The following is a 1,153,433-nucleotide window of genomic DNA, read 5'->3' on the forward strand; positions in this document are numbered from 1 at the left end:
GCCACCCTAGTTCTGATTCCCATTCCTCTTTTTTTGGAGATAACGATATAGTTCAGACACAGTACCAAAATTTTCATTTTTTCTGAAAAGTTTTTGGGATACTTGACGCCAAGTAGTTCTACATTTTTAAGCATGGTATCATTTAGCAAGAATAAATCGGATATTGTGGGCTCAAATTTGATCAGAATTTAGCTTTGACATTGGAATTATCAAAAAAAATTGAAATAAATGGAGAGTGATATGGGTGCACTTTGCATGTTGTCCCATCCCCATTTAATGAATAACTTTTCCAAACAGGAAATGGTGTAGAAATGACGTCACGAATCCTGATCGTCGCTGGTATCCGGGAGAACTCCGGACGGGCCCACTATTATGGTGCCAGAGGGGTGTGCACATAGATATATATACTTACTGAGCGCTGAGTTGCCTATCCCCCACCCCCTTTGTAATGAACTCGTCCAACTTTCCATGTACTGCGGCCATGTTTGCTTTTTTTTTTTTTTTTATAAACCAACGCCATAATTTTCACTAAATTCAGTACCCGCAAAGTTATGGTGAGAGGGTTGAGGAACGTCGGAACTTTGATGGGTAGATTTAATTCGCTCGTTGTTGACAATTTTGGTTTTGGATTTTTTTCTTGTTTACCTACTTGCCTTCTTTTTTTAGGCTAATGAAATAGGCTAGAAATCAATTTGATGTACCATAAAGTTATCCAAATATTTCCTACCCTCTTACTAAGGTCGTTTTCATTGATAATTTACACGTCACTTTTGCTTGTAATTATTTGGATTTCTTAATAGCAAATCCCAATTTTCGCAACTGTTCACATCAAATATTGTGTAATGGGAGGCCTTGTGGTTGCACTTCATTCTGTCCTTGAGTATTTCATTCCGAGTATATTCACCTTAGTAGCCTCTTCTAAAATGTTTGAAAATGTATGTTAATAGTCGAATTATCTACTATGTTATATAAAAAACAGAAAAAAATTGTTTTCAACCTTAAAATTTCATTAATATAATATTAATATAACTGATTTAGTCGTACAATTCTGTAAGTTGTAACTAAGGTGGGCGGCCATTAAGTGAAATATGAAAAAATATAACATTTTAATGATTTCATATTCCAATAATACAAGAATATCACTTTTTATATTTAGTATTTGAGTTCAGAAAAGCACTACGTTGAGTACAGGACAAATTAGTCGTTTTTAAAAACAGCTGCCAGCTGGTGCTAGAGCCAATTGCGATTAGGAACGCATGCGTTGATATTCCCACTAACCTCTTTACCATTTTGAATACTCCTTAATCATTGTGATTTTTATTTAATTTTTTTTAGTATACATTCCGAATAAGCTTATATTGATAACGACTTTTTCTCGCAAACTAAGATAGCTAGAAAAAAACTAAAAAAATACGTGTTCCCTTAGTTTTTTGTAAGAAATCCAAATTTAATTTGTAAATTTTTTTTTCGGTGCTTCCAGAAGCGAGATACAGGCACCAACTTCATTTTTTCAAATGAGGAGGTGCGGTTTTTATTTCAGAAATAGATTCCTCTATTTTTTTTAAAGAAAAATTTACTCGAACGGTTTTTTTCTATGAGCGATATTTTAGAAGTTATGAATGAAAACATGATTCTTATAAGAAATTTCAAAATGATATTATAACGGTTTTTTGATTGAATAAGAAGAAAAGTACTATTTTATTATAAATTTTACTCCTCATTAATATTACAGATCATGCTCGAACTGGCCTCCACCATTAGAGATGCATGGACATGCTCTTTTCTGCCAATTGCCCCTTACTGCCAAAGAAATAGATTCGAATTTAACCGAGTTACAGGCATCTATTATTCTCTGCTTTAGTTCATCTACCGATGCAATCCCTGCTTGATTCTGATGCACCTAGATTTAGAAATGCTTTTAGATAAAAGCAGAAATAAGGAAAGAAAGAAAAAAGTTATGAATAATCACCTTGTTATCAGGTATCCCCAAAGGAAATAGTCCATAGGTGTCAAATCCGGTGAGAGAGGTGGCTACTGAATCGCCCCCCGTGTCGATACTACACCATCAGGCATATAAAGAAATATCTCGATAGGAAATTTGATGGGCGTGTTATATCGACGGAGGACGATTCAGTGGCCACCTGTACACCGAACTTGACTTTTTTTTTTTTGAAAATAAGCTTATTCCGAAAATTCATGCTCTAAATCCCTGTTGAATTAGAAAAAAAAATGTTTTAATGGCGCATTCTGGTGATGTTTGTGCTAGAGAAAGAAGAGAGCAGAACATGTCAAAATCAAAATGGTACAGGCGAGACGATTTTTCGATATTGGCTCACACTATTTTGTTAAATACTAAATACGCTCGGAGACTATTAAAGAAACGTCGTTGTTAGGTAATAATAAAAGGTAGGACCTCGAACTCACGTGAGATTAAAACTGTCCGGTAGGACAGTTGTATAAAGGTTGATCGTCAAAAACTACTCAAAATAGCGTAACGTTGGCAAACACTTAACTTTGACAATATTTTTCTCTTTTTCTATAAAAGATAAAATTCCCAAATTTTCTGCAAAATATAGGGCGAATCTTCGTTTACAAGTGTATTTTTTTTTTTTTTTGCAACTAAGTAGTTAAAACAGATTTCAAGGAAAAAAAGTTGCCAAAAATAAGCAAAAACGGCATTTCCAAAAAATGTTCTTGTTCTTGTTACCTTTTTTTTGTAAACAACGTAGCGCCTAAACGCGCGAACCGATTTTCATGAATGAGGTGTCATTCGATTCGGAATTTCATATAGATGTGCCTTTTGGGGATCTCGACGCTGTACGTCGAATGGGAGAGGAGTAAGCCCCATGTATGTAAGGCCCCTTTCAAAATTATTATTGCTAATAACTCTAGAAATATTAGAGTAGTAAAAGCGAGATATTTCAGCCAGAAGTTATAAATTTTCTATTATTTTTACGATGTAGAAAAGATATTTGGAAGTGGTCCTAATTTATTCTTGAGAGAAAATATCAGAATCACAATATTTGGGTCTCATGTAGTGGGTTCGACTGTGATTAAAGTCTTGAGCTAAAAGGGTCATCACTTCGATTAGATTTACCATGAGGGCAAAACGTTCTGGACTAAACAAAAATACTTTTCTGTCCTGAATTCAAATGTTCGTCGGCATGAAGGATCTAAAGTTGATCAGAAATACGTCAAAGAAGTTAGGAAATCCTTTAATGAAAGCGGTAAACTTCTTGAGTTTAGCGAGATGATTACATAAAGTACTCTCTGTCAGTTTCTAGAGAATCCAAGTCACTTCGGGTAGTTTTGACTGAAAGACATCTACGACTTGGAGTCGTAAATAGATATAGGTTAGCGCACCTAACTCAGCAATCAACCATAGATTAAAATTGTAAAAGCTATGTCTAAATGGCATGTCTTCAGATCTTTTCAAACGCTCCTATCCGTAGAAGATAATTAAAACCAAATTTTTGTACTACAAGACGATCCATGTTTCTGGTTTTAACTCTCCATGGAAAATCCGTATCCGGTTAGTTTTCTTTCAGAGATATTCCATGGATTTACCGATCGAAACTAAAATCATCATTGAAAAAATTGCGGACGCATCAAGAGAGAAAAGTGTTTGTTTTATTTTTTCCTAATTACGTAAATGATAATTTTTTTCAATCATATGTAAACAAAAATAATGCGTTATATTTAAGAATTGTAGCTGGATCATGTGAGTTAACGTCATCGCTTTCTGTGTTGTAAATTAAAATACGTCATTCATTATTGTTTGCACTGGCGGTGATAGACGCGTTAGTCACTTGTTTCACCATTCAATAATAATTTTACCATAAATTAAAAACTTTACAATGAATTATTTATTTATTAACGCGCTAATTGGGGAAGAGAAAAGATATTTTACTCAGTATAATTTTCTGGCCAAAACTTTATATCGATAAAAATAATCATTGAAAAATCAACAGTAGAATTACTAAAAAAGCAGAATATTTCCTTTCTTTATAAATTTATAAGCTTATAAAATTTTTAGATTAACTTCTATCGCATTGAGTTAATAGAATATTAAGAATTAATTGAATGGCATACAATATAGCGTGTTGCCTCGTAATAAGATCGATGTTTTAATTTTTTATCGATAAAATTATGGCTATTATCTACTTTATATTTTAATATTCATTCATTAAAACATCTCATTCAACATGCTTACAACTTTTAATTTGTTTACTATTTGACGAAGGATATTGTTGTTTTTTTCTCAATGTAAACACTCGTGATTGTCTTAAAGAAATTAATTTCATTCATATTCTTATTCCAAGAGAGTAGATTTCTACTTTACGATATTAGTGGATATTGTGCGAAATTTTTTAAGATTCTCTGTGAAATTATGGGTCAAAATGTTTTGATATTGTGTTTACGACAGCAGCATTTCCTTAAGTGTTTTTTTTCGTTAATTTTGCCCAATAATAAAAATATATTTTCCATTATTAATAAAACAATAAACTATGTATTAATTTTAACTTATTGCAATTTTTCTATATCAAAACATAAACATACAAACAATACGAGGGTCGTTTGAAAAATCCGTGCAAAGTCAGAGAGATAGCACTACTGGCGCGTATCGAGGTTATGTTTAGTTAGTAGCATCTCTTGGAAGAACACACACCAAGTTTCAGCCAGATCGGTCTATTTCTTTGTGTTTGGCATTCGTTTGAATCGAGGAAGTCGAGTGATTTTCAAAAAATGGACGAAAAAGAATTTCGTGTGTTGATTAAACACTACTTTATGAAAGGCAAAACGCCTGAGGAGACTAAAGAGAAGCTTGATAAACATTATGGTGACTCTGCACCTTCGATTAGAACAGTTTATAAGTGGTTTCAAAATTTTCGGAGTGGCCATATGGGCACAAGTGACGCTGAACGTTCTGGACGCCCTGTTGAGGTTACTATTCCAGAAATCATTGATAAAATCCATGATATGGTGATGGATGACAGAAGAGTGAAGGTGCATGAGATTGCTAGTGCTGTGGGCATCTCGAATGAACGGGCACATAATATATTTTGCATCAACATTTGGACATGACAAAGCTATCCGCAAGATGGGTGCCGCGATTGCTCACGCTTGACCAAAAACGAAATCGTGTGAAGTGTTGCAAGGACGGTTTGCAGCTGTTCCAGAAGAATCCACAGTACTTTAAGCGTCGTTTCGTCACTGTGCATGAAACATGGATACATCACTACACTCCTGAGACCAAAGAACAATCTAAACAATGTGTTACCAAGGGGGAATCTGCGCCAAAAAAGGCGAAGACCGTTCCTTCGGCCGGAAAGATTATGGCGACTGTCTTTTGGGATTCGCAAGGAATAATCCTCATCGACTATCTGGAAAAGGGTAAAACTATTACAGGTGCATATTATTCATCGTTATTGGATCGTTTGAAAACCGAACTGCAAGAAAAACGCCCACGATTGGCCCACAAAAAAGTCCTTTTCCATCACGACAACGCACCAGCTCACACCTCAGCAGTTGTGGTCGCAAAATTAATGGAAATAGGGTTCCAACTCGTTTCACATCCCCCCTATTCTCCAAACTTGGCTCTCTCAGACTACTATTTGTTCCCCAATATGAAGAAATGGCTGGCGGGAAAAAGATTTTATTCAAACAAGGAGGTGATTGCAGAAACGAATGGCTATTTTTCAGACTTGGATAAATCCTATTATTCGGAAGGGATCAACAAACTAGAGCAGCGTTGGACGAAGTGTATAAGCCTAAAAGGAGACTATGTTGAAAAATAAAAAAGGTTTACCCCAAAAAATTAAGTAGTTTTTATTTTTGCACGGACTTTTCAAACGACCCTCGTATGTATGGACTTCGTTCTTCTGCTGAGTGGCATTTTAAAATTTTCATACAACGTAAATAGAGAGATAAAAATTTGTCAAGTTGGGAGGGGCAACTTTCTGCACTCCTATTGAAGATGAAGACAGATCTTCGGGGAGTTTCTGTGAGTTTCATTGCTATTATAATATTCAAACAATGTAATTTTTCTTTTTTCTGTTTAAATAAATATTATTTACTACTACTAGAGAGATAAAAAAGTTAAATAAATATTTAAAAAAATATGCATAACTTTGAACAAAATAAATAACAAAAATCGATCCAAAATGAAGAAAAGATTATTGCTAATTTCAACCATAATTTTTTGCCAAACATTCAATGTAGGAATTGGGTCATTTTCAGGGGCTGGTCTTTAGGTCGAAAGCTTGGCAAAAAATAAATAAAAAATTATGGTTTGAAGTTGGCAATACTGTTTCGTTCTTTTTAATAAATCAATCACCAAGAAACAATGAACAATATTGTACAATGAAAAATGGATATAAACATTTTTTATTAAACCAAAAAGAAAGTAATGATCAATAATAATAATAATAATAGTAATAATAATAATAATTATACATCTTTATTGACCAGCTGAGAGAATAAATACAATACAAGCCCATCTATTCCACTGAAATAATCGATCAGTTCCATAGTTAATTGTCCCTTCCAAAACACCTGACTCCAAACTCGCTCAGAATAAGGCGGCATACTAGTTTATAAAATGATGTAAATCTTCTTTTGCTCTCATATTACACAAAGTACAGAAATGCTTGTTTTCGTAAACACAAATTACTTGTCCAATTGTTAACACATTCCTTACATTCTTTCTTTTAAATGGGCCTTTCATGTATTTTAATCTTTCTAGAATGTTAGTTGAGTTTGTAAAATAATATACACGTGACGTCAGTCTTTGGGAATTCCCAACAATTTAAAATTATTAAAAGTTTTTCCTAAGTTCTATGTAACCTAAATTTTCTTAAGTTTGGATTGTATTTCATATTTATTGTCGGATCCCATTGAGTCGGAAGTTTATCATTGGTGTCACTTTTGAGGAATATTAACTAAAGTTGAACTTTAACTAAATTTAATATTGTTATTTTTTAATTATTTCTTTTTATAAAGTGGTATAATATATTTTTTTAACTACGGATTTGAATCAAATAGTTTCCCAAACGATTCTTTCCACTATCTGAAGTCTAGACTCCTGTAGCCAGCTAAAGAAGTGGAGTGCCGCTAGCACTGTATTACGCGTTGCCTAGAAACCAGCACTTTTCCCTATTCCTCTAATGCAGGAGAGGTATTCTCTCGTCTGTGGACGAGTTTGTGCTAAGAGTCGTGGTACGATGAAGACGTAGATAGTCATCTTACTAATTTTGCTTGCTATTTATTTTTTTAAAAAAAATATTTTCTTCATGAATAATTAGGTGAACTTTAGTTTCTTAGATCCACCCAAAATTCACCACTAAAATAGATTATGCTATAAGTATTAGTACTCAAAACGATTGCAAAGTTCCTTTTTTCGATTTTAATCGATAAAGTAAATGTCGCAAGTGAAAATATCGTAACTTTTTCATTCTCTGTGCCCATCCCTCCCTTTCTGGATTTAGTTACAATGAAGTTGCCTTAGTGTACCCTTTTAATCTACTATGACAGTAAAAGTACGTCCAAGATGTAGCCTGATTTGCGGTAACTAGCCTGTTAAACAGACTAGCCCAGCGTGTCCCAAAGTGTGGGTCGCAGGAAAATTCAGCTGGGTCGTGGCAAAAATTGGAAAAAACACAAAAAAATCTATAACATTTTGCTCTAAATTTAATATTTTTCGAAACTTTTTCAAGTACTGCAGATGGCAACTCTTTACCACCGTTTCCTACCGGATGCTCTGATTAGCTGATTTCGATTCGTCACTCAGTGCCTTCTCCGCTACATGCGCCGTAAACTCACTGTGTACCAAAACAACAAATTAACATCATTAAGTCCTAATTTGAAATTACTATATGATGAAAAACAACAACATCCTTCGCACTAAGGTCAAAATATGTAAAACAAAATTTACTTTAAGTTTTAAATGAAGATAATGGATTGTCTTTAATAAATGTTTTTTTTATAAGGTGGGTCGCGAAAAAATTTAAAATCTCGTACCGGGCCGCGGTCAAAAAAGTTTTGGAAACGCTGGACTAGCCCACCTTAGATACTATGCGGCGTCCATCAAGGCCAGCCATAAATTTGTTATTTGAATATTCAATTTTATATATTTTTGACGCTTTTCCGTCCCATTAAAATTTGACGCAACTATAAAGGGTTTGAAAACGTTTGAATCTGTATAGCTTTTTATAAATAGCTCATCTTATTTTATTATTTATATTAAAACTGTCCGGTAGGACAGTTGTATAAGGGTTGATCATCAAAAACTGCACGAAAAAGCGTAACGTTGAAAAACACCCAACTTTGACAATTTTTTTCTCTTTTTCTATAAAAGATAAAATTCCCAAATTTTCTTTATAATGTAGGGCGAATCCTCCTTTATAACTGTAATTTTGTTGCAACAACCTAGATCTGATAGATTTTGAGAAAAAAGTTGCCGAAAATGTGCAAAAACGGCTTTTTCAAAAATTGTTCTTGTTGTTGTTGTTGTTGTTACCTTTTTTGTAAACAACGTAGCGCCTAAACGCGTGAACCGATTTTCATGAAGAGGTATCATTCGAGTCGGAATGTTATGTAGATGTGCCTTTTGGGGGTCTCGACGCTGTACATGGAAAGGGAGAGGAGTTAGCCCCCTTTATGTAAGGCCCCCTCCAAAATTATTATCATTAATTACTCTGTAAATCTTAGCCCGATTTTGATAAAATTTGGTAGGATGACAGGGTTAGGGCTCCCCTACGTAACATTAAAGCGACGATCTGCTCTTACACTTGTTAAAGGGAAGTATAGCAATCGTTTCAAATTATCGAAACGTGAACCGATTTTTATGAATGAAGTGTCATTCGAATCGAAATTTTGTACAGATTTGCACTTTTAAAGTCTCGACGCTGTGCCTCATAAGGAGGGGAGTTTGCCCCACCCAAGTTAGGCCCTTTCTAAAACTATGTTTACCAATATTTCTATAACGCTTAGTCCGATTTTGATAAAATTTATCAAGAAGAAGTGGTTAAAGCTCCTCTACGTGGCTGTGAAGTGCCATCATGCTCTTACACCTACTAAGAGGAAGTACTGCAATCGTTAAAATTATCAATGATTTTATTATATCAAGTATTCTAAACGTATTTTTCTAATTCCGCAGTTTAATAAGTCTATTTCTTTAAATAAATTATTCACGTAGATTCAGTCTATTCAGTTTGTGATTCTTTTTTTCGCTTTTGTTCGAAATTCTATTTATTACAGGAATTCCTCTGTTTACGGATGAGGTCGTGGAATGACTTTTATTGTGAGTCGTTTAGCATTTAGTAAGAAATTCCAAATTTCAAAGAAAACCTTGAAACTTATAGTAAGTTTTTTTAAATCAATAAAACCCCTCCATCAAGAGCTGGGAAATAAGGTAGTAATTCTAGAACACAGAATTATTGAACAGGTTTTTGATCTTTGTTATTGCAGCGTTTCTAGCACAAATTTTGGATACTTTATTATTATTTATTCCATTAGATGTAAATAAATAAATAAAACATAGTAAAGTTTTTATTTAGGTGAGGTAGGGGATGGCCTTGATTCAGGTTAGTGACCTTGTGAAGTTGCCCAAGTTAGGACGCCCTGAGAGAGAGAATGACTGGGTAAAAGAGAGAGGTAAACTTGCTGTTGGCGAATGTTTCTAGTATTTATTGAAATATGTATTGCATACTAATATCTATAAATATTTTTTCGATTTTATTGCCAGCAGGTTGATGAAGTTAGTAAATTAGGAAAACAAAAATGAATCAGGAAAAAGAAAATTATTTCATGTGTATTTCTTTTTATTAAAATTTTAAAAAGGTATTTTTATTAGGACGATTGTCATGTGAGAAATCTCATGATGGTTAGGGTGGTAGACATGTGTCGCGAAGTGGACTAAGTGGGGGGTGTATCTCGTGAATATATAGTAGATTGTTACTGCAGCCTCACACCTCACTCACCAATAGATTTCCTTCTGAGCTCTCTTGCTCCTGTGATTTATCATCAATTGTATAGAAATGTGCCTTCAAATTTTTTTTTTTTTTTGAATTCTTTAAAAGATTTTCTGATGAAGTGAAAGTGTTCTAATATATATCGAGGAATAGTGCTTATTGAACTAGTCGTAGTAACCTAAAGCAGTTTAATAGTTCACGTCACCAATTAATACCTGGCAACACCTAGTTTTCTCACTTGTTTTCCCACCAATTTCGACTACGGTTGCATAGTGCATGGCGGTCTTTCTGTTCTTTAACATGAACTGCTTTATAAGATTTATTTTCAGCAATCCTAAAGACTCTCAACATTTCGCACTGCTACGATGAGTTGAAGTGACTTTTTCCTGTCTACCGCTGCCAGTATTTTTTTGGCTTCTTCTTTTTCCAAGTCATCCAATCTCAATCTTGATATTTTCCAACTCTTGCAAATTCAAATTCTCTATCCATTCCCGTAATACTAGATCTCGTTCCTCCGATCTCTATATTCCCTCACATCGTACTTCAACAAATTTCCTTCGACAAATCCTTCCTTATACGTGCTACCTCTTTCTGGAACTCCTTACCTTCATCTGTCCACCATGCTCCTACCTTTTCCATCTTTAAATCCCGTCTATTCAGTTATCTCCTTTCTAACCAGCTTTCTTCGAAACTATAATTGTATTCTTGATTTATTTAATTAATTTTAATTTTTGTAAATACTTTTTTTTATTATAAATATCTAAAATGCAGGCCAAACTAATAGGGCCTCCAACTGTACATGTTTTTATTCTTAGGGGACAATAGTCCCAGGATGATAAATTTATTTTCTGTTCTATCGTTAAATTAGATTAACTTAGACAGTGTCCAGTAAAAGACATAGATTTGATCACATTGTCTTATCCACTAAAGCTTATGACAGGGATGGCGAACCTTTTTGAGACGTGGGTCAAATTTCGTTCATTTTTTTTTTTTTTTAGTACTAGCTTTTGGGTCACTAATCTCCATTTGCACAAGAGTTAAGTTTAAAAATTGTAAACTGAATATTTTCAAAACTAAACATCTTTTCAGTTGGCTTAACGGGTAAAACGGGACGAAACAAGTGCTATTGAAGTCTGTTTTTACAAACATAACTGAACAAAACCTTACAAAAATGTGTTTTATCTGAAGAAAAATCTAAATATGGTTATTTGCTTTGGGTTGTCGATTTTTTTAACAAACAAAATATGAGTAAAATTATACATTTTATTTGATATTTTGTAAACACTTTTGCTTTATTTCAAATACTACAAAAGCATTTGTCGCCATTTGCGTTTTAGAACTGTAATGATCAAACTAGCATTTAAATAGATAGCATTTAAATTGCTTTTCGTATGCGTGATTGAAAAAAATTCAGATAGAATATAAATTATCTACACAATTAGAAAATCTAAATCAACCCGCGTAAACAAACAAATGGTTGCCTAGCAATTGTGGGTCGGTGCAAAAGCTTACGCGGGTCAGGGTCTGACCCGCGGGGTCATAAGGTTCGCCATCACTGGCTTATGATTTTTGGAAGGGATTATTAGCTCAATGGTTAGTGTTCACAGGATTCTAACGCAGAAAATCACAGGTTCAAATCCAGCTGTTGGCCCTTAAAAGTTTTTTTTTTTCCTCGGAGCTTCTTACAGCTCACCATCCGCGGTGATGGACAGTGTTATCTGTAACAAGAGAACACTGTCTGGAGGCTGGCAGTGCACTGAATAAAGCTCCCAATTTTTATGAAGTTTTTACTCCGGCTCTGGTGCTACTTTTTTTAATAAACACTTTGTTGATAAGCCATCCATTGATTAGGTTTTTTTTTGGAGATGGATTTGTATGCAGCAAGCAAGGCCACTCAGTCTGCAGTAATCTCTGCTTAAATTGAGGAGATATCTTTTAAACTCTTGAGAGACCTTGAAGGTTGTGAGAGGATTATCCTTTTTTTTCCCCTCCATTTCTGTGGCTAGGCACATAAATCTCCTTTTGAACGAAGACATCGCTGTTTGAAAGCAGCTCCCTTCCTTCTTCCTTTTACTGTCCACCACGTTCAAAGCTATGTTTCTTTAGATGGCCTATACTTTGAGGGTGCCCATGGGGAAATCATAAACAATCTATTTTTGCTCAGACCGCCATTGTTTTTTTGAAATTTCACTTATCTCAAATTCTCTAATCGGTCACTCCAGAGCTTAGTTCTGCTGACTTCCTCAATTTGCTTTCCCTACACCCAGAGAAGACATCTATTGGTATTGATCTCACGCGCACTCGCCTACCGTATATTTGGTCGACCGCTTACCTTTTTTGACTTTTCCTCTCTGCCATTAGATAAAGTGCTGTTTTTTTGGTGAGAGTTTTTGAATATAGTTCTTCATCACCGAATGAAGCGCCTAGAAAGAGAAAATCTAAGAGTCAGCACCTGAATTCGAACCCAGCATCTTCGCGTAGGAGTCCAGCATGCTCTCCTTTAAGCTTGTTTCTTCCCTTTTATTAAACTTAAATATTTCTTTCGTATAACGAAGGATTTAACTTATATTTGCAACATCTTTCCGAGAGAATTGATTTTCTTCTCTGTGAAGTCAATTTTATATTACTAAAACCGGATATGATATGAAGTAAATCAGTTAATCTGAATTTCAATTACTTTAATGTATAGTTTTCAATCTTGTGCCGTTTTTAAAGATCCAGAAATGAGAAAAGCCCCAAAAAACTGTTATATTTTTTCGGTCTTCATAATTATAGCTGGAACAGTAACATTCATGCTAGATTCTCATGCTATCCACCATGTTGTCTATCCTAATTAGCATGCTTGATTATGCCGTCAATGCTAGCTATTTCTGCAAGATTATTTCGTTCGAGTGGAAAATTGACTTAGGCTATCCTTGCAAAGTATAGTATGCTTGCTTGCTGCTGTATGAGCTGGGTGGCGCTGGCGCCTACACGGTGCCGTCATGGTGCGTGGCGCAATGGTGCGTCCTGCGGATACTTAGATCGATTTTCCGGCCACCGCCCTTATGGGATAACCAAAAAAAAAAGTAAAACAAAATAAAACAGAAAGTATTTCCCGAAAACCGGTGCGGAAAACACTCCGCGTTTATTCCGATTCTAAATAAAATTTCTTTTTCAAACTTAGCATCTTTACTAAATACTATCTTAAATATTGTTCAATCGGGAAAAATCTGTACTGCAAAAGAATGAACTTTAGCAGCAGAAATGAGACATTCTTTTGTAAAGTCCAACTTGAGTTTATCTGAGGGTACTTTTATTAAATACTATGTTTTTTATCCATTGTTGAAGTATTAAAAACGTCTTCAGAAACTATAATTTCAAATAAATTCATTAAAAGTCCTTTAAAATTCCATATTTGTATGCTGTTCATGACTAGCCAACCTTGAAATATCGCATAATTAATTTCATGAATATTAAATTCAAGAAATATGAAGGTTGAAGGGACCATATTAATGATATTCTAGCATTGTCAACGGAATTTGGATTTAACTCGATGGTAACGATGTGCAAAAAAAAAATCTTCTAAATTTTAATTTTTTTTATATTTAAATTTGTGTTTTTAGTTTTAATTATTTAACGTTTAACAACTAAAATTTAATGAACGAATAGAATTGAGTGACCTGTACATTTCAATCGGCATAAAAGATTACAAATTTTGGGGCTTCTAATTTATGTTCAAATTAAAAAAATTCGTGTATTGAGCTCGTACATATGTAAGTTCTTCGTTGTTCATTCCTGCTTTAAGAAATATTTTGACACTTCAGATCCTCCACAAACTACATAAAAGACAATTTGGAACTATATTGTGTATAAATTCGCTGTGTAATTATTCAGCCTAAAGGGGAAGCTAAATCATATTTTTCAAACTGATAATTTTAATGTTCTCTTATTGTAGATAGCTTAACTTACTTTTTTAATGGTACCTAGTCCGAATTGACTGTGATATACTAAACCTGAATATAAAATCTTTACGAGTTGTTTAAGTATCTTTTTGAACTAAACAATTCTTTGAAGTAATACTTTACCCTAACTATTGTGCACACTAGATCAAACTTGGTTAATAACCTTGAGATGGAAGTGCACTATGTGGGAAGCACACTATGTTTTTATGTGCAGTTAGAAAAGTAATTCATTCTATACTCTTGCAGTTATCTATTATTAGTTTCTTTGATTTTATTCGTCGCTAGCCTAGCATATTTCTGGTAGCCCTGACCTATTTCGGACTTTCGTTCACCGTCAGATGTAGATTAATCGGTTTAGTTGTAGAAATTTTGACTTCAACTTACGTTATTACCACCTCTCGCTATAATTGCTGACTTATTATTGGTTTATATGTTCATCTTCTCACAAAGGGAAGATATTTTTCTTATTTTGAATTAATATAAAACATATAATTTATATTTGTAATGGTACACATCCTACATCAACTTCATACAAATTACAGACACACTTACATAAAATAGAATCCTGGGCAAAGAAGTGGCGGATTAAAATGAACCCACAGAAATGCCAGCATGCCACGTTTACTCTCCGGCGGGGCTCCTGTCCACCTGTCCTCTTCAACAGCAATCCTCTTCCTCATACAGATCTGGTGCGCTACCTTGGGCTCTACATAGACAAGCGACTCACGTGGAACCCACACACTAGACTTAAAAGACAAGCTATGACAAAACGTGCGAAACTACTCTACAGACTTCTTGGACGACGCTCCAAATTACCTATTGAACTCAAACGATTAATATACAGTACTATCCTCAAACCAATGTGGACTTACGGACTAGAGCTGTGGGGTTCAGCCAAACCTACAAACGTACGGACTGTACAAACATTTCAGTCAAAACTCCTCCGACAGATAGCTGACGCTCCTTTCTACGTGACTAACCTCACTCTACACAACGACCTCAACATCCCCTTCGTACACCAGTTAGCCAAGACTAAATATCAAAAAATTCCATAGTGCTCTCTCCACTTGCTCCAATTCTCTAGTACAGTCTCTCGCCTCCTCTGATATTCCTGACAATCCTCCTCGCCGACTGAATCGCCAGTGGCCCCGCGACTTCCTCGCAGTCTGAAGGCCTAAAATAAATATCCTGTAGAAAGTGCTGCCGCTGGGCAGTTTCTTTCCTCCTGCCTTTCAAGCCTCTATACTTCTATCTCCTTATTTACTTATTGTATAGTGTATTATACAGATTGTAAATGGCTAAATAAATTTAAAAAAAAAAAAAAAAAAAAAATATTTGTAATGGCTGTATTTAAATATTAAAAAATAAAACACTTCTTTTATTTGAGATAATGTGACGCAGTTCTTGCAGCTGCATTTGAATGGTATATGCAGTTCTTAGAATAACATCTCATTTCAGTTTATTATTATCAACTTTAAGCATCAATAACATAAAAATTGATGTTAAAAGAGTTTTAAGTTTTCTCATTTTACTGTTAATATATATATTAAGAACGAATTGCAGATTCGACCTTGTTGTTATTTATCTTTTTAGAATGTTCGGTACTCTCTACGTTACGTCATCTAATTTGCTTTTTATATTCTGTCTTTTTTTAATGGGTTCTCTTTTTCTTTCTTATTAACTTTAAAATTTAATTCTAGTAGAACTAATGGTTTAGTCCTAAAATTGTTTAGGGACAGCTAAAGTCGATAATGACCAGTGATGGTCTTTTGAAAGTTCGATTCGTTGGTGCTTTTCACCAAGAAATTGGTGATACTTCAAAATCTCGAGCAAGCATAAAGCTTTTGTAAAAGACTGTTCTGTGGGCCGCCATTTCCGATAAACATGCCTTATTAAATCGTTTTAAGATTTTATTTATTCAATAAAAAAAAAAATTATTATTAATAAATTATAAATATTGGACTGCGTTCGAAATTGGAATGGCAAAAATTAAATTTACTGCACTAGAGCTAGCTCCAGTTGGAGGAATAGCCTTCGGTTGGTATTCTCTCCGCTGCCATCTTAATTCTGGCTGTATCACCATGGTTACAGCTAATATTGTATAGACCAGTATCGCTATTTGTTGGTGGTGTTGTCTGTCGTTCGGCCAGACATACCAGGGGATACACATTTTTTTTGTATTCATTTTTTTTTTTAAACAGCCATTTTGCCAAATTCATTATCCTTGTGTTCTGGGGCTTTTCATTTGACCTAAACTTCAGGCTGATTGCCTTAAATGCAATACAGTCATAAAAATTGAAGAATAAAACATTCTGGCAACGTTTTCGATCTGCAATGGTGGAAGATATCAACTATTTTAGCCGACATTTTTCAGTATTTATTAACACATATTTTTATTATTTTAAATATATGTACATTCGAATTTCGATTGTCTTTTTTTTTTATGTTGGTACACTTGTCTCGAACATATTTTCAAAGTTGTAGCTATATAGCGTGTTTAGTTTGTATGTTAGAGGCATAAATAAGACAAGTGTTTTGCGAGTTCGGCGATTTTCTTCTGTCGAAAAAAATGGATCAACGAATTTGCATCAAATTTTGTGTAAAAAAATGGAATTAAGTGCTCAAAAACACTTGAAATGTTGAGAGTGGCGTACGGTGAGAGTACTTTGTGTCAAAAAAAAATGTTTACAACTGGTACAAGCTTTTCACAGAAGGTCGAGAAGATGTGAATGACGACGCTCGCCCTGGACGCCCCAGCACATCAACAACCGATGAAAATGTTGAGAAGAATCGTCGAATCACAATTAGAGAAATTGCTGAGGCTGTCGGCATATCGGTTGGCACATGTCCTGCAATTTTTTTTCGGAAATTTTGGGCATGAAGCGTGTAGTAGCGAAGTTCGTTCCAAAATTGCTGAATTTTGATAAAAAAAAAACCGTCGCATGAGCATCGTTCAGGAATTGTTGAATGACATTATCATGTCTCAGCCACCGTATTCACCAGATTTGGCGCCCTGCGACTTTTTCCTGTTCCCATGATTGAAGAGACCCATGAAAGGACGGCGATTTGCGACGATTGAGGAGATAAAAACCGAATCGCTGAGAGAGCTCAAGGACATACCAGGCATATCAGAACTGTTCCGAGGATTGGAAAAAACGCTGGCACATATGTATTATATCTGAGGGGGACTACTTTGAAGGAGACAAAATAAAAATCGATGAATAAATAAATATTTTTTAAGAAAAATGAAAATTCACCTTATTTTTTGAACACACCTCGTACACAGTGTAACCTTTACCATGTTCAATCAGACCGTAAGATAGTAGCCACAGAAACTAAATCTGATTGATTCAGCCTCTAAAGGTGGATGAATTTCCGAAACTTTTTATAATCACAAATAGCACGCGTGCTAAGACAAATTAATTCAATGATATTCCTTTTAGTTTGAGGTTATCAACCAACCGACCAACTATAAGTCTTTAAAGTTTCATTCTTCTAAATAGTTAAATCTCCAGAAAGATGATCCTGTCGATGATACGGTATCATTTTCTCCATTTAAAGGAATTTTGAATTAATGAAACATAGTTTAAGTTTTTTTAACAAAAAAAAGCATCAGTAACTATTTCAGAAATTTGGATCGCATTGGCGTTTTGGTTACTAGTTGTTATGATTTTCAGTTAGAAAGACCGTCAGTAGCGATTTATGTTTATGATTGTGAGACACACTTTCCAGTGTGTGTAAACAAATTTTTATATTTCGAGAGATAAAGAATTGTGTAATTTATTAGTAATTGTGGACCAAATGCACATTTTGATTTGTTCTTTCTCATTTCAGGATAAAATAGTTCCTATTCTAAAAGTACGAGGGTCGTTTGAAAAGTCCGTGCAAAAATAAAAACTACTTAATTTTTTGGGGTAAACCTTTTTTATTTTTCAACATAGTCTCCTTTTAGGCTTATACACTTCGTCCCAACGCTGCTCTAGTTTGTTGATCCCTTCCGAATAATAGGATTTGTCCAAGTCTGAAAAATAGCCATTCGTTTCTGCAATCACCTCCTTGTTTGAATAAAATCTTTTTCCCGCCAGCCATTTCTTCATATTGGGGAACAAATAGTAGTCCGAGAGAGCCAAGTCTGGAGAATAGGGGGGATGATGTGAAACGAATTGGAACCCTATTTCCATTAATTTTGCGACCACAACTGCTGAGGTGTGAGCTGGTGCGTTGTCATGATGGAAAAGGACTTTTTTGTGGGCCAATCGTGGGCGTTTTTCTTGCAGTTCGGTTTTCAAACGATCCAATAACGATGAATAATATGCACCTGTAATAGTTTTACAGGATTAGGTGTGAACGGAGGCGACTAGCAAACATACTTGACTATTTTCTTTTATTAACCATTAAATAAAATCCAAGGCCTAAAGACCGGGAATCGAACCCAGTACCACAATTACATATTAAGCTTTACAGGTCTCGCCTCTTAACCGCTCGGCTATCGTGGCGCCTTAAAATAACAGAAAATGCTTAGAAAAGGAACTGTAGCTTCTCATCTAGATCTTTAGATGAAGGAGACTGGATATTGCAAGGAATTTTTAAACTTCTTTTGCTGTTTTTTTTTTTTTAGCCTTAATGGTTCTACTGATTTTTCCAAAAATTTATAGTGCTTGACATCACATACTGTTATCATACCGAAACTATGTTTTTTTTTATAAAAATGGGGGTTTAGCCTTAGCAGAATGTTTGTTTGACCCAGCTTTGTCTAACCAACTTTTCATTTTTATTGCCTTACAGGAAATACAGTTTTATCAGAAGACACGATTTGATCCCAAAACAGGCCGTTTTTCTGTCGCAAATTGAGTGAAGAAAGATCCTAATCTTGAACGTTTTTCCAAATTTTTTCACCTTTCCAATGCGCTTTAAACTATCATCTACACATAGCAGTCTGCCTGACGTTCAATTTTAACAATTCTCAAATATCAATACATAATTGTTATTACTACAATAAACAGTTGGTAAAATGATGGTACATCAAAATGTTATTTTAGATTATAGCGTACCTCCTCCATAGAACTGCCCTGAAACGAATTTACGTCTCATCCCCTCAAAAAAGTATCCAAACTCAAGTTCAGTGAAATATTCTTAACTTATAAGTTTGGTTTTTTACGTTCTTTTTGTTCATCTTAACTGTGGCATATAATTTCTTATCATAAATAAAGCATAAATTAAATCCTTTTTTCTTAGATAAGTTCCAGATAAATACTTCAATTACAAAGTAATTAAAATGTTGCGAAATGTATAGATAGATAGATATTGAGATGATTAATCTAGTAACCAGCTGTTAGTGCTGGGCGCGCGTGTTGTGCGGGTCTAGCATGTTAATACGCCTTCTTGAGTATTCTTATTTTCTACACGCTGTAATTTAATGCGCTCATCAAAATCAGTTGTCATATTCTATTATAATAACTAATAATATATAAATTAAATAATATTTACCTAATATATATATTTTTTTTAATAAATAAAATTAATAATAATATCGATGATATCAGCAATCACTTCAAATGTTACTTAAAATAATAAGTAAACAATTAAATAATGAGTGAAAGTAATGTGCCTGCACAAACTCGTTGATTTTTATCCGTCGAAGCATGTTCATCGTGTCAAAGCAAAGGATTAAGAATATCTGAAAAACTTTGCTGTGCACACTCGCATGACTTTTTCCTATTACAATTTTCAGTTGTAAATAAAATATTTTCTTCTGATTTTTCCGCAATATTTTTTGATATTTACCAAATTAAATATTAGCCAGTTCACTTAAGAGCTATTACACTTATTGGTAGATCCTTTCCAAAAGAGAGTTAAATTTTTCATTCAAAGATTGTGATACAGTCTTTCTGAATCTGTAGTCTGACCAATGTGACTAATAAGATGTGGATATCGGAAATCTTGAATTATTAACAACTCTTTAATTTTCGCAGTGATCCGTTAAAACCATGGAACTCTAAAACTCTCCAAAAAAAAACCGTTTCATGAAAAAGTTTTACAGGTACAAAATTTAAAGAATATATACATAAAAGGCACCATGGTAGCCGAACGGGTTAAGAGATGAGACCTGTAAAGCTAATATGTATTGTGTGGTACTGGGTTCGATTCCCGGTCTTAAGGCTTGGATTTTATTTAATGGTTAATAGAAGAAATTTACAGTAAAGTATGTTTGCTAGTCGCCTCCGTCCACGACACCTAATTGGGGTAGTTGGATTACTGCTAGAAAAAATGGGCAACACTTTACTTTACTGCAGTTCATACATTCTTCAGTTAGCTTCAAATAGTTATTCCAAAATTTCGAGAATTTGATTTGATTACTATACTTTTCTTTTATAAGGGGTTTTAAAGTATCCCATTTCGATTATGCTTCTAAATCTTGATTTTTATTCATTTATTTTGCATTAATGGGAATAATATATAAATTTAAGATCCCGAAAATTTTGTTAACAATTAACTGCATTAAAAATCTATTTAAATAAATATATACCTAATTAAAAATAATATTCTCCCACGCGGAGGTCCCGGGTTCGAATCCAGCAGCTGACCCTTAGATTTTCTCTTCCTAGGAGCTTCTTACAGCTCCTTGTCCGGTGATGGACAGTGTTGTCTGTAACGAGAGAACACTGTCCGGAGGCCGGCAGTGCACTGGAAAAAGCTCCGGGCGCTAATGACCTCAGCTGTTGATGCGCCAAAAAAAAAAAAAAAAATATTGTACAAAATCACATTGTGCTTTGAAAACTCTGGTGTACTTTTAGAGAAAGCGTTTAGAATATTTTAGAAAACAAAAGAGCTTTTCCCATTTCTTTATTTTGTATTTTTTTTGCAATATTTGGACATATTCGACCAATAAATTTAGTAGTAGACGCTACAAATTGTTATATTTTTATTCTGACCACTTTGAAGTGCTCTGTTCACTTTTATTCGTAACGTCCATTTACGAAAAATTCATTTTATCGTTTTTGCAATAAAAATTTACATTTAACCATAGTTTTTAATGGTATATTAGGTTGACACCTAATTTGGTAGTTGGAAGTAATGCCCGCCGGAAAAAAATAGGTATTTCTTGACTCTCTTGGTCACCAGCTGTCGGGATATAGGGCTAGTTCTTTCTGCTAAACCAGGCACGATGATGTCCTTGATAGCACTGTTCATTGTACCTAACCTATATTTTGAACCTTACTACAAGCCATAAAACATTCAAAGATGGGACAACAAAATATATTTTTTAAGACGATATTGAAAGGAAAACCATTTTGTTCAGTTCTTCTGCGATTTATCCCGTGATTAAGTGTTGTACGATGACAGGACAGTTTACTGTGGGGGTGACAATGCACATTTTACAGAAGTAAAAAAAAAAAACCAAAAAAAAAAGCAGCAATTTGTAAAATAAGCACGTATCTATGACCAGTGACCCTGTGCCGACTACACGCTGTAGCCTGTCTACGAAGACAACGGGGCCTCGGCACCTCATGTCGTTTGACCTACAAATTTTTCTACACACTTGTCTCAAATACCACTTTGTTAAATGTTTTCATATTATTAATTCTTAATTTAAATAAAAGGTATTAGTGAAGTTATTTTTGTTATGTAGTAAACTAAATATTTTGTTAAATAATTCATCTGGTGTAAACACAAACGAATTTTTTCTGACATATAATTTCCAAAACTCTTTGAATCCTTGTAAATACTACGGCTTGCTCTGCACTATATAAATAATTAAAGTTAAGTTTTAGATCTGAGTGTTTACCCGAAATTTAGAAAAACTTCGAACAAATCTTATAAAATGTAAATTGGAAAAAATGTATATATGCTGGTTAAAGACCTACTTTCGGTTTGAAAAAATTTGACTACTAAGTTCCGGACAGGCGCTATAACGGTACCCACTATAGTTTGGTTCAACTTCCGGCGATTTTATTCTTCTAGAGATATTTTGTTCACAAACACCATGAAGATCACCTGAAGATGTGCATTATCTAGAAATTAATTACTGAGTAAGAGACTATTGCGGAGATTGGTACCGCACCAGATTTCTGTTTTGTGTTTAATAGTGTCTGGCTGGTGTTATTTTGTGATGTTTGTCTATGGTCTGGGCGTCCTCAGACTTCACCTAAGTGTGTGGTAAGTCTACCCACCTGTGTTAGAATACATGATTGTTCTCACTAAGAAGTATAACGTAGGCTACTATCGGCCCAGACGGCATAGTTGTAGTAGGGTTGTTTTAAGCCTTAAAATTTGCTCGTGATTATCTGCCTTGAATTTCTTGTTCAACATAAAATAAGAAATTCTTTTTTAATGTTATTTAAAAATAATGATAATTTAAGGTCATTCCGTAATCTGGAACCGCGCTTTGAGCATTCCCACTAAGCACCAAATCTACACTTCCCTCGTAGAAAGCCTAATACTGTATGGATCCTAGGCATGGACATTGACAACTAAAGAGCGCAATACCCTTAATTCGTCAGAAATGGGATTCTGGAGGAGATGTTTAAGGAAAACAATCTTCGATAGAGTCCCAAATATGGTTATAAGGGAAGCCGTCCGTATAGGTAAAAACCATACTGGATATGGTGGATGAAAGAAGGCTGTTGTGGTTTGGACGTGTCGCTTCGCATGAGCGATACGCGCCTCCCAAAAAAGGCTCTCTGCTGGCTACCAGCTGCCAGAGAAAGAAGAGGAAGGCCTATGAATAGCTGGCTCGCTCAGGTAAAGGAACTAATGGTAGCGCGAGGTCTATGCGAAAGCGACGCTCAGAATAGAGAAGGGTGGATGCTTGGCGCAAGGAACCCTGGATAGGGAAACTCCTTGAAAGAAGAAGAATAATTTAAGGCGCATCAACATCTGAAGTCTTTAGCGCCCAGTGCTGTTTTCAATTTCACTGTCGGCCTTCGGCATTGTCCATTATAGTGGACAGTGAGCTGTTAGAAGATACTAGGAAAAAAAAATTTAAGAGCTAGAGATGGATTCAATTTCGGAATCTCTACGTGAGAATGTAGTACGCTAGATTAGAAAGCAGGACGGGACCTATGCCCCACGTCACTGCAGCCACAAGAGGCTTTATTGTGCCTTCCCCTTTTTGAGTCTAGTATCAGAAACCTCCCCTTCTAAAAAGGTTGAAGACTTTCCCTACCAGGTCCTTCTGCGCTACAATAATCCTTTGGCCTCAAAGTTCCAAAGATATCGTAGAGCAGCCGCTCGATTGCAATGCAGTTTCCTCCTCTTCCTGACACAATCTGCACAACAGATACGAGCTAATAAGCCCCCACCTTGTACAGGTGCTTCCTGAACCTACCACACCCCCTGTGATTAAGGGTTGTAATCAGAGTAATCTGATTTCTGCCCAAGTCCAGAGTCTCTTTGGTTCTTTGTTTACACAGCTAAGGGCATAACACTCTAGTCGTGTTATCTAGTACGCTAACTACTAAGCTAATCCATTTTGAGCTGTTGTTGATAGTGTAGGCGAAGAGAATTAGAATTTAGGATCACCAATTCCTTAAGTTTTAAAGGGATTCATCGGTAATTAGCCCGCAATCTGGCATAAGACTCTACCTTACTGCAGAACATCGTCTCCCGCTCGCTAAAATGAATTTTCTCATGGAATATAAGAAATATAAGTTACAAAATTAAAAGTATACTATTTTAATGCTTAGTAGCAAACAAATCAATTTTTCTTTCTCCAGATAAACCAAGATTCCCAATCAGTCTACCCTCACAACAATCGTAATCAGGTTCTCAAAATGTGTAATTTCGTGGAAATCTCCTGTTCAAAAATCTGCATAGTAGCGATAATTCAGAAAGTAGATTTTGAGGTGTCCGACCGTTATTGTTCAGATGCGTGGCTTGGACTCACCACACGGGCAATTGAATCCAATTTAACCAGACGTTTATTACTATATATTTGATTAACTAAATGTATTATATATTTAAAACATTATTTATATTTACTATTTTATAATAATTTGTAGTTATGATACAAAGTTCAAAATAGGAGGGGCAATAGTTGATTATAAAATTAGAATTACATTATTGATTTTTTTCCCTCCCACAGTAAAACTGTTGGCGAAGAGTCTGATCCTAGTCCAGCCAAATTATTTCTTCTCCAAATATCCATCATTTCTTGATCCATGACTTACCCCTGTTATGGATTCTTCTCTTTAAGAATTTCATCAGTTATTTATTTATTTATTTTCCTCTCGCACAGTAAGTGGGATCATGCCCAATTTTCAGAATCGAGTTCAAACCAGAAATATACACATTTTTGGTGGACAAAAAAAAATCCTATAAAACTAAAATCATTTTATTTCGTTTTCGCCATCACCGCCTCAAACCATTAAACAAAGCGGTCAAAGTCCGTCAAACGGAAGTAGGGATTTTTCGCAAACAATGCAACGAGTTGCTCCAAATGGTTGCATTATAAAACCTTCACAACTTGGTATTATTCAACTGCACTCATGCAGTTCTATAACTTTTAGTTGAAACATTTCTCCCCCTTAGAGAACTTTGTTTAAGTGCATCTTTGGTTGAGGAAGATAGAATTCTCTCTAAAGGGGGCCAATTCAGTATGATGTGATGTTCTGCAATTTTATTATAATTAATCCCTTTATATTTGTTGCGAACATGACGAGTTTCAGAATGTCAGACGAGATTAATTACAGGGAAATTTGGATAAAACTATTAACCTGTTTGGCATGTAGTTAAAAATTATTATTTTTTTTATATACAAATATTTGACAAGCAATTGATTTAAAAAGTATATATACTCGTACATCGGTCTTTCCCTCTTAAGTGTCATATTGTCTCTTTGTGAATTGTCCATATTTTACAAGCTCCTAGCTTCGGTTTAAGGCAAGGAATTTATCGTAGAAAAAAGTCCAAACAGTTCTCAATCCACAATCGCAGTTGGTTTGCTTTAATACCAGTTCGTGTTTTTACGAAAGAATTGTTTATAATCGTGTCAAGTAAAGGACTAAGAATATAAGAAAAACTTCGCTGTGCACACTCGCATGACTTTTTCCTATTACGATTCTCATGGTTGTAAATAAAATATTTTCTTCTGATTTTTCCGCAATCTTTTTTTCGATATTTACCAAATTAAATATAAGTCACTTAAGAGCTTTTCATAAATTGGTAGTTTTTTTTTTCCAAATGAGAGTTAAATTCTTCAAAGATTGTGAAGCAGTAGTCTGGCTAATAAGATGTGGATATCGCAAAATCATGAATTATTAACAACTTCTTTAATTCGCAGTGATACGTTAAAACCATAGAACTTTAAAACTCTCCAAAAATAAAATAATAATAAAAATAAATATATATAATGATTAATAACAATAAAGGGAAGGGATTAGCTATGCGGTTAGCGTACTGGACTCCTACGCGGAGGCTCCGGGTTCGAATCTAGTTGCTGATCCTTAGATTTTCTCTTCCTAGGAGCTTCTTACAGCTCACTGTCCGGTGATGGACAGTGTTGTCAGTAACGAGAGAACACTGTCCGGAGGCCGGCAGTGCACTGAAAAAAGCTCCGGGCGCTAATAACCTTAGATGTTGACGCGCCTTAAATTTATAATAATTATTTAATAAATTAAATAATAATAATAATAACTGTTTTATGACAAAGTTTGTCAGGTACAAAATTTAAAGAATAAAAGGCACCATGGTAGCCGAGCGGGTTAAGAGATGAGACCTGTAAAGCTAACGTGTATTGTGGTACTGGGTTCGATTCCCGGTCTTAGGCCTTGGATTTTATTTAATGGTTAATAAAAGAAATTTACAGTAAAGTATGTTTGCTAGTCGCCTCCGTCCACGACACCTAATTGGGGTAGTTGGATTACTGCTTGAAAAAATGGGTACTACTTTACTTTACTATAGTACATACATTCTTCAGTTAGCTTCAAATAGTTATTCCAAAATTTCGAGAATTTGATTTGATTACTATACTTTTCTTTTAAAGAGGTTTAAAAGTATCCCATTTCGATTATGCTTCTAAATCTTGATTTTTATTCATTTATTTTGCATTAATGGGAATAATATATAAATTTAAGATCCCGAAAATTTTGTTAACAATTAACTGCATTAAAAATCTATTTAAATAAATATATAATTAAAAATAAAATTGTACAAATTGCTCATTGTGCCTTGAAAACTCTGGTGTACTTTCAGAGAAAGCGTTAAGAAAATTGTAGAAAACAAAAGAGCTTTTCCCATTTCTTTATTTTTTATTTTATTTTTATTTTTTTGCAATATTTGGACATATTCGACCAATAAATTTAGCAGTAGACGCTACAAATTGTCATATTTTTATTCTGACCACTTTGAAGTGCTCTGTTCACTTTTATTCGTAACGTCCATTTATGAAAAATTCATTTTATCGTTTCTGCAATTTTATTTTTTAAATTTTTTTTTGTTGTATTTTATAGTGTGCAGCCATTTTTATTTTTTTACTTGTGAAACTCAGAGTTGTAACTTTGAAAAGGTTGATGACCCTTGCTGTTCAGCTTGAGTCCAGCCCAGCATAGAGAAGAGAGTATGTGTGCAAACGGGGCGCGCTTCTGTGGGTGTACTTTCTACATTATGTGCGTGCGCGTCTGTAGATACTCTTTTTAAGTTCCTATTAGTGCGTGTGTAAGATGAACTAGGCTGCTGCGCCCAGCAGTGCGTTTTGCTGCTGGATTGCTGGTATTTTTCTACTCTTTTTTTGGTTTTGTTTTCCTCTCCCAGTTAAAGTTCTTGCGCTGTGTAATTTTTTTTGTTATTTTGTCTGTAAGTCCAATGTTGTTGTGTGTCATTGAGAATACGAGAACGCCGCATACGGACGGGCGGCCCATTACTACTCCTAGAAGCTCCTGCTCTTGAAAGTAGCGCGCGTTCGCACACCAATGTTCTGTATAACTGTGTTAGTACGGTGTGCACATGCGCTACCCTATTGGCGTTTTCGACTTTTCGTTCACGCTAGCTTTTTTGTTTTTACTTTTTTTTTACTAACCTCCTTGTGAATTAAAAAGAAAAGATACTTTCTGTGAGGTCGCTGACTTTAATTGGAATTATTATTTATTTGTCAGAACTATAATTATATATTTTTTTTAAATTAAAGTTGATTTAACCCAAAATGGTGTTGATTTCATTATTTGGGAAGCATATGCATACTGATTTACAGATCCGTTTAAGGTTGAATCCAAGCATAATCAATATTGTCCGACCATTTCTAGTCACAAGCTTTTACACTTTTTATGTATACAATCATAGCCGTAAATGATATTTACTTAGTTAATTTTAGTACATTTTTCTTTTGAAATTGCTGAGATTTTTATGGGAGATAAATTTTAAATACACTCGCGCGCGCAAAAAGAGAGAGTAATTTGTAAAAACCTATTTTGTGATTTCAGGCTTCCTTATAACGGATATTATGAACTCAAAATGGATGCACTTTCTTTTACCATAGTAGAGTCAGTGATGGTAATATCTTAGAAATCTCATGAAGTCAAAGAAAATGCGGTTCATTCATCAATCTAAATAATCGCAATTTGTCAACAATAATTTTCCTATCATTCTAGTCATGATTTCCATAGAGAGAACTTCAAACAGATAGAAACTTTTAATTTGATTCGCAAAAAATAGGCAATAGAGTTTTAGAAGGGTTTAACTTGGTAGTTAGCGTATACTGGAATTTAGACGCAGAGATGCTCGATTCGAAACCATCTGCTAGCCCCTTAGATTTCCTTAGAGCTACTTACAGTTCACTCTGATGGACAGGGTTGTCTGTAACGAGAGAGAAAAAAAATCGCAAGAGAATAACGGTCTTTGCGCTGAAAAAAAAAACTTAGGGCGCCAATGACCTCAGAGGTTGACGCGCCTTAGAAAAAAATAAAAAAAAACTTTCCGCTTTCCGCTTCATATTTTGGAAAACATTAAAAATATTTTCAATTCACAATTTTCGTGTTGTTTCACAACTGAAGGTTATTCCAAAAGTGATACTAGTTAAAATATATATATATATTTTTTTATGCGTCATAATTTTTTCCCCTAAATTACGTCATTGCCGTGAGAATGATTCATAGGTACCCCATGATAATATAATAAATTCTTGGAATAAACATCCTAAAATTGGATATAAGTATAAATTAGACCTTGATAATGATCTGAATTCCACGCTGAATAGTTTGTTTATTTGGCTTTTTTTTATCAGCGATAATCAGGTCTTCTCATAGAAGTAGGGTAAGGTTGTACCACTTAAAGAAAACGTTCTCAGAAATCAGAGAATATATTAGTAAACCCATATTTATGGGTATCATTGGAAACCTTAGTAAACCCTGCTTTTATTTATTGTAAAAAAATTGAAATCAGAAATAAGGAAAACCTTAATCTTACCTCAAGCTAAAATTAAATAAATAGTTTATTTTCAAATAAATATATTTGGATGTAAAACTGAAGCCAACAGATTTAAATTTGCCTTTATTCCTCTCGAAGCTTAGACGTGATAAGTTGGAGAGACAATAATAACGACAGCAAGAGTGTTTCAATTTCTGTATTTGTCACGATTTGTGTAGGTGTTTGTCCTAGAGTCGATGGAAGTGGGTTGGTTGATGGACTTTCAGTTTCTTCAGTTCTCTCTTCTGGAATTGGTATTTGGACAATGGAGTCCTCATTATTTAATCATTGAAGCAGAAAAGTCTTCATCCAGAAAGACATGTCTATTACATAACCACAATTCTGTAGATTTAAAGCCGTTTATGGCGTTTTTTTTTACAGAACAAATTTTTATAATACAAACGTTCCATCAATTAAACTGAAATTAAAAGTAGAAAAGCCATTTCGCGTTTTAACGGAATAAGACAACACAAAATTGTTCAATTCAATTTGAATGGCTGTCTAAAATTATGGGCACCGTTTTAATTAATTTCGGGGGAACTACTTGCCCTTAAATTTGATGCTTAATTAAAACTGACCAGTAAGATAGTTGTATGAGGGTTGTGATCGTCAGAAAATGCACGAAGAAGCGCAACGTTGAAAACCCCAAATTTGACTATTTTTCTCTTTACTTATATATAAAAGATAAGATTCCCAAAGTTTTCTTAAAATATAGAAATAGAAATAGAAAAGAGATTTATTATTCTGGGACAATTGTCCCCTAAGAATAAATACAGGTACAGATAGAGGCCTTAATAGTTTGGCCTGTGATTATACAGAAAATAAATAAATAAATAAGTATTTACAAAAGTGAAAATATAATAAGTGAAAATGAAAGTAAAAATAAAATAATAAAACAGCAGAAATTAAGGAAATAAATTAAAACAATTAGAATTTCGGAGGAAGCTGAATAGAAAGTAGATAACTGAATAGACGGGATTTAAAGATGGATAGGGTAGTAGCATGGCGGACAGATGAAGGCAAGGAGTTCCAGAGAGAGGTAGCACGTATTAGGAAGGATTTGTCAAAGGATGAGGTACGGTGAGAGGGAATACAGAGATCAGATGAGCGAGATCTAGTGTTACGGGAATGGATGGAGGATTTAAACTTAAGGAGTTGAAAAATATAGGAAGGCCTTTGAGACTGGATGACTTGAAAAAGGAAAGAAGCCAAAAAATACTGGCGGCGATAGACAGGAAAAAGCCACTTCAACTCATCGTAGCAGTGCGAAATGCGAGAGTCTCTGGAAATGCTGAAAATAAATCTTATGAAGCAGTTCATGTTCAAAATATAGGGCATATGAGTTTAATTTTTTTGTTCCAACAACTTAGTTTTAGTAGAATTTTTTTGCAAAACGTTTCCAAAAATGAGCAAAAAAAATAGCGTATTATTTTAGTTAGATCTTAATGTAGTTTTGGTTTTAATTCCACGTACAAATCTGCTGCTTGCTAACCGCCCTGTGATCCCTAAGGCTGGAAACATAGAGGAGCGGCGAGCAAAGCGGCGATGATAGCTGCTTCATATCAAAGAGAGCGACGAGCAGCGAGCAAAGAGTCGCATGCACATAGTGACGAGTTTAGTCGCGTTCTCCTTTTGACAAAACAAGATGGAGGAACTATTTTTATATGAAAATTCTTCGTTGAAACTTTGGTATTTGCAGCTGCAGTGTACACTGCTTAAATAAGTTTAGAAATGAACTTGGTGAATTTCATCACTTGTACCAACTTCGGGAGCATCCTGACAAGTTTCATGCGTATTTTCGAATGTCTTATCAACATTTGATTATATACTAGCCCAGTGTAACCCCATTAATCAAAATCAAATTTTATTGCTTTTGAATAATACAACTCATAACAAAAGTTAGGCACAATATAGAAAAATTAACTAAATACAAATCTGTGTAACCCCATTAATCCTAGCGGTTACTTTAAGATAAGAAAATCAAAATAAATAAAAATAAAATAGAAATATATGCAGATAAAAAGAAATTAGTCAATTAAAAAAACACAATAATTTTATTAAATTACTACACCATGATTTGTCGTAAATTAATGTTGTTCGTCTGAAAAACTGGAGTAGTACGACGCTACAGAAGAAGGATTGGAGAATTGGTCCTGATCAGAAGTAGTAGGACGTGAAAATGTAATTTAATTTTGCCTAGTATTTAGATGAAAGTTAGCATTAAGGGATTGAGAACCAAATTAAATGTAGCAAAAATTACCTGAATTCTCCATTAACTTCTAATTGTTAATTAATTTAAACTATTAATTATAAAAAACTATTGTAGCTTCACAAATACTATGGCCCCACAGAGGTTTCTTTTTTTTTTTTTTTTTTAGCGCAACAACAGCTGAGGTTATTAGCGCTCGGAGCTTTTTTCAGTGCACTGCCGGCCTCCGGACAGTGTTCTCTCGTTACAGACAACACTGTCCATCACCGGACAGTGAGCTGTAAGAAGCTCCTAGGAAGAGAAAATCTAAGGGTTAGCAGCTGGATTCGAACCCGGGACCTCCGCGTGGGAATCGAGTACGCTAACCACATAGCTAATCCCTCCCCTTACAGAGGTTTTTTTTAAACAAACTAAACCAATAATGTATCAATATCCATAACCTTTGAAAAATAACCTTTACAAATTGAACGCGATGAGAGCGAAGAAATCAAACATGTCATAACGCTTCGCTCTACTCTCTAGAGATAGCGTTGCTCTATCTTCGCTTTCTCGCCACTATGCGCGGTCCCATATGTTTACTTGTGTTTGATTTCGCCGCTTTGCTCTTCGCTATCATCGCCGCTTTGCCCGCCGCTCCACTATGTTTCCAGCCTAACTGAATATTAAGACCCGTCTGAAACTTCATTGGCCTATACTTCATTTTCTATCCCAGCTAGAGAGTCTTTTTAACTTCTGGCAAACTTTTAGTAAACTGATGAATTAAAGAAGTTAGACTCTAACGGCATTACACAAGTTTTTAGATCTTGTATATTCCAATATTTTCAGCTAAGATACTCTTCTCGCTTATTCAGTACTTTAGGAATTCCTATAGGAGTGCTCGTCACTGAAAGCACATTTACTATTTCTCTTTTAAGCTCTTGTTTATTTCTTATCTTTTTAATAAACCTTCTACAAATTAAGCTTTTTAGTAGAATGTTTTAAAGCGTACTTCTGCAATATAATTTCTTTGATGAATTTTTAATATTTCATTAACATTTTTTTACCATTTCCTGGCTTTTTAATTTATATTAAAAATATAAGTATATCAGACAGTTGCATTTTATCTCTCGTAGCGTGCACCTTACTGATCGGTTTCGGGTTTACTTTCATCATGAGACAGATAACATAATGACAAATCTTGTATGCTTTTATGCCGTTTATCTTGACCCCCAGCTTAGGCTTGTTCCATCAAAAAGCTTGCCCTATGTATCCTTAAAACCTCTTCAGCTAGCTACAAACCTCTTAGGGCCACAGGTGGCCGAGTAATAAAGACCTCGCCTAAAGATCAGCACTAAACAGCGTCCCAGACTTGAAAACCTATCTTTTCTAAATTCCTGCTGTCTCTTTGTAACGTATCAAAGTGACGGAAATGAAGGGAGAATGTTTAAAAATGAAGTGAGAGCCTACTTCTCGCTCTGACAGTATAAGTTTACCATGTAAGGTTACGAATCATACTCCTTTGTGTTAAAAGTCAGTGGATTTTTTCCCCCTTTTAATCCTAAACCGTGCTTTGTTCTATTTACCCAAGACTTTCGTATTACCAACCGCTCTTTCTATCAATTTATGTTTATTTAAGCCTCCTGGAAATGATCTGTATGATTTACGAATGACCCATGTATTAATTCCATCAATTATTTATCACTATAAAAATACTGTAACGCCATAATCGCCGCATCTGAAATTAATGAAGTAGAAGAGAGAAGTCTCTATTTCTGCTCGAGCTGATCTCGATGGATGTCCAAGGTGTCCTTTATCAGTTCCTTCAATGCATCTTCTGTACTTCTGTGCAACGATTTCCTAGTAAAGTTACATATTTGACCTAATGTGATATTTTAGAAGATAACTCACGGCTGCAGCTATTTCAGAATTCTAACCTAAAATCCATTTTACTAGAAACACTTTAGGCCTATTTTATGCAAGTCCATTAGAACATCTTTAGAACAATATTGTGTAGTTGCAAAAAATAATTAAATACAAATATGTACGTTAAATCTATTATTGAATCAACTTACATTTCTCATTTTACTTTTTTTTGTAAAGATGTAAAAGAATTATACACATTGCATTAACTGCCCTAAATCGATAGGATTTATATTCGATAGATTTGTTAAGTAAACTAGGCGTCAGATGAAGTAGTAAATGCCATGCTTGCACTTTCTTATTAGGCATACTTAATAGATAATGCAAGCGTGGCGTATATTTCGTGTAATACTTAGTTTACTTTGTGAAATATCTTAATGATTTAGGCAGTTTATTCAATGTGTAAAGTTCTTTAACTTTTATAAAATTTAAATTATATAAATATCGATCAAATCGATTAGTAAAAACGTTGTTCAATTTTTTTTTCATTTCAAGTAGTATCTCTGATTTGAAGTCTCTAAAGTTCTCAAAATATCTTTACTACTTTGACCATATAGAAACGTTAACATAACAAAAACAATGTATATTTAAATTTGATTAAGGTAAATTTAAATTTCAAATTGATTACTAGAAATTGCAGTTATAACGAAATTATTTAGAATTAATTAACAGCTAAGGGTTCAGCATCCCTAATTAGGTCGCAACAAGTTTGTTTGATGTAGTATGTCTTGAGTTGTTGGTTTATAGCTATAAGTTTTGTCCAACTTTCTGCATGCTGTAGAGATGTTTGTGATGGTTCTGGGATGGCTTTAGTCGATTAGCAATTTACTAGGCATTTAGTGTACGATCAATTGCTTCCATTTAGTGGTAGAAGTATTGAAAGAGTAAGAGAAAGAGTAACCAATGTCGTTGTCGCCTTTTTTGGTTTTTGGTTTTCTCTTTTGGCATTGGCTTCCGCCATACAGCCAGCATCGTCTAGGTGCTTATCACTAGAATATCACTCACTCTCTATTCTTACTTATAAATACATTCGCTTCACACATTCATCCCTCTACTATATACAACTATTTACATAAACCTTACAACTAATGGATGGATCAGTAGTCCTATATTCCTGCCATCCTTTTAGCTTAACCGAAATTAAAATCGCGTATTCCTCCTCTAATCATTTTCTTCCATTCATTCTAATCGGCTGTAACTTTGAAATACATTCATATTTCTTTGCTAGCTCTGCTACACATTTAAGCACATAGATGTTGCTGGAGAATATTATGTCTTCGTAGCGAAATCGTGCATCTAAATACCTGTATATGTTGTCAAACATTCGTTTCCTTTCTAGTACATAACGTGGACATATATCATTATTATATGCTTGAAATCCTCCTCCTCATTGCAATCTACGCAAAGAGGAGAGGAGGACCTCGTTGTCGCCTTCTTCTTTCTTCTGTTGCTGGTGATTCGACGATTTTACAAGCATCGTGTTCTTTAATCAGTTGCGATTAGGCGATATCATTCTGATTTCTTTGACCAGTATCTTAGTTTTTAACTTTTTAGAGCAAGAACCATAGATTGAACTTCTAAATGGATTAACGAAACATTTATATCTTTCTTTGAACTTCCATGATTTTTGATAAGATTAATTTGGATTAGAATAGATATTTTAAGTGAAGTGTTTCTAGCAAAATTTGCACGGATTTCGATTAGTTAGTTCGATTATTCGTGTAACAAATTTGGAATTATTCTAATTGATGAATTATGAAACATTTTGGCAGTTTATAAAAAAAAAAAAATTGACAAAATGACCAGCATATTTACGGTTTTCTGCAGGAAGTTACTGGATATAAACTGGTTCGCTTCGAAATTTTATTTAAATTAGATTAACTCCAGGAAAAGGTAAATATACATGAAGCGTCCTTCATATTTCTAGGTAATTGACATATAAACGTTGACCAAACTAGAAGCACACGGAATACGCGATTACCATCCCCTAGAGGGGAAACATGTCTAACATATTCACATTGCAGATGAGTTCGCACAGACAGACATACTCTGCTGCAACCCCCTGAAGCTAGAACTAACTCCATTCCCTCGTTCTCACACCCTCTACAAAACACTCTTCCCTTCCGAAATTACAAAACACCTGCCTTTGTTCTCCATGACTTTTATTGTTCTTGTTCCAATATAATTGAGAGGGTTTACCAAGTTCTCCTCCTCCTCACCTCTATAGGAATTATTAAAGCCAAACATATGATCGAAATTTTGTAGTTATTAAATTTAAAAAAACAACTAAAATCGTTAGAGAATCCAAATAAGGGGAACAAAAAGTAGTAACTTCGATTTGTTGTTTCCGGCAAATGTGGTGGCTTGAATGCAGACATTTTTTTTTAATTTCCGCCCTGACGGATTAATTTTTTTTTATTTTTTTTTTATTTACTTCAATGTTGGTATGAGTATAAGTATAGTTCAATTCGTTCAATTTTTGATATTGAGTTCTAATCGAAAATTAATGTTTCAAGATCTCCTCGAGACCTTTCTTGAATTCTTGAGACTTTTAGAATTGATCATAGTGAAGAAGTAATTTTTAAGGTAAAGTTAAATGGTCATATGCTGCACAAACTAAGTATGCTAAAAGAAGGTTGTGATTCTGTTGTTGACAAAATAGTTGATTCGAGTCCAATACAGGCAATTATCGAGAGTAAGATTTTTTTGTTTTTTTTGGATTAAAAACAGATTTTTCCATTCCATTCATATGTTCAGTTTACTCCGGATAGTGTTCTCTTGTTACCGACAACCCTGACCATCAGCGGTCAATCAGCTGTAAGAAGCTCCTAGGAAGAAATAATCTAAGAGGCCACGGCTGGATTCGAACCCAGGATCTCGTGTACACTAACCGCTGCCCTGATTTAAGCTAATGAAATAATTATCGCATAAATTCAGACGCGAGAATTCGGTTGGACTTGGACTTTATTTATCGCTTCGTTAATTTAATTTGTACCTCATGGTTTATTAAAGTTTTGGAATGCACTAGCTAACCCCACATCGGTATACCGTGTTCCATCGACCCCCTTGATTTTGTTAGGTCCATCCACTTATGATGAGTTTAATCTCGTAGATGTAGTCAATATTATTTCGTAATTTATTAATATCGATTTATTTTTTAAACTTAATTTCATTTTAACCATTGCTTTCGTCCATCATACTCATATAACCACTGGTAGATGTTAGCTCCCTTTTACCTAGTATTCATTTTTTATTTCAATAAATTTGCTAATATGGTTACGAACTGAAAATGGTGCAGAGAAGGAACTACGTGCAGAATAATATGGCGGTGAGCAGTATTTATCGATCCACCATTCTATGGGCCACACTCACTAGCTTACGCACACGCATTCGCGCGTCTTTGCACCTACGCGCGGGTCCTTGCTTGCCAAGACTGCGAACATCCTTTTAGGTCATAGTGAACTTGTGCTATTGAAAGCCACAAATATCCCTATTGCTTAATCGATTAGACTGCGCGTTTGCTCCCAAATATCGATTCATCCACAACTATGTTACTTCATCCTAATTCGAGTACTATTTTCTTTGATAACCTTATGGAAACTTTATAAATCCATCAGAACAGGAAATCATCTTGGTAAGAAACAGTTAATTTGTCTAAAAGTGATGAAAACTAGATGAAAGATTTGTTCCAAGAAATAAGCATATGCACTTCCTTGCACTTTTATAAGTAAAGAATAAGTAAAGGTTGATGAAGAGAAGCTGAAAATTAAGGTTCTGATAAGTGGTTTTGATTGTTGGATCTATTAAGAGAGGCCGCTGTCTTGGAACGGAGTTGGTTGTAAGATAGCGGCCTTATAAAAGTCTGCACAAAGTCGGTTTGGGTCCATCCTTCCAGTGGATGTCGCAACGTCGGCTTATCTAACCTATCTTTTCTTCTTCTCAAGTTCATATTTCTTACATCTCTGGTCTAAATTTTATTAAATAGTTCCCGTCATACCGAAGCTGTTGTAACAGTTAATCTTTTCAAGCATTAAATGGATAACTGAAGATTAGTCTATAAAATGTTCTACTAGAAACTAGATAGAATCCCAGGTGTTAAAATGGATTATAAAACTTGCCTACAAATTTCACAAGCTCCAAATTGAATATTTATTCAGATTATTATTATTTTGTTTGTTTAATTTTATTTTTTAAATAAATCATCTAAGATCATTGGCGCCCGGAGCTTTTTTCAGTGCACTGCCGGTCTCCTTAGTGTGTTCTCTGGATTGGATATTTTAATTATATGTAATATTTTTATTATTGATTAGTAATTATGTAAATAAAAAAACTATTAAATCTGCAATATGCAAAAAAAAATTACAGTTATAAAGGAGGATTTTCCCTATATTTTAAAGAAAATTTGGAAATTTTATCTTCTATAGAAAAAGAGAAAAAAATTGTCAAAGTTGGGTGTTTTTCAACGTTACGCTTTTTCGTGCTGTTTTTGACGATCAACCCTTATACAACTGCTCTACCGGACAGTTTTTTATATTTTAATTATGTATAATATTTATATTGTCGATGAGAAAGATAAGGATTTATTGGTAAATACTAGAGAAAGTCTTTAAAATCGAGTTAGAAAAAAATATACTTCTTAAATTTCTCTTAATTTGGTATGCTAATGGTACCCTTCATCAGGAGCTTCTTTTTGGGGTTGAAAGGAAATCTGTTCGTTATAAAGGTAGGAGCTACAGCATATAGTTGAAATACTGGACAATCTATTCACAGTACATCGACGATACCGGTTATTTGATTTAAACCAAAATATTATTGAATTTTCTAGCTATTATTGCCTAGAACAATATATCAAATTTGAACTCATATTTTCTGCTTTTGGAACCACAGTTAAACGCACAGAAAAAAAAAACACATTTTAATTAAATTTAATATTTACTTGATTTTATAATTTAGTATTTATTTAGAGAGGGGTGCTTGACTTATGTTTTTGGCAGTTGTGTTTTTAACCACGTTTTCGTGATCACCATACAGTTTAGGCATAGCATTAATTATTATAATTTTTTGTTCATAATAAAATATTTAAAAATGGAAATTAAGATAAACAATATTCTAATGTTCTATGTGTTAGTGACATCTATCTTCTTATAATGTGGGCGAATTGCCAATCGAGTATGTGGTTGATACCGTTTTACCTGTTGCTGCTCTAATTTTCATTCATCTGTTTGAAGTAGGTGGTGTTCGCATATTCAAGCTGCATCTTTATTAGCACATTAATATATGCTTACACTAACTATACCACAATAATAAACACCTTTTCTGTCTCTCTCTTGAAACAGACAGAGATAATGTTGGTGGCCGAGTGAGGGAAACGTTAATTTCAAGGCTTGTTCGTGCGAACGTGTGATATTTAGATTGATCAAAAAATTTTAAGCTACTTATTTATTTGTCGAGCAAACAATGTAATTTCGTTATTATTTTATTATACGAGTAAATAACTGGATCTATATTTTGACTTCTATTAGTCTTTTTATGGCTGCCTATTTCAAAGTACGAGAATAAAGGAGTTCAGTTTAAAAAAAAAAGCTTTCTGAATTACGTTCTTTATGAATAATTAAAGACTTAAACGTTCTAGAATTTTTACCAAAGGCTGGCGGTTTTTGCAGCCTTGTGCGCTTGCGCAGTTTTCGGCTTCTGCTGTGATGACTATTCATAGTATTAAGAACCCTAAGGCCATCTTTTTTTGGGGTTATCTCCAGTAGTTATCGGAGAGAAAAGGAGCACTTTGATTTTAAAACTGAAATACTTTAATAAATGTCTGTTTTTCTTGATTTTCAGTTCGATAATTTCCCTCGATAAGGTTATATTTTGATACCTGCTGTATTTAGTAGAGTAATTTACAATTTACTTTAGGCTTTTTTGATTTATAATTATTATTTTTGATTTCTTCTTTTTTTTAAGGGGGGATTTACGCAAACTTTTTAATTTTCTCAGTTCATATAATTATTTCTCTGAAAACATTGTCCATGGGTGGAGAGGTAATATTTGCTTATTTCAGCGTTTTTAATTATTTATTTTGGTCAACCTTCTACTGAGAGCTTGATCTACCTTCAATAATTATTAGAATGTATTAAATTTCAATTTATTAAAATTTAAATAGGCATATTATTAAAAATTGTTCGGCTTTTTGGGTTAATATAGTTCTATATTACTTTCTATTTTTTTTTTTTAATGTTTAAGGCGCGTCAACATCTAAGGTTATTGGCGCCCGGAGCTTTTTTCAGTGCACTGCCGGCCTCCGGACAGTGTTCTCTCACAAACAACACTGTCCATCACCGGACAGTGAGCTGTAAGAAGCTCCTAGGAAGAGAAAATCTAAGGGTCAACAGCTGGATTCGAACCCGGTACCTCCGCGTGGGAGTCCAGTACGCTAACTGCATAGCTAATCCCTTCCCTAACTTTCTAATTTATTGTTTTTACCGTAAGAAGACAAATTTAAATTGCTCACTTATTTTAATTCCCTGTATAATTATATCGGATTTAAATTATTCCGACGTTTCAATAAAAAAATAAATGGAAAACTCAATATGGTAAGGTTACCAGCTTGTTTACCTGAAATCCGGGGACACCTGGCCGCTCCATGTATACAGATGATCATATCGTTACTGTGGTCGTCCACTGATAAGAGTTGAGCTTCTCAAAGGAAATTTAATACTACTATATTATTATACAATAGAAATATAATTATTAATACTTGATAAAACATAATATTCTTGTTCTGGCACAATTAAAGTCACAAGTATTTTTGTGATGATTGTATTTTTTGTAATATGTCAAATCTTGAACTAACTTTTGTAGCAACTTCTTGTCAAGTCATAGGAAAGTTAGTAATGATAGTTAACGTGGACATTCCAGGGACACTTTTTAAGCGGGGACAGAAGTAGGAATTCGAGGACTGTCCCCGGGAAACGGGGACGTCTGGGTTATCCTTACAATATGGAAGTAATTTTACCCACCTTGTGTGTGATCCAAACCTATATTTATTTTGTAATCTAAACACCGCTGGCCATATTTACTGGCAAAAATCAGTACTTTATTTTATATTCATCTTTCTGTTGGATCGATCACAATATTACTTCTGCCTATATAATATAGCTATTAGAATTGTCTTATGGAGTGGCGAATATTACAGAGAACAGAAGATAACTAGGTCTTTGAGGCAAATTCTTCCAACGAACGGTCTTGTTCATCTTTGGAGTACATTGATTGTGCGGAGTGAATAAGAAGAAGTATGCTGGTTCTCTCAGCATGGTTTTTGCGTCGCTTGCCGCGCAGTAAGTAGGTCAACCCAATTTTTGTGGTGGGGGCCGGGGCACCTTGATTAATTTTAGGTCGTCGTTGGCTGCTGTAAGTTTTTCGCCTAGTCGAGATAATTTTTGAAGTTTGTTCAAGAATTGCCAATAATGTGTATATTTCTTTTTTTTATTAAACCTCAGTAGCGTGGTGTGTTGCCTTCACAGCATTGATTCGAAGTTACTGACTATCTCAGTTTTCTTAGGCGCCCTTGATTTGGGTTATAATAATAACAGATTTTAACGCCTTATTGTTAAAAAATTAAAAAAATTCAGCAGCATCTAGATAAATTTTCACTTAAATAATAAAAAAAACTTTATTCCATTTCTTAGGGAAAGTATTAGCATAGTGAAGATCGCTGATTCGAATCCAGCTGCTAGTTATATTTTCTCTTCTCCTCAGTGCCCACTTACAGCTCACTGTCTGGTGATGTTCAGTGTTGTCTGTGACGTGAGAACACTGTCTGGAAGCCGGAAGTAATCTGAAATAAGCTACGAACCCCTATCACCTCAGATGTTGTCGAGCTTTAATAAATAATAATAATAATTTTTTGCTTTGCACCCTTAGTTTTATATATTTGTGCATTTAAATATTTTTCAAATTTTTGCCATTTTTTTTAGCATAAAACATATTCCTTTACTTACATTTAAACAAATTTTGCATTAGTCTTGTTGGTAAAAACTTTAATTTTTGCATTTATTATACTGTTTTTTATTTTAAATATATATTATATATTTTTTGTTTAATGATTTAAGGCGCGTCAACATCTGAGGTTATTGGCGCCCGAAGCTTTTTTCAGTGCACTGTCGGCCTCCGGACAGTGTTCTTTCGGTACACACAACACTGTCCATCACCTGGATAGTAAGTAAGAAGCTCATAATAATCATAAGGAAGTAAGAAGCTCCTAGGAAGAGAAAATCTAAGGGCCAGCAGTTGGTTTTAAACCCGGGATCTCTGCGTAGGAATCCAATATGCTAACCGCATAGCTAATCCCTTCCTTTTTAAAATATTATTATTTGTTATATTTGTTGAAAGAAAAAGTCGTATCTCCGAGGAGTTTAAAAAGAAGTTATAATTTAAAGAACGATTCTAATTGTTTTCTCAAGTAAAATCGGCCAGACATCAAGTCAACTTCCTCTTCTAGACATATACGTAAACTCGAGATTCTCAGTGACCTTAGAGATCTAGACTACCTTAAATAGTTGTGGTTAAAAGTCGCTTCAAATTCGGCTAGTGAAACTGAAAACGAGTGGAATGCTATATGTTGCAATTGAACTTAAAATTTTATTAAACTGTCGTGACTGATTGGTTGCATTGTAAGAATATGATATTATAAACGTTTGTAAATTAGTTAAAATCTTGGAAAGTATTGAAATACGTCAACTGATTCAGGCTATGACGCCGAAATTAAAATTGTTATTATTTTCACTAATTAGTACGTTTGTATGTATGGAAACACTAAAAGTGCAATTAATATTGTCATAATTTTTGACCAGTGTTGAAAGTGAAGAAATGTGGAGTGCTTTGCTAACGCAAGAAGGAAGACGCTCTTAATTCTTTTTTGAATCTACAGTTTTCTCGTTTTCAGCCCTAGTAGTGTAGATCTTGTTTAGTGGAGACAGTCTTCAGATAATTGGGGTTGAGTGTGTTTAGATGCTCCATTAGCAGCAGTGTATGATGCTGAGAAGTACCCTTTATCAGTCAACACTATAGCGCCTCGCTTAACAGCGATTAACGCAGTCAAAGCTAGATCCCACTTGCTTTCAATTCTATTTTACTTATATTTTTTTTAGTGCCTTATTACAGCTGTTGTTCTTATTGCCTCGTATTCCAAAACGCCAAACATATGTAAACTAAATCAAATATAAATTTTTATTAATTAAGGCATCCGGCAACTTTAAAGATAAAAAAATAATAATGAGCTAATAGAATTTTGGGGGAAAAATTTTAATTGAAATTTGTCCCATTGATAAAATTTACTAAATAATCATTTTTAATCGTATATAATTTTGTTTTCAGCTAGAAAATTTTAAAAGAAAAAATGTTCACCGTATAGTTTATTTTAATTTCCTTTGTTCCATTTAAAATATATCCGTTTTTCATTTGTTATTTGTTATTTAATACTTTGTTTGCTTTTTTGTTTTGTTATTGTAGAATTGGAAGAGGCGCCTGCCGATTTAAATCGACGTGTACTCTTTAAGAAGCCTGCAAAGAAATTGGGAGATACTGAAAAGAAAGAAGTCAGTAGTAATAAAAGATCCTTAGAGAAACAAAACGGACCTAAACGGAAACATAATAAACTGGTTTTATCTTTTGACGAAGAAGACGAAGATAATTGTAAGAGTTTTCCTCTTTTATTTATTATTTATTTTTATTTTTTTTGATTATAATTTAGTGGTGCACCATCATTTTGTATTCATTGTAGCCTAAGGGATTGATTGGCAAGTTTAAGGGGTATTTAAATGGCTAGTAGGTTTCTTTGATTGTTCAGCCTTTTCACAGCACTTCTTATGGTGAACTTTGGCCCAGTATTCAGCCATGCTCTTTTTTTTACGAGGTCCCCAGGGGTTTTTTCTTTTCTATCTACTTCGTTTCATTGTTTGGCGACATTATCTCAATTCAGGGCCGAAGACATGCATGTCACAACCTTATTGATTGTTACGCCGACAATCCACGGTAGCCCAGTTTCTTACTCCTTTAGCGGAACTCTTTTTGGACGCTTAGTTTCTCTCATATCGCAACTATCCAATGTGTAATTGATTGAAATGAAACTGATGAAGGGCTAAGGATTTTGTTAAAAGTTGCGAGATTTTCTTTTGAGGACGGTTCCTTTCTCTTTAACAGTTCCTGTTTACGTAACCAAAAGAAGACATCCTGGAATTTTGAACTTTACAGGATTATTAGACCCCATTATCTTCGTATTCCTTTAAATACTACCATTTATTCCATTATTTTCTATTAAATTTAAAATAACTCCTACGATAAAAGTTAGGTCCATTAAGTTGAACTCCATCTTCTTATTACACTTTTTTAAAATTATTAAGAAGCAGCTTCAACTTATTTCTGGTAATTGTGGACATCATTCTACTAATAAAATTCGTTTATTTAAAATATTGTCCTCGGCTAATTTGCCAGTTAATTAAAATCATTACTTTTCCGGACGGATTCACCTAGCGTGCAATATAATTAGACAGATATTAATAACAGTATAGCCTACTTCTATGGCTCTCTCTTCGAATTCACAGCGAAACTTTCTATCGCTATTCTAGTTTTTTTAAAATTTTTTTTTTGTACTTTTCAAGTCATGCGTTATTTTTTCCTTTAACTTTTCTCTGAGCCTTCTCTCCTTAATTTCTTTCTCTCAAACAAACTCATTTAGAATTTGATGATCAGCTGAGAAGAAATTTCAGAATGTCCTTCTGTTTTCCTAAGGACCTGTTTCTATCTCCTGCTTTCTCTTAACTTCGCATAAAAATCGTACTATTTTTCGACGTTTACGATGTTTCTACTATTTTAAATTTTTTATTTTTACTAATTCATACCCTTTTTGAACTTTTGTTTTTGAAATTTAGTACTTACTACAGAAAAATATTCGTGCAACCAGTAAATTTGCTGATTGCAACAGACATGAGAGTGGGAATTAACAGGAATACTGGTTCCAGCGATTTTCATTATACTTGCGGTACAATTTCATCTTAATGCCTATCACTTTTATTTGTAAACTTTACTAGAGAATCTTGAAATTAGCTAGCAGCTTCTCAGTGTGTCACAACTTTTAAAGTGACATTTCTCTAAATGTGCCACTTTGAAATAAGGTGTAGTTTCCATCGTCTTAAGCGTATTTAGGTAAATGTTGATAGCATTGCTATTTAAAATTTTTTGAAAAAGCCAGGGTTTGCTCATTTTCAGCAACTTTTTTTTTCTAAAAATCTATCAGATCTGGGTCGTTACAAAAATATTGCAGTTATAAAGAGAGGATTTGCCCTATATTTTGAAAGAAAATTTGGGAATTTTATCTTTTATAGAAAAAGAGAAAAAAAAAAATTGTCAAAGTTGGGTGTGTTTTTCAACGTTACGCTTTTTCGTGCAGTTTCTGGCGATCAACCCTTATATAACTGTCCTACCTGACAGTTTTAATTTGAAGGTAGCCGGAAGTAAGAGGTTATAGAAAGGTTTCTTACTTTATTGTACTTTCTATTTTTATTTTTTGTATCGATATTTATCAAAACTATATTAATTGGTCCTTATATTAAATAAATACTTTTTTTTTTCTTTTAAATATTTCACACATAACGCCAATCTCCCCTAGGATGGTTACTGCGTAAGCTTGCCAACGTGGCGAACTAACGGCTTCCATCACTGGATGGTCGTCGTTCACTCTACTCATACCTCTTGGTGCACATGCAAGTGCACGTGTTGTAAGTGCATAGTAAGTGTATACTTGTATGTGTATTTGCGCTATGTCCTTATCTCTCATCTCTTTTGCTTGTTGTACATGGATTGCAGTTTCAAAATAAATAAACTAATTAAAGAGAAATAAAAAATATATTCTTCACAATTATTTCCACGTGATTTGGAGGAAATATTTTTTTGATTGGAACATTGATGTTTTTATGGTTATTTGCGCCTTGGCAATAGATATCATTTCAAAAATTTTAAAGGTTTTTTTATTTGTCCTTATATGCTTGATCGTTCTCGTCCTTTTGCTGTTGGCTATAAGACAACTACGCTCACTTGTGGGCATAGAGGACCCAGTTTTTTTTAATTACTTCCTTGAAATGCACATCCTAGATGCGATAATTTCAAAATATGAATTCTAATTTGGATGTTGACGAAGTTACGATAGATAAGGGAGTTAGTGTTACTACCATTTGCTATTCCCACTTATCATTTATGTCGGTCCTAACTGATTAATAGACAACACGAAGAGTATGTATAAAAATTATTAGATTGGAAGATACAATTAAAATTTTTTAATTATTAGATAAAAAGAAAGTCATATTATTTACACCAGATTTTTTTTTTGAATTTAAAAATAATACAAGAGACAGACAGTATGTGGCAACTCTCTGGGTTCACTTTAGTAGCACACCAAGTTCATCTTCCCCCACCAAACTACCAACTGCATCGTGATAATTATCGATATTATTGTCTAAGAATCGATATATATACTTTGTTTAACAGGTCAAAGGCACAGCTATAAAATCGATTATTACCTAAGAAACTTTATAAATGATACACAAATATATTTCTATAAATAAAAATAACTTTGGACCATAATTTTCATGCACTAGATTGTTGTAGATGTTTTGTGTTGTTATTGAAAGGCTTTTTCATTCTATTTCTGGCTCCTAGTTTTTTTCTAATATTTTTCTTTCATGAGTGAATTTATAAAAAATTGTAATTGGATATGTTAGTCATTCATGAATTATTATTAGAATGTTTAACAGTTTAGTTCAAAAAATATAAATAATGGTGAATTGGTAAACATTAAAATAAAAAATTTTGAACACTCACTCGGTATTTTTGTATCAAATTGCTGATTTTACTTTTCGTCAAACTAAGAAATTTCTGGAACAAATTTTATTGCTTAATGACGTTTATGTACAGTTTGTAAAAACACATTGTTAAACGTTTATTGGAAGAATAATTAGCAAGAAAAGTGCGGTTTAGATAAGTCCTTAGGGAGCCCTTATTTAAGGTTCTCATTCCTTCTGATCTGCCAATTCTTATTGTTAATTTGAGGTCCTTAAAATACGAAAATATTCTTAAAAATTTATCTTACATTTGAGAATAATGGTTAATTTTGGTTTTTCTGGTTAGATAGTTGAAAATCCAATATCACTCTCAATACGATTTTCTCTTCCCCTCTCGCTAGATATAGAGCATTGTAATTTCAAAGAGGGGGTTTAAATCTAACAACCAATTTAGGGGTAATGGACAATGGCGAGACTAGCAAACCCACTTTACTATAATTTTCTATTAAGTAAAAACCAAAACCTAGACCTGAAATCAAACCTAATACCGCAATACTTATTAAGCTTTGCTAGCCTTACCTCTAAACTGTTCCACTATTCTGGCGGTTAAATTTATGGGGCCTATTTGGAGAAACTACGATAATAGGCTCCCTCGCATTAAATTGAAGTAAATAGCAATGCTTTGGCTCCCTTAGGAAGTCGTATGTTCTTCTGTTGTAATTTTTTTTTTTTCTTTCTTTCAATGATTTTAAATAAATAGGTATCTCGTACAACTTGGAGCGATGAATCCTGGATAGTAAAATGGTCAAAATCAAATCCGCAGCAATATTTTTGACTATTTTTAGGTATATAAATATTCTAATTTTTCAATTTGTTTTTTTAAATTGCTGCATTTTTTTAAAATATATTTTTGCCGAACTTTTAATCCAAGGACTATGCCATCTTCAAGCTTATTGACAATATTCTTCATCTTTCTTGTTTAGTTTTACACTTAATCAATATATCCTCCCATAATTTATAAATTCTGTAATCAATTTACAGAATTTCCTGATAAAGGGCATCAACATTACCCAAAACTTTACTGTATTGATAAAAAAAAAAAAATGTTTATGATAAAGACATTCTTTGGCCATTGCCGAACGATCTATCCTCGTCTAATTTAAGGCCAAAAACATTTATGAATTGCAATCCTGAAACCCCTTTTTACTTCTAAAGTTCCTTCGCCCAGATTTTCCAAATAAGTCGTTTATTAATTATTTAAATCAAAGATTAATAAACTTTCGTCATAACTACTTTAAAGCAACAAACCATATTATTAATATTATCTACCAGGTTAACTTAATTTCTCTTATTCATGAACATTTTATTTATTTTGTAACCTTCAAGTGCTTGAAACACTTTGAAGAGTGAATTCCTAAAAAATCGTATTTAACTCGATATTTGTTGTTTTACAGTTAGTATTCGATTGTTATTCTTTTATCTTATTGTACTTCATATCCTTTTTGTGTGTTATCGTAAGGGGCTGTTAGGGATGCCCTTTGTGGTTCAAACAAAGTAGATTTAGTAAAAGGCAAAAAGAGATCTGAACTTCTGGATTTATTTCTTGTTGACCAATGTAATTTGTTTTTCATATTAGGTCCGCTCTAGATCTTGGTTAGAGGCTTGTCTTGTTACTTTCTAGATCATTTCCTAGTTCTCAAAAACTTGTACCTTTTAAACCATAAAGCTGTTTCAATCTTTCTAGTGTTTCTTAACACATCTAATTACAAAAAAAAATCAAATTGGAAATTTTTGACTTTGGTCTTGCTTTTTTTTTAAAATTGGCGCGCGAGGACTATGTGGCACAACGAAAGTGGATAAAAAGGAGAGGAAGAGACTACTTAGTGGGGGGTATAAATTAGGTGGGGGGACCGAGGATGGAAAACGAAAGAAGAGGAATAAGAAAATAGGCATCTGGGCGCATGCGCGAAGAACCAAAGGAACATAACATAATAGGCGATCGGACTGAACCATTTTCTGGGTACGAAGGGGTGTTTGGGTGGCAAATGGGCACCGCCCAGACCCAGTTTATTGTTAGAGTAGAGCCACTTAAATTAAAAAATAAATAAATAAAATAAAATAAAGTAAATAAAACATCGTTAAATAAAGTAAAAAAATTGCTTGATAAATTCGACACTTTGGATTTTTTTTTTTTTTTTTTTTAATCACGTGTCAATCACTCAATGGCTCCTAAATTTTTGTTACTTGTACACACAATATATGTATATATGTGAGTAAACCCTTTCAGTTGATAATCCCGTCACTTCTGCTTTGAAGAATGACCGTGAAAACGGGGTCATTGTCATTTGTACTTGCCATTCATTTAATCTTGACCAGAATTTTGATTAAAACCATATAGGATGCAAATTTTATCTTATGCATATTTGTATAAAATTATACTTTTTTTTTTTTTTTCACTGCATTGCCGTTACCATGGGGACAAATTGTAGCAACACCTTATTGATTAAGTTTCGGAACATTATAGGAAAAAGCAGATCTGTTATTTGTTTATTTTTTTAGAAAATTTGATATCACCTTAACTTTTATTATTTTCAATGAATTTTCTCAAGTTTCAATGAACTTAATTTACTCGCTAATATGTATAATTTGATAGATTTTATTTTCTAATTCTCCTCATGTTCATTTTTGAGTTTTTAATCTCTAGAAGTATGTTATTTTTCTTGCGTCATTATATTACTTTTCGATATTACGTCATTGTTGCTAGTCATATCTTAGACGCCATTTTGAGGTAGTTACATTGTTTGTTGTGGCGACGCATCTTATACGTACTTTCTCTCAAAAATGCGTTTTTTTCTAATGACATAAAATGATAAGAAATATTTGGATTTGTTAATTAGAGTTTTTCTAAAAAAAAACGGTTTAAAATATTTATAAAATTTAGCGTGTTTATACTTAAAATCTCTCCTAGCAGAATCACGTTTATCTCTCTCTGCTTCTTGTCCTTCGTTCCCCCAGATCCCTTCATACTCATCCTAGTGCAATTTCTGGTGGCGGGAGTTCTACCACAAGTCACAATTTCCTTAATATTAAACGCGTTTGCCATATTATATATTTTTTCATAGTTTAATTTAATGCCATAATATTTAATTCTAAGTAAATAAATTTAAAAAAAAGTTCAATATTTAAAAAAAAATATATAAAAAAATTATTTCGTTGAATCTTTACTTTCAGTGTTGAAACGACGCGCCCTCTACCGGCTTTAGTGTAACTACAAAATGGCACTGTGCGTACACTCGTATTGTCCGTGTTAGGTTTTCTAAGTTTTATTGTTACTTTGTGATAACTTTTTATTTAAAATTGTGTTCGTTAATAACAATTACGCTTACTGATATATGTGCCCGATCAATATGTGTCACAATTTGAACATTAAATGAAAAATTCATGTTTAGTGTTAACATAGCCTTTAACTGCATATAGGTTATTACCAACTAGTCATTTTAGTGTAATCGTAGACCCAAAAAGAAATATCTTATTTATTTGTTAAATGTGTAAGATGTGAGATAGGTTTAATTAAAGCGATTAAGCTTCAAAAGGTATGTTTAAAAATCCTAAATTTGGTACTATGTAAACTGGGGCTTTTCTGGTAGGCCTATTAAGAAGTAGGACAGCCATTTTGAATTTTTCCTTTAATAATTTTTGAGAATAAATGTGCTCTATTACTTGGACAAACAAAATTTGAGTGCTCACATGAGTTATGAAACTTAACATGCATTTTATTACTTATCTTGCCAAGGATCCCAAACATGAATCAAAAGATTTCTCTTTTCGGACTTAGGTTTCTTTCTGTATCCTATATATTTGGTTCTTAGAAATATTGGTACGATCCATCTTAGATCTTACTGATTTTTCAAAAATAACCTTTCAAGTTTTAGAGATAAATCATATTTTTCGAGTTTAACTTAGCTTAATTTGATCTATGCTTATTTCTTCTAATGTACTGAATTTGTTGTAGCATAACTATAAAATAACATGGAATCTGTTGAGGAATGTCGAGAACGGGATGTTTCAGCCAAGCAGATGCCACAGGATCCCTCTAAAGATGGTAAGAATTTTGAACAAAACATTTGTAATGTTATTATTATACTTCTAATTTCTTCCAATAATGTATTTATGAATTTTACAGAAGTTGTCAAAGTGTTAAATGGAGATGTTAATGGTTCTTATGAAGAATTTGGATCATCTGATGAACAAATAGAAAATGTGTCAGACTGTCACACTAATGGGGAAATCCCATCTTCATTGAAAGTGCCTTCACATGAGAATGGAGTTGAAAAAGTAACTTTTGACCACAGTGTACAGGATCAAGATGAACTAATGGAAACAGAAGATGCAGAAGAAGAAAATTCTAGTACTACGGAAGAAGCTGTAAGTGCTAATGATGAAGTTTCCAGTGCCGTGGATGAAGCTTCTAACTTAGTTAAAGAAACTTCTAGTGACGAACAAGAAGTTTCTAGTGCCGCGCAAGTAGGAAAAGAACCTGTAATTGAAAAAATGTGTACAGAAGTAGATAGTGAGCTTGTTAGGTCTGAAAGTGAACTTAATGAAAAAGTTGATAATGGACCTAGTGAATTGGTAGTATCATCTACCCATAATAAACCAACCAGTAGTTCTTCTGAAAATACTGAAACCAAGAGAGAGTTGTCAGTTAATATAGGAGGGATTAGTGTAAATACACCCTATAGTAAAGAATTGGAAGATTTGACAAAAATAAGTGCTCGTGGATCACTTGAAATAACAATAGTAAAGAAACCTATAGAGTCTAATGATAAGTCTAAAGAAAATTCAAAGGCAGACGAAGACAAGAATAAAGATGTAGATGTGGTGACTATTACTGGTGGACCCAGCAATAAAGAACCATTAGATTTAAAAACGCCCGATAAAAAACGTGAAAGAGATGAAGACGATGATGATGATTCAGTAGTAGAAATAACTCCTGAAAAATCATCAAAGAAGAAAAAGGTTCAACCCATCACCAACATAACACCTCGTCGAAGTTCTAGAAATTTAAATAAAACTAAATCCTATGCAGACAAAGACGTTTATATTGAAGAACTGGATAAAAAATCTGATGATGATGTTGAAGAAATTATTCCAACCGACCCATTGGCTGACGATAGGAAAAAGATCCCTAAGAAGACAACTATTGTTGTTAACGATACAAAGAAGTTGGTAGAAATTGCATCCGGAAGTAAACAAGCTCGTGGCAGCAAAAAAGAGCCAACACTAGTAATTATTGATACAAACTCAATTCTTTCTGGAAAGGGTGCTGTACCAGTATCGCAACATACTTCATTACCTCAAATGAGTGTAACAGCTTCAAGCAGAGGTGGCTTTTCTATGCTACCTGTAGGGACTAGCAGTTTTCAGCCAAAAGGAGTGAAGCCATCACTTGTGTCTACGCAACATCAGGCAGCAGCTTTGGCTGCTCAACAGCAACAAGCTCAACCTAAACCGATTATATTGCCATCTTTGACAGATGATATGTATGTTGTGGAAGCACCTTCTTTTATTGTCCCATATGTATATGAAAAACCTCCTGTCACTTCTCTAAAGGAATTCGTGACAGACATGGAAAAAGTTATTAAAGAACAAGAAAAAGAAGAGAAAAAAAAGAAAAAGGAGAAAGAAGCACAAGAAAAAAGTGCGCAAGAAACCAGTAAAACTGTTAATGAAGACGAAAAAGAGGATAGAGATCAAGAAATGGATAAAAAAGACAGTGATGTAGCAGCTGAGAAGAAAGAAGCTAGTGAAACGATCGAGGATAAGCCTCTTAAAGAAGCAGAAGAAGCAGAGAGTGAAGAAAAGAATTCAAATGAAGAAAAAACTAGAAGTGAAGGTAAAAGTGATACTGAAACTGATGATGAGGGTAAGGATAGTGATTCTTCGAGTAAAAAGGATAGTGATAGTATTGAAATAGTGGCTGATGGAAAGAAAAAGAGTGAATCATATTTTGAAAATGCTTTAGGCAAATTTTTTATGCAGATAGGTGTAAATTTAGTGCAGGAACATGTTCAAACTGATCTATTAAGAAATCAGAAGCGTAAACGTGATAGAGATGGCAAGAATTGCCCTCCTGATGTTCATATGGCTATCACTTCTTTGTTGAGGACTTTAGAATTTAGTAAAGAAACTAACAAACATTACAAACTTGAAATGCAAAAATGTAAATTATGTAATTTCAAAACTGAATCTGAATTAGTAATGGCACATCACTTGGAAACACCTCATATGAGAAACTACGTTTACCGTTGCAACTTTTGTACGTTAGAAGTGAGAAGCCCTCATGATATTTTATTTCACATGGAAGCAGAACATAATGTTAGAGGAAGACTAGAACGAGCCCCTGCATTCCATCAATGTCCAAATTGTCCCTTTGAAGATAACCAAAAAGGAAAATTAAGCCGTCATCTTCTTTCCTGTGCTAAAAAATACAAGCCCGAAAGGAATCAAGTGAGTTAAATTTTATTTTGTTCTTTCTTTATTAAAAGTATCATAGGTTTTTAAATTAAGAATTTAGATTTTCATGGCTTGAATTAATTGACTTTACATCTCACAAAAGAGACAATAATAGTGTTATCAAACAGCTAGACAGGACATTTGGGACTGTAGCATAATTCAATCTCTCTCTATTTTATTGGTTAGACAGATTGCCCCAATCCAATAATGATCTTAATCCTTTGTTACGGACTGATCTTTTTGTGTTAATATTCAGTTAAAATGTAATCTTAGTGCGAGGGGGGACCAATACCGGCCAGGAGTGGCAACTTTTGGTCGTGTAGGAATAATAAGTGTTAAGCTATGGTTAACAGCTAATGCCAAAAAAAATGTAATTTTGTCAAAAATGAATTTGAATTAGTATTACCTTGTTTTTTTTTTTCTTTTTACAGGAACCTCCACTTGATTGGGAACCACCAGCAAAGATTCCTAGAGTACGAGGAGCCCGTTCAGCTCTCACAGGGGGTTCCCTCTACCAACCAACTCTAGCTCCAAGAGGGGCTGTGCCGATGGGTAGGCTTGCCACTCCATCGGGACAGTCACTCCTGGCTCCTAGGGGTAGGGGGAGACCGCCAATTTATATTAATAGAGCTGGCCTACCTGCGGAAGGAAGGTCTTCCCCTCATCACAATAAGGCTCTCGCCCAAATGAGGCCAGGTAGACTTTACTTTTCTTATTTTAGAGGAATTTAGTTTTTTGTTTTTTTTTAATTTTTTTTTTTTATACCAGGGAACTTGTCACAATTTTCCTTTTTCAATTTTCAGCTAACTTTGTAGTCAGATATAGTTCAAAATTATTAAAATTCAAATAGTCTTGAACTGTTTCTTTCAGTGTTGTTTTGATAACTTGTCGTTTATGAAATATTTGTTGGAAAGACTTTGTTTTCATTCCCCTTTAGTACACTCTGGAAATTCTGTCCATTTTGTTTAATTTACTTCTAATTATTTGGGGAAGCAACATTCAGAAATATTTTTCTAGGCAGTTCTATATTAGAGAATCGAAGAATATGTTTTTATCTTTTTGTAAATATAACTTCCCATTATAGAAGACAATTGAAATCGTATGTCCATGGCCTTCATTTAGATTGTGACCCCGTAACTACCAATAGTATCTTTGAGACAAAGACCACTGTTTACTACCAAAGGCGTTAATAACAGAAATTAGTTAGTTGTTGTTGTCTCTAAAAGTGTACAAGTATATATCAAATTTTGCTTTTCTTTGAAACCATTGGGTGACAAATGGCGAGTCGATTGATGATTAAAATATCTGGGAAGGGAGTTTGTGAAGAGGTTAGATGGAGCACCAGTAAGTTATTACCTGGTTACCAGAAACTTCTTTTCCCATACGACTTCTTAGAAGTGACTGGTTCTATTAGGATCTGAGGTAGATATCTTTAGAACATCAGGGGGAAGCAACAAGCTTAGAGTGTTGGGAATAGATGGCATCACGATCTCGTTGAAATCATGGCTTCCTGGAGAGTCTGTGCAGTTTGGGGCATTCCCAGCCTAGAATCCTCTTGGAGGAAGCTCTCTTCAGAATGTTTAAGGAGTAAGTTTGCACTAGGAACTACCATTTGGTTCCCTCCTTTCCTCGATGTTCCCGAAATAGTATGTTCGCATGGACTAACACAGAACTGAAAATGTAGCTGGTACTACCTAGTAAATCAATATCTTGTACTGTCTTCATAATTTTTTTTGGTCATTGAAATATACTCCTACTTCCAAGCTTTCTTTGAAGCATTAAAATGAGCTTCTACTGATAAAAATGGTGATTCCGTTTAACTACTCTGTACGCAAAGATCAGAGTATTAAATTTGGAGTACTCAACTTCAGATGTTGAAATCTTAAAAATGGCTTGACTTCAGAATGGAATCGTTAATTTTTCGCTTATCCCGATTACTTCCCTAAGTTTCTCGTGTGCCCTTCCTATTAAAATTGTTGATCGTTAAATAATCTATGTGGTAGCTTTAGTTTCATCCTACATCACTAACAAAACATCTTGTACAGTCGTTTCTTTATCGCCTTATCCTGGAGTTGTTACCAAAACCAGGCCAGGATTCTTACTTAGAAGGCATTCGGAGGGAATATTTCAGGTTATAAATTCAACTTTTTTTTTTTTTACTTTTTCTTGTTCTTGACTATCAAATCAATGTTAAAATTCACCCGAATTCTATTTTCAGTTCTTCCTGAAGTCCTTATTCATCAGCAACAACAACAAAATTAAAAAACAGATCATTATGTATATAATAATTTTGTAGATTTTTATATCCACGGTACTGGAAATAATATTTTCCATGTTAAGCCATCTTTTTTTCAATAGGTACATTCGCTTTCAAAAAATTTCCAGCTGTAATCGTATACATTAATTTCTTTTTATTAGTTAAGCCAAGGATATTCATCATTAATGTAATTATTAATAATAGTCCTGCTAAAATTATTGTTTCACGTGGTTTATTGAAATTACCAAAAATAAATAAAATAGCTTTTGTTCCCTTATAAAAAAATTAGATGTTAAAATGTTGTTTTCAATTTCTCTTTGAATTTTGGCCGTTCACATTTATCCCCTATCTCAAATTTCTTTCCTCAAACTTTATTTTTTTAAAAAAAAAAAAAAATCCTACACAAAACTAAAATTTTGTATGTTTTGTAAAATAGGTAATAGTAGTGGTGATCCAAGAGATGTAAGAGGAAGTATTCTACTGCAATATCCATACCAAGAAACCTTACGGGGTATGTTCTTGGTCATAATAATAGACATACCTGCTTTTGTGTTTTAATTCTTTTTCAAAAAATAAAAAAACAATTGGATAACCACTCTCACAAAATACGATCACTTTTTTTGGGGATTAACAATATATTTTAATATAAGGGAACAAAACCCAAATGCTATTGAATGTGGTATTCATAATCCAATACTAACAGCTAATTTAGAATTCAGTTTATTTTTTGCATGATTAACTGCTAATTTTTTAAGTTGCCTCTTCTATTTACAAAACAAATAAAAGCACGAAGATTGTCCTTATAAAAGCAGGCTCCTTGCAGCAAGTTTATTTGTAACAATTATTTTTTTTAGCATGCTAATAGTGGAATGGCTTGGATAATTAAGAAGTATTTTAAAAGATTGTGAATAATAATTTGTCAATTCCAAAAGATTTAAGCCAGCTTTATAAAATATTTCGCTCTAAAAAACATGCCTTGTTTAAGACTAGATAATATCCTGTAAAATAAAATTGAGGTATCATCCGTTTGATGATTTACCTCTTTTTCTTGTTTTTATTTAATTACTTTAGCTAGCAAAAAAACACATTTATTGTGTTGTATGGAAAGTTTAAAAATTTGACTAAGGATTCAGGACTTGCGAGTTATTTTAGGTGTCACATGCCACCTATCAGTTATCATCGACTGACTATCAAGATGTCCATTTAACCAGGAATTGCAAAGCTGCTTTTTTATTTTGGTTCGATTCTCTTTTTTTGTCCTCAGCTTTTATTTAGAAAAATAAGTTTGTTATCTACCTTCTTCATGGCACTTAAAGCATTTCTTTATTTTACTTTTTACTGATTTTATACTTTTTTATTTTATTTTATTAGCATTCAAGTTATAATTTATTTGTATTGTGCGATTAATCTTTGGTTAGGAAAAGGATGAGAGATTGGCTGAAGTTTCAGAAAACCAAATCAATGGCAATTTCGAAAATCTATTGAGATGGGAGACAGCTGATAATTTGTAATTAAGTACCCTATGTTGAAATAATGTTAACGGATTCTTTTATTTGCAGTGGGTTTCTCTTATTTTCCTTTAAAATAAATTTAAGAGATTACTTTTTTAAAAAATTACCTCGACCTGATATAATATTTAATCGAATCTTTCCATTGCCTTTCTTGCAGCTTCTGTAAAATATATATCCCAAAGCTTTTTTTATTTTTACGAAGGAACTTAATTGCTGCTGCTAGGTCTCTGTGAAGTATTTAGACAATAAAAGTCTCAGTTTTCTGCCCTTATTTTATTCCAGAATTATTTCAGGGGCTTGTATTAGCTATAGATGCTGATACTTTCTTATCTTGATAGCCTTACTAAATGTGCTTTCCAGAAGACCATTACTTTATTTTTAATAAATTTGTTTTTACTCCGTGCAATTGAGTACATCAGCAGTCGATGCGCCACAAAAAAAATTAATAAATACAAAATCATTCATTTTCTGGTGACCCAAGAGTTTATAGTATTAGAGCATCTTGTCATGTGTCGCTCACAAATTTTTAGTTCCTGTATTTTTTCATTTAATCCTTTCATTCTGCATTTACAGTTCGCATCGCACAGTCATTATTCCATCCAAGAAAGGAGATTACCCAAGGTTATTTGTAATAGGCACGTATTGATTGCTGTTGCTCGAGATTACGCTTAGAAAGAGCAACAGTAGTGATATTTAAGTGATGGCTTAATTAATATGAAAGTATTTTAATTTTTTAGGAAACTAATATCTTCTATATAATATTTCAGTACACTAGAATGACAAATGTCATTCTAGGATCCTAAGAAATAAAAATTTTGAAAAATGAAATTCATTTTTTTTGGCTTTTTTTATTTTTATTGGTGCCTTCCTAATTTGGGAGGAGTGATTTCCTTTTCTCTTTTAAGATATAGATTTTGTGTGTAACTAATAAACGAAAATTATGATTGCAGGAATGGTGTTTAGGCCATCAGGATCAAATGCTCAACCTCAAGTACTTCTACCTACCCCATACCAAATGGGCAATAGTTTGTACCCGGTAAGTGAATTTTATATTTTTACTATCTTTCTGCATTAAAGAAACTTTTTGGGGATTACGGCAATTTTTCTAACTTAAATTTTGGGTGTATTTTTTTTTATTAATTTTAGTATTTTAGAAAAAAAACATCCTCCTACGACTGATTCCCAGTCTTTTTATTGTCGAGGTTTTCTATACAGCCATTTTAAATAGATCTGCAGTATTTCCCTAGTGTCCATTGAGACCCTGCTGCAGTCCTGGTGTTGAAACAATTCACCCTGGTGTTCGAGAAAAAGAGGGAGCCGTTAGTAAGGGATAGGGTATATTGTTTTCTATCACTTAAAGTGCTGTAGCTCTCGAAGAAACGCGAGGGCTCTCCACGTGCCCCACGCCCTCAATGCCTCACAGATTAAAAAATCTTCCCTAAATCATAAAGTTCTTGAGCGAAGTTTTGGAAGGGAAGGGAGCCGAAGTCAGGTATAATCTTTCTAGTGTCCTATACAATACTGATACTTAAGCAAAATCCTTCCCAGATATTCCAATATCGGCCATAAACTAACAGGTTGGGAATGTTCTAAAGATGATACAAACCCTTCCTGCCCTGGTAAGCATCCAGACTAGTTTTCTGGGAGTAATTTCAGGGATCGGCGAGCAACAGACTAATATAACTACTCCCTGGCGCTAGTTACATCCTCCAATCTCTCATTTAGGGCATATTCTATCCTAAAACCTGGTGTCCACTCTGGGAAATCTCAGGAAAAGAGGAGAACCGGCAGATTGGAATGACGGATTTCTTACAAGTTTTAATGACCCACCTGCCAAGAGAAGGGGTATCTCCACTATTCTTCATTTCTAAAGGGGTCTAAGGGAGTCCAATGCCCTCTTATGCCCACATTAATTAAAACAACGCTACTTAACTCCGATGGGCGCCCAGTTTGTAGGTACTCACTCGGACGCTCCATTTTCGAGAAAGTCTTCCTTGTGCCATCCATCCTTCGCATATCGCCGTGTATTTAGACGAAAAAGGAAAAGAGTAACAGCACTCTAGAATATCTAGCTCCCTTGCGCTGTACGTTCCATATCCTTACGCCAAATATCTTCAAATATTGTTCCAGTAACTCCCCTTACCCACTTCTCAGCATAGTAATAATGAGTTATAACGCTAAAGGTTACCTCAATCCTGGTTATGAACAAGGCTTCATATTGTCTCCGTTGACCGTTGGAACGGGAGTTGTCCGAGTCACTACTAATCATAAAATATTTATTCTAATGACAATCTGAACTCATGTTTCAATAATGATAATCCCCTCCACTAAAATTGAGGTTTTTTTTTTTATAAATCATATAACAACCATCAACTGGAAAAACTCCCAAGTTGCTTAACATCATACTTGACGGTGTTACTGCACTGTAATCACTGCGGATACAATAATTCAAAAAGCACATTTGCTTGCTACAAAGCTTGGCTCATTAGTTTGCAATATGATTGATTTTGCGAAATAAATTGCTAAACTTACTTTCCTACCATCTGGTTCATTGAAGCAAGGAATCAATTACCAATTCCAACTTACCTGCATATCTAAGATTTGATAATGCTTTCACCGTACAGGTAAATTTGCGAAACATTTGTTCCAAGACTGTATAATTACTTTGATTGTATTAATATAGATTATGAATAATGTCCAAGATTTTTTAATTGAGGCTACAAAACATTCATATTTCATTTCCTTAAAAAAAAAAAGAGAGATTAAATTTGAATTGTAGTTCCAAATGTGGTGCTGCTTATTGACGGCGTTTTATATTTGAAAATTATGAATTTTTTTTTTAAATGAAATCATTTTATATATTTGTTTGTTTTAAGATGTAAAAATATTTTTTACTGTGCAAATTTCAAGTGCAATTAAGACAAAAATATTTTATTTTGCAGAAAGGACCGAGTGCCGCTGCGGTGGCGGCCAATGCGACAGCTAAGTTACTACAACAGCCAAGCATATCTATTACTCCATTGCCACGTCAACCTACTGCACCTCCTGTGCAACAGCCGTCCCCACAGTCACACCTTGCTAAACCTGGAAGACCTCCTGGTTCAGCCAAGACCACTTTCGTTATCTGTGAAATTTGCGATGGGTACATAAAGGTAAAAAAAAAAAAATTAATTTAAATTTATTAATTACAAGATACAGAAGTGTCAGTTTGTTTTTTGTATTATTTTTACCCTGATTGGTGTTAAAAATTAAAGCTTACCAACCATTTTTCAAAGTAAAACTACACAAACTCACCTTTGTGCCATAAATCCAGTTCCTCGTTTAGTATCAAGAAGATTCTTTGAAGAATTTTTAAAGGCAAAGATACAGTTCATCCTGCATTTACATCATTTTAATAAAGAAATTTATTTCTCATCAAATGATGAGCCATTAATCGGAGTAGGTGGTAGTCAGCTTGTCTGGGACATAACTAATTGGGGAAGTAGTTCAAACTCAAACTTATTAATTTTTAAGAAATCTCATTACATTTGGTAGCCATGAATTAACGCTGCAGAAGATCTTTTCTGTTGTCCATAGATGTTTCGGCCGATGAATTATTGTTCCCGCTTTTTGTGATGAATAGAGTGACAGCTCGCCCTTCGAGATCCAACACGAAAGGGTGTTCTAAGTACTGCATAAAACGCGAAAGACTTTTTAGACACTACTATTAATTACTAGGTTTATCACTTAGGCTCTCCTACCGAATAAGGGAAATAATCCAGCAACAAGTAATACAAAAAATAACTTTCTCTCAAAGTTCCATTAAGTCGTTTGAAGAGGCAGAAGAAATGAGTGCACTAAATTAGAAGATAGACTAGAAAGCGTAGTGTAAGATAATGTAATAACGCCGTTATTCTGAGATATAGTACTATATTCTTGGAAGGGGATTATATTACATACATTTAATACTAGATACACATTAATTCAGAGGAAACGATCAACCTTAGACAACCCACATTTTAAAGTCACACTTTGGAACTGTTATATCTAACAATAACGTTATTTCTAGTAAAAAAAAGAAAAGAAAAAGAGATTTAACAAAATTCATAGATTTTTATAAAATGAATTAAATCAAACGTCTGAAAGCTTTGAGACTGATAAATTACAATTTATTGATGATTGCTGTCTGTTTTTCCTAACAGAGGATAAATAATATCGCGACTGCTTTTTAGAGCGTACATAAAAACACACAACATAGAGGCGCTGATTCGTCCATCTTTCAAATCTTGGTCGCATTTTACTTTGAATTGGGTTGTGAGCTAGAATTTGCCCAAGGGGTTGCAGAATTTAACCATTTAACTTTACACATAACTATCCCTGCTGGTGTTAATTGTCTTATGATTGTGTAATTATAAAACTGAAAAATGTACGGTTTTGTGGTTCTTGGAAGATTCAGTAAGTGGTATCTAATTTAATCAACAAATGTTATACGATTTAAATATTTAATTTTAAATTTGATAGAAGATTAAATTCTCTTAGTCAATTGTTCATCTCTGAAATATTTTACCAAAATAAGATTAATCAAAGTTTGCTAGGCGCCTACGTCCTTGACATTGAAGTTAGTAGTTGGTATTTGAAAATTTGCATGGAAAAATAGGTCACTATCTCTCATTCACACACGCAAATAATAAAGAATGCTCTATCCATCAAATTACATCCGAAAAAAAATATTAATTTTTAACTTACTTCTTTAATTTTGTAATCAGGATTTGGAGCAGCTGCGCAATCACATGCAGTGGATACACAAGGTCAAAATCCATCCTAAAATGATCTATAATAGGCCTCCGTTGAACTGTCAGAAGTGCCAGTTTAGGTTTTTCACTGATCAAGGATTAGAGCGACACTTACTTGGTAGCCATGGGCTGGTAACTTCTAGTATGCAAGAAGCTGCCAATAAAGGCAAAGATGGTGGACGATGCCCAGTTTGTGGAAGGGTAAGCATTGCAGTTATAATAATAATAATTGTTTTATTTTTAATTAATTTATACATAATATTATAACCAGTAAATCATATGTACCCAAAGCATGGACAGCAGTCCATCTGCTTGACCAATTCGAATTCTATTTAAAAATTTACAATTTACAATGCATTGCGATTATATAAATATATATTATAAATGAATTGATTAAAAAAAAAAAATCATTCACAATTCTTTTACTTTAATAAATTCAGGAGTTGTAATTATGTTCTTGCTTGTGAACAGGTATACCAGTGGAAGCTTTTGAATCATGTTGCTCGGGATCACAATATGTCTCTAAAGCCAGCACATCTCTCGTATAAATGTACAGTTTGTACTGCAACGTTTGGCATGTACAAACAGTTTGAAAATCACGTATACTCAGCCCATAGTGTGGTAGCTAAGAGGGTCATGGACAAGAAACCTTCCTCAGCATCACAGCCTTCTACTAGCGGAACCTCTCAGGTATTAATAACTTTTTAATTTATTATTTTTGTAGAGTTTTTAAGTTATTGGAAATATTTGATTTAAAAAAATAATCAAGAATCAGCCCCTACCCATCTTAGTTATTACAATAGTTTAGCCCATCGCAAGTATTATTTAACTAAAAATTAGTTTTCTACTTTAATCTAATAAATTCCTAGAAAGCTTTCATTTGACACATTGTGTTTCTGATCAAGTGATAATTCGGTACGGGTGTACCGTCATGTCTAATTTCGCTCAGTTGCACAATGTCGAAATTATTATATTTTTTAATTGTCTTTGTGAAAAATATGAGTTCATCAAAGTGGAATTGATTATTACATATGTTACTTAGAATTGTGGTTAGTTTTTACAAAAAAGTGCTAACTTTACCAAGCTTACATAAAATATATCTATTCTTAGTCGTTAATTTGAAGTTTTATGTGTGTTATTTGTTGGTTTGTTCCTTGTCAAAAGGATAAAGGCATTTATTTTAAGTTTAAATAATATCCGTAAAATAATTTTCTCAACCTTTATGATTTCTAAGCATCGTGTAATTTAAAATCGATTGTGATTATTATACTCTCCATGGTTGCGTCATTAACATTTTACTAAAAGCCCAAAATGTCTATAAAAGTAAAAAACACTCAGATAATTGACTTCCTTCTACTTTTCATCTGTATTTGGAATTTCATGTTTTGCTGCAAATGTGTTGTTAGCTGTAGATTGTAGACGAGGTTGATGTCGATGAATTCAGACAGCCACGATAATAAAATTTATAAGTTGCTATTAATTTATAAATATGAACAGAAATTTAGATTTGTTTAAGAAGTCTGAAGGGCTAAATAGAAAAAAAAAAGTATTACCATTAACACTTAAGAAAAAACGCAAATTAATCTTAAATTAACTAACTTGGGAACTAATATTCCAAAACAATTTGCGAATATGAGTGATGAGTAGAATAAGTCGTGAAAAGTGAAAGAATGAATCCTGAGTTCATGAACGCACGTTGTAAACTCAGCTGCTTAGACAGTTTCTATTTGCTGAGCGTACTTGGCTTTAATCATCTTTTAAATCTTGACCACTTTTTCTAACTTTTGAATTTCATAATTCTGTGTTACTGTATTAATTATCCTTTGTGGAAGAACCCAAAGTTACTTCGAAAAGTCCCATTAAACATGACCTTGTATTTTCCGAAAGAATGTGTAATAATTCAGGCAAATGTCTGACATCATAGCTGCTTTCTTTTGTAAAAATCCATCTTACTATATGTACATATACATCTAAAGTAAATTTTATATTGCCTTTATCCTTTTGATGTGGATTTCTAAATTACATTTAAATAAATAAATAAAATAAATTAAGTTCATGCAGAGAGTGCTTAAACTGGCCCAAGAGAGCCTTTAGTAACAAATACTGACAGTAATACTCTGCAATGGACATAAAAATTGCTGTTAAGGGCAAATTGATTACATCTTTCTTTTTTTTATCAATCGATTTAGATGTTTACTGGTTTTGTATATGATCAAAATTTTGATTAGAAATCATTATTTGTAGCAAGCACTGGGTATATTTAATCGTAGAGGTAATCGTATTGTGAAGTTAATATGTGTATTTTTTTTTTTTAATACAATTTTTTTAGTTTTTTATAGAAATTATTAACATAAGTGATAAATTTTTCTTTTAAATTTCAGAGTGATTCCTTGCTAAAACCGTTGAAAATAAACGACGAAATTACGATAATACCTCAGCCTTCAGCGAGAACTAAAACGAAATCTCAAACTATACCATCTAAGTCTAGCAAAGTAAGTAATTACAGAGCCACTAATCCATATTATTAAATAAAATCGTAAGATTAAGATTATATAAAACATAGTGTTAGTAAACATTTAACGAATTTTATTTTCCAGATGTAAATATGCTAGTGGTAAATTCTCGTGAAAATATCCCTGTTTATAATAATTAAAACCAATGAAGGTAAATCAGAAACAAAATATGACATTACTTATATATTGAATAAGTTAAATTCACTTATTTGTACATATATCGCTAAGTAAGTGTTAAATAATTAATATATTATTTTAGTTCTTAACAATTTTTAAGTTATGTGGTGTAATTATATATTTTTTATATTAATATATGTACATGAAAAAGAAAAAAAAATCATTATTACAGCAAAAAAAAAAATTATTTCTTACCCTTAAAAAAAAAAAAACCTCATTGTACAATAGACAGGATTGTAATTTATAACTGAACATTCGGTCTATATATTATTTTTATAGAAAAACAAAGGAATAAACATAGTTCTCTTGTAGATATGAAAAATGTATGTACTATATTCAATAGAAAAATTTCTTATACATTTCTCCTCTATGGGTAAATGGTAGCTATTTGTATTATTTCATAGATAAACAATTTAAAAAAAGAAAACATAAAAAAAAAAAAAAAAAACGAGTTAGTTAATATTTTTGCTTTTGCACTTGCACTTGTAAAGTTGAGGCTAAAATTAAAGTTTGATTCTCAGTAATCAAAATTTTACCTAAAGCAACTTTAATACACAAAAAAAAAAAATATTTAAAAAAAAACTGCTACATACTTACAGGTGTGTACGTTCATTTTGGATCGTCTTGTATATAGTATAAATATATTTGAATTATTTGTACAATCCGTTCTCAAGTGCAGGGGCAAAATCATATACGAATCGGCCCCCCCCGGATAGGCATAACGAACACTTTCTCAAATTCGATATGCTTGTGGCACTTTTATGAACCTCCCATGTGAATAATTTTTATAGTTATTTTTAATTAAGAAAAAAAATAAAGTGCGATAATTCCAGTGATAGTAATAAACTTTTAAATAAAAGTTCATTTAAAAAAAAAGTGTTTTTGTAGAGAGCTTTTCGAACCTTCAATCGGCCTTTACTTTGTGTAATTTTTTTTTTTTTTTTGTTTATATAAATATATGTAGTTCAAAGACAAATTAATTATTTCAAGTGCAATGTTTTAGTTGTGCGTAAAGTACATTTCTCCTATTTATGTAATTTGATTCTCACACTGGGAAAGCCTTTTTTTTCTTACTTTTCTTTTTTATTTTTATTTCTTCTTAATGGGAGGTTTGTGATTTGTTTGATAAAAAAAATAAATAAATAAAAAATAAAAAAAATAGTCCAATAAAGCATATAATATTTTAAACAGTTTTGAACTAAATTTTATACCTATCCAATACCCCTTAAATCCATAACATTCTATCAAAAACTGTTTTTTTTTTTGTTTTTTTTAGAATACATCACACACTTGTAGCTTTTTTAGCAGGAAGGAGCATGAGTTAATAAGTTTTGCTTTGAACGTGCTCCTCTAGACTCGCAAGAATGTTTGACTTAATCTGATCTTGCCTTAATTTTCTGTCAATTATGTAGACAGACTCTAGGTGAAAATCCGCGCATCTCTACGGAATATTTTTTTTTAATTATTATTTATTTTTTTTATTATTATGACTCGTTTGTGTGGATTAATGATTGGAATGCCATTCTATTTTAAAACAATTTATAACTTTCCATAAACCAATGCTGGAATACACTTGAGTACGTCTCAAACAGCAGTTCAAACGAGTCAAATTACAAATAACGTCAAAGGAAATTGTCATTTCGCCTATTGAACCAACCACCAATCATGGCTGTTAGTCTAGTCTATTTACTCAGGCTAATAACTAGCCAAGCGTCGACTTTCAATTTCTCAGATTAAGTGATCAGGACGTTACTTGAGAACACCAGATTCGGTTTTTTGTTTGGTTAGAGAGTGACTAGGCTGTAGATGAAATTACCGTAGTACGCGACGTACAACAAACTAAGCGCCACGCCTCATATTTATGCCACCAATTTTCAAACTGTCCCTGCACACCTTATGGAGAACTACAGACGTATGAATTCAAAGTGGTAGGCTCACAAGAGAGGCAATGATTAATCGCGCTTCATTGTCTTACTGTTTAATCGCTATAGTTGCAGGCAAGTGCCGGATTATCAAACATTCATAAGAACAGCAAAAGGGTGGGTGTTCATGCTATGGGTATTTCTTTTGAAAAATGTATTTTTCAATTTCACCGTCAGACATAATTTTCAAAAACCTTACCGTACCTTGCATAACTTATAACCTGAGGTCCTATTTCAATTTTGTAGTTCTTAAGGTTTCGGAGATTTCGTGATGTTTAGTAATGGTATTTCGCTTTTACATACTTAAATGTACTTTTTTTTAGACCTTGTATTTTTTATTTTTTTTAACGTTTTGACTTTAGTGCTTTGGAAGATTTGTATATTAAATTTACGTTTATAGGTTTACGTTAAAAACACAAAAAGATCTTGAGTCGTGTTTTGCATACTTCCTCTAGAATTACAAAAATAAAAAAAATATTGATGAAAAAATAACTACTACTTTTAATTAATTTTGCTAATTTTTACTGGAACAACTCTACGAATAATCAACTTCTTAGAGTTACTTTTAATTAACATTACTTCTTAAAATACTTAAAAAATAATGAATCGTTGAAGATTTCCTTTAGTTGACCAGAAATATCTTGTGAACCGAAACCTTTATATAAGGGTGTTACTTAAAGTTATGGATGTGGTATACTCATCAGCACCTAATTGAGTGAACAGTGTATAGTAGAAATAATAGGCCAGTCATCAAACTTGAATTGGGTTTTATGCCTTATTCATAAGATAGGATCAGCAAACATCTCTATAAGATGTTCTATAGAGGGGCGTCAAAGGACCATTCACTTCTTGTCGTCACTTAATAGGACCATCGTGCACTTCAACACATTTCTCTTAATAATTCACTAACAAAGCGGCGACCTTTATGGATTCTGAAGATGTTTTATGACATAAGTTGTTTAAAATCAATAATTGTATATTACGTAACGCAACTATTAAATTTAGCAATATAAATTTTATACACTCATTTTATCTAAAAAAAAATGGACTATCTCGCACAGTCGGCAGGCACTTTCGTGTCTGTCTTCTATACTTACGTTTCAATGAAAAGTATTCTTTACGGTGAAAGTTGTTTTCTCTACTTCATTTAAACCTACTTGATTGCAATAGTCGTCTTCTTTCATGATACTGTTCTTCTCTACTCTAACTTTCTATGATGAAGTTCATGATGATTGACGTTATAGCTAAGTGTCTCATTTGGAAGTGGTGTGCTCATCAGCACCTACTTGAGTGAACAGTATTGTAGGAATAATGAGCCGGTTGTCCAACTTGAATTGGGTTTTATGCCTTTTTCACAAGATAGGATCAGAAACATATCTTTAAGGTGTTCAATAGTGGGGCGTCAATGCAAGCTGTGAAGATAGAAAAGAAACGGTTTCTTTACCCTGTCTGCATTACAATCACTGGAAAGAGAGAAAGGCCATAAAAACTATGGTGGATAAATCCCCATTTTTAATTTTATTCGAGTGATATTCACTTGAAGTTACTGGCAGTTCAAAAAGATTATTTGACCTTCAAATGTTAGTTTAATTGCAGAATAGTTTTTGATCATACCATTCTGATAAATCTTAAGCTTAAATCTCTACGATTCTAAGTCAATATTTATTTTCTGTAATGGTTTATAATGGGTTTCTGTTATCTAAAATATTAATGATTTTCTTCCAAATTCAGTTTTGTCTAAAAAAAAAATCCTAATTTACAATTATCATTTACTTTTTGGCAATTTTATTGAATTCATACATTTCTTTTTTCAGGTCTGGCCGATCAAGAAAAATCGTAAATAATGTAAAACATAGAAACGCCAAAAATTTTAACCTGTACCATATCTGCGAATAATCTTGTTTTATTTAGTATCTTTTTGAATTTAGATAAAACAAATTTAATACTTTGTATTTTTTACATTTCATTAAACGTTCTTCAGAAAGACATGTTGAACACAACGTTAACCACAACTATTTACTCTTTTTTGAAACAAAAAATATTTTATTTATACTATGAAGTTGAGAGGCGCTAGAAAAAAAATAAAACTATTAAATAAATCTTCAATGTTCTACATTTTTGAAGCACTTAATTGGAATTGAACAAAAAACAATCTTTGTTGCTATTAATTTGCAATTAAATAACCAATTTTCTGCTATCATTGAAGAACACTTTTCTTTTAACGTGCGGTCACTTGAAACATACTGCCACATGCAACTTCATCACTAATCTTTCAAATTTGGTAGTTTTAATTTAATTTAATTTAGTTTCAAGGTCAGTTTTAGAGGTGTTCAATCTATGTTCCTCAGCCCACTCCTTGAACCAGTTATGCTGAACGTAACCATAAATATATATCTTCACTATTTTCTTATTGTATATAAGAATTGTAAATTACTAAATAACTTTTTAAAAAACTACAAAAATTACTAAAAAAGAAGACATCTTGATAGTAGTAGTATACGGAGTTTAAATAAAATCGTAGGAACCACTTTCAAAAAATTCATGAATAGCTGAAAAAATTGCAACATGAAATCACTTTAGGTAGGTACTTCTCGGACTCAGTACGCCAGCGACAGTGGTACTAAAATAGAAAAAGTTTGAGATTTCTACGATTTTCTTTTAGAATTATTCTGTTCACATGTAGAACAAAGACAAAAAACATAATTTTCATATTTAGAAGTCTTCAGACTTTGTATTTCCGGCGAGAACTCAATTTTGAAGTGTTAAATATAAGATTACCAGAAGAGTACATTTCTTTCCATGTAGGGTCGCAAGAACCGCAACTTTAAGCACCGCTCTAAGCTGCTCCTTTAATACATATAATATGTACCACCAAATATACTTTTCCCAAAACCTACTTAACCAATTTTTTAGAAAAAAGTTTCAATTTAAAGTGATAGAATTGAAACAGTAGTTAGGAGGAATGTTAACAGACATTAAAAGCGTTGCTACAATTGAAGAACATTAGTTAACAGAAAGTTTCAAAATTTGAAGAAATGCAAGAGCAGATCTGCAAAAAGCAAACAGCGTCAAGACCTAACCCAGAAAAAGTATCGCGCAGAGGTGATTAATGTGACTATTAATTTAATGGTATATTTTAAAAGTCCGGAAACTAATTTTATATAATTTCATTATTCTTTTTTCTTCTTCTTATTATTATATTTTGTTAAGTGGGAAAAATCAAAATTAAAAACAAATATGGTTTATTGAATAACATTTTCAAAGAGGTTAATATTTACAAATGAACAATTCATTAAACAAAAAAAAATTAAAAATACATTTTACAACGAAGAAACTTTTTGTACATATAAATTACATATAATAATTTACATATTATTTACAAAAAAAATAATTTATTCATTTTAAAGTTTATATCAGCAAATTAAAGCAGATCTTAACCACTGCAAAAGAAGTGAAGATAATTATTAAATTATATAAAAAAGAAAGTTAGGAATTAATGATGTTACTATAGTAATACCTCTGATATACTAAGCTTGATATTGCCATTTTGGAGTGGATCTCTGGATTCAAATATACCTTAAAAAGCATTTAATAATTAAAAAATCTCATACGTTTCAAGTTTAGTATCTCTCGAAAAAAAAATAGTAATTTTGAAAGATTAGTTCACTTAGATTAGAACTAAAAAACTTTTAGGAGTGTCGAAGCGCAGCGCAATATATATAATATAGCATAAATGTATTTGTGGTTTCACTAAATTTGAATAGTATTAATTCAAGTGCTAAAGAAAAGTATAAGTTCTTACTAAATGCTAAGCTCAGATGTAATATTGAAGATACAAAGTCACCAAACCTTAAGGTTCCGTCCTTCCTCATATATCTTAGTATAAGAATTGAAAGGACATCAGTACTTAACTGGAAACCTATAATTAAAATTTAAAATGACTCCCATTTAATGAAATGTAATAAAATTTGTCGCATTAATTGTATTTGACATATTTTCTACATACATAAGCATATTTAAAGGCAAAATCTCAACCTACCCACTTCATGAAGAGCATCTCGTAGCCTTTCTGCTTTTAAAATTCCAGTTTTTTCTTTTGTATGATTTTTAAAAGCTGTCTGCCATGATTTAAGACTACACATAAGATCTTTAAAATCACTTAGTTTAAGTCTTCCATTTCCACAACTCTAATAAACTTCGTTAAAGAAAATGAATGAATTTAAAATGAATTTTTAATGTTCACATATGCGTTGACAACAGTCGCGCAAATTGTTTAAATACTTCTATATAAAGGTTCAGAGGGCAATGAATAAACCTGTACAGAATCTTTAAGCTAATTACTCGACTGGGAAATGAGCTTCCGAAGAATAGAAAATCATGAAAATATCAGTTCTAGATAAGGTATTGGGATTCATTCTTATTAAATAAAAGTCTTAATTAATCAATCCATATAAATTGAAACTTCAACTTCTGACTCACTTTTAATCGTAAATAACTTAACAAAAAATACTTTTTGAATTTGAAAAAAGTTAGTATCTTTAATTTTACGTTAAAAATAGCAATCCAACACATTTAGGTTTCACCGTAAGTCTTACAAACCAAGGAACAACATCAAAGGATACATCAAGTGTCATAACAACTTGTCTGCAGACCTCAAGACATGCACAGCTTTTTATGTAATCTAAAACACAAATAAAAGTTAGATGTGACTTAAAAATTGTATATCTATAAAAAGATTCGCTTACCATTTGGAAGACATGCATCCAACAATTCTTGTAGTTCAAACGAATTTACAGTTCTATGTTCATCTGCTAATTGGAGGAACACCGCTTCATATTGACTAAAACACTTGGTATCCAAAGTTGCCGGCGCCTGCAATCACATAAATTTTATTAGTTTCCAAAATACTTCAATAAATAAAAGAGTTTTTCTTATTGAAGTGTACATAAATTGAGAACAGATATTACAGGTATTTCAGAGAAACTGCAATATTAATTTTTTGAAATTAAAAAAGGAGAAGTATTTGCATTGAAATAAAAAACATAACATTTTCGTTAAAATATATTAATAGCTTAGAATATGGAATGAACGTGTTTTTCAACATAGTCTGGAGCTATTTTTTTTTTTTTTATTATTTATCTAGATCAGATTATTTGGTTCCACACCCGCCCTCCAAACATCTTCATCAGAGTTACTCTCCAACTGTGCATCTTCCTACAAGATGTCTCGTACAAGCAGAATCTACAATAACATCTTCAAAGGATTCTATTACGTTCCTACTACTCCTATCATTATATTGATTCTTCTATAATGAAAATAGCAAAAAAAATTAAGTTGGTTTTTACAAAAGTAAATTTTAAACTACTCTGGGTAGCTTTAACTTTTCGTAACATGACTAAAGTACAGTACGCAGTTAAAAATGTTTTTCCCTGTTACACTTAAACCTGTTTTCTATTTATGTCGCTATATAAATATGAAGAGATAAAAAAAAAAAGGTGAAATTTCTATAATTCTGGGTGTTGTAAAAGATAACAGTGAGAGAATTTTTGAGAAGACATCTTAGAAAACTTTTTATTACTAATTCAACATTCAGTTCACTGATTCCAAATTCAATCAACTACACCTTGATATTTTTAGATTTAATGAAAAAATAAGGTTATTTTTCATTAGGATAAAGAAAATCTTACCTTAACTATAGCAGATTTCAATATCGATGGAGGAGTATCCAATAATCTGAAAATCAAATTTGTTTTTTAATTAATATTAAAAAAAAGAAAAAAATAGATTGATTCATCTAATAAAATAAGAAAACACTAATTACGTACTTAAGTTTTAGTGGTTTTGAAGAATAAACGCGAACGGTGAAATTGGATTCTTGACCCGTTTCAAAGGTTGTTGGTAACACTAAGTAGCCACCTTGTTCAAGCTGGCATCTTAAACTTACCTGAAAAATTCAATTTACGACAGAACGTATAAAATAAACATCGATATGCTGCCTTGGTGATACGGCAGTTTAAAACATTTTGAACAAAAGCAAACAGTTTTAAAGATAAATAAAAAAAAAAATTAAGTTTATTATTCTTAGAATAATGTGGTAGAATCCAATTGGTTCAAGTGGTCGAAACGGAATACATAATTCTGTGCTAGAATAAATGGCATACACAAGCATTTGACCCCCAAGTTTGGTCCATGAATTAGTATGATAGCGAGGCTTGTTGAATGAAAAACATATCTTGACAATCTTGGCTGACAAAATTAATTTTTTAAAAAATGGACAAAATTACGTTCGGAAGAAGCACCAATGAAAATTTTCAGGCATACCATAGTACTACATGAAGACATGAATGATAATCTCTATGACATAAATATAAGCCTGCTCCTTTTTCATATTCTCATCTCAGGGTTACTTCAGCATGACAAATGAGGAGACTAGCTCATGTAATGTCATCAATATTTCCTCCTGTGAAAGAAGTACGAAGCCACTTTCACGCATTTTTGAGGGATAGTTCAATTCCTATGGGCTCAATCATGTAAAGGAGAGTAAAATTGGTTTACTAAATAAAACTATTTTCTGTGCCGAAGAGCTACATTCTGTCACAAATCAATCGGTTAACAGTGAAATGAATAGGAGCGATATCTTTTAAAACCAGGTTGACTGTGTCTAGCAAGATCTTTTTGGACCTCTGAGTACGAACATAAAAAAGAGTTTTAGTAATTAATGTAATGTAGATGAAAAAAAAAACGCCTACGTTAAGATAAACCCAAATATTTCGCCTATCTACAAGTTCTATACCTCAACATACATTACATTAATACCAGAATGGAATACATCAACATTAAGATGGAATACTTAATATAATTGAAGACGTCCAACAGTTGCATATTAGTGTTAGCAATACAAAAAATGGAGACTACCACTTTTTGACTGCAAAGTAGCCTTTTTCCACTACAAAAAAAATTATTGCTCTCTTTTTATGAATTCTGACATGACTAAGAGATGTGCTTGAAGAGAACATTTTTTCCTGAAATTTTCAGCACTCACAAAACACTAGTTAAATAAAAATTTTAACTCTGACAACTATGAAACCAAGAGGATTCTGTTTTCTGAGACTTCAGAAAGAAATTTCAAGTGGTATATCAAAAGCATTACTCACTAATAAATAGGAAGTTTTAATTAATTGATTTATGTTATAGATCTACCATCCAATAGAAAGAAATAAAGAGAATACCTGACGACTATTTGTGTATTGAGAATTGACTAGTGATTTGTTTTTTTTGAAAAACTGTCTTCCTGCTGTTTCAGTCGTGTTCTTTGGTAAAGAATAAGCTGTAAATCCTATAACCTATAATACAAATGGCTTAAAATTTAACTCAATCTGAACATTCTGACAATTACATTAATGCTTTTTATAATCTATACCTTCGGTTCCATTATACTATGTTGATTTAATGAAATTATTACTTCTTCCATTTCACTGAGAATAAGATGGAGTTGAGGATTAATATGAAAGGTTTCTGAAAAATAAAATATTATTAATGGCGAATATTTCAAAAAAACAAATATACTAACTATTTGTACAATTGTGTCCTTCTTTAAAATTTTTAAAATGTAAATTTTTAGTATTTCTTCAATAAGAAAAAAACAACTGATGGAAGGAAAGTTGCATCGTTTAATTTTGCAAAAAGAAATTATGATACACACAATTTCTCATACTTTAATAGTAAAGGATTGAAGTATAAACATCTGGTTGGACCAACTTGCCCCAATCTGGCATGATATTTGTCACAAAAAATTCTGCTGATCTCTGATTTGTCAGGTTTTTTTATGATTTGACTAATTAACGATTTACGGAATTATTTTTTATTTTAATTTAGACTTTTCATTTGTTTTCTAATCATCTACTAAACTTTAATTTTATAGAGTAAGAGCTAATTTTAGTAATCTTTTGGCTAAATTAACTGACTTTTGTAATTAAACTGATGATTATGAAATAAAAAGTTATAAATGATTATGAATCCATGAATGTTTTAATATTTTAAGCTTGAGCAAAGCATTCTGGAAGTTTATATTTTTTTACATTTAATGTCTTACATAAAAGAACTTATTTTAGCATTAATCAAAAATGAATAGTTAATAAATTACCAGGATTATTCCTGCAACCACCAGCAGAAACTCCACGAACCCAAGCACCCTGGTACACTCTCATCTGCCACGTTCTTTTTTTATGTAGCGAGGGTTCATCGCGAGCTGTTTCACTATCTAAATGGACAGCTTCTAGATGAGTAAATGTTTTCACGAACTCTCCATAAGACATCCTGACAACATAAATTAAATGCAATTTTAAGTAAATTACCACTTCAGTATCTGAAAGTAAAGGTAAACTGCAGAACTTAAATACAACAACAAAAAAACCCTCAATTTTCGTTGCTTTAAGTTGGTTGTACGCGAAACATAAATCATTACGCCTATCATTTATTTGTCACACAAACTACTGCGCAACTCAGATTAGAGGTGAAATAAAATTGCTATAATTAAAATTTATGCTTTCAAAAATTAGAAAAATCATTTTAACTTTGCTTCGGAGAAATGTTTCTACACAATTTAAGGGTACTGAGGCTAGGTTTCGTCTTCTATCAAAAAATAATACAATCAAGTTGTCTTAAAATGAATTTTTGTATTACCTAAAGGAGGAGAAATCGTGAATATCAACTTCACTTTCTCTCTGGAAACCTTAAAGAGAATCGAATTCATATTCGCATGAAAGGCAAGAGCGATGCCTGTGGATAAATTTTGCCAAGGGTACGAAATGGGAATTCAAGCGCCTGACTTAGTCTAACGGAGCCGTTTTTCGCTTCTTGGACCATTCAGAGCACTCGCCTGGCTGAGAGCGGACGAGAACTGTCTATGTAAGAGCGCATCTTATTTTAATAATACAGAACGTGGAAAGTCATTGTAAAAATCTGAAGTAAAATTTGTTGCACAAGTTAAGGAATAGAGAGATCAATTTTTCAAAATGTTGGAGAATTCGCTGGCGTGTGGAGAGCTATTAGCATATTTATAACAAAGTTGAGTGTTTTTCAACGTTACGCTTTTTCGTGCACTTTTTGACGGTCAACCCCTATACAGTTAACCTGCCGGACAGTTTTAATAATTACAGAGGTAAGTTAATGCTATATTCTAGCAAGACAAAGACTGCTCAGTAAAGTGCAATTTCAGAAGTGAGGTTTAATTGAATTGTCAGCTCTATTTAAACTCAGTGACTTGCTTCTAATTTCGAGACTTCATATTATGTTCACTGTGGATGTAAATCTTACGCTATCTTAAAGGGTAACGAAAATTCAACATGAAAAGCTTTCAACTTATTTTTTTAATCATGCCACCAGTTTTTTAAATTTTAAACTGTTAAATGGCGGCGTTTTTCACTATTACATTTAGAAGTAAGATTCTTTTTAGCCCAACATTAAATTGCAACCTTTATCATAGATATTTTTTAAAAATAAAGATGCATGAAAATGTAAAATTGTTTTAATGCAAACAAGGCATTTCAAATTTTTTCCTTTTTCAAACAGCCGTTTATACCAATCTATTAAAAAAGTAGTACTAAAAAGGATAGAGATAAAAAGCAACAACTCATTTATAAATAATACATTTTCTAATTGTATGAAAATTATTACACAAATTATTTACAACTTATTATTGGCTGTACACATAAATACAATTTTTTTTTTATTTTTACACATATTTACAAAATTACTTTTACAACAATTTTATCGTATAATCTTTCAGTAAAGCAAAATTTCGTAAGTAAATAATTATTATATACTATTATTAAACTTAACAATGTAAAACAAGTTCTGATAATATACATTTACATTTTAATTATTCAGGTGAACAATAACAATACTGTATTTCATTATTTAGGCTGACGTTAGTACACAAATTTTACTTTCAACAAGAGACGTTTAACTGATTAAATTGAAACTTTATTTAATGAATTATGCAGTATCTTTTTTCGATTGCTGTTATAAATTAAAAAAATAATAGTATGAGTGTATAAATATATTTTTTTTAACTTAAGTTGATTCAAAATAAGAGTGATAATATTTATATGTACACAAATATAGTTTGAAGCAATATAATTAAGATTAGTTGTAACAATTTTTTCTGGATGTTACATACATTTTTAATGTAAAAAATACATTTTAAAGATAAATACAGCCTTCAAATTTTAGCAAATAATTGCGAATACAAATTAAATAGAGAAAGACAAAATTCTGTTAATAATTATTCCACTTAATCACTTGATTTTGAAACTTCTTGATCACTTTCTGGTCTGAGATCTTTGAGAGAATCACTCATCTGGAATGGAATGAGGTTTCCTATATTTGTCCATTCCGACTCAGGATCAGAAAAGAGATTTCCATTATCGGTCTCATCATCTTGAGTGGAAGTATCAGAGAGACTTATTTCATCGCCTTCAGCGTTAAGTAAATCTTTTTCAAATTGTTTTCCTGCCCACCTTTCGATCATATTTTTGTCCCATGGATTTTCAGGAAGCTGATGTGATGTAACTGATGGATCATCTGTTACATCGAAAATTTCTGTAACTTTTACTTTATTATTATCATCTAGGTAATAAAAAGCCATGATAGCTTCGTGGTGCGCTGTTACTTGGAGTATATTTTCAAAGGTATCATCTTCTGTTATTGGAAGTTCTGATTTTAATGCAAGACTATCTCTTCGGGAAAGAATGTTATTGGAAGTTAGTTTATCCAGTTGTTCCAGATCGCTTTCTTCAATTTTAAAATTAAGATTCAATTCCTTGTCAAATGCGTGTTCTTTCTCATAACCTAAATCATATTCCAACTGAAAAGTGGCATTTGCTGAAAGGTGATCTCTAGCACGACTGCTTACTGAATACAACATCTGTACCATCTGTGCTAAACAAAATCTGCACATGGTTCGTAAACTACATCTCATATATGGAATGATTTGTCTTAGTTTTTTAAGAAGAGCATAAGCAAAATCTGCTGGAATAGAATACGGTAAACTAAGAAGAGTTATTAACTTCATACCTCTGTGAGAAAGCATCCAATTGTACAATCCTTTATTAGCAGAGTCAATGGCATCTTGGAATACCCTAAGCAAAATATCTGGGAGATTGGCAACAAGTGCTTCTTGACGATGCTGTTTACATTCTTGACACTGAGGATCATATTCACAACTTTCATCCATATCCTCGGATACAACAAAAGTTGACTGAACAGCAAGACATCGCGTACAATTTATCAGATTATTTCTATGAAGAAATCTTAGAGCATCATCAAACCCCTGTTTGCACATATTCGATAATATCTCTGGTTTTGGCGGCCACAGTATCCTAGCAAACCTGTATATATTTTGTTTGGAAAGTTCAATGCTAGTATTGGCAAAATTAATATGAAACAATTGCGATGATAAATCTCTTGGGCATATATCGGTTTCACCACAAAATGGACTAACAGTAATAGTATTTTCGTCTAGAATTGGTAGATTATCACTGAATCCTCCATCCATGTATCGTTCTCCATGAAATCTTGGTGGTAGAAAACCAGAAAATATTGGCACAAAAGAACTGGCTAACAAGGCTTGAAGCAAATCTTCTTTACTCTTAAATTGAGAAACTAAAACATTTTTTCCGTCGTAAACTCTAGTTAGAGAAATATGTAGTTTACCATTTACCCTGAGATGAGCATCTTCTGGAAGCACTTTGCCTAACCGCTCGAGTAAATATTCCTGTACATTGAAAGAAGGGCTGAAAGGTCCTAATGTTCTCAGACGGGCTTCTCTGATTAGTCCTAGCATGTCGCTGGCAACTTCTCCTATTGGTAAATCACAAAGTAAGCAACAGGCTGCAATAGCTCCGGCGGATGCCCCCGAGATTTTGTTCAATAGCAAATGAGGAGCATATTTCTTGAAACACACTGCTACTCCTACGTGATATATGCCTAAAAAGCCGCAGCCAGCGAAAGACAAATTCATTTTGCAGGTTTCACTATAATTAGTTGACATGAACTAAAAGAAAAGTTTTGAATATTTTCGCAAAATAAATTTCTTCTTTATATATATATATCGATAAAATCAGTTCTTTTAACGTTAAAAGGCACTAAAAAATGTTAAAAGTCCATTGATGTAAACTAATCAACTACTAAGAATTCTAATCATCAACTGCGTAACACTTTAGTTTACCGTGTAATAGTAGCTCGCCGAGTGAATGCTGAGGGTAAACTAATTGGATTAGTTCAATCCACAATTGAATACATATGGTTGCACAAGTTCAGAGTATCTTATCTTGGCAGATAACTGACCCAACGTGAAGATAAAGAAGTTTATCTCGAACAAAAATATAAACAATAGAAGAACATTCCACTTTCGGACCAGCGCTTTATGTAATTATTATGAGTAAATAATGTCCTTTCAGTAAGTTGTTTAAATGCAGGATTACTTGTAGCAATTTTCTCTTGATTTAAACTACTTCAGTAATCACTATCAGAGTATCCTTTTGGTAGCGGTATTTCGATGTACCAACCTTGAAAATAATATAAATAAATTACATGTTTATGAGAAAAAGGTAATTTTTAAATTTATTATACCATTCAACAAAAACTTACCTTAGTTGTTGACTCCTCAACACATAAGATTGATGACTTGGCTTTGTTAAATTGTTCAGCTGTTTAACTTTTTTTAAACTTGAATAAGATATGAGGAGTAATAATTAAGACAATAGTCCTTTCAAAGAATCTATTTCTAAGATTACAAATTAAATGCCCGATGAATTGTCCACTAACTGTTTACACTAACAGTACCTCTAGCAAACTGATGTCGGTTTTACACAGCTGTTCCAAAGACCTACATTCCCACCTGTTTTAATTCCCCACTCTTCGAACTCGACCTTCAAAATACCCAATGAATTTATCTTTCAATCCTCCCAATAAGTTATTCAATAAATTCGTTTGTGGATCTAAAGCTTTATTCAAGACCTAATTAATGCATAAAAATTTAATATTTTTATAAAATACTATTATTAAATCGTCAATACTCGGTATTAAAGCAACCTGCTTTGGGTATAATCTCGGATAATAACAAATATTGCGAACCAAATCCTGTCACAAATAAAAATAATGAAATTTTTATTTTCTTCTAGAGCTTTTAAATATTAGAAATATAGAACTGGGTACCCAGAGGGGCTTTCCATTTATTCCTGGAAGGATGACCATATATCGTATTTATATAAGAGTAAAAGAAATGCCCTAAAGACGATATTGTTTTCGTTATAGAATTTACTCCTTAAAAAAAATGGAATTAGGATCGACTTTTAAACTAGAAGACATCTTTAAAAACAGGCGTTACTTCTATTATTTCCTGCCCAATTATTCTGACTGTTTCAGTTTAGATCAGAAAAAAATCCATTCTGAATCATTGAAAGCTTTATTTAGATTGAACTATTACAATTATTTCCTGCAAGATAAAAGTTCATAACTTTTCAATCAAGGCAGTGGACTGAGGTCATTAAAGATACGCTGAAGGTGTCAAAACACCTTTTCTTTATATCCAAGCAGTTCCATCTTAAATCGAGGGAACGCAAAAGGTTGAGGCATTTCACTTTAAATAGGATAGGGATGAAAGATGAGTAAATTATAAGAATACAAATAGATTAGTCTATGAACATTAAGAGCATCTACATCTAATTGGAGTACTCAAGTAGCTTAATTTTACATGGTAATGATCCTCAAATGATGATGCATAATCGGAGAATCAAGTGTGCACTTTCGTGGTTTTTTTTTGCTGAATTCATAAATATACAGGAATGTATTTGTGGGAAAGAGAGAAAAAAAAGCCCTTTTTCTTCATTTCATTTAATCAAAATGTCATTCAAAAGAAAAATTTTCTAATTAATTTATTTTCCCGTCGTAATCTAATGTGCTTAGAAATAAGTGACTATGAAGAAAGTTGCCTTATTGACTGGATAAGCTGGAGGAGAGAAACTTCCCCACTAACAATATTTGCTAGAATTTGTTACAGCACAGTTTCAGTGGAGGTGATCGCGTGACTGACTAACCAAGGTGGTGGATTATCTGGGATCGACGTAGAAATTCGTTTTTGATAAGAAAGAAATTGATTCTTTTCTATATTTATGTTTTATTTTTCTAGATTAAATGGAGCATCTGGATTTTGAAAATGAATGAATACTGGATTTCTTTTATAAGTATATGGAGTTCACATCCATAGTTTGGAACGCTGTTATATTATTAGTTTTTGTACCAATGATAATTAAAATCTGCCTATTGGCCACAGTTGTAAGTTCAAATCGCCAAGTTTCAGTCCAGTATCCAGCAGATCTAATTAAATTTATTTTTGAAAATTTGATTAGGCGTTTGTTCGTTTATTTATAAAATATCATGATTCAAATGAGTCTTTATAGAATTATTTTATCTCTTAATTTACCATAGGCAATGAACTTTGACTCTTTGAAGAAGAACTTATCTACTCTAATTAAGAAGGTAAATAAATTTAATGCCAAAATTCTTGCAATTTTGCATGTTAACTTTATAACAAAGAATTTATTTTAATACGGTGCACTTCTCTAAGCTGAATGTAATTACAATAATAATTATAGCAATAATTATAAAATTGTCAAGTAGCTTTAATTATCAAGGCTGATAGTTTATTTATTTAATTTTTTTATCTCCTTAGTAAATTCTCTAATAACATTTAAGATTGTTTGGATACGAAACTGACGCATCTGATGACCTTTTTATTTTAATATTATTTTTAAAAAGTTTGCGTCAGAAATATTAATGTTAATTGCTTTTTATGGATAAAGAGATTCTACATTACATTATGTTTATTAAGTGATGGAATTGCCAGATATTTTTTCACTCCTTCCTACAATTTTTAGATACAAAAAAATATAACAGACAGTATTTTTTTTTTTTTTAAATAAGTTTTAATATTATGAACCCTTTTTTTAAAAAAACAGCTCGTCTGTGAATAGCCATAATTAATAAAATCAACAAATTTAGTCTAAAGAAAATTTAAAAATTACCAAAATTCTGGATCTGGACTATGAGCAATACCGAGGCGTTCTTTTTCCTGTACAGGAACTTGATGCCAATGAGTGCAACCTCTACACCAGGTCCCAACATATTCACCTCCGCCTGCTCCTAGAGGGTTTCTCAATCGAACAAGTTGTACAGCTTCTCCACTAACAGTTTCAACCTGGGAAATAAAAACTTCTTTTTAAATAAGAACAAAAATTAAATCAATTACTCTAAGCAAACTTATAATTTTATAAATCAAATTGAGAGGTGAGATGAATTTCTATCTTACCCTTTCTACTGCATACAGTCGATAATTTATTCCTATTTGAATTCCATTAGCTAATTTTTCGGTGTTGTTTCTGACCTGAAAATAAAAAGAATAATAATAATAAGTTGAAATAATAATAATAATTTTAATAACTGATGATAGCCCAATAAAATGTGAATTAACTCAATATAAAACACATTTTATTTTTGATGAAGATGGCTGTAACAGAAAACGTTTATTACTACTGACTTTACAATTAACTAGAAGAAACAATTAATAATGTAACAAAATTTCAATATTTCAAAATAAAATTATAGAAATACTTTTTTACGTTTTCTACTTGTTAAGTGCAAAATATTCAGTTTCATGATTCAAATGATTAATTCATTTTCTTTAAAAGCAACTCTAACAAAAAGAAAGAGGTGACGAAAAATCAATTCGCCAAAAAACTTAGATCAGCAAATAGTAATACTTTAGCCTTTAATAGTAATGTTGGAGTACGAACATGGAATCCAAAGAAAAGTGGGAAAACAACCCCCAAACCTGTATCCAAAGAACTTATCGCTATGAGCACAAACTACATCTGAATGTTCACCGACACAGGGTCAACAGTGCGAGCAAAATCCCTACCACGAGGGATGCAATATCTGTGCAAGCTGTTCTAATCTAAAATGCCGCAATGCAAGCAAAAATCTTACACTAAGCCACTAAGTGGTCCCACCAATAAAGAGTATTTTGGATACTCTCTGGGTTAGAAAATAATTAGAAGCAACAATATTAAAGCAATTATTATCATTATATTTTTATAATTCCCATGGCGTAACAGTGTGAGAAAGCCAACTGTTTAAAGTACATAAAGCAATAACCTGGTGATGATTTGGAGGTTGTACAGTACATGTTACTACTGTAGTCATGTCTAACAAGCTATTGAGCAGTCTGCCACTTGCTGTGGGATCCTGTCGTAGACTTATACTTTCTGCAATACCTCCAGTTAGATCGGAAAGGCCATCCATCATTGTGCCATATTTAAGCGCCTCGTAGGAACCGTGCAATCTGATTGTGTAAGAATAAAGTAGTATTAATATAGACAATAAATAGAATATGATTTAACACTATGGACTGTTTGTATTTTACGCATTCTCCAAGTTTTAAGGAATAATATAATGCTGCTGTTTAGCATTGACTGGGTTTTACAAATAATGAACTTAAAAATTGAAAATTACTATTACTTTTTTTAAAATAATAATTTGTTGTTTATTTTTAATGATATATTCCAGAAATTAGAAATTCACCTATAACTGAAAGGAAAAGTATAAGAACAAATTTTCAAAGAATAACTAACCGTTTATTAATCAAACAGTGATTACTCAATCATATCAAAGGAAAGAGCTGCAAAGACACATTTTTCTATCTTCGTGGAAAAGTTAAACAATGAGTACAGATTATCACTTCAGTAAATAAATCATATGTAAAAAGACGATAAAGGAAAATCACCCATTTTATATTTATTTGATTTTATTGATATTATGTATTTCTTTTAAGACACCTCTTTAAAAAAAAATAATGGACGGAATAGTTCATAGCTTTTGAAAGAACGAAAAATAGAATTTCTATTACAATTCTTCAGGAAATCGGTGGATTTCCACATCAGATTTTTAACAACTGTGAATGATATTTTTGGGGGATAATTGAATGAAAATGATATATCTAAAAAAAAATGAGGTAAACAACCAATAGAAACTATGGATGGGAACTACCAAACTTCTCTTTAGATCTCATAAAGTCAAGGAGGCTCGTGTTAATACAAAAAAAAAATTAATAATAATAATAACAATAAATACAAACAAATTAATCAAAAAATAAATAAATAAATAAAAAATGTTATAATTATGACGTCACTGACCGTAGAAAGTTTATTTGTCATTTTTAAAACTGTTGCCCTCATATATCTGTCAGGGAATTGACAAATTTTATTTAGATTTCGTTGAAATTAAACAGGGAATTCCTCCGCAGTGAGATTTTCATTCATCATAAAAAGAAGATTAATCAATTTGTGATGAGATTACGATTTCATTTATATTTCCGACTTATTGAACACTACTACACTTGCTGAAGCGGATATTATCCAGCACTGTGGAACTAACGACATTTTCAACATGTTCTCATGGCATGTAATTTATAACTATGACATCCGTTTAATAGTGTAATTCTCCCTTTTATCTACTTGTTAATGCCTAAATAAATTAAATACAGAATTGGGGGAAAAAATGTCTGCTATTCAGAGGAGTTCGTTTGCAGTTATACTGTGTAACAATTGTAGATTCACTCCGCCTTAGTCTAACTGGATAAAATAACTACACTACAGCTGGTATCATTTATCTTGTATCTCAACACACTAGTGATATGGGCACATATTTATGGAAAATTGCCAGATGAATATTGAATATAAAAACATCAACATTTTATTAATTCATTTTTTTGTTTTAACTGGTTATGTAATGAACCTAATTATTTTGATACTAAGTAAACACTAAACTCTACTTAATGGGTACAACTAATGTGCCCGAACATCTTTTATATTACATTATCATTATACACTATCTTTAAAAATAGAATAGTGCTTAGGCCTTGCTGGATCTGATGCCTTTACTGAACAGGTACATCCATTTGGTAAATAGAATTCGTTGACAAGTTGCTAGCCTCAGATTTTCCCTTCCTAAAATCCCCTATCACCTCCACTATTCGGTGACGAAAATGCTATTTGTAAAGAGAGATCTGCTGCATGACAGCAGTGAAGTTGAACTACAAGCCAAATCCTCAATAATAACAATTAGCTAGACAGTATGAACTAAGAACGTTATTTGTTGTTTATAAAAATTTAACTTTATCTCTTGGGATCAACCCAACATGACTATGAACTTTCTGACATCATATGTACGCCAGTATGACATAATTTATGTTGGACATGTTAGTTTATCTGTTAACCCTTAACATAAAGCAAAAAACACTTCATTGATAATAAACAAGAACAAAAGTTTTATTTTTTTATATTGTAAAATTTTTAATAATAAACAAAACGCTCCGCCTTGGTGCCTATTATTATTATTGCGATTTATAATAAAATTGTACGTAATTTGTCATTTCTGTCTTCTTCTTTTTATTATTAAAGAACCCCCACCACCCTTTACAGAATAACAATAGCAAGGTCAATGAGTGTAATAACAATTACAATATATATGTATTTTTTTTATATAATGTGATGTACTTGTGAAGTTTTAGTGTGTTGTAATTGCAAGGTTTCCTCTTCATTCACAGTTCATTACACGTGTTGGAATTTCGTCAAAACTTTTAAAACCATCGTTTAGCTTTAATTATAAATTTATAAAATGTTTACTATGAGACTAGGTATATTTCATCGAACGTTTGGAGAATACTAAAATTAATAAGAGTGTTCTTTAACAAGTGATTTTTTGTTGTGTTTTTGATTCGTACAAAATCTTTCCTTTCTTAGAAAGCATAAACTATCTTTTGTTCAGCTAAAAAGAGTGAAAACATCAAACCCAGGAAATAATAAAACTTAGATTTAAAATTCCAAGGAAGGGAGATTGAAAACTGATGTGCTGGTGGTGTTACCTCTCATAGAATGTCTTTAATAATTATTTAAAAAAAACGTTCTTCGGGGTATCTTTCAGCTATTCTATTTGGTACAATAGAACATAAATACATAACTGCTAAGCTAACTTAAGATATGAAACATTTAAATTATTGTAACTTATGCTGTCACTGATAATTCTTTACAGAAGATATAGAGTTGCAGTTCATTTGAAAGATCAACATCTACTTTAATAAATTTTATTTGTTTATATAATAAATGTTTGATGTAGATTTATTAACACCAACATAAAAAAAACCTTTTGTAATGGAGAATCCTTTAACAAGTGATATTTCTTTCAGCTTGATGCTAGGAAAAACATTCTCTTGTTGCAACCGAATTCAAAATTACATTCAGTGAGTGCATCAGCACTTTTTCATAGGTGAGAAACTTCATTTTGAATGCTTCATTGTTTGAGTGCAATCTTTGGAGCGGCGGTTATGTCCAATTCTTTGCCATATTCCCACTTTAATCTTATTGGGAATACCCAATGAGCAAACAAATGAATACTTAGTTTTATCATGAGCTCTCGGACACACAGCATATGTTTTTATCATAATTAATTAGGGAATTTACCTAAATTAATTGGCAAGAAAACAGTCAAAAATTATTCAAATAGGACAGGTAAGCTGTGTAAAAAAAGCACTAGCAAACTTTACTTACTTAGCGTATGCCTTTTCTAATAAGGCTGGCCAGAATTGTTCTGAATGTACGCTTTGTATAAAAGCTAATCTACCGCTAACAGTTGGTAACCTGTCGTCAACAAGTACTTCCACCCATTCGCCACACCACCAAAGACGAAATCGAAATACTCCCGCATAATTTTCACCGGTAAAAGTTTGATCAGCTGGTACAACTCGGTAGAACAGTCCTTTACTTAAATACAGTACACCCAAACAGGACACCAACCATCGATCACCTGCAAAAATAAAAAAGCAAGTTTTTAATTCATTTATTTTATTGAAATTATTTTCTTTTAAAATTTTAGAGATCTACTATTTATAATTTTATTTATTTAATAAAAAACTTTTTTATATTTAAATAAGTGGAGAGACAATTTTTAACTATGTGTACCAATTGTAATATTTACTTTTATTTCAGAATCCCAACAATAAGTTCATTGATTGAATAGCGGCTGTATGAACATATAAATGCCATTTAACAAAATATTACTTCTTAAGCTTTTATTAACCATCAAGCATTACTTGATGCTGTTAACTTCAAGGTAAAAGCATAAATGAAAACCAAAGCATGACATGGTTGACTTGGGAATTTCCTGAGTCATATAAATTAATAATATTAATAAGAATCATAATTTATAAAAACTGAAATGCATTATAGCATGTTTCTAAGCAGGTTCTTGTTTGGAGTGAAGCTTTTTTTTAATAGTTAGACGAATAGTTCCTTAGGAAATTTTTGCACATCTTCGTCATCGGTATAATGGACTTAGGTCCTTCGCAATTTCCATTTATCGAAAAATAAAAAAGTAACTATTACAAGGCTCCATCTTTTAATCGTTACAAGACTATCAAGGCTTGGTCATTGCTTTTCTGCTAGACAGGTAAGCACAGTTGCAAAGATGGAATGAATCGATCAACCCATTCCGACTTAAAAGACATAATATAGAAAACTAAGATAAAAATATGGAAAACGCCGTAAATAAACATCAAAAATATGATTTCAAAGCAAATATTTACATTCACCAAAAGTACGAACTGAGCGAAAAATAATACAAAACTAGGATATTTGAAGGGAAAGTTTAGCTATTGTTATCTTATCTGGTAGACTGTCAATTGTTCAGTCAACTATGGCTTTTGAAACTTGGAAAAGAGTAATTGAATGAAATTAATGAAAAAGGAAGAAGACGGACTTATATATGTTGACAGATACAATAAGAATTTACGAAATTTTGTTCCATTGAACTGATATAATTGGAAATTTAAACAACAGGTTGCATCGCAGCCAAAAATCGGACATTAATGCACAGGATATCGATCTAGAACTTTAGAAATCTGTGTTGTATTTTGTTCCTTTAATCTGAGATTGAATAAATAGTTTTCATTGAGATGAAAATGGTTCACATAAATAACTTTTCTTTTATGAACTTTCCTTGCAACCTTAACATTTAAGATAAGATAAGATTCTAAGTCCTTTGGATCCCCTTTGGACCAATTGTGGCTTTCCCACTCTAGAGCTCGCCCTCCAGAACCGTCCGTTTAATCAGACTCTTAATTCTGGAGAGCGACTCTTGGGTAAAGCTCATAGGCCTTGGTTTTTCCTCCCCGAGAAGTAACATCCTTAACATCCAGACAAGCCCCTCACACTGACACAGTGCCGTTTCCTCCTCTTCCTGACAGCACCTACAAACGCAATCATCCGCCAGGCCCATGTGATGCATGTGTTTTCTGAGCCAGCAGCGGCCAGCTAATAGGCCTACAATTATTCTTGCAGCCCCACGGCCTTGACGGATTAATTCTACAGGCAGCCTTGGCGAATAGCCCGTGATGAACTCCTTCGCCTGTCTCTCCCCAGTGGGTGGCAAGCCACCACTCTTGAGACCTACTGTGCACCCATAGTTTAATGGCCGCAGACCTTAACATTTATTAAAAATTTATTCTTGTCGTTAACATACATTTATATTTGGTCACAATGCAATCTCTCTTTAATAATCAGTGGCAGTTCGTTCTACGAATTCAAGATATCTATCACTACTGATAATAATAAAATATTTTATAAATAATGTTTCTTCGATTTAACGAACCCTCGATTCAAATAAAGTTTGATTTAAAATTAAAAATAAATTAGGATTTTTTTTTTTTTTGTTAACGAGGTGTCCGACATTTTCTAGACCAAAAACTCATGCTTCATGCACTCTCCAGAAGTTCCTCTCCAACTTATTCAGACTAATCAAACATACAGGGAATAGAAGGTGCCAAATTATTAACCCTGAACTGTGGTAGTAAAAACTGATGGGCCAAGCTTTAAGGAATCTAATATATACTTACCCATTATTAGATTTGAGAATTAAGTTTAGAATATAGACACCATATTATGTAATCATCTGTCTATAGGAACCAATGCAGAAGCCATTTAATCTTGTCAGAGCTGAAATTTCCTAACTGACAGTTAAATGTAATAATATTTTGGTGACATTCATTAATTAAAAGAGAAAAAAGTAAATAAGTTTAATGCTAATTATCTTTGTAAGCTTTTTTTAAATCATATTAAATAAATATACATAAAATTAAATATTAATGATAATAATAATAATAATTAAATTTTGACTGCAATTGATAATTATACTGTTCTAGCTATTCTTTAATGTTTTTATGTACAATGTAATGCTTTTATTTTCAAGTATTTTAGGAGGCAAGCCCCTAAATCTCTTACTATTAGATATTGCATCGCTCACTGATAGATAAATGGTTGAGATATAAGAACTTATAAGTAAAAATTTAAGAGCGGTTAAAGACACTTAACCACTCCCACTTACAGCGTAATTATTGTATTTGCACGTATATAATATAATGGGTTGCCGGTGGTGGACCACAGCAAGAGATAGAGGTGTATGGACTAAAGTTGTGAAAAATTATTTTGAGATGTAACAGTTATAATTTATTAATGAAGAATTTAAATTTATTAATTTAGAAGAAAGTAATTTTTGTTATAAATTCTGTAGCTTATTTTGTTTACAGTATATTACGTTATAAATTTTGCATACTTAACTGTTCATTTAATTATTTTTAATTACTTGCTATTTTTTTTCTTAGTATATTTTACTACATTCTATAGGAATTGTTAAATTGAATTGTACAAATCGAACTCTAAATCCTCCAATGGAGAGGCTTTTTCTCTGTAAAGGGTGTTAATAAAGCTTTATTATTATTATTATTATTATAATATAATGTCCACTGACTTTTGTTATTAGTGATAATAATAACAGCAAAAAAAAAAAAATATCTTAAAAATTACTTTCTTGTTATGTAAATAATAATGAGTACATTATTTCTACATACATTAATTTAAGAAAAACATTCTTTACAGTAAAAATGTTATTTGCACAAATTATGGCAGAGAAAATAGAAAATATTCCTTATTTTTAAAATACTTAATGACTAGAAAAATAAAAATATTTAAAACATTAGCAAAAGAACAATGAAGATCCGAAAACTGGGCGACGAAGAAACATTTCTTTATTCAATCATTGCTCCTTTGATAAGTAAAATCGAAAACATAATTTTGCCGGTTTACACTAGAAAGGCAGCAGATAATAATCTAGACCAGGGTATGCACTTTTTTGCTTTTAACCAAGGCCGGTTAAAACAATAATCAGAATAAAACGGACCAAACAAAATTTAGAAGATAATGTAAGGCACACTGACATACATGCAAGTTTGCTGGTGCTTGTTTTTGGACTAAGCTGCCACAGCTTTTTTTGAAAATTGTTGGATAAGTCAAAGTATTAACAATATCCACGATCAGCTCTATTTATAGTCACCCAAATAAATGAAAAACGCAGACATTCTTTATAAGATGAGACCATTATCTTGAAAATCATCAACCAAATATTACGCTAAGAAAGACAAGATCTATGTTTAAATTCTTATTTGCAAAAATCTGGCCAAAACAGACTGTTCCAGACATGCAATATTCGAAATTTTTTTGGTAATCAGAATAAGTAATCATAGTTTATTTAAAATATTTCCTAACATATTCTCAAATATTTCAGAGAGATCAGAAGTAAATGTTTAAAGTGCAATTTGTAATCTTTGACTTCCTTATTTTAAGACATTCTACTTTAAAATTGACTACCGGTCCATCTAAAAGAGTTTTCTATGAATTAAACAACTTGATAAACTAACACTGTTGAGTGCTCGTGAACACTTTTTCTTGCAAAACAAACTAATTTTCTCATACAAAGATAAAAGGAATCCTGGAAAATGATATGCCGTTAGAAAGCCCATTAGACAAGAAAACTTTTATAAAAAGTGCCAGCACCTTGGGCAGATGATGGTTTAGAAAATTTATCTTTCTTTCTAACCGTGTCATCAGAATTGAATTCGGATTAAAACTTTCTGAGTATTAACAATTTTATTGCGAAAAAGTGATGTTTTTAGGGGAAAAAAATTAAGTGACGTCACTCAAGAACAGTGGAAAATATGAAGTTGGCCAATACGTCATTGAACTCCATTTTAGATGTACTGTACACAGTAGGCTTATGGACAATACTTACTGGTTCACCCTGTATATACTATATACAGTATGTGTGAGTGTGTGTTTTGAATACATTTACTTCATGTGTTCTCAAAAATGTATTCCTGGAATCAACCTTATGTCGAAAAATTGCTACAATTGAAGTAGTTCCTCTCATTAGAAGTAATATATTATTATGCATACAAAGAAAAAGAGAAATAAAAGAAGTAAAAAGGAAACTGTCTACTTTTATTTTGGTTACAATCAATTCAGAATTGGAAAGAGTCAATTCTAAAATAGCAGTCTGCCTTGGCTATTCAACGTGACTGGAATTACACTTAGCCAGGATATCCTCTCACTAACACAATCAAACTCAATTGAACTAGCTGCCTTCCACATCGTTTTATATTAACTGTTCAGCATAACTACACAACTGAATAATCTATTTCGCACTTTGCCTATTAAATTAGTTAAACATTTTTCGGCGTTTATTATTTTAAAAATAATTAATAATTTAGATATTGATATAAATTAAGAAAATTAGCAGCGAAGATTTATCAATGTATTTCATGGATTTTTCACCTTTTAGTCCTAAAGCAAAGGATATCAATTACATGCTGGCAGAAGAATAAGTAGAGATTAGAAAGAAATATTTAAAAACTATGTCATACATGGCATTATATACAGTGGTCAAAAAAAGTATTCATACACTAAGTTTTTTTACTTTATCTACTGAACTTTTGTTTCTAGGATGACTATTTCTTCAGCACTGAAATCGAAGTTAGTAACAATGAATTAATGCTCTCATTTTCTTATATAAACATAACAAATTGATTAAAAAGCAGAAAAATAATTTATTGTATGCAAAATAAGTATTCATACACTCAGTCTGAATGTTATAATCAACGCAAAACTAAAGACCTAATATTTTGTAGGCAATCCCTTTGGATTTGTTATTGCCTGAAGCCTCTTTGGCATAGATTCCTGATGGTCTGTGGCCTAACAAGGGTCCCTGAAGTTAACACGAGGCTTTCTGAGAGTTGGCGTGCTCATCGGAAGCGCATACTTCTTTCAACAGGATAATGATCCCAAACATACAGCCAAAGGTTCAGTAGATTAAGTAAAAAAAACTAAGTGTATGAATACTTTTTTTGACCACTGTATACATAATCTATATATGAATCATCTCCCAACGAAAGCAAATTTGATGGCCAACAATTAAATAAAATAATCTGCTTTAAATACCTGGTTTTCTAAACCCAACTGGATAGAACATCGTAAATGTTTTCATTAGTTTTCTTAAAGTAATTTATACAAATATTCCATTCTTCGGTCTTTTTCATGCATAAAAAAAAACATTATTTTCGAACCAAATGCCTAGAATTTAAAATAAATTGTGTAAAATATAAAATAACAAATGGCCTCAGTTGATGACATGCCTTTAAAAAAAAAAAATCTGTTTTTGATCAAGGAGTTTTCTCAATGTATACAAGTTGCATTCAAAATCATTAAAAATCTCTTAGATTATCTTAAGTCGGTAAACAGAAATTTGTTTAAATGACGTTTGTAAAAAAAAAATGTTTTTTTTGAAATGAATCACTTTTGTAACCAGTTAAATAAAATGGTATTATTAGATCTGTAAAAAGAAAGCAAAACTATGCCAAAGAAATATTATATCTTTAAATAATTACAAGGTTAATAGGTCAAGGGAAGTTCTTTATCAAATTGAAAGGAGACAGAGAGAGAAGTATTCATAAATGAGGAGTTAACGTAAGCAGAACACATGTCTTTATTGAGGAAGTTTAGATGTAAGGCCACAATTTGTTACACATGTGTAACAAATTCAAAATGGGAGATTATGTTTCACTGTGAATTAAATGGGATAAAAGTCCAGAAATAATTTCAGTTTTCTCATAAATTAATTATAAACTTAATAAATATTATAAAAGAGTAGAAACTCGGAAGAGAAACGAACTAACTGTATGCTTCAATAAATAATCAATTTTTTATTAATAATGCTCCCCATTTTATGTGAGAACACTGATTTAATTTAAGTAGTACATACATAAATGTTACTTTGTTACATAGTATTCATGCCAATTTTTTTTTAATCACTGAAGTATTTTTTGACGCGATAAAGTTAATTACTTTTACTTTATAAAAACCAAGGAAACAGTAGAATATTACCAGAAGGACTTTTAAACTGCTTTTGTAGTTCTAAAGTGGCATTAATAAAAAATTAAGATTTTATATGTGTGACTTCAGCGAGTAAAACGATTATGTTTCTGGTAGATATATTATTTATTTTGTTATTGAAATTCTTGTTTTTATTATTTTACTTCAATTTTTTGTTGTAAAAATAATTGTGAAGGAAATGATTACACTAAAGTGATAATTTTTGACTTTATTTAATGCTTAAATTATTTTGATAGGCTTAGAAAACTTGTCTTTATATAAAACGCTTATTTAAATTAAACTAATTCTAAATTAAACCATTACGCAACCCGCTAGGCAATAAATACATCCACGAAAGTAAATATTTTCACACAAACGAAAAGGAATAGCTATTTTCCCTTAGAAAAAAAAATAAATAAAATAATCTAGAATTCATGTTAGTTGGCCAGATCTATGCCAACAGACTTCAAGAGAGTTTATTGTTGCACAAAACCAACCAAAGTGGGTGAAGTACTCGTTATTCCTTCCCCCAAGGTTGCTTAATCTAATCTAAACTCTAATCTAACTATTATCATACAAACTACTTATACCTTTTAAATGAGTAAATAATCTCCTTATAAAAAGAGAAGGAAAATTGTGTTTAGAAGAATTTCATAAAAACAGGTTATAGACTTCCTTAGTCTATCTTCAGTTCCATTTAAATTTTTTGAAAATCCTAAAAATGGTTAACTTTTTTCTTATCAAGACCAAAATTAATAAAGGATGTATACAATTACGTAGCAACCTTCAAATACCAACTGTTGAGTCATAAAAATGTGTTTTATAAACAATGATAAGACATTTTTCTTTTCTTTTTCTAAAGGAATATTCGCGGTAGCAAAAAGATTGTTAATGAAAACTTAGAATTTCAATATGAATAAGTAAAAGTGGTTGGTCGATGTAATATTTTTCTTTCCGTAACTATTGCATGAGAATATTATTACAAATGAATCAACATTTTTAAATGTAGCTCTTCCCATCCCGGAGATGGATAAATAGCAGAACCTCCTTCAGTAGAAGCGTCCGCTTTGTTAAGATATCCTTAAAACCAAATTCAGTAGTATTTTCATAATACTAATTTTTTTAAGAATTAGTTAAACGAGGAACTGACCTAGCGATCCACCAATTCTTCTTCATCAATACAATTCTGATTCTCAGGATAGACCGTCTTTCCAATTTTTGTTAGTGGCTAGAATTACCCAGTGTGTCCACTCAACCTCTCTGTCAGAACTTTGAATTGCATTCTACTTTAAGAAACTTCGAATCTTTAAACCTAATTACACCTTTCAGAAATCTGATCAGTTTTGTTGCTACTCTAATGCTTCTTTGCCACTGGCGGCAGCAGTCAATGAAACCAATGACTGCAGCTAGGGAAGTCGAGGTTACATCCCTGCAATCAGAAAGTTCAATTTCCTTTATCCTGGAGCTAACTTGTAATCACCTTTTCCTTAATTCTTTAAGAGTACTCTGCCCCAAAGCCTCAAGATTTTTATTTTGCGCTTTAAATAAAATCAAACAATTCTATCTAGCGACAGCTTTTGTTAAGTATGAAAGATTCATTTTAATCTATTTAAACTAATAACAGAGTGACTGTTTGCGATGTAATTTTCTTACTCAACTCCGGGTTACATAAAAATGTGAATAAACAATAAATTATCACACAGGTTCATCCATAGAACAAGAACTAATGAAAACAAAATAGGTGTTTGAACCTTACAAGAGAAGTTTAAATGATTCTTCTCAATGAAATATTGAACTAATAATTGTAAACTTGTTTATGAACAAAAAAAAAAAATCAATAATTTTTATTGTTCATAGCATGGGAACATTGTCAACAATGTAATCTTCCAAGATAATGAAGGAAATTAAAAAAATAATTGGATGTTTTTTCTTTGACTATTTCTATAGAATATTAGTTTTAGATATGATACTATGGTAAGAGAAGTGCCATCTTGGATTAAAGATTACACCTTCATCATAATTACTAAAACAAACCAATATTGTAATTGAATAAATCAATTATTTATATAATATATAATAATTAAAAAAACAAAACAGATTTCTAAATCTGTTAATAATATGTATTCTACACTTAATTTATTGTTTTGTTTACTTAAAGAATTTTTGGGTGATAACATTAATCTTTACGCATTTCATAAATTAATTAATCAAAATTTGAGTACGCAATACATTTTTATATAGAAGAAAATAATTAGATTTACAGGGATTCATTGTGTTTTTTTTGTATTGGCTTGTTTAAAAATATTTTAATGTCACATTGTTCGCCATCTCAGCAACAACTGCTCCTCTGAAATTGGGCTCTTAGGAAACCCAATGAAATATTCTAGCAGTTCTGTGGATTAGACAATTCAGGGATTTGGAAGTGTTACCTGTAAGCTTCATTTCACACAATACAAGTGCAGAGAGATAGCAGTTGTGTTCAGATTTTTGGATTAGATTACTTAATTGGCAGAATTTATAATATGACTATATAATAATAATTTTGGTAGAAGATTATTTGATAAGTAACAATGTTTATACCTTTATTAGAAAGGATAATGAAGTAGCAAACATTATATAAATAAAATAAATTTATGCACAAATAAAAAGTAAGTTTTCAGCATTAATGCAGTAATCATAGAAGAAAAAGTCCATTTTCAAGTATAAACACATAACTATTATTCAATCACTTGTAGGAACTACAAAGTGGGATTAATGCAATTTACATACTCTTAACCAAAATCAACTAAAGCATTGAAAATGAACAACAAATAAATAATATGAAAGAAACTGGCAGAATTATAAAATACCTGGGCTTAGAACTCAACACAAAGTAACCTGGATGGGATACCACAATACATGAATTAAGTCAGAGAAGAAATTCTTTTAGGCAGCACTATCCTCTAATTAAAGGATAGATACTTTTTAAGATAAAAAACATATTATATTTCACACTGTGTAATAAACACTATAGAAACTAATTACAGCTAATTACAGAACTAAATGGAACTAAAAATAGCTCTGCATCATCTCCTGATTAGTAGATAAACTTTTCGCTCAAAAAGATTGTAAATTTATGAAATAAGTATATGCTACCAATATTAATAACAATAAATAAAATCATCCTAAAATTGTATTTATGTTCTTTTGAATTTTTCTTGAATTTAGATTTGAACTACTTGAAACTTTATATTTCGTTAAGACACCCTCATGTAACAAGAAAGTTAGTGGCTAGCTCTTTCATTACTTGATTGATAAAATTTGGTTCACTTTTTTTTTCTTTTTTTTTTGAGCTTTTCTCAGAATAGCTCTAACGATTTTCTCTGAACATTATTCAAAGAGAAGAGAAAATTTTGTCACACAGAGAACGAATAACATGGTAGCTCAACTTTGTTGGGTAAAATATATTTCAAAAATTTTGAAAGTTTTGAGTTATAAGAAAATATAAGTTATAAACTTTGAGCATTTTACTGCAAGAAAAGTTATGTGAATATTCTCAACAGATTTTATTAATTTTGTCAGGCATGTATTTTATCAGAGAGCATCATATCTTTGAAATATACGTCATTAAATATTAATAATACTTTTGTGTTTCCTTTCTAATAAACAAAAATTTTTTATTCAACGCATTTTGATTTGAGGCAAGAATTTTTGAAACCAATTAAAAAGGGAATGCTTAAAATCACAACAATTGCTGTTACAATTAACAATATTTTCATTGTCACAATCTTTACATTAATGCTAAAATATTATTAGTGCTCTTCTTAACAAATATTGTTTCTTGTTTCTAATTAAAAGGTCACGGTCTATTATTAATTATATAATCAATAATCAGATGTTGGTTTTTATACCACACCACCAAATTGATGACTACATTAATGTCCCTTCCACAAGATATTATTTAATAATTTGCGTCAGTTGGATCCTTCTGTGGGTAAAAAAAAAACAAAAAAAAACTACAGTTATATCTAATATAGTAGTTCTATCACACAGAATTCACTACTAACAGTAATTAAAATAAATTTAGACGCGCCAGACATAAACAAGTTCAAATTTGGACTAATGTCTGGCTCATTAAGAAATTACAAACATCCGAAATATTCTTAGTTGTTTTTGCACTCTCTTCAGCTAAAAATAATGTTAACAATTGAATGAATTGTTTAGTTTGGTGCGCTCAATCAATTTTAGAAAAAAAAAAAATTATATTAGTGAAAAAGTAAAAAAAAGATGAATACAAAATAATTTACTACATAAGTGGTAATAAAACGTTTAACTTTCAGTAGTAAACCAGAAAAGATAAATATACAATTGAAATGTTATAAATTATAATAAAAAGTCGAATAAAAAAAAAAATTATGAATATGTTGTCTGAAACACGATTTCATCTTTTTCTAAACACTGAAAAAATCCGAAAGAATTTCAATAAATTTTATTAATACTGCAACAGTAAAATTTCTTTGAAGTGGTTTAAACATATTGATGATATTTATAGTGCAATATGTTCCAATATGAGAATAACTGTTGTGACAAAAAGTGCTGTTACACTCAAGACAAATGTTATTGTTACGACTAATATTTTGATGCTCTTGTTACACAATTGCACAGGATTAGTTAGTGCGATAATTATTGCATCCAAAGTTCACAGGAATATACTTTTTTTAAATAATGTAGTTGACTCAACGTGCAGAACTAAAGAGAAAAATAAAAATGTCAATTAAAAAAATAATTTGGAGTTTAAACCCAAGTAAATAGAGGATTGTCTCTAGATTATGTGATAAGTTAAATCTTTTTCCACTCAAATAATGAGAATGACAGTTTAGCTGCAGTTAAAATGAAATGCAATACTTGAACTCTGGGTTTGATATATATGTAATATCTCATTTATTGAAGCACCGCTATAAATAATTTTTCCAATATTAGGATTTTCCAATCCAGCACCAAATAAATTTAAGAAAATGAAGAATTACTGCTCATTACTGGTAACAAAACTGATAAGTTAATAATGATTTATAATTTTGTATCTTAAATTAATCAGCCAAGTAAATCGGTGAAAATTTAACCGTCGAATTCGTGGAGATACTTTTCATCTGTTTCTTTTTATTGAAATAGTTATCTTCTTCCCTAATTCATGCATTTGTACAACTACATTCCGAAATTCATTCCACTACCTCAGAATATAAAAGTATCGTTTAAAGTCAACCGTCATTTTCTTTAAATCTACAATCTTATTTTCAATTTGTTTATTGCAAAATAAATGGATATCTTCCAGAATTATGTCGGAGATTATTGACACTGGTTTTTGGAATGATACTCAAGAAACTTGATTTCATTTGTATAACACAGTAATGAAAGAATTATAAGTACAAAATACAAGACATAAATTCATAATAACATTTACTTTTGATATAAAATAAATTTTCCACGCATTATAACCGTTGCAATTTTTGAAAAGAAGAAAGCAATCGTAGAAAGAAACATTAAAGCCATATCAGTACGACGTAAAAGCTACATTGGCAAGGAGCATCAGAAATAATAGAATATATGAACTCTGTAAAGATAGTACAGCTTAAAAAAACAAGACTATACTTGTAAACAATAATATTTACATTAAGGGAATAATCATACACTCTTCAATAAATTAATTTTTATTTTCGCTGTCAACAAGATTTTTAGTAAATATATTTGTTAAATTTGAATTTTTATTGTAAACATTCACTTAAATTATGTTTTAAGTTTAAACTGTATGAAACCACTAAAAAACAGTTTACACTCATGCAGTTTAGATCCAACCATGAGTTTATAACAAAAATGCTTGTTTGAGAAGAGTGCTTTTCAAGGTCTGATGGAATATGTTGATGATTGTTTGGGTTGTTAAAATATACTCACTTTTTTTTAATCGCGTGAGAAATTAGCTTCAGAAGTTTAAACTAGCTTGAATTTCTGAGAAGAATTTAAGACATTTCATCTAAATATGCTTTAAAGCTGAGGTTTGTGGAGGGATGGTTCCACAGTTTTTAAACGCAAGTGTTTTGTAACTCCTAAATTATAGCTAGCATACCTAGTATACTCTTAGCACAAAAAAGAACTGTACAGATAAGGTCCAATTGTTTATAAACTGCGTGGATCTAACATTGACTCTAAGGTCATAATTAAGAGATAAAAAAAATGAGAACTCATCAAAATATTTATAACGTGTAACCAATGATTACCATAATTCATACCATTATGTTTTTATTTGTTTTTGAAATTTTTATTTAGCTGTTATTTGGTAATCTAGACCAGTTTATAATACATATAAATATGGTATGAGTGTAGAAGAGGGTGGTCCTGGCGAGTGAATATTTAGATAACAATTCATAATAATCTTATGATAATTAATCTTCTCACCCTTTACATATGTAAAGACCTAATTTTTTAATCAGCAAGTTTATTTTTAATTACAATACAAATAATAAAATTAAAAATACTATATCCTGTTAAAAAAACATTACTATCTCATTTTAGTTGAACCAACGCTTTTGCTTTTAAATGTCGAAATATCGAGTAGAAATATAAACGTTTTTACAGGTAAAGTTCATTTTAAAGTATTTAAGCTAGAGCATCTATTACGATGCTCAAGTATTCTAATCTAGTTAAAGGGTGCACACAGTGAAATCTAGAAAACGAAGTATTCGTTGAAGAAAGAAAGAAGACACAAATGAATCGTTTGCGATGGGCCAAAAATATTAATAGATTGTTAACAATCTGTAAATCACATTCAAGAGTTTACTCGCAATCAGTTTGTTAAATTTATTAAACATATTCACTGAATCAGCTGTTTTGAATAAGGAAAGGAAATAAGTATGTAAGGATATTATTTAATCGAAGTTTCGGCTAGTGTTTTTTTCAGGCAATTAGGCAACTATTCCTGTTGTACACATTTCTATGGCATTTCAAAGTATATAATTTGTGCACCTGCCCATCGTAATGAACGAAAGCTCTTATAACCCTTGCTAGATCTGTACGCTTCAAAGTTGGAGGAATTTCTTTGAAATAAGGATTTTCAATTCTTATTTTTCGGCACTATAGTCCTTATAGGATATCTGCGTCTTCAATAGAATCGTATGCTACTGCGCTGATCTGAGTTATCTCCTAATACATCTCGTAACACAAATTATCCAACCGACAGGATCCTCATTTTCTTTTCTATGATAGCCCGGATCTCCGGTAAACAATTTAGAACATTATCCCAGAAATACTAAATGAATTTTTGACGGCAGTAGTTGTTGATTCTTGATGATTCGTTTGGAAGAATTAGACAATAGAAGTTTCAGATTTAGTGACTAAGATTCCTTGAAATTCATTGGGCTTTAAAGGTGTGTGGCCAAAGGAGGCTCTGGTCGAGCATTGGTCTGGCTACACCTTACACGAACAATAACGCGGAAATTAATTTTGAGAGAATGGACAGTTAATTTATTTATAAAACGAGAGATGATATCAATTTTAACTACCCCTTCCACTAATTATTTGATTAGATAAAGCAATAATACATGTTTTAAGTAAACAGTTGGACATTATTGTTAGTGCTTATATAATAACAATAAATATATTAAGTTCCGATATTATTCATTCACTATTTGTGAATATGAAAGCAAATATTTTGAAAGAAAAAAAGTAGGTAAGTCAAAATCTGGAGTGTTCTAGTGAATAACCAGGTTTTAAAATCTTTGAAAGATGTCATTAAAAATTAAAAGATGGCCAGTAGGGACTTTTGCTTTAATATTACTAGTCCTCTCTCTGTAGAAATAAACTTAATGCAACTGGAAACATTTGAACAGTCTCTTATGAGAGAATGTCTTTCTGGTTAACTCAGTTAATATAATTGAAGTAATTAAGAACAGAAAATAATATAAATAAATAGGTTGTTAAAGCTGCAAGAATTTCAACTTGGTAGAAACACGTGTAATAATATGTTTGATTATAAAATTGGAGTATTAAAATTGCCAACCAAATAAATTTAAAAAAAAATAAAAAAACAATATGAGACTATACATCAAGTTTGAAAATGAATTAATTAGGTAACACGACAATGTAATTGTGATTGTTAAGTGTTTGAACTGATAAACTAAAGTACTCTCATTCAAATAACACAACGGAAAAAAAATACTGTTCCATTGATAAGGTTAATAACTCAATTCAGCAAAACACTTACATACGTCACAAAAAACAAAAAATTAATTTAAATGGTATGAGTCAAATCCCTTTACTGCCAATGGAGATCTTGAGTAAAAAAATGTTTTTATCAAGATAGTATACAATAAATTGGCATTATAATTTGCAACTTTTTTTGGTTAAAACAATCCAATCGCAAACTCATACAGAATGGAAATGTTTGGCATAAAAGTGACACGTCTATTTTAACACTTTAGTGTACAGTATAAAAAGGAGCTGTAATGTAGAAATTAGAAATAGAGAAGATCAAAAAAGGAGCGCATTAAAGTGTCTCTAATTAAATAGTTGATTAACCAATTTTGCCTAAAAGCTCACTGTCGGGTCCATTGGTGAAACCTAAAAGAAGTGTGCTACAAAACTTGAACTTGGACATGATTCTCAATTTAAGGTTATGTGATGGGAGTCACACACAGAGTCAGAGAAAAAAAACTCCTTCTGATTTAGGGGTTCTCAAAATATGAATTTTAGTATAACACGAATTCAACACTACTCGTTAGGAGGGAACGAGAGAAAGATAATATTCAAAATTAAAAACACCTTTATCAAATTAGATTTTTGACCAGAATAAAGTCTAAAAGTGAATGTTTGATAAAGAATGAAGAAGAAAGTTAGTGAATGGTGCAGACATGCCACTGTAGCCATCTTGATGTCCAATTAAACAAAGCGAGAGGTAAATGTGACAAATCATCTGTTCAAGCAATTGAAAGAATGACTAATAGATGACATTATCAACCTTTATAAAGAGTGTACATTAGTTGTATTATATTCAGTTTGTAAGGATGACATGTTACAATGGTTTGAAATGTTATAATAATCATAAAAAGCACATTCCTTTTGCCATGTTGCAGGAGACAAGTACGTGACTGAGGTATAACGACAGGTGTGACAAATGTAACTGGGAGAAAGGTGAACCGCAAAATGTTTTATTTCTTTTACGCTGCACCTAACTACGTGTCATTTGAATAAAAACAATTTTTCTATTATAATTAAAATTCATAAATTAGAAGGAACCAAACCGAAGGGTCAAAATTCCTTATAGAGAATAATAAAAGGTCAATCGAATCGTTTCTTGTTAAGAACCTTTGTAGTTTTTAAAAACAAAGTGTAAACTCTAGTTACCGCTTTCACTTTAGAAACATTTTAACGCGATTTTATAAAAAAACAAAACCGCTTCAAACTTTGTACTTAAACTGCTAATATTTAATTGAGACGGGATTCTTCTTCCGTCTAAACACTAGTAATCCCATGTCAATGATTTATTCCGTTTTATCATCTGTACAGTCGTAGTGATAGTTAGGAGTAATGTAATATTTTTAAAGTTTTATAAAAACGAAGCAAAGCTTTGCACTTAAAATCTGAAGTTAAAACTTTTACATAGAAAGTCGTAGGGGTGTTCACAACAGATTTAATAAACATCAAAACTATCCCCACCTCAACTTATTATATTAAATAAATGTTTATATTTTTATATATTTACCAATTAAATTGCATAAAACAAAGCTGATTAAATTCATGCAAGCAATATTAATTTTTAAAAATGAAATGATATCGGACTCTTACTTGGTTTGAAGATAATTTATAAAATAAAAAGAATGGTTTTATTTTGAGATAAATTTAAAAAAAACAAACTCCTATTCCATAATAACATACACACTTTAACCAAGTAAGTTATTAATCCTCAAAAACAGCAGGAATAAAAATTAAAATACTGAGCATCAAAATAAAAGAAAGTAGAAAAGTTAAAATAATGTCGGACAAAAGGTGATAAATGTGTTAATTACCAAACACAAAAAATATATTTTTTATTATAGTTGGCCATAGTTTCCGTCAACTTCAAAAAGATGGCAATATTAACCTTCTCAATGAACCAGGGCCATCGAATTTTTCTCTCTTTATCTCTCTCTTCATTGTTTTTTTTCTCCTTTAACACCGTCATAAGATAATAGAAATCCTTGTGTGTTTTGTAAAGAAGATTCTTTAGAGTTGCGTAACTTTTTCAATCCATTGTTCTTACGCTTTCATAAATGACATTATTTTATTTGATCACTTACGAAACAATTTTGAGAATTAAAAACGTAATGGGTGTTCATATCAATAAATGTAAGAGGTTTTTTTTTTTTTTTTTTTTTTTTTTTGATGGCTTTGAACCGTTCTAACCCTCAATCGTCATCAAGTGGTTTATCAATAGTCTGTAGAAATACTTCTTAAGCTTCATTATTTCGAAGAAAATCAAAATCAAAACCATGCTATTTAAGGCAGCCAAGGCTTCAACGGACTCATCACCTATCTCATTAGAGGGCATCTGAAGAATTATGGCACTTTTTTTTACCGAATAAAATCTACATTTATAATTCCTTTGATTTTTTTTTTTTTTAATCCAACTTGACGCTTCTCCTTATCAAAATCCTGTATTACATTTTGATAGACGGGAAACTAGTTCCAATTTAGTTCACTACTATCCTTCCTCAAGGATCTAAAATCAATAATAAATAGAGTGCAGAAGATTGTAATGATTACTAACAATGGTCTGTATTTTTTTTTTTTTTTTATAAAGGAAACAAACGAAATTAATACTTTTTCAAATGAAAATATTTCTCACAGAAACGATAAGTGGTTCGCAATAAATGAAACCGTTTTCAATGTAGTTTTTTAAAAGAATAATTCTCTTTTGACTTTTGAAGTGAAGCAGTTTAATTCTAATTAATTAAGATATTTAACCATTATACATAGCTTTCTTCTCCAAACACCTCAAAGCCTTGCGAACTGAGGCCCTACAGTAAATAAATTAGCTCTCTTACAATCGAGATGGTCATTATAGTCCTTCTCTTACGTTCTCCAAGCTTCTAATCCGGAGGAATGCGGACACTTTCCCCAAATCTCCTCATTATGACTCAAGCACAAAGAATGTCTCTAGTATCTCAATTCGATACAGGTGCTTAGACAAGTAATCATGGTTAGTTGTAAGCCGAAAAAATGCTACTCCAACTCTGCGGGGTAGCTTTCTTGATACTTATTTAGTATACAAATTTACCATTGTTTCCTGAAGGCTACTTCTGTGAATCTTATTTATTAGAGTCCTGCTGAGTGACTTTTTCTTAAAAACATGGAGTAGATCAGGTTCAAAAGGAAACCATCTCTTTTGCCGACCCGTTTCCTTTCCCATTTTACTGGTCTGCAAACCACTGTATATAATTTGTTTTTTAACTCTCTGGGGAGAATGATCAAGATAACGGAATTGCAGATCCCGAAGTGTTCAACGAGGAAATCATGGACTGTTAATCTTATCTGAAAAGCATGAAATCTATTTTTATAATTTATAAAATACAAATAGGTCATATAAAAGTAATTAATTAAAGTTAATTTTTTAAGCGGGTTTAACAATCAATGGGTTCCGAGGAAGAGCTAATGGAGTTCTGTAAAAGCTTTGAAGTGAGTACTAGAAGCAGAAAGGGGGGTTTTATGGTTGCAATTAAACAAGTGATGTAGCTTTTATTAAACTCATGTAACCTCGAACAGGATTTAATATCTAATTACCAAATTAAGATTTTTTTATTAGGCTCCAAAGCTGTTCCTAAATATTGTTTGATAAATAAAAAAAAAAAAAACATGGCCTGCCCTTATTAAGTTTTTTTATGGCTCTTTTTCAAACGTACTTTTAGGGATAGTTTAGTCTTCAAATCTTCAAAGACTTTTCTATCAAAGTAACCAAGCTGCACTATTGCTGTTGAGACGTAATTCTACTTTGTGCCTAGACACCAAAAAGAAGAGGTAAACAAAAATGATTTCGTTGTTCTATAATGATAATCCAACGGTAATAAAAAACAAAAAACTTTTAAGAAAAGAATTAAAATCCATTAAGGGCACTTAAAAAACCAATTTGTAAACCAAAAGCATAGCTAAAGAGTTAATCTAGCGACAAATAATAATAATAATAGTAATCTAAATTATATGCTTTGTAGTATTGAATTACTTAATTACCTTGGCTGCATTATTAAAGAGAAAGGAAATCTAAAAAAATTCTTAAAAGACTATCGACCGTGTAATATCACAATGTATGCACCTCATGACCTTGTCAGGAAGTATAAACCGTTGGTAATGTTTTGTCTGATATTTTTCTCTTTTTTTGTTTACACGTTGTACGTGAGAAAATTATTAACAACAGCTTGAATGTTATAAAACAAAAATATAGCGTGTGATATTAAATAGTTACCGGAAAAAATACTGATTTGATGGCAGAATATAACACAACACACCGCAGCAATTATTACAATAAAAATAAATGTATTCAGTTAATTACACCAGTTTCGTACACTTGACTATTTTCATTAAAAAGGAAAAACAATATTTCTTCATATTTTTGGAACCGTCACTCAAAATATGAAATTTAAATAATTTAGTCGTATTAACTTAAGGCCTAAATTTAAACAAGGCAGCCCACTTAGTTCTGAGAAAGATATGATGGTTCACGTATCTTTATCTAACTAACTAACAGGCCAAGCTTATTCAATTCCTAACTAATCTTGGAATGCTTTAAAGCAGAATAAGTTTAAAGTATAGCCTAAAGTCAGAGACGGCCTGAAATTAAGTTTAATACTCTTAAATGTTTGCAGAAGCTCTTAAAGAAATTAAGAGAGTTTCGGATAGTTGATAATCTCAAAAACTCAATCGGTAAATTCAAATTCTCGTAATCCAATTTAAAAAAAAAAACAAAAAAAAACTTGGTACTTGGATATTACACTTAAATGTGGCTTCTAAATCAAGAAATAATATGAAGATTAAGCATTTTTTAAGAGAGAAAAGCAGACAAGGAGAAAAATAATTGCAAAACACATAATAAAGTTGGTAAAATGAAAATGATTATGAGAAGCAAATCTTTTTTTCCGCAATGGACATGTTCTTATTAAAATATCTTTTCATTTAACATGATAACTAGAATTTAGAGATTCACTCAACAATCGAATGAATTTTCATCATGACCATGTAGTTAGTTCAATTTTTTAACAGGGGTCACTACGTGAGCCTAGAAATAGTAATTACGCTTTAAACAATAATTACAAGCTACTTCCATGACAGCTAAAGTCAATAAAGCTATTATAAAATATAAATAATAAGAAAATAACGAAGTTTAGTTATCTTTCAAGTTAATTACCTTTACAATCAAAGATAATTTAAAAAGGATAATAAACTTACAAGTATAATCACTAAGATCAGATGAAAGCCGAACAGTGAACACTTATTACAACTTCAAACTTGTTATTAATGAGTTTTTATTATTTTTCAAAATAAAGAAGAATAAACTGGAAATTTATATTTGTGGGTGTGCAAAGTCAGGTTAATGGCGTCGCAGTTTAGTTTCACTTGAAAAATAAATGTTAAAATCTATGAGTAATGAGAAAAAGAAAAGATTAAAAATTAGATGAATAACTTTTTTCAACTCGGCTTTTCTAAATATTAGTAGAGTCACTAAAATATTTTTGCGTTTTTCACCTCTTAAATCAAAAATGTTTTTTTTTTGCTCACTTATTAGGCTTACTTTCAAAATATAGGATATCATTTCTTAAAAAGAGTTTACCTGAGAGTAAACCATTCAATTTTTTTACCTATTCAGCATTTCCAAACATAGAGAAACATAAAGGAACTCTAAGAAAGACGATTCCTTGAGTGGTTTTTTGGTATATTAAACTTGGTCAGCGAAAACCCGAAAGTCAAAGCTTCCAATAAAAGATCCTTTGACATTTTGTGTAGCGTTGTGTAGTCTCGCCAAAGGATTTTTCGATAATCCAAATACGGATTTATTTTATTTTGGTCATACAGTTCCCGGTATAGCTGTTAGGGTAAAGTTCGGATAACTGCAGTTTTACAAAAAGCCCACTACCATGTTTCTGTTGGAGGTTCGAATATATACTTTGGTCAAATCCTTTGTTTTTTATTGTACCGATTGTCAAAACAAAACACCATCGTAAGTAATAATTCGTTTGATGAGGGTCTAGCAGATTAGTAGTCGGTTCTGGCTCGCTAAGGCGTGAACTGCTATTGAAGCAGGAAGTGTCAATTTAAAACAGTGACGCTCTTTTAGTGGGCTCCTTCACAGATTAAACAATGCTTGGAGGAATGAATGCCAGATGGCTTGGAAGCCAGAATCCACATTTCTTCAGGCGTAAGCTTATTCCACAGAATGTTCTACTTACATTTTATAAGTAAATATTTCTAAGTAATTTCTTATAAGTAAATATTTGAAGTAATATATTTCTTATGGAAAATATATCTTATACATATTCTTGACAGTATTCAACTTACCCATTTTTCCTGGACTAATGTCGAACTGGGCTGGTGAGTCTTGGACAAATACTGGTCTCGAAGTCAATTCCTGTAACATGGCAAACGTTTAGAAAATCATAGAATCCATTTCTTTGTCACAAAGATTAGGTATTGAAAATTTCTTTTATTGGGATTAGCTCTATAGTAGAGCTGACGAATTGGCAGTGGAGTTGGGTTCGAGTCAATCTACTATTTTCAAGGTTTTCTTTAAACTTCAAATACTATTAAATGGTTGCAACGCGATTAAACATTTTTTTAAAGGAAAATCACACCCTTTAACTCCCCTGTTGGTACCCACATTCACCCACATGCAATTCTAATAAACTCTTTTTTTGCGCTTAAAAGATCTAAAACGTGTACTACCGGCAACACTCAAAATCTAAAATCAGCATAATTGTAATAAATAATTACTCAAATTATAAACCTAAATACTGTATTCGATTATGGATTGTCAAAATGAATTACTCATTTTTTTTATAAGTTTTTAAAATTTCTAGATCATTTAGTTGACCCGGAATCTACATATAACTTTTAAATTATGAGATTTCCAATTATTATTTCCAAATTACACTAATTTGATCCAAATTATCATTAATAAATTAGTAAGTGAGATATAAAAACTTTTAGAACTTAACCATTTAAGAGATATCCTAGGACTGATTGAAACATAGTAAATACTCTAGGTTTCCCTGAATGTCCCGAAAAAAAGGCACATAAACATTGTGATTACAATTTATCACCCTTCTGCAATATTTAATTTCTTTGTAAGCAACGATTTCAATTAGGAAAATATCAGAATTAGGCAAAAAAGTTGGACAAACATTCTAAAAAGAAATTTCTATTGTAAATTACTCAATGTGCCACTAGAGCGCAGAGCAATGCAGAATTACATGAATATTGCCGTCAAACCTCTATATTTTCTTTTTTAATTAAAGGCTGTTTTCTATTAAAGAATTATATTTGTTCAGTGTAATAATACAAAATAAGTAAATAAGTAAATGATTTAGTTATCATACCTAAATTATTTAGAAAAAATATATACAAATATATCTTGTCTTCCCAGGTCCAATACTTTAATTTCAAGATTGAATTTAGGAATTTTAACTAAAATGTTTAGAAAATTTTCATAAATCTGGAATTTAGCGCTGCTTCTAATGTCTAATAGGTTGCACTGTAACCGAAGTTTAAGTAAAGATTAGAACTGTGTTGTTGCCTTAAAAGTCATTTTAAAAAAACTGGTGAGTTAGAACTCTCTTATAATTATCTCTTACGATTACTCTCACAGTTTCCTTTAAATTTTTATTTTTTTAAAGTTATAAGTTTGTTTTTTAAATATTCAATTGCAGTGCTAAGAGTACAGGACAGAAAACCAGCAAAGAAGACATGTACAATCAGAGTAACAGAAACCTGGATGAGAGGAAGGTCGACAATTACTTGGGAACTGGTTTTCGAGGAGTTTCTGAGAGAAAGGTTGGGATTGGATAAGAAAAACAGAGAGATGGCTCAGGGATAGAGATACTAGGAAAATGATCTTGACACCGCTTTAGCAGTCCGTACAAGCGTATCGGATTAAAAACAAGAAGAATTATGAATTAGAAAGAACAGTTCGAGTTTTACCTGAAAAGAGAATCACATAAAAGTAATTGCCTTTCATATGACCAGTTAATCTTATAAAAAATACATCAGCTAGTGAATTATTATTTCATTGAAATTTTGTATTGAATTAAAAGTTACTCGATCATAATTGGAAATAGGACGTACATGAATTTGTAAAAAACTGCTATTATGTGAAATTTATCACTATTTGCTTTCGTATAATCAGGATAGGGAAATATCAATTTAAATCTTTCAAATTTTTATCTTGAGACACAGAAAGCTTTTTTTTCAAATTCAGAGTTTCTGGTTTAAACTTTGAACAGATATTCTTAAATATTAATAACAAATACATACTCGTATATTGAAGAGATTAACTAAATTACTGGAAATATTCCGCTTTTTAATACTTCTGTTATTCTTTGATTAGAATAATCCAGAACAGAAGCATGGAAATATACGTGGAACTAATGAGTTATAAAAGAATGTCTGGAATGGTGGCACATTTACCCCGTTTAACAAATGAGTGTCAGTTCTCATGAAGGTCCACGTCATCATGAATGATTTAGGAAAGTTTCAGACTTAACCTAATTTACATAATGTATATGTTTACATTAAATAATTCTTTTTGTTGAAACTATATTAGCCGAACAAGAGAGAAATTTGAATAGCTAGTATTCTCTATATACAGGTACTCATGTCTATTCAATAGATAATACAACATCCTCTACATCTTATTTATTTGGATTTGATATTTTTAGGTTTTTAAGGCGTGACAACTAATGTCACTGACGCTCGGAGCTTTTTCAATGCAATCAGTGAACTCCTGTGAGCAAAATCAGTAAGGAGCTCCTAGGAAAAAAAAAGCTAACGGTTGGAACCCGCGATCTCCGCGTGAGAATCTATTATGATAACCACGTATTAACTAATAAATTAAATAATTTAAGAGGGCCAGTGTAGTAACAAAGAGCCCGCGTGGAGCCATCGCTGATTGCAGATTGTACTCCCCTAAACTGTTCTAAAATGAATTATGCTGGAAAGATCTAGGTGTCACACCTACTTTACGAAAAATTCATCATTAAAGTCACCATTCCGATCGAGCGATTTTGATCGTTACGTCACAGGCAGTTCCTGCGGTGGAACCCAAATGTAACGTTATGTTTTCGTTTTATAAATATTTTGGTCACACTTCACTCACGTATACCTCATTTTCTCCCTGGATATTAGCCGAAAAAGTGATAATTAGGTTTACTGCGCTAATAATAAGGTATACATATTTTCATTAAGTCAACAAAGGTCAAACTACTCAGGGTGTTAAGATGAGAAATTTTAAACGCATCTAGATCTTCTAGAATCTTTGACTGTTTTTTCAGCCACTTGGTACCACTGCTGTTCGATAAACTACAGATCTAAAAAGCAATCTAATCCCATGTGGATACCAGAAAAAAAGAGTTAGACTTGCAAAGAGTTTCATACCTACTTTTTAAATAAATAAATCATTTATTTTATATGTTTAACTGAGGGTACGAATGTGTTATTTGACTTCAAAGTTCTAATACTTTATCATATTACTTTTTACGCGCGCAAAAAAATAAAACGAATATATAAAAATATTAACTCAATGTTTTGATATATTTTGTTACTAAAATTGTTTTGTTCCTAACATACATCCTTTTTGCATTAATTATTTTTAAATATTTTTTGTTCTATTGTTTTACAAGTAGCTTAAAAATTATGTACTCTTAGATTCATTTATTTGCATAATATTTATTTATATTTAATAAAAATCTCAAATCATCGCGATATAGTCGTTAAATTCATTCGCTCAAAGTAGGGAAGAGATTAGCTCAGTTGGTTGCACAATGGACTTGCATGCGGAGGGCCCGGGTTCAATTCCAGTTGTACTGCCCTTTGATTTTCTCTTCCTAGGAGACTTCTGCAGCTCCCTATCCGGTAACGGATATTGTACTGAGTAGTCTCCGGGGCGCCAATGACCATAGATGTTGACGCGCCTTTTTTTAGTAATTTTTAATAAACGGTTTACTTATTTTTTTATTTTATTAGTTATTAGTTTATTTCAATAGTTATTTTACTAAACGGATTAGGGCGGTTGAATTTAAAAAAGGCAACATATTAAGATGACAACTTCTTCTTAACATATTAAGAACTTCTTTTGTTATTGGTATGCCCAATATCCTGTGCCGCTTCTAAAATACTAATGAATGATGTGGCTTTCTTTCTCTTCTACGAATATAAATTAATCTTATGCCGTCGTTCTCCTTTTAAACCTTATCCCTTAATACTGAGTGTTTGTGGACTTCCTATTATTATGTCCCATTTGAGAAAAGAAGTGTTGAAACCCACTACTATTCGTATTTATGCCAAGTTCACACACAATTATAATATGTTTTACAGTTGGACGAACATTCCCACAATACTGGCCTTTCTTGTCCGCATGAGCAACGTTCGTACGGGCAAAACATATACTAGCCTATTTTTTCTTTACTGAACGAGGCAAAATTATTTGTGTTCAATAGAATTATTATTATTATTATTTTAAAGAACAAAAAACACACAATTATGCTGTTTTATGTTGTGCATGTAACAATCAGCCCCATAATGTGAATGAAATTAAATGAAAATAACAAAACGACAAACAAAAGGTATATTGAGGGGAGGAATTTAGCTAAGTAAGCGTTCTTAATTCACAAGCGACGATCACGGGTTCGAATCCACTCGCTGTGTGATAAAACAAATAAAGGATGTTACCATCTCAGAGGGACACAATCAGAATCGTTCTTTATTTCTCGGATTAGATACTATCCAGCATTGAACTATCAAGCGACTCGTTAACGTTGATTATTAATATATATTAATTATATATTTATATTTATTTTTATATATATTTTTATATTAATTATATATTTATTCGACAATTTTTAGAGAAATCATTTACATTAATAGAATGGCTTTCGTAAAACATTTTGTTTAGTTTTTTAAAATCTATTTTTTGAAAATGTAACTAATGATTTTCTTGAAACAGTGTTTTCATTAAATCTCATGTCGGGATTTATGTCATCAGAAACTTTTGCCAAGAAAATTGATCTCTTGGCAAAACAAAGGGTTGGGCAGCACCCTTTGTTTTGATTTACAATCGATTCTCTCTCTCTCAGATGGGAATTATTGTTTACCACTTCTTCAATTCTTTTGACGGTAGTAAGAAAAAGTGAACATAGATAAGGAACTTTTTCCCACAAAAAAAAGACAATAAATGTTGGAAACCTTCGCTATAAAATAAAGAAAATTAATAACAAGTAATTAAAGAAAACTGCATAACTAATTAATACAAAGCTATTGTTAATAGGTAATTATTTAAAAATTTCCAAAGATGAAATGAAAAATCAGAAAAAAATGGTTATTGAAAAATTCGTCTTAAAAATGGCATTCTTGAGAACGCGGAATTGATTTCCTGAATCCCAGCCTTCAATATTTCAGATTCCAAGGTAATGATTCAATATTTTGATTATGTTGGCGAAAATCCTAGGAATTTGGTTGTCTTTAAAAAGAAGGTTTTTTTTTTATAGTTGCACAAGCTGATGTGAATAAAAAAACTTAATTGATTAAATGCAATGATGTAATAATTACTGAAAGTTTAATTTAACTGAGAAACGGTTTAATATGACGTAAATAGCTTCAATTGCTTTAAGCTTCAATGCTGACTAATTTACGGTGTAGAAATTGATTCTATTTACGGGTTAACAATCTAAGGAAATCTAAATAGACTTTCAACTGGGTGATCAACCAATTGCTTTCTTCCTTTCGATTAAGAAATCACTTACTTTACTGTTGTTTTAAAGATGGAATTTTGAATTATTTTGAAAATTTACTGCCGCAGAAAATATCGTTCAATAAGGCTATGGAATATACAGGGTGAACCAGTAAGTATTGTCAATAGGCCTACTGCGTGTAATTTCTCATACGAAGGAATTCTGGAAAATGATATACCGTTTGAAAGCCCATTAAACAAGGAAACTTTTATAAAAAGTGTCAGCACCTAGGTCTGATAATGTTCACGTAAGGGCTTAATGAGTTTTCTTAAAAATTTCGATTAATTTTATTTTTCCAGTTTCCGGAGGAAGATTGAGGCTGTTTGGAGAATAATTTATGCTTCCAAATGGTGTCAATTTTTAGGAAATTTATCTGCCTTTCTAAACGTGTTATCAGAATTGAATTCGGACTAAAACTTTCTGAGTAATAACATTTTTATTGGAAAAAAGTAATGATTTTAGAAAAAAACTTAAAAGTGACGTCACTCAAGAACAGAGGAAAATATGAAGTTGGCCAATACGTCATTGAACTCCACTTTAGATGTACTACACGCAGTAGGCCTATTGACAATACTTACTGGTTCACCCTGTATATGTAGATCAGAAAATTAGTCAAACATCTGTTTCAAGAGGATTTGCAGTGAACAGTGAGTATGAAAGATGGAAAAGGCGTGATGAGGAATGTTGCTGTGATTAAAGAAGACTGTATGTTGCTTGATGGAGAAGCTTTAGATTACTTTGGTGGCAGTCACAGAGAAATTACAGCGAGGAAGAAGAGCCATGTCAGAAGTTTGAAATCTATTAAGAGGCTTGAAAGCCAAACTAATCTTCAATCAAAGAAAAATGATTTCTGGAATTTAAAACAAAGACTAAACACTCGTTGAATGGTCTGAGTACCATGCTAAACTGCTTATTGAATAGAATGGAATTCTGAGGCTGCTTAAGACCTTAGGCTAGAAGAAGGACCAAAGACTTGCCCGTAACAGTACCGCAACTTGGTTGGCAAAGCGCAGCGCTAAGAACTAGTTTCTCATAAGGTACGAAAAACTTTTCTTTCTAAACTTCATTAATGAAAGTAATAAAAAAAATCATAATTTAAGTATAAGATACTAAATATAGTAGAAGATGTATATAAGGGGAGCCTACTGGAGATGCTTACATCTGGTGATAAAATAAATTACTTCAAGTATATTAGATTTCTTAGAAATTCGATAGCAACAAAGCGCAATATTGAGGTGTATAATGAGTCAAGTTTAGTCACTTCTTGTGCCTGAATATTACCCTTGTTGTATGTCGTACAAGAACATTGGTTATTGAATGCTCGGGAATTCTATGGAAGTGATTAATTATAGCCTATTATACCTACATAGAAAGGTGGACGAACTCAGGCAATATAATGCGATATTAATTAGCAGTTGCTAGTAAGAATTAGACATTATTAAACTTATGGTATCCATTTAGTCTAATCTCTTCAAAACTTAATTGACTTTTTTGCAAACAATAAAGCACATAGATGTAGAAGTTGGAGTTTTTCAATTCTTATAGATATTACTTTTCGATTATTTAAGACCAACTATTGGACTGATAATTGATTAATACATGGAATATAGTATAATTAATCAAAGATTGACTGAAAAGAATAATACAATATAAGAAATTAAAATCTAATTTTGGTAAGTGATGAAGCACTTTTTAAATTATGTTTTTTGATCTCAACATAGAATTCAATTTGAACTTTATAAAATCTGTTCAAAAGTAATCAGTGTAGATGGGTTTACAGAAGTTATAATTATTTTTTCAATAAAGTTTCATTAGTCTAAACTCGAAATAAATGATGAAGTACTTCTAAAATAAATGAATTGTTCTTATTTCTCAATTAATTAGAAGTTTCTGCATAATTAGTTTTTCATACTTTCTTCTAAATATCCTTTCTCGTTTCCTTGGTTTGCTGTTCCTTGAGTTTCTGCCGATCTTCGGGCCTAGGTCCTGAGTTAACCCTAACCAGCGCTGTCCTCCCAGACCTTGATCCTTGATCATTTCTGCAAATTATTGTACATCCATGTTTTGCTGCCCTTCTAAGGTCCATTAAGTATTTCTTTCGAACCTGTCCAATCTTGAAGGTTCGGTTCATTGTCGCCTGCTAAGTCCTGGAAGCCTACAGACCTAGGCGAAGGACTTATTTTGGCTGCCAATAGGTATCAGATCAACATTAGCTTTGACTCAACGTCGAAGAACTTGATAGTTCGTTGACTAATTTTAGCAGCAAATGTTTTAATTAATTATTATCATCTGAAGAATTGTTTTTAAAATCTAGTAGGAAGATCAGAAATAGAAAATGTAAGCAATTAAATTGCCAATTAACGTTAAGGAATGTCTTGTGGTGACAACTTCACAATCTACACAGCTGACTTAACACAGGCATGGGCGTGGTAGTTACATGTGCAGATGTCCATATGATTTCCTCGTCTAAAGCAAAACAAGCACTATTTGCGTGGGACTTAAAACTTTCAGCGCTAAGTTTTTACTAAAACATAAAATAAAAATATGCACCACTTATAAAAGTAAAAAAAAAAAAAGTAATCGCCTATTTTTTCAGGTGGGCTTAACGTCCAACTACCAATTAGGTGTCGTGGACGGAGGCGACTAGCAAACATACTTTACTGTAAATTTCTCTTATTAACCATTAAATAAAAACCAAGGCCTAAAGACCGGGAATCGAACCCAGTACCACAATGCATATTAGCTTTGCAGGTCTCGCCTATAACCGCTCGGCTACCGTGGCGCCTTGCACCACTTATATGATATCTATATTCCGGGGAGTTACAGAACTTCAATTTGCAAAAGTAGATATGTGAATGTAGAAAAGAAATGGTAGCTAGGTTTTAAGTTTAATGATCTATGTATATTAATAACTGGAATACTATCTAGATTACTTTTAATATGAAATTTAAAGGCTTTCCTTAATAGAACACTCACAAGCAAAATAAGAGAGAATTCATTTCAGAGTTTACTATTAAGAGGTTAACATATGTACATGTACGTACTACCGAAAGTAGTTCTTAAGGCTAAAGTGGCAACTGCAACAAAATAAAGTATGTAACAAAACTTCTGTCTTGTTAAGTCGAAAATACGTTCATTATTTTTTCTTTAAAAAACATTTACTAGAGCATGATATTTCTTTAAACTGACCAAGTTAGGAGGTTAGAACTAAATATGACCTGGAAGAGTAGTTGCCTTTTGCACGTTCAGAATACTAATTAGAGTAGCGGACCCGGTAAAATTTACAAATAAAAAAAAAGGTCAGGATTATCTTCATTTGCAATTCCAATAGATGTTGTTTACTACCTGCATAGAATAGAAGATAAAACTATTACTAAGTTCAATTGCCCTTTAACGGAATTCATAAAAAAAATATTGCTTATAAATAAGGTTATGTTAATTCTTTTATAGTTTTACACTTCTTCAAAAAAGAATATCTAAAATATTTCAATTTATGTTTATTTAAACAAATAGAAATGGTAAAATGACCTCTTAACGGTAAACTCTAGAAATGCAGTCTTTGCAGACACATTTAAGTTTCTACAAATCTAATAAATAAAACAATAACAACTTTCTGCTCTTTTTTTTGTGTTAAATTTTTAGCCGTACTTAAGGCATTTTATTTATACTTCATGTTATTCTTAGAGTAAGCCTGAATCTCGCTTTCTATCTTTTATGCTATATGTCACTGATACAACTTCCTAGGTAATTTATGATTACGGATTTGTGTGCAATTAGTTTATATTTTTTGTACTATAATTAGTAAAATTAATGAGTAAAATATCAAACCCTTCATTTAAAAAACAAATTGAACAAGAAATATGCCTGCTTCGAATCACTGCGCCTTGGTTAAGATACCACTTTTCACACTGATAATTTTTGAAGTCAAATTTGAAAAAATATAAAGAGTATCAAACAATAACCTAGATTAAATTAGGGCGGCCTCAAGGCATACGCCACCGCGTCCCCTATGGATCTATTGTGGCTCAAACAATAACCTAAGGATTCTTGATACTATTACTAGTTCAAAATAGATTTCTGCGAGAGAATATTCCGTTTGAAAATTCGCCTAATGTGTCTATTTTGGACACCGAAGATATCCATTTAATCTGGATTTAACCACAAGGCTCCAGAAGGTCGAGCGCCACGGTAGCCGAGCGTTTTATAGGCGAGGTCTGCTGAGCTAAGGTGTATTATGGTGCTTCGATTACCGTTCTAGGTCTTGGATTTAATTTTTATTGGTTAATAAAAGGAATATAATGCAGTAAAATTTATTAGATATCCACCTTCGTCCTAATCGTTACTGGGCGCAAAGCTCGCATTACTAGATAAGTAGATATTTTTTCAATTTAGATCTTTATGTTATTAATTTTTTTTAAACTAAACTAGTGAAAACTAAGTTTAACTGATTCTTATTTTCAAAATTAAGAATAACCTCGTTTAATTCTTCCGTATTAGAAAAAAAAAAATATCTCAATCTCAACCACATCTACAAAGCACCAAAAATTCTTCTTTGCCCGCTGTCATTCTTCGATTGTATTTTATCGACATATTATTATTTACTAAGAAGTTGAAATTACTTTTTATGTTAAAATTATTAGAAGTTGATGATTATTTCTATGTAATGCAATTATTTTAGCTTACACAGTAACTTTATGTATTTTCACTGATACAGAATGCGGACTTTAGTTCGAAAAATCAATAAAAAAATAAAACAGTATGTTCTGTGCAAGTATTTATTCAGAGTATGTTTATTACGAATGGAAGAATGTTAATTTAAAGATGAGCGAGTGGCGAGCAAAGCAAACTTTTATAACAGAAATCCACGTAGATTGCAAACAAAATTATATATTCTGTACGTGTAACCAGAAGAATAAATATTAGTGGAATAAAATTCTCTTATCCAGTTGAATATGCAAATTATGATGGTAACTACAAATAGAAGTCTATGGCAGTTGATGAGCGTAAATTAAAACAAAAAAGTCCATGAGTTTGGTTTTCATTCCAAATTATTATATCAGAAAATATACAAACAGTGCATATAAAATTTAACAGGTTATTTTTTTTTTTTTTTTTTTTGAGCGTAAAAGTCACACGGATGTGGTGCTTATAAATTCATTTAATTCTGACGTTTAGATACTGCCTTGAATTTGAAATAATATGTGGTTAAGGATGAAGCTAACAGTACTGGAATGCTTTAGTAGTTTTTTTAAAAAACATGTTCTGTTTTATTCGGCTCAAGGGGAAATTGAGTCAGCAACACAATGTAATGACTCACATCCTTAATCTGGGAACCTTTTTTACACAATAATAGGTAATCAAGAATCGTAATTATGACTGATTCTCATACGAAGATCTGCAGCAAATAACTCGGAAAATAAGTGAATAATTTCTGCACTCAACTCTTAACTAAAACAGATATGCATGTTGGACATTTTTACAGCGTTCAACTTTTATAAAATGTGGCTTGCTCAGTGCAATTCACATTTCGAATTCCATGCAGCGGGACAATGTCAACTTTGTTCTTAATCAGAGAAACGTGCCCAATAACTTCAAAAACGATGTTTTGGGAAATGTGAAGGGTACAGAATAAATAATTCTAAATGGTATGATAGCACCTTCTCCAATTAAAATTGTAAAACTCATCTACGATCATAAAAGGATGAATTATGTTTTCTTTGAAATAAAAATTGTAACCGGAAGTTTATTTTTCTTAATGTAATGCACAAAATAGAACTGCATTATTAGCCCGGAAAATCATAAAAATAAGAAAAACTAAATCTACAAGAAATAAAATAAATAGTTCCAAAATATCTAATTTGATAAATGTTTCTTTTACACGTACCATTTTAAAATTTCATTTAAAAACCTTAATTATTATAATTCTTGTATATATTCTTTGTATTTGGGCTATAGTAAATAAATAAGTACTTAAGAAGATTTATCATTGGATGATGAATAAATATGCAATTAATAAATTACAGTTAGAGAGTTTACGGCTCCCACCGAGTGATTTCAATTGAAAATGATAAGAATACATTGGCACGCTTACAGCAAATCGTTGTAAACATTTTCAGCCGCACATTGTGAAAAGTTATGAAAACGTTCCTTAAAGTCGTATTTCCTCTCGGCAAATTTTGATAGTAATGTTCTGTGAAATGAATTGTACACAGAGATCCAAATTTTTTTAATATATACTTCACAAAATAGGTACTTTAAATAAACAACATGTAGGTATAATTATTAAAACTTATTTGTAACCTTTTTTAAAAGCAAATTAAAGATCAAATTGCTCTTTAAAAAAAATAAAAGTTCTTCTGTAAATAGAAAAAGTTTACTAAACATTCTAAGATGATTTCATCTATACTGCGACGTTTCTTTGAAATGGCAGCGTTAATAGCTCTAACTATCTACATTCCAAGTTATTTCCATACCAGGGAAGTGCCTGGAACATTTTTTTTGTTTTACTGGCTATTCTCCAGGCAGACTGGCCAAGAGAACTTTATCTACTAACTTCTGAACAAGTATTTTCTGTATTTAATTGATGGAATGTTTTTCTTTTCCCTGATAATAACTGCTTCATTTGATTTATTGTTTCTGTAAAGAAAAAAAGCACTCAATGATAAAATGAACCAAATTATTTCCATTAAAAAGGATTCAACTTAAGCTATCACAATATAATGTCTACTTTAAGACATTAGTTTCTTAGTTGCACCGATTTTAGTTTTATCAAGTTAAAAGTTAAAGATTATCTCCAGAAATTATTGTAGCTGAATAAAATAATTGTAAGCATACATAAGAATAATTATTATAAAATTCAGTGGAACAGTTATTAAATAATTAGTTATTTTTTATTAATGCCATTTATGAATTATGAACCACAAAAATTAACTCCATAGAACGTTACCACGAAACAAACGCAAGTGGAGGTGATTAGCATCTATGACCTACGATTAGCATCAAAATGAAACTGAATAAAAGCCAATAAAGAAATTTGCGAAGTGTGTTATTGAGTTTATTCGTCAAAACAAGCATGTTTTTCATAATTCAGTCCGCTTTACAATTTTAATTTATCAACAGAGGTTGTTTAATCTGTAATTAGAAGTTTTGGTAAGGAAAATTTTGACTGTTTCCACGATAATTCTGACGTACTCTACAGATGTATAGACATATGTATAAAGCAAGATGCCTGACAAATGAAGGTTATTTTTTTTTTATCTTCAAGTTGAAGAGAACTATTATGGATAGATACTGACTAAGAGTGACACCTTTATAAGCAAACATCTCTTGACGTCATGCATACTATTAATAAGCAAAGTCTGAATCATAACTGAAGCTATAAAAACAAAAACAATAATTTAGAGTTACGCAAATTGAAATAAAACTTAATAAATAAAGAAACACGAACATTATTCTATATTCGAATTTTAATTTGGTATAAGAATTTTATTTTAAATCAGTACGGAACTGATTCTTTTCAAATTTTATGGTCGGATATTCGTATTAGCTAAGATACTTAGGATAATTGCATATCTTTTTGATTCATTTTTCGAGTAAATTTAGGACGCCATGTTTCCTAAACAGAAGTTACAAATACCTATTTTTCTAAATTTAGACACAAATTCTTCGCCAAGAATAGATTTCAAAAAAAAAATCTTTTTGTTTGTCCACTTCTAGACTATATCCTTTCACATAAACTGCTTTTGGGTTTACTAAAATCCTAAACCAGACAAGCGATATATTATGGAACTGCAAGTTCTACTCGCAGCAAGCTCCAAGTGGGTCGTTGGCACCAAATTACCAGCGCGCCCACCATCCAACTGCAGCGTGGGGTAACAACAATCTTCGTGCAAGTCCAACAATAATAAACTTATATGCAATCTATGGATTCAACCAAGGTTAACAACAGAACAAATAGTGAAGTATACTTATAAAGTGTTTAACAAATACTTCTAGCACTAGCCTACCTGGAGGGATCCATATTTAGTGCCATATTTATTTATCCAAATTTATATGTCTGTCATTAACCAGAATGGGCACTTGGGCCAATATTTTAATTTTCTTTTTGTCTATTTAAAACACATTTTATTGAACGACGTTCATTGAGTTATAATTATAGATTTATAGTTTCATTGGAATAGTACATACTTCATTATTCCAAAATGGTAAGGTGCTTGATGAAAACATTCATCAGTAAACAAATCATTCTGTTAAAATGACAGAAAAGTGAAACAATGCAGGGTGATTGCTAGATCTAGAAATTTGGGCATTGGGAAAATGATCGGGCATACTGTTTGTTCAGCAGTTCTTACGGGAGGCACAATGCATATTAAAGGCAAACGCAGACAGCGACGTGTTCGACAATAAGATGATTCATTTCTCCTGCATTTTAGAACGAGTAGGAATATTTTTGTCCTTGAAGTTTGACCGTGAATTTAATGTAACGAAATTAATAAACATATGTATAATTACGTTTCATTCTCATTTTAATTCCTCACTAAAGAAATCTGGCATGACGAAAAGAGATATCGAGACCTACTCTAGCTCCAAGATCAAATTTTGAATTTTAATTAAATGTTAGCTGACTTCACTATTTAATAAAAGGCTTTTTGAGGCGTGCAGCGTGTCATCCCTTAACTGCTCCTAGCTCAACTTTCACGTAAAGAGAATCCCAACATTTTTTAATTAACTCTAATATCAAAGGTAGTAATATAATAAATTCTGTCGAATAACACGTTAGAGGAACGCTAACACCCGACAGCCCTAAAATGATTTTTTTTTTTTAAATAATATTACAATACAAAATATTACTTCCTGACTTTTCGATTTTGACAAAATTTGTTTACATATGCACACATTTTTAAAAACCACGGACTTGGAGAACTCAAAAGTTTTACTTATAGTGAAAACTAGACATGGAAAATTTGAAGACTAAGACTAAGGGAAAGTCAACATTCTTTAAGTGAAAGAGAAAATTGAATTTGCAAGTGTAAATTACGCTTTTTCGTGCAGTTTTTTGACGATCAACCCTTATACAACTGTCCTATCGGACAGTTTTAATTAGGTGAACTAATGACCATTCTTAACATCTTATATAAAGGGGAGATGGTACAATTGAATCAGCATGATTGAATGCAGTCGGTGAACATAATAATTTAAATTGCAATCCGAGATAAAAAATAAACAAATAAAGAAGCAAAATATTTGTCGGAATCAAATATAAAGTTTTGAGAGAAAATAATGCTGAGGTGATAAAAGATCCAACAGAAACATGGACGATGAGGAGTGAATAATAAGCCTTGAGTACTTTGTTGAGATAAAAGTATCAAGCATCTTTCCTGCACCAAGAAGCATCTCCGAACGTTTACTAACTCATAAACCAAATGGTCATAACATTAGTCTGTTCACACGCTTATGACTGGTGCTGAAGGGCACATTATCCTAATTAATCTTCTCTGACAAATAGGTTGTGTCAAAAAAGAACCGCTATCCCGTTGTGACTTAGTAACCATTCCGATATCTTGAATTACCTGAGTTAATTAAAAAGGAAAAAGATTATAACTTCTTTTTTTTTCTTGGCCATTGAAATCAAACCTTAATATTCAAAGGAACCAAAAAGAAAAATACAAGATAAAACCTATCTAAACCACAAAATAATAGTCAGCAATACAAAAAACAAAATCATACTCCAGAATAAAATTATGTAGAAAGGTTGGATATGAAATAGAGCGCACTGTTAGAGATTGATCACTAACCAAACTGACCACACACATAATATTGGCTTGAAACTTTGCCTTTTTCAAGGAAGTAGTGCGAAATAAAATTATTCATTAGTCAAAAGCAATGTTATTATTTTGAATATTTAATTCAATTTACTTAACATGAAGTCAAGGCATATAAGTTGTGACTTCCTTTTAAAACAGGATAGTAAACCAATGATCATTAAGGAGTCAAAATTAGTTTGTGTAAATATTAAAATAGCTTAAAAAAAATTATTTAAGTCCATGTTACATAGCTGTTTGGTGAAATATCTTTCAGATTATAAAAAAAAATTTTAAAAAACCAGTCTCAGTTATGTATTCAAATTAAAGATCCAAAGTAGAAAGTACGGAAACATACGGTTTGAAAATTTGGCCTATATCTGGACGATCTCAGAAGTATTTCAGTTTCATAACAGAGCCCACTCCCCAAGTCGATTAAGCAAAGGTTAGACGGCCAAAACATTTTTTTAACATACTTAAATGGATGCTAGGTATAATTACTTCTTCTTTACTACAATTAATTTTTAACATCTCGTAACATAATATTTACATCTATACATTGACTGTGTAAGCCATAGTAGTGCGTTCTTTTTAACTAACACTCTTCAAGATTATTTAATATTTTCTCATTAAGTATGATTCCAGTGTTAGGCAGAAATCAATACTATAATATTGATGTTTAACCAAAATTAACTTCATTACAATTTAAGAATTATTGATCATTCAAATTTGTATAAAATTATTTACCATTCATTAAGATTTGTTGCAGAACTGAGTTTATGGATGAAGTAGACTCTGTTTCATAGGTTATAATACTTATTATTACTATTTCTAAATACGCTTTTTAGAAATTTTTTTAGAGCTGTCTAGACTGTCTTTAAAAAGGTCCTCTTCAGTAAATAATTCCGTTTTAACCTACAAATGGAAGAAAAAAATTAGAGTTTACAAGAAATCAATTGCCTGAAGTTAGCTTTTAAAAACTTGTTTTCTTGATTTACCGGGCCTTTTTTTCTCAATTGTGAACCTTTCTTATAATAATTATTAGAACGAGGTCAATTATAATTTTTTTTATTAATTAATAAAAGGTACTTCTGTAGTGTTATAAATTTAAGATCTACAATACCTTAGACAGTATTTCACAGATATTACGGTACAAAAATTTTATTCTTTACTAATAAGATGTAGGTCATAACTTCTTGTAAACTCTCTAAAAATTCGTTTTCCGAAAGAAAAAAGTTGTTCATGGCGATTAATTCACCAAAATAACTAGTTCAAAACTTATTATAACTGATACTTTTAATGTTCATACAGTGGACTTCAAGTCTAAAAACAGGATAGCACTTCCCAGATACTCAGCTATACCAGTACCAGCACATACTATACTTAGCCTCCAGCTTTTCAACTGATCACCCAAAGGTGGCATCCAGTAGCTAAGTTTTTAGGTCACTTTGGATTTTATAGCATAATTATTAAGTATAATTATTTATCATTATTATTTTTTTTTTTTAAAGAAGTTATAATTTGACGGGAGTAGAAAGTGGCAAGGTGAGAGTATCTGTACTCTCCACGGAAACAGTCCGTGAAGATGGTATCAACTTAATAAATGAAGAGCTACCAAAATAAATGATTCAAAAGTTTTCTAGAAGATGATTTCTGTTTAAATATGTCTAACTTAATGTATCATCATTAATAAAAATAAATCCTTAGTTTAAAAAAAAAGAAAAAAATTGAGGTTGGCTAGGATCAAGAAATGTATTTGTCAAGTCTTGGTACGATCTAACCTAATGCCTGCCTAAAAAACTGATTGATTAAAAAGCTTAATTTCTATAATTATTAATTGAATTAGAAGTAAAATTTATATTTGTTCTGACCATATTCTTTAGCTAACCAAATGAGTATAATCGTTTTCAAAAGAATATTTCAGAAATTTGAACATTAACTTTGCACTTTGATAAATTTTGCCTTTTTTATAATCAAATTTAAAGACATTAATTTAAAAAGTCAGAACTGTAACCATATACACATACACTTATTATATCATAAAATGCCTCGCACAGTTTCAGACCTTGAAAATGTAGCAATAATTTAATATAGCGTAGGATGATAAAATATGTAGTCAAGGTAATAATAATCTGAATAAAGTAATTGTCAATCTGAATCAAGTATTAAAGTAAAATCAGATTGCATTAATGGATTTAAGACTTAATATTCTTTGGAAAGCTCTATTCCAGAATAAAGGAATTTATGATAGAGAAGACTAAGGGAAGATAAGGTTTACTAAGGTGTGTCTGAGGTGAGAAGTTGAAATGAAGAGATAAGATTGGATAAGACTGATAAAAAGGACCACAGGAAACTTCATGAAATTGTAATGAAGACGCTTGAAGAGCTTGCTGCATAAAGACTACGACTGATTTGTCCAAATACATCTTAAAGACTATTCATAAACTTGTGTAAGGTTTGTTTCAAAGTAACGGATTTAAATCCTTGTTTAATTATGAAAGCCTTCTATTTTTGTTTTTTTAGGTCGTTAGATCCGTTACTCAGAGGAATAGTTGAGAATATGTGATCTGGAATTCAATTCTCTTTTACTTCGAAAATTGAGGCACTGTAAGAAAGAATACCTCAGAGTTTAGAAGATCTTTTTTTACAGCTACTTTTTGTCTCTTTTTGAATTCGCTGAGATCCACTCTTGTTGATTAAGAAGACAGCTTTTAAAGACGAATTTTCAGTATATTAATCTTAATTATTAGGGCAATATCATTAGGGTCTTTAGTAGGAATTGCTAATTTTAAGAAAGCTTAAGTAATGGGTTAGGTAGGTTTCCCTCCTGCTACCATTGTAATACTAGTGTGAATTAAGAATGTACCTCGCAGTTCCATCAAATCTACTTTTATTACACTAAAAAACCCACTTCAAAGTCACTAATATTATCATTATCAAGGGAAAGGATAAAGGGAAAGTTGTGCAAGGGCTCACTCTAGTTATTTTGAAGTTAAATAACTAACTGCCTACGATTTTATTTGAACTATTTTCATTTGATTAAACCCAATTGAAAAATGTGTCCCCCAATTGAGTTGTCATTTTTTTTTTTTTTAAAAAAAAAAAAAAAGACGGAGTGACGTGTATATACATAGAATACTAGGACACGCATTCGATAGAGCGAGAGAGAGAATGGATCAGAGAGGGAAGTACATACAGTTTGGGCAGAACGTGATCCCAAAGTTAGGCACAAGACAAGCGAGGCCAGTTGGAAGTATATAACGGGCCCCAATTCTCTTCCACCTGAAGGTACCTGTTGCTGGAATATTCGATAAGTAGGGGGACATATTTCTGTAACCAGTTACAAACTTCAAACTTCTCAGAATCAACTTTTAGCTCACCAAGTCATTTTTTTTTTTTTTTTAGATATAACTAATTATATTCTATGTTATTTCGTTGGAACATAGATTAATGGCCTCTTTGTATAGCTTAAATAACTAGCACACGCATTAGATAAATGGGCCAAATCTAGTTTGTTTATTTTATTTTTTTAAAGATAAACCATAGATTAAAAGGACAAACCACACTAAAAATATTACTTTTATTAATTTCTTGCAATTTAGTTCTGTATAGTTTCTTTTCCCTTCTCGTCATTTCATGGATTCCGATATTAACGGGACAGTTTCTGCTCTATTGCTACCAGATTATTGTTCAGAAAGGTCTTAATTAATATTAATACTATCCGAACTTGCAGTAGAAAAATTTTCAGATCGTTCCATTCAGCTTTTGTTATTTTAGATTTAAATATACAACTCATCAAAGGGAAAATGTCTTAATCCGTGATATTATGACAGTTCATATAGAATTTTCGCTTTTTTTTTTTCTTGCAGTAACAGGAACATTATTGCTTAAAAAGCTGTTATGTGAAATACATACGTTACAAATTTAGCAAAAGACAGTTTATTTAAGAAATGCTAAACACTCTCAATGTTTAAAAGAGCACTAATGTATTAGTACTACTTATCTATTTCATTATATTTTATTTTTGTAATAAAAACAACGTTCATTTTTTACTTACTAGTAATCTTTATCCTTGCATTTAAAAGTGATTTCTGTCTGGCGATGGAAACTGTCTATCAATGTACTAGTGAAAAACCATGCACAGTCACCCTAAGGAATACTGTGCTTTTCTCTTCTGTTTCCTTTACTTCTGAGAAAGATTTCGTTCAGTTTTTTTACGTTAATTCTTTGGTTCAGCTTGTAAACAAATTTCTTGTGCATTTTACCATTGTTACAATAGCGCCTGCAAAAATGTTTCATAAAATAGTAAATGATTATTATTTAATGAATGTTTTTTTTATTGTTAAAGGTCATACAGGCCTATTAAAAACAGCCTCATATAGATTTAAAAAAAAAAAATCTTTTATAATCAACGTGCTGTTTCCCTCTTTAAGATGTTCAAAATAGTATATATACATACATTTTGTATGCTAACACACCAGAACACTATAAAACGGTAAGTTTACTATTAAGAGTTATAAATATACAATATTTATTTAGTTTTCAGTTCAAAAAAAACAAAGCTATTTTATGCTGAATTAGTAATGTTTTTACTATTTACGCCTGCCTATTTTGCAATACCTCTAATTTTAGATATTTTTTTGCCAATTTCCTACGGTCTGTTGCAAGGAACTTTTTTTTGTTACTTATTTACAATTCTATTTATACTTTTTTTATGTTATATGAAATGATGAATTCCCAAACGAAATGTCGATTGTTTTCAACACAAAAATGTTTAGTTTTATGAAATCCTTTAATGGTTAAGAATTATAAACTTTCTAAATGTTAATATTTATAATAAAATTAAATGCTTCACTTAAGCAACATATTTACCTACTGTAGCAAAGAATTTAAACAAAAGTCAATGGGAAGAAAATGAGATAAAAGTTGGAATTTACAAGCATTCTATTAAAAAAATAAATAAATATTTCATGAATACCTATCAGAATTCAATAAAAAGAAAAATTTACCCCTCCAGGTTGGTTGACACCACATGTACAAATATAATGAATCACTTTCCAAATTAACTGTAAACTAATTCGTTGAACAACTGTACAATAGTAGTTATGATAGTTAACAATGCCAAGTGTGTATATGGTATGAAATGTAGAACCATGTTTATAACATGCTGAATGAATAAGATGTACCAGTTAATATAAAGTAATGAACATAGTTGTTTATAAAGAAAACGGTACATTACGTGTCTTGTTTAATATTCTATACTAACTAGATATAGTGTTTGTTCTCTCAGTCGACCTAATGCCCTAACTAAGTAAGCAATTCTTTTATTCTTCGGTCTCCCATTGTATCACGAAGTTCCTGGTGATAAAACACTCAATATTCCAGCGAGTAACAATGTTTTCTAGAGTAATATAATAACCTGCAAAACTACTTTTTCTTTCGTTCCTTTTCACTTCTTTGTTTATCATGAAGAAAAACGGCATAATTTTTTTTCAATAATTTTACACCAAAACTACCTAATAGAGGCAAGATGCATCATATTTTGCGGAGATACTTGAACTATTTAAATACAGATGCCCAAAGAGCAACCTCATGATTGTTTTGTTTTTAGTTGTTTTGCGGTTCTTCTAGAATCTCTGTCTTGGTTCCTCCAATTGTCACATTCAAGCAGCTATTAAACATTCAGCCCTGTTTATTTGAAACCAAACGAATAACAATTTAATCTCGTGCTAATGAGTAAGAGATATTTTGTTTATTTAGAAGACACTTTTTCTTTTTTTTTTGAAGCCAGAACTCTTAATTCTCCTTCGTTTCATTACTTTGTTTCTAAAGATTTATTGGTGCTTCACATTTACTACAATTTTCTAATTAATAATTGTTTATGAGAAATATATTGAATTTGACTAAAATATTAATATAATTTGGATGATATTTGCTGTTTAAAATTTGATTTTACACTTCACTCCTCTAAATCATCAGAAGGACCTTTCAGATTCCAGATGTGCTACTAAAGAATACATAGGCAAGGTTCCTTTTATAGAAAAAAGGAGTTTATTTCCTTCTTATGAATCATAATAATTGCTTCTGTTCTAACCATACTCTTCAAAGGATATATGATTAAAGTTTCAGAAAGGCCACTAGGTGATATCAATCAACAGTTTCATATGTTAAAAAAAAAAACTCTTTCAGATCGTCAAACAGTCTGGGTCTCTGTTCGAACTGTGATGATTCCTCTAGCTGTGCTAATATTTAACCTAACGTTTGAAATAAAAATAAATTACATAAAAGTAGTTATCAAGTGAAACATGACTTTTCTAAATTTCTTTTTAATAATATTTCATCTACAGTACTCATCCACCAATTCATCTAAAGAACATGCAATAAAAAAACCAAAACACGTAGATTTTAAAGTAAACTCAATTATAGTAAAACATGATTGTTAGATACGTTACTTGCTAACAAACTTAACTGGGTCATAATTTAGAGAAAGTTTCTCAATGGTCAGTGGCTGTTTTCCTCACATGTCTTGTACATAGAACAACTCATACCAAGTTATTTCCATCAATTATCTGTAAAGGAAGTATGTAGGTAAATAGGGAATTTCAATATTTCAAACAAAATATCCAAAAAATATAATAACAACGCAATTTTAGGTTCTCTAGAATTACTATTACTATTCCTCGAAATAGAGTTCTAATATTGATTTGCAATTGAGAATTCTGTAATTTAGTGTTATATATTCAACAAAATTACAGATTTGTTGTACAAAGGACACAGTCAACTGCGGTAAATATAATTTTACTTTCTATTTATTTCTAACTAAATGGCAATCAGCTAAAAGGTTTCCGTTCCAGTTATCGTGGTGACCAATGTTTAAACTGTTACATAAAATATAATTTTTCAATTTACTTAATTCAACCAAGTATATTAACTATCGATTGTGCAACTGTTAAATAGCAAAGAGATTCTATTTTTACATTTAATTTCATCTACCTTTTTCGAAGATTAATCATTTATCAAATCAAATTTTTGTTGAGTTTGCTTTTTACTTAAATTTTTTATATATGTATTTAATCATTAGTCAGTTTCACTGGTCAACCACTGGCTTCTATATTGATTCACTGTTGCTTTTGAAGCGATTAAAATACTTCACATCGTAGAATGTCTACTACTAAATATTTGCCAAGTGAACTTTCCACCATTTTCCCTTTTAAGAATATTTGTTTCCACCCTTGTATCACATACTCGTACTTTTTTGTAGTAGTTGTTGGTTGTACTAAGAACAAGAAAAATAACGTATTCTTTAACTGTGGCTGTTACTTGTTCCGTACACTCCAAGGCCTTCTTTTTGTATATTAAGTAAAAAATTGTCGAGCCATCAGTGTACGTACTTGTTCACTCGGTAGATGGGTATACATGTCTCTACCTCTAGCGCGATACTTCTTTACACACATGCTGCTTACTTCTTCAAAGAGTTGTTGCCTTTATCCTGGAGGTTCATTTTTTGGAAGTGAATCATTGACGTGATTGACGTGAAAAACATCTCTCTTAAGACTCAAATCTGGGTCGTAAAATTTGTGCTAGTTTCGTGTGTGCTGTTTTAGTCTACGGATAGCTAGTTGATGATATTGCACATAAGATCTTCAATCGAAGATCCACTTTTCGCAAAGCCAGTGGCAGTTTCTCTTTTTTTGTGGAGAGATTCTGCATTTCATTTCAGCTGCAGTGCACTTAATTTTTATTTCCACTTATCTCTTTTCATTTACTTAATGCCACCTTAGTGGTCACTGCGGTCATTTGTTTGAATTTAGAAGCTTCTGTGAAGTTTCTAAGGGCTTCATTTTAGTATTTTGCCGGTTGTTAACTAACTAACTCCCTGGCGCTACAGGTCTGTCCGACCCTTGGCCTGCCGAATTAATTCTCTCCATCTATCTCTATCCAGCGCATCACGCTTCCAATTCCTTATTCCCAACTTCCTGGCGTCCCTATCAATTTCATCCTTCCATCTGCCTCTGGGTCTTGCTCTTCTTCTTTTTCCGCATAACTCCATTTCTAGTACCCTACTTTTCATTCTTTCCCTTTCCATTCGTGCCATATGACCAGCCCATCTCAATCTACTTGTTTTTACAAAATTAATAATTGTTTATTTTTTTTAATAGGGCATCAATTTCTTCATTTGTTTTGCACTTCCATCGGCCATTCACAAACGTCGCACCACAGATTCTTCTTACTACTTTTCTTTCAAATTCAGCCAACTTGCGGCAGTCGTTCTGTGATAAATACCATGTTTCCAGAATTCCTATATAACTACCAAAGTATCAGCATCAATTTTTTCAAAGTAAGCAACTTGTCCATGAAATATGGGAGATATCTCCAAGTGTTGACAAGTTACATCGTACTTTAGGCAGAACAAATGCCCATGTGAAAGAGTGGATGCAATGATGCAGATATGTTTGTTAAAATTATGCAGATATGTTAACAGGAAAGGAATATTTCTTCGCCAGCTCTTTATCTTCCGTTTACGTTTTACAAAGAGCTAAGCTAGTTGCTTCCGGCATTTCACCCTTTATTGCATGCCTGGTTTTATAATTCTCAAGACAGGCATGGTATGACGAATGAAGTTACTGATACTTCATTTTTTGCAGGTGTACCAAATGGAAAGTATCTTTGACTTATATTATACAAGTTTATTCTAATAAAGGTACTACTCGTATTAATGCGTAACGAACATCTTTAAATCTTATTTGTCTGCAACGCTTTTAAGTATTATATATTTAAAACAGGAGCAATTTGAAGCAAATATTTATATATATTGTTTATGCTTTGTTTTTGTTTGTTTGTTTGTTTTTTTACAAAACTGCAGTGCAGAATTCGGTATTCTCCATTAAACTTTCTTTTAAAATGCAACATTATAAATTTACAATAAATTCCTAGTATTTCAATAATTACTATTTCCGAGCAGTTTCATTCTAGTTTCCATACACTTAAAACAAACCATCATATTTTTAAGTACAACACATTTCAGTTTATTGCGACAAACACAACAATTAGTAGAATAATGCTAACTGGCCTTCAGAGCCATCTAGAAACCAGGTGTGGCAGTCCTTCAAATTTGTAATTCACAAGTTTGTTTTCTTCGTTTCTTCATATCCTCCGCATTCTACGACCAACTTTTGTATTAAAAGAATAAATTAACACTTAACATTAATTATCCTTTACAAATCAATGTCTTCCATTAATTTAAAACAAGACATAATTTATTAATTTCTTTGTCCAAGTTTAATTCCACATTTTGAAAGTATAATTTTTTTCAAAAACCGTTTTACTAGGTATTACTGGTAATCAAAAACTAGATAGGGAAACCGAAATTTCAAGATAAAAACCACTATCTTAAATAATGTTAATAATAGTTGAAAAGTGTTACTAATAATAGGACTCGCTAATCAATCAATAATAGAAACCAGAAAATGCACTTAAGACAAATGAAAAGGTAGATGTCCTTGGAAAAATACTATTTATTAAATAACTTAATCACTCGATTGCGGGAGCCTACCATTAACTCACTATCTCCCTCAGACATAAAAAGCTATTACAAGAGAATAAGTTATAAAAAATGGGAAGAAAGTTACTCCATATCAAAAAATCTAAAGGGTAAATTCTATTCATCCATTTAACCTTCCATTCCGGTCAAACCGTGGTTCCATCAATACACAGAAGGTAGAGGATTTTACAGCACCATCTGCAGGCTAAGATTTAATCATAATTATTCACCACACCATTTGGCGCGTATCGGAATTCACATAAACTCTACATGTCCTTGTGATTCCGAGTCAATAGCTGATGCCAATCATATAATCTTAGCCTGTGACAAATATACCAACGGCAGGGATCAGCTGTGGAAGGCAGTACTGAAGACAGACTGCCCTCTACCAGCCGATTTACATACTATACTGACGCACCAGATAGTCAACATCTACCGAGAACTATACAACTACATCCGAACAAACAAAATAACAATATAAAAGAAATAAATTATATCCCCTCGTAACATCTTTCAAGCTGTACGTTTCAACACATACTAAATCCAACTATTCAACTTTAGATGAATCGCAAGTACACGTTACCAATGGCTAAGCGTTGTACAATAAGGCCAAAAAAAAACAAAAAAAAAAAAAAACTTAATCTTCAAGATTAATAAAATTTAATTTTCTAAGAGAGAAACAGAGAGAGAAAAAAGAAATAATGAAACTTTTCCCACCAAGGAGCTGAAAAATATAAAACTTAAATAAAAAAAAAGAAGTTCAGCGATATCTTGCAACTATAAAGTGCACTACCCGGCTATTAAAGTTAAAAATGAACGTGAGAAAGCAGCAAGGAGTACAAATCTCAAGGACTTCATTACTGGCCACCTTTTGACCTTATCCAACAGCAAAAAAAAGAGAATTTCAGTTTTTATATAGTATATTTCAGAAAATATGTGCATGTATGCCCATTTAATGTAAGTTTTTTATTACATTTTATTTGTATTTATAGACCCTGGGCCGTAAATGCTTGATTACGATCAAGTTTAGTAGTTCACTTATTCTTGGGACAAGAGTAAAAAATACTTTTAGGGTTGCTGATGAGAAATCCTAATCAATCGCTTAAGATAGGGATAGAAACACAGATGGGCGCTCATCCAAGATACAACAAAGAATAGCGTAAATTTCAACCTGGAAGTCAGTGGTCAATCCACCCAGAAACACTACTAGTGCCAAAATAGATCGGTTCCTAAGACCTCTGTCTATTCTGGAACTATTCTTAATACAATAGTATGACAAACGAACAGATCTGAAACATTTCATAAACATTCTCTTTGTTTTCTGACAGTTTTTTTTTAAAATAGCGTAGCTCAAAACTAAAAAATATTGAAAAATCTGAAATAGACAGTTTACATTGTGTACCACAGTGTAACACAGCTGTATTTATTGGATTCATGTTAGACTTTAGAAAGTCATTTTTTTTATCCTTTTTTCTACTGTGAAAAAGATAGGGATGCCAGAACTGAGAATTTTTAAGACTGGAACAAAATGGCAAGTGTCCATTCTTACTTGGAACACTTCTATAAAGGGATAATATGTTGAGTTATTTAGGGGGGAAAAATCGATGGCAACGAAGCAAATAGGCAAACCCAAAAACTGGTAAAATAACCGCACAATAAAAATTATTAATGAAACTTCTAAATAAGTGCATATATCGTAACATTATGTTAAAATTAAGAAACATCAGTAACATGAAAGTAATTGTTATTATTTAACAGTTAAAAATACAAAAGCTATTAAAAATACATATCGTGTATTTTTGTTTTTAAAGTGAAGTATAAAAAAAGAAATATTCAACACGTCAGGCAATACTACAAGCACTAAATGGGTAAACAAGTCCTTGGCATTAACTCCGTCTCATGTGACCGTTATCCTCTGATAGACTAATACACTAAAAAATATATAGATTTGGTAAACCTTGCAGCTTACTTTTCTAGTAGTATATTGCTTATTGCTACCGTATTGAAGTAATTTAAATCAATCTTTATAAAATGACATTGTAAAAATAACAAATTTGAAGCATATGCTTATGATCAAGCGTATGATTTTTACGAAAACATTCTTTAGATTCTTCAGAATTCAATAGAAATTTGATGGAAGGATACTTGAAATTTGGATTACTAATCAATTATACACACACATATATAAACATTATTTTTTATTCAATGTATTTTTCGAAGAAGAACCTTTCGTTGTTTCTACTTTACTGAGAACCACGAAAAGCTTAAGCACAAAACAAACAGGAGATTTGAAGAAGTTTTCAGAAACATATAACTCACAAAGGTATATTTTGAACAGGTATTAATTTGTGTATAGCTATCAATCGTTAACAGCATGCAAAACTCCAAAATTAACAATATACATTGTAAAAAATATAATTTAAAAAAAGAAGTATGAAATAAGATTTCTAAAGCTTTTGAATTTCCGATGATGCAGAATTAATAGAGTACAACTTTAGATTTTAAACAATCGTTATTGCACAGTGTTGATAAAAGCAACTTTAATAATTTTACGTTATCATTCCTTTACTGAAATCTAATTTTTCAGTGAATAAATAAATAACTATCATTGACGTAAGTAAGGAGCATTTTGAATGATTTAGATCTAATGCTAGCAACCATATCATCTACATCTACCGACAGTGAGTCCTCTAAAATGATAAAAATAGACGTAGACAAAACTAAAAACCATTAGTTACAGAAACATTCTCCAGAGTGGAGTTTGGCAGTTCCTTTCATTTTAATCTAAGCTGACCAAAAATAGATACCAGTTTCACATAGACCATTTGGAGAATTGATGTGCTTTCATATCATTAATATCTACTCTCAATATGTTTGAAATAATTATTTTTCACAAGATCTAACTTTTAAAGAACGAGTTAGTTCTTATTAGCAATCACCAAAAGTATAAATAACTTTTTTAAATTTCTGTAGACATCTTAGTGACTTTTTATTTATTTCAAGATTTTTTACTAAGGGTTTTCGGCAATTGGAACTCCATTAATTAAATATGAATATATATATTTTTTAATAATTATTCCTATAAAACTAAAATTCTGAAACAATTTACCATTTAGTATTTTTTTAATAATAATTTTTTGCAATGGGGCAGTCTTAAATATTTGGACTACAAATTCTGCAGGCATGCTATTATGTATTTAATTCTATCAAAAATAACGGACTCATAGCTGGCCTCTACTTTCCCTTGTTAGTGAGAGTTAAAGTCATGAAAACGCTCCAATGAGTTTGCTATTTAAAAAATTATTTCCACAAATAAAGAGGGGATCTTATTCAGGGACAAAACAAACACAAGGAGACTTTTAAAATAGATAGTAATTACGAGTAAATAAGAAAGGAAAACATGTAACTTTTATTGCCTTGTTTAGTTATTATAATAATTTTTAACCGGAAATATAGTGATTTGATATAATTTTCTACCTCTTTTGTTCGCTTTTCTTCTTTAAAAAAACAACTGTGAATAATTTTATAAAATGAGTTCTTATACAAGTAAACCGACTGGCTCAATATCGCACACTAAAAGCGATCTGGTCTTACAGACTTCAAACTGTGGGAGTTCAATCATACGTTAAAATGCGCAGCAAATCCAAACCTGCCAATCTAAAATGATCCCGTCACCTATTCTACTCTCCACAAGAATATCAACAGTTTCTACGTAGCATGTACAGCAAAATTTAAGAATAAAAAAATCCACAACTCTTTCTTTCAATTGTACCCTTCTCATACAGGATCTCGCCTGTAACACTGTATTCCAGACAATTCTACACTTGGTTGGCCCTGCTGGTCTTGCGACTATATCCTTGATTAATCATCATCTAATATCACGTCTCTCTACAGCAAATCTCTATAGCTCAATTCACGGCGTTAAAGACGAAGTTACATCAAATAGAAATAAGCCTAACGCTAATATCAGATGATTGCGAATTTTTAATATGAATCCTGCATAAATTAAATTTAAAAATAATGTTCAATCTGACAGGAATGCAATGCGTAATCTTTTAGAAAGGTCAAAAAAAAGCAACTGATCTCAAATTAATCATATACTATTAATATAATCGGTAATTTCTGTTCTAATCTGTGGATCAAATATGTCACAAATATGAAATGCTCTTTAAGATAGCCAAAGAAATCATTATATAAATCGATAGCTTAGCTAGACCATTAAAACATTTTTATTTTCAATGTTGGTTACTATTATAAAAACTTTCAGAGTATCTAACAAGCATTTACCTTAGGTCTTTTCCATTGAAATGAAAAAGGTGGAGTTTGATGATAGAATACTGAAGTCTGTACAGCTGGAAATTCTGGATCTTCCCAGAGTTCACCTCTCTTGGAGCACAGCCTTTTTATTCTGTCCAACTCTGACATCTCTGAAACAGAAAGCCACCATTAGTTAACTAGTCGATTTGAAGTTTATATTTCTTAGTATTTAAGAAATGGGGGGAGTCTACGGACAAACTTTTCCAAAACTCTTTATCGAGTTATTAAGATGAGAAGTTTTGACAAGGCGTCAGAAAGAATTAGTAAAAATGTTTATATAAACCTCTAAGGAGTTTGCCTCAATGCAACAGTTGTTCTTCAGCGTAAACATCAAGTATTTAAATGATAAGCAAACCCTTCTTATTTTTCTGATTTGAAATGAAACAATGGAGTTGATGCTAGAAATATGGGCAACTTACTGATTTTCTATTTTTAAAAAATAATAAAGTTAGGTAGAAATACAAGTGAACTCTCTAATCACGTGCAGGTCAACTACTTGATCCTTCCACTCAGTTCTGGTGACGAGTTCCCCCTTCAACATTATTTCTGTAATAATTACATTTTTATAACTATTAAACAACGAAAACTGCAAGCATTATTATTTTTAAATAAGTGGCTGACGAGTATAAATTATTAATAAACTAATGAACAATGAAAACTATAAAAAAGTTTTTCAATTTCTAAAGTAGCAATACTTATAAATAAATAGGTTTGGAGAAGTGAATTACGTACTGTTATTTGTTCCGCAATAACAATGAATCAAGTTAAATTAAATATTAGCAAATTATTCAAAACTTTGTATCACTCATAAATACCAGAGACAGTGGCTCATCTATATGCTACCTTATTAAAACTTAGCTAATAACTTATTTTGTTTTCAACTTTACTCCATTCAGGATCCTCAATGTGAGTTCTAGTATGATCATCTCTCACCAACTAGGTAGTCTAATTAAAAGAAAATCAATGTTATATCAGAAATTGCTTTTTGAAGAGGGTGACTGTTAAGTTAACTCTCTTAGACAGTTGGCTCAACTCATGTTTAGCCCTGAACAAAACCACATTAATTAGTGATGGTCGTTTAATTACATTATTGAAGTAATACGGGAAAACATTTAAAATTATATAATTTCGAATAAAACAAGTTTGAAATATTGAAAACATTAGATCACTTCCACAGAATATGGACACAGTTTTCCGCTGTGTGAGCAGACAAAACGCCCTGGACTAAAACGACCCTATTGTTTCAAACATGTGTCCTTGGTGAGATTTCTTCAGTCAACCGTAACATTGGATTTAAAGTTAAAAGAAAAAACAATAAAGAAGTAAAACAAAAAAACGTTTCAATATTTCAGTAAAACAAGATTTTTTACCAGTATAATTCATCTTACAGTCCATCTTAAGTTCATCCATCTTAAATTAAATAGGAAAAGAATTTTGTCTATTGGCTTTCTCCTATATTGTGGTTCTTTTTTTGCTTCATGACTTTAATGGTGAACATTATTCCTCCTTTTTCCATTTGTTAGCATCGAAAAAATTTTTACTGATTTGTAACTTACTTAGAAAAGTTTGTAGGTACATGCTGAAATTACAGAGTATATTTTAATTTTTTGATTAATTCAATTTTGGATGAAAACAGTATATTGAAGAGAGACAGTATATCATAGATGTACATAAAATGAAGTTGTTAAAGCGATATCGCCCTCGTCTTCATTTCATTCAATATTGTATTCTGTTAGTTCCTCTTCGCGTAGTAGTCTCTCCTTTCCATGTATCAAAATCTTTCAATTTTTTTTATTTGTGTGTAAATAAAATCATTTTGATTTTAATAAGCCGAGATCAAACAGAGCTCGTCTTTACCTGAGCAAACATCTAAACTATGTACTTAGAACATTTCCACCCTTTTAGACCTATCATCACTAAGAATCACCATCATCTTTTAGAAGATGATGTTACGTCTGCCATAGGAAAAAGTTATTATTAATGAACTTCGCATATTTTTAGTATTCTACGCCAGTCCATTGAGTACAAATCGATCCCAATATAATATAGACTCTGGCGCCTTCATCAGAACCTGCGTTATTCACGATCAAAACAATTTAAGATAAATTTTCATACGGTTGCCCATCATGAGCCCACCCAGTCCAGGGCTGTCATTCACACAGATTTCAAAGAGGTGCGCCAAAGGAAATCATGCTCTGTAAGGCAATCCAAAATTGGAGGTATTGGTCGCTTCGCAAGGAGTTTGGTGAACACCCTCTCTTGTGGGACGGTCTCCTACATTTTCCCTTCCGCCTATGTCTGCTGTTTCTTCTCAAATTTCCCTGTTGCTCTTCTCTTTACCTTGGTTTTAGCTAGAAAGCAGGTAACTTTGCTTGTGTTCATGTAAGAAGGATAAGATGGATGGATGGATCAACTCGCTTCTTTCGACAGCATATCAGCTAATTCATTCTTTTTAGATTAAAGAGGCTGGGAACACTGACAGTTAATTGTCCATCACCCCATTAACTAAGGAATGGACGCCAGATGAGCCAGAACCCAGGGCCGCGCATGGGTCTATCAGGAAGACTACTTTAGACTAATCTGAGCTGTGGGATTGTAGTTCCAGCGCAGCTGTGTTGGCCTTAAAGCCTCAAGATAACATTTTTTCGCTCGAAGAGTCCCTCGCAGAAGTACCGAGACTCATCAACGCCCCTATTAAAATCGGAAATCCATCTCGGGGGATTCTTTAATTTCTCCGTCTTTTCCATTTTGCTTTAAATGAAGAAGGTTTATTTTAAAAAGAGGGAGTTGTTGAACAGAAATTGCGTGGATAAGGCGAACTAGAGAATTGGAAAGTCAGACTACAAGAATGCCAAAAGAATACTCAGATGATCTAAGAGAGGAAAGCTAAGAAGGGAGTTTGGACAAGATCCATCTGAACAAACGTTTCTTATCTTCCTTGAAAATTCCATCTATTATTTAGATTCCCTTGAAATCTTTGAAAGCCCAATTAAATATTAACCTTATATATTAAAAAAAGGTTTAAAAATAGAACAGAATAACAGCCTCATGATAATGCTCATTGGAGTCAACATGTCTTGAAAAGCTCATGGGGAAGTTGGCATGGTTGTTTCTTAGAATGAGGGTAAACATTATTCCTAAAATGAAATTATAAATTAGTTATAAAAAGAGACGAATTCTTATCAAAAATTTTAGTTAGTTTTATACCTGTTAATGAGCGGAGTTGGTTTTTAAGTTATCATAGGATACATTTTTTTTTGTTTAAATCATACAATTAACGAAATGTATTAGTCATTAAGGTGAATGAGGAATAACTTCACAATTTCTAGTGTAAATGCACATGTGATGCAAATTTTTAAAAACAAAAGACACACATTAATGTAAGTGTTGAATGTTGTAGCAGGTAGTTGGTAAGCGGTCTGCTGTCACGTGGTCTATGGTGCAGGATCTGGGCTCGTTGTTACCTCCACAGTGCTTAGTAGTACATGAAACCTCCCTACCAACTTCCCTCTTAGCAGCATACAAAGTAGGTAGATTCCCTTAGATTATCAATACATCAAATTGCATTATTTATGAGGCTCTTTTCAAACATGCTTTGATTTTATTTTTTGCAATAAGTTGGTAAATAAATATTTTAGTTAACTGCCAAAAACTGTAAAAATACTGATAAGCACTCCCTGCTCAAATAAAATTTAGCGATTTCGTTTAGAGGTACATAGAATGTGATGTACCAATACTTGTAAAGTGAATCTTCTCTTGACACCAGATATGTCCGGAAAGGGGCGTATATAAGGGAGTTAGCTGAAAAACCATATACCGTACATATGAAGGAAAAAAGTAAAGTGTTTCAGTCATTCAGAAGGAGCTACACGTCAAATGCCAAATTAGGGGTAGTGATAAAGGACAAAAACGTATACTTTATCATTTTTTCAAACAACTAAAAAGTAGCTACACGCGGCTTTCAAACTGGGCTCTCCCATTTACCAATCCCGCTTCTCATTTTTGACTAATTTAAAGTCCGCATGATTCCCAAATATTCGATCATTATCCTTCAAAAACCATCTTCTCGCTTTCCTTATTAATTGTTGATCTCAAAACAGTTTTTAACAGCAGCCACTCTCTGGTTTCTATCATGTTATCTGAAACATTTTATTTGTAAAAGTAGCTTTATTTGTTACAACATGTGCTAATGTTGGCAAATTTATGCTACCTCACATTTACATATTTAGTACGGCAATTAGCCCAGAGATAGCGCAAGCTGTACTATCTAGCCAGTAAATAAACCTAATTTAACTTTGAACTAACTTGAGCTTTGGTGACAGAATAGAATTATTCTAATTGGAGGGACTCTCAAATATTTTCCAAAAAATAATCACTAAAAGTTCTATTTTTTTATTCTGAGGCTTTGCCGAAGTATACTAATTTTAGCTAAATAACCATGTAGAAAAAGGTAGAGATTTAACTAGACCAAAAAAAAAGAGAATAATTGTGCTTGATAGAAATTATGAAATCAAATATTTAATTGTTACAATTTATAGAAAATATGAATATTGTCTAAATTTTATCTCAAATATTAGCTCAAATTTAAAGCAAAATTATTTACAACTAACATACATATTAGACGTTAGATAGCAGCTATATGTACTTAATCATCATCAAAAGGTGGCATTCAAATTCAGTGTTAAAAAGGTATTCAGTTTAAAAATAATATGTATAGTAAGATTAAAATAATAATTGTTTAAATTTAATCCTTCTTTTAAAGCGTAAGTCAAACTATGTAAGCTTTATTGAATTTATGACTCACTAATGTCCAAGAAAATTTCTCTAGTTTGAAAATCTAAACGGAATCTGTAAATAGTTGTTTGTCCGAAATTAAATTTAAAAGTTTCAAGTAATAACTCGAGTATTAATATTAGGGAACAAATACTGAGCGATTACAATCACTTTTTCATCATTATAGAGTGAGTATTCTGAAATAAGATAGTAATTACTGAGGGTAGAGAAGGTATTAAGGACTTAGCTAATCCAAAAACTATAGATCAGAGACAGTTATTCTAGAAAATAGGCAGATAAAGCGCTAGAAGTGAATAATTTGGTTAAATAAAACAAATTATTACAACGAAGAGTTGGATATAAAGAAAATCTAATACAAATTTTAGGCTAGAATGAAAGCAGGATTAGATTTTGTGAAAACAATATAGCATCAAATATTTATAAATAAATAAATCACAAATGAGAAAGTGATTTGGAGAAAGTGGTAATAATGTTATGCGATCATAACTATGGCACACCTTACATGCAGCAATATAAGCCAAATAGAGAATCGAAGATACATATATCACAGAGAACGGAGAATACTCTGTCATAATGCTATATTCATGTATGATGACATCCTTAATCAATTTCTTTAAGAATTTTACCTACAAATCTTAAATTATTACAAAGTGTTGACCTTCATAATAAGAAACAAAAACTTGTTTAATTCGAGTTCATTGTTGTTTTGCTATTCTTTCAAAATAGATGAATATAGTTCAATAGAAATCTTATTTCTGTGACAAAGAAATGATTTGTTTTCACCTTTTTTTTAATTTATTAAGTTACAAATTTTCGTTTTACTCATAATTTACCTAACAAGAAGATTGAACTGTGAAGATTGAGATTGAACTGGGTAAATCATTTCAACGCTCTTGTTTCAAGAACTTAAAAATTGTACATATTTTTAGGATATGAGAAGCATTAATAGAAGCTCTTGAAGACGTTTGACTCAATAAGCTATCTTTTACTAAAAAAAAGTCGTCTTTCCAACGGTGCAATATGCATATTATTTCTTGTATTAGAATAGGTCCATTAAAACCTGAATGTTCTTAACTTTTTACTACGTAATTGTCCTTGGCCTTTCATTCGGTGACGCCGACCTGTAAAATATAATTAATATTCTCTTATCCCGTTTCCTATTTGTACATCTTATTTTAGGCTGCACCCCATGAGGCCAGATTCTTCATTTTATGTGGATATGCAGTAGCCAATTAAACCATAACTAGCACCCGTGACCAAGAAGGAAGTTGGTAATTTAGTAAATGATGTACTAAGAAGGTAAGTTGGTCTGTAACTGTTTATAATGTATAAAACATTTTGTGAGAATTAGAATGGAAAAATGTCACCCAAACAGGTAACATATCCGCGAGTACTTCATATATTTAAACAAGATGGAATTCCGTTATATCATAATTAATACCCAACATAATGAATTACGCATTGCTATTATTTAAACGGTATGTAACTAAATAGTATTCTAATTGCACGCACAAGTTTATGGTAGGTACATATATATGTACCAAGAAGCAAGCTCGATTAGATTTCCTTAAGGTTTTTCACTTTACTGCAATACAGACCTAATCATCTACTACTGCCTATCTGTCATGAAAAGTCATTTACTGTCCTAACAGCATTTAAAGTAATGTTAAGAAATGTTCTTAGATAATTTCACTGATATTGAAAAAGGAGAGAAGGTCTAACTCATCGTCAATCTGAATTAAGAAAATTCTATTTCAGTGAATGTTTTTGAATCTTGTTAACGTAATCTTTCAACAATATCTACCATAACTACGAAACTACGGAAGAAAGAGATTTAAATTTAAAATACCTTTTAATAAACCACTTTATTTCTTCTGCTGTTTATTTCTGAACAGCTTGTATTTGCAGTTTCTTCGAAAATGTTGGAGTAACCTTATCTCTATGGATTGTTTAATTGGGAGAAGTTCCAGTAGCCTATACACTTGTTCCAGGTTATCGGAGTGCTACCCACAGAACTCTGTTTTTAAAAAGCTGCAACTTGTTCATAGCTGTTATTAGTTCCCATCCCCGGGGACAAGTGTGTCCGGCGGTAAACTACGAGTATAGTTGCCAAAGACCTAACAGGCCTGTCATAATTTCAGTCTCTTGTGTAGATTGAACTCTAAATATCCAATAAAGCAAATTGTAAAGATTTTTAAACGTCACTAAATTAATAACAACACAGACTGTGTAACAGACCTGAAAAATGATTTCACATATTGGAAAGTTTACTTTATGAAGCATTTTATTAAATATATTAAAGGAGGAGAAAACTGCATAATTGCATTAATTGACTTGGAAACTTTAATAATCATCATATTGATTAAGGAATTATAACCAAGGATTTTTGTTTTTGTTTTAAATTTGATATCATTATCGGAGTTGATAGGTGACTGTAGTCTTCCTAAAATGTCCAGTGTTCTTTCATTACAGACAACTTCACTAGACTGTATAACACTTGGGGAAGAGGAAATCTAGATACAGTAACCTTATTGAAAACTGAATTTACAATAAGTTCAAGTAAACTAGAACTTCCACTGATATAAACAGAATTAGTTCAGTTCCGAATAAATAATTCACTTCAACAATAACTGAAGATAAAATTAAGACAAATTTTAGTAGGTTACAAAAAAAACTACGTTTCTTCACAACAATATGCAAAAAATAATAAGGAAAAATTAAGTAAATTTTACGCATCAGAGAATTTATATGCAATCGTTCTTATATGGGTCAAATTTTAAGTATCTTTTCTTCACTAAGTACCAGAATATTTCTACAAGAATGATTGCCACGATAAACTACCTAATACGTAGCCGTAATTATTAAACACTAATCTTTAAATTAATCGCAAAATGATTTATATAAACTAAGTGAGAAAATACCATAAAGTTTGATATCAACTAACACAAAATTACAAAAACCAGCTACAACTTTATAACTGAATAAATAAATTTATAATTCAAGGACCATTACACTAAGTACACAGAATGTTAAAGTTTCCAGAACCTTACATACCTACATCCAAATTTTGAATCCTCATATCTCGTTTCCTTACCATCAGAAAACAATAAAATTTTGTCCAATTACAGAGAATGTTTATCACTATAATTAAGCAAAATTATAACTTTTTAGGTGCGATAGTTAAGGAGTTAAAATTACCAGAATGTTAGATACATTCAATAGTAAATAATTGAATGATTACCGAAAGGTAAACTTTATTTAAGGTCGGGTTCACAAATTGATCTACGATTAGCTATAGAAGCTGGGTGTCAGGGCCTCTTTAATGGCAAAATATTTGGTTAACTCTCAACCTTCAACCTTTTAAACATTATTTCACTTCTTCCAATAATTGCTAAAGCAATATAAAAATTAAAGTTTTGTTTGAAGTCGTTTGTTTCTCTTCCATTCTTTCTTGTTTTTGGATGAGCAAAGAATATTGTTCTCCAGTATCGAATTTAATAGCTAGTTTAATATTTTATCTAATAATATTTGTTACGACCAAATTATTGGTCAGTGAGTTGTTAGAAAAGTTTCTCAACAAAGCAATACAAAAATTTACTTTCCAAGTGATTAGATAAGGAGCGCCCAAACAAAATTCGTTAGAGTGTCCTGCAAATAAAAAAAATTAGAATTATTCCAAACTTGGATTTCAGCTGGATGGAATTAAGAGAATGAATTAAATTAATTATCCTTAGGGGATTACTTTACTTTCTATGTTCTCTAATTTATTGAAAATCCGTATTCCAGAATTATCAATAATAATGTCATATTCAGCTATTAATGATACATATATCTTCTGCAACTACAATTAACATCTTCACCTACGTCTACTTTATTTCAAGTAAGAACCGATACAGCTTTGAGATCAAATAACTTTTAATTAAATTGCGTAGAAATTAATCATTTTTATATTCGGTGAAAGATATTTTTGAAGAAAATAAAAGATTTTTTAAGCATTAGCAATTTTTAGAAAAACTATTTAGAAGTATTTAATTGTAGCTTGATCCTAAGGTTTGTACGTTTAGGTATATATGTATATACGTATTTCCATAAGAGTCTCTGCTTAGAAGAGTAAAGGTTGTTTACCATTTTAAAAAGTTCTAATGTTATTCCTTCACCTTAAGTTAAGGAGAGACAATGTAGTGATCGGTTTGATAAATTGTTTTTAGTGGAAACAAACTTAATATTTACTTTCTCTACTTAGTGATAAAAGAATAAACAGAAATCGTATCGAATTTTGGTTAATTCTTTAAAGCACTTCAAGTTTTCTCGGTCTTGCCTCCACATTCTTAAATCAGCTAGCATTTCTCACATCTTTTCTTTAAAACAATGACATTACCATGTCGACAAACTTACTTTCACAATTTTTTCTTCTACCCCCAAATTGTAGAACAATTTTTCACAGATAACCTCAAGATGCGTTACGCTGTTATTTAGCTTGAACGAAATCGATTATCTGCAGATTTGTTATTTTCTGTGAGGACACTTAAAAAAAAATGAAACGATTAGATAGAAATCCATCCAGAAGATGGAAACAGGACGAAACTCTTTAGGCATTTGTAATAAATGTTATCGTTGCAAATAAACTTCTGTTCGCTGTTTCTCCTCAGACTTTTGTAAAATTTATCATGTATTTTTAAGAATTCGCTATTTACAATACTTTTCCTGATTTCTGATAACCCTGATATTGGGGTTACCTTTTTCATTAATGAGCCTCCATTCTTTTCTGTTATCCTGGAAGCCGGCTTTCAGACCTCAACCAGCACTCTCTTTTTCTAAATCATTATACCTCTGCTACCTCACTCTCTTTTTAGAGCACATCCTCCAATGCTCTTTTGGGTCAACTCCTTTGCATCTGACCGTACTCACTTGCGTTTTAAATATTGCCTTGTAAAACTTTGTCCTTGTACGTTGATCTATTTTCTTATTTCCTCATTTCTTACTGTACCCAATTATTATAATCATTTTTTTATTCCGAACTGTAAATAGAAAAAAGAAAAAGGGTACAAGTTTGTACAGTTTTCTGCCACTACATCATCTTTCATTGCGAATCTAGGTTCCCACTTTCGTCTGCTCTCATTTCTCCGGAATAGTCTACCATTCTGCTAAAAATCTCGTGAAACAAAAAATGTAACAACAGATAGCTGCACTGATTTATTTCGACTCTGAGCTAGAAGAAATGCATATTGTAGAAAAAAGTATATTATATCAAAGGCTATAAAAAAAGAGAAAGAACTAACACATACGATGGAAGAAAGTGTATCAGGTTGTAACAAGTTGAATTAAGATGTAAAGCGAGTGGCCAAAGATAGATAACGGGCCGGCAAAGGAACAGTGAGAAGTGGAACGCACGGAACGGTGTCTATCTGCGAACAAGAAGGAGGCTCTTTTCGTTTCACAACGCATTGCATCATCCAATAAACAGTTTTACATGAATATCTAGAAAATAGTTTTAGACAAATCAAAAATTTCCTTTCTGTTTTCAACGATGCACTTTATTAAAAAACAATCTTGCCTCTAGAATAAGTGAGAAGACAGTAAGTAATGTCACCACTTTAGAAAAAAGTTCTAACCACAAACCGCACAATGTAACCAGCCTTCTTGATAGAAACAGAACAACAAGTGTGGAGAGTAATTTGCTAAGTCGCTTCCTTTGGTACTTTTACAACGAAAATTTCATTCTAATTTAGTGTGGTTCCTGTAACTTCGACCGAAATATCTCTCATCTAATATATATTTTCATTTTCTTTTATATTTATAATCATAACTTTGGTTTTATTGTTTAAACAACGTTTGAAACACTCCTTTGTCTTTATCTTAATCATTCCCACTATAGCAACGCTGATAATTTATCGAATGTTCAAGTTTTATTATCATACATTAAAAATATCATCTTTAAAGTCTGAATTAACGTTGCAACTCCCTAAATACCCAAAACATTCTCAAATAAAAGTGGTAAAATTTAAGACCAACGTAATTATTGTGTAGGAGTAGAAATCCACTAAATTAAAACTAACTGTTGATGGATTTTGATTTGTATCAGATTTTTGGCTTGATAGAAGAACAGAAATATTAGTGTATTAGATTCATTTTTATGTTATTTTTTTTCTTGCTCAAAAATACACTTTAAGTAGACTTTAAAACCCAAACGTATTCTCGATGAGAATTTTATTTAATTTCCTAATCTTTTATGACTTCTAAAATTTCAAATAGTACTAAATTCTAGTCACAAAATCAAAGTTACTCGTTTTGGTTCGTCTTGAAATCTATTTTTCATTTGACATTTTATTCTTGCAGTTTGAATTCTATCTTCTAAAAATGTAAAAACCTTAAGCACTAGTTATTTAATGTGTGGATCTCATGAAATGTTTATTTTGTTACAAAGAGATTTTGTTTTCATCATTTTCTAAGATACCAAGATTGGCTGACAGCCAATATTCAGTACCATCACATTCTCGTATTTTTGTATCATCATGTAAAAGATCAAATGCACTTCCATGAAAGTTTATTAAGAACAATTGGTCACGAGTGCGTAACTTCCTTTAAATGCATAGAGGCAGTAAAATAATGGCTGTTTGCTTTCTCTTCAATAACATTATACTTATAGAATGAAGTACAATAATGAAAGTGGGAATAAATTTGTATTATTATTAAATTCGATGACATTTCGCCGGCGAGGTATTCACTTCAAACAGTAGTTTGCTGCTGGCAAACTGTGCCAGTTCCTCCACCACTTCGACTACTTTGCCGTCACTCAGGTTGTGTAGTGCGGTTCACGAGAGTGGTTTGGTTACTTTCATATAGAACGGCCCAACTGTGGCCGTACCACTACATAACATGCTCACGTCTTACAATATCATCTCACCACAATATTTCTAGTCTATATAAATATTTGCATCTTTTGTTTACATTAATTCTAAAAAGTTATATTTTTAAAATTTATTCATTTATTAGAATTTTGTTTTTTCTCATATTCTCTGGAACTAAAAGTGACCTTAAATTTCCTTACTTTCTAAATTTTCCTATTAAAGTTTCTTTATAATATTTTTGACTAACTAATCTTTAGAGAGACACATTACCTTGCTCTTTTTAAAATAAACAAAAGTGTGGGAAATTCCATCTTAACAATTTAATTTTCTTCAAAATCCACTAATTCAAATTTCGTCATGCATTTTTATAAAAACGTAAACAATTAAAATTTCACAGAACTGTTTGGAAGAATGGTCTTGATCTTTTGATCAAAAACTCGCTCACTCTGTGAAGCAAAATAACGGGAAATGCCAATATTGGAAGAACACTCAAGGATGGTTACAACTGATGAAGGAACGCCAGCAAGATGCCGATAAAGAAGGCGAAGAAAGAAAAAACAAAAATTGCATTATTGCTTGCGGTTGGTGAATAGGGATCTGAAGCGAGAAGAAATGCGGTAGGACGTCTCCAGGTATAGTTAAAATGGTGAAGAAGTTCTTCCATAAATTCGCAACATTTTGTGAAACTGCGATTCCGAATAAACAATTTTCTATATTATTAGAACTTTACCAAAGTCTTTAATATACTTTACCAATGTCTTTAATGTACTTTACCAATGTCGATATTTCATTTTGTGCGTTATTTTGATCACGTTCTCCCAAAACAGCCAAATACTTTATCAACCAAAATCAAAAACATCTTTTTATGGTTATCAGGAGATCTCAAGTTAGGTACAATTGCAAAAAAAACAATCGAAACCTTTTCCATAGAACGATTAGAACAAATGATATTAAAATCTGAACGCTCGGTTACAATTCATTTTGTAAAATTTGATCTTATGAATATCTGTTTAAGATTTTTTTGTTTTTTTGTATTATAAAATAACCAAAAGTTGGTTATCACAAATTACCTTTTGATAAAAAAGAAAAAAATACAAATAGTTGGCGTGACTTATTAGTTAAAAGTTCATTGGCATTCGAGACAAGCTGCATTTTGTCACAATACTTTTTCTGTAATCGAGGTTAAGTAATCTCCACTTTCTCCAACTCCTTAAGAAGGACGCTTTATGATTGTGTACAGTCTTCAAATTGATTTCCACACTTCTATATAATTTAAATGTGAAAATAAAGTAAAAATTTCTTGTATTCTCTGAAAATTTTATTGACATAAATATGCAGATCAATTATAATATTCCATTATTTATTTTTCAAAAAAAGCTTCAATGAATTTTTTTTTTCTATTGCATTTAAAACGCTTTTTAAGGGAATTATTTTTGGGGGGGAGGTATCTGAAAGTAAACAAAAAGAACTAAAACTAAATTATTTTAACAAAAAGAGTGTTTTTTGGTAAAAATAACTAGGGGAATAAGAAAACATCCTCTTTCCCCTAATATTAGCTAAATTAAGCCTTTCAAGAAGACATCAAGAAAGGGAAAAAACAAAAAGTAAATGAGATTGTTAAGTCATAAGTTGCAACACTGGTTTAGCTTCCGGATCTACAGCCTCTGTTAACTGCTTCTGAAATGTTTCTTCCAAATTAAGCATCGTTAACCGCAAACTATAGCACTTTGCTTTTAGATCACATCTATGTAATATTACACTTCGGCATACTTACTTTTGGCTCATTAATTGCTTGATAAATGTTTTAATTGTTCCGCCAGCGACTGTTCGAGTTATTAGGATACAGATAAAGATATAAATAAATAATTTTACGTTTAGTTTTGTATCAGTTTCAATTTGAAGCTTGAAATTCAATAGAAAATATTGTAATGCAAATTACTAAACAAGAGATACTCAAAATTAAGGAAAGAAATCAATTTGTGATTCTCTAAAGAGCAACAACTCGACACTATTTAAGTAACTTTCACAGATTGTTAGTAACAATAGAGTAGTATATTACCATAAGTTTCCTAACTTCCTAAAACATTTACATCTACGTTCACATGACAGTTACACGATTTAAATTTGTGTAATAGAATCTCACTATATATAGAGTTAAGTTGTATTAATAATCTGAAATGTCTTTGTTTAAAATTGGACCAAGAAAGTACCATTTTTCTATCTTCTCCAACATGAACATATTGTTGGTTAACCAATGACTAACATTACTTTACCGAAGGCAAGGGTGGACAACCATTCTGTTCTAGAGAGCCTCATTTGGAACTCTTATAGCAGGTTCTGGATCAGATGTACCAAGATCCAACCTAGAAAGTAAGTGGTTACCCATCGAAGTTAGTTCTCACCCCATCTTGTATTCTTCCAGTGTTCATATCAAAGCCCCTCAGCAGTCATCACTTTCTAACGCTCCCAATGACGGTTTCCTAAGTTGAATTACAGTTGAGTACGAGTAAGTTTTACTAACTAATACATAATAACTTTGTAAAGCCTAACTCTAAACTTAAATGTCGGGACAGAGGAAAACGCCATTAAACAAATGTTGCTTGATAAGAGTTTCCAACTTTGGTTTCAGATCACGTATGTTATTTCGAAGATTAGAAAAAATCGTACAAGAAATGATCTCGAAATTCTCAGAAACGTGAAACATCCATTTTGTAAAGTGGCACTTCTGTTTGAGAAATGATATTAATATTCAGAATTACAGGTAAATATAATCCTCCCTGATAGAAGGTAAGTATTAGAACTTACAAAATACTGAAGCTTATTTACTTAAGTAAATAATTTGTTGCTACCGCTACCGTTTGGAATTATGTTAATGATTTTCGTCTGAAAACATCAAACATAGGTTTGCGTCCGATAAAATTGCATAGGGATTTTCAACATCGTAACTAGACAGCAAAACATCTGTTTTTTTTTAAAGTTTAGTCTGAAAGGAAAACAAGACTATTAGAAAGAGATGTTCATCAACAGACTTAGAATTTAACAAGGTGTCTTCCTCTAATTTTATGTTAAACAGTTTAAAGAGTTAATTAACGAATGGCAGCTTTCATTTATTTACTTTCTATATCAGCGAGCACGAGTCAGCGGATTATTTGCAACTTCTTCTTCTTCTTTTTTGCGATTTATATAAAACGCAATTAAAAAGAAGCGATTTGGCTGTAATTAAACAAGATTCAACTCATTTTTTTTTTTTTTTAATCTTTGCAAATATTTCTTTTTTAGAAAGTCAGTCAACACTTTCTCACATACTTTGTTAAATAAAAATGAGTAACAAATAGTTTAGAGGTAGTAGAAGCGTGTGGAATTAAAGCCACAGATTCTGGATTTAAATTTAATGTCCTTTAAGGGACAGCCAAAAAAACGGAGAAAATTAAGATTATTAACACCAGCATCTACGTAACGTTTGTTCGTTGTTTTCTTTTTAAACTCAAAAAGTCAAAGATCAGGACTCGAAAAAAGATTCCAGATTAAATGCTAAAATTGAATGGAGGTCTGAAGAATGAAATACTCACCTAATGGAGCGCAAAAGAAAAAATACTTCTGACTCAAAAACCGACTGAAAAACATTATTTAATTATTACCTGCCTACTTTCTCAACAGTTAATACTTCAGACTAGTGTCAAAAATTAAATTTATTTAATTCTAATGCGGCCTTATTATTATTTATAGATTCTAACATGGCGGCCGAAAGAGACATTTAAATTTATGATATTTGGTATTCCATAATTTAATATTTATTACGTTAGAATTGTGTTGTTAAGCTAAGATGAGCCCATGGAATCCAAGATTTCTGAGGAAGTAATTATTGCACTTACCTATTCAGGAAATGCATATAAATAAAGGTGCAACGGAGTAGAATGAGAAATTCAAAAATATGTAAGCAATAATTCTTTCACTTCCTTTTCGTCATGTCTAGGTTGTTTAATATTAAGAAATTAACCATTTTTTTCACTTTTTTTGATAGAAAAATCTTTCAATATCTTTTAAATATTGGGAAAACTATATTTAATAACATCGCCTAAAGCGCCATCACACTTAGGTGTATCCGGATTGGCATGCATGTATAAAGACAAGATCTACGAATAACTTTCATATTTTTTGAGGTCAGCCTTTATAGCAAGAAAAACGAAACCAGTCAGCCAATCTCTCCAAACAATTTTGTGATATCACAAGTGACAAAAAAAAAATGGCGTTCCTTTAAATATCTCCAGAATAATTTGTATTTTTAACATCCTATGATTTTAAGCGATATAATTGATAATGTGATTATTACTTTTTTCTTTTTTTTTTGTAAATAACCTACTTGTTGACTGTCATTTTAATTTTGTTTTACTACTAAATATTTAATATTTAATATGGGTAATCAATCAATCACTTATTTAATGAACGATGAGTGTATGCAAATATTTTAATTAGCACTTTCTCCAGCATGCCGTTTGAAGCTGTACAACTAACTCTTCTGAAGTGGACCATTAGACAAATTTGAAACCGCTTATGCAGTTGTTTTCTTTCACTTACTCTCTAAATTATTCCGGAAGTTAACCCAAGCTATACGCTATTACGTTTTAAGCAACATAATGTGCATTATAAAATTAAATATTTTCATTAATATTATGATTAAGAAATATTCTTCCTTTTCAGTTCCTGTTTGCAAATTGTGACCAGTTACCAAGTATCCAATAAAAGAGACACCATTGCAGCCATCCTAAGCGAACTAGTGCCTCTCTTCTATTTTACAGATATTTTTTAAGATGATAATAATGTACTAAATTTACTAAATGTTCTTCACAGTTTATCGTACTGGCTAGGAAATATTTTACAAGCACTTGCATGACTTATTTAATTGAATCAGCAATCTTCAGAGAGTCTATAGTCGCTATTTCCAGGTTACCTCCAATGTTCGTTCTGAATTTTGTCGAGATTAACAGTTTCATTAATTATTTTTTTAAATAAACTGTCCAGTAGGAGAGTTGTGTAAGGGTTCATCGTCAATAACTGCACAAAAAGCGTAATGTTGGAAAATACTCAAATTTGATAATTTTCTCTTCGTTTCCTACAAAATTTAAAATTCCCAAATTTTCTTTAAAATAAAGGGCATATCATCGTTTATAAGTGTATTTTTGTTTTTGTAACTTTGATTGGGGAATTGGTGAATCAATTTGTTGAAAAAGACTTCATCCTGTACTCAAAAATTGCTATCAACATTCAAAACATTAAAGTAAAATGCTCACTTAAATTCAATTTTTGAAGAATCTTTGTTTTGGAGATTTAATGAAAGTGACTTCAGTTCAAAGAGGTAATCTTGAGCTTATGAAGGTTTTCCTTTTCCTTCTTTCCCTTTCCTCATTCGTCCTTTTGATGTTGAAAACTTTTTCTCCTTTCTAAATTGTAGTGAACACAGTGTTTAATTAAATTGGTTGTTGACTGATTGTTGTCCGGGATGAAGGTTTAAAAAACCTCAAACGACTCTCGAATTTTAAGTTCTAGAATTACTGAGATGATTCACGCAATTTCAAGTTCAAGAATGGCTGCAAAGTTTTAAGAAATTTCGTGTAGATGTTTACATGAGAAGTCTAGGTTTAAAAAAAAATACTCTCCTTAATATTTTGCGAAGATCATCTTGACGTATGAACTTGAAGGAGTGTGAAAATTATTCAAAAAAAATATCCACTTAAAATAGTACATATTAATGTTATTAACTTTCCTAAAATCACCACCCGAAAATCCAGACTAAAACAAATTTAAAAAACATTACTGCAAGAATAAAATAACGAAACGTCAAAAAAGTAAAAAAAAAAAAAAAGTATGCTCAAAATCTCAAATTTGCTTTTAAGACAGTTTAGTAGTGTGTAGGTATATAAATATAAACTAAAAGCATTAGCAAACAGTTACAAAACCGTACAAACAACTAGAAGATGACGAGGTCTCTATTGTGATGAAACGTTCATTTAAGGCCGCGCACACAACACATTTAGAGAAAGTTCTTTATGTTAGGTTAAATAAAATACACATTTAAAGAATCTTTACAATAAATCAAATAAAAAATACTATCTACAATATCTGTTATATTGAAAATTACAAACAATATTATTTTTCAATTATTTAAACAAGAGTAATTGCAATTAAATCTGTTTGGTGGCGTAATTTCTTTCAAAAATTTCGGAATACATTTCTTTTACAAATAAATATAAAATCTATTTTGGAAAACTGTTATCTTGAAAATGGCATTATTAAGAAAGGGGAGTTTTTAAAAAACTTTAAGATCCAACATTTGAAAAAGCAGGATAGGAAATTAACTTTGTCAAAATAGAAAAAAAATAAACGAGGTTAGAAAAATTAGAATTGTGATCCCTGCTTGTCAATCATTATTAAGGAACGGATTTTTATGTATTTAAAAATGCCAAATATTTAATTAAAATATGCATTTATTTTCGTCAATTATGTGGAAAATATGTGATTTTCTTAAAATATTTTCTGGAATATTTAAGTAAAATGGACATTTTTTTTTTTTTGAAAATGGAATTTTTTTTGGGGGGGCAAGTTATAATTATTTATACAAGAAAAGAACATTTTTACAATTTATAATAATTTATTAGGGACAAAATAATTTGTTTTTACAAGTTATAATGATTTATACAACAAAGAACATTTTTACTATTTATAAAAAGATGTGTTAAATTTTCAATTTTGAAAACTTCACTCTTCGAAATTGTTTGCAACCACATGAAATTTCAAATGTTGGAACGTAGAGTGACGACGATCTGGGCGTAAGATGGACTTGTAACGACTAAAAGATCGTTCAACATCTACAGATGTTATAGGTGCCTTGCTGAAAGAAGTTATCTCGTTGGTTGTAAAGGGTACACGATGTTCTGAGGTGACTTCTGTTACACTGATAATATCAGAAATCTGGCAGATGGTCTCCCACACTTTGTTCTTGCTCAGTACTTCTACCAGTTTTGATCTGATCAGATCTCCCTTACTCCCAGGTATTCCTTCCACCTTTTCGATGACTTTTTTAACGTTGGACACGTTTTCTGTCAGTCGAACATTTTGGGACTCAAGTGGGTAATGGCTTGTGCAAGAAATACGCAATTGTCAGAAATGAATGCAAGGTCGTTCCTTAAATTAGGTTTCTCGAATATGAAAAATATGAAAAAATATGTACATATTTTGATTAAATATGTAGAAATATTTATTTATTTTAATCAAATATGTATAAATATGCGATAACATCCAAATATGTGAAATAAAAGTAGACTCAAACGGCTTAAAAAGTGTCAGTATGAATACTTCTAGTTGAAAAACGTCTGCAAATTGCCCAGAAAAAAATATGTAAATACATACGAATCCGTTCCCTAATCATTATATCCCTAATTCCTTACAAAATTTCTTTAACAATCGTTGACTAAAATCAAAAATTTCCCACTGTGTATTTCCATCTGTATTAGATCACCGAATTTATCAACACATTATTTCGCAATTTATCTGCTATTACTTTTCGAATATTCGCTAAAAGATCATGGTAATAACCGTCATGTGCAAATCGTTCTAACCTAATTTTTAGTTTCTTGAGAACATTGTTTCATCAACCTTTCAAATGTTTTCAATGACTAGTTTAGACTCTTGCGACTATACTAAGTAATAAATCAAAGGTTATAAATTAGCTACATAAGTAAAATCTGACCCAAACTAAGTGAGATTTAGTTCAAATTCTTTAAATAGCTGTAAATGGATCATTCCTGCTAAAGATAGCTAGACCTCCAATAAGTGATCCGATATTTTTGGAGTTTCACTGTATTTTTTGTATGTTAACGCTTTAAGTGTTAATAAATTATATGGATTTAATAGATATAAATTCTGTATACAAAAACTAGGTTTTTGAAGGGATAATTGGAAGAAGGAAACTGGATGATTAGATCGATTAAAGTCTCCCACTTCTGACCAGTCGGCATTAAAGTAAACTGTTGAACTTTTCGGACAAGATTTATGATGATAGATCTTTCGTTCTTATACTTGGATAACTTTTAGCAAAGTAAAAGCTTTAGAGAGAAAGAGTGCGAATGTCAAAGAAAATAATTTAGTTCGTTTTAACAAATTTGACACGCTTAAAGTGAAAAACAAATAGGGTAGGCAGAAACAGGAAATTAAAAAGAAGTTCTGTGTAGAGGGTGTTAGAAATTATCGCCGAGTTGCTGTCAATGGGGCGATGGCCTTTTACATACCAAGCCAAGAAGTGACAACTTGGCCAACTCTCTCTTACACGATTACCCGCATTCTAGCACTAGCAGCTCCGCTATAACAATAGGCAATCCAATAGACTACAATAATTCCCTTAAAAAGTAGATATTTGGTTTAATACTTACATGTTACGTATATTCTTATAACTTATTAAAATCTTTTTATTAAACGAGATTTTTAGAAATTGTAAAAGCTCAGTTTATCTACTTCTTCTTCTCTATGAGTGAATAAACGTAGAATAAATACGCGAACCAGCAAACAATCATACCTCAGATAATTTCTTGAAGGTCTGCTTTCTTGCCTGCTCTTTACATTCGGCGCAAGGTTTCCACATCAATATAAGCTTTAGTACCACAACCTGCAGATGACATCTCAATGCGTAAAGCTAAGTGACATCTCCCTCAAACAAAGTCTTTAGGTGGAGCTTAGCAATAGTTCTCAGATTCATAACTAAGTTGTAGTACATAAATTCCACTTCTAAACTAGATTTCTTTTAACTAGCCGATAGGTATAAATAAGCAGACGGAATGTTTATTTCAAACCAGCGGATGAAATATAGCCCTAATCTCTTTCTTGGTTATCATTCAAGGCATATCTCTGCAAGCTAAAACACCCCAGCAATCCAAACTATACTTACAATGAAAAGAATCACACAGAGGCTGCAGATGCAGTTGACGTGTACAGTATTAGTAGTATCAGTATGGCTGACCATCAAACACACACTGGAGTAAGCTATAAGAGCTCACTGAAGCTTTGTTATTACCTCTTTTTAACCAAGTTTGAAATAATAATGAATTGTTACAAGAGATCGTCAGTACAGGCAAACTACCTTCACCCAACCTTGCCCTGGTTTTAATACGTAAATGACTGACAGATTTAGTAAACAACTAAGTAATGCACCATGTAGTTTTATACTCCATTTATAAACAAAACTACCTGCAATAAATATAACAACTTTGCATAATAATAGTGAATTCATAAGTTGAACTTCTAAAACAGTCTGAGACTCGACCCACTACACTCGATCTTGCTTCTCATTACAGTATTTAGGGCAAATGTTTATGCTGTAGGAAATATAGTTTGGGTCCCAGTTCAGGATAAAATTGCTGATTACAACATAACAAGTATGTGCGTGACAGATGCATACGGAACCAAAATTCTGAATACAAAAGTAATGAATCAACCTTCGGAAACAATTTTGAAACCTACTACAATTAACAAAAAAAAAGCAAACTGAACAAGTTTGTTTTCTCTATCAATAATATCTTATGATATTATTCAGTGTTTATATTCATTATTTGGGAAATTTTCAAACTGGATCAAAAGATTTGAAACGCTCAAGTATTAGTTCCTCATAAAATGAATGTAAGCTCCTAACTAGACGGGCCAGAAGAAATACTCGTACATTACTAATCGGTGAGGCACTACCTAAAAATTCTATGGGTTAATGGTACTTTTTATTCCTAAATAACATTGTTTAATTACTTTGTTGTGCAGCTTTTTGTTTTTAAACAAAAGGACTAATTTTTTAGTTAGGAAATATAAAAATTGATAATTATTTGTTGAAAACAGGTATTTCTTTAATTAATTTGAATAAGTAAAGAGCAACTTGTTCCACCTACACGACAGAACGGAATGTGTTTGCTTCAATGAAGATATTCTATTAATCTAAGAGATGATACAAACCTAAACTTCCGTTCATAAATTAAAAGATTAATTTATGCCAGTAATAGAGCAATTGGTTCCGAATACTTGATCGTTGACCCGGATACATGAAGAATTAATGCTTTACTTAGACTGATCGGTAGTTGCACTTGAATTAAATAAGTTTGTAATTTGATGATTTCTATTAAAATTTGCTGATTCGTCTAGTTTTTTTGCTTAATACTGTTTGTAATGGGTAATAGGTTTATGTTAAAATGGATGTATATCATGCTACAATAAATTATGATTATAATAAAAAATGGAAGAATAAAAGTGATTCTAAATCAGATGCGGAAAAGATTGTCTCTTTAGTTCATCGATATAGGCGGAAGTAAGGTCTCTAAAATTTAAAATCGGTTTTACAAACAACCCATCTAGATTTAGCGAAGCTGTAAAAATCCATTGAAGAATTACTCCCGCAGAGAAAAGCTACTGCTTCTAGATATTAAGTGTTAGAAAGTTTAGGGGACCTTTTGCCATTAGTTCGTAACCTCTGTAATCATTTTTTTTGTTTTTAATAAATAATTTACTTTCTTTTAACCCTGAAAAGTGGAATTATACGATCATATCAATGTTTAGAAATTGATTTTTTACAATTGTAAAACAATCCAAAATCCAGAGAATCCAATAATGTCTGTCCTTGACAGGAAATAGAAAATCAAATTAAGGATTGCTCTCATAATCGATCTCGTTACTGCGCTAATCCATTCTGGTTTCCTTGATTTCCGCCCAATCCAATTCCACCAATCTCGACAATCTTCCAAGTCTCCCGACCTACTAATCATCCAGTTTCCATATTATTTTCACATAACATTTCACACTTTTTGATTGTGATGCTCAATCCTAGTGAATTCTGGACACCTTTTGTTACAATTTCTATCACTTTACTTACATAAATAATACAGCAGTAAGTAAATAAAAAGCTAGGACAAGGAAATCGGAACATTCATACCGAAATAAGGAAAGACGAACACCAGGCAGTCTTGCTTGATGAAGGAACTGTTGGTGTTCACCAGTTAAAACTAACTTTTCTGTCCCCGCATCTTTAGATAAATTTGTCAATTTTAAAACTCAGGTAAACTGATTTTTTAAACTTGAAACTGTTACTTTTTTTGGGTGGACATCTTGTTTTAAAATTTGGCACAATTCCAACAGATAAGTACTTAGCTTACCATTAAAATTTCTAGTTAAATAATAACTTACTGAATAGTCTACATTGGATTATTTTCTCTAGGGAACTTAAACATAATATTCATATGAATAAGATTTATATCTGTTGATGCAATCACCGTTATCTCGTTAATTGAAGAGAAATGTTCAGAATAAAAAAATAAAATAAAATGAAGTTAATTTTGAACAACTGGTATCCAGTGAGCGTACCTAATCGGCTCTCTTCAATTAATAGTCCACATACACTTTGCGAAGAGGGAGAATTGCTTTGGAACCGGATAACTACTAGAAATGACACACTCCGCTAGGTGAGTGTAATTATCATGCTCTACATTTTAATCTTCAAATTACTTTAAATATAGTTTTTCAGGTAGAGCTGGTTTCTAATAATAAAAATCAATTAAACAGAAGTTTGCCACTTAAATCAGATGAAGTAAGTAGAAAGTGTTTTTTGTTCAATAATAATCATTAATAAAAAAAAATAAACATTTAACTATCTAAAAAAAAGAAAAAGTAAATTATAATTAAAAAATAATAGTTTCAACAAATTTTAATGCATTTATAAACTTCTTAATACAATATAGATACATGAGTTCAAGGTAAACAACTCTAAATACAAGCAAAAGAATAGGCCAAGCATTTTAAAGCGATTCTGTACACTACAAACTTTATCTGCTTGAAAATATTAAGAATCAAATGAATTGTTATTGTTTAATAAACAGTTCTTTATTTCTTAACAAATGGTCATCATTTGAGGTTACCGAAAGTTAAACAAACCAAAATTTCAACTTTATAAAATTAAAAAAAAACTTTTTGGATCATTTTTCTGTAGTTGTCCGTAACTTAAAAACATTCTTGAATATTATTTATTGTTAATCTGAATAAATGTACCATTCACTAACACATGATGTTTATATCCTACTTTAAAAGCTTTTTCAGTGCTGTAAAGACAAGTCCATTACAACTTTGTGATCTCCTGTCGCTCATTTAGAAGTTGAAAGTTCGTTCAAAACTCTGCATTTCGTGCACAACTCTCAAATAGTTACACAAATGAACTCCCTCTGCTGGTCCCATGAATAAATACTTTGTGAGAGGGTCAGGAGCTGTCAGCGAGTTGTTCGTGTTGATGGACTATAATGCACGCTATTATTTAAGTGCCCTGAAGCAATAGCTTTGCCGTTTTCCCCAATTGGGATGTGATACGCTTTAGCGAAGATATAAATTGATGGAGACAAATGGTCACTCGAGGAAGACCTGTTATTTCGAGACGATCCCTTAATGTCGTGATTGCAGCACAAAAGAAAATATAAATATAGTACAGGGTGTCCCAAGCTATATGGATAACGACTTTTTCTCGGAAACTAAGATAGCTAGAAAAAAACTAAAAAATACGTGTTCCCTTAGTTTTTTGTTAGGAATCCAAATTTACTTTGTAAATTTTTTTCGGTGCTTTCAGAAGCGAGATACAGGCATCAACTTCATTTTTTCAAATGGGAAGGTGCGGTTTTTATTTCAGCAATAGATTCCTCTATTTTTTTAAAGAAAAATTTACTTGAACGGTTTTTTTCTGTGAGCGATATTTTAGAAGTTATGAATGAAAACATGATTCTTATAAGAAATGTCAAAATGATAATATTATAACGGTTTTTTGATTGAATAAGAAGAAAAGTACTATTTTATTATAAATTTTACTCCTCATTAATATTACAGATCATGCTCGAACTGGCCTCCACCATTAGAGATGCGTAGACATGCTCTTTCCTGCCAATTGCCCCATACTGCCAAAGAAATAGTTTCGGCTTCAACCGAGTTAGAGGCATCTATTATTCTCTGGTTTAGTTCATCTACAGATGCAATTCCGACTTGATTCTGATACACCTAGATTTAGAAATGCTTTTAGATAAGCAGAAATAAGGAAAGAAAGAAAAAAGTTATGAATAATCACCTTGTTTTTCAGGTAACCCCAAAGGAAATAGTCCATAGGTGTCAAATCCGGTGAACGAGGTGGCCACTGAAACGCCCCCCGTGTCGATATAACAAGCCTATAAAATTTCCTATCGAGATATCTCTTTACATGCCTGATGGTGTTATCGACTCGGGGGGCGATTCAGTGGCATCTCTAATGGTGGAGGCCAGTTCGAGCATGATCTGTAATATTAATGAGGAGTAAAATTTATAATAAAATAGTACTTTTCTTCTTATTCAATCAAAAAACCGTTATAATATTATCATTTTGACATTTCTTATAAGAATCATGTTTTCATTCATAACTTCTAAAATATCGCTCACAGAAAAAAACCGTTCAAGTAAATTTTTCTTTAAAAAAATAGAGGAATCTATTGCTGAAATAAAAACCGCACCTTCCCATTTAAAAAAATGAAGTTGGTGCCTGTATCTCGCTTCTGGAAGCACCGAAAAAAATGTACAAAGTAAATTTGGATTCCTAACAAAAAACTAAGGGAACACGTATTTTTTAGTTTTTTTCTAGCTATCTTAGTTCCCGAGAAAAAGTCGTTATCCATATAGCTTGGGATACCCTGTGTATATCATGGAAAACCCAATGCAATCTATTTTAATTCTACATTGGGAAGACGTGAAGCTTGAATTTTTATAGAAAAAACTAACCCAACATGGGTTCTATCTTCTGTAAAATATAGTTTGAGTTATATTTTTTAGGGAATGTTTGACAATTAGCGCATTCTTAATATTCTGTTGTAGACCGTAAAAACTTGTCTTTCTCTATTTGAGGTTACGGCACGAATGTGCAGTAGCGCTTAATCCGATCACGAATGTGATGAATGAGAGAATTACATGCGTAAAAGTGGATGAACTCTGTTGTGATTAAAGCAGTTAACCTCAATGATTGTCTATTTCCGCTGTCTTCATAAATGAGTTTTGACTATGTGGTTGTATATTTGGTTAGGTGTTGCAGATTTGGTTAAATGTAGATTTGGTGTAGGTGCTTGTGTTTGTTCTGCAATTATAGAACAATATTTATATTAGAAAGGAACACAAATATGTAACACACTCAAATATTTGTAGTTTTGCAAAAATAATTGTTTTTTCCGTTTAGAAAATGAGAAATAGCCTTTTAATCTTGTGCTCAAAATTGACTTTTTTTAATTAAAATTTTATATTTTATAAAATTTGCTTTCAATCATAATGAATTTCAATTCATAAAGACCATCAGATTGTCAGATGTAATTTTGGGTATTCACTAAAATACATCATGGCATTAAGCGCGTTCTATAAGTCACACGATACTTACAGAGAAAGTTTAGTCCACTCATCACACTATCATAAAACTAAACCCCGTTATGTTACAGCTGAATGTAATTAACCGTCTGTTAAAAAGTAAATCCAAGCATAAATATTTTTAATGTACAAAACACTTCCCAGTTTAATACAGCCCAACTGACGTCATCTACACTAAAAATCTTCAAGGATAACTTCTGTTTCTCTGCGATCACCTTGACAGTAATTATGCCTAAAACAATAAACTGTACTCAACAATTCAGCAAACAGCTGATCGTCCGATTAAATTACGTTCCACTTAATTTAATCTTTTATTTTAGTTAATTTTCATTATTTGTTATCAAACAGGGAAGTGTTTGATAATGAAGAAAAAGTAAAGCTTCCTGCATTTTGGATTGCATAAAATTTGTTTTGCAATTTGAAAAATGAATAAGAAAGAAATGAAGTATAAACTAGTTCCTCAAATTTACGTAATACTAGTTTTAAAAATGAGATATAAGTTAAAATATCTCGAAATTAAAATTTATTTATTTAGAAAGCGAAAAGTTTCAGAAATGATGTGCATAAAAATTCGTCGATTTTAATAATTTAAAACATTATGCAATAAAATAAAAAATAATGATATATTGCGTTGCTATTCCTTAGAATAAATTTGAAAAATGTTAAAATTCCGAAAAACTAACCGAATCACAGATAATGACAGATACAAACAATATTTTGACGTTCTTCTGCCTTTATAGCGTCATAAAAATACGCAGAGATAATAATTTCTTGACAAATTCAATAAAAAACAATGAAGACAATAAACAGCGATCCAAGAAGCGTTTTTAATAAACAATAAGTAGCCTAACTTAACACTAATTTTGCTAAACAAAAAAAGCGATAGAATCAAAACGGATGATTAAACAATATTAAGCTATTTGGAGTGCATTGATGAAAATGGAAGACTTGTGTTGGCTGAAGGGATGAATTTGTGAGAGAAGTAACAATTCCCGGTTCTTCTTACAAAGCTAGTCATCAAGCAGTCTTATTCTACAGTCTAACCTTTTAAGCAGTTCAAGTACTTCAGCCTAAAATATTTCTATCAAACAGGAGACTAGAGAGCGCTAAACAGAATCGATACGGTGTCAATATCCTCCGTCAAGCATTCCCATAGGAGAAGGTGAGGCCGATCTTTCAACAAAGTTTCCTAAGAAAGCAGTGCCTATAATCATTACAGATGATCCTCCAATATACTGAATATTGAGCCCTCTTTCTTGTTATTCATTAGATTTTATTTTTACATATGATTTATTTAAGTTTGCTTAATCATTGTATCACTCCAATTAAAAACAAAAAACCCTTTTAATAACAAAATAAACTTTTAAATTTCAAGAACTTGTGCTTGATATTTTTGAAAAGCAAGTGTATCTAGTCCTGGAACTAACTTCTTTATAAAAAGTAAGAATAACTAAAAAAAATCATCGAAATACTTCTTATTTGCCACAATAAATACCTAACGAGCATTCGAGAATGGTTTTTGTTGTGTTTTACTCAATTGATATGGATATAGTAGAAAGTGAAGTTTTGTTTATTAGTTTAAACCCGTTTTCGTCAAAATCTCAGGAAAAATGAATAACTTCTTGTTGCTGAATCATCTTTCCACTCATTTAAACGCAATCGTATTTACATACCAAACCTTTTCTTGCAAAAAGGAAAATTAAAATATGTATGGTAATTAACACTAGAGTCTATCGTTTGGTTTCATTGAGGTGGGATTTACAGAATTGTTGGATAAAGACAGGTGTTAAGTATTTCTTTACAGTTAAAAGAAAAATATCCGTAAATTTTTCACACACATCATTACTAATGCACGTAGATTTGAATTAAACAGCCATTAGATTAGCACCTCCTACACACGAAAAATGGTAGGAGACGTTTCCGCTAGTGTACACTCCTACGCCTTAATTAGCTTACAAAGAAGAGAAGCCACCAGCAGACTTCAGCGGATTTAGCTTAGCAGTATTCCCATTTCACAACTGGAACCATGTGGAAAATTTATTTATGTCCCAAGTTGCCTTCACTCTTCTATGAATAAGTATGAACTGCTTAGTAATAAGGAACATATCTCTTTCAACAAACTAGTGAGTGGGAGTTCAATACAGTATCTGAAATAAAAGACTTGCCTTGTAGTACGTGCTGATGAATATTATTGAAAGATTATATTTAAAAAAAATATATTGATGAGAAATATTGACTAATTTTTCTGTCAAACTTTTCAGCTAACTTGCTGACGACAAGCTTACTTCACTTGTGCAATTTTCCAAGTTCATTTAATTATATTAAAAATATTTTAGTATTTGGTGTATAATGTGTAGTTTAAAATGGGATTCTAAAAACAATGTTAATGCGTGACATCGGGCGGATTCGATTTGATGTGGTTGCTGTAAATCCCGAAACCCTTAATAATAGTTTTGTTAAATTAAGAAAAAAAATAAGTTTGAAATTTCTGGAAGATTGCGTAAATGCAGCAACCTCGTCTAAAAGCTCAGTAATTTATAAATATCTAAAATACAATTTAAACTTCATAAATGAGTAGGCCCTCCATAAATGATCTTACCTGGATAATGAAAGCGAGAGGGGAATTGATTAGTTTAAACTACAAACGTTATGGAACAAGCACTTCATCCCTCTGTTCGCTTTGCAACCTTTCACAGCAGGACATCTACCACTTTTCATTGCAATCTGCCCAGTACTAAAAGAGTTTCGCGTGAAGTGGTTCAAAAAGGCTGTACTTACACGGGAAGAATTAATAAATTATTTAAATGGTGCTGATTACAAAGCTCTAATCAATTATTGCAAAACGGCCTGGCAGTACAGGTATTTCCTAGTACAAGAATATAATTATTAATCTTTAATGTAATAATCCCTATACGTTCCCTTACATTAGTATTTCATTGGTTTTGTTTATAAATGTAATATTTATTTTTTATTTTTGTTTGTTTAGTATCAAAATGTATCCAAGACAGAAGTACTATCTAATAATTTATATGCAGAATGTTAATTGTTTTATTTTTTTATTAATGCCAGCTCACTCTGACGGTTTATAAAACCAAGACTACTATCTTTATGTTGTCAGTGATTGTTTTGTTTTTATTTCTTTCTAATTTGGCTTAATAAAGATATTATTATTAAACAATGTTAATGTTCTTCTAGATGTTGCTATAAACAGCAACAAATTTACTTCGCGTATAAACACAGTAATACTTAAATTCTTAACAAGATAACTTCAATCAGCGAAGAAGAAAGTTTTTGGAAGTAAGTATTGTGTCGGATCTACTTCAGGTCCCGATCATTATACTCGTACTCAGAATTCAAATTTCATCAACTTTAGGTATGAATCTAATTTTCATACTAAAAAAAATAAACAAAAACACAAAATTTAAAACAGTGAAAACTCGAATTTGGAAATAGTAACGTTGCTCTCTCTTAAGGCGGACATCAAAGTTGCATTTTTTACATTTTTCCATATCAACACATAAAATAATAACCAAATATTGAAGTACCGCAACAAATCTTTGCTTTGTAGCTTCTGCTAAGTTTAACATTGACTTTAAGTTACCCTAACTGTTCTTTTTCTCATATTATTTTAATGAGGAATTCAGAATACTTCCTTAATTTAACATTTAAATACAAATTGAGTCGGAAAGGAATTAATGTATCCAAATATTAATTCTTCAAGTAAAATTGTTACTTGTCCCTGACTTCAATAAAAATTGTTTTCATTATAAAAATAAAAGTGTAGGTAGCACCAGTTTGGTCCATTCGCTCAATAAAAGAATTGGACTAGAATAAAGCAACTACTATTAATATAAAACCTCATAGAAATCGCCCGTTCTGTATGATTTAATTATTTATTTTATGATGATTATACTAATTATCTCTAGTAGTCACTCTGGTATAAGTCTATAGTGGTTTTTTTTTTTAAATAATGAACTTTTTGGTCTATTTATAGTATTCACCGTCTACTTACAAATAACCAAGCGCGGTAGTCTAAAAAATCAACAATATTTATTTTCGACCAAATTGTAGTTACAGTTTTAGTCCTGTGTATATGTTTTATCTATTTTACAATCAATAAAACTTAAATGCTTTAACAGAAAAGATGTCCATGATTCATTTATATTTAAACAGTGTAACTTTTTTGTTCAATCATACTTATATATTATAAATATATGTTTTCAATTTAAAATGTATAAATCTTTTTGGTAAATGTAATTTAATTTTAAAAAGTATAAAAATGAATGTTGATTAAAAATGATGCACAAATTGACCCTTAATGAACTTAATGTTGAGGATCTATTAAAAATATAATAGAATTCATCAAGCGAAGGGAATAGCTCAGTGGTTTTAACAAACTGGATTCCTACATGGAAATCTCGGATTCTAATCCAGCTGATGGCCCTTGGATTTTCCTTTTCTTAAGAGCTCCTTGCAGCAATGCAGGTCGGAAATGTACTGAAAATTAACTCCGAACGATAACACAGATATTGACTCGCCTTAAATTAAAAATAAATAAATAAAATTTGTCATTTAGAAAGTTTAGGAGTAAACCGGAGAAAGTGGAACGAATAAGAGTTTTTGGTTCTTTTTTTTAAATCTTTGTTTCTATTTTATTTAAAAGTTCTTTGTACTTAAGTAATGAAAATATGGCCGATTTTATTAAAATTTAAATAAAACATTTTGTTTACTAAGGACATCCATTTGGAAAAGGAACAATACTAAAGCCTAGTTTTCATTAACATATTATTTAGAAAATTAATTATTTAGCTCTGGAATACTCACTTCCAGAAAAACATTCACGACAGTTTACAAACAGTGTCGCCTTTATATATTACAATATAATAGGCATTCTGGATGTAAACAAAGAAATGTGACACACTGCACATTTTAATTCCATGTTCGTACATCAGCATATTGTTTAAACTCACGATTATGAGTAAACGACTTCAACCAAAATAAACTCATTTGCCAATAAAATTCTCTGCATTTAAATCGCAGTAATGTTAGTCGGATATTTATGAATAGAAGATAACAATTCAAAAGATGAGGTAAAGAGAATGGTTTCTGTTTATGAAGAATTTTTAATTAAACATTTTTATTGATAGAGTTAATTTAAATGCTTAAAGTTCAATTAAATTTAAGTTTAAGTATGGGTATTTCTTCGCCAAGTTACAGTCACATCCTATTATGGTAACCAAATATAATATTAAGTTAAGGGCTCCGTTTTTGAGTGTAGTGCTTTCACATTATGCATCCACGATTTTCTAAAAAAGTATTTTTTTCAGACTCGGGCGCCTAAAAATAATAATAATATTAATATCCAAAATAAGATTTAATCGCAATGCTTCTCTTATCAGTAGCGAGAGTAAAGATCATTTTAAATACTTCAGATCGTTCAAGGTTTGCAGATCGCAGCAGCTGCTGAACACAACCTAACTTCTATTTGGTTAGAAACATTAGACAATCTGCATTATTCACAATAACTGTTTTAGTAAAACTGGTTTAGATTTTTCCAAAAACTCGATTAAAATTCTGTTAAATTTAGGCTTTTTAATTTAGTTCAATTAGATAAAACAAAGATTAAAAAAGACAAAATCTGCATAATTGGCACACTTATGCCAACCCATAAACGGATGTTAGTAAACGTTCTAATTCTGTTAAACGTTATCAAATTAAATATACCACATGATAGAAAATGCGATAGAAAACAACCAGCTTGGATTTTTATTAAGTCGTGAAAGGTTAAAGGTTTTAACTAAGTGGCGCACACCTTAAAGGTATATAAAATATTTTGGCACACTTAGTTGTACGGCGGCATGAATTATTAAAGAAGTTGTGGTGTATACTCAGGAGATTATCCCGATAAATACTGAAAGTGAGATACCAACAGTGCGATATCATAAGAGTGATAAGGACTTAGTTATCACTAGACACTAAAATTATTTCATTAATTTTACAAACCTAATAAACGCTCCAAGCAGATGAATATGTGAATTAAATAGCAAAAATTCCACAAGCTGTATAGAAAAACAAAATATAATATCCCGTAATTCTTACACAAATATTACACTCAACATATCGGCACTTAGCGGACAACTAAACACAAATCTAACGTTCTCCACTGTATGGCAAGCCCACACCGGCCGCGCTAAGTTGAAAGACCCTGGAACGCGCGTGCGCACAACAGCCCCACCGCGCACCACTGAAGTTCACCGACCACCAGAAGACCAACGAAGGAATGTCCTCGACAGAACAGCGGAAGCTAAAGTAATTTAGTTTATGTGTTTCCAAAGATACGAGTTTTGTGTAACACGGTATTACTATTTACTGATGACTATATTATGTCAAAAGTGAAATAAAAACATTTTTTGACAAGTCTTATTTCCACTACACTTGATTTCGCTAAATCCTGACATGCTTCAAAAATTTTGACAACTTTTTTACTTTTACATGGTAAAGTCTCTACGAAAAGATTTGACAATCTGCAAAATTTGTTCTCCCGTGAGGAGCCCTATTTCATATCTTTTGAGCCAATAATTCTCTTGCTTCAGATATATTATTTGTTTGTCTTTTTATTGGGTCATCATAATTATGATTGAACTATTAGTGCTGAACAAGCTTAATTTTAAATGTTACGCATTTCACGTAACGTTAAGAAGATCTGTCTCTCCTCCAACTCACCTTAATGAAATTACTATTCAATCAGCTGGCATAAAACGACACTCAGGACTGCTGATTGCAAAGAGACTAATTGGAATCCGTATATTCGGCTGTAACGACAAGATCTAAACAGATGTTACAGACTACTTACTGGACTCCTTGACCGCAGATCAAATCTTGACTCACAAACCAACATCTTGTTAAGATCAATATGAACACACGTAGCAGAAGTGAGAAGTTCAACCAAACATTCCTAATATAAACGCGCCCAATCCTAACAATATCACAAATTTTATGAAAAATCTTAAAGGCTTCTTATTACATTACTAATCAAACTCCCCAAGCTGATCACACATTTATTTTGTTAATCTGCAAGTTTCACAGCAGTGTAGATTACTATCCTAATGCTTCATAAAACAACACCTCAACTCCCCACATATACCAGTCGACAATCCTGTTAAATAAGTTAAGTAATAACTTGTGTAAGTTGTTGTATTGACGTGTAGAAACCCAAGATTAGATACCGGAGAGAAAGTTTACGTATTACTAGATATTGCCTTAACTTTAGTAGAAGACTTAAACTAATAAGGCTTCGAGATCGATTATTCTCCTATCAGTAATGCTTCATACAAGCCACTACAGAAAACCATAACTCTCTTGTGACGAGCACAAAACTAATGCCTTCGGGTTTTATGCGAGAGTCTGCTTATACGATAAAAATAAAATAAAATTTAATTACGCTAAAAAGACAATCTAATAAGAATTTAAGCAATATTTTCAAATAATCCTAGAAATAAATGTGTAAATTTAAGTAAGTTTAAACAAAGGTGATTGCCCTGTTATAAATAGAAAATGCTATTTGCATTGAAAATGTTTCACAGACTTTAAATGAATTTAAATGAGTTATTTGTAATTCATTGCGCTCCCAATAAAAAGAAGTCATCTTGGCAAAATAAACATCAAGAGAATATATTATACTTTATCTCAACCTCAGGAAATAGAATAGAGTAAATAGAATAAAGTACATTGTTTGAAATAATATTTTAAAAATAAGCTAACTCAAAATTAATGAATATTGAGACTGAAGGACATCAGTTGTTTTATATCTTAAAATAAAGAAAATTATTTATATTAAGCTAGGTTTATCAAGGTATTTTGGACATCATGCTGACTGGAACTTTACTGAGTTCCTGCAAGAACTGTAACAGCATTATTTCCAACCATTATCGTCGAAGTAATCATTTTATCTGTTTTGTTAGAAATAGTCGTCTTGGTCGAAATAGATAGGGTATTTGAAAAAAAATTACAAAAATAAGAATTAAAATCAAAGCTAATTATTTTTGTAAGAATGCGCTTAAAAGAAAGTAATTGATTTCGCTTAATCGTTTCTAATCAGTCATTACTCGTGTAAAAATTAATGCAGAATAAAAAATTCACCTTGTTATGGAGTAAAGCTTCTCTGAAATCAGTTTATTTCAAACTTCTAAAGAACTCGAATGAAACAGTTATATCTGTAAAATAAAAGTTATTTAAAAAAATAATTTCTAATCTAACAATATTTAAGAAATATCTAAACATTAAAAAATAATGTGTTTACATCTAAAAGCAGGTAAGAAATCCAGTTCTCACAAGTTAGTTCGAAAAATTTCTACTAGATAACAGTAGTTACTAGATACGGATACCCCAGCGCTTTATACACAACATAGACCACTAAAAGGCTCCCCAGGGCTCTGAATTTTGACTTCTGAGTAAGTAAGTATCTTGAGTATTATGTCAACACAATGCAAGCTTCTACTTCTTGGTTCTGTACCAGGATACATTAATAATTTTCTGAAGAAGGCTAAGTTAAAGTGCTCCAACCCTTTCAAGTTTTGTGTATCATATACTGAACCGATTAATCAATGAATGATCCTATGTCAGCAGGAAGCCTTTAAACAGGATCCTTGGTCGTAGTTTAAACCGAATTTTAAAGATGGACATACACATTCGAAGCAGAGACATTATCAATATAGGCTTTTTTGAGCGCGCGAATTTTTTTCTTTTTTAATTATCACTGATTTTATATTTTTTAATATGTATTTGTAGTTTTTTAGCCTAAGTAACGCCATGAGAAGTAGAGGCAACATTAAGACTATTGCAAGTGCAATTTATATAATGACCACAAAATTATTTTATTAAATAAAGTTTTGCTGCTCTCCAATAGAGAAAGATACTTTCGAATTAAAAAGCCGATGTTTCTATTAAAAATCTTTTGCACACAACAATCCTACGGCTATTACCTCATCTCTTACAACCTTAGATGATGATTCTCTCCTACTTTTATAACAAACATTCAGTGCCAATGCATAACATTAAGAATATTTAAATATGAACACATATTACACATTAATTAAAAGACACAGGCAAAAATCTCACTACTTTTGAGAATGCATCTAGCCGTAACTTTAAACAAATACCTAACAGAAAAATAAACTTCAATGAAAAGAAAAAAAACCTGTATAAGAATATCCAGATCTGAACACATTACAAGATTTGAACAGGTATACTAAACCTTTAGACAACTCTATCCTTTATCCACAGAAATCTCAATCTTCTCTACACATACGTACACAGACTTTTAATGATTTACACTTGTACATTGTGGATAGAAGCTACTAAGATCTTAATGGATAAGTTGCGGGTATTTCAAAAAATGGTTCCACGTATCGGCTAAAAACAGCAACGAGGGACCATGAAGGATGGAAAACTATAGTATCTGAGGCTCAGGCCCTTGATGGTCAGACAGTAAGTAACCGTCTTAAAAAAGCGTGATTCATTCAAGAACTTGAACTATCCATAATCAAATGTTTTGTGTACAATACACACTCTGCTCTGTCTTTGTGGTTCTACTACCCATGCAAGACCTTGGCCCTTTTAATGAATGCATCTTGACGGTCTACCGTTCGTTGTAACACCTGCATCCGTTTGAAATCTACATCTTCCAACCATGTCGCGATTTAATTCAGAACAATATGCTTGATCACGTAAAGATGTTTTACTTCTGAAAAATAAATCTATAGAAATCAGAAACAAAAATTTAATGACAGATAAAAAAGATTTAATAATTGTATGGCACAGTCACATATGAATGTTAACACTATTTGATTAAAAATGCAATAAAACTCTAAAGAAACATAAATAATCTACTCCAAACATTAAACAAATTTTAAAGAACAAATTAATAACTATATCGCAATGTATACACGTATGTAGGTAACATATTCATAATTTAATAAAAGGCACTGGGTTTATAGGTAAAACGAAGATTTTAACAACATAGAATTTTAAAAATTAACTCTTTTGAAAATTTAATGGCCATTTTGTAAACTAATTTAATTAAATTTCATTTTACTAATTGATACTTGTTGACAATTTATAATTTCATAACATTTTGCAGATAAAAATAAACAATATGTTATTAATGATATTAAATGTGATAGAAAAACAAATAATAATGACAAAAGTTTCTAAGTATTCAACATCATGTAAAAATAAATTATTAATGACAAAGCAAGGGTGCATGCCCGGGGCTTAGAATTTATTACATATTAATATTTTAAATTAGTCACCCTAATCGCGAATGAAGTAATTTTGAGCTTCCATTAGTATAATTACAACAAAATTCCAATTAAAATAAAAATAATAACCTGAGATAAATGTCTTCCAACAAATATTACCATTCCATTAAATACCATACTCTGCCCCAAGCTACACCAATGAAGCTAAATGACACATAAAATGTAGCTATAAATCTTTTAAAAACTATTATTAAAACTACCTACATTTGCCAAAGAGATAAAAAAAAAGCAAATAAAAAAGTTACAAATATTATCTTAATGAACATACAATTAAAAGATAAAAAAAAATATATATAAAATTATAAGGAACATAAGAAAACAAGGTCCCTTAAGATTTTAACTTGCTATTCAGATCAATAATAACGTATACTAAAGTTCCGGATTAGGTGTTACAGTTACTGTGCGTGAATCTTCAGTGTCACTGATATATCCTTCTTCATGTAGGTATCTTGTTGGGTAAAGTACAAGAGGCTCTGCAGAAAGGGCAACCAGATCTCTAATAGGATAAAAAGCTTTCCAGTCATCTCTGAAAAAGAATGGATAAATATAAAATTAAGGCATATTAAAGAAGTTAAGACCTACTGCTTTCGACCTAGAAGTAGGAGATCTTCTGGGCTTATACACTTATTAACAATGTAATATTTTTTACATAATGTGGGTTTGCATTAATAGTTAGTATCACTTCTGTCCTGACTGTACCTCAAAAAAATTAAAAATATGTAAAAAATTACAAATTATATCATCATATGGCCATATGGTATTTCAATAATACAAATCATATCAAATAGTTACTCTGCCGTCTTATACATATGTATATAATATGTTACACTCTTAGAACATATCCTTAAGAATTCACTCGCGTTTGGGGCCTTATCTCTTGGCCGAACAGTGTTTTTACAAACAGCACTGTCCATCAGTAGACAGCTATATCTAAAAAGAGAAAATCATGGGCAGAACAAATATTTATTCTTACGTAATTTGTTTCTTTCATAGTATTTCATTTTCAAGTAAAGGGAAATATCTCATCATAATATGAAGGATAAAAATGCATTAGGATAATAAATTCGTAAGGTATGACGAAAAATTTATATAACTCTAAAAAAATAAGGTTTCACAAAACATAGTATACAAATTTAGTATTTCAAAAACACTTATGCCTACGAAGGGTTGATTGTTGACATCTTAACCTCACAGCATCTACTTAATATTTACTACCAGGTGGTGTAATTTTTTTTTTTTTTGTCACGCAGTTTACATTCTGAGCACATTTTACTCATGTCACTAAGTCAGCTGCAAGCTACAGCTCTTACCATTCGGAAGGTGTAGAAGCTGAGTTGAAAGTTTGGTCCAAAATAAGGAAAGAGAAGAAACCAAAAGATATTGTCGTCTCCCAAGTTTTGAAGTAAACTGAACCTTTCTTAACAAGGCTCTACTGATCGCTCAGCCAGCAAAGGAGAGTTTTCTTCCAGTAGTTTGCGAAGAATTACAACATAGTGATCAACACAGTGATAAAGGATCACTAAACAAACTGGCTGATACGTTAAGCATAGAAAAGTTGTGTTAAAATTTCTCATGAAACTAGAAACTTTTTTTTTTTAAAGAATTATTATCAACTATTTCCTCACTAATGCGTTTTAAAATACACAAAAATGACCTAGACCTGAAATCGTACACGTCTTTAATGTTATTTCCAGCTGAATGGAAACCACACAGGCATTTACTGTCTGTTACTTACTCAGGATGTTTATCATACAATATTGGCAGGTATTCATCAACAGGGAGAATATTTTGCAAAGGTTTTTGTGCCAATAATTTGGTAGCTCCACTGTGTGATAACAAATAACCCAGTGTCCAATAAGAATATCCAGCCCATAGCAAAAACTTAGTTCCTTCTACCGGTTCCTCACTTCCTTCATCAAGTCTCTTTCTACCAAGGTATCTAAAATTAAAAAATAAATAAATAAATAAAATAATAATTGCATAATTCTACAATGAATGTTAAAAATAATGGTATTTATTTGATACAAAGCTTAAATCATGTCGGTAAAGAATGATTAGTAATAGTTGATTTAACTCAATTTGTGCACATGAACTGTCAAATGCATGCACAACCAATCTAGTTTACCCAAACAATAAATCTTGTTTCAATTTCCACTTTATTCTAAAAGTTAGTTTCAACAAACAAAATTATCCATACTTACACTAAATCCCATTTAAATGATAAACGTTTCATTTCATCGAGCAATGAGTGCATTTTTTGATTAAAAAACGGCTCAAATCTCACATCATCCTCAAGTACCATTACTATATCATATTCTTTATCCACCACCTGCAATGAATCAAATCATGTTAGAAATTTATGATACTGATTTAGAAAATACACAAATTTAACCAATTAAGACACTTTTAATAATGTATTTGCAATATGTGCAAATTCATAGTTTATGTTAGCAACAGATGAACAAAAATAAATAAGTATTTGTTTCGCATTTTTATGGTTTCATAATTACATCAAATAACTTTAAAAATTCTTTAATTCTTATCAGAAATTTATTTTTCCGTAGTTTCAATATACTTTTTATTAAACAAAACTTCACAAAAACAAAACCCAAATATGTAGTTGAAACAAATTCCTGTGAGAGAGTCGAAGAATTTGAGAGAGAGTTATAAATATTTCACATTTTAACGTAAATACTCGAAAAAACCGGTTGATTTTTTGTTTGTTTGATTTTTTAACAGAGAAAAAGAATTCTTTTTAAAAAGTGAATATGGTTTGAAGACTATTTATTCCAAACAGAAGTGCTGATAATAACAGTACCTGATTCCCTCAAAGAAGGTTTTATAAGAGTTACAACAGCAGGAACTGTTCCACTTATTTCGATTTCTACTATCCTTTTTTAGGAGAGGAATTTATTGCCTCCGAAAATTCAAAAAGAATTGTAGATTATGTTAGGAAATGAAAATATATAGCAACATATTTAAACATTTGTCAGCATTTTTATTACTTTACACTAGCTCAGAATCAAAGTTAAATACATCGTTTTATATTATAATTTATTACAATTAGCCTAGTAAAATATGTATAAAATATTAAATTTAATATATTATGAGGAACAATATTATGAATAAAAATAGGACATTAAAAATTAGACGAGCCAGTAGGATGATCCTAGTACTGTTTCAATTTATTAATCTTCAGCTTTATTTTTGACAGATGATGTAAATCATCACTAACACCCATATTCATTAACTCTTTCTCTTATTAAGATTATAACAGAATGTATCACTAATTTATTATAGTATTAGGAAGCATTAAGAGTTAATGATTTACTGCGATGAACATATATAAAGATAAAATATAAAGAGACTGTTATGAAACTTAGGTACAGGAAAAGCGAAGTCAAGATTAAAACAGTCCTTGCAGCATTCTGTAAATAGGACTGAGGTGTTTATAATTGTTTTGCAAAAGGAGATATTTAAAGTTGTAGAGAAGATATTAATACTATCGATAGAATATTCAGATTTAAGATCTGTTGATTTTAGATTGGATTCACTTCTAGCCTTATGAATAAACTGTGAATAATGAGGTGACTGTGCCAGTGATATTCTAATAGGGACAAGAACCGTTTAAAGGAACTAAGTTACAATGATTTGAAAACATAATTAATATAATTAATTTATAATTAATTATAAAGTCCTGAAACGTTCTGTTGCCTATTGAACCAATATAATCATCAAAGTCAGATATTAAGTAAAAACGAACTCTCTGGCTCTAATAATCGACCTTACCAAAACTACACAGGCACTTTCTATGTGTTGAGAAAGGACTGATTGGTTCTAAGGGAGATGACAAGATGCCAATTTAGCTTACTCCATTGAGTGAAAGGACTTCAATATAATGGCCAGAGAGGATAGAGCTAACCATAAACCTAAGTCCAAGTTCACTCAAGGTAGGACATCCAGCGAGGAAATGAAAAAAAAACTTTCTGAGGCTGTTGGGAGAGGCGCGGCATTTTTCTGGAGTTAGACAACTTCGACGCTGAAATATTCAATTTGGTCGAACCAAATTTGGGACAATCACGAACCTTAATCACCTTACATCTCTAAACAAGTGACATTATTCAGCCTTTACTGTTCTGCTCTAAGTAAAAAAAAAAAAAAAAAACCAACGGAGATCTCTCAAATTTCATTCTGTATTTCTGACTCTTCTCAAAGACTCTTCCTATTTTATCTAACAATGTCACTCACCATGTCTGCCACATATTTAGACCGAGTAAGGAAATTTCAAAGGTCATCGAGTATTTCTGCGCCTAAGTTCTCTGACGGCAGAAAAAAAAATGCCGCGTACCTCCCAACACCTTCAAGAGCTATGCGCGTGAAAAACGGGAAACCGGTCATTTTAGAATTTTTATAAATACATAAACAATGGCGTCGTAAGGTAAACACCCAGGATCTACCGCAATTTCTATAATTAGTAGTGGCAGAAAGTAAAGCAAATATTTCTTTTATTGTAGTAGAGTTCAAACATTTTATTTCAAAAATCCTGCCTGTCGTAGCAGAGAACTGCATGGAAAATTGTACTAAATTCATTAAATAAGTGACCCTGGATATTCATTTTGTGAGGCAAAACTAGATCAAACTCGTTAAAAAATTCGACTAAATGTAACTTTTAAATAATAATAAATACTATACCTCTTTCCAAATATTATAGTGGCTAAGAAAACAGCCAATTTCTCCTAGTTTCATCGGCCTAAAAAAACAAAACAAAATAAAGTTAATTAAAAAAAAAAGTATTCAAACTAAATTAAAACAGAAAATTCATAGAGTATGCAGTAATTAAAACTATTCTAGTCTTATGAATGTTTTGAAAAAAAACATGAGAAAGTTAATTGAATAAAATATTTTTCATATTATCATAGAGTCTTAATCGAAAGTGACATCAAAGTAAAAATACATTCCAATTACCTTTTATGATAAGGATCTTTGTAACCAGGCATCAGTTTAACCCCTAGGCTCTCCAGAGTTCTGTCATTGAGCAGTCTGTAACAAATAAATAGAACAATTTATTTAATATATAGAATACAAAAGCGGGCAATCCTGTTTAATAAATTTCTCTTAAAAGCAAATTTTACTATTATTCTTTATCACACCATTTTCCGCAATGTTTCTCTCCAAAATTTGAAGTGTTGAAAATTTTAAATGAATTAAACTGGAAATATTCTTTTGTTTAGGTATTTTATTGTTAAATTTGCAAAAAATTGGGCAAAATAAAAAAAATCATAGTTATTATTATACTTTAATTTCTCTCACAACCCACACACTGAAACCAACATTCAGTTCAAGTAATTATAAGCAGGAAGTAAAATAATTTACAAACACTGTATTCAAGCGATAATGTTATCTGAGTGCAAGTTTCTAAACTTCTAAACTGAATTAAACTCCTTCACAGGAGTTGGCTAGCAGTAGTTTGAATCTATATTTGCATTGTGTTAATTTAGAAGTGCTGTGAAAAAAATAAACATTGAATTTTTATTTGTTTTTTAAATTTCTGAAATTATTGAAGTAAAATGAACTTGAAATAAAAATTTTACTTGATCTCGTTGATAGTGATGGTTAAATATAAGTATCTTTTCGGAGTTCTAAAGTTTTTAATCAAATGTGTGTTACTGCTGGCGCACAAAACATTAACTGAAGGATTAGTGAACAATGTTCAATAATTGAAATACTTTTCTGATAAAAACATTTTTCTACTGTCGGCGCGTGGAACAAATGCTAGCCAATATAATGTTAGTTATCTGGTACACTGATCCCGGAGAGTATACGGCGCCTGATCTTTTCATATCCACCGAAGCTTTAATCCTAAAATATAATTTTAACCTTTTATCTAACATTTCTGCAGCTCACAAAGAAGAGTATTATATTCTTTTTCAAGTTTATGTTTCTTTGTTATTGATAACTTTTAGCGGGTCAATTTGTTTCTATAACATTCTTTTCAACAGTAATATTACTTAAGTCTTATGTTCAAGTTTATAACAGCTTTCCTGTGCGATTTAGAAATTTATTTTTACATTATTCTCAAGTAAATTGTTCACATGTTGTTGATTATTAGAATTATTACTTTATTGTTAAAATACGTCCAACTATGGTCATGGCAGATGGAACAAATCTTGGAGAATTGCCACGCAGAACATTCTCTCTGTAAACAACATTTTCAGAAGCCTATCAGTGAAATGTAGAGGCACCTAGGGAAACAATATCTAAGGAAAATAAAGCCAGTATATTCTATTGCAACAACTCCTTCTTTATTTTTCAATCTTTTGTGACATATACACAAGGAAAAAAAAAATTAGGAAATCGGTCCTAATTAATTATATATTGTAACCGTATGGCTCTTATCTTCTAGCTACACATTTTGTTTGTTTGTTTATTTGTTGTTTTTTAAAGCAAAACTTCTTCCTTTTCCTGAAGATATGAAGTTTCTTAGTGTCAATGTTATGCTAAGTAAACAACTAAAAACATCTCATAATTAGATAGCAATACTGTCTTTGACATTTACCATAACAATCACAAGTATTTTGAAGAGAACCATACTAGGTTCATATTTTTTAATCTTTTGATCAGTAACAAATACATTAAAACCATTAATTAATAATTACAACTAATACATGTGGACAGTAATCTACCGCTCAATAGTTAACTTCAGCATAGAGTGATAGAATTCCTAATGAGTCTTATTTAGAGTATGTTCAAGTAACACACTCGGCAGAAACTGCCATACAGCATTAATGATTTGAAATGCAACACTTGAATAAGTCGCTCAAAGTTAGTACGGAAATGAACACTGGTTCTACATTTATAGAACTATTATTATTGTATAAACACCATGGCAACTCTCGATTAACAACTTTGTCAATCATGGACGTTGATTAACATTACTATCTATTCTGTACATTCCATTGGCTTTGTGAACTGTAGATTTTAGTTTCCTATTTACCTCTTAGTTTAATCATTAAAGATTTGTTAAATAATATTTTGTTAAAATATTTTATTATGCAATTTTACTAAAAATTTTAATGTAGGCACAATATGAATTTTGTTACAGATGAAACTCAGATTTAAAAGACTTATTCGGGTTGATTTAAGGAGTTTATTTGTTGTTCAGCTTCATAAGAATTTATTTTAATTTTAATTATAGGGTTCAAATAAACTTTCAGACAATAATTTTTTTTTTTTTTTTTTTTGTTAGTGAAGCTTGTTGTTGAAGTAGCAATGTTGCAAGTTTGTTGGATTTGCAAAATTAATCAGTTTCTAAGAAAACACCTTTTCTTAGAGTAAAGGTGCGAGTGGTAGGAGACATTTTTAGTAGATGATTATAATTGTTATATTCAAATAAACAACGAAAAGTAGCAGAAAGTAAAAAAATTTAACATTCGTTCAGGTACACAATGCTGTCAACACCATGAAAGTCACATTGCCAAATTCTTGTTCGAGAAAGGGTTCGAAATTTTCAAGTATTAAACATTTTTTGAAGGCAGACAATTTCATTCAGAAGAGAGCAACTTATTCCGTTACAACGAAGTCTTTAGCAGATGTATCTTCGGATCTATAGCTTCTATTTATTTAAAAATAGAGTTTGCCCAATAACAGGATTTTGAGCACTGAAAAACTTTTTACAAAGAGAAGAGATAACCCGTAAATAGATTCTAAAAGTTTGCTAAATTATATTATTGATGGCACAAAAAACATTAACCAAAGGATTAGTGCCCAAAGAAACCAAATTTACATTTGTAAATTGATTTTATTCCCTGGTCTTGTAATATAGATTGCTGACTGTACTTGGGGAAATTACAACGCAGACGTAATTGAACCTAAACCGTAATCTTTCTCTGATTAGTTAAGTAAATTCCGATGATTGCTTTATAATTCTGTTGGCAAAACTTTCGTCGGCAAAGCGTTATGTATTAATCCCTTTCTCTAGTGAGATATTTGGGATTTTTTTTTTACTCTCACAGAGCCACTATAAATTAAGTATATGATCCAATTCCCCACTCTAAAAAGAGGACCTGTACTCTTGAGTACATGGCTTACAGAATTCATACTTTCTAACTCTAGAGGATTTAATAAATGGTAATATACAGGGTGATCCATTTAAAACGTACCAATCGCTAATAACTTTTTAGGAAAGCGGAATTCCGAAAAAAATTAACGAAGTAAACTATAGGTTTTTGTTTTATCTAGTTTTCAAATTTTTCACCCCCGATACCGTAGCTTCATTTTTGGCGGAGTTACGGGCAAAAACCTGATCGGAGTTACATAAGTACCACTGGTTTCGAAAATGAAAACTATATAAAAAAATTGTGAATAGTGGCGTTAACTCCGTTTCGATATCCCTAATATTTGTCGCGATATTTAAGATCAAAGTTACAATTTTATCTATTCGTGATCAGTTTTCAATATTAAATTTCCACCAGAAATACAAGTTTTGGGAGGCTCTCTGACTGCAAAAAAATTTTATTTGTGACGCAAAGAACAAAAATAATAATAATTGAAGATTTTAAAAATGTAGTGTAATGTAATGGTTGTGGGTGAATCAGGATACAATTTGTTTTATCATCAAATAAAAGCAATCATCACATCATGTTCATGTACCCCGTATGCCTTTGATTTGATGTTTTGACCTATGATTACGGTAACCTTGCCAGGGAGGGGCGAGCGTTGATCTAGTTGTCAAGAGTGGGCTTTGTAAGTGGGAGATCCCCAATTCGAATCCCGCGTGTGCAGTCATTCTGATTACTTGAAAAAACATAATTTTTTTTTTTAATGAAGTGTAGACATACGCTGGATTCCCCTTATTTACGGCTAACGTAAGGAGTAATTGTTACAGTTACAGGTATGACAGTCTTGAAACAAAGACACTGTCAAGCAATGTTGTTTTCTATACCCGAATCACTGGAATTACTCATCTTTTCCCATTGGAATGAGGAAACCTTCTGCTGTAGAACCAAATGCTTCAGGCAACTTTTTAGGGTTTATGGAGATCATTCAAACTTGCGATTATTTCATGAAAGCCCCACTGAAACGCTGTAAGTATGCATAAGGAAATTTGACGCTCATTTTGTGGGCCCTACGTCCAATCCACATTACAACTAAGAGCCTAAGATCCATAGGGTTTACTCCCTTTCTGGAAATAAACGACTTAGGTATGAACTATGGTGCCTTAGAATATACTTCTGCTTTCTGTAGTGTAGATATTGTGTAATGAGGAACGTGTACTGTGCTAGGTAGCGTGGGTATGTGACACCTAGAAAGTTGTGTAAAACAGCAAAACCTTGTGGGGAATACGAAAATAAATATCAGAAATAATGTATGTAGGAAAATGCTAAAATCATTGTTTACTTTATAAATATACATAGAAAATGCTACAATAAATATGCAAGATTGATGGAGATCTCCAATGATTAACATGCACAGACATGTTGTTTCAAGTTAGGTCTCCCACTCTCTCAGTAATATGACATGTTTCAATTACTCCTCATGTTCGCTGTAAATATGCATGTTGAATTTGTTCGCTCATTTTTAGTTGCAGGTGTATTTGCGTATGTTACTCCCGTTAGCAAATGCAATTTGTTTGAACAACCTGTCCGTAAATACAAAGTTAAAAATTTACCTTTTACCCAGTTTTGTGAATAGAAAATAATTATAAACGTCAGCTTTTTAACATACCTGGAAAAATTAACTATGTATACAATAATGTCTGAAATATTAGTCAAACTAGGCGATTTACTGCATTATCTGAGTTTTATTTCAATTTTTAGTGGAAATATATGATAATTATTTGTTAATTACATAATCAAAAATCTGCATTTAATTTTCCGTATAAAGTATGATAAAAAATGTCCAATTTTGGAATGGCGATCGTTTGGTTAGTTTTATTTGCTTTTCGAAGTTTCACACTATAAACGAATTAATATGATGAAGAAAATATAGCATAGGAAGAAGCTCGGAGCACAAGGCAGATCAGATAGCAACTCAGCTGGCTCTGCAAAGTCACCAGCCGTAATAAGAAATCCGCTTTCAAAGAAAGCTGATTAAGAAACTCAATATGCTGTTACACCTGAAGAATACAAAAAAAAAAATGACACCCTCTACTTTCTTTGTACGCCTCAGTCAACGGGACTCCGGAGTTGTGACTAAGAGACAGCAATTATTGTGAATAATAAAATAGGAACCTTGGACAGAATCAAAGAGAAAAATAATTTATTACCCTATTTTTATAGGTCACAATATCGCTATTTATTCATTTTTTAAGAAAGAACTTCATTTTCATATTTAATTCTTCAACTTTTATTTAATTTTAGTTCAGCTATTGTGTGTAACTAAACATAACGTTATATCTGAAGCAATGAGATTATTTCTGATCTTTATTACAAAAATAATATTAAGTGTATAGTCCAAAAAATATCTATAGAATTTTCTAGTCTAATTTTGCACATTATCTCAGAACAGGTTCCAATTGAACTTTAGTTCAGATTTATATTTATAGATCGCGCACGATTGCACAAAATCGAAATAATGTTAATCAATAGCCTTAATAAAACAAAGAGATTAGCAGATGCATGAAACATTTAAAATTGCCAATACAAAGTTTTTTTTTTATAAAATCATCAAAACATTTTTAAAGAACTGGAAATAAACAACCTGATATTTAGAAATTGTAATCTTAAAGTTTGCTAAGTATATTTATAATTAAATTTTGCAATTCTATTTTAATTAAGTCTCAAATTAAGATTTAAGACTTGGTTAAAATTTACATTATACAAAATTTAGAAATAGACAGTGAAGGTAATAAAGCTAAGTTTCATCCAAGTTGGTGCAAAGATTGCTTGATGAAGCAGCTTCTAAACAATAACTAGAATTTAATTAAATCTGACAAAGTACACTCTAGCGATGAGAATTTCCTTATTTATTGAATCTATTATCGAAAACATCCAAATATCACACTCTTCCTACTATAATTATAAATTAATAAAGTTCAAGTTAACAAATGAACCTAATTGTCTTTATTTTATTTACTTAATTGAACATTGTCCATTACTAAACATCCCACTTCATCTTTCTCTAATCCTGTTTCAGCCCAGCTAAGGCTCTATTCTCCACCTACCTTAACTCTAACCCTAAACACTGGGCAGGCCATTTTCGTTGCCATATTCGCAACGTTCTCAAACTCTACATTACCTCATACTGGACGGATACAACTCCATTCCGCTCAGTGATTAAGATTTCAAATACGGCCACTAATGGTAACTACACTAAAACAAATGAGACCTTAGTACGTTTCGTCAACTAACAATAAATTCTTAACGTGTCTGAAGGAAATCTTAATCAATGTTAAAAGAAAGTTTTTTTCAATTAAATTGAAATTATTGCAATAAGAGAGTGGTGTGCACTCCAGATGTTTGTTTTCTGTTGACGGCCATTAATAACAGTCCTTTAGTTACTTCAGGTTGCACAATAACAGTGTAGTAAAGGTCCAAAATTGTGAAATAAGAAAAAAGTTATTAGCATTTTGTTCTCCCTTAATTCTTTAAGTTTGCTAACGAGATCTTTAGAACTCTGATTCATTTTAAATATTGAAGAACTTTTTATTCTATCTTTTTACTTCAAACTTTTACCTATTGTTTCATATTATTTTTAACTAGAATGAATAAGTTGTACGCTGAAAGTATTAAAACTAAGAATTCCTTGTTAAATTTTTCCTTCTTGATAAAGCAAGTAAAATCATTAAGTTTCAGTAAATTTTGCGCACCAAGACAGTTAGTTTTCAATGTCGTGGAATTCTATTCTGTTTTATCACAGTGCAAATGTTGCACCAGTACTTCGGAATTCGCTACTTTAACTGTGGATTGTTGAAGACATCTCATTCATAAGACCAATCATCACGTAGCAACCCCCAGGCGATGAAACCATTCATCCAAGTTCACTAGAGGAGTTCTAAAAATAGCAACAGGAGCTGGCAGACAGGGAACACCATCCCTTTATGCCAACTTCCACCATTGTCATCAGAGGATATGTTCTTCTTCACCAAGGTCGGTCAGTAGACAATTCGATAAGTGACAAGGCATAATGTCATACAAGGACATGCAACTATGTCTGCATTTTTAAAATGAAAATTTTATTTCTGTTTAGTCTATTTTAAAAACTTCACAGTGCAGGCGGCATACCAGTTGTGGTGCTCTGGACAAAAAGTTTGTACTTCTAGATAAGCATTCACCTTAAATACCTTTAAACAAATTGTTGACCTTAACCTTTTTACTTTAATATGAAGTGGATGCTAAGCCTCACCAAACAAATTACACCTAAGGAAATATAAATACCCTTTATTTTATAAAATGTAAGCAGCATCTACAATATGATTAGCCAGTAATGGATCTTTAACAGAATATAAATGGCTGATGATGATGGATATATTTCCAATTTTGAAGTAAAACAAGAACTAGCATTAAACTTGCGACATCACTTGAAATATGATGCGCATTATTACATTGATGCTGAAATATTGCCTCATTAAACTGTAACTAATGCCATATACACTTGGTCCAACTATCTTAGCTTCTGGAGGAAGTGGCAGGTACAGTGCCAAATCCACAGCCATCTAGAAGATCTATTGTGTCTGCCTCAGGTGCCACTGCTTCTACTACATAGAAGTTGTGGTCAGTCGACTGTAAAGTGACAATACGCAAGTCTGGGGGGAACCCAAGCACTCACACAACCTCTAGCAACCCCTGCCGGCTTTCCTTCTTTATAATATATATATGTAAATATATAATATTAAAATAAATATTGTTTGTTTGTTTTCAATATGGAATTAAATTAAAAAAAAAAAACATTCAATAGAGACCAAAAATTTATTTAATTTAAAAAACTTTTAATCTCTCTTACCCTCCACAGAGGGAGTGCTGCGGTCATACAAGCTTTCTATTTAGAGCTTCAATGGAAAGACTTAAAATTAAGTGCGAAAAATTGTTTTTTTAAAATAATGTTTAAGCGGATAAGTTCATAAAAGGATAATCGTTGAAAATTTCAGTACGACATTTCGACTAGGTGTCAATAGACGTGCTAAGTAGGTTTTGGCAAAAATAGATGAACCGAAATTATCACTTGACTAAGTGATTTTATTTAGAATTTATTGATTTTTTTTAAAATTTATTTTGTTATTTACAATCTGTATACACAGTATACAATAAGTAAATATAGAGAGAGTGATGAACTGGTGCGGGAGGTGAGCAGGAGGAGAGAAGCTACCCAGCGGCAGCACTCTCAATATGAGAGAGGAGAATGTGAGGAGGAGAATATGAGTAGGAGAGAGGAGAGATTTAGTTCTTCAGACTGTAAGGAAGTCGCGGGGCCACTGGCGATTCAGTCGGCGAGGAGTATTGTCAGAGGAAGCGAGAGACAGTGCCAAGAGGATTAGAGCTAGTCGAGAGAGTAGTGTGGAATTTTTGGTATTTAGTCTTAGCGAGTTGGTCTATGAAGGGAATATTGAGGTCGTTGTGAAGAGTGAGGTTAGTCACCGTAGAAAGGAGCGTCAGCTATTTGTCGGAGGAATTTTGACTGAAATGTTTGTACTGACCGTATGTTTGTAGGTTTGGCTGAACCCCATAGCTCTAGTCCTGTAAGTCCACATAGGTTTGAGGATAGAGTTGTACATTAAACGTATGAGTTCAATGGGTAATTTGGAGCGTCGTCCAAGTAGTCTGTAAAGCAGTTTCGCACGTTTTGTCGTTGCTTGTCTTTTAAGTCTAGTGAGTGGGTTCCACGTGAGTCGTTTGTCTATGTAGAGCCCAAGGTAGCGCACCAGATCAGTACAAGGAAGAGGATTGCTGTTGAAGAGGACCAGGTAGACAGGAGCCCCGCCGGAGAATTTATTGAGATAATTTCGAAAAAAGCTCTTACGTAAGATTTGAAAGCTCTCACGTATTTTTTAAAGACCAGTGATGAATTTAAAAAGTTATTAGATTCTGTTCTTATCATATATAAAAATGGACATGTACTAGTATTTAAATAAATGTCTAAAAATGAAAGAATATATTTCTGGCGTCTCTCACATTATAATGACTTAAATTATTAAATAATTACTTATCTTCGGACTGGACTTTCAGTATAGCCTGCTCTTTCTGAGCAACCCTACGTCAGTAATTTCCAGTTATAGACATAAACATTGAAATTATGTTATTAGTTATTAGTATTTTAGTTCTTGACAAGAAATTGTAAACATGAATTTTTTGTTTAATTTTTACAAATTAGACAGGTACCAACGAGCTTTTAGCAATGACTGTGTTAATCCTCCGAGATATTGTTTGCCTTTTTTTTCCAAACATTTTAGAAATAATTTTAAAATATTGTATTTTTCGCTCTTATTTGTTTTTTTCATACGATTTTATTTTTCAATAATTAATATTCAAGGGCTATTTTCATCAACGTTCGCTTGCTTTACACACACACACACATATGTGTCTGGGTATTTTTTTGTTTAAAGTTTATTGTTATGCGTTACGCTCACAGACGGCTCTAAATGATAAAAAGATTAAAAGCCCACGCGGATTTATTTATCGCAGACAGGGAGAATAAACTAATCCGTACACTTTTTTACTTTTTTAACAATTTCCTTCGCTAATTCATTTTAGAACAGCTCTGAATGAGATATTTCCTCTGAAAAGCCATTTAAATGTAATAATATACGATATAATTCGGGTATGGAAAAATCTATGTCATCAGAAAATCAAGTTTCCTGATTTTTGTATTTAAATTCCACGATTTTTCTTGAAAAATAACTCCATTTGTATCTTAAATTTTAGTAAACTATACTTTTTTATTATTTCTATTTATTTTAAGCGAGTTCACCAGTGGCTGTAATTTGAACTTCTTTTTAAAGCGCTATTTCAAAGAATATATTTTTTAACTCCTTAAGTATTATTAGCAATAATTAAGTATGTTTCAAACATTAGTTTTCATGAACCTCAAAAATCAAAGGCCTTAAGTAGTTTTGTTAAGATTTCTTTTAATGAAATTTGATTTTACGAGTTATTGTCGGAAGCCGTTGCTCCTGTTTCTCTCAAAAGTGCTTAAAAATGAAAAAGAAAATATTATTGGTGACTTTTACCGAACTTAAGTAAAAGATTTCAAAAGTGCCGTTAATTATTATTTTTAGAAAACATGAATCTCATGTTACGTGAAGATTAAATGAAAATAAAAAGGTTAAAACACATTAATTAGAAGTTAAACAACCTGACACCAGGAAAACAACTTCTGGATAATAAATGGGGCACACTTTAAAATCACTTAAATTAATTAAAATTTTACTTAGAATTTTGACGAAATTTGAATGCTCTCTTGCCAAATCTAATACCTTCAAAATAACCAACTGTGGATCGAATTTAAATGTAGAAAATCTGGTTTGATACACTCAAGAGTTCCTCTGCAGAAATTGTCACAATTCAAACAAAAAAATTGCAACTTTACTAAACTTCGTAAAACTGATTTCCAAGTTTGAAGTTTCTGCAATTTCCATCCAAAAATGCAAGCGCACAAAGTTACACAAAAAATATACTACAGACCAAAAAACACATACTAATATAAGGGATTAAACATTTATGGGCGTTTATGTGGGCAAAATTTCCCTACTTTTTCCATCTCCTGGGTTCCAGTAACCCTGTTGTTGTTCAACTTCATTCAAATCCAAACCGAGTATGCTCGTCAAGATCCTATAGAAATTTTTGTGAGGTGCAGATGGCTTTGTAAGTGCACAAACGCCATGAACAGACAAGACAGAAGACATACCAACCCTGTAATGTAAAATATTACTTTGTAAACTAACCCTGAAGATGACCAAGTTCCTAGGTCGAAAGCTCGGCAGAATAAATGTATCACGACTGAAATGGCATTTATTTTTTCATCCTATTGAAACTATGAATCAGTCACCAAAAATAATGAAGAGTAGATACATATAATTTTGGAAATTTGAGAATGGTGATTGATCACTTAAATTAAAGTTCTCAAGCAAAGTTTTATTTTATTTTTACTCATTCACGATTTTCAATATGAAGTAGGAATATTCACCCACATAATATAAGAAACGTTGGGCAATACAGATGCGAGTTTTGCCAAATAACAACACAATAAAATAAAACATTAAATCTGAATTCAGCTTCAACAATACTTTAGTAAACTTATAATACATATTGTATGGTTCAGTTTTCATTATTGTGGCCTGCAGTTAAATACGCTAAAAACATAGAATAAGATTAAAAATAACAATTCATTAGATGAATTTTGAGTACAACACAATATCCTTTCATGCTGTGAGAAAGCACAAACACAAGACTAAGGCTTACAATCAAGGCTCAAAAGCCTTTTGGGAGATTCTTCCCCTTAGCTCAACGCCTTTTCATGCTACACTCTTACAATGGAAAAGACCCTTGGAACAGTAACTCTTCTTCAATATCACGGAATAATATAACAGGGTAGAGATAAACCTGCAACACACTCAAAGAATCTAAGACAAGTTGCAGATCTTTTTCATTTTTGTTAAAGAGCCACAAATCTAGGAAGGTGTGCTTCGAGGAGTATGAAGCAAGGCTAGCTGAGGGAAATCTATATTGATGGTTAGGTGTAAACTTGTCTGATAGTGTGTGTGAGAGACTTTAATCTCTCAGATTAATGGTTGAATTCCTCACCGGTAAATGGGGTTTAAGGGAATACTCATTCCCCATTGAGAGAACGAGATAAAGAGTTTGTTTGGCAGAGAGATTTATGTTTCTCAGTTGGCTCGTCTGCAATGAATTTTCAGTCATAAACTCAGTTTATGTTGGAGTTGTTTCTTTTAAGGGTAATGAAGGGGGTCTCTCCTCCCAGAGATATTATATTAATTATACATATAATGGAAACGGCACTACACGTGTTGTGTCAGTGTGAGGGGCTCGTGTGGCTAAGGATGTTACTTCTTGGGGAGGAAAAACCAAGGCCTGTGAGCTTTACCCAAGAGTCACTCTCCAGCATTAAGAGTCTGATTAAAAGGACGGGTCTGGAGGGTGAGCTTTAAAGTTAGGGGAGCCACAATTGATCTAAAGGGGTCGCAGTGGCGTAGGCCTTGAGGCCGCCTAGACTAGTCTAGTCTAATCTACATATTATAATAATAATAATTGCAAATAATAGAAAAAAAGAGTTTAAATACCGAAAAACCGCAATCACCAACTCCTTAATGTTTTGATCCATACGAGGTGTGGCTATTAAATAACGAGACTATTGCTATAAAACATTTTATTTTAAATTTATACATATTTAGTTATTATCACCTTCAATATACACCCCTCCGCTATCCCTACAACGCTCCATGCGAATTTACCATTGTTCGAAACAATGCTGGAAGTCTTCTTCTGGGAGCTCCTGCATGACGCGTGCCGCTTTTTCTTTCACAGCTTCAACGGACTGAAATCGTGTTCCTTTTAATGCAGATTTGACTTTAGGGAACAGATAAAAGTCACATGGGGCCAGGTCATAAGGCGAATGGCCTAAAACTGGGTTGTTGTACTTGGCTAGAAAAGTCTTGACAGACAATGCAGTGTGAGCCGGCGCGTTGTCTTGATGGAGAACCATTGTTTTTTCCTTACTCCGTTTTGGACGTGGAAGGGCGACCCGGGTGGTCATCATCTCCGACGTCTTCTCGGCCATCATGGAAACGCTTGAACCATTAAAAAACTTGCGCACGTGATAAACATTCATTGCCATAAACTTCTTTTAATAAAAGATAAGTTTCAGTAGCAGTTTTACCCAGTTTCATGTGAAATTTCACGACAATTCGTTGCTCTACTAAATGTGTAGTATCATGCTTTCGGCAAAACGAAACTAACACCTCTTACACAAACGACGGTTCCGATCTGACAGATTTCTCTACAAACACGTGATTCGCTGCAATCGAAGGAGAAGGCTTTACACTGCACAGCTGTCGGTTCTGCGTAGTTCTTCTGTAGCAGCAACAGTCTCGTTATTTTAATAGTCACACCTCGTATTTTACAATTTCCCAATTGTAATTCTCGAAACCAAGGGCGAGTATCTTATTAAATCAATCAGTAGACCATCTTCAATATCTCCAACTGTATGGTAAATCCAATTGCAAGAACCCTTCTTTTTACTAAAGGCAAATATTCTTGGCAAAAAATTGAAGGGTGTCCTTATATTTCGAACAACACTATGTATTAATATTCTCTGCCACCATCATTTTCATATTGTACACTATTCCGAACTTATAAAATTAAAGATTTAGAAAATATATAGTTTAATGAAGAATTTGCAGAAAACTATAAAATTGATAATTTATAAAAAAAGAACTGTTCACCAAATGAAAGTCTAGCATTGTCATTGAGAAAAGGCGATCTGTTCAAAAGTTCCGTAAGATCTAATTCATCAATACTTCCTCCTTCAGGAGTATTAGCCATTCATGACCTTTGTGCGGCCATTCATAGTAAGTTGATAATAGAGCCGTTTCATTCTTGACAATACAGCTTGCCCCATTCAAAGAATGGCAGTGAAGTTTTACCCTATCAATTAAATCTTACCCCTAACATAATGATCCGTAACAACGATTGCTATTTAGAAAATAATCAAACATTTATAAAAGTATTGCTCTTTACAATTGGCACCTTATCAACAACTTTCATTGGCATATAGTTATGAAAATAAAAAAATCTAACTCAATTTTATTGCATGACTTTCTACGGCGCCATTTTCTTCTTGGAATTTAATTTATTAAAATGTTCTATTAATACCTTATTTAACAAGAATTTAGTAGGTTGTTTAGTATAGTTTGTATAGTCTCTCTAACAATGCAAGAGAATGTAACACCTACAAAAAGTAGATTGTTGCATGACCTAAATAACTTTCGTTAGGTGAGTGGGTAATAATTCTCTTAGGTGTTTTACTTTAAGACTATTGTAGTCTGTTCGAAATTACATTAGCTTATTCTATTTTCGAAATTCACTTCTGCATTTTTATTTTATTCAAAAAAAATTCTATTTCCCCAAGGATTACGCAACAGTTGTGAATCTCGAACTAAATATTTACAAAAGTTTTTTTTTTTGTTTTTGCTTCTTGAAAGATATTGAAATTTTATTTTCTCTTTTATTTTCAAGAAAGTATTACGATCAATATAGATGTTCGAAGTCGAGAATAGCAGCCAGGATAACTTGAGAAGGGTCAAAGAATTTGTATTAGAACATCGTTTAATGATTAGCACAAACTCTTAATTAAAAAGCGAAGACTGAAATTAGAACTTCGATTTCATAATTATAGTCATTAACTTATAGTCATTCCACACAAACAATGAGGAAGATCTGAAAATTATTGAGGGTGAGGAAAAAAAACAAAAGGTTACCTTGAAACAACTGAACCCTTCACATCGAAATAAGTGTTGGAAGCCAAAATATGATATTCTGTTTGAATTATTGACACAATTTGTCACTTTTAATCTGGGGAATCTTTTATTTTTTTTTTTTTTTTAAAAAATGAAAAATAGCAGTATTTACAAAACTGTAGATAGTGACTTCCTACGGGACTACCTGATTTACTACTGGGTCGCAAGAAATAAATTTATTGGATATAAAAAATACAAAATAGGTTAAATAAGGCAAAAAAAATTGATTTCAGAGGTTACACAATGTACAGATAATACAGCTCGTTAAAGTAAGAATTACCATTAAGATATATACAGAAGTTGAATAGAATGATTTAAGTAATTTAACCGAACGGTGTTGTAGCAATGGTGGTTACAATAACTGACTTCTATCTAATTTACTTTAAATACGTAATACATTTTGTTTTTATAATATAAATCATAATGAACAGCCTTGAAGAATAGTCAGACATGTTGGCTTCCCGCTTCGAAAAGTTTATTCTAAAAGATTGGAAAATTTTTTATTTTAATGGTATTTAATTTTTAAAATAAAATAAAAAAGACTTGCTCGCATACTTATCCCTTATTGTTTAATATTTATTAAACTTTATTTGCAATAAGACAACATTATAAATATGAAAACTCAAATAAGAATAAAATAAAAGATATGACTAAATCTGGGTGGTTTTTTTCAAAATCGATTCTTAATCTATTTTATTCTTTTTAAATTAAACAACCCATTAATCTCCTGAAATTTTAAATACACTCGCAAGTCTCGTGTCTCTTAATTGAATTTTAGTTAATAAAACACTTTTTCAAAAACTAAAACCAAATAAATAAATAAATAATAATGCTATAAATATAAGAGCACGCGCTTGCGTCCTCTATTGGTCCAGTAGCACACTGCCCTAAAGCCCTACTCTGTTACTCAGTCAGAGATCTCTGCTGCTCCAGGAACTTCCTGTATTAATCCACCCTACTCGTCTACAACTAAACCGTACGAATTATTACTCTTTATATGTAAGTCGACTTACAAAATAAATTATATGTGTGCATTTTTTTAAAATTAAATTTGAAATAGAATTATATTAGATTTTTGTGGGTGTGATAAAAGAAAAATAATAGAACAATTTATAATAGCTAATTTTAAAAATCATTTCCTATAAACAAATTAAATATTTTAAATTCATTAAAAAAATTTTTTTTTTTTGGAAGGAAAAGAGATTATCGAATAAATACCTTCTCATTTTTACGTGAAAAAGTGGATTTAGTTGGAAAAACAAATCTTCACACTCGCGGGATGTGCAGTTTCTTTGATTTATAGTTTTACGCCATCATGCTCTTTACTTTTGAAGTCACATTTATTTTAACTAATTTTCAACAATTTTAGTTTAACTTGGAATCCATTTTGAGTTTGAGAATTAAATAGTACACAATATTTACAAGAAAAATGTACATTTTTTTAGAGCCTTACTAGCAAGTACGACTATCCTAATTGTGTTAATTTCGACGGAAGATTTGCAAAAAAAAGGTTGAAAATAACAATCGAAATTTTGTTATTAAATGTACTTGAAGCAAAAAAAATTTCGTTATTAAAATAAAATGAATGAAATTAAGAGTAAAGGTTTTTTCATTTATTATATTGAAACGTGTTGCATAAATTCAGTTCATAAATAGGTTCAGTATTTAACAAACAAATTTTTGTATTATTCATTTGGATAGTCGTTAGTTCATATTAACAATCTAGTATATAACGAGTTTACGATAGTTACAGACGCTGTAAAACTTCTTTCGCGCTATAATCTTTCAAATAATTGGAAATAGCTTGCTCTAGAATTAGGAAAATTACAGAAGTTGAAGGTTATCTTATACTCGGTTTAGCTATTTATTAAATCGTAAATTGTAAAGTAATGGCTAGCTAACTGCTCCCCATTTAATGCCCATTATTATTGTAATAAAAAATTAATTTCTTAATTACAAATAATTGATCGTTGAGCTATTTCCTCCCCCATTTCGTTCTTTGAGCTTTATTTAAGATATAAAAATCAAAACAATTGGACAATTAAACATAGAGTGTGATAGCTTTTTTCAAAAAGAAATTTTCTTCTTTTGAGGACAATATTTCTTTGAATTTGTTTATCTTTAATTAAGCATCATCTGAGTGCGCATATAATCTCTGTAAGAATACTTGGGGCTGCTAAAAGTTTAAAAAAATATAATTAAAAGAGGGAAATTTACATGAAATGAATTTGTTATCAACGAAAATTTGAAGTAACGATTGAACATTAATATCAGAGAATATAGGTAGGTGTGTTTAAATTTTCACCAGCCAACTACTTGAACACAATATAGTTCAAGTAGTTCTTCATTTTATTAATTTCTACACCTTTGCGTAGAGCAATGTTTCAGTGCTTCATAAATTTGTTTCATTTCCTTGCTTTTAAATATGACAGAACCGTGAATTAATTTGATTATTTCTTTATTTCTGTCTGACTATGTTCTATGTCTGCATGGTACGCATTCTTCCGCATGCCTTAAAATTTAAAAAGTTTCACCATCAGGCCCAAGATTTTACCATAAGTTTTGGGGATAAAATCAGCGAATGATTTACTGGATCAGTTTTACAGTTATCTCTCTCTCTCTCTCTCTCGAAAACAGCTGTTACAATTTTATCCGTGTTTTCAGCCATCATCAAATACTGTGATTCAACAGTTTTGTTTAGAAAATTTGACTTCCAATTAATTTTGTCTTGTAGCAACTATGGTGGATCAAACGTGATACTGGTGACAGAGAAAACAAAAAAAGAAATACTACATGCATGCTCTGACGGATAAAATTAACAATGTTATCCAGAATATTGGTGGACCCAAAAATATTTCTTTTATTATTTTGTTTAAACTTGGATCTTTGCACACTAATTGCAAACATTTTCCTTAAAAGAAGTATTCGAGGGAATGGGAGAGACTCAGTTTTTAACGTTATTTTATACATTAGGTATTTCCTCCTTCGGGTATGAACGGATAAAAACAAACGGTAATCCGTTGAACACTGGTTAGGCGTTGGCGTACGGTGAGATACGAGTATATTTCATTCTATAACCATTTTACAAAACTTTGCTAATGAAACACAATTAAAAACAAAAGTTTCCAATTTTTTAAAATTTATTTTTAGCTAAAACATTTGAACTTTATAACAAAGAAATTTGTCATTTACCCAGCAGAATGAATGGTGTATAATTTAATCAAGTTACTATATTATAAAAAAAACAAAAAATGAAACAAACTGAAGCCATCTTATGTTCCAAAAGTAGATCCGAACTTTGGAAGGAAGTACACTTCCATGAGCATTTAGTATCATGGTTAAATTCTGGTGTCACTCTCGACTAGTAACTCCTCACGTAAAGGATCTTATTAACAAACTGACGACAAGTAACTAGCTTTCGATTTGCAAGATAGTGGTCCAGACCCATGTTTACTGTATGCCAACCGCTCTTGGAGTATCACTTGTGCGAATAATGCATATTGAATGCGAATAATAATGAATATTGATGGCTTGCGAATAATGCAAAACAAGTTTCTAAGGCTGACAAAGAAATTGCTGGAGTTTAAAAAGAGATGAAAGACTTGCACGACTGTTGTAAGGTGGACAAAATAGAAAAAAAAATTGTATTATTCTCGCTAGTGAATAGCTTTTTGCCTTAACCTGTGATAAGTGTTAGTAAGCCGCTTTGTAGAAGCATAGGATACTGTAACGTTGGATTTACAGACATCGGACGATAAGAAACGCTCTCATGTAAAGTGAGCTTAGATGAAGGCCTACGCCACTGCGACCCCTTTGGATCTATTGTGGCTCCCACTACTCTCACTCTCCAGACCCGTCCTTTTAATCAGACTCTTTATAAAGTGAGCCTAGGGTTTACGGCAAAAAATGTTTCCCTTAATTTAATTGTCTGATTTTGATCCTTCCATGATTGTTGGTTAAGATGTAATTGGATAAACTGAAACTCCTAAAATAAAGCTGCACAAATGGTGTTTTTGAATAAGGTATCTTTTTGACTTAAAAAATAATAAAAATAAAAGCACATACGACTTTCCATAACAGGTTTAAAGAGAAAACTTGATTGGTTTACTCAAAAATCACGGAAAACTAAATAAACAAAAAGGAATATGTTTGCTTTAAAGGTAAATCTGAAATATTCATTCAATCTGTTATTAGTTTAAAAATTTCAGAACAATTCGTTGGGCTAAAATGAATCGATTATTTTTTTTTTTTAAATGTTGCAAATAAATTTTTTTTTTTTTTTTTTAATTTATTTGCTATTCACAATCTACAAAGAATAAAATTCGTAATAAGTGAATACGATAAAAGAAGTCTTCCTGACTGGATCAACATGAGGAGAGAAGCTGCCCACCGGCAACACTCTCGCTGGAGTTTCTTACTTTACTGGAGATTGTCACGAGGCCAACAGCGTTTCAATCGTCGTGGAGGACGATCTGGAATCGTTGTGGAGGCGAGATTTAGAACAAGAGGATTGGTACAGAATGGAAGAGAATCAAAGAATTTTCTATACTTAGATTTAGATTCGTCAGTTATATATGAGATTTTGAGATCGTTATGGAGAGTAGAGTTAGACACATAAAATGGAGAATTTGTAATCTGTCGGAGAATTTTTGATTGGAAGGACTGTATTCTTTGTGAATTGGAATGTTTGGTTGAACCCCACAGCTCAAGTCCGTAAGTCCAGATCGGTTTAATTGAATTTGAATTTGAAAATGTTTATTTACAATTTAAAATTTTTTATACAAATATATATAAAAGGAGGTTTCAGGCTGCATGCCTATATCCTCTCCACAACATATCAACATTTACATTGGGTACAAGTCCAACTTAATGCTAAGGCAAAAAATTTAAAAAAAAAACCTTACTACATAAGATTAATTAAAGCAAGATATGCTTTAGCCTTTTGTGCTTGTATTTTCTATAATTAAGAGAACTTAAGTTGTAGTCCATAATACTTTTTATATGCGGGTAGGGACTATGTGTACAGGAAGTTACAAAGTTTTCCGTAGCGTTGTAGATAAATGTGGACACGCTGGCAACATCAAGTGCTGCATGCATGTAATCTATGGGTGTCCACCGGGGATATGACCCAACTAACCTTAAGCATTTGTTTTGGACTCTTTGTAACTTCCCGTAATTGGTGCAACAAGTATTGGACCACACAGGGGCTGCATATAGTAGTACGGAGCGGATATAGAGATAGTAGATAAGTTTTTTATTAAGAAAATCTAAGTTAGAGTTGCGGTTCAAAAGAGGAAAGAGACTGCACATAATTCCTACCGCTTTATCGCACACTGAGTTTATGTGTTTGGTGAAAGTTAATTTGGAGTCTAACACCAACCCGAGGTATTTAACTTCCTTGCTCCACGGAAGGGAGTCGCCGTTAATTTGGACAAATCTATTCACAGCCGGTCTGCGGCGTGTAAACAAAATAATTTGTGTCTTGGCATGGTTTGGCCTTATTTTCCATTTTGCAAAGTATTTGAAACATTTTTCAAGGGCTATCGATAATTGTCTGGCTATTGTGTCAACTCTGAAGGAAGAAATAAAGAAGGCAGTATCATCAGCAAACAGGGAGCAACTGGATTTTAGTTTCAGCTTGGTGACGTCATTAATAAAAATGTTGAAAAGTGTAGGCCCCAGGACTGAGCCTTGGGGAACACCAGCTTTAATTAACCTCACACCTGAAACTGTGGTACCGAGTGCAACGCTGAATTTTCTTTTAGTTAAATAGCTTTGAACAAAGTAAATTAAATATCTCGGAAAGCCATTCTCAATTAATTTATAGATAAGGCCATTGTGCCAAACACAATCAAAGGCTTTTTCCACATCAATCAAAGCCATCCCCGTATGCTTGTTTAGATTAAAGTTGTGCTCTACCAAGTCTGTTACTCTGGCTAACTGGGCAGTAGTCGAATGCCTTGGACGGAAACCAAACTGGCAGGATGATAATAGGCTATTACTGTCGATGAATGAAGTGAGTCTTCTTAAAATAATTTTCTCAGTCAGCTTACTAAGACAAGGAAGTAAGGAGATTGGCCGATAACTGCTTGTTAAAGAGGGGTCTTTACCAGGTTTAGCAATGACAATAATTTTTGCCATTTTCCATATATCTGGAAAGTAGCCGAACATAATAATGTGATTAATTATTTTAGTGAGGTGGATTAGACACTTTTTGGAAATGTTTTTCATAATTTTGGAATTTATTCCGTCTATGCCGGGGGCTTTGCTATTTTTTAGTCTTCTTATTTCTCTTCCTAATTCTTTTGGTGTTGGGGATCTCCTAAAATAATTACATGCCTATGCAAGTCTAACATAGCGCGTAAATCCTTGTCATCTAGTTTGCAGGAAGGAGAAAGGTAAGCAGAGATAATCAGTACATCAAAGCTATCAAATTGAACTACAATACCTACGGCTATTAAAGAATTTAAGGAAGGCATTACAATAGGATAGTGTTTAATATTATTCCTAATTAGGATAGCAACCCCTCTGCCAGAATCATTTCTGTAAGCTACATAACCATTAGATTTTAGTTTATGTTTGTTGTTTAACAGAGTTTCACTAAGTGCAATTATGTTTATATTATATTTGTTGACATAATGTGAAAATTCTAAAATTTTATTAATGATGGATCTTGAGTTCCAACACATTACTTTTGTTATTGGGATCATATTAAATTAAAAACAAGATCAGCGATAACACTAACTTTACTTATTGCATCAGGAGCTAACCTTAGTTTCTCTACGCAGTTCCTTATCTGTAAAAGTAAGTTCTTTAAATTAAAAGAAGATAATAGAGACTTAACATCATGCAATAAGCTAAGCAAAGAAAAGTCAGAAGAGTTAGTAGAAGATTCATCAGAAGCTCTCGTGCCCCATGCAGAGGGGGGCACTTTGCCGATAGGTTGATGTTGCGCGGCTGCGCCCCATGCAAGATTAGAGCTGGACTTTGGAAGTGACGGGAAGTCAGAAGAATCCATCTGAAATGCAGGCTTAGAAAGTGATTTACTCTGTTGAGCTCGTTTAGGATGCGACTTCATGTGCTTTTGCAAAACGTAACAACTCTTGTGGTTTGCAGTGTGGGAACCTCCACAGTTCACACATACTGGTGGATTATCTACTGGGGTTGTACATACTTCCGTTAGGTGGTCATCAGCGCACTTGAGACATTTTGGTTTGCGATAGCAATTTTTTGCTATGTGGTTGAACGACTGACATCTATAACATTGCGTTACTCCAGAAAAGTTTTTATATCGCTCCCATGAAATAATACATCCACATATCTTGTTGTTGGCCACAACATCTTTAATAGTTACGTTTTTGTCGAAAGTAGCTATAAAGAGCGGATATTTTATGATTGTCCCCATTAAATCTTTTTTCGTCATTTGAGATACTTTAGTTGCTGGGGTACTTTTATCAGCTAAATCCTGGATTATTTCCTCGCACGTTATATTGGGTGGCAAGTTCCTAAGTACTAAAGTATGATTGATTTCATCTTTAGGTGTGTAGGTGTGATATTCGAGTTTAGCTGAGGCTACTTCGCTAAGAATTTTGTTACAATCTTCTTTGCATTTTGTCAAAAATATAAGTCTATTGCCTCTGCATTTAACATCGAACTCTTGTTTACATACGGCTCTTAGATTTTTAAGAGTTTCCGAATGATTTTTAATATAACTATAGACCACAATAGGTGGTATTTTGGCAATATTTTTAGCCATAGGCGTCTTATTACTAACACTGGGCTGAGGAATACTATCCTCGTCCATGCTCTCCATATCAGAAAGTGGTTCGAAATTATTAGCAGTACTTACAGTAATTTCGAAAGGACTAGCATCGGTTTTCCGTTTCTTCATTTTCACTGCTTGTCGTTTCTCCTTTTCATCAACTTGGTCAGCCGCAATAATTGCTGGTGAAATGCCACTAAGTGGCATCTTTGCTTATTAAACCAACAATATTCAAGAATTGCAATAAACGAGCTGACGAAATTAAAATAAGATAAGTTTGGGCAAAGAAAAGAGACTCTCGCAATGTAGCACAAAGTTGTAACAGTCAACAGTTCAAAGTACATACAATTGGTAGGAACACTAAATATGTGCCAATGAAGAGGAATAAAATTAATTAACTTAAAAGAAAATTAATTTTGTAACTTCACTCAACACTGTTGTATATTAGTCGTTTATGTTCCAGTGGTAGTTTGGATTGTCTGCCAATTAGACGTAACAGTAATTTGTTTCGTCGGTTGAGTTCTAGTCTTTTCAGTTTAGTGTGCGGATTCCACGTTAGTCTTTTGTCGATATACTTCCCAAGGTAGCGAACTAAATTAGCAGAAGGAAGAGAAATTGAGTTAAAATTTAAAGTGGGACAAGAATTACGACGCAGAGTAAAAGTTATCTGTTCGCACTTTTGAGTATTGAATTTGACTCTCCACTTTTTGGCCCAGGGTTCTAGTCTGTTTAGATGATATTGTAGATGAGAGGAGGCTGTAGTGGCGTCTGAGTTAGAAGAGAGAATAGCAGTATCGTCAGCGTAAGTGCAGAGCAGTGTGTTTGAGTCAGTTGGTAGGTCAGATGTGTACACAGTATAGAGAAGCGGTCCGAGAATACTTCCTTGAGGTACACCAGCCCGTGCCAGAGAGTAGTCGGAAGAGGCAGATCCACAACTTATCTTAAAGAAGCGGTCGGTAAGAAATGATAGTATAATCAAGTAATAAGTTGATGGAAGAGCACTCTTTAACTTCCACAATAGTCCTGGGTGCCAGACTCGATCAAAGGCCTGAGCCTGGTCGAGAAAGGCAAATAAATGTTGAAATCCATTTTTAGTGTTCAATGGAAGTTATACTAAAATTAAAGAAAACATTTGAATTGGTTTTGTAAAATAAAATAAAAATTGAATAATTATTATTCAGTAATGCTGTGTCAGTTATTGTCAGATCTCTTAGAGGTTTCCGCATAAAATATACATACAAATACAGTTTATATTTTAAAAATCACTTTACGGGATAATTTTCAAGTCTTACATCGAACTTATTTCTCTGAAGTGGGAAGTAGCAAATAAGTTTTATTTTGAATACAAAAAGTAGCGGAAAAAACCGAACTACCTTGATTACCTAGAATAATTTCACACGAGAAAATTATCATTTTCATGGATTCCTTTTCAACTCAATATAGTTCAAATAAGTATAATTTTATAAATTATCAAAAGCAAAAAAGTTTGAAATTATCAACAAGCAGTACTTTTTCTTGCTACTAAAGAAGAGTTTTTCTTCTACTTATTTAAAATTCTATTTACCTCTGAATGGTATTTTTGCCTACATTGGCGAGCGGAACTCAAGAAAGATATATCAAAGAAGTGTTTCCAAGACAATATTGCTGATAGTTGAGTGTGTTATCCCGGAACGTTAGGCCCAATCCTAAGTACCACTTTGCTCGTTCTATTTTATTATTTTCTCGCATTACTGTTGCTGATTCTCATAATGCTGTTTTTTCATACACAAGAGTGTATATGGATTGCATGGATAGATACAAAAACAAAAGTAAAAAGCAAATTGAAATTTTCTTTATGCGAAAATTTCCTTCATCGTACTTTAACCCAAAGTACTCCCGCAATTTTTCACTGGAAATTGGATTTTATGAATATCGATTTTGTGATTTACTCAAGACTAGCTATAATGATGTTCTTCAGAGAGTGCATCCAGCGTAAAATATATGAAGCTGCATTGTGATAAGCGGTAATTTTACTCTTTTTTTTTGCGCTTCAAGTACTTTCATTGGTTGATTACATTGACGGACGACATCTTTGAAGAAATGAAGGCAAGATGATACAATCCATTGTCCCTCGTCCGCCAACTCACCAACACCAAAGTGGGTTCTGGAGCAATAAATTCAACCAGCGGAAGCAATGTAACATAAATTGATAATTGGGCAAGGCAGCATTTAAACAAATGATACACTAAAGTTGTGTTTCCACTCAACTCTTGGGCTAGCAAGCAGATCTGAGACCTGCTAGAATTAAGCAATGCCGTCCGAGGCACCGTGTCGCATACTCATTCGCATACTTTTTGCCTGAAATCCTGTAGTACCAAGAGGAACTGGAAACCGAGAAGCTATTCATGGTAAGCATTAACCGAAAATAGGTTCTTGGATGCCAGACTATCCGCGAAGAACCAAGTTATCAGTAAATCCTTTCCAATGAAGTACTGTGGCTGTTATTTCAAAGGCAGTCATATCTAATAAATAATTATCAAGATAACAGCCGCTACGTATCCAATTAATCCGAAACTGAGGAGCCCAGCTGCACAATACCATTAACAGCTCTGTTCATTAATGAACCATACGTGAAATTTGATAGGGCGATGAAGGTAACTCGCCAGCTGTAGCCAAAGCTTCTTTTCTTGGAGGAATCCGCAGTTCCTCTGGAAGTCCAGGACTGGACGGATATAATTCTTTGTCGTGAAGAAAGCAATAATCCATCTGAATCAGTCCTGGATCAGCTAACAACCAGGATGTTATGGATGGTACACCATAGCCTACCTTTTCGGCCAAGGAAGTTTCTGGATGTCCAAGTAAAAGCATTTACTAAAGATGAAGAAAAGTTTACTACCGATCTCTAGAGTCTCGCATAAAATTAAAACAATACTTTCGTATAAATGTTCAAATACTAAAAAACTGTTAGAGCGATTAACTTTCGCTCAAAATTGTGATATAAAAACAATTCATTGATTGATTATCTGTTATTTACGTTAAGTGATGAGGTCGCATTATAATATTACGTTTGTTATATGAGCTATGCAACTTTAACATGGCTGACGTCACTCCCATAATTCTTTAACAATGACCGCTTACTCCCCTACGTAAATATCTACGCCAGCTTCCGTTAACTATGCCTTAAATAAAGTCTATGAAATGAAATTCAATTTTGTAACAAACTCAAAAAAAAAAAAAATACAACTGTTGCGAAATTCAATATATAAATAATATTAATATAATCCAATCTAGAGAAGCAGAGGATATATCTTATTTCGATCAATATGCCCTATGGCATATAATTTCCAATTGTGTAAATTAATTGTGAAAAATAAAGAAATCTTACCATATTTTAAATTTACATTGGGTACTGTAAATACGCCTGCAATTGACCCACAAAAATCTTGTAATTCATCATCCCTCCCAGAGTTTTAGAATCAACTGGAATGATTGGAGTTAGAATCTTGGTTGAAACCTTAATCTTCCATCTTGTATGCAAGAGTTGTAAAGAAGTCTTTTTTTTTGTTTTCAAGTTAGAATTTCGTACAACCGTCATGTAGTTTAATAAAGAATTTTGTTACGTTCTGTAAAATTCCAGCCTTTTTAGCCTTATGTACTCCATGTTAGTAATTGTCAAGCTGAAGTTCGAGATATTTTATTTGGTAGACAATAGGAAATTCCATTGGTGGGATTGGAAAAAGAGAGTATCCTTTTGGAGAATCAAAGAAAAGAATCTAATAACAAAATTTTAAGATACAACATTTGCAATTTTACGGTTGTATACGGGATGATTCAAGTAAGAATCTCTCGGTACAATCTTTTTTTTGCTGAATTAGTTGACTGGACCATCACAACACGCTGGCTACCCACAATATGAGCAGCCATTTATTATTATGAAAGAAATTCTCTATTTATTTTTATTTTTTTCCCTCTCATTTATTACTGTCAGTCTGTCAAATACTTAAAAGTTTGTGTTGAATACAGGGTTGACATTATTTTATCTACACCATTTTATTACCAATGATAAATTCAAAATACAATTTCCATTAAATTATATTAATAAATAATGTAGTAACATGATGTTAGTATTTGTGGATTATAAAAACTGGATGATATTAACAGTTCAGTTTGTCATGGCTTCGCAGAGCGTTGTACGGATTAATGTATAAAACCTGTAATTAGACTTAATGCACAAAACTCTTTTGGACATTATTTAACGGAACATTATAACCAGCTGGTCTTAATTTATATATTTTTCGTGTTTTTATAATAAACATTTTGTTGTTTTTCTACAAAATTTAACACAATTTCTAAGCTAGGTGCGGATTCAAATCCACAATGCTTACGCAACAGCAACATCCGCACCAAGTCAATTTAAAATATTAATGCGAAAAATCAATAGAAATATCACTTAAGGCAACTTTTGCAGCCTGCTGGAAATTAAATTTCACAAAATTGATTTTATTAATAGGTCGAAAACAAGTTTAACACGTGTATAATATAGGAGAAGCCCATTATTTGTTAAAAATAAAAAGTCCAAATTCAGACGGGCTCGGGCTGCTCGAATAGATCGACACACATCGATATAACTCAGCGTACTCATCTATTCTAAGCAAATATTAGAGTAGATATACATACATTTTTGTTTCCTAACAAAACAAAACATCCGTATTATTAAATTAGTATCGAATCTAGTAATGGATTTTAAATTGTTTGTTAAATTGAGCGATCCATTAAATATGATTTGCATTGGCATGCACAATTTTGTTTTACAAAAACAGATGGTGTGCATGGAGTTATTGATTCTGGATTATCTCCAAGATAAGCTTTTTATCATCATAAAAGGTTTCACCTAAAATCTGTAAATATATTCAATTAAAATCAATCGCATGTCAGTAATAATTTATCTTTATTTCTAATTGATTTGAGAATATATAAAACAAAAATAAGTTGACCAGTCTGTAACTACGTTATAATCATACTGAGGGCGGATCTAACATTTTATTATTAATCTAAGTAGAAAGTCTACCTGTGCCTGCTATTGAGTTGTAAAATATATTATATTGTGATTGGAATGAAATAAGAGAGTGGGTGAGACAGAAGGAGTTGATGGGAGCTGAGTATTAATGAGCCTATTAATAGAGAATGGAGCATTGTAAACAGAGAACTATAGTACACTAACTGGATTAATTATAGAACTTAAATGGATTAAGATATAGTGGAACAAGAGCGTAAACTAGGTAACTCCAATAACCGATTCTTATTTAATAAAAACGAAATTGAAAGAACTGGTATGTGGTAGCGAACTAAAAGTTCTTTGAATCAGCGGCTCTTCGACATGGATTTCGATTGAATGGTGGATTGGCCTCTTTTATACCAACCAATATTTAACCACCACATGAAAAGAGCCGCAACTTTACGGTTGTCATAATCTTTGATCAGTTTTGAAGTAAATTATATTTACGGCGTTGCTACTTTTTTTCTATAAATAAATGAAATTATTGCATACATTCTTTTAGTTTTTTTTTAAGTTTATCTAGAAGAACATTGGCATCGATTTCAACTGTAGATTTTAATATATTGGGCAAAATGGTCCACATTTATACGTTCGAATTTGTAATTTCTTGTTCAACAATTACCAATGAAAGAAAATTAGCTAAATTGAATCGTTATTGATGAAAATTTAATGCAGGCAGTGGTATGCGTTATTATTTCAGCAAGGGCTGATTTATTTACCTTGTTGGGAAGTGAAATAACCACTTTTTTGTCAAGGAAATCTAGCCTTTCTCGCGGATTTATCACTCTAAAAACATAAATACACTTACATTGTCATCCCACATATCCATATACAACTGTCCTACCGGACAGTTTTAAAAATGCATGTAGGGTTCAAGTGAAACCACAGTCACTATACATCGCTCACTATACTTCACATTTAACGCTTTACAGATCCCTCATTCCCTGAAGACATATACTTTTTAGAGAGGGGGCAACCGGTTCATTAGTTCGCCTTAAATTTGGCCTATCCTTCTTAATACTCTCAACTATTGTTAAAGATCTTTTACGATATTTTAAAGAAAAACGTAAAACTAAACAATACGTCTTAATGCAGTAAAAGAATTTTAATAGCAGACTTGATGGAAAAGGCCGCGGAGGGTATGAAACTTCTCTTAGAACCTTTTTTAACTCAGATGCACACCTCTGCCATATTTTTTTAGAAAAGTGCAGAGTAGTTGACATGATATTTCTTGTCACAGCCATTACCCTCGCAAGTAGATCTTAATTTTTTTTTTTTTTTTTTGTATAGAAGTTCTCGTTAAAAATGATATATTGGACTGGAATAACAGGAAAGATCCTAGAAAAAATACTTGGTCACTTCTTTCAGAGAGAGAATATTATTACATAATTTGTTTAAGTAGTTACAGGCGTTAATAAGTTTTTGTTTTTGTAACATTATTAGTGAAATTTCTGCATATATGGTTCTATAAAGAGTTGATTGGATTGAATATTTTAATCCAATATTAGTTTAAGTAGCGAGAAAAACCTGAAGATGAGAACAACGTGATTTGCAACAAAATTTACTTATGAATCTATTCGGAATTGTTGAATGCTGCTTTTTTAAACAATTTTTTTTTTTTTTTTTTTGAACATCCAGCGTTTCTCATAAATATTTATGAAGGAAAGTAGTTGTTCAAATATTTCTTGATTTTCACTAGCATTTATTTTCCCCTTTTTTTCAGTTGGGCGCTTTCCTTTTCTCGAGATCAAATTTGTCTACTCAGCCGTCTCTCGGAGATCAATCTTCTTACATTTCTTTTAGAAATGCCAATCTTGCCCTCTTTTACACCATCTCCATTTCTTCATTTCCCTGTACATATTTCTTGCACCAATCAACCCAGATGTCAATAGAAATCGAAATAAGTATCTTCTATTTATAAAATTTAATCAGCTTTAAATTAACACTATTAAAAGCTTTTCATAATTTATGCATTTATTTGATCGCCCACTCACCTAATTTTCAAGCCTTATGTTTTTCTTATTTTATCCTTTCAAGGTTCATGCAATATTAATTTCTTTCTTGTTCAAATGTTTGCTACCTCCGCACGAATAACTACATTGCATTAATACTTTGCAATAACTCTTCAAGAGTTGAGTTAACTCTATATTTATTAAGATAAAAACAAAAATCTAGCGGCGAGATATTCGCTTTATATATTGTTCGGTTGCTGCAATGGTAGCAATGCAACAAGTTGCCTGTTCCCAGATTTTTGTTTTGTATATAATCAAATTATCTGCCAATCAATTAAATCACACAGTGATATAATTGATAAATAAAACCAGAACTTTGAATCCATTATTAAGTTAAAATCTAAATCTCCGCTGAGAGAAGAGAAAATGCAGCAATTGTGCTACTACTCGTACTTTTCTAAATAAGTTTTTACAAGATTTCTCAGGATCTCTGAGAATGAAAATACGTGTTTTTTTTTTGTTTTTTTGGCGCAATCCATTGCAAATGTGCGAACGGATTATTAAAATAGCGTAAAGCTTAAAATTGGCATCCTGTTTTTTTTAAAGTAGTTATTTTCAATTGATTCTTGAATTTGGATGCCAATCTGGGAATTTAGAAGCGATTTATTGGTTACCTCAGAATTTTATAGAAAATACTTAAAACGATCTTAAAAGTGCTAATAAAGTCAGATTTATTTGAAATTTTTCGCTAGAAAAATTCAGGTTGAAACAAAAAGAGCACCTTCAGAAAAAATGACTGTTCTGCCCCTGGGCTATTAGAGTAACCCCTAGAACTGAAAATTTGAAGAAACAAAAATCGTAGTAAGAAGAACGATTTTTCAGAATAGATTTAGATTTTGACTTTGCGGGACGGGACCTATGCCCCACGGCACCGCAGCCACCAAGAGGCTTATTGTGCCTTCCCTCTAAGTCTAGTAGATGAAACCTCCCTTTCTAAGGGTACGTTTACAACGGAGCTGTGAGCATAGATGTTAGCGGAGATGGTAGCAGTGAGGCATCAGCGCTTAAAGAAAAACATAATACGAGGTGTGTTCAAAAAGTAACGGGAATTTTTAAATTTCGCGGGTTTGGAGAGTCTGATTGTAAAATTTTTTTTTTTATTATGTTGGTACACATGCCCCTGAAGTACGATAAAATTTTCAGTAATATTCATTGTTTACTTCTTAAGTGACAGCCGTTAAGGTTAGACGTGTTTTTCGAGCTTGGCGATTTTTGTTTGTTAAAAAAAATGGATCAAAGAATTTGTATTAAATTTTGCGTAAAAAATGAAATAAAGTGTGTGAAATGTTAATAAAGGCATATGGTGAGTCTGCTATGAGTAAAACAAGGATTTACGAGTGGTATAAGCGTTTCCAAGATGGCCGCGAAAACGTTGAAGATGACGAACGACCTGGACGTCCAAGCACATCAACAACCGATGAAAACGTGAAAAAAGTGAAAGAAATGGTTATGAACGATCGCCGAATCACAATCAGAGAAGTCGCTGATGATGTTGCCATATCAATTGGCTCATGCCATGAATTTTTTTCGGATGTTTTGGGTATGAAACGTGTGGCAGCAAAATTTGTTCCAAAATTGTTGAATTTCGAACAAAAACAGCGGAGAATGGAAGTTGCTCAAGAGTCACTCAATGAAGTCGACAACGATGCGGATCTACTGAAACGTGTTATAACAGGTGACGAAACATGGGTTTACGGATATGATGTCGAAACTAAGGCTCAATCGTCCCAGTGGAGGCATTCTGGATCGCCAAGACCGAAAAAGGCTCGACAAGTGCGGTCGAATGTGAAGGTTATGCTCACTGTGTTCTTCGATTTTAATGGCATAGTGCATCATGAATTCTAGCCACAAGGTCAAACAATCAATAAGGAGTACTACCTACAAGTTCAACGCCGTTTGCGTGAAGCAATCCGAAAAAAACGCCCGGATTTGTGGCAAAACAATTCATGGATTTTGCACCACCATAATGCACCTGCTCACACTTCATTGCTTGTTCGTGAATTTTTGGCCAAAAACAAAACTTTAACGATGCCCCAGCCTCCATATTCGCCAGACATGGCTCCATGTGACTTTTTTCTATTTCCAAACATAAAGAGAACATTAAAAGACCGTCGTTTTACAAGCATAGATGACATTAAAAGCGAATCGCTGAAAGAGCTGAAAGCTATCACAAAGATCGAGTTTCAGAAGTGTTTCGAGGATTGGAAAAAGCGCTGGCACAAGTGTATTGTATGCGAAGGGGACTACTTTGAAGGCGACAATATTAATGTAGATGAATAAATAAATATTTTTTTCAAAAAACGAAAATTCCCGTTACTTTTTGAACACACCTCGTACATTCGAATGTGAGCGTGCACAACGAAGCTGCGACTAGTGACTCATACGCGCTGCTATAAACGAGCATAGATGATAGAATTAAATTTTTCATTTTTCTGCTAGCTGAACTCCAGTATCGGAGCTTCAAAATGGACGTAGAAAAATTAATTAGTGCTGTCTTTACTCATCATTTTTTGTTATTATTTTATTATTTACTTTTAAACAATATTTTGTTTTTTAAATCGTGCTTACATTTATTTTCATGTGTATTTATTTGTTTTTTCTCAATAAAACCATTACTTACCAGAGTAATCACTAGTTTTTCTTCTGTGGTTATAGGATTTCCATGACAATTTTTCCAATGTTTTCTTAGTTTTGACCTTATTTTTTCTAAAATATAGTCGAATGTGGGTGGACCCATCCTCACATATTCAAAAAAACGATCCGGATAATTTCTAAGTTCCTTATATAAATGGTGAAATTCACCCAAAGTACTTCGTTTTTTATTTATGGGATGTACATGATATTTTCTAAAGCGTTTTTTCTTTAAAATATACCATTTCGTTACTGCTGAACATAAAAACTCTTCTTCACTACTCGACATGTTACATGTATCACAGCTCCGTTTTGCACACTAATCAGCGATTATATTTTACTCTATCAGTTATCATCTCTGCTATCATCTATACTCACAGCTCCGTTGTAAACGTACCCTTAGTAGGTTGAGGGCTTTCCCTACCACTTCCTTCTGCGCTATAATCTCCTTTGGTCTCAAGGTGTCAAAGATATCGTAGCGCAGTATTTTTATTTTCAGAATAAAGTTACGAGTATTTCAATTATTTGACTGTAGAATAAGTTTTTATTGAACTTTTTTTATAAAATAAAGAATCAATTTGCAATAATATGTTGACGCTTAATATCAAATAATAATAAGTTGTAAAGGAAAACGAGAATGTGCTACCCCAGCGGCGCTGCTTTTAATTTCACTTTAACTTCCTGTAAATTGTTGTAGTAATAACGTGGTTTTTATTAAAATTATTTTGCTATTTTATTTTAGTTGCCAGGCGCCACGGTAGCCGAGCGGGTTAAGAGGCGAGACCTGCAAAGCTAATATGCATTGTGGTACTGGGTTCGATTCCCGGTCTTGGCCTTGGATTTTATTTCATGGTTAAATGAGAAAATAGTAAAGTACGTTTGCTAGTCGCCTCCGTCCACGACACCTAGTAAATGGTAGTTGGACGTTAAGCCCCGCCTGAAAAAATAGGCGATTACTTTACTTTACTTTACTTTTATTCTAGTTGCCATGTCCTTATTAATTTACAAACTTCTTTTTTTCTGGATCCAGCCCAGCTGAAAGAAAATTTATTCACTGTCCACAAGAGAAGAGAAATAGGTAGCCGAGAAATCGCTCGAGGCACCCTTCTCATCACCATAGAAAAAGCTCAACTTACTGCCAAAAAAAAAAAGAAAAAAACAACATGATTAATGATGGAACATGGTTATATGATGAGTTAGTTATTAGGATCTATTATCAATATCAAGATTTATTAACGGCTTCAAGGATATATTTTCATAATTTAATCCAAGACATCAAAGATGTAAATTCAGTTTACATGTCCATACATTTCAGGTGTAACATATGCTGCATGTTCATCACTGTAATTATGATTAGAGCTTGTTTACCCAATTTGTTCAGTGTACGCTTGTAGCACATATCAGAGCAGAAATTGGTATCGATCCTTGTATGTGCTGAAAATTTAGTATATCTACATTTCAATGATGTGGGTACCTACAATTTGGAGGATTCAAATTTATACTTACCAAAAATAAATGAATAAAAGAGAGCTTACAAAAAGTGAGCAGCATTATCTCATTTAAAGTAACCAGGATCTCAGGATCGGATATTATTTCCTTCAAAAAGCTATTTATTACAAAACGCTGGCACATAGGATACAAAAATTGATTACAATAACTTCATAATGAAAAAAAGTAAAGACAAAGACGACTCCTGATATTGAATTCTTAATTTTGTATAAAAACTTGGCTAAAACACTGTAGTTGTTTTGAACTTTTTACTCTGGTCACTATGGGAAATTATTTTCTGCAAACTAGATCGTCCCTATAGGACCCACGGAAATATTCCCTAACTTAATTATTGTAAGTATAGTTACAGAACAAGTTTAAGTTCCATTATAAGTTCAGTTTTTCGTAAAAGTTGTTTTTGGAAGAAATAAAAAACAAAAATTTGAAAATTAATTTTTACTGTCCAGTTCATAAGTAGTTAAAATAGGAGACACACCAACTTTAGAATGACAATGTAAAAAAGTATCAATAAGCCCTGAAGATGACCTAGTGCCTAGGTGGAAAGCTCGGCAAAATAAAACTGGATTTAACATTATGAACTTGGAATTTCAGCTGTATATTTTTCAACTTGTTCTTCTGGCACTGCGGTCGATTTAGAATTTCAATGAATTTCAAAGAAATCAATTTTCTTTACTTTCTAGTTTACATATATGATTTTTTTAAATATTTATTTTATTTTTTTTTACATTCTTTCCACCTTTGCTGACGATACTGCTATCTTATCTCCTCATTCCGATCCTCTTATCGCTACACGAGCTGTACAAACACGCATCAACCACTTACAGGACTGGCTTTTCAAATGGATAATCAAAACCAACGTTACGAAGTCTAAGTTTATAGTATTTACTCTTAGACGAAAAATCCTACCTCCCATCTTCATGAAACAAACTCCTATACCAACTGTGGACAAAGTACGCTACCTTGGACTGCACCTAGACAAACGGTTGACATGGAATCCCCATACTAGACTGAAAAGACAAGAAACTAACCAACGCTACAAACTTCTCGCCAGACTACTTGACAAACGATCTAAACTTAACCTACATAACAAAAGACTCTTATATCTACTGTTACTGCAACCTATTTGATCATGCGGCATCGAAGTATGGGAATCGACTAAGCGTTCCAACTCACTACGCCTCCAGGCATTACAGACAAAAATACTTCGAAAACTTCTTAACGCTCCGTTCTATGTATCCTAACCTCACTATCCATAATGACCTCGAAATCTTTTTCATTACAGATCTTCTTGCTAACACTCGTTTTCTCAAATTTCATTCCACTTTACAGCAGCTCATCTTAACCCTCTCATAGAACACCTATCTTCCTTCACATTACCAGGTAATCCTCTAAGGAGATTGAAGAGAAGATGGCCTGGTGATCTACTCTTATCGTGAGAGCAGTATAGCAAAGCACGTTACTGGAGTGACACCACTGGGTGCCTTCTCCACACATGATTTTCTTTTATTTTTTTTTGATCAGCTACCATATTTGCTTGTTGCAGTTGTAAATTCCAATAAACGATTTTTTTTTTAAATTTATTTTACTAAGCCAGTTCAAAGGTGACTGGTAGAAACCTGATTTACATATTAGACATTAATTACTTAAATTAAACAAGCAATTTAAACCCTATTTATGTACATGAATTAGTTTAAAGGAGGTCAATCAACCAGCTACATTAAATGTAACAGTATCCTAAAGCAAATTTGCCGTTTATACAATAATAACTCGGCTGCTAGGGAATAAATTGCTGGGATCACCTTAATGATGCCGAATTGATACAGTAGTCTCGCTAAATTGGCTTTATTTGTTTAAAAAGTTACTCTTCAATTTAATTGGAACCATTTTACGTAGATCTTGAAAAGAATTTCTAATGATTGATTGATTGGCAGCCTTTTTCTAAAAAAAATTAAAGTGAACGGTATTAAATTACGTGGTTAATGATTTAAAATAGTGGTAAAAGAGTAAAATACTTAAAAAGTAAATATTTTATTTGCTTTTAAACCTTTCTACAATAATATGAGTTTCGTAGCCAGTAAACAAACTCCAGCTCCTCATTAAAATGAGAACATTCCGGTGATAAAACGGAATTATGTGCTTCCCACTTTGAAAGAGAAACTACAAATTTTCAATTTACGACTTCAATAAAGTAATTGCCTATTTTTTCTGGCGGGCTTTACGTCCAACTACCAAATTAGGTGTCGTGGACGAAGTCCACTAGGCAAACATACTTTACTGTAAATTTCTTTTATTAACCAATAAATAAAATCCAAGGCCTAAGACCGGGAATCGAACCCAGTACCACAATATATTATATTAGCTTTACTGGTCTCGCCTCTAACCGCTCGGCTACCGTGGCGCCCCCCAACAAAAGCAGTAATCAAATTTGAATTGTGACTCGACTTCAATAAAATACAGCTCTTCGGGGGCTGAGATTTAGATATTGATTTGCCCAAGTTCGAAACAAGGAAAACTTCAACCAAATATGAAACCAGTTTTCATTAGTAATAGAAAGAATATCAATTTTCTATGTTTACGCAGAACTAATGCTCATATCTGCTGAATGCGATATGAGCAGAATATTATTGTTATTGTTACCATTATTCTCATTATTGAATGCATAGAATGCTTGTTGTCATGGTCGAGTAATTTATGATACCGTCATTAACATTGTGTCTCTAAAACAGATTGTGTTTTATTAATGTGCATGTACAAGCTTATTGTGTCAGTGACATAAATTTCCCAAGCGAATAAAGAGCTGATTTCTATTCATTATCCAATAATGTTTTCATAAATTGTTGCAAATTAGATTAAATATATTGGAGTTTTTTTTTTACAAAAAAATAAAATAATAATCGATAAAATTGAAAAGGTAAAAGGCATTTTCGAATATTTTTATTTTTAACAAGGATGGTAGAAGTATCTACGTGCAATTTGCAGAAAAATAAACCATGGTGCATAATTTTTTTATTTGGCATGTTGGAAAGAAATAGTGCAAATGAGAGTTGTATGAGTACATTCAAGAATGTGAATTTAATTGCATATTGCACGAGTGCAGCACTATTTACTTCCTGCAATATAAAGTTTTGGTTCCAATTGCATCTAAACACATTCCTTTCGTAAATTCTTCGGATTTCTTTTATTTTATTTTTATTATTAATTTTTCCACGTCTCTAAGAAGAGCAGCAGTAGCCTACCTCAATTTGTTTCCAATGTTAAGTAGTGTTCAGAAACACAACCAAGCACAAAACAAACATTCAGGTAAACAAGAGAATGTTAATAAACTCAAAGGCTGATAATATGCGAGGGTCGTTTGAAAAGTCCGTGCAAAGTCAGAGAGATAGCACCACTGGCGCGTATCGAGGTTATGTTTAATTAGTAGCATCTCTTGGAAGAACACACACCAAGTTTCAGCCAGATCGGTCTATTTCTTTGTGTTTGGCATTCGTTTGAATCGAGGAAGTCGAGTGATATTCAAAAAATGGACAAAAAAGAATTTCGTGTGTTGATTAAACACTACTTTATGAAAGGCAAAACGCCTCAGGAGACCAAAGAGAAGCTTGATAAACATTATGGTGACTCTGCACCCTCGATTAGAACAGTTTATAAGTGGTTTCAAAATTTTCGGAGTGGCCATATGGGCACAAGTGACGCTGAACGTTCTGGACGCCCTGTTGAGGTTACTACTCCAGAAATCATTGATAAAATCCATGATATGGTGATGGATGACAGAAGAGTGAAGGTGCGTGAGATTGCTAGTGCTGCGGGCATCTCGAATGAACGGGTACATAATATTTTGCATCAACATTTGGACATGACAAAGCTATCCGCAAGATGGGTGCCGCGATTGCTCACGCTTGACCAAAAACGAAATCGTGTGAAGTGTTGCAAGGACGGTTTGCAGCTGTTCCAGAAGAATCCACAGGACTTCTTTCTTCGTTTCGTCACTGTGGATGAAACATGGATACATCACTACACTCCTGAGACCAAAGAACAATCTAAACAATGGGTTACCAAGGGGGAATCTGCGCCAAAAAAGGCGAAGACCGTTCCTTCGGCCGGCAAGATTTTGGCGACTGTCTTTTGGGATTCGCAAGGAATAATCCTCATCGACTATCTGGAAAAGGGTAAAACTATTACAGATGCATATTATTCATCGTTATTGGACCGTTTGAAAACCGAGCTGCAAGAAAAACGCCCACGATTGGCCCACAAAAAAGTCCTTTTCCATCACGACAACGCACCAGCTCACACCTCAGCAGTTGTGGTCGCAAAATTAATGGAAATAGGGTTCCAACTCGTTTCACATCCCCCCTATTCTCCAGACTTGGCTCCCTCGGACTACTTTTTGTTCCCTAATATGAAGAAATGGCTGGCGGGAAAAAGATTTTATTCAAACGAGGAGGTGATTGCAGAAACGAATGGCTATTTTTCAGACTTGGACAAATCCTATTATTCGGAAGGGATCAACAAACTAGAGCAGCGTTGGACGAAGTGTATAAGCCTAAAAGGAGACTATGTTGAAAAATAAAAAAGGTTTACCCCAAAAAATTAAGTAGTTTTTATTTTTGCACGGACTTTTCAAACGACCCTCGTAGATGACTGGAACACTAAATACTCTGCAGTTTTATTCTGAAATAGATGTGAAATTATGTAAAATGACACTTTCAATGTTTATCGAAACTAGCCTCATTTCCAGTCATAAAATGAAAAAATTACATCTTTACTTGCTTTTTCAATTCAAACAATTACTCAAATAGATAATCAGTTTGTGTTTTAGTTTGGAAAGAGAAATTGTGAAATAAATAAGAATTTTTCAAAATTGATCCAATAACTTTTACAATACTTTACTTTAATTAATGGTCCACAGGCTCTATTGCAGGCAGGTCTTTTTTTAAGTCGACAGAAGTACTTCACTTCATTCGTATTTTTTGGAGCTTTAATTGCCGACCTAAATACATCATTAGACACGTATTCAAATGAAAAGTGATTCCATTATTACAGTATGGAAGATCCAGTTCTTAAATTAGATAAAGATTTTTAAACATATTCTTATCAGACCCTTGGTCACTTTCAGAAAATAGTGTAAATTTTGTTTAGAAGTAGAAATAAAGGTACAGAGGTAATAAAGGGTCCAGGTTCAAGAAAAGGTTCTCTAGAAATGCGCAGGTCACAACAATACGAACTCAGCAGTAGGAATGAGACTAAAACAGATAGTTACAGGGAAATGTCACAGAGAGAAGAAAGTCGATCTAGGATACATAATTTGGATGATAGTACATAAAAAAGATAACTAAACGTAATATGATTGATTATATTTTTATTGTTTTATTATTTTATTATCAATAAGTCAATTTTCCCAGGGAGAAAATCGAAAAGAAAATTTAGTGCTACTATTTAGCCGCATTGTGTTCATTAGGATTTTTTGTAATATTAATGAGTGATCAGTGATCACTATTTACTTAGAAAAAGTACTCAGAGTTTGTTGATAACCTTCGACTTAGTTTTTCGCTTAAACATAGTAAAAAGTTCAAGATACAGGTACAACCGTTGAACTTAATTTAATAAATGGTTTCGATTGGTGACTTTTTAATTGAATGAATAATTGGACGCAATATGTTAGCAGTTGAGATAAAATTAAACCACAACAAGCTAACCTTAAAGATACAATTGCACGCAGTATTAGTTGTAAAACAAGGCAATTAGTCTTTAGCTACATCTTTCTAAGACAAACATCACTCCTAGAAGAATATTCAAAAGCTGAACGGATTTAGATTTACAAGAAGAAGGTTATGAATGATTCATTAGAGATTTGATGCTACAAAAGTGATTGATGAATATCTAGATTTATTATTATGCACTGGAGTTCTGTTGACAGATGGATCTCAATGTACTTCAGATAATTCATGTGCCGTACCATTCTTGTGGGGTTTTCAACAACTCATTAGACACTTCTAATAATCTGCTATTTAGGGGTCTTCATTGATAAACAGAATATTCTTTACTTTCTTGTAAGAAGGGATTCACCAGATTCCAGAAAAAATTACTATTAAAGCAGTGATATAATGAGGAATTTGTAATTCACAATTTTTTATAATAATAAAAAAATCTTTCTTAGCAATGCTCCGATGTGTACATACCTACAAAAATAAATTTTTCAAATACAACTTTGACGTGAAATGATTTAAATCATCTGTCCACGTTTATAGACTATATTTTGCGCTTAAAGTGACATATCTGAACAAGTATTTTCTCTTCGTTCCAAATCGATTTGCTTACAATGAGAACGAGTGTTCAGCATTTTCCAAGTTAATTTGATTTCATTTCAAGCAAAAATATTAATAATGGAAGATTGCAATGCTGTTGATATGTTGGTGATGTCAATTCAGTTTTCGATGAAAAAAGTTAGTTGACTCGCTATCTAGATGCTATTAGTCTTCTTTTGTTGCCTTGTAACCTTAACCAGAGAAAAAAATGCCGATTTTTCTTCTTCTTTTTTTTTTTTTTTTTTAGTTTCAAATGGTAAAATAATTTTTATTTTCTATATGAGTTGAAGTGTCTGGAGTCGCGAGAGGGAATGCTTTAGTGCATGGATTGGCCCCATTATCCGATATAATACCGTGATCTGGGGACGCTCGATCCTGAATAGTCATCAGCAATGTCATTGGGACTTTCGATCGAAAAGAAAGTGGAGTGTCGTCAGAAATGTAAGGCGTCCCGATTCTACTTTTTAACCAATCCAAGATAGAGTTGAAATATAATGAAGATTTCCGGATCGCTGATAAGTAAGCCGATTTGAAGGGATTTTATCAGTGTCTATTATTTGGTCCTTACTGTTAGAGAGAGGCGGCTTTTACATCTTTAGCCCCTGAACTATTAGGGCTTCCTTCTACCAAGTGTACCAATTGTGAATATCATTATCAAACACGTTTGACCAAATGTGGAAAAGACTTTGGAAGAGTGAAGTGTTTCATGTATTTTACACCTTGCCAAAGACAATCAGGTATGGAGAGAAGCTAATTTTACACTTGACCACGACCCTTAATGAAGGCCACGATCTTAAGGAGCATTGACTGCTGAAAATTATATTGAATAAATCCTGTCAGAGTCTGTGATTTTTTTTTTTTTGGTCTAGCATGACATCTCTTAGAGTTTCTTGTAAGTGTTATGAATACCATAGAATTGAATGTCATTTGGAGAACTTTTGCATCTTTGATCCAATGTGCAATAGTTTACCCGTTGGCCAACCCGTACTGAGTTTTTTGTTTCAGATATTCTGTTCTTACAAACATACATTCCCGCAAAACAAACCATGCAATTTTTCCCCCCTTTAAAGTAATATAAATCGGAATTGCTTTCCGATCAGCTATGAGCAGCTGTCGCGGTAAGCTACTTCACTATGAATTTCTCTTCGACTTTCCTCATATTGAAATACGGCAATACCCGCTAGCTTGCCAGACCGCTTCACTAACCACACACATACTGGTGGTACCTAACTACATCAATAAATGATTGCTTTTTGTTGCTATAAATAAATAAAAGCATCTGATAAAGATTAACCACTTCAATAAATGACGATATTCTCATTTATTTTTTATTAAACTTTTGTTAAATAATATTCATGCTGATTGCTGTAAGAAGCAATAATAATAAACACCACTAATACTCTATCTAAAATATTATTCTATTAGATAAAATTTGAAAATAATTTGGTTATACTTTTCACTTATTTGGTTTTTTTTAATATGCATATGTTTAAAACAAACATTATTTTAATATTTCGAAAGTGTACCTAGACCCCAAAAATTCGCATCAAACGATGCATACTCTACGGCTCTCTTCTTAGAGAACCCTGGTTTTCCAGTAACATCCTTTTTCTGTAAGTTTGCGTTTTTATAAATTTCCTATCCTTATAAGGTTCGTCTCTTTTATCTTCTTTAACAAAAATTATTTACCTGTATCAAAAGAGAGTGCTCTCTAGAGTTTACTAGAACTTTAGAAAATGAACTCAAATGACTAAAGAACATTAGGGGATATTTTTTAAAAAAAGTGCAATAATTAAATTCGAAAATTAATGTTTAATTGTGGTTAAGTGCGCATTGATGAATAATATCGTTAATTTGCAACCAGTTTCAAGCATTTTTATTGTATCCCTGACCAGTTTCAGATAAAAGGCCAAAAATTAAGCCTGATTTATGGACAAGAAATTGATGACGGTTCATCCAAACATAGAAACATTCACGCTACTTCTGCGTTCCAAATTAAGATGTACCTCATTAGTTGACACACTTTGCCAGGTCACAACCATGGCGAACGCCTTCGTTCTCTCATTGCAGTCGATTGAATTGTCTGAGACCGGAACTAATATTAATGGCTGGTGTCTGATATTAAGAGAGTATCATCCAACAATACTTGGTTTCTTCTCTTAAGCTTATCAAATAAATATTTCGTCAGAATTAAACATTGTGAGTCCACTTGACTTATCAACTAATCCGCTGTTAAAATGTGTTCCAATTTATGAATTTTAAAGAAAAAATGTCTACCTTCACGATTACTATATGAGTACAAAAAATGGATGCTTCACAAACAATTTATATATGTTCTAACTTCCTTAAAAAAAAAAAAGAACACCTTCCTTTCATGAATGTGGAGCAACAACTATCTCTCAAGCTGATAAAGTTGGATCTCTAATTGCATCAAGTCCGACGGACAGTTGCTTAGAAAAGCTTAAGCAAAGATCCAGAACTCCAAAGCAAGTGAGTAATTAGAATGCTAACACTTAAACTTTTAAAATATAGCAACTAAATTAGTTGGAATGAAGAATAAATGTATTACTTGCGTTTCATCAAACAAGAAATAATTTTTTAAATAAAAGTTAATTCAAGAAGAAGAAGAAGAAGAAGAGGGGAAAGAAAACCGACCATCAATCTAAATACCAGAGCGATTCAAAATCTTTAGCCAACCAATATTTCATTGTTTCTTTCGCTTAAGTCAGCTTTCCATATAATTCTCCTCGTTCAACTGTTTTCTGTTTTTGTAAGTGATCAATTTGAGTGTAATCTTTAAGTTTGTTTACAACTAAAAAGCCATTTATTTCTTCAGAATGTTTTAGTTGTAGTATGCACAAACTTTTGTAACTCTTCACATGTGAACTACATTAAAGTGATTTAATTTTTGATTGAGTGGGGACTACTGAATCTGAAAATAATATAATTGTGAGTTCTTCCATGTTACGACTCTACTTAGCGCAGATGATAAATTAGATGATGATAAATCTTCTAAATAGTTTCGACAGATTGAATTAATTCCAGTCATTGAATGTATGAGTTTGCTTGGTTTTACGGAAATGAACAGCCAAGAATTTTAACTTCTTATTATTAGTCAATCTGTCTACTATTATCAATCTACAATTAATATTATTATCACCTTGATTTAACGTTAACTTTAAGGAAGTAATATTGCCGAAATTAATGACACAAAATCAATATTCTGCAGCAATCAACTCACAATCACTTTCTAATAAATATTACAACTACGTAGCGTTGCCTTAGCCACTTAAAGTTCCCAGTGAACAACTATATAGTAATAAAATGACGTTAACAACGGTGCAAAGTATAAATGGCTGCAACCGCGAATAGTTATTCTCATCATATTGTGATAGGTTGTAATAGGCTTCAGCTGCATTACCCTTTCATGAATCCCTTACAGTCGAAATAAGTTTTGCATAAGAGGGTTTGTCGCGTTGAGATGTTGAATGATGCCGCGGTAATTTACACCATACAACCGAATTTGAAGAAAGCTACTACAAATGTCGGTAATTACTTAAAATTGTTTGCCTGCGTCTTTACTTCAGTTAGGCCAGGTGGGTATAATTCTTGCTATTATGTTCGATGCGGCTCGTACTGTCTAACATAACATTGACTATTATAGTAATTTGAGCTCATCAAAGAAGCATTCAACTAAAACAGTACAAAATATAATACTGAAGCCCTGAAGGAGAGAAGAAACTGACTCAAAACATAGGCAAAAAGAAAAAAGAAAAAGAAGTTTAATTTCTTTTAACCTTCCCAAACCAAATAAATCATTAACTCTACCCAGCACGAAGACGTGGAAAAAACTGTTCTACTCTTAATAGTTTTTATAATCAGATCTTCTTGTACAACTATCATGTATTCTTTCGTAAAGGAAACATATTCTAGTTCCTTGATAGCAACTCCTACATTGCGTACATAATTAATAATTGCCTTTTGACATGAAAATGGCTCAGCCAAGGGGAAATAGTTTCAGCCGTTTAGTAACGTTAGGCAAATTGCTAAGTGAGTCACTCCATCTTCAACATGTGCCAGTATCTCTTCATGATGGACCTCTTTGAAGCTGTATACAGTTGATCACGCCCTTAGTAACAAATATTTGGATGCAATTATGCATATTACATTATCATAATATTGAAACCTAACATCCAGATGTTAATAAAACTAAAATATCACCATCATTCTCATTAAAACCTGCCCATCTTGCGAGTAGGCAGAAACATTATCCGAAATACATTGGTTTTTTACAAATCTTTTCTTTAGAATTTTTTCATTATAATAACAGCTGCATTCATTAATATGTAAAAATATATTTAGATTAGTTTTCTAATTACAGTGACGAAACGATTCTTTGAAGTTGTTAAATGATATGTTAATAATTAAACTTAACAAAATGATGGCTCCTCGTCTACGAAATATTGTAGACCCCTGAATTAGACTTATCAAGAGATAAATTTAAGTTAGATTAAAAAAAATAATAATAATCTGCAAAATAAGGAATAATAACCAAAAATAAGAAGCTCAAAAATTAGAAATTATCATTATTTCATTGTTCTACATCTCTAGTATTTGTAAATAAAGTTTCTGTCTAGCTTCCATGTTCTTCTGTTTTGTGTAAAATAATCTGTAAATGAGATTAAGAATTAGTTTTCAACTTCTAAATTAATTTTAAAGAGTTAGTCAAACTTTTTATTTCTTTGGAGAACAAACCAAGTTTCCTAATTGAAAAAGTAAAACTCATCCTTCATTAATTTGTGAGTGACCGAGTGTTTATAAAAGAAAGAAACAAAATAAAGGAATTAAAATTTTACAAACAGGTTTAATAATGATTGATTGGTTTGTATAATTAAATACAATAATTGATTCAGAACTGAATAATATTGCAAACAAAGAGAAATCATTAACTAAACTGTTGAAGAAAAATGTAAATTTGCCGAATTTTTATCAATAGAATGCTAAGATTGTTGCTTATTGTTAAGATAAGTTTGTACTGTTTATTATAGACTTTTCTAATACAAAATTTCAGATTCCATTTATTATTTGTAGCTCAACTCTTTCAGGCCAGTTTCTCCAGTCTAAAATTGAAAATACATCAATCATCCTCAAGCATTGTATTCCCTTATCTGCTCCATTTACACGATGCTTTCAGCCTCTCGTTGTACTTCATAAAGAACAGGAAATAAATAGCATCCATGGCTGCAAGTACTTATTTATTCAATTTTTATAAGACATACTTTGTTCCTTATAATGGTGGACCATTGTAAGAGAAATATAACTTCAAATTATTTCTTCTCTTATTCTATTTATTATGATCTAACGTTTTCATTGAATAAAGTCCCCTTTCATGTTTTTGTATGCCGATGATAAATTCTTCTGTTCACTGTACTTAATCTTAAACAAATTCTTAAGAATAACCTAGTCTGAAACTTCTACTCTAATGAGCATATCTTCAAATATAACCTCGCAGATGATGGGATTTATTTTTGATATCTTTAGAACTCATCCTGGAATATGCCTTTACCCACTGGATTCCATAATTATCAAATGCATTGTCTTGCATTCCAGCGGAGGTTTTCTTAGGTAGCCAAATTTTGATTCGATACTTTGAACTGCTAAACCCTTGACTCTCCCCTTATTTTCCAAATTTCCTGATCTTTTGTTTCTCCATTCACCTCTCGAATTGATGACCTTAAATTCATACTTTCACCCCTTAGCGTTCCTCTTCCACAATTCAAATCTGATTACCGCTTTTGTTGGACACCACGGTAGCCGAGCAGTTAGAGACGAGACCTGTAAAGCTAATATATATTGTGTTACTGGGTTCGATTCCCGGTCTAGAGGCCTTAGATTTTATTTAATAGTTAGTATGAGAAATTTACAGTAAAGTATGTTTGCTAAATGCCTCCGTCCACAACACCTAATTCGATGGTTGGACGTAAAGCCCGCCTGAAGAAATAGACATTAATTTACTTTACTTTTATTCGAGCAGCTGATGTTCAGATACAGGGTTCATTCAGGTTACAGCTAGTTTTACTGCTGTCTGCTGAGGCAGTGTAGAAGTGGATGAATTACTGTACTTGCGTAATTACTGAAATCATTAAAGCTTTTGGGCACTGCGAAATGTCGGAAAATCCCATTCTTTATCAGATAATTTATTATTTTAAAGATATTGGATTTTATCCATCACATCATTTTTAATTAATAACTTTAGATTAAAAACAACTGGCCCAGAATTAGGAGCTTGAATTTTCATCACATCAATAATCAACTTAAGTTTTTGACAGGAAGGATAGATGTAATTTAATACTTAAAGAAGAGAATTTTTAATCAATTCAAAAGTTTCCATCCACTTCCTGTGTGGTAAAAAGTTTTTTGAAAAATTAGTTCCTGTTTCGTCCTCATTAATAGATTTCCTGTTTAATCGGTTATCTCAAGCGTACTCTTGAAGCATACTTTGCTCTCTAACCTCGGGTTTAATTATGTTAATGAATGAATTTTCCAGAAAATTTAATGAGCTACATTTCAGTAAGAGAATTCAAATGTTTTGTAAGTGTTGAAAAAGACAAATAAATATGTACGAGTTTATATTTTTCGACCCTAATTAGGAGAGATAGAAAAGAAGGAGATATTTTATACGTAATGTATTATTTTATTTAAAGAAAACAATCTGGTTTGGGGAAAACTATATATTTACAAGCTCAGTTGTAGTACTTGTAGCGAAAAAAAGGCCTGTAGCAAAGATCGAGTCTGATGCCTAATATTATTACATCGTTTATTTATTTTTGTGTTTTCAAAACTTTTAACATAATTGAGTTATTAAAAAAAATAAGAGAAAATATTTGTTTATCCTACTGTAGGTATTTTATTTGCTTTATTGTTAACTGGATGTCCTTCTATTTTTTTGTTTTTTCTTCGGCCACCTGGACGAAAGCCAACAATCTAATTTTTTTAAATTACTCTACGTGTTAGTCCAGAGCCTTGTCAGCTGAATTTTTCACAAAAATAACCTCTCCTTTGGTTTGGGGTAGTTTTATGAATAACCTTTTCAAATATTATGCTTTAAAAAGTCAAAATAAATTTCTGCTATCTCTAGAAATTGTACATCTGTACCATTTTTAAACTGATAAGATTTCATATGCGTTTGCTTGCGGAACCAATATTATAATTCTTCAACAGTGGTGTGCCTTTACTTGATACATTAATCTTACAAGTAATTTTTACTATTTCCTCTATGACACAGGTAAAAACCAGATTTTATTTGAATTTCCACCAGCATATAAGTTCTTTAAGTGCTTTGGGATAAGTTCTCTTCGAGATTAATTCTCATAAAATAATAAATATAATAATTACGGTCCATTTTAGCCAACGTAAAAGGAAAACATTAATTAATATGGAACAATAATGGTGAAGACTGAAACTAGTAAGTAAAATGTAATATTATTTGACATAAATACAGAAATACGTGATTTACTTTTATGTTTCTCTTGTGCCATTTGTATGGCATTCTCTTGCTAAAGAAAGATAATGTATTGGATTGTTTCCAATTTCAAAATTGAGTTTCACCAGATAAAGTGAAGGTGATTTGGGCCAATTTTTCAGGATGGGCGTTGAGTTAGTTGCGAGAGAAATGAACACTAGATAACAGCACAACTCAAAAATGAAGCCGGGACGGAAGCGCAAAACTTAAAAAAAATAAAATCTTGCTATCAAGGATCCGAAATGAAATTATACGTAATTTTGATTAAATATCCATACTTTTAAATGTTAAATCTGATATGAACACTCTCTGTTGCCGCAGAAGGCTTAATTACATGACTTTAATATTTCTTATCCTGGAAAAAAACAGATAATTAGATTCCTTCCAAAGTTCTCCACCATCATTCGAAACAAGTTTCAAAACTAAGTGACAGACATAAACAATGTTATGAACAAGTTCAAATGAAACACTTCAGCGCGTATATAGTTAGTTTACAGAGAAGAACAAAAAAAGGTGGCCTGGACAGTCGCACATCATCCATCATGGTTGATATAAAGGTGTTTTATATGACATTAAAAAGACGTTAGAAGCTCTGCTGAGAATAGCCTAACCAGAACCCTCCTTGAATTCCTAGAAAAGTGTTTTAAACAAAAGTAATAGATTTATGCTTTTACCACTGTCATGGGAGACAATGTGTGGAAGATGTTTTAGTAATCTAGAGTTTTCCCAGCCTTGCTAGATAAAGTAATGCGGACTATATAGAAGGCATTGAGTTTCAACCGTTCGCGAGCGGCAATGAAATATTAGGAAAATGTTTTGGCAGCATTAATAGCTCAATTTGTAGCTCACTTTTTAGCTGTACAATTTTTTATTAATAAGTGGGGCTAACCAATAAATTGGCACTACTTAGTAATAAAAATGATTTAAAGAACTATTTGGTGTAACAGAAATGAAAGCTAAAAGTAGTCTGTATGTAGGAATACAAGAGTTAGTGTCGGTCACCTGTTCACTTGAATTTACCAATGGCAAACAGGACATTGCAAACAAAAAGTAATCCCTTCTCTCTTTTTTTTTCTAATTCAAAGAAGAACCGAGTTCCAAACTTCAAACGTGACAAAACAAACGGCCATTGCTGTCGTTGCTCGTCCGAAATAATAATAAAAGAAAAATTCTAATCACCAAAATCAATTCTGATGGAACAGCCTCTGCAATTTCTCTAACTAAATTCTCATTGTTCACACTCTGACGTAATCTTCAAAATCCAACTTTTTGAAATATACTTAATTATTAATAACACATAGTTTGTAAAACAAAACGGGTGAAGTCTACTCCACCCGTTCACCTAGAACTGTCCTAAAAGCGAATTCCTAGAAGATAAACAATTATATAAAAGTTATAGTTCTATATACAGGATACAACGACTTTTTCTCGGAAACTAAGATAGCTAGAAAAAAACTAAAAAATACGTGTTCCCTTAGTTTTTTGTTAGGAATCCAAATTTACTTTGCAAATTTTGTTCGGTGCTTCCAGAAGCGAGATACAGACACCAACTTCATTTTTTCAAATGGGAAGGTGCGGTTTTTATTTGAGAAATGGATTCCTCTATTTTTTTTAAAGAAAAATTTACTTGAACGGTTTTTTTCTGTGAGCGATTCAGTGGCCACCTCTCTCACCGGATTTGACACCTATGGACTATTTCCTTTGGGGATACCTGAAAAACAAGGTGATTATTCATAACTTTTTTCTTTCTTTCCTTATTTCTGCTTACCTAAAAGCATTTCTTTATTTCTTTCTTATTCACAAATACTAGAGATGTAGAACAATGAAATAATGATAATTCCTAATTTTTGAGCTTCTTATTTTGGTTATTAGTCCTTATTTTGCAGATTATTATTATTTTTTTAATCTAACTTAAATTTATCTCTTGATAAGCCTAATTCAGGGATCTACAATATTTCGTAGACGAGGAGCCATCATTTTGTTAAGTTTAATTATTAACATATCATTTAACAACTTCAACGGACACGTGACGGATAGTCGAATAGACGGATAATGGAAAAAAAAAACAGGAAAATTTCCAGATTCTTTTGTTTAACGTGTATAAAACTTGGTATTAACTGGTATACATATTTTATACGTTTATACGCTTAAGCCTTAAAGGTAGGTATCTTTCATTATTCAATTCATTCTATTGTGTACTATTAAAATTAATGAATACAATGTCTGCGACATCTAATCGGTTTTGTGGGCGGTTTTGTTTGTGGTTGATCTTTTTAGGAAAAAACCCACAAACTGTCGAATGATGGACACGAGTATGTACCTAAAAGACAAAGGAAAAAATCTCAAAAGAAAATATTCACACTCTGCGTTGAACGGGGTTGAAATTAGAACCCTTAAATTAAATACTGAGGTCAGTAACGGTTAATTGGAATAGACGGATAAAAGGGTGACGGATAACCGAGACTCCAATGTATGTGTAAAAGTATACATTAAACTACAATGGCATTTTAAAAGAAACCGTTTGTAATCACGCTTCAACAGGTTATAACTACTTGGGTTCTATGAGGGATCCTCCTTGGTCAACAGACTTGCAGCTCTATTATTTTGTAAAAGAAGACTTTTTCTAGGAAAATTTAGGTGGGAAACGGAAGGGAGTGAAATTAAGCTACGCTAAGCAGTCTATTCTAAGAAAAATGGGTTCCGAAAGATTCCATACTGTCGGTCATCAAGAAGGCTTTTGGATTGACTAGAAGATTCCAGATCACGTATTTTGAAACCAGATCTCTTGCCTTCCGAGAATGGGAGGGTTTCCTTTGCCGAGAGTTTTTGCGTACAGGAAGTTAAACGAACACAAAAAAAACTACTATTAGTATTATTAATATCCGGTATCGATAATCCAGCTACTTACTTGCTAGAAGATTCTGGACGCTCCGGGAACCCGTTTTGATTGAGGCTTGGAATAGGAATAATGATATTTTTAGTCTGCACTCCTCCCTTAATGGGAGGTAATTCCCATTCGGCAATCTAACCGCACTTATTAAGCTCTTGTCTTAAGGACCGTTTTAGTTTTTTGAAAGGATCTAAAAACCTATTAATATTTTTGTGTATCTAATGGCTAGACAAAATTCCGTATTGGGATAACATCAGTTCTCAGGAATTTTATCTCTACAGGACGATTTTTCTCTTATTTCCAAAAGTTTTCATTTGAACTTAAAAATAAGGAACGTTAAGCCAATCATTTTGGATTGAAACTTTTCCTAAAGGTACATTAGTTTTACAGGGATTACGGCGAGAAACACCCAGTTTTTTACTTTAATAGAATCATTTTATTTTATTGTCACGAACGCTTGTAATTTCAAGAAAATTTAATTAGGTAAATTATGAAACCCGTAACGTGAGAATCCTAAAATATTTTTGAACTAAACTTACGCACTGTTTAGAATGGGCTGTTTATTGTACCTTCTCCACAAAGCAAAGATGACTAAGATATATAGGCCTCGCTTTGAGGTAACAGTGTAAATATTCTAAGGCGTAAACAAATTCTGTTTATATCAACTCTAATCTAAACATTACCTTCCAGAATAAAAAAAAAAAAAAAAAAATGATTGGTTACGTACAACACAGATTTTTAGCAATTAAAACTATAATTCTGAACAATCTGTACTAAATATATTATTCTATTAATTTTTCAAATTAAAGATAAAATTATTTTTTAAACTAGGGCTTTTTAAAAAAGTTTATTCATGATTGCTTTGTCTACAATTTTATCAGACTCATTATTTACTATTGTGGTTTAAAACTAAACTACATTCACAACTGAAGAATATTTTTGATAAAGGTGAAGGTAGTTTGTGAAATAATAGCATTTATGAGCAGAGAGAGGAGAAAATTCATCCAATGATGAAACATCCATTACACGAAGGAAGTAAAGTTAATCTCTTTCTTTTAGAACGGAGATGGAATTGGTACATAGTTTCTTTAAGAAAACCATGTCGCCAATTTTATCCCACTGCATCTGTCTTGGGAGGATTTCCTAGCAACTTGGGAAATCATTTAGTGAGATTTAGTGCAGCTTCCAATACGGAGATCAAAAACACAGTCAAGTATTAAGAAAGAGAAAAAAGCAGCATTAGCGATTCAGTGTTTTCTTGATTTAGTTGGATTGGATTCTGTAGATACTTAGCTAAATTTTTATAGTGAAGGAGTTGATCCACTAAGAGAAATAAGAACAACCACTATGATGATGAATTCTTATTATTTTATTTTATTCTCATCAACATGGGTTAAGGCAGTCAAAAGAACACAACGCTATATGAATATAAAACAAAAACCTCTAGCTTCAATATTTTTTTTACATTCAATATATCACACATATGTTTTATCATCTGTCCGTATTATTATAATTATTTAATAATTAATATGATTTTAACCAATTAAAATATTCGCCCACAATAGATAGCTAGTGAAAATTTCGATCGTTCGTAGAATAGATCGTTTGTAGAAAATGTAGCAGACTCATTAATACAAAATATTTTAAATATTTTTTTAACATTACTTAAAGTAACATTACTTAAAAATAAGTGAAAACTACTTGTAACCGATGTTACTTTGATGCAACCTGGACGAAATGCGGTATCATTTGAAGAAATAACTTAAGACAATTAAGTATTAATCTTAGCTTAATGGAGTTGACAAGAATTAAAAGTGGGTTAGTAAATTATTATTAATTTAGCGAAAGCCCCATTTCCTTTAACAAACTTAGAAAATTAACATTATAAATCTAATTAGACAGCCTGTTTTTTATTTTGTTAGTTGTTAGGGCTTTTCTATTCTTTGTGCTCTGATTTTATTATTATTACAGAAAGAAACAATTATATTAAATTACAGAGCAATTTTTTTCTGGAAAAACTGTACATTAGTCACCGCTCACTCGCTTTCTTATTGCAAGCGTTGCGTACTTTGTTAGTTCTCCAGAGTTTACAGCAATGCAGCTAAGCATGCATCTGTTATCTGTACGTAGCTAGTTTTTGCCCTTATGAGAATCTTAAGAATGAGAAACATTGACCAGTACTCAAAGATAAGTTTTGTGATTCTTAACATTTACATTGTGAATTCAATAAATACATTGATTTATTTTTCGTATTTTTATATTACTTGATAACTCCAGGGCGGAAATTTCTACAACTTTCACTTACCGTAATGTACGAAATGAAATTTTCTTGCGATTTGGAATTTGGGCGAAAAAAAAAATAGTTGAAAATTATTATATTTATTCAATAATTGGTAAATAAATCTGTTTTCATTAGAATTGTTGTTAGGCAAGTAATGAGGCTGCTCATTACCTTTAAGGGTGCGTTTCACTAAGCGCTCACAACGATCAAAGTATACCTTCAGCCGTTCCACATGACGACCGCGGTCATAGTGGTCGCAGCCAAAACGTCACTAATGACGTCATTATTTTCGCTCACGCGAAGCTCACAACGCCCCACCTTAAGAGCTGGGTCGAAGTGGGCGTTCAGAAATTTGTCGCAATTTTTAAAAACAAAGATGGCGAACGAAAAAATTATATCAGGTAAATAAAAGTATTATCTCATGTAAATAATTAAATGTGATTCTCAAAAAGATAAAAAAATTAAATTAAATTAAAAATTCCTGATACCTTTACATACTAAATCACTAAATAACGATCAATTACACTTTGATAATTAATAATACGTGGCCTATGTTTTCGCTTTACACCATTGCGATTTTGTAAAATTGCATTCCACTCTTCATCGGAACTAGATTTCATTTCACCGCCAAACCATGAACCAAAAACATTTTAACTCTCAATATCTTCTCAACTTATGGATCTGTACTCAAGAAAACTATAGCATACTACTCAGTAAAACAACGGCTGTGAGAGCACAAAATTTCATACGAGTAATATGATGTTTAATTAGGGTGTTATAAGGGCCCCATTTCACCGCTAAACCATGACCCAAAAAACTTTCAACTCTCAATATCTTCTCAACTTATGGATCTGTACTCAAGAAAACTATAGCATACAACTCAGTAAAACAACGGCTATAAGTGCACAAAATTTCGTACGAATAATATGATGTTTAATTGGGGAGTTATGAGGGCCTCCTTTCACCGCAAAACCATGACCCAAAAAAATTTCCACTCTCAATATCTTCTCAACTTATGGATCGGTACTCAAGGAAACTATAGCATACAACTCAGCAAAACAACGAGTGTAGGAGCACAAAATTTGATACGTATAATATGATGATTAATTGGGGAGTTATGAGGGCCCTCTTTCACCGCAAAACCATGACCCAAAAAAATTTCAACTCTCAATATCTTCTCAACTTATGGATCTGTACTCAAGAAAACTATAGCATACTACTCAGTAAAACAACGGGTGTGGGAGCACAAAATTTCATACGAGTAATATTATGTTTAATTGGGGGATATGAGGGCCGCCTTTCACCGCAAAACCATGACACAAAAAAAATTCAACTCTCAATATCTTTTCAATTTATGGATCTGTACTCAAGAAAACTATAGCATACAACTCAGTAGAACAACGGCTATAAGAGCACAAAATTTCGTACGAATAATATGATGTTTAATTGGGGAGTTATGAGGGCCCCCTTTCACCGCAAAACCATGACCCAAAAAAATTTCAACTCTCAATATCTTCTCAACTTATGGATCTGTACTTAAGAAAACTATAGCATACAACTCAGTAAAAGAACGGCTATAAGAGCACAAAATTTCGTACGAATAATATGATGTTTAATTGGGGAGTTATGAGGGCCCCCTTTCACCGCAAAACCATGACCCAAAAAAATTTCAACTCTCAATATCTTCTTAACTTATGGATCTGTACTCAAGAAAACTATAGCATACAACTCAGTAAAACAACGGGTGTAAGAGCACAAAATTTCATACGAATAATATGATGCTTAATTAGGGAGTTATGAGGGCCCTTTTTCACCGCAAAACCATGACCCAAAAAAATTTCAACTCTCAATATCTTCTCAACTTATGGATCTGTACTCAAGGAAACTATAGCATACAACTCAGCAAAACAACGGGTGTAGGAGCACAAAATTTCATACGAATAATATGATGTTTAATTGGGGAGTTATAAGAGCCCCATTTCACCGCAAAACCATGACCCAAAAAAATTTCAACTCTCAATATCTTCTCAACTTATGGATCTGTACTCAAAAAAACTATAGCACACAACTCAGTAAAACAACGGCTATAAGAGCACAAAATTTCGTACGAATAATATGATGTTTAATTGCGGAGTTATGAGGGCCCTCTTTCACCGCAAAACCATGACCCAAAAAAATTTTAACTCTCAATATCTTCTTAACTTATGGATCTGTATTCAAGAAAACTATAGCATACAACTCAGTAAAACAACGGGTGTAAGAGCACAAAATATCATACGAATAATATGATGTTTAATTAGGGAGTTATAAGGGCCTCATTTCACCGCAAAACCATGACCCAAAAAAATTTCAAATCTCAATATCTTCTCAACTTATGGATAAGTATTCAAGAAAACTATAGCATACAACTCAGTAAAACAACGGCTATAAGTGCACAAAATTTCGTACGAATAATATGATGTTTAATTGGGGAGTTATGAGGGCCTCCTTTCACCGCAAAACCATGACCCAAAAAAATTTCAACTCTCAATATCTTCTCAACTTATGGATCGGTACTCAAGGAAACTATAGCATACAACTCAGCAAAACAACGAGTGTAGGAGCACAAAATTAGATACGTATAATATGATGATTAATTGCGGAGTTATGAGGGCCCTCTTTCACCGCAAAACCATGACCCAAAAAAAATTCAACTCTCAATATCTTCTCAACTTATGGATCTGTACTCAAGAAAACTATAGCATACAACTCAGTAAAACAACGGCTGTAAGAGCACAAAATTTCGTACGAATAATATGATGTTTAATTGGGAAGTTATAAGGGCCGTATTTCACCGCAAAACCATGACCCAAAAAAATTTCAACTCTCAATATCTTCTCAACTTATGGATCTGTACTCAAGAAAACTATAGCATACAACTCAGTAAAACAACGGCTATAAGTGCACAAAATTTCGTACGAATAATATGATGTTTAATTGGGGAGTTATGAGGGCCTCCTTTCACCGCAAAACCATGACCCAAAAAAATTTCCACTCTCAATATCTTCTCAACTTATGGATCGGTACTCAAGGAAACTATAGCATACAACTCAGCAAAACAACGAGTGTAGGAGCACAAAATTTGATACGTATAATATGATGATTAATTGGGGAGTTATGAGGGCCCTCTTTCACCGCAAAACCATGACCCAAAAAAATTTCAACTCTCAATATCTTCTCAACTTATGGATCTGTACTCAAGAAAACTATAGCATACTACTCAGTAAAACAACGGGTGTGGGAGCACAAAATTTCATACGAGTAATATGATGTTTAATTGGGGAATATGAGGGCCGCCTTTCACCGCAAAACCATGACACAAAAAAAAATTCAACTCTCAATATCTTTTCAATTTATGGATCTGTACTCAAGAAAACTATAGCATACAACTCAGTAGAACAACGGCTATAAGAGCACAAAATTTCGTACGAATAATATGATGTTTAATTGGGGAGTTATGAGGGCCCCCTTTCACTGCAAAACTATGACCCAAAAAAATTTCAACTCTTAATATCTTCTCAACTTGTGGATCTGTACTCAAGAAAACTATAGCATACAACTCAGCAAAACAACGAGTGTAGGTACACAAAATTTCATACGAATAATATGATGTTTAATTGGGAAGTTATGAGCGCCCCCTTTCACCGCAAAACCATGACCCAAAAAAATTTCAACTCTCAATATCTTCTCAACTTATGGATCTGTACTTAAGAAAACTATAGCATACAACTCAGTAAAAGAACGGCTATAAGAGCACAAAATTTCGTACGAATAATATGATGTTTAATTGGGGAGTTATGAGGGCCCCCTTTCACCGCAAAACCATGACCCAAAAAAATTTCAACTCTCAATATCTTCTTAACTTATGGATCTGTACTCAAGAAAACTATAGCATACAACTCAGTAAAACAACGGGTGTAAGAGCACAAAATTTCATACGAATAATATGATGCTTAATTAGGGAGTTATGAGGGCCCTTTTTCACCGCAAAACCATGACCCAAAAAAATTTCAACTCTCAATATCTTCTCAACTTATGGATCAGTACTCAAGGAAACTATAGCATACAACTCAGCAAAACAACGGGTGTAGGAGCACAAAATTTCATACGAATAATATGATGTTTAATTGGGGAGTTATAAGAGCCCCATTTCACCGCAAAACCATGACCCAAAAAAATTTCAACTCTCAATATCTTCTCAACTTATGGATCTGTACTCAAGAAAACTATAGCATACAACTCAGTAAAACAACGGCTATAAGAGCACAAAATTTCGTACGAATAATATGATGTTTAATTGCGGAGTTATGAGGGCCCCCTTTCACCGCAAAACCATGACCCAAAAAAATTTTAACTCTCAATATCTTCTTAACTTATGGATCTGTATTCAAGAAAACTATAGCATACAACTCAGTAAAACAACGGGTGTAAGAGCACAAAATATCATACGAATAATATGATGTTTAATTAGGGAGTTATAAGGGCCTCATTTCACCGCAAAACCATGACCCAAAAAAATTTCAAATCTCAATATCTTCTCAACTTATGGATAAGTATTCAAGAAAACTATAGCATACAACTCAGTAAAACAACGGCTATAAGTGCACAAAATTTCGTACGAATAATATGATGTTTAATTGGGGAGTTATGAGGGCCTCCTTTCACCGCAAAACCATGACCCAAAAAAATTTCAACTCTCAATATCTTCTCAACTTATGGATCGGTACTCAAGGAAACTATAGCATACAACTCAGCAAAACAACGAGTGTAGGAGCACAAAATTTGATACGTATAATATGATGATTAATTGGGGAGTTATGAGGGCCCTCTTTCACCGCAAAACCATGACCCAAAAAAATTTCAACTCTCAATATCTTCTCAACTTATGGATCTGTACTCAAGAAAACTATAGCATACTACTCAGTAAAACAACGGCTGTGAGAGCACAAAATTTCATACGAGTAATATGATGTTTAATTAGGGTGTTATAAGGGCCCCATTTCACCGTAAAACCATGACCCAAAAAACTTTCAACTCACAATATCTTCTCAACTTATGGATCTTTACTCAAGAAAACTATAGCATACAACTCAGTAAAACAACGGCTGTAAGAGCACAAAATTTCGTACGAATAATATGATGTTTAATTGGAGAGTTATGAGGGCCCTTTTTCACTGCCAAACCATGACCCACAAAAATTTCAACTCTCAATATCTTCTCAACTTATGGATCTGTACTCAAGGAAACTATAGCATACAACTCAGCAAAACAACGGGTGTAGGAGCACAAAATTTCATACGAATAATATGATGTTTAATTGAGGAGTTATAAGAGCCCCATTTCACCGCAAAACCATGACCCAAAAAAATTTCAACTCTCAATATCTTTTAACTTATGGATCTGTACTCAAGAAAACTATAGCATACTACTCAGTAAAACAACGGGTGTGAGAGAACAAAATGTCATACGAATAATATGATGTTTAATTAAGCAGTTATAAGGCCCCCATTTCACCGCTAAACCATGACCCAATGAAATTTCAGATCTCTATATCTTCTCAACTTATGGATCTGTACTCAAGAAAACTATAGCATACAACTCAGTAAAACTACGGGTGTAAGAGCACAAAATTTCATACGAATTATATGATGTTTAATTGGGGAATATGAGGGCCCCCTTTCACCGCAAAACCATGACCCAAAAAAAATTCAACTCTCAATATCTTCTCAACTTATGGATCTGTACTCAAGAAAAATATAGCATAGAACTCAGTAGAACAACGGCTATAAGAGCACAAAATTTCGTACGAATAATATGATGTTTAATTGGGGAGTTATGAGGGCCCCCTTTCACCGCAAAACTATGACCCAAAAAAATTTCAACTCTTAATATCTTCTCAACTTATGGATCTGTACTCAAGGAAACTATAGCATACAACTCAGCAAAACAACGAGTGTAGGTGCACAAAATTTCATACGAATAATATGATGTTTAATTGGGAAGTTATGAGCGCCTCCTTTCACCGCAAAACCATGACCCAAAAAAATTTCAACTCTCAATATCTTCTCAACTTATGGATCTGTACTCAAGAAAACTATAGCATACAACTCAGCAAAACAACGAGTGTAGGTGCACAAAATTTCATACGAATAATATGATGTTTAATTGGGAAGTTATGAGCGCCTCCTTTCACCGCAAAACCATGACCCAAAAAAATTTCAACTCTCAATATCTTCTCAACTTATGGATCTGTACTCAAGAAAACTATAGCATACAACTCAGTAAAACAACGGGTGTAAGAGCACAAAATTTCATACGAATAATATGATGTTTAATTGGGGAGTTATAGGGGCTACATTTCACCGCAAAACAATGACCCAAGAAAATTTCAACTCTCAATATCTTCTCAACTTATGGATCTGTACTCAAGAAAACTATAGCATACTACTCAGTAAAACAACGGCTGTGAGAGCACAAAATTTCATACGAGTAATATGATGTTTAATTAGGGTGTTATAAGGGCCCCATTTCACCGCTAAACCATGACCCAAAAAACTTTCAACTCACAATATCTTCTCAACTTATGGATCTTTACTCAAGAAAACTATAGCATACAACTCAGTAGAACAACGGCTCTAAGAGCACAAAATTTCGTACGAATAATATGATGTTTAATTGGGGAGTTATGAGGGCCCTTTTTCACCGCAAAACCATGACCCAAAAAAATTTCAACTCTCAATATCTTCTCAACTTATGGATCTGTACTCAAGGAAACTATAGCATACAACTCAGCAAAACAACGGGTGTAAGAGCACAAAATTTCATACGAATAATATGATGTTTAATTGGGGAGTTATAAGAGCCCCATTTCACCGCAAAACCATGACCCAAAAAAATTTCAACTCTCAATATCTTCTTAACTTATGGATCTGTACTCAAGAAAACTATAGCATACAACTCAGTAAAACAACGGCTATAAGAGCACAAAATTTCGTACGAATAATATGATGTTTAATTGGGGAGTTATGAGGGCCCCCTTTCACCGCAAAACCATGACCCAAAAAAATTTCAACTCTCAATATCTTCTCAACTTATGGATCTGTACTCAAGAAAACTATAGCATACTACTCAGTAAAACAACGGGTGTGAGAGCACAAAATATCATACGAATAATATGATGTTTAATTAAGCAGTTATAAGGGCCCCATTTTACCGCTAAACCATGACCCAATAAAATTTCAGCTCTCTATATCTTCTCAACTTATGGATCTGTACTCAAGAAAACTATAGCATACAACGCAGTAAAACAACGGGTGTAAGAGCACAAAATTTCATACGAATTATATGATGTTTAATTGGGGAGTTATAGGGGCCACATTTCACCGCAAAACCATGACCCAAAAAAAATTCAACTCTCAATATCTTTTCAACTTATGGATCTTTGCTCAAAAAAACTATAGCATACAACTCAGTAAAACAACGGGTGTGGGAGCACAAAATATCATACGAATAATATGATGTTTAATTAAGGAGTTATAAGAGCCCCATTTCACCGCAAAACCATGACCTAAAAAAATTTCAACTCTCAATATCTTCTCAACTTATGGATCTGTACTCAAGAAAACTCTAGCATGCACTCAGTAAAACAACGGGTGTAAAATTTATAAAAATGCAATGAGATACTAAATTTAAAGGAAAAAAAAGAAGCGTTTTAGGGAAAATCTTGAAAAAACTCTTTTAAAAACTGACTTTACGAGTTGGCAGATTTTGTCCAGAATAACCTCTCTTTTGAAGTTATGGAACCCGATCCATTTACACGCTATTGCTTTTGCCAATGATTTTGTGTATAATACTTGCAGAAGCTATGTGGCGGATGCTAATAGCACATTATTTCAGGTTGAAAGCTGGGAAATTGAGGACATGATAATGCATTTATATGGCAGTTATAGGCAACGTCACACCGGAATCCGCATATTTATCTGAAGCGAGAAAAGATAAAATAATTTGATGTAATTCTGTACAATATCTAAATATTTAAATAACTTTTATTAGTTATTGTTTAAACACTCTCCTAAAGCGAGTTAATGCAAGTGCACCTTAATCTCTAAAAATGCCATTGCCTATCAAATCTTTAGAACTTAATAAAGTTGGAAAATTATCTTTGTATGGTTGTGCGTGAAGCACTAATGCTGCCTTTGTATTTTCTAAGCATGTTTTTCTTTTCTCTCAGATAATAATACCCTACAATAGTAAACAATTTTCCTATATCCTTTCCGCAAAGATATCGCTCAATAGCTAGATAAATCACATAAGAGCTGTTCATCGAACTGTATAAAATTGTGATCTCCTACATTAAATAATTGTTCTTCATTCTTTCAATAGAAATAAAAAATTTAAGTAGTTAAAACACAGAAATTTATCAATTTAATAAATAAACCATTATTTCAACTTTTTCTCATTTTTTTTTAGTTTAAAGTCAAAGATACCTAGGGCTTTTTCTAGTGCATCACATTCTGCCCTGCACAGGACACTATGAGGTCGAATATGACTCTAGCTTTTTATTTTATAGTTTGATTGTGTAAAATTATTAGGAGAAGCCTTTTTTTTAAGACCGCAATCTTTAAATTATCTCTTTGATAATTACTGTTCAAGTGAGCATCCAAATATTCGAAAGAACGCACTTGTTCCATCGGCCATTCCCCACATTCACCGTGCCTCGCTGTCCTCTGTTACTTGCCCAAAATGTTTTTGCTCACCTTGTTTACCCTTTCCGGTTTCAATCCTTTTATTCTGGATAACATACCTTAATTTCTAATGAAAGCTGTTTATTATTGTAATCTTTCTTCCCATATTAATTATTAGAATCATTTAAGTTAATTACATTGCAGCAATTTTTAGTTTTTAAACGAATTAAATCTGAAGTTACTGGCTCTGGAGCCTTCTGAGGGCTATAGTACCTCCTGTCATAAGACACTGAGCTGTTAGGAAGAGAAAAATTATTATTCCCCGCTGAGGTATAAACCGGAAATAATTAAAGGTTTCTTTGGAAGAGGTAGAGGTTGGTTGGTAGAGTAAAAGTTTCAAATGCTGCCAACAATTTGGAATTTTGACTACAAACATATTGCGAACTATAATGAAAATTTCAAAATTAACCTCTAACCCGTTTTGGAAGGACTTATCTTTGAATTAATTAAAAAACAAAACTGTTAGTGGCGAAGCTAATTCAGAAGCGGTGTCCCGTGAGCATTTCCTTCACGTAGAACTAAATTTTGTTAGTTATTATATCGCATCTCAAAATTGTTCTTTGGATTTTTGTCCAGCTGAACTCGAAGACTTAAGGTAGTAGAAATTGCTCGTGGACGGGTCAGCTGTAGATAATTATCCATCCCCCTGATGATATTAGTAGAACACCAGTATTGTGGCGAAGTTTACAAAGCGAGGCATGTTCCTCGCCATGACACTCTTCAGTAACCAATTTTTATGTTTTTTACAGTGTTTTTCTCACAGGGACACTCTCTGTGATTTAATTTAAAAGAGAATAACTTTAGTTGGTACTCTCATAAAAAAAAACACAAAAGTAATCCACTACTTTTTAAGAAGACGAAATGTTCCCGAATAATGTGGACTATTTTGACGAGAATGTCTTATACAAGTTAAATAAGACTGGATTACCATATGCTTACAGACCCCTAATATTTTGTACAATGTTTAAATGTGACAAGTTACATTTTAATTAAAATAAATTGTTTTAATTTCTTTTCATAACAAAGTAAATAATAATACGACTAACAATGCTAATACTGTAAATAAAAAGAATGAAGTTAATAATATGGTGAAAGAAATTGTCAAAGGGATGTGGTACAAAAGTGCATGGCACTCTCCCGGGTTAATTACAGCAGGAAGGAGATTAATACCTTTGTTTTGAAGAATTTGCCAGGAAATACGAAATAAGATGGAAATTACCACAAATGAAATGATCAATCTGCATTTCCTTCTACTTGTATTCTCTAATTAATATCAATATTACTTTGGAAGCTACTTTTTATTGAGAATCGGAAATCTAATCAAGGAAACGCTAAAAAATATATAATATATACATAATATTATTATGAATTAACTTCTGAAAACCAACAATCGATTGTGAGACACTGAAACGATTTACGATTACACGAAAAAGCTTGTATCTATTTTCGGGTCTTTCATTATGTGATATTGCAGACCCCGAAAAATCTATATTTATGCTAGAGTATTTCAATTAAATATTCAAAATATAATTTGACAACTTATGTCTTTCACTTCAAGGATTCTGTTACTTTGTTTCAGGTAGAGAGGTTTTGATATCAATGAAACTTATTATTAAAAATGTTAGAGGTTTTGATTAATTGATTATCGATTCTAAGTTTACAGAAATACAGAAATAGATCAAAGCTTTTTGATTGAAGTGTTAACTCTTCTCTTCTTGTTAAATGTTATGACGTAGTACACAGTGCTATGGACCAGGAGAATTTAGCGAAAACTCGTTAAGCTCCAGCTTTAACAGGAATTTGATTTAGAATACAAAATTAATTGCGTTTTAATTAGATTGCAAAACAATAAATTTGCAAATGGTACGGAGTAAAACATTTAAGCAGTTAAGTGGATTAACCGTATCCATGTCTGGAGTGGTTTATGATTTGCTCTATTCAAATTTTAACACGTGTTCAATTAATTAATCCAGATAATAACAAGGTACGTCATCATTGTTACTACCTCATGACTCGATATGACTATGTTGATGTATTATCGTGTGATATTAAAAAAGCTTAATAAATTAGCTTGATTGTTAATGCTGAAGCAATTGTTTGTGCAATGATTCCCTAAGTCAATATATTAAAAAGAGAATCATTTACGCCTTAAATACATCAGACACTTTAAAGTCTTATTACAAAAACAGATTAAGGAATGAGTAAAGTAAAATATTGTCCTATTTTTCTCAGGCAATGATTAAAAATCGAATGTTTTAACTGAAAACCTCTTTCTTAACTTATTTTTATTTATTAGATACCTAAATGTTAATATGGAGCAACTTACTAACTCAGAGAACAAGAAAGGTTCTCCTCACAAACCTCAAGTCTCAGCTGATAGAAATATCTTCAAACAGAAAACCAATGTAAGATAAAGCACTTTGCGGAAAATACTATCTTATTGCGGAAAAATCATTATTAATAAATAAATAAAGCATCTATTTTTTGCTTAGGCCCATTTATGGCTTAAGATAGAGGGATGAAGGTGACCCGGCTGACGGTTGAAACATCACCGAAACGATATTGTGATAATAAATTTGAGTTGAAGCTATAGAAAGTTGCATTTTTCGCAGATGTACTTCAAACAAAGAATCGTAGAAATGAGTGTAACTACTAAAGAAATTAAAGTGGCAATTACAAATCTCCCAAATTCTAATAATTAGCTGATTTTTTTTTTTTTTCATGCACCTTTTTTTATTTAACGGGAATTAAATAAATTTTCTCTGATTAGTGATAGCTCACTAACTGTGGAACATATCTTTCAAGAACGTGACTACTTACCTCTTGACCTTTTCGACCCTTTTTCAAAGGTTTTGAGGTAACTAAGTTTGCAAACTGTTCAGCAAAGTAGTCTGTAAGAGAGTAACTAACTATAGACTTGCAATTGGATTTCTCTTTGCCCTTTTAGGGAGAAGCACTGTAAAAGCAATTTGATTTTTATTACATTTCTTTTTTTAAAAAAAGTGCTGTATTCGCGGTTTAATTTCTAGTACGAAAGCTGTTACACAATATCCAGGTACAATGAAATTATTGTTTATTTCAAATGTTAAGAAAATCTGTAATACAAGTTTACGGAATAGACTTTTAAAGGTCTGAAATTTTCTGGAAAACGGTATTATCAATTATTTTAAAAGTTAAAATGATAACTAAAGAAATATTTAACTGTTATTTTCAATCGAAGTATTAAAAAAAAAAAAAAAAAAACTATTTGGATATATATAGTGGGAAATCTATGACATTGATGCCAAATGTGCATGGTCGTCCAGAACCTCGAAGGCATAATAAAAACTTTGTATCCCCTATTCCCGGCATAAGTCAGCCTAATTATTCTAGATACCCTTAGCAAAGTAATACCCATTACTCCCAATTTTCTGTTTACCCTTACATTATTACTACATATAGAAAACAAGACATTAAGCAAGAGAAATGTTTTATTTTTAATGCTTTTATTGAGAAATTTTGTTGTTGCATAATTTGATACTTCATTAAACACCTATAAAGGAAAAATTAGTAAAAAAATTAAACTTTAATTTTTCATAGAAATAATTACCAATAAAAAATTGGCCAATCACAATGACGAATGGAAGTGTGAAAAGTAGGTTGGCTGCAGAGCCAATCAGAAGGGAGCACTGTTAATTAAACCACGCCTACTCCATGTATATCACATCAAGTTCACTTTGATTATTGTTATAAAATTTGAATTAAAAACCTAAGATTTTTTGAACAATTATAAATGGCTGAAATTACGAGCTAAAGTATTAATGAAATGACGGGGACTTGCTGATTTGTGTGCCTTTTGTCCTTTAATCAACCCTTATACATAACTTTTTGAACAGCAAGTTTTTGTTGAGGTGGTATTCAACAACATACTAAGACAGCAAAAAGTAAAAATAAAACTAAATAAATAAAAACACAAAATAAAATTAAGTAGCTTCTATTAATCCAGCTGTACGTATTACAAACCAACGATAATACAAAAAAAATTACAACAGAATTATAACAAATATGAATTAACGTTGGGCTGCTAGCCAAGGCTTGAAAGCCAATATTGAAATTTCCAACAGGCACTGTTGTTTTGGGTTACTGTTTGCTTTAGAATTGGATAGCTAGTAAACAAAGCAACTTTTCGACATTGTAATTTACTACCTTACCAGACTTAACATTGTATACAATATCAACAAAGCATATTTTGTTCGTTTGCTAAAGTTTACCAAGCAAAAAAAAAAAAACTAAAATATGAACCAGCAAATGTTTTAAACGAACTTCCTTCTAAATTTATTTAATAATTTCAAAACAAGATTAAATGCTATTTTGTAAAATCTTGTTAAGCCATTGTTTTTTCTAATTGGAATGAATAGCGAGATTTCAGGGATTCCTAGCTTCATGGATCATTTACAGATTTCATTTACTATAATTAATGAAATCATTAATTCATTTTTTCATAACTTATTCGTAATTAAGACACAAATTATGTAGATTAGATCAATATTTGTAATGATACAGATCATTGTAATAATATTTGTAATAGAACAGAGTGTGATGTCGTTATCTTTTAAATGGTTAGAATTATTTATTCTATCGTCACATTCTTTTCATCAACATTTCCTTCTTAAATTTATCACCGCCTCTCTTTATCCCACTCTATCTTTTTTTTTTTTTAGAAGAGGACAATTTGGTGGTAATGCAAATTCAGTATGCAAATATCCCGCTAATGTAAAATTGTAGTCATGCAAAAAAAAAGACGGGAAGTGTCACGGCCAGATGAGACCGTCTTTCGCAGCACCATTAGCAAGCCAAGAATACAAGTCATTCTCCGGAGGCCCTATCCCTATTTCTCCCACTAACCACCTTCAAATTCATTACATGAGAAACCACAGTATTGGATACAAGCTTGCGCCCACATTGAAACCAACACTAAATCACCAATCTCTACCATTTTCACTTATAACTAAACCAGTGACGGTGGAATTGAGCTGGTTTTTATAAAATTTCTTGTTATCCGCTTATTGGTTCAGAAAACCGTTTAGTGTATTCGATGAAACATAATTTTTATTTGTTAAATGTGAAAATAGCATTTAATTATTTGATTGAAAAAACAATTGGTTCTGAAAAATTCAAACCTATTGAATTAATCGAAATCATAAAATTCAAGTGTTTGCAAATAAAACTTTTGGAAAGAATCATCCAAATTTGTAGGATCACATCCTTGAATTTTGACAGTTCATAAACAATAACATACGATTAAAATACCCATGAATTCAGTGTATTTTTAGAAAGATATTTGTTACCTAAATACAGAACATGGTTTTCGACCAACCATCGAAGATTAACTAGTAGTTGAGTAGTTTTATTGATTTTCAAGCACTAGATTAAGTTTATGAGTACTGAGAAAATGTTTTTAAAAAAACACTGAAAACTACATTATCATAAAGCTAGAAACCTTTCAATAACCTCTGTTTAAAGTTCTTTAAATCTGAAATAAAAGTTTTAAGAAGAATTTAACTTACACAAAAAAAGTTATAGATTGACTAATTAATTATTAAATATTTATTTATTAAAGCATTTCCAAATAATATTTTGGTTTTCATCGGTTTCCCTCCATTTCCTTTTGTTTTTCTCTCCAGGATCACTTGTAGTTTGGTTTATATTTTTTAACCATTTTGTAACTACCGGATCTGTCCGGTTTTTTTTAGTGCAAATTGATCTGTCAATATTTCTTTTATGTTTCATTTTCTCAATATTACCCCCAAAAATTGTGAGTGTACTGGATCAAATGATATGAAACTCATGAATAAACAATGAGAACGCTATAATCCCTTTTTTTTAATCGCAGGGAAATTGTACCCAATACACCGTTCTATATCTCCAATAGGATCAGTAAAACCTCTCTGCCCCATATATGAGTTATTTTTCCATTTTTCAGCATTTTCTCACAATACATTCCAATAATCACTTTTTTAAATCCACAAACTAATCACGTAGCTAGTAATGCAATGGATGTAAATCGACGCTTTGTAAAAAAAAAAAAACGTCGTGCCCTAGCATCGTAGGAAAAGCAATTAGTGAGGCAGTAGTGTTTTCCCTATGGATGGTTACACAACTAAAAATCAATTAACATTGATTTAGCAGAATTTAAACTCAGCTAAATACACAAAATGAGTAATTAATTGAAGTACTTTCAATGGACAATCTCTCATAACAAGTGGCTCATATTACATTATTAACTGTAATCATATATTATATTTACTACAATGTAATAATAATAGTAAAGAAAAAAAGAGTTTAATTGGCTCAGGATGGATTAGTGTGGCTGACTAGTTAGAGTATCGGCCTATAGGGTCGCACAACGCAGGTTTGCTAACTGAGGAGCTGTTACTAGTTAACAATTTTTTTTTTTTTTTTTTAGAATCCTGGGCAAAGAAGTGGCGAATTAAAATGAACCCACAGAAATGCCAACGTGCCGCGTTTACTTTCCGGCGGGGCTCCTGATTACGTGTCCTCTTCAAAGCAATCCTCTTCCTTGTACACAGATCTGGTGCGTTACCTTGGGCTCTACATAGACAAACGACTAACGTGGAACCCACACACTAGTCTTAAAAAAGACAAGCAATGACGAAAAGTGCGAAACTGCTTTACAGACTACTTGGACGATGCTTCAAATTGCCCATAGAACTGAAACGTTTAATATACAACACTATCCTCAAACCTATGTGAACTTACTTGGACTAGAGCTGCGGGGTTCAGCCAAACCTACAAACTTACGGGCAGCACAAACATTTCACTCAAAACTACTCCGACAGATAGCTGACGCTCCTTTCTACATAACTAACCTTAAACCTCACAACGACCTCAACGTTCCAACCAACACGCCGAGACTAAATATCAAAAATTCCATACTGCTCTCTCTACTTGCTCTAATCCTCTTGAACAGTCTCTCGCCTCCTCTGACATTCCTAGCAATCCTTCCCTCTGACTGAATCGCCAGTGGCCCCACGACTTCCTTGCAGTCTGAAAACATCATTATCCTCCAATAGAGAGTGCTACCGCTAGGTAGTTTCTCTCCTCCTGCTCTTCCTGCATATTTATCATATTTACTCATTGTATACATTTATTCAGATTGTAAATCACTAAATAAATACAAAACAGTTCAGTTATTTGAAACTTATTGTTTCAGACTCATATTTTGAGTCACATTGCACATGTTAGCAGTCGCATTAGAACATAGAAATATTAAATTGTGAAATTTGCAAATGGGTATTTACACTAGAAATATCACTATTTAATCTATTGGACAAGCAAAGAATGAAAATACAAAATAAAATCTAATAGTTCCATCAATATTACTTAAAATTCTCATCTATTCTAGTTTGATTATTATTACTAGTAATAATAATTATTATTATGTTAGTAAAGCCAAAATATGAATTTGCATCTCAAAACATGTATCAACAGAGTGGGCAAACATCACTACAAAGCTAATTGAATGAGGTAGTGTTTTGTATGCAAGGGGACAGACACATCATGCCCACATTTCACAGAACACTAAACTCTAGTGCAAATACAATCCCAGAGAGAGTGCTGATGTGATATTTAAAGAAATCTTTGATCACATTTCATGAGACTATTAACTGGTAATTTTAAGGTATTCACATGAAGCCATACGTGGTTTTGAGTTTGGTTCCTTACAATATTTAAATAATTATTTATTAAACTTATTGGGAGACATTTCTAATGGGGCTTCGCGAGGTTTGAAAGACACTACAAAGATGAAGAAATTAAAAAGACTTATTTAAGAATAATCACATAAAACAAAATATGAATTACTATAACATTTAAATTATGTAATTTTTGTCAGTTAATAACATTGCCTCATAAATAAGCACTTATTTCCCAATAAAACTTGTACATATAGCAACATACTCGTATATGTAGCGGAGATTGCCTCTAAAACATTTCACAGAGTAGTATCACCCAGACTTATTCAGTACCCTCGGATTTATAAACTTATTGAACCTCACTTGGGACAGCATCGCATTTACTGGCTTTTTTAAATAAAACATATTGACTTCCCTTCGGGCAGAATATCTACCTCGACAGTAACTAATTTTGATCAGCCCTTCTATAGAAAGGCTAGCCTTTATATATATCCTGTTAAACAACAATTTCTATACGAGAGGCCAGGAAAGTCTGGTCTCCACCTAATGTTCAATTATATCGTCCCAATCTTCAGGAATTCCAATTACTTTATTAACATTAATTTTTATATTAAAATTTATAAAATGAAATAATTGTTTTGAAGAAATATGCAAAGAGATACACTGTTCAAAATCCCGACTAAAACTACCTACTGCACCCAAACTATTTCTATGTTCAGATAGTTTCTGGTCTGATTGAAAGAAATAAATATTCATAAGTTTGATGATTTCTGTTGATAAACTATTCTAATTCAGAAACCATTTAATGCATTAATTACTTGCTGAAATAAAGTTTCTAAATTCCAAGTTTAATATATTTACATCTGAACGTAACCAATCATAGTTCCGATTAGTGGAGCATTCTGGTGATAATTAATCTAACAATTCCAATAAGAAAAGATATTTTTTAATCAGAGACAGTGGGATGGAACATGGAAATTAATTAAATCTAGTTGATGTTTACAATCTATCGTTCTTCGAGTAATTTTGTACAATACTATAAGATCACAATAAATTGTTCTCGATTGCAAAAAGCGCATAATTAGCTCATGTCTGCGCTCACTGAGATGGACTGGTGAGCTGTTATTTATTCCCAAATAAAATTCAACTCTTCTCAGAAATATATTGCGCACTCTTCCAACCGAGTAACAGGTACAGCACGAACTATTGTTGTGTGATATTTAAGAGTTTTTGCATTTTTAAATTGCTTACAGTTCCCAGCCAAAAAAAACATAACATTCTGTATATTTTCTTTTAGTCAAATCTATAAGAGAAGAAACATTCAAATTACCCTTGAAATGTTTGCCAAAAAATTTCCTTGTTAAGATAAAGTAAAGTAAACTAATAACCAAATTCTATTATTGGCAATTCATTGGACACATAAATATGTTCAAATATACGAGAAGTATATTTGTACTCGTAGTTTATTACTATGACTTCAAGCAACAGTATTATTATTGAACTGGAAAAAATTTTAAAATCTTCTGAGCAACTACTTAATTTGAAGAATTTTTTTTTTTTTAAATCAAAAGAAAAAGTAAGAAATAAATACCTATTCAGGAGATCTTTGAGATAATTAACAAATGTCAAGAATATAAGGGTTCTAAATGAGATTATTGAGGAACTACTGAAACACTTCATCAGTGTTAAGATAAGGTTTTCTCTCCACAATCTGGTACAAAATGATACAAATATGGTACAAATACTTGTTGACTTGGTTGGAAAGCTTTTAGTTCTACGCTTTGGAACGGTATAAAATTTGAAAGGGTGGATCGTACTAGAAGAAAACTGAAAAGGACAATTTTTACATTTTTTTAAATAAAATGTTATTTTAATTTATTACTAACAAGACTCATGATAATTAATATTTAAATTAAATAGAGTGCAAGAAAAAGGATTCTAAAGGTCACCTTCAGTAGCTTCTCACATACCTGTATTGAAACACTACAATCATAAAACCAACATCCAATACTTTAACAAAACTATTAGGTTTATTTTTAATTAGGGTATCACTTTTATAAGCATACAGCATTTGAAAATAGTCGCTGGGCATAAGAACCATTGGTATCTTTGTGCCCTTGTAGTCTGGTTTATTAAAGCAGATTAGTTTTATGCATGTTTTTAGAATACTGGTTGAAATGCCTAAAAGTAGGCATGAAGTTTTGGTATAAGACTTTAATGATGACAAAAATAACGATCGTGATGTGTAGGAGAGAAAAGAATAGCATGGATATTAGTAAGCGACCTGTTGTAATAGAATCCAAAGCTTCGTCCCTGTCTGACACCTGCGTTGTAATTAGGGATCTTTAATGTAATGGGATCTGTCATTATACTTCTTCCATTCTATACCCATTGACTTCCACCCATTTGTCGCTTTTAAGGTCTCTTAGTATTGAACATTTTATGCAGAAAGAATAATGCAGACAACATTCATATTTAGATTATGTCTTAAGCGCAACTATGAACAATATCCTTTAATAGTAGCAATATGTGGAATATTATTATTAAAAATTATATTACCAGTTAGCTAGTCAAACTACTTAGTTAAACGAGTTTGGTTGTAGCGAATAACTTCTCAGCTGAATAATGGCGAATATATTGATCACAAATTGAGACTTTAGTCTGACAACAGATAGGCTAAATAGATACACATAAATTCAAGCTGAATTTATCTGTGCAAGAGAGTTTCAAAATTTTGCCTATTCTACAGGTAAAAACAATAAGTTAATAAAACGAAAAATATAACTATATATAATTTTTAAATCACTTGTACCTGTATTGAATCACAAAAGAATGATTCCATTAAGAAATACGAAATATATTGGTGATGATTTTTAATTAAATGAAAACAATTCATAATTCGATATTTGAAAATAATTTTCTAGTAATATATTTTTTGACTTGCTAATTAAAATATTCCAGCTCACTTCGAGATTTGCTCCAAGTTCTAAAAATAAATGTCAACATCTGCAAGCCAACATTTCTTGTACACCAAATAAACTGATACAATTTTTATGCTTTCATCAAATACCTTGAATTTGACTTTTCACTGGCCAACCCAGGATAATATTAAAGCCCACCATTCTTTTAGTATAAATTAATAGTTTCAAGACAATTTAATTGCTTTAATAGAAAGTCATTTGTGAGATCTCTGTAGATTTTTTAATTTTTGATCTGGAATCATAGACGCAGTCAGCATGACAATCTTAAATTCATTTTTGTCCTTTTTTGTAGGTCCCGAATATCAGAAATTGTAACCTCTATAAAGAATTTTTTGTAACATTTGATTCTTCACACTGAATTGATTAACACTTGCACTTCTCTAGTTCTAAAGCATTTTAATATCAGCCACCAATTGTACATTGCATTTACATTCTGTATTTACCAGAACCCAAAAAATAGATTGAATCATACGTATTAATAAGCTACCCAAAAGTCACAAAAGTAAAAGATACTTTTTAGATTATTTGACAAGGCCCTTAACAGCAGTAAATCTAGATTATACTAGAGTGTATCTCATTACTTCTAACAACATAGACTTGAGCTTCAACTAAAGGTTTCCCATATGTTTTGGTATCGACAGAAAACGATTCTGAGATAATAAAAACTATCTGCTATTTATTTTCACTAAGCCATCTCATGCTTTTGGATCAATTCTCATACAGGCTATAGTTCCGTTAATCTGAAAAATCATAGTCAATTATATTTCAATCCACTTTGTTTATAAGAGCGGAATTTGCAGAATGGAGTGAAGCCTACTTGAAAAAATGAACTACGCTTTAAAAATTTAAGTACTTCGGTGTAAATAAATTCTCTCAGCTTTTTGATTTTACTCAATTATTCAGCGAATATATCATCAATCAAAATTATTACATCAATCAAGGCAAACAAATGAGGCAGGCATACTTTTTCATGGACCATTTTATGATGGGTGCTCGCTCACCAATCAAGTCCATCCAGTTACTTTTATGTTAGTTTATTTGTGACTCAAATTTTATCTTATTTTTTGGAATCTTTGACTGCACAGAAGTGTACACTGTCTGGCAATTTCTCGTAGAATTATCTAATCTTTATCTTATCTCTCGTACACAATTCATTCTTTACTCTGTATAATCACATAAATCGAAAACCAAGCCATTCTTAGAAGCAGCAAAATTACAAATATTTAATTTACGACCGAATTATCACTCTCTCAAGTCTTACATAAAATATATGAACGATAATTCGGAAAAGTAATATTTACATTTCGAAACATCACAAAATATGTAGTTTTGAATTAGAATTAAAATGTTTATTAACATTTTATGATAAAAATAAAAAATAAGTAAATAAATAATAGGTCAGAAATAACATGTAATCCATCTAATTTTAAATCTTCAAACTTGATCAAATGCTTGAGTAATTTCTATGTTGGAAATCTCAATAATACTGCTTTAAATCTGTCGCTATTGTATAATGGAATGAAAACTTCGGAATGCCAAGCAGTTGTGATCATCAAGAATAGGTCGAGGAGTTGAGAGATTTTCCAATATTATAGTGTTCAGTACCTAAATTAGCCCTCCTATTAGTTTCTAAAATAGTTTCAAGAAGTTGGAGTTGATCTGCGGTTAGTATTGATAGGAGGTATGTCCCAAGTTAAGAGAACAAGGATGTGGTCGGATTAAATATCATTTTAATATCATTAATTTATTAAATATCGGATTAATATCATTGTAGAAATATCTGAATGATTAGAGTTGTATGAGAGGACGGGTGTGGTCTAGTGGCCAAAAGCGTGACTTTGTAAGTAGAAGTTCCCAAGTTCGAATCCCGCGTATGACTTCTTTTTATTTGTTAAAAAAAATTGTTTATGAGTTCCCCGCTTCGTCCACGACACCTAATTTGTAGCTGGACGTTAAGCCCCGCCTGAAGAACTAGGCGATTACTTAACTACTTTGTCTTTTTTTTTTTTTTTTACTAGAGAAGTGATTAAAGTTGAGGACATCGGACCGTTTAAGAGGATGATGCAGGCAGTAGAGAGCTAAAGTTGTTGTGTTGGAGAGGGTAGGAATGTGAAGTGAGAGACAGCGCCCATGGGGGTTAGCCACTTGACAGAAGACATAAAAGATAAAATACTTGAAATATTTAGGGGGGAAAAATTCAAAACAGCCACCTTGTTCTTAAAGGAAACCATGATTAAAACTGGCATTGTTAATGTTGTAACAACAATTTGCAATCCTAATACAAATCAACTTATTGATTAAAATTATATTTTCTAGAGAATTATTTAAATAAATTGTAAAAATGGCTGGTTCTATGGTCCGCCTCTAAGTAATTGGAGCTCATAATAAATGTTCACTTGAGCTAATATTCACTTCCTTTACTAAGTTACCAATATTAAGTTACCAATTTCTTGAGTATTTTTTTTTTTTTTTTTTTAAATATGACCAATGGATTACACTTTTTTTCTATCGGAACAATTCTATCTCTCTAATCAATTGATAATAATATTCAAATAAAAACTTAAAATTAAAACTGGAATCGAATAAAAACTTAAATTGTCTTACTAAATTACATTCTTAAATTATAAAAACTTGGGAGTTTCACCATGGGTGAATTTCTCCCCTCATGTATTCATGTATCTATTCCATTATCATGTTGTATCAGCTTCACTTGATGCAGAATTATTCTGCAGTTGTGAAAATAAATAAATTTAAAAAAATTATAGAAAAGACTATTAAAACTCTTCTTTTCAAATTTCCATTAACTTGCAGGTGTTTTTTGAAATCTTTTAATATCATTTGCTTAAATTTGAATTTTATATTCGTTTCTTGTCTTAAAAAAAGTCCAATCGTAAACAATAAATTTTTATTTTTTGTTCATAACAGAGAAACTCAGTTATTTTATAATAAAAATGCTATCAATACTACCCACCTTTGCTTTACTAAAGCCGAGTATGGATATACAGTTATTTGAGCCATTTATTCACTTAAATGGTTTGACTGGTATGACTGTCTTCCGCGTACGTATACAATATTGACGTCAACCAATTTAAATTAAAGAATATATAATTATGTAAACCATGAGAATAAGTGGTGAGAATATTTCATATAGTTTTATTTAATTTTAAGGCGTGTCAACGTATCTGATATTATTCTCCAGACTCATCTCTAGATACTGTCGGTGTCTGGCCGAGTGAGTCTGAGATGGCTATCCGGTCCTACAGGGCTCTTTTTATGTATGCATCTATCAAGATTTCGCAAATTTGCTGGCAAATATTAGCTCACCAATTCAAAAAGAATACTCACTGCCTTACATTGCACATTTCATCGTGGCGTGTCGCTTAAATTTTATACTACATAAGCTACAACAGTTCTTTTAGGTCATTGTTGATTCGGATTTATCGCCAGCCACTCCCTATAGAATTTTACAAATTTACTTGAGCCATCTGGACGCGAGCCCGGGATCTCACATACTAAAAAATCTCTTAGATGATCTTTGTTTTTCTTAGAACAACAAATATGGATGTTTTCCTAGTAAGACCTTGGGGTATACCCGAAATACCTATCTATCCTCATTAGGCCTTTCCACCATTACCTAAAATAGCCCCTTGTCATTACATTTATTCACTGTTTTGTCCTTTTCTCGGGCTACCTTTGCTCGTGGTGCGTCCTAACATATTTAATGCTTGTTCCAGTTAATTTTTTCAAACTAAAATCTGCCAAAACGTTAATTTGGATTTAAATATGAAGGAACTCGTTGTTTTAGAAGCTATTAGATATTAGCTTTACTTACTGTACTTCACTAACAGTTAAATGGCGGAGATAACAGAAGCAACCATAAGTTACTAATAAAAAACAATACAAAAATTACGAACGTTTGTTCTTTTTTGAAGATCTATGGAAAAAGCTGCCATAAAAAAAAAGTACATGCAAGCTTTTGTTTTTTTACCATCATTATCGTCAAGCTTAACATTAATGAAATTTATAATGACTTCATAAATTATTGTTAAAATGTGTTTAACTTTAATGGCGGTTAGCGGTAACGTTTAATTAAATGATAATTTAAACAATTCTAAAGTTTGTATTGTTTCACTCAATAGTGTAATCAATTAAATGCACTGGCAGAATTTCCTGGATATACACAACTTTATTGTGCGACACATTTAAATTGTCGGTTTTATGTGAACTAATAAGTGCAAATGACAGCTAGCTTGGAGTATAGAAGACCTTCTATTTCTTTAACAAAATAAACGAAAAACTGGATATTATTTTCTGATATTGGTTAATAAAGAATATTGCTCAATGGCAATTACGTATAAACTCGTACTATAAAAAAGACATTCATCAATGTCAAAATGAGGCCCTAAAAGTTGATTAATTGCCTTCTACAAAGTATGAATAACTTTATTTATCTTGATCGATTTTAAGGTACTAGGAGTTAGATGTCTCGTGCTAAATGAGTGTCACTTAGTTTATCAACTTTCAGTAAGAAATTCAAATAATCTGAAACTGTGGCAGTTGAATCGTAAATGAAATGGCCGAAACGTCTGATTTAGCTGCTCTCAACTCTAATTTCTGGGATCATTCAATTCCAAAATGGCTTTGAAATGCTAGTCTTAAACCGAAAGATCTACAAAGGAACATGGTGGATAGCATATCGACAATTCAAAATGTACTTACCAACTTTAAACATGAAAAAATTCGGAAGATACTATCTCCAACCACTTCAATGCTATTATTCCCGAAAAAGTATTAAGGCATCTTAAACAAAAATAAAATAAATAAACTAAAAATCAGGTTGTACCAACAGCACTAGTTCACTCTTTATACTGCACTCTGCTTTCAAGACTGAATGAGAGATAAATAGCAAAAGAAGCTAGGGAACTGCGAGGTACGCCCATTACATTACTTTAGGCAGATTGGGTTTGGGAAAGAAGAGGAAAGATGGTTAGGAACATGGCTACGTGGTTAGTTGTGCGGGCAATACCACACCCTTGGATGGTACAAGATGGTATATCCGAATGACAAAGACAAAATAACTTGAAATTATTTAATTTAATTTGTTGCTTTTTGGAATCATTTTTCACCATCCAGCCAGCGACATTTACAAGTGTCTACGTGCACTCTCTAATGTGAATGGTGCAGTCTAAATACTAGCATACCTTTTACTTATGCCTATTTACATCTACTCATCCTGAACGTTCAGCAACAAAGTGAGTACTCTCCGTCATTATAGCCTTCGTGACCTCTCGTCATGTTCGACCCTTCTGGTTACACCGACAGAAGTCGGTTACCAGAAGGTAACACTCGTATTAATTGGTACTAAGTATTGTAGTATTGTATAAATATTATTACGTACCTCGTACCGAAATGGAGCTGTTTCAAGATCAACTACTTAGTTAGAATACAGATTTGGGTTTAAAGTGCTCTCCTCCTACGGAGAAGTCCAATCTAGTTCACTTAAGGACCCTCCAATACATTGTTTATTTTAATGTAGATTCATCTATTCCCCAATAATTTGATTATATTCTTAATGAACTTATTCGGCAGATTAAGTCGTTGCATTTTCTTCGATAGAATCGAAAATCGTTAGAGCTGCAGGTTTTTCCTCTCCTTTTTTCCCTGCATTCCAATCCTCCTCACCTAACTTTTCTCTTTCTTCACTAGATTAGAAGGTTGAAATGTATAAAACATTTACACTTCTGTGTTTATTTTATGTATATATTTATTGTAATAAATATTTATTCTATTCGAAAATCGTACCGAGTTATAAGCAGAAGTAAAATCTAAAATCAGCGCTGTAGTTTTATTAGTTGTGAAACTAGATAGTTCTTCCAGGTCTGGGACCTAAACAGTTAACTGCAACCCTCACTAGATTAATTGCACTTTTACGTTGTACAGAAAAACTCTAATCCTGTTACTCCCTCACTTTTTTGATCGCAATCACGTTTTTAACAATTCCAAAATGACTGGCTGTAATTAATTTCCCAAAAGGAGTGTATACCCAACATACCATTTCTAACCTCATTAAGGTTTTCCACCATTAACCTGAAATGGCCCCGCGTCATTACATTTATACACTGTTTTGTCCCTTTCTAGGGTTACCATTGCTCGTGGTGCGCCCTAATATAAATTTAATGCTTCTTCCAGTAAATACAAACCATTTTATTTCTTTTCCAAAGGGTGGATTCCAGTACAGCTTCTTTAAGAATATAATAACAAACACTATTACAATATCATTTTAGTATGATTACTTTTGTCTGCTTTAGCTTAACATTGTTGGCCCTGGTTTGGTTACTAGGGAAGTCGTTTCAAGGTTAACAGAATCAAAATCTTATATAAGTTATGAAGAAATGTTGCAGACGTAAAATTAAATAAATATACAATTAGATTTACTATGTCCTCAAATAAAATCAATATTATGTAGGAAATAGCTCAAATTATGTGAGTACTTCTTATGCGATTCATGGCTAATTGTAAAATTATAAAAGATGAAAGTATCTCATACGTGTAGAGCTAATACAATTATTGAAGGGTTTGTGACAAATGGTTATCATATATAATTTACGTGGGTAGCGAGCGAACAGAGTAAAATTCTTAGCTAAGCAATTTTTGGATTAATTAATAAAATTCCAAAGTTTCACGAGAGGATAATATCATCAAGCAGCATGAAAATTTTCGAAATTATAACCAAAATAATCTCATTTTTATGGCTCGGAAAAAATTTTTAAAATAGAAGTAACAATTTGTGCTGCTAAGCCATATTAGTAAAAATAACCAACTTTTGCTTTATTAACATCATTAATTGTAAGCTTTGAACTGATACACCCAGCTTCAAACAAAACTTCATAATTAAAAGATGAAAGAAATATGAACTAGTAAAAAACCTGGATGTAAGTATACCCAAACACATGACTAGCTTCTACCGCAATTTACATAATTAAATTTTCCCGTATATTGGAATTTTGTTCAAAAAAAAGATAATGGACTTCAATATTATATAACATTATTATAAGAAATATGATTATAACTGGGTATTAAGTTTAGAATTTAATTATACGTGTATACCTATTAGAAATGTACCATTAGCATTAATTACTGTGGTAACATTTTTAGTTACTTTTTATAGTTATATACGTATATATCTATATATAGTTTACAATTAATTACTATGGAATAGATTATGGTTACTGTTTACAGTTTTCGTATTATTTAAGTTGTATTTTGTATCTCTATGATGAAATTGTAAACACTCAGATCATTCTTTTCTGTTTTAAGGCTCGCAAAATGATCTTGGTAAATGGAAAATTTTAAAACGTAAAAATCAACGAAAAAAGTGGCACTTTCGGGTCAGCCTTATTTCCTCAAGTTCGATGTTTTGGTTGCATATTTAAATGATGTTCCCTAGTGACACCCAAGAAATTTGAACTTTCATCGGTTTTTCGTCTGCGAACTATACTAGTAATAAACTCACATACATAGAAAATAAATAACGTTTCGCAAGTTTATTTCAATAGGATTATTATACTTAATTATCGTTCTCTTTATTTTTACGCTGAATACTCCATCTTCGTGACATTATCTTTTCTATCCCAAACTTCTGATAGTACTTGTTTCTTATGTAGGTTAATTCGCACTTTACCTATGTCATTTTACTCGCAGCCTTCTTTGAAAGCTTTGTTTAAACTCGAAAAAAAATGAGAGAAAAACCATCAAGTTTTCGGTGTAGCTGACATTTTAGTTTGAAAACAAAAAGCCTGACCTCCCCACATTCTACTTCTGTTCGCCGTCTTAAATACAGAGGTAATCAATCTTCGCCACTAAATGTTAGCTGAGTTCTGGCATCCAGTACATTGTTTCTTTCCTTCCTTTACTAAATTACTTTTAAGAGTATCTGAAATAGTAATAAATAATGTTTTTACGATACCTGGAGCCAGTTGTTTCTGAATTGATTCGACATTGAGTTTTTACTGATGGTGATTTTACATTCAGTAAGTTTTTGAACAAGATTTTTATTTTTTCCCCATCAGATGTAACTGATGTTTTATTATTATCTCTTTTTTCGGCGCATCGACGACAATGGTCATTAGCGCTCTATTAAACAGTTATAGTCTTCGTGATCAGTTTAGTTCTAAATATTTAATGAACATCCAATATGGGTTTCTTTATGAAGTCGGTGGAGCTTGAGAATGGTAGCTTTAGCTGTCTTTCTTGATTTTGATCCATCGAAACCTACTGATGAATGTGAAAGATGATGGCAGTGTGATTATCTTCTTCCGTAGTCTTATTTTGTAATCTTAAGGAAGTGTTAGACTATCAACATCCACCATTTTATTTGCTTTTCGATTAGATCAATCTAATGTAACTCTCTTCATGATCCTAATGATTCTCTTGTACTCTCTTACCCAACAGTGGTTACTATAACTACACTTGGAGGAAGAAATATTCTTTAAAACACTAGCCCAAATAGTTATTCTAAAATCGCCGCTTTTATTATACATTCATATTTTATTTATTCTAACTAGTTTCTTTTGTACAACATTCTAGCTGATGATGCAAGAAAACTTCATTCACTCATGGGCAGAATACTTGATACTCTTCTCTCCCATTACCTGAACTTTTACCCTAAATTTTATGGCACAAATTGATGTCCTTCAAATATCAAAACAGTCCTTCTACAAACGGAGATCCTCGCTTCATCACTGCGCGTAGGTTATACGTCAAGCCAACTCGTTCTCGCTGATTTCGCAGTACTTGATACCCTTCAAGAATATGGACTCAACCCACTTCATTACATGATCTCTGCACCTTGTTCTTTTTTCGCTCTTCTTCCACCATAAGTCACTCGCGTGGGTTCAATACCTTGTTAAGATTACTGCTTCTCGCCGCAGACGGTTCTCTATTGTTGCTTTCTTGAGGCATGGTTTGATTTCTCGCGTGTTTGGCCCCACTGATACAAATTAGCTTATACAAATATTATTATCATTATTATTATTATTATTCCAGTTGGTAATGTTAGACATAACATTTAACAGAACAAAAGAATTATAGCATCTCCTAGTTGGTTAATCACAACTTACCTGTAAGTTACTCTTCACATTTAATCCAATTTATTAGTTAAATACCGCAGTACCATGGATCTCGTTAGACATGTAAATCTAGAGGTGAACATTGCTAACCAATTAATGAACACCGTTTACACTATTCTACAGTTAATCAATGCCATTAACATAAAGGGCACTATCTAATAATAGAGGGTTATGAACGCTTTAGTTTCCCTCGTATCTGTGAAATTAGCATGCAATGCAATCGCATAGCATAGAGTCGCCGATATTTGCGGCTGATATTCATATCTGCTGATAACCCATATTTTCTGGTTTAATAAATTCATTTCTTATTGAAAAGAAATAAATGGTTTAGTGTCTAAAATGTTTTGGTATTATCACTAAATAGCCACAATGTTGATTATTCTTTTCCCTTTGTCTTTTCTTCTGGACGAAACTGTGATTGCCTATCACTTTATTTTGTTTTATTTTAAAAAAATTAATTGAATTTCCTTAAAAACTATGCCCTTATTCAGTTTGAATTCAAAGAGTATAATCTAAGGAAAAACAATTTTTTTTTTAAATTAGAATTGCTAATAACAGCTTCAAAATTCATAATAAAACAAAAATTAAAATCATGTAAAAAAAAGAAAAAGTAAAATATTTGAAAGACAATGTAAATTTGTTGGAAAGAAAAAGAAAAAGTTGTATTGGAATTATTTAATGGCCGCCGCAGGGCTTGGAACTTTGTTTCCAAGAGTCAATCTGGTGGCAAATATTATGTACTACTTAGAAAATGTTGTTGAAGTTTCCCACTTTATTACCATAAAGTAAGTGCTTGAGTTTTTTGTTTTTTCTTTATTTCTTTATGTAAATTTCCATATTCGCAAAATATGAAAAGAAAAGAGTGCTGGTAATTTAAACCGAAGGAGATTACTTGTTAGGTGGATAATAAAACTTAGTGCTAAAACTAAATACAAAGAAGAGTAGAAGAAAAATTAAAGGTAAATTTCAGTCAAAAATTGTATACTTGTACTAACATGTTATTAAGTTTTCGATCTAGAAATTAGGTTATCTTCAAAGTGAGTAACATATTTATCCAAACATTTTTCGATTCACTATGACAGTTTAGTAATTTTGTTAGGTAGTATTTCTATTGAAGTTAGTGTTTGAATGTTGAAATAGTTTGTTGCAAACTGTTTCTGTATTGGTGTTCATTTTTTTTTAAAGTGTTGTAAGATTTTGTTGAATTGAAAGTAATTCAGACACTTGATTCAGTAACGTAACACAGGGTATAAAGCAATTTATTGGTTTTGCTGTTATGTTTTAACGCTTACTGCTTGTGAATTTAGAAGAAGTATTGTTATCTGATAAGAAAAATTAAGTCTTCTATTTCAGTGATGAGTTTCTTATGTGCTTTTAAGTAATTTCCCGTTTTCTTTGTAGTGAATCCATAGTTGTATTCCACTTCAAAGAAAATGTTGGGTTGTTTGGCTCTCATTTTACATTTTAGAGCTATTATTCATTGTTTTTAGATGAACTAATTCATTAATCTAAAAGGAAGAAAGTATATACCGAATTTCAGTCATAAATTATTCTTTCCTCCGTTTCGCTTTACATTAATTTTCGTAATTTATTTATTGTTTTTGTGGTCTTGTTTGCACATTAACCATTGTTATTTTATGAGGGCTGGAAAAAACCAACATATTGATATGCACAGTTACAGTTGGCTTGGAATGCCTTAATTTACCAATATATTAGTGAAAAAAAGCAGTCCTATCTTTTTCAATATTCAATTTGAGGAATAACGCACCTCTTTCACTTCTTTCTTCTCCATTTTCGTAATTTGTTTTTTAAATATGTTCCACAGCCCTGTCCGTAGGTCGAAAGCTTGGTATTAATACAAATAAAAAATTGATGACCGAAATTGGCCATAATCTTTCTTCGCTTTGGATTAAAGAATCAGCCACTAATAAAAAGGATGATCTGTACTCTAAATAGGGGGAGTTAAAGGTAAAGGTAACTTCGTCATCTCTATTTCAACATCTTGATGATTTCATCCGCCTTAGCTTGCATGTTTTATATTTTGTATTTATTAACGGCTTCTAATAGTTTTTCATGCATCAAATACTCCATTCTGACTTTCCTTATTTCTCATTGTTAGAAGATTCCCCATTTTACTTTGAGTTTTCGTTAACTTTTCATTATTTTCTTTAACGTTACTTGTTCGTCTCTGTCTTCTCTAGCACATTTAGGTTGCCCTTTTCAAAACCAGTCTAAGATGACTGATATTCTAAGAACAAACGTTTCTCTTACAAAAAAAAAAAAAAGCGCAAACATTTAATTTTCTTACTTCTAGTGTTTTTTTATTTTTATGATTTAAGGCGCGTCAACATCTAAGGTTATTGGCGCCCGGAGCTTTTTTCAGTGCACTGCCGGCCTCCGGGCAGTGTTCTCTCGTTACAGACAACACTGTCCATCACCGGACAGTGAGCTGTAAGTTGCTCCTAGGAAGAGAAAATCTAAGGGTCAGCAGCTGGATTCGAACCCGGGACCTCCGCGTGGGAGTACAGTATGCTAACCTCATAGCTAATCCCTTCCCATCCACGCAAAACCGAGTTCGAGTTAAAATCTCCGGGAGTGATTGCTTCGGAACATTTTTTACGCTTTATTAAATATTATCATTCATATTTTAACCTGTGCGTGTTAAGAAATAATTGCTTCGGGTTCTTCCAGATTCCGCAACAAAACATGATCTTTGTTTCCAGAAGAACTGAGTCCACGTTCAAAGATTCATTTTATTTACTGATTAGTTTAGTTTAAGGAATGAACGTCGAATCCTTCTTCACACATTTTTCAGAACACTTTGTTTCTTATCCAGTCATCTGTATCTTAATGGAGAGAACAGGTGTAATTCTATTCAACGAAAGGGAAATTATTTTTTTACAAGTTCAGGGGATTTCATTGTGAGCAGACTAACATTTCTGTATCGCATACACATACACTGGAAATTAGTTAAATTTCTTAATATCATAATGTTAAAAATAAAATAGAATACTTCTAGTGTTATATTTTTTCGAATTATTACGCTTAAAATCGAGTAAATTTTATTGTACATTTAACAAATCTTTAATAGAATTCAACCAAAATTTTGGGTTAAACCTTGAATATGAACATCAGTTTTCTTATTGACTTTTCTATTTGAAAGCTTTTCAGAAATAGCTTAAGTCTTCTAGGTGGCTTAACCAAACATTCAGGGTAATCGTTGCCGTCAGTAGAACAGGTTAAGACAGCTGTCGTTCCCAAGAGCACAAGAAGAATTAATAAAGGAAAAAGAAATGATGAAGAACTTATCATATATATTGCATGAAAACAAAAATCTGCCTCGCTGGATATTGAAGGTAATAAAGCGAGCTCGCCTACTGGAATTTATGATTACATTTGTAGCTACGAATTTACTCACACGACATAAACATGTGAAAAGCCTTGCCATAGCAAGAAAAGAAGTAAATTTACTAGCATCAAACTGTCGCACTTTGTTTTCACTAACCATAGCAGTAAATGATTTGAGTTTGGAAAAAAAGTCATTTTTGGTATAGAAATCATATTATTGGTAAATAATCAAATTAAATTTTTGGAAGATTTTTGTTTTTTTAATCAAATAAGAAATCCTTTTCAACTTAAGAATTTAATGAAAAAAAAAATTGAATTGTTAGTGTGCATGAAGCAGAAATCTCCTACCGAGAAATCACGCATCATTTGGACTAAAACTATTCTTCATTATGGAGATCCTGGTCTGGCAAAAAACACCCATCAGCACCTCATTTCTGGAAGTAGACGTTATTAGGAAGTAATCAAAGCGAAGATCATCAACACCGAAAAATGAGCCTGTGCAAAATAAGATACTCTGACATGAAATAAATGAAAATATATTCGGAACATCATCAAGGATGATATCAAGAATAGAAGAAAAAAAATGCCTGACTTCTAAACTGATTTATCACTTTGATTTACAACATAAAATATATTATCAATAAAGTCAACTTGATAGATTGAAATCAATACATTAGCAAAAGATTGATGGCCAGTTTCTACTGAAACTGAAATCTGTTAGAGCTATTTCTACCTGAGTTAGAGCTAAACCAAATTGATTTAGTTATTTCACACTAATTGATCCATTATTTTGGTCTATTGTTCACTTAATTTGTTTATAAATATTCTAATCGGTTAGTAGATGGTTTCCAAACTAATCACCATTTCTCTATAATAATGAATTGTTGGGAATTGTAAGCATAACTGGCAATGAAATTGGTAACAGCAATAGAATTTTCTTGTTATAAAAGACACAATAATTAAAATTTTAGATAGACTTTATAAAGATACTTTTAAACTAGGAAAAAGTGAAGAATAAACGGTAAATTTTGTAGTATCAACAAAGTAAAATGAAATTGTAGGAAATTAATAAATGAGATATGGAGTAACCTGGTAAAGTTTAGTACACGATTTGTTGAATACCACAAATATCCACTTTGGTCCAAGTAAGCAGTAGTTTACTTAATAATTTCTTGAGAGAAGTTTAAAATTTAAATCGAATAAAATACGTGAGAAGAATGAATTCAAGGTGGTGAGAAAATGAAAAAGGAAAAAGTGAAGACAACTTTCTCACTTGTTTATGTTTATAAAAGTGAATTTATATCAGAAAAAAATACGCTTGCACAATTTCTCACTTTTTTTGCCTCTCTCTTTATTAGCCATATTTACAACTACAACAAATGTTGCATCAAGTACATTGTGATCATACTGGTTAAGTTCACTTGTAATGCCATGGTTAGAGCAATCACCCACTGGTGAAACTCTTTCACAATGATTTAATCACAGCAATAGATCACGAGGCTACTTCCGCTTCAAACGACGAGGAGGATTGTCTGGAAGGTGAGGAGAGGAGAGTTGTTGTACAAGAGGGTTAGGATGGAGAGCAAGGAGGCTGTGAAAGTTGCGATAGCGAGACTTTATTAGGTCAGTGACAAAAGGCATGTTAAGATCAGTATGAATGGTGAGGTTAGAAATGTAATATGGAGCATTAAGAATTTTGCGAAAGATTTTAGACAGTACTGTCTGTAGGCGTTTGCTCACAAATTAAATATATTTTTGCAAAAATAAAATGCTCTACTACATATTAACAATGTTTTTATGTATGCTTACAATGTGTGTATAAAGGGAAAACACATATAAGATGTAAACATTAGTCGGAAGTGGTTAGGGTATATCTAAAATACTAGAAATATTAATAATTAAACAGGATGTTTGGAACTAGAAATATTAATAATTATACAGGATATTTGGAACTGTGAACTCAGTTTTTGTGATCTAAGTAGAACCTTTGATAATGTGCTCCAAGATAGGTTTTGCTAGCTGAAATACTGCTTGGCTTAAACCATCGATTCCAGCTTTTCTGAGAGCAAACTTTATAATTAACTGCAGAGGTAACTTTACAATTTCTATGAAGTAGTTTATATCTATTAATAAGGCTTGTGCATTAAGTGAAATTAAACATGTACCGTAAAGGTACTGCAAGGATCTGCAAGGTTGGGGCATCCATTAAAGAGAGCAAGTACGGGGGCTCAGAAGGGGATGATCTCCCTTTAAGACTCGGATGCTGTGGGACGATTATCCATTCGCCTGAAATACATTCATTAAGAGACCTCAAAAGAAAAAATATTTATAATTTAAATGTGACTTTTTGCTTTATATTGAATAACTGCTTTTTCTTCAACTCAAAGTAATGAATGAAATTACATTTATAAATAATTTCTATAATTGTAATTGTTAATAATAAGTTCTCTCAATTTGTGTTGAAGCATTTTTCTTTTGATTCATCAGTACACAACCTGGTATTAAATTTCTACTGCAGCTAAAAAGCTTTAAACAGCTTATGAATACTTTAAGCACATACCTGAGACAAACTCAGCTACAATTTAGCCAAATATCTATGATATTATCGAAGAGAATCACAAACTCCTATCTTTCTATTTAAGTAATTAATTCCACTGCAACAGCTGCTACACTGAATAAGATGAATGATCATAATAAATAATTTAATATTGAGGAAATTTGAAACAAAAAACCCTACATTCAGGGCGTACTTACTTTCAAAGGTAATAAAAGGCTCAGAAAAGGCATGTGAAAACTTGAAGGTTGAAAAGCAATTAGCGAACTTTCAGAAAGTTAGTTTAAAGTTGGAGGAAAACTGGTATCTAGCGAACAGGATGTAGAGGAAAATATGTAGTGCTTTTCCTCCAGATAAACTTCAAAGCTGTGAAACCATTCATTCATTTAACATCTATTGCAGCTGAAATCTCTATTCTAACGAGTAATCAGAGAATTAGCCAAGCTATAGGAGGTAAATATTGAGCTGTGAAGCGGCATAATTTGAAAAACCAAACAAACAAGAAATATATACTTAAGGGCGTTTGTGGAAGATGCGATGGAACTAGGCAGCAGAGATGATCTCTAGCTGAAAGACTTAAAAGCTTGTTTTAAGAGCATTAGAGACGGATGGGCTGCAGCTTAGTCGCAGAATAGCAAAAAGTATTAAATGACTTAAAAGTATTAAATCTGTAGCTAGTGAATATTCAGAAGGATACGCCAGACAAATAGAAGAAAAGATTCTATAATAGTTCTTTTAAAGAAAGTCCAAGGAATCTAGCCTTAATTTGTAGACTCAGAGTAAAAGGAATAGGAGGAAACGAAGAGCGAACTGGCAGGAAGAAATCAAGCAGAAGATGAAAGAAGAACTAGAGGAATAATATAAAAACGCGAGGCTAGTTGGGCCGGTACAAATGTCGGCTATTAGTAAGAAGAAACTCCTTGCTCAGAGAGTGGATAAAATAAATTTAAAAACGCCTTGTCAGAGGGGGGGCCGGAACAATCAAGGTTTGTAGTCCCAAAGAAGATTAATTCCCATTTAACGATCTCTTTTTTTCTATCTTTCTCAAGGCAAAGTGATTTTTCTAGCTCAACTTTATAAAATATTAGTAAACAGAGCGTCCAATTCTAGCGCGCTCTAATTAAATACAGTTTGTGATCAAGCGGAGACATTATGCACCGCAGTGAATGTTAATCAATGTTAAATATCGACATACATTAATCATGCCAATCAGTGTTAGCAAGATTTAATTTATGATCTTTCCCCCAAAAGGCAAGGGTACTTTGTTCAGGACCATAATGTAGGTAAACGTGCATAACCATGTTCTTATCCATGATAAATTAACGTTTATTGAATGATCATGATTATTCATCAAGTATTTGATGTTTTACAAAAACATAGAAAGTGCGAAAAATAAATTAAATCTAGCAGAAACTATTAAAGATTTTGCTGTACACACAGTATTAATTCAAAACATAAAATTAGTTTTTTGAGGTTGAAAAAAAAAAATCATATTCTAGATCATTTCGTTGCAATAAACGTGTTTAGAAATATTGCGGATTTAAACAGGAGAAAAGTAGAGAAAGAATAGAAAGAGAAATGTCTCTTAAACCAACAAACAAGAAGAAGATCCAGTTAGGAATTTAAAACGTTGAGAAAAAGAGGTTATGTTAAAGAATTACCATACGAAGTGAATATTGTTGGTAGTAAAAAGAGATACTAAATACGCTGTAAGGAGAGTAAAATTGGCGAATAACAAATAAAGAATTCATGGTTGTTTATTTTAAATATATTTTGTAATTAGTAATAGTAAAAATCAGATGAATACTTACACGATGTTTCTTTCAATTCTGAACATTTGAATATTATTTAATTCTTATTCCCATTATACAGTTTACAAAACTTTATGTCAACTTTTTCTTATTTTTTTTAGACAAATTGTTAAAGTAACAGTTATAAAGTTATTATGAATGTTATGAGTAAGGAACGGATTTTTATGTATTTAAAAATGCCAAATATTTAATTAAAATATGCATTTATTTTCGTCAATTATGTGGAAAATATGTGATTTTCTTAAAATATTTTCTGGAATATTTAAGTAAAATGGACATTTTTTTTATGAAAATGGATTTTTTGGGGGGGGGGGCAAGTTATAATTATTTATACAAGAAAAGAATATTTTTACAATTATAAATAAGTTTGTGGAAACGGATATCTGCTCTAACCAAAGCCCGACACAGATCTGTACTCAGAGTAGACTTATTTGATGATGGAGTTGTAAGGAAAGCTTGATAGGACGTCCTCTCTTTCTTTCTGTTTTTATTCTCTATGTGCGATCCGGTGGCAATATGTGGGGTGACTTGGAAACGTTGAGAGCAAGAAACGCGCTTGTCACAAGCTGTGCAGTACAAAATGTCTCCATCACTTCGAAAAAGTTCTGCTAGAAACTCGCGAAGATATTTAGCAACCAGTTGTTTGTTTGAGGCCGATGTTCGTGGCATTTCACCCAAAAAAGAATACACTAAGTGACCGAACGAAATGAATTGGACACTTCAACGAACGTGCTGAAAGAACAGACAACGTCAGACAACTTCAAAGAACTAACAAGTGCCCGTCACTGTTTAGCAGCATTCTGTGTAAATTACAATAACCATTGTACGCACTGTGATTCACAGCCCTGCTGTCTGTGGTTCACATTTCCTGTCTACCACCTCCCAATTATGAAAATATGCCCAAAATGAAAAATATGAAAAAATATGTACATATTTTGATTAAATATGTAGAAATATTTATTTATTTTAATCAAATATGTATAAATATGTGATAACATCCAAATATGTGGAAATATGTGAAATAAAAGTAGACTCAAACGGCTTAAAAAGTGTCAGTATGAATACTTCTAGTTGAAAAACGTCTGTAAATTGCCTAGAAAAAAATATGTAAATACATACGAATCCGTTCCCTAGTTATGAGTGTACTACAGGACATCCTAGGAGCCGCCATTGTTCGGAGGTAATCTCAATAAAGAGAAAAATCAATTACAGTACGAGTAATGTGTGAAGTTATAAGAATAAAGTAACGCCTTCGCTGGAAGAATTTCCCTCAAACCCAAAACTTGTATTTAGCTCAAGTTTTCAATAGGATTAATTTTCCTTAAATGGTTCAGGGAATTTTTTTAACAAATACGAACTGTAACTTTCCTATATTCTGTGAATGCTCCAGAACAAATCTTTCGCATAAGTTGTCACTTCATTTTTGTTGGTTTTAACACAAAAGCAAAACTACTTAGAAAGTTATTTAGTTAAATCATTACGTTAAGAGGAAGATGTTCTGTCTCTTACGTGTTTTTAGTTTCTACTGAAGTTTTTTTGTATAGTTTCTAGGAATACTGCGGATTTGAACTGGAGAAAAGTAGAGAAAGGATAGAAAGAGAAATGTCTCTTAAACCAACAAACAACAAGAAGATCCAGTTAGGAATTAAAACTTTTAAAAAAAGAGGTTATGTTAAAATCTTGTCAATTATTTGGAACCAACTGTACTTTGAAATTTTTCTAGCCTCACAAAATGAAAAAGAACGAAAATTATGGTCTAACTTTGGGTTTACAGAAATATATGAGACTTATCGAAGGACCACCGCTACCAGAACGGTCTTTATTTTTTTAAAAAAAAATCCCATTGAATCCAGTAATTAAGCTAGGAAGAGAGTAACTCTTTTCACCAATTAATTAAGTAAATGAAATTTTCTTTTCTTTTAAAGATTATTTCGTTTTTCTGTCTTACTTTGTTTTAGGATAAGAACTGATGTCTCTTCCTATTATGAATAATTCAGATAAATTGGCTGGCGTCTAAAAAAAAAGTGTCAGGAAAAAAAATAATTTATTTTAATTAAAACTTAATGAAATGATTCATCCTTTGCTGAAACTATGTATTTAATTTACAAAGAAACTCTGTCAAGAAGAAAACTTGTTTTATTATGTTTGTCATTAACGTCTTTTTATTCTGTGTTTGATAAAATGAACAACTGGAATTCTTTTAATTTATTATTTATGAAAATAAACTTTCTTGAAATTATTCCTAAAAAATCAATTGCAGACAGTAAATGCAACTTACAAAAATAGACTGGATTTTTCTCAAAAAACAAAGTAGGAATTCATTTGAACTTGAAATGATGACTGGTAAGCTTGCTCAGAAGCGAAATTAATCGCTTCCGGTAAAATAACGAGTCTAGCTCGTCATTGGTTTTTCCATACCATACAGCAAAATGACGAGCTACACTCGTCATGCGACTAAAGTTACTATTGAATATCACGATTAATTTAGTTTAAATGTCTAGTGTACACATTGTTTACTCTGGTAGAATTTCTTGGTACAAGTCACGGCCAAATTGTTGTTAGTCTTTAAGATTTCATTCTTGTAAATACGTATTTAGTGTGAACATCGGTCAATATATATTGCTAAAGGAAAATCGTGTTGAATAATAAATATAATGAATTAGAGTAGTGCAGACTTATGAAGATCAAGGTGATTGGAGCGATTATGAAGAATCAGAAGAAATAAGTATACATTTACCTGATACTGATAATGAAAGTAATGAAAGCGAAATATACAGGTTTGTCGACGTATACAGGTATTTAGATGCACCATTTGCTATGAAGAAATAATATTCTTCACCAACATCTAGGTGCTTAAATCTATAGCAGAGCTAACAATGAAATATTAATGTATTTAAAAGTTATAGCCGATTAGAATGAATGCAAGAAAATGATTAGAGAAGGAGGAGCACAGAGAACTGATCCATCCATTAGCTGTGAGTTTGTAAATAGTTTGTGAGATGTAAATAGTTGTATATAGTAGAGGGATGAATGTGTGAAGCGAATGTATTTACTCGTATAAGTAAGAATGGAGAGTGGGTGATATTCTAGTGATAAGCACCTAGACGATGCTGGCTGTATGGTTACTACTCCAGAAATCATTGATAAAATCCATGATATGGTGATGGATGACAGAAGAGTGAAGGTGCGTGAGATTGCTAGTGCTGTGGGCATCTCGAATGAACGGCTACATAATATTTTGCATCAACATTTGGACATGACAAAGCTATCCGCAAGATGGGTGCCGCGATTGCTCACGCTTGACCAAAAACGAAATCGTGTGAAGTGTTGCAAGGACGGTTTGCAGCTGTTCCAGAAGAATCCGCAGGACTTTAAGCGTCGTTTCGTCACTGTGGATGAAACATGGATACATCACTACACTCCTGAGACCAAAGAACAATCTAAACAATGGGTTACCAAGGGGGAATCTGCGCCAAAAAAGGCGAAGACCGTTCCTTCGGCCGGAAAGATTATGGCGACTGTCTTTTGGGATTCGCAAGGAATAATCCTCATCGACTATCTGGAAAAGGGTAAAACTATTACAGGTGCATATTATTCATCGTTATTGGACCGTTTGAAAACCGAGCTGCAAGAAAAACGCCCACGATTGGCCCACAAAAAAAGTCCTTTTCCATCACGACAACGCACCAGCTCACACCTCAGCAGTTGTGGTCGCAAAATTAATGGAAATAGGGTTCCAACTCGTTTCACATCCCCCCTATTCTCCAGACTTGGCTCCCTCGGACTACTATTTGTTCCCCAATATGAAGAAATGGCTGGCGGGAAAAAGATTTTATTCAAACGAGGAGGTGAATGCAGAAACGAATGGCTATTTTTCAGACTTGGACAAATCCTATTATTCGGAAGGGATCAACAAACTAGAGCAGCGTTGGACGAAGTGTATAAGCCTAAAAGGAGACTATGTTGAAAAATAAAAAAGGTTTACCCCAAAAAATTAAGTAGTTTTTATTTTTGCACGGACTTTTCAAACGACCCTCGTAGTTTAGGATTCCTCTGAGATGCAGTTTCAAGAGGTCTAGGTGACTGATAAAACTGTAAAAAAAATCTTAAATCTTTAAAAAGTGCAGATCAATTAAACCTTATCATCTGTATTTCAACATTTTAAATAAATTTATTATTATTTTTTTGAATGAAACAACTAAATTAAGTGAATGTTCACGCCAGTTGCTTAATTTTGAAGTAAATAAACTTTAAATTCAGTAATCTAAGAAGCAGAGAAGATAAATTCAAGCGGAAACACTACTTGCTGCATAAATCCTGTTTTAACTCCGATCATATATCAAACATTTCAGGACAAACGTTTTCCTGTAAACTTTCTCAAAGGCTTTTATGTCCTTTACAAATGTGTTTGTTGCATTGCTAATCAAGATAGCATTCTGTACAAATATAAATTCAACAGGTATAATCCTTATTAGCATATTAGTCTAGGTTTGGAGTCACACTAAGTTACACATTGTTTCTATTAAATTTTCATTCTTAGAATAGATTAAAACACAAATATTAATGTTCTATTCTTTAGTATCATATATCGTTTTGTATTTATAATTATAGTATTCATTTAAGAAGAGCAATCAAATATTTAAGCAAATGAATCTTAAAAATTATTTGATAATAAAAAAATATTAAAGAAAACAAAAAATAAATATAAAAAATGAAGGGCGAAGTCAAAAGTAAGGGGCAAAGTTTGGTTTATTGGGTGAGAAATATTATAGTAGAATATTAAAAAAGTTGAAAGAGAAATGAAACCAAAACTTTAAGAACTAAATAAATATGATAAAAATCTTTGAAAGAACTAAAGAAAAATTATGTTACAAAAATATTTTTCTTTTTAAGTTAGAGTGATAATAAAATAAGGAAAATTTCGTGCATTTTAAATGAGGGCTATAATTAAAGTATCGCTATTAAGTTATAAAATCGGACTAATTGGAAGACAATCAAAACTAGAACTGGAACATAAACGACTAATATACGAGTACAACAGCGTACCCAAACCGATCTGGACTTACGGACTTGAACTGTGGGGTTCATCCAAACTTTCCAATTCACAAAAGATACAGTTCTTCCAATCGAAAATTCTCCATCAAATTACGAATTCTCCATTTTATGTCTCTAACTCCACCCTTCATAAGGACCTCAAGATCTCATATGTAACTGTATAATCTAAATCTAAATATAGAAAATTCTTCAATTCTGTACAAATCCTCTTGTTCAAAATCTAGCCTCTAAAAACGATTCCAGATCGTCAGATTGAAACGCTGTTAGCCTCGCGACCATCTCCAGTAATGTAAGAAACTCCAGCGAGAGTGTTGCCGGTGGGCAGCTTCTCTCCTCAAGCTGATCCAGTCATGAAGTCTTCTTTTATCATATTCACTAATTACATTTTATTCTTCTAGTAGATTGTGAATAACAAATAAATTTTTTAAAAAAAAGTTACAAAATGAATGGTGCAATCAAAACCGTTTCTCTCAATCCCCGACCACCCAAAAAACAACTCTGCCAAAGACTTTTTAACTTTGAATTTAAACAAAAAGTAAATTTAGAGTCTCTTCTACCAAGAAAATGAATTTCATTTAAAGCAATTAAACTCTTAGTTTGAACGTTTGTCTGCGTTACGTTATTAAATCTGAATCCTTTGAATGCTAAACATTTTGAGAAAGTAGCTTCTAGCTTAGAAAATTAAAAAGTATTCTAGAATTAATCTTTTTTTTTTTTTAACCTCTTCATTTTTGACAAAAGCGCCTAAAAACAAGACATTTCTAAGTTAACGAATTACCCATCTGATTAGGTGATTTAAATGTCTATTAACAAGATTGAACAATGAACAAATCATAATTTCTTTCCAATAGAATGACTAAGCCCCAACTTTCTTATTTAGTACAAATTCTACTTTCAAGAAAAATCAATGACGTAAACATTTAGCACGAGAGAATCGTGTTAAAAAAACAATCCATATTGATTAATAAATTTCTGATATTCTGTAATTAATTAACTTCTCGAAAACATTCGAAACTTATTACGATAAACTAGAAAGAATAATTGTTTGATCTCATTTTATAAAGTGGAAGTTTCGACGATGGTGGGAAATATCTTCCTCCTGAATCCATTGCGAAAATATTGCTGAATGGAACTTGGGAAGGGATCAAGCTCCTAAGTCCTCCTAAAGTATCCTGAGTACAAATGGACCCTTAAAGCTTTCCTGGAGTGAGTTAGTGTGGGTGAACATGATAGTTGAACCTGAGGTGACAAAAACATAAGTAATTGCACTCATAAATAACTCGGGCGTCAGACGTTATTTTACAAAACTTAAATTAATTTATTTTATAAAATTAAATAAAAATTTAGTTAATCTACGAGGTGTGGCTATTAAATAACGAGACTGATGCTGCTATAGAAGAACTATGCATGCGCCATATCCTAACGTCCGACAGCTGTGCAGCATAAAGCCTTCTCTTTCGATTGCAGCGTCTCACGTGTTTGTAGAGAAATCTGTCTGACCGGGTAAGAGGTGTTAGTTTCGTTTTGCCGAAAACATGATACTACACATGTAGTAGAGCAACGAATTATCGTGAAATTTCACATGAAACTGGGTAAAACCGCTGCTGAAATTTATCTGTTATTAAAAGAAGTTTATGGCGATGAATGTTAATCACGTGCGTAAGTATTTGAGTGGTTCAAGCGTTTCCTAGATGGCTGAGAAGACGTCGGAGATGATGATCGTCCCCGGGTCGCCCTTCCACGTCCAAAACGGATAACAAAAATATCGATTATAATTAATCAACATTACTACCGTGAGGTGCTTGCTCCACTCCGTGAAAGAGTAAGGAAAAAGCCGACCCGATTTGTGGAAGAACAAGTTATGGGTTCTCCATCAAAACAACGCGCCGGCTCACACTGAATTGTCTGTCAAAAACGTTTCTAGCCAAGTACAACATCCCAGTTTTAGGCTAACCGCCTTATTCGCCTGACCTGGCCCCATGTGTTTTTTATATGTTCCCCAAAGTCAAATCTGCATTAAAAGGAACACGATTTCAGTTCGTTGAAGCTGTGAAAGGAAAAGCTGCACGTGTCATGCAGGAGCTCACAGAAAAAGACTTCCAGCACTTTGTTTCGAACAATAATAAACTCGCATGGAGCGTTACAGGGATAGGGGAGGGGTGTATATTGAAGGTGATAATAACTAAATATGTATAAATTTAAAATAAAATGTTTTACAGCAATAGTCTCGTTATTTAATAGCCACACCTCGTATTTAATATAAATTGTTGGAATTTAGGAAATATCTGCACGTTTATTGAAGTATAAAAAAAATTCATTTTTATAAGTGCTAAGAGGTGTCGGTAGATACCATGAAAATAAGGAAATTAAGTAATGGCTGTATTCTATAATAAAATAACTGTGTGGGTTTAGCAAAGAAAATTGAGCGTAAATTTCAAACAATGAGAAGAGAGACCATTGAATTTATAATTTGTTCATTAAGCAAACCTTGCGTAAAATGCTTTTAGAATTTCGCTCTTTGAAATTCCCCTTGTTCTAATAGACGAATTTTCCTCATTCTTTGCATGCATTTGCTAATTACTCATTACATGCTAAATAATAATAATTATAATGAGTGAAATATCTATTCGAGCAATGAAATAACTTCATGAAGGAAAATCTAAGGTCACTCCCACTATTTTTTTTTTTTTTTTTTTTTTTTTTTTTTTTTTTTTTTTTTTTTTTTTTTTGTCGGCGCATCGACGTCTATGGCCATTAGCGCCCACCACACATTTTCTCTTTTCTTAATCAATGGCCACTAGAGCTGGGATGGTACCTATTGGCCTATCGGGCTGCCACATACATATCTTGCATAGCAAGGTAAGGTGGAGCCTAGGCTATCGGATATCGCACCGCGCTCCCCTCTTACATCATCGATCTGGTCGACGAGGGGGAATGCGGTTTCGCCGATGGTACCATCCCTTAATTCATTACTCACATTTTACAAAACACACATTTTGCAAAACTCACATTTCGTCAAGAATCAATCAAAGTATTGTATTTGGGTTTAGCTTCATTTAGACAAATATACAATCATGTTGACTTATCCGCTTCAAGTGAATAGTCTATCGTAAGGAGGCTATTTCCGTAGAATCTAACTCGAGTGTGCAGTACTTTTAACAAATATTCCTGCACACTCTAAAAGTGACCTAATCCTAAATGAATTTAAACCTAAGGGGGGGTTGAAATACTTTTATAAATTTCTTTCAACCCCGGATTAAAAGCCTAAATCTAACATTCGTACCAACATTCTCGCAATAAATACACTTATACTGATAAAATCATGCATTCCAATAAATACATTCACGCCAATAAATACATTCATGCTAATAAATACATTCATGCTAATAAATACTTTCATGCCAATAAATACACTCACTCTATTAAACACAACATACTACTCAGTCATACAAGGGGAAAGTACTCGATATTCCTTTCCCCTTTAAAAGAACTAAACTAAGCTAACCTAATCTATACCTAAATTTTATTATAATAATTTATATTTTTCAAGAAATCAAATAGCCTCCTTACATAGGGAGAACCCTCTTGGAGAATTGCGCGCTGGTCATGTGGCAGTCCTGCTCTTTCTCTTTGGCTACGCAGTGCCTGACACCCTTCCAACACGTGCGACACTGTCAGCCTTTCTCGGCATCGTGGGCACCTCGGCCTTCTTTCGGCAATGAGGAGGTACCCATGTGTCACACGTGTATGTCCAATCCTTAGCCTCGTTAAAATTACCGATTCATGCCGCGGGTAGTTCTCGACTTTGGCATTTCGCACACATGGCTTAAATTCTTTAAGTTTTTCATCAATATTATCCCACTGACTTTGCCATTTTTTATTAATAATATTTTTCATATACATTTGTAAGTCAGTGGGTCGAACAAGGATGGTATGGTTAGTGGTTATAGAGGCTGCTTGTTTTGCAGCCTCGTCCGCCCTTTCGTTGCCAGTCACGCCAATATGGCCCGGCACCCAGGCGAATACCACCTTTCGACCATGTGCGCTTAACTCAGACAATAAATAGTATATTTTTATGACCATTGGGTCTGTCGAAAATCTATCCCGGAGAGCCATTATTGCACTTAGGGAGTCTGTTAATATTAATGCTTTGGTGCAATACTTTTCTTTGATGAACTCTATGGCCTGGCAAATAGCATACATTTCAGCCGTGTACACGGTTGCAAAATGCGGGAGTGTCCAACTGAGGGTGACTCCCTCCGTGTACAAAGCACTTCCAACTCCGTCGTTTACCTTCGATCCGTCTGTGAAGATCGGTCGGAAATCGTTATACAAGCTTAAAAGTTCAAGAAGTCTTTGCCTGTAAACGACGTGTGGTGTTTCTTCTTTCTTAAATATTGCCAGGTCCATGCGGACGCGTGCGGAAGGCAATGTCCAGGGTGGGGAAGGCGAGAAGCCCCAATCCATCACCGAACATAATTGTATTCCCTCCGCGTTTAAGAGCTCTTTGGCCCGAACTCCAAGTGGGCGCGTCCGCGAGCGTTGTCGACGGAATTCATCTTCATGTCGGCTCTCGAATATGTCGGAAAACAAGGGATTAAATCGTTTCCCCCATACTCCGGCTGTGTAGGTCAGGGTAAGCTGTTCTCTTCTTAGTTGAGGAGGCAGTATTCCCGACTCTACATAGAGGCTTTGTAAGGGACTGGTTCGGAAGGCGCCTGTAAACAATCTAATACCTTCATTATACACTCTGTCTAATAGCTTCAGGCGTGACTTACGCGCAGAACTGTAAACTGGGGCTCCATACTCAAGTTTAGAACGGGTGAGACATGTAAAAATACGTTTCAAAATTTCCTGCTCTGTGCCCCATTTGTAGCTTCCTAGAAATTTCAGGATATCGAGGGTTCTCCTTGCTTTTGTACATGTGTACTCAATATGTTGCTGCCAGGTTAACTTAGTGTCGAATACGAGGCCCAGGAAACGAATACTCTCTTTATATTGAATTTGTGTGCCATCCAAATACAGTGTTGGAGGTATATGCTCGTGTCTTAGACGGCAGAAGTGTAGGCACACTGTCTTAGTTTTAGAAAACTTGAATCCGTTTCTGGAAGCCTCTTCAGCCACTTTGTCTACTGCCTGTTGTAGGGAGTCTCTCATCTCTTCAAGGTCAGTTCCTGATAAATAGATCGCTAGATCGTCAACATATAACGAAACTTGGGTGAGATCCTCTACAACTTTGGCAAGACTATTTACCGCTATTGTGAACAATGTTACACTTAATACCGACCCCTGTGGTATTCCATTCTCTAAACTGTGTGAGTCCGAAAGGAACGACCCCAGACGGACTCGGAACCTTCGTGACTCTAAAAAGCCACGGAGGAATCTTGGCAATTTCCCTCTCAACCCCCATTCATGACACTTTTGCAGAATCGCATGTCTCCACGTTGTATCATAAGCCTTCTCGAGGTCAAAAAACACGGCCAGCACGTGCTCTCTACGCATAAATGCGTTTTGCACGTAGACCTCAAGGCGACTCACTTGGTCCAACGTGGAACGATATCTGCGGAAACCTGCTTGATGCTGGCTGTAAAGTCCTCTCGTTTCCAGCATATATACTAGTCTATAATTGATTATGGATTCGAGGACCTTACTCAAGCAGGTGGTCAATGAAATGGGCCTATAATTCGAGGGATCACTGGGGTCTTTTCCTTCTTTAGGGATCGGTATAATTATTGCTTCCCGCCAACCATCAGGATATAGTCCAGTCTCCCATATGCTATTGTACAGTCCAAGAAGGCATTCCTTCCCAGTTAGGTTCATATTTCTTATCATAGCATATGGGATTCCATCCGCACCTGGGGATGTATCTTTACTTTTCTTTAGAGCATTTTCTAATTCTTGCATGGTCAGCGGTGCATTGTAAGATTCCTCAATAGCGGTTTCAAAGTCTAGTGGCTGTTGCTCCGCGTCACCTTTTCGCCTTAAGAATTCTGTAGAATAGTTTTGTGAACTAGACACCTTAGCAAAGTGTCTAGCCAAGATCTCGGATACTTCTTTTGGCTCGGTGACGACGACATCGTTATTTTTTAGTACTGGTATCGACGGGGTTCTGCGACCGCCAGAGAGGGCTCTTAACTTGTCCCACACCTCCTTCAATGTCGTTGATGTAGATATCTTTGACACATAGGAGGTGAGAGTTTGCTTTTTTGATTTCCTGATTAAACGCCTCTCTCTGGCTCTTAGTCTTTTAAATTGTATTAGATTTTCCTCCGTTGGATACCGTTTTAGTCTATTAAGGGCTCTCTTTTTTGCTACATTGGCTGCTTTGCATTCCGGGGTCCACCAGGGAACGGGGTTTCTTATGACTTTCCCACCTACCGAAGGTATTGTATCCCTGGCTGCTTGGGCCAGCGCCTTCCCAAAAGAAACAGCATCGAGGGCGGCATCCCCTGTTAGGGTAGGTGCCATCACACTTGCAGCATAAGCACGCCAATCTGCCCTTTTGATGTCGTATCTCCAGGGCGTTACAAAATTTGCCCTAGAGATGGAGCTCGACACTAATACTGGAAAGTGGTCGCTATGATACAGATCTTTTAGTGTGGTCCATTCTAAACGAACAGCTAAGGTGGGTGTTGCTACACTAAGATCAATAGCGCTGAAACCGCCTGATCGTGCATTGAAATGTGTAGCCTCACCACTGTTGAGGAGCGTCAAATTAGCATTGTCTAGAATCTCCTCAAGAGAGCTGCCCCGCGAATCGGTTCTAGCTGACCCCCACCAGATGTTATGGCAGTTGAAATCTCCCACCAGAAGCACCGGGGCGGGGAGTTGCAAGAGCAAACTCTCCAAGTCACTTCTCCGCCAGGATGAGTCCGGCAGGTAAATATTAGCTAAAGTGACTTGCAGTGGTGTTCTTAAGCGCACGGCTACAGCTTGAAGATGAGTTTGTAGCGGCAACCGCCTGCTAGAGATGCCATACCGTATGCATATAGCTACACCGCCATGCGCTCTCCCACCAGGGGCAGGTTGTACCTCTTTGCTATATATATTGTAACCGGGAATTTGAATAAGTTGCCCCGGGCGGATCTTTGTTTCTTGAAGGCACAACCCGAACGGACGGTATTCCGCCACCATTCGGCGTAACCCTTCCACATTATTCATAAATCCCCTCATGTTCCATTGCAGAATGGATTCACACATATTGTTTTGTATTTATTATTCCTGGCAGCAACCAAATAGTAATTATTAATTTTAATTTACGTACTAAATTATTGTTTGTAACTTCACAAATGATTATTTCTATATACATGTTTGATTAAAGTAAATAAGTTTATTGTAACTGAATTGAGAATTTCTAGTCTTTACTCGGTGGCACATTTTTCCCGAGGTTTGCCTTTAGGCCAGTTCTTTTTCCTACGTCTGGGAGGGTGATCAGATATGTTCCCACCCTCCGACTCTGAAGCGTCAATGTCCGTCCCCATTAGCTGCCATTGCTGCCTTGGAGATCGGGCATTTGGTTTGGGGGACGTTCCTCCCCCTTTATGTTTATTAAATTTTCCCCTTATATTTGTAGGATAAGGGGGTGGCATTATAAGCTTTGATCCTTTCCTCCTCGAAGAGCGTCTTTGTGGGCTTACCACTTTCCACTCTCCTTCGGAGGAGATCGCTTGCTTTAGGGGGGGCGGACCCCCTTTTAAGTCGCTCCCACTAGTTGTGGGAGTGATTGATGGTAGCCTTTCGGCTACCAGAGCCCCTTGTGGGGCTTTTTCATTGGGATGTGGGATGCTTCCCACTAATGGAATTGTTTCCCCCTGGGTGGGGAAGGTACGGGCGGGTGGGATTTCTCCCACTTTCACTATGTTTTCCCTTAGGACAGGGGTAGAATCCCTTAATGGGAGAAGTGGCGGTGCCTCTGGTTGGGGTGCCTTTACTTTAGCTGAAAATGATATTTCTGGATTTACAAAGAATTTACTTTCCACAATTGCCCTAGCCTCATGGTAGGACATTTGCTGAAGAGTTTTTATTTTCTGAATTTCTTTTTCTTTAGCGAGAACTGGGCACCCTGTGGATCTGGCAATGTGGTCTCCGCCACAGTTTACACAAACTATTGGCGGTGTACAATCATCTTCATGTAATGCCTTGCCACATACACACACCGCTTCTGCAGCTTTGCACCTCATGGAGGTGTGGCCAAACTTCTGGCATTTAAAACACCTCATCGGCGATGGAATATACGGACGTACTTTTAATTTATAAAAGGCAGCATCTATTGCTTGGGGAGGTCTTGGACGATCAAATGTAAGTACCAGGGAGGCAGTGTCTACTAAGGAACCATCTTGCCTCCGTTTGATTCTCCGTACGTCTACCACGCCCTGGTCAGCCAGACCTTCTTTAATATCCTCTATGGTACTGTTTAAAAAATCCCGGCAAGTAATTACTCCTTGAGAGGTATTTAGACGTCTATGGGGACTTGCTTCTAATTCGGCATCCATGTATTTTTGGAGTTTTAGGATGGTTTCTGCTTGAGCACGAGTTTCAGCTTCGATACAAATAGATCCGTCATTTTGTTTCCTTACACTTTTTGGCTTTCCAATAATTGATTTTATAAATTGAGCTAGTTTAAATGAGCATTCATTACTAAATGTCCCATTTTTCTTCTTTACAACAAAGAACCTTCCCCAATTGTCTTTTTCCAGGTCTATAAACTTCATCTGTTCTGATTCAAAAATCCTCTTGTTGCCGCCCCTGGCTTTCTTCCTTGGCGGGGAAGAGGGGCTGAATGGTTGCAACGTAACTTGCATCCCAGTTAGCATTTTTCCAATTGAATTGTCCTTGTCCATGCCTTTCCGTTTGCCGTTACTGTCTATCGAAGGAGTGAGAGGGATTATTGTAGGAGAGGGAGTTATAGTGGGAAGGATAGCTGAGGAAGGGAGAGGATTATTATTGGTATAAGTTGTTGGAAGGGATGGTGTGGGGTTAGGATGGGATAGTGGGGTAGGTGGTTTTGTTGGGCCAGGCCCAGAAAGGGTTTTTAGATTATTCTCCATAATAACCTAATGTGATTCATCGAGGCACGTGGTCCCGCCTCCACGGACGCTCAAATGGACCCGGTTACTGTCCGGGTAGACCATCGCACCTCGACATAGACCGGTGCCACGGAAGACAACGTTCCGGTACCAGGTACCGACCCGTGCCCCCGTGACCCCCTTCCTACCCCTAGGAACCTGTCTGAGACAGTGTTCCCTAGCCGATTTCCTGAAGTAGGGGTATCCTCCAGGTGGAGCTCTCGGGTGAAGCCGAGGCCAAAGGCATGTGTTGGGATAAGAAGCCCGCAGGTCAACGTCTCCCTCAATGCCCAGGATCCTCTTTTCCACCCTAGCCCCAAAGCCTCGCCACGGCACGCGAGGGAGAGATATTTATACTCCGTCTCTCGACGAGTGCGTGTCCTTGTTCGTGCAGTGTGTGTAGTCGTCTGTGAAGTGTGAATGTTAAGGTGTGGGTGAGGTGTGTGGTGGGGAGCTCGAGTTTACCTGTGGGTTCGCTAAACCCAAGTAGCTGCACACATCAACTACCTCTGCAGGTCCTAAGTGTAGTGTGTGAGTGTTAAGGAGTGTCAGTGTAAGTGTTGAAGTGTTGTTAGACTGGGGTACCCGCAGGGACGCCAAGCTCCCTGAAGAAGTGGCTAGTCCACTTCCCCCTACGGGGCACTCCCACTATTAAAACCTTAATTATGTTAATTTTGTTCGTGTTTCAATCTTGATCGATAAATTTGAACAGTGGTGCACATTTTTTCTAAATTTAATTATCCTAATTTTATTATGAAATATTTAAACAAATTTCCAATTCAAAAACATTTATTAAAAAGTAATTTACACGAAATTTTACGAAAACAATTGAAACTTTAAAAATTGTTTCACTGAAAAATGGCTAGTTTTAATTCATATTAATCTCCAATATTTAAAAGAGGCTATTTAATCTCTAATGATTAAAATAATTCAAATTCAACTGTCTTAGATAATTGATAAAAGAATAGACCTTTCTGTTTGCAAACGGTAGGAGAACAGAGATGTAAAACGACTGGAAAACCTGAAGGTAAGCAGCTCTGATAGCAACTTTATCTGATAGGCCTTTTAAGAAGGAAGAAATTGAAAACACGCACAAATGTCTGAAATTCAATGATCAAAAAAACAAAAACAACATAAACCCATGCAGTGTTCGACTATCATCCATGGAAATTTTAAACTGTCTGGTATATTTAAGAACCCTGGTAAAATGAACTTCATCAGGTAGCTCTAGTTTTGAGGGCGCTGCCGACAAAGGAAGATAGTTACCGTACAGCTGCTCAAGGTAGCCGATAACTATGATTCAACCAAGAAACACAACCAAGTTCAATACTCAACGATAGCATGATTGCAAAACGTTAAATGCCTTAAATAACCAGTATCGACGTACTAAATAATAATGAGCAATAAAACAATGCAGTAATTAAGTAATAAATAACTTCTTTTCTTTTTTTGGAATTGTTCATAAAACAATTTTTTTCCTCTTTTTTTTGCGAAATTCAAGGAAAATGATATAAAGAAGAAAGTGACAGAAAAACCAAGAACAGACCAATAATGGAGAGCGATTCAAGACATGCCAACATTCATCTACCCCCTGCAAGGAGCCAACCAACTGCTATTTTTATGTTTGCTCTTTTGGGAGTAAGGTTATCGTAAAGATACAAGTACATAAATGATTACCAATTTCTTTCACGACAATTTCAGTTTGATATATTTTCATTGACAATAGCGTAAGATATGAGCTACTAGACTTTATGTTTTCTATTGTCTTAGGATATTAGTTATGTGACAATCGCTAACGTTAAATGTTTTATTTAACTGAAAAGATATTTTATTCTCTTTCTCCCTTTCTATCTCTTTCTTATTAATTAATTTTCATTTATTATAAATTATAACATTTACGGGTGAGACTAAAGTTAGAGGCAGCTGCTCATGACGATTAAAGATTTTTTTTTCTTGCCATTAGAGAAAAAATAAATAATTTAATTCAATAAACTTTTAAGTAACACTACTTAAACAAGATGAATAAAAATTGTTGAAGCCAGAATCAAATTGCATTCCAAATTTAAATTGAAGGACCCACAGCGGTAATCACGGAAAACTGCGAAAAGTAGCAATTTCTTTCTTTTAGAAGTACTCACAATTCAGAATTTAATTCAAAACTAAATGTTGGTTGAAACTTAAACTGGGCTGAAATATAGTCCGTAAAAATTAATAAAATAATTATGTCACAATCTTGTTGATGGATTTAAATAGAAAAATATTTAATTTCTTAAAGTATTTTTTAATAGTCTTTGTTTTTAATTTACTTAATTGGAGCATCAGCCTTATCTTTTCTTCGTAATGTTTCTAATTTATTTAACGATCGTCCATCCAACCGAAATGACGCAGGTCCAAACTCATAAATAACCACAGCCCACATACAGATATGGTTCGTCATAAAACTTTTCGTTTTTTTGTTTTATATTCCAAACAAAAGGTATAATAAGCGCAAACGAGGATTTTGAACTTTGAGAAAAACGATAGCCGGTTGAAATGACGTTCTTTTTTTGATTAAAATTGATGTAAAATCAATTAGAAGGGTTAATTTGATTTGACATCATACGAGGTGTGGCTATTAAATAACGATACTGATGCTGCTACAGAAGAACTATGCATGCGCCAAATCCTAACGTCCGACAGCTGTGCTTTCTCTTTCAATTGCAACGTCTCACGTGTTTGTAGAGAAATCTGTCTGACCGGAACCGAAAGTTTGTGCAAGAAGTGTTAGTTTCGTTTTGCCGAAAACATGATACTACACATGTAGTAGAGCAACGAATTATCGTGAAATTTCACATGAAACTGGGTAAAACCGCTACTGAAACTTATCTGTTATTAAAAGAAGTTTATGGCGATGAATGTTTATCACGTGCGCAAGTTTTTGAGTGGTTCAAGCGTTTCCTAGATGGCTGAGAAGACGTCGGAGATGATGATCGTCCCCGGGTCGCCCTTCCACGTCCAAAACGGATAACAAAAATATCGATTATAATTAATCAACATTACTACCGTGAGGTGCTTGCTCCACTCCGTGAAAGAGTAAGGAAAAAACGCTCCGATTTGTGGAAGAACAAGTTATGGGTTCTCCATCAAGACAACGCGCCGGCTCACACTGCATTGTCTGTCAAGACGTTTCTAGCCAAGTACAACATCCCAGTTTTAGGCTATCCGCTGACCTGACCTCATGTGACTTTTATCTGTGCCCCAAAGTCAAAACTGCATTAAAAGGAACACGATTTCAGTCCGTTGAAGCTGAGAAAGGAAAAGCGGCACGCGTCATGCAGGAGTTCACAGAAAAAGACTTCCAGCACTGTTTAGAACAATGGTAAATCCGCATGAAGCGTTGTAGGGTTAGGGGAGGGGTATATATTGAAGGTGTAACTAAATATGTATAAATTCAAAATAAAATGTTTTACAGCAATAGTCTCGTTACTCTTTAACAAAAACTTACAGTTTAAAATGTTAAGTATAAGGGTTGATTAAACGCCAAAAGGTACACAAATCAGCAAGCACCCAACATTTCATTAATTCTTCATTAATATTTAAGTAATTTTACTGCATTAATATTCATTAATATTTTTTAGAATTTATTAGATGTCACAGACCCTTATGCTGGCCATTTTCGTCTACAAAATATTTGTTCAAGTAGCACTGTAGATTGACTGTAATATGTAGTTATTTATAATAATCAAACTATTAAATACAGGATAAAAAGAAAAACGTTATAAAAAATAAAAAAAAATTATGAGGCTAAAAAATTCAAAACTTTTTTTTATAAAAAAAAATGTAATATGTAATATAAAGTAAATAAGATATGTATATTTTTAGGACAGCTAATTATTCCAGTATTTTACTATAAGTAAAATTAGGGGGACTAAATTAAATTACAATTGAGAAATCAATAATTGTTGTTGAATAATCTACTTGTTATTAACTCTGTGTTATTTGTGCTCTCGAATATTTCGGTAAGACGAATTCAAGACAGTAGCCTACTCTAACTTTGTCTTTTTCTACTTTAACATGCATGTACATATGTGTGATTTATCATAATTATAACAAAAAAATATTATAAATGAAGTGGCCAGCATAAGGGTCTGTGACATCTAATAAATTCTAAAAAATATTAATGAATATTAATGCAGTAAAATTACTTAAATATTAATGAAGAATTAATGAAATGTTGGGTGCTTGCTGATTTGTGTACCTTTTGGCGTTTAATCAACCCTTATACTTAACATTTTAAACTGTAAGTTTTTGTTAAAGAGATTTTTGTACCTTTTGGATAGATTTTCCTTTTTGTCTATTTTACAAAGTTACATATCTACTTTACAGATTTTTTTAAATTTGGAATAAGCAATTCTATCATTATAACCTGATAAGATGGTAAGTCGGAACCGTAACTACCACTAGAGAGATCTTTTTAAAGAATGATTATCGTTAAGGTCCCCCAAACCATGCTCAGTAACAACTTTTTTTGAAAAAGCGTTTTGAATAACATAGGAAGGTACTTGTGCGTGAATAGCAAAATTAAACTGCGATTTCATTACTTCCTTTTAAGAGGAGTAAGAAAAATAAACTGCGATTGCAGAACTTCTAGGCAAAGAGGCAAAGATTTTTTAAACGAACGACAATTCATTGATTTAAATCGGTTCACTCATTGATAATTTAAACGATTGCAGTACTTCCTCTTAGTAGGTGCAAGAGCATCAGCAATGTAGAGGAGCTTTAACCACTTATTCGAGCTGAATTTTATCAAAATCGGACTAAGCGTTATAGAAATATTGGTAATAATAGTTTTAGAAAGTGCCTTATTTGGGTGGGGCAAACTCTCCTCCTTATGAGGCACAGCGTCGAGACTTTTAAAGTGCAAATCTGTACAAAATTTCGATTCGAATGACATTTCATTCATGAAAATCGGTTCACGTGTCGATAATTTGAAACGATTCCTATACTTCCCCTTAACAAGTGTAAGAGCTGATCGCCGCTTTAATGTTACGTAGGGGAGCCCTAACCCTATCATCCTACCAAATTTTATCAAAATCGGGCCAAGATTTACAGAGTAATTAGTAATAATAATTTTGGAGGGGGCCTTACATAAAGGGGGCTAACTCCTCTCCCATTCGATGTACAGGGTCGAGACCCCCCCCAAAAGGCACATCTACATAAAATTCCGAATCGAATGACACCTCATTCATGAAAATCGGTTCGCGCGTTTAGGCTGTACGTTGGTTACAAAAAAGGTAACAAGAACAACAACAACAACAACAACAACAACAACAACAAGAACAAGAACAAGAACATTTTTTGAAAAAGCCGTTTTTGCTCATTTTCGGCAACTTTTTTCTCGAAACCTATTAGATCTGGGTTGTTGCAAAAAAATTACAGCTATAAAGGAGGATTTGCCCCATATTTTAAAGAAAATTTGGGAATTTTATCTTTAGTAGAAAAAGAGAAAAAAATTGTCAAAGTTGGGTCTTTTTCAACGTTACGCTTTTTCGTGCACTTTTTGACGATCAACCCTTATACAACTGTCCTACCGGACAGTTTTAATTTAATAGCCACACCTCGTACTATACAAGAATAAAAGTGACAACAAAATTATTGACTATAATACAGGCTGGTGGTTGTTCCCATTCAAACTGTTAACAGATAACTTATCGTTCAACTAAATATTCAATAAAAATTCCAAAAATAAAAATAATATAATCAATTAAAACCGTAAAAATGGCATAGATAAAATCTATAGTAGCGTTTTAATATAGACTTTTGTTACAATAGTTTGCAACTTAATCCGTGCTAAGAATACTGATTTGTAGTTATCTTTAATGAATCTGATCATAGAAGTGAAACTTAATGGAATGGTTTTTAAAAATTATTTACGATTTTCTCGTCGATTGTTCAATGACTTTATTTAAACTTCAAAAACTAACTTCATAAATCCTAATTAACTAACCCCTACGCTGAAGTCTAAAAATAATGCAATAAATTTTCATAAATTTTTAAAATGAATACCTATTTTAAATCTAGCAATAAAGAAAAAAATCACAATTCCATTGGCTTAAAACAATATTAACTAATAAAACCATATTGAAATGCAACAAAATTGTTAATTAAAAAAATATTGTTCTATTTACTGACGATGAAGAATTTATTGATTAAATAATTAATCGTTTAACAAGACTAAATTAAATTTTATCTTTGTGACAAGTTTACCAAGTTAGATTGAAGGGTTAGTAGAAAACGACTGTGACAATTGTGGTTTCAACTTATTGGTGAAGTCTTGTTTTATCTGTCCGCTACATAGAAACTTGAATTGTTCCTTGTATCAAAGATATTATTCCACAACTTTCAACATTGTTCTGTTACTTACTTCAAAACTAAGTGGTCAGTTGTTATAGTAGTTGTTAAGGTAGTTTCATTTTCACGAAAACAAATAAACCTAATTCCTAGAGTTTAGTGTTCATGCGCTAAAGTTTGCCAACTTTATCTATACATTCAGCAGCAATAAATGCATTTGCCGTTATACAAAAAAATATGAGTTGGATAAAGGTTTTTTTTATGCTTGCCCTAAACTAATGTTTTGGGCTAAGAAAATAAGATCACTCCAAAGATTACATTCAATAGCAAAAACATGTAAGAAAGCAAAGCAGCTCTGGTCGAAGTCTTCAGCAAAGTCTAGTTGGTTACTTATTTTTTGATGTTTGAAAAAGAGGGAAAGGCTTTGTCGGATGAGCCATATATTTCACGACAGAATTGAATATTTTGAAGATCTACTAAGGATTTAAAATTTAACAATGTTTCGGGATGATTGTGATTTTTTAGAGAAGCTGGATCCAGATGATTTTAAAATTAACAAAAAATAAAATAAATTCAAATTAATCTATTTAAAAAAAGGGAAGGGATTAGCTATGAGGTTAGCATACTGTACTCCCACGCGGAGGTCCCAGGTTCGAATCCAGCAGCTGACCCTTAGATTTTCTCTTCCTAGGAGCTTCTTACAGCTCACTGTCCGGTGATGGACAGTGTTGTCTGTAACGAGAGAACACTGTCCGGAGGCCGGCAGTGCACTGGAAAAAGCTCCGGGCGCTAATGACCTCAGCTGTTGATGCGCCAAAAAAAAAAATAAAAAAAAAAAATAAAATAAAAAAAAGATTAGTTTTCTATTCTTCCTTATTTCTAATAAAAATATTACATTTTTTCTTGTTGCTTTGTGAGCAACATTTTCGACATATTTTCATTTGTTTTAAGCAAACCTCATGCTGTACTTCCAACAGGCAGAGAATTCTATGCAAATCATCACTGAAAGTGAAGTTTGCAGAGTACACAAACTTGTTGTTGATAGTAGACAATCTTCAGTAAACGTTTGTTTGAAAACGTATCTAAACTAGTGTACGTTATCACTGTTTTTGTTTCAAGCACGTGGAAAGAAAACGAATAAAATGAAGTAGAAACGTTTTCATGTTTTGAACAGATATTTAATTAACAGTTTTTAGTAAATTTTCTTTAGTAAAGAGAAAAAGGTGCAGACTAGCCATAAGTTTTTATTCTCCTACACGAAATCCCCCTGGAAATCATTAGGTATCTGATAAAGATAGAATTAACCCTAAAAGATACACTTCTTTGGTATTTTTCTATTACAAAATGACAAATTTTTTCCTCCACTTTAATTCAGTTTTTCTTTAAAGACTGTGAAATAACTCTGTAAACCCAAATAGACCCGTTACAGATATTATTTTGTTTTACACGAAAAGTATACGATAGTTTTTACACCTGAAAAATCTGAAATGGTTAAACCTTAATTCAGAAACACTCCTACTTGAGTTAACTTGGACTGTCGTGCAGTAGTATCCATATATTTATCCAGTTACCACCAAGATCGTTAGACAACAAGACAATGATCAAACAGAATTGGTTTCATAATTAATTTGAAAGGCCAGTTAGAGTTATTTTTTCAGAATAATAACTAACCTCGACATAAAACAAAAGGACTATAGCTATAACTACTGGAAGCTATGCGATTCAGTGATGGAAATTGCTCTTACGAATGGCTATTTAGCAATGCGTTTGAAGGACGCACTAAAAAAAGAACTCGTAGAAGGACATTGAAAGAGCTATAGGATGGTGGAAGCTACGCGATTCAATGATGAAAGATGAATTCAATTGGTGTTAAAAGAAGGTAAAGAATTTACCAATTAGACGATCTAGGAAATGATTCAATAATCTGCAGCAGTGCTGAGGAACAGACCCAATAATAATATTGTAATAGTAGATTTCCTTTAAACATTATGTAGCATTCCTATTGTATTTTCATAATGGTTACAAAACCTTTTTCCTTACAGATTTTACGACCTTAGTAAAAAGTTTACGAATGCCAGCGGCGGTACCAACGTTAATGTAAGTTGGTTGAGTTAAGGCTGTTTTTTAATATTTATTGTTTTCCCAGACTGGGCTGTAAGTCTCTTAACAATTCAGCCGTCTACCTATTTGCAACTTCTTTAGCCGTCTCTTAAAAACAATATATTATAGGAAAGTTGCCTTTAAAAAAAAGTTTTCTTTAGAGCATTAAGAACCCCATAAAAAGAACAATTTAATTAGATAATTTCAAATAAATGGTGAAGCCTATAAAGCTTAATTGCCTTTGCAGTATTTTATATATTAATAAATGTATATATGATTTAAGGCGCGTCAGCATCTGAGATTATTGGCGCCTAAAGCTTTTTTCAGTGCACTCCCGTTCTCTCGTCAAAGACAACATTGTGGACAATGAGCTGTTAGTAGCTCCTAGAAAGAGAAAATCTAAGGGCCAGCAGATGGATTCGAACACGCGACCTACGCGTGGGAATCCAAACCGCTAACCGCATAACTAATCCCTTCATTTGCAGTATTCAATTAGACATTATCAAAATTCTTGAGAGTTCTATTTTTAAATTGTGTAATAATCTTGCCTATTAGATAGATTGTCCTAGAAGGGACTATTCTTGACCATCACACCTCGAATATGTTTTGAAAAGCGAGAAGTATATTATTTCCTTTATAATTTACAAATATTCGTTCAATTTTTTTTCTTCTCAGGGTTAACGAATACAATGAATGAATGGCTGTGATTATTATGAACAATAAGTTCATTAATACAAATTAGTTTTGCCACCCCCAAATTTACTTTCCAATGGTTGTTAAAGGGGTTGAATTTACGAATAATACAAATTTAATCTAAACCTATTTACATCACCAAATTTATATCATGTATTCATATGATATGGATTGTGAGTATAGGATTTATATTGGTCGAGGTCAGAAATACTCGTATGTTTAAAAGATGATGCAAGAAAAGTGAACACTGCCCATGACAGGTCTAATAACTTGACAAATTGACGGTGATTTAGCTCAACCATGGAGTGCGCAAAATGTAGGTCATTTTGAAACCTACCGTCATAAATTGACAACGATAGTAAAACAAAATTAAATTTTAAAATAATTTTAAATAATCGGTTGGTACTGGTTGGTGAATGGCATTTATGTTGATTTGCTTTTCTTAAAAAAAAATGCACATACTACGGTAACATACTCCTTACTGCTCATAAACGAGAAATCTCATTTCACTTGAAGATAAAATTACCCATTTCCAGCAATGCGTTGAAAAAGTTTAATCGAGGTAACTAAAAAAAATTTGGGAGGATAGAAGTTATCTTATCAAAGGCAAAGGTTCGCTGTATATAAAAACTTTTCAAATATAAGATATGATTAGTAGAACTTATGTAGGAGACTTACTAGAAACTACCAGCAACTCTTTCAAACCCATTTTTCTAAAATTAAATAACTAAACAAAATTATACTTTAGGGATTCGGTTGAATTTATATTCAACTCAGAAATTGTATCGCTCAGAAATGTGGCGCAGCAAAACATAATTTAAACTTAACAACTTTAGAAAAAGGTTTCTTTGTGGAACCACATTAAGCTTTTAACATTTCTTTGTTCGGTTGTATAAAGTAAATGTTGCATAATATTGTCATTCGCGGGCAACACTTGCTCTATATCTTTTCCCATTCATTTTTATTACTTTATCTTATTCTACTCCACCCTCCTTCCTTGTCTGTTCATTCAGATAAAAAAAATAAAATAAAAATACAAATCCACCAATTGCTATCCCAAATCCAGATTGGACCAAACTAGATACTCTACAACTTTTCAAGAAAATAAAAACTGCACTCTCTGCACTAATATTTGAAGACGTAAAAAAACGTATATAATGGAGTGGAATGTTTTTTTGATTTGTAATAAAGTGAGCAGCACTATTGCTTGAAGACTTTGATGGATTAGCTATGGAGAAATACAAGTCCTCTTGGAATTATAAATAACTAAGCAGATTTCAGAAAAACACTTTAATCATAGTCTCAATTTAGAACTAAATATAAACGTACTTTAAGCAAATTGAATAAAAGCGAAGCGGTAAAAATAGTACCTCTATAGTAGTTGGTGAAAGATCTTCTGTTAGTCTTAAGCATGATATTTATCTTCAATACAATTCAATACTACGGCCTTAGAGATACTTTTAAACTTGCTACCTGTCCGTATCTCTAACGAGTAATTATTGACAAGGCAATCAGAGGAGCGACCCCGAACTGCTTCAACATCTAATTCTCTGGAAGAATGTAGAACTGGAGTCATAATCTACTTTAGGATTGCTTTAAAAAAAAGGTTTTCAAAGTTCTTATACAGGAAACAAAGATCTAAAACGTTGTTCAATGACAGTAGAAGGGAGTAAAGGTTTGATAATTAAGTAAACTTAGGCTTTAACTTGTTTAACAGGCATAGCTTGTTGCAGTGTTCAACCAAATGCAGTAATGAACACAAAGTAGGTAGCAGGAATGGTAATTAGAAACCCTCAGGTGAAAAGTTTAGATTTTCTCCTCGTCTGAAGTATTTTTTCTTTGCTTAAAATTCCTTATATTTTGTACTGGTAACTTGCAGCTCAAAATGATTGGGAAATGGTCGGACATGTTGATCTTGCAAGTAATATTTAGATCAAATACAATATCTAAGTATTGCGAATTTTCACCAGATTAAATCAGAGGTACTATTTAACAATATGGCTAACAAAAGTAAAACTCCCTTCCATGTCACTAGGCAGTCGGCTGCCGTTCAACAAAACCATAGAGTGTTGTTCCATGAATTCAACCAGATCCTCTACCTCTACTATTTATAACAGAATCTAATGAGTTACGAAAGTAATCAAGAGAAGTACCCTCAACTAATTCTTCTGGGATTTCATTCATGTGTCCCACTCTACAGTTAAAATCCCTACTTATTATTATGGGGCAATCTTTGGAGTGATGCAAGATTTCTGTATAAGTACAGAATCTAAGTTTTCCAAAATAACAGTTAACTCCTCTGAAGGAAAGCTAAAAGATCCTTCCAGGACCTAATTATTATGGGTTTGGCGTCTTCAGTATTAGCAACTTGTTGTTTCTGAACCAAATTTACTTCAGAATTCCATCTATTTGTAGAATTTTTGCTTTTTTAAACAGTTCACGATAATAAGGAGGGAGACATACATTCGTTAATATAAATAGGCTTTATAACAGTAACTGAAAACAATGATATAGAGAGCTTTTGTTTATTTTTTGATTTCAGCTGCATAAATTGAATACGGTCACGATGACTTACAAATTTCAGAAAAATAGGCGAGGTTGTAAAACCTTCTTTTGGGTTTAATCTATAGCAATACTCAATTTTTTGCTTATTATACATATGTATATTCAAAGCCAATACAGTTGCATATAGATTCAATTACAAAATTTATATTTTCTGATAAATTTAATGGAATATTAATTATTTTTACAATTCCATATCTGCTGAATTGAATGTTTTCATTTAACAGCGTATTCAAATTGTCGATATTACTTTTTAACTTATGCTTTTCGTTATTTAGATGCTGTATTTGTTTATTACAAATTTGTATTTTTTGATCAAACGATTCATGCATTTTATTAATTAACTTCATCTTTAATGCTGTTAACAGCTGTTAGTAACTGAGAATGTTTCGTTTCATATGTAGATTGACATTTTTTTGAGATTGAACATGTATTATTAATATTAGTAATTTCTTGTCCGATTACCTTCAATTCATCCATTAGAGCTTTAAACATATCAGTAGCCCCAACACTGGGCACTCCACTGCTACCGCCTTCGCCTGTGTTTGTTTCGCTAGCCGACTTTGTTGCCATCTTAAGGAGACCAATCTTCACGTTTATACCAATAAATTGCACTAACTTTATTGTGAATTTTCACAAATAACGATCAAACTACAGAAGCTGGTAATTTTCCACTTCACAAAATTGTAGAAAAAGTACTACTGAACACTTTGAACTGAAAATTATGCTTTACTTTTAGAAATAAATAAAAAATTAAAATAATCAAGAGTACTAAAAATATGACCGCACTGTTCAAAGGACAGAACAACACTCTCGTCTGAGGTAATCATAGAATTATTGCTATATGGCAAGATTGATACTAGGCCCTAAGTTCTGAACAAGTAACTGCTCGCTAAAGAAGGAAGGACGTAACAGTGGATGAAATTTGCCAAGAAGAGGAGGAATTAGCTTTACAATATAGAGGGAGTCCTTTCGAAGAAATTGTTTAGCTTTTTGGAAAACTCATGCTTTCAAGCTAGGTGCCTCTCTTCTGTGAAATGAAGACGTAAACGTTTACAGTGAACCACTAGCTCAAGGGTTTTCAACCTACTTTGTACCCCTGGCGCATTTAAGATGGCAAAAAATCAATGAAAAATATCATAATCATGATAACATAAAAAAGTGATGAGTTATGGCCAGGGGTCGGCAACCCGCGGCTCGCGAGCCGCATGCGGCTCTTTTATCCAAATTGTGTGGCTCTTCAGCCTGTCCAAAATAAATTGTATATTTCAATTTTATTGAAAAAAAATGAAAATTTCATTTATTAAAGTAAAGATATTTTTTCAAAAAGAATTTTAAATGAGATTTGGTTTGAAATTGAATAGAATTATATTAAAATACAGTACGTAATTATATAGGACTGCCGCCATTTTCATTCAATCACAGGTTTAATTATTATTTATTCGTTCATTTACTTTGAATATGTGAAAATATTTATATAAAACATTTAAATGTTATTGAATATCATAAAATAATAATTTGTGAATACAAATGATCTACAGAGTTTGTTTACTCTATCATCCTTGCGGCTCTTGGTAAGATTTATTAAAATTATTTAAGGTGAAATGGTTCTCTACTTAAAATAGGTTGCCGACCCCTGAATTATGCGATTTAGCGAGTTTTTCGGAGCAATAATTTGAAAAATTTAAGTAACTTTTTATTTTCTGCTATTTTTTTTTTTTTTTTGCTATTTATTATTATTTTAATACAACCTATGCAGCATACGCACAAGGTTGAGAAGCTCTGCAATAGCTAGACAGTCCTAGAGACACTTAAATCAATAATTTAGTGTTAACGTCCCTTTTGTTGCTTTTGCCATGAATAAGCAACGCCAAGATATTTACGCTAAAAGTTGAATAATCATGAACTGCAGCAAATTGGTATAGGTAAGCACATCTACAATACGTAACAACACATTAAGAATCATCTGGTTGCAACGCCCTAATATGAATGAAAAACCGCAAGAAAGAAATTTTCAGGAAGCAAACCAAATGTGGATCAATATAATAAGAATTTAAACAATGCTAATCTCATAGAAGATTAACCTTTCGACAAGTTCTGGTCTAATGAAATATATTGGAGTGAAGAACTCTAATACTCTTAACTGCTGGCAGCCATAATTGCTCCTCGGAAATCTCAACCATTTCCCATCTACGCTATTAATCTGTTCAAGATTTATTTTAATTTAAACATTATTTAAACGAAAAAATACAAAAAACAAAAATGGTCGGCGGAAAGCAAAAATGAAATGTGGAAAAACCTAGAGAGAAACTATTGAACTTTTGCAAAGAATAAATAATTAAAAAGAATATAAAAATCAAAAATTGTTTGTCATTATTTGGATAAAAATTTAAATACAAAATTCAACAATATTTTTAACGTAGGGAAAAACTTATTCATTTAAGCATATGTTCATAAAAACAAAGGGTATTAAAATACATTAAACTTCTTCTTTTTTTTACAGAAGAATTCTTTGATAAGGAGGCAAAAATTGCCCGGATATCAGTGCACATCACCTATCTTGCTGGCACCAAAGTTGTTATGGCTTCTAGGGGTGTTAAGTGTAGTAAAAGATAACCGCTTTTGCAGTTGAACAAACATGGCTGAATAAATGGCTTCTACAAGAACCAAAATCACCTTATCGAGAATGGTGAAATACAGTCTAGATCACAAAAAAAGAAACAAAGTATTTTCAGTTGTATCATGACTAGAGGATTGGAATGAGAGTGTAAGTTCTGAAAAAAGTTGTTATAGTCAGTTCGAACTATCTAATTTAAAAATGGAATTTCTAACTATGCGTGGAGATTGTAAGTTTTAAATTATAAAATGGTTCCTTAATGATAGTGCGAAGTATTTTCGGCTGAAGAGATTGAATTCTTTGGAAATTGGAGCGTTTAGTTGAACCCTACAGTTCAATACCATACGTCCAGATGGGTTTTTTTTTTAACAAAAGTGGGTAAATCTTAAGAATAGTTCCCCGGAGGTGTGGCCTAATTCGAAGTGATTCTGATTCGCTGTTACTATAGAACCCGCCATATTCAAATATAAATATAAAACTATTTCTTTATTTTATATTTACACTTAAATCTAGCGGGTTATATGGTAACAGCGAATCAGAATCACTTCGAATTATTTATTTAGGATTGATATTTCTATTTAAACACCCCATGATTTATTTATTTATTTCTTAATGGGGCTTCGCCCCCCATACCCCCCTCCTAACCAACCTAATCACCCTCAATTTTTTAATTTGTGTCACAAGATTCATTACAATAATTACACAGAACAACACAAAAGAAACTTACCTTATTCTGTGGAGTCCTTTTCCTGAGGAGGGTATACTTGTCGAACTCCCTCCAGAAAATCGAACAAAATTTTATAACATTCATTACTCCATCCTCACTCACACTACAATCATGCTTTAATTTAAAAAAAAAAAACTGCAAATTTAAAACGCTCATACTCAAAGTTACAAAAAAAAAGGCACCTCAAGTCACAAACAGGGCACTCGCGGGAACTATTAATACATTAAACAGGAAGCAGTTACTATGCAGTAAGTGTACTGCGCTTGCCCGCGAAACATAAGAGTTACGAAATTCGCACAATCCGAAACAGTTCATTGGCGGGAAGTAGTTTTAAAATCTCACCGGTAGGTGCGCTGTACTTCCCACCCCCTAAAAATAAACAGGCCACACCTCCCGGGAGCTATTCTTTAGATTAGCCCAAAAGTGTACATCACTCGTTTGTAATTAAGTGAAAGATTAAATTCAGTTCGTTTAAGTCATGTGCGCAGTTCCCAAGTCAGTCTTAATGTCTAAATATAGCCCAAGATAAAGGACAACATTGGCAGGAGGAAAAGTAACTGAGTCATTGTAGAACGGAGAAAGAATGATGCGACGGAGAGTGAAAGTAACATTTTGAGATTTAGTTTTCATTCAACTTGATTTCTCCATTTTCTTGAACCATTCCTCAAGAGAAATGAGATGAGTTTGGAGGAGGTTTCTGTGTCTGTAATTACCGGATCAATGTGAGCAGAAATGGCAGCTGTGTCATCCCCATAAGTTAGGACATTTTCTGGATGGTTCAATCAAAATAATCACATTTTTAGTGTTGAACAAACCAAAATTTTAATGTTAATTAAATTATTAAAGTACTTTAGCAGTACTTTTGCCTGGTAGTTACAGTAAGGGTGACCAAGTTAGAACAAAAGTTTTTACATTTAAACTGCAGAGGTACATACATTTTAAAAATACATTTTAAACTATAATATTTGTTCAGCAGATGTCATTTTTGTTTATCTCGACGTTGTTTCATATTCCCTTCATATATTTACATATAAATGGAAATGAAATAACTCCCTGTATATGGCTAGACACGATGTATGTACTCGTATGTAAGTTGAGTACAGGCGCGTTTGTTTATATATATTTTATTCTTACAAAGAGAGAATTTTGCAAATTTATATAATACATGAATAATTCTACTTACAAAGTGATAACGAAATATTTCACCACAGAAACTGACTTCTCATTTATGTTCAGACATTTTAAATACATACATATATAGGTACATTTCTATTGTGAAACAAAATTAGAGAAATCGACATTTTAAATTATTAAAATTCATCGAAATTATACTTAAGAGGGAAAAAATAAATTAGGCTTGTCTTTCCACGCTATTCAGGAGCGTTGAGACAAGAACATAATTATGTTCTTTCAAAAACTAATAATATTTATTAGTCCGTGAATAGCTAATTAAATCATGTTTGTGAAACACTGAACAAGTTAAAGAAATCCTTCCTTCCCTAAACATTAAATTTATTAATTGGAAGTAAAATCCGCTAAGCATTTAGCTTTATTAAAGGAGAATTAACTTGAACGAGAAGGAAAATAGACTAAAATTGAAGAAAACATAAAATAACTAGAGAAGTATGTTTTAAAATAGTACATTAATTGGATTATTCTAAAAATTTAGAAAAAAATCAGAATACTAGAATCTCAAAAAAATAATATAAATAAATAGCTGAATAGATTCTAAACTTTAAGAAAGTTTCTTCAAAACTATTCAAATCAATTTTCAATTTGCCAACTTATATTTTATAAAAAATAAAAATAAATTATTTGAAACAGTTTTCTTGAAAAACATCATGTAAGATGTGGGAGGTGATAAATAAACTTGAAAATGTCTACTGAATTTGATGACGGCACTGAAAGATAGCTAGGTCACAGTTACTTCAGCTAATTTAACTTGCTGCAGGCCACACTAGCAGCTAAGTTAGACGTTCAGTAAAATTCAAACTCAAAATTTATTGTTATTTATTCATAGTTAGTAGATTTGTCAGTTATATATTGAAATAATTGATATGACTAGTGAGTTTCACACGGGAATTCTAATTTAAAGGTTTTTGAAAAATTATTATTCACGGAGTTGAAACAAAAAATTAATTAATTAATTAATAATAACTGAAGGATAGTAGTAAAGAGCAATGTTTAATCGAGATATGAAACTTTCAAGTATGTTGCTTGAACTTAAGAAATTGTTCTAAAATAGACTCCAGAAACAGTTAAAGCTGGAGGCAAGGATTAGCGAGTTTAAAGTCAACAATGGGAGCCAGACAGACGTGTTTATCTCCCCGTCTGTGCTTAGCAATGCACCGTCACATTTTGTGATCGACCGATGAGGCTGCAATTCAAATGAGCAATGCCCCTCTCATGACTTATTTTTTTGTGTATGACACGATTTAAATAAGAATTTCGCCTTAAATATGATGAAGATGATCAGCTCATATTGTACTTTTAGCAAATCATATTTATCATAAGACAAGTCATTTGCATATCAGCGTTGTAATAATTGGCTATGGCCAAGAAACACAAATTTCCTAAAAATATTCCCAAAAAGGTGCCAATTATTAGTAAGTATGTTGTAGCAATAACAAATATCTAATTTATTCATCAGTCATTTAAATATTATTTCCTGTTTGTTGAAGAAATCCATCGTAACCTGATAAGAGTAGGTATTGCGGCTTCCTTAAGTGATGATGTTTGTCACAGAATGCAGGCGTTTGTAAAGTATATCATGGTGGGTAAATACGGTATGATTGTCTGAGATAAAGAGCTACAGATTGCTTGTAGGCTCGCTAAACCGAAATCTATGACATCAACTATTTCTGACGTCCTAAAATGTTGAAATTGTCTAATTGTCCTTGAAGGAATTGCTGGTCCATTTTCCCCTATAGGGAACATCACATTTATCTCATTTGTTGCGATTTGATTGTATACAAATGTATTCGCTAGATATATCCGTTTTTAGGAGTCCTCAGAGAGACTGTGGTTTTTACAGTATCATTAAAAATTGAAAATCAAACTTGATATTTTGCCATAGTGTCACCATTAGACCTAGTAATACGCTTTCGGACAAATTCTGCCAACTAGATCTGTCATTTTAATGAATCGCAAGAGTTTTATTTCACTCGAAAACAGTTTTAACGATTTTTTTTCAAACTTCTGATTACATTTATTGCAAATATTTAGAGATCCCCTAAGATAGGTAAAAACCTTTACCAAAAATATATTACAAAATCATTGTAAATGCATTCTGGTGGAAAGGTGAGGTCAAGCTTTCAAGTAGAATGCCATTTAATTGCAGTTAACAGTCTCATTTTTTTGTCAAATATTAAAAGGAATGTATTATGTTGGTAAATTGCAACTTGGACATAAAGAATTTAGAAGAAAATTGATGCTTTTCTGATAAGATTTTCAGCTTTAGGTAGTTTTTTTCCGCACAAACTCTCAATTTTCAGTAAATTTTATTAAGTAAATTACGGTAAGAGAGTTTCGTGACTGTTAATGACAGAAATATTTTTTTAGAATTTAACAAAATAAAATCTTAAACTTCAGATTAATAAATGTCAAATATCAAAGTTATACCCTCTTCAATAACTGTCTTCTATACTTCACATAGTTTTAACACAGTTCTGTTCAAATAAATTAAATTTCATTTTACCCAACTCAACTATTGACATCAACGATCCATTAATGTTCAAAACTAACTTCATAGAATTCCATAGTGAAGTTTATAGAGCACTTACAAGACATAAAAGTACCTTCGCTACAGTTGAAAGACAATTGGTAAAAGTAATCGTCAAAGCTCGTTTTATATTTAGTGGTTATCTAAATAGTAATTACATGTGACAAAAAGAAAAACTTCATGAGTTTTTATTACCCTTCTTTTGGCATTTAGAAGATCTCAAATCTTCCCTAAAACGAATATTGTTTTTTGTAAACTCAATATCGTCATATTTTCTCCAACTGGGAAATGAGAAAGTAAGAAATTGTGAGAATTTTTGAAAAACTTTTGATTGAAATTTGTTGGACTTTATTTTTGTCATAAACTGGGAAGCAGGGGATAAATTTTGTGAAATAAATTTTTGTTTTTGTCTTGTTTTACAATCATAAAGATAATATTGTTATATCTGGGATGCAAAGGATTATCAACAATTAAATTGTAAATAAAATAGGTCCCAAAATGCTTTACTGCGGAACTCCTGCTTTAACAGGAAGGTAGGGAGATAAACAATAAGGAAATAAGTTCGGGATAAGCTGTCTTTGATTTTTTGACTGCACCAAACCTTGTCAAATAACTGAGAAACATGGAGGTAGATACGAGGGTCGTTTGAAAAGTCCGTGCAAAGCCAGAGAGATAGCACCACTGGCGCGTATCGAGGTTATGTTTAGTTAGTAGCATCTCTTGGAAGAACACACACCAAGTTTCAGCCAGATCGGTCTATTTCTTTGTGTTTGGCATTCGTTTGAATCGAGGAAGTCGAGTGATTTTCAAAAAATGGACGAAAAAGAATTTCGTGCGTTGATTAAACACTACTTTATGAAAGGCAAAACGCCTCAGGAGACTAAAGAGAAGCTTGATAAACATTATGGTGACTCTGCACCTTCGATTAGAACAGTTTATAAGTGGTTTCAAAATTTTCGGAGTGGCCATATGGGCACAAGTGACGCTGAACGTTCTGGACGCCCTGTTGAGGTTACTACTCCAGAAATCATTGATAAAATCCATGATATGGTGATGGATGACAGAAGAGTGAAGGTGCGTGAGATTGCTAGTGCTGTGGGCATCTCGAATGAACGGGTACATAATATTTTGCATCAACATTTGGACATGACAAAGCTATCCGCAAGATGGGTGCCGCGATTGCTCACGCTTGACCAAAAACGAAATCGTGTGAAGTGTTGCAAGGACGGTTTGCAGCTGTTCCAGAAGAATCCGCAGGACTTTAAGCTGTGGATGAAACATGGATACATCACTACACTCCTGAGACCAAAGAACAATCTAAACAATGGGTTACCAAGGGGGAAACTGCGCCAAAAAAGGCGAAGACCGTTCCTTCGGCCGGAAAGATTATGGCGACTGTCTTTTGGGATTCGCAAGGAATAATCCTCATCGACTATCTGGAAAAGGGTAAAACTATTACAGGTGCATATTATTCATCGTTATTGGACCGTTTGAAAACCGAGCTGCAAGAAAAACGCCCACGATTGGCCCACAAAAAAATCCTTTTCTATCACGACAACGCACCAGCTCACACCTCAGCAGTTGTGGTCGCAAAATTAATGGAAATAGGGTTCCAACTCGTTTCACATCCCCCCTATTCTCTAGACTTGGCTCCCTCGGACTACTATTTGTTCCCCAATATGAAGAAATGGCTGGCGGGAAAAAGATTTTATTCAAACGAGGAGGTGATTGCAGAAACGAATGGCTATTTTTCGGACAAATCCTATTATTCGGAAGGGATCAACAAACTAGAGCAGCGTTGGACGAAGTGTATAAGCCTAAAAGGAGACTATGTTGAAAAATAAAAAAGGTTTACCCCAAAAAATTAAGTAGTTTTTATTTTTGCACGGACTTTTCAAACGACCCTCGTATGGGTTGGGCAAAAAAAGCAGTAAATAATATGGCTGAAAGTATTAGAGGTTAACATCCTTCAATGTCTGTCCCAAGATTTTCAAAAGTACGACATTGCATTGTACAGTTTACACATTATACGTTTTATATATATGGGTAGAACCTCATCTAGAACGATAAAGGAAATAAAATTGTTAGTCCTTCAAATTTCATTGATTCATGAGAAGGATTTTCAAGTGTATGCATGAATTTCTGGACAAGATCTATTTTTTTTAAAAAAAATCTACGAGCTGGCACTAAAAGTTTTGAAAAGTTGTTAACAGAATTGAAAAGACTCACTTCAAGTTCTCCTTATTTCTAGTACAGGAAACTGATTCAGAATATTGAAAGGAAATAGAATTAATCGAATTATTCTTTTGTGAAAACCTCCCCGTTTCCACTTTACTAAAATACTGTCTTTGTGTAAGGTGAAGCACTTTAAATGCACTAGTTTTTCTTACTAACTTTTTTTTTTAAATTCAAGAACCTGTTGAAGGTATCCATGTTAATTTTTCTCCATTCCTTCAAGCAGAAATGTTTTTGAGATGAATATAACTGTTATGTTGAAAAAAAAGTTACAGATTTAACACGAGATTTATCAACACAATTCTCCTTCATTAGAGTAATAATAATTTAGTAAATAATGCAGGGCCTGATGTTCTGATAAGCCGTGGTTCAGTCGTGATAATCAAAAATACTTCCAAAGATAATAAGAATGTACAGAATATTATTTCATTTAATTGTTTATTAAATGTTTTTATTATATACAGACTAATGTTCTTAGAGTCAAAAACTTTGTATTGAAGGTTGATTTTTAATTGACCCTATAATAATAAGAAATTAAGTAAACTAATGCTTATCTTTTTCTAGTAGCTTTTACACCCATGTACCAAATTAGGTGTTGTGGACGGTGGCGATTAGCAAACATATTTTAACTGTAAAGTTCTCACATTAACCATTAAATAAAATCCAAGGACTAGACTGGAAATCGAACCCCACTAGCTTTGCGGGCTACCTGAATGAACTTAAAAAAGTAAATAATTAATCACTAGATATACGGAGAATCTCCTAAAATAATTCAATTTTTAATTATAATGATAAGTAAAGAAAATTGTCAAAACAAAAAAAGAACTAAATTACAAAAAAACCTAACGAACAAAATGTGATTTGCATCCTTAAAATAGATTACATAATTTAATTATAGCAAGTAAAGGCTACAACTTCTTTTACTAAATCACTAACAAAAATTAAACTTTCTTAGCTTTCATATACTTGCTATTTTCAAATTATGCAAATGAAAGCTACGAACTTTGACAAACAAACTTTAAGTTTGTTAATCACGAAGCTTTATCTTTGTTTTTATACAAATTTTTTTTTTTTTGATAGCGAAGATTATTGCACAACTATGAGACAAACTTTCCTGTAAAAAGCCATTATTGTGTGGTGCCCAACTCTATTATCAGAAAAATATTAATTAAAATTAAATAAGGAAGCCAAATTCAAAGATTTGTATAAAAGAGTTCTTGTTTACTTTTTACAAGTCACCCCTCTTACATGAACAAATTATTTTATTTAAAAATGCGTTTCTTTAATCTTCTAAAGATGCTAATTAGACGCAGCAAGCTACATTGTAGGACAATTACTTTTTTTAGACAATATTTCAGGAAACATGTTTTAAGTAGGTATCTTAGGGAAAACGAAAATTGGACTCTTTTATAAAATTCCCTGGCCAGTATAGTACAAGCTTCCAAAAACTATGATTAATCATCCTATACATTAAAACAGATTGCAAAAGCCGAATTTCTCCTCCATGCTGATCATCATATTGGCAAAGGAACAAAGTTTAATCAAGTTCAACAATATTTTATTAGCCAATCTGGCAGAGTGTGGCATCTTATGTTATAAATCAGCGGTTTCTAAACCCGGAGGGCACGTCCCACTGTTTGGAAACCGCTGAATAAGCACCTCCGCTGTCCCTTGACGCGGTGGGCGGAATTCCCAAACACCACAGTTACCCTATTGGTCCTTCATCAATAGTCTAATATAGCCACAAAAATTTAAAATTAAAATAATAAAATAGACATTAATTTATTAATTTTTCACAGCCAAGGAATTTTTAGAAAAATGCCAGACCGGTGGAATTTGAAATTCAAATGTAGTGGATTTGTCGAAATAAATTGAAATAATTAATTTGAAAACATTGCATTACAATCTAACATGAAACCTAATTATTCATTTTTGTAACAAAACGTCTAATCCTAAAACGAATTCCGCAATAGTAAATGTAAACGATCGGATCGTTACATGAGTTTGCAGGGCTCGAAAATATTTTCTTCTTTCTAACTGTCACAACTAGCCAGCGAACTTGCTGCGTGACAAGCTCGCTCAAACTGTCACCCTCTTAAAAATTCAGTAAAGTTGGAAATTGTTTTTTCCGGAACAAATTTTATTCCATAAAGATGAAAATTTAGCAAAATTTTACTTTAATTTCAGGCCTTTTTCACAAAAAGTAGTAGTAGTAGCACAAAAAAGTAGTATCATTAATAACAATGATAAAAATAATAATCAGATAATAGGGAAGGGATTAGCTATGAGGTTAGCATACTGGACTCTCACGCGGAGGTCCCGGGTTCGAATCCAGCAGCTTGACCCTTAGATTTTCTCTTCCGGTGATGGACAGTGTTGTCTGTAACGAGAGAACACTGTCCGGAGGCCGGCAGTGCCCTGGAAAAAGCTCCGGGCGCTAATAACCTCAGCTGTTGATGCGCCAAAAAAAAAAAAAATCAGATAATATGAATAATAGTAATAGTACCTTTATTTGCTCATGGCCACACTATCTTTAGTCAAGTAGGTGGGCGAGATAAAAGCGCATAGTATAATATATAATGTATAGAATATTATTACTATTAATAATTACACCCAATCCAATTTAAACAACTAGTACAGACATTTGTGCAAATGAAGTACGTTTTATTTTAGAGCGAGTGTTGAGAACCAATCAGTTTTCCTACAAGCTCTGAATCTAAACACTCTACCCTCTCCTATTGGTGCGATAAATATAAAATTTATGGGCCACTCGTATTTATTGATCAATATAAAACGGTTCCCAAGTATTATTGCAAAGTTGGAAATATGCCTGTGATCGACTACATTGCGGCCATTTATTGCGTACAGATGTGATGTTGGTAAAAATAAATTATTCCAAACAAAAAAGCAGGCACTCATTGTAACCAATAAATAAAAGTCAATAAATCACTAAAATATCACAATTTCATTATTTCTGAATGAAATTAAATTAGCTGGATATATATATATATTTATAGGCGAGTAAATTGCAAACTAACAATACCATTTTTGCTAGTTTTGTACACTTAACACGTGCTGGATGGATGAATCAGATGTAATTTATATGAGATTCCAGAAATTTTTGAAATTGAACCCGTTTAAAAATGCTTTAGGAAGAGAAATGATGATTCTCTTCTGGTTCAAAATGTATCTGGTGAATAATTATAAATTCTATCAACAGCTAAATGCTACCGTAGATTTAATTTCCGTCATGATAGGGAAGCTATAAATATGAATGTAGGCTTCTATAGCTGGTCATCGATAACCTCGTCACTCATTAGTATGGATAAGAACATTTATTTGATATTAAAAACCGAACAAAAAGACAACCTGTGGATTTTCAACAAGAATTAACAATAAAACGGTGATTCCGTCACATATTTTAAAGTATAAAAAGTAATAAAAACTTAGAGGCCCAATTAAAGTCAAAAGTAAACAACATTGATGAGTTCTAACTCTCTAAATTAGAAATAACAGAGAATTAAATATCAAATAACGCCTTAAGGTAAACCATTCATTAAATTAAAGTATTAAAAACGTCCTTCTACAAATTACTTACTTTAATGTCTTCTACAATTTGTACTTCCGTAACCAAATAAGCATTTTTTTTATGCTATTCTAACGACAAGCAGGTAAGTCCAAAAGCACGGCGAGAGCACCAATTCTGATTCATTCTACTTCGTCTCTGTATCCAGGACTTTAGAAACGAGAATGTCCAATCCCTCCTTCTGGGCCAGTGTTACTGGTTAATCCTAGATCCTCTACTAGCAGATCTTTGAAAGGAACCTCTACTGGCGCAAAAAGTAAAAAAAAATGGAGAAGCAGCTTCACTTTGTGCCGAACTTACTACAAACTGATTTCCGCTCAAAAGCCCTGTGTATGAGTGTTCTCAAAGGAATAGGTGGCTACAAACATGAACTCCTTCTAAGAAGATAAAGAGTATTGGAATGTTTTAGTCCCACTTCGAAATTCTTAAATTGCTTTTTTATTTCTCTTTCTTATTTTATTTTTTAAAAGCCACTATAAACAGTTCTTTACTCTATTTCGTTGAATAATTCAGTGTCATCTGATAAATAGGGTTTATTTCTATTGATTCCCAATCACAGTACTAGAATCCTAACTAATCCTGAGGTAATTTCGAAGGCATCTCTGGTTTATGGCAAGTGAATTGGAAATTTGTTTGTACCATTAGTTGTGAAACATGTGAACTAATCGGAAAATTCTTGGAAAGAGGTAATTATAGATTGGAAAAACGGAAATTTTGTTTATGGCACCGGTCAACTATCAACTTTTTTATAAACCTAATCAAAAAAAACAATCCCTTCTATTTCATTCTTGAAAAATATTTGAACAGTTCATCCAATGAATTCTATATAAAATTCATTCGTCGAATGAAAACAGATCTTACGCCTATTTAAAGGAAAAAGAAAATGAGAATGACCAGGTTTCATGAAACAATTTAAATTTAATAATTACATTTAAGTATGGTGCCAGAGAACAAAAACCAGCGATTAGGTGAAATGTCAAGACAACATTGACGTTAACTTATAAAGCAGTTCAGCGATCTAGAACCTAATTCTAATTTCATCTTTAAAATCATTGTGCATTCCTCAAAAAGGGTCGTATGTTTTCTTTTCATTTCCTTACATATTTTTTTTCTTCTTAAAAGATAGAAGGTCTTAGAATAGTTGGAAACGGTAATGTTAACGAAATTTACAGTCATTGTGATATAATTTTATCATAGTATAAAGTTTGTTAACATTCTTCTTTCCAAGGAAGAAGAAGCAAACTGAATTACTAGACATACACTAAATAATACTAGTAACTAATGTAATTAGATTTAAGTCAAGGAACAAGAGACATTGTTCCATCTTGTACTACACAAAGCTACAAGAGAAAATAAACAGTTAACTTAAATATTATGCTTACAGAATAAATACCACATTTAGAGCAAAGTCTAGCACCTTACTGAAAGACCTCAAAAGTAATGTAATTTTGTTGATGACACAATGCATAATCTGTACAAGTTTCTTTTATATCCCTACAAAAATATCAATAACAATCCCTTTAAAATGTATACAATTATTATAAATATTTTATACTTGATAACATTATCATTTTGGATAGATATCAACCTCAGAAAGAAATATAGTTGATTAGTCTAAATTGTTATATATAATTCTATAATTCTTGAAAAAAATATTTTTATTTTTTAATTTTTCTCTCCCAACACTTGCAACAGAAAGCTTGCACATCGTAATTGCAGATTAAAGAATATTTACACTGAAAAGGAAAGTTTTTAAGAAAACCACCAAACCATGAGCGAATCTAGGGTCAAAGATGTATTTATGAAGGAATCTATTCAAACAGAACAGAATTCACAAGAAAGAGATTAAAAAAAAATTATACTACAGTTGTTAATAATGTAAGTGTTCTTCAAATAAATGCTAACTTCTTCAATGTTTTCTGTACAATGCCCTGATCCCTCACTTTAATAGGGATTTTTAAAAAATGTTTCCCACTTAATTTTTCGAAGGAGGCTACTAAGAATTATTAAACCCACCGCTCTTCAGTATTCATGTTATTTTAGAATATTTCTCTTTGCCAATGAGTGGCTACATACTAATAAAAGAACAAAACAGATCGGAATAAGAATTTAAAATAATACAATAGTTCAAAAACTTGTAGCAGATTTCTTTCCGGTGAATATTTTCAAAGATTGTATAATAAATAATTTGCAGGAGTAACAATTCAAAATAGTAGTAGTAGACTTTATTTAAAAATACATTACAGATGATAATTTAAAGAATGTATTCATTTTATAATTTAATAATAGACTTTATCCATGATCAATCGATTGTCGGAGGAACAATTCAAAATATTGTTTTTTGATATATTGTACACGTTCAGAATGTTAGTTAACATTATGGAAAAAAAAGAAAGTTAAAAAGAAGATGTGTAAAAACAGCTACAAGAGATAACTAGACAAAGTAATGAATGTGGTAAAGGAATTTATTTCCCTTATATTTTATTAATTTAATTTATAATATTTATAGACTATATTATATTGTACGTTATCTTAAATTTTCATGTATTTGTCAGGTTTAACGCAAGTGTCTTCTAGAACAACTATTTTTCACAGCTCCAAAGATGACCTAGTTCCTGGCTTGATAAAAATAAATAAAAAATAAGACTGAAATTGACTATAATTACTCTTCCATTGATTAGTTAATCAATTAAAAACAAAAAAGTACTCTATAGAAAATTGAGATGAATAATGTTATCCACAAATAGCAAGCAGAAGTCTGCAGTTGTTGATCATTAACATTGATAAAGAAGAAAATGGGCTAAAGATTTGTATATAAATTTTTAAAATTAGTTCCAAGCCTCGAAATAACTTCCCACATGCCCAAAAAACAATTGGGCTAAAAATAGTTTACAACTAAACACTTTTTAATCTTCCCATAAAGTTCTTTTTTTAAAAATAATAAAATTATATTTATGAATGAAGAAAAGTACTATAAATCTAGTGCACACACACAATTTATTTCTTAAAAAATTGAAATCTTGCTTTAAAAAAAAAAGTTTGCTTTAATATTATTCAAGTATACTGTATTAATAAATAATGAAATAAGTAAATGATTCCGTTGATGGAAGCTACCGCTGGAATCGTTTTTTTGTAAAAAACCCTAAATAAAATACATTAAAAATATGAAGTTGTCATTTTTTTGAAATATAATTTATTAAGTTTTTAAATTGTACTGTATTATCTTCACTATCACTTAGCAAGCAGTCAACATTAAGTAGCAATTACTCTGCAAAAGAATAAAAGAGAATATAATAATAAAAATAAGAGAATGAAAATAGAATAAAAGTTAACATGTAGATGTATATCAATTTTCAGGATTTAGCGCATGGATGAGTTTTATGTGCTGTACAAGCTTACTTTATTGAAACAAATAAAAGACTTTATAGAGTTTTCCCAGTAAAAGTTAGAAAAGTTAATACGATGAGCTGATGCTCAAGTGGCATAAAATTCAAAGAAATAAAAAAGAATACACTGCAGTTTAAAAACTTCAACAACCAACATTTGGTTACAATGTTTCGGTTTATCGTACCAGGTTTATTCTTTTAATATAATAGAGTCTTCTTTTTTTTAAAAAATTTATAAATAAAGAATCAGTAAGTTATTAGATGAGCTTTCGTTAAAAAATCTTAAAATTTATAAGGATAGAAATTAAATTTTTTAATAAATAATGCACAGAAAATAAGGATAATATCATGGCAAAACAACAGAATTCTAGAGTCCTCCAGTCATAGTTTTTAAGAAAATAAAATTAATACATTTACTAAAATTAAAAATAATTTTAAATTCTATCAACAGCTAAATGCTACCGTAGATTTAATATCTGACATGATAGGGAAGCTATAAATATGGATGAGGCTTCTATAGTTGGTCATCGATAACCTCGATAAGAATATTTCTTTGATACCGAACAAAAAGACATAATTTGAAAGAGTTGCGTTCCTTTGCTCCACGCCCGCAATAGAAGCACATATCGGTCCTTAGTGACGCTGCTACGCTAAATCTTAGCTTAGTTTCTTAAAGCAATAACGAGTGTCAAAGATTCATTAACTTTTTAATACAGAGCATTACCCAAAGGCCAGTTTTGAGTTGCCAGTACCACTGCTTCAAGGTATGCTTTTTTTGTGAAAACGTTTTATCACCAGTATTCACACTTACTAACCGCAGCATATTTTTTAAACCATTCTAAAGAAAAACTGACAAGGACTGAGTAGCACTGCTCAGATTCATCAGGTTTCATGTGCTGAACAGTCAATAAGTAAACCTCTGTTGAATATTTATTTTATTCAATAAATCCTTTATTCAGGGAATCTTTCCCGATATTTGGAAATTACACTTCATCAAACATAACCGGAGAACCTTCAGATGTTACCAACTATCGGCCAGTAAGTAACCATTATGAAATGTCTAAATAATTTGACAAATTAATTTAAAACTACCGCTTTCATCTGTCGCTCGTTAATCATTTCTCACAGCAACATTTGGTTTTACAAGCTTTCAAAGAGGGCAAACAAATGGTTGTAATTTATAAGGACATAAATATTGGAGCAGAGTAAGGACTTAGACAATGTGAATATTTAGTCCCCAAACTTTCACAGCTTAGTTTCCAACGCTCAATCCATCAATTGCTGGACAGTTTTTTTATCCAAAGGTTTTTTTACTGAGACAAAATAAACTTATTTCTTTAAGTACATTTTTGAAGCTTCATCATAAGTTCCGCAGGGTTCATTTATAGCTCCATTACGCTTAAATCTGTATGTAAATAGGCATTCAATCTGTTCTTCTTGATGTAGTGTCCCTTCTATATGCTGATGACGTTAAAATATTTAAAGCTATGATGAATGAATGATGATCGTGACATTTTGCAATAGAGTCTTGCTAATTTGGTTGTGCTGAGTGCTAGATACAGTTTGAAGATTAACGTATGTGTAAAGAGCTCTTTTAAAGGCAATATAAAATTTTAATTTTATATTGCAGTTGTTGATGTTCCATTTAATATATTTGATATACATAGATCTCTCTCCTACTTTTACCGATCATATTCGAAACTAATGTTTAAAAACTCTCGGATTACTTTTTCAAGAGAAATACAAAAAATTTCAAAAACATCACTTCTGTTGTAAGAATCTAATGCACTTTGGCATCCTGCACTTTATCAAGTGCACTCTACTTCTATTGATAGTAAATAGTTTTCAAGAAACTGTAGCAATATAGTAAGGAAATAGACTTTATGATGAGGATATTTTTCATGTGTTTTATAGTATGTGCTTTGACCTAGATACATTTTCGAGACTCCGTTTCAGGTGATCCTCAGATCGAGGACTGAATGGAGGGTAAACTGGACAGAACAGTGCCAGAAGGGAGCCATGTGGTTTACGGATGGCTCCAAGATGGCCTGCGGGACCGGAGCTGGAGTGTATGGGGCTAAACCTAAGGTACTCATTGAGAGTGCTCTTGGGAGATATGCCACCGTCTTTCATGCCGAGGTTTTTGCCATTAAAGCTTGCGCTGGGGAAAATGTGCGAATGAATCTTAGAAATAGGGAGATTTGCATTTTTTCGAACAGTCAAGCGGCACTGAAGGCCCTCTCTTCCTTCAGAATTACCTCTTCCCTCGTCTGGGAATGTAAAAAGGCCCTAGATCATCTGGCTCGGCACAACAAAGTCCGATTGGAATGGGTGCCGGGCCATGTGGGGATCAAGGGGAATGAAATAGCTGAACAGTTGGCCAGGAATGGAGCTAGTACTCCTTTCACTGGTCCGGAACCAGTCCTGGGGATCACTAGGGGTGCAGTTCGTGAGGCTCTCACGATTGGATCTGGAGAGAACATGAAAGGTACTAGGTGATGCTTCCTGGGGTCAAACACAGCAAGAGAGTCATGCCCTTGTTTTACAAACAAAGCACTAAAGTGAATCTAGGTTTGGGCAGGAATCAGATTGCTCTGAATACAGGCCTATTCACAGGGCACGGAAGGTTCAGAAAGCACCTGCACAAGATAGGGCTTATTAGCTCGGAACCTTTGTGCAGATTGTGCCAGGAGGAGGAGGAAACGGCTTCTCATCTGTTGTTCGATTGCGTTGCAATTGAGAGACTGCGCTATGACATCTTTGGAACTTTGAGGCCAAAGGAGATAATAGCGCAGAAGGAACGGGAAGGGAAAGCTCTCGACCCTTTTAGAAGGGATGGTTTCACCTATTAGACTTAAGGGGAAGGCACAATAAGCCTCTTGTGGCTGCGGTGCCGTGGGGATAAAATGCGCCCCGTCATTTTAAATCTAAATCTAAATCTAGTATGTGCTTTATTTGTAATTACATTCATTATTTATGGGGAAAAATTAACCCCATATTGTTCATAATTATTGTACTTTTTATATTATCTTATTTATACATATTTAATAAAATGTTTCTGCTATAATTTCTAGTTAAACTCTAATTGTATTGAGGGTAATGCATTTAATACGCGATTGTCTGTATGTATGAATTAATAAATATTTAGCATACCTTCAAAAATTAATTTTAAAAAACTTTTATCGATAAGTGATCGTCCATATGTGCTTCTATGAACAATGCAATCCTGGAAACAATAACTAAGAACGGTATTTTAGACGGTAAAGAGCATGTATACCAGACTTACACTAGCTAAACAATGTGTGCTGAGCAAGCATACCTGACTTACCCCAGCTAAACTGTTACTGCTGGTCTCTACTTTCTTAACCTTTAAAGTGGGAAGATTTAATGACCTCTAAACATTTATAAGCATGCGTTATACTATCAGTTTATTCATGAAGAACTTTAACCAACCAAGCATAAACACCAAACCAGGTGAAAGTCTAGGATAAATTACATTTAGCGATTTAGTTTTTATCCAGTTGTTTATTATGGAAGCAGATATAGTTTTTACACCTACAGAAGGCAAGGAGAATATTATCCAGGCAATATTAAAGAGAGTAACCAAAAATACAATCTCTCAGATAAACAAGTGCAAATGTGCCATAAACTTTTAGTTAGGAATTAATAAAAACAAATTAAATTAACAGTTGATGTCATTCTGTTATTGTAATGCATTTGTAAATAAGTAAGTAAGGGAAAGTAAGTGAAAGATATAAAATTGGTAATAATTTATAACACTGAGCATTCGCTAGGGATAAATTTTAAAACAACGGAGTTTAATTGAATAAAGTTTACTTGGTTAAACATTTGTGATATACACATGGTATTAAAGTAAACACTTTCCCATTGATTGAGCAAAATACTTATTTCATTTAGTTATTTTTGTGGTATATTTTATGCTATTCTGTTTTAAGGTTAGAATTATCGTTTTTCTTGTTTTTGCTTTAATATAATAAAAATATTTTTGTTTTCATGTTATAAGTTTAATGCAAAAATTTTAGAATCGCCACTCCTAGTAATAAGCATTTTTTCTTTCTTAAATACAGAAAAAATAATTAAATAACAGTCTGAAAGAAATAATTAAGTGAAGATGAAGATATCATGCCGTACTATTTTTTTAAAAATACATATATATTAAAAAATAGTTTAGATATCTGTAGTCTACATAGATATGGAACCTACAGATATATATGGACTCAAGGGATACTTGTAAAGTAAGAAAAATCTTGTGTAGGCTGTCTAAGAAGGATGAAGAGTAATATGAGATTGTAGCTACCAAAAAAAAAGTCATGTACGGGCAGTACACTATATTTTATCAACCAAAGAAGCTAGCTGATAACTTACCAGCGAACTGTTCATCTCAGTCAGATCCCCTGGTAGAAGTATCAATATCAATCGAAAGAATTTGTTTTTATTTATCACTTGTAGAAAGAATACATTATTTATTCCCTAGGTTAGTTTACTTTGGTTCCATCAATTACTGACATTGAGTTCTTGCTTAGCGAAACAATTCCCATATATTCCCTGTTCTTCACCCTGCCATCCAGCAGCCACTGTTTAGATAATTTAAGTGTCCACGGTGAATAAAGGTCATTTACAATAAAGAATATGTTCTGTTCTCGGTACTAAAGCTAGAAGAAGCGGAAGCGGCCTCGTTCGAATTATAGAGCCTTCTCTCCCCCTGTTGTTAAGAAAAGGATTTCGAATTATCGAGCGTATCTAAATACACTGATTTTTTTCGATTTACCGAAGTTAGCAGCTGTAGAGTTCGAATTATCGAAAAATTCGAATTATCGAGTTTCGAATTATCGAGAGTCGACTGTATTTCTGTTTTATTTTAACTTGAAAAAGACTTAAGGCTATTGAAATGATTTTAAATCACTTTGAATGTTTTGGAAACAAATAGAAACCGTGTTAGATAAATTTCCATTATCAACAAAAAAATAATTCATTATTATTGTTAAATTAATTAATTATTTTCAATAATAAAAAAATTTATTTGAAGCTCTATTTTGAAGGAAATTAAAAATTTATATATCTTGAACATTAAAACATTAAAGTTTCAAGTCTTGAAATCGACAACATGTAAGTTACTTTATTCATGTACTTTATTCTTGATTAAATAATAAATAATTATTATCAAAATGTTTGTGTAACAGATTAATCTGTGCGGGTTGAGAGGGACATTTCACGAGACAAAATGGACCGTTCATTTGAGATCTCACCAAATTTTAAAAAAAATACTGAATTGGATACCCAGTTCGAATCCCGTGTATGACTATATTTTATTTAAAAAAGTGTTATGATGTATTAAATATTGTGAATGACTGCACAAACGGGATTCGAACTGAGGATCTCCCACTTACAAAGCCACGCGCTCTTGATCACGAGACCAACACCCTGGCAAGATATTCTAGACCCTAATCGTAAGCCAAGAAGTCTTGCATACGGGGGTACATTAACATGATGTGATGGTTACTTTTATTTGAAGATAAAACAAATTTATCCTGATTCACCCACAACCATTAAATTATACTACATTTTTTTTAAATCTTCAATTATTATTATTTTTGTTCTTTGCGTCAAAAATAACATTTTTTGCAGTCAGAATGCAGTAACAGATTCCCGCCAGTAATGTTTGGTATTAGATTAGGATTCCAAAGGACTCATAAATCAGACTAGCGATTGCACCGCAATCAAATAGGACACAACTGACCGCTTGCTCTCCTCCTATTACAGTATGCTGAGGGATACTGTGAAAGATGTTTTCTAAGCCTAAAGAAATAGTATTATAAGGCATTAAGTTGACATAAGTCGTTACGTCAAGAAGCTTCCCTTGATCAGAATTAGCTTGCTAATTCCTCTAAATAACCTTTAAAAGCCGTAGATGCAGGATTGTCTCTCGGAATAGCCACTAGATCTCCCCTTTACAGAATGGTACAAAATGCTCAAGCACTGTCAATGAAACCTCTCACAACAACCCAAATAAGGTTAATTCCGAGAGACATTCCTGCATCTACGGCTTTTAAAGGTTATTTAGAGTCAGCAAGCTAATTCTGATCAAGGGAAGCTTCTTGACTTAACGATTGCCGACTTATGTCAACTTAATGCCTTATAATACTGTTTCTTTAGGCTCAGAAAACCTCTTTCACAGTATCCCTGAGCATACTGTAAGGTTCTAGAAACCTAATTCTAAAAATTAATCACTTGCCACAAGTAAAAAGAGGGGAAGTTGAAGGCAGTTGCTCAAAAGTAGACCCTTCTGTTTAACTTCATTTCTGTCAAGTTAGGTTAGATGTGAATGAACACATCGCCTATCTTTTCAATTCTTCCCACAAATAACAACCAGATTTCTTATTAATATCATATGTAATATTTTAACATAGATTTTTTTTTTAAATAACACATAAAACTAAGTGAATATGGATCAGACAGTGTACAGGTGTGAATACAATTGAACAAAAAAATAACTACATGTCAAAATTGTAAAAAATAGAAAAAACCGAGACTCTACCCATGAACAATTTACTGGAAAGTATTCAAGAGCTTAGAAGTATAATCAATATCTTTTTGTTTAAAAGTAACATTTAGAAACTTTTTACACAATATTTCAGTCAATTTTATAATGGATAATACTTTTATAGAACTTTTCTATTACTTTTGGGATAAATAATGTAAAGCTAAAGTTGCTCCTTTTGTTTAAAGCCAGCGAGAATGAGTCGCGGCGGTTACATTTCACATTGGAATTCACTGTAAGAAATGATTGTTATGAAATATTCTTGTTTTCAAGCAGAAACCTTTTACATTTTTAAATATTTTTCTTACTTATATTTATTTATGTTTTTACTCAGGTGACAAAAATAAATCCATTTTTTAGAGTTCTAGTTTCGTAACATTAAAAAATCAAAAGATATTTCAATATTCTCACAAACTAGAAGTAGTTAAATAAATAATTAAAAGAAAATTTAATCAAAATATTCTATTAATACTGTTATAGAAACTATTAATAGAATAATAATAATAAATAATGCAAATGTTTTTTAGGAACAAATAGCAAAGTGAATAGTGGGTGTGTCTGAGATAAAGAACAGAATTATTTCAAAGACAAAAAACCGCTCAAATCATAAATTTGATATTCCATTGATACTAGTTCTACAAAATTTATTTTCCTACACCTTGAAATGGTCAGAATTTAAACTTCTGTAGCATTTAGCTCAATTTCTTGACGAGCTTCTTTGTAGTGCATAGGCAGTGAACACTGGGCTTGATTACAGGTCAAGTTGAAGAAAGATCACAAAGCAGAACAATTGTGCACTTTTGTCCAGTTTATCATCATATTCAGAAGAACTCAGATGATTGAGATGATTTGTGAAATATTTCTTTATTAGTCACCATTCTGTTTTCAATCATCAGATCATGCAAAAGATAGAATTCAAAAAAAGAAAAGATAAGAAAAGGCAGATTAATAAATAAGCAAGGTGAGATTTTATAATTTTCGATGCTTAATAAAATAGTAGTGCACAATGATGCAGCTGCTCAAGATATTGTGTTGATAGACGACTAATGACTATCTAAAACTATCTAGGTCTACAGAATTAGGTTACCTTGTGAAAAAATTTAAAATATTTAGAGTAATATTGTTAGACCTTTTAATATAACCAGGAATACTTTTAATGTCCTTGGAAAAAAACCTTACCAGTATCAGCCAGAAATAGACTTAGACCTTTTAATATAACCAGGAACACTTTTAACGTCCTTGGAAAAAAAACCCTTACCAGTATCAGCCAGAAATAGACTTAGACCTTTTAATATAACCAGGAACACTTTTAACGTCCTTGGAAAAAAACCCTTACCAGTATCAGCCAGAAATAGACTTAGACCTTTTAATATAACCAGGAACACTTTTAACGTCCTTGGAAAAAAACCCTTACCAGTATCAGCCAGAAATAGACTTAGACCTTTTAATATAACCAGGAACACTTTTAACGTCCTTGGAAAAAAAACCCTTACCAGTATCAGCCAGAAATAGACTTAGACCTTTTAATATAACCAGGAACACTTTTAACGTCCTTGGAAAAAAACCCTTACCAGTATCAGCCAGAAATAGACTTAGACCTTTTAATATAACCAGGAACACTTTTAACGTCCTTGGAAAAAAACCCTTACCAGTATCAGCCAGAAATAGACTTAGACCTTTTAATATAACCAGGAACACTTTTAACGTCCTTGGAAAAAAAACCCTTACCAGTATCAGCCAGAAATAGACTTAGACCTTTTAATATAACCAGGAACACTTTTAACGTCCTTGGAAAAAAAACCCTTACCAGTATCAGCCAGAAATAGACTTAGACCTTTTAATATAACCAGGAACACTTTTAACGTCCTTGGAAAAAAACCCTTACCAGTATCAGCCAGAAATAGACTTAGACCTTTTAATATAACCAGGAACACTTTTAACGTCCTTGGAAAAAAACCCTTACCAGTATCAGCCAGAAATAGACTATTAGTAGACAAAATAAAAGAAGAAAATATAAGCAAAGAACACTTTCACGTCATGAATGAATCCCTTCATTTCGTACACGCCTATCAAAAGCGATTTATTTAACCTTTGGAAAAACACTTTGTGAATTTTCTTTCTTAACTAAAATAATTTTTTTTCTAAACAGAGGCATTTGCCTGTGGAAGATTTATTTTCCAAAGACCTTCCCTCTATCTGATTAGATAGAAGCAGTTTAACTTACTTGAATACTTTCCTAGAATTTAAGGGAAGTGAAGACAAGAAAAAGGATTGTAGAAGGAGTAAGAGTATTAATGATACAAGTTTACTGTTCAGGGAATACAAAAAAGTTTTGCTGCAAAATTGGTAGATAGAAAGTTCATTGTTATCAGTAACAAAAGTAAGTCGTTAAGGAAGATACATCACTCAAAGCAACCACAACTCAAAAATAAAAACAAATGTCCACAAGCAGCAACAGCAAATCTACAGGGTGTCCCAAGCTATATGGATAACGACTTTTTCTCGCAAACTAAGATAGCTAGAAAAAAACTAAAAAATACGTGTTCCCTTAGTTTTTTGTTAGGAATCCAAATTTACTTCGTAAATTTTTTTCGGTGCTTCCAGAAGCGAGGTACAGGCACCAACTTCATTTTTTCAAATAGGAAGGTGCGGTTTTTATTTAAGAAATAGATTCCTCTATTTTTTTAAAGAAAAATTTACTGGAACGGTTTTTTTCTGTGAGCGATATTTTAGAAGTTATGAATGAAAACATGATTCTTATAAGAAATGTCAAAATGATAATATTATAACGGTTTTTTTGATTGAATAAGAAGAAAAGTACTATTTTATCATAAATTTTACTCCTCATTAATATTACAGATCATGCTCGAAATGGCCTCCACCATTAGAGATGCATAGACATGCACTTTCCTGCCCCTTACTGCCAAAGAAATAAATTCAGCTTTAACCGACTTACAGGCATCTATTATTCTCTGCTTTAGTTCATCTACAGATGCAATTCCGGCTTGATTCGAGTAAAAGTTTCTTTAAAAAAATAGAGGAATCAATTTCTGAAATAGAAACCCCACCTCCCCATTTGAAAAAATGAAGTTGGTGCCTGTATCTCGCTTCTGGAAGCACCGAAAAAAATTTACAAAGTAAATTTGGATTCCTAACAAAAAACTAAGGGAACACGTATTTTTTAGTTTTTTTTCTAGCTATCTTAGTTTCCGAGAAAAAGTCGTTATCCATATAGCTTGGGACACCCTGTATACTTATATCCATCTACAATTTACAAACAAAGTCAACTTAATTTAGAAAGAAAATGTTACCAATAAAAATAGAAAAGAGCTAACTTTGGACTCATTCTCATTGGAGGACCCGGGTTCCAGTTAAGTTTGTAATTGAAATATCCGCTAGATGGCATAGACTGTAATAGTTGGCTATATTTTATTAAAAGAATTTAACTAGAGGAGTTTCCACCGAATCGTAGACTGCAATATTCCATGCAAGTGTTTACCGACAATAATAAAACTTTATTGGTACTCTGTCTAGCCAGTGCAGCTGCATAACGTAACATCTCGTTCTATCGCCTACCTTTCTTAATGCTATTCAGATATGTACGTAATTTACTTTCCACACCTGTTTCACTTATAGTTCTTGTTCGGGGTTAAGAAGTATTTTTCCTCTGTTTTGTAATTATTATGATAAAAAGTATTTAAGAGTAATTTTAACTTTAACTTATATATCTTCAGAAATTGAATCATGTGTAGAGAAATATAACTTCAACTTTCAAAGCTTCCGTCAAGTGTTGCTTTAAAGTTGAATTCAAATACAATGGATGAAAATCCAAAACGGAACGTAGATTGAAAGAAAACTAGCATGCTACGACGGATGACAACATTGATATTTTAGCATCATTGATACATCCAACTTGCGTATTTAATTTATAGAAGAGTAATACTCAATCTGAAACGGGTTAGGAGATAACTACATAAAAATACTTTTAAAAAAATAAATTTTAAAAATATTTTTAATCATGCAAGCCCCGGATACATAAATATATTCATCACGATTTATTCATGTAACATTTGACACCATGATGATACACTGTACTCACATTTACTAATTACAATAATTTGTTTAAGCAGATGAACTAATTAAATGTTTAATTCATATTCGTCATCATTTTCTTTTGGATTTTTGCTTTAAATATGGCTGCTTTATATTCCTGCTACATAATTATATATATTATTCATTCGGGTATAAAGTACTCCATCTTTCCAGAACTTTCCTCGCGAAGAACGGTAAGTGATGCAATTTTATACAAACATTATGATGCGGTACAGCCAACTTTAGCTACTCTACAGTTATTAGCAGATAATAGCGATTAATATACAGATGTTACCGCTATTAACTTTCAACTTAATACTGGTGTTTTCAAGCAGAAATTTATTGGATCTGGCATGTAATGCATTATTCAATGTTCGTTCATAAACTTGGCCTAGATATCTAAAAAGTAATCAATATTTAAGTTTAAACATCTTAAAGTTACTCGTAATATATGCATATATATTTATAATATATAATACATAAAAAATAAAATATATTCTCTTATATTTTCCTAAAAGAACTATAGTGGTTCTTAACGCGGGGGTTCTAAAGCCCCCAGGAGAACAAGCTGAATTGGAAGGGCCACAGAATAATTTTGAGCTTTACCATAACTTCAATAAAGAGGGGCATAGAACTTCCGCCCAGTTGCCTTCATATTTTTAGTTTTGAATTTTAATGTAACAATTTTTTTTTTTTTTTTAATCTTTTATTGAAATTTGCAACTGCAACAATTGTTGCAACAAGCAAATGTGTTACATGATAAAACAATATCAGGCTATACAAGTGGAGAAGTCACCCAATATTGTCACTCCATTAACGTAGACATATATTAGTCTGCTCTTATGAAGAGAGTAGATCGCGAGGCCATCTTCTTCAATCTTCTTGGAGGACCACCTGGTATTGCAGAAGAAGATAGTTTTTCGATTAGAGGGTTAGGATAAGTTGCTGTAGAGGAATGATTTGAGAAAATAAGTTTTAGCAAGATCTTTAATGAAAGGGATTTTTAGGTCATTATGAATGGTGAGGTTAGAAATATTGAATGGAGCGTTAAGTAGTTTTCGTAGTATTTTTTATTGAGGCGTAGAGGGTTCGTACGCTTAGTCGATCCCCATACTTCGATGCCGTATGACCAAATAGGTTGCAGTAACAGAAGGTGTGATAATTTTAGTTGTAAATCTATGTATATTAAAAGAAAAAAATGCTTATTTTAGATTATAGTATTTTATCCATATAATGGATCCCATTTAATATATGTATATGAGTATATGAGTTAACCCTAAGAAAATTAGCTCACTTAGTGTAATTTATTGTTCAGAATTCATTGTTCTTTGCTTAAGATGGCTAGACTTAATAGTCAAATTTAGCCATTTGACTCTAACTCAGCAAAAATTATTTTTGTACCCCTTAATTTATTTTGTGACTGAAAACCCATATGCCGCTAGTCTAAATTACTTCGCAAAACTAATTTATGGCTACAATATAACTCGACCAATGTTCTCTTAAATTCAATTTTGAATGTCACTAAATTAAATAATTTGATATAAACAAACTACTTTAACTTTCTGTAACACCCCTGTGCCCTGTGACGCGTAAAATATCTAGAATTTTTAGGCTAAGGGTCTACTTACTTTACAAAACAAATTCTTTTGTACAAGACTTTGCTTGGCAAATGCGGACCAAAGGGACAAAGATGTTCCATTAAGTCTTTAACCGAATCTAACATTTAAAACCACTACACATCCTTAAAAATCATTTAGGTCCACATTGTCTTCAACAAATAATGATCTATGCAATCCAAATGAAGCTAATATCATAAAATCTGTTATCTAAGACTTCACAACTTCGTTCCCATTAGATTAGATTCCTTAAAATCCATTACTTGCAAATCAAATCTTGCCAAATAATCCATTCAGAAATCAGAAGCTGATTATAATGATCACAAAGAGATATTTGTAGATTATTAAAGGTTGCTCAGATGAACTGCTTAGTTTTAGGTACATACCTAAGAGAGACATACCAACCTTAAAGGTTAAATACCCACAATATAAAACAATAATAAGGATAAAGTAAATAATTATAGTTTGATATTTTTTATATCATCAAATCAATGTACACTGCAATCTGTTTCTGTCGAGAATGTTCGTCGGCCCTCAAGATGACCTAGATCCTACGTCAAAAGTTTGGCAGTTCAACACAACATACAAAATATTGACATTAGGCTTTCTTTCATTTTTAGTAATGATTACCATTTCTCGTTTTTTACTTATTTTGTCAAAACAGTTTCTTTCTACTCCTTTTTTTTTAGCGTACATAACATATTTTGAATAATTTTTACTGTTATTTTAGGTTGTTCAGGAACATTTTGTATGAATGATAGACCAAGTTTTGGCAGGAAAGTTCACAAATGGTAAAAAATAAATGAATAAATAAATAAATAAAAAATAAATAGTAGGCCATTAAGAGGAACGCAACCAGTCTATCCATTAGTGTGATATCTCTGAGAAATATGATAATATTCTGCAAAATATTTATCCATTAAAACTGCAATCGATTAAAAGCCGTATGAAATATCATTAGCTTCACTTAAATTTAATTATAAGTATATAACGCCTATTCCAGCAAAATGTTATTTAAAAAAAATTCTGGTGCTGCTTTATTAAAAGTTCATTCCATTGCTCAAGATTAACAAATTTATTTAATTCCCGTCATCATTAATCATGAAAATTTGTAAAATATTTTGGTGTATGTAAATTTATAGAGTAAAATATTTGGTAGCTTTTAGTCCATACCTGAAAACCAAATGTCATTTTACAATAGTGGTTATTCAGTTTTTATCATTTTCTGTAATACAACTATCTTTTAATAATTATACATTCTTTATACACAGTAGAGATATATGTATAAACTTTTTTTTTAACATTATCTTTTTAGAGTGTTCTTGGTAACCATTTTAGAATATTCACTCGATTAGGCGCTTCATTGTTAACAAAAAAAAAGTTAACAAGAAGAGGAAGAACATGAATTTTTTTTAAAATGCTGTTTTTTTGCAACATTTTTTCAAAATCTATTAAATCTACGAGGGTCGTTTGAAAAGTCCGTGCAAAAATAAAAACTACTTAATTTTTTGGGGTAAACCTTTTTTATTTTTCAACATAGTCTCCTTTTAGGCTTATACACTTCGTCCAACGCTGCTCTAGTTTGTTGATCCCTTCCGAATAATAGGATTTGTCCAAGTCTGAAAAATAGCCATTCGTTTCTGCAATCACCTCCTCGTTTGAATAAAATCTTTTTCCCGCCAGCCATTTCTTCATATTGGGGAACAAATAGTAGTCCGAGGGAGCCAAGGCTAGAGAATAAGAGGGATGTGAAACGAGTTGGAACCCTATTTCCATTAATTTTGCGACCACAACTGCTGAAGTGTGAGCTGGTGCGTTGTCGTGATGGAAAAGGACTTTTTTTGTGGGCCAATCGTGGGCGTTTTTCTTGCAGCTCGGTTTTCAAACGGTCCAATAACGATGAATAACATGCACCTGTAATAGTTTTACCCTTTTCCAGATAGTCGATGAGGATTATTCCTTGCGAATCCCAAAAGACAGTCGCCATAATCTTTCCGGCCGAAGGAACGGTCTTCGCCTTTTTTGGCGCAGATTCCCCCTTGGTAACCCATTGTTTAGATAGTTCTTTGGTCTCAGGAGTGTAGTGATGTATCCATGTTTCATCCACAGTGACGAAACGACGCTTAAAGTCCTGCGGATTCTTCTGGAACAGCTGCAAACAGTCCTTGCAACACTTCACACGATTTCGTTTTTGGTCAAGCGTGAGCAATCGCGGCACCCATCTTGCGGATAGCTTTGTCATGTCCAAATGTTGATGCAAAATATTATGTACCCGTTCATTCGAGATGCCCACAGCACTAGCAATCTCACGCACCTTCACTCTTCTGACATCCATCACCATATCATGGATTTTATCAATGATTTCTGGAGTAGTAACCTTAACAGGGCGTCCAGAACGTTCAACGTCACTAGTGCCCATATGGCCACTCCGAAAATTTTGAAACCACTTATAAACTGTTCTAATCGAAGGTGCAGAGTCACCATAATGTTTATCAAGCTTCTCTTTAGTCTCCTGAGGCGTTTTGCCTTTCATAAAGTAGTGTTTAATCAACACACGAAATTCTTTTTCGTCCATTTTTTGAAAATCACTCGACTTCCTCGATTCAAACGAATGCCAAACACAAAGAAATAGACCGATCTGGCTGAAACTTGGTGTGTGTTCTTCCAAGAGATGCTACTAACTAAACAACCTCGATACTCGCCAGTGGTGCTATCTCTCTGACTTTGCACGGACTTTTCAAACGACGCTCGTATGTTGTTGCAAAATAAATAAGCACTTGCAAACGAGTATTTTTTCTCTATTTTAAAGAAACTTTAAGAATTTTATCTTAAATAGAAGAAGAGAAAAAAAAATTGTCAAATTCTTTTTTTCTTTTTTTTTAACCTTTATTTAGATTTTTACAACTGCACAGAAATCAATGCAACAAGTAAAACAGATGGTCGATAATAGAGTGTGCTGATAGGCTAGGCCAACAAGCACACATTGACATGACTGACATGAACGACGGCCATCCAGCGATAGCAGTCGTAATATGCCATAATAGCAGGAGAATCACGACTATCACACTAGACAGCCGACGCTACATTCGCAGATGGTCGCGAGGCCACCGACGCCTCAACCGTCGTGGAGGATTAGTTGGGAGGGTGGAGGTTGAGAGGGCTTGGACTAAAGGATTCATGTGAGAGGATAGTTGGGAATGGAATTTTATGTAACAGGATTTGGCGAGGACAGAGACGAAGGGAATTTTAAGCTCATTGTGGATAGTATGGTTAGAGACGTAGAAAGGAGCATTGACAAGGGTACGAAGGATTTTGGATTGAAGGGAATGGATACGATGAAGGTTCGAGTGTTTGGCTGTCCCGTACAGTTCTATTCCATATGTCCATATAGGGGCTAGTAATGTGTAGTACAGCTGTCTTTTGTTACGTAGCATCAGTTTTGAACGTTTGTCTAGTAATTTTTTTAATAGTTTATATCTGTTATTTAACTCAGTTCGTTTTAGTCGAGTATGAGGATTTCAGGTTAGTCGCTTGTCGAGGTGAAGTCCAAGGTAACGTACTTTTGTAACGGTAGGAAGAGCAATATGGTTGCAATATATGGAAGGGAGGGTTTTCCGGTTTAGTGTGAAAACTATATGTTTGAATTTTTGTTGATTTACCTTAATTCTCCACTTTCGTAGCCAGGGTTCTAGGTTATTAATATGGGATTGAAGATGGCGAGTTGCCATGACAGGATCATTGTCAGACGATAAAATGGCCGTGTCGTCAGCGAAGGTAAAGGTAGCAGTATTTGGATGCAGTGGAAGGTCAGCAGTGTAAATTGTATAGAGGAGGGGTGCGGGAATACTCGTTTTTGTAAAATTGTCAAATTCAGGAGTTTTTAACGTTACACTTTTTCGTACAGTTTTTGACGATCTAACCCTTATACAACTGCTATACCCGACAGTTTTATTGTAATATAATGTAATATATTGTAGTATAATGTGTAAAGAGCAGAAATACAAGCATTTTTTTTTTTTTTTAGAAAAAATTATAAAATAGTTTTTTGTTTCCAAATATTGAATTAAAATTATAAAGAGTTGATTTATTATTTTAATTTTGTTTTGCAATCTAAAAGTGGTTTAAAAAATGATCGTCTTAAATCGTCAGATTTTAATTAAGACAGAATTTGTTTTTGGCAATTGGCAAAGTAAAACTCAAGAAAAAAAAAGAAGCAAAAAACTGCGGCTGTGTCATGGACACGGCCGTGTGTTGTACGTGAATACGTTTACGTAACGGGTTATATTTTTTATATAAAATATTTGTATTTATGTATTTAGGATGAAATCAAGGAAACAAATAATTACTGTGTTACAATATAACTTTATTAATTATAAAGCACAGCTTGACTCGATCATATGGTGTTTTAATATTACCATTCGATTGTTCTTGAGAAGCCCTTTCCAACTGTATACGATCTCTGTATTTGGTTTTGGCTTTACGACGCGTATAGGCCGACATTATATATTTTTGATAATATTTTTTTACTCTAACACCTTATTATATTCACTGTCACTATTTTACACTAATGTTTTATATACAATCGATAGATTGTGACGACAGCTGACGATTAAAACTTAAACGAACATCGTAGCTCCTCCGAATCAAAAGTTATACTAATTGCAAATCTCGATACGCAGCAAAATGGCGGCGCTTCCCTCTTCACCGCGCGCGATGCGTCACAGTCCTCGCTTATTGTAATGAATTCTTTGATCCTTTAGCTATCCAGTGGTCTAATTCAATTTTGGATGTAGACGATAGATTGGAAACTATAACGCCAAACTGTATTCCAGGATTTTGTTATCATTAGGTTTTTTTGGATCGCCTCCATATGATAGCAAATTTAAAGACGTATTCACGTCAAAATCGTTTTTGCTCAGCGTTTCGAGTACTTGGTACCCTTCATCAGGAGCTTTATTTGGTGGGTAGGGAGGGCGTAGCTGTACAAATTCTAATGTGAACAATGGTGATTAAGAAGCAATTTGTCTAATTAAACCGAAGGGAACAATGGTGACAAAATAGCAGTTTCTCTAATTATACTGAAGAGAACTAATGTTACTCGAAATGTTTAGCAATAATATAGATTTTTCAAAACACTTTCTTTACCCGATTACATTAATAAATAAATATTACTGAATAAATAATGTTAATAAATGTGTATTCATTAAATCAAACCTTTATGTTTACACAAGTGCAATTATATTTCGAAATTCTATATTTACGGAGTGAAAGAAAGCGATGTGGATTTAAAAAGTATAGTTCACCAATATTAAGAGAAAAAGTGCTATACTTATTTCCAATACCTTCGCCCTCCAGAGGTTTCTAGCTACAAAATCCTTTAATAATACATTTAATCAATGTACTATAATACTAGATGAACTGATCCAATCGGTGGTTTTTGTACTTTATTCAATGGAACCCAAACACTCTTGCAACCCTTATCTTTCTGCAACATTCTCCGACCGGATACGGTTATTTAAGTTGTTTTTTTATTTACTTTCCTTTTGAAGTTCCGAGTACAAAAAGAGGTTTTTCGAATTGGTATTTCTTTCACTCGCTTATTCACTCCCTCACTACGGGCTTTTGTGTTCCAAAATCGGTAAATCGTAGAATGTTAATATTTGATAAGAAAATTAAATGCAGTATAAGAAACTCGTTGGAGATCAAACCAGATTATTCAATTAAATACAATGGTATTTATTTCATATTTGTACTATTATTATTTTTTTAGTTTTATTATCTCCTTTATGAAACATATTTACTTCTGACAAACTGCAGATGGAGAGTAAACTACAATTACATGATGCAAAAAAAGGCTATAACCGACGCAGAATGCGATACCCTAGGGATACAGAACAGTGCTGACACTCTCGAGAATTTTAATGAGTGAAATTATCAAGGATAGGAAAATCATGAGTCCAACGTCCATTTAGGCGTTGCTGTGGATTATCAGGATGGTTTATATAGAAAAGGAAGATTTCGAGCTGTTAAATAAAGATGGCTGGATAGGCTTGTTAGAAAATTGAGAAAACCTGAATGGATAGATCTTTATAGTAAGAATAAAATCTAGGCAAAAATAATTCTGAAAAAGTTGAGGATGTAGTGAAGTAAGTGGGCCAGCAACTTCTTCCCGGATCACAGCATCCCTGCCAGTACCCAACTAAACGACATCACTCCTCACACTTAAACTGATTGCTTTATAACTCTTCTAAGAAGGATCGATTTATATCCTTGTCAGAGGATGGATGGTTTAGGAATAGCTGTAAGATAAAGTTGTCAATGAAGTGTGTAAGGTCCGCCCCCTTTAAGGTTAAAAAACTTTCAAGTCTGTCCATTGGTGGGATCTGCCACTAGGTGCAACTCCCCCAACTTTCCATAGAGATAGATTCTACCAAAAATATTAATAATAATAGACAAAACAAGGTAAAAATAGTGGTTTTCACATAAGCAGGGCCCACCATTCCATTCTAAAGAAACAATTCTAAAAATATAATAATTTTAGAGGAGGACTATTCGATAATGATGGATCCACCACTGATTGCACCCATCGGTCCACCACTAGTCCACAGATTGCTTTAAAATTACAAATAATTTTACATTTTAAATAAATAAATGTTTAATAATATAATTCGTTATAAAGAAGATTATGGTTTAATGTTACATAAACAGATTTATTCACAACATTCTAAACACGTACTATTTACTATGCAGATGGCTTTGGTCTATATCCCAAGTTACTTCTAGCGGATGTAACAACATAAATAGAAACACTTTAATCCTACTAAACTGTTCCGTAAATTATAATTATTTAAACCGGGCTGTTAAATAAAAGGTTGACTTTATTTTAATTAATAAACATTTTTTAATTTATTCGTATTATATTACATTCTAGACTTATTAAGTTACTCTAAAATACGCGTACTAAGGTTCTCCTTATTTCCACTAAATGAAATACTATACGTTTACTATAATAAATTATTTTTGAGCAAACTTAGAATTAAATTAAAATTAAGAGTTTACCTGAGATACAGATAAATTTACTGAGAGAAATTTAAACAAGTAATTACAATTTAACGAGCTACTTCAGGTAATTTAGTAAAACAGATAATTTTCATATTATGCGGTAAGCACATATTATTTTGCAAAGCACGCTGTTGCATACAAATATACAAATAAAACAGTTTTGTTGAGAGACTTTACTGGATTGCTAATAGTCTACATTACTGAACATGCTAGAATCAAATGATACTAGAATTGAAAGAAGAGTGACAGCTCCCACAAAACTCAACTAAAATCTTCTTTTTTTTCTCCTTTTTCTTGAAAAATATAACAATAAGCGCAAAGGTGCTCCAGACTTAAAAAGCTTCTAACTTCACTTCGACAAAGGTGAATCATGGTCCATATTGATGGTGGCTCTGCCTAGATCTCTTCCAGAACAAAAAAACCGCGCAAGATACGTGGTCTATAACATCTTCAAGTGACTTAGTAAGACCCTAAACAGATTTTTTCAAGCTCACTCACTGTTGCCATCGTACTAGTATTGTAATGCAAACGCGGTATCCGTGGTCGCAGAGTAATAACAAGTTTTTATGGAAAATTAGTGATCAGTCTAATTATTATGAAGCTTGAAAAGCTGATGAGTGGATTCAGATTGAGTTTGTTCTAGGAGGATTAAGACTTAGGCCCGTAATTTCCTCATCTAGTTTCACTGGTTATTTCCCGTAATCCTGTTCCTTTATTATATCATTGTCGCGAACATTTTTCATGACAATTTTCAGTTCCTTCTTTGAGAGGAAGCCTCTCAGATCAGTAGTACACAATTTCAACTGCGATAAGTCCAGATCGCAGCTTCAATTATTATTTATCGTACAAAACGGCGTTATTCTTCCCTTATTTAAAGCTTCAGCCTAACAGCTGAGCTAGGGACGGCTCGTCCAAGGTGTTATTCTGTTTATGGTTGCTATGAATCAAGCAGTGTAATATCCATATCCTCTCCTTACTATTGTTATTTGTCAATTTCAATTATTATTTGTAAAGAGAAATATGTTGCAAAATTATTGAATGTGTGTAAGAAATTCATGAATTATTATTTTAATATTCACGATGAGATGAAGAAGTTCTTGACAGAACTATAATTGATGAAGCTGGGGATCTCCACTTACGGTTGAACTTTTCTTAAGGAATACAATTTATCACTGTACATTGTACGCTCTCAACATGGTAAAGTTGAAACTCTTTTCAAATATAAAGTGCTCATATGCTACGTTTAGTAGCAGGCTATTTTAGTTCAGTATTCAATTTCAATAATGTAAGTAACTATGATAGAGGTCAGTTTATAATCTCGCTTAATTTTCACGTGGAAGTTAGTAACAGTTTGTTACCTGTCCAATTTAGAAAGTTATTTGTCACTTTGCTAATAAATTAACTGCTGGTTTTTAGCGGACGTTTATTCTGGGCAAAGTTCCACTGTTTCATTATTCCTCATATTGTTATTTAAAACATAATACAGCAAAGCTTTCTTCAGTCTTTCAAGTGAAAGCAATAAACACCAACTCTCATGCCCAAAATTTGAATAAGTAAAGTAAAGTAATTGCCTATTTTTTTCAGGCGGGCTTTACGTCCAACTACCAATTAGGTGTCGTGGATGGAGGCGACTAGCAAACATACATACTATATACTTTACTGTAAATTTCTTATTTACCGTTTAAATAAAATTCAAGGCCTAAGACGAGAATCGAACCCAGTAACACAATACATATTAGCTTTACAGGTCTCGCCTCAACTCGGTTACCAAGGCGCCTCCAAAATTTGAAAATAATAAATAAAACCTTAAAAAATGCATATTTACAACAAAAAAAAAAAAATGTTACACATAAAAGAGATAGGCTCATAACTGCGCAGTCAGTTATTTAGTTCGTTTTTGAAAAACAAATATAACCTGTACTGCAAACTGGTAATTCTAACAACGCTTTTAATACGAGGGGCACTATTTATATTTTGAGCCTAATAATAAAAAAAAAAACAGTAATCTGTCATTGAAAATGACTTTATTGTTTTTCAAAATATTTTCCTTTATGATCTATACACTTCTGCATGCGTTCGAACCACTTATCAAAGCATTTTTTCCATTCCGCTTGAGACACCTCCAAAACATGGTTTTTGAATGCATCTCTTCTGCCGACGAAAATCGTTGTCCACGTAATTTATTCTTGACGTTCGGAAACAAAAAAAAAGTCATTTGGTGCCAAATCAGGACTGCACGGCGGATGACCCATTAATTCGATTTTTTGAGTGCTCAAATACTCGGTTGTTAGACGAGATGTGTGACAGCTGGCATTGTCTTGATGAAAAATGATCCGACGGCGCTTGTTTGTTTTCCTTATTTCATCGAAGACTTCCGGCAAACAAATGGTTGTGTACCATTCAGAATTGACCGTTCTACGTTCCTCTAAAAAGCACTGTTGCCACATGACCAGTTTTTCCATGTTAATCGCGCTAATGTATAACGGACAAATAGAAGTTAATTTTGAGGTAAGAAATGAAAAAAAAAGTTACGAAGTTGGTTTCATGAATCTCCCATGTTGTGGTTTGAAAAATTAATTCAAATCCCCCAAACCTTAAGAATAACATGGAGTATAGTCAACTCAAGTTATGCATTTTTTATTTATAAATTTAAAGGTAAATATGATATTTGCCCCTCTTTAGATTGTATTAATTCAATCAGTTTTCATATTCAGAATTAGACTGTATAAAGTATAAAGGCTATATAAAATGGTGAAAATAAAGGAAACGAGCAAGTTTTATTCCATCAGAGAATAGCTAATTAAATGCAAACGAGCGTTTAAGGTTTTACGCAGGATTGTGAATTGAATGATCTCTTTAAGTTTGTGACCGATATTATAAGTGTTACCCCATAAATAGTTTTTCTTATTTGTAGATGATATTGTTCAGCTTTTTATCTGAATATAACATGTTCTTTGTTTCACATTTCCCATTTTCCATTAAAATTCTCCCAAAAATCAAGCAGTTTTGCTTTTCATAAAATTCAAACTTTAAATTTACTAAAAAAACAAAAATGAAGCTAGAAAACATCTTTCTACAAAAAAAGAAAAGTAATTAAACGATATTCCCTTCTATTTTAATTTTGTTTGATCTCTGGATAAATATAAGGATAAAATAATATCCACGATCAATCTTGTTTCCGATATTAAATTTTTCTGAAGGATTTTCAGATTATTTGTAGTTTTTTTCCTGTTCCAATGGAGCAATACTGCTCAACGAACATAACATACAAGTTGTGGTAAATTTATTTCCCTCGAATAATATTCTCTTTTTATGTATATTTTAAAGCGCTGTACTTTCACATCAAAGGAATAGATAGAAAAAAAAGTGCACAACTCATGAAAATATATACTATATAGAAAATATGCTCTTAAAAATACCCATCAATCATCAAGACGGTCATTATCTTCTATCACTTCTCTCCGCCATTTCTTAAAACATTCCTAGTCCTAGAATAGTAGTTCAGGATCACTGCTTCTAGTCAGCAATGTTTTTTTTCTTAAAAATTCAAGTATATTTGCAAATTTTCAGCTTAATTCCGGAGTAGCTAGTACAAAGGGTAGAATTATTTCTTTAAGACTGAGTATAATGGTGTGGAATTTGAATGCAATTGCAAAGATTTAATGTGTATATCTTTAGGAGAAGATGTACTTAATAAAATTGCTTTAAATTAAATTATAAAGTTTAAATTATCTTAATTGAAGTTATCTGTTGTTTAGGATGAATAACTGAACAATTAAATGATGGCCGGAATTCCCTTGGCCGACTGTTATTCAGAATTAAAAGACTCACTGTTCCTGGTGACATAGAGGCTAGCTTTCCAAAGAACCAAGAGGAGTACCATTCTATCCGAATAGAAATCAAAATCTTCACTGAATAAGCCAGCATGGTGTCGAAGCGTTGTTTAATAAGTTATTAATCTTACAAAGCAACTCTGAGAATTCATCCAGAATCCAACTATCAGATTACTGACAAAAAATTGTATACCTTGAATTTGTCATGAGTTCTCAAAAATACGGCCATGGCTAAATCCATTTAGAAAAGAGTATTCAGTAATTTAAGTAATTATAATTTTAATATTTTTCAGAATCAATCTTTTTATTACATTTAAAATGTACAGAATTCTTTTGTCAAGTTTCATTTGCCTACTTTGATTTGGTCTTTGATATGATAGAACCTATCGGAAATGACAAAACACAAGTGTCTATATTGACCTTAAATAGAAATCTGGAGACAATGCCTTGCTGAAAAATTAATTATTCAATAGAACTTTTTTCGAAAAGTTGCTGAAATCCTTCTAAAAATTTCAGTTTGCACAGAGAACTTTTACAGCTTTCTTGATGAAGACAATAAAAAGTATTGAATTGTAAAAATCTCCTACAAAGAGAATTCAAGAACAGCGCCACTATACATAAACCAGATCTTAAAGCGTGATATTCCAGCCGTTCCACCAAGCTAAAAGACTTTCCTTAATTTTTTTATTATGCAATAAGTAAAACAAATTAAAGTACAAAAAAAAATAGTGAGGTAAAGAAAAGTAATTATTTCTACAGAAAGTTTACCGTTTGTTATAATAATTGAAGCGAAAGTTATTATTGTTTCACTATTTACCTAGGTTTAGATGTGGGTATGGGTAAAATGCCTAAACTTTTCGCCTCTATAAGGACTGTATTCTAAGGTTCTGTTACTTCACCAGTTGGCACACTTGATACTCTGCACTTAACACATCGTTCGCTGTGAATCATCTCACCCACCTTAATGTTCAGTTTCACATAGTGATGGCAAAGTCTAATTTCATTCTATTAAGTATCATACGAAGAAACTTTCAACTGTACGAGTAGATTCCACATTTTTATAACAATTTAATTGAAACACATTCTGACTAGGATGAGTATAGATCCAAAAAGCCAAATCTGGAATAAAAAAAATAAGCATAACGCACATTATGCTTTATGGTGGATTCTTTTTCTTTAAAAGACCAATCATCTTTTCTTTTTGCACACCCAATGGACAATTGGTAAGTCTCAAGTATTTATTGTTCTTGTTTTGTTTCAGGTATCTACTAGATGGGGAAACGTCAAGAAGATTTCTGTTTTTAATAGAATCAAGACAATTACCTACGTTTTCTTCAATATCGACTGTTCTGGTATCTTTTGAACTTGGTATATATATATATATATATGATTTCATTTATATTTGAAATATTTTCTCATTTACACAATAGATTATTTAGAATGGATAAATTTGTTTCTAACCCAATTTGATTATTAATAAAATAACATAATCTTATAATAAAATTAAAATAACATATAATCTTATAATAAAATTAAAATAACATAATAATAAAAAAAAGGGCAAAAGTTAGAAAGAATAAAAGATAAATGACTGTTAGAAAGAGAGGCACTAATTTATAAAGTGGTCTACTTTGTAGAGTAAAGTCTGCAGCTAAATGACTTTTAGTACAAGAAGTGTTTGATGCAAAAATTATTAGAACAAAGTTATAGCACAAGCTTATAATGCTATCAGGTCTATAAATTACTTTTAATGTCCGCTGGAAAATTTTTAGGTTAATAATTCTTTTTATCAAGTTGAATTTAATAGTGCATAATAGGAAATATTTGAGATTGCTTTTGCCTCTGATGAAATTTTACCCAATTAGGGGTAATTAAAAGATTACTAATTTTCTTTTTTTAATGCACATTAAAACTAAAAGATCTAAAAGTATCTCTTTTTAAGGAAATTTTCTCGTCACTTAAAAAAATAATCCCTAATTTACTGCTCTTATTTTGATTAGTTCGTTCGCTAAATTAAAATGTTCTAAGAACTTCTTCTGGAGAGAGACATCACCCAACTGTTCGTTCTCATGACATATTGTCATTATTTTATGGCAGTTACAACAGACTAAAAGATACTCACATTTTGTTTAGTTATTCTTCTTCTTTGACTTCGCTCTTATGCCTTTCAGTGTCGAGCTTTAGATAACTTAGGCCTTTAACCAACGGATGTACTCTTCTCTGTTATTTGCCAATTTTCGGATAGAAGACCTAGTCTGACCTCGCTTTTGTGCCAATCGCCCGATGTAATCCAAATAGCCCAATCTTAGTCTACGGCCTTCTGATTTAGCCTCCATCAAGCACCTAATCTTTTCCTCTTCTCTTCTCCAGCAGACGTGGCCAAACCGCCCCAACTGCCGATTCTCCAACTTGGTTATGAAGGGTTGTACCTCTAAGCTGGTCCTTATTGTTTTATTTCTAATTTTATCACGCTTTGTTTAGTTATGAATGTCTAAATAGATGAAAAAAAAAAAAAGTCTGCTTTTCATAGAAGTTTACCCAAAATTACTGCGAGAATCACTCCAGATACAGCCTTTCCAGCTCCTGTGTTCAGTCTCAATCCTTTCATTTTCTTAAGTAAGAAACTTTTCGAGTCACCCTGAGTTTAGTATTAAAAAGTATTTTATGTTTCAAATTTCCACTTTAGGTTAACAGTTCCCAACAATGAAGTTCCTAATAATCATTGAGTCCTAAGTACAACAATTATAAAATGTCCAAATGACCATTTAATACTAATGTCCAAAAAAAATGGCCCACTAGTTCTTATTTTTGAATTTCCAGAAATGTAAAGTTTATTCCGTTTGTCTACACTGTCTGCCAGAAATGTTTAATTATTTATTATTTCCTTCGCAATATTTTGTCATTCTTTTCAGTTTTTTATTTTGTTTTCAGGTCGTACAGGTGATGTATGAACAATGGAAGATTATGAAAACATTACGGTCAATTTCACCATTGATGGAAATTATAGCGAAAAGACTGAAATAATAATTGAACGAATACCACAGTTTTATTATAAATTTATAACTATTCCACTGTTAGTGTTTTGTGCATTCTCTGTTCTAGCAAATGCCCTAATATTAGCATCACTGAGATGGATTAGACGACCATTGAGTCCAACTTTACATATAAGTTTATCTTTAGCTGGTGCAGATATGTTTACTTCATTAGTTATTGGTATTGGTTTGATTGTAAATAGTTTATTACCTCAAGTGTTCAGTATACAAATTGACAAATGTTCACAATTAGTTATTGAAGCGTTGAGAATGGGCGGCATGTATACTTCAATAGGGCATTTGTTAACATTGGCTGTAAATCATTATCTTGGCATAAAAAAGCCATTGCATTATCCATCATTAATGACCACTAGAAATATTACAGTTATAGTGTTAGCATTGTGGATAATACCGCCATCTAGTTTTGCAATCTATTTCAGCTTACTTGAACAGGATGGTTTCGCTATAATTGGTTGTGACTACGAGTAAGTAACACTTTATTTTTTCATTCAATACTTAGCCGTAGTCTATATCCTTACAAAAATAAAAATAAAATAAAATAACAAATAAATAAATAAACAGTGAACCTATGAATATTACTGATTAAAAGATTTTATTCTTAACCACCAGATCCTGAAAGCCTTGTGATGAAACCAGAAATAGAAAAATAATGCAGATAAAGTAAGATGGTTCCAGCAAGATAATTGCGCTAATATTTCCTTTAAATTATAAATACCTAAAAACAGCGGAATAATTTTTTGTTTTTGTTTTTTGTAACATTCAAATAAAACATAATTTAAAAGATTTCTTATTTTAAAAAATTGTAGCAGATTCGAACAATTTCTTCTAGAATATTTAAAACTTTTTCTTTTTTCGTTTTAGAACTATTTCTTCTCTGTCTCAGAGCTCCCTAGAGCTAGTTTTGGGAGTCAACAACGAACAAATTTTGTTAACAAGTCTTACTAAACTTATTTTTGTTTTCTACAAAATTGCTTTTTTACCATTCTGCTACAAATGTTCTCTTTTCACTGCCTGTTCAGTTCTTAAACTTTAGAGATGCGGCAAATTTCGATATCACCTTCATGGGTTACCCAAACAATTCAATTCTGATAGGCTATCTACACAAAACCTATCTTACATAATCACCCCAGAGGCTAACTCATTGTCATTTATAACACTAAATCTTATTGACAAATTACACAATTACTTAAAAACAAAGATAATTACATATTTTCCCTTCAATTTAGGTAAATTAAGGATTTGAATTTGTGTTTTAAGATACAAAACGTGCGAAACTTTTTTACAAATTACTTGGACGACGCTCCAAATTGCCCTTAACGTTTAACATACAACACTATTCTCAAACCTATGGTGGACTTACGGACTAGAGCTGTGGGGTTCAGCCAAACCTACCAACATACGGACTGTACAGACATTTCAATCAAAACTCCTCCGACAGGTGACTAACCTCACCCTTCACATTCCCTCATAGACCTCAACATTCCCTTCATAGACCAACTCGCTAAGACTAAATACCGAAAATTCCACACTACTCTCTCGACTAGCTCTAATCCTCTTGTACTGTTTCTCACTTCTTCTGACATCCCTAATACTCCTCACCGACTGAATCGCCAGTGGCCCCGCGACTTCCTTGTAGGCTGAAGACCTAAATCATTACTCTCCTATCTCTCCTCTCTCTTCCTCACACTCTCCTCTTCACATTCTCCTCTCTCCTATAGAGAGTGCTACCGCTGGGTTGTTTCTCTCCTCCTGCTCTCCTCCCGCACTAGTTCATCGCTCTCTCCATATTTACTTATTGTATACTGTATAAAGATTGTAAATAACAAAATAAATTTAAAAAAAAGAAAAGAAAAGAAAAGTTTTTTAAGTTAACTAAAAATGATGCTGCTTTCACGGATGTCATCTTCCTCAGTGGAAGACAGAAGCTTACCTAGCTATGGGATAACAAATTACATTAAGTAACCTATCTAATCTATCTTCTACTTGAGACCATTAATGATTATCTTAAAGAGTTTAAAAACGCCTTACTACTATCCGCAAATCTATTTAAAATCTTCTTCTTTCGCCTAATCCATTAAACTGCTATACGTTACCAATTTACAGCAAGAAAATCGAAATTGTATTTTGCGTATCAACTGTGCTATCTCCAAATCTAATTGCTGCTCTTAACTTCAAATCTGAGGAAGTCCCACTCTGCACTGCATGCACTCATTTGAATAATTTAATCAGTGAATAGGGTTTGTTTCAAATCCTAAATTCTATATTTATTTTGCTCTCCTGTAAGAATCTCTAAAGAGATACATGCGTGTTTCTTGGCAAATTCTTTGATAGAAACAAAATTTACTGAAAAGTTTTCCTAAATTTTTCCTTAAAATGAATAGGGTTACACTGAAATTCATAGTTCAAAGTTCAGATTACCCAAATACGAGTATTATGCTGAAAAAATTGCTTAATTAATTCAAATAAAATAATTTATTAATTAAACATTTTATCCTTTGCTTTCACCTCTTTTAATAGACCAAAGAATGAAAGAAGACACGATGAATTTTGAAAAGCACTATAATGCGATTTTTAAAAGGCATAAAAAGTTTTAAAACATTATATTGGGTAGAATATTATCAGAATTTTCGCCTCTATTAGTTGCACGTGTAAAATAAAAAATCAATAACATGCATCCATACATTTGCGCTTGTGCTTAATTTAATAATACATTAATTGAAACTCAATTCAGTTTGTTTTAATTTAATATAGAGGAATAGAGAAAATACAAATAGTGTTGTGCTAACATAGCTGCAAAAGAGTGTAGAGAATTTTTATTGAATCTATTTAAATAATTTGTAATTTTAACCTCGTTCGATTTTCCTTGGTCACAATTTGTTTACACTTTTCTGCAGGCAGTCACTAAAAAAAAAATACTCCAGTCGCCAATAAATTCAGATGTTTTGTCGAGAATTAAAATGTAAGGTACATGGTTTTTAAAAAAAAATCACAGGTTCGACCATGTTTTTTTTTTTTACATTTTCTCCACTTCTCCTTTGATTTGCCACGCACTTGAGAAGTTAGTTTTCGGTTCTGCTGTTGCTCTTCGCCTTAGGACTATTCTAAACTGGTGCCCATTGGGAATGGCACTACAACCAGGAGATGTTCAGTTACAAAGTCACATACTATATACCAGTACATACTACATACAGTTGAAATGCAGTCACATCTCAAGAGTAAACTTACATAACCCTCAACAGTATTTACGTAGTTAGCTGGCGTACAGGAAAAGAACTTGATTGAAATGTTTATACATTACTTAACACAAATAACGAAGCCTTAAGAGTGAATAACAGATCTGATATCTGAGGTATTGTTTAATTAAATCAATAAGACTTTCAACCAAATGGTACGAACTATTACAATTGTTTTATAACAAAGACGTCAGAAAACCAAGTTTCTGAATTAATGTCAGTAAAAGTTATTAATAATGATAGGAGTGCTGAATTGCAAATATATGCACTAACCTATTCATAAAATAATGTCAAATTAGAAAGATAAATAATTTGTAAAGTTTGTGATCAATTATTAACTGCAGTTTACTTTATTGACTACCCGCAAGCATATCTATCCAATCATGGATTTATGCACCAAATAGATATTTGCCATTTGTTCTTTTTTGTTTTTTTGTTTTTGTTTTTACTTATGATCTCTACAAAAATTAGGTTTTTACCTGAACTAAGTAACATTCTCGACAAAACTACAACAAATACTTATTTAATATGAGTGTCCCGAATAAGACACATTACTTTAAAATATCTCAGTTTTGCGAAAGATTCTTCTCTTATGACCATTACAACATGTTAGTAAAAAAGTTCAAATGGTTCAAAGCTCCTCTGAATTAACAGAGAAGATTAAAGTTTAAACGCCTATTTAACCGTAGTTTATTTTTATTATGTATTTAATCTTAATATTTTTTAATGATGTTTGTAAGCTTGGATTCAAATAGCTTTAATATTTATGTTGCTTTTTTTTTATTTTATTTTTATTCTTTCAAAAACAAACTTCAATGAGTATTATTACATCAATTTGTATTTTCGTAATTAGCTAAATTCCTGGCTAGAAAATAAAAAGTATTTTACTGAGTAAAAAGTGTTAATATGCTGCCAACTAATGAAATATAATAATTTATATAGTAATATAATAAATAATGCTGATTACAATAACGCCTCAATCTATTTAGCTCAGTAAATTGAATATTTTAAAACAAAGTGAAGTCTTCTGCAACACAATTACAATTCGCTTTCATATCTATATAATATGGAATCTAAGTTTCTAAACTACATAGCTCGCCACAATGGCCCCGAAATTCCTTTTGAACGCCCCAGATAATAACAAGCCACTGAAACAAATTCCAAGATGCCACAACCGCCACTCTAACCTTTTATACAAAGACTGTGTCCATTTTCACCATCCCCGACAATCCCTCTAAAAGATTCAAAAACCCCCACTGGCTCTTAGATTTTGCTAGGCTCCGCATAACCATCTATCTGTCAAGATTAAGGGAGATTTACTAAAGATCGTATCCTCTCAGTCAGACAAAATTTTACTATATCATACATTTTATTATAGTAAAATATGCTATTGCCTTCACTAATTGCAGGTTAGGCTAGTTAATGATTTATTGCTTACTAGCATGTGAATCTGCTATTAAATGTGAAGACTTCAATCTTTATCGGTTAACTCTGCAGTTAATTTACTGAAGTTTCCACTTAGTTCAAATTTGCAGGAGAAGCATTCTACCACATAAATGTACGATTCCTCAAGGCGCCCCCGTTTTTCGTTTACTTACTTCAGGTATACAACTTGTTCTGAACACTTAGGTACACATCAGGAGATGGGTTAAATTTATATTATTATTTGTTTATTATTATTTTTATTATTTTTTTTTTAGAGAGAGAGAGAGAACCAAGACTAAGTATCAGCCAAAATCAAAAAACTATTTATGATTTAATTTTCTTTTTTCTTGAATAGATTTTTGTTTATTCATAATTTAGATTTATCACGAGAGCAGAGTTCCGCAGTTCTTGCTGCTACATATTTGTTGTATGTTTAATCACCATGGCTGCCATCTATTCCCACATCTATCTATTAGTGAGGCAACATCAAGCAAATCGAAACAGATTCAGACGAGTTGGATCCTCCTACAGTAGAAATCCGACAGTAGGTCTTTCAAATTCAATTTCATTTCTATAATTAGTTATTATATATGCAATTAGTTATTAAATATCACATTTTTTTTTTTTTTTTTTTTTTGTAAAACAACAATTTCTAAAATAGAATACACTTACACCTACAAAAATGCAATCCCATCTATATAAATAAATTATTAATTATCGATATTTATTTAACATTAATTGAAAAATTGAAATGACCAATTGAAACAACTTCTTATTTAATTTGAAACCACTTATTTTTCTAGTTGATTTGAACTAATTTGAGAAAAATACAGTTCATACTTAGCATATACTTTGATTATGTAAATAAACATTATGTGTTCATTAATTGGAAATAAGATGAAAACTATGAAAACAAAAACTTAAGCAACTCAAACAATTTCCATCTGGAAAAGTAGTAGAGCTTTTCGATTAACTCAAAGTAGACCAAACCCCAAAAATATGAATGGCTTAGGGTTGAATAGCTTAAGTTCCGATTAAAAAAAAAACTATTTTTTTATAAACCAATTAACTTAACTCCCAAGCTCTTAATATTTTTTTAAAATATGAATGGCTTAGGGTTGAATAGCTTAAGTTCCGATTAAAAAAAAAACTATTTTTTTATAAACCAATTAACTTAACTCCCAAGCTCTTAATATTTTTTTAAAATATGAATGGCTTAGGGTTGAATAGCTTAAGTTCCGATTAAAAAAAAACTATTTTTTTATAAACCAATTAACTTAACTCCCAAGCTCTTAATATTTTTTTAAAATATGAATGGCTTAGGGTTGAATAGCTTAAGTTCCGATTAAAAAAAAAACTATTTTTTTATAAACCAATTAACTTAACTCCCAAGCTCTTAATATTTTTTTAAAATATGAATGGCTTAGGGTTGAATAGCTTAAGTTCCGATTAAAAAAAAAACTATTTTTTTATAAACCAATTAACTTAACTCCCAAGCTCTTAATATTTTTTTAAAATATGAATGGCTTAGGGTTGAATAGCTTAAGTTCCGATTAAAAAAAAAACTATTTTTTTATAAACCAATTAACTTAACTCCCAAGCTCTTAATATTTTTTTAAAATATGAATGGCTTAGGGTTGAATAGCTTAAGTTCCGATTAAAAAAAAAACTATTTTTTTATAAACCAATTAACTTAACTCCCAAGCTCTTAATATTTTTTTAAAATATGAATGGCTTAGGGTTGAATAGCTTAAGTTCCGATTAAAAAAAAAACTATTTTTTTATAAACCAATTAACTTAACTCCCAAGCTCTTAATATTTTTTTAAAATATGAATGGCTTAGGGTTGAATAGCTTAAGTTCCGATTAAAAAAAAAACTATTTTTTTATAAACCAATTAACTTAACTCCCAAGCTCTTAATATTTTTTTAAAATATGAATGGCTTAGGGTTGAATAGCTTAAGTTCCGATTAAAAAAAAAACTATTTTTTTATAAACCAATTAACTTAACTCCCAAGCTCTTAATATTTTTTTAAAATATGAATGGCTTAGGGTTGAATAGCTTAAGTTCCGATTAAAAAAAAAACTATTTTTTTATAAACCAATTAACTTAACTCCCAAGCTCTTAATATTTTTTTAAAATATGAATGGCTTAGGGTTGAATAGCTTAAGTTCCGATTAAAAAAAAAACTATTTTTTTATAAACCAATTAACTTAACTCCCAAGCTCTTAATATTTTTTTAAAATATGAATGGCTTAGGGTTGAATAGCTTAAGTTCCGATTAAAAAAAAAACTATTTTTTTATAAACCAATTAACTTAACTCCCAAGCTCTTAATATTTTTTTAAAATATGAATGGCTTAGGGTTGAATAGCTTAAGTTCCGATTAAAAAAAAAACTATTTTTTTATAAACCAATTAACTTAACTCCCAAGCTCTTAATATTTTTTTAAAATATGAATGGCTTAGGGTTGAATAGCTTAAGTTCCGATTAAAAAAAAAACTATTTTTTTATAAACCAATTAACTTAACTCCCAAGCTCTTAATATTTTTTTAAAATATGAATGGCTTAGGGTTGAATAGCTTAAGTTCCGATTAAAAAAAAAACTATTTTTTTATAAACCAATTAACTTAACTCCCAAGCTCTTAATATTTTTTTAAAATATGAATGGCTTAGGGTTGAATAGCTTAAGTTCCGATTAAAAAAAAAACTATTTTTTTATAAACCAATTAACTTAACTCCCAAGCTCTTAATATTTTTTTAAAATATGAATGGCTTAGGGTTGAATAGCTTAAGTTCCGATTAAAAAAAAAACTATTTTTTTATAAACCAATTAACTTAACTCCCAAGCTCTTAATATTTTTTTAAAATATGAATGGCTTAGGGTTGAATAGCTTAAGTTCCGATTAAAAAAAAACTATTTTTTTATAAACCAATTAACTTAACTCCCAAGCTCTTAATATTTTTTTAAAATATGAATGGCTTAGGGTTGAATAGCTTAAGTTCCGATTAAAAAAAAAACTATTTTTTTATAAACCAATTAACTTAACTCCCAAGCTCTTAATATTTTTTTAAAATATGAATGGCTTAGGGTTGAATAGCTTAAGTTCCGATTAAAAAAAAAACTATTTTTTTATAAACCAATTAACTTAACTCCCAAGCTCTTAATATTTTTTTAAAATATGAATGGCTTAGGGTTGAATAGCTTAAGTTCCGATTAAAAAAAAAACTATTTTTTTATAAACCAATTAACTTAACTCCCAAGCTCTTAATATTTTTTTAAAATATGAATGGCTTAGGGTTGAATAGCTTAAGTTCCGATTAAAAAAAAAACTATTTTTTTATAAACCAATTTACTTAACTCCCAAGCTCTTAATATTTTTTTAAAATATGAATGGCTTAGGGTTGAATAGCTTAAGTTCCGATTAAAAAAAAAACTATTTTTTTATAAACCAATTAACTTAACTCCCAAGCTCTTAATATTTTTTTAAAATATGAATGGCTTAGGGTTGAATAGCTTAAGTTCCGATTAAAAAAAAATATTTTTTTATAAACCAACTAACTTAACTCCCAAGCTCTTAATATTTTTTAAGTATAAAATAATTAATCAATAAAAATAAAAAATAAAATTGAAATATACAGTGCGAAAATAAGAGTGTATTTTGTATGTTAAAAATTATTGTCATTTGGACCTACGTAGGGTTTTATACATGGATTCGGTTTTCCGTTTATTGTGAATCCCGGCACCCGTGGCAGGACGTAATTGTAACTAGGTGAATAGGCTCCTGGTCCGGGCAAAGCAACTGGTGGTTTCGGTTCTTTCCTGGATCCAATAGTCGCAGAGAACACCCTCTTCCTAGTCAAATCAATTTTTGGTGTTCCATAGGCAGCTGGTCCCGGTGTTTCTGCTCCTTTTGGTTCAGATCTTTTGCCTAAAATCAAGCATCCTTTCATACGTCTCCCATCTGGTATAGTATATGCATTTGGTGCTGGCGTACCAACTGGTGGTTTATAGCTATACTTTCTACCAAATGGAAAAGCCGGTGCCCTCGTTAAGGTAGCATTCATATGTAATTCAGGACAGTAGGCATCTGGACCTGGTAATGGCTGCAATACTTTTGATATCTTTCTGGAATTAAGTTTTGCACAAGGTGTTGTAATCTTACCGAATCTTGTAACGTTAGTAACGGTATATTCGGAGGGCCCTGGTCCTGCTGATTTGCTACTAACCTCTTTTAATTTCCTTCCAAAAGAATAACATGGACTTCGCCAAATGGTCACATCCTGTGCTTTACAACCAATTAACGGCGGTAATGTGTATTGGCCAGGCCCTGGCAAATCTGGTCCACAGTTGTCTACCTTGCCCATTTTGTGATTATTGTTTTAGAACTTTTGTACCGGAAATGTAATGACAGTTTTTGCCAAATCCTTTTGGTTGACGAAGGGCCTTCTTCCTCCTAACTGATCTTCCAAGAGTTTTTTTTTTTTTTTTTTAATATCACTGCATTCTGTTTGTGTATTTATGATGTGTTATGTGCAAATCACTGTAGTGTGCATGTTGTGTCTCGTACAAAAATGTACTGAGTTGGATGTCAATGTGTATGTGAATGTGTGGGTGTAGAAAAATGTTTTAGTAATTCAATTTTGTTTATAGTCACATGATTATATGAAAGAATTTATATTTAACAATATGATTTTTTAATTAGTCAAATTAATAATTCATAATTTTTATTTGTAACCAGAAATATAGTATACGAATTAACAAGGAAAATGGAATTATGAAAATTATTACTAAATAAATATTAGTAATTTAACTTTAAATTGTTATTAAATTCAGTAAAAATAAATAAATAGGTCAAATGTAACAAAAACAAAAATCTAATAATTTAAAGAACAATTTTTATTTATTATTGCTAAGAACTATTACTCCTTCTGTCACTAAAAGATCTGTTCGTTAATGAGCCAAAAAAATAGCTATTAAGATTAACATTAGCATAGCATTATTTATCAAATACCCTTGATCACTCTCGTATAAAGGCGATATTGTGGTCTAGATGTTTGAAACTGAGGAAGTATTGAACCAGGTTTATTTTCTCTTACTCCTATTAAGAGGATGTATTGCAACCGTGTAAAATTTTTGATGTAAAGATTTCATTAGAAATATACGTTTATTGGTCTTCTGCGTCCCAAAAAGTGGTTTTTTAAAAAAATTGGCAAGTTGGGTATGCGATGCAGGTTGCTCAAACATTACGTTTGCTTTAACTCTAACAGACCTGATAATTAACAGGAAATATGTAGTTATACTTCTTATGCAAAAAAAATAAATAAAAGTAAAAATAATTTTTTATCTTCTATTGCAGTCAGCGAATGATCTACGACAAAGCCGTAACGAAAAAGCTTTAAGAACAACGTTACTGATCGTTGGAACAGTGGTGCTAGGATGGTTACCCGCTACAATACATTTCTATCTAGTATGTGACAACTGCTTCATTAAATTGAATTGGGGTACACCCGTATTGCGAATAATTACCTCTGCATTAGTCAACTTTCTCATCCTATTGAAGACTGCATTAAATTCATGCATCTATGCAGCTAGAATGCATGAGATTAAGGTATTTTTTGTTTTGCTTTAAGGGTTAGAAAAAAAGTAACATTGGCATTAAGAGCAATTCAGTTCGCTTCTAATGACTGCACTTGCAGAGGAGCAACTATAAAAAGAAATCACTAGTATCATCAAGATTTCAATAGCAGGTCGTGCAGTGAAGTTGCTTTAGGAGGCTCGTGCATAAGCCAAAAGAATAATGTCTGAGTTCAATAGAAAATTTGATTTTATTTAAAAATGGAAATCAATTTTTAAATCTTATATAATTTGTATTAGATTAGATTAGACTAGGGCGGCCTCAAGGCCTACGCCACTGCGACCCCTTTGGATCTATTGTGACCCCTCACTCTAAAGCTCACCCTCCAGACCTGTCCTTTTAATCAGACTCTTAATGCTGGAGAGCGACTCTTGGGTAAAGCTCACAGGCCTTGGCTTTTCCTCCCCGAGAAGTAACATTCTTAGCCACACGAGCCCCTCACACTGACACAACACTTGCTGTGCCGTTTCCTACTCTTCCTGACAGAACCTACAGAGGCTATCATCTGTCAGGCCCATGCGATGCATGTGTTTTCTGAGCCTGCAATGGTCAGTTAATAGGCCTACAATTATCTTTATAGCCCCACGGCCTTGACGGATTAATTCTGCAGTCAACCTCGGCGAATAGCCTTTAATAAACTCCTTCGCCTGTCTCTGCCCAGTGGTGGCATAATTTGTATTGATTGATAGATGAATTAAGTCTTGAGGATTCAGAATATCTGAGTTTTATTACATAATAAATATGATTTACTCAATTAATTCAAAAATTTATTTTGAATAATCAAATCCTTACGGGAATTAAATTGTAGAACAATATCAAAGGGATTTTTTGTTTGTTCTTGTTAGCAATCATGATTTCTCTTAAAAGCTATCCAATAAATCACTAAGGTACTTTACCTTAGTACTTTATACTTTACCACTAAGGTACTTAACCTGCTGGTGATTAGATTTCTAAAAAAAGAAGCCTAATCTCTCAGTAAGGTATGTTTCCGCCTTAGATCAACATAATGTCAAGCTCCTAAAAGATGCTTCACATTTCAAATTTATCAAAGAATGTCTCAAAAATTTAGAATAGATAAATAAAATTAATACGAATCTCAAAAGGCTTGATTTTTAGCCGCAAGAATTAAAAAACCTGAAGTACAACCAGAGACTAGAAAAAAAAAAAAATCTTTCAATAATTTTAATGAGTGTAATGGCAGATCATATGAACCTTAATAAACATCGAATAAGGATACAAGAACAGAATCTGTCTTAACACCAGCCAACAACAAGAATGTATCAGGAGGTATGGGTATATCACCATGTCATAGCGCCCTTAAATCTACTTTAAGCGGTGCTAGCAAGGTGATGTAAAAACTGGACAACAGATGAACATAAGTATATAATATTATAATCGTATAATGAATCTACAAACTCTAAACAGCCTTCGCCAGTTTCGCGCTTCAGGTAAAGCGATTAGTAGTTACCATCTTAATTTCTTAAGAATACTACAGCTCTACTCTCCAATTACTTGCTTCTCTTACTCTTTCTATCTTATAACCTTTCTATCTTATAACCTTTATTTCATCATATAATTCATTCAGTTAGATTTATTATATCTATTTTTAATTCTCAATCCTTAACTCTTTCCTCCACTCCCGTTATTCTTGCAAACATTTTATCTGTACATTCATAAATATCTAAGTAAATATAATTTATTTTGTTACAGGCGGCCATAAGATTAATGCGCGACAGATTCATTACCTGTTGCAAATTTGGGACTGATCAAAATGAACATAATGGCTTAAATTCAGAGTCATCAAGACATTTCGTTAGTAGAGCGTCAATCAGGCCAAGTCGAGGGACAGTGCTGTGCAGACTACAGTCATTACCAAGAAACGAAGGCCCACCCAGACAGCATGCTCACTATACAACAAATCTATAGTATAATCGTGTTGTACATTTTGCTGACAGTGTAACTAGTTACTATTGAACAGTGTTGAATTTGTTCTTATTACATAGTGAAAAAAAACAACAAAATGTGGGATACACGTATCAAAAATAAGAGCTAAATGAAGATTGAAGAACTATTTGAAGTGGATCGATTCTAAAACAATGTGACAAAAACAACAAACTAGTGACAAACTGCCAATTACATCAACTTAACTCAACACTGTCAATCATCTGTGGATGTGGTTAAAAAAAAAAAAGGCGAATTGTGATGAGAAATGACAGCATAGTGCCACCATATTGATATACCAGAAGCCAGCCCTTATTCACTTAAAATTAATTTAACAAGGACATCTGGTTGTGTATGAAGTTGGCATATGCACCGCCACAGAACAGCAAAGGGCATATAATAACCAATAGGTTCAGTGCCCTAAAATAATAATAATAAACAAGGACATCTATTGATTTAAAGGAAAATTGTAAAACGAATTAATTGTTTTAAACGATAAAAATTTTTCTGATGAAACCAACTTTTAGTTTTTTATTTATTTATTTATTTATTTTTATACAATTTAATACTTTATGGTTTTATTTGACATAGCATGCTAGCATGCTTGTTTTCTGTAACCAAAATAAAAATAAAATTTCGAATTATTTGTTATAAATGAAAGGGTAAAAATTGAAAAATTTTAAGTTCTTTCTTTACAGAATTTTTGAGTTTTGATCAATGATACTAAGAAAGAAAATTATTTATGTCAACGTTTTGAACTGTATTTATAAAATAAGTGCAAGAAGACTACAAGAAGAAAATTATACAGATTAAAAACCAGTAGGAATGATTGATGTATAAATATCAGAACAGTAAACTTCATAAAGTGAATCAATAAAACAATAAGCCTCTTATTTTTAAGTAGAACTCGCTCTGCTTCGAGAACCATAGAAATTAATAAATACTAAAATTATAATCGAGTAAACTTAATTTTACTTCTTTTATTTCGGATTCATTTTACTTCTTTTTTTCTCTTTTTATTTTGAAACGTTTTAGTGTTTTTGATATGTAAGCACTGCTTTGACGGTATTTTACAAACGCTAAATACTCCGTACACCATTCAACCATTCTACGAGTACAGATTGCGTATATGTACAGATTGCGGCCAGTGTAGGCTGCCTGCGGCCACTTTTCAAGCTGGCTGGCTTGTTTATTCTACTGCTTAAGTATCTTCGGATATCAGACTTAGTACTTAGAACTTACTGGTTAAAGAATTTCAAAACGTTGGCTAATGGTAACTCCAAGAGATGATGGGCCTAGATGAACTATGATTTAGCAAAGTTCGGTCCCTCCCGATTTAAAAAATAAATAAATAAAAAAGAAAGGGAGGACACAGATAATCTTAAAGCTGCAAGTTCTAGAAACTGTTTTATATTGCAACGAGGGATATTGGACTTGCACAACTTCGACAGTTGGTTGCCACAAAATGTCAAAAAATAGATTTAATCATTTTTTAGAAAAACTATGATCAAGGGTGAAGAAGTTTGTTAAGTTTCGTTAGGTCAGATAAACACTAAAGAAGAATCGCTTCAATGAACGAACAATTCAAGCTAAGAAATCTTTTCTTCACCTTCATCTTAAATTTTAATATTTTTTATAATTAGGTCAACTGTCATTTAAAAATGATCTAAAATATTTCATACAATTTTTTTTTTTTTCATAAGACAACTTTTTAAGAAAATTAAAATCTCCTTTGAATTAAAAAAAAAATAAGTAAGCTTTAAAAATAAAGTATAATTATGAATTTATTTTTGTAATGACTCTAATTTCAGTGTTGTATATATTAAACAAACGAATTACGTGTATTTATTTATTCTTATTGTAAATGATTGTAAATAAAAACTATTTAAATAGTTAAAGTCACTTCGACATTCTTTCAGTTCCAACATACGTGTATAATCAACAAGTGTGTATTACCGGCAGTTAGTTTTACATGGCCACTACAGATGCCAGCACCTACCAATAAAGCAGGAATAGGAACCATCTAGTTTTATATTTCATAAAATAACTTTGAAGCATACATTAAACAATTAAAAATAATTATTTCTGGAATAAATAAAATTTTATATTCGATTTAACCTATATTTGGAACTTCAATAAGAACACAAGAAGGATGTACAGAATTCATGTAAAAACAAGACAGAAAACCAGTGTAAAATGAGGGCTGAACCATGTCAATAACGTGTTTCTTTCTTTTTTATCCTTAAACATCGGACTAAAGAATGAAAGCACATCATCAATTAAATGTATTACTAAATCAATCAATTAGTTTTAAGTAATATGCATAGTTGCTACATTACTTCTACATACTTATCATTTGTTTCATTTCCGAAGGATGAAATTGAAAATTACACAACACTTTATGACAATTGCATTGTAAAAATAACTTTTTTCCGTTAAAATAGCTATAATTAAAAAAATAGCAATACTAAATACAAGTTAAAACATGCATATGTTTAAACAAAATAATAAATAAAGTTTACTCACTGTCCGTCAACTGCATCAACAATTGTTGTCTCTAAATGCAATTCTTTCAGTGAATCTACCATCCTCTTCCGGCGATCTGGTCTTCTAACAAGATTGATCATAAACACTTTATCCACAGCTATTTGTCCTTCGTGTGGATCTTTGATGAAAGAAGTGAGAAAATCTTCTGCTTCTAATGGAGCACCATCAACTGCAAAATAATAGCATAAAATCAAAAGGCTAAGTTTCTTAATGCTAGCTGAATAGTTTCTACTGTGTATAGAAAATTCTATCGTTAATTTAACAACCCTCCATATAAATGTTCTACTGACAAAACATGAGAGTTTTGATATTCAAAATTATTTGCTTAAAAATGTTTTTTTCGGACCCCCGTCGCCTACCTTCAATCTATCAAGGAGGCGTTCTAGAAGGCCATAAAACATTTACTTTTAGAAAAAGCAACTCCACCTTTCTATTAAATTCCTTAGGTGAAAAAAAGAGGAAAATCAAAATAAATGGAAGCAAATCTAACTACATAACACTCTCCCTAAGGCTACTATACTTCCACTCAAGTGTTTAGGACTCCTTCATGCTTTTGGGACAAAATCTAAGCAGAAATCAAAAACGAAATTTTTAAATGATACAACAAATCTCCAGTTTTTTTTACAAACTATCCAAATGTTCACCAACGTTATACGTCATCTGTTAATCGAACCTGAATGGACAAACAGATAGGGTTAGAACTCAAGCGAAGTATCAAATATACATAGTAAAAAATCTAATTTATAAAGAGGATCTAAGAACGGTCTTCCAGGGGCTAAACCATGTTCAAGCAAACATCTTCTGACTGTCCAACATAAAATTTGTAAAAGTGAAAACTATAAACTCTTCTATTACATTATGGCCAAATTGAGCTTCAGTAACAAAATAGTTGCTTATTACAGCTAATTCAAGGGATTGAGTGTCTCTGCAATGGCGGTGCTAGAGCCTGATGTCCTAGTGCAAATTCTACGCCGAGAGAACTCTTTGCAAGATCAAACTTGTTCTCAACATTCCTAGCGCCATTAGGGAGTTCCTCCACAGGGTTAGTGAAACGTAGAAGAGTAGCCGTTGAAAATATTTTTTTCATTTTCTCAATGTGAACGAGGCAAGTCAGGTAATCAGACCTAAGAGTAGGCTGGCAAAGTACTGTTAAATGTTGGAATAAAGAATTTTGTACTTGTTGGTTTTTGTAAATTAGATACCTGTTTAAAACATTTTTTTATGTTTTTTTTAATTTTCTTGTCTGAGTTTATCAGTTTTATTTATTAAATTAACCTTATTTGAAATTTGTTTGAGTTGGAACATCAAATTAAATGGAGTACTCCACACTGTATAAAATATATATATGTATACAGGTATATATGAAGGAGCAAAGATTATATTCGAAGAAAGTGTGAAATAAAAACAAATAATAATCTCCTTTTCAAAGTCCAGCTAATTGTCAAACATTGTAATGTACTTACCAAGTACTTCTAGCTTTAAATTTCTAAGCTGTAGGAAATCATATGAAAGTTGATCATCTTTTTCCAAAGGTACCATAACATAACCGTAAATTTCATCATTGCAGACAGTCATGTTAATCCCTAAAAAATGGGAGCTTAATTATTTTAAAACATAAACCTTAGGTCTGATCAGTAAATATTCATCACTGTTATTAGTACAAGAGCATCATATTATTATAAGAAGTATAATAATTTTTTACTATCAAGTTTTGTTATAAATAAAATTTAATAAAAACGTAATAATAATAATAACAACAATTAATACTTACCAGAAATATTAGCAGATATAGCAAATGTGATAATATCATCATGAGGGCCAAAATAGTTTTGCAACAATTTGGGATCATAAGTTAAGAAATCAGATGCAACAACTTGTAGGTCAATAAGAACAGAAGAATGTATCATAGGAACTACATGACAACCTTTATTCTTACGGTTTAAAATAGGAGCGTAATCATCAGTACGTTGGTAATAATAATCACTGGTCATTCCACACCAAAAATTTGAATATAAACCATCTGATCGAAGCATTGGTGCAATTATATCTTGATTTTTTTGTATCAGTTTCTTCAGCGTACCTGGATTGGTAATGAATACATCACAATCCAAAGCCTGAAAACAAATTAAAAAAAAAAAAGGAATAGTAAACATTTTTAAACTACTACACCTAAATCAGTTTCACTTTTTAAAACTGAGCTTGCAAACAAATCAAATTGGTTCAGAAACTCCAGAGATCAGAACATAAATATTTTTTTACTGGACGGACGTTCAATCTAAATGATACATAATGCTTATACAAATTTTGAATATGAAAAAATTCTAATATGGGAATCGATTAATATAAATATAAAGTTATGTAAGTTTTATCTTACGTCAATTTTATTTAAATACTTTTCCAGAAAGATGAATTTTAGTAGCTTGTGAGGAAATGCGATGCCGCTACTCACCTTTTGTAAAATTAGTTTTAGAAATATCAAAATTTTTGCAATTTTCGCAAAATATTTTGGTAGTGCAATAACTATGTAAAATAAAAAACAATTTTTTTTATATATTATATGATTTAGAATTAGGTTTTGAAAAAATTTATTGCAAAACGTTTCGGTATGTACCTACAAATACCCAGATCAGAGGTTCTGATTGATTTGCAAGTCCTACATCTTTAAAACCGGGCTAAAAACATGAAAAATCCAAAAACATATCAAGCAAAAAAAGTAAGCATTTGTACATACATAAGAAACAATGTTAGAACTTCTGCTGTCTTAAAAAATAAAAAAAATTACTACTAAAACATACCCAAAGATAATCAGCCCATTTATGTCTAGCAGTTCTCAAAGCTCCCTCTCTTAAGGATATTATGTGAGAATAGCGAGCTGGTGGCCAATGAGCAATTCCTTCTTCATCTTCAATGTGGTCGTTAGATGAGATTAACAACTTATCAACCGAATGGTAAGATTTTTCATTGATTTTCAACCATTTTTCTAAAACTTCAGCACTGTCATCTTGATTATGATCACTTCTTATCCTAGATAAATTTAAAACAAATTATTAATGTTCACAAGTGGATCTTGAAATAAGAATGTAACATAAAGAGATCTTTGAATTTTAAGCTAAAAAATGTTCTTGGATAATCCAAAAACAAATAAAAATAATAATGAAAAAACATCAAGAAAGTTTTGTTCTTGCTACTATACCTCGATGGAAATCTAAAGCTAGAATGATCAGACTAGTGGAAGAAAATTTATTTTTGAAATTCATTATTGACTTCAGATTCAATAAGATTTCATTGTTAATGCTATAGTTTGTTAGCAATTTAAATAAAAAAACATTGGTTTTGTAAAAACAAGTAGAGTTGAAAGAAATATTATGAAAGCTAAGAAGTAGATGAAATTCTGCTAAGAGCATTATTTGCCAAGCAGAGGGATTTACAGCTATTAGCTTTCCAAAAATATATCTAAATGCACATATCAGTTGATTCTGTAGAATAAACCTTTGTCTCTAATTCTTTTCAGTGTTCAAATAACAATCAGTGTCAAATTAAGTTGGATGTTATACAAGATTTATCTTATTTTACACGAAAATATCTTTCAAATTTAAATATTAATCACTGCTAAGCCCTTAAAACTAAAGGTTTTACAAATCATGTATTATAGATCCTGTCAGTGCCAGCCTCCTGCCAGTGTTTTCTCGTTACAGACAATATTGGACAGTGAAATGTAACAAGCTTCTAGAAGGGGAATTCTAAGAGCCAGCAGCTGGATTCAAAACCGAATTCTCCGCTTAGAAATCCATTGAATAAAATCATTTTCCTAATTGTATATTCATTGTTTTGTATACTATTTTCACAATGTAAATGAAAATACTGATTTAATTACCGGAATTTATAATTATCAAATTTGACATTATACATTACAATTAATTCTTGTATTCTCTGAATAGTTATTAACTATCATTAACTCATGTATAATACTATTTAATTCCCTTTCCAACTTGAATAAGAATCGATATTTTGAAAATTTGATTGAGTCCGCAATGTTTGATACAATTTTTATTTTACCTATCATTCGTTTTTATTTTTCTCTTCCAGAACGATTTCAGATTTTTACATCCTTCAAGGGCTAATTCCCCTGTCTGGTGTTGAGAATTTGACTTCCACTCACATTGTCTCTGACACGTGCAACACCTTTTTTGGCAGAATACACCTTACTGATGAATTATCTCTGATGATGAATGAAAATCCGAAACTGCTCAAAAAGAGAAAAAACAAGCGCGCCATAACGGATAGAATCGATGTATTACAAAAAAGGAATAATAATTAAATCAATTTAAAATGGAAATAGTTCCGGTTTTCTAGTCAGAAATTCCTATACATCTGTGATTCCCAATTATTTTATTCTGTAACTCATGCTTGAAAAATAAAGTACGATATTTTCTTTTTTGTCATGTAAACTATAGACACAAGAGAGGTTTCAAGTTACTGAATGCTAAAGTGGTTTTAGTTGTATTCGTTGATTATTGTAAGTAGTGTTACAAGTGTTTAGTGCAGTTGTTAATAAGTATTATGACTATGCAAGTTTTAATGAAATATTTACTACTTACCATAAGCTAATCCTATCCTTTGGATAATCTAACCTTGATAAGTACGTAAGGAAATATGGTAGTGTATGTTCTTTATTTCGTACGAGTATAGAAATTAAAACCGTAGGATATTTAAACTTATCCAATTGTTCAGTCTTATATGGAAAAATAAAAGTCACGCCTCTAAAATAAAATATAAAAAAGCATAGGAACCGAGCGGACACCGCCATTTTCTACCATCTACATCTCGAATTAACCTTATCAATCAAAGAAATCGGTTATATTTTTAAACAGAAGTTCAACCGAGAAACGAAGAGCAAAGGTAAAAGATAATAAGCCCAATTTTTTAATTGATCGCTATTTTTTATAGATCTAACTAATTACTTAATCATGCTTTATGATAATTCGGCTGTTACAAGTAAAATAAAATATTATTCTCAGTGACCTTTCTTTTCTTCATGCTGAAAATTAAATGACCGTTTTTTTCTCTTTTTTTAAGTATTCAAATACTTGGAAATGCGAAAATTTAGCCTACCGAAAATAATAATTGAACTAACGGACACTGATTTGAATCTTAGAAAAGTTAAGCCACTTTTTAAATTTCCTTAAAAAAAATAAATACTATTTGACAATAAATTGTATTTAAAAATGTTGGTCATTAGACGATCTAATTATTAAAATACAATCGATTTCCTGGATTGTGCATTTTTATTATGGATATCTTATATTTTAGATCGTCAAAAACTGCGTAACTTTGAAAAATACCTAATTTTCTGCCATTGTTTTCTCAAAATCTATTAGATCACGAGGATTTGCCATATATTATAATGTAAATTTTGGAATTTCATCTTTTATAGTAATAGAGGAAAGTATCTTGGCGTTACGCTCTCTTCTCGCCTTTCCCTGGAATACCACCTGAAAGAAAGAATATCAGCAGCAAAATTAGCTCTTAATAGGAATTGGTCGAATTTCATCGCTCAGCAACTGATCCCTCTTCATGCAAAGAAACAAGTGTTCGATGCCGTTTTACGTTCCATTGTTTGCTATGGGGCCCAGGTCTGGGGTTTTCAGAGGTATGAGCAGTTGGAGAAGTTTCAGCGGTTTTTCGTGAAGAAGTTGTTTTCGTTACCTTCCTCCACACCTAACTATATGATTTACTTGGAAACTTCTTTAGATCTTCTTAAAGTGTTTACTTTAAATTTACATTTTAGATATTGTCTTAGGGCTATAAATCTTCCCTCTCATCGTTTACCACGTATTCTGGCAATCGAGGTAATCAATCAGAATGCTTTTTGGTTCAGGCACTGGTGCGAGCTGGCGCTAAGATACACCTGTAGGTTTGATAGTTCTCTGGATCAGGTTTCTCTCTGGCAAGGGCAGCTCAGGTCTTTGTTAGATACTATTAAGGTTCGGCATACAGAACAATGTGTACGGCTTGCTCAGGATTCTGACAGGTTTCTCTTGTATAAAGAACTCAATTACGATGTTAAACTTTTCTGTCTTGAGGTTGAGTGCCGTTTAGCTCTTAATCTGTACGATTTGAAATGGTTATTTAAGCTCAGATGTGAGCTTTTACATTTAAATTTCATCCCATGGCTTGACCGTCCTAATTCTAACTGCCCTCTTTGTGCCCCGATTGTGAGGGAGGATTTACATCATTTTCTGTGCGAGTGTACTGCTCTTAGCGAACTGCGGGTGCGGTGCCTTGGCTTTAGCCCTTTTCCTGCATCAGCGCTGATACCCTTTCTAAACGCCTCTTCTGAGAATGATTGCAAACGCTTAATAGACTTTGCGCGACTGGCTTGGCATTATCGCCGTCGTATGATTTGGCCATCATAGTATTATTCCCTTCAAGGCTTGTGTGAATTTCATCCAAATATATTAACTTCAATATTTATATTAAATTCTTTATGTTTTTATTTTTGCCATCTTGTAGGTATTTCTCATTTTCTATTTTTCTATTTATGTATTTTCTTTGCTTTTTCCAGAATACTATAATTTTCTTTTTTTTCCTATTCTATTTATTGATGAATGTATTTTACTTTCTTTTTTCAAAGTATGTATTATATAATTTTCTTTAGATTAGCATGAATCAGATATTCTGTTTTATTTCTTTTTCATTTTTTATTGTTATTATTTTTATTATTTTTTTTATGCTGTTAATTTTTATTTATTATTATTATTATTATTTATTTATTTTTCTGTCTAATTTAATTTTTCTACTGTCTGTTTATGTAGTGCTTATTTTGCTTTATTAATTTTGTGCAACCCTCCGGCAGACGGAACTTCCATGCCGTAGAATGTTTTTTTTTATTTATTTAATTGTATTTACTTTCTTTTTATTACAAATAAAACATTATTATTATTATTTATTAGTAATAGAGGACAAAATTGGGTGTTTTTCAAAGTTACCGTTTTTCGTGTAATTTTTGACCACAGTTTGATCCCACAGGCCAATGACATATTTGATGACTAATTTGTAGGCCATAATCCATTAGCTTCTGTAATTCTCTGCAGGAGTCTCTTGATTTTGGTGGTTCAAATTAGAATGTCATACATTGCTGTAATATTTATTTCAATACTTAAAAATATCAATTCTGACATCTGCAGCTTACTTATGTATTACATTTTCAATGAATAGCCTGACTTTTTCACTTCATTCAGGCAGTAATATAAATGATGTTCCAAACAGATAAAGTCTGGTTATTCAGACTTAGACTCACTCGCTAATCAAGGTGAATAATCTGTTATTATATTGTGAAAATTGTCTGTTTTTTAAAAGCTGTTTATATTGTTTGATTATATTTAAAATTTAAACTGATTTGGATTTATGGGGATATTTTTACTTTTTATTCGTTTTCTAATGCATTTTTTTGTTACATTTATTTATTTTGTATTGTGTTAATGCTCGCATTCAATAAATATATATACTCCTACAATGAATTTTATTATTTCCTTGTATGAGAGTGGTTGCAAGATAGTTATTGTACAAAGAATCGATAACGAAAAGCTACCAATAGTAAGTAGTATTAATTTTTATCTGGTCTTGCCAGATATAACTATGAGCTAGGAACTCTTGACTTCCCTAATAACGGAAGCCCATCTGCTTGAATCGTAGAATGATATCGGAAGCGTCCTTGATTCGAAATTGTGTTTTATTCGAAAAAAAAAAAGGATTCATAGAATTGTAAAAACTACGTTAAATATTGGAATTCATATGCAACGACTAGTATGAGGACCTTTCTATTTGATTATATAACTCTGTTTTATATAGCTCTAAGATTATAAGATTAAGTTATAAGATTATATACAACAAAATTATATAAAATAATACTAATATTTTGTTTTAAAGATGGTAGTTTGCTAGAAAAGGGGCTTAATTACCATAACTAGGATTTGGGAAGATTGTAGATAACGATAACCCCTCCTCCAAAACTCTGAAAGACTGCCTTACTTTGATGATGACATTGCAATCAGTTAAAAGATGTGTTTTGTATAAGATGAAGTATTATCTCATTCTGATCTCACGAAATTGGTAGAACCAGTCAGACATAAGGTTGAGACACTCTGTTGACGCCATTGAACAATATCCTTTTTTTTTTCAAGTTTGTGTATCTATTTCGTGCATAAGTCAGTTACATTGTTATAAAAACTAAACTTAGATGTGGGAGTTCCTGTAAATTTTGTTAGAGTTGTGTCGTTTGACGAAGTATTTCAAAGAGTTGTCCAAGTTTCTGAGGATTTGCTGATTGCTGGTTTTATTACAAAAAATAGAACTAAATGTCAGAGGTACAGTGAGTTATAATGAAGAGCCAAGGATCTTTGAGATATGTTTTATAGAACTTTGATCGTAGGCTTCAAGATGTGGCCCAAATATTTTTTTAATTTTTATAGTTTACACAAAATATTTATTACGATGTGAAAAATTGCTTATCGATTGCGACATAATGTATGGTCAAATGAAAAAGGTATATAATGTTTTACTGTCCATTTTATTTTCTTATAAATGTTAATAACTCATTAGAAAATTGTTCGAATAATTTGTAGACATTACACAGATGTTATAACTGAAATCTATTAAAGACGCTTATTAATATTTAAAATAAATAACTTCATTCGTTCATTTAAAATAAATTAAATATTAGTCCTATTTGTTTACTAGTTGACAATTCTCTACTAGTTTTAGGGAGCGCCTGTAGATAGTAAAGGCATGCGACTTTTTATAATAACTCATTTCGCTCATTCCTTTAAATGATTAAAGTTTAAACATTGGGAGAAAGAGTAAAGGCTGGTTTATTTACTAACAAAATATAAGTTTTTTCTTCAGGTTAAATAAAAAATTCATTTTGTTCAGTTCTAGTTTAGAGAATTTGACTATGTTGAAGTCATTAGGTTGGGTAAACGTTATGGACAGTTAAATTTAATTCAGTTATTGAGATTCCATAGTTAGATAGTTATATAAAAATAAAATAAGTAGGAATAGCTAAGTAAAATCACTATCAAGTCGCATTAATTAACTGCTTGGGGGAAAAAACTGATTTCCTGACTCTGTATCTAAAGAATCTTTTAAGTTTGTTCAGCATTAGCTATTAAAACAAAACTATAAGTCTTACAATCTTTTATTAGAGATTGCTCTTACTTGGCTAATGTTTAAAAATGTATTAAAATAATATTTAAATAGCTAATAAGTCTTCACAATCTTTAACTACAGAAAAGGTGAATTACCCCTTTTATTTACTTAAAAATAGTTAAATTTCAAATAGTTGTGTTGTAATGTTTTACACATAAAAGACACACTGCTTATAAAAAAATAAGACTTACTTATTTGAATCATGCAATAATTAAGTTACAAAATATTTACAAAATAAATACATTTAACAAAAGCACAACTGTTCATTGCTAACACTACCTATAAAATATCACAATACTGGCACTTCTGTGAGAACCTTGAGGTAACATTGATTGCTGAATACATTTTTGTCAAAGAAAACAGGATTTAGAGAAATTAAAAGAGTTAATTATTGATAAAAATGCAGAATAAGTTGCAGCAATACCACCAATTAATCCAATTATTATTAATTCCCACATGAAAACTCTCATATGCAATGGTATTTTTCTGAAAAATTAAAACATTTTGAGATTTAATCACATAAGTCTAATGATAAGTCTAAAAAAATAACCCAACATCTTGGATAAATAGGAGTAAAAATTGTATCAATTACGAGTACCTTTTTTTCCATCCAGGTGATTCTTGATCACAAAGCTTCATGTAAAACAAATTAGGTAGCACAAACGTAAGTAAAGATACTGTGGAACCACCAACTAACGCCAAAAGTTTATCAAAATGTGGCATCGATTCTCCAATAATTACCATTACAAGTACCATACAAGTTCGTATTACACATCGTAACACACAGAACTCTGTAAAGAAGCAGATTGAAATGTTTTAAGTAATGAAAGTTTAAAATAGGTTACTAATAATTATTTAGACATACAATAAAATATAAAAATGGTACTCACCGTGAGGTATATCAAAAATATTTTCCAACTCTTGACACACTGGATTGACTACTATTAGAAATGCTAATATAAGATGGGAGGCCATAGAAATGTTAGCCAATACTACAAAAATACTTCTACCAAGTGATAGTATTATGTTTGCATTCATCCTATCGCCGTAGACAATGTATCCAGAAACAGTTAATGGCAGGTATAACAAGAGTATCACTGCAATAAACAGTGCAAAACAATAATTTAAAAAAACCATAAGGAAAACAATATACTTTCAAACTGTTTAAAATATAGTAACCATTTTTTTATAATTTTGATGCAAAACCAATGTTAGTTTCGCTGGTACTGTTTAATAGTAATATGAGTAACAAAGAATTTCAAGTTTTAATAGATTATTTTAAGAAAAATGGGACAAACTTTAATTTTCATTGTATCGATAAACCTAATTACCAATTACCAAATAATTTTTAAACTTAGTATTATTTTGTATCTGGCTGTTAATATTAAAGTTTGACTCCTTAAAAATAGCTAACTAACTGTAAAAGTGAACAAATACAATCAGAGCCTAATAAAATGTTATAGGATTAATATTTAATAAAGTCCTTAAAATTTTGGGTAGATTTATAAGTGAAAGTCTCAATATTAATACGGTGAACAATCTATTGAGAATTTTATTAATTTTTCTAATTCTATTTTCACAGAAGTTATTTTTCTAGGCCCCATAGATTAAATTAGAAGCTCATTAATTATCTGCAAACAGCAGTTGGGTTGGTATTTGAATTATTTATTTAAGGCGCGTTAACATCAGCGGTTATTGGCGCCCGGAGCTTTGTTCAGTGAACTGCCGGCCTTCGGACAGTGTTCTCTCGTTAGAGACAACACTATCACCGAACAGTGAGTTGTAAGAAGCTTTTATGAACCGAATATGTAAGGGCCAGCAGCTGGATTAGAATCCGGGATCTCCGCGTGGGAATTTATTACGTTAACCACATAGCTAATCCCTCTCCTTTGAATTCTTTACAAATAGTTTTTCAGGTTTAGATTTATTTAACTAGAGGAATGCATTTTAAGTTTGTAACTGATATTTTGTACAGATTTTTAAATTTTTATTTATTTACTTTGCATCATAATTTTAATGTACAATTATTTATAATTGTATATCTTTGGTTAATCGTAGTCAATTTTGTTTGAATGAGGGACTTCCCCATTAATACTGAATGATTTGTGAGAACGTTCTTACCTGCAAAACCTATGTAAACGCTCCTCTTAAATTTCCCACGATCTATCATATCATTTTGAATGGTTGGAAATGTTGAAGCACCTCCAAATGAAAAAAGAATTATTCCAAATGATAAAAAGAAATCGTTGAAACTTTTAGGGTTATGATGAACAATTGCTCTGCTATTAATTCCATCAAATATCATTTGTATAAATATAAATACACAAGCTAAAACTGTTGTCATCACTGCTCCAACACCAACAATCCTGTTAACAAGAGGTAATTAATTTTTAAAAAGTCTAATTACCTGTCTCAGTCTTAAATTATTTTTTTATAGTACAATTAAATTTCTCAAGAAAGTATTTTATTATATTTTATTATAACATAACTTACCAAAAATCTTTAGGTGATCCTAACCACATTGGTCCAGTGATAAGTATAGCAAAAATTATAAACCAAGTACAAAAAGTCACTCTAGGTAGTAAAGGTTTCAACAAATCTTGTACATTTTGTGAAGCAAGAAGTAAATAAACAACTCCAGCTCCGAATAATGTTATCTGGATACAAGCAGAAACTAAAATACTGTAAAGTAATTGCGAAAATGAAAAGAATATTTGTTTTTTAATAAAATGGCTCGATTATTTAGTTGGAAAGAGAAAGGAACATACCTACCCCATCTTCCAACTGCTCTGCTGGCAATGGTAGGATAAGGATTTCTACTTATTCCCCTATATTCAGGAAATCGTTCTTCCAAAATTTCCCAGCATAGTCCCAGTCTTGTTCCACCATAACCAGAAGTTAGACAAAGTACAGTAAGTAAAATTAAGCCAATCCACCCTAAAAATAATAAATTGGAATTGTATAAAGATAACTATTATTCACCTTTTCATTCTAAAAAAAATCAAATTAGAAATAAAAAAACAATTTAGCATTCTTCTTTCTTTAAAATAAAATATTACTTATGAGCCTGATTCTTTTTCTTTATTTTTACAAGAGTTGAATTCCAATTTTTTTCTCTATTTGGATTTATCGAAGAATTTAAACCGCAATCTGGTAGTGTCATTTTACTGGTTTAAGTTTGTTTTACTATTTATTAACCATAATCTATAAATCAATCACTTTTCAATGTGTTCGTTTCCGTCATTTAGATTGTTGATAACGAGTACTATGCTGCCGTGGGTGAACATTTCATAATGTTTTTAGGTAAAATCTTAATGAATAAGGTTTTAATGTTTTGGTACTGCTGACTTAGTATTTCTGAAACGATCGATCTTGAGCGAAAAATATAAAAAAAAAATTGTATACTTTTTATATTAATAGCAACTTAAATAATGTGTTATAAGTTAATAGCGTCCTTAGTAAAGTAATATATGTATGTTAATATCCTCAATAATATTGAAACAGAATTTTACAGTGTTTAGCTGCCAGAATAGGAAAGGAAAGTCAAAACGTAAATTATTCCGAGATTAATAAATATTAATCTATTACTTATGGAACATGGCTCTCGTAATACATAAGAGTACAGTTCCGAATTATTTAAAATATGAAATTATATAAATAAAATAAATATTGTCTGTATGCAATACAATATTGTCTTGCTACAAGTACAACACTCAAGCAAAATTAATTCTCCTCCAAGGAAAACTTTGCCATGTGGTAAATAAAGGGACTAAGTAACAAAGGGCTACGCGTTTCTACCTGAAGCACGTTCTCCTTGACCTCACACTGCTTCCTTAGTAGGTACAGTGGGCATTTTTTTTTTTTTTTAAGGCTTTAAATCAGGTATATTTCTGCTCCCTTTTTGTGGGGCATAATGGACCATTATTTCATTTCAGAATCGAAACATATTTAAAAATTTTGTTAACAGGCTCACTAAGCACTTTTTTTTTTAAATAACAAATTTATTCAACATGTAACCATACTGTATACACTTCACGCAACTTCTGCTGTGTGTAGTTTAATCCAAATCTACCACCCAGGATCTTATCAAAATAAATTTTTACGAAAACTTATCTATTACAAACTCGTGTTTAGTTGCTCTGTAATAGAATGGATTTTAAGTAAAAACTTCGGATACCCTGATAGTTCACTAAAGTAGAAGTAAATTTTAGATTTTCTACTATCTATCTCTTGTAGTGAAGTTTTGTTTAAGCACAAAAATAATCACTAAATATACATGACCAGGGACAATTAACTTTCAAATTAGATATCAAATCTCCTTTTATAAACTTAGAATTAAAGTTTTTAATTTAATTCGTACAAACATTCAGAGATGGTACCGTTTAAGTAAAACTACATAATAGTCTTTAAAAGAAAAACAATTTTATAAGTATTTGTTAAAAACCTGAATCAACTATTGCTCTGGGTAAAGCCAAAATTCCACTGCCTGCCATTTCGCCAACAATAAATACCGCTGCAGAAATCGCACTAAGGCCATGTTTGGTAATACCGCATCCAACATTTTTTGGCACATCTTGAAACTAAAAACAATGATTCTTGTCAATTACATTGAATTCTGTTCAATTAACCATTAAATACATAAACAAATAATAATCTTACACTAGTTGGAGAAATTATTTCAATACGATTAGACACATTGTTATAAAAAGCCATTTTAAAGTCGTCGTTAAAGTGAGCTATATCTTTTACACCTTCTTTTTTTTCTCTCATTAAACAAGATAAGAAATTTAAAAAATATTACATACCTTGTTTTTATCAGTTGTTGGCGGAACAAATTCACCACTTAAACAAGCGAAGGAAGAAGAACCTGTTGATTCGTATTTTGTTATCCCAATATTCATATCAGAACTCTTAAAATTTTAAAATGTTATCAATTGCATTCACAAACCTGCCCACTGACACGATTCTATTGAAAACGAGTGACATTATAGAAAATGAAATGAGAAAGAGCTGGAAATAATCAGTTAGACGAGTATCCTATCTGTTGGTTGTTTGTAAAACTAACATGAGTAGAGTGGGGTACTGATATTCAACTGGCCCAAAACCAAGGCAACCAGTCAAACTAGTTTAAGAACCAGTTTTTTACTTCTCTAAAATATATTTTTTTTAAAAAAAGATGATTGGAGTAAATTTATGCATTCCCAATTTAAGGTTTCTCATCATTTATCCATTTCTTAGTGTGAGAGGGAATAGTAATATGATGTTACATTATTATAATCTCTTAACAGTATTTTTCGTAAATTCATTTTTATTTATCGCAAATATGAAAATGTTTTTAGAGTTTGAGACAACTATCGCGTAAGAAGGGCAAGAATTTTACATCAGTTCTAATTAGTATTGGGTGGAGTTAATGTCCTGACCTCTGCTCAGCGTTACAACAGTAATGCCAAGAATGGTAATTGAATTCTCCTCTCCCAATTTCTATATAGCTTAAAATGTTCTGCATCTCTTAAAGAATAGTACTTGACTCATTATGTTCATTTTTGTCGAATAGAACTGTTGTTTCCACAATTTCAAAAGAATAAAGCAATACTCAAAAATAGTTATTTAATAAATTTATAAGCCATAATCTAATATAAGCTGTTTTCTAAGCCATTTGTGACTGGAATAAAATCATTATTCGGTTGTAGTGAAGACTCAAAATATCGTTAAAAAAATAAAATAAAATAACTTTTTTCGGAAAAATATTTAAAATTAAATTTTACAATAATAATAATGAATTTTCATTTTCCAATTGTTAATTGTAACATCTAAGAGATAAAATTTCCAAGATAGATGGGATACCAATATTAAACTGAATCCAATGAGAATTGAAATATTCTGGGTTTCGGAAAACACTATTTGTACATAGAACGTAATCTAGGAGTTTTTCCATTACTAGAGAATTTATTTACTTATTTTTAGTTGTTTAAAAACCAATAACTAACAAACTAAAGTATGATCTTAGATTTAATAAGTAGATACAATGTAGCCTTTTTTTAAAGTTTCATTATTTATCTTTTTCTAATTGACGCATTTCCCTCGATGCAATCGCAGTACAAATTAACCTGGCTTTAATTAATATTTGAAGCAGAAGCTAATTCACATATTTTATCTAAATCTTCCCATTTTTTGAAAATATTAGTTATCTCAAAAAAGTTTTTATCTGATGCTTTAACATACTCTCTTGGTACACGACCGAATCTGCAAATAATATTTAGAACAATTTTAAAACATACTATAATCAAACATTTCATTTGGAAAATATTATTAAAAAAAAAATCTTTTTTAAAATAATTTCACTAGTTACTAGATAGATTTATACTATAATTTATAAATATTATTTTTGGAAGATCCTGTTTTCTTTTTAAGGCAAAGATAAGCTATAGAAGAAATTTCTTTTTCAAATTTGATTACCGTTGAAAATTCAATATTTTTTTTAATCAATTAAATTAATTTAGAATAATAGATTAAGCACGATTTACTTACCGATCTTTAACTGAACTCAATTTTCTGAAATTGGAAGTCACAAATTTGATAATCTCAAAATGACCTTTTATTGCTGCTAAATGAAGAATGGTTCTTCCTTCTAGATCTTTTTCAAAAACTATTTTTTTGTTTCCTTTAGTCAAACTGAAAAAACAAAATTAATATTATTCTGGATATACTATTGTGTTATATTCTCTAAAAATAATACAAAAGAAACAAACATAAACATTTACTTCATTACTTCTTCTAAGTCATTATTAAAAACTGCTGTGAATATTTTGCAATAATTTTCACATGGTACTTCTGGTATTTTCCTAGTTCCAAATCTCTTCTTCATTTCCTTACTAGAATTTGATAAAGGATGCAAATCAAATTTTTTGACAAATTTCTAAAAGATGCATCTGTGTTATTATTCAAAAGAATAGAATAGAATTTTATTTATTTACATTATTATCTAATCTGAATCTATGTTTTGCAAAATTTGTAACTTCTTAAAATATGTTTCTGAAGTACACAACCAGCCCTCGCCAGTTTAGCGCTAAAATTATCGAATGGTAACTTGATATATTACTAATTTGAGCTACTGCGAGGCCTGAATCTCATTTTACAATGGAAAAAAGACATTGATTTTCTTTTATTCTATTCCTAAGAAAGAAATTATGTATATAATTGTTTCTTATCATTTTCCAGATAACGCTTATTAAGTAAATCTATTCACAATGGAGGATTGCTAAAAATTGTTAGTTATTTTACCATTGCAAAATCTATATTTTTTTCGCCAACTTCATTATCATTTATTCTTGGTGAGTATAATATAAGTCCTAGCATACCAGGAACAACGACCATAAATGCTCCGGCTACACTGTGTTTGGAAGGCAAACCCAACTGCAAAATAATGAATTTCTTTTAAATTTTCAGGTACTAGAATATTGTTCTTTATTTAATCCTGATATGAACATTAATGTGCTATTTATATTTACAGTTCACGGAGAGGGGTTGGAATAGGTTTACCTGTAGGATCCATTTCAGTGTAATGTACTGTATAATGTTGGTAAGAATTGAAATATGACTTACATTTTCGTAGTTTGAAAAAGATTTGTTTGAAAAAGAGTTAGAACTATGAGAATAGATGTATCAGTTTTCACACCCTATATTTCTAAATATTTAAAACTCTTAATTAAATAAATAAAGTTATTTTTCCATTCAGTTTTTTTACCCACATCAGGAAATGTTCCTAATTTATAAGTGTTTATATTATTTAAGTTTCAATCAGTATTAGTATTAAAAAATAAAAATTATATGTATATTTACATAACTGTAAATTATATTAAATAATTTACATAGAATGCATTCACTCCAGAGTAGCCGTAATTGCCCCAATTATGCATTGCGCTCAATACAGCTTTAACTGATATTGGAGAGATAAGTTTTTCATTTGTATATGGATTTACTCCAAAATTAGCTAATGTAGCTGCCATTACAGCTAGACCATCACAGGTTACCTCCAGCGATCTTGCCTAAAAGAAAAACAAAATTATTACATTAAAATTACTACTGAAATTAGCAATATTCTTTCTTTCTTTTGGATTAATGAATCAGTCACCATGAATGTTACAGTTACGATGATGAACGATACAAAATCATTAAGAGAGGATAAAATTGAATTTAAAGAAGTAATGTTGCGTTTGTAATAGATTACGAATGGATTGCTGGCCCTGTTTTAATGAGAGTTCTTGAGAGTATTCATTGAAGAGATCTTGCACAGGCTGTATAGGCATCTGTAAACTACTCACCGTGGCTAAGGATTGAAGAAATAACCTGTTACTTTACCCTCCGTTTTTGAGTTCTGTTTGATGGCTAGTTGTTCTTGAACTAGTACGAATTTCATTTTTATTCCATAAGTAAACATAATTGTTCACATTTTTAAACTAACATATCTAGTTCGATAAGAATTTATTCATACAGAAATAATTAACTCCTACAATCAATTTGTTTTTTGCTTGCCTTCTATTCAATCAGTAGAACGGTTTCTTAGTTTGATAAGTTAAAATTTTTTGCAAGCAGTGAGGAATTTTATGCTTTTGGAATGTAATTTGAATGTTACGAGGAAAAAAACATTTATTACTATTTTTTTCTCTAAGTAATAACATTAACTCCAAAGAATTATCTTTATAAAAAAAACAAGAAAAAAAAACAAATAAACAATGTGAGTGAATTATGTCTTAGCTACCTCAAAATAAAAGTCCATTATTGTGGGAATATCTGTGTCGTTTGGTAGGTGACCTTGGTTTAGCATTGCATATGCAATTGAACGACTTAAATCATCTTTTTGACGTACAGATACATATGCAGGAGTACATATTTGAAAATGATTATTGCCACACAACGCCTATAATTCCGAAAAAAAAAATTATCTATATTTATATAAAATTAAATATCCAAGTTTGTGGTAATTACGTATTGTTTTCAAAGTAACTAAATTCTAATTTAAATAATAACCTTCATGAACTCGAAAAATTCATAGTGCTTATCAGCTGCAGTTCCTGTTCGCTTATCGTTATCACAGAATAATGTGCTCAGCGATATAGCTCCACTGTCAGTCATTGGATTGAAGGCCCTGTCTAATATAATTTTTTTTTTTACTGATTTTCAATTTGTGGTGTGGGCAAAGTTTCTATATTTTCTTAAATAAGAGACGCTTAAAATTTAGCATGAAATTATTTCAAACAGCAATGTTTTTTGTCTGCTTCTGCGCAGATAAATTCACAATTTACAAGCTAGCAAGTTAATTTCGTAACTTATGACATAAAATTCTTGAGCACACAGGTAATCGGCCCATTGCTTTTGAAACTCTTAAGCAATATTTCCCCCCCTCGTCCACGATACCTAATTGGTAGTTGGACGTTAATCCCTGCCTGAAAAAATTAACGATTATTTTAATTTGCTTTACTCTTTAAAAAATACTTTTTTTTAATTGTCGTCCAGAAGTCATTGGAATGGAATGTTGAATTAACTGCTTAAAGAGATTAAAGAAATAAGGGATTTGAAATAAACAACTTATTCGATAGCAGAGCTTTTCTAAGAGGATTGAATACGCAATTTTAATTTTCGCTTACAACAGATTTACTAAGCCTCATTGAAAGGGGTAAGGTCTAAACTGTATCGTTTAAATGAAGGAAGATTTTGTTTAGAAAAACCGGTAGATCCAACTTTATACAACTTAAAAATGCGATGTAAATCAATTTAAGAAACTTAAAAAAAGCTAACATTTCACAAGTACAAAATGTATTATAAGATAATTGTATTTGTATCTAATAAATCTAATATTAACTTTGATAAACTCACTGTTAGCCTTGGAATTTTTAACGGACACATCTGCAGGTTTTCTTTCTATGCCCACATACTCAAGTACAGTTGCAGACCCAAACAAATCCAAACATTTCGCATAAAGAAACGGATAACTAAACAAATGTTATTTAAATGTCTCTACAAATGAATAAGTTAAATTGGAATTGTAAAGAGAAGGTAAAAAATTGTTACCTGATATCTTGAATTGTTAATGGAACCAGATAGTCGCCGAATGAACATTTCTGACCGTCAGTTGAACATATAGATACAGCCCACAGATCAGGACAAGTATTCTTAATTTCAGGTATATAATTTGATGTCTGTAAATTTACATTTTATATTAAGAAATTTATATTACTTAACTATAGGGATGGTTCTGTAATTAAGAGCTAAAATGCCTAACCTAAAGAAATTTTCCACTAAAATAAAAAGTGAGTAATAGTTCGTCCAAAAGATATCTTTTTAGTAGACTCATTGCTTTTTAGGAATGTGGAAATCTCTACAATTATTTTGGAATTGGCACTTCTTCGAATTATAAAATAGTTATATGAGAATGCTAAGCAGTTCCATTTGCAATTTTTCCCTACAAATCTCTTTTCACCGATTTATTATAAGAAAGCCACAAAATTGAGCCACATTAAATCTAGAAAGTACTCCGGAAAGAGCTTCTGACCATTTTCCTATTATTTCTACGGAAATTTACCGGTTAAACCCAAGAATGCTTAGGATTTTATTTAGTTAAATCAAGTACACATATTTACGCGAATACCTCCTATGTATTTCAATAAAAGAGACATTTATTTTTCATAGGGGACTACTTCTTCAGGGATCTTGGCGTCTCTCGGCTATTCAAGCAACTTGAAAACGCTAACCCTCACAAGTCACAATTAACATAGGACTATCGTAACAGTTCAAACGTTCAACTGTTTGGGTTAAATTTCCACAGCTAAGATAGCAAACATTTTCTGGACAGCTTTTCTAAAGGACAATCCAAAGAGATTCACCATTCCTCCAAGAACTCCCTGGAAATATTGGCTTTAAGCCAAAACCTTTGTAACTAATTTGAAAGTAATATTGTAATAATAAATTTGATTTCTATCTGAAAATCTATTGGATAGTATCAATACATTACAATTGATTAATGAATTATCATTAATAAAGGACAAACATTTCTTATCAGTAATATTTTTTAAATAATTCTAGGCCAGCCTTAGGTTCTGACATTTAATAAATTCTAAAAAAAATAATAACTGCTCTTTAAACATAAATAGGAAACTCTATATGCTCTTTATCTTGCCAATTTTGGTAATTATTATTGATTTAAGGGGAACTAATGTGAGGCTTTCTCACTAAATGTATTAACAGCATCGAGACTTCAAAAGGTGCATATTGTAGAAATTTCGAAACTGGTAACATTTTATTCTTGTAAATCTTACCAAGCTTTCTTAAGTTAAAAAAAAAAATTAAAAAAGAACAAGAACATTACTTTTTTTAAGAGGCTCAATTTTTATTTTTTAAAAATTAAGAACTCAATCTTTTTGCAGAAAAAAAAATCATCAAAGCACGTGTTTTTTTAAATTTTAGGCTTTTCATGAAGTTTTTGACAATCAACTTTTTACAACTTAGTTATATAATATCTTAGTTTCTATTTAAACTGTCTTAAGTCTCGTACTTAATTCAGGTGGAAAATGAAGCAAAAGTAGTCAATTACCGAGTAAAATATTGACAAGACGCACTATATTCTTCTCATTCAAACATTGAATGATCAAACAGGGATAAATAGAAGATGCTTATTAGGATACTAGTAACATAGCAATATCAAATAAATCTGAGGCCTCTTTTGAGGATTAAAGAGCGCTAAAAAATTGCCCTTTTCTGTGTTTATTAAAAAAAAAATAGAGGGTTATTCATTTTGCTTACTTCTCCTGTTACATCGCCTTCAATTTCTCCATACAGTACTCCGACAGCATGCCTTAATTCTTCAAATTTTGGAATAACCATTGATTTTGTTAATGCTTTAAAAAATAAATACCAGTTTTGTGTAATTATTCTATAACAAAAAAAAATTATTAACTTTATACAAATAATCAATACAATCAAATAAATAACCAATGAATATAACATCAAATTGCCTAAGCAAACCTCATTAATCCACTTTTTTCTAAAATAATATCACTAGGGTTCTTTACAGAGCGGTTAAGAATTTCGGGTAAATCATGAATTATTTTTTGAACTCTGATATCGTCTTCGTGGATGCCTTCACTTGACAGTCGCTGCAACAATAAATATTAAACATGAATTTTATCCATACTGACATGCAAGTTTTTTTTTTAATTTCGTGGAAAGGAGTATCTAACTCAACACGAACTATATTTCTACAGTATCTGATGAACCAACTTCAGAAGGTGACGAAGCTCAAGATTAAGCCAGAATGAAAAAGAAAGCATGTAGAATAAAATCAACCTTCCCAGCAGCGACTATTTTTAGCTTCTTCTATAGAATAAATGAGGTATCTAAGAGGTCAATGGTTCACAAATTATTTAAAAATTATTTTTACAAAAGCTGAACATTGAAAAGTCTCTATCCTTAGTTACTGAATTTGTTGTTGAACACACTTCATATAAAAGTCATTCTTTTCATAAAATAAAAATCTAATACAATCTAATCACATCTAAAATCCAATCCAACACTCAGACTTTCATTCAGACTCAGAATATGCATTCACAGATTACTGCATGAATTTTACTAAAATACTTTCTTTCTTTTTTTAAATAAATCTACGTCTAAAGAAAATCAATAGAACCATTTTCGAGAAAGGAATGAATAACGAGAAATACGGAGTTTGAAACTAGAGATATTATAATCATCAAATTTAACGAATACTTCGTGTGTAAGCCAAAATGTTTTTTTAAAGAATTTCGACGCCTATAATTATTATTGATCTAGTATACCTTGATAATTTCCACCTTAACTTCAGTAAACTCTATGCCCTTCGAGTTTTTATCTTTTATTTTTTGTTTTCAGAGCAAAGTTTCTGAACCATTTTCACCTGTATTCACTACTGATTTGACCTCCTGTTAAATGCCAATGCTTTTTAACTATTATTACTTACCTCGATGATGTATTTAAAGTGAACTTGTCCATTACTATCTTTCAGAATATCGTACAAGAATGAAGCTTCTATATGCGAACTGCAAGTACACAAAAATTAATTATATTTATTGTAGGAAATGTTTTTGAACTTCTAACAGTGTCAACCAATAAAGCATCTTAGATACTATGTTCAAAAAATAATGTTTTCATTTCGTATATTAACCAGTTAAGAAATGTTTCCTTTGTTTTATTCTTAACTAAGAGTTCAATGTGCTTGCTCTAATTTAGCTCGTTGGTTGCAGTCATGACGAAGGTTGTGACAAGGTGAAGTTTGAACACGTAACTAGTGCCTTGTTGGAAAACATTTCGCCATAAAGTTTGTTATAATGAAATACTTCTTGGAAAAGAGGAAATAAGTTCAATAATTAATGTACGTCTACTTAATCATAAGGAAATTAAAAGATTTGGTAATTATTTGTTTCAGCTGACTCTGAAAATAATTTAATAGACATCATTTTTAACAAATTCTATTCTAGTCAAATATTTTGTGTACTGTATATTGGAGCGGTCAATTGTTATATTGTATTTTGTCACTATTTCCTAAGAAATGCGTGATCAGTTTGTATATAAATATGTTCTTCACTAACCCAAGACAATTTTAGAGGTAATAGTGGCTTAAATAATTGAGTGAGCTTAAACGATGTATTTTCCTAATAAATATGAATGATAGGAATAATTAACAAAAATTAGAGTTTGATGTACTCCATGACGAAATTTACAATAAAGCATTTCAGAGAATTTGTTTGATCAGTTTTTGTTTTTATAAAATAAACAAAAAATACAATTTCCTTACACTTACCAAGATTTAGGGTGTTTTTGGTTTGACATTATTCCACCCCTAAGAGTCTACATTAATATTGTTTCTACGGATATAAGTAAAAAAAATAATCAGTAACGCCTAATTTAATCAGAACCCTTTTTCTTTTCTTTTTTTTCTCAACCCAAAACCTATGTTATTGATAAAGTATTTTTTAAACTTCACATATGGTGTACTTTGAAGGGTTCATTATTTTTTATTAATTTCAGTGCCTCGAGCATAAACAAAGAATGGATGTTACTCGAATAATTACTCACAAAAAGTCGGCAATTATTTAAATTTTTGCAGACACAACTCTTAAATGAAATGTAGCAGAATTCAACTCGAAAGTAGCGCAATATTTTAATTTAATAAAACTATTGCAGAAAGTAAAAAAATAATATATTATTATACAGTTTTCAATTTTGTTTACATTAACGTTACATGTAAATGTTTCTTTGTAACATTAATTTTAACAACGCAGCCTTAACTATGTTTTTTTAGCCTACTGTTTATTATTAATTATTATTACTAATTGCTATTAACAGTTATTTATTTATGAACATTTGTAGAATTATCGTTATTTGACGCTCTTCAACTAAAAAAAAAAAACAGTTTACCTTCAAATTACTGCTTCGAAAAACTCGCTAAATTGTATAACTGATAACTTTTTTAAGCTATCAATGATTATGATGCTTTTCATTTATTTTTCTTTCAAATCCCATTAGGCCCACCTAACTGGGATCGATTCCCGGTCTAGGCCTTGGATTTTATTTATTGGTTAATATAAGAATTTAATCGTAAAGTATGCATGCTAGTCCCTCCGTCCACGACACCTACGACACGATTTGATTGTTGGACGTAAAGCCCGCCTATAAAAATAGGCATTATTTTACTTTTTTACTTTATTTGAATATAAAATATTTCTCAAAAAGTTATGGCTACTGATTCTACTGATGGTTTCTCAAATTTTTACTACTATTTAGAGAAGGTATTGCGATTGTGCAGACTTTTGATTTTGAGATTAAACAGGAAACAGCCGGTAATGTATTGTCTCAATCATTACCTTTATATTATCTCCTTAACAAAAACATGGAGTTTTAAAAGTAAAGTTTAAGGATTGATTAAACGACAAACCCATTTGAGACTATTTCTATGATATTTTTGTAAGCACAGAGCTGCTAACCCTGGAAAAGGAATTAATACTAATAGTACCGGAGGAAAGTATTACTTCTTGGTTATTGGGAATACAATGAACGTGCCCTATGAATATTCTACACTAGTGCAGCCACAAATTGAATAGACGAAAAATATATGGCAGCCTGCGAGAAAGAATGGTTAAGGAATACTTAAAGGTAAGCTAAAAGAAAAGCAGCAACAGAAGCCGCCACTTAACGAATAACTTAACAGCTATATTAAACAAAAAATCATGTGAAAATAATAGAAATGATCGGAGAGAGAATAAATAAATACGTCAGACTTTACAATTTTTATAAATACATTAATCATTAAAATTTTAATTTCCTTAATCCATTTTTGTTTTACTTGAGAGATTCTTTCGCCTCTGAAGCATGTTTTACTGTTCCCCATTCGTCAAGTAAATGGCAGACAGCCTTGTGGCAGAAAAGTACAGCATCATCTTTAGCAGTTTTTCCCATGCTGTTGATTGAAATAAAACCATTAGATGATTACACTTTAGAAAAGGGGCAATCATTAATGAAAAAATAAAATAAATAAAACATCCATTATTAGATCATCTTAAGCTAGCCATACAGTATGAATACTATTAACAATAACTATTCATAGAATTATTTTAGATATATTTGGTATTAAATTTGGAAAGGGATTAGCTTTGTAGTCAGCGTGCTAGATTCCAATGCAAAGATCCCAGATTTCAATCCAGCTGCTTGCTCTTAGATTTTCTCTACCTAGGAACTTCTTTCAGCTCACTATCCGGTGATGGACAAAGTAGTCTGTACGAGAGAATACTGCCCGGAGGCTGGAAGAGCACCTAAAAAAAACCTCCGGCGCCAGTGACCTGAGTTATTAAATTCAAAATTATTAAAAGATATGTTTTAAGCCTGAACGTAGTCGGCTTAAACCTAGGCGAGACTCGTGCAAAATTGAAATAAAATAAGAAAATAAATTTGAAAAATTATATTCTTTCTTTCTGAAATTAAAGTAACATTTCCTAAGAGTGCATAGCTTGGGACCAGTATCAGACGAGACGGCAACTGCTGAACTGGTAAGTAAAATAATTTTATCTGTGTTATCTATAGAACGTGCAACCATACAATTTTAGTAGATTTGAACAAATAAATATCTAATGGTACAGTGGATGCAAATATGAAATAAGTATTTAAGCACATTGTATTATATTTAATGGGAAAACGCAGAAATCATTTATTCTGAACCCATTCCATGAACGTCCATGTACGGACTGAACCTTGCGTTTCTTACTTTTTTTTATTGCCTTTTTCTTCGTTTTAATTTTAGACACATCAACATTTGAGGTCATTAGAGCTTTCCTCACTACACAGTTTGCCTTCGGACAGTGTTATCTTATTACAGACAGCACTGCCTACTAACGGACAATGAGCTGCAAGAAGCTTCTAGGAAGAGATTGTATTGCTTTTGGTTACATAATGGTTTCAATTCTTAATAAAAGAATTGGGTAATAAGTATTAATAATAAAATATTTAATACTTAGTTATTCAATTCTGATTGGTTTTGGATTTTCACACATTTTCAAAAATTAGTTCGTAAGCAACTTGCATTCTGCCGTCTACAGTCATTCTTAATTATTATACAAAATATACATAAACAATCTTACCAATCTTTATATTCAATCAAATTAGGGCATATTGTTATTAAATATTTAACAACATCCAAGTGACCTATACTAGCTGCTACATGAAGTATTGTTCTTTGTGAGAAATCTTTTTGGCAAATTTGATATCCACTATTCAGTAAACTGTCAACAGAAAACAATCGTATTTATTTGTGAAAATATTTGGTGAATATCTTAATCTAATTACTACCAAGTCATACTTCAACAAATTAACATAAAGTTATTGCAAATAAATAATTTGTAAGTGAAATTTAAACAATAAACTAACAAAAAAAAAATCTATTTGATTCCGTTATTCGATTAAACTTTAGAATTCCGGTGATCACTATGTTTATAAGGTCTTCATTATTATATTATTTATCATTTTAAATATCGTCAGCTTCAAGGAAAATATTTTTTTAGCTACAGAGGAGAAGGAAGACAGAATAGAGAAGTTACATTTGTACCCATAAGGAAATAATTGATAATAGTTATTTAAAAAACTTCTTAGGTTCCTAGAAAATGTTCGAGCATTATTTAAATAAACGTAGTAGTTTAACCAAACTTTTGTGTGTATACTCAAATCAACCAGTTCATTTAATTGGTCTCCATCGTAATATTCGTAGTACTTAGTAATACTTTATATACTGCAGAAAGTACACTGAAATTTATGGTTATGGCTGGACGGAATGTAGACTTTTATCCGAACCTTTTTCGTCGCTCCAAAGAAAGGTTTATCAATTCAAAACTTGAGGGTCAGAAATATTTTTTTGTTCTTACCCATTTCTTATTTTGGACCAAACTTCAAACTGGTAACAGCTGTTCTCTAATGGAATAACTTCCTGGTTTGCTAAAATTAACAGAGTTGTACGTAATGTAAAGGGAACATTTTAATCGTAGTCCCGTCATATCAAAATGTTATATTTGAGCACACAAGTTTTAGGGAATACGAGCTGGTCAAGACGAAATTTCTAACTGTTCTTGTTTTGGAAAGTCTAACAAATTCTTATAACGTTTAAGTTTTGTTAGAAGAAGGCATCAATCAGCATGACTGTTCAAAATGAAGAACAAAACTGGTGTTAAGAATTTGTCGGCCGATGGATGAGCATAAATTAAGATAAATGGTGACCAAACCCAATATCCGTCCCAATTTTCGATATTTCCATAGACAAAATGAAGATTATAAAGATAATTGGGTCCTATTAATCGATGTCTTATTGTGTTATTGCACTAATGGAGCCTGGCTTCCTCAAGAAGTCTTGTAAATCATATCTTACAGCCATACGACACCTTTATCTTACGACAATTTCTCAATAGCTCAATAACATATGAAGCAAAACATTTACTAAACTCAATTGCTGGCAGTGTGGCTTGGCGTGTAGATTACATCCTACAAACTTTTAATGCCTAAACGACTGTTAACAAATGGATTACTTTGGGCATCGTTGAATCTTTCCAATTGCATTGAAAGGAATTTAAGTTAGTAATTCGCTCGTTGAACAACTCGTTCTTTTCACCGTTATATAAAGGAGAAATTTAAAGATTTGTTATTTTATTTTATAATAAAGAGAAATAGAAATTTCTTTATAAACGTGAAAATGATATCAGTGCAATATTTTGAAATGAGTTTATTTACATTCATCCATTTTGTTAACAACGGCAATTTCAAATATCAGCTAGATTTAATTAAACAAAAAATAAATAATGAAAGTAATTTAGAGATGTGGTTGCTTACTGTGCTAAAGTAGGTAGATCGCCCTTCCAAGCTGCCGCAAACAGTGGACATGCAATTGAACATAGTTCATTGGATTCTTTAGCATAAAAATTTGTGAGGTCAGCAAACTGTTCAGGATCATAAGGATGTATATTGTTTTCTGAAGAAAGTGCCTGAAAATAATAATTGTTTACATACTGTTCTCGGAGTGTACTGAGTGCTGACAATTCTTTCCATTATCAATGGCAATAATTTAACTGCCTAAAGTTAATGACATTATATGGCTAACTAATTGAACAATATTTTTAGAGTGCACAAAGAAGTAAACAAATTTAACTTTATTCAAATTCAAAGTCTTCATATTAGGATCGAGTAGTGAAGTTTTCTGTCTTTTAGGATGATGATCAGAGTTCAATTTCTTTCTAGACTCAGCATTTTGTAAATTTTACGCTCAAACATCAGATACAAATAGGATAAGTCCCATAACTAAATATTTTTTGTTATTTTTTGTGGTGTACTAAGAATTTTCTTACTTCTACAATACAAAAACATAAAAAATCTAACTCAGAAAAAGTTATCATATGTCTTTCTGATTCTAATAAATAATTAATTATTCATTTCAATTAGTGTATGCTTTAGAACTTACCTTACAAAAGTCTTTACCCCGTTTACTAATTCCTTGTTCATCTACCAAAGGAGAATACATTGCAAAAGACACAATACCAGGGATTATCAGCAATATATGTCCGGTTATACTGGATTTAACTGGCAAACCCACCTTTAATTAGTACAAAATATGAATTACCTGAAATGTTATATAATTTGTAAAAGCTAACCGTTTACATTTCTTATTAATTAAATAAAATAGTTCATTCGTTAAATGATTCCAATTTTTTTGATAAGTAGCAGTTTTGCGAAAATGGCCCGCAGTTCATAATTACGAAAATAGTAGGGAACAATGAATTTCTGAGCTTAAACTTTCTATTGTATTTTGTAAACTTTGAAGGGTTATCATTTTATTAAATTTTTACTTTCCTTATGACCGGCACTCTAAAGTCTGTGAAGTCATATATTTTTTTTCCCAGACACTTTTACGGTAGGAAACCCAAAATTAGCAATCACTTAGCGGAAATATCTCGTTTTCCTGGAACTTACAGACCTAATCGCCAATTATGCAATCAATATACAAAACAGGGAAGGGATTAGCTATGAGGTTAGCATACTGGACTCCCACGCGGAGGTCCCGGGTTCGAATCCAGCAGCTGACCCTTAGATTTTCTCTTCCTAGGAGCTTCTTACAGCTCACTGTCCGGTGATGGACAGTGTTGTCTGTAACGAGAGAACACTGTCCGGAGGCCGGCAGTGCACTGGAAAAAGCTCCGGGCGCTAATAACCTTGGATGTTGACGCGCCTTAAATCATTAAAAAAAAAAAAAAAAAAATATACAAAACGCTCTAGGAAGCTCCAGGATTTAATCAGCCTTTCGATTTTCCGACCCTCTCTGCTAGCATTATGGCCAGTGCTAGATGCAACATGTAGGCTCGCCCTAAGTTTTTAAAGTAAAAAACAAATAAAACATGAAAAATAACTAAATTTTCCGCTGGCTCAGCCAAAAAGTTGCTTTTTCTCTCATCATCTCTCTCTCAACTATTATTATGGCCAGAATTAGATGTAACAAAAAGAGACACTCTATCAAATTAAAAGATAAACAACAAGGAAAAATAACACCAAATCGTCCACAAGTTTGTGAAAAAACTGCTATTTTCGTCTTTTAAAACAAGTATTTTGGCCAGAGATGATGTAACATAAAATAAAAAACGTGAAAAAAATACTAAATTATATGGTATTTTAACGAGAAGGCGGCTGTCTTTTCCGTCTCTCACAACTAGTATTGTGAACAGTATTGGTTTAAATATGAAAGTCCCCGCCCCCACAATTTTGAATGTGAAAGGTAGAAAACTCGGAAAAAAGAGAGAATTGTATCCTAGTTAGCACAAAAGCAGTTTTATCAGTTTCTCACTAGTATTCTGGCCTGTAGTTGTTATAACCTATACTATAAGGAATCCCTGATTTCTAAAATTAAAGGTAATAATAAAAATATAACTAAATTGTCAGCAAGTTTCACCAAAAAAACTGTCTTTTTTCTCTCACAAAACCAGAATTACAGCCACTGTTAGATGTCCTATATAGGGTCGCCCTAATTTAGTAAAAATTTAAACATACTTGAAAAAAAGAGTATCCTAGTTTGCTAAATAAATCGCTTTACCGTCTCTAAAAAATAGTATAGTGGCCAGAGCCAGATGTAACATAAAAGATCGGCCACTTTTTAAATGTAAAAGGTAAACAAAGTTGAAAAATGATCGAATTGTCTCCAAATGTGTACAAGTTGCTTTTTCCATTTCATACAACTAGTCAATTACTAAGTTATTAACTTAAACTTGTAAAATATTCTTACGTTAAAAGAAAATTCCTCAGAAAAGTTATAAATGCCATACATTTTCATTGCTGACAATAAACATCTATTATTTTCTTTAGAATAAATTTGTTTTCCACTGATTGGATTTACACCGTTGTTAGCCAGCGTACCTCCCATTAGTGCTAATTCTTCACATGTTACTTCTATAGCACTTGCCTTAAGAAAAAAATTGAAAAACAAGAAAATTAATAAGTGAAACTTTCATATGTATAATCTAATGAATTTCTAGTTTAACTTACTTGATAATAAAAGTCCAAGAGTGAATCGACATTGCAATCATTAGGAATACAACCGTGTGCTTTCAGAAAATATGCAATTGATTTCATATGTTGCGATCTATTTTTCTCATATAACAGCATTGTATTATTGAAATACATCTTCTTCTTAAAAGATAAATTCTATTTGAAAATAAACTTATATTAAGACAAAATAAACATTAAGATTCTCAATGTAACATTGAGTCTGAACAATCATTATTGAAATGTCAATAATTAAATAAAAATGTCAATGTAAATAAAAAAAGTAACAAATATATGATAGTTCTACTTCTTGTTGATCTATTTTCCGATTTCTGTTCTGTAGATATTAAATATTCCTTTCCAAAAAAAACATTTGACAAAAAAATAAAAAAATTCAGAATTGTTGATAAATATTTACGTTTCCCTCCAAGATTTTGATCTTACATAAACGATAGGCAAGATGCGTATTTGCCCTCTATTTAGCATTATTTGATCTTGTTCTTCTTCATTACTGTAGGCGCGCGTGGCCGCCTACACCCAAATGCTAAGGTGCCCAAGTGGGCGCTGTACGAAATAATAGTAGACAAAGAAGAATAGAAAAAATAAAGAGAAATAAAAGAAAAAGGGGAAGGTACTTACCCTTTGCAAGGAGCGATGTGCGTGAGGTATGTTGATAAGCTGCCTGAGAAGCGATGAGAGGAAAGGAAGCTGTGGAGCGGAAGCGTGTATATATGTTTATGTAAATGTGTGTGTGTGTGTGTGTTGAGCTTTGAGAAAGGGAGGCAATATTTGGGCTCAGGCTCAGAGAAGCGTAGCGGAAGTGGAAATGAGGTAAGCGGAAGAGTAAAGGGGGAATAGTGCAATAAGTGCACTATAAGCGGTGGAATATGCGTGAAGCGATATTCTGGAGAGGCGTTCAGATGCGGATGATGCGTACTGTTAGGTGTCAGCGGAAGTGAAGCGGGTTGAGATGCGTTAAGAGTTGCTAAAGCGTGAGCAGAGAAGCGTCTTAAACAAGGACTAGCGGGGAACTGCACAGACTCGAAAGGTGACCACATGGTTCAAAGGAAGTAGTGGGGCAAAGGGTTTAGAATATAGAAAAACAAATAAAGGAAATAGAAACGGAAACAACAAGTTAATATAGAAAGTTTGAGAGGATAAAAAAGGTGCAAAATAATAACATAATAATGAGCGATAAGAAATATGTAGGAAGAAGGAAATTAAGGCGGATGTGTACATTAGTACGCGCGCGGGCGCGAGGCTGACTCGCGAGAGACGGACGCTAGCCAAACTGGCCGAATGGTCTCGGTCACGACCGAACATCCCGCCCGCCCTGAAGGCTTGGCTTCAGTGAATTTGACGTGAGCGGGGAGCGGAGTCTGGCCTAGATGCGGCGGGTGACCCCTGAAGCGGTTGGCGGTAGGACGTAGCTGTTTGAACCACTGCGGAAGCGGGGGAAGGTTCCCGAAGGCCTGCGGGATAAGGTTACGGAGATTCTCCTGGCGGATGCGATCGGGATGGACCGTAGAAGGGGCTCGTCCTTGAGATGCAGTTAGAGAAGGCAACCAGTGTGGTCCTGGAGTCTTGGGTTTAGAAGCAGCTGGATCCAAGGATGGAGCGCTTAGCGGTGGGGAGTTACGGATGGTCTCGACCCTGAACACCATGTTTAACAATCTCTCACATGAGAAGCGGAGATCACTGATAGCGTGCGTGAGGTGTTGCTTCGTGGACTGAGATGGAGCCTCTTTCATGTCGCCCACACTGCAGACTTGCGAGGGATATACCCGCCCGCCATTCACTGTGGCAGGGGGAGTGTACCTCATGGTTAAAGTAAGTTGCGGATGATGGAGGTGATTTCCCAGCTCGCGCAGTGAGTTTTGTGCGTACACGAAATTAGTTTTGATATCGGAACACATCGTGAAGGGTAAGCTACGTGGGGCAACAAAGCGTTGAGAGGCGGCGGTGACAGGGGATGTGAACAGCGCGGAGGCATTCTTGCACAGCGAAGCTGCGAAGGTGGTGAAGCTGTGAAAAGATCCTGGATGCCCGTTGGGTAATGTGTCACTGCGCAATTGCGCGACAGACCTGGCGAAGGGGCCGGTGAGGTTGACACCGGCCTCCCTGCAGGCCATAACAGCAAGGATGTGCTTAGGCGAGAGGGCACCCATAGGGGGAGTGATGGAGTGAAGCGTGGCGGGGCAGCACTGGCTGCAGTTGTTTAGGCAGCGCCAGCTACCTCTGCGCCCATCCGGTATGGCGCAGTGGCAGTGGACGAAAGCATTGGGGGCTAAGGCACTAGTGGGAAGCAGACGGTAGAGCGTAGCATCAAGAATGAGCCGGGGGCGATACTGATTCCCGGGCATTCGCTTAGAATAGAGAAACGCGCAGGGTAGTGGTGCATCAGTAAGAGGTCCACGTACGCGCAGCGGATCCTTGGAGTTCGAGGAGCGGTTTAATTGCAGATCTAAGCAAGGCGGAGAGGAAGGAGTATGAACCTCTAGTAATTTCTTAGCAGGATACTCTTCATGTATGACCCGGATGATATGACTTAAGGCGTTTTGTAGCTCCAAGGATGATAGCTCACCATGGCGAGGCGTGGTGGGGTTCCTGCAGTTGAACCCGAAGCGTAAACAATACGCAGTAATGCGTTGGCGGTGGAGCAATGAAGAGAACTGGAAAATAATATTGTCCTCAGGAGCAGTGGTCACTAGAGCCACCTTGACTGGTGGCTTAGCTTCCTGATACATACACATTGCGGTTGAATTAGGTGATGCGGGGCGTCTAGGCCCATTGTCTAGAGGCTCAGAAAGCCTAGCAGGTCCGCTCGACCCCTGGGTGCATTCCTGAAGATGAGGCGGGGTAAGACTGTGCAAGGCGCCATCAATTGGATCATCTGCGGTGGATGTACACACGGAACCTGAGACAGGTTCTGCGTTTACCGTGCAGCATGGCGGAGGGCATTCTGCCCGGATGACATGGAGTGGAGGAGGTGGGCGCACAGCCTCACTGTGTGGAGAGGCACACTCAGCTCCGCTAATGCGAGATGGAGGAGGTGCGGGGCGTGACTCCTTAGAGGCAGTGAGTAAAGTTGATTGCGGAGGAAAGGCGTCCTCTGCCTGAGCGGTAAGAGGCGGAAGAGATGCAGGAGACGTAATAGGCGGCTCCTCCGAAGTGGGAAGTAAAGGTGATTGCGGGGGAGAAGCGCCCTCAGCCTCAGTGTGATGAGGCGGAGGAGATAAGCATTCAACTTCACTGTTGTACAGTGAAGGAGAAGTGCACTCAACTCCGCTACTATAAGACGGAGGAGATGCGGGGGGCAGCTCCTCAAATAAGGGGAGCGAAGGAGAGACATCCTCAGCCTCAGGAATATGAGGCATAGAAGAGCACTCAGCCCTACTGATAGGAGGCGAAGGAGAAGCGTTCTCAGTTCCAGTGATGTGAAGCGGAGGAGAAGCGCACTTAACTCTGGTAATATAAGGCGGAGGAGACGGGTACTCAACCTCACTAATGTGGGGTGAAGGAGATGAGGAGTGTGACTTCTCGGCAGCGGGGCGAACAGGTGAGCGCGGAGAACCGGGGCTAGCAGCAGGGATGCCTACGGCCTCATCAGAGACCTTGAGAAGACCTGAAGGCTGCAGGTGCGCTGGAAGCGCAGGAGGGAGTGATGCAGCAAGGCGAGGCGTGGGAGAGGCTGTTGAAGCAGGGGTTGCCGACTGTGGAGAGCTGGCAGGCGTGGATGGCCGCGTAGTGACCAAGGAAGCAGAATCAGCCTTCGCAAAGATATCGATAATTTCGAGGTATAAATTTTGCACCTGCTGGAACCCGTCTATCAAATGCCATTCCGAGAGGCCCTCAGGAGGCCGGTTCGCATCCAGATACGGCTCAACTCGCTCTCGGAAGCTGGCGAAGTCGGTCTCGACTAATCTCGTCATCGAAGCTATGAGCGTTGAGGACAGAGGAGCGACTCTGAGTCGTTGGACAAAGTACTCGAGATGGCGATCCAGGGCCAATTTAGTTGCTCTGATTAAGCGAGTGAAGGCAACCAACGATAATGCACCTGCAGTGCCTTTCCCTTTTTTAGGCGCCATAGTGGGTTTTATTAAGCGATGCGGAAGAAGTGGACTGTATATGGGCCCCGTATCCGGCCCGGAGGACCAAAATGTAGGCGCGCGTGGCCGCCTACACCCAAATGCTAAGGTGCCCAAGTGGGCGCTGTACGAAATAATAGTAGACAAAGAAGAATAGAAAAAATAAAGAGAAATAAAAGAAAAAGGGGAAGGTACTTACCCTTTGCAAGGAGCGATGTGCGTGAGGTATGTTGATAAGCTGCCTGAGAAGCGATGAGAGGAAAGGAAGCTGTGGAGCGGAAGCGTGTATATATGTTTATGTAAATGTGTGTGTGTGTGTGTGTGTTGAGCTTTGAGAAAGGGAGGCAATATTTGGGCTCAGGCTCAGAGAAGCGTAGCGGAAGTGGAAATGAGGTAAGCGGAAGAGTAAAGGGGGAATAGTGCAATAAGTGCACTATAAGCGGTGGAATATGCGTGAAGCGATATTCTGGAGAGGCGTTCAGATGCGGATGATGCGTACTGTTAGGTGTCAGCGGAAGTGAAGCGGGTTGAGATGCGTTAAGAGTTGCTAAAGCGTGAGCAGAGAAGCGTCTTAAACAAGGACTAGCGGGGAACTGCACAGACTCGAAAGGTGACCACATGGTTCAAAGGAAGTAGTGGGGCAAAGGGTTTAGAATATAGAAAAACAAATAAAGGAAATAGAAACGGAAACAACAAGTTAATATAGAAAGTTTGAGAGGATAAAAAAGGTGCAAAATAATAACATAATAATGATCGATAAGAAATATGTAGGAAGAAGGAAATTAAGGCGGATGTGTACATTAGTACGCGCGCGGGCGCGAGGCTGACTCGCGAGAGACGGACGCTAGCCAAACTGGCCGAATGGTCTCGGTCACGACCGAACAATTACCATGATAGATTGTCATTTCTTATGATAAGGAAACATAACAAATGGCAGTGCACACACGGCCTTTTAAACTAAAAATGATGATATTTCGTACCTGCTGCATCCGCATGCCCTTACTTATCTAATTCGGTACTTACTCTGCGCAAGAATGACCACACCACGTGCACTATATACTTCATTTACACTATAATGTCTTTATATTTCTTTTCCGAATATTTTTAACATTTTTCTTTAATTAGAATTATAAGATTTCAAAATCGACCAGAAGCATTCTAGTATTCTTCTTTTGATTACATTCAAGATTTGGTTTAAGATTACGGATGAAGTTTTTTATTACTGAACGTCCTTTGATGCCAGTAAGGTAGTTTATTAGAAGCTCTGGGAAGTTTACTAAAGATGTGAACCAACCACGTAAAGTTGTTCTCAGCTCTTTAAACATCAAAGATACTTCTGAAGAACAGCACTAATCACTTTTTATATATAACGACAAACTTTCTTTATTTTTTTCCTATAGTTGTTACATAATAATAATAATAATAATAATAATAATAATAATAATAACAATAAAGAAATCAAGCAATGTGTACCCTCATATAGAGTAGATACGCTTCAAACTTCTGCGACATATCCATACACTTCATTCCTACACTTATGATCAATGCACAAATGACCAGAGTACCAGCATAAGTGAAGGCGTTATGTGGTATGCCTAAATTTTAGAAAAATCAACATTAAGTATTTTTCCTGATATTGCAACAAATTTGTAATTGTAACAATATATTTACCATTTAAATACCTTCTCTGTTTAAATATAAGTCGTGCAAATCGGTCTTAACATATTCAACACCAACATATGAATGGATGAGGGTACTGCCCATCAATTCTAGAGCTAATCCGTACAAAAATATTTTACTGAAAACATAATATAGCACATTAACATATTTCAGAATGTCGACGACACATTAGAACAAAAAGTTTTTCTTGAACGGGAAAATAATATGCAATTATTTCTTCAATGAAAGTTCGACAGAATTTAAGTAAACGTAGGCTTTTCTACTTCAAATAAAACTAATTTTCAACATTTTTAATCATCACTACTGCTGTATTTATACTCATACTTCATCTTATTAAATTTTGTTAAATTTAAGTTCGTTTATTTTATCAGTTTTGCTTTAATTTATTCGAGATTACACAATGTCCAGAAAAAAAAAACTACCACCATTTTCTCATAAATGGAGTAGTATTTTTCCCGTATTTAGATGGGTGGAAGGGGGTTTTATTTTTGCATGCTGGCGGCCATAACAGCTCCGTTAGTCCTGGCTTTTAAGTGAATGTAAAAGAATTGGCATGTGGTCAAGTAGTAGAAGAAAGGGAAACTTCAGAAGTAAATTGAGTAGTGAAGCCTTCATAAATAGCTAGATTACAAAAAAAAAAAAATCTATTTGAACCGACATGTCGTTCTAGCTTAGTTACGGCAAGATGGTATGGCAAGAGGAGTATGTTTTCTATAGTCACCTTTGAGACGCTTTAGAGTAATGGGATGGTGGCCCATTCGTGGCGTAAGTCCTAAGAATTAGGCCTGCAGTCTCGAATAATAATAATTATAATTATGGGAAAAGCAGTCTTTTAAATTTTACCAGCTAAATATGTTTAGACATAAAATTTTAAATTTCGTAGTTTTCTTTCATAGCCATGTAGCCTAAGAAACTGAAATAGATTTATGATTTTTATTACCTAACAAGCATAATTTAATGGTTCTCTAAAACTATACTTACTTTGGGGCTCGAAAAAAAAATGTATCAATTTTCTATAAGGGAAAGTACATATGTGTATATCTTACTTAATAGCCTGCATGACCACTGGCACACTGGATTGGCCAAATTCTGCTCTCTGTCCATCTGAACTGCACAAAGACAATGCCCACAATTTTTCCTTGTCAGCCATCATTTGTGGAGCCAATAAAACTACCTACAAACAAACATAGTTTAGTAATATCATAAAAATTAGCCAGAAAAGTTCGTAATATTTTAATATTATTTTTTTCTTACTTCTCCAGAGTAATTAAATTGTGTAACATCAAATATGGTCTCTATCATTTTATAATATAATTGAAAATCTGGAATATTTAGTTCCTTTTTGAGTGCCCTTAATATTAAATCTTTATTCACCATTGCTAAACTAAAATAAGAAGAAAATTGTTAACTTATTTTCGTTGTTAACTAGTGAATAATTCCTCTTTATTTCAGCATTAAAAAAAAATAAAATAAAATAAATTTATTCTGATACATTAAAATAAGCTATTCGGCCATCTGTTGTTTAGGAGCAGTTTTTCTTATATGATTGAGGAGTTTTTAGTTATCCAATAAAGCAATAGAGAACATGAATATGAAAGAATTAAGGATCATTAAATAATGACATTATTTAAACTAACCAACCTTCAGTATCATATTTTTTTAATATACAACCTTTTATTTTTAAATGAAATACTTCAAGCAGATTGAGGATTTGAACTAGAGTGTAGCATTAATTACTGGATTTAGTCCTAGGACAGAATCTATATTTCCTTGTCAAATTATCTCGGTGATTTCTATAAAAATTCTTGTGTTTGGTTGCATATTTCCCACAAGTTTTTATATTTCTATAAAACCAGCTTCAAAGATTGCACCATATTTTTCAAAAATAATAAAAAGTATTGCAAAGGGGAACCTATTTACGTTTATTTTTTTTAATTATTCATATTAACAGCAAATAAATGTTATCTTTAAAGTCTTTACAGGTCGTTCTCTAAAAATATTCAGATTACCTATTTTTACTCTGTCCTATTTTTATTTTTGGTGTAAACTTATTAAACTGATGCGAATCAGAATATTCATGTACTTTACGTTCTTATAGCTGAGAAAGAAATTAAATATGAAATCTAAGTATCATTCACAGAATCAATCTTAATTTATTTTTAAAAGCGGTGGCAACTTTAACCATTAGCATACGGAGCGTTCTCAATATCTTAAGACCATTTTTTTGTTTTTTCTGCAAAAACTAAGTCTATCACTGGTCAAGAAGTAGTGCAATCACTGAGCTTATCCGTTCTATGTTAGCAGCTCATAATGCACATATCTTTCGTATTTCGCATTTTAGACAACTATATGGTATATATAATCACAGATAACCCAAGTATTTACCAATTTACCTGTTGAAAAAATCTAGTTTTATAACAGGATATTTTATTTCTTTTTCAGCAGCTTTTAATTTCTCGTCAACTTCTTTAACTCTGACATCTTGGAAAATATTTATCCCTTCGCATAGCAATTTCTGAAATTAAAACAGAAAAAAAAAGTATACTGTACAGCTGAAAAAGTGGCTGCCAACAGTGACAATAAACGTGGCAACGTTTGCTGACAAAGCGATGTCGGCCATGTGTCAAAAGAAAGCGTAAAACGAAGCTGCAGCATGAGAGGGGACCTCCTTGATTAATATACAAGAGATTCGTCCGGAGAGAGGAGTAATAGTGTAGAATTAATTAGCTGTGCTATGGACAAGTGATGAATGGGAATCACTTTCCGCTGTGCAGCACCTGCAACAACAGCCTTGTCCATCCAGCACATCAATACTAAATGGGAAAATATTTATAAGAGGGATATAAATAAAGGATACAAAATAATAGAATTTCTAACAACCCTTAAAAATGATACGAACCTTATAAATCTGGTGTTTCAGCTTTTAATAGATTTTATGTGTTTGTTTTATTAGACTAACAATAATAAACGGGATCAGAGGAATGTAGAACACTCTAATCCTGAACTAGGAAGATTGTGGAATGTAAGTTTAGAGCGATACCAAGTATGGAAGTATAATATTGATATGCATTATTGGTAATCATTGGCGAAATTGTTTTACGTGTGAAAGAGAATGAGTTCCCGAGAAAGCTGATACTAGCTAAGAATGGCAAATTTTGTTTAAAATGTAAAAATGTTTATTCTATATTTTATTAGTTGCTTAAAGATTTTAAAAGTCAATTGACAAGATTCTGAGTTTAAAGGTGTGCACAACACTTATTTAATGGTCGATGAAGCATACTAATCAAAAATTTCTTAGCTAAAATAAATGAATAGAATAAAAGTAAAAAAAAAAATCGTGTTTGTTCTTGAAATATACATTATTTTAATAATGTATTTATTGTAGGCAGAGCGTGGTTGAGGATTTCTTCTGACAAACTATTGCCAAATAAAGTAAAGTATACATATATTTGAAATACAAGCAAAAAGTGCTATGCACGTGTTCACAATGGAAAAGTATATGACGGTTATAAACCATAACAGAAGGTAGCAAATCGCAGTGTTGCATTATAGTCCTTCAATATTAAATAAATTAAAGTAATTTACATACGTAGATTAATAATGTATTAGTGAATATACAAATTATTTCATTTTACCTTAATAAATGACCCTAACGTTAATTTTTCTTTAGAATTTTTGAGCTCGTAATAGACTTCTGCGACATCTGCCGAAACGTTTGTACTATACGACCTGTTTAATAAATTAAATTATTGAGCCATATTGTGTTATCGAACATTTATTTAATCTTAGAGTAACAAAAAATCCTAGAACATAATTTTACATCATAGTTACTTTGGTTTTAAGTTTTTATTTCTTTCTAGCACTCTCACAAGAATTTATAAATGGAAAGTTGCTAAATGAACTTCTAACGCTGATCTGTGAGGTTTAATATAAAATAAAAATAAGGATATTGAAGTTTTATGAAGGTAGAAATTGATACAGGAGAAGTAAGCAATGTCAAGAGATGAAACTACTAAATTCAGGAAAACTAGAGCCTTCGACTCGATTACTCAAAGATGCTTCAGGAACGATAACTTCAAGGAGATGAATATCGTTGTCAAGAGTAAAATACTTAAGAGTGAGTATAGCCGCGGAGGATGGTACCAATTATTTTATTTATTAATTTTTTGTGTCTGCTTTTCTGAAATATCAGCTGCATATCTCTGCCGCTCCTTTGTAATAGAATAATATAGTTTTTGGATACGCTCTTAGCGTCTAAACTATGTACCAAATAAGGTGTGAAGGGGACAGAAACTCAAATCTTTTATTTTACTACATTTTTTTCTAACAAATAAAACTTAGTACATAATTACACGTTGATCTAGAACTGCGGAACTCCTAGTTCTAAATCCAAACTTATAGCCATTTTAAACCTGCCCTGCGTTTATATGTGCGATTTTATAATTTTGTAACAATTTCCTTTTTACTCACATTTCTGGCGGTGCTTTATTAGTTGAGAGAGGGCTCGTGTTTGCTCTAGATTGCTTCTTACTCATTGTTGGCCAAACAAAATATCAAAAAACTAGTTAATTACAAAAAAATTATCATTATATAAAGAAATATATTCCGTCTAGTAGTGCATTTTGTTGAGGGAAAAACAAATAGATATAAATACACGTATATATTTTAATTACATTGACACTGGAAACTGAATCAGTAGGAAAATTTGAGGTCAGTATTTCTAGAAATTCCAGTTTAAATTAATCTTGATGGTTGAATTATTTTAAATATTACAGCTGAGAGAATAAAAGAATAACTATTAAAATATTAACATTTATTAAGGCAAATGAAATATACATTAACGTGCTTATAGCTACATATAATAACTGTAAGTTGTGTTATAGACAACTAAGTCGCACCAAAGTGTAGTTGAATGTTGCAGTAAGTGGAGAGTCTTTGTTAAGTTGGAATTGTTAAGATCTCTGTTATATCGTCATTTAGGTGACCAGGTACTTTTTGTCCTAGGCCTTATAGTTATAACGGTAGGTAGTTATAACACCCTAATACTTGCTAGGCGTGTAATTCTCCTTATTACTTTGAGTTTTTTAAAAGTTAGTAGAAAATTCTGTTTTCAGATTTACATTTTCAAAAGGAAAAGAGAATATATGTTTTATATTAAACAGGGATATAGTTTCAACAAATATTTGCTGTATAATAAATAATGATGGTTCTCTCTTGTTTATATAAAATTATTTTATCCCTTTTTTGTATTAAAATAAATATAATTCCCCTTAATAGAGAGTAGGCTGCCAAAAAAATGCCGTTAAGTACCTTAGGCTTTCTGATCCAATAGTTTGTAGTAGATGGTATGATTCCTGATACAACAGGTGCAGGATTAAATATTTAGTAAAGATACTAGTCTCTTCTTAAGAAACTTTCTCATCTAGAAAGACGAGAATGACTGTATTGAGTGTTTTCTATCTCGAAAGTTTTTAAAATCCTTTGCTAAAATTGTTTTTCTTTTCTTTTGAAGGCTCAGATTATTTAGTGGCAAAACCATCAGATGAAACTAATGAATGAGCTGTCCAAATTATTGGATCTAAAACGAAAATCATTGATTAAAATAGTCATATTAATCATTATAATATGGACAATAGAAATATATTTTACTTTATTGCATTATTGCGTTGCACGGCAACCATTAGCAAACACTTGTTGCTAGATTTACCAGCCAGCCCGACAGTAGGTAGCTAGTATTTCCCTTTCAGTTTGTATCAACAACTGTTTGCTTCCATATGCTAGGGATAATCATAACTTCTTGAAGTGACCTCAAAACGGAATGTATGAGGTGCACATGAATTTAGTATTAGTTCCTGGGTGACGTTAACTTAAACTCAAATTTTTAAGATCTTTAGGAATGGATGCTAATGATTCAGTAACAGGAAGTACAAATCATCTTGTTGCTGTTACGCCAAAACGAAACAGGTTTGTTTTTATAAAAAAAGTTTTTAGTAAAAGGAAATTTTAATCAAATTGTTTAAATATTGGTGCGTTCAGTTCAGTCATAAAATATCATAAATTTTTATATTTCTAAAATTAAATCATAGTTTATTTTTGTTTTTTAAAATTATCTGCTGACAAATAGAAATCCATCTGAGTCACAGTTGTATAAAGAAAAAAAAATAAAAGACATATTTGTTACTGATAACACTTCATATTGTAATTCCTATTCTGTGACCGGTGAAGGTCGTTTTAGCTAGTTTATTATTATTTTTTCCTTAGAATAATAAAAACAAAAACAAATCAAACTATTTTATTAATTTTAAGCAAAAAAATCACTGAATTTTTTAAATTAAACAACTCAAATCTGATTCCGTTCGTTTAGGGCATATTCTTCTTCTCCAATCTAAATATGCTCATATATAGGGTACGTTAACATATTTTAATAGTAGTACAAGACATTCTGAATAACAATTCCTTGAAAAAGTAAGAATTAAATACGTCATTTGTTCCAGTTTCTTGTGAGTTTTGTTACCAATTGAAATAATTATTGGCTATAAATGGATCTTAAATAAATGATCTTTTTATTTTTACTTGTCAATTTTTGCGGTAGGAATGACAGCTTTCTTCTGTAATTTTATTGTGAATTGAAGTTGTTTAGAATTTACTTTTAAATAATAAGTTTTGGTTGAAATACATTTTTAAAAATTGCTTTCAGGTTATGGAGAAGTTTAACAAAAGAATGGACAAAATCGGAAAGAATTTTGATTTTAGCTGTGATATTCTTATTTATAGTTGCCTTGTCTCTTCTAATTACATTGGTGGTTTTTGCATCAACCGGTAAGAATCATATAAAATTTCTAGGGTTTGCAAGTGAAATTTAAATTTATATTTATTTAATATATTTGCGCTATACTGAGCATGCATAATTAATGTTTAAAAAATGTAATTATTAGTTGTACGGTGGGATTGATGTTAATAAGGTGTTAAACATGATTTATTGCTATCATTATCGTCCAAATTTTCACCTACAATGCGTGACGTGCCAACATCACAGTCTTTTGCATGTGAGAATGTGTCTTCTTTCAAGAATAATTCTATCCTCGGAAGCGATGAGCTCATCAGATTAGATTAACTTAACGGGTCGGAACCTTTGACCTTCGGCACCGCTGCCTAAACTAGCACATTAAAGATGAGACCGTTCATGGAGGCAAACCATAGGCATCATCTCGACTGCCGTTAAATCCCACATTTTTCGCAACTCCACCTCTAGAGCTTAGTACTTCTTTCTTCTTAGCCATAGTACGGAAAAAGTTACAGTCCAGCAAAACGATTAGGTCTACTATGACCACCTTCCAGGTTGTCTTGTTATTATTATGTAAGTTTCAGCCTTATGATATAGGATTATTAGCTAGATGCATTTGTACGCATATTGTAGTTTTTATCTCAATTTTTTTTTATATATTGAAGCAAATACCTTCACTAGTTGAAGTCATTAAAATTTACGAGAGAACACGGTAACTTGAGCAAACTGCATATTAATTTTTGCTTGAGATAATGGCCTCCGTAGGGCATTATTTGCCACATAATAATTCTGGTGATTTGTTTGAACTAGATGGGTTGTTTGAATTTTATGCAACAATGATCCGCATGAAGGAGGTTAAAACTAGCATACAGATGAAAACATCAAGGTTTACAGTAAAGCTTGTTGGATGATCGCCGACTTAAGGTTTATGACATAGCTGTCACCGTAGGTAATCAGAAGAAGCGAACTGTACATTTCACCCTAAGAATTAGAAATGAAAAAGTTACAAGGTGGGGGTCTCGTTTATTAAATTTTGACAAAAATTAATCCGAAAACGAATTTAGCAACAATGTTTGAACTGCTTTAAATAAGAATGTGACTAATAGCAATCTAAGCAATGGTTGAATGCTTGTGGCTCTGCCCCCAAAAACCGCTACCTGCCCTTAAGGAATGGCCTGTGTTTCTGAAATGCAAAATGGATTTTTTTTATTGATTTCTTTGGAAAGGGCGAAGCAATTACAAGGGATGATACAGGTTTTTTATCCACGATTTTCCACGTACTCCTACACTTAAAGAAATTTGTGGTTGGAAAAGTTTTAAATCAAATCAAGTGGAGATAGCAACCTAGATAAATATTTTGCACACCTTCTAGAATTGCACTTTAGTACACTTACATGATATGAAATCTATTCATTGAAGAAACGTTGAATTAACTGTATTGTTCCATAGCGGAATCTATGTGGAAAATACTTAAACATTTTTAATGAACAAGATTGATACCTCTCTGTCTAAGAATACCTTATAAGAAAAAGTTTACATTATTTTGTACCAACCTGTTTTAGATTGAGAATGAAGTATGTACCTCGCTAAATCGAGTACTTGTATGCCATTTGTAATATAACTCTATCTCTCTCTGACACAAGTCGAAAAATGTTGTACTTTCAATGCTAATTAAGAAGAAATTAAGTGTAGCCAAATTCAAATTATGTGTGTTCGATTTATCTTATAATGAAAATACTCTACTTAAAGAGACCAGTATAATAAAAATTTCATCTTTTTTTTTTTTTAAACAGCATTTAATCACGAACAGTTAAGTACGATAAATCACTGAAATATCGACAGTTCAATCCATTAATGTCTTGTGACAATCAATAAAAACTAACATTGTTAAAAAAAAAGAACAGCCCCTATTGATTCGGTAAATTAAACATAAAACGTACTCATTTTCTTTGATGTTTATATTAAGTATATTTTGTTTCTAGGACGCAAGAAAATTTGTTATTCAGCTGAATGTATTAAAACAGGTAAATAATACAATATATATCAAATAGTATCATATTTATTGCAGTCATTATCGTAAATTGCTTGGTCTTATTTGCTGCAGCTATAAAGAAAGTAACATTTAGTAATTACAATAAGGAAAAATAAAATAAATTAGACAATTCTCCTCTGCTGGAACAAATATTATCTTTCACAAACTAAGCAAGGAAATAAATATATTTTTTTCTTTGTCCTTCCATATCTGCCTAGATAAAATTCACTGTGTTAAAAAAATATATATATATATATATATATATATATATATTGTTTTTTAATAAAACTAAGTAAATAACTTTAAATAAAATCAATTTTACTTGACTTTAGCTCACTGTTTTTCTTAATTCAAAGTTCTGTTCGTTTTCTTTCAATTTTTTAAGAATAACAGATTTTTTTTTATTTTTGTTTTGTGTAAAAATATCCGCAATGTCCAGCATACTGTCTCTCACTATTTCTGACCCCGGATTTTTCATTCATGATTAGGGTTATTATGTATGGCATAAGCTTTGTAAGTGAAAGGCTCTTGTGAAGTTCTTTACATCAAATTAATAAATATAATCGTATCTCTGATGATAGGTGAACTTCCTAAATTTGGATACAGAGAAACCAAGACAACACGCTTTCTGATGTATTTGACCACGAAACTAATCTAATCTTTGAAAATCGAATGAAGGAACTGTACTCATTGATTAAGTTTTTTTATTTTTATTTATTTATTTTTTAATGCGCGTCTACATCCAAGGTTATTGGCGGCCGGAATTTTTTTCAGTGCACTGTCCGCCACCGGACAGCGATCTGTAAGAGGCTCCTTAAAGAAAATCTTAAGTCCAGCAGCTGGATTCGAACCCAGAACCTCCACGTTGGAATCCAATATACGCTAACCACTAATTCCTTTCTCTATGTTCATTGATTAAAATTATCATTTAGCGATCAATCGTTTGTTGAAGTTCAATTCATTTTGGTGATAAAATTCAATAATTAATTCAATTAAAATAATGGTAATGTGCTGTCGCTTTTTGAAATAGAATATAATAACTGTTCATATATTGCGTTTGATAGATTTTGAAGTTTGAGTTTCCTAAATAAATACACGTTGGAAACCCCACTTCTCGAAAAAGTGGTTTTTAGAAATTGGTCTGTCTCTCTTTTTACCTCTAAGTGTGTGTGTGTGAATCAACTATAGAAAGAAAAATCGCTAAAAATTCAATTTTATATTTCGTTTATGAGATACTATTGGGATCTGACAATTAAGTTTTTCTCATAATTGATCAACCGAGGGTGTAACATCTGAACCGATTTCCTCGTGACTAATTCTTACGTTTACTATAAACTTTATGTACCGCACACTAAATAAATGTATATCTGTAATTTTTATGCACAAAATGTTACCTAGAAAATAATTTTAGAGAGATTCTGATCTAACCAGATTAGTTCGCTCTCCACTGCGGGTATTCTCCAGTTATAATTACTGATAAAATATTAGAAAGAATTAAATTGGAATAGAAAATTACAAATTTGAGGAAAATCAGTGGTTCGCAAGTGCAATTTTACGTAGTGCAATTTTAAAAAGTGGTTCGCAATTACTTTTTCCTCTATAACGGATTTCTGCAATTTTTGTTTCCAGATAATAACACGAGTTACTTTCCAGATTATTTCAGACATTAAATTAATAAAAACTAAATGAGAGATTTTTTACACATTTATTTCCTAAAACTTAGTGTAACTTGTAAGTGAACTTTTCACTCATGATGAAGAAATAATCTGCGGCGTAGTTAGATAATAAATAGTAATTTTAACGGAAATAATTTCGCCATTAAATTTAAACCATTTATCATACAATATAATGACAAGCCAAGTAAGGGAGGGCCTGCAATTTTATTTTTATAGATTATAAGTGAAAAGTGTGTCGAATGTAAAGTACCTGGCAGTGACAACTAACCTCCTTAATCTATTTCTTTTAGAACACTCTGTAGAAATTGTTTATTATTAATTGTACTCCACTATTGGAAAGAGTGTGAGAAATAATTGATTCTGTACTTACAAATGAAAAAGTAGAATGAAACATTGGTTTTTGAAGTATTACTTTTTATAATTGCATGTTTTTCGAAATTTTTGTGCACTTTTCCAAGTATCTCCGTAAAACATTTGAAGTTACCAAAATTTATTAGATGTATTTTTTTAATTCTGTATTTAGAAATTACCTTAATTTTTGCCTCTCATCTATTACTTTATGTCTCACTTTTTTGATTGTGTTAAAGAATATTTTCTTTGCTCTATATCTCAATAAGATACTTTAATTATGTGTTAACATTAATGCAACCCTTTCCCATCTTTACAGAACCAAATTTCCCAAAATTTTAAGTGTTTGACATTAATACTCTCTTAGTGCTGAACACACTCGATTATAAGGGTACCATTTTGAACTCTGGGTTCGTAAATTTTCTGTGAAAAAAAATATCTAAAAAACGAAAAGCCAAAATAGCACGGTTCTTATTCCATTAGGCTTAGCTCCATCTATTCAAAAGATTTCAATAGAAAATGAATAGAAAGTATTCATAATATTTCATTTTCACTACTTCTTATTGAAAACCAAAAACTAGACGCAAAAAATAACAAAAAACAAAAACCAATTGATAAATTTGTATTTTTTTTTTAGCCGCAATGCTACTTGGCAGTATGGACCAAAAAGTTGATCCATGTTCCGATTTTTTTAAATTTACCTGCGGCAAATGGTCTGAGGCTCATGTTTCTCAAACGGACACAGATTCATGGTTTTCCGATCGAACCAGATATCTCGTCTCCAAAATGGCTGGTAAGATTCAACAAATTCTTTTTTTTTTTTTTTCACATAAAAGCTACAATATTTTTAAATATGTAATGTAGTGCATGAGTATAAATTGTTGTGGTTCTTGTTCAGGATGTTTTTATTTCTGGTTTTTAGTAATTGATTTTATTGCATTACAGTTTATTGTACTTTCTTAGGGAGGCTTTCTTTCAAGGCTTTCTTAGGGAGACAGCTTTCTCTCAGAAGGTAGCCGAACATTAGAACCAAATCTCCCCCTTAAACAATTTTTTTTTGGCCTTACATTTGTTGTTATACAGCTTCTATTCTATTCCTCATCATACCTTTGCTGGATAGCACTGTGCCTTTTGCAGTTGCAGTTACTTATAAACGTATCCCTTTAAGGAAAATGATTAGCAGATTTCCACACAAAAATTTTACTTTTGTAAGAGAGACTAATAATATACAGGTTTTTCTGTTGAGAATTTGCGGTTCAAGAATCTGTTTAGCTGTTTTTAAATTTCCTACCAACAAATGGCAGATAAAAGTGCTAATCAATAGGAAATAAAATTGTGGAGTTCGTTAGTTATGAAAAAAGTCCTCAATATATTTCTTTATTTTTCAGAGGTTTTACAGTAACCAGTTTAAAGTACATTCATTAACTTTTATCAAAAATAAATTATCAAGTAAATTAACGAGAAATATGCCTACATTCCAGACAGGGCAGAATAAAAGGTCATTTAGATAAAGTCCGTTTACAATGAATCAATTTTTGCATTATTAATGTCCTCGTTCGTGTCAACTTATGTATATATTAATAAATACTTATGATAAAATCTTCTGAAATGAACAGTTAAAAAGAACTAATCAATATATCCAAGATCTTTATCTATACGGACAATGGCCCTAAGTCTCATCAATCTTGTCAACTTTTGCCTAATTTTCTTTGACAAATATGGAGTTTCATTTATTCAATTCATTGATTGTGCATTATGTAACATTAGAGTATTGGATACATTAGGTAATTTTAAAAATACATTTTTGCTTTAGAGTTCACATCTCTAATTATCAAATGAGCTTTTCTGTGCTATTAGTTAATAAAAAACAGCAACAACTTCCAACCATTTCGTTATTAACTATTTCTTGATCAAAAATAAATTTATTTTTTCAATGGGTGCCCCCTCAAAAAAAAGGGACGTTTTTTTTTTAATCTCAGTAAATTTATTTTTAGACGTACTATCTGAGAACATCACTGATGAAGAACCACTTCCTCTGAGCAGTGCTAAGTCTCTCTACAGCTCGTGTATGGATACAGGTAAATTTATTCATATTTCTAGAAATGTGAATTTACACAAGCGATTTTTTCAGTTTTTCAACATTTTTTTTAGAAATGCTTTCAACGATTTTATTTAAACTTCATTTATTATTTTCTAAATACTTAACACTTTTATCTGAAATGTTTTCCCGGATGTTTTTCTCATACTGAAATAGGAATAATCTAAATTAGACCCAATTAATTCTTATCGGAACTCACCAATACTGAATTCTTCACCTTTTATAGTCAATCCCTTTTAAAAATGTCATTAATTGTATAATCATATGGTGCTTCAAATTGCAGGGAAAAACAAGTTTAAGGACTACTCTAATGTTCTATTTTAGGACAAAATACATCTTCGCCGAATGCAATATCAAGTTTTTTTCCTTTACGTTTCAGTGCAACATTTTTGGGGGATTAGCCTTTATTTGCGTATTAATAGCATTGCTGGAATTTCGAATTTGAAAAGATCGGTTGACCATAAGTTTAAAGATTAGGTTTTTGATTTTTTTTATATTACATCTTTCGATATCTAATAAAATTGAAATGCTATCCATTTTTGTAATAAACAATCACTTTTATTTAAAGAAATTTACCGGAACAAGTTATTTTCGTGTGAGTTTTGGAGGCGATAAATATATTTATCAGGCAAACAGTAAAACCGATAAGTGAATAACTAAACACGTACTATAATTCGGTATTTGTTTCAAATTCTATTTGATGAGTTATTATAACTAGTATCGTAATTATGAGAATAACAGAAATCCTTGAGGATTGCTCACAGGAGATTTTAAATCTTCCTTATTTTAAATTGTAATTATTCAGAAAAATGTAATACATATTTTTGTGTTATCTATACAAAACTCTTTAGCGTGATAGTATGTAGGTCAAATGTATTCAAACAATAATGCTAAATTGACGAGTTCTGTTCATAATGTAGTCTTAATTTTCATTATGACTGCTGCAGCAGGATTGTTCTTGCTTCCATCAATAATTTTACCTTGTTGAAGGGACTCCTTGCAGAAAAAAAAGTTATCTTTGTAATTCTTTTTTTTTGTTGTAATGTTGTAATTTAACTAGGAAACAGATAAATGGTGTATAAATAAACATTTTGCCAAAAACTGGCGAAAAAAGTTAGAGGTTCTTTCTTTCAGGCTCTTGCAGATCTAAGCAGTCAGGCTTCCTCATGTCTAATTCCGTCTTTCCGGTCGATTTGCCTTGTATTTGAAAAATCAGAAACTTCAACTTTATCTGGAAAATATCAATATTCAAATTAAATTATTATTACAAAACTTAATTTGTGATGAAACTTTCTGATAAACCATTTTGATATAAAATAAGTAAACATAAAATAAATAAATACATTATTTTTAATACTATGTTTTTTTATCAAATCGGTAAGGAGTTGCAGTAAGAGTCTTCGATTGGGTAATGTATCCCCAGCCAACGAAAATTTAGATTTGAAGTTGGAGAAGAGATCTTAGCATTTCATCTGGCAACATTTTTGGATTCTGAAAAATGCAATAAATTAGTTTAATCCCCTTGCGTTCAGAAAATAGAACATTTCTTTTTTGTCAAGGGGTTTACGCTCTGACTCAACAGTACATTGTATTTAATAAAAAACAATTCCAATTAAAAGACATATTTTGAATCCTGATTATCAAGTACAGTATCTATAAAAACAAAATTCTTGTAACGGCTGACCTTTGCTTCTTTATCTTTTGTACCGTCTATGAAACCAATAATTTATTAAATTGCGATGCGGACTTAAAAAATTCAAACTATTTTTTTTTTTTTGTTAATACACCCAGTTAAGTCCATGTCGATCTGATACCTCTTCTGGTGCTCTCTTCGTGTGAAGTTTCACACTTCTTGTAACATCTTTCAATATCTATTTGTAGTACCTTCATTAATATCTTCCAATCTAGTCTTAATAACAAACTAATTGTTACTTTATATACAAATATTGATGAAACATTTGATCTATTTTAAACAATGAGATATTATATGAATTTTATTTTAAATATTTATCTCTAATATTGAACTTTCAGTTATTTCTTGAATCAATTAGTAGCAATAACGCTCATTATTTTTGATAAAGTTATTACTTTATAAAAATAAATTATCTAATAATGTTTGTGAATCATCTCATCTACAGTCCCCTTCAGATAAATTTGTTTGCTAATGATTATTTTTATTACCTTGCCAGTATATTTCCACTTACTAAATGTTTAAAGTGATCCACTAAGTGCCACTTGTTTTATCATAAAAGCGTTAACTAATAAAGGGGGGGGGGAACAGTACTCAGTGATTATTCCGTCTGAAGTTTTTCTAATTTATGGAGATATATATTTGTATTTTGTTAATATTTTGTTGAATAATGGACAGATTTTTAATAATAAAAGGAGTACTAGTTATTGTAAAGAGGCTTCTAAAATATGGTTCTTTTAAATTTTGATTAAAAAGGTCTAAATGATAGAAAATATTCATCTAAGTAAAATACTTCAGGTATAATATGGAACTTCTTAAATTAAAAATATTTAACAGGGAGTAAATATTCGAAAGATTGTAGATAAATAGTCTTCGATTTTTTTTTCTTTTTGCTTTTAAACCTGTTTCTCCTGCAATTAATGAAAGTTTTAAGAAATTTATCTTAACATATTTCAAGAAATGATAAAGGGATTAGGTAAGAGGTTAGTGCATAGGACGCGGAAAGCCAGTTTTGGGTGCTAGCTAGTTGCCGCCCTCTATGAGACAGCTTGCTGTTCATTACTGGAACTCATTCTGGAGGCCAGCTGCAAACAAAAATTTAATTATAATTGTAATTGTTTGATGCTGATTTTGCGAGAAACTAGTTGATTTTAGCTGAATTCAGTAGTTGTTATTTCAATCGTATCTGTAAATAGTGAATGCTTAATTGATTAAATATGAGTTTATAATTAAAAAATTTTAATGTTTAAAAACTTTTTCATAAAAAGAAGCTCGTAAAAAATTGATTTTAAAAAAGTAAACTATGAATTCGTTTTAGATAGGAAGCTAAAATATTCTTTGATGAATAAGTAGCAACGATTAAACTATTTTACAATTTTATAATAAAATACCTATTGATTGCGAACCTTTTGTATAAGGGTTGATCACCAGAAACTGCACGAAAAAGCGTAACGTTGAAAAACACCCAACTTTGTCAATTTGTTTTTCTCTTTTTCTATAAAAGATAAAATTCTCAAATTTTCTTTAAAATATAAGGCAAATCTTCCTTTATAAGTGTAATATATTTTGTAATAGCACAGATTAATTAGTTTTTGAGGAAAACGATTCCAAAAATTGGCAAAAACAGCAGTTTCAAAACCTCTTCTTCTTGTTACCTTTTTTGTAAACAACGTAGCGCCTGAACACGCGAACCGATTTTTAAGAAAAAGGTGTCATTCAATTCTTTTTTAAATGAACTCATAAGTTGATTGCAACTATAGATGACACTAAAAACATTTTTATATGATAAGATGGAGTAGGAAGCTACTACTACTTATTTACAACCTGAAAAATGTAAAGCTACCACAAAAATAAATTGAGTTCGCCTTATTATAGAAATTTACTTGTTTTCACTTTGAAGGCTGGAGATGTACCTAAGGAATTATTGCTAAAATGAAAATTAAAATGATGTTAAGAAAGTTAGTTATAAGTAGATCCAATATAAAAGGTTGTTCTCATGTGCTGCCAACATAAGCCTCTAAATAATAATAATAATAATAATGTGAAATATTATTATGGGTAAATAAAATACGCTGGATAATCTGCAAGAGTAATTGCTGAAACAATTGAGTACCTAAAATAGAGAACAAGTATATTTAGGTAAATTATCGTTTCTTTCTCGTTGCTTTGGTCAAGAGAGAGTATCTATATCATTATATCGTATCATATTGGCCAAGCAAAAGTTTCTTCTTTGCAGATCTTTTGGAAGTGAGAGAATTCGAGTTCCAAACAACACAACTGCAACATAACTGATTTACTAATTTCACTTCGACTGACAAGGTACATTTCTATATGAAGACTTTTCCTTAAAAAAAAATTAATCAATTAAAAACTAAATTATTCTTCCGGTATGTTGGTCGCGTGTCATCCCTTTAGTTGATAAAAAATAGCCTTTAAACAGTGTTCTTTCGTTATGACATTACTTTCTATCGTTTAACAGTGAGCTGCAAGAAGCTCCTAGGAAGGGCAAATCTAAAAGCCAGCCACTGGATTCGAACCCGGGATCTCTCTGAATTAGTATTATAATGAAATTATTTGTTTGATTGTTGGTTAGTTAGTCATTGATCGCCTTGGTTCGAGTGTTTTCAGCCTCCAAGAACGGTGTTTCAGTTCAAATCATTTGCTCTGCTTATAGTCCTTCCAGGTCAGCCGTTGATCTTACAGTCTTAGAAAGTGCCTATATTATTGTAGGTAGTAGTTTTAAATCTCATCCTGTTAACATGCTGTTCTAAATAAATAATTAGCTGCAAAAAAAATTCAAGTTAAATTTGAATAATTTCTTAACGAAGTTCGTTCAGAAATAAACATAATAAAGAAACTTTTCAATAAAAAAATTTTAATCTTAAACACGAATTAATTAGCAAACCATCTTTAAAATTAGAATCAGAAAGACATTGCCTCCATTTTTTGAGTGATTTCTTGTTTTTTAAAATTTTAAATTAAAAATATACATGGTTCAAAATTGAAGTATGAATTTTAATTGAATTGCTCGGTAATGTTAGATTAGAAAAATAATTTGGAAAAAGTAAAGGAAAAATCATTGTTAAAGATAAAATTATTTAAAAAATGGACCAATGTATTTTTAGTTCTATATTGTATTTTTAAAAAAATTCTCAAGATTTCTCTTAAAACATTTTTTTTTTCTTCTGTTTTTGGCTCTTCTAAATATGGCAGGCCTTCCCGTAGTTGGCTTTAAATTTGGCAGTGTTACCTGACCTTTTTTTATACCTAAGCAAAAACAATTTTTCTGTTAAGGTACTTTTTTTTGGTAATATTTATAGTAACCTTTATATTTTATAAAAATATAGATGGTATAATGAAACCACTAAATTGTTTCAATTATACAAATATATATATTAATTTTTAATTCATAATATCTCATCAGTTTTGTAAAAATGAACAACAGTACAAAGTCTTAATTTAATATTTCCTAATTAATTTGGATAGAGCAGACAAGATGACTAGTAATTAACCTTTAAAAGAGACATATTTAGCTTTTCTTTCCTTGACGACAAGGGGACTTTCTAAGAATAAGAGCAAAAGCCAACAATATATATATATATTCAGTTTTGATTATCCTCCCTGAAGTTCTTGTTTCGTCTTTTACAGTTTGAGGTTTGTTTAGTTCTTCCCTTGAATATGTAATTTTTCAGCAAAAATTTTGTAAGAAATAAAAATCAATTATTCATTATGGTAGACATTATTATTTGATGCATCTGTAAAAGACATTTATTTTCAAAAAAATTTCAGATAAGATTCAAATATTAGTAATATTTTATTAAAATTTGTTCTTAATAATTTGTCCGGATTTTGCGCCCGAAGATTAGCTTTTATATTTATCCTTGAACTTTTTTTTTTTAATAATTATAGAATTTAATTAACATTTGCTCTCGACAGCAGACTAATTTCATAAAGAATTTTTAAATTACCCTGTTTCAAAGAATAAAATAAATAAATAATTAGTTTATTTTTAATTATAATTCATTTAATTATATTTTTGGGAACTTAAAATATTTTCTATACTAACAGATCAGAATTTTTTCGTCACAAAAAACAATAATTTTCAAGTCACTAAAAAACAGGCTTATTATTGATGATACTTCTTAAAACCTTATCGATGAAGTCAGTTAACTTACTGCGAAAATTAAAAAAAAAAGTTAATTAATTTATAATCTAATTATATAATTATATTATAATTTACTATGAACACAAAATAAAACGAGCTTTAATTGTACCTTTATATTTTTCGTTTATATAACTATTCCTATTTTTGGTTCATAAAATTTCGAATGATTCCGTAAACACATACTGGTAAAAATTGAATAATTTTTTTTAATAAAGTTCAAATATTAACTTGAAAATTAATATTTTTGAAAGATTAAAGATGAGTTCGTTAATTTTGATATATAGCAATCACAATTTTGATATGAAAGGACTTCCTGAAATATAAAAAAAACTAGCAATTAGTACAAGATTCTGTACAAGAATTTGACAAAAAGAGTTTTCATTGCAAAAAAAGTATGTTGCATGTTCAAAAATAAATTATGAAAAGAACTTCAAAGCATTCATTTCTTTTTACATATTTAAAAACAAAGAAAGCATGTTCAGTAAAAACTGAATAAGAGATCGTTACACTTACTAAACTTTTCGACTTTTCCTGTATAATGCATTAATCTATTGAGAAATTTAGCCGAATGCTTGGTATTTATGCTAAGAATTTATTTCTACAATTTTGAAGTCTCTTAGCTATTTTAGCTATTCTGATATCCAGGCATAGTTTTTAGTATTATGTCCTCTCTATAATTTCTTATTTAAGCCCAAACACTTCTAGCTTGAAACTTTTCTCTGCTTCGTTTCGTTGATATAAATGATTTTGGACATGTTATCTTATCTTAAATTCCTTCCTTATTTCTTGAAAATCTTTTACGTTGGTCTTGATAAAAACACTAGATTGTCCTATCGCTTAACATAAGCAGAATTACTCCTAAAAGCTAGCAAAGATAACTCTGTATTTTTTTTTTCCGGCAACTTTTTACTATTGCGCAACCCGAAGCATCATGTTTTTTAGCCAAATTTTCTCATAATCTCTTGATTCTTCTTTAGCACGAATGCAAATGAATTCCTCTAAACTGATGTCACCCACAGATAGTCGGAATAAGATAAAAAAAAAAATAGTTTTATTTCTCTTGTCATTGTAACGAGGAAAATTTGCAAGAAATAATTTCAATTGCTCAATAAATAATTATTGATTGAATTAAAGTAAATCATTCAGATGGCTTTTTATGTTCATAAGCAAAAGATTGTAATTTTAGAAATAAGTAGCATCTGTATTCTTGTCTACAAATTTTTAACACCATGCAAATCTGATTTCTAATGTATTCTATTAAATAATAATTATTCTAATGTTTAATAGAATTCAGAAGAGTTGGATAATGCCGCATTAATCTATAAATGATTTCTAAATAGAATAAAATAAAATGAATATAATTTAATTCATCGTGTAATATCTAGTAGATTCTCAGGGTAATAATCGCGGTTGAACCAATTAAACTTACGACTGCGAGCAGTTTTGTAAATGTGAACATGGAAATTAAAATATTTCTAAAAGTTTTTTCTCAGTTTTATTCCCCAATAAAATTCCCAATCGTTCATTGATTGCTTTATTACTTTTTAGTTTATTACTTTATAAAAATTCAATACTTCTTTTAGTGTTATTACTTTTATCTAGGCTAAAATAATAATAATCACCGGTCGTAATTCACTTTAAAATTATTAGATCAATAAAAGAGGCACAGTAATAATAAAAAAAATACCCATTTGCAAGAAGCAAATTGTAGCCACATTGTAGCCTAACATAAAACTACTTGGATGCACAAAAAATGAGGATGGAATTATCTATCTGATTTAATCAAAATTCTTTAATTGGAAAAAGATAAGGAATTAAGCTTAACAGTGCCGTTATAAAACTATGTTTTACCAAACTATTGCCATTAAAGAGAATTAAATTTTGAGTTTGCAAAAAAAAAAAAAAAAAATACTTTAATGTAATGGGTAGTGTAATGGAATTGTGTTATCCAACTTTTTGTTTTTATTATAGTTTTTTGAACAAGTTTTAAAACATCTGTTTAAGAAATCTTTGTTGATTAATGGTAAGATTAAATAAGAGAGGAACCCTTTATATAAGGCGTAAGAATATATTGCTACTCATTATGATGGGTTGGCGCGGTTGAATATCTAACTTGTAAACGGATGAACAAGAATACAATAAAGCTTTAACAATTTTCCGTTGTTTAAATATTTTTGTAATCCCAAGTTCACATTTTCTTTTATTAATACTTATTTTTGCAAAGCTATAAAATGAATTTAATTTAATCCAAATATTTCCTCGTTATTTTAAGAAAACGAATCCAACGAAGGGGAAAACATTTTAATTACTCACAAACAAACCGCAGTATTGCAGCGGCCAAATTTCAAAACGGTACTCACTTAAAAAACGCCTCGTATAATCGTGACTATTGCTGTAATATTACCCTTAACCTGTGAGTTTACAAAGAATCGTGTGAACAAAAGCAGCTAAAAGTCATGAGCCTTACAGTAGCCGATTATCCCCAATACATCTAATACAGAGAATCTATATTTTTTTAACCTGACCAGCTTTTTTTTTTTTTTTTTTCTATAATTCATTTACATTCGTCTTCGCAGATTTTCATTCATAGTTTCAAGGTAAAATTGAAGATTTAATTTTGATTCAAGGAATTGTAGATTGATTTCATCTTCTTGAACTGCTAAATTTTCCAACTTCCAAATGGAAGTTCAACTCAAATCTTTTTGAAGAAATTTAATCATTTCTTATTTTATTCTAGATTCATAATCGTAATTCTTTCCTCTTGTTGGCTGTGGGGATCTGAAATGCAAAGTTAATTCGTAATTTTTTTTATTGGAGTGCATTACTTATTTTATTTTTTATTTATTTATTTCAAAAAACTATTATTCACTTACTAACTAATACTATTTGTTTTAACCCAGACAGAATGGATGAACTAGGTATGGAACCACTGTTAAGTATACTGGAATCTGCTGGATTTCCAAGAAAAATTCCTGATGAAGAAACAGCAAAAGCGTTCAATCTCGCTGCATCATTGGCCAAGATACAAAGAGCACTTAGTATAGACATGTTGGTTCAATTATCAATAGCTATAGATCCGTTGACAAATCGAACTGTGCTTTCCGTAAGTATACCTTGTTTTAAATTAAAAAAAAAAATACAATTAATAAAACGTAATATTAATTATTTCACTCTCAACGTCTGAGGAGTGAAATAATTTCCTCCATTACTAAAACTGCATGGTTAAATTGCAAATGAACGCATAAATGCATTTTACGAGTTAACAGAGTAGAAATATGTATAATATATAAAAAAATCACTGAACATATAAAAATTGAACCATATTGATGTGATAATAAAGAACTTCTCAGCTTGAACCCTAGATTAAAAAAATAAAATATACTCTGATTACAATTGATAACGTTTAATTAAAATTTTGTGTTAGATCTTGAGGTTCTTGCTCATCTTGGCATACAAAATTATTTTATTTATGTTGAACAAATAGAACGCAAAATATCAAAAGTCCTTCGTTAATTTCTTAAAACAAGTAAGTAGGTATAGTAAACATTTTTATCTATTTAATATGAACATATGATTGTGCTATGTGATTGTAATAGCCATAGCGTGATCATCTTCTAGAACGAACTTAAAACTCACGAAGTAAATCCGTTTATATCAAAGTTATAAACTAGTTTCACTATGTAGGTCACACACACTCATAACTCTTCTCATATTAGTATCATAATTCTAAAAATAAAATGAAAAAACTATATCAAATAAATTGTTTTCTAAAATCACCTTTTGAATTGTTAAATAATCGTGAAACATTTAAATGTAACAGTAAACTAGATAAAGAGATTCAAATTATAATTTTACAACACTAAATGCTATGATAAATTCTATAATTTTTTGATTAAAACAAAATGGAATGAAATTAAATTAAACGACGTAACACTTATGAAAAATGAATAAAAAAATCACTGCACTTTCTTAGACATTTAATCTAAAATGTCTTAGCCAGAGTTGAGGGATCAGCCTGTTCAAAATGTGCCTGAAGTAAACATTAGTTTCACAGTTTTTCTTCTCAATTTTTAGGTAAATAACAATTAAAATAAGATGTTACATTTAAGAAATCAGCATTAATTTCAATGAGTTTCCAAATTCAAAAATTTAAATTTATAGTGCTAGTAAAGGCTTAATCTCTTTTTCTTATTAGGTAATTGGGTACAAGATATTAAAAGGGTAAATGAAAAACATGTACCCATTCATGCGAATTAAAAACCACATTTTGCAAACGTTTACCAAAGAAGAGTTAGTAACGTTGTATGTTCCATACTAATTTGAAACTGATGTTTCGTAATTCAATGTTGATTTTGTTTTCGGTTGGCTAATGCAATAAGCATGCAATTATCAGAATGCAAAAAAACAAAGCTCCAAAATAAAAGTGAATTATTTCTTTATTGTATTAGTTAATCATTTGTTGAATTTTTTGTATGAACCACTTAGTAATAAATAATAAGATCTTTTCATAAATAAAGGCAACGTCATTTATAAATAAAAGCGATTTCACCAGTTTTTAGAGAAGAAAAATCTTTCAAAGAAGCTAATGACCGTACAATTGCCTTGTAATAATCATGGAATAGTATTCCGAGCTTGAGTTGAATATGGTTGCTCCTAACAAATGTTGAAGAATATCGCTTCCTGAACTTGCTTTCATCCTGTTGTGTGCTGTTGATTGACAGCAGTATTGATTACTGATTGACTCCAGTATCAACACAGCCTTATAGTCTTACGCTAGCATTTCTTTGTGAAATACACTGTGGTTTGCGAAACATTCATGAGTTACGTTGTAAAGTGTCGCTAGGTATCTAGAATATATTAAATATATTTTTATTTATGAAGCGATTTTTTTGTATTTTTATAATTGAATACAAGTTTATATTCATTTTAGGTTGGGTTCATAGCACTAATTAATATTTTGTAGAAATAGTGCTTTTGGACTGCAGTTTTGGATAATGTCTTTGATTTTTTCAGTCGTAGCACGTATGTTTATTGTATCTCCCGTTCCGTCTCGCCCTGCACTGGCTTAATGCAAATCAGAGTGAGTAACAGTCAGAGAGTATAGTGCGAGTCGGTAATTGAAGTAAAAATCTCTTTGCCAAACTGCTAAATCTTTGATGATGGATAGAAGTCCAAAACCGATCAGAGATACAATAAACAAGCTTGCTACAATAAAATAAAATAAAAAATATTTGTAGACTTAGTCTAAATAAACTGCAAATTTAATTTACACCATTTTACTAGGATAGGCATTCTCTTATGTTCCTGAAGTATTGGTTGAACTGTGTTGAAATATTTCTTCACCTAACTTCTGATTGCCTAAACCAATCCAATTGCAGGTTTAAAGATGCAAGATTATGTGAAAACACCTCTGATAATGGTTTTTATGAAGGTGCAGCCATATATATAATTAGATTAACTGCATTAAGATTTTTATGTATAATCAGGACAAATGATTTTTTCAAAAATTTGATTAAAATAAATAATTAAAATATATTAAGCGAAATATAATCCTATGTAGAAATTATTTAAAATAATAATTTCTATATAGAAAATTAATTCAAGCAAATTAAAATTTAATTTTATCAACATAAAATAAATTTAAAAACAAGTTTTAACAATATATTCAATTTTAGTGAACAACAATTACAAACAATAAACGTATTAATAAAATTTATTTCAAAACTAACATTGTAAAACATAACATTTATTTATATATATTTTGTATTAGTATTAGTACAATAGAAGTCTGAGGACTTCTCAAATTTAATGCTTAGTAATCATTTTTTACCATCAAGCAATCACCTAGACAGGAATAGTCCACCTTATTTCGAACAGGAAAGTTCTAAATGAACTTATTTTCCAATTAAATTCAACGTAAGGAAATACTTGAAGATGGAAATAAGCAGAAGTGTTCTGCTGAAGAAGCAAAGAACAGAGAGTACATTCTGTTGCGTGACTAATCATACTAAGGACAGTAAGATCACGAATGTCATTCCTTTAATTGACTGTTGTCTTCTCTTTTCCAAAACGCAATACTTTTTGGCTCATTCCAAAACAAAAATTAGCAAGATTTTGTTGCTATTGAAAAGTTTACTGACCATTCAAACTGACCATCTTTTGAATTTGGTCGATTTTAAAACTGATTGAATGTATAACTTTTAATTGCATTACTTTTCCTGTTATTTTATTTTTTTCCTAATTTCAAACGCTCTTTTTTTTCAGTTAATTACTTATATTTTGTACAATACAGGTTGGACCAGGTATAGGCATGCCTTCATTACCAGAACTGGTGACATCAGAAGAACAAGTTTCGGTTACAGCTAAAGAAGTCATCGCTCTAAGATTGGCATATATTTCTGCAGTGTTAGGTGCAATTGATACATCCACTGACGAAGCGCAATTGCCTAGTATTGCTCTGAAAATTCTTCTTACGGATTCACAGATCAGAGCAGTAAGTCAATTTAAGTATTATTTCGGTATTTATAACAAATCGAAGTACATATGGATATTTGTGGAACAGTGATCAAATATTCTGCCGAAAGTGAATTTATTTTGACTTGAATTTATATTTACGTGGTCCCATTTGCTTTATTCTAATTTTTTTGTATTATCTTATCTTCTGAAAAAACGAATTACAGTTAGTAAAATTATCTGAATAAATGACAGGTTTCAAAATAATTTTTCTAACAAGATTTTTAAACTAATTTGCTCCTCGCGTTGGAAAAAAATTTCTTCCTTTACAGTCGTTATTCAAATTTTAGTATATCGTGCTATTGCTTTTAGTGATAGAACTTTTAAATTTCTAGATGTTTTCTTCAGAAATAAATCAATCGCAAGTTATTGCGTAAAATATTGCATTTGGACTTGTATTGTGATTAGTTTTCTGTTATTTAGTATTGTGATTAGTTTTCTGTTATTTAGTATTGTGATTAGTTTTCTGTTATTTAGTATTGTGATTAGTTTTCTGTTATTTAGTACTTTTTAGCGTATGAAGGTTTTTTTTTATAACAAATTTGATAGCTTCATTTATTTTATCGTGAAGTACTTGCTAAAATGCATTCTCTTGTTGACATCTATTATCGATTTCCTTTTTTTACCAGGCTTTTCTTGCATTCTTTAGAGGATTTCTTGAATTCTATAACAATATTTTATATCTTTTTTTTCTATCACTTTTGTTTTCATTATTACTTTTGACGTTTTATTCTGAGATTTTTCATTTCTTATTTTATGCGAATTTATTTATTTTATTACTTTTTTTTCATTACTTTATTATTTTATGAATTACTTTTTCCTACAGATATTTACCAAAGTAGTAACCGAATCTTCATCCGTATAAAATATTTATATAACTTTCAAAGGACTTAATTTCAATCGTTTCTTAATGTTAAGTAAAATTCTTCTTTCATTTTGTTTTAAATGTTTTATTACTGTTACCGTTTTAACGCATTGAGGATTGCTCATTTGACATCTGAGAGAACAATACATTTCTGATAATTTGGCATCGGTTTCCACTAATATTTACCACATGGTTTACTTTAGTGATGAGACTGGTCGATGTTTCACAAATGAAATTATCGGAATCCTTTTTGCCTGCTACAGTTAAATAGCCACCACTAAGTTGAAAGCTAAACTACACTCCACATCCTTTAATAATAAGAGAATAGCCTCTTAACCTCTATGTCAATTTGTCTTTCCGACCTCCGACTCCTGAGAGACCAGAATTTGAGTTTGTCGATTGTGTCAACTATCCGTTAAATAAGTGAAGAAAATGTTTTTCCGTTCCTTAATTTCATGCTTTCAATTATATTTAAAAATTCCATTATGTAATAGTTTCTTGCACTTATTTCATTTATTGCTTGCACTTTTATTGTTTCTCTTTCAATTCACAACTTTCTTGCCTCCTGATACTAAAATGTTTTCGCTTCTTGCTTCTTATAGTTTTCTTCTTTCTAGATTTCTTCTTTACTAGTTTTTTTTTACATTAATGTGTTAAGTTTTCATGCACTTATATTTTATACCATTTGTAGTTTCTTTTACTGATATTCAATGCTTTATATTTGTTTATAGCAGTCCGTTCCTAAAATTCCTTAAATGCAGCATGTTTTCATTCGTTGATTTATATGTCATTCGATTGTCCACTTTTCTTTTTTAATTATATAAGTGTTAATATATGTAATATGTATATATGTATTACATATATGTATGGATTTGCAGTATTTTTCTTTTATCGATTTTTAACAGTTTTCATGAGACAATTGATTTTTGCTCCATAAATATATCTTACACCCTTTAACAAAATGATAGTCATGATTTTCATGTCATTATTGTGTTTCTCCAATGCTAGATTTCTTCATGGATTTGCCGTATTTTTCTTTTATTGATTTTTAACTGTTTTCATGAGACAATTGCTTTTTGTTCCATAAATATATCTTACACCCTTTAACAAAATGATAGTCATGATTTTCATGTCATTATTGTGTTTCTCCAATGCTAGATTTCTTCATGGATTTGCCGTATTTTTCTTTTACTTATTTTTAACAGTTTTCATGAGACAATTTCTTTTTGTTCCATAAATATATCTTACACCCTTTAACATAAAGATAGTCATGATTTTCATGTCATTATTGTGTTTCTCCAATGCTAGATTTCTTCATGGATTTGCCGTATTTTTCTTTTACTTATTTTTAACAGTTTTCATGAGACAATTGCTTCTTATTCCATAAATATATCTTACATCCTTTAACATAAAGATAGTCATAATTTTCATGTCATTATTGTGTTCTTCATTCATAGTTTAAATGAGATGATTATTGTGAATTGTATTATGTTTCTTGTCATCTTTAGATTTAGATTTCATTCTTACTATTTATTTTGATAAATTTTCTCTGTGATGCCTTCTTTCTTGCAATGGATGTGGTTTTACCTTATAGTAGATAGTTTCTAGCTCGTATATTTCATTCACTGATACCGTCCACAATTTTTACGTTAGGATAGTTTTACCACAGTCCATTTCTTAAAGTTCTTCATTCTTAGTTTTTTAATAAAATTCCATTTTTTTTTTTGTATGAATTCCTTGAGTCTTCTTGCAATTCTCTTCTTCATTTCAGGTTTTCAGGTAATTTTTATTAATTAATTTTTTTTTTAAATTAAGGTTGTTAATTTTCTTCTATCTCATTTGGGACTTAAAAATAATGTTTGCTAGTATCGAGCACTGTTTAAACGTTTTATTCCCTAAGTTGTTTACTTGTTTGAATCCGCAAGGAAAAGTTTGTATTCATGGAAAGTTTAGTTAATTTATCTGGAAATCTTTCAGTTATAGATGTGTTACTGATAGTACCTATCGCAATGTTAGATTCATATTTCAATTTCAGTTTGATATTTTGTTGTTTTTTAGTTATCTATTCTGAAATGGTCCCCATCCAAAAAAAAAACATGGTGACTCGTTTTTTTTATGAATCTTGTATCACAGAAAACGGTGTTTTGCGATTGGATTACTGACAATAAAGAGAATAAAAATATTTACTTTATAAGTAAACCAGTTTAGGGTAAATAATAAATGAAACAATAATATACTTTGAAAGAGTAAACAACGATAATAATTTGATTAAACTAACAATCAATTCAAAGTAAACAAAGGCGCAATTTAATTGTAATAAATTATCTTTTATTTGATGCAAGAAATGATTGGGCATACAGGCTTTAACAGCCGCAAACAGTCGATCTTCTATTAAGTACATTACCTAACAGCATCAATGTACTTACCCAATGTCTAATGATTCAGTTCAATTGTTTGTAAATATTGTAAATGAAGTTTTCAATTACTCAAGTTTATTTGAAAGGAATCTCAATGTTTTTTTTAGAAAGAATGATTACCTAAATAATGCGACTTCTATTTTTACTACAAAACGTATTTTAGTTTAATTTTGTACAGAATATTGACTCCACGTTACATGTATTCAGATACATCATTTTTTCCCATCTATCTACCAACGAAAGTAACGAAAATAAGCAACTAAACAACCGCGAATAATCCTACATTACAAGCATTTGTTTCTGAGTTGCATCCCAATTGAAGAATGTTTGAATTCAGTTCCCATACTAACTATTTAATAAAATGTTGAATTAAGTAGTAAACAGAGGCACATAAAAAAAGCAACAAAAAGCATACTTAGCAGCAGTTTTAGACGTTACCTAATGAAATCCAACCATTTCTTCTAAAATTCAATTACTAAAATAAAGCTTGTTCTAGCCTCTTAAGATATCTTTACTTACAAGGCTAAAACATATCTAATTTTAGAAATGAATTCTTATCTTTAAAGTCGGTGAAATCATCTTAGCATTAGCTACAGTGCATTGCTGCAATAATTTTGCGTATATTTCCACGAGAGAGCTTAAACTACTGTTAACTACTTAATTCAACATTTTATTAAATAGTTAGTATGGGAACTGAATTCAATATATTTCCACGATTCTTCTTTGATTTATAGATGTAAATTGACCGTGCTTTAGTCTACTTCCCTCTATTAGAAATCTACAAACGACTAACTTTGAAAAAATAAAAAGTTATACAAATGACTGTAGAGAAGCGTGTTTAAGAGAATTTTCCGTAGGCTGAGATTCTGAGTAAAAGTTATGCTTGCTGCGTTTAGATGTTCTCTCCCTAGGAGCCTACTGCTCACTGAACAGTGTTGCCTGTAAGAAGAGAACACTATCCGGAGGCTGGCAGTGTACTAAAGATATGGTTAGTCTAGGCTTCAAAAGTTTAAGCTCTGAATTAAAAAGAAGTTCGCAGAATAAATACAAACTTCTATTTATTTTTAGCTGAAACAATTGAAATACATTAGTTTTAAGTAGTAGTATGTTGTCCTTACGAAAGTTTAATTTATATTTTTCTAACAAAAACATAAGTTGTCATCAAATCCAAATTTATTCTAACAGGATTACTAATTCCCAGACAGAAATATAAATTCTATTTTGTATTCCACTAAATTTTTCCCAGTATTCATGTTTAAATAAAACATGCAAAAATCCAATTGTGTTCGCTTTTTAGGGTAGGGATTATTGACACTACCATTATTACCACTGTAATCTTTTGGGGCATTTCTTTCGCTTCAAAATCACTGCCCTATCACATAGTAGCTCTTTTAAAGGTATTAAGACTGGATACTGACTCAGAAACCGTAAGCTACACATTTTTTTTTTTTCAGGTACCCTTAGTTGCACCCGGTAACGATTAATATCTCTCAAAGATGCACTAACCTCTTAGACACATGATAGTAATTAAAAGTGACAAAGCACAAAAGATTTTTACGCCTCTAAACTTTATAGAAACCGTAAGTAGAAAAAGGTCCGTAGTTCCGTGCTATGAGTTGTCTGGTAAAGGACATGGAATTTTCTTTAAAAGAACTTGCATGTCTTTGCTACGACGCTCTCCTAATGAACAATAATATATACAAAATAATTAAATTAGTAGAAGCTATCAGAAATTTCTTGTCATATTAGTGTCATTTATAAGCTTGTACATATTAGAATACAAGCTGACAAACAAGACTAATAAATTTGCTAAACTTACTTTTAAAATTAAATACTAATTTCTTAAATTGGCGATTAAAATAAAATGCAATTCTAAGGATACCAAAATATTCAAAGTTTGAGCTTATTCATCAATATTTAGAAGATAAATTACTAGTTTTCAGCTAATTCAAGAAATGAGTTCTAATGAAAACAAATAAATATATACCACTGTTTTAAATAAACTTAATTTCCACATACGCAGAATTCCCCTCCAAAAAATACAAGATCTCCGGTAACGACAGAATATTTCAGTTCTTAAAGAAAATTAGAAATAGAGGTGTGTACTTCGCTCACAAATTTAGAGAATATTAATGTAAACTGAAGGTTAAATTTTTTTTTTAACAAAAAACGTTTATATAACATTACGTTGTTCGTTTATAAAACAAAATGTACTTCAAGATATCACGAAGTTGATAAAAAAAAAACAACTTTATTCTTATATCAGCTTAGCGAGTGATGTAATCATTTTGGTTTAATAACCATTTTAGAAAAATATTCTTTAAAATTTAGAAGTGGAAGTATTTTTTTAAATTCATTTAGTGCAATTACTAATGGCCGAATTTACATCAACCAAACAGTACAGTATTCACAGAGAATCTTTCCTAGCAATCTCTTCTAAAATATAATTTCTTAAAAATTGTTTCAAATGATTTGACAAAGCCCAAAAAAAGTTTTTTGACATAACTATTTGAATTATTACGCCCATTAAAAAAGAAATTATAAAATTGGAGAATTCAGGATTAAAAATGTGAAGTTTAAAATCTTTCCCACAATGCTGATATTTGAGTTAGAAAACGAAATGCTTATTAACTACAATTTTTCATTTTCGCAGTTAAGAATTTCCATACAATTTCTGAGTGTCAGAAAATGTGTAGATGACCCCAGAAAATCAATTACGAAAATTTGAGCCCAGTAAATTACATCATCAAGGGAACTGAAAGAAACACTTTCTCATCCAATTCTTAAGCTCTTGTTCGATAGATAAATTATAAAATCAAAATTTTTTTCCCCATTTTTTTAAAAGTCTTTCATGGCCGAGAAGAACTTTCATGTTTGCAACTGTAAAAGCTAAATGCCTTAGACTTGCTGCAATTTTAAGCCTTTTTTGTTGTAATATTGCATCAAATAAACAAAGGAACTAAAATCAATTTCAACAAACATAAAATATAAAATAAATAACGGAATAATCTGAGAAAATTATAACTATATAACAAATAGTAATAACAAGCAGTATGTTAACAGTAACTATCAGAAACTAACAAAAACTAAAACAATAACAGTGATAAATTTTTCAAAAAATTAACAAGATAAAAAATTAAATAAACAACTAAATTAAAATAACAACGATTTAAGTTTTCATTTTTAGAGATAAATAATAGTAAAAGATATTTGAAAAGTAGGATTTTGCTAAAAATCAAATTTTAAACGTAAAACGAAGACTGAAATTTAACCGAGTTTTTTAAAACTAAAATCCTTAAATAGTTTAATAAAATTTTATTACCAACTGTATCTTTTTTAAAAATTTTTTAAAGCTTTTTTTTATCAGAATAATAAAAGAGCAAAGTGTTTAGAATTAACACAAAATATTATAAAATATTTAATGGATTATGTAATCAACCATATAAAATATGTTTTTAAATTTTTTTATGAACATCTTAAATAAACGTAACATTCAAAGAGAAAAACTGTTCAGCTTTTTCATTAAAATGAAAGGAGCTAAGTTTCAATTAGTGTAAAATTTTTGAATTTTTTTTTACAGGATATCCAGAGTACAGATTCCGATATTTCACCAGCCAAGATTACTTTTGATGAATTACAAGAGCTAATGGACAGTAGTGGTAGCAATTCAACTACTTCTTCTAATCTCAGGGTAATCATTAAATTGCATTAATAAAATCTAAATATTTTAGAATGTTTTTAAAATAATTAATTTTTTAATTGATAAGTAATCAGTTCCTGTATGGACAAATTTTTTGCGTCGATAGAGGAACTAAGTACAAATCTTTATTTTTTTTTTTTTTACTTTATATTTTAAATTTATAATCAATTAAAATTTATGCCAAACTTAAATATAGTAAAAATTAAGTTTGATGTTTAAGTTGTTTAAATTGCAAAAATTAAATAAATAATTATGGGCGGGTTCGTTAAAAGTGTTATAAAATTAAAAACAAGTCTTGGATATCCAGCGAATAAAATTTACTTTCCAAAACACGAGTTTTTTTTTTTTTATGTATACACCAGCTTAATTATCTGCTGATGGGCAGTTTTGTAAGTAACGGAAGAACACTCCCCGAAGGCCAGCTTTGAAAAGGGTACGTCTCGCTACTACAAAAAATAATTGTACATAATTAAATTTGCATAGCTAATTGTCTCGTCTATGATGGATTCCTTTACTTCCAACCGGATTTTGGTCGTTCCTATGTCGTCAAAAGTTTGATTCATCACATTCGTTATATTCTAATTTTCAAGATGCTTCTGCAAAGCGTGTTTGAGTCAATAACTTGGATATTAACAACAAACATGCTTGATGAACCAAAGAGATAGGTAAATCCAAAACAGTCAGTTATAAAGAAATGTGCAATATCTGCGATGTTTAAAACTGTCCGGTAGGACAGTTGTATAAGGGTTATAATATAACTTTAAACAATAAAATTATTCCAAAATCTCGTTTTCTGGCTTAAATAATCTGGATAAAAATTTTTGGTTAATAAGAAACCTATAAAATATTGCATTAGTTTTTTTTTTTTTTTTTTAATGTAGAATTTATAAAGATTTTGTTTAAAATAATTTTGATTCTAACGAAATTTCAACTTTTGTGATTTTTCATAATGTTCGGGACTCTAATTATCGTACACCGAATGTTAAATTTGTTAGAGCAATAGATTTAACTGAAAATTTAGTTTTTTAAATTTGGAATTTTGGCTATATATTTAAATCCTTATTAAAATTAATAGGTCATAAATTCTCACATTTCTTCGACATGTCCTTCTAGAGGGAAGCGCATATATCCCTTTTCTTCATTCCCAAGAAATTTTTTCTAATAATTGCTAATTACCTAGTTGCGCACATAAAGTATAGCATGTTTTATGAAAATGATAGAAGTCTCCTAGAGAAAACCTCAAAAAAAAAAAAATCGATTCAGTTTTCCATATGATATTTTTTGACAAAACGTAAACAAAAGAAATATCAAATTTGAACTTCATGCGATTATTATTACGGCAGACATAATCACTCACTCAAACAGACCAAGTTGTTAGAAGTTGCAATTTCGTGCTCAATAAGGGTTCTCAACATTGGTGTGATATTCAAAAAGATTGTTTTAATACATATGAATCCCATGAATCGTTAAGAGGAGTACAACTTGGGAATTTATGCAATTAGGACCCTAATCAAAATAATTTACAATGAGAGAATAAGAAAGAAGATTGTAAGTATAAAAAAAAACAAATAAATATTAAAAATAATGCTTTTTTTCATAGAATCTTTAAGAATTAATTTTAATATTTTCAGATCGATTGGACCGAATACCTGTCGGAATTGATGAATGGATTGAACAAAACCATGAACTCTAGCGATATCGTTTACGTTGAAAACCTAGCCTATTTTTTCTCATTGGCGGCACGTCTTCAAAAGACACGACCACATACATTGCGTAAGTATCTTCAATTCTTCTATTCACTACAAGTTTTGTTCTTTTTCAAATAATGCAACCTTTCGAAGAAACAGTTGTTTGTTTGCTGTGGATTCTTAAAAATTGTAGGTACATATGAAATAAGCCTTTACATATTAAAAATTACTTGTAACCCAACTACCAATATTCTACATACTCAAATTATAGAGTGTTAAAAATTTAGTGAAGAAGAGCGATCATTGAGAAGTGATAAAAGATCATGCTGATTTCAAATCAATGGATAGAAAAGAGCAAACTACAAATACAATTTATTTATTTATTACAATTACAAATCAATATTTTTAAGACTATCAAGTATTATCTTGATTATTAATATGATTACATGACAAATTTAACAATTGAATTGTTCCTATAAATATTTGTATTAAAAAAAAAACAAACAATAAAATCCAACATTTTCCTGAAAGAATAATGAATTTTGGTTCTTTAAAGAAACATATTCTTAAGCTAAAACTACTAATAACAACATATTGTCTAATCTACATTTCTTAATTAAGAAGAACTAATTAATTTCATAGAATAAATATAACAATACCAGGTAGTGAAATGTTCTTTTTTGACTTCCGCTGGATTCTTGAGTAGAAATCTTGAGTACGTTGGGCAAACACTACACAATCACTTTTGAAACTACTTCAATATCTCACTAACCATTGCAAAGCATATAATGATGTTTAAGGACAAGGAAGTGATGTATATATATACTGATTTCCCCCTCTACACAGAATCTTAAGTTTAACTCCCCTAAGTTTTGTAATACAACCCCTCTCCGTGGGAAATCACCTTTGACAAAGAAAGGAATGTTTTTTAACGTATTTGTCCCCTCAATGATTTAAAAGTAATGTTGTTATCTTAACGTATTTCTTATTCTATTTTTATCATGTGTGTACTTCCTTAAAGCTTTCTACTTCCTTAATAATATTTGCTTGGATTTCTTCAATATTAAGCACTTCACTCACTTATTTTCCTTTGAAGAAAAGTAAGATTTTTTAGGTAAATTAATATTTATTTACAACAAGCAAAAAGAGGTTTCAGGTTTTAGTGCCTATATTCTTTCTACAGACCTTTAACAACTCTTAATTTGAACAAAGAAGACATTATTGAAAAGATAAAGTAAAAAAGTCGAATTTTTAAAACTTATATCTATACTTAGATAATATTGGGCGCCATGGTAGCCGAGCGGTTAGAGGCGAGACCTGCAAAGCTAATATGTATTGTGGTACTGGGTTCGATTCCCGATCTTAGGATTTTATTTAATGGTTAATAAAAGAAATTTACAGTAAAGTATGTTTGCTAGTCGCCTCCGTCCACGACACCTAATTGGTAATTGGACGTTAAGCTTCGCCTGAAAAAATAGGTGATTACTTTACTTGGATAATATTAACGAGGACAACCTTTGCCTGCATTCTTTAAGAAAGAATCAGCCATTCGGTATATTAGTTTTGGCTGAAAGTTTATTTTGTGAATATTGTTAGAGAATCTGGAATTTGGACTATTCATTTCAAATTGAGATATAATGTAATCAATTATTTATTTTAACTTTGTTAGCGATCTAAATCATTTCTTACAAACAAAACAAAAATCCTCTACAATTGTTAGTAAACACCTTTTGTTGCAAGAAATATGTCAGCTTAAACAATGTGTCCCTTCTTAAAGGGAGAACAGCTATTCGGATGAATTATTTGCGCAATAGTGGCCTAACTTGTTCACCCCTTAGTTTTAAAAAGTACAATAGAAATTTCTGATTCTTAACTTGTGAGAAAGAAGCCAGTTTACTATACAAAATGCGCTAACTGTTTTTAGTAAATTCAAAAACTTGCAAAATCACTGCAACTGATAAGTTACAATAATACATCAAAGATATTTTAATATATTTTCTGACAGTATTGGATAAAACATGAACTTAACTGGATACCTTATTTGTCGTTTTATTTTCAAAATATAACAAACATTATTTTTGAACTAACACTGGAGAAAGCAGTAATTTTTTTTACAAAATTCTAAAACCTCTCCTCGATATCTCTTTATTACCGCTACACTTTATTGCCCTCACGTTTCCCAGACACGTGACACCTTTTTTTGCGGTAAAATACTTAAAAAATTGTGATAATTTATTTCTTTTATTTTTGCATTTTGCATCAAAAAGCAATTTTCGACCATAATATTTCGTTCTGTTTATTGGTGGATTGGTTTTTATAAGAATAACTTGACGGATAAAAATTTCATTCAGGTTAATCTTAATAAATAATTTCTTTTGATGCAATAAGCGTTTATTTTGAGTTAATTTTGATTTACTAACTATTACTATTGATGAGATTAAAGCAATAAAGTAAGATGAAAAGACGGCACCAGTAATTGTGGTACACTATCTTTTTACATTTCCCACGTTAGTTTAATACACGATGAATGCTAGATTCTGTGAACAGTTCCCGTGTGATACTAGTTTTTCTCATGGCGCCCTTGACTTTGAGGCCTTCTACTGTGAGAACTATTAGAAACACGATTCACTGAGTTCTAGGTGGGAAATCATCCACTTGTTGGGTATGTGGTTTTTGTGTTTATTATTCTTTTTTTTTTCAAGGATTTAACTAACACTATACCCAACACTGTACCTTCTGCTAGGGTGGGTGTGCTGGAGTGAATAGTAAATAAAAAAAATAAATGTGAACATGATAGTTTTGTCGTTGATTTTTTGTTTACTTTTTGTGTGCAACTAGTGCTAGTTAGTTTGTCATTTTATAGTACCCAGTTCTTAAAAATAACATTTAAGTTAAAATTATCACGGTTAATATACTCCTAACCTCGTTAATATTGTTTAAATGCATAAATGTTTTAAGCCCATTTGGCTGTTAAATTGCACTTTCATAATTGCTACTTGTATCTTTGTTTCTTTCCGATTTTTGTTTTTTCCGAATACATAACGTTGATTTGCTTGGTCTGTTTCATTTCTTTCTAAATATTCAGCAAACTGATTTTCCCAGCATTCTGCAATATCCTGCTATTTATGAAAATAAACCTGATATAACCTGATATTTATGATAAGTGAAAACCTGAAAATTTTTCTTGAACACAAATGAAACAGAGTTTCTTAGTAAAAAAATCTGATTTTTTTTCAACTGCTTTTTTTAACATTATGTTACGTAAAACGTAATTTTGCCTTTAATTGCATTTTTTTTTTTAAATCGATCGTTGTTTAAAGTTGCTCCAAATATATTTCAAATAAAATATTACATATACCATATTTTTCTAGAATTCTCCAATTTTCCATAAATTGCTAAACGTCCTTTATAGAAGTTTTCGGACAAAGTTAGTCCCTAATCCGTCTATGAGAGTAGCCCAGAAGTCAGTCCTACGTCCAAGGTTCCATAGTCTTTCAAACATAACTCTTCAACCACTACTATGTGCTATTGAAAATTAGAAGAATTAAAAAAATGTTTTCAATACATTACTGAAGTTGAAGATTGTTAGTCTGTAACATTTACTTATTTATTTTTATTCTCTTGAAATGCTTTCTCTAATAAATGAACAAAAACATCAGCGCTAAAGATATATGACCCACGGTTATATCGGTAAATGTTTTCAATTGAACTATAAACATATCTTTATAGTGTAAAATCCTTAAAAAATCTTAAGCAAGACTTAAAATTATGGCTGTGAAATAAACATAAAAATGAATTTATAAGGCGCATCTACTATAATACCTTAGCCTTGGTTGTATTACGGGAGATGTAAACAATAAAACTTATATTGCGTAAATTACATTGTATTTTTCCGAACGGCTTATCAAATTATATTTCAAATGATAAACGAGTTCAATTGTCAATAAAGCAATAAATCAAAACAGAGTTAAACTGCATTGTCAAAATATATCTCCCTTTGGCTGATTAATTATTTTTATATCTTTTTAGTGTTATAAAAGATAAATTTGATGATGTCAAAAGTTCTTACATCATTTGATAATATTTATAAATTGTTTTATCGAAGGCAATGGAATTTTTTTCTGTAGCTTTAGCTATTTAGGTTAAAATATTTGGTCTAACTTCCTATTTTACGTCCTCCTGTAAGAGTGAGGGATCGTATTTTTACCACACGTTTCGCAACTCTACAGAAATGACAAAAAAATGATCGTAAGTTGAAATTTAAAAAGATTGTTACTTTACGGCAGGAATCTTTTTTTGTTTTATTTGTATTATTACTTTGAAAGTTTATTAGCTGTCCTTAGCTATTCCATTCCTTCTATTGCAATAATTAGCAAGCACACTTACGAAATTCAGTTTACAGAAAAGCCTTGAAGCTATTTTCGAGAATGTGGACAATCTTTTGTATAAAAAAGTATTTACGGTTTAGGAATTTTAATAACAAATATAACCCTCCTTAGCAAGTGTATAAGGGATGGGATGATAAAAATGATACTTAAGAGAAAATGTATTCATCTCCTTTCTCAAAAATGTCCTTAATCTGGAATTTTTCTTGAAAAATGTTGCAAATTAAAGTTTTAAAATCACTTATATACCAAAAAAAAAAAAAAACCCGTGCCGTTTTTGAGAAAACCCTAAAATAACAACAAAAATTGTCACAGTAAATTGAGCCCATTTTGATCAAAACCTTATTATTGTGCTGTGCTTTGGGAGCCACTAATCGAAACATCAAAGTTTAATTTTTTGCTTTTGGATACTCACACACTAGCAGTAAGACATACTAAGTGGATGTAAGATTTAAAGGAATTTACGTTTTTGAAAAATCTATTATTTGAAAAATTGTTAAGTCTAAAGTTTTAATAGCTTTGCCAGCAATATAATTATAATGTACATATATGAAATAATACAGTATCATGACAAACTCATCTAAATCTATATTCGCTAAGGTTCGTTGTAAAACTGAATCATAGGATTTGAATTTTTTTTTTTTTTTTGTTTAATGTAAACACTGAAAATTAAGTAATATTAAGCCTTAAAAATTAAGGTTTCGTTTTCGTGAGTTCATCAATATGCCTATAGTAGATTGAAGACTGAATAGTAGAGGAATATGCAGAATTTCTAATGGACGAAAAAAGTTTTAAATCATCGGCAAAAATGAGAAATTTAACCTCGCGTTAACAATTTCTGTTATCATTAATATAAGCAAAAAAATAAAATTGGTCCAAGGTGAGTTCCTTGAAGAACTCTAGAATAGTTATAATATCCACTTCTTTTATCTACGAGGAGCCTAGATTTCGGCTAGAATAAAAAGTAGAATATTATATTAGAACTGTAATATTTGCAGTAACGGTTGCTTCAATGCCTACTCATTTCTCTTTTTCTTTAAAAATTGGAGAGAAGGTGTTGTTGAAATAGATTAAAAAATAAAAAATAATAGTTTAAAAAAAATAGTAGTTTATATTTGATGTAAAGGTCTTTAAAAAATCTAAAAAAAATACTTTTAAAGGGATGAAAGGAACTTGCTAGGGAACCTTTGTATATTTATTTTGAAATGGAACCTGGACTAAGCTAGATATTGTGCAAGTGGCCGTTAAATGTCTCGAGGGAACATCTGTTACTATTCAAAGCTGTAAAGGCTGATTGTTGAAGGTCGTGTCAAACATCTGCTTCCTTCTTGTTGGAACGCGTTTAAAGATTTTTTTTGGTGATTGATCTTAGTGTTAACGGATCTCTTTAAATACGTTCTTCAAACTGACACCATCCCTTCTTTTTTATGTCACTTTGACTATAATAAATTTGTTAGTAAATTCTCTTTATAAGAAGAATTTGCCAAGTATTGTGGTTAACAGTTGAAAATATCTAAAATCGATTAATTCCTAACTTAAAATTAAAGTTTATCAGTACAGGTGCTTGTTTGGATTCATAGATATATGTTAACGATCCAAACTTAAATAATAATAATTCAAGTGAGAATTTCACTTCATTTTAGCTTTAATCCTCAAAACTAGAATAATTTAGAGTGGACAGAATTTCAGGTATAAAAAGAAGGCTATCCTTTGTAGCGCTTGCGGGAATATTTGTTTGAATAAATTAACAAAAATAAATGAATATTCTGACTTTACATCTATCATAATTCCTCTTTTTCTATGTGTAGACAAATGTCTTAACCCTTTTAAATATCCCGGATACAGAAATGTATACTTTCCAGACAATGGGATGTTCTAGAAGTGACAATTACAGCACTCAAATAAGACCAACTTCTGAGTAGATCAAGCTTAATGCATGCTTTAAAGTTTAAAACTATGCTGTTGGAAATGAGAAACAAAATTTGTAGATTTTGAAAAAAATATTGTGAATGGAAGTGCCACCTAATTGGATAGATTTTCAGTGATTCTTCAAAAATGTCTCCGTCAATTTTCTTGAAATATAGTTGACAGATTTTATAACTGGAGATTATAACTTTTATAAATAATATTTTTAATAGTAAATTCGATCAGGAGTACTTATTTGAAATAGTAGATTCCTTGTTGTGTCATTTTACTGATGTCACAGTATATGGAGGTAGTTAAGTGTGTGGGTCCATCTAGTTTTTTATTTTATCAGTCGCAAAACGCTAGTTTTCCTAATTACTGGTCTGTTTCAGATGCTCATCTATTATCAGAAACTGTAAAGATTGTTTCATTTTTGGCATTGATGTATCAACATAGAGTCGCTAGAAAATAGAGCTGATCTCTCCTTTCATTCACAAATCTATTGTACTCGTAAAAATAAATTCAATTACGCCAGTAAATACATTCGCACAGATATATACGAAACTAAAATAGCGTAAAGATTCATAGTAAGGTCGTTCGGCTGTGATTTCAAAGAATACACGTATATCATGTTAACAGTTCGTTATAACAGTCGTGTGAAGTTCCTACATCAGTAATAATCATGTGTAGATAATCATTTGAAAAAAATGACAAAAACTTGGTGAAGTACTAGAAGATTCCCACGCCTAAAATTAGAGTCCTACGGGACTTCCTTCACCGTGACTTTCCCATCTACTTAAAGTATACTCAGTGACCAAATGTTTAAGTGCTTTTAATTGGAGATTATGTTTTTGACAGCGGAAGGAAAGCTATAGATATTGTGAGTGTGGTAGATGGAAGTGGCAAGGTCGTGTGTCTTCATGGGAGATCAGTCCGCTGAGAATCCCACTCTCACGGCTCTGTGTGGGAATCAAGGGTTGCCGTCGGCTACCGTGTGATCTTCTTTAAAAACATTTAACTTCTAAACTGCCTTCAAAAAGAGAAATCAGACGGATTGATTAAAAAAAAAATTGGCACCCAAATTACTTTCTACAATAATTTTTATGTAATTATCATTTGTCTTAAAACTAAAAATTTTAGTAAATGGTGAGAAGTAAGATTTATGATCGTGGATGCGCCACTTCTATTCTCTTTAGAATTTTGCCGGCAATTTTAAGTTCTAAATATTACTTTTAGGTCTCTCCTAATTCCCGTAAAAGTAAGTTTTAACTCTGTTTTAAGTCTTAAAAGTTTTAAGTATGTGATGTTAGTAACCGAAAAGAGCTGTTATGCAGAACATTTATCAAATACAAAAACTTTGAAATACATTTTCCTCTAACAAACCTCCAATTCCTCAATTACTTTCTTATTTGGAATGCTTGCTTAGATTTTAATTTTTCTTTTACAAAATGCAGCTGATAGAACTTTAATTATCAAAGTTATTTTATAAAGGATTTAGAAACTACATTATCAAAAACCTTTTTTTTGCTTGTAAAAAAACAAAATGAAATAATGTTCAGTATAATTTTCCCGTAACAATAAAACTTTGTTACAACATTCTTGAAATGACTTTATATTCTTAAAACTTCCATATATTTTGCAAACAGAGATCAGTCAAGGAAATTGAAAAAAGGAGTTGATGGGAAACAATAAGTAAAATTACTTTAAATGACATTGTTCAGTCGTTCTTGAGTATTTTGACAGAATAGATGCCGTGGGGTTGTTTGAAAAGACTACGAGTCTATTGCACGCAAACCTGTCCTAGTACTATAATGAGAAACTGAACGAGAATGAAGCAGTTAAGGTAAGGTTAAGTGATTCTCATTACAGCGTTCAACTTTTTGTTTGATTTGATGAATAAATTAATTTAAGTTGATAGACTTTTTTTATATAGATTCTATTACAATAAAACTGGCGTCTATCTTCTAAATTTAAAGAAGAAATAAATAACTTCTAGTTGTTTACAATGAATATTTAAAAAACAAAGATTTAGAACTGGTAAACCAATCTTTCACAAACCACTACACCGTCATTTCTAAGATCCAAACGCCTTATCATATGAACAATCAAATATTCCGTTCAATATAAGATGAACCCCTCGAACCAATTTGACTTTTAAGTAGATACAAAATAAAATCTTTCGATAAAATTAGTTAACGTAGTTTAAATTAACGAGATGTGCATACTCAGCATTTAGTTAGCTTTAGCTTTAATGGATCTCTCTTTTAGTGTCTTGAATTGCCCAATCCATCGTTCAACCAAAATAACTCGCCTAGAAATAAAGACATTCCTTTCACTTTTAGTGGGTTAATTGCAGCTACAATAAAGTATTCTTTTGTATCTAGAAATTTGTCATCCAGTAGGTATAAGACTATCTACTTCTAGAATAATAGCCGATTAAGATTGGCTTAGCTTGAATACTCTTAGTTCATTGGGAAGGATAGAAATTCTGTTTGTTACAATTCTCTACGTTGATGCACAAATTCCACTTTACTACTCGGGATTTAGCGAAATGTTATTAATTTTATGGTGTGTTCAAATCAATATTACTAATTTCTAAACACAAGAGGATAGTTTTCTCCTCCTCTTTGATTAATATATTATGCAAAGAGCTGTGCAATATCAGATTTTTCAGATTCACTTAAATGAAACCCTGGTCACACATTCCCACGCTTTTATTTATCTACCAGTCCGAGGGTAAGGGTATTTTACGGTTCACATGGAATAGTGTGAGAGAGTTAGTATTTGTACTAGTCCACAGTATGGTGACGTCAATAACTAAGTTATTAGGATGCATTTTTTTACATTTGTTTTTCCCACAAAACCATCATCCGTCATCTCAGATCCCATCAAGATGTTCTCGTGGGAACACCAAGCTCCAAGTTTTCTCTAGAGCAACCTTATAGATTCTTGTTCTCTTAGATTCTTCATTAATATTTGTTTCTTAATATGCTTTAAAGAATCAAAACTTCAATTAATTATTAATTTCTTATCAAAAATATTCTTTAAAAAAATTTACTTTTAATTTGAGATTTTTAATTTTTTGAGCCACAAAATTTCTTTTAAAATTAGTACAGTTTTTTTTTTATATATTTCTTTTGATAGGTAGTTAGATATTTTAATTTCGAATTTACAGTAAATAAAACAGATATTGTATAATGAAAATAGTTCTGAGAGAATAAAATAGTTATGAACTAACTCTTAACTTGCCGGCCATATTTTTCTACTCATATTTTACTTTTATGATTTTTGTTCCTCTTTTTAATTCGTTTGTAGTATAAAATATTTGATGCTTTTTTATTCAGACTCATGAGCTGACACATTGGTGTACATCTTCTACATCTCCTCATGTGTAGATACACAAGTTATTCTGTAGTGCCCCTAAGCCCCAAGCCATTTGTTTTTTTTCTTTTTACATACAGAATTCTGGCGTGACCACATATTATGTGCTCTTATCACAAGTAGTCAGAAATAAAAAATGTATTAGGTGATTCAGAAAGATGCAGGTTTTATCAAGCAAGTTAAAGATCTCATTCTCAGGTTAAACTAACAATTTAATCAATTGTTTAATTAACAAATATGAAAATAGACATGATTATTATATTTATTTTTAGATTAAATCAAAATTGAATCGCATGTTTTGAAAAATAAAAAGAACTCTGTGTTATTTCTGAAAGTAATTTATTCTTAATTTAAAATCTGACAATTTACTTAATTTTGTTAGCGTTTTTGCGAATCATCAAACTCTAGCGTGATAATTTTAACTTTTAGGACAATTCCTAATTGGCACAATTTTAATTGGATTCCTAAAGCTCGAAAACTTTTTACGTTACAAAAAAAAGTAATTGCACTATAATGTAGTTTATAACTTGATTTCTTAACTTTCCAAATCAATGTGCGTGTGTAGGGAATTAAAAAAAGTATGACAATGACCTCATAGTAGATAATTTTTTTTCTCTTTTCGCAGACCTCATGAACAGATAAGGACAATCTGTAACGAAAACAAACTGAACTGATAATTACAGCAAAAAGTGATGTTCTTTCATTATCTGTAGGTCTGCATATTTTGTAATCTCTTTGATTACTCATAAATAATGATCTAATTAACCCTGACATAATTTTCGTTTGTTCATTCTTTTGATTCTCACAAGTAACAACACTGCGATTGTGCCAAATTAAAAAAAAAAATGCTACGGAATTGTATACTCGTATTTTGAGTGAATTAGAAAAAAATTGTTTGTTAGCAAATGATCTGTAAGTACTTTTTACATTCTTCTATCTCCAGAGATTCATGGTGTTTTCGGTAAAGCGACTTTTATGTATGGTGTTCACCTCGTTTTATTTTTAGTTTGGAATATTAGAACTAAACTAGGAAGAAAGGTCATGATTGGGGTGCAGAATATTGTGATTTAGGAGTTGCTTATTTTTCTGAATAAAAGTGTAATTTTGTTGAAAGCAGCCTTTAATTGGCAAGGTTATTGGTTTTGACTCTAATCTGACCAGGAAGGTACGTATACGTTTAATATTTAGGTATTACTTTAGTCAGCAAACTTACTTTAGTGCCTCATATTAAGGAGTTTAAGAGATAATTCCGAAAAAAAAAAAATGGCTGTCCAGTTTTTAATTACACTAAATTTTAATTACAATAATTTTGGTCAATAAATTTAAATGCCAATTGATGAATTATATCTTTGATATTTTCCATTCCCATGATATGTTTATTGCATCGCTCAAAAGTTTCTGACTTTCATTAAAAATTAGAGGTAGATTAAATAAGTTTGGTACAGAGATTTTGATTGCACTTATGTTTTCGTCTCGCACTACACTCGCTTAAAATCATAGCTATTATCCAACTCTGCGGACCTAACCACATTTTCAGTAAGTTCAGCTGATATAACTGAAATATAATATTACAATATCTATTATATACAATATTACTGAAAAGAATAAGAACAATTTTCTTTGAACAGAAAACATTATTAGTTCGACGTCTAGGATACCTCTGGTGCCCTATTTCTTTCATCACTGATAAATTTAAAATGAAATTGTTTTCACTTCATCTTACAAAATAAGGAAAGTAATGCTCTAATGATTTTCTAATTGCGATCTATCACTTTTAATTCTAACATTTTACCAGTAAAATTCGATTAAGGAGACTTCTAGGAGTTGAGATTAGATAGAGTCCTTCTAAGTATCATTTCAGTATAATGTACGGCCGTCTAACTAACAAATTGTGAAGGAATGTGAATCTAAATGTGTTACTAAAATTCTGTGGTTGAAGAAAATTCTACCGTAAATTCAAAGTTTGAAAAAAAGTATGTTAAAACATGGAAAATTATAATATAGTAAGAGAAGGTCGTTTGTGTCCCACACAGATTTAGTTTTTTTATTTCTCTCAAAGAAGCCTCAATAATACTAAACGTTTTCAACATATTGTTTATAGAACATCAATATCTTTAGTTTCATTTCGAATGATATACAATGGAAAACAAAAAATAAATTAAGGTGAAACATAATTTCTATTTTCATCAACCTTCAACGGACATGTTGCATTGTTGCTAGCTATCACGCTATATGCTCATTTGAACGTAATTCACAGATTTATTTCCAGAATTGCTCTTTCAGATAACTTTTTTTTTTCTGACCGTATTTATTGATATTTAAATCATTTACACCAAATAAAAAATTAGGCGAGTGTGGCTATAAAGTCAAATCTGTTCAATTTTACAATATTAAGCTTCCTTCTAGGTACAACTTCAGAATGAAATAAAAAATCTGTCACTCATATTTACTGTTAAGGTTTAGTATCTAAACGTTTGAAGGGAAGTACTTAACTTTAGCTTTATAGAAAGGTTCTAATTTTTTCGGTAATGCCTGAAGCTTATACTTCTACGTAATCACATTCTAGATGTAGCAAGGTCTACTTGCGAATAAAGAAAAAGTACCAAGGTCCTTCAATATTATTAGTACTGGAAAAGAATAATTAGTTTCTCATAAGGAAAGAAATAAAGCGCTAATGTAACAAATTTTTAGCAAAAGTATGTTTGCTCTCAGCTTCTGTTCACATCTTATTGGCAATAACCTGAAACTCCCTAGTAACACTAATAACTTGATACTTGTTAGATCATTTCTCTAAATTATTAGATCAAACGATTACCTTGAAGGAAATAGTAAATATTCTCAAGTAGCATTAAAAAATTTTAATAAGTTTTCAAAATAGAAAAACAAGTATTACAATGTAAGAAAATAAATTTAAAAGATTTGGCATTTATTCAAACTTTCATTAATAATCTAACGTCTATATTGGCTTCTTCACTCTCTTGTGATGATGGAATGGGCCGTTAAGCACAGCTAAGCATAAAAACAGTCCGGCGTTTCGCCAAATAATTTTTTAGGTTTTTCTATGAAGATATCATTGGAGTTAACTAGCACTGTTTCTTTTCAAGAGCAGGTTATGCACTGTTTAGTGAAGCCTAGGCTTGAATAAATAAAAAATTGTCTAACGTTCGCTAAGTTATGCAGCCTTTAAAGATTTCTTTGTATGGCACACCTAGCACCTTCTCGAAATTCAAATCTAGAGGCAAAAATATGTTCTGTTCAATTGAAGAACTTACAAATGTATTTTGTTATGGTAGATTGTTTGTCTTACACAATGGTTTCTAATAATGTGTTATTTAAAGAACATACAACTTTTATTTAGATAAATCTTTGTCTTTGAGTTGTCTTAATATGAAATATCCACTTTCAGTAGACACCTTTATTTGAAAGGGCTAATTATTAGTTTGGTTAGCTTGCCAGATGCTGCATCCCTTCTTGTACTATTTTCTCCAATATTTGTCTTATTATAGAATATTTGCTGACAATTAATCTGATATTGTCTTAGGTACATAATAGCAACCTTTTTGTTTCTGTTTCTAGAGCGCTATCTCTGGTGGGGAATGGTATCGACCATGATTCCTCATACTACAAATGAAATGAGAACATTAAAAGATGATCTATATGAGGCATTATTTAGAAAACAACGACAGTCAAGGTAAACTCTACTATTTGGGGAACAATGCAATGCCCAACATTAGTAATTTATTTACATTAATAATTGATTTTTAACATTCCTAATAATTTCCTGTCACTGCTTTTAATTTACTTTAATAAATTTTTACAGAAGTTATAAATGTGTGAAGTATGTTAAAACATTTTTCAACTTGGCCATAAGTTACAAATTTGCATCGATTAATAGCCTTAAAGAAACTTCAAAAAAGGTACGATCTTTACTTTACTTCATCATCCTAGAGGATACCTACCCAAAATGGGTTTACAGCGTGTGTAAAGGATACACCAAAAGGAGGCCTGATTATTATTTTCTTGAGCCAATTATTTCACAAAATTTTAAAAGATACTTTTACTCTTTGATTATTTTGTTACCATATCTTTCGTTGTGACTTTTGAAATTTAATGTATTTTTTTGAAGATTGAATGGATGCTTAAAGACATAACAACTTCTTTTAACACCCTTGTTGATTCTTTGACATGGATGGATGAAAAAACAAAAAGAAATACTTGGAAAAAAGCATCTTCAATAAAAAGTTATATTGGTTATCCAGAATGGTTATTAAATCAGGGAGAACTCGAAGCGCTGTACAAAAATGTTAGCAAACATATTAAAATTTTGTTTTTTATTTCAAAATTAATAATGATGTTACAATAACCGTTCTTTTATTTCTTTTTAGATTGAAGTTATAGATGGCCAGTTTTTAACTTCCATGATGCTTATAAAGAGTGCAGAAGTTAGAGAAATTTTAAGTACATTAGGAGATGTAGCGTCAAACAAAAGCCAAGAGTATATATAAGTTACTTAATTAAAAAAAAAAAAAATTGTACACCTTTATAGATTCATTTTTAACATTATCTTTTGAATTCAGATGGATTGCTGATCCATTAGAAGTTAATGCTTTTTATGGAAGAGCTGCAAATGCAGTGGGTATGTTGCTGCTATTTTTACAGAATTTGCTTAACTTTTTTTTTTTCTTACATTCATAAAAAATGAATAATTGCTTACATGCAGCAATACCGGCTGGTATACTACAATCTCCCTTCTATTTCCTTGGATTGGAGTAAGTCTAAAATAAGTTAAGGAGGTAGATATTATTAGACATTAGGCGACTAGCTGTCTGCTTTGCCGCCTTGTTCATTCAAAAGTCATAACTCAAAATTAACTTAAAATTAGTCACTAATATATTTATTGTTTTAAATGTTCGTATAAAAATAAATAATATATCATATCAAATTATTATTTAATTTCATTTTCGCGACCTCCCAAAAGAAGTATTTTTTATTAGAGGATGTTTAAATAAGTATCTTCTTAACAGAGAGAGAGGCAATTATTGAACATAAAACAATAAGTGGGACTGCTCAACTTTGTTGAGATGCGCGTAATACAGTTTTACTATATATTGCAAGACAGTAACACGATAACGCACTATATTGGATTGGCCAAGTCAGAACAGTGGTTTAATAAAAGTAGTTAAATTTACGAACTCAATAATGTATACCCATTGAAATATTTGTCAAATATTCTCTATTTGTCTGGGTCTATACCCACTTTGTCTAAGAAACCCCTCGTTGTTTTTGGTAAAGTCCCTCTTGCTTTAAATCGAAAACCATAAACAGAAAACTGTGCCCTATATTGCCTCCATCAATGTGGTTCCTTATAATGTGGGCTCTTCGAAAATCTTTTTTTTCTCCGCATTTTCTTTAATGCTTCTTCGCGATTATTGGTTTTTAATAGTAGATTGTCGAATCGAGGTTAATAATATAAATATTTTATATATCATCAAGAAATATGTGAACACAAAATTGTATGCGAAGCATAATGTTCATTAACCTCTTTAATTTGATATAAATAGTTGTAATTATTTAAAATTATAGAATAATTTCATTTATTTTTTAAAAAAAAGCTACAATTAAAACTATTTTTAGGGCAATGAATTATGGGGCAATTGGAACAATTTTAGGCCATGAACTTACTCATGCATTTGATGTAGAAGGTAAATTAATAATAGTAAGACCATTTATCTGTAATCATTTAATAGTAAGACCATAATAGTAACTGAATTTTATTTAATTATGTATTTAGGTAAAGATTACGACTTTGAAGGTAAAAGAATTTCCTGGTGGGACGAGGATATGACAAAAGAATACAATTCAAGAGCGCAGTGTTTTGTTGATCAGTATAACAATTTTGGGTATACTAAAGCGGATAGGGTACTGATTTATCCTAATACGATTAGATAAAATAGCATGTTTAAAAATTATTATATTTTTTATTTTCTTTTAAACAAAAATATAGCTGAATGGGAATTTAACTTTGGCTGAAAATATTGCCGATAATGGTGGCGTAAGAGAGGCATATCATGCGTACAAATACTTTCTGCAACGCAATGGACACGAACCGTATCTGCCTGGGATGGATCATTTCACACATGAACAGTTATTTTTTCTTTCTTATGCCAACGTAAGTTTACGTTCGTTTTTCTTTCTGTATTTGTTTAATCTGTCTAATCTTTTTCGCTAAAAAGTTTGCAATTATTGTGAAACAGGATTCTCAATTACATGTTTGATATCCCCAAGCATGTAATCTCCTTTCCCAAGCTCTAGTTTGCTATACACTGTAGAAATTACTGAATTTTTCTTAATGAATAATTTCAGGTATGGTGTGAAAAAACTTCATTTGAAGACGAGTTGATGTCCTTAGCAGATGTACATAGTCCTAATAAATTTAGAGTTATTGGAACGTTAAGTAATTTAGATGATTTCGCTGAAGTATGGGGTTGTCAACGAAACACATTTATGAATCCAGAAAACAAGTGTGTATTGTGGTAACAGTTACAGTTAAGAATAAGATAAATATTGTGAAACTATGAACTAATTTTTAATATAAAATTATTTATTTGTTTTATTATTTCGTTCATTTGAAATTTAAGAATATGTTTCATAGCTTGGAAGTATTAGTATAATAAGAATTTACATCATGCGTCAAATGCGTGCAATTACATATCTGTGATAATTTGCAGCCTTTTACCAAATATTTAAAGGGACCATGCTTTTATTTTTTATATTAAACTTATAAAATAAGTGTTAGGCCTTTCTTTTTATTTTGCTAAACATGAAGTCCTAAAAGCAAAAGAAATTTCTGTTTTCTTTTTTCGCATTTAATCGTTGTTGAATTCCATGTTCTGAAAATACTTGAAAATTAAATGTATATAAAATATTCTCAGGCGAAAAGCTGTATTATTGAGGAAATTCCTTTAAAAAAATATAATTATTGATATTGCATTTTTTTTATGTATTAAAAATTAAATTTTAACATTTCCAGTTTAAAGAAGGAGATATTTAACAATACAATATCATTTGTAAAAAGAAGCGTAATCCTATAAAAAATATTTAATGAAATGTTAGCTTCAAAAATGTTAATGTTTGAACTTTATTTAATTTTATAAGTACGTTTTTGATAACACAGGTGTGGAGTACAAATAATCTTATAATTAGAATAATATAAGAATAATTTATTGTATTTTCTTAAAGTTTGGTGGACTAAAATTTTATTCCTAAAATATTTTAACTAATAAAGTGCCTTGGTTACACTTTCATAGTATTACAGCCTCTGTTCTTTTTTTGTGGTAATTAAGAGCTTAAAATATAATGTAGAAAAATAATAAGATTTCGATTATAAAATACATATAAGATGTATATTTTAAAACATCAATTATTACAAGCATTAATACTAAAATCAAGCGTTTAAGAGATTCACTTCAAATATGCGATTCACTGTACATTTATTTGGAATTGAAATTTGAGTACTTTGAATGTAACGTAGTATTTATTTCGGAATGAGCTAAAAACAACTCCGCTTTTATACATTTACTTACAGTTATTGCAGTACTTTTGTAAGCTTTTGTCGAGGACAAAAATTATGGCAGAATATAAACCTGGTGGCAAATAAAATTAAAATTGATCATTCTGCAATTTTTCTTTTTATTTTATCTTACTACTCGTAAGCAAGGTATTAATTAAGGTTATTTCAATTTACTCATTATAAATGAAGGTTAAATGTATGAAATTAATTTCAGGTTTAAAGAATATCACATTACCGGAAAGCCATTTTACTTTTTTCCTATTTTCAGATTATCTCCAGAACAGTCCTTACGACTTTTTTTTTTAACTTCGTATTTACATTATCTACATGATATTTGAATAAGTTAATAGGAAAATTAATAATTTGGGCATTCTGAGCTTTGAATGCATTGTTTGAACATCTAAAATTATGTAACCCATAATAGATTGTTTTCGGCAATAACCGCATATTTCAAGTGGACATGGATTTTTTTAATTTACAGTTTCGCAATTTAATAATGCCTAGCATTTACAAAATAATACTGATCTATAAATGACACAAAACAACAAAGAAATATCACTAGAAGCGAAACTTGATGAGTAGAAAAAGAACTCTCTGAAAAAAGCAATTATTTTATCATACATAATTTGTAAAATGAAATTTTAATAATAGTAGTATATTTTCTGAAAGAAATATTTACTTGAGACATCATCCGGAATGATAGGAACACTTGAACTGCTCAAATGATATATACCTCTAACTGCCGCTTCACACCTTATCCAAATCGGGGTATTATATTTAGAATGTAGTCGAAATTTATTGTTGATAGCAAAAGGAGAAAGAGACGCTAGTCCAGGTGCTAGATTAACAACCATTTCTGGACTTACCTGGGTATTTTTAAATCGATTATTCATTTTATTTTTGGATAGACTATATTTACAATAGATCACGGCCGCATTAGTTTTTATGAATTTCATTAAAAAGTTATTAGATAGCTTCAATAACATTTACAAATGAGTATATAACTCTTAAAATTGCAGGGCATTTACAAATGAGAGACTTTGGTTTAAAACTTAACGCTGGGGCTATCATACTAATTGATTATGAGGACTTATTTTACTTCTTTAACATTTTCTACCTGAGGTGTCAAATTTTAACTAGTGAGACAAAAATAAACTCTGTGTTCTTTAGATACAATAATTGGTTAATCTATTAAATTAATGCGAATCCAGCATTAGTAACGTCACTCTTAAACGAGGAGCTTAATGGAATAGCTTCTCTCTTGATTAAATCCTTTTCTTGGAACATTAATTCTTATGCAATCTTTTGACATTCTTGAAAAGGTTAGCACCCTTTCTGATTTGCTGTCTATCCTTATTTCAAAAAGAATGTAAAGCCTGTTCTAAAACGTTAAATTTTATTACTGTTATTAAGTGTGGGCCTGTTATTGATGAAGTTCGAACTTATGTGGACATATTAAAAACTGCGTGTGTTCAGTGGCATTCTTGTAAATGGAAGAGGCAAGTATTAAACGAAAGTTCGTTCTTGTTAATTTAGACGCATGCAGTGATACAGTTCATTGTAACAAGAAACATATCTAAAAGATTGAAATAAAACCTCTAGATTGAAGCTTTTTTAAATGTTCACAACGTCCCTAACGAGGTAAAACCTACTTAAAATCTTTCCATCTATGCATAAAGTCTCATGCAAGAAATTTTGTAGACAAACAACAGCACGAATTTCTGAACGTTTTTATTTTTTTAATAATGTCAAAGATATTATTGGCGATTGCGGATAAAGACCCATGACCAATGGTGTTAAGTGATATACTATATTTATTTATATTTATATTAAGAAAAATCGAGCCAACAACGTTACTAATTATTTATTATACTAATTAGTATTCAAACTGCCCAATAAATATAATTTTAAAATATGTCACCAGTAGAATTGAAATAATTATTCAGAGCTTGATTTTTATCTAATTATAAAACTCTTAAAATCAATTTAGTCGAACATAAACCATTCAGTAAATCAAGATTTCCGATTCTAGAGTTTAAGCAATACGTTAATGCGTTAAGTAAAACCAATGTACACACACACGTCAACCATTGAAACGGATAAATTAATGAGCTGCCAATGCCATTCCACAATCTTTCTGATGGAAATAATTATAGAACTATGATAACAGTAAATTAACAAGCGCATCAATTTCCAAGGTAACTTACCTTTTCATTTTCTATATAAAAAGAAATTTTTGGTGGTGGATTCGTTACTTGGGCTGAACAGTTTACTGGTAATCTTAAAGTCATATCATTATTTTTATTTGAAGTTATAATCGGATCACGTATTCCCATTTCTAAAGAAATAATTTAAATTTGAATGAAAAATATAATAATAAAAAGAACTTCAATCAAGTCATTAAAGTTGTATTTACCAATGACTTTCAGATTTGCAGAATCGCAACCAGTGCTAAATGTACCTTCGGCAGAAACTTCGCATTTAATCAAGCCACTGATATTGGTAGGAACATTAATTAGCGTAACTTGGTGAGCACCTGAACCCATAATCTGATGGTGCAGTAAATTATAATCAACATTTAAAGAAAGATTATTAAAAATATAACAGAACAAACTTACATCTACTTCTATGCCGGGTATTGGGAAGGCTGTCATAGAAGGTTTATGCTGCGGTATATACCTAAAAAATTCATGCTGACCTCTATACCACTTAACTGAGTACAAGGCTTTGCCCATCAGGTCATACTGACAAACTAAAGTCGGCGATGCACCAGCTCTCACAACTTTTGGTAAAATTATTCGCACCTTAACGCCCACGCCTACAATTACAATTTCTACCACTAATTGTTATTAATTTGATAAAAGAAAAATTAATTTTATTTACCTATAGCAGTACCGAGTATAAACAAGAAAAAAATTAACATTTGTTCAGTTAATGAAGATGAAACAAATAGCAACTTTATTTAAATTAGGAATTAAATGATAGTCCACACGTCTAACTAGAGACCTAGACATTTCACTACTATTTTCATGTATAAACTGTCTTTAAAGTACTTGGATAGGCCACCTGATGTTGGACATTAAGAAAGCTAAAGTTAGAAGTTCCTGATTGTTGTCACCTGTTTCTCCTGGCAAACAATCAGGATTGTAAAACACACCGCCCTCTGTAAAAGATAAATAGTGCACAGCACTTAGAGATTTCTCCAACTTTCTGGCCAAAAAAATAAAAGCGGGCTCAAATAAATTTCTGTTATTAATGTAAAAAAATCCTGGGCGAAAATGCCTTAGCATATAAAGCGAGATAATATTTATAATCATTAAATCACTAATGATTTCAAAACATATTCTCATAAAGATATAAAAATAGGAAACATATTTTACCATGCATACATATGTACTCCCCCATGCATAGTTGGTTTCGTTCTATTTTAATCATTTGATTCTGGCTAAAAATCAACAAAAGCTTGAGATAGACAAAATAAAAATTAACAAAAATGTTAGATTGTCAAAAAGAAATTAAGACTTAATAGCAATTTAACTTATAGACTAAACACCTGCTATCTTTCATACGAAACTGCTCAATAATAGATTACCTATGAATGCTGTCTTTTTATTAAAGACATTGTTCAAGTTTTAATAAAGCAAAATGAAGCAATCACATGAAAGGATGGCTTATTTAAAACAAAAACCATAATTGATTAAAAATATAAATGTATTTACAAATAATAAATATTTATTTGTTTTACACTTTTTTTAGCCATTTTATAAAAATAAAACAAAACAAAAATCATTGGTAATATCATGGAAATGAATGAAACTTAGATGAAATCACTTGGCGTAATTCCAAAATAAATAATGACTCTCATAACAATGGCGCGAGGCCAATTCTTTTTTATTAATGAAGAGATTCAATGAATATTGATAAATAAATTAAACCAAACAATTGATACGCAGATTTTCGAATAAATTTGTAATTTCATAACTAAACTGAGCCATTTCCTACACTTGATTTCATGTTCAAATATAGTTCTTCCATAAGTTTATTTTTTATACCAATTTCTCTTTTATACCAATTTTTTCTGAGAGAAAAATATTTTAAAAAGTTCTCTTGTTAGGCTAATTCTGACTCGAAATAGGATCGTCAAACCTTTGTAGTAATGTTTTGTAACACCAACTACCTAGATTTACAGTGATGCGATAAAGGCAAACAGTAGCAGATATTAAGTGCGAAATCGGTTGCGCAAAAGGAATATAGTCCTGAGGTGACTTCGTGAAGAGGAGATAATAAGAATAAGTCAGGCCGCGACAGAAGGGCATAAGAGTGTAGTGTCAACGGAACATAATAATAATAATAGTAATAATAATAATATAAGGGAAGGGATTAGCTATGAGGTTAGCATACTGGACTCTCACGCGGAGGTCCCGGGTTCGAATCCAGCAGCTGACCCTTAGATTTTCTCTTCCTAGGAGCTTCTTACAGCTCACTGTCCGGTGATGGACAGTGTTGTCTGTAACGAGAGAACACTGTCCGGAGGCCGGCAGCGCACTGGAAAAAGCTCCGGGCGCTAATAACCTCAGCTGTTGATGCGCCAAAAAAAAAATAATAATAGTAATAATAATAATAGAAATAATAAAAAGAATAATAATAATAATAATAATAGAATGATTTAGGCTTCGGAAAAATGACCAAAAAGAAAAACTACAAGTCTGCAAGCGTTATACACAAAAGGAAATAAGGGATAAGCTTTTATCAGGTATGAGACATGTTTGAAACAACCAGTTCACTACTATTTGAATTAAGCTATAACAGAGTTTTAAAATATTTAATCAAAACTGCACTAACGATCTGAGACTGACGAAATTATGGAAACAATCTCATTAGTATCAGTTTCCATAAAAAGTAAAGGTTCGACAAAGGGCTCAAGTTTGAAATCATATCGCAAAAATATATATATTGTTTCGAAATGAACAGACAAGTCAGAAAGCACACCAACCCTCTAATGATGTAAAATAGTACATTGTAAATTAGCCCTGAAGATTACCTAGTCCCTACGTCGAAAGCTCGGCATAATAAAGTTTAGCATGACTGAAACTGGCATTTATTTTTTTCATCCTATTGAAACTATGAATCAGCCACCAAAAATAATAAACAGTAACTCATCAATAGATGAGTAATAACTTTTTCTTATCACACGTAAAATTATCGCATTCGTTCAAATTTAATATTTTCATTCTTAAAAGGAAACACATGTTTTTCGATCAACCGAAAATATGATTTTATGGAATGATATTTTGTTTTGGTATTTTTTTTGAAAATGGTTCCAATGATTTTTATTTTTTTAACTTCCTTTAAAACACTACATAACACCCATACAGCTCGGTTATTTTTATTTAAAAAAAAAAAATTCATAAAAATCATAAGTGGAATTTAAAAAAATAAAGTTAAGCATTTTTCTGTTTCTTACATTTTACGGATGTCAAGTCTTGTGTGCATGTGATGACTAAATAAAATTTTGAGATAAAAGAAAATCACTACACCGTAGTTTTAAAAAGGCTTTAGACGAGTCTTCATGTAAGACTTACTTTTAGTTTACTAGAAAACGAAAGATAAGCTAGGAATGTCTTAAGTGAGTTTAAATTTTGTCCAAGGAAACTGTATAACCTACTAGTTATGTGACTACTCAGTGCACTGATGGTTCCCAGGTAACTTTCTTTAGTTACAGACAACATTTCCATTTTAAGAAAGAAGGATGTAAGAGTTTCATTGAAATTAATTCTAACATTAAAGTGTTCAAAAAATATTAGAAAATTTTGCCCACCACAGAAAAGACGTTTAGCCTTTTAAAGAGACACTTTTGTCTCTTTCTGTTTGTTTTTTTTCCTTTTTTTTTTTTTTAGTTAGATTGTCTCACTTTTTTATGTGACATATTCTACTAACCGTTTTAATAATTTGTTGGCAATAAAAATAGAAATTGGGAAGGAAGATAGTCTGCATTTTTTGGAATACATTTTTTTTTTGACTGGAACTATTAGAAGTTATTCACATGCTCACAGGTTTTTATTGGGATTACCAGAAGTTAGTTTAATATTAATTAGTTTTAGGTTTTCACAATTTATTCAGTCATAAGTGCTACAAGACGCTTCTTGGAACAAGGAATTGCTCATAAAAAAAGGGGGTTTTGGGGAGGAGTTAATGTGGTGAGAAATTTCTTTCTTAAAAGCTGCCAAAATACATGTTCATTTCGTCAACAATGGAACAGCAATAAAAAAAAAATAGAAGTTTGTATAATTCCGAGTTAATTTTAAATTAACTATTATTATTAGTGCTGTTGTTTGTAATGTTTGTTATTTTATTTTCATTCTACATTAGACAGTAATACATTACACATAGATTAATATTATGTAAAGTTTTAAGTTTAATAAAGTGCACAATACATTACAAAAAGAAAAAATTAAAGTTAATGAATATTTTTCTAATAGAACACAATTACACACAATAAATATACATGGTTCATAGAAATATAATTTTAAGAAATTTTATAAATAAGGATTTATTACAACTGAAATATTATTACAATTAAACTTTATGATAGTGAAGTTATTCACTTTTTTATTTTTTTAAATATAAGGTGCTGGAACTTTTCCATCCATTCCACTTTCATGTTTCAAAACTATTTTCCAAATTTTCCATTCGATTTTTCACGAATTTATTTTCGACGTTTTATAAAAATAACTTTTCCAAATATTCATTTAATTATGCTAATAACCTAATAGTTTTTTTTAAAGAAAAATTAATAACAAATAAATCCTACTTATAAGTAAATATTTATAAGATTATTACAGAGAATTTTCTAATCATCCTGCTTCTTCTTTAAAAAAAAAAAAAAATTGTTTTCAATAAATTGTAGTTGGTTTCGACAATTAACGGAATATATATTTATGTAACTACGTGGTTATTGATAATCAGTTACAGAAATTTTTGTAATCCCAAATTTAGGAACAGACAGTCTTCTTCAGTACTTTAAATAAACAAGGTTGAAATATTTAATTTCTAATAAAATAAACAAAAATTAAGAAACAAATCTTTTCAAGTTTTTACGTTTTGCCTTTAATGTTTAATAAAATTACTTTAATTTCTTAAACAAACAAACAAAAATTGTTTAAAAATGTGAACTATATAAGTAGTTTCTTTCTCTGACTGATCATCTTTATATCTTATTCTACTTCTTGGTTAGAGATGTTGGTGGAGAAAAAACCTATGCCATTGTTGAAGACTGAATTAGGTAGATTGTTAGATAGATTAATAAATCACTACTGCTTACTAATGATTAATATGTGGTAACTTAATTCTGAATTTCATTAGACTACAAAAGTCCATAAATAATCTTTTGTAAAATGATTATGAAATACATACGAGGATTAAAGGTTAGGACATGAATTAATTTTGCAAAAACAGAAAATACTGGAAAAATAAATCGTTTTCACTCTCTTCAATCTTAATCTCTCTCTTTAATTGGTTGGATTATAAATCATTTATCCTGCAACAGCTTGAAAACAATCTCTTCGAGAGAGAGTGCAAATCTAATACAAGCTGAAATCGTGTTCAGTATTCCTTCAGTAAGTCCCTTCGCTCACATTGAAATAACGCCATTATCTTATAGAATTAAAGCGAATTCCTTATGTATATGTCATTCTTTTTAAAGTGCCACATTTAAAACAAATAATTTTCGCCCTTATCATCTACAAATTTTGTGTTAAATTATTATTAATTAGGTGCGCCAACATTTCAGTATACTACCGGCTTGCGGTCAGTGATCTCTCATTACAGAAAATAACTCCATTACGGGGCAGCAAATTGTACTTTTCTTTCCCCTTTTTTTAAACAAAATTAATTCTTATAGCTTCAACATTAGTATTGTAGAACCTGTTGAAAATTACATGAAAATACAATGCACTAAACGAAACATACATATGCTACTACTCGTAATTGCAAGTTTCGTAGGCAATAATACAATTGAAATAAAGAATGAGAACTATTTTTTTAAAATGAAAATTGAAAAAATGAATAAAAAAGTAAAATTAAATAAGAACAGAAAAATATTTCATTTTTATACTTTTTATTCCAACAGTACTTTTTTTATTAAATTTAGAAACATTTTACAAATTCTAGTAAATTTTTCGTATTATTTAAGAAAAACAACAACTGAATTTGATGAAAAGAACATAACATCTCTTAATTGTATCAGAATTTTTTCTCTAAGCCTTCCTCATGCACTTTTTTAAGATCTTGATAATATAAGTAAATAAAATAAATATGATCAACGAAATAACCTCTTATTCAATTTAACCTCTTCTGACAATTATCCAATTCCCCCCCCCCCCAAAAAACAGGTATTTGTACATTTAATTTATTACTCAGTATTTAACTGTATGGATAGCTTACTAATTACTAAAATAATTAATTGCAAAACAAATATAAAAATTAGACAAGAGGTAGAAGTTTTTTTTGGAGTGAAAGAATTTGTTGGAATGGATGAATTTATTTGTGTGAATGTAATTTTTACGTTAGGGGATAGGAAATGGTTTTACTTAGTTTGGCCCATGGCAATCGTAAAGACGCTAAAAACCCTGGCAGTTAATGCGCCAGCAAAAAAAAAAAAAAGAAAAAAATTATAACTGTTGAATCAATAAAGAATGTAAACAGAAATTAAAAAATATTTTGTAATAAATTACAATTATTAAGCCTGATTTCAACTACAAGCGAAGTAACTTAATTCATGATGTCATAAAATGGCAATGCTTTTCAATAAACAGTTTTCAGAGTATAAAAGTAAAATTATACATATTTTTTTTTTTTTTTTTTTTTTTTTTTTAATTTAGGAAACTGCCATAAACCCTAACACCGCTACGAATATAAAAGATATCTTATTACTAATATCACAAGCCTGCAATAAAAGTAAAAATTTAATATTAAAATCAAAAATAAAAATATTATTTATTCTGTAAAACGAAACCCACGAATGTTCACCGGTTGTGCCAAAAAACTTTATTCACAAGTTTTGGACGATACTTTAAATCCTAAAGCTTCCTTCAGTAATAATTCTACGTCTGTGTCATCATCGCCATTTCCTGCGAAAAAAGAAAATAAATAAATACAGGAAAGTAAATATCTTTAAAATGATTAATGATTCAATTATATTTTTGGCAAATGTTTTTGGTAAGACATACTAAAAGTTAAACTTTGCTACGAAATACTAAATAATTAACTTTGTTACTATAGAAAACTAAGATCAAAGTAAGCTCTTTTTTCCCTTAAGTTTCTTATTTAGCAGCAAGGTTATTTTATAATATGCGACCATTCAAATTTCAATTCTTTGATTTAATAAAACAACGAGGAGATTACAAATTATTTGAAGTGATTCTTTTACATATTATTATTATTATTATTTTTGGGTAATTAAGAAAAATTCTTACCAATAATTTCTTGTTCTAACTCTAATTTACTCTTAGCTTTAGCATAAATAGTTTCTTCAACTGTTCCTTCGCTAATTAAACGTACAATATTCACTGGCCTGAAAAAGTTAAATGAAATGAAGAAAATAGATTCATAAGCAAACAACTAATTGACAATTTCATTTTATAAAGAAATCTAACATAAATATAAATTAACAATTTTAACAGAAAACTGTTTGTTCTAAATTTACCTAGTTTGGCCAAGTCTGTGACATCTATCTTCAGCTTGTTTATCATTGTATGGATTGAAGTCAACATCATGTATAATTACCGTATCGGCTGATGTCAAATTAATGCCCACACCACCAGCGCGTGTTGATAAAAGGAATACAAATATATCGTCATCCTCATTGTAGTTATCAATTAATTCCTGCCTGACAAAATTATATTTTTTAAAAATATTTAAAAATTTATTAATTATAAAAAATCAATAACAAAAATCTTTTAGGTGATTATCCTTCAATTAAGCGGAAAGGAAGAAGAGAATTAAATACTTTTTTAAAAAAAGTAAAAAGTTGTAGAATATTGTCTATCGTTTTTGGTGCCGGAATCATTGATCCAAAACACAGAAAAAGTATTGCCAATTTCAGTAATTTGACAGTAACAGATTGTAATATATAATTATTTGATATAAAAACAGTTTACAAAAATTTATCTTGTTCTTGTTGTCAATTATCATATTTTTTCCTTTTTTTAAAATCAAATAATTGGCCTACAAGTACAAGGTAGTTTGTTACTGAAAAATAGTTCCACAGTTCAGAAGAACTAGTCCCTAGGACGAAAGCTTGGAAAAATAATAAGAAATTATGACTGAAACTGACAATAATGTTTCTTTCTTTTGTAAAAAGAAGAATTTTTTGTTGGCAGTGCAGTTTTTTAGACATTTATTAATTAATTAGATGTTGTGAACGGGGACAGTCGATAATATTTTACAACAAATTATACTTTCGTCATTTTTAGGTCCCGATCTAGAAACCTTTTAATAAATCCACTTAATAGCCACAAGACCAACTCTTATAGAGATCTCGGCGTCATTCCGAATATTTCAAACCGGTGAAATTTAATTAAAAGCTAAATCCGCAATGTAGAATATTAATAAAGGTACTGATGCATAAGCGTAATTATAAAAAGAAATAAAATACGAGCCAAAACTGATAATTAGGTGTCGTGAACGGGGAAATAGAAGAAGAATAAAATTTAAAAGACTAATTTCCAACCTGTCTAAACTTTTGGTAGTGCCATCCAAGCGCAAAAAGTTATGGCCTCTTATCCGCATATAATCTTCAATAATATCTAATATAAAAATAAACTGGCTGAACATTACAACCCGATGGCCTTCTTCCTTTAATTTTGGAAGTAGTTCATCTAGTTTTTCAAATTTACCACTTTTCAGAAATGCTGAATCATTCAATTTGAACCTTGAAATGCACTGAAAGAGGAAAAATTCACCAACAAATTAAAAATACCTGACTATTTTGAAAATAATCAATGAACAGAATTCTCATACTTTATGCTCAACGGCTAATTTATGAATTTCATGATCTGACATAAACTGTAAATCTTCATAAATGTAGTCCTTATTATTTTGTTTATAATTATAATCACTAGCTAAACGTTGTGCAATTTCATTTAACTCTCGATTCTGCAAATATAAAAGTTATTTTTAAAACTGTACCCTTGATATGTGAGTGATATGGCATGCCATTAATAAATCCTTACCTTGTAATGATACCGAAGTGCCAACGGATGATTTGCTAATTTTCGTAACTGCATGAATGATGCCATATAATTATAATCACTGTCATTAGTATCAGAGAGTGACTTTACTTCCATTACTAGTTCGTCATATTTATTCTTCTGTTCTTCGTGTAGAGGACAATGAATTAAGGAATTTGTTTTTGTTGGCAAGTTTTTAAGTACATCAACTTTTAATCGTCGTAAAAAAAATGGTTTCATTATACGTTTAGCACGTTCAATCTGTTCTTTTTCAAAATCTGGTAATTTATTAACTGGCAGCTTCCCGTTTTTGGAAAAGAATGCTTTTATATACTGAATGTTTGCAGCAAACATTCCTGGCATAACAAAATTAAGAAGCGACATCAACTCCAATAAATTATTTTGCAACGGTGTACCAGTAAGAAGTATCCTGTGCTGAGCGTTAATGTTAAACAAATAAAAATATCTTTGGGTATTCATGTTCTTTAACATATGAGCTTCGTCGAACACAACGTATTCCAGAGGCATTATCTACACAAAATATGATTATCTTGCTAAGTAAAACAAATAATAGAAAATTATTTAAATAAAATACTTAATAATAAAAATATACTACGCTGGAAAAGTATAAATTACGCAATACTTTCACTAAATTTATTATTTGAATGGGAATGCTTAAATAAAATTATATATTAAATATTTACAATTAATGAATAGTAAGAATTTAGAGTGTTTTTGCAATAATAAGGGTAAAATAAAGGCTTTGGCAATAATAATTAGGTTCTGCTACCATTTTTAAAAGTTCTGGATCGTGGTTAATCTCCTAGGTTAATCAGTTCTAATGGTTAAATCCTGATCACTAAAAATTTCATTGATACTAATACAGATCTACAGATCTTCTGCCGAAAAGAAAAATTCGTCTCCTAACCAGTTTAATCTCACTTGGCCATTAAGCATTTCTCCTTCCTTCAAATAAATTTAGTGATTACGGTACTATTACTGCAGCGGTAAAGAAACTTTTTTTTTGTGCTCTAAAATAAAAGTAAATAAATATATAAAATCTTACTCTAAACATTTTCCTCTCTTCTGGTGAATTAGCAACAATTTTATAAGTTGTAATGATGACATCCATAGTGGAAAATTTATCTTTAAACCACCTTACTCTGAGTTCCCGCCTTTCATCTGGGCTTCCATGATAAATAGCTAGTCTAAGATCTGGACACCAACGTGTAAACTCAATTGCCCAATTATCAAGCGTAGTGGTCGGAGCAACAACCAAATGAGGTCGAGTAGATAAGCCGTTCTGTTTTAGATAACCAAAAAATGCAATCACCTGTAAAAATTGTAATATTGTAAGGGAAAAATCATTTAAAAGATAATTACAAAAGATAGAAGCTTTAAAATAAATAAATAATTTTTAAACATACTTGAATTGTTTTCCCTAGACCCATTTCATCAGCTAGAATACCATTAAGTTGTTGACTATGCATAACAGCTAACCAATTCAGACCTACTAATTGATAAGGCATAAGCTTTAAGCTTGGAGTCAATATTGTAGGTTGTTCTTCTAATATTGAAGAACCAGCAGCGATTGCTTCTTCAGTTGATATAGCAAGATCGAGACACTTATTCATTAATTTCGAAACAATCGATCTAGTTTTTAAACCGTCTAATGTATGATTTAAAATTTGTGTATTAATTCCTTTTCCGTTATTTAATCTGTTAACCTGAAAACAGAATTAACAATTACAATAAATTTAAAATAAATGTGTAGTAAACAATAGCAACAAAAGAAACATTTGGAACTTCCAAATAATTTTCTTTAGTAGGAGGATAAGAATTGTGGCCAATTTTTGGCGAACATTATATTTTCTTATTTATTAAGAGGGTATCCAAGGGCGCGAACCCTAAGCAAATCGTCGCTCTTATACCCCAACATCTCTCTCCTTTAGAGAGAGGCAGTCTGCCTCCACTTTCGTATGGTAGACTTGTCCTACAAATTTAACAAGCCTCCTTTAGAGCATAACCCTGTCTTTCTTTCTCTCTCTCTAAAAGTAAAGTGAAGTAAAGTAAAGTAAAGTAAAGTAATCGCCTATTTTTTCAGGCGGGGCTTAACGTCCAACTACCATTTACTAGGTGTCGTGGACGGAGGCGACTAGCAAATGTACTTGTACTATTTCTCATTTAACCATTAAATAAAATCCAAGGCCATACCGGGAATCGAACCCAGTACCACAATGCATATTGGCTTTGCAGGTCACGCCTCTTAACCCGCTCGGCTACCGTGGCGCCTCTCTCTCTCTATATATATACATATGAACAAAATAAAAAAGTTAAAAATAAAATAAAACCTACTGACTGACCTGGATGATACACAGTTTTCTTAACTTGTAAATCATAACATTTCCTACTTTGAGCTTTATGACTGGCCAAGCAATAATAAACCTGCCCGGTACGCACATATTCCAAAGTAACTAAAATCGTACAGGGGACAAAATGTACCACTCTGGCTATTATAATCACCTTTTAGCTTGGAAACATCCTTTAGTACTCTTACAAGCTTCTTCAGTTCAACTTCTTAATTAGCAATTTTTAATTTCTCTCTGATTCTGCTCAGAATTCACTCAGTTCAGGGGCACAGAAGAGTTCTGGGATCACCATTCTCTTCGCTGGATAGCTAAACGATTACATCGAAAGCATCATCGCGATCAGATTTTCGTTTCAAAATAGGTTTTTCTCCATTCTTAGTAAAAAAAAAAACCCATCGTATTAAACAATAGGTGGGAGAAAGTTGCAAAGATGGTAAGAGGAAGTATAGGAGAATATTTTTTTACTAAATTTTGAGTATAAATTAAAGTGTTTCTGCCCAGTTCATTTAAAAATTTTTAAATATATATTCCTGCTAAGTTTTCTTATAGGAAGGATGTTGGCAATGATTAGAGAAACTTCTTTCTGGTTACAACCTGAACAACTCTCTCTCTCCCAAGTAATTTCTGATGAAGTACACTAATGGTACCCGAAACGTAGAGCACCAATAAAAAAGCTTTCAAATTCTTAAACATTCTATATATATATTTTTGTAAACTTTATAAAAAGAATAGTTAGCAATTCAAATATATGTGATAAAAATTGTATTTCAAAAATTTGAAGAATACAAAAAAAAAGTCTAAGAAATAAATAAAACAATAACTAACCAAATCTCTCCATCCTTCATAAGGACGTCCAAATATAATTGCTGATGCTTTTTTTTCTGTACATGATTGTATCAGTAACAATTCAGTAGCCGGAGCCGTATTCAAGAAATCAAAAACCCTCTTTTGTGATTCAGACATATAATTAGAAACTTCAGTATCAGAATCATCCTCGCTATAATCAATTATAAAATAAAAAGTAATTACACTAAATCTAAACTTTAATAATAATAACAATAATAATAGTAGTAGTGCAAATGTACAGGGTGACCCAATGAAAATGACCACATTTATTTCTTTAATAACAACAAAAGTATTACAGGTATAAAAGTAACAAAAAGAATCTTTGAAAAGTAGAAACATGGGAGATTATTTATGGAATATTACATCCTTCAAATGATGACCGTTCTGGGCTTTACATTCTTCCAATCGTTTAACGAAGTTTTTGAATACTTTCTTCAGCATGGAAGCCGAAATTTTTGCGAAATCGGCTCTAATCCTCGATTTTAAATCCTCTAGATCACGGGGCTTGGTTTCATAAACACGACTTTTCAAATACCCGCACAGAAAAAAATCTGGAACCGTCAAATCTGGCGAGCGAGGCGGCCAAGCGAAATCTGAAGAACGTGACAATAAACGAATTCTAAATGTTTCTTTCAACAACGCAAATGTAAGAGCGGCGGTGTGACAAGTTGCCCCGTCTTGCTGGAACCAGGTTCGATTCGAACGACGTTTGCGACGGAGTTGGGGGATGAGGAACGAGTTTAATATCTCCCTGTACCTCTCTCCACTGACAGTACCGTCGAAAAAATACGGTCCGATAATTCCCCACGATGCTACACCGGCCCATACTGTAACTCGTTGGCTATGTACCGGTTTTTCTTGAATGAATTGCGGATTACCACTTGCCCAGTACCGAAAGTTTTGTTTATTTACCGATCCAGAGAGTTCGAAATGAGCTTCATCGCTCATTAAAAGATTATTTAAATCAATCTCACCATCGTCCAATTTCTTTAACATGTTTTCGGCGAAAAGTAATCTCTGTCGGTAATCAGCTTCTTTCAACTCTTGAGTGATCATCAACTTATATGGATGGTGGTTCAAGTCTGAGGTTAGAATTCGACACACAGATTCCCTTGATAACTTTAAAGAAGCTGCGTGACGGCGAGCGGAACGAGTTGGACTAATTTTTATTGCTTGGCAAACTTTTACGATGTTTTCCGGTGTAGGAACTGTTCTTTTGGCACCTGAATGAATCTTATCAGTCGTCTCGCCACTTTCACGGAAATTTTCAACTCACATGAGGATCGATTTTCGCGTAGGAACAGATTCATTAATTTTAACTTTGAACTGTTTACGAAACGCTCTATGAACTTTCACAACCGATTTATGCAAAATGCTCGTTCTTTTGCAGTGTAACGTTCCATGATTACTAAAACGTTGATAACAGAAATCTCCCAGGTCTCTACTAACCATAGAGCGCGCGTTCGTTCCTATAGCAGTGTTACCACCAGAGTTATTCAAAAAAGAAATGTGGTCATTTTTACTGGGTCTATTCTTTATTTATCTGTATTTATAAGTAAGAATGGAGAGTGAGTGATATTCTAGTGATAAGCACCTAAACGATGCTGGCTGTATACATAGACGATTCTGGTTGTATGGCCAAAGTCAATGCCAAAAAAAGGCAAATAATAATAATAATAATAATAATAATAATAATAACAAGGGAAGGGATTAGCTATGAGGTTAGCATACTGGACTCCCACGCGGAGGTCCCGGGTTCGAATCCAGCAGCTGACCCTTAGATTTTCTCTTCCTAGGAGCTTCTTACAGCTCACTGTCCGGTGATGGACAGTGTTATCTGTAACGAGAGAACACTGTCCGGAGGCCGACAGTGCACTGGAAAAAGCTCCGGGCGCTAATAACCTCAGCAGTTGATGCGCCAAAAAAAAAGAAAAAAAAAATAGAAAAAAAATAATAATAAACTAGCACATACCTGCTAGCGTAAACAAAATCACTCCAGTGTTCGTCATCGGAGTCATTTCTTTTTACTCTTTTGGCTAGAAAAAAAAAGTGATGCGAAAAAGTTATAAGGTTTCAAGTGTTTTTAAATAAAGTAAAAGAAAAACCTACTCTTTTTCTTGGATAACGTACGTGCCTTCCTTTGATTAGCGGTAGAAATTTCATCTTCATCACGTTCGGTTGTATCACTATCACTGGAATTAGTTTTTTTGCGTTTACTTGTATGTGCTGAATTAATAAAAGTGCGTATTCTTGAATATTTTTTTGGTTCCGCTGAAAGCAGAAAAATAAATCGCTTATTTATTTAACGCTGAAAAAGCAGTATGAAAAACCTACAAAAATGTTTTAAAAACTAAATACAATTCCAATAAACCTGTGATTAAATAATAGAAATGTTTCAATGCTAATTGGTCAAAGCAACACCACTTAAAAATAATTATTGAAATTGCAGTAGTCAATATACTGACTGACAAATTCTATCTTAGTTAAATATAATTACTTTTCACATGTTCTTCATTTTCAGCTTTATCACTATCAGATGAATCCGATAAAACATGGATAACACCATTTGTTGTAACTGTTTTATTTTCTGAAAGGAAAGTGGTAAATATTACAATGGCAATAGATTTTTTTTTTTTTTGAAAGAATTCAATTTTAAAACATAATTTACCAACAACTAAAGTCACAAAATAGTTCTGCATCATAATTTCTCCATACCTGAATTCGTCTTTTGCTTATCATCAGTTATTTTATATACAGATCCATCAACTCTTTTTGGGCTATAAGAAACTTGGGGTTTATTAAGGTCACAATTTCGACTTCCTTCTTCTTCACTTTCCACTTCTGATTCTGACATTTCATGATTAGATCTTTGATGATTTTCTTCTTCACCTTCTAAACAAAAATGTAAGAAACAATAAAAATTTAATTACTAATAATTATAAAATATAAATATATTTTGAAGAAACATTAACGAAATGGTATTTAATACAATTATTAAAGTAGCAGTAATTTTAGTGTTTGACTAAAATTAAGAATGTAGAATACAGTAACAGGTTGCAAATTTTTTCCTAAATTTTATTGTGTCAGAGAATTTATATGCCTCCATGACATTCTCTGCTGGCGTATGTAATTAACAAATAATAAAAAAAAATTAGAGAAACTCTCATTCTTAGAATTAAATATGTACGAGTTTATATATTGCACAAAATGTGAGAGAAAAAAACTACTTATTAAAAATGTAGCGAGTAATCTCACATAATTAATTAGCATGATTTTATCTCTGATAATGCATGAATTTTAATCTAAGTTAGAAAACTTTTATGGTTTGCGAAACCTGTTCAGTATAAAGGTCAGAATATGTTCAAATAGAAAGAAATAACGCATTTTATTGTATCCCTGAAAAGTTATGAACTTACATCCATTACCAGAGGATAAAAACTAAGATATTATCTAGCAATGCGGATCTTTCCACATTCTCAATAAACATATTTATATTTGTGATCGTAGTACACTTAAAACAGTCCTGTAGGAACTGTTGTATATAACATATGCAATTCATTCGGTGCTAGGGCAATTTTGGATGTCTAAAGGAACTATAATTTAGTTCTTACAGTTGCAACTTTTATATTACTCTCACTTCACTAATTGTCAGTAATAGTTCTCAGCATGAGTATGGGCTGCAACAGGACTTGGGTTTCCATAACCCCGAAAGGTCGATAATATCAGGTAACATTTTTTTGTTACAATGCTAAGATTAAGTTTAAAAAGTAAACATACGTCGAGAATGTTATTGTTGAAAATTGCAACAAAATAAACAAATATCTAAATGCTCATTTCGATGAATACCAAACGCGCTTGATAAGACAAATTAAACAAGTAGGCGTATCAGCACAGGAACTGACTTTAACTTTTGATATTTCACAGGTTCCATAGACCCTTTTCCCACCATTAGTAACTTATCCGACTTAACTACAATATCTTTTTTTTTTCTTCAAGCTGATCAAACGAAGCAAAAGTGTCCTTTACCTAAATAAATTAATACTTTTTATTTTAGGGCTTAACAATATCAAGTATTTCGTTTTCGCTGTGTTCTTTTCTTTTTCTCCTTTTGAACTGCCCTTAGGTCTTGAAAAAATTTCATAAAAACCAAATACAGCAACTAACTGCTCTAAGTACCGTAGCAGATAATGGGCGAAAAAAAATAAGTAAATGAATAAAAACAAAATCAATATGTTTCGTTCTAAAATTGGCTTTATTAAAACTGTCCGGTAGGACAGTTGTATAAGGGTTGATCGTCAAAAACTGCACGAAAAAGCGTAACGTTGAAAAACACCCAACTTTGACAATTTTTTTCTCTTTTTCTATAAAAGATAAAATTCCCAAATTTTCTTTAAAATATAGGGCAAACCCTCCTTTATAACTGTAATTTTTTTGCAACCCCCCAGACCTAATAGATTTTGAGAAAAAAGTTGCCGAAAATGAGCAAAAACGGCATTTTCAGAAATTGTTGTTGTTGTTGTTGTTGTTACCTTTTTTGTAAACTACGTAGCGCCTAAACGCGAGAACCGATTTTCATGAATGAGGTGACATTCGATTCGGAATTTTATGTAGATGTGCCTTTTGGGGGTCTCGACGCTGTACACCGAATGGGAGAGGAGTTAGCCCCATTTATGTAAGGCCCCCTTCAAAATTATTATTACTAATTACTCTGTAAATCTTAGCCCGATTTTGATAAAATTTGGTAGGATGATAGAGTTAGGGCTCCCCTACGTAACATTAAAGCGGCGATCTGCTCTTACACTAGTTAAGGGGAAGTATAGCAATCGTTTCAAATTATCGACAAGTGAACTGATTTTCATGAATGAAGTGTCATTCGAATCGAAATTTTGTATAGATTTGCACTTTAAAAGTCTCGTCGCTATGCCTCATATGGAGGGGAGTTTGCCCCACCCAAGTAAGGCCGTTTCTAAAACTATTATTACCAATATTTCTATAACGCTTTGTCCGATTTTGATAAAATTTAGCGCGAAGAAGTGATTAAAGCTCCTCTATATGGCTGTGAAGTGCCATCATGCTCTTACACCTACTAAGAGGAAGTACTGCAATCGTTAAAATTATCAATGGGTGAACCTATTTACATTAATGAATTGTCGTTCGATTAAAAATCTTTGCCTCTTTGCCTTTTATGGAGAAGTACTGTAATCGCCCGTTTATTTTTCTTACTTCTCTTAAAAGGAAGGTCTGAAATCGCAGTTTAAATTTGCTTTTTACGTACAAATACCTTCCTATTTTATTAAAACTGTCCGGTAGGACAGTTGTATAAGGGTTGATCATCAAAAACTGCACGAAAAAGCGTAACGTTGAAAAACACCCAACTTTGACAATTTTTTTCTCTTTTTCTATAAAAGATAAAATTCCCAAATTTTCTTTAAATTATAGGGCAAACCCTCCTTTATAACTGTAATTTTTTTGCAACAACCCATATCTAATAGGTTTCGAGAAAAAAGTTGCCAAAAATGAGCAAAAACGGCTTTTTCAAAAAATGTTCTTGTTCTTGTTCTTCTTGTTCTTCTTGTTCTTCTTCTTGTTACCTTTTTTGTAAACAACGTAGCGCCTAAACGCGTGAACCGATTTTCATGAATGAGGTGTCATTCGATTCGGAATTTTATGTAGATGTGCCTTTTGGGGGTCTCGATCCTGTACATCGAATGGGAGAGGAGTTAGCCCCCTTTATGTAAGGCCCCCTCCAAAATTATTATTACTAATTAATCTGTATATCTTGGTCCGATTTTGATAAAATTTGGTAGGATGATAGGGTTAGGGCTCCCCTACGTAACATTAAAGCGGCGATCTGCTCTTACACTTGTTAAGGGGAAGTATAGCAATCGTTGCAAATTATCGACACGTGAACCGATTTGCATGAATGAAGGGTCATTCGAATCGAAATTCTGTACAGATTTGCACTTTAAAAGTCTCGACGCCGTGCCTCATAAGGAGGGGAGTTTGCCCCACCCAAATAAGGCCCTTTCTAAAACTATTATTACCAATATTTCTATAACGCTTAGTCCGATTTTGATAAAATTCAGCTCGAATAAGTGGTTAAAGCTCCTCTACGTTGCTGATGCTCTTGCACCTACTAAGAGGAAGTACTGCAATCATTTAAATTATCAATGAGTGAACCGATTTAAATCAATGAATTGTCGTTCGATTAAAAGATCTTTGCCTCTTTGCCTTTTAGGAAGAAGTACTGCAATCGTAGTTTATTTTTCTTACTCCTCTTAAAAAGAAGTAGTTTAGAAATCGCAGTTTAATTTTGCTATTTACGTACAAATACCTTCCTATGTTATTCAAAACGCTTTTTCAAAAAAATTGTTATTGAGGATGGTTTGAGGGAACGCAACTATAATCATTCTTTAAAAAGATCTCTCCATTGGTAGTTACGGTTCCGACTTAACACCTTATCAGATTATAATGATAGAATTGTTTATTCCAAATTTTAAAAAAATCTGTAAAGAAGATATGTAACTTTGTAAAATAAACAAAAAGGAAAATCTATCCAAAAGGTACAAAAATCTCCTTAACAAAAACTTACAGTTTAAAATGTTAAGTATAAGGGTTGATTAAACGCCAAAAGGTACACAAATCAGCGAGTACCCAACAATTCATTAATACTTCATTAATAGTTAAGTAATTCTACTGCATTAATTTTCATTAATAAGTTATTTTTTAGAATTTATTAGATGTCACAGACCCTTATGCTGGCCACTTCATTTATAATATTTTTTTGTTATAATTATGATAAATCACATAAATATGTACATGCATGTTAAAGTAGAAAAAGACAAAGTTAGAGTAGGCTACTGCCTTGAATTCGTCTTACCGAAATATTCGTGAGCACAAATAACACACAGTTAATAACAAGTAGATTATTCAACAACAATTATTCATTTCTCAATTGTAATTTAATTTAGTCCCCCTAATTTTACTTATAGTAAAATACTGGAATAATTAGCTGTCCTAAAAATATGCATATCTTATTTACTTTATATTACATATATACAACATTGTGGGATGAATACCTAGATTGAGAATGTAATTGAAGAAAACTATATTATTTGCGATAAAGCCAGATAATTATTACCTATTGTAATAAACGTTTGACTACTTCATAAAATAACAATTACTTTAATCAAAGAATGAACTTAAACCGACGATTTTTATTTAAAAATAAAAATAAATAAATAAAATAAACAAAATCATTGATGAATGTTGGTGTAAGTTTTTTATAAAAAAAAGTTTTGTATTTTTTAGCCTCATAATTTTTTTTTTATTTTTTATAACGTTTTTCTTTTTAACCTGTAATTAATAGTTTCATTATTATAGATAACTAGATATTACAGTCAATCTACAGTGCTACTTGAACATATATTTTGTAGACGAAAATGGCCAGCATAAGGGTCTGTGACATCTAATAAATTCTAAAAAATAACTTATTAATGAAAATTAATGCAGTAGAATTACTTAACTATTAATGAAGTATTAATGAATTGTTGGGTACTCGCTGATTTGTGTACCTTTTGGCGTTTAATCAACCCTTATACTTAACATTTTAAACTGTAAGTTTTTGTTAAGGAGATTTTTAAGGGAGCTTAGTATGGAGTGCGGAGATTATTCGAAGTTGTCAGCTGACTAATGGCGGGCATCAGCACCTCAAACTCAGACTCAGTGAACATAGTATTAACTCGAAATTAAGCTACCGTCGCGTAACAACCGAAGAAGGCAAATTAGTGACGAAACGTTTCATAATTACTTAACAATTTTTATAGCCCAAATGTAGAAATAAATAATACTAAGTTGGTTTGTTTTTTAATACAAAAGAAGGCGTTAGTATTTCGTCTAAATTTAAGAGAAATAAAAGAAACCCGTATCGTTTTTCTTATGAAGCCAAAATGTTGATAAACCAGCTCGCTCAAAATTGTGCTTCTTCTTTAGATACAATATAATATTCACGTTGTTACTGGATTTATCTAATTGTTCAAATTGAAATGTAATTTATTTTCAAAGAGAATCTAAACCCAAGACTGCATATTCTTTATTTACTTTGGTTGCAAATTGATAAATTAACTTCAACTATTTTTTTTGTTTTTTTTAACAGCACTAATTTGAGATATAGGGCTAAACGCTCTTCAATCCTATTTTCTTGATTCCTTAACAGACAGCAGGCACTTACTGTAATTCTTATACATGCGGATGGATGCAAACTTTATTTATGACCCAATTAAATGCAAAGAGTAGACATTACTTTCTTTATAAACAGAACCAATAAGCACACTTATTTTCTACCAATACATCATGAATGAATCAAAACGATGAACAATATTCAACAATGTAAGATGAGAACCAAATGACCCAACATTTTCACTGAAGTGGAATACCCCTCTAGATTCACATTTTTAATATTATTAAAACTTGTGAGAGGATTTTAATTTCTAATAATGAATTTGATTTAGAGAGTTGGGAAATCGCCAGCAGCTGAAACGATATTTCTATCCTCTGTCAACTAGAAAATATTATTATAAGTAAATATTCAAACAAATTCAAATTGTTCTACTAATGAACAGATTGATGAAATTTATCAGTTAAAATTATTTATATCTAAATTGCGAAATAATTCGATTGTACGAAATAAATTTTTTTATAGAGGTAAATAATTCTTTAAAATCTTAACCCAGTTTCCTTTTCCAAGCAAAATATTTCTTGCATTTAATTTTAGTAAATATTATGATAGAATAAAAATTTTGACCTAAAATACAAACAATCGGCCAATACACGATACATTTTGTAATTATCTTTCTATTGCAAAGAACAGAATACTTAAAAAGCTAGGAACACTTACCATTGTTTTGGCCTAAAGATAAACTGGTCCCTTTTCTTTCAAACCTAAACTGTTTTAGGTGGTCCAAAACATTACTTCTTGGTACCGTTGTCATTATAAATTACGAAATTAATGCAAGAATGTTGGAAAAATTATTTTCGAAAGTGATTTATAGCACCTAATACACTACACAAATCTGCATTAATATTGATCCGTACTGTGTGAGTAATGGCTTTTCAATTTCATTGAAGCAACGTAATATTATCAGTATAAATTAATTTTAAAGCCGAATAGTCCGTCAAATTTCTTATACATACTCTAAATTTCATTTACGATCCACAATCTGCTTCCCACAATCAACGAAACCTTCTTTGCTTCAGACGAACGTGTACCAGTGATTTCTTCACCAGGAAAAATGTTAAAAAAATCATTTTAAATATTAGTTATGAAATCGAACCTAAAATGAAGGAAAAAATCCAATAACTAATATGTTAAAATTATTTCTATCAACTCTTTTCATTTTTTTTTTTTTAAGAGATGGTTTGTTGATATTAAACCTACTGTTTAGGTTACAATAGGACAACCTGCAATGTTTGTGTCACGAAGATGTCGAATTTAAATTTCGGTTATTTAAAATATTATTTTTTTAAATTAAATAATTTAAACTTTTGTCTATAAGTAGTGCAAACTTATTCTGGACAACCAAGGCAAAATGATGTTACAGGATATTGACAGCGATGAAATTGATGGTAATTTTTTTTTTTTACTTAGTAATGTTATCATTGATAACAGCTAGCTTTATTCAAATTAGTGAAAATTAATTTGGTTAATGATCTAATCGTTTCAAATTATGCATCCAAGAAACAAGATAATAATCAATTTTTAATAACTTTTGTACTAAAAACAAACAACTATTGCCTAAAAATATTTTCTTATTATAAACCCATCATAAAACCTCTTACTCTGTACTATAATTGGTAAAATAGGATCGCAAGTTACAGGTTTTTTTTTTCTGTAATAATTCATGTAAGATGTTTGATTGTTATATCTTTTTGGTTAGATAAGTTGCTATCTGTTTATTCAAGATTTTTTTTTAATGGTGGACTAATTGAAAGATTATGACATCTAATTTATTGTAAAATAAGATGCAAATTACGTTAGGGAGTTGAATGAGAATAAAATCAATTACATTTTTCTATTTACTGCAGTACCATTACATGTTAACTGCATGTATTATTTTAGTTCGTTTTTTCACCCATTATTTTATATTTACAAAACTTACTAAACACTACTATTTGTTTCTAAGTTTCTATACAATAAAACAAGTTATGTATAAATTTTCACGTTTAATTATAAAGCTCAATTATTACGAGTTCAAAGTATATAGAAGAGAGTTCAAATTATTTGAAAGTTAATGCAAATATATAAAAATTAAATTTTATCTTTCGCGAATATTCACCAAACAGATAGTAAATTTAAAGATAAACTTTAAACTAGATATTTAAGATATTTGTTCCTAATACTACGGAAGATTTTTACTTACATATAATTTAAATGAACCAAAGAAATCTTCTTTTACAGAAAGTGGAGTGGAAAGTGGAAATAATTCAGATAGTGAGGCTGCGGACACCTTAAATGTTGGAAACAGTGAAGCAAGCGATTCAAATAGTCACCAACTTAGTACTTCCGAAACAGTTCCAACTGCTACACTCGGTAAAATAGGAAATTCAATTAATTAAATTTAAATCACAAACAGATTTCACAGTTAAATCATTTTAATAAAGTATTAATTTTTAAAGAAAGTCAGTTCTTAACTGATGAATAAGTTTGGATGTCGTACAGTTAGACTTTGATAGTCCTTTTCCTTTCTCCTACCCTCTCGAATCCTTTAATCCTTCAAATGTTCAGTTTTAGATTCAAAACTTCTCTCTTAAAAAAAACTCCAGGAACCTACCTCATCACGCGAAAAATTCTCCAACACCTATTCCTATGAAAGAAGGTGTTTTCAACCATCATTCATATTGCAATTCTCTGTACTGCAACTTCCCCATTCTATGGCAATTCTCCCAGATTCGGCCTATACCGAAACCAAATAAGCTAATCCCTTGGTCTGTCATCTTTCATCCTACATCACCCCCAGATAAGATTAAAACGCAAGTGGCTTCGCGACTTCCTCAATGATGTCATGAGAAATTAGTTCAGCAATTGGGAGTGTTAACGTAATACCTTAGCTTCTCCCTTTAGAGTGAGCATGTTCAAGTTTGCATATCAATGTTACTTCTAGCATTACAAATGCTGGTGTAACAATATGAAAACAAAACAAAAAAAATTGGTAGGCTAGAGGAAAGAAAAAATCCTAAACTTAGATGTTTTGGACACTTCTGGTGTCCTTCATGAACTGATCTGGAGGTAAGTGAGATGACAGTTTACTAACCTAATGTAGAACATTTAAGATTTTTTTTTGTCCCATCCAGCGATTGAAGTTTGACTTAAAGTTAATTATAGTTTTTGGTGCAGAAAGTGATCGAGGTACTTCCAGTACTGTGACAATGCTTCCATGGGGAGCACATAAAGAAAGAAGTCCCCTCCATGTAGATGTCGACATTCGTCCAGGGGAATTTGTTATGAGATCACTTTTTACTGAATTTACTATTCAAGCTGAAAGAAAAATTGAAGCGGTTTTAGCAGAACCTCAAGTGAGTGTATAACAGTTTTAAGATTTTTAAAATCTCTTGGTGTTTTCATCAAATAATATCAATTGTTTTTGCAGGAACAGATTCAAACTTGAATCAATTTTTTTCCAGAATTACTTGAGATATTTTCATTCTGTTTTTCGTTTGTCGCGATGTATAGGCAAATGTGAGGTTGCTTCCTAGCAATAATCGAAACAATCACATTTCATCATTGCGATGGATATTATTCAAGTTAATGTTGAGAGAAATCGTTCTCTAATTACCAGTTCGATGTGTCTTCTTGTCCAAACTTGGCAGTCACAAAAATATAAAGTAACTTTTGTAATTAAGTATGGTATAATGTTTTTAGGAAAAACAACTTTCAAAAGTTTTACAAAGAGGAGAGGACGCCCAATTCGATCAATTGCTTTGTGTTTTCGGTTCTGCAGCTGAACATTGTTTACCTTCAATCTTAAAAGCATTGTTTGCCTGGTACGATCGACAAATGGGTGAGTCTTCAATTGTTGAAACGAAGAAAACTGAGCAAAAAGGAAAAAGGTAAGTAAAAATATAACTTGTAATTATGATTTCATCAGTTTTTTTTTAAATAAATTTATTTAACTTGACCAACTTTTGATGTTAATCTAAAACACTATGTAATTCCTATTGAAAATAATATAAGCCCTTTTTCTTTTATTAATACAAGTATTACTTGTAACATCAAGAAATTGACTAAATGAATCATTAATTTTAGCGAAACAGCTGAAAGAACTGAATCAGATGGTGTACAAGAAAAAAGAGATCTTGCAGTTGAATTTATTTTGTGCTTAGTATTAATCGAGGTGCTTAAACAGCTCCCATTTCATCCTGGACATGAGGACTTGGTCACACATATTGAAAACTTATCATTTCGTCACTTTAAGTACAGGGAAGGGTAAGAATTATTAAGTTTTCTTTGAGCTTAAGCTAATTCACTTCATTTCAGTATAAAATAAACATTGATTGACATAACGGTAATTTTAACAATTATTAATTCTTTACAAGAAATCAATTTCACCATCATTTCATTAATGTTACTTCTTGGAATATCTAGTGCTGGAAGAAAAGTTATTAACCGAAGTTTCACAATTACAGGCAAGGAAGTGGAGTAAATGCAGCAAATTTTCATACTGTTGCCGATTTATACGCCGAGGTTTTGGGAGCATTAGCTCAATCACGGTTTTTATCAGTTAAAAATAGATTTTTAGCTGAACTAAAGGAATTAAGAGCTAAGGAACCATGTCCTTACATAACTCAAAGCACTATATCTTTGCTTATGGGCATGAAATTTTTTAGAGTCAAGGTAATGAAAGATACTTCTTTACATTAAGTAACACAAGTTTTGTACTTTGTGATTAAGTTGGATTAGTTTGTTTCTTCCACTAATCCATTTATTTTTGTACAGATGGTACCGATAGAAGAATTTGAAGCTTCTTTTCAATTCATGCAAGAATGTGCTCAGTACTTTCTTGAAGTAAAAGATAAGGATATTAAACATGCATTGGCTGGGTTATTCGTAGAAATCTTAGTTCCTGTGGCAGCTGTAAGTTTATATTTCACAAATTTTGCAAGTTTTACTTTCCTTTTTTCTTGGCCAGGAAAGAATTGCGATCGTGGCAAATTCTTAAAATTGAACTTTCACCAAAGTATAAGTTTTGAGGTTCCTAATAATAAAAAGGTTTTTCTAAAGATCTCTCTCCCACATATATATCTGTTAAGTTGTGGGGGAGAACAGAAGGTGTGGTGTCCAGAATATATAAAAATTTCCAGAGTAAAGAAAACTATAATTAATTATTCAAATAAACGTTACATTTGTACATTAAAAAAACAATATCTTATACCTTGGTTGCAACCTTGACAATTTACACACTTTCTTTTGGGCCCTTACTAATAAACTACACATAATTAAAGAGATCTCAATGACTGCCAGCACGCAAATATATCCATCATCTTCAGAAGAGGTCAGAAGGTAATCTCTACACAGGTTGGGGTACCAGAAGGTATTCTGGTGGGCGCTTGTGCTAGTCGATTATCGATATCCGCATTTTCCTCATCATATCCTTAACAAAAACATACAGTTAAATAATCAAGTATAAGGGTACATTAAACGACAGAAGGTTCACAAATCAGCAAGTTCCTCAACATTTCATTCATACTTCAGTTCGTAATTTCAGTTATATAGAAACTTTCGAAAAAGTTTAATTGACATTTTATTACAATGGTTATCATTTAGATAATTTTAATGCAATTCATTTTCATTAATTTTGTTTAGAATTTATTAGATACCACACAACCTTATGTTGACCATTATCATAAACCAAATCTTGGTTCAGTAAAGTGTTGCACCCATTTAAATTAAATTGATTGTAATATAAGGTATTAAACTACTCATGCACATGTTTTTAAAAAGATGATAACAAAAAATTAATAATTATGACGTTAATTATTAAAAAAATAAAAATAAAATGCAGCATACATTACCGACTTTTTTTTTTAAATATCTGATTTAAGTTTTCCTTTATTGTACTTCGTTTAAATTTTAACCTTCAATTTTCCCCCTCACAATGTTCAGATTTTATTAAATTTATCCTAAATATAGGGAGATCTATCTTTCTCTACATAGAAGTTTTCGTATGTTGTATCTTACCTTTCATAAGTTGTAGTTGTGTAGTTGAGTGAGTTTGCCCATTAGAATTTTTCAAAATATCCACTAGAATGTTTTGTGTAATTGACTACTATTGGTAAAAATTCTAATATACAAGAAAACAACTACACAGGAAGTGAGTGGTGAGAGGAAGTCGTGTGAGTGTGCATATTAGATGTTAAATATCAAATTGGAAATGAAGTTAATAATAATCCATTTGTCATACATAGTTGTAAATATGGCTAATAAAGTGAAAAATAAAGAGTTACAATACCCTGTTCAAATGAGCCGAAAATACCCGACAAAAACCGATCACATTCGGCTTGATAGAACTATAATTAAAAGAAAGTCGTGTGAGTGTGCTGATAAAGTTAATAAGCTGGGCCAATTGTGCCGAAAGTTGCCGACAAAAACCGATTTCATTCGGCTTTTTAAAGAGAAGAGAGAGAAATTTAATATTAAAAAACACGGCTAAGGCTGGATGGGTTAGAGATCCAGTGATTCCTGGAAATCTGTTCTTTTTCTTATTAATTTTCCAACTTCTAACCCATCGGTCCTTAATCGCATAGGTTTGTGCTGACTTTACTGGCCTGTAGTGAGTTTATCCGCTATATCTCAGGAACGAATGATCACACAGAGTTCAAATTTGAAATTTTATTCTGGTGCCACCAGGGGAAGCTGCCATAAAATTTTGGTCGAAATAGCTCCACCGGAAGTACCACTTTACTGAATAGATTTTTCACTTTTTTAACTTTTTTTAAAAAAACCACTTCTTGGATTTTCTTTAAACTTAGTATAATTATAGCTCTCAAATAGTTCTACAACTTTTATAGGAAACAATTTTCTGTAATACTTCGATTTAGGGCACTTTCGGGGGAGGGGTGGTTAGGCTGTCCGATAAATTACCAGTTCGCTGTAATACGTGGACTTACTCTTTATGGTAGTAAAGTGTATACTAAACAAATCTTTTTTATACGTAAATGGCCAGCATAAAGGTCTGTGTGTGACATCTAATAAATTCTAAACAAAATTTATGGCAATTTAATGCAGTAGTTACGTAACTTAAGACATGTTTATATTGACGATCAACCCTTATACAACTGTTCTACCGGACAGTTTTAATCATTCAATATTTTCATGTGTACATAACTTAGTCCTTATACTTTTCATGTAAGGTATAATATTTTTCAGAATTTTGTTTTTACTTTATATTCATTTAAAACTGTTTCAGAGTGTAAAAAATGAAGTAAATGTACCATGTTTGAAAAATTTTGTGGAATCTTTGTATACTCAAACTCTTGATATGTGTACAAAGTCAAAGCATAGATTGGCACTATTTCCACTTGTTACTTGTTTGCTTTGTGTAAGCCAGAAAATATTTTTTCTACAAAATCTTCATACATTTCTGACAATGTGTTTACAACATTTAAAAAACAGAGATCCAAAGATGTCTCGTGTTGCTTTGGGTATTTATTCTTTATTACAAAATCTAGGTATTATTTTTTATTTGAGTAAATATTTTGAGTGTTGGTTTTGTTTTGTTTTTAATAGAATCTCTTTACCGACTGTTATGGGTTTATATGATTAGAATTAAATGTGAAAGTAATTCTGCTACGCAATCACGACTTCAGAGTATTGTAAACTCATTGTTTCCTAAAGGATCTAAAGCAGTTGTGCCAAGAGATACACCTCTTAATATCTTTGTGAAAATCATACAATTTATCGCCCAGGTGGGATTTATATATTAATATAATTATATTTTTGGTTAATTTTCGCAGAATGTCAGCTCAATTTAAAATATATGTTTATTTTAATAGGAACGTTTGGATTTCGCTATGAGGGAAATAGTTTTTGATCTACTTTCGGTTGGAAGGCCAGTAAAAGTTATTCTTACTCCCGAAAGAATGAGTATAGGTCTTAGGGCATTTCTAGTTGTTGCTGACAGTTTGCAGCAAAAAGAAGGTGAACCTCCCATGCCTAGAACATCAGGTGTTCTACCTTCTGGAAATACCCTTCGAGTGAAGAAAACATTTCTGAACAAGGTGTGTATGTTTTTTTTTTTTTTAATAGAGCTCCATCTTCTTAATTTTTAGAACTTTTTAAAAGTAATGTTACTTTATTTAAACACTGTATAGATGTTGACCGAAGATACTGCTAGAAGCATTGGAATGTCTGCTTATTTTCCACACGTTCGTCGAGTATTTGTTGACATATTAAGAGCTCTTGATACACATTACGGACGTCCACTAATGATGACCAGTACCCAGAATGTAAACAAGGTAAGATTTAACTTCTTTTAGGATTTCTCATATAGTTCTTGATTGGACAAGCCACACTCTTTCGCTGCCTCTTTTTCTTAAACTACTACCTTTTAATACCACTTATAGACCACACATTTATCTCTTCTGAAAATGATCTTTTTCCTTACAGCCAGTCTTAAGCATTTCTCAAGAAGCTTTTTCTGGCCATCCCAAGAAAATTGTCATTATCCTCGCTGGGCATTTTTTTCTTGTTAACCGTGTTTTCATTTCAAACGAATTTAATATACCGACTACTTTCCTGCTGTTATTTCTGTAAATATTTCCATCCCATTCGCTGCGAGTATTTTCAGATTGTTAAACTTCAAATTAACTCTGATGTTAATTTTCTCACTTCCTATAGAAGTTCTAGTGAAACACAAAATTCTTAATAAACTTTTAATTCTTACCCTCTATTCATCTGAAATTTATATTTTTTTTCGATTTTCATGCCGCAGTTTCAATTTTGGGAATAAAATAATTTGATTTTTTATTGGGTGCTATTGAATGCTTGTCTTACATTGCCTAAAATTCAACAATATCGATTGATATAAAACATCCTACTTTCGATTATCTCATTAAGTCATCTGTTTGATTCTCCTTTTCACACTAAAAATACCTTTGCAACAAATTAATAAATCTCTTTTAGCAGTTCACTTTTAAACATTTTCTTTCATAGACCACTTTAATAACACGAAATAATATGTTTTTGTAATGTAATTGAATTTTCTTGTCTGCTAATATTTTCCTAGGAGTTGTTCAGAAATCAAATATTCTATCTACTCTAGTACGATCTGATAATTTTTTTTGTCGCCTAATAATCTTCTTTTTTTTTTGCAGGAACCCGACGAAATGATAACTGGTGAAAGAAAACCGCGTATAGATCTCTTTCGCACCTGTGTTGCTGCGGTTCCTCGTCTAATTCCCGATGGTATTACTAGTGTAGAACTAGTCGATTTACTTGCAAGACTTACAGTTCATATGGACGAAGAACTTAGAGCACTTGCCTATCAGAGTCTTCAAACTCTTGTGATTGATTTTCCTGATTGGAGGCATGACGTTGTATTAGGTTTGATTTTTTTTTTTTTTTTTGAATGTTATGAAAGTTGTGAAGATTTAAATTTGTACTAATTTATTTAGTTTTACATCGAATCTTATATTTTATAGGTTTCACTCAATTTCTCTCGAGAGATGTCCCTGATACTTCGCCACAATTGCTTGACAATGGACTGCGAATGTTACTACAACTTTTAACTAGCTGGAAGAATGCTGTTTGTAAAGATCCTTTGCCACAGCCACCACCTCAGCAAACAGTAGTGCAACTCTCGCCTACTGTATCTACCTCTAAGAGGGTTGACCACACTCCGGTATTTTTTTTTGGTTTTGTTTTTTATTTTTTACAGAAAAGTAATTTTCATTGACTTTTTGATTTTTAACTTTCTATCAATTTTAGAGAATTGAACCAGCAAGCAATGTTTTACATCATGTGGAAGGATTTGCAATTGTAATGCTCTGCAGTGTGAGATTATGTCCTAGGAGATTATCACTTCACATTCTTCGAGAAGCGAAAATTCTTCTTAAATTGTTAGGTAAGCATATTTAATTAGATTTGTTTCTTAGAATGTGCTCTTTATTGGATAGTATAAATATTTAATAATTATAATAATCACGTTCATGAATTGTTTAAGGAGGTTTTTTTGTAACCGAGGAACCAGTCATAGATGTTATGGAAAGCTGGATACCTCCTGTGCTGGAATCATGTTTGCATTTATTACCTGCAACTGAGAAAGCTGCAATTCAATCTGCAACAGTTGATTTTCAATGGCTAGTAGATAGATCATCATCCATTTGGACTGCAGGTAAAAACACATTAATTCGTGCTATGATATTTTCTTTGTGTTTTCGTATTTTTCAAAATATATAAAAAAAAAAAAAATCCTTAGAATTGTGTTAGGGTAGAAAGATTCTAATTATTTCCCAATATGTCTTTTAAACTCTGTTCCCAGAGAAATGACCACCTTTTATAACTTATTCTGCATTGTCACCTCACTAAGAATTAAATGTGGTTCGCGAGGAGTACACTGTATAATTTGCATTGAATAGCCTTCAGTACTTTGAACTTTTCGGGCGATTGCAATAAAATGAAGTCATCTACAAAAAAAAATTCTTGCACTGTTCATAAAATATCAGTTGCTAACATTGATAATCTTGATTCATTTATAGTTTAACTATTTGAGTTCCTTTTTGTAGGTATACAAGATGAGAACAGTAAAGTAAATACAGGAAGTGGTAGTGTGTGCGTGATGAATGGTACGACGGATCCTTGGGCATGCGTCTTATTTGGTCTTCTTGAAAGAGGATGCGTACTCACAAAGTGTCTAGCAGCCGTGAATCATTGTTGGCCCATTGTCTACACCAGACTTCACATGCTGTTTACAGTCATTGATCCCACGTAAGTAAAATTGAAATTAATTGGAAATAAACAATTAACTGTAATTATAGGTATCACAATTATTTGACATCGCCTTTTTAGAATTGAATGGTTAGGTTTTGTTTTTGGGCTGCATTTGTGATTCAAGGGAATATACAAATTTTTCTACGTTATTCTTCTTACAGTTTGCGACCGAATTTTCTCTGACATTAACCTATAAAGCTTCATAATTCCAAAAGGGAATGTCTACAGGCATTTATTCGTGGGGACAGAATATTATGAAATATTTCGGCCGAAAACGGTCAAATTTGCCACTTAAATTGGAAATAAACCCTAAAATTTTGAATTTAGAAGAATACAGTTTCCATATAATTGTCCTTATTTTGAATTCAATTGTTTTTTTGCCTTCAGCTTCTAATCTCTTTATTCAGAAGTTATTTGCTAAAGGTGTTATTACTTTTGTAGTCCAGTCAGCGACAATCGTGCTTCTCTGCTTCGTAGTTCTGCGCCTCCTCGTAGACCAGTAACGGAGCGAGATATGTATCTTGTAGTCTGGAGGAATTACGCATCTTTGGCGATGAGAGTGGTGCCTCCAGCTCCTAGTCCGGTAGTTAGATGTGCCTCACCGGATCTTAGCCTCAGGTAACGTTAATTCTGTTTACTAAGTTACTGCTTATATTACTGTTCTGTACATTTATTAGGTATATAACAGGACGTTTAGTTTTCTAAACTTTATTAATTGTACAATATCTTTCATAGAGGTTTTCAAACTGAAATTTATTTGTTACTAAAATGAATGCATTCCTAGTATAATTATCTTTGTAAATACATTTTGCTTTAAGGTAATGTGTTTACATTAATTAAAGCATTCCAACCTATATTCTAGAAATACCTCTATATTATAATATTTGTGTATTAATTTATTTGTTTAGTGGTTCAATTGATATGCTTAATTTACAATTATTCTACAATACATTGAAAATATAATTTTAACATTATGCTATTGTTATTATAATTATTATTTTATAATTTTAACGTATTAGCTTTCTTATTGGCTGTTTTTAAAAAAGATTTTAATATTTATGGCTTCTTGATTCTTTAATGGGCCTTCTTTAAGCATTTTGAGAAGTGGAAGCTAAAAATTATTTTGGTAAACTATGTAATAATTACTATTGACATGAAAGTTTAGAATGTTAAAAAAATTATTATCTGTAATGTGAGTATATGCATTTTTCAGGCATTGCTTAGAAAGGTAAACCTCGGAAGAATTTTATAGACATAATGGGAGTGTTTTTGTTATGTAATTGAAGCATTTTTATTTTTAATGTGAATAAATTACTGGATCCTGAACGAATAAATTATAATTATTTAATTTAAAGATGTAGTTATAATAAATTTGATATTAATGATAATGTTTCTATTGGAATAAGAGAAATATTTTGTAATATATATATTTATCAATTATTTATAATTTTTCATAATATTTTGGGTTCTAAATTTATATTTGTTGTACTGTTGGTGATGTTTTCTTTGCATACAGAAATATTGAATGTCGCTTGTTTCCTTCCAGTAAGTTAGATTTGTTTGTATTAGTACTGATGTTATGTGGTTCAAGCCTCTCCCTGCCGTATTATCCTAAACTTTTGTTTTTTGTGATTACTTCCTTTGGTGCTTTGTTTTTGTTTATTTTTTTTTTGTTTTTGCTCACCGTTTTGTTAGAATTTTTTTGTGGATTTTAGAACTTATATATAGATTTTTTTGGTGTTGTTGAATATCTTGTTTCTTTGGATTAAACCTGATTTCTGATAATTTCATGTTTCATTTATGAGTGCAATGCAAAGCTTGAAAAGTAAATTAGAGCTTTTATCAGAAAACAGGTTTTTTCGTTTGTTTGTGTGAACCTACCATGCTTTTTCTTTATAATTATTTACCAGTTATTATACGTGCATTTTTACATGCTCCAGTTTTGACTTTGAGAGCGCCAATTTCTGTTTTTTGTTGCCTTGTTTCTCATCATTTGGTGATGTCGTACGTACCTTCATCGCTTTTTTGTGGCTCCCTCCAAGTCCATCGTCATAAATTGTTTTCACTTTTCCATTTTTTTCTTCTTAATTCAGAGAAATGTGTTTTTAAGACGGATTTTCATATTATCAAGCCAACAGGATAGTATGTTCTGGCACAGATTTTCTCAAAGTCTCTCAGATGATGATATCAATGAATCAAAGTCACTGTACTGTTATGGATCTCAACATTCTAAAACACGCCACAAAAGGAGCAGGTGAGGATTAGGATATTATTAAATTAAAATTTAGATGAGAGTGATTTTGGGTTGTAACCAAATTATATGTAACAGGAACTAACAATAAATTACACAAAATAGGTAAACATTTGTATCTAATCTTTTGTGTTTCATTATTTTTTGTCAGAATGACTTTTATTATTTTTTTTTATTGTCTTGTTTAATGTTCAATGTATTTCATCCATTTCACTTCGTTTATATTATTTGGGAATAGTTGTTTCATTTAACGTTTCATTTCAAATGATGTTCCATCATTCAGCTTTCGCCTCTTGAGAACTACTGTTAAGATTGTTGATAGTAAATCTAACCAGTTACTTCGGAATCCTGTCGAATCAGTCAACTTTTAAAAGTACTAGATGAAACATTGGTGTTTCTCTTTATTAAGTAGATTATTCCTTTAGATTATTTGAACATTTTTCTTTATTTTGCATCATGTTTACTTTGAGAAAATGTTTTTTTGGTTGAAAAATTATTAATTTAAATAAAAAAGGTTGAACTGGATTGTAACTTTCATGAAAAAAAGACTTATGTAAAAAAGTTAATACATATGTAAAACATTCTGAAGTAGAAAAAAGTTCAGTTGGAACTAGATTTGATCTAAATACTGAATTTGAATTAAGAAGAGATTCAATTTTAATTATCATGAAAAAGGTTTAATTTAATTAAAAAATGTTTTTATTTAATGCCCGAGATTGTTAATTGGAAATAAAAAAAAGCAAATCTTCAATTTGAAAACATCGAAAACCATTTGTTGTGTTTTCTTAAATTTGTTGGTTTCAAAGAGGTACCCCAAGGGGTTCATGAAAATTCTACATCATTCATTCTTATTTAAGTAAGAAAAATTTGATAGTTTTGAAAAATCTCATCCGTTTAACATAACATTAAATAAAAATGTGAACTTCAGTTGTTCTTTTTTACTGGAAGAGGCAGCTTTAGCAGGCATTCTAAAAGATTTTCCTACAGGCGAAGGACTTAAATTTTTATCAAGCTGGGATGTACACAATTCAGAGTGTTACTTATACAGTTACAATGCTAGTGTTAGTAGCTTAAGAGGGAAGTATTCCCATGGCTTGGGTTTTGTGTATATTCAAATTTGACCAAGCACCCCTTGAAAAAATAGTTCTTATATTGCTATTGCCACTATACAAGATAATTTATTAACGTGCCATTTCTTGGGCAGGAGAAGCAATATCCAATAAGCGTGAAATCCAGTTAAATTATTTAGAGAAAACTATGTAAAAGTGAAATTTAAAAAAATAATAAAAACAAAAATTGTGATTTCAAATTTCTGAATTAGATTCGGTGTACAAGGTGTCTATAAAGACATTTAATATTTACCAGTTAACACATTTTACATTTCGCGTGATTTGCTATAATAATGTACGTTGGATTAATAACAAATCTATTCATTGCAACATTTTAATCAGTTGAGCTTTGAGTAATTCCCTTCGAACTCTTTAAGCTCTCACTCAAATCAATGAGTTCCGTTTTTGTTGAGAATTATTGTGGCAGATTTAGGAACAAAATTCTCATTTCATTTATTCTAGTACCTTTAATATAATCCTGGTATTTTTCTTTATCCTCTAATCATCTTTACATTTTTATTACTTTCTGTGTACTACATAATTGAATTAATATCTGAACATTGTAAATAAGTTTGTTATATTCCTGCGATGCTGTTTCTCTTTATCTGTGACACAAAATAGTGTAGTTATTAGTGCTTCAGATTAGCTGAAGCTAGACTTAAATTTAGGATTTATTTGGCTTTTTTTTTTCATTGCATCTTTATTGATGATTTTTTTTGTTTATTTTTATTATGTTAAATGTTATCTGGATTATATAGTTGACAGCATGTTAGATATTACATTCGCTGTTGGGATTATAGATAAAAATTTCTGATCCATCTAAAATTGTAATTTTATTTATCTTATTTTTATTTTTATTTTTTGCAGTTCTTCTCCAGATAGTCTGACAACAGAGCGAAACGATAAAGGCACTAATGTCACCCCGGCTGGGCTTTATAAACTACTTGTGCCACTTTTAAGATGTGAAGTTAGCGATGTGAGAGATGCAATTGCATACTCACTTGCAAAGGTCAACTCTGAAGCTTTAAAGTAATTAACATTACTTAGTTATTAAAGTAATTTTTTTAACAAATTAATTCTTATGGACTGTATTAGTTTCTCATAAATCTCTGTACGATAAATTGTTGAGCAGAAAGTGGTGCATTTGCGTTTTTCAAAATATTGTAATATTCGTTCGAAACTGTTCCATTTGAATGCATCTCCTACTTTACTGGTAATTTCATTTATGTTTTACAAGAGTTCTTGGGATTTCCCTTCAATGTGAAATTATTGACCTTTCCCTGCAATTATCCGATTTTGAGTCCAAAAAAAGTTTTTCATTTAGATAGCGCCAAAACACTAATCGTCATAAAATTCAAATATTGCTTGGCAGGTGGCCTGAGTTTAATTTATTTTCATCGTTACTATATCGTTCATCTTGCCGATAGGGCTTCGCTATCCACCTTGAGTAACTACTCAACCTTCTAAGCAAAATTTTTAATTAGATTTTATCTTTAAAGGGATCTAATGGAAGAACTAGTGGTTTACATTCGTGAAGCAGTGGATAGAAAACAAGAAAATATGCGTAGGAGAAGACGCAGGGATGCACTTCGATTACATCTCGTTAGAGTTTTTGAACTGATTGCACAGTATGGCACGTTCGGAAATAGGTCAGTTGTGCGATTGTTATTTTATTTTTATATTTATTCTTTTCAACAAGTTAATTGTTTGGATTGTTACAGTTCTTGCGTTCTTGAAAGAGATACTCAATCGTTACATCCAACAATCATAGAGTATATTGATGGGGCTCGACTATGTCTGGAAATGGAACCTGATAAAGATGCCCTGACCGATATAAAGTTGCACTTTTGTAATTTTATAAGGCATATGCTCAAGAGCTTTCCATGTTAGTTTTATAATTAATGTATTAGATGTGTACAACTTTTATGTTAGTGTTGTTTGACTATTTTCTAACTTAATGAACGACTTCTAGTGGAAATGCATCAAAGATTACTGAAGAGAGATTTGCGTCGTTGTCTGTTTACATTATTTGCTGGCTGGGCAGGCCCGTTAAGTAAAGGTTTACTTGAATCCACTTGCCCTTCAAGTAGTGGGCAAGAGTTACAGTTTGTTGCACTTCAAGCTATGACTTCAATACTATGCTGCGGTCCATGTTTTGATCCTAATGGCCTTGCAGAAGAAGGATCACTTTACCCCTGGATTGACCATTTCCTTGAATCGGATGACAGCAAGGTATTTTTTTTTAAATTTTAATTTGTCACATTAAATTGGTTGTTTTATGCCTTGGAATTCTAAATTCAGAAACATAATGTGGGAATCTTTTTTTTTAATCAGAAGTAGCTAACAGCTCCCTAATTTTTGATGATGATGGAGCTAACTAAAGGCGTTATATAATTAGGAGAATGCTCCTGCTTGTTTTTTAAGCGCGCAACATCTCTTGGACAAGATGCTAAGCTGTTTCGCTCTATTATTAGACTACATACTTCCTACTATAGAGGTTCTAGCGAATACACGCAATGAACATTTTTACAAGTCCGAGAAAGATTGCATTCATACTGGTTAAGATATACAATAACATTGCAGAGTGCGCTACCATAGTGTTTATTGTACTTGCATTTTTAAATTCAACAGTTTTCTTATTTATTTTATTTCAGTTTATTAATATTTTGGACTATCATCTTAAGGAAATATAATATTAAGCTAAGCTAATTATAAAAAATAAAAAAATATGAGAGTTTGATACTGGTTAGTAAATTAAACCCATATATAATGTGTGGGAAGTGTTTTAAAATTTACTAGGATTTGGAAGAGTGGCATTTTTAAATAAGCATTTGAAAATGATTCAAAGCGCCAAGAACTCATTTAGTCACAAAAAATAAAAATAAAATAAAGTAAATAGATAATAATAATATAAGGGAAGGGATAAGCTATGCGGTTAGCGTATTGGATTCCCATGCGGAAGTCCCGGGTTCGAATCCAGCTGCTGACCCTTAGATTATTTTCTCTTCCTAGGAGCTTCTTACAGCACACTGTCCGGTGATGGACAGTGTTGTCTGTAACGAGAGAACACTGTCCGGAGGCCGGCAGTGCACTGGAAAAAGCTCCGGGCGCCAATAACCTTAGATGTTGACGCGCCTTAAAAAAAAAAAAAATAATAATTTTAATTAATTTCATTTACAGATTTACAAATTAGCCTGTGAAACTGTTGTACTACTCCTGGAATGTAACTCTGACATCGGAGCACTTCTGGACTGGGTGGTGGATAGATGTTATACTGCTAAACCCCAAGTAGCTGATGGATGCTTCCTTGCTCTGGCCACTATATTCAGTGCACGGTAAGTACACGTTATTCTTTTGCAGAAACAAATTTGCTAAAAATTAATTATGTTTTCAACTTGAATATTTCCACCTAAAACAGATTGAATGAATTATTCTGATGTTAGATGTAGAGTGTGCTACCATAGTGTTTATTATTGTTGATTTTAATATTATTTCTCATTTGTTTGATAACCAGTGAATGAATGAATTTGTTTGATAATAAATTGAATAGACTCTTGGGAGAGGGGACGGCTATTATTTTCCTAAAAGTATCGATTTCAGTATAAAGTACGATTCTGCGTGTTTATTATAAAGGAAGCATAAACGCAACACTAGTTTTTGCTATAAGCGAATCCATTATTTGCTAAAAGACAAGGTGGTCTAGTTGGGAGTTATACCACTTTGTCTGCAATTGTTTTTAGTTTAATTGAATCGCTGTGGTTTTTTCAATCTTCTGACGGTTTGAATAACAAGATTTTATTGATTTAATTGATTAAATTGTGTTCAGTGTTTCATCATGAGTTCTTTTGATGAAGGCAGCATCTGTGAGCCAAATATTTTGGCTGTTCCAGTGATGAGAATCTTCTATCACATTCTGGACCTATCCAGTGCTGGTAAGTGTTATTTATTTACTCGTTTTCTTTTTACTCAGCAAACAATCTTGGGAGTTCCTTGTGTTTGAAGACTTTTATATTAGACTCAGCAGTAGATTGACTCTACAACAAACTGAATGGTAAAAATTCAAACCAAAAATGAAGTAAAGTTTTGCAAAGTAATGTTTACCAAACTATAGTTGACATTTTTTTTCTCTGCAATAATTTTTTTAAATGCCAACATTATTAACTATTAAATTTGGTGACTCCATTTTTATTGCTGACATTAAAGAGAAAACCCTCTAGTAGCTCTGAATTAGGCCTAAAACCCTGAGCCGGTACCTAAATTGAAAATCTTAAAAAAAAAAAAAAAAAAGAAAAAAAAAAGCCATCTGCTAAAAATATGATTATTACGTATACATTTATTCATAATTTTATTATATTTACAATAGTTGTTTTTTTTTTTTCAGGAGGATGAGATCAGTTTAGCAAAGGTGTAGTGGAAGGTGTTGCAAAACCCGATCAAAATGAAGTGGTAGCTGGTAAACCTGAGCGATAGCGTTAGAGAAAAATAAATGAGAGCGAACTCTTAAGAAAAAGAAGACATTTGAGAAATTCTTGCACAGCAAGAACGAGCAATGTGGCAATAAAATCATTCAGTAACACCAATTGTAACTGCAGAAAGATATATTTTATACGATTCCAAAGCAAGCCCGAAGAAAAGCATTTGGATATTTTTGGAAAATAAGGTCTTTCAGTGCTCAAAACGCTTTGTTATGTGGCCTTGCAAAAAAAAACGCCAAAACACGGCGATAAAAAGCAGAAAGTGACTACGAAGCTTTTTTTTTTTTAGTGATTTTTGATGGAAAAATGAATTAGGGCGTAAAAAAATGTTTCTTGGAATACTTCAAATTCTCTGATGGTAGAATGGGCCGAGCTGAAAAAAAACAACATAAACTTTGGAGAACTTTCAGGGGAAGATAAACGATACAAAAACGTTTTAGGTAGCAAAACGCTAAAACGAGGCAAGAAAGGTTAAGGTAGCAAAACGCCAAAACGAGGCAAGAAAGGTTAAGGTAGCAAAACGCCAGAAGAAAAAAATAGTAATATAATGAGAACAAGTAGCATTTTCCTTTCTTATCCATCACCTATACTAGATCCTACAATCCTGACAGAAAATATTTATCAGAATATTCGAATATTCGATTTCTCTATAAATTATATAAATACTATATCGATAGCCTGTTGTTAAGAAAATTCAAATTGCATTTCTCTGCTCCTCACAAGGACACGTGTACATTTGCTAGTGAATTCAAGCATTCAATAGATGAACTAGAAGATGTGAAGTTCTGACAAGAAAAGGAAAAGAAAATGGACCAAAAGTCAGCTTTTGATAGTTCATATTATGCATTTTATTTTGATTTAGAAAGGTCTCTACCTATAACCATACGGAAGTGTCAAGTTGCTTACTACAATGTAATTTATAAGTATATTATTTGGGTTACTGCGAGCTGTCATCAGAATTGATGAGATGAAATGAAAATCTCAAATAATGACTTCTCGTCTGTAAAACCTGTTACAATTAACCACCCAATAAGGATGACTGACTCTAAAAAAACATTTACAAGTTGAACTTTAAGCCAGGATCTAAAAAAGAACGACCAGTTTCTCTGGGAAATATACCTTACCGTATAGAAGACCAAAGGCTGTTAAGTAGAGAAGAAAAAGGATATGGAAGAATTTTGGCCCTTCATCCCGCCTGTACGTCATCACTGTTGAAGATATTGGGCCACTAAATGCATAATGCAGTATTGATAATCAGTAAAAAAAAAAGTTGTAAATAAAGTTTTATGAACTGACATGCATTTTTTTTTTTTTAAGTAAATCAAATCCTTATAAAACGTTACACGTTATAAAACTTCAATTAGGCCTCCTCTTAAAGAGGGGACGAATAGTTTAGAGTAGTGGTTATGAGCACGAACTTGTAATTATGTAATTAAGTTCCGGAGCGTAGCTACTTTTTATTTGGAAAAAGAGGTTAGGTGGTAAACAAGCAGTGTTGTTTGTACAACAAATAGGCCATTACTTTACTAATTTTTACACTCAGATTATGCCTGTTTTTGAAATCAGTATTCAGCGATAATACATATTTTGAGAGTCTCAGCTGGGACTCTCGTATTATTAGTTTTTAGTATTAGTAAATCAATTATAACTTTTTTCTCTTATGCACTTGAAAATAAAATGTTACAAAACAAAAATTCTAAATAAATATAATGATATGTTAGAAGAAAAAAAAAATGTTTTTTACACTGGAAAAGTGCCAAAATCAATCTCAAAATGCGGGAAAAAGTAAATAAAATCTTCAAAGAGTAAAAATTAAAATAATATAATAAAGAAATAAAAACAACCAGAAGATGAGGGTGCCCCTTAGGCCTAAGATCGGCATTGTCTTGCCGATAATAATTACAGTAAGAGAGAATGCTATGTGTGAGTTCACAGCAAATTTTTTGCTTTTATTTGACAAAAGTAAAATTCGCAAAAACTCCCCGGTTACCAATATTAATAGGGAGTGCATTATTAGCTCAGTAATTTGCGTATACTGCATTCCAACGAGGATTAGATTTTCTCTTCCTAGGAGCTTCTTACAGCTCCACTGTACGGTGAAGGTCAGTGTTGTCTCTAACGAAAGAACTCTTCCGCAGGCCGGTAGTGTAAAGCAATGGACGCCAATGACTTCTAATGTTGACGCGCCTTATATTTCACTTAAACGAAATTTTATTTACTGAAATTTCTGCTGGATCGAGGTCTGAAAAAGATTGTCATTTATATGGCCGGTTATTACATGATCTATGTCTATCAATTGTTGACAAAAGCTCTTCGACTCACGTGGAGATTTGTTTGATTTGTACGGAGACTTAAGGTTTTATGACAGCTAACATACTTAGGACCAAGTTATCTGCCTCAGAAAATTCAATAGGTAGATTAATTAAGGTATCTGATGCATCTAAACTGAGCCATCAAAAACCAGGAACTTATAGCGCATAGTAAGTTTGCTTGCACAGTCTTATTTCCTTCATTGGTTCAACCAAGTGAATAACACTACGAATCAGAAGTTACTTATGAATGTAAGGCTATTTCCAATCTCAACTTGCATTTCTGTGACAGGTACACATTATACTGCCACCAAATAGTGCTAATTGATATAAAAATCCAACACAATCATCTTGACGTTCTGTAATGATCGTGAAATATGCTTTAAAGAAAACCAATTTATATTATAATTGAAGGAATCGATGATTATCTTTACTTATTAACCAATAAAAGTGTCAATTTTATTAAAAAATTAAAATAGCATCAGTTTTAACGAAAGCGAGCAGTTGAAGTTGTAGTAGCTCGTCGTAGCAGTTTATTATTAGTAAGTAATTGCTGCAAATAAATTCTACTAAAGTATGTATCCCAAGAGTGCTGTATAGTAGCAAACTTGCTGGCTCTTGGTTTTATTATCCTAACTTTTCTTTATAAAATTCTTTTATTTTATTTTTTTACAAAAAAAAATTATAATATACACAAATTATTTATCCAAGTGGATTTATAATTTATTTAAAACTCGTTTAACCTGCTGTCCAGGTTTATTTCTAGCCAACAATGTTTTTTCTTTTGTGCACAATGAAAGTTAGATTTTTGAAATAATGTTTTCATTTTGCTTTGTAATATAGCCATAAAAAATGTCTTTAATTAAAGTTTTTTATTATTTTGATTCAACAACCAGCCGTAATTTTTCTTGTATAAAATAAATGTAGAAACATTTTGATTAAATAATCAATTAAAAAAAGTATATGTGTAGCAATAAAAGCGCACGCATTATAGAAATTCACCTAGGAGTAAAAAGATCTTTTTTTTCTGATTGAATCTTCATCAAATAATATTATGTAATTAATGGAATCTACATTTCAAATGACAGTGTAATGTTAGGTTGATGTAGTTTCTTGACATAATCACTGAGCAACTAAAATTTACAACAGTATATTACCTAAAAGCTGATGTTCATGACGTATTTAATTCTTATTAATGTTATACTGGCTATAGTATCGTACTTAGCCCTGGAATTACATATTATAGGAAAGTCTAAATTCATCCTGCCATAAAATCAAAATTAGGCATAATTTAATCGTGATTGGGTAACACATGAATGAATCTTGATTGATCATTCATGAGAGACAAAACTGATCATTTTCATTACTCACTCATGAAATAAAATATCATTCATCAACAAATAGAATAAAAAGAAAAAGAATGTTACCCATCAAACGATTATTCATTAATAATATTTTGTAAAGTAACACGCAAGACATGGAAAACCTGTAATAAAAGTTGGGGAAATCACTCAACTGTTAGTTGTATCACTTTACTGAATAAATTTTTCAGTTTTTGGAGAATGTCCCAAAAAAAGTCTCTTTGATTTTCCTTAAACTTTAAATACGAATTTCATTTATGAAGAAGATCTACTAAAAAATTTAATAGAAACATTTTTATAAAATAAATCCATTTTAGGATAATTTTTAATTTTTATTTCTGGATAACCTGCAGTCTTAAACATGTGCATAATATTTTGGTAGGTAAAATGTCATCAAAAAGAAAGTCATAATTCCATTGAAAAGGTGAAAAAGTGATTAAAACAATTCAGAATTTCGGATATGTAAAGTGAAAAATTTCTTAACTCACTCGACTTTCACGTTTTTTTTTGTTTTTTTTTTAATTTCTTAAATCTACATCGACACTGGATGGAGTAATATCCCTCTCCACTTCCTACAGATATTTCTGATATCATCCTCTATTTGATGAAATGGTCTTGCACTAAGCTACCCTTATAACAGTATAATTAGATATATACATACATACTCTACATACATATATATATATATATATATATATATGTATCTATAAGAAAGTGTAAGTTAGTTGTTAAAATTAAAAGGGAAAATGAAGTTTGTAAAATACGATTCTAGAGTAGTGGGGTGTTAATTATCCAAGGCATTTGGTGTAAATAAAGTTTAGAGTGACTCTCTCTTGTACAACAATAGATAATCCCTTTCTTAATAATGTTAGCAACTTTCAAGTGACGATAACACAATCTTCTCTGTAGTGATGAACCAATCTTGAAACTTCAAGTAGATCTTATATCTTGTTTACTTGTTTATCGCATTTCCTTTTATTTGGTTATTATTTGAACTTCTATTTTTTACTTCAAAACCATTAAATTATTATTATTATTTTTTTTTAAAAAAAAGGAGATTATTAATTCTTATTAAAACTTATAAAATATTATTTTTGTTCTATAAAATAAACTGCTGTTTTTATGTTTTAGTAGATATTGTTATTTCATAGTATTTATTCTTATATAATTGCCTGTGGATTGCAATATCCACTGCAGAACGTGGATGTGAAAAAAAAAATTATATTTCACTAGGTCTCTTATTTTGCTTACCATGAATGAAAATGGCTCTTTCTTAAACCTATCTCTTGATTCAAAACAATTACAATATCAAGTAAATTATATTAAATCAATAACTCATGGAATGGTACATCACTCTGTCCAAACCCAGATAGTTTGGCGCTAAGCGTATTATGTTATGGAAAAAAATAACTTTTGCAAAAGCATTTAAAATTTATGATTTTTAAGACTAATTGAGGATTATACTTTACATATTTACATTCAATTTATCTGGAATAATTCTTCGGTTAACACACATCCTACTTACAGATTTCCAATTTGAAATTTTTCGTATTTTGCTAACACTAACTAGAAAAAACCTGATGAGAAACGCTTTGGTAGAATTCTCTTTCCTAGCTGCAGGTTTTTCAAGAATAATTTGGAATAGAATCAAAATAAAGTTCTTATTTATTTATGGAGTTGTAATATACATTTTATCATAATTTTAAGAAAAAATTATTACGAATAAACTGGCCAGCATAAGGGTTTGTGTCATCTGATGAATTCTAAAAAATATTACTGAAAAGTTAATGCAGCCAAATTACTTAAATGATATCAATTGTTATAATAATTCCATTAACCACATGCTTTTTTGAATGTTTCTAAATGGCTGAAATTACGAGAGGAACAATGAATGAAATGTTGGGTACTAGCTGATTTGTGTACCTTTTGTCCTTTAATAAATCCTTATATTTAACTTTTTGTTATAGAGATTCTTTAGAATAACATTACAAAGAGCATCCAACTCTCCGTACTTCACTCTCCATAACCCGCTAGGCTATTCTTCAGAAAATTGTTCAAATTAAATTAATTAACAGCTGAATATAAATATTTATATAACTTGGATAGTTATTTGAAATAATGTAGAAATTAATCGTGGTCATAAAGACTCCAGTGATCATGTTTTATTCTAGTAGCTGACATTGGCTAGTTGGACAATAGGTCACGTCAATTGCTCTCAGTACTTGGAGATATGAAAGGTTGCTTTTCTATTGGTGTTTTTCCATTTAGAAAGTGATTTATATGACAACCATTCTTCTAAACTTTAAACCAGTGCTAGCTTATCGAATCCAGCAGTTGATTTTAGCTGAGTTGGTACTTTACAGACGCTTAAAAAAATCTGTATTGAATTTGTGTAGTGCCTTCAATTTTGGTTCAATTTTATTTTATTTTTTTAAGTTATAAAAAATTCTACTCTAAGCAAAAGGCTCTAATTAGAGCTATTGTATATCTAGGTTACCATTTAAATGTTGTAACGAAAAGGTATAGAAATTTATTTTATAAGAAAAATTTGTATTAGACTTCAGAATTAATTTTTAAAAATTTTGGTAAGGTAATTGTTTTTAATACAGAACATTTAAATTTGTTAAAAATCTCATAAGTTGCAAATTCAATTTACTTAATAATATATTTTTTCTATTTCTTATTTTTTTAAAGCCCAAAAACTTTTTATTTTTTATCTTTCAGTAAAGTTTACTTTCATGAGATTTTTTTGAATGAACTTTCTTCTTTCCAAACAAATCCTATAACTCTAATTAGATTGCTACTTTTTTTTAAAATAGAAACACAAACTTTTGGAGTGAAAAACTGTTTCTTTCTCATTTTGGAAAACACAATCTCTAAATTAACCATTACAGTTACCCACTCAAAAATTTTTGCAGGCCAACTTTTATCTTTTTTGAAAAGATAGTACATGAAGTTATTATTGTAGGATGTAGGATTTTAAATTAATAGCCTCAACTGTTGTACATAAAAATAAATAAATAAAATAAAGAATTTATAAACACTTAAACCAGAAAATATGTAGAGCTAAGAAAAAATGATTTTTACCCGGTATATTTACTTAATTGATTAATATGTTTGATTGCCTAGGTTTTGATCACAAAAAAAAGGTAAATTTTTCTGTATTTGAAGGCTTTAATAATTGCTGATGACACCTGTATTAATGTGGGTGCAGTCCTATAGACTGAGAGCATACGAGTATGAGATTTTCATGGGTGAAAAATAACCAGAAATTCAGGCATAGTTTTTCTTTTTTTTTTTTTTAACCATTATTACTTTCTCTTATCCAGCGAAAGAATTTTATAAATTGATCACTGTATAAGGGGGAATACAATATAACTCTAAAATGGAAAAAATTACAGAAAATTAACGTTTCATTTTTTCGATCACCATAGCCTATGATACGATTGGTTTTATAGAACGTGACTTTCTCCACATTGGTGGAGATTAGAAATGTGGTACGTAGAGATAACTACTACGCAGTTCAGTTTCATCTTATAGCAATAAATAACAAGTTAATTAATGTGACTTGAATTTATCATAGCGGTAAAGGATAGTTCCCAGTTTGTGGCCTTGATACGAAAGTTCGCTTTATACGAAAATAATAATTTGATTTAAAAACCTTTAGTGAAGTATTTCCATTTTTAGAAATTCAAAATATCATATTTCTTTTAAAATAACTAGTTTTAATTAATGAACTACAGCAGCCTTTTTTTTTTTCTTCAAACATGACCTACTCATACCTCAAAAAATTCAGTTTTCATCTACAATTTAAGTCATTATTTTTTTTATTTTTGCTGAGGTTTCAACCTAGGGACTAAGGTAATCTTCACTGTAGAGATATAGGGACTGTGGAACATATTTTACAGAAGAGTTATAATGTAAGTTATTTGTATAAAATTAGTATACAAAAAAAAAAAAAAATTATTTACCTTACGTTATTGACAATTGCATTATTTACATTTTTATTGTAAGGTTGGTGTGACTTGAATTAATATAGTTAGATCCTAGTTGATATTATCATTTGTGAGATTTGCTTGATAATATCGTCTATATTATTTCCACCTCCACAGTATCATCAGGTACTCTAGATTCAAGTATTGGAAATCATGTATGCTATAACGAATACAGTCAATGAAGTCCTACAAATATCTGCAATGAAAAGTTATAAAAGTGGTATTATTTACTCTATAGTTTGTTCTGGTTGTCCTAATATTGTTTAGTTCTGTTTAAAACGAGATATTTAAGCCAAAATATGGTTAATAATAAATTGTGGTGTCAATATTGATTTAGAAGTTGTGATGGTAACTGCAGTATTTAGTTGTAGAACGATTCAATGGCTGTATAAAGATAGAAAACTAAGTTAAAGCTAGAGGTTGAATTCTGTTGCTTTTACCAATGGCCTGAGGGTTAAGTGACCCACTCAAAGTGAATTCTGATTTCCCACCATTGACTATCAGGGAACTATCCTCTCTTTATTCTGTTATTGTCACAACTTCTTTTGCTTTAAATTTTCCATTGAAATAAATCGCCCATTTTCTGTTATCAAACCACTTTTTATTCGCTTCAGAATTACTAAAATGATTAAATTATCACAAATTATTTTTCCGTAAAAGAGTGCTACTTCCCTTAACTTTATACAATTAGCTGCACGTCAGACAGTCACCTTTAATTATAGTCTTCAGGTAACTAAGAGCTTACTTTAAGTCACTTTGATGTTTTCGGACTACTGGTTCAGCTTTAAGTAATTACTCTGAGCAATTTAACTTAGTTCCATAGAACGTAGAAGCTCACAATTGATCAGAAAGAGCTGAAAAAGTCATTTATATATTTCAATAAAATAAATAAAGGAAGTTCTATTTGATCCTCTTTCTTTTTTGCTGTTGGATTAATTAAGAATGTTTAAATCTTTTTATCAAGTGAAGGTATAAATGTGTGTTGCAAGGGAAAAATCCTGCAGCTGAAAGAAAACTTTTGTAAGTGGAAAAAAGGTTTCATCTTTTAAGTTTAAAGGCATTGACAGGATCGTACATGGCTATTTCGGGAGAGTGGGATGTAATGACGTCGTAGAGTGCCTAATTGATTTCAGTAGATTGTGTATAGGATGGAATGTACTTCAATTAATGAACAATTTAATGTAGGTGGTCAATTCTAATGGGTCTGATTTGCCTTGATCTAATTTAGTCTTTTATGTAAGGCGGATATTTCCTTGATGTTGCTACCGCTGGTTAAACCTTTAGGTCGAAGCAGATGGAGGAGAGTATAGGATCTTAAATAAAATTCTTTTTGTTTAACTTTAAATAATCATTCCAATCGGTTTTTAATTTTCTTCAGTCCAATAAACCAGCTGTAGGTGAATTTTACAAATTTACAAGTTCTTTTCTTGAAAAGCGTTTATTGCAATATATTATTTTTATCTACATTTTAATATTAAAAATATTAATAATATCATATACAGATTATATTTGAGTAAAACTGCAATTTGCAGGAATAGTGGAGGATATTGGAAGTATTACTGGAGTTATAATAATACCTTAAAATGCCGTAAGTTAGGCCAAAACATGTTTGCTATTTCCATTTATATTAGGGTTTATATCCCTGCTTGATTTATATATCGTATATGTTGTATGTAAGGTATATAGGAAGTTTTACGTTGCTATTTTGGGTTCTGCATAAATCATTAAAATATTTAGTATTTAAAATTGTATACCACTATGTTTTCATAACAACTTAAGTTATTCAGATAATTGCCGATGGCAGCTAAACAATATATAATTAATAAATGATAATAATATGAAAAGTATTGCGTATTAAAAATAAATTCTGTATTAAGGGTAAATTTTATATTTCCCTCTATGGTATTAATCGATTCGTATAAATGTTGAATAGCCATTAATAATACTAAAGGCTTTGATTCATTAAACTGTTTTTTATTCTATTTGTATAAATAATAATGATGTTAGTATTTAATTAAAATTACGGATATAATATAATAAAGTAAATAACAAAAAGTGATATATAGCATTTTAAATAATAGTTATTGAATTTATATTCTAAAGTTCTTAGTCGTAAAGAACGGGAATAATGTGGAACAGAGAACAGTGTACGCATAGCGAATATCATCAATTGTTTGGTACTGCTTTTAGTGCCTTGCAGCTATGTTCTAGAATACCATTATTGTGTTTTCTTTGTACTACATTATTCATGCGTTGTCATGCTCACCTACGGTTAGATTTTTTTTCTATCATTTTTAAAGAACAAGAATATTAATGTTTACTCTGTCTTTCTTCAATTTGGAGATTTTTTTTTTTTAAATACAAACGCCATGTTTGTTTTCTCATGGTGCCAGTTTTTATTTCCTTGCAGCGAATTTTTTTTACAATTTTTTTTTTTCTTGATTGTAGACTTTTTAGAACAATTACGCGTCCAAGATCTAAAAACTTTTCTACTCGCAACAACCTATCCAATATTCTTTGTCCCGGCTATTGTGCCAAGTTTTCGTTTTCATTATTGCTCGCTTTCTCCTCTCATCTGTGTTGGGATGGAAAAGAGAAGAGGGCTCGTCGCAAACTCCTTACAGTGCCGGTAGAGTTTGCGCTGAAAAAACGTAAGCCAAGTCATCTTATCAAAGGGTTGGTTTCTACGGATTGCCTTTAGTACAAATTTGAATAACTCAGAAGGTAGGGGATATTCTTGCCTTATTCCTGTTTTTTAAAAAAAGGAAAGCTTCAGATGAGAAACCTAATTAAACCTTCACACAGCTTGCCATACCTTCTTTCATACAGGACAGTAATTAATGTGATAAGAAAACATTTCGGAGCAAGGATTAGAGGGAGTCGAGGGAGAACTGGAATCACAATAAAAAGTAAGAAAATAAATAGTACCATTGGGGGATTTAGGGCATAGAAATCCTGATGTAATTTCTTCTTTGTGTAATGAATAATTTTTAAAACGTACACTAGAGAATATTACCATAGTTTGTGTAAGCCGTGAATTTCACTAAACTCTAGGAAAATTAACTCTAGCTGCTTATCATTCCAGTGCACATTTTTTCCTGCAGGATGAGATGGATTAGTGTCTTCTCATTCACTTTGACGTCTGTTTGGACATTGGGTAATTTGTTAATATAATATAAACTTTTCTAGTTGATTATACTTAACAATCTGTAGAAATTATAATTTTTTATAAGTGCAAATAAATTAAACTTCATTATCTTTATTAATTTCACAGTACACATCGAATGATGGACATGTGTGTAAATATTGAGTTTAGGTAAGGTTGTGTGGGCGGATGACTTTTAAATGCAACGTACATTTACTGTATTTCAAGAGTAATCTAATTCTGTTGTTTGCATCCACATCATTCATTTGTTGATATCTGTTTACTTCAATGTGCTATTTTAAGCGTAATGTTGGAAATGTCATTGAATTGTTTACAAATTTTGTTAGTTTATCCTCAGTTTAGATCAATAACTTGGCCAATACATCTGAGTAAATACTTGCATATTGATTGCATAAGTATTACTGTACCTACTATACTTTACTACTGAAAAGACAAAGTTAAAAATCTGAAGTTAAAAACTGTTTCATCTATCGTTGTTACAATATTTTTGGGATTTCCAACCAACTGGAACTAAAGCTAAAAGCTAACAAACTTTAGCATCTTCCAGGAGCTAATCAACGTCAAAGGAAGTTGCGTTCAGTTTAACATTCTTCAGGATCGAGAGATTGTTATCCTCTTCTATAACCAGGCTGCTATCAAAAGTTAAAGTACCTTGTTAGCTAAAGATTAGGTTAGCTTCGAAAATTCTAACTTCATGGGCAATGGTAAACAATTATAACTAGGAGCCAAAGCATGCCGTGGAAGTTTTTTTTTTTTTTTGCGGTTCAGAAGTTGGTGTTTATTCGGAAACAGTTCAAGAGAGATGAGAAGGAAATCTGCTGAGGTATGGACCAGACTTCCTGGTTTGAAGTAAGCGTGGAACCACCTGGACAATTATAATGGGAGATCTGAGGCCACAAGCTGACTGGTTTCCTCATGGTTTACCTCAGAGGGCTCTTGAAGAAGCTGGGTCAGAAATGCAATGGCACCTGCAACCTCTCTGAGGTTAGACGGAGGAAGTTACTTGGTTGTAGAAGGGCAATTATCCTCCATGTAATCAGATCCAGCGATTTCTTGGTTATCTCAGACTGGACAGGATGCTTTATGGACTCACCTGGTATTAATAAGGGTCTTAATAGATCTACAAGGTCACAGTGAACTGTTACACCCTGAAAAAATAGAACCAAAACAAATGAGTAGAATAAGAAAACCTTATCAAAATAATTTGATTAGATCTAGATGATTGTTAAAGGTAAAGGTTGTAGACGCTAGTATATTTGCAAATTAATTGCTGATTACACATTCATCACAAGTTAGTAACTCTGATTACATTTGTTGTTTACCAGCATGATTAGTTTAGCAATTAGTTCTAAACGATAGAAAGTTTTGATCGTCCAACTCTCGTCCTCCAAAAGTTCACCAAGTAACTGCGCTGTTCAGACATCATTGAGTAGTTCATCCAAATATTTATTATTTATTTATTTCCGTTTTATATTTTCTTTATTGTATCTATATTTATTTGTTTTAAGATATTATATAAAGGATTGGTGTTTGTACGATAAACAAAAACAAGAAGATAGAAACAAGAACAAAATATGAGATACATAAAAAATTAAAACAGAACAGAAAGATCTAAGTTCTTAAACAGAGAATATGTGCAATAAATACTCGTAAAACTGAAAAATCGACTTCCATTGTTAGAAAATAATTAAACCCCATAATAAATGAAAAACATTATTACCTTTCTTTTACTCTTTATAAATTTAAATTTCACAGTTAGTTAAACAATTCAAATTTTGAAAAGAAATAAGACTATTCATTGCCATAGAATGTCATTAATTTTGCTAATTTCAATAATGTACAATAAAATCTCCATAGACACATGAGATATAGGAGAGAAATTAATATATTTCGCCAAATATTTTTCTCTAATTTTATTAAAGTTGCAACAATTAAAAAGAAAGTCTTTTCTTTATTGTAAAAAACTAAATATCTGAAATATGTTAATTTTTGGATATAATCTTATGTTAATGGTTGTCAGTGACATATCATTGATCGCTTATATACACACACATTTATAAATAGTCGGATCTAGAAGGGGGTGTTTTGAGATTGAAACCTCTCCGCAGTTATATGAAAAATTAAAATCTTTGCAATAAATTACTATAAAAATGCAACTTAGATCACATGCATTATTTAGTAAACTGTTAACTTCAAATAAGGTAAATTTGAGAAAATTACTAATTTTTTTTTTTTTTCAAATTAAATAATGGACCTATTATTAATTACTCTAAATCTAAATGATCTGCTAGAGCAAAATAAGAGTTATATTTTCTTTTGTTTTTCTGCTTTTTTTTAAATTTAGAAATTGGATAGATTATTTGTGCATCTGACGACATATAGAGTTTTCAGAATGTGTGGTAGATAACAATGAGGATATCAGAAAGTTAACACGGGTGGAAAGACAAGCGTAAAGTCTCAAACATCTAGTAATAACTAAGTAGAAGAAGAAAGGGGTGTTGAGATCATAATGGAGAATAAGGCGTAAAAGAAAGCGTCGATAATTCTGCATATTATTCTAATATTTAGGAAGTTATATAAATTATAGCCAGAATACCACAATAATTTTTTTTATAAACTAATACTCTAAATAATAATTTAGTCAAAAAAAAAAAGGATTTTAAAGGAAGAACGGTAGAATAAAAGCTGAACGATGAAAACTTGTGAAAATTCTTTATGATGTAAGAATTTTGTACATATTTCTCAGAAAGTTCTTAGGATAACTCTGCTATGAGCCGTGTCTAAATATCTTGCATTCCCTTATAATGGCCCTTGGAGTAAAATCAAGTTTATTTCTCCTTCCTTTGGCTTAAAAATTAGTTCAATCTTAATCTAGTAATGTTACACCATAATAATTATTTCACTTCATAGTTACTGCCACAATAAATACCTTAAACAAACAGTTTTAAGTAAATACTATGCAATTAGTTAATTAAATGATTAAGCAATCATTAATAAATCAATAATTATTGATTACTGTTCTAGGTTTATTTTTAGTTTTCATTTCAATTTTTCCTAACTGTGCAGTCTTTTTTTAAAATGATATCACAAACATGGAGAAATCCAGAGATGGGCCTGATTAAAAATACAATTTAATCATAAAAATTTAATTGATTACATTTTTTAATTGATTTAATTGTTTTTAATTTGAATCAGAATTTAATCGGCAAAATTAGTCGTACTTTTAATCATATGTCCATTACTTAGTGATTTAAATTTCAAATTTAAATTAATCTAATTGAATCAAACTAAAAAAATTATGATTAAATCTGAGAATTTAATTGAACTTTAATTTTAATCACAGAATTAATGTAATTTAAATAGTTTATCAAATTGATTTAATCATTCACTATATGAGTGATGGTTTGTACCACGTTTTGGCGAGGCCACCTTTCTCAGTATCTCCAACAAAAAATTTTCGATTAATTTTTTTCTGATTTGGAATTCACAAGTATTCGATTCACTAAACCAAGATAGGTCCATAATTACACTCACATTTGACCGTGTTGGTGACTCACTAGACTTATATAAGTCCATCCTACACTCACATTTAACCATTTTGGCGACTCACTAGATTTATTTAGGACCATCCTAAACTCATATTTAACTTATTTTTTACCGCATTACATGTAACCTGTATTAGTCGTATTATTTTGTCAACCTATCTACTTACTACCCATCTCCATTTTAGTGAAATAAGTAATTTGAGCTACTTCGTTTTCACCTTACCTATACCACTCTGTTGGAACCTCATTTTGTAGGACGTTCCTGGATTAGAAAGATTTCCTTAATTTTAAACCAGTTTTTATAACCAACATTTTGAATTTATGATTTAGACATATTCATAAAATAAATATTTTAAAAGAAAATGTATGTTTTGCAGTGAATATCCTTGTGATCATTATACTGCCGTCATCAATGTGACGCTGATGAACACTGGCTGTCCGCGTACAGAAATCCAAGAGAGCGCCCTTCAGCTGTTGCAAATCTTGGACAAGCGATTCTTTGGTGCTGTAGTTCCCCTTGTGGCAGATGGTGAGGCTGGTGAGTACTCGATTCATTTTGGCAATATTTGCATGCTGATAATTATTTATATACTTATCGGAAATACTAATTTGCTTTATTCAGTTTACTAATTTTTTTTTTATTTCATGAGAGTTATTGTAAACTCATAAATATTTAAAAGGTTTTTCCATATTTTGATGATTTAATTCCATATTTCAGTTTCTCGCATCATATATCTGAAGGTTCATTTCAGTTTAAGACGTAATTTATGTAATAATTACAGCAGTTTATTGTTATTGTACTCAACATTATTCTTCAATATCGATGAAATAAAATCTGTAAATTACAATATCTAAATCATTCAACTTTATTGGGAAGAAAAATTTATCATTATTTGCTTCTTCTTCCACATCTATAATGAAAAGATTTCCATTAATGATTCTTACCAAACATACATTAATTTATAATAATCTTTTTATTTTTTCCTAACATAATAAAATCTTAAACATTTGTTGCGCTCTGCTATAATAAACAAACTTATATTTACTGCAATTTACACTCTATCCATTTTAGTCAATATCCGTCTATATTTATTGATTTTTGCGAAGTATTAGACTTAAAAAAGTAAATCATCATTTTAAGGGCTGTCTAATTGACATTGCTGATTGATTTTATTACATATTTAAATTATCCTTTGAGATTTTTGCTTGTTACGTACCTGGAAATTATTTGATAACCTTAAATATTAACTATTTTCTATATATGTTGTTACTGAAATATCCGCTAGATGGCATAGGCTGTACTATTGGTTATATTTTATTTACTTACTAGAAGAGTCTATACTTAACCATCGGACTGCAATACATACAACATTACGTGTTTACGGACTATAGTAAAGGTAATTAATCGTATCTCCACTGGCTCATATCTGGCCAAGTGCAGCTGTATAAAATTAAATTTCTTTCTACCCACCTACTGCTCTTGTGAATACTTGCGCATCTGATTCTCATAATTGTTTTTGTCGGTTAAAGCGTAGATTTGTCTATTGTTTTCATGTATTAGTATTGAGTTGAGTTTTATTTTCATTTTCTGTTCTCAGTTGCTTTGTTTTTGTTTCTATTGTATTTTTCGATCGATAAAGGTGTTTGTTTTTAGTTTTAGCTTCACTTCGCCTACGTTTTTTCGTCACAGGACCCCCATCCTTCTCGACATAGAGCGATTGCAACAGAGGCACTCTTAATTTTTTTTTTTTTTTGTTTAATTTCCCCGCTTTCCTGGCAGGTTACCAATAAAAACAGGCTAAAAATATATTATTAAATATAAATTTTGGTCTATGTACGTAAAGTAATAACTATACAATGATAGTTAGTTTATTGTACATATTATGATTAATTAGATAGGAGATATGATGTGAGTATACGACAGTAAGACACTTAATTTTGCAGATTATTTAATTTATTCGCTTTTTGAGTGCAAGGATGCCGAAGTTATGTCTGGGTCAACTGTCCTTGTTGCATATTTTATAATGTTCTACTGCTGGAGGGTCTTTTGGCGTAGTTAACATTTTCCTTTGCCAAAGTTCACGCTATTCAACAAACTATTTCTAATTCTCTTCATTGTTGAGCTATTCTAGCCGAGTCGTCGTTATATTGCTCTCACCTACATTAATTCCTTTGACTTTTCTAAAGTATTATCATTAGAGATGTGTGTTAGATGGTTATTTGTTTAAGAAAATAGCTGTTCGTAGAGACCCAATGCTTTGTGAAAGAAATATTTATGTTATATTTAATAAAGATAATTCTGTCCTTAATATTTAACTAGTGGACATTTCAAACTAAATTTGAACATCTATTTTAATTAATTCTACAACCAAGAAAGAATTTTTTTTTCATAAAAAGATTTCTTATATTAATTCACAATTCAAAGTACCTATGAAGGGTTTCGTTTAAAAGATAAAAATAATCTTTTATCTTCAAAACACTTATTTTTTATTAATAACTTCTAGGAATAAATTTGTCATTTCATTAGCATCTTATCGACAAAGGTTCTAATTTTTTTTTTAGTTTAACTTGGTACCGTTATACCTGCAATTTTATCATTCTTATTTGATAATTTTTTCAGTAAAATTCAAAGTGGTGTAGTTCTAAAGAAAAAGTGGTGTGTGTGGCTTCTTGGAAGTGAAATTTTACTGAATAATATTGTATTATCACCAGTGCTTTAAGAATTATGAAGTAATTTGAGTTCAACTTCTTATTCAATACTTAGAATTTACAGGAATGTTTATCGCTTGAGTGGAAATATGAATGTCTAGAGTCTAGAGAGATCTTTCTTAATTTAATTATAGGTCTCTTTAATTGCTTTCGTTTGAAATTATTTTCATTATCATTGTTTTTAAGAATGGGTTAAGGTCCTTTATCCTTTTTCAAGTTAAAAGTTGTTTTGTCAGCCATGAAACCAAGAAACTATTATTATATTAAAGCTTTAAAATTAAATTACCTTGTGAATTATAGTAAGAATAGTCGGTATCAATGTTCACATCAGATATATTTCCTTGTAAATATAAATAAAGAAAGCACTTAAGGAATTATCTACTTAAGACAAGATTAGTTTGATGGTTACAGATTAAAAGGATTAACAATTTCTTGCTGCTTTCTTTGTATGATCCTAGGGAATGACGAAAAATACTGACATTTTAGTTAATTAAAACAATTAATTCTCGTACACTTAGTTCGTAGAAACGTCTCGATAACTCTTTAGGTTCATCTTCAAGCTTAAAAGAGTAACCATCAAATCAGAAATGTTTGTTGCTTACACATACGAGTTTTAGTCAAACAAATTATGGATATAAAATTCGATAACAGTTCAAACAAGTACTTTACTCGTTTCTATTTACCATTTACTGAAGTTTAATTAATTTTCTGCTTTCAAAATTGATAATTAAACCTGTTTATAATCACTCTATCACATTAGTAGTTCACACTGCTAATCAATCAATAGATGCTCTCTGTTAAGGCACATGCAGATAGAGTTTGTATGTTTTTAGGTATTTATATTCAGTACCAATTGTTAGCAAAATATGCTTAGCAAGTGAAATAAAATTGTTTACAGTTTTTTTTTTATTTTATTTTGATTCTCTCTTCTATTCGAGTTGTAGCATTGGGAAGGTAATAAATTTTAAAGGAAGGTATCCTGCGGTTGATTCAGACAAGCAGTGTTCAGATACGGCACTTTTCTCTACCAATTGTGCCTTAAGCTCTACCATTAATTATTCGAGTATTTATTTGGCTGTTTATTCTCCACTTGGTGATTTCATTTTCATGTTTTTTTTATATTCTCAGTTTCTCTTTTTCACTCATTAAAATAAAAAGAAATACTCAGTTTTTCTTCAATATAGGACAATTTATTTACGTTTCACCTGGTCCAGGTTAATCTTTTTCAATTTAAATAGGCTTGTTGAAAGCGTCTTCTTTGCAAAGATAAGTTAAATTTTAAATGAAATAATATTAAAAGAGAGAAGGAAAATCATGCTGAAGAGGAAACCACTGGATCCATAGGAGTCTAGTAATATTAAGGAACTTTGGTAAGCTCAAACGGAAGTAGTAAAAGGTGAGCTAAGTCATTCTAAGTTTCTAAGCCTCCAGAAAGTTATTTCCAGCCATAAATTACCTAATACCATCTTCTGGTACAAAAACTGCTTCATCAAGCCCATTTTGGTTCTTGATGAACCTAGTCTTCTGTCTGGGTGTTCAGTTTATGCAGGATTTTTGTTTCTTTTGCCCTTAGACTAAAAAGGGTCTTTTCTCAAATCAAACTTTTATGCTCTTCAATGTATCCTGATGCACTTTAAATTCATATGTTCCTCGTGCCAAAAGCGTAAGTTACCATTGTTTATTAAAACTTACCGGTTGACAGTTATATGAAGGATTAGAATCTATTTATGGTTTTGATTTTATTATTAGTTAACTATAATTTATTGTTTTTATATTTTTATTTCAAAATTTTAGCACAAATAAAAAGAGAAACTTTATTCATAAAGGTCAAGACTCTTTTTCTTCATTTTCTTTTGCACGAGGATGGATAAATTTAATTTCAAACTAACTTTTAAGCTAAAGTATACTGTTTGTTTAAGAGGTGCATGTTATATTTTATCTGGATGGTGTAGAATCTCCGGTCGGTAGAACTAAAGTTTTAATTAAAAGTTTTATTGAGATAAATTTTTTATGATTCACAATTAATTTTATAATATTTATATTTGTTAAATATTCTTTTATTAACAAAATAAGAAAGCAGATTATATAAGCAGAGAATTCCAACTGGAAAAAATGATAATCCTGAATGTAGCTGCAATTAAATTTTCATGGTTAAGTTCAATTAGTTCAGAAAAAAAGTAATAGAACTTTAAAATCTCTCATTATGCAAGCATTCATTTTAACGCAATCTTAAGAATTTTAATTAGCATTTACTGTCTCCTGAATACTTATTTCTTAAGAATGTCTACAATTTTCATAATATTAATGAAATTATAATTGAATGCAAGCAATTAATATGAAAATCTTTCACAATGAGGATGAAGCCTTTTAATGAATGAGATTCGAATTTTTACTGTCAAAGCTGAGTAGTTGTATTCCTTACATCTTGTAAAAAGAAAGTATTGTGATCGTGCCAAACATTTAAATAAACTCACCGGATAAAAAATTAGTCACCCCTAAAGAAATCATGAAAATCATCGACCACTGGCCTTGATAACCTCCGCCTGGATTTGGTTAGGAATAGAGTCCACAAGCAATTGCAGGGTATGTCGCATCCAGTTTAAAGCCTCTCGCTAAGGAGTTGATCGCGCAAATCCATCAAATTGCGTGATGTCGGCGTTTTGCCCGCTGTTCCATCATAACGCTTAGATTATCGTTAGGGTAATCAAGTTAGGTGATTTCGCTGGCCAAACGAGATGTTATAGGGTCGCTGAGTGTTCATAAAACCAGTAACATATTCGGCCTGCCCGATGAACTTGGCTGTTGTCATCTTGAAAACTAGGGGTAACAATAGCGTGCTCATCATGAAGATGTTGATTGAAAGGTAATACCTGATCATTCAGAATGTTAAAATAAACATGCTGATACATTATTAGTGGTCGTGTTTCGTGGCTTTTGGAAAAACCCCAACAAATCCAGCTACTTCATTCACCATACGGCGAATGGCCGACAGCACGGCCAAATATGATTGCCTCTTTTTGCCACTCTGTCACATCCTTACATTTACCAGTGAAAATTTAATCTTGTATATCTCAATAACTATAATCAAATAACAGTGTTATTTGAATAAGTCATAGAGCAAACGTTTCTCTACAATTGGATAGAGAAATCATTTAAATCTGATCAATATGAAAAGAGATATAAAGGTTGGAAGTTTGGACGATTTGCAAAACCTCCATAATTTAACCTTCAATATCTCATTAACTATCATCAATAGAGAATTGCAATTAATTTCAGTTATAGAGCAAACTATTCTCTAGATTTTGATAGAATGTTCATTGAAATCTAAACAATAGAAAGACAGATATAAAGGTTTGAAATTTGGATGAAAACGAAACCCTTCAAAATTTAACCTTCAATATCACATTAACTATCATCAATAGAGAATTGCAATTAATTTCAGTTATAGAGCAAACTATTCTCTAGATTTTGATAGAATGTTCATTGAAATCTAAACAATAGAAAGACAGATATAAAGGTTTGAAATTTGGATGAAAACGAAACCCTTCAAAATTTAACCTTCAATATCTCATTAACTATCATCAGAGAATTGCAATTAATTTCAGTTATAGAGCAAACTATTCTCTAGATTTTGATAGAATGTTCATTGAAATCTAAACAATAGAAAGACAGATATAAAGGTTTGAAATTTGGATGAAAACGAAACCCTTCAAAATTTAACCTTCAATATCTCATTAACTATCATCAATAGAGAATTGCAATTAATTTCAGTTATAGAGCAAACTATTCTCTAGATTTTGATAGAATGTTCATTGAAATCTAAACAATAGAAAGACAGATATAAAGGTTTGAAATTTGGATGAAAACGAAACCCTTCAAAATTTAACCTTCAATATCACATTAACTATCATCAATAGAGAATTGCAATTAATTTCAGTTATAGAGCAAACTATTCTCTAGATTTTGATAGAATGTTCATTGAAATCTAAACAATAGAAAGACAGATATAAAGGTTTGAAATTTGGATGAAAACGAAACCCTTCAAAATTTAACCTTCAATATCTCATTAACTATCATCAGAGAATTGCAATTAATTTCAGTTATAGAGCAAACTATTCTCTAGATTTTGATAGAATGTTCATTGAAATCTAAACAATAGAAAGACAGATATAAAGGTTTGAAATTTGGATGAAAACGAAACCCTTCAAAATTTAACCTTCAATATCTCATTAACTATCATCAGAGAATTGCAATTAATTTCAGTTATAGAGCAAACTATTCTCTAGATTTTGATAGAATGTTCATTGAAATCTAAACAATAGAAAGACAGATATAAAGGTTTGAAATTTGGATGAAAACGAAACCCTTCAAAATTTAACCTTCAATATCACATTAACTATCATCAATAGAGAATTGCAATTAATTTCAGTTATAGAGCAAACTATTCTCTAGATTTTGATAGAATGTTCATTGAAATCTAAACAATAGAAAGACAGATATAAAGGTTTGAAATTTGGATGAAAACGAAACCCTTCAAAATTTAACCTTCAATATCTCATTAACTATCATCAATAGAGAATTGCAATTAATTTCAGTTATAGAGCAAACTATTCTCTAGATTTTGATAGAATGTTCATTGAAATCTAAACAATAGAAAGACAGATATAAAGGTTTGAAATTTGGATGAAAACGAAACCCTTCAAAATTTAACCTTCAATATCACATTAACTATCATCAATAGAGAATTGCAATTAATTTCAGTTATAGAGCAAACTATTCTCTAGATTTTGATAGAATGTTCATTGAAATCTAAACAATAGAAAGACAGATATAAAGGTTTGAAATTTGGATGAAAACGAAACCCTTCAAAATTTAACCTTCAATATCTCATTAACTATCATCAGAGAATTGCAATTAATTTCAGTTATAGAGCAAACTATTCTCTAGATTTTGATAGAATGTTCATTGAAATCTAAACAATAGAAAGACAGATATAAAGGTTTGAAATTTGGATGAAAATTCAACCTTCAATATCACATTAACTATACTCAATAGAACATTGCAATTTATGTCAGCTATAGAGCAATGTTTTCTTTACAAGTCGGTAAAGAATGTAATTTTTTTTTTATATAACTTTTTCTTTTTAATCTTTTGGATTGATTTACCTTTTCGTCTATTCGGTAAAGTTACATATCTGCTTTACTGATTTTCTTAACATTTGGAATAAACAATACTTTCATTATATTCTTGATTTGGTGTTAAGCCGGAACTGTTACTAAGACTGGTGAGATCTTTTGAAAGAATGCTTACGAGTTGCGATCCCCAAGGAATGAACAAAAACAATTTTCTTGGGAAGAAGTTTTGAATAGATTTGGAAAGTATTTGTACGCAGAAAGTTTTTTAAAATGCTTTTTTTGCTCATTTTTGGCAACTTTTTTCTTAAAATCTATTTGATCTAAGTAGTTGCAAAAAAAGAAGATTTGTCCTATATTTTAAAGAAAATTTGGGAATTTTATCTTTTAAAGTAAAAGAGAAAAAAAAAATTGTCAAAGTTTGATGTTACTCATTTTTGTGCCGTTTTTGACGATCAACTCTTTCACAACTGCATTACCGGACAATTTTAATAAACTGCGTAATTCTATATTACTCATCCAAAAAAAAGTGACAAGTTTTTGGAGTTGTGTTTTAACTTGTTTCGGAATTAAGTTTAAAGGTAGTACAAAAAAAGGAGTTTATTTTATTAGTGTTATTTGTAACAGTTCCTTGCAGGTATTAAAGTGATAACACTTTTAACTTCCTTCAATTGCTGTAACGAAAATTGAGCTAAATACTTGAAATTTTATTAGTATTATTTGTAACAGTTCCTTGCAGGTATTAAAATGATTTGAAACTGATTATCAACGGGAATAAAACAATAACTGATTCTAGACTTAAAGCATTTCTTCGTAACCCATGAAGTAAAATTGACACATCCGATAAACAAGGTACAATTTTAGTTTTAACTCCAATATTTATATGATTCGTTGAAATCGGGAACAGCTTCGAAATTTAAGCACACTGTACTTGAACAAAGTACTTCCATTCTGTTGTGACAGAAGAAGCAGTAGAAAAATTCTCTGCCAGCGGAAATTTAAGAAGGAAAAATTTAGGAAAACCGGTTATGTTATGGTAACGTTAATCTAAAGCCTTTTCTTACTACTATCTCTATGATTGATCTTCTTCTGCTATAATTGTAAGTATCTCTCTTCCAAAGTTAATTGCGAGTCAATTAGTGTTCTAAATCTTATCTACTTAACCCTTATTATCTCTAATAAATTATATTTGATCGCTGGCGTCTGTTTAATAATAGCTACCCAATTATCTGTATGGTTGCATAAACCCTTTCATATAGAGTCTTAACTTGTCATTCTATTGAATAGGAAGGATTACCTATTTGTTCCCTCCTTTCGAAATGTTGTAGAAAATGATAATCTTTTTTGAATGCGTAAAAACCACTCATTAAGTTAATCATAAATACTTGTTTTATTCTTTGTATCACAGAATATAAGCCTGGCTTTTTATTTAAAATTCGTTTTAGATCAAAATTTCATTTATTTGCATGTACACCAGTAAATGGCGATTGCGGGCGGGAAAAAAAGTAAACTAAATGAATAAATAATTCCTTTTCATATACTTTATTTTGGCGCCAAAGTTTTTTGCTTGCTCACGCATGCCAGTAAACAATTTTGGCGCATTCTCTCTTTACACCTTTTAAACTTTACAACAGCAATCAGTGATATTTCTTCTTATAACTGGTTTTTCGGTAGAATAAACACAGTGTGAATTCAACGGACAGAAGAATTGTAGAATATTTTGTTACTTACATCACTTATTCTCATTCACACAATACAATTCTGTAGAATCTACTTTAGCACCTTTACAAGTTATAGTGGTGCTTGGGTAATAAGGTTTTTAGAATTATTGGCCTGTGAAAAGAGGAGGCATTTATTCGAAACTTAGTGAAAAAGGGGGCAGAGGAAGTTCGTTCATTTATCTTCAGCCAAAACCATTGTCTCTTTAGTGCATTCATTTCATCTCAATTGTAATTTTAAAAAAACACGATAATTTTATAGAAATGTTACTTTTGTTTTAGGACAAACAGAATGTTTCTCTTGTTCAATATTTCTATCGCAAAACACATGATTTTTTATTCAGTCATTTTCAAAACGAACCACACAGGGTTTGCAGTTGTCATTTAAAATTTTCTACTTATTTATAAACCCCCGGATTTTAATATTTGTCGTTTATTGGGAGATAAAGCAACTCTACAGCTTAACAGTCGATCTGCTAAAAAAAAACTATTGTTTCAGCTACATCTGTTGAAAAGTTGAACATTATTCTCGTTTATCTCTATTATAATGTAACATTAATCAGAAAAAATGAGGTTCATTAGGAGAGTGTAATGTAGAGCTATTCGCCGATAGTTCTTTCTGTAGTCCAATTAAATGTTTTTTTACTCACCAATAATGTTGCGAGAAAATTCATTAAGAGAAAGTACAATGAACTTTATATGATTTTCTGCCATGAGATTTCTTTCAGAAACTGTGATTTGGTTTTGATGACTCATCGCTCTGTTGAGTTCTTTAATTTTGTGTTTTATCCTTCATTGTCTTTGAATGTTTGACTTCAGGTACCAAAATAAAAGAAAATTTATGCACAATTGAAATATGTAAGTTTTAGAAGGGTGTCCCTGTTTTTATGCAATTCTTCTTTCATAAAACGTCAAGTTCTTGAGAAAGAGTTGTTAATATAAAACTTCCCTAAATAAAGTGTAACTTTCAAATTTTTGTTTACTACCTTTGCTTACGATACTGCAATCTTATCTCCTCATTCCGATCCTCTTATCGCTACACGAACTCTACAAACACACATCAACCACTTACAGGACTGGCTTTTCAAATGGAGAATCAAAACCAACGTTACGAAGTCAAAGTTTATAGTATTTACTCTCAGACGGAAAATCCTATCTCCTATCATCTTGAACCAAACTCCTATACCAACTGTGGACAAAGTACGCTACCTTGGACTGCACCTAGACAAACGGTTGACATGGAATCTCCATACTAGACTGAAAAGACAAGAAACTAACCAACGCTACAAACTTCTCGCCAGACTACATGACAAACGTTCGAAACTTGACCTACATAACAAAAGACTCTTATATCTACTGTTACTGCGACCTATTTGGTCATACGGCATCGAAGTATGGGGATCGACTAAGCATTCATCAAACTCACTACGCCTCCAGACATTACAGTCAAAAATACTTGCGAAAACTGCTTAACGCTCCGTTCTATGTATCTAACCTCACTATCCATAATGACCTCAAAATCCCTTTCATGACATATCTTGCTAACACTCGTTTCTTCAAATTTCATTCCACCCTACAGCAGCTCATCCTAACCCTCTCATAGAACACCTATCTTCCTTCACATTACCAAGTAATCCTCTAAGGAGATTGGAGAGAAGATGGCCTCGTGACCTTCTCTTATCGTGAGAGCAAAGCACGTTACTGGAGTGGCACCACTGGGTGCCTTCTCCACTCATGATTTCCTTTTATTTCTTTTCTCTTTCACCATATTTGCTTGTGGCAACAACTGTTGCAGCGGTAAATTACAATAAAAGATTAAAAAAAAAAATTATTTTTGGGTGCTTGATCACTGATTAAAAATTAATTAATTAATAAATGAATATTTCATGTATCGCAGTTATTTTTCCTCAGTAGTTCTCGGGAAGGAAATGTGAAAAGTTTTTTTTTTTGGAGAAATGAGGAGTGCTCTTAAATCACTCCTCCTCCTACTTGGTGATGGTGATGCTGCAGAGATCTGTCCCATCTTTCTCCAAACTATGATGTGCCAACTCGGTTTCTTTCTTCCTTGACAACTTTTCCTTTTTCTATTGTCAGCCACTACTGTAATCACAGCACTTGACGCCCGGATTCCATATGTCTTCTAAAATCCTTCTCAGAGGTATGATCATTGTTGGTATGAAGCTGTAGCGCACATTTTTTTGTTTTTCTCACGTCCTGACGATATTTTAACTATTAATGGAATAATTGTTTGCTTAAATAAAATATTAAAAAAAACAAAACGTAGACGTAGTTAAACTTTTCATTTATTGAAAAAGATTATTATAGACCAGGAGGGAATGTGCCTGAACCAGTCTTAAACCTATTTCTGTTTACCATTTACATCATACTCCTTAAATCCTGTCTTCCGATTATCAAGTCCACAACCAAAATGATTAACAACTGTTACAAATAGCTTCTTAATTATTTTTTTAAGTTGACTTTCTTCATAATCGGATTAGTCAGCAATTGATCTCCATTAACCTTTCAGCGGGCGCGTGTATCTCACAGATGCAAGCTTAGACTAAAATAATCGCAGTTTAGAGACGGAGCGGCGGAGGATGCTCTCCTTTAAGCAATGCTACACTCTAATGACTAGTTTCCTTCAGTAAAAATCTTATCTTGTTTGGGGTTGTATATTTTTTTGCAATTGCCGATCCGTGCCTGACATATACTCGCGACCATTCGAGTAAGTTTCCTGACTTATCTAATTATTTATATTTTTTCTTTTATACGTGTTCATCAAATTGAACTATTTTCAACATTCTTTAAAAGAATATTGTTTTCTACTGACAGAAAAAGACATTGTATATCTCAGATAAGAGGAGGAAATATCTGCGAAAGCTTTCAGACAGTCTAGTGGCTGAACATGCTGATTGTAATTATTACACTTATTGGCTTGTAAAAATAAAAAGTACTGTCGTTTTCTGAGTCTTTTTTTATTTGATGTTTCATTATTAATAATTACAGATGTTATTTAATTAATTTCATTTCTTCTATTGATAGAAAAAATTAAAAATACCAAAGTTTATCTGTAAGATACGCGCGCCCGTTTTTGCAACTTTTTGGCCGCGCCCGCTGGAAGGTTAATGCCAAAGAACAGGCTGCACAAACATTTTAAGTATGGTTTTCTGCAAGTTAGTCTTATAAAAACATCATAATTTATTCACTTAAGCCATTCTATTATTATTTTGAAAAACTGGGCTTCAACAAATAACAACCAAGCCTAAATCATCTTTATTCCAATTAAATTTACATGCTATAATTCCGTGAATTATAATTTTAAAATTTTGATGAACATCAATTGAAGAAATATTTATTATTATTATTTTGTATTTGTAATTTAATATTTAATTTCAATGACTGAGACATTTATGACATTAATATCAATATTTTTTTTTATATGTATTTTAATTGGTTTATTTATTACAGTGCACTAACGCCTAATTTCTGAAATATAAATATTCACTAGTAAATAGATAAAAGAAGTGCTCTAGCTTATTAATTGATTATCATTTTATTACAACGATTGGAATTAATTTAAATTTTATTATTTTTTTAATAAAGATAATTTTGATAAAGTTATTTTGTTAATAACATACACGGACAGTATCTATTTAATAAATATAATTAAGTTTGATTAATGAGTAAAGAAATTGGTCCTGAATTTTGGACTTGAGCATTATTTTTTCCCCTCTTTATAAATTTATAATAATTTTAATTAATTTATAATATTTATTTATTTTTTTTTTAAATTAATACCATTAAATTCAAATATTTTTTTTCTTGCTTAAAGTACAATTTATTTTCAAATTCATAAATAAATTGTACATTAATAAATATTTACATTGGTTGAGATAGTTACATAATAATTTAGATCAAATTAGCAGGTTTCTTTTCAGCTTCAATTATTTTAAGTATTTACAAGTAATATTAATGATGGTTATAGCTTATTATTACCATTGTTATGGCGAATTCTTGTATCGTTATTATCCCACTAGTCAATCAAAATTGTTTGCATTTCAAATCGTAATTATCTCAATATTCCTTGATTTTGTAGTAATCTCGTTATTTCATTATTAATATTATTATTATTTAATACAATTTAAAAGGGAAGTATTACTCATATAGGATTTACAAAATTTAATATATTTTAATTTAATTTTCGGAAAATTTCTAGCATAGAAAGAGAAATTAATAACTCGGAAAGAAAAAAACGGTGGCCAGCTCATTTTTCTTTCAAATTACAAGAAAGGAACCAAGTGTTTCGAGGCCAATTAATATATTTTTCTATGAAAAAAAGAATTCATTATTTTTTTTTTTTTTAATTTATTTATTTATTTGCTACCTGTATAAAAAATAAATATACACCAGGCAAATTGTTAATAGTAGAAGTGCAGTATAGGATGCGAAAACTGCCCGGCATAGCCGACGCACACCGCAACCGTAAGGACGCAGGAAGAGAGAAATCAGCCAGTGCTGACACTCTCGGGAATTCTAGTTGTGAAAAGGTCTAGGTTAGGCCAACGTCGTTTCAGACGTCGTGGGGGATTATCAGGATGGGATGATGAGGAAAGAGATTGAGCTGTTGGATTGGGATGACAGGATAGGTTTTTGTGGAAATTGAGGAATCGTGAATGAATTGTTTCAGTGACAAAAGGAATATTTAGGTCTTTGTGAAGGATGATGTTAGTTACATAATAGGGAGCATTTACAATTCGGCGGAGGACTTTTGATTGGAAGGATTGGATGCGGGAGATATTGGAAGGTTTAGTTGAGCCCCACAGCTCTGATCCGTAAGTCCAGATGGGTTTAAGTAACGTCTTGTAGAGAGTTAGTTTATTAGGTGTGGTTAGTTTAGATTTAGGTCCCATCATGCGTCTTAGTTGTCCGTACCTTTGGTTTAGTTGTAGTCGTTTCAGTCTCGTGTGTGGATTCCACGTGAGTCTACTGTCCAAGTAGAAACCCAGGTAGCGTACTACATTCGAGGTAGGGATGGGATTGTTGAGGATGAAAACACTGGGGCACGTTTGACGCCTGAGCGTGAAAGTTACTTGAACGCTCTTGCTTTCATTAATTTTTATGCGCCAATGGGTGCACCAGCTTTCAATTAGGTTGAGGTGCTCTTGAAGGAATTTTGAGGTTTCGGATGGTTCTGAGTGGGTAGAGAGGATGGCAGTATCGTCAGCATAAGTAGTGATTAAGGTGTTTGGGTGAGTAGGAATATCAGCAGTGTATACAGTGTAAAGGATGGGACCAAGGATGCTGCCTTGTGGAACTACGGCGGAAATAGGTTTAACAGGAGAATATTCGGAGCCCATTCGAACTCTAAAATGTCGATCAGCCAAGTAGGAGCGTAAAATTAAATAATAAGTGCTTGGAAGGAATTTTTTAAGTTTGTAGAGGAGACCTAAGTGCCATACCTTATCGAAGGCCTGGGCAATGTCCAGGAAAACTCCTGAGCAGTACTTTTTATTCTCAAAAGCAGAAGAGATGACATCGACGACTCTGAAGCATTGCTGGCTAGTGGAGTGGTTAGCGCGGAATCCGAATTGGTGAGATGGAATAATGTCATTGGAGTCAAGGATGGGCAGAATTCTTTTGAGGAGGAGCTTTTCAAAGATTTTAGAGAGGTTGGGAAGTAAGCTTATAGGTCTGAAAGACTTGGGGTCGTTGGGAGGCTTCTTGGGCTTAGGAATCATGGTTATGATGGAGTATTTCCATTGGATGGGGAAATGAGTAGTACGGAGAATCGAATTGTATATCAGAGTAATGTACATTATGGCCTTCTGAGGAAGATGACGAAGTATTTTGCCGTTTATAAGGTCATATCCTGGACTTTTCTTGAGAGAAGAATGTTGGATAAGATATTTGACCTCGGAAGGATGGAAGGGTTTAGGAGGAAGGCTAAGAGGAAGAGGGACGTCTAAGAATTCTTGTATGATATTACTGAGGGGTTCATTATTCTAAGTTTTGGAGTAATTTTGTTCGTTAAAAGTATTTGTTTCGTCTAAAATATATTATATCCCCGTACCGTTTGTCTAAACTGACATTAACAATTGTGTAGGCATTGGCTCAGCATACATTTTGATTTTTCTTCTTGCTTTTCTCCTAACAAGAATTCTGCGCGGTTAATTAAAATTCAAGCTGCATGTTATTTTATACTGCAAGTTTAGTTTTATTAGACGAGATGAGGTTTGTGGTTAAATGATTGTAATTAAAAGGAAGATGGATATAAAGGAGAAAAAGTTAAGAGATATTATGTCATAAATAGAACTTTATGTTGAAATGTTTTCACATCTTAAGTTTAGTTTGCATACAAGTTTGTGACGTTGCTAAAAACTGTTATACAGGGTGAACCAGTAAGTATTGTCCATAGGCCTACTGTGTGTAGTACATCTAAGGTGGAGTTCAATGACGTATTGGCCAACTTCATACATATTTTCCCCTGTTCTTGAGTGACGTCACTTTAAATTTTTTTTCTAAAATCATTACTTTTTCCCAATAAAAATGTTATTACTCAGAAAGTTTTAGTCCGAATTGGATTCCGATGATACGGTTAGAAAGACATAAATTTTCTAAAAATTGGATACCATTTTGAAGCATAAGTTATTCTCCAAACAGCCTAAATCTTCCTCCGAATGCTGGAAAAATAAAATTAATAGAAATTTTTAAGAAAACTCATTAGGCTCTAATGTGATTATTATCAGACCTAGGTGTTGGCCACTTTTTATAAACGTTTCCTTGTTTAATAGGATTTCAAACGGTATATCATTTGCCCAGGATTCCTTTTATCTTCGTATGAGAAATTACGTTTGTTTTACAAGAAAACGTGTTCACGAGCACTCAACAGTGTTAGTTTATCAAGTGGTATATCATTTGCCCAGGATTCCTTTTATCTTCGTATGAGAAATTACGTTTGTTTTACAAGAAAACGTGTTCACGAGCACTCAACAGTGTTAGTTTATCAAGTGGTTTAATTCATTGAAAACTCTTTTAGATGGACTAGCAGTTAATTTTAAAGTAGGCTTTCTTAAAATAAGGAAGTCAAAGGTTACAATTTATCTGTCTTTCTAACCGTGTCATCAGAATCGAATTCAGACTAAAACTTTCTGAGTAATTAACATTTTTATTGGAAAAAAGTAATGATTTTTAGGGAAAAAAATTTAAAGTGACGTCACTCGAGAACAGTGGAAAATCTGAAGTTGGCCAATACGTCACTGAACTCCACTTTAGATGTACTACAGACAGTAGGACTATGGGCAATAAATACTTACTGGTTCACCATGTAATGAGGAGTAAAGTTTATAATAAAATAGTACTTTTCTTCTTATTCAATCAAAAAACCGTTATAATATTATCATTTTGACATTTCTTATAAGAATCATGTTTTCATTCATAACTTCTAAAATATCGCTCACAGAAAAAAACCGTTCAAGTAAATTTTTCTTTAAAAAAAATAGAGGAATCTATTTCTGAAATAAAATCCACACCTTCCCATTTGAAAAAATGAAGTTGGTGCCTGTATCTCGCTTCTGGAAGCACCGAACAAAATTTACAAATTAAATTTGGATTTCTAACAAAAAACTAAGGGAACACGTATTTTTTAGTTGTTTCCTAGCTATCTTAGTTTCCGTGAAAAAGTTATCCATATAGCTTGGGACACCCTGTAGATTTCTATTTGTCGATGCTGTTGAGGTTACAGTCTGCTTTCGGCGCAACTTCTTGTGTACAGATGTCTAGGAATATAGTTACTATTAAAATTCCGAGTTGGAAGATATTTACACAATGTGAGGTTTTACTCCACTCTCTCTTTTGAAAGCCTAACGAAAATTACTCCTACAATTTTCAGCACATTTTGTGTACATTACCTACAATCAGTGTTCCCTCTAAGCTGTGCGCGTGTGCGCGCGCACATAAATTTTAAACAAAGCGCACATGAAAAATATTCGCGCGCACAAAATTTTTGTAAATTTCAGTAAATTTATGCAGAATGGTAAAAACCAAAAGAGAGGAGAGAGAAGTTATAAAATAAATGCCATTAATAAAAATGTAATCCTTAATTCTAAAATTGTTCAATAATAAGTAATTGTGAATTGTTCTTGTCTGTTTGTTTTGACAAATGTTTTAATTGAAAAAATTAGAAGCAGACAACATTTTTACATTGTATTTAAATATTCTTATTTTCCATTTGAATGGAAAAGGGGAGCCACAGTAATCAGCTAAATTCTGTCTCCACGAACTAATGCTTTGACTTGATTTTAGGGTAGTTTTTTCATTGTGTTCCGTTGAAATGTGTGGTATGCTGTGAGATCGAGTCAATGCCTATAAGTAGGTACAAAATTTGGCTGAATATTAATACTATTATTGTATTGTCTTCTTTTTTATTCTGTGCACTTTTTTAAATTGCCGCACAAAATTTGTTTATTTTGGAAAAAAACTGCACACAATTAAAAATGTGCGCACACAGCTCACAAAAAATTAGAGGGAACACTGCCTACAATCACTAATAAGTTGTAGAAAATGTGGTTAAAACCGCAGAACTGTATAAACTAGCGTTATACTAAGTTGTACAATGGGATAGCTTCCTTGTAGAGTTTCAATGTAATGTTTTACCAAACTTAATTTTGTTAGTGAGAAACATAAATATTTTAGGTTGAAGAAAAACCTTAAGTGTTTTTTTTATATATGATTATTTATAATAAGATATGAAATATCGATTCAATTATTTGAAAATGGTAAATAATAAGTCCAAAATAGATGAATATGGTTACAAATAGCATATTTTTTTACATCATTTAAGTTCTTCTCTTTTGTAAAATTTACTAAAAAAAAATGACTAGAAATTGTACGAAACACTAAATACTAACAGTAGAGTTACTAAAAAGAATCTAGTTACAGCTCCTGGCTGAGCTAGAAGGTAAATATCACTGGAAGTCGACTTTCTGACTCTAAATTCACGAAACTGCCATCATTTTATTGGCAATATTAATATTTGATTAAGGGTAGGGATTAGCTATGAGGTTAGCATACTGGACTCCCACGCGGAGGTCCCGGGTTCGAATCCAGCAGCTGACCCTTAGATTTTCTCTTCCTAGGAGCTTCTTACAGCTCACTGTCCGGTGATGGACAGTGTTGTCTGTAACGAGAGAACACTGTCCGGAGGCCGGCAGTGCACTGGAAAAAGCTCCGGGCGCTAATGACCTCAGCTGTTGATGCGCCAAAAAAAAAAAAAAATTTGATTAGAATATTATTACAATAATTTAAACAATAAGTCTTTTTTTGATATTTAAACTGAATTTGCATTCTTTTGTTTTGGTTGACAATGTTTACAAATTCCCCTTCTTTTGACAATACGAGGGGGTACCCAAAAATAACCGGAATTGCGTTGCCGCGCATGGAGCTTATGTAGTACGCATTTCTGCCGCTAGACGTGTATAGCGCAATTCCTTGCCAGTTCAGTCCTGCCTGTGTTGTCTGTCTGGCTTGTTCTGTTCATCTACAGTGATTGTTTTTACCAGCGCTGTTTTGTTCTTTTTTCGTTTTTTATGATGGCAAGTTTAAGTGAACAACGTGCAACTCTGAAATTTTGTTTTCTACTCGGCAAAAATGCTGCTGAAAGTGTTTTAATGTTGAAAACAGCTTACAAAGATGACGCTGTGGGAAAAACTCAAGTATACGAGTGGTTTACTCGGTTTAAAAATGGCGACATGTCGATTGATGACAAACCTCGTTCTGGACGTCCATCAACTGCCCGAATCGACGAAAATGTTGAAAAAATTCGAGAGCTGGTGTTCACAGACCGTCGACAGACAATTGATCAACTGTCAGAGAGTAGTGGGTTATCTTGGAGCTCGGTTCAGCGAATTTTAACGGAAGATTTGGGGATGAAAAGGGTTGCTGCCAAGTTTGTTCCTCGAGTTCTGACTGAAAATCAAAAAGAACATCGAGTTGAAACATGTCGTGCTTTGAAACAACAGCTTGAAACTGATCCAGACTTTCTGTCAAAGGTGATGAGTCATGGTGCTATGGTTATGACCCAGAAACAAAGCAACAGTCGAGCCAATGGAAGACGTCATCTTCACCCCGACCAAAAAAATGTCGTCAAGTCAAGTCAAACTTTAAAACAATGCTGATTTGCTTTTTTGATGCCAAAGGCGTAGTCCATTCAGAGTTTGTCCCCCCAGGTCAGACCGTCAATCAAACCTTGTATTTGGAAGTTTTGAAAAGATTGCGCAATAGTGTTCGCCAAAAAAGACCCGATTTGTGGCAAACAGGAGACTGGTTCTTCCACCACGACAATGCACCTGCACACACAGCCATCTCTGTTACACAGTTTTTGGCTAAAAATGGCATGGTTCCGCTGCCCCACGCACCTTACTCGCCTGACCTGGCTCCGTGCGACTTTTTCTTATTTCCACGCATGAAAAAGGGCATGAAAGGTCACCGATTTGACAACATTGAAGAGGTCAAGAAAAAAACGAAGAAGGAGCTGTCAGCCATTTCTAAAGATGACTACAAAAAATGTTTCGAACAGTGGAAGCACCGGTGGGACAAATGTATTAGTTGTAATGGAGAGTATTTTGAACGGGATAAGGTTGTTCTGTAAAAAATTTGTAAATAAATAGCTTTTAAAAAATAATTCCGGTTTTTTTTGGGTACCTCCTCGTATGCTTACTTCATTTCTTACCTCTTCATCATTTTACTTAGCCTTTCATGCCTTATTTATAGGAACCATCTCATGTGCTTCTCGCCACGATCCGTTCACAGTCACAGTTCTCCTGGTGCTGGCTGTACGACAATATTCAGACACTACTGCAACAAACACATTCCTCTTAATACTGATTTATAATATTACCACATAAATAATGTCCCTTATAAATAATAAGATTTCGTCCCTAGTCGAAAACTCTAGTTGGCTGGTTGACTGTCCAGTATTTAATTAAAGCAACTAAATGTTAGCCATACAGAAATGCAGAATGAAAAAACAAAAATCTATTGTGATATCTGCGAATTAGGTTCATAATCTCAAGAAAGATCACACTTTATTCTTTTTTGCAATAATTGTTCGTGTTAGCAAATGTTTTAGTTAATAATATTTGAGGAACAAAGTGTAGAATAACGAAAGCAGTTATATGGTCTTTATAAACAAAGGTTTCCTTGATCTAACCACAATTTTGGGTTATAAAATGATACATATTTAAAAAAAAAAAGATTATTTCTTAGGATCGCAAGCTGCTACAGATATTTACCTTTTACAATAGGAGAAATAAGCTGTACTTACGACAGTAAACTATATCAGACGAAAAAACAAGAATCAAACGTCTACCATATCTGTGAAGAACGTGAAACATTCGTTTTTCCCACTTGCCAAAAGTCTAAACTAAGTCATTGATGGTACAAGTTAAGTTCCCTCTTACCAAAAGGCAAGAGAATGGCAATTACGCGACTCGTTGAAAAGGAGATACAGTGGAGTCTCGGATATCCGTCATGGCCGGGACCGGACACGTGACGGATAGTCGAATAGACGGATAATGGAAAAAAACAGGAAAATTTCCAGATTCATTTGTTTAATGTGTATAAAACTTTGTATTAACTTGTATACATATTTTATACGTTTATACGCTTAAGCCTTAAAGGTAAGGTATCTTTCATTATTCAATTCATTCTATTAAAGTTAATGAATACAATGTCTGCGACATCTAATCAGGTTTTGTGGGCGGTTTTGATTATGGTTGATCTTTTTAGGAAAAAAACCCACAAACTGTCGAATGATGGACACTAAAAGACAAAGGAAAAAATCTCTAAAGAAAATATTCACACTCTGCGTTGAACGGGGTTGTGACCGTCACTAATCTTAAATTAGAGCCCGCATTAAATTTTTTTTTTTTAAATTTTTAAATACTGAGCACAGTGACGGTTAATTGGAATAGACGGATAAAAGGGTGACGGATAACCGAGACTCCACTGTACAACCATATCTCAGGGTATTCACCCAAGATTCTGTCTGATATTCTAACATATTTTCTAGATTCTGTAATCTACAAATCAGTCTAAGAATCTAAGTATTCTCGCCCATTGGAACCTGTTCTTGTTCTTAACATTAATTATTTATCAAATAGCAGTCCACGTTCTTTCATATTATGAGACTATATTTAATATAGTCTAACTTCGTTTCAAAAGAGTCTCATTAATTTTAGCATTTATCTCTAACCAAATGTTTACTCCCTCCTAACTGATCTTAATACCTTTCTTCAAATCCTCCCTCCGGTACATCTTCACCATTCAATTTAAAGAAGAACATTGCAACTATTTTTAGAATCGTAGAAGTGATAAGGCAGGTGATGTAGAATTTGGAGTATTTTCAATTTTATTATTGTTATTAAGCACATGTCTCTTTGAAGCGTCGGTGATGTTAATATTGAGTAGAATATGAAATTTTTACGTGCACAAATATGTGATTGATGAGATTCAAGAAGAACAGGCTACGTGAAATAAATTTTACTCAAATCATCTGCTATTTTCTTCTGAAATACTACTATGTGGTGGCATGTGCTTCTTACCTGTTACAATATTGTTTTTTTTTTATTAGTTTGGGCGTGATAATATTTGACAGACTGACAGACTTGGAAACCGTACTAGAATTTTTTTTTTGTATCTCTGTAGACATAGATGAAAAATATAAAAATAGAAAGCATCAAAGATTTGTCAAAAATTAATTTCTACTGGAATAGAGTAAGTTGACGAGAAAAACTAAGGATCAAAAAAAGTAGAACACTCCACTACAGATAATAACTAATAACAGATTCACTATAAAAAGGAAAATTATTGTACATTAACATAATGCTTTAGTGTATTTCCTGCTAAATAATCCCAGCATGTCAATAGTTTCCTTCTATTATTTCAAACAACAGGGAGATTTAGTTTTTAAATTACTATTTGGAAATTATACTTGAAAATTCAAAATAAAGTAAACATTGCAATAAATCTATTAAAAAGAAATTTTAAAATCGAAACAAACATTACACTGTTTCGAAAAACATTTTCCGTTTTCTGTATTCATTTTTACTTCCTTTTAGATTTAGAGAGCATTGCGATCTTAAAGGTTGTGGATTTCTAATTTTAACTGAACTAAATACCAGTATTTAGTTCATCGGAGAACGAATAAATTATTTTACTAATTGATTTGTGTAAGTGAGCGTAACTATTAACAGATTAGGGGAAAGTTCAAGAAATGGGTTATATTAAGGTTTTATGTTAAAATCTATCCCTTCCTTTATTGTAAAACATTTTTAATGATAATTGTACCCATGTTCCATGGTTTAGGGAATATTCAGTTAGTAAAACATTTTACAGGACCAACAGTAGATTGAGATTCAACCATAATTACACATCTGACCATGTAGCACATGTTGGGCATCCAAATAGACCCCCACATATGCTATTGTGGTAATGAATCTACTGCAGAATCAAATCACATAATCTTGGGCATGCAGTAAGTGCACGAATGGTAGGGAGCAGCTGTGGAGGGCAATATTACAGACAAACTGCCAACTTAAACACAATACTGACTTACCCAAAATTTTACCCAGATGATGTTACTACATAAAGGTAAATAAAATTAAAATATAATGAACTTTCACGCATCCATATTGAAAATTATTTTGAAAATGAATATTAAAGTCCAAAAATATATATATATATATATATATTTAAAGTGAAATACTATCATTTTTTAAACTTCTTGTGCACGTTGCATAAATGCAGTTCTAGGTAACTTTCAATTTGTGCATTTTTCTAAAACATCTAATTTAAATCAGTTCTGAAATAGAGAATTAAAGTTCTGAAGCTTCAATTAAGTGCCATTTCAGTGTTTATTTTACGGTATCATAACTCTATAAAGTTTATATAATTCAATGAGTACAATTTGAAGAATTCAACCACCTGGAAAAGACAATTTAATGAACAGATTTTATCAGTTTTTACTGTAAAAGGTTTTCTTCTATTTTTCTTTATAGATCCTAATATTTTAAATAAAATTTAGTTCTAAAACGTTAAGTGTTCTAGTGAAATCAATAAATCGAATAATAATTGAAAGCGCGGTCGAGTCCCATGTTACTTGCAGACCTTGTCAGTAGTACTTGAGAATGGAAAAGGCAAGATGTAATATAATGTTGCGGTAACTACTGTCGGACTGTAGATGCCATCGAGCTTAGATTTAATCTGGCTGGATATACAGACCAGAGGTGGATTATTGCGGACACTAAATTATATCAACCATGGCAGAGAAGGAGGTACTAGTAGCAATAAGCTCTGGCACTGAAAATGGACGGTATGTAGTAGGTTATCCTTTGGTTAAATCGGTGAACGGTCTGCGGGGAGGATAGAACATGAAAGAAAATGTGGCTCGGAGAGTCACTGCACTTCGCATTACAAGAAATAATAATATTCTGAAATAATAATCAATTCCTGCAACGTAATAATGTAAGGATTAGCGCTTAATGAAAACCAAATAGTTTCGGTTAAAAAAGATTATTTCCCGGTATGAAAAGTGGAAAAGATATATTTACCAGATTTCCTCGTCAAAGAAAAAGGAAAAGAACAAAAAGCTCATTTAGGAAGGCAAGTTTAATAGTTCCCGGAAGTGATATATGTTTTATTTTTACACCAAAATTTTCCTGAATCCAGTCAAAGAACAGTAAAGGCAATGCTTAAATATCGTGTGATGCTGCATCGCCCAAAATATGTTTTTACATCGTCCTAGGGAGCTTAGAGTTCGAATTTCTATGATTCCCGTATCTATTTTTTCAAAAAAATAGAAAAGTCTGCATCGTTCATTTCACAATCGTGAGCTCACTTTGTGAAATCTAGCTTTAAAGAAGAAAAATCGTTTCTTAAAAGTAGATTTTACTTCTTTAAAACTACCTTCTTTTTTTGAGAAATTAAAATTATTTAAGAACAAGTTAGAACTAACAATTTCTAACTGTTTTCATTAAAAACCAACTTAGATTTGGTAAAAAAAACTACTCAATGAAAAACACTTCCCAAAAACTATTTTTATTAGTAATTCTATGATCTGTGCTGGCCATTTCTATCACCAGTGCTACTCTTCGTAACTAGGATCAATAGACTGATCTTGTATTTATTTATCCAATCTACTCAATATTTATTTGCCAATCTACTCGCTCAAAACGAATGAAATTCTCTAGGAAATGAACCAACCAGCTCTAGTGACATAAAAAGCAAATAACGCATATATGTCCGTTGCAATGCCACCAAAATAGCAAACAAAACTATTACGACAGTTTGATCAATTGCATCACTTGCAATAATATTTATAAGGTAAGGAACATTCTAATCTGCTTCTTTTAAAGAGATTCTGCTTCATAACTGATGAATATAGACGCTGTAATAGTGTTTGAGGAGATGTTGGTCGTAGACGTTGATGGATAAATAACACTTTAGTATCGGTATAAGATTTTATATATTTATATGACTGACTGCCAAGGACTGTATACTTTACACTACAAGAACAGAACAGACTGACTGACGTGGCTAAAACGATGTGTACAATTAAAGTGCAAGACTTTGAACAGAATCACAGAATCTCTTTTTTTTTTTCCTCTCGTTCTTATATACATTCACCGAGCCTCCCTTCTCTGTGTGCCGAGGGGGCTGTTTCTCTCTCTCTCTCTGGCTAGAGTGGGTGAGTGGTGGGGTTTCACTACCCTTACAACGCTAACTGACAATATAAATAGTATAATATTCTAAAACATTGTAGTAAAGAAAGTTTCATTAGACATTGTTTCAAAGAAAAGTTATAGATCCGAGTTTACAAAAAATTTATTTGAGCTATTTTAGTAATTTAAAATTATACAGGGTGTAATTATTATTAATTAACTTTGATAAAAAAAAAACCTCCATTATGTCGTTAAAATATGTTGCACAAACAATTGTAGTCAAGAAACTAAAAATTTGCCACAATTCTTTCCCACTTCCTTGTTTGAATAATTCGAACAATTTTTGTAGCTATTTTATCTAGGCACCTCCCAATAGTACATTTTTACTAATGTGTTTTATTGCTACTTTATTTTTTACTTCCGTTTTATTAAATAATAATTGTGAAAAACTAAAATGTTACTTTTCTTTTTGTTCCTTCTCCAAAAATTGACATTTGAGTAAATTAGTAGTGAAAAGTCGGTTCCCAGTTTTCTGTATTTACCCCCCTCTCTGTTCGGGGTAGGGTTTTATTAAAAACCAAAAAAAAATCCATATGGTCTTGAAGCTCAATAAATGCGCAACTTTTTCTGAAATTATGTGACTCCTTGATTCATTAATCATTGCAAAAATTGCAGTTGAAAATTTTAACAAAAATTATCGAGAACGAATTTTTTAGACATTAAAGTAAAACTTTTATTGTTGTAAGAAACGTTTCGTGGATCTGGATTAAGCAGATTTACAGGAAATTTAATGCTCTTTCGTTTGGAATAAGCAGATTTGTTGTAGGATAAAGGATAGAAAAGTTACGGCCGTTTTTATGGTGGAAAACGCGAATAACAACGGAAAAGTTAAAAATGCAAATATCTTGGACAATTGTTACGCTCAGGTACTTTCGAAATAAAACACACAATTACCCTTTATTAACCAAGAAACAAGTAACCTACCAAAATTGCTTATATTTTAATATTTTTAATTTACGTAAAGTAAACTGTGTTGTATTATCTTTAAGTTCTTTAACTGTAATTGTTAAAATAAGAAATCAATTAACAGACTGATTTTTTCTTTTATAGAGTATTTCTTTATTAAATAAATATAATAAATCTTGATAAATTAATCTAGATAAATGGGAAATATGATTGTAATTTAATTTTTTACCACAATATTAATTAGCGCCCCGGTAATTACCATTTCCTGCACTCAAACACGAACGTGAGTGTTTATGAACGCAAAGAGACATTTCAAAAGCAGGAATTACGAGCGTTAAAGGGAGCTTTTTTTTTAAAAAAAAGTTGGCCGTGGAAAAAATAAATTCTACATATCAGTAACCTTATTGTTCAGAAACATTTTTATAGATTTTGTGAAAAGCTTTTTTTTGGGGGGGGGGGCTTAAAATTAGCTTTTGTTTAATTAAAATAAAACTTTTAGAAAGAAATAAGAATGTTGTTTGCCAGCGAAAGAAGTTTAATTTTGGTTTTGAACTACTTGAAAGCAGAATATTTTAATTTAATTTGAAATAAAGAATATTTAAATCGATTTTGAAAAAGATGTAAGTGTCCAGGAGTTCGTAAAAAATAGTTTTAAGATGTCTTGGTTTTCACTTCTCTCTGAATAATCTTGTCTAAAAAAAATACTGAGCGAATGTACAGAACATTTTAACCGTTTTTTCAAAATATTTTTACTAATACAACACCGAAATTTTTCATTGTTTATAAATAAGGATTATTTGATTTTCGGGGGAGTAATAATTGAGGAGTTAAAGCATATCTTTTTTTGCTTTGCATTCTTTATTATTGTGTAAAATATCTCCTAAATAACCCAATTAGTGGAGTATCTTCGGTATCCTGTTTCGAATTTCCAATTATAATATCATTTAGGAAGATAATAGCGATACTTTAATAGCAGGTAAGTAAACTGTCGTTATTAAACTATAAGCAGGGTATTTGAACATATAATAATCATAGAATTCTTAAGACGTGACCAACGTTACTCCCGCTGTATTTAAGAGTCGGTAATTTTACATAAAATTTAAGGGTTAAGTTACTACTTGATTAAAAATGAAGTTCTTTATAATCTAAATTAAATGTAAATAATTTAGGCGCCTACATTATAAAAATTATTAAAAAGTAAAAAGTCAATTTAAAAACAATGCCTCAAGAAGTCAACTTGTCCTATAGTGCTGTAGTCATAAAAGAATATAATCTCTTCAGTTGTTAGATTCGTGGTTTTTACGCCAAAAATAACAATTTCAATTTAGTTTCCTGATTCTCTCTTAAAGCTTATCGCTTTAAAGTTTAAACTTTTCCAATTTAGTTGAATTGGAAAAAGATTTCTGTTTAATATGAATTAAGAAATCCTTAATAGGATGAAAAAGTAATTGCCATTTCAGTCGTGATACATTTGTATTCTGCCGGAGCTTTCGACCTAAGGGCTAGGTCATCTTCAGGGCTAGTTTACAGAGTAATATTTTACATTACAGGGTTGGTGTGTCTTTCTTGTCTGTTCATGGACTAGTTTCAGGGCTAGTTTACAGAGTAATATTTTACATTACAGGGTTGGTGTGTCTTTCTTGTCTGTTCATGGACTGTTTCAGGGCTAGTTTACAGAGTAATATTTTACATTACAGGGTTGGTGTGTCTTTCTTGTCTGTTCATGGACTGTTTCAGGGCTAGTTTACAGAGTAATATTTTACATTACAGGGTTGGTGTGTCTTTCTTGTCTGTTCATGGACTGTTTCAGGGCTAGTTTACAGAGTAATATTTTACATTACAGGGTTGGTGTGTCTTTCTTGTCTGTTCATGGACTGTTTCAGGGCTAGTTTACAGAGTAATATTTTACATTACAGGGTTGGTGTGTCTTTCTTGTCTGTTCATGGACTGTTTCAGGGCTAGTTTACAGAGTAATATTTTACATTACAGGGTTGGTGTGTCTTTCTTGTCTGTTCATGGACTAGTTTCAGGGCTAGTTTACAGAGTAATATTTTACATTACAGGGTTGGTGTGTCTTTCTTGTCTGTTCATGGACTGTTTCAGGGCTAGTTTACAGAGTAATATTTTACATTACAGGGTTGGTGTGTCTTTCTTGTCTGTTCATGGACTGAGTGTGATATGTGTTATCACACACAGACCGATCACACTCAGTCCATGAACAGACAAGATAGAAGACACACCAACCCTGTAATGTAAAAATATTACTTTGTAAACTAGCCCTGAAGAGGACCTAGTCCCTTTAGATCGAAAGCTCGGCAAAATAAATGTATCACGACTGAAATGGCAATTATTTTTTTTTTTTTATCCTATTGAAACTATGAATCAGTCACCAAAAATAATGAACAGTAATTAAGAAATCTCTGTGAACTAAGTAGTGATTTCAAAAAAATTTGACTTTAAGTTATATTTGTTTGAGCAGTATTGCCTTTATAGGGGCAACTTTGGATTGCCTTAAACTTTTTCTGCCTTTCAGCCAACGTTTTCGTGAAATTTGCCGATGCTTTTTACTAATGAAGGGTAAAAATATTATTCTTTTAGAAATATCTCAGTTATAAGAGGGCAATAGGTCAGTTAGAGCATACGTATTGGAGTATTCGAGGCAGTAAATGAGGTTTTTCTATGAATTAAACTAGCTAAATTTTCCCATTACTTCTACGTCTTCAGACTTTATTTATTCTCAAGCATTTTATTTCAAAATCGTCCATTTTTGTCTTTGAAAACATCTAGAGTATATCTTGAGTCTCAAAAAACTTTATTTTTATTGGTTAAACCTCCAAAATATATATATATATATATATTTTTTTTTTAGTGTTTTCTTAGTCTCTTTGAAAAGGAAGATTTTATTGAGGTTGTGATGGAAGCTGTTTTGAGATATTATCCATTCTTTTTACTAGCGCTCAGTAAATTTCGTTGATTCTATCTCCGCTGTATTTCTAACTGTTCCTTCTGTTACAGACATTTCTCCTTTTATTCACTTGTAATGTCTTTTGTAAACCACTTCAAGAACCCAGAATCGTATTTATATTTATTGGACCAGATCTCTTCATTCAATGGTGAGCACTCTAAAATTTTCAGAAATTATATTTCTTCTTCTCTTTTATTGAAATGAAGTAAATAAAATTTGGGACAAAAAGTAAAACCATAATTTAGAAATAATTCCTTCACATCGAATAAGTTATAGGAGGCCTAAAAAATTATGAACAGAATTTCTTAAAGTTTTTACTTGTAAGTTATAAAAGAGTTATAAAATCAAAATTGTCGTATCTTTTTATATTCTATAAAACTTTAAAGACACAATAAAAATTTATAAATTGTTATAGCTTTTATTGTTTGAAATCTTACACATACACTTTATTTATTGGTTTTAAGCAACGTATTGTTATTATTATTTTTTAATTTTGTACGCGTGCAAAAATGCGCATTCAATTTTGCAATCTATAGTTTAAATTTTGTCTGTTTGATACAAATATGTAGTAAATTTAAGTTTATGTACATAACTTTAGTGAAAAAACAACATTTAGATCAATTCAGTGTCACTGTGCATAGTAAATAGAAATGGGACAGACAGTTGTCTACAAATAGTGTGGTTCCGTTTAAGTAAAACCAGAACAATGTGGATGAAATGGGACTACATACCAAGTCTAAACTTACATCTTTCACCCTAGATCTTGTTGGGGAGTTGTATTTAAATGAATATTCTAAAATAAAACAAAAAAACCTATCAAGTAATAGAAATAAGAAAATTGTATCCAAAATCTCATGTTCTGAGATTCTTTTAATCTGAAAAATTATTTGAAATGTGTATCTCTTGATTTTTTTTTTTTTTTGCCCTTGGAAGAACAACAGGACTCAAAACCTATAAGAAACGCAGGTAGTTCTACTTTATATTTCGTTCGAACGTCACCAAATTGCGTATTGGCCTATCGAATGTTTGACTGCCGGCTCTTGCCGCTGTTCCTAGATTGTTTCCTAGAGATCCTAGAGCAGTAATGGCGAACCTAAGACCCGCGGGTCAGTGTATGACCCGCGCAAGCTTTTTCACTGACCCACAATTGCTAGGCAACCATTTGTTTGTTTACGCGGGTTGATGTAGATTTTCAGAATTGTGTGGATAATTTATATTCTATCTGTATTTTTTTCAATCACGCATTGACACAAAAGCAATTTAAATGCTATCTATAACCTTTTGTTTGATCATTACAGTTCTAAAACGCAAATGACTACAAACGCTTTTGTAGTATTTGAAATAAAGCAAAAGTGTTTACAAAATATCAAATAAAATGTATAATTTTACTCATATTTTATTTGTTACAAAAAAATCGACAACCCAAAGCAAATAACCATATTTAGTTTTTTCTTCAGATAAAACCCACTTTTGTAAGGTTTTGTTCAGTTATGTTTGTAAAAAGAGACTTCCATAGCACTTGTTTCGTCCCGTTTTACCCGTTAAGCCAACTGATGTTTTAAAGATGTTAAGTTTTGAAAATATTCAATTTAAAATTTTTAAACTTAACTCTTGTGCAAATGGGCATTAGTGACCCAAGAGCTAGTACTAAACAAAAAAAAAAAAAATGAACAAAATTTGACCAACGTCTCAAAAAGGTTCGCCATCCCTTGACCTAGAAGGTAGTACAGGCTTTAAACAATCTCATGAGTTTTATGGGCTCAATAGATGTATTTTGCTCGAAGATCATCACAAAACAAAACTAAATAACCGCTGATAAAGTAAATTGTCAACAGAATAGAATTTCCACATTGCATTGTTGTTACCAAATTTTTGAAGATGCATTTTATATAACTGATTTAATAGCTGAAAACTTTGTGGTGTGCCAGAATGAATTATGAATAGGGTGCATCACGGTTGGGTAAAAAAGTTTTGGACCACTAAACTAGTAGATGGAGTTTAGATTCATGTTTAATTCAACCATTCATATTTATTTATTTGTTTTTCGTAACTGGCTGTCTGCTGTAGCGCTTTTTTTTTCGTTAAATGTACATTTATTCAAGTAAAAAATCTAAGTTGAAGAATATCTTCCCAGAATTTACTCACAAGTTAACTTGGGCACCGCCCACAGTGAATCATGATGTTCCAATAATATTGCATTCATAATATTGCCTTATTGTTCTAATAAAAACGAGCGTACTGCTCGTATTCTGCTCGTATGAATGGTATTCTGCAATTGGCTGTGGCTGTATGAATATAATCAATCAACCAATCACATTTATTTTCAATGTTTTGAAATTCTAGTTATATTCGGAATTTATTATCGTGAGATCCAAGTCCAGCATCCAGATAACATCTTTATTGAACTTTCAAATTATGACCATGTCCTTGCTATATATGAATTGTTCATGAAGGGGTTAATTTCAGTAATGTTTGTGGTAAATATTTCCTGTAAAATAACTGTAACAGTTTTCTTTCAGAATATATATTTATTTTGAAATGTATTTCAAGAGTTTTAAATCATAATCACAGAAGTTATTTACAATAATTAACAAAAATTCAAAGCAAAGGTAAAGTTCAAAATAAAAATAAAATTAACTACCTTTATTTAACCAATAAACAATATAAAATTAATATATATTTATTTATTTATTATTATATAAAGCAAAACCACAGGAAATATTGCAAATAAAAGCAATAGAAACAAATGAGTTTATTTACTACGATGTCAGTTGTTTGGAAGAAGTTAATTGTAAGTAGATTAAAGAACAGGATGTTGTAACAAAGAGGCTTCTTCCTTTTGGTCCTTTTACCGGAGAATCATGATTATAATTGACTTTATTATTTCCTTGGATTATTATTGACTTTTTAGAATTAACAACATTACAGGAACTGGAAGATGTGAAATTGTATTTTAACAAAACTTCCGTAAGAATTAATCTTTAGATCATAATGAGCTTAAGTTCATAATGGGTACATTTTATTTTCGTCAAAATTATGCCAAATTGGAGTAATCAACCTCAATTCTGTTATTTAATTATTTATTTTGTAATTTACAATTTGTATAAATGTATACAATAAGTAAATAGGAGGTGAATGAGATGAACTAGTGCGGGAAGAGCAGGAGCAGAGAAGCTACCCAGCAGTAGCACTCTCTATATGAGAGAGGGGAATGTAAAGAGGAGAGAGGAGAGATTTAGTTCTTCAGACTGTAAGGAAGTCGCGGGGCCACTGGCGATTCAGTCGGCGAGGAGTATTGTTAGGGATGTCAGAGGAGGCGAGAGACAGTAAAAGAAGATTAGAGCTAGTCGAGAGAGCAGTATGGAACTTTTGATATTTAGTCTTGGCGAGTTGGTCTATAAAGGGAATGTTGAGGTCGTGGTGAAGAGTGAGGTTAGTCACCATAGAAAGGAGCGTCAGCTATCTGTCGGAGGAGTTTTGATTGAAATGTTTGTTCTGTCCGTATGTTTGTAGGTTTGGCTGAACCACACAGCTCTAGTCCTGTAAGTCCACATAGGTTTGAGAATAGTACTGTTTATTAATAGTTTAAGTTCAATGGGCAATTTAGAGCGTCGTCCAAAAGTAGTCTGTAAAGCAGTTTAGCACGTTTCGTCATTACTTGTCTTTTAAGTCTAGTGTGTGGGTTCTGCGTGAGTCGCTTGTCTATGAAGAGCCCAAGGTAGCGCACCAGATCTGTGTACAAGGAAGGAGGATTGCTGTTGAAGTGGACTGGTGGACAGGAGCCCCGCCAGAGAGTAAACGTGGCATGCTGGCGTTTCTGTGGGTTCATTTTAATCCGCCACTTCTTGGCCCAGGATTCTATTTTATGTAAATGTTTCTGTAACTTGTATGAAGCTAATGTAGGATGTGTACTTGTGGCTATTATGGTTGTGTCGTCTTCATATGTTCAGAGTAGTGGTTACAGGTATGTCTGATGTGTACATTGTTCTGTTAATGTTAACATTATTTTTACAAAGTTTATCTTGTATTTGAAATGCTGTAGGATTAATATTTAATATATTAAAAATATTTGTTTAAAGAATATGTGAACTTTAATTTTTTCCCGAATTTTTCGGTCCCGAATAAAAAAAACTTCCAGATAAAACTTGTAGAATTTATAATCACTGTACAAAGTTAAATTTAAATCGAGGGGACCGTTTTTGAGTAAGTCTCAAAGTACTGGAAAATCTATTGATTATGAGGCTCATTCGGTGAGCTGATATCCTTCTAGATGATTATTCTTATTATTATACAGAAATCATTAAATTAAAGGGCGCATAAAGGAAGTCTACATACAATCTATTTTGTAAAGACCACTATTTAGGGCTCAGATAACCTCAAAAAGATATGGCTGTTGAGATCTTAAAATATAATTTTATATATATATAAATAAATTTAAAAAAAACACCATTCATTTGCCCAAAATCCAATTTTTTCAGAACAATCTCAAAACATTATTTCCGATGATTACTCATTTTCCCCTAATATTGCACAATTCCTATCCTTGAGACTACCATAGTCCTTATCTAACGTTGTTGTTCACAATTTATTAAATGATAAATTACTATTGTTTACAACAGCATTAAAATCTCATTGGTTGTAACAATGCATATATTGTTCAAAATGCAGTTGAATACTGGAAAAATTCACTTTATTAGATTAATCCATTCTTCATAGCGATCCTTATGGTTCCATCAGGTTTTGTTTCTGTTCCTCACTTTCATAGACTATCCTTATCGCCTCTCTAACTGTAAGCCCTGAGTTCCGGAAAAAAAAAAAAATCAAAACTTGAAAATAATTTAATAATTATAAAAACTTAAGTGGACGAAGTTTGTTGCAGTTGGGGGTAATAAAGGGCTCGCCTTTGTCTCTCGAGACAAAAGGAATTGGACCAACAACTTTAAGGGTGTTCCTGGACTTAAGTCCCTAATAAGAAGATAATGAACAAGCGTCTATAAATATGAGAACTTAGCCAGCAAAAATATACAAAGCAGCCAGTTAGTCTAACCGTTTCCTGTAACCGCTCGAGTCTACGTGACTTATTTTAAAATACGTGAAAATGCGTAAATCATTTGTACATAAATTATCTGTAATTATTATTTTATTGTATATTTTCGCGCACGTCCGGCAAGGGGCCATTAGAAGGGTTTTTATTCTATTTAACATTCTGCTGCTTTCCTCCTTTAAAATTTCATTTGTATTAAGTTGCAAATTAATGACGTTAAACAATTAAAAAGAACAAAGAAGAAAGTAATCTCCTTGTAATTGAATTCGTTAGTTTAATTATGTTTGCTTTTTTTAATAACTTCGTCGTTTAGTAAAAAATAAGAAGAAGAAACTAAATTCATTATTCTAGGACTATTTTCCACTAATTTATTTATATTTTTATTACATGTAGACTTGAAGGTGGCCTAACTAGTAAACTGATTAGTTTGGCCTAACTTTTAAATATTTATAAATAAAAATAAGTACTTACAAAAATTAAAAATTAAAATTAATAAAATAAAAGAATACAAATTATAGTTTCGGAGAAAGCTGGCTAGAAAGGAGATAAATTAAACTACAAGGGATTTAAAGGTGGACAGGGTAGGAGCATGGCGGACAGATGAAGGTAAGGAGTTCCAGAAAGAGGTAGCGCGTAGTAGAAAGTATTTGTCGAAGGATGAAGTACGGTGTGAGGGAATAGTAGAGATTGGAGAAACGAGGATTACGGGAATGGATCGAGGATTTGAACCTTGAAGAGTTGGAAAATATCAAGATTGAGATTGGATGACTTAGAAAAAGAATGAAGCTAAAAAATACTGGTGGCCGTAGACAAGGAAAATGCCAATTCGACTCATCGTAGTAGCGCGAAATGCGATAGTCTCTGGAAATGCTGAGAATAATTCTTATGAAGCAGTTCATGAGGCGCTTAAGAATACGTAATAATAAATATAATAAAGAATAAAAGAAATTCGATTGCCCAAAACATTATTAAGTTGAACTCTATTTTGAAACAGTTTTATTGGAAATTACTTGTAAATATGGTCATTATTTTTTTTAATTTTAACTATTGTTTGTGACTTTGCTCATGACTCGTTGATAAATATCATATCTTTTTTACAGAAAGTTTTGCCGATATAATTACACAGTATCACTTAGGGGTCTTTTAATTTGCTTCCTTAACAAAGTAATCTAACAAAAACAAACAATCCGCTCTTTCTACTTTTTGGGTAGCGCAGTTTCTCAAGATGATTCTTTAGTAGATATTTTCATAAATTTTAGATCTTTAGCTAGCTTTAGTTGATTTTTAAGTTTCCACAGGTACACGGTTACTTAAAATTTGTCAGAATTAATTCCGCATTGCGGATTAACAGTATCATCGTAGTTATCATAATTTCTTGTATCGTTCGTTGTCCGGTTTCCGACTTTTATTCTTCTCTTCAGAAGTAGATGAATAAGTTTGGTGTGAAGAATTCGAATTCACATTCGTTTCCGATCTCGCACTATACTTGCTGACTGATGGATAAAATTCCGAAAACAGTTAAGAGATACAATAAAGATGCTTGCTACGATGGTTAAATCAACGATATTAAAAAAGATCTTTGTGGAGGTGTTATGGCTACAGCTTTCCTAAAGCTCTCTGAAAATTTTCAAGATGTAAAGCTGATAAAGTTTAATTATACTCTTTCTTTTTATTATCTTTCAGTGACCGCAAATTATTAATATTTAGGATTAAATTAGCGAGGATTCTGTCAAAAAATAAATAAACGACAACTCCGTCTTATCGCCGTTTCGACAAATTTATCTTCTTCTTCAGGGCGTGAAGTTGGTTGAGTTAGAGAAAGTACAGAAGAAGACAATGAATTTGTCGAAACGTTGCTATAAGACTTTTTATTTTTTATTTTGACCGAATCCTTGCTAACTTAATCCTAATAATTCTCTTTTATTGTTATTCTAGTCCTTAGACCGCGGTAAATATATGTTGAAAGTCGGTAAACTAATCTTAATACATTGTTTGGAACAAGTTACTGACATGTTAAAATCTGATATTTTACTTAAAATGTTCATAAAATTACACTCTGCCTTTCCTCAAAACGTCTCTAAAAAGAATTTTGGAGTAAAGTTTGAAACCAACCTAGTAAAAAACATAACTACGAGTGTTTTAAGGGAAAAAAAGTAGAATTTTCAGAAAATTGCGAGAATGAAAATATATACGAGGGGGTACCCAAAAATAACCGGAATTGCGTTGCCGCGCATGGAGCTTATGTAGTACGCATTTCTGCCGCTAGACGTGTATAGCGCAATTCCTTGCCAGTTCAGTCCTGCCTGTGTTGTCTGCCTGGCTTGTTCTGTTCATCTGCAGTGATTGTTTTTACCAGCGCTGTTTTGTTCTTTTTTCGTTTTTTATGATGGCAAGTTTAAGTGAACAACGTGCAGCTCTGAAATTTTGTTTTCTACTCGGCAAAAATGCTGCTGAAAGTGTTTTAATGTTGAAAACAGCTTACAAAGATGACGCTATGGGAAAAACTCAAGTATACGAGTGGTTTACTCGGTTTAAAAATGGCGACATGTCGATTGATGACAAACCTCGTTCTGGACGTCCATCAACTGCCCGAATCGACGAAAATGTTGAAAAAATTCGAGAGCTGGTGTTCACAGACCGTCGACAGACAATTGATCAACTGTCAGAGAGTAGTGGGTTATCTTGGAGCTCGGTTCAGCGAATTTTAACGGAAGATTTAGGGATGAAAAGGGTTGCTGCCAAGTTTGTTCCTCGAGTTCTGACTGACAATCAAAAAGAACATCGAGTTGAAACATGTCGTGCTTTGAAACAACAGCTTGAAACTGATCCAGACTTTCTGTCAAAGGTCATTACTGGTGATGAGTCATGTTGCTATGGTTATGACCCAGAAACAAAGCAACAGTCGAGCCAATGGAAGACGTCATCTTCACCCCGACCAAAAAAATGTCGTCAAGTCAAGTCAAACATCAAAACAATGCTGATTTGCTTTTTTGATGCCAAAGGCGTAGTCCATTCAGAGTTTGTCCCCCCAGGTCAGACCGTCAATCAAACCTTGTATTTGGAAGTTTTGAAAAGATTGCGCAATAGTGTTCGCCAAAAAAGACCCGATTTGTGGCAAACAGGAGACTGGTTCTTCCACCACGACAATGCACCTGCACACACAGCCATCTCTGTTACACAGTTTTTGGCTAAAAATGGCATGGTTCCGCTGCCCCACGCACCTTACTCGCCTGACCTGGCTCCGTGCGACTTTTTCTTATTTCCACGCATGAAAAAGGGCATGAAAGGTCACCGATTTGACAACATTGAAGAGGTCAAGAAAAAAACGAAGAAGGAGCTGTCAGCCATTTCTAAAGATGACTACAAAAAATGTTTCGAACAGTGGAAGCACCGGTGGGACAAATGTATTAGTTGTAATGGAGAGTATTTTGAAGGGGATAAGGTTGTTCTGTAAAAAATTTGTAAATAAATAGCTTTTAAAAAATAATTCCGGTTTTTTTTGGGTACCCCCTCGTAAATGAAAAATAATGCTAAGTGCTATAAGTTCATTAAAACTGCATTTTCGAATAATCTATTTTTAATATTTAATAACTAAAAGCCTATATAATTTTCGTTTCATTAAACTAAATGATTTTCTGAGGCAAAAAAAGGTGATTTTTATATGGTTATGTCAGATGAAACTATTACTTTTATATGATACTAAATTGAATTATTCAAAAAACTTTAGAAATACAATATGAAGCAGCAAAGTGAAATTATGTTCCATTTATTAAGATATTCATTCTATTACTAATTTGCATATTTAGTGTGTTATAAAAAAATATAAAAATAATCTTTATGAGGAATCTAACTGAGTAGGTTCACCTCAACAGTAAAAATAGAATGCTTTTTGTTATCTGTAAGAAATAATTATGAAAAATTTTAATATACGTAATTGGTGAAAGATATAAAAATATAATATTATAGCATTAAAATATAATCTATTTAGTAATACAATAAAATTACCAACAGCTGGGTGAACTACTTTAAAAAAATTGAAACACAACTGAGGCTGGCGACCAGGTAATTAAGGTGCGTGAGACATTATATTGGGTCTGGATGTTATGCAAATACAGTTGAAAACATTTGGGCTCCATTATAACAATAACAATAACAATAATAGTGTTTATTCAGGAACTCAAAAACATACAAAAAACAAAATATTTATCCTAACTACTATAAGCAAAATAATCTAACATTTCTTTTAGTCAAAACAAAACACACTTCGAGCACGGACTTAGTCCGTCTGCCGAGTTGACTCTAATTTAATTATTAACCATAATAAATTTAAAAATATCTGAATAAATATAAAATAAAACATTAGCTAAACTTCGGAACTAAACATATTTCAATATTAAAAATTAAAATGTTTTATCAAAAATTTTCTATAACTCCAAGCGGAGTATCTATACAGCTTGCACCAATCAAGGCCATTCAAATAAAGAATAATTCACTTTTTTGGAGTTTTCTATTTCCCAAGTGCTGTACCCTGAACTCCTGCAAAATCGGACATTCCCCAATAAAATGGATGATATCTTCCACCGCACCAAGATTACAAAGAGGACAATAGTGCCTATTTTCGTCCCTGTTTACACTAAAATTTAAGTTAAACAGTGCGCCTCTCAGCTTCATTATTACAATAATAAATTTCACACTGTTTTTATCATGAATATATCCGTTTTCCCCTAAATCCAACTCTAATTCTTTGTAAATGTAATGGTATTTAGCGCTATTTGCTTTCCGTATCAGACTATCCCTAAATTCTGATTTTATTTTTGACGTCAATTCGTTATTAGACAATTTGATTTTATTTGCTGAAAATTTGGGCTCCATTATAGTTATGTAATGTTTTCATCTGACTACAGTTCAAGATGGCATTGCCTTAGACTGCCTAGGAAATTCAGAAATTAAATGATGTTTGAAAACAATAGCGGACGTTAGTACACAGGAATGGTTGCTTTTTTCTTTTTTTCCTCTTTAACACTATGTTTTTCTTATCTGATGGAAACTCTAGTTCATTTTTTTTTTTCTCTCTCTTTTTTCTCTTTACCTACTATTTTAAAGAGTGTTTCTCTTTAGTGTAGTTTCTTTTTCAACTGCTGGAGTGTTTTTCCTATCTTTGTGCAATGCACTCCATCTTCAGCTTTACAGTTTTTCTTTTTTTACTTTTACTCCCACAAAGATAACTATTTTCTTCGTGTTAGAAAGAAAAGAGGAATTGTTTAGACAAAGTGTTTTAATCTGTATATTTTAAAGTGAATTCACAAGAACACTTTTAAAGAGAAACCTTATTTAAATTTAGTAAATCAAATCTAAAGTTATTACTTTTCTTAATATTAGTTTTTATAAGTATGTTTAATTTTTTTAACTGTACATTTTTATCTTTTTGCTTGTTTCAAATTTAAGACTGCTTTTTGAAAAAGTAAGTATGATGTTCATAAGTGGTTACCTCTCGAAGTAGTCTTCATAGATGATACTACAGCTAAAAAAAAAGTCGTTGAATTTCATGGAGTAATCAAGTGGAAGCGATAAAGGTTTATCGAAAACTCAGTTTGTTGGCGTGTTATTTATTTGTTGCAATATGATTTTTGTAGGAATGAAATTCTGTGATGTCATTTTGAAAGAAATAAATGCAAGGCAAGGTTGGTAGGTATACTGCACTGATGAAACGGTGGGTTTTTATTTTTGTAATGATTTAATTTTAATTTATTATGCACAAAGAAAGTTTTCTAATAATCTTAAGAAAGGACAACATCAAGATATTAACAAAATGGTTGCAAGAAATAGCAAATATTGGTACTCTTTGTTTCTGCACCAGCAAAGGACTAAATAATGATCACATCATTTTAGTCGGAGATATCTTTACGTACTTGGTTAACCTTAAATAATCTGGATAAAGCCGAATTTCTGAGGTGATTAAATTATTCTGGAGCAAGCAAAAACATCTCACATCATTTAAGAGGGAGAAGTCAGATGTTTGCGGGGTTTCACTTCTTGGAGTAACGATGATCTCCATATAATTTATTTGGACGAAGTATAGACTTCATTGAAGACGATCATCATTCTGATCAACTGTCCTGTTTGAGGCAATAACCACCCAATCGTTTAAAAAGTGGGAAATTTTGTGTGTGAGGAAGATTCCCATCTAAAGAAGAAACATCTTGCAAAAAGAACTGGATTCATCAGCTTCAACATTCTGCAAAATAAGGCGCAAGATGGATACCAGAAATGCTCATACCAAATTAGAAAGAATAGCATGTTGATTGAGCTCGCGACTTTCAGGAACTCTGTGGAGGCAAGAAGAGTTAACTATTTGCAGAAAATGGTGACCGAAGTGGAAACATCCTTCAACACGTTTCCGATTATAAAGCAAGAAGACTCGATCTAGTGAATCGATCAGAGTGACGCCATCATATAAAAATTATATGGTGTTCACAATTTTTTTTTTTTTTCAGGACACTGAAGCCATTATCCTGTTGATCTATTAAAAATAAAAAGAAAGCACGATTACGGGAGAATATTACTCGAGCTTTTTTTTTGAACAGTTAAAGAAACCTGTAAAGAAAACAAAAGAAGTATTTGTTCAAAAAAGATGGGTTTGCCCCAGCTGTTGAAAAACAGTCATGTTGCTCAAGTTGGCCTTCTTAGTGAGGAGGATACCATCAAAACTTGTCCAGCAATAGACCCGTCCTACTATTATTTATTACTATGCGCAAAGAAAGGGCAGAAGAAACTTTTCTACTGATGATGACGTTAAGTGCGCTAAAGAAGTTTTCTTTGTTTTATATTTTTTGAGAGCAAAGGCCAATGTTTTTATTTTATGTGGAAGACAGAATCAAGCAAATTAAAGATATTAAAGTTTTATTAGTGTTTTTGGAAGAATATTTTGAAAATTAAAAAATAAAAACTAGTTCTTAGCTCAACTTCTTTCTTCCTTTTTTTACTCGAACTGTGTACCCATGCATAAATTAAAGTTTTTCTCAGTTTCCATTACAAGGAAATTATCTTTTAAAGAATACTTTACACATCTTTTTAAAGATGATTCTTTAAAAATTAAAAAAAAGGTTGCAAACTTCTTAATTTTTTCTAAAATTATTTAAGTTAGTTTGCCCGGATGGAAGGCTAAACTTTGCTACCAGTTAGGAACTTAGTGTAGCGGAAATTAGACTTATGATTAATTAAACGATTGTTGATACAGGAAATAAGAACTGGTAACATGTGTTTTACTCTCTCTTATTTCTCTATTATTAGCATTGTGTGGATTTTTTTTTTTTTTTTTTTTATATCTTTTATTTGAAATTTACACCTGCACTCGTACAGTACAATAAGTAAATATGCTGTGCGTACAATAAAAATGGCGTGGCAATCATGAATGATGATCATCCAGTGATGACCATCATTAGTCTACCAGTTGGTCACGGGGCCAACGGCGCCTCAGCCGTCTTCGGGGGTTGGAGGGAAGTGTGGTTGAGAATAGGTTTGCAGCTAAAGGATTAGGGTGAAATGATAGTTTTTGGTGGAATGTGTTGTAGCGGGTTTTGGCAAGTTCTGGTATAAATGGAATGTTGAGGTCTGTGTGTATGGAGTGGTTACTGACATAAAAGGGAGCGTTTACAATGCGGCGGAGTATTTTAGATTGGAGTGTTTGTAATCTGTTGATGTTAGATCGTTTAGCTGTCCCGTAAAGTTCAAGTCCGTAAGTCCATATTGGAGCAAGAAGGGAAGTGTACAGTCGACGCTTGTTCTGTAGTGTTAGTTTTGAGCGTTTGTCCAGTAGTCTAGCAAGGAGTGTGTATCGTTTGTGTAATTCAGCCCGTTTAAGTCTCGTATGAGGGTTCCAAGTTAGTCTTTTGTCTAGGTACAGTCCAAGGTACCGCACATGGTCGGCTGGTGGGATAGGAGTGTTATATAAGAAGACAGGTCCAAGAGTTGTTCGTTTGAGTGTGAAGACTATGTGTTTGGATTTGTTTGGGTTGATTTTTATTCGCCATTTTTGTAGCCAGGGTTCTAGTGAGTGAAGGTGAGATTGTAGAGAGCGGATAGCGAAGACAGGATCAGTATGTGTGGAGAGAATGGCAGTGTCGTCAGCGAAGGTGTATATGGAGGTGTTGGGATTTGAAGGTAAGTCGGCTGTAAAGATTGTGTAGAGAAGAGGAGCTAAGACGCTACCTTGTGGTACACCAGCAAGGACAGGAAAAATAGATGATCGAGAAGAGCCTTGAGTTACTAGGAAGAATCGGTCGGAGAGATAGGATTTGAGTATAAGATAGAATGTGCTTGGTAGAATACCCTTAAGCTTCCATAGCAAACCCTTGTGCCATACTCGGTCAAAGGCCTGTGAGACACTGGATTTTAAGGTTATTATTCGTTTTTGAGGTTCCCTAAGTAACAAAACATGTGTTCGCAAATTAGTCTGTCCGGGTGAACATTTATGTTTGAATCCATTTAAAAAGAAAGCAATGACTGAACGATCAAATTGTGACATTCCACTTTAGTGCCATCAAGGGCTGCAAAATGCCAAGGATACAAAGTATTTTCCATTGTCAGCATTACTTTTAAATTACTGATTTCGGCGATTCCAAAAATTGTGTGAAAATACAAGTAACCTAAAATCTTGTCAGGGCCCTTTTGCTTACTTTCTTGTCTTCTGCAGTTTGCTGAGTTAGGGTACGTTCACAACGGAGCTGTGAGCATAGATGATAGCAGTGATGCATCAGCGCTTATAGAATAACCTAGTACATTCTTATGTGAGCGTGCACAACGAAGCTTCGACTAGTGACTCATACGCGCTGCTATAAACGAGCATAGATGATAGAATTGAATTTTTCATTTTTCTGCTAGCTGAACTCCAGTATCGGAGCTTCAAAATGGACGTAGACAAATTAATTAGTGCTGTCTTTACTCATTATTTTTGGTTATTATTTTATTATTTACTTTTAAACAATATTTTGTTTTTTAAATCGTGCTTACATTTATTTTCATGTGTATTTATTTGTTTTTTTTCAATCAAATCATTACTTACCTAAGAGTAATCACTAGTTTTTCTTCTATGGTTATAGGATTTCCATGACAATTTTTCCAAAGTTTTCTTAATTTTGACCTTATTTTTTCTAAAATATAGTCGAATGTGGGTGGACCCGGTCCTCACATATTCAAAAAAACGATCCGGATAATTTCTAAGTTCCTTATAAAAATGGTGAAATTCACCCAAAGTACTTCGTTTTTTATTTATGGGATGTACATGATATTTTCTAAAGCGTTTTTTCTTTAAAATATACCATTTCCTCACTACTCGGGCATGTTGCATGTATCGCAGCTCCGTTATGCACACTAATCAGCGATTATATTTTACTCTATCAGTTATCATCTCTGCTATCATCTATACTCACCGCTCCGTTGTAAACGTACCCTTATATTGCCCTACTGCTTGTTCTTCTGTATATGCACCACATGTTTGTTGTCCTTCCTGCTTCATACTGTATAGTTGCAACGATGTGCTTCGTCCTTATTCCTCTTTTTGCATCTAGAACGCCTGAATTTGCTTCTTTTTATTGGTCTGGAACGATTGCCCAATCGTATTTCTTTGGCCTTTATTTTAGCCTTTTCCCTTACCATGGCTGATCTTATCTCTTATAAGAGTATCTTTTCTTTCGTTATTTGTTTCTCCAGCTAGTTGGTTGGTTTAGTTTTGGCTCCTGCAGTTCCTCAAATGATTCCTTGTTTTCTCACCTGATGTCTTACTTTATCATTTCTTTATTGAACAGCAATTCTTATCCGTTTGCACTAACTATTTGTGTGGATTCTCGAATTCTCTCACTAATTTTTATCGAGCAAACACCCTTTGTCTTGGCTACAGCAGTTCTTCAACCTTCTTTACAATTTCTTCTTGTCAATCTTCATGATTGTCATCTACTTGCTACTATCACTTTAGAAGTTTCTAAATGCCTGTCTTCCGGTATGAAATAATAATTACTTTCGTTTTATTCTAACAATTTTACCTCTTAGCTCAATGAGCGTAAGAAAAAAAGTGATATTTTATGTGGAAACTATCCCAGGATCCATCGCCTCATTGATATTGATTGGCTTTGTGTTATTTTTTGTTATTCTTTACTCCTTTGTTATTGGCTCTGCAGGCTTTGTCATTATCCATTACTTTCTTCGCCAGTAGTAACGTCAGTTCTATTTAAACGTCAGTTTCATTTAAAAGATAGTTGGTTGCTGTCTTTTTTGATTATTTCTTTTTTATCATTACTCTCTTGATTTGACATTATTCAGTATGATTTTTAATTCTTCATTTTATTCTATTTTATCAAATATGTAGACATTTGTTTCTAACTAAAGGAAATAGAAAAATTTGAAAAGGAAAACAATTATTTGATTTTTTCACAATAAATTATTTCAGCATTATTATTCATCATTAGAGTGAGGTTACAGGTTGAGTTCAGTGTTGAACTTCAAGAGCAGTTCTAAGGGTGCGTTCCACTTGGCGACCACAACGACCACGACCACGACCGCGATTTTGGCCGTTCCACTTGCTTGTGAGCGTTGCGATCGAAAACCCAAGTGGAACGGACTGTGGGCGTTTTAACCGTTCATGTAAACATTGCATATGGCGGCCTCGAAAATAAGTTAGAAGCTTGAAGAGGTTATTTTTTAATTTAAACCCCATTTATAAGCAGTTATAATAAACTTTATTAATTATTGGTAAAGTTGACTTATATTAAAAGAATATATATAATTCAATTTTTTATATTACATTTTAGTGGAGTATTTATAAAATGTACGTTTAAATAAAATTAAAATGTCTTTTGTGGCAACAGTTGGGTATTTATTAATAATGCTTTAGAAAGTTCTTTATCTAGTTCCGATTAGAGTGGAATGTAATTTTACAAAATCGCAATGATAAAAAGCGAAAACTTAGGCCACGTATTATTAGCTATCAGAGTAATTGATCTTTATTCAAATGAAGAATTTAAAAGTTATTTCAGGTAAATGATTTTGTGTTATTCAGTGATTTAGTGTGTAAAGGGATAAGTAATTATTTATTTATTTATTTTTTGTAGACTTTCGAGTAACACATTCTATTATTTACATGAAATAATACTTTCATTTACATGAGATAATTTTTTCGGTCGCCATATTTTGTTTTAAAAATTGCGCCAACTCTGAACGCCCACTTCGACCCAGCTCTATAGATGGGGCGTTGTGGTCGTTGTGTGGGCGAAAATAGTGACGTCATTAGTGACGTTTTCGCCACGACCACAACGACCGCGGTCGCCAAGTGGAACGCCTGAAAGCATGTTTTGGTCGTTGTGGTCGCCAAGTGGAACGCACCCTAAGTCGTACGAGTGTTCCGTACCACATTTCCATTTTGTTTATTCTGTCACAATGCTGGTAAGATTATCTGATTAGAAAATGTAACTGCCAATCTCATCATGGTTATATGTATATGCTTCCAATTTTAATCTCCATTCTCATTTCCCACTACATTTCGTCCTTACGAATTTTTTTTTTATGACATAATTTATAATCATGCCATTGATTTCGCAAAATAATTTAATGACAAATATACAGGGTGTTCATTTTAAGACGGCTCAAGTGCATTTCATTCTTAAAACGGTTAATCTGAGCGAAAAATAGTAAAGGAAAAATTTGTTGCCCGTCAACTCTAGTTTCAGAATATATGACTTGATTTTAGATTCCTGCCCGCATACGTGGCAGACGTGCGTCCAAAAGTGAGGGTTCGCAGTTGACCCCCACTTTCATATACACCGTTTTAAAGATCATAAAAAGTTATGAAAGAAACCGGAAACCGCAATTCGATATCTTCAAAATTAAAGGTGCTATGCCATTTCAAAATCTGGTATTTATTAATCACATTTCAATTTTTTAACTTGTTATCAAAGAGAAAGAAGAGCACGCGATAGATCATTTTTATGTATTTTTTCATCCCCTTTCTACTAAAAATATTGCCAAGGCAGTAAAGCTAGTATTTCTCTTAATATCCGAGTGATTTTTCTAAGAAAAATCAAATGTTAAGAGCTTTAGATGTTTTCAAGCATTCACAAAATGGCTAAAAATTAATTTTACATCTGTTACAAACAAGAAGGTTTAATAATTATTTAGTAATTTTGGGAGAGTTGCGTTTAATTACCAAACAAATTGGAAACCACCTGCCCCATATTTAAGTGATCAATATCTTTCATGTAAAGGATCAAACTTATTCCTTAACTTATCAAATAATGCACTTTACTCAACTTGTGAAACATTTGCTGTGCCATTAAAGGTGCCTCTTCAGGTACAGAGAGTAGTTGATAATCTCCAGGCTAACCTGGCTTGCAAGCCAGAGGAGGTACCTTTGAAGGCTTCACACGTTAAGTAAAGTGCATTATTTGAAAATGGCGCTACAATTGGCAAGGGTAGGTAACTAAAAATAATTTTGATTCGGATCTTTTTTGTTAAAGATTTTGTTTGTTTTTATAACTTTTATAATTACTGCCAAACAATTTTGTGTCCATTTGAAGCCACGATGAAGTAAAATATTAGTCTGTATATTGAAATTTTTATTATTCAGTCTTTATGATAGAGAAAATAAATAATAATTGGAAATTCAGCTGTGAATAAATAATCATACAAGCTGTGAAAAGAATGGTCTTGCTATTCAAAACAAAATGTCGGAATTAATGAAAACCTTTTGGGTTAAAATTATTGTAGATTGATAAAGGTTTTATTTCTATAGATTTTCTTTTCTTGTTAACTGAAAGGAATTTTTTGAAACTGGTACAAATCTTGCAATAATAGGTACTGAATTTGGTGAATTAAAGATAAAAATCTTTGGGTTTATATAAATATTTTTTTCCTTATTCAATAGAAATCTAGTTCTTATGCTTTCTGTAAAGATCATTTTCTGCTCTCTTGAACCAATTTGTACAGCAAAACAAATTCAGTCTCATCTGGAATCTTATCATTCTATCTTGACGAACAGGATTGTAGAGTTTGAGATATTTTTAAACTTTAATTAAGCGTTTCATGATAATTAGTGAGCCAGTTATGGATTATTGAAGGCCAGCAGTTGACTTTTTCATTAGTAAGAATAATTTATTATCTACTTCGATATGTTCCATGAAACCTTATGTTTATAGGTTTTTAGAATCGACTATAAAAGGGTTTGATTGACAATGACAGCACTTATCTTCATCACTTCAGATAAAGTGATGATCTTCAAAAGATGACATTGATTTCCTGACTAATCCCTCAAAAATTGTTTATTTATCACTGGACTTTTCGATTTTAACATAGATAAGACTCAAAAGTAGAAATCATATAAAGAACCAAGAAAACACGTTTAAGATAATTTCAGACAATTAACGTATTATTGATTATAATACAGCATCAATTGGAGCGTCCAATTCCTGCTTGATTTTCATTGTCCTTTCAAAATGAATATTGAATTTAGGCGTTAGTTTCTGCAATGCTTGTTATGTGTTAGCGTGTGATCATTGAATTCCTCATGTTCTATGCAAAGATGGTCATGTCAATTAATTAGCATATTGTGGTAAGTCTGTCTAGTACAAGATTTCCAACGGAATATTAACTCTAGTAGACCAACGGTAACTCTTGCCTATATTTAGAAAACTTATGTTAATTGTCTATTTGCTTAATTTGCTCCGTAATAGACTAAAATAGCTTCGAATCTTTCAATTACACTTCAAACTTATATCGTTTAATTGTCAAGGTTTCTTTCAGCTTCGAATTTTCGCTATGTTTGATTTACTTCTAAGTGAATAAAAGTTATCTTTACAATAATAAAAAGAACTTCTTAGAGATACGTGTCTTACAATAACCCCCGATTAAAGTCATTTTTCATGTACATAATTTCAAACAAAAACTCCAGGTGTGGTTAAGTTTTACTTTAACCAAAACCTAAGTGCACAAGTTTTCTGGTGGCACCTGAACATAACCAAAAAAAATTAGGCTTGCGCAATTTTCTGCTTTAAGTTATGCTGAACCCTGATTAGCCGATAGAATCACGCTCAGCTCTGTAAGTAAAAAACTACTTTTTCGTACTCGCAGCATAAAATTTTGCTGATAATCTTCCACTAAAAGAGTATTCCCTTTTCTATAGATACTTTTACTTTGATGCTGAAAATTACGAATTTAGACTGAAGTTTTTAGAGGTACACGTTAATTGCTTGTATTAATGTCCCACCCACCTTTTCTAACTGTTGCTAGGAAAATTACCTAAGTTAAAATGAAGTAAGTTTGTCAACAGTTCTTTAATTAAAATTAAACAGTTACAGTTTAAATCAATAATTACTTATTGTTATTAAAATAGTTGAATCTAATTGTAATTTATAATTTAAATAATATTTAAGAAATGAATTGTTTTGTTCAAATAACTCATTGAATTGTAACTTGGGTCTGACGGTTTTACGTATTCCTGTTTTGTTTGGACGAATACAAATCAAGATCACCCTTTAATTCTTCCCCTGAATTTGTCATTTTTTTTTGCTTTTTTAGCCAAATCAGTCGTTCAAATAGTTGTTAACACCTAATATTTCTTTTATGGCGTGTTTATGGTTGTTTTTAATCAGATTTTTCCCGAAACACCTTTTCTAGAATCGGGAACATAAATGATGATTTTAATGAGAACTTGGCTGTACAAATTTCATATTTTAAGAATAGTTGACAAGTATGATCTATTCTTATTTTATACATTTATCTCAACAGCATGATTTAATGAAGGTAAATGGAGTTATGCATTCTTTCAAATCTCTTGGCGTTGACGATAAGTCGCCGTTAGAGGATTTTCAAAGTCGACGACTTGTTAACTTATAGAAGCGATCAAGAGGATTGTAACGAGAGGACAGTAACTTTTGGAATTCATTTACAGCAGGTTATTCTTTGCAGGAAGGTTTTTATTGTTATAAGAAGACAGTATGGATTATATAATTGGGTACAATAGTAAGGGAATGTTGACAATGTTTCTAAGGATTTTTTGGACTACAGGGATTTGAAATCCAAATTATTTTTTTTATGTTAATGCAAGTTCCAATGTAGCGGACTTTATCACCAGTAGAGGAGGCAGCTTTGAAGGAGCTATTATGTGCCGAAGAGTGAATGTGACGTGTTGACAATCGCTCTCATTTTATTGGATTCTAAAAATATCTACAACCATTTCAGAGATGAAAATTATTCCGCAATTATATGTCTGTCATTCCGCATTATATGTCTGTTTGAAGGAAAAAAGTCTGTCAGTCATTATTTTCCTGATATTCAATAAAAACTAATGAACAACTCAATGATATATTCACATTTTTCACAGAGAAATATTTTATTTCTAAATTAAATAAATTGAATTAAAATGTATAATGTATTCAATAATTATTTCCATCTTCAAATAATGTTATTAATAATATTTAAAAAGAGAAATTATTACCAGATAAAACATGAAATATATTTTATATCCGGATTTCGAGGATTAATAAAGAAATATGGTTGCAATATAGGATTTCCACAACCCATGCGTTTGGTCTAAATCAGATTAAAGTCTTCTAACTGTGTTTCCAAGGCATCGTCTCTCTTATCTCTGGAAACATGATTCTGAGAGGACCAATTTGTTTCAATTTTTGCTTTCAGCAAATGTTGCTTTTGTATAAGTGTATTCTCCTTGTTTAATTAGATTCCTCTTTTACGGTTCTCACGTTGCTGGGAATTATGAATATAAAATCATAAAATGATTTAAAAAACAAAATCAAAAACTGTTTCGAATTCGTGGTTTCATGATAACATTGCCTGCCCTATGCTTGAAACACAGAATTGCCTTTGATGGAATAAGAACTAAATTCTAATTCATCCAACTTATGTAAATCCGTGGCTCCTAAAGTTTGGATTGATAAACGTGCTTACATTTCGCAGTTTTCGATCGATAGATATTATTAAGGAATCTAAACGCAACTTCCAAAAAAAAAAAAAAAAAAAAAGAATTTATAAAGATTTTGAACTGGCACAAAGACTGGGACAAGTTTAGTATTAATATATGACTGAAATCTGCTTTTGTATACATCCTATAAGTAGTAGAGCACATCGAAGATCTCCGAAAAGAGGATTTCGAAAGCTACGGTATTATCGTTGTGACGGGATACCAAATTTAAGGTATCTTTTAGATTTGGAGTTTCACATACTGAGTTGAAAGTGGAGGTATCCTGTACAATGAATACGAAAAAATTCTTTCCAGTTTGGGTCTAATGATTTCTTAAGCCGAGGAATAGTGTATAGCAAGTTGGTAAGAGAAAGAAGATGGAAGGGATTAGCTGAGTGATTAGCATTCTGGATTCCCAAGCGGATTTGCCGGGATTGAATCCAGCTACTGGCCCTTGGATTTTCTCATCCTAGTTTGCTTCATACAGCTCACTAGAGGGAGAGCCGTGCACTGGAAAAAATCTCAGGGCGCCATTGAACTAAGACGTTGACGCGCCTTACAGAGAAAATAGTTTTAAAATGGTGATAGCGAATAATGGAATAAGCGAATTCTGGCTTCAAATCGAGCAAACACTGAAGTGAAATTATTAGTGAAACTAAGAATTGTAAACAAAGTGTAGAGTAGAAATGCTGCTAGAAGGCTGTGGCTGAAACGGAAGTGCTTGAGACCAGCTGACCCAGAATGGTGAAGGTGCAGAATGGTAGAACAATAACGCTGACATCGCGCGGATTAGTAATAATGCTCTTACTAAGTTACTGGTCCTTCTTTTATAACCTTTTTCCGTTCTGGCAAAGTGGGTAATTGTTTGTCTCCCTGCTTAATTGCTATTTCTTGTTTCTTCTAATTGCCTGTTCTTTAAAACTTATTTCTATAAGTTTTCTATTCTTTTGCTTCCACCTACAGTTACTTATATCAGAAATGGTTTAGTTCTACTACGATCTGTGTCGTTATTTGGAACATTTAATGTTAAAATACATGTTTAGTAGTTCTAAATAACTGATTCAAATGAATAGACCATAACAGAAAATAAAATAAACTCCATCTAGATTTCTAAGAGCAAACTAAGCAACAATCAATCCATCAATTTATTAGGCTTACTGCCACCTAGATATTATCAAGGAAACTGAGGGGAACAACAGCTAAGGCTCGTTTCGCAGAATATCTCTTAAGTCAAAATCAAGTTCTAAAGATTGTATTATTATATCCTATCAATCTTTCTTGAGGTCATTCTCATTGCAACCTCTCTTTTCCAATAAAGTAAAGATTTTGATGATTCAAGAACTCCTGAGGGACTCATTAAGGGCAATAAACAGGAGCGTCACTCTTAGAGCGTCTTGTGAGACTAGCCTTTTTTTTTTTATTTAAGTCTTTGTACAATTTTAGTTAAATTTCAATTTTTCTTTCATTTCTATTCAAATATTATTTCTCCTTATTCTTTATTAAACTTTTCTTTATTATTTTTTTTATATTTAAACTTATTTCTTTACATTGATTAAAACTACCAATTTAAAGTGTTGCAGTAAATGATTAAAAGAAATTGAAAAGTTGTTTTCTATTGGAGAAGACATTTCTAAGGAGGGAATAGTCAGGTTTTTCTTAAACGAGCAAAATAATTGCTAAAAAAAAAGAACTAAATTTGAATATTTTTTAACTTTATAAAATTATGTTATGATATACAGGGTGAACCAGTAAGAAATGTCCATAGGCCTACTGTGTGTAGTACATCTAAAGTGGAGTTCAAAGACGTATTAGCCAACTTCATATGTTCTTGAGGGACGTCACTTTACATTTTTTTCTAAAATCATTACTTTTTTCGCAATAAAAATGTTATTACTCAGAAAGTTTTAATCCAAATTCGATTCTGATGACACGGTTAGAAAGACAGATAAATTTTCTAAAAATTGATACCATTTCGAAGCATAAATTATTCTCCAAACAGCCTAAATCTTCCTCCGAATACTGGAAAAATAAAAGTAATCGAAATTTTTAAGAAAACTCATTAGGCTCTAATGTGATCATTATCAGACCTAGGTGCTGGCCACTTTTTATAAAAGTTTCCTTGTTTAATGGGCTTTCAAACGGTATATCATTTGCCCAGGATTCCTTTTATCTTCGTATGAGAAATTACGTTTGTTTTACAAGAAAACGTGTTCACGAACACTTAACAGTGTTAGTTTATCAAGTTGTTTAATTCATTGAAAACTCTTTTAGATGGACCTGTTGACAACTTTTAAAGTAGGCTTTCTTAAAATAAGGTAGTCAAAGGTTACAAATTGCACTTTAACACATTTACTTCTGATATCTCTGAAATATTTGAGAAAATGTTTTTAACAAGTGCTATTTTTATAATCGGAGGTTAATTTGCTTAGTTCCAAATAGGGTACAATAGGACATTAGTTGCTGGTTCACCCTATATATTATATTTATTGTTATTATTTTATTATTTGTTTATTTAGCTTGCAACTGTAATTAATTTACAACAACCAAAATAGATGAGGGTAAGGAAATGTTTCAAATACATATTCACGCATATACATATTCGAGGGTCGTTTGAAAAGTCCGTGCAAAGTCAGAGAGATAGCACTACTGGCGCGTATCGAGGTTATGTTTAGTTAGTAGCATCTCTTGGAAGAACACATACGAAGTTTCAGCCAGATCGGTCTATTTCTTTATGTTTGGCATTCGTTTGAATCGAGGAAGTCGAGTGATTTTCAAAAAATGGACCAAAAAAGAATTTCGTGTGTTGATTAAACACTACTTTATGAAAGGCAAAACGCCTCAGGAGACTAAAGAGAAGCACCTTCGATTAGAACAGTTTATAAGTGGTTTCAAAATTTTCGGAGTGGCCATATGGGCACAAGTGACGCTGAACGTTCTGGACGCCCTGTTGAGGTTACTACTCCAGAAATCATTGATAAAATCCATGATATGGTGATGGATGACAGAAGCGTGAGATTGCTAGTGCTGTGGGCATCTCGAATGAACGGGTACATAATATTTTGCATCAACATTTGGACATGACAAAGCTATCCGCAAGATGGGTGCCGCGATTGCTCACGCTTGACCAAAAACGAAATCGTGTGAAGTGTTGCAAGGACGGTTTGCAGCTGTTCCAAAAGAATCCGCAGGACTTTAAGCGTCGTTTCGTCACTGTGGATGAAAAATGGATACATCACTACACTCCTGAGACCAAAGAACAATCTAAACAATGGGTTACCAAGGGGGAATCTGCGCCAAAAAAGGCGAAGACCGTTCCTTCGGCCGGAAAGATTATGGCGACTGTCTTTTGGGATTCGCAAGGAATAATCCTCATCGACTATCTGAAAAAAGGTAAAACTATTACAGGTGCATATTATTCATCGTTATTGGACCGTTTGAAAACTGAGCTGCAAGAAAAACGCCCACGATTGGCCCACAAAAAAGTCCTTTTCCATCACGACAACGCACCAGCTCACACCTCAGCAGTTGTGGTTGCAAAATTAATGGAAATAGGGTTCCAACTCGTTTCACATCCCCCCTATTCTCCATACTTGGCTCCCTCGGACTACTATTTGTTCCCCAATATGAAGAAATGGCTGGCGGGAAAAAGATTTTATTCAAACGAGGAGGTGATTGCAGAAATGAATGGCTATTTTTCAGACTTGGACAAATCCTATTATTCGGAAGGGATCAACAAACTAGAGCAGCGTTGGACGAAGTGTATAAGCCTAAAAGGAGACTATGTTGAAAAATAAAAAAGGTTTACCCCCAAAAATTAAGTAGTTTTTATTTTTGCACGGACTTTTCAAACCACCCTCGTATATACATATCTCTCTTGCAAAAATAAAATGTTAATATTCAAAAATAAAAAATAAAAATATCAACACTACCCAACAAATGTAATTAATTCGCAAAACAAAACAAAATAATGTAATTAAAACACCACGAATTCGCATAAAACGGACATAAACAAACAATTAACATTAGGTGAAGTTAGCATAATATACGCTCATTATCCCAGAATGGGAGGGTTGAATTATTTCTATTTGTGGGCCTGCGAAATAGACGGTCCGTTTAGGAATGTAGTGGCTATTACAGGTGATTAGTCTTCTAAAACAATATTAATGATTTCATAGCATTCATTATATATAGGCAAACCCACAACGCTTTCATGCTATTTGGTTTTAGTATAACCAACGTTTTGATTCATTTCACTGTTAGTTATTTATGATAATAATTATTGTTCTACCATCCAAAAGGAGGTGGTCTCAATGAGATGGCTTGATTAACTTTTTACAGAAATTTGATTGGATTGTCAACTAGCAAACTATTTTAACAAATTTGGTTAAAATAAATATAGGTAGTTATCGTTTGTATTACGTAGTTTATAGAAAATTTTAATTGGCATTTTTGGTAATTTGTAATTTTAGACTTAAAAACCAATGACTTTCAATAAATTTGGAAAAAACAAAATAGAAATTCATTTTCTGAACCCATCTTTAGATTTGTATGTCAGGCTGTAAACGCTTTTATTCCTTAATTTAATTAGGTCTAACTAATGCTATCACTAGAATGTTTAGGATTTGAAAGACTCTTTTTTAACTTTAGGTTTGAAGACAACATTAAAGAATGAATGGTTGAAAAAATTTATTTCCATTTCTTAACGAGTGCTAACCACTGTACTTTGATAGAGAACGTAGCAGTCAAATTTACTTATTTACTTTTCAATGATAATCTAATTTTGTAAATTTTTAACTAATTTTGAATTATATAATTTACATTTTTATTAAAATAACTAAACGAAATCAAGTACCTGTAGTTTGGGTAGTTTCGCCCGAACGCCGTTGTATTTCTGGACGAAATAATGACAGTAATGCTCTTCTAAAGTTTTGTCCACTTATGCAATAGAGTGCAAAATTAATACCAAAATTGGTATTGAATAATATGTTGCAATATTGTTGCAAAACATACATGGTGACTTTTTGTTCAGTGCCAACATTATGCGTCTGTAAAAAAAGAAAACAGAATTGAAAATTTGAAATGAAAATGAAAATGGTTCTCAGAGGGTTGCATAATTTTGACTTTTCTAAGTGTAAAACATTTTTTCCCACAAACAGTTGTGTAGGGCAATATTTTACTTATTTTGTAGTCAAATCGTTCTACTTAGAGGATGGGAACACACTCGTGTAGGCTGAGATCTAGCGACTTTGATTTCATAAAAAAAAGATAAGACAAAGATATACTATGTCAAACCAAGTTTATCAAATGAACTTTCGATTGAGTAGCAGTCGGCAGCTTAAGTTCGTTGCTACTAGGTTCACTTCAAACCAACGACGCCAGTAAACGTAAGATTAATATTAATCAAAAGTAATACCATCATTAAGTGAATAATCTTTTTTTTTGCGTTTATTGTGCTACAATCAGCGCGTTAGCGCTATAAGAAACAATGATACAATGGAATAGTAAATGCTTAGGTAACGAGTGGAGAAGTTACCCAGTGGTAACACTCCAAAACATAATATGGGTTAGTCACTCTCTTCACTTGAGAGGAGATCACTAGGCCACTGTCTTTTAAGACGTCTTGTCAGATTGTCAGGAAGAGTTCTAGAAGAAAGATTTTGAGCTAGAGGATTTATATGAGATTGTAGGCTGAAGTGGAGTTTTCTGCATCATGTTTTAGCAACTTGGGTGACAAAAGGAATGTCAGGTTGGAGACATAAAATGGAGCGTTTACGATAGTTCGAAGTATTTTAGATTGTAGCGATTGAATCCTTAAGTGAATAATTATGCATTAAAGTATGCCTAAGAAATAAAATAGTTTAGCTACTTATTTCACAGTTATCTTGAAAATTTTTGTAATAATTAATGAGATAATATAAGAAAAGTAGATGGTGTTGGAACTCAGAAGGCGTACTAAGTATTAAATGACACTTAGTACATAAAATGACAGTTCGTTTACATTTTAAAAACCTAAGATAAAAATAGAAGCAGGTAATTTTTTAATAAAAATTACAGCAATTTCTAATAAATTTGGAAGTTATTCTCTTCTACTTTAATGAGTTCAAAAACTTTTATTGTTATTAAATTTGGTAGCATCAAAGTCAAAGTATATTACAAATTATTTCTGTGTAAATTTGTGCAGTTCCTGCACTATCTAATTGCAATGGCTTTTGTTTAGTTATTTTGCTCCAAAAGTGCAGGAGTAAATTAAGTGAATTTATTATGTGTATAATACATATTAAGTGCGGGAAGGATAAGACTACCAGATCCAGTAAGCCCAAGTAGTTGATCATATAAACAAACTACTACTGCGGCCAAACAAACTCTTGATAACTTATCCCGTTTGAACAGACTAAAACTAATGGGAATTAACAAAAATGAATCAACTGGACATATTCTCCTCTTATGTTTAAAGAATTTATCCTTTAACAGATAAATTTGTAGAACGTGTTTCTTGAATCTAATTCACATTAAGCAAATTGCTAATAGAGATAGCTCGTTAATTCCAGAGTAATCTCGTCTGGATTGATTAGGAAAAAAATCTTTGCTCCCTCTTTTCAGTTAAAGTGAAAATTAGCTTCTGTTTTTTTAATTGCAATTTTCTGGAATTTATAGTCCACAGTTTCATATGAATCCATTAATTGAACGAATTTGTTCCCACATCTTGCTTGATGACCTATTTAGCTTACTGGAAAATGGCCTAGAGATCGGTTATAATTTTTCTATGAAGATACAGTTTATGTTGCGTTATGTAGATAGAAGTGTAAGTTTGTACTTAGTACGCCTTCTGAGTTCCAACACCATCTACTTTTCATTTATCTCATTAATTATTAGACATTTAATCTTAAAAATTAGTCATGAGGAAATTTTTAGAAGATAACAGTGAAATAAGTAGCTAAAATAGTTTATTTCAATGGCATACTTTACTGCTTGATTATTCACTTAAAGATGGTATTACTTTTGATTGTATTAAACTTACGTTAACTGGCGTCGTTAGTTTCAAGTGAACTAACGAACGTAAACTACCGTCTGTTCGGAAGATCATTTAACGAACTTCGGTGAAGAGGTAAGTTCGTTGAGATCTTGTTAAAGACTAATTTTAGTTACTGCCATTCTAACGGCTAATTTTCCTCTATGCGTTAGATGAAGAAAATTCATCTATTGTAGAGTGTATTCTCATTTATACGTATTATTAGATTCCATGGTAACTAGAACTTGTTGATTCAACTGTATAAATTAGTATTCAAAGTATTCAGGTGGCATAATAAATAGGCGGGTAAAAAGCGGAAGTAGGTGACAGAATTAGATTTCAATGTGTCTATATTATTATTATTCCTGTCTTTGCGTTACGGTACATTGGACCAATCTTATTTCTTTCGCTCTCTGGTCTAAATAACCAAGTTAATGCAGATTTTACATCTATCTTATTATACCGACCAGTATGTGATAATGGAATCCAGCGAATAAGATAGAACCTAGAGTTTTACAATCTTTACGTTGAGTTATTGACTCTCATTAAAAAATTTCAAACGGAGTAGGTTCATATTGAAAGTATGACATCAGGAAATAGCCACAATAGCTAATATTTTTGAAATACTGGATAGAGAACTTGCTAGGAAAAGATCATTTGATGACGTTGAAGAAGATCTGAAAGTGATAGCTATGATGAAAAATAGATGTTGAAGTCGCAAAAAGCATTAACAAAGTTGATGGTGGAGGGTTCGGTAAGTAGAATGCTGTAGTTCCAGTACAGACTCTGTCCTCTCTTCCTGTACCACTCAAAGATGTCCCCTTATTTTGAAAATACAAGCGAAATTTACTGAATTTGACTTAAACTGTGGTTTAATAACCAATTTTGGTTTCAGTACATTGAACTATTCAACCATTAATCATTAGCATATTTGCATTAAAATAGAATTTGGAAGTTGTTTGAATAATAAGTAAGAAAGTGATACATTCTATTTTGAGAGCGATCGGAAAAATCATCAACGTTTGTCCTGAATAATTTCATTCTTTTTGGTCAAATTTTTAAATTTCCCTGTATTGAACGAATTTTCTTACATTAGCAGCACATTATTCGTTGAATAATTCTAAGACAGATCATACATTTTCTTTATCGAAAGCCATCAATATTTAATTAAGCTCTTCTAAAATTTAAAAAGAAATGAAACTCTGTTATATAACAAATTATCAAGTCCTTTTTAAAACATACCTTTCCTTTTAAAATACTTTAAAAAGGGTTTTATTAAAAAATAATAAAGTCAATGTTAAGGATGGTACCCGTTGCCACCATAAGAATCTTGCTTTAACTCAGTGGTCTATTTGATAATATAATTTATAAAATGTTATTAAATATTTGGTAGTATAAAAGTAACAAGGCTCTAGCCATGTGGAAATAACTAGGAATATTTAATATCAATAAAGAAAATGAAGTAAAAATTACTCACGTCAGTTAAATATATCCAAACACGTACAACGTATGATGGCAGATTTAAAATGATGAAAACGGTAGAGACAACCAGCAACATTTCCGTGACTTTAGTTTGCGAAGAAGGAGTTCTAGTTCTGGTGGTGACCAAATTACTGGTTCCGGCCGCCATGTTGCCAACAATGGTGGCACTGTTTGTTGAAGCCAAATTTCTAGCAAACTGGCTAGAAGATTTAGTCATTGTCCTTCTTACTCTGGCCACACGGCAAACTGTTCTTGAGATTAATGTGTTTAATACTACAATGGTTAAAAATGGCACAATTAATGTTACCACTAAATCTATATGATTAAATATCTCGCCAATATCTTCTAGTTCTCTCGATAGTGAGCAGATTAGTTCGCTCTTGTTTCTGTAAAAAACAAAATAAATTTAATAAATAAACCATTTCCTGTTTATTGCATGCTTGAAATCAAAGTGAAATCTTAAGCCTAAAGTACGAGTATCTGCCTCGTATCTGTAATATATGGACCGTTTATTTTGAAAGTGATGTAAGTCCATTTTTGAAAAAAAAAGTGATATCACGTAATTCATGCTTAATTTTTTATTTACAACTAGTCCGTGTTTAATTTCTTAAAAAATTCCCATTTTTTGTAGAATTTAAAATTGGTCGGTAAATAAAATTGCATAATAATTGATTATGAAAGTGGTGTAAGTCCAATTGACAGAGGTAGGCGGCTTAGCAGATGGTTGCCGATCAGTAGCCTGCTATTTTACATTTGTCTTATATTAAATACTATCAATATCTTGTAATTTTAACAATGTAATTAGCGTCTAAAATTAAAAATATTACTTCTATTTTATGTCGTGTCATTATTATTTGTAAACAAAATTGGATTAATATGAAGTATATTATTATTTATTAACATGAAATATTATTATATATTAGTATATTATTTTTTTTTTTTTTTTTTTTTTTTTTTTTTTTTTTTTTTTTTTTTTTTTTTTTGGCGCATCAACAGCTGAGGTCATTAGCGCCCGGAGCTTTTTCCAGTGCACTGCCGGCCTCCGGACAGTGTTCTCTCGTTACAGACAACACTGTCCATCACCGGACAGTGAGCTGTAAGAAGCTCCTAGGAAGCTCCTAGGAAGTATATTATTATTTGAAAATATATATTATTTGATTTTTCAAAATTGAAACTAAACGATTTTTACAATTGGCTAATTTTGAAAGTGGTGTAAGTCCATTTGCAGCCCGTAAGCATACATCAGTTTAGTAAAATACGCCTAAAACAAATTTATATAACCAAATTACATATTGATAAAACAGTAGAAACATTGCCAGATTTCATATAATTTGTCTAAATTTTATAATTAACAGATATGTTAACCTTTAATTTTCTCGAAATAACAGAAAATGGACTTGCACCACTTTCAAAATAAACGGTCCATATATAAGATAGTAATGGAGACGGGACTTCCGTTGCTGGAAAATGATTTAGGAATCGCACATCTTTCCCCAATACGTGTTTTTATGGTACCATCTGGAAGGCGTTGGTGTAGTTGGAGAAACCTAATTCGAATCTACTTTTAATTCGTTGTTAATTATGATAACAGTGGAGTGCTTCGCGACACCTGGACGTTAAGCCCTGATTGAAGTAATAGGCGATTACTTTACTCACTCACATGCTACCATCTGTTTGATCATAATAACTTCTTTTTTTTAATATATACATCTGTACGAGAATTATTTTTGTTTGCGTAGATATCTAGATGATTGATCTTTACCAGTGATAAGTAGGGTGAAATCGTTTAGAAGCGATTAATTGTGGCAATCTCTGCTGGTAAAATTGAAGTCGATGGAAATGTTTACCTAGAAATACTTAATACGTACAGAATAGAAGACTAAAGTCAGTCTTCTATTCTCAATTTCAGGATCTAGGTATATCTCTTTGTCATGGCCTCAGCCTGGTGAGCTTGCGACCTTTCACTTCTTCTTTGGAATTAGCCTTTTTATTTAGTTCTTTTCTCCTAAGGCAGTACCTTCCGCGTAAGAGATATTCAGCGATTACATTAGTTTCTTTTAGTTCTTACTTTATTGCACAATGAAGTTTAACAAAAGATGAAATTTTTTTTCATCTATATCATTCTAGATCAAACTTTCTAACATAAAATATTTTATTGTGGCAATAAAAAGCTATTTTTATTATTATTATAAAAGGTAAATACATGACGGTCTTAAACTATACATTTTTCTGTAGATATTCTTATATTTTCTCCTACTTTATGACTATGATTTCTGTATATGAAGAGTTATTAAACGAATAGCCTTTTGTATCGAAGAAGTTAAATTCGGTGTTGGCTATTCTTGGAGTCTTAAAAAAGCATTTTACAGATGTTGTAACAGATTTTTACTTAAAATGTATAAAGAAAGAAATAGATCATTGTCACAGCTAGCTTGTTTCTCTTATTTCTGATCTTTTACGGATTCATTTTCATGGGTTCATTACTACTAGTCAATTAAAATAACCGCTTAAGCTCAGCAGTTCGGTTTTTCTACAATTGAGAAAATACTCATCTAATTTTAAACTTCATTATAAATTAATTAACTTTGAGCTAATTTAAATGAAATGCTTTGATGCATAGATGATGATTTTTAAGTACATTTACACAAATTCACAGATAGAAGTTGGAGTTGAGCTTACAGAGGTAGCGCTTTCCAAAGTACGATATACTTCATCCAAACCAAATAAAGGACGTGGATGATCTCATCCCACAATACATTTTTTCACTATATTTTTTTCCCATTGCGTTCACGTAAAATATACGAATCTAAATATTTGGTTCAATAGGACTACTCCTTTCGCTTACTAACTAGAAGTTTAGTGATTGTGTACGTTTTCTATTTGAAGCTTCCAAGTTCTGAAGACCTCGTTCTGTGCTTACCTCACACTTTCAGTATCTCTAACAATACTTAAAACATTGAACAGAAATACGAACTGATATTTAAATTAATGAATTACAGTTACTAAAAACAGAAGCGACATTACTAAATCAAATAAACAAATTAAAGTTTTCAAACGAATGTGCCACGTCACTAGCTAATCATAGTTGATTAAATTAATGAATTTAGAGACAACTGTCCAATGATATTGCCTAAGTGAAGGTGATTCAAGTGTTGGAGGCCATAGTTCGCTCAAGAATACACTCTCGAACCAGGTGGTGCTCTCTGATTTGGTTCAACAGCTGGGAGGCAGTGAAAGAAGGAACATGTGGACAGTAAGTATGTGTTTGTGGATACTGGTAAAAAGTTCATATTTAACATTTATTGTAGGGAGAGGGGACATCATGAAATTGGGGAGAAATTAGCCAAAATAGGCTACCTGGGAAGTGTTTGTTCCCCTGAATTTATTTTTCACTTTTTTGGGGATTCACTCTAAACCGACTGTAACGATTTACTTTAAATTTTCATTGTAATATTTTGCCAGGCCAGGTACAATAATTAAAGATCGCTCTACAGAAGAGTCGTAGGTTTCCAATGAGAGTGTCACGCCAATGTAATATACCAGTGGTCGCCAAACTGTCGATCGCGAGCTACCGGTAGCTCGCGGGGTAATTTTGGGTAGCTCACGGCCACGGCAACCCTGAGTTGCTTGTGGTCTGGCTGCAGCCGCGCAGTGCGCAGTCAGTTGTCACTCGTGTAGCCAGAGTGAGGTTATGTTTGTGCCTGTTGAATGGGTTGCACTTGCAGCTTCAAGGCAAAGATAAGGACATTGGTGGAATGATTTCAGATGTAACGTCATTTTCCAAAAAGCTCGAGCTGTGGGAAAAGAATGTTATCCAGTTTGAATATAAGCACTTTCCTAGTCAGAAGAAGTTCGTTGACAAACAAAATCCTCCCCAGCAATAACCAAAAATACGTTGAAATTTTTTCAGACTTAAGACAACAATTCGATCAACGATTCCAAGATTTTAAAAGCGTATTGATTGTGGCACTATTCGTCAACTATCCTTTTGTAGAGATCGATGTAGAAGATTTCTCAGCTTGTGTTGTAAAACATTTCGGTGGAGATCAGGCTGCAGTTGAAATGGAATTTGTCGATTTTCAAAATGCTTTCTACCACTGGAAATATTTGGCCTCTAGTCCCCAAAGAAAAATATCCAATTGTAATTCAAGTTGCATGGAGGTTGAAAGCTATGTTCAACACTACCTACTTGTGTGAAGCATCTTTTTCAAGTATGAAGTTCATAAAAAGCAAATATTGAAACAGACTGACCGATGAACATTTGGACAACTGCATCAGAATGGCTGCTACAACATACTCTCCAAACATCAAGAAAATACTTGATGACCAAAAACAGTTCAATTCCTCTCATTGAAATGTACATTTTAACTTTTTGTTACCCTTACTGTCAGATATGTAGATTTTAATACTAGAAATGTATGTTTGTAGGCAATAAACGTGTGTTAATTCCATTTTGCGTACTTTCTTTCGTCCAGTATTCCTTGGTAGCTCACTAGAAGATTTATAAATGCTATGCTAGCTCACACGCTCAAAAGTTTGGCGACCAAAGAAGTTCGAATTTTCCTTCAGTTTCTCTTTTTTTTCAAGGACTTGCTCGATTTTTGTTTTGTTTCCTGTGCCGACTGCTGTTAAAGAATTTATTAAACTTTTGATCGAAATTCTTTCCATAAAAAATCGATTGTATGGTAAAAATTGGGAAGTCGAAAGTATCTTTGAGATAATTATAGAAGCTATACCGAAGCAACTTGGTTTAGTAAAAATTTCTATTAAAATTTAGTGAGAGAAAGTGGATTTTTCTTAACAGATTTTTAAATTCTCTAATATTGCTTTACTTTTTATAGAATACTGTTTAGTTTGGTACAGCTAAACATGTTCTACTTTCTGTGTAATAGAGTTATATAATCCCAACTGAATAACCACATGAATAACAAGACCTGTTTCCTAGACAAAAATTAAGGTTTTAATTGGAAATTTACAAATAGAAAACATAATAAGTAAGTCCGGCTCTTAGGCTGTCATTAATTTTCTTTGGCTAAATGAGACTGGTTTCCACGTTAACACGTGAAACGTGACCGCTGTTCTAATAAAGTCAAAAAGCAACAAACCAATGTAATCCATAGAACTGTCTCTAGCATTATGTGAAAACTTTATAAATTGAACTTTTCTTGTGTGTTAAGAAAGTTTAAGAAAAATAAATTGATAAGGAATTCTTTGCTAGTTTTTTTTCTTTAATTTTCCTTAAAGCTTCTTACATTTATCACTGGTATTTCTTTTTGTATTCTTTAGTAGTTTTGTTCAGAAATAATCTATTATTTAGGCACCACGGTAGCCGAGCGGTTAGAGGCGAGACCTGCAAAGCTAATATGCATTGTGGTACTGGGTTCGATGCCCGGTCTTAGGCCTTGGATTTTATTTAATGGTTAATAAAAGAAATTTACAGTAAAGTATGTTTGCTAGTCGCCACCGTCCACGACACCTAATTGGTAGTTGGACGTTAAGCCCAGCCTGAAAAAATAGGCGATTACTTTACTTTTACTTTTTACTTTATAATCTATTATTTGTATTATAAAGTTAGTTTTTTTAGCGTTGTTAGTTTATTGTAACTTTGGTGTTAAATTTTCGCGATTTTTAGACGGAAATCTTTGCCCATAATGACGGTTAGGGCGGTTTTGAGAGTAATAAGGTCCTTGGATACAACTTGGCCCTTCTAATCAGATTCCCTTTTTCATCTCATTTGTCTGTGTTTTGTTGCCCCAGCATCTTTTTTGCTAGCTCATTATATGGAAACAGTATTTCTGTTGACAGTTCTTCAGTTTTCTTTTACTAATTTCTTGCATTCATTCAAGTATTAATTAAGAATGTAAATGTTCCGCTTTTTTTTGTGTAAGTTCCATAACTTATTACCTGAATCATAAATTGTATAATTTCTTTACTTTGAATTTTCATTTTTCTATTATCTATTCACTAATTGTTAATATTAAATTTTCTTAGCATTTTATTTAGTTTGGGCCAAGCTATAAGAAATTGCCAATCTTAAAAGCAGTAAACGTTTATTGTAGAAAGTTCTAGATTGGTTTTGTTATTGTTTCTGTCGGAGCCTTGTAACGGGGCTTAACGTTGATGATATTAGGATACCAGCCATGTTTGTTGGGATGCCAGCCAATTCAGGTGTGTGCAGCTCTCGCATAAAACTAGTTTAAAAGCGTTTTCTTATACCACTTTATACATTGGCTAGTTTTATGCGGTGACTCTTTTACACAGTTCTTCATCACCTTATCTGTAACAGCTTCCACGAACTTTTGCAAATAATCTTTTCATTCTTTTTTACAGATTTATTTTAATAAGACATTACTGTTAGCATTTAACAAAAATTGTCATCATAATTTGGCAGCTGGAATAAATAAATGTTCAGGCTAAGTCTAAGGTCTACTATGGCCTAGAAAATCTAATTGTACTCTGTAAGGGTAGTGAAACCCCACCACTCATCCACTCTAGCGTAGGGGTAGTGAAACCCCACCACTCACCCACTCTAGCCAGAGAGAGAGAGACAGCCCCCTCGGCACACAGAGAAGGGAGGCTCGGTGAATGTATATAAGAACGAGAGGAAAGTCAAAAGGAGATTCTGTGATTCGGAGATTCTCTGATTCTGTTCAAAGTCTTACACTTGAGTTGTACACATCGTTTAGCCACGTCAGTCAGTCTGTTCTGTTCTTGTAGTGTAAAGTATACAGTCCTTGGCAGTCAGTCATATAAATATACAAAGTCTTAGAGCGATACTAAAAGTGTTATTTATCCATCAACATCTACAACCAACATCTCTCTCCTCAACCATTACATACTCGCTTAGTTGATAGGTATATGGTCGTATATAGTCTTGATTTGTTGAATAAACTCTATCATGTAACAATAGATGACAAAAACGGTAATCGATTTGCCATGAATCAAAATAGTTTCATTTTAACAAAGAATTCTTGGTATTTTTTGAATTTCACTTCATCATTTTTTTTGGAAACGTCTCAGTTTTCTGGATTTAGCGCAAACAAACAAAATGAAAACCACTAAAACAAATGTTAACAAAACGGCAAACCAGAAAAGGGATCATCTAGGGATTAGATCAATGGATGCGTTTATCTCACCCCAAGAGCCTTTTCAGCTTACTGTTCTCAGCACTGTGCTCAATTGTCTTTAAGAAAAAAACCACTGTCCGAAGTCCTGCAATTCATCCAATAGCGTTCCTCATAGGAAGTAAAAAATAGATTATAAAATTAATGGACTGATAAGCAACGACGTGAAAGAAACCAGTAGTCCGTCGCGTTGATGTAGCGGATGACTGGATAACCAATAAATCTAGTTTGTACCCATAATTTATTATTTATTCAAAGAAACAAGTAACCAGTGGATGTAGAAGTTGAAAGCTAAGAAATTAGATTTGCTAGTAAAAGAAACCTGCAACATTATTCAGTGAATTTAAGGAAAGAAAATCGTAAATCAACCTGCGATAGATTTCTAAAATTATTTTATCTGGACTGTTTAATGTTATTAAATATTCTTCTTTGTTTTAAATAAATTCTTCGCCATTTTTTTTCATTGTCTACATTTTATTCTACCAATGAAATATTGGTTGAATGGTATAATTAAATTAAAAATAATAAACCTAATTGAATTTCAAAGTTCAGATTCATTCCATCCACTGGTTATAGAAAGATAATTAGAGATCAATATAAATTTGATTATTTGTTTATTGGGTTGAAAACCATTAATATCAATATCAGCATGGGATGGCTGAATTTAAATTTGTTAAAAAAAAGAAAAAGTCTAAAACAATTTCATCACTAACTATAGCTGTCAATCTGCTATTAATTTTCTTGCTTCGCACAAAAATGTAGATAATAGTTCATTTTCATTTTGAAAATAATTTTTTTGATTTTGTTTTTGTCGAAGATCGAAGTGTTTTATCTTGAAATACAACCAAGAAATTTGTGTTTTATTAAATGAGCTGTTATTTTTGAAAGTGGTATAAGTCCGATTTTTAAAAGAAATGAGTTAATGGTAATTTCAGTAAAATATAGACACATTCTTTCCATATTTATAATCATACATTCAATGGAGTACGATTTTTTTTATAAAGTCAACAAAAGAATTTTGACTATAAAATGTTATCACAAAAATATTTTTTTTGAAAGTGGAATAAGTCCATTTCTAATAATTATAATTAAAACAACTTTCTTATTGCAATTATTTTTTGATTATTGCTACTCCGGTGTACGCTGCTCGTTAGCAGATATGATGCTAACTGTAAAAGAAAAATAAGTTTAAAATACGAGGGTCGTTTGAAAAGTCCGTGCAAAAATAAAAACTACTTAATTTTTTGGGGTAAACCTTTTTTATTTTTCAACATAGTCTCCTTTTAGGTTATACACTTCGTCCAACGCTGCTCTAGTTTGTTGATCCCTTCCGAATAATAGGATTTGTCCAAGTCTTAAAAATAGCCATTCATTTCTGCAATCACCTCCTCCTTTGAATAAAATCTTTTTCCCGCCAGCCATTTCTCCATATTGGGGAACAAATAGTAGTCCGAGGGAGCCAAGTCTGGAGAATAGGGGGGATGTGAAACGAGTTGGAACCCTATTTCCATTAATTTTGCGTTGTCGTGATGGAAAAGGACTGTTTTGTGGGCCAATCGTGGGCGTTTTTCTTGCAGCTCGGTTTTCAAACGGTCCAATAACGATGAATAATATGCACCTGTAATAGTTTTTCCCTTTTCCAGATAGTCGATGAGGATTATTCCTTGCGAATCCCAAAAGACAGTCGCCATAATCTTTCCGGCCGAAAGAACGGTCTTCGCCTTTTTTGGCGCAGATTCCCCCTTGGTAACCCATTGTTTAGATTGTTCTTTGGTCTCAGGAGTGTAGTGATGTATCCATGTTTCATCCACAGTGACGAAACGACGCTTAAAGTCCTGCGGATTCTTTTGGAACAGCTGCAAAAACCGTCCTTGCAACACTTCACACGATTTCGTTTTAGGTCAAGCGTGAGCAATCGCGGCACCCATCTTGCGGATAGCTTTGTCATGTCCAAATGTTGATGCAAAATATTATGTACCCGTACATTCGAGATGCCCACAGCACTAGCAATCTCACGCACCTTCACTCTTCTGTCATCCATCACCATATCAGGATTTTATCAATGATTTCTGGAGTAGTAACCTCAACAGGGCGTCCAGAACGTTCAGCGTCACTTGTGCCCATATGGTCACTCCAAAAATTTTGAAACCACTTATAAACTGTTCTAATCGAAGGTGCAGAGTCACCATAATGTTTATCAAGCTTCTCTTTAGTCTCCTGAGGAGTTTTGCCTTTCATAAAGTAGTGTTTAATCAACACACGAAATTCTTTTTCGTCCATTTTTTGAAAATCACTCGACTTCCTCGATTCAAACGAATGCCAAACACAAAGAAATAGACCGATCTGGCTGAAACTTGGTGTGTAGTTCTTCCAAGAGATGCTACTAACTAAACATAACCTCGATACGCGCCAGTGGTGCTATCTCTCTGACTTTGCACGGACTTTTCAAACGACCCTCGTACCTTTTTTTGCTTTAAAGATCTTAACGAAGTAATTTTCATTTTTATATTTTTAATATAACTGAAATTTAAAAAAAATAAACTTGGTTATTCGTGTATTTAAATGTCTTCATTTTAATTATTTCTTTTTACATAAAAACCCATTTCAGTAAAGCTAATAATGTCTATAAAAATATGGACTTAAATTTACTCCTGTTTTCATTTCTTGTAATATGTTATTTTTGAAAGTGGAATAACTCCATTTGGAGCTAAAAAAAATCGTTTATTTTGTTAAGAATTGTAATAATTATTATTTCATAATAAAATTTAAAAGGTGTATAGCGTTAATAACGTCACTTGAATAGATTAAGGTTTACGAATATTTTTAAATTAATTCAAATACAAAATCTTAAATATCTCGATATATGGAAAAATGGACTTATACCACTTTCAAAAATAACAGCTCAAATTTGGGTGGGGCTATAATGGTATTTTCAAATGAAATAGATGTTTTTACTGGTGAAACATCTACATTAAAATTTTGGCGCGTTTACTGGAATTTCTCTTACAACAGCTTTCCGCAAAATTGCTTTTCCATTCATGAGGAAAATGTATTTTAAATATTGTTTTAGGTTCTGTTCTGGACTTGGCAGAAACTTAAGCCTGTCATTTTAGGATTATAGTAGCATTGTCCTTCTTAACAACTTGCAATGTAATCCCATTTCCCGCTCTTAACGGTTTCAAGCTTACAGGAATAAATATATACCTCTATAATTTTACGCCTTGAGTCCAGAGTTCAACGAGAACTTCATTTACAGTTTATTTTCGAAAAGTTGTGACCATAATGTTTGTAAGCCAGTTTATTTTTAATCTTCTAATTTCTGAACTTTTCTCCTTTTAACAATTTTTGGCAGCCATTGAACAGTTGCTCGTTTTTACTTTTTTCTTTCTTTTTTGTTTTTTACGTTTCTAATTTTTTAAAAAGATTAAAATTGAATTTAATTTTTTATGTAATATTTTATTTCAAGATGTGAACATTTATACGAATTGCAGTACATAATTTCATAAAATATGGTTGTTTTACGAAAGTTTAGGCATTCGCTACAGTCAGGATATCTCAAATCTTACTTTCACTATAAGCTAAATTTCGACAATCTGTTGGTATGCAGTTACTACTTCATTTTATTTAGGTCTTGATCTGGACTTTTGTGATAAACTCGGCTTATTTCGCGTAATGGTCTACTATGCAGCTTCTAGCTTGGATGAGTGAGAGGTTGCATTGCAAGTATCACTTACACTTGCAGGAAACCTTGTTTATGATCCGACTGTAGCTGTTTCCCCATCTATTTTGATTTTAAATGAGGCAAGATAACCTTGATTACCCAGGTAGCTTTCCATTGTTACAGATTTATTATAAATTAAACATTTATATTATAGAAATAATAATTACAAGAAAAACATTCATTATATTACTCACTCAGCAAATTCTGCGTCTTGTACATTAGCTACGGACGATATGAAGATGTAGGGTGCATTGCCTAGCAACGCTAGCAGTGATAGTCCTATGAGAACTACTTTAGCTCTTGTCACCGTACACATGCTTGGCCTTTTCAGTGGATACCTCACAGCTATAAATCTTTCTACAGTGAATGCAACTATAAACCAGACGCTTAGAAAACTGCATACCTGAAAAAATAAAAGTAATATAAATTCATTTATTTATATTTGTTAATCCAAGCTTTATATTTAATCCCTTTTTTTTCAAAAACTAACTTTATTTATTATTGTGCCTACCCATGGTGCCATTTCTTTGTTTGGTTCTAATCTGCAAATTAATGGAAATGAACATCAGATTTATTGCGCTAAGTCTGCTTTTGGCGGAATAAGTTTCAAAATATAAATCTTTTGAAACACAAAGAAGAGACAAAAAAAAAACCTAGCTACATCCTGTTGTGGTACTTTGGCCACTGACTTCCTGTTTGGTCCCCTTAAAAGTACTCGTCCGACATTTAATTTGATCTGAATTTTGTGTCCACACAGTGCACAATCCATTTGCTTCCAAAACACTTGCCAGAGCAAACTCGATGATGACAATTTTACTTATCGTAGTAGGCTTTCTTACTTCTAGTATTAAGAAAAATAATAATTGATGTAAAACTCTGAATGAAATAAAGTTTTTTGTTTCGGACTCTAATTAATCACAGGATGGTATTCCATTAACAGATGTTTGGCGAGACTTTGATTGTAGAACGACAACCATTAAAATAGTTTTCTCTGCATCTGAATAAAACTTTAATTTTATATCTTAAGGCGGTTTATCTATTTCATTTTCATTATTCATGCGTTTGTTTAATGGCCTATTCATATTGTTTCAAGCAATAATAGATAAATTATAAACCTTTTAATGATGTTTTTAATAATTTCTTTTGACACTTGTTTTGTCCATTAAGAGTTTAATTTAAATATCTGAAAGGTTACTTCTTGATTGTACGTCATATTATTTGTAGAGTGCTTTACTGATATGGGTTTAGATATTACATAAACATTATTGATTAAATGTTCTATTGTACGATAAAATCATCAATTATCTTTGTGCTTAGCTACATTATAACCACTTTAATTTGGAAAATTTTCTAAAGAAAAGTCCTTTTATAATGTTGAAGGACCTTGGGAAACAGCATCATACAGTTTTTCTCGAAAATTCGCTAATATTTAGAAGTTATTGATATACTTTTACTTTTTTAAAATTAAAAACCTACATGTACCAATACAATTACAACTTCAACAAGTAAAAAAAATTAAAATTTCTGTTTAACTTGATGTAAAACTTCGTTCATTTTTCGAAATTTCTTTAAAAAAGGCGCATCAAGAATTTCATTTCTCCTACTTAAATATTCTGCACATTTTTTTGGACTAAAAAGGACGATAACCGCAACAGGTAGAACCAATTTACGACCTTGGATGCACAATCAGAATCTGTACAGATTTGTACAATTTTCTGAAACAATATTCAAGAATAGTGTGCCCAAATTGTGCATTTTTTTCAATCAAATTCCTCTACAGTATCGATATAATTAAAAGTAAAGTAATTACTTCAGGCGTGCTTTTTGTCCAACTACCAAAATGAGGTGTGGTTGACGGAGGCGACTAGCAAACATACTTTACAGTAAATTTCTTTTATTAACCATTAAATAAAATCCAAGGCCTAAGATCGGAAATCGAACCCAGTACCAACAATAAAAATTAGCTTTACAGGTCTCGCCTCCGTAACCGCTCGGCTACCGTGGGGCCTTATCGATATAATTATATCACGGTTCGCCTAGAACGATTTTAATTGAAAAGTTCACCAACATGAAAAATTTTTCTTTCTCCTTATTATTTGGGTCAAAACTAACCAAAATCAACAAAACCAAATCGGTTTACGTTGCGGATTTTTTTTTTTTAATTTTTCAGGTCAAAAAACGGGAAAAACGGCTTTTTTTTTGCATTGTTAAGCTTAATAAGGATAAACAATACAGTTTTTTTGCAAAACCAATGCATGCATTTTGAAGCTGAGGGAATTTCCGACAGATTGATGTATTTTATAAATGATAAAAATGAAATTTCGACATTCAAAATCAATAAAAAAGACATTTTTGAGCAAAGTAAGGCAAAAAAAAAAAAGGGTTTCTCGCATTTCAAAGCTTACTTAACAAATAAATCATCGTTTTTTTGTGGAAGGGAATGGGACTTTTCAAAAATGAGAAAAATTCCTGCAAAATACAATATTTATACTCTGGGAAAAGGGAAATTTTCCAATTCAAATTCATTTAATGAAACTTTTTGGATTAAAAGAGCCCAAATAATTTTTCTGATGGAAATTCCCTCAGCTTCAAAATGCATGCATTGGTTTTGCAAAAAAAACTGTATTGTTATTCCATTTATTAGGCTTAACAATGCAAAAAAAGCCGATTTTCCCGTTTTTTGACCTGAAAAATTAAAAAAAAAAAAAAAAAATCCGCAACGTAAACCGATTTGGTTTTCAGTGGATTTTTGGTTAGTTTTGACCCAAATAATAAGGAGAAAGAAACATTTTTCATATTGGTGAACTTTTCAATTAAAATCGTTCTAGGCGAACCATGATATAACAGATATAGCATTCAATTTATGCAAATTAAGTTGAAATTTGATTTTTGGAATTGGTGTCGTCTTAGGATCCGGTAATATGGACTAAATCAGACAATCTGGCAAAGACTATTTTAATGACATTTATTTTTTTGGGACTTTGTTGATTTTTTTCGCACAAAATCGTTTGAAAGAAAAAGTTCTTTACCGAAGTTATTACGATCGTTTGTGTTCGCCCCGTAGATTTATAAATTGGCTAGATTCTATAGTTATTAATAAAAAGCAGTTCAAACTTTTAACCTTTAATGGATCTTAAAATTGTTTAAAATTATGTTAACAAAGTTACTTTGTAAAACTGAATTCTAATCTGAAAGTTGTAGGAAAATGTGAAGTTCACTGTTTTTTTACTGAGGTTACTTACTTGCTTAAATAAGTTACTTTTACGCTATACTGACGTTGCCTTTATACGCTTAGAAAGACGAGTGTTTAAGTAGAATCATCTAAAGAGTGGAAAAGGAGGAGTAGAAGTTTCTTAGTGAGCAAATAAGTGTAAATGTTTTAGATGAAAGTTTTCAATTACCATGATTACAATCAATAAATAAAGTTTAAAGTCTTAGGGAGTTATTTTCGAAAAACTTTTAAAGAAGAAAAAAATTAAAGTAATATAAGGGTAAAGTTTTCTATTTTGTCCTTCTAAGGTCGTTAAAATCACGTTCCCTGTTAGGAATCAATCAGAAATTAGATTTTTAGCTTCCTACAATTTTTCATTTTGGAGAAAGTTTGTTCACAATTCCAATTAATTGGCACGATTGCACTCCTAACGGTACGAGAATTATTAAACCCAAAAATGTTCTCTCTACTTTTGTTTCTACTTTTTTGTTTTATTCGATCACGAAATTATATCACATTGACACATCTAACTTTGGTTCAATGTCTGAAACTATCCAATTCTGTTAAAATAATTTTTTTTTTATGGAACTTTGATTACATATTTGATGTATGGTTTGGTAATTGATTGCCACAGGATGTTTATAGAACAATTGGTAAAACTTTATAGCAGTTATGGTTGTGGTTATATTCAGTATATGATGTTTGCTATATATGCTGGTGGGTGACATTAATTTCATTAGCATGTAATTGAATTGTTTGTTGCTAAGTTGTTATCACTTCATTCAATTTAAATCCTAGTTATCTTCCTTGGTGGTTGTAAGGGTACGTTCACAACGGAGCTGTGAGCATAGATGATAGCGGAGATGATAGCAGTGATGCATCAGCGCTTATAGAATAACCTAGTACATTCTTATGTGAGCGTGCACAACGAAGCTTCGACTAGTGACTCATACTCGCTGGTATAAACGAGCATAGATGATAGAATTGAATTTTTCATTTTTCTGCTAACTGAACTCCAGTATCGGAGCTTCAAAATGGAGGTAGAAAAATTAATTAGTGCTGTCTTTACTCATTATTTTTGGTTATTATTTTATTATTTACTTTTAAACAATATTTTGTTTTTTAAATCGTGCTTACATTTATTTTTATGTGTATTTATTTATTTTTTTCAATCAAATCATTACTTACCTAAGAGTAATCACTAGTTTTTCTTCTATGGTTATAGGATTTCCATGACAATTTTTCCTACGTTTTCTTAATTTTGACCTTATTTTTTCTAAAATTTAGTCAAATGTGGATGGACCCATCCTCACATATTCAAAAAAACGATCCGGATAATTTCTAAGTTCCTTATATAAATAGTGAAATTCGCCTAAAGTACTTCGTTTTCTATTTATGGTATGTACATGATATTTTCTACATCTTTTTTTTTTAAATATACCATTTGGTTGCTGGTGAACATGAAAACTCTTCTTCACTACTCGACATGTTGCCTGTATCACAGCTCCGTTGTGCACACTAATCAGCGATTATATTTTACTCTATCAGTTATCATCTCTGCTATCATCTATACTCACAGCTCCGTTGTAAACGTACCCTAAGTCTTCTTCTTATTCTTATTCTTTCTTGGTATCAGTACACTAAATTGATAATAATTAATGGTCTCAGCAATAATGTGGGTGAATTAAAATTTTTTCACTCATTAGTCAACAAAATATATTCATTTTTTGTACTGCTTTCATTTAGGTTTGTGTAAAGTAAAGTAATGCCTATTTTTTTTCAGGCGGGGCTTTACGTCCAACTACCAATTATTTGTCGTGGGACGGAGGCGACTAGCAAACCATACTTTACTGTAAATTTCTTTTATTAACCATTAAATAAAATCCAAGGCCTAAGACTGGGGAATCGAACCCCAGTACCACAATACATATTAGCTTTACAGGTCTCGATTTAGGTTTGTGATTAATAGTACAATAAGCCTCGCTGACTGCTTGTGTCATGGGAAACAGAACCCACTCTTTGTCTCAGTAAATAGGATTATACTATCTGGATGCTTTATTCATTTTTCTTTTGTATCTCCGAAAAAAATCTTTATCACAAATTGACATCTATTTAAGGGTTGCTTTTCTTCATATATCTCTCAAATTTCTTTGTATTAAGGTCAGTTTCAGTCAGAACATTGCTTTTGAATATACTTTTAGGGTTTCTGAAAAACAACGTCCGTAAATTTCGACCAAAATAATTGAGGATAATCAAAAAATTGGGAATATAAGGAATTGTCAGGAAGCTATTTTTGGAGAATAATGTAACGAATTACAAAAACAAAAAATTTTTTTTATCTCGGACAGTGATCTCAAATGTTACAGACAATACTGTCCATCACCAGAAAGAACCTCCTAGGAAGAGAAAATGTTAGGGGTAACAGGGATTTCCGCGTGAGAGAATTCAGTATACCTGGTATACCAGTATTACCTGGAAAGTACTTCTTATCCCTAAATTAAGTTACAGTTAAGAGTTTGGCACACTTAGGTTGGTCAACTTTCTTTGCTCGAGAAGTAGAAAGTTCGGTTAGCCCTGAGTGTCAAATTAGTGATGAACTGTGGATTGAAGTAACAGTGAATCACTTCTAGGTCACTGTCCCAGTTTCTGGGTAGAGAATTCTTCAGGGAATGCTTTGTAGATTTAGAATATGGGGGTATCGTGGTACATTTTACGGATGAAGAAAAGTTAATTGAATTTGGATGGTGATTTTGGCCACTCATGAGTGTCATTTTTAGAGTAGCCATTTTTAGTAAAGCAATATAGAGTAATTAAATCCCCCAAAAACTGTTTAACAATTTTTAAATAAAGACTAATTTAGCTGGGGTACAATATTCTAAAACTAGCAATGCATATACACAACTTTACATAATAATGGCTTTTATTTTGCTCACTTCCAAATCCTAACCCACAGAAACTCTTTCCTAATGGCCCTTTTCTTATATCCTTAAAATGTACTACAATATCCCCATATTTCTTTACTGAATACATATTGCCTAGGCTAATGAGGTGTCCTAAAGAGGATAATGTTCTACGTGACTCTAAAGTCTGGGTTAAATTTTGTTGTATACGTTTTACTAAATAAATAAAAAGATATACAGTGGAGTCTCGGTTATCCGTCATGACCGGGACTGGACACGTGACGGATAGTCGAATAGACGGATAATGGAAGAAAACAGGAAAATTTCCAGATTCTTTTGTTTAACGTGTATAAAACATTGTATTAACTGGTATACATATTTTATACGTTTATACGCTTAAGCCTTAAAGGTCAGGTATCTTTCATTATTCAATTCATTCTATTGTGTATTAAAATTAATTAATACAATGTCTGCGACATCTAATCGGATTTGTGGGCGGTTTTGTTTGTGGTTGATCTTTTTAGGAAAAAACCCGCAAACTGTCGAATGATGGACACGAGTATGTACCTAAAAGACAAAGGGAAAAATCTGAAAAGAAAATATTCACACTCTACGTTGAACGGGGTTGTGACCGTCACTAATCTTAATTTTTTTTTTAATTTTTAAATACTGAGGACAGTGACGGTTAATTGGAATAGACGGATAAAAGGGTGACGGATAACCGAGACTCCAATGTACCTAAATACATTTAATAGAATATTTGATAAACCATATCAAATTATAAGGGAATTCAACAGTTTCTCCAAGCATAAAAGTCAGCATTATTAATCGATCTGTCGATAAAGATGTATGAATTTCATGGTGATTCTTTGTTCAGGCTTCCGTGGATGATCTAAGAAATAGCGACCTCCTAATGAGTGATGATCTAGTTCCCCGGGTCCACTAATCAAGTTATTTTTCTTTACCCGTCTTTGAGATAAAATTTCAAATATTTCTTTTTCTTTCCTTGATTAATCTTTAAACTTCCTTTGAAACAAGATCCTGACGATCGAACAGTTTTAGGTTTTCCTCTTTTAGGAGGCACTAAAATTAACATTTTACAGAGAAGAAAGTGAAAAAGTAATTTTTCGCTAGAGAGGAAATTGTTACCTTTACCTCATTCAATCTATACTTTCGCCTCAGATGCGTTCTCAATTCAAATTGGCTTATTGACCTGACAGTAAACATTAATATCTACTTTTAAGCATTTGATTTTCTTTACTTAGAAATAAAGAACATCTCGTCAAAAGAAATTACCAACTGAAACTAAGAATGTTTTGCTTATACAGTAAATAGAACAAATTATAAAGACAGCTTCAACTTTAATAAACTTCTGACTCCTTTTATTAAGCTGTGAATTTTGTTATTCACTGTTAATTTAGTGAATCACAAATTTAAATGGTACTTATCAAATACTTGTTATTCAATCATTGATCAGCTCCACATTATTAACCAATCACTATGAAGAAATGATACTTTTGAAGGGAAATGCGATATTTCTAAAATCCCTTTCAGATCGAAATTATCAGAACAAGTTTCAATCAAAAGTTTTTACCGAAAAAATCGAAACTTTTCGTACAATAGCTATAAATTTAATGCTGATTAATATTGGGTTGTCCAAAAAATAATGCAGAATTATGGTTTTAAAAGAAAAAAATAAAAATTTATAACTGTTTTTATTAATCAAAATAGTCACCGCTACTTTCTATACATTTCTGCCAACGTGTGGGTAACTTTTCCATATCCTCTCTATAGAATTTGGGCTCCTTAGAATGTGTAAATTCAGAAAACGCATTTTCTAATGTTCTTTGGTCAATAAATGCTTTATTTTGTTAATAGCGGTCCAGGTGTCTAAATGGTAACCAGTAGGCGAGAGGTCCGGTGAGTAAGGGCGGGGTGTGGCAGAGTCTCATAGCCAAGCTCCAACAATTTTCGGGGAGTCAAACGTGAGATAGTGGCCGAGCCACTTTCGATTTACTAAAGATGGCTTCATTATTGCCAATTTCTGATGCATTACGTCAATTTGGTTACAATACGATTCGGCATTGATGGTTTCGCCAGGATTCAAGAAGCTGTAATGAATCAGACCAAATGAAGCCCAACAAACAGTAACCATCACCTTTTTTTTTGTTTATTTAGGGGCTTTGGAAAATGTCGTGCTCCTTCTCCTTTGTCAAGCCACTGTCCAGTGCGTCTGCTGTTGCCGGAGAGGATCCACTGTTCATCGCAAATCACAATTCTGGACCAGAAAAAAGGATCGCTGTTGTTTCGGCAAAGAAGTGCAGCACAAATTTCATACCGCTGATCTTTTATGCGGTCGTTTAATGTGTGAGGAACCCAACTTTCAAGCTTTTTTCACCATCCCAATCGCCCTGAGATGGTCATCGACAATTGATTTGCTGACATCGAGTTCCCCTGCCAGTTCTTGAACAGTTGTTCTGGGATTTTCTTCCACCAAAGCTAGGAGAACATCGCCATCAAGGGCAGAACTTCTTCCACAGCCTTCTTTGTCTTCAAGGCTCAAGTCTCTGGAACCACCGTTGAACAGTGCACTCACTTACACTTGCCTTCGCCCCAGACATCGTTGATATTTCTGGCCGTTTGGGCCCCGTTCCGGCCGAGTTTGAACTCGTAAAACAAAATTTTGCAAAAATCACATGCTCATGCTTTGAAATCTTAGTCTGAATTATTTATTATTTATTACAGTTTACTATTTGGAGGGGTATTTTAAAGAAAACATAAAATCCTGCATTATTTTCCGGAAACCCAATATTTTACATGTTATAAAACTTCTTAGTTTATTGGAAAAGCACTTTGGGGGAGGAAAAGTCTTTTCCTAGCTTCCTCTAAACTGTATCTTTCCGGAAAAATGTTTTAATAAGTGTTTAATAAAATCTGTTTACTGACATTATCGACGTTTTGTTATTTTTCGAAATTAATCGTGAAAAGTAGATGGAATATTAAAAATTTATTGTTGAAAATAAAAGATCCTAATCTTAATATACCGTATATATTGCTTATCATTCGTTATTTATTCAGTATTGTTATTTTTCTTTCTCAAATCTTTTGTTTCTTTTACCGTCGTTCGAGATTATTTTGCCGCCTCTAACCATTCTATGCAGCAGTAACTTCCTCATATTGGCCATAGAATCCTATTCGTGTTGCCTCAAGCGTTTAATATAATCCTTATATACCTTCTTTAAGTGGGTTGCCTTCCATCAGTTCCGTCTCACATTCCTCTTTTACGCTTGGCCGAACTACTTCAACGACCGCCCTCTGGTTTCTAACGAGAGTTTCAAGACCTTCTTCTTCTTGTGCTTCTCGCAATTTATTTACTTATTCAGTCACACCTAGACTTTCTTTTGATAAATCTTAAGTATCTCATTGTACCAGACATGACCTGGCTTGCATGCTTTCTTCAGCTATTCTCCTCAGTTAAACTAGACGAGAGGAGTTAAGGGTTTTGGGAAAAGGTCATTGATTTCGGTGGTAGCTTGGTTGATAGCTCTAGCACATTTCAATTTCTGCTTGTCCACTCTATAATTCCGGCCAATGTTAACTCTCAGATACTTATTCTTCTGCCCACACTAATGTACTTCCTTCACAATCATACTTTCAATTCAGTATTGGTCCAAACAGGAACTGAATTCAGAAGATACGTTTCTACATCTGCTAAAAGCACTTCATCACTACAAGAAATGCTTTCACGATTTTCATTAAAAAGTATCACTTGTAATTGAAGTTAATTTTTTAAACAGAACTATAAGAACATTCTAAAAACTATTGATTAATTTTCACCTCTTCCAACACCCAACCCCAATATTTACTATAAACCCAATGAAACTATAGCCAAAAAAGTCAGCATCTGAAGAAAAGTTATGAAGACCAAATTAGTTCTGTAAGAGAAAGACAGTTGAAGGTTCTATCAGTTTTTATTTTTTGTAAAAACTGCAATTATTTTTACATTAACTGACTTTTTTGTATTAATAACCTTTCACCTATCTATTATATTTAGTAGTTATGCAAATGACAGCTAAGTGTATTTGTTCTTTAGTCACTTTAGGGTCTTCAACTTGCGCAAGAGGGATTTTCCAAGGGAATGAAGTTGCCAGAAAAGTTTAGTTCTTGTAAATATTTGTTCTCCTAAAAAGTAAAGTGAATATTTAAAAAAAAAAAAAAGGGAAAAGAGGAACTGTCATTTGGTCTGTTTTCTCTCTCACTTTATTTTTTGTTCATTTATTTTTATAATTAATTTTACGTAACTTCCTTTCAATTTTATTCAAAAGATTCTTTCATTACGGTAAATGTGTGGATAGCTAATTTCAGCGATTGGATGTTCGTGACATTACCCACAATGCAAGTGAATTTTGTTTTTATCAACTTGTCATTTTTATTGTTATATTTATACGCTCATGTGATGTGTTTCTAGAAAAAGGGGATCAAAACCTTTTTAGACTATGGCGTCCAGAATTGGCTTACAAATGTTGATGAAGGGCCATATTTCCTCGTCCTCTTAATCACTACAAAATTATTGATGAAAAATAATTCAGTTAATAAATTTCGAATTACTAAAGAATTTGTTAGAATTGAGCCCAAATTATAATTAACAATTATTTGAATTTTTAAGACTGTAAAATTTATATTTTAAAACTTTGGGGTATCTATTGATAATTAATTTGAGAATTTAATAGTAAATTATGTTTGCTCCTTGCCTTCGCAAACACCTGTAATTTGCTAAAAAAGGCATCTAAAGCCTGCCTGAAAAAATAAGCATTACTTTACCTTACTTTTAGTATTTAAGGCAGCAATGGTGAACGAAGACCTAAAGAAAGCCTAGAAGCATTTGAGAGAGGATGTGTTAGGCTAAACACACTCCCAAATGCTTTGCTTGGATCTTCTTCTACCATTCCTGCCTTAAATACTAAAAAGTATTTGGTAAGATGTATACGCTGGCTTTAGTTAATGCCGTCAGGCGATAGAGATGGAATACAAAATATTATAATGGTAAAAATTATCTAATTAATTGAGCTTTTTCTTTATCTAATTAACTTTTGGAATTAATGAAAAGAAATTATTTTACCTGCATTAGATATACAGAAAGTTGGCATAATCCATGTTCATTGAATATGACTACATCGAACAGGGCCAGCCATGATGTAAAGGTGAAGATCAACACGCCAGTATCGGACACAGCCAGCGCGGATAGATAGTAACTAGATGATAATTTCCTTAATTTAGTTGAGAAAAACACTAACACTGATATGCAATTGCCTAAGGAGCCGAACAACACTAAGAATGGTGTATAATATAACTGGAAAGTATGCACAATTTCCACACTGAGTCGCACTGGCACTGGACTCGTTATGTTGCTTACGTTGGACATGTTGGTCCACTGTTCACTGTTAGACACTAGTAAGTAAGTCTTCTTACCCCGTCTAACCAGCACTTCTCAACTGTACCCTGTGAACATAAAAATATTTATAAAATTTGGTATTAAAACCAGACTTATTAGCAACATCCTTGTTTATATCTATTGATCTCTAACTATGGATATTAGTTCAAATATTTGATTTTCTCTTAAAGAAACAAATAAAATATCTGGTGTGAAATACCCACAGAAGTTTTTCTTATTCCAAGTCTCATATTTGTAATCTGGGAAGCGTTTTTGAAGAAAATCGACTGGCTAGAAAAGCAAGAAGTTGTGGGAAACTTCAAATATAGGGGAATGTTGGAGTAATTCTGTTGACCTCATGAAAAAGTGAACAATGAATGGTAGAAACAAGAGGAAGGTTGCCAAAATTGCTTTCAGTATATGGACAAGTTACGATCTACCTTAGATCAAATAATACGAGTACGAGAATGCAACGAAGAGTAAAGATAACAAAAAAAAAAGTTATGGTGCAAAGCTTTCTTAAATGAGATATTTCGGAAAATAATTAATTAAAGCTGGTAAAAGAATTAATTCGCTGAAAACCCCTAGTCTCTTTTTTCTTTAGACGAACATAAACTTTAGACATTTCATCTTTAGCACATTATTTCGCTGGTTCGTAGTTGTGTGGAGGTTGGTAAGTGAAATTATACATTTTTGTTTTTGTTTAAAATTGGATATAAAGTTATAATATGGAAGTTGTCGATGTTTGTCTATCTTATTTCGCTCACATGTTTGTAAATTTAAGCAAAACATACTTTGATCTAATTGTGCTTTAACACCAAATATTATTTCTGTTATTTTTAACACAGAAACCGAACAACACTTGGATAATTTATTCTTTATAAAAGGTTATCTCATGTTGTGAAAATATGTTTCAGTAAAACTTGCAGCATAATTTGTTTAAAATAAATGTTTGGTTTATCATTTAAACAAAAAATGCAGGAGTTCTTTCATTCTGCATATTGAGTTATTATTATCGTTATTTTTTTTATATAAGTATTAAATTGTTATTAAATTAACGACGAAATATTAGAGTTGGCTTATTAATCGAATCCTGGCTCCACAAATCTTCAATTTACGTAATATTCTATCTAATTAGACTAATTATCTCCGCATGCTAGTGACGAGAAGGATTTATAATTAACTAGTATTTAGATTCCCATCTATCGAAGTTTATTCTCAAATGTTTTCTTTATCTTATTCGCCTTATAAGAGGAAGAATGGCAATTGTGCAGAATTGGGTTTTACTCTGAGATATTGTTGGATTAGCAACAATAGATTTTAAGAGATCGTGGTAAGAAGAAGAAGACAAAACACAGATTGCACTAGACTAGACAAATGTTTTGGCATTTTATTAAAGAATGTGATGTTTCAATAATGGCAATTAGAGAAGAAGTTGCAATATATGTATATAATTAATTCTAAAAGAATATAAACGCTACGTTTACAAAAAAGGTAACAAGAAGAAGATGAACAATAAGAACAAGAAAAATTTCTGAAAATGCCGTTTTTGCTCTTTTTCGGCAATTTTATTCTCGAAACTATTAGATCGGGATTGTTGCAAAAAAAAAAAAATGCAGTTATAAAGGAGGATTTGCCCTGTATTATAAAGAAAATTTGGGAATTTTATCTTTTATAGAAAAAGAGAAAAAAATTGTCAAAAGTTCTTGATAAAAAAAAAATTGTTCTTCGCATGAGCGATACGCGCCTCCCGAAAAAGGCTCTCTGCTGGCAGACAAAGAAGAAGAAGGCCTATGAATAGTTGGCTCGCGCAGGTAAAGGAACTAATGATAGCGCGAGGTCTGTGCGAAAGCGACGCTCAGAATAGAGAAAGGTGGTTGCTTGGCGCAAGGAACCCTGGTTAGGGAAAAACCTTGGAAAAGATAGAGAGATTGTCAAAGTTGGGCGTTTTTCACCGTTACGCTTTTTCGGCCACTTTTTGATGATCAACCCTTATACAACTGTCCTACCGGAAAGTTTTGATAAAATTAAGGTAAATAAAAATAATATAAACAGAGTATAAATTGTAATAATAGTATAAACAAAACTAGAATAATTGTAAAACATATTAGTGAATAATTAGTTTAGTTACTCAAAAGTAACAAATGTAACCGGAAAATCCATTCCGGTAATTTACAATTTCATTTACTTTTAATTTTACGGAGTATTTACAATAGTTATTTATTTAACAAGTGTGGAAAGTAGTACTTTTCCTCACGCGAGGCAGGGTTTGCACGCACGAGCGAGCGAAGCGAGGCGAGTACAAGTGCAAATTGCCGAGTGTGAGGAAAATACTTTACCTCGAGTTAAATATTATATTTTTTCTGCAACCATTAGATTTATTAACTAAAAAAATTAAAAATTTCATTTTTACAGTCTACAAAAGTAATTTATTTATAAACATTTATTGTTATATTACAATTATTTACATTACTTACGTATTTACATTACTTATTACATTTTCTGCTGTTTCTTTTATTGATGGAGGAGTGTTTTCTAAACAGGAATCACTAGAATCCATTTTAAACTATAAGGTAACACTATAACCTTTTTAACTGTTATAATTAAAAATATCTAATTATTTATTAAAATATTATTTTTATTTCTATATTCCTTTCAATTTTTATTTTATTTTTTAATATTCGTTTTTTAATTATTTAGTTACGTTAAATAAGTTTATTAAAGTTTTACAGAAAATATTTATGTTAATAACAAAACTTCTTATATCAAGGAAGCACAATAAAGTTTTTTCACTAACTGGTGAGGAAAGAGACACTAATGGGAATTTTTCCCCACTAGTGAGGGAAGTTGGGCATTACACAGCTGATTTTAATTGAGTAATGAGAACATTCCTACATGGTTGCAGAAAAATGATATTGTTTGTCCAGATAGATTTATCTTAATGGATATGGCTGTTAGTGATGTAATATTTGAATAGTAAGAGTATTAATAAAAGGAAGCTGCAGAAGATATGAGATGTCTCTTATTGTTCAGCTTTGGTAACGCAAGTTCTATTACCTCAGTAAGGAGACTCCTGGCATTAATGGTAGTTGATTATTATATTAAGTTTCGGATAGTGTTCCCTGTATTATTTTAATGGATTCATCTTAACACAAAGAGGATGCTGTTAACTAGATTCACTTCCTGTGGGATTCGCTTTTATTCTAAATTACTTTGATATTCTTTGGTTAAATCTTTAACTAAGAGAGATACGCGAATTTGAAATGGTTGCTGAGAAAATTATGCAATTTTGGCAGAAAAGAAAAGATACATACATGATAACATTAAAAAAACATCAATTTTTCTATTTAAAAACGTAGGTGAATCGAATCTACAATATAAATAATCAGCACATATCCAGGTAGAGAGCATGTGCGAACGCGTATCGGTTGGTTAATTTTTTTGCCGCTCTCTGTGACTAGTGCGTTCGTTATCTTTACTTTTAGTCAAAATCTACTTTAAAATACTTTCAATTTAAGTTAAAATTAAAGCAAAACTTGGTATTATATTGTTTAATTCGTGTGATGATTAAGAGTATAAATAACTAGTGATGATGTGGACCATTTTTAGTAATATGAGGTATTATGGAAGATGGAAATAATGATGTGGGTCTTCTCTGAAGCCAACCAAAAGAATATATTGCTAGTAAAGAGTATATTCATTCCCTTTATGTTCGACTTGGGATTTCTATAAGGCGATTGGTTTTAACCAAAATGAAGACAGACAATGAAGCTTCTTTGAAACTTATCTATTTTTTTTTACGGCTGGCTCACTTCATACAATTTCTCACTTTTCTTGTTCGGTGCTTAGTCTTTTGAAAGTTGACTTATGTACATCGTTTTCACATTAAACAGTCAATGGAACCACATTTAAAAATATGTTTTTAAGAAAAATTTTGGTAAATAGTTTGGTCTTATAGTTTTTTTTATGAAGTTTTACTAAATTAAAAACCATTTTATAGTTTTTATTTTATTTTTCACTATTATTGTATGTTTATTATCTTTCCTAATTATTGTTTGTAGCTTCTCAAAAGTATTTCTTTGGTAGGATAGGAAAATCTTCATAAAGGAAAGCTCAGAATACTGCCTCAACAGAAGAAAACAGTTATATATGAAGAAACATTTAATGCATAGAACGAATAAAGGTGTAAGTTGCACTTTTGCTATTAGCAATCAGACAACAAAATTAAAATTAAGATTTTCATTAAGTTTGACACATTTCTCTCGCTGTACGGTTTTACAAACTGGATGAGATAAATATGTTTTAGTGTTTTTTGAAACTTGAGAAATATATTATGCGCAAATGAGGCGAAAGCTAGCACCATTTTTTGTTTTCGTTCATTAATAACGTCATTTAGTAGTAAATAATTATATTAAAAGTACAAATTTATTTTAAGTATAAAGTGAGAAGGCTGTGGTGTCAATGACCATCTACTGTAAGCTATTGGAAAAGTAAAAAAAACAAACAAATATTTTAAAATTGATGTCAAACTAAGAGGAATATTCATTGATTTATGTGGATATTTGTAATAAAACGTGGTGTATTTGATAAGAACGTATCTACGGTAGTAGTATTTGTGGTTAAATAATGGCGGCCCAAGATTTGAAGCATTTAACTTGATTTTTGCTTGGAGAATGTCCAAATTGGGCTTTACTTGTTATCTATTCACTGTTTTCATTTCAGTTGGCCATTATTCATTGTTTTTTTTATATTATGTTTTCACCAGAAATTTCAATAAACTATCTAGTTGAAGGTTTAATTCTAATCTTTTTAGCCTTGTTTTTTGGTATCATCTTTATACTTTAAAGGTTTTTTTTTTATGGAAATTTACTGGGATAGAAACATTTTCATATTGTTTCGAGCCCAATTTATTACTTTTAATAAAATAAGAAATAAATAAACTATCTAGGGTATCTCTGCTTTTTTGTATTCTTTTTTTTCCCGGCCAGGAAAACTTAGTAGAAGAATATGAGGACTAACAAAAGAACGCTTTCTTTTGTGGAGCCTAACAATCTAGTCGGAGGAAGTTAATTCCTGCCTTAATCAGCATAACTGAGAAGGTTTTCCAACCTCGTCGAGATCCATTACCTAAAAAAAGAAAAGGATGACAAAGTCGACCATGTAAAAACACACTTAGTGAAGGCCATCTACAAAAATTTGTCAGGACAATTTCGCGCTTGAACAATGACGTGCAATACTAACTCTTTGTGGTTTACCATTTTGCAGCGATAGCGGGCCGGCCTCTAAGAACATTCAAAAACTTGATGCCACTTAAGAAATCTCGGCAGTATTTCTCTTTACCCCTATTTTTTTTTTACAGTTTCGAGGGATCATATGTTTTTCACGAGAAACCTTTTTGAAATCTTGAAAGGATGCGGCCAGCATTTACTTTCTCGTGCATATAAATGCGTTTCACACCAAACACCCCACCTAAATTGGACTAGCTTGATTCAGCGTATTAACAATATTTGCAAGATCTTGCTTGATGCTGGCACTAGATTCAAAGAACTTTTTCAAGTAGGTTGTCGTCGTAATACGCACCGTAATTTAGAAGGCTGGTTTTTTTTTACGAATTCATGTTCTATTCTTTCAATCACAGTACGCTATATAAACTCAAATAGAACGTGAGAATTTTTATCTCAGTTTTAACCGAAACTACTAGATTTGGTGAGAATAGCAATTGTGTACATTTCTCTGAACAGCTGTAAATACAATTTGAACCGGTTGTGTAAACAATACGTTGAAAAAAATCTGCTAACAGTTTTTGGATTGAGTTGTTTTTATTTCTACCTCTAAACTTTGGTAAATTCATGTACAAGTTTTGTCTGTAATTCTATAACTTCAGTCTTTGAAGTTCAATTTGATAAGAACGACAACCGCTAAAGTTTAAACCTTTGTTTAGCGGCATAGTACTACTGTGCTTACACAAATATAAGCAATATTGATAGAAATTGTGTTATCTCAGAGAATGATGTTGCCTTACCATTGTTCGCTTACTATTATATTAATTCAACCTTGTCTTATCTACCAAATTTATTCCAGCTGATAAAACATTTCTTTCAAAATTATCCGATTCATATTATGTAGACATGAGCTAATTATTTCAAAAGAAATTGATTTATACAGTAAAAGCTCTTTATTCGCGGGGTATATGTTCCATAAATATGCCGCGAATACAGAAACCGTGAATACGGAATGGTAATTTATATAGGATTATAGGGGATACGTTCCTAGGTGACATAATAAAAAAAAACAAATATATAAAAAAATCAATTTAATTGAAGTTTTTGAACATTTTGATTAATTATCTTAAGGCTTAGGCAATGGTTTGAAGAATTTTGTAATTTCCTCTTGCTTGGCAGTTTTTAAAAGCTTTTGTTTGCAGTCAAAGTTTGAACTTGCCACTACAACTACCATCAGGTTCTTTAAAATGAGCGTAAAGATACTTTGCCTTCTCCCGGACCATTGGGCCACTCAGGGGCACCCTTTTTTGGATGCGGTCTTCGATCCATAATGACAACGCCACTTCCATTTTTTTCTATTGCTGGATCACGAACTATTGCTTTCATTCTGTGCGTTTACATTCTCAAAAACACCGATCGCGGCGAAGGCGGCTTATGTCAAAGTCCTCGGCGATATCATTTAACAACATACTTTAGGCAAAGTTGTAATAAGATCTATTTTAATTTTTTTATTAGTCCATTTGACGGCATTTACAAAGGATATTGGGTTGGATACCTGTTGGAATCCTTTTATTATCATAGAAGTACTTCCGGGAATATCCGCGAATATAGGAATTGGGTCGCATTTTTTTAATCCGCGAATAGTGAAAATGCGAATGAAGGAAGCGCGAATAAGGAGCTTTTACTGTATTATGAATTTTATTCACTCAGTTTAGGATTTCCTACAAAGTTGGAATTCTTAAAAAATTCGAAGGGAAGAGGCCATGTAAATCCAAAAGCTTCGATTAAGGTGCTTCTGGTGCTTTTTCTTTTGAGAGCTATGTTATTAATATTTCATTAATAGATAAAACAACTTATTTCCGTTGTGAACATTCGAATTACGAACATTATATAAGACCGCAAAACTGCTTTTCTTTTTTAACATGATTAGCAATTTAAAAAATTAATTTGAGGAGAGTTGATAGCTTTGAGGCATGATGAACTTCAAAATTTCTGTCAAGTTATATATACTCTGGTTAACCTTTTACTGCAAAAATAATTATTTTACATTTCATCTCTTATAATTAATAAAATCATTACCAATAATTTTTCTGTTTTTTTTCTCTTGTTATACTTTTAATTTAATATCATTTTACAGGAATTCCGAGTGCTAGAATTAAGTTTTGTCTAGTACGTACGCTCATTCAGTTGAATAAATTCTTTACTGACAAATTTTTTTTAAAGTGATTATCAACCATTTTTCATCGTTTTTAATTTTTAATCGGATTTATGGCTTCCACAAAGGCATTACTGATTGCCTAATACTAGTCGGTCCGAAATAATATTAATATTGCTCTGGAAGTATCTTTAAAACACAAATTGCTGGAACTGCTAAAATTTGAACTAATTGCTGATAGGTTACTAGCTCAAATATTGAACCAATAAAGCTTTGCTGACGCGGACTTAATATAAACATTGGATTCGCTAAAACTAACTTCGCAGATTGTTCGTTTTAAAGCTAACATTAATTTGTACTTTTAAACCAATATCGTTCAAAATTTTCAATCACTATGTTATACAGGGTGATCCATTTAATATGCACCAATCGCTAATAACTTTTTAGGAAAGCGGAATTTCGAAAAAATTCACGAAGTAAACTATATGTTTTTTTTTTTTTGGGTCTAGTTTTCAAATTGTTCACCCCCCGATGCTGTACCTTTATTTTTGGCAGAGTTACGGCCAAAAACCCGATTGGGGTTTCATAAGGACCACTGGTTTTGACAATGATTTTGAAAACTACATAAAAAAATTGTGAAAAATGGCGTTAACCCCGTTTCAATATCCCTAATATTTGTCGAGATATTTAAGATCAAAATTACTATTTTATCAACACGTGAACGGTTTCAATATTAATTTTTCACCAGAAATACACGTTTTGGGAGGTCCTCTGACTGCAAAAAATATTATTTGTGACGCAAATAACAAAAATAATAATAATTGAAGATTTTAAAAATGTAGTGCAATGTAATGGTTATGGGTGAGTCAGAATAAATTTGTTTTATCATCAAATAAAAGCAATCAACACATCATTTTAATGTACCCCGTATGCAAGATTTCATGACCTGTGATTACGGCAAGAATCTCTTGCCAGGGTGTTGGTCTAATGATCAAGAGAGTGACTTTGTAAGTGAGAGATCACCAGTTTGAATCCCTCGTATGACTACATTTTATTTAAAAAAGTATTATGATGTATTAAGTATTATAAATAACTGCAATGTAACCCCAATCGGGTTTTTGGCCGTAACTCTGCCAAAAATAAAGGTACAGCATCGGGGGTGGAAAATTTGAAAACTAGACCAAAAAAAAACATTAGTTTACTTCGTGGGTTTTTTCGAAATTCCGCTTTCTTAAAAAATTATAAGCGATTGGTGCGTTTTAAATGGATCACCCTGTATAATGATGAATTGCATTATGACCATTTTAATTTCTTCCCTATTACCCGAATCACAGTTCGTCTTTAGAAAGGGAAGAACAATCTCGGATTGCCACTCTTTGTTACTATCCGATATAGACATTTCATTCACCACTAACAAATCAGTAGTAGCAGCCTTCTTGGACATTTCTGGAGCCTACGACAATGTGCATCTTGGTATATTAACACGTAAATTACTTGCCATGGGATTTCCTCAAAAATTTGTGTATAACATATTAAATATAATAAATAGGAGAAGTATATTTGTTAAAATTGTTGATCAACTTGTTGGACCTAGAGTTGCCCAGGTTGGTTTGCCTCAGGGGAGCATTTTGAGCTGTTTGCTGTACGCTGTGTATGCATCGGACCTTACTAGTATCTGCCATTCCGAGGTTAAACTTATTCAATATGCAGATGATATTTGTGTTTATAGCGCAAATCAGAACACTACTACTTGCGTAGAAAACTTAGATCTCGCTATGAAAAAATTCTTCGACTGGACCCTAAATAATGGCCTTAACCTTACTGTAGCTAAATGTGTCGTTTGTCCATTTAGTAGAAAACGATCGATACCTATGGGGGACGAAGTTAGACTAGGAGACACTCTATTCCCCTGCAAAATGAAAGTGCGATTTTTGGGATTGTTACTAGACAGAAAACTGAAATGGACCACACACATTAATGAACTAGTCGGTAAAACAGAAAAATATGTAAATATACTTCGGATGATTTGTTTTAATAACTGGGGAACCGATCCATCGACCTGCCTTTTATTCTATAGATCTACGGTAAGAGCTATTTTTGACTTCGGTTGTATATTTTATAGTAGGGCCTGTAAAACTAAACTTCAGTGCTTAGACAGAATTCAATACAAATGCATAAGATTATGCATGGGATACCTCAATAGTACTCCTGTCAACGTCATGTTATCGGAAGCAAATGAACCGCCTTTGCATTTGAGAAGAAGGATGCTAACAGACCGTTATATCTTAAGAACCATGTCTTTCTCTCCAACTGTTTCAAGTAGAATCAATTCCTTATCAGTAACGGTTTTAACCTTTGCCTACTGGAAAAACAAAGTTACCCCACTAATTGTAGATAGTTTTCTGGAACTAACTGAGTTCCAGTCTGCAATAATTCGTTCTGATAAGATACCGGTATTTCTCTGTGATTATAATTTCTTGACGAAGAATGTATCCGTTGCATACATGCCTGACTATAAAGAAAGAATTCATCTTCAGACTATTAATACATTTCGTGAGGACGTTTCGCACTTTTTACCAAATACTCAGATTATATACACTGATGGCTCCAAAGTGGGGAACAATGTAGGAGCTGCTTTCTACGATCCCTCAAATAATGTTAAAAAAATGTTTAAGTTACTACATTTCGCCTCCATTTTTTCTGCCGAGACAATAGCCTTCATTGAAGCGCTGAAATATATAGAAAAGCTAAACACTAAGAAAGTGGCTATCATGTCTGACTGTAGAAGTCTATTAGATTCTCTGGCCAACATCCATTACAAGTCACACACTTCACATTTTACAATAGAAATAATTAAGTTAATTCACAACATTAAAGTTCAAAATAAACTACTCAAACTAGTCTGGATTAGAGGGCATGCCCACATCACCAGAAATGAGGTAGCCGATAGCCTGGCCAAACGGGCTGGTACTCTGGGAGACTCTGTAAATTATAAACTCCCCTTTACGGATATTAGACCAATCGTTAGGATTAGGATGTTAGATAAATGGCAGAGAGAATATGATTTGATTGATAAAGGAGTTTTCTATAAGAAAAGTAATCCCCTAGTAGGTGTTAAACCTTGGTTTCTTGACCTCAATTTAAATAGAAGAAGCATCAGGATAATTAATAGAATCAGATCAAATCATGGACTCTGTGGTGCATACTTAAATAGAATAGGAAGAGCTAATACTAATGTATGTACAGAATGCGGTACACTTGACGATTTGGAGCACATTCTGATGGAATGCAAAAAATATAGTAGCTATAGAGTCAAACTGTTCAGCTCTCTTCAAAAAAAGATAAAAAGTCCATTTAATTATATTAACATTATACAGGAAGTTAGATCCACAAGCGTAGAATTAACAGAATTTATTAATGAGGGATGTATTAAAGTGTAAGCTTAAATGATTTAATAGTGGAAATGATAGTTAAATTTAAATATTGAACATACTGTTCTTGAATCGTTGGCTAATGGCCACAGGCATAGGCCCAAAAAAAAAAAAAAAAAAAATATTCTCAGATTCTGTGCGAATTATTGTTAGTACTATTAATATTAATAATAATGTTAACAATTAACAATAAACGAGGAAAGGGATTAGCGAGTGGGCAGCGAATACTGGATTCGAATCCAGCTGCTATCTTTTAGATTTTCTCTTGCTAGGTGCTACTTACAGCTCACTGTCCGGCGATGGAGTGTTGTCTGCAAGGAGAGAACACTGTCCGGAGGCCTGCAGTGCATTGAATCAGATATTATTGATTGATACCTCAGATATTGATGCCCCTTAAATAGGGGGCAAAAAAACAAACAAAATTGAGAAACTATTTTTGCATTTAACAACAAGAAGAAATGGAAAAGCCATGTTCTTGTTAAAAGTTTGTGGTTATAAGTAAACATAAAAATGAGCAAGCTCTACCTCGGAAACTGTGTGAAGTAGATAGAAAGTTGTTAAAGTTACCACATCCGCTCATAAAAAAGATTGGATGTCTTGAATCTCCAAACTCTGATTTGCCCTTACCCAATAAGCTTGTTCGATTCTTCCAGCGACTGCTTGAAACTCAAATACTGCATCTGTTTCAAATTTCGTCGAGTACTTTGCACCTGTATTTCTTATTGAATCGATTACCTCTATTAAAATTATTAACGTTCTTTTATTTTTTTTTTTTATTTCTCCTGCTGCCTTTCTGCTGCTGCTTCCCAGAGTTGATTGATCATGTTTTCGAAATTCTTTTTTAAACGGACTTCAGGGTTTACTTCTTTTCAGGGTAATGTCTCTAGCTATCCAATAAATCCACATTCTAAAAGGAAGTTCCTACCTAAAATGCTGGTTACTGTCAATTTATTGCTTCGTGATCTACTTATCAATCAATTATTATAATTATTTCTAATATTTGCTTGGCATATCCTAAAAGCCTTTAAAGAACTCCCAAACTATTGTAACCGAGTTCTTATTGAACTGTTATTAGTTTTATTTTCTATCATTTTGTGAAAGAATTTAGTAGCGATTAGTTTACAAATTGAAATACATAACATAATTTTACATATACAGGGTGTCCCAAGCTATATGGATAACGACTTTTTCTCGCAAACTAAGATAGCTAGAAAAAAAACTAAAAAATACGTCTTCCCTTAGTTTTTTTGTCAGGAAACTAAATTTAATTTGTAAATTTTTTTCGGTGCTTCCAGAAGCGAGATACAGGCACCAACTTCATTTTTTCAAATGGGGAGGTGGGGTTTTTTATTTCAGAAATAGATTCCTCTATTTTTTTAAAGAAAAATTTACTCGAACGTTTTTTTTCGGTGAGCGATATTTTACAAGTTACGAATGAAAACATGATTCTTATAAGAAATTTCAAAATGATAATATTATAACGGTTTTTTGATTGAATAAGAAGAAAAGTACTGTTTTATTATAAATTTTACTCCTCATTATCGACACCACCGTGTCGATATAACATGCCCATCAAATTTCCCATTGAGATATCTCTTTACATGCCTGATGGTGTTATATCGACAAGGGGAGCTATTCAGTGGCCACCTCGTTCACCGGATTTGACACCTATGGACTATTTCCTGTGGGGATACCTGAAAAACAAGGTGACCATTCATAACTTTTTTCTTTATTTTCTTATTTCTGCTTATCTAAAAGCATTTCTAAATCTAGGTGTACCAGAATCAAGCCGGGATTGCATCTGTAGATGAACTAAAGCAGAGAATAATAGATGCCTGTAACTCGGTTAAAGTCGAATCTATTTCTTTGGCAGTAAGGGACAATTGGCAAGAAAAAGCATGTCTATGCATCTCTAATGGTGGAGGCCAGTTCGAGCATGATCTGTAATATTAATGAGGAGTAAAATTTATAATAAAACAGTACTTTTCTTCTTATTCAATCAAAAAACCGTTATAATATTATCATTTTGAAATTTCTTATAAGAATCATGTTTTCATTCATAACTTCTAAAATATCGCTCACCGAAAAAAACCGTTCGAGTAAATTTTTCTTTAAAAAAATAGAGGAATCTATTTCTGAAATAAAAACCGCACCTTCCCATTTGAAAAAATGAAGTTGGTGCCTGTATCTCGCTTCTGGAAGCACCGAAAAAAATTTACAAAGTAAATTTGGATTCCTAACAAAAAACTAAGGGAACACGTATTTTTTAGTTTTTTTCTAGCTATCTTAGTTTCAGAGAAAAAGTCGTTATCCATATAGCTTGGGACACCCTGTATACGAGTATTTAAATTTATCTTTATCCTAAAAAAATGAATGCAGCATGTCACGAAAACTGCTTGGAGTTTCGATTGGGTTACTCTAGCCAGAAAAAGAAATGCAATCGCAATACACATTCAGGATAACTTGTAAGATTAGACAGTGTTGATAACTTGAGAGGTTTTCTGATTTTATTATTGCGACCTATAATCAGGATCGAGTAACATTACTGGGCTTTTTCTACTATTAGCTATTTAATTGTCATTATCTTTATTACCTTTTATTGATATTTAGGTTAAAATAAACATATACATATTCCTTAATTAAACCCCTGAAATGATGACAGGAATATAGTTTTGTTTGCTTCTTCAGGACTTTTTTTTATTTTTATCGCAGAAATTCATTATTTGCTGCTCCAATAAAATCGTATAGCAAAGTTACCTCTTCTTTGACGGAGCTTAGGGGCTACATTCAGCATTATATGCGATTACTACATTTAAAAAAATGATAATAATAACAGCTAATACTGTCACTTCAAGGGATTAAGTAGTCTTATAGTCTTAATCCTTTCTAATTGGAATATTTTCCTTGCTGCTTTGGTGCTCTTCTGACTGGACAATTCTATTCAAAGTCAGTAAATTTTCAAACTTTGTTGAACTTGAAAGAGTAGTCCGGAGTTGTTTGCCAAAGCTATTTGGACTATTTTTACCTGCTGTCAGTATTGTACCTTTGGATCAATATTAAGGTCAGTTCAGTAAATTATGGTGACAGTTTTTCTCTACTTTTCTTGTTTATTTCCATTCCTTGCCCACAATGAATGTTTATTGCTCCCATATATTCCGAAAGAAGGGTAACAAGGTGAGGAATCCAGTTGTAACTAATTTTTCAAAATGTTATAGATATGTGAATACATTAATTATAATGTGAATTAAATTCTTTTAAGAGATAATGTTTTCACTTATAAGTGATTTTCATCTTGACGACTCTCAATAGATCATTTTCGGAGACCAGTCGATCCTAAGCCCTAGGAGAATTTGCTACTACCACCAAGATCTGCACCAGCGACGGCTCCAGGCGGGCTCTCGCCCAGGCCCTTCTACGCTCATCGCCGCGGCCCTCTTACTCATCAAGACATAATGATGATATAGTAATAAACCTTGTAATTAACAATACTGCAGTCAAGACTACAACATTAATTAACACACAGCCTATTCACTACTAAAAAAAAAAACCGAGATTTCTCTTTACTTCTTGAGTAGTCCCAAATGTACTCGAAATGTTTCCTGCGGGTATATTGTAAAAGTTTGGATGCTTAGTTCAAAAATCTTACAGTTTAATGGACTACGAACAAACTGTTTAAAAATTCCTTTTTTAACATTTTTGTGTGAAACGAATACACTTTAAAAAAAAAAAGAATAATCAGTTGTAATTTAAATCTCGTCACCCTGTTTCTCCTTTTTTAAATTACTTTCTGGACCTGCCAAGGGTAACTTGATTTCCGTACTAAAGACGAGTAGGAGGATACTAACAATGGAGGGTGCTGACTGATAAATGTGTTCAGTTAAAGAGAAAACTCTTTTTCTCAAATTGGAACGGTCCTTGGTTCGATAAAAACAATTGGTTACGTATATTCCTTCTTGTTATTCTACCAAATTCACAGATTTTCTATTTCAATGAGAGAACCATGTTAATGTTTTCTTAGAATTTTCTTAAGTTTTTAATAATATTTTCCAATTAGCAGCGATATCTGTTCAGTGTCCATGGTCATCATCGCATAGGACTTTTTTTTAACGTAATGAATTTTGTAAATTTAGTTTCTGTAACCTGATAAAGTTTTTTTTAATCCTTTTTCTTTCTTGATAAGTTCATTGTACGGCTGAATAAGCCCATTTTTCTTTTCATTGCGGAAAAGCACAATTTTTCATTTTCCATTTCCCAGACTTTTCTTCGACAAATCAACTTATTTTCTTTAGAAGGTTTCTTTTTTTCGTTATTTTTCTAACAAAAAGTAATTTGTTCCGTTAAAACTCTGTTCTTCAACATTTCTTTTTTATATTATTTGCTTCTTCCCTTATTCCCCCACTTATTTTACTTATTGGCAGTTTTTATTTACTTCAATCTTTTTTTTAGTAAGCGCACGGAATTCGTATGAATTTATTGTAATAATAACTGAAACACAGATCTTGCGCTTAATATCTACAACATCAACATCTTATATTTGTTGAGAATATGGTAATGATTGCGGTCCGCCCTGCCTACGTCCATAATTTGGTAAAACTGATTTAACTTATTTTATGCCATTACTCGCAATCTTGTACACTAGCAGAAGTAAACATACAGATGCAGCTTCCACATCCTTAGAGTGCCACTATAGTTTAACGAATAGCATTAGACAACTGGCTGAAGTGGGTAAGAAGAAAATATATACAGGGTGATCCATTTAAAACGCACCAATCGCTAATAACTTTTTAGAAAAACGGAATTTCGAAAAAACTCACGAAGTAAACTATATGTTTTTTTCGGTCTAGTTTTCAAATTTTTCACTCCCGATGGTGTATCTTCATTTTGGGGGGAGTAACGGCCAAAAACCCGATTGGGGTTTCATAAGGACCACTGGTTTTGGCAATGATTATGAAAACAACATAAAACACTGTGAAAAATGACGTTAACCCCTTTGTGATATCCCTAACATTAGTCGAGATATTTAAGATCAAAGTTACAATTTTATCTATTCGTGAACGGTTTTCGATATTAATTTTCCACTAGAAATACACGTTTTGGGAGGTCCTCTGACTGCAAAAAATGTTATTGGTGACGCAAAGTAAAAAAATAATAGTAATTGAAGATTTTAAAACATGTAGTATAGTGTAATGGTTGTGGGTGAACCAGGATAAATTTGTTTTATCATCAAACAAAAGCAATCTTTCACATCACAGTGGTCCTTATGTAACCCTAATCGACTTTTTGGCTGTAACTCCGCCAAAAATGAAGATACAGCATCGGGGGTGAAAAATTTGAAAACTAGACCGGAAAAAACATATAGTTTACTTCGTGAGTTTTTCCGAAATTCTGTTTCCCAAAAAAGTTATTAGCGATTGGTGCGTTTTAAATGGATCACCCTGTATATGTAGTTAAGGCAACGAGAATATGTCAAATCCGCACCATATTGAAACCTGAAGTTGTTTGAAGCGGTACATTTGGGGAATTGAGATATTCGTAAATGAATGCTTCACTTGACAAATCGATTTAATCCACTTTCTGAATTTTATTAAATTTTAATGTCTGAACACTTTATTAACTCCCAACTGAATAATAAACAAAGCTAATTTCGCTGATAAGTACTAACACTGCTAAATGACAAGAATTTTTCAGCCATTCAATAATGAATAATTTATTTCAGAAGCCAATTAATTCCATACTCTAATGTAAATTGTAATAAAAATTTAGTTAAAACACTTTATTCAACACAATTGACGACTTCTTGAATACATATATACTTTGCTTTTTAATGCAACTATGTAATACGAGACAATAACGGTAAATTGGTTATTGTCGTTGTCCCATCACGAAGAAAGAGATTAATCAGTTGCATTCTAATTTCCACAGAAGCATAATCACGATATATTCCATCTTATACGTTTAGTATGTCGTTAGAAAAAAGATACATCTGCTGCAATACAGTCTACACCGTTTATTTGAACCTATTGTTTAACAGGAATTTAAAAAAACAGTATACACCAGTTTCTCAACTTTTTCCAACTTTTTGTTTTATGGAATTGATCGATTTGGCAAGTGAAGCATTCAAATAATACTAAAGACACAGAATAATGCGAACAGTTCAAGCGAAATTCAGAAACTAATACTTTTACGCAAGTGCTATTGAACCATTGAAGCCAGATAATTGGAATGTTAAAAGCAAGCTGCCTAGCCACTTCCTTTACTCAGTACTGTTCTAAATTATTCTTGGATGAATGTTTTGCACAGAAGTAATAGCCTTTAATGAGAGTACATTATGTTACTAAGTTAACTAAAACTATTAGGAGAAAACCAGGGCAAACTGTATACGATATTACGCTGGTAATTTCTCACTGTAATTTGTTTAAATTTGGAACTTTCAAAGTGTTCGTTTGTTTTTTGTCCATTTCTACATTTAAGTTGTAAAAACCAACCATTATTCACTAAATTGGCACTAAAAAAGGGGTACCAACCTATACCACTTCCGTAGAATTACCCTTAATCGTGTTTTCCTGCGAAAATAAAACGTGTTAAAAAAAGTTTTCGATCTACATGAGTTTAAAGTAATTGTTTGAAACTATTATCGATTACATCGTATAAGTGGAAAATCATTACAATTTAGTGATACTTACGGTAGAAATATTTAGATCGTTAAATTACAGTTCCTATCGCAATATTTAACTTCTTGCAATTCTCAGTTTTTTGAAATTTTTGTTCTCCACCTCTCACCTCCCTTGACCACGCACGCACAAACTATTGGCGTACAGATAATCTAAAATTTATGCCTTTCAGTAGATGAAACTCGTTATCCAAAATTGTATCGCGATCTCTAAATAAAATAATAATAAAAAGTGTTAATTGTACTTTTTTTTTTTTCTTTTTCTTTTTTTGAACACGTATTTCCATTATTAAATTTAAATATTTTATGTTCAAAACTTTTATTAATATTTTAAGCATTGGGATCGGATAAAATATGATTAATTACTAATAAGGGAAAGGTTTAGCTTAGTGCTAACCGTACTGGATTCTCCACGCAGAAATCCCGGATTATAAACCATCTGTTGGGCCTTAGATTTTCTTTGCCTAGAAACCTCTTACAGCTCATAGTCCGCGATAATGTTGGCTGTAACGAGAGAACACTGCCCTGAGGATGTTAGTGTACTGGAAAAACGCTTCGGGAGTCCATGACTACAGATGTTGAAGTGCCTTAAATTAAAAGTAAATTAATAATAATAAAAAAAATAATAATAGGATAGATTCAAGCAAAGTATTTCTTTTCAAATAGCAGCTAGAAAGAGACAAAAAAAAAGGCGATAGTTTTTCTCCACTAGGAGCTTGTTTTGAAGGGCCCGGCTGAACAAATAGTGTTATCTTACATGCAAAGCAAATTTTCTCGTCTACACATTATTTATCTAAGAGCGTTATCCATCTGCCTGGATCTCTGACTGACCAACAACACCTTCCAGCTTCCTTTTCTACCTTCGATTTAGTGCATTGTAAGCCTCTGCAAGGAGTGAAAAACACAATAGAATGCATGAGTGCAATTAAGAGACCAGTTGTTGAAATGATTAATTTTTGTTTCAGTTTCAGAACTGGGATAATATTAGGACGAAATATTAAGTTCAAACTCAGGAAGTTCTTGTATTCTTGAACTTTAACCTTAGAAAACAAGAATTCCTATTCGCAACCACAAATTTACCATCTATACAAATACGAAAATCTACGTCATTTCCTACGCATCCATACACTAATTAAAATTAGCCTTCCGGCTGTTGTATGGAAAGAATTAGTGTGTAAAGTTATACTTGTGAAATACATTAAAACCTCTCGTTAATATTGACAATTTAAATTGAAATTGAGTGGTAATATATGTAAAGTGAGATAGTATCGTAGATTTCAAGTGCTAATCAGCGAACATCACTTCCTGGCTGATGAAACACTGATTATTATGCTTCGCTAACTCTCTATAGTAGAGATGCTGAAACATTAAATAGCTTTTTAGTTCTAGACTAATATTTGTAATATTTGATTCAATTCTATCGGTGTTGCTTTAAAATCTTTTGATAAAATAATTAAACAAAAGTGATTTTATAAAGATTTTTATTAAAATTGCATATTTCTTCATTGTTAGCTGAACTAATACCGATGCACTATGTTACAATAAGCGAAAGTACAGAATAGCAATTAATTGAAAATAAAATTATATAAGGAAAAAATATTAAGAATAAAAATAAAATAAAAACTGCTAGAACTGAAATGAAGGTCCAGCCATTCAGTTAATGAAAATAACAAAGAATGACTTGTTCTATTGATGATTATGATCATCATCAGCCGGTTAATTGAGTGTTCCGAGTGAATTGAATTCTACGGCCATTTTCTTTATTGTTCGACTAAAGATGAGATTGCGAGGCCGCCGGCGCTTCAGCGCGGTTGAGAGTTACGTAGAGTAGAAGGATTGCCGGGATAAATTGAAGATTGAATTATTTAGATGTAGAGAAAGTTTGGTGTAGCGGGAATGGAGCCAGTTCAGGAAGGAACAGATGGTATTTGCAGATTGGTATCTGTTGGAGAAAAGAGATATCAGAGGATAGTTCCTCATATTTTTTTGAACTGGAGGCTTGGCAGTTTAGTTTAAATCCGTAAGCGCATTTCTGGATTTTTCGTTACAAGTTTAATTCTTATTTACATAGATGATGATCCAAAAGATACAATGAAATGACACTTTAACTTAATAATAATAGTGTTTATTCAAAAACTTATAAACATACAAAAAAAAGTATTTTTCCTAACTATAGCAAAATATTTCAAAACTAAGCAAAACATTTCTCTAGTTCAAAACTTAACACACTTCGAGCATGGACTTAGTCCGTCTGCCGAGTTGACTCTAATTTACAATAACATAAACTACGAAAGTAAACATATTTCAATATTAAAAATTAAAATGATATATTAAAAATCGTCTATAACTCCAAGCGGATATTGCGTACAGCTTGGACCAATCAAGGCCATTCAAATAAAGAATAATCTCACCTTCATTGAGTTTTCTATTTCCCAAGTGCTGTATCCTGAACTCCAGTAAAATCGGGCATTCCCCAATAAAATAGATGATATATTCTACCGCTCCAAGATTACAAGAGAACAATAATGCCTATTTTCATCCCTGTTTACACTAAAATTTAAATTAAACAGTGCGCCTCTCAGCTTCATTATTACAATAATAAATTGTAAACTGTTTTTATCATTAATATACCCGTTTTCCCCTAAATCCAACTGCAATTCTTTGTAAATACCAAGGAATTTCGCGCTATTTGCTTTTCGTAACAGACTAATCCCTAAATTCTGATTTTATTCCCAACATCAATTTATTATTAGACAATTTTATTTTCACTTTAACTTTGGAAAAAAAAGCTTACGACCATCATTCTCTCAGAATCATCCATTAAAACAGTATCAAACAGAAGTTCTTGCCTTTTATTTGAGTGCCCATGCAGATAGCTGAAAGAAATTCCAGAAATTCGCTGAAAAATAAAAAAAAAAAACCTACCCCCATGATTCGCATTTTTTGTTTAATCGCCTTCTTCAATTCATTGGATTTCTTTCATTAAAGTTGCATTGGTTTCTTAATCATAAATTGGCAGTTTAGGAAGTGGTGTCACTATGCAGTATCCCCTGGCAGCGTCTAAACGAAATATCAATATTTGAACTATCTGCAATGTTCGGTTTTGAATTGAGCTGACCACGAGCAGATTAAAAATACTTTGTTACACTTCTATAAACACGCCGACCGTTTTGAGATACCATTTTTGTTTTCGCATTTTGGGGGACCTCGAAAAGTACTTTTTTTTTTGGTGAATATGATTTTCTCCTGAAAGTTGAGTGAGTACCTTCTCTTAAAAAGAAGAAAAAGGAAAAATATGCTCTATATAAAGTTCTACCGTTTGAGGAAGCTCTGGAAGGTGAAGGGAAGTAGAAAATAAATTAATTAGTGAATAAATAGAAACAAAAACAGCTTTAGAAATATTTCTATTTTTTCTTCTTCCTGTTTAACCTGACAAAATCCAGGTGAATTAAGTTAATTAATCAATTTGACAAATTGGAATTGCTCATTTAGAATTTAAAAGTTCTTAACTTAAGGAATTTGTTACGCTTTAGTATAATTAACTTTTTTAAGTTGGGTTAGTTTAGTCTGGAAATATTTTTAAGTCTAATTAACAGAAATTTTAAAAAAAAAATCGTCAATTTCATAATCGAAATATTTCATCAAAAATAAACACCGAATTTCTGAAACATAATTTACATTAATTAATATTTTCAAAGAAGGGCGTTATTAGTAGCAAATCTTTTGAACTTGCTTCACAGACGTTAAATTACTTTCATTCTTAAAGGTTACAAGATTTACATAAACACACACTTAGGTATGTCTTCTTTTCATTACCATTTAATCTTACAATGTTCCTTTACACGATTCTATATTGTCATTTTAACATAATTATATTCATTTTGAATTTCAGGTAGTGCTCTGTAATTAAAATATTTCCATATTGTTGAAATAAACTTTACCAAATGTTTACCTTTACCTACTTTGCTGGTAATAAACAATCTTTTGTGGTAGATCATTCTTTAAGATTGCACTCATTGTCAAGTAAATGTACTGTTAATTCTACGGAATTGGATTGTTTATTTTAATTAATGTTAGCTAATCTTATGATAAAATGTAAATTATAATTGGTTGGAGGCTCGTGAAGAATCAATAAGAAATAGCCATCATTATTTTGTAGACATAAAGAATTGTATATTATGTTGTCTTTTTATAACAACTTTTTCGTTGTTCAGAAAATATATTTTACGAACGTAAAACGTAACTATTATAAAATACGTTGTACATTGTATATACTCGTTCTTCTATACTCATGATTTTCCCGTAGGCTGTTTCTTCTATACTGAAATATCCCCATAATCTAGGGATAATGGAAAAACTAAATCCTTAGTTGTTAAAACGCCTCCCAAAAGGGATCTAAATTTTTTTCACATTTTTCTTTTTTCTCAGTGTATACGTTATGTGTGTTCTTTACTGTTGTAACGGGTAATGGAGGCTAAATGGAGAAGAACTATCAACTCTGGATCTACAGAATGTTTTTCAAGTTTATCTAAAAACTAGTTGTTTATATGCAAAGAATGCATAGGAATTTTATATCATTTTCAATAGTTTTCAATATTAAGGAATTTTACCTAGTTGTGTGATAACCAGTTAAGTTGGAACGCAAAATAGAACAAATCTCAAAAATGATTTTTCTATTTGAGAATCAAGTAATGCTTTAGACTCGAGACAGTTTCTCTCTAGTGAGGTTTTTATAAGCAGTTGTGTAGTTTCTATTTGAAACATTTTCTAGTGGGAAATTCGAATTTCCAAAATATAGTTTTCGTCAATTTGCTCTAGCTATATACAAAAGCATATATGACTTAACAGTTTAGCATTAATCTTATATCGCCCTAATTGATTTTTCAAAAGAAGTGGGGCTATTTGGGCTTCGCTCGAAAGATAATTTTTAGATTTTATTTTATCCGCATACTGTTTCTGTGAAATACATTTATGAAAATTTGAAGAATTTTCGTGATTTTCACGTTTGAGAATTGGAAAAGAAAAAGGTGATTGTATTGTTATAGGTTTTTCTAAATATATAATATATTCTATATACTGTGGGTATAGAGAACTGCAATAAAAACAGCCCTTTATGGGACAAAACCTTCTGTCAACAGTGGGACTGTCAGATGGTTTTTCAAACGTTATAGAAAAGGTGTCAGAAACACTCATTATTAATTATTTTACTGCCTATGTAACTGACTGGATCTAAATGCTGTACTTTCACTCTTTTGTGTAGTTTAAAATAAAGGGTTAAACTTAATTATTTATATCTTATGAAGCAATTTACCGTTCAAGTTGTCACGAAAAGCAGTCAGCAATATTAACTTAGTTTTTGGCAGGCTAAGTATTCTACGAGGGTCGTTTGAAAAGTCCGTGCAAAGTCAGAGAGATAGCACTACTGGCGCGTATCGAGGTTATGTTTAGTTAGTAGCATCTCTTGGAAGAACACACCAAGTTTCAGCCAGATCGGTCTATTTCTTTGTGTTTGGCATTCGTTTGAATCGAGGAAGTCGAGTGATTTTAAAAAAATGGACGAAAAAGAATTTCGTGTGTTGATTAAACACTACTTTATGAAAGGCAAAACGCCTCAGGAGACTAAAGAGAAGCTTGATAAACATTATGGTGACTCTGCACCTTCGATTAGAACAGTTTATAAGTGGTTTCAAAATTTTCTGAGTGGCCATATGGGCACAAGTGACGCTGAACGTTCTGGACGCCCTGTTGAGGTTACTGCTCCAGAAATCATTGATAAAATCCATGATATGGTGATGGATGACAGAAGAGTGAAGGTGCGTGAGATTGCTAGTGCTGTGGGCATCTCGAATGAACGGGTACATAATATTTTGCATCAACATTTGGACATAACAAAGCTATCCGCAAGATGGGTGCCGCGATTGCTCACGCTTGACCAAAAACGAAATCGTGTGAAGTGTTGCAAGGACAGCAAAGATTATGGCGACTGTCTTTTGGGATTCGCAAGGAATAATCCTCATCGACTATCTGGAAAAGGGTAAAACTATTACAGGTGCATATTATTCATCGTTATTGGACCGTTTGAAAACTGAGCTGCAAGAAAAACGCCCACGATTGGCCCACAAAAAAGTCCTTTTCCATCACGACAACGCACCAGCTCACACCTCAGCAGTTGTGGTCGCAAAATTAATGAAATAGGGTTCCAACTCGTTTCACATCCCCCCTATTCTCCAGACTTGGCTCCCTCGGACTGCTATTTGTTCCCCAATATGAAGAACTGGTTGGCGGGAAAAAGATTTTATTCAAACGAGGAGGTGATTGCAGAAACGAATGGCTATTTTTCAGACTTGGACAAATCCTATTATTCGGAAGGGATCAACAAACTAGAGCAGCGTTGGACGAAGTGTATACACCTAAAAGGAGACTATGTTGAAAAATAAAAAAGGTTTACCCCAAAAAATTAAGTAGTTTTTATTTTTGCACGGACTTTTCAAACGACCCTCGTATGTCTATAAGTTACAAGTTTGTACGCATCATTTAGTCTGTAGTTCCGAGTAATTTTAAAGAAATATACTACTCAGCCTCACAAACTGCAAAGTTTTGGTTTTGCCAATATATTTTTCACGATTAAATCAAGAGTAATTCCTGAATTATCTTTAAATTCACAGATTTAGTAGCGGGAGACCTACCCACCAGAAATTGGGCTTTGAAGACTTGAGATGGTAGAAAGTAAGTCTTATTACAAGCTTACGACAATAAAAGTGTGCTTTGAACACTAAATATGAATTACTTTTCATAGTATTGAAGAGCGGCCATAAATGTGAACAATTTTTGTTTTTCATAATGATAAATTTTGTTTTATTATTATTTACAATACTCGAATAAATGTTCCACGAAGTTATCATGGTCGATAACAAAGCCATCAACAATAAATGTACTACAGATTTCTAATGAGTAAGTAGGATTCACATTTGAAGCAGAAAACATTCTCTCTATTAATATACCATAACACAATGGAGAATGTCTGAAAGCTTAAAATCACGAAATGATACACCAAACTGCTCTAAAGCAGCATAACTACACACATCAAACTGCTTAAATGTAATTCAGTGCTATACTTTCAAACTGAAAACGGCAAGACAAGCATAAGAATTACTAATAAAAGTACAGATATCTTTAAAGTTTTACAAACAAAATCACAATTAGTTGATTGCTTCAAAACACTTCACTCTTTCATAGTATCATAACTATACACAAACACAAAACAAGGCCTATTAGAAAAATAAATTTTAGATCCTAAAAAAACATCATAACCTTTAATCACACAAAATTCCTAAAGAAAAGATTGTATGCACTAAAATCAAAGATAAGACAGACTCATACATCTAACTGTCCAATTTAATGCAATTGCAGATCAGTGGAAAACCTGCTCTAAATTTAGTAAAGAATGGAAAAAACATGGTCTGAACATAAATTACAATTAGGCCATTAACAACCCTAGACACTCCATATATCTAGAAATAATAATAATAATAATAGGTAATAATAATAATAATATTAAGGGAAGCACTTAGTGGTTAGACTCCCACATTGGAAACCAGGGTTCGAATCCAGCTGATGGCCCCTTAGGTTTTTATTTCTAGGCACTGTCCGATGACTTTTTTTAATCTCAGAGAATTTTCATTATGAATCGGAACATAATGTGAAAGCGACAATTTGATGAGGTAAAAGAGTTTAGTCTGATGGAGAAAGAGAAACCATATTAAATTTGTCGATCGTGATTATCATATTTCCGTCAAAGCAATATTTTTTACAGGACTTGTTTCTTATCATTAGGGAACGGATTCGTATGTATTTACACATTTTTTCCTAGGCAATTTACAGACGTTTTTCAACTAGAAGTATTCATACTGACACTTTTTAAGCCGTTTGAGTCTACTTTTATTTCACATATTTCCACATATTTGGATGTTATCGCATATTTATACATATTTGATTAAAATAAATAAATATTTCTACATATTTAATCAAAATATGTACATATTTTTTCATATTTTTCATTTTGGGCATATTTTCATAATTGGGAGGTGGTTGACAGGAACTGTGAACCACAGACTGTGAATCACAGTGGTTAAAAAAGTGTTTTTAAAAGCACCAAGTCGCATTAAAATGCTAAAAGATCTCTATCCAGACTTGTGCCTTCCACCAGAACCAATATTGACAAGATGGGGTACTTGGCTGGAAGCAGCTCAGTATTACTATGAAAACTACAATAAAATCAAGAATGTCCTTTCACATCTCGAAGACGAAGCAGTAGCGATAAATACAGCCAAGTCTTTATTCGAGAAACCTAATTTAAGGAACGACCTTGCATTCATTTCTGACAATTGCGTATTTCTTGCACAAGCCATTACCCAACTTGAGTCCCAAAATGTTCGACTGACAGAAAACGTGTCCAACGTTAAAAAAGTCATCGAAAAGGTGGAAGGAATACCTGGGAATAAGGGAGATCTGATCAGATCAAAACTGGTAGAAGTACTGAGCAAGTACAAAGGGTGGGAGACCATCTGCCAGATTTCTGATATTATCAGTGGAACAGAAATCACCTCAGAGCATCGTGTACACTTTACAACCAACGAGATAACTTCTTTCAGCAAGGCACCTATAACATCTGCAGATGTTGAACGATCTTTTAGTCGTTACAAGTCCATCTTACGCCAAGATCGTCGTCACTTTACGTTCCAACATTTGAAATTTCATGTGGTTGCAAACAATTTCGAAGAGTGAAGTTTTCAAAATTGAAAATTTAACACATCTTTTTATAAATAGTAAAAATGTTCTTTGTTGTATAAATCATTATAACTTGTAAAAACAAATTATTTTGTTCCTAATAAATTATTATAAATTGTAAAAATGTTCTTTTCTTGTATAAATAATTATAACTTGCCCCCCCCAAAAAAACCATTTTCATAAAAAAAAAGTCCATTTTACTTAAATATTCCAGAAAATATTTTAAGAAAATCACATATTTTCCACATAATTGACGAAAATAAATGCATATTTTAATTAAATATTTGGCATTTTTAAATACATAAAAATCCGTTCCTTACTTATCATGCTTTAACTAGTTATTGCAATAGTTATTCTATCCATTTACCATTAACATTATAACATAAGTTGAAAAATACATATACCAAAACTAAAATGGTTAATTTTGATAAAACTCAAAAAATTGATAAATACAAACTTTAAATAATTTTTAAAAAAGAAATGCATCGTACGCAGTGAAATAAAAATTTCCTTATTTATTTTAAAAGCCTAAAAATTTATTCAAAAATCTCGTTTGAATAAATTAAAATGTTGAAAATCACTAGAACTTAATTACCATAATGGAACTATTTTTTTTACCAACATAAATTTACTCAAGGATTTAGTGAGTTTCGAAGTCTAGGGATGTTGTTACTAAAGTATTCCCCAATTAGTGAGTGAGTAGCTTTGCATTTACTTAATTGAGCATGAAATTGGTTTACTGGGACTCTCTCTTTTTAGCCGTAGAGCGCCACTGGTCCAGAGCAGTGATCTCTTTTTTCGCCAAGTTGTGTTTGATCTTTCTAGTTTACCGAAAAAAAAAGAAAAAAAAAAGACGTTTGACATTATTACATTATCATCTTTCTGTTCATGACTGTTATTCTGTTAATTTTAACTGCAATTTCTTTTTATTTGAAATATTCCATATCTCTAAGTTTAAAATATAATTAAGTTAGTAAATGTTACTAATGTGACAATTATACGTACGATTCATCTCATTAGTAGAGATTAGCCTGATGTAGAAAGAGAAATCATATTAAAATTTATTATTAAATGTCGGTCGTGATTATCATATTTCCGTCAAAGCAATATTTTTACAGGATTTGTTTCTTATCATGCTTTAAATAGTTATTCTACCCATCTACCATTGGCATTACAACATAAGCTGAATTTTGTAACATGTACAGTAATTATGAGCACATAATGTAATATTTTATAAGCAACTTTAGTCTGATGGTAATGTACCAAATAAAAATTGCTATTTGTTTTACTGTATATACTGTATACAAATATGTATTTGTAATATCAGTAAAGCTTATTCAAGCGATTTCTTAGTGACCTCATTTTCAGCAATATTTACTTAACTGTAATTCTTGTTTTTCTTCATTTAATTTTCAAATGTTGACCACATTTTTTGTATATTACCTACTTTTCAACAAATTTTCTTAACTGAAATAAATACTTGCAAGTTTCGCGATCTAGTTATTTTTTTACTTGCCAGTTTTCTTTATTATTATTTTTTTTTTTCAATTTTGTCAAAAAAGTAGACACGAGTTGAGGAGGTTTACTTGAAATTTGTAAAATTGAGTAACTGTCATCTCCAAACCTTCTAGAACGGGTCTATATGATGTCAATAAAAATGTTGCGTTGAAAGTGGCGACGCATATTTGTTAATAATTTCTAAGTTTAGTGCAGTTTTTGTTGTTCAATAAATAGATTATCAGTGTAGTGCTAATTCACTCAATTAGGGACAATTAACTGTTTTGGCAATAAAACGCTCGTTTACAAACACTGAAGCAATGCTTGTTTGTTCTTAAACTGGAATATGCCTTCTTTTTTTTAACAGATAGATCTAGTTGTAATGAGACAAACAACAAACTTATTACTAGATTCTAATGAGACAATTAGTAATACGATAAAATGTAAACGCTGACTCACATTACATCAGATTACAGATTACACCAGAGAACTGTATTATGCTTCTAGTAAGAGAATAATCTAAGGGCTAGCAAATGGATTCGAACCGAGAGATTATCCCCTGTGGGAAGTCCACTGCATCAACCAGCGAGCTTATCCAATCCATTCGCTACCTATTCCATTTCTCACTAACAAATAGGTTGGCCATAATTAATGGCTGTAGCCCAACTGCCGGCTAGGTTTCCCCTGGAGGTTCTGGATTTTTACCAGAAGTTGGAAAAGGTTATACAGCTGTAGTAGTGGTAGTAAGTAGTAAAAAGTAAACAGTTTGCGACGTTGATCGATTTTCTCTAAAATCTTATTTTCAGTTTACTTTGTAGTGTCTAGAACATTCTGCGATTTACAGTTAGTCGTATATCAGTTGGTAAAAATTATAAACATTTCCTGTGTAATTTCGATTACAAGTTGTAATATAGAATGAAAAATATGTAGCATTTTATTAGAATCAAAACTTTTGTGGTCAATAGAATACTCCAACGTCCGCTGTTCATTTCAGAGTAATACATACTAGCTTTTTCCATTATTGCAACATCCTTTCAATCGTGCTCGGGCTGGATAAAAAAAAATTCCTTTGGTTTCGTTAGATTTACTGTAGCCAGTATTTAATTCAAATAAAGTCTGGTTTTGATATTAACTAAATAGTGAAATAAAATTAATTCTACATTAAATGTTTGTATTTCTTATTGTTTCTCATTTTTTCGGGTTCTTATTGTTTCAAGAACAGGATTTTGAAACAGATTGTTAACTTCAAAACAGGTTTTGTTGAAGTTGCCTTAAGATAATCATCTTTTAAGTAATATTCTTTATTAATTTATATATTTAAGGCGCAACATCATGTAAGGTCACTAGCGGACTATGATCTTTGAGAAGCTGCTAGGAAGAGAAAATATATTTGTCGGCATTTGGATTCAAGCCCGGCTTCTCCATGTGGAAAACCAGTTCACAAAACACAAAGCTAAAATTCCTTCATTCATTATGTTCTGCATCATGTTCTCTGTTTTTTCCGCTGTCGTTAGATTTTAGTGTGTTTGTACATTTTTAAGTTAACAGAATGTTGTTGCTTACTTGGTATAGTTCAATTAATTGCTCTGCAAGTAATAAGTAAATTATTATTAGTATTATTGTAGCACCGAGTAGTTTATTCTGGAAGGAATTGCAACTATGGTGGCTTATTGTTTAGCGCACTTGAAATCTGGATGATCCGGTATCTTGACGTCGGAGGTTTCTTTGTTCTAGCACGGTCACAATTAGATTGTGATCTTATGCTAAAACCTAACGCTTCCATCCTTGGGCCAACAGGAGGGCATTTACTCCTTCTCCAAACATGTTACATGGGCATAACAGTTCTCTAGGTTAAACAACTTGCGACGCAGTTGGAAGGCTGTCTCACGGAACGAACGCCAGGTCTTTGCTACTTAGACTAGTGTTACCTCGCCCAATGCGAAATTCTCAAAAGATCCAGCAAAATTTAATGTAGTAAATATCCCAGATTAGAAACCTAAATTTAAATAATGGTTTCTGCTACTTCTTCATAGGTTCACCAGCGTCAGGGTTATGAAGAAAGAAATGTAAAATGATAAGATTATTGTGAACAAAGGGAAAGTATTGCGGAATTTGTTGTCTTTGTAAGTAAAGAGTGAGCGGGTGTATTACAATTAAAGGGAAGAAAGTATTGTAATGAACAACAAATTATCGTACTAAATTTGTTAAATATCACAAGCAGAATGAAGACGCGAATGTTTCTTTTTTGTAAACTAGTACAGGAGGTGTTTCTTTTAAATGAGAAATATTGCAACATAAGCTGAAGTCGATCTTATTTTATACTCGATATTAATTAGCATATCAGAAATTACTACTTTCTCACTCAAGTAAGTTCGAGGTAGCAATGAAGTACATTTCATCCTGATTTCCATTTGATAAAAAGAGATGTGAAAGCATGTGTTATTAGATTATGTTAAGCAGGTAAATATTTGATTTACTTAGCACTCAAAATTAATTAAAACATCATAAGCAAAAAGGAATGTAAGGTGTACAACATGTATCCGTGTAAATTGCCCATCTTGGTTCTTCCAGGAGTTCTGGAATATTTAATTTCGCCATCTTATGAGATCGGTCACAAAAAGAATTGATGGGTGATTATGTAGGGTTATATTACAGACATAACGAGCAGCGTTTGTGATTATTCGAATGATAGCTCTAGTCCGTAGACCTATGTAGGTCGCAGATAAGTTTTCTACAAAGTAAGTTTGTTTTTCGATGTAATGATTTGTTTGATAGCTTGGCAAGCATTCTGATCGTACGCAAAATTGGATTTCATTCTTTTTAGATGGATGAGAAAGGTTTCCAGTTGGTCGTTTGTAGTTTAGACTCTCAAGAAAGGTAGGAAAATTTGAATAAATTTCTGTTCGTTTATCTTTTATCATCCATTTTTGTGCCCCACTTTTCTAAGGATGGATGTTCTTGATAGTATCTAGAAGCCGAAATAAGCTCGGGATGAGTACAGAGAATAGCAGTATCATCTGTGATGATTGAATTTACTGTACTAGGTTGTAAAGAAAGATCAGCAATGTAAATTGTGTATTAAAAAAAAGGACCCAAAATCCTTCCTTACGGCCCTCCTGCTTTCAGGAAAAGAATATCCCTTTAGATACTTGGCAAAACCAGTCTCTCTGAGATGACTTAAGGATGAGGAGGTAGATTTTTTTTTACTGCAAACCAGGAAGCTTCAAGTACAAGAATAAATTTGGTGAGATCAAATTACTTCCTACATTTTATTTCTAACTTCCAAAAGTTTTAAATCTTAAAAGTGGCCGATAGTTAAAGCAACCGATTTCCAGAAAGAAAGTAACATGCACTTTGTTGTAGGAAAGCTGTTTCAGCAACATCCATATTTGTCACCTCTTATCCGGTTGTACGTATCTTTCCTTTAAACCTTTTGTAAACAGAAGTTATGTACGTAAAAGTAAAGAATAAGTATCAATAAATCCAGCTTTGAAGATTTAATAGAACGATTACTTCTGTCTGAGACAGCTGGTAGTTTGTGAAGAAGTTGTTCTGACTTTTTATCTCTCTGTTTTTTTTTTTTTTTTTTTCCAACTCCAGAGAAGATAATAATTTGTATTCACAACACAGTTTCTACTGTTTCACAGCTGGCTGTGTGTTTCTACTTTTAGTACCGCTAACAATGTAAATAAACCATCTCTTCCTTCCTTTACGTTTGCGCAAATGTTTCCTTCTTTTATTCTTTACAGTATCTGACCGACTGTTGAAAGGGTGATGAGAAAATACACCTGTAACTTGTACTTTTTCAAAGTGTAATACGTATATATAACTGCCAAGGATGTGGAGCTGTTAATAAATGACTATATTTCGGTCTTTTTCTGTTGTGATTCCCATTTATTATCATCTTATTCGCACTTAATTCTAAATTGTGTTAATTTTAGCTCTTTTTTTTTGCATTTTAATAATTGTTATTCTTTACCCATTCAGACTTTGCAATCAAAAATACTATAATAATAAACTTCTTAACGCTCCAATCTATATTTCTGACCTCAACATCTCTTTCATTAACGACCTTACTAAAACTCGTTTCTTAAAATTTCATTCCTTTGCAGCAGCTCATCCTAATCCTTTAATTGAACACTTATCTTCTTCCACATTACCAGGTAATCCTCCAACGAGATTGAAGAGAAGATGGCCTCGCGACCTACTCTCCTCATAACAGTATAGTGATCTGTTCACGTTAATGGAGTGTCGCCACTGGGTGCCTTCTCCAATCTTCATTCCAAGACATTACATCACATTTGCTTGTTGCAACAACCGTTGCAATCGCAAATTTATAAAAAAATTATAAAAATAAAAAAAATAATTGGTACAGATGAATTGTAAATAAATCTTACAGTTAAAAAAGTTAAAAGCATAAGGATTGATTAAACGACAAAAGGCACACAAATCAGCAAGTACCCAACCACATTTTATTCAAACTAGAGCTCATGATTTCAGCCATTTAGAAAGTTTGAAAGTGCTTGTGTTTCATTTATATTTTATATCATTTAAGTAAAGTAATGCCTATTTTTCAGACGGGTTTTACGTCCAATTAGGTGTCGTGGACGGAGACGACCAGCAAACATACTTTACTGTAAATCTTTTTTATTAATTATTAAATAAAATCTAAGGCCTAAGACCGGGAATCGAACCCAGTACACAATACATATTAGCAATAATATCATTTAAATAATTTTAATGCATTTTTGCCTACTTCGCAAGAACATACCCATTATTTTCTGTTCACTCTTGTATTATTTGTGTAGAAAACAAGACATTAAGCAGGAAAAATCTTTTATTTTTTATGTTTTCATTGAGAAAATTTTTTATTGCATAATTTGATATTTCATTAAATACCTACGGAGGAAAAATTAGTAAAAAAAATTTAATTTTAATTTTCCATAAAAAAAATTAACAATAAAGAATTGGCCAATCACAGTGAAGAATGTAAGTGTGGAAAGTAGGTTTGTTGAAGAGCCAATAAGAAGTGAGAACTGTTTACTAAACCACGCCTACCTTCCTTGTATGTTATACACCACACCATGTTTGGCCCGCAATAAAATGGAATTAATTTTGCCGAACGGAAGTAATAAAAAATTGTATTTAAATTAGGAATATTTTGCATTTAACTTATTAAGCCTATAAGGGGTTAACTTAACTTAATTTCAAGCTAATGCCCGAATGTTTTGCAACCTAATTCACTTCGTAGTATTCTACAATTGTATTATAAGATCTAATCCTCTCAAGCTGATTGGATAGAAAAGCTTTAATCAAAGTACGTGTATGTCATGTGTAGGAACTTCACCAGTCTTGCCAATACTGATCCGTAATTTCAAGAATGTCCAGGTGGAAGTGAAGTAGATAACAATTTAGTTACCACAAAGATCAGATGTTGTGGGAAGAATAATGTATTATGTTCATACGAGTATTTCCTTCGTATATAGAAGGAAATACGGGAATTTATGCTAGTTAGTTATAACAAACTGGATTCAAAGCTTGTTGAGGGAATTTCAGGGATGTAATCCAATAATATGGGAATGTAATCCTGTCCATCGGTCCCCTAGTGCCAGTTCTAATTTAGTTACTTCGTTATTATGGATATTTTTTTATCTGACTCAGTATTCATGGCATAAAAAGCAGCAATTGTTATTTAATTTTATACTTTCTTTTACTATAGGTAAAAAGAGAATTGCGTTCGAGTTAAATTATCGGTTTTTTAGTTACCATGTACGTGTTTCAGTCTGCGCATGCGTGTGTTCCACCAGCGAAAATCCCACTGACCGGATTTTTCACGTTTTTTTTTTTTTAGATTTTCTCCCAAGATAAGTCCAACGATTTGATTTAAACTTTAATGTTCTCATTGCTATACGAGTACTTTCTGTCTACAACTTGAATTTGAGAAATGTTTTCAGGATTCCATTAAGCGGAATTAATGTTTTTGATAACAATAAAATACACAATGTACTGACCTATGTTAGTAGCAACAATGAATAGCAGTGAATAGACTTGATTGGTCGGTACGCCTTGCAAGAGGTGTACATTAATTAATTACAAAGGAGGTAAACTAATTAAGATTAAACAAGAGTTTATGGGTTCGTTCAATTCAGGAACTTGGACCTTCGAGTGTGAAGTTATTATAGAATACACTTAGATCAGAAATTCACCAATAATTACTCGAGGAACATTCAAATATTTGTGTATGATCGCTTAATTTTCTTAAATAAAAATTTCTTCAAAAAAATAACTTCACACAAGCTTAATATTCTTATTTTACTACAAGAATATTACTTGTCTTTCTTAATCTGACAATTACCAAGTTGTTTATTGGTACTTCCTTTTCCTCCTGCAGACCACACAAAATTGAGCTCCCTTATTTGATATTTTCAATTTTCTTTTCACTATATAATCCACTAAGGTATTCGCGAAGGTACTACAAATAAAAATATTAATACAAAAAAATGGCATCTACATTTAAATAACATAATATACCTAATTATATAAAAACGTTTCGCTAAGTTAGGCGCTACATTAACTAAACACGTGTTTAACCATTAACTTGCAAAAAAAAAAAATAATAATAAAAATGAGGGAAGGGATTAGCTATGAGGTTAGCATACTGGACTCCCACGCGGAGGTCCCGGGTTCGAATCCAGCAGCTGACCCTTAGATTTTCTCTTCCTAGGAGCTTCTTACAGCTCACTGTCCGGTGATGGACAGTGTTGTCTGTAACGAGAAAACACTGTCCGGAGGCCGGCAGTGCACTGGAAAAAGCTCCGGGCGCTAATGACCTCAGCTGTTGATGCGCCAAAAAAAAAAAAAAAAAAAAAAAAAAAAAAAAAAAAAAAAAAAAAAAAAAAAAAAAAAAAAATGGTTGTAATTACAATGTAATCATTTAAATTTGCTTAATCGAAAATTGCTCATTTTATGCTGAAGACTAGCTAGATTTTATACTGAAGACTAGCTAGATTTTATGCTGAAGACTAGCTAGATTTTATACTGAAGACTAGCTAGATTTTATACTGAAGACTAGCTAGATTTTATGCTGAAGACTAGCTAGATTTTATGCTGAAGACTAGCTAGATTTTATACTGAAGACTAGCTAGATTTTATGCTGAAGGACTAGCTAGATTTTATACTGAAGACTAGCTAGATTTTATGCTGAAGACTAGCTAGATTTTAAGAGTCATAATTAAAGTATTTTCTAATGAATAATATAATTTATAATTAGCATTTACATAATTTTTTATTTTTTATTTTGCATGCGGACATTCCTAGTACATCTCCGATAAAGTTTATGGTAGTTCTAAAAACATATTATACAGGGTGTTCATTTTAAGACGGCTCAAATGGCATTTCATGCTTAAACGGTTGATCTGAGCAAAAAAAGATAGAGAAAAAATTTGTTGCCCATCACCTCTAGTTTCAGAATATGGGACTTGATTTTATATTCCTGCCCGCAAACGCGGCTGACGCGCGATCAAAAGTGAGGGTTTACAGTTGACCCCCATTTTCATATACACAGTTTTTAAAGAGTATAAAAAGGTTATGAAAGAAACCGGAAACCGTAATTCAATATCTTTAAAATTGAAGGTGCTAGACCATTTCAAAATCTGGTATTTATTAATCATAAATATTTTCATATTGTTACTTCAATATTTTCATATTGCTTAATAATGAAAAATAGCTTTTGGAAACAAATAGCTATTGAAATAAATTTTAGAAAGAAAACGGAAATTTGTTTGAAAAGGAAGCTCCTAATAAGGATATCCTCTTGATGGTAGAAGACTTAATTTTGCAAACGACGTTACTCCTTAATGATAAAGAATCTTTCAAATTAAAAAGTGCTGAACTTAACAAGAAACACATTTCCTTAATTATTTTTTGTTTTCTAAGTGTTAAGCCTTCATTAATTATTTCATCTGTTCTTTTTTTTATTTTTATATTCACCTTTAATTTCGTAATATTTTCTTTAAAAAACTTATTTGAAAACTTATTAGCTGAGTGGTTAGAGAATACTGGATTCCAACACGGTGATCACGGGTTCAAGGCTGCTGGCCCTTAGATTTAAATCTTCCTAGAAGCTACTTACAGCTCAATGTTGGGTTAGAGATGAAAACCGAAAATTTTGAAACATCTATGAAATCATGCAAAGCACTGGAAACAGTTTATTGATTCAAAAATGTGGAAACGAAGTATTTTAGCGAAAACAACAGTCCCATTTCTTTGCACAGCTAACGTCTTCATTGTATCATCTCCTCGTCTCAACTATTAAAATTCGTTGCTTCATAGTGAAAGTATAAATTCTCATCGCTTCAATTTTTTTAAAATATTCAATATAAAAGGTAGTTGAATTCCAATAGAACTAACAATAGCACTGGATGAGTGGTTCACAGCTGAGCTGTTGATGCAATATATAAGTAAACACAAAGATTCTACGCCAGTCATCTTTTTGGGTAAATAATGCATTTGAAGGACACAGATGTATTGCGTTCTAAATAGATTTAAAGTACAATGAATTTTTTTTTTATTATACCATAGAAGTTAGGTTTGTAGAGATGGTTTAAAGATTAGACAGATTGACTTGTTAAAACAAGCAATGCTACGACGGTGCAATGCACCTACCTTACTGTTTACGTATATGAAAGATTAGAGATACTGCTATTAACACAGATAAAACTTGCGAAGTCTAATCTTACAGATAATAACAGTTGAACAAAACAGCCAAATATTTAAAAGATGAGTCTTGAAATTAGTAAACGGAAAACAATCTGGCGGTCAAGTAAAAACAATGATTACTATAAACAATTTACTTTTTTGTAAGATCTTTTCTTCTATTAACAGCTAGATTTAGATAGCTTTTCCCTGCTAAATTATGCACATTCTCAAATTAAAGAGACAGAATTGGATAAATTTTAATTGTAAGCAATTATTGAAATATATTAACGTGTAGAAAGAAAAATTATGTATTTGATAATAGATGGGTTATGAAAAACTGAAGAGAAAAGAGATCTATTGAACATTAAAGGGAATTTATAAAAGTTGGCCTTAAATTGTAGAGGAGTCTGTAGGAAGAAATTTTGTTATCTCACAGTCGCCAACCATATTAAACTTGTAAATGTTAATTTTTTGAAATAAATTAAGAAGTGGAATGAAAAATTATATAATTATAAACCACATGTTGTGAAAAACTCACATTATTCCGTCTTCCTGTTTTATACTTATATATATTTTAAAACGAGTGAGTATTAGGGTACACGGCTGCCAACACTGTCTCTGCTACCAGCTACCGAGGACAATAAATTGTGAGGAAGAGAAAATCTGCTATCACCGTTGATGTCGCCAGTCCAGGGTGTTCCTAGTTTATCTCTCTCACTCTCTCGCTTCACCTTAATACGAGTATTCATCATAAAAACACAAACAACTGTGAGATTAGCGAAGCCCGCATGCTAAATCTTGTTTGTCACAATCCACAGATTCATTCACACTTTTACACTTTGTGTAATATTTTTACATGCGTCGTCCTCATCCTTTCTACAAAAATTCTGAAAATTAACCAGTAGTCCCATTAGAGTCTTTTTAGGACACGGTTGTTTTTGTATTTTAGAAAAAACTGTCTCTGTTTTTAAATCTTTTGGTTCAGCTAGCTGTTTAAAATTAGAACTCTTTAAAGTTTCTTGTAAAGTTACTAGAAATTTATCCTAGAAAACTTGGATAGCTTTAAAATTAAATAAAGGGTTCTTTTTTTTTTTTAAGTTCTTTTTTGAATTAGTGAACTAGCAAAATGTTTATACAATCTTTCTTCCATGAAGCTGTAACTCATAAATAATCTCGAGTAATACTGGTGAAGTTTTAGAAGGTGAATCTTAGCCCATTAATCTTTAATCTTTGTTCCTTTCTGAGTTCGTTGGTTACTTTAACTTACAAGGAGCTCAAGTCTTAAATATTTGGAAAAGTAAGGTCTTGGTAATGCAAAGTTGATAAGCAGACGACATAGTTATTTTGACTTATTCAGGATATAAGTCCGATCTACTTCAAAAAAGAATTCTGCAGGAAATATTGTGAGCGCTTAGTTTTGAAAACTATTACTTGAGGAATTTTTATTAATATTTGGTTATTTATTTAATTTAAATTATTTATTAACGCTAATGCGGACATCTAGCGGATCTAAAATATTCTAAATTAACTTAATGTACTTATATTTTGATACCTAGTTTGAAAATAATTTCTCATATATGTACCGAAGCTTTGGAAAAACCTATTTTTATAAAAACCAACAAAATAAAAAACTAAAATCAGTTATTTTTGAAGTTTTAACTATTAAGTTTCTTCGTATCGTACCAAAGTAAGGCTGCTCACACTATATTTTATATTAGACAGGACTTCGTTTATTGTAGAGAGATTAACATTAGTAACACACTTTCATAAATAAGGTTACAAACAAAACAAATTCCAAAGATCCCAGATATTTGCAATACATGCAACAGACAAGTTTGCTTTTGTTTCACTTCATGTTTGTATTTCTTCAACTTTTAAGAACAGGATGTTGTTAGGTTGAAATTTATCTTAGTATTTTATTTTTAATCTTTCTATTTTGGCTTTGATTTGTGTAAATTCATTTTTTTTTTCGTAAATGAAAAGTATTTGTAAATAATTAGAATTTTGAAAAATCTTAAAACAATTCAATTATATTGTTTCATATACTTTGTTTATCGACTTGTAACTAATTGAAACGTAAATAATTTTAATTTTATAACGTAATTAACATAAATTTTTAGTAAAATTATCTCTTTGCTGTCCCTTCTAAATTCGATACAAAAAATTTATAAAGTGCAGAATATGGGCGCAACATTTTTTAAGATTAATTTGAGAGAATCCATTTAGGAACCTCACAAGGAAGAATCGAGATTGTTGAAGTTGTCATAATAGGAAGGACGTAACAGGAAGACGTGTCTCCTTTGACCATCGCAACAGAAAGGAATGTAGGTTTCAATAGTTGAAAGAGAGCATTATATATTTCAATGTTAGTCAAGCATTTTCTGTAAAAATGAGACGATGGGAGCGATTTAAAAGCAAAGATATTATTCTTGAATAAAAAACTCGGAAACTTCAAAGAAATCTTTAATTTCTGCAAAACTAAGTTCAAAAAAAGCTTTTCCATTTATCATTATTTGTGTAAGAATAAAGTATGATGAAAAAAATACTATAGTTTTCATAAAGTGATAGAAATGGGGAACAAATGAGAAACATTTAAAAGGAAATAGAAGAACTATGTTTACTTTTATAATTTTTTACTATTTGCAGAGCAAAACGAATATGATATAGAGAGAAAGATATGGAGGATCAGCAGCTATAATGGTTGTTAAAAAAACGAACTGAAATCAACAAAAAAGGTTTTCGAAGAATTATGAATAAATATTTATTTTAATCGTACCACAGCATTGCCTTGAATAAAATCCCTCTCCCTAAACTGAAGCCTTAGTTTTAATATCGCCTCCACAACCTTCTCACAAATTGTAGAATTAAAGATAATCTGTATTAACTAAATCAAATGGTTCTAAATTTCACCATGTGTATGCTTAGCTTAACAATGTTGATCAATGATTTCACTGATGATAATTATTAAATTGATAAAGAAGAGATCATTTTCAGGACCAACAGTCAAATCTTAAACTCTCAGGCTTAGAAACAAAATTTCCAAAGGTTAACTTAGTTAATATGGATGAAAAAGAAACCGTTTTCTTTTACTTTTGATTGGGAGATTCATGTATAAGGGTACTTAGGGATTGGCAGGGAGTTCAAATTAAGAATTTTAGATTCCAAGAAATTATTACAAATTTCTTATAAAACTGAAATTTATTTCTTCAAAAAGTAAACAGTTGGTGCTACATATGTTTAAATTTTCCTTCTTGTACAGTCTTCATTTATTCCTTCCTATTTAAATCAGAACAAAACTCGACTGACAGTTATAACCATGTTTAATGTTATAGATTTATATCTTTATTATTTTTAATTTGCAGTTTATATTATGAATAATCAACCTAGTACAAGATTTTTACTAAAATCTTAATTAAAATCAGAATTAGCTTTTTATGCTAGCCGTATAAGAGGCTATATTTTTTTTTCTCCAACAAAATGTGATTGCCAGCGAAAATTGCCTTTTTTCTTTTCTGCGTAGGATGTTGCTACTATTTCTATTAATATCTTTCTTTTCTTTAATTCGGGCTCAAACTGCGAACTCCTAGAATGTTGAGAAAAAGTAAGGAAGCTAGTGTTTATAATAAATCTGGAAATGAAGGCTTTTAAATAGTGGTGGTGGTTGGTTCAATGATTTTTTTACTTTAAATATATACCTATTCACGAGTGCACTAGTTAATCAAAAGTGTAGCTTCCTTCAGACAAAAATTGGTATTAATAATAACAAAAATAATGCTGGAAAAGTTCAGTAAGCGATAATGAACATAAGAACTGGTTTGAAACAAAATACAAGCGCGAGCAGTTGCCTACTGAAATAGATCAATCATTTCAATAAACAATCTGAAGAAATGCCACTTTTCTTGACTGAACGGAAGATGTATTTGTTAAAAGGAGGTGAAAATATAACCCAGAACTTACCAAAGACTGATTTTGATCGAGACAGGTTGTAGTTCAGACGCCTAAAGATTGCTAGTGGAAGGCACAGGCAACGCAAAAGTATTATCGTAACTTGGAGGTGTGTTTTATAGATTGTAGGAAAAAGTACGATTCTGTATCGCACTCACGGTTATTTGATTTCTAAGATATGTATAAAATGAACTTAGTTCTGAGATATACGCAGCCAATTGAAAGAATCACCACTACAAACGGCTCATATCCCTTATAATTCTCTTTTATTGCTGGAATGTGCCAAGTCGATTACCGGTCCACCCTACTGATAGATTTCTTAACGGGATTTTGTTGACTTAAAGAAGCTGGCACGAGAACGTGATGCGCTTACACATTTTGTGTGAAAATGGAGGTAACTCTAACATACCTCCGAACTGAATGTGATACCATTTTTCCCACACCTGGGCAACTACCAGGTGCTGGAAAAGGACATGCCATTCTTAGGACGCTCTCAGATCCTATGATTTTTTCAACAACTGGGAGAGAAGAGAGTCCTGAAGAGAATAAAGTGAAATGAAATTTATCTTTATCCAAATTCAATCCATTATTTTTGTTATAAAGGAACTTGGAGAAGCTTACTTAATCTAAGCGGATTCAAGTTTTGTAATTTTATAAGAACCAACCATTTACAACTGTACGGATTACTTAACCCAATCTATACGATGTACAAAAGGTATTTATTATGAAACCAAGCACGGACTGAATCAATTAATAACTTGGGAGAAGAACGTAAACCTCAGGAAAGCTTCGACTATTACAGTTCTGTAGATAATTGGAAGATTATTGTTTTTACTTGCTATTCTGCGTTTCAGGCGCGGTAATTGGAACGGTAGATCTTTCACCTTTATCTGGGATTACTTTCAGATTTCCTATATCGATAATTTCTAAATTATCTACAAGTTTTGTAGATTAATTAATAATTAGGGTAAAGTATGGTGAGATGGAGGGTGCCTGCAAATTTTTGGTTGGGGCTAGGCTTACTTTATTATTATTATTGGAAACCTCTTACGCTCACGAACATAAGATAAGGAAAAAATTTCAGAAAAATTGCTAAGGGAAACATTTTTTTATTCTTACAAAAACAACACTGGGTTGGGTGAGTTGGTCATTGCAACTTGGGAGAGATAGCCACATATTGTAAATGAAATTGCACTAGAAAAAGGTAAAAATAACAGAAAAAAATGAATATTTACTTATTATTCTTCTTTTTAAATGCTCTTTTACTACAATTTTGGCAAGCGTATGCAAAAGAAGATCAATTTTCGTGGAACACTTCCAGCATATTATGCATTCCAACCAATCTTTTTTTCCTGGTCTTGTTTTAGCTTTCCCTATATTCTGTACATTCAGTTTTATCGACTTCTAAAATGGCATCACTTGCCTCTTCAAATTCGATTCCTGTTTTGTCCTCTTCATCGGAACTTGGGAAAGGTGAGTTTTTTTCTTTTTCGGACAATCCTTTCTTTCATTGTCTCTTTGGGGATGGTATTTCTTGTTGGTTTGGATTTCTTTGCAACTCTATTTTTCACAACAGCAATGTGCTCGAGAGAAGTTAATAAAGTGACAACAGACTTGGCTCGTTTTCTCGCAAAGACGACAGTTTGGGTATGGGGTTAATACGATCTCAAATTTTCTTCAGTATAATTTCCGCGGTTAGTGTTCTGTCTTTTATGCGTAATTGGCATTTGTCTGCAGTAAATTGGAAACTGAGCCAAACTATAACAGAAAAAAAAAAGTAAAAATAATTGGCCATCTATCCCTACTGTTTGATGGCCATCTGTCCCGAATGCTAGAGAGAGATGGCCAACATGAAAAACATAACTCAACGCGTACTTTTTGACAGTTTTAGAAGTTAGGATTCATTTTTCATGTATACTGTACTTTCCTAATATGTAGAAAACCACACTAAATTTCGACACATACATTCGCTGCAGCACGCAATATGTAACTATCATAAAATTTTTTGTTGAGGCGATAATGTTTTTATTCTCTGAGTTAATTAATAACGCTTTGACGCGGACCTAAATATACTCACTGTAGTCAGACATGAAGGTTCATCACTTGAGAGGTCACGCAGCGCCGTCGGACGACATTTCGGTTAAATTTCGGCTGTTGGCCATCTCTCCCGATTGGCCATCTCATCCGACTTTACCCTATCTTAATTTAACTACTTATTTTCAATCTCTCTGTTTGATTATTTACCCTCCAATACCTCTGCAGTTTAACTTATTTTCTGTACTTAATAGGCAGTTTGATTTTTCAACAATTTCAAATACCGTTTACTGATAACATTTACAGCATTCAAACAGTCGCTATCTGTTGAAGACAAACATAATAGGATATACTATACATGCAAACATTACCTAAACTCTAACATATAATTAGCTACATACAAAACATATCATTCCAAATAGAGAATAATAGCTACCATTCTTAAACCATGTATTTACTTGTTGCAAATTGGGCAATTGTTTCATCGTTGCATATCATTCAATGGTGTGCAGTAGATGATAGAGGTATGCTATATATTTGGCCACAATAACCTTTTATCTGCCAAGTGTACACCTCTACAGTTAGCAACAGTCGTTTATATGTTTATTTATTGTTCTATGAAAAATAATAAACCCTATTCACTTCCGTTAGAGGACTACAAATTTTTAATTGAGAACACAGCAATGTCAGTGGACAAGAATGAATCCAGGTGATCATGAATGTTTTTTTGTTCTCAACTTGAGAAAAAAAATTTCTCAACAGTATTCTAAAAGTTATTACTACTTAGTACAGAGTAGCGCTAATTTCTTCTCAAGCACATTATTTGTGAAATTTATTAAAATGTTTTAGACTGTTAAGGACTCCAGACATTGTTATTTTGCTTGTAAATTTCAGTTAACTCAGTTGGTTGGTCATTCTTCCATTCCATGTTCCTCGGTTTTAAGCTAATCAATGGCACAATAAGTCTTTTGTGGCTGCGGTGCCGTGGGGCGTAGGTCCCGTCCCATCTAATATTCTAAGCTGACCAATATTTGTATAATAAGAAACTTTATTAATGTATCTTTAATAAGTAATAATAATATGAAATTTTTTATTATAAGGCATATTAAAGAATTATATAATAGTGTAGTACAAACTAATCATACGAAGTGAGAGACAAGACAAGACAAAAACACCGCAGAGATTGCTGACAGTTGAGGCTAAATTAAGAGTGAAAAAGGTTGACACTTTTGGGGAAAAGTCGGAAAAACAAGTGCCCACTAAAAAAGACATGTTTGTACCATTTCTTATGTTGGCCGATTTACCAATTTGTGTTGCTTTATTTCATATTTATATTTTTATATGGAACGAAGCCATTTGCACTTTATCCATTTGTACCATTATATTTTTGTGTAAAGATGAATTGTGATCACTTTTACAGCGTTGATAATATCTTAGTTCACCTTCTTTTAGTGAAATTAGCACAACATTAAAAATAATTATGTCAATTTCGCAGTAAAAGAGTGTTAATCTGCATTTTTATCACTTGTTTCTTACGTTAGAATAAGGCAGGACAATAAATCCTTCAACTAGCAACAAACCTAATCATCAATTGAGAATCTTTTTTCTGCGTTCAGCTAATCAAGCAAGATATTTAAAACAAATGAAAAACCTGGATAACTCAGACTAGACTACTTTTAGATTCTTAAGTTGATAGTGTAATGGCTGTTAATTTGGTAATGGATCTGTTAAAGGGAAAACAAATTCAAGAATTCAAGACCAAGAAACAAAAGAATTCAAGACCAAGAAAGAGATAGAAACCTCCCTTTTTTTTCCAAACTTCCTATCTTTAATGATGGAATGTGATGTTCAAGGGAAACTATAGTTCAACGCTGTTCAAGAACAATTAGCTGCCTTATCAAGAGCATGCGCTTCAGTACAAATTAGTCGCTAAAAAATCTAATTACACAGCTATTCGAGTCGTAATCCGTCTGCCAAACATTTCATGTCACTTCAAGAACAAATCATATTACCATCTTTCTACCATTCGTCTTTTCTATTATAAATCACACCTATAGATTTGGAGCGAATCTGTATAAATAAATAGAAACTCCTATGTCTAATAATAATGTAGGAATTCATCTATATTTTTAGATAAACTTGTGTGCAATTAATTAAAGAGCTTCTGTCAAGTAGAAGTATAAATAGATAGAATGAATACCATTTAATTGTATAGAATAAAAGATTAGGTAAGTGACGGAAGACAAGTTGGATTAAAATATGGTTTCTTTTATTCAAGTGCACTCATTGAAATTCTCTCCTAGGTCTAAATGTGGTACGAACCACACTTTTACACGCAGCACTCTAATGGTAAGTAGAAAATAGTGTTAAATCCTTTCTAGAAGTAGAGTTACTCAATAAATTCTCTTTCTGAAAACCCTTTTTCTTATATTTTATGATCTTTACTCCTATTACATAAAGTTTGAACATTTTCAAATTAAAGTGACACCTATGTATGGTTCAAAGACTGGATAAAATTTTAAAAAAACTGGTGGAAAATGCTTGCAAAATATTATATTAGCAAAATTGAAATTGATTTATAATATAATTGGAAGAAAAAGACAAAAAAGAAAAAATTTTATTTCGAACAGAAATTTTTGTTGAAGCGTTAAATGTTATTACTAGAAGAGTTTTGGGTAATTAATGGCGTTAGGGCTAAGTTGAGGATGAAAAGGAGGAGGTAGTGTCGGTTGGCAAGGTGGTTAAAAACAGAAGGATCGTGAAAACAGAGGAGTGGTGTTGAGAAGGGTTATGGAGGCTTGTTTTTGAGAATGGTATTGTCAGTTTTTTATGCAAGACTTGTTTTCATTTTAAATGGTTTTTCAACTAAGTGGTTGGTTGTTACCTGGCCAAGATTTTTACCCCGGAAGTAATCATCCTACTGTTGACCGTAATCTGCATACAACATTGATTAATTAAGGAACTAATGCTTCCATAACAACAATATTTTCTTTATTCAAGCAAGTATAATGTCCTGGTATAATTAAGTATTTAAGTAAAAGAGCTTATTATATTTATTATTTTAATTTGCCATTTTTTTTTTATTGTTGCATTAGCCATTTCAATTAGTTGCCCAAACATTATTAATTATTAATACAGTTCATCCAACTTTAGAAGTGCAGAGACCAGGATAGTCTCTCCTGCTCTTTGCTCTAACTTTGATGCAAAAATATCTGTTATTTTGAAGTCAATGAAATGTGGCCAACAGATTTCAGTCCTTGCCGAGTTGTTACCTACAGTAATCAAGCTCCTAACCACTCTCTAACAAGCATTTGCAAAAAAATAACTTGACATCGCTTATGAACAAGGATTTGATCTGTTTCTTTCCGTAGATCCAAAATTAAGTGATAAAGTAGATTCTTTGGCCCAAGAAGAATTAGGTTCTTTACCATCCATCTTTAAGTTAGGCAAAAGTGTTTTTTTTTTTGGTTTGATGGACGAGTTCAATACAAGAATACGGCTGAAGGGAAGACGTGGTTCGAACCCATTTCCAACAATTTGCCAAGGGTATTAATCGGCCACTTTCGCTTCAAAGCTGTCCTGTATCGCATCGTTGTCAACAAATCGGATATCTGATCTCCATATTGGAGATAGTACACTGTTCACCTCTATTCATGCAATGCTCTCGCTACTGCCGGGATGCTGTTGTTGACAACTAAACAATGATAAAGCAGCAAACAAGCCCTTACTGGGACGCGCTGCGCCGAATGGCCAATTTTCCAAGGACCTGTATTTGATAAATTGGGGGGAAATATTATTTTGGATTAATAAAATATTAACATCTAATTAATACAATTATTATCTAAATAAATTGACAGGTTAGTTGCTGCACTATTATTTGAGTATTGTATTTCATTTACTCTAATTTTAAACGTTGATTCGTAACGTTTGATTGTTTTTCTGTAATTGTAAACACCCAATTTGTCGCATTGAATTATATTCTGAATTAGCGTTATTTCTTCTTAATAACGTTCTTTTATAAATTAAGAGGTACAAAACTGAACCGATAGTAAAGTAAAACAACGGCTTCAACATTCAATTTTTTTTTTATTGTAAACAGTAAATTGTAAGGTATAGAACAATATCCAAGAATCATGATATACGAAGAAGTAAATAAATACATAATACAGCTAACCGTAATTCAGGTAAAACCAACTCATGCTAAATAAACAAAATTACCGATACAGATTTTAATACCGACTCAACAATCATCTGTGTTACCGATTTTAATTAGGAGTTCTGTTGATAATATTTGATAAATCAATAGAAATATTATCTCTGTGGTTTGGTAAAATTATTCATTCTCAAAACTTCTATTAAATAACTGTAATGCACTGTTCTCCCGAGGGATGCTGCTTTATAGATAAACAGCTGCAAGGATTTAGTTTGTCGAATACTGTAGTAATCCTTATTTCTAAAAGTATTAATCCTTACACCTCTTTAAATTAAATTAACTTAATTTGTATTAAATATATATATATATATTTCACTTTATTAGCCATATTTACAACTACAACAAATGTTGCATCAAGTAAATTTGATCATACAGGTTAAGTTCTCATGAAAGTCGTGATAAGAGTAATCACCCATTGGTGAAACTCTTTCTCGGTGGATATTACACTCACATCAGTAGGTCCCTAGGCCACTTCTGCTTCAAGCGACGAGGATGATTGTCTGGAAGGTGTGGAGAGGAGAGTTATTGCACAAGAGGAGCTAGGAGGCTGTGAAATTCGCAATAGCGAGACTTTATTAGATCAGAGACAAAGGGGATGTGAAGATCAGTGTGTATTGTAAGGTTAGAAATGTAGTATGGAGCATTCAGGATTTTCCGTAAGATTTTAGACTGTAGTGTCTGCAGGCGTTTGGAGTTAAGAGGGTTTGTTTGAGCCCCACACTTCTGCTCCGTATGTCCATATCGGTCTTTACAGTGTCTTGTAAATAGTCAGTATGTGATTCAAGTCGAATTTGGATCTGTGGTCAAGTAGTCTAGTAAGTAGCTTGTAGCGTCTGTTCACCTCTTGTCGTTAATAAAATTTTTAAAAAAAATGGTAGCCAAGGTAAAATTGTTCACAAAATAATGTGAACTTGAAAGGATTCTAATGCGTTTATTATCAACAATTCTCATTCATTTAACTGAACGCTCATTTTTGGGACTGAAAAGGTGCCGAGTGATTTTAATCTCAGCTCTAGAGACTCAGAAAATTTTGTAAATCGCCATAAAAAGAAGAAAAAAAAAACCCTATTGAATATCGACTCTGGCCTGGCCGTAAAATTTGCAGTAAAAACTATTCACTCAAGGAAGGTAATTCACTTTTGTAATGGGAAAGAGTGTATGAGATGCTTTTCGAAAAGGGAAGATGGGGTGTGATGCTGTGGAACAAGTGAATGAATTTGTCTGGGACGGGCTGGGAGTGAACGATTTCTACAAGATTTCGCTGCTTAATCGGTAGAGAGAGGCTGCGATATATTATTCACATTACATAATATAATCTGATAGCTCGCATTCACTCATGCAAGTTGCCCCTAATACAGAGCAACTTTGGTTAACTTTTCTGGAACGAATATTTAACGTAAACATTTGTAATACAATCTTTTTGATTTGTTTATAATTATTGGGGGTAACATAAGAATCTTTGCCCCTTTGTTACAGTCGAACAATAAATAAAAGATTGAATTCACAAACACTTTCCGACTTCCAATATTGGTATACACACTCAAAAAAGAAAAATTTTATTTTCTAGCGGTCCCTTTGCTACGTGCGTAAGAACTTCAAAGTGGCTATTCTGGTAACAGCTAATCTCTAAAATTAATCTTTCACTTCTTCTTTCATTGTACAAAATAGTAAACAGCCCTAAGAGACGGCTAAAAAGAAAATTGGTTGCCAAGATAAACCTATTGATATCGCGTAGATAATGCTGCCTTTATATACGACCGATCTTAGGCAACAATATATAAAGATAAATTACTTTAAATATAAATAAAGTTGAAATCTGTGAATACCAAAAATAGACAAAGACACCACAACTGTTACGAGGTTTTGTTTTCTAGTGAATAAAGAAGGCGTCTTCTTTTATTATTATGTAATACTAAAATAAAAAGTGATGCAAAAGTCTATGAGGTAAACTTTTGCTATGCAGTTACCCGAAGAAGGAGGTAAAAACTCGTTATGTTTGTTAAGTATTAAATTTGTTTTCATAGGAACAAGATTTTGTAAAGTGGCACGTTTTAGGGGAACAGTTTAATGTAATATATATATGAAAAATATAATAAAAAAGTTTTACAAAATTCATACTTCCACTTTGTTCAAAGCCAAAATAATTGCTAGAAGTAATTTTTCAAATAATTTTTTTTAAAGCCACATTGAACTTTTAGTACCAGTTAATTTCAAAAAAGAAATTTTAATTTTTGATTTTTCCTGCCCTAATTTAACTTTAAACAACAATTTTTTAAAAGAGTTCACAAACTTTGTGACGAAAACTTATTTATTCTCAAAATACAAAAATTTTATTCATCAAATCTATTTCACTTAATGTTATTTTTGTACTGTATCCTTTATGTTTACAATTTTTATTTTAAGCTGCTTTATGCAGAAAAGGACAGACAAAACCATGTGAAAAAGGAAATTTTGTAAAAATATTTTATATTGTTGCTCTTCGTTTTCGGTTAATAGGCCCCAAAAAAACTGCCCTTCAATCAGAAGCTTCTTTGGAGTTGAAGATGTAAATAAATAAATTACAGGTAATTGAATACATTTTTTTTTCGAAACAAATTCATATAATTTGACCAATTATTAGAGTATTTGTTTTAGAGTTTGTTTAAAATAGATAACTTTCGGCTTTGCGCGATTAAAAGTATAGGAGATTTTATGTTTTATTAAAGATTTTTTTCATTCAATTCAAGCACACACTGTAACTTATATTATTTAAGAACTTTAACATTAAGTTGTAACAGTAACGAAACTGCTTCAAAATTGTGTGTACTAGCACGAAAAAATAAAATAAATAATCAAAATAAAGGAATAATTATAAAAAAACAAAAAACATTTCGATCAGCTTGAAGGAACTTACGTTAACATTGAAAAGATATTTTCATCAGACGTGGAACTTTACAAATCTCTTAAAAATGATTGAAAACGGATTTTGATAACAATAATTTTTCTTTTACGTACTTTTTTTTTAAAAAAAGAAAAAAATCGTAACATTAAAAAATATATTAATTTTAACTAAACAATAATAATTTATAATAAAGCTCACCTTGTTTACACATCAAATAAATTTATTGTGACGTTTATTTTGCTGTCCGTTGATGTCGACATAGTATTATACAAAATAAAATAAAAATACATCCAAAAATCATAAAGACACTATAGTTATTACATTACGACCTTTGCAGGTTGCTTGTCAGTTAAATACTGAACACACTGTTCTCCTGTTCAAACCAAGGCACACTCTCTTCCGAACATCCCCCATATCCAGTTCTCAGGGTGGGAATAACCCCTCAACGCTACTGGCTCCTCTTTACTCGCCTCTGCATCATGTTCATCATGTTCCTTTTTCGCGATTTATCGCTACATATACCTGATTGGTAATCAACTCCTACGTATTCATACCCAACATCTGTCAGTTTTCATTATAATCTCCGATCTATTTGTAAATTCAATTTTTTTTTTCTCTCTCTAAAGTTAAAAATAAACCGATTGCTAGGTTATCTCAGTATTTTTTGTAACATTTTGTTTACATGTATGAGATAAACAACAAAAAAAAAAATAATTGGATTTTTCAAGTTCATTTCACGGATAGAACTTGAAAACTCACCCTGATATGGTGAGTGTAAGAGCATTTTTTCGCATTTACAGAATTCAAATCCATTCCAGCGAAGTTTCTTGGAGTATTGTTTTACTTCAGAAGTAAAAAAATTGGTTGAAATGAAGTTCTTTGGAGCTTAAGATCAAAATTCACAGATTTTATTATATTTTTTTTTTAATCCTAGTTGAACATTCATTAGTTGTGTTTTTCGTTAAATTGTTAGCGTTTGTTGGGTCAAGATCCATGCCTGCTTGTCGCCGCTCTAAAGGTAATATTATCTGCTTATCTCGTGGATCTCTCTGTGTCCACTTCGTTCACCTTCTCGCAATTTTACTTTCTCTTAAGATCTGGGATGACATGGTTGAAGTCTAAGATGGTGGCGAGTGATCAACTGCATGTTATATGAACAAGACCCAAGCCCCATTGGCTGAGGCTTTAGGCTTTCTGCAGCATCCATGTTAGAGGAGTCCAACATCTCCCGAAGTGTGGCTGGTGATGTAACCGTATTTGTCCTTTCTAACCCTGAAAGAATTGTCTTATCGTAGATAAATTTCTTTTCTTTCAGATTACTCCGGAAATAGCAAACCCCAATACCCTGCCTGTCCCAAGTTCTAGAGTTAATGAAGTTACTTTGAGATACTTAACATATTATGGTTTCAAATATAATGGTACAAGCACTTTAATTAAGCCATGTCCAGATACTTACCTCTCGTTTGCCAGAAGCCATATTAAATGAGAGTTTACATTGTTGGGCGCGATGTAAGTTTGGTGGAGGACGTATGATTTCATTAATTGTTAATCAACTCGATTAAATTCGAGTTTAATTTTAATTCGAGTATTCGAGTTTAAAGTTTACATGTCCATCCTTACACAAAGTTCAAAAAAGCATGCTGTATTGTACATTTCTTTCATCTTCACAACTATCGTATTTAAAGAAAATTTTGATTGGATTAATGATAAATTATGCATTTTAGAAAAAGAATTTAATATGTCCAAATCTTAAATAGCAAAAAGTGAAGTTTTGCAATATACATTACAGCTAAGAGCATCGTCTTGGACCATTATGGTACAACAATGATATGACAGAAGCGGTCAGCCAGCGCGGTGGCGGCAGTTATCAAACGCGAGCGCCCTATGGGCGGCTTCTTTTTCGAACATTTTGTTTCAACTCGAAATAAACCTTATTTCACGTATTTAAAGTTTAGAAGCGGCCAGACAGCGCCAGGGTTTCATTGCACACGGGCGCTACACGAGCTAGAGCCGCCCCTGAACATTGCTAACTATGGGGTTATCAGCTAGATTCATTCCCTGGCTCTTCGAGTGAAAGTTCTGGGAACAACTACTCAGCATTATGTTCTAGTATTCTCTGCTGATTTAAGCTATAGGATTTCTTGATAGCTATGCTATAGTAAATCTATGATATTTTTTTTTTTTTTTGGTATCAGTGCTTACACTATTAACCAATCAACAACTAACTGTATGTTAAATATTGTATTGTTTAATAAATTCTATCAAAGACGAATATACATAGATATTATTTGAGAATATTATCTCCTTAAAATATAGGGGAACAGTGCAATATCTCGAGATTTCGTTAAAAAACTTTTCTCTTTCTTTATTATATCTAGGGCAGACCATCACCACGTGTTCAAAATCTTCTGTCTCATTACATCTCCTACAAAGAGGAGAGGCCAATTTCCCTATTCTAAACAAATACGACCGACAAATACCATGGTTTGCTCGCATTCTATTTATTATCGTAACCATTGTTTTACCAAATAAATCTATGATGAAAAGAAGCAAGGAAAATAAGGTTTTATGTTTCAATTTGGCAATGGAAGTTAGCTTTCAAATCCGTCTACTTCATATTCACTACTCTAATATTTTACTTTGAACTTCTACTAGATTAGACTTTTAGTAGCTGTCGTTGTAGAAATTAATCTAAGTAACGAGCAGTATCTTGGGACTTCTCCTCAAGTAATTGTTACAGTTATTACCTTTCTCCTCGCCAGATGTGCGGACTTAACTCATCAAATATATTCACATTGTTGCTCGTTGTTAATTTTAATCTTCTCCCTTTAAGTTATCATTAATGGCGTATTGCTAAACTATACTTTATTTAATTGGCGGATTTGTTTCATATAAAAATTGGTAAACTTTTTTAATGACCGATTTATTATTATCGACGATTAGCAATCTACTGGCTATGCTTCGGAAATACTTTTGAAGAATTAAAAAGTTAAAATTTTATCCCGGGTTCGAATACAGCTGCAGGATGATTAGATTTGTCTCTATTTTTGGAGCATCTTACAGCTCACTTTATGCTGAAGGACAGTGTTTTCTGTAACGACAGTATCTGGAGGCCCGGCATGCACTGAAAAAAGCTCTGGTTGTCAATAACCAAGATCTTAAAAAATCAAAAAAAAAGGAAATTAAGTTCTGGTAGTTGTTTAATAAATTTGTTTTTTACAATTTCTGTTCGTTATGTGCGTTTGTTTATGGTTAGCGTGTCACGAAAACGGAAATTCGCTTTCATTTAGTTTTAAATCGATTTTTTAGATGTTTCTGTCTGTAAAGATTTATTTTCCATCTTGGCAAATATTTTCCACCCGGTAGATCTAAAATTTTATTGGAAACATTCGGTCCTTTATATTTCCAAAGGGGTTCCAAGGTAAAGGAGTAATATTTAGGTATCCTTTTAAGTGCAATTTCTTTACATTACACAATTTTAGAAACTAAATATTATTAAGAATCAAATTCTATGTCAAAATCTCAAATCTGAGAATCAGTTTGCACAAAAATGAATCTATAACTGATTTTTTGTTCTCCCTCTTGTTTTTGAGATTTTTTTTTGGCACAAGTATTGTAACAACTTTATTTCGTAAAGTATCCTAAAGTACATCTTGTGAGAGTTCTTTTATTTGAAAAGTTGTGCCAAGATAGTCATGTTAGAGAGAGGATCTAGTACGTGTTGATGTTTGGTCTTCCTCGTTACCAAGAAAATTGTTTTTTAGCAGGACATTTTCCCTAAAGTGTAACCTTTTTTACGACAGTGGACCTGTATAATAGTGGAGACAAAACTACTCGGTGCCATTTAAATATTTACGACCTCCTTTACCTAAAGAATGAAATAGGAATGCAAGGTGTAAATAATATTCCAAATTTGTAGAAAAATCAATTAAGCAAAAAGGTTCTTCTTTACTGAACAAATTTTGGGTTTTTTATCAATTTTTTCCCAAGTCAAATTAGTTTATTGTTTTACTACCATCTAAAAATAAACCATCTAATGATTTTATTACAATATTTACTTCCGGAGTTTCTATTGTTATGAGTGTTCCATTTTCAGCCAGTTTGATTGTTTAATGAAGGGTGAAAAAAAGCATGTAAATGTTTTTCTAATTTTCAGCAGTTAAATGTAATCGGTATCGTGATGTTTAGTTATTAGCAGGCTAATTGCGGAAATGTTGCATGATTTTCATCCGGAGTATATAAATTTAGACACAAACATATAGGGCGATAAAGAGCTGAATAAATTGTTGCATGTATCGGCCACACCACTCTGTTCTCAATAAATTACACGCTATTGTTAGTATTTCCTTTTGAATGAATATTACTAATATTTTCTCCTTGTTAATTGAATTAAATATTTATAAGTTAAATTTAAATTTTCATTAGTGATTCTTAACTAATGTTTAATAAATGTTCATTTGTATTTTGAATATGTGTATTTCATTAAATTTGAACAATGGCAGGATCAATAAATCCATTCTGATATTCCACTTCTCGCAACGCAGCATTTTTTTCATCACAATCTCTTGGTAGTTCGAGTCATGTTTTGTGGTGAAAACGCAATATGAAATTTGAACTTCCATATAGGAGAACAACGTAATGTAGTATTGAATGAAATGAAGGGATAACATTTATTTTCAAATATTGTAATGTGATTTTATTGGTTTTAAAAAAAAACTTATACAAAGGGTTGTTACAAAAAATAAATAAACCTAACTCTTATTCAAATAATACACACAAAATCACTTCGGCAGTGCATTGAAAAAAGCTCCGGGCGCCAACAACCTCAGATGTTGACGCGCCTTAAATCATTAAAAAAATTTAAAAAATACACAAAAAAGTATTGAAATTAAAATGTAATAAATAAACTCGAAGTAAAAGATTTTAAAATAACAGAATATTCTCCAGATAAATTAATAATGCTTTCACAATAACCAAAGTAATTACTTTTCCATTCAATAGAAATAATGAGAACTCAATTAGATACTGAGCTCGAAACTATTTCTCTAACAATACTTACAGATTCAATGAAAGAAAGGGAATATTTAATTTTATGAACAACAATCTTAAAAAATATTCATTTTTCATAATTCTTAGATATCATTATTTCTAATTTCCAATCTATGAAAATTATTATTAAATCAACTCACTAATGATTTCAACGTCTTATAATCGTAATGGCAATTCCAGAAATACCATTTCTGCCTAAAATATACCCATTTTTTTAGTTTTAGTAAACTTGCAGCATTAAATTAGGACATGATGATAAGTTGTATCTTTGTGGATGACTTAGTGCGCATAATTTATCCACAATAAAATTGTAATTTTTGCAATTTAAATATGTTGAGTGAAACTTATTTGGGGTTATGCATCACTTCTGATGCATTTATACAGCAATCAACTATTTAAATAAATACTTTCTGCCAAATGTAAGTGGATTAAACTGTGGAAAATACAAATTAAACGACAAGTTCATCACAAAATCGATATCTTTACAAATAAAAAATTTTTTTGGAATTATTTAATCAAAATAATGTTTATTACGAAATAAAACAGAGACAATGAATCTTTCAACACGTCTATCTCCTTTCAAATATAATTAAGTGCGCTAATATTCTGTATTTACAAGTAGTTCGGCTTGCTTTGTTTTACACTACACAATTCTAAATCTACTTAACTTTTATAATGATCATAAATTATGGGACAAAACAGCGACCGAGTTTTATTAAAAGAAATTAAAATTAAATTTGTTGAGAATTACTTGATCAGATCTGTCCTAAAATTATGGCTGATACAATCTGTGATGCTAGCGCTGCTTTTTAAAACAACGGTTTACATTTTATCTTCATCACTTTTTTAAAAGATATTAATAACAAGAGAAAAAGCAAAAAAAAAAGCTGAGATTAACAAGTTAATTGCTGCGAACTGTTTTGTCAGAACTTCAAGAATGAATGAACAGAAAAGCGGATCTTTTGACCATCAAGCAAATATTTTTAATTAAAAGCAGCTTCAAACTAATTATACTTCCTTCTCATTATTAATACATCATGCTAATGATTTTTTTCTTATGAATGATGTGTTTGTTATAAAACAATTAAAATATCTTTTAAGATAATTTTTCTTTGTAATTGCCTTTTTTCTCTTAGTCGATTGAGGAACAACTTCTTCGACAATTTAAAGACATTAAGTAGATTTTTTTTTTTTTAAATTTATGCTAAATGTTGCAAACAAATCAGTTAACATAATTACTTAGCTGAAAAAATGTAATTTGCTTTTTTAACGATATCCAAGCTTAGTTTATCAAAAGTTTCTTACTAGGTGGTACTCCCTTATATTTTCCAGTTTCTGTTTGCATCTGATTCTCAAATGTGGAAACAACTTACGTTTCGATCGCCGCTTCTTGGTTGATTATTGATTAAGAAACTAAAAAGATAAAGGCTTCTGTGTTCCAAAAAATTAAAAAAATCAAATCAAATCAAAATATAACAATAATAAATAATTATAAATATGAAAAGGGTTCACAAAAAAAGTTAACTTCTCAACCTTGAAGTACACCTACCTGTAAACAGCCGGCACTACTCTAGAAACATTCCAAATCAACTTACCAAATTATCACTAGCAATGGGTTCAGTTTCAAAATCGGACAAAAAAGACCAGAGTAGTGGGGATAAGGCGGGTTCTGATTTCTCCTTTTTTATCATTCATGTTAGCAATATTGTGATCAATTAACACTCTCTTAAAAATGTTTCGCAAATATCACACTCAGTAATAGATTTGTAATGAAATAAGGTTTTCTTGCATTTTTTTTTTTAAATTTATTAGGTTATCTACAATCTGTATTGGTTAATGTGCAAACAAGACCACCAAAACAATAAATAAACAATAAACAATACAATCTGTATTGGTTAATGTGCAAACAAGACCACCAAAACAATAAACAATACAATCTGTATTGGTTAATGTGCAGACAAGACCACCAAAACAATAAATAAACAATAAACAATACAATCTGTATTGGTTAATGTGCAAACAAGACCACCAAAACAATAAATAAACAATAAACAATACAATCTGTATTGGTTAATGTGCAAACAAGACCACCAAAACAATAAATAAACAATAAACAATACAATCTGTATTGGTTAATGTGCAAACAAGACCACCAAAACAATAAATAAACAATAAACAATACAATCTGTATTGGTTAATGTGCAAACAAGACCACCAAAACAATAAATAAACAATAAACAATACAATCTGTATTACATATATACAATAAGTAAATCTGGAAGTACTAAGATTAATTGGTACGTGAAGAGCAGGAGGAGAGAAACTACCCAGTGGTAGCACTCTCTACGGGGATGTTAGTTACAACCAGTTTCCAGGATGCAGCTTCCACTTTGATCAGATTTTCTTCAAAAGAGCTCCAACGAATTTCTTCTAACTTTGTGTACACCCAGTATACTCTTGGTGATCGGGAACAGAGTGATAAATGTGCCGCTAAATGCTGACTTTTAAGTAAAACAATCCTCGACCGATATTACCACTTTACTAAATAGACAGTTCTCTTTACTGAGGTCTGAGTCTTGCATTTAAAGCACTTAATAAATCTTTGATGAAGAGTACTGTTTCGTCTTAATAATATTCCATGTTCTCTATTGAATGTAGCGTAAAGATCTGAAAAGTGATTAATATCTATTTGCTTGAAACTACAAGTAAAACAAAAATTAAGTACATCAAAGAACGTACCTTCAAAACTTTCCAGACATTCACATATTTATGTGGAACTTCTATAGTAGTTGGTACATAATACGTCGTCAATAAAGCTAGATACTGAACTGATAGTAACTGGCATAATAAAATGATTTTTAACGCTTTTATAATTTACAAGATAATTAAAAAAAAACTCTATTTTAATATAAATGGAGATAAAAATATGAACAATGATGAAAATGGCAATTATCGCAGTTGTGGTATTATTTTAGTTTACTCGGCATTTTGATAAAATATAATTAATATGGTATTCTTTAGAATAATAAATTTATTTACTATCTTTAATAAAATGTTATTAGTGGAAAATTATTTTTTAATTATAGCATCTCTTGGTGTATATTTGATAAATATAAATAATCTGTTCCTCGGAAGGAAAAGGCACCACTTCACAAAAAGTAAATTTTACAAGAGAGTTAAATAAAGATATTTTTCCAAATTAATTTTAGTTCTTCTTTTCCGGTTATACTCTTTCCTGCAGTTCTTCACCATAATTATTGCAGTAGGTATCGCCACTTTAACTCCCATAACAATTCTAACTCATCATGCTAAACAGTACCAGCTTTTATTTTCTGAAGGCCTCGAAAAATGTCAATTTTTAGAAAACGTTTTAAATTTCGAAGATTTTGAATGCTCTGCCATCAAGAAATTATCATCACCAACGTCGGTAAATTCTGATAATCAATATGTTTGTAACTTTCATAAACATATAAATCATACTTAACTGTGCTTTGTGTATTGCAAATAAGTTACATTTTTGGATGACTTTCAAAAATATATATATATAAAAAAAGTGGTTTAATTGGATAAGTTTTGTCTTTGACACCAATAGAAATACTATACAATGTGTTTATTGTTCTCTTGAACTTGATGTAACAAAAATTAATTCATGTCCATGTTGGATACCTAGACAATACGAGTATATATATATAACCCTAGTTGTAATTTGTTTCTAAAACAATTGGTATAAAAAAACCTTACGTAATTTTTGTATATTTTTTATTATTTGTATTATACAGGATGTTTATTTTAAGACGGCTCAAATGCATTTCATGCTTAAACGGTTAACTTGAGCAAAAAATGGTAGAGGGAAAACTTGTTGCCCGTCACCTCTAGTTTCAGAATATGTGACTTGATTTTAGATTCCTGCCCGCATACGTGGCAGACGCGCGACCAAAAGTGAGTGTTCGCAGTTGACCCCCATTTCCATTTACACAGTTTTTAAAGAGTATAAAAAGTTATGAAAGAAACTGGAAACCGCAATTCGATATCTTCAAAATTAGAGGTGCTAGGCCATTTCAAAATCTGGCATTTATTAATCATATTTCAAATTTTTTAACTTGTTATCAAAGAGAAAGAAGAGCACGCGATAGGTAATTTTTATGTATTTTTTCATCCCCTTTCTACTAAAAATATTGCCAAGGCAGTAAAGCTAGTATTTTTCTTAATATTCGGGAAATAAGTCGGTTTCCGAGTGATTTTTCTAAGAAAAATCAAATGTTAAGAGCTTTAGATGTTCTCAAGCATACACAAAATGGCTAAAAATTAATTTTACATCTGTTACAAACATGAAGGTTTTATAATTATTTGGTAATTTTGGGAGAGTGGCGTTTAATTACCAAAAAAGATTGGAAACCTCCTGCCACATACTTAAGTGAACAATATCTTTCATTCGAAGGTTCAAACTTATTCCTTAATTTTTCAAATAATGCACTTTACTCAACATGTGAAGCATATACTGTACCTTCAAAGGTGGCTCCTCCTGGCTAAGCTGGCTTGCGAGCCAGAGGAGGCACCTTATTCTAGTCATGCAATTTCACTTGTTTCGTGATTTGCCTAGGTCTTGGTAATGTATCGTACGCTTTCCTCAGTGTTGCTTCAAATATATTCCTCTTTGGTTAAGTAGCCAACATCCAACGTCTGCATTAACTGCAGATTTGAGCGACTCCTTCTACAACACACTTTAAAACCCAGACTTTGCAGCCTCAAATAATTATCCCTTCTATTGTATGGTCCCACTTATTACTTGCTAAAAGTGCATAAGGTTTTTTACTTTTTTATTTTTGTAAGATGATCTCGTTAAAATGCCTTTCTAAGTGTTCCAAGTTTTACGAATTAACATTTGAGAACATCTTTTGAGATCATTGGCGCCCGGAGATTGCGTTTTTTTTTTTTAATCTCTTTGCAGACGAGACTGTCCCATCACCGACTGTCATTTGTTAGAGGCTCCTAGCAAAAGATAATTTTTAGGGTAGTAGACAGTTGAAGATCCAAAGATCTCCAGCGCACACAATGTTTGGTAAAATTTTTCAAAGAAGGGTTATTTAAAATATAATTCTCATATTTTACTCTTGATTGCTTTCCATTTTCTCTTTTTCTAAAAGTTAATTTTCTTTTTTAATCCACTTTAAGAAAAAAAATTACCGTTATTAAAGTAAATGATGTTTTTAATTATATTGAGTGTTTATTTAATTAAAACAAAACAAAAACCAAAAATAGCGAAACAGGTTGTTGGAGGCGTTCACATACTATTCACATTCAGCGGAACAGTTCTTACGTTGTTAATGATGTCCACTCTCATCAAGATATTTCAATGTAGAATCAACCCATAAACCTACATTCGGTACGGCGAGTGTAATCAAGATGTATAATCAGAACTTGTCAACCATTCCAGTAGCCGGAGAGTTATGTTGTAAATATGTCAGACATCCCAGCTCTATAACTTTATCTCTATAGTCCAGTTTGTGGTTTAGGCTAGCCTTGAAGCGACTAAACATAGTTTATGTTATTTTAGTGCTTTCTTTATTGTTGAATTATTATGTACAAAATATCCATCGTTGTGTTGATTCTAATATTGATGTAATATTAACTTTAAAAAGTCGTAATTAAATTCTTTACTAAAAAAAAAGTATCCGCAAATTCTATCAGTCCTCTTTATTCCCCATTACATAATTTCGTTATTTATCTATTTACTGAACACCTGATTCAATATTTCCTTAAAAAGGCCTTAAAATTTTTGTAAACAACGATTACTTATTTTCGATCGCTGAATTAATTAAAAGCCAAAGTAATCAAAAAGTTGTTTTTTTTGTATTCTAGAAACATTTGTGAAATTGATTGATGATTAAAAATTAAATATTTGCTAGAATGTTAGAAGCCGAACAATACGACTATTGTTTGGTTTGTACCAAACTACCAGCACTCTTCAATTCTTTGTTCCAATAAAAATTATACACTCATTTCTGCGTTTGAACGTTTTCATCCAGTCTAACAAAAGCTATAAAATTGTAGAAAAGAATAATATTGTTCTTTAAATAGCAACAATGGTAATTACTGAGAAGTTTCACTCCGATTTGTAGCCGTAATTTATTCTTAATTAAGTGGAATCTTATTTATCCTTTAGTCCGCAATCACTAATAATAGTTTTTTAATGTCTTGTAACGGGACGAAGTAAATATTACAGCGTTTTATCAAATTTGGGGCAGCAAGAAGTAATTTCTATTTAAACTTTTGGTATTATGAGCAATTTAGCTCCATATTAAGCTCCAACAACTAAGGTCATTGGCGCTAGGAGCCTTTTACAGTGCTCTGCCGGCCTTCAGAGTCAGTTCTCTTTTTACTGAAATACTGTCCATTAGCTGACAAACGCTCCTAGAAAAATATTATCTCAGGATAGATAGCTGAACTCCAAAACTCCATGTGGGAGATCATTGCTGTAACAACTTTGGTAATCTCTTCCTTAATTTACTTAGGGAGGAACTCATTAGATCTTAAGAGCGTATTAAGGAGAGTAAGGATATTTTCTTCTTTTCTTTTTTACACTGCTTTTTGTAAACTTGGTAATGTAGCCTTTAATCGTGGACGGGATTGTTTGTTGTTGACGGGATAAATGTAAAACTAACTAAACTGTACTTGCGAAGTAGAAACCGATTAACAAAAGGATTTGTGAAAGCAGAAACTAGAATACTGTACAAGTCTCCCGGCGGAATTGTTAAATCTCTGAACAATAAGTAGAAGTGCTGTCCGGACTAGTTAGATTTAACATTTCTGAACTAGAACTAAACTCCAGAGAGTAATGTAACTTATCTCCACTGCAGAGGTGTTACATTTAGGTAATCGCTCGGACTATCCAGTTGAAATGAATGATGTTTTTGCTTGTCCTGCAAATAAATATAATTAATCAGTTGATGTTAAGCATCATTAAGTTCAGAAAAGGTTTTAGTACCTAATATTTTTATTTTTAAAGCATCTGTTATATATGTATATTACCGTGAAAAACCGAAATTGGGTAATGTCGAGGTTTTCTTGGTGATTGTTGAGATTCGCATAGTCGCTTCGTGAATGTCCTAAATAATCGTTGGTGAGTCTTGAGTTAATCATATTTTGATTATGTTTTTAAATCATACTTTATTATTAAAACATGATATACGTATGTCAAAATAGGAGAATGCTTAAGTAAAAGCACAAGTAAATAAACTGTTGCACTTAAAACGAACAGTGCATTCTAAATAAGAGAAGAAAAGAATAGCAATAATGAAATTAATTGTGTAACTGACGTTATACGATCTTATTTAGTGCAACAACTTAAACCAAATATTGGGTCTTTTCACCAAGCAACTATGTGAATCTCAACAATCAACCAAGTGAATGTTGGACATTCTCCAAGTAACACTTACATTTTAGATCATTTCCTCCGTCCAACTATCGACTAAGAAAAAAAATTTATAAGAAATAATTTCAATCTGAACCGGCAAACTAGCAATTCTAAAATAATTCTACCCTAACTTAAATGAATTGTTGATTTGCAGGTATGAAACTGCTTCTACAACCAGTTAATAACCTCTCAGTGAGTGCCCCTTTCATTTAGTATGTAGTTTGTATGCAAAGTTCAATCAAAATTGTTGAAGCAATACTAAATTGTATGTAGGCTTGCTGTGGCCAATGATTTAGCCTTAACTTTAAATTATTACTAGTTATATGGTTGCAGCTAGAGAATCTCATCCATTTTGGTAAACTTTAGAGTGCAAGAAACACACAAAACAAATAACCACCAGCTCTTTATATAACCAACTTAAGATAAAGAGAAAAATATTTAATATGAACAAAGTTTGTTAATCATAATTTTATTTATAAATTGAAGAGAAACTCTTTTATTTTACCAAAGATACTGGTTTTAGTAGATTTTGAGAAAAATCATCAACAAAATACAAAAATGTTTAGGTGAGATTATCAACATCATTCTCATAGTTCGCAAATGTATGTTCGTTCCACTTTAAGAGATTAACGTTGTTCATTCTGGCAAGTTTATTCTGTACTGGTGTAAGCGATGAACTAAACAAAAAGTCTGAATTATTTTTAAAGAGAACGAGCTGAGGAATTTTCACTAAAAGTAACTCTAGCCTGACAATTAAATGCTGAAATTGAGAAGTGCTGAATAAAATAAGGAGGATACAATTTGTGTGTTTGTAGTTAATACTTTTTCTGCTGAAGAAAACTCTTTGACGTAGAAGTAATGTACAAGTATTCTTAGTAAGGGAACTTTGAATTAGGTAATTTTATATTTGCGATGCATTTATTTCTGCAGATACAATTTGGATTTTGGGGGTAAATTTGCTTGTTGTGCACGGAACATATTCTAGTTGGAGAGGTTTTTTATTTTACCAGTTCATGACTGTCCATTATCCAGACAGTGTGCTGTTGGAAGTTGACTCGAAGGAACAGAAAAACAAAATTGTAAGGGTTGCACAGGAAACTGACTTCTGTGCGCAGAAGTCCAGTAAGAAACTTGAATTGACCTTATTTTGCCGTGTATTACGAAAAATGAAGGAAAAACTATACTTTTAGTTAAGTTTGTTCAGAAGATAAGTGTTCTAAGGATATGAAAATCTAAGGGCAGGTAGGTTTATTTTCTTAGATTACTTATTTAGATACCGTCGACTCGTTGCCAGCTGTCTCTTGCTATCCCTTGTCCACAGAATTGAATATTATTTGCTTGTGGTAAAATAAAAGAAAAATCGAGAAAAAAACAAAATGAAATTACTATTTATTTATTTACTCTTAGTAATATTTTCATCTAGCATTAGTTAAAACAACTTTTAACCCACCATTGAAATTTAATATTTGTTTTAGCCAAGACTTAATTATATGGGTTAAATTTAATCTGCTGTGAGTAGAATTAGCCCACTGAGATTATCGCTAAAGACTATATCCTTTATTTATGCTAATCACCATATTCCCTAATTAACACATTTAGTTTAGGAAATCCTAGGATTAATTAGGATACCTTTTAAGGCCGATTAATGGAAACAGATATTTTTTACTTAAACTTATAAAAATGTATCGTAATTTTTACATTTCCGTAATAAAATGTTTATAAATTTACGCGTCATTGTTCTTTTTTTAAAATATTGTTGATAATTATTAAGAACTTATTGTTTCACATACTTATCTCCATTTTTTTTTTCAATGTACACAGTAAGATTGCAAGAGAAATTATTGCAATCATCTTTGTCATTGTGTGTTTGTGATTAACAAAATCAAGGGCATTGAAACTATATTCCGTTGCTAATCGAAATCCCAGCTGAGCTTTTCTGAACGAATATTTCACTTTTTTTGAGATTTGCTCCAACAATTTCACTAAACTTTGTGTATAAATTACGTTTGCATAGATCTATAGGTGGATAATTAGATAAGTTGTTAGATGTGAATCACTTTATGATAGATTTAAGGAAGAATTAGTGGTGAATGGAATAGAGTATCAGTTCAGTGATTGGGTTTACAAACCATAAAAATTTGGATATACAGGGTGTATACGGAGGAGTGGTCGAAACTTCGGGAGGTGATTCAGCAGCTCAAATGCAACAAAAAATATTCTCTTCACTTTAGCCCGATTCTCAATAGTGTCCAAGATATTTGCATTTTTAACTTTTCCATCGATATTCACGTTTTCCACCATAAAAACGGCCATAACTTTTCTATCCTTTATCCTACAACAAATCTGCTTATTCCAAACGAAAGAGCATTAAATTTCCTATTTTGCTCAATACCGAGCCTCAAAACGTTTCTTATAACAATGAAATTTTTACTTGAATGCCGAAAAATTTCCTTCTCGATGATTTTTGTTAAAATTTTCAACTGCATTTTCTCAATGGTTAATGAATCAAGGAATCACATAATTTCAGAAAAAGTTGCGCATTTATTGAGCTTCAAGTCCATATGGATTTTTTTGGTTTTTAATAAAACCCTACCCCGAACAGAGGGCTGTAAATGCAGAAAACTGAGATTTTGCGTAACCGACTTTTCACTTTTCACCACTTATTTACTCAAATGTCAATTTTTGGAGAAGGAACAAAAAGAAAAGTAACCATTTCAGGTTTTAACTATCATTATTTAATGAAACGGAAGTAAAAAATAAAGTAGCAATAAAACGCAGTAGTTGACTACAATTCTTTGTGCAACTTATTTTAATGACATAATGGAGGTTTTTTTCATAAAAGTTAATTAACAATAATTCAAAAATAAAATGGTAATTTTCTTTTTGTTCATTCTCCAAAAACTGATTAGTTTTGAATTATAATTAATTAACTTTGTTGAAAAAAATCCTCCATTATATCGTTAAAATATGTTGCACAAACAATTGTGGTCAAGAAACTAAAAATTTGCCACAATTCTTTCCCACTTCCTTGTTTGAATAGTTCGAACGATTTTTGTAGCAATTTTAACTAGGCACCTGCCTATTGTACTTTTTCACTTCGTGTTTTATTGCTACTTTATTTTTAACTTCCGTTTTATAAAATAATAATTGTTCTAAACTAAAATGGTTATTAAAATGGTAAAAATTGATATTTGAGTAAATTAGTAATGAAAAGTCAGTTCGCAAAATCCCAGTTTTCTGCATTTACACCCCTCTCTGTTCGGGGTAGGGTTTTATTAAAAACCAAAAAAAATCCATATGATCTTGAAGCTCAATAAATGCGCAACTTTTTCTGAAATTAGGTGACTCCTTGATTAATTAATCATTGAATAAATGCAGTTGAAAATTTTAACAGAAATCATCGAGAACGAATTTTTTAGTTTTTAAAGTAAAAATTTCATTGTTATAAGAAACGTTTTGAGGCTCGGTATTGAGCAAAATAGGAAATTTAATGCTCTTTCGTTTGGAATAAGCAGATTTGTTGTAGGATAAAGGATAGAAAAGTTACGGCCGTTTTTATGGTGAAAAATGCGAATATCGACGGAAAAGTAAAAAAATGCAAATATCTTGGACACTATTGAGAATCGGGCCAAAGTGAAGAGAATATTTTTTGTTGCATTTGAGCTGCTGAATCACCTCCCGAAGTTTCGACCACTCCTCCATATACACCCTGTATTTCAACAATTTGGAGTTAGTGGAAAATGTTACAGTTACAGCATTAAGGTAAAGACTTAGCGTCCACAATAGATTTTCACGTTTGCTGCGAAAATGAAAATAGATACTGAATAGCAATTATTTCTCTGAAAACCAATTTTTGAGATTACTCGTTATTTTTAATCATTTTTCTGGTGTTTCAGTATGAAGTTAATAGATTAACTTTGTTAGTTAGACTAGCTAGTAAATATATTTCAAATGTACACTAACAAAACAAAAATCAATAAAGAATCTAAACCCAAACACATCCTAACTGAAAAAATATACATTTCTATTTTGATCTAATTACAATAGCGACTAGATCTGTTGCGTAAATTAAAAACTAGTCACCCCTTAACATTTACTGCGCACCCGAAATCTATCACTGCCAAAGCATGTTAAAATATTGATTAAAATAGATCACTTTATCCTGAAATTTCACTCCTTAGAAAAAGCTTCATAATATATTTTCACAAAATAAAACAGTCAAATAAAAAAAAATTGTTTACAATAAATATTTGATTCCTTCTTAGTAATTACTTTCTGATAATTGATCTAAGAATTTAATAATAAATCGTTCGCAAGATTTGGAATTAGAGGAAATGGATCGATCAGATGAGAAACCTAATTTTGGTGACGTGTAACTTCTGATTCGCTGATAAATTTAACACTACGACGTTTGATTGGCTTTTAGATTTTCATCTAATGAAAAACATTTAATCCGCTGTTTACTACTATCTTTTTTTATTTTTTAAATCTAACAATTTATAAATTATCAAATTATTTTCTAATAATGAGACATTATTTATTAGATTAGAAATTAATTCACTACAATGGGTGTAATGCTGTAACGAAGGTAAAATTGACGGAATAGTGTTACAAATTGTTTTGAATTACTCTGATTACATTTACTCATGTTTTTCTAACTGCAATTTTCGTGGTCTAACATATCTTTTCAACCATATTTTGAGAATAAACTTTTTTCTTATTCATTTTTAATTTTATTTACGTTTTAGAAAGGGAAATTTTAAGTTGTTCACTTTTGCATTTCTTTTATGATGAATTATTATAATTTCCTGCTTCTAGTACCCACTGAAAAATGGGGTTAATATACCAAATTGACTCTACTATTGTTATAGTACCCTGCTTTAGTTTTAACTTTAAGTTAACAAAGTTATATTTACATTAAACTTCTATCTATTCTGCTTTAGTAGGATTTTAACAAGGTTCCATAGAAATCCATTCAGGGGCATTGCTTTATCCCCTGATATTTCAGCTTTTATCTAGGTAACTTAACTAATACAATTTTATCAACTATTATGAACTTATCTATCCTCAGACACTATGTAAACTCTTCAATCATTTGATGGCCTTGGTAAAATAGTAGATGCTATTGAATTATTTTGTTGATGCAATTATTTAGCGTTTAGCGTTTAATATGTTGTGCACTACTGTAGTTGATGATATGGTTTAGATATTTCAATTAACAACTAGTTTCCTTCCATCAGTCTTTGCGTAGTAGATCATTAGGGCTGAACGTTATCTTTTTGGAGCGTTAAGAAAAATTCTCTGCTATTTTGAATTCCTACAACAGCTGGATACGTGGACGTTATCGAGGTTGCCATCTGAATCGTTATTATTGCTCAGATTGAGTATTTCCCCCTGCATTGAACTTCAGTTATCGTCTTTTCCAATTAATGTTTTTCCAACGCTTTTCATTTCGTCTGCGAACTTTAGAAGGTCTTCAGGATCAAACTTTTAGATTTTGTATCAGACTTCCACAGAGGTCATTAAAAGATTTTTTCTTGATGGCCGAATGATTCAGGTATCCTTAGATTCCATTGAAAAAGTAAATGTGCTGGAGATAAGTAAAAATGTTATTTTATCTGGATTAAAATCTTAATTATATAGAATAGAACGAAAGATAAACCTTTTTTAAAAAAACATTAGAAATCAGTTTCTATAGTTATTTATTTATTTATTTATTTATTATTATTATTTTTAATTATTTAAGGCGCGTCAACATCTGAACTTATTGGCGCCCGGAGCTTTATTCAGTGCACTACCGGCCTCTGGACAGTGTTCTCTCGTTACAGACAAAACTGTCCATCACCGGACTGTAAGTAGCTCTTAGAAAGAGAAAATCTAAGGGTCAGCAGCTGGATTCGAACCCGGGGACCTCCGCGTGGGAGTCCAGTATGCTAACCTCATAGGTAATCCCTTCCCTTATTATTATTATTATTATTTATATTTATTTATATATTTATAAATATATTTATATTATTATTATATTAAGTGTTGATTCCCAGGATTGAAGATATGATAGGATTCCCAAGTATGATAGGAAACATGGTCAAGTAAATTTCTACTTGACTCAGTTTCTAACAGGTCATGGCTGCTTCAGGAAGTATCTGCACACCATGAGGAAAGTAGAAAGTCCTTGCTGTGTGTATTGTAAGGATGTTCAGGACGATGCACGGCACACATTTTTCGAGTGTAAGAGATGGGACCAAGAAAGAATGGAACTGGAGTTGGAGATTGGGAGCATTGCCCCAGAAAATATCGTAGGCATAAATGTTAGCTGAGAACTCCAATTGGACTAAGGTGGACAAGACCGGTCAGCGATATTTTAAAAAAGAAGAAAGTGGAAGATGTATACTTCAGCTAAAATGAGGGAAAAATTACGGAGGGCATAGTGTTCCTGGTCCAGCCTGAAGTAATGTGATAAACGGTCCTGGGCTGGTTCCATCAAGGAAATCGAGGAAGTGAGGTTTGTTAGTGGGTAGGAATCCCACATAACCGCTCGCATTGGTACCTTTATGAAGGTTTTCCTCACTTATTAAAAAAAAATTATTATTATTATTATTATTTTTTTTTTTTTTTTTTTTTTTTTTTTTTTTTTTTGCGCATCGACGACTATGGTCATTAGCGCCCCTAGAGCTGTGTTCTTTTCTCGAACTAGGATGGCACATGTCTCTCCACCCGATTAGCGTCCTACCAATATCTCACCAGTGAGGCATGGCGGAGCCCCGGGTAATCCGACCTAGGTCCACACTTCCCTTCATAAGTTATCGGCCCAGCCGACAAGAGGGAGTGCGGGTACCCAGTAGTGCCATCCTCTTCTTACCCAACTCATTTGTCTCATCTCAGTTTTATTCACCACCTAAAGGCTATTTGCATTTATATCCTTAACCAAACTATCCTAGCTATCAGTTTTGAAACTTTGGGGTGTAGTACTCTTATAAATATTCCTACACCCCTTACAATACACTAAGCCTAGCAATATGTACAATATATACACTCACTTATACCTACATTCTTCTTAATTAAAACATTCATGCTTATAAATACATTTACGCTTATAAATACACTCTCGCTGATAAATACACTCACGCTGATAAATACACTCACGCTGATAAATACACTCACGCTGATAAATACACTCACGCTGATAAATACTCTCACGCTGATAAATACATTCATGACTACTAATACATTCATACATCGTCCACCCAGAGGGGAGAGTACTCGATATTCCTCTCCCCCTTTGTTAAACTAACCTATTAGCTAACCTAACTATTAGATAACCTAATCCTAAATTTTATGATAAAGTTGAATTTTCTTCAAAAATGCAAATAGCCTTTTTTTGTGGGAAGACCCTATTTCTAGCACTGCACGCAAATCATCTGGCAGACCTGCTTGAGCTCTATGTTGACGCAGGGTCTGGCACTCTTCCAACACATGTGCCACAGTCAGCCTTTCATTGCACCATGAGCACCTAGGTCTTCTAGCCCCAATGAGAAGATGCCCATGGGTCACTCGAGTGTGTCCAATCCTCAGCCTCGTAATTATTACCGATTCTCGCCGCGGGAGATTCTCAGCTGCTGAACGTTGCACCTGTGGTTCAATATCTTTCAATTTTTCATTTACGTAGTCCCACTGATGCTGCCATTTTCTAATTATGTTTTCTTTAATGTGAGCTTTTAGATCAGTGGGTCGAACAGGGATGACACTTTGTATTTGATTAGAGGCGGCACTTCTTGCTGCCTGATCCGCCTTTTCGTTCCCAGATACGCCAATGTGGCCTGGCACCCATGCGAATGTCACCCTCTGTCCATATGTGCGTAGTTGGTGCAACATATTATTGATATTAATAATCATTGGATCAGCCGAGAATATATCCCGGAGAGCCATCAAAGTACTTAAGGAATCTGACAATATTAATACTTTATTATACTTCTTTTCAATAATTAATTTCAGGGCCTGGCAAATCGCGTACACTTCTGCCGTAAATACTGTGGCGTATGGAGGGAGTGTCCACTGCAGGGTAACGCCCTCCGTGTACACGGCACATCCTACACCATTGTCTATCTTCGACCCATCTGTGAAGATAGGTCGGTGATCGTAGTAATAATTTAATATCTCAAGTAATTTCTGTCGATAGACAATGGGAGATGTTTCGTTTTTCTTACATATTGTCAGATCCAAACGGACGCAAGCAGGAGTCATTAGCCAGGGAGGGGAGTTGCTAAATCTCCACCCCTCTACAGGACAAAATTCCAGACTCGCCGATTCCATGAGGCGTTTAGCTCTAACACCTAGGGGCTGCGTCCGCGTACTTTGTTGTCGAAATTCTTCATCGGATTGGCTCTCGAATATGGAGTGAAACAAAGGGTGTGATGGTTTTCCCCATATTCCGGCGACATAGCACTGTACTAGCTGTTCTCTTCTTAGCTGAGGTGGTAACATCCCTGATTCAACGTAGAGGCTCTGAAGAGGACTGGTACGAAAGGCGCCAGTAATCAACCTTATTCCTTCATTGTAAACATTGTCAAGTATCTTAAGGCGAGATTTGCGCGCAGAGCTATACACTGGTGCACCATATTCTAACTTGGAACGGGTGATACATGTAAATATACGTTTTAGAATTTCGTATTCTGTTCCCCATTTATAACTCGATAGAAATTTCAATACATCAAGGGTCTTCTTTGCTTTAAAGTTAGTTGACTGCAGATGTTCTTGCCATGACAAACTTGAATCAAATGTTAGGCCCAAAAAACGAGTACTTTCTTTATATTCTATAGGTGTGCTGTCCAGGTATAAAGTGGGTGGACTATGCTCGTGCCTTAGTCTACAGAAATGTACGCACACCGTTTTGGTTCTGGAAAATTGGAACCCGTTTCTAGAAGCCTCGGCAGCCACTCTGTTTATTGCCTCTTGTAGGGTTTCCCCAACCTCGGTTATGTTGTTTCCTGAAAGGTATATGGCGAGGTCATCTACATATAATGAAACCTGTAGGGGCTCCCCTACGGCTTCTGCTAGACAATTTACCGCCACTATAAACAGTGTAACGCTTAATACTGATCCCTGGGGTATGCCATTCTCTAAGACTTTTGGGGCCGAAAAGACTGATCCTAGGCGAACTCGAATTCTCCGTAGCTCTAGGAAGCTACTTATAAACATGGGCAAATTTCCCCTTAGACCCCACTCGTGACACTTCCGCAGTATTGCATGCCGCCAAGTGGTGTCATATGCCTTCTCGAGGTCAAAGAACACGGCCAGAACGTGTTCTCTTCTCATGAAGGCATTTTGAAGATATATCTCAAGGCGGCTCGCTTGATCCAACGTAGATCTATATCTGCGGAATCCTGCTTGATACTGGCTGTAAAGCCCTCTAGTTTCTAACACGTGTACTAATCTATTATTAATCATTGCCTCGAGGACTTTACTCAAGCAGGAGGTCAACGAGATGGGTCTGTAACTTGAGGGGTTGTTGGGGTCTTTACCCTCCTTGGGGATCGGTATAACGATTGATTCCCGCCAACAGTCAGGATACTGGCCTGTTTCCCATATGCGGTTGTACAGCCAAAGAAGCTGTTCCTTACTGAACGAGTTCAAGTTCTTCAACATGGCATATGGGATCCCATCCAGACCTGGTGAGGTATCCTTTGTTTTCCTTAGGGCATTTTCTAGTTCGTGTATTGTTAGCGGGACATTGTAGTTTTCTATAGTGGCGGTGTTAAAGTCGAGTGGCTGTAGCTCTAATTCATTTTTCCGACTAAGAAATCGAGCAGAGTACGCCTGTGAACTTGACACTTCGGCAAAGTGCACAGCTAGATACTCCGCCACTTCTCTCGGCTCAGTGACGATTGCATTTCCTCGAAGAAGGGTTGGCACTGACGGGGTCTTACGTACACCAGAGAGGGTTTTAACTTTATTCCAGACCTCCTTTAATGTCGTAGATGTGGATATCGTAGACACATAGGAGGCGAGGGTTTCTTTTTTAGAATTTCTAATAATTCTCCTCTCTCTGGCTCTTAACCTCTTAAAATTTATTAAATTTCCTTCCGTTGGGTACCTTTTAAATCTGTTAAAGGCCCGCTTTTTCGCTGCATTAGCAACTTTACACTCCCGGGTCCACCAAGGAACGGGGGTTCTTTTAATTCTCCCACCGACCTTCGGCACAGACCCATCAGCAGCGAGCACCAACGCTTCAGTGAAGTACTTCGTATCAGTGGTGACATCTCCTGAAAAGGCTGGTGTCACCACTCTGGCTGAATATTCGGGCCAGTTTGCCCTCCTAGTGTCGTATCTTACAGGAGTGATATAGTCGTACTTTGAGATAGAGGTGCTTATCATTAACGGGAAGTGGTCACTCTGATATAATTCGTCTAAGGTGTTCCAATCCAAATGTACTGCTAGTGAGGGAGATGCTATGGACAGGTCGATTGCACTAAAAGAACCTGACGCTACATTGAAATGTGTTGCGCCTCCATTGTTGAGAAGAATTAGGTTATTATTATCAATTATTTCTTCAAGGGTTCTGCCTCGCGAGTCGCTCGTAGCTGAACCCCATACTGCATTATGGGAGTTGAAGTCTCCCATTATCAACACAGGAGCGGGCAGCTGCGAAAGCAGGTCCTCCAGGTCTCTCCTCCGCCAATAAATATCAGGTAAGTAGATACTTACTAGAGTAACCTGCATGGGTGTTACTATACGCACGGCTACAGCTTGGAGGTTTGAATTTAGGGTTAGCCGTCTGCTAGAGATGTTATCTCGTACACAACACAAACGGCCTCACCGCCATGTGCCCTTCCACCAGGGGCTGGTTGCACCTCCTTAGTATGGGAGATATATCCAGGGATTCGAAAAGGTTGCCCTGGACGCAACTTCGTTTCTTGAATAGCAATGACAAAAGGATTATGTCGTGTCAGTATTCGTCGTAGTCCTTCCAAATTATTAATTAAGCCCCTCATATTCCATTGAATAATGGATTCATGCATTTTGGTAGTTAGGAGTAACCACTTCTGACCAGGAACTATTAAGGAAAGGATTTTTGATAATTTTAAAAAGATTTTTTATTTTCAAGTATTTAAAAACTAATATACAAATATTTCTACATTTAGATCTATATACAGTGTTATTTACAAGCTCTTCTATACACAAACTAAAACTATTTACATATACTTTACTATATACACATTTTACAGATATTAAACACTTATTATACGAGTAGGGCTTACACATAATTTTAATTACTTGGACGACGTTTTCCGTCGAGTTTTGCCTTTCGACCTACCGTTTCTTTTATTAGTCGGCGGGCGTTCGGAAATCTGTCCACTTTCAGACTCGGACATATCAAGGTCCGATCCTATTAAAGAGTCAGTAGGTTGTGAACATACTGCTTCTTCTTTTTCTTTCTTCTTTGGGGAGCGCTGAGGGCGACTTACTAGTTGCCAGGCTTCCACCAAAGAGGTAGTAATAGTTTGAGGTGGGACAAATCCCACCTTTGTTTCCACCCCACTAGTGGATGGGGGTGGTGTAGCCAGCCTTAAGGCTGGTTTTTCCCTTTCGGGAGAGATTATTTTTGGTGGTGGGGTCTCTCCCACCTCAATTATTTTTTCCTTTAAGGCCGGAAAAGGCCCAAATATCGGAGTTGGGTTTATCGGAATCATTGCCGGTGTTTTTGTCACTTTTTTAGCAAAGGAGATTTCCGGAGTGATGTAATACTTTGATTCCACGATGGACTTTGCTTCGTGGTAGGGCAGCTGTTGAAGGGTCTTTATCTTTTGAATTTCCTTCTCCTTAATTAGAACAGGACAACTTGGTGATCTTGCATTGTGGTCTCCTTTACAGTTCACACATACAGGCGGAGGTGTACATTCACCTTCGTGCTGCTGCTTTCCGCAAACGCATACTTGTTCTGTTGCTTTACACCTCAAAGAGGTGTGTCCAAACAGTTGGCACCTGTAGCACCGCAAAGGAGAAGGGATATAGGGCCTTACTTTTAATTTGTAAAATGCTGCCTCGATCATACTTGGTGGTTTCGGCTTGTTAAAGGTGAGTACAAGGGAGGCTGTATCGACTAATTCCTCCCCTTGACGCCTCTTGATCCTGCGTACATCGATAACCCCTTCTTGAACGAGACCTTCCTTAATGTCCTCTATGGAACTGTTGAGGAAGTCTCTACATGTGATGACCCCTTGAGAACTATTTAGTTTAACGTGGGGGCTCACAATAACTTCGATTTCCCCGAATTTAGTTGTGTTTTCTAAAATCTTTGCTTGGGCACGGGTTTCGGCTTCAATGCATATTGAGCCGTCACCCTGCTTTTTAATACTCTTTACTTTTCCCAAGATGCCTTTGATTATTTTGTTCAGCTTAAACGAGCATGTTTGGCTGAAGCTTCCTTCCTGTGCGGTCTGCTTTACCAGATAATAACGTGCCCAGTTGTCTTCTTCTAGGTTCAAAAAGAATGTTCTATCCGTTTTCTTTTCGGATCTTCTATCTAAGTTGCCTCCCCTGGCTTTCTTCCTTGGCGGGGAAGAAGGGTTAAATGGTTGCAATGTTATTGCAGTTTGGATTTGTCCGTTCGTTATGTCCATTTCCGCGCCGTTAGTCATATTGCCAATTTGGATTCCTGATAATTGATTAATTCGTGACATTCATTCCCACGAGTAGGGACGGTCTAAACATCGCCCTCCGGCAGAGCGCCCTTACCGGAGGGAAGGTCTATTTACTTACTGAGTGCGACCTGGTGCTCAGTAGGGCCGATCCAGTGGGCTGATACCCCCGCCCACAAACCTCTCGACTCGGGACCAACATCGAGATTTAGGGGTGTGATATTTGTGCGTCTGCAGTTGGTGTGTAGGTGTGTGTGTGTATGTGTGTGCAGTGTGATGTGGTATTGAGCTCGGGTTCCGTGGGTTCGCTAAACCCATACGGCTGTGCACCAGCCGCCCCTGCGTAGTCCTTTAGTCGCCTCTTACGACATCCTGGACGGGAGCAGGCCTATTCTGTCCCCGGCCCTGCAGGGGCATATTATTATTATTATTATTATTATTATTATTATTATTATTATTTTTGCGCATCAACAGCTGAGGTCATTAGCGCCCGGAGCTTTTTCCAGTGCACTGCCGGCCTCCGGACAGTGTTCTCTCGTTACAGACAACACTGCCCATCACCGGACAGTGAGCTGTAAGAAGCTCCTAGGAAGAGAAAATCTAAGGGTCAGCTGCTGGATTCGAACCCGGGGACCTCCGCGTGGGAGTCCAGTATGCTAACCTCATAGGTAATCCCTTCCCTTATTATTATTATTATTATTATTATTACTACTAATGTTGAAACCTGGCCAAGAAGAATTATCTAATTTTAATTCACAGAAGACGTATTATATATTTACATAGATTTAGAACCAACTCAGCTAATCTTTGGATTAGATGTTGAAAACCAATAAATTTTATGAATTGTAATAAAGTCTAAAACTAAGTGAATAATTTGAAAATTATATAGCACAAGTCAGGTAATTTATTGTTATCCTTAGAGAAACAAAAGTGTAAATCTTAATATAATCTTATCTGCAGGCTTACAATGAATGCGTGCTTGTTTCCTTGTAGATGATGTTCTGTTACATTTAATTAGCATCTCCCAGATTGCGGAATTAAAGTAAAAGATAATAACGTTTTCAAAAAAAAACTGAGGAACAAAATTACTTAATTCTTTTTAGTATTGTTTATCCAAAAATTTTTAATATTCATGAAACTTTTTGTATTTAAATTAGCCAAGCCTTCATTTCCGTAAAAAAAGAAAATCTCACAAAAAAGAGAGCCTCTACGTAGGATTTTATACTCCCTTTTGCTGCGTCTTGATCGAGATGGTACAAAATTATTGGATATCCCCTCGAATTTAGTTCTGGATTGTTTCTGAGTACTGAAGGAGTAACTTTTACTAAAGGTATCCTTTTGATCTAGGTACCAGGTCCAGGTGTGGTAATTCGGGAAATGAAGAGATGCATATTTTGACCATATTAGGCGTTTCTCTTCTCTTGTACTCCAAACCCCTAACCTACGTATTTCAGAAAAGAATGTTTGAGACAATAATCATCCTTAAGAATATGCTTGATGGGTTTTTGGCATTCAAAAAAAACAGATTAGGTATCCAGACCGAGCTATCATCTAGCTCTGTCACAATAATTTGATTTTGTGAGTTTGAGAGGTCATTCATCTCTCCTCAGACCATGGTTGATCCAGTAATGGATGTTGCGGTTTAAGGAGACACTTCTAGATAATCTTCTGGGTCTCACCACCAGGCTCCTTTTGCAGAGTTTGTGATATAGTGGAGGAAACGTCTCCCATAACAGATTAATCGAGTTTTGTAGGGATTAGGTTAAGGATCTTCGGGACAGATTGATGGTGGGTGAGGTTATACTGGCTGTTTAAGGTTATTTTTTTGGACAATTGTGATTGTTAGACAGCTCAGGTCTAGTTTTGGATTTACTTTGATTTTGTTGTTTTCTTTGGAGCAGCTACAGGGATCAGAGAGGCTGTGAACCTTGGGGTTTAATCACTTCCGTAGAACTAATATCTATAATACTATCTAAACATTGCATGAACAGAGATGGAATTTCTTTCTAATATTTTCGGAGTATTCTTTTTTTGCGGAACTTCTCCGCTAAACTAAGCCAAAAGAATTCTTGAATTTAAATTTACAAACTACTGCAATCATTTATGCATTGCAATTGTTTGGCAAACATTTAAAAGCCGAACATTAACTAGTTCAACTCCTGCCAGTAGTATTTCTCTAATTATTGTTCGCTAATTTTCAAATCGCTTTTAATGAATAGATTATCGCCGGATATGTAATGTATGGTACCCGTCTAACTAAACATGAAACAGTCCTTTATATTAGTGATTTGCTTGGAAGGTACATGAATTAAACAAGTATTATTGCCTCATTACTGCTGAACAAAACAATTAGGTAATTGGCAATTTAACAAATTAAACAAACCATCCAACATGTAAACGAATTTAATTTCTCACAATAAACTAAATTCCGAACAACTGCTTCACAATAGTTTGTAAATTCCCCACTCTTAAAGCCATTTTATTCTGCAATTTACTCTTACAATAAACATATATTCATCACGCACAATTCAAGTTTTAATTACATATTTTGTAAATTTTATTTATGTTCATAAAAATGTCTTTTTTAATATTTTTACATTATACTCAAAACTTTTATAAAATATTTTAGGTTTGCAAAAGATACAAAAAATATCAAAATGTGAGTAATGATAAATTTTATCAATTATCTTCAAATAATTTTAAAATAATTAGTCCTTATTAAAGTAGAATTTATAATTGCATATATGTAAATTATTGCAATTGCGGGTTCAAGCAATGAAAGGAGTCGAAGCAAAGCAATCAAGTGATACTGTAATGGTAGATTGGCAATTTGATTTCGTGATAAAATTAGGAGCCAACCAAATTAAGGCGAATGCCGGAATTCATGGATTGCTGAAGTGCCTTGAAGTCAAATTTACTGAAATTTTCTTATATATAACCCTTAATAATCCTTAATTAAACCATTTTGTTCCCATACGACAAACACGTCTCTAATATGGTTCGGTATTTACCTATATAAGAATTTGTATTTGAGCTAAAAATAAAAATCTAATAATCACATTTTAAAATTTTTTAAATTGTACAAAAAGTTTTTGGACAGTTAAGAAAAAAAAAAAATTGAGAAAATATGCACTTTTCTCTCGTTTTATTTGTTTACGCAAAGCTTTAACATTTGAGGTTTGTTGCCAACCTTGAAACATTGTTCCCCAAAAAAAAAACAGGATCGAACACCAGCTGAAATTGAATCCTTGATCTTCGCTTTGAATCTGCGCATGACCCTTCTGAGCTATAATCCTTTTTTACTAGACAGTGTTGAATTAAATTTTCAATCATACTTCATTATTTTCTTTGCATGTAGGTAGGAGACTATGTAAATCATAATTTCAGCTTCAGTGATATATGCAAATTGGGAAAAATGGTAGGGAACTTATTTGATTATAATTGTAATTAGCTCGAATGTAATATTCATGTATGTAAAGAAAGCAGTGTAATTAACGGAGAAATGTGCTAATAAAATGTAAACAGAATAGTGATGGACTTTAGAGCGTTGAACCAAAGTTAATTTAATCGTTTTTGGTAGAAAATAGTAAGACTAAGGAAGTATTTACATACAGTTTCATCTTTTTCAGACATAAATAACATTTACAATGGATTTCACAAGCCGGGGATTAATGTAACTTTTTTCTTACTACCATTTTGAAGGTTGTACTTAATTTTGGAAACAAGAAAATTACTTCTTATTAACAATTTGCTGATCGTAAAACTGTACCTTACAAAAGAAAATTTCCCGGAAATTGGAGGCTACCCAAAATTTTCCTGGCTGAATTCTACCTTAACTGGGCCCTCAATCATCCCAAAAAAGACAGGTTGGATGACTCTTTCATCAATTTTTCGAGAATATCTGCCTCATCAAGAGTCTCAGTTGCATTTAGTGGTGGTGGATTCTGAGCCTCAAAAAAGTTGAAATGTAGTGCGCAAATCCTAAAGAGCATTGTCTAAATAGTTGAATAGTAAATAATAAAACCATTTAGATATGGATTTCGTTTTGAACGAAACATGGATTCCGTCTTAATTTAACCCTTATTTTCTGGTTACCTAATCTTCAAACGAATTAATCATATTCCCAATTTTCTACTATCTTCTTCCTCTTCTTCTTCTTTGAAGATCTGCTTTTATAATTAAGTCACCTACAAGCAGTGTTTAATAAATAAATAAAACATTAATAAGTAAATGTAATTACTAAAATTAATTGATAATCATAGTGTTATTTTTTTCCTTGCTGTATTTCGTTTTTCTTGACATTCCAAGGAAACGAAAAGTTTAGAGAATATTCCATAGATTTTGGAATAACATAGTAATGGAAACACAAAAGCTGGCGGATTATCTCACTTGAATTATTGCCTCAGCAAAAAGCCCAGAAAGGAAAAAAACTTTAAAATCCAAGTGATATTCGATTTATAAAACGAATTTCATTTGCCATGAAAAGCGGTTATATTTTAGCGACCCAAAATAGTTGATTTTCACCTCAAGTTCTTTTCGAAGGAGAACATTTTTGGTTACAATGTTCTGCATGAGTGCAACTTTTTTTTCAAAAAAAGATTGTGCATTTTTATTTGGCTGCCGATTAGCGACCACATCTGAACTCTATTCAGCACCCACTAGAGATGTTATTCCGGCTTTAAAGGCACCCCTCTTTAGACGACTGAAAAACATTTCTCTGTTAAGGAAGTGGTGGTTTGAACTGGTTATTGCTTTTTAGCCCAGATCTAGCCGCTTCGGTGTGCCGCTTGTTACGATCCATTGTGCATTTTTAGTGGGTTAAAAAAAGTTTACTTCAGAAGAGGAGGTGAAAGTAAATCGTATTGAATGTTTTTGCTTCCAAAGAACTTTCTCGCCAAAAAGGAGTTTAATTATTGAACGCAATGATGGGTTGAAGTTGAAGTGTTTACTAATAATTGATTATTCTTTTTTTTAAAAAATAAACTGAGAAAATTTAAAACACCTGAAACGCCAATACATTTGTTATAACAGAGTAGAAGAGCCTAACGCTAACGACTACTTAACGGACGAGTTTTTTTACAAGGGCGCAAAAGGTCGGCGTACAGAAAGAAAGCTAATTATCCAAGGATCTGGAGGCAAAAAATTGAAACTATGTTTGCGAGTGTAGTTAAACGTGGAGTTTAATTGCGCGATCTGTAACTCTGTTTGGTCTAGGTAAGAAGCAACTAGCTAACTATTTGAGATACATGGTTTAAAAAAAAAGGGGGAGAAAACTGCTGGCTGTTAAAAGTCCTGCAGTAGTTTTTCAAGCTGAGAATACAATGGATAAGATGGAAAGAGTGGAAGAGTCTTAGACTAGAAAAGTACATTAACGGAAATAAGGCTACTGTGGGATGGTAAAACTCTCAGAATCCCCACACTTTGTTCGAAATGGTTTCTAGATAAAAATTTAAAGGCGGCAAAAAGGAGGCAGACCAAAACTCCAATGGAGAAGGTTATTAAAGGGAGGGCGTAGGATATAACGGTTTTATGCTCCAAGAAGCTCTCCAAAGAGTTATATACAAAGGACGCAATAAATCATTACTGCTGAGAAATATCTTATAGAAACAAGAAAAAAAATTATGTACTTCAACTTCATAAATTTTATTATTAAACCTGTATCTTAAAAAATAAACTGTTCAATTAAATTTATTGCGCTAAAAATCGTTAAAAAGTATAACAGTGCCTTTAGAAATAGGAATACATCTGTAGTGTGAAGAATTATCCATTATTGAGAGCATTCTTGTCCGATATAACTTCTACGTTAGTGGACACATTTCCGCAGAGTTGGCCAACTAAAACGATGGCAAAGTAAGTGACCACATCGATAACGACTACACACTTCGACTTCTCAATGAGATCATGTACCTATCCCGTACTTTATTGCTTCCTTTATTCGATTTTTCTAATCTTTCTCTACATTGTTTTACACACACTAATCTTCTACACTCTTCTCTGGCGGTCCCCCATTATTAAGATATAGGAAACAGTTATGACCGAAATAGATGACATTTTTAGGAAAAATAAAAATTAATAATGATAATAAATATAAAAGAAATAGCACTCCTGTTGATTTTGTTTGAAACTAAAATAAGACTTTTTCAAACTTTTTAAATTTTTTTTTGCATTTCTATTTATCTGCGAAAGTAGTCTTTAGAGATTATGAATGTAAATGATGATGTTATACTGTTTTTTTAAAAGTTATTGCAAATTCTTAAATACTTACGAACACCTTAACAGCATTATCTCTCGTCAAGCTTAGTCTCTTAAAAAAAATTTATCAAACAGTTCCCTCATTGTGGTGAAGATTTTCCCATTATGGGGAATCCTTCATCAAAAATTAAACAATCAAGTCCTCCCCATCATCCTCTCATTTAAATGTTACTTAAAAAAAAAAATCTGAGTAAAGAAAGCAATAAACTTCAAAAGATAAATAAAGGTGGAAAAGAAAGTAATGAAGGTGGGTGAATGGAATAGCTGGAGTTATCCCATGGCTGGAGAGAAGCGTGCAAAAAGCTGGCCGTGAAGTGTGAGCGAATCCACGAGACAAATTGCTGTAGTCGAGTCGTGAAGAAAATCCATTATTTTGTTACCACCACTTTGCCATATATTGTGGCCTGCTTCACTCAGTACATATCAAAATGTTGATTTTAACTAATTTCTCTTCTATTTGTGTCCTTTACTAAATATCAGGTTTTATTAATCATTGCAAAATTATATAATCATTATAAGAAACTGGTGAGTAGAAAATATTGATGGATTCGGGAAATCCTCAGTCCCAATTCCGCCTGCAGCTACTATTTGGGTTTCCGCCTCCATCCAAGGCACCCAACTGGTAGTTGGACTTTAAAGCCATACCTGAACAATACTAAGCACTAAGTGATAAACAGGATATTTCTATGTATCTAATGAAATCTTTTTGTGTTTGCCTAACTGTGGCAAACTCTGATTTGAATTCAAATTATGTCCTGGTTTGTCCAAGAGTTATTGAAAATAATACTCTAAATGAGTACGATATCTTTTGGCTGATAAGCAACATTGCTATATAATGAGTACTGTGTTTTTGGATATTTTATTTTACTTATCTGTAACAGTTTTTACTAAATTACTTGTTTAATAAAAGTTAAAATAATATTTACAAATCTGGGTTTGATTCTTTGAATTATAACTAATGCACATTCCTTTTTATCTAAGCGCTTAATTCAGATAGATTTTGGTTTCATCAATTATAAGACATGGATTTATGAGTTTGGCGTAGAGAAATTTGACATCCACTATTAAGCTCCTGTAACACGCTACACTTCTGAAGTGACAGATACTTGATTAGTGGAAGTCCATTTCTTTTACACTAACTGTAGAATCAACCTTTGATGATACATGTACATCTGAAACCGTTCAGAGAAAAAAAAAAAATGCTATAAATAGCGAGCTGTTAGGATAAAATCAAAGACATTATCCAATAATTGCAATCCAGCCACTTTTTCAGCTATTTCAGTTATTTAGATTGCATTGAATAAAAAATGAAAATATTTTTTATAAAGATTGTCTGAGATACATAAAAATTCACTAATATTTTGTAAAGTTTATCGTTGGTGTGCCAAAGATTTTTACAAAGTCTATATTTGCAAATGTAATTTACAAAAAGAAGAAAGAATATTGCCTATTTCTGTCATTTTTTTGACCCAGGTTCCTTACAGTAGGCTGTATTTTTAAATTTACGCATTAGTTGCAATTTGAAAACGAATGAAGTTTAATCAGAGAACCAATAATTCCTTAAATATCAATTATTTGTTTGAAACTACAATGAAATTGTTTCCTTTGTCTGAACGAATGCTGTTAGAACTTCAATTATTTGTCTACAATCTTCAATAGAAATGTTTTCCATTGTCTTGTAATGGATTGAATAATTCCTTAATAGGAATATATTTTCCTGGATGTTTAGATAAAACGCTATTTATCTAACTATTCAATTAGGTCATTACAAAATACTATAACGTAACTATTTGCTAAAAAAAAATAAAAATGTAGCCCTTTAAAAAAAACTTAACTAAAAAAATAATTACCATGATTAAAAGTTTGTTTGCAAACGTCCTCAAAGAATGAATGTTAAATTAAATATTTAACCACCATTTGAAGAAAACTCTCTTTACGAAACGTTTCTAAATTTGAATTAAAGAAGTTATTACAATAAGTAAATTATGTAAAAATAATAGTCACCACGTTGATATTTATAAATCATAAATCATTAGGTACCATAACGTCAAAAGCTATACATGATGTTGATCATTTCTTCGACATTTTTTTGTCGTTCTGCTCCTCTTTAACGCGACTTCTCCATACTTCTTTGGCTTCTAGAGGACTATGGTAACCGAGGATTACCCAGTCAGTGAGGCTTAGCAGGGAATTTGGAGAAGTGAATCGAATTCTCTACTCGTGGATTTTTTTTTTATTTTAAAGATTACTCATTAATGAAAGAAATAAACCTTTATTAATAAATATAATAAAATAATTCTCTGAAAATTTAACCTAATTTTTGTTCCACATAGTGTTTGCAATGATTTATTTACTTGTTACAGGTGACAATCCTCTCAGGCGAAGTACTTTGGATGTGATTTTGTCTTCAACATATTTGAGATCCCAAACACATTTATCCCGCCAATTAGCTATTATTCATCCTGAACTTACAATGCCAATGTTCTCAGGTAAGTTGAAAATATTTTAAACTAAATGGCAATAATCTGAATTATCCTAGTTTAAGACAGCAGCCTTGTCCATTAAACACCCTTTTTTGTTTTGTTTTATCACCCAGAAAATTATGTTAAAATTACTATAATTACTTTATTAATGGCGATTGCAATGTCAATTCGCTTGGCAAACAATGGTAATAATTCATTGGTTTGATTAGTTACCTTATAAATATTAAATATTTCATTATGAATGCAACGTAATTAGAAATTAGATCTACTAATTATAACTTGAAATTAAGGAGAAATATAAAAATGTCATTTTCTGACTTATATTTACAAAAAAATCTGTATGTACAATATATATAAATAAATAAAATTAAAAGAAGAGTTTCTTCTGAGAAGATTCCTTCAGCTCTTTGTGCTCACATAAATATTTTCATGAAGCAGTCCAAATTATGTCTTAAATGAGTAGTACACTGTATCTTCATCATTCACTTTCATGAATCCTTAGTAATCTTTAAGACTCCAAATGTTATTAAGAATTAAAGTGGCATGTTTCTGACTTGCACGTTCTCTTATGAAGATTGCTAAGCCTATTTAATTCAGATATATAAAAGAAAACGATGAAGAAGAAGAAAACCCATAACGTTTTTTACCACAGTTTTCTATTCTTTACGCTTGTGTTCCCTAAAACCTAATTCTTTAAAAATAATCTCAGCTACTCAATGCATAAGTTAATAATATTGGAAATTTAATCTTTTCTTTTTTTACGAGGCAAGTTTCAGTAATAAATCCTATTTAGATTTTAATCCCTATTCAAACAATTTTTATGAATGCAATTTTCTCTTTTAAATCTTGTAAAATTATCCTTAATTTTGTATTCATCAATTATTGCTCTTCAAGATGATTTAATTCTAGTTAATAGTATCCTTTATCCTGTAATTTTAAAAAAGACACGTTCATAAGAGGTTTTTCTTGAAGGGCTCTTCCAAAAAAGTGTTGACATACTGATCACAATTTTATGAATCTTATATTTTTTTAGGAGTCACGTATCAATTTTTATGATATTCCGTGAATATTGTTTTTATTATATTTCTACATTGAATATTTTATTATTTCTTTTGAGTATATTGACTAATTAATGTTTTTGCATTTAATCATATTTGCAGAAATAACATATAGGTTTCAAACTGCTAGACCAGAAGTAAAACAATTATTACTCGGGTATCTGTTACCTTGGCTGTATAATATGGAATTAGTGGACCCGAATTTGCCGCCTACAAATCCATTATCTCATTATCAAGAACATTCTCACAAAATGGCAACATCCATGCTGCTGCTAAATCGTTTACAACCTGTGAGTTAATACTTCAAATTTAATTTTTTTTTATTTTTAGTTATAAGTGATAATTAAAAATTATTTAATATTGTTGTACGAATAACTAACTTTACCTGAAAAATAACTTCACCTCTACTTAGTCGTCTTCTCACGAGATCAATTTGAACTTAAGAGCTACTGGAGAATTGTCTATAATCCACACAAAACGATCGCAATCCATTCAATTCAAGATTTTCAAGGACTGTCACCTTATTGACCTTAGACAAAAATTTACATGTAGTCCTACACATTTGTAAAGGATATAACAAAACAACTTATGTAACCGACACCAATTTAGGCACTCATTAGAACTTTTATATCACCAACATAACTTCCATGGCCATACTTGGGAATCCTAGCATACATTTGAAATGTCTTTTGCCAAGGTACCTACTGTCAGAGGAAGAACAGTAACTTGCCCTGGTCATTTTTTCTCAATTCAGATTTACTCACAACTCAATATTAATGGGATCAATATAATATAACATGATAATGAAACATAAAATATATTTATATATTGTAAAAGGCAGTAATTGTATTCCAGTATTACGGCAACAACAATGACGTGAAGAGAACTGCAAATCCTAGACAAGAAGGTTGGGGATCTGTGGAAGCTACCGAAATGGTTCTGAACAATCTATTTTATATAACCGCTAAAGTAAGTTTTCCAGTTTTTCATTTTTCAAAAATTTTCTTTCCGAATTTTACATAAAATTTTGAAGTATAACATTTAAGTGCGAAGATTAGAGGATTAGAACTACTTTTTCTCGGAAACTGCGAATGAGAAATCGTCTGGTCTGGTTTCAACATTGGTTTAGTTTATTGTTCTTCTTCCCAGTTGTTAATTGATTGATTAACTTTATAGTTCGCCGATCAACACGCCAAGGAAATAGAAGAAGTATGGGCTACTTTATGCTGTGTATGGCCAAATAATCTCAAAGTTATTATTAGATATCTCCTTATAATATCTGGGATGGCTGCTAATGAATTACTCCAATATGTGAGTATAACTTTCATTAACATTATTATTTGTTATTATTATTTATATTATTATTATTATTTAAATTATTATTGAAAAGAGCGAGGATACAAGATTTCCTTGGCTTTTTCTTACAAATTGAGATGGAGTAAAAAGAAATAAATAAAATTGAAAAAAATACTGTCATCTTTTTTCGATAGAAATGAAATGCATTGAGAGAATTCTCTGCTTCAACATAAAAGTCATTACCGTTTTACTGTGAAAAAAGTGCTTCCCAAATGCGTTTAAAAAAAAAAAAAGTTTAAAGCAGGTGTTTCTTAAATTTGAGGACATAAATTTCGATGCAATACGTAATAATAAAAAGTACTAACCAAAGCTCCGAGCGTCACTGAATGATAAACTAAAAAAAATAAAATAATAATGGTAATTACACACTATTTCAACAGTATTGAAGATTATTAATCACGTTTTGTTTCAAAATTAGTGACGATGCTAATAAATGCCAAGATTCTAATTAGATGTAAGCTTATTAAAAAAAATGATTAAAATTTGATTTTAGAATAAGATGAATTAATTACTTTTGATTGGGCAAAAATAGTCATTAGGTACTACGTTTTTTTTTGTTTTTTTTACTATAATTACTAATTTTTATTACATTAATGAGAACCAATATTTCTGCTCGTAAAGGCTAAAAGAGTAGTGGTGTTTCTTGCACGTGCGAAAACTGATCGCCTATTAGACGAAATGATGACTGAATTACATACGGTTGAAACATTGAATTGGTTGATTGAAAGAACTGAGACACCACCATTTTATCGGCTGACCAGTATGAGAAAGGCATCGAGTCATTCGGATCCTGGACAGGCTGAAACTAGTAGAGATACAGCAACTGAACGCGGAACCATCCATACTAAAAGACATTCTGGTGAAGATCCAGCTAAAATGACGTATGAAACCTTAATTATTTACATATTTTTACTTTTATGGTTATTATTTTTAAATTTTTTTTTCTAAAACATTTTTAGTTTTTTTGTGAATGTTCTAATAATTAGTTTATTTATCTAATAGTTAGTTTGTACTTTAATTTGGCTTAAATAACTTTATCATCTTGTTCTCTTCAGACTTGGGCACTTGGCCAATGAAAACAGCAGAAATATTATTATTATTAATATTAGTTTGTGGTGAAATGACTCCTGCACTAAGCAAAGTAGTTTGAGCCATATATCCATCTCTCCAGTAAGACATTGAATGTAAGAATGATGGTGGTTAGTAGTGTAACCAGTGTGTGGGTACATTATAACCAAATGTAATTATTTGCAAGCCCCCTACCAAGTAAGTGAGTGGAATAATTATCATTAAAATAAATAACTACAAACAAAACAAAAAGATATTTAATTCAATAAAATATTCAAAAAAATAACGAAAATACAAAAACATTTATGTTTCATCTGTTCTCAGATCGATTCCCAAAAAAATTACTCTATTTAGCGTTCGCGTTTTGTATGCTTTTACCATTTATGTAATGTTAAGGACCATTAAATAAATTCCCAGGTTCGAATCCAGGGAACTAAACTGGTATTACATTCAACAAATTAAACTGGTGTTTATGATTCTGTGATCGGTACTTGATTGACACTATAACTTCAAGAAAGAAAATCATCTTGAAGAATTTTAAAATCTTCTGTGTGACTAACTTCTTTAACAAATTTAAAATCATAAGCAAAATGTGGGAAACAGCATCTTGGAACTTTTTGAAATGTAATTTTTCTTTTATGTTTCCTACATATTGCCGTTAAAAAATTTCGACTTCTGCTTAGGGGCCCTACGGCCGAGTCTGAAGAAACCTTAAGTGTGGGTAATGCCATTCATTTGTATTTATAGTTGCAAGTCTGATACTTTGGTAAGGTATGGATTCACTCCGCCTAGAGGTCCTGATAAGATAAGAACCTCAAGTGGTCCACCAGGACTTCCAGAAGAGTTGATGACACCTCCAGTAGAAAGTGAGGTTAGATGCTTTTCTTAATTTATTATCCTTCAGAACTAAAATTTTTTTGTTACTTTAACATAGCCAATAGCATAATGAACAAAAATGACAATTATACAAACTTTTGCAGATCGTAGCAACCGTTCCTGAGGAAAGTAAATTCGATATACCTCAGCCTCATCCGCTTCCTATGCCAGAGTATGGTGGATATTTCGCCCCCTTGACAGAATACTTGCCAGACAGTTCCCAGCCAAGTACCGGTTTCCATCGGTAAGCATTACTTTAATTAAAAAAAAGAACTTTACAGTTAATTGCCTATTTAATTTAAACCTCTAATCGATTAATAATATTTTTGTCTATTAATTAATAAAATGAACATCCGCACTATTGAAAATGTTTATTGCAATTTTTGAAATGATTTGTGCCGTTATTTTTTCGTACAGGGATCATCTTCAGGTTTTTTACTATCTGTGGGTTCAGGTTTACATTTTTCTTCTTTAGGAGGTGGAAGACATTGTTTCTCCTGAACGAGTGGTTCTTCTTTTGGAGGTGGAGGACATTTTTTCTCCTGTACGGGTGGTTCTTCTTTTGGAGGTGGAGGACATTGTTTCTCCTGTACGGGTGGAGCACATTGTTTCTCCTGTACCGGTGGAGTACATTTTTTCTCCTGTACGGGTGGAGGACATTTTTTCTCCTGTACGGGTGGTTCTTCTTTTGGAGGTGGAGGACATTGTTTCTCCTGTACAGGTGGAGAACATTGTTTCTCCTGTACGGGTGGAGCAAATTGTTTCTCCTGTACGGGTGGAGGACATTTTTTCTCCTGTACGGGTGGAGGACAATTTTTCTCCTGTACGGGTGGTTCTTCTTTTGGAGGTGGAGCACATTGTTTCTCCTGTACGGGTGGAGCACATTGTTTCTCCTGTACGGGTGTAGGACATTTTTTCTCCTGTACGGGTGGAGGACAATTTTTATCCTGTGCTGGAGAAGCAGATTGTTTTTCCTGTTGTGTACATTGCTGCAGTGATTGTGGAGGACATTGTATTAGCTGGTTCGGTTTCGGTTTGTCTTTATCTTCGCATCCTTGTGACATTGTTAGCGGATTTTTATTATTCCTGTGGGTTACATATATTTAGTAGATGATATTTTTTCCGTGAATATAAAAATACTTCTTAACGCAAAATACTAAACAAACGAATTTATCAAAATCATACATTACACTCAAAACTATTTTAAACCAGTACAATTTATGAATTTACACTACCGCTCCTTTGTGGTTTATAATTGGAGTTACAGGATCAAAGAAGTGGTCAGTATTTTCTTAGTTACTGAAATGCCTCCTTGCTCTCATCATTCAGTAGATAGGACTATAGGTATATATAATCCGTTTTGCAAAAGGGGATGTTAAATAGATAAACGTTTCTGTGGTGTAGTTGGTGAAAAAGATCCATATCTTTTTTTAAATATTTTTAGAAGACTATTGCACACCACAGCTGTATTACATATTTATTAAATGACACTTCAATATCTGGTTCGGGGCTAATGAAGAGGGTCATCGCTTCCAGTTTGTTCAGCCTGATTTTCCCATTTTTAGAAATCTCCTGTAAGTCTGGAAGAGTAAACACAAGTGTTAAGCGTCCTCATAGTAACCTGACTATCCAAACGTAAGCAAACTTTTATCATCGGAGAGTTCTGAGTCCGTTCATCCGAAACACAACAAAAGAATAACTTAAATTTTGACCTAAAAAAAAGTGATCTACTTCCAAGTGATCGTTAGTGTCGTAGAAACAGCTGGTCTATCCGTTCTGGAACCATCTAGGTATCATCATGTATTTTTTGTCGAAAAAAGTGACAATTTTCTGTGAGTAAAAAAACTTCCCTCAATTGCCCCATCATTAACTTCTACTTCTGAAGTAAAAACATTGAAGCTGCGAGAGATTTAAGAAGAAGTTGATTCCTAAACTAAAATTCTCAGTTTGGAAACTTTTTATAAGTATTATCCTAAACTAAATGAAAATTACCCTTCAATATTAAGCGTAGGCTGGTCAGTTAGACAAGTTATCCGCTAACGTATCTCTTCTATTAAGGATATATGTTCGAATTTATCTTCTTTATCAATATTGGTGTTTCATTAGAGCATTTTCCTGAAAGAAAAGGGACGCAAAATGAGTTGCTACAGAATTATTTTCTTTAATGCGTTGCCGCAAGGTACACAATCAACAATTAAATAGTTATGGTTAAAGGTAAATTACGTGTTAAGAATCATTGTAAAGTTATTCAGTAATTTATTGGTTATTTTATAGGATGTATTTAATATGTTATGTGATTAGAAACTGTCATTAACAGATGATTATTGATCTATTAAGTATTAGCAAATGCTAGATAAATCTTCAAATAATTTTATGATAAAGTATAAGTTCTGACTATTTACGTACAACTCTAGGAGATCTAATTGTTATTATGGCTGTTCTCTGCGAGACAAGTTTATGTTCAGCGCAAATACTTTCTTCTTCTTTTTTTCAGATGCAATGTAGCTGTGATGCTTTTAACGGACGTGGTAGTCGATGTAGCCGATGTTGAATGGTCTATTCACTTACCGTTAATGTTACATATTCTCTTTCTTGGGCTGGACCATTCTAGGACACTTGTACATCAACACTGTAAACAGTTACTTATGAATTTATTGATTGTATTAGCTGATCACAATGATCACTTAGGATTGTCTCAGATATTGCTGAACAGAAAAACTCTGCAACTTGGTCTTGGCCTTATGACACCAAATGTGTCTGTTAATTCGCATAATTTTACAGGTGAAACAAACACAAGTTTATTCTAAATTTGGTTTGATTAATTGATTTATTTTATTATTATTTTTTTTTTTTTTAAATGATTTAAGGCGCGTCAACATCCAAGGTTATTAGCGCCCGGAGCTTTTTCCAGTGCACTGCCGGCCTCCGGACAGTGTTCTCTCGTTACAGACAACACTGTCCATCACCGGACAGTGAGCTGTAAGAAGCTCCTAGGAAGAGAAAATCTAAGGGTCAGCTGCTGGATTCGAACCCGGGACCTCCGCGTGGGAGTCCAGTATGCTAACCTCATAGCTAATCCCTTCCCTTTGTATTCGTTATTTTAAATATTACAAATCTTTCATCCACTTCAAAGAAATTGCATTAAGTCTCGCCCAACAAAGATTTTCATTTTTCTGTGCTCATTTCAACGCCGTAAAATTTTTGTTTTCCTCTGATAGTAATCCTAATTTTTATGTTGTAGAGCCAGATCCAGAATTTGATAGTTATTTACATGTTCCTGTCCAATCTGGCAATAATGCTGTTGCACCTAACACTCCACTACCAACTACGAGTATGTTTTTCTCTTCATATTTGTATCTTATTTTGGTTTGTAACTTTCATCAAGTTTTTTTAATTATTGTACTTAACATATTGATTTAACTATTACAGATGAAGTGCCATCATCCGCTCCCTCTACTCCTCCTGTAATTGTAGTACCTGAGGAAAATAACACATGGGTCCCTCCAAATCCCGGTACAAATATGCCGCTTCAAGAAGTGATCAAGTCTCTTGTGGATTTTCTTGCTTCAAGGTACAAATTAAGATTGACTGTATTTTCATACACCCTTTGGATAAAATAATCCTTGATACTGCCCTAAGTAAATCCTTCAAATGTTCATCAGATTTAATTTTTTTATTTATCAATAAGGAACAGCGCAAATGGAACAAAGTTGAATGTGTTAATGTGATGTTATTAATTTTTTGAAATTAAATGTAATTAAATAGGCTATAGAATCAGCAGCCAAAGAAGTACTATGTTTTTTCTGTATATTTTCTAAATTTCTGAATAAAACATCCTGAGGTATGTCGCTCATGAAGATAGTGTTAGCGATATAGCGTATAATGGGCATTTATTAGAGCGGATTTCTCCAAAACAGAGGAACCCTAGAGCAGATCTTCATGCTGAGACTTATTTTGGAAAAATATTATCAATCATTACATTCTCTTTATTAAATATCTCATGCTTCTCACAGAATATTAAGATCAAAACTGATAGTTGCCCTGCGTTTTTTTTAAAGATATCTTGTAACCATATGAGATTAATGGAAGTCACTTTAAAATCGCCAAAGTGCTTGTTAGTGGTCATGTATTCGTAATTATTAGGGCTTTCCTACTCTTATTCATTACAGACAAAACCAAGTAGTTTGGAATTACGAAGATATTACCGCAAAAGTTTGGTCCATTAGAAGTGTAGAACAGATGGATATATTTCTCCAGCATGTACTAAGAATTTTCCGAGAGTCGCTGCCTCATGCTCACATTTCCGAACGATGGGGACAAATAGCGTTGCAATTAGGCCTTTCTTGTTCTTCAAGGCATTATGCGGGAAGATCATTACAGGTAAATTGCTGTATATTGATTTCAAAATTAATTTAGTTAAAAAAGCCAAATCTATTATAAATTAGATTAATTCCTTTTCATTCATAACTAATGAAAGCTTATCAATTAATATCAAAATATTTACAGCTATTCAGATCACTACATTTGCCATTGACATCAAGAATGCTGTCAGAAATTTTATCAAGATTAGTAGAAACAGTAGCCGAACAGGGTGAAGATATGCAGGTAATAAATAGATTAATGATAATAGTTTTCTGTCATAATTAAATATAACATTGAATTGCATAAATTGTGATTTAATTAGGGATATGTAACAGAATTACTTCTAACATTGGAGGCAGCTGTCGATTCTTTGGAATCTGATTTTAGACCTTTAGATTTTATGAAAGAAATTTTCAAATCCACTCCCAATTTAAATAACAAAGAAGGAATTGGTAAACGTAGTCCTGGAGTTGGACTTATTATACCGGGAATCGTTCCTCTTAACAACTCGCATATGCGTAGTACATCGTATTCCGTTTCATACTGTGGAATGCGCAGGACGAATGTAACGCCTTCAAATTTGGATAATAAAAGTAAGTTTTTGTGTCTAAAAACAGAACTCTTTTTGGTATTCCTTGATAGTCCTTCAAGTGAAGATTTTTTTTTTTTTTTTTTTAGTTCCGGAGACAGAATCAAGATGCGGAAGTGCAGCTAAATATACAACGAATTTATGCAGATCCCGTTCAGCTCAATCATTAAAACTTTTGGGTGATTCAGCAAGTCAGGATGATAAAATGACTATTCTAGCCCAGCTGTTTTGGCTCTCTCTTTCACTGCTCCAGTCCGATTATGAACATGAATTTCTCTTAGCACTACGCTTAGTAGACAGATTGTTACACAGGCTACCTTTAGATAGACCGGATGTTCGTGATAAAGTGGATAAACTACAGTCACAATTAAAATGGAATAACTTCCCTGGACTTCACGCACTACTGTTGAAGGTAAAATTTTCATTGTTCTTTTTAGTTTCTACATTTCAATTTAACTCTGAACTATTTATAATAATTGTGTTTAGGGTTGTACGAATGCCACAACTTATGAACCTGTAATAGGCATCTTATCTCAGTGCACACCATTATTACATCTGCCTGTAGTGGACCCAACCCAAAATCTGGCTTTTCCAATGACTGTTATTGCATTATTGCCCTACATGCTTCTTCATTATGAGGAAGCAAATCCATTATGCATCATGTCGGCAGAGAATATCGCCCAGGTAGTATATATTTCAAATTTTATTCTTTAAAAAAAGGGGGTTGGATCTGAAGATAAACAAAAGTAGACACTTACTTATTTTAATAATGAAAATTTATAAACTTTTGCTAGGTGAGCAACGAAAAGGGTAAAAAACTAGAAAATTTGGGAACCGTAATGACGTTGTATTCAAGAAGAACGTTCAGTAAGGAAAGCTTCCAGTGGACTAAATGTGTTATTAAATATTTGTATGATACTTACGCCCACCTCAGTTCGAACATGTTGGCTTTTTTAGTTGAGGTTAGTATAAATTAATCTATTTTTGTTAATTAATTTTAGAAAATAAAAAAAGTGAATAAAGTTGCACAAATTAAATTTTGTTCTGTTCTGTAATAAAATTGCTAGGTTTTAGAGAAAGGTCCAACGATGGTTCAGCTGCCTGTTCTAAGTATAATCCACTGTATGTTACATTACATTGATCTGAGTGCAGCGTCTTCACAATCGCTTTATGCTGATCTTCTGAGAGTAGTTTCTAAATATATTGAGGTATTATTAGCATGATCATGTATAAATTTGTTAAAATTAAACATAAGTCCATATTGCAGATTGTATCGTTGATTTTATCTGGCGCGGCATTCATTGATTATCTTTGACAGAACTGGAGAGCTAATTCTTTATACTAACCTAATAAACCAATCGCTGAAAGTAGATTTTAATCCAAAAACCTAACAGAAATAAAGAAAGCAAGCATGCTATGTCGGATAAAATCAATGATTTTTTTTTTTTTTTTTTTAATAACCATTTTAATGTTTTACAGGGTGTACATTGGAAAGAAGCACAAAAAGTATTAAAGCTGGTAGTTAGGCGATCCTCCACTCTGGTTGCTCCTCCAATGCCAACCCATCATACTCATTGGGAACCATCCCCTCATTTATCTTTCACTGACAGCGAACTGTTCACAAAGAAAGAATTACCTGGTGTGTGAAGTTTAGATATTTTTTTTTTTTTACAATTTCTGAACAGCTGGTTTTACTTCGAAGTAATTGTCTTATAATTAATTTCGTTGTGAATAGGTAGAACAATGGATTTTACATTTGATGTAACTGAAACTCCGCTGATTGGCAAAAAAATTAAAAGCAAAGAAGATGGTGAAAGTAATGTGTCTCCTAGAAGGTCTGTATCTTTATCTCCGGCGGATAGTCTTACAGTAGCCGGGTGGAAAAGGCCTTGGGTATCTCAGGTATGCATGAGTTACTGCATAAATAAATAATTTGTTTCAATTTGTTTGAAAAATCAGGTTGTATAGTTTTATAGTTCAAAACTTATTCTGTTAGATTTTCTAGTTCTTAAACTTTTTTTGTAACCCATTAATTTACAACATAGACATATTATCCAGTCTGTTCAGAATCAAAAATAACTATCTTTAAATTAAAACAAAGATTTTATTAACCAAAGATGATTTTGAAGTTGATCTTGAAATATATTTTGAAGTCTCTCATAAATTTAAAAGAGAAATTTGTAACTAAAAAGCTATGAAAGTCACAGGCTCTTTATTCAGGACTTCTAATTTTGAAACATAAAATACTTTTAACATTATATATAAAATACATTTAACACAATTATATTTAAATTATAAGGGTGGTAAATTACTTCTTCGCTGGAGTTTCTTTGCGTATTCATATATTTAAATTGGAGTGCGTATCACTTACTTACATCATCAATATTATTCTCTCTCTTCCTGTGGTAAATAATACAAGACTTTATAAGTACATAGTAAACTTAAGAACGTAATATAGTTCAAATCTGTGTAAAGTAAGATTACGTTGTATTATTTTTAAGAAAGGAGTTAAACTTTTTGTGGTTATTTTTTTTTAATCACCATCAAGTTTTTGCATATTTTCTTTGCTCAATGCGATTCATGAAAGTTGAAAGTATGAAATAATTATCCATTTTAATTGGTTCAATAATTTGTTTCTACAGATTTCTTTTCTGCAGCCTCTGTCCACTTATGATCCATTTGCAACAGGAAGGATTACTATTATTATTTGACAAAAAGTAGTAAGGAGTTATTTTAATATATTGTTGCCACAGGAATGCAAGTTCATTGATTTTTTAGTAGTCCTTTTAGATTAGAAACGATCTAACTTTGTTACTAATCAACGTTACAGATTAGTACCAATCGTTTTAAAGAAAAATACAAACTTGAATCAAACTACACCAATTTTAGATTTTATAATAGAGAAAATTGGGGTCCTATAACAAAGAATTAATCAATGTATCGCAATATATTGCAGAAAATTAAGTGTTCTTTACTGTTATTTTGGTTAAATAATCAAGATGTGTTGTACCAACGTTTTTCTTGCTTTTTTTTTAATTTTATGACCAGATAAACCATTAAATTTCTTTTGGAAAGCAAACATTAACATTTTACAAACATAAACATAACTACTATGGGCTTCTAAATGCCTCCAATAGCCAATCATTTGAGGAAAAAAAGCTATCCTACCTTAACTATCGCATGCAATTTAAAATTTTCTTAGCTGACTAATACCAGTTTATTTTTTAAATTAATGTAATTTTTTTTATTTTATAATGTAGGGAAGAGTTCGAGAATCTCTAGTCAACTTACTAACCGCTTGTGGCCAGAGGGTTGGTCTGCCGAAAAGTCCTTCAGTAAGTATTCTCTCTCTCTTAATAAAAACAGTTTATACTTTTATTTTATAATATTAAATTCATTTTCAGTAGATAACAAAATTCATTCCCCTTTTAGTTTTATTTTTCTAGTCAAAATCTTTTAATGCCATGAATGTTGGCTTTTTAAATAAAGTATTAATTTGAGAATGGCTCCCCAAAGCATGTAAATTTTTTATATGTAGAATAGTTAAATAAAGTCTTTCATATTTAATTTCCTTTCAGTTTTTATACTGTTAATTAGAATTACGTCTTTAGGTGTCTCAAACGTTTACTTTTTTATTTTTAAAGCATTCATACTTTACAATTAAAATTAGCCAAATATGTTTATTAAAAATGAATTCCTTATCAAGTTTATATTGCTAAAATTAAATTAATGTAAAGCAAGGCCAAATTAGTAAAAAGTTTAACTCTGCAATTTATATATGTTTATTTTTCTGCATAATAAAGAAAGGTACTCTAGCCTAAAATGAAGATTATTTTATTACGCTTAGGTAATAGAGATAGAAGAAAAAGATCTAATATTATCAAATTAGTTACAGAGATTTAAGAAAATACCATCAGTTTATGTGGGCATTTGCTTGGGTTTAGTGTACCCACAGTCAAACACTAGATAATCAACCATCATCACTGACAGTCTCTCACTCTCTTAAACTCATATACATCATAGAGTCTGTACCTGAAGTATGGAACTGTTTTTAAAGCTATTTAGGACGTTAGATGTAACCTAGCGTTCCAATTCAAATTTCTGTATACAAAATAAGAGACATTATTAGCACATTTTGCGTACACGTCATCCTGATCTGAATATGTAAGAAGGTGATGGCCTGATAGTTGAAGCTGGCCTTGCAGAAAGTCATGGCTTGTGGTTGCTCTTTAATGAACGAATTCTGCGTCAACTGTTAATGAAGCTATTTATCTCAAATAGTCCCTTAAGATGCAGATTTGTATTCTCGCTGAAAACTGTGTCTATATGCTTTTTTAGCCGAATGCGATGAGAACTAACCCTGAGGAGTTAAGAGGTTGACTTTTTAACCTAACTAATACCTGCTGCCAACTCACCTCCCCTTTTAAAGCCCTCTAAATATTAATTAGAGGATTTCCCTAAAAAAAAATCTATGAAGACTGCATAAGTCAATTTTCACTCTAACCCCTGGAAACTATTTAAACTAAGGAAGTTCTAGGAATATTGGGGAATCGGCAATCAGATTCAACTACTCCCTGGAGCAACTCAAACCACTCTTCTTTTAACGCCAGATGTCCTAGAGATCGCTCTCCCTAAATAAGGGGATCCCAGGCCATTTAGAAAAGTTCTGGAAGAGTTTGTTGTCAGGAATAACCAAATTTTTTGTGACCAGTGCTTGTAGCCTAAAAAAAAATTAAATAAACTATCTCCATGACTCACCGACATCAAAATCAAATAAAGAGATCAACGAAAAAAAAAAATACTATACTAATACTTAACTATAGTATCTAAAATCTATCTTCTTATGGGAAATCTATACTTATTTTATATTCTTAGTTATAGAGATTCTCATTTCTTATTTTTTCGAAATTATTATTATAAGTTACTTTCTTTAAACCGGAATTATTCCAATTCTTGAAAATTAGACTGGTACCTCATGTCCTACAAATTATTAATTATTCAGTTATTTATTTATAGTAGGTCTTTTTTTAAATATTTGATAGTAACATTTTTTATAATTCATTTACTTTTGATTAGAATTGACTAATTAAAGTCTATTGTAAAATAGATAATTTTCATATCCTAAAGAGTTTCTCAGTGCATGAATCAAGGTTATCTTTATAGGTAAATCTTTTTTTTCCTAAATTAATTACTTTAATACATTTACATAATTTGTCTTTAAATATATATATATATATATATATAAAAAAAAGAAGTGAAAAACAGTTGTATATTTGGTTATATAATGGAGTGAGTGTTGCATGGTTGTTCAGATAGCATGTTTCAGTGTGTTTATTTGTTTCCTGCAAGCATTACCATGGACTCTACGGCGACCCGAGCACAGTATGTACATACAGATATAAACGTCAAGCACTTAACAAATTACATGATATTTTATTAATATTTTAGGCTCCCTGCCATTGAGAGCGTTGTTTTTTTTAATAATAATTTTTTAATATAGTGTATTGCAGGGTGCCTCAAGTAATGTGCACACGCCATTTATCTTAAGTTTTCTTTTTTTTGAAAATGGAAAAACAAATTTACCCCAGATTTTTTTTTGTGTTGGTTCTGAATAAGACTTATGTCCTCTTTCCGCTTTATACATGCCAAAATCTTGGGCACTTGTTGTTTTTTTCATACTATAACTTTTCTTTAAATTAAAAGACATCTTTACTTCTGAAGCCTTTTAAGAGCAATGCAGACCTGCGGAAAGCATTCTTTTATTTTAGACCACAACGCCAAACATAGTTTCAGAGAAGTTTCTAGAAAGAAAAAAATATAAAGGGATGCAGCTGAACATCCCGGGTTATCCACGTGGCAGTCCAATGTACGCTGCAAGAATGTTTTTTCTTTAAAATGAGCAGCTCCTTTTCATTTCGTCTGCACCACGAAAATTTTTTACATTTGGGATTTTTCTTGAATAGAATAGTTCCATAATATAGTGAAAAATCAGTATTGACTTGAAACATTCAGAGATTCGTTTGGAAATAGTAAAGTAAAGCACTGATTTGGTCACTTTGTGCGATTGTCATATTGTAATTCTATCCCCTAAAAAAATGTTACCAATTTTTCTCAAATCCAAAGAGACAGGAGATGAATGGGGTGTGGCTATTGGTTGGAAAACTCTGTGTAAATCGATTTTTGGTTTATTTAACAGCATAAACTGGTAATTAAACATAATCATGTAAAACGATAAAAGCACACTGTGGCTGACAATAGAATAAAAGTGTATTAAGTTATTAGATAAGTAGGATCGAACAAAATAATGTAATGGAGTTTAAATGACTCAGAACTTGTTTAAAAAAAAATACCATCATTATATTTATAAATAAGTTGGGTTAAAAATAGTAATATTAAATAAATTTAATTTTTTTCAGCTATTTAAACTCTGTTACTCAAGTATTTTGTTACAAAAAAATAGATGAATATTTGATTTATTCCAAATTTTATTTGTTTTAATAATTAAGTTTATCTTTTAATGTATCCATCCCAGCACGTTTGTTTTTTGTTTTTTTTTCTTACTCTGACCAGTTTTGGATGAGTTGATCAGGCAGATATAAAAATCTCGTCTTCTACTTTTAAAGCTTCCATCACTTATTTGAAGCTTTTTAACTGGATTTTCTAATTATCTTTGTAATTGAAATCAAATTCTTTACAAAAGAAACTTATAGACCAATATATCATGATTGACGAAAGTTCGAATCCAGTCAGAATGTTTCAAAAAAGGCGTATAGATTCAATGGATAAAATTTTTACATTTGATGTACATTTAATAATAATAATTAGTCAGTGCTCATTATTGAATAAATAAAATTAATAATTATTGTTATTATTATTTGTAAAAGCAATTACTAATTAGATATGGTCATTCATTAGGAATTTTTTTGAAACTAATGTTTACAGAGACCCTTAACATTCGTGGGCTCTAAGAAATCGTAAGATACGTATCGATTTGGAATTATATATTACTTAAAATAAATCGTGTAATTTATTTATTTATTTTTTGAAATAGTTAAAAAAAAAATCGGAATATACTTTATATCAAAAATTTACAGTTGCTCCAAATTATTGCGTTCTTAATTTCATCGCTTAACTATTTCTGGTATCCGTTACTGAAATTATTTTAAGTAGATCAAAATTTAGAAAAAATTCGTTTACTTACATATATAAAGACATACTCTTTTCAAAACGTTATTCTTGTCCAGCAATATTAAATAATTTATTCAATGAGAAATAACAAGGTGAGTATGCTTAAGAGATATCAGACTTTACAAGGTTAATATAACTTGGATATTAACAAGGTTAATATTCTTGAGTAGTAATACAATTTTGATTATACAATATTCATTGTTTAAACGTTAATATTAAAAAAATAATAATAATAAGCCATTAGTTTTATCTAAAATGTTTTTAGATTTTATTTTTTTGATAATTTATTTCATTTATTCAGGTTATATTTAGTCAAAGCTCCGAAGTATTGGAACGGCAGAGTAGTGTTGCTTCATCCACTGAAGAAGTTTCGGGTCCAGATTTATCTGCAGGTTCTCAAAATCCGGATCACTTTGGAGTATTCAAAGACTTTGATTTCTTAGAATATGAAAGTGAAAGTGTGGAGGTAATTAAATTTTAGTATCATTTTTAAGAAAAAAAAATAGATGTATTTTTATAAATAGAAAAATTTAACTTGAATTTATGTTTCTTTTTTGCTACTTAATTAAAAGTTGATAATATTGTTGAATTTCTTAATCTATCGCGAACTCTTTTTTTAATACTTATCACCTCTTCTTTTGACTTCTTGTCTTGACTGGCTTAGAGAGGTAGTCAATAGTACTGCTCCTCAATTCGTAAGGTTCTTCTGCAACCCTACTTTCATATTTTATGCTGTAATTGAGATCCCTTTGTCTCTGGGCCACTATAATGAAGATAGATCATGTCTAATCGCACAGTTAAACCAATATCTAACTCTTAAAATTTATTATGTCAGAGAGAAACCTTTTTTTCTGCTCAGAGACAAACTTGCCTTTCTCTATACTGAGAAATCGCCTAAGTGTGATTGACCCGTACTTTTTTATACCAGGATGGTCTTCACTTATTTAGGCTTCCTATTAGGAACTCTAAATCTTCTTTCAGTCACATTGTTTGAGTAGTTCTCAGGGTCCAATCATCGAAACTAGTTTTGGATCCAAATGATTGCGAAAACTCTCTTCCTCATCGTTAATCAGTAAATATTGTACTGATATAAAAACATGATTCTTCATCATGACCTGATCATTTTCCTTCAGTTTGATTTGCAGTTCTAACTATTTTACATTGCCGTATGCGCCTTATTTTGTTCAATTTCTTGTAGTGATGATATAAATTCTCTTTGTCTATAACAGGGCGAAAGTACAGATAATTTTAACTGGGGCGTGCGAAGAAGAGTACTAAGTGAAGGTGACGGTGAACTGGATCCGGCGTTGAGAATGCTTGAGGAATCACTCAGTGAAACTACTCCAGTTCTGTCTTCTAGAAAGGTTAATTTTTTTTGTGAATCAATCAAATTTATTTATATTATATTATTCATTTAAATTTATTTAGCTACGTAATAAAGCAAAAATAATTTATTTAGTTGGATGGAGTTGAGGCAGGAGTTGAAGAATCATCTGACGATGAAGTTGGCTCCGAAAGTCCACTTGATGAACTGGCTCCTGGGGAATTTGTCCCATCATCACCAGGAGGTGGTCCCCCGTACACCGCTCTATCACTTACTCTCAGGCAGCGAAGTAATTCTACAACTCATTCAGATACAAGGTAATTTAATATGTAAAAAACTTGTTCTCTTATTTATTTATTTATTTTGGCGCATTAACAGATGAGGATATTAGCGCTCTCTTATTATTATTATTATTATTATTAGTATTAGTATTGTGATAATAATAAAAAACGAGCACTCGAAATCTTTATATTTATATTGTATTCAGTGGTTCCAGTGGAGCAGATCTTGGAGAACTTACACCATGTAATGCATCTCCTAATCTATCAGCAATTGCGTTCCGTCCGATCACCAGACATGACTCTGAAGAAGCATGGAGAACTCACATACAATCCTTAGTAGCTCACGTACCAACTTCGCCCCTTCATCTCTTCCATTTACTGTACAGAGTAGTTAAGGTAATTTAATGCATAAACTTTATTTTATTTTTAGGATTTTTATATCCTGTACAAAAATTGATTTGACCCATTATATATATTTAACTAAATTTATACCTATAATAAAATTTAATATATTTACATGAAAGAAGGCAAACTAAATAAATGTAAGTAGATTTATTGATGACTTTTACTTTTTACTTTCGTGTGGTTATCTTTCATTGTCACTTTCATTTCAGTATATTAATAAAATTGTAGCCTTTTTTGATAAGTACTTCTAACACCAAATTCATGTGGTTACCTCATTTACGGCCACATGCTAATAATAAATATTAAGCTTGTTGCTTTGTTGATTCAACAACTACAGAATATCTTACAGAAAAAATTTCCGTTTTTAGTTGTTGAACTCCACAAAAAATAAATAAATAAAATAAAGTGAGTAACAATAATATTCACTGAGGGAAGGGACTAGCTCAGAGGTTAGGTGTAGTGAAATAGATTCTTTGTCGCGGAGATCCTGGGTTCGAATCCAACTGCTGCCACTTAGATTTTCTCTTCCTAGGAGCTTCTTACAGCTTACTGTCCAGAGACCGGCAGTGCACTGAAAAAAACCCTTAATGTTCATTTAATTAGTTAAGTTGTGGTAAAGCGAAAATAATGGTGTTCTCACCAGATTAAATGAGCAAACTACTAAAAATAAATTCTGAAAAGATTGATGAAGGGTTCCAAAATTTGAAGGGGTCGATGATAAATTAAGTTTGGCATTTAACCGCTGTTTATCACAAAGATTCACCTAATTGTGGCTGTTTCTAGTTTTAATTTTAATTTGATCATTTTATATTATTATTAAAAATGCTTGTTTAAAACGAATTCCTTTTCATGTTAAATCATTTTTGCAGGATGTAATCAAGAGAAGTATCAGCGTTAGTAGAGAAGCCTGTCATTCCCTTTCGGAGATTTCTCTCGGAGAAAATTTAGCAACTCACTTGGCTAATCTTACGGAATTTCTCAGTTTGGAGTGTGAACCACCTATTGTTTGGTTTTCTCCCGATAAAGTAGCAAGCTCTCACCTGGCAGATACTTTACGGTTTGGTATGCTAGAATTACAAGAACATTTGGAAACATTCCTAGACAAAAAACGGCAAGCATCTGAAGTAAGTGTTTATTTTTTCTCAGAATATGTTCTAAGATTTACAGAAAACTTTTCTAAAATTTATTTTTATTTTTTTTAAGTTTTATATTTTAAACGAATTATTCTTTCTTCACATTATACGATGGAAGTTGATTTAATAGTGTTTTTGTGATTTTCAACTCCATAAATATTTTAATCCATAAAAATTAACATAGTTATTATGTAATGACATTATAGATTAAAACAATAATTGTGATACCTCGTTTCGTATGTTTAGTGCATAGAAAGCCTGAAAGTTACATTAAAACTTCAAGAAAATGCAGACATGAGCGTTGTTTTAGATATGGGTCGGTCGCTCTATAAGCTTCACTTCCAACTTGTCTTACTTCTGGAATCTGCCAATAAAATGTATTGTGCTCTTAATACCACCGCCCAAGAAAACAGTGTAAGTAAGATAGATGTCTTTCATTTTTACATTTTTATTCAATTATTTTAAAATTAAATTATTAAGTTGTATATTTGCTTCTATTATACGTAAGTAAAATAAAGTTACTTATCTTTGCACTTCCAGATTTGATTATGTAGAGGGTCTGCCAATTAATTACATTATTATTTTGATTATTATTATTATTACTATTTTTTTTTTTTTTTTTTTTTTTTTTGGCGCATCAACAGCTGAGGTCATTAGCGCCCGGAGCTTTTTCCAGTGCACTGCCGGCCTCCGGACAGTGTTCTCTCGTTACAGACAACACTGTCCATCACCGGACAGTGAGCTGTAAGAAGCTCCTAGGAAGAGAAAATCTAAGGGTCAGCTGCTGGATTAGAACCCGGGACCATTACTATTTTTTTTTTTTTTTTGGCGCATCAACAGCTGAGGTCATTAGCGCCCGGAGCTTTTTCCAGTGCACTGCCGGCCTCCGGACAGTGTTCTCTCGTTACAGACAACACTGTCCATCACCGGACAGTGAGCTGTAAGAAGCTCCTAGGAAGAGAAAATCTAAGGGTCAGCTGCTGGATTAGAACCCGGGACCATTACTATTTTTTTTTTTTTTTTGCGCATCAACAGCTGAGGTCATTAGCGCCCGGAGCTTTTTCCAGTGCACTGCCGGCCTCCGGACAGTGTTCTCTCGTTACAGACAACACTGTCCATCACCGGACAGTGAGCTGTAAGAAGCTCCTAGGAAGAGAAAATCTAAGGGTCAGCTGCTGGATTCGAACCCGGGACCTCCGCGTGGGAGTCCAGTATGCTAACCTCATAGCTAATCCCTTCCCTATTATTATTATTATTATTATTATTATTATTATTATTATTATTATTATTACCAAATGCTCTTATGTAAAAATTTCATTTACCAATCTAAAATAATATCTCAAAGAAACCGTGAACTTCCTAAAGAAACTTACCGAAACTTATAGTTAGATTAAAAAAAGAAATTTCTTATTGCTTCCAAAAATAGTTGCAGAATTTATCAGGTGATGTAGTAAGTATAAAGAAGCAATTGTTAAGAGCTGAAGAAGAAATGGGTACGACAGCTTCATCTCTAGGAAGTAGTGTTTCAGAAGCAAATAAATCACCAGGCCTCTCAGGGGAGCCAGATACATTAGTACGTCTTCTGCAGGAAGCCAAATGGGTACCAGCACTGGACTTAGCTCGTGCTACCAGGTATAAATTTCAAAATTATGATAATTTTCAGAAGAATCATATTAACTTCTTTTCATTAAGTACAGTATTTCTCAAAGTACAGATTTGCCATTTTTTTAAATTGCCTATGCGTCATCTTCCATTCTTAGAAATTTTGCTTAAATGTGTTCCTTATTATAATTTTTTAAATGAAATATTTTCGGAAATAATCAATAAAAATAAAAACAATGAACCAAGGCAGTAAACATTTAAGGAGTGTAAACACATTTCTTGTAAAAGATACAGTTTTAAAGAACGTAATTAAGCCAATGTGTAATTTAATTAATCAATATAAGTCCTGAAAATGACTAATTCCTAGTTTGATAGCTTGGTTGTAATAAGTAAAAAGTGAGACAATTCGGCAATAATTTCTCTTCCATGGATTTAACCAATTAGTCATCAAAAGTGGTACCCATTCTTTAATTTAAATACATTCTACGTCAAAAAGTTAGTTGGAGTATCTTGATGATAATTTGGTTTATTTCAGAGGTTCTCTTGGTAGTGAAGTTATTTCGACTTCTGTGGAAGATGATGATATTACTAATATACTAAATATTTATTGTTGCCACTTAGTTAAAGACATACCAGGTAAGTTTGTTATATATTTGAGTTGATATAAATTTATTTTTAAAAAAATTACTCAATTTTCACATTAATATCTTTATTTTTGTTTTATAATGATAGGGATAAATTAGAAATGTGCTTTCTTTAAAGTTTCTTTATTATTTCAGATGTATTTGTTGTAACTGATCAAGGCCTAGGAGAAATTGTCTCAGGATTGATGCAAGGACTCTATCAAGTCTTGGGTGCTGTTAATTCTCTTGAAACTAAATTAAGGGCTAGTGATAAATCGTCCAAATAATTTGTATTACTCAATACCAAAGTCCTGTTCATATGTATTTCGTGATTATGTGCATTTTATATAGATAATTTTTTTTTTTTAAATTATGTACCTGTAATATTTATGTATTCAATTTCATAGTATATGTTTTGAAGTGATGTATCGTGCATGTTCATGTTTTAATACAGAATTAAGTACAATTCAATTAATTGTTTAAATTACATCTGGCGGTAATCTGTCATCTTGCTACCATCGATTCTATCATCGATTTTTTTTATTTGATTAGCCAAAGTTTTTATGCTAATTTTGTGCTAAATTGAGTCTTGCTGGACTCAAACTCTGGATCTCCGTGTGGGAGTTCTTTGCGCTACACACTGAGCAACTCTTCTTTAATGATCTATAATAACTACGTAGTGTTTACATCTCTCTCATCGCGGACTTCCATTTCATGACGCTGTTTGCTATTTTGTGAAAAATATCTACGGTAAAGGGCAGAAGAATTGTTATTTCAAGAAATAACAAGTGTAGCCGGACCAGGGTTCAAAATATCTCTTACCATAATCATAGCATAAAACAAGAATAATGTTTGTTATAGTCTTTAATTGGATGTTTTTCTTACAGAAAATTGAAAGTAGTTTAGCAGTTTTTAGGATCAGTTTCTCTATTATTTCCTCAATGAAGGATGGAGCTATATTTGAATGTTTCGCTGGGGGCTTCTTTTATTTCTGTTCTGCAGGTGACTGAGGACATTGTACAGTGTAGCATTCTTGCCTTTCTTCTTGTGGCGGATTTGGTGTAATAGAATTCCTATGACCAAATAAATATTAGTCAGCTAAATTTTAACTTCAAAAAAATTATTGATATACGTAACTTATTTTTATTTATTTTTAATTAGCTTAAGAATTGAAAGAAGTTTGAGAAGTCACTTATAATTTAAGAAACGGCCGAAACATAATATGACTAATCTAAAAAAAGATAAGGCTCTAATCATAGGTGGATATTATATCGAACTTACTTTCTTTGATAAAATTAAATTCTCTTAAATATACGTATTTTCTTGAATAAAGCTGTTTCTGTCAGAGCAATCTGCAGGTTCAGAATACATATGAGGGTCTGGTGCTGCTGCTTGACTGAGAAAGAGACACCGCTACATATTCTCTGCCATTGCGAGAACGTGGTAAGAGTCAGGTAATTCAAAATGTCTCCAGCTTGGAGCTATCCGGTGGCGCTTCTCATGTGGCTATGGCGTTTTTTTGTGAGTCCTGGGCTTCTGAATACGTTCTGAACCATCGGTTAACGTTGGTTCATCGGAGATGTTACTATAGATCTTTATGTAGCAGTAAAGTGACAAACCCCCAACAGGAAACTTGATTTGAATAATATGTATGAAGGTCTTACATTAAACATTTTTGTGATCTTTGTCAAAAAAAATATAAATAGCAAATTACCGCTGGCTGTTGCCCCAAGCACAGTCTGGATGATGTTCACGCTGGTCAGGTGGACAATCTGGACACCCACCACAAAAAGTCATCTGATCTACTGTAACAGTTATGCAGACCCTTTTACCATCTCCAACGTCGACACATTGTGTCATCATTATTGGCTTCCCATTTCCATTTTTCTCCTGAAATAAAGAACCAAAACTACAGTGTAAGAAGTATTTTTGTTCTCTTGAAACATTCTCCTACTGGAAATAGAACTATAAATTACTAAAGTACCCTGTGGGTTGAAGTTTTTAAATTTAATCATTTGATTGCTTTTGTTTTAGTATTAAAATTCTATTTTCTCCATAATAGCGAGCAAAAAACATTTCCATATCCAAAAACCTTCCAGGTCACCAAGGAAGCCGAGCGGTTAGAGGCTAGACCCGCAAAGCTAAGATGTATTGTTGGTTTAGTGGGTTCGATTCCCGGTCTTAGGCCTCGGATTTTATTTAATGGTTAATAAAAGAAATTTACAGTAAAGAATATTTGCTAGTCGCCTCCGTCCACGACACCTAATTGATAGTTGGATGTTAAGCCCTGCCTGAAAAAATAGGCGATTACTTTACTTTTTTTTTTTTTTTTTTTTAAAAAAAAAAAAACCTTCCTCCTAGAACTTATATTTTTGACGTTAATGTTTAGTTTCTTCAAGGTTAATGCTTGTAATTTGTTGGTGTGTAGTAAGGATGTGTATGTAATTGATTTGGGTAGAGGAAAACCCTAATGCGTTCTAATTCCTGCTTCTAAATTGTGAAAGTTGTTTAACTCAGATGATATATTAATTGTGGTTTTGCTTTTCATTTCGACTACAACTGGCAGAACCTTATCTAATCAAGTTTAAAAAAAAAATCCAAGTTCCCGTTTATTAGGTCTGTGGGAAATTATGGTTGCGAGTAGAGTTAGAACTCTATTTTTGCTAATGACAATTGGTAACTACATAAGGTAAGAACCCCGCACCTCTTCTTGAAAGAAATGTTAGGAAAACGAATACCAGAAGTGGACCACTCAAACTATAAGAAATCTTAAGTATTTGATAGTCGTCGAAAAATAAAGAAAGGTTGAAAATGAAGGTGAATGGGGCAGAAATCTATTTATTTTTTGAATTTCTGGCTGTTATAATTATCGGTTCTCATAGAATTATGCTTTTATTTGCAAATTTATTTTTGAAAGTTTGGAAAAGATTTTCTTCTTAAAATCTTTGGATGAATGATCAGTTCCAACTCAACTATTATCACAATGACATTTGCTCCTAATACTACCAAGTTTAAAAATTATATTCAATTGTAAAAGTACTTGGAAAAAGTGCATTTCATTGCAACTGTCAAAACAAAAGTATTAAAGCCTACTTTCCAGACTGACTGTGCCTAACAAAATGAAGTTAACGCAAAACCTTAATCGGGAATCGATCCCAGCATCATAACTCACCTTGGCTTGGCGGTTCGTCTCAAAATAAATTATATTTAAAAGTTAAAGTTATTATACCTGTTTACTCATTATTCTTTTTTACAGTAAGTTACCAATTATGCTAAGGTGTCTTTAATGGATCTTGTTCTTGTAGTGGCCTTTGTAGAAACTAGAAGATCGACATTGACTTTACATATTATCTATCATTCTTTGGTTGGACCATTCTAACTCACTTGAGCACTAATTCTATAAATTGTTGCTTGATGCTTGTTAATTGATTACTTGGCTGTAGAAAAAACATTTATACTTCGTCTTTGTCTCATGACCCTCACACTACACTATTTTCAATATACAAGTAATATTTGGTCTGTAATGTTTTGTATTTTTCACTTTCTTGTAATTTTGGATTGTAACTATAGAAACAACTTTTTCTATTTTAATTTCAACTAAGTAATTTTTACTACCTTTTGAAAATTTTGAAAGAAAAAAGAACTTTACTTTCCTGGTAGTTCATGCCAGGCTTTATAAAATACAATAAACAAAATAAAAACTCTGAGTGCACATTTGAAATGATTACTGACTAATTCTCAAGTTTTATATGTCCTACGATAGTACAGATTTAGTCGTCGTCGTTCTGTTTTTTCTCGTAAACGGTCGGTGTCCAAATTTTACAATTCGTTGATTCTCTAGAAATTTGATCATTTTAAGACTGTTTTATTTTATTTTTTCCAAACTGCACTGAATCCGAGGTAGGTCTTGAAGCGAAAATTTATCATCCGCACCAGATGATGGGATTAAGTAAGTACATTTTTGACCATGTCACAAAGTCTCATTTGCGGTCTTTGAAAGAAAATTATTACCCACCTGGGAAAGAATTTCGTAGGTTGGTTACTAAACTGAGTAAATTGTTTATACCTCTACTTCTTCTTCCATCGCTGAATAAAACTACGTTTTTTTTTTTACTTTTTTGGTAAAAATTTACAAACGAAATTGAATATTGGGAAACTTGGATTACACCAATAAATTGTTTACTTTATTTAAATTGCAAGCTTAATAAATGAAGAAGTTGAGAAATTTTACAATTTCAAAGATTACTTTTTAAATGAGAATGGTTTAATCTGATAGTAAATTCAATGCTGAATCCAAAACTGAAGTTAAAACTTCTAAATGATTCAAAAGTAATTACAGTTAATTATAGGAAGCAGAAGTTATCAGTCAGGACGCATTTCGCATTGCTTTTAACAAATTGTTTGACAATAAGCAACTGCCTGAAACCGTTGAGATGAAAACCACAGACTGAATCTCAAATAATAAGCAGTAAATGGAATGGAATGTATTCTATGTAAGCTTAATCAAGCCCCTCATTTAAAATATAGTGTCTGGCGTTCTTTGTAATTTCTAAGCTATCAATTGACTTTGGAAAAAATATTGTATTCTTCCATATAAGAATATATATTTTGAATAAAACCTTATAGAAAGTATACTTTATACTGCAAGAAATCTACATATATGAGTAACTGAACTTTTTTGTCAGCATCTCCTTATTTTTTTCATTAATACTTTTCATTTTTTCGATTAAAAGTTTGAATAAACGGTTTCAAATTTCTTATCATTCATTAAGGAAAACTGAATCAAAAGATGATGTTATTTTGGTAACTTAATTTATTTACAAATAAATAACTTTGAAAGCAGGCTCCAAATCCGAACCTCATATTTTTTTAAACTTATAATCATTTATATCCTAGGCAGTTCAACGCTCAACTCTTCAGCTGTTCATTACAAATCATTATTTAATAATAATAAATCATAAAAAAGGCGTGCCTGGATATGTACAATTTATATACACAAATATTTTAAAAAAATAAAATAAACAGTGGAATTTTCAACGAGGAGGGACATAATCCCAATGGTGGTGATGCACAGAATTGTCTATGCCAAAACCTATCAGAATTAAACCTGCAATCAAAACAAGAAGAATGCAAGCAGCAGTTTGCGCGTCTCGTCTCTTTTCACCTTCTGGAAACAAAGCGTTCACTCCCTCCATGAAGCTACTAGCTCCATCAAGGATTCCTCTGTGCCATATTACCAACAACTGTGCGATCAGTTGCATTGCTGTGGGAGTTATAACCGGTGTCTCACTAACTGGCAGCTGTTCTGCCGTACTTGTAGACGGCACCCTCTCTGGTGAATGTCGATCTAGTTCTCTTTTGACACTACTTTCTCTTTCTCGTCTCTCTCTTTCCGGCATAGTCGTGGCCAACTCGTCTTCTGAATCATCCTGCACTCTAGTAGGAGACTTTCGTCCTCTGCTCCTCACATTTTTAGGCTTTGGTATTTTATCAGTTGTTTGAGTCGTTTGTGGTAGTGGTGTTTCTACTACCTCTGCAGCATGTTGTACGAAAATAGAAGGAGGTGGTGTTACCATTCTTTTTAGTTGAGGTTGAGGTGAATGTAACTCTGGCATTCGTTCTTGTATCTGGGCAGCTAGATTCTGTATAAAATCTGGCGGCAATTCAATTCCATTTACTACCAGATTACTACTTTTGCTGCTTAACTGAGATAAATTTAGCGATGTAGCATCGATTTCTTGAGTTGTTACCTTGCTTGCTTGTAATTCTGTCACATTTAATTTGTCTACATCCAACTCAGAGATATGCAATTTTTCAGGTAATACTGGAATCACCGGTACACTACGAGGGTACATGGAAGGAATGCCTCTTTGTGGTAGAGGGGGAGGAGTTTCTTCTCTAGATTCATAACTGGAATACATTTCTTTTCTTGTGGAAGCACTCTTAGTACTTTGTTGACTGTCTACCTCTGAGACATGCCTTTCTTGTAGTGAAGTAGAAAGAGAAGGCGTTTCTTCGAAATCTTTTTCTAGAGTCTGGGATTGTCGATGATCTAACCTAGTATGATCACCAACCGTACTCTGACTTCTTTGGGAAGCTGTCTCAGCCTCTAGTTCGCTATGTGCGTCTTCTACTATGTAGCCTTCCGGAAGAGGATCAGTTTGAATTGATACTGATACTTCTGTAATTTCAAAAGACGTTTGTTGACTCGTCTCTATTGTTGGTTGAGGTGTGCTTTTGTCTTCCTTTTTAGCTTCAGATTTTCTTCTTTCAGAATTGAAAGGATAAATTTTGGAAAGAGAATTCAAAAATTCTTCACCTTTTGATTTTAAAAAACTTGGCTTCTCTTGTGTTTCAGTTTTAGTATCTTCTGCTGCTACCTCTAATAAAACTTGTTTTCGTTCTTCTACTTCAGTTTCTTGCAACGTTTCTTCTTCAATGAATTCTTCATCATCTTCTACATTTCTACCAGATCTTGGTAATGTATCATCATCTTTAGTTTTCCTTGGTGGCCTAGGAGGAGGAGGTAAAGGTCTCCCTTTCATTTTTTCCACGACTTCACCGCTTTGCAAATCTTTCATTTCAGGTTCTTCTTTTAAATCAGCTATATCATCAGCAAATGTTTGTAGCTCTGAATGTGCGATTTCCTTTGTTTCTGGTTCTTCACTATCTACATATACAGGTTCCCTGAACACTCTGGTTTTTCTCGGTGGCCTTGATGGACCAAGGGTGCTATAATTTCTTATTGGACGAATTGGTGGTTTGTGTAAAGATTTAATCGCCCTCCTGGGATATGTGAAAAAGAAGTTCATGCTATGATCTTTAATATTATGCAAATGAGTTTGGAATTTATGTTTTCTTTGTCTTATTGGCGGCGGAGGAGGTCTTGGCGGAGGTTTGGCTTTATCCTTACGAGTTTTCATGACGACTGCATAACCGGTTATTTGACTTTCTTCAACAGGCACAGGTCTTGCTTGAAATAAAGTTTCTTGTAAAATTTCTTTTTCTCTTTGTAGTTCCAAATCATCATGTGGTAGATCAGTTGAGTCTGCTCCACGAGACGTTCTATCTTCTTCGGCCACTGATGTACCTCTGGATCGAGACTTTCTGAATGGTGCCACAGGAATATCGTATCTTCCTTGTGCAGTTATCTTTAAAAATTAAAAACATGTTAATGACAGCCTGAGGGATTTTTCTTGCACAAATGATTTTATTTAAAAGCAAAGTTTAATCATGTGAAAAGCTAGAATTTAGAGTATGCATATAATATAATCTAAGTGGAAAGATAATAATCTTTTAATTAAGCGATAATAATCCTGGGCAACAATAGTGAAAGTAACAAATTTAAGTTTCTGAAAAGTTATCTTACAGAGAATGTCACTTAATAGCAGCAATTCAACTATTTAATCACGCATGTTCATAGAGAGAATAGCATTATCTCGATCAAGATGTTTTATCAGACCATATATGTATATCTTTAATTAGAGAAAATTGAAAAATAAGATGTCAATAAATATTAATAAACTAAAGAAATCAATTTGATCAGCTGACTTTTAAAATCGTTTATTGGCTCTCTTCTTCAATTAAATAGCACGCCCAGCTGCCTTCAAAGAAGATTTAGAAATTCTGTGAGAGAGAGATCTAAAAAGAATTATTTAGAATTTTTTTGTAAAGAAAGCTATAAGATTCCAAAAAAGTTGATCATTTATGGATTAGATAAATAATCATAAATTGTACTTTTAGATTGTACGAAGTTTCTAGATAAATTTCTATTTTTGGATTAGAAGCACTAAGTTAATCAGCTAAGAATTGACAATAATAGTTTATAATGTTTAACTGAATCTCGCAGACAAAAATCGGATTCATTAGCCTTTTATTTATATCAATACTTTGTTATATGAAGTTTAATCATCTAAAAGTAGTAACATCAGTAAAAAATGGAAGATAGGGTCGTAAAAATATTTTAAAGATAAAACTTTATAGAGAATTGCATTTTTTTTTTTTTTTTTTTTTTTTTTTTTTTTTTTTTTTTTTTTTTTTTTTTTTTTTTTTTTTTTTGGTGGCGCATCGCCGACTAGGCCATTAGCGCCATTTTCTGTTATTATTTTAATATTTGTATACATTATACTCAATTGACTTTTACATTGGAGAAATGTGTTACGAGAAAGGCAAAAAGATAAAATGATGAATTTATTGAAAATATAAAATGAATAATTTTAAAAGGATTCAAACAATAGTTTTTTTCATTTTCATAATTACTTTTTTATCATTTATACTTACTGAAATAGGAAACATGCAGAAACTTTTTATTTCGTAATTTTTTTCTTTAAAAGTTCTTTCTGATACTGAATTTTTTTGTGGTCTCTCAAATATAATTAAACCAACTAATAAATAGTTAAATTTTTTAGACTTACTTCTCTATGCACAATGTCAGCAGCATCAAAATCTGTGGCACTTTCATGGATACTTCGACTTAAACTTCTACTGCCTTTTCTTCTTTTAGGTGGTAATGGGGGTTCCACGTCTACATCCATTCCATGGCTTGATGATCTTCGTAAACTGGGCATTGAACCTTGCCTTGTATCCGATTTAGACCTATACTTTCTAGGAGGTTTTTCAATTTTTTCAAATACTTCCTTTCTCCCAAAATCAGAAGGATCACTTTGTTTCCTTCTGGTCGGCCTTAATGGAAATGTATTAAAATCTGATTCTTTTGAAGACTGAACAGGTTTTGTAGGTTTTCTTCTTTCTGGTGCCTTTGGAATCTCATCAAATCTTATTTCCGGTTCTTCTTCTTCATCATCGTATTCATCGTCATATAATTCTGCATCGAGTTTTGCCAGGGCATTTTTTGGGGATCTAAAAGCGTCTCTAATTTCTAACGATAGATAACGACTTACATCTACATCCTCCCGACTAAGACCTTTTTCCCTTAGAAAGAATTCATCAGAATCTATTTCCTCTAATACACCAGCCCTATGACGCATAGAAGAGCTTCCAGAGCTATGGATCTCTTTATCTGAATCGTTAACACTTCCTTCGCTCTCTGGTTTAGCTTTAACTGGTTCTTCTTGTAATTGAACTGCGCCTGGCATGTAACTATCATGGAAAGGAGCAGTATTTTCTTCATATCCTTCTTCATCTTGAATTTCTGTCCTTGAGTCTTTGTTTTGTTCAGGCGTTGTTGTGTCATCATCAGCAAATTTTATATCCCGGTACGTTTCAATCCATGGAGGATTGTATTTCTTTTGACTAGGCGGTGTAGAGGGAAGGCTGCTCTCCGTTTCAAAACTAGTTCCCAACGCTGATAATTGGGTTTTTTCTTTTTCTTTCTTCTTTCTGCTTAGAAACCTCGGATACGTTTTAAATTTTAAGGTGTTGAATATATTTCCAGTGGAACCAGACTGGGAACTAACGGTGACCACGTCTCTCAGAGGTCGCCTTAAACTGCTCGGATTTGGCTTTTTCGGTCTAGGACTTTTATGCTTCGTTTTATCTGTTTTGAATCTTTCTGGCAAGTGAAACTTGGGTCTGTCAGGAAAATGAAACTTGGGTCTTTCAGGTAGATGAAATTTTGGCCTTTCACTTAAAAACTTGGGACGTTCAGTCAGAAATTTTGGACGCTCGGTTAAGAATTTAGGTTTTTCTTGTAGGAACTTTGGTTTATCTGGTAACTTTATTTTAGGTCGTTCTGGTAACTTTATTTTAGGTCGATCTGGTAACTTTATTTTCGGTCTTTCTGGCAGTTTAATAGCAGGTCTTTTAGGCAATTTTAATTTAGGTCTCTCAGGTAGCTTTATCTTTGATCGCTCAGGTAAAGATATCTTCGGTGTGGATATTTTTCGGAGCTTATTCTTGAAACGACCTGCTTGATTTCTTATTGATGTTTGAAAGTTTTGAGTTTCCTTTTGTACTCCTTGATTAATGCCAGAAGTTTCACCTTCAGTATTCGCTTCAATCGGATTCGTGAAAAATCTCTCCTCCATTCTGTCTTGAATTTCTTGTACCGTTAATTCTCTATTTACATAGCGATCAGGGTTAATTTCTTCGTCAGAATCTCCGTGCAACGGAATGATAATTGCATCTTCATTGGGTATTTTAATATACTTTCGCTCGTAACGCTGCTGCGGTACTGGAGTAGCTGGTCTTTTTTCAACTTCAGAAATATCTGTCACTTTAAGGATTGGAGGAGGAGGTGGTGGTGGTTCCTTTGGAGTAATAGGCTCGTACTCGTGGTCCCTGAAACGTAAAACTATATTTCAAAACAATATTTTATCACTCTATGTACACTGTAGATTTATTGAATTGAAGTCTAACTGAGGTCATATTTTATAAATGTTTCGAAAGCCTTTAAGTCTGGAAGAATGTTATAGAATAATTGTGAGTGCATAGTAAGCAAGTGTTAACTTGTTGTGTCAAAATTACTGAATTTGTTGTACTTACTGAAGTTTCAGAAAAAGGTTTTATGCTTACATCTGTTACTTTACAAGTTTTGTAAAAAATTATATAAATAAAAAACTTGAATTTCTAGAATAGCATTTCATGTTTTATATTAAATTCAAATACTAAAATATGTATAATCAAATTAAAATGCATCTAAGAATGCACAAAAGAAACCCAAGATATTTAACAGAATACATTTCTATGGACCCAAGTAACCTTAATTAAATGAGAAAAATGAAGAATGGCAGTGGCAATACTTTCTCTGAGGTAAAGAAAGAAAAACATTTTTTTAAATGCTTTGGCTGGCTTAGCCAGATTCTCAACTTAGCAAATGCTAATTTGAGGTAGCTTATCTTCGTTATTCAGCTTTTAGTTGATTATTTATGTTAAATCTATTTTTTCATGTTTCCAATTAAATTAAATACTTTTACTGAGATATTAATTTCACAGTTTTATACCATGAATATTTTTGTAATGCATTATTTATATTTCACAACATGAGTCATGATAATATTAGCTTCTAGCAATAAGTGTGATGTATTTTTGGCATAAAAATATGGCAACACACCTGTGGAAAATAGATGTTATCTACTTTCTAGGCAGCAAGTTCAGTCATTTCGTAAATACTAATACCCTTAGAAATACTAATATACTTGGACACTTAGAAATCAGTTTAATACTCTGGGATGTGATAGGGACATTAATTTTTTATTTAACCATCCTTCGTTTGTAACTCTAAGAGGAACTGTTTAAGAGCAAGCTCCTGAAAGAATGTGTGAAAAATCTCCAAAAAGAAAAATGCCCAAAGATTGGAAAAGGAGTTTCTTTCCAGGTTTCTTTTACGCAATTTAAGGATGACAGGGATGAATGCGGATGGATGATGCAATGGAGGACATTGCGGATGAATAATAACAAAGAATTTATGACACTATGATAGGTAAAAAATTAATAAACTGTCGGCGCGATTTTGAGTTGTTAATTAATTATAACAAATTGATTATATTTATCATAATATTGTTAAATTATAATGAACAACTTTTATTTGAAAATTTGCTCTGGCAAAATGATTTTTGGGGGTTGTAGAGTGCAATAAATCTAAAACCCAAATAATATATCTAAATTCGAGAGTAGTGCTACTGTGCAGTTAATCAGCCACATTAACAGCAGGTACAATGTATGACAGATCCACACCACTTTGTAAAATATGGCCAAACAAACACGTTCAATAAAGTCAGGATTAGTAGAAAATATTGTCAATTAGAATCGTAACAATTGAAAAAAAAGAATATGCAAAAGCTGTAAAAGAATATATATTAGTTTGTTATTGTTCGCTATCAATAATAACCAATACTCGAATGATTACTTTTAATTTTTAAATATCATTTTAAGTGACTTTTAAAATATCAAAAAAAAAAAATTAAAACATTAACAAAACTTATTCAGTCTTAAATTCTTTGTCGACGTTTTGAACTAAAATTAGCATTAAAAGTTGTTTTCAATTTTAAAACAAACTATAATTTATTGTCTATATACCTATATATTTATAACTTTTGTCTTTTTTTCATTTTCAATGTCATGAACTAACGTCAGCATTATCTTACTTGGGTGATAAGTTGTGGCTTTCCCATTTTACTTTTTTGTTTTATGTTTTGTTTTGTTTATTCTGAAACTAAACTTGAAAAAGCACTTAATTGAATGAAAAAAAACAAAAACTAAAATACTTTATTAGCAATTATTGTATCTTGACATTAGGCGTCATGTTTGTTAAACGAACAGAGGTCATCAAAAAGAATAGTTTAACATTTTAGTAGTGAGTTCTATTCCCATTCTTAAGCTTGGATTTTACTTAATGTATTATCAACAGTGAAGTATGTTTTTTACTACACATGATCAGTAGTTGACATAAAGATGCCTTAAAAAATTATTACATTTCACTTTTATATCGACAATGTTATTCCAAACTTTGAGTATTTATAAGTTTGTTCTTTTTGATGATCCTTAATTCCCAGGTTATCCTTGCATCAAAGTATGATGATCTTTTTAATTAAGGTCTATAAAACATTCTTTGCAGCAGTTTATTCCGGAAATAAGTTTCTGCGTTAATGTGTTAAGTTCTGCATTGTTGCATTCTTGATTGGTAGATTTTATTTATTCAGTCAAAGTAAACCATTTTCCAAACCACTGCGCAAAATTGGGGATACATTTTAGTAAAATTAGTCTTTTGTTGGTGTGTGGTCGGTCGAGCGTCTGCTTGCAGTAACAATACTTGCTAGCATTTGCCGAAGCAGGATAATTACGAGTTGCCTAATAGTGGTACGTGCCTGAGCCTCTTCTTGCCGGAACAATACTTTTTTTCTATTATTTCAGCTATTTATTTCCCTCATGAACCATTCAGAAATTTATGAAATTACTATAACTTCGTCGGAAACCGTTAAAATTACTTACAATTGAACTAATTTTTTCAATGGAATGTTATTTTTACAAAAACAATAAATTAATTTAAATTTTTTTAAAGCTATTGAACTTCTTTCGTTTGAGATACAGGATTGCTATTATTTTCATGAAAAATCTAATTTGTTTAATGAAGCGCACCTAAATATATAATTTATTAAGAATAATATTGTCTCACTTTACATTAGTTACTGCAATTCTCACAGTATTGAGAAAAAAAATTCTTCCAACTTGCATTTTTTTTTTATCTTAAGATTTAGTTGCAAATCATTTATAAAAAAAATCTAATGACTAAGCATTTTGATACAAATAACTAAGAATGAAGAATTATGTTCCATCTTTGTTCAAAACTTACATCTTAGTAAGCTAAGAGTAAACTTAGTTTTTATTCTAGAAGCTTTAAAACGTTGTAAATCTTAAAAATTATAAAACTTGTTTTAGTTGGTTTTTGTGTAGTAATGGAAGCACGAGTATTATGTAATAAGTGAATTATTTATTCATAAAATGGCCACACACTAATACATAAATACTTTAAAAAAGAAAAAATACAAATTCGCAAATTCTTATTCTCATAATAAAATAATAATTATAACACCTTTAATTATCAATTACAAAAGCACAAATAATAGTGACTTTTACAATCTACAAATTGATGTCTTGGTAATTGGTAAAATGTTTTGGCTAGTGCCTTAGATAATCGCATTTGCCAACAATATTAAGTCCTAACTAAATATAAACAACTTCTTATAATAATATATGGTTGTTTAAGAGTCTAAATGTGTGACCAAGTCAACATGTCTTCTTCCTCGACAGACTCTATAGCTATGTAACTGAGTTGTCTCTTTGTAGAGTATTTATATATAACATTCCAAGAATAGTTGCAGGCAAACTAGTTGCTACATTTAAAAGTTAACATTTCATTAAGTAGTTTGTATATTTTATGAAACATTTACTGTGTTTTGTTAGCTTTAGAAAATCCTATAATAAATTAATTGCAATTCAAATCTTTATTTTTTAATCAAATCAAATAACTGCTTTTTTAAAAAATTGATTTCAATATGTAAATTATTGGAAATTGTTGGCAAAATGCCTATTTAGTATGAAAAAAAAAAAAAAATAGTTAAATTGTAGTGGGAACATAACAATTTTTAGTGACCTTCAATCAAAATGATTGGTTTAATGAAAACCGTACCAATTTTAAAATAATGAAATGAATTGACTTATCTCTCTTTCACTTACCATACCTAAGCGTAAATATATTATCTATAAAAGATAAATTTTAGCTTTAATCTTAATTTATGTATTTTGTATAATAATTAATCTTAAAGAATGGACTTTGTACTCGACTTCCAACACTGAATGAAGTGGGATTATTGGAGGTGCATCTAACGTGGTCGCTAAATGCGTTTAAAGAATTCTGTTATTTTAATAATTTTGCATTTTTAATCCAATATTAAGGACTTCCAGAACCTAGTAAAACATCAGCTTTACCTATAAAATGAATAGTTTTGGTAGTATTATTTAGTGTTAGTGCACTCTGATGAGTTCAAGAAGTACTAATTACTTTTAACCACAACAACTCCTATGTTGGTTTCCTTTTATGAGTATATATATTTTTTTACTTATTATTCATTTCACATAAAGCAAAGCCTAAGAGTTTGAATGAATCTAGCTAAGTAACAAAATAAAATCGTGTTGTACTTTATGATCATCTCCGAGCATGTCAAGCTCAGAGTTGAGTTACTTAGTAAAAAAGATAATTTATGTAAGGAAAAGACAGGGTTGTGACTTTTAGTCAGTACTTATTAATTCAACTCACCCACCAACCATCATTTGCTACCCGGAGAAATTGTGATGTCAAACATTCTTTATAGTTCCACTCATAGACTTCTGCACTTACTAATTCTTTTTAGAGAAAAGACTCAAAGTTCACCATGGCGTTAGATTAAGCAATAAATATATATTCGACCTACAATTAAGATAAAATATCATAAATAGGGAAGGGATTAGCTGAGTGGTTAGCGAATACTGGTTATTAACACAGAGATCACGGGTTCGAATCCAGCTGCTGGCACATAGATTTTCTTTTCCTAGGAGCTTCTTACAACTCTCTGTCTGGTGATGGGCAGTATTGTGTGTAATGAGAGAACACTGAAAGAAAGCCAGCAGTGCACTGAAAAAAACCCCGGGTGTCAATGACCTCAGATGTCGTCACACCTTAAATACAAAAAAAAAAGATCATAGATACGCGATCTATGCTTTAGAGTCATTGAGATATCTACTGCTTTTTCTGATATCCTTTAACAAGATACAAAAATAACTAAAATTAGACTTGGTTAACTAAAAAAAATCCCTGGTTTAGACAAGTGTAAACAAAACATTTAAGCAGATGCTACCTGATACTGGTAAAGAGGAAATAGTTGTGTGAGACATTTGGCGATGTAACGAAACAGGGAGCAACACATTGGCAGCGAACCAATAAAAAGGTATTTTACGGAGACACATTCAGGTTCCTTGATCTCAGCTTTAATATTGATTTAAACAAATGTTCCAAGATAGATAACATTTTTTTATTATTGTAATAATTTACTTTTTATTTCATGAGCATTACGTAAGTAGTAAGATACCAGTGGTGCCCTACTTTGGAAGTTTAAATCTAAAAGCATGATGAATAAGTGAAACAAGAAAAACAAAAGTTGATTTTAAAAATAACTACAAGCGATTTTTTACTGTCCAAATGATGGCCTTCTAACAGGCAGTCGTTACGATTGGATATGTTAACAAGATTAGAGTCAACTAACGACTAAGTTCTAAATTGTGTGCCATGGTTTTACTTTTTATTATTTCCTTATGTTTTTTGGGGCAACTGCTCGCACTTCTTTTGGTCTAAATTGGTCTAAACGGTATCATTAACTAATTATAACTTCTAAGGAGCACTCGTTTCAAACAGATGTGAGGTGCTAAATTATTTGATGTGTAGGAGGAAGTGGGCTGGTTCACTTAGTACAAGCAGCGTTCATAAGAGTACCTAGTACCTGAAAGAGCTGTCATGGATCTTTTAAAACTCGTCTAATAATCTACTCTGAAGTTAAGTACCGAAAAAAACCCATTACAAAATAACGTTAAACAAGAATTTAAACAAACAAAAAAATTAATGCACTAAATAAAGAATAATTATTAGTGGGACTTTCAAAATCAACTTGTTAGTAAACTTCTGATGATGGATTACAATATGGAGCGAATTAGAATCAAAGTAAACTAAGGTGCAATGTGGGCTAGAATCAACAAAAATCAATAAATATAACCACTTAATTTAATATAATAGTGTCGAAAGTCAAACCGGAACTGTTTGGCAGATGTTTAGAAAATTATCGAAAACTCATAACCCAAAAACTTCAAACACAATTTCTGGCAAGATTTTTTGGTATTCATAAGTATCATTTAAAATTTGCAAGTTATATAGGTGAACTTAAAATCATCACCTCATTTAATTTAACTTAACTTCTGCCAGAAAACACCGAGTGTATCCAATGAACTGTAAACAAAAATAAAATGTCCATTTCAATTCTAAAGAAGAGGATTGTCTGAATTATTTGATAAAGCGGCAGTTCAGGAAGATCGGTTTTTCAAATGTGAAATTTATTTAATGCCTGTTGATATAGCACAGGTGTTGAGGCCGAAGACAACATTGAACTAACACATTGTTTACTTTGAAATAGTGGAGATCTCTCCTCTAGAACAGTCAGAAAATTGATTTTTTTTTTTTTTTTTTTTTTTTTGTTTGTTTGTTGGCTTCCTGTCTGTGCAGATTAGCCAGGGATGTACTAATGTATTATTTAATGGGATGTGTTATGAGTACTATTGTTATTTTTGTTTTAGTTGCTGTTATGTTTTATTTTTTACTTTTTATTTTCAAAGTTTGATTTTGTTTTTGGTAGTGAATTGGAAAATAGCCAGATACGTTTCGAATATTGGTTCTGTGAGGATGGTATGCAGGTCTATAGATTACGAAAAATCAAAATATGCCAAAGGTAAATTTTACACGTCACTGCAGCCGACAATACCTAAAAAACCGTGGTACTCTGACTTCGCAGAAGGTAGAAAGTTCACTACTACTTTGATACGACTGCGCTTCAACCATAACTTCTCGCCCCACCATCTCAGCCGTATAGGAATTTCAGTCCCTCCAATTTGCTCTTGCCCTGCTGATACAATTATAGACGCCAACCACCTGATCCTCGATTGCAATAGTCACCAGGATGATAGGGACAAACTGTGGAATGCAGTCATCAAAGCGAAATGTCCACTTCCTGCCAAAATTGATTTTAATTTAGAAAAAATAAAGTAAATAAAAAACCTATTGATCTCCACAAAGTTTCAAGAAAATACTAAATAAACATTTGAGAAATCATTTCAGATAAAAGTAGAACTTCTAAAACTTTATTGTTGCATGTCTGATCGCAACTGTTTGAAATATCAAATTTGAACTCAGGAGTTCTCAAATTTGAACCCGATTTCGTTATGGAAAGTCTCCACGATTGCAATACTTATGATGGAGAAGAATAAACAGAAAATTTGACTATTGGAATTTGAGAACAGTAATGGAGTGTATGAACGCAACAATTTTTTTTACTTTCTGTTACCTTCAGTAAAGACAAACTATTAGCTCTTATTATCAGTTACTAGTTAAAAAGGTTTTAAGATAATTGCCATCCAGTCCAGTTTATACTTCTATTAAGACGTAATATACAATTGTTTTCATGGCCAACATTGGGATTGTATATTATATCTAGCAAAGTTTGATATACATTTACTACGTACGATTCTTACTGATCTGAGTCTATATTTCTAATGTTGGCATTTTGATCCCCCTCTAACCCCAGTAAGTTATTGTATTCCGAGACAGATTTTATTTTAAATTTTGGATATTTTTCTTGTAGCATTTCTGTACAATTACAAGATACATTCACCTCTTCTTTTAGTAATCTTAGCCTTGAAAGTTATTGGCTTATAATTGCTGTCCATGATTTTTAGAGTCAGAAGAAGGTGGAAAGTTAAAAATTATAAATAAGAATAGTGAAAAAGAAAACAATCAAAGAGAATGAGAAAAAATGGAGATATCGACAGATGGAAGGAGAAAATTCCAAATGGATTCTCGCCAACTGCAATCTTTATTTCATACAGAATTTTCATATTATTCACAAAAATCTCAATTCCAAACTTGAAAGCAATAAAAATAACAACATGAATATGGTGCAACAGTTGCAAATCTTTCGTATAACCCATGCAACCCTCTTTCTATTCATGCATTAATTACAATTCTAAATTATCTACTCAGATGGTTGAAGCCAGCCTTAAATTATACTAACGAATAGGTTATTTTGGCGCTTAAAGGGGCATATAGAATTCGAAAGTCTGTTATAACTTCGAAGTTATAGTTTTTAGCTTCATTTTCATTTCCAAAACAATATAATATTCAGTTTATCATGAAAAAGTTTCAAATAAAAGTAATGGTTTTCTTTATACAGGATCTTAAGCACGTCAGTTTACGTGAAATAGTTGGAGAAAAATGAAAATTTTTAAAGGGATTCAGAAATTTATTCAGTAAATATTCTTCAATTTTAGGAATGTTTTCAGTGTTTAAATATCTTACAAACGATGTAACTCTAATTGTATTGGTGATTTACTAAAGAAGGATTACTTAAAGTTGCAACTTCCCTTGGGATAATGTTGCAAACTAAAGTGAACAAATTTAGACAAAATGGAAAGTATTTTAAAAAAATATTGTTTAAGCAATTTTCTTGGTCTCACTTTAACAAATTTTGTGAAAGGAAAATTTCATATATGTATATTTATTTTTTTATTACGACTCGTCAATCAACATATAAGGTAATTAGCGCTCAGAGCCTTTTCCTGAACAGTGCTCTGTCGTTACCGAGGACAGTGTTAACTAGAAAACAAGTTGATCCTAGGAAAGTCCGTATGGAAGACCAGTGCACGCTTCTGTTTCAAGATTGATTAATCTTCTTTTAAAATGTTTCTTTACGAGCCATTTTTATAAAATAAATAAATAATATAAATTAATATAAACATATTAATAGAAATTACAGCAGATACTAATACATTAATTTTTGATGACAGACTATCTGCATTGGTTAAAGTGAAATAGTAAGACCATTAGTGTAGATTAGAAATTTGTCATCCAGGTGATTCAGTTTTTTCTGTAAACGGCCTATTTCTGTCCTTTAAATCTGCTATCTTTGCCAAAAACGTTTGGTCAACTTGCAAACAATTTTATTTTCGATGTAATTTTTACATACATGCAATGTTTTTATAATTAGAATCATGCAAGTAAGAACGAAATAAATTGGTAGCACTTTATAAAGAATTCCCAAAAGTTCCACCCTAAAATAAAATAGAAAATTTTAATCAAGTCACACCTCGCAATATATTATGTTTTGAATTTCATTAAAACGGAAATACTTTCCACCTGTCGGTAATGTAAGTCTGTTTCCGCATAAACTAAACAAATGAAAAATATGTTATCGTATTTACTTTTAAAGATTTGAAATAACGCAAACGCGTAAAGGCATGCCCTAAACAATACACGCAAAACATACGCTAAAAATCTGTAGAGAGCTCTATAAATTTTCAACGTGAAAGCGTCAAAATTTCAAGTTCGTTAAGCACAATAACGAATTAAATTAGTTTTTCAAACTAAGAACTTTCGTTATAATAAATATTATTTATAAGATTTAAACTTATTTATAAATCAATTAAGCATCAATTATCTTCAGTACTGTTTTAAATAGCATCAGTTCATATTAAAAGTAACAACACATTTAAAAAAAAAAAAGTTACTTTTAATTAAAGGGTAAATACTTGATGATGCCCTTTAAAAGAACTCTTAAGATCTAAAGATTGTTACTCAACATGCAACATACCAATTTCAGATCTGTATCTATAAATAGAACTTAATGTCACAGATCTGTCAATGTCGTCTTTCAACTGTCGCTGGGCGAATGACCCTTCTGCTAGGAAGGTACAGTGTGAGAATTTACACAGTTATCGATTGCCAAAATAGCGATTGGACAAATGATAAATGGTGAGATATAGATATGTTAGGTTTATATTAATGGAAACGTTTGTATAGCGGGATTCTCTAAAGATGAGAACATAAGTTTTAGCGAAGGGTATATTCAGGATAAAGCATCTAAAAATCACTGGGTGATCGAATACTAAAGGAAATGCGTTTTTAAACGATTCTTTTACAAATGGTAACAGGAGTATTGCGATCTATTAAGAGAGTAATTGCACTAATACGAGGTGTGTTCAAAAAGTAACGGGAATTTTTAAATTTCGCGGGTTTGGAGAGTCTGATTGTAAATTTTTTTTTTTTATTATGTTGGTACACATGCCCCTGAAGTACGATAAAATTTTCAGTAATATTCATTGTTTACTTCTTAAGTGGCAGCCGTTAAGGTTAGACGTGTTTTTCGAGCTTGGCGATTTTTGTTTGTTAAAAAAAATGGATCAAAGAATTTGTATTAAATTTTGCGTAAAAAATGAAATAAAGTGTGTGAAATGTTAATAAAGGCATATGGTGAGTCTGCTATGAGTAAAACAAGGATTTACGAGTGGTATAAGCGTTTCCAAGATGGCCGCGAAAACGTTGAAGATGACGAACGACCTGGACGTCCAAGCACATCAACAACCGATGAAAACGTGAAAAAAGTGAAAGAAATGGTTATGAACGATCGCCGAATCACAATCAGAGAAGTCGCTGATGATGTTGCCATATCAATTGGCTCATGCCATGAAATTTTTTCGGATGTTTTGGGTATGAAACGTGTGGCAGCAAAATTTGTTCCAAAATTGTTGAATTTCGAACAAAAACAGCGGAGAATGGAAGTTGCTCAAGAGTCACTCAATGAAGTCGACAACGATGCGGATCTACTGAAAGTGTTATAACAGGTGACGAAACATGGGTTTACGGATATGATGTCGAAACTAAGGCTCAATCGTCCCAGTGGAGGCATTCTGGATCGCCAAGACCGAAAAAGGCTCGACAAGTGCGGTCGAATGTGAAGGTTATGCTCACTGTTTTCTTCGATTTTAATGGCATAGTGCATCATGAATTCTTGCCACAAGGTCAAACAATCAATAAGGAGTACTACCTACAAGTTCAACGCCGTTTGCGTGAAGCAATCCGAAAAAAACGCCCGGATTTGTGGCAAAACAATTCATGGATTTTGCACCACGATAATGCACCTGCTCACACTTCATTGCTTGTTCGTGAATTTTTGGCCAAAAACAAAACTTTAACGATGCCCCAGCCTCCATATTCGCCAAACATAAAGAGAACATTAAAAGGCCGTCGTTTTACAAGCATAGATGACATTAAAAGCGAATCGCTGAAAGAGCTGAAAGCTATCACAAAGATCGAGTTTCAGAAGTGTTTCGAGGATTGGAAAAAGCGCTGGCACAAGTGTATTGTATGCGAAGGGGACTACTTTGAAGGCGACAATATTAATGTAGATGAATAAATAAATATTTTTTTCAAAAAACGAAAATTCCCGTTACTTTTTGAACACACCTCGTATATTTATGGGCGCGTAAATTTGCTGTTAAAGATCCTGATTATGGAGAAAAGTTCTTTTACCACGAGTACTAAGTTTACTAAATGGACCTGCCATTTTTAGGAGACTTTGTCAAGTGTAGGTGAGGGATGGTAATAGACCTTTACTGGTAGTGGTGACACTACAATGAAATGTAGGTACGCCATTAAAAAGAAAAAAGTGACTTTTTGGAAAGAAATATTTTTCAAAAATCTTGAAATCGGAAAAAATGTTCAAAACAGAACCTTTTGAATGTTTGTTAAATATGAGTGTTCACATATTGTTATTTTGTATCAAGCAAGATTTTAAAGGATTTAAAGAGTTGTTGTTGCTGCAATTTTAGTCAACTTCTGCGTTCAAAATACCAGTGAATACAACGAGGGCTATGGACCTCAGCTTCAGATTTTTTACTTGAAGAAACCGGATTAGAATTATTTAATTGCAGTAAGAAGTGGCATAAATTTTTCAATTTCCAATCAAGAGAATTTTCTAATCTGCTTTATCGTACATTTTCTTCTGACAAACTGATTTCTTTACGCTTTTCTTTTTAACCTCTGTCTGTCATTTTTTTTTTTTTGTCTCTCCCTTCGTTTTCTGAATCAAAAAAGTTCTTTGGTCATCATGTGATGAGAGAAGAACAAATTTCATTTAACCACTTAGATGTCCTTGTGCTTGCGGTACAAATAAATGTAAAACAAGGAAGATAATTATTGTCGGACTTGATTACAAAAATTAGTGTTTTAATTTGATAAATTGTAAAGAAAAATAGATATTAATTTACAATAATTTAAAAATATTTGACATGCTAAACGAGTTAGTAACTGAAAACAAGATAGATAACATACTGCCATCCGTTCTAAAAGATTTTGAAAGGTTTCCAAATATTTGGTCACTGACTAAATCTCCATTTTGTTTGCTAGTTTGCCCTATTTAATTTTTCATCACTACTTTTGTTGGTTTTAATATAGGTTCTCTGTAATAAATTTACTATTGAGGGAAGGGAGACAAACTAAGGGCCGGCCCTTACTTAAAATAAATTTTCTTAAGCAAAAATGCTAATTTCAAAAGCGATCTTTTTTTTTGAATAGACCAGTGGTGAGCAAACTTTTTTAATGGGGGGCCACAAAGTTTAAGAAATTCTAGAGGAGGGCCAGAATTATAGAAAAAATGCATTTTGTGTTAAAGCTTTTAATCATAATATTATAAAAACATTACAGCATTACACACTTGTGTAACTACGCGGCTAGTTTAGCTTCACCTATAGGTTATGCATCTACGTATTATTCTACTAAGTAGAATCTACTTTATACTTCTCGACCGTCAAAACGTAATTATAGCGGGCCATATACTATCCAGGTCGATGGACCCTCGGCGGGCCGGATTAAATACTTTCGCGGGCCGGAGTTGGCCCGCGGGCCGTACTTTGCCCATCACTGGAATAGACAATTTAAAAATGTTGAAAAGAAGTCGTTCAAGAGATTCACATCCTCGATTGGGAAAGGTTGTTTTCAAGCTCAATTTTCAAATTTTAGGGACATCAAGTCTAAAGAATGAAGTGGTAATTCGTTATGAGCGATCTCCATAGCTCAGTTAGGAAACGAAATATGAAGTTTCCTTGATTTTTCCTTTTTGACGTAGTGTTGACATAAATCACAGGCCGAACACTTTCTGAAAAACACATTTTTCGATCTCAAAATGTGAACTTATGAAAAAAGGACTTTATAAACACAGCTCTTAGAGAAGACATAATAGAAGAATTAATTGAATAATAGAAGACATAATGAAACTATTGTATCCAATAAAGAAATCAAAGAAGACAAACAAAAACTGTAGATGTTCAATGTAGTAAAATAATTTGATGATTTTAAAGAGTTAATATGGTGAAAGTTTAAAGTGAACAATAATTTACTATTTAAATAGCATAATAGATAAGAAAGCTTGAGTAGGTTGACTAATTTCTATTCATTTGACAGCTTCCTTGTGTGGTTGCGAAAGAAGTGCCGCTCAACACTTAGCACATGATTCCTGACAACAATTACTGTTTACAAGTGAGTTAAAGACGCAAGGTTAACGAGTTAGTATGAATGCCCTAAAAATTATTTCTGCTTTTAATAAACATTGAAGATATTTTTATGGGCTACTTGTTTTTTAAAAACCGCAATAAATTGTTGAAAGAATATAAACCACGCAACTAGAAATATCTCTACATACATTATTTCTAGCTACTTTACTCATTATTGTTTTGAAAATTAATTATAATTTTTACTAAAGTTAATTCCCTATGTTTTTGTTTTTTTTGGGCTTGAGATAACTTAGGTTTCTATTTTTTATTCTTCCTAATTTCTTAACCCGTTAAAAATAAAACTAGATTACTGCTGTCCAGCTAGGAACAGTTGCCAGTGAATAGGAAACCAGGCTAATCGAAATTCAATTGACTTCCCTGCTCACTATTCCCAATTCTCAAATATTTTAAGATGGTGTTTTCGCCCACAGTGTCAGACATTAACATTTCTAACTAAGAAAAATACATATTAATACAATACCGCAATACATCCTAGCCATGGGGACAATCATATCTTTGTACAATCTTCACTAACACAGCTCGCCCTGCGTTTATTTCAATTATTGAATACTCAAATAACATTAATAGATCAATAATTCTTTTTTTAGTCTTGCATATTTAAAAATAATAATAATCTAGTGAGCATTGATACCATAATAGTTTGTTTACTAGGTACCAACGACTGCTTATTTGATTTCTAAGTCTCAAATCCGAGAAAGATTTCTTCAGTACTTTTTTTTTTATCTCGTCAACGAATCGCATCAAGCCGAGGAATTATCTAATTAGGTTAATTACTAAATCAAATTATACCTTATATTATTACAATTGTTAAAATTGCCAAATATTTGCTGCAATGGTTTTTAATAACTACTTAAAATGATTAAGATTTACATCTCAATCAGCAGCAGTCTACTTAAAAGTGGAAACTTAAAACAAAAAACTTTTTGTTGATAACTAAACGATGGACAGAGAATAAGTTTGCTGGTTGGCATTAGTTAAAAATACAAAAATTGAAGCCACAATAAATCTTTTTGGAAGACCGGTGAGGATGTACAAATATTGGCGGAGCAAAGTTAATAATATAGTCGATCTATTTATAATAATTCATTAGCGAGCTCCTGAATTAGTGAAATTTATTTTTTTCCTCTCAAAATTTGACTCTTAATAAATAATTTATTTTCATGTATAAAAAATCGTATTAATATACAAATTTTGTCTGCTAAATGAACGTATTTTATAATTTTTTTTTTAAAATATTTTTTTGCTAAGAAAATACAAGGAATAGGTTATGTGCATCTGACAAAGAGAACCTATCTGAGTTGGTAGAGAGGTGTTTATAAATAAAACGGGGCAAATCTCCAAACACGGGTCGCTCTGGCACAGTTTCCTCTAATTACTGTATATCATTGCAGTTTTTACTGATTAATGTTATATTTTGTATATTTTTCTACTGTTTTAATGACAGGTTTTAAGTTTCTAATCTAATTTCCATAACTTAAAAGGGCATTATTCTATTTTTAAGTATATTTAGCCAATTTAAGTGAATCTTGTGTTCATATTCGACACACTTACGCCATAGTTGGTGTTCTGGATTGAGGCGGAGTGCCTATCAGCGACTTCTTTTCCGGAAGCGGGTCGTGGCTCTGGTAGTACTGACACCCGCAGCGAACACTACTGGAGCTGGCTGACCTGGACCTATGCATCGACTTGATACCGCACCGATCTTCTCGGATCCTTCATTCCTCCCCCACTACCCCCCACCTACACTAGTACAACGTACTTATATAGTTCTAATGTGGAGGGGACTCTTCTTAACCTCCCTCTACCGCGCTACGTAATTATTTTTTTTTTATCATAGTAAATTCATTCAATAATTTTTTCCTTTAGTTACTGCGCTGTCCCTACTTTAAACGTATTAAAACTGTCCGGAAGTGCACGAAAAAGCGTAACGTTGAAAAACACCCAACTTGGACAATTTTTTTCTTTCTTATCAATGTGTTAAAAATATCTGGAGGCTGCAAAAATTGAATTGATTTACTTAGTTGTTAGCTAGATTATACATATGTACTGTCTCGAGGTATATGATTAACATTGTCAAATATACAGACGAATACTTTGTGAGAATCAACAAAAATAATTATTTTTTTATTTCAATCATACCCCCACACTAGACTTAAAAGAACCGAACTAAACAGACGCTATCGACTTCTTAAAAGACTCTTAGACGATAGATCAAAACTCTCTCTGGACGTCAAAAGACTGCTTTACTCTTCTATTTTGAAACCCATCTGGGCGTATGGAATAGAGCTGTGGGGTTCAACCAAACGCTCCAATCTCCAAAGGATTCAATCTCTTCAGTCTGAAATTCTTCGGACTATTGTAAACACTCCATTTTATGTCTTAATCCTGGTCTATTCACACTGACCTTAACATTCACTTTTAATCACCGAAGTTGCTAAAACACGATACAGAAAACTCCATTTCAGCCTGCAATCTCATACAATTCCTCTTGCTCAAAATCTTTCTTCTAGAACTCTTCCTGACAACCCGGACAAGACGTCTAAAAAGACAGTGGCCTCGTGATCACCTTTCCAGTGAAGAGAGAGACTAACCATCTAATATTTGGGAGTGTTACCACTGAGTAACTTCATTTAATAGTAAATTATTACCAACTTCATTTAAATATTCTGAATAATGACCTTGCACTTAGACTTTTGTAAGCCTTAATAAAAGTTATATTTAGCTCTTTCACTGTTTCAATAACAATTTTTTAAGGTACAGCTAGTATAAAAATTAAACATAATTATTTTTAAAATAACACATGAGAAAGTAAAATAAGGTATGAAGGACAAATGACGATGCTTTCAAATGAAAAAGTGAAAAAATAAAATGTTATTGCTAATAGTTGTAAAACCAAACCAGATAAATGCCTAATAATAACTTTTGTAGTTATTAAGTGAAATTAGAACTAATCTCCGCTTGAATTTAGTAGAAGCTAGACAAATAAAATATCGATCACGATAGTCATGCGAGTGGTGTAACAACAATTATCTAAACAATACTCTGAATACACCAAATCAACAGAGCAAATTAACGCTAACGAGTAAATGTATTTTCGAAGCTTACATGTTGCATCAGTTGGCATACAGTATATTAGTTTTCTTTAGTATTTGCGTTAATGATAGTAAATTTCATTAGTACTGTCATACTACAGTACGTTTCATACAGAATTACGATAGCGACTGGAATCTTCCTAATTTGTCCAGCCTAATTTTTCTCGCCCCCATTATCAGATACCCAATCCAGTTATCCATAATGGATTTTAAAACTACATTGTAGGGAACCAAAAATTCGATGCAAAGGCAAAAATATTACTTAAAGATTCTTCTTTTTGCCTTAGGGGACCTTTCTTAATAGAGTTCCGGACATTATTGAGGCATAACCAATCTGTATAATTTCAACGGTCGTACCGCCGTCCTCGCTAGGGTAAGAGAGAGTTTTAATACTAATAATTTATAATAATACTAATTTAATACATAATTTTTTTTAAACTAAACCTTAGTCTTACTCTTACTCTTACCGTCTATTTTGATGATCCAAGCATTATTTGGCTTCTTTCCTATTTTTATTATATAAGTCTTTTTTGTGTTTATTTTCTTATTTTAGGGAAAATAATTTTGTATCTCAAGTAGTGGGGCTATAAGGATGATTGTAGGCCTATTAACTGGCCACTGCAGGCTCAGGAAACACCTGCATCGCATGGGCCTGACAGATGATGGCCTTTGCAGGTTCTGTCAGGAAGAGGAGGAAACGGCACTGTACGTGTTGTGTCAGTGCGAGGGGCTCGTATGGCTAAGGATGTTACTTCTCGGGGAGGAAAAACCAAGGCCTGTGAGCTTTACCAAAGAGTGGCTCTCCAGCATCAAGAGTCTGATTAAAAGGACAGGTCTGGAGGGTGAGCTATAGAGTAAGGGGAGCCACAATAGATCCAAAGTAAGAAGTGGCGTAGGCCTTGAGGCCGCCTTAGTTTAATCTATCTATCTGCAAGTAATTAATTCTTTATGGTTAAATGAAAACTGAATATTACTCATTAGCGTTTCAGGCGGCTCCAGTAAAAGAAAATGAAATAGTTTTGATGAGTAAGTAAAGTAATCGAGAGAACTGCTTATACAGCCATTAGTACGAGGAGACGTCATGTAAAGCAATTAACTGCAGTGGCTAAATCGTTCTATTTCATCACTTGTATCATGTTTTGTAACAACATAGTCGCTTAAGTTCAGTAAGCCTTCAAAGTCATTGCAGTTCTCTGCCTGTAAGTCCTTTAAGCAGCTCAAAGGACTGAAGAGTGTCCAGAACCGGTAGTGCACTGAACCATGAGTTATGCACATGCTTGAAGCTTGAAAATTCATCTTGAAGATATTTTGAATAGAGTTAATACAGTAGAACAAGAATAAGTTGTACCGTTAACACTAATATAGAGTAAAAGTAAAGTAAAGTAATCGCCAATTTTTTCAGGCGGGGCTTAACGTCCAACTACCAATTAGGTGTCGTAGACGGAGGCGACTAGCAAACATACTTTACTGTAAATTTCTTTTATTAACCGTTAAATAAAATCCAAGGCCTAAGACCGGGAATCGAACCCAGTACCACAATACATATTAGCTTCGCAGATATAGAGTATTTTTTGTGAAAAGTAATCTTTGAATAACAGTCAGTTTCCAATGTAGTAGAAGCTTCTTTTCCTTTGAACGAGAATATCCATGAACTTTTAGTCATAACGTACTTTTGTAAGTAACATATTCTAAAAAAAATATAATTACCTAATTAATAATTGGAATAAACAAACTTACAGCAAACTTTCCTAATAAGAAATATATTTTTTATAAAAAATTTAAAAAACATAATTTTTTAAAACTAAACCTTTGCACAACTTCACACATTATGAATTTCACTTGCGCAATAAAAGAATCTCGTATATTTCAAGCCTAGAGACACATAAATTATTCCTTTTATTTGTGTGTAGATAAGATATCATTTTAATTATGAGCCTATCTGTTAAAAATTTCTTAGCATAATTATGAAGTCTAATGGATATCTCTAAATTAAACATACCTAAATCATAATAATTCACAAAGTGGGGCAAAAGGTTACAAAAATTAATGAAAAGTATGATATTGGGAGTGAATTACCGAAGTATTTGCAGCTTGTGTAAATAAACAAACTCAAAGTAAAAAAAAAAAGAAAGTCATTAAACAAAAGTATACTCATGGTTTGAAACAAACTTTGATACGTTTAAACGAAATGGCATCACCAATTTTAATCCAATGAAAGTACAGGAAAAAAAAAAAAAATTACTTGATAGCAACGATAGTAAAATCACATTTTTCCCAATTAATGTTGTTTATTTGTTGACTCTCCATACAATAAATTGGTATTCTCCCTCAATTTATTAGGAAAGCTTGTTGTTTGGATTAAGATCAAACAAAGTTGGTTGTCAAGACGTTGGATTATCAGAGGAAATACTTTTTTAACATTAACGTACCTAATCTTGAGTATTTTGCTTGCTTAGGATCTCTATACGTAAGGCTTATTTAAATCTATCGGTACAACAGATCACAAAATATTGTATTTTAAACCAAACTTATTGTTCAATTATCACTTTTTTTTCTTTAAGAAATGTATGTATGATCACTGTGAGCCTTAATAGAGATAATTATGATTTATAGATTTCTTGTCAATCTGATAATTCTTTAGTATCGCTTCGATCTGATGATTCTTCTCTTTCAACAAAACTCTACACATAGAGTTGTTAATTTACCCCCACTAATCTAGCTACTTTTAAATTAACATACTAATCATTAAATGTCTAAAATTGAATTTATTTGAGTAGAGTGTAAGAGTTTTTAGTTTAGAGATGCTTGGCCATTCTGCTACTTTCTTGTTACATGGGATCAATTAATTGAAATGCATTGTGGGTCAGACGTCATCAAACTGTCCCACCCAATGAAGGTTTAACCAACTGAATTATTTTGTATTTCTCCAAAGAAAATTGTTCATTCATTCAATTATTCGTTTAAAGTGTACATTAAATAATAAAGTAACTCAGATGGGTAACCATTCATCTTCCCTATCTACCCAAAAAAAAGAAAAAAACCTGTCATCAGAGGTGTCCAAAACGTTGAACGTTCACGAAAATTGATTCATTTTTGGTCCATTATTGTAATAACAGCCAAACATGCAACTTATTCATCAAAATAATAAATTAAACAATTGCTATAGTTGAATAAAATAATGTACATATTGTCAAAGGAATAGATACACAAAAAAATATTCTATTGTATTACATGTGACCATGAACTCTTTAACTTAGTTTTCCCGTTCAAAAACTAAATGGTTAATTTCCGTTTTAAGTGTCTCATCATGATGATTCTTATAAGGCAGACATATATACATATATATATATATATAAATAGGTATTGTTCTATTTTAACAGCTCACTTTAAATTAGTGGCAATTACTTTATATATATAAATTACATTCTGCGTATATGTTTGTTTAAAATATAGTTGAAAAAGTTTATCCATTTTGACTACTATGAAAAGTAGATATTTACATAAATTAAGTAATAATTTATGGTTTTGAGAAAAGCTAAAAAATGTATCGAATATTATCTACTTTATGGGTATGCTCTCAACCCTTAAAAATAAAAAAAAATCCGGTCATTATTTTATAAAATAAAAACCATTTTACAGAATTTTAGCAAAAACTACTACGAATTTCATTGTACGATCAATCTAGGAAACTGGGATTACAATAAGATGTTTGATGAAATACGCTCGAGTTTTATCACTATGATATAGCTCTGAGTGTGCCTCTTTCACATTTAATTTGCAAATGAAGATATATATATATTCTTGAGAAAACTGAGAGGTTGAGTTCTTACTCGTAGATGGAATTAAGTTAAATCAATTTTAAGTCAGAGTAAGTGAATGACCGAAGTAACATTGGAACGCTGCCCTTTAAACTTGTGTTTTCTCTTTCAATACTAGCTGTACAGATTGCAATTTTTATTTATTGATTCATCAACAATTAATCTACATTTAGTTTGATCCTTTTATAACCCAAAATTTTATATACGATTGCTAAGTTCTAAAGCTTGAAAATAACACAATTTGTACACATTTTATCAGTTTTTTTTGTTTTGTTTTCTATTTTAAAAACACTATTTCTAAAGTAAAATAAAACATTCTTAAAAATAAATATATAATGATGATGATGATTATTTTATTTTTTAATATAATAATAAGGATGATTTCCTAGGCTCTTGCAAGGGGTCCTTTAGGAATTGGAGTTTAAGGAGTCCAATGGACGTAAACGGCTTACCGTTTATGAAAGCCCTTAGCCTGCTTTCTTAGATTTGAGAGGCATAAGATGAATCACTTTTATATCTTCTCAAGATTATTTGTTGGATTGGTTTGCTCAGAGTGTGAGTTGGGTGCTGGATTGCATTTTTGGTTGATTTGTGCTTACTGGGAATTACTTATAGACTAAAGTGCTAAAGGCGGTTTTGATAACATAATAAAGAAATAATAAAATTATAATTTTGAAGAGTACGAAAAAATGTAATGGACTGATTCAGTTCAGGTTTAATTACTCTTTAATCAAATTATTCAACCAATGTGCTTATTTTCACAGCTAACTTCACAAATGCTAACAAAGAAATACAAATAAGTTAGTACAAAAAAAGTAACATGCACACCACTGAACTAATGTAAAGTTCAGCTCAAAAAGTCAGCAATCAATTTAGAAATGTTAGTAATAAGTATTTCTTTAATAATTAAAAGAAATTTTTTAAAAAATATTAAAATGTTTATTGCAAGTGACAGAAGCATTCATTTCAATAGATCTCTTACATGCTCCTAAGCCATGCTTCCTCATCAAATGGTTCCTTGAGGACGTGTGCCCATGGATAAGTACCTTTCGCCTTTTCCCTTCTAATTTCTTCCCAGAGATAAGTCGGTAGTGGAACTGGTGGTGGTTCCGCCGGTTTGACATATTTTCCATCTTCAAAGTTAGTAAATTCTAAATTAGGAAATACTAAATTTCTCTTACAGAAAAAAACATATAGAACATATCCTAATTTTCTAAAAAAACATTATTACTATTGATAATTCTAAGTAAGGAAGTTGCAATCAATATTATTTAATGTTTCAAATTGTCAAGACAGATTAGCACATCCAATATGTTCACTCAAACATTATTTTTTTCAATAAACCATGGACTTCAATGTACTTGACTTACTTCCTACTATATTTTTAAAAATTATAACACGATTAAGCGCATTTAGTATACGGTTTAATTATTCGCATGCATCTAACTTTGTGAATAATTTATTAGGTGTATAAATTTATTTATATTTGAAACATAATCGTAAAACCTCACACTTTTGTAAATAAAAGAAAAAACAAGAGGTGTGAGAGAAAATAAATAAAAAACTGTGGAAATGCGGTGACCAAGGGACTCAGAACTTTGCAATGCGCTACTGCTGCGCTTTCTATCGGAATGATTAAAACACTCACATATTCTTTATATTAAATTTATTTATGAGATAAAATTTGATTAATTTATTTTTATTTACAATCATATACATATATGTATATTTTCCTGTATAACCATCTTAACTTTGGAGGCCAGTCAAAAACAAATTAAATGCCAACAAGTATTTTGAAATGGGTGTTAGAAGTAAACCTGATTTAGATTAAAAGTGGGGAGTTCTGTTTTGGTAACTTAAAAATTAAGAAAAAAAAAAAAATGTAAACAGTCTTGTTTCGTGCATGATTTCATTAAATGCTTTAATGTAATTTGTAAATAAATTCTCTTGTTTATATGTGGCATACTAGCACTTAATTTAATAATAAATGAGTAAACGTATTATAGATGCGCATTTAAGATCATTCATTTTTTAATTGAAAAAATAAAAATTAAATTTCAATAAAAGAGAAAGTAGAAGGCGGTAGCATTAACATGTAACTCATGCAAATGTAAAACAACCTGAAAACATTCTATACTTCTGTTACAAAGTTGTAAGAAATCTTATCATTTGTTGTACAAATTGTGTAATGAATGATACACATTTAAATTTATGATATGATTCTAGTAGGTTTAATTTAATGTTTGAAAAAATATAAAGGTCTCTGAATTTCTATTTACTTTTAAATAATATGAATAACTTAAATATTTAAATACTTTTTTTTTATGCTGGAGAAGTTCGCTCTTTTTTATTGAATTTCTGGAAGAACTCTTTTAAATTTACGCAATTGTACGCGTTTAAAAACTTTATAGGATATTATATTTATTAACATTTTTTGGGTAACTCAACTTTCAATCATAATTAATAGAATGAAAAAAACTATCAAAACATTTTAATTAATGTTAAATATCTCAATAAACGTTTAATCGAACCTGGTTGTTCACCCATGGTTTTGCGCACTGCACCATAATCTGCCGGCAGCTTAGCTGAGACTGTATGTTAGGTGACAGTCTGGTGTACACAACTGAACATTCCAGTGTCCTTGGAATTGTTCGTACAAAAAAAAAAAATAAATAAAACATTTCCCCACCAATGAATGCTCATTGCCAATTTGCTCGTGTATTTTTAAAAAAGAAAATATTCCATTCATACTTATTAAAATGTATACAGAAACAATAAATGATTTTTGAAAGCTGATAAGTAACTTCTCTGTATAAAAATATGACCTACATCTCTTACTAACGACTGAAAATTTCAACTGGCACAATTCCAACGATTACTGCACATAACTAAATATAGTTTGTCTCATACTTAAAACTTAGTAAAATCCCTGCTTTAGATTATGATTACTAGGTGGAAGATAATATTATTTTATCTAATTAGTTTAGATAATTAAACAATTTAAATTAACTTTCCATTTGCCAGTGCACATTTCCAATTGCAACTTAAGAGTTAATATTGTTTGAGTCGCAAGGAATTGTTAATAAAATAAGTAAATGGAAAGTACTCCAGTAAAAAACTGAACAAATATTACAATAACAACAAATTGTCTACAAATCTGTTGCCGTTATTGAACCTTTAAATTTAATATGATTAGGTAGGGAATATATTTTTTGTTGGTTTCCAGAACAAAGCCATAATCAACTTATTCGATTTTTTTTCTATTTTATATTTAGTCGTTTAAAATGTAGCTCAAAATAAAATTAAAGATGTTTTTTATCGTGCTTTGATATGCGGATTAAAAAAAAAGAGTAAAAATAATCAGAATCTTTTTTTTATAGTGATAATGTCAACCAATCTGTTGACCACAAAAGTATCTACGTATCAGTCTTGTATTACTTCATCTGCTATTATGTTATTTCTGACTTCTCATCATACAACTTGCCTCTTCACAGGATTTTTTTCAACGCCAGAAGAAAATAAAAACTTACATTATTTTCGTGTAAAAGCATTGATTAATACTCGCTAAGCACTTACCTTTGTATTAGTTAGTGGTCAACACAGTGACTGATATAACCCAGCGAATTTTATGTTAACATTATTTTATTTATTTAATTTTTTTGCTTTTTTGTACTTTATAAAATTTCCTAAAGAAAGGCAAAGCTATTTGGGCACGTTTCAAATAAAAGTTGAAAAATTCCTAAAAAGCCCAGAACAAAACACTATTCAATGAATTGCACTTCTGATCAAGTTTCTTGAATATCAGATTTCTACCTCTTTTCAATTGTAGCACTATAATAGTCAAAATTACCAAACCGGGAAACCTAGGAAACTGGGTCCCTAAAGAATGTGAAAATATTGTACAGGTACATTGATGATGGCATTCCACGGAGCTCCAGCTTCTAAAGGGATTCTGTAACTGCTCGGAAAGTCTGGCGATGCTAAAAGTATTAATTTCTTGTGTCTTCTTGTGGCTAGAAATTGGTGCTGAAATCTAGCAACAGGCTACAGCAAGTTCCTTCTAGCTAGAATGTTCAGAGGTGCAGAGGTGCACATGCATGTTTTGGCGAAAATAAGGAGGTGAATTTGGCTGGCCACATTGGACGTCTCACTTTCCTTCAATAGTCCAGAACCTACAGGTTTCTGAAGAAATATGTCTGTTCCATGAATGGGCGACTACTCAGCAAAAATCCTCATAGATTAGCCTGGTGGGTTGTCGGAAATCCATAATGCTCGTTAGAAGTCCAAAAGAGCCCTGAGTAAGTAAGTGTAAAGTGTAAGTGTAAGAGAGGAAAAAACCATTCATCACACGACGGTATGTTTAGGGATGCAAAGAGGTTTGTTCCAGAACGGTAAAAGATTTCCCTTTATGATTATTTCGAATTTCATTCCATTCCCTTAACATCTGCTTACATAAAATCTGTTTAATAATTCTTTTAACCCAAAGAAAGGGAAATAAGAGAAATAAAGGTTTCAAAATATAAATAAATCAACAAAAAGCGAATCAATTGTTTAATGGGTTTTAATTAAGAATGATACAAATTTGTACATTCAATTATTTTTAATTTTTTTTTTTTTTTTTTATAGGTTGTTCTTTTTGATAATTAGAAATTAACGACAGGTTTAACATCGATATCCTGGTGCAAAAAATAAAGTTCTTAATGTTTATATATTTATTTACTTTTTATAGTCACATTTTATTGTGACAAATAACAACAGAATTATAGCAATTTATTATACTTTTAAGAATTATTTTATTATTATATAATATTATGCATGTAATTTGTTTGTATATATGAACTTACAAATCTCGGGAGACAACTATAATATAGTAATAATAATGTTTAAAAAAAGGCTGAAATTAATATTATTATTATTTTTTTAATTTTGATAAAATATTAATGGTAAGTTTCACCTAATAGCCAAATGGTACGTGGTATTACTTAAGGCATCATCTCAATAATTGCTATAAATTCTACAAATGTCTACTTTTTATAAGTGTTAAGCAATATTTATATGTATATACATGTAAATATATGTAGACATATCTAAGCATATGTGTACATATATACAATATAAATATTTTTATATATGAAATATTTTTTCTGTTAACAACAACTAAATTCTCTGGGATCAGTGAAGAAATATTAAATAAATAAATAAAATCCCGAACAGAAACAAAGTTATTGAAATTATTGTTGTACAAAAACGATTTTTTTTTTCTAATTTATCGAAAGAGTGATTCTTTAATGATCGTTTATGAAATATAATTTTATTTTTTCATTTTCATTGTACGAAGTAGTCAAGTTTATTATCTTAACTCTATCGAAAACATTTTATTTTAGGTGAAACTGTTTTGAATATTTTTATTATACTCTCCATTCTTAACTCTAAAAATTTTTTTAGCAAAAAATGTGCTTAAGCAAATTTAGATTTTTAATTTTTTTAAAATACTTTTCATTACGTACATAGGCAATTCTCCAGTTATGTAATAAATTTGCTAAATTATTAGGGTGAAGACATTGATAATGTACAAATTAAAACGTTTTAAGTTGTAAAAGAGTTATATATATATTTGCAGTTCTTACTGTTTATACCAAAATTTTGTTCCTTAAAAATGAATCGGGTTCTTAGTAAATGGTTTAAAGTTAAGTTGCTTGGTATTAAAAAAAAAACTTCTTATTCATTTTAAAATTATACGAATTAAATTAATGAATAAGATTTTACTGTTGCTGTGTTCTTTATTTTATTATTTTATTTTTAACAGTTCTTTTGATTGAATGTTAAGACACTGCATTTTTCGTTTTTGTAGTGGAGTAATCAATCAGTTCCTTAGTTTGTACAGTTTTTTTAGCTTGCATGGGATGATAATCTTAAACTCAGATTCTAGCTTAGATGTCATGTACGCTGACATACTCAAATGTTTTTAACTAATGATAATTTCTTAGTTTAATTAAAATCGAGCGTTGACAAACCTGTATTCTGGAGTTTTGGGCGAGGCAAATTACCATGAAAATAAACTGGTACTGAAGCATTTACTTTAAAGTTAAATTACCTCAACCTCCTATGAGATTTGAGACAGAATTGATGCACTTTAAGTAATTGATCAGGAAAATTAATTATTTTTATTTTTTTTGTGAGTTAAACAAAAAGTTAGCTAAAGAGGATAGTAGCCATTTTTAGAAACGTTTGTTTCCGTAAAAAATGCAGTTGCAGTAGATGCACTTTGTGGGTTTCGTAATAATTATTTTCCTCACAACGGATAGATCCGTACATAGATCTCCAACCTTCTAATTTGAAGGATTACTTTGAGAATTCTCATAGTACGGATTTTTTTTTCTAATTTCCAGAGAGAGACATTGGCTGAATTTGTAAAACGATAAATACTTTCGTATTAAATCTCCTCCAGCCAGGCCCAAATAAATAACTAATGAAAATCACAACGAATACTTCCTTTTGCAAAGCAGGGATTCATCTATTATTGCAACTTAATTGATTTATGACACTGTCGACTGCTTAAAATGCGGACAAAATTAGCATTAATCATGCGAATAGTTTGATTACTAAGGATGTGATGTTACATAATTGTGAGAAGCCTAACTTTTCTTTATGACTAAAATTCTGTTTGTACTTGTTGTGATTTAATGACTTTTCGAATAATATGGTTATTAATATATTTTTTTTTCACTTAAATAAAAATAATAATAAACAAATCTATACAATTATTATCTACTAAATTTTGCAAGCAATTATGCATTAATTATCACATATTATATTTAAATTAATTTAAAAATAATAATTATAATTTTTAACTTTATTTTCTTCTCAACACGACTAGAAATAGAGGATATCTTTCCTTTATTTATTTGTATTTTTTGATATGATTTAAATAATTTTTTTCTTTTTGAAAGGGCAAAATTTATAAATATATTGATTACAAAAATTGCATACATGTCTAATAAGATAATGAAATTTATAAGCACTGATATGGCGCTGTGGTAATTAGCAAAAATTTTCAGATTGCAAAGAACACTGTTTATGTTATTTTTTTGAGAAACTTTTTAAAATTATTGATTATAGTATCTTCAATAATTTTTGTTAAAAAATATTAGATAGTACGTTTTCTACATTTATAATGAATAAATTGTTTTTTAAATATTTTGTATTTAATTTTATTTTGTGAATATCTATTACATTTAATCTTCTTTTTTTTCTTGAAGCACTTCAGAAATTTATAATGTAGCCATATCAGCAAAACCTAGAAGCATCTCTTTCGGTTACTTTCTTTTGTAATAGTTTATTATTATACTTTTTTAAAAAATATATTTGTATACATTTTGTTTAAATATAATAAATTCCATTAACTGCGTTCTGTTCTGAGGATTTCCCCATAGAAAATAAATTAGAAAACATTAAATGGAAAGTGGGAGGTAACAACAAACAGCCTTTGTTTTTTTTAAGAAAATTAATTAAACTTTAATTCTAGGGTTGCAGCTAAATTATATTTTCTCTTTAATAATTATACACATTTAAACAAATAGTGAAGTCAAAAGTAATATTTAACGCAAATACCGAGTTGGCTGTCATGACTTCGTTTCATAAATTATTTTTGACAATATATACTCATTGCAAATTATCAGAAAATTAAAGTGAATGAAGCGTTCCTGTTCTGAGACTAATAGTTTTAATGTACTATAAAAATTCTCCAGTCCCCAGTGGCTAGTTACTAGACGCTGAAGACGCTTGGAAATTTTAAGAAAATTAATCAGTACTACTTGAGTAAAGTTTTTCAGTCACAGAATACATTCATATTTAAAGCAATGATTACTACCTTATCTCATGATTTAAGTAAAAAATAAAATATAACGTTTTTTTATTAATATGTTTGAAAACATCAAATATGGACTGCAAGCACAAACATATATGATTCGCGACAAATTTCGTTACCCTGCAGGCTTCCTATTATCTATCAACCCTTAAGATTTTATTTGACAACCAACTTGATAATTACATTTAAAATTAAAGAAAATGTGTTTAATAGGACATTAAAATAGCCCATTTATTTATATATTTTATACAACTTTAATAATAAACACAAAAATAAATACTACATTATTAAAAATGATATGTAAGGTGATCATATACACAAATATAATTATGTTATTTATTTTATTTTTTTTGTTTTTTAATTTATTACACAGATGGAAAATACGATTTTAGTTAATGAGCCAGTAAAAAGGTTTTCCTATGATGGAATTTTTCTAATATTGAATTTATTTTATTTATTTTTTTTTTGTTTTTATTTATTTATTTTTTTTTTTAAGGCAATGCTACTACTTCCCCCTGCACCCTAAATTTGGCAGTGGTCACTCACACACATAGTTGTGTTTCATATAATTATATTTATTTATGTATATATTTAGATTTTCTTTAAGGAAAAAAAGCATTTATAAGGGCAATCCATGTTTATTTTTTTAAATTTATTTTTCCTTTCGTATCTTGATCTCTATTTATTATTCTATTCTTTATTTATTTTGTATTTTTTTTAAACAATCATTTCAACACATAGATCTCTAATCTCACTCTCAAGCTGCAACCAAATGTTTTTTTTATTATATATATTTTTTTTATTATTTCTGTTTATATATATATAAATTTTTCAAAATTTATATAATTAAATTAGTTGTATAAATATATTATAATTTGAAAATCTACTTTTTTTACAACCTGTTTTATTTTCATTTTTCCTTAATAAGTTTTGTACAAGATTATATTAAATATTAAAGCTTTATTAAGTCAATTTCTTCCTTTTTTTCGGTTTTTATATTTTTTAAATTTTACTTTTTTTGAGATAAAAAAACATCTCTATAATTACTCCAGTTTAACTGAAGTATTGTAAATTGTTTTTTCTGAATCTACATTCACCATGTGTACACCCTGATGGCAATTAAATTTTTCACCAGCTAAGAAGTTAATTAACTGAATAATTCATCATGAGTGAATCTTATACTTTATATAAAATATTTGCACTTGAATGTATTTATGTATCTATTTAAAAGTAAGCAACTCACAAATGAAATAAAGCAACTTAACTGAACACTACATTCACGATTATGTACAATATTTATAATTTTATGACTATTTTAATAAATATCTTCGACGTACTATGATTTTTAAATTGCCTTTAAAAAAAATCGATTTTTTTTTTACATAATTATAAGGATGACAAAAATTAATGGGTTACCATAATTTGCTGGTTTTTAACATGTTCAATCAATTCAAAAATTAATCTAAGCTGCTAATCATGGAAACAAACAAACGAATAAATCTTTTACATATATGTTATGTTGATATACTATCTACAAAACGTGATAGTACTTTTAATTAAAAGTTTGGATTAAAAACATGGAAAAAAAAACTGCATATGGTTCTATTGAATGGTAAAGCAGAATCAAGTTGGTGATTCCCAGTGTCTGCTTTTCTTCTTTTTAATGCTCAAGTTTTGCTAAAATATGTCTGTAATTTCCGTTTTAGATTGTTATTAGATTTTCTTAAATTTCCCTGTAACGACATAACCCTTTCACTTACTTACTCCCGAGTGTTAGTTTTGGTTTTTTCGTTACGTTAAATATGGTAACCCTATTTAATTAATCAAATAAATTCCTATAAAATTTACAAGTTACGAAGTAACAATTTGTTATGACAATACTTCAATGAAAAAGAATTTACAAAAATCCGTTATTATAATTACAATACAGATAACAAAGTTTCTGGTCCACTCATAATATTTTTATTTTATATTTTTTTTTTTTTTTTTTTGGACGGGTTAATGGAATTAACACATATAACAACGATTTACAGAGGCCTTCAACAATTATGCATAAATGCAACCAGTGTCTTAAGAGAATTTGCAATTACATAATGACTTATGAGATTCCATTAAAGAGTGAAATAGAAATGGAAAAACGAACTTAATTGCGAAGAGCCTCATTGAAATCTATTAAAACAAAGATATAAAAGAGATAATTATATTTACATATATATAATTTATACAATTTAAACATAATTTAATTACAATTTTTAAATGCTTTTATTTTTAACTTTTAACACAAAAGAAAAAATTTCTTTAGCTTTGGAAAAATTACATCAAATCTTAGAATAACACCAATTTATTAACAATTTTGAGATCAAGACCAACAATACGGACTGCCTTGAATACAGGAAACTTAATAGATTGGGATATACAGCTTCTACTAGATGAACAAGGTGTACACTGGTATAAATTAAAAACAAGAAATAGTTACCTTTACTAATATGAATGATTATATTTTTAGATGTAATGACAAGAATTTATATAGCCTTAGAAAACAATATAAAACGCGACATAAAATTTGAAAATAAACAATAAAATATCTGACTCATTTAATATCTACCAATTATTTCTTCTTTTTTTTACTTTGTAGCTTTTGTATAATTGTAAATGGTTAATTTAATTAGGAAGTTCTTAATTTCAAATAAAAAGTTTTATTCATACAAAAAATATTTAATTATTCAATAATTTAAACGATTATATACTCTTAATCTAATTAATTTAAAAATATATTTTGGAAAATTAATTACTTTAAACATATTATTTTCATTTAAGTGGCGTCATCATTAAGGATATTGGCGCTCAAATGAAATTCAATGTTTGTGATAAATTTAATCATTTTTTCAGTAAATAATAGCTAAGAATAAATTGAGGAGTCTATTTTGATTGTGTTTTGTTTACCCAATGAACATGACATTTTTTGATGACTCATTTTTAGGCATTCATTTACAAAAAAAAGAGATTAAAGTAAAAGAAAACCTTAGAAACATATTTGAATAATAAAAATCGTGATAAGGACATTATGTGCCTGATTTCATTCTAGGAAGAGACTATGGAGTATCTGTTCGAATTCCCATTCATGGTTTCATTTAAAAACTGATTCTATTCCACATAAGATAAACTTAATTTTAATAAAAACTAATTTCATTATAACCATAGCTTACTGAAAAATACTTGTTGAAGTAAAAAGGCAATTGAACTCATTATTTTTCTGCTACAACATTCGTTTCTGGAAGACTTATGTGACTCGATAACAGCTTTAAGATAGTCAAGTGTAAAATGTAGAGTGAAAACTCACAACAAAGATCAAAAAGAGCAGTTTTGCAAGAGATTGTACTAAAAGGCTCCTGACAAGTCAAAGATCTGGATGAAATGATAATAAGCTTGCTATTACATTTAAACTCATTTCGAATCTATGATCCCTTTCCTAAGAGAAAACAAAGGAATTAAAAGGACAATTAAAATTCTGAATGTGGAAAGTGACTTAGAATGAAAGGAGAGCGAGGAGCCTGATGCTGAATAATAGTTTTCTTCAGGGATTTAGTTGATCAAAGTCAAAAGAAACCTTTTGTAGATCACGAGGTTGAGAATACAATAAGGAGCAACAAATAGCGGTCTTTATGGATCTTTATGATGGGAAAGAAATGCGATATTATTAACTTAATTATAGATGGGCGAATTAGGAAATTGGAAATATCAGTAATACTGTACATATGTCTTGGGATGCACTGTGACCAAGATAGGCTTCTTTGCCGAACAGAAGATACTTGGAAACCATGATAAGTACGGTCGGTAGGATTCCAGGATAAGATAGCAGATTCCAGAGTCTTCAATAGATATTCACGAGTTTCCATAAAAATTCTTCTTATCAGATTCATAAGATTTGTAATATAGCAATTTGAAAGTGAAAAGTCGAAACCAAAATAAAATTTTAGCAAATATTTAGTAACCCATTAAAATTTTGAATAAGTAAGGAAATTTTCCAAAATATTTAATTTCTTAAAGAATTTAAACGAGAGGACATTTTTCACGAAATTAACGTACACAACAATAACATTAAAAATGCAGACTATATAAATTCAATGTTTTTTTTTTCTTTCTTTTTATGCATACATACTTATAACAATAATGTCTACCATTTTGCATCCGTTTAAAATCCAAGAAGTTATCCTAAAAGGAAGGCTATGTAACTGAAGATAATTCAACAATAATATTTATTTTTTAATTTTTTTAAAGTAAATACTTTTATGCACTTTATTTTCTGTATGTACATGTTTTAGTATTCTCTTACTGGTTTATTTTTTAATTTTTGTTCTATGGAACTAATTCATAACTAACTACACAAGTTTTTGCTGTGGTAGCAGACAAGCCAATTACATCTATAAATAGAAATACGATTGTATAAAATTTTCCCATTTTTTTTATATAGCTAAAATGGATTATCTACTTGATTTTTTTATTTATTTATTCATTTTTTTTTTTTTTTTTAAATCATAATTGATGTTCATTGTACCTTAATAATTTATTAGACGGCTAAATCTCTAGCGTACTTATGATCGTTTTAATCATTTAAGAAATTCTACTGTATTGTCTTCTCAATTTATAGTAAGATTTATTTTTTAAATCTTTTTTTTTTTCTTTACTTTTACAATATTTAAATCCAAAATGGGCTCATATAAAGAGCAATATAATTTTCATGAAGAGTCTCTCTCCCTAACCACTTTGCGTTCTTACTGTTGTGATTTATTTTTTAATATTTATAAGAGAATAGATCACGTAAATCAATTCTATACAATACATTAAATTTTATTGTAATGACTTTCATTGGCAAGGGGTTTGGGAACATAAAAAAGGAATATTTACATCTAATGTCTTATTATCTAAATTCCTAATATTTCCTTTGATAAAAGGTAATTAATATAATTACAATCATAAACGAAATTTAAAGAACTAAAAAATATTTTAATAATATTTGAGCAGAGATAATATAAAATTTGCATTATTTTTTAATTATTTTTATTAATAAATTCAAGATGTAATTTTGTGATGTTTAAACATTCTCAGCCAATTAATATGCGCCATAAATTGGGCTTCTTAATTTATCACAGAATGTACACACACACACACACACACACATATATATATTATATATTGTAGTATTTATAATTATTATTATTTTTTTTTTTTTTACGTAGGAGGGATTTAACAATAAATTTAATTTATTTCAAAATTACGAAAATATGTTTTTTTTTTTATTTCAAAATTAATAATTCTGTATGTATGGCAAAAAATGGTTTTAAATCATAAAGCTTTATATTTCTTTCAAATGTTATCATAATGGACTGTCAATGAAAATGTAATTATAAAAACAGATTTAATTTTTCCTTTTTTGTTTTTTTCTCTTTCGATTTTAAAAATGCAAAATCTGGCATTGAATTTTGAAGAATTATCACAATTAACATCACGTCAATTCCATAACATTGCATTTTAGGTTTTGGTTAAGTTTATATTTAATGAGGATTTTTTGAACTGACACCAATAATTATATGTGGTTGTTCTTACTGGAAAAATCAATCTCAGTAACAAAAAAAATTAAAAAAATAATAATAAAATAAAATAATAATAAATAAATAAATAAATAAATAAGAGTAGCAATAGGTGGCGTGCGATGCTTTTATTAATGAACAAAGGAAAAGAAGAACGATATTCGAGAATTGAACACGTTTTTAACAAATACTGATTGCAGGTATTTCTATCATTTATGGTTATCATTTTATTGAAATTTTTTGGTATGATTTATGGTTACTAAAAACAAATTTCAATTAGTTTCGTAAATAATTTCAGAAATTAATGCCCAAAAATAATTCACAAAAGAAAAATTGCCCAAATTATTATACAAAATCTTTAATAACGCTTAATATGGTTCACACTAAACGTTCTGCTCCGCTCAATACAATTTTGAAAAGCTTCGATTAGAATAGATCTCGGTGTTCACACTAGTCTGGATTACATGTTGCAAACCAACTTTGTCGCGGATATCTGAAACTGAAAGTGCGAAAGAAGCGCAGGTTAGAAAAAATGTCCACACCGGATGAACTCAAATGAATCTTTTTTTTTTTTAAGTACCACGAACAAGTTAATAATGTTCGGCGGGGTTCGAGGTTGCACAAAGTAAAGCAACATGCTTGCTCCGCACTGCGTAGTCCCTCTACAAACAGCTTCTTTCCTCAGTAGAGCAGAGCTTTATTGTGGACTTTACTGTTTCACTTAATATTGTACCCTTATATTTATATATGTACTTTTGCATTCAACTTAAAAAGAAAAATGTAGATCAATGGGAGAATGTTCTGGTACTCCTTATAACTTTTTATAAAATTATTTATATATTTTAAAGGCTCTTTGACTAAGTTCAACAAAATAATCATCTCTTCGAAGTGAAACGAAATCACACATACAATGGATTACACTACATTATTCATCAGCTTTCTATTTTTTTAGAAGTCAAATCTTTTTGTAACAATTGTTTGAATAAAAAATCAATAAAACTTTAATTTCATTAAAAATGTAATTTTGTTAATATTATAGTATAAGTGAAATTATATTTGCAACAGTCCGAGATGATCTAATTCTGCTCCCAGAATTAATATTTACCAAAACGATAAAAATAGCCACATACCTAATTTACTAGTTAGGAGATTAAAAGGGCCTAAGTAAATGCCTTATTACTTCTCTTTAATTATTTGCCTTTGTTATTCTGAAACTATTAATCTTCCAGAAAACAACACCACCGCAAGAATAAAAATGTTCGAGCACTTGCATGACAAAATAGTCATGAGACACGAGCTTAGGTCTCTGTTCTCAAAGAGCTCAGAAATATCAGCCACATTTAGAACATATCTTGTGAGTTCACTCCAAAACTCTTTAAGTGAAAGAAAGTTTTTTTAAAAAAAATTAAATAACTATTAAGTTCAGATTACTTTTTTGTATTATCATTATTTTCTCTAAAATAAGAAGAAATGGAAAACAATAATTGTATATTTTACAGTTAAATCCCAATAATGTGTAAAGTTTAATGAATTAGAAGTTTATTGATTTTTATTAATTTAAAACAAATAATATAATTATTTTGTTTTAAAAAAGGGCCCATAACCCATCCATCTTGGTTTCTTTTAGCACCAAAATTATAATGTCCTTATTTAATAGCAATATACAACATCAAATTGTTATTTAAAAAAACAATAACTAATAGATTACCTTATTATATAAGCTAGTTGATCATTAGCTAAAAATTTAAAAAAATATTTACACTGAAGAATGCCATAAAATAAAAGCTCTCTGATAATTACCATCACTAATAAAGTATTCGACATTTTTAATCAACAGCAGGCGCATGCAGAACGGATTTGATTTTTACTGAAGACCCTATTAAATTTCCACAAAATTAAGGAGTAATCATTCAATTATACCCTGTAAATGCTATAAAATAGCATAAAATCTGTTGTTACATTTTTATTTAAGAGCAGTTTTGAACTTTAATTTAAAATTGTATGTAATGTTTGGTTGTATGAAAGGTATGAAAGGTCACATATGCAAAACGCAATTAATAAGAAAAAGGAAACAAAATGTATCGGCGTAAATTAGAACGATTACATTACTCATCTCTCAAATTAAAATTTAATCATTTATTTTAATGGCATAAGTATACTGTAGTTATTAAAGTTTGTTCTACTAACATATAAAATATAAAACTTTACAATATTTTGAAAATAAATGAAAATTCCTGAAAGGCTGTTTTTAATATTTCGAAGTATTTAATTTTTGGATATTTAATCGGGTAGTTTAATAAAAAGTTCTAGCCAATCATTTCCATGATCTGATTAGAAGAAACTAAATATTTGTTTACAAAAATGTATCTAAAATGTCCCAACAGCTTATATAATTTAAATGAAGAATTTTTTACCATTACATGCTCCATTCTCCATTCTCAATCTGCTAAATTTTATTTTTTATAAACTTATATAAATACAGCTTTGTAATTTTAACTCATTTCAAGTCAATGCACTAAATAAAATTCTCCGTGTGTAAAAAGGGATTAATACCCATATTTCTTAAAACAAAAAACAAAAAAAAAGGTCAAATAGGATTTTCATAACCAGCATTGCTTAATTGAAACTGTGCATCTGAGTTTGTTCTGTTATGAGCATTAATACATTTATAGATAAATAAGTTTATAAAATATACAATTGGTTTTCAGTGGCAAAAAATAAAGGAAGGAAAAAACTTACAGTAGGACATTGGATGTTCAACGTTTCTTTCACTTGTAATATCCACAAGTAATATCTCAACAAGCACTGTTTGTTACAAATAAGGCGATTCTGAAGATCAAGATTTTCACAACAGCCCATGACTTATTCTTAACAGTCCTCTGATAATGAATCAAATTCTGAAACGAGGAACTAACAATTTCCATTAAAAGTTAGAAACTTTTTTTTGCTTATTAGCATACTATGCAGTATTAACTACGGCCATACATACGGCAATAAGTTAGACTAAATGTGTATACAAGCATAGTATAATCTGTAAAACGAATTATCATTTGTATTTATTTTTAAAAAATCTAATAATTAAATCATGTTTTTTAATAGGTAGGTGTAAGACGTTATTGAAAGTGACGATTTTCAAATAATAAATTTTGGTACGACACAATAATAGTTCTGAATGAGACGAAGAAGAGAATGTTTAAAAACATAAGAAAGTACAATTCCAGCTAGACGTGTTTAAAATATTATTTTGGTGGAACTTATAATTTACATAAGCTACCCCGCTTATTCATCACTATTTTAAATATTTGTTTGGCTGGACCATTACTGTACAGTATAAGACAAAAAGATTGAAAATTATTTTTTAAAATTAGAAGAATAATTGAACATTCATTTCAGAGAATGGTATAAAATTCCATTTGAAAACTAAGTTTTCTAATTTTTATTGATTTCCTTGTATTCTTGTCACATTCAAGGAGGAAAAATTTCAAATATCTCCTGTTTTTTTTTTTTTGCAATAGAAGAAAAAGATAATAAAATTATCCATTTAATAATTAATAATTTAAAAAAAAAATAAGTTAATTTAGATGAATTGTATTTTAGTAATGTACTATTGCGTAAAACTTTGGTAAATGAGATTTTTTTTTTTTTTTTTTTGAAAAATGACTCCAAATTCATGTATTATTAGAGACAGAATTAATTAAAGTATTTGTTATTTTTCAAGTTTTCAATGAAATATATTGTTTCATAGGTAAATCGTAGTACACTATTACATGAGCATGAATTTTTGAGAGAATAAATAACTAAAAACAAAAAATCTCTACGAACCGCTCATTATAGTAGAACTGTATTTTATTAAAATTATTTTTCTTGAAAACAGCTCCTTTTTTTGCATACCTGTGATGTATATAGCGTAGGAACAGTGAAACTGTTACACCAAAACCACCATTTGCATTAAATGGTTCAGAAAGTATTATTGTGCACATAATGTCAATCCTGTTAGTTAAAAGGAAAATAATAATTTAGTGCGTTTATGGTGAATCTTTGTGTAAAGATTAAAACTGCTGTTACAAACTTAAGTAAATAAATGTAGCAGCAGGAGAATTGCTGCACTTTTTCGTATTTTACATTGAATTTAATTTTTTATTTTCATTTTATTAATATATGGCTGCTATTCAGTATTCCTTTGATAATTCTTCAGTTCATTATCAGTAGTAAGCAGTTGTAGAGAAAATTGTTGAACGCATTTTCGAAAAAATGACAAGGAACTGGGAAATATATTCTATACATACTTCGGTGAAGCAAGTTTATTTAAATCTGAAATTTTAGAAGTAATTTTCTAAGAATTGTAAGTAGTATTGTTTCAAAAGAGGCAAATTCTCACTGTTCAAGCATTGCTGGCGTTTAAGTACTACATTTTTAAATTTTTTAGGATAATAGCATGTGGTAATTTTTCAAAAAAATGACAATAACGCTTAGCAGAAATTTTACCAAAAGCCCATCACCAATGTCTATTTAAATTGACGATTAAAATTTCCACATATTTGATTCTATCACGAAAAAAATGGTTTCGGACCAAGCCATGTGCGATTTCCGAGGAATAACTTGCTTCATGCACTACCTGAAATTTTTTTGCATTTCGGAGCCGTTATCTCCATGTAAGTACTGGCAATTCATTGAATACATAGCGTAAATTCAATGCTCTAATTCCTCGTGAAATTGTAGATTTAACATTTCACATTGAGTAAGATGCTCATAAAAATTTGATTAAATTATACTTTTGCTCCAAAAACGTCATCTTTAATTACTAGAATTTTTTTCCCTCCAAATTGAAATAATTTGCTGGGATAATGAAACATTCATGCCTGTAAATTACTTTTTCAGAGTAGAGCATGTCTTTTCACATGTAGTTTGGTTTCTATGCCAAAGGCATTGTAGTTTTAATAAACATACTTATGAATTTAATTGAGACAGTACTTTTTTCTTTCTTCAATATCAATACATCTAATATTAAAAAATAAATATATTCTCTCAAAATTTGGTTAGATCTTTGTCAACTAAACATCAAGTAAAAAAAAAATCGTATGAAGAAAATTTGCCGATTTAATTTCTATGAATTGCAATAAAAGACAATTAAGATAGTGTTTATCATATATTTTTTACTCACTGAGAACTGGTGTGGTAAAAATTTGAAACAAAATTATAACCTATGTTTTGCTGCATTTTCACGAAATTTACATTTTATATTCTAACACAGTTCCTAATTTACATGATAGATTGGTTCTGCAAACATTCAATGACCAATTTTATTACCAAGCATGGCACTATACCTCGCTTCGATTTGCTGGACTTCAGAATTTTATTTAAATAAACTCTGATTATGATTATTTTCAATTTCTATGGACTTGGATAGTTAAATAGGATTTCAATTAAATTTTCGGTACTGAGTGAAAAGTGAGTAAATCCTTTCCAAATTTGAAAGTTATGTAGTGAACGAACCCTTAATGGAGGAAGTTTTCAGTTTATTAGCAAGAGTACTTTTTTTTATCCTAAAGTTAGCCAGTAGTTTTGGGAGTACTTAATACTTTGGGAATCACTTTATTATTCGCTTTAAGAATCAATGAATAAAGAATGATTTCAATCTCTATTCGTCCAGTTACCTTAAATTTGAAATCTGTCAATGGTTTTTCAAGAGTAGTTAAAAGTACATTATTAGAAAACTACTTTTACACATTTTCGGAGGCAAAGTATTTCTTCTAAAACCTCTCTTGAAAGTTATTAATTTGTTATTTCGTAATGTTCAAAAAATGATACTTGTTGCTCCTGAATTTTGGTGGTCTTATATTTTAAATCGATGAATTTAAATGATCCTGAACATTTCTTTGATTAAATCTTTTAATATCCCATATGTTATATGTTCGCTGTGAACAAATGGGGAAAACCTGCACACGTAAAAAGTGCACAGTCACTTTGAATTTGGTGTCATTTTACAAAAAAAAAAGTCATCAGAAATCCGTAATTGTGAAGCCTTTGAATTTGTTTTATAATTATTTATCAGTGTTAAAATTTAAGGAAGTATCAGACTAAGGCTGCCACATTCTACAAATGAGAACTATTAGGAAAAATGGAATAATAATTATTGAAATATATTTAATGACTTAAAAATTACAAAATCTGGAAGAAAATTAAAATTCTAAAACTAAAGATTTAATACTGGTTAAAAAATATGAACGGAGTAAGTTCAGGGTGCCACTCTAAGTTAAGTAACATTTTAAAGATATTAAATAAAAATAAAATAAAAAATAAATAAATAGATAACAGGATATTAGGAATATGTCATGCTGAAGCACACTGTAATTTTGTAATTAATGATTTTTAATGATCTTATGAAACAAAGTTATTTCATTTACATTTTTGTTATTTGTTTTAAAAGTTCACAATTTAGCATGGCATTGATCTGCTTTTGACATATATATCACAAGAAGTTTTTACTAAGTAGGATATTTTCATTTATATTCAAAATCATGTTCATTGAGCAAAATTTGTAAATACTGTAAGGTAAAGAACTAATTATGTGTAAGTGTACAATTTTTATTTTTAATTTTTGGAAAAATGATTTGAACATTTGCATAAATGGTCTGCTATAAGAGGTTAAATTTTCCAATTTTTCTCTGGTTATATAAATTTGTTAGCAAAAATAATAAACAATTGCAATTACTGAATATTAACATGCAATAATAAAAAATATCATTCTTTCAATTTTTTCATATGGTCAAATTTTCATATATTCATATAAATGTCTAATTAGAAATGTAAATGCCTTCATTTATTGCTGATGGTCTAATTTGTCCAAGATTATTGTTCATTCATGAAAAGAAACAGGAGGGACAAATTTATAAGTGGGATTATTTTTTTAACTGGAGCAGCAGCAATTAAAAAAGCTTTTTAACGTAAGATGTTAGTAAAAATTTGATTTGAAAATGTGAGAGAAGGGTGTTAAAAAATATGGATATATTTCATCCAAGTCAACAACAAATAACAACTTGGGTAGGTTCTAGTCCGTACGCTTACATTAGATTAAAGCGGATGGTTCATCTACATCACAGTTCCCACTAAGATGTCCACCTTTATCCATTAAAGCCATTAGCATATGTGCTACCATGGTAGCTTTGAAAGGAATTTCATTGAGATAGGAGCGAATGTCCACAACATAAATGAGAAGAGTAGTTACGGCGTTTGTCCAGTACACGTTTGGGCTGTTAGGAAATTCGATTTGTTTTGCATTAATACAAGATGAAAGTTTCAAATATAATCTAATTAGTGAATATTAAATTATAACTTTTTTTTTAATTAAGTAACAAGAAAAACTATTTCTTTCCTAGGGAAAGAACTTTTGTTTCAAGGCAACAACATAAATATCTCGTTCCAAATAAGAACGCTGAATCATTTATCCAAACCCGGTGCCTGCAGTAGCCCCAACACATTATGTAACTGCCGAATCCAGTTAAGTTGCTAACCTCCTCCATAATTTGAGTGAATGAATGCGGACAATCTTTTTTATTCTATAAGAATGAAAATTAGAATTTTGGAATCAACTTGAAATTCCAACAGAACAACATATTTAGTTTCATTGGCTCAAAGATAAGCAATAAATTCTAGGAAATATGCGCTTCACCTTGTCACTTCAGCAAGAGATAGATACTTTTGGGTACTTCACGTCGTGCTGGATTTATCTTCTATTAAGCAATCTTTAATCTAAAATTTTCAATCTACAAGGGATAATTAATATTGAGTAATAACAATGTTAGATGCAATACCGTGAATGGTGAATGAATTCAACTGTGAATCCGAGAATTGTTGTACTGCTTAATCCGTAGGTGATGGAACATGTCATTCAGGAATTTTCTTGGGACATTATTGGAAAACAATAATATATATATAATATTTAATATTAAATTAAATTTAAATGATTAAACTGATAAAAAAAATTATAGATTTTTTAATTTTAATTTTTCTTTTTCCTACGAGAATAGAAAAATAATAATAATAATCCTCTAAAATTGCTTTTCAAAGATCAACAATTCAAATCTTTTTTTGGCAAAATTAGATACCCATATATCTCAGGCTTCAGAAATAATTTCAACAAGACGAAACGAATTATAATTACAGTCGAATTATCTATGATAAAAAAGGCAGTTTAAACCGTAATTCCCAATAATTCTAAATTGCATCCAACAATTTTGAAAGTATTGGCTACATGAAGTTATTTTAATTACACTTAAATGTTCACCTTTCTTGATATTTTAAAATACTTCCAAGCAGTAAGTACGTATATTAGTTGTTAATATAAAATGAACTTTTGTCATGAGCTGGTGATAAATAAGCCGAACATTCTATAAATAAATGATTCAATTCCTCTGTAAGGCTCACGTTTCTTTCTTGAACATCATTTATTGAATTTTTAGCTAAAATGTTTCCACAACAAATAACAAATTTTAAGAAGTTAATCGAAACAATCAATGTAATTTATAAATATATAAAGACAATAAAATTTAACAGTTATATTCGTTAATTGGCGAAAATGGTTTCTAATTTAAGCGAAAGTTGATTAAATAAAAAAGATGGGTGAAATGAATTAATTTTCTTCGCCTAAATAAAAGAGACAAAGCTAAATATATGTGAGGGAAGTTATTTCATTACATGTAAGCTATACTTAAGTTTGGAAGTAGAATCGAACATACTAGACTAATGGCAGCAAGAAACAAATATAATTCAAGAAAGATTTCAAGTTAGAAAATAATTTTTAAAAATCTAATAAACAGCAAAAGAACTGAAAAAAAATTTGATCTATTATGGTTAAAAACGATTTTTTCATCCTTTTCGTTTTCAAAGCGAATGAAATAAAAACAAGATATTACTTCATGAATGCTTAGAATTATTAGATAAAAAATTTGACCATGTGAATTGTGATAAACGGGAGCGCAAGTATAATTTATTCTTAATTGCTACGCGGCAATACTTCTTTTTTTTTACAAAATTACGTATAACTTGCTATAATTTAAGAAATCACGCCACAAACCTGCTTTCTGCATTATGTTACAGAATAGACGTCGCTGTAGGATATCACCAAATATAGGAGTTTGAATGAAAGCCAAAACAAAGTGGACTAACTTGTTAAGGAAATAGCTGTATTTAATGTTGACGATGTATTTCTGTCCAGGACAGGGTCATCTGTTCCTGTGAGCAGGAGTATTTGCCGAGGATCTCCTCGACCGGGCCTGAGATCAGTCAGTCTCGCCAGTGTCAACAAAATGTCCCCGTACGTCTAGATGTGTCGCTAGATCTAATACTAGATGATGAAGCGATGGGTGCTCCAACAAATCGGCTTCAGGCAGAGGTGGCTGGCAACGCGGCCTTAGCTGCCGACTCTACATAGATATGTAGTCATTAGACTCAAACATTTAATTTAATAATCTGATAATAATTGAACTAAATTAATAAATGCGTTAAACTAACTTAAGGCAAAACACTCATTTTTTTTTTTTTTTTAATTTAAGGCACATCTAAGGTCAATGGAGCCCAGAGCTTTTGCCAAGGCATTGGTGGCCTCAAAACAGTGTTCTCTAGTTAGTTTTATGGTCATATGCCAAATAAAACACATATCTACTTTGCACGAGGCAAATATTTTAACTAAGGATGCAATATGAATTCAATAAAAAGTATACATAAAAATGAAGTAAGAAAAATAAAAAATCTTTTAAGTATTTAGATACTTACTTTAAAGGATCGGTGTAAATGAAGAGCTATATCACAGAATATGTACCGGAGGACTAAAAGTCTGAGGAAATCATCACCAAAAAATTGTAAGTATACAGGATCTGTAAAATATAAGTTTAAAAAGTTTAGGATAGATTTAAATAATTTTTTTCATCAATAGAAGATAGAAGAATTTATAATACTATAATGTTGCTTTCATTCAATGGTACGAACTTATTGAAAGATATGTAATACCGAAATATCTTAGCAGGAAAACACATTCAATTCTTCATTTTAAGAATGCGTGTGGTAACTGCCTCAGCGTCTGTTTAGTGTTTTTTTTTTTTATTTAATTCATTTTTTATTTATATGTATTGTGGCAGTAACTTTCATTATTATGTGTTTAATCAGCTCACCTATTCTACTACGAGTTAGAAGTCTGCTAGCTTCAGTCACGAATCTATCAATAAAAGATTGACATCTTTCCCAATGATGTATTGGAACGCTATTAATGTTGCATATGTAACAAAACGCAGTTAGTGGGCTATGCAAGAACATAGTAAACAAATTCCCATTGTGCTGGTGTTCTGAAAAAAATTAAATTAAATTATACATAAAAATGAATTTTTAACAGTACGATCAGCTGGTAATAATCAAGTGTACCAAATTCTTGAGAAATATATGAAAGAGTACAGACAGCACCTTGTCTCAGAATGGTGCCCATCAGGCAATGCTGTGTGAAAAGAAAGAAAGGTCTGCTTAATTAAGTTTGTAGCAAAAACCAATTGGGTGATACCCTCTCGAATAGTTAGAAGTGGTGGGGCTAGGCAGTTGCGAAGTCCCCTTCAATAGTGTAAAAAGTAAGCAACCATTTAAGAATATGGTGTTAATGAGTTAAAACATTTTGGAAAATAGGACATAATTAAATTTTGCCTAGAATTTTGGTAAAGATTTCATTATTGAGCTTGTAAACTAACAAAATATCTCATAGCTCTTGCAAGAGCATTATCTGCAAATCTATGCAAATAAATTGAAAATTCATTCTGAAGCAACATATTTTTTTAAACAGAAATATTTTTAGGCTGGTAAAAAAAAAAAATCTGGATAAAACTGAAAAACTCTCGAGAGTAGTACATGTTAAGTACATTGCGGATAAGAAAAATCTAGACATAGTAAAAACTGGTTGTGTTAACTCACCATGAAAATTTGGTGGAATATCCTGAGGAGACATTAGTATTACGAGTGGTTGACCAAAATATCGAGGCAAATGTTGAAAAACGAAACTGTTGTCGGAATCAACGATAACAAAAAAAGGCTTTCTTGTAAACGGGTATAAATCGCCTGGATATAAACTGAAACGTAAAATTAATTAATGAAGGAAATAGATGCTTATACACAAATGTTTAATAATGCTAAGTATATCATATAATAGTGTGTATTATCCGAGACTTGTTCTGAAAACCAAATACAAAAATTCAGAAACTACTGTGTTTTGCTTCATTTTTTATTTTTTATTTGATTTGATCTGAACTCGTTCATCGAAATTGCTAGTTGCGTCAGTGTAATTCGCAGTGTTAGTGTAATAAGCTAAACTTATATCACTGATTTCACATTGTGTGACATTGTGGAGAATGTAAACAAAAGTACTAACAGTGCACGTTCACTTCAAATTAGGTAATAAATAAACTAGCCTATAAATTCTAATTGGGGTTTGACATGTTCACGTACACCTCACATGAGAATATGTTGGGCATAAATAATTCCTGAATGGATTGAATCCAGATCTGAGTTAACAGGTTCTTCAGTTGAAGATAAAAAAATCAAATTTTACAAGAAGGATTAAATCTTTTTTTTCACGAACTGCATTCAAAGTTAATTCCCGGAGTTGTGAAGTTCAGGCTACACAAAAGAATTCAAAATTCTTGTCCAAAATCTTAATCAAATAAAGTGTTTATGGAAATTGTTTTTGTTGCCTTTGTAAAATCTGGATCTTGACATATCTCTTATTTTTACCAAGTGTAGTTCAATTAATTATTTATTAAAATAAAAATGTGCACCTAAATTTGAACACATGTGTGAAAAAGAAAAAGCGAGGAAGCAGAACTAGCATTAATCTAAACATTTTTGCATAAAAACTAATATTATTAAATCTTACCAATGCATATCTTTGCAATGGATTCCTTTTTTGTTTGAATGATCTTGCTCTCTCTTACTGTTTGTTATAACACCTCCTAAATCGTATCCCACTAAAAGAAATAGTTTTATTTTAAATTTTGTAGTAAAATGCACAACATGATTAAAAATTTCAGAAGCTCTAGAAAAAAAACTCACTGTCTTCAGGATGTTTTGTCGAACTGAAGCATCCATCGGCTGAGATATACAGAAGTAGAGCTCCATTCGCTGGTAGCTCTTTAAAGCCTAAAACATGAAGAAATAAGCATGTACCATAAATGTTATCAATTCATAATAAAGAATGGGAAATTTTATATCGAATAATTTCAAAACTAACCTGAAGCTAAGAATACCATTATTTGACTGTAAGTAGGCTTATACAGAAGGTATTTATGTGGATTTTCTCTTTTGACTGGACGGTCACCATTTTCCTGGCACATAACCATGGAAGGATACCCCACTCCTCCTTTTGCGCTAGACACTGAATAACTCTTTTCCTATTTTAGAAACATAGGTACAATATAAAATGAAACCTTTATTGTTCACAACTGCCACACTCAATTACTACGTTAAAATCAAACTTACAAAAGGCACTCTGCCAGGTGCTGGCGAATCATATAAGTGATTGTAATCATCTTGAGGTTCACGTTCTAAAGTTTGTAGCATTCTAAACATGTCCATCGTCAGTTCGCTAAACTTTACCTAAATCAGCATAAAAAAAACAAATACAATTTTGTACAATCCAAAACAGAAAAATTTTTGATAATAAACCAGTGTTATACCTGATCAGTACAGTTTCCAATTATTACTATTTCTTGTAATGATAAATTCATAATAGTGGATTTTTCTACTGGAGGTGTTGTAAGTGGACTTAACCTACAAGGTACACAGTTTTTTCTGTAATACATATTCAGAATTTATTAGAACATTAATTTTTTTTTGGCCATAAACTTGATTTACCTATGAGATAAGACTATTGTGTTCGAATCTGCATGGAGAACACTAACAATTCCATCAGCTTTAATGAAGCTTTTTATTTCTTCGAGTACTAGTGACCATTCAAGTTGGTCGTCTGGTTCATAAGTGCTGGTGTAATCAACAATTTGTTTGTCTAATTCCTAAAAGATATGTTCAAATTCAACATAAAAGAGAATAGTAATTAAAGAAATGTTTATGAATGATAAATAAAAATGCAGAAAAGAATTGTACATAAGTACATATTAAATTTTTTTATTGTAAGTTGACCTTTGGTTAAGTGCTCAAAAAAACTAATTGCTAAAGAGACATCCTGAATCATATTTTAATTAATTAATTCAAAAGATTCTTTCTATTCAACAGTACCAATAAAACAAATTGAATTAAAAAAAAATCAAACCTTGATTAAAATAAGTGTCCTGCAAGTTTCATTAAAGACACTTTCAAAAAATTAAGGGAAACTCAATCCACAATAAGAAATACATTGTAAATATACGTATTTCTACCCATTTCTTCTAAGTTAGATTTATTGTTATTTATCTTTAAATAGAAAAAGTATATTTTTTTCAGATAATTTTTCGATCCATTTCAATGATTGTTAACATATTTATCCTGGATTTAATATTAATTCTATTAAATGGAATTTATATTACCATATATCAAAAACTTTCAAAGGGATCTTGAAAAATAGAAGAAGGGACAATACCAAAATGAGTGGATTAAAGTTTTTAAGTAAGAAATAAAAATTGTTTTTATTAGCTTCCTTTTAACTTTTTGAAATATATAATTTGTCATGGTGGCGCCTGAAAATAAGCACCGTGGGCTTTACCCAAAGTACAATCAAAACAAAATTGAAAACTATAGATTAAGGTCAAAAAAATAAGGCATCCATAAAATTATATAGTCTTTTTATTAAAAATTTTCAGATTTATTTGTTAAAATCAGTTCAGGGTTTATTCTTATAAGAGCTAGTTTTAACTTCTCTTATTTTTGTATAACATTTTAAAAAATAAATTTCAAAAATGAGGTTAAACTATATTAACGAAAATTAATGAAAGGGTGCTAGCTTTAACATTAACATCACCGCTCAAGTTTTCAAAACTTCTAATAATTCTAATAATGCTGTACACAAAATACGTAAAAGGAAGAAAGAATATTGCTAGTATCAGTCATATTTTTTTATTTTTTGCCAAGCTTTCAACCTAGGGACCTTAGGGCTCATGTTATTGTCAATTACAATATATCTTTTACACTGTTACGTCTATGGTAAGTCTTATATCCTGCCTCTAGCTAGAAGCTTGGTAAAATAATAATAATAATAATGACTTAAACTTGCAATATTCTTTCTTACCTTTGGATTAATGAATCAGTCACTAAAAACTATGAACAATAAAATAAGTAATCAATGATTTAGAAATATTTACTCACCATAACTAAATCTCTAACTAATTTCATTTTTTTTAGAAGGAGACAAACCACGATGAATCTGGCATAGTAGCGTAGCTTCTTCACCATTAGGTCTGACCTGTAATTAAAGCTAAAGACTGAGCTAGAAATATCCACAACTTACTACAACTGTTGTTACCGTAATTTTTAAATTTTAATTGACAAATTTTCTTCAAATTAAATGTTTTATTCCTTATTATTACATTAAAAATCAGTATGTACGGAAAGGGCAGAAAGTTGCATGTTTTGGTTCTTAGAAAACATTAAGCTATATAAAAACGAAAGTAACCGTAAAAGGTAACCTTTCTGCCAATACCAGCAAAAGTTGCAATGGTCTTACTTTTCCTAATTCAGTTAAAAATGACCTAGAAGCCCATTAAAACAATTTTTCTTGAAAAATCTAAGTACGGTATTTGAGTTTTTCTTGAGTTAGCCTTACAGGTTACAGAACGATAATCGGCTTATTAGAAAAAATTCCGTAACAATCAGGAACTAACTAGCAATGTCGCACTGATTTCTGTAGATTTAATGTTCCGCCTACTGTCTTTGTTGGCGAATAATAAGAAAAGGTGGTAAGCCACCTTGTCTTGAGTTGATCCCATTTAAGTACTCCGTTTAAATGAATTTATAAGAGAAATGTTTCTAATCAAAATTATTTACACGTTTGCAATTAGAATATCAATTTTAAATTATCTTTTCCTAGGCGCTTCTTACAGCTCATTATCCGGTGATGGACAGTGATTTCTATAACAAAAGAACACTGTCCGGAACCCGGCAGTGCACTGAAAAAAAAAACAATGAAAACGCAATTTAAATCTTTTCTTTTTTTTTTAAATCAACTTTCTAGAAAAAAAAATTCAAATTTTTGAGCGCCTCAAAATTTTCGGTGGTAATTCTACTTCAAAAAATGGAATCGAATGCTTTGCCATCTCTTAGAAGGCATTCACGAACGGTTTGCCCATGTGTGTGAGAGCGATTAAGAAAAAAGCCCAAAACATGCAACTCCGATAAAAACTAAACAGTATTATCAATCGTTTAAAAAAACAAACACCAAATCAAACAAATGTTTGAATTGTTTAATAATAATTCAATACTATTCATTTATTTTATTTTTTTTTTTTTATAAAATATGATATGTATTATTGGTTTTCATCTGATTTAAAATAAACATTACCTATCCTCCTTTGAAGCCCTAGAATAGTAGGCTCGCCCTCGTATTGCTGAATAAAACGAGAATGCTTCATTTAAATAATTTGTTTCACTTGTTCTCAGGCTGTAAACAAAAAAAAAAAAAAAATAGAGACAAAAATTGGTTTACTTAACAGCCAGTTGACAGTTTTAACAGTGAGTCATTGCATGAGTCATAAGTGAATGTAGGAGGATAGTTTTACTTTGAGCAAGGCATTAATGAAGCAATGCTAAATGGTAATTAATTTTTTACGTCTAGTAATATTCTAAAAAAAAAATGTCGGTTGAAACTTGAATAACTCAATAAATTTTTCGAACGTACATGTATGAATGTTTCTCTCAAGATTAATTTTTTAAACTTTTATATCTAAATACAAAATTATAAGCTTACTAATAGTGATAATAAAGTTGACCAATTTTTGAGGCAATCTCCCCTATTTGCCACCTCTTGAGGCCATATTTGGTATCTAGTATTTGCCTGTAATTTTTTTTTTTTTTTAAATTAATTATTAACAATTAAATAAATATTAACGATTGTTTTTTAAATAATGGCTATGTACCTATGTTGTTGCTGAAATTTCCACAACTTAGTATAGACATCAAAAGTCCTTCCAAAATATGTTTGCCACTGTTTATGCCCATATTGAGGGAGATCTCTGTAAGTTTTGTTAAAATTATATTTATTTATTTAAAATTAATTTCTTCATAAAAAGAGAAAGACAATCCAGTTTTGTCCACTACTAAGAACCTATAGAAGTTTATTCTACACATACCTCAACAGTATCACCCATAATTGGGGCATTTTTTTTTTTTTGTAAAAAACAAAAGGAAAATCTTAACTCAAAAACGTCTCATAATCTATTGAAATAGATGGCGGCTATAATAACAATGGATATGTATCATTTAGTAAAATATGTTTAGATTGTGCAGTGGAAATAAATAATTTATGACAATTTATTATAATAGAAATCTATGCTCTAATAATTTATTTTTATTTTCAATTTTTCTAATAATTATCTTTCATTATCTAGTTCATGAATTGGGTTAGTTTTACTAAAAAGCAGGCGCAAGTTTTTGTCTTTCTTAGAATGATATGAAGGAGTATGCCCTAGTTTGCAGTTTATCACATTTTGAACCTACCAATCTTAAAATAGTTTTCAAGTTTTTTTTTGTTTTTTTTAATTAAAATATGGTGTAAGTAAATCATGTGACAACTAATGATAAAAAACACTAAACATTAAATAAAATCAAAATTATTCCTACACACACATATACTTAAATGTGAATAAAGGGTAAAACATCTGTGAAAGATGAGGCTATGTTAGCCACATTGAACAAAAACTCACCTTAGACCATTGAATAGATTTTTAGATTTGTCAAGTAGGTGACAAAATTCAACAACAATTTTCCGTTCATGGTCATCCATGGCGGCCATTTTGACCACCATTTCTAAATTTTATATATTTTCATGCATATACAGACTGCTACCGCTTAAGTCCAGTGGTCATGGACCGACCATGAGTGGAGCATTTGGTCATTACATAATCCCAACGGGGTTAACCAGGATGGTCCACCCAGTTAAAATTTCACTAATCGTTAACTTTGCACCGTATAATTAAGTTTTGTACACATCACAAGTACACTATTATTAACAGTTAATATTAAATAACGTGTATAATACAAATGAATACAGAGAAATGTCCGAGTAGAACTGGCAGGGTACTCTAGTGGATTGTATTGATTGACATTTTGAATGAGGCCTTCAAGACTCCCCCCATCGTTGCTTTAGTTCAACTACCCTTAACTAGATGGCCCAGCTGCTTACAATTGGGTAATGCTACTATCTGTTAAGCATAAAACTAACTATTCGTTAAATAATGTCTTGAAATTTACATTAACCCCTGGAGCTAATCCATTCCCTCTAAAAAAAGAAAGTTTTGTTTTTATTAATGTAATACTAATTGTACAAATTGTGAAAGATAATTAAATGTTCGATTCTTCCAATTTTAATCGTAAAAGTTACTTTGCCATAAGATTGTAAAGTTTTACAAAGCTTTAAAAAAGATATTTGAAATCATCAAACGTTTTCCTCTTAGACATAGTTTGCTCTAATATTTCACTAAATAACCAATACTACAATTAAATAAAGGTTTAGGTATTTTATTTTAAAAAATACAGTAACTTTTTCTCTCTTTCAAGACGAAAGAACACTAAATTGAAGTGGAAGGTTGTAGAAGGAAGCCCAATGTTTGCACTCCTTAGAATAACTTTCGACACAAACCCTACTTTGTAGTATATCCTATTGCCATTCAACGTTAATAAATAAATTTTAATTTTTATCACTAAATGAAAGAAAAATGTACAACTTTGGATATATCCTAACAATGTTAGGGTATCATCAAATTTAAGGAAAAACTATAGAGTCGCTTTAAAGACAATTGCTTAATCAAATCGAATAGAAAAATTAAAAAATTCACTTTATTAAAGCAAATTTTAACGAATTTGATCTACTTTCGCTGTTTTTTGGTGTTCCTCTACATTGAATAGTGAACATTGGGGCTCTTTCTTTTTAATTTTTTTAAATAGCAGAACATCTCTTTAAACCCACTGGAAACAATAATCTGGAGAGGAAGTTTCAAATCAAAAAGACATTTTTATAACATATTATCTATTTCAAACCCTTTTATTTAACCTAGAAAGTTACAGAAAACTTTTCAAGTCGTTCTCTAAATACAGCTCACATCTGGAAGACTCTGTGCACTCAGAATTTTGGTTTGAAATTCGATTTCCTTAAATTTGTATGAGAAATGCAGATTGTGTTGAAATGTACTTTAAAGGAGAGTTTAACTTCACCTTTTTCTAAGAAGGTAGCTTAATCTAGACGTAATATTTCCAACAAATGAATGTATACATGTCTACTAAGTTCAAAGAAAAACATTGGGACCATTACTGAAATAAAATAAAATAGAAAACTGCCCAATCTATACGGAAAAGGTAGGAGTTACGGTTGTGAATGTTCTTCGAATTTGGAATTTTACTCGAATATTTCATTTTTAATAATTATTTTTATGGTGGAAAAGCCGTAAATTTCTTTGGAGTGGCACTTATCAGGGCAAGCTTTCCCTTAAGGGCCCTATGTGAATTTTTCTGGGAAAATGTATTATCTTAGAGGTTTAAATCTGCCCTGCATTGTCAGAGATCAAAATGCACTATTCGGGGTTCCTTCTGTGACCAGGATTCATCTGTAAGCAGAATCACTGTACTGACTTGTGAAGAAGCTACTTGGAAATGTGGTTGGTTACATTCTGTATTAGAAATGTAATATCTATTTTCAAAATTAGAGTATTTTGTATAACTGTTTTAGCTTTTTATATTCCTTTTTCATAAAGACAATTCTTCGCAATTCCACTTCCCATCTTGACAATCCCCAAAGCCGCTTAAAAAGACAATGATCTTCTGTGATCCATCCACACCATAACTCATGGAGAGTTCAAACAAAGTCTCATCAAGAATCAGGAGATATCATTTCATCATTCTGTAAAAAAAGAAAAATTTGCCAAGCGAAAATATTTTGTAAAGGATGCAATAAATAAATTAAATAAATTATACATATACTTTTTACCATTATGTTCTCATTTTATCATTTTTCTATTTCAACAGAAATCGATGTTTACAAAGAATGTACTTATATGGTAATCTTATTACTAACTTCACATTACGTTTTTGGTTTATAATTTCGAATCCTAAATTCAGCTTTATGTTCTCTTCCATAAAGTTTCAAGCCACACTCTTGCAATCAGGAACTCCAACCTTGAGTTATATTTTCAAACTATTAATAATGATAACATTTAATAATAAACTATAGGATTGTTACTAATATAAATCAATATGTAAATATTATTCTGTTATTCATAATAATATTAACATTAAAGGTTTATTCTATTGAATAGTAACGCATTATCGTTGCATATTATTTATCTTTGTCCCTGTCTACCGTTCAACAATAATAGAACCTACATAATGTAATATATATCTTTACTTCAAGGGTCCCTCTAAACCTTAGGTTATACCGGTTAGCCAACGAAATAACCTGAGTCTAAAGGATACAATAGTGGCTGGTCTACGACTATTATGTCTTAATAAATAACATGTAAGTCTATTCTAATTTCCTTAGGACAGGGTCCAGTAACTGTCCAGCTACAGTTCTGCACCCCAAGCTCCATAATTTCCTGTTCAATGACCACATTAGTCAATATATTTGTATTAAACCTTTTCACATACCCGAAAGAGAAATGTCCGTGGTGGTCTATAAACAAAATAACATTCTCCTAAAGATGATTATTTTACATTTATTTATACATTTTTGTATAGATTATAATAAAGGTGCAAATCATTATTACAGTTAAAATGTTTTTCTTCCAGGACCGAGGAGGACCGCTGGCTGTGAGATTTCCCTTTAGGCAGAATAGACATACAAAATAATAAATAAATAACAATAATGGTGAAGTTTTCAATATATCATTATAGTTTGCAAGCTTGTAGTTTTAAACTCTTCAGTATAGGTTTTCACTGAAGTAAGCAACCATCCTGTTAAACAAAATCTCTTACAAAGCTCCAGTAACGTCATAGATATGCCACAATAGATCCTTGGGGTGTCGCGGTGGCGTAGGCTGAATAGCCAATTCCCCCGATGGAATGGAACGTCATAGATAAAGAAAAACTTATTTTATATTCCACTGCCAGGAATAGCTACCTATTTAAGGAACAAAGTTTAAAATATTTTTGCTTTTTGCCAATTTCAATCTAAATCGAAATGTATAGATAGAAAGTTAAGATTACAGCAATAGATATTGAAGGATTGAAACCATTTTAAAGAACCCAACCTCATTTTCAAATGTAACACAATTAATGAATTAGTATTCATTTATTATAGAACATACAGCTATATTTATGCTTTTTCTCCACATGAAAAGAATGTTATAAATGCTGTTATTCTTCCTCACTAATTTTGATTGCATGATTCGTTGAACATATTGGCTTTACAAATCTTTGCTAATTATAACTTTATAAATAAGAATCCTAGAAATTTCCTTATAGTTTGTTTTATTTGAGTGAAAGAAAATAAATTTAGATATTAAAACGAGTCAATAATCAAATTTGGAAGTGCATTATCATCGTAGCAGAAATTAGTTGAACGGTAAAAAGAATTAGGGAATTAGTCAGTATTAAGGTGCTGCTGCTACCTAGTGAGTATATGTTGGATCAGAGGTTGGGTATTCGTGTACTTTATTATTCCAACTATAATAATGTTTTATATTAACTGATTAATTATATAGATACTGTAATTTTTACAAATAAAGATATAAGAAAAATGAAATCGTGATATAAAACAAAATAAAGTGATCACTATTCCTTTATTAAATAAAACCTAAAAAAAATAATCAAGTTGAAATATTTTTAGAGGGATAATAACATTTTTCGAATTAGTTTTGATATAAAATCTTAATTAAACTGTAAATAAATGGTGTATTATCTTTATGCAAAACAATATCCTGTGTATGAATATATATATGTACATAAATAAATATGTTATCTAAACAATATTAATCAGAGCAAAATATGTTAGCTGAGTTGTACTGAAAGGGGAGATTATGCTAGATATGCATCCCTTCTAATAGTCATGTCTGTAACACCCTTACTTTTAGGCATTTAATTTGAAATTTATCACCTTTTCTTAGTTATTACATTTATTCAGAACTAATAGTGTTCATTTTACTAGATTTTGTTGTGGAATTAAGTGGTATTATTGTTGGTCTCACTTTCCTGCATCTGAATTTTTTTACGCCTTTTGGTTTAAGTCCAGGATTTTGAGGAAAGAGTAGAGAGAAAAAAATTGATCTGTACACTGAGAGCTTAGTTGTTCTTTCTCAGCTCTCTGTACTTAATAAGGCGTTTTCTCAATGCATTCTGTGTTTGGCAGTTACCTTTTCTTAAATTCCTTCTCTTTCATTTGAAGCTCTTTCCTAGAGAAATTGATTTTTCAAGAAATTCTCCTTTAAAATAAACTCCTCTAAAGTGCTCCTTCAGAACTTCATTCTCATTTTTATTGACAGTAAGTATATACATTTTTCATTTACAAGCGGACCTTTGCATTTAGGTCTACTGAGCACTCGGTTTTATAAATGATTTTTTTTCTCTCTCTCACTGCAGAAAACGTTACTTCCTCATATCAGCTGCACTTCGTAGTAAATATCGAGAATAACCTTCGTTCTTGAGCAATGAAGAGAATCTTGTCAGTTTTTAAAAATTAGACCTCTGCCTCAAAGAATTGCCCAATTTCTTCTTACTTCTGATCTTGGGATAAAATGAATCTTACATTTTATGTGAAAGGGCTACTTTCAAAAACATATCTATCCATCTTTGTATGCGAAATATATAAAAAATGGTGGATTCATCCACGCTTAATTTAGTCATGTAAGGCGTTCATTGCAAAATAAATATTTTTAGATGTTTAAAACAAATCTCTATAAAGATTGTAAATACATAAATGATATAAATATAAAAATAATTGCAATTGTATATATTGATAATGTAAATGATCTTTAAAGGACACAGTTTCCTGCTTTTGACACGATGAAGAGAAATATCAATAAATAGGTGACAGTGGATAACTGCTAATCAGTTTACAAATATGTTGTCATGTAATGTTATTATATATGTATCTGTAACTTTGTGTTGTCCAGCATTTCGGTTAGTTAATAGAGGGAGAGGGAGGGGTTGCAGCTGCCACAGATAGTGCAGGAATGTTGTGAATTAGAGAGAGATAGATAAGGCTTGTGTAACACATTGCCAACTGCACGGTAAGAGGGGTAAGAGTTAATTGGTTTTCGGTGGTAGATAGCGTCAACGTTGCTAACCAATACTGCACAGACTATGTGACAGTCTGATGGATACATTGGGATTACTTGCAGTCTTGTCAACTCTCCCGTACATCGGTACCCACTCGATGGGGAGTTATTCACTTCTGGCGTAGAGCCGGGAGGGTGACATGGCGAGTTTGATGGTAGTAGCTTTTGGAGTGGAAAGGGCTTTTTGACAACTCAATACGAGAGTTGTGAAGAGTGGACGAACGTTTTGCCGGAGAATATACGACGACGGCGATACAAAAAGCCATGGCGCTCTCATGCCTAGTCACGGCTCTTGGTCAACTGTTGCTCAGATAAACCATTCAATCAGACCGACCACCTCCCTTAGCCCTGCTCTTCCAGTATCCCACAACAACAATAACCAAAGTTATCGCTGGAACAAAAATTCTACCTTCGTTGCCACTCTTTAAAACACTCTTTGTGTTTACTTTTCACTACGGAAATTTCTACCTGAATTCACTATTTTTAGCCGTTGTTTCAATTCTATTCAAAATGATTTCTACTTTTTCATATTAAATCTAAGTTTGCAGAGATATTCCATAGAGATTTGGTGTTGACCAGCGTTTCCGTCCTGATCTGTCAGATAATGTCCTACAATCCAATTCTGGTGTAACAGATATTTCATCTGGCAAGCATAAAGTTAGCTCATCTAAAATAATGAATCTGTCACGTAGAGGACCGTTTCTGATCAAGAACTATGATGGGTAGAGAGATCAATTTTTACTTCTCTGCAGATTTTAAAGAAATTTATGCTCCAACTAGACAACAGTAATAACTATGAAAGCAAATATTTTTTGAAAAAAAAAAATCCTTTTCAAAAGCCAAATGGCGGTTTGATTGATTTACAATTTTTTTTAGAAGGCACTTTTCAACTTACAACAGAATCAATAGCACCTCTCTCATGGCTTCGTTTTATCTCTGAAAACTTCTCTGAACTACCAAATAACACAGCGATCTTCTTAAGAAAGTGGAATTTATAATGTTTAGAAGATTCACCTAGGTTATTTGTTTCTGTTGATAAGGCTAATTATTTTTACTCAGTACTGTGAAATGCAAACTTATGAGGGCAATCAACTTGAAAATGGCTATGTTTGGAACAAATGTTTTGTCCTCTTTTAGGAAGGGTTTTTTACGCCAAAGAAGTATTAAAAAATGAACAACTAATATTAAAAAGGAATGCCTTAGTTAACTACAAATCCTAGTATTTTATCCAAGATCTTTGAATTATTAAAAAAAAATTGACTAGCTCAATAATAGAGCATTTTCTCGCAATGCGGATGTCCTGGGTTTCAATTTAAATGACTACCTTTAATTTTCTATTTCTTACATAGTTTGTCCAGCTAGTTCATCCACCAGAGACGATGTACTCTGAAGACTTCGGATACCCATGAACTTAGTTGTACATTCACCATAATTAAATTAAAAAGGATGTATGGAAGTGAGTTAGTTTCTCATTTTTGGATTATAAAGAAGAAGTGGCCATTAATTCCACAAACCATGTGGTGGTGTGCTAATAGCCATGCCTTATTGCTTTATTTAAACTTCAAATATTGTAAACAAAATAATGTAATGTAAATAAAGCGTTTATTATTATTATTATTATACATTAAAGTTCAGACTATATTCGATTCTAAAAAGAAAAATGATTAAACGAGTGCAATATTTTCATTCATTTCAAGAAAATAAATTTTCTAAAATTTTTATAAATATATAATCCCAGTTTTAGAAGGCATTCAGTTGAATATGGTTTTGTATAACTACAATTGTACTGCTATCATTGTGAATTCTATTCTGCTGCAGACGTAATGAAAAAAAAAAAAAAGAAAAAGAAATATGGAGCAAGAGTGAGAAAGAAAAAACTGCGGTGCATTCGAGTAGCTGTCGCAGTTAATTGCGCCAGGTTTCGTCGTAAATCACTACCTCACCGTGCTAGTGATGTTGCCGTTAGGTATGAATTATTTACAGCGGTAGTATGTACATTTGAGCTAACCGAGAGACCAAGCTGGAAGCTGGGGGTGATTCAATCACAGATATGGTGCGCGCCCAGAAGCTGGAGGTATCCATTGGGGCGCGCACCCAGGCGCTGTCTGCTGTCCCGCTGATAACATTTTCGAGTGAGGGCTGTGTGCACCATTTTTTTTTTTTTTTTTATTTGTATGAGCTCACCCTTCCTGGCAATCCGTATAGAGGTGGAAAAAAAACACAATGTAAGCGAATGAAGGAATAGAGATGAGGAACGGTAGTGAAGAGTTATACCAGTGGCCGTGGCTGCTAGCGAGCTGGTCCACCGTCGTATAGAGAATGACAATACAATGGAGAGTGTTATAAATGACTCCAATAACGTAAGCACACAACTTTTAAATGAGATGAAATTAATAATGGAAAATGAAATATATGTATATATATTTCTTTTTTATTATTATTTTTTTTCTGTTCTCTCTGACTTCACAGTTTTTTATGATAAATCGAGTTTGTTGCTACGGCTATAGCGACAGCGAGGTAGTCTCGTATCTGTTATCTCGTAAAAAACAATAACTTCAACTGCCACATTATATTACCATACTCAGACTATATGTGCACAACAAATCTCTATATTTATTACTACTAGCTCTCATATTTTACAATACATTTTTTGATGACTTTTTTTAATGACAGCAATTAATAATGTCCACTTAATTGTGCATTCGTAGTAAAACAATAATAAAAATATCTGCTTATTGTGTGGATGGAAACCTTAAAAATCCAAGTAAATTGCAAAAACTGCAAAAATAATCTCGCAATTATCATCACTCTGTAACTTGGTTAACTTATTATCGTCCATAAAGACCAAGTTCAATATCTAGAAATATAAACTTATGAACCGGCCGCAAATGAAGTAATACAAATGTAAATGATTTGGAGAAGTAGCATTGTCAGGGATGAATAATCTAGGTGATAGAGATTAGAAAATTGGAATTTCACCCCAATGAAGAACTAGAATTAACAGTACACCAAAGTTACCAATTTTGAAAGAGTTAGATATAAATAATGGGCATTATCAGTAGAAAAAAGTATGACATAGCAAATATAAGATGAGTTCAAAATTGCCATGAATAGCTCTAATAAATTTTTTAGAAGTGGAGATGGACGAAACAGCCCTTGTTTCTCTATAGAGCCAAGCTTGACAAGGTGCTGGAGATATTTCGTCCAATAAGAAATAAAGAAAATCATTGGCTTTTAAGTAAATATTTCAAGCAACTATCAAATAGTTTTCAAAGAATTTTGCACAATCTCTTAAGCTAAAATGTTAATGTGACCTGTACTGCACAGATCGCGAATTAGGGCCAGAGTTGGCAGCAATAAAGCTGTTGTTAGAGTAGGAATGGAGAACCGCATTTGAAAGAACAATAAAAACAATCTGCATTCTACATACAGTTCTCTGATAGAAAATTAAATGTAAGCGTAGATTAGATTCGTGAGGGTCGTCCAGTCAGATTAAGGCACAGAGACCTTGGGAATCTAATGTGGCCTTTTGGAGCAACGATTCATCCTCTCAGTTTGAGCGTATTTGGGTTTGAATAGAAACCGCTAGATTGAGCTTGAAGGAGAAACAAAACAAAGGTTTTCTTTCCCCAAATTCTCAACTGCTCACTAAAAAGGAATATAAGCTCATCTAGCTTTATTTTAATCTAGTAGGCAGGTATATGCAGTGTATTTGTTTCGTTAAATTGCAATCTTCCGTTAAGAAACCTGCGATTGTACTTGCTGGAATAAACGCATAGTTTTTCTTCATCCTCTAAGTCCGATGTTCAGAGCATCGATCAAAAAATCCAGGGCTACCACATGCCTTAGTATGCCGTAGTAGCATCAGTACGTCCACAATGATCGTATTAGGTGTTCGTATATTTTGATATATGACATATTTGTCTTCTTTGCACCTGCGTAATGTTTAATTTATAGATGTTCTTTAAGATGACGGCCGCCATTGCCATTTTTATACAGTCAAACCTTTTTTTTTCTAAAAATTAATTGACTGAGAAGTGGACAGATGTATAAAAAAGTCAAAACAAAGACTAATGAAAATCATTTGTGCTTTAACAATCATATATTCTATATCAAATTTGATACACTTCAAAGCAATATTACAATTGTGGTGCACTTAATGTCACGTATGATTGATTAAGTAACGAAGTCTTTGAAATTTAAGAGCCTCTTTAAGTTCTATTTAATAGTTCCAGTGCTACAATAGATCCTTTGATTTACGATGGGTAGGTTAACTTGGACAACCCCTTCGGAACAGTGCAAGACAAGCTATTTATGTCAACTCTACTCAAATCACATGAACACTTTGCCTCAGTGATTACTATTGTAATTATCACTGCAGAAAAGAGCTTGTAAAAGATTTATTCTATCTTATGTGAGAGTCATCTAACTTAACTGCTTATTATTTGGACCCGAAAAGTAGTGACTGAATCAGGAGACATCACTAGCTTATCTTTGTAGCATTCAAACATATGTTATTGCCACAGGTTTAATAATCATGAATTATTATTGGAGTTTAGATGAAATTGAATTATAAATAACCTCTCATTTGTCTGATACGTTTACATTTTTAATGTTATGCAAAATCAAACCTAAACAAAGCTTGCTATAGTCATGAAATCTTTGCATTAAAGAATTACTGTTCTGTGTTCCATTATATTTTTAAGTAGTGGCCACTAGAATGGCACTTGCTGAATTTGTTTTAAAGGTAAGAGTTGCATGTGTTAAATTTTGGTGTGTGCAACTTGAATTTTCCAAATTATTATTCGAAAATCATCACAGATAGTTTCTGATCGTACTTTTTAGCCACTGTTATATTGTAGCCAAGCATGTTATGCAAGTATGAAGTCCTCCTAGTGGCAAAGAAGTGAATTTCTAGAATCAGAGTTTACAATGCAGGGCGAAATAATTTTCGTGCTTACTATTATTATTATTGAAAATGCGGATTATACTTTTAAAGGTTATCATAGACTTTAAGAAAGGAGTCAGGCTGACGTAATCAAGAACTTGTTGATTATGACAAACAATTGAGAAAAATCCCCCCCCCCCAAAAAACAAAGATTGTTATGGCTTTCGTCCGAAACTTTTAAAATATATGCTAGTTAGAGAATGCCTACTCGCCTTAGAAACTGAACTGAGCATTTGATTATTTATTATATGCTAGTTAGGTTGTTTTTTGATAAACAAATAACTTTAGCGGAACGCAAGGTATTGAAACCTCTATTATTTAACATTATTTAAAATAAAAACAATAGTTTGAAACTTAAATATAAAATATTAATAAGAATGTGTTTATATCGATGATTTTACAGTAAATAGATTCTGGATTCTTAAGAATAAATAAAATTATTCTTCTATAAAAGTGATATGATAAAAGCGTGCCGCACTACTTATCGGTAATTGCGCGGACACAATATGTTGCAGCCGGTATATAAACATTAACAGGGTGTCAAAGTAGGGTCACAGGAACCCTACGAGTGGGCGAGACGGTGACCTGAAGACCCCCTAGGGTCAGGTAACTACTTATACACACACACACACGCGCACATACTCTACCTCTTGACGATCGCCGAAGTTCTATGATCGTCCTATGTACACGTGCGATCCTCCACTGTACATCATAAAAATAGACACGTGACTAGTTCACCGAGCGATGGGCTCGTCATGGGAACCTACCCACAGCCACCAGCAACCTAAAAAGCATCATCCCCTTATTACATTATATTCATCACCAGTCATCCTCGTAAACTTCTATCCCCTCCACTGTGCACAGTACTGTAGCAACAATAACACTTCTATGCACATATAAATAGTCATCGTTCTAAATTATTACCCCACTTTGTTGGGTTTTTTAAAATATTTTATTTATTTATTTATCGTCCGTTTGATTGATAGATTCATCAAGAGAGAAATTATGTTGATACAGCAATCTCCAAATATGTAAATCTACTAAAAGAGCTCATCCGATATAGACTTGGCAGAGTTATTATTATATTTCTATTTATTGCTCTGATAAGTTGTTGTTTTTAACATTCAAGTATTTGCATTTGGTATTGGGCTACGAGTATATCTTTAGACCTTACTTGAGTCGCTGGTGGCTACATTATGACTTAGTTTTAAGAAAAAGACGCCACGATAACCGAGCAGTTAGAGGCAAGACCCGCAAAGTCAAGATGAATTGTTGATTTAGTGGGTTCGATTCTCGGTGTCTATGCCTTGGCTTTTATTTAATAATTTAAATGAAAAATTTATAGTAAAGTATGTTTACTAGACGCCTCCGTCTACGACACCTAATTGGTAGCTGGACGCAAAGCCTGCCTGAAAAAATAGGCATTAAGTAACATATTGATAAGTTGGAGAACAACAATTTTTAAAACAGTTCTGATCAGAATTGTAAGTACAATTAAAATTAAAAATAAAAAAAACAGGCGCGTTATACACATTTGTCATTAAATTGTCGCTTTTTAAATAAAAGGTTAGATACATAAGTTCAAAATTATTATGCTTAGTTTGGAAAAAAAAATTCGTTTTGACAAAATTCTAAATGATTTTTTTTATTTATTTATTTTGTAATTTACAATCTGTATAAATATATACAATAAGGAAATAGGAGGTGAATGAGATGAACTGGTGCGGGAGGAAAGCAGGAGGAGAGAAACTACCCAGCGGTAGCACACTCTAGATGAGAGAGGAGAATGTGAGGAGGAGAGAGTAGAGATTTAGTTCTTCAGACTGTAAGGAAGTCGCGGAGCCACTGGCGATTCAGTCGACGAGGAGTTTTAGGGATGTCAGAGGAGGCTAGAGACTGTACAAGAGGATTTGAGTTAGTAGAGAGAGCAGTATGGAATTTTTGATATTTAGTCTTGGCGAGTTGGTCTATGAAGGGAATGTTGAGGTCGGTGTGAAGGGTGAGGTTAGTCACGTAGAAAGGGGCGTCAGCTATCTGTTGGAGGAGTTTTGAAATGAAAAATTATAGAATTAGCTAAGGGAAACTTTTTCTAGATGTTTAAAGTTTGATCAAAAACGTATTTCTGAGTCTCCTAGACTATACATTAAATTAAAATAACGGCGAATTTCCGTTTTTGTTTTCAATAATAATTATGAGTTAAACTCAAAAAAGGAATCAGAAAAAGCGAAAAAGTTTAAAATAATAATAATAATAATACATTCATTGTTGACTAGCATGAATGACGAAATAAACTGTTTACTATACAAACAAGAACAGACTGAGTTACGTTTAGATATGATATGTAAATGTGTTTATGCTACGTCATTGATAATGATAAAAATGTTGCTGAATATAAGTATGCAGACAATGTTGTTGTAATGGTTTATTGTTGGCTAGAGGATAAGAAGTACGCTTGTATGACAGTCTGACTGGGGAAATATGTTTGTTGCGATGAGGTGGGACACTCGTATCCCCAGATTACTGGGGGACACGCGACCTCCGCCACTGCACCGCACCAACCCCAGTTACCGAACTCAATAACCGAGTACAACTCACTTGTACCACTGGCAGCAACATAAGTTTCGTTATCTTGCTTGTACTCTGTATAAACGCTTGTATTGGTGTGTACATTATTTATTGGTGGTAGATTTAGATTATGTACGCCTTTAAACGTCTTGTATATGATCATCGTTGTTTTCCAACATCTTACTTTCCGATCTGTTAACATATCCCAAGTTTAAATTAGTTAAAATTTTTAGTCAATCGTTAGGCCTTTAATTGTGGTGTAGCTTTACCGTCAAGTCCTGATAAAGTAAGGGGAAACCGGTTGTTTTCTCTTAATTATTTCTCTGAGTTTCGGGCACCACATTGGTACCATTCATCAGAAGATTATTTAGGAGTTTAGCGATTTCAGGTAGGCACCTACCTATTGTACTTTATTATTACTGTGTTTTATTGCTACTGTATTTTTTACTTCCGATTTATTAAATAATAAGTGTTCAAAACTAAAATGGTTACTTTTCTTTTTGTTCCTTCTCCAAAAATTGACATACGAGTAAATTAATGATTTGATATCAGCGAAAAGTCGGTTACGCAACATCCCAGTTTTCTGCATTTACACCCCTCTGTTCAGGGTAGGGTTTTATTAAAAACAAAAACATCTATATGATCTTGAAGCTCAATAAATGCGCAAATTTTCCTGCAATTGAGTGACTTCTTGATTCATTAATCCTTGAAAAAATACAGTTGAAAATTTTAACCAAAATCCACGAGAACGAATTTTTTAGACATTAAAGTAAAAATTTCATTGTTTTTAAAGAAGTTCTGAGGCTATGAATTAAGCAAATTTATAGCAAAATTTAATGCTCTTTCGTTTGGAATAAGCAGATTTGTTGTACGTTAAAGGATAGAAAAGTTATGGCCGTTTTTATGGTGAATAACGCGAATATCGACGGAAAAGTTAAAAATGCAAATATCTTTCGACATTATTGAGAATGGGGCCACAGTCAATAGAATATTTTTTGTTGCATTTAAGCTGCTGAATCACCTCCAGAAGTTTCGACCTCTCCTCCAGGTACACCCTGTATACACAACAAAATAGAAATCAATTAAGTCACCTTCTTGTAAACAGCAGTTATTTAGTCAAATTAGAAGTTTTTACTTTTTACTTTTCAAAATTAGATCAACCCTAAAAGTAAAGTCAAGTAATGATTTTTTTTCTGGCGAGCTTTAAGTTCAACTACCCCAATTAGGTGTCGTGGACGGAGGCGACTAGCAAACATACTTTACCACAATAAAAATGGTATTGTGTTTAAAAAAATAAAATCCAAGGCCTAGGCCGGGAATCGAACCCAGTACCACAATACATATTAGCTTTGCAGATCTCTCCTCTAACCGCTCGGTTAATGGCCTTTGAACGTTATGATTTTGCAATTAATACGTGGATTTGTCATTTATATTTTTACTAGTCAACCTTACTAATCAAAATCAAATCAAATAATAATAATAATAATAATAATAATAATAATAATAATAATAATAATAAGAAGAAGAAGAAGAAGAAGAAGAAGAAGAAGATGATGATGATGATGATAACATGCAGAAAAGCAGGGGCGAAAAGATCCGGAAGTACCAGGACCTTAGTTTCCAACTAAGAGAAATGTACAACCTGGACAAAACGACGATTGCGCCTATAATACTTTCCACGAGTGGCCTTGTGCCCAGAACAACGGTGACTGCTGTCAATGAGTTGGGCCTATCCACTGATCTGGTTGTAGAGGCGCAGAAGGCAGTCCTCCTAGATACGGTCCGTATCGTCCGAAAGTTCCTGAGTGCTGCCCATTAAGCAGATCAATACAGCCAATCGCCGCGTGCAGCCCGTTATTATTTGGATTTAGTTTTTAACTCCGAGAGATAGATAGTAATTTAGATAAGGGGTTGTGGCAAAGTCCACCCCCCTAAGTGATTTCCCTAATAAGGAGTCAGAAATGAAATAATAATAATAATAATAATAATAGGGAAGGGATTAGCTATGAGGTTAGCATACTGGACTCCCACGCGGAGGTCCCGGGTTCGAGTCCAGCAGCTGACCCTTAGATTTTCTCTTCCTAGGAGCTTCTTACAGCTCTCTGTCTAGTGATGGACATTGTTGTCTGTATCGAGAGAACACTGTCCGGAGGCCGGCAATGCACTGGAAAAAGCTCCGGGCGCTAATAACCTCAGCTGTTGTTGCGCCAAAAAAAAAATAATAATAATAACAATAATAATATATCAGAGGGAAGGGATTAGCTATGAGGTTAGCATACTGGACTCCCACGCGGAGGTCCCGGGTTCGAATCCAGCAGCTGACCCTTAGATTTTCTCTTCCTAGGAGCTTCTTACAGCTCACTGTCCGGTGATGGACAGTGTTGTCTGTAACGAGAGAACACTGTCCGGAGGCCGGCAGTGCACTGGAAAAAGCTCCGGGCGCTAATAACCTCAGCTGTTGATGCGCCTTAAATCATTAAAAAAAAAAAATAATAATAATAATTGTTTTATGTTTCATGTGTAAGTAAGTGGACTGATAAGACAATGTCTCCTCAATCTCCAGACGGGACGAAACTCCCAACTACTAAATATGCGCGGACAAAGGGTCGAAATTCATATGGTAAAATTTCTCCTATAAATAAAAAGAATATGCAGGGCTCTTTATTTTCTGCAGGACTTTTTTTTTTAATTTATATTTTTATAATTATTTAAAGAAAAATTGTTCATTAAAAGTCTAGTGTACATTTGCTAATTAAGAAAAAAAAGTAAATTTTGCAAAAAAAATGTTTGTTGATTCTGTTATTTTTGTAACGAGTTATATAATTTTATTATAGTATACATTATTAATTGCAACAGGATGTAAATTAATCCTAAGGATAATTAAGTGAAAGATGAACATTAACCTGCAAAAATTTATTTATATGTATACGGAATGTAGTAATGGAAAAAGAAGTAGGAGCGGAGTAGGATGAACTCAATATGGAAGTAACGGTAGGAAGTGAAGGAGAAGTCTCAGTTCGGGATGAAGACAGAGAGGGAATGAAGACGCTGTGGAATAGGACATGAATGATGTGGAAAGTTAGACCATAAACAACCTCCTGCGGCTACTGCTAGGCAAGACGCCATCTTCCAAAAGGCGTGAATAAGTTTTTACAAGAAAATTAATATCTTGGAAGGAGTTAAGGCCGCACTATTACCATCCACAGTCGCCCGGCTAGAAGAAATATTAAGTAAGTTTTATATAAATCGTTGTGGCTGTTGCTTGCTGGCGGCTGACTCTGCCCCCGTCCATCCAATCTAACTTGTCCATTAGCGGCTGCCTCCATCCACCGCCCCCGCTGCTTGTTAAACCCTTAATGTTGTTCCAGTTCTTCTGAAATATAACTTTAACATCTATCTACTGATATACTTTATATTAAAAATTAAGCTAAACAATGTTAATGTTAATTTTTTAAATTTTAACACAGATTCGAAGTGTATATACGATACATTTGTTTGCCACAGGCCACAAGGTGTGGTACGACGTTGAATTGCTGGTAACTCTATGTAAACAAAAAAAAAAAAGAAAAAGAAAAAGAAAACGGGTTATAAAAATATGGATAGATATTAAATATTACCTTGATATAAATTAAATGTAAAAATAAATTTGATTCAAAAGTGTTAACATAAGCCTACAAACCCAAATAATCAAAATGATTATCTAAAGCACCTACCACACCTACTCTTAACAACTTAGCAGATTGCATTGGCATACCTAGGGAGGTTTTGGGCAAGAAACCAGCAGAAAATATAATACGATTTTTTTTCCCCCAATAATAAACTGTAAAAAAATATTTTGCCAAACACTCTCAATATCTCCATAACTTTTCTATTTTTCATAATTGCTTCCAAATTCTATGTTTTCTTTTTTCTTGAACATTTAACTCGGTTTACTATAAACGAGAAATGTTTTGTAGACTTCATTCATGTTTAATTAATTTCTTTATGTTAACTATAAGTTTTTTAACTTTTGATAGTTTCATCAATGTCTTTCTGTAGCGAATATTAGACTATTTACAAGGTTCCATCATGGGAACCATCGTGGGAAGTTGAGGACGTTCGGAAAAATTCATTAAAAAACCGAAAAATAAAATAACTCAGATGATTTAGCAAAGATGCAAGTAGTCACACGAAGTAACGGTTATTATAAACCGAGCGGCTAAAAAGCCTATAGTAGACAATCGATAAAAATACCACTTAAGAATATCAAATCTTTACAAGTATACAACTCCTTAAGAAAAAACAAAAACAGAATCAGATAAAGAATTGTATTTCTGCTTAATTTAGGCTTATTTGCTCTGCAATTTTTCTCTTAATGTTTATTCTTTAATAATTAATTTGCGGTTTTGACAGTCTATTGACTTTTTATATATATATATATCTTTAACATTTGTTATCTTTAACACCAAACTCTTTTATTTGGGGCTAAACCCCAATTGCATAAAAAGAAAAAATGTGTATAACTAACATTACTAACTAATTTAATAAGAGATTAAAACAATTAGACGTTCTACACAATCAGGGCATCAGGATATCACTGGGAGCATTCAAAAGCAGCCCTATACTAAGTTTGTATGTAGATTCAGGTGAACCTCCGCTTTCGTACAGACGCCGTTATTTGGCGACATTTTATGTTCAGCTGCTAGGGAAAGTGTTGAACCCAAGCTCCAGAATAGTTAAGCATTTACCCCTCGAACAAAAATATAACACAGCTGTACGGGCAACTAAACCGTTCGGACTAAGGTGTAAAAATATTTTGTCAGAATATGGATTTGTGATCCCACAGTTGTTCAAGTACCAGTTACAAGCGACCGCCCCCTGGTTAACTCTGCCTATATTAGTAGACCTGACTTTATTAAAATATTCGAAAAATTTGATACCGGAAACTGCGTTAAGGCTACACTTTTCAGAAATAATTACTAGGTTAAACCCCGAAAAAATAGTATACCCAGATGGATCGAAAGACCAACAGGGATGTGGTGCCGCAGTAATCATTGAAAATCGAAAATATAGGTTTGGTCTACCTGCCAGAAGTAGTATATATGTTGCGGAGCTCTATGCAATTTACATGGCCCTAAGTGCAGTAGAGGTGACTACTCAGAGTAGAGTTGCCATATGTTCCGACTCGATCAGCGCCCTACAGTCTCTTAGACATATATACCCCAAACACCCAATCATCCAGGACATCCATACAGTGTTGTATAGAATGGAAAGAGAAGGAGCAACAGTTGCATTTGTCTGGGTACCCGGTCACTCGGGAATTCAAGGAAATACAGATGCTGACCTAGCTGCCAAAGAGGCCGCACACATGGCGGTAACCATGGGAAGGTCCTTGCCAACAGACGTGGCGAAGCAGATTAGAAGCTACATTTATGAATCCTGGCAGAATGAGTGGTCCCTGGTGACGAATAATAAGCTTAGAAAGATTGAAAGTGTCGTCAAAGCCTGGGACTCCTCATCGCGTGACAACCGCAGAGAAGAGGTAGTAGTTTCTCGCCTGAGGATCGGCCACACCCGGTTGACCAATGGTTACCTCATGTGTCAGGATAGCCCTCCCACATGCGGTTCATGTAATGAACCCGTGACTGTGCAGCACGTACTTGTGGAGTGTTCTGAGTATCAGCAATGTAGACAGCGTCACGGTGTTCCAAACTCACTGGAGGAAGCCTTAGCAAATGACCAGAAGACGTAACGTAATAAAGTTTTTGAAGGAAATTAAATTAATTAACAATATATAGGAAAATAAATTAATATATAAAATCATGTATATAAATTTTTTTTAGAAATGTATTGTATATATAACTGTATTTAATTGTATATAGGTATGAATGTAATTTATAGTGTGAATGAGTTAACTTTATGTGTATAGCTTTAACAATGGAGTTCCGTAAGTGGTTGTTCTAGCAAAACGTTGTGTATAAAGTTGGCATGGCATATGCACTGCCACAGGGTGGCGGTAAAGGGCATAATAACCACCCAGGTTCATTGCCTTAAAAAAAAATAAATAAAAAAAAAAAATAAATAAGAGATTAATACAAATTAAAGCTGGGATAAACTAACAATTATGGTTTAGCAATTAGACTTAGCTTTTACTACTTGGGATCTATGAGGGATGTTAGTAGACGTGGAGACGACTTAGGGAATAGAGGCTTGTCCTATCTTTGCCATTTCAAAAGATGCATACTGCACTTCCCTGTCGAATTACTCTTATTTCCTGACTTTTAAGTAACCAAAATTTAGGTATAATCAAATATTATAAAGTTGTTGGTTTAGATGTACAGAATTAATTTTGCTTCACTCAAAAGTTTCAAGTTTCCTGCTCTTCTTAAATAAACTTTTCTTATGATAAACACCTATTATCATCCAAAACCATCTATTATCAAATCACTATCTGATACATTAACGAGATGCCATATAAATGTTAATATTACGGTAGTAAACAAGTACGTTAGATTGATAGATAGTAATGTTGAAGCATATTGTTTTTAGCGTGACATCAAACTATTACCGAAGCTCCGTGGTCCTGCAACGAAGATCAATCATTTTTTAATGACAAGCAATAAAAACAAGAAGGATGGAAAGAAATCCCAGCTGTACTCGAACCTAACACCCTCCATTTGGCCATACCATCAAGTAATTACTTAACACCGATCACTATCTTTGTAATCATAGATTCTTTTATTTTTTTCATTATTATTTTTTTTATATTATCCTTATTATTTCAATTTATCGCAAGAGATATTCTGCTTTCTTACTATCTTTGTACGAGGTAACACTATTTCAATATTAAATATTTTTTTTATTTTTAGGAAAAAAACTCATTTACATACTCCTTACAGGTAAGAAACATTGTTCTACAAATGTATTCATAAATGAATTATGCATTAAGAAAGATAGTGTTTTTTAGCTTTGCAATATTAAAAATGATTGGAAAAATTATGTAATATAACAGATGCACAAACTAAATATCATAACTAAACAAACAAATAGTTTGTTAATTATTACCTGATAAACAATGGCATTGAAAAGATTTTATGTTACTTTTTTTTTTTTTTTTTTGAACAGTAACAACAAAGTAGGGAAGGGTAGGATAATCTGAAAGGGGAAGCTACCGATCGCGTGCCGCCGCTCTGCAGTCTCTCCGTAGGTAGTTGTTTTTATTATTATTTTTGTAGAACCAATAAACTTATTTTTAAAAAAACTCGCCCAAGGGAATACTTTCATTACACTTCTATTTATATTAATTAGTTACCCTGATTTTAAATACCTTGAAATCTATACTTTAGATAGAGATAATAATCAATAACTTTGTTAGAGAATGCATAAACCTACATGAAATAGAGTTTTTATTTTCTTGGGAATATTGAGCTCCATGGATATTTTGTTCAACTTAATGATGACAATTAATGTGTTAGGAAATGAATCAAAAAAGAAGAAATTCAAGTTTCGTCCAATTTGTTAACCGTAAATTACAATTTAATAAATGAATATTTACTATTGAAGTTTTTTTTTCAAATAGGTTCAACGTTTTCTACTAATTTAACGAGTAAAATTCAATTGGACTCATCCTTAAACTGAAGAAACCGCAACACTAAAAATGTATTGGTTGCCAAAACTTCATTCCAGGTCAGTTCACGTTGGAATCTATTTAATTTTTTAATAATTTGATGTTTAATGTGCTAAATTTATCAATAGAATGTTCGCTCTCTGCTAATAGCAGTATTAATTCTTTACATAAGTTGCGTTTAAGGTTATATTAAAAGTATTTTTGTCACTTTTTTTTATTTATTTTTTAACAAAATCATCCAGCAAAAATAAGAGATTTTTGTTATTAAATGAAATGACTCAACTACGAAAATTTGTAAAACTCAGTTCCCCGGAGGTACACAACACTAAGCCCATTTTCTCAAATTTTTTTTTTTTTAAAGTTTCTAATAGTGCTGCACGAGAAACGAGACAAATCTCGGTACCGAGACCGAGACCGAGACGAGGCTTGAGCAACCGAGACCGAGACCGAGATCGAGACATGATATATATCTCGTCGAGAAATCTCGGTCTCGTCTCGGTTTTTCAAATATTAATTTTTAGCTACAAAATTATAAAATTGTGTTCTTTATTAATAAATAATCATTACGGGTATTGAATTAATTATTAAAAGTTACGATTTTATTACATATGTTCAATATTACTACATCTACGACTACGTATTTGACTTAGAATTACATAAGTAAAGTAAGCAAAGTAAAGTAATCGCCTATTTTTCAGGCGGGGCTTTACGTCCAACTACCAATTAGGTGTCGCGGACGGAGGCGACTAGCAAACTTACTTTACTGTAAATTTCTTTCTTTGTTGGGAGGTGTAATTTTTATTTCACGAATCAACTTGTTATAGTAGGCAGATATGTTATTTGGGTCTTTCATTTGGCGCGTTTTTAACATCTTTTTGAAATTATATAAAGATATATAACAGTAATAGTAACATATGATGCATTGAAGTGTAAGTAGTTGTCATCTTTTACACACATTTTCATTACCAATATATAAATTAAAATAATTATTAGAAAATAATAACATTTTTTGAAAAGATTATTAATAGCAAACCACTTTTAATCCTTAAACAAAAATTCAAAAAAACTGAGACTGAGACCGAGATATCTCGATGAGACCGAGATTTGAGCGACCGAGACCGAGATCGAGACTGCATAAAGTCTCGCCTCGTCTCGGTCTCGTGCAGCACTAGTTTCTAATACAATATTTCTTTTTTTTATTAAACAACCATCACCATTATGGTGCATCTAATGTTACTTATTATCCACCAAAGATTTAAGCAAAATAACTTCCGTGGGCTTATAAGTAAGAAAAAAACGCGAAAAAACCTTTTATTTGCTCTCTTGTAAAAAATTTAAAATTGGACATAGTGTTGTGTACCTCCGGGGTACTGAACTATGTTTACAACATGAAACTTAGTTATTAGTTAAAATTAATAGTTAAAATAGTGCACTAAGTTTAATTTATTTTTATTTATTTATTTTACTTTATTCTATTTTTTTTTCTTTTGTACAATGATCAGATTTTGCTAATTATGATTTATTTTATTTATTTCATTTTTTTTCTTTTGTGATTTACTGTACATTTTTATTTTGCATGTTATGAACTCCTCTGTAAAGGTTTTAAAACTTGTACACAGAATAAAGTAACAATAAATTTTTAAAACTAACTTTAATTATAATGGTCTTCAATATATTTTATATTATTTATAAATTGTTCAAAGAAGTCTCACTGTTACATCAACGAAAACTGTGTTAGCATTGTTAGCAGACTTTGGTACAGTATGAAACATAATTGAAAATCAGTGGGTGCGAGCAACAGCTGATAAAAAAATTGAAAAAAAAAAATGAATACATGCAAATATATTATTGTGTGCAGGCAGTTGTGATAGGTGCTGTTGTTGCATCTGTCAGTTGATACAGAGTGAAAGCTGATGTATTCTGTTAGGAAATGCGTCACACGAGGTGCTCGTGCTGCCACTAGCTAAGCGCCCCTTATCAGTCCAGATATGCTGGTACAAATTCCCCAGTATGAGGTAATATGACCAACAAATACAGTTTGTTTAGTGTTTGTAAATGCGAGAGGATGAGGGATAGAGAGAAAATGAGTGGGGGGGTGGATCTTTTACAAGAGAGATAGAAATAGTGAGTTATGTATGCAAGAGGCAATGGTTGGTAAAGGAAGTGGAACACTAAATCTACCTGACCGAATTAATTAACTCCGGGAGTTAGATATTGCCGCAAATTTACCATGACAATAGTGTTTGTTAGTGAAACGTTGGAAGGAGGCGCGCTAAACTAGTCATAACCCGTTGCCGAATTAGTTGGATAAGCTTGTTCGCGAGAGGCGAGGCCCCGCCGAAAGCTTACTGTTTGTAATACTACTATGTATACACACAGCGGGGGGCCGCGGCCTGCGGAGGAGAACAGCTAGGTTTTAGTAGTCTGCCTCTGCTTGCTAACTGCAAACTTGCGGCTCTAAATTAGACAAAGTTCCGGCAGACACAGCTATCTCCTAACTTTGAACAAGGGACTAGTCCCCATTTACGATCCACTGATTTATGGATAAAACGACATTATTAATGTAAACTTTAGACTCTAGATTAATATAAACGAAATGCCATTAACATAATAAAAGATAAAGTGCAGTAAGATACTTAATTTCTCTCTAGTTAAAAAAAAACGTTAGCAATGATAACGATAGAACAATAATATTAATATAAACAAAATCTGAATGAAGCACCAGGAAGTCTTTCTTTTAATATGATAAATAAATCTCACATAACCTAAAAATTAATAGGAGCAAACAGTAGAGTTGTTTCTCTCATTGATCTAGTTGTAGTAGCGAAGTATCTATTCCCCTAGCGGACTAAGTGTGAGTTCATACGCTCTGTACTCTGTATAAAGCTCCTTTTTGCTTAATAAGTACACTAGATAGGATTTGAATCGTCAGCTGCAGAAAGCTACTAAGTTATATGATGATTGCTGTCTTTCCTTTCAAATGTATTTCATATTTTTGAAACTAAAAATTCAAGTCAAGGCTTCAGGTTTCATGAAGACTACGCTTAGCTTTTTTGCAACTGTACACCTAAAACCATTAATGTAAATAAAAGGTACATCTATGGTTAAAAAAAAAAAAAAGGTAAAAATTAACCTGGCTATCTTATCATAGATTACTAGGGTAAGCATAACTTAAAAGATAATCATTTCATTGATAAACGAATAAAAAGTAGTAATATAAAATTTTTCGCACAATTTGATTATCGATAAGATATACATAATGGACATAGAACGTATGTTCTGAACATACGTGTCAATAATGGTTGTGGGTGGATGCCATGGCACACTTTGTGCAGGGTACATCGCTGAAGATCATTATCTCTGGCCTTCCGTTATTTCTTATTATCCATCCGTGATATTGTACGGCAAGCGAAGATCCCCTTCTATACATAAAGTAACTTCATAAACACTTTCAAATTTTATTAAAAAAAGAAATGAAATATAAAACTTAACAAATTAAAGTCTAAATATCATCCGTTATAATTCTTTCTGAGTAAAACTCATCAAACTGATGGTAGTTTTAATCTAAGCCCTATTCTTACAATGACGGACTCTTAAACCAGACACTAAATAATGAATCAAAAACCCTGCTTTTTACATTAAATGCCTGTTGTATCCATTTATCACAGTTAATTTACTAAACCATAAAAAAAGTGTGTTTCATTAAAAGATCAATTAACACAGTCTGGTTTGATTAGAGACTCACTTGATTATAATTTCCGATTTATCTTCGCGTTTTTTCCCTTTCTCACATTGTGTTTAAGTTGATTTAAATTTTTTACATAAGCTTTTTTTTCCTTTGTATAGTACTTAGTAATTACTTTACATTGTATGCGGATGAAACCAACATACTAATTATCACAATAAATAAATAATTAACAAAACTTCAGAAACCATTAACTAAAATTAGTAATATACAACATGTACATAAATTAAACATGTTTCATAGTTAGGTGTAAATTAAAAATAAAACCATTAGATTGGCTCTAAGAATCAAAAAGAATAGTTTTAAAAAAATTTGCCATAAAATTTAAAAACAACTAAAATAAAATTATGAAAAACAAAAAAAAATTACACCTCACAAGTTTTTTTCAAACGCCAAACATTTAAGTCCCATTTAATTCTTACTAACATGTTCAGCTTTTAAATTCGTATAGTCCCTTGAATTTTCATAGGGAACCTAATCCTCGACAGTTCCAAGATCTATCCTAGAAATGATGGATAAATCCGTGATTGTTTTAACATCTTAGAAGCTTCTTTGGAGAAAATCTCAAAAATTGGAACAATGCTTGGACAATGCAACTGTAATTCTTGTCTCTCTTCAAAACGCTTAAATCTTTTGACTTACCTATTCAAAATTTAAAAAATCATTAGAACGATGTTCGAAACAAAAACAGAAAAAAAAATTATTCCATTCACTTTACTGGACTGGTACTTCAGATTACTTCAAAACCACCGCTTCCCCCAAAAATGGACTTATTCTTTGACCCACAATACATTATTGTCCTCCTATCTGGAGCCACAGTTATTTGGATCTCACTAATCCAGTGAGCTGCCACTTTTTGAAACGTATTTCTTATATTTTGTAAACCTGTTTCTCAATTACATAAGAGATCAGAATCATTCAATTAAATTTACCAAAATTCAAAAATCTTTTATTTAAAACCAGTATTCTGTTTATCTGATTTTTCTCAAAAATTGAACTTCAGCAAAATGTTTCTTGATTTTTGATATTATAAAAGCGGTAATTGTTCTGAAAGAACCTATTGAAGGGTAGATGAACTCGGCATTCTCTGAGAATGTATCTAATATCATTTTCAAAAGGAAATGTTTTATTAAAAGTAGTGTAAAGAAATAATTTTTCGAGAGAATAGCAAAAAACTAATAAATTAGCTTCAGCAAAGTCGCCCTACCGGTTAATGGATTTCGGCTAAGCTCTTAGGGACAAAAGCGACAACAGAGTACTAAGTTACAGTTTTCTACATTTCCAAGTTTTGATGATCATACTTTTTTTGTTGTTAAAGAATGCTCAAAATATGTATTTCAGATGAAAAAATGTTCCTCCGATTTAGTAATAAGAGATAATATAAATGAAAAGAGTCCTGCATGAGGAAATGAAGTGATGAGAGCAATTTGTTTATATAAATGTCAAGCTGAGAGATATATGAAGGAGATGTAGACAATGTTTTCAGAAGGAGAGAAGTTAATATGAGCCGAGGAAGAACAATTAGGAGAAAAAGGCAACTCGCCGTGTTTACTGCCAGTATATTTCAAAGGTTAGGTTTTTGTAATTAATAGTAGTAATAAATAATGTTTACTTTTTGAAGGTAAAGAGTATCTAACTACCACTGGCTCCCAGGATGGCATCAATATAAGTATTGTAACCGTACTGTAAGGATGGGTATGGGCTCAGAGGAGGAGGCGGCAGTATACCCACAGTATATACCAAGTGATAGTATAAAATGCGCAAGCGTATAAGTAGTAATATGGACCAATGAGAATAGGATATCAACCGCCCTAGGCAATGGATGCCACCCCCGCCAACTAAACTTTCACCCTCTGGTTATACCGCCTCCAAATGATCATCACCCGCTAGAGGTTGTATGGTACTGTTGGCATAGAACCTTTTACCATCATTATCACTATCCCCACTATACAGTTACAATATATGCCCACAGGTTTTATAGGGGGTGGTATCGTGGACTTCATGCTCTTCTTCTATGTCTTTCTAAACTGTAAATTTAATTAGGGTGCGATTATGAAGCTATTCGCGAGGACGACAATGTCCAAGTGGCCGGCATTTCAAGACCATTAATGTTATAGACACCGTTGCTCGCTATACTCTCGTTTCATTTTTATACTTCCGTCATGACCGTTTCTCTCCGGTAATCGCTGTCAACCTCCTTTTCTTCTTCATACACCCACATCGACAAAAAAAGGTAACCAATTATTACTCTTACCACGCATGTTTAATTGTGATGTCTGGTTTTCGGTTTAATTGAATCGAATATATTTTAATGAATCATTATAAAAGTTTAACTTCTTGAAATCAAAGCCTAATTATTTTTAAATTATAAAGCCAATTTAGATAACAGCAACACGAAAGTACTTTCGACAAATGCAAAGAGTACTAATTAATTCAGGATATCACAATTAAACAAACCTAAACAGACTGTAACTGAAACTCTAAATATTTTTGTTTTATATAGACCGATTAAAAAAGTTGAATTAAAAAGAAGCCTTATAAATAAAATACCTTAATATTAATACCATCTTAATAAAAGCAGAAGCAGAAGTGTTAAAGCGAATGATTAATTCTAAAATCATTGAAATTAGAAACAACATATTATCTTAAGATTTTTGTTAAGCACCATAAAGCGCATAAGAAAAAATATATTTAAATACAGATTACCCAAAAATCCATCTTCTAATTAAGCCATTTTTTTCTGCAGTTAAAGAGATTCCGTTGTTATGTTACTTAAATACAAATTAATAAAACCGTGATTATGTAAAGATTATCTAAAGTTAAAGAAAAGAAAAAGGAAATTTATTTAGTAAATTTTGTAATGTCTTAAGTATAACACTAATTTCACAATTTTCATTTCAAATCGACACTCATAACTTGGACAACACGATTGCCGTTTCAACGAAGCAGTTAGTAAAGCTTCTAAACAATCGTGTTAAAATAAATTTAAGGTTCATAAATCATTTGTTATCGATTGATTATTTGTAGTTAATTAAATTCTAACGCAGTAAATGATCATCATTATCAGTTAATTACTAAACTAAAGCTGGACATTTCAATAAAGATCTTTATCTTGATGATAGTCTATTATTCAGTTACTGGTAGATATAGAATTTTGGTTGTACCAATTTTTCGATAGTGTTTATTGTAAATTGAAAAATTAACGTAGATTGCTGTAAAGTACGGTTTAGGTCAGACAAATTGCTTATCTCTAAGTATGTTGCTAAAATAAAATAGTTCTTAGGTTCATCTTATTACCATGACAGACTCCATTAAATCACCATTAATTTCAATGTAGAAGGAATATTTCTTACATGCATTCTAACTGATCCGTTTTTATTTTTTGTTTTACTTGTCCCCTTTTCTTTTAACAATGTACAAAAACAAATCTCGCTTTAAAATGAAATAGGCCAAATAGACTTTTGATCGTTATACAGTTGTAATCCTATGATTTAAATTCTTATATACTAAAAAGATCTTCAAGAACCTAACAGAAACAGGAATTCAAACGGATTCAATGTTTAAAATAGAATTACAGCTAGTTTTATGGCAGGTTTTTTACTTTTTTAGATTATTGGATTAATTTGAGAAGAAAATTTTTCTTCTAATTAAATATCAATTTAATTTTCTTAATACTTGGCCGTTTGAATTGTTTAAATATGTGCCTAATTGTACATCTCTTTAAGTATAAGATTAGAATTTAATAAATTTAGTTTTATAAAACGCCCAAGGCCCATCCAAAGGTTTACATTAGTTAAGGCAATTAAATTGCTCTAATTTTTGTACTTTTCTTTTATGAACTTTTACTTTAAGCTTAATTGATTATTGATACATCATAAATTAATGCTGCATTCTGACGTTGTGAAAACATGTTTATGTCTCTTTTTTTAAATAATAGTTATTTTACTAGCAGTGCACCTTCAGCTTTGGTTGCCAAATTTTATCTAAGCTCCTTCTTTAATCTCAGTGATCTCTAAGTTCCTACCTTCTAGTATTTTCCAAATTATTATTGTTGGTTAGCAGTTCTACTCTTTCTACGTCCGGAGAAGACCAATACGAGCATGAGATATGATCACCCATTGATATGATCTGTTCCTACGATTGTAGCATTATTTCAGCATAAGAATCGCTGATTTGGCGCTACTAAAGAACTAATCCTCTTGTTTTTGGCGTACCCTTAAATATTTCCTAAAATTCTTATATTAAATGCATTCGAACTGAACTTCCTTTATTTTTTGATTTAATTCATTATTACTTTTTGCGTTAAGATTTAATTTTTTGACATACCAAGTGTTCTTCTAGAACCTTAAGGCAAACAACCTACTTACATCCAAAATGAGCGGACTGCTCGTTAGATGTCATACCTTTAAAAAACATAAGAACTAATAGGTCTCCATGTAATTGAAACTGTTTTAATGGATACAGTATCTTGATTATAGTTTTATGTATGAAATTTACTTCTACTTTAGATTTCACTTTCCTCAGACATAGGTACGAACCTCTACATATGGTTTGACCTTAACATGTTTTTCACTTATGCTTCCTGATAATGTTTATCCGTTAATGTTTCCGAAGTTTAGGAACCATTCCTTTAAAAAATAATCATTTCTGTAGCGCTACATTCGGTTCACATATTTTTATTTTATTTTAAATCTGTCATCTTTCGTCAGTTTCATTATGGTACAGGACACCATTCCCTTTAATCCGTAACTGGTCAGTCATACCTTTAGTTTCACAGTTAAAATCACGTAAATTCCATAAAATACTTGGACTTTGATGCTACAGAGTTGCTATTGAAAATACATAAAGTACTGCAATCAATTGTAGGTACAATCTTATTCTACACTGAAAGATTTTGACTGCGGTGGAATGGAGTAGTTGGTCACTTCTTAATCTATAATACTATCAAACTGGCAATTTCGCTGGTTTAAACTCATTATCGTCTGTCTATAAGAAAAAAAAGAAAATCAGTGACGTCTATTTGTACTGGATTATTGTTAGGACCACGAGCAAAATGGAATAATTTACATCAGTTATGGAACACGGATACTCGTTTAAAAAAGCAAGGAAAAAGTGTCTCCGGTAATAATAATAATAAAAAGAATTCTGTAGTAAGCAGACAAGGTGTCAAATAGGCTATAAAGTGGTTGGAAAAGAGAAGGCTATGTGGAGAAGAATGGCTGGAAACGGCATTCCCTCTTCTGAAGGAACGAGGAATATAGAATGTACCCCTGTAATTATCACCTTCACTTTTCTCCGTAAAATATGACGTCATAAAATGTGTGAGAGAGAAGGAATGAGTGTCCAACAAACGCTGAGGTGAGGAGGTGAGGACCCTTTTAAACGAATTGTTCCAAAACGACACCCGTTCTTTATTTATGGTTTCTGCTCGGAATATAGATTTTATTTTTTAAACATTTCATTCGCTTATTTCAATTTGATGAATACATAAATGTCCTACAAATATATATTTCTTTACATATACATAATATTGGGCAAATATATATTGGGTTTAAATATTCAGTTCTTTTTTTTCCGCTAAATCAAGGATTGCGGTTAATCATGAATTTCCTATGGTTTATGTTTCTGACATGTTTGTTATCTAGTTTATTTAATCTATTACAATTTTTTGTAAAAAGAAGAAAGAGGAAAGGAATTTTATTTCATAGAAAAGTTATTTTTAAAGTATTTTTAAGTTTGTTTCCAAAATTTAGGTAGAGTTAAACAAAACAAAAAATGTGGGGCAATCAAATGGTTTCCTCTTACTGCCGTTATTATAAATCTAAATACACCAGTTATAACTTAAAACTAATCGCAAAAATTTAAATCGTCTAAATAAAGGATTTGGGGAATAGCAAATTCAGGATTTATTAATGGCTAACAAATGACTGGATCATTCTAACTCCTTCTCTTGGACATCCTCCTGTTGGCTACCGTTCTGGCAATTGCTTTATTTCTTACAAAATGATTCAGTTAATTTTAAATAAAGAATTACCTATGTTCATGATTTTTCAACATTTGGTAAAGTAATAATCGGGTTTGTTACCCAGAATATAAAAAATTGGGATCCTTATTCGTTGGAATTCGATACATATATAAAGAGTAGCATTTGAAGGAAAACTTCAGAAGAAGTTAAAGATAGAATAGCTAAGACCGAGAATTAGATAGAAATGATGAAGTAGGTTTTAAGTACTTAAAACTTACGTTACTTAGGAAAATGACTACAAATCATTGATGTAATAGTAGAGGGTTTTGCAAGATGTAGAGTATCTGGAAACAGAGAGAGATGATTAGAAATAGGAAGGGAGGTTGTTGAATTTGAAATGTCTGTTTCAAAAATATTTTTTTAAAGATGTACTGGGATCTTTCTCCATGCAAAGGTTCTTTAAATATCATTGAAGCGATATTTGCCCTCTACTACGTTCTTCGTCCACCCGCTTCTCTGTGGTTACCAATCTAAAAGTCTCTCCAACTGCACTCTTTTCACACGGTCATAATTTATGATGCACTCAGTTAGTACGAAATGTAGGCAAGAATTTTACAAACTTAAAATAGTTATAGGTAAATATTCCTTATTTCTACTATTTCCAATTTGAACGAATGTAAGAGATGGATCAAATTGGAAATAAAGAAAGATATATGTGGATAGTCCACATAGTAGCCACGCATATCGCTCGGACATGGAGTAAGAACTTGGGAGTTATATTTTATGGGGAGTGCAGGCGCTAGCCCGTGGCCTAACCTTCGACCAAACAGATAACCTTACACCCTACCCTCGCACACAAAACAAAACTTTAACCGGAGTAGTGCAGTTCACCGTGAGTAACAGCACCCTCTTACCCCTTGCTCACTGTTACGACTAGACAGTTATCTTATGATTTATATTAGTTACTCCAGTACTAAAAACACTAACACACTCACGGTACTCTTGTTTTTGTTAACTCTCTCTCTTATATATATCTATATCGGCCCTGGAACCCCAGAAGTTACTAACTTCAACGAACGCCGACGTCTGGAGGCGGGTGGTTGAGGGGAAATTATGATTACGAGATTATTGCTATCGGGCGGCCCTTCCCGCTTGCACACATACACATAGTTAGTTATTAGTATTGCTAGAAATCTTGCAGTAGTGCTACTAAACCGTAAACTAGTCAAGAAAAGCTTTCTACTAGTAGAGTAAATGGGATGATGTTTAAATGGTCCAAGAAACCGGAGGTTATTTATTTAGTATATATAAGTAACCTTACTCTAGTTTTATCTATTACAAATAAATTATTCCAGTTCACTAACGTTTAATGTGTAACCTGGAGTTGTGATGCAAATAAAACATGACAGTAAATCTAGTGTCTTCTTAGACTTAGTGGACAATCACTCTGCTAAAAGTGTTTCGTTTTCTGGTGAAAAAAATCTTTGAAATTAAACGAAAGGTGGCCAACAAAGAAAGGGAAAACAATAATAAATAAGTATAGGAAAAATTTTAAATGCTAGAATTGTTTTCTTTTTTCCAAAAGATTAAATTTGCGACACCCTGAGGGCCGATTAGCATCACAAACGTTTTCCACCACCTCCAGCGATCTGCCTGAGCGACATTTCTTTAAGTCTGGTCTATTTAATTGGACTTCAAAGTCTTGTTAGCTTTTTACATCTTACTGCCTAGAAATGGAGAGCTCTCATTTCTACGGAAGAATACTGGACAGAGCCGGTTGTGCCCAGCGAAAAGTTTCGATAAAGAAAACAAGTACAGTTGTCTGCTATTTCTTTCTCTTTATGATTTAACACTACTTACAAAGGTTAACTGATGTATTTTACATTTTGAGAATGTATAGTTCATTCTACCTCTAGCAGCTAGTCAATTATTCTGGTGCAACCTCTTTTGAACGGTTTCCTCAAACTGCAACAAATAAGCAACTTGTTTATGTGATCAAATTAAACAAATAGCGTAGTATTGAATAATTTATACATTAAGAAAAAAAATTTTTTAGGCGCGTCACTATATCTATAACGTTAGATTTCATATTCAATAAGTTGTTGATCCGTGCGCTCTCTCCAGTACAATAATGTACCCAATATAATTCAAACCTTTAATGTTAATGTAACCTCTGTTGTTCAGCAGTATGAACAATAAAAAGAAAAATTACAATTTTAATGTAATTAATTTAGTTTCTTTCACTGCTTCACTTCTTGTAGGGATTGTTTTTAATCAAATTTCCATTAACTAGGATCATTTTTAGTATTTATTAATCACTTAATGTAAAGTCATTCGATTAATTTTTGTTTTTTGTTTCAAGGTACATGAGTTTGGAGGTCGGAATGTATGACAGCTGCCCCTATTCGGGAGGGCTGGAATTGAAAAGATGTGCTATAAAATCAGAAGAATTATCACCAACCAGTGAATGGTATAGATTCTGTAATCCCAGCACTTTTCAACAATTAAAACAAAGCGTTGAGAAGGCCAAAGCAGCACTAACGGCGTCCAGCGCATTCACAGATCTGTCACCCACATTCCAGTCGGCTGTTGACGAAAAAAGAAATCATGGTAAGTTAATTTAAATAATTTTTTGTGGCGATATTTTTTTTTTTTTTTTAAAGAGTTATTGATAGATCGAAAATTATTTTGTTACATAATCAATTTTACTTGATTTAGTAAATAGTAATTTACTCAAATAGAAGCGTGGACTTACACAGCTTATTGGCTGCCTGTCAGGTGTGCAGCAAGAGAAGTTTCTCCAGAAATATTCCATTCTTAATTAAAATCGTCAAAAACACACATAAACATAGTACGAGAGTTATCTGAAAAAAAAAAGATAAACTATAAATAGGGATAACTATCTTTATGATGTATCCAATCAACCAAAAAACTTAGAGAATACGCCAAAAAATGATAATAATTATGAAGTTAATTAAAAATTGAACTACTTAATTAGAAAATGCGGTAAATGATAGCCTAGTGCAAATATGCAATTAGTGCTGGCCTATCACACCATTCAAATAAATCAATCACTTCACTGTCAGCTAACTTGTTTCCCATACTACTAAGTTGGGCACATGGGTCTGCAAGACAATATATACCTTCTGTATTTAGATTACACTTATAAATTTGTTCAGGAACGTATGGCTTAAATATTAAGTTATAAAGATACCTTCTAGTTTTAATACCGCAGGTTATACTTTTTTTACCCAGTCCTGTATCTATGAATATATTAGAATCATTGAATGACTGTAATAAGTGTTCGTACACCATCCATCATTCCAATAATCTTTGTTTCAAGGGCTACATTTCAAATGGATTAAAAGACATCTTTGAAGGTTCATAACCTGTGGTTGTAAAATTGGGTCTGTGGAACCCATATCACCTTTTACCTAGTTTATTTTTTTTTTATAAACACTAACATAATTATGTTACAGAAATTAGGATTTCTTAAGATGGTAGAAATTTATGGAAAACTTTAATAAAAACCGACAGTCGCGCATCGACTCGCCAGGTCAAAAGCGCCCATTATTTATTTATTAACATCGAGTAAAATATAATTTATTGTAGTATAAAACTTTATGTCCATTCATATAATATTGTTTTTATGAAATAACCATAAATATTACCACCAAAAATAAAACTTCCAAGTCAATAATATAAGCGTTAAACTAGAGTAATATCCATCCGAGACAGACTATTATGACATTAAATAATAAACCATCTTCATAAAATACTTCAATCCATTTTATTGTCAAATAAAATGTGCACCTTCAAAGCTAAGAATAACCTTACTAAAATTGATATCTGGATACTTTAACAATTTCTATCCAGATATAAACAAAAGCGAGATACAGTATTCCTTACTTATCTAGAAAACATCACTTTCTGTCAAATCTTCCTTCAGTGCGTATTATGTATCTGCAGCACAAGCATATTCTAATCTTGAACACTTGGATGGATATGCAATGCTAGTCAATATTATTGAGTCATCCATTACAGCTTCACCTATTTTTCGTAATCCTGATGGGTTTCGCATTTTCAACTTTCTCCAGACATTGAGTCAGCTCTTTGAAAATGGAGATAAATCAGGAACTGACCAAATGAGAAATAACAAGCATCTAATATCTACGCCACGCGGAGATCTGATGTCCGAATCCAGTTCCCGCTTTTTATATTTTCTCTTTCAAGGAGCTTCATACAGCTTACTGTCGGGTGGTGGACAATGTTGTCTATAAACGAGTGAACACTGTCTGGAGTCTGACAATTTACTGGAAAAACTCCAGGCGCCTGAGTTCGTTAGCAGAAGGCCCACCAACCTATAACAATAAAATGTAAATAAAATATATTGTAATCGTTAGTCTCTAGGTTGAAAGCTTGGCAAAAATAAAAAAAATAAAGCCTGAAATTGGCAATATTCTTTATTCCTTCTGGATTAATGAAACAGTCACCAAAATAATGAACAATAATAATTGTTTGTTAGTTTTTAACTTACAATATTTTATACCTTTCTTACAATGCCTTACTGATAAAGCTTGTCAAAAGTTTAAGAAATAATAAAAATACTCGAAAAGATATTAGTTTTTTTTTTAGAGTTTTAGTCCCAAAAAAACAGAAACAAATTTAATATTTCGCTTTAGTTGGAAATTCTTCCCACGAAAATTGGTTTTAAGAAAATGGTTTCAGTACGTCGTTTAATTAAAAAGTTACAGTGAAACATGTGGTAATGAAACGAAGTAACAAACATTTAGTAAGGGAACCTTGAGCATTGTAGTAAGATGGAATTCATGTAAGTGTCCTCTACAGTTTTGGCACACTGAGAAGCCCAGACAGTGAGCGCTATAAATATTTAAAAAAGAAAAAAAGAGAAATTACTGTCCTTATAAAAGATTGGTTCTGGTCAATGGAATACTGGTTACAGTTTGTACCGTAAATAATTATAGTGTGTAGGATGGATTGTTGATAATGCAATCAATTGAATATGTACATCGACCGCAGCGCACCCTCTCACTATATAGATACTTGTAGATTGTTCTCTGTATATACATAATAATAATAATAACAATGTAGAAGGGGAGAGATTCAGTGAAGGGGTGATGAGGGCACCGATGAGAGTGCAGTTAGTGAGCGTGACAACACAGAGTTATAGAAGTCTGAGTGTGTAGGGCCAATGATGGAGGTGGCATGATGCCGATATTCGATACACCAGTCGGACTAACTGCTACTCACAGTAAAATTATTTTCGGAACGGGAGAGAACTGGAATAGAAGGTAGTTCAGATTTGATAGAGTTGGTTGGTCACCCCGCCTTCAGTCCGCCAGTAGACAGTGTATATGTGCGCAGTTCATTGTATTCTATTTGTCTTCCATATCCCTCTTACAGTGCAACATCCGACAGTATAGCTACTACCCCCTGGCTACTGCACATGTATGGCCACGCACACACTAAAATTAGTCTCACCTGAATTCTATTCCCATGACATCTCAATTAAGACTAGTTTGCCATTTTCTAATACTCTTAAACGATCAGTTATCATCCAGAGAAGAATTCATTCAATACTGATTGAATTTTAAAATCGAAAAAGAAAAAAGTAAAATATTTATATAAAGTTAAAAAATAAAAATGTTGTTCACTAATATAAATTCATATCTTTTGACTTCAAAAGGAGAACTTCTAACATGAATTCAAAACTAACAGCTGTTCAAAACAATTCATAACCCACACAGTTACCCCCAATAACAGCAAGAAGTCGATCAAGAACAAAAGCCCACTTTAACCCTCCAAAGCCGGAGTATTTTTTTTTTTGAAATTTTCCAAAACTTTTTTATTTTATCTATCAAATAGGTTGCTAATAATATAGAAAACATAAATTAATTAAGATATTATTAGCCAATCTCTGTTAATGACCTATGACCATATAGTCACATCAGGTCAGTAGGGTACTAGTATACAACGCCATCTTTTTTCAACAAAAATGCCTTATTTACTTGATTATAAATACGGAAAAACTTTCTTTATTTTAAAAAATGTTTAACATAAAAATTGCACCTGATTGTTTCGAATGGTGGGTTTCAAAACAAGATATTCACAAACCTACATCGTCTTTTCTGCATTGTGACCACAGATGAACATCCTTCATTTATACATCTCCTTCTTTTATTATTTGGCACCAGAATCACAAAGTGTCCCAGATTATCAGATCATATCTCAGATCTTCATCTAATGTGTATATTGAAGGATGTCCTGTTTTTTTGAAGCCGTTTTATAATTTGTTAGGTAACTCAACACAATCGTCCTTGGAACATTCTATTGGTACATTACATTACATCGATAATTTGGTACATTACATGACGTGATTTTTATAAAACACCCAAGCATTATGAAGCACTGCACCCACCCACCACGTGAATATGGGCCACCACCATTTCTTACCACGTATATTTATTCGGTAAGCCATTCATCCATCAGTCCCGCCCATGTTACAGTCACATTCGTGCAAGAAATGCATATCTTTTTGTTTCCGATGGCAATTCCTATTGACTGTTCCAAGTGGAAATATCCTTGCTAAAGTAACTGCGGAATGGCCATTCCAACGTACCACCTCAATTCCGCTTTTCCAATCTAATATGCTTCCCCCTCCCCATTTCGTTATCGCTGTAATTACAGCCGCTTCAGGTGGAACAATAAAAAATTACGGCTCACCAACAAATTCATCATCGGATTCGTTGTTATTGTAGTAAGTCTAAGGCCTCCTCGAATATCAGCCTATCTTTGACTTTGAAATGTGCATTATTGGAAAAAAAAGAAAAATGAAATAGTAGTCCAATGACCTGATGTGACCAAATGGTAACACAGCTTTTGAATGTGATTTTATAAGTATAAATTTAAGTCTTGAACTTTGTTATTGATACATAATTTATAATAACTATTGGTTTTTGTGTTTCATATAGAAAACAAAAATTATGACATATTTAATAAACTAAAAAATTGCTAACAATAAACTAGGGTCCAGGCTGATTGAAACAGGTTTTTTTCAAAAAAGCGTAACTAACTGAAAACACTAGTTATTATGATTTTCCATCCCTTATTACGAATAACATACACTAGCGTACACAATAGTAAAGAGAAAATCTAAATTGATTATCTAGAATGAACAGCACTCTATTAAATGTGGCAAAATTCAACTGTGACCATATGGTCACTTTAGGCTTTGATGGGATAACCAGGCATAATCTCATCTATATGTTTAATATGTTCTGTTTTATGTTTAATTTACATTATAATCATGTACAAAAAGTACTACTGTTGCCTAATTCACGGCTATCTTATATTTTAGCGTAGGAAGTGATAAAAAAGAAACTATTTTTAAAGAGTAAGAAACATTTCCTAGCTCAGCTCAATTACAATTCTGTAAATAAAATAAAATAATCTAATAATCAATTGATGCTAAAAATAAAATCAGAATTTAGAGATAGTCTGTTACGAAAAGCAAATAACGCTAAATGCCATTGTATTTACAAAGTCTTTAGTGTTGGATTTAGGGGAGAACGGTTGAAGATAGATATAATCCATTTCACTGGGGAATGACCGTTTATGCTGGAGTTCAGGGTACAGTTTTTTGGGAAACAGAAAACTCAAGAAAAGTGAGGTTAAAACCTCTATTTGAATGGCCTTGATTGGGGCAAGCTGTCTAAGTAAACTGTTATCAGCTTGGAATTAGAGGCAATTCATTTTAATTTTTAACAATGGAATAATATGTTTGTTTAGAACCGAAGTTTAGTAAATGTTTTATAAATTAGAGTCAACTTGGCAGACTGTCAAAGTCCATTCCCAAGGTGTGTTTGTTATTAAATATAAATTTAGTTTGGGTTCTCTGAGAATATTTTGCTTTTGTATGCATATTGTTTCTTAATAAACACGATTATTATTATTATTATTATTATTTTTTAGTGCATCAACAGCTGAGGTTATTAGCGCTTGGAGCTTTTTTCAGTGCACTGCCGGCCTCCGGACAGTGTTCTCTCGTCACAGACAACACTGTCCATCACCGGACAGTGAGCTGTAAGAAGCTCCTAGGAAGAGAAAATCTAAGGGTTAGCAGCTGGATTCGAACCCGGGACCTCCGCGTGGGAATCGAGTACGCTAACCACATAGCTAATCCCTCCCCTTATTATTATTATTATTATTATCTCATCTTTAATTTAAAGGCTCCAGTAAATTGGACAGTAGCTTAAAGAGTATCGCAGTCAAACTTTCTACAGTCTTATAAAGTTCCAGTAAAGAAAGTAGCCAGCCACTTCTTTAAAAAGGAAGATAAGCCATTAGAGAATTTGGTTTACCTGCAGATATCCCGACAGAGCAACAACACTTCAAACTGGCAACAACATATTCAACACCTCATCAACCTCAATTACAGTTGAATACATATACTTAGGGCCAATAGGGTGTTGTTTTATAAATATTTGAATTTATCAAAACCATAGGCAAACTCCTTAAGTCTTCATTAAACCCTCTCTTTCACATTCAAGCATTATATACAATAGTTTGTAGTAGCAAACATCAGATATCGCCACAAGCCAACAGATCTTTTAGAACGCAGAAGATTTAGCTTTATCACAAATCTATAATCTAGCTCTGAAAAATCACAAGCTCTTTCAGTATCTCGCTTGCCATTTTTTTTACACCTTTTCTTAAGATATTTCGAATTCAACAACTCCAAAAAGTACCTCATTATACTACCTGACGACTTAATCTCTGTAGATGGATAAAAGTCTAAAACCTATAAATAAATAGATATTTAGCTAGCATAGCTGATCAAATCACATCGTCTGTGTTTATTAAAAATAAGAATCATGATCAACAACAGAACAATAGATCTCTCTATAATTAGAAGCTGGAAAAATTGTATTAATAAACGCTATGTAAAGACAATTTTAAGTAAACATAAAAATTACTGTGATGATTCTCGCAATAGATTTACTCAATATTCAAATTACCTTCATGGGGCTAAAAATAAGAGTTTAGATTGTTGATTAATGTAAATTCTGATGTTTAAAGTCAATTTTCTAAGATTATCTAAATAAGAGGGCAAACGTTGCACGATTTAACTTGTACAACAAGAAAACACTTGAATTTTAATATTCAATTGTAATCCATTAATGCAAATCGATGGTTTATCCTAGCCGATCAGAAAAGAAAAATGAACTCAATAATAATACTGACCCAGACAAGAATAAATTAGCATAGATTTTCTTTCAAATCATCCTGCCTATCACGTCCTAACTCTATCAAGCGTAAAACTTGAATTATTACTAAAGTAAACGGAGGCTAGAAACGGCTTGAATTTGGGCATTTAGCGATGGAGGATTAATATTCAAAATCAACATAAATAATTGAGAAATTAATATTTGTTGGCTTATGATCTGCAATGTAGCAAGTACTCTCCACCTTCTACAGCTCCTTTTAACCTGCCATTTCAGTTTGCTGACGTGCTTCTTCCATAAAGTAGAGGCTCCTTGACTGTGTTTTTTTTTTTTATCAAAAAATATTTTTCATTGTTCATTTTCACTTTTCTGGAAAATATTTCGAGGGATGAGTAACGTTTGGCTTCTTTCTAATAGTGGAAATTGTAAATGAGCTAGTAAAAAAGATGTGTGTTGTCTGGGAGAGGAAAGAATCGATTTAGTTTTTAGATATTTATGGCATTTAAATCCAGAAGAGCAACTCTCAGGTTATGAATGGATTCAGTTAGTTTTGGGGTATTCTGACACCAGATCTAGCCACCATCATCCTACTAATTTTTTTAATATTTTTACAATATTCTCAAAACAAAAGAAGTGACTTTTAGTGCCATAGAAGATTTGCAGTACTTCCAATGTAAAGCTCTGTTCTACAGTGGGTATTATGTTAAATGTACTTTTGGAATGTAGGGGATTGTGGAAGCTATAAATGTTTCGTTTCTTTGCCGGTAATATTTTGAATAGTTAAAATACCCTAAGTTGGTGGAAAGTTATCCATATAATTTTTTATTATAGTAATAATTTGAATCAAATTGTTTAAGTAAAAATTTTGAATAAAAACAAATTTCTACAATGCACTTTATTTTTTGTTTGAAAAAGAGGGCATGACCAAAAAGTTATATATTGTAGCTCTTTCATTTGGCTTAATAGTTTTGTCTAAATAGAAGGAACCGGATGTAATTTTGAGAAAAAGAACATTTTTACAAAAAATTGTATATTATTAATTCGTCTTTTAGACCGATGATAAACTTATCTGTCCGAAACGTCGTTTTGGTGGTTGGAAAAATATGTTTCACTAAAAACAGTTGCGGAGATTTAAAATCAGGTTTTGTTGCTCCAAAGAAAGTGATATATGTATTTAACTAATATGATTGAGGATGATGGATATAATTTTTTGAAGTTGCTGGAGTCAAATTTTTGTTTATTTCTACCTCAGTGTTGAGGAGGGTATTACTGACATTATTCAACACCAATCAGTAAAGGACTTCATTAAAACAGTGAATTAGCTCGTTAGGGGTGGCGAGGAAGACTGTAAGATCATCATGGATTGTTAAAGAGGAATCTATTAGGCGGAGAGACTTCCTAGTGTATGTATTCGTAGGGTGAGGAATAGTTGGTTGGGGTAGCATGATGCCCAAGAACGGCAGAGTGCTAATGCAATAAAGATCCGAGACGCCCCTAAAGTTAAGAAAGGCCAACAAAAGGGCAAAGAGTAGAGAATGAACTGTTGGGTGGAGTAGTTCGCAGTACAGCATTATGGTGTAGCACAGCGGTGGGGGGCGGGAGTAACACGTTACCATGGTAATACGTCTTTTCTCTCTCTTTTCGGCGACTATGGTATAAAACACCTCTGCCATAGATCTCTGTAATCGCCGCGCACTCTCACTTTGCTGCGAGAGAGTGAGTTACTTCTTCTTAGTTCGCTGCTCCTTCTGCGCCCGGCGAGATTTATGTAGCGAACCCCAACGCCAGTGGCTCCCCCTGGCAGTGCTGCCGCCAACAACTGAGATCTTGCCAGAAATTATTTGCAAATCTTCCTCTCTGTCTGCACCATGGCACTGATATTTATATCATGGCGATAAATCTAACCATCCCACTGCAGTGGGTTCCACTCTCACTCTGCCAAACTCACTCATAAACTCACCGTCTACCTCACCCTCTTCACCACATCTTCCTAAATCAAAATCTATCTCATCATAACAATGCAAAACCTTTTTTTTGCTTGCAAGACATTTACAGTGATTTCATTTGCTTACTTGCTTGGGGCATAATTGGCGTTTCCAATGGCGTTAGAATTTCCTGTTCTCAGCTAGGACTTTTTTTTTTAGCAGCGTCATTTAGGTAACTCAAAAATGTAAGAAATTTCTGCTTTTAAAAACCTGGTGTGGAACATCTCATGCAACCTTCCTCTACCTGCAATTATTAGAAGAAAAAGTTAATAAACTTTTAAAGTGTATTATCTCCCAACAAATGCCCGGCTAATTTGTGTAATCAGTCTATAAAACAAAAAATTGATAGAAAAAATTAATATTAATAATTGATTAAAACTGTCCGGTAGGACAGTTGTATAAGGGTTGATCGTCAAAAACTGCACGAAAAAGCGTAACATTGAAAAATACCCAACTTTGACAATTTTTTTCTCTTTTTCTGTAAAAAGATCTAAGCTCAGTGACTGCAATGCATTCTAACTTCTTAAGCACAGAATAGGATATCTAAATGAAAGGTGGATGAGGCACTAGAGATATTATATCTCTAGATAAATATAAATGATGCGAAGTACCTCTTTTTAACTATCTGCCAGGTTCAGTTGGGTTAAGGCTTTTAGCCTATTCACCATCCACTCTTGTCTACAAGCTCACTTGTACATACTGCGACGGAGTCACCAACTACAATAGATTATCTGTCTTCAGTTCAACATTAGAACGTGTTTATCACCACTAGACACACAAATGCCCGTTTGCTACCAATAACAGCAATAAAGATTTATTGTTAATAAATTGCATTTAATAGATAAATAATAAATATTCAAGGCTGAAATAAAAAAATAATACCTGATACAAAATATACATGACCATGTTTTGATAAAACCAAATGTCATGGAAAACAAAAAATGAATTAATATTTTTTTGCGTTTATTTATGCTACAATCAGCACGTTGGCTCTGTAAGTAACAATGATAACAGAGTAACAAATGAAGCAAACGAGTGGAGAAGTTGCCCGGTGGTAACACTCCAAAATATTAAGACTGTTAGTCACTCTCTTCACTTGAGAGATCACGAGGCCACAGTCTCTTAAGGCGTCTTGTCGGGTTATCAGGAAGAGTTCTTGAAGAAAGATTTTGTGCTAGAGGATTTAACATATATAAGATTGCAGGCTGATGTGAAGTTTTCTGTACCGTGTTTTAGCGACTTGTGTGATAAAAGAAATGTTAAGGTTAGTGTGTATAGTCAGGTTGGAGACATAAAATGGAGCTTTTAGTTCGAAGTATTTTAGATTGTAGCTTTTTGGATTCTTTGATGATTGGAGCGTTTGGTTGAACCCCACAACTCTATTCCATACGCCCAGATGGGTTTCAAAATAGAAGTATAAATCAGTCTTTTGTTGTCCAGAGAGAGTGTTGATCTATCGTCTAAGAGCCTTTTAAGTAGTCGATAGCATCTGTTTAGTTCTGTCCTTTTAAGTCCAGTGTGGGGTAAATTGATAAATATAAAAGAAATGTTAGGCCTATTTCAATATAGAAGTTTTCATTTTCTCAGGAAGGTTATCCTGTTGAATTTCATAGTATTTTTTGTTCCAATTTCACTCCTAAGTTTGAAATCAGTAATTACAGCTTCTTCAAACACTTAGTTTCACTTTTATAGATAAATAGGGGAACCTTAATGACAGATTTAACTAATAAAACTGGCTAACCTTCTTCATTAGTTCGGCTTTGTTTCAAAGAACGGTAATAATTTCTCGCACTTTATCATACCCTACGTGTATATTAGCTTGGAAAATAGAAGTCTGTAGAATTGATTTGTGAAATTCCGAAAGGAAAATGAAAATTCAGTTTTTATCACTTAATATAAAATCACCTAACCAGTTACTTTCCCGTAGAACTAAGCAGTAGAGATATAATAATATATGTTCACAAAAAATAAATTGTATCTTACCAAGTACTTGCTTAGCCAGAGCTCTCCCTGCTAATCTTGAACAATGCTTTGAATATTATATCACAATATTAATATTCTATTGCGGACGGTAGTATTTGGTAGCAAGTTGGTGTAAACAATAGTCTCACTATGTCGGGTAGAAGGGAGAGATGTAGTTTGGGAGGGGTGATATCTTGAGAATGGCGGCCGGCTCTCTGTTCGATGATGTTACTAAGGAGGTGGGAGCTGCAATATCTCATGCACGCCGCGCCACTGTCTTACCTTCTGAATATTCAACAGAGAGTACACGGGACTCATTATAATAATTATAGCCAGCTCCGCTGTTAACTCCCTGCATAATACACGGTGAATCATTAAGATACTCTCCTCCATAACGCTTTTACTGTGCTTCGCCCTTAATGAAAGCTCCTAGCCAAAGTTCCTACTTCTTCTATACTCCTATAATATAACTTCCATTCAAAATTTTTACCCTCTTCTTTAACTACTCTTCTTCAGTAAAACATTTTTTCTAAGTTATATTTGTAAAGTACCATAAATTCCTTTTGTTTGGATATGCAATACCTGCATTTCCATTTGCTTTAATTCTTAATTATGAGAAGGCAGTGTTTAACTTTAGGTTTCAAGTAGGTAGGTTTAGGAGGTAGGATCTTGGTAGGTTTCAGTTACAAAAGAATGGAAATTCTTTTGATTAATTTAGTAATTCCAGGCTTTAATATAAAAGGAAGATTGCTGAAGTAATTTTCATTTTTCAGGCAGGAATTTATGGCTTCCACCAAGCTTATTTTTGTAGCTAATTTTAATTTCACCTTATTTACATGAATAATGGATTTATCAATTCGTGAGATTCTCTGCAGTCTGTAACTAATCACTGCTTGAAGAATAATAGGTAGTTTAGAAAAATCTTTAGATGTTATACTTTTTGTCTTTTTATAAATATTTGCAGATATGCAGATGCTAGTCATGTTCTGCATTCCTGTATCTTTTACTTGTAATTCATTATTGTAGTTTTGGTGGAATTTATATTCATTTCGATTGCGCAAAATTCATTTCGCCACTTTCTCAAAATAAAAAAGTTCACTCACATTCTTCCATTATACCGATAATTTAACCTTAAGTTCATAAAAACAACGTCGTACATTTAAGAGCTGTGAACTCAAACGGTCCAACGGATGGAAACTGTAGACAAGGGAAAGGATTATAAATGCATTTAATTTCCAAGCATAACTCTTAGTTTTCAAAACCTTTAGTCTTCAAAATGTTTCAGCCTGAACTCAATTTCCTAATTTTTCATTTGCAATATTTAGTCTTACTTTAGTAAGAGAAAGCTAAAAAGGTGGAGAAAACTGTAATATAGTTATCAAAAGTAGGTGGCAACTTGCAAACAGGATAATAATACTGTTTTATTGCGGGTAGAGAGGACAATCGTCCGAATGTTAGCGGTGCAAGTTGTGCTTGTTAAGATAACATCTGGAATTGTTAATTAGCTGAGGCATAAGGCTGGCTCCCTCCACTGGCCATTCAACAACGTTTTCTCTTCTCTCGTTCGCTCTCTCTCTCTATGTGTATGAACTTATATACGTAGATGCAGAGAGAGTAAGATATTGAGATATACATGCATCATTCAAGAAAAACGCAATTTCCGTAAGTTTCATATTCTTTAAACTGATTTAATCGTTATTTTGATTTGACATTTATAGCGGCTAATCGCTTTCCTTTAAAGCCCATTTTACTGAAGATGTACACTAATTAATATTAGTTAATATTAAACTAAGGATTCAAGATTGGCGAGGAATCGGTCAAATAAAAAAAACAACTGTCATTTTGCCAACGTTTCGACAAATATATTGTCTTCTTCAGGGCCTGGATATTACAAATACACAAATACAAACAAAAATAAAATACAATAAATACAATTTAAATTTATTGTATTTTATTTATTTATTGTATTTTTATTTTTATATTACTGTGTTTTTACTGATTTTCTGTGTTACTGAATTGTTTGTATTTGTAATATCCAGGCCCTGAAGAAGACAATATATTTGTCGAAACGTTGGCAAAAAGACGAGTTGTTTTTTATTTGACTGATTCGAGGAATTGGCGAGGCTATTTAATATTAGTAATAATTGCAAACATTGCTAAACTTATGAGTGCGAAGAAGTTTTGGCTGAAATTAAGATGGTTACTGGGAAATCATGTTTCCTTCTCATTTTTTTTTGTGTTATAATTGAAGCCATCATTTAATGAAAATTGGAAGGTGAGTTGAAGGAAAGCTCGAGATTTACTTTAACAGGAAAGCCTAAGGGTTATCATCAGATTTTTTAAAAATCTACTTCACGATAATTCTAAAGACAATGGTCACACATAAAATTAGTTTGAAATAATTGAACTCTGAAAAGAAGATATAATACTGAACTCACTATCTAATAAAATCTCATAGTGTGGTTGAAATTCGTATAATACATTTATAATTTACTTCCTAGACTATTGTCTAATATTATACTACGATGTATATTATGTAATTGTTTATGGAAATGTGTTTTACCATAAGTTCTCCACTTTGTTTGATGGTGTGGTGAAAATATAGTGTAATTAAGTTACATCTGCCGAATGTTGTTGTTTTATAATACAATAGAAAGATGGTAATGTTGATAAAGTAGTCAGTTGATGAGAAAAGTTTGATGAATGATGAATGTAGAGGAGTCAGTAGGTCATTCTACAGAAACTAAAACAAAATCAGTTGTAGGGTTTTGAAAGTGGGGGGGTTTGAAACTGTCGAACCATACCAAAGCACTACACACATAAAACAAGTGTCAACATTGTTTTAGATGTTTTTGATGTAATTCTGGGTATGAACGCGCGTGGACGTGTGCGTGTGGGGGTATGAGTTAGAGGCTCTTTCCTCTTACAGGCGACGTCATACAAACATATTTTCTCAAACCATAGATTTGGTTTGGCGATTGAAGAGAGAGTTTGGGAAAACGGTGGAAAGTGGTGATAGAGCCAGAGCGTGGTGAGGGACCATCCATTGTAAGGAAGAAGGACCAAGGAGGAGTGCCAGCTCGAAGGAAGTAGCGACACTTATCGCTGTCCCCTTTTCATTATGCTCAAAAGACCCATTTTGTCATTGTCCTGCACTCATTATTCCTCTCCTTGCCAGCATCACGATCTGCTCTTCTTCAACATCCTCCCGCGCCATGCCACCACAGTTCTTCCACACCATTCATAAAACAGAAAAATTACCTCTCCTGTAGGTATGGAAAAAAAAAAATACTCACACCAATGTTGAATGTGGGCCTTTCAGCAAAGAAACGGTTGTTGATGATACTGGGTGCTAGAATAGTATTTAAAAAATAATTACCACCACCATTCTTGGAGGCCTCCTGTGGTAAAGAAGAAGCAAGCGAATGGCGAACACAATTAAGAACCGTTCTTCTTTCTCGCTTCTCATTCTGTAGCATCACCACCAAACATCCGGTTCCGACTTCCTAGTCACACTTCTTAAGTACTTTCTGTGGTGTCCTCCACTTTTCTAATGTTCTGTACAATCTTACGTTGTGATGCTGTTTGTTCGCTTTAAATTCTATCACTTTATATTGTTTACTGAAAAATTTTAACTCTATAATAATGTTTTGTTTACCTAAGGGTACCTAAATAACACAAAAATAAATCTCTTTTTGCGCAATTCCCTCGACATTTCGATGTTTCTCAACGTTAAAATAATTTAAATATATATTTACTCCTTTTAAGCAATCAGATATTAAAAATAATTAGGTATTGATTAATACGTTTTTTATTTTCTTAATAAAAGATATTTTACCTAACTTTTTACAATGGTATACCAGTAAGGAAATCTAGAACAGTTTGAGAGAGGATCTGGCGAGTCTGAAAAACATTTAAGCACCAAAGAGACTGACTGCTGGGTAATAGAGTTCAGTTTTAGTTTAAGCTTCTTCTTCTTCTTCTTCTTATTTGGCACTAGAGTCCATGATGAACCTTGGCGGCCTCAATAATGTTGTGCCATTCGTCTATCTCTTAGGCGCTCTTCTCCATCTTCTTACGCCCAAATCTCTTAGATCCTGCTCAACATCGTCGAGCCGCCATCTCTCCCGGCGCCTCCCTCTCCTTTCTAGCCCCTCCTGGTGGTCCAAGAAAGAGTTTCTTGGCTATTCTTTCCTCCTCCCATTAGTTCTAAGTGACCTAACCATCTAATTCTTCCTTGTTTGATAAGGCCAATTAGATCAGGATCAGCATAAAGATCTCTAACTTTTTGTTGGTCCTTATCCTCCACCTGTCCCCTTCCAGAATGGGGGCCATATATTCTTCTTAAAATTTTCCTCTTCCAGACATTAAGAGAAAGCGTTCATCCTCCTTAGTAAGAGCCCACGTTTTGTTCCCTATACAACACAATAGGTCTCAAAATCCTTTTATTATAAGCATGCAATTTGGCTTCTCTTGATAGGGTTCTAAAGCGCAACACTTTCTGTAAGAACCAGAAGCTCCTATTGCATGCCGTTATTGTCCCTTATAAGAGAGTTAAGTATGTTCAATCATAAACGTTTTACTTTGAGAAGAATATCAATATATAAAAGTACCTCACTTCCGCTTTGGACTAGGGCAGAATTTTCAGCAATTAGGTCACAGGAAAATAAAGTTACAATTCAATCGTAATGGCCGGTAAAAAAAGTCACAAAAATATAACAATGTTTTAGCTGTGTAAGGAATGATTATATCAAAAAATACTTACCACATTTTACATAATGGAAATTCTTAGAGCATAGAATTCAATAGGAAAATCGCCATAAACTTCAAAATTTGTAGAATAAAGTGGCCCTTCCATCTAACCGATTATCTTCTTATAGTTTATTATTTATAGTTTAATTACGACTGTTTGATAATATTCCCAATTTTACACACTCGTTTCTTAGACACAAAACAATGCACAATTTAATTAACATACCACAACACAGATAGTAACAGCAAACGCACATATTGAATTTCCTGGTACTAAAATAATGAATATGAATCGGTCAATATAATAATTATAGAAATGAAAGGAAACTTAATAGCTTGTATTTCCCGTTCATCATTTATTTCCTTTATTATAAAAGTTTTTTTTAGTTTTATTACTTCTTCTTTTCAAATACGAAAATGGTATTAAAATTATTAGGAAATTGGTATAAGATAAACCTGCAAATAGGATCCATTTCCGTTGTAGACATGATAGATATCTTTATTAATTCAATTTTGTTTAAGGAAAAATTCTAATTGAATCATCATTACTATTGTTTAAGTTTGATCATAAGGCCACTATATAAAAACAAATTTAGCGGCCTTGACCATCTGAGGAGTCTATTGTATTGTTGGCCGGGTAATAAAGCCCATATTTCGACTAGGTAATACTTTCACAAAAAATAAAAATTATAGCTTTATCAAGAATTTGTGGATCAAGAATGCTTACATGAGGATGCAAACAAAATTGGACTTTTTTCTTACCACTTATTGACGTAGTGAAATTTCATTGAAGCTTGAAATTCGTTTGGGGGAAAAACCGGTTATAAGTTCAAAATTTATTCAGTAAAGTGGCAGGCACATCTGCTCAACCGAGTTCCTTTAAATTTTGAACTATTAAACTGGTAATGTGACCAAACATTGCATACTTTAAAGAGAGCTAATCCTCATCTACGAGGGTCGTTTGAAAAGTCCGTGCAAAAATAAAAACTACTTAATTTTTTGGGGTAAACCTTTTTTATTTTTCAAAAGTCTCCTTTTAGGCTTATACACTTCGTCCAACGCTGCTTTAGTTTGTTGATCCCTTCCGAATAATAGGATTTGTCCAAGTCTGAAAAATAGCAATTCGTTTCTGCAATCACCTCCTCGTTCGAATAAAATCTTTTTCCCGCCAGCCATTTCTTCATATTGGGGAACAAATAGTAGTCCGAGGGAGCCAAGTCTGGAGAATAGGGGGGATGTGAAACGAGTTGGAACCCTATTTCCATTAATTCTGCGACCACAACTGCTGAGGTGTGAGCTGGTGCGTTGTCGTGATGGTAAAGGACTTTTTTGTGGGCCAATCGTGGGCGTTTTTCTTGCAGCTCGGTTTTCAAACGGTCCAATAACGATGAATAATATGCACCTGTAATAGTTTTACCCTTTTCCAGATAGTCGATGAGGATTATTCCTTGCGAATCCCAAAAGACAGTCGCCATAATCTTTCCGGCCGAAGGAACGGTCTTCGCCTTTTTTGGCGCAGATTCCCCCTTGGTAACCCATTGTTTAGATTGTTCTTTGGTCTCAGGAGTGTAGTGATGTATCCATGTTTCATCCACAGTGACGAAACGACGCTTAAAGTCCTGCGGATTCTTCTGGAACAGCTGCAAACCGTCCTTGCAACACTTCACACGATTTCGTTTTTGGTCAAGCGTGAGCAATCGCGGCACCCATCTTGCGGATAGCTTTGTCATGCCAAATGTTGATGCAAAATATTATGTACCCGTTCATTCGAGATGCCCACAGCACTAGCAATCTCACGCACCTTCACTCTTCTGTCATCCATCACCATATCATGGATTTTATCAATGATTTCTGGAGTAGTAACCTCAACAGGGCGTCCAGAACGTTCAGCGTCACTTGTGCCCATATGGCCACTCCGAAAATTTTGAAACCACTTATAAACTGTTCTAATCGAAGGTGCAGAGTCACCATAATGTTTATCAAGCTTCTCTTTAGTCTCCTGAGACGTTTTGCCTTTCATAAAGTAGTGTTTAATCAACACACGAAATTCTTTTTCGTCCATTTTTTGAAAATCACTCGACTTCCTCGATTCAAACGAATGCCAAACACAAAGAAATAGACCGATCTGGCTGAAACTTGGTGTGTGTTCTTCCAAGAGATGCTACTAACTAAACATAACCTCGATACGCGCCAGTGGTGCTATCTCTCTGACTTTGCACGGACTTTTCAAACGACCCTCGTAGATCTGCAGATATGCGCCTTAATGAAGGATACCCAAGAGAAAACGCTTAAATAAAAGTTATACTTCTGCATGTATGCAAGGAGAAATCGTATTACAAAGAAAAATATTGAAACCATTTTCGTGGAAATCCCAAAGGACCCTTAAAAAAAATCCTTCCAACTAAGTGGTACCATCATTTGGCAGAACCGTTTACCTGGATACTAACAAATTTAGAGTCCTATCAGACCAGATTCTCAATCTGTAACTACCTAATTTTGTATTTGTTTTATTTGTAAATTTTTACGCAACATTTACAAGATAACTTCTTTTTCAGGATTCGATTCGCAAAACAGATTGGACAAAAGTACCACCCTCAGTCACCTTTCTTCATCGCCCAATGGTAAGTTTATTGTTGAATCCAAAAAATTTCCGTTTTTATATTATTTTTAATGATATTTGAGAAGAGATGATGCAAAATAAAGGTCATAAACTATCAAAATGTAAGGAAACAATTTCATTTAATTTAAATTGAACAACTTTTTTTTCAATTTAAAAATGACTGTATTTCAGATTATTCAAGTAAATAATTAAAGATGTTTTCTCGTTTTATCTGTTAATTTTACAACTTTTAACGAAGATAAATTTTACTTCTGCGCTCAAATTTACAGAATTTTCTTGATGACGATCTGGTGTTTGCATGTTAATATTTTTATTTTATTATTATTTTGTAGTTAAAGTGTATCGAGAGAAGGGCTAAGAGAGCGATTGCCTCTCCTAAACTTGAAGAAAATGCTTTTCATTTGATTTAATTGATGAAATTAAAGTTACTTTGCATATCATACTCGTAAAATATAACGATGTTTTCATTGGCCTCGTAGTTCTAAATTAAATTTTATGAATCAAATTACATCAGTTTAAAACAATTAAAGACAAATCATGAATTTATTTATTTAAATTTCTTCAATTTCTTCTGGTAGCTTCGTGTTACTCCTCTGCCACTACATTATTCAGGTGAAAGGTCAGGTGTCCTTTTTAGCAGATTAGATCAGAAGTGCCATTAGATTTACTAAATGTTACTTGAACAAAAGTGGTTTTTATTGATAATAATCAATTAATTTCACTAAGGTAATATTAAGATTGCGCTGCTTAACTGAGTGCTTAATTAACAAAAGTACTTACTATATCCGGTGACCTACTTTTCTTGTAAATTCTTGTAACAAAGGAACATGAGAGAAGACATAACCCCCAAAACCTCTGAAATAAATAAATAAAATAATGTTTTACAAATCACGAAAAACTATTTATTTACATAACCGAATCATCCCTTACTATAAGTTTTTCGATCAATTCGTTTCCCTCCACAATACTCTATCTTCCTGGGTGGAATCTCCTCCAACAAACTCTGCCTCCCTCTTGCTCATCTTTGTAAAGGAACCCTGCTTAACTGCTTAACTTTCGCTAGCCACTGACTCGAGATCATACAACTTACAAGAATATAACAGTTTTTAACTCTATTCTCATAATTCTCTCTACATCTGTTTCCTCAACATCCATTTCATTCCTTATCTTCTCATTCCTTACCAGAACTTCTGGTGAAAATGCTCAAAATGTCACGATTATATTCCTTAAAGTAACAAGAGAAAAAATAAATTTGAAGAAAACGGTATCAAGATTTGTTTTCGTTTTTATTATTAATTCAGCCAAGATTTGGATTTATGCAAAGAGTATGAATAATGTAACAGTAATCGCGTTGATATGTGCAGTTCAATTTATGATGACAAAATGAAGGTAAATAGAAATATTTCTTATGAATAGAAAGGAAATTTATTTGTGTAAGGAAAGGAAGGAATATTTTTACATAAGCGGTGACGTGTGTGCCACTGCAGTAGATCACACTTAGAGGAATATTCCTCCTTAATGGCGGAGTAGGCTGTGTGCCTGTTGTACAAAGATAAATGGAAGAGGCTGCAGTAGATATGTAGCCGTCCGTCTGTATGTGAGGAGTTTGAAAACGCCATTTTGGGGTATCACCATGACTACCAGATTGGTCACGTGGTGCTCTGCAGGGCTCCCTCAACCAAACAATATCTCTTTTTATCTACGCAACGTTTCGGATCCCTTACTAGTCGCTATTCAATCGCAACTTACTGTCTATTCTACTATTCCCTTCTGCATAGGAAATAGTGGGAAAGCTGTATACAAATGAAATAATTTTTCCTAGATTTTTTAAAATTAAGTTGATGCTTTCGTGATTGGATGCAATTGTGCCTAAGTTTGAAGGAAAATCAAGGAGTGCTTTTCGGAAAACTTTAAAATATGTATTTTGTAAAAAAAATGAGAAAACAGTTATGTTTATGTCTAATTATATTATGTCACTATTATATTATATTATATTATATTATATATTTATGTCACTATTGGAATTCCGCCAATGTTTTTTTTTAATGTTCATTATTATCAAAAAAGCGGGGAAATAGTGAACTCATCAGTACTGTACTGTAAACGCAAGCTTGTTACAATAATACTACCCTCTCTCCCCCCAAAAAAAACCTCCCCTGAAAATCAATTTCGCTCAGAAAAAAAAAAATTAAGTAAATACGTTATGTGTATAGGTGTGAATTTACTAAGAAAATTGCGAAAAACCGAAAAATCACTTCAAAATAGCCTGAGTAGCATAAGTTAGGGGCCGTACTTAAATTACGTAACGAACGCAAGGGGGGAGGGTGGTAAGGCTCGATTGTTACCATTCGTTATGGTTCGGGGGAGGGGTTTTTTTAATGCTTGTACGTAATTTTTCCAATTGAATCTATAATTTTTTGGTCATTAATGGAAAAATACTAACGATATTTTTCGCGCCAAATTCTACTATAGCCAACCTTCATACTAAGTGATAATGTAATTAAATAAGTAATAAATAAAAAATATATGTTTGATTTTAATTAAATACTATGCAATGACGATATTCCATAACAAAAAATTACGTACATTTGGCTAGGGGGGGAGGGGAGGTTGACATTTTGTTACGATCTGTTACATCGGGGGGGAGGGATTAAAAAGCTCTTTAAATTGCGTTACGTAATTTAAGTACGGCCCCTTACAATATAAGAAACAGAATATCGAATTGAACTATCTGAGTCGACGGCTTACTTGATGTTCATACTAACTGAGGGAGAGAACCTTAAAACTTGTTTGCATTCTCAAATCAGGCATTTACGTACGTAAAAAATTCATTTTGAAAATTTTTCCTTATCGTAATATTTCCTACTTATTTAGAAAAGCTAATAATAAGAGAGCATCTGAAATAGTCTGTTCACCCTCTTAAGTTTATGACAACTCTGACTGATTGTAACTTAACTAAGTGATCAGACTACCCGAAACAATTAAGACCTCGATTCCCTTTGAACTATTCATTCCTCCTAAAAGATTCTAATTATGCAACCTTCAGTTTTTCTGAATTCGTAAATAACGAGAATACGTGAAATGTACACATCCTTTCAAGGACAATATTTAAACCAAAAACTGTTCGAGTTAGAACTAAACAAACATTGGCACAAATCATAGCGACTAGTTCTATTAAATTCAAACTGATAGAATAGATAAATATTGAACAGAATGTGTGCTAAAGTTGATTATTGAATTTCATTAATAACTTAGTTTTTCAGCTATGAATGACAGTTAAATAGATATCCATGTAGTAGAGAGTTGAATGACGATAAATATGGTGAAATGTTCTCTGGCGAGGGGCCTACATAATGTGGTTAGAACGAATGTTAGTTCGATTATCATCTCCAGTGGGGCATCGGGATACCTCTTTTGTAAAAACTTTCACATTGCAATACTAATATAAACATTAATACTTAATTGTATTTGATCAATTTGATCGCCTATTATTGTAGAATTATAATTTTTTTAGGGATGAACCACGTAGGTAAAAGCTCGTACCATTCACTGTCTACAACGATAACCGAATCTCTGAGAACGCCTAAAACAGGTAAGATTCTTTTATTGATACTTGTTTTCAAAAATCCAAATAGTATTTTAGCAAATAATCATAGCAATTTAAAATAAATGATAATGAGAATGACAGATTAGTCTCACTTATGTTTAGAAGTTTATGTAGGATGGCGGCATGCCATTGGCGATGAATATGTTCATGTTTACACTGTAATGTGAGTATGATTGTTGCCTGCTTCTATCCAAGAAAAAGTTTAACAATTAAACCAAAATTGAAAAGTATTAGCATACTTTACTTAAAGCGACGATCTCAATTATTTGTCAAGAATATTTACACAATAAAAAACTTGAGAGTAACGAACCATGAAAAATGTTAAGTTGTAAAAGCTCTGAAAACCAATTGGGTATTAAAATATTATTACAACGCAAAATTATTGGTTATCGTTAAAGAGTTAAATAAAGAATTGTACCAAAAGATAAACTTATCTGATATTTCATTATAAAACATTTTATTGGAAATGGTTTAATGTCTATTGATATCTCAAAAACTGGAAAGTATTGATGAAAAGTACTCTAGTAGGAAAACAAGATATTGGCTCGTTCTGACAAATTATCTTAAAAGCTAGTAAGTATTTGCATTTACGATTTAGCAGAACATGAATTAATTAGATCAAGGTGTTAAAAAAAGATCGATGGAACGTTATACTACCCCTTAATATACTTTAGTAAAAAAAAACTGGTTATCAGAGTTAAATTAAGAATATAAGCGCGCAAAGGGTAAGTTTCCTGTCTGGTAGAATGACAAATCTGCTTAGCTTGTAGCTGGGCAAGGGAGGAAGTCGTGCTCTAATTGGTCTTAACATCCTCTCAGTAACACCGTGAACAACTTATTAGAGATAGTAGGCACTACCTATCAGGGCGCTAACTTATATTAGCGCACCAATCACTTATACTAACATCTGATAATGTGAGTCATGATGCGTCCGCCATACTGTTAATGTTAACTAAAAGGAATAAATCACTATCCATTAATTTAACCTAATGATAGTGTAAATGCACGTTCTGGTAAGGGATATATGCTCATTCACATGCAAACAGAAACAAAAAAAGTTATATTTTCTCTAAATTTAATCTTGTTTGTTTCAATGATTTAATATCATAATTGAAAGAGAATTTTATCATCCAATGATGATCTAATCACATATTATTGAACGTACTAAGCAACAAATTTTTGTTAGATTAAGTCAGATTTATATCCGAAAAACCCTTCAAAGCTGGTGCTTGTACCTTGAACAAAGGGTGATCTAAGTCTCTTGTATACCGGCTATTGTTTTCCATGCGATGGTCACTGGTGTAAAACGAATGGCTACTTTTTGGAGGAGTTTCAGAGAGATTATAAAGATGTGACCATATTTTTAGATTGTCTTGCTGCACTCCAAGTTTTGTGTAAGCTATATTCAAATTAGAGGGAGAAACTCAACCGCCTTGCTCAAAGAAGTAATGTGAAATGATATGCTAGGATAGAGGACGTTAAAAGAGTGGATGAGTTGACACCGTTCTTCTGTATCGAGGCAACGGTTGTTATATACTTTATGACAGAGAGATAGGATTGGAGGATGAGGTATTTGGAAGAGAAGGGTTTCGCCAGGTCAGCAAAAAGAATGTTTTCAGGGAAATTGGACAAGGAGTTCAGTGTTTCTTTTATCTCTTATTAGGACTCATTTTTAAGGGTCTGGATAGCGTTGACTTAGTAGTCAACCGCTTGAGTAGTGGCCACTCATTGGCTCAATATAGGAAAGATGATGAATTTTGAGGATTTTGGGGAAACGGTGTATTATTACCAAGGTAAGTTCGCCAATACTAAGTGTAGTTTGTTTGAGAGAGGTGTATTCTTAAGCAATTGCAACGGGGATGTCAGAAAGCTAGTTCTGGAAGAGAACCATTAGGATTATTTCTGGAAGGAGATACCAATATACTGAAGGGTCTACGGAGTCTAAATTTTGACTGGTCTTTAGTGTAACATATTTTCAAAACTAGAGTTAACTATAAATATGTAGAACAAGATGAGTAATTTTCGTTTGACTGAAGCGCTACAAATTATGTCAGATTTTGTCAGTTCTGATAATAAAACCACCCTTCCGTTTCATTTTTCAATTGTCTCTTCCGAAGGGTTTTGTTTTTCTTCTTCTTATTCTTCTTCTTCAATACACATAGATCATCATCAATAGCAACCAACCATACTCACAACTATTATGAGTAGCGTCACTACAACATAGCTTTTCAATTTTTGAGATCTGGTAGACGACACGCACCGACGCCATTACGAATTGATAATGTGAATCAGGGAAATGACGATCGACGCTTTTCGTTATAGCATAAAGGGAAGCAGAGAGTAGATCCTCTGGCAGTAAATCATGGAAGAGATGGTAGGCGGCAGGGAAAATACTATGCTACGAATTTTGTGTTCGTGTAAAGTGTATATGTGTGTGAGAGAGGAGCTATAATTGGGCCACGCGTTGTGCAGGAAACAGGGGACCATTCGGGCAGAGGACGCGTGGACGGAAGTCTGAAGGACGGGATCCACCAGACTGGGCATTCATTAGCTTCTGTTGTCAAAGCACAATGCATACCTCATCCAGTACTATATCTCACATTCTCTGTATCTATAGACAGCCGCTTTTCACCAATATCTCTTTTATGTAGCCACTCTGAGGAGGATCAGCTAAACACTAATCATTAACATCAGCTTACCAGCTTAACTGCATTATTCAATTTTACCATTAGCAATACCACTTAATATTTATCTCCTTTTTTTTCACTATTTTAATATCTACACTAATTGAATATAATTTTCTTGAAACGACTCTACTAAAAAGATTGGAAAATTTTCGGCAATAAAAGTGAGGTTGAAAGAAGTGTAACATCACGGTTATCCCTGGATACCAATAAAATCAAAATCCTCTGCAAATTTTACGAACTTACGCTTATTTTTTCTGGCTTCTGGCAGCTCAGTACAATTCTGACAATTTAGCATATTAATATTGGCGACACTTGTCAGATGCTACTTTCTATATCCCATAAAAATACTTCTGTAGGTATACATGCCTAGTTGCCATTCTGAACTAAACCGTTGTCTCATTTCCGCCCATATTTACAACTATAGCAATAGCTTGACAAACATTATTCTCAAGTAAATGGAATCCTGTAACAACTTAAAACTAGCTCTAACTGTTCAGAACAGTTGCTCTTCTGGGAAAAATATGTTCTTTCAACTTGTAATTTTTGTTTAACTGTTCGTACTTATAAATATAATACAGGTGTTGGAACCTATAACATGTTAAAGCGATTTACTTTAGAGAAAAAACAAAGTTTCCCGAAAAATATTTCTATTAAAGACACTTCCTTACATGAAGTTTCCATATTAAGTTTAAAGAAAATGACTGATACCATTTTTGAAAAGTTGCTAAACACTGAAAACTCTATCCGTACATACTATCAATTTATTTTCTTCAAATTTACCATTTTACTTTATCTCAAACCACTATTTACTAATGCAATGCTAGATATTGTAATATATAATGTGTCATCTTTATTTCATAATAAATGCTTAAAAACACTGGAAAATTTGGAATTCCAGCTTAGATTGACCCAAAAAGACTGATTTAATTACTATTAACTTGAGCAGTGCTGGATGTGACAAATGTGGTCGTCCTTATTTCACACTAAATGCTTAAATATTATCACTGGACAATTTGGAATCCTGGCTTTGAAAAGAGTGATTTTAATATCAAATATTTACTTACCAGATCAGTGCTGGATGGTAGAGACAAAGTCGTCCTTATTTTATTATATATGTTCTCAAATATTTAGCAGAACATTTTCAAAATATTTATGATTGATTGGAAATAAATCTTTCCGCATTCCGTAGATTTCAAAACACAGTTAAATCTCAAATTATAACGCTTGATTCTATCGCTATTCATCCTTAACAGTAGTAGAGAAAGTAAAAAATCTGACTTGCAAATATAATTAAGAATATTTGACATTCTTGTTAAGTATTTTATTTCATCCTAACTAAAATGTTTTCATGGAACAGTATTCTAGGAGGATTTAAAATATGTTCACTTGGGATTGCGATGCCGCTTATAAGTAATTCATTTTTTACTTTCTCTGTCTAGCAAAGCATTGCGATATCCCAAATTTTTCACAGAAGTTGTTTAATGCTTGCTTTTTTTAGGTATACTTTGCTATTCTTAAATGTTGCTTGCTATTAATATTTATTTCTATTTTATTTTTTCGGGCCACCTCAGTTTAAATATATTTGAAAAGTTTAAAAAAAATCTATTAATTCTCTTCATGTTTAATAACTATTAATAGTAAAAATTAAATAATATCCGTTCAAGTAAGAACAGATATCCCGCCGCCACTTCAGATGTTAGTTCCACCTTCATCTGCTGAGATATCGCCACTGGAATAGTATTGTACTTCGGTCAATATCAGAGTGATTCTCAACTTTCCTACCAGATGGTACAGCAAGCTGGAACTGAACTGAAGCAACTGTCCCACGTTTTGCTCGTTAATTTATTTTAATAAATTTGTTTACCTTTGTCTTAATTATTTAAACAAATTATTTACTACAATAAGGTATTATTGAAATACTAACAAACTCCAACAAATGTAAATTTAAGCCTGATTTGCAAGTAAATTTGTTAAGGATCTGAAAAAATCTGATTTTAGTTATTAAAAAAATTATTTACCTAGTAGAAACTCAAAATCCACTGTGAACTAAAAGTTTTTTTTTAACTTCCTGAAGTATCAGCGTTTATTTACAGAATGCAGGCACTGTAAAGTGTACATCAAGCGTTTATTTGAATGAGAGTGTGAGAGATGATGAGCAGCAGTTTGAGTTCGCTAAACCGAAGCAATTATCTAAATCCTCTGCTGGCGCTTTGTGAATGATGTAGGTGTAAGTGTTGTCATACCTCGTAGGTATGACTACCCGCAGGGATATCAATATCTCTGTAGAAGTAAGAGTCTAGTTCTTCTAAAGGAGTTTTTATTATTACAAGTATGTAAAGTTAACAAAAAAAGGCTGTGGCAATACCTACGATGGTCGTTTGAAAAGTCCGTGCAAAAATAAAAACTACTCAATTTTTTGGGGTAAACCTTTTTTATTTTTCAACATAGTCTCCTTTTAGGCTTATACACTTCGTCCAACGCTGCTCTAGTTTGTTGATCCCTTCCGAATAATAGGATTTGTCCAAGTCTGAAAAATAGCCATTCGTTTCTGCAATCACCTCCTCGTTTGAATAAAATCTTTTTCCCGCCAGCCATTTCTTCATATTGGGGAACAAATAGTAGTCCGAGGGAGCCAAGTCTGGAGAATAGGGGGGATGTGAAACGAGTTGGAACCCTATTTCCAATAATTTTGCGACCACAACTGCTGAGGTGTGAGCTGGTGCGTTGTCGTGATGAGAAAGGACTTTTTTGAGGGCCAATCGTGGGCGTTTTTCTTGCAGCTCGGTTTTCAAACGGTCCAATAACGATGAATAATATGCACCTGTAATAGTTTTACCCTTTTCCAGATAGTCGATGAGGATTATTCCTTGCGAATCCCAAAAGACAGTCGCCATAATCTTTCCGGCCGAAGGAACGGTTTTCGCCTTTTTTTTGGCGCAGATTCCCCCTTGGTAACCCATTGTTTAGATTGTTCTTTGGTCTCAGGAGTGTAGTGATGTATCCATGTTTCATCCACAGTGATGAAACGACGCTTAAAGTCCTGTGGATTCTTCTGGAACAGCTGCAAACCGTCCTTGCAACACTTCACACGATTTCGTTTTTGGTCAAGCGTGAGCAATCGCGGCACCCATCTTGCGGATAGCTTTGTCATGTCCAAATGTTGATGCAAAATATTATGTATCCGTTCATTCGAGATGCCCACAGCACTAGCAATCTCACGCACCTTCACTCTTCTGTCATCCATCACCATATCATGGATTTTATCAATAATTTCTGGAGTAGTAACCTCAACAGGGCGTCCAGAACGTTCAGCGTCACTTGTGCCCATATGGCCATTCCGAAAATTTTGAAACCACTTATAAACTGTTCTAATCGAAGGTGCAGAGTCACCATAATGTTTATCAAGCTTCTCTTTAGTCTCCTGAGGCGTTTTGCCTTTCATAAAGTAGTGTTTAATCAACACACGAAATTCTTTTTCGTCCATTTTTTGAAAATCACTCGACTTCCTCGATTCAAACGAATGCCAAACACAAAGTAATAGACCGATCTGGCTGAAACTTGGTGGGCGTTCTTCCAAGAGATGCTACTAACTAAACATAACCTCGATACGCTCCAGTGGTGCTATCTCTCTGACTTTGCACGGACTTTTCAAACGACCCTCGTACTTTTTCCGTCTGAGGTTTGTTTATAAATTTTTCAAAAAATTAAACCTCTTACCGCTTAAGACGTCCTATTTAGGAGAATATGTAAATTATCCCAAATAATTTTAATTTTTCAATTTTCTGATATGCTTTACATCTAACTACCTACTAAAGATATTGATCTTAAAGTCAAAAATACAAAAATTATACATTATTACACTCTGCAATTTTAATTAGGGACAAATAGGTCTATTTTTATTCATTATAAATTCGTAAATCAATTCAGTTTTGTATAGATTAAAAAACACTAGGTAATAACACATCTGAGATATGTTGGTGAAGAGAAGGTGTCCTAATAGTACCCCTTTGGCACTATTAGTAAGTTGGATCACGCGAGATCACACTTGGCGAAATAAAATTAGCAAAGACTTTGAACTTAGCTATAACTATTAGGGTGCAGATATTTTCTTTAATGGGGACACAATGGCAACTTTATATTTATATTATAAACAGTGTCATATCTTACCGCTAAGGCACATTTTTTCAAAAAGCTATTTAAAAGAAATTATTAGTGAGATTAGATCGAAGAAAAAAAAATCTATATTAGCTAATTCTGTGGAATATTTAATATTGCATTGAGCGAAGTTCTTAAATTTATTATTGTTCAAGTTATAATAGATCTTTAACCGATCACAAAGTTATCTGTAGAAGGCACCTTCATAAACTGCTTTTTTGCTCTCGCCCTTAATGCAGGTATTTTGAAAGGATAAACCACTAAAACGTGACAGGATTGTTTGTTTCTTATTTCAGGCAGCTGGAAAAAAAAAACTTTGCAAATTATTTTGTCGTTTTATATCATCTAATTCGTTTGTTCTAACTTAGAGGGATTTTTAAGCAAAGCTGGAGACAGATATTTTACAAAATTTAATGAAATTCAGTATTTTGTATTCGAACCACCAAAACAGAGCACGGAGTTTCCCAGTGATTGGTTTATACAATTATCAACTGTTAATAAGTCCCAGAAAATCAATAAGAAAGTGATTCTGAACAATAATTTGTTGAAGTTTTGGCTGAACGCCAATTCACGGTCCATTTTGAGAAATTGGTGAGACCCGGTTCATACAACATATTGGTGCCTTAAAACCCTGGAGAGAACAACATAAACTATTTTGAATCCTGGCTGCCGGAAGATCCGTCTCTGAAAAGCACACGGACAGATATCTTTAAAGAATAGAACCCTAGGGCCGTTGTCTTTTTCCAAAGTCCACTTCTTAACTTAATCTTTTATCCTCTTGGAAATTCATTCGATGTTTTCGATCTCAGGGAATATTTGATTAGTCAGAATCAATCATTTAAAAACTCAATTGAATTTCTTCAAAGCTAGGCGTTGAATCTTTAATTATTATAATTAATCATTTCTTTGGTTGCCAAGATGTCTAACATTCTAAGTGAGCGGGTGATGAACCTATCTTGATTTTCTAAACAGATTTGGGTCTTACTTTGCCGGACAGGCACGAAAGCGAATATAATAATAAAGTTTTTTTGTTTTTAAAAGTGTACAACTTATAAGCAAGAAGTTGTGTTTAAATACACATAGAAAAATAATACAAAACTAAAAATAATCAATAAATCTTAAATCAGTATTAAAGACAATTAATGAAGTGAAAATTAAGATGATTGAATGAATATAAAGCGTCTAGATAGAATCAGTATACAGAAAAAAGAAAAATTACCCTCGACAAACATAATAAAACGAAAAAATGTAATGTACATACACAAATGATAATGAATAAGTAAATTCACACACACATACCATTCATATGTGCATGTATATCAATAATAGTAATAAATTAGATATTACAGGATAAAAGAAATATCTATATCACACAAAAAATTCAAAATAAAAATCAATTATTTAGTATAATTTATATTTTAAGCTGTTCAAAGCAAAAAGAGATATAAATTAATTTTTTCCAGACTAACCAGGTTTATTAAATTTTCTGACTCGGTTGCATATATTATATACTGAGAAATATATTTTTGTATGAAGGTAGATAGACGTGTACAATGGTAAGTAAGTATAGTAAGGTATCTGGCTGGTTGGTTTGGCAGAGCTCGCAAGATTTTTCTACAGGAAATGTAGTAAAAAGTTCACCACAAATAACTCGGGAGTGCTTCTTATGTCTCAACCTGATCTGGCTAAATAATCGCATGAAAGCGAAGAGTTAATATACTAGTAAGCTTGTTTCATCTTGTTGTTTCTGAGGTCCATGTTGTATTAGAGATTTTCTACTTATTTAATTCAAAACCATAAACTTAAGATCAATTTTATTTAGTTTTGTCTATTTAATTTACTTTATATTATCGTGCAAACAGTTGGGAGTCTTCTTCCAACAGTTTTACTGAAAGTAATACATTAAATTTTCAACTGATTTAGGTTAATGTTAGTTATAATTTGTCCGGAACGAAGAGATATCATGATGGGAAATATTGTCCAGAACAATTTACAGGCAATACCACCCACCGACTACCAGAGTGTTTATAATGGTTGGTAGAAAGGTAGGCAAAGAGTTCCATTCTAATCTGGTTAATTCTGTTAGCTCGTGCTGATTTGTTAACACTTGTTTGGTGTTCACGTTCTTCACCTTCAGAACTAACACTATAGTAAATACATTCTGGATGTGGTAGGCCCCTCACTGCCAACCATTTCAAACTTCATCACTCACATAGTCAGATTAGATGTAATTATGTGGCAACTAATCGATTTTCTTCTACAGCATACATTTACCTTCTTCTCCTTCAGTCACTGTTCCTCTCTCTCTCTCAGCCTGTCTTTCTCACACTTGCTCGTGCTCTTGCACTCTCTAATTTACCTCAACGTATTGATCCAAGATGACGTCACTGTCTTTACCTGTTTGGTCACTCCTCCTTCATATCCAGCGGCCAAATACCAAACAATCGTTTCAGATCCATTTCTTTTTTAAAAAAATTATTATCTGTTTATCATAATGATTTTAAACAAATGTCACAATTAGCGTGTCCGTTCTTGATATTTCAGCATTTTTCCAATATTTTTGTTTTATCTGATTATAATAGATTGTTTTTTAAAAGAATCAAGATGGAAATAATCTTCAAAAATAATGGAAGATAATTAATTGTGTTTTCAGAAATCCATTTGGTCACTAAACAACTCCAGTTGTTTGGAGTTGAACTTTTTCGTAGTACAGATAATCGATTGCGATTTTCAGGTATAAAAAGAAAGGATGGAGGATTTGTGATCCTGTGATTTGGATTAATCAAAATATTACAGAATTTAGCGTTATATGGTCGGTTAATCATCCTAAAATAATGATGTGACCTCACCAATGGGGTTCTGTTACATGTAGAGGTATGGGTTACACTAAACTGTTACTCACATAATTCAAAACAATAACTGAGAAAAATCTTTAAATATATTATTATATCATACTACCTCTATTTATGAGCGACATTGGTGGAGACCCATAACCAAGTCATGATATTTCGTTATGTTTCAGGTCACACAAACCTTTACTAAGTTGATAAAAACGTTTTATTATAACTTTTCTTGAAGTTGCTTGAAGTTAATTGTTATCTTTGAAGTTGCTTTCTACGTACGCATGTTTTGAAATCCATAATTTTTTTTATCCAGTCAATAAAAAGAAGTGCATTTTTAAAATGGATTTAAGAAACACTGCCAGTTAAATCAAGCTTTACATCTCTAAATTGAAATAAGAATACAATGGACATTAAAATAATAACGTCTTCTTTTGATATATTTCTTAAAATATCCCTGACAAAAACAACTCTTATACTCTTTTTTCCAATATTCTTCCCAGTTTGGAGTTCTTCTAAGCAGTACTCTCTGTTTTCCATTTTGGGTAGGGAAGTAATTTTCATCCCGAATATTAAGAGCATTTTGAATCATTATTATTTTTATAAATTATTTTAATTTTGAGTTGAATATAAAACTTTGGCAATCTTGGGTGTATATCTGTAAATATTGACGTTAAATAAGATAAAATTCATTTTTAAGAAGTCATTATAATAGCGCTCTTAAAGCTAAACTTTAGCTCACCTTTACTTCTTGTAGGCCTTTTTCCGTATAAGGAAGGAATTAGCTGAATGGTTAGCGAATACTGGATTCTAATGCGGAGATCACGGGTTCGAAACCAGCTGCTAGCCCTTACATTTTCTCTTCCTAGGAGCTTCTTACAGCTCACTGTCTAGTGATGGACAGTGTTATCTTTAAAGAACACTGTCCGGAGGCCATTAGTGTGCTGGAAAAAGCTCTGTGTGCCAATAACTTCAGATGTTGACGCGCCTTAAATACAAAATAATAATAGATCCATTAGTTTATGTAGGTCTCTAAAGTAGTAATATCTTGCCTTAGAATGTAAAATGAAAATTGAATGTTATGTTGTATTAAGCAGACATCAAGTACACTTTGGTTAGCTGATATGTAGTGCTACTGAATGAAATAGGACACAACTTCTCCATTTTGTACTTATTTTGCAACATGCCTCGCAACTAAACGGCCCTGTTAGAGGAACGTGTGCTCTTTTAGCCCTTTTCTTTACACCCTCTATTGTTACAGAATGCCCATGTTTTTTAATTACTAAAGGCGAACCAAAACCTAAGGACGACATGTATAACACCCCTCTAGCAAGGCGCCTACACACTGAAGGACTCTCAACCTCTTTAGATTTAGTTATACATTCAATTGTATTCATAAACTCTGCTACTACACAGACTTAGAACTATTATTTTATATTGTTAATAAAATAATAAATAGGAACATTGTTTATGAAGAAACAATGGCATAGCTATGATCATTTCTCAATATACAAAGTAGGTTTTGTCTTAAAATATTTTTTATAGAAGTGGCGCATGGTCCTTTTTTTGTGTGAGGGTACTTGCTCCATTTTACAATGATAGGTTCATTCCATCTGGCTATTTCTGGATCTGTTGAAAATTGGTTTGTGATTATTTACTGTTAATGCGCAATCCATGTACCAATTTAAATGCCTTTTGAATTTTGGTTATTATAAACACTTACATTAGTTTGCGCATGTCAAAAAAAAATTTAAAGGCATTTCTCTACAACAAGCAAATAAAGCGGCCTAGTTGCGACTCTTAGTACATACTCTGATTGTCTGATTGAACTCAAATCAGTTTAAAGTTGGTTTGGTTTCTGATCAAAAAAAGAAGGTAAATCTGTTTGAATTCTGATGGAACACCAAACTCTCTTTGCGGATGCATCGTTTAATCATTCACACTCAGAAGTTCTGATAGAACAAATCGTTAAAAAATTAGATTAAAAAGAAATCTATTTAGCTACTTAGACCACAGCAAACTGCAGACATCTCTCATACGTGTGTTATCCAAGTTACAACTTTTTTACAACTGGAAAAGCCACAATAGATTTTTCTAGTCGATTTGATGTTACAGCCAGTTGTATCCATACATTGGAAACTTTCTCTCACTATTGATATGCTAGTTATTAGCATCCAGTGCTTATCGTTAACTGTTCTAATTATTAGGGAAATAGAACTTTGAATTTATAAAATTATTTATAATTAATTCCTGTTTTGAATATTGTTTAAGCAATAATAATTATGTATAGAAAAGGACATGAGGGTGTCGTGTACAGAAGATTGATATAAAAGAAACATGTCCGCTCCTGTCAACCGTTCTTCTCTCAACTTCAACTGTTATTAATACAACACGAAACATTTCCTCAATAATATTATAACAAACTAAATAAGTATCTTTATTTATTTATCCAATGTTTTTTGGTTAGTCAAACTAACTAATAGTTAATTCTTAAAAAATCTGGGTAGTACATTCTGAACGATTTTGTTTTGCTACAATTTGTTAGAAGACCTCATAACGTATTCTTTGTAACAATTCAAAATCAAAACGTATGCGGTCGCAATTCTTCCAGTATGAAATACTATACAATAGTAATAAGGAAAGTAATTATATTGAAGCTAATACTATTCAAAGTTATTGATTTTTTTTTATTTGCTGCATTAATTTTACGTTAATAATAAAATGTCGGGCCTTTGAGTCTAGTTGACGGGTAATAAATGAAAATATATGTATCTATAATGGCATCCATTGAGCTAATGCGTAATTGAGATAATCGTGCCCCACAAGAAATAAGCTTTTTGAATTGACAAATTTTGCATTTGTAAACAATGTACGCAAATCAAGAACTGTGAACTGTGAATGTTAGTACAAATCACATAGTTTGGTATCTTTTCTCAGTTTTATCATGGCAAATCGACTGCACGAATAAGGGTATTAACATTGCTGCCATGTCACTGAATGAAACAATGTAGTAAGGAAATAAAATAAGATGGGACCTTTCAATGTTCTGAAAAAAAAAATATATACGAGGTGTGTTCAAAAAATAAGGTGAATTTTCATTTTTCTTAAAAAATATTTATTTATTCATCGATTTTTATTTTGTCTCCTTCAAAGTAGTCCCCCTCAGATATAATACATTTGTGCCAGCATTTTTTCCAATCCTCGGAACAGTTCTGATATGCACTTTTTGGTATGTCCTTGAGCTCTCTCAGCGATTCGGTTTTTATCTCCTCAATCGTCGCAAATCTCCGTCCTTTCATGGGTCTCTTCAATCATGGGAACAGGAAAAAGTCGCAGGGCGCCAAATCTGGTGAATACGGTGACTGAGACATGATAATGTCATTCAACAATTCCTGAGCGATGCTCATGCGACGGTTTTTTTGATCAAAATTCAGCAATTTTGGAACGAACTTCGCTACTACACGCTTCATGCCCAAAATTTCCGAAAAAAATTGCAGGACATGTGCCAACCGATATGCCGACAACCTCAGCAACTTCTCTAATTGTGATTCGACGATTCTTCTCAACATTTTCATCGGTTGTTGATGTGCTGGGGCGTCCAGGGCGAGCGTCGTCATTCACATCTTCTCGACCTTCTGTGAAAAGCTTGTACCACTTGTAAACATTTTTTTGACACAGAGTACTCTCACCGTACGCCACTCTCAACATTTCAAGTGTTTTTTAACACTTAATTCCATTTTTTACACAAAATTTGATGCAAATTCGTTGATCCATTTTTTTCGACAGAAGAAAATCGCCGAACTCGCAAAACACTTGTCTTATTTATGCCTCTAACATACAAACTAAACATGCTATATAGCTACAACTTTGAAAATATGTTCGAGACAAGTGTACCAACATAAAAAAAAAAGACAATCGAAATTCGAATGTACGTAGCCCGCGAAATTTGAAAATTCACCTTATTTTTTAAACATACCTCGTACACGTAGTACGTAAAAAAAAAAATGGATCTCAGAAATTGAAGTTATTTTAGTTGTTGTTAGATTTGTAAGAAGATGGAAGGATCGAAGCCAACCTGCTGCGACTTGAAAAATCCTATTTAATCTCCCTTTCAGTCAGTGACGGCATACAGTATTAATCTTTACTCTAAATGTACGTGGTGTTGAGCTTAAGTTCCCCGGTGAGTATGCAAAGCCCATTTAGTTGCATTTTGCAACTACATCTCTGAACAAGTGGCTGATATCTAGGGTAATAAGAGTTATACCTAATAAAAAGCTTTATACCAAAGATAAAAAAACAGAAAAATGCCGAAAGTTCTAATCAGTACATTGTTCTATCCGTTTAAACTGAAAAAAAAATCTGCTCGATATCATACTTCCTTTTAAGAGTGGAAAAGAAAAGTAAATAAATAAGATCTTACAGTAGGTATGTGGATAATCAGAAAAAGAAAAAGAGTAAAGCAAAAAAATGTTTATTCTTGATAAAACTGAAGCTCAATACAGATAATCCAGTTGAGATTGTTGTATGTGTATACAGTGAAAGCGGGTAGAAGTCTAGTTACCTAGGCCAGGTCCGAGTACGTAACTCAATGTCATACATCACCGGTTTGCATAACGGTAAAATTATGCAGTCCGTTCAGCACAGTGCATGCCTCTAGGTATATAGAACATTATTCCACTTCCTCTGCCGCACTAATACCATAAATTTTCTACAATAACTTACTTTACTGTCTTACTACCACTAACATAGTATTCAATAGTTTTATTTGCAAGAAAATAGTAGTTATTGCTGGCCAGTTACTCAAACTGCAGATTAATAAAGTTAAATTCAAATCTGAAACAATAACTCTTACCTTTTATCTACTTTATAAAATAATATTTACTGAATGCCTTTTTACTTTCTCTTGCTTCTTCAATTTTACTTGGAAGTGCTTTCGCTTGATTCTAAGCAGCCGTCTAAATGTGCCTCTTACGATAACATGAGCTTTTATCGCTGAAGTATTAAATCATTGATAGAATTCTAAATTTGAAAGAATATAAGTGCTAGCTTTGTAATGTAAAGATTATCTGTTGAGAATACTCCTCACAACTAACTTTTTATATTACTTTTATATTATTTTATATTTCTATATTACTTACTAGCATAGAAATTGTAAATAGGTTTCTATTTTTGTGTTTTTTCCTGAGAAAGGTGGTTTTAACAGTAGATTCAGATTCATATTGTTTTAAAGGGCGGTTCCACCAAAAAGGGGAAGAAACGCAGGCAATCTAAAATACCCCATACCTCTTATTTCATAAGAGACACCGGGGCTTCAAGACCAACAAACCCGACTAAAAATTGCCGGATAGCAGTACAATAAACTAATAAAGCAGTTAAAAGACACTAAGGAGCATGGCAACTCAATCGCCCAATGCGCTGAATAAACCTAGAAAGTTCGTAAAGATTACCATATACCACAATCTCCGGTAGGGAAACATTTAACCTCCCGAAGACGAGGAATCTAGTTTTAGAATAAATGGAAACTCTTCTACAAAGTGCCGCACAGTCTCATTGGCCTCACCACAGCCTGCGACTGGGTAAGGCCGCATTTGTAAAGATGGTACGCTAAATTCGCGAGTCCACTCAACACCTGAACCAACTGGCTTATCCGGGCACTGCTGAAACCAACCATAGCCAGCCATAGCTGGGAGGCTTCTCTACGACTGCCTTTTCATTCGTTGTAAATTAGGACTACACTCCTAGCTAATAGTAATGGCTAAACAATAGCGATAAGAAGCGCAATTAAAATGAGTCGTATGGAAAATTATTGTATACTTATTTTCTAAATCGTTCCATTGAATCATTAAGTAGTATCGATAAATGATATATACTGGCACGATTATTGCGAAATCTGTGTGTGGGAGACAGCTAGCGCACAGGGCCATAAATCAGAGTGTTGTGATGTGCAGTATCTAGCCGGGCTTAACAAGGGTTCCATTGATGAAGAACGAGCGAAAGGGCGGCATTGTTGCGGAGCCCTTTGAGAACAAGTGAATTGAGTGCTAAGGCACACAGTACGTATGTTCGCTTGGGGGGGTATGGTGGATAGATTTGTGCACTTCGATATTCATTGGTTAAGAAGGGAGTGAAATGGTCCGACTAACTTCTCTCTTATGCCTAGACTGTTTCTTCTCACGATCGCTAGCGATAAATAAATATCGGCCCATTAGTTATGGCCGGGCAATTAACCTCGATCAACAGTGGCGTTCTTGTTTCTACAAAAGGACACGTGAGTTCTGAAATTTGGACACGTGAACTATAAACAGTTATTTAGCCTCTATGTTTTGTGATAATGTGTCACACCCAGTATTTTAAATTTTATCATTTTCTGTTTACATCATCCAAGAGATTCACAATGAGTGACTAGGCTTTTCAAACTGGTTCTGTAACAGAGATTGTACAAGTAAGATTGGCTGGATGCCAGTTCATGCATTGATCTCTCAAAACAGATTCTAAAGGAGTAAAAGATTTGTACTTTTATTTTCAATTAATAATGCCCCATAAACAAAGATTGCTCTGTCTCATTTGAATAATTAATTTAGTTCATTCAGAAATAGCTGTGCTATTTATTAACAATTATCATTTCTGATTGGATTAATTTATCACTGAATGCATCACCAAATGCAAAATCTCGTACAACAATACGAATATTTTCAGAAGCAAAAAGATAAATTTTTTCTAAAGCTAACTTGGTCTTGAACTCCTCCAGGTTGTTTAGATTCTGGTCTTTGAAACCCAACTATTGCAAATCGTTGATCTTCTTTATGGTTGACGGTTGTGCCCTTCTAAATCTTCAATAATAGATTATGAGAAATTTTTGTAGCTCAGAATTATAGCATAAATAATTACTATAGCGACTTTTAAAATAATGGGAGTGCAATGAATTTATTTATATATTATCAACAAATAAAATTTCCAAATTATAGTGTTTGTTTTGCATCTCATTTAATTTACGAGGCTTTAGTACTGACATTTAACTTTTAGACACTTTTAACCGAAGGGTAATGAAAGATTTTCCTTTAAAATTGCCATTTCAGTGTAATTTGCGAACTCACTACCCTGAATATTTATTTATTTAACGTTAGACTGTTTTAATACAAATAAGTATATGACAGTGGGATTGACCCATGTGTACATTTACAAACATAATGATTAATATTCCAAATTATAGTACAAAATTAAAATTATAAAACTAAAAACAATTCTCATAATCAAAAATTAAATTAAATTTCCTATTACCCCCACACTAGACTAAAAAGAACAGAACTAAACAGACGCTATCGACTACTTAAAAGACTCTTAGACGATAGATCAACACTCTCTCTGGACAACAAAAGACTGATTTATACTTCTATTTTGAAACCCATCTGGGCGTATGGAATAGAGTTGTGGGGTTCAACCAAACACTCCAATCATCAAAGGATTCAAAAAGCTACAATCTAAAATACTTAGAACTATTGAAAACGCTCCATTTTATGTTTCCAACCTGACTACACACTGACCTTAACATTCTTTTTGTCACACATGTTGCTAAAACACGATACAGAAAGCTCCACTTCAGCCTACAATCTCATATAAATCCTCTAGCTCAAAATCTTTCTTCAAGAACTCTTCCTGACAAATAGACAAGACGTCTTAAAAGACAGTGGCCTCGTGATCTCCTCTCAAGTGAAGAGAGTGACTAACCATATAATGTTTTGGAGTGTTACCACTGGGTAACTCCTCCACTCGTTACCTTACCATTTATTACTCTATTGTATCATTGTTACTTATAGCGCTAATGCGCTGATTGTAGCACAATAAACGCAAAAGAAAAAAAATCCTATTGACAATAGATTTGTAAATCAATTAAAATGGAGTAATAATTGTTTCTTAAAAAACTAAAAATTAAATAAAAAACTTTTTTTTAGAGTATTATTTGGATTTTATTAAGTAATCTTGTTAATTAATACTTTAGTTAATCATTTAAATAAAAAGTTCCTAAAACACTAGTAGTAATAGTACTAGTAGTGATTAAATGTAGTATAAAATTCGCGAGGGCCAAACTTCCCTACTTGTACAAATAACTGTTTTTTATAAAGTAAACTTTAAGCATAAAAGCCACCACTCTTAGTTATTAGAGATTGAAAGTTTAAATTTCCACTTAAAGTTAAGGGCAAGAATAATGATGATCCTAATTTAACGATGAGCAGTAAAATAACAGTTATTTTGTTGTAAAATAACACCTGCTAAGTACTCGTATTCGGGGTAGAGCAGAAGATTAGCAAAATTAATAAATAATAAAAAATATTTTATAAAACTGCAGTTGAAATAATATTCAATAAAAGTAGTGCCAACAATGAGAGTAAGGAAGGGAAAATGCAATAGCTTGGGCAGAAGTGAACTTCTCAAAGGATGAAATTGTCCGTGTTGAAGTGAGTTTTCTTTAAGGGTGGCCAATCAATTGGCGAAGAGGGTTCATCTCCAGCACCTCATCATTCCGCTAGTCTGCCAATGCACTCTAGTAATCTTTTTTCTTTTCTTTTTTTTTTAAAAAAAAACACTAACTCGATGAAATTATATTATCTGCCTGGAGGTTCATCAGATGCAAGAGAAAATGACTGAGCTAAATGTTCCTTAACCTTAGTCTCCGTGGACCGGATAAAATTTCAGAACTATATTGAAGAACCTGTCTACAAACATTATTATAGTTACATTGTTGGATTCATTAACATGTGATCAGGTTATTTTGTCTTGGTATGCGTTGATCATTGCTTTTCATCAATGCTTCCTTCTTTAAATTTTTTAATAACGACATTTTTTATTAACCGAGCACCTAATTGAATTGTTCTCGAAATATACAAAGAGAAAATTTGTCTGTAATTATAAAGAATAAATCAAGTTTAGAAAATAATTGACGTTCTTGTCGCAACTGACGCAACAAATATTCAAAATCGAGATAAAACAGGCATATAAATAAAACGTCTAATAAAAGAAGATTTTTTTTTTAGTAATAATTTTCTTCTGGGCGTTCAACTATACTATAGTTTTGACGGTTTTGGTTTTCAACTTTTCTTCTAGGAGGAAAAGTGGAAAGATCTCGCCTAGATAGTGTGCTTTTTGAGTTTTACAGTTGAAAAATTTCCATTATTTTAAGTCCCCTTCAAACTTAAGTTCAATTACTTTGTCCAGTTTCATTTTTTCTAATGAATACATTCATCTCCTGACGAGCAAATCTAGAAAGTCTTAAAAAATACCATCTACTGTTAGAATCACTTCTTCATGTTAACTCAAAACTTTTTCTAGCCAAAAACTTACAAGTACAAGGCGAATTTGAACCTCTTTTGCATCCTAGTTAGTCTTTTCAGCTGGTGAAAGCCTCTTCGCCTTTTTTGGGTTCCCCGGCTAACTAGGAACCGGCTTCCATACATTATTTTGATTCCTGTTTCCTTTCTAACATTTCTGGAGTGATAGTGTACAAACATTAGTTACTAACATTGCCTAGAAATTCGTTTTTGCATTTTGTTTTCGCAAATTTACAAATGCGAATCATAAAAAAAAAAAAAGCTTTCTGCTCTTACTATTATCTATTTGTCCTCTGACCGGTTGTGGAGAATTAATATTTTTTAGTAATAATAATAGTAAACAAAAGGGATACCAATTGCAAACTCTGTCAGCGATATAATCTCTATTATAACAATTTCAGCCGGTGTCAGATCATAAAACTAGATAAAATAGCACCTGAACAGAAGGAAATAAGCTTTCCATTTCACTTAATATAATCATTTAATTAATTCAACTATTACGTGACGCTAAAAATAGCACTTACATAAATTGGCCCTTCATTAACATTGTGTTGATATTTATGTTCATTTAACACAAGCTGTAATAAAGCCATATGGCCATGGTAAATCTGGCGGTCATATTATAAAAAAATACGGTCTATTTATAGTTTGTGGCAATTTTTCAAATTATTCTATGGTATTTATTATCAAATTTTTACATAGTCTTGAAAAATAGAGCGTGGACAATCACGTGAAATATTAAATTTATATGTTTTACTGATTTTTGTTCAGTCGCCAATCTCTTAAGCAGGTATATTGACAAATAAGCAGTTTATCCACTATCAAACGGGATAAAGTAGTTTAAAAAATATGGGGAGCGTGTACTTACATTAACTTAAATTATCAAATTTGTCTTGAAACTTCGACATTTTACGAAAAATATTACATGGCCACAATATTTACTATAGTATATTTATTGGTTTTAAGATATTATCTTATACAAAGGGTTGGTGTGTGTACAATAAACATTACAGAACGTAAAAACAAAAACATAAAATATTGAAACCGAACAGAAAGATATAAATTCTTAAACAGAAAATATAAATTAAATCTGAAATATCAACTTTCTTATATAGTTCTAAATGGAGAGTGAGTGATATTCTAGTGATAAGCACCTAGACGATGCTGGCTGTATGGCGGAAGCCAATGCCAAAAAAAGAAAACAAAAAAAATATAGTTCTAGCCATAATAAATTAGACCCCGTAACAAATTAAAAAACATTATCTTTCTTTTACATTTTATAATATAAATAACATTTTAGTTAATTAAACAATTCAAATTATGAGGATGCCAAATTCAATTATTAAGACGATTCATTGCTCTAATTTCTAATCCCTTTAAAACATTTAAATAAATGTCATTAATTTTGCTAATATCAATATTGTACAATAAAATCTCCATAGACACATAATCTCCCTGAGATATTAGAGAGGAATTAATAACCGCAATACTATGAACATTAATAGTGAAAAAATAGAACTTTCAAGAGAACTTAAAATGCCAACTCTTCCAAAATTACTCTAAATTCCTTTCAGATGGATTGGTGTTGACAATTTGGCATTTTTTTTTCTTTTTGTCAATTAAAAGTGTGAAAATTGTCTTTAAAAAACTGATACTCTATCTCTAATGAAATTCCAAATGCTCAGCATGTTCTAAAACAAGCTTGTTACGACCAATATAATATTTGTTTCAATTTAAAATTTCAAATTTTTCATTAATGTGAAAATGAAAACTTTCTAATTAAACGAAGCAGCGGTGCATCACAATCCATCCATCACTAAATCTGTAACTGCATATAATCTGTCCATTATTGTACGAAAGTGGAAAAAACCTATTTGCATTATGTGTTTTTCTTTTTCACTAAAAATGATTTTTTTTCACGGTTTTCCGGGAATTCGAAGCATCAATGGTGTTGAAAACCATTTATTTTAAGTGTTAATGTACGCGGTCTTATCTGCTGAACTTCAGTGCAATAACACTGACTCTTAATTTGTATTTGCATTGTATAGGTGGAAATAGTAACTCTCTTCGTTCCCATCATATTTTTCCGTTCATTTGCTTGGATACTGGAAAAGACAGCACGACGAGGTAGCAAGAACTTACTTTTTTGACTTAAGTTTTTTAAGCATGGATACCTGCTACCACCAGAATTCGAGAAGTTGAGGGAAAATTTCTTTGAGAGTCTTTGGGAAATACCTCTCAAGCCCCACTGCTATTCCGGTGGATAACATGCTACCTACAGCCTGCAGTTTTTCCAGATAGCTTAGGCAGCTAGCAAATCAGCCTCTACTGGTCTCCAGTCAAATGACACAAGTGCCAAGTTGTAACTGGCCGTGGTTGGTTATTTGGATCAGGTATTTTTCTGATTGTGCACACTTGTCATGAAAGTAAACGCATCTTTCTTACCTTGCATCCAGTCTGACTGCGTTAATTTGAGACCGATGTTACTTGAAATCAGGGACGTTGTTACGCCAAAAAAAAGAACTAACAGAGGTTGGCACAATAAGTTTCTGTTACAGCGGCAATGCGTGACGAGCAACACCAATGCTGGCTCTAATGTAAACTATATGTTAGCTGCAAACTATAACCCAAACACTTGGACAATTTATGTGAGAGAAATCAAACAATTTGGGGGAAAAAATTATTATCATTTGAAACTGTAGTAGGTTATTGGAAAAAGTCGTTTGTTTGTTCAAACATTATTTTTTTTGGTACAGAAGCAGTAATAACTGAATGGCATCTAGATACTGTTTGATTACCTACATATTGCCGACATTGTCATCTACCATTCAGTATTGTAATAACATATTATATTTCGGCTATTGATATGAAAATTGCATGTATTTGTGCGGCTCTGTATAGTGAGATAAGAGTGGTAGTGAGGCATGGAACGTCTCTTCTTGCTACAGACTGAGAGTGTGTAAGAGCCCAGCCAAGATATGAATGTTAGCAGTGTGTAGCCGCCTCCGAGCTGGTGGTTGTGCTAGCTGGAGGCGGAGGCCGCCGTTACCACTGCCGCCGGATATTCCTAGTTGCCGCCGCTACTTCCTACTCGGACTTCCACCAGTGCCTCCTTCCTCTTCCCTTTCCTTCCTTCCTATTTCTCGCCGTCTCCACTGTCTCTCCATTGCCTAACCTTTACCATCATCACACTAATACACTCTTTAACACTCCACAAACCTCCCCCCCTCATTCTAAACTCTAACCATCATTTTGTAACACTTATATTCAAGCAGCATCTACATCCTCTAAACTGATAATACCGGTAGCTCCAACATATTTCATTATATAAAGGTTAATGGTAATTTAAATCCATAATATCCGAATGAATAAATAAATAAATCCATTTATATATATATATAAATTTAAAGAGCAGGACAACATCTGAGGTCATTACCGTCCTGAGCTTTTTTCAGTGCACTACCAGCCTCCAGAAAGAAGCTCTCTAGTTACAGTCATTCACCAGACAGTGAGCTCCTAGCAAGAGAAAATCTAAGAGCTGACAGCTGGAATCGTACCAAGGATTTTCACGTTGAAATCCAGTGTATATTAACCACTAATTCCTTCCATCCCCTCATGGGATGTTATTCCTAAGATTTCTTATTAACATCCCATTATTACCCATACTTTGTTAATTATATTCTAATACCTTGAAGCAAGGCCCGCTTCAAGGCTCAATAAGTAGTAGATCTTATCCATGAGCTACATCTAATTACTTTCAGTACAATAAAGAGGCTTTTGAGTGGAACGTAGTAACCCAAAACATCTCTTAAAAATCCATTTTTTTAAAAAAGAATTTCAAAAACAGTGGTAGATCTTTTTCTGAGTTTTATCAATTCTTGGCTGGAGCGAATTATCCATTCTCTGTTCGTAAATACAGGACCACAGATGTCCCTGAACACCATTCTTTCCTAGATTTTTAGCATTCTTTGTCATTTTCTCTGGTACAAGATTATTGAAAGAGGCTAAATGGCAAGTGAAATAAAAATGGCAGCATTCAGAAAACAGGTTTGCGGTTCTTTACACTTCAACATGCATGTAAATCCATCTTAGTGGCAGTGGAAAAGATAATTTAGCAGTAAGGGAATACAAGAGAAATACTGAGCCCCCAATAAAACATATGACCATAGAAGATATTTATTTGGCCTATTTGTTGGAGAAAATTTGACGTGAATAATTTTCCAGTCCGCTTATTTTAAAAAAATGAACATAAAACAAAACAAAAAAATGGAAAAATAGGAGCCAGCACTTAATTAAAACAGTTGAATATTACTATCTATCCCAACAATTTTAGAGAAACTGACACCTTCGCTAAACAGAAAAAGTTACAGCAATCTTTGATTCTGTAGAAATAAGAAACAGCAGATGGAAGAAATTATCGCCGAACTATCTATCCTGCATCTGCACTAGGACAGGGGTCGACAACCCGCAGCTCGCGAGCCGCATGCGGCCCTTTTATCCAAATTTTGTGGCTCTTCAGCCTGTCCAAAATAAATTGTATATTTCAATTTTATTGAAACAAAATGAAAATTTCTTTTATTTGGTGTGAAATTGAATAGAATTATATTAAAATACAGTACGTAATTATTAAGACTGCCGCCATTTTCATTCAAACACTGGTTTAGCTATTATTTATTTGTTTATTTACTTTGTAATATCTGAAAATAAATATATAAAACATTTCAATTTTATTGAATATCATTAAATAATAATTTGGGAATACAAATAATCTACTGAGTTATTTACACTATCATGCTTGCGACTCTTGGTAAGATTTATTAAAATTATTTAAGGAGAAATGGCTCTCTACTTAAAATTGGTTGCCGACCCCTGCACTAGAGAACAAGAGGCTGGAGCTTATAATGACGATGGAATCTCAGTTGTAAAATTTGATTTTTTTTAAGAGCTGTAAAGAAAGTAATAATTTCATTGGGAATTCGAGAGAATTAGAGGGCGGTTTCCATCTGCTATTCAGGATTTAATAGAACTTTTTAGGGACGAGTAAGCGTTTAGTGGAATTATCTTATTTATTGGTAAAGAATAAAAAAAAAAAAATAAAAATAACTGGAAGTGTGTTTATATTATGTATAGATTTTTGCATATGTAGATGTATATACAGAATTGAGGAGCAAATAACAAACGTTTGACTATCATGAAGTTATAGAGTGGTATTGTTATTGTATAAAAAAACAGATAAAGTGTAACACAGAAGATATATAAGAAGGATGGTATATAAAAGAAGAAGAACCTAAGGAATAAAGGGTAGTATTAGTGGGTTGAGTTGCAGCAACAGCGGCGCTCACTGACGAAGAACGCATGAGGTGCGCTACGTTGTAGTGGAGACATGAAGAGAGAAGTTGTGTCGGAAAGCGCAGGAACTTTGTGATATAGAGAGGTAGACCTCTCCGAGCTTGCCGAGAGTGTGTTGTGGTATGAATCGATGGGTTACCATAGTAACGCTTCCGTTTCTCTCCCTCAGCCACCCCTCTTCGTTGGCCCAAGGGCAAATATCTCAGAAACCAAAGGTTAAACTACCTAACTTTCGGAAAAAAAGGAGTAAGAAGAATGACAAAAAATGATCTGATTCAACGAGAAATTCGGATTGACAAATGAAATTCAGCGAGTTTAACAGCCTGAAATCTTTTGAATATCTGAAAGATTTTGCTGTTCTGGTTTCTTAGAAAGGTTTGCAAATTACTGAAGGAACTCAAATGAAGCGACTCTAATCTGACGAAGAATTTTCCCTTTTAAAGGCTGGAATTTTCTTTAAAAATATGTGAGTTTATTTGACTCCCAACAAGTTTGGAAGTTTGCAGCGCAGGTATGAGTGAAATTTAATGAATTTTGCATCACATTTATCTTATTTTGGATTATTTAAACGAATAAATACATCCAGATTTATCGAAACCAAAAAGTTTAAAACGTAGACCACATTATTTTCGAATCAAGAAAACTAAAAGAAGCTCCTCGCATGCGACATGATTCTTTGGCCATTTTAGACAATTTTACACCAAAACTCTGTGTCGCTATAACCCGATAAATGCCCTAGTCTCTGCCATTAGTTTTTCCAAATTGATTAAGTCTAGGTGCCGCCATTCCATTCTCTTATGAGTATCTTTAGAATCATGCCTAGGTCTGGCATTAGTACCTAGGACTCAAAAAAGGTCATAGTTATTATGCATTTCAACTAGTTAGATTGACTCTTAATTCCTGTATCTCATATCAGAGTAGTGAACCTTTTTTTAAACAATAAACAGTTATTTATGTCGCAATAATAATAACAGAAGAATAAAATGATATAGACACTAATAAATAATTCGTAACTGTTAAAGTAATAATAACGTTTTCAGCATTACTATTTTGAAGCAGAAGCTGCAGTGGATTGGAACATTTCTGCCTTTTCAGGCTTGTACGCAACAACAGACGACAAATTTTTCTTGCTTTGTATCATTTCTTTGACCTTTTGGACTCAAACCGCTAAATTGTTTTTTTTTGCGTTGATTTGTTAAATATTGGAGAAAGTGCTAGTTGTACTAAATCCACCGTTGTTTGATAAACGATACATAACGCATTTTTGCTAAAAATTAGGTACATGGCTTTGGTGGCCATGAAATCCAGGCAGCGGGATCCCAAAAGAATTACTCCATGAACTTCATTACATATTAAGAGTTTTGAAGACCGTTTAATTTAAGTGTTAACGGGAGCTATTCAAATTTGAGGGCTCTAAGACAATGATTTGTTTAAAATTAATGCTTGAACTCTGAAGTTCCTACACAAGAAAAACAATTTTCAATTTAAGGTAAAGTTTAATAAAATAATGCAGTAATCTAAGGTTTATTAGATTCTTCATTACAGTCACGAAATTAAACAATGTACAACTCTTGTTTACACCGACGAAATGTGACATAAAACTGGTAAGAGTATAAAAGCCAGACAGAGATGGCGAATGTTCACTGAGTGAATCTGCTAGAAGCAAGAGTGAGTAAGTAATGTTGTCTCTCTCTATTCGGGTAGATAAAGGAACTTAATTAGAAGTTAGCCGCCGTAGGGTGTGAAGAGAGGATGCTAGGAAAGGCAAACTCCACCGACTAGCCCTCAGTATATATTTGGAGTCAGAGGGGGGGGGGGCAAAGCGATGGGAGTTGGTGGGCGCCCGTCACCTTATCCTTTAATTTAGAATTAATATCGCATCTGGCGCCCTGAACGTCGAGAGGAAATGAGAAGACTTGCTATAGAAGGGAGTGGAAGTAGAAGGGGTAGATGCGAAAGTTTGGCGAGGTGAAGAGGGTTTGGCGGCAAAAAGACCCGCCTTCGCATTTACCATGGCCTGCTTTATATACTCGACGTGAAATATATCTATACATTACTATATGAAGAAAAGCGAAATAAATATTCTCATTGCCACGGTACATTATGAGCATGTGTATATTTAATATCACCTTATTGATATAAAAGGTTTGGAATATTACACCGTTATATTTCAAAAATTCTTTTTTACTTTTCCAAAATTAATATTCAGAGATATTAGTCTGAAATTAAAACGTCTCCCTGCAAAAATATAACATTTATAGACTTAATTAATATAATCAGATAAATTCAATATGTTAGGTGCCACGGTAGCAGAATGGTTAAGGGCGTGTCCTGCAAAGTTATATGTATTGTGGTACTGAGTTTGATTTCCGTTCTAGGTCTAGGATTTTATTTAATGTTTAATCTTATAGTAATAAGATTGCTATAAGTGTGCTGATCGCCTCCGTCCACGACACGAAATTGGATGTAAACCCTACCTAATAAAATAAGCATTACTTTACTTAATATGTTAATAACCAAACACTCCTCCACACTTGCCCTGCCAGAAAAAGAAGCTGCAGCTAGCGATGAATAAAAATGCGTTTTAATAGCCAATCATTCTGCAAGCACATTCACTCTAACTGCACCCTACTGTCGAAGACTTTGATGATATCAAAAACACCCCTCTACAAAACTTCATATTTCTTACACTTTCCCTGTGTAATATCTTTTGTATCTAAAACAAAAAAAAAGCCTCTGTAGAGACTTAATTCCTAAGCCGGTATCTTCAACGTTCGCTTTTAATGATACTTAGCAAAAACCGAAAGAATTGTAAAGCAGTTCTTTATAAAATCTCAAAAAGAAAAAGTAATCCGAATGCTACCATCCGGTTAGCCTAAACTTCAAATATGGTTTCAACCATAATTTCTTTAATCATTTTAAATCAACTGCATACACACCGATAATGCCATCTGAAACAGTTTTCTGGATAAGTATTTCCACAGAAAATGTTGCAAATAAACGGATAGTAGATGAAACAGGCAATAGAATTAAAAAAATTTTAAAGATATACCGCAAGAAAATCGCATAAATACTGAAAAATTGCTTGTGTATTTTCATTTCCAGTTGGTGGGTTTTGGGTTGGTGGGTTTTAGTATATTCACAAAGAAGTGTCAAGTTAAGAACTTCGAATTTTAGCTTTGTTATATTCTATTCACACAAATGTTATTCTACTTCAGAAAAAAACCAATAAAGGACATTTCAATAGATATAGCGAAGTGTAAACATAAAAGATAAACACTGTACTGTATTTTGAGAACAACACTGCTGTAATCCATCCTCTACTTTAGAAACACCTTACTCCTCCTATAGCGGGAGCGCTGGAGTGATGAAAAACTTACAGTTTGAAGTTTCATGTAGGTTTTAGAAAGTACCGTTTTAGTTTTGAATTAATCGAGGATTTTCAGTTCAAGCTTAAGCACCTCCTTAGTTCAAATATCTGGGCTCTTATTTTTCGAGGCAAACCTTAACTTTTCTGATAATAATTCCCAAAATTTAATTATCTCTTAATAGGTTTATATTCAAGTTAGAAAAAAATAAGCACCATTTTCTATTGTATACAAATTAAATCATCCTTCTAACAACCAACCGGATCAACACGTGATCTTATTGTTGACACAATGATAGTTTATTTTGGTGGAGGTCGATAGAATGAAGTGTAGCATCTGCTTGCTGGTATAGAGTGTAAATATATCTGGTATAGCCGTATACTTTATCTGTCTACGGTATTGGGGATAGAGACAATACCAGAAGTCAATGATTGGTATGATGGGAAGTGTATGGAGGGGATAGTTCTCACGTGGTAGGACACGTGGTATTAGTGTTGCCGTACAATAGGATCCACTTAGCTCTATATACGCGCTGCAGAATGCATACACAGACAGAGAAATCTAGAATGTTGTTGTGAGCTAGTGTGCTGCTATAGTAGACTGACTGTTGTACACGTGCATTGCAGTATCTATGATAAAGTATTGCTGGCCCTGTATATGGTAGGAGGCGGTCGGACGGCCGTTTCTCGGCCCCCAGATATCTAACAACAACCCCTAACCTTCTACTGTGCACGGTGCTCACACTTTGCGTGCACCCACTGTTACGGTCACTGGCCATAAAACATACTGATTTCTACTCACGATGAACGCCAGACTAACTGTGTTAATGTTTCTTTCATAATACAATAGGTTTTTAACGAATTTATATCGTGCAGTTGCATGCTTGCAGTTAAGAGCGAATTCAAGGAGCATACATTAGTCGTTTGCTTGAAAAGTGGCCCTAGACTCTTAAGCTTACCATGTAAACTCTTTTATATATTATTTTTCTTCTTTTTTTTTACTGCTGTGGTCAATGTGTCTATGTTTTTCTTTTTTGAAGTGGTGCCACTCGAGCCGGGATGGCACATTTAATCCTACTTCACTTACCACAGAATACCTTGCTTAGTAATCTAAGTGTAGAGATAGGTCATGGAGATGCTTTTAACACTAATCAGTGAATAAAAAGATGGTAGAAAACCTAGAAGTAATAGTATAAGTCTGATTTACAGCTTACTGTTGTCTAAGTATATACTGTATATAACAGTATATACTGTTGTCTAAAAACATTTAAATTTTATATTGTTTAGACCAGTGATTCTCAACCCTTTTTTTTTTGTCGCGGCTCACTTTAACAATTTCAAATTTGGCGGTAAACTAACAATAAGATAAGATAAGTATTTTGCTTATCCATCTGTGCAATACACTGTGTAAAATAGCTTATGTTAATTTTCAATATGTAATAAAATAATATGTACTACAAAAACAACAGTATATGTTTATTATGGGATAAATTACAAGTTAATAATAAGAATACTTTTAATGAGAAATTTGAGCACGATGTTTTTTGATAATTTCGTTTATATTTAGTCGTATAAATGATAATGTTACCCTCATATCGTCTTCTACATTTAATATATAATTTTTATTGTATGCATTTCTAAAATTTGGCAGCACACTTCAAAACTTTCGCGGCACGCAAAATTACCTCGGCAAAGTGGTTGAGAATCACTGCGTTAGACAATCTCAAATTGGTTATCAGTTTTGTAATAATAATTGGCATTCTGGCATTAACTTACTTCCTGCAGCGGAAAGAAACTCATCTGTATCGAAATCAAACAAGGAGCCGTATTTTTCTTGCTCTAATACATTATTTCATAGCGAGTAAACAATTTTAATAAACAAGTTAATACTGTAAATAAATTTCTCAGGCTTGAGCTCAAAAACATTTCCAGTAATCAGCAATCATATTTGAGGAAACCAATTTTTTGCTGCAGCTTCAGATGCAAGTAAAATCTAAAAGCATTTTGAAGCAAATATACGGCAACTTCTCTCTATCTAGTTTTAACCCAAAATATGGAAACTGTGTACAGATATACATTAGTTGTACCATACACAATTCTATTTGAATGATCAGGAGTACTCTGTGGTAACTGAAGTAATTTTTAGTAAAATTCAATATCAGCACTTTTTTTTTAAAATAGATTTCTATATTCTAAGGAGTAATGCAATCCATGTAGGTGCTTTACATAGCATTACACTTGTAGTTAGTGCATTAAACAACACGCCTGGACTCCAGATATCACATTTTGACATGGCTAAAAGAAGTAATTGCAGATGCAGCTGTAGTTACTTCGTAAATTGATTAGCACTTTCTGGGCAATGAGAAATTTAAAGAAATAATTTAAAACGTCTGATCGACGTAAATGTCTATTCTTATTGTAATTCTTTTTAAAATAAGTTGAGTCACAGACTTTTGTTATTATTATTATTACTCTATATTATCGGTTTCAGTTATAATAAAACCATCTTTAGGTTCTGTTCTTGGCTTTGAGCTTATTCTGGTTGATTAACTGCCGTGATATCCCACCAGAATAAATAAATAGCACCAGAAGTTGATTTTTGGTGATCAAAACCGGTCGCATAAAAAACCAACAAAAAACTGTGGTAGGACTAATTTGAAAAAGATTTCTTTAACATTGAGACTATTTAGTTAAGAAGACTAGAGTGGAGTTCTCTAGCACTTCAGTGCGAAGTAACTTTTTTTCCATTTTTAATAATTATATCATTTTTATGGATAGTTTAAAGAGCAAGATTCGAAATACAACAATCTATCAGTTGATAAATCTATAATTAAGCAGTTTTCCTGAGAAGGTTTTTGGATAATAGATCGAATATGCTTTAGGGTTCACCAAAAAGATGAATAAGACGGTTAATGGGTAGTGTTAACTGAAACGAAAAAGAACTACCGCAATTCGAAAAGGGATCAAAATGAAGAAATCCCGGTTCACTATAGAGGTCTTCGTTTCCTTCCAAAACGCATTATCCACGGAGTTTTGTAAACTAAATAAGAAACACAGAAGGCAGCTCTCGCCGTTGATTGGCCTGCAATCAGTTCCTTGGCAACTGCAAAGACAAATTTTAGCCCCTGATTTCTTGCAGTTCTTGCTGGCTTCTAGCATAAGACAGCTGAAATGATGCAAATTAAGTTTCCTATGTTATTAAATAACTAATAATATGTCTTTGTTCTCAAAAGCAAAGTTCAAATAACAGATATCATCTTTATTACATTAAAAAAAAAGTTACTTACCTCAAAAAAATTTGATTTCAGAGTCTCATCTTTCTTAGTGTTTACCTTATTAGTGTTTGCAATTTACTGCCTCAAGAACTGGCATTTTAGTTGTTTTATTTCATTTATCTTCAGCTACCTCGTTTCCAAATAAAAGTTTTGTGAAATTTAAAACTGGTGAATTGTGGTGTTTTAATTGATACAATGTTAATGGCAAACCATAATGTAATTTTTGGAAATGGTAGTAAAACTTCAACGAGAAGCAGAATTTCCGATTTTATTACTTTTAAATATAAGTTAGCTTGAAAAACAACCAAATTTGCTACTGATAGATCAGATTGAGTTTTTTGGAAATGGCTCTGAACGTTCGTCATTTTTAGAACATTCTTATGTTCAATTTGATTTCATACGATTTATTGATACCGTATGAATTTAAATCAACTCCACCACCTGTCTTCTTACATCATACATCTATCCTACCAGCCGGCCATGTGCGGTACCTTGGCAAGACTTGTAACTAGACAAGAGACTTACCTGGAACCCCCATACGTACCGAACTAATACAAACTATACAAACTTCTAGCCAGACTACTCGACAAACGCTCAAAACTCTCACTACAGAACTAACAACGACTCTATACAGCTCTTCTCACCACTAATATGGACTTACGGACTCGGAACTTTACGGAACAGCTAAAAAATCAAACATCAACAGACTGCAAACACTCCAATCCAAAATACTCCGCCGTATAGTAGACGCTCCATTCTATGTTACACCATCAGGCATGTAAAGAGATATCTCGATAGGCAATTTGATGGGCGTGTTATATCGACACGGGGGGCGATTCAGTGGCCACCTTGTTCACCGGACTTGACACCTATGGACTATTTCCTTTGGGGATACCTGAAAAACAAGGTGATTATTCATAACTTTTTTCTTTCTTTCCTTATTTCTGCTTACCTAAAAGCATTTCTAAATCTAGGTGTATCAGAATCAAGTCGGAATTGCATCTGTAGATGAACTAAACCAGAGAATAATAGATGCCTGTAACTCGGTTAAATTCGAATCTATTTCTTTGGCAGTAAGGGACAATTGGCAGGAAAGAGCATGTCTATGCATCTCTAATGGTGGAGGCCAGTTCGAGCATGATCTGTAATATTAATGAGGAGTAAAATTTACAATAAAATAGTACTTTTCTTCTTATTCAATCAAAAAACCGCTATAATATTATCATTTTGACATTTCTTATAAGAATCATGTTTTCATTCATAACTTCTAAAATATCGCTCACAGAAAAAAACCGTTCAAGTAAATTTTTCTTTAAAAAAAATAGAGGAATCTATTTCTGAAATAAAAACCGCACCTTCCCATTTGAAAAAATGAAGTTGGTGCCTGTATCTCGCTTCTGGAAGCACCGAACAAAATTTGCAAAGTAAATTTGGATTCCTAACAATAAACTAAGGGAACACGTATTTTTTAGTTTTTTTCTAGCTACCTTAGTTTCCGAGAAAAAGTCGTTATCCATAAAGCTTGGGACACCCTGTATACTTATCTCATTTACTTATTGTGCCCTGTGGGTACAGGTGCAAATTTCAATAAAAGGATATAAAAAAAAAATTCTGTTTTCAAGTTGTGTGCTGTAGCAGAAAGTGCTTGGATATTACTCAATTTAATCTATTGCCTTATTTCAGTTATTTCAATCTTATTTTTGCAGAGATTGGAATAACCTTTATATATTTACGGCCAGAGAAATCTTCGAGGATTTCAAACCAACTTGTTTATTTATTTTTTTCATGTTTGATCATATCGCAAATAATTTTTATAATCATTTAGAGAAAATTCAAAATTTTAACTATACAAAAATTCGTTCAAGTTTAGGGTTAGAAAAAAAGAGAAGAGACAGTTGGAAGAGGTGTCATGTCAAAGTGGAAGAAGCACTTTAAAGGTGTTTAAATAGGTCATGTGTATCAGGTATATGTGGAGGACAGTAGTCTGTTAAGGGTGGAACATAACGTTTAGCGATTGGCTCAATCCCACATAACCACGCCTCTAACTAGAAGAACATTCCGGGCAAGCGCCTTTCCTGGGGTTCGTTCATTCATTCACCAGCCGTCCGTGGCGTCCTTCGTGTGCACACACTACCCTTAGAAACTTCTCTCTGGTTCTTTTTCTCTTCTTCTTGTTTTTGTAGCTGATCGCACTCGTCGCGCCGGCCGGTACCTTTTTTTTCGTCAACCTACAACAATTTTAATTGTTGTCCCGGGAAATGTACAAATCATTATTTAGCTTTTATTCTAAACATTTATTAACCATTGAACGTCACATAAATACTAGCCGGAAATAATTCTTTATAAATACATGTTGAACGATAGTGTTGTTATCAAACAACAGATATGACGGAAGTCACATCGTGAATACATAACGCACATTGTTGTGCACAATTTACTATCTGAACAATGTTGGATATCAAGACGTCAGCCGATTACCTCAGTCGTACAGGCACTTTTACCAATTTTTCTATGTTATTTGCTGGTAATATTCTTTGATTGTTTTATCTAAATAAATTATTACATTTTCTTCTTTTTTTACTAATAAAAATGTTAATATTTTATATTTTTAGAAACTGGATATAAAGGATCATGGAGTTCTCACGGCACAGCTCAGTCTCAAGGTAAGATTCTTTAAAACATATTTTAACATTATTTACCTAATTTTACACATATATATGCCTTTTTTCTTTTTTTTAAATCATTTTTATTACACTTTTTATGAACACAATGACAAAACCTATTGTAATTTATTATTGATCATTGAAGAAAGTTTTGCAAAAACATTTATTTCGAAATATTAGTAGCAGTCTTTGCTAATTTAGGCCACAAAAACCTAGATGATGATTTTAGAATGTTGAGACAATAATGGTAGTGATCACTTTATTTGTATAAACCAAACATGCTGGCTTTGGCTGACCATGTTCTTAACAAGTTGCTTTACTCGGCTTGCGGCTGTCAAACCAATTCTCTGATACAAAATTTAATCGCAGAGTGGATGAATTCTGTGGTGAAATTACTTCAGTTTTTTCCTTCGAGTGATTTGAACAAATTTGTTGTTCTGTAATTTTTATCGCTCGTTTCAACATAGTTGGTCACTTCTTCATCGAGTTTGGGTTTCAGCTATCGAGTCAAATAAAGCTTAAGTCAGACACCATGCCCCCCCTTGCCAAAAACAGATTTTATTTACAACCATTGACTCCCTTCTTAATAGATGCTACAGTTCGAAGTGGATTCGAATTCGGCTTTAATTCAATTAATCCTCCATTAATCTTCAATCTTGCTGTCAAAATACTTTCATTATTTTATGTAACATTTTAACCAGATCTTTAATCTATTAAGATGTTCAATTATTAGTTCCTTCAATATCTGTATACATAACATAACATCACTTCACTCTCCTGCTTTCTCATGCCACAAACCCAAACTTTTGCGTTGTAAATCTTGATTCTTTCAAAAATAAAACGTGTGCTCTGGTTTCGTAAAGCAGTAACTATATTGGTTTCTATGAAAAAGCTTGGCCAATTATTAAGATTGATTGTATAAATCCCAAAAGTAAAAAAAAAGACATAATTATTGGCCAAGAAACATGAATCTCATAACATACATAGCGTAACATTAAAATAATGGTTAGCTTAATACAATGCAATAGTTAACTCACACTTTATGAAATTATTTTCTGTAATATCATCGATATCCAATAAATATAGATTATCAATAAAATAATTAATAAAAATGGAAAGTATAATTTCAAATTTTAAGTTTTACTTAATTGTAATGCAATAAATGATATCTAAAGTATTCAATCCCAAAAAGTTGTCCAAGAAATGCTATTAATGTTCAAAAGAAGTTCTTTTTAATATTTTCAGATGAAATTCTCTTTCTCTTTTTTTAGATTTTCGATGAAAACAGTTAAGAAATAAAGGCATTCCAAGTTTTATCATTTCTGCAATTCTACTTTTATTTTAAAACTTAAAAAAATTTTACCCTCTTCCCTTTACAACTGTATAATCATAGGACCCCCATCAAAACAAAAAGCATATGATTACAACAGAATGAACCGTGAATAAAATTTACGGAGAATCTTTGAGATAGAGATATTAAAGATGTCAAAAGCAGACTGCCCCTTTGTGAACTGGTTTCAAATAGGATTAGAGATTGATCAAACGGACAAACAACATCCACCCATGGGTAACGCATCCCTGGGTGCTACGCACTGCCCCAGATTATTTCCTTCTTCTGATCGTATCTCCAAAAATAAATATGATGTCATACAATTAGATATATATTTGATTTTTGAAAATTTCAAAGCATTTCAATTTTTTGGTATTTAATTATTTTTATTGCGGAGTTTCCCCAATTTCCTTTGCAAGCATCACTGGAAAATTCAATCGTTTGTAATACGATTTAGGATGGGCTAACAAGGAAACGTTCTCTATGGAATGATTAACGAAAATCCATATCTAAGAGGGTTTTGAAGATCATCCTGTAGTGTCCTGTCCCAGCAAACATGTGCTGAAGACAGATTTTATCAAGGCTATATTCCAAAGATGATTCTTACTGGTTTAATAGGTTTACCACTTTTCGATTCCTTTCTCTCATTAATTTGGACATCGTACTGCTCAAGTGAATGACCCAGTAATGTGACCAGATCATTTTCATGCTGGTTAGTCATCCCGTAATCTTCGGCCAGACTGAGTGAAGAACATAAAATAGAAAGGAGTGTCTTCCCATAAAATTGACTAATCTAGAATAAACGTCCCAGGCTTAAAAACTGGATCTTCTGATCAATTCGGAAGAACAATTCGGGTAGCGAGTAATGGATGAATCTAATTTGCCTGCCAAAGAAAAAGAAAAACATTCAATCGATTAAGCGAAAATGAACTAGCCTTAAAAAGGAAAACCAAATATTAACAAACTAAAATAGCTACTTCATTACTGGCCTTGGATCCAAATAATGTATATCATTTTATCATATCAGTTCCAGCGTTAGGCCAAGATTGGCATGGTTTCATAGAATCCACTATTTTTTTAATACACCAAACTAGTCTGGTTGTAGATTTAATTAACCAGGGCTTTGGTTGTACTTTGGGACAGTACGCTTCGACGAATGCGAGCCTTGATATGTATAACCAATAAAGCTTTCTTAATTTGTTTTTAACGAAGCTTTTTTTTTCGTTTTTACTCACCAATTTGAAGCTTCTTAGTTTCAAGTTCAAAGATTAGTGGTTACAAAATTAACTTGAACTGTTTCAATCCTATTTAGCTTCTCTTTGTTTCTTTCCATTTTTTGTATGGATTATTCGGATTTTATGGCCCGCTAACTACTAAATTATAACTATATAAGTAAAACATAAATATAACATAAAGATTAGTTATAATTTCTTTTTAAAGAAACGTACAATTGCTCAATCGTGCGCTATCTCTTAACTTTATTTATTATGTATTTCTAAAATTCGTATTGTTAGCTATTAACATTTTCTACCTCTGCCATATTTCCAGTTCTTATAGTTCTCGGTTTTTGGTTACTTACACCTTTATATTCTCTTAATCTTTAACGGTTTTAAACCTGCCATATTTCCAGTTCTATAGTTCTTATAGTTCTAGGTTTTTGGTTACTTACACCTTCCGGTTTTAAACTTCTTTATCTATTTACCTTTTACTGATAATCTATGCGACAAGTATTCCATTTTTATTTCAGTTTTAAAAGTTTAAAGTTCTGTTTGATTTTACGATGCTGTAAAACTTTATGGTATACTACTGCATGGTTAATAGCTACGAACTCTTCCGAAGATCTTGTAAAATTGTTGGTTGAAAACACTACAGCAATAAGTGATGAAGTTGAAAAAACTGTTCTGAAATCTGTTTTGATTTGAATTCAGATCGCTAGCGACATATAGAAGTGTGTACGATCCTTTCCGCAAATACGGAATATGGTGTATACCGTTTTCTTTGCTGAAAAAGGAAGATGAAACCACATTTAAGCTCCAATTGAGTTTTATCTACACCGCTTTTAACATTCGTATTGCAGGTTTTTCTGATTTCAAGCAGGGTAACCACAAAAAATGGTTGATGCATTTTCTGAAAGTTCTGTCATAATTTTAATGCTAATATCTTTATATCTTGTAATAACTTTTAACTTTTTAAATGTATGCACATATGAATAACAACTAATTGTTAGACAGAAATCTAGATTCTAGAATAAAAAATCAATAAATTGAATAAATCTAGCCTTCAAGAATCGCTGAAATTCAGAATTATAAAAGTTAGTGCGCTACCCCAGTGTACAAAGTTAGAAAGGGGTATTTTATAAGCAAATGAGTTATGTAGTAGTTGTGGGTGTGGTCTGGAGCTGGGTGTAGGGATTGCGGCTTGGCGACAGAGAAGGGAGTACCGGAAACCAACATCTCAGGAGAATTTCCAGGAGGAAACTGGGCTCCAATCCGTGCAGCATCCGCCATCAGACGAAATCAGATTGCTACCTCCGTTTCATTCCACTTGTTTGTTCAGTCTCACTCAAAGGGTGAATTTCTTTTTTTAGCTTTAACATCATTGTATTTCCCTTCTTCATTCGGTATTCCATCATCTATTTAATGATATTTCTATCAACTTCATGACATATCTTTCACAATTTAAGTCAGGTTATTTAAGAAACATTGATTAACCTCCTTAAAGCGACATATTTGCATGTTGCGATAAGAAAAAATAGGAATTTTAATTAACTGGATGTTGCTTTATTCTCTTAAGTTAATGCTATAAAGAAGCCGGGTTTAGTGAAGTACATTTACAAGCCGCCCCAGTCCGCGACATCTGAAGGTAGCTGGACGTAAAGACCGCCTGAAAAATTAGCCATTACTTTTAACTTTGATTTTATCTAGCACTGCGGACATAACCTCGATTTCAACAATTCTTTTTATTTATTTATAGAAGGGTTCACATCTTTTTCTCTATCTCTCAAACAAACCACAAGGTAACGAAGTAAAATTAAAATGGGATAAAATGCATAATAAATCAAATGCGTTTTAATTGCTAAAAATACAGTGATATCTATAGTATTTATCAACTGACTTCATCTTATTACACTTTATTATAATAAATTAATTGGGGAAAAAATGATAATTTATTATCAAAAGCTAAGTTCTGAAATTATCAGAGGTGAATTACCCTATGTAATGGTAAATTGGTCGGAAAATCTGCTTGATTTTGCTACCGAACATTCCCTTTTTCCCTCAATTGGGTAGAAGTGATTTAGCAAATTATGAAATAAAGACGTGAGGGAAATTTTGTATTATGTTTTGTTATCGGATATACATTTTTATTTTTTGTTAATTTTTCAGCACCAAATAATCACTTAGCAATTGGAAATTTGGTTTATAAGCCACAAAAATTTATATCAAATTGAACTGAATACTGGAATTTTTGGCCACTGAATTCTGATCAGTATTATTATATTTTTGTTAAAGCCGTTATTGATATTTATATTGTAGTCTGCCTTATTCTTTTCCCACAACAGTTAGAAACAAAAAATCATTTTATAAAACGCAGGAAACCTGGATTGTGCACAATATTATGTGCAACACGAAAAATTGAAATAGCATTTTAAGTTTTAAAGAATATTTCTTACTATGTTTCGCTTAAACAATATAGAACTTTTATTGATGAAATCTTCGGCAAAGTTTTGCTTCTACTAAGATTACAGTTTGAAAACATCATTTCAACCGTGCTATACGAAACAGGCAAACTTTGATGTGGTTTAATTTAATATTACTTCATTCAGTGTTAGAACGAGCACTTCGCTTCAATAACTTCGCAACCCTACAGATGCCTTACGTATGACTGATGACGCCTTTGTAAATATTATTTAATGGTGGCACTTTTTGCCGCAGGATACATAAACTGTTTATTTGAGATTGAGCTGTGAAAGCGATGCCTAAGGCGTAGCTTTGATGTTGTGGTTTGTTCAGGGAGCTCCCTTACTTTTTCTTTATTTTTTGGTTCACTAACTCGACTTGGTTAGTTTTAGAGTGCCCTTATATAACTCTATCACTAATATTTTGCATGCTACTAGGCTGACATCTTATTGGTTTTTATTTATTAAGGAATTATCAAAACCATTTTTCACAATGTACGTTCAAAATGACAGTAGAAATGAATTTTTGGGGAAGATCTGCAGAATGTTCGAGGCTGGACAAAATCAGGAATAGGAAGGGAGTGGAGAGGAACGTCCTGGAAATCAGAGAGACTAAGGCACTCACATGGTATGGACATGCAAGGAGGATGGGTCCAGAGAGATTGCCTAAGGTGGTGATAGCCAAAGGAAGAGAGGAAGATCTAGAAGTGGGTGGAGGGACCAGGTGAAGGAGATGATGGCAGGATATGGTCTGACGGAGGAACAGGCAGAGGATCGTGTTGCTTGGAAAAAAGCATATACACTCGATGGCTGAAGGGAATCACGAGTTAAAGTTAAATATAATTATTGTAGGAACTTCTTCTGTTTTGCCTAGTAGCGCGAAAAAGTAAATAACTATTTAAGAAAAATGAATTTCATTTCCCAGTTAAAATAATGAAAAAGAGTTAATTTATAAAAAGAAGAGTTGGTTGTTGGAGTGCTCTTCATCGGCCTTATATTTGGACGTCTCCGCGGTTCGTCCTTTATAAAATTAACAGACCTTCTTCAATATTCAGATTGGAAGTCTGCTTGCAATGTCATGTGCCCATGCATTATTCTACTAAGTAAGCTGAAAATTATTTATTTAAACGTAAAATACAAACTGTAATCTTTATGGCTTGAGTACAAGTAAAAAAATCTTGAACTTGCCTATATGCCCATCATGTTTTACATGGTTCTGAGAAAACAACAAGTGTACTTGAAAAATGGATAAGAATGTAAACAAACCTGAACCCTGAGAACCACTTAAAAAGCTAATTTTTGAGAATTTACTGGTGAAAAGCAAAAGCTTTTATAAATTCAAAGAAAATTATTAGAGCCATTTTCCAGTAAAACGCATCAGCAAAGTAGCGCATTCACTTGACGGTTTTTTTTTTTCATCAAAACTTATCAGTTTCGATAACAGCACCAAAGCAGAATGTCATATTTGAAATTTCTGCAACGATAAGTATGAGATGTCTTCTTTAAATTACACAATTTAGCGGACATCTAAGCATTTATTTCAGGTTAGAACTCAATTTGAAAAAGTGTGACTCGATTCTTACTTCCTCTTAACATAATGTTAAAAGTTCTTGTACTATTTTCTGTACCCTACCTTGAAAGTTGATGGTTTCCACACCTTGATCTTAAAAATCTTCTCACCAAAAATACCCCAGTCTGATGTTCGCCTCTTTGGTCCGGTGACGAATATTTTTATTATTTAAAGTAACAAACTATATTTTAGTAGTTTCATAGATATATAGTAATGTGGCAGAGAAGGGGGCCTATCATGGTGTAGCGGCACGCTCCACATCAGGCGATGATTGACAGGACACGAGCCGGGAAATTAATACAAACTATGATAAGCCCTCTTATGTCGTCCTTTTGGAGGGTAAGATGTATGGAGAGTCACTTTATTTTATTTTATTTTTTTTTTAACTCTCACATTTCACGCGGAATAAAGAACAATCATATGATGTCGGTTAATGCTCTGTTAATAAAAGGGTGATCCGACTTCGGCTTAACGTAGTAGCACGCGGCATGCTATCGCACATTGTATTGCGATATTCTTAAAATAACAACTATTTCTTCGTTCAATTGCCTAATTTATGTCTTTTAATGACCAGTACCTTCAAGTGACTTTAATTATAATTTGAAAAGGTATGAATATATCTAGTTTGCAGGAAGAAGTAATTCGTTTATAGGTGTACTGGTTTTTGCGTTATTTCTGTTATTGGAAATACGACTTTTACGCGGAACAAAAGTTTTGGATCGTCTGTCAGTGTATATAATGGTGTGTTTTTGTGATGTAGTGTTTATGTTAAAAGACCACGATTATTCGCAAAAACCAAGATATTTCGTATTATATTGCTGATGACGCTTTCGATATTAGGGCTTATGATTGAAATATATCTACCGAAAGTACAACTTGACTAAAACAATTTTGAAGTTTTTCAGTAATTTCTTGTTAATAGCTTTTACATTTTACTTATAATATGCATACTTATAAAGATTTTTTTTGGAAACAATTCCCCAAAGAAAATTTATTTTCATTTTTTGGATTGCTCAAGGAGTTTTCGAACATTATACAAAAAAATATAGAAATGTCTAAAGTGATTTTTCGGAACAAGTAAATGTTTCTTGACTTATGTTATACCAAGTTATGTAAAAAAAGATTGCTGAAATTCATGATTTAGGACAAATCTTCAAACAATCAATTTCAATCTTACCGAAAATATTATAAGCACTCGTACCATTACCGTAGAATTCTTTTCTTTTTGTGTAATTTCTTAAAATTTGTGGAACCACATCCTAATTGAATTTCCAAAATAGTTGACTTAGTGATCCATCATACTTTTTGGTTAAGCAGGGCTCAGAAGTAAATATTATTTATAAATAGAGATATGTTACCATCAAGAACCATTCAAAAGTGTCACCATGAAAAAAACAAGAGAAGAAATTTAGTTTTTAATGCAATATCTTCTCACGCGAAGATCCTGGCTTAGAATACAGCTGTCTTCCCTTAAAACTTCTCTTCCTTACAACCGCCTTTAGCTCACTGTCCTGTGTTGGACAGTATTGTAACGAGAGAACACTATCCGGAAGCCAGGAAGGCACTAAAACAAGGCTACGGCGTCCACAATCTCACATGTTGATGCACCTTAACTTTATAATAATAATGTAGTTACAGAATTTTCCTTTGATTTTCATCAGTTTTGAAGAACTGCTGATCTGAAGAGCGAAGAACAGTTTAATATTGGTATATAAGACAGTGGCAATAGCTTTGAGTTTGATTGCTCACAATGTTATAAAGGCTGAGTAGAATTGTCAACTTTATAAGCTCACACAATACTAATAGACAAGAAGATACAAGTTGCCCGAGGGCTTAAAGGCTGTGCACAGCAACCACAATATCCTTGCAAACCCTTTACATAGTAGTAGCTCTTTATTGGTTCTCTTGTTTTCCTGTTTACCATTACCTTTATGAACACCATCGTTCCTTCAGTTTCACCATGCTGCACATGTGTAAACCCTGCAGGCAATCAGCACTTGATCAACACTAGTATACTCAATATTTCTGCCCATAATTATTATCTCAGTTCTCTAAAATGTTTATTTAATCATTCTTTAAAATTACTTTCCATAATGGTGTAATATTTTTTTTAAAAAAGACTAATAATTTTTGGTTTCATAGTTTCTTTACTTATGGTTACGTTATTCTTCTTCCTCACCATTGTAGACACAGATGACTCAGAACCTTATGCTGCAAATTTTCAAAATATTTGTTCAGTAAAGTTAAATGGGTTAACTTATTACTTTTCTAATTATTTGATTATAAAACTTCTTACAAGTAATCAATTAAGGGACTATATTAAATTATAATTTAGAAATTATAATTATTATTAGAAGTATTTATTTATTTGTTATTAACAGGGTGTAATTTGCGTACTCGTATTTCTAATTGCAAATAATTCTAAATTTAAATAAAATTTGTTATTACTTTCGTTTGTCAAAAGTAACAGAAAATAGAAAAATGAAAAATACAGCTCTTCCATTTTATTATGGGCCAAAGAGGGCGTGGTTTAACATACACGGAAAGTAGGCGTGGCTTAGTAAACGGTTCTGAATGGCTCTACAACCAACCTACTTTTCACACTTCCATTCTTCACTGTGATTGGCCAATTCTTTATTGTTAATTATTTTTATGAAAAACAGAAGTTTAATTTTTTTTACTAATTTTTCCTCCGTAGGTATTTAATGTAGTATCAAATTATGCAATTAAAACTTTTCTCAATGAAAACATACAAAATAAAAGATTTTTATAGCTAAATTTCTTGTTTTCTGTACTAATAATGTAAGAGTAAACAGAAAATCTGGGTATTTTTTTCTGAAGTAGTTAAAACAAAATTTAGGGTCATTTTTCCCCTATTCTTCCTCCTCATTTTGTTTGTTTATTTGCTTGGGCTGCTATTTAACGATTTTTAAAGGTTTATTGATTAACAGTTTGATACCACTTATTACAGTCAATGTGAATTAAATGGTGTGCTATACTTTACTGTACAACTCTTTTGAAAATGGCGAGCAAGGAAGAGAATCTGTAAGGTCTCGACACTAAGGTAGAAGAGGAATGGATTGTGATGTTTAGACTTTATTTTGAAGTCTCGACTTATTTACAACCTCTCTTATATATTTCATTAACTTTTTCGTCCGAACGTATCCATCTCTTCTGATGATCTTCAGCAAATCCTAACGTTCAAATAAAAAATGTCTTATTTTTTCTCTTTATATTCTAAAAGCTTCATTTGACTGTTAACGTTCAGCAATTCTCATACATTATTTTTAAAAGTAACTTATCTTCTTTCGACTTTTATACACATACCTAGTGTGGATATTAAATTTAACTTTCCTCTTAGGTCTTGAAAATAAAGAAAACGGATGTCTATCCTTAAAAATAATCTAATAAAATTAATTACATGAAATGAGACCAGAGTCAATCCTGGGTTTTTTTATAAAACCACATCAAAAACTTCGGTTACCAATGTCAGGTTTTTTTGTTCAGGTAGATTAAAATTTTCAATTAACACACAAACAAAAAATGCTCATATTTGTGTGTATTCGTGCATATATGTAAGAGTGCGATCGCACAAACTCTCCGATATATAGGAAACAGTAGCTAGGGGTGATGTGCTACGAAGCGTAGCCAAGACAAGATATTCCTTTCCAGTCACACACCCGGACTGTTTGTTCGAGCTACGAGAGGGTGCCCACCGCCTTCTACACACCGAGCTGCTGCCAGAAGTAGCTTTATTGACCTCTCTTCTGTGTACAGAGACCTCCTCCCAGTATTGCTCTGCAGATTCCCATTCTCTATCAACAGTACACATCACTTGATTTGTAAATATACTTGTTCACACCTATATCCAAATTTGTTCTTTTTCTTTGCTCTACGCTTCGTCTATTCATTTTATTTATTTATTTATTTATTGTTAATTCCTTGCTTTTCGGTATAATTCGATAAAACTAATAATATTTAAATTAATGCTTAATTTCTTTAATAAGTAGAAATATTGCTACTTTATAAATGTACATTGCCACTAAGACATGGGCAGCTAGTACAGAGATTAAACAATTGATAAATTTACCTAATTAATTTGATTTAAATTTGGCGCGCCAAGAAAATGTAGCGTTTCAAACTGCGGACGTATCTAAAAGCACGTTGGCTTGTTCCATGTTCATTCTCACATAGGCAGCCGAATGTAGACAGTTGGTAAAACAAGAAGTGTATATAAACAAATTTAGAGAATGTTATTTTAAATATTTAAAAATATTTACTGATCTGTAATTGGATTTTCCCTGATTAGGGTAAGCAAATTTGCTATTTCATCTATTAAATAATGTGAATATGAAAAATTATACTACAAAGACATTTTATCATCATTCAGGATTGAAGTTGTTACCAAGGCATAAAGAGTATATGAACGGAGTCAATTTCATTGACGGTGACGATTGCGAAGTTCTCAAGAGAAGTTCGTCTAAAAATTCTCAGTATTTTCTTGATTTATGTAAATATTTACGTTTGCAAAAGAAATTGCTGTAGTACGATGATAGTTCGAAAATAATTTAAGTTTTGCTTAATAATTCATCTTATTTTAAAGAGAAACTTTTTTAAATATGTTTTTTATATTTGTGGTTTAGTTCGCAACTGGCAGGGCCATCCCAAAATTGCGGGAGCGATCCATTGCTTGTTATAGTAGTTTTATTGAAAAATTTCTCTTCTTCCTAGGTTAAAAAAAAACTATCAAGTTACAGTCACATTTCTGTCAAAACAGCATTTGATAGTAGTTAATATAATCTGTTTAGGCTTTTATAGAAAATTAATACTTTATTATTTCCGATTAGTTAGTGCTTTCTTTGATAATATGTACGTTTTTTGCTTGATTTAGGTTTTTTTTATTTTATTCTTAGTAAGAAGATTGTGAAGTCTTTCTAACTTCTAGTTTTCTCTGAAAATGTATGTGTGATCAATCGCGAAAAGTTCAATTTGGATTTTCGGTTTAATTGCCACCAGGTGAGGCACCGCAAGACTTGTAAAAAACGAGGCGACCGCGCTTAAAAGTTTTATCTTGGTAATTTGATAGTGAAAATTTTAGTATATAGCCATCAAATGTCCTCTACATCCATTTCCATTGTCTTCTTTCTCGTACTGCCTAGAACCTACGTATCTCGATCTGCAGATACTTTCAAGACAAGCTGTCCTTAACGGAAAAGTGGCACGATAAATGAACGAATATAATGGCGAATGAACAGAAATTTATTCCAATCACTTATACACTTGAAGTAAAGTAAAATAATGTCTGATATTTCAGGCGGACTTCACCTCAAGTACTCTTCAGGTGTCGTGGACGGAGGCAGATAGCTGAAATGATTTATTATAAATTTCTTTTTATTCCAATAACTAAATCCTAAGCGAAGCCGGGAATCGAATCTAGTACTTGCAATACATTGCAGCTTTGCGGGCTGCGCCTCTAACCGCTCGGCAACTGTGGCGCTTTACCCGATTCTATATCTGTCCTCGTGTTAAATTCAGTGATACGTTGCTTCCCACTTCTGACAGAATACGCTACATTTACAAATGGACCAACGACTAACTTATGCAGGATCTAACTAAAAAGATTGCAGCCTAACAGACGATTTCGCAAGCTAACAATAATACGCGACCGATATTGACATACGGAGGTGTGGGGTTCGGCTCTGCATTTCAGTATTAAGGACTCCAATCCATTCTTTCCAAAATCTTCGAAAAATCACAGATGCTCTTTGTCATCTCTACAGAACACCTCTACATAGTGATCAATTCATTCCCTTTGCTTCCAATCTGATAAAATTCTGCTATAATCCACGATTCTTTATTCCATCTTGACAATCCTCTGGTATAATAGCTTTCAAGCCTAAACTTACCCAATTCTCCCCTAAAACGAATGAAATACCTGCTAGTGTGGCACTTGCAGCCCATAATAGTAATAGCAGATATGAATGTTCTTCCGTTAACCTTACTAACATGACACAACCATTATTAAAGAGTTTTTTTAAGAAAACAGGTTTTTATAAGATCGATTTTATACAAACCTACCTAAGGTGTCGTAAGAAAGATTATCTTCTTTAATAAGAGTATCATTATTATTGTGCGAAAACTCATAAATCCTTAAATTCTGATGAGAAAAAAGTGACGATAATGAAACTTTAAAACGTGGAACTTCTGATTTATTTTGTTGTGTATTTAATTGTTCAGGAACGAAGTTCATTAATAAAGTTTATTCGTAATTTTCTAGATTTTCAAATAACTTGGATAATTGTGGGTTCTAATTCCGTTTACCGTCATCATTGCTTCTTTCTTTTCTATGGACTTATCTTACGAAAACCATTCGTTATTCTCATTTCATTTTCAATGGAGTTCGGATTTTGTTTTTCTAAGCATTCTGGAGCAGAGTTGTTTTGAGAGGCTGCTACATATAATAAAAGTCAATATTTTATTTCTAAAAATTACTAATCTTACTATTATCATTTTGTTTTTTTAAGGAAGTGATAATAAAGTTTTTCTTTGCAGGATACAGCAACTCATTAAGCAGTATGACCAAGTCTTCCTTAGATCCTCACTCTCATCTTCGGCAGCCAGGTGATTATAAATGTTTACTGTAATTTCTGTATTTTTGTTAACTGAAGATTGAATATATCTGAACAAATCTGTTTTTCGAAATATTTGACTTAGCCAAAAATAAATGGGCTTTCTGACTATCTGCAATAAGGAATGGTGTAGATAAGTGTGTATGTAGATGGCCAGTGCAATGCGCTGAGGTTCGAATCTATGAATATTACTTGTCTATTCGACTTATAAAAATATACGCCCATGTCCGCGGCACCTGTTTGCAAGATGGTATTGAAGTTCTCTTAGTTTTTCCCTTTTTTATTTTCGTTGCAAATTTGTTGTTTTCAAGTTTCTTGAGCAATTTTAATGATAAAGTAGATTATTTAAATGGAAATTTCTTCAAAGATTGTTTTTTTCTTTTTTAGGATTTAGGACTTTAATAAGCCTCCGTCTTAGGGTTGATTCTAGAATAACATAGTTAATAATTTTCTTCGCAGTTTTATAATATAACTCCCAGTGAATTTTGTTTTAAAAAAAGAGAGTGTGATTTACTTTGATTAGTAATGTAAGAATGGTGTTTGGAGTTGAGTAACCGCTGGCCACTTAACTAAACATTAGTAGTGGGCGGTGATTTGGCACCTGGAATGGAACTTATTGACTTCTTCCCAGAGGTCACGCAATGCTCCCCGATCTAACTTTTACTTATTGTGATTACACCGTCAGACAATTTTAATAGTATTAGGAACAGAGGTAATGCCATTAAAACTGATCTATAATTTCGATTTGTTTTTTTTGTTTGTTTATTTTGTTGTATTTTGTATAACTTAATTTTAAAAATTCTGAAATATTGATTTTTCAGTCTCCAGACTGATAATATTGATTTTTCAGTCTCCAGACTGATAATATTGATTTTTCAGCTAGAAAGTAGGGATTTTAACTTTATGCAGGATCTAAATCTTTTAGTTAAATAACTTAAAACAGTCAGTATTAGTAGAAGGTTTGTCAACTAAAATTATAATTATTAAATAATACAATGTCGGGTGAGTGTTCTTGCCAGAGTTTTTACCTTAGTAACGTTCGTACGATTAAAAAAAATAAATAAAAACTACTTTTCACATCCCTGAGAGATCGAATCATCGTTAGCGACTGCCTTACGAAAAGGTGAGACTCCAGCAAATGGGTAACAGTCTACCGAATCTGAGCAAACCGTCTCCAGATTTTGACTCTCGTTCTCTAAAGGCTCCTTATCGCCATGTCATCGCATTTGAGTCCTAATTCTTCCCTTTTCTTATTAAAATAGAACTAAATATCAGAAATTAATCCCAGTCAAAAACATTCAACCGTATATTCTACGAGATGTGGAAGAGAAGTCATTTTTAAAACCCACCAAGTGTTCTGTTCTGACAAGGTCTTGATCATCATCCTCTAGATTTGCAAATCTTTGCCCGAAACACCGTTGTTCAAAGTATATCATAATTACATTCACTTCACAAAACGTTAACTTATACTAGAAAGTGGTGTGGGTCTAGTTTCCAAGACACCGCAGCCAAAAGAGGCTCATTGCGCCGTTCCTTTGAAATTCTAATTAGCAAATCCTCCCCTTTTCATAGTGTCCAGAATTTCTAGTTTTTGCGCTTCCATCCCTTCTGGTCCCCGAATGCCGAATATTTTCTGCTGCAAACTAGCAATTGCAATAAAATAGAATAAAGAAGCTGTTTCCTTCTGATTTTGTCGCATTCTGCACAAGAACCCAGAAGTGGTTAGTACCACGATGTAGAGATGTTTTTTGAAACTGCCATGTAAAAAGGGAAAAAGCCAAATGGGTCTGCATGGGCAGTATGCCTGGTCAAGTTAATACCCGCTGCCAATTACCAGCGGGACTAGTTAGAAGTATGCCATTTGCCCTGACCTTCAGAGGCTAGTGATTGATGACTTAAATGTCGCACGCTGTCTCTAAGAATTGTCTCTCCAGTCAATAATCCTTAAGAGCCGTTGATGTTACGGATCTCTCGCAACTGCCACTGGTTTTTTTTTTTATTGGGGTAACAACTCAGATCACGCCCAACACACTCCAAGAACTCTCCGCCCACGTCGGCCCATCATTGTGTATCAGGCAGTTCAGACACCAGAAACTCCGCTCAAAAATTAGGCCGTGTTTCTTTCGTGTCAACATCGCAGTCAAGGAAATGAGATGCGTTGTGGCCATATAATCTTGATTCTCCCTTCTTGTCATTTGAAAAGCGGATAAGTTGATGTATTGAAGTCCATTTCAACATTAAAAATCATAATTTTTCAAACAAAATTCTTGAAGAAACTCTCATTAATGAAAAATATAAGTTGGATCCATTGGTACAATTATTGAAACAAAGCCTTCTTAATAATTCCGGCTTAGAAGTTACCACTTATTTTGATGAATAGATCGAACTTAATGTAATATAGTTTTACTCAAATCTAATCATCCATTATAACAATCATGAAGGTAATATGTTGAGATATTTAAACATTGTGATGATGATGTGGACGATGGTCAGTTTATTGAAGAAGATGAGTCAGAGTGTTTGCGCAGACAGTGCTTGTCCATTAGAAGCCTCGTGTCCCGTTCAAACCATTTAACACCACATTATGGTTGCACGGTCATTCAATATTGACTCAACTACAAGCTGACATCCCCTAATAATTCCTATCCCATTACATATGTATTTGTATTATGTCTTCAGAATTATTTCTCCACTCCTTTTCTCAGTTATAGATCTTTTGACATTTAAGTTTGCTTTTTGTTTGCTCAGTTTAATTACAATTGCTGGAATGTGGTGATAGATTTGAAGCAGCTATTTTTTTTAATTATTACTATTATTTATTTTTTTCTTGAAGTCAGAATAAGTTTATAAGTTGATCGAAAGAATTCAGATTACAGCTTTTCCTTTTCTGTTGTTTTTCATTCTCTTTTTATCCCTTCAAATTTTCTTGAAAACCCATAATAAAAAGAATGTATATTATAAGGTAACCCTTATTTTTGTGAATTCCTAATGTGAACGCAATTTTTCGGTGAGTTATTCTCCGATTCTCCTCATAAACTCCTTTCTTAAGGATGCTGACAACTGTCTTCTGACTTCTTGTTGAGCAGTTCAATTTTTTAGTTTCACATCGCCATCTGTGTCACTTTAAACCTTTTGACCCAACTCGCATAAAGCACTTATTGCTATATAAAACATTCCCGACTTTGAATTTCCACTGTATCACTTACAGACAATTACACAATGATTGTTTGAACTTAAGTAACAAGCGTTCCTTTTATGGTTTTCTTTCTGCCCCAATAACCATACAATATTTTGTGGTAACTTCACCAAGTTAACATTGTATAGTTGGACTTTTCACAAGTATTGCAACTACGTACATAGTTTCATGTTAGTGTTGCCCACAAATGCATGCCGAATCAATATTTGGTAGTTGGCGTTTTAAAACGGTTGATGAAGACCAATAAATAAGAAATTTTCGCAATTGTAGCTACTGGCTATACCCAAAATTTATCTTACCACTTAAACCTGGAAGAATGGTGTGTTAAGGCAAAAGCAAAACCTGGAATAGATGGGCTAAAATTGAACCACTAGATCAAAACCTTTAGAATTCAAATTTTCTACTTATAAGGGGTTTGGCAAAAAGAATTGGTAAAGAAGTACCAAGAAAATGGTTATTAATTAATTAATTATTATCAAAAAGACTCTAAATTTTTATGTTTTCTTTCTTTCTTTTTTAGATTAAACAAAGCGCCTTGTTAAACTGAGTCAAAATGGATCTTTTCCTTTTGCTTATCAAGTTTTCTACGACTAAATTCATGTTAGTTTCTGTAAAACTTAACACTCTTGTTTGGTGTAAGAAAATGGTACGCTGTGGTCTACATTCTGCAGCACTTCATCTCGCGTTATGAAATGTAAGCATTGCGGAAAGATTTTTATTAGATGTAACCAAATTAGTGCGAAGGCAGGTGATAATATTGTAAATCAAAGAACAAGTAGACAATTAAGGAAACATTTCAAATATTAAAATTATGGAGGTGAAAAACCAGAAAACTGCAACAGAACGGCTTCTTTGATGGAGAAATCATTCAATAAAGTATATATTTTCCAATCTTTACCTTGGGTCGAGGTCCTTGACAGGAGAGATTGGATTTGTAACATGGTAATCTCAAAGCCGGCCATTAGAAGAGATTAATAAAAAAAAAAGTCTTAGATCGTTTGGATTCCTGTTGCTTTTCGACATCAGTCGAATCGCCAGAGCTGTACATAACTACAGATTCGGCGAATGAGAAAGTGGAAGATCCTGATAAAAAGTAGGAGAAAGAAAGCGATGTAGAAAAAAGGAATGGATTAAAGAAAGATAGACGAACTTGTTTCATGATCACTAAAAGACGAACTTGTACCAATATCACTAAATATTATATGATTGCCCTTTAAAAACGAATGCCCAATACAGGAGGAATCGAATATATATAAATATCTGGTTTTTCGTGGACAAAATGCTCCATCAGTTAGTTTTTAACCAGAAATCTTGCTAATTGGGTTTCATTACAAACGAGTGATTCATGAATGTGCAATATAAAACCATGATTAACCTTTGCTACGATCATGGTAGGTTTAATAATAATAATCTTCACGCTACACGGGCCTGACTCACACCTGGTCACATGTAGGCGAGATTTCCTTCTGTACATAGCATGTACCTTTTTTTTTTTTTTTTTAAATTTTTTCCCTTCAGCCATTTTCTCTCTTTACAGGACTGTAACGTACCAAAAGGTGGACGATATATACGACTTCCCACGGTCAGATACTGTTTGTCCAGTCAAGTAAACCACCACCTACTGATATCACGTGTCGGCCACGTGGTATCACTTCCTTTTTTTCTACTTCACCCTCTTAACCTGACACGCTAAACACAAATCTGCCCTCTGCTTTTATCTACCTTTATTTCTGTTGCCACTGATAAAAACAAAAACAAAAAAAAAAGAAGAAGTAAATATATTTCCTCCTTTTGTTGACTTCTTTCGTAAGCATGTCTGTATTTAAAAAAGAAATAAAAGCTTTTCTAATGTCAAACCATGAAACCTGTTTCCAGATGTTCCGTTTTCTTGTGTATCTGTTTCATTCAAAAGAGGAGAAAAAATCTCTTTTCAACTTGCATACAACTGTGGAGAAAGAAGTTTATGAATAAATTCATAACAAGCGTTTTGCCAAATATTTGTTCACTCTAAGAAATTTGTAGCGCTAATACTTATATGTTTAACAATGTTTAGCTGAAGCTAAGTTGCTTTCACTTCTGTCAAAGTAACTAAAGCTCTTTCATACAATTTCCTTTAAACTAAATAGTATTATACTATAAACTGCTATAATATACTATACTATAATATACTTACTATAAGCTTCAATAATATATGTACTGTACTATAAGCTACTATAATAACATTAGTTATTGACTCCAATCAATATTTTTTTGGATTGATTGTTTAGGTTACTAAATTGATTTATCATTATATCTTTTTTTTACTGTTACTTTTAATTAGTCGCTGAAGAAAACTCAAAACCTAAATATGATTGATTTTTAACCTAATTGTTCAAGTCTAAAGTCTCAACAAACTGGTGCTGGACAAACTCATTTAACAATTGTCTTATAAACAACATATCTTTAACCTCAGATTTTCTTAATAAAAACTGCATTACTACTTACAGCTAGTAACATTGAATTGTGCTAGCTTATTGCTTATCTGACTAAAAAAAAACATTAAGATTTGATATCAGTTATTATAAAGATTGGCATCTAAGAGCACATAGATTATTTACGTTTTTTGTAGAATACAAAGCCCAGCTGTATCTTGAAACAATAATTTACTTTAGGCTAACTATTTTTCTCAGTATCTCAGTTAAATAGATGTTTGTTTCTTCTTCATAGTTATAGTTTGCTCTTCATTTAATGGTTATCTATTTATTGGAACTATGTACGTTCTAGGGACATATTATTTTCAACAAAAAATTATTTAAAAAAAAATAAAATAAAGCACAGCTTCAAAAATAGTTAAACTAAACATATTATGACAAAGAAGCAAATGTAAAATTAACATGTATAAATACCAAGAAAGATAAATTGGTACAGCATCGTTGGGTTGCTATGTCCCTATCTCCCCTAGATTTGGTTTAGTAACCAATCCGACCAAGTCATTACTGCCGACCCTCGGCAGGCCAGCTGGGCGCTACACTCACTAATCTTCAACACCTAATAAAATAAGAACAAAAGATGCAAATAAGACACAGCATTAAGTCAACGAATCTAACGCTCCCCTAATTACCATAGAAAGTTGCCGCTCCCTTGTCTTTCACAGTGTAAACAATAAGTCCTCTCTTGGGAGATAGTATATGTGCTCTGATGTCCCTAAAGTCGCCCAATAAATATATATCAGTGTTTGGAATAGTAGAGTCATGCCGCCCTTCGCTTGCTCTCCTCGGTTGTACATCAAATCAACAACTTGTTCCAGATATTTAATATAGAAGGGCGAGACACAGTGAGTGGTGTCTGCAGCCAAGGTCATTAGCAAGGTCGTTACTGTCCTCCCTGCAGTGTATTTTCCTACTTTGTAATACACCCTACTAAATAGTTCGGTCTGTCCTTATTCCTGCCATAATCACTGTCATCATTAGCTATTTTATTGCCCTATTATCACATCTTTGTTATACTACGACAAAAACCATGTTATGTAACTTTTGGGATCAACAATTATTTTAACCTTTTCACTTCAAAAAGGAAAATATTACGTACGTAACTGAGTTTTACAAGAGTAATTTCTGGAGCTTTCCTTCCATTGCTTTTTTGAGCCGTCCGTACATTTAAAAAAAAGTTCTTACGTTCAAAGGCAATTGTTAAGCATGTTTGAATAAAGTAATCGTATTTTTAACTCCTCTCTGCTATTGGTATGTTGTGATTTCCATAGATAGCTGAAAGAATTTACTGAGGGTACATGGTTGGGCTGTAAAATATTCAGTAGAGCATTTTTCGCTCTTGGATATTTTAAACGCTATTCTTCAGTCATTTCAATAGGCGAAAACGGGACTTGTCATCTCCATTTGTTTAACACTTTCTTATTGGTGCCAGTAGTGCGTGACTTTCTCATAAAATCGACTGATTGGTAGCTTTTAGCATGACCAAAAGACGCCATACTACTGTACAACTCTGCTTGAAATCCTATCTTGGAATCGAATGAAGTCGACTGAAATAACCCACAAGAAAGTATTAGCAGTAGCTATTGTTTCTCTAATGATTCGAGACACTCTTCAACTAAACGGGATAATATTTATTTTTTTGTGCGAAACCGGGGTGAAACTTGTTGTCACCCATCACCCATGTGTAGATGTATCTTCGTTTCTTCATCTTAGACACTTTGTTTTGGTCATCGGCTGTAGCTAAATTAAGAACTCTACTTGTGGTAAAGATAAATTTCAGTAATAATTATTTTATAAAATGTCCAGGTCATCGCAAGTGATGACCGAAATACTCCGGCTACGTGACTTCATGAAGTTTCACTAACCTTCCTAGCCAATTCGGAAATCATAAAAGAGGTCGGCCATCACAGAAAATATGTTTTACTATTTAGAATTTTGTATTTAAAAAAACAAAAAAAAACATGCACACATTGTCATTTATGATTTAATCAAGTAGTGATTATTCGATTATCAGAGAAACACCGGTTAATTACAGTACAATTGTTATGCACATATTACTAAGTGTGATTTCATCTCATTAATTTTTAATTCTTATGTATCTGTGTTTTAGATCCGTACCAGATGTTTGGCCCGACAAGCAGTCGACTGGCTAGTTCTGGTAAGCTAATCTTGATTATTATTTTTTTTTTTAATTTGATTATTTTAAATAAATATAAGTTTTGATACCGCACCCACTCTCTTTCCCAGTTTCTGAAGAAGGACACCTAAGAGGTCCGAAACTTTGAACCAATAATCTTCTTAAAGAAAATTCTGCTTCTTAGCCCCAGCCAACTGTTACAACATGTAGCAACAGCAAAACATCCAGTTTAACATGTTTTGTTTAAAATTCTTTGCATCATTAATACCTTTGTTATTCACTTGTCCCTTTCTGCATTAGTTCATGCATAATTAGTTAATGCATTCTTTTAATGCGGGTGACCAAAAAAATTTTTTTTGAACTTTGTACACTTAAAAAACTTCGTCAACTTTGCCAGTTTTGTACTTATGACGAGTCCGCTACCTGCTTAGGGTAGAACAGCCTTCAGATTCTAAGAATGAGTATCCATTACTGTTAACTTCTGGTATTTATTTTGCTAACATAGTTACTGATACTTAAAACATAATTCTTTACACCATAACAGTATATTAGGTTTTCTAAACAATTCTGCTCAAAATTGAATGGCAAAATTAAGTTAATTATTAAGCCTTTTAATTCGAAAATATTTTGTTTGAGAAATACTTTTCTTCTGAAATAGTTTTAGGATTTCTGGAATACCATGTTTTTTTCGTATTCAGATGCCTCAAAAGATGCACTGTAGCCATGTTATAATTTTTATAATTTGATTGTAATAGCCATGTTGAAACTTTGATGCGATCACAATACTTCTTTCTTACTAAAAGTAAGAGAAAGTCCCTTTTTACTCTGAGTAAGAGAAAGTAGAAATGGATTTTTAGGGAATGTAGCAGAATATGTGAATTAGATCTAACTTTAAATTGCTATATCTTTAGGGATTTGGAATACATGGATCTGATACATGGATGACAATATGGATCTGATTAAGCAATCCCAAAAGTTTCTGGCTATATGGAAGGCCTATTGCCAAAATTGAAGATCTGCCGGCGGTAGTAGTGACACACCAGATTGCCAGTTGGCACTGATATCTTAATAAGTGAGGACCAGCTCTGCCTGACAAATCTGTTGAGCAGTTGAGTGGTGAGTGATATCTCAGGAAATGTAATGTGAGGAATTAAAGCTACTAACAACAAACAACACGCTGTGTAAAACTATAACACACTGACCAGAACAAAACTTCTTTTCTACAATAATAAATATTCAAATAGGCTGTGCACAGGCCAGCCCAAGTATTCAACTTGTTAGAAGAGTATGATTGCTGAAATGTGAAACGTTATTTATAAAGGATCAAATAATAGAGTATATCAAGTTTTAGAGCATTGAGGAATCGAGCCTAGATGCAGTTAAACTAACCTAGTATGGTTGATTCAATGAAAGTTAATCTTGGTATAGTGGTTAAATAAACTAACGCAGTAAATAAAGGTACTAAGAAATAAGCAGTAGAAAACCCAGCCAATGTTTGATAGAAATTATGCAACAATTACAAATAAATCGCTCTATCGACTCAGTGCAAGTTACACTAGGTTATATTAATAATAAAATAATAAAGGTAAAGGAGGATGGATAGAGAGCAATACCTATCAGGTGGTTGAAGTAATGTACGATAGCAGCACCTCTTTGATTAACTTGATAGAAGCTGGCTTCCAAACTGAATATAAAGTTGCATTTGAAATGCTTGGTATAAAACTTATAATTAATTACTTCACTGCATACTTATTATTAATCATAGACATTGAAAGCCTACTAAATACTCTTGGAATTTATTCCCTGCGATCTACTAACATTGGTAAACAAAGGTTATATTATTTAGTTACAAAGTACGAAAATTTTAGAGAATCGTAGAATTTCTTCTTACTGTAATAAAAGAAATCGAAAATTGATATTTATTCTTAATGGTGAATATATAAAAGTTATTCATTTCGTTAAATTGATGAATAAATTTGATAAATTCAAATTAAAAGGAAAAAAAAGAAATAAATAAAACGGAAATCCAATTCGTTGATCATAAATCAAAATCCTGGATGAACCATTTGTTGTTTTGCTGCTGATGTGCTGTTAGTAGATGATTGCTGAGGGAGTTCATGATCTCTCTCCCCAAAGTTTCATCCCACCCACTAGGGAAGGAGGATAAAAAAAGTGGATGCACGTTTATATTTATTCCGACGATTTGCTTTGGGCAATAAAAGCTAAACTGTGCTCTGTACCGCCGTAGTAGGGCTGACGGACTATAGGATGGATGAGCATGTGGAGGTAATGGTAATAAAAAGAGGGTTAAGGGGTTGGTCATAAAAAAAAAAACAAAAACTGCCGTTTGTATGTTGTGGGCATGATGTCATGGCCTGGCCACTGGTACGACCCTGCTTGCACCCCATGCTTCTACACACAGGTGCTTCTCTCTGCTTATCCACTACACTGCCTATTATTATGTTACACTCTGTTTAGTTTAACTTTTTATTATTTTAACTTTACCGTAGTATTCACCAATAATACCACTTTGTTTCTTCCTTTTTTATACCAGTTTACTTTTTTGTGGGTAAATATCGTTAAAATGCATTCGGAATTGCAGTGTATCCAATATTGGATCTGATATAATCCAAGAATAAACGCAGAAATCTTATTTACGTGCATTTCTGATTTAAAAAAAAAAACAAAAAAAAAAAACACACGAATCATGGACGGAAAAGGTTAGCAAACAAACTTTTCTATCCATAATAATTTTTCTTGTTAACTCATTAAACAAATTAAGAGCCAAGAATGGGAATCAAGCCTACAATACATCTTAGCTCGGGTCACAACTCTAATTACTCGGCTATTAAAGCGCTTTTCCATTAAAGTGAGGTGCAAAAAACCTACGAGTATAAAGGAGTCCAGAAATTAAAATTATTTCACAAAGAAAAAAATTAAAAGGTAAGTGATGAACTCACATGATTTTTTTCTTACTGATTATTTTAAAAACCTAATATTTTTTTCTTTTTTTTTTAATTTTTATTACTGCATTTTTTATTAACTTCAGTTTTAATTCATATTGTTTTATTAACCTGCGCGAATCACTTGGGTAACTACGTAATTGGGAAGTTACTCTACTCATCCACCTTGCTAACTTGTTGCCCTCATCTGTTTTCAAGTTATATACCTACATACATTGCCCCAAATTCCTTGTAAATCATTATTTATTCAATATGTTTCAAATAATAGTATTTACACATCTTACATTCATCACGAAAAATTAATTAAAATTAATAACCCATTTTGTTCATATTTATAATGTTATCAATGTTTTAATGTTCTTTAATATCATTATAAGTGATGAAACCGAACATTATACTGAATGGCACTTAAGAGTAACTGCCTAAAGTTGCAGTTTTCTATTTTTCAACTAAATGAGATCAGCATTTAACTAAAGAAGTAATAAAGGAAGTTACAAGATAATCGTTGGATTCTTTTATAAAGAACTCTCCAAAAATTATAAAATAAAGGCATTCTTTGTGTTGAAGAATTCGGACAAAACTTAATTTTTTTGAAAAGACATTTATTTGTACCAAAGTGGAAATCAAGTTCGAGCTTTCTACAGCTTTTGCAGGTTTTTTTTTTTCATTGTTCGGGAGTCTAAAAAATATTCAGTTCTGTCTTTTAGTACTCTCGTTTACTGCATTATTTTATAATTTGACTTTCGATTGCTGAATCATTGTTGCAGCCAAAATAGCTCGTAAGGATTCAAAAATAATAAAATAAAATAAAATAACTCATCCTTTATGAATTCAACGTAGGAATTTAGAACAAACATCTGAATAAGTTCATTTTAACATGAAGAGAATTCTGTTCCAGAATGTGCTAAGGAATTTTGTAAAATAAATACATGATAAGCAAATTTTGGTAATAGATAACAATTAATTCATACAGAATATCTGCATGGAAACCAGAATTTAACCATGCAAAATTAGAAAGGTATTCTTATGGAACATCACACCAAGAGTGTACCGTTGTCGCTGGAAACCTAACTGGCATTGAATATAAATGAAACAGGGTATTATGATTTCATACACTCCCGAACAACTACATATTCATTTCGTTAATAATTTTCTTCGTTAGCAACGTGTCATGAATATCTGCAAAGTAAATATGAAGTAATGTAACCAGCATGGATATATGAAATGAATTTTAAATAAAGATGAAGGAGATATACGATGAGACAGATGTTTTCATATTTAAGTAATACGATTTCAGTAAATCGCCCTCAGTTCATTCAAGTTTATACTTATTCTATAATCTGTTCTATAACCTTATTTTGCATAATTACGCTTTTTTATTTTCTATAAATTATTTTTTTCCCCCACAGGTTCAGGACAAATACAACTTTGGCAGTTCCTACTAGAGCTTTTGAGTGATTCCAGTAATGCAAATTGTATAACATGGGAAGGTACCAATGGCGAATTCAAACTAACCGATCCTGATGAAGTAGCAAGAAGGTGGGGTGAAAGAAAATCCAAACCAAATATGAACTACGATAAACTGAGCAGGGCATTAAGGTAAGAAAATATAGTTTTTATTATTTGGACCTTTCAAGCGGCATCCTTCCAGTCTCACTAATTTTCTAAAATAAAGTTTAAGTTTGATTTTAGTAAAACGTTTATTGAAAGAAGCAATTCTGAGGATTCTCGCCAATATCCTTTCATAGCTAAATAGTTATTTAAATGTGTAACAATGCAGGTTGGTAATCCAACCTAACTATCTTAGGCTAGAAATTAATCTGATACCGTCACATCGAAGCAGACTGAGTATTTTAATAAGAGTAGATCAGCGCTACTTGGTAGAAAACTGCTCAGAAAACATGCGTTAGCTATTGGGTAACATTTTTTCAAACCACACTCATCAAATGAGGGTATTTATTATTATTATATGGTCGACAATACTTTCACAGAAGAGTTTTATACTCGAAACTTATATCGTACGTACATATTTGTTTTAAGTATCGATCTAAAGCTTTTCTTATTCCCAGCTTTGCCGGTTAAACTTTCAAAACTAACAAATATTTGGAGTCTCACATAATAAAAACTTAACTCCAATTGTAGTAAAATAATTTATAGCTTGCTGCATATAGAAATTAGTGGTAATGTTTCTAAATTGTGTGGTATTACACGATTTCTGGCAGTTACTCTTATCTTTTCTAAGAATGGAAATAAAACATTCCGTCAATGACTAAGCGTAAAATTCTAGAACCGTTAAAGCTTATAAAATGAAGAATTTAGTTTTCTAAATTAAAGTTTAGCTTCTTTAAAGCCAGCCTATACATACCAAGAGTTAAGCTGTTTCCTCTGGTCGCCTACAAATGATTTTTTTTTTTATTTCCAATCACTTCCAAAGAGGATTATTTGGATTTATATGTTGTCAGGTGATTTGTCTCTATTAGACTGGAATATACATGTGATAGTAAGCGAGGGAGTAATTGTTGGATAATACAGTGAAGAGGGGTGTACCAGGCCCCTGATTGAAATGATATTGGATTATGGGTGTTCGGAGAGGAGGAGGGGAGGCAGCCAGAACGGTTACATACACACGCGACACACACAAACGAAACAGAAAGAGCGTCCCGTAGTTTTTACTGTGACGCCCACAATCACTCTTCCTTAATTCTTCGCTCATAATTATATCATATTTTCATTGTATTCCCGTGCATATGGTACTTTTCATTATTATTATTACTGTTTAAAGCACTAACAGTTATTAGGACAATTGTTACAAATCTCTCTCTCTCCCTTACTGTATTGTTAATATATTATTGTTTTCAATAAACAACACTACTGGAATAAAACAGTGCTCACATTCATTCTTTTAAGATTTGACTGATATAAGTAAAATACAAATTTTGAAATTATAGTTTTTTATGAATCGAATTGATATTAAATTTCTTAGCCCAAGCTTGCAATGTTTTGTTGTAGATTTGTCATCTGGTGGCCACTTTATGTAAAATATTTTCTACACTTATCATTCATAATATATTCTTAATAAAAATATAAAGCTGGTTAAATGCTTACATCTTCTTAGTCAGTGTTACGGAGAAATCAGTGATGATAAAATCTAAAAATATTCCATTTGTGATTATAGTGAATTATGAATGGAGCTTGATTAATCTGATGTGTCAAGTGCTCGTTGGCGGACTTTAACTTATTATTATAATAAAATAATTAATTAGTGAATATAAGAAGCCAATCTCAGAGATTTCAGACTTTAAGGGAAAATAAAACATAGGCAAGTAAGTGTTAAGTGACAGATCAACGCAAAATACTTATTGCAACTCTTTTTAGACTGCTGTTTGATGGGATCAAACACTTATGGTCACTTACGACCATATAAGTACTCGTATGTGCACTTATGATCTAAGCGCAAAACAAATTAAAAAAAAATACTCTAAAATAGCTCTGAATTCCTGTATTAGATTAATTTTAATATCAAGAAAGATGGACATATTACTTCTCATTCTTTTTTGTATCTCTTCGATTGCTAAATTACCAATATTTTATGTGCATATTTTTCTGTTTATTCTTCATCTTTTGTCCCCTCGACCCAATTCTCTTGTTTACAAATCCAAAAGCGACTAACGAAAACTGACTTTACTGTATTAATAGCCTATCAAAAGTATTTCTTTATTCTGTAGACCAGCGGTTCCCAACCTGGGGTACGCATACCCCTAGGGGTACGCGAAAGATTGTTTAGGGGTACGCAAAAAAAAAGTTATTATGGCGGAAAATGTAAAAATTGCGAAAAAATGTTGCTTTAGTTTTGACTAATATTACACATGGCCCGCATTTAATTTACTTCTCCTTTATTAACGCTTTGCTGTTTCAATTTACGACCCCTGCAATAGTTATTGGTTTGAAATGTTTACCTATTCATAAATGATTCTTTTTAATAGGAACATATCATATTTATATGCTCTTTACAAGACACATTATATTCAGATTGTTTTGCTGTTAATTTAAAGTTACAATACGTAAGATCAAGAATACGATTATTTATTTTTCTTATTTGTATTATATGTATATATATGTTACGGGTACACACTAAGGAAACAATCAGGTAAAGGGGTACACTAATGAAAAAAGATTGGGAACCGCTGCTGTAGACAGTAAATTCGGGAACTCACTTCCCGTGATAAATAAGAGCTTATTACGCAGCTTATTTTAGCAAATTATTTTATTTTTAACATTTTATTTTCTATAAAAGGTTTTTGAATTTTGATTTAAAATTTATTTATTTAGCTTTTTAATTTTGAGTTGTGAAATGAGCACAATATTACCTATTTTTAAACTATTTCGAATGCATTTTAAGCTAGTTCATTGGAATTTATTAGTTTCATGAAAATAATATTCTTTCTTTCTTCTCTTTTATTTTCTTTGATTGGGTTTATCTAACATAATAAAAAAACGAAAAACCGCTAGAAGATAATCTTTGATTTTTCATTTAGGTACCCTTAGAACTAGAATTTTTGCCCAAATCTGGGCATTAGTCATTCCTTTAGAGGGGTTTCAAAAGAAAATGTTCTGCCGTTGGATTGGAGGGCTTATCTGCATACCCAAGCCTTATTGCAATGGAAACGGGAATGGGAAACTCTTCCATTAATGAATAAGCTGAGAAATATTAAATCCACACCATTGAAATGGATGACTTCAAGTAGACAGTCCTGCCACGAAGAAGTCATACTTGCAAGACTAAGAATAGGCCATACAATGCTAACCCATGGCTATATCTTTAGAGATGAGCAGCAACCCATATGTGGAACCTGCAATGTAATACTAACCGTCCATCATATTTTCGTAGAATGTACCAGATATACATGGGCCAGGCGGAAGTTAAACATGGGTAATAGCATGAAAGAGATATTGGACGATAATGAAGACAATGCAAGGAAAGCCTTGCAATACCTTAAAGATATAGATTTATATAGTCTCATATGACACTATGCTAGTCTCTAATTATAAAAGAATGTAAATATGTTTTTATCTTAGATTAGGTTATTAATGTGATGCGAGGAATATAATATATTGCGTTGATCTGTCACTTAACACTTACTTGCCTATGTTTTATTTTCCCTTAAAGTCTGAAATCTCTGAGATTGGCTTCTTATATTCACTAATTAATTATTTTATTATAATAATAAGTTAAAGTCCATCACAAATCGCGATTAGATTTAATGTGTGTGATTGTATTTATTTGGATGAATGTATTTATGAGTGTTTTTTATTAGAATGATTGTTTTAGTTTAGAATGAACTAGTGTAGTGTCATTCAGCAACATTATCAGGTGCGAAGGACCTTAGATGTTGAGCACCTTTAAAAAGAACCAATAATAATAATAATTTAGAGGGGTTTCTGGGTCCATTGACCTTCCTTAAAAAGTACTGCAACATTATCAATAGACACTTGCATAATAGTGAATCCAACGACGATTTGGAAAATTTTCCATGATTGTTCAAAAAAGTAAGTTTAAGTTTGAGAATTGCAGCAAGCAAAAGCCTTGTGAATTTCATGCCAGGTGTTATTAAACAGAAAAGAAAATGTCTTATCCAGTAAGCTAAAGTGCATTATTATTTGCATCATTACTGGCAAATTTTTGTTTCTTTCATCATTTTTGTTTCTACAAATCTTTTTAAAGGTAATTAAATTAGGATCTAATGGTGCAATGTAGGGAGCGGTCTCCCAGTACAAAAGAATCAACAGTTGCTCCGCAGACACTGATTTCAATTTAAAACAAATTCAGTTTGGAGGGAGGAACAGCCGGGTCTAGTGAAAGGGGAACACTAACGATGTACTAGGTGGGGATTGGTCAATTACTAGTTTAGGGGGCAATCAGTGAAGCCTGTGGGGCACTGACTAACATTGTCTACATCCAGCAAACCTCCCTTTTTTTTCTCTTTACCTTCCCTTAAAGGGAGTGCTGCTTCTGATCTCTACTTCAGAGTTTATCTCCTCCAGTTGTAACATTATTTGGTCCTGACCCTCTAGATATCCTCACTTCTAGACCGCTTCCAGTCAAAGCCCATGTGAAATCATACCAATCCATTTGATTTAATTATTTGCTTTCTTGGATTTTGAAAAGGGCCAATCTTTTTTTTTCAGGAAAACTATTGCCATTTGCAGTAAGATGAGTGAAGTCTTTGAAGTCGTCGATATTTTTCAATTAACAACATTATTGTTATTATTAGTTTAATCATGGCCGGAAATTGGGCAATTTGTGTGCCATCTAAATCTTCTTTAAGCTCATTGCGTTCCCAATAGTGTTTTTGTTCATAAAATCTAGTTTAAACTTTGTCCCAGAATGGGCGTGTCTGTGATGATGGCTTTCTGGTCACTTTCTTGTGATCCACGAATTGTGCTAGTTACTGGAGGTAGTTAGTTTTAGGATATCAAAACTCAAACTAGGAAATCAACACGTTTGCAAAATTTCGTCTCTCCACAGATAAAACCTGAAGGAATGATATTGTTGAGTCCTCAATTTGAGCAAACGATACCAATTTCCAATTCAGTTTCTAATAATATCTTTTATTTTTCCAACAAACTTTTACTAGATTTTGAGTTGGTTTGGATGCCGTAATTGTTAATTATTGTATTTCCTACCATTGCTATGTACCATTTATTGTTTTGCTTTTTTTTTAGGTACTATTACGATAAAAACATAATGACTAAAGTGCACGGAAAAAGATACGCTTACAAATTTGACTTCCAAGGATTGGCAGCTGCTACACAACCGAGTGCCGCAGATCCAACCGCATACAAATACCAGAGCGACCTGTTTATGTCGTCGTACCATCACTCGGCCAAGCTGAACTTCATGAGTCCACATCCTATACCATCTTCATCAGGTGCGCATATGATTAAGGGTTTTCCTTTTCTTAGTTACTTTTTCAAAATTTGCATTTTATGCTAATTCTTATTATTTTGTATTTATTTATTTTTAACTAGAAAAAAAACTTTTATTTGCAGCTATTTACATTAAATTCTTCTAAAAACAGTTAATTTTATTTTAAGAAAAAACTTCTTGTTTTTTTCTTAGTAAACATAGAACATTAATTTCCATCGTGATCGCCCTTCTGAAACAGTGGAGAAATTGAAAAGTTAACTACATAAAGATGGCAAAAAGGGAGACCGAAGTAAATGGAGAGATAGTAAAGTCCCTTGTCTTCTGGGGATCAAAGAGCATCCACTAAGGACAAAGGTGGTAATTTCCGGTTAAAGAGCGGCCGGAAGTTGGTTGGTTCTCGACCTAAAACCATGCCCGAAGCATTACTGTCATACGCCTCAAAAACAGGTTTATGGAATTAATAGGAAGTAACGGAGGATACGGAATTGTAAAAGTTTTTACAGAGTGCGACCAAGTGAACCCTAATTTCATAATCTTTTCTTCTTGTAGTTGAATTGGTAAAAAAAAAAACGCTTTTTGCGATCAGACTTTTAGAAGAAGGGGTATTTTGATTAAATTAGCAGGTTACGGTAACGATTTTAGAGTTTCTATTGCTTCTTAAATTTTAAAAATATAAATAATAATATATTGAAATATAATTGATACAATAAACATATTTATGTAACATATGTACATAATTTAGTTTAATGGTATAATAATTTAGTCTTCATTTCTTTCATTGTGAACGGTTTTAAATAACATTTTGTAAGCAACTTATGATATACGAGTATAAAGAACTATACAGGGTGTTCAGCATAAGACTACGGTAACTTCGGGAGGCGATTCTGGGCATCATTTGCAACAAAAAATTCCATATAAACTATGGCTCGATTCGGCTCCGTTTTATAGATATTTTTAATTTTATGTTTTTTCAAGGTGTTACTACTTTTTAGCAAAAAGTTGTCTATATTTCTCAAACTATTAAAGCTACAGCTATTTTAATAAGCTCATTAGAAAGAAGGTTAAATTTCCTTTTAAATAAGCTAATTTGTATTCCAAAATAATAATATTAAGTATTTTACTTTGTGGCCCAAACATAAGAAATAGCAAGTTTCTAATTTTTTCCAAAAACTTTGACTTCATTTTTCTCAAAAACATTTTATATGAAAAAACCGTGCACTATTCAGGAAAAACATCTACATACGATCACCTTTCGAACGGTATACAATAATTAGGGTTATGTTAAAAATTGATGCAGAAATCTGTGATTAATTGCAAAAAAGTGGGCCTCAAAACAGTGTCGGCATTATGAAAGGAACTTACTTATCGCTCTAATCTCCAAGTTAAAAACTGATATGTTTTATCCTAATGCGGCTTATAAAAACAAATAAATACAAGAAGAAGAAAAGATAGTTTAAAGTCTACATTTTCATTAGATATTTAGTTGTCATTTTGCTATCATTATGCCAGCGTATTCGAATATTGAATATCGCGGTGTTATACATCTACGGTTTCGTAGATTGGAATAGTGGAGAAGCTAGGCGGGAGTATTCTAGATGTTTTCTTGATAGGGTGTTCCGAACGCTAAGACGATCGTGGAGGTGTACTGGCGGTTCGGTGAAGTATTCCATCCACTATTATTTAATTTGGGGATCAGAGCGAGTAATAAGTTCTCGGCTTATTCATTAGCTCTTTACAACCTGTTAATTCCAAAAGTTTATTGAGTAGTTCAAAATGATGATTTATTCACATTATTTGGCATATTTCTTTAATTAACCAAAGAATAACACACAGATCTAAACTCGTTAAACGAAAATCCTTTCTTTTGAAATTGTTACCTTACACTCATTTAACATCATATTCATTTTTCTTCTTTTTATTTTATTTTACTATTTATAATGTAAATTTTATATTTTTGAATATAGTTCTTAAATTAATTAATTATTAAATTACACGTTTGCAAAAAATCGTATTGGATTTGATGATTCTGATCAGTTATATTCTTATGGTAGGTGAATTCCTTTCATAATGCCGACGCTGTTTTGAGGCCTACTTTTTTGCAATTAATCACAGATTTCTGCGTCAATTTTTAACATAACCCTAATTATTGTATACCGTTCGAAAGGTGATCGTATGTAGATGTTTTTCCTGAATAGTGCACGGTTTTTTCATATAAAATGTTTTTGAGAAAAATGAAGTCAAAGTTTTTGGAAAAAATTAGAAACTTGCTATTTCTTATGTTTGGGCCACAAAGTAAAATACTTAATATTATTATTTTGGAATACAAATTAGCTTATTTAAAAGGAAATTTAACCTTCTTTCTAATGAGCTTATTAAAATAGCTATAGCTTTAATAGTTTGAGAAATATAGGCATCTGTTTGATAAAAAGTAGTGATACCTTGAAAAAACATAAAATTAAAAATATCTATAAAACGGAGCCGAATCGAGCCATAGTTTATATGGAATTTTTTGTTGCAAATGATGCCCAGAATCACCTCCCGAAGTTACCGTAGTCTTATGCTGAACACCCTGTATATCATTGCTGGAAGGAAATGCAGTACGGCTGTTTAAGATGCATTGTGAAATCAAATCGAAAGATGTTCTTGTTGATTGACTTCCAAATCTGTACATAACTGACCTTGGTATCTTGGTATCTCACATAGGTTCCAAACCTTTCATCATTTTGATGTAACATGCGCTTCCTCAAAAGAATAGTGGCTTCCTACATCTCAGCTTGGATCTGTCCATTTTGCTTTTACGATCATTTCATTTAACAAATAAAAGGAGATAAACTCTTTTTTTTTTCATTCATCATCGTAACTTGTTTAGTTTTTTTCACGATACGATGATGCGCATCAGGGCATGTAGTTGTTGGTTGCCTCTACGTTGTTTTATTTGCTCATTGGACTGTATAATTTCTCTTGCAACACCTCATCCTTTGATTTATCCACCATTGAAAAAGCCCAGAGAATTTCAAGGCATACACTAGACCATGAGGATAAAAAAAAAAGTAAAGTAAAGTAATTGCCTATTTTTTCAGGCGGGGCTTAACGTCCAACTACTAATTTAGGTGTCGTGGACGGAGGCGACTAGCAAACATACTTTACTGTAAATTTCTTTTATTGACCATTAAATAAAATCCAAGGCCTAAGACCGGGAATCGAACCCAGTACCACAATACATATTAGCTTCGCAGGTCTCGCCTCTAACCGCTCGGCTACCGTGGCGCCTACCATGAGGATAATAGTTCATCTTTAATTTAAAGTAAAACTCAATTAATGATTATTTTGACAGGCAGGCTTTACTACACGATCAGTTGTGACAAACTAAGTCTAAATACATAGTCTTCACACTCAAACGACAAACTCCACCACCTGTCTTCTTACATCATACACCTATCCCACCAGCCGGCCATGTGCGGTACCTTGGAATGTACATAGACAAAGAGACTTACCTGGAACCCCCATACGAGACTTAAACGTACCGAACTAAGCAAACGATACAAACTTCTAGCCAGGCTATTCGAACGCTCAAAGCTCTCACTACAGAACAAACGACGACTCTATACAGCTCTTCTCACACCAATATGGACTTACGGACTCGAACTTTACGGAACAGCTAAAAAATCAAACATCAATAGACTGCAAACACTCCAATCCAAAATACTCCGCCGCATAGTAGACGCTCTATTCTATGTTAGCAACCACACAATCCATACAGATCTCCAAATTCCACTCATCTCCGAACTTGCCAAAATCCGATATAAAAATTTTCACCAAAAACTCTCATTTCATCCCAACCCTTTAGCTGCAAACTTGTCTTCAACTACGCTACCCTCCAATCCTCGAAGACGGCTGAGGCGCCATTGGCCCCGTGACCAACTGGGTGACTAATGGCGGCCATCACTGGATGACCGTCATTCACGTCTGCCACGCTTTTTATATACATTCATCACATTTACTTATTGTACCCTGTAGCTGTAGGTACAGGTGTAAATTTCATTAAAAGGATATTAAAAAAAAAAAAATAATAACAATTACACTTGCAATGTAAAAATTCAAGTTTTTAATACGAGTCGAAAAATTGAGGTAATATTGCGAATTTTGATTTATATATGATACGCTACTTGTTGCGTCAGCTGACTTGAAACTTGCGCGAGCGATTTGAACCAAATTATGGCGGAACTACGTATTATCCAAACACTGGCAGCTTCCTACATTGCGTTAGTTTATTATTTTGATGTTTTGTTCACTTTCTGGCCCGCTCCTAAGAACGTTTGCCCATCAATGATCTAGTCTAATCCTCACTGGGATCCTCTATAATAACTTGTCAGTGTTAGGTTCAGGATAATGAGAAGTTACTTTAACTCCTTCTAGATTAAATAGTAGTTCAGTTTTTGTATTTAGTTGCTTTTTCCAAAATAAATTTGTTTTTGCAAGAATTGAGCTTCTTTTTTTTTATTCAATAGCTGCCCCATTAATGGTAAACTGTAAACGAATATTTAATTATTTTGTGAAGAAGCGATATATGGGGTATCTGATGGTTGGACTGCTCCAGTAGAAAGAGGAGCGGAAAAGGAATGGACTGTGCGCTATTTGTCCGGGCGGACCAATAAAGCTGGGCCACTAATGGGCCGGTAAATGGAAAAGGAAAAACAATCAGAGAGCAATCTGCGCGGAAACTCCCATTTATATGGAAAAGTCGTTAGGGTCATCAGCTGTCCGAGTTGGTCTAGCGGCGTTTGGTAGACGTCCACACGGGCTAAATTGGTCGGGGGTATTATAAGCGCTGTTGCCATATTTCTGCTGTCAAATCGTTCACTATCGATTGATCACTGTTGACATTTCTATTTGACCCACAGCCAGCACTTCTTCTACTATTTTGTACACTTTTTTTTCTATCTATCCTTCCTTATGGTTGATGGGCTATGTTTATACAATATGCTGGATATTCCCTACTGTGTACTTTGGACAAGCAAGGGCTTTAAAGAAATCAACGGCCAAACTGTGATGAACACAATATTTGCCCGTAGTAAACATCTCGGACCCTTCGTTATAACATGAATGCAATTTCTTCAGTGTTACTTCTTAGGTAAAAATAACAGTAAATTTGTATTTATTATACCTCTTTTTTTAAAATTATGTTAACAAACAAATAATAGTTACTGTCCACATCTTTCAAAGCTTTGAGAGATGCTGATTTCACGTGAATCCAACATTGTACCCTATAAGGTTGTAATAAGACCAGTCACTATTGTTACTACATAGACTGGCATGACGAGAGGTTTTGTCTAAGGAGAAAGTCAAATTGCTCGGGATGTAGGAAATATAAAGACTTAAGGAAGATATTTACCCTAAAATCGGTGAATGGATTCACTGCCAGCTGTACAAAGAGCAAGATATCGTCACTATTGTTAGTAAAGATCGTCTTCAATAGATATGTCTTGTACATTTAATGCAGCGGTCGGCAAACCGTGTCCCTTGAGTGTGTTTGGCTCCTTGAATACCGTAAAATTTAATTTTATCAATAAACAATATCTTTATTAAGCTGAGTTTGAGTTTGAAAAGTTTATTTACAATTTAAAAACAGTATACAAATATATATTCAAAAGGAGTTTCCAGACTGCAGTGCTTATATATACTCTCCACAACCATGATTTTTACTTTGATAAATGTCCAGACTTAATATAAGGCAAAAAAACATTTAAAAAAAACCTTACAAATATTTATTAAGTGAATAAGAATTATTCAAGTATGGTTTAACTAAGTCTTAAAACTTAAAGTAGAGTTTATTAAGATAATTTCAGGGAACGTTATGGAGTGAAATAAGATGTTGAGGATTGAGTAAGGTATGTTGAGATGGTCTGGACATATAGAGAGGATGAATGAAAGGAGGTAGACGAACAAGACGAGTGTGGATGGGAGAGATAGAAGCAGTCGACCTCAGTGAACGTACCTCAATCAGATTGTAGATGTTTTTAGCAAAGTCCAGCTTTGGAGTACTCCCAATTAAGTTAATAACAATGTCCCTGTCTTAATAGTTAATGTTTGAAAAATGTGGCTCTCAAAAGAAATTTCAATCGTTGTACTGGTTGATTTGGCTCTGTTGGCTAATGTGTTTGCCGTACCACTGATCTAATAGATTAATAGAAATTACCTTACCGTAAAGACCGCTATTGCGGTGAGCAGATGAACTAGAAAATGACCTTATCGCTGCTGAGAGAAAATGAAGATAGTTGAAAGGTTTTCAGAAAAGCTGGAAGCTGAAAGAAGAATTAGTAAAATAAATATTCATTGCCGTTGTTACTCAAACAAAGATCCTATTTAAGTCCTTGGATTTTCGTTTTTATTCACCTCAAAAAACCCCTTGCGCTTGGCTTATAATATGTCATTTTTACCCATTATTAATTCCTTTATGTCTCCCATAGAAAACTTAATTTGAGGAAATACGAAAAATTGTAATTTTGCCTCTTAAAGTAGAAAGGATAATACTACAATTATAGATTTGAGGCATTTTTCCCTTTCAAATTTATAGACAATGGTTGTGATCAATTGTAAAATATAATCAATTTAAACATTTATTCCACAAATTTAGCGCTAATTCTGTAAGGTTAATTTTTGCAGTAATTTTAAAAGGGGGGAAAAAAATTTCAAGTAACTTTTTTATAAACTTAGATATTTATATATAAAATTGCTCCCTCTTGCTGAGTTATCTAGCAACACGCGTGAATGGTGCTATTTAGAATTGTTGGATAGGGAAGGCTTGAGTGAGAACGACGTTCACAGCTTTAAGTAGCTCTTTCCAAGTGGTAAATCAGGGGTCCTAAAGTGAGAATAGAGGATGAGAGTTGGTGAACGGAGAGGGTTTTCACTTGTCATTTGCATCTGTCATGTTTGGCTAGTGTCTGTTACTCTCTTAAGCTGAAGAACTTTGTCAACACTAGTCTTGGCCGTTACTTTATAACTTTCTATGTTTACTTCAAAAATAATATTTCAATATTGTTTAATTTATAAATAATTCATTCGGATTACATTGTAGTCAATTTCTTTTCATTTGAATAATGAAGTAGTTAAATGTAAACTGTAAAGATAGAGATTTAATCTTTCTTTTAAAAAAAATTATTAGTCTATTTTAAAGATTATGAACTTTGTATTAATACCCACTGATCACTTCATTAGTTTGTACAGGTTCCTCAAAAAGTTCTGTTTCTATTTGTTTTCTCTCACCTAAAAGGAAGAGTTACGTTTGGATCAATCATCTAATTGGAGATTCACAATTTGAGTACACCGAAAACGCAAAAAATCTCGTAAATTCTAACGAGGGGACAATACGAACTTTTTTGAATTGATATCCGCAACAACAGTTTTAATTAATCCACAGATTTCTTAGATATCCTTTAAAAATCTTAATGTGTCTCCCTTAGCTTCTCTCGTGCCTCACTTAGCTTTTCTCTTACTAGAATCCTGATTGCTCGATCTCCTTCGATGGATAGTGTTGTCTGCAAAAAGAGAGAATACAGCCTGCAGATCGGTATTGTCGTGGCACTAATCCTTATATATTAGTGAGACATACATATGCGCAAGTCAAGGTTATAAAATCATTGCTGCTTATGTAGAATATTGCTTATTTCTTGATGTTTCTTTTTTCTGCATATTTTAAATTTTTTTATTTTGATGGGTTGCTTATATTACTACGAAAAATATAAAAATACATATTTAATAAAGAATTTTTCTTTAACACAGCCGACCACACGAGTTGCAACTGAATATAGTTGAATCACTGTCTGAATTTTCCAAATTACTCTCTGAATCGCTTGAAATTATTCTACGAGTAGATCTATATTTCCTGGTTTGATAATTGTCCCCATCCTGTATATCAAAATTGTCTTCTGAACATTCTGATGCAGTAATCAAGATGAAATTCATTAAAAGCATCTTCAATTTTCTAGGGACATTTTATTAAGGTCTTTTTTTTATATTACAAAAGATAAATTACAAAATAGATATGGAGTTGTTATGCTCAATACAAACATTGTAAGACGAATTGTAGATGACTATGCTATCAACTGTAATCCAATATGGCGTGTATTTTTTTGAAAATTTCATGAACCGTTTATCACCATTATTTTTAGCAATATCTCTTTCTTTCTCATCTCCTAATTCTTTTACTCTCTATTATTTAAAAAATATAGTGATAATATATAGCGATCAACGAAGAGAAGCGGGCATCAAAATATATTAGTACTTAGTATACTTAAAACCATGTATTCAGTACTCCATTGCATTGCATTGCCAAACAGGGAGATATCCCCGATCGGTCGTGCTCTGACATTTTACAAAACGGAGAGATTTCCCCGAGTGGTCGGCAGTGTGTTAAGATACCACTCCAACTTGCTTTTAATCGGCAAAAAGCTAAAGATGCATACTGATAATGAGTGTTGTGCTTGCATATTCGCTCCAAGTAATTCTTCATCGCTGGCTAATCCGACATTTAGTTCCCGAAGGATTGAAAAGTTTGACACCTTTCTAGTAAAACATTGGGTGGGAAGGTCCAATTAATAGAAAAATTTTCGCTCCAACAGAAGGAGATAAATAAGAAACAGTGAATATTTTGATTTCATAATTCTGGAATGAATTTAAATCGCAGTATAAACAGAAATAATGAATGATTTTAATTGGTGAGTTTTTTCAGTATTTTTTTTTTGGAATGTAGTCAAGTTTTGAGTTGAAAATTACGTTCTTTGTTTTCTGTTTTGAGCATAATAATGCTCAAAAAAAGAATTACGCAATTAATATTCTTTTATTCTTCTATTACTGAAAATATAAGACAAAATGTTCATTATATTGTCAAAGATGCTTATTGTTTCTTTTTTTATGTATAAAAGAAGAAGCAGAAGTCTGTGATCAATTAGAAGGGGAACTTAGTGCAGTTTCGACTAAAGGAAGATATTTCTTCTTTTTATTTTTTGTCTTCCTTTTTTTTTTTAAAAAAAAAAAATGTGTCATTATGACTAGAGTTAGAGTGGAAAGAGGCTACAGAGGGTAATACACAAAGAGGAGGCAACAGAAATTCTCCAGTTCTATAGGGTCGTGATAGGCAAAGCTATAGGGAGAAGTGGCTGGAGGTTCGTTAGAGATCGGTTCAGTGGCTTGCTGCAAGAGGAGACGGCGAGATGTTGGCGATTCATTAGCCCCTTTGTCTGCCCCCTTATAGCCGCCGCTCTGGGTCCTCATTCTGTTAATACGCACACTCAAACCGATCATACACTCTTGGCCACCACTAGCTACTCTATACTAGCCTATCTTTACATCTTTGCTATGTACTCGATCAACCGAACCTAGTATCCTCCTGCTCTTACTGTTACATGGTTTAATGTCTAACCAACTGTCTACTAAAGATAATAAGATTTACCATCATAGTTTTGATACTAATATGATCGTCATTGTTAATACAACATATTATCACTTAAATTATCATCTCTTGTCAATGATGATAAAGTCAATTCAATAGTTTTCTCGAGTTTTTTTTTTTGTAATTATCATGTTTTCTTTCTCTAGTTGTGTTTGGCGGGATTTTTTAAAATGGAAAACAAATCATTTGTGATCATCTTAAGAAAATCACTGCCACCTACATTAGCTTCTTACGTCGCGAACACTATCTTCAAAAAAAAAAGAAGCCATCCAGATCGGCCTCCTTTTCTTTCATTTTCATTTCTCCAGTGACTTAAGAGGTAAGATTAAAAGACAGCATTGTCTCAACGAAATTTCCAACTCTTTTCGGTTGAATATTCATCTTCAAAAAAAAAAAAAAATCCCTGATTGCATTCCTTCACACCGAACCCAACCAGCACGGTTAATCATTATACGATACATTTAACAGGATTTCCATAGTTGGTTACACGCCAGTACGCTCAAAATCCTACAAAGCAGAGCCATTTCCAGGATCGTCATCCGTCTGTGTTTGCTGTTAGATAAAAACTCTTTTTTTTAAGTCCTTAATGAAATAGTTATATAAAATATAAATTTATGTACGATAACAAAACATTAAACAAAAAAAGGTCAACAATAAGCAATAAACATATTTAGTGATTTATATTTAGGCTAATAATGAAGTGAATTAGAACGGGTATGTGGGACAACATTTCGGTTAGATAAAGTGAAGTGAGATGCCCTCTCCTGCTAATTTATCTTCTTCTTGGTTCTACTAATGCAAGAGGGTATGGATACCCATAAGGTTGGAACAAAAACGTCCTTAATGTAATAAATAAAAGTAACAACAGTCTGATGGGGACGTACTTCTGTGTCCCCCCCCATTACAATACAATTCAATGTTATTCTCTTATAGACAATGTTGGACACAAATAATCTTCTACTGTTTGGGGCGCCAAACTCTCGTAAACTATTGTGTTTTTGTTATTATATGTGTATAAAAGTTTAGTGCGGTATATTAATAATAAACCATTAGCATGAATCATCATATTTGTTACATGTTCCGGTATTTAAAGATTTATGAAACTAGAAATCTAATTGTTTTGGAACTACACCAAATTGTTTTGGTTTTTCACTAAAAATATTTTGAGATCAGAGTGAAAAACCGAGAGGGGATCTACTTAGTTCTTCAGAGGGAATGGTAAGGTTCTTTAGAAGCAATGCAACCAAGCGGACCTGCCTCTGTCCTAATAATAAGAGCATCAAATATTAATATTTATGCACTTACAACTTCATGTAAGGCAGTAATACTTATTCCTTGAGAAGCGATGAAATTTTCATAGAGCATTCCCTGTATGTAAATATATAACAATATCGTAAAATAACCTGAAAAATAATTAATTAAACCACAGTAATTATGTGACGATAAGGGATTACTTTAATGATAGCGAGTATGAGTTCTGACGTAAGATTTTCCAGTTACCGGCAGAGCTTTGTGGTTAATGATGCTCAGGCTTGTGACAACTTCCCCCCGTTACACCGTATTATAGGCTTACACTCTAACACCAACATGGACTATGTAGAGCACTACATCAAGTACCTCGCCACTGGTTTCTTCAGTAAGTGTGAATTAAGTCACAACCACCTATGCAGGCAAATAGGGAACTATAGCATGGATACGGTGCACAGGCACAGGAGAGTTAAGGACTCCCTGAGGTAGAACTTTCCTATCAGCTGAGGTTTTTTCGAGTTTTTTGCCTCATTATTCAATTTTATAATTTTATGATTAAGGTTAAGGTGATGATTGTAATTATTATGCTGGAGGTTATAGTATTCGTACTGGCACTCCATTGTACATATGTATTTATTTTTATATAACAAATAAAAATCTTTCTTTCTTTCTGGTTAATGATTTCAGATGTTGACGTGTCTTAAATAAGAACTTGGACTAGCTTTATACACTTTGAAAGTGGTTTTATATAATTAAGATTTTGAAAAGATTGATATTTTCGTATTTTTAGGCTGAGAATAGCTTCACTAAGTTAATTTACGAATAACTGTTTAGTTTAAGGTTAAAAAAAATTAAAATTGATAAAACTCAAGCTTCCATTTACTCCAATTACCAATAATAACAACAAGAAACAGTTAATTTATTGTTATTATTGTGATTATTCTTTGGGAAAACTTATATCGTGAAGTTTGAATACAAGTGGGGTTTCCTACAAGAATAAAGAAGGGTGTGCAGACTCTATTCTACAGATTTAGCGTTCTTTGGAGGGACGGTAACACTTCATTGTAGGATAGTGACAACTTTTCTTCTAGCACGACAAACATATTATGCTGGTAACTTGTGAGCCACATGTTCTTCAAGCGAGCCGTAGCAAGGGAGGAGATACTCTTCGCAGTTCTTCTTCTGTTTCGTTGAACATATTTTGTTGCTCCTCTTCTAGTCTAACTCTCTTTCACACACCCACACGAAAACGTAGGCTAGATCTAAGTGCACAATCATTACAACTGCTGAATGTTAATACACAGATTTCTATTTCTTGACACCCCTTCCCACCTACCAACAATTCAGTGTGAGGGCGTGATGATTACTCTATCTTAAATCGCTCAGTTATTTTAGATAATCGCTTCTATTTTCTCGACCCTCTTACAATATCTATATAGTGCTGGTCTCTGACTACACGTGACTATACTCTGAATGTTGCACTGCAGTTCTGCATTTCCATCTCATCACTCACAAGCGATTAGTAATGTCTAGGGGAGATTGTTGTAGTTCTGCTGTTAATATTCGTTCACTATGAAACATAAGTTATTTTATCTAATATTCATTAGTCAAACTATCCTTTGGAATTTTCTACAAGGTCCATATAACTAAAAGCATATCTTGATTTTAGAAATATAACAATAATAATTACTAGTAATTATAAAATTCAGTTATCTTAAATAATAAAAGTAGTAAATAACCATGATAAAAAAGCCAGAGCAACTTTGCTACGAACAATATTAATAACCTCACACAGATTAACAAGAGTAACTAACTATCCAGCGTTCACAAGAGCGACATTTGCTAGATTATTCTTTAGAGAACAGTTGGTGGAATAGAGCACAAAAATATTAAGTCTGTAAAAAATGCAGTTGATCAGACCAAATTTTTTTTAGTAAGGAACTAAAAATTGATGAGAAAACATTTTCATGATTTTAAACTGGCATAAATGGAAAAGCAACTTGCGTGAGGAAGATACCTAGCCTCTAAGTATCTCGCTTTCATAAAACTTGACAAAATGGCAATTTCTTTGGGTACTGTATCCGAAATGGAAGGATTAATCCAGGCTATAGAAGGCCACTTATGTGTACGAGAAGCACATCATGAGAGAATATTAAAGAGTAGGGTCGGCTTTATCAGAAGACAAGTGTATATATGTTTCAGAAGACAGTTAACATGTACATATCACGAGCAGTTGCTTACAAAAAAACTTATTCAAAGCGTCAGAAAATTTTGGCCAAAATAATTTATATAGCCTTGTTCAAAAAATTTGCAATCAAATCTTATTTGGTGTGGTACCTTGCTATGCGTGTTCGCTCTCTTTGTTTGTGCAGGAATGCGTTCAAATACTATTGGGACTTACAAATACATGGTCCAAACAGTCATCGACAATAAGCAGGACATACTAGTGTTGATTCAAGCAAATAAAACGGCCATGGATTATTTTTTAAAGCCGCACTTTTTGAAGTGAATTTACTGAAGTTAAAGGGAGAAAATATAAAAAAAATTAAGATGGAACTAACAGAAATATATTGTATGGAGGTGGTAGCGATGTATTCGGTAATAATTTTGTAGAATAACATTGGCTTAAGAACTACGACTAACACTCTTTCCTACTGGGTTCATCTAATCACCTTAGAATCGATTTTGCATGGTTCAGATCAGTTAGCACTGTGAGAAGGCATGGAAAACCTGGCCATCGAATGACCCTGTCGTGCACTAAAAATGGCCCTCGGTGCCAATGACATCCGATAATTATTAAATAAAAATATTAATAATTGATATTAATATGGATAGTATAGAGTGATCGCATTATTGGTAAATTAAATAGATTTATAAAAATAAAGTACTTATGATCCACTTGGATTTGGTTAAATGACCTGCTTCAATTCCAAAGATGTTATATAAGAATGCCACTACTATTCATTAAGGTTAAGAAAAGTGGGCGGGCTGATAGAGTCACGCTTGTCTTACTCCCCTTCTGGTTACAAAAATTTAGATAAAAAACTTCTTCCAATAAAAATTCGATTAAACATTTTTCTCATCAAACATCTTAGTTTCTGTCGACAAATCAGCATCTGAGAAGTACAGGACTCGTCTGTACAGTAACGACGTTGACGGCTGAGTGTGAACGTAAATGTTAAGAAAGAGGTTTTTCCGATAGTTTGGTCATAGAGGTAGATTTGTTGGATGTCAAGTGTTGCTCGGCGTTTACTTTTTGTTCAACTTAAATTTTATCTCAATTCAAAGGGATCTAGAAAATATTAAGCAAACGTTTGGTTGTTTGTTAGCTTTAACATGGTCGCCTAGGATAAATCTTGGATTTACCCGTTGTAATATAAGTTTGATACTAATATAAAGCCAAGGAAGTATCCCAATTTTTATTTTACTTATTTTTTCATTTCAAATCATTTGTTTTATTAAATCATGTATTTGACTCTACTTTTTTTTCTTTAATGTTTGCAGCGAGTATCTTTCCTTCAGCTGGATCTTATTGGAGTAATCCCAGCGCTAATTTATATTCAAACATCGGCCACGGAATGGGACATCCAGGAGCACTGGGTACTTATCCACACTACGCATGACAGACGCCTCGTTACATACTCCCAGATATAATGGACGATTAGGCGGTACATAACATTTTATAAATATATATATATATTATATATACTTAAGAGGAAGGCTATAACTTAAAAAAAAATAGTTGATTATTGTTTATTGACGGTATTATAGGGGCGATAATAATAATTCATTTCAAAATGGCAACGTAGATTGCGTAACAGTGGCAAGGTTTCTTTTTTCTTCAACTTCAAAACACATATTAAATCGTTCATGAATAATTATTCATGTGTTTCATTATAAAGAATAATTTAATTTGTACAGCAATTTTTTAAAACAGAGTTTATTAATAAGGTCTCATTCGTTCGACTATAAAAATAAAAGAATGAAACCTCAATTTTTCTCTATATCTTGCCGTGATTTTGTATGTTACGCTTTGAAGATAATGCCATTATTGAATCATTGTTTTACCGTTTGAAAGACAAATCATTTTTTGTTTTTCTAGTCAAATCTAGTCTTGGACAATCCTATTAGAATATCGTCTCAAAAAAATAACAAGAGGAGACAGTGGAATGTGCAATTTTTGTATATAAAACAATGTAATACTGTTTTTGTTTTTTCAAGTTAGGACTGAATCATTGAGGAGCCCTAGTTAGTTTATGCTGCTTTGGAATCTTATAATTTTTTTTTTTACTGCCACGGTCTTTAGCTTTTTTCCACCGTTGTGACCCTGAACTGGCTCCAAGGAAGATAAAAATGAGAAAAATCTTAAGGGCTGGCAGCTGCATTATTAATTTGCACGTATTATTATTGTTTAAAGTTATATTTTAACTGATGAATTGGCTTGTAATTTTTATATCAGTTTCAAGTTTAAATGACGAAAGCTAATGCTAAAAACACAATAATTTTTTAAACATTAAAGATAACAAGATTAGATTTTTTTTAAATCTAATTTACAGGCACCTTCAGAGCTGCCTTTTCTTCTAATCTTTTGAAAGGATTCTTTAATTGGAGTTTTTTCCTTGAATTAAATTTTTACCTAACAAAGCTTTTTCAAGAAATAGTTGCTCCTCAAAACGCGGGATTTGCAAGAAAATAAGTAAGTCATTCCATTCTAAAAGCATGTTCATTAATCTGTTACTTCCATTTTGGTTTTTCTTTTTCTACAATTGCCCTTAAATAATTAGTAAAAATTTCGGTTAGATTTAAGAGATTTATCCGATTTCAAGATCGTATAGGTAGTGATACTATGAAAAGAGAAAACACTTAACGGTAGCCTGCAGTGCGCATTGAAAGAAGCGGGTGCCAATGATCGGTGGATGACACTCTTTAAATAAAAATTAAAAAATATTGGATCTAATACCTTTCTCAAAAAAAGCTCCTTATAGTATTTGATAGAGCTATGTTTTCTTACATTTTTCAAGTTTTTTCTCCCTTCCAAAATTTTGTATGTTTTCTATTTTGATATCCTACGTTCTCAGATCTTTATAAAGTAATATTTTATCCGAAGCAGTGTAAACAAATAGTAGTGCTTTCAGAAAGTTTTTTTGGAACGAGAAACCGTTTTTAAATGGCACTATTTAATTACTAATTACTAAACTTTAGTCCCAAAATTATTTGATGGGTCTAGTCAGTACAGTATTTATATACCAAATGTAAATATGGAATTATACGATATAAAGATGTGATTTTATTTTCTACCGCTTAATTTTAGTTACGTGTTACCTGGTTTTGTACATATATATTATATACATGAAAATTTATATATATATATATAAATGAGAATAGTGTTCGCCTAGTGTACGCAGTATTATTTATAGAGAAAGAAAAAAAAACAGCTATATGTATGTGTATATGTTTATTAAGAACTAAATTAAACAAACAGCAGAATCATGTACCTCAAGAATTACATTTCATGTCGCCATTTATAGACTGTGAAGTAATTTTTATTTACTCTTAAAATTTGAAATACTTATTACTAATGACGACATGTAAATGTTAAAAATGGTACTCCCGTTAATTGTTTCAAATTTGTAACGTACTGTATAAATGTTAAGTAGAAAATACATTGGGAATAAATATCACTTTACTTTTTTTATCATTTCTATTTTCCCAAAGACATTCCAAATTTCCCACTTGGATTTTTGAAGTAATCTACAATTAGACTATTATACTGCATGTTCTAATTACTATGTTGCAGTTTTATCCTTCTATAATTAATATTCATCTGTATACACCCATGTCTTATTGATTATGAATCCACTTCAACAATCATACGCAACTAATTTACGTCATAGAGAATAACTGAACTATTTTATAATTGTTCTCTATCTTGTATTGTCTCCAAAGCACAAATTTACACAAGATGTTCAAAATTATTGCCTTGCTGCTTCAAGTTATCTTCCTCGTTTAAAATTGTGCTGCTTATTTGTTTGAACAGGTATTGTTCTGAACTTTATTCAATGTTATGTGATGCTTTGATATTTAAAATTGTTCTCTATTAATTTTTATGTTTTTTAAAGAGAGTTTAAAAAACAGTATTTCTGTTCCCTTCCACTCATTTCAGGTATGTCGAAAGATTAATTTTTTTTGTAAACAACTTGAAAATATATCCTAAATTTAATCCTAATTATTTAATAAAATTTGAGAACTTTTGTGATTTTTCCATTCCAAAATTAAAAGGAAAGAAAAAAAAAGTGATATAGAATAGATTACAGATATAGTACGAGAAAGAGGGGTAGTAGCTAGCCAAAATAAATAGATTGTGGCGATGTGAAGACGAGGTAATGAGTGCGGTGTGGGGATTACTGACAGGGGATTGTCGTCAAGCTTGGAGGCGGCAATCTGTGGACATAGAGAGCCCAACTGAGGGAGTGTGATTGGTGGAAAGCTCCTCCATCTTGGCCAGACCGGATGTCGTGGTTGGCTACGTTAGCGATCAATACCCAACCTTGCTCACTCGGCGGTCTTGTCCTTACACATACACCTACATGTTCTACATAGAAACTTATTCACAAAAAAAAAAAAATACACATACATTTACATGTGACTAGCCCTGCTACATCTTCACATACGATATATCACTGATTCTCATAGACCTGGCTTTAAAAAGTAACGTTGCTTTCTTGTATCCCATGATTGTTTTTTTTTTTTTTCTATGAAGAAAAATAGCCAATGATTTCAGAATAGAAAATTAGGTCTTATTTACATAATTTAAATACATTTAAATTAGAACTTTTTTGAAAAATATGTGATTTGTACTTAGTATAAGATATTTTAATCCGCTCTTAAATAATTAAAATGTAAAAATGAATAGACATAACAAAACCACCCCAGGATGCTAAAAAAATCGAAAGAAAACGAGGGCTCTCACTATTTTTTAGGCCATGTAGAAATTTAAATAAATTGACACATAATAATTGTTGAATGGAATTTTTATTATTCTTTTTGATTTTTTTGTGAACAAAATATTTTATAAATTTTCAAAACCGCCCTGATGATATAAGGCTGGGAGTGAGAATAAAAAAATGCTTTCATCAAGAAAAAACTTTTGTCTTTCTGGAGATGAAGTATCTTCTTTTTTTAAACAATAATTTGCGAAATGCGAAATAGTAATATTGTAGTAATAAATCAGCGAACAAAAACTCTTTTAAAAATTTATTTGTTAAGTTACACCAGCGCTAAGTTACACTATTAGTAACAATGACAAAACTAACACCACTGTACTTTTCGCCCACTAACTGCAGGGGATAAGTTACCCAGCGGTAAGTCATCTCCAGATTAACCACTCTCCACAGATGAGAGAAAATCGCAAGGCCACTGGCGCGTACAAAAACTCTTAAGAAATAAAACAAAAAATAAAAATAGTGTTCCCTGAAAGATTTTATTTCTAGATTTTAGACATCATCTTACCTTTATTCTGGAGCTCCTCTAAACAAGCAGTAAATTAAGAGTATTCAAAACACATGCCTGTTACTGGATACTATCAAACTTTTTATACGCCTCTAGATGGAACCATAGTCAATTGGAGAACCATGTAAAAGCCCTGTAGGCCGTGCTAAGGTGCCTCAGCTATCAGACTCGTCATTGAATACATGAGTATGAACCTTTAAGGCTTATAAGAATCTGGTGGTAAGAACCTTGCTAAAAATAACCTAACTTTTCATCATTATGGGTGTAAGCAGAGACAAAAATACAAGCCTAACACCACTACTAAGAGGTAACTAATTTAGTCAGAAAAATTAAGCTCTATTAATAAATTTAGTTTCTGATGTGGCTGACTTTATAAAAACTTTATGCTACTCTAAAAAAAAAAGAGTTGAAGCTACTGTAAAAAAAAAGAAGATCGAGTTCAAGTCAAATAAATTTTGAGACGTAAGTAAAATCTGCAGCACATCAAAAAGTACTGCAAACAGTTTTACTGTTCAGTAAATTCATAGATAACACTATTCTCTATCCTTAGACTTTTCTTTTCTAAGAAAGTGCTTCTTACAGGAAAAAGAACAAAGGTTATCTAAAATGAGAGAAAATTTCTTGAGCCCTTTAGCGCATTGAAAAAAAGGCTCTAGGTGCCAATGACCTCACATGTTGGCAGTTCTTAAATTAAAACTTCAATTTTATTCAATCACAACTTTTGTTATTATTATTTTACTGATTTAATTCTGCTCAATTTTGTAAGCAGTGAGCTTTTCTAAAAGATTTAGAAAAGGAAGGTAACTAAATTTTGTCAAAGATTTCAGTCTATCCCAACAAATTTCAGATAAATCCTAAGTTGAAAATTATCACCAGTTTCAGAAATATTTCATAAGGTTAGGACCAAAGTTTTTCACTTTTAAGAACTTCGCTAGAAAATAAATTTCGCCGTAATACCAGTAATTAATTGTATTATATTTTCAAATTCACTAAATTTGTTACTTTTTAATGTAATAGGATAGTTGAGGGGACTTAGGTATAATGTTAATGCTTAGTTAACTTAAACTTCTACATTCTCCTTTTTTTTTACGTTCAAAAAGACGCGGAATGATTTTTTTTGAGAGACATCATTCTAAGAATTTTAATAAATAGTAAATAAATAAAAAAGCTTTTCTCACTTCACACAGTTGTTCAATAAGAATTCATGAAGTGGAAATCAAATTAAGTGAAATAGGTTTAAACATACATGTAAAATAGGATTTCTTGTGTTCAAGAATAATCATTAACTAAATAGTTTTGAAACCAATTTATTTCAAACAAAATAAAAATTCTACATTAATTTATACACATCAATTGGGTAACTCTGAATAGTTTTTTTATAGTCAAGTACTTTCATTTTAAAATACAAAATAAATAATTTGATATGTTCATTAACACAAAGTTTTGGCACATTTATAAGGAATTAAATGTAAAATAAAAATAATAAATATATAAACAAAAAAAAACAAATTTTATCACACTATTTTGGATCTACATAATTTGTTGCAAACACTGGACGTTTGTTTGGACGTTAAAATTCCTAAATTAGATTTAAATTTTTATCAACTACCTCTAACACAGAACCCTTTAAAATAAATACAATCTATGTTGGCAAATTATTCGTAAGTTTCATTATAATTTTCTTTTATAAATGTTTGCTAAATGTAAAATTATATATTTTTCTTTAGCAAAACGAGTGAAAGTGTTGATGGCAATTTAATTAGCTTTTAAATATTTTACAAGCATTGATTTTGCTTTTTTGGTTTTTGACACAAATGTTACATTTAGGAAGAGCACTAATTACTGTGACAGGAAGACATTTCATAAACAATTTTACACATAACAATTAAACATCCACAGCAGTCGCTGCGCAAAAAATAAAATAAAATTTAATACCAAGGGCATAGTATCTAAAGCAAAGGAAAGAAAGCATTCCTAAATCTTCCGTATCAATTTTTTATCTATTTTATTTTTTCTTGAGCATTGACTGCTGCGGTTACTAGAACCCCCAAACCCCTATTTATTAATTCATAAAACTGTTTTAACATTGATATTCGAGTAACGAAGAGGACAGATTTGTTCAAAATTATATATTAATATCTGCAAGTCATTTCAAACCGATAAAATGACTTCTTAATTAAGAATGGAATTACATGTGAAACAAATTTAAAAAATGCTTGTAAGTTGCAAAAAATCTACTGCTAAATGTTTTACTAAAACAACTGATATTTGCCTTATGAATCTAAATGGTTATCTAATAACTAATTATTAACAACATTAATTTTTTTTTGTTGTGCAACATAATTAAATTACAATTTTTTCCATGAATTAATTCTTTTATTTTGCTAATTCCATTTCAACAACACATAATAATCAGGGGGATAGCACAGTCATAGTACATTTAAAACTTTTTTTTGTTTAATATTACCTTTAAATTAAAAGGTATTAATAACGCGGACATTAGCGCCCAAACGCTTCTTAATGCTCCGGAAAAACTCTCGTTACAGGCTACACAACTAATTATCGGCCAACAGCAAATGACTTGTATTTTAATTCTCCAGGTTACAAATCTAGTTCACTACCACTATGCTATTTCTCTATTTAAAAAATTTAAGGTACTTTAAATTCGCTTAACGGCCAAAGAAATCTAAATAAGAAACATATTCGTTCCCAAAATTAGTACTTTATTAGTAAAAGATGATCTTCACTTTTATGTAAACTTGAAATTATAGCTTGTAAAATTTTTAAAAATCTTAAGACAGAAAAAAGTGACAAGAATGTGTCAAAAGGAATCTAGGAAAATTACTATTAAGTTGTGCCGTTGAAAAAGTTAGTTATAACAAAGATAATCAAGTTATATTGGAAGTAAGTGGATAGATATTAACTTTCCAAACAAATTTATTCAGTGTTTTAAATTTGTTAGATTAAAATTTTAATTTTTCACACGTCGCTTACATAATTTGAAGTAACTGATAGAAATAAATAAATCAAATTCGTATTCTCTATTTTGTTTGTTTAAAATTATTTGTACTAAAGGTATGTTGTACTATAGGAAGGAAATGGCTACTCCCTCCATACTCATGTTTCATTCTTTTTTCGAGAGCCTGACGATATAACGAAGAGGTAGCAAGAATTAGTTTTAGATTAAGTATACTTCTAATCGCGGATGCTTGTTGTCTAATTTTGGGCTGATTGCTGCTGAGTGGTAGTTGAACGATCGGTATGGGCAAGAATATGCCACTGTGGCTAGAGCCTGGTGGCTATCCCGACAGCTGATCCTCTTCCTCCAGCAGCCTTTGAAGCTTTTGGGCTGGAAAGATAGTTAATTAGAGCAAGCATGCTACAAGTTCATTCTACTAGAATCTGCTGGTGAAAGCAAGCAGCACATCTTGTGTTCAAACTGGTAATATGTGGCGGATCATTACCCATACTTGGCCACATTGATCTAATTTTGTGCCTTCTTATAACGTATGATGGGTCAGAAAACATCTCCATTGCGCTTAGATGGATTCTGACCTGTGAAGGGAGAAAAAAAATAATTAAAACGCTGATGGATCGCACCCACCTAATCGCTATCATGCGATATTAAGGCCTCGACATGTTGAAAGCAAAGTTGATCTTGTAATGGGGAGAGAAGAAATCTACTAGACTTTTCTAGGGAACATACCTTAAGCCTCTTGGCTGCAATGATTTGGGGGTAGAGGATCCGCCCTGTGTTTCAATTATAACAAAAGTTTTGAAATTTAAGGCCAAAAAAAAAAAATATATATAAAGTATAAAACAAACACAATAAAAAATACAATTTTGTTCTTAAATATAGCATAGGGGCCACCAATTTTTTACCATTTTAAATCATTCACCTAATCTTAAACTTAATACTTCTAACAGCGCCTTTTTTAAATTTACTAAAATGAATTAATTCTTTGTACATTTTGTAGCATTCTTCCTATATTTTCTCAAATAAGAAACATTTACACTGATTAGAATTATCACCCATTGTTTTAATTCATTTTTTCCCCATAGTTTTTAAAAAATATACTCTTACCATTTTTTACTTGTGACCAGTTTTACAAAATATTCAGCTTTACTAACAAAATATCTCATTTATTTATTACCTTTTCTGATCTGACTAATGTTTCCTCACTTATAAACAAATCAAAATAGAAAATAATAACGGTTAATTACCTCTACTTTCATTGTTACCTAAAAAATTAGAATATATACTTCCTTTGGCAAGTGAACACTGTGGGCCTTTACGAATACTTAAATCAGGACCTAAAGCACCACGGGTTCCCAAACTTAGCATTTTGTTTTGTCCTTTGGCTAGGCCTCGCTGAGCTCCAATCCAAGGAACGTAGTCTTCTCTGAAAAAAATAAAAAAGCGAAAATTGTAATCTACGTTTTTTTAACAATATTTTAGCTGGCTAGTATCTATGTTGGTAATTCAGAGGTTCGGCAAAATTTTGGAGGTCTTTACTGAGATCCAAACATTAAAATCATCAGCTGAAAATAAAGTCTATCTGCGGACCTACTTTTCTATTTTTTCATTTATTATAATGTGTTTTAACTCTTCCTATACAATAAAATTACTAGCAGTATCTCTCAACTATTAGTACATCTCTTCTGTTTTATGTTAATTTCAACTACGAATACTGCATAGAGACTTATACCAAATGAGTTTGAATTTATTGAATTACTCTACAATGGCAGTAAAAATAAATCATTTGACAGAATTGATTCATATAATATGCCCGTTGCAAATCTGAGAATAAACAGTGGATAAAATATATTTCAATAAATTGTTAAATCAAGAAATGGAGAAACTATTATTTTTAATCATTTCATTACTGATAACTTGATGAAAAAAAATCCTTGTAATCAATAATTCTTGTAATTAAGAAAAAATCACATTATTTAATTCTTGTATATGAGAAAAATTAAATGTTATTAACTCTGTAAAATTAAAAGTAACTTAGTAGAATTAAAATTAACTCAGTTTTCGAATAAATATGGACAATATTAAAGTACATAAATAAGCCTATATTTACATCATGCATTTGTGACATTGTTCTTTAATTTTCTAAGGCGTAATATTACCGGGTTATGATTAAACTAGAAAAGTTATATTAATTCTTTTGTTGTACCTAATAAGTCCACCTAACTGTGTCTCATTGCGAATGTTTCAAAATCAGATCTATAACAGAACTGGACTAAAACTTGATGAACAGATGTTTATTTAAAGCATTTAATTCAAGTTACACAAAAAATAGTCAATTAGGTGATATAAATTATGATTGTCACATTAACAAAAAATTTTCAGTTAATAAAAATCTGGAATACATTTTTTTTCCCTGTTACTTTTTTAGTTAGAATTAATAACTTTTATAAAACATCTTATTATTTTGAAATTCCAACTCCTTAGAAAACTTCGTAGGATAATCATTCACGTTAAGCAATATGCTACAACCAGTACAAAGCCTTTGTTTTTATTAACTATTGCAGTATCTATATGGAAGCACATCACAGAACATCAGGAATCAAGAATTATTAAAGAAGCTGAAGGATACTATATAATATACGATTACAATAAATACAAGGTTTTGATATCTCAAAATATTTTGAAACTACTTACAGAAGTAAACTTTCATCAGGGCCGCTTATTAACTCACAGTTTGGGCCTTGAGGTTTCGTTAGTAAAGGTGATTCAAATGCAGAATTCTTATTTTGATCATCTTCTTTCACAATCCTGCTGAATACATATGTACAATTACATAACAAGAATACTATTCTAAAGGAAGCTTCTTGTACAAATACAACGAGGTTACACAAAAAAATCGTAATTTATAGCATTATTTACTATACACAGCAATAATTCTAAGGGAGAACTTGCAGATTACAAGGGTGTAATACTTTTATTGGTGCTTCTATCAGAATTCATGATGGGCGTAACAATATTATATTTGTGATCAGATTGGTAATCAATGGTGTAAAAAAATTATCAATCAAGGTGATGGAATGGCATCTTTAAATGCTGGATCACTTTCAGTGTTTAAACAGAATGAAAAATGGATGTAAATAATCAATAGTGAAAATGTTGAAAAAAAAAATTGATTGAAAAAAAAAATTAAGACACATTCAATTGCTAATTTTACAAACTGAAGAGAGATCTTAAAAAAGTTATTTTCTTGATTTAAATAATTTTCTCCAAATTTTGCAATTAGTAGAAAAAAAATACAAAGACTTTTGCGTAAAATCTCGATTAACTGCCTTGTAAAGAAGAAAATGCTCTTAGGACCCAAGCAGGCTTAGAATACCATTAAATTCTAAATATTTTGCCCACCGTCTTCCAACTATTCCTCCAAATTCCTATTCAAGAGCAACCATTACAATGACTGAATATAAATTTATATTAAAAATCTACAAATTAAAAGATTCGATTGAATTAATTATATTCATTTAATTAGCAATTTTTAACAAGTTTGAGAAGTGTTACGATTAATTTTCAAGCATATAGAAATATACATATAAAAAAAAATTATTACTTTAAGTAGATATTTCAGTATTAATGTTTGTTAGAAAGGATTTATGACGTAATATATGTATATTTGTACAATATTTAAAAAATGTTGGTCAGTTTTGTAAAGAAAAAAAAAACTTGAAAAGAAGTTATTTATACTTTTATTAAGATTTTTTTTTTTTTAACACTGTAACTGATCTTTAAGGAACAATGATTGGTGCAAATAGAAATACATGCGACAATAAAAGTGAAAAGTTTGTAGTGGACTTAGTGCTTTTGAATAAATAATGTGCAATATTAAAAGCTAAGCCTATTGTGAAATGATCTGAAAAGTATAAATCAATACTGCGAATGGTGCAAAAGATTGCACTATTGCTAATAGTTGTAATATTTTACAGCGAAGTCAGTTTCCTCTTGACATTGTGTTTTGATGAAGGTTTACTATTAATGAACTTCAGGGAGTTATTTAATAAGAGTTTTGGTATTTCTATCACATTGAGTTTGTTAATTTCACAATACAAAAAAAAAGGAAACATAAATGTCTATCTTCTTTCCTTGAAACTAATCAAAAAGTAAAAATTAAAGAATTCTTTTATCAAAGAATAAAAGAAACTACTAATGATCTAAAAAATATATATATAATATTAAAATGGCTTGCTAATCAATTTTGAAATATTAATTTATAAATTATTTATTCTTAAAACAAAACAAAAAATAAATAATCCATCACTTTTTGGATATATTTGATGTAACTTGGGATTTTAACTGTTACCTTAACTTGTGCACTATGTTTTTAAACATTCATCTTTTTTGTTAACATTTGTACTTGTTACATTCTTAACATTAATTCACATTACATTAATTAACTCACAATGTGTAGCAAATATGGATAACTCAAGTTGATTACAAAGTAACTCAACATAAAACAGAAATTGCAAAATAAAATAAGAAGCATGATTACTCACATGTGCATTTCTTTCTTTAATACTTGCCTCTCTTCCAATTTCCCTTTCTGCCTTTTTTTTAAACTTTTATAGTCAATCAAAATTGGGCTTATTGGTACAGCTTCAGTTTTAACTTCTGCTTCCTCTCTAATAATCTTAGGAGATTCAACTACTTCCTCGCAGGCATCCCTAACATTAAAGTAAGTAGATCATGAAACGGATTTGTTACTTTGAAGTTCTTAAAACTAGTTATAATTTTCCTTACTTCGGTTTACTTGGTTTCTCTTCAATCATTAAAGCAAGAATAGTTTCAGCTGTTTCTTCATTAAATGCTGCACTTTCAAGAGCTATGGAAACAACTTTTTCTGCGACTTCTGGATGTTTTTGACAAATACGTTTCTTAACTGTTAACAGTAAATTAAAAGCAAATGAAATATCGCAGAATTATTATTCCTGTATCATGTTTGATAAAGATTCGAATAAAAGAAAAGAAAAAATATCAAAACTCAACTTGCTAGAGATCATAAGCGATTGTAAATTATAAATATGCACTAATCCTTAATATTAAAATCAAAAATAGAGCAGTTCTAGACTATACTCTTTTATACACAGCCAATCCCATTCCACTAGTATTCAATGTAGTCAATGATATATATGTAATTTCTCCGTCGGGGAAAGTGGACTAGCAACTTCAGGGTACTTGGCGTCCCTGAGGGTATCTTAGCCTAACAACATGAACATGAACAACATACACTGTAACACTCCAATACATTTACTCAGTACACATAGGGCATAGTGATGGCATACCCTTGCTAATAGTGATAGTGATGCAAATCCTTGCTTCTATCCCTTCTTTGATTCTGTCTATCCCTTTCCTGGCCCCCCGGATCCCTACCCAAGCTGAGATGGGGACTCGTGTCCAGGTTTAATGCGTAAAGGGAAGTAAAATATATGTGCAGTAACGATCACCTTGGGGCAACGGGCGAAACCTCATCGCCCATTGAGTGGTTTGGATCTTTGAGACCAAAGGTGTTTGCAGCGCAAAAAGAACTAGAAGTGAAAGTCCTCAACCTCTTTGGTAGGAAGTGGTTTCATCTACTGGATCCAAAGGGGAAGACACAATAAGCCTCTTTTGGCTGAAGTGCCGAGGGGCATAGGACCTGTCCCTCTCTTGAATCTTAATCTTATATGTAATTTTAAATCAATTAACAAGAGTAATTCTATCTAATATTCGATTACATTGATAAAATTGTTATGAAAACCATAGATATGTTTTAGACTATTCATCCCATTTCAAGCATAAAACAAATGAGCAATTGTCGATGATTTTCAGATTGTCAGATTTTAGCCTTAAATTGGTAATATGTTTATTTTTGCTTACCTATTTGTTAAAAAGAATGAGTTTAGTACGAGGGCATACATATTTTTGAAAGAATAGTAATTTTGAATATGTAGAGGGTGGGTGAAAAAAGAAAATGGGATCATGAAATTAAGGTGATAAAGAACGGATGGCTAATAAAATTGCAAGTATTTTGAAGTGCTTGAAATTAAATTCTAGATGTTTATCAAGTTGAAATAAGTAATTTACTGTAATAGTAAAAAAATATTCAATTGAGCAAGCGTGTGGCGGGAAAACCTGAGAGTCACATGTAAACTGAGGTTATAAAAAGGTTAGTGTATTTACTTGGAATAACTGTTAAGTTTTAGTTTGTTATATACAATTTAAATATTTACCACATAATGGTTGAGGAAGACTGCAATCGAAAATACTTGGTTTTGTTGGAAAAGGAGTACGAGAAGGCAAAAGGTAAAAAAGAACGTTTAACAGTCTTTAAATTGAAAAATGTAGCAGAAATTACTAACTGGAGTACTAAACGACCTTATTTGTCTAGCGATTTTGTTGACAGTAGTGTCAGTGAAAATACGATTTCTACCTTTAATATTCCTACTGCTAGCCAAGAAAATCAACTTTTATCTGATTTAATTACATGTTTTCTTGGTGGGAATTCTTACTACATTCAAGCTGAACCTCTCTCAAACAAAAACGCCATTAGAACATTTAAAGTTCTTGAAGGTCTCGATGTAAAATTACAAAACTTAGCCGAAAAATGTCTTAAATTAGCTGAATATTATTCGCAGTTGTGCAGATTCATTGATGATAACCGCCTTTTAAGTGTAGGACGAGTGAATCAAGCATTAGTTAGTGCGCTAGATGTGACTTTGCTAGAGTACAAAAACTTTATTGTACAATTAGAAAAATTACATTTAGAACAAACTTTAAGTCTTCATGAACTTTGGTTTCAGATACAAGATGTATTACAAACTCTAAGCGTGCTAAGTAACATTGCATCGGACATATCTAAAAAGCAGCTACGAGGAGGAGCTACTCTAACATACCTGCTTGAACAAAGATTTTACTTTTCTGATACTGCTTCAGAAGGTGAAATTATAAAATACTTGACGAAAAAAGCTGCAGAACCTTATATGCAGTCTGTGAAAGAATGGATCTTCAATGGGATTATTTTCGATCCATTTGATGAGTTTATGATAACAGAAAAGCTGAAATCATCATTTAAAGAGTGCCAGACGCTGGAATACTGGGAAAAAAGGTACCAAATAAGAAAATCTTACATGCCTTCATTTCTAGAACCCGTTTCAAATGAAATTTTAAAATCAGGGGTTTATCTGAATGTTATCAGAGAAAATAAACTATCTTCTGGAAAAGCAAAATTGGCTCCAATTGAAGAACTTAAATTTTCTTGGAAGAAATCTAAATACCTTGATGTTATAAGAAAAGCGTACACGCATTCAAGCTCCCATTTGTTAAACCACATGATGGATGAATATCAGCTTTGGAATCGCTTCGTTTTCATGAAAAAATATTTTCTTGTTCAGCAAGGAGATTTTATTGTTCAAGTCCTTGATCTTTGCAATGAAGAATTATCTAAAGTCATCTTAGAGGTCGTACCTTCACGTTTGGAGACGCTAGTAGATATGGCCATTAAAGGAGCAGAAAGCTGTATTAGAGATGACCTTACTGTTGCTTTACAACCTCAAGATCTGTGGCATCAGGTTTCAAAAATACTTTCCGTTTCTTCTACTTTAGAACAGAAGAGAGAAAGTCCCAATTTAACACTAACTGGATATGAATCGTTTACACTAAACATGAACTGCCAATGGCCACTCTCCCTTATTTTTAATGCTAGAATCATTTCTTGCTATCAAATGCTGTTTCGGTTACTATTTTACACCAAACACATTGAACAACTTCTCTTCAAAGTGTGGATTATTGACCAACAATTACGAAAGTATTCACTGCACAAAAAGAAGCAATACTCTGTCATTTTTTCTCTTCGTCATAAAATGATCTATTTCATTCAGAATATGCAATATTACATGATGGAAGAAGCGATTGAACCTAATTGGATTGAATTTCAGCAACAAATAAAACAATTACAAGAGCCAGTAGCTGAAAATTTAAAACCTAGTCAGTTTGACTTATCAAATACTAAGATTTATTCAGTTGATGATCTTTTGAATGTTCACAAACAATTTCTAGATAAATGTATTAATGATTGTCTTCTGTCAAACAGTACTCTCTTTCCTATTTTTATGACACTGTTAGGAGTATGCAAAGAATTTGTTACAGTAGTCATACAGTATGAAGATCACATTACCAACATGTTGATATCAGAAGAAGACAACTTTACTAAAACAGTTTTAGAAATAGAGAAACAATTTCAAAAACAATATGTACTTTTCTTAACAACCATTGCAGACTTTGCACCTTCTGATGTTGAAGCAACGAAAATTTTGGAAATACTCAATCGTGCTAATTTCAATTTTTATTTTAATTCGCAATTAGATAATAAGTTTTTAATTTAACTTGTGCAAACAGTGGCAGGAATGTTGATTGAAAAATTTTAATTCTTAAATTTTAAAACGAATGCAAAATAGTAGAAAAAGGGGGTCCGAATTTTTATTACAGCTCAAATATCTTTTCCTAGAATGAAAAAATAGACTGAACTTTTTTCCCCATAATTACCAATTATTATTACTGAATTTTAATAAATTAGAATGTAACTATATTTTGTACAATTCATATCTGTATTATGTGATCTCAAATTGAGGCTTGTAATATTTGGTTTCAATAATTAAATTTTTATTTTTTATTTCTTTTTTTTTTATGGCTACATTAAATAAAATAGCCTACTTTTCTATAATAAAAAATATGTTATTTATTTTTATATTCAAACTGATAGGACCACCATACAACATTCAGCGATGTATCCCTGTAGCGATTAAAACAGTGCAAAATTTCTTGATTTGTCGAATTTGCATTATTTTTTTATTTCGTCGTTGCATGATACAGTAAGTGATCCAGGTGTGGTAGTATGACTTTTGCAAATATCATTTATACCCGCCATTTCACTAACACATCAGCCACATGCACAGCTCATAAACTAGTCAGTACGCGGTTGGTTGGGAAAGATTAGTACACATGCCATCAGAGCACGTGAAAATTATATTTTAGTTGAGAATAATTCATCAGCACAAAGTTTTATTTAGCTTATTTGAAGACTTTTACGGCTTATTTACACTTTTAATTTGTCGAGGGACTATACTATAATTTCACAAGAATGCAGACGAGTAATTTTGAATATATTATTTATTAGAGCTTGAATTCCTAAGCTGGGAACTAAATTTCGAAAAAAGGTTGAGACTAAGGTTAAGGTTAAAGCTTTTAGACGTGTTCAAAATTTCAAAGCAGGCAAAAAGTAAGATCGTCCCAGAAGTTGCAAAAAATATGTTGGGGAAAAACTAAAATTGTAAAAATTTAATAAATAAATAATATAAATATATAATCGCTAACATAAAAAATAGTAACGATGTAATGAGAAGCAAAGCAGGAGTAGGGAATGCAGACTATGTTTATTCATTGACAATCCACTCAGTTGAGAGTATAGTTTAAATTAACATTAGTCTCGTGGAAGGCCTCACTGACAGTGCATTTATATAGCTTATCCAAACTGGTCTAACTACTTGAGAATTTAGTGTTTACTTGTTTCCTTTTCTTCAGCTGATTTGATTCTAGGTGGCGAAGGCGCTTTCTTTACAGTAGCTTTAGTTGGTTCACTTTCAGCTTTTTTTAGAGATATTCTTGGCGGAGGTGTGTCTCTTTTGCTGAATCCTAAATTAATTAATCTTTCTGTCGCATGAGTGACGTTATTATCTGCACTACAAAGAGTATCCAACAAGACGGTCTCCTCTACCACGGGAAATACACTTTTTAAGTACCTGCAAGGAATCAAACTTATTTTAGAATACTATAATGTAGAAAACATGTTTAATGAAGCAACAGTTAGGTAAATGCAATTATATTTTAAGTTTAGAGTTTTAACTTGAAGCTATTCTGTTGAATTCTTCAGCAAACACAACGATTGATCTGAAATAATTAGCATAAGACGTACCTGCTTTGATTAAAAAAAAATTAAATAAGTAAATAAATAAAAAAAAAAGAATTGACTTGTGCCAACGTAGCTTTAAAAGTGCAAAACTGAATAACTACTCAAAATTTATTTGTTAGTACATAAATGATAAGAATTGATTACCTTAATTTCATTTTGGGAGAATGTGGTTTAGGTTGTGGTCTACATGCTAAAGGTGCTAAAGGTCTTGGCGTAGGACGTCCTGGCGGCGGGGTGAATGGTCCTGGAGTAGCAACTGGATGTTTTTCTACTTGAAGAGCACTTACAACCACTGCTTCTCTTCCATGATACCTGAATTTGAAACTAATTAGCATGCAAATCGTTATACATTGGCTTTTCACTCATGCATTCAGATCTTTTTAGATATTTAGAAGTAAAATTTATAAACTATATTTTTCATTTTGCGTGAGCTTTGCATGAATTGTAAACAATTCGATTATGATGAAATAACAGAGTGAGAATAATTATGTAAATACTGGACATAGTTATCAATGCTTTATTTTTTGTTGTTAATGGAAACGATCATTCTTCAATTTATGCTCTGGCCTATAGTTAAAAATCAACAGCTCAAAAACCACATGAAACCAGAATAAATACCATAACTTAAAGAACTTACTTTAACAAAAGTGCTTTTATATGTGTTTCTGGCACAGTTGGAAACATGGATCTAATTTTGTTTACAGTTTCTGCCATAATTGTCTGATTGTTGGGATTATTGTTGCTATTGTTAGACTGCACTGCTGAGGCTCCCATGAGAGGTACATGCCTGGTTGCTCGCCCATTCTCCTGCAAAATAATGCAGATCAGAGATCCAATCTCACATTTTCAGAACTATCCATGTATAAAAGTAAAATGTTTTTATTTGATTTGTGGAGAATCTATTCCACTGGGGTTGAATAAGTTCATCGAATGAAGGAAGTTACTAGCAGAAACCTCTTTAAACTGCGTTGTGGAACAATGATTTTCTAGATCTCATTGTTTCATTCTGAGTTAGCATATTAGGTCTTTCAATGTACTTAAGAATTTTCCAATGTTTTTTAATTGTATTTAGTAGATCTATTCAACATAACAATTGTTTAAAGACAAAAATAACACTTAAAAATCAGTTAATATTTCCAATTTTGTAGCTACTATATTTTAACAATCTTGAAAATAATTGTCATGATCTCAACAAAAATTATATATCTTAAAAATAAAATTATATTCCGCGTTAACTTACTTGAGCTGCACTGTTGCCATCAGGTTGTTCCTTGTTCCTAGGATCCTCCAGAGTGACATGTCTTGTGAAATAATTCACAAAATAGCTAAGACATATATAATGGATAGATTACTGTACTAATGCCTAATCTAATTATTTAATGATTAAAATAAAACCCTTGCATTCTTAACAAACAAAAAAGAAGATGTAATAATAAAATTGTACAACTATTCTATGTTCAAGATATAATGGCTATTACTAATAAAGCATGAATTAAATAATTTAAATTTACAGTTAAACATAGCAAAAATTAATAGTAATAAATGTCTTATTTAAAACTGAAATTGCATGAAGTTTGACTGACAGTTTCATGAGAGTTATTAAAATGTGTCAAACGAAAAGCAACAAAACTAGGTCAATTGGAGTCATGAATGTAGTAGAGTTTATTATCAATCATTGTTACCTTCTGCCGCTTCTTGGCTCGCATTTTGTATCCCATCCTGGTGGTAATCTCTTCACTTGATTCATCGTTGTAGAAATAATATTAATAGCAAAAATGGAAAACAATGATACATGGAAGCATATTAGATTCACAAGTTAACTTATGAAGTTAAGTAGTTGGAAGCATAAGAACAGTCTACAAACAGTGGTTGACTTCTCTGAGAAAATCAATGATATCCAAAGCTACCCCTTGCAAGTAGTTCTACTATCATCCAATAGAATTCAGGACATGTCAATTTGATAGAACCCTTCCATTCATTATTATTATTATTTTTTTTTTTAACAGTATAGTTCTGTGAATTAAAACATTCTTATGAAAAATTGTTTGTAAAGCTAGGGTTTTACTAAAATATTTGGGCATCAAAAATATAATTGTTATAAGTGTGTCAAATGGAAGTAGCAATATAAAGCCCCATAAACTACTATTTTTTCAGAAAAATGGTTGAAAATTTTGGTCGACAGTTTATGAAATTTACGAAAAAATCGATTACTTTAAACTGTTGCTGTATAAAAATATGTAGAAATTATATTAATTTATGTTGTTTGCTATATTAAAACTTTCTCTACGATCGTTAGAGCTAATGATTAAAAAATTTTGCAGCTTGAATTACAGTATTAAATTCTGGATATTTTAAGAGTTAATTAAAGACATGACGAAATTTGACTGGGTTTGTCACAGCATATTCTTTGAATAAGATCTGTTTGCATGGGTTTAAACTGCCACTTTAAATACCTTTATGGTAGATTCTGTCAGGCTCAGACAATATGTAGTAGGATAAATATTGTACAGCGCTAAGAGCAGAATTAGGTACAAAATAATTTTCACAATGACCATTTTCATCTTTTTGAAGGAATTAACTTATTTGCAAAATTAGTAGGCAATGTTGATAGGATGAAGTGATTAATAAATGACTTGTATTAATCTTTAAAATAATTGTTCTAACTGGTGCGATAATATCACATATAATATTACATATTAAATTTTATTAGTAGTCATCATGTTTATAAGGCCTAAAAATCATAACAGAAAGCTATTTTCATGCATAACTACAAAAGCTACATTACTGTATTTCCAGCTTTAGCCGCTAGATAGAACAGGCATGCTGTTTTTAAAATAAGTCCGCCCATTTTTTATAACATTCAGTGAGTATAAAAGATAAGGACTAATAATTAAAGGCAAAGAAGTTTTCATTCTCTTCTTGGTCCTGATTGAATCAAAAGCTTGTGTCATGAAGTTTCTTGATCATTTTGTCTTTAATACCTAAATGGGAAAGCTGATCGTATTGGAATAGATTAGTTTTAGCAAGAGTTAAATACAGTTCACTTATTGATATTCACATGTGAATATTAAATTATAAATGATATAATGATATACAAACAATTGAGCTGTTAGAAGTTTCTAGGAGCAAAAAATTTAAGGACCAGCTAAAGTTCCATAACACAGGTCTACAAAATGAAACTTTTTGAGAGCTGTTTTACTTCTGAAAAGTGATTATATACAATTGAGTACAGCCATTTTCAAAAATAACCCCCCTTTTCTCCTATCACATCAGGTTTTTTTACAAATCGAGAATGAAAAATTCAATGTTAATTGCAAAAAATACACATTTCTTTTCAAATGTTGATACAGTTTTGATTAAAATGCTGGTTGCATTACTTGGAAATGCGCAATGTTGATTCACTAGAATGTTATTTAATCAATAATAATGTTTTCGTTTGTCTTCCAGTGATCTTTTCTTGGAAATTCTCTTATGACCTGCTGCAGAGTCTTCTCTTTGAAGCGTCCACCAGTAATCCGCTATCATGGATATACTCCATCGTCCTTGGTACCGTCGTTCCATCTCCCGGATGTCCTGATGGAAGCGTTCGCCTTGTTCCTCGCTCACCGCCCCCAGATTCTCAAGATATACATCCAAATGCGAAAATAGAAAGTGCACCTTAAGACTCATGTTGCACCCGAGAATTCTGAATTTCTCAAGCATTGTGGCTACTAATTTTGCGTAGTTAGGATCTTTGGTGTTTCCTAAAAACTTCTTGGTTACATCTATAAAGGCTTTCCAGGCTCCTCAGGTCAACTTCGGTACAATATTAAAAATAAAAGATAGTGTGAAGTATGCAATAACGCTACTAAGACTGAAAAATTAAGAACTATGACTTAAAAAAAAAATGGTATGTGATATAAGTAAACGGGTATCATACTTGGTATCAGGACATGCATATTACTTCAAAATGACTCAAAAACTCAAAACAGCAAAATCACTGTAGACCTGTGTAATCTTTAACTAGTACTGTAAAATCTCGCAAAAAGGACTTGAAGATACGTTTGACTCTTTCCCTAGAGTCATTTAGAAGAGCATAAGTGATCGATAAGTCTTTCAATGTAATAATGATATGTCCACGTTATGTGGTAGAAAGGAAACGAATTTTTGACGATATATACAGGTGCACCATTTCGCTACGAAGACATTATATTCTCCACCAACATATACGTGCTTAAGTCTATAGCAGAGCTAGCAATGAAATATGAATGCATTTAAAAGTTGTAGAATGAATGCAAGAAAATGATTACAGAAGGATTACGTGATTTTAATTCCGGTTAAGCTATAAGGATGGCAGGAGCACAGAGTACTGCTCCATCCATTAGCTGTAGTTTATGTAAATAGCTGTATACAGTAGAGGGATGAATGTGTGAAGCGAATGTATTTATAAGTAAGAATGGAGAGTGAGTGATAAAAAAAAAAAGTCTGTAATCAATGTAACCGATAACTAGTGACTTGAGTAACTTCAAAATTGACAAATTTGAGTTCAGCATATGTACATGTAAATAAGGATTATATTCTTGCATGTAGTTCATGCTTCTACACTACAATGTTAGCTCAAGCACTTTCTTGTCCCGGGACTTTTTGGGTGCTAGTAGACAAATGTAGTGGCACGAATTTACTTAACTACTATCATCGGTGGGTATGATGTTCAAGACGGGAAGAAGAGAGTAACACATCCTTACTTTTTAGGCTCTGTACCAGCTTTGTTCCAAAGATATCGATCTGATTGTCAGGAATTTTCAAGCCCTACACCAGCTCTTGTGGAATCATTTCCAGTGGTGAACAGGGGGCGTTAGTAACCTAGAAGTTGTTGCGCCAAAAAAGCTACAAATGTTGTTCGAGAAGGTAATTTGAATAACATTTGTAGAGAAGGCATCCATTGATTACATTTTAGTGATGATCGTAGTGATCTTTAGGTCACTTCCTTTTCAGACTTCTTGTAGTTTCGTTAGTAACGAAAACAGAGAGTTCTTATGAGAGTAATATAAAGTTCTAACGTTTTGTGGAAGTTTTAATATATTGTTTGGATTGTGTCATAAATAAAAAGTAACATCTTTTAACAGTAACTGCGGTGTTATAGCGAACACGTACACTATTAAAGTAAACTATCTTTCTTAGCATAAATTCAAATAAGTTCCAAGTAAATTGAGAAAAGGAAATGGTGTTAATGTTGATACTTTTTTTTTACTTAAACTCTTATATTCTCTTTTAGAGAATTCTGGAGAGAAAATCTGAAAAAGTGGCACCGACGCGCCAATCCAACTGCAATACCGGGATCATCCTTCTTTGTCCAGCACTATAGTCTCGGTTCAAATTTGTAAAGTACGTATTATTAATAAACGCAATTGTTCTTGGTTATTGGTCAGTACACTATAGTTACAGAACTCTAAATATGCATAGAAATTCTGAAGGATCATTTTAGGGCAAAATAAGACACCAGAAAAAATATTTTGTTCAAATTATTGAAAAGATGCCAACGAAATTCACAATTCAACAACACACGAGTATATATTATATTATATATATATATTATGTATAAATAGCACAGTCATTTTTTGTTTTGGTTTTTAAATTGTTTTTTTTTTTTTTTAACAACAGCAATGTTTTCTTTTTATTACATTTTATTTAAAAATTTGTTTTAGAATTTTTTGTTTTATATTATTTTTAGTTTTTTGTTTTGTTTTTTTGTATATTACATTACAATCATTTCGCTATTAATTGGCAGTTAATTTTGTATAAATGCAAGAAGCATAGACATATTTATGGGTATAAGATAAATGAACCATTAAAATTATAAAACCAATTCTAAAGGAAATAGTGCAGAAAGATGCTAGGTAAGCTTTTTGTTTTACTTTTTCTAGAAATTGTAAAAATTTATAGAAAATTTAATTAAAGAAAACAAAACAAAGTACTATATGTAATATAGTGACATTGAATAGGAAGAATAACTTGTTTTTTTAATATTAGAGAAGGATTGGGTCCATATTTAACTATAAATCTTAGTGAAACCACAGTAAGAATTAATTATGCAAATATACAAGCGTTTAATACAAGTTAAACATATTTATCTACAAGAGATACTTTTTTAATTTTTATTTTATGAAAGCCTTAAAAATCACAATACAATAAAAATTGTTTATTTAACATACTTTTTAGTATATAAATATATTAATTTATATATATTTATTTAAATAAAAAAAAAATATTACAAATATGAAATTCAAAAGTATTTATAGATTACACCGTATTAGATTGTCTATTGCTTTAGGGTATATTAAGAAATTTACAATGTGTAATGTAACAATTCTTTACTTAAGTTGTAGGGGAAGGTTTAAGTTTGAGCCACATTAGTTACTTCATTTGTCTTCACTGCGATGTTTTTGTTATTTTTTTTTCCAAACTATTATAATGTTAATGAAATTTTTTGGTTTTTTTAAATAATTCAAATATTTTTTACTTTGATTTTTAAAAGGTCATGTAAGTAAAAATGACATTGACAACAGTTCTTAACGTTCAATCTGAAGTTTGTCTGTTTTAGTAGTTGGTGGCGTAGGTTGCTCTCAGCGAGCAACTTCGTTGTATACGAAGCAATCGGTTCCGGGTGTACGGTATTGAAAAACTATTGAATTTATAAGTAGGTACACATCACAAAACTACTGATTGGAAATCAAAATCAGAAACGTAAAGAAACTTTGTATATATTATAAAAAGAAGAAAAACAGAGCTGTAAACCTTATCTATGAAGGACTTAAGAGGACCAGCACCAGAATTATGCAGAACTCGCTCTCTTGATCCTAAATCTAATTAAAATAATAAGAATAGAACTGCCTTCTACTGCTCTTTTACAATTTTTTTTTGTTCCTCCGAGACATTTTTCAAACCCACTTTTAAGGGCAACTTTTATCTGAATTTATGAAGGCATATGCTGCCTATCGAGGAGCAGTAAGCAAGCTCGTCGTTGTAAAATTGGCGGCATCTTGCGCCACTGTGGGTTTACTGACAGGTAATCGTAAACCATCCTGGAAGTTACCGTCTCCATTATGGACCTATTCTAAGCATATTTTCAAATATGAATAGCCGACTAAGATGTATGCAAGGCGGCCTTAATTACACTGGATTCCAGGAATCAATTTCTATAATCCCTGTTTTTCAACGGCTACTAAACTATATTTCTACACAGTTCAAAGAAAACAAGAAAATACTGATAAGAGTGGACTGAAGTCGATATAAATGCCATCGAGAAATGTTAAGGTAAGTATCGCATCAGTTTAGGCCAACCATGCTAGCAACCAAATTAAAAATCACAAACATGAAATGATACAACTAAAATTTTGCAAGTGTAAATAATTTTGTCCATTTTGAAATGCATGTTACCTCTAATTATAGACAGATAAAGGGATTTCTTATGTTTTCTCTTTAAAATTGTTATTTCTTTTTTCAAAAAACTTTTAAAAAATAAAGAAAAAAAACAAAAACGAGAGAATAAAGGTCCTTAAATATTCAAAAGGCTTTAAAAGACTAAAAGATCAAAAATCTACTTCTTGTCAAAATTTATTAAGAGAATTACTATAGGAAAACTGAGATTGAATTTAGAAAATGAATAACTGACAACTTGAGACCTTGAGGGCAAAGAAGAAACCAGTTGCTTTTTTACGTTAATGGAAAGAATTAACGAAGATAGCGATTAAAGCTTCTGGACAGAGATGATTCATAAGAGGCTTAAGGAACTTCTGGGCAACAAGGAAAGAAATTAGTAAATGAACTTGATGAGTGAAGATTAAAGTTCAGGGAATAAGTTTTGGTTCACCATTTTCTTCTAAATAAAGTCTTTAGCAATAGTAAAAAATTCTAGCTGGGTTCCTCATTTTGAAATTAATGAAAGCATTTCATATTTGAATTTAATTTAATTACTTGCAATCTATGTATCAGATTTATACAGAAGAAAACAAAAATTTTCCTTAAAAATCTATTGAAACATGGATGCTACAATCGATTATGTATTACACTGCATTTGAAGTAGCCTCCGGCCAGTGTCATTGTTGGACTGGTCTTAGATTTTAGAAAAGTGGCTTTCTAAGAACTATGGTCATGAATCAATGTCTTTGGACCAAATAGGACAAGTAACATTGAATCATTGCGGAAGTCTATTAATGGCGAAGAAAAATGAACCATCTTCGTTAGTGAATGTCCACCGTGAGGGCTTTTCTAGGATGTGGGTGGTAGGCTTAAAATCGAAAGATATCTTAGCAGCGCCTGACCTGGTAATTGAGAATCACTTTCTGGCTAATCATTTTCCTGAAATCTTACAGGTGAACGTTCAAGATTCAAAAATTCCATCAGCCCAAACACTTGTGGATAGTTATAAGAAATTTCTTCCTAGCCAAATTTTATAATAAGAGCGATCTTTATCATGCCAAAAACTTTCCATGATCGAAGCGTTTGAGCTTCACATCGTTTGAGCACGATCGTTTTCAATTTAAAGCTGTAATTACATTTTGATAATAAATGGGAAAATGATCTGCAAAAACAATGATGCGAAAAAAAAAATGCCAAAACTGAGCTTAAAAATATTTACAATGAAGACATGAAGATTTAACATCACCACTTTTTTGGATTATTAATCATAGTACATAAAACTTCATCTAAAAAGAAGAAGAAAAAAAATAAATAAATAAAATAAAAATAAAGCTGAAATATCAACACCCTGAAACATAGACGTCTTATAACGGTTATATCTAGTTAATAAAATAAGTGTAATTGATTACAAATTATTTTTATAAGCCAACAAAAATTTGTTTTATAATTAAAAAAAATACAACTAGAACAATGTTTTAATGTGTAGTAACATTTTTTACTAAAATAAAGAGTCTACTATGATGGCTTGCTAAAGTACTAAATTTAGTAAATTTCTGTACTTCAAATTTTCAAATTCAAATAATAAAAAATATGTTTTATAAATTTACAGTAGTTTATGTCATTCACAAGTTTGAAGTTTTGTTTTTTAAGAAATTATTTTAATCAATGCAAATATTTAAGTAAGTTTACACAGATAGGCCAAAATTATGTACAATAGAATGTTATGAAAAAATATATATGTATACAAATTTGCCAACTTATTTAGCTTTGATTTTTTATTTTATTAACTTTTTTTTTTCTTTCTTTTTTTTAATCGTTAGAATGCAGATAATTTGACGTAGGTAACAAGGCTTTTTGGACTGGGCACATGGGCGGCTAAGGCGGGCTCTCTTTGATATATTTTAAACTCCTTTGGTTTTTCAGATTTATTTAGGAACTTATGATCAACAATCCCCAATAAAATATATCGCCTAAAAATAAAAAATAAAATATTAAAAATGAATTAATAAATAAATAACTAGAAAAAACAATGAGGCCGATTTGGCTTTTATTTTTATAGAGCCCCTTTTAATCCAGCCCCTAAAATATATTCTTTCATATAAATATTTTAATTCAAATTAATATATTTTTTTTTCATACAAGCAAGCCTCCAGTATTCACTCATAAATAATTTGTTGCAAAATTTACTTACACTTTTTTAGTAAACGAAATATTAAATTGAGAAATAAAACATTTTTATATTCTCTATACAAAATGAATTGTAACTTTATTTATTTATTTTTTGTTGGGCCTAAGTACTAATTTAATGCTTACTTTTTTTAAAAAATATATTTATTAAAAAAACTTCAACATTAAATGAATCCAACATTTTGTGATAAGTTCCAGCGTACTTTTTTTTTTTTAAATATATATATATATTTATTGTTTGTTATATCTAAAACTTCATAACATTTTCTACAAAAAGCTAAAATATTTTCATATATATTTATTTATATTTGGATAATAAAATTTCCTTGTGTCTTTTATCATTATTATTACTTTTTTTCTCCATTCATTCATCTATTTTAATTTTATTTATATTTTTCATAATGAACAACAATTATATAAAAATTGTGCAGTATTAATTACCAGGTATTGTGACATCAAATTACCTTTAATAAGAGTCTCTTGTAATTTTGCTTTTTCTAGTTTAATATTATTATTTTGACACATTTAAATTATGGATTGTTGCGCATTTTAAGAGACTCTCTTTGAGTTGTATTATTTTTATTTTAAATAATACAACAAAAAACTTCAATTTTTACCGAACATAATAAACTAATTAATAAATAAAAATAATGATGTAATAAACAGGATACAAAGTTTTGTAATAATATAATATAATATTAATATCGTGGAAAATTGTCAAATTTTTTGAATGAAAAAGAATCAGATTTTGCTATTTAATTAAAAAATTAAAGAAAACAACGGGAAAACTTATTTTTGAAAATAAGATTTACTTTTATGTCACTTGGGTAGCTCAATACTTCGGCATTCTTTTAATGAACACCATAACTAAAAAGGAAACTGAAAAGAAAACGTTCGCAATGGGTTATTACAGATAGTATAGACTGAGTCATTTCGTGTAAAAATTTTTTTTTATTATTTGATGAGGCTCCAATCTGCGTGTGTTCAGTACTAAGATTATACTACAGCAAAACCAATATTATTTTACGCAGCTTCCAGCTTCAATCCTTAGGTTACTTTTGCCTTGGTTATATCCAATTGTCGATGGAGTTAACTTAAAATTAAATTTGTGTTATAGAGTGTGTTATAGTAGTATAATATGGTTATATTGTCAGATTTCAATAAAGAGAATTAGATAAAAATAAAAAACTAAATTTATTGTATTGCTTTGTGATAATATGTATGCGAAAATGGATGTTTACCTGTTGAATATGGGCACTTGTCATATCCGTTCCTATCACACAAACTATCAAGCCATTTGTATAATAACCATTGAACCATTTTTCCCCCCTTCTGAATCTACCTATAGAATTGTTGTTCCACTTTTAAGATCCCTGATTTAGGACGTGGATCACCTACGACGAACGGCTGCAATATATCAAAATTTATTTACAAATTAAACAAATTTGTAAATATTATCGTGAAGGAGATTTTTTTGTTTTGTTGAATTTATTTTTTTGTTTTGTTTATATATTTTGTTTTTATTGTTTTACTGAGTGGCCTGCGCGGTGACCTGTTGGTGATGCTGAGAGAAATGTTCCATACCAGCTGCACCGCCTCCGCTACCCATTGACAATGCCTGTACTATCCTAGGATCTGCTTTGCTGCCTTCTCGAAATTCTTCCAATGTCAATCTATCATCATGATTTTTATCCATTTGATCGAATATTTTGTCCACCCTTCTTTGTGGTGTGTTCTCGTCTTCTGGTTGTGGTTGTTGACCCTATGGACAAGAGAATCAACTCATTAACAACTAAGACAATTGAACAATGTTTTATCCGATAAAATTATCGGTCAGTGATAAAATATAACAATTAACAGAATGAAATTTCAGGCGATTGCCTTGATTCTTTTTATCCAAAATTAGGTAGGTAACTAGATTCTTGGTAAGACTGATTATCCTTGACAGATTGTCAAAGATTAAGTCTTTGAAGCGTGTTTACATCAATTTCATATCAACGTTCTTCTTTCTCCAAGAAGCTTCTAATAAGGGCACCACCAATGGTATCCAAAATGTACAGAAATGAGCCCCACTTCTGATCATCCTTACTCTAACATTAAAAAAACTTTATAAAAATAAATAAAAATAAAATTTAATATGAGGGTTCCCAGTATATGTGAAATTTAATAACATTTTTATTTTAAAGTTAAATTTAGAAAATTAATACTGCAAATAATTATTGAATCCAAAGTGAAAGTATCAATAAAATTAGAGCATAAGAGAGATTTTAGAGCGTAATAAATGAGGAACAAACTTACAACATTGCTGCAGCCTTCAATATGAGATAAATATACTACACCCTTAATGTACTTAGTACGCTATTCATAACTTTTAATTAATAAGTTTGTCACTGTTTCACATGTATATATACATGCAAACTGAGCTGGGAAGGCTGTTTATATATTTCAGACCAGTAAAATGCTGTTTATATATTTCAGACAAGTAAGATAATTCTCAGATTTTTTAAAAGAATGTTATTTTAGTAACCAAATTTCCGCTATAATACAACAAAAAAACAAAAAGCCAGCTAAATTAAATGTAAATTGAATTGTAAAATTGTTGTAAATTTCTAAACTGAGTTCAATATTTTAAGCAATTTTTTTTTTTTTTTTTTTTTTTTTTTTTTTAATGAAAATAAAGTGAACTTCTAAGTTTCTAAATTTTACTTATTCTTGCTCTTCATGAGAGGTAGTACATATTGGGATTGCGTCACAAATTTTGTTATTGAGTTTTCTCTAGATGGTATTTTTCTTTTAAATGTGTAAACATTTGAAAAAGCGCAATGGAGCTACCAAGGAAACCGAAAGATAGTTAGCTTCGTAACATTAAAATTCTTTTTTTCATTAAAATATTAAGATCATTTCTGGAAAAGAAAGGTGATAAGATAAATTCAATTCAGACAGTCAGCTGTTTGAGGCAGCCGATTGTAGAGTAGATGTAGAGTATCCGGACAACATTTGACGAAATAGATCGAAGAATCAATTCTCTACAAATTAGATTAGATTAAATTAAAGCGGCCTCAAGGCCTACGCCACTGCGACCCCTTTGGATCTATTGTGGCTCCCCGACTTTACAGCTCCCCCTCCAGACCCGTCCGCCTAATCAGACTCTTAATTCTAGAGAGTGGCTCCTGGGTAAAGCTCACAGGCCTTGGTTTTTCCTCCCCGAGAAGTAACATCCTTAGCCTCTCACACTGACACAACACGCGCAGTGCCGTTTCCTCCTGTTCCTGACATCACTTAAAAAGGCTATCATCTGCCAGGCCCATGCGATGCATGTGTTTTCTGAGCCTGCAGTGGCCAGTTAATAGGCCTACAATTATCTTTATAGCCCCACAGCCTTGACGAATTAATTCTGCGGTCAGAATCCTCTACAAAACGAAACGTCTTTCTAAAGTCTAAAATTTAATTGAGCTGAAAGTAGAAAAGCTGGATATGACAAGTAACTAAAAAATGTCTAAGATTTAATGTCAACAATAGTGGTAGACTTTGGGGAGAGTGATCATTTAAATTTGGCCGGCTCTCCGGGCTTCCTTAGTGGTTATTTGGAGTTGAGCGAATATCTTCGTGTAGGGTCGTTAAGAGAGCACCACAGACTGATTATCCAATTCTATCGGGCTTCTTGATCCTTTGATTGTAACTTTCTGATTTGGGGAGCCATCTTTTCAATATTTTGGGGACGGCTGCATGGAAAAACAGAAAGCGATTTTTCTATTAGTAGATCCTCTTATGCTAGAAATTGCCTGGAGGGCCTAGTTCCTGGAGGGTGGCCCAATCTGGATGATTTGTTAATCATCTAGGGATGAGTGGTCTCAGTGGCACCAGCGGTAAAGTAAATGTACTAATTAGCATAAATATATGTTAATTAACATGTAATAACATGTTAGTATATACTAACCAATATTCTAATACTCATTAGAAGTCCTCACCAACTTAATTGAAAGCATATAGATCACATTTATACATCCGGTAAGGAGGATCGTCAGGGAAATCTGTTAGCTGATTTCAAGTTTGTTAATATCACATTTACCAGAAAATTAAAAAAAAAATGTTGGAAAGCAAGACTTTAAGAACTCTTATGCCCTCTTTTTCATTGGATTTGGCCCACTGAAATTCTGTCCTCGTCAACATGTTGAACTTTACAGGACCATTCGCAAATTCTTTCAGACTTAATAATAGAATCTACGTCGAAATAATTCGAAGTTATCTCTATGAGGGAGACACATAGATGTGGCTTTGATCAAGTTATTTGCCGGATATGAACTACCAATTACTATTTATGTTATCTAAATGAAGCACAATTTACTCCTTTGAACTTAAAAATATCATGGACAGAACTTAGTAAAAATAAATCAGTTACGAACGATCCGCAAACAAGTTTAACAATTATTTATACACATTTTAATGCGTAAACTATTGATATTATTGAAATGCGAACGCGCTCTAGAAATCATAGTATTTTCACTTTCCTAATTTATGAATACCAATAAAAATTAGTCTTTGTGGCCATCATGCATGAAAATTTTAGCTCCAGTATGTACCGGAATCGTAGTATTAAATGATATCTAGTACCCAAATGAGAGATTTTACATCCTAGTCAACAAGTGCATTCAGATAGTTGTGGATGGTCATGCAATGGCAAAGGCAGTTGTGGACGGTGCCATTATCCCAGTCAATAGAAATACACACAACTGAATAGCAGAATTTATTATTGGTTATCAAAAGCTAAATTAGAGACAGTTCGCATGTTTCAACATCATCAGCCATTCCCTCTATATTGTTGAGGAAATGAAACTATTGTCAACTTTTTGTTTATTCGTAGTTAATTAGATAATTTCTTTCTCTATCAAATGAAACCTCCATTAAAATGAGCAATATATTTTGCAACTCAACACAACAATGTATAGCTGATGCTTAATAAAATCAAGTTCTTTTTTTTTAATTAAATAAATAAATGGAGGAAGAGAGGAAGGTACAAGTTAATTACGATTTCCCCTTTTAATCCCACAACTCTAATTTTCTTCCAACTCCCTTATTGTACTTGTTCATTAATTTTTTTCCCCCCTCAAAGGATTGTAAACTGTACTTTTTCCCAGTTAAAATCTTTTTTCTTTCTCACAATTTGCTTCTTGGTCCATTTAAAAGTTATTTAAGTTCCACGATGAGATACAGAGGAGTTCTTAAATCAATTAGGTCTAGAATAATAAATATTGAAACTAAATACAATATTATTTGGCGTATAAACTTCTATTCCTAAGAACAAGATATATTTTTTTCAGATCCTATCATTTGTTCTAAATTCCTAAACAAAATTATATTTAGAAATAAAACATTTCTGATTCTAAACTTAAAGAATGTTTACTTTACTCTAACAGTATAAATTAATTTTGCTGGATTCATTACTATATAATACTTTATTTATGTATTTATTATAATTAGATTTCTATACAGACATTTTTTCCTAACTACCTTTGCATATACTCGTAACTGCTAATACATTATAATAAATCTTAAGGAGTTTAAATGGGATTATTATTTATTAGTTCAAGTCCACCATTACATGATTTCGTAATTTTGGTGTGGCTAAAAGAATGACTTTACTTCAATGATTTTATTTTGTGTAGAGGACTGAAGGATTTTAGTGCATCTAGCCTACAATATTTATTGGCGATTGCTATTTGAATTGTTTTGTACATTTCAAGTAGCTCTTATGAGTATCAACGATTGTCGTATATCTTACGCCCAAGAGAACCGAAATAGAGAGTGCCGAACAGGTTCTTTACGGACTCATTCTGTTATACAATGAATAACAGAAATAAATAAATAAAATAAATTAAAATAAAATAATCAAAGGCACATAATTCACCCGAAATCCTTAATGAAATTGATAAAGAAAGCGGTCTGATAAAAACTAATGTTTTTTTAAAAGAAATAATAATTTGCAATGTATTTTATGTAGAAATTACTGCAATTATTTTTCGGTTTATAGCAATTTAAAATTTAGCTAGTTAAAGGAAAAGTAAGCTGAATAGTAAATAGCTTCTCAAATATTAATTTAAGGTAGAAATAATGAGAGAGTGATAACAATAAGCTGATGAATTTTTAACATCAACTCAACAAACCATAGAACTAAGCAACTATGGTTCAGATCCTAAACAAACAGCTCTTATAAGTTACTGGAAATTTTGTCAAGTATTTTCGTTAAACCACAAGAGGTAAACACAGTTGTGTAATTATTTAAACCTACTTTTTGAGTTAATTGACTTTGATCGTTCAATTAAAATCAACATTTCATTGTTTTCTTTAGCAAAATACCAATATTCAAAGCAGAGTTTGTTAAATACAATGTTTTGAAGAATATTAAATGAAGAATAATCAAGAAGAATTAGTTTATAGATACAGTTAAGCACTCATAGACTTACGGCAATCGTATATCTAAATTAAAATTTTGAATAAATCTAAATAGGATTGCATTATCCTTTATTAGGTTTAACCAAATTATATTCATAAAATTATTCAAGAATATAATTTTTTGCTCACATACTAATATTAAACGTTTTTTTGTTATAAACATAATACATAAATATTTTACTTAAATGGAATACATGCCGAATAATAAGTGCAAAATTTACATTACTAACTGAAAAATAATTTTCACAAATTAATAGCTTCTTAAACCTTCTTTTGAATTACTTTCTTTTAATGTAATTTCATGTAATTTATTTAATGTAATTCTTTTACTGGTGTAATCTTTGAAATACAGGTGTAATTACTTTCGTGAGAGGTGTAACGTATAAATCTTTAGAATCATGAGTGAAATAGAAAAAAAGACATATTTAGGAAAAACTGAATTGTTTCCTACAATTCTTCAAAATAACGATCAAATTTATGGAAACAATTGTGAACTCAAAGGAAATAACTACAATATTATAAAAAATAACAACTTAGAAACATTTAGTTACTTAAAATAACGCCTTTAAAAAAAATATATATAGTAGAGTGTACTGCAGAAATAGAAAGCAAATAAAGTGTCATAATTATGGAATATTTAGGTGAGATAGCTTAATGTTAATAGTATATAGAAGAGAAGTTAACACTGATGTCAACAAGCTGTAGAATTAAAATGCTGTGTAGATGTAATGTGCAGATATTTAAAAAAAAAAATACAGTATTTAAATGTTTATATCAGTGTGCAAAAGCGTAGTATTATGTGCTAAAGATGGACATTTATTTATTTTTATTTATTTGTTTACCACACCATTTTCTGAAATAGGAATATTTGTAGTTGCGAACGGCTTTTTCATACATACCCGACGTGAAGGCTGTAAGAAAACAAACAATAATTGGTAAGAACTAATTATATTAAATAGTAAGATTATTTGTAGAGTACTGAGGGCAGCAAAGAATAAAACGTTTCAATTAATGTATGCACTGTCGAAGCGAGTACAAGAAGGAATGAGAACAGAGTTTTTATTTCTTTACGAGATTAGATACAGCATCAAGGGCTAGTTCAAGAGTAATAAATAGAAGCCATTGAATCCTCTCAGTTAAAAATGGATCATTTGAGATTTATTTTAGAAAATATTTGTTTTGCTGTCATAGCTGCTCAGGAGAATACTGAGGTCTTATCAAAACGTGAATACTGGACGATTTTTTGGGAATCTGGAACAGACTTTGATTCCCATAAAGTGTTTTAAAAAGTAAAATTAATAATGGTTGCTGCTGTCATCTCGTACGAACAGCGAACGGTAGGTATCGATAGAATTCGTCGCTTCCTTGGAAAGGGTACAAGAAAGCATATTCTTACAATACAGAAATCTAAGTACAAGAAGGTACCTTGGGAATGTAACTATAGTTTTACCAGCAGGAAAAAACCTCCCATCTTTTATTTGCAAGACTGCCTTATCGTTTCTTGTTTTGCCTTATATTTCAAGATGTTTTGTAGTGGCTAATCTCAATATCGTTTCCAAATTTTTAATTGTCAAGTAGTTTCTATTCTACTTTTTGAATTATTAACATCACGTTTGAACTAGTTGTAATTTTATAGAAAACTTTCACATAATGTTTATCTGTTACTTTCTATTTTAATGTTTAGGTTTATAAATGTTATAAAAACAGATAAAAGAAAAAAAATGGAGTATATATAACTGAAAAAAAGGAATAAGATTTTAATTTTGATGAAGAGGATCTTCGATTATTAATAAGATTCACTGCCTTGAATTCTTCTACGTTCAGCGACAAGGAAAGGCCCAGTATCTGGAAGTAACTAATAACAAATACATCCTTTCAGTTTAAACCAAGAAGAACGTATCTCATTATTTTCGTTTTTCATAAATTCAAAGGTTTTTAAGGTAGATAACAATGAAAAAATTTACATTGTGAATCACAGAAATTACCTTGCTTATAGCAATTAAATAATAATATTAATCTGGAATTTAAGAATAATTTACTTTGTTTATAAATATTTTAATCATTTCTTATTTTGATTTAAATATTTAGTTATAAACATTAATTGGTTACATAACTATAGCTGTTGCCACACAAAATGTAAAAAATAAATAAATAATTTTAATGTTTTTGTAATATATGTATGTGAACTAGAGTAGATACATAGTGTTAATTCTAAACTCTATGAGAGTTGGCAGTCTGTTTTGCGAGCTATATGAGATGAAATCATCTTAATGCCTATAAATTATGACTGTGATAATAGGCCTCCAATGAATACACAAAGCTATGGATAGCACAATGGCTTTATGTAATGAAGGAACAATAATCCTACTGCGTTACTTCAGCTGAATAGTGGACCACACAGTAAATTCATTAGATTTCACACCATCATCTCCTCATTCATTCCATATCATTATGTATTCATGGATTATGCATTTGTAAAAGAAGTAAAATAAAATAATGTGTGAGTTCTGTATTGAAAGGAACAAGCGATTTTTATTGAATTCATCGTTTATTTTGTCAAATATTTCTATAACTAATCTTGGTGTCTAGAAAATTTGCAGAAAACTGGAAATATTGGATCTGTATGCTCAAATTTCCAATTGGAAGTTCTTTCAACTCGAAATTTTGGTGAGAATAATCATAAATATTTTACTGAAACAACAAACTGAATGGGGAGAACTTAACATCATACCTTCCTGAGAATCCAGCCTAAATAAAGTTTTCTGGAACAATATTTTTTAAAAAAAAGTGACCTATATGTTTCCTTCGGGTGGTTATTTACGCCAAAATATTTGTTAATCTTAAATCTGCTCAAATGCAATACCAAAGAGAACTAAGAGACATACAAAAAAAACAGTATAGCTCATTTGTAATGAGACCATAGCAGAGAAATGAACATTACAATAGAATTAGACTTAACACTTGATGAATTAATCCTTATTTGAATAGTTCATTTCAAAAGTACTCGAAGGAGTTGCTTTTGTCTAGTTGAGTTCTCACTACTATAACCTTACTGGCATTGAAGTGCTGACTAGTGCTCTGCAAGGTTACTGTTGTTTCAACGATCTTTTTTACTTTTAGGTTCAGAAATGAAAAGGGTTCTTGATGCCCGTGTCCTTGGCAAAGCAGGGTAATAAGCTAATAATCATTAAAATCACAAAACAACCTAATATCAATTCATTTTTACTTATTATAAACGAAAATCATGACCATTTCCAATTGAAAGATGTAGTAAATTTCCCGTTGCATTTTATTATAGATAGAAATGAGTTGTTTACATAGAAAAAAAAAAACAAACATTTAGAAATGTTTGTATTTTGAAACATTGACTGGCAGATTTTTCAATCGATAGATTAAATCGAAGTGTGATGAAGTTAAAATTGAATATTCTTGAGCATGTAATACCGCTTGTAACATAGTATCAGAAGTAATCAGATCAGTGACAGTGGTACTGGTCTAAGGTAGTGCAATTGCGGAAATCGCGCCCTGGTTTTTTGCTCTCACATATCCGTTTCTAAGGTCCTTATAGCTCAATGTTCGGCAAAGAGCAGTGTTAGCAATAACTGAACAAACCCTAAGGCTGGAGGTGCACTAAGAATGACGCCTATGACTGAGATATTGAAGTACAGCCTGCCTCTAAAATCCATGATTCGGTTCGATCTATGAAAAGTTCTTAATGGCCCTACTAAGACAAAAATCGAGTACAGTCTCCCACAGCCACATTCAACATTGGAATAGATCGAATGTGGTGACTTTCTGATAGGAGACTCAAGATCGGTCCGAAAGTCATAAAAAGAGCATAAAAACTAATCAATTTAAATTTTAATTAAAATTGAAACTATCGTTCCTCAGTATTAATTGCAATAGTTTTTTAAACAACACTAATAAAATCTTAAAAAAAACTATGCTATCGCTAAACGTGTGAGTAAAAACATTTTTCAAACACAGCTATCGATTAAAGTAATATCAATAATTGATGTTGATATTATTGGGTAGGCAGGGAAAAAAAGTTAGTGTGTTTGGTTATGATGCAGTGACAAAGGGGGCGGCCATAGCAGTGAATGATAAGCCAGGAGGAGATACCAGACATTAGGACGTTCAATCATAACAGAACACCACACGATCACTAGAAACAAACCCATCCATCATTTTATTCTAACTTTTTGCATTAACTGAATTTATACCATGGAATTATTTTTTTATAAATATACATTAATAAATTGATGTTTCAAGCATTTTTTTTAAACTTGTTTTCATTCAAAACAATTGAATAGTCATTTTCAAGTTATACATAGAACTTCTGCTTCATTTCATAAATAGGATAAACCTTTTTCTTTTCACTCGTTGATGGGTGTTTTGGGTAATGAATGGCAATGACTATTTAGGCCATACTAAATGTTACAACTATACAACATCTTTTTCTTTTCATTTATTGTAAAAAACGAAGGAAAAATGAGCTAATACCTACTATTTTGGTCGGAAAATGTGTGATTTGCGGTAATGGCATTGGCCAATCAGCCGATCATTAAATAGCAACTATTTAGTTGCCACTCCTAAATGTTACAACTAAGGAAGACCTCTTTCTTTTTACTAATTGCGGAAAAAGAATTAAAAAAAGGAATTATGAGCTATTTTTGCCGAAAAGAGCAGGTTTTGCGGTAAAAACGACGACTATTTAGGCCAGTACTAAGTGTTACAACTAAAGTACATCTATTTCTTTTCACTCATTGCGAAAAACAACCGAAAAATGAACAATTACCAGCTATTTTAGCCGGAAAAGGTGTGATTTGCGGTAATGGCAACAGCTATCTAGGCCACTACTAAATGTTACAACTAAAGTTGACCTTTTTCTTCTCTATTATTAGCTAGACAAAAGGTGTTTTGCAGTGAGAACAGTCTAGAATTAATTAATCCCAGAATAATCAAAAATAAGCTTTTAGTCAACTAAATAAATTCATAGTCTATCCCTTAAAATTTATAAATTTACCCTAACATATAGCAAAACTCTTCAAAGAATTCAGACTCTGGAACAGTGGAGTTCCAAGTCTAAGAGTTCTATTATTAAGGGAAGAGTTTGCCGACTGCGATAGAAATTTAAGCAAGATCATGAAAAGATGGAAACAGAAAATTAAGGTTTATTTTATTTAAAGTAAGGTTACTTCTTATCTTAATTGGTTAATAAAACTAACGTTGTCATAGAATTGAACTAATACTACAATTTAATCTTTTGATCTTTAGAATGAGGAAGTATTTCCACCAATGTGATTCTTCCATGGGAATCAAGTCTTTGCTGAGATTTGGTTGCAGCTAATTCGCGAGTGAAATAAATTACCAATCTTATCGTTTTTATATCCATCCCTCACGAGTTACCAGTTCTGAAAGCGGTTTAGGACTAAATGATTTCTTAGCCTTGGAGCTTCTAGAATAATTTCTAGGCCTGCACCTTCATATGACACTTTGAAGAGTTTTAAAATTGTTCGTGTTTGTGGGTACAGTGAAAATAGAAACTTTCAGATAGTCCATATGAGATGGAAAATAAGTAATCTCCCAACACCTAATAGATTAGTAAGCACTCAAAATTTAAAAAAAGAAAGAAAGAAAAAGTCGTTCGAGCGACTCATCCATATTTTATTTTGTGGTATAGTTGGCCGAAATTATGTTACAGTTATTTACCATATTTCAAATTGGCAAGAATTTGAAATTCCAAATTCTATCCATACCCAATTCAGCCTTTATAATGGCAAAATAGACAAGGACTATTTTGAAGCCGGCTTTGTGCTGGAAGATGTCCGCCTTGCCTTTCATAATTTCGTACCACATATTGCTACGAATACGCTACATCGGCTTGCTTAAAAATAAATAGTAGAAAAAGAAAAAGAAAGTTATCACGAAGCATTAACGTAATTGAATGTAAATAACTGTTTCATCTTCGTACTCTCATCATGTCTGTTTTAGAGCAAACCGAAAGTAATGTACCTCATTTTGAGCTGGCCATGAAAATTTTAGGAAGGAAAACTTTTTCAATAAGCTAAAAACCTTGAGAGGAGAGTTTGCTTACAACCTTCTTTCCACACCTTTAATGGGGTGTTTTATGCAGCCCTGTATACAGGGTGTTCAGCATAAGACTACGTTAACTTCGGGAGGCGATTCTGGGCATCATTTGCAACAAAATATTCCATATAAACTATGGCTCAATTCGGCTCCGTTTTATAGATATTTTTAATTTTATGTTTTTTCAAGGTGTTACTACTTTTTAGCAAAAAGTTGTCTATATTTCTCAAACTATTAAAGCTACAGCTATTTTAATAAGCTCATTAGAAAGAAGGTTAAATTTCCTTTTAAATAAGCTAATTTGTATTCCAAAATAATAATATTAAGTATTTTACTTTGTGGCCCAAACATAAGGAATAGCAAGTTTCTAATTTTTTCCAAAAACTTTGACTTCTCAAAAACATTTTATATGAAAAAACCGTGCACTATTCAGGAGAAACATCTACATACGATCACCTTAATTAATTAATTTAAGAACTATTTTCAAAAATATAAAATTTGATGCAGAAATCTGTGATTAATTGCAAAAAAGTAGGCCTCAAAACAGCGTCAACATTATGAAAGGAATTCACCTACCATAAGAATATAACTGATCAGAATCATCAAATCCAGTACGATTTTTTGCGAACGTGTAATTTAATAAGCGTTCGGAACACCCTATCAGGAAAACATCTAGAATATTCCCGCCTAGCTTCTCCACTATTCCAATCTACGAAACCGTAGATGTATAACATATCGCGATATTCAATATTCGAATACGTTGGCATAATGATAGCAAAATGACAAATAAATATCTAATGAAAATGTAGACTTTAAAATCTTTTCTGCTTGTTGTATTTATTTGTTTTTATAAGCCGTATTAGGATAAAACATGTCAGTTTTTAACTTGGAGATTAGAGCGATAAGTAAGTTCTCGGTTTATTCATTAGCTCTTCACAACCTGTTAATTCCAAAAGTTTATTGAGTAGTTCAAGAAAATCTGTGATTTGTTCACATTATTTGGCATATTTCTTTAATTAACTAAAGAATAACACACAGTTTAACTATAAACTCGTTAAACGAAAATCCTTTCTTTTGAAATTGGTACCTAACACTCATTTAACATCATATTCATTTTTCTTCTTTTTATTTTATTTTATTATTTTTAATGTAAATTTTATATTTTTGAAAATAGTTCTTAAATTAATTAATTAAGGTGATCGTATGTAGATGTTTCTCCTGAATAGTGCACGGTTTTTTCATATAAAATGTTTTTGAGAAGTCAAAGTTTTTGGAAAAAATTAGAAACTTGCTAATTCCTTATGTTTGGGCCACAAAGTAAAATACTTAATATTATTATTTTGGAATACAAATTAGCTTATTTAAAAGGAAATTTAACCTTCTTTCTAATGAGCTTATTAAAATAGCTGTAGCTTTAATAGTTTGAGAAATATAGACAACTTTTTGCTAAAAAGTAGTAACACCTTGAAAAAACATAAAATTAATAATATCTATAAAACGGAGCCGAATCGAGCCATAGTTTATATGGAATTTTTTGTTGCAAATGATGCCCAGATTCGCCTCCCGAAGTTACCGTAGTCTTATGCTGAACACCCTGTATATTCGCGTCTCCGAGTGCCTTGATAAATATATTAACTTAAGATTTGACTCAAATAAGTTTTTCACTATCCTTTTAGTTCATTTCAGGAAAGAAATTCTTAACTTTTTTTTACTTATACATACAATTTTTGTGCATTTTTTTTTATTTCTTAAAACAATTAAGAGACGAATCTTTCCGGTTCAATCTGTTGCAAGTAAAAATTACTGAAATTCTTTGTTACCAAAAACTATTTAAAATAAATAAAATTTAAAAAATAAAACTGTTTTTATGCAATAAAATTAAGTAATAAATTTAGATTAAGTAATTAATTATAAAAGAAATAGATGAGATTTTTATAGCAGCAGTAAAAGTAAATTTTATTACATCAACTACTAAGAATAGAAAGAAACACTTCATTTGAAGGGTCATTTTAACAATTCTAAGAGAATGGGGTTATTCTGAGATGTGCAATACTGAGTTGGTTACTTTGTGCAGTGCTTCGCCGTAAATGTTAAAACTAAGGTCACTTCTTTCTTCTTTAACAGAGTTATAAACAAATGGAATAGCATTTTATTTTACTTACTATTTGTAAAATGAATACTCTGTCGAAAGTGTCTAGTTTTAATATACCAGTAATAGTTCCGATTCTAAAGCAAAACAACATAAATAGATTTACTTTTTTCAACTATATTCTTTTAAATTCCAGATTTATCCAACAGATCTACAAGCTCTAATAATAATGAATTTTATTAATTACATTTAAAACAGAAACAGATAGCCAGCACCTCGACTAAGGATGAAAAACTTGAAGGCATTAAAAAACAAAAAAACTTCGAAGATTTTATTATTTTCACTTAAATACCTCGCTCACATCGCTATGTATCAGTTTATGTAAATGATTCAATCAACTAATAAAGGAATTGTTTTAAACTGGATGCATAAATCTGCATAAATGTTGGCGGAATGACACCAGCCAAATGAAAACAATGTTTACTTTACACTGATCAGTATTCAGCTGAATTCAGAGTGGTTAGTAAATTTATGCCAGATCAAGTAATAGGAATAGAAAATCTAGGAAAGGCATGATTTTATGCTATAAATACTATAAGTAACATAAATACTTATATTAATACTTCTATTGCCACGATATGATAGACTAACAATTCCTCTTACGCCTGAAATAATTATGGAGGCTAAAATATTTATTCTCTAGCCTTAAAGGGCATAATAACTGCTTAGTATTTTTGCATGGAAAACAAGAAGAAATTACATAATAATCAGTTTCTTCAATCTCGCACGAACAGAAGTGCTTCGCTAAGTTATTGAGAAATTAAAATGATATAAGAAACGGTTCAAAGCGAAGATTTGGCAATCAAAGCCATCTCACAGCGCTGGCTGACTCGACTGCATTTACTCGACGTTTTTTTCCCCAAACACTGAGGCACTTCCGAAGAATAATAAGAGACCAAATTTTCTGGCCTCGAATTAGATCCAGTTTCACCAGGCTTAATAATCCATTTCCTTAAAAAAAAATAAATTAATTATCATTATTATTAAAAACGGCGTCCATATTTAGTGAATTATAATCAATAGAAGTTAACACTGTGTGGGAGTCGTTAATCTTATCCGACCTTTAAAACCTTTTATTTTGGCGATCCTGAATTTAATTAGCTGAAGCAAATTGAATGCTGGAGTTCTAGAGAGAACAGAACGACCAAAACAATATCTAATATTGTCTAGAATCATTAATCTTTCCAAGGTATCGACAACCTTGTAGTCAGTTAACAAATACAGCAGAATAAATTTTTGTTTTTAAATGGTAAATACAGTATGTTTCAAAATACTAAGAAGTATAGAGCTAAAATCAATGGAAAACTAAGTAATTATCATTATCAAATAATTTATTATAAGCTCAATTTAATACTTACCACCATCTGGTATATCGCGTCAACAATATTGTACATTTCGTCTCTGGTAATGAAGCCATCGTTGTCTACATCATATAAACGGAAAGCCCCTATGAACAAAACAAATATTATTCACTACTTTTGAATCTACTTCAGTTTAAGTTTTTTTTTTTTAAATACATTTTTAATTCAAAATTTGCTAACTAGTTCAGCGCTTAAGCATGGATACTGTATATTGTTAAAACAGCCTCAGCCGACTCTAAATACATTTACTTAGATGTAATTAAGAAATTTGCAGCAGCAAAGATGTTGAAAACCAGAATTTTGGAAAAGCGACTTAAATTATTGACTTAGGTATCTTACCGTAAATACTATATATCGAGCCATAGTTTATATGGAATTTTTTGTTGCAAATGATGCCCAGAATCGCCTTCCGAAGTTACCGTAGTCTTATGCTGAACACCCTGTAGAATGGCTACTTTATAGTAGGTTCTTGAAGCCGAAGACATTAGATAAGAACTCTTACAAAAAGAAGTCGTACTCTGCTCCAGTACGGGAGTTACTCTAAAGCTGTAGTTTTTAGTTCCATCCTTTCAAGAGAGATATCTTTAAATATGATTTAGTACTAGAATAAGAAAATTATATTATTCTTGCTCTTTCAGAAAGCTTGTGAGTCGGCCAGTCCCCATTTTCGTACAGATAACGCTTGATCTTAGTGATTTAATAGCGGCAATGAAGTGTGAAGAACCAGTATACGGTTACTAGCTTTTCAGATAAATAAATTTGGAACTTATATTAAGATTTATTCAGAGTTTTCCTTGTTAAATGAAGATATATAGTGATTCAGCAAGGGACGGCCACCAACTGTATGTCTTTGTCAGCTGGGAGAATGCGGTGCTTGTTGTATGTATGATTAGCGAGCAGAGCAGCGGCTGTTCTATTCAGTATGTATAGTACTAAAAGCTTAGGATCTGAAAAGGTCGGGAGCTTGGAAGTGGGTGTTCTTATCAGAAACTGTAACCACAAACTCGTTGCTATTAGTGTGAGAATTCTATATGGTTTCTGCTGCTGTATGATGTAGTATAAAGAGGTACGTGATTATATATCAGATGTTCCACTTGCTACAATATTCTCCTTGAATGAACTTGCTTGATTTAGAGTTTGGACTTTTCTGAGAAACTTCGCATCTTTTATTGTATTTACACCAATGTCTCAAAACTAACCTCCAGCGCCCAGGTGCGGCATAGTAAGCTCATTTAGAACACTGCCTTTTAAATTTCTCTTTTATTAATGTTTTTTTAAAGTTACCTTCTTATACGTCTCATTGTTTTGGGTTATTTAGAAGGACAATCAATCAAGTGCCCAAATTTCTGTACATTTTAAAGTTACACTTGAAATATACATGCAAATATGAATATATAGTTTTCGTGACCGCAAATTGTTAAACTTAGGATGGGAGATTTGCGAGGAATCACTCAAATAAAACAACTTGTCTTTTTGCCAACGTTTCAACAAATATATTGTCCTCTTCAGGGCGTGGCTATGCGGGTTGGTTGAGTTACAGAAACTGTTGAGTTACAGTTACAGTTTCTGTAACTCAACCAACCCGCATAGCCACGCCCTGAAGAGGACAATATATTTGTTGAAACGTTGGCAAAAAGACGAGTTGTTTTATTTGACCGATTCCTCGCAAATCTTCCATCCTAAGTTATACATGCAAATTTGTACCCGATTATGTAAGAGAGAAAACTGTTTTGTTTTAAATTCGGGGAAAACATAAACATTACATTCGATATTTTATTATGTAACTTAGTTAAAAAGGAAACAGCTATAAAATAATAAGTACAAATAGGGAAGGGATTAGCTATGCGGTTAGCTTATACTAGATTCTTGCACGGAGATCCAGGGTTCGAATCCAGTTGCTGACCCTTATATTTTCCCTTTTTCTAGGAGCTTCTTTCAGCTCACTGTCCGGTGATGGACTGTGATGTCTGTAACGAGAGAATACCTGTCCGGAGGCCGGCAGTACACTGTAAAAAGCTCCGGGCGCCAATAACCTCAGATGTTGACGCGTCTTAAATCATTAAAAAAAAATAGTCAAATGTTTCTGATTGCAAATATACTTTGATTAATAGTTCAAAGCCCTTTGTACTAAAAGCAATTTTTTGTTCTCGAATTGAGTGTTTGAATCATTAGACTTGATGTAGTTCCAAGAGTTTTCTTTTTCAAGACCATAATATATCAGCGGTGTGGCCTTAGTCACTTCAGGGTACTTGGCAACAGTTCAAAGTTCAAATGGCCATTAGTTTGTCTTTCAGCTTAGAAGGAGTGTCGGAAAGAGTTCAAGATTACACGGCCGGTGTGGTAAGTTGAAGTTTAGAAGAGAGAGTCGGAAGTAGAGGATGGATTATTGGATTCCAACTGGCTGTATACCCTTCAGTTAGATTCTTCAGGAGCTGCTGGTATGCTGTATGCAGATAATTTTTAGTTTTTCTATTAGGGCCTTTAATTATTCATCTCTTTTGTATTTGATTGCATTGTTCATAATGCCTAATTAGAATTTATATTTTTAATTTTATGTTTTTTCAAGGTGTTACTACTTTTTAGCAAACAGTTGTCTATATTTCTTAAACTATTAAAGCTACAGCTATTTTAATAAGCTCATTAGAAAGAAGGTTAAATTTCCTTTTAAATAAGCTAATTTGTATTCCAAAATAATAATATAAAGTATTTCAAATTGTGGCCCAAACATAAGAAATAGCAAGTTTCTAATTTTTTTCCAAAAACTTTGACTTCATTTTTCTCAAAAACATTTTATATGAAAAAACCGCGCACTATTCAGGGAAAACATCTACATATGATCACCTTTCGAACGGTATACAATACATTGGGGTTATGTTAAAAATTGATGCAGAAATCTGTGATTAATAGCAAAAAAGTAGGCCTGAGAACAGCGTCGGCATTATGAAAAGAATTCTAGGAGAATACCATAAGAATAATAACTGATTAGAATCATCAAATCCAGTACGATTTTTTGCAAACGTGTAATTTAATAATTAATTTATTTAAGAACTATATTCAGAAATATAAAATTTACATTATAAATAATAAAATAAAATAAAAAGAAGAAAAATGAATATGATGTTAGGTACCAATTTCGAAAGAAAGCATATTTCTTTAATTAACTAAAGAATAACACACAGATCTAAACTCGTTAAACGAAAATCCTTTCTTTCGAAAGGTTTCGAAAGGCAGGCTCAACACCCTGTATAGTGCTGCTTAACAAGACAAGAGATAGAGCGAATATCTAACAGTGCAAAGCATTCTTCAGGATCTTCCAATTTCATGTCCCTTTTGTTTTTGGAAAAAAATTTGTTTCCTCCTGTATTCCGATACGAACAAATGCTTGCTTATAAAGGTAGTCAAGGCCTAAAAATGGCCTTAAAAGTGACAAATTGGTTATCTATCCGTTAAGTTTTCAATAGAACTACGCGTTTTGAAGCCCCCTTTTATTTTTAGAAATTGATCTGGGTTTGTGTTGGTTAATGTGCGAGTGATTTCCACTATTAGTACGTCCATCAAAAATTAAAACAGAAAGTTATTTTCCAGTTATTACATTTCGTTCAGGCGCAATTAAGTGACAGCACAATAAAGTTCTAGGTCAAAGTCAAGAAGCCGAAATCGACTTCATTATCAGCGATTTCGTGACTTTCGGCCAAGTTTATCAATTACTCAATTTAATTCATTAAAGATTGAATGAAATAAGAAAATATACGATCATTTCTTTCATTTAGGTTCTGGGCCAGGTATTAAACTACACCCTTAAAACTGCATTTTACTTTCTTGAAAGCCCTTTTTGCGGGCAATCGCGATGATCTGACGAAAAATGATGATGATTATTATATATTTTTTTTTGCTAACTCGGCTTCTTCTCAAAAAATTACTTCATCTAGTTGGTCCAGAAGATTGACGTTTTATTCGGCATTAATGGTATAACCGTTTGCAAAGAAAACAATACTTTCGCATTCAGATAACGCTGGCCATGATCTTTCGCATGATGATTTCGCATTATACGGTGCGCAGCTACCGGCATTCATGCTTTTTGGCCATGTTCCTGCTTTTTTGTTTCCGTCATTTAGTGGTTGACCCACGTCTTCTTCATAGTAATAATGTCGGCTTACAAAATAAGTTGAATCTTTTTAAAACGGGCAAAGAAATTCCGAATTAAGTTTTCCTAATGTGTTTGTTCAATATTAATAAATATTTTAATCTTTCTTCTGATACATGCTTTACTGCAGGCATAATTGAAAAAAAAGATTACGGTACTGATGACATGAATAATTATTAATGTATGAAGTTAAGATTCATGATTTAAAAGAATATACAGAGAAAAAGAGTATGGGAACAAACCCCAAAACCAGGGTACTGGTTTTTAAGAACTGAGTTAAGCCGGTTAAGAAAAATGGTTTTTGGACAAGGAAAGAATAGTTGTTGAAGTAAAAATACCTGGGTATTACCACCACTCTTTAACTATCGTTTGTTCATCGTCGACTACAGACAGTGGACAAAGCAAAAGTAGGGATTTTTTCATTTTAAAAAAAGAGGTTCCCATACTCGACTAAATTGTCTTTAAGCAGCGTCAGTAGAGCTATGGTTTGTTATGGAGCCCAGATTTAAGGAGGAGAGATGTACGACTGAGTCGAAAAGTTGCTACGATTTTTGAATATAGCAAAATGTCGCTGGAGACAAAATGGTCTAATTATATTTTGATTCACTGGAAATATAAATAGATTTCAACATGTTTTCCTCTAGGAACTGATCTAACATTAACGAAAGCACAAATAATACTTGGTGTTTTCACTTTTTTACAGTACATTTTATTTTCTGTATTCTAAATAGTGGAAAAGTTTAATGTATTATACATAAAAATTATATATTTTTATAATGTAACGTAAAAGAATTATACTCGTACATCTCAAACAAATTATTCTGAAACATAACAAGATTTTGACCAAAGTGAAAAACAAGAAATTCAAAATCCTAGAAACAATAGAAAGTTGGAAAATAGCCAAAATAGAAAAACTCCCGAGAAAAACGTTCTGAAGGAAGTTTTCTTCATTATTGCATATGGTTTTGTAATAGAATGCCAAGAAAAGAAATAGAGATAGACTAAAAGGAAGAAGAAGAACTCCTGTTTCCAATCAGTGGTGAAGAACTAACAGATCTAACTTTACCAGGATGAACAAAAAGAACTACGAGCCAAAAGAAGTTTAGGCTACTTTGAAAATAAGAGAAAACAAAAATTAAAACACACTTTTAAAATGTCAGTTTCTTTGTAGTAAAATAAATAAAATTTAAAAAAAATTGCTTTACATTTAAGAAGCCCTGAATCTTAAAAGGAACGACGACTAAGATATTTTCAAGAGGAAAGGAAGAGTAATATTTCAAAAAGGTATCCATAAAAAAATACCCAAAAAGAAGGAAAAAATACTTGTCATAAAGAGTCAAATATACTTGAAAGAGTACCTTAAATGCCCTTTATTTATTTTTTGATTTATACGACTGGCAAAAATAAGCGTAAAAAATTCCAGTAAATAACTAAGATAATGGCCACTATCATTTTGTTTTTTTTATACTAGAGTACAATAACGTAAAAAAAATATGAAATAAACTACGTAAATGAAGATGAATAGACTTACAAAAAGTTGGTTATGAAACAAACATTTTTCTTAAAGTACTCATAGCTCTCATTTAGATTTTATTCAAAACATTAATCCAGGAAAATTTGGTTAAAGGCACTTCTAGAACAGGGGAGTAGATGTACTTGCTTCTAGAAAGCCATCTACTCCGTTCTAGATGGCCCTAAATAGCCAACTTCTCCGTCTTATCACTTACAAAAAAAACAAAAGATTAAATGAGTTGTTAAAATTCCGAGTTAAAATAAAATTATTCCGGAAGATAAAATTACTCCGGAAGTGCCAATATAATTTATGAAATGTTATCAAAAATAACTCTCTAAAAGATTTTTTTCTAAACTTGGCGAAGAATTTAAATATTCTTACCTCGTAATAATTGTATTTAGTAAAAGTAGTTTTAGAGAGATCTGCTTAGAAAGGTTATGATGTTAGGCATTGTTTCAGTATGGTTATACAAACTACACTAGAATGAAACAAACGTTCTTAGTAATTTCGCAGTTCTAGAACCAAGAGAGAGAGAGAGAGTGGGAAAGTGGAAGAAAAATGTAATGCAACTTTTCTCCCCAAGATTTTCATTTAAAGAATGTAAGGATTCCATTTGGCCAATCCCATACATGAGCTGCATATCACCTGGGACATTGGATACGTGGTTAGATTCTCTGTGTGTAGAAGATTAAATTTTCGTGCTGGTTACAGAAGGCAGTGTATTCTGAATTGTGGGTGTATTTTTCTTTACGGCCCCAAATAGTCTTGTGTAAAGTATACATGTATGTCCCTATAGGCTAGCATACTTAATAGGCTATCTTTTGGTCTCGCCTACAAAACACTCTAAGGAGAAATATGCCTACAATCTGATAAGTACACACTTACTGATATTCTTTTTTTCTTTACTTTCTCTGAAAGACAGTTATGAAACATAGTGAAAATGTAGATTATTTGCGTCACTTTAAAGACAAGACTTATTTAGGTTACTAAATTATTATTTAATAAGAAAATTGCATAGTCGGAATTTGTAAAAATTGAATTGATGAGTTGGTGCTATTAATAAATGAAGCTAATAAAAAATTATTGGATTTATAAGGATTACTGAGTGGCCATAAAGTCTCCCAAAAGTTTGGTGCACATTTTTTTACGGATTATTATTCTAGATTGGCCCGTAATCGGACGTTGGTCTGAATTGGCGACAGCTGCCTAAACAACAAAGTTTTAGGTTACGTAAAAAATGTGACTCTTATGCCTTTCATGAAACAGCCATTCCTCTCAAGTTAGTGATCTCAATCTTATGAAATTTTCGGTAGTCTTTCAACAAGATCTCAGGCAAACGTCAAGTTGGTTTTCCAAGTTTTTAAACGAAGTTTTTGGTTTAAATAGCTTTTTAACTTTCTTATTCGTACCGTTAACAAGTAAGTATTATACCTACTTAAAAACTATACAACTTTATTTTTTTAACTTAAAAGATTTACAATAATTTTACGTCTAGCGATTATCGGGCAGGCCATACTGCACACCAGTAAAGGTAAAATTTCAACAGAGAGTTGTAGAATGTATTACATCGACAGCACGTCTATCAGTCTGATAAAAGTATACTTAGAATTTCGATACGCTTAGGGTGATACATAGGTTTTCGTGGTAGTGATAACAGTGTTATCCCTAATGATGCTGGCGAATGACACTTTCCCTAAAGATCTTTCTTGAAATTGGTCCTAGTAAGGAGCTTTCCTGATAATGCTTCCCAAAGATCAGAATAAATAAGTTGATTGAGGTGACTGTCTGTAAGAATATTTTTATCAACAAATTGACAGGCGATTAGTACAAAATAATTGAAAATGTAAATAATACAATTTTTTTTTGTGCAATATCTTTATAATTAGTGTGTCTATTAAAAGAAGAAAACTTAGTGTAACTATGAAAGCTGTTTAAACTAAACACTTTTTCTAAAACAAGTAAAATCCAACGAAAAGACAAGGAAATACAAATTTCGAAGAACCCCTTTATATTTATGTTTCAAATTCTTTCAAACAGAAACACCCCCCTAAGAATTTCATGAAGATGTGTTGAAAAACGTAGAAGTAGTAGCATTTTGTGACCATTTTTTGACTTAATTTTTTCGGAGGAGAGAAGCCCTAGAGATAGTTTCAAACAGATGGCGGAATGCTTGACAATTTATTTACGTTCTAGAATAACCAATAAAACTTTGAAACTTAGCGATCTCTCCTCTTTTAATTCTTAATTCTCCATTAAGATTTATTGAATTTCAACATGAACGTTAAAAAACAGTTGTCCAAATTTTAAGTAATTTTGCTTGTCAACAACAAAATGAATTAAAGTCTGATGTTCGCTAACCATGTAATAATATTGTTGCCAAGTATTCCAGTAAACCTAGTTTAGATTGTCTCTATTCTAGAAGGATGTGGAAGTCATGATTTAACCATGCAAGTTGCAAGCTAGACCAAGTTAATAATAAGTCTTTATAATCGGTTATTAAGTAGAAGTGATCACGGAAAGTTACTAACTTAGTATTATTTGATCACTCAAACTCTTACTTCAGTTACATGGTTCGTTTTTATTTATATTTTCCTTACAGTTTTATCATTTCAAGGACTTTTTGATCAATATATTGGGTCCTAATTAGAGAGAGATTAATTGCACTACCATCAAACGAATTAGTTCATGAACTATCTGTACGAGTGTTAAAGATCCGAAAGAAAAGTAGAGGAAATCCCAGGTCCTAACCAAAATGAGTTCTATTATGGCTTCTACTTTAAGGAAGCTCTGAAAACAGTCTCTAAAAACTCTCTTTAACATCTTACAATACACAATTATTACCTCGGCCTTCAACCTCTCAGAGGCGGTTACTTTTCCAAACTGTAATGTGTCTTTGACTTTTCGCTCTGTCAAGGCCATCAGAGGTGGATAACTTATGAAAAAGATTCCAATATATGAAGCTGAAAGGAACGGAGCTGACTGTAATGAATTCCAGGAACTGAGAAATCTTCGTAAACGTGCAGGCAGACCGCTTAGCCAGGCAGCGTTTCGTTAAAAAAATGCCACAAGACTCGGGCAGTTCTTACAAAAATGGCAGTATCCAAAAAAAAAAATTGTTATCCTACAAACGATGATTCTGGCAAGAAAAAGAAAAAAAACTCGATGGCTAAAAAAAGAATGCAAAGTAATGTAAGAAGTTTTTTGGTAGGTAAATAGCAAGTAAACTAAAGGGAACTCCAAAAAAAAATAAAAATTACATCAATAAAGACGCTCTTTTGATTAACGGATTTAGTCGAAAATTCTTTAAACAAAAACAATAATAGGATGAAAAAATAATTACCATTTCAGTCGAGTAAAATTTATTTTGCCGAGCTTTCGACCTAGGGACTAGGTCATCTTCAGGGCTGTGGAACATACATATTTACAGATTGTTAACAATGGTCTTGTCTGTTCATGGACTGAGTATGATCGGACTGTGTGTAATATGTGTTAGGTTGTGTGGAAGTCAGTGTTGCCAATTGTCAAGTATTTTGTAGTAAATTTGCATATATGTTGTTTAAATTGTTTGTGTCTGTTTTGAAATTTAAACTGTTTTTTGTCTTAGTTATGTACATATATCATTTCTTGCACTTTCCTTTTTTGTGTGTTGGTTTCTCATTTAAGTATCTTTGTGTTTGGGAAATCGAAAGTGTGATGATTTTCTGTGCTGTGTAAGGAAAGTACTGTGGTGTTCTTTTTTAGTTTTGTGTCATAAGAGTGTTGGTACAGTCTTTATTTTAAATACTGTGATGTTTCGCCTATATATTTTTTGTGACAGTCTTTGCATTCAATTTCGTATATCAGATTTGATTGTTTGTCCTTTTCAGTCTGGTCTTTTAGCTTCGAAAAAAATTGTCTTTTTGAGTTGTTCGTGTTTTTTGTAGTAATTATTGCGTTTGTCTTGTTCTGTAGTAATGTTTTTAATTTGTTTGTGAGTGGTTGTACATATGGTAGTGAGGCATATTTTTTGGGTTTGGTGTCGTTGTGTGTTTGTAAGTTTGTTGTTCTTGATGAGTTGGTTGGATTGGTTTTTTCGTAGTATGATTTGATGGCGTGGTTAATGTGTTTTTGAGGGGGTAGTTGTTGAGTTGAAGAATTGTTTTTGACCTTTCCATGAACAGACAAGACAGAAGGCACACCAACCCTGAAATGTAAAAATATTACTTTCTAAACTAGGTAAATAATTTTTGTAAATTTTGTTATATTATACATATTCATTTCAATAGAAACATTGTTAACAATCTGCTCAGAAATTATGTGCTAAAAATAAATACTGATATATTTTTGTTCGAGTAATCTCAAAATAAGTGTTAGAAAATTTAATTCAATCGCTAACTTCTTCTTAGAAGGAGTTTGAGATAGTAATGGTTACATACATATTTTTGGAAATTCAATAATCATGAGCAGAAATTTAGGTAGTGATTAGAACAGTAAAAAAATTGCAAAAATTGAAAAGCATTTAAAACTGTTTTTGTATCATTTTGTATTGCACTTTATGTATTATATGTGAATAGAGCTTTCCATATAACTTCAGAATTCATAACTGCCCCAAATAATGGCCTATTAAATCAAGTTAAAAGAAAATGTGGGTTGATCCTTCATTACTTTTCAATGATAAGATAGTAAGTAGTGCTACCATTATTTTCATACTGATATTTTTCTCAACCAAAGTATTTTATTGTTTCCTATTATTAATAAACAATAGTTTTGGAAGAATGAGTTGTGTTTAGTTTTATATGGGGAAACGGGTAGATAAGAATGCCTGCATTGTCTGAGATACGGCCATCATTTCTTTATTGCACACTCCGTAGGTGGTAAACACTGAGTCTGGGATCTCTCTGCCTCTTCATCGAGAAAACTTTCTATCTTTTCACAACAAAAACTTAGCACTTCCTTTGTTTGCTTCTGGATACAGAATTCTCCAACTTATTTTTTGCGTACACCAATAAGAAAAGCCTTTCCTCAGAACTTGCTTCTGTCTTTTTACTTAAAAAAAAAGTTAAAATTTCATTTGTTTTTTTAATCCAGTTTAACAATAGAAAAGTATCAGCCAGTAACCATAAAGTTAAAAAAAGTGATATATACTCTCAAACGTTACTTACTTACTCTAATTTTTACAACCAAATTAATGACATGCATGTTTGTATAAGATGAATATAACTTAAATATTGATATAAAGATATTTTTAAGTAAAATACAAAAGTAACGAAGTTCAAAGATACAATTACAGGTAAACCGATTCAAGTTTGAAATTCTAGCAATAATTTTGAATGTTACTTGATATAACATTGGTGGCGCACCTCTCTGAAAGAGCACTTTATAGAACAAATCGTGACCGATTTAGTACAAACAATTGTGGACTATAATTCTTTAAAATAATTGAAGATAATCTGCCCAAAAAGGGGTATAAATGGCTGACGGATAACTTCGTACTAAATATCGTTAACAGTAAATTTTATCTAACGCAGAGAACCTATTCCTTAAATTCTCACAGGCTTACAAATGCTCTATAAAAATGGTTTAATGGTTTTCAGAATTACGAGCGCTTTTGTTACTTATTGTCGCCATTCAAGGATAACTAATTTTGAAAAGGATAGAGTGTAACGTTTGTGGGGACGGGTTATTGTTAAGCCTTTCTCATATTTAACTGGATCAGTGTGCTCTGCGTCTGGATAGATAGAATGGAAATAGTCACTCACTCCTTCGCCAACTTCTGTGACGCCACGATACGCAATTATAGCAGACCAATAGGGTTCTCCCCCTCCTCCATAAACCGATCTCGTTCGGGCACCCACCTTTAAACCTAAGGCCAAAAGCAATTTGAACGGCCCCGTATCGAGCCAGGGTTGGTGGTTAGAGAGCTTTGCTACAGTATTATAGCTGTTTAAAGCGTAAGGCTTGAAGCGCCAGCTGCCGTTGGGTGAAGGGTTCCGCCCTATTCCGCTATTCTCCGTTCTTTCAAAGATCCGTACCTCTTTTTCTCTTTTTCCACAATCAGTACATACTATTAATCTCATTGTATAATCTTTGTATTATTTTGCCTTTATGTTGTTTCAACTATATTTTTTATCATTTATTACTACAAAACTTGCATGATTCTTATTCAGTTGTTTTTGTCGCCTTAATAAAGAACAACTGATGCTTTCGAGGGCAGTGTGCTTCACTAAAGTTCAGAAACTGTCTTATCAACTGAAGAACCATACTCTCAATTCAATCGTTTCTTTATTTGAGATCAATATCACTGCTTTGATTTTTTTGCTTTATAGACTTATTTGTAATAAAGTGAAACAAAGAGTCACTGCAAGAGAACTAACAAAAAAGAGTTTCCATGCCAGTCAAAGTTTATGCAAACAAGAACAATAATCCAATTGTTTAAAGGACCTCTTCAGAACAAAATTATGAAATAAAGATTAGAACGCGCCGCTTTGTGCGTGCTCCCCTAATTTTCTTACAATCAATAATTTAAAACGTGTTTTTGTAATAGTATTTAAAAAAGTAATAATATTAATGGGAAACTCGATTTAATTAGATTATATCTCAGATAATTCGCATACATATATTTACTAGAAAGCTCGCTCGGCTAAGAAAGATACAGCTTCAAATTCATTAATAAAGTTTAATATGTATTATCCTTTGTGTAATGGATGACATTGTTAGTCTTTCCCTAATAGTTAACGTCTACACCATAATCTTATTAACAACTATCCAAGATTTTCTATATAAATTAACATCAAACTGTTCATTAATTATAATTAAAAGAAGTTGAACAAAAGATGTAGGTGTACGCTGGTATCTCTTATCATCTTTCTTCTCTGTAACAGGTAAGTTTACTTAAAATCTTCTAAACAAGAAAACTGCTTTTAAGATACACTATCATATCTCAGACTTAATTTATTGATAATGTAATTTTTTTATCTTAAAAACCATCATTTTGATGTATAATTGAAGTAACCAAAAAGAAGATGACAAAGCTATCGGCAAGATGGGTGCCGCGATTGCTCACGCTTGACCAAAAACGAAATCGTGTGAAGTGTTGCAAGGACGGTTTGCAGCTGTTCCAGAAGAATCCGCAGGACTTTAAGCGTCGTTTCGTCACTGTGGATGAAACATGGATACATCACTACACTCCTGAGACCAAAGAACAATCAAAAACAATGGGTTACCAAGGGGGAATCTGCGCCAAAAAAGGCGAAGACCGTTCCTTCGGCCGGAAAGATTATGGCGACTGTCTTTTGGGATTCGCAAGGAATAATCCTCATTGACTATCTGGAAAAGGGTAAAACTATTACAGGTGCATATTATTCATCGTTATTGGACCGTTTGAAAACCGAACTGCAAGAAAAACGCCCACGATTGGCCCACAAAAAAGTCCTTTTCCATCACGACAACGCACCAGCTCACACCTCAGCAGTTGTGGTCGCAAAATTAATGGAAATAGGGTTCCAACTCGTTTCACATCCCCCCTATTCTCCAGACTTGGCTCCCTCGGACTACTATTTGTTCCCCAATATGAAGAAATGGCTGGCGGGAAAAAGATTTTATTCAAACGAGGAGGTGATTGCAGAAACGAATGGCTATTTTTCAGACTTGGACAAATTCTATTATTCGGAAGGGATCAACAAACTAGAGCAGCGTTGGAAGAAGTGTATAAGCCTAAAAGGAGACTATGTTGAAAAATAAAAAAGGTTTACCCCAAAAAATTAAGTAGTTTTTATTCTTGCACGGACTTTTCAAACGACCCTCGTAAGTGGAAGAACTAAGCCGGGCACCATTCTAATTGCCAGCTTTATTAATGAGAAATATCTAATTTCAGAAAAAAAATAAAAAAAAAATTAAGGGTTTTCTCTTAAAATGGTAATGTTATTGCCAATTTTATGGGCAGAGCATTAAGCTAACCAAAGCCTTTGAAGGTCTATACAGCATCTGAAACATAATGCACATCTAATCCACTTATACTCTGAATAAAGGCAAAAAAAAATAGGAGCATTACCATTTATTTACATATTACTTCCATTTTTAATATTTAGGCAGCACAAAAGTGGGGTTACTCTAAAGAAGACCCTCATTCTTTTGACAACATCATTACCGGGGATGAAAGTTGGTTCTTTCAGTACGACCCCGAGAAAAAACGTCAGAGCTACGAATCGCCTCGAAAGCTCGCATGTCCAAGTCGAGAATGAAAGCAATGTTGATTGTCTTCTTTGACAAGAACGGTGTTGTCCACTCGGAATTTGTGCCCGAAGGACAGACAGTCAATGGTGCCTTCTACGTGGAAGTGTTAAAAAGATTGAAGCGACGGGTCAACCAAGTGAGACCAGAAATTTGCGCCAATTGTAAGCTCCACCACGACAATGCGCCATCTCACACCTGCTTCGTGGTTACCGAGCACTTGACAAAAAAAAATGGCATCGTAACAATTCCACAGCCTCCCTACAGCCCCGACCTTGCCCCAGCAGACTTTTTCCTCTTCCCCAAAGTGAAAAACCGCCCTCAAAGGGCGCCACCACAGGACCATGGATGATGATGAAAAGGGTTTGCACGCATGCTCTAAAGGATGTTTCGGTTGGTGACTTACAGGGAGCGTGGAAACGTCGCCTGCAGAAGTGTGTTCATGCTCAAGGAGCATATTTTGAAGACTACTAAATTTTTGTAGCGATATCTCTAATAAATTATTTTTTGTGGACTTAATCTCATTACTTAAAATACACACCCTGTATTAATGGTAACCTCTATTCTCTTGGATGTATTCTTGCTGTGATATTTTTTAGCAACGTCTTTTTTTCTGGTTAGAGATGCATTCCAGTACTTAAATTGCTGCTCCGTCACATCTAGAATAAATGGTTCCAGATTGTATCTGAATTTTCTGCATCTTCTTATAACCAAACATAATATTTTTTGCTGATTAATTGAAAGCCGTACATTCCTCAAACTCTTGGAAGGATTTCTTGACTGCTGTTATCCTTCTAATAAATAAATAAATCAAAAAAATTCGCAAAAGCTAAATGCTGGTAGATCCTAAACAATGTGCAAAGAAATTTTTCAAAACCTGCCCTAAACCAAGTTGAAGTATAGAAAGAAGACAAGGCATCAGGACAATGGAACTGATAAAAAAATCATGTGGTGACTAGTTCTTGCACAGTAACTGCGCTTTCAGTGTATTTTTACTAATTCCATCAATTTCTTACACAATTGCACAAAATATATATCGATTTTCTACAGGATACCCTAAAGCTCTCATACATTTGATCAATGAGGTACAATTAAAACTTTTAATGCAACCAAATTTAGAAATTTCATGTTATTGTGGATGCCATTATATTCATATGGGTATAATTTTAATTGGTGACAGATGCATTCTCGAAAGTAATAATTAGAGAGAAAACAATGAAATGCCATCATCATCTCAAAAAAAAAACCTGCTGAATAAAGCTCCAATGATTTATTTACCAACTGCTAAAATCCTAATAAAACAAATTTCAATTTAAAAAGTACCTAACCAAATAATTTTGTTACAATTTTATTACAATTGGGACAAATTTTTGTTCAATTAAATAGAATAATGGCCGAGCACAATAAACTACTAGAGAACAAGAGCCGTCTACTCAACTAAATTTAGGCTAACAATGTTTTTATTAACAAGTTTGGCTACTGGCCATTTTTATTTCCCACTGTGCAGTACATCAGTTTACTGGACAACAACACCAGAATGGTTATACTCGTATGTCGTCCCTAATTGGTCAGACCAGCTTCCTGAAACTTCTCATCATGTTTGTGCCGTAGTTTCAATTTCTTTCTTTCTTTTTTCCGGTTAATCACTTACAAACAATTTTTTCTAGTTAAAAATATCCACTTCCTCACCAATTAGAGCTACTTTTTTTTTCAGTGTAATTACACGGTATTTTGTTTTTGTCACATTGGAAAAGTCTTTATTATTAGTAATCATTATTGCTTTAAAAGGCTTCAAAACTTTCAACAATTCAAAGACTAGAAGTACAATTCCGTATTATAAATCTTCGTAGCAATTCATGCCAATTTTAGATTTATTTGTCTTCTTTTTTTTTACAGGGTTTTGGGTTACCCTCTCATAGAAAGTCTTTTTCTCCACGTTTAAGCCTTTCTTTATCAAAAAGCCAACTGATGGGTAGCTTCCCTTGACTCTTCAAATGAATTCCTCCCCTCATAACCCCTTATAGATTAAACTTGAAAATTTATTTTGAAATACCAGGACATTAAGTAAAAAAGTGCTTATTATAAATCTCTTTATTTAGAACATATCTAGCAAGCAGTGCCCGGAGAAAATTCTGAACTTTTACCTTTAAAATTATTCTAGGATTATCTTCTTCTCAATTAAAAACCAACTGTAAAGATTTGAAAACATTTAGAACAATATTTGATATTTTAATGTTTGGAAGGCAAACTAGCTACAGTTTTTTTCAGACTGAGCTATGTAGCTGCAATTAGGTTCTGCGCTACCGAGATTAAAGGGCGAGGAATTATTAATTCTAAGGTCGTAATTTTCTCGGATAGTCAGGCTGCTCTACGGGCAATTAGTTCCTACCAGGTCTGAGCCTCAAGGCTGGTTTGGGACTGTCTGGGTGCCCTGAAAGAAATTAGTGACCAGAATAAGGTCTTTCTAGTATGGGTACCTGGTCATTCAGGACACAAGTGGAACGAAGTGGCAGACTTATTGGCCCGGGAAGGCTCTGCAGGACACTTCGTTGGGGTTTCGAAATGTGTTAAGTCTGCGGCCATTAACTTATGGGTGCAGAGTAGGTCTCAGAAGTGGTGGCTTGCCACCACTAGGCTGAGACAGGCGAAGGAGTTCATTAGAGGCTATTCGCCGAGGCTGACCGCAGAATTAATCCGTCAAGGCTGTGGGGCTATAAGGATAATTGTAGGCCTATTAACTGGGCCACTGCAGGCTCAGAAAACACATGCATCGCATGGGCCTGGCAGATGATAGCCTTTGTAGGTTCTGTCAGGAAGAAGAAGAAACGGCGCTGCACGTGTTGTGTCAATAAGTCTGCCACTTCGTTCCACTTGTGTCCTGAATGACCAGGTACCCATACTAGAAAGACCTTATTCTGGTCACTAATTTCTTTCAGGGCACCCAGACAGTCCCAAACCAGCCTTGAGGCTCAGTGTGCGTGCAGTGTTGTGTCAGTGTGAGGGGCTTGTCTGGGCTAAGGATGTTACTTCTCGGGGAGGAAAAACCAAGGCCTGTGAGCTTTACCCAGGAGTCACTCTCCAGAATTAAGAGTCTGATTAGACGGACGGGTCTGGAGGGGGAGCTCTAAAGTGAGGGGAGCCACAATAGATCCATAGGGGTCGCGGTGGCGTAGGCCTTGAGGCCGCCCTAATTTAATCTAATCTAATCTAATGTTTGGAAGAAGTACATTTATAAACGACTAACGATTAAATTGGAATGCTATTTCTTCATTTGCTTCGTATCAGAAACAGAATACCTTTATCAACCGTAAAATTTTTAGTTTTTCTTTTTGTTGTTTTAATGTTTTAAAAAAACTTCATTATTTAAATTGTGGTGAGAATAAGTCATGCAAATTAAATAAATAAAAATAAATCTAGCAAAAGCTTAAAATAAGCAAAATATTTATATTTAGAAGAACGAAATCAGAAATGAAAATTCTTTATCTCCAAAAACATTAGCCACCTGAGTTTTTCTCTTCAGGAGAAAAGTTGGAATGGAAATGTACAGATAATGAAAATTGGAACGTGGATTAGGTTTTTTATTATTATTATTTTTAAATTGGATAACTTTTCCTTATTTTTCATTTACTAGATAGCCAATTTTTTTCCTCACCAATTTATGTGGTAAAAAGTATGAACTCGTTTAAAAAAGAGCGTACTCACTAAAATACAAACAAACGTACAAAAACTTTTTTTTTACCCCAAACTACATTTTATTATGCGCCATTTCTCTCTAAGCACCAATTCGATCACAGACGATTAACTCTGAATGTGTGGAAAGATGCCTTGGCCTAGAGTTGATCAGTTTAAAAGGCTCTCTCACCCATTTAAGTGTTGCAATTAATATTTTATTTTAATAAAAACGAGATAACTTGTTTAAAATTGTTGACTGATTTGGTTAGGAGAAATACTAAATAATATGTTCCTAATGTGATCCTCTATGTTGACCGAATTTCGATAATCTTTGATTATCTTCTTCATGGTGAACATAGAGAAAACAAATTACGTTTGCTTATTACTGTAAGGCAGGGCATGCCAAAACACATTAGGTTATTAAATCGATCCTTATTATTATTTTAAAAATATGAATAACAATTCCAGGATGTTTGTCCTGCCACTGTTTATCGTAAAAGCAGAGCATTGGTTTACTCTTCTTGAATTTCAACTTCTGTTTATTTAATTGCTAAGCTTCGTTATTTAAAAAAATATAGAACTAACTAATCCTCTCTTTTGTTATTTCAAATGATTTGATGCGCACGATTAGTAATCAAGTCAATTTTATTTTCTGTAAAGATTAATTCATTTTATTATTACAGTGACTCCCATTAATATTGGGACAGTACATACAGAAGTTCAAAATTGACGAAAATTAAAAGTGGCACCCATTTATTCAAATTTTTATAAATTCATTTCATTTTATAATTACTATTAATTAAATAAAAACTATTTAAATAAGTACATAAAAATATATATAATAATAAGTGCAAATTCTACCTCTCATAAATATTGGGACACTATTATAATTTATAGTTTGTCCAAGGTTTTGCCCGAATATTTATACAATTTGTAAATATATACCTTAAGCATATATTCAATATGAAATTAATAATTAAATTAGTTTATATAAATCAAGCCAGGTGTAACATGTCGCGCAAAAATACAAATACAACGATTGAACAAAGAAAAATTGTAATTTCTTTGCACAAAGACAATAAAAAGTGTTAGAGAGACAGAAAAACTGATCGGACCTAAAACATCTACTGTGTAGAACATCATTCAGTGTTACCAAAAAGAAAAAAGAATTGTTTCAACCCCACAAAAAGGCCGTCCTCAACTGCTCTCTGAGAGAGAGCAGCGTTATATATTAAAAGAATTAAAAAAGATCACCGACTTAGTGCTCCAAAACTTCTATGTGAAATTTTTGACATGTTCAGAGAGCAAAAATGGAGCAGATACTGTTCGGAGAGTGCTAAGAAAACTCGACTATCATGGTAGAGTAGCCTGGAAGAATCCTTTTGTTAGTAAGATAAATCGTGCTAAGAGAGTGAAATTTGCCGAAAAATATTTTAATGAAAATAGTGAATTTTGGAATGATATACTCTAGCGATGAATCAAAATTTAATATTTTTTAGCCAGATGGAAGGGATATGGTCTGGAGGAAAGCGAATGCTGAACTCGAAAAGAAGAATTTACAGCCAACTTTAAAGGGTTTTAAAGCTGCACCAACGGATGGAGGTGGGTCAGTTATGGTTTGGGGCTAGATGTCCGCATCAGGATTTGGAGAATTAATGTTTGTTGATGGAGTGATGGACAAAATGGTTTATAGTAATATATTAAAAAATAATTTGAAAAAAAATGCCCAAAAATTGGGTATTTTAGGGTCTTTTAAATTCTACCAAGAGAACGACCCCAAACCTACGGCTTGGGTGATACGTCAGTGACTGTTATATAATTGCCCAAAAGTATTCCAAACCTCTCCGCAGTTTCCAGGTCTTAATCCCATTGAAGATTTATGGCAATATTTAGCTAGTGCTTTAAGTAAACGAGTAATATCTAACAAAAATGAATTAAAACGATGTTTCCAGGAAGAATGGGAAAAAAACACCACCTGAATTAACCAAAAACTTGTTTCATCTATGCCTGAACGTTAGAGGGCTATTGTAAGTCAAAAAGCAATTATTAAATTATTACCAACCAAATATTAAATAGTAGGAGATTTTAAATATTGAACATTTAAACTCTAGCACTTCTGGTGTCCCAATATTTTTGAGAGCCTTATTTTACACTTTTTCAAAAAGTGCTACCTAACAGTTTGGAATTTCATCGATTTATACTTATATATAATTTCTACAGATGTTGCTAATGTAATTTTAAAAAAAAAAAAATCCCAAACTTTTGTATGTTGTTTTCATTTTCCTTTTAAATCATTTTGTAATAGGTGTCCCAATATTAATGGGAGTCACTGTATAAGCCATTATACCCACAGACAATCAATACAATAAGTCTTAAACGCCTCCCAGGTAGAAAACTTAAGTTAAATGTGAACACTTTGCACTAGAATTTCTCTAAATTAATCTTGTTATTCAATAATAAATTTTCGTTCACAGTTTAAAGATTTTTATTTTATTTAAAATCTACTATTTGAGATAGCCGCTTTTGAGATTCACAGCTGTTTCTCAATGACAAAACAAGAGATTTTTTAATTTCTAAGATTTTTCAGTATACATTCTGATAGAGAGTGTCTTATTAGATTTTGCTGTAAATCTGGACAAGAAATTAACGTGGCAAGGGATCAGTTAATATTTGTAAAATGCTTATCGGCTGAAGCTAGTACCATTTTAAATTAATTTTAAATTAAGCTGACCATTTTAAATTGGAAAGAATCTGGAAGCCTCACACTGTTACTCTTCGACCTAAATTTAAAAATATAAATCTAACAGTTTTAAGAATTCAAATATTTGTTTTTTTTTTTACTTTTAGCCCAGTTCTAACCAATATCATAGTTCTGACGGTAACCCTATTTCCAGGACTGAAATTATTCAGCACAATTCTTATTTGATTTATCACATTAAATGACAGGAGTCCAGATTGTATTTAAAAAAAAAAGTAATTATAGCTGGTTAGTAAGCTTAGAAAAAATTATTTTGGTCTCATATTTAAATGTTACTCGGAGATTAAAGAGCTCTTACTTCTCTACGAGCGAGCATAAATAAGTGTATAACCACTTACAAAAATAATTAAAATGGGATCTGGTTTGTTTGAATGATTCAAAATATACTCGTAATTTAATAAATAAGGATTCATTTGTTACTTCTACAATCGAATGACAATATAAACTTTGTTGCTCAATAAATATAAACATACTTATTAGGCGCCACGGTAGCCGAGCGGTTAGAGGCGAGACCTGTAAAGCTAATATGTGGTACTGGGTTCGATTCCCGGTCTTAGGCCTTGGATTTTATTTAATGGTTAATAAAAGAAATTTACTAGTAAAGTATGTTTGCTAGTCACCTCCGTCCACGACACCTAATTAGTAGTTGGACGTTAAGCCCCGCCTAAAAAAATAGGCGATTACTTTTATTAACATATTTATTGGGTTAACTGCAAAATGTATAAATTCTACCTTAAAAACCAGAATAGTTGTTTCTGAATACCTTAATTGCACGCATCACTTACTGTTCCTTTTTTTTTTTTTTTTTTTTTTTTTTTTCAAGAGGGGGGAAATGCTACTTACGCACATCAATGTGCCGGACTCCATATAAATATGCCTACCGGCTAAAACCCCCCCCCCCCATACACCTGAGCCTAGCCTGGATTCGCCTTAACTCTAGCATTGACGGACTAATCTCTTCTTCCACGTACCCGCTTTTGTATGTCTAGTAATGCAGTCTAGTGCAGTACTCATCCAATTTCGCAGTATCTAAGTTCTGATAAGTGAACGAAGTGAATTTAATCCTTTCCTGCGACAACAACATATGTTTTGATGGGACGGAAAGGAGAAGTGAGTGTTTTTGTTGAGAAAAAGGAAATTCAAGTATTTTCTCCTTGCGGAAACATGATGTTTATCAGAAGGATAAGGTAAAAGAAAAAACAATGCAGGTCTACCTAGTTTATATTTCATCTAGATTAGGTAAATAACAAAAACATTTCCTTTGACATTCTTAGAGTGGAGATAACAAAAGAAAAATAATTGGTTTGTACCAGTAACCGATGGTTACTATGGTTACTGATGTCGATCTCTATGCTATTCAATTTATTGAAATATACAGAACTCAAACTATACATTGAATCCTGTCAAAAAACCAAACTAACGAGAATGTAATAGAAAGAGTTATGTTGTCAATGAAATGTTATATTGGAACAAAGAAACCAAGGTTTTTTGTATTTAAATTGAAGCATATGTAGAGGAGAAGGTGGTAAAATGGGACGAGGTTGGAATTTGGGATACCTCTGTTTTTAAGAAACCAGTAGTGCAATCTGTTAGTTTTTGGTCCTTACTACTCTTTGGTATAGGCTTTGTCTGCTGCAGAAGGCAGCGTGTCAATCGAGTGGCAGCTTTGCCCAAGAGAGGACCGTGTTGATTTTGTCAATGCTAAAAAGTTTTCTTAAGGTTGATTTTCCTCTGCTTTTTGGTTAATACCGAGGAAAGTTAAAATAATTTCCCTTAGACATTAAAAATGTAGAAAGTAAAGGGTTTTAAAAGTCAGTATTATGGATTTCAAATATGAATGTATATTGGAAAAAAAATGAGGTTATATTGTACACGGTGTATGGTGGTATTATGGGACAGCTTTGTCCCATATTAACAACCTCGTTAATCGTCTGCCGAACAAGTGTGAAAAGTGGCACAGAGGACGAAACTAGTGTCTTATATATATATATATATATATATTTTCTACAAGGTACTATAAAGGGCCTAAAAAGATCATTTCAAAAGATTTCTTGACATTTCTCTAAGAAAACTGATTACACCCTATTTTTATATCTCCTTAACAAAAACTTACAGTTTAAAAAGTTAAGTATAAGGGTTGATTAAACGCCAAAAGGTACACAAATCAGCAGTACCCAACATTTCATTAATACTTCATTGATATAATTTAAGTAATTTTACTGCATTAACTTTTCCTTCACATTTTTTAGAATTTATTAGATGTCACTGACCCTTATGCTGGCCATTTTCGTCTACAAAATATTTACTCTTTATTTACTTTAATATGGTTTTCTTCAATTACATTCTCAATCTAGGTGTTCTTCCCACATTGTTGTATATATGTAATATAAAATAAAGATATGCATGATACGGGCGATTACAGTACTTCTCCCTAAAAGGCAAAGAGGCAAAGATTTTGAATCGAACGACAATTCATTAATGTAAATAGGTTCACCCATTGATAATTTTAACGATTGCAGTACTTCCTCTTAGTAGGTGTAAGAGCAAGATGGCACTTCACAGCCACGTAGAGGAGCTTTAACCACATATTCGGGCTGAATTTTATCAAAATCGGACTAAGCGTTATAGAAATATTGGTAATAATAGTTTTAGAAAGGGTCTTATTTGGGTGGGGCAAACTCCCCTTCTTATGAGGCACGGCGTCGAGACTTTTAAAGTGCAAATCTGTACAAAATTTCGATTCGAATGACCCTTCATTCATGAAAATCGGTTCACGTGTCGATAATTTGCAACGATTGGTATACTTCCCCTTAACAAGTGTAAGAGCTGATCGCCGCTTTAATGTTACGTTGGGGAGCCCTAACCCTATCATCCTACCTAATTTTATCAAAATCGGGCCAAGATTTACAGAGTAATTAGTAATAATAATTTTGGAGGGGGCCTTACATAAAGGGGGCTAACTCCTCTCCCATTCAATTTACAGGATCGAGACCCCCAAAAGGCACATCTACATAAAATTCCGAATCGAATGACACCTCATTCATGAAAATCGGTTCACGCGTTTAGGCGCTACGTTGTTTACAAAAAAGGTAACAACAACAAGAACAAGAACAAGAACAAGAATTAGTAATTAAAACTGTCCGGTAGGGCAGTTGTATAAGGGTTGATCGTCAAAAACTGCACGAAAAAGCGTAACGTTGAAAAACACCCAACTTTGACAATTTTTTTCTCTTTTTCTATAAAAGATAAAATTCCCAAATTTTCTTTAAATTATAGGGCAAACCCACCTTTATGACTGTAATTTTTTTGCAACTACCCAGACCTAATAGATTTCGAGAAAAAAGTTGCCGAAAATGAGCAAAAACGGCATTTTCAGAAATTGTTGTTGTTCTTGTTCTTCTTGTTGTTGTTACCTTTTTTGTAAACTACGTAGCGCCTAAACGCGTGAACCGATTTTCATGAATGAGGTGTCATTCGATTCGGAATGTTATGTAGATGTGCCTTTTGGGGGTCTCGACGCTGTACACCGAATGGGAGAGGTGTTAGCCCCCTTTATGTAAGGCCCCCTTCAAAATTATTATTACTAATTACTCTGTAAATCTTAGCCCGATTTTGATAAAATTTGGTAGGATGATGGGGTTAGGGCTTCCCTACGTAACATTAAAGCGACGATCTGCTCTTACACTAGTTAAGGGGAAGTATAGCAATCGTTTCAAATTATCGACAAGTGAACCGATTTTCATGAATGAAGTGTCATTCGAATCGAAATTTTGTACAGATTTGCACTTTAAAAGTCTCGACGCTATGCCTCATATGGAGGGGAGTTTGCCCCACCCAAGTAAGGCCGTTTCTAAAACTATTATTACCAATATTTCTATAACGCTTTGTCCGATTTTGATAAAATTTAGCACGAAGAAGTGATTAAAGCTACTCTATATGGCTGTGAAGTGCCATCATGCTCTTACACCTACTAAGAGGAAGTACTGCAATCGTTAAAATTATCAATGGGTGAACCTATTTACATTAAGTAATGAATTATCGTTCGATTCAAAATCTTTGCCTCTTTGCCTTTTAGGGAGAAGTACTGTAATCGCAGTTTATTTTTCTTGCTCCTCTTAAAAGGAAGGTCTGAAATCGCAGTTTAAATTTGCTTTTTACGTACAAATACCTTCCTATTTTATATAAAAAGGCTTTCTCAAAAAAATTGTTATTGAGGATGGTTTGGGGACCGCAACTATAATCATTCTTTAAAAAGATCTCTCCAGTGGTAGTTACGGTTCCTACTTAACACCTTATCAGGTTATAATGATAGAATTGCTTATTCCAAATTTTAAAAAAAACAGTAAAGCAGATATGTAACTTAGCAAAATAGACAAAAATGAAAATCTATCCAAAAGGTACAAAAATCTCCTTAACAAAAACTTACAGTTTAAAATGTTAAGTATAAGGGTTGATTAAACGCCAAAAGGTACACAAATCAGCAAGTACCCAACATTTCATTCAAGCTTAGTTGATATAATTTAAGTAATTTTGCTGCATTAACTTTTCCTTCACATTTTTTAGAATTTATTAGATGTCACAGACCCTTATGCTGGCCATTTTCATCTACAAAATATTTGTTCAAGTAGCACTGTAGATTGACTTTAATATCTATTAATCTATAATGATCAAACTATTAATTACAGGTTAAAAAGAAAACGTTATAAAAAATTAAAAAAATTACGAGGCTACAAAATTCAAAAACTTTTTTAAAAAAATGCTTACACCAACATACGTCAATGATTTCGATTATTTTATTTTTAATAAAAATCGTCTGTTTAAGTTCATTCTTCGATTAAAGTAATTGTTATTTTATGTAGTAGTCAAACGTTTATAATAATAGGTAATAATTATCTGGCTTTATCGCAAATAATATAGTTTTCTTCAATCACACTCTCAATGTAGCTGTTCTTCTCACAATGTTAAATATATGTTATGTAATATAAAATAAATGAGATATGCATACGTTTAGGACATCTAATTATTCCAGTATTTTACTATAAGTAAAATTAGGGGGTCTAAATTAAATTACAATCGAGAAATGAATCATTATTGTTGAATAATCTACTTGTTATTAACTGTGTGTTATTTGTGCTCACGAATATTTCGGTAAAACGAATTCAACACTGAAATATTCTTTTAAATCCGTGATTTAAATTTAAATAGTAGCCGACTCTAACTTTGTCTTTTTCTACTTTTGCATATATATGTGACATCTCAGAATAAAAAGCAAATTAAAGCTAAATCCGAAGAATAATTCGGAATAGAGTTAAAATAAAGTACCTATTTAAAAACGGATATAATATACATTTTATCATAATTATAACAAAATAATATTATGAACGAACTGGCCAGCATAAGGGTCTGTGACATCTAATAAATTCTAAAAAATGTGAAGGAAAAGTTAATGCAGCAAAATTACTTAAATTATATCAACTAAGCTTGAATGAAATGTTGGGTACTTGCTGATTTGTGTACCTTTTGGCGTTTAATCAACCCTTATACTTAACATTTTAAACTGTAAGTTTTTGTTAAGGATAATAATTTTGAAGGGGGCCTTACATAAAGGGGGCTAACACCTCTCCCATTCGGTGTACAGCGTCGAGACCCCCAAAAGGCACATCTACATAAAATTCCGAATCGAATGACACCTCATTCATGAAAATCGGTTCACGCGTTTAGGCGCTACGTTGTTTACAAAAAAGGTAACAACAACAAGAACAAGAACAAGAACAAGAACATTTTTTGAAAAAGCGGTTTTTGCTCATTTTCGGCAACTTTTTTCTCGAAGCCTATTAGATCTGGGTTGTTGCAACAAAATTAGAGTTATAAAGGAGGGTTTGCCCTATATTTTAAAGAAAATTTGGTAATTTTATCTTTAGTAGAAAAAGAGAAAAAAATTGTCAAAGTTGGGTGTTTTTCAACGTTACGCTTTTTCGTGCAGTTTTTGACGATCAACCCTTATACAACTGTCCTACCGGACAGTTTTAATTTGTGTAAAATATAGTTTTGTGGCATAACATATTTAAGGCTTATTTTTACAATTCATGGAGAAACGAGAACATTATCTATAATTATTGTGTGTGTCCCATATTACAACCACACTTTCTGAAAACCCAATATGGCACCACGATAGACTTTTTTCAGTGTAACTCCAGACTCCTTGTTGTGATCCACTCAGGACTCCAAATTTACAAAGACAAATAATGTATGTCTATGATTTTACTTCAGTTCTGATCTTAAATTCTATAGTGTTCAAAATATGGAAGGTAAAAAAAAGACTGTCCCATATTACCACCTTCTCACCTACGAAATCAGGACGTCCTTATGATGTGAATGCTGTGTCTCATTACCTCTAATTGATTCGTGGAACATGACTGCCCATAGAATTCCTGATTGTCTAAAAGTAACCAATCTGGTACTGTTTTCTCTCATCTTAATTATCTTATTAGGTTAAATAAATAATTATTGCAAATAATATTTGGGTCATTTTTCCTCGACTTACAAAGGTACCATTACTTGGGATTAGGTTTTTATTGCTTCCTTCTGGGTATTGCTAATTTTTGGCATGCATTTTATTTAGTATTGGATTGTACACTGAAGTGAACTCAATAAAATACAAAATTATATATTTATCGAGTAATCGGCAATTGTACATAATATAAAGAATGTAAGATGTTGCATTAATGGGATGATACTGTTTATTTTATATTGAATCGATAACAAATGAAGCGTTATGTGACCTTAAATGAAGCGAAACGGAACAAGCATTATAGTTAAAATAACAGCAGACATGTGGCAAAACATACACAGTTCTTGAGAATCTTGTGGAAAGAAAGAAACAGAGGAATCTCGTAGAGTTTGGAGACAGTAGCAGTCCAGTCTGGTACATAACATCCTCTAACGAGTTCTACACTCCAACGTTGGCAGTAAATCTTTAGTAGTGATGATAGCCCCTTCAGCTTCCACACTCCTCAACCTTGGGGCTCTTATCTTTAAACACTGCTTACTTTTTCTCACCACCTCAACGTTTAGCTTTAGCCTCTTTCCCTTACACTACGTTTACTTTTATAGTGTACATATATATCCATCTTAGATTCCTTTAGTAAAGAAAAATTTTCCTTTTCTTTTCCCATCTAAAATGGTGTTTCGTCGGTGGATCGATGATATCATACTGTGTTTACTGTTTGTACTAGTTGCTATATATAACAGCCCTATGGACAATGGTAAGATCATATCGGTAAAATGGCGACCTACATAAAACATGACGCTTTGGGGGACAGCTTTGCAGTAGTATGTATGGTTTAATATAAATGTCGTAGCAAGAATAAATCGATAAATAAAATGTTATATCGTTTAGAGCTGCAAGGTGCTTTTGTTTGTGAATATAGCTTAACATATTTAACCAAACTTCCCCTATTTTTATTTAATTTATTAAATTCAAGTTTCAATAACGAGCTTTTAGTTTCCAAAAAATGAAGTGAAACTTATGATATTCCATAGTCGCATTTAACTAAGCAACAATGCTGTCGAGATGAAGTGTACTCACATAAAAAGGAAGACTATTTAGGGAACATAACTTTGTAGCTTTCGTTCAATTACTGTTTCAAAACCGCGCTTAAAACTATGACGTACAATAATAAACATCAGAGGGTATTGAAAGAAACGAACTTCGAAACTAAAATTGGACTAGCAACTAGCAGAAATGGACTAAAAATCCACAGCCAAAGTAAGTATTAAGACAGACTAGTAGACTCTGACCAGGGGCCTTGAATCCTTCTTAAGTTTCCACAGATATTGTAGGAGGTTTTTTCAATTTCAAGGGGTAGTACGAAACAGGAAACTATAATCCTATTGGGGATTCCAGATTGAAAGAATTAATCGTTTTAAATGCAAGTAGGTGAACATATGATCGAGAAGTCCCAACGTGTTTTCTTCGAATAGTAAATAATTTTAAATTAGTACGTAACTTTATTCATTAAAAGATAAACATAGTTTATTTTTTAAAATACTAAAACCAACTTTATTAACTATTTTAATTAAAGGTTTGTCTTAAATATTTCGTAGTTTAATTATTCATTAAAATTCATGAGGAAATGGGAATAGAATATTCAAGGAACAGTTACAATACCCTCGCAAAGTACCGCAAAGGTAAACCAGTCGTAAGATCTTCCAAATACCACTTATCTGCACCAAAACTGTAGGCAGTTGGGTTATTTTAAAAAAAATAAATCTTTCCGTTAATTAGTAAAAATGAAATAAAATAAATTAATTAACAAAAAAGAACTAATTAAATTTCAAAGAATGTAGGTCTTCTCTAGACTTATTTGAAAAAAAATCATAATTAAAAGTTGAAATTATTAATATTATTTAATTGGATTCTCTGTTGAAACTGAATATGAAATAATATGCCGCAATAAATATTATTAATACTTTTGAATGTTGCATCATTTTCAAAAATAAATGCTCTTTGCAAAGAGTCACTTTCGAATGGATGGTTGTCACTCCCCTGTCTAATGTAAGCTACTCCAAATTCCCAATTAAAACTTTTCACGTTTTTCCTTTAGTGAATGAAGGGAATTTATTAATTCATTTCAAGGTTTAACATAAATAAAATAACGTTTTAAATTGAGAAAGCGTCCTACCCACTGTGTTATCAAACGCCCAGAAAGGTTTCAATCCAGACTACTTCTTCACAGGTTGATATTTTCAAATTGTATGTATTTTCCTTATTTATATGGCTGACTGTAGCTACTTTTAACTATCGAGCCGCGATATCAGTCATATGATGGCATATTTCCGACACAGTGTCGTACCATAGAGTATAAGATATGTTCAATATTTATGGTGGGAAGTGCTTGAAAATCTGTCCAGCCTAATTTGAAAACAACGTGACAGAGTATACAGTTAAGGATAACACATAAATCCACATAATAGGGAGTAAAGTAATCGCCTATTTTTTCAGGCGGCAACTACTAATTAGGTGTCGTGGACAATGGTTAAAGCTCATACTTTACTATAAACAATTTTTTTCTACTAAATAAAAAGTAGTCATACGCGGGATTCGAACTGAGGATCTCTCACTTACAAAGGCCACGCTCTTGGCCTCTATAACATCATCCACTACCAATATAGAATAATTATCATAGGACTACCGACGAAGAGAGTATGGTCACTTTCGAGAGATTCTTTCTCATACCGTCTTTTAATTGAAAATTATCAGATTATTTCTTAGATTTCAACTTAAATAATCACTAATAAAATTGATTTTGGGCTAATTTTATGAATAATTAAACTGAACTTGTTCTGAAGGATGAGAGAACTGTTTATTAAACCAAAATGGAGGAAAACTTTTATATCTTACTTTACTCAGCTACTACCCGATATTATAGAACTTGGAATTATATGGAATAAATAAAATAAATCTTGCAGAAGTTTCTCACGTGTAACAATAAATTTTTTAACTTTATTTTTCGTTCTCTGTAATCCATACGTGCTGGGAATTAAATAAGCAAAGCTGTAAATCTAACATGTTTAAACATGTTTAAAATAAACAGGCTTAGAGTGAGAGAGAGAAGATATTATTTTCACCGCTTTTACTTCTTTTTTTCCTTTCTGTTTCACGGCTACAAAAAACTGTTTGCTTCCCGTTATGCTTGCTTTTCTGCTAAATTTCTTTCATTGGATATAAAAAAATATATTTTTTTTTTCTTCTTTTTGGTTGAAAAATTTTTGTCTTTGATAAAAGTGTTATTTGCAAAAAATAAGAATTATGTGTTAATATTTTTATCTCTTTAATTTAACGAAAACTAACGGCACAAGATGAATTTTGCTCTTCTTGAGCCTAATTGAAGAGCTTGGTGCAAAAAGGAGTTATCTACATTTTTTTTTCAGAAAATGTGTTTAGTGGCGCCCCCTATTGTACGAGTTCAATTCTACATCTTTTGGGGCATAAACGAGTCTTTATGCAGACTCGGTTGTTATTACTGATATTACTTATTCTCCAACCTAGGTTAGATTTGGAGCAAAAATGAGTTTTCTACTGCAGATAACTTTCTTTTGCTCCAAAAAGAAAAGATGACGCAATCAATCAAACAAAAATTTTTATATTAAGTTTATTTAATGTTTATATTAGGTAGATATTATTTTTCTTTTTGATAGGCCTAATAATATATCTAACATTCGCTTCGACAAGTCACAATATGCCACTTAAAAGCTCAAAAACAAGAAATCTGTTGACTAAAGTACTTAATATGTACTCAAGTTTTACTGAAAATTATGATTTTGGTGCAAAAAAGAGTTAGCTGCAAGATAACTTTTGCTTATAGCAAGCTTAAAAAATGCCCTAGAAAGTTCAAATTGAGCCCCAAATGACGCCATCACAATATATTAACTAATCCTTTCAGCAGACACAACATAAGGAATACATCTTAAAGCATATTTAGTTTTTTGTCCCTACTAAAAATTTTAAAAAACTGTAGATAACTCCTTTTTGCACCAAGCTCTTTAATTATGACTGGTACTTGGTTTAGATCAATGTTGGTAACAAATAAAAGTTCAACTTGAAATGTTAAGACCCAAACAATTGGCTAATCAATCAAAAAGGAAATTAGAGAAATAGTTAATGATAAAAGTAAATTTAAGTAGTATTTAAGAGAATTAAAGTATCTAAATTAAAGGATAATCAACGAGATAATAGAAAAATTGTCATAAATCCAAAGTACAAACTCTTGCACATTAAATTAAAGAGCCGATTTTTTCAGGCGGGCTTTACGTCCAACTACCAATTAGGTGTAGTGAACGGAGGCGACTAGCAAACAACACTTAACTGTAAATTTCTTTTATTAGCCATTAAATAAAATTCAAGGCTTAAAACCAGAAATCGAACCCAGTACCACAATACATATTAGCTTTACAGGTCTCGCCTCTAACCGTTCAGCTACCGTAGCGCCTCAAACTCTTGCACATTATTTCCACTGTGAGAAAAATTTATATCAATAAATAGATAGAAATATTGATTCAGTTCCTGCGCTTAATTTCGCTGCATAAAAATAAACGTTCATTGTTTTATTCGTATTATTTTTGTTGCAGAAACTTACGGCCACCCACTTATTAAATCAATATTTAACTGGACGACGCATCGACAACGTAACTGGACCTATAGGTTCTCTAAACGCCATCCGTATGATAACTGGACTCTTGCATCAGCAAATACAAGATTTATTTAAAAGATGTATAGACCATTTCACAGAAATTTGTGAGGAAGGAAACAAAGTCTGATAATGTAAAACTAATTTTTGTGAAGAAGTTGAAGTTGAGGTTTTCCCTTGATTTATGTCCTCTCCTTTCCGCATGAAGAATTTCAATAAAAAATTTTTATTACTTATCAATTAAGTTTCTTTTTGTTAAACTGTTATTAAGCATAACATTGTCTTATTAGTTCAAGAAAGAAAGGCATTTGGTGAGAAGCTGTACAAATTCTTTAAAGATTTAACGTTCTGCAGTTGTGGCAAACCTAACAAGATTACCACTTTGTTGTGAATGGCCGCGAACCAATAATTTACCCAATTCAGGTTGTTCTCCAATCTGGAGAGGTTGTTGATATTAGGGTCGCTTTAATTTGGTCGGTTTACTCGCCAATTCTAGTTAATCAACATACATTTCCACTTTTACTTATTTAGCTAAAAACACATTATGAAAATTTTGGGTAATATCTTTACGTGTAAGAATACTGGTGTCATTCTTCTTCCTCGGGGTACATAACAGAAAAATCCTTCATCATAAATTTGTAACTACATTACTTTAGACAGAATCTTTAAATAATTCTTCGTGGAAACAAAGCAATTCCTCATAACCGCAGTCGGCAGCCAAAATGAAGCTGATGTACAAGTATAATAATGAGTTTTACTTTGTTTATCGTAAGAAGTGCCAAATTTATTAAATAAAGATTCCTCTGCAAATAAAATTTGTATCTTTAGAGGCTCTTCAAAGGATATCTAAGATATCTGAAGCTACTGGCTGCCAAGCCAAAGCTGCTGTACACCTAAATGGTATATTGTAAATTCCTAGCGTATTAGTGCTAGAAAGATCAGTCAAAAAAGAGAAATGACACTTTGCTCCTTATTTTTCTATCAAATATTGTTGAAATTCTGTTAAAATTCTCCTACATTTCTAGCATCTTGGGCCAAAAGAAGCGTGAAGGCAGACATTTAGCAAGGTTCTATTTCCGAATCCTTCGGAATCTGATTCATATCTTTTACCTACTCGTCATTTCAAACATCTTTATGATGGATTCACATGATATAGTAAATTAAAATGAAATGAGATCAAACGAAAGAGAATAATTTTTTTTTTTTTTCATGAAACATGCAACTTTTCAATAAGAAAAATAATTAGAGCTTGCGAGGTTTTGGTACAAGCAATATAATTTTAAAGCGTTCCAGGCAGTACAGTCAAAAATAGTTCGAAAACTTCTTAACGCTCCGTTCTATGTATCTAACCTCACTATCCATAATGACCTAAAAATCCCTTTCATTACAGATCTTGCTAACACTCGTTTCTTCAAAAGTTCATTCCTCTACAGCAGCTCATCCTAACCCTCTCATAGAACACCTATCTTCCTCCACATTACCAGGTAATCCTCTAAGGAGATGGCCTCGTGATCTTCTCTTATCGTGAGAGCAAAGCTGGTTACTGGAGTGGCACCACTGGGTGCCTTCTCCACTCATTATTTTCTTCTATTACTTTTTTCTTTTACCATATTTGCTTGTTGCAACAACTGTTGCAGTGGTAAATTGTAATAAAAGATTAAAAAAGAAAAAGAAAGTAATTTAACGAAGAAGCTATTTTTGTATTTGGTCGTCAATTCGCCAATTTGTTTTAACAACAGTCTTTAGTCTTGGATTTTACTTCATGTACTAAGAAATTTACAGCAAATGTGACTCCATTCTAAACACATGGGTTGGTACTAAAGTCTCTTCATAAAAAATAGGCGCCGATTATTGGTTAGTCCTTCCTGTTCGTTACAATATTATTGTTTTATTGAAAAACCATTTAACGTACAACTTATAAACAGAAAATTATGGGTTATCTCCTCATAGACCATTTCTTGTGCTGTGAAATATATCTTTTTAGCTACTCCCTTCGGAAACCCTTCTTTTAGATAGTTTATATCCCTTCTAGCTGGTTTCCCTTTACGATCTGTTTCTACTCTTCGCAAAACACATCTACCAATATAAACGTGCTACACATAAAGTTACTTTATGTTGAAATATATATATTGTATGTGTGTGTGTGTGTGTAGCAACTTCATTTGGCTCCAAATACATATATGTTTCCAGAAATTGAAAGGAAATAGAATTTCCTTCTGTATACCATTTCAAGATAAACTGGTAACAACTAGAAAGTGAAAAGTCTAACTTTTGTTTAGTATATATTGCACAAACTAGTAATCCCATTAGTTAGCCTAGCTACTGATCTTGAAATTATTACAATTTAGCTAGCTATTTTCAAGTTTTAATGAATATTGCAAACTATTGCAATTTAAATAAAATGAAATTAGAGGTTCCAGTTATCCTTAGAAATAATAGAAAAGGCTGCTTATAGCATTGGCTATAAGAAATTACTGTTGTAAGAAATTTAAGAAAATAACAGGGACCACGCCATCTTTTTCTCAGTAGCTCTTACCTCAAAAAGTGGCTGGTGCAGCAAACTCACTTCTCTAGGATCCTCAGAGGAGCTTACGAAGGTGAAAAGGTCACGATGACAATAAAAGGTCAAGAGTAGAATTCTAAAACTATTCGTAAAGACTAACAATCTTCAGAGTTAACTTTAATCATGCTTAACAAACGCATCATATACATACATTTGATTTGCTCGACTTTGTTAATAATAAACCTAAATACATGAAGCTGTGAATTAAAGTTAGTGATAAATGAATTTAGGCAAACTAGGGGTTTTCCCCCCAGCTGATCTTCTTAATACAGTTTCGTCAGTACTAAGCATTTAGCTGGCTGGTGAAACTTAAAACAAAAGATTCAAAGTCGCTGAAATGGTGAAATTTAATTCCAACTTCGAAACATGAAGAATGGAATGGACCAGGTGGTAAAAAAAATTATCAAACATTATTAAATTCCTAAGAAATAAAAACTTTTTAGGTTAAACCATAGAATGTTAATTTAACATACAGCTGGTAAATTCCAAAATGAAATAAAACTTATTGAATTAAAAAAAAAGAAAAAGAAAAGCAAAAAATATTGAATGATTGATCAAATGTTAGTAAAAAATGATTCAGTTTTTAGTTGGCTCTGTTTGCCACCAGCAGATGGTACTTTCAATATATTTGTAAATTATGTGCATAATATTTTATAGAAATAACAACAACTCTAAAACTAAAAAAGATACATAAAAACTTTAGCTAGCCAAAAAGTAATATAAAATAAACTGGGATAACTTTATTTAAAGTCCCCTGGAATAATGTTTTAAAAAAAATACAGGTAAACATAAAGTTTTTGTAAGTTATAATTGCTTCATTTTATCAACTTTTATATGAGGGAATAAGGGAATAAGTAGAATAAATGTATGATTTTTTTTTTTTTAATTTAAAAGTTAATAAAGAGCCGTAGTTTTGCTTTTTTGGGGAATTTTCCTTTTAAAAAGCACAATTTATAAAGAGTTTTCATTAGGTTTATTATAAAAGACTTCTCGAGAAGCGAAAATGAACTACATAAAAGGAAAATGTTTCGATCGGCTATTTCGGTGTAAATCTTTTAATTACTGTTTCTTTTGTTTTGGAAAATTAAACTGTTATTTCAGTGCAATATTTTAGAGTTAAAGGTAAAAACAGAAGGAAATGCCCCTATTAAGCTTATTAATGATTATTTGGAGGAGATAAGTTAAGGAACAGATGTAGGAACATGATACTCGTAAATGAAAGACTGTTAGGGATTTTAGTAGAAAATCTTCAGATGACCTCAACATTGAAAAACTACACAATTCAATACTTACACTTACAAAAAGTAAGATATCTATTCTGCAAAAAAAATTATGGCGATAAATCTTGCGAAACTCATGAGTAATCGACGATTTGAGATTCAACACTCAGAATTGATGGAGTCAACAAACTTACGAGTATGTATAGGCTGCCACTTAGAAAGTTACTATATTACAAACTAATGGTGACTTGGTCCCAAATAACTCAGAAAATAAGTTCTCTATATAGTGTAATCGAAGTATTTTCTATCAAGTATCACCCTTAGGAAGCTTCTTTCATACTTAATTGAGTAGAAATCATAACTCATTTGAACTGGCTTGCTGCCAAACCTTTTAACCTCCTATAAATCCAGTTTCTACGAAGCACGTGATCTTCCCAATAATGGTATCTAACTTCAATCTTAACTTGTCATCTTGCTGCTTTTATTTGCTCAAACAGTGTAAATATTTTACAGTTATGTTCACTATCATGTATACTATGTTAAGATCTTGAACTTTGTAACAAAGTCAAGTTTTATTTTTATTCTGCAGTTAGCAATACTGTTTCTATCAAGTCATTTACCAATGAGATTAATGAATCTTCTAACTTTCTGCAAACAACGAAAAGGTATTCTACACAATTTGTAAATGAGCATAATGCAACAAGGTTGAAGTAAAATAATACTATTTCAGAATTTTGTTTTTAAATTATTTAAATTTGAATGTTTATACATTTGCTAACATATATATTTTATAGTAAAGAATATCATAATTCTACTTCTCACACCTTCGCAGAAGTAGTAAAGACCCTAAATTTAAAGAGATTCATGCTACAAACTTAAAATATAGTGCAGGTAGTGGGAACAAAAATTTATCTTCCTTGACAATTTATAATTGTCATTTTTTACAAACTCCTGTATAAATTCAAGGATAACAGAAGGATTATTTGCCAAACACTAAAATCCCTAAGTATGGTTTCAGCGTATTACAAGAAGAGAATTATACTGCCAGCACTAACGTTTTCATTTATATGCAGCAAGATCACAAATACTCAGAGTATCCAGACAGCAAGATATATATGGCTAAACGTGTGAAATATTTGAGATGTTACAGGAGTTGACAGCTAGTTTTGGTCCATCATTCAGAGCCTAATTTCCAATCAGCATTACATCGTTTTATTTCTAACCTCATTTACTTCATTATTAGCTCTCATTTAAATCGCTAGACTTGCTGGCAGAGTTTTTATTTTCTTTGTTTCTATGCAGCTTCAGGATTTTTCACTTTCTTAAATACTTCTTTTGCTTATTAAACTTAAACAAAAGAGGTTTAATATTTTACCAATTAGTAGACACAATTTGAATTAATTTATTTCATTGATGAAAATTTTACAATAAAAATCAGAGTGATTTTGTCAGCAGGTCAGTTCTGATTATAAATCCTTAATACCAACAATAAATAATGGAGATGAATAAATAATCTTCTTGACTGCAATTTTAATTCCTCCACAATATAGAGCAGTAAAGCACGACCTCGTATAACCTTTTGTTTAGCTGAGCCACCAGATTGGAACTAGAACGTTACGTTTTAAATCCCACAAACTAACGAACACATTACTAAGAACGGCAATAATTTTCTCAACCTAAATTTTCCTTCTCTGAAGGATTTCATTTACAAAAAAAAAAAAAAATGGTTCCAGAACCCAACAAAACCAGTAAACCTGCCTTCATCCAAAGTAAATGGCTTTTCAAATCCAAAAATCCTATAGTAACATCCACTAAAATATCCACATCGAAACAGATCCTCGAATAATACAAATCATTTACAGTTTCAATTTCGTACCCTATCATCCTATCAACCAAATAGAGCCATCGCATAGTAGACTCCACAGCATTTTACCAGAAACAGAAACAGCATTAAGGCTTTGTCTGCTTTGTTAATCATATTTGCTGGGACAAAATTTCTAGTATGTACATTTATTTTACCGTTACTTACCCAGCACTTATATCTTATTCTGAAATCAGACTTTTTTATTCCCTACTTTAGCATTCTAGTCAGAGATGGTTGGCCGTTACAGTTACCAATATTGCTTCTGAAGAAACGAAAACAATTAATTATTTATAGACCTACTTGCTATAATCCATACCCATCAGCACCATTCTACCCCCACCAATCATCGAATTTGACGAAGCTGAAATCCGCACCATCACAAAAAAAAAGAAGAATCGTTTTAAAAGCTCTAGAGACTTAAATCGGTATAGATATACTCAGATCTCAGAACTGTTAAATAATAATTTTGTTCAGAATAATGTTTGAAATAAATAGGTTTATGACAGAGAAGTTTAAAATAAACAACAGACTAAAGGGTTTTTTTAAGCGTATGCTCATTTTTTTCGAAAAATGAGTTTAAAAAAGCACTCACACAAAACAAATAGGGTGAAGCGACCGGTAATTTAGAGCTTAAAAAAAAATTCGAGTTTCGTTTAGAATATCTTCCGTTATTTTAGCTCCACGTGTTGATTGGTACAATTGTGCCGCTCTATTAGATTGCATTATGTATTCAGTAATGACACACAGAACTTTCGGTAGTACCAGTGTTTGACATGGGGTGGGACCAGTTATTGACAACAAGTATATTCCTAAAACGACCTAAAAAATTCAAAATACCTAAATCACTGTTCCACTTAGATTTTTAACAAAAAAATCAGTCTTATTCATAATTAATAACAATCGCTTTTTAAATTGGCCTACCTAAATAATGTAATATTTTTCAACATTACCCTTTTTCATGCAGTTATTGACGATGAACCCTTATACAACTATCCTAACGGAGAGTTTTAATTTCGTTCAAACCTTCTAGGGCATCTGCGTCATTCAATTATCGAGAAACATCATTATACAAAACGTTGAAACTAGTACTGGTTACTTTGGCTCAAGAAACAGTTCGCTTATCCTTCTTACAATGATAGGATGACGGTTCCGGAACACTTTCTACCAAGATTTACCTGGTAGGTTATTATTGAAAGGGTTCGGTATATCTAGTTTATTAATAAGTTGCCACACACTCATCAGAAGATGGCTTTTAGTGATGGGAAACCCAGCACTGGCAACGGACGTGATCCACAAAATAAAAAAAAATTCCTCTTCTGCAGGGAAGAGTACTGTACATGGCTCCATTCGTCTGCTGACTGTAGATTTACCTTTCATTTTGTACAGTAAGGTAACTCGAGCGACTGGGTGCTTTTTGCAGCTTAACTAATAGATGTTCCTTGACCTACAACTACCTCCAGTAGTTAACAACACATTATTGGCATGAAATTTTCTTCACTTATATACTACACTTTACTGAGTTATAAGTTATATACTATAGTTTCCTTGGGTACAGATCCATAAGTTGAGAAGATATTGAGAGTTGAAATTTTGTTGGGTCATGGTTTTGCTATGAAATGGGGCCCTAATAACTCCCACAGTAAACAACAGATTATTCCTATGAAATTTTGTGCTCTTACACACTCTATTTTACTGAGTAGTATGCTATAGTTCTCTTGGGTACAGATCCATAAGTTGAGAAGATATTGAGAGTTGAAATTTTATTGGGTCATGGTTTTGCTGTGAAATAGGGCCCTAATAACTCCCACAGTAAACAAGAGATTATTCGAATGAAATTTTGTGCTCTTACACACTCTGTTTTACTGAGTAGTATGCTATAGTTTTCTTGAGTACAGATCCATTCTTTGAGAAGATATTGAGAGTTGAAATTTTTTTGGGTCATGATTTTGCTGTGAAATTGGGCCCTTATAATTCCCACAGAAAACAAGAGATTATTCGAATGAAATTTTGTGCTCTTACACACTCTGTTTTACTGAGTAGTATGCTATAGTTCTCTTGAGTACAGATCCATTAGTTGAGAAGATATTGAGAGTTGAAATTTTTTTGGGTCATGGTTTTGCTGTGAAATGGGGCCCTTATAACTCCCACAGTAAACAAGAGATTATTCGTATGAAATTTTGTGCTCTTACACACTCTGTTTTACTGAGTATTATGCTATAGTTTTCTTGAATAGAGGTCCATTAGTTGAGAAGATATTGAGAGTTGAAATTTTTTTGGGTCATGGTTTTGCTGTGAAATGGGGCCCTGATAACTCCCACAGTAAACAACAAATTATTCGTATGAAATTTTGTGCTCTTACACACTCTGTATTACTGAGTAGTATGCTATAGTTTTCTTGAATGCAGATCCATTAGTTGAGAAAATATTGAGAGTTGAAATTTTTTTGGGTCATGGTTTTGATGTGAAATGGGGCCCTTATAACTCCCACAGTAAACAACAAATTATTCCTATGAAATTTTGTGCTCTTACACACTCTGTTTTACTGAGCAATATGCTATAGTTTTCTTGAATACAGATCCATTAGTTGAGAAGATATTGAGAATTGAAATTTTTTTGGGTCATGGTTTTGCTGTGAAATGGGGCCCTTATAACTCCCACAGTAAACAACAAATTATTCCTATGAAATTTTGTGCTCTTACACACTCTGTATTACTGAGTAGTATGCTATAGTTTTCTTGAATGCAGATCCATCAGTTGAGAAGATATTGAGAGTTGAAATTTTTTTGGGTCATGGTTTTGCTGTGTAATTGGGGGCCCTTATAATTGCCACTGTCAACAACAGATTATTCATATGAAATTTTATGCTCTTGCACACTCTATTTTACTGAGTACTATGCTATAGTTTTCTTGAGTACAGATCCATTAGTTGAGAAGATATTGAGAGTTGAAATTTTTTTGGGTCATGGTTTTGCTGTGAAATGGGGCCCTTATAACTCCCACAGTAAACAAGAGATTATTCGTATGAAATTTTGTGCTCTTACACACTCTGTTTTACTGAGTATTATGCTATAGTTTTCTTGAATAGAGGTCCATTAGTTGAGAAGATATTGAGAGTTGAAATTTTTTTGGGTCATGGTTTTGCTGTGAAATGGGGCCCTGATAACTCCCACAGTAAACAACAAATTATTCGTATGAAATTTTGTGCTCTTACACACTCTGTATTACTGAGTAGTATGCTATAGTTTTCTTGAATGCAGATCCATTAGTTGAGAAAATATTGAGAGTTGAAATTTTTTTGGGTCATGGTTTTGATGTGAAATGGGGCCCTTATAACTCCCACAGTAAACAACAAATTATTCGTATGAAATTTTGTGCTCTTACACACTCTGTATTACTGAGTAGTATGCTATAGTTTTCTTGAATGCAGGTCCATCAGTTGAGAAGATATTGAGAGTTGAAATTTTTTTGGGTTATGGTTTTGCTGTAAAAAGGGGCCCTTATAACTCCCACAGTAAACAACAAATTATTCGTATGAAATTTTGTGCTCTTACACACTCTGTTTTACTGAGTAGTATGCTATAGTTTTCTTGAATACAGATCCAATAGTTGAGAAGATATTAAGAATTGAAATTTTTTTGGGTCATGGTTTTGCTGTGAAATGGGGCCCTTATAACTCCCACAGTAAACAACAAATTATTCCTATGAAATTTTGTGCTCTTACACACTCCGTTTTACTGAGTATTATGCTATAGTTTTCTTGAATACAGGTCCATTAGTTGCGAAGATATTGAGAGTTGAAATTTTTTTGGGTCATGGTTTTGCTGTGAAATGGGGCCCTTATAACTCCCACAGTAAACGACATATTATTCGTATGAAATTTTGTGCTCTTACACACTCTCTTTTACTGAGTAGTATGCTATAGTTTTCTTGAATACAGATCCATTAGTTGAGAAGATATTGAGAGTTGAAATTTTTTTGGGTCATGGTTTTGCTGTGAAATGGGGCCCTTATAACTCCCACAGTAAACGACATATTATTCGTATGAAATTTTGTGCTCTTACACACTCTGTTTTACTGAGTAGTATGCTATAGTTTTCTTGAATACAGATCCATTAGTTGAGAAGATATTGAGAGTTGAAATTTTTTTGGGTCATGGTTTTGCTGTGAAATGAGGCCCTTATAACTCCCACAGTAAACAACAAATTATTCGTATGCAATTTTGTGCTCTTACACACTCTGTTTTACTGAGTAGTATGCTATAGTTTTCTTGAATACAGATCCATTAGTTGAGAAGATATTGAGAGTTGAAATTTTTTTGGGTCATGGTTTTGCTGTGAAATGGGGCCCTTATAACTCCCACAGTAAACAACAAATTATTCGTATGAAACTGTGTGCTCTTACACACTCTGTTTTACTGAGTATTATGCTATAGTTTTCTTGAATACAGGTCTATTAGTTGAGAAGATATTGAGAGTTGAAATTTTTTTGGGTCATGGTTTTGCTGTGAAATGGGGCCCTTATAACTCCCACAGTAAACAAGAGATTATTCGTATGAAATTTTGTGCTCTTACACACTCTGTTTTACTGAGTATTATGCTATAGTTTTCTTGAATAGAGGTCCATTAGTTGAGAAGATATTGAGAGTTAAAATTTTTTTGGGTCATGGTTTTGCTTTGAAATGGGGCCCTTATAACTCCCACAGTAAACAACAAATTATTCGTATAAAATTTTGTGCTCTTACACACTCTGTATTACTGAGTAGTATGCTATAGTTTTCTTGAATGCAGGTCCATCAGTTGAGAAGATATTGAGAGTTGAAATTTTTTTGGGTTATGGTTTTGCTGTAAAAAGGGGCCCTTATAACTCCCACAGTAAACAACAAATTATTCGTATGAAATTTTGTGCTCTTACACACTCTGTTTTACTGAGTAGTATGCTATAGTTTTCTTGAATACAGGTCTATTAGTTGAGAAGATATTGAGAGTTGAAATTTTTTTGGGTCATGGTTTTGCTGTGTAATGGGGCCCTTATAACTCCCACAGTAAACAACAAATTATTCATATGAAATTTTGTGCTCTTACAAACTCTGTTTTACTGAGTATTATGCTATAGTTTTCTTGAATACAGGTCTATTAGTTGAGAAGATATTGGGAGTTGAAATTTTTTTGGGTCATGGTTTTGCTGTGAAATGGGGCCCTTATAACTCCCACAGTAAATAACAAATTATTCGTATGAAATTTTGTGCTCTTACACACTTTGTTTTACTGAGTAGTATGCTATAGTTTTCTTGAATACAGATCTATTAGTTGAGAAGATATTGAGAGTTGAAATTTTTTTGGGTCATGGTTTTGCTGTGAAATGGGGCCCTTATAACTCCCACAGTAAACGACATATTATTCGTATGAAATTTTGTGCTCTTACACATTCTGTTTTACTGAGTAGTATGCTATAGTTTTCTTGAATACAGATCCATTAGTTGAGAAGATATTGAGAGTTGAAATTTTTTTGGGTCATGTTTTGCTGTGAAATGAGGCCCTTATAACTCCCACAGTAAACAACAAATTATTCGTATGCAATTTTGTGCTCTTACACACTCTGTTTTACTGAGTAGTATGCTATAGTTTTCTTGAATACAGATCCATTAGTTGAGAAGATATTGAGAGTTGAAATTTTTTTGGGTCATGGTTTTGCTGTGAAATGGGGCCCTTATAACTCCCACAGTAAACAACAAATTATTCGTATGAAACTGTGTGCTCTTACACACTCTGTTTTACTGAGTATTATGCTATAGTTTTCTTGAAAACAGGTCCATTAGTTGAGAAGATATTGAGAGTTGAAATTTTTTTGGGTCATGGTTTTGCTGTGAAATGGCGCCCTTATAACTCCCACAGTAAACAACAAATTATTCATATGAAATTTTGTGCTCTTACACATTCTGTTTTACTGAATAGTATGCTATAGTTCTCTTGAGTTCAGATCTATAAGTTGAGAAGATATTGGGAGTTGAAATTTTTTTGGGTCATGGTTTTGCTGTGAAATGGGGCCCTTATAACTCCCACAGTAAATAACAAATTATTCGTATGAAATTTTGTGTTCTTACACACTTTGTTTTACTGAGTAGTATGCTATAGTTTTCTTGAATACAGATCTATTAGTTGAGAAGATATTGAGAGTTGAAATTTTTTTGGGTCATGGTTTTGCTTTGAAATGGGGCCCTTATAACTCCCACAGTAAACGACATATTATTCTTATGAAATTTTGTGCTCTTACACACTCTGTTTGACTGAGTAGTATGCTATAGTTTTCTTGAATACAGATCCATTAGTTGAGAAGATATTGAGAGTTGAAATTTTTTTGGGTCATGGTTTTGCTGTGAAATGGGGCCCTTATAACTCCCACAGTAAACAACAAATTATTCGTATGAAATTTTGTACTCTTACACACTCTATTTTACTGAGTAGTATGCTATAGTTTTCTTGAACACAGATCCATTAGTTGAGAAGATATTGAGAGTTGAAATTTTTTTGGGTCATGGTTTTGCTGTGAAATGGGGCCCTTATAACTCCCACAGTAAACGACATATTATTCGTATGAAATTTTGTGCTCTTACACATTCTGTTTTACTGAGTAGTATGCTATAGTTTTCTTGAATACAGATCCATTAGTTGAGAAGATATTGAGAGTTGAAATTTTTTTGGGTCATGTTTTGCTGTGAAATGAGGCCCTTATAACTCCCACAGTAAACAACAAATTATTCGTATGCAATTTTGTGCTCTTACACACTCTGTTTTACTGAGTAGTATGCTATAGTTTTCTTGAATACAGATCCATTAGTTGAGAAGATATTGAGAGTTGAAATTTTTTTGGGTCATGGTTTTGCTGTGAAATGGGGCCCTTATAACTCCCACAGTAAACAACAAATTATTCGTATGAAACTGTGTGCTCTTACACACTCTGTTTTACTGAGTATTATGCTATAGTTTTCTTGAAAACAGGTCCATTAGTTGAGAAGATATTGAGAGTTGAAATTTTTTTGGGTCATGGTTTTGCTGTGAAATGGCGCCCTTATAACTCCCACAGTAAACAACAAATTATTCATATGAAATTTTGTGCTCTTACACATTCTGTTTTACTGAATAGTATGCTATAGTTCTCTTGAGTTCAGATCTATAAGTTGAGAAGATATTGGGAGTTGAAATTTTTTTGGGTCATGGTTTTGCTGTGAAATGGGGCCCTTATAACTCCCACAGTAAATAACAAATTATTCGTATGAAATTTTGTGTTCTTACACACTTTGTTTTACTGAGTAGTATGCTATAGTTTTCTTGAATACAGATCTATTAGTTGAGAAGATATTGAGAGTTGAAATTTTTTTGGGTCATGGTTTTGCTTTGAAATGGGGCCCTTATAACTCCCACAGTAAACGACATATTATTCTTATGAAATTTTGTGCTCTTACACACTCTGTTTGACTGAGTAGTATGCTATAGTTTTCTTGAATACAGATCCATTAGTTGAGAAGATATTGAGAGTTGAAATTTTTTTGGGTCATGGTTTTGCTGTGAAATGGGGCCCTTATAACTCCCACAGTAAACAACAAATTATTCGTATGAAATTTTGTACTCTTACACACTCTATTTTACTGAGTAGTATGCTATAGTTTTCTTGAACACAGATCCATTAGTTGAGAAGATATTGAGAGTTGAAATTTTTTTGGGTCATGGTTTTGCTGTGTAATGGGGCCCTTATAACTCCCACAGTAAACAACAAATTATTCATATGAAATTTTGTGCTCTTACACATTCTGTTTTACTGAATAGTATGCTATAGTTCTCTTGAGTTCAGATCTATAAGTTGAGAAGATATTGGGAGTTGAAATTTTTTTGGGTCATGGTTTTGCTGTGAAATGGGGCCCTTATAACTCCCACAGTAAACAACAAATTATTCGTATGAAATTTAATGCTCTTACACACTCTGTTTTACTGAGTAGTATGCTATAGTTTTCTTGTATACAGATCCATTAGTTGAGAAGATCTTGAGAGTTGAAATTTTTTTGGGTCATGGTTTTGCTGTGAAATGGGGCCCTTATAACTCCCACAGTAAACAACAAATTATTCGTATGAAATTTTGTGCTCTTACAAACTCTGTTTTACTGACTATTATGCTATAGTTTTCTTGAATACAGGTCTATTAGTTGAGAAGATATTGGGAGTTGAAATTTTTTTGGGTCATGGTTTTGCTGTGAAATGGGGCCCTTATATCTCCCACAGTAAATAACAAATTATTCGTATGAAATTTTGTGCTCTTACACACTTTGTTTTACTGAGTAGTATGCTATAGTTTTCTTGAATACAGATCTATTAGTTGAGAAGATATTGAGAGTTGAAATTTTTTTGGGTCATGGTTTTGCTGTGAAATGGGGCCCTTATAACTCCCACAGTAAACGACATATTATTCTTATGAAATTTTGTGCTCTTACACACTCTGTTTTACTGAGTAGTATGCTATAGTTTTCTTGAATACAGATCCATTAGTTGAGAAGATATTGAGAGTTGAAATTTTTTTGGGTCATGGTTTTGCTGTGAAATGGGGCCCTTATAACTCCCACAGTAAACAACAAATTATTCGTATGAAATTTTGTGCTCTTACACACTCTGTTTTACTGAGTAGTATGCTATAGTTTTCTTGAATACAAATCCATTAGTTGAGAAGATATTGAGAATTGAAATTTTTTTGGGTCATGGTTTTGCTGTGAAATGGGGCCCTTATAACTCCCACAGTAAACAACAAATTATTTGTATGAAATTTTGTGCTCTTACACACTCTCATTTTACTGAGTAGCATGCTATAGTTTTCTTGAGTACAGAACCATTAGTTGAGAAGAAATTGAGAATTGAATTTTTTAATTGGGTGATGGTTTTGCTGTGAAATGGGGCCCACAGTAAACAACAGATGGAACCGTCATCCTATCATAGTAAGAAGGATAAGCGAACTGTTTCTTGAGCCAAAGTAACCAATACTAGTTTGAAGGTTTTGTATAATGAAGTTTCTCGATAATTGAATGACGCAGATGCCCTAGAAGGTTTGAACCTAATTAAAACTCTCCGGTAGGATAGTTGTATAAGGGTTCATCGTCAATAATTGCATGAAAAATCGTAATGTTGAAAAATATTACATTATTTAGGTAGGCCAATTTAAAAAGCGATTGTTATTAATTATGAATAAGACTGATTTTTTTTTGTTAAAAATCTGCGTTGAACAGTGATATTCATGGTTTTAAAGTATTTTGATTTTTTTTAGGTCATTTCAGGAATATACTTGTAGTCAATCACTGCTGCCACCCCAAGTCAAACACTGGTACCATTGAAAATTCGGTATGTCAATCACCGGGTCATTGAAATACTTTAAAAAAAGTAATATATTTTCGTTGACATAAAAATCTAATTTATTGAATACATAATACAATCTAATGGAGCGGCACAATTGTACCAACCAACACCTGGAGCCAAAATAACGGAAGATATTCTAAACGAAACTCGAATTTTTTTTTAAGCTCTAAATTACCGGTCGCTTCACCCTATTTGTTTTTTGTGAGTGCTTTTTTAAACTCATTTTTCGAAAAAATAAGCATACGCTTAATAAAACCCTTTAGTCTGTTGTTTATTTTAAACTTCTCTGTCATAAACCTATTTATTTCAAACATTATTCTGAACAAAATTATTATTTAACAGTTCTGAGATCTAAGTATATCTATACCGATTTAAATCTTTAGATCTTTTAAAACGATTCCTCTTTTTTTTGTGATGGTGCGGATTTCAGCTTCGTCAAATTCGATGATTGGTGGGGGTAGAATGGTCCTGATGGGTATGGCTTACTGCTTCGTTGAACTCGATGATTACCCGGTCAGATTTGGAGGTGTTGGGTTCTGGCACAATTTAGGTGCGCCAGTACCGCCATTTTCCCTCAACTGACGATACCACAAATATTTACTTTAGAATGTATTAACACTTTAATGCTGAATATTTAAATAGAATGGAAGAGAGTTTGAGAGAGAATAGAGATGTGCTAAAATTTTGTAACATGCAAAACAAATAATACATGGGACTTACAGTGAAGTTTCTCATCCAAGTTCCCTCGGGACGTGACTGAAAGCGCTCGTATAAACTCCTCAAACTCTATCGACCCATCCTACAATAAAACATGTAAACAGTTCAACTAAATTGTTCGTAAAAAAATTTAATACTATTAACATTTTTAATAAAAGGCAAATAAAAACTTAAAACAAAAATGAACATTACTCTTCTTTTTATTTGGCCAATTATTCTTTAATTGGGTTTCAAAGTTGAAATTGTATTGGAATTTAGTGACCGTAAAATATTTATATTAAGCAAGGAATCGGTACAGAACAAAAAAAAACGGAGTTGTTTTTTGTTCTGAACCGATTCCTCGCTATTTGAATTCTTAATATATTTAATAGGGTAAATGAAATATTAAAGTCAAACTGAGGAATATGTCCTTTCTGTCATCGTTCGTCTTGTTTGAAATATGGGATAAGATTATATTAGCTATGATGCTATTGGTTTTCGTAATATCGATTTTCACTTAGTCAAAGTGTTTGGAAAGGTGTGTGTGCTTCAAATGGAGTATAATTTGTACAACATTTTCGATCTAAGATTCTAAGATGCTCCTATTTCGCTTATTAAAGCAAAATATTCTGTTAGTGTTTTTTTTTCTTTGGAAAGAACTCTATTAATAGAAAGATTAAGTCATACTTTTTTGTCTATCATATCGCCTGAACCTCTAAAAACTAGTGAGAATATGCATACATATTTTCATATCTATTATAAATTATTTATTTATATATTCTTTTTTTTTTTTTTTTTTTTTTAAAAACTGATCTTAATAGACTTCAAAGGAATGTCCCTAGAAGAGTGAGTCGCCATGTTATCCGTCCCTTTCTTTCTCAGAAGTACTTCCAATCAGTAATGTTTAAGAACTCGGCCAAAAATCTGTGAAGTTATCACATATGCTTGTCCTGTCTAAATGCTTTTATTCAATTATCAGGTTTTTTTTTAAAAAAAAAAAAGAAAAAAAGTGTGATTGCTCTTTTATAAATAATACAAAATTCAATATTTTTTCTTTATGCTGAAATATGTTTAAAAAAGTTTTAAAAAAATTAACCTAGAGTGCTCTGATTCTAAGCAAAAATCCATTTTAATCGAAAAAGCTTCTAGAGTTCCATTAAAGTTTTGGTAGCAGATAAAATGTGTTGGTAAAATGAAACATTTCATGATATTTTTTTTATTTATTTTATTTTTTAACTTCTAACAATAATGGACAAAGCCAGTGAATTGCTATCGTAACTGTCACAGAACAGTTCAACATTTATCCTCTTTACACATAAAATACCATAAAAATCGTACACGGGTGAAAAACTTGAAAGGTGAGTTATAGAAATAGAAAATATTATTTCACATTGAATATTAATTTTAACTTCACAATAAACACACAAAGAATTAACAACAAAAACATTAATAAGATTTCCTGTTGTATTTTTTGCTTAAATTAAAAGGAAGAGTTGAGTGTTTTCAGTTGTTGGCTGAATTGACAGTGAAATTCAAATGAGAAAACTTTTTTTCTCACTTGTAGAGCTCACACTTAAAAAACATGAGTAAAGAAGATATACAAAAGTAGTATCAACGTCTTCTTTCTTCCCTAGAGATAGATAGCCTGACTTGCTTAGAGTCTATTCAGATTTCACCGCGTTATTGTTGTAACTGAAAGGAAATGTTGCTGACAAATTTATAAAAGTTCTATCAAATTTTTTCCGATAAAGAAAACTTTGTAATGGGATCAGTTTATATTCTCTTTTATACAAAAGTATGAATCTATTTATTACTGATACTTGCCTTTGAACATATTAATTCAATGAAATCAGAGCAATTTAATGCTCATCCAGTTTTAGAACTGAGAGTTTACTTTAATTTTGCTCCAACTTTTTCTACTTTTGAACTTTACTTTAAGAAAAGGTTTCTTCCTAACGCTGACTTAAATATTTACAATTTTCCTCATTACGAATCTCCTCACAGGTTACAAGAGATAATTCAGAATTAAAATTTTTCCATGAAAATTGTTATTGACGGTTCTAAAGTTGTTGAAGGAAAGTTTAAAAGTTATTTTTAACTCTAGGTACCACTCCAGTTCTTACCAACCAAGAACATCTTCATTAAAAACATTACAAGAGGAAATACCATTTAAACAAAAGTGGTTCTTTACAGAATGGGTTTAAAAGTTTATTTTAAGGAATTTTCTCGAGACTGGTCTGGAAATATTTGCTTGAAACTTGCAATATTATTGTAGTAATAAATACTTAAAACATTTCACAGCCACAGTTGATATTAAATAATACTGCAACATTTTTTGTAACTTAGGTTTACTTTAACTGCCATTATAAGTTAATGGAAGAAGACAGTATTAAAGTATATTCCACAATAAAAAATTAAATTTTGTCTAATCAAGATATCTAAAGATAATATATTTATTGTTACTAGCTTAAAGAAGATTTCCGAAGGTCTTTTCATCCATTACCTATCAAGAAAATTCTGAGTATCCTTCTCCAGAAGCAGAAACTTACAAAGTTCTGCGTACAGTGGAAAATACGATGACTATTACAAATTCCATTACAAAAAATAATGCTTTAGCAGAAGTGTCTTTGAAACGAACAAATGACATAAGAAGAATTTCTGGGATGTTCAGAGTGAATGTTAGTACTTTACTTGATCATGAATTGATTGTGGTACCTCGAGATAGTTTTGAAAGTTTATAGCCATCCTGTTTTGCAATATCAAGTTCTCAGAGATCTTTAGTATAATTTAGTCTGGTGGCCATGAATAAATCTATTGTCTCTCTAATGATGAATAGAAATAGGTTTGCTTATATCATTGGATAGTCTGTTCGTACTGAAATTTAGTTGTTAATTTCAGTTAATTTCAGGCTTACTTATTTAGTAAAGGGAGGCTTATTGAGAGCCTAGATGCTAGCTCTTTACTTCAAAATCTCCAAGCAACTGCTTGACAGTATCAGTCTCCTCTAATAGAAGCAAAACTGGAAAGCTGTCCTAGGTAGAAAAATATCGATTGCCTATCTCCCCCCTCACCATTCTGGCTCTTAGAATGTTCATAGTATTTTCTGTGACAATAACTGGCCATCTAAGCATGCCCAGTCAGCACGACTATCCCTTAATTGCATTCTAATCAGGGAACAACATCGTACCTCTCCATCTGATTCCGGTTTTAATCCTTTTGTTTTACAGGTTACCACTTTCTGTTTGAAGCCATCTAAATAAAAACAAACTACACGTTTAATATTTTGCTCTCCATCTTTAATCGCAACTCCATTTCCAATCATTCGATCAGTTAAAAGAGATCAGAAATTAACTGGAGTGCTTTCATATTAGTCTCATTTTTATTAAGAGCTCTTCTAAAGAAATGCAACAAAAGTAAAAGTCTTTTTTTACACAAATAAATATTTAATTTCAAAGAGTCAAACATGAAAATTTTTACCAACTTTAGTCAACAAAATACTTAATAGTTGAAAAGAATAATTTGTTTAAGTCAGCGTTTCATTGATAAATATTTTTCAAACGAAAAGACTTAAAAAGAATGAAACATTGTGAGAGAAATAAAGAGAGAATCACTAGTTTGTTTTCTTTGATTCAAACGTTTATAGTTTTCATAGTTTACGGTGAAGTTTTCTCTTATTCTTTAAGTAATTGGATGTATCTTCTGCGATGATTGGTGGCACCAGTAAGTTTTTCAATTTTTATTTTCTTTCTTTTACAAAAAGTTTTTTAAACTTTATTTAAAGTATTTTAAACTTTTCATTAATGATCGGGATGTTCGACTCTCAGAATGAGCTTGCTCAGTACACTTGTTTTTGAAACTACATCATTAATGATCGGGATGTTCGACTCTCAGAATGAGCTTGCTCAGTACACTTGTTTTTTAAACAAAACAAATCTGGAATGAAAATTGATCTGCAGTTAATTATAGTTGTCAGTTTTTCTTCTAAATTAAAACGTTTAAGAGAAATTCGCTTAAAATACTCTTTCTGAAATGTCAACGCACTACCTCTTACAAATAGAAAGAGTTAGTGAAAAAAGAAAATGTAAAATACTTGAATAGACAGACCTACGTCGTGGATTCAATCTTCAGAAATATAAAAGATATCATCTATCTCCTTTTTTTTTTTTTAGTACTTTAGGCTTCCCTGTCCAGATTGACTATTTCCCGAATCGAACCTTTTTCAATATCCGGAGCAACTTGGCAGGAACTTATTGTAGAATAGGGTGAATAGCAAGGCAATGCCTTTAGCCTCAATGCATTATTGAGAATTTTACACTGAATTAAGTTGTATTTAGAAGAAAGTGGTAGCATTTATTCCCTTTTATTTTTTCTTCTAATAAATAATTTCTCTACTTTTAAGATTTATTACAATTTATCATTTTAATAATGTTCTGAATATGATAAAAAAATCTTTATTAATATTAATATGTGGTATTTATAAGTTAATAATAATGCTATTTTTATTTCGATCTGAAAAACAAGATGTATAACTTCAAATCTGACATGAAAGAGATTTTAAAAGATAAATAATTTTATATTTTATAACTTTTTACTAAATAGAGACTTCCCTATCTCCAAATTTCTGGAAATTCTACACTCAAATTACTTTTTCTTTACAGTAATTTGTATAAAACTTCGAATTATCAACTCTTGTATCAAGTATGAATGCTTTCTGAACTCATAAACAATATACCAAGTATGTAGATAGTGGGAATTCCAGTTCCCATATTAGATGAAGAGCATGCTTTCCTTTCGCTTAAGTTTCTAGCTGGGTGAAGCCTGCTGCTAGGCTATTAGCCAAGAGTCGATGTGACCTCCTGGCTGTTCGTTGTCCTTCCAGTACTCGGCGATTCCACTTTCTTAAGCAACCCCAATGGTGAAAGCTGATGGTCCGTTCTCCTACGCTATTGTAACTTTGGGGTTGTTGCGTTTCCCTCTGGAAAGTGGCCGGTCTGAGCAGAGGGACTAAATCTGCCCTTATGCTTTTTTTTTTTTTTTTTTTATAGGCAATATGCCCAAGGTAAAATGCAGCATTTAATTTTGGAAAAAGTTGCAGCTTATTCATTGCTGCGGGCTAGCGTTTATGCTTATGGTGCGTAAGTCTGTTAAAGTTTGCGTGTAGAATTATACTAGAGCCATGAGGTTTCTGACGGTGTCCGTCGGATAATTAAAAGATACAGCTGTCTTAGAGTTGAACAGGTTTGTATTAATTGCAGTTTAAGTTGAGGAGTTCACGTTAATATTGTGTTATTACCAATAAAAGTAAAGTAATCGCCTATTTTTTCAGGCGGGGCTTAACATCCAATTACCAATTAGGCGTCGTGAACGGAGGCGGAAGCTCATACTTTACTACAAACAATTTTTTTCTACCAAATAAAAAGTAATCATACGCGGGATTCGAACTGGGGAACGCCCACTTACAAAGCTACGCTCTTGACCACTAAACCAACACCTGCCCTAAATTAAAATTAATATTATTCATAAGGGAAGGGATTAGCTATGCGGTTAGCGTATTGGATTCCCACGCGGAGGTCCCGGGTTCGAATCCAGCTGCTGACCCTTAGATTTTCTCTTCCTAGGAGCTTCTTACAGCTCACGGTTCGGTGATGGACAGTGTTGTCTGTAACGAGAGAACACTGTCCGGAGGCCGGCAGTGCACTGAAAAAAGCTCCGGGCGCCAATAACCCTAGATGTTGACGCTCCTTAAATCATAAAAAAAAATTATTTATATTATTTATTAATATTAATTTTTTGTTATTACTCCTTTATTTGACGTTTCCAATTAAACCCATCAGAAAATGAGCCATTAGTAATCAATGAGGTTATAGTTTACACAAGGCCGATGACAAATTCTTTGTAGCTTGAAAGAAAACCATTCTAGAAAGGGGTGACCGAGACAAATATTATTCTATTAGAAAGAGTAAATGGAAGGAGTGTGAGTAAGTGAAGGAAATCCACTAGGATCGATAATCGTAATTGGGTACAAGCGTACTCTATTTTTATCGTAACACATAATATTGAATCAAAACTAGCATTTTATTCCAATTTTTGTTTTGGTTTGTTAACTATAAAGTTGTAAACGGGTTTAAATCTTTTAGTCAAAGTTCAAAGTTCAATACTCGTATTTCAATTTCAATAATCCATTTCCCAGCTAATAGCTGGCTTGACTAGAAAAGGATATTATCAATTAATCCAAAACGATGAACACTCTACAATTATTATTCATTAAACCTTTTTTTTTCTTAATTCATTAAATATTCTCTTGAAGTCTATCCAAAATTTGTTGTCGCGAAAAGCCAGTTGCTTCCAAGTAACATTGGGGATAAATATTTCAAGCAATGCTGGCAATATCAAAGAGTCAAACTAGTTCGATCTATAATCCACTAGCCAAATAAGTAAGAGTTTCTCAACCTTACAGCACCGTCTCTTCGTGGGTGAGGCGTATAATTAATTATCTTTTATACGCTGTGCCAAGAGTGATAAATGGTTTTCGTCTTTCGCTATCTATCTATCCGTGGTTATTTTTTTTTCTTTTTAGCATTATACCGGCTTCATGACGTAAATTTGATAAAGAACAAAAGTTAATATTAAATTCAACTACTTATTGTTGATGAAAGAAAGAAATAGTTGAAATCAGTATATTTTTAAATGCCACCTACAAGGAACAGTTCCTTTTCATAAACATTTCTGCAGAGCGAAAACTAATTCCAGAGTTACAGTTTTAAAGCTTCTGAATTGATTTTTTCTTTCTAAAGTTTGGAATAAGAAATCTAATTGAAAAACAACTAAGGCATACAACCACATATTTAAAAATTGTTAATGAAAAACGAGAATTAACTCTTGGAAGAAGGCTACCTAAATTACATTTTTTTAAATCGTTTATCTAATTACAATAAACAACATATAACACTAATGGAGAAGTTGCCCAGCGGTAACACTCCAATAACATTTTACTTTCTACTGACTCTCTTCATCAGAGAGGAGATTGCTAAGCCATTGTCTTCTTAAGACGCCTAGAAGTGTTGTCTGGAAATGTTCTGGAAGATAGATATTGTAATAGTAGATTGTGATGTGATTGAAGGTTAAGATGGAATTTTCTGTATCGGATTTTAGCAACTTGTGCGACGAAAGGAATGTTTAAGTCTTTGTGAATGGTTTATTGGTGACGTAGAAAGGAGCGTTTACTACAAAGCGAAGAATTTTAGTCTGCAAGGACCTGGATTCTTTGGAGGTTTGAGCAATTGGTTGAACCCCACAGTTCGATAATTATATTTTTAAAATGGGAAATAATAGCCTAAATTTATTTCAATTCTAAAGATGCTTAGGAATCATTTCTAATTCTTATCTCAGGCCAGAAAAATACATGGTAATCCAGATAATGTTCAAAACCAGGTGTACTAAAAGTGTGTCAGTATTTGGTCCTAGGAATGGAGTCGTCCGAAGTGTCCCAATCGCAAATAAGACAGATTTATGGATAATGTGATGTGGAGATGGCTATGAATCCGCTAAACATAAATAAAATTTCAAACAACAACTCTCTCGCGATAATGGAAGTCCGAGTAGATATTGTTAGCGTTTTAAGGCTGAGATAACAAAGAGATCCTTAAACTAGCCAGACAACATCTTCTTACAGTTAGTTTTAGGCAGGAAGAAGTTGTTAAAGCGCTATTAGAAACGAAACTGTACTTCTAAATTAGTGCCCTAAAGTAAGATAAGTGAAAGTTTGGCTTTGAACTTTATGGGGGATAATGTCCCCCAAATGTTAAGCCAAAGAACGTCTGACTTTACACTGCTGCCAAATAGAATTGGTTGGCACACAACTTGGCGGTCGGAAATTGCAGCCAAAACTCACTTTTAGCCCCAATACTGCTAATAAAATTATTTATTTTAAAAATATTCAAGTGCAAAACATAATTCAACTCTCATAGTTTAATCACTTTTTTTTTATTTTTTTGCAGATACAATAATCTAACAAATCATACTTCATAATCCCAACTATCAATATGATTCATAGGCAGAACTGAGAGACTCCCATTTGAGAGGTAAGTTCATAAAATTTCAAAAAATCTTCTGTTTTCAAAAGAAATTCACAGATTCAGCAAATTTCTTTTCCGTATACTCCATTTCCTTTAACTCTGACTTTGAGAAACAAATTCAAACCTCGTTAATATACATTTTTTTTTTTTTTAAACGGTCGTTCATTACACAGAAATCTACTTTAGAGGGAACCTCTCTCTCCCAAAACTACCCTAAAATTAATCTTTCGGGAAAAAATATTCCAATAAATTTTACAGATTTGTATATACACCATTTGTAAATAAAGTTTAAAGGAAATCTTTAAAAAGGAGATAAACTAAATAAAAAACAGAAATAATTTTAGCAACGTGTATTTCCGGTAAGTTACGGTCCAGTTCCGGAGCAATCCTAATTGTATTATGAAGTTTAAGCGACCTACGTTTTTTTTTCCAAGTTTTTGTGACAATATTTACTAAAAACATTTTATTTTGTACTCGGTAGTCACAAAACTAACCTTTCCCATGCTTTAACTCATGCAGAGTTTGAACCCTAAAATCGTTTTTAATTTTCGTCTTTACAGCATTGCTTTACTTGGACCGAAGACTTTCTTGGAACCCCCACACTAGACTTAAAAGGACAGAACTATCGATAGACTAAACAGACGGTATCGACTACTTAAAAGAATCTTAGACGACAGATCAAAACTCTCTCTGGACAACAAAAGACTGATTTATACTTCTATTTTGAAACCCATCTGGGAATATGGAATAGAGCTGTGGGGTTCAACCAAACGCTCCAATCTCCAAAGGATTCAATCTCTACAATCTAAAATACTTCGAACTATTGTAAACGCTCCATTTTATGTCTCCAACCTGACTATACACACTGACAACATTTCTTTTTTCACCCAAGTTGCTAAAATACGATACAGAAAACTCAACTTCAGCCTGTAATCTCATATAAATCCTCTAGCTCAAAATCTTTCTTCTAGAACTCTTCCTGACAACCCGGACAAGACGTCTTAAAAGACAGTGGCCTCGTGATCTCCTTTCAAGTGAAGAGATGTAACTTCTCCACTCGTTACCTAATCATTTACTACTCTATTGTATCATTGTTACTTATAGCGCTAATGCGCTGATTGTAGCGCAATAAACGCAAAAAAACAGCATTGCTGTTTGCAAGGTACTCTTGGTTATACACAGAATGGATTCAAGAGAAATATGTACTTTTGGTATAAACAAAACTGCTGATATAAAAATTCTCAATATTCAATTATTTAAAGTTTATAAACTTGATTATTTTATGGTACTTTATACATTTTTCAATTGGTAAGACTAAAGATAGCATAACAATTAGCACAGGCAATCAATTTAAGTTCTGTTCAGTGCCGTAAATGTATCGATTTCTTCTTTAAAACAATTACGCGTAACGTTTAAAAAGTAATGGGTTTTGAGTATTAAGACCTTTGCTATACAAAGTCATTTATACGCTCAATAATAAATAGATTGCATTCTGAAGGCTGGCACCGATACAATAGTTAATTACTGTTTATCAACTATTTATACATTCGAATTTACATTCATTAATAGAATTATTAATTGAAGCAGAATTTATATATAGCAGAATATTGAATAAAAATTATCTCTAAATTGTAAGCTTTCATATATTTATTTATTCATTTACATGGAAATTGAATAGTTACACAGGAAAATGTAGGTCACCTGTTTTCTTATTTACAACAAATTTAAAATGCATGTCAGGTAAAGGAAATAAATATAAGTACATCGAAATGTGCCATCAAGCAACAAATGGCACGAGCAGATATTAGAAATCGGACTGAATTTATTTCCGCTCATCACTGTTCAGTTCAATGAACATGTGCCGATTCCATCCATGTCTGTGATGAATGTATGAATCTTTCCATATGGCGGTGATTTCAATAACTTTCTATAAAATGTCCTGCCTTTTTTATACACTCAAAGCTATGCAAGGATTCGCGCTTTTTCATTTTCAATTTTATTTCTTTGACTTCATACATGAATCAAATAAACTAATTTGTAATATCGCTAAAATGAATCTCTAACAGAAAGTACATAAAAAATAAAAGTAAACATTAATGAAAGTAAATTCTAAACTTCAAAATTCTAAAGCTACTGGTATTTATTATTACTTTTCAGACAAGGCGAATTTATTATTTATTTAATAAATGAGATTGGTAACAATATTCTGTTCACACGTTCACCAACACCACACGCTAAAAACATTTTTGTAAACAGGAATCGCAAAACATATATTTCTGTATTTTTTCCAGGGATGTAACAGCACACTGTGAACTTGAACATCATTTTCTCCTTTACTGGTGGCCAGGCGAGTCCCTATAGCCTTCCTTCCAGAACTAGATAGCCAAGAAATCCTAGGAGGGTTCCTGGGTGGATATGTTCTTCTTCCTAAAGTTTAATCTTGCTTGTATATAGAGACTTGCAACGCAATTACATTATCTCCCTAAAGAAACTGCCGGTACAATCGTTTAGCAGACCTACAGATTCATCTGATGCCCACTGAATCGACTATGGCCCGTGAAGAAATATACCTCAGTTTGTAGAATTTATTTTTACTTTGGCCGAGATCAGCTTAGTTCTGGTTATAATGGTCCACACAAACGTCTCCTTCTTCAGACTTGGGAAGATTGATTGAGAGCTTAAATCTGCAGACCTCCTTCCACATGAACTCCTCTCAGAAAAACAAACCATTGCCTACCCCGCTAACAGGAGGTTTGGTGCCTTTCTTCGCCAGAGTATCTGCCGTTTTCATTCCCCTCCAAGCCAACACGTCCTAGCTCATCTATTTCCAGGTAATATAATATTAAACAAAAAGGTCGAACAAAAAATTATTATTATTATTATTTTGAATGCAGATCTAATGGGTCTTTTCAAAAGAGTAATGTCTGGAAGAAAGGAATGTACAGGCTTTTAATTAAAAAAAAACAAAACACAATAGTTGATAAACAGAATAAGGAGGATGAACGAAGAACAATTAATTAGAAAGTAAATCAATGCAGAAATGAGAGAAATATTCAGTGATGCGGTGCTTGGTAGTGCTGAGCAGTAAGAGACGAGTGCTTGACGTTCAAAAAGAGCAGCAAATGTCAATCAATCAATCCTGTAATAAGAGCAAAGAAAAGCGCAATTAGCAGACCCGACGAAGGAAAGTGGAGAACTTCTCTCACTAACAATGGACACCAAGCGTGAACATTTCGGTTTCTTTGATTTCCATCAATAACCAATAATTCTATGCCCAAACGAAATAAGATATACTTTAAAGATGTAAAGCCAATCTAGATTCAAGTGACGCTGCTTCGAAGATTCAAAAATCATTACTAGATTAATTTTTTTGCAATTATCTAACTAATACTTAATATTTAACCGTCACGAACTAGTAAATATATTAAACATATAATTGAATAGTCACTGACGGTTGTTGCAAAATTAAAAATCTTTGTTTTCTCCGCATAAAATTTGGCGAAAGATTAATAAAATTCTCAGGAGAGGTGAAGACTTAGTTTGGGCAGGATTATAACGATTCTATGTTAAGTAGGTTGGTTCACTCATTATCCATTAACACTATCATCTTCACTTTAACACTCATGTAAATATCTGCAATAAATATTTAATGACTTCATGTCAACTGTAAACCGATAAACAAAAATATTATAATTACATACAACGGGTAAAATATTTTAAAAATATAAATATATCAGGCGACGATGTAATTACGCCTGTTCTACATTCGGTTAGTTGAGACACCTCATAAATAATATGCAACAGCTTTAATTTCTCAAGATTTATTACTAATTCACTGCAGTAAAAAGAAATTATTATGAGATTAGCTTTTACCCATAATATTTTAAAAGCCAAGAAAAAGCACTACATGGGTTAAAGTGAGTATGTCTAGAGAATCAGTATGTGTCGTGAGAATAGAGTATTTTAAAAACAATAACCAAGGTAAGCCCAAGATTGGCAATTCCACTACAATACTTCTATCGCCTCCGATCATATAAATCGACAGATATTCTTTACCCTTAAAGTATAACAGATCTATCCCGGGTTATTTACTCAAAGCAGTTTCTAAGTCCTTTTTTATCTCCACCAGTCACGCTTACTATTATTGATAGAAAACGTTAGTTACAATTGTAAAAACTACTGTAAGAGAAAGCCTTTTTGTACGAAATGTTATTCAATTAATCACTTAAAATGTATAAATTAAAGCTTACATTATACATTCTGCAAGAGGAATCAAAATCAAAGTAAAACAAAACATACACTTATACGTAACTAATTACATGTAAGTAATTCGATACAAAATCCACTCTTAACTGATGTCCAGTTTGGGAGGGTAGCAGGACCCCCTGCGGCTAACCACTGGTATTAAATAGTAGCCTCCTGTTTAATAAACACCGTAACAAAACACCAACAAATAGCCCATTAAATATTTATACCCTTGCGTATTTTAGGCAGGAGATAGCCCGCAGTTATGCGACCCATTACAAATTCATTAAGCAATATTGCGCTACTTTTTTATTATTTTTTATTTTATATTACTACCGTATATCAGAGTGAAATTAATTTTCTTCCATGCATCATCTCCAGCGCATTCATTTTTTTCAATACAGTTTTTGATTGATTTTCTCAGATAATGCAATTTTCACGTCTTAAAAAAACTTGTTTTCTAAAGTTAAACATAAATTCTCTTTAGGAACAGGAGTTTTAAACTTTAGTAATAGCAAAAATTCAAAACGAAATATTGCCAGAAATTAACGATGTGATATTTCTTTTAATTGCCACAAACTAAGTAAGGACTATAGTTTAAATCAAAACTTACTATTAGTTTAGACTCCTAGCATCACATTTCTGGTTAATAGGTTTTCTGAAATGTCCTCTCCTAGAAATGTTCTTAGAAGTGAAAATTTTCATGGTGTAATATTTAGATAAGATGTTATTGAACCTACACGTATGTAATCAATCACTAAATGATGTAAAAGCCATTTTAGAAAAAAAGGTTTAACACAGAAAAATCGATTCATTGAAGCGATTTTCCCGGATAAACGAATTAGGCCAAAACTTAATTGTCGTATCCTTGATGACACTTAAATAACAAATTAGAACTTCCTGATTTTTAGGGTTTGAGTTACGGTTGTTTCACAATACACCAAAATTTAAAACAATTATTCAAACTCATGAGACTCACAAACGTTTATTTCTTCCCCCCCCAAAAAAAACACAAAATACCTGAGAGCAATGCTTCCTTCTAGAAAGGAGTAAGTAAACTTGCCCACAAAAGTTACAATAATTTGAGCATTTAATTGCTTTATTAACTAAACTATAAATCTCACACTCTGGAAATCAAAGTAATTTGCTATAAATTTCTGTTAAATTTATCACCTTGGAGCTGGTGGAGATGTGTGCGCACATGTAAGTGGAAAACGAGAGCCCACAATCGAAACTAATGGATTTGACCTTCTCAGCAGCACTAAGTTATGGTCGTACGTTTTGCTGATAACGGTCTGTAATTAAAGTTCTCATCCATATCTTGAATGGATCTAGCTTCATGGCATCTACACCAGATAAGTTAAATCATTGATTTCCTACTACAACTTCTGAGTAATTGTATTGGAAAATGTGGGTAATTAATTTTTACTCACTAACTAGGCCATCAAAATACGCTTTCCTAAGAATAAAGATTCAGATCAAATTTTAGCTCTAAGTACGAAATTTGTCTTTAGTTTAAGGAGAATAATCCACACAATGATTGGAAAGTCAGCAGCTACTCTCTTCTTGCCTTCATTATCGTGACTTTGATGATATCCTGAAGTGGTAGCTGAAACTAGGTTTCTAGTAAGGGAGATGTTTCTCCTTGCTCGGCGATTCCACTTACAGGACTCAGGATCCGCTAGAAAAAGACCAAATTAAGCTGAGTGCTCAATGCGAGTTAATCTAGCTTTATGCCTTTTTATAGCCTCCTTTTTACAGTTCTTTCTACGATGGATCACACACAAGGTGTGTACTAGGAATTTAGAGAAGGTTCAGGAGACTGTTGGATCAGAATGGTTCACAGAATATGTCACTAGATCTACGGTTAGTCGTCGAAATTGCCATTCTAGAAAAATTAGTAAGACTAAATAAAAGGAATTCATCATCTTTTTATCAACTAAAAATAGACAAGATGGGGGCCTCTGATATTTATTTATGTTTAGGTGGTCCTTTTTATATTAAAATGGCACAAGCTTCAACTTGTTGGTTTGGTGAGGTATACCAGTGTACTTAATGGCTGCCAGGTCCAAACATTAAACTTAAAACAGCAACTTTAAAGTAAACCCTCAATATTTTTTGAAGTATATCTTACTTTTTCAAATAATGTACGAATTTATTATTCTTTCGTATTATTATTCTTTAAACAAAGACAATGATCGTTAAAAAGTTGGTTATCTAAAAAATAAATAAAATAAAGTAGAGGAATTCTTTAATTAAATTAAAGTAAATTTATTAATTTTTAAGCGAAAGTGCCAGAATTAGTGTTCACTCAACATTTTTGACACTTAGCTCCTAAAAATCTTTGATTAATAGCAGAATGCATTCACTGTTTATATAGATTGAATGATTAAAGTGCACTTTTGTTATCTCGAAATGCATTGATCTTCATTTCTTTGTTGAAAGTTTTTAAAAGTTGAGTAGGGTTTTTTCATTAGAAGTTCGCATCCTAAGTAACTTCCTATCTTATTAAGTTCAGCACAAAAAGTTTCTAAAAGTAATACAGCACACTTTGGAAGCAAGAATAACAAAAAGCAAATCTTGATAATGTAAAAACACCAAGTTAAAAAAATTTATTTGTTACTTACGTTGTTTTCATCAAAAACTCTGAACACTAGTGATGCGAATTTCGTTGGGTCCCCTTGAGGAAAAAACTGCCGGTAGATCTTAATGAAGCCCTGAAATGAACAAAGAAATCATTGTTAGGTTAGTGCGTTTTAAGAATAAACTAAAATTGGTGCACGAACGATTGGACCAAGTTTTAGCTTTACAATATCTTCGATTTAAATAGATTATAATATCAATTTTTAGAGAAACTAGCATGCGTATGTTTATTATACAGAAAATGTTTCTAGAGATGGCCAATAGAATGTGTCCAAGTTAACTAAAATTCTTGTATTGTATGAATATTATATTGTAAATTAAAACTACTTTAAATAGCAATTAAATCAAATATACTTTAGAAACCAGCTATTACAAAGTTATAATCAACATATATTTGTTGCTTTTTCTTTTTATGTGTTCTAAATCTTGTTTATAGGAATTAAGAATTAGTCTTTTTCTGATTTCAAGTTTCGGTACGGATATATGTATATCCTCACTCTTTTCTTATTTAGCTCATCTACAAATCAAAGTAGCCTTTGATGGGCACATTCTTAAAGAAACATATGATGAAATGGGAAAACTGAGTTTTGATGACATTATAACCAACAAACCTGGCTTCAAAAAATAAAAATTATTGTCCATTAATGCGAATTTAATCTAATAATAATGTTTATTAAGTAGTTTACATGGTAGACAATAAGAGGTTTAGCTGTTTCTCCCACCACCGGGAGTTGAATTCAAAAAATGAAAGCTAGAAAAACCAGGAATGTTACTTTATAAGGATGTCCTGAGCACTCAGTCTGAGGGACGTATTAATAATCTACGCTAAGTAGACAGCCAGGAGAGGTGGTAAGTTCAAAGGACTTGAACTCATCTATTTTAGTGTGTTATCTGTGATTTAAACTGTTAGAAACGTACTTCAGACTACACTCTAGCATCGGTTTGTGGTACGTTTTAGACTGTTTTATCATGGATTTTAACGTTATACCCTAGCAGTCTAGTGAAACACAAAATATTCAGGTGACATTTAATAATTATATTAAAATGAATTCGCTAATATTTAAATAAAATTCCAACAGTTTTAATTTTTATTTGGATGTTTACTTTCTTTGCATGGAAATACAATCTGAATTGAACAAAAAAGATTCATGCAATATTAAATATTAGATAAATTGCGTGGTTTCGGTAATTGTAAGACAGTATTGTCTACCTAAAGTTAAAATATGATTGTAAATAAGACTGTTTTCTCATTTCTTGGGTGAAAAATCTAAATTATGCCTTCTCAAATCATTTCCCTAGGAAGATGTATCAACTAAACAGGATAGATTTATATTAACTTAGTTATTAAGTCATTTAAAGAAAAAATTAATAACTCAGTTTTGTAATTAAACATCTAATGTCTATGCGTGAATGTGTATTGTTTTGAACTAACGTTATTCAAAATTTGAGTTCTAGCTGGTGTTATTAATACACTTTACCATTATCAATGTTGTAGAGCCGTACTTTATACTTAAACGGAAGAGGACACTTGGTTGAAAATACATTGTGCTGTTGCTAGGATACAGTTAAGGAGAATGCTAAATATTATAGAGGTATATATTTTTATTTTCATATTACGGTTGTCCAATTACACAATAAATACATCCAATTCTCTGAATGTAGAATGTAACATAATTGCCAATTACTATATAAAGTTTTTGCGTAGTCTGGATGTAAATCTTGTTTTGTGTTTTTCTGCTCCGTTATTTATTATATCCTTATTTAAACATATCCTTATTAGCATAAACCTATTTTCTAAGAAAAAATTATACGAATTTTTGGATAGGCGATAGAGTTCTCTACGAGAATCACTCAGCTAAGAGCAAAGCTCTGAGTCAACCTTCCATTGACTGAAGCAGGCAAACATTTTGCAGTTTCCATGAGATGATAGATGGAACTCGATTACATATCCCAACTATTTACCAGGTTTAGGAGGGCTTAAGGTGATGTAGGGTTCTAACTTGCGCTAATAAGTGGGATATAATTGTGATCTAAAAAGGTCACAGTGTTCTGTAAAGTTCTTTTAAAATAAAAAGAAGGAAAAGAAAGGATATTTTTGTTTTAATTTGTTTTATAAATGAAAATGGTTAAATTTAAAAGTTAAAGTAAATTTATAAACAACATATAAGATCATGCCTTATAAATATAGAATAAAACATGCCCTAAAAACATATTGCATTCCTTGGAGAATTTTATGTAATTTATCTGGGAAAGAACTTAATTAAGGTTCACTTAATTTTACAGTTTATACTCCTAGTTCACATTTTTTTTAATAAAATAAACTGTTCAGGTAAAATGGGGAATTTAATAAGTTTAATTAGAAATTGCAAACGATATATTTCTGTATCACCAGTAAAATTTTATTTTTAATGTGACCCACTGTTTTTCCAACACTGCCGCAGAATTTGTTTTCTCTAGCTTTTGCAATTATTTCCTAGTATGTTTCATTAGGAACAATGTAAGGAGTTTTTAACTGTTTCAGGAAATTCTGTAAGTAGATGGTATTATAATTATCTGCATTCATTACTTTTATAATTTACTAAAAGGAAAGATATAAATGAGAGATTGTGCACTGTGGAGTCGCCAACAAGATTTTTGTCATAGATTCTTATCCAGTTAGCTGACCTTAGATATTCTCTTTGAAGGAACTTCTGTCTTCAATGAATTCATTAAGAGGTGCTCTAGACTACACATTTTGATAGGAAAAACAATGTAAGAGAACGTAAAGGGAATTGCTGCTAGAGTCGAGAGAGTTCATAACGAGACAATCAAATTATTCAAGTAGTTTTCTTCCGGTGCCGAGGAAGTATTATCGTTTTTTGAGTCTGCTAAACCTGTAAAGTCTCGCTTTAAGTTTTCTCCACTGCTACACGATTTAGAAGGAAATTTAATGCAGCCTCTAATCAGATAAGACTAATGCAGATTGCCAGTTACTTAGTTTGGAGGTTGTACTTTCCATTTAAGGGGCTATTAATGTCAGACTTATATTAAAATTAAGTTAGTTAGGGTCCTTTTACTTGTAAACCAAGCCTGGACCTATTCACTCTGGACTGAGGCCAAATTTATTCTCTTAATCAACTTCATTTTGCTTCTGAAAGCAACTCTTGAAGGATCTAGTAATTAATTGTAGGGTTAGGGATGATCTAAATAAGTGTATGTTTAATGAATTCATTATAGCTGATAGTATTATATTGACAATGAAAACGTTACCCATATTTTTCTATTTTCTGACATAAATGGTTTGGAGAAATATTTTTCACGGAGATTACATATTGTTCATGCCCAAACATTGTCACTTTTATTAATGTTTGTATGAAGTTTTAATATTTTAGGTTGCAGGTAGCGAGTAGATAAAATCTATGCTTTGTTTTGTACATAATTATTAATATTGAGAGCTAATAATATTAAAAAAGGAAGTATGAGAAACACTTGGTGAATATAAAGTCAGTAAAGTATTGTAGGGCCTATTAACTGGCCACTGCAGACTCAGAAAACACATGCATCGCGTGGGCCTGGCAGATGATAGCTTCTTTAGGTTCTTTCAGGAAGAGGAGGAAACGGCACTGCACGTGTTGTGTCAGTGTGAGGGACTCGTGTGGCTAAGGATGTTACTTCTTGGGGAGGAAAAACCAAGGCCTGTGAGCTTTACTCAAGAGCCACTCTCCAGCATTAAGAGTCTGATTAAAAGGACAGGTCTGGAGGGTGAGCTTTAAAGTGAGGGGAACCACGATAGATCCAAAAGGGGCGCAGTGGCGTAGGCCTTGAGGCCGCCCTAGTCTAATCTAAAGTATTATAGCAGAAGCTTTGTGCTGAACAACTACTAAAAAATGATAATTAAGGATTCCTTCGTTTTCAGACTAGTGAACCAGCTTAAGCATGAAGTAGTGGAGCATATAAAAGGTACTTACTTCTTCTGTTAGCAGACCATTGGGACAATCCTTCAGGAAACCTTTGTGCCTGCGAACATAAACGAAATATGACCATTAGTGTATCATTTGGAGCATAACTGATAGTTACAATAGGGCAGTTAACTAGTAGATGTAACGCCATCATACATTCATACAAGATTAGTTTAATTATTTAAAGCTGGAATTATTAACGCATTCTGTTGGTACATTTAAATAATTAATTGACCAATAATCCGAGATATCTACACACCTAATCAATCCTACTAAATGTTCAGCTTGATTTCAATACTTAATACAGTAAATTTAAGCATTAAATAAATAAAGTAATGATACGCTTCTGGAAGAGGAAAACTTTATTAAGGCTAAACAATTTTGGTCATTATTCTTTTTATAAATTTTTATTAAATAAAACTTTAAGACAAAAAACTTTTAATTCCTCAACGAATTGCTGCAAGAAGTACTTTCCTCGAATTATTAAATGAGGAAATTGTCTTATTTGGCCAAGTTCCGTAGATTTTATTTAATTTCAAGCTTTCATAGAATTCAGAATGATAATAATATTATTACTATATTTACTATAAAAATGAATACATTGAAAACAAATACACCCAAGTCATGTACAACATGGAATTCAGTTCAGTCAAAAAATGGATTTTTGCAGGAATTAGAACCTTCATCGAAGGTTGAATAATATCACCTTGAAAAAAAAAATCAAAGGTTTGAAACAGTTTTCAATTCAAAGGGCAAATTTTTGAGTGTAAGTTGTTCCATATTTTTTCCCTGAAATAAATTCAATGATATATTCTGAAGTACACCAACCCTGGTACGATCAAAGAGCCTGGAATTACCAAAAGGAGGAGGGTCTATTTTAATTATCATAAAAGCACTGGTGTTCAGCGTTGTGCGAAAATTTGATTAAAGCTCATACGTTATCATTAAGTTTGTCATCATTTGGAATTTCATTTTATGTTACTACAGTAGGATGACGGTAATGTTACTAATGAAAGCTCCTTCTTTATAAAATTTGTAAGAAGTACAGCGAAATGAAAACTTTTTAGATTTAATTGCACTACAGTAGAAAAATTGGACAAACTAAATTATGTTATACTTTAAATTAGAGGCTTCTTTTTTTGGTGAAATGTATTTCAAAGGAGCTTAAAAGAAGTGGACATATAACATCCGGTACAATGTAACTACTGCAAAAATTATAAAAATAAAGAAAACAAAATTGTACCAACTTTGTTGATTCCCCAATTCTTCTGGCAACTTTGTGAAAAATTATTTAAAAAAAAGTTTTTGTCGCTTTAGCTGTAAGATACTCTGCCAACTCGGAATTTTGACAACTCATTAGACCCTCTCATGTATAAATATTAAAAACAAGTTCTATAATTTTTCAAATGAAAGTTAAATATCTGTACTAAAACCTCAGAATTTTACGAAGAAACTTTATAGAGCTGCAAGAATACAATCAATACACCAAGTTTGATTTAAAAAATAAAATAAAATAAAATGTAACCACTTCCTGCAGTTCGTAACAGCAAAAATTCAGTTTAGCTGCCTAATTTTCTCCGTACATCTTATTACCACACTCACGCTAGCACTTAAATCAAATACCAAAGTGGAAGATTGCGATTTCAAGACATATTACAAGTACCTCATTTTCGTACTCCGTTACTCTGTGTTTCTTAGATCAGGTAAAAGCTCAATACTGATTTCAACAGGCTATATTTCTATTTCTAGGGGTATGAGAAAAACTAAAATAATAATAAAATTGTTGTTTAACAGATTGAGATAAAGCTGAAATTTAGGTGAAAACCAGCACTCTGAGGAAGAATTAGTTAAGCCATAACATTGTAGCCAGTACAGGCTGTATAAGGCCTAAGTGCTACTTTAATGTATGCGGTTATACTGGCTATATAATACTCCCTAAACCGTGCTTCTATACAAATACTAATCCTATGTTTATTACAGATTCTAAAACGGTAGCATTTTAGAAACAATGTTCTTAACTTTTAGATGATAATTTTATTAGTTTTTAAGAAAATATGCTTTTCTTAATGAACGTTATCTCTCTATTTTCAGGCAAGTTGAGACACTAAGCTAGACTAAACTGTAAGAAAACACATTCATAAATGTGAAGACTGCATTACTTTCAGGAGCAATTACAAATGAAGATTACTATCTGGTAGTCATTAAGTTAGAGTAGAAAACTCCAGACTTACAAACTTCAATCATAGTAATAAATTAGAATTCTAATGTTATTTAAAGGCTTAAAACAAGTTCAACGCATATAATCACAGTTGAGCGTTATTCAAATAATGTTTGAATTTATTTTCATTTAATTACACGTTATTCATTCTTCAATTAACGAAAAAGACGGTCTTTATTAGAGTTAACAACAAAATTGCATCAACAGCATAATTGTACACAACTGATTGCTTTTGTATTAGTCCTGAACAGGAATAAAAGGATATCCTTCACGAAACGAGCGTTTCACGAAATCACAAACACATTCCATTTTTCACATTCATTTTAAGTTGGTAAGTTAGAATTGGCATTAAGGGATATGGGGTATAAAGATGATTAAAGCCATTTATTTTTATTAAACAAATTTACAAAGACATATTAACCATTTATTTACCTATTTTAATCATAATGGATCGTAATCCATAATTGTGAAAGCTAAACATTCAAATAAAGTGTGTCATATTCCTCAATAAAACGCACGAAATACGTATTAAAATCGTTAAACATCAATAAAAACCCCCAATTTTTGGGAATAAATTTAATCTCAATGAATTAGTATTTATTCTTGGATAAACTATTTTAGTTCTTGAACATAAATTGACTCTTAAATGACACAAATAATCAAAATAAATTAAATAATTCTTGAATAAATAAATAAAAAAAATTGAGCATTTAATTAATTAAACTTGAATAAAATTAAAATTTTATTAATGAATAATTATTCAGGATAAATTTTGTTCAACGATTTAGAATTATACAGTTGCTTTTCCTAAAATTAGACCCAAATTCTGCACAAATAATTAAATTAAAAGCAGACCTCCACAGTATTCACTGCGCATGAAATTAAATGGAATCCCTGATGCATTTACATCCCACTCGTTGGTTCCATGGATAGACTAGTTAAACTAAAACGATAATATTGATCTCAGTTCTGTACATAAATCTTATAATTTTGTCTTCATTGACGTTAGTAAATATTTTCGCCTTAATCAAATTTAATTTCTTTAATCAATTTACTTTCAACTCTTTTATTGGGTATTGCAATCAAATTTCAATTTCGGGTTCCCAAAATATATATACATATAACAAATATATAATATATAACAACAACAACAAAAATATCCTGAGTAACTGAGTTAAACTGAGAGTCTGTGGCTACCAGTGGTAGACTTACGTAGAATGGTCACGAATACCATGATTTCCACTCTCTTCCTTAGTAAAGAAGCAGTCAGGGTATCACTCAAAGTCGCCTGACACAGACGATTCGATGGACCACGCTTCCCAGCCTCTCTTTCAACATTGAAGGCTTCATGAAGCTATATTTAGGAGCTATTCTATTAGAGCCAGAATAGACACAAGTCCTGAAACTACGGTTCCGCTTGCAGTTTCCCTGAAAAGCTTTTTGATATCCACCACAGTATCCAAAAAAGCAGTTGGGGGCTTGCACCAGCCACTGCCGTTTGTCTGGGATAACTTCAGATGTAGAATTAGTGGTATATTCAGGTTAGTCACAAGCCCGCAGTGATTGCTTCTGTCACGCTCAAGCAAGCAAGCCTTTGAATTGTGCTGCGAGTTCTCATCTTCGCCATTGAACCCCGTTGGTTACAGCCAGACTGGTATAGTAAAACAAGCTCATGCCTATACCCACTCAGTTGTTTGTACTTAGCAAAGACCTGTGCAGTGTGCATATCATTATTTAACCTGTACGAGTCAAGTTTGGGTCAAAGGCAAACACGGCTGAAAAGGTTAATTTTCTTCTTTTTGCTTGTTAACTTACGACCCTTTTTTGGGAACTTAAACCGTATCCAATTCTTCTCTTAATTCGTATCCGTTATCTACTTTCTATTCAGCTTCCTCCGAAATTCTAATTGTTTTAATTTATTTCCTTAATTTCTGCTGTTTTATTATTTTATTTTTACTTTCATTTTCACTTATTATATTTTCACTTTTGTAAATACTTATTTATTTATTTATTTATTTTCTGTTTAATCACAGGCCAAACTGTTAAGGCCTCTATTTGTTCCTGTATTTATTCTTAGGGGACAATTGTCCCAGAATAATAAATTTCTTTTCTATTTCTATTTCTATTTCATAACCCTAGAGACCTTTAATTCCATCTGCTCTTCTCTCTATTCGTCCCACCTCTAAGATGGGTACCTCAATGTTTGCCTATTTGGCTGCCTTTCCCAGCAAAAGTCTTCTACTAATAATTATTTTAGTAACTGGTTCCGTTTATCCGTTGGAGGATTTTTCTTCGAATGAATTTATTACTATCTTTACTAGATCAAAATCTCCCTAAGTGATACTGATTAATCGTCGTTGGTTCTTCCTTTGAAGGACTGCAAGGTTTTTATCTTTTAACGTTGCATTTTATGAAATAATTTAATTACCTTTGAAACATTATTTCCTGTTTGCTAATATTATGCTAATGTACTGTAAAAGCATGTACATAATCTACTTTAATATTTTACTTGCTTCCAAGAAATTTACCGAGTAAAATTAAATTAACAAAAGGTAAAGGATGTAATAGTAAGTAGAGTACACTACCTGTTTATTCAAACTGTTTGTTTTGAAGTAAATATTTACTTTTGCTAACATGGTTTTTGTCTGTCATCAAAGCAAACAGCATCACACATTAGAGAAAACTTTGTTGCATCATTGTTTTTATTTCGTTAGTATTATCAAAATATTTATTGAACATCTTAAAGGAAAAGTAGTTGTGTAAGTTTTAATTATTTATGTTTTATCTTCTCCAAAATATCCAAAATAATTTGTTTCAAAATGGTTAACATGAATGGTTAACTAACTAACGTTTAGGGCAAAGATTTATCACTTGTTGGTTTGTTTTTCTTTCTTTTACCATAAATGTTGCCCCTCGAGTAAGAATAAGAGTTTATTGATTATAAAAAACAAAAATTGTGGAAGGTTCAAATTTGATATTTCAACCTTGGGTCACCAGAGAATGAATTTCGGTTTAAATCGGGCAATCAGAAGTGCCTCATTCTATTGAATGGACTTTTCAATTTTCTTGGCAACTCCCATCCTTTTCTTAAAAACTTGGCAGAGAACATAACTATGGAAGAGTTTGCAACCTCGTTATTGGATTAAAATATATATATTAGGTAAGGCAGCATAATAACTTGGACTTCGCTCATTGTACAACGTGGATGTACACATTTTATTTAAAACAATTCTCTGAGAAAATCATTGTTAAGGTAGTTCTGGGAGAGAACGGGTTAAACTTCCCTTTACAATGCCTTTTCTGTGTCATGTTCTGTCTGATTACCTTTAAAATACTAGAAGGGATTTTATTAGATTAATGTTATAGTAGCTTGGTACACAGTATACTTTAAAGTATGTACTGCTGAGACTTGGATCTTGAATCCTGGCTATAAGGAAAAAGCTTCTGCCCACCGAAATGGATTACTGGAGAAGGATAGTACGTATATCTAGGCTTAAAATAGTAGTGAACGAAGAAGAAGAAACAAAAAAAATGGACATTTCAAAAAAAATATGCTAATGCTAGGTGGAGTAAAAGAAACTTAGGTGGTAAGGACATATAAAAAGAATGGAAGAATGGCTAAGGATATCCTAGACTGTGAAGCCGAAGAAAGAAGAAGAAAGGGCAGACCCAAGGAAAAGTGGATTGTTAGCATCCATAAAAGCCTCCACTGTTGAGAGAACAGTATATTTGGGATTGATCTAGTTGGAATCTGAAAATAAAAATATTTAGCTGAGGAAAACCTCAGTACTCTCTCACAACAAAATATATCAATATTCCCAAGTTTAAGAAAACTGGTTGACCAACAGAGTTAAATATTCTGAATAGATTTTTTGTTTTTAGCGATTGTTATGTTTTAGAAATCTTGAGTAATAAGAAAAGTTAACCAAATTGTGATGAGAGAAAATCGTTTGAATACTGGGCTTCTTTTTTTTTTTTTTAACTGAATTACTGAAGAAAATAATGTAATGCTAGCTAGAGCCTAATGAAAGAGGTATCAAGTGGCAAGAGAAATGTTTAATCTGCCAAATACTAGTTTGATATATAAACAGACAATGGAAAGGTTTATCTGGATGCTCATAATAATTATCTCTCTCTAATTGTAGATGGCGCTGACATTTAGTAGTATTTCTATTAATGCGTTAATTTACAGTACTAATTATAAAGTATTTCTCTAACTTGGCTAATATAACTTGTTTAATAAGACAGCTTTGTTTTAATTTTAAATAATCAGCTGAATTTAAAGTTCTATACAATGTTAACACTAATTTCAATTTTTCACTTACTACAAGTAATTATACTTTTCCCTCGCAAGTTCAGATTGATAGGTCATAGTTCAGGCTTTATATTCCCATATACCTTAATTTTATTTTTATGGATTTTATGTGAAGTTCAAGGTGCTTAGACTTCTGATGGTCATTGACCATGTGTTCTGCATTTATCTTTATCATAATTAGAATTTATTTAATTGAAAAAAAGTAACTGAGAATTTACTATTTATTTATTGATTACAAAAGAGAAGTTAAAATTCTTTGTGCTTTTTATTATTTAATTTAGTATATTTGTTTAAACAATGTACTTCGTTTTATAAATTAATACTTTTTTTTCTCCACTCACCCATACGAGCACAGGGAGAGAGAGCCCAATTTCTAAAAACCACATTTTCGAACTCAAGAAGAAATTTCAAAATGACAATTTCCGATTAGAATAAAACAATCTGTCCGAATACAATACTTCCAAAAGCAGAGAGCAAAATAACAATGAAGGAGTGTAAAGCTGTATGTAAAGGTCATGTCTGATCACAGCTCACTGTCCTGTATAAATCCATCTTTAGCCATCTGGTTACAAGGCAGGTACCTTATTGCATTCAAATACACATTATATATATATGTCGACGAGATATTGCATATATATAGTAAAAAAAAATAAACATATAAATAAAATAAAAATACTCAGCCACTCCCCATAGCTCGACAAAATATTCCACTAAGAGAGAGAAAGGAAAAAAATGTATATCATGTGAATATATACATATGGATCCGGTTGTCAGAGCTGGAATACGTAGAAGCAGTGTTACACAAAGTGCCACATGAACCTTCGGAACTTTCCCTTTGAACAAATCCTCTCCTCTTGCCTTCATTTCTTTCGGTCGACACTTTATATTTCTGTATATGTATATACAGACCTTTTTCCTAAGGTTCGATCGGAGGTTTCTACTTCTAAAACAAAGGAAATACCATTAACAGATTTTCTCATGCTATGTAATACTTATCAACAACTTTTGTCATTTATTTTGTGTTGTATACTTTTTGTTTTTGTTTCCAAAAAACATTATTTGTTCATTCAAAAATTTTGAATAGTACTCACTAAGAAAATTGATTCTAGTTAAATATCATCTCTAGGTTTGTCCAGAGAGAACTTGGGTTGGTGAATAGAAGAAGAACCACAGACCACCGACCCATCTAACCTCAATAATCACAAAATTGAATTACACAATAAGAACATGAGAACAATGGGCTCTTCTACCAGAACAGGAAACACACTCAGAAATCCGCTTACCATGTACATACTTATATGATTTAAGTCTGTATATGTGTAACACAATTACGATGTAATTCTCTGGTTAGTATGAACCTATTTACCTATTACTGGTATTTCAACGGAACCCTGTAAACAATTCTGTCTGATAACTATTTCCTCTAAAATAGTGATATGATTTATTTCATTAGTATAATTCTTCTTACTTAGTGATTAATGTTGATTGTAAGGTGATTATGAATGTCTCAGCTCAAAACAACATGCATCATTGAAGCTGAAGACGAAAATCGAGAAAAATGAATTTAAAACGATTGAATAATTTCCCATTTCAAGTTAAGAGAAATTAATATAAAACTGCTGACTAATTCTAGTTATTTCTGAATTAAATACTCTGACGACAATTCGTCACTACTTTTACATTTACATGTATTTTTTATCCACTAAAGACCCTTTTACATAAACCGCAGCATATAGTATTTATTTGAATAAACATGATATGCTGAAATAATGTACATAACAGTTCTTACTATTGAGATAACTATTGCGCAAGCCACACCCGTCCGTGGGCCGGGTTCGAGTCCGGAATAAAGCCCGAAACAGTTCAGTATCTAGAAACCTTTAAAATGGTTGGTATCACATTGTCTACTTCCAACACCAATGGACTCAAATATTAATAATCTAAATCATCTAGGAAAAAATATTCATTCACTTAGCACGTTTTGGTAAGCATTATCTCAAAAACATAATTTCGGATATTGTAAATAATTGAATCACATCAGCGGACACCAACAAAAATTAAAAATACCTAAAAAGGATTTTCTTTCCCACTAAACTTCCGTTAAGTATCAAATTGAAATAAATATCTGATCATGCATTTCCGTTAATATAAAATGATTACTTTAAGCGATTATTACTAAGTTAAAATTTATTTTTTAAAGGAAATAAAACCATAAATGGAAGGAAATACAGTATTTCCTTTTAAATTATCCATTTTTAGAAATAAAATTTGCTTACTTTAGTTCATTCTGTTTCTTTCCGGTCACAGTTCTCAAGTAAAAGTTGTAGAGTTCTTCCCTAAATTTACTGTACTCAAGTTATATAATTTCATCTGAAATGTTGAAACATATTTTAGCCGATATTAAGTTTGGGATCAAGTTTAACTGGGCCAATCTTTTTTAACGCGAAAGTTCATATCATTTTCTGTTTCTTCATCTATTTGGGGATGCTATTAACGAGGGGGATTCTAAAAGTAGTTCAAAGTGAATAGTTATTATTTCAGGTTAAACTAAAAACTACGTAAGAACTGAAGAAAACTGGTCCTAAAAAAATGGATCTTTGTTTGGAACTATGAATCTATGTTAAGAATCTTGAGTTTTCTCCAAATCTGACGAAAAGTGACCTTAGATTCAGTGAACAGATTTTTGAAAGAGGATACTGTGATGTGATAACAGAAGAAAAAAATATAATTTTTAATTATAAAAATTATAACTAGTGGTGCCAGTCAGACGTTAGTGCCGCGGTCAGTGCACGGGCAAAAAGGGACCGCCCGCCAAAGACACGCCGCTTTCAAAAGGGTCATTATACGGTCAGTATACAGTGACTACCTGGCTACAGCCCTTTGACAACATCCAACACCTTTCACCGGCCTATTCAAGACTAGGGTCAACACACGGCAAGAGATGTTTGAGTGTGACCCGTAATTACAAGACTTGTCAATGTGTGGTGAGGGCTATATATGGTCTCTCTACAGGAAGAGGGGGATCAGTCGATGATTATTCTTCAGATTTTTACCACCGTAACCTCAAGATTCTACCAGCGAGTTACACCGCGAGCGCGTCCCTATCTAAGTGTTTAAACATATATCTATTCAACGTCGTTATAGTTGTGCATTCTAGTTACAATTTAAATCATTCTAAATTATTGTTAAAATATATATATTTATTTTCCGAATATCAACTCTTTATCTATCTATCAAATCTCTAACTAATTCCCGCATCATAAACCTCCTCTTCAAGTCATCTGAACCCATTACAATACTCTAGGTGACAAATTCTGGCAGATTGAAATGAGCAACTCATGTCAGAGATAGAGGTCTTTAAAAAGCGATTAGAGGTGAACGTGTACCCAACCAAGAGTCTAGGGAGATCTAAACTGCGAAGGACTACAAGAGATGCAAGAAACCTGTTAGGTGTGAAAGTTAAAAGATTGTAGTAGAAAACATTGGCAGAAGCGGATTCAGGAGGCCGACCCAATCGATATGGTTGCAGCACGTAAACAACACTAAAAAATTGAGTTCAAAATGTAAAAATTAAGAAAAGCAAATGTAATCAACATGTAAGTACCCACAAAAAATCCAAATACCATAACCTCTTTTCAATCGTCATCAATTACCATCCATTCTCCTTCAGAACTCTCCATGGGTTCAAGTCCAGGTTCTGTTAAAAGTGATACCCAAAAACTAAATTTAAGAATAGTGCCGAATTTTGAAATTGGCAGAAAAAACTAATTAGAATCTATGTATCATAAATAAAAATGAATGAACAATAAATAAGTATAAATCCTACTTTAAAATAGTTCGCATCTTTGAAAATGTAGAATGAAAGCAGTTTAGCTTATTTATAACGCAAATCCACTAAAATATAAAGTGCTACCAACTTTATGCCTTAATTGCTGCATCAATATTCTACAATAAATTGTGTCATTTTATTGCTCACGTACGTCTCATAAACCATCGCTTAGTGGTCCATCATATGTATTAGCACATGAAATCCCATTCAAGAAACAGCATAGGTTAGTCTCTTGTTCAGCAACTTAGCCACATAAATAACTTTTCTTTCCTCTCTTGACAGTTTTATTAAATTGCCTATTCTAACTTATTCCAATAACTTTAGCTATCGAACAATGCAATAAAGTTGGACGTCTGCAGTAACATTAGTATCATTAGAGGATGATAACTGATTTTCAGTTTGTATGCAAGCAATGTGCATATATTAATTTGTCATCCACATTAACTATTTTATATCTATATAGCAAAATGCGAAAATTTATTATGGAAATAAATGATATGTTGGCATACTTTCCATTCAGCTAAATTTGCATTACGATTACGTCAGTTTGGAATACATAATATGCAAATCAGATTTTTGCATATCGTATGTGGTATTAGCTAGAATTGCACTCACTACATCAAGTATTTCTAAATTCTGCAGTAGCAATAAGTGCTTTGTGTAATTATTTAGTGAAAGGTTGGTTGGGAAGTTAGACTAAGATTTCGGAGCCACGACAATCCATTTTTTTTTTAGACTAATTTTTGATAATATGAAGACTCTTGAATTGAATCAATCATACGTATGATTGATTACTTTTGCACAGAAATTGTCCAGGGCTAAATGAATTGACTCAGGGCTTTCTCTGGCTCAGAAATGAAGTGAATTTGTTGTGCTTAGACGGAAACTATCTGATGAATTTGGACTTTTTTATTTAGATTTTCTACGTTTGTCAATCGTTTTAAGGTTCTTCGGATTCAGTTTCAGACAAAATTCTCCAGTTAATTAATGCAAAAAACTTTCTTTTTAATTCTATACCCGCTAGCGTCATATTTATCAAGCGACATCTAGATCTAATGGGGTTTTCTAAATGTCTTGAAGTGATTTATAAAGACAATACAATCAGTTTTGCATATATCCAACCTGCTGAAGTACGGACGTAAAAGGATGATTTCTATCTTGTGCTAGTTCTTCAAGTGGCAGTCTTGCCCAATGCATATATATTGGAGATATTTGCATTCTATTGGAGATATTCTTCATTTACTTCTACTAATGGCTTAGTAGAATATTCAACTTCCAATACAACCAAGATTTGTCTCTTTAGCATTGGGTAGGATGCGGCAGCTATACTTTCTATTCACACGTCTTTCATCAGCAAATCCGTCTTACCATTACCAATGACGGACCAAAGATAACCATTTTTACTCTTTGCAGATGAACAGTTATTCCCTAACATTTGACAAGAGATAATATGTACTTAACTATACATTTCAAGGAGAAGGAAACTCTTGTGCTGCCTAATGTTAAGATTGTCTTTCTGAGAACCAACCAAAATAACAGTGATATTCTAAAGACGTTTGTACATTTCTTCTAAAGTAAATTGCATCATTTTTTTTTCTTCAAAGTTTGAAACCAACTATTTATTTATTTTATTTATTATTATACAACTGTTACAACCATTCGGTATACTAGGTACACGTTTATTTACAGAGTACAGTTCAATTCCATTTGCACAATTGTTAGAATAATGAAAATATTTAGTATAATCCACAATTATAAACTAAACGATTACAAACTTTCCGTATCATTAATTAATCTTATGATCTCGAAGAGTGCATTTAGATATTTACTCTCCTGTCTAACTGCAAATGAAAAATCTACAAATAATAGTAAGTTCTGAACTAGATAAGTAGTTGACTCCCAATGGGCTTTATTTCTTTTAATTTTTACGTCATTTCCACGACGGCTGCCATTAGTATATGTTTCAAAAATAAGAGTACATAATTTTAATTTTATTCTAAAATAGAATAACAGATAAGGATGAAACTGTTTTTCAGGAAACAGTTCTGAAAGAATTATGATAAATTAATTAGGGTAGAAAAATGATGTGCATCGTATGTTTCCAACCAGAGAGATCGAGGGAATTAAAGTCCTTTTCGAACACGAAGAGGCAGACTTGCACGAGTTTCAGAGGCGGAAATAGAGAAGGAAATAGCTGCGCGAGGACCCTATCCAGTGGCTAGGCTAGGAGGATAGACAATTGTGAAGGGAGAAGACTAGATGGCAGGCAACTCGAAGAAAATAAATAACAACTGGATGAGTAAATATAAGTAAAATAGCAATAAAAGTTCCTTTGCTGATTAAACCTCGAATGACTAGTTTTTAACTAACTTCATCATAAATTATCATTTATATAAGTTTGCAGCAGTGTGAGTGTGTGAAGTAATGCAATTATGCATAGTGAAAAATGTAATCTATCATAACAATTTGTAAAGATCAAACTATAAGTCTTTTAAACCACACAAGGAGATAAGAGAATGTTTTAATTTATAAAAATCTCGTTTACAAAAACCACACTGCTGTAATAGACAGAATGATGTTATTTTTACATTTAAAAAAAAATCTGTTGAACGCCTTTGAGGTTAATGGAATTAGTTGAATAATGTATACTGTACGTTCATACACATCACATGCAATTCCATGGTTGCTTAGTTGCCTTGAATAAGTCACTAATTACCTAACTAACTTCGTTCACCAATTGATCCCTGCTTTTGCCAAATTAAACTGAAGATTAACGGAGGCATTTAGTAGGGTATTTGTTACTAATGCAATGACTTTGGGAAGCTTGAATTAAACATTAAAGCAGATCGAATGATAATTGCCCATTACTTAGCTCATACACTTAATAGGATAGACAAATATACAGGTATGCTATTTGCATGATTTGAAGCAATCATTGGTGAATAAGTTGTATTTAACTTTGTTCTTATTATCATGTGTATTCCAGTTTTGTTAGACAAACCTGGTGTTAAAATTTTTAACGTATTCTCTAAACTCCACAGGAGGGTAATGAAAATTATTTTCTTGTAACGTCTTGTATTATACAAGAATCAGAGTGGAAGAACCGCACAAAAGGAAGGACATTACTTAGTGCAAGAGGTGCCAAGACTACAGTCACACCAGGACATACCCCGCAAGATGTGTTAAGTGTGCAGATTTGCATCCTACAATGGAGTGTAAGATGTCAAGAGAAATGCCTCCCACATGTGTACACTGTCTTGAGGAGCACTCGGCCAACTATAAAGGCTGCCGAACTTACAGGGAACTACTGCGACTAAAGTGATGGAAACAACGGCACTGATCCAGGCCTTCAATCATCATCCTTTCAAGACAACAAGCCACCATTTCGCACGAGGCGGGCTACATTGAGCTACACTCACGCCACTGCGCCATCTGATCTTTCATTCCTCAACCTCAAACATCCCTCTATCCCTATCATTCTCGGACATCACATCCTTGCTAACCTCCTTTCTCAATGATTTTAAATCTCTTATAACTCTTCTCATTACTGTAGTCAGTGAGCTGCTACCTTAAAGATCGCGATGAACTCTCCTTCTCGCACTTCTCTTCAAATTCTCCCAATTGCCTGGAAGCCCACTACGACGAACTCTCATTACCGTTGCACGACAGATAAACTGACATTGCCTAAATTTACTTTTACCAAGCATTCAACCAGTGACCACGAACATTCCAATCAAGTGATCTATAATTCTTTATAAATATCCTTCCTCCTTTCTCATTTGGTTAAACTCCATCGCTTACTAATCTACTAATTACGAGTATTCTCTTCTCCATCAACTCTACTAGTAAATACCTTCATCTCATTCTCTATCTGTCGCCTGCATATTTCTCATTTCTCACTGCTTGTAATTGTCTCGGAGGATTGTCACTGGACAACTGCTCCACCCTTGAACTCTTCTTTTGCATTTATCATATTTACTAGATGCAAGTTTATGCAGTTGTAAATTTTTCAATAAATAATTAAAAACTCTAAACTAGTTGTTCCTTTTTAATATACATACAGGTATTTACGTTCGATTTTTACAATTGCACGATATAAGCAAAAATAAAATTTTTAATTAAATTCCTACATTAAGTGAAACAAGTCGCGCTTCCATGTAGCCATAAACTTTGCTCATTGGAGGTCTCATGTGTAAAGAGAATCTATAAAACTGCATGCTCTGCTGTCTAAAGCAAGTCAGGGTTGTGACTCCCCTTTTAGTAGTGTAGTAAAGTATAAAATATTTCTTCAGTATAAAAGAATGCATTGAATGTTGACATATAGTTTAGATAGGATAGCGAAATCCAAGTAGATTTGCGCATCATCACCTGTATGAAAATTGTGAGAGTGTTTAGTCAGTTTAAATGTAATGATTTCCCTGTGGTTGGAAGGAGTATCCATAAGGAGAGTCATAGCGATGACTTCTTTTAGGCTGCAGTCACTCTCTTTACATGAAAGTCACAACAGTGATTTCTTTTAGGTTGCTTTGATTAAATACTGATTTATTCATATCCTCGTAAAAATGTTTTGTGATATCCTACGTCTAATAGGGATTTAGAAAAGGAACTAGGACATACTAGGACCAAGCCGGACACCAGGTATTCATAGTGGAACTCAATGTGGCGGTAAAACCTGATTGAACAAAGTAACAAGTACCTTCACACAGAAAATATATCCAAAAATTCTACCACTTCCTAGTATAAAAATCAGTTTAATATGACTATCTCTTAAAACATCTAACTGTCTGGAAGCGAAATATAAGTTCACATAGAAGCTTTTCAGAGCAAAAGTGGCATTCGACGGATCTAAAGAAAAACGAGAATTCAGCAGTTAGACGTTACACAGTGCAAATGCAGAGATGGATCGCGCTATGCAAGAAAAAAAAAACCGGTGGAAGTTATTAAAGAATCAAATGTTTGCAGTTTATCTTAGTGTTTATCTGGCAGTCCGGTGGAGAAGAACTTAAACGGCGAAAGTGAAGCACAGATATGAATCTGTGCTTCACTTAGAAGAAAGACCAAGGACTCATCAGCAGCGCGTAGCCGTTGAGAAGTAAAATTATCAGCATGATATATGAATAAATTAACAAAAGAATTCTTTTTTTAGAGCTTTTTGACCTCTTTATTCATTTATGTACAATGTAAATTACGGCTAGGTTCTTTGAATTAAGCAGATTCACGAATAATAACGAATTGGTAGACGTCGATGGGCCCGAGAAGGATTCAATTATTTACCAAGTAATTAATTAGCTTAGAACTTGTCAACTTAAATAACTAATTCCAAGATTACAACAATATAATACATTATCATTTTTTTTCTTTCCATTAAATAAATGTATAATTAAAAACTGAATAGAATATACTCTAAATGTTGACTTTTCAAATGAAAATGAAATATTTGAAGAATTCAATTAAAATTTAATAATAAATGTATCTTTTATTTAGATACCAGAGTTTCACATTAATAATTATATGAAAGCATAAATAATCTATTAACATTCTCTTTAGGTTTTGCTGGAATAATAAAACAACGCAATAAATTGAAAACTTTATGCATTAAGAAAACTTTCATTTCCTCTGCAATATAGATATGTCTTTGTAGACAATGTACTTCGTCTCAGAAAAGCGTTAAATAAATGGGAAATTTTGTAGAGAAACTTACACAAAATTTATATTAAGAACAATACAGTTCTAGGGAGTATCCATTGAATTACAGTGGAGTCTCGGTTGTCCGTCACCCTTTTATCCGTCTATTCCAATTAACCGTCACTCTCCTCAGTATTTAAAAATTAAAAAAAAATTATTTTAAAAAGAAAACTTTTTAAAAATTTATTTTAAGTGTACAGAAATTTTAAAGAGTCCTTTAGCCTTAAAAAAAGAGTCCTTTTGTCTTAAAAAAAAAAATCTGGGGTTTACCCCATTTGATATAATTGAATTCTAATTTAAGATTAGTGACGGTCACAACCCCGTTCAACGCAGAGTGTGAATATTTTCTTTTGAGATTTTTTCCTTTGTCTTTTAGGTACATACTCGTGTCCATCATTCGACAGTTTGTGGGTTTTTTTTCCTAAAAAGATCAACCACAAACAAAACCGCCCACGAAAACTGATTAGATGTCGCAGACATTGTATTCATTAACTTTAATACACAATAGAATGAATTGAATAATGAAAGATAGCTGACCTTTAAGGCTTAAGCGTACAAACGTATAAAATATGTATACCAGTTAATACAGAGTTTTATACACGTTAAACAAAAGAATCTGGAAATTTTCCTGTTTTTTTCCATTATCCGTCTATTCGGCTATCCGTCACGTGTCCGGTCCCGGTCATGACGGATAACCGAGACTCCACTGTACCTTCTTTTGGGTATGTGTGGATTAGGTCTCATTTCTTCGTCCAAGCGATATTTATATTTTAAGATTTCTTCCAAGACTGGATGGTTATAATTGCAAAGCGATTGATGGAAACTTCGGCAAAACTTCCAAAGTTCTGCTATTCTTACCATAAAATACAAATATTTCAAGCTGTATTTATGTAAATTTGCAAGTTATATATTTCTAACTAAATCAAGTAATAAAACAGGCCATAAATTGTTGATAAGCTGTAAAATATTGATTGTTTAATCACTTTGGGTGATAGACACTCTCACTTGTTATATATTCCAAATAAGAGATGTGAAATATAGGGCTTATATGTATATTATGCTCACACAGTAGAATAGTTGAATTCTCTAAATGTGTGTAACAAACTAATTACGTTACGAGGCCAAATGGTGGTGTACACCGCCAGAATACAATATGTAGCTTTGCTAGAACATTCGCCCAGCACTCTTGCTACATTGCACCAGCTACCTAAAACTTGCTATTTATCAAATTAGAATATATGTACGGTGATATCTACAATAGCTTTATCCAAATGATATTATTGTATTAAATTTTTTAAAAATTAGGAGTTTTATAAGGAGGAAATTATTTTATTTTTAAGGGAGAAAATTACACTTAGTAAACCGTTGAGCCTGTAAAGAAATACCCCATAAGTTCATTATGGTATTATTGATTGAATGCAGCTACAGATTTGTATACATCAAGGTTTCCTAACATAGTAACTCTTCTATATAACATATATACATTTTTGTAATCCTTGACTTCAATGTAAATAAAGGAAATAGTGCCACTACTACTAGAATCTAATTTATTCATTAAATAATCAAACCAGCGTTTTAACAGGGCTTTTATATGATGAAACATTTTGCTAAATAAGTTAAAAAGGGATATATTCGATAGACCAAAAATGGAAGACAAAATTATTAATAATTCCGAACGGTGCATCCACTATGTTGTACGCAATACTTGTATCCAATTGAAGTTGGTTGTACTTCTCACAAAATATTTGTTTATAATTTTTAAATTGTTAATTCGAATGCCCAATAAAGTTCAGTTTTTTATCCAAGGGACGATTAAAGAATTTTTTTTTTTAAATAAATGTTCGATAATATTTTCTCCATCTCTAATTTTTCAGTTAGGATAATGTAAAGACCTCACTGAACGATGTCACTTCATTCACACCAGAGGATCAGAAATGTCTTCTTCAACTATCTACCTACTTTTCTTTAAGAAAAGGACGGATTTCCTATAAACATTTTCTGCTTTAAAGATTTTGTTAAGTGTGCAGATTTGCATCCTACAATGGAGTGTAAGATGTCAAGAGAAATGCCTCCCACATGTGTACACTGTCTTGAGGAGCACTCGGCCAACTATAAAGGCTGCCGAACTTACAGGGAACTACTGCGACTAAAGTGATGGAAACAACGGCACTGATCCAGGCCTTCAATCATCATCCTTTCAAGACAACAAGCCACCATTTCGCACGAGGCGGGCTACATTGAGCTACACTCACGCCACTGCGCCATCTGATCTTTCATTCCTCAACCTCAAACATCCCTCTATCCCTATCATTCTCGGACATCACATCCTTGCTAACCTCCTTTCTCAATGATTTTAAATCTCTTATAACTCTTCTCATTACTGTAGTCAGTGAGCTGCTACCTTAAAGATCGCGATGAACTCTCCTTCTCGCACTTCTCTTCAAATTCTCCCAATTGCCTGGAAGCCCACTACGACGAACTCTCATTACCGTTGCACGACAGATAAACTGACATTGCCTAAATTTACTTTTACCAAGCATTCAACCAGTGACCACGAACATTCCAATCAAGTGATCTATAATTCTTTATAAATATCCTTCCTCCTTTCTCATTTGGTTAAACTCCATCGCTTACTAATCTACTAATTACGAGTATTCTCTTCTCCATCAACTCTACTAGTAAATACCTTCATCTCATTCTCTATCTGTCGCCTGCATATTTCTCATTTCTCACTGCTTGTAATTGTCTCGGAGGATTGTCACTGGACAACTGCTCCACCCTTGAACTCTTCTTTTGCATTTATCATATTTACTAGATGCAAGTTTATGCAGTTGTAAATTTTTCAATAAATAATTAAAAACTCTAAACTAGTTGTTCCTTTTTAATATACATACAGGTATTTACGTTCGATTTTTACAATTGCACGATATAAGCAAAAATAAAATTTTTAATTAAATTCCTACATTAAGTGAAACAAGTCGCGCTTCCATGTAGCCATAAACTTTGCTCATTGGAGGTCTCATGTGTAAAGAGAATCTATAAAACTGCATGCTCTGCTGTCTAAAGCAAGTCAGGGTTGTGACTCCCCTTTTAGTAGTGTAGTAAAGTATAAAATATTTCTTCAGTATAAAAGAATGCATTGAATGTTGACATATAGTTTAGATAGGATAGCGAAATCCAAGTAGATTTGCGCATCATCACCTGTATGAAAATTGTGAGAGTGTTTAGTCAGTTTAAATGTAATGATTTCCCTGTGGTTGGAAGGAGTATCCATAAGGAGAGTCATAGCGATGACTTCTTTTAGGCTGCAGTCACTCTCTTTACATGAAAGTCACAACAGTGATTTCTTTTAGGTTGCTTTGATTAAATACTGATTTATTCATATCCTCGTAAAAATGTTTTGTGATATCCTACGTCTAATAGGGATTTAGAAAAGGAACTAGGACATACTAGGACCAAGCCGGACACCAGGTATTCATAGTGGAACTCAATGTGGCGGTAAAACCTGATTGAACAAAGTAACAAGTACCTTCACACAGAAAATATATCCAAAAATTCTACCACTTCCTAGTATAAAAATCAGTTTAATATGACTATCTCTTAAAACATCTAACTGTCTGGAAGCGAAATATAAGTTCACATAGAAGCTTTTCAGAGCAAAAGTGGCATTCGACGGATCTAAAGAAAAACGAGAATTCAGCAGTTAGACGTTACACAGTGCAAATGCAGAGATGGATCGCGCTATGCAAGAAAAAAAAAACCGGTGGAAGTTATTAAAGAATCAAATGTTTGCAGTTTATCTTAGTGTTTATCTGGCAGTCCGGTGGAGAAGAACTTAAACGGCGAAAGTGAAGCACAGATATGAATCTGTGCTTCACTTAGAAGAAAGACCAAGGACTCATCAGCAGCGCGTAGCCGTTGAGAAGTAAAATTATCAGCATGATATATGAATAAATTAACAAAAGAATTCTTTTTTTAGAGCTTTTTGACCTCTTTATTCATTTATGTACAATGTAAATTACGGCTAGGTTCTTTGAATTAAGCAGATTCACGAATAATAACGAATTGGTAGACGTCGATGGGCCCGAGAAGGATTCAATTATTTACCAAGTAATTAATTAGCTTAGAACTTGTCAACTTAAATAACTAATTCCAAGATTACAACAATATAATACATTATCATTTTTTTTCTTTCCATTAAATAAATGTATAATTAAAAACTGAATAGAATATACTCTAAATGTTGACTTTTCAAATGAAAATGAAATATTTGAAGAATTCAATTAAAATTTAATAATAAATGTATCTTTTATTTAGATACCAGAGTTTCACATTAATAATTATATGAAAGCATAAATAATCTATTAACATTCTCTTTAGGTTTTGCTGGAATAATAAAACAACGCAATAAATTGAAAACTTTATGCATTAAGAAAACTTTCATTTCCTCTGCAATATAGATATGTCTTTGTAGACAATGTACTTCGTCTCAGAAAAGCGTTAAATAAATGGGAAATTTTGTAGAGAAACTTACACAAAATTTATATTAAGAACAATACAGTTCTAGGGAGTATCCATTGAATTACAGTGGAGTCTCGGTTGTCCGTCACCCTTTTATCCGTCTATTCCAATTAACCGTCACTCTCCTCAGTATTTAAAAATTAAAAAAAAATTATTTTAAAAAGAAAACTTTTTAAAAATTTATTTTAAGTGTACAGAAATTTTAAAGAGTCCTTTAGCCTTAAAAAAAGAGTCCTTTTGTCTTAAAAAAAAAAATCTGGGGTTTACCCCATTTGATATAATTGAATTCTAATTTAAGATTAGTGACGGTCACAACCCCGTTCAACGCAGAGTGTGAATATTTTCTTTTGAGATTTTTTCCTTTGTCTTTTAGGTACATACTCGTGTCCATCATTCGACAGTTTGTGGGTTTTTTTTCCTAAAAAGATCAACCACAAACAAAACCGCCCACGAAAACTGATTAGATGTCGCAGACATTGTATTCATTAACTTTAATACACAATAGAATGAATTGAATAATGAAAGATAGCTGACCTTTAAGGCTTAAGCGTACAAACGTATAAAATATGTATACCAGTTAATACAGAGTTTTATACACGTTAAACAAAAGAATCTGGAAATTTTCCTGTTTTTTTCCATTATCCGTCTATTCGGCTATCCGTCACGTGTCCGGTCCCGGTCATGACGGATAACCGAGACTCCACTGTACCTTCTTTTGGGTATGTGTGGATTAGGTCTCATTTCTTCGTCCAAGCGATATTTATATTTTAAGATTTCTTCCAAGACTGGATGGTTATAATTGCAAAGCGATTGATGGAAACTTCGGCAAAACTTCCAAAGTTCTGCTATTCTTACCATAAAATACAAATATTTCAAGCTGTATTTATGTAAATTTGCAAGTTATATATTTCTAACTAAATCAAGTAATAAAACAGGCCATAAATTGTTGATAAGCTGTAAAATATTGATTGTTTAATCACTTTGGGTGATAGACACTCTCACTTGTTATATATTCCAAATAAGAGATGTGAAATATAGGGCTTATATGTATATTATGCTCACACAGTAGAATAGTTGAATTCTCTAAATGTGTGTAACAAACTAATTACGTTACGAGGCCAAATGGTGGTGTACACCGCCAGAATACAATATGTAGCTTTGCTAGAACATTCGCCCAGCACTCTTGCTACATTGCACCAGCTACCTAAAACTTGCTATTTATCAAATTAGAATATATGTACGGTGATATCTACAATAGCTTTATCCAAATGATATTATTGTATTAAATTTTTTAAAAATTAGGAGTTTTATAAGGAGGAAATTATTTTATTTTTAAGGGAGAAAATTACACTTAGTAAACCGTTGAGCCTGTAAAGAAATACCCCATAAGTTCATTATGGTATTATTGATTGAATGCAGCTACAGATTTGTATACATCAAGGTTTCCTAACATAGTAACTCTTCTATATAACATATATACATTTTTGTAATCCTTGACTTCAATGTAAATAAAGGAAATAGTGCCACTACTACTAGAATCTAATTTATTCATTAAATAATCAAACCAGCGTTTTAACAGGGCTTTTATATGATGAAACATTTTGCTAAATAAGTTAAAAAGGGATATATTCGATAGACCAAAAATGGAAGACAAAATTATTAATAATTCCGAACGGTGCATCCACTATGTTGTACGCAATACTTGTATCCAATTGAAGTTGGTTGTACTTCTCACAAAATATTTGTTTATAATTTTTAAATTGTTAATTCGAATGCCCAATAAAGTTCAGTTTTTTATCCAAGGGACGATTAAAGAATTTTTTTTTTTAAATAAATGTTCGATAATATTTTCTCCATCTCTAATTTTTCAGTTAGGATAATGTAAAGACCTCACTGAACGATGTCACTTCATTCACACCAGAGGATCAGAAATGTCTTCTTCAACTATCTACCTACTTTTCTTTAAGAAAAGGACGGATTTCCTATAAACATTTTCTGCTTTAAAGATTTTGACGTGTATAAGAGGATGATCACAGCTTGTTCGGGCTTAGGGGCTAAAGCCATAAGTGACAGAAGTGCCCAATGTCCGTGATTTTCCTGAAAAGACGCTTAAGAATTACTGCAGTTAGATGCGCGCTAGTGGTTGGCTAATAAAAAATTATTTTTAAATCACAATCACACCAAATATGTATTATATTTTAGGTATAAATTGATTTGACTATATATTACACATTCTGATTTAGTTGCTAATCTTCCTTGATAATAACTACAATACTCTTCCCATGATAAACCATTTATGACCAGGTTTTGAAGATAAAAAACTTAAATAGACTCACCAAACTTTTGAGACAAGATAAGCAAAAACTATGAACTGGGTAACAGCACTACAATTGCTAACTGTCACCGACCAGCAAAGACTTGTAATCACCACTATAATTAAACCTTTTGGGCACTTAAAATGTCATTAGAGTTCATCCAAGCGTGCCGTAGACCCAACTAATCTGAATTATCCTGCAGAAATACTTTACAGAATATTTGGTGTTTCATACTTCATTTCAAAAAGTCTGCCCGAGCCAAAAAGAAACAAAAGTCACTCCATTTTCTACCACATATTGTTCACTTTTAATTTTCACAAAGGTTTCCAAATCTTTCTATTGATTTCTTTTTTATTAAACTCAAATAATAGTGCTTTGCATATAGCTTAATACAAAATATCTAACATGAAGTTAAAGTAAGATTTAAATATTCCTTCTTCTTTTCTTTTATAACATTACTCTGAGAATTTTGAATTATTCTCTAGAACACCACTATTTTAGCAAAATGAAAAAATTGGCTTACATGTCCTAGAATAGGATTACACTTACAGTAGAGTTGGCAGGCAAACCAGAAATATACTCTTTTTTCTCAAACATTCTCAAATTATCTTTGTGATTATACATAATAGATTGCTTTTTTTAAACTAAAAATGGATTAGCAGAAATTCAAAACCTTATCAACTAAAAACGTTTTAAATTAAAATTTGAACTATAAAATTAGAAAAAAATATTCATAAGAGGATCACTTCACTTATCATGATTATGTCCAGAATTGATTTACATCGCATTTACTTTTTTTGCGATCAAAAATATTTTATTTTATTATTAAGAATATCATAACCAATACAATATAAAACAAAACAAAACTGATATTTTCAAACATACATTTTTGTTATTTTACAGCGTTGTTAAGAAATGATTGTTAATAAGTGCCAATTTTGTTAATATAAATGTTCAAATTTAGTGTGTAAACAAAGACGGGCGCCACTCACGTTCCAATTCACACTAGTCAAAATATTTATTCATCCATTTCTGTTGACACTCAGGTAATAATGGAATTATATTTTATGAAAATGAACTTAACTAATTTTATCCCAGGTTTTTTACTGATTTTCAATCTAATCTGAAACTTTCTCAAAAAATTTATGGTGTCACCACCATAAGATTTCTATCCGAATTCATTATATGGCTCGGATTGGATATTAATCAGCATTGAACTGCCTATCAAACTATAACTATATGTTTATTCAATAATGTTTAGGAATAGTTGACATTAAACGACAATCTCCCAGTAGGGCAGCCTTTTTCAACAATGGTGTACAAATTCTGACCCTTAAAAACGTTAAGGACTCCAGTGTTCTATTCTCTTTTTAAATAGTACCAACGACTTTTTAGTATTTTAAATCAGTACGATATTAAAAAAAAATAATCCGTCTATTTGTTAGTTTAAAATACAATTTTACCTTGAAATAATAATTATACATTATATTTTACTAAATGGTGCCAAGTTTTGGACTTTAAGTGATTCTCAACTTTATCACATTTAAGCCAAACTTAAATTATTTCCAGTTCCGCCCGTGAATAATCTCACTTCCAGCAAGATCGTACCTCTTGGAAAATTAGTTTCCTTGTTAGACAACACTTACGAATTAGAGCACAAACACGTCTAGTAAATTCAAAACTGTTATCATCACTTAGAAAGGGGATTCTACCACCATAGATCCTGACCCCTTTCGGAACATGCTGTAACAGTTTGGCTTAATGGCAAGCTGATGTTTGTTTACCTTAGCGAACAAAGTTACATCGTATACATTGCACATAAGTTACATTTTCAGTGCAACGATAAACTTGCTAAACTGTGCTTCTGTTATCAGCCTTAACTCCAACCAACCCTATTAGATAGAATATCCAGAAACTAGCATCGTCTTTCCTGTTTGCGCAACACTGACCATTTCCTTTGACTCCCATCGAAAAGAATGCATTTTTCACAGTTTGATATTGCAGAAATTTGTTTGAAGAATGAATTGAAAGATAAGAAAAGCAGCAAAAAAAGATCTTCTGATTGTGGCAATTTTCACAAAGTGTAAGTTTTTTACAAAAAAAAGAAAAGTAGAAATGAAGTATTGCCCATTTCTATCTGCTGCCTAGAGGAGTCCTTACGTCCAACCGCAAACAAATGCCGAGGCGGAGGCGGATACCACTGCATAAAAAATCCAACGCCAAGAAGTATCGAGTCAAACAAATTAATCATTCAGACGTCTGTGAACAGCAATATTTCCCCATTCATTCAAACGTCTGTGAACAGTAATAATTTCCCAGTCTTTTAGTTTTAATTTCTTTTGCTGAATGCAAGCTCTTCTCACAAACCACTGAATGTCGGTTCGGTTTTGGATTTTCACAGTCCCTTCGTTCGTCCTCTCTCATGTACAGATCCACCTAAGAGTCTTGCCGTCATGGCGAACCTATGACACACGTTTCTGAGGTGACTCTCAAACTCATTTTGGGTGGCAAAAAACGAAAGAGACAAAAAATTATTATGTAATTTTAAATAATACTTGAGCAATTTATGGATTACATTTAAGAAATTATGGTATTTATTGAGAATAAGGATCTGGCAAACTTTCCACAGATCAATGATCATTTTATACTATAGTTGCAAATATATATATAAAATAAATGAATATTTCTAAATATAACTCGGTACCAGAGTTATGTTTTTCCAAAATTTTCGCCATCACTGCATATTACTTGACTCAGTTATGGAATGGCTATAGGTTTTTGTGTTCTAATCCATAAGTTGTGAAGATTTTAAGAGTTGAAATTTGTTTGGGCCATAATTCGCTCTGAAATGGCGCCCCCTATATCTCCCCTCTGTAAACAACATATTAGTAATGAAATTAGCAAAAATAAAACAGCATTCTGGAATGATTGACAGATGGTTTTCCGAATCTTTCATTTTTGATTCAATGGTTATAGTTGAACGGTAATCCAGTTTTTGACTATTCTGCGATTAACTAAAAAAAATCACTCCTATCACACTTTTTCAATTCGCTGTAAAATGCAGATTAGCTTAAGTGTGATGAAGCGGGGGTTTTTTTTTTATGATTTTCTAGTCCCAGAAAATAAATAAAAACACTAATTTATATTTTCAAAAAATAAATCTTATTTATATATAATTTTATTTATTATTATTTTTTTTTTATAAAGAAAGAAATATTTTTAAAAAATATCCATTAATCAGAATAGATCGGTGTTGAGAAAGAAATGACATCAGAGTCATTACAACACCAAACCATAATTTATTGACTCTTTCTCTACCAGCATATTTATTGCGAAACAATATGTCAGTCTGACAGCACTGTGATCTTTTAAAAACAGAACTTTATACTAGAGGTAGCTGGAAATAGACCAGAAAAGTTCTTTATACAAATTGATGAAATCTTCCTTCCAATCTAAAGTTCTGGCGAAGTGAAGATTAATTCAGTGGACTTTACAAGCCAAATTGATGTAAAGTTTTATTTTAAACATTTTACATCTAAAGTTTCCAGGTAAAAAAATCTTCAACAGAGATTTACTAACAAAAAAAAGTATTTCACTAAAATGAAATAAATAAATTCAATTAAATACTTAAATACAAGATTCCTTGACAGCTTCCAGAAAATATTAATTCGATTACAATCTAAGCGAGTTTCAAGAAGAATAGGTGCTATATACTTAGGAACCTGAAATTGTGTAGTTAAGAAATCTTGTAAATCCAGGTTAAGTTACCTCTGTGAAAAAGGAGAGATATATAGGACACCTATTTTCAAATTACCAAACTCCTTCCAATCATCTATTATCTTATGCATTAATACTATATCTGTGGCGCTGAATCCCTGGCTGGAGTCCCAAAAACAGCGCTTTTCAATCCCATTTGTATAACAAATAAGCTCACCCACCACTTACATTGACAATGCCGTTACTGTGCTCAAATTCTGTCCTCCGCCGGGGACTCCCAAAATACAATAGACCAAGTCGATCTTATAACTCTATGTTGCTCTTGCTGTTGAATTAAATCGAATCTAAATAAGAATGATCTGATGAATGTCAAGGGTAACAACAACCAAAACAAATCCGCTAACAGACGAACAGCCTAACTAGTAGACCAAATTGGAATTCAAATAATCCGACAGAGAAAACCAAACTAAACCCGGAAAATAATCAAATGAAACGACTTTGTCTGACTTAAACTGAACTGTGTAGTGAACAATACGTAAATGATAGTTTACATACCACTTTATCGACCAACGTCAAGGAGATAAGGGCTAACTAAAGGGATTCACCCAATCGACCAACAACCAGAAAAAACAGTATTTTAGACTTATACGTATATCTTTGATACCGTACTTATCCACTCACTTTTCTTAAAACTTTCATTCCAATCTAATCTGCCATCCTAAATCAGTACTTTTAACCTACAATGACCGCTTGATGAATTCAAATCTCATTATTTGTATCAGAAGCATTACAAAAACTAGAAGAGTCCCTCCAAAAGAATGTTTTACTCATCTCAACCACGTATGAAACGTTTTGGGTAACATTGTATATTTTGTTTATGACCAATAGATTGTGAAATAGTTCGTACAGGGTGGGATAAATATTAAAAAAGGGAAATGTATTTGTATTTGCAAATTTTAAGTAATCTTATCCGTTCTCAACACGAATGACTATGAATATTATAAAAAAAATGATTTTTTACTGAAATTAAAACTCATTATTTTAGAAATCTTATTATAAACTCTTACAAAATACTTTTTTCGATTCCAGAATTTTCTTTAAATTTGCCATCCAAAAGTATACTTCTTTCCTTAAAAGTTTTTAATAAAATGCAAATGTAGTAGGTACCTGCTGTTACTTTTTCTTAATTCCACAACTTATTTTTCTACCTAAGAGTCACCTGAAATTACTATACTTTATTAGTTCCATTTTAGAATTAATAAAAATTTTATTTATATAAATTATTAGACTGTTAATGATCAGTTAAAAGTAAATATAATAATGTCTGATTTGAAACTTTATTAATTTTCTGTTGCTGCAACAGCCTATTCTGACAAATTTTCTTCTGTCTTTGAATCCTAAAATCCTAAACTAGCACCAACTTACACAGTTGCTGTGAGCCTACCGTGCATGTTTTACTGATGGAACTGAGAATTAAAGATATTACTATTCTTTCATTTAGGACATAACACAACCCCTTTCATAGATAGTAAAATAATAGCAAATAAGAGTATAAAATAATTAGGGCAAACCAATCTCTTTTTGCTACATTCGATTAGCACACGAAAGAGGTTTTATCTCTGGAATAGAGCATTAATCATTCATTTATGCAAATCATAAAAAATGTCACTTATCATTGGACTAAAATATAAACTGAAGTGTTTAAAATATTAAGTATGGTTTTTAAATTACTACAAAACCAAAATTATAACCATGTTCACATCATGTTTCATCTGATTTTCCAAATACCTGCAAATGTTTGTTTTTGTTTTTATGTTAATAGTAAGCATTATTATTTCTTTAATTAAGGCGCTTCTTCATCAGAGAGTGATTTTCAGTGAACTGCTAGCCTTCGGACAGGTTCTCGACACTCCATAAAAACCCAAAGTCAGTTGTAAGAAGCTCCAAGAAAGAAATGTTCCAAAAGAAGGCTGTTGTTGATTTTGAGGCCCCTTGGATGGTCAAAAAATTTAATTAGAACAATATAATGAGCCATTTAAAATTATTTGGAAATACTTAAAATTGCTACTCGAGTGATAAGTTAATATTTCAACTTGAGAACCCACTTTGTCGCGAAAAACTATAAAGAAATTTCACCTTTAAAGTAATATGTGTATCAGAAAATTAGGCAAGATTTTTGTGTTTTGTTTGATTCTTTTCGTGGAATTTAGTATCCAAAGTGAACAACAATTATTAGAAGTGTAAAACCAATTTTCACAATGTTTCGTTAACAAAAAGAATGAGAAGCAAGGACTTAATATTTAAAAAATGGACACATTAATGAATACTTCTCAGATTTTAGTGTACTTCATGATACTAAAAAAAATACCTTAAATAAACTTAACTCTAAAAAAAAAGAAGATTTATTTGCTTCCTTCTGTCCTTCAATATCTGCTTCCAATAATCTATTGTTAGAAAGAATTGACAGTGGAAAATAGACAGATTCCACACCACAATGAAAGATTTTCAATACATCTGACAAATGTATGTTGTCACACACTGTAGTGGCAATTCAAGAGTGAAGATTTACGAACTTAAGAACTAACGAAATAAAAGAGAAATTCGCCTTTAGCTCTTTCATTCACCAGCTCAAGCAGCCGGGACTTGAACATCTTCCTACTGCAGCAATGACGAGCTGGCGGAAGAAAGAGACAAATTGGGAAATAGTTAAGGAGCACAATTCTAGACTTCCATTTCGTAATCTATAGCTTAAACTCCAATTAACAATCGCGTTCAACAAACGCTACTTGCTAACCTCAACTCGCAGACGACTTCACGCCTTCGTAATTTTCATGTCTAAATCGTTTTCTCTGTACTCTATTAATTCGGTCAGTTTTGGAAATACTATAATTAAGAATAGTTTTGAAAAACTCTGAAAAAATGGGTGATTACATTTTTTTCTGCCTGTAAAAAAATACTTTTCTTCATACCAGTATGTAAAATGATTTGTATGAAAGGAATTATATTATTAAGTGTGCGATGGATAATGATTTTGAAACAGAAAGCTAAAGTAGTCTTTAAAAAAGAATCTCGAGTAGATGCGAAGGTTGATTCAATCAAAATTTAAGTGGGATTGTATATGGCTTGATACGACTCTTGTGATTAGTGAAGGGAGTCTTGTATCTGAGTTTTAAGAACCCTTGTTTGGGATGTGGGGCCTGTGAAAGCAAAAGAGAGAGAACGAGAGATTGAGGATTCCACCCATATCTCTTATATTCCTCTTAATTTCGAGGAAGTCGACTGCATTCCATTAAAAAAACAAAACAAAACAAAAATGTATAAATAAATATTCTATTGTAAAATAGATTTATGGCACATTATACTAACATTACTAACTTTATATCATTTTACATTACAAATTATATTATGAATAATATTATCATTTGAAATTATGTAATTTCCGAATAGATCTGGATGTTTGCACACATTCTGTTTTTGTTAGAGAATGGAAAACTGCCTGGTACAATAATACTCAGCCAAGCCTGTATTGTGCCAAAACTGCTGGCGCCAGGAAACTCGCCACCATATATTGGTTTAAGCTTTTTCTTCTTTTAGTACGCGTTTTGTAAATATGGAATCTTTTAAGATTGTTTCTGTCATTCAAATAAACAATGCTAATTTTCATACTGCTTCCGCCAATAATGTGACTTCTGCCAAAATAAATGCATTAGTAAAAACATTTATTAAATTACTTTGATATATTAATTGTTATTTTATAGTTTCTTTCTTGTTGGCTCTTTAGAAAATGACATCACAATAGACTCAAACAATTTTTATAGCTTGAGTTAAATAAAATCCTTTTGACACTAATGTAGGTAGACGTCATTAGTTAGAGAATTCTACAAGAAATAGGATTAATAGTAAGGCTTTAAAAAAACAAAAAGCAATCTAATTTTTGATTATTCTTACTTGAGATGAATAACTTTAATTAAGTAAATTTTAACATAGAAAACTTGAAAGGTGAATCACCGAATTCTGTTTTGATTACTTCAATGATGTGGTCAGATTGGTTTGCCACAACGCTGATGATCCAAACGGAACTGCAACTATAATTATTTATGCAGATTGACCTAATTTCCATTAGGTATAATTTAACCGTTCTTCTTGAGAATGTACACATAAATAATATAAATATGTAACTAATAAATTTCAAACTGCCGGGTAAATAAGTTGTATATTATTGATAATTACTCTAAAAATCTGATGTAATCACTCTTTCTGATGTAAATCACTTTCTCTTACTTCAATTCAGTTTGGATTCTATTCTCATATCCTTTGATGAGAGTAGTCCAATTTAAAGTATTTTGGAAGCTTTCTTAAGTTTATAACAGCTATTTCTATGTACGCAATTTTAATTAGGAGATGAAATTCACAACAGAACCTAGTCAGATATTTCATGGTTAATAGGTTAGTACTTTTGGGCCTATTATTTGCATGACAGTACCACTTAACTGGTAGTTGCGCGTTAAGCCCCACCTGAAAAAAATAGGCGATTACTTTACAATCACAGTCAGCATTAAAGAACTCACTGCTGGATATAATGTTGCAAGTTAAAATTGAAATAAAGTATGTTCTTGTTGTAGGCAAAACTTTAAAAGACAGTGAAGTTTACAAAAAAAAAAGCAAATCCTATAATTATTACTCTCAAGCTTTTCATGTGAATTGATGTTATTACACAAAAATAAATCATGCACAGAAATTTTCTGAAAATGTTTAATATATAGTAAAATATAATATATTTTAAAAAGTGTATTAAAAATATATAAATTATAATAAATATATTGTTTAGTTTAAAAACAAAGAAGGAGAAATTTTGAATAGCAAATGCTAAGAGTCATTGCACTGTATTGTTTTTGAAAGAGTTCAATATTTATTCTAGTTAATGGTAAAATTCTTGAAAAATATTTTGAAAGGTTGATTTCTTTTCTAACTACCAATAATATTCAAATTTCTTGAAATTCCTCATAGCATTTCCACTAATGAATCCCTTAGTCAATCAGTACAGTTCAGTGCAATAATCCTATACCTTTATTTTTGCCAAACGCTGCACTCTATTACTTTTATTACTCAAATTACTTGAAAAACAAATCCATGGTTCAACCAAGTAACTTACCATTGCCTTATTTCCTTTTCTGAAACTGCAGCGTGAAACAGAAAGAATTTATCTATTAGAAAATATTACACAAGAAATATTCAATAAATTATACCTGAAATAAAGACAAAAAAAGAAGAATTAAGAATTACAAAAAGATACTTAGTGTTGTACAATTAATAAAATTAAGGGATTAGCCTGTACTTTATGTTTTTAAATAAATTAAAATCGCTTCCTGGCTAAAATAAATATGATTATTTTGTTCCTACAAAATATGACCAGAATATAATCAATCACATTGAGCGTTCCCTTTCTCTCTTTAATAATAATAATAATGATTGGCCTTAGATGTTAAAAATAAATAAATAAATAAATAAATTGGTTCCAAAATCAGAAGATATTAAGCCCAGAATTTTGATCTTTTGAGTAATTAAGCTCCGCAACTACTCAAATGGAAGCCATAAGAGCAATAAATTTATAAATTTATTATTATTATTTATAAATTTATTTATACGGCTAATTAGCTCTTTTATGATAATGACAAATGAGAAGATAGGAATAACACGAAGTTAAGTACTTAACACCACGTGATAAAGAAAACAGCAAAGGATTTTGTGATAGAATATATGTTTCACCACAAAACTGGGCCCTTTTACCTTATTATCTTGTTTCGACTTTAAAGACACTTACATCTCTTCTTCAATAACCTTAGTCCACCACAATAATAGCCAAGTCTGAATGATAGGTCATATTTATTCGTTTTTAGTGACAATATGCACCACCTTTAACCTTAATCTCACTATAAAGACCTTTAAAAATAAAAGGCCAAGTCTGGCTGAAGCACCGGAGAGTATGATACAATAATATTCACTCTTCATTTGCAAATTTAGCGCAAATAAACCCAAGTTCTTTCTAGAACTTTGCAAGTAACATATATGTGATTTCTTGTAGCATCAAAATCGTTCATTGCAATAAGATTAGAGACGCTACTTTACACGCAGGATTGCGTGTACAAATTTATAAAAGTGAATAAAGAATAAACAGAGGCAGGAGTCGGAATGTACATTGGCTTCTTTTTCTTTCCATTGTAGATTCCCGTGGTTCCGTTGTGATTGAAAAGATGTGCAAGCAAGAGGATTAGAGAGATTTTAAAAATTATTAATTTCAGGAACATTTGAAATGATAGAACTGGTTTGTTTCACTACTGCGATGTCAGCAGAAGAATCGATAAAGCTTTGTTGGTTTTACCACCGCCATCCTTCTCACACTTAATCTCTCCTCAAAGACAAACAAAGAAAAAGAGTTGGTTAATCTAAAACAAAACTAGAAAAGATTATTATTCAGCGTAACTTTTGAAATCTATTGAAGACACCTTTAGAATGGAAACTAAAGAAAATCTTACTCTTAAACCTTGGAATTCTTGGACCAAAGCTTGAAATGGCTGAATCAATTATAGTGCTAAGAAACTTGAAAATAGAGGCCAATAAGAAAAATATTAGGGTAAATGGTTAATACAATAGAATTCTTTGCGAAAATAACGAGTTCAAGAGCAGCTGGCGTCCCTTCAATTTCATTTCCTTCAATGAGTACGCAATGGGTGCCAATGACAACAGATATTAGTGCACCTCAAATTAAAAAAAAAATAATGCTCAATCTGTTGAGGAGTTAATAACATTTCCGTCGAAAATTAAGGAGAAACTGCTTGGGATAAACGGCGCTAAAATGGTTTTGATAAAACTTAGATGGCATTCATTACTTGACAACCAAAGAGAAACCGGGCATATTTAAATGGAAAAGAAAATATTAGCAATATTCCATAAGTTTTAAGATTTATTCAAGACTATAAATTAAAGCAGGATAAAAATAATATATATTTTTTTTTTTTAGATAAGAAAAAAGAAATTACATTGTAGCTGTTAAAATATCATTTATTAAAATATCGCTTATAATTATAAAAAATAAGCGAGCAGATTATGAGCCACCTCAAAGCTACTAAAAAATAACACTTCTATTTAGAGCGGCCAAAAAAATTAAACATTAATAAGTAATTTTTTATTTTTTTTTTTTTACACTGAATATTTAAATCAGCCTCATGAATATTTAAATATTTAAATGAACTTGGCATTTATTCTTCAATTATATCATAATAAATAATGGTTATTGTTAACAATTTTGTGTACAGAAAAATTCTTGATTTCAGTAGCCATGGTCAGAGTTAAGGTTTCTATTATAACTTCTAGTTCAACATAATTAATATTCGTAAATTAGGTCATGGAACTTTTTACACGCAATTGAACTTAAAGCCTTTAATGCAAGGTTGTTGAATTCTCATTTTCACTTATTACAATTTAAGATTTCTAAATTGTAAACAAAATACACAAGTTAGGTACTTAAGATTTAATAAAATTATTTAAAATTAATTCAATACTTTTATAAATGAACCGCGATAATATCGTTCCTTTTAGAGATTATTTTAATGGAATTTCTTGGAGTACTGTACCGTTCTTCTTGTCACTTGATAGCAGACAACTGAAGAGAAAGTTTTACTTCACTCTTCTTTTCTTTGTTTAAACTTTTTACAGTTGATCCATTACTAAGTTACATCGAAAGTTAATGTATTATTCACACTAGAACTCTTTTCTTATTCTATTTGAAACTATCTTGATTACCAATTTTCTGGTTAAAAATCAAACAGACATTAAATGAGAAAATTTGTCTACAAGTAGATACTATAATCTATCTTCATCCAATAGATTGTACGTCTCTTTTGACTTTTATGCTAGGTATATCACTTTCATCTCTTGCATTTCTATTAATCTCGAAAGTATGGCTCAAAAGGTTAACAGTTTGTACAATAATCAAATAAACTTTGAAAGAATGAAGCTAGCGAACAAGTGCCTGCTTCTTTTCCTTTATTTTGTTATGCATCTACGATTCTCTGGAATCTGTGACCTTCAACAATTTCTGTACCACCAATTTTACTCCATCTTCTAAGTTTCAACTGCTTGAATACATTTTACCTACTAGTTGCAGTCTTTTTTTTTTCTAAGATGGTCAATTCAATTAACTTGAGCATTGAAAAAAAAAAAAAATCTCCATTATTTCCAAGTGTTTTTAACCATTCAGTCACCTCACGTCTTTCACATTCCACAATTTGAGGCGGTTCCATTCTCCAATTGTATTGCTTTTAGTTTAGAGTCAACGCTTACTATTGCGATGCAGTCGTATGTCAGCTTTATTTGGAGAAAAGTATAAAGAAAGTGCTAACTTTAAAACCATCGCAAAGAATCTGAAACAAAAATACATTTTGAAAATGAAAAATTCTGGTTTTCTTATTTTTTTTTTACCAAAACCAACTCCCATGAAATGTCTAAACGCAATACCAAATAATATTTCCTTTTATTAGAAAAAATATCTGTATTAGAAATTAGAAAAGAAACTGAACAATGAAAATAAATAAAAAAAAGATGGAGTAAAATAATAAATTAAATAAAGAAATACCAGCACAATGAGGTAACAATAATGAGAAAATATAAATGTTTTTCTTCTTTTTTATTCGAGCCTTTCTCTCTTTTTTTCTTTCACAAATCTTCTCCACGCCTGCTCTCTAGACAATAGTGTTCTTCAGAAGAAATTTACAGAAAACTCGGCTATTGTTCTCTGATAATTGTGCTTTTATTCTCCACTTTTTCCAGACTGTTACAAAAAGTTTATATTTACTTGCCACTTTCCACCTTAACGACACATTTTATAATGTTAATATTTTAATGCAGCTAAGTGTTAGTCAAATAATTGCCTTAACGTTATATAAAATTAATACGGAAAACTATTTGGAATATTAAATATTTATTTGATGGACACTCCTAAAATTCAATTAGTTTACAGAGGTAGTTGGGTGAACTACTAATTGAGTTTGAAGACTTACTCGTATATACTAACTATAGTTCAACATTAAATTTATTGAAAACTATACTTTTTACAGATTGTAATACGAGTACACCCAAAGAACAAACATTGATTCTAGTGACTCATAAAGATCTTTCAGCACTAGTTGATTTGACTTCCTATCAAACATCTATCATACCATCTAAATTTAAAATTTGGCAAATCATAACGAGTAAATGTATTCCAATGAAATGAACAATCAACATTTCTAAAATATTTCTTTAAAATAAAAACATACTAACAATAAAGAATATACTAAGTCTACTAACATTACATTATTGTAAATTCTTAAAATACTTAATTCAAAATTCAGTTCTGGGCTAAAATAATAATTTTCTAGTTTGAAATCTAAAGTTACTTTTTAATCGAATTTTCAACATTAACAGAGGATTCTAAAATACATAAAATTTAAAATCTTTAGGCGCGATCGAGCGGTTGCGCTATGAAAACTTTGGAACGTTGAGACCAAAGGAGATAGTAGCGCAAAAAGAACTAGTAGGGGAAGTCCTCAACCTTTTTAGGAGAGGTTTCAACTATTACTAGACTCAACAAAAAGGGGAAGGCACAATAAGCCTAAGTGGCTGCCGTGCCGTGGGGCGTAGGTCCTATCCCGTTTTCTAATCTAATCTAAGGCTTCAGGCGGGCATTATGTTCCTCTGCAGATGAGGAATCGCGGACAAAACGTATAGTTTACATATGTACTTAAATAAATTTTATTTAACACAATAAATAAAGTCTGTCTCGATCCCAAAAGTACAATTCTGCCCGCAACTCTAACCATTCGGTTAGCTTTTTTTTTTTTATTTTATTGCCTGTATAAACATGTAATATCCTCTGGAATTTTATAAGATATTCTAGCTAAAGAATTCTTGGACCATCTAGTATATTGAGTATCTAGTATTAATTTTGCTCCCTATATTTTAAGAATGTTCGTTTCATGTGATTTTCTTATCTGTATTATTTTTGTTGTAGTGCCAACCTAAACATACTTATGACAATGACGCAGTCATTGAAATTTAATTGCTGAAATAGAGGTATACCGCTATCAAGAATCTTTTTCCTCAGCATTATTTTCATTGTTTTCTTTTGCAAGTTGAATATTTCAGAAGCATCTGATGTGGCTCTCCACAGCTAGATTTCATAGACCATTCTTGAATGAAACAATGCAAAATTGACCATTCTCAAAACATTTACAGGAACCATACTCCCTTTATTCTTAAATTAATAACTTGATACAGCTTATGACTCAGTTTATTTATGTGAATTTTCCATGAGAGGTGACTCTGTCCAGCGACATACTCAGTAAAATTTCCGAATCGTTTTGCTCTTCTATTTTCCTATTAATGAACATTTATTTATTTGATTATCAAAATGGCAGGAATTGGCCACAAATATTGCAGGTGTTTTTACAAAAACAATAATCATGTAGAAAGAAAGTACACAGTGGCAAAACTCCGCGTAAGAGAATTGATACGTGCCATACAGTAAAGGCACGATAGGCACATAAGAAGCTGTGCTACAGCGAGATCGTTTTCTATCTCCATTTATTAAATTCCAAGCAGATTTGTTCTTATTTTCTGACTGCATTAATTTTTGAGCATCCTATAATGAACTCCCAGTTCTTCGTTACCATTCTTATCCCTAACAGTATTTATTTTTGTATCCTTAGTTAATTTTGTTCTGTGTTCTTCAAGATACACTAATACAACAATCGAAAGGTTAAATGATATTCTATAGTAATGAATTAGGTTCAAGAATTAACTAATTACTACAATTAATGTCAAGCCTAACAAGTTTTTCATTAAGGGTTGAATTGTTTTAATAAAAGATAAAAAAAAATCAAATACTCAGTAAAGAGAATTAAAAAAATAATAAGTAAATCCACAAGTATGTACTTGACATGCTAAACGCATCAAATGAAATTTGCAAAGTAGTAACCTCTTCAACAAAACATAAAAAGTTAACATTCTTAAATTAGTTAAATCACATATTTAATTTACCCCTACAGTGACTTCTATCGTTGTTACAATATTAAGTGCAAAACGTTTTCAATTAAGAGAGTTACTAGTTGAGAAGTAACTATAAACTTTGTAACAATCTGGCAGTTAGTTATCTATCAACTATCAAGTTTAGTTTGATAAGTAAATGACAAAGTCATAAACATATTTATAGGTTTGTTTTTATGGCAATTCCTTATCTACTATATTCGTTTAATAAAATTAAATTAATCAAATTTAGCTTCTCCTGTTGGAGTAGTTTTTAAATCATTCTGGTTTTCTGTAGGCAAATAAAGTGTTGATAAATCAATTACTTTGGAGCAGTAAAATTTAATGATTTATTTATTAGGTTTTTGAAGAGATTTAAGGTTGAAGAATTCTAAAGTGATTTGTTCATTTACAGAAATAATTACTGCTATTAATGCCAATTTTTGTAATGATTGAGAATTCCCTATTTGGTGAAAAGTGCCAAACAAAATGAGACGCTCATCCTGAAAAATAATTTTGCTTGATTGGGGTTTATGTTTGTACCTGAAGTTCTAAGATATGTACTTTACACAAAAGAGTTTGTGTTAGTGAATACTACATCTCAGGAGAGGAATATTTCATTAAAAGATCATCATTATGATTAAATAAATCAGAAATGTATATTGTGTGTTTTTTAATGAACAAATTACTCGAAAAAATAATCACATTTCTCCTTGATAACTTTGCAATCATCAAGAAAACTTTATCAACTCCCTGCAAAATTTTCTTGAGTACCATTTCTAACAAAAATAATAATATTTTGTTCAATTTAGTTCTATTGGAATTTTATACTTCTTGTGTTCATACACAAAATAAAAATTCTTAATTTTGAATTTGGAAGTTTGATTGGAACGGCCACCGGTCAAATTAGTTCCGATTAACGAGGGTCTGCTTAGTAATGAATCATGCATGAAGTCATAAAGATAGCTTTAAGTTATAACGCTATAATTAGAATAATAATAATAATAAAAATTTATAAATGTAGAAGAGAATTATTCCATCTCTGCAGATATTATTCCACTGTACAGATAGTAACGTGTTTTCAATAAAATGGAAATGACCGACCTAATTCAGTTTATTTTGTTAAACTGGCTTAGGATTATCGATTTAGGTTAATCCAACAATTTAATCATTAGTTTTGACATTAAACTATTAATCCTACCCATTTTATAATTATTCCGAATTGGTATTCAAATTGAATTACAGAGATAACCGGTGTTAGAACAAATTTTGAATTTAATTTCAACAAATCCTATAGGTTATTTTGGCTAGATGAATTTACTCATTTTGTTTGGCTGGATGTCAGAATTTTTGATAAAAATACTTATTTTTTATCAAAATTTCAATTTAACTTTTTATTTTGGTATAATTGAATTCTCAATTATTTTTTATTTGACCTATTTTTCCAATGATTTCTTTTTCCTAAGTAAAAGAATGAATTCTGTAATCTGCAATTGGACGGAACCCTTTTCTCCTTTTTTAACTATGTGTTAATCGAAAATATAGTTTTTTGATATTTCCTCTGAGAAAGAAGAAAATAGAACTTGCTTTCTCTCTCTTAGAAACACCCCCACTATGAAGTGAGAGCGACATACACCTCGAGAAAACTGCACAAGGCTAAAGGTGGCCTTAAACCAAAAAACATATCCCCAATAATATTCAAGAACGCCAAAGCTGAGGCAGAAAGAACTCCGTACTCCAGTTCTGTATCTAGCAGCAGGTGCACATCTTTAATGAATCACTTGTGAGCGTTGTACTCACATTCCTAGGGTGATTGAACTGAGTTTTACAATTCCTAAAATGCGTTTCTATCAAAAGCAAAGCCACCCTACTCTCGAGTAAAAGCAATACTTTTTATCATCTAGACACAGTAATCGCTAACGTTAATAAGATAATTATAATCCAAAATTTGTTATATTTATACGATGATCACCCCATCGTATACAACTAATTGATTTGGAAAACATATACAAAATCTTCTATAGTTTGATTATTTTTATTGGTTATATTTTTGTAGTAAATATTGAATTTTGGAACATCCTCAAAATTAAATTATGCGAGGTTTGTTTAAAGAATGAAGAAGAAATAAATTACTGGAATGGAAATATAATATTGTAAACTAAAGAAACAACCAGTAGCGGCTGGTGCCTAAAAAAATGAGGTATTGCAGTCTTTAATATAGAATTAAGTTTTCTCACTGCTATTTCTATTTTTAACAATGAGGCAATATTATTAAAGTGGGATTTTAAGACAATCGAATTTTTTCAACGCACTCTTACATAAAGCGAAAATTCATTCGTCTATGTTTTTTTCAAGATGAGATCTCTTTTTTTTGGAAAATATTTTCACTTGTCCAGAAACATAATCCAAATCTGATCAATAAATACATATTTGACTTTATTTAATATGAATATCTTCATTAATTTTTTAAGTAAAACTACCCTGTACAAATATTAGCAACCCAAACTTAATTTTTTAGTGGCCCCCAAAAATATTTAATAGACAAATTTGCAATACATTATTCAAATTAAAAAGAAACTTTAAAACGATGGATGGCAATTTTGTTAGCCTTCATTTATCAAAATGTTTTGAAGTTTTTTTTTTTTTCTCAACACCCGCCATAGTTTTTTATTTTTATTTTTTTTTTAAAGACAGGGAGTCTTCTTTCACAATTCTTACTGTAAACAACTGCTAGCATTTAATTAAGTAAGGAGAAAATATTGACTTTTTAAGTTGATTGAAAGAACAACAGGAGTGGTTTAATAAAGTACCATGTTTGTTTGTTTTCTCGGTTTACTTTCTTTAGTTTTATGCTTATATATGTCTTTATTTTGAAAAATTATTACGTAAGTTATTTGAGGATGGCTTACTTATCGGAATTGTTTTTCAGGATAATTTGAATTCTAAGTTAAAGCAGCTTTCCTGTGCACGTTAAGTTCTAAATTTTAATTACGTTTCCTAACTTAATTTCATTCAAGAGCTGCAAGAAGAAATAACAATTATTCATATAGGAAACATTACTTGATTAACTTAATAATAAAGTCCCAAATATTAAGTTAAACATATTCTTCGAGCGTCTTCTTATTCTTGGCAAACAAGTATAAAATTTCTGCCAAATTGCACCTAATAATCCGATGTGCAAAAGTTTTATTTAAATTTACTGCTTCTCTGTAAATATTCTTTTAAGAATCCATTCAGTGTTTAAACACTTTTTTAACGTCGTAAACAATATAAAAAGAGAAGAAAGTAACTGTTTAATTCTATAAAATTTACTTTTATTAATTCTTTAAAATTAGACATTCTATTATATTTTATTTAAACTCCTTTAACTTCAAGTTTAATTAAACATGGTCGAATAATGATAAAGAATTTAAAATGTCCAAGTGATAAATGTTAATAAATTATAAATCTCCCAAAATTATCTTACACCCATTTTCTGGCGAAATTATCTGGAGCTACATTTTTTTAGTGAAAGTTGCGGTGAATATAAGTTATGAATCATTGATTCACAAACTCTTTCTACCAAACATGATGTACGTATTTCAGATAGTGGCCATAGCGATTATATGTTACAGCGCGGAAATTGGATGCTTCTGACTGTAGGATTGGTTAGAGCAGTTATCTAACTTTTTGTTACAAAAATATTTCTCCTTCTTGAAAATAAACCACATTACATAATTTATTTATGAACTAAGTCTGAACTTATGTTCTTTTTAAAGTTTTTTTTTGAAAGTATGCTGTGGTAAAAGCCAAAAGCTAGCCAATTTGCTCGCGAGAAAAATTATATATTGATCTGTCATATAAGAAGAGCCAACTCTTCTCTTTTTTAGTAAATTTGATAATTTTTTTTTTAAAATTATCTAAAATATTTAGCGTAGCACAATAATGGAACATATGTAATTTGAGGGATGTTTCAATGAAATACGCATTCAAATAAGCAGACATAATTATTATAGAAGCCGTTCACAAATCGTAAATCTTTGCAATAATTCAACTCAAATTCTGAAGCAGGCGCCGAATGATAACGGTAAATTTATTTGAATTTATATTATAAAAGGAATTTATAAACAACAATGTACATTATTTCGTCGCATTTCTCCATTTTTTGTTTTATGGAGTTGTGGCTGAGAACGGATCATAATATAAGATAGACTGTAAATACACAGGTCATTATAGTCATTATAAGATAGACAAAGTTCTACTAGCCTATTTCATTGTCTAACTTCCTTTAAGAATTTGGAAGATGAAACAGACGGAAGTAGTTTACAGGATCAACTGGGATGTAAGAAAATTAACGGAGTTTGCAATCCAGCAAACAGTTTCCAGATGTACTTCAAAGGAACAACTGCAGAGACAAGAGAAATCTAATTCCTGATCACAGACTGCCAGGTCAAATAGAGTGAACTCGTTTAATTAAATTACTAGGAACAACAGAGTGATGCCGTGAACACGAAGTACTATTTCCCTTGCAATTACAATTGATCAATATTGAGCAAAGACAGAAGAAAACTAATTGATACCAAATATTTATTTTATTTAAAAAAATTTATAAAAATATATTTCAACAGATATGCCGTGTTTTTTTAATAGATTTTCGGGAAAAGATATTTGGAAAAATGATTTGTATGCATATCTATCTTCATTAAGTAGACAATTTCAAAAAGAAAACTTGGAGCTCAACAGTATCCTAAGCAGGCTCAGAATATCCAGACAATATCGCTTTTAATAATCGAAATGAAGCTCTTTTTAATATATTTGTTCAATGTTTAAAACAAATCTGAGATTATGTTTTTAAAATTTAGCATTTTATTTGAAAACCGTTTATTATCAGGCCTCTTTTCAAGTAAATATTCGTATTTCTGAATTATTGAAGTTAACAAACAAAATATAGACGTGGATTATTTATTAATCAATAAAAAATGCACTTCGGTAAGAAATTTTGTTCTTTCACATAAATGTAAAACACGTCCACTGCACTACTCTTGAATTTCTACTCTCAATGTGAACCTCTTTATTACTGCAATTCATGTTCGTTGAAATTGTTCAGTAATTTGGTTGAAGTTAACTAGGTACTGCACTACTTATTAGTGCACCTACATCCAACACCAATCATGCAATAAATAATTACTGCAGCTGAAAACTTGCTTTCTTCAGTGAATACTAGACATATAATTGTTGAAAAGTTCACAATAGTTGCTTTTACTAGTAAAAAGGATAGTACAATAGCACAATTCCGAGCTATAAATTATTAAATTTTAAAAAATTCATGAAAGGGTAAGCTAATCATGTACTTAAGAAGAAAAATATTGAGTTCTAAACTCAATTTAAATATCGTTACAATCTGATAAACTGACACTAACGAAATCAAACCCAGGCAGACAGTCAGATAATAATTTGGAGAATCATTGCAAACTTTTTTTTTTGTTTTGCAAATTCAGTATTTAAAATAAGTTAATTTCACTTCATATCTTAGTTTTTTCCGATAAAATTAAATACAATTACTAGTTTACAGTGCTAGTAACACTTGTTGCATCTATCTCATTATTTAGTTCTTGCATTCTGTACTTGGTTAGTGCTCCTGACCAAACAATTTATTCTATGATATATTTTACATTCATTCGTAAAGTGAAGGACACAAATCACTAACGTTTATTGTGCCACTAAAATATATTTATTCATTAAATAATCTTAATAAAAGGTTGGATACTTCTAAAAGGAAAACGAAAGAACTTTTAGAAGTTGTTGAAGATTAATTGTGCTCTGATTTTTATAAACAAAATTTCTCAGCAAAGAGATATTGTTAGAAGATCGTGTACACTTGTACCGTTAACTGTACAAATCAATTAACTCTACTTTTTTAAATATCTTAAATTAAAGTGTCATAAAGCACTTGGTTCAGTTAAAGCTTTTTATATTTTTAATAAATTTTCCAAATTATAAAGGTAACCACCATTAATTTGTTTTGACCAATTATTAATAAATAATTTATTTCAGAAGCTATTTTGATTAACTCCGAGCTCTAATGTAAATCGTTCCAATAATTCAGCCCAAATTTAGAAGCAGGCGCTAAATGATAATGGTAAATGGAATTTATATAATAAATAGAATTATTTAAAAAAATATATACATTATTTCATCGCATTTCTCCACTTTCTGTTTAATGGAGTTAATGGTGTTGGGTCACTACCCAACTAATAGGTCATTTTACATGCCAAGCAGGAGAGACGAGAGAAGACTAAAGCCCTGTACTTTCCACAAATGTTATAATAATAATAAAGTGTTTTTTTAATCAGAAAATAATATAATCCATACTAAATAAAAATACACTTTTTTGACGCAACAAATTGCCAATAAAGTAATGGATAGGAAATTGTATTGGTACAGGACGTGGCTGGACCTCGCTGGAAAGTAAGAGATATAGAGATTGTACGCAGTAATGTCCAGGAACTGTCCGTGAGAATGGGTAGGATTGTGGAACTGGTGGGTTGTGGTCATAGTGAGGAAATGTTGGCTTTGGCATCCCATTCGAAGCGCTACAGTCTTTATAAAGAGCTGCTCTCAAGTGTAGATTTTCTGTCATACAATTCAGATGAGATTAGTATTCCGGACGAGGTGTCATATGCTGTGTCTAAACTATAGGCCATGGGTCCACTGAAGCCAACTGGGATTGCATCATGTGTAACTTAAAAGTTAAGGAAGATATTTTTCATTTTCTGGCTGTGTGTCCAATCCTTGCCGAGTATAGAATTAGGTATTTTGGGAAGGTTCAACTCTCCAATGAAGAGCTAAAAGAATATTTAAACGGGAAGGATTGGGATAGACTTTGTTGGTATGTCAGCATCCACGTACAGAGGTTTTCTTCCTGCCCAGTACAATGGTTAAATAAATGGTATGATATTCATAAATTCTTGTACTTCACTATGTTTGTGGTCATATGTATATAATGTAAAAGGTAATATTGTTTTATATTATTATTATTTTCAGCTCTTTAGGTTTCATTTTATGCTTGAGTCAAGTTATAAGTTAATTTAAGTTTCTACAAATGTTATAAGTAAACTTTACTAAGCACCAAATAAGTACATAACTAAACCTAGTCTTAAAATGAGTAGAGAATGCAAAAAACATTATTTTATTTCATGAAGGCCATTTATTATTAAAACAGACAACATAGAATTAAAAAAGAGAAAAAAACAGCAGTAAAAAAAATGTTCGTTTTCTGAAATCTACTTACGTAGAAGTATAGGATTGGAAATCCTATTTGCGTGATTAATCCTAGCTTTAGCAAGAGTGAAACCGGCAAATGTAGATTAAATATTTATTTTTTGCAATTGTTCGTTCCCATCAGAAATTTTAAATGAATATTGTGCCCACACTAAACACAAACTAAAATATCTAATCTTTAGAAATAAATATGTTCACATTTTATGGTTGTTGGCATTATCCTAGAATATTCAAATATTATGACTGTCCCATTGGGACTGTGTACATAATTCTATGGTATATTATTTAAGAAAAATGTGTATTCCACATTTTCAAGGATATTACTTATTCAGGATGTCTTCGTTATAAACCAAGTTCCTCTCTCTAGTTACTTTGAATTTATTTTGTTTTTTCAAATTACTTTTCCTTTTAATCATTGAACAAATTAAGACTGCTTAAGGTTCTTTGGAAGGACTCTTTGTGGGAGATGGTCTATTTTTCCCGATGCTACAATTTGTTACGGATTCTCGATGGATACTAGCACATCACACTAGATTTAAAAAAATAATAATAATAAAATAATTAAATATACATATTTTATTAAGAACAATGAAAAATAACATCAAAGAAATACGTCTTTGATATAAATAAAATATAAATCTTCATAAAAATGTAGAAAAAGGATGAACCTTTTAACGTCATTCCTACTTAATAAGACCTTTTTCTGTATGCAGTTTTTATGCATTTTGTAGTGTTTCTGTTGCCTCAAGGCATGCAACTTCCATATTACATGATTCTTTTCATTACTTTGTTTCAACAACAAACACCATGAAACAATATTCTTATTTAACTTTCATAAGTCAAAAGAATTAGAACACAATAAATACTGGTTGCTGCCCTTATTAATTTCTGCTTCTGGAGTGCGATTATATCATAGTTTCAATATGGATTACATAAATGCAATAACTTACCTTACAATCTACCCTTATATAACTGTCTTACAAGATTGATTTAGCTGAAAATGTGCGTTAGCTTCTGTTTATAACGCAAAGTATGACAGGGAAATTCAACAGTACACAGTAAGTTGTCAGTTGAGACAGTCACCTAATAAAAATAGGTAGCAATTCTTAAATAGAACACTTGGATTGTACCATCTCTAATAGAAATCCTCTCTTATCTTAAGAAAACTACCAAGAATTCTGGGCAGATAGACGGCAGCATGCAATGATTATCTATAACAAATCTTGAAACTTTATAGCAATTAATATTCCATTGAATGAAAACCATTTTCACAAATAAATATAATGTATATCACGGAGTGTTAATGAGTAACAACATAGTTTGATAAAATAGTTCACTCTTTGAGATAAATAAAAAAGCAAAATCTTACTTCATGAACTACATACGTATATTAGAAGCGTTTAAAAGCGATGTTTCTTAAGAAAAATTTGGGATCTGTCCAAATGGGGGAAATATCTCAAACAGATTACAAAATGTGCTACTTAAACCATATTTTTAATTGTTTTGACACTACTTTTTCTTCCTCATGATTTGAAATTGATTGGTAAAGTTTATATTTATTGTTATTATTAACATCATTCTCGGATTCGCCAAAAGACAATGAGGGGCACAAATAGTGAGAGAAAGAATAGTTGCTAAGAAAGAACAATATAATTGGCTATATCACGGTCCATACGACCATACATTCAATATTGTTCAACCAAACAGAATGGCATGTTTGTACTCCATCTCAGAGGTTATTTTATTTTATTTTATATTGCTGTTTGGACAGTTACATTCACTCAGTCTGATATTTCTCCACTGGCAGCACTAAACTCCTAAACGCCAAGCTGATTCGACAGCTGCTCTATTTCACACAGTTTTACGTGCAAGTCACAAGAATTAAAATTTAACCACTCTTTATTTCTCCTGAGTTTATTATCTATATTTCATGTTCCACCAAATTCGCCGACAAAATGGCAAAGTTTAAACTTTATAAAAAAAAAAGAAGTGTCGTCGCATGTTCACTAGATTTGAACATAGGGAGCTCTGCGTTATTATTTCATTGTCACCATTTACAAGTCAACACTGTTAGTACAGTTAAGATCTCTTCAACAGTGCTGTTACTGTAAAATTTATGGTTCTAATCCCTGTATAATATTCCAGTATACGAAATGCGTGAAATTCGTCAAAGAAAGAAGTGGTTTTTATTTTATTGAGAACACAGTCCAAAACTAGCTGTGCACTGAATAAAACTCAGGGCATTAATGATCTCTGATGGAAAATTAAATTAAATTTTCCTTTATTAAAATAACATTTAATGTTCATTTATAATATCGAACTTGACTGTTTATTTATACAAGAGTAATGGAGGTACTTCTATACGATTCTGTTCCAGTCTTTGCGACCCTCCTCATAAAGTATTCAAGAAGCTAGCAAATAAAAGCAAACCGGGATCAAAAAGTAGAACCTTCATCCTTCACTTAGCCGAGTAAAACTTATAAAAGACTTGAAAGAGTTTCATTCTAGTTATAACTTCTCTCTCTCTCTCTCTCAAAAGAAAAAAGAAGTTTATAAAAAAACTCTGAGATGTATCGACTATTCTTAGTGGCGATTCAATCAAGCATCCAAAACGCATCTTCCATTCGTTACACTCGTAATTTTTCTTTAAGTAACTAAACCAGAAAGTAAATTCAATCGTCTGTTCCAGATAATATCCTTAACACTACCACCTGAAATTGCTTTTAAAACCCATTATTTAGTCGCAAAATTAAAGGATTTAATGTGTGAGACCAATTTAAAACTCTAGGTCAGTCTAAAACTGTTTGAAAACGCTATTCCAGCCAGTTCAACAATTACACCTAGAAACAACATGGCCCTTAAAACCATCTCAGTACTAATAAAAGTTGAGTAGTCTCTAAATGAGAGATGTTTAAGACATGTAAGGTGTTAAGTACATTTGTGTGGGATCCGGCTTTAGCCCTGGTAGAAAATTATTTTTTTGGAATTCCAATGATAAAAGCGCCTCGCTTCATGGCTCCAACAAGTCTGAAAAAGACACCAAAATGACGAATCACTTCCGATGCGTCTTCCTGGAATCTTTTTCTGCCGAAACCTGTACCTTTAATGCTTTCTTGAGGTACTAATATGAGCTTACTTCCGCAAGTTACGACTTAACCAATCAAAAATTTACAACTGCAAGTTTTTGAACTAAAATTTGCTTTCATTAAATCACATGCATACGCTCGCTGTCAAAATTTTCTACCAAAAAAGCGTCATAAGACTCCTCAGAGAATGTTTTCTTTGAATGATTCTTATAGAATGAATATTACAGTTTACTTTCTGCAGATATTTCAGCCTCTTATTGATAGCAACTGTAACTATGTAACTATCAATTTAATAATGAAAAATATGGATTCCTGGATATTCAGGGATACAAGGCAGTATTGACGCGGATTTAGCTGCAAAAGAGGCCGCTAACATGACAGCAAACATAGAAAGGAGCATGCCAGTTGATATAAGTCGTGTGGCAAAAGAGCGCATAAAGTGTAGCTGGCTGCGCGAGTGGACATCAGTAACAGACAATAAACTAAGAGCAATTAAAAGAAACTGTGCACGCCTGGGACTTCAGCATACAGGTCCATTAGAAGAGAGGAGGTAGAAGTGGCTCGGTTGCGAATTGGTCATATCCCGGCTAAAGCATGGATACCTGATGTGTGGCGACCCTACCCCGTTGTGCAACGTTTGTAATAGCTGTCTCTCCGTGCAGCATATCATTGCTGAATGTCCGTCCTATGAACAGGCTCGACGGAGTAGGTGAATTCAAAACAACATTGCGGAGGCCCTTGGAAATGATTCAGCCCAAATGAACAAGGTGATCAAGTTTTTGAAACAAATTAAGTTATTTGATCAAAAATAACTTGGAACGTGGTTCTACAGCCTGAATGTCCGTGAAGTGATGAAGAAGGAAATAAGATGAAGAGCATAATAACCGAAAGATTCATTGCTCACAAAATAAAATAAAAAAAATAATGAACCTGTTCCATAAAACGCTAAATCTCCATTTTCAAATTCACGAAATGGTTGCTTAAATTATTCTGCAATCCCCTTAACTGGAATGTCATAGTTCTCAAATCTCAACTACTAAAGTGTTGCTAGTTTCCTCCTAATCGCAAATCCGCATATGAATGCTAAAATTTTAAAAAAGTATATTGAAATAAAATGTATTTAAATTGCAGAACAACTCGTAAAAACGATTGAGCATTTATTGAATCGAGTTTCTAACAATAAGCAAATCTTACTATACACCAAATTGCAAGTAAATAATTGATGGCGATCTTTTAAATTAGCAACAATCGCGAGAATTCCAGTAAACAAACAATAATGAATTAAAGTTACAACTAATGAAACAATGCCATACAAATTAATCAATTTAATTAAAGAAGCAAATAATAGTATAACAGTTGGTGTAGAGCAGAGAAGGCGAGTGATGGATGTTGTTGAATTTTAACGCATGAAATCCCCCCTCCTTTTAATCAACTACCTTATTCAATATCAAGGAAAATATTCCAAATATTTCTTGCTTTATTAAATCGCTTTGCATCCCGTGACAAGCTATTCATCTTGCCGCCCGTCTGTCTGCGTTTTTAAAATATTATAATATTCGTTATTTATTGCATAAAAATAGAATTATTATAATTTTTTTTTTTTTCTGTACCAGAAGAGAAAATTATTGACAATGCCAGCTTTATACAAAATTGTATTTATTCGAGTAGTAGTAGAAAGTATAAATTTTTTCCTAAATTTTGCCTGTAACGCATTTCTTAAGTTTTTAAAAGTATTTTCTAAATTTGCATTTATATCAATTTCTAATCCGTGGCTTTTACACAATTATTTCTGTTCTTTAAACCAGAATATTTCATTATTAACTACTTCATTCGCAAGAATTTTAGGGTACCTACAATTGGGTACATTCAAGACTATATAATTTTAAGAATATATAATTTTGGTATAATTTTAAAGTGTAGAGGAAGATGGGAAACAATTTAGTCTCGAGGTACAAAACATAATTTGGTGAATTTACCAAAAGCAGTAAATTTCAGTATAATGTTGGTAAGAAGTAAATTTGACACAATTTTCCGCAGTTTGAGGAAAACTTAGCGAGTTAAAACCTTGAAGAAGTAGAAAGAAAAAGTAATGGTTGCGTTGACACCAGATTGTTATTTTGTTCGCTAACAAGTTGTTTTCTCTACATTGTCTGAAGTGTTCTACTATGAGATGTTTGTTGTGAATTATTAAGTTCATTTAGTTAGCTGTGCTGAAGCAGTAAGAACTGAGAGAATTCCATTTGAAAGGTAGAAGAACTGCTTTCAAGAAGACTTTTGAGTCCTTTTGTGTTTCAAACGTGTTTTTTAGCAATTAATTTTTTCTCTTTTCCTCTAATTCTTCCTCCTTATGTGTTTGTTTGTCAATCTAACTGTCAGCGGGTGGCTCGGAATTAGTTGCTACAAGAAGTCACATTAATAAGGTTTTGACTAAAAACTGGCCAGTAGAAAGAGCCGCTTTACTCAATCAAGCGAGGTTTTCTTCTTAATGTGTCCCTTTAAACTTCTATAACCAAAAAACATGTAGGCTTATCACTTTTATTCCAAACATCTTTCCGGTAATTCTGGAGAAAAGAGTGAATTCTTGACTTTTCCTTATTTAAATCAGTGGTTCCCAACCAGTGGTCCGCTAGAACTAAGATATGGTCCGCGAAACACTTAACATTTTAAAAATAATAATATATTTATTTGACATGCGGCCGCTTGTGCGGCGACGGCACAGTAAGTGGGACTTTAAGCGAGCGTAGAGCGCCTAAAAACAAGTCCGGGAATTGACTAAAAGCAAATGATGCGTATAGCTTTGAACAATCTCATCAATCCCAGGATTACCCATCTTGTTAAGAAATGCAAGCTCAAGATGCACATTAATATAACTGAAAACATAATCATAATGTTAATTAAAGTTTATTTTTAAAATGTAAAAGTAGTTTATTGTGATATTGAACCTGTGGTCCCTGCTAACAACAAAAATATTAAAATGGTCCCAGGTCATAAAAAGGTTGGAAACCACTGATTTAAATAAATAGCTACGATGGCGGCCACTAAAAGGAATTCAGCGCAGAAGTCATGGGGAGTTTAATACATGAAAAGCTAAAAGCAAAGTTCCTGCCTTTTACTGAATACTATTTAGTCGCAAATTACGTACTTCCTTTGTCTTACCTACCAAGATGCTCTTTGGCCACAAGGCACTGCAAAGCTATTTCAAATAATATTTGAAATTATAGTTTTTTTTAATTCAAATAAAATCTAATTAAACACCCTCTTGAAACAATCGCCAATACTTGAAAGTTATCGATTCTATCCAAAAACCTATCAATCCACCAGGATTTCGTTGTGAATCCTTAGATTACCATTCGAGCCAAAATAGCCATCTACGATCCTTCCATTCCAGGCACAAAAGAATTCAAAATGCCCTTCTCTAACTGCAAGTTATTCAATCTTTTTTCCCTTCTTTGCCCCATCTTAAGCGCTTCTTAAACTGTAATGAAGATTAAAATGTAAATATACGCTGTTATTTCATTATTATTATTTTTTGTAATTAATTGTAAATATTTATTAATATAGTTTGTCTATCAATCAATCGAGAAACTCTGCTTTATCAGATGCCTATATCAATAAAGTTGACTGTTTTTGAATCTCCAAAGATGAAAATTTGACTGCTAGTGACGTAAAGAGAAAAATCCTGTGACTATTCACTCCACATTATTTGTCTCATATTTTTTATATTTGTTAATTTTAGCACGCGAATGAGCCAATAGCTTGAACTTAGTTGGTTTCTTCATTCCTAGAATTCAAATTACAAACGACGCTTTCAATTAAAATTAATATTTTCCATTTCTCTGAAATGATACTACGTAAAATAATTAGGGTGTGATGAAGATTACAATGTAAAAGTCAAATTTTAATTCAAAAGTTTTGTATAAATGATACATTCACGAAGAGGAAATTTCTTATCAAAATGAAACAATGAGAAATTGAATTAACATTATGCAAATTTATTTAAATTATTTACTGTCTTTATTAGCGAGGACAGACTCAACTCAGCATATTAATTATGTTGCTGTGTCAACATAATGTATTAAACAGCACATGGTGAATGATTTTTCCTTGGGCAAACAAAGATGTAATTGAGATACTAATTCTATTTGCTGTGTGAAGCGATGTTCTTATAATAAAGAAAATTCGTGTAACATTTTTGTCTCCATTTACATTATTTATACTTCGAAGGCAACAAAATAATACTTCTAATTAATAATGATAATAACATAAAAAATTAATACAAAATTGAATAAAAATTGAATTGATACGAAACAGAAGAGTGTTTAAAATACAGAAAAATGTGCTAATAAACTTTAAGAAAGAGAAAACTGCATTGTTTTCACTTGGAATTTAGAAATTAGAAAGATAATATCTTCTACAGCTGTCGTCACCTTGTAAACACATTCTAAACCCAGACCACTCACAATTACGAGGGTCGTTTGAAAAGTCCGTGCAAAGTCAGAGAGATAGCACCACTGGCGCGTATCGAGGTTATGTTTAGTTAGTAGCATCTCTTGGAAGAACACACACCAAGTTTCAGCCAGATCGGTCTATTTCTTTGTGTTTGGCATTCGTTTGAATCGAGGAAGCCGAATGATTTTCAAAAAATGGACGATAAAGAATTTCGTGTGTTGATTAAACACTACTTTATGAAAGGCAAAACGCCTCAGGAGACTAAAGAGAAGCTTGATAAACATTATGGTGACTCTGCACCTTCGATTAGAACAATTTATAAGTGGTTTCAAAATTTTCGGAGTGGCCATATGGGCACAAGTGACGCTGAACGTTCTGGACGCCCTGTTGAGGTTACTACACCAGAAATCATTGATAAAATCCATGATATGGTGATGGATGACAGAAGAGTGAAGGTGCGTGAGATTGCTAGTGCTGTGGGCATCTCGAATGAACGGGTACATAATATTTTGCATCAACATTTGGACATGACAAAGCTATCCGCAAGATGGGTGCCGCGATTGCTCACGCTTGACCAAAAACGAAATCGTGTGAAGTGTTGCAAGGATGATTTGCAGCTGTTCCAGAAGAATCCGCAGGACTTTAAGAGTCGTTTCGTCACTGTGGATGAAACATGGATACATCACTACACTCCTGAGATCAAAGAACAATCTAAACAATGGGTTACCAAGGGGGAATCTGCGCTAAAAAAGGCGAAGACCGTTCCTTCGGCCGGAAAGATTATGGCGACTGTCTTTTGGGATTCGCAAGGAATAATCCTCATCGACTATCTGGAAAAAGGTAAAACTATTACAGGTGCATATTATTCATCGTTATTGGACCGTTTGAAAACCGAGCTGCAAGAAAAACGCCCACGATTGGCCCACAAAAAAGTCCTTTTCCATCACGACAACGCACCAGCTCACACCTCAGCAGTTGTGGTCGCAAAATTAATGGAAATAGGGTTCCAACTCGTTTCACATCCCCCTTATTCTCCAGACTTGGCTCCCTCGGACTACTATTTGTTCCCCAATATGAAGAAATGGCTGGCGGGAAAAAGATTTTATAAGTGTATAAGCCTAAAAGGAGACTATGTTGAAAAATAAAAAAGGTTTACCCCAAAAAATTAAGTAGTTTTTATTTTTGCACGGACTTTTCAAACGACCCTCGTATTGCATCAAAATAACCTGCGCCACAACTGTATCATTAGCCCATTACTCCTAGATTTGTTTTTATTAAAAATTACTATAATAATTTATAAACGAAAAAGTAATTAGTTTTAATATTTGTTTGAGCTTGGATATTCAGAGTAGGACTACTGCCAGAAATCGTGTTTTGCTGTCTTAACACCAACTCTTTCTTTCAAAGAAATAAGAACATCGTCACAAGTACCACATATATATAAAACAACTCTCCGAGTTCCAATCCTGTGCATCTGAGCTCCGTCTGAATTGTAGAGAAAAGCTGTTATTAAGGGTCCCATCTTGGTCCAATTGTGGAAAGTGATGCGAGGATGAACTCAGAAGCTTTTTAAAAGGAAGGATCTTGTGTTACGAGCTATGTATGTTTTCTAGACTCCGGTAGTTGCGCATGGAAAGGATATCATGGTCCGAGACTGGGCTTACAATGTTGAAAGACAGCCCTTCAATGTCGACTGCCCCTTAGATGTTTGAACGATTTGGAGGAGGATTTGGGACGGATGGAACTACGAACAGTAAAGGAGGAAAGCGATAGAATGAAAGCCTTTATTAAAGGAAACCAAAGTCCTGCAAGGGCTGTAGGAAACAGAAAGAAAGGATGCTAAGTATTTGAGTTTGCCTCGGTGAGAGGCACATAAAGAACATGATTTAGTGGTCACCAATAAATGTATTTAGAACAGGGTGAGTTCTTGGATAAATCACCATACTTTAGGGCAAAAAAAACATATGGAACGGTGATTCAGAATATCTTGACATCATTTTTCTAATAAATAAAATTAAGAAGTTACATTTTTATCTCGAAATGAAAAAAAAATACGTGTTTTTTTTTGCAATGGTAAGAGACAGTCCATGTTGAGACCATCAAGCAACGTATCATGAAGGTTGATGACCAGCATGAATTTAATTAAAAGTATACAAGAAAAGTTCTACAGGGTTATTCACATGTGAGCTACATCCGCCCACAGATAGAGACCCACGACATGCTATTCTATTCCACATACAATAAATACAATTTTCTATTATTGACCACAAACAACTAAAAGAGACAAGATGAAGAAAGTTTTTACTGACAGTTTCTGGACGACGCTGGTAAACAAAGCTATTACATTTATAAAAGATTTATTGTAGAACATTTCTTACTATCTTACCAAAATATCTGCTGGGGTAGTTTTTAAAGAATACCAACTCTTTCAGCCCACTTTCAGCGGATATTTTTCTCCTCCAGATAAATGTTCGTATCCATAAACATCCGTAAACTTCTTATCCACTTCCAAACCCAACAACTACACATGTGTTCTTTAAATAAAATAGGTCAGTTTTCAATGGGCCATTAAATTGGTACGTCTATCGATACTCCATTTTGATTTCACGTATCAACAACTTCATTGGTTTCTTATTTTTATGTTTTTCCCCATTTCTTTGTTTTATTGTAGTTTACTTTAATTTATTATTTTATTTAAACCTTTATAATATGTGTATATATTATATATTTAGATAAAATATTATTTTTTTTCAGGTGGAGTTCATGTGGAGTTCAAAAACCGATTGGTTTATTAGCAGTATTGAGGAAGAAAATAACACAGTCAACGGCCTATCTGTATTCCTGACTAAGAAAAATCCTCTCCTTTGGGAAAAGAAAATGACTTCTAGATTGTGCTGATTCAGCCACTTCTTAACAAGCAATAACATCATCGCTCTTTCATACCGGGATAGTAAAGAAGGATCATTTTGCCTCGCTAAAAGAAAAAGTTCTTATCAAGTATACTTACTTTTTATCTGAATAAATTTATATAATGTTATGAACAGAATATATTATATAATCCCGTGTAATGAGCAAGGATACAAACTACACCATTTACAGTCTCAAGAGATCTGTGTAATACGTTTCAGCTTTTTTCTTTTATTTATATTTTTATTAAGGTTTCTAAGTTGTTGAGAAATTTTTCATCACTTAATGTAACAGCGCCATCTAGACGAATATAATTGTGAAGAAAAAATACTATATTTGCAACTAGCAAATATACATACCACTTCGATATTATATTGACATTAAGAATAGATTAAGGATCAGCTACAGGATTTCAATATTTCGATGCTCCCCGATTCAAAAAAAGAACGATAAATATTGTTTTGAGAACAATGTTGAAATTTTAAATTTAAGGATATGTTGATTCGTTGCAAATGCAGTTAATTCTTAAAAGAAAGTTGAAACTATTTTCAAATCTTTATTTTTTATTTAGATTTTAATGACGTACCCACCTTTTTGTTGTCAAGAAGATACCTGAAATATTTATTCAGAATAGAATAGTAGAATTAAAATAGATGTTCAAATTTCAAACCTTTGCATAAAAAAATAATAATGATAATTTATGATTAGGTATAATTATTTTTTCTGCGGAAAAATAATAAATAAATCAAAAAACTGTTGAATCAAATCAATTTATCATCAAATTTTGTTGTCAAATCTTGTAATAGGGCAATTTAATCCAGTTGTTAAAAAAAATAAAATAATAATAAATAGTTCTATTTATAATGTTTTTTATGGACAGTAAAATGTAATGTACAGTGAGACCCTTCCTCCTCACAGTCAAAGGACTAAGGTGCAGAGATTTCCTGAACTAAAATTATTTATGTAAATATATATTTTTGATGCCAATAAATCTCTCTATTATTATTATTAAAAAAATAAATTAAAAAACAAGGGTTCCCAAAGAAGAAATGGACTTGCTATCGCTTGAAAGATCTTGCAATTCCCTTAGGATATCCCGGCCAAGCAACATAAATACGAAAACCGAATTTTCACACAAAAATGTATAATTCTATACATTTCTGTTCGTTTACCATCGCTTACATTTCATTCCAAAGTTTAAGGAAGTACAGTAGATCTGCTTCCTTTCAGGCCGAAATGGATTTCTTTTTGCAATTATTCCCACTATAAAAAAGTAAAGTATGAGGAACGAACACATGCTTATCCTGTGAAGGTAGTCATTGTGGATTTTTACCGATTTGCCAAACTCTCATCTGCTGAGAGAAATATTTTAGTTTTATAAACTGTACAATTTCAACATCTAATTTAATATTGCATCTGGTATTAAAATGTAGACAGATAGCACATGAAACATGAATAACCCTATCTTTTATGCATGAAATTTTCCACAATACTGATCACAAACCTGTTTTTCATCATTATTATGCATAGACTGTGCTAAACTAGATAGGTAAGCGCGAAATTTCAGCTAAGTATATCATCCGCGCTTGAATGGGCGGTCGGCTGCCATGATAAGAGATGATAGCGGCAAAGTATAAGAAAAACAAGTGAATGGGTATACACCATCGATAGCAATAGCTGGATGATGATGTCAATGGACATGGGAGTATGTTGAGTTAGCGTGAAGAAAGTGGGATGGTGCTTACACTCTGGGAGGCGGTGGAGTACAAGGTGGTTATGGGAAGGCCGTAGAACAGAGTGTTGGGTCGATATTCTGGGAGAAGGGTCTCCTCACCGCCTCTTACACTGTGTTGTACCTCTACAGGATCTATAGAACATAGCCAAATACGGCCAGCTCACAGAGATGGGCGAATTTTTCAAATAAGACCATAACACAAAGAATAGATCACATTGTCGTTTTCCGGCTCGCCTTCGAAAGATCGCACTTTATCTTCAGGCGTTATTCTAATAATATACAATTCAACAGTATGGAATACTCCTCTGCGCAGGGTAGAGATAAACGTTTGCTCTATTTATTTTATTCGAACGCCCTCATAACTCTTTCCACTAATTACGAGATAAAATAAATATGATACATGTACCTAGTATACATATACTCGTATTTATATTTTGTCTCACAGCTGTATTAGGAACTGTTGCAATAGTGTAAAATTTTGCAATTAAAATAACAAAACTAATATCATTATTAATATATATATCACAATTAAAGAATAAGAAACAATACGATTACCTAAAATATATTGACAAAATAAAAAGCTCCCTTAAGAAAGCTGACGTAAACAAAGCTTTTATGAACAATAATAAAAATCACTAAATGCGTCCTTTCCATTAAATAGCAATCATACCACAGACAAAGTGTGGTAAAGTTCAAAATGGGCACTAAAAAAAAAAATCTGAAAACCAGAATCTAAGAGACGGTTAAAAGAACGAAAACTTGACTTTGATAGGAACTCAGAAAGAACGGAGGTGGAGCAGTGGCTTTTGAAGGAACACCGGAAATAGTGGAGATCCCGAGATGATTGCCGCCAGGCTAAGGAAATTCTTGGCCTTTCTAAAACGGCTATGGTTGGTTTCAGCAGTGCCCGGATACACCAGTTGGTTCAGGTGTTGAGTGGACATGCTTTAGCGTACCACCTTTACCCAGTCGCTTAGCTGTGGTGAGGCCAATGAGACTGTGCGGCACTTTGTAGAGGTGTGTCCCGTTTATTGTAAAACTAGATTCCTCGTCTTCGGGAGATTAAATGTTCCCTTCTCGGTGATTGTGGCATCTGGTAATCTTTACAAACTCTTTAGGGCAATTGAGTCACCATGCTCCCTAATCTCCAGTAGCTACTTTATTAGTTTACAATACAATACTGTTATCCGGCAATCTTTAGCCGGATTTGTTAGGGACATATTTCGCAAAAATACCTCAAGCGGCGACGGAAAATAGCTCTCACGGACGCATGCTCTTGTTGGTTTTGAAGCCCCGGTATCTCTCATGTGATGAGGGGTGGGCGGGGAACAATGGGCATTTTGGATTGCCTGCCTTCCTTTCCCCTTCTTGAGGGAATCGCTCTTTGATACAAGCAATCAATCAGTCATTAAATAAAATTCAAGGTCTAGACCGGGAATCGAACCCATTACCACAATACATCTTAGTTTTCCTGGCTACCATGGCACCTTTGATTAATATACAGGGTGACCAAAGTTATATGCTCCACCCACTTTTTTTTTAACGGCGGGAAATTTCGAAAAAATAAAAAACACGTATTTAATCATTTTTAGTCTAGTTTATTTTCAGTGATTGACCCATTTTTTTAAACCCTTGTATCTCGAGATACAGCATCCAACTTATGTTTTTCAAATGGAACGTTATATTTTTTGTTGCATATTTTTGTAGTATTTGAGCTCCTAAAAACAACAAAAAAAAATTTTTTGAAATCGGTTAGGTTTTTCTAAAGTTATGGTAATTTAAAATATGAAAAACAAATTTCAGTTTACTGTCAAAATTACGTTATTTTTTTTTAAAGAATCTATTCAAACTGGGCACAACCAACGGATAGGCAAGCCAAAACTCTGGACTCCCACGCTTTGCTTGTAGTAGCACTTATTGTGGCGAAGTCAAGATCTAGGCAGGCTAGAAGTATTCGACGTTCAGGTTGTTTTTTCTACAAACGTTTGGTTGGAGTTTTAGGAAATTAACTAATTGGCCCATACTTCTACAGAGAGAACTTAACTGGTGCAAGGTATCCAACTTTTTTTTTCCGAGACATTTTGCCAGTTTCGCTTGAAGATGTTCATCTACAACGTCGGCTAGATATGTATTTTCAACAAGATGGCTGCCCGGCGAGAGTGGTTCGAGGTTACCTGGACAGAAATTTCCATTAAAAGTGCTTAAGGACTCATTGTCCCATCCAATTGCCACCTCGATCTTCGGACTTAACCCAAATGGACTATATTTTGTGGGGATACCTAAAAAAATAAAGTGTAAAGTATCCTTAATCCCGTGGCTTCAGTCGATGATCTGAAACGTCGAATTACTCTAGCCTGCCTAGATCTTGACTGCCACTAAAAGTGCTGCTACAAGCAAAGCGTGGGAGTCCAGAGTTTTGGCTTGACTATCCGTTGATGGTGCCCAGTTTGAATAGATTCTTTAAAAAAAAAATAACGTAATTTTGACAGTAAACTGAAATTTGTTTTTCATATTTTAAATTACCATAACTTTTGAAAAACCTAACCGATTTCAAAAAAATTTTTGTTGTTGTTTTTAGGAGCTCAAATACTACAAAAATATGCAACAAAAAATATAACGTTCCATTTGAAAAACAAATGTTGGATGCTGTATCTCGAGATACAAGGGTTTAAAAAAATGGGTCAATCACTGAAAATAAACTAGACTAAAAATGATTAAATACGTATTTTTTATTTTTTCTAAATTTCCCGCCGTTTAAAAAAAAGTGGGTGGAGCATATAACTTTGGTCACCCTGTATACATCAAAAAATTAGATGAAGGAGTAAATAATAGAAGTGAATGTCAGGGCATTAGTCTTATGTTCTAATACTTTAGAAATCTAAACAAATTTAAAGCTAAATATAGAAAAATTTAGATATTTTAAACACGTTAGTGCGACGAGGATTTAGAGAAATGCAATAAATATCCTAGTGTGACGGTAAAACAAAAACAATATTAACAAATGAAATAAAATAAATCTTTTTCTTTTTTTAAAAGAAGAAAGAAACAAAAATTATAACTTTTTAAGTGACATATTACCAGAAAGTTGGGAAGGAAGGTCGAGCATTCTTAGCAAAGTACTCAACTTATAATAGATATAAGTTTTCACAAGCAAACTTGTTTATTTTATCGTGACACTTTCAAGAACAAAACGAAACAGAATTACCAACTACTTATTTTCTGCTAAATGCGTTCAACTGTTCAGCTAAAAAAGAGGCAAGAGTTTGCATTTTTTAAAGAACATATACGCAGAGTTTTTGTATATAGATTGTCAGCTAAAACAAGATTTCCTGTTCTTTAATATAACGAAGAAATGAGTATAATAGAAGCAGAGAACTGTATCATGACGCTACAACCTGCTGTAATGTTATAATCAGTCGTCTTTCTTAAGAGAAGGAAGTTTCTTTGAATGAAAGAGAAAGTACCACACAATTCTGGAGGCGAATCTGCCATCCGAAGTCACATAAAACAATTTTCTCCCACCTATTAAATATTCGCATTAGTCTGAGCATAATGTGACTTTCATCTTGCTATATCCACAACCCTACCCAAATCTTTAAGATACTCCCTTGTAAAGCAGCCTTCTGGTATGTGGACAATAACGTCAAAACATTCTTGAACTTCTCATTTCTGAATTCTTGAAATTTGGATTTCCTACAAATTGTCTAAACACGTAAAACGCATAAGAAAACAAATTCTGGCGTTAAATGGGTCACATCACTGCCCCTTTAAAATATTCAACGTTCTAAATTGTAAACACAAACGCTTTCAACAAAAAAAAACAACATGAATTAGTAAAGTAAAGTAATGCCTATTTTTTCAGGCGTGCTTTAACGTCCAACTACCCATTAGGTGTGGTGGACGGAGGCAATTAGCAAACATACTTAACATACTTTACTGCAAAGTTCTCGTATTAAACATTAAATAAAATCCAAGGCCTAGACCAGGAATCGAACCCAGTGCTACAATACATCTGAGCATTGCAGGTCTCGCTTTTAACCGCTCGGCTACTGAGGCGCCCCTAAAAGCATTAATAATGTAACTTAAGTTTATGATTATATCTCCACGATGGCAAGACAGAAAATTATGTCGTTCTTTGCTATGAATTCTGCAGAGAAACTGTCCCATGAAGTCCCTTTTTTATTATTATTATTTCTTAAGGCGCAACATCTGAGACAATGAAGCTGAATATTTTTCAGTACACAGCCGGCTTCAAGAGCAAAGCAAGAAGAGCAATTCTAAGGATTTGAAATCCGAGAGGGAATCCTGAACGCTTACTATTGAGTTAATCACTTAATTATTGAGGTTGTAATGTTTGACAACCCCATCACTCATTCTCTCAGAGTCTCTTATTCCTCTGTTTTGAATGTACCTATCTTATCTTCTACAAGAAAAATTTATTAAAACTTCTTTTTTGGCTATTTGTTGTTCGCGATAAATTACTCTTGTAACAAAGAAGTATTATTTATTTTACCCTTTGAATCTCGTCTTTTCAGATATTATCAATGCTTTTCTTCTACATCTCTAATCTAACATTCCACAAGACCTAAATACCCCTTTCATTGGTACTTACTGAAAACTAAAATATTTCTAAATCCTTTAATATTCAATATAATTGCTTGATACAAGCTTAAAACATTTACAAAGTATAAAAATTAAAAACGAAGATTCGTCAATACGTTATCAAATTAATTAAATTGGTAATAAATACATATATATTTATATAGTTGGATAATACAATTATTTCAAATAAAATGTGGACTAAATAAAAAAAGCAAATAGTATCGAATGTTTAAGTAAACGATTTATCAAATATCCACATCACGTTATTGGACAAAAAAGAAATAAAATTACTATAACTTTCTTTTTCTAATGGCGACATAACATCCATTCTAACAGACACTTATTTCAGTCTAGTTCATGTTTATCGTGCTAGTAATTCTTAACTAGTAACTTTATTTTATAAAAGTTCATGAAATTTGTCAGCGTTTTGTTTTGTATTTCCACATTATCATTGCAATTCTATTTATCCGTTAGACATTAGATTATTAAAAAATAATATGGAATAACTGTAAGGGCCACCAATTAATCCTTAAAAGAAGAAATAACTGGCTGGATATTAACGCAACTTTATCTGCTAGTTAATTCGTTAATAATTTTTCCAAAAACAGAATCTTTAGCTGTCTATCACAAGCTAAAGGTAATCACATTTTTTGGACAAATCAGAAACTGTTTTATAGTAAGAAGTTCGCATTTATTTGAGTCACCAATTATGCTTTTACTTCATTAAAAAGCTGTAAGGAAGAAAACAAATATATTTTAGGGAATTGATTTTGTGTTCTCACCCAAAGACGAGGAGTTAGCTTAATAATGGCAGCAGGCACCGTTTCAGGTAGGTACCTGCATTAGACGTTCTCCGGGTTGCTACGAGAAGCAACCATATTTATAGATAAATAATTAGTATCTCCAATACAGCATTAGTTAAAATACCTAGGAATCAGGTTGGATAGATCTTGAATGACAATTTCGTGTGTATTAAGTTTGATAAACGATAGAAAAGTAGGATATATTTACTAGTATGTTGAACGCCATTAACTGGTGTGAAGAGGTTTCCTCGGACATGATAATGATGATAGATTGTCGCTCTTTTAGTACAAAAAGAAAGCTACGTTATAAACTTTTGTTCTAGAGATGGGTTCTTAAAGACAAATCTGCGGTATTTCAATAATTCAATGAATTTCAAATTCCGATAATAAGCAACAACGTCCAGAAAATACTTTTTAATAAATACTGTTGAGAAAAGTAGAATAAAATGGTTTGGCCGAGTGATGCGAATTGGAGAATCAAAACAAATATAAATAAAAATAAATAGGCTAAATTAAAATTACCTGGATTGCCAATGTGAATTGCCTTGATTAATATTACCTTGATCTTGTGGCCAAATGTTAACCATACAAAGTGATTTTTGAATGCATCAACTACTTCAGGATGGACATTTAACACCAGAAGACTTGGTTTCTCATTATTTTCCTTGTACTGATAATATTTTTGTAGTTGGTAACTAGAAAATATTTTTGTTTAATTAATTAAAAAATTAAATGAGGAACGTTAAAATCTATTTATTTTCGATTTAAAAAAAAAGTGTAAATTGAACTGTATAAAATCTGGGCTTTAAATTAGTTACTAAGTCTGAATTAAATAACAGCTTAATAACTTATTGATTAATAAGTAAATAAAACATACAAATTTAAGTTTAAAGCTAATGAAAGCTTTCAGTTTCAAAGCTTGCGGTCTAAGTAATAATAGTAGTAGCTTGTAGACTAAGTTTTGAGACAAGGTAAACCATATTTCACAAATCCTAATAATTCACGTTAAATCTGGATTTATTATTGAAGGTTTTGAATTTAATTTCATCATTAACGCTTGAATGAAGACAAATTATTCGAATAAAGAGTAGTATTTAGTGTGATTAGACTGACGGCTAGAGGTGGAGAGGTTGATAATGCTATGAAGATTGGGCGGCTACAAGAAACAATTTATATGCTAATACTATTCATCTGTTCTAGGCGGGTTTGAGTGACATCTTATCTGGGTGGTATACGATGGACAGGTAGGGCAGTCACTTGGCAACACTCCAAGAGTCAACCTCTTGTAATGGAAGCTCATTTGTATTTACTTAAAATATGGCTAAATTAACTTTCTTTTCGTTTTCATTATATTAAGAGAAAAGAAGAAGGATTCATCATTGCAATAATCGAACTGTTTCAATTTTTAATTTCTACAAACAAAAAATGTGTTACCACATAGATTGAAGAAAGACATATAATTGAGATGTCTAGGGAGTGAACAAATTGTTTTTAGTCTCTCTTGTTCATTTAGTAAGTTGACTGTTATTTTCATTATTCAAGATTTAAAAAAGTTGTAGATCTCGGGAATAAAACTGAAACCATTAAGATCGCTCGATCACTGGTTGAGAAGTGGAAATAATAACATATAAATAATTTATCAAACCAAAGGTATTACTACTAAGTCTATAAGTAAAAGCAATTGAGTTTAATTAACAAATTCAAATTAAACAAAAAGCTATTATTGAAATTAGTAGATTGCAACATAAGTTTATGATTAAATAATGCGGTTGCTGCAAAAGTTTATAATTAAATGTGGTAAATTGCAACAAAAGTTTATCGTTAAAAGTATTATATTGCTACAAAAGTTTTGCTCAAAACCAAAATTGAGTAGAACCTGATGGCGTACTTAATAATCTGCATTTCTAAAATAAATAAGTAAATGAAATAATAATAGTTTTTTGCCCTAAAGCTTATGACAAAATAAATATTTTTAATGTAGAATTACTTTAACTTTGGTAGATGATTTTTCATAATTATTTGATTATAAATATTTTCAGTAATGAGAAAAACTAATAAAATAAAAACTTGTAAACTACATATTTCTGAAAAATAATTAAGCCAGCACAAATTACATTTTTATAGTTAAATTAGATATTATCCCTCAGGTATCTTCGGGTTCTTGCTTTAGCAAAATAATTATTTAGAGAACATCAGAATTAGTCAAATAATTAGCCAAAACAACATTTGAACATTCAAGTGAAAGTAGTTAAAAGTAATGTACCCTTATTGGAAAAAAAAAAACAAGTTAAATTCCACTTCACTTGCCTCTACACCAAACTGGATTAATCCATCTCTGGCTATAAATGTAAGTCCAAACCCGTTCATGGATTCAATAAATATGCGCCTACGATTGATAAAATCATAGATATTATCCAGTACTGCGAACCCAATCACATTTTCTAAGAAAACGTTTCAACGCTGACAAATGAAATTAGTAGAAATAAATATTTTTAATTAATTATTTTAATTATTCTTTAATTTCTAATTGATTTAATGAATGATGATTTTGGAAGTAACCATTCATTTTCTTAAGTTGAGATACCAAAACATTTTCCTTTATTTTTTTATTCCGAGTTGAAATAAATATCCTACTATTCTTCCTTCCAATTATTTATTCTCGGAAATTTAACCCGATGGTAAAAATATTACAAATAATATTTATATCTCGTGGTATTCAGTAATGTTTCCCAGTAAATACTGGCCACAAATTAGTTTCCATTCTGCTTTAGATCCCATGGGGGTTCATCTATCTTCATTGCCATTTGTTATGGCAAAATAGAACTGACCCAGGTCTGGTAACAGAATTATCTCTGGGGAATCAAATGAAATTTATACCGATTCCCAATGATTATTTATTGACACTGCTTCTTCTTTAAAATGTGTTCACTTTTAAAGTTTGATCTGCAAGAAAAAGTGTCCCCCTTTTTTTTAGTAACATTCTGAACTAGCCATAGGGCAAATACCTATAGGTATGGAGGTTAAGTTGTGACTTTACAAGAAAAGAGAAAGTTGGGGCTCAACGTTGTGTAAAGACGTTTTCTGACCGTTATTGGTGCTGACATACACGAGAGCGTGGACATTTATCTGTCCAGGACTGTCACAATTAATTGCCATACAAATATTTCCTATATTTTGTTTGAGTAATTTTTATAGCCTTTAATATATTATTAAACGAACAGAATTAAATTTCTACCATTTACATTGTAAGTCCATAAATAATCAAGATTTTCTTATTTGTAATTCGAAATTCATACATTACTATATTTTGGCTGATTATGACCTAATTTTAATAGATATTAGCCCGCTTAAAATTGTATAAACTGAATAGAGATTTAGTGTATGAAATAAGTTTCCGATTCATATTGATTTTAACATCAACATTAACAGCTTAGATACTTAATGTTTTTCATTAAGTATATAAATTGTTTTAAGCGTTAATTTACACCCTCAGTTAAAAAATTATGACAAAACGTTATATAAGGAACTAAGTACCTTACATTTGAAATAACAATGTTTGGTACCCAATCCGGTGGAACAAAACTTGATTAGTCCAGTTAGTAATCTTTTATTACCTTAGTTTACTATAAGCAGGAGCCAGTATTAACTGCTAGAAATGTGTACGACATGAGTTGGAGAAGCTATGTTCTAAATAAAAATAAAATAAGGTCGGTGACTCCCTTTTAAGTCATTGGCTTAATCTTGGAAATAACTCGCTCGTTCAAGGCTGAGCTTTGAAGAAGAACGATGAAAGAAAAGAAGATTTTAGGCACGTTCTTTCCGTCTTTTGTAGTAGTAATGTGTGCAAAAAAGAAAGAAAGTAAAAAAGTAAGAAGAGAACAGTTTTTGAGCGCTCATCAAGATGTATGGATGTGATACTTGATGAAGTCTTAGAAAAAGAAGATTAGATTAGTCAGAGTAACCTCAACAAAAATAACTGTTAATATTCGTTGTGCTCAATGAACACTACTTATTTCCTGACCAAACCAAACTCTTTCATAATGCTCTCTCAAAGAAAGCCACTAGCTCGGTCCTGTAAGGGATTCTATGAGATCAAGTGAATTCATGCTTGATGATCAATTTTTCAGCGTGTCCTGGTTGCTAGCCGACAACCTATATCTTTGCTTATTTATCAGGTTTACATAATTATCAACAATCCTAACAACTGCTTAATTTTTATTTTCAATCCAATGTTTAAAAATTATAGATTTATAGATTGTTTTCTATTAATTTTCTAAAACTTTAATAAGTAATTAATAGCACAAATATTAAACTATGTCCACTTACTAGTTACACTTTTCATTGGATTAAAAAATTCCTCAGCCAAACTGAGCCTTCTAGATTTAATTTCACTACTCATTATTCATTTTCAAATCCATGTAAAAGTCAAATTAACTCTGTGTTACTTGGAAGCCCCTTCCCCTGCATCAGCAGAAATATAGGTTAATATAGAATGAGACTTTAAGCCAACCCTTTATCAACTTTATCTAAACACTCGTCAACATAGTTTGGAGAAGGCTGTTAATAATAGAACAAAAATTAGCCTATGATATTGTTAATGTGAATAAGTTAAGTTTTTAAAAAGATATTTACGTTGTTTACATATAAAAATTGACCAAGAGAAAATTAAAAATAAAAATAAAAAAAACAGTTGCAATACAGACGTGTAATGCAGCGTGTTTCAGGCTAGCACGGTATTATGAATTTAAAGAAGATATAATGGAAACCAAATGGAAATTCCTCTCTCTCAGTGAAAATACATGAAGAAAGATGTGTCAGTTTTAAAGCTCTACTTCACATTCTGGCACCTAGAAAACCTTTTGAATAAAAAGTAAATAAAGTGCAGAAGAAAAATTAAAGCAGACTGCTTCAAAAAATTGCAAATGAATTTTTTTTTGTAAGAGATAATTTGGACCTTTTAGAGTTTTATGAACTTTGAGTGGTTTGACTTCTACAGCTAATTTAATTCGCATAACATTACAAAAAAGTTATTCCAATGTAAGTGAGCAAAGAAATATTTTTCATTCTTTCTCACAAATAAATGAGCATTGGAGAAAAATTAACATTCATTTACGATTTTCATGTGGGTGTGATTATTTTTGAATGTGATCTAGGGTCCGTGCCCATTACTTGTACGCATCTCGGATACTGCAGGATCTGCGGGAGAATTATGGGTACAAATTCGGGATAAATAGTAAGTTCAAGACGACAGATTCTAAATAAAACCAGAATTCAATTTTGACATTGCCAAAGATTTGTTTTCTAAACTTTAATAACAACATTCTCCATAAAACTTCCATCAAGTTTAATTTAAATAATATTCTTGCCGTTACAGACCATACTGTTTAAGAAAAAGTCATCCTTGAATCTTTAAATAAACATTTTGAATAACTGAAACAGTAAGATAATGACTTCATGGAGGTGGCCAAATGCAGTCCTTCTTAACAAGTTATGTACAATGTGTAACTATAGAGTTGTCAGAGGTTGGAATCATCTCATTGTCGTTTGTTCTATTCATGAGCCACTCTGAAATTATAGTATTATATATCACTTGTTAAAAAGGTAACGTTGAAGCAAATGCAAATGCAGATCACAGAACATAGAAGCTATAAAACCATTGTATTTCTCTATCATTAAGTCCACAATAACAAGATCTTTTGAATTAAATGAATAATGCATTGCCAGTATGTAGAAATTTAAAATGTAAAGGGATTATGGTCACTCCGTACTTTAGTTAGTATAAGCACTTAGAATAAGTTATAAAGTATTTCAAGTTATATACCTCATAAGTTCCTGATATTTAAGTGCATTAACACAATATTATTTCCGATAAGTGTCACACTTATTTCATTTTGTTATATAGCAAACTTGATTGTATGATTATTCCCCGTAGACAAATTATAAAAATAAATAGTAATGAATATTTCAATCAAGACGTGGAAAAAGGGCGGGAAATGCTTTGCTTTGCCTTTTATTTAACTATCCCTTAAAAAGAGTTTTGGAAACTGCAGAGAGCACCACAGCAACATTTTTCACAAATTATTGCATCTGGTTGATCTTCTAAGTTTTCTGATTGAGGCAGTGGCTAGCCTCTATTTTGTCAGGAAGAAGAAGGAACTTATTTTATGCAAGGAATTGTGAAATAAGTACGAAGAACTTCTATGACTTCGAGCTCAACTCTTCAGTAAGGAAATACTCTTGCCATCAAACTTTGCTCAGACTTGTAAGTCCAATTAAACAGGAATGGATGAGGTGATGAGGTGCAGACATTCTAGAACGCGATGACGTAGGCTTTGAGAATAACCTCCCTTGGAATCAAAGGCGTAAAAAACTGTAGCTTCATTAATTTCAAAGACCAATCCCCTACGAAATTTATGGTACAGCCGGCAAAGGGGCAGCTTGGAAATGAAGGACCAATCACAGGTGAATGCCCTCTTGAAGGATCCTCCTGCCTTCAGCAGCCTGGCAGGCATTGAATGAGATAGTCCAATTGTTAGGATGAGTCTCGAGGAACTTTCTGCCACATAATCTAGCCAATTTAAAGAGGAGGTCAAACCGGAGATATTAACATTGTAGCCCAAAACGAAAAGCAGATCATAGCCCTTGACACGGCTGAAGACCAACTCTCTGGATTTTAGATCAGTGAGAGGTGAAAGGCACACTAAGATGGTAAACTTTAGACACTAGCAAACTTGTTAGTTTAACAAACGATATTAACAGTGTTACAATTTAATGCAAGTCATCTTTCTTATTTCTCATATTAACACACTTATTAACATATTTTACCAAGTATATGACAATAAATTGTTCTAAAGTTAGGTTTTTGTTTGTTTGTTTTAAGAGCAGTATTTTAGTTTTTTCAGTGGCAATACTTCAGTGTGTTAAATGTGATCCTGATGTGACGAAGGTACATTTAGTTGTGACCTGTAAACTGAAGGTAAGTAATTTTTACTATAAATAAGTTGGAGTGGAAAAATTACACATTTTTTTATGGTTCTATAAATAATTTGAAATTAAATTTCTATAATCAGAATTTTTTCCCGTCTGAGTAATTTAATAATTGTTCAATATTTATTATTATTATGCTTTTTTTCGTTAAAAATGTAGTGCTACTTTCAATTGTTTAAGAATAAAAATTGTAACACTAATTTTTAACAATTTTGGATGTGGTTTTTGATATATTGTAGAAGATAAAAAAAAAAGTCTCTTCTACATTTTCTGCTAAATTTTCCAAAAACCATTTCGCCCCAATACTACACGAGTTAGAATCTTTGTCAGCTTATGTGTTTTTTTTTAATTCAAATATTAAATTGACTTTTTTAAAGTCTTAATTTAATCTTTACATATATCTGATTTTATTCGTCGGTACCAAACCTTCCATGACCAAACATAATAAATTATTTGGGGTAAAAACTGGTTTTAATCAATCAATTCAACGAAAAACATTAGATTACATCATAAAGAATGTATGCAGTAATTTAGTGAGAAATAAATGTTAATTTTAGAGCTCACTTTTTTGTATCACAATTTCATTCTATACTATATACATAATTTGACAGTTCCCCTTTTATTATAGAACAAGGTTTTATTCGTCAGTTGTACAAGCAAATCATCTCTTCTTTTTTTAAAGCGGCAAAAGATCTAATATCGCAACCTGGTAATTGAAACGTAATCATTCAAGATTTTTTGATACGGTTGTTTCCCTAATCTTTCTTACAATCTGTACTAGGACTCAAGTTTTTAAACTACGCCGTGTTCTATAAGCAGGTTAGTTACAGATTAAACTTATCCCAGCATACAATTAACTATCCTCGCCTCTGGTTTTGCACAGCTAATTTCTCTTGCAATATTTTATCTCTGGAACTGCTGTTTTTCAGTATTTGTCGCACTCTCTTTAAAGATGTAGCTTTAAGAGAGGTTCTAACCTAGTGAAAGGCGTAATAGTCCCATTCATTGCCACTTGGTCGGCCAAGTTCTTTTCCTCTGGGTCCAATATATCGCGGCACCAATGTAACTTTAACATTGTTTCTCCAAGAGAGTAGCCGTAACTTCCAAATAAGAGCTGAGAAAGTTTTTGGACCTTCATCAATTTCAATATAACACTGACTGGTCGAAAACATTAGAACTTCTTTATTTTTGAGGTCTCTTATCACGCATAAGTTTTAATCTGGAACATTGAGAAATGAATTTAAAAAAAAACACTTACGAATAAAAAATAAAACTACTAATAACTCAAATTCTGCTTTATAATTAAATTAACATTTACTTTTCATATATATTTACATACATAATAATTTGAAAACAGCAAGCTGAAAATAAGAATTTATTCTGATAAAGAAATCGAATTCTGTTAATACCTAATAACCCAACACATAAAACCTGCTCACATACAATGATCTGGTAGAGTGCATTCCGTTTCATTTCAACCGTGTTCCCTCCTGTACATTACCTAATGGTTCTACATCCTCTCACCGCCCCCGCATTCCTAACTGATAGATTAAACTCCCCGTAAAACCAAATAACGATAAACTTATCGATCATGGTGACTAATACAAATGCAATCTCACATTGTACACCAACAATACAATTTCTTCCTAATTCAAGTGGCATGGAAGTGTATATAAACGTTGCAACATTTTCCTTGTTAATTGTTTGTACTTTTCTCTTCTCACTGGAAAATTTATTTATCAATTATTTACTTTACTCAATTATTTAACAAATTGAAAAAAAAAAAGAAAAGCAAAGGCTTAGTTGAGTAATGATAAAATATTGTTTAACAGTACGCAAATACTGTTTTTTGTTGTTGTTTTTCTGCTATCAAACTAGAAATATTTTTCCCCTCAATGGGCAGGTCACAAAGCTTACCAAGTACCACTTAGACGTTCACTCAAAATTTTCTGAAGAAGAGGAGATTTGGAGAACCAAATAATTACAAAAATTTGGGAGGATTCTAGGTGGATAATCTCAAAAAATTTTATTATATATATATATACATATTTATAGGGGGAACCTATATAAACCCATACGGAAACAGAGCCACACTTTATTGAAAATATCTAAATGAATGGGATATTGATCATTTCCCCCGGCGGGACAATAGACGATTGATACTCGCCAAACCTTTACAGGGATTAACTGAAATTGAATAAACTACGGCCTCCCATTAATTAGTCCTCTCTTATTGAAAACAAACTCTAAATTATAAGCTGATCAGATTTTATTAGGATTCCAAATAACCTCCCAATTAAAGCAATGAGTCAATTAAAACTTTTGAAAACACCTTGTAAACATAGAATTCTACAATACATACATCTTGATGAATGAAATTATACGTACTTTTACACCATTTTTTTACTAAATTTTGTTTGGACGAAAGGGGGACGAAAACTCGTAATTCACTAATTAACATTTTACCAATAAATAAAAAGTAGCTTCACGCTGGATTTGAGCTCGGAATCTACCACTCAATCAGAACTCATAACTAGTATAGAAAAAGTAAATGATTTTTTATTTTATTGATTTCATGATTCTTTTATATTATTTTTATTTCAAATCCTGAGAAATAAGATGTTAGAACACAAGCTCTGATAAAATTCAAATTGAAACTCAACATTTCCTGAAGAAATGGATGAACTAATCTTTGACAGTGTACTGGCCATTATTAGAGAAGATAAATACTCACAATAAATTGACAAATAGTTAAAGCTACAACTGTAACTGTGATATATCCACCAATTTTCCTCAAAAATTTCTATTTCAAATGAAGCTAGTCTGTTAATGTTATCAATAAAAAACGAATCAAATTAAATCCAAAATTCTTCTTTTTACAATAACCTTGCTGTCACCAATAAAATTTCAACTATTACATAAACTGGTATTCATTTTTCGTAGTTTGATCCCAACAAAATTTGCGCTATTATTTTCGCATTTTCATTTGCAGCTTCTAAAAGAAATGCAATTGGAGAATGAGAGTATTATGGGGTAACCCAAAAGATTCATTTAGATATTTTCAATAAAGTGTGGCTCTGTTTCCGTATGGGTTTATATAGGTTCCCCCTATAAATATGTATATATATATATATATATAATAAAATTTTTTGAGATTATCCACCTAGAATCCTCCCAAATTTTTGTAATTATTTGGTTCTCCAAATCTCCTCTTCTTCAGAAAATTTTGAGTGAACGTCTAAGTGATACTTGGGATTGGAATAAGAATAAGACTTCCCTCTCGTTCTGATCAACAACACTTAATTTACTTCAGACAAACTAGAAGCCACTCAAAAAGTATTAGTCGATCGTTTTGAAAATGCTGTTGAATATTCTGATTCTGAAATTCGATGAGGCAGTACTTACTCACAGAATTGTTTTCTGATAAGCTTTTATTCTTGGGGTAGTTAAGCATGTTATGATATAACAACACTTTTTTTTATTAATATGATCAGTATTTCTTAACCATTAATTCATATTTATTATTTTTATAACTCTGCAATGTATAAAAACACAAAAATAATAATACGTCATGGGTAGTGATGTTGGGATAACATAAATTTTTCACCAATAAAAACAACTGGATAGGAAAACAATTAATATAGATGTTGGGTGTTGGTATTAATGACAGCTTTATATTTAATACATCATATTAAATATAAACATATAAGAACAATTTTAGTTTATGCTTATAAATAAATAATTTTTTATTGAACTAAGAATACAAGATAATGTATAGACACTAAATTTGTTTTTGACGTATTAGTATTCAATAACATTTTAAGACATCATTCACATAATACTCGCTATAATTTGTTTCTGGTCAGAATGGAGCAAAACAATACATTAAGATTACTGGTTGGTGATGTAAAGCATTATTATTCTAAAAATTTTAATGACTTATAAGTACTATAAGATCAACTGGGCTTAGTTCCTTCATGATGAGCTAAAATAAGGAAACTGTTAGCCACAATCCGTGAACACATACTGGAGGAAGAATGCATATATGAACTAGTTAGAGAAAGAATATGAGTAATTAAAGAACAGGACAATAATCACTCAATGATTCTTAATTAACCCTTCGCTACTCGTAATATTTCCAGGGAAGAACACTTCTCATTTAGTGCTTTTCATTGTTTACATATTACGATTTCTTTATATTTTTGACAATATTTTACATGCCAAAGATTGCTAACGCTTAAATTTCAGAAAATAACGCAAAAATCAATTAAAAGATTACACAAACAAGCTAGGCTTTAATTATTTAACGCAATGTTGGTCTGGAAAAGAACCGTACAATCTTACAAGCAGAGAATAGTTAAGCAGTGTTTATTTATTTATTCATTTTATTTTGTCGATTTTTCTCTATCGTCTAATGATTTCGTTAAAATCTAAATCTAATTTGTAGCAAGTTTAAACTGGAGGACCTGAATTTATCAGGCCGTTCACACTACTCGCATACCAATCCAAGGAACTCTAAGAATTCTTAACTTATTTAAAATTTTAATCGTTTATGGCGCTTGAATAAAATGTGGTAAACTTTAATATTTTTGACATTTTCTTAACCGGTTTTAGAAGGCTACGAGACGCTAACATCCTTGTTCAGCATAAGAGAAGTTCTTTACCGTATCTGAAAATGCCAAGTAGTAAGAAGGCAAAAAGAGAAAGAATCTCTATAGATTGAGACCATCAACACCATTCTAAGTTCACGAAAATTTTGAGGTAATGAGATTGAAGTGTGAAAAATGTAATGGTTTGAGAAGCATTGATTGGAGGGTTAAGAGTGCCTCGAGGCTAAAAGTTAGGAGAAAGCAGGGAAACGCGAAGTTTCTTCTCTCCCAAAGTAGGACTCAATTAAAAGTTTTGGCAGCATAGCCGGGTGGCTTGGGTTAGTCTTCACTGTAATTTACATAAGATAGGCAAGGCGGTCAACTTATGTGCCAGAATTTTGAAAAAGGGGTTGGAGAAACTTATCACGATTGGAGACGCTCCAATTAAGTTTAAGGGATATCTTGAGATATTTGTAGTTATGAGACATTTTACGATGTATGAGACATTTCTACTGGGTGAAGGAGGTGATTAGATTTAGGGGAATAGATAGAAATAGAGAGATAAGAAATACATTAGTCATAGGCTCGCGCATTCAGGCACCCAATAATAATAATCCCACTAAAGAAGGCAATCAATTTGCTTGTGTTGCTAAAATTTATTTCCTAATCGCTAAAAATGATCTTACAAACATAGCGGATAGCTGGGTCAATGTTATGGCGGTGTCCAAGGCAACAGTTACTTCTACCCAGCCTTTGTTCGTCAATATAGTTCAAGCTTCAGCAAAACTGTGAAATGCAGACACTGTTCTAAGTACAGTTTTTGTTTGCCGACATCAGTTAGTTAGTGGTATAAGACAATTTAGAAATGCTATTAGTTTCTAATTCGGAAGAAGACCAGCAGCTGTCTTTATTCTCTGTTATGGGTTGCCACTCTTTTATCATCTGATTCTCTAAACATTATTCTAGCTCGACTAGGTTAATCTTTTCTCAGCAAATCTTCATCACCAGCTTTTTATCTCTCCATATTTCTTTGACATCTCCATCTCACCTTGGTGCATTATATTCAGAGCCAACTAAATGATCAAAAAAATGAAATTTGTCAATTATAACTTTTTCCATTTACAAGTATATCCCATTATAACTAATTATAGTCTTTATATTTTTTAAAGTAAGCTAAATAATAGCCATAACTTTGATCATGAATTCCAAGTTTGATTAGGATTTCAATTAAAACCCCGCTTTAAATAATATTGTTTATCCGAAAAGGAGACTCTTGTAGCAAACTTGAAGGTACGTAAGGGAAATGGAAATACGTAGTTAGTGGAAAGTTCTGTTAAGGAGCCTAGTTGTAAATTTCATAAGGAGGAACCATCCACTCGGTGGAATAACTTGCCACTCCAGCGGGTGAATATCCCACGAGATTAAACACGCAACTGTGCAAGGGATGGGGTACTGTTTGAGGACAAGGTTTCGCTAGACGAAAACTAATTCGTCTAAAATTAATACACGACCTGCTAAATAACTTTTCTGGCCCATTATGTATTAGTTTGGTCAGTTTTAATTAGCTTCTGATGATTGTAGTAGTATGGCAGTGACAGTATCTGGTTACCTCGCATTATAAAACAAAGTCAAATGAAATGCGATATTATTTTACTTTTAAATTAATTTAAATGATTATTACTTGGTATTTAATTCAAAACAAGTACTTTTGCCAGCAGCCAGAGGTAGCTGTTATACTCAGATCTGGAACTTTACAGCCCCCGGGTTCTTAAGAATAGCGCTCTGTAATTCTTTTAAGAATTTCACTTAAAAAAAAATTACACAAGAACATCTAGTGCTAGCTAGGGCTTGCTACATTGAAATCCCGTGAGTGAGAGCAGTATCCCTTCTGGACTCGGGATTAGAGGACTGATAACAAACAATAGTCAAACCATTCTATTAAGAAGTCTACAAACGCAAAAGTTCTCACTGTTGGGAGAATATGATACGCGAGGCTAAAATTTAAGGAATGGAAACAACATTCTCTAAATATGAACAGATTTCATCCAAGAACGTGTTCATCATTCTGTGATATGGTGAATGCATTTATTAGCCTTAGCAAAGCCGCCAGTGACACAGAACTGGAAAAAAACGAAAGCAAGCGCTGGCTGAGGAATTACGCAGCAGGGTGAAAGTATATACGCCGTATCGATCTACAAAGACAATGAAGGAATTTTGCAGAAGCAAATAACGCCTTCAAAAATATTTAATGAGATCAAGGTGAGTTCAGCATCTTGAGTAAAAATGGTTTTCAAAACTGGTAACAATAATAAAGGATTCGGTTAAGCTCAATTTGAGCATTGAGCCTCGAGAAATTGGCAAAACCGCAAAATGCAAATGAGAAACCATTATAAACTCCTAACTCAAGTAACAACAAAAGTATTGGAAGATGACTATTCAATTCCATTGGCCCAGCAATGTACCTAAGTAATGTCACAATAGACGATATATCTGGAACACGTCGATCGATGTCGTATGATGAAATGGATTAAATTGATGCAGGCAATTTGTTAAGTAAAAAGACAAAAAGGAATTATGACACTCATGAAAAAAGGATCAATAAAGAAATAAAAGTAATTGAAGTGGAATTAGTACAAGCTAAACAAATTATTTTTTTAATTGGAATACTGTCTAGCATCATCCAATTAATTGAACCCTGCATGTAAAACAGTTATAATGAACCGTCTTCAACACAATCAAGAAAAAACCGAGCAGACTAAAACTAAAATAATGATAAGATGTTAGTAATTACGTCAAGTTTAAAAACAATTTTTGGAACCATCTCACTAAAATTTGAAAGAAATCGAACAACGGTGATAAATTTGCTTGTTATCTTTAATTTACTGGATCTCTAAATGAACTCTATAGGAGAACTTTGTTTAATTAACCGGTGACTTTTCATTTCGGTCTTGATTTGAAATTTCGACAAAATCCGAGCCTCCAAATGTCATCCTTTTAAAGTAGCTGTTACTGAAACTTTAGGTGCCCGAAATGCTGAGCAACAATATTTTCAGAAGAATAACTCAGGCAAGAGCTATACAAAAACCTTTAAAAAAAATAATAAATGAATAAAAATAATAATAATAGTAATATCAATTAATTCATAATATAAATAAAAAAGTTTCTATTGTGTAAAAATGGTCAACTTGTGTTCGTTATGGAGGAAGATTTTAATATTGTAACGTTTTTCCAAAAACTTTACTTACACAACTAATGCCTGCCACTAGTTATTAAATATGTGGGTTTGATTAAATAATAAAACTCGCTAAAGTTGTAAGTAATAACCTGATTTATTAACACGTTAACATTACTCACATTAACATTTACAAGCAACTAACGCTATTCATTACAGTCACCATTTACAACAGTCACAACAGTTTACTGTTACTTACTCACTTCGTAACGCCACAAAACTGTTCCCCGACTGACCACTGGTCCGCACTGCACCGAATTGCACTAGTCTCAGCTACACTAACACAGCTCTACCCATCAACTGACTAATTGCCCAACTAGCTACCACTGAAGCACTCCGCAACACTGACTCTCTCAAAACTATCACTTCCAAAGTGTCTCCCAAAACTGTCTCTCAAAGACTCACTCAAAACTAACTGATTAAAACTATAAACTCTAATAACTCCTTAAAACTTGCTTAAAAACTCTTAAAAACTGACTTCTCCAGCTGAGTCTGCCTCCTTTTAACTGCGTGCCTCCCTCCAACTGGGACTGCCCTCCTCCAACTCTCTGAGCATAAGTTTCCACGCCCTCCTGACGTTCATTGGCTGGAGAAAACATACTGCCACCACCTCAGCTGGGGCCGCCCTCCTCCTACTCTCTGTCTCGCTCCTACCTGTCAATCACTGGCTGGGAAAACACATATGCCACCACCCCAACTGAGGCCTTTCTCTTAGCTGGCTTTTACACAGGTCACTAACTCCTTGAACAATCTAGCCCTTTCCTTTCTAGTTCAGGTATAGACCGGCCCTTTTGTCTACACAGTGGTGGCCTGTTACCGGCTTTAGTCGCTTAACCCCTAGAACAATCTAGGCCTTTCTTTTCTGCCACAAGTAGATACCGCCCCTTTTGTTTATGCAGTGGCGGCCTGTTACTTACTTTGGTCGTTCAACCTCTAGAACAATCTAGGCCTTTCTTCTCCGCCCAGGTCAACTTCGTTACAATATTGTAATAAAAACATCCAGTTGATACCATAATGATATCACATAAATGCTATACTTTTAATTAATAAATTTCAGGTTAAAAAGTCTAAGTATCCCCAATATATTCAAACAGATTTTCATTTCGACAAGCTTTTCAATCAATCGTTTCCTTAACCTTAACTACCCAAGAAAGGCAGCAACCTCTGTGGAACAATTTTAAAAAAAAAAAAACTCTTTTAAAAAAGGCTTATGATAAAATATGAGTTGGGTTCTTTTTAAAGGTAAGAAATTTAATATGCCTCCGCATGCTCAACTCGTATCAGCCTTAATGAATACTAATCAAATCTTACAAATAGTTGAAAGTAAGCATATTTATTAGAAAGGAGTGTATCTATTTGACCAGAAAGAGAAATGAAAATGACAGAAAAACCTTAGAACTTACCAAAGTAAGTAAAGGGAAATCCACCAGCTTCCTCCCTAGGTAGAAAAATAGGGGGCGTAGCTTTGGTCATACCATAAGCGTATTTTGCAAAAGAATGACAAAGTCTATCAAGACTAACACCAGAGATAGTCTACCTACAGACTAAAAACCGTTCTGCAACAGACTGGAGGTCTACAATTACAATCTTAAGATCCTTTTCTCACAAGGTTCGCTTTTGAACGCTCAATTTATTTACTTTCACAAAGTAATATTTTTAAATTCAATCCATCCAATCCTATTTTTCGTAGAAAAATGTTACAGTCTGAGGATTTTTTTTCTAGCGGAAAGGCGGTTTTAATTAATCAGATTACATGGAACAAGTCTTAAATTATTACCTTATCTCCTCAATAAAAATAAAATGTAGTTTATTAAAGAGTTATTGTAGAATAATGTGTCTATTTTAACAATAACTATTGCTTAAATCTTTTAATAAAATATCAACTATCAAACTATGCAAGATATGACTACAATTGTTCAATTATTAATTATTCTATTGTATTAATTTTCTTATTCCCTACCAAGATTATAAATCCTTTACAAGTTTCTTAAAGATTTGTTCCAGTAATTTCTAGGTTGACTTTTTATGCTTTAAGTTTATACTATCGGCCTTCTAACAAGTTACCTTTAATTAACAATGTAATCTATTTATAGACTTAACTATACACGTCCACTGAAATATCCTAACTAGTCAGATAATTGGATGCAGTGAATATCTAACTTCTTGTTCAGTTGGTAGATGAGTCTGCAGTTAATTACAGTAAATCTCGTAACTTGGTTTGCACTTTCCTTATCCCAATTATTTTTTGTATTTATTTATGTTTATTGTTTTTAATTTTTATTGGAAATAGCAATGCTATTGACACCTAAAACAAAAAAAAATCAAGAGTAAATTCGAAGTTGATCATTATTTTAGGTACCACTAGCAAACGCTATATTATAGGGTACTGGTTAAAAATATATTTTACTACATCAATTTTTCAGTTTTTGAATTTATTTCGAATATAGTGCTTTATTATATTCTTTGTAAAAGTTATACTTATGGTGTCCAAGCAGTTCTGCTAAGTATGTTTGACACACTTTCTATGGAGTTTTCCATTAAGAGTAAATCTGAAGAAAATCGACTTTGATAAAATTGAAATATCATTCAGTGAAGTAGTGTATCTTTTGGGTCTACCAATTTGAACTAAAATCATAAAATAGCAACCTCAGTTGGTACCTAGACGAAATATCATATTTAAACTTTCTGCCAGTCAACGTTTGTAAAAACCACTTTATCCTTATTTAGGGGTACTCGAAAACTTTTATACCCAGTAAAAAACCGAAACCCGAAAAATAGAAAAATCTTCATGATTGCTCAACTTCCACTTACCAGGGGTTAGAGAAAAAAAATGGTTCATCCTATTTATCCTTGCGATAAATATCACAAACTGTTTAGGCAAGATTACAAGCTACATAAATTTATATAATGTCACGTTTAAATAAAAACCAAAATTAGAAAAGAAAATATACTCCTGTTTAGTGAAGATTGCGTTACGAAAAAAGGAAAATGTATTATAGAAAATGAAATTAGTGTGCTCTAATTAAGTTACAAGTTAGTAATATTTGCTCGCATTACACAACTTTAAAACAAATATTAACATTTTGAGATAGCTCCTTTTTTAGCGGGAATCCTTTTGTAATAAATTCTACTACCACGGCAAAAATAATTATATTTTATTGTAAAGTAAATTCTGTTTTAGATTATTTCTTGAGCGCGTTATTCTACTCATAAAATCCAATTAGAGGATAGGAATTATGTTATATAAACTTTTCTTCAAACTTATAGACAACCTATTTATAGAAAATAGACTCTATTTCTCTTTCTCTCAACAATATTTTCTACTAATGGCAATCTACGAGCGAATAGTTTAGCAATAACTTAGTAAAAGGAATGTAAGCTTATATTAAATTATTAGTTACTACCGATTTCGAAACTAAAAATCTGTTCAAGAAGCTTAGCACTCTAATTTACGAGTAGAAATAAGTTACCATTATTTCGTTCACGGCATACTAAAGCCGGGTATTTCAGTGTGAACGGTTTAGCCTTCACAAAATGTGTGCAAGATAGACGGTTTTGCTACTTGAGATTAATTAAAAATGAATAGCTATAGAATGAATCATCAAGCATGTTCGTGCAAACATCAAACCATGTCCATGCAAGGAAGTTGGTATGTTGAGATGCAACTGATAGAGCTGCGGTTTTAGTTCAGAAAACCGAGATAGTATTTAAATTGTACGATGGAATAAAGTTATTTCATTTTATTTTTAATATAATGGTTATTATTAATATTTTTTAATGCTTATATTTCCTGCACTGAGCTTATGGGTGAAAATAATATTCAATTTTTTGAGTACAGAAGAAGTTTTGTTATATAGAAATCTTTCTTTTGACGTCTAAAATCAGGAACATTGATGAATCGTGATTATCTCAAAGTGTAACAGAATCCTTAGTTTTTAACGCCATGCTAAGAAAATTAAGAGATTAGTAAATACTTACAGCAAGTCAAAGTCGTGTGAGTTAGTTAACCAGAATTTGTTTTTATAATATATAACATTTGAATTATTAAAACGTAACTAAGCCATCTCATTCCACTTCTAGAAAGTAAAATATATTTCTGTAATGATTCTTTTTCATTAGACCGGCCTGAAAAAAAGAATAATTACTATTTTTTAAATTTATTACCTTCAGAAAGGCAGCATACGGTTAAAAATTAAAAATGAAGAGAAACCAGGAGTTTGATAAATGAAAAATATTTTTTTTATGAAAGCCTTTTTTTTTAAAAAAAAAAAGGAAAAGAAAAAAATTGTAATTTTAATTTTCGTTATAATTTGATTTCATCATTTTTCTAGACGGCTACGGAAGGTGAGCTTTATTGTCTGAATAATTGAACAGCTATCAAGTTTCAATCGCTCATGCTTGGTGTACATCGGAATCATGAAACAGCTCCAAGTGGTATCTTCTTAAATTAGAAAAAAAAAAAAAAATCAAAATACAGTATTACTTCAAATATTAAAATAAATAATTAAATTCAGTAGACCCCTAAAGCTTTTTATAATGTATATAAATCGGGTCAATGCCCGAAATAATATATTTTATATTACGTTCAAAATACAAAGATAAATTGCAAACTCTCTCAAATAATAGTGGGTGCAAAATTAATGGGTATTTTATAAACAAGGAGCAGGAACCCAAGAGATCAAGTGCTACAAACTCTTCATGGCTTCCTTGAGATAACGAACAAAAAATAAGTGCAACAAAACTATTAAATGCCTGTTAACAATATGTGACAATTACTTGTGAAAGACAGTTGCTACCAGAAGATTGCCTGTCCAGATCTTAAAAAATAATTAATTGATTTGACCAAAGAAATGGTTAGGATATGAATGAGCTGATTTCAAGTATAAAAGTAAATCTTCACGTGTGGCTGTACGGAAGTGGATACTACTCTAAGAGATGTCTTGTATATGTAATATGTGGTAACAAAGAACGGACTAGAAATAAAACAAAAATAACCTATCAGCACGAATTCTTTTTATTTTTTAGGTGAATATAAATTTTGTTGGTACAGTTTCTTGGTGAATTTAGGTAAAACATGATAAGTACAAAAGTAGAAAAATGCTGAATGTAAAATTTAGATAAAGTTTTGAGAAGACAGGACACATACAAAAATATGGATGAATTTCTTCTCAGTTCTCTGAGAGCATTGATGGATGGTCTTATTTCGGGGGATGCCACCTGGAAGTATAATCTATTTTATTCTTTTCTGTTGAGGGCACAGTTTGCATCTTGTAAACAATAAGATACAATAATTTATTGACAAAAAATTGGTGAAATGTTTAAATGGAAATAGTTAATTAATAGATTTTGTAACTTTAGTATTGCACTATTCTTTGTACTGATAGAAGTACTGCAATCTTGCTAAATTTTATTTTTTTCTGTTGAATCTTTCTCTGTGTATGTGAGTGTGTGTGAACGAAAGTAGCCATCATCGTTTGGATGTAGAAAAGTCAACAATAATAATCCATCAGCATTTTTGAGAATGCAAAAGTTCCTGATTTACCAAGGTTTCTGAGAGAACACAGAAGATTAGAATGGACTTTTCTAAGACGACCAAATTAGTTCATTTAAATATCAGATGTTAGAAAATCATATATCAGCAGGAATTATTTTACAAACATACTCAGTTTATACATTAAAACTAATAACCACATTCTAAAATAATACTAGCAGGGTATTCGTAAATTTTCTATTTTCAAACATGATTTAGATATCTATTATCTATAAATATTAAGCCAATAAAATACTTTTTATCAGAAGAAATTATTTAAATTTAAGGTTTCTTTTTGGATTGATACTAATCTGAGTGTAATGGCTAATTTTACTAAAGAGGCCTACTCTGGGCCAGAGCTTTGAGAAGCGCTGTAAGATGTTTGTTTTATAACAAGATTTTCTGTTCTTCTATAAAAGATACCTACGAGATAGAATTTGTATTCTAAGAGTTTCATCTAAAATGCTGTTAACTTCCCTTCAGCGCCTGAATACATTCAGATATTACATTCTTGTGGAAGTTTTCCTCCTTAAATGCCTTGTATCTACAGTAGTACTATTTAAACTTAATTTGATAAATTTATATTATTCTATTACGGAAATCCTTGCGAAAATTAACTTATGTACTAAGAGAATTCAACTTATTCAATTAATAATACGAGAGGTATGAAGTGTTGAACTCATAAGACGTTGAGAATGAAGGAGCGAACTTTAAATTTAAATTAAATTCCATAGGCCCTGAGCTATTTAAACGAAGAATTTTATGTCAGCACAATATTCTAATTTATCCATTTTAACCAAATTCAAATAACAAATTTAAACCACAATAGGGCTGTTAGCAAAATAGTTCTTTAGAAATAAAAAAAGAAGATTTTTATAGCGATGAAATTAATGTTTTGCGATAACTGGTACAAAGAGATATCCAAAAACCATTCATTTATCTCTTCAGAAATTCCGAAAGTGATGTGCGAATGTTACTAATTTCTTAGATATAAGGAACTCAAAATATTTCTTTTATTGAATAACCTAATTTTTTGTAAAACTAGTGTAAGAAAAGCCACATATAACGCTCATAGTACGCTGTAAAATGCAGAAAGGTCTTAAGTGACTGCCTAACGTTAAAATAAAAAAAAAAAAATAATAAAAGAAGAAATCAAGCTAACAGAAGGAGAGTTGCACAAAAACCAAATTCATTCTAAACGTTTCACATTAGTAATTCAGTAAAGCCAAAACCTAGACCATTAATAGAACCCACCATACCAGCATCCCACATTAACATAACATGTCGGGCTTGTTATCGTGACACGTACAATAGATAAATTTAACTAAATGCACACACTTAAAACAGAAACGAAAAAACTGAAAAATAAAATAATTATTAAAGTTATACTTAAATTTACTAAATATCTTTTAGTTTTATTTATTGTTTTACTGTCGCATTACTTTAATTTCAAATATTGTATAAAAAAGTTGTAATAATGTAAAATGTACCATTAAATATTCAAAACAATTATAAGCAGCCATAACATTTAGATAGCCTTTTTAAAGATTTACGGTTTCATTAAGTTAATAGCACATAAAACTTGCCTTTTTTAACTTCACTACTGTATACTTTTTTTTTTTTTAATGTTCTTTGTCTTCATTCTGACAAATGTGCAGCTGAATGCGATCTTCCAGCCAATTATGACTTTATTCATGCTTTAATACCTAATTTAATTTGTCTCCACCAGCAACACAAATGTCAGGGTTAAAAAGTACCAATACTATTTCTCGAAAACTGTTGAGACTCACACCATAGTTTATATGAAATTTTTGAAGAGCAAATAAGCTTTGCACTACTGTTATATGCTGAATACAGTGTACAATATTTAAAGTGGTGTAGGCCAAACTACTCAGTCATAACAACACATTTACCCTATTGATCAATGTTAAGGATAGCAGCTTTTAGAGCTGTAAGAGAGTGACAACTCTTTAGAAATGAACGACCACTTTAAGGAGCCAAGTTAAGCGAGCGAGGGTCCACGCATGAACTCTTTCGCTTTTCTTCTTTGATGTCCAGGCCTTAAATTCACTGCGAACCACAACTTGAAAACTAATTCCATTACAGCCTCAAGCAGAAGGAACCTATATGCACATTTATTTATTTACTTATTTTTTGCTTCTCAATTATCTCTAAATTTTTCAAAAATACTCACAGCTTTAATATTCCTTTAAAAATCTTTTTCTGTCACATCTGGGCTCATATAAAGGTCGTCGATGAATTTCTGCATCGTGTTTCTTCGCTCATCAGATTTTACTTGTAAATTATTAATTCTCGCGGAAAATTCAATTCAATTCAAAATTTTGATTACTTATTTTGTAAATAACGTTCTTAAACTGTTCTTAAATAACTTATTTTATTTTATAAACTGTTTTTAAATAAATTACTTCAAATAAATGTCACGTTCGTCACAAATATATAGAATAGGTGCTAAAAATAATTTGCTACTCTGTTAAATAAAAATCAAATTTTTTTTTTTTTTCTAGTGTAAACTAGTATAAGATGTGATTCGCTGGTGTCTCTTTTTCTATAAGTCCTGTGTATGTAACTACAAGGCTAGCGTGCCTGAGTGTCACCGGTGCCATGAGGACCTCCCCTACTGCGGCCTTGGAGGTTTTGTTAAATCTGCCCCCACTGCACATATACATTCAAGGCGTTGTAAGGGCCGTTGTCGTTAGGCTTATGGAAGGACAAGCTCCTATTACCGTCAGGCATGGAGGAGCATATCAAGAGTTATATGAGGAGCTGGAGGCCGATTCTATTTTGGGCCTGCCTTCGGATTCTATGACTCCCAAATATAACTTCGACAAGCCGTTCAAAGTCTGTATTGGAGACCGGGAGGCTTGGAGACGTGGACCCCCAGTGGTGGGAGATTCAATGTGGTACACTGATGGCTCCAAGATGGAGGAGGGAGTGGGAGCGGGAGTGTACGGGGTGAAGCCGAAATGTAGCTTTTCGGTTAGCCTAGGGAAGCTAGCTACAGTTTTTCAGGCTGAGCTGGCTGCAATTAGGTTCTGTGCTACCGAGATTGAAGGGCGAGGAATTATTAATTCTAAAGTCGTAATTTTCTCGGATAGTCAGGCTGCTCTACGGGCAATTAGTTCCTATCAGGTTAACTCAAAACTGGTTTGGGACTGTCTGGGTGCCCTGAAGGAAATTAGTGACCAAAATAAGGTCTTTCTGGTCTGGGTACCTGGTCATTCAGGACATAAGGGTAACGAAGCGGCAGATTTATTGGCCCGGGAAGGCTCTGCGAGATACTTCGTTGGCCCGGAGCCCTGTTTTGGGGTTCCGAAGTGTATTAAGACTGCGACCATTAACTTATGGGTGCAGAGTAGGTCTCAGAAGTGGTGGTCTGCCACCACTGGACAGAGACAGGCGAAGGAGTTTATTAAAGGCTATTCGCCGAGGCTGACTGCAGAATTAATCCGCCAAGGCCGTGGGGCTATCAGGATGATTGTAGGTCTATTAACTGGCCACTGCAGACTCAGAAAACACATGCATCGCATGGGCCTGGCAGATGATAGCCTTTGTAGGTTCTGTCAGGAAGAGGAGGAAACAGCACTGCACGTGTTGTGCCAGTGTGAGGGGCTTGTTTGGCTAAGGATGTTACTTCTCGGGGAGGAAAAACCAAGGCCTGTGAGCTTTACCCAAGAGTCGCTCTCCAGCATTAAGAGTCTAATTAAAAGGACAGGTCTGGAGGGTGAGCTTTAAAGTTAGGGGAGCCACAATATACCCAAAGGGGTCGCAGTGGCGTAGGCCCTGAGGCCACCCAAATTTAATCTAATCTAACTACTTAGCACTTGTATAATGGCTGAACCACAAAAACGTTTATAAGAATTGATTTTATTTATAATTTTCTTTGCCACTATAGTTCACAGTCTCGCAGCTAGGTTTACAATGAATTTATTAAGAGTATAGTTTTATTTTATGGTGTTTTTGTTCACTGCTTCATATATAAGCTTCAATTTTTTCTTAATCCGTAACGCCTTGCTCCTACAGGTCCATATACCAAGTTTAAGCTTACCCACGAGTTAAAAACCGTTTTCAAATTCGGCGAACTAAAAAAATAATAATAAAAAAGGAAAAGTAGTTTATTGGGTGATTCATTAAGCCACAAAGTAGAGAAATTTTGTTAATAACTTTATCCGCGCCCATATCAGTTGAAAAAAGTTACAATAATGGTAGCTATAACGTAATCATAATAGAACATTTATTGGATATTAACGTTCCCTCATATCTAGAATACTTCCCATACAGATAATCCTCACCCGATTATGTATGCAAACAACTTTGAAGCTTGTTCTTGTAGCGGCAAATTACATAACTGGAGCTTATTATACAATACACACAATCCCTTATAGTTAATGTACATATTTCAATGATTTCTATTATCTTTAATATCTAGCACTTTTGTAAAAATAACCTTGAAACATTTATTTTTATAATCTTCTTCTATGAATTGTCATAGCTCTGTGCACTAATCGGCAAGTTATTTGCAACTTCTTCCTTCTTAAGATACTACCTTTCCTCAACATAAATGTGTCATTTCCCTGGAAATAATTTTTTTTTAAATAAAACTTTGTAAACAAAGAATCAATTGAAAGAAGTTATTAATAATTATCTTAATTACAAAATAATTCAGTGAATTTAATCCAAATTAGGTCATAACCGCACTACTACACTTTGTCAACATTTGCAGTGCTAGATAGTAACATAAAAGAAGTCACAATCTTTACAACAAACTGATTAATCGATCTTTGATTGATGAATGAGAGAGCCAAACCAATTAGGGATACAATAATCACGCTTGCTACGCCGGATATAATCATTATTTATCATGTTTTCGTTATTTAGATAGTTTTTCTAAACGTAAGTTTACAGTTCCATAATTGAAATTGTCTTGGGAATTTTAACTTTTATATTGGCGATTTTAGGTGAACCTTTAAATAGCCTTTAACATTTTTTATTGTGATGGTAGCTCCAATAAAAGAAAAAAACAAAAAACAACTTTAAAATATTTAACCCACAATACTAAAAAGGATAAAATGTAGAGAAACATCCTACAAAAACCTGGAGTGTAACGCCCACTTATTATTGTTTGTAAATTTATATAGGTGCCGAGGTTTTGTGAGCACCTTATATAAAGACAAGTACGGCTGACAAGAAGATAAATTACAGTTGCCCGTATCTCGGTGTTTAGAAAGAACTATTTGTTCCAACTGGCGCACATTTAATGTTTTGATGTAAAAGAAAAAAAGCTTCCTTTTTTTTTTTTTTTACTGTTCCACACACATATTATACTAAATTATGCACTCAAACCAACGTTTAGAATAAATTATATTTAGAAATTGTAATGAGTTATCACCGACAATAAAGTTTAGAAAAAGAAGGATGAATGTTTACAAGCAGAACACTTTTAAATGGAACTCGAGTGAACTCTGTTCTATAAGATAACCAAATTACCTCAGCTTCTACTCATAAATCAGACTTATGAATGAAAAGGTACATTAATGTTATCCGTTAAAGTCATTTAAATCGAGCAAAAATTGTTTTCATTCGTTAACGTCAAAGAAATTTTAAACTGTCAAACTTTACTTTTTTTTACTCCTCGAATGTGTGAGCACCACACTTTTGACAAATAATACAATAATATTGTTTTCTTTGTTAGAAAAAAAATTTATGAGTAAACAGAATATCTCAAAAACGAAAATTCAGGTAAGCACGTTGATTATTATTATCCACTTTTTCATACTAATCACAATTCGTTGTATTGATAAATTTATAAATGATTTATAAGAAATTGTCTACTAGAAGTAAATTTTATTGGACGGATTTTCGGCGTTCTTTGTGATTTTCTTGAAAAAGTCTATAAAGAATTCCTTTACAGTTAGTTATAATTGCTCTACCATGCTTTCATTGCGGATTCTTCTACATCTCAATTCCATCTTGGACAAGAGCTCTCCAACTCTAGGTTCGGTGCATTTTATGCCATCTTCTTCCAAATATCCAGCTACATTATCATTTCTTCTATTAACGGCGCCACACAATAACTTTCTGGGTGTCTCCTAATGCTTGTCCTACTAAATACATAGCTTGTCCATCTTATGCAAGATTGCTTGTTTTCCTTAACTAAACCAACTGTCTAAACAAGTTTCAAAGTTTGTAGCAGTTTCTCATTTTACAGGCCACCATATATGTTACTTACATATATGTTATATCTTCCAAAGGAGATTTCTCCAGAAATTAATCTTCACAATGAACCCAAGTTAGCAATCTAAAAGTCTCAAACGGTCCCACAAGGTTTTATAAATGAGAAGTTTAGCCATCGATATATGCTTCGTCATATTCTTCGATACATCTGTTTCCACTAGCCAACTTTACTTCTTGGTAGAATAGGAGCCCATCTGTGGCCTATGTTCTATGTTTCATCCGCCTTGAAATAAAACAGTTTCTCTTTTATTTCTGCTTTCGTTTCAGTTTTATAAGTTATTGGTGATTCTGTAAATATTTTATAAAGTTTGTAAATTTCATTATTATTAAATTAGTCACCGATTACATTTTATGTCTTCATTCTTCTTTACTTATTAAGAGACGTTTTAGCATCTTCTACATTCCATCATCAGTTGAATATTTCATCTATAAAATAAATAAAGTTATTTATTTATTCATTTGCAGTTTTCATTTATTTGTTTTTGTAGTTTTACTTATATTTCATTAATAATACAAAAATTTTAGGATAAATCGAGCTTAAAATAAACTGGTATTGTTGCTACTAACCAGAATCTCTCATTATTTATGGAATGAAAACAGATACCTTGCAATAATTTAAATTAAATCAAAAGGATATTTAAAATGTCACACAAAAACTATCCCTTAAAAATTAATTTTACTGTTTCCTCCGGCACTTCAAAATAGTAAAGTTGTCGAACATCGATAAAAGAAATTTAGGCCTAAGAAGGATGGAGATCCTTAAAGTTCAAGTTAAATTATTCATCAGCTGGCAGGAACAAGAAACGGAATCAATAATTTCTTATTTTACTATTTATTATTAGGACGTCAAAAAATAAGTTCGGATAAAAGGTGTAACAATATTTTCTTCTTCTTACTTTTTATAACAATGTGAGTGAAGGCATGGAAATGGCTGTTAACAATCTAATTCAAAGGTCGAATGGGGAGATGATTGGAATGGAAGGTCGGTGACCTGGAAAGATATGAGCGTCTACGTTTTGCTCAGTAACCCCTTCTTCGATTTTCACACATTAGAAGGGGTGAAAAGGTGAAATCAGAATATTATCAAATTTATATTTTCAAATGTAAACGTGTGGTTCCGAAAAGTCTAATGAAATGTTTATTTATGTATTACATAAATTTACTGTTAAATTAAAACTATCCGGTAGGGCAGTTGTACAAGAGATGATCGTCAAAAAGTGCACGGAAAAGTGTGCAACGTTATGACGTTGAAAAACACCCAACTTTGAAAATTGTTTTCTCTTTTTCTATCGTAAAAGAAAAAATTCCCAAATTTTTCTTTAAATTTAGGGCATATCCTCCTCTTTATCTGTAATTTTTTTTGCAACATAAATTAATTAGTTTTCAAGAAAAACGATGCTATAAAATAAGCAAAACCGGTATTATCAAAAATTGTTCTTATTCTTGTTACCGTTTTGTAAACAACACAGCGCCTAAACGCATGGGCCGATTTTCATGAATGAGGTGTCAATTGATTCGACATTCTATGTAGATGTGTATTTTGTGGGTCTTGACGCTGTACATAGAATAGGAAAGGTGCAAGCACCATGCTTATAAGCCTTAGCCCCTTTGCGAACAATGAATTAAACTTTAAACCTCTATATCTCTTTTCAAATTGATCAGATTTCAATGATTCCTTTATGCAATTGTGGAGAATAGTTAGCTCTATAACTGGCATTAATAGTAATATTCTAGTGATTTTAGTTATTGATAAATAGAAGGTTCAATTTTGAAGGTTTTGCAAATGGTTTAAACTTTAAACCTTTATATCTTTTTTCATATTGATCAAATTTCAATGATTCCTTTATCCAATTGTGGAGAATAGTTAGCTCTACAACTGGCATTAATAGTAATATTCTAGTCATTTTAGTAATTGAGATATAGAAGGTTCAATTTCGAATGTTTTGCAAATCGTTCAAACTTCAAACCTTTATATCTCTTTTCATATTGATGAGATTTCAAAGATTTCTTTATCCAATTGTAGAGAATAGTTAGCTCTATAACTTAATTAATAGCAATGTTCTAGTCATTATAGCAATTAAGATATAGAAGATTCAATTTTGAAGGTTTTGCAAATGGTTTAAACTTTAAACCTTTATATCTCTTTTCATATTGATCAGATTTCAATTATTCCTTTATCCAATTGTAGAGAATAGTTAGCTCTATAACTGGCATTAATAGCAATGTTCTAGTCTTCATAGTAATTGAGATATAGAAGATTCAATTTTGAAGGTTTTGCTAATCGTTCAATCTTCAAACCAAGGTCTTTTCATGAACAGTAGACACACCAACCCTTTAATATTAGCCCTGCCGATGATCTAGTCCCTAGGTCGAATGCTCGGCATAATAAAGATATGTCATGGGCTGAAACTGGCCGTTATTTTTTTGATCCTATTGAAACTATAAATCACTTACCAAAAATAATGTAGGTTTTTTTTAAAGAGATTTCCAAGAGGCAATGTTGGCAGTGTATCATTATGACTTTAGATAAGTTACGTTTTATTTTATTATTATTGATTTTAATCAATTTTGAATCTGGCCAAGAACAGTTTTTCTATTTTGGTTTCTAAGGGGTTTTCTAGGAATATCAAAGACAATGCATCTGCTAAATATGCTTATTCTAGTTAATGGGCTTATATGTGTTACCAAACTCAATTTAAAAAAGGAATTTGGTGCTAAAACATGATCCATACATTCAGTAATAAAAACGTTTTGGAAATACGTGGATAAAATTGTTTTATTTTTTATTTTGATTTGAAAGTTAAAAAACCTGAAAGAAGTGAATTTGATTTAAAACCTATGATTTGAATAGAGGTATTAATTCTATTGTAATAAGTTAAATTGAATATAAAAGAGATTAAATATACGCAAACACAGTTGGATGAGTGTTCCAATCGCTCATCAGAAAAGGCCTTTTCATTAGTTTAAAGCAACCAGGAAATCCGAAAGTTGACAAAAATACTTAGTATATTCGATATTTGAAGGTTCAACGAGGTGGTGTTTCATAAACGTGCTAGTTACAGACCAAAAACTTCTGTTCAAGAAAAGTTATTTGAAATATTTTTTTTTATTTTAGAAGAAAGTCATTAACTGAGATTCTTCCTAACACAGATAAATGCAAAAATATGATTCCGAACACTGAATCCAATTTCTAAGTATGTAACAATGTTCCAATAAAAATTCAGTTCAAAAATATCATAACAAAATACGACAGAAAAGAGATAGATGAAGACTAAATTTAGACAACACCCACTCTATTGATCAATGGAGATAACTCTGGTGAAAACAGAGGATGTCAAAACAGAAAAACTAGGTCAGAAATTATGAACAAAAACAAGACAACAATTTGCTTTTCTTATAAATATATTTTTTTTTGTTCTCACAGACCAATAAAAAATTTTCTATTAAGTGTCTCTATTGTTACATTTGCTACTTTAATAAATAGAAAATATTAACTTCAAAGTAATATTTTATTTTTGTGTAACATCTAAACAACTTTTATTTTAATTAGAATAATTTTTGTGGAATCACTGAATACAAACAAACAAAACAGGGATCTGAATCTAATAGATCCCTCAGCATGGACTTACCGTAACTATAATGTCAGACATTACTTTAGCAAACAGTTAAGAAAAACCATAAAACCATTAAGGAGTACCAAACTTAGGTTTTTGAGTTTAGAAGGAAATTTGAAAAAATTGGTACCTAATTCTTAGCTTGAAATCAAAAGTGAAGGAATTAGCAAATCGTTTGTAGTTTATTTAAAAAATTTAATAATGCCACTTTAGCATTAAAAATCGAGGTTCAACTCAGCCTGTGTGGCTTTAGAGAAGCGGTCGACCCAATGCAATCACAGTAAATTTCGTTTAATTACTAAACTTATGGTTCTTAAAGAGGTCATTTCTCAATATGAAAGTAGTAAATAAGAAAATAAATTGTAATAAGCCGTCAGGAAAGATGCCCACTTTTCTTTTTAAAAACGCTCTGCTAAGTGCGTCTATCAAAGATTAGTGAAAAGTGAGGAAAAGTTTATCCTCTCACTAGAGGATTCAATACCGCACTCAGCATTTTCTGATTCTGATCTAAATGAATGATATCAACTAAGACCAAAAAGCTGGCATTAAGTAATCTAAAACAATCTCAGCTGTAAAACATTTATTAAATGAATCAAAGAAGATAAAATAAAAAGTGATCATGTTGTAATAAGAATATTTCAAGTTTAAGTTAATAACATTTTTGCCCTACAATAATAAATGTATGCAATATTCTATTGCAATCAAGCAACAGAATATTGTACTGGATGTTGCGAATCAATAAACAAAACACCATCATTTTGTGGGCTTAATGTTCAGACGGAACTCTGATACATAATTCTATAGCAAGATTAACGTAGCCGAGGAATGCTGCTTATCGCCACGAATAGGAAGGACTAAGTTTTAGTACATTCTGAGGAATAGAACGAGAGGACAAGTAAAGTTAGAGCCTGCGGGATCTTTCCTGTATAACCCCGTATCTATTGGGTATATATATGTCACTGCTACATTATAGTAGAACACAAGCAGAGTGCAATAACTAGTAAGGAACTCTCGCTTATATCCTGCCCTATTTGCTCTCCCTGAGGACAATGTCTGCCCAACCTTGGAGCTCTACAGTACATTCACTAGAGCACTACCTCAGCTTCCCATATCCTTGAACAGTTTCAAACCCCCTAATATCCCTGCATTATCCAATCCACTAGTTACCATCCCACTTAGCTTACACTAATGGACAATGCTCCTTTTAAATAATTAATCTCTAATCTGCTCTCTATCAAACAGCGGTGTGACACTGCTCATCACACCTTCACAACTTCTGAGTTAACATTTTTAAATTCTAGAATTAATTAATAAACTTCCACTTTGAAATGAAAACTTTTAAAGAAGTCAACCAATGACATTAATCAGATTTCATGTCAGATAGTCAAAAGAACCTTCCTAATTTCTTGTCACAGCAATAAATGTCAATTTAATTAGGTGTCTTTCCAGCTGAAAGGTTAACTGATAACTGATTTTATTTTAAGAAAAATTTGTGCAAATATTTAGCTTATTTTTTGTTTATAAAAATGTTTGCTACGGAATTATTATTGTTATCCAAATATCTATCAAAAATAATAAATCTTGGATTGAGAAATAAATATTGAATCAACACCCAACAATAAATATTTACTAACCATATAACCCGCAGTAATTTGCTTCTAGTTTGAATTGAAAATACATCTTTCGAGAGCTAAGTCTTTTTAGCTCAATAATATTTTGTTAAAATAATAACTATACCTAAATACAATTGATCTAACAAACTTTTAAATATCATCTATAAACTGTTTAAAAATTAAGGCCTTCGTTCAACTCATAGAAAAGATGGTGACAAATAAGTGTTGAACAAAGGAAATTGACCGCATTCGGGTCAATCAATCTTGAAAACCCAAACACATTATAAACGCTAATCTTTAGAATATAAAAATAAATAAATAATAAAATAATTTTTGTGTTTGTGCACTTAATTCAACTAATGGAATAACCACTGCAACTTTAGCAAATTGAGACTATTCCAACTTCTGTAAACTGGTTCAAGAAACTTGACTTTATTGCAGTTATTGGATATTATCAACGAGCAATATAGGAAATTGATGCAGTAGGAACTGATAGAAATTGACAATATTTGAGAAAATAAAATAGAGACGACACTACTAATAAATTCAAACTTACAAGTATGACTTCAAATAGTAAATTTATACCATTATTTTGAAGATTCTTATTTTTGTGACTTTCATACCGTTTAGCAGAACAGTTCATATCCTTAAATATTTAAATTCTTAAATAAGGAAGGAGTATTAAAGCGAAATAAATGGAAATAAGAAAGAATAGAAGGCAGGAGAACGAGAGAACCGTCACAGCATAAAGGGAGAATTGTGAAGAAAAGCATCTGTATGCAGCCATCGTAAGACTAAAGAGTCCTCCTTTGTTCTAGCACATCCTCACAGTCCTGTCCAAATAACCCTTACATTATTTCTTCACCCCCACACCATGGCCAAGTAGCAAGAGCTTCTGGTGATAAAGGATCATTTTTTGTCTTTCTTTCATTCCTTTACATCACTAGTTTAAACTTCTATTCTATATTGTTCTTCACAACTGTAAAAAGAAATAGATAAGGATGAGGGAATCTTTGGTAAAAATAAGAAAGTATTTCCTGTACATATAGATACATGTTGGATTTAAAAGGGAGCCTAGAATGGGAAAGTATCTAAGCCAGATGAATAACTATTTAGAAAATTTAATTCAAATTATAATTTCAAAGATGAATAAATCATTCGAGATGATATTGTGAAAGAATTATTTCCATCTATAGAAATGTAAATTTCATGCCGCGGCCCATTACTTAATTTCTCCATTTAATGATTGAATTTTTCCAATCATAATACTCTTTCATTCCTATATTAAATTCAGTTTATAAATTTTAATAAAAGCTTTCTGGTAATTTTCAGAATATAAACGTGTAAATTTTAGAAATCAGTTGTTCTGTACTTTTGTTGGTCACTCTGGTTTCCAAGCATGAGCAGAATCTGTAATAAATGATCAGTAAGTTAAAAAGGCTAATACGAAAAATGAAGCATGAAGATTAATTTATCAAAAGTTATGATATTTGAAAGAACAAAGAGTTTTTTAAAACAATTTATTTAACAGGAAAACTAGATTGTAACAGCTCGGAGTGTACGACATGAATAGAACTGTAGAAGAGAGCAATGTGGGAAAAATAAGAGGTATTTATTATAATATTTCGCGGTGCCAGCTTGAGGTGTCAGGCTCGTGAGAACAATGCTGTAACTAAAGACGGAATACAACGTAGTTGGAAGGAAGATCTGGAAGCGGGCTTTAGCCCTCTGCAACATCAGTGATAAAAGAAAAAATTAAACTCATTTTTTTTTTTTTCATTATTCACTTGAACGAGCCCCAACTTCAACAAAAGCGTAGCCTACATAAAATTATTGAAGAACAAGACAGCTGAAGGCATGATCTAGTCTAGAGAATGGGCAAGATTTTATGGAATTGGTTACCCTATAAAAGAAGAAGAAACGGATGAGTCTATCCTCGAAGCAAATAGTCAAGTGAAGTTTGTGGATTTGGAGCCTGAAACGACAAGAGTCTACTTCTTTGAGACAATTTTATTAAGGTGCAAAAACCAGCATTAATTTACTAGTTCGTAGAATAAAGGAAACATGAAGGAAAGATATACACAAAGAGCTGTTCCTGTAAATGACCGATTTTTCTTCGAATATAGTAACGAAACTGAAATTACAAACCAATAAATAGGAGTCTATTGTGAATATATTTGACAAGTGAACCGAAAGTATCCCTTCTTTTTTTAAAAAAACGCACCAAGTAAACAAGTTACCTATTCAGCGAAGCACTCGCTGTTTCATTACGGCTTTTGTCTTCAACTAATGGTTCAACACACTCCTTTTCACAAACCTAAATTGCATTTACTTTAACTCGTACTATAGATTCTCTACTCGCTTCTCATCAAAATGACTTTCCTCACTGTAAAGTTGTTTTCAATTATGTTTCTATTTGCACAGCGTAGGAATTGCTAGTTTTTTTTTAAAATAAATTTAATTAGAATTCATTTTTAAGAAAAAGAATTTTTCTTCTTCAAACAAACCAAGATTGAAACAGTGTAAAAAAACGGCAAAGATTTTGGTGATTTCCGCCTCAATATAAATAAAAAGAAATTGTAAGGGATTTTGATTAAAATATTGACCTAACTTTAGAAAATAATGAAAATGAAAAGGGTCATTCATTGCATCCTACTTTAAAGAAAACAATACTTCTTCAGAACTAAATAGGATAGTAAAGAGTTATCTGGCAATAAGTTATAATTCCTGGAAACATTTTTCAAGAAAGATAAAATATTACAGTTCCTCAAGAATAAGAGAGCCTGTTCTGAACAAGATCTAAATTAAATATTTTCATCAAATAGTAGTACAATAAATCTAGATAAACAACCTAATTTAATTATATTTTCTTAATTTATAACCTCAAAAAATAACAATAATAAATTATTCATCTCAATAACTGGTTATCTTCCTTATTATTATTTAATTACTTTCAGTTAATAATTTAAACTCCATTCCTCTTTTAGAGAGATGTTTCGGTACCTAATTAATTTCAATACAATTAAATGTATTAACTACAATATATAGGGCACAAAAACATTATCAGTAAAATTTTGAGTGTTAAGTGAGCAGAAAAATTATCGCCAGAAAATGAATATTATTCATCAAGAGCATGCTTAATAATGATGTGATTAACTACAAACTTTTCAACCAATTTTCTTATTTCCTCCAACTACACGATTGTATGTTTTTCTTAATAGCTCTCACAGAATGCATATCATTAATTTTATCCATCGTAACGGGCCTGTTTATTGCATCAGGTTTCGTATTTTTCCATGGATTCATCACTTATTCACAATGCTTATATTTCATAATTGTTTTTATCCTAATTTTGGTTAAAATATTTTGAAATAAAAGTATCATATCTGAAAAAAAAAACCAACACATTTAAATTTTAACGCTAATAATATCATTTATTTTCAGTTGATAAATATTAATTTTGTTAATTTTTTGTTTGAAGGTTCTATACTCCTTCAAATGTTATGGTACCACAGCTACCATATATTTCGAACCCTGCCTATATTAGTATTATAAAAAAATCAAATTCCTTTTTCAGTACGATTAAAATATGTTCTTTATTACAACTTTGATGTATCAGAAAAACAAACGGTAGGTCTCTATTATCTCACAAGTCGTCATTCTCTTGGTTAGAAAAAAACAAATTAAAAAGCTGAATTAAATTTTATCCTACACCACAATATTCACAGCCGAGATGTCTACTGCCTAACCAGACAACCTTGTTTTAAAATAGATAGAACTCTAGATAATTCAATCTCTGCAATCTAAAATTCTTTGATCCATAGTGAACGCTTCTTTATTACCGACTCTAACGGGACTAATGCACACAGATCTCCAACATTTCTTTTATTACCCAAGACGCCAAAACCCGATATAGGAACCTCCACTTCAACTTGCAATTACGTACAAATCTTCTAGCACAAAATCTTTTTCTAATAACCCATTAAGGCATCGTAAAAAACAGTGGCTTCGTTATCTCCTCAATAGCGAAGAGTGATTAATATTTCAGTTTATAGAGCTGTTAGTGTTATAGCGCTAACTCGCAGATTTTAGAACAAATAAAAGAAAACAAAACATTATTATTGGTAAATTTTAGAATAAATTTCCATTATGCAGTTACGATTGTCAAAGTCTTTTAAACTATATTTTATTCCACTAAAACTCTGCATTAAATAACGACCTACTACTCAGAAGAATATTTACTCATGCTTTATATATAAGTTCAAACTGAAATAAATATAGTATATCCTTAAATCACGACATTATTAGTAATGCATGATATCTTCTTTATTCTTACCGTAAAGAATTTGATGCTAGCTTTTTACATAACTTACCCTGAAAGTTGAGCCGATGTTTTTATTTGTATACCCTGGCGCACCATTTCGGCAATCCAAAGAACGGAACCTCAAGTATTAATTCCATCTTATTTTCTTGATCTTCTATTTGCCCGCCGTCTATTCATCCATAAAAGTAATCTCTTCTGGAGAAATAATCCTTATTCGCTGAATTCTTTCAAAGAAAAGAATATATTAATTTAATGTAAACAAAGTAACAATATAGTTAAAACAATGAAGAAATTATAGATTTCATCTCACACGAAAAGACACCCATTTTTAATCTTTATTTCTCTCGGATAAAACTTTTTTTTAAAGAACACATCTATATTTAAAGTTGATTTACACCTTCACAGAGGAAGGGTAATTATTTTTCTTCTTTAAATATTGTTACTCTTAATATCAGATTGAGTGTGGACAGCTGGAACAAATATTATTTATTAGTGTCGTTTAAACTGGAGCCATATTTATTCAAGTCCTATTATCAACACGAAATATGGCACAGTTTCTATTTTTCCCACGTTTACACAGGAAGTTTTCAGCATCCATTTCCAGAAGACCTTTTTTTTCAGAACCATGAAAAAAATAAAAACTGAACTAAAGGCTTTTTGATTTTATTTGAATGTATTGCACAAGGACCGGAATAAAGCTGAAGTATTCCCTGTTACAAAATAAATAGACAAACAAATCGGGTTAGTCAAATATTCCTCTTAGGGTTTCTCTATACTTCTAAATTCTAAAGTTAATGGGTTAAAATATTGGTGAAATTTCATCTTAGACATAAATACTTGGGTGAATTTCAGTTTTGATCCTGTAATTAACGTACTGTTAAACTTACAGTTTAAAAAGTCAATTATAAGGAAGAATGTGACAAAATAAAAAAAGAGTTAAATCGACTTAAGTAAACGATAACGGACATAAAGTGCTCCTGTTGACAATCACTAGTAACTCAAGCATTAGATATTTATGTATTAATTTAAATAATTACGGTTGGACGAATTTATCTGCTAACAACTATTACATAACTTAACTGACTCACACTAAATACCATCTCAACAAAATGGGTTCAGGTCAATTTATAAATAACATCAAGTAAAGAGAATAACATATCGTGTAGCAGCTATGTATATTTCTTGATTAGCAGATGTATTTGACAATTTTGACACGCTGGACTGCTTTACAAAATTAGGTTATGAAAATTATCAATACAATATTATCATTAGTTCAAGTTATTCTTAGTGCGTGGTATTGAGTTTTAGTGCAAATAGTTCTGGTGAAATTTCTAAAACATCTCTAATTCAATCGTTTTTAAGGCACTCCATTGTCTACGTTATGAAACTTACCCTATTTTTTCATTTTCAATAATAGAAAGAAGTCTAATATTTTAGGAAGCATGGACCAACAATTTAAACCACTTCTCAAAAAAAAAAATTTAAAAACGAAAAACAAGAACTGACACGAAAAAACTTTTTTATTATGTTTTAAATAGAGCTCACAGAAACTGCAAGCATACGAGGGTCGTTTGAAAAGTCCGTGCAAAGTCAGAGAGATAGCACCACTGGCGCGTATCGAGGTTATGTTTAGTTAGTAGCATCTCTTGGAAGAACACATACCAAGTTTCAGCCAGATCGGTCTATTTCTTTGTGTTTGGCATTCGTTTGAATCGAGGAAGTCGAGTGATTTTCAAAAAAATGGACGAAAAATAATTTCGTGTGTTGATTAAACACTACTTTATGAAAGGCAAAACGCCTCAGAAGACTAAAGAGAAGCTTGATAAACATTATGGTGACTATGCACCTTCGATTAGAACAGTTTATAAGTGGTTTCAAAATTTTCGGGCCATATGGGCACAAGTGACGCTGAACGTTCTGGACGCCCTGTTGAGGTTACTACTCCAGAAATCATTGATAAAATCCATGATATGGTGATGGATGACAGAAGAGTGAAGGTGCGTGAGATTGCTAGTGCTGTGGGCATCTCGAATGAACGGGTACATAATATTTTGCATCAACATTTGGACATGACAAAGCTATCCGCAAGATGGGTGCCACGATTGCTCACGCTTGACCAAAAACGAAATCGTGTGAAGTGTTGCAAGGATGGTTTGCAGCTGTTCCAGAAGAATCCGCAGGACTTTAAGCGTCGTTTCGTCACTGTGGATGAAACATGGATACATCACTACACTCCTGAGACCAAAGAAAAATCTAAACAATGGGTTACCAAGGGGGAATCTGCGCCAAAAAAGGCGAAGACCGTTCCTTCGGCCGGAAAGATTATGGCGACTGTCTTTTGGGATTCGCAAGGAATAATCCTCATCGACTATCTGGAAAAGGGTAAAACTATTACAGGTGCAAATTATTCATCGTTATTGGACCGTTTGAAAACCGAGCTTCAAGAAAAACGCCCACAATTGGCCCTCAAAAAAGTCCTTTTCCATCACGACAACGTACCAGCTCACACCTCAGCAGTTGTGGTCGCAAAATTAATGGAAATAGGGTTCCAACTCGTTTCACATCCCCCCTATTCTCCAGACTTGGCTCCCTCGGACTACTATTTGTTCCCCAATATGAAGAAATGGCTGGCGGGAAAAAGATTTTATTCAAACGAGGAGGTGATTGCAGAAACGAATGGCTATTTTTCAGACTTGGACAAATCCTATTATTCGGAAGGGATCAACAAACTAGAGCAGCGTTGGACGAAGTGTATAAGCCTAAAAGGAGACTATGTTGAAAAATAAAAAAGGTTTACCCCAAAAAATTAAGTAGTTTTTATTTTTGCACGGACCCTCGTAGAGGTGCGTTTTCAAAAATAGATTCGGAAAACGATATTAATATTTAGGGTTCAGTTTGCTTGTGAGAAAAAACAAGTGTATTCAATGAAGAATAAATTTTCCAAGTTTAGCAAGATCTCATTAATTGGCTAGCCTAAAATAGCATAACTTCTGCAGAAAAGGTTGTATGTTATTCATGCTAAAAAATACAGGAAGGCAAATGGAATTATCACTTGGAAATTTCCTTTAAAACAGTGCTCTAAATTGTACTAATTAGCTATGTAAATTATTAAGGTGAGAGAGCCACCACTAATGATATCAACCATTCTGGGAAATTTACAAAATTTAATTACAAACAATTTGGATGGTAGTAGCAAATCATTTAAGGTTAATTCGGTCAGATCTATTTTGAGGGTTAACATTTAAATAGGCTCTTTCAATAAACATTTTTATAATAATAATATTAGATAAAATTGGTGAATATTATGTAATGAAAGGGAAGGCGTATTAATAGCAACCAAGAAATTAGAAATTAAAATATATACAAAGAAACAGAAAGAAAACAAAAATTTCATTTCTTTAAAAATCTTTTCTTTCTTAAAAAATTAGAAGGTATCTTTGAATCTAATGGAAAGCATGCAAGAGAACGGAGAATGGAAAATGCTAGATTCCAGTTACGAGCAAGAAAATACCAGTATCATGTTAAAGCTTAAAAACACTATGTTGTGGATACCCTATAATTTCTAACACAATAGTTTTATTTTTAGGATGACATAATAATCAATAACCGTAATCCATTTTAAACAGGAAATAATTACAACCAAACAACTTACAACGGTTCTAAATGAGACCTAGTTAGGGTTAACGAATGGGTCACGAAATTATGTAGAGGACAAAGCTCGCGGCTGTGGTTTCCCTACTTCCAGTTGTTGATACTCAGCCAAAACACTGACCCTTTCACATTGATCAAATGTATAATGCCTTCTACAATTTCTAAATGACCTAGAGCTGGTTTGCATAAGTACGAGCACACTAGTTAGTTCTTTGAAGTCTGCAAAATAGTTTTGAGTATATAAAAATGATATTTATTTGTTCTTGTACATTTCTGTATGATAGAACAGTAAAAACACTCAACTGAAATGAAAAATGCAAAAGTCGCTGTATTATTTAAAGTTACAAATTGAAATGAGTATATATGCATATACTGTTTTTATATACATATATTTTATATACTGTTTTTATGACAATAGTAAAGGACATACCAACTCATAGTGGGAGAGAAATGTTTCAGTGCGGTAAAATTATAAACATGTTCGCCATTAAGTACAATATAAAATTAAACTGCCTGAAACTTCAATGTAAATAATTAAAATCACCTTCCTCTGATAAACTCATCAGTGTATGGTTAACATCTAATTATAACGTCAATCCGCATTTATTAAAAATATCAAAAAACATTTTATTGATTTCCACTGTCTTATTTGTAACCACAGGAAGAATATAGCAATCGGCCAAATTTTTTTAAATCACGTTTATTCTAGAAGTTTCTTAACGTCTCTCTGTTATTAAAAAAATGCCTTTGGCACATGTTCGTACGAACATTGGGTTTGTGTGTGTGAATGTGTAGGATGTTAATAATTAGGATGTTGCTTCCAGTCCTGAGTTTTTCTAATGCTATTTTTCAATTTTTAGTGTTTTTTTTCCGAGATAATGCCGCCAACATTTTGTCGCAGTGAACATTATTTTCTATAAATAATGCTCAAAGAACTGCAACCTGTTAAACATACCTACCTACAATCTACATAAAACTGATCAAAGTTAAATTGTGTCAGTTAACCGAAAGTACAACTTTATTGATTAGGATTCTAAAATTCTTCAATGAAACAAAATAAATAAATAAAATAACAGGGATTTTAATTACTGGAATGTTAACCGCATGTCAGTTACAAATTCTTTTAAACAGTTTTTGTACTGGAAAGGTTGTCATAGTGTTCTCTGTAGGATCAGTCACAAGACAATATTTAATAAAACTTTGAAAATAAATAAATAAAATAAACGAAATTAGTTACAACATTAATTACCCTCTTTAAGTCCACATTTAAATGGATAATAATAAAAAAACAGAAAGTAATAAAAGTCTTCTAACGTGGCTTACTCACTGGCGTCATTAAATAATTAATTCCGCTTCATTTTCTAGTTTCAAGTAACAAAATTAATTGAAACGGAATGTTCCCACTTAAATTAGTGGAAAAGAGTAATTTTCGCTAGAATTGAGATTTCACAGAGAAAATTCTGAACATAAATGAAGAAGAAATTGATGATAATTAAAAAGCTATTTATTAACTTCAAGCGTTCGTTTGTTTTATTTTCATTTAAGGATTAAAACAAATTTATCAGAACTTAATTATTATTATTTAATTATTTAATAATAACAATTTATGGATTATTATTTATGGATTCGCATATGGCAATCATATGCGAATAACACTTACATATAAAAATTAGAATTATCTTACTCTTGTTTTATAACTTACTAATAATAATTAATATTAAGTTATTATAATTTAGGACAATTCCTGGTAACACCAATATCGTATTAAAATCCGGTATGAAAGACACTAATTCCTGAAGGAGTTCTCCAATTCCTAACAACCAATTTTTCCTGATATTTGTATAACATAGTGGTAGGACCCATCCGCCTTAAGCCACTTAAGTTCATTATTTATATATGTAAATTATATAAAGTTATAAATAATCAAAATAGTAAAATATTAATATTCTAATCTTAACAAACAAATGTATGTCAACTCACTTAATTAAAAGCAATTAAGATAGATTTAAATTTAAATCATACGCTCACTAAGATTTAACATTTAAACTATTATTTACAAACTGCCATGAAAAATAACAAGTATACTCGTTGAACTTTTTAAATACTCATGGAGAAGTAAAAATTTATCGTGTGCAGCTACGATTCTATGCCTATATTCCCTTCTCTCAATTTCGTAACCAGTTTGATGGAATCACAAAGAAGTTTGAACTGAAACTGAGGTTTAACGGTGTTATTTGTTATCTATTATCTATGATTACATTGTTTTCGAAGGTTGACCAGATTTGAGGGAGAAGCGGAGATGGCCTTAGCACGATTTGGGAGTTTCTTAGTAACTGACCAGTGAGAGGATCTCAGCTCCCTAGGAGATGTTTCTGCTCAGAAATAGGACAAAACTTTACTGCGGCTAGTATAGTTATAAAGAGTTCCTATAAAGATTGAAACAATAAAGGAGGAATCAATACTTTATATCTTGTTGAAATCCTCAGGATGGAATATGAGTTCTTTGGGTACCCTGAAATCAGAGAAGACAGCGCGATAACGATTGGCGAGAAAATACTATAAGTACTAATATACATTCAAGGTGCACGCTAATATGTCATTTTTAGCTACGATGGCTGAATATTGATTAGAAAAATTTCCATTTAAATATAATGTAATAGCACTCAAAAATTTATTCTTTCCACATAATAGAGCGCCAAAACTATATACTAAGTTTGACTTTTTCCTATTAAATTACCGGACGCTACAAGATATTTCTTTCCATTTCGCTGACCTTAGATCATCATTTCGTGAGGAAAAAACAAGCTTGAAAATTAGAAACGGTCATAAAACTATCCATAGAATACTAAACATAATTATTGATGTACGTGACTGCTAATGTTATTGAAAAGCACGATTCATGTTGATGTAGCCATTATCTTAAAAATCATCTTTCTAATGTAATTTTTCAGTTTAAATTTAATTATTTACAAAGAAATACCTATCAGTTTATCAGTGCGCTATAAACGGATTTTTCGGGAGAAGTTAGTTCTGTTCTCTTTGTTTACTTTTAATTAAGGTAAATATAATAACCATTGATAAATTGATTAGTATTTTTGTTTTCTTATTTCATTTACGATTCCAATATCAATTCAATAACATTTAATTAAGCTTTGATCAATACATCACATGAATTAGCTCGTTTAACATGAACACAAACTGTTTCAATACATCACATGAATTAGCTCGTTTAACATGAACACAAACTGTTTTCGCTTCTTTTTTCACGTAGAAGATTGCGATTAAGTCTTATTGTTGAAATTGTATTTCACAAAAATTTTCGAAATTAAAGAATGGGTGAGTGCGCGAGATTGTTAAAGAGAGAAATATTTTGTGAATAAAATTATTTGAAAAATAAAGTTAGAATGATATTATTTCATACAAATAATAACATAATATCTAAAACTTTTCATTTATCTCGTAAATCAAAAGTACAAGTTTAAATTTTTATTATTTGCATTTATTTTTGAGAATGATATCTGCAAGAGAAGCTCCAGTAAAGTAAGCAGAAGATTAAGAGCGTATCACAACAATGAGGGTTTAATAACAAAGGACAAGAGGGAAATTTGAATCGCCCATGTTGATTGAATACTCAACGAAGAAAATTCCCTTACCACTTCGTACTTTTTATTTTCGCAATAAAGACAATCTCTGAAGTATTTATTAACAAGTCGTTTCTAGCTTCTTTAAAAAATAATCAGTCATTCGCCTTAGTATAAAAAATGATTTTTAATACTGAAAATTATGTTAATACTGAATCAAACTGTTTTTTAAATAACAATTGTTTCAAAAAAACAATTTCGGCTGATAACTATAGTTTAAATAATATAAGACATTAACATTTTATTTTAAAAGAGTTTGTTTGTTTTGTTTTTTTGCAAACAAAGAAACCTTTTTTTCTCAAAACAAATGTAATAAATGGTTCATAATTTATAGTTAATTGGAATTTAAAAGAACACGTTTAGGAGCTTTTGTTACAAAATGATAAAAAATAGCGCCAGTGTTTATTTTCCAGATAGGATTGTAATTAATGATAGATATTCAAAAATTGAGAATCATTTTTTATCTTCTTTACGGTGGGAGGATTAGATATAGAAAAAAAAAACTTGGCCATGTCCTGTCGGGAAACACAACAATTTAACACGATGGTTTCCAACGGTTTTAATGGATTTTTAATGAACAAAGCTGAACAACAACAGCAAAATCACCCAGATGTGGATGTACATTTTTTTGTTTTTGTTTTTTAATAGAAAAATGAATTCCAAAGTGTAATGGCTAACACTTGCTAGGCTAACATTGTGCAATTTGCATATCTCTGTTAATTGGGAAGGGATTAGCTGAGTGGTTAGCGAATACTGAATTCCAACTTGGAGATCACAGGTTCGAATCCAGCTGCAGGCCCTTAGATTGTTTTCTTTTTAGGAGCTCACTGTCCGGAGAGAACGAAAGAACACAGTATAGGAGATGAGTAGTGCACTAAAAGAGGCTGCTAGCGATAACAGTCTGAGATGTTGGGGCACCTTAACTAAATCAAGAAAATGTAACTTAACATTTGCTAGTTCCAAATTCTAGTTTGGATTTCCATATTGGGTGAATGGTACTGCTCTTCTTTTGATTGGCCTCTAGGTTGTTGTTGAGAAATATAAATAATATTGGTAAATCTTAGGCGCCACTGTAGCCAAGCGGTTAGAGGGCAAAACCTACAAAGCTAACAAGTATTGTGGTACTCTGGGTTTGATTCCCGGTCTAGGCTTTGGATTTCATTTAATGGTTAATTAAAATAATTTATAGTAAATATGTTTGCAAGAAATCTCCTTGCACTTGATTGTACCTGGCGGTAGTTAGACGCAAAGCGCGCATAATAGAGAAGCTTTATTTTTTACTTAATTTACTTTTAGTGGCACATCTTTTCCATCTCTCATTCTTAATTAAATGTGTTTCTTTCTAAAATCAAATTCACTTTCAAAAAATTGCCCAAGATGGACAATGAATGTACAATTATTTATTAACAAACTAATAGAACATGTAGTAATGATAATTAATAATAAGAGCTTCATTTTCCTTAAAATACATAATAAAACACCATAGAACAGTATATTAAGTAAAATATATTCACTGGATAAAAACATGCACTTTTGCTCAATAGATACATATGTGAGGATCGGTGAGGACTTAAGATTATTTTCGAAAATGATAGTGTTCTTTCATATAAAATATTTCTTAGGGAAAATTTCTCATTTTCCAGGAACTAAGACCTCCGTATTAGATTTACCTCGTTTCGTAATTCGACAATATTGCTTCCTCATCAAATGGTTATATTTTCATCTAACATAATACAGGAATGAAATTTATAATACTAAAAATTAATTCGTTAGTACAACTTAAGAGTGAAGAAAAATTAAATAAAAAAAAAAACAACTCAAATTTTATGTGTTATAACAAAAATTATCCACTTAAACAAATATTAAATTGTAGAAAGTTAAGAGTAAGTGTGAATACTCAAGAGTTGTAAAGACTAAACTAGAGAGCACACTTGGCACAAAGGAGTGTACTTTACGGAGCTTCTTTTCACGTCTTGACTTTCTCTTAAAATCAAGAGCTGAAAACTAAAGCAGCAGAACTTCTCCTTCATTAAATAACATGTTTCATTAGCAAAATTATTATTATTAAAGTCCACAAATGCTGTCTCTAATAAAAAATAATAATAATTTTAATTTGTTTCCACCTAACAAATATCCATAGTATAATTTCAAAATTCTTCCCTTTTTTTAAAAAAATTAATATCAAACGAAATGAAATTTGTAGTCAAGTGGAAAATATTTCCAAATAATGACTTGAGATACGTTTAATTTGATGCTTTTTTTTTTATTAATTTAAGGCGCGTCAACATCTGAGGTTATTGCACCCTGAGCTATTTTCATTTCCCTGTCGGACTCCGGACATTGTTCTCTCATTACAGACAACTGTGTCCACCACCGTGGGTTGTAAGAAGCTCCTAGGAAGAGAAAATCTAAGAGCCAGCAGCTGGATTCGAACCTAGGTACTCCGCGTTGGAATCCAGTATTCGCTATCCACTCAGCTAAACTCCTCCTCTTGTTGAAGTTAATTATAAATTATAAAACGATCGTGAGATTGAAGTAGGTGGGTATTTCTGATGTATGTTAATAAGACGTAAAAAAGAAGTGCCAACTCTATGACGCTTCAATTATTTAGCATAAATAATCCACATTTCTATGATACGAATCTTTATGCTAATTTACAACTCCTTTAACAACTGAATTGTTTGTTAAATCTCTTATAAAAAAAAATATTTAAGGAAGGCCCTGCTTGTCTCCTAAATATTGTAAATAACCTGCTTTGAATAACCTGCAGTTAGTATCACTAGTCCAACAGTAGAATTGAACTTTTCCTTCTCATCTTGGGAGAATGCTCGATTAGATAACCCTCATTACTATTTATCAATACAGCAATTTATGGGTTGAATAAGCAAGACTTATCTTTTCAGATATATTGCCCCTTACTTCCATTAATCGCCAAAGTGGTGGTTTTACAATTCCAAATATTCACCATTAGTTGAATGCCAGTACAATAAGTTAATGCATTTACAGATAGACATTCTATGCTTAAACTTTTAATGGCGCTTTTTCTTTCTTCTCCAAGGTAATTTTAAATTAAACCATCTTTAAGGTTTGATTTTTAATATTACATTTCAGAATTACAAAAAGTTGTGAAAATGAAACACCTGAACTTGAACTTTTTAACCAGAACTTTTGTAGTGATAGCAAATCAGTATAATTAGCGCAGACAGCCACATCAGCAGCGTTAACCAATTATTGACTAACCTTGGTGATGGATTAAGATGTGAGGATTGATAGACGGGGACTCCCAGTTAGAAATGTTCCACGTTCCATACATATGTTACATACTCGAGATTTCCCTACTTGTCCGGTATGAAATGCGAATCTAACTTCACGTAGCGAGATGTTTGTCCCAATGGAGAGGCAAACTTATCTAATTCGTTACTCTACAAGAGTTGAGAAAGTAAATCACTGTTGTGGATAACACACGAGGGAGTGGCGCCGCCTCTAGCTATATTTGAGTGTGTTTTCAACATCAACCAAGCACGCCCTTACTGGTAGTGTTGCGTGAGTCCGTTGTTGTAGGGCAACAGACAAAAACTACCTTACAAATTTCCAGCTGGGCTTCTACTCATATAACACAATATACTCGTATTAGTTTTAATAACAATCATAAATATAAAAAGAAGGTCACAACTAACGCGCAAAAAAAAAAAACTGGGAGAAAAAAGTCCCTCAGGATTAATTTAGTAACAAGTATTTGCACTTAAAACATTTCATTTTTTTAAAAAACTTATATATAAACAATAAGAAGATGTTTAGAGCTGGATTTATACTTGATTAGAACCGTTAATATTCAGTTTATTCTAATATAATTTATTGTGCCCAACAGTAATGAATTTTTAAGCCTACCGATTTCATTCCTTCACAATAGTATTACGGCGAAAATGTATTTTAACTTCTCATCAGTATTCAAACCAACGGACGACCTTCTTCGGAATCTCAACGTTTAAAGAACGGTACTAATCATAATCGCTCAGAATGATTTCTACGAAAATGGCTTTACTTACCTTTTTCTAAACCTCAGGATCATTGGATGTGTTACTGCATAATTGGTAAAGAACTAGGTTTACCTTCTTCAGTCTTAAGTTAACCTAAACTCTGTAGCCTTAGATCAGTAAAGTTTAGTTTAACGAGGACGAGAGTATGAATTGAAATTGGAATTGCAAATTGAAGGCAAACAAATTCAACTGCTTGCCAGGAAAACTACGTTGCTTGAAGAAAGAAAAATGACATGAATTTTATCTAAATGGATAACCCATTTAAAGGCTTGGAATGTAATTTAAATATATTTATAAATGTGCTATATTGATTAGTCCAAAAAGAAAAAACTAAGAACAGATATGTTAGAAAATTGTATTTCAATTGACCATATACCTTCACTTTCTTGTTTACACAAATAACTAAAACCACTGTCTAAAATAAAATGATTTTAGATAGAAAAGAAATAATTTTCGTAAGTACAAATTGGCAATGTATTCATTTGAAAGTAAAGGACAAAGTTAGTTACATTAGAAAAAAATGTGCAGCATTCATTAACTCACTCGGGCAAAAACGTTGGAAAAGGATTTCGAAGATTCGCAAACAAATCTGCAATGGAGATTATTGAGAATACTCAAGAGTTTGAATTCCATCTTAATTTAGTATTATTTTTTTATAGCCTTAGAAATTAGTCTACTAAGAAGAAGAAACAGCTTGCTAATTAATATAAGAGGTCCTCTCTGTCAGATATAATGGTGCTCAGCGATACTCTCTCTAACAGAAGGACGGCTAATTTGCCATCTTTCTAAGGGAGGATGTCACAACCTTTCCTTTCTTCGTCGACTTGTCACCCCCAATTATTTATTCACAAACTGAGCTGTTTGCCATTGCTGGAATATATAAGCAGCAAATATGTCAAGTATTTTTCAAGTTTTTATATCCCATTTATTTGTCTAGAAGCAAAAGTAATTTTTCTCATTTAGCGATCGTCCGTATTTAAGAAAAGAGTGAAATAATTAAATTTATTTGAAAAGTAAAAATTGATCTTTGCGAAAGAAATTATTAAATTATTATTTAAAATCTCTTTTTTAATATCTTTGGTTGTGAAATGTTAATGTTCATGTGTCATGTTCTTTTTTTTTTTTACTTTCCAAGTTCAAATCAAAGTAATTCATTTTTCTATGTTAGCTACTAGAAAGTTCAGTTTCCTGTAGCTGAAGTTAGAGTAAAAAGCAGCTTAACTTCTTAGACATTTGCCTAACACTTGGGACTACAGCATAAATTACTAAACAGGAATTGTTACAAATAGAGGTACCCCACTTTGTAACTTATCTATTGCACATATAGAGCTGTGACAGAATTCTACCCGTTTCCAAGCCCAGAAGTACAGTCGAGCTAGTAGAAGGCTGCACGTTGTTTGGAGAAAATGATTGAAAATCCAAAACCAATTAGAGCAACTAAATAAAACAAGCGTGGCGTGAAGAAAATGCATTTTATCGTTTTGATAAATTCAAGTAAAAAATTAAAAAATCAAAGAGAAATTTCCATCTAATCTAAAAGACATTGCCAGCAATTAATAAAATTTTCCAAGTATATTAAAAAGAAAACATTTGTTGAGAATTTGAGGAGTTGGAATTAAAATGCTGCTTGAAGTGAGGCACTCACGACTGCCAAATGGAACTTTAGACATTTGGCATTTCCGTTTTAGAATCCTAAAAGTAGAAATAGAGAGTAATTTAGCGCGTTTGGTGATTAGGAAAACAATGAAAGTTGATTCACCTGCTTTCACTAATTAACACTTACAACGCAGCTCATTTAGGTATTTATAAAGCCGAGCACGTGAATTATCAATTTATAAAATGGAATAGGAGAAGGTGAAATGGATGTCGTAGATTTGATGTGGTAAGAAAGTAGGTTTTTTTAAGCGTAATGAAATGTAACGCAAGTTTGTAAACTGAAGGTAAATAACTGAAGCCACTTACTTTAAGATGTTGAAAAGGAAACTATCCTCTTAATGGGGTGGTTACAACAAAATAGGTCAATAGGGATAGTAGAACTGTGAAGGTGTACAAAGAAAATAAGTGGAAAAGCATTTTACAACCGTGAGCTGTAGTATAGGTAGAGAGAGGTGTTGAAGCATTCCGAAATGGTGAGCGAACAATGAACAATGAAGAACTGTAACACGGAATGCTTTATAAACAAAATCTATCATTATTTAACGAAATATTCAACTAAACAAAAAAAACAAATATAGTGGTTTCTTACAAAATTAGCAAAGGTCGTTCCACATTGTTCTTGACTAATTTATATTTTTCAACATTAAGTTAAGAAAGTGGGATAAAGAATACTTACAAAAACTTGCCTGTCTAACAGTAATAACATTGTAAAGCTTTAAATCCAAACTAATAATAAAGCTGACACATGCATCTCCATGTTCTTTTTAAAACGTAACAAGCAAACAACTATAAAGCGTAGAAGTTGTAAGAAGGAGCTAAGACTTCTTTTAATACACCACTGTCAATTCAACCATGCCAATCAGTCTAACTTTGTAAATAATACTGTCATTTATTTTTATTGTACTTTTTGCTTCTTGTATTTGATTTATTTTATTACAGAATTTGAATTGAAAATTATAAAACTTTACTGCATTATTTTATTATCTCATGAACTTGTAATAATACTATACAGTGATTTGCATTTAAAAAAAGAAATTCATTTCTATATTCGTAACGTATTCGATTAATATTTGACATAGATACGAATCACAGATAATAAGAAAATATGTGATGATACTTCCACATAAAGTACATAAATTTTATGAGGAAATCAATTAACCGAATGTGAGACTTAACGTAATGAGGTTTTTAGAATTTTCTGGGTAAAGGCTAGATCGTTTTATTTATAAAGTTTATAACATACACTTTATAAAGGATTGACAATTACAAACTTGTCTGTATCTATTTAAAATATTTTGCCCCATAAAAACAATTTTAGTTTGATTTGGGATTGCGGAGAACACATTAGATTTCTTTAAATTCAAGTATTTGAGCAGGGCTGACAGTTGAATTACTCAGGCAATGAAACATTCCAATCCTGTAAGTCATTCCATACAGAATCAAAGATTCATTATTTATTGATCAGCTTCACGTAGAAAGTTTGAACAATTTATTCTTAAAAAACACACACAAAAAAATGAATTTTTGAACGGAAGACAAATGGCCTGACGAACTCTTGGCAAAAGACTACTTTCTCGAGAAACTTGCACTATTAATATTGTATGATAAATGGTCTTTGCTAGCAATAATCCTTGAATTCAAATGCAATTTGAACATCTGCTTTTCTTTATCTTCTGATTTATAAAATTAAAGAAATCAACTATATATTCCTGGAAATTATTCTTAAAGTTACCTTTCAGGAAGGAATTTAGCGAGGATTACTCACATTCTTATGAAAATCTTTTTAGTTTTTTCAAACCTTGAATTTACACATTTTCGGTCGTAGAACGTTTCTTCTACTTCCAATAGATTTCGAATTTATCAGTTAGGTGTAGAGAATTTGATTTCCAGTTACAATGTTAATGAAATTCACCAAACTTGCTATAAGAAACATTATAACAGGAAATAAAATTCTCAACTGAACTGGAGAGAGAGATAAAAATCCGAAACCTGTCAGAAAAAGAAAAAACATGAGCGCTATAAAGCAGAAAATCAACGAAATGCTGCACAGGAGATCCTATCACATTTTTTAATAGGATTTTATGATAAATAAAGTTGCCTCCAATATAATAAAACCTTGATATAAAATGGCACTTTCTAGGGAAAGCAGAATGTGTCCAAAATTTAAATTGAAGTCATAATAAACGCAAGTTTTAAGGCCTTAAAATTGATCATTACTACTGAAAATGCGGTTAGGTCCTCAGTGACAGATTATATCCGTTGTACGAGCATGCACATTTATTGTATCCCTAAACGATTTTAATCATCAAAAGTTGATTAATCATTTAGGTGTCAAGATTTCAACTTAACGTCTATGCTTAAACAAAGGAGCAAAATTAGACCAAACACAATTTAATTAACATTATTTGTAAAGTTTGTTGGGAACTCAAAATTTATTCGTAAAGTTTTGTACATAATTTAGAGGATGACAACAAACAGCATTATGTTCTGCATTGTGTTGCATTATGTGAGCATACAGAATAAATGGAAGATGGCTATCAAGGAAATTTCCATGAATGATGCTGTTTGTTGTTTAAACAATAGAGTATTCAAACAAGAGTGGAGATCATATACAAAGAGTGATTAATGGACTAGTCGTACAGATATATATATATATATATATATATATAATGGAAGATCTTACATATATATTATGAAACGCTGATGAAGATCCCCAGTCAAGAAGGAATATATATATATATATTATATCCTGTTGGCTAATTCAAAGTGCTAGTCACGTGGCAGAGAGAGTGCCTGAAACTTATCATGAAGAGCAGCAGTATTCACCTCATAGCACCACTATGTGCATTTCTCTTCCAATAATCAGTCTTTCGTTAAATCTAGCCCAAGCTATTTGAGGGAAACGTATTTCAGTGGGCGAAGAATTAGCAAGAAAGCAATAACTTGATTTTCTTCATTTATTAAACTGCTGAAAAGATGTTATTAATCCACTGTTACAGGTCACTTTTGTCCGCTAATTCTGCTTCTTTTTAATATAAAAGAATTGAAGGAAATAATTATTTATATTTCTGTGAGTTTTGAGCAATAATTTAATCACTGAATTATTTTTATTCTTTTGTTAATTTAAATGAATGGCCTAGAAGTCCTCTAAACAATGTATTTTTTTAACATTACAGGAAAAGTTTTTTTACTTTCATAAAACGTACAGTTCGTGGCTTTAAAGACTGTGAAAACTTGTTAGTTGATATGTGAATTGACATAGTACCTCCTTCTGGATTACTTGGATTTATTGGCGTTTCTAATATATTACATGGAACAATCTTGTAGACAAATCACTAACAACTAATAGAGACAGCTTGTGAACAAATGTTTATAGAACACAATGAAATGACACCTTAAAGGATGCCTTTAGCTCTACCTCTCTCTCTCTCTCTCTAGAACTTTCCAAAAAGGAATTCGCCAAGAAAAATAAAGGAAAAGCTATAGCGATCGGGTATAAAATAATTTACATACAATTTTTCCTGTGAAAATACAAAATCCTCTTCATTGATATACTTTCTTCTAACGAGGATTACACCGTACGCCGGTCATTCTTTAGTCAACACAATAAATCAGGTCTCTAAAAAAATATAATGCAATGAATAATTTGCTGGAATTGAGAGGGCAGACTATTAAGAGCTAAGAGTTTGAAGTACTTAATAAAATGTTGAACACAAAAAATGAAGGCTTAATAAATAATTAGTTCAAATAAAAAACTAATCCTGAACGCAATTAATTGTAACATCATTTTTATGTCTAAAGAAAGGAGCATGAGATAGCTTATTCAGCATTATTCAAAAATATACTTGAGGTTATCAGTTTCTTTAACAGAAGAAAAATGAATTAAAATGGAAAAAGAAATATTACCCAGAGAAAGAAGAGATTTACTCCGTAAGAAATGATGATGACTGCCACTTACTGTTTAGCTGATGAAAATTTCTCTTTCATGGTTGAACAAAATGCCTTGACTTTTTTTTTTTTTTATTGTTTTTTATCATTTTAAATATAATTTAGCAACAATTCGTCTCATAAGCATGGCTGACCTGATTGTCCCACAGTTATGAACTAACATCTACGCTTACCGTCTTCCTAACATTCCAGCGTGTCAAGAGAATATAAAATAAAAATGAGCTGCTTGATACAGAACAAAAAGCGCAATACGGGCATTTCTGCGATTTACTTCTGAATAAGAGACTGTCGTCATTAAGTGTAACTTATATTAAAAACAATTGCAACAAAAGAAGTTTAACCTTAAGTATCCGAGTAACAATCCTTTGCACTGAAGTTATTGATTTCTTGAAGTAATACTATTAATTCATTAAAAAATAAATACATATAATAATGAGAATAATAAATACATAAGTAAAATATAATAATAACACTCCAGAGCATCACGGAAGGCGCTTCTGGACAAGGCAACCAGCCACAATTTTTGTTTATAGAATTTAATGATAGCTGCGGTAAGATGTAAGGGATTTGCTCGGGTTTGAATCCAGCTGCTGGCCCTTAGATTTTCTCCATCTAGGCGCTTCTTACTCTGGAGATCGACAATGTTGTCTGTAACGAGAGAATACTAAGGAAACCAGCAGTACACTGAAAAAAAAAAAAACTCCAGGCGCCAAAACCCAGGGTTGTTCACGCGTCTTAAATTTTCGGGGGGTGGAATGCGGTAAGAGAAATCGTTTACATTAGAAATTTCTCGCTTCAGTGCTTAAATGGTTTAAGCTCTTAAATGTTTGATCTGAAATGGAAAGATAATAAGATAAGATAACCAGCGGTTGTAAAGTACTAAAAGCGAAGTTATTCCCAGAAAGGTAAAGGTAAACATGCTGACATTTGCTTTCATTTATCTTGATTCTCTATTTGACAAGCTCACCTCTTTTAAGTTTGAGTACCTAGTGGGAGTAAAGTTGCTGGAACTGATTCACAAGAGAGCAGTGTACACTATCAGCTGCTTTAATTGAGAGAACAGTTGCAGTTTATCCTAAAGAAGATTAAAACTAAATAAACTTTTGATAGGTTTAAAAATGAATTATATATTTTATTATTTATAGTTCGCTTGTTTTATTTCATTTTGATCAATTCCGAATTTCTATCCATTATCAGAGATAACATTTTCAGAACTAATGAAGTTCAAAGAGCATTTAACGTCCGTACACTTTATTTTTATTTAAATCGCCTCAACACATTGGCGCGTGTACCTTATAGCTTACTGCCAGCTACAAAAAAAGTGTTGTACAGTAATAAGCAACAGAGTTCATCATAGATCTAGATGCTTCCTGAAATAGAAAAAAACTAAGGGCCAAGATTTAGATTTAGGGACTTCTATTATATTACATTCCCTGACCCCAAGTAAAAGAAGTATTGTTATTGGGGAACTAAGATTGTAGAACCAGTCTTTGGCGTCTTATCCTGATCTCTAACCCACCACCAAGAACTCTTCTCCAGAAGCAACTTGCCTTTTTGTCTACAATCTCGTTTGATAGCCTATGATACAAATCTCCAAAACATTTTCTAATGGAGAATGTCCTTCATGGATACAGTAAACCAAGTACTGTGGTGAAACATTGTAAACTTTGTCTGCCACATTACTATTCCACTACTCATTGCCCAAATAAAACGATACTTAGGGGAGGAAGGAGGATGTATCAACAGCCCTAAAATCCATCCAAAAAATAAAAATAAGTAAATAATAATAATAATAAACAGAGCCAAAAAAGCTTTAAATGAAATTGAGAAGCGTTTATGTATTCAGTTTTAAGCCCCACACTTCAGCTAAAGAATAGAAATAAATCCACAAATGCAGCTAAACTTAAATAGAAATACTTGCTGGATGACCTAACAGAACAAGTAGAGTACATAAGTTGAGAAAGCTACACTAAAACACAGTCAATGATGCTTCTTTCAATGTAATACCCTTCAAATCTATACTCAAGAACCACACTTTCTATTGTAAAAGAACCAAATAACAAAACAAAAAAAATGATACAATTTGATAAAACGGTATTAGAAAAAAACGTTTCCCTGCTTTTCTTATTTCAATAACGTCAGCATGATTCAGCATATAAAGTTTCTACGATAGCTTGGTCCTTCATGTATATTCTCATAAAATGAATGAAATTCAATTATTCCAAGTCATATAATCAGTTCCTACTTATACTTATACGACATAAGTGAAATACATATGTTGGTTTTTTTTTTTACACTTTTATGGCAATAGAAAATACATAATTTTGATAAGGCTGGCCTTACAAGTTCTGAATTACCTTTACATTTTAAATAAACCTGGTAAGAACAGACACAATTCTTTCTCTTATAGTAACCATAATTATTGTCAAAAGCATTAACAGCGAGAAATATGAAGTTAAGGTAATTTAAGTTAATTGTTAAATAAATCTGATGTGATTGAACACTCCATAAAACTATTATTTATTGCAATTACATTACTGTCAGAGAAAATAAAAGTGAGGAATATTAAATTAACATTGTTGGTCACATTAAAAAAAAAAAAAAAAATCTAGTAAAACGCAATACTTTCTTTCATTTTAATTATTATTAGTGCCAGAAGCAATAACAGTGAGAAATATCAAGTTTAGAATAGAAAGAAAGAAGTTTTAAAACTGGAAAAACAAACTCATTAATAAATTATTTTCATTTTCTCGTATTTTTATAGATTTTTTTTGTATATTTCATATTATGAGAGAAAAAAATAACAATGTAAATAAAGTAAAATTGTGACAGAAATAAAAATAACTTTATCATAACAAGGAATAAAACTTGCATTAATAACTTTGTAGGTGAGAGAACGGCGACAAGAGGAGAGGTTGCAGACTAAAATTTAGATCAATAGGACTTTTCAAAAAAAGTAAATTTATAAAAAAAAAAAAAAATTATAAATGAAGAACTGAAGATAAAATCAATTACAAAGGGAGAGACTGAGTAATTCTTCTTAAATGTCATAAAAGAAAATCTTATCAACAAAATACCGTTAAATAAAAAAACTGTTCTCAACTATCATTAAAACAGTTTTCTGACTTTTGTATAAAGATTGTTTACTCAATACTCATGAATCGTGTTAAAACTATATACCAGTAAGCAGTATAATGGATTACATGAAACAAAAATGTTCATGGCACCCTTCCTCAATTACGTTTGAAATTTGTGCCAGAAATTAAGTCGAAATTTTAGCAAATTATAATTTTTAATACTAAAAAATAATTTTTTATATCAAATCCAAGAACATTGTAATCTATTTTTGTACAAAATATGTCCACATTCCTGAAAATGACCTAGTCTCCACGTCGAAAGCTTGGCCAAAAATAAAATTAAATAAATAAAACATTATGACTGAACTTGGTAATAATTACTCTCCGTTTTGGAAAAGTCGTGAGTTACATTACAAATTATAAAATGGTTGCTTTTTGTAAATGGTTGACAATCAAACAACACTCTATTAATACTCTATTTGATGAGTAGATACACCCTAGAAGTAGCAGCACGCCCTTAATTTACGTGTTTTATAATCAATAATTTGTAATTAATTCAAATAAATTGAGCACTAAATACATTTTTTTTTTTTTAATTAACAAATAAAACTTCAAAACATCATTTATATCTTTTAAATGAAAACAAAAAAAAAATTGTTTGTCATTGACACAGTTTTCAAATACAATTGAACTTTTTAATTAATTCATTTTATTCATTTATATTTAAAGAACGTTTCCAATGAGATTATACAAAAAAATGGCAGGGTAGACTGAATGAATATAAAGTGGTCGCTGCCAGGAAAAAGAGGCATTGACTGTGACATAGAAGCTGGATTATCACAATAAGCCCTAAGAACGAATTGTTTGAGAGCGTTTAACTATTGTTTGAAATCACTCAACTCTATACCTTCGCCATTCTCAATCAAACCAGCGATCAAGGGCACTTTTTTTTTTGTTCGTCCCTGTTTCATACTTTTTACTGAAAATAAAGAAGTATATAAAATATATAATTTATAATTGAACGATATTATTATGAATTTTTATCCTTAACTATTTTATTAAGAGAAAAAACAAACTCGCACAACATACTCCAATTTGGAATAGTCACAATTTATTTGATAAGCTCGTAATAGATTTTACATACGAACCATTCAATGCGCTGCAATGGTATTATAGAAAAGCTAATCAAATTAAGTTTCTGAAAATATGTTTTAAACCAAAATAACTGACCAAAAACAGGAAAGGATTTAGCTCAGTGGTAAGCTCAATAGATTGCCATGCGAAGATTTTGGGTTCGAATATTTTAGATAATAATATTCGCGTATTGCACTTTAAGCAAGTACACAAGCTTCTGACATATTTATTCAAACTTATCGAGATTTTGAATTTTTCGAATGAAGTTGTTTTTTATTTTATCTTTACTCCAGTTAAAAAAAATATATATATATTTACAGTATTGATGGCTTAAAGATGATCCTACAAATAATAATGTTTCCAAAGAGAGAAAAGGTTTGTTTCACCTTTTCAGTCTAAGAAGGATTTGTCAAGCATATTCTATTTGATCTTACACAGAAATGTGGAAGAGATTTCTCTTACGTAGATTGGAAGAGAATTCTTGATATGATGGCGCAAGAAGCGGGGACATCGAAAATATTTATTGAAGCTACGCTTTAAGGTCTGTGCAACATTGATACAATAATATAGAGGAATATTGCGAAATAAAATTTCTTTTCTCTTTTTTATCATTGAATTTTTCTTCTTCTTTGTTTTTGTGGTAGTAGAGACCCACACACAATACCAAATAAATAAATAAATAAAATATAAAAACCTATTGAGAATTTAAACTAGATACTAAAAAATTAAGAATATAAAGAAACTTAAGATATGTTCAAACTTTATTAAATTGGAAAGAAAAACAATCAAGAATTTCATTCATGAAGGTAATTTCTTTAGCAAATTTGAAGAGTTTTAGGAATTTATTGATGAATATTCATTTTCACTGCACTGGTTTTGGGGAACATTACAACTTTGGACAATTTCAGGGATTAATAGTTCCAGTGAAGCAAGTTGCAAGGTTAAAAAGTCAAGGAAATACTGCAATTACAATTTCTCTTTCTTTGGAGCCACTAAAACTCATTGATTTTGAGGATAGTATTTCACTGAATCTTCAAGCATTCAAACTAAATACAAAATGCCAATTAAAAAATCATCTTCGTCTAAGAGCTATAAATATCTATGATATATACACATATATATGAAAGTATAATACAAAAATACATTAGCGAGGTTTTGCGTGATAGGCTTCAATCTTTCTTCTATAGCAGAGGGGAATAGCACATGATTGCCAGTGCCTCAATACCCATTGGAAGCGTTTGAGTACCTACTTCAAATGACCTTTGCTATATATTCTTTACTCTATTTTAAGATAAAAGACTGACGAGATTTATTAATAAAAATTTAAAAAAATCAAAATTTTTCGTTTCCCTATGCTCAATGTTTTTACAAAGTTCCATATAAAACTGAATACCTTACTCAAATTAGCTAAAAAATAAGATATTATATGAACTACAAGGAATATCTTGAATTTGTTACATTCGTATTGTATGTGTGATGGCATGTGTGGTTTGTTGGTATTGGTTTTCGCCATATAGCCTAATTTTTGTACTTGCTAGGTAAATAACAACCAGGTAATTTAGATCCATCCATTATTTAAATCCATCTTCGTTACAATGAGTTATTTATGTGTATTAGCAATTTCCAAAATCACCATCCAATCCATCATTTTATTTTTTAGCCAAGTGAAGTTACACTGAATAGTTTGAATACTTCTAATTATAATAAGTAAATATTACTTTTTAAGAGAATAATTTAATAAAAGCTTTCCTTCTTTGAAATATTTATTTAATTAAGGAGTGCCAATCTTCGGTAATCATGGTATATGAATGCCTGAGTTACCAATGTGCTGTCTCTAATGACACGTCCACTAGATGTAGAAATTCTAAGTGCAAGATTCGTACACCAATCTCGCAAGCTCTTATTGAGTAAATCATTACACTAATTAAGTAATGATTCTTTCAATAGAAAGCACAAAAGTTATAGCTACAAAAAGTTCGGTGCAAAGTACTGCTTGGTACAAACTTCCATTCAATAAAACTTTTCAACTATCGACACTTAAAATAACGTATTGTTTAGGAATTTATTGTAGTTTCAGGGGAAAAGATTGTAGTTGTACTTATTAGTGTATTTTAGTTACTTCTCTATTAGTGGACTGTTAATTTTTATTACTATGTAAAAAAAAAAAAGTACAATTTCAGAACTGAGTGCATATTTTGAAACACTTTACCTTATTATGCAACCTTAGCTGCAAGTGTAAATTAAAACTGCTGCATCAAAAAAGGAAACGATCTAACCTAGATGCAGGGTTCATTGAAAGATTCAATATATGCAAAAATCTATTCAAGATATAATCAATTTTTTCTTTCTTTTTGTACTGATAGTTTTCGAGACTCCGTTGCACTTAAAATGCTACATGCGCAGGATTGAAATCACATACAACGAATTGTTATCAATCACAGAAACTTAGCTAATCCTCATTGTTCAAATTAGTTACTTTAATTTAGTAACTAGTCTACACTCATATTTATGCAAATGTTTTTATTACTTTTTTATAAATACACAATTTCATGTAGGGCGCATCTAGTCACTAACTTAACCAATGTAGCTCATAATATCATTGATGTATGAATTTAATAGACATTAACATTCCATAATCAATTGCAGCGCAATTGGTTGAATTCAACCAATGCATACACAATCAAAAATTTACAACACGGAAAGGGTTAATAGCTCCATCGATTGTATCTATCCCATTAATATTATTAAGAATCGTGTTGGGAGAGAATTGGTAAAATGAGAAGCAAAGACCGCGCAATAAGTCTTCTTCCTTCAACTAACTCTGAAACTTGGACCACATCGTAAAAATAAAGTTTAATAATTTAAGGAGGCAGTAACAGAAAAAAACTTGCTAAAGGTTTTCTATTCAGATTGCGTGACAAGATTATCTAAAGAAGTTTTGCTTTCCGAAACTTCTGAAGGAGCCACAGACTAGTAGCCACCTCTGTAATATCATACTCTGAGCAGTTAATCTACCAAAAAGTGAAGAATTGAGGCATAAAGACTAGGTTGAGGAGGCAAATCGCTTTCGATGTTCATGAACAATTTGACTTAGTCAACTCGGACAGCGAGTTTTTCGAAATTATTTATTGGACAAAAGCTGCATTAATGTACTTTTAAAAAGTTATAAAAGAATAAAATTAATGAACGTAATGGTTCCTTTTTTTGAAAAAAAATATATATTGTAGGCACTGCTCTAGGAGACACCTTCAATTTATCTATACATACGAGTATGTGTATGTATATGTATATATGGTGTAAGATAGTGAGCCCTAGTAAACTCTGGAAGCTTTTTAAATATTTCGTCTATGCACTATCAAAAGGGTTCTGTTATAATTTTAATTTTGTAATTAATAAGCAGATAGTATTTAAATAACTGTATTTTTCGCGAGTTGTTAAAATGGTATACAAAAGATAAAACAAAAAATCTATCTTTAAAATGAAGTTACCAATGAAAATATCTAAGCTGCGTAATATTGCTTAGAGGGTAAAAAGTATTCTTTAAATTTCAGATCAGAAAATAAAGTTGGTTGAAATTAAAGGAGAACACTGAGAAAATTTAATTAGTGTTTTAAAAGAATTTTATATATTTTAGGAAAAATTATATAAGTAATTAAAATATCTGCAATAAGAAGTGAATAAAAATAATAACAATAATAAGTAAAATGAAGACCGCAGATTCCCAGGTATTAGAATATCAAAGCGATGGCAGATTGAACTGGAAGGAAGCTGAGCAGAGCCCCTGGTGTACCCTGCATTGATTTTTCTTTCTGTACCCCTTGTACTAGTGCTAGGAAGTCCTGATTTTGTGACTCTACTATAAGGTGCCAAACAATTCACACTCTTCTTTAGAAAAAAACAGTAATGTCAGCCTATTTCTGTAGCACTCAGTTTAAATAAAGATAATGAAATAATTAATTAATTATAAGCTGTTGTTTAAATACAATTCTACAGCTTAAATATTCCAAAAATCTCATTAACTTATAAATTTCAAATCACTCGATAAAGGTACCAGTCGAAACGTTTTCATATAAATTGATATTTTCTATACAAACCACACTACGGAAACTGTTATATACTTGACAGCTTGGAAAAAAGTGGCTTGCTGATTCAGTGCCAATTCTCTCACACTAAACTTGTTCGTACATACAATATTTATATACTCTTGTCAGTTCAGTCAATTTGGATTGCTTAACTACATTAATTTTGCAACTACATGGTTCTTTACTACTGCTGTATTTTCTTTTTTAATTACTAATTCATTTGCAGGATATGTCATTTTCAGTTAATTGAATTATTTCTAATCATTCGTTCTCTCATTGTAAAAAAGAAAAATACAATGTAAGCTGAATTTATATTGTATTTATATTTAGAAATAGATATGTACCTGCTTGCTGCACTATTAAACGAAGGGGACAAGAACATTTTTTTCACATCTATCGCATTTTAATAAAGATTTAATTTTTCAAGTAATTCACTCATTTACCTGTTAACTTATCACCTTAAGTATTTTTAAACTACTTTGAAATACAGTTTTTATACATTTATTTGTTATAAAGTAGACAGTAGACAAAACAAAAACATTAAATAAGGTTGTAATTTATATTTAAATGAATTTTTATGAAGCTTTTTTTTTTTCAAAGAATAACAAGTACATTAAATAATGAAAATCAGCTACTCAAAGTTTAGTGTTATAAATTACGATTAAAGTATGTTGTAAGAGACCTGTTGATGAAAATGTTTTGTAAGATTAAGGAGATATCAAAAATTTTAACTTAATGGGGTCCTTATTAACTTTCCTCAATAAGTTTGCCGACTAATTGGTAGCAATTAATTTTTATTTATTTACTTTTGGTAGTTTAAATAATGAATTTTTAACTACTAAATTTCACTAACAAATCCATGACATGTGAACTGAAGGAAGAGATTAGCTGAGATTTTAGCGAATACTAGATTCCAACGCGGAGATCACGGGTTCGAATCCAGCTGCTGGCCTTTTCCTAGAAGCTTCTTCTCACTGCTCGTTGATAGACAGTGAGGTCTGTGACGAGAGAACACTGTCCGGAGACCGACAGTTTCAGAGGGCACACATTAAATTTACTTGTTATAACTTTTGTTGAGTCATAAATATATATAAAAAGAGAGAGAGAAAAAAAACTAAATTAAACATGTTTAAAAAATGGTTTTATTTACCTACATTCGAGAGAATTTTGATCATTTCTATTCTAACAATAATTAAATTTTATATGAGAAATGTTATCCTAAATCACCTCCAGATATTGCTATAAATTGCTCGATTGCATCTCTATAATTTATTGTATTAGATATCACTTTCTCTGATTACTACTAAATTATTCAGTTAGGGTTGGGGTGGTGTTTTTTAATTTTGTTAATATTATTAATATTAATATTAATAGAATATTTTTAATATTATTAATTTTTTAATATTGTTGGCTAAAAATTTAAACTCAACTTCTACCAAAGTTTCTCATTTTTACAGGTACTATTGGCACAATTCTTAATGCAACGCCTACGTTTTGAAACTAAAAGAATTTCAAATTGTATTGAATCTCCTTTCCTTAATGCAGCTTTTCAATAAAATTTCATTCATCGTATAATAAATAAAAAAGGGATGAATCAACTTAAAAGCAATGCTAGTGTAGCGGCTTAAGAAGCTTGAAATGAAATCACTGTTTCATTTTTAATTCGAATACTATTGTATAACTCAGCAGCGAGTAGCAAGTCACTGCGTGTTCTTCTAAGATCTTCTAAGAAGACGATTTTCTTCTCTTTTTGTGGTAAACAATGATTTTTGGATGAATATTTTATGCCGAGACTTGCCTAAACTGTAAGAACCAAGTCACTGAAGCGAGTGAAGCGCCACTCTAACGGTTCGGTTGAAATGTGACTCTCTCTTCCTAGCAATTACTTTTTCTGCCCACGTGATTTATCCAGCTCGAGTATTCAGTCAGTTTATTTGCTTGGCTGTCTCTAGTAGTTACCGGGATTAGCACTGCAATACCCTACGGCCATTTCTCAAGCTTGCTGAATTGTACTTAGCTGATGTACTATGATTTAACGCTACCATCAAGAAGCCTACTCTGGATAGTTATGTTTGAGTAAATAATTTAATAAGAAGTGCGTTTGACAGATTATTTTCACAATAATTTATCACCAATTGCCATAGCCACTTATATTTCTGTTTTAACTAACAACCATAATAAAAGAAAAGAATAATGATGGGAGTACAAAAAAGGAAATTAGAAGAACATCTTTCTTTATGTGCTGACTTGTAGATATAAAACAAAGCGGCTGCAGAGTGGAAGTGGCAAGTAGACCAGGAAATATAATTTGTGCTTCGCTTATTATAAAAAAAAAGAAGACTCTCAGCGCCCGAGAAAAAATAACAAGTAGAAAGAAAGATGGTAATAGAGGTTACGACAGCTTTAAAAAAAATTAAAAAAATGCAATTTCTGACAATCATTGTGCTTGAATAAAATATAATATATATTTAGATAATAATTAAATTATAATTAGGAACATAATTATTTTTACGGCATCTCCATTTTTTTGGTTTTTTTGGTACATATTTTTTTTATATCTTTTGAAATGATTTGCCCCCTTTTAATTAAACTTAATTTACTCTTTTTTTTTCTACTTTGCCTTTTTTACCTTTTTAAATTCACGTTTATAAATAAAATATTAGCATTTAAGCTTTAAAAAATTATTTAATTCTTTTAATTCAAACAATAATGGCCACTAAAATCAATCTATAAGTCAGGATTAGATTTTTCATTTTTTTCCCCCCCTTAACTTTATACATACATTCCACATATGTAAATTTACAACACTTTTTCAGGACAATTTTAATCTGTTTTTAAGGACGAAAATTAGCAGCATCATTTCAGTAGACAATAGTTCATTAAAAAAAAAGTATAAGAAACAAATTGATTGCTAAAATTATGAATTTTATTAAACTTTATTACGTATTAAGCAAATATAAACCTATTAAGTTTCATACTTAATTCGAATTCAAAAAATACCCACCAAGAAAAAGATATTCTTTCATGTTAATAGAACAAAAATACGCTAAGGGCATAAAGAAAACAATGAAAAGTTCCCAAATTATCAATTTGTGCAGAATGTAGCTAAAAAAAAGATGAATAATTAGCTACTCGTTAGTTTAAGATTTGTTTTACATCACCAGTAAACAATGGGATTTATAAAATAAACAATTGATGGTCTGAAGCTAATTTTGCCACTTTCTTTTGATTTCTTAATAAGAAAGTCCTGTAAGAACATGATATTTGCTGTTTTCGAGTTTATTTACAAATTTCTGAATGAACTGATACAAATCGTTTTAAGTTTCTAAAAAACAAACCTTGCTCTTTTTTAAATTTTTACACCTCACCCATTTTCGAAGTTGAACTTATTATATTTGTAATTAAGCCACAAGTATGTATCGTGAGCCAGTAGACTTAAGGGCCTTTGTCAGTTAGGTTTATACTTTCCAAATTTGCTTAGCGTTGGGTCAATAGAATATTTTTATTTATACCTGCTCACATCATCTTTTAAACGAACTGAAGTTAACAGACATTATCGACTGGCTTAAAAGACTACTAGACCAACGTTCAAAACTTTACTAAAACCCGCCTTGACGTACGGTATTGAACTGTGGGCTTCCACGAAACGCTCCAATCTTCAACGAATTCAATATCTTCAGTCTAAAATTCTCCGCACTATCGTTAACGCTCCATTTTACCTTTCAAATCTAACTATCCACACAGATCTGGAAATTCCGTTTATGGGTCAGGTTGCACGAACTCGTTATAAAAGTTTTCATCAGAACTTGCACTCTCATTCCAATCCTCTTGTCCGCCATTCAGATCATCCTCCCAGACGATTGAAACGTCAGTGGCCTCAAGATTTTCTCTCTTCTGAAGAGGGTAGCTAATCCTGGAGACGACTTAGGAAGTGGGTAACTTGTCCCCTCAATTAGTGAGTTTGTAGTGGTGTCAGTTATTGTCATTGTTACTTATGGCGCATCTAGGCGCTGGTGTAACTTAACAAATAAATTAAAAAAAAAAAAATACAAGTTATACGAATAATAAAGTAGTAAAGAACAAATATTTCTTAGAGTTTGATTTTTTCAATAAATGCCAATAAGTTGTAATTAGTATTAAATTACAGGACTTAAATGCGAAATGCCCCAGTTCCGTCAGATTTTCATAAATACGAGTTTTCCTGAAATCAAAATTTATACATTTTTTTAATCACCTTTACACCCCTAATGAATACATGAAAATAAATTAACAAAACCCAAAATATTTCTAATAAATATTAATATTATTTCATAGAAGTTAAATGATCCCGATTATCGAATTTTTCCTCAAAACCTTCGTCTCGGATTTCCAGGTAAATAAACGGAACATAGGAAGAAGTTTACCTCTAATTTCCAGATGGCTTAAGTGTACATGTCTAAAAGCAAACCAAATATTTTATATCGCGTTATTTCTCTGTACACATTCATTATTAAGAATTTCCAGATGAAATACCACTGTGTATGTGGCAGTAACTTACCTTCAGCAATAAGTAAAAATAACTTTACCATAACCTGTGGATCTGAAAGTTCAACCGACTTTATACGTATTTCAATATCTATAAAACGGCGATGTGGTTAATATTGAATTTTATTACTTCTTACCATCCACGTTTTTGTACTACTTTTTTCATATTTTCCATTTTCTATAAAACTCGATACAACGTGCCTTCTGATTTATATTACTTACTCCAAGGTAAATTTCGTACTTGTTGTTTTGTTCACATTTTGCAAAAACAACTTTGAAACCGCAAACATTCAGCATAACCTACTTAAAAGTATTATTATAATCAGTTAACTAAAATTTCAAAGATAAACACAGTCACCTGTTAACATTTTGCCTAAATGATTTTTTTTTTTACTGAAGGCCGAAATTCTCTAGTCATAGTTGTTTGTATACGTACACTTTGGAAACCTTTAAGGAGTAATGCAGTTACAGGTTTCAAGAACAAATATTCACGTATGCGAACTTGTTAACTATTACACGAATGGTTGAAACAACTACTTTCAGGGCGAAAGATAACTTTTTGCATAAAAGAAGTAATGCATCCATCTCTTTTCTGAGGTTTAATGCAGCTACACAGATCCACTAAGTCCACCCCACTGGTGCTTGGTGAAACTACCTCGCTGCAAAAGTCTCTCCAAAATGAGATAATTTAGAAGCATCAGGAGCTTAAAAGGATTGTAAAAAAACTTATATCTTTCTATAATATTTGGTAACAGTACAATTCTCCTTTAAAGGACGGCATCGCAGAGAATTAGTAGGTGTCATCCTCTTCCCAAAGAATACTATATCACGTTTTTGGCTCACTTTCTTCAGATGTACCGAGTGAGAAAACTCGTTAGCACATGCAGCCTACTTCTGCTAAGATCTGGCTAAACTAAGATCCCTTTCGGTTAGAATTTCACGATATAAATTTCTGCCTATTTCAGCCTGACACCTAGCCTACCAAAAGGTTCGGGGGTGCCGTAAGAAAGGATAATGATGACTCTTGTCTGGCCTTCTTATTTTCTGGTACACCAGTATGTTCTGGCACCCAAAAAGTACCATTTAATTATAAAACAGTTGACAGGAAAAATACGATTAGGCTTCAGAATTGATGGTATAAATTCTCCAGCCAACAGAAAATGGGAAATGTAGTTTATAAATATGTTAAGAAACTATTTCTATTTATTTTTGTGATTACAAAGTGTCTTGCTACAGTTGCAAGGACAAAAATGCAAAATTAGAAAAAAATTAACAAAGAACATTATTCGTAGCAGCGAAATAGGAAATATTATAGGAGGATTGGGATCGATCGTCAGTGAAATCTTACCCAATCCGTATAGCCCATATTATTGTAAAAATATGTACATATTTAATAATCACGAGTGTTTTAACATAAAAAGCAGCTCGATCCTCAGTCGAATTTTGAAAAGATCACATCCATTGGAAGATTTTCAGTAAAAAAGATTATGTGAGCAGGTATAAATAAAGATAATTTATTGATCCAACGCTAAGCAAATTTGGAAAGTATAAACCAAACTGACAAAAGCCCTTAAGTCTACTGGCTCACGATACATACATGTGGTTTAATTACAAATATAATAAGTTCAACTTCGTAAATGGTCTAGAGAAACCCAAAACTTCAGCAGTTACGAGCATGTTGCGTGAATGGAAATTAAAACTGTCCGGTAGGACAGTTGTATAAGGGTTTTCTGTCTATTGAAATTGATTACATACAAGTATATGCACAAATCTAGCACATTCAAAATCATAGAATCCATTTACTGGAAACATTTGTCTAAAAAATAAGTTAAAAAGCATATTAAAGTAGGATTTCATTTCACTAAAAATATAATAAAACATTTTATATGGCAATTTAGCGTTAATGTGAAATTTAATCTTATGGCAAATATATGGAAATTTATTCAAAAAAAGATGAGGGCAATAATAGTCAAGTATTTACCCTGCACTTACATACAAGTAAACACAAAAATTGTATTTACACTTTTGCTTTGCTTGTTAAAGAAAAAAAAAAGAATTTTATTACAAAAAAGAAAACCCCTTCACAAACAAGTAGTTTTTTATTTTATTATTATCATTATTATTTTGTTATTAAGCGCAAGGGAAAAAAAATTCACAATGTAGCAGTAATGATTTAAAAGGGAAAATAAAAAAAGGAATATTTTTATCAGCAGGTTGGCATTAACACAACCTTGAATATTCTCTGTGTTAGTTTGTAAATTATAAAGAAGACTATACAATACATACACCCACACACACACAGTGGTTGGGTACATGTGTTGGTTTCCTCTTTCATGGAAAGTAGGCTTGAACCAACCTATTTTCACATGGTAGATCCCTTTGATGTATTTGCGGCACAGAGATTATATTGTGGGTCTTGCCTTTGTGACAAAACTATGTATCTACACAAAACTGAGCTTGTGTACTGTCGTCTTATATAAGACATGTCTGTTGGAATTTTAGTAGCTGAAGGCATTTATTTATAAATGATTTAATTTCTTTGATATATTGACAATATTTATTAAATCTATAAAACTAGATTTATGTTTTCTAAAATGGTTAAATAAATTTTTTCTTCACATACTCTACGGTTTATAACAAGTCTTTTCCATGGCTCTCACAACTTGATATAGTTAAAACAGTTATAGTCAGAAAAGTTTAGATTGTCTTTGATATATCTTTCCAAAAAATGGAAAATCTCATAATAATCAAAACAAATAAATATATAAATTTCCAAAAATTCAATATCGTATTGCAGAAAGAAACACAAAAAAAAAATCCTTCAAATTCCAATTTTAATCAATGATAACATAGTAAAGCAATTTTAAAATGTTTTCACAAATGGTTTATAAAAGCACTCTTTGTACACGCAAACCTTTGTAGTTTATACTTCGTTCTGTACTGTTAATGAAGTCAGCTAAACTTTTGAAGTTAACTAACGACTTAATCCAATCAATTATTAACCCTATTTAATTATTTAATAGACAAAACACTTAATAATTCTAGTTCTCACAAATTTAATTATTAAAATAACAACTGATTTAACTAAGGATTTGATATTTTTTGAGCGTGATTTGTACCTAACGCATCGAAATAACTCGCAGAAAAGCCAGAAAGTTTTAACGAATCAGGTGGCTTAAGATCTACTAAGAGGATATAAAAAGCGTTACCAATTAATACTAAGGAAGAACTATCTTCGGAGCTTTTATTTGAAGAGCGGCAGGCAGCGAGTTAGGTATTGCACTATGCTAGCTGATCAAGTAAATGAAGTCGAAATCTCTTCGCCAAACTATCTCTGATGAGGAATGAAACTCGAAACCGGTCAGGGATACAATAAAAATGCGTGATATAATTGATAAAATCCAGCACTGTAGATCTAACCGTATAATTTTATTGTTAACAATAAGCATGAATTTTTTTTTACGCACAAACAAAGCTTTATTGGGGATAAGAAGCATTGTTCTTAGCATTTAAAACAAAAAAAAAACCTTTATTTCTTTAGAGTGACTGATAAACAATTTTCTAGAATTTTGTATTCATATAAATATAGTGATTGCAGGCATTTAGACGAGTCAAGTGGAAGAATAGTTCAACATACACATTAAAAGTACTTTGCCTGCGACGAAGAAATCCTCTCAGACGGCTTTGTGAACTCCTTGTTAGCGTATGTACTTAGTCGTCAGACCCACTGGTTAATGCTTCTTCACTGGGAAATGTTAAAAATATTTTTATCGATTGCGGAGACTCCCCCTGTGCCTTGTTTTATCACGAGAATTTGTAAAAACAACTTATTACTCCGTTCGGTGTAATCCAAAAATCGTTTCTTTTCTGGCGGGGAAAAAATGAATAAAATTATAGGTTTACAGCTATAACCCAAAACTGTAAATTCTCTGATGAATCTTGTAATTAAATTTAAACGATTTAATAAAACAACGTTGGAATAATTTATGAGCAAATGATTTTAAGTTGAATCTTGGCCATTTAATATTATTTTCATGATAAAATTAAAAACGATCGCAATATTTAATATTATATAAAACATTTTCACAGCAACTTAAATTAAATAATGTTGATGGAAATATTTGATATACGATGGACCTAACTTCTTTTCTTTTTTTTTATAATTTGTCGAGGATCTTTTAAGTATAATAAATTACTTAAAATAAACTTTACATATTATCTGTAATCTTACGAAATGTAATGTATAAAATCTGTTGGCTCTGTGTGAACCACTTGACAAGATTACAACTTGTACGATGGCACAGTGTTAGTAAATTATACAGCAAGAAAGTTTACATTTTAAAACAATCATGGTTCAACATGGCTAACTTTTAATTATAACAAAACAGTAGTAAATTCTTGTTAAAATAGAATAAATTTTATTTTTAATAGAACCTAACTAACTAATATGCAAATTAAAGAGTTACTTACAATAAGTATCTGTCATAAGCTTGTCAATGGTGTCTTGCTTCAATTTTGAGTTTCTCTTCCCCATTGTCCAGTGCCACTACCGCGACATTACACTGAAACTAATATCAAGATCACATTAGCTGTTTATTATACATACCTTTGTTTACTTACCAGATATATGTATATATTAATAATGGGATTTAATTTAAACCAGTCGCAGATTCTCTGCAGAAGGTTGTGAAACACATTTGGTTTGAACAGTGACTATCATTAAGTAAAATAACTACCAATGAATTGACGAAATTTCTTGGAATATACAATAGGCAAAAAAAGTAATTGCACACCCTGTTATTTTAAGGTTTCATATAAAAAAAAAATCGCTTTTTTATCCAAATTACGTTTATTTAACTTCTTAAATCAAACACTATAAGATGATAATATAAATATGCAAAAGAGTCAAATAAATTAAGTATAAAGAGCATAATGTTATTTTATACTGCAAAAAAAGTATTTGCACAGCTGTAATTTGGGATCTCTTGACATGTAAATAAAACAAATGCCCTAACAAAAGAGGATTAACGTCACCTTTGGTACTGTCTATACTCACTTTACTATATTCATTAGTTTTTATTGTGTTTTCAACTAGTGCATTGAGATGGCTCCAAAATCTAGAAAAATTCCTGTGAGTGTGAGACAGGAAGTGCTTATATTACATCGTGCAGGAAACAGTAATAGAGAAATCGGAAATAAAGTAAATTTATCGTTTGCAACAGTGAGGTATATCATTGAAAGAGGAACGACAGAAAATAAGCAGCGAAGAGGTCGACCAAGAGCCTTAAATGAAATGGGAGAGGAGGAAGGTCGTCAAAGACGCACTGAGAAAACCAACACAGCGTTCAAAAACTTGCGCATGACCTGGCGTCTTGTTCAGGAAAGACGGTTACACCTCAAACAATAAGAAACGTCCTTCACAATAAAGGCATACGAGGTAGGCTACTCTTAAAAAAGCCATTTATTAGTGAGATTAACAGGAAGAAACGTCTTGAGTTCTCCAAAGAATTTGTTAAAAAACCTATAGAATTTCGGGAAAAAATTATTTTTTTCTGATAAAAGCAAGTTTGAGGTTTTTAAACCACAAAATATAATAACAATCTGGAGAAGAAATAAAACTGGTTTGAATACAAAAAATATATTAAAAACGGTTAAGCATGGAGGAGGAAATTTCTTGGTTTGGGGCTGTATGGCTTATTTTGGGGTGGGTAATTTAGAAGTTTTTGAGGGCATAATGACAGCTCGGCCTTACGTGGAGGTGTTGCGAGGCAACTCGAAGTGCTGTAAAATTAGGTTTGGAGAACGATTTTCATTTCCAGCAGGATAACCATCCAGAACAATACGGCCAACATTACAAAAGAATGGCTTCTTTATAATGCCCCAAGATTACTGACCCCACCTCAATCACCAGACCTCAACCCAATTGAAAATCTGTGGCATATTCTGGACAGGAAAGTCCGCCAGACCTCTATTACAAGTAAGGAGCACTTAAGACAGGTGTTAGTTGATTCCTGGAACAATTTATCAGATGAGGTGACAAGAAATTTAGTTGAATCAATGCCAAGGCGTTACAAGCCGTAATTGAAGCTAAAGGGATGCACACTAAATATTAAGGACAATGTTATGATTGGTTATGGGTAAACCAAATTATTTTTTGAAATGTTTAACTAGGTGTGCAAATACTTTTTTTGCAGTATAAAATAACATTATGTTCTTTATACTTAATTTATTTGACTCTTTTGCATATTTATATTTATCATCTTATAGTGCTTGATTTAAGAAGTTAAATAAACGTAAATGGGTAAAAAAGCGAATTTTTTTTTATATGAAACCTTAAAATAACAGGGTGGGCAAATACTTTTTTTGCCTATTGATATAAAATTTCCTTTTACAAACTGCGACTTTTTGTGCCGTAACGAGAAAAGGGTTAGTTCAACAGTCAGCTCAACAAATAAATTAAAAAAAGACAGATTAGGAACATAATACAGAAATCTACACTTTTTTTTTCTTAATATAATCTTTAATACAAAAGTAATAAACAATACAGCGAGTTATAGCAAACAGAACTTTTTTATAAAAGGAGTTTACAGTCTTTTTAGAACGAAATCTAGAAAACTGAAAAATCGCTTCAGCAAAATAGCACTTTCGGATTGCCGATTTTGACTGAAACCTGATTTATCATAAACAAAACAAAATAAATTGCTTAAGCTTTCCTGCCGTCTCTTTTCTTTTTTGAAATATTCAATAACATCCACCCAAGCTTACGAGCCCATTCACTAGAAACCACAATCGCAATACTTTATTTGAGAAAGTAACATAAAAAAAAAGTATGTAAACTGATCTATTTTCGATTGAATCTCTCATGTCTCAAATCTTGTAACCTTTAAAGGGCATTCTGGCTAGCAATGACCGTTTCGTGATGATATTTAATTCCTGGTTAATTTTAAATATAAAGGAGATTCTTTCATTTACAAGCATCATGGCAACCAAATGTCCGTTGCTTTAATATCTTTAAACAATATATTAAAGATGTTAAAAATAAAAAAGGCAAAGTCTTATTGCACATATTATTTCCTATAAAATATGTAACACCTTGGGAGAAAGATTTTTAGCCTTAACACCCACTTGCCAATGATGTTTACTAGATGAAACGAATACAAAAGGAAAATTAAAAAATACAATTACTAAAATCGTACTATTCAAGATGCTAACTACTTACTGTATTGCAACACTTTCGCCGTGGAATATATAGAGAGGTTCAAAGGAATCAATCTGACCACTACAACAGTCCAAGAGCAATAGTTATTTTCAGAAGTAATATCCTAGTAAGAACGATTAGGTCGAAAAGGATAGAAGTGTATGAGGGGCAAACTGGTAACATTAAAAAAGGGGCCAGCCCTTACTACCTACTAGTTGCCCTGACGTCAGAGGCTTATAGTGCTCCATTAGAACATGTCTTTTCACCCGCATCAGTAGTCTTTTTCAGGACAAAATAATTGCTTATTCCATCTATTCTTTTTGGCTCTTCTGAAAGTTCAAAAATTATATAACAGATATACATATAAAAAGAAGCAATATTTCTATTAACTAGGAATACAAAAAAATTATAATATGACTGTATAATAAAATATAGAAATGGTAATTTACTGACAAAAGCTTGACATTTACAATAAATGATTCTTTATTGTAAAGAAGACTACAAGAGAAATGTGTCAAAAATGAAGGATTGTAAATGTAGGGTGCTTGTAGAGGTTGTACAGAACATATGTATTGGAAAAGCTAGCTCTACTTTTACATTTATTCTGAGTTGGTTCTCCATCTGGAAACTAGTCACTGAACAAAAAAGGAATTACTCAAGAATAGGGAAGATGAAATGCCTTATTTTAGTGGATAAATTGCTCACTTCTAAGGTATTTGTTTATAATATAATAAATAAACGACCTTTTTTTTGTTTTTTGTTTTAGTAATGAAACATATTTATTCATAAAGTTTGTTTAATCTTCGAACAAAATTAATCTAATATTCCGTTTTTAAGGAGCAGTCAGTCCCTACATAATTTACCATTCATTACATTCAGAATATTGAAAAGCAAGTAAACAAGAATGCCATTAAGGGTGATTGAAGCTATTCGAAATAATAAAAAACTATTTGAATCTTTCTTTTTGTGAATCTGGCTAATTGTAAAGATTACAGATAGGTACTGTGCAGCTATCTGTTACATTAATAGCAAAGTTGCGTACCGAAATAAGAATCGCATATTATGCAGAGAAGCAAAAGATGTGTAGACCAACCGTTTTATAGTTGTAGAGCTACTACTTAGTTATTTATTACGTTTCATAATAACCATTTTATAATTTTATTTAAGTTTACGCAAATTCAGTATTGTAGTGATTCTTTGGAAGAAATGTTTAGCTCGGATAAAACCTATGTATTATATTAACCGTTCTTGGGAGCTGAAATGGGCAACACAAACTTTGAAAAAAATAAATCCTAAATATATCAGATTCTGTAAACTTTCATGCGCGGACATATCAGTAAATATATCTCCATAAATGTCTAAACATCACAAATATTAACATACCTCCTACTTCCATGTCAACTTAGTTAATAACAAAAGGACTTAGTTCACAATACAAACTTGTTTCCAAACATTTGCTCTAAGTGCGTTAGCCGGGGGGCCTCTAAAATACGTAAATCTACTAATGTTCATTCCATTTCAAAACTAGCGCGTTTTTTTTGTTTCCACCAGCGATAAAGAAGTCAAATTAGCTGGCACACCACATCTATGTCGGTTTCTAGTAAAAAAAAACGGCTTTTTTGTTATCACGCGTTTAAAAACGTTGTGCTGTAAAGATGGAATGAAACATCCCAATCAAGTACTCAAGAAAAACAAATGTTCAATTATATAACTGTCATAACTTTTAACCAGCAATTTAAATTCCAAAGGTTTCTCTCATCAGTTGCCTTTTTCGAAAGAATTGATCAATTATAATTAACTTATGTGCTTCATTTTTTTTAAAGCGTGAAACTAAACACTTCAGAATAATAATTATAAAAAACGGGAGAAATAAAATATATTTAGGCTCAAGGTGGCAAGAAGGGACTGTCAGCAAGAGAATATTGAGCGAGCTGAACAAGTAAGCGGTACTGGGCCGTCCGTCAGGTCGATGAACATTCATGACACTGGAGCTCTTCTAAAAAAAAAAACGACAATTCATTTTTTGATTTTTAGTTTTCTAACCAAAAAAAAAAGAATAAAGACATTCCTGCGAGCTTGAAATACTAAATTCTCCATACCAAATAAAGACAAATAATTTTTTTTTCTTTTTTCAAACTGTTTGGTCAGCGATAAAATAAAAATAAATAAATGCATGCGACTTATAAGTTTATTTGAATGACTTCTAAAAACAATCAGCAATTTCAATGTTAATTAAGGCACTTCAAACTTTTTAAAAAACAAAAATTGATTGCTATAATTAATGAGGAAAAAGGAGAATTAAACGCTTTTCGAAACAAAAGAAGGGTTAGAACTTTACTGGTTTAACAAATCCTTAGTTTATTTACATATAATAGTAACTAACGTGTAAGTATCTAAAATAAACTTCAAGTACCACTTAAAAACTTAAGTCACGAACAGCAAACATTAAATTACGTATAAGAAATCCACAGAAGTAAATTTATATGCACTATCTCTTCAATTAATCGCTAAAAACAAATAAATGTTCCTTCATTTTAATGTCGCGTGATAATAAAAGCTACTGCCAATATTGTCACTCGTCCAATTGCTATACTTTTCTTTCATTTACCAAGGAACTATTCAACAATATCTTGCACTGATTACAACCTTTTAATAGCAATTTTACGAGTATTTATTTTTGTAAACAAAACTATAGTTGACTCATTTTATTAAGCATTATGATGAGCAGTATTTAGTAAAAGCAAGATTTCAATATTGTCCTCTGACTGTCGTTTTAGTGTAGTAAGGTTCCCAAATTCTATCGAGTTCCTAAATTCTGTCAAATGACAATTTTTTTAACCTTTTCAAACTTGCTCCTCATTTGAATTCAAATACTAATAAGATATTTTACTAAAAAGTCATTGATCTTCTTTGAAAGAATGTGTAATAAGATAAAAAGACTAAGATTTTAAGAATAAATGCACCTGGCACTGATTTTTATTTACTTATTTTTTTTAACCACTTAGAATAAATTTTTATTTTTCATGCTCATGCTCTAGTTTTATTCTCGTATTTATTCATATCCTACAATTTAAAGTTCAATTGCAACACACACACAAGGAAATATTGTGATTAAAGTCTAATAGTTATGTTACATTTTATAAAATTTGTGGGGTTTTAAATCATTCTAAAACACGCAAACTATTATTCTCACGCACACACATCAAAAAATAACCTGGAAATTTAAAATGAACCTGACTTGTATATCCAGAACAAATTTGTCTGAGATTTTGAATTCACAATTAATTGGGGGAAGAAAACTTTCCTACCCATTAAGAAAGAAATTCAATTCTCAAGATTATTCAATTCAAATAATTATTAAATTATTAAAATTATTCAATATTCAAGATTTAAATTCTATGAAACATCCACGGATTTTCTTTTAGTCTGATTATAATATTGAATTTTCAGTTACGTTTAATATTAAATGGTTCTCCCACAATCCAACGAAACTTAGTTGGCATCATCAAACCATTCTATTAAATATCCTATTGTATTAAATAAATGTGGATTATTTAGAACCACTGAGTTTACCACGAAAACTATTGCTCAGTTTTGTGATTCAATTAAAAAATGTAGGCAACACTCTTTCCAAATTTTACTCATACTTAAGTATAGATAGTTATTATTGGTATTAAATTCATCGTTCAAATCACCATAAAGTATGTAAATATATTCAAAAAGTTTTTAAGCCTACAGCTAAAATTAAGACTATAGTTTCGAAACAAAACGCGGAAATTTCTCAGACCGTAACACCCTTTCCAGTCATACTTCCGATATCAGAGTAAAAAGAAAACTTAACAGAATTGTTAAGCCGCAAAACTTCCCGTTGTAGACTTGCAACCCCTCCACAAATATGCGCATAACTCAACACTTTCAAGCAATATTTTTTATATATACATAGATATAGAGCAAATCTTGGTTGGAACTTAATGAAAATTAATAGTATTTTCAAATATTATAAAAGTATAGTTTCTCTTTATTAAATTTAGAACTAATCAATAATTTTACAATACTTAACAGAAATGACTGCATCAGGCCCATGAATTTCCTGTGTGGTTGACAGGATCTCGTGGGCCAGTTCAGTGATGCCCTACTAAATATACGGGTCAATGATTGGTACTATCTGATAAATTGTCCGTGTAACCTTTAGATAAGTGTCCAAACGAGAACCCATGTAACAAACATGCTCGGTTTACTTTATAGCGAGCTGAATAGACGGGAATCTTTCAGGTCACGCACCTTTTATTTCATCTTTTACCACTTTAAATAAAAATATAAATATATATTTATTTCCATTTACTTGCTTTACTTCTACATAAATTTCTTCTTCCTTCTTTTCTATGTAGGAGAATATGTATGCAATAACATTCTTTTATGATACGACATTCCATGACTATGTATATGCACCTTTGTTTAATAACAAAACATCAAGTTTACAACCTCTTTAAATCTCATCATGCCGATAAAAACAAGCTTCACCTAGCTAGCTAATTCAAACTGCTTGCTTCAGTTTGCATGAAGGCATTTTAATATTTTTAATTTTAAATTAGAATCATTATTACCGTTATCTTCCTATATCTTCTTAAATCAATTAAGAAGTATTGTGATCGAGATAATTTTTTTTGAAATTTTGTTTTTCACTGTTTTGAAGTCTCTCAATAAAGCGAAAAACAGGGAATCTGTTCGTAATTGTTGGCTTTATTACGTTAAGAGTTTTAGGAAGGGAAGTAGACAAAGGAGAGAAAAATATAACGCGTATAATACTTGAGAGTTCCACTTAAAATGGAGAGTTTGATTGATCGACAGTTGCTAAAGAAAAAACCTAACTTAATTCAAAACTAAGATTTTGAACTGTTCAAAATAAAAAACGACCCGATTTGTGGAAGAACAAGTCATGAGTTCTTTATCAAGACAACGCGCCGGCTCACACTGCATATTGTCTGTCAAGACGTTTCTAGCCAAGTACAACATCCCAGTTTTAGACCATCCGCCTTATTCGCCTGATCTGACCCCATGTGGCTTTTATCTGTTCCCCAAAGTTAAATCTGCAATAAAAGGAACACGATTTCAGTCCGTTGAAACTGTGAAAGAAAAAGCGGCACGTGTCATGCAGGAGCTCACAGAAGAAGACTTCCAGCACTGTTTCGAACAATGGTAAATTCGCATGGAGCGTTGTAGGGATAGGGGAGGGGTGTAATATTGAAGGTGATAATAACTAATTATGTATAAATTAAAAAAAAAAAATGTTTTACAGCAATAGTCTCGTTATTTAATAGCCACACCTCGTAAGTTATAATGCACTATTCAAGCACAAATACATAAAGTTACCAACATGCAACTTCGCTGACTCAGTTGGTAACTCAACCACGGAGTACTTTTTCTTCTAACCTCCAGAACCAGGACTCTTTCCAGCACGACTTTCACATCAGCGGTAACTGTTCAGCAATTCAATGTGCTTGTGGATAATCAATAAAAATCATTACAGAGAGAAAAATAGAACCATTACAGTTAATTAAGCGAATTCATTGGACATAATTAGACACCTGACGCGAAGTGATTAAAAGAACAAAATGAAGCTTTGGCTACGATGAATTAGAGAATGCACTTTTGTATTGGTTGGTAAATTCAAAACTTGTAAAGTGACTTAAAGCAAGTAACACTTCCGAGCGCCGTAAAACTTATTTTTTTTTTTTTTTTTTGGACACTAATTACTCGCTGAAATTCTTAATTTGACAACTGTAACCAGCAAAAGTGTGTGTATAGGAGGAGAGGGGCCTATATCAGATTTTTTTCACTTTATTTAATAAACCGCATTCCTTTAATGAGGTAAAATTGTTTTCTTAAATAAAAATTATAACGAATTATTCAATAGTAGCTTATTTATTTGTAAATATTTAAAAACACATTTTACCATTTTATATAAATTTCATTTACATTAAAAGTTGGAGGAAAGCGTTCTGTGCAAGAAATGTTATTGTAGCATCAACCGCTTGTTGGTAAAAATGAATAAAAAATAATTTAATTAAAAAGGAAGGAATAAATATATTCATTTGATTTAAAGCAGAATAAACATTGGATTAAAGGAAAAGTTAAAATTACTTTTTAAACTTTAAATGAAACTGCTAAAACGCTCAACGAGACTGGGTTCATCCTTTTTATTGACACCAGCGAAAATTAATGTTTTTAACATTGCTTTATTCGTTATTTTCTGATAGAAGACCTTTGGAAAACCAGGATTGGTTTTTGAAAAATTACCTTTGACACTAATTTTGTTGATTTTTTTTACACAAAGATGTAGATGTTTTTTTTTTTTTTTTTTTTTTTTAAAGACTAACTTTAGTTAATAATGTTTTACAATGGCTTATTTTAAGTTAAGTCCAGCAATCCATCTCGAGTCAATATATTAAAGTTAATTGAAGTTAACATTATTCATGTATATTTATTTTTACAACAGTCTAACATTCTTTTTCTAACCAATTTTTGGCGGAGATTTTCTTCTATAATGATGTCATTGTCAACAAAGAGTTGAAAAGGATATCCTGGCAATTCAGCAACTTCCATTAATAAAATATTGAAACCGTCGTGGCCCGTGAAAAATCATGGAAGAAAGAAGTAAAGCTTCACTAAATATTTCCGAAGTGAAATAATTCATTTTCAAAGATAAAAACTCAAATCCTATATTAATCACCATTCCAAAGTTCCCGTGGCATATTATGTCTAATTTTTGAATTTAAACTAAACTATTCAACAATAAAATGAAACTGTTGCTCTAAATTGATGCAAAGCCAGTAATATCTTGTAAAAAATCAATTAACCCACGTCAACGAATTCAAAAACAATATATGTATATTTGACACTTTTTCAATAAAAGAAAATAACAATATGTTTAAGCTTTAAGGTGGATAATTCTAGTAGATAGTCTTTCTTTATCCATTGCCACATACGTACAAAGATATTAAATGTAATTAAAATAAAGAAAACAAAACAATTATTGGAACCGCTAATTCAAAATTCATCCTTTCAATACTCATCACTAAACTTCGCATGGTCTATTTAAGCCATGGAACGACTGATTACGAAGATGATTGTTCGAATAAGTATAATATCTGCTGCTGTCCACGAAAAATAATTATAACTTGATTAGTTCCAGAGAGGTGCTGAACATTCAGTATTTTAAAGCGACTATTTTATTAGGTAGACTGACGTAACAACTAATCATTCATTTCTTTTTTAGGACAATCGAGCGAAAAATAATAATAACAATAATATAGTGTAAGGCGCAAATCCGATTGACTGTTTTATAATCAGTTTAGGCCTCCTCCGGTGCATCACCATAGTATACAAATACCAACTGTCTATAACCAGACCATTCCCAAAAATTAATCTTAAGCATTTCTTGAATTCTAAGTAAGTAGGAAATTGCTTGACTTCACAATGCAAAAGACAGAATTAAGGAAACTTCTTTTTCTCTGAAATAGTGAAAGGAAAATCGTTTTGGTGGAAAACCAAATTGTGTAAAAGCTCTCTTACAATCTAAAAAAAGCCGACAAAATAAATGGACTGATGATGAATGGACTAACTTTTAGAAAAGTTTGTTCAACTTTAAAAAGCTTCAGAGATAGAGAACATTTTATTTTTATTTTTTTGACTGGCCTAAACTGGTTTGGGAAAATGAATAAAAGCGCTATGTGGATGAATCAAACAATTTATGCAAAAAGGAACATTCCTGTAATTTTTTATTTATCAATAAAAAAAATTGTTAACTAATTAATTCAGTTAATTAATATTAAACTCAAGCGCTATGACGGTAAGAATACTTGAATAAATAGCTATAAATAACTTTTTCACGATATAAAATACTGACGTCAGTGACACTTTTATGTAAATGTTGGCCATCCCCTTTCGGAAATGTGTATTTTCCTAAAAATAAATACGTATAAGAGATTAAATTGTGATTACAATTAACACTACAAAAAATGATAGTGCTAAAAGTAGATGTTAAAGGATCGGATAAAATAAATTTTACATTTTTCTTTAATCGTGTAGGATTCGTTTCATTATATCTTTTTTACAAATTGGATTAATTTTTATTATTAATCTAAGAAAAGAAGATATTATTTTGTTATATTTTAACAAGAAATTGAATGTGCTATAAAGAATCAAAGTTTTTTAATAACTAACCAATTATTAATTAATGTTGTAAACAAAATAACACTAAATAAAATTTTTAAAAAAATTGTACAATATTTACCAACGATCTAGTATCCAGAAGAGATTGTATAGCGCGCGATCTTATACAGATTTAGTAAATCGCTAAAGAAGACGAAATGTGCAGATTTGGCGGGCGTACAAGGCGGTGGCCACCAAGCTACTGATGTCGGCCGGGGGCGGAGGGCGCATGTCCCCGCAATGCGTACCCCCCCACTAACCTACTCAGGCATGGAGGCGGTCGGTCATCAGGAGCATCCCGACATACAACTACACACTGGAACTTATAATGTCACTAAGCTATTTTTTTTTTTTCTTTTTCTCTTTTCAATATTTAATTCAAAGCAAAATTATAAATAAATAAAAATATAACTTTGGCCAGTAAGTATGTCAGTTCATCGATTTTTCTTTTAGAAATGATTATGGTATTATTCTGGACCTGTTGGGCGTAATGGAGAACACCTTCTGCAGCATTCTCTTAGAGAGTCTTCTCACCTTCTGTACGGTCTTTTTCATTCAAGGCGCGTTAACATCTAAGATCATTGGCGCCCAAGGCTATATTCTCAGTGCGATTCCGGTCTCCAGACAAAGTTCTCTCGTTGAAGATAACACTGTTCATTCGCCGAACAGTGAGCAGTAAAAACCTCCTATGAAAAGAAAATTGAACCCGAAAATCCAGCAAACGCTAACCACTGAGTTAATCCCTTCCCTAACTTTTCTGAATTATAACAAAGCTTAATTTAACAATTAAGCGAAATGAATATATATAAAGATGGAAGAGGATTAAAGTTACAAGTTCTGGCTCCGATTTTTTGCATTGGGATAACAATGGATCAGGTAGCTTCTCTCTTGTCAACTTAGTTATGTCAATCAACATTGGTTAAGAAAAGCAGTAAACCATCTTCCACACAGTTTCATAATCTCAGAAAACGATAGTGTATACAATCTCATATTCAACTCGACAAATATAATTAATTAGATTTGATTAGATTTCATGGGGTTGGCAGAACGCTAACGTCATAGCAATCTAGTGGAACAGTTGTGGCAACCACTAGTTAAAACAATACAGAACTAATACCATATCAATATACAAGCGATATTAATGTATAAATTACTTAATATAATTTAGTATAATTTCAATACTTGTTACTATTTTGAAAAATAAAACAGAAATGTGTCTAAAAATTTACTTACGGTTCATAACAAATCTAACGACAATAATCTGTCACTGTTAAATTGATGAAGGATGCGGTCGGTCCCTTGGGTACTTTGAGTGGCCATTTAGAGACAGTACTCAAGATTTGGCGTTTCTCTAATCGGTTAATCTACGCCTTTTAGATAGAGCAGTTAAACTGTAATAAATAATAATAAAATTAAAATTTTTTACTTTTATTTTTTGTTAAAGGTCCTTCTATTTCGTTTTTACCCCTTATAAGAATAAGTATTAATAAAGTTTTCAATTTTACGTTTAACCAGAAAAACATGTTATGTGCTCCATTGAACTCAAAAAGGTTTTATTTACAAAATAGGCATTCTCTAAAGATCTGCTTTGTGCTGCATTATTAAAATTTAATATTATTGAGGAATTATTAATTTAATAATATTCCAAGTTTCCAGGAAATTTTGGACAGGAAGTTACTATATCTTAATATTTTAAGCTTTCGCGTTCCTTATACATCTAAAAACAAATCTAGGTCTTGTTTGAATTTCTTTTAAATGCCAATGGATTTAAAGACTGGATTCAAAGACGTTATGAGACCATTATAAGTACATTTATTAAAACTGTCCGGTAGGACAGTTGTATAAGGGTTGACCATCAAAAACTGCACGAAAAAGCGTAACGTTGAAAAACACCCAACTTTGACAATTTTTTTCTCTTTTTCTATAAAAGATAAAATTCCCAAATTTTCTTTAAATCTTACTCCAAACCCTCCTTCATAACTGTAATTTTTTTGCAACCACCCAGATCTAATAGGTTTCGAGAAAAAAGTTGCCGAAAATGAGCAAAAACCGCTTTTTCAAAAAATGTTCTTGTTCTTGTTCTTGTTCTTCTTCTTTTTGTTGTTCTTGTTCTTGTTGTTACCTTTTTTGTAAACAACGTAGCGCCTAAACGCGTGAACCGATTTTCATGAATGAGGTGTCATTGGATTCGGAATTTTATGTAGATGTGCCTTTTTGGGGTCTCGACGCTGTACATCGAATGGGAGAGGAGTTAGCCCCCTTAATGTAAGGCCCCCTCCAAAATTATTATTACTAATTACTCTGTAAATCTTGGCCCGATTTTGATAAAATTTGGTAGGATGATAGGGTTAGGGCTCCCCTACGTAACATTAAAGCGGCGATCAGCTCTTACACTTGTTAAGGGGAAGTATAGCAATCGTTTCAAATTATTGACACGTGAACCGACCGAAGTGTCATTCGAATCGAAATTTTGTACAGATTTGCACTTTAAAAGTCTCGACGCCGTGCCTCATAAGGAGGGGAGTTCGCCCCACCCAAATAAGGCCCTTTCTAAAACTATTATTACCAATATTTCTATAACGCTTAGTACGATTTTGATAAAATTCAGCTCGAATAAGTGGTTAAAGCTCCTCTACGTTGCTGATGCTCTTGCACCTACTAAGAGGAAGTACTGCAATCGTTTAAATAATCAATGAGTGAACCGATTTAAATCAATGAATTGTCGTTCGATTAAAAAATCTTTGCCTTTTAGGGAGAAGTACTGCAATCGTAGTTTATTTTTCTTACTCCTCTTAAAAGGAAGTACTGAAATCGCAGTTTAATTTTGATATTCACGTACAAATACCTTCCTACGCTTTTTCAAAAACATTGTTATTGGGGATGGTTTGGGGGACCGCAACTATAATCATTCTTTAAAAAGATCTCTCCAGTGGTAGTTACGGTTCCGACTTAACACCTTATCAGGTTATAATTATAGAATTGCTTATTCCAAATTTTAAAAAAATCTGTAAAGCAGATATGTAACTTTGTAAAATAGACAAAAAGGAAAATCTATCCAAAAGGTACAAAAATCTCCTTAACAAAAACTTACAGTTTAAAATGTTAAGTATAAGGGTTGATTAAACGCCAAAAGGTACACAAATCAGCAAGTACCCAACATTTCATTAATACTTCATTAATATTTAAGTAATTCTACTGCATTAATTTTCATTAATAAGTTATTTTTTAGAATTTATTAGATGTCACAGACCCTTATGCTGGCCACTTCATTTATAATATTTTTTTGTTATAATTATGATAAATCACATAAATATGTACATGCATGTTAAAGTAGAAAAATACAAAGTTAGAGTCGGCTACTGTCTTGAATTCGTCTTACCGAAATATTCGTGAGCACAAATAACACACAGTTATAACAAGTAGATTATTCAACAACAATTATTGATTTCTCGATTGTAATTTAATTTAGTCCCCCTAATTTTACTTATAGTAAAATACTGGAATAATTAGCTGTCCTAAAAATATGCATATCTTATTTACTTTATATTACATATATACAACATTGTGGGATGAATACCTACATTGAGAATGTAATTGAAGAAAACTATGTTACTTGCGATAAAGCCAGATAATTATTATAAACGTTTGACTACTTCATAAAATAACAATTACTTTAATCGAAGAATGAACTTAAACCGACGATTTTTGAAAATCATTGATGTATGTTGGTGAAGTTTCTTTTAAAAGAAAGTTTTGAATTTTTTAGCCTCATAATTTTTTTTTATTTTTTGTAACGTTTTTCTTTTTAACCTGTAATTAATAGTTTCATTATTATAGATAACTAGATATTACAGTCAATCTACAGTGCTACTTGAACATATATTTTGTAGACGAAAATGGCCAGCATAAGGGTCTGTGACATCTAATAAATTCTAAAAAATAACTTATTAATGAAAATTAATGCAGTAGAATTACTTAAATATTAATGAAGTATTAATGAAATGTTGGGTACTTGCTGATTTGTGTACCTTTTGGCGTTTAATCAACCCTTATACTTAACATTTTAAACTGTAAGTTTTTGTTAAGGATTTTAGTAAATCTGAGTTAAAGATAACACTAAGTAAAAAATTAGAATTCTGAAGAAATCATAAAGAATCGTAGTAAGAGTAAGTCATGTGAGTGGGAGGTCAATTTTGTAAAAAAAAAAAAAATAATTTTTTTAAAAATAAAGCTGCGTTTTAAGAAAGTTTTTAGAAGCGCAAAAAAGATTTACGATAAAAGGAACCTTCTAGAATGGGAGGTATAAAATCGCCTGTCCAATCCACTCTCATTATCCGGTAAACAAAACGGGAGCCCCTTGATTGTTTTCGATTCTTTCTTTAGATAATCTCAACGATAAATTCTTCTTGCTAAACTAGAAAGTAAAGAATATTCCTTGGTTTCTTTTATTTTCATTTTTATTGTCTATTTGTCTGGTTGTTTCTTCTTTAAAAACAAAGTTTTATCGAAAGAATAACTTCAACGACTGCCTTTTGAGGTGACAAGAAAAAAACAACGCAGAAGAAATTTACAAGCGTAAGTAAATGGTCTTCTGGCTAATTCTTTTTCATTCATCAAGTTCTATTTCACTCCAGCTAGCCGCTACCACTTTAAAAAAAAGTTTGAAAAGCAACAAACGGCAATTACCTCAGCGCAATTTACAAAATATGAAAAGTAAAGCAAAATAAAATCTACAAACCAAGACATGAATTCATAATTTCAAAAACAAAGTTGTGGCAAAAGCATTTACATTTCTTCAGCTTCCATTAAGCAAGTTCTTAAACTCCAACCAAAAACAAATCCGTCAAGTTCATTTGCGCACAAAAAGTAGAGAAATTTGATTCAATTCCAACTGTAATTACGATATACTTTTGCTGTTATCACCAGAATTGACCTAGATTATGTGTTTTACACACATTATTCAAATGAATAAAATATAAATAAATATTAGAACATGGATTTGTGTGTTTTCCTTAATACTCACGGTTAATTTAGGAATGTAACTTCTATTTAAACCCTTTCTTAGGAAACTTCATTTAGGACACGCCTGTCTAAGGAGGGCTACGAATACCTCTAAAGAGCCATTTCAAGGAAGACTGTAATTCAAGGATCTATCACTTTTATAAAAATTAAATTAATGGCTGCAATTCTGATTTTGAATAAACCGCGTGAGAAGTGCAATTTTCTTTCTTTAACTGATATTTTGAAGATAATTAAATACTAAATCACATAAGAACTCGTTAACTCTTTGTTCGAACATTTTTCTAGGCCAACTTATTTTAGGGCAATTCAAGTGGAAAGGGAGGAATTATATTTCCTTCTAAATGCCTTTAAGGGAATTGTATGGGATTGCCACCTACGTAATACTGGGTGAGGATTAATCTTGTTAATATAAAACCAATATTGAAATATATTGAACGAATTATTTTTAGCATCCGAATGTTGTCTTTTCAGTTAAAAACAAATTGCTAGTGCTTGAAATTCTTTTTGATTAAAATTTATTTTAAAGAGTTCTAGGAGTTGCACTTCCTTCAAAAGACATTTTATTATAGTGAATTTGCACCTAATTCAAACATTATTTAATCAATTTTCAAAATTAGATGACGTTAAGAAATTCACTAGAACACATAACTGACTGATCAGATCACACAAGATTTGTATGAACAATTATGTGCTAAACTCCGGACAAACAAAGATAAAACAAAACCATCATCTGTTCTTATCGCTTAAATAAATTTATCACCAATCTTTTAGTTTAACCGTTGAAGGGCGACGAATCCAGTACGACTAGCAATTACTAACTTCATACGTAAGTTTTAAATAACTTTTTTCTGCATAAAAACAACTACTTTACTTTATTTTGTTTTTTTTTTAACAGCCTTTGAAATGTTCAAATAAAATAAAATTTACACGTTTTTAACAATTTTGTTTTTATGTTTAGATGTTAAAAGTGTTTCCATTTCAAACATAGTACCTTTGAAAAAATTCATGCAGAACTTTTAAAATTACAAAACGAAAATTTTCGTATTTGAATTGACGTATTTGTAGTGTTTAGACTGCTAAATCTCCTGCCTGTCACCCACGGATACAACTTGTAGAACTTTATTTGTTTAAAATATTATTTATTTAAGTTCTTTCGTAAGTTGTTGCGTTTTTTCCCTTAACAAGTTTAAAAATACAAAACAATTTTTAATTTCTAGAATGTATTTTTAATTTTAAAAAGTGTAAGAACCATTTAACCAAATCTACAAGTACAAATAACACTTTCTATTACATTAATTTTTGGATTGCTTACCCACTTTTTTTTTTGGAGGAATTGCAATGAAGCCATTATTTAATTTTCCATAAATGTTCAATCCAACAAACATTTTGCAGAGTTTCTTGTAAGGATTATGTAATTCTTATATTGCTTTCAATTACTCTTTAAATTTGGATATTTCAAGGCAACAGGTTCTCAATTTTCTTCAGAAGTAAAAATGGGGCATCCAGTTTTCTGAAAAATCTCAAAAAACTAAATTAAAGCCCTGTAAATTTCTTAAGTTTACAAGTTATGAATGAATGATTACCTCTCCCACAAGCACTTGAAATTCCCTCGCTGGTTATTTTGACTTCATCCTCAATTTTCTTCGATGAGGAGTGTTATAAAATAAAGAACTCCAAGATTACAACAAGTTTGTACAGCAGTAGCAAGCTTGCTAAATCTTCTTTCTATAGCCAGTTCAGAATCGCCGTAGACTGCGAACTATAAAAAAAATTGGTAAATGTAAAGAATAGCGCCCGGAGGTGTGGCCTAATTCGAAGTGATTCTGATTCGCTGTTACCACATAACCCGCCAAATTCAAAAGTAAATATAAAAAGATTTATTTTATATTTACATTTAAATCTGGCGGGTTATATGGTAACAGCGAATCAGAATCACTTCGAATTATTAATTCAAGGTTGATAATTTTATTTAAAAAAACAGATACAGAAAATAGAGAATCTTAAAGAGGGTTAGTCTCTATTGTCCTTAGTTCGCAAGCCCCAAAACCTCTATAGAGGAGCAAAAATAAGAACGCCAAAGAGATCAAACCCAACACTGATGCAGAGAAAACATTGTCGATGAATATTTAAAGTATACAACAAATCGGTTGTTGTTCCTTCTTCTCACCATAGTAGAAAACTGCAAACAAGAAACACTGTCTTGTAGCCTGGAAAGAGGAAACGAATGGAAACAAACACAAGAAAGGTTATAGACCTTTGGCGGGAACAAGAAATGAATGTAAAAGCGCGGGAAAATGCGTAAAATCGATGGAGGGAAAGATAAAAAAAGAACCGCCAAGAGAAAGCTGTGTTCGCCAGAACAGGTAGATTAATAAGTTTGGTGCAGAGATTTTAACTTCATTTATGTGTCCATCTCGCAGTATCTTGCTGCGTCACAAAAATTCTGCTGATAGGTGAAACTCCGAATCCGGTAAGGGATACATGCGCGTTACGATGGATAAAATCAAAAATATTACGAGATACTTTTATCTTTTTCTGCAGTAAGGATAAAAATAAATCGTATTCTAAAATTAGATACCCAACAACAAGCGACATCATCTCACTGATTTACTCTTCTTTTATCTCTTGACATTTTATAGTAAAAATTTAACAAAATGATCATCTTCTGTGACATAAATTATGTATCTAATTTACACCTACAACAAGAATAATCATTATTTTGAATTAAAAGCAACAAATTATAGAAAAAAGACAGTCTTAAAATTGGGGTCATCAATGTCGGATATTTTTTGCTATAGTTTGTAGAAGCAACTAGTAGTAAATTTCATTGTTTCGGTTCAGTAAAGAAATTTTAATCTTACTTTTTCTCAGTCGCTTACTCCTTTATGAAGAAAAATCACACTGGCCAATTCCTCGTTTAAATTTTCTCCTACCCATCTTCGTTTACATTCTAATCGTATTAGTACTCGTATCATCTGCAAATATATTATATTAAATATATATCGTTATTTAGTGGCGAAATAGAAGTGCATCATTTTAATATTTACTCTCATTTAGTTTCTAAACTACCACCGCACGTCCAATTCAATCTTAAGAAAAATGAAGGAAAATGTACAACGTAAATGAAAATGTAAATGTATCCAAACGAGCAGCACTTCAAGTTGATGGATTTCGTCTAAAACCTTAGTCTTCAGAAGCGACAATGTTATCAAGAGGAATGGACAATTTAAAGCTCTCTGCAGTCACGACATTTGAGATATAAGGTTCATATTCACTTGATTCATTTAAAGCCTCTATTTTTTTTACATTATCTTACTCTTATCTTAATTAAATTATCTTAGAATGAAAAAAATGTTGAAAACTGATTTATGGATATTTGATAAAATTTTATTAAGCAGTGGCAATCTGCAGAAAGAGAAATAGTACTGAATGTGATGTCAGACTGTTGGAACACCAATCTTCGTATCGTATTAGAAAATCTCTAAAAATTTATTCATCAAAAGTTATTGAAAAGCAGATGAACAGATATACACTTACTTAAATGATTAAATGTTTTTTTAGAACTTTTTCCTACTTTACCAGACCTTGAATTATAAAGATGAATATGGTTTTCAAGCAAGACAAGAGAATTAAAAGTTTTTTCAATGAAACTCTAAATATATGTATCATAAGTGTTGCCTTCGTCAAACTACTATAGTGTTGAAGAGCTGAAAATATTTTTAAAAACCTATAAACTGGAAAAGAGCAAAAAGAATTTCTAGAAACACTTTTTCTGGGCGATATTGCTGAAAGAAATTCTGATTTTTTCAAATATTTGATAATTTACTTTCTTGAGTAAATATACTGGACTATAATTATATAAATTCAATCTAGGTGGCTGCTTCAATAAAACTTTAGATAGCATTAATTAACAAATTAAGCCGTTTTTTTTTTTTTTGCAACAATTTAATTCTTCTGTAAAGATTCCAATTGGTTGATTAAATTCTTTTTTTCCCCTAACGAGAAATATTTTTCAAATGAATCCAAGTTTAGTGTTATCTTGCTGGAGAAAAAAAAAAATTATGTGCTATTTTAAACAGAAATATAAATCCAGGTATGTAGGAGGTAGATTTCTCATGCACAAGCTTCAACTTCTGGCAAAGGGATATCTCATTTCCTCTTTGTTAGTATGGTTTACCCAGAAGCCCCAACTGCCTTCTTCCTCTGGCAATCTGATTTTATCTCTTACATCTATAGACTTTCTTTTTTTTTTTAATCTATTTCTACTTTCTCTTCTCCCATTTAAGAGGAAACAACCGCGAACTTTACCAATTTTTACCAAATGAGTTCTTATCAGGAAATCTTAAAACTGTAATGCTATCCACACAAATCTGTTTGAACTTAATGTATTGATTACGTATATATATATATATCAATCATTCATATTTCTTTGTTTTATACTGTATATTGATATCATGGATTCTTTGATGTAGCAGTATTTATCAAATTGGTTTGGCACACTTCAAATAAAGCTCACGTGGTAGGATATAACCGATGATAAAGGGATGGAAATGATCGATTAGTGCGCAGGATGTTATATGGTATATGCTCGCTTCATAAGCCTCAAGCACAGATGTGCTACTAAGTAATATAAGCTTGGGACTAGCCTAGTCTCTACTGTCGCCTCAATTATATTTATGTGGTACTGTATCTATCATAATGATGTTTATTAACACCAATTAAGTATCAAATATATACACTGAGTTAGATTCAATAAAATAATCCTAATTAAAGTTATTGGAACGGCCCATTTGATACGTTCAATCAGCTAATAAATAAAAGAAAATCGTAGTATATTAACACTCGGCTAGCTCTCAGCGACTTACTTAAAAACCCTCCATCGCAGATCAATTTTACTTTTCTTACTAAGTAAGTATTTGATAATGTCAAACTTTCAAACGCATGTTTCATACCTTTTGAGATCCTTCGAGTCAATAATGGTGAGTATGCGTGAGCGTGCCTGCACTTTGGCCTAAAAACGAGAAACCTCAGGAAGCTCTGCCTTTATATTGGCTTGCTACCCCACCATAGTAATATAACTCACAGTAACTTAGCGAAGAGAATTCCTCTACTGAATGCAGCACTTTACAGAATGGTTTTATCAATTTTTAACGAAAACGGCTCCAACAATTTCCTTTTAACTTAGTACTCCGTTTTCAAAGAAAATCCTATAATAAGCACATCTAGGAGAGCACATTCCAACATAATGTACTGTTTTAAAAACTGCATAACCTTAGTAAAAAATTAAATATGAATTAAATTAAACATTCGGAGATTGAAGTAATTGTAGAGTATCATTATTTTAAAAGGTTATAAGAACAGAATTAATCAGTTGTTAGCGTATATGGATTCCAACGCGGAGATTCCAGGCTCGAATCCAGCTGCATCTGTGCTTCTCAGAGCGAAGGCTTTGAAAGAAAATGAAAAAACAAATACATACATATATTTGTACATTACGGAAGAATTACAAAGGTGCAGTTATTCAATTACATAATATAATAATCGAATATAATATACGATTTAAGAACCTCTGATTAATTATAAAAAAAAAATGCTTACGCAAGAAAGCACAAAACATACGGCAAAAAGTGCTGGAAGATTATACTTGGTGATATTCTGTTTTAAAACTGTTAGAATAAGTCTCCATACTATTATTTTGGTCGAAATCCATACAATGATAGTGCACCTTTACTTATTTCTTAAGTAACTCTAACGTCTTTTTATTTCGAATACTATTTACCCATCTAAGATGTATCACGTTTATTTGAGACACTTTACAGAAAAAAGTGATTTTTTACGGTTATTAGGGAACTGAATACCTCTGAAGTACATCTAAAAGTGCATAAAAAAAAAAAGAAGTGAGATTTTACTATTAATTTACTACCCAACACGTTGCAAACTGCGGTATACAATTTAACATCTGCTCCGTTTGACTAGAATTATATGTGAAACACAGTCTTGCAGGTGTAATCTTACACCTGGTTTGGCCATCTTTACTTGCTTCAATGCAAATTACTTCTCTACCAAATACCCCCTGTCTAACAATCTAACAAGAGGTTTTAACTTCGTTCTGACCTCAGATAAGCTATCAACCAGCAATCTAACCCTAAGCACCAACTCTGACGTCAATTCATTAACATATTACTGAAATCAATCCTTATCTTCTCTTGCTGTACACTCATTAGTAAATTTAATGTTTTTTTTTTAATTTCTAAATAATATTCTCTCTCACAGGGTGCAAGTCTGCTCCTACATACTGTGTGATAGTAAACCTTAATTATCTTCTTTTAATGTATGTAGTTCATGTTCTTTAATATTATTTACTTTAATTAGATTTAATATTTAATCGTTAACAGATTTCCACTCACAAACCAGGATGTACGCACGGTAGGAAATTCAGTTGTAAAGAATTGAAGAAAAACCCCATCAAACTTTATTTTTATTTTATTAAACTTTCTTTGTACTAAGGTGACCTAAATAATCGGATTAGGCGAAATACTCTTAAGACAGTTCTGAGAAAGAAGTGTTTTAAACTTCTCTCAAAAGTGTCTTTTAAGCACAATAATCAGGATTCATCAATTGTGTAATATTAATTGCAATTAAATATTTACGAAAAATTCCCTAATTTGTAAAAATCGGTTGGGCGGAAATGCCACTTTACTTTCACTTTGTAACAGGACTGTGCATTTCCTTAAAATAGCATTTTAAAAGAAAACCTAACCACCTCTCTGCAGCAGTACCTAAATCGAATTTTCTAGAAAAAAAATGTCTCTAATAAAAGTTGTAGACACATAGTATCAATAATTCAATACATCAATAATGATTAAATAATTCAATCACAGTGATCATTCTTCTTGAGGAATTTTGATCGCTAAGTTACAAGCTATCAAAGTTATTTGCGCTTTCTTTTTCAAAACGTCTTAAACTCTTATAAAATACATTGAGCAAACACTCCTCATTTCACAAATTCTTAGCCTAATATCGTTATAAGATTCTAAACAAATTAAGTGATTTCCAAACGAGAATGTTTATTTTTTCACAAAAATGTTGGTAAAAGCTGGTGCAACTTTAACTTTAGGGTGACTTAATTCATAAATAATATCGTAGTTTTATCGCACTATACGAGTATGTTACAACTATTTTCCAGACATCTGAATAAGAAAGGAATTGAAGAGAGAAGCCACAAATAAAATATTGTTCAATGAGTAGAGTGGAAAATGGTCTTTGAAATCTGACGCAAACAGGAAAAGTGGATATTCAAGTGAGCGAGCAAATTAGAAGCAGATAACACAGATGCATAAAACAGTGAAGAAATTTATAATAAATATAATTAGTCGAAACATTATTCTTAATTTTTCTGATTATATTAGTTAACTTTATTCGCCCTTTATTTAAGGAGAACTAATTTAGGAAAATGACAAGTACTTCAAAAAACAAAGTGAAAGAAAAAAGAGTAAATAATATCAAGATACATAATTCTGACTTCTCGATACTTCAGATATTAATAGAATTTTTAAAGAACAATGTATGTACTTATCAAATTGCAATGGATTTCTGGTGAAAATCTTTTAAATGCTTGGAAGCCTCTTCAACTTGTTTTTATATGTAGGTGTTGGTGTTTGACACAAAACACTAATTTTTAGTTAAACTCAACCAGATTTATTTAAAATAAAATAATTAGTTAAAATTGTGTAACAAAAGAATCTAATGAATCACCTTAACCTAACATTCCAACTAAAAATTACTTGGATGTATGGTTAGGGTATCCTTGAAATCTTCTATTTTGTCCGTATGAGGACGCTCTAAAAAGATACTGGCAGTCGATAAATTGCGCATTAAATCGGCTGGCGGATCCTCAAAAGCGACTTATTCTTGATAGTGTTTTAAGTTTAGAAAGAATGTACATATGTTAGTTCAAGTAGAAATATGAAATAACGTTCATTTCAAGTTTCCTCAATCAATCTAGATTGTGTTTCCCCACCATATGAAGAAGATCTCCTATTTTGAATTCAACAATAAGGTAAACTTGTCGATTTCTACTATTAATGTTGGTATAACTGAAATTAAGTATAAAAATATGAATCATGTGTTTTATAACTTTAAAGATTTCTTGTTGATGAGTTATTAACACTCCCCGACTGTTTTTTTTTTCTATATTTTGTATAAAAAACAAATTTGTAATGTCTTTCGAAAGTGATCATAATTCAGATAGTGATTTTGAAGATCCAGATTTCTTAGAAGTACCTGGCGGTGGTAAAAATTTAGCTACCTTAACTACTGTAAGGCCGCAACAAGTTTCGAAACCAACAGTAAATTACGTCAAGGGATCGTTATCTTCATCACTATGTAATGTTCATTCAAATAGATTTTCATATTCACAGACTCCTATTTCTGGAAAAAATTCAAGTTTTTTATCTGATATAGTGCAACAAATAAAAAGACCATTCATAACCTCAGATAATAAATGTACCAACCGAACATGTGATAAAATTGCATATCCTGTTTTAGCAAATTTAAAGGAATTTAAAAGTGTAAATCAGTTTGTCTCAAATCTAGGAGAAAGCTGCCAAGAACAAGAACTTCATAATTTTGCTCTACACTGTATTAATCAACCAGAAAAAGTTTTTTCTTCTCAAGAGCTTAACTTTAGTTTATTACAAAATGATCCAGTATCCGGGTTGCTTCAGTCAATTCAACATCATTCTCCAAAATCTTCAGCATTTCTTCCGTCTGCTGAGGGTGAAAATACTGAGGAAGAAGGTATGGGAGTTGCGGAGATATATGCGAACTACATGCCTTCCAAGCTAAAAATCGGTATAAAACATCCTGATCCAGTTGTAGAATCAACTTCTCTTTCCAGTGTGGAACCTGTCGATGTTTGGTACCAACTGTTAATTCCAAAAACAGTAATTTCTACTGGAATGCTTTCAGCTTTGCAATTGGAGGCCATCACTTACGCTTGCCAGCAGCATGAAGTTATTCTTTCCAATGGTATGAGAGCTGGGTTTCTGATTGGAGACGGAGCCGGTGTTGGAAAAGGCAGAGCAATTGCGGGACTAATTTATGAGAATTACCTTCGAAACCGTAAAAAGTCTATTTGGATTTCCATAATGAATGATTTAAAATATGATTCGGAGAGGGATCTCCAGGATATTGGAGCTCGAATTCCTGTGCACCACTTAAACAAAATGAAGTATGTTAAAATCAATTCGGCAGAAAATGGTTACGCGAAAAAAGGTGTATTATTCTGTACATATAGCACGCTCATAGCTCACACCATTGGCCATACAACAGAATTTGAAAATCGTTTGGACCAGATAGTTGAATGGTGTGGTCCGAAATTCGATGGTGTTATAGTTTTTGATGAATGTCATCGAGCTAAAAATTTATGCCCTCTCAATTCAGGTAGGGCAACCAAGACGGGTTTAAAAGTGTTACAATTACAGCTGAAGCTTCCTCTTGCGAGGGTTATATATGCATCCGCTACTGGTGCCACAGAACTTAGAAACATGGCGTACATGGTAAGGCTGAACTTGTGGGGCCCAGGCACTCCTTATCCAGATTTCAATGTTTTTCTAAATGTTTTCCAGAAGAGAGGTGTAGGTGCAATGGAAATAGTTGCAATGGAAATGAAACTTAGAGGCTTATATATTGCAAGGCAATTAAGTTTTCAAGGAGTTATTTTCAAAATATGCGAGGTTGCACTTTCTAAACCTTTCAGAAATGTGTACAATCAAGCTACAAAGTTATGGAATGAAGTTTTCCACAAATTTCAAGAAGCTGTTGACATTACAAATGCTGAAAAATCTGTAAGAACTTATATTTGGGGCCAGTTTTGGTCTGCTCATCAACGTTTCTTCAGGTATATGTGTATATCAGCTAAAGTTGCAGATGCTGTACTAATTGCCAGAGAGGCTATAAAATGTGGTAAATGCGTCGTCATAGGATTACAGTCAACTGGAGAGGCTCGTACATTATCTCAGCTAGAAAAGGATGATGGAGAATTATCTGATTTTGTATCAACTGCCCACGGAGTGCTAATGTCTCTTGTAGAAAACCATTTTCCAGTTACTAGTAAGGTTCATGAAAGTAAAGCGTTAGAAGAGGGTTTTGGAACACACAATAAATACTTTAGTCCATCAAATAAAAGGAAAAAACTTAAGTTGTCAGATAATAATAATTCTTTGAGATTAAAAACATCTGAAGGTCTTAGCGACAGTGACAGTGACGTTGAATTTTGCAGTTCTCACTACCATAAAACTAACACATCTGGAAAGAATCTTCTTGTTAAGTTAACCACGCTAAAGCAGGAGTTACTTAAGAAAATTGAAAATCTTGGGAAACGTTTTCCACCTAACGCTCTTGACGAATTAATTGACGAGCTTGGCGGTCCTGATAATGTAGCAGAAATGACTGGTCGAAAAGGAAGAGTTGTACATAGTGATGGCAGCTTTAAATATGAAATTCGATCTGCTAATGACGTACCACTCGAGATTTTAAATTTGAAAGAAAAACAAAGATTTATGGATGGAGAAAAAGATGTAGCAATAATTTCTGAAGCTGCCAGTTCTGGAATTTCTTTGCACAGCGATAAGCGTGCGAAGAATAAAAGATGTAGAGTACATATTACTTTAGAACTACCCTGGAGTGCAGATAGAGCCATCCAGCAGTTTGGAAGAACACATCGAAGCAATCAATCCAATGCTCCTGAATATGTTCTGCTTATATCAGAATTAGGCGGAGAGCGCCGATTTGCTTCTGTAGTTGCAAAAAGACTTGAAAGTCTTGGAGCTTTGACACAAGGAGACCGACGTGCTACAGAGGCAAGAGATTTATCGAAATACAATATTGACAATAATTACGGGAGAGCCGCTGTTGAATTGACTCTGAAAAGTATTAGTGGCCTTGAAAAACCAATAATTCCGCCCCCAGCTAACTACAAAGGTAATTTTATTAAAGATGCCTTGTTTGCATTAGTTGAGGTTGGTATGATATCTCAATCTGAAAACAATTCCGATGTTTTTTCCTTAGATTGTGATAGGAAAACGTTTGCCAAATTTTTAAATAGAATATTAGGCATAAATGTGGAATTACAGAATGCCATCTTTGATTATTTTACAAACACCATGGAAGCAATAATAGAAAGAGCAAAGAAATTTGGCCATTATGACTTGGGTATTTTGGATGTAGCTGCAGAAGATAAGTGTACCAAAAGAATTATGGTTTCTAGCTACGAAAGAAAAGAATTAAATAGTACTGTTACTACTGAACTTCATAAAGTAAGTGTTGAAAGAGGCATGAGTTGGGAGGATGCTTTTAATTTGTGGTCAAACTACAATGGATCGAAAGATGGATTTTACTACTCACTCCATGAGAAAACCAATAACAAAGAAATCATTTTAGCTATTCTGGAGAAAAAAATTAAAAATAAGAGATACACTGTGGACGGGGAAGAAGTTTATACGGTATACCGACCTAACGTTGGTCAGCAGTTGAAAAAAGAAACATTGAAAAATATTTTTAAAAAATATCATGTTGCTGAAATGGATGAAGCCCAACGTTTGTGGATTTCACATTACAAAGCATCACTATTTACCTGTTCTCATATGTACTGGAATGGAATATGCAGCCGCACCTATTTGGGACAGGAATGTGATGTTGGACTGAGAAATAAAACTTACTATATTTTGTCTGGGTCCGTTTTATCTATATGGAATTCATTAGAATCTATCATTTCTAACAATAATGGTTCGCGATTACAAGTAGTAAGAGTTAAAACTAAGGATGGTGATAAAATAGTTGGCACTCTTGTTCCGTCTTCCTGTGTTGAAAAGCTTCACATTGAACTTAACCGCGTTGCAAACAGATATAGAACAAGACACTTCTAACATAGCATAGTTTTTACAATCTTTCGTCGTTAAATATGTATTTTACTGCAATAAACAGTCTCCGACTATAGTTACTGCATTATATTTTTATAAAAAATGTTCTCCTGACTTCCTTGCATTATTATAAATGTGTATATATATTATGTATATTTCCATTATATGAGTGTGTTTTGAGAGATAATTTTATCAAAACATAATTTCTGTTTAGTTAATTTGGTTTTCTGAACTTGTTTAAGAAATTAACATATACTTTCTTATATTGAATTATCGCATTAAATAAAAAAATATACATATAAATATTATTGTTTTTAGCGTTATAAAACATTTTAAAGATCTCTTAAATCTTCCCTTTAAGACTTCTTCTTTTTAAGTCGTTGAAAATAGTTGTTTACACTTTTTATTTTATTTATGTAACTAACTAATTTAATACTAACTAACTTTTGGAAATAAAAACTAAGATCATGTTTGTTCTTGAATTAAGATTAATGCTGTAGTATATTGTATCATTTATTTTAAAAAATAGGAATATTTTATTGCATTACTAAAAATACAAAAATATTTATTAAAAATTAGATTTTAAAAACTCAAATGGTTGAAAATTGGGTTGCTGATTTTCATATCAACACAATTATTTCTTTAAACATATTCTTAGAAAAGGTAAAATATACTCAGAAAGTGATTGATTTGTTTTCTAAAGTGCTTTAAAAAAGAAGCATTTACTCTCAAACCAAAACCCCAGTGAAGGATTGCTGAATGAGGCACTTTTTTGGATGTTAGATATTTGGAAATTAAAAATTACTTAGATTTCTGCCTGTTATAAGGAAGCTTATTAACTTCCAATTTTTTTTATTTTTGTTGTCCTTTAATGAATATTTGCATTTTTAGGTCCTTCCGAAATTATTGGTAGCAGAAAAGTTGAACAAATGCCATGGATTTATCCAAAAATGAGTAAGTTATCTGTATGATTAAGCGAATCTTATGGTAAGTGCACAGAGAGCAGATATGGAAAGGCTTTTTGTCCTAATATTTTAAGTATTACTATATTTCATAACCACAGTTTTTTCACTTTATTTAAAATGCATAAATATTTTTGTTTGTTAACATTTACCAGTTTACGTTCAATAAGAAGTGGTTGTGAAGAAGAGAGAGGCATTGATTCATTTTTAGAACCAGATTACAAAATGCCCTTTTTAAGTCAGGACATCGGTAGACTACCGTTTATCAGAAAGTAAGTACGATATTTTACATTAGCAAATAACATAAGAATAAAACAAAACAAAAAAATTGGTTTTAACTATCGCATTTCATTCAGTGAATACAAAAGATCTGTGCGAAAAACTGGGCTATGCAATATTAGAAAGAGAAGGAGGGCTGCTAATCTAAATCATTATGCCACAGATATGTTTACTAGCCTGGTGGATTCTCGATGGAGATACATACTTCTTATTTACAGTTTAAGTTTTGTTTCAACATGGTTCCTGTTTGCACTTCTTTGGTGGGTCATAGCTTATGCACATGGTGATTTGGATACATCACCCTACAAAAGTTCTGGGTAATATTTTATATTTGTGTATGTAGTTTACATTAATTAAAAAGGAAAGTTTATATTGTGATATCTAAGTAAAATAAATGAGTTCAGTTTTTCTTTTTACTGTACAACTAAAAGTTAATTATAAAAAGGTTTTATCGGCAATGGCTAGAGAAAGTCATAGATAAAATAAAACAAAGTTCCTACTGTAGAACTACATGTATCTCCGCCTCTAAAGAGTTTCTTATGGTACTCATTACAGAGATATAATGAAGAATTGCTTTCCAAAAAAAGTTTCTTCGGCCATTGCCTAAAAATAATATAATTTATGGCTTGATGATTTACTAACAAGTAACACATAAATTATTTTAGAGAACCCTGTGTAACACTAGTGGATGATTTACTTTCGGCTTTCTTATTTTCTCTTGAAACTCAGTACACCACGGGCTACGGTACAAGATCGCCTACTGATGAATGTCCTGAAGCTGTGTTCTTACTTTGTGTCCAAGGTATTTTCGGAATGCTTCATCAATCGGTAATGGTAGGAGTTGTTTTTGCTAAACTTTCCCGTCCAAAAGGGAGATGTCAAGCTATTATGTTCAGGTAAAAAATATGTTAGTGCTAATGAGTAATTCCTAAAAATATTTTTAGTGACTCAATATGTTTTATATTCACATATAAATATAAAAGTTAATCTTAGAACATAAAGAAAAAACAAACTGAACTTTGTCTTCACTTCATAAAGCTCCATATTTTAATTAATGTTATTCTATTTGTCAGTGAGAAGGCTGTAATTTGTCTTCGTGATGGAAACCTCTGTCTGATGTTTCGTTTAGCAGATGAAAGAAAATCCCATGTTATTGACTGTAAAATACATGCATGGATTCTTCAACATAGAGTCTCACCTGAAGGAGAAGTTTTAGTTAATTATCAGAAAAAATTAAATATATCTGTTGATGATGCAGGGTACTTCATATTTTTATTTTTTTGACATGTTTATTTTTTTCTTGTTCTTAATTTTTATCTTATTTTTTATTTTTTAATAGCTCAGAAATATTTCTTCTGTGGCCAGTAACCGTTGTGCACAGAATTGATTACCGAAGTCCTCTGTATGATCTGTCAGCTATGGATCTTTTTCATTCAAAATTTGAAATAGTTGTATCACTTGTATGTACTGCAGAAGCTACTGGACAAACTGCAGAAGCTAGATGTTCCTATACACCTAATGAAATATTGTGGGGTCATCGATTTAAAACTTTAATAACTAGGTAATATAATTTTGAATTCTCTAGTATTTTATTGCTTTGTACTTTTGGTTTAAGTTGTAAGTTTTCTTTTGTTGTAGCATTTTTATGTGTACTGAGATTCATACAAAATATATTTTGTATTTTCATCTATAAGGGTGTATATTCTGTTTTTGTTTGTAAAATTTAAACTTGAATTGAGTTTTAATAAAAAGTACTTATTAAACGAAACCATTGATTTTTCACAGAGAGGGCGATGGTGTTCAAGTGGACTACTCCCAGTTTGATAAGACAGTTTCCGTGGATACTGCTTTATGCAGCTCCAGACAATTAAATTCTTGGTCACAGTGTAATTCACCTTTGACTCCTTCAAAAAAATTTCCTTTTTTCAACATTCACTCAGATTCACCGAAGATTAAGATTGATATAGCTGATGAAGTGTAAAGTGGAGTTTTGTAAATAACTATTGGAGAAAGTTCTCAATTCTCTTACATTTTTCAAATACTAACTTGTAAATATTGTTTTGTAAATAGTATTGTAAAATAAAATTAGGTCCTTTTCATGCATTGTTTTACTCAATTCCTTAGTATTCTAAAGATTATTTTCCCTTTATTATTCTAGGCAGTTATTGATTAACGAAAATTTTTAAAAATAATAACTTGATAAAAATATTATCTACAGAATCAAAACAATGAATTATTCTTTGAGGGAATGTTTATTATTCAAAGATGATGTTCTAGTTTTACAAAAATAAAGAAAAAAAAAAAGTAAATGCTGAATAATCTTAATACTGCAAGGCATCCAAATGTTTACCACAAATCTCTTAAATAGTGTAAAGCTATATAACTGACACTAAGGTATTAATCATATTATATAAAAAAAATGTAGTAAATATACTTATCTCAAATCTTACAGTAATTTCAGGTTTATCTTTTTTTTTACTTTATTTTACTCAGTCTCTTTGATAACTGGTTGAGATGTCATAATCCTTCTTTACATAGTAACATTGCTGAATCTATTTCTTTACTGCGTGAAATTAAGGAATATGATGTAAGTACTGGATTGATACAATACTCGTAATGCTTCCTTCGCAAAATGCTCTTCAGCTTCTTTTAACAAAGTCATGTTTTTTTCTCGACATTCCATCTGTAAATCCACAGTTACTAGAGTGGGAAATAAAGAGCTGTTTTTTTTTTCCAGATTAATAAACGAAAGCAATGGTATTCCAGAAACAACTAATTGCATTGACGCCCAAGAGGACATTAACACATTAGAGTTAATGAATATTGAGCAAAAGAGAAGTTCTGCCAAAACGTGAGATTATTATTTTTCAAGTTTTTTTTTTCTTATCGTTCTTTTATAGCAAGTCAAGTTTAACTTTCTAGTAATCTTTTGAGGACGGTAAGGAGATCTGGTCATTGCAACATGAAGAAAAAACGGAGGACTGCTAGGATTAATCATTTCACTACAGATCTCTTCACCAGCATGGTAGATTCCAGATGGAGAAACATACTGTTGATGCTCGTTATCAGTTTTGTAATTTCATGGTTTATATTTGCACTTTTCTGGTGGCTCGTAGCTTATGCTCATGGCGATCTCAAAATATCTCCTTATAAAAATGAAGGGTAATAGATAATATATTTGTTATGGCCATTAATTACTGACAAAACAATGGTTATACGTTAAAAATAATTTGTAGCTTATTATTTATTTATAGCAATTTGATTTTCTCCTTTATTTCAGAGAGCCCTGTGTTACACTTGTGGACAATCTTGTATCTGCATTTCTATTTTCCGTTGAATCACAATATACCACAGGTTATGGAAGCCGATCACCCACTACTGAATGTCCAGAAACAGTTTTTATTCTAACAATTCAATGTATTTTTGGAGTAGTATTTCAGTCAGTAATGATTGGCTTTGTTTTCACCAAAATTTGTAGACCAAAAGGAAGACTACAAGCTATTTTATTCAGGTATTATTGCAGATTTCTAAGAAAAATATGCTTCACAATTAAAAAATTGGGTAATAATCTTGTTTTCTTGAGGTTAATTAAATGGGGCATGCCACTCAAATTAATTGTTTGTATTCTCAGTGTATAATATTACATCTACATTTTTCCGGCTATTCTCAAGAACATTGCAGAGAGTTTCTCCAAAATTCTTGTTTCATTGCATTTGATTTTACTGAAAAAGTTCAATTCTAACACTTTAAGAAAAAGTATTTTTGGGTAATCTAAGGGAGTTGCAACATTACATTATAAACATCCCCTTGCGACTTATGATAATCTGCAAAAGTCCAAAATAAATGTTCCCAAACTGACGTTAATTAAAACATAAAAATTAACTGTTAAACGGTTAAATAGAACTTTATTTCGAATCCTTCATAAAATGTCTCCTACTGCAATACTGAGTCTACAAGTGTGGGAAAAAAATATGAAATATTTTTTTTTTTTTCATTTGTACTTTAGTGAAAAAGCAGTAATATGTTGCCGAGATGGAGCTCTTTGTTTAATGTTTCGTTTGGGCGATGAAAGAAAATCTCACGTTATTGATTGTAAAATACGGGCATGGTTTCTGCAGCATGCAGTATCTACAGAAGGTGAAATCTTGTTGCATCATCAAAAGAAACTTAAAGTTTCAGTAGATGAAGGCGGGTGAGTTTAATGAAATTGAAATTTTAGCAATATATAGGAGGTATTTTTTTTTTTTTTTTCTAACTTTAATTCAATTTTCTTCAGAGAAGACATATTCTTATTATGGCCAGTAACAGTTGTACATAAAATAGACATTGATAGTCCCTTTTATAACATGTCGCCTGAAGATATTCATTCAACAAAATTTGAAGTAGTTACCACATTAGTTTGCACAACTGATACCACCGGAAGACTAACTGAAGCAAGATGTTCTTATACACCTAATGAAATTCTGTGGGGCCATAGATTTAGAAACATAATAACAAGGTAATTTTAAGAAAAATTACATTGAGAAAACAGATTCTTTTAAACTTTTATTTTCCTTAATAGTAAAGGAGTATTCGCCTTTAATATAAAATTGTATTAAATCTCAAGGCAATTGGAACACTACGAGAACTTTATAAATCCTAATCAAAATTTAAGAATTTGTTAGAAAAGAAAAAAACTATAAATTTATAAACCACAATTTCTTCTAGAGTAAAATAAGCTAATTGCAAAATAGATGATTTTATTGACAGCTTAGCTATTGTTACAATACACGGTTTAACAGTTGTCTGTAACCAAGAAGCGCAATTTAAGAAAGATTTTATTGGTTCGAAGTTTCGAGCTAGTTAACTTCGGACTTCGAAGTTGTTTGTTATTTTCATTACATCATAAAGAGAGTTCTGGTGGTTTGTGCAGTAAAATTAACAAAAAAAAAGTAATAAGTTTTCTTCATTTTAAAATTAACATTAACATTAAAACTTGTCACTAACAAAAGAAGGAAATTACGTTTTTCTTGTCTTCTTTTTTTTAAAAATGACCTTATAACCACGAAAAACCAACTAACTGATGAAAATACCTACGTTTTCATAAAATAGTGAATAGCATTAATCGTTGGTTTTGATGAGAAAGCGCTCTTGAATCTGGATACAAAATTCGTTATTAAAGCAATTTAAGTTCTTGAGTAGAGGATAATATCTGTTCTGAAATAATTGCAAATAATTGCTCCGTTTATATGTAGGGTTTACTCCGTTTATTTCTAATTTCAGAAAATAGCCTAAAAAATCATAGGGAATTAGATATTTTTGAATATTCTTTAGTATAATCAATGAACTAATTCTATAACAAGATCAAACAGTTTCCATTGTAATTTTTGTATAAAATTTAGAAATTGTCGCTGAAATTATTTTTTTGTTTCATAGTTGTGACGACGGGCTGGAGGCAGATTATGGCCTGTTTAACTGCACTGAACCAGTAGATACTACTAAGTGTAGTGCAAGACGATTCACTGAAATTTCAAGACTAAAAAGTGAATCTTAATAAAAAAAATAAATAAATAATTAATTTTTAGTCTAATTCTTATATTACTGAGCGAAGTGGAATCTTAAATAGGTGTTCTTAATTTACACTTAAAAGTTACTTATTATTAATTTTAGAAGAAATCCGAAAACTAAGCTGGAAAATATAGAATATTCCTTCGTTAAACAGCTTTATTTTGAGGTCAGCCTACAGTTTGTGGCTCTTATCATCAGCAGGTTCTGATTAATGACAGTTTGTGATACATTATCGACAAGTACAACGCAGGACACTCTTAGGTAGAAATTGTTTGAGTGCATCCGAAAAAGATAGATGGGAGATTATTATATTAATCTTAATTAAATTTAAATAATTTTTTTTCAATAATTATTAGGATTAACAATTAATACTAATCACGTTGTTTTCAATATTACACAGAAACAAATTAACCGTTCAATGAATTTTCAACCGTTCAAACATCAAAACAAACATTTTGAACTCTTCTTATTTGGTTAAAATCGTTAACTTTCGGATGTAACTATCAACGAGTTTGAACAGTAATTTGTTTCTTGTTACTTTAAATTTCGATTTTTAATAATCCTGTTGTTTACGCAGATGTACTTGAAAAAGTACAAGATGTCATAGTGCATTCGATTTAGTCTCAAATCCATTTTGTTTGTTATTAGATATGTCCATGCTGGATACAAGATGAATGTTGGTACTTGGCAAGACAGTAGGATATATATAAAAATAAACTTTCCGCATTTACATATATTTGCTATCAAATACATACTCCAATACTTTTTTTAGGAAAGTTAGAATAAAATGGTATTTAGAACAAACAGGATTCAGGAAATAAAATATGGGCACATTCTAAAAGTGCTAGGCACCCTTAAATACAAACGTTAATAGTATAGGAAATTCTTGTCAGTTTCACAGAACATTTAAATTTACAAAGCAAGGCACACAAAATTATTTACACTTTACCAACAATAAGATAACTGCCAGATCCATAAAAGGACCCTTTTGTATTTAATTACCTTCAAGATAGAAGTTATGGTCAGTAATATTGTGACCAGAGATAATATTATCTCATTACAACAAAATTAAATCATCAAACGCGTTCGTTTAATTCGTTTGCTTGTTTAACCTTAATTTATTCACATATACATCTATCCAATGAATATAAAATATCATGAATGTTCACCATGAACGTTTCTCCATGTTCCAAAATTTCTGTACCATTTTTAAAACAAAGAATTGATTTTAAATAGTTTAGACAATAAATCAGATTGTTTAACAAGATAATTTGAAGACGCGAAATTCAAAAAAGATGACAAGTTAACTTATAAACTGTTACACTCCAAAAATGATATAATTCCACAAGATAGAGAGAAAAATATTTGATTATTATATTTTAATTATTTGAAGGTATGTTGCTTCAGCTTAGGAAATTGTTGGAAGATAATGCATCTCTCTATAGATATTACTGTGATTTTTAATTAGTTTTAGAAATATATATGAATAAAATAACTGTACATAACATGAAACTGAAGAATCATTATTTAATATTGTGCAAAACCTCAAACAGTCTTAATATTATGTATTTACATTCATAAATTATCATTATTTTTAGATTCATTTAATTTTGTACATAACGATTGATTGCCGCTATACGCTGAACTTGGAAAATATATAAACAATAAGTTATTAAAAATAAATCTATTTACACTTTTGTACACTAGGTTTTAGTTCTAAGTCCATTTTTTAGTCTAATAATCCAGTATGTAGTAATACAAAAAAATGCACTCCAACCTATTGCAGAAAGAAATCCTGAATATACGGCTGGATGTTTTAAGCCCCAAGAACGTGCCGAAATAGAACGGAATGCATCTGTTGTTAATGTAAGCGGTAGAAACCAACCTACCGCTCGCAAAAGATAGTGCATACCTTCAAATGGCCAGACCATACCTAAAAATTCAAAAATAATTATTTGCAAATAAAAATCTCTTAAAAAAATTAGATGAAGCTATTAAAATTCAACATTTATCACAAGAAAATAATTACTATTCAATCTAAAATTGAGATACAAACCACTTAACATTGCGAGAGGGAAGAAACTTCCTAATCCCATGTATGTAGCTGCTTGATCAGTATCACAAACCGCAGATACAAAATAACCTGAAAAATAGAAGTTAATCTTATTTATGAAATCAAATATATTTTGATGTACACAATAAATTGTCATTTTTGTGATTTAAAACTTTCATTATTTTTTTGAAAATTATTTTCTTTATTTTTATTGTTGTTGCAGAAATATGTTTTTTTCATTATGTACACTCAACGGAATGTTACAGAAATATTATTTTTAAAAGAGGATAATCAATAAAACCTTGATGTTTTATCCATACTCCCAAGATTTATGTTTTAATAGTGAATGCAAATAAAAACATTTTTTTTTAAGAAAAAAAAGCCCTTTAAAAATTTGGCAATTATTTTATAGCACAGAAAATGCTTTAGAATGAAGTAAACAAACAAGACCAGAAACATAATAAATAAATAAATAAGAATGAAGTAAAATATTTCTTACCATAGCACATGCCGCTGAGCCCCACAAAGTAGAGAAGAGCAATCGCTAACACCAAACTGCCTTTGAAAACATTATCAAAAATAATGAACAAAACGATCCACATGAATAAAGTTTGAAGAGACATTATTACTAAATTCACTATAGCATGTCCAACCATGATCTCTAGCAATGTCATACCTAAAAGTATTTATGAACATTAAATAAGATAAAGAAGTAAAAAAACATTGAACTGAAATCAATCAGCCGCACAGTAGCTTGAAATATCCTAAAATTAAATTATCTACCTGAAATAAAACTTCTTTCCAGAAGACCCTCCCTTTTTTCCATAAGAAGTGCTCCTACAGTAAACAGCATAGGTAGGTAAAATTCAGATCTAAAAATGAATAAATTATATAATTTCTCATACAATGATTTAGTATTAACTAATATAAATGGTGTTAGCATGCCCAATAACAAACTTAAAAAAAAAACAAATTAAAACTGTCCGGTAGGACAGTTGTATAAGGGTTGACCATCAAAAACTGCACGAAAAAGTGTAACGTTGAAAAACACCCAACTTTGACAATTTTTTTCTATTTTTCTGTAAAAGATAAAATTCCCAAATTTTCTTTAAATCTTACTCCAAACCATCCTTTACAACTGTAATTTTTTTGCAACCACCCAGATCTAATAGGTTTCGAGAAAAAAGTTGCCGAAAATGAGCAAAAACGGCTTTTTCAAAAAATGTTCTTGTTCTTGTTCTTGTTGTTGTTGTTGTTCTTGTTCTTGTTACCTTTTTTGTAAACAACGTAGCGCCTAAACGCGTGAACCGATTTTCATGAATGAGGTGTCATTCGATTCGGAATTTTATGTAGATGTGCCTTTTGGGGGTCTCGGCCCTGTACATCGAATGGGAGAGGAGTTAGCCCCCTTTATGTAAGGCCCCCTCCAAAATTATTATTACTAATTACTCTGTAAATCTTGGCCCGATTTTGATAAAATTTGGTAGGATGATAGGGTTAGGGCTCCCCTACCTAACAATAAAGCGACGATCTGCTCTTACACTTGTTAAGGGGAAGTATAACAATCGTTTCAAATTATCGACACGTGAACCGATTTTCATGAATGAAGTGTCATTCGAATCGAATTTTTGTACAGATTTGTACTTTAAAAGTCTCGACGCTATGCCTCATAAGGAGGGGAGTTCGCCCCACCCAAAAAAGGCCCTTTCTAAAACTATTATTACCAATATTTCTACAAAGCTTAGTCCGATTTTGATAAAATTTAGCACGAAGAAGTGATTAAAGCTCCTCTACGTGGCTGTGGAGTGCCATCATGCTCTTACACCTACTAAGAGGAAGTACTGCAATCGTTAAAATTATCAATGAGTGAACCGATTTACATCAATGAATTGTCGTTCGATTCAAAATCTTTGCCTTTTTAGGGAGAAGTACTGTAATCGCAGTTTATTTTTCTTGCTCCTCTTAAAAGGAAGTACTGAAATCGCAGTTTAATTTTGCTATTTACGTACAAATACCTTCCTATTTTATTCAAAACTCTTTCTCAAAAAAATGGTTATTGAGGATGGTTTGGGGACCGCAACTATAACCATTCTTTAAAAAGATCTCTCTAGTGGTAATTACGGTTCCGATTTAACACCTTATCAGGTTATAATGATAGAATAGCTTATTCCAAATTTTAAAAAAATCTGTAATGCAGGCGTAACTTTGCTAATAGACAAAAAGGAAAATCTATCCAAAAGGTACAAAAATCTCCTTAACAAAAACTTACAGTTTAAAAAGTTAAGTATAAGGGTTGATTAAACGCCAAAAGGTCCACAAATCAGCAAGTACCCAACATTTCATTAATACTTCATTGATATTATTTAAGTAATTTTACCGCATTAATTTTCATTAATATTTTTTAAGAATTTATTAGATGTCACATACCCTTATGCTGGCCAGTTCATTCATAATAGTTATAATTGTGATAAAATGTATATTATATCTTCGTATAAATAGGTACTTTATTTTAACTCTATTCCAAATTATTCTTCTGATTTCTCTTTAATGTGCCCTTTATTCTGAAGTTGTCACATATACATGCATGTTAAATTAGAAAAAGACAAATTTAGAGTCGGCTACTGTTTAAATTTGAATCACGGAGGATTTAAAACAATATTTCAGTCTTGAATTCGTCTTACTGAAATATTCGTGAGCACAATTACACACAGTTAATAACAAGTAGATTATTCAAAATTATTTATTCATTTCTCAATTGTAATTTAATTTAGTTCCCCTAATTTTACTTATAGTAAAATACTGGAATAATTAGCTGTCCTAAAAATATGCATATCTTATTTACTTTATATTACATATACACAACATTGTGGGAAGAACACCTAGATGGAGAATGTAATTGAAGACAACTATATTATTTACGATAAAGCCAGATTGACTACTACATAAAATAACAATTACTTTAATCGAAGAATGAACTTAAACCGACGATTTTTATTTAAAAATAAAAATAAATAAACAAAATCATTGATGTATGTTGGTGTAAGCATTTTTTAAAAAATTTTTTGAATTTTTAAGCCTCATATTTTTTTATTTTTATAACGTTTTCTTTTTCACCTGTAATTAATAGTTTGATTATTATAGATAAATAGATATTACAGTCAATCTAAGTTAAATGGTGTGCTACTTGAACAAATATTTTGTAGATGAAAATGGCCAGCATAAGGGTATGTGACATCTAATAAATTCTTAAAAAATATTAATGAAAATTAATGCGGTAAAATTACTTAAATAATATCAATGAAGTATTAATGAAATGTTGGGTACTTGCTGATTTGTGTACCTTTTGGCGTTTAATCAACCCTTATACTTAACTTTTTAAACTGTAAGTTTTTGTTAAGGAGTATTTATAAGATATAACCCAATGATTTATGTATATTATAATTATTGTAAAGAACTATTTAATTTCATTAAAGTATATATAGAAAACAAATTTTTTAAAGTAAAAAGTTACTAACAACTGTATGACAGCTGGCACAGCGAAGTTTGTAAAACTGGGGTTATTAGTGCCATAAACCGCTTCGTGGTACTGAAAATGAAATATAAATATTCATGGCAAGAATATCCAAA

At 32.0% G+C, this 1,153,433-nt stretch overlaps 25 protein-coding genes, 8 long non-coding RNA genes and 1 pseudogene across 114 annotated transcripts in view; 13 read left to right on the top strand and 21 right to left on the bottom strand.

The window, feature by feature from the left end:
• The first annotated feature begins 41,965 nt into the window (after positions 1 to 41,965).
• MEP-1 (zinc finger protein MEP-1) lies at positions 41,966 to 66,901 on the top strand. 9 transcript variants are annotated; one of them, XR_012455723.1, is made up of 12 exons: positions 41,966 to 42,107; positions 49,260 to 49,349; positions 49,431 to 51,757; positions 52,195 to 52,459; positions 54,457 to 54,531; positions 56,482 to 56,567; positions 58,474 to 58,683; positions 60,277 to 60,504; positions 60,775 to 60,993; positions 62,685 to 62,795; positions 62,901 to 62,967; positions 66,730 to 66,901. XR_012455723.1 is itself a non-coding variant. In XM_074119632.1 (11 exons), exons 2-11 carry the CDS (start codon positions 49,277 to 49,279, stop codon positions 62,904 to 62,906), a joined length of 3,600 nt encoding a protein of 1,199 aa, XP_073975733.1. In that variant the 5' UTR covers positions 41,966 to 42,107; positions 49,260 to 49,276; the 3' UTR covers positions 62,907 to 64,181. The 9 variants fall into 9 exon arrangements, 5 of the variants coding, with proteins under 5 accessions (XP_073975733.1, XP_073975731.1, XP_073975735.1 ...); XR_012455724.1 differs by lacking the exon at positions 66,730 to 66,901 and adding an exon at positions 62,548 to 62,575 and having other exon boundaries at positions 62,901 to 64,181; XR_012455721.1 differs by having other exon boundaries at positions 62,685 to 63,043.
• Positions 66,902 to 68,140: 1,239 nt separating this feature from the next.
• CalpC (calpain C) lies at positions 68,141 to 167,196 on the bottom strand. Of its 7 annotated transcripts, XM_074119643.1 has the most exons (18): positions 167,003 to 167,196; positions 134,901 to 135,040; positions 105,832 to 105,901; positions 84,580 to 84,835; positions 81,131 to 81,317; positions 80,286 to 80,360; positions 80,002 to 80,174; positions 73,059 to 73,231; positions 72,336 to 72,430; positions 72,145 to 72,258; positions 70,741 to 70,859; positions 70,603 to 70,648; positions 69,661 to 69,787; positions 69,538 to 69,596; positions 68,955 to 69,102; positions 68,718 to 68,834; positions 68,433 to 68,491; positions 68,141 to 68,355 (listed from the first exon to the last, which is right to left on the bottom strand). In XM_074119643.1, the coding sequence occupies exons 2-18, from the start codon at positions 135,036 to 135,038 to the stop codon at positions 68,329 to 68,331; spliced, it is 1,983 nt and encodes a 660-aa protein (XP_073975744.1). In that variant the 5' UTR covers positions 135,039 to 135,040; positions 167,003 to 167,196; the 3' UTR covers positions 68,141 to 68,328. The 7 variants fall into 7 exon arrangements, with proteins under 7 accessions (XP_073975744.1, XP_073975749.1, XP_073975743.1 ...); XM_074119645.1 differs by lacking the exons at positions 68,141 to 68,355; positions 68,433 to 68,491; positions 167,003 to 167,196 and adding exons at positions 125,130 to 125,354; positions 127,525 to 127,641 and having other exon boundaries at positions 68,507 to 68,834; positions 134,901 to 135,038; XM_074119648.1 differs by lacking the exons at positions 68,141 to 68,355; positions 68,433 to 68,491 and having other exon boundaries at positions 68,506 to 68,834; positions 167,003 to 167,053.
• bmm (brummer) lies at positions 74,547 to 77,792 on the bottom strand. Its single transcript, XM_074119656.1, has 2 exons — positions 77,567 to 77,792; positions 74,547 to 77,484 (listed from the first exon to the last, which is right to left on the bottom strand). Exon 2 carries the CDS (start codon positions 76,965 to 76,967, stop codon positions 75,210 to 75,212), a length of 1,758 nt encoding a protein of 585 aa, XP_073975757.1. The 5' UTR covers positions 76,968 to 77,484; positions 77,567 to 77,792; the 3' UTR covers positions 74,547 to 75,209.
• Positions 84,714 to 87,802, top strand: LOC141448515 (uncharacterized). The gene is made up of 2 exons (XR_012455091.1): positions 84,714 to 84,851; positions 85,018 to 87,802. It is a non-coding gene; the product is annotated as an uncharacterized lncRNA (long non-coding RNA).
• LOC141448514 (uncharacterized) lies at positions 117,488 to 125,116 on the bottom strand. The gene is made up of 3 exons (XR_012455090.1): positions 122,196 to 125,116; positions 121,820 to 121,987; positions 117,488 to 117,908 (listed from the first exon to the last, which is right to left on the bottom strand). It is a non-coding gene; the product is annotated as an uncharacterized lncRNA (long non-coding RNA).
• A 3,580-nt stretch (positions 167,197 to 170,776) lies between the features above and the next one.
• Positions 170,777 to 355,042, bottom strand: LOC141449827 (glycosyltransferase 25 family member). Its single transcript, XM_074119657.1, has 10 exons — positions 352,704 to 355,042; positions 350,901 to 351,129; positions 349,877 to 350,219; positions 349,569 to 349,688; positions 348,085 to 348,274; positions 176,284 to 176,358; positions 176,011 to 176,068; positions 173,520 to 173,647; positions 173,054 to 173,257; positions 170,777 to 171,844 (listed from the first exon to the last, which is right to left on the bottom strand). Exons 1-10 carry the CDS (start codon positions 352,910 to 352,912, stop codon positions 171,688 to 171,690), a joined length of 1,713 nt encoding a protein of 570 aa, XP_073975758.1. The 5' UTR covers positions 352,913 to 355,042; the 3' UTR covers positions 170,777 to 171,687.
• Positions 191,677 to 347,708, top strand: LOC141448506 (melanocortin receptor 4-like). Of its 8 annotated transcripts, XM_074116887.1 has the most exons (10): positions 313,530 to 313,701; positions 313,793 to 313,900; positions 314,193 to 314,332; positions 314,423 to 314,626; positions 330,194 to 330,535; positions 331,530 to 331,636; positions 333,200 to 333,785; positions 338,358 to 338,523; positions 343,339 to 343,590; positions 345,328 to 347,708. In XM_074116887.1, exons 7-10 carry the CDS (start codon positions 333,223 to 333,225, stop codon positions 345,541 to 345,543), a joined length of 1,197 nt encoding a protein of 398 aa, XP_073972988.1. In that variant the 5' UTR covers positions 313,530 to 313,701; positions 313,793 to 313,900; positions 314,193 to 314,332; positions 314,423 to 314,626; positions 330,194 to 330,535; positions 331,530 to 331,636; positions 333,200 to 333,222; the 3' UTR covers positions 345,544 to 347,708. The 8 variants fall into 8 exon arrangements, 7 of the variants coding, with proteins under 7 accessions (XP_073972989.1, XP_073972992.1, XP_073972988.1 ...); XM_074116886.1 differs by lacking the exon at positions 313,793 to 313,900 and having other exon boundaries at positions 313,531 to 313,728; XM_074116885.1 differs by lacking the exon at positions 313,793 to 313,900 and having other exon boundaries at positions 313,532 to 313,701.
• Positions 341,616 to 342,643, bottom strand: LOC141448509 (protein CIMAP1D-like). The gene has a single exon (XM_074116896.1). It carries the CDS (start codon positions 342,344 to 342,346, stop codon positions 341,648 to 341,650), a length of 699 nt encoding a protein of 232 aa, XP_073972997.1. The 5' UTR covers positions 342,347 to 342,643; the 3' UTR covers positions 341,616 to 341,647.
• Positions 355,043 to 356,655: 1,613 nt separating the features above from the next.
• LOC141449834 (uncharacterized) lies at positions 356,656 to 362,376 on the bottom strand. 2 transcript variants are annotated; one of them, XM_074119674.1, is made up of 8 exons: positions 362,118 to 362,376; positions 361,757 to 361,892; positions 360,081 to 360,249; positions 359,806 to 359,994; positions 359,434 to 359,678; positions 358,203 to 358,409; positions 357,911 to 358,103; positions 356,656 to 357,798 (listed from the first exon to the last, which is right to left on the bottom strand). In XM_074119674.1, the coding sequence occupies exons 1-8, from the start codon at positions 362,211 to 362,213 to the stop codon at positions 357,663 to 357,665; spliced, it is 1,371 nt and encodes a 456-aa protein (XP_073975775.1). In that variant the 5' UTR covers positions 362,214 to 362,376; the 3' UTR covers positions 356,656 to 357,662. The 2 variants fall into 2 exon arrangements, with proteins under 2 accessions (XP_073975775.1, XP_073975776.1); XM_074119675.1 differs by lacking the exon at positions 362,118 to 362,376 and adding an exon at positions 361,972 to 362,070.
• Positions 362,377 to 363,238: 862 nt separating this feature from the next.
• LOC141449831 (glutaminase liver isoform, mitochondrial-like) lies at positions 363,239 to 371,341 on the bottom strand. 4 transcript variants are annotated; one of them, XM_074119668.1, is made up of 13 exons: positions 371,141 to 371,340; positions 370,301 to 370,379; positions 369,331 to 369,461; positions 369,109 to 369,238; positions 367,381 to 367,508; positions 367,186 to 367,301; positions 366,340 to 366,461; positions 366,071 to 366,229; positions 365,181 to 365,357; positions 364,594 to 364,725; positions 364,074 to 364,228; positions 363,841 to 363,984; positions 363,239 to 363,555 (listed from the first exon to the last, which is right to left on the bottom strand). In XM_074119668.1, exons 1-13 carry the CDS (start codon positions 371,167 to 371,169, stop codon positions 363,426 to 363,428), a joined length of 1,632 nt encoding a protein of 543 aa, XP_073975769.1. In that variant the 5' UTR covers positions 371,170 to 371,340; the 3' UTR covers positions 363,239 to 363,425. The 4 variants fall into 4 exon arrangements, 2 of the variants coding, with proteins under 2 accessions (XP_073975769.1, XP_073975770.1); XM_074119669.1 differs by lacking the exon at positions 371,141 to 371,340 and adding an exon at positions 370,505 to 370,735; XR_012455732.1 differs by lacking the exon at positions 363,239 to 363,555 and having other exon boundaries at positions 363,957 to 363,984; positions 364,074 to 364,184.
• Positions 367,210 to 371,072, top strand: LOC141448512 (uncharacterized). The gene is made up of 3 exons (XR_012455085.1): positions 367,210 to 367,492; positions 370,213 to 370,381; positions 370,766 to 371,072. It is a non-coding gene; the product is annotated as an uncharacterized lncRNA (long non-coding RNA).
• Positions 371,342 to 372,596: 1,255 nt separating the features above from the next.
• Positions 372,597 to 388,937, bottom strand: LOC141449830 (glutaminase liver isoform, mitochondrial-like). Of its 4 annotated transcripts, XM_074119665.1 has the most exons (14): positions 388,838 to 388,937; positions 388,635 to 388,725; positions 387,800 to 387,893; positions 386,558 to 386,679; positions 385,419 to 385,548; positions 385,211 to 385,338; positions 384,167 to 384,282; positions 383,958 to 384,079; positions 378,397 to 378,555; positions 378,137 to 378,313; positions 376,328 to 376,459; positions 375,703 to 375,854; positions 373,971 to 374,111; positions 372,597 to 372,796 (listed from the first exon to the last, which is right to left on the bottom strand). In XM_074119665.1, the coding sequence occupies exons 2-14, from the start codon at positions 388,697 to 388,699 to the stop codon at positions 372,679 to 372,681; spliced, it is 1,656 nt and encodes a 551-aa protein (XP_073975766.1). In that variant the 5' UTR covers positions 388,700 to 388,725; positions 388,838 to 388,937; the 3' UTR covers positions 372,597 to 372,678. The 4 variants fall into 4 exon arrangements, with proteins under 4 accessions (XP_073975766.1, XP_073975765.1, XP_073975767.1 ...); XM_074119664.1 differs by having other exon boundaries at positions 388,635 to 388,917; XM_074119666.1 differs by lacking the exon at positions 387,800 to 387,893 and having other exon boundaries at positions 388,635 to 388,917.
• LOC141449822 (neprilysin-like) lies at positions 387,921 to 434,427 on the top strand. Of its 6 annotated transcripts, none has more exons than XM_074119639.1 (19): positions 387,921 to 388,281; positions 390,862 to 390,983; positions 392,931 to 392,972; positions 395,642 to 395,797; positions 396,999 to 397,082; positions 405,858 to 406,060; positions 409,250 to 409,450; positions 416,333 to 416,443; positions 418,084 to 418,225; positions 431,388 to 431,502; positions 431,632 to 431,728; positions 431,938 to 432,114; positions 432,197 to 432,306; positions 432,389 to 432,447; positions 432,532 to 432,580; positions 433,446 to 433,513; positions 433,603 to 433,730; positions 433,816 to 433,980; positions 434,175 to 434,427. In XM_074119639.1, exons 4-19 carry the CDS (start codon positions 395,647 to 395,649, stop codon positions 434,346 to 434,348), a joined length of 2,034 nt encoding a protein of 677 aa, XP_073975740.1. In that variant the 5' UTR covers positions 387,921 to 388,281; positions 390,862 to 390,983; positions 392,931 to 392,972; positions 395,642 to 395,646; the 3' UTR covers positions 434,349 to 434,427. The 6 variants fall into 6 exon arrangements, with proteins under 6 accessions (XP_073975740.1, XP_073975742.1, XP_073975738.1 ...); XM_074119641.1 differs by lacking the exon at positions 387,921 to 388,281 and adding an exon at positions 388,951 to 389,031; XM_074119637.1 differs by lacking the exon at positions 387,921 to 388,281 and adding an exon at positions 388,955 to 389,084.
• Positions 434,428 to 435,344: 917 nt separating this feature from the next.
• Positions 435,345 to 438,888, bottom strand: LOC141448508 (uncharacterized). Of its 3 annotated transcripts, none has more exons than XM_074116894.1 (6): positions 438,265 to 438,880; positions 438,000 to 438,185; positions 437,798 to 437,930; positions 437,589 to 437,719; positions 436,061 to 436,247; positions 435,345 to 435,975 (listed from the first exon to the last, which is right to left on the bottom strand). In XM_074116894.1, the coding sequence occupies exons 2-6, from the start codon at positions 438,114 to 438,116 to the stop codon at positions 435,872 to 435,874; spliced, it is 672 nt and encodes a 223-aa protein (XP_073972995.1). In that variant the 5' UTR covers positions 438,117 to 438,185; positions 438,265 to 438,880; the 3' UTR covers positions 435,345 to 435,871. The 3 variants fall into 3 exon arrangements, with proteins under 3 accessions (XP_073972995.1, XP_073972994.1, XP_073972996.1); XM_074116893.1 differs by having other exon boundaries at positions 438,000 to 438,199; positions 438,265 to 438,879; XM_074116895.1 differs by lacking the exon at positions 435,345 to 435,975 and having other exon boundaries at positions 436,061 to 436,134; positions 438,000 to 438,199; positions 438,265 to 438,888.
• A 186-nt stretch (positions 438,889 to 439,074) lies between these two features.
• On the bottom strand, positions 439,075 to 458,861 carry LOC141449839 (SWI/SNF-related matrix-associated actin-dependent regulator of chromatin subfamily A containing DEAD/H box 1 homolog). 3 transcript variants are annotated; one of them, XM_074119690.1, is made up of 14 exons: positions 458,721 to 458,861; positions 452,540 to 452,716; positions 452,322 to 452,411; positions 451,955 to 452,095; positions 451,797 to 451,860; positions 449,804 to 449,975; positions 448,037 to 448,336; positions 447,676 to 447,942; positions 446,613 to 447,140; positions 446,401 to 446,535; positions 446,111 to 446,322; positions 445,085 to 445,267; positions 444,855 to 444,952; positions 439,075 to 444,509 (listed from the first exon to the last, which is right to left on the bottom strand). In XM_074119690.1, exons 1-14 carry the CDS (start codon positions 458,812 to 458,814, stop codon positions 444,427 to 444,429), a joined length of 2,544 nt encoding a protein of 847 aa, XP_073975791.1. In that variant the 5' UTR covers positions 458,815 to 458,861; the 3' UTR covers positions 439,075 to 444,426. The 3 variants fall into 3 exon arrangements, with proteins under 3 accessions (XP_073975791.1, XP_073975790.1, XP_073975792.1); XM_074119689.1 differs by having other exon boundaries at positions 451,934 to 452,095; XM_074119691.1 differs by lacking the exons at positions 439,075 to 444,509; positions 444,855 to 444,952 and having other exon boundaries at positions 445,124 to 445,263; positions 451,934 to 452,095.
• A 310-nt stretch (positions 458,862 to 459,171) lies between these two features.
• Positions 459,172 to 677,807, top strand: fry (microtubule binding protein furry). Of its 5 annotated transcripts, none has more exons than XM_074119677.1 (54): positions 459,172 to 459,448; positions 460,281 to 460,412; positions 461,217 to 461,395; positions 461,742 to 461,929; positions 462,126 to 462,305; positions 462,506 to 462,713; positions 462,816 to 462,953; positions 465,286 to 465,520; positions 465,606 to 465,784; positions 465,872 to 466,096; positions 466,190 to 466,333; positions 467,192 to 467,420; positions 467,519 to 467,718; positions 467,805 to 467,940; positions 468,040 to 468,210; positions 468,602 to 468,803; positions 469,248 to 469,424; positions 470,917 to 471,060; positions 473,034 to 473,195; positions 473,666 to 473,815; positions 473,888 to 474,051; positions 474,139 to 474,398; positions 475,347 to 475,501; positions 491,395 to 491,555; positions 655,352 to 655,477; positions 656,632 to 656,819; positions 657,385 to 657,498; positions 657,706 to 657,840; positions 658,507 to 658,766; positions 659,701 to 659,824; positions 659,934 to 660,073; positions 662,324 to 662,610; positions 663,071 to 663,160; positions 663,259 to 663,400; positions 663,999 to 664,209; positions 664,336 to 664,434; positions 664,514 to 664,784; positions 664,870 to 665,192; positions 665,267 to 665,464; positions 665,575 to 665,742; positions 665,848 to 665,988; positions 666,260 to 666,419; positions 666,516 to 666,682; positions 668,041 to 668,115; positions 670,130 to 670,162; positions 672,270 to 672,434; positions 673,198 to 673,332; positions 673,428 to 673,609; positions 673,780 to 673,969; positions 674,848 to 675,102; positions 675,358 to 675,525; positions 676,538 to 676,743; positions 677,249 to 677,349; positions 677,493 to 677,807. In XM_074119677.1, the coding sequence occupies exons 1-54, from the start codon at positions 459,412 to 459,414 to the stop codon at positions 677,621 to 677,623; spliced, it is 9,141 nt and encodes a 3,046-aa protein (XP_073975778.1). In that variant the 5' UTR covers positions 459,172 to 459,411; the 3' UTR covers positions 677,624 to 677,807. The 5 variants fall into 5 exon arrangements, with proteins under 5 accessions (XP_073975778.1, XP_073975777.1, XP_073975779.1 ...); XM_074119676.1 differs by having other exon boundaries at positions 459,260 to 459,448; positions 461,205 to 461,395; XM_074119678.1 differs by having other exon boundaries at positions 459,260 to 459,448; positions 461,205 to 461,395; positions 470,938 to 471,060.
• LOC141449844 (uncharacterized) lies at positions 463,174 to 465,220 on the bottom strand. The gene is made up of 2 exons (XR_012455736.1): positions 464,058 to 465,220; positions 463,174 to 463,470 (listed from the first exon to the last, which is right to left on the bottom strand). It is a non-coding gene; the product is annotated as an uncharacterized lncRNA (long non-coding RNA).
• CNMaR (G-protein coupled receptor) lies at positions 502,483 to 622,052 on the bottom strand. Of its 4 annotated transcripts, XM_074119696.1 has the most exons (7): positions 621,837 to 622,052; positions 571,795 to 572,174; positions 560,759 to 560,967; positions 549,715 to 550,105; positions 546,081 to 546,273; positions 511,303 to 511,427; positions 502,484 to 509,821 (listed from the first exon to the last, which is right to left on the bottom strand). In XM_074119696.1, the coding sequence occupies exons 2-6, from the start codon at positions 572,095 to 572,097 to the stop codon at positions 511,327 to 511,329; spliced, it is 1,197 nt and encodes a 398-aa protein (XP_073975797.1). In that variant the 5' UTR covers positions 572,098 to 572,174; positions 621,837 to 622,052; the 3' UTR covers positions 502,484 to 509,821; positions 511,303 to 511,326. The 4 variants fall into 4 exon arrangements, with proteins under 4 accessions (XP_073975798.1, XP_073975796.1, XP_073975797.1 ...); XM_074119697.1 differs by having other exon boundaries at positions 502,483 to 511,424; XM_074119695.1 differs by having other exon boundaries at positions 502,483 to 511,427.
• LOC141449835 (uncharacterized) lies at positions 628,086 to 629,545 on the bottom strand. The gene is made up of 2 exons (XR_012455734.1): positions 629,427 to 629,545; positions 628,086 to 629,354 (listed from the first exon to the last, which is right to left on the bottom strand). It is a non-coding gene; the product is annotated as an uncharacterized lncRNA (long non-coding RNA).
• LOC141449843 (uncharacterized) lies at positions 660,186 to 662,174 on the bottom strand. 2 transcript variants are annotated; one of them, XM_074119701.1, is made up of 3 exons: positions 662,053 to 662,174; positions 661,822 to 661,944; positions 660,186 to 660,915 (listed from the first exon to the last, which is right to left on the bottom strand). In XM_074119701.1, the coding sequence occupies exon 3, from the start codon at positions 660,891 to 660,893 to the stop codon at positions 660,231 to 660,233; it is 663 nt and encodes a 220-aa protein (XP_073975802.1). In that variant the 5' UTR covers positions 660,894 to 660,915; positions 661,822 to 661,944; positions 662,053 to 662,174; the 3' UTR covers positions 660,186 to 660,230. The 2 variants fall into 2 exon arrangements, with proteins under 2 accessions (XP_073975802.1, XP_073975801.1); XM_074119700.1 differs by having other exon boundaries at positions 661,822 to 662,140.
• A 2,757-nt stretch (positions 677,808 to 680,564) lies between the features above and the next one.
• Positions 680,565 to 710,513, bottom strand: LOC141449838 (uncharacterized). 7 transcript variants are annotated; one of them, XM_074119682.1, is made up of 4 exons: positions 710,373 to 710,513; positions 708,824 to 708,974; positions 685,751 to 687,575; positions 680,565 to 684,487 (listed from the first exon to the last, which is right to left on the bottom strand). In XM_074119682.1, exons 1-4 carry the CDS (start codon positions 710,386 to 710,388, stop codon positions 682,370 to 682,372), a joined length of 4,110 nt encoding a protein of 1,369 aa, XP_073975783.1. In that variant the 5' UTR covers positions 710,389 to 710,513; the 3' UTR covers positions 680,565 to 682,369. The 7 variants fall into 7 exon arrangements, with proteins under 7 accessions (XP_073975783.1, XP_073975782.1, XP_073975787.1 ...); XM_074119681.1 differs by having other exon boundaries at positions 708,824 to 708,992; positions 710,373 to 710,460; XM_074119686.1 differs by having other exon boundaries at positions 708,888 to 708,974; positions 710,373 to 710,408.
• Positions 710,514 to 714,408: 3,895 nt separating this feature from the next.
• On the bottom strand, positions 714,409 to 738,616 carry LOC141449840 (protein SCAI). 4 transcript variants are annotated; one of them, XR_012455735.1, is made up of 16 exons: positions 738,174 to 738,614; positions 737,388 to 737,483; positions 737,219 to 737,305; positions 736,814 to 736,912; positions 735,622 to 735,730; positions 734,179 to 734,336; positions 734,001 to 734,094; positions 733,804 to 733,920; positions 733,556 to 733,715; positions 733,378 to 733,464; positions 733,202 to 733,292; positions 732,244 to 732,398; positions 731,463 to 731,633; positions 731,068 to 731,168; positions 730,462 to 730,718; positions 714,409 to 724,193 (listed from the first exon to the last, which is right to left on the bottom strand). XR_012455735.1 is itself a non-coding variant. In XM_074119693.1 (15 exons), the coding sequence occupies exons 1-15, from the start codon at positions 738,272 to 738,274 to the stop codon at positions 730,575 to 730,577; spliced, it is 1,758 nt and encodes a 585-aa protein (XP_073975794.1). In that variant the 5' UTR covers positions 738,275 to 738,614; the 3' UTR covers positions 714,409 to 730,574. The 4 variants fall into 4 exon arrangements, 3 of the variants coding, with proteins under 3 accessions (XP_073975794.1, XP_073975793.1, XP_073975795.1); XM_074119693.1 differs by having other exon boundaries at positions 714,409 to 730,718; positions 735,622 to 735,718; XM_074119692.1 differs by having other exon boundaries at positions 714,409 to 730,718.
• Positions 728,198 to 735,780, top strand: LOC141449845 (uncharacterized). 3 transcript variants are annotated; one of them, XR_012455737.1, is made up of 5 exons: positions 728,198 to 728,337; positions 730,848 to 731,153; positions 733,356 to 733,583; positions 734,764 to 734,925; positions 735,658 to 735,780. It is a non-coding gene; the product is annotated as an uncharacterized lncRNA (long non-coding RNA). The 3 variants fall into 3 exon arrangements; XR_012455739.1 differs by lacking the exons at positions 733,356 to 733,583; positions 734,764 to 734,925; positions 735,658 to 735,780 and adding an exon at positions 732,128 to 732,266; XR_012455738.1 differs by lacking the exons at positions 733,356 to 733,583; positions 734,764 to 734,925; positions 735,658 to 735,780 and adding an exon at positions 731,458 to 731,591.
• A 25,864-nt stretch (positions 738,617 to 764,480) lies between the features above and the next one.
• Positions 764,481 to 873,675, top strand: Ets65A (DNA-binding protein D-ETS-3). 2 transcript variants are annotated; one of them, XM_074119702.1, is made up of 10 exons: positions 764,482 to 764,832; positions 770,927 to 771,174; positions 789,064 to 789,129; positions 792,643 to 792,720; positions 826,344 to 826,394; positions 839,523 to 839,591; positions 847,374 to 847,421; positions 851,773 to 851,962; positions 857,087 to 857,292; positions 871,495 to 873,675. In XM_074119702.1, exons 2-10 carry the CDS (start codon positions 770,931 to 770,933, stop codon positions 871,611 to 871,613), a joined length of 1,071 nt encoding a protein of 356 aa, XP_073975803.1. In that variant the 5' UTR covers positions 764,482 to 764,832; positions 770,927 to 770,930; the 3' UTR covers positions 871,614 to 873,675. The 2 variants fall into 2 exon arrangements, with proteins under 2 accessions (XP_073975804.1, XP_073975803.1); XM_074119703.1 differs by lacking the exon at positions 839,523 to 839,591 and having other exon boundaries at positions 764,481 to 764,832.
• Positions 767,958 to 782,085, bottom strand: LOC141449847 (uncharacterized). Of its 2 annotated transcripts, XR_012455741.1 has the most exons (8): positions 781,778 to 782,085; positions 780,406 to 780,585; positions 779,882 to 780,038; positions 772,474 to 772,925; positions 771,320 to 771,428; positions 771,026 to 771,150; positions 770,425 to 770,529; positions 767,958 to 768,908 (listed from the first exon to the last, which is right to left on the bottom strand). It is a non-coding gene; the product is annotated as an uncharacterized lncRNA (long non-coding RNA). The 2 variants fall into 2 exon arrangements; XR_012455740.1 differs by lacking the exon at positions 767,958 to 768,908 and having other exon boundaries at positions 768,915 to 770,529; positions 781,778 to 782,081.
• Positions 873,676 to 876,790: 3,115 nt separating the features above from the next.
• LOC141449849 (uncharacterized) lies at positions 876,791 to 890,363 on the bottom strand. 6 transcript variants are annotated; one of them, XM_074119708.1, is made up of 9 exons: positions 890,150 to 890,363; positions 889,708 to 889,768; positions 889,105 to 889,274; positions 888,612 to 888,779; positions 888,062 to 888,297; positions 883,265 to 883,403; positions 883,021 to 883,188; positions 881,171 to 881,287; positions 876,791 to 879,902 (listed from the first exon to the last, which is right to left on the bottom strand). In XM_074119708.1, exons 1-9 carry the CDS (start codon positions 890,212 to 890,214, stop codon positions 879,716 to 879,718), a joined length of 1,311 nt encoding a protein of 436 aa, XP_073975809.1. In that variant the 5' UTR covers positions 890,215 to 890,363; the 3' UTR covers positions 876,791 to 879,715. The 6 variants fall into 6 exon arrangements, with proteins under 6 accessions (XP_073975809.1, XP_073975810.1, XP_073975808.1 ...); XM_074119709.1 differs by having other exon boundaries at positions 883,048 to 883,188; positions 889,708 to 889,792; XM_074119707.1 differs by having other exon boundaries at positions 881,171 to 881,284; positions 889,708 to 889,792.
• Positions 884,654 to 887,171, top strand: LOC141449848 (gamma-tubulin complex component 2-like). Its single transcript, XM_074119705.1, has one exon. The coding sequence runs from the start codon at positions 884,740 to 884,742 to the stop codon at positions 886,882 to 886,884; it is 2,145 nt and encodes a 714-aa protein (XP_073975806.1). The 5' UTR covers positions 884,654 to 884,739; the 3' UTR covers positions 886,885 to 887,171.
• Positions 890,364 to 893,955: 3,592 nt separating the features above from the next.
• Positions 893,956 to 1,136,834, bottom strand: LOC141449860 (frequenin-2). 7 transcript variants are annotated; one of them, XM_074119742.1, is made up of 15 exons: positions 1,136,617 to 1,136,808; positions 1,131,906 to 1,132,019; positions 1,130,628 to 1,130,803; positions 1,130,357 to 1,130,554; positions 1,129,046 to 1,129,157; positions 1,128,812 to 1,128,955; positions 1,125,256 to 1,125,413; positions 1,116,024 to 1,116,140; positions 1,113,084 to 1,113,181; positions 1,011,972 to 1,011,996; positions 980,229 to 980,277; positions 976,266 to 976,355; positions 961,343 to 961,421; positions 914,100 to 914,188; positions 893,956 to 899,814 (listed from the first exon to the last, which is right to left on the bottom strand). In XM_074119742.1, exons 9-15 carry the CDS (start codon positions 1,113,145 to 1,113,147, stop codon positions 899,581 to 899,583), a joined length of 630 nt encoding a protein of 209 aa, XP_073975843.1. In that variant the 5' UTR covers positions 1,113,148 to 1,113,181; positions 1,116,024 to 1,116,140; positions 1,125,256 to 1,125,413; positions 1,128,812 to 1,128,955; positions 1,129,046 to 1,129,157; positions 1,130,357 to 1,130,554; positions 1,130,628 to 1,130,803; positions 1,131,906 to 1,132,019; positions 1,136,617 to 1,136,808; the 3' UTR covers positions 893,956 to 899,580. The 7 variants fall into 7 exon arrangements, with proteins under 7 accessions (XP_073975843.1, XP_073975839.1, XP_073975838.1 ...); XM_074119738.1 differs by lacking the exons at positions 1,128,812 to 1,128,955; positions 1,129,046 to 1,129,157 and adding an exon at positions 905,402 to 905,413 and having other exon boundaries at positions 1,130,361 to 1,130,554; positions 1,136,617 to 1,136,833; XM_074119737.1 differs by lacking the exons at positions 1,128,812 to 1,128,955; positions 1,129,046 to 1,129,157 and adding an exon at positions 905,402 to 905,413 and having other exon boundaries at positions 1,136,617 to 1,136,833.
• LOC141449866 (uncharacterized) lies at positions 948,641 to 981,442 on the top strand. 3 transcript variants are annotated; one of them, XR_012455745.1, is made up of 6 exons: positions 948,641 to 948,931; positions 963,785 to 963,996; positions 969,316 to 969,399; positions 971,685 to 972,224; positions 977,777 to 977,873; positions 980,177 to 981,442. It is a non-coding gene; the product is annotated as an uncharacterized lncRNA (long non-coding RNA). The 3 variants fall into 3 exon arrangements; XR_012455744.1 differs by lacking the exon at positions 963,785 to 963,996 and having other exon boundaries at positions 980,177 to 981,441; XR_012455746.1 differs by lacking the exons at positions 963,785 to 963,996; positions 980,177 to 981,442 and adding an exon at positions 978,107 to 978,363.
• On the bottom strand, positions 1,013,981 to 1,098,336 carry LOC141449863 (uncharacterized). Of its 3 annotated transcripts, none has more exons than XM_074119747.1 (12): positions 1,096,764 to 1,098,336; positions 1,079,174 to 1,079,333; positions 1,078,913 to 1,079,087; positions 1,077,704 to 1,077,925; positions 1,069,009 to 1,069,738; positions 1,067,526 to 1,067,652; positions 1,061,509 to 1,061,655; positions 1,059,631 to 1,059,835; positions 1,054,985 to 1,055,371; positions 1,050,687 to 1,050,928; positions 1,043,245 to 1,043,417; positions 1,013,981 to 1,015,239 (listed from the first exon to the last, which is right to left on the bottom strand). In XM_074119747.1, exons 10-12 carry the CDS (start codon positions 1,050,845 to 1,050,847, stop codon positions 1,015,220 to 1,015,222), a joined length of 354 nt encoding a protein of 117 aa, XP_073975848.1. In that variant the 5' UTR covers positions 1,050,848 to 1,050,928; positions 1,054,985 to 1,055,371; positions 1,059,631 to 1,059,835; positions 1,061,509 to 1,061,655; positions 1,067,526 to 1,067,652; positions 1,069,009 to 1,069,738; positions 1,077,704 to 1,077,925; positions 1,078,913 to 1,079,087; positions 1,079,174 to 1,079,333; positions 1,096,764 to 1,098,336; the 3' UTR covers positions 1,013,981 to 1,015,219. The 3 variants fall into 3 exon arrangements, with proteins under 3 accessions (XP_073975848.1, XP_073975847.1, XP_073975846.1); XM_074119746.1 differs by lacking the exon at positions 1,096,764 to 1,098,336 and adding an exon at positions 1,083,764 to 1,084,091; XM_074119745.1 differs by lacking the exon at positions 1,096,764 to 1,098,336 and adding an exon at positions 1,083,842 to 1,084,090.
• Positions 1,049,640 to 1,144,322, top strand: LOC141449855 (ATP-sensitive inward rectifier potassium channel 11-like). Of its 7 annotated transcripts, none has more exons than XM_074119722.1 (8): positions 1,049,640 to 1,049,698; positions 1,141,857 to 1,141,919; positions 1,142,083 to 1,142,199; positions 1,142,284 to 1,142,523; positions 1,142,872 to 1,143,102; positions 1,143,280 to 1,143,465; positions 1,143,546 to 1,143,767; positions 1,143,992 to 1,144,322. In XM_074119722.1, the coding sequence occupies exons 2-8, from the start codon at positions 1,141,900 to 1,141,902 to the stop codon at positions 1,144,185 to 1,144,187; spliced, it is 1,212 nt and encodes a 403-aa protein (XP_073975823.1). In that variant the 5' UTR covers positions 1,049,640 to 1,049,698; positions 1,141,857 to 1,141,899; the 3' UTR covers positions 1,144,188 to 1,144,322. The 7 variants fall into 7 exon arrangements, with proteins under 7 accessions (XP_073975823.1, XP_073975822.1, XP_073975821.1 ...); XM_074119721.1 differs by lacking the exon at positions 1,049,640 to 1,049,698 and adding an exon at positions 1,085,486 to 1,085,572; XM_074119720.1 differs by lacking the exon at positions 1,049,640 to 1,049,698 and adding an exon at positions 1,129,811 to 1,129,870.
• On the top strand, positions 1,137,165 to 1,141,041 carry LOC141449851 (protein strawberry notch homolog 1 pseudogene; annotated as a pseudogene).
• A 228-nt stretch (positions 1,144,323 to 1,144,550) lies between the features above and the next one.
• On the top strand, positions 1,144,551 to 1,149,327 carry LOC141449857 (ATP-sensitive inward rectifier potassium channel 12-like). 3 transcript variants are annotated; one of them, XM_074119727.1, is made up of 7 exons: positions 1,144,646 to 1,144,793; positions 1,144,944 to 1,145,057; positions 1,145,129 to 1,145,368; positions 1,145,487 to 1,145,717; positions 1,146,213 to 1,146,398; positions 1,146,483 to 1,146,704; positions 1,147,622 to 1,149,327. In XM_074119727.1, the coding sequence occupies exons 1-7, from the start codon at positions 1,144,789 to 1,144,791 to the stop codon at positions 1,147,737 to 1,147,739; spliced, it is 1,116 nt and encodes a 371-aa protein (XP_073975828.1). In that variant the 5' UTR covers positions 1,144,646 to 1,144,788; the 3' UTR covers positions 1,147,740 to 1,149,327. The 3 variants fall into 3 exon arrangements, with proteins under 3 accessions (XP_073975829.1, XP_073975828.1, XP_073975827.1); XM_074119726.1 differs by lacking the exon at positions 1,144,646 to 1,144,793 and adding an exon at positions 1,144,801 to 1,144,863; XM_074119728.1 differs by lacking the exon at positions 1,145,129 to 1,145,368 and having other exon boundaries at positions 1,144,551 to 1,144,793.
• Positions 1,148,472 to 1,153,433, bottom strand: part of LOC141449852 (ABC transporter G family member 23-like) — a 59,489-nt gene continuing 54,527 nt past the window's right edge. The window contains exons 13-17 of the mRNA XM_074119713.1: positions 1,153,322 to 1,153,392; positions 1,150,590 to 1,150,678; positions 1,150,306 to 1,150,482; positions 1,149,810 to 1,149,896; positions 1,148,472 to 1,149,686 (exon numbers count right to left, since the gene is read on the bottom strand). Of these exons, the coding sequence (XP_073975814.1) occupies positions 1,149,457 to 1,149,686; positions 1,149,810 to 1,149,896; positions 1,150,306 to 1,150,482; positions 1,150,590 to 1,150,678; positions 1,153,322 to 1,153,392 (654 nt within the window). The 3' untranslated portion in view covers positions 1,148,472 to 1,149,456. The remainder of the gene's footprint in view (positions 1,149,687 to 1,149,809; positions 1,149,897 to 1,150,305; positions 1,150,483 to 1,150,589; positions 1,150,679 to 1,153,321; positions 1,153,393 to 1,153,433) is intronic.

The sequence above is a fragment of the Rhodnius prolixus genome, unplaced genomic scaffold (genome assembly GCF_049639745.1).
Source record: "Rhodnius prolixus isolate KJV_2025 unplaced genomic scaffold, Rpr scaffold_2, whole genome shotgun sequence".
NCBI lineage: Eukaryota > Metazoa > Arthropoda > Insecta > Hemiptera > Reduviidae > Rhodnius > Rhodnius prolixus.

What these genes read in the sequence shown, in the direction of transcription:
- MEP-1 (XM_074119630.1), top strand. Translation starts at nt 49,277, where the DNA reads ATGGAATCTGTTGAGGAATGTCGAGAACGGGATGTTTCAGCCAAGCAG. An exon ending in TGGGCAATAGTTTGTACCCG is followed by an intron (nt 56,568 to 58,473) that starts GTAAGTGAATTT and finishes TTTATTTTGCAG; the next exon opens with AAAGGACCGAGTGCCGCTGC. An exon ending in CTACTAGCGGAACCTCTCAG is followed by an intron (nt 60,994 to 62,684) that starts GTATTAATAACT and finishes TTTAAATTTCAG; the next exon opens with AGTGATTCCTTGCTAAAACC.
- bmm (XM_074119656.1), bottom strand. Translation starts at nt 76,967, where the DNA reads ATGTCAACTAATTATAGTGAAACCTGCAAAATGAATTTGTCTTTCGCT.
- CalpC (XM_074119648.1), bottom strand. Translation starts at nt 135,038, where the DNA reads ATGTCAGAGTTGGACAGAATAAAAAGGCTGTGCTCCAAGAGAGGTGAA. An exon ending in TGAAATCTGCTATAGTTAAG is followed by an intron (nt 69,788 to 70,602) that starts GTAAGATTTTCT and finishes ATGTGATTGCAG; the next exon opens with GCGCCGGCAACTTTGGATAC. An exon ending in GGATGCATGTCTTCCAAATG is followed by an intron (nt 69,597 to 69,660) that starts GTAAGCGAATCT and finishes TTTGTGTTTTAG; the next exon opens with ATTACATAAAAAGCTGTGCA.
- LOC141448506 (XM_074116888.1), top strand. Translation starts at nt 333,223, where the DNA reads ATGGAAGATTATGAAAACATTACGGTCAATTTCACCATTGATGGAAAT. An exon ending in CCTACAGTAGAAATCCGACA is followed by an intron (nt 338,524 to 343,338) that starts GTAGGTCTTTCA and finishes CTTCTATTGCAG; the next exon opens with TCAGCGAATGATCTACGACA. An exon ending in CTAGAATGCATGAGATTAAG is followed by an intron (nt 343,591 to 345,327) that starts GTATTTTTTGTT and finishes ATTTTGTTACAG; the next exon opens with GCGGCCATAAGATTAATGCG.
- LOC141448509 (XM_074116896.1), bottom strand. Translation starts at nt 342,346, where the DNA reads ATGGGCAAGGTAGACAACTGTGGACCAGATTTGCCAGGGCCTGGCCAA.
- LOC141449827 (XM_074119657.1), bottom strand. Translation starts at nt 352,912, where the DNA reads ATGGCGGTGTCCGCTCGGTTCCTATGCTTTTTTATATTTTATTTTAGA. An exon ending in TTTAAAGCTAGAAGTACTTG is followed by an intron (nt 348,275 to 349,568) that starts GTAAGTACATTA and finishes ATTATTTTGCAG; the next exon opens with TTGATGGTGCTCCATTAGAA. An exon ending in TCATTTAAATGGGATTTAGT is followed by an intron (nt 173,258 to 173,519) that starts GTAAGTATGGAT and finishes TTTTAATTTTAG; the next exon opens with ATACCTTGGTAGAAAGAGAC.
- LOC141449834 (XM_074119674.1), bottom strand. Translation starts at nt 362,213, where the DNA reads ATGAATATTGGGATAACAAAATACGAATCAACAGGTTCTTCTTCCTTC. An exon ending in GGATCACCTAAAGATTTTTG is followed by an intron (nt 359,679 to 359,805) that starts GTAAGTTATGTT and finishes TCTTGTTAACAG; the next exon opens with GATTGTTGGTGTTGGAGCAG. An exon ending in TATTTTTGATATACCTCACG is followed by an intron (nt 358,104 to 358,202) that starts GTGAGTACCATT and finishes GCTTCTTTACAG; the next exon opens with AGTTCTGTGTGTTACGATGT.
- LOC141449831 (XM_074119668.1), bottom strand. Translation starts at nt 371,169, where the DNA reads ATGTCAAACCAAAAACACCCTAAATCTTG. An exon ending in TTAACAATTCAAGATATCAG is followed by an intron (nt 367,302 to 367,380) that starts GTAACAATTTTT and finishes ACATTTGTTTAG; the next exon opens with TTATCCGTTTCTTTATGCGA. An exon ending in TTGAGTTCAGTTAAAGATCG is followed by an intron (nt 363,556 to 363,840) that starts GTAAGTAAATCG and finishes TATTATTTGCAG; the next exon opens with ATTCGGTCGTGTACCAAGAG.
- LOC141449830 (XM_074119665.1), bottom strand. Translation starts at nt 388,699, where the DNA reads ATGAGTAAGAAGCAATCTAGAGCAAACACGAGCCCTCTCTCAACTAAT. An exon ending in CTTATATTTAAACAGAGAAG is followed by an intron (nt 384,080 to 384,166) that starts GTATTTAAATGG and finishes TCTAAAATTTAG; the next exon opens with GCATACCACATAACGCCTTC. An exon ending in CGTATCTACTCTATATGAGG is followed by an intron (nt 378,556 to 383,957) that starts GTACACATTGCT and finishes ATTTTCAAATAG; the next exon opens with AATTTATCTTTTAAGAAGAA.
- LOC141449822 (XM_074119635.1), top strand. Translation starts at nt 390,061, where the DNA reads ATGGATGCTAATGATTCAGTAACAGGAAGTACAAATCATCTTGTTGCT. An exon ending in GACACGACCACATACATTGC is followed by an intron (nt 418,226 to 431,387) that starts GTAAGTATCTTC and finishes TTCTGTTTCTAG; the next exon opens with AGCGCTATCTCTGGTGGGGA. An exon ending in TCGAAGCGCTGTACAAAAAT is followed by an intron (nt 432,115 to 432,196) that starts GTTAGCAAACAT and finishes ATTTCTTTTTAG; the next exon opens with ATTGAAGTTATAGATGGCCA.
- LOC141448508 (XM_074116893.1), bottom strand. Translation starts at nt 438,304, where the DNA reads ATGTTAATTTTTTTCTTGTTTATACTCGGTACTGCTATAG. An exon ending in TATACTCGGTACTGCTATAG is followed by an intron (nt 438,200 to 438,264) that starts GTAAATAAAATT and finishes TTGTAATTGTAG; the next exon opens with GCGTGGGCGTTAAGGTGCGA. An exon ending in TTTATATAGAAAATGAAAAG is followed by an intron (nt 436,248 to 437,588) that starts GTAAGTTACCTT and finishes AAAAATACCCAG; the next exon opens with GTAAGTCCAGAAATGGTTGT.
- LOC141449839 (XM_074119689.1), bottom strand. Translation starts at nt 458,814, where the DNA reads ATGACAACGGTACCAAGAAGTAATGTTTTGGACCACCTAAAACAGTTT. An exon ending in CACTTCGGTATCATTACAAG is followed by an intron (nt 446,536 to 446,612) that starts GTAAGGATTTAT and finishes TTATATTTGCAG; the next exon opens with AATCGAGAGTTAAATGAAAT. An exon ending in GTTAGAACAAGAAATTATTG is followed by an intron (nt 444,510 to 444,854) that starts GTAAGAATTTTT and finishes CTTTTTTCGCAG; the next exon opens with GAAATGGCGATGATGACACA.
- fry (XM_074119676.1), top strand. Translation starts at nt 459,412, where the DNA reads ATGATGTTACAGGATATTGACAGCGATGAAATTGATG. An exon ending in TCACCGGATCTTAGCCTCAG is followed by an intron (nt 469,425 to 470,916) that starts GTAACGTTAATT and finishes TGTGTTTTTAAG; the next exon opens with ACGGATTTTCATATTATCAA. An exon ending in AACAGGGTGAAGATATGCAG is followed by an intron (nt 664,435 to 664,513) that starts GTAATAAATAGA and finishes TGATTTAATTAG; the next exon opens with GGATATGTAACAGAATTACT.
- CNMaR (XM_074119695.1), bottom strand. Translation starts at nt 572,097, where the DNA reads ATGTCCAACGTAAGCAACATAACGAGTCCAGTGCCAGTGCGACTCAGT. An exon ending in TTTCTGTATATCTAATGCAG is followed by an intron (nt 560,968 to 571,794) that starts GTAAAATAATTT and finishes TTATTTTTTCAG; the next exon opens with GTATGCAGTTTTCTAAGCGT. An exon ending in CAAGACGCAGAATTTGCTGA is followed by an intron (nt 550,106 to 560,758) that starts GTGAGTAATATA and finishes TGTTTTTTACAG; the next exon opens with AAACAAGAGCGAACTAATCT.
- LOC141449843 (XM_074119701.1), bottom strand. Translation starts at nt 660,893, where the DNA reads ATGTCACAAGGATGCGAAGATAAAGACAAACCGAAACCGAACCAGCTA.
- LOC141449838 (XM_074119681.1), bottom strand. An exon ending in GAAGCATGGCTTAGGAGCAT is followed by an intron (nt 687,576 to 708,823) that starts GTAAGAGATCTA and finishes TTTACGTTTCAG; the next exon opens with GGACCACGAGTACGAGCCTA. An exon ending in CTGACATTGTGCATAGAGAA is followed by an intron (nt 684,488 to 685,750) that starts GTAAGTCTAAAA and finishes TAATTTTTAAAG; the next exon opens with ATAACTGCACAAGGAAGATA.
- LOC141449840 (XM_074119692.1), bottom strand. Translation starts at nt 738,274, where the DNA reads ATGGTGGTCAAAATGGCCGCCATGGATGACCATGAACGGAAAATTGTT. An exon ending in TAGTTAGAGATTTAGTTATG is followed by an intron (nt 734,337 to 735,621) that starts GTGAGTAAATAT and finishes CATATCTTTTAG; the next exon opens with GAATTAGACAAACAAATTGT. An exon ending in CACCTGGCAGAGTGCCTTTT is followed by an intron (nt 733,716 to 733,803) that starts GTAAGTTTGATT and finishes TTTCTAAAATAG; the next exon opens with GAAAAGAGTTATTCAGTGTC.
- Ets65A (XM_074119702.1), top strand. Translation starts at nt 770,931, where the DNA reads ATGAGTTTGGAGGTCGGAATGTATGACAGCTGCCCCTATTCGGGAGGG. An exon ending in TCTGAGAACGCCTAAAACAG is followed by an intron (nt 792,721 to 826,343) that starts GTAAGATTCTTT and finishes TTATATTTTTAG; the next exon opens with AAACTGGATATAAAGGATCA. An exon ending in CTCTCATCTTCGGCAGCCAG is followed by an intron (nt 839,592 to 847,373) that starts GTGATTATAAAT and finishes TCTGTGTTTTAG; the next exon opens with ATCCGTACCAGATGTTTGGC.
- LOC141449848 (XM_074119705.1), top strand. Translation starts at nt 884,740, where the DNA reads ATGGTTGAGGAAGACTGCAATCGAAAATACTTGGTTTTGTTGGAAAAG.
- LOC141449849 (XM_074119706.1), bottom strand. Translation starts at nt 890,214, where the DNA reads ATGAATCAAGTGAAGAGATTACCACCAGGATGGGATACAAAATGCGAG. An exon ending in TCTCCCAAAATGAAATTAAG is followed by an intron (nt 888,298 to 888,611) that starts GTAATCAATTCT and finishes GATTCCTTGCAG; the next exon opens with GTACTTAAAAAGTGTATTTC. An exon ending in AGCTGAAGAAAAGGAAACAA is followed by an intron (nt 883,404 to 888,061) that starts GTAAACACTAAA and finishes TACTGTTAACAG; the next exon opens with TTAAGAAACGTATTTGTCAA.
- LOC141449863 (XM_074119747.1), bottom strand. Translation starts at nt 1,050,847, where the DNA reads ATGAAGGTCCAAAAACTTTCTCAGCTCTTATTTGGAAGTTACGGCTAC. An exon ending in ACTATTACGCCTTTCACTAG is followed by an intron (nt 1,043,418 to 1,050,686) that starts GTTAGAACCTCT and finishes AATATTTTCTAG; the next exon opens with TTACCAACTACAAAAATATT. An exon ending in AATTCACATTGGCAATCCAG is followed by an intron (nt 1,015,240 to 1,043,244) that starts GTAATTTTAATT and finishes TTTTTGTTTCAG; the next exon opens with ATTCTTTGCGATGGTTTTAA.
- LOC141449860 (XM_074119740.1), bottom strand. Translation starts at nt 1,113,147, where the DNA reads ATGGGGAAGAGAAACTCAAAATTGAAGCAAGACACCATTGACAAGCTT. An exon ending in GAAAAGGAAATAAGGCAATG is followed by an intron (nt 980,278 to 1,011,971) that starts GTAAGTTACTTG and finishes TTATGTTCGCAG; the next exon opens with GCACAAAGGTTTCCTGAAGG. An exon ending in ATGGTCTGCTAACAGAAGAA is followed by an intron (nt 976,356 to 980,228) that starts GTAAGTACCTTT and finishes TGTTCATTTCAG; the next exon opens with GGCTTCATTAAGATCTACCG.
- LOC141449855 (XM_074119722.1), top strand. Translation starts at nt 1,141,900, where the DNA reads ATGGATTTATCCAAAAATGA. An exon ending in TCACCCTACAAAAGTTCTGG is followed by an intron (nt 1,142,524 to 1,142,871) that starts GTAATATTTTAT and finishes AAATTATTTTAG; the next exon opens with AGAACCCTGTGTAACACTAG. An exon ending in ATATCTGTTGATGATGCAGG is followed by an intron (nt 1,143,466 to 1,143,545) that starts GTACTTCATATT and finishes ATTTTTTAATAG; the next exon opens with CTCAGAAATATTTCTTCTGT.
- LOC141449857 (XM_074119726.1), top strand. Translation starts at nt 1,144,823, where the DNA reads ATGCTTCCTTCGCAAAATGCTCTTCAGCTTCTTTTAACAAA. An exon ending in CTTCAGCTTCTTTTAACAAA is followed by an intron (nt 1,144,864 to 1,144,943) that starts GTCATGTTTTTT and finishes TTTTTTTTCCAG; the next exon opens with ATTAATAAACGAAAGCAATG. An exon ending in TCTCCTTATAAAAATGAAGG is followed by an intron (nt 1,145,369 to 1,145,486) that starts GTAATAGATAAT and finishes CCTTTATTTCAG; the next exon opens with AGAGCCCTGTGTTACACTTG.